The 1,046,336-nt window shown below is 33.9% G+C and overlaps 21 protein-coding genes, 2 long non-coding RNA genes and 1 other non-coding gene across 44 annotated transcripts; 9 read left to right on the top strand and 15 right to left on the bottom strand.

Annotated features, from left to right (window-relative positions):
- Window positions 1-10,270: 10,270 nt before the first annotated feature.
- Window positions 10,271-25,531, bottom strand: LOC123673711 (purine nucleoside phosphorylase). Of its 2 annotated transcripts, none has more exons than XM_045608338.1 (3): window positions 25,461-25,531; window positions 12,044-12,138; window positions 10,271-11,207 (listed from the first exon to the last, which is right to left on the bottom strand). In XM_045608338.1, exons 1-3 carry the CDS (start codon window positions 25,514-25,516, stop codon window positions 10,456-10,458), a joined length of 903 nt encoding a protein of 300 aa, XP_045464294.1. In that variant the 5' UTR covers window positions 25,517-25,531; the 3' UTR covers window positions 10,271-10,455. The 2 variants fall into 2 exon arrangements, with proteins under 2 accessions (XP_045464294.1, XP_045464293.1); XM_045608337.1 differs by lacking the exon at window positions 25,461-25,531 and adding an exon at window positions 20,425-20,599.
- Window positions 25,532-44,221: 18,690 nt separating this feature from the next.
- Window positions 44,222-53,618, top strand: LOC123673710 (E3 ubiquitin-protein ligase UHRF1-like). The gene is made up of 10 exons (XM_045608336.1): window positions 44,222-44,602; window positions 44,690-45,063; window positions 45,147-45,290; window positions 45,411-45,583; window positions 45,640-45,826; window positions 46,454-46,682; window positions 49,275-49,486; window positions 50,516-50,789; window positions 51,530-51,943; window positions 53,185-53,618. The coding sequence occupies exons 1-10, from the start codon at window positions 44,447-44,449 to the stop codon at window positions 53,329-53,331; spliced, it is 2,310 nt and encodes a 769-aa protein (XP_045464292.1). The 5' UTR covers window positions 44,222-44,446; the 3' UTR covers window positions 53,332-53,618.
- Window positions 53,619-57,500: 3,882 nt separating this feature from the next.
- Window positions 57,501-58,253, bottom strand: LOC123673369. The gene has a single exon (XM_045607854.1). It carries the CDS (start codon window positions 58,251-58,253, stop codon window positions 57,501-57,503), a length of 753 nt encoding a protein of 250 aa, XP_045463810.1.
- Window positions 58,254-59,861: 1,608 nt separating this feature from the next.
- LOC123673709 (mitochondrial import receptor subunit TOM40 homolog 1-like) lies at window positions 59,862-62,140 on the top strand. 3 transcript variants are annotated; one of them, XM_045608333.1, is made up of 6 exons: window positions 59,862-60,120; window positions 60,186-60,344; window positions 60,398-60,660; window positions 60,731-60,960; window positions 61,540-61,727; window positions 61,884-62,140. In XM_045608333.1, exons 2-6 carry the CDS (start codon window positions 60,203-60,205, stop codon window positions 62,021-62,023), a joined length of 963 nt encoding a protein of 320 aa, XP_045464289.1. In that variant the 5' UTR covers window positions 59,862-60,120; window positions 60,186-60,202; the 3' UTR covers window positions 62,024-62,140. The 3 variants fall into 3 exon arrangements, with proteins under 3 accessions (XP_045464289.1, XP_045464291.1, XP_045464290.1); XM_045608335.1 differs by having other exon boundaries at window positions 59,983-59,999; XM_045608334.1 differs by having other exon boundaries at window positions 60,060-60,344.
- Window positions 62,141-64,550: 2,410 nt separating this feature from the next.
- Window positions 64,551-265,007, bottom strand: LOC123673707 (ras-GEF domain-containing family member 1B-like). Of its 4 annotated transcripts, none has more exons than XM_045608332.1 (12): window positions 264,473-265,007; window positions 178,002-178,106; window positions 161,168-161,301; window positions 157,149-157,242; window positions 141,511-141,561; window positions 82,972-83,034; window positions 75,672-75,770; window positions 71,135-71,427; window positions 68,799-69,204; window positions 68,330-68,473; window positions 66,776-66,978; window positions 64,551-66,687 (listed from the first exon to the last, which is right to left on the bottom strand). In XM_045608332.1, the coding sequence occupies exons 2-12, from the start codon at window positions 178,104-178,106 to the stop codon at window positions 66,438-66,440; spliced, it is 1,842 nt and encodes a 613-aa protein (XP_045464288.1). In that variant the 5' UTR covers window positions 264,473-265,007; the 3' UTR covers window positions 64,551-66,437. The 4 variants fall into 4 exon arrangements, with proteins under 4 accessions (XP_045464288.1, XP_045464287.1, XP_045464285.1 ...); XM_045608331.1 differs by lacking the exon at window positions 264,473-265,007 and adding an exon at window positions 229,946-229,966; XM_045608329.1 differs by lacking the exons at window positions 157,149-157,242; window positions 161,168-161,301; window positions 178,002-178,106; window positions 264,473-265,007 and adding an exon at window positions 148,521-149,872.
- A 42,768-nt stretch (window positions 265,008-307,775) lies between these two features.
- LOC123674228 (mucin-5AC) lies at window positions 307,776-411,619 on the top strand. 2 transcript variants are annotated; one of them, XM_045609156.1, is made up of 22 exons: window positions 307,776-308,057; window positions 358,313-358,373; window positions 367,072-367,254; window positions 370,953-371,212; window positions 372,332-372,456; window positions 375,567-375,696; window positions 375,759-375,944; window positions 377,672-377,934; window positions 378,019-378,165; window positions 380,437-380,603; window positions 382,547-382,666; window positions 383,407-383,609; window positions 383,786-383,888; window positions 386,768-386,912; window positions 387,648-387,887; window positions 387,963-388,109; window positions 388,162-388,236; window positions 388,317-388,367; window positions 388,427-388,832; window positions 406,961-407,123; window positions 409,872-410,102; window positions 410,441-411,619. In XM_045609156.1, the coding sequence occupies exons 1-22, from the start codon at window positions 308,049-308,051 to the stop codon at window positions 410,821-410,823; spliced, it is 3,798 nt and encodes a 1,265-aa protein (XP_045465112.1). In that variant the 5' UTR covers window positions 307,776-308,048; the 3' UTR covers window positions 410,824-411,619. The 2 variants fall into 2 exon arrangements, with proteins under 2 accessions (XP_045465112.1, XP_045465111.1); XM_045609155.1 differs by lacking the exons at window positions 406,961-407,123; window positions 409,872-410,102; window positions 410,441-411,619 and having other exon boundaries at window positions 388,427-392,757.
- Window positions 411,620-414,551: 2,932 nt separating this feature from the next.
- On the bottom strand, window positions 414,552-425,115 carry LOC123673037 (trans-1,2-dihydrobenzene-1,2-diol dehydrogenase-like). The gene is made up of 5 exons (XM_045607444.1): window positions 424,820-425,115; window positions 420,778-420,979; window positions 419,003-419,294; window positions 417,141-417,538; window positions 414,552-414,929 (listed from the first exon to the last, which is right to left on the bottom strand). The coding sequence occupies exons 2-5, from the start codon at window positions 420,977-420,979 to the stop codon at window positions 414,820-414,822; spliced, it is 1,002 nt and encodes a 333-aa protein (XP_045463400.1). The 5' UTR covers window positions 424,820-425,115; the 3' UTR covers window positions 414,552-414,819.
- Window positions 425,116-434,249: 9,134 nt separating this feature from the next.
- On the top strand, window positions 434,250-446,211 carry LOC123672900 (odorant receptor 46a-like). The gene is made up of 6 exons (XM_045607234.1): window positions 434,250-434,446; window positions 436,155-436,648; window positions 437,149-437,248; window positions 439,189-439,290; window positions 439,346-439,498; window positions 445,826-446,211. Exons 2-6 carry the CDS (start codon window positions 436,254-436,256, stop codon window positions 445,883-445,885), a joined length of 810 nt encoding a protein of 269 aa, XP_045463190.1. The 5' UTR covers window positions 434,250-434,446; window positions 436,155-436,253; the 3' UTR covers window positions 445,886-446,211.
- Window positions 446,212-454,887: 8,676 nt separating this feature from the next.
- On the bottom strand, window positions 454,888-808,559 carry LOC123672044 (glutamate receptor ionotropic, NMDA 2B). 3 transcript variants are annotated; one of them, XM_045606000.1, is made up of 12 exons: window positions 807,833-808,559; window positions 646,436-646,791; window positions 629,306-629,546; window positions 557,161-557,483; window positions 542,736-542,965; window positions 511,029-511,272; window positions 489,369-489,581; window positions 485,150-485,366; window positions 473,206-474,001; window positions 460,349-460,405; window positions 455,663-455,743; window positions 454,888-455,124 (listed from the first exon to the last, which is right to left on the bottom strand). In XM_045606000.1, the coding sequence occupies exons 1-12, from the start codon at window positions 808,266-808,268 to the stop codon at window positions 455,085-455,087; spliced, it is 3,234 nt and encodes a 1,077-aa protein (XP_045461956.1). In that variant the 5' UTR covers window positions 808,269-808,559; the 3' UTR covers window positions 454,888-455,084. The 3 variants fall into 3 exon arrangements, with proteins under 3 accessions (XP_045461956.1, XP_045461958.1, XP_045461957.1); XM_045606002.1 differs by lacking the exon at window positions 807,833-808,559 and adding an exon at window positions 711,634-712,379; XM_045606001.1 differs by lacking the exon at window positions 460,349-460,405.
- Window positions 808,560-823,544: 14,985 nt separating this feature from the next.
- On the top strand, window positions 823,545-824,831 carry LOC123672111 (leucine-rich repeat-containing protein 59-like). The gene is made up of 3 exons (XM_045606102.1): window positions 823,545-823,789; window positions 823,846-823,905; window positions 823,964-824,831. Exons 1-3 carry the CDS (start codon window positions 823,691-823,693, stop codon window positions 824,792-824,794), a joined length of 990 nt encoding a protein of 329 aa, XP_045462058.1. The 5' UTR covers window positions 823,545-823,690; the 3' UTR covers window positions 824,795-824,831.
- A 1,340-nt stretch (window positions 824,832-826,171) lies between these two features.
- LOC123672110 (DDB1- and CUL4-associated factor 11) lies at window positions 826,172-838,078 on the bottom strand. The gene is made up of 10 exons (XM_045606101.1): window positions 837,933-838,078; window positions 837,236-837,310; window positions 837,080-837,184; window positions 836,869-837,031; window positions 834,759-834,905; window positions 833,964-834,145; window positions 830,583-830,922; window positions 830,361-830,522; window positions 830,158-830,264; window positions 826,172-826,854 (listed from the first exon to the last, which is right to left on the bottom strand). The coding sequence occupies exons 1-10, from the start codon at window positions 837,933-837,935 to the stop codon at window positions 826,711-826,713; spliced, it is 1,428 nt and encodes a 475-aa protein (XP_045462057.1). The 5' UTR covers window positions 837,936-838,078; the 3' UTR covers window positions 826,172-826,710.
- A 199-nt stretch (window positions 838,079-838,277) lies between these two features.
- Window positions 838,278-854,882, top strand: LOC123672109 (anaphase-promoting complex subunit 4). Its single transcript, XM_045606100.1, has 5 exons — window positions 838,278-838,519; window positions 838,576-838,704; window positions 850,592-850,764; window positions 850,823-851,548; window positions 853,757-854,882. The coding sequence occupies exons 1-5, from the start codon at window positions 838,414-838,416 to the stop codon at window positions 854,795-854,797; spliced, it is 2,175 nt and encodes a 724-aa protein (XP_045462056.1). The 5' UTR covers window positions 838,278-838,413; the 3' UTR covers window positions 854,798-854,882.
- Window positions 854,883-858,408: 3,526 nt separating this feature from the next.
- On the bottom strand, window positions 858,409-860,266 carry LOC123673152 (ER membrane protein complex subunit 8). The gene is made up of 3 exons (XM_045607600.1): window positions 859,959-860,266; window positions 859,761-859,907; window positions 858,409-859,681 (listed from the first exon to the last, which is right to left on the bottom strand). Exons 1-3 carry the CDS (start codon window positions 860,160-860,162, stop codon window positions 859,433-859,435), a joined length of 600 nt encoding a protein of 199 aa, XP_045463556.1. The 5' UTR covers window positions 860,163-860,266; the 3' UTR covers window positions 858,409-859,432.
- A 7,202-nt stretch (window positions 860,267-867,468) lies between these two features.
- Window positions 867,469-873,000, bottom strand: LOC123672094 (serine/threonine-protein kinase RIO1-like). Its single transcript, XM_045606079.1, has 2 exons — window positions 871,498-873,000; window positions 867,469-867,950 (listed from the first exon to the last, which is right to left on the bottom strand). Exons 1-2 carry the CDS (start codon window positions 872,557-872,559, stop codon window positions 867,558-867,560), a joined length of 1,455 nt encoding a protein of 484 aa, XP_045462035.1. The 5' UTR covers window positions 872,560-873,000; the 3' UTR covers window positions 867,469-867,557.
- Window positions 873,001-874,049: 1,049 nt separating this feature from the next.
- Window positions 874,050-882,556, top strand: LOC123672093 (general transcription and DNA repair factor IIH helicase subunit XPB). Its single transcript, XM_045606078.1, has 4 exons — window positions 874,050-874,859; window positions 875,073-876,572; window positions 879,849-880,044; window positions 882,423-882,556. Exons 1-3 carry the CDS (start codon window positions 874,209-874,211, stop codon window positions 880,035-880,037), a joined length of 2,340 nt encoding a protein of 779 aa, XP_045462034.1. The 5' UTR covers window positions 874,050-874,208; the 3' UTR covers window positions 880,038-880,044; window positions 882,423-882,556.
- A 5,286-nt stretch (window positions 882,557-887,842) lies between these two features.
- Window positions 887,843-948,878, bottom strand: LOC123674156 (cyclic GMP-AMP synthase-like). 6 transcript variants are annotated; one of them, XR_006746589.1, is made up of 10 exons: window positions 948,581-948,874; window positions 922,887-923,143; window positions 921,760-921,865; window positions 917,568-917,708; window positions 909,821-909,958; window positions 906,228-906,356; window positions 905,446-905,641; window positions 900,124-900,168; window positions 889,869-890,027; window positions 887,843-888,937 (listed from the first exon to the last, which is right to left on the bottom strand). XR_006746589.1 is itself a non-coding variant. In XM_045609055.1 (10 exons), exons 1-10 carry the CDS (start codon window positions 948,749-948,751, stop codon window positions 890,534-890,536), a joined length of 1,644 nt encoding a protein of 547 aa, XP_045465011.1. In that variant the 5' UTR covers window positions 948,752-948,878; the 3' UTR covers window positions 887,843-890,533. The 6 variants fall into 6 exon arrangements, 5 of the variants coding, with proteins under 5 accessions (XP_045465011.1, XP_045465012.1, XP_045465014.1 ...); XM_045609055.1 differs by adding an exon at window positions 896,902-896,972 and having other exon boundaries at window positions 887,843-890,923; window positions 948,581-948,878; XM_045609056.1 differs by lacking the exon at window positions 948,581-948,874 and adding exons at window positions 896,902-896,972; window positions 947,933-947,957 and having other exon boundaries at window positions 887,843-890,923.
- Window positions 948,879-952,136: 3,258 nt separating this feature from the next.
- Window positions 952,137-953,152, bottom strand: LOC123673043. The gene is made up of 2 exons (XR_006746413.1): window positions 953,018-953,152; window positions 952,137-952,295 (listed from the first exon to the last, which is right to left on the bottom strand). It is a non-coding gene; the product is annotated as an uncharacterized LOC123673043 (long non-coding RNA).
- A 1,934-nt stretch (window positions 953,153-955,086) lies between these two features.
- Window positions 955,087-956,364, bottom strand: LOC123673077 (leukocyte receptor cluster member 1 homolog). The gene is made up of 3 exons (XM_045607500.1): window positions 956,231-956,364; window positions 956,073-956,172; window positions 955,087-955,995 (listed from the first exon to the last, which is right to left on the bottom strand). Exons 1-3 carry the CDS (start codon window positions 956,251-956,253, stop codon window positions 955,189-955,191), a joined length of 930 nt encoding a protein of 309 aa, XP_045463456.1. The 5' UTR covers window positions 956,254-956,364; the 3' UTR covers window positions 955,087-955,188.
- Window positions 956,365-964,047: 7,683 nt separating this feature from the next.
- On the bottom strand, window positions 964,048-965,521 carry LOC123671954. Its single transcript, XM_045605865.1, has 3 exons — window positions 965,094-965,521; window positions 964,804-964,991; window positions 964,048-964,702 (listed from the first exon to the last, which is right to left on the bottom strand). Exons 1-3 carry the CDS (start codon window positions 965,369-965,371, stop codon window positions 964,356-964,358), a joined length of 813 nt encoding a protein of 270 aa, XP_045461821.1. The 5' UTR covers window positions 965,372-965,521; the 3' UTR covers window positions 964,048-964,355.
- Window positions 965,522-965,617: 96 nt separating this feature from the next.
- Window positions 965,618-967,060, top strand: LOC123671956 (FAD-linked sulfhydryl oxidase ALR). Of its 3 annotated transcripts, XM_045605867.1 has the most exons (5): window positions 965,618-965,747; window positions 965,813-966,133; window positions 966,220-966,299; window positions 966,360-966,586; window positions 966,742-967,060. In XM_045605867.1, exons 2-5 carry the CDS (start codon window positions 966,043-966,045, stop codon window positions 966,920-966,922), a joined length of 579 nt encoding a protein of 192 aa, XP_045461823.1. In that variant the 5' UTR covers window positions 965,618-965,747; window positions 965,813-966,042; the 3' UTR covers window positions 966,923-967,060. The 3 variants fall into 3 exon arrangements, with proteins under 3 accessions (XP_045461823.1, XP_045461822.1, XP_045461824.1); XM_045605866.1 differs by lacking the exon at window positions 965,618-965,747 and having other exon boundaries at window positions 965,789-966,133; XM_045605868.1 differs by lacking the exons at window positions 965,618-965,747; window positions 965,813-966,133 and having other exon boundaries at window positions 966,134-966,299.
- Window positions 967,061-968,498: 1,438 nt separating this feature from the next.
- Window positions 968,499-1,008,495, bottom strand: LOC123671953. Of its 4 annotated transcripts, none has more exons than XM_045605861.1 (9): window positions 1,008,330-1,008,495; window positions 1,005,641-1,005,828; window positions 999,332-999,488; window positions 996,092-996,257; window positions 980,899-981,032; window positions 980,672-980,831; window positions 979,132-979,460; window positions 978,002-978,180; window positions 968,499-969,357 (listed from the first exon to the last, which is right to left on the bottom strand). In XM_045605861.1, exons 2-9 carry the CDS (start codon window positions 1,005,823-1,005,825, stop codon window positions 969,153-969,155), a joined length of 1,515 nt encoding a protein of 504 aa, XP_045461817.1. In that variant the 5' UTR covers window positions 1,005,826-1,005,828; window positions 1,008,330-1,008,495; the 3' UTR covers window positions 968,499-969,152. The 4 variants fall into 4 exon arrangements, with proteins under 4 accessions (XP_045461817.1, XP_045461819.1, XP_045461818.1 ...); XM_045605863.1 differs by having other exon boundaries at window positions 1,008,197-1,008,332; XM_045605862.1 differs by having other exon boundaries at window positions 1,008,200-1,008,331.
- On the bottom strand, window positions 974,107-976,355 carry LOC123671957. Its single transcript, XR_006746205.1, has 2 exons — window positions 976,011-976,355; window positions 974,107-974,384 (listed from the first exon to the last, which is right to left on the bottom strand). It is a non-coding gene; the product is annotated as an uncharacterized LOC123671957 (long non-coding RNA).
- A 2,642-nt stretch (window positions 1,008,496-1,011,137) lies between the features above and the next one.
- Trnan-guu lies at window positions 1,011,138-1,011,211 on the top strand. The gene has a single exon. It is a non-coding gene; the product is annotated as a tRNA-Asn (tRNA).
- A 4,202-nt stretch (window positions 1,011,212-1,015,413) lies between these two features.
- On the bottom strand, window positions 1,015,414-1,046,009 carry LOC123672917 (lysosomal alpha-glucosidase-like). Of its 2 annotated transcripts, none has more exons than XM_045607265.1 (15): window positions 1,045,851-1,046,009; window positions 1,037,047-1,037,382; window positions 1,035,250-1,035,398; window positions 1,035,024-1,035,198; window positions 1,034,876-1,034,966; window positions 1,032,004-1,032,242; window positions 1,031,187-1,031,429; window positions 1,027,789-1,028,108; window positions 1,024,554-1,024,687; window positions 1,022,328-1,022,482; window positions 1,019,760-1,019,908; window positions 1,018,635-1,018,716; window positions 1,018,125-1,018,398; window positions 1,015,619-1,015,809; window positions 1,015,414-1,015,562 (listed from the first exon to the last, which is right to left on the bottom strand). In XM_045607265.1, the coding sequence occupies exons 1-15, from the start codon at window positions 1,045,911-1,045,913 to the stop codon at window positions 1,015,500-1,015,502; spliced, it is 2,664 nt and encodes an 887-aa protein (XP_045463221.1). In that variant the 5' UTR covers window positions 1,045,914-1,046,009; the 3' UTR covers window positions 1,015,414-1,015,499. The 2 variants fall into 2 exon arrangements, with proteins under 2 accessions (XP_045463221.1, XP_045463222.1); XM_045607266.1 differs by having other exon boundaries at window positions 1,019,760-1,019,910; window positions 1,022,333-1,022,482.
- Between the last annotated feature and the right edge of the window lie 327 nt (window positions 1,046,010-1,046,336).

The raw sequence follows: 1,046,336 nt of genomic DNA, 5'->3' as shown, positions 1-1,046,336 counted from the left end.
TTTTATGCTGAGCAAATTTTATAATCTGGGATTTAGAGGTATATTCCTTGAGTGGCTGAAGAGTTATATAACGGAGCGCAAAATGTCGGTGAGGGTCGACTGTGCTGACTCGAAGTCTTGCATACTGGATATGGGGGTTCCGCAGGGCTCTGTCCTCGGACCTCTATTATTTATTTTATTCATCAATGATTTACCTGAACATATCATTGCACTTTTGGTTGCACTATTTGCGGATGACTCATCTTTCTTGATTGCAGCTCAGAGCTTTGAGGAGCTTATAAGTGGTATTTCGGCGGTGCTTAGAATGTTTGTTGACTGGTGTCGCAGCAACGGTTTGGTAGTGAATATTGAAAAAACAGTGTGCAGTCATTTTTGCCTCAAAAATATTGGTACTAATCCTAATCGAATTGTTTTAAATCACGATAATTTATCAATAACTTCAACAGAATACACTAAATTTCTTGGAATTCAGATTGACAAAAATTTACGTTGGACTGAACACATTGATATGGTTTGTAAAAAATTAAATAGTGCCTACTACGCCTTGAACAAGATAAAAAATTTATTTCCTCTCCAGTCACTCCAGGACATATACTACTGTCTTGCTTACCCACATATGTCATACAATATTTTCATATGGGGTAGTGCATCTGATTTGGATAGAGTATTTGTATGTCAGAAAAGAATTATTAGATGTATCTTCGGAATACCTCCCCAACATTCCTGTCGGCCTCATTTCAAAACAAATAAAATCATGACAGTCGCATGTTTATTTATATATAAGTGCGTTCTTCACGTAAAATCCAATGAAAAATCGTTCACAAAACTATCTAGTTGCCATCGATATCCAACGAGGAGTGGAGATGTTCTCGTTGTGCCGGCACATAGGACAACCAGGTTTGAACATTCACCTTTATTCCAGAGTATACGAATATACAATCATCTACCCACAAATATTAAAAATCTGAAACATATCCGTTTTAAAAATACCATAAAAAGTTTGCTATTTAGCAAGGGTTACTATTCAGTTTCTGAATATATGAGTGATTCCGAGTTGGTGTTGTGGACTTGTAATCACTAATTATTATCTAATTATTTGCTATTTCTTCTCTTTCTATTTTGTTGCTTTTCTTTGAATAATTTATATTTGACTTGTCCTATACTGTACTGTCTTAATGGATGAATAAAGTTTATTTATTTATTTATTTATTTATTTATTTATTTTGAAGTTGAATACACGAAAAAAAACAGTATGCGACATGAGTCTGCTGTTAATTGTAAATCGGAAGATAATGATATTGATGTGGAAATAAAATTGGATTTCACGGAAAGAAGAATTTCAAAGAAAATAAGGATGTCTGGGAAAAAATCAAAATCTCAACAGAAAAAATTACTAGCCAGTATTTTTGGATATGTTAGACTGTGTAAGAATCAGCATTGAAGAAAGTTTTTGTCCAAATAGAGAAATTTTAGAGGACCTGTCTTCTTGGTTACACCCAAGAAAGTTTAATGAAATGAGCTTGAAGCTTGAAGATATTCCGAATTGATTCACAACCTAAATCAGAAGGAGCAACTTTTCGTGATCTCCACGATGAGAGAAAAAATTTGTCAAGTGTTTGTCATGCGTCTTTTCAGTTCTTTTTGATTTCTCTGGATCGGGCTTATTCATTAACTTGTATGTACTAACGATATTTTGTATACAGGTTACCTGTGAAAGAGTGTTTATGTGAGCTAAAAATAATCGAGAATCGTCTTAGGTCTAGTTCAAGCTAAGACCTTATTTCTAGCCTAGTTTTTATGAATATAGAAAGAGATTTATTTTCTGACTTGGAGACAAAGATGACATAATTAATGTCATGGGCAGGAGTTGTAAAGAACTTACCAAAAAATGATAGGACAGTTAGTAAAATCATTAAATACTAAACTAGCAAGTATGCTAAGAATTTTTTTGTATTAATATTGTTAACAATGGTATTTATTTTGACCTACTTCATATAATGATTTATTTTATACTTTTATTTCATCATTATATAAGGCCCTATTTTACTTTTTAGTATCAATATACCCAGGATGTTACCTCAAAGTTCAGTTTATAATTGTACATTTTTTTTGTCATCTGTTTTTCATTTTCATGTTCTTAGTTACGTAATTGGTCTCTCATTGAACTCTCATTCTACTTCAATTATAACCACTTTCAAGGATTACTGAATGCATAATCTTGTGCTTTCAACTAGAGATACAATAATAAATTAATCTGCATTTGTTGCTGGAGGCAAAATATTTTGAAATATCATTCAAACCTTAACAACCATAACTTAAAATTATTCAAGAGCACGTTTTGGCTGCTGTGGGAGGTTCTCGTCTTATTTCCTGAAGGGGGGCCTCAAATCAGCATCTAGCCGAGGGCCTCCAGTGGAGCCTGACCGGGCCTGATGAGTATATTTGGTCCTCAATCAACAAGATATTATCTAGAGATCTAGCTCATCTAGCATACTCTATTCATGATCATATTTCGATGTCTGGGTCTAGACTGTCCAGCATTCCAAGTTCTTGATTTTATCACTAGCACTAGCCTTTTAGAACCATATTTGCTCTTATATTATTTTCCTTCGAGCTTAACATGATGTTTGTCTTTTTTAAATTGATTAATATGCCATTTTCTGTTCTTTCTACCAGACAGTATATCTTGTGCTTTCAACTAGAGATACAATAATAAATTAATCTGCATTTGTTGCTGAAGGCAAAATATTTTGAAATATCATTCCAACCTTAACAACCATAACTTAAAATTATTCAAGAGCACGTTTTGGCTGCTGTGGGAGGTTCTCGTCTTATTTCCTGAAGGGGGGCCTCAAATCAGCATCTAGCCGAGGGCCTCCAGTGGAGCCTGACCGGGCCTGATGAGTATATTTGGTCCTCAATCAACAAGATATTATCTAGAGATCTAATTTGCTCAAAAATTTTGAGCCAAACTGAAGTTACAGGCATACCAATCAGTCAGATTTCTCCCTTTCCCCTACCCTTTTTTGATGTCGTAAATTCGAATACCCTTTTTTGATGTCGTAAATTCGAAAGTGACAATTCAAAAAGATAGAGAATTTTCCAAGGATTACAGTGATAATATTCTTTCTTCAACTTTTTCAACTTTCAACATTTTCGAGTGAAATTCATTTTTCTACTCGACGATAGCTATTACGCCCCCTAGCGGTAGAGGTATTAACTTCAAAATAATTTCCAGTGTGTTTTCTTGTACACTTTAGTGATAAAATTTTTTACCGCAAGTCTCTCCGATGAGTGGATCCTGAGATATAGCCGCTTACCTTGCTTATTTGCCCACCTGTACATTTGTGCAATGAGAGCTTGCCTGAAGACATATTGGAACTTTGTGTATAATTATAAACGAAATGAGAATATATCATTACAATAACATACAATAGTACTATACTTCAAGGAGGTAAGGAATATGTAGTATGTTTGCTTTTTATTTCCTAGTATTTATGAATGTTATAAAGACCCATTACCATATTTAAAGGTCTGGTTACAAAAATTTGATAAATGCCATACTGTTGTCTCATGAGTTTGTAGAAAATAAGCTGAAATCTTTAGAGTTTAGTAATAAATATGGCTCTGATGAATCCCTCTCGTATTACACTAAGCATTGTGCAACTCAGTATTTGATTCATTAAAACATTGCCTGATATATGGAAGAGAGCATTGCTAGTTCCAATTAATAAAAATTCAAGGAATAGGAGCGAGGACGATAGTTATCGCGGAATCAGTAATATTTCAATAGTAAGTAAAGTATGTATTTGACATTAATGTTTATAATTATTTGTTCCATGGTGTGCGTCTGTACGATCATCAATTATGAAATGTCAACATGGTTTTATCTGGAAGTCTTTCATCGATAGTCATTTGGTTATTTATACTGAATATATTAAATTTGTAGTGCTTTGGATGACGGAGTTCAGATAGACTTACTATATTCAAAACATAGCAAGGCATTCGATTTGATTTGACAATAATAGTGGTGATTGGTGTGCACGAAGCTTTAGAGATGACTGTCTTCGTATATTCAGCTAAGATATTCCCCAGGATTCAAATCTTGGTCCCGTTTTATTTGTGATGTGGGGAGGGGGCTTTAGGGTTCAGCCCTCCCCAAAAATACCAACAATTCAGATGAAGTTTGTTTATGGAAAGAACGTTATGTCTCTGATGGATTTTCATTAATTGCTTCGGTCGGCAACTTCAATAAAGAAAAATTTTTTTCGGGGTTGCGTTTCAAAAATAAACATTTAATTCGAATTTAATTTTCATCAGGTAGGAGATGACTACTTGAACATCATGATACAAAAAAAATTAGTATTACTTTGCATCAATATCATGGTTGAACTGTTGAACACGTCCTACAAAAATGCTTCTTTGAGACGACGAAATTGTTGACGGATGCTGGGATTGCTCTGTCATAAAAAATACGCAATTTTAAAAATATCTGGCTTAAAAATTTTCGATTCAGTAACAGATTTTTCAAACATCAATATGTGTTATCATCATTCACATGTTTGATTAATCGGAATAATTACTCTTCAACTGTTTCAAAAAAAATTAATGAAGTTATATGAAATGGATTTAGAAACAGCCAACGAATTAAACCTTGAATGTGAATTACAGATGTGGAAGAAGGAATGATCGAAAATTCCCCATTAGAAACTTATATGCAATATCGGTACTTCCCTAATAAGATGTGCAGTTATTTCCTAACATTTTATATTAGGTACGCAAAATATTTTCTACGTTACCAGTACCGATTGTCACGTCGAAAAGGACTCATTCTACCCTCAAAAGACTGAAGAAAATGTAATCAAGAAGTGTAATGAGAATTGAGAGATTGACTGGGCTCGCTCTGCTGATTATTTTTTATATGATATTAATTCGATATTGAGAATATTTAAGGTAAGTATCTATCCTAGAAACATCTAAAAGAAAACTGAATATTTAAAATTGTGTACCCGTATTTTGTATATTTTTATTCGTTTAGTAACTGTTGTAGATTACATATTACCTGCTTTATTTTTATGAAATAAATGTTTGTTAATTAAATATTTGTTTTTCATTAGGTTTCAAATACGGCTTAGTAAAAAGCCTCTTCTACTTTCTGATAATAATATTTTCAGTTCTAATTGATCAATAATACGAGTAGAAACTATTCGATTTATAACACCTTAGAAAACGAAACAGACAGTAATTTGTTATTTCATAACAGATTGTTTCAGGACAAACAAATGTTGGAACTCTCCTGTGACCAGAATGTGTGATTATTTCAATCAATATGTCGATACCTTCATTATTTTTCTGATGTTCATCTCTTCCTTTGAAAAATATTGTAAACAATTGTAGCCATAAAATTTTCCTTTTTGTAAGTAAGGTGATCTTTCGGATAACTAGGCATTGTTTATTATTATATAACTTTCAGTTGACAAACCAATAAACAAGCATACACACATTTGGATTCATTATAGTTAATACAGAAATTGTATCAGTTGTAAAATCATTCGGATATTCGCTTTTTAGCGTTTTTATAATATTGAGTGATAAAGATGTTTTACTGCCTAGTGGGATGAATCATAAGAAGAATGATAAATCCAAGGTGTGTTGTTCTTTTCTAGTCCTAAAGTCGAATAAAATATTCCCATACTAGCTAATCGTATGATCTTGTTGATCAATTGGCTATTCCGAAGTACTCGTTTAGGAAATCGAGTAGGTAGACACACAATGAAGTAGTTCTCCGAATACACAATATGATTGAGAGCCGTTTTAATGAGGCCTTCGGAGTAAACCGTACGTCTGCATAGAAAAATATTTTCATGTATGATAATATCGATTGAGATGAAACTGCTACCGAATTATGTTCATCTCACTTCTATAGGTATGACTCTGATATGAAATGCATCACTCAATTGTATTTTCAGTGTCAATTTCTCTTTTACATCCAACTGAAATTGAAGAAGGCTTGAATAATTATAAATAAACTGATCTTCTTCTTTTAGTGTCTTTTTTAGTGAAGATAGCGACAGCCATGCAAATCCAACCATCTTTGGGCGGTGTAAACTAATGTTTGAACATTCATTCCTGTCCAGTCACTTATATTCTTTCATAAGTGTTATCTCCTTTTTGGATCTCGTTTTCCTGTTATATTGCTCTTTATGATCAACTGGAGCAATTGGTATGGATCACCCCTCAACATGTATCCGAAGTAGTCTATTTATCACATTTTAATAATAATAATAGTAAATCTTTATTATACCCAACAGGAGAGTTCCCAATTAGAGGGTACAAAGAAATAAGTATTTCATAAATAAGAAAAAGACATCCCAGAAATCAAAACTCAAAATTTTCTACAACTATAAAAATTAACTACAATACTACAACTATAAAAACACATCAAAACTTAGTTTATTAGCACTCTCACAAAACCGATACACAGGGGCTCGTCGAAGTATGTTGGTCCGAGGGGTAGGCAGGCCAAACGCCAGCGGATGTCTGGTTACCACTCTCGGCACTAGGATGTTGACTCGGGAAAGCAGGAAAGGCAGTCTAATCTTCCGCTAAGGAGCTTCTGTGCGAATCTTGCGCACTGTAGGGTCTGACGTGTAACCCGAAAGATCAGCACCACGTTCAGGATACTTCCCCGTCCTCCTGAACATGATATACTTAAGAAATTTCCTCTGGATTCGCTCAACCGGAGTGAGATGAGTTGCATATATTGGATACCATATCAAATTAGCATATTCCAACTTACTAACAACAAGCGAGAAGTAAACGCTTCTGAGAGCAGACAAGTCATCAAACTCCCTAAAGCTTCTGAAGAGGAATCCCAATGACCTACAAGAAGAGGCACATATCTCTTCAATGTGTGGGACAAAACTCAAATCGCTGTCAAAGAGGACTCCCAGATCACGAAAGCGGCTTCTAGTAGCAATCAGGTAGACTCCAATATGATAATTAAAAGTTAGCGACTGCATTTTTCTCGTGTAAGTAACTTTATAGCACTTTTTCAAATTCAAAATAATCCCATTCCGCAAGCACCATCCATGGACAAACTTCAGACTAGATTGAAGACGCAAAACATCAGCAGTTCGACATATTTCCAAATAAATCATCCGCATAGGCCAAAGCCCTGCAACGAAGAGAGCACAGAAAATCGTTTATAAAGATGACAAACAATAATGGACCTAGATTAGATCCTTGAGGAACGCCAATTTTGAGCTCATACTCGTAAGATCTGAAGCCATTATAAAATACGTAATTCATCCTCTCCTTCAGATAGAAACGCATTAGAAACAGAAAAGAAGGAGCAAAGCCAAATATGTTAATAGCTTTCTTCGTGCATTAACATTCCATGTCCTTCAAGCTTAACATGACGTTTGTCTTTTTTAAATTGATTAATATTCCATTATCTGCCCCCTGTACCAGACACTATATATTGTCTTTCGTAAGGATTCCTCACTGTCTGTCAATAGGACCATGTCGTCAGCATATCTTATGTTGTTCAATATCACGCAGTGAACCGTGATATCTTATTCGATGTCTTCAGTGCTTGCTTGAAAATTCCTTCAGAGTCGCTATGTTGAAGAACATTCTATTAGTAAATCGGATCACATCCTCTTCTAAGCTTAGTTCCGACCACAACCCTCTTTGGTTCATCTTGGATACGTCGAGTCCTTAAGGTAGAATATCAAAACGTCATAGGACGCGAGGTTCTTCTTTCCCTGTTCAGAATAACTCAATACCTGAAGGAGTTTATCAGGGAGAAGCACAGAGCGAGGCCTAGAGCTTAACCATGAGGACCATCATGTGTTCATTCAGCTCAACGCTAAAATCGAGGAGGCTCTCATAAAAGTCCGAAATGATCTCTGAAGAGGGTATACAACAGTGTTTAGCGAATGACCTAATCACAGCGTTCAGATAGGAAACCAACCCCACTGATTCATGGTCTACAAAAAATGGTATATATAGTCCAGAAGAAAAGATTGAAGATTTTGCAGATAATCTCTCGTCTTAGGCAGAGATCGCTAAACGATTAGTCCACCAGCGATCTCGGGACGAACCACAAAACTCCTGAGAGAGGGCGCACATATAACTTGGCTTGAGAATGACTCGCCAAACCCTAATACAAAAATGCGGAGACCATTTGCTGGTCTCTGCTGTCTCCGTTATTGTTTACATTATATGTATCTGACATGTTGAACGAGGAAAACCTCTATGGCACTTTACGCTGATGATACCGCCATTCTTGCCAGTTCATGGTATCCCAAAATTTCAACTTAGTACCTACAAGAAGCCATCTTGAGACTTCAAACTTGGTTTGCTCGATGGAGAATTGAAATGAACCCTGAGCAGAACGAGGCTGTTCTTTTCAGCTGAAAGAGGAAAGATCTCTCGACACGTCATAACATTCGGTAGGAGGATTGAGTGGAAAAACGAGGCCAAGTATCTGGGAGGGATACTTGATAAAAAGTTCCCTTGGAAACAACACGTCGCATCAGTTTTGACGACGAGAAAGACAACAGTGGCACCGTTGCAACCGCTACTTTGCAAAAGCAGCAAAATGTCTCTTTTCAACAAGCTTCTTCTCTACAAGTCCACAATTCGTCTGGTCATGACTTACGCATGCCCGGCTTGGGGATACGCAGCGAAGATACATCTGCAGAAAATTCAAGTCGTGTAGAATACGATCCTCAAATGAGCCCTAAATGCACCAAAGTTTGTCAGCAAAGTACGAATTTATGAAGACCTACAAATACTATTCCTAGGCGATCATCTTATAGGCCTAAGTGTGAAGACCTTCACGACTATGAGGAGAAAGTACCGAAGGAAAACGAAAGACCAAAGATGTTAAGCCAAACATCAACTTGCCCAGGGATTGTATAATTATTACACAAACTTTTTTTATTGGAACAGTACCACCTTCTAAAGTTTTACACAATACTCCATCAGAGATGAATTACATTGAGAAGGAGCAGAAAACGGCTAATGGCTCTACTGCAAAACAGAAGGAAGTTTGAAGTTCAAGTGTGACCCACTCTCAAAAAGCAACTACTTCGACGATGATAGAAATTATATAAAAATTTATTTTTATCAGCTTTGTGCATGCTCAGAAGTCTTCGCATATTCGAATACTATGTGAAGTGTGAAGATAATGAACAATACTGGTTATTGTGTTTGTAGGTTACTTGCATCATTCGTTCAAATCAAAAAAATTATTTTGCTCTCTCACTCTGATCTATCGCTTTATTGAACAGGAACACTTTTTTTTTTCATTTTGTGGAATAGTCAAATATCGAACACAAATAACAAATACTAATAAATCTTAATCTGGACTAAAACTCTCATATAAATTGAACAAACTAGGGTGATAGCCACAGGACCTAAACATCACATTTTTCCTCAAATAGGGAGGAATAGAGAAACTCAAAATTCTTTGTATCGTTATCGTCATCTGAAGCTGAAAAATATTTTCTACCCTGAGCAACGCAAGTTTATTTATTCTAACACTTATTACCCTATCATATTTTCTCAAGCCAAAGATGAACCGGCAGCACGAGTTCTGTACCTTCTGCAATCTATACCACGCAACAGAATCAAGACAAGGATAAAAAATTGTCAATATTTAATTTGGACAATACTAGTCGACTCACAGAGATACTTTCGCGAGGAGAAGTCCGAAAATTTATCTGGCGATATAAATGACTCACAGATCCTAAAGTGATCAGAGAGTGGTTTTCTGAACGGTTAGAAAATACCTAACCTCTAAATCCTCTGTTTTGAGTGTTTTGACAGTTCTCACAACGTGTTGAGCTTAGTGAGCGTAATTCAAAGTCGCTCAGTAAAATGGCATCTGCTCACTAAACATGTTGAGTATGCGCTCACTGATCAGATTCGTTCAGCGAAAATTCTTTCAACTGTTGTGTCCGCTGAACGCAGCCTGACTCAGTGAAAGAAAGGATCTCTTCAATAGCAATGAGACACGTTCCATAAATCTCAGCTCACAATCATAAATAAATTGTTCCTGCAACAAGTTGAAAATGGAATTTTCTCACCACCCATATTTATATCAAACTGTAAGAGCATTCTGGGAAAGAAAGGTATGTGGAATCATTTTTTCACGTTTATTTTCAAATTATTTTAAATCAAATTGATAGAAATATTCTCCAAAACGTTTTTTTCAAGAAAGGCAGGAATTTGAAATAATATATGTATGAAAAAGAAATATTTTGGAATCAATTTATTACTTATTTAATAAAACAATAAATTATATACTAATCACACATATAGAAACATAGATACACAATCAATATTACTTAATACAAGTCACTGAATCGAAATGTAATTACAATAATCTCTATCATACATAAATAACTAATATTAAAATGAAATCAGTTTGTCCGAATTCAATCATTTGCTAGTTATGTGGTCGACAATTCGAGCCACAAACTTTTTGAGAACATCTTGTCTCAGTTTACCAGCATCCATCACTTCTTCATGATTAGGCTCATCTGTGGAGTCGTATTCAAGGATACATTCATTGGTGATTAAACTGAAAGCCAGGACGTTCATATCGCAGTGTCTTGCCGTTATAACCTCATGGACAGTGGACATTCCAACTGCGTCACAACCCAACATCTTCAAAGCTCTCAATTCTGCAACAGTCTCAAAGTTCGGTCCTCCAAGACAGGTGTAAACGCCGGTATGGATGTTATCTATAAGACCCAGCTCCTTCCCTATTTCCATGCTCTTCTTGATGAGGTCCTTGTCGTAAGCCTGATTCATGGGAGGAAACCTAGGTCCAAACCTATCTTCGTTGGGTCCTTGCAAGGGGTTATTTCCAGCGAAACCCATCATGTTGATGTGATCTTTAACGAGCATTATGTCTCCAACTTTGTAGTTTTTGTGGAGACCACCAGCGGCATTCGTTGCGATCAACTGGGAGACGCCTAACAGTTTCATAACTCTTACAGGCATCGCGCATTTCCATAATGGATAACCCTCGTAGAAATGAAATCTGCCTTGCATGCACACGACGGGGGCGTTCGAAAGAAACCCGAAAATTAGTTTGCCTGCATGGCCTTCCACTGTGCTGACCGGGAAATTTGGTATGGTGGAATATGGAAATTCTATGGGATCTTTCAGATCCTGTGCTAGAGAACCTGAAAAAAAAATTGAAGATGAAACTTCGTGTATGCTTTGTACTATGAGAGGCGGTGAAAACTCAAGAATGATAAGTAGATAGATACACTATTTTCATACAAGATAATACCCTGTGTATACAGGGAGTTATTGAATAAGTGCAACAAATTTCAGGGGTGATTCTGCATGGACATATCAAAGTGATTTTGTTCGCAAATGCTTCGTATTCTGAAATACAAAGTGTTAAAAGTTTTCCTTAAATACTGAAATTTATTTATTACTCTGAAACCGGTCGACATATCCAGTGGCGTAGATACAGGGATGCGATAATCCTTTTCCTATTGAAATTTGAAATTCTAGGCCACTGATTTTTTTCGAGGAAATTATTTAATTTCTGAAACCAAGAGAGAGGAAAAAAGATCTCTTCCTTCCTTTTCCAACATTGCTTTGAGGAAAGAGGGGTATAAGTAGGAGTGTTCTCATTATTGGGATGTTTTTACGGTGACGTCATGTGAGTGATGATTATATGCTCTCCACATTTGCGATATTATATTATTGTATCATATCATACTGTTGAAGAATATTTATTGAAATAGATGACTGATGATTGAACTTATATAATCTTCGTTAGAAAACATTCACCCCAAAATTTCGCTCTTCAAATTTGGGTATTATAGCTATTTTAGAATAATCATCAAAACAAATGAGCCAATGGTACCTACATACTTTATAATCTCGGAATCTAAAAATATTTTGTAACGTGAACTTCTTAATATTAATATCATGTTTCATAAAATACATAGAATGCTAGAATTTTGTTCTGAAAATTGTAAGAAAAATACATAAAAATACCAACCTAAACCTGATCCACAGATAATACCAATTGTGGGAGTAAAAGGTACTCTCTCTTTCAAGAACTCAGCTGTTTGTTCTATCATTTCATAAGTGTATCTGCAACAAAAATTTTTTATAAGTACCGACAATATATCATCCAGAAAATAAAATAAAGAAAAAATAAATAAATAGAATGATTCATTATAAACTCCTTTTAAAATCGATTTTTTTTCCCCTAGATCGCCATATCGAAATTTTGAATATAAATATTAAAAGCTCAAACTCAAGGGAACAAATTGAAAAAAAAATTAGAAGTACCTTCATCACCTTCAAGTCATTTACTGATAAGTCTTCAATATTTTTCTTCCTTAAACCACATTTTTGATGTTGGTGAATCGAAAATTGAACAGAGCGTCTATATTATCTTGTCTTTGTCGAAGTGTGAAAATGATTAAGAAAATATTGAAATGGTAAAAACTTATTTGTAAGGGTTATGAATTGAAATGATACTAATTTATTGGATATTGCCCCATTTATAATATACAGGGTGTTCTTGAATTGGAGACATAAGCGAAAAAGACAGATTCCTCGGATGATTTCAAGAAAAAACAGTCTTTTAAACATGGGCCCGCAAACATTTTGTTTTCGAGATATAGGGTGTTCAAGTTGGACTTTTTTTCATTTTTTTTCTCATAGCATCTTTTCTCCACAAGATACTCAATTTAAATTTGACATAGATATTTCCATTTTATGTGATATGCTAATTATGAATGTAATCTTCAGGGTGATAATTTTTCTGGAACAGTGCCCGCTTCTTTCAACGAGAACTTTTTTGGTAGACCACTGGTAATTTAGAAAAATGTAAAAAGAAACTTACTACAGTACAGTACTATTCTTTTTGGTTTCTTATAGTTCTGTCGTATCTGCTACCGATTTCGAAAAAAAAAATCAAACAATTCTCTAATAATCCCCAGGAAAATCCAGATTATTTCAAAGATCTAGTTGATGAGCTGTAATGAACAATTAATTAAAAGTGTTAATACTTATTTGCCCAATCTGCAGCAAAGATAAAAAACGAATCAATAAACTGATCATCACAAAAAGTAGGACTACAAGAAATATCCTGTATCTCGAAAACGATTGCGGCCTTTGTTTATAGGATTTTTTTTCTTGAAATGATAATTTCTAGAAAAAAAATCTCTTTTGTTAATTTTAAGGAAAAGAATATCTCATTTTCCTTTGTTATAATTGGGGAACAGCCTGTATATTCGATGAAATTCTTTAGCTACGTATAGGAACCGAAAATTCGGATTATTTATTCAATAACAAATCTCGAAAAAATCCAAATACTTCGTTTATAGAATTGCAATGATATGAATATTATCTGGATACCCCCTCCGAACCTTGATTACAATTGGATGTCTGCCTATTTCCCAATATTTATCAATTCAATGTATAAATGGATTAAAAATAACATATTTGTTGGCTATGATCACGAAAGACTAATGATGTAATACAATGATACGTATGTTATGAATTTTATGAAAGGTGAAATATGACCCCATTATCTCTTGGGATTTTTAGTATCACTGAAATAAAAAAATTAGTCTGGAGCGCCCGTCATTAATGCGCCAATTGCAATTTCAATAGTAGAGCACACGAATACAAAATAGTGAACGAAGCTTGAAAAAACACAAAAATTATCTCGTTATTTAACCCATAACATATTATAAAATAAAGTGAAAGAAAGAACACAAAAAAAATCAGTGAACTCGAAGACCATTATTGTGTAATGGGAAAAAAACAAACAACCTGACACTCAAATTTTCAAACAAGACCAATTGTAATCAAAGATTATTTAAATGAATCTCTAACTGAATTGAAAGAAACGTTCTTTTCGACCTATGTTGTCAGATTGAGGCTCAGCATTATATTTATATTTTCATTCGAATTAAAATTCGTTAATTTGAAAATATAGAGCTGCAATATGACGTTCGAGTCAGTCATTTGAAAATGAAATTATCCCTTATATTCAATATCGGGATGAAATCCAAATACCTATTTTTCCTTGATTTTCATTACTAAGCATTAAGATAATTTGCCTAGAGTATATTGCAGTTTATGGACTTTCCGAAATCCCAGGTTAAAAATAAATTAGTTTGAAAAATTCAAATTCTGTTGATTGGTCAATAAATACATGAATTTGAATATACAAAAGAATTAGTATGGTATGTATGGGGCAAAATTATGTTGAATCAAACGACAATAACAGTTGAATGAAAAATACGCTGATCCTTTCAAATTGCAGCTCAATTTTGAATATTCACCTCTTATCATATTGATAAGAATCTAGTATAAATATTTGTTCTCTCGAAATTTGAGTACTTAAAATGATCGATAACCTGATATCTGAGTTTCACGAAATATTCCCACAAATGCAATGAGTGAAAATCGAGTGTATAAGAGATAACTCCTTACCTATCTAAGTGGCTCTAACTCAATAGCCTTGCATTAAATTGCAGGTTAATTTTCATTCTGATAAGATATTCCTTGAAAGGAAATAATAAATATTTATGAAAACTTTTAGTTTTTGTTATTTATTTTCAATAATTTATTTGAAAAGAAAAGTGTGTTGAGCATCCTGGGTTTTCTTAGCTCGACAACATCATTCATTAAGTTCAGAAGCTCATAATCAAAGAATCAAATCGAAAACAATTTCGAAAAACTTGCTGTCATAAAACATTAAGTCAAGAATAGGACAATTTCGTAAATCTTGCTGTCATAAAATATCAAGTCAAGAATAGGATGTGTTGATTCAATTATGTATACAGAAAACGAATCTTTCAGAGCAAGATCTAAGCCTTAAAATGTATGTATGTACAGGGCCGTCGCTAGGGGGTAGGCAGAGTAGGCGGTCGCCTAGGGCGCCAAATTTCAAGGGCGGCATTTCAAGCTCGGTCAACAAATATCACATGTGTAGAAATGGAAAGTACCGAATGAGATTTGATTCGGAAAAATACCGACAAATAATAATCAAAAACCATCAAAGGTGCCGCATTATAATCATAAATAACCAGATGTTGCGTTATCCCCTCATAGTGTTGTTTACAAGTTGACGCTAAAAAACCCACGCATTCATCACTTTGTCGGCGTTCGATTTGCTAATAAACATTCCCGAATTTATTGCCATTTGGGGCGGCTTCTGGATTATTTTTGTTTTCAATTCTTCAATAATCAGAATGTTGGTTGCACAGAATGGAAAGCAAAATATACGAAAAACGATTTCATTTCACCATTCAAAGCTTATTCCTCTTAAGAAATATAAGGAGTTTTATTATTTTGTAAAGCATTCCATTGTATTTTGATATTTTTCATTTTTTATATCAAATTAACTAGTGCTGGGCGTGGGCGCATTCGAATTCAAAATGATGGTTCATCCGATTGTTTTGCTCGATAATGTCTGCAACATATATTCGAATTAAAAATAATGGTTCATTTAATCATATTGAAGAAAAAAATGTATATTCGAGTGTTTTATGGAGTCGAAACTCAGCAGAAGAATCTGAAACCTGAATTCAATTAATATATTTCATCATTTATTCATAAGAATTCAGTTTTAGCATTCTGTAAAACTTCTGTTAGGGCGACAAATTTTGTCTCTGCCTAGGGCGGCAGTTTGGCTAGCGACGGCCCTGTGTATGTATATTCAAATGTTGGAAGTGTTATTACTTACATAATTTTGACATTATTTTTCAAATACTTAGATTACGATTCGTTGAGGTCGAATTTATTCAATAACATAATGTATCGGATATTTTTTAAACAATGGCAAAATTCATTGTGAGATATTTTCCGTTTTCCGACGAAGATTGTTCGTTAACAATAAAAACTTAAATTCTATTATTCCACATCATGTCCATCGGTATTTGTTTAAATAACACCTCAATCATTTTCGTGTTGTTTCTTAGTTGGGTTTTGTTATTTGGAATGCAATTTGGATCAAATACGATATAGAAGATAATAAATAGAACATTAATCAAATATTCATATTGTTTGTATGGGTAATAGGTAATCAGGAAACCAAACCACATGAAACAATATTAAGTTGATATAAGTACCACTTCGTAAGCCAATACTTGAACTCCATACAGAAACTTTGAGTGAATTAATTCATAATAGTAAAGATAAGATTGAGATTTGTATCAATTGTAGATCCTACCTAAAAAATATATGATCAGATTGGACAGGTCAGTGAAGGAACTGATTGTATTGAATTCGAATGATAACGTGTGATTATCAAACACCAGATACTACAAAACTTCGTTTGTCCACGGTAGAAATAATGGATAATAAATTTAATGTGAAATTCTGTAGATGAATGATAAATCTTAAAATCACCGATAAATTGAATACGTATATCTACATACAGGGTGTTTCATCATAAACTGGACAAACATAAATATATAGTCGTGTAGATGGTACCAGGAGAATCATTTTTGCTTTATATTATTATATTCTGATATGTTCAAAGTCACTTCTAAGCAATATTCTATTGAGTGTGGTCAGTTATGTATAACTTTTGAGATTAGAATTTCTGGTCACGTCATAGTATTTTTGAATGCACAATTCAAAAAAGGTGAAGAACTCTTTCAAAAGGGCGGACAACCTGTAGAGTTCATGATTTTTTTGGTGCAAATTGAATTTCTTTTTCTGAATTCATTTTCTAAAAATTTCTGTGAAATTTTTTTTTCATAAATCGAACACAAATTTTCTTTCTTGGTACAGCAAAAAAAATTTCACTCGAAATTGTTGAAATATTTCACGATTTTCATTTTTTTATACCTAACATGACTATAAAAACAGATGCGAAACATAATAAGCGGTTCCTTTATTGAAGCTATCATTAATATCGTTGCATTAGTTCAAATTCACATGCCACAGGTAATACCTCAAGTTCGAAAGTTCAACTACCAACAGACATTTTTTTTGTGATAACGCAATATAAGTATCTGGAATATTTAGACAGCACAGTTTCATAATTTTTGCCCAACATTTCTTTTTTCAATGAAGCTTCAATAAATGAACCGTTTGATACTTTCCGATTCTGTTGTCATATTCGTGTAAGGTTTTAATAAAAGTACAATCATGAAATATTGCAACAATTTCGGCTGAATTTTTTTTTCGCTGTAGACATGTGAAAAAATTTTCTTGTTCGATTTTTGAAAAATCTTTTTCACAGAAATTCTTGAAAAATTGAGATCATTCAGTAAATAAAATTCATTTGGAAACCGAAAAAAGAAATTTAGAACATTGCAGGTTTTCTGCCAAATATGAATTTTTCTTCAAAGTTCTTCATACGGTAACAAATATGGTCATTCTACTATCATGGAAGAGGAATAAAAAATATTGCACTAGTTTTGAAAAAAAAAATACGAAGAACATAAAAGTGGCTAATTTCATAACGATAAACTTTCTCCTTGAACAACAAAGTGGATATACACAATATCCTTGTTATGCCTTTAAGACAGCTGGAGCTCAAATTGAACACTGGATTAACATAAATTGCCCTTCCACAGATATCATGATTCAAGAAAAACAAAACGTTATCAACGAAACTTTGGTTACGAGAGAAAAATATTAATACTGCCTTTGCATATTAAGTTGGCGCTGATGAAGAATATGTGAGTGCTTTAAATCGAGATGGGAATCATTTTAAGTACCTACTTGTCAGGTAAATTTCCTGATATTAGCACAAAAAAACTCATCCGGTGTATTTGATGTTCCTCAAATGAGGCAACTTGATAATGATCCACAATTCACCACATCAATGATCGAGACTGAATATAACACTTGGTGTTCATTTGATCAATTAATTCAAAATTTTCTTGGGAATCATAAAGCAGAGAATTGTGTTAAATTAGTGGAAACTTTACTTTCAAATTTAAAAATTGTCGGTTTTAACATGCACTACCTAGATGGCTTTCTAGAAATCTTAGGTGATATTATTGAAGAAGAGGATATTGAAACTATGGATGATCGATATTAAGGATAATGAGATATCATAATTCACATGATGGCCGACTACTATTGGATCTTTCAGCGATACAACCCCACTGAATACCATGCTAGAAAGTCATATGAAAGGGAATTTTGGAGTGATGAAGGACAAATGTAAGTAAATTTTGAAATAAAAGCTTGAATCCGTTTATTTATTTTTTTTCACACTGGTAATTTGAATTTGCTATAACGTGAAATATACACCTGTTGAAAATAAAGGATGATAAATGAAGCATATCTCGAAAAATAGATCTGAGAATCTGAGGGCAATTTCGGATAGTTCACATAAAAATTCACCAGGAACTGTTAGAAAAATCTGATGTCTTATAAATAGTATTCACAGATAATGGCTTACGATCATACTCTTAAGGAGGATGGCAACCTGCTGAAGAATCTTAAATAGCAAGGTCTTTTTCATATTGGCCAACCTGTAGATATAGATACTCGTAATATTAGAGTTTGGTGCAATCATATCCCTGAGTTTTCATGAATCATCCTACGAATTTCTAGTGAATCAACTTTACGAGTGTTAGAATATGACTCAATCCGTGTTTTCCGCTATGAAATGTGATGAAATTTTCTCTCATATAGTGAAAGGTATTTCCAGCATTCACAAACTCCACACTAATAATGATACAGATTACGCAAACACTGAGGTTGAAAACTTGTTCTAGAATTTCAAGTTCATGTTCAATAAGGAACAAAAAAAAATTTGAATGAATCTCTGCTTGCTAATGATAATTTGATGTACAGGGTTCCTATAAACATAGGTCCGCAAATGCTTTGTACCAAAATTTTTTCTTCATAGTTCACTAATCAGTTATTTTTTACATTTTGCTACGAGTGTTCCACCAAAAAAAAAGTTCTGGGGGATTCTCGAACACAAAGCGTTTGCCCATGTTTATAAGACTTTTTTCCTTTTGTATCGCCAATTTATAAATATCCTATATTGAAATTTCACATAAATTCTGAAGAAATCCCTCCTTTTTGATATATTTCTTGATAAAACTTTTCACATTCATTCCCTTGGAAATTCAATTATAACAATGACAAGAATTATTATATCACTAAATACAAAAAAAAACAACTCTCAAAATACAATTCAAGAAAACAGCGAATACATTCTTCTATCTCAGTACATTTTTTTCTAATCAGATCAATTCAAAACTTCCTAAATTGACAAACTGGAAATTTCCATGAAGGTTTCATCGACTTTTTTTTTAATTGATTCAGTCCTTACTTGGTGAAAAATCATATTGATTTGGTGACAAATAAATGTAAACACTTACTACTTTCCACAGATTTCTGTGGAAAGTAGACTTAATACATTTGATAAGTTTTTGAACTATAAGGATCTGAAGAGCCAAAATCGTTAAAAATTTCGAAACATACGTTAACTCATTTGCAATTCATTTTCTTGAATAGTCCTTCTGATAATTTTTTTTTCTGGTTGATAATGATAATAGTTTTTGTTATTGTGGGAATTTTACTCATTTCTAGGCTAACCTACGTTTTTATGTTTTCATAAAATGATGTATCGACAGTTTCTGCGAAATTTCTATAAAATTTTAACCAGTATTCATTTTAAACTTTGAAAACTGAACCAAAAGAGTGAATTCTTGTTGTTATAAATATAAGTTAATACATAATAGTAAACGAGATTATTTTCATGATCAAAACCCACTAAAGATGGACCTAAGACAGTAAATCACGAAAAATAGAAAATAACGAAAACTACTACAGAGAGTGGTCTCAACGGTTTGTTTTCTATTCACAGATGAAGAATTCAAGGTCGATATTGATTCTTTTCGTCGATCCTGATTCATGAATTTTTTTATTTGAGTCACAATGGATATTCACTTTTGTAAGATACTTTTTTGGCTCGATAAGGATCATTATTATCTACCCAGGCGGTGCATACCTACCTACAGGATGACTATTGAACGTAATGTGCTAAATTAGGTAGTTTTGAATTTGAATTTAGAATGATTTTCTCCAATGATTTGGTGCCAATATATAATGCGGAAAATCAAAATCTTCTTCGTTTCCTCCAGGAAATTTTTCCGAAATGTAATAAAAGGCATTGTGTTGAAAGTATAGCGTAATTTTTTAATTGCAAAGCAAGTCACTCTATATGATAATTGAGTAATTGTAATAAAGATTCAAAGGTTAATGCGAAATTTAGTGAATTACATGCATACGAATTTATATCAACGTTTAAAAGCTCCTAAAATTCACATCTAGTTGGTGTGTTATGAAGTACATATTCTTCAGGGTTATGTTTTAAGTTAAACTTAATAGAGAAGAATAATTCTTTAAAGTAAATGGTAAGGATAGAAATCTTACTTCTCTTGATAGCTGTCACTTATCTTCCGTGTACAGCCTCCGTTCTCAGTACCATTCTGGAAATTCTTTTTGTATATTCCATTTCCATTCATCAACTCGGTACCAGTCATATTTTCACTGTTTTTTATCAATTAGCTCTTGCGTTCTATGGGAAAAGAGTTAAACTGAATGACGTGATAAGCGAACTTGCTTTTATACATTTTTATCTATTGTGGATAATATAATTCCATACAAATATCGAAGATAAAGAGAATAGTTATTCCAATATTATCTCGGCAGTTGTTATTATATGACGAAAAATTGTTTTCTAATGCAACGTCAATCGGAGTTGATCATAAATAGTTTGGTTGGCCAATATACGAGGACAAAAATATATTTTTTTTTCGGAAATTGACCGCAGGCATTATTGGTGTAATTGAAATGGTAATGGATAATAACCATCATAAGCTGAACAGATTGTTTTATTCGAAGGCCCGAGGAAATTTCAGGATGAAATCATTCGCTAAATATTTATTCATAATCTGTCATCATCCACGTTCAATACGGTTCTAAATATACACGTATACACGTAAATCAACATAGAGCTCGTGGACGGTAATTGAAACTAACACTAACAGAGAATAAAAAAAAATCTGCATTCAAATTTATATCTTTTGGATGATATTTGGAGAATCTTTTCTTTGGAATTCGAATACTGAATTTTCTTGCTATAAACTGGATATCCAACGAAACCTTCAATCTATTTATCTTCTTTGATCTTGGACCTTGGCATTTCTTTGTCCTCAAAATGAATTGGAAAATTGTAAAAATCCATTCTCAGATCAGAAAAACTTTCCGAATAAAGATCGCATAACTGGATAATTGACAGATGACAGATTTTATCAAAGAATTTTATGTTGAGAAGTTGAGAATAACACAAAAAATATGATGAACTGTATATATTTTTCGTTTTATACAAAGTTGTGCACAACACAGTCTGTAGAAATATATAATTTTTACTAGGTTCTACTGACTTACTGTTTTTTATATGAACGAGAAACGAATACAAAGCTTGTTGCTCTACACATGCGCGTTTGAAGAAATTGAATTGAAAATTCTGGGGTTGAGAAGTTTCCCATTTCATTGAAATCTGACAGTTAGGTAGATTGTGAGATGCTGGTTTTCCACAAACAATTATTTCAAATATTTTAGTTATACCATTTTCACGAAATTTTACATGAACATTCGTTTCACTATTTTGCAATTGGTTTCCATATTTCGATTCGAAAAGATAAGTATTTTTTTTTTTTGAAGATTCGGTAAAAAGAAATTCATAACCATAACATATTTAACACATTCAAGATCACAACCGCAACCTACCTTAAAATGTCCATGTCTATGGCACATTCCATCTTCCTTTAGATATTATTATCGTCTGCACGTGGACGGAATCGATTTGGAAAATTATAGGTGTAAATAAACTATAACTATATCATTTCTTTCATTTGAATTTTGCCGGGCTTTACCGGATAATGAAGTGATTGGCTGACGCGATAGAGATAATTAGTGGAAGATAGAACATGTGTTTGATGATTTTATTCACAATCCATGACAAATTAAGATTGAAAGAATATTCGATAATATTATACAAGATGTCCCAATGAAAAAAAGCCACCCCGGATATTTCTCATAATATGTATAAGAAATAGAGGAAATTTACGTGAATACATTCACTAATGTTCGTAGGGGACCATGCTACCATAGTATAAGGAAAGGATAGTAAGCCAACCGCCGTTTGACGGCAAGGAAATAGTCACCAGGGGTCGCTACTGTGGTTGGATTTGGATTTGGAGAAGTAACTCGATAATAGATGGCACTGAATCATGAGCTATAGATGGCGCAGAAATAATACGATAATTCATTCAGTGGCGTGGTTGAAAAGGGGTCGCATGACATTGCCAACAATTTTTATGTTATTATTAAGTTATCACAAATACACGCCACTGGCGTAAATGCTTATTACAGAGCAGAAAAAATATCAAAATATAGAAATCTTCTGACCACTCTATTTCAAATATTTTAGTTTTTCAAAATAACACCAATTTTTTCAGAGGGCTCCACTTTACGGACCAATTTTTGACAGTAAAATTCGAGTTAAACGTGAGTACAACTAGATGGCGCTCAACATCAACAAAATCGAAAAAGGCACTACACTGGCTTACTATCCTTTCCTTATACTATGATGCTACTGTATCGGATGTCCCAAATTCGTTGTCTAGTGGGGGAATCTCTGAACACCTTTGGGCTAGAAAAAAATGAATGGCACATTCTCGGGCTCGATTTTGGAGAGAAATAATTTTGCGAAAACCGCAACCTCATAAATTTTCAACTGTTTTCGCTTTACATGAAAATTGGAAAATGGTGTGAAATGAAAAGTTCTCATAACTTCTTTATTATTGGTGCTATTATTACCCTCCGACTTTTGCCTATTATATATTATTATATTTTCCTTTAGTCCCATTTAAAGAACAACACTCATTAATACTTTGAAATGTTGAAAAAATCTTGGTGTTCACCAAATATATTAATTATCTGAAGTTAAAATATTATTATAGATAAGCACTTTTTATAGTTAATAATAATAATAATAATGATAAATCAGTTCATTGTTCATCACAAATACACATTTTTACCAATTTTGAAAACTCTCAGATGAACAGTTCTATTAGAAATTTATATATCATGTTTAATATTTTTGAAACGGGAAATATTAAGTGATTTTATTTGTTGAAGAAATGTTATGGTTTACATTAAAAAAAATACAAGTTTGGAAGTTTGTATTACAACTTCAAAAATAATAGAAAACACCAATGGAATTAACTAAAAAGGGCGAGTAGGATGTTTTTGTTTCATGTTAACCCATTAATGCCCAGAACTATGAACTCGTTTTAAAATGATGAGGATTACTATGTTTTGTAAGAAAATGTTTGAATATGACCTAGAAAAATGTTAAAAAAAATTATTGAATTGTAATTTATGATTTAGAGCATGGGTCCTTAACGACCCTTTGGGCACTTACAGTGAAAATAAGAAGGAAAAATCATTCGAATTTATGAATTTGTCAAAACAATTATCATGTAGTGGAAATTTACGACTTCCACATGTCTTAGTTGTTTTATTTTTACAAAGCGAGCATATTGCTTGGTGGCAGATTACCAAGGGGTCCATTCAAAGTAGTATAAAACGTAGAAGCCCTTCTAGGTTTCATTTTATGTCTATGATAAATTTTTTTCTTTACAAATCATGAGTTCTACTTCTGCTTTAAGCTGTCGGCAGCTCAATCTAGCTGAATATGTTTCCTCCTCGTCTCCTGAAGAACAGTCCGTAGTTTTGCCATTATTTGCAGGGGAAGTTATATGTATATATTTCATCAGGAAGAATTGGTGGATCATTGATATCCAAATTCTCCACCTCCTGTAGAAATTCAGTCACTCTTCCTGAAAAAAATCAGAAATATGAATAGTTCGATAGACCAAAATGGCTTGTCATCCACATATATCGAACTCAAATTGAATTGAATAAAAGCATATATTTGCAAGAACATCTGACAGAGCTATAAGTAAAAATGAAACAAAAGAGCAATAACATGGAGCTACTTACCAATAATAATTTGTACACCTGATCATTTTTTCCCATTTTAGTCGATGTTTACAAGCACCTAGAAACACGTATATGCTTCTGTGCGTAGCGCGTAATGGGAAAACGATGAAGGGAGTATAGTTTGTTTATATCAGTGCAATAGTCGCACCTTCAACCACTTGCACTGCGTGATAGAATAATTCCTAATCCATGGGTCATTAACGACCCCTTGGGCATTAATGGGTTAATAGCACCAATATAAAAGAAGTTATGAGATTTTTCACAATTCACGCCATTTTCCAATTTTCTCTTTTAACTGGAAGTTGAACTCATGAGGTTGCGGTTTCCACCAAATTAATTATCTCAAAAACCGAGCCCGAAAATTTCCCATTCATGTTTTTCTAGCTCAAAGGGTCTGAGATCCTCTCACTAGACAACGAATTTGGTTCACCTGCTTTAAAACGCAACCCCAAGACTTTGAATAGTAAAAGTAATCTTTATTAATCCTTTAGATTGAGAACATTCAATATAGGACAAGTCATTGAACAATTATATATAGGGAATAGGAGTCGAATAATAACTCGTGTTAAAGGGCTTTAAATTTTCTTTGTAGAAAAGCGAGTGATTTAGCCAAAAAAATCAAATAACTGTTCGCTATTCGCAATATATATAGTGCATACAAGGAAACGTTAATAATAAATAAATAAATAAATGTTTTCTTACGTAAACTTAATACAATGCGAATAGCCAACAGATATTTCATTTTTTTTTTGGTAAACCACTGCTCTGAAAATATCTACTGGGCCATTTCTACAAAAGAAATTTGAAGCCCTTCAACGTGGTACCATTCCAACATTCAAATTCTTACGGTTATAGAGCCCCTTCAGAGGGGTTTGCATTTTCCAGAATCCACTGTACAGTAAGATGTGTCCCCCTACGAAAGTTAGTGGACGTATCTATGTAAATTGCACATTTTATCATATTATGTGAAATATCAGTTTCATTGGGACATCCTGTATAAAAGGGAATCGGTAAATTCTAAAAGGGACTTTAATTGTTAATTGTCGTTTTAAATAGTTGTGAATATCCTTTGATTAATACAATAAATACTTTATTTATATTTCAATACATTGGAGTTCCCTTTATTTACTCAATTCCAAAAAAAATTGAAAGATTAACCTTATATAGATATTCGAGAAAAAATAAGGACCAACTTGAAATAAATAGAAAAGTAGAATTCGAAAAATAACGTTTAGCAGTTAACTACTTAAGTGGAGATTTTGCGAGGTGAGACATAGATTCTTCTTGACGCCTACTATCTCGTTTATTCATGTAATTAATAAACTATGGAATCACATGTATATTGAATGTAGGTAAACAGTGAAAACTTATTTGGTTTATTAATCTAACATATGTACCTTTCTGAGTTAGCATTACTTATACTTGATGCAGTTTCTGTGTCTCGACTTTCCATTATGATAATAATGACACAATAGTTCCGTAACAAAACAAAAATAATAATAATTTACACTTGTAGAGTTGAGGTCGCGCACAATGCTTGCTGATCGAATCTCGAGAGACGCACGTCCGCTTTAAAGAACTTCCTTTTCAATAATGAAAGTAACCGAAAAAGTTCCAGCACTTTCTGATGGCAAATTATGAAAATTGTTATGTTATAATTAGAGAAGGTAATCTACTTCGATGACCTACATGCGCTATACAATTTTTGTGAGCCATAACTATACAATTCTATCGATTTGGGATGGAAAAATCGATGGCCTATTACCCGTTTTTCAAACTGCGTATATCTTTACTCATATTGTCAAGAAATAAAAACAGAGGTTCAGGAACATGAGGTGGATGTGGTAAAGTGCCAGCCAAATTTAGAATTTTTTTCGACAATTATTCCAACGGTATCAGGCTGAATTTTTTCCTGTGAGAATAAACCGCAACTGTGACAGCTTCCAAAAATTCATAATATTAAAACATTCTTAGGAATGTGAGGTATTGGATAAATTAGAAAAACCAATGATAAGATCACTCAAATTAACATGCAGTTCATGTTAATAGTATAAAGAGTATACTGATTTCATTACTATATGATCTTTAATGTGAAAACCATTTACCTTTGAGTATTCTTCTTGATTTTTAAGCGCCCGTCTCGGGAAAAAGCCCTATACATGGTAATCCATCAAGAATTTTCAATCTATGAATTGTAGATTTCAGTCCTCAAAATAATGATGTCAACATATCTCATACAAATATTACTAATTTCCGACAATCTGGATGTTTGAGGTTCAAATATAGTATATTGATTTTCGCAATAATTCTCATCCTTTTATAGTTTTTGAGCATTGAGTATTGACTCTAATTAGAGAGTGCTAGGTAAACTCCATTGTGATAAGTAAATCAAAGTATTTTCAAATTTCCTGAAACATCATATTCTCAAGATATTTACATATGTAATCACGGTCTCTAGCATTATTGATTGGAAATTAATAAAATGACAGTTTTCTTGTTTTTATTCGAAAGAAATTTATGAAAATGGAGTACTTTGAGGTTTGATTAAAAACCAGAGAGTGCAAAGCATGTCTCCATCACAAAACTCTTATAAGCATCGTTGCCAAAAGTAATTTTTCTGAAACATCATATTCTCAAGTTTTCAAATATGTAATCACGGATTCTAGACTTACCTATCGATTGGAAATTAATGAAATGAAGTTTTCTAAGGTTTTCTAATCTTTAATGCCATGTGTATCGCAAAAAATTTTCAGTACGATTTACATTAATCTCCATTATTTATTCTTATCAACAAACCATGTTCAAATTTCTATCAAGATCAAGCAACTCTCCTGCAGTTATTATAAAGTTCCCTTTCGCTTTCAGAAATAATTACCGACAGCTTGTGGATACAAGATCCAAAAAATTCACAGACCTCATGGGCACGAGAATGGCCTAGTTGGGTACATTCATTCTTTCAACTCAACTCGTGCCTGTAGGAGTAGGTTAGAACCTAGCGCACTCCTACTGGGTTGAAAAAAACAATTCTGTCAAGTCTCTACCAATGGTACAGAATTACAGAGCCATTACAAGTTGATGCACAAGCAGCAATGTCTGCATTGACATTAATAGATCGATATCATTCGAACTGGTCAACACCTACTATTTGAAATACTAAAACTAGTCATATATCCTAAAAGATACAAATGGAGAAAATCATGGATTAGGCCTACAGGTGATACCATGTAAAACAAAACGCACCTTGCAATCTACCTCAACGGTGGTGTGGAAAAGATTGCTTTTTATATTAGATTTCAGGATACGTTTTATTACTTCCAGATATGTATCATATTGATTGATTATCTCCCGAATGATTATCATCATTACACATTTCAAATTTCATTTCTAAGAGTTCGTACGTAATAATTTTCTTAGTTAACAGCAAATTTCTATTTTTTTTTTTGTAAATAATGAAATATAAAAGAAATCTTTAACTGTATTCGAACTTACACTTTTGGTAAATAAATAAAAATAACGCGACTTTCAAACTGCTGATTTCATATTGGAGTTTGCGGTTGATATATACCTACCGTCCTACCTATATATTGCATTGCAATCGTATTCAGCATCATCGTCGCGATAGATATAATGGATTAAATGTTTATGAGTTGTCGTGTTTCCGAGAAATCATATGCGAATAGATCCATTCGAATTTATTATCTTCAATAATGAAAATTATAAATCGTTAAAGGAAAGAAAAATAATCCTCACTAAATTGTTCCTAGTTAGAGTTTTGAAATGAGAATTATACAAAACTAAATTAAGAGAAAAATTCAGCAGTTCGCCGTCCAGGGTTTTTTCGGAGACTATAAGAACATTTGCATGAAATTTGTCACATGTGCGTAGAGAGAATAATGAATTGATAAAACAAATATTATATGGAAAAATATCTTTGAATCTTTATCAACTAATTTCGCACCTTTGAATGAAATATTCTTCAAATATGATGAACATCTGAGTTATAATAACTATATTTCTTTGGCAATCGAAAATTAATTGAAAATTCATAATTTATGGTGAGGTACATTATATCGATAACTCGATATTGATAATGAAGCTCAACATTAATCATAGATGTTCATATTGTTAGAAAAGTTGATGTCCAAAAAATGAAATATGTACCCACTTCAGCGTGGAATATTTTATTTGTGAAGCCAATTCATTTAAAAATTGATTCCGAAATACATACGACAGAATACGTTAAATTAATAAAAAACGAGAGAGTGCAAAGCATATCACCATTACAAAACTCTTGTTGGCATCGTTGCCAATGGTAATTTTTAAAATTTCCCAAAACATCATATTCTCAAGTTTTTAAATATGTAAACACGGTCTCTAGAATGATAAAATGACAGTTTTCTTTGTTTTATTAGAAAGTAACTCATGAAAATGAGGTTTTCTCAGGTTTTTTTCTACTATAAATTTTTAATGCCATGTGTAACGCAAACAATTTTCAGTACGATTCACATTAATCTCCATTACTTATTCTTATCAACAAACCATTTTCAAATTCCTATCGAGATCAAGCAACTCTCCTGCAGTTATCAAGTTCCCTTTCGCTTTCAGAAATAATTACCGACAACCTGTAGATACAAGATCCAAAAAATTCACAAACCTCATGGGCACGAGAATGGCCTAGTTGGGTACATTCATTCTTTCAACTCAACTCGTGCCTGTAGGAGTAGGTTCGAACCTAGCGCACTCCTACTGGGTTGAAATAAATAATTCTGTTAATTCTCTACCAATGGTACAGAATTACAGAGCCATTACAAGTTGATGCACTAGCAGCAATGTCTGCATTGGCATTAACCGATCGATATCATTCGAACTGGTCAACACCAGTATTCGAAATACTAAAACAAGCCATGTTTCCTAAGGCCCAGTTTCACCAAACAGCACTTGATCCCAGATTGATTAAACTCCGCTTGTTACTAAAGCAGGCTTAACAGTGTTTTCTGTTTCACCATGCATCAACCCGTCCGAAGATGATCGCGATTAACCAAATCGCGATTAAATAGTCAGACCATTTGGCAACGTTGTGAACAAAGAGTTATAATAGTGTTCTGTATCGTATTAGCAGTGATGACCACCATTGGCGCTAGGTGTCAGGTGTCATTCATTCCTAACTCATAACATTTCAAAACATTTGTCATCTTGTAAACAAAAAACAAAGTTAATTTTTGCCGAAAATGTCGAGTGATGTGCTTCGAAATATCGGAAACTTGCAGAAGTTAAAAAGAAATTATCCCATTTCACAAAACCACACATTCTGGAAAAAAAACTATATAAGTAATTTTATTAACTTATTTATTTTTATTAACAAGTTTAACTGCTTCTTAAATAATATTTCAATCAAACATATCAATAAATTATTCTTTGCAATAAATTTCATAAAACACAAAAACAAAGTTTACGTGTATTTTAAATGGGAAATATTGAGCCTATACATATAGTCATATTTTGATAAAATTGACCCAAAAATTATAAATTTCCGGAAAAATAATTACATAGACAAGAGTTCCATACTGATAAATAATTATTAATCTCAACTTGAAAGGTTGTAATCCTCCAAAAATGGCCGATTAGTGCTCAATCGCGATTGGTCGATTAAATGGCGCTTTGGAATGTGGTGAAACGCTACATTACATTAATCGTGATCTAAGGCCTCACTTAAGAGCCAAGTCAAGATTAAAGCATTTGGTGAAACTGGGCCTAAAAGATACAAATGGTTTAAATCATGGATTAGGCCTACAGGGGATACCATGTAAAACAAAACGCACCTTGCAATCTACCTCAACGGTGGTGTGGAAAAGATTGCTTTTCTTATTAGATTTCAGGAAACTTTTTATTATTACCAGATATGTTTCATATTGATTATCTCTCGAATGATTACCATCATAACATATTTCAAATTTCATTTATAAGAGTTCGTACGTAATAATTTTCTTAGTTAACCGCAAATTTTTATTTTTTTTTTGCGAATAATGAAACATAAAAAAATCTTTAACTGTATTCGAACTTACACTTTTGGAAAATAAATAAAAATTACGCGACGTAGTTCTTAGTAAAAAAAGAAGTAAATAGATATGCGTCGAATAGAATTCCAATATTTACAAGTGAGATTTTCTACAATTCCATGTTGCGTAATTCGTGTTTATTGATGAAAAGTATTTGGTGATTCTGAAAAATATTAAATTTTATTTTTTCACAATCAATATCAGTGTCAAACATCAAATTCAGTTCAATACAGAAAGCCAAAAAAAATGTGGTCTGCTCGATAACTCTTAAAGTATTCATTTTAGGTATAGGGTTTGCTCAAGTAACTAGTAACATTTGTACCGTATGGGTAAGTCAGCAGACGAGATTTGCAGGCTCTGTGGATCGGAAGTAGAAACTTCTGAACACTTGATATGCAAGTGTCCAGAGCTGGCTGGCCTAAGAACCATTCACATGGGCAAGCCGGTCCTGGATACCAGAGAGGTAATGGCCAAGGCCCCTAGGGAGGTTGTCAATTTTATTAACGTCGTTGACGACCTCCCTGGGTTTCTATGAATGAGTAGGGTAGTGAACAAAAGATCTGCATGGTCGCAGTTCCCGGAAGGCTCACCGAAGCAAAACGACCCCAGTTCAAATAATAATAATAATAGTAACCCCCCTATATTTGTACGTAGAATCGACTGAAATAATAAAAAATATATGTTCTTATTTGAAAATCTTGAGTTTTGATAAATTTGAGTTGTCCAAGTTCATGAACTTTTTATCAACACCCTGTAAATTTTGGGTCTAAACCGCAAACAGTCTTATAATACTATGTATTTGCAGAATCGAAAAAGAAAAAAATTTTTTCCAAAAAGCTAGTTCTGGCGAAAAATTCAGAAAAACGTGAGTCCTCATTACAACATTGTTTGCATAAGAATCCAATCAACTCATTAACCGTTGAGTTATCACCCAAGGAATGGCATATTGCCATACCTTGCCATACCATATTGAAATTGTCGTCAAAAAAGCTATCTTATGCAATAATATGCATAAGTAGTCTGTTTCCGGTATAACCGGAATTTGTACAGATCTGAAATTATTTTAGGGAGAAATATCATTGTCACAAACCCCATCATGCAATTTTTCTGCTTAAAATTATGATCAGTTTTCCATAAACGTCTAATAGGCCATCCCGTGAATCACTCTGTATATTATACTATTATTTCATTTGAAATCTAAAATACTTTCAAAGAATCTAGATAGAATAGAAGGAGGCGCTATGAGCAAATATCGTGCTAAAATAAATGTGTCCACTAGGCAGGGCTAATTCTATTACTAGAGTGGGGGAAACAGGGTCGGATTAAGTAACTTTCTCGAAGGAATACTAAAATAAACCGTGTTCATCACTTTTTTAAACAGTGCAAGCATTGTTCACAAACAATTTTTTTTCGGCAACCGTCCGGGAAGTGCTCACTTCCCGGACGCTTTTTCTCTGAGAAAGTAGCATTTCCCGGCCTAGTCCGGAAAGTACGTACTTCCCGGACTAGGCCGGAAAAGAATCATAGAATCCATAGCAACCGAGATAACGGCTGACAGTTCATATGAAATTAGTTGTCAAAAATTTGCATGTTTTTTTATCGCAATCGCAATTTAATATGGAAAGCAGCAGCGATAGTGTTATTTCACATGGTTTCCGAAAAAATATTGTACGCAACACGCCCGAAAATGGTTTTTTTGGACTCACAGACTTCCAGGACTCGCTTACGCTCGTCCTGGAATTTTGTCTATTCGTCCAAAAAAACCTTATTTTCCGGACTTGTTACGTAAATTACTATTGTTTCAAATAATATACAACATATCTTGCCATATAAATTCTAATATATTTGGAGTATGATGAAGATGGATCTGCAGATATGCAAAACTTGTGAATACGGATCTGTTCACTACTATGAAATGTTATTGGTCAAAAGATCTACATCCAAAATGACGTACTGGTACCGCTTCAAGTCACGTGATGTCGACTCCTTCTCTATTCTATCTCGATGTTTCAAAGCAATCGGCTGTACTAGTTTTTTGGGGTATAAATGCACCCCTCTCCGGCCAATCCGTAACTTCCTAAGTTCTGTCTTAAAGATCTTAAAGAAGCTTGAAGTTATGGAAGAGGAAGACATACAGTCGCAAATGCGCGAATTGATCATTGAAAATTTCGTGAAAAGAATCGTATCTGTGGTGGCCATTTGGATAACATGATTTTCCATCGTTAATAGCATACCTTCCTCTTCACAATGAAATAAACATCAATTGGTTTCTCTTGAAATATACAAAATTTTAATATCGAAATGAATCCTCTTATTGGAAAACCCTTTGTATTTGTAGGACATAGGAATTGACAACTCATAAATAATAATTTAAATCTTTAAACTCTTTATCATAAAAAAATATTGAATTTAAAAAACGTATGTTCTCATATCAGGAAAATAATTATTCTGATATGCAATGCTATTTGGATAATTCAACAGCATATTCATAATCTTGAAAAGTAGGTACTCGACCGAATACATCTAATTCTGAGTACCTAATCACTGATGAATGAAGATTAATTATTATGTGCAATGATTGTAATCTTATGCTGATAAATATAGCTCGAACAACACCCACTAGATATAATATGAAAAGCTAGGATATCAAATGATAATAACAACGGGATCATTGTTTATGTTAGATGAACGATTAACGAAGGCACGTTGATAATTCAAAATTCAAGTCCTGATAAGTGATAAAGATCGCTGACTTTATTAGGTAGTTTCATGTTTATCTAGACACCTAATGATTATGATCATGCGCGCCCGCAGAAATTTTTCTCAGGGAGGGGGGGGGCAAAATGAAAATTATTGAAAAACGATAAGGCGTCCATGATTGTCATTGAAAACCGGAAAATTGTTGTGAATCCATTACTTCCTTTTTTCCATGCCCTTTGGATTGAGAAAGTAATATTGAGGGTGTTGTGCTGAATAATGAGGCAATCAAAATCTCAGGGGGGGCCATGGCCCCCCCTGGCCTTCCCCTGCGGGCGCCCATGATTATAATATGTACCTATTTGCAGTACCTACCGAATGAAAGGTTATGTCCACTTATTTAGTTAGTTAGTGTCTTTTTATATTCTAAGTTGGGTATTAAATGAATTCGAGTACGCAGCCATGATCCCACAATATACTTTTTATATCTGTTTGAATTTTCTAATGTTCTGACGTCGCTTCAATATTTTGAACGAAGCTCGAAATCGTTTATCTGTTTACATGGTGTTCTACAAGATCTATGACAAATATTGACAATATTGACATATGAACAATCTGAAAAATTTTTCCCTAAGAATTTATGTCCGATTCGTTTCCGTTAAGAATTCTCAAAAATTAACAAAGTATATTGAACAACAACTTTAGAAAAGCAAAGTTTCACTAAATAAGTATAGCTTTTGAGTACGAGCGAGCGCAGCGATCGAGTTTAGTAACTCATATTGTTTATACCATTTTTTCGCGTTTTGTGTAAATTGTAAACCAATAATCATAGATATTAAAGCATTACAAAGATTGAAATTTAAAAAAAAATCATAGCAGATAGCTATATAGATACCTGTGTAGAATTTCCGTAATCTATATATAGGTTAAGGAAATTGGTTATTATTATTCAATACAACCTTCATTATTTTAACAATATATTGTCATAAAATAAGCGGAGCAATTTGTCCCAAAGCGGGGTTGAATGTTCCACTCAGAAATTTCACAGACATTTGCTTCTGTAACAAAATTATTGAGATATCAGTAAAAGCGACTATTATATTTCTAAAAACGATGAATATCCTTTCGATATTATTCCATGTTGAAAATGAAATCCTTTATTTTCATGATAAAATTTCGTATTATTTGAGAATCGGAACTTCTCTTCCACTTTCCCCTACATGATACTTCATATAAACTTCAAATTGGAATATACAGGGTGTTTCCTAAACATGCGGCGAAAATTCAGGAGGTTGTTCCTTGGACTATTCTAAGAATATTTTGTCCTTTGATGATTTTTGAAAAACCTATTTGTTTCGAAGATATAGGGGAAACAAAATTTCAGATAATAACATTTTATTATGAAAAATTACATGAAAATTCAACTCAACCTACAAAAACTGTTGAAAATGACCACCTCTAGCCAGCATACAAGCATCCAATCTTCTCCTCATTGACTGCCGAACCCTTTCAAAAACACCAGGATCATTTCTTATTAAGTTACACCCAGCAATGATCCGATTTCGCAAGTCTTCCACATTCTCTACTGGAGTGGTATAAACTAATGATTTTAGATGGCCCCATAGGAAATAATCTAAGGGGTTTAAGCCGTTTTTAGTAATTGGAATGTTGTTAAACAAATTTAAAAATAAATTGTACCTACATAGTAAACAGAGTGCGGTACGCATTTTTATTTAAACTATTATTAATTTTAAAAATATGAAAAATGTTGTTCGCCCTGTATCTTCGAAACAAAGAGGTTTTTCAAAAATCATCCAAGGACAAAACATGCTTAAAATAGTCCAAGGAACAACCCCCTGAATTTTTGCCGCATGTTTAGGAAACACCCTGTATATGCCAAATTTAAGTTGAATATCTTGTGAAGAAAAAGAGCTATAAAAAAATCTTGAAAAAATATCGAACTTTTATACTCTTCATCTCATAAACAAAACGTTTGGGAGGCCATGTTTATAGGAATTTTTTTTCTTAAAATGATTCGAGAAATCTGTAATTTTTTTATACCTCTAATTTAGGAACACTCTGTATAATAACCGATATTTGTAATAAATTTAAGCCAAATAAATAACTCCAATATTTTGCGAAAAAACCTTTCTTTTATACGATTTTTAGATTCTACGTATTTTAAAAGATAGGTAGGTACAATGAATGAATTATTAGAGAACTTCAGGTGAGATCAAAATTTTTTTCTCGAATTATTTCTATGATTTATTATTGGAATAAATAAATTAAAATGATACAAAATACAGATAAAGGATTGTTGGATGAATGAGAAATAAATACAGCATTGTTTTCTGTCGGAAACTTTTCATGTTAATCTATTATTTCGGTATTCGATTTTTTCCTTGATGTTGTTAACAAATATAAATAAATACAAAGCGGCTTTCAAATTTTCCATTCAAATCCCCGATAATCAACAATTAATTAGGTTATCACAAACAAAAATGTCATGAGCGTTTTTCTACGACGCGATAATTGTTTATTCAATATTTCTTCACCTTACTGATTACTGTCAATGGAATTTATATATAGGGTGAATCATTCAATAAAGGAGGCTCGACCGATCTTTTATGTGTATTATGAGGTAAACGCGTGTTCTCCTCCTTATCCCCCTATAAAATATTGACGGAGACTCATTTCTCAAATTTTCAGCGTGACTGAAGAGGAATTAAGAAAATTATGGAAAACTTATCATCCCATTTCTATGATGAATCTAGTGAAGGTCTTTGTATATGACTTACTTGATTAAAGAAGATGTTTGAAATCTCACTTGCAGAGCAAATATTTTGGTTTCTCGGTCAATTCTCGGATATATTTTTGGGAATCGATAAATGCCGACTTTTCGAATTTTGCAGTAGAAACACAAATTTTAACGGTGCCAGAATCAGTCTCATTGGGGGAAAGATCTTTTCCAAAAAAAAATTAATATTTAAAGAACATTTTAAGATTGAGTATGACCTAGCTTGACAAAATCGAGACAGTGACTTGACAATTATTACGTCAATTGAAAAGTTCCCGGTCTGATGCACAGACGGCGGTGCTAGTATTAAATCCATATGAATTTTAGTTAGTACCAACCTTCAAACGATACGTGTCAAAATTTGACAGCAGTACGACCATTAGTTTGTGAGATATTGCGTTGTAAGTGTAGCTACTTTTGTTATTTCAAAAAAGATGGAAAGAGAGAATTTCGTGTGCTGATGAAATATTGCTTTTTGAAGGGAAAAAATACAGTTGAAGCAAAATTGTGGCTTGATAAAGAGTTTCCGGGGTCTCTACTAGAAAAATCAACCATCATTGATTGGTATGCTAAGTTTGAACGTGGTGAAATGAGCACCGAAAACGGTGAACGAAGTGAACGCCCAAAAAAGGCTGTCACCGACGAAAAAATCAAAAAAGTTTTGAACTACCGTAAAGTGAAGTTGATCGAGATAGCAGACATTGTGGAAGATATCAACTGAACGTGTACAACATATAATTCACGAATATTTATACATGGGAAAGCTGTGTGCAAAATGGGTGCCGCGCGAACTCACAATCGATCAAAAGCAAAAACGTGTTAATGATTCTGAGCAGTGTTTGAAGCTGTTTAAGTGCAATAAACCTGCGTCGATATGTCACAATGGATGAAATATGGCTCCATTATTTCACTCCGGAGTCCAATCGACAGTCAGCTGAGTAGACTGCACACGATGAACCGAATCCAAGGCGGGGAAAAACACAACAGTCAGCTTGCAAGATTATGGCATCAATATTATGGGATGCGCATGGTATAGACTTCTTGAAACATACCTGAAAAATCGAATTCTTTACACCAGTATCAATAAACAAAGAAGTAAAAGGCGCACAGTTAACATGGGTGTCCCTCAGGGTTCAGTATTGGGCCCACTGCTGTATTTGCTCTATGTACATCTGATGGGTTCGAGATCAAGGTATTTCTCTTTTGCGGATGATACTGTCCTGGTGTACTCAGGAAGATCTTTGGAGGAACTGGAATCGACTATCAATGCTGATCTGCTTTATTATTCTGACTGGCTGCGTTATAACAGACTGAGCATAAATGTAGACAAGACTGTATATATGTGTATAAGGCAGAAGAACAAGCCATTCCATGAAATACAAGTCAAGTTTGATGATATTTCACTTAATCGTGTGAAACAGCACAAATATCTAGGGTTGTATATTGATGAAAGATTGAATTGGGAAAAACACATAGAACACATGATACGTAGGTTCACTCCTGTGGTGGGTTCACTGAGAAGATGCTCATTTATGTTCAGTACACAACACAAAAAAATGATCTACCACAGCTTGATCTCCTCCAGACTGAGGTACCTCATTACTTGTTGGGGAAATGCATCAAATACATTATTAACAAGGCTACAAGTGTTCCAAAATAGAACTATAAAGATATTATTGAACTATGGCATTTTAACACCTACATCAATATTATATAAGGATACTAAACTTTTGGACATTCATAACCTAAAGAAATTAGAACAAGTTAAACTGATTCATGGCATGACGAACAATTATATAAAGTCAAATTATAGATTTACACTAGTACAGGATGTGCATAGTCATAACACCCGAGATAGAGGTACCATCACTACCATCAGAAGTGAACTCAGGTTTACAAGGAAAGCCCAGGACTCCCCAATTTAACTTTGTTGTTGTTTTGAATATTATATAGTATTATTTTTTGTATATTGTTAAATAGGCCTTGTCACAAGTCTTTGTACTGTATTAGAGGTCAAGAATAAAGAAGTTAATAAATAAAATAAATAAAATAGATAATATTCATTGATTACCTCCAAAAGGGTCAGACCATCAACAGCGATTTTTATATGGCGTTTTTGGTATCGATGAGTTGGAAAATTGCTATAATAGCTGTAACGTCCTCGAAGGCAACTTTGTTATATCCATGGAAAGCGTCCTAATTAATTCCAATCCAATATAGACAGTAGGTAATTAAAAATTTTGCATATAAAAAGGTCAGTTATTCATTGCGTGAAATCTCATTTTTTAATAAATGGTTTTCCAAAAATATGTTTCATTTTCATAGAAATCATTCATATTCATATTTCATTGTAAAGAGGTATGTCTTGACGATGGAAAACGATTTCAGGTGAATGACCGCCACGGAACGGTTGCAGCACTATATCTTTTTCTTTTCATTATTTTTTCCTGACCAATTCGAACATTTGTGGCTGTAGGTATGTCCTTGATAACTTCACGAATTCTATCTTTAAGGTCTTAAATCGATTGTGGAGCATTGGCAAGGACATATCTTTTACGTGACCACATAGAAAAAAAATGTTAAATCACAAGATTTGGATGGACAATTATTGCAATCACATCATCGAGAAATAACATGACCAGAGACCCAATTCAGAAAGGAGGATTAGGAGTCCCGCCTACTCTCCTACAATTTAGCTCCACTGCGAATGATTTTCACTCACAAATTCCGCTCGTCCAATTCATGAAATTGTGGGAGAATGCTCTTCTCCTAATAGATCAAATCTATTGAGAAAAGAATTCTCCCAAAATTTCATGAGTTGGACGAGCGGAATTTGTGAGTGAGAAATCATTCTGCATTTTTCTGACACAGAAATTTTCTGTCGGAAAAGTTCAAAACGTCAAGAAGTTTTTACATGTAAGGAGGCAGCCATTTCGCTAGCAACCCCAGCAATATTTGCTTAGAAACTAGACTCGGTATTGGTGCAATAAGATGGTCTATTTCTCTTTGAGGGATACTATCCCAAGCTACCTGTACTTCATCTCTTAGAGCCGCCAAAGTCCGTGGGGGCTGGGGTATATTTCCCAGCCTTCTATCCATGATGTCCCAAACATGCTCTATGGGCGAAAGATCGGGGGATCTGGGCGGCCATGGCAAAATATTCACATGAGTCGCTTTCTTGGAGGTAACGCAGCGCTGTCATGTTATCTCCAATAAAGATTAAAGGTGACCTACTTGCATGTGCAATATCACCCCATACCAAATAAATCGACCTGGAAGGAAGGAACTATAATATCTCAAGTAGGAAATGTGATGTACGACGTAAAGTCTTCGAAGGATGGAAAGATTAGAAAAAGACATGCTGATCAAATTGAAGATCAGGTTATTATGGGCTCTAAACCATCTAACGCAAAATCAACTAATAAATTTAATAACAATGAAGACAAAATAGATTCTGCTGTAAATAACGAGGAAAATAAAAACGATAATAATATTGATGTAGACGCTCTTATAGAAAAGACGTCTGCTAGTTACAATTTAAGACCTCGAAAAAATGTATTATAATTCAATTTCTTATATCTTATAATAATTAATTTCAAAGCTTTAATTATTTTCATTTCTGATTTTATATGCATATATTATAAAATAAGTTGTTAAATAGGGGTAAGGGTGTAATTATTACGATATAATAAACCAGTTTAAATCCAAACTTTCGTTTGTGATACAAACCTAAATTGTCACAACTGTAACGCCTACTGTCCGGTGTACATGACGCTCAACATCAAACTGAGGTTCACGTATTTCTTCCCAATTCTTCGGTCATCATGTGCACCCAAGGAGAATCGAGATTCATCAGAAAAGACGACCTGATGCCATTCCACATTCCAATGTTGACGTTCTCTGCACCACTGTAATCGTTGCCGGCCATGCTCAACCGTCAGAGGTAACAGACCTTATCCGTCGGTAAACCGTTCGAACAGTTACAGGATGGCTTTGTTCTCCTAAACACTCATCAGCCAAAGATGGAGTTATCGCAAATCGGTCTCTAATGGCCAAAAGTCAAAGACTTTTGGTTCAAGATCGACATCTAAGACGTCGATCTTGAACTTCATTTATGTCCCTTCGACGTCCGGTGCCTACTCTTCTTCGATTTTGGGCATTATCAAACCACGCTTGACAACATTTCATAACAGTACTTAGCTGGATTTCTGTTCGTTAGCGATTTCTCGAAGTGACAACCCCGTCTCCCGTAGACAAATAATTCGACCTCTTTCAAATTCACTTAGCTGATGATAAATTCCGCGTACACGTGTTCTAGGCATTTAAACAACAATTAAACATCGACTTTGGGTCTCCTCGATCAGCTGGTTTGTTGTAAAATTTAAAAACGACTACAATATTGAAGTAACAAAAATTATTTACATGGAAAAACCCTCATGGATATTTTTCTCCAAATTCAGTCATTTACTATATATGTTTTACCAAAAAAAAATTAAACAGCTCCTTCTGGGTGTTGCAGTTTCTTTGTCAGTTATTATATTTATAAACAGCAACCTCAAAAAAGAGATGGCCTTCCTTCAATTGCCCTATCTCATACACTCATACACTTTTGGACACACTTTCAGTTGAATTTGCGTACCAACACCAACGGATATTTCTTCAGTGCACTGAATAAAACATAACCCAAAACATATATGTTTTGGGTTATGTTTTATGCCTTCTAAAACTACAGGCCGATGCATTGCCGAAGTATGCGATGTCGCCGTTTCTACGTTGGGGGGAAAATGAGTAAGCACATTACAGAGGTTATAGCGAAATCGTGGTTCGCGTCGTTTCAGTTTTAGTGGTATTTTATTGATTATTAGATATTATTTTAGATTTTTCCAGTGACCTAATAATTGAATTTCAAAGACGAAGTAGTACTACCAATTTTTACATTTAAGTGGTTATTAGGTCACTGGTGATAGGTGGACTAAATTTGAAAACTTAATTTCTCAATTGATTATAATAGATTCCTATGGCACAGCTAGCAGTTTATCAAATCAGTATGGTTTCAATTGTAGTCACGAAAATTGTATTGAAGAATTAGAGAATATCAATTCTGACGACATTGAAACTTCTCAAATGATCAAGAAAATATCTTTCTTGGGTCATCGCAACTCAAATTAGCTATCTTATCAAAGCCCATTTATTCGACAGATTTTTTGTAATGGGCATCATCAATTTATTTTCAATTCCCAGGTTCCTACAGGCTGATTGAAAATTCTCATTTTTTAACTCTTATATTTCAGTATAGTATATCCAAAGTCACTAGGAGGAAGCTGAATATTTCGATTATACAGGGGTTGTCCAAGTTTCCAGAAATTCCTTTGGGACCACTGAATTTATTGCCTAACAATACTTTCAAATAAACCCCGGTATTTTGCGGATCGCAGTATCCACCTCAAAGGGATATTGGATATTCTATAACATAACATCAGCTATAAAATGAAGTGTAGGAATAAAAGAATATGAAAGAAATGTCGAAATTTAGAGCAACATGAAACAATAATAAAAAAAATATTAAGCCTAATTGAATATCGGGGAGAGTGTCTTTTGGGGGCAAAAAATGATAATGAAGTAGCTATGGAAATTCAGGCATTTATGTTAACTCTTTTCTAAAAATTGTGATCTTATTGCACTTTTTCCGATCAACCAATTTTCATCAGCTACTTAGAGATTTAACCCTCATAATATTGAATGATGTTGGTTTCACTATTGTTTCTCTTATATGTGATAACCATAGGACAAGGGTATAGATCTTTTTTTCCATGAGGGGGAGGGGGTTGTTGGATAATCGAAAAAAAATTTCTTGACGACAATATTAACTCTTATCTGTAATGTGAGAAAAACAGGTTTTATATCGAAGTTTGAACCAAATTACTCGAAATATTTCTTTTTATTACCAATTCGATTGTTCTTATCTTATACTGGTTGTTCCTAAATTGGCGTTACGAAAAAGAACGAGAGATTCCTTGGATAATTCAAAGAATAAAGACTTTCATAAATATGAGCCTGCAAACGCATTGTTTGCGAGATACAGGGTGTTTCTTGTAGACGTATAGTTTTCAGTGATTCTTATAACAGTTTATCGAATCTTTATTAATCTTCGCTACAAAGTGGGTAAATGAGTACTAAAATTTATTATTAATCTATTCATCACAGCGTACAACTGGATCTTCATAATAATTTGGATTTTTCTAAAGATTAGTACAGAGCTGTTTGAACTTTTTTTCTCGAAATCGATGGCATATACGACAAAACTACAACAAACCAAAAAGTGTAATACCGGACCAGAGTTTCTTCTTACATTTTTCTAAACTAACAGTGTTTCACCAAAAAATAGTTCTGGGTAAAGAAAAAATATCATCCTGTAGATTTGCATTCGAAATTAGCATATTACATGGTGAAAACTTGAAATTAAAATATCTATGCCAATTCAAGTAAAATATCTTGTGGAGGAAAAGTGCTATGAGAAAAAACTTGAACTTCAACACCCGTATCTCAAAAACAAAGCGTTTGCGGGCTCATGTTATAGGACTTTTTCTGAAAATGATCCGAGAAATCTGTCATTTTCATTTGTACCTCCAATTCAGGAAAACCGTGTAGATATAGTCAATTTAAAACTGATATCTTCTCAAATAAATTGCAATTTGAATAAAATACAATAAATTGTACAACACAGCCCAGACAATTTTTCGATGCGAATTACTCAGTTTCAGTTCAGTTCTTTGATAACTACAGAATTGAAATTTTGTGACTAGAATGATACAAAAAACCAAAACAACGGGTAAGTGTAGACCGAGGTGTAGACCGAAGACGAATGCAAAAATCACAGATGGCAAATAAGAGGCATCACCGACCAAACCGATAGATAAAGAAAAATAATAAACATCGGGCATAAACGTGCTCGTAGTGCAATGAAAGTACTCATCTTGAAAGCGATAATAATCTCATAAACCGTAAAAGGATCCGATTTTTACTGCCGTGTCAATTTCAAAGACATAGAGTAAGTACATGTATACATACTTGTTCTATGTTCAAAGAATAGTATAGTTATTTATAATACAAGTGCAGAAGGCATTGATATTCTTCCACGAGTTCAAAATTCAAAAACGAGCCACGAAGTGGCGAGTTTTGGAATGAACGAGCGGTAGAATGAGCCTTCTGTACGAGTATTATACATTATTTTCTCTAATTCATTGCATTTTCTTTGAAATTAATGAAATATTTCCATAAATATATTTTAGTGATTTTTGCATTGAAAAATGTTAGTTGGCAGAACTGATTTCTTTAAGGCAAATTGATGAATTGACAGATAAAGCCGTGGCGGAAAGTTCGAAGTACCACCATATAATAATAAAATATAACCATGAAAACTGTGCGTTTCTGATATATTCTCGCACGATTTTGTTCTACAAGATGTGGAAGAATGAACGGAATAACCACAGAATTAGAGAAAAATAATTATTCGTTCATTTTATGGAAAAATTTTCTTTCTTCGTCTTTGTGAGAATTCTGAAATTTTATATTTTGGAAATCTTGGGGGAGTAATAACCCCCCAGAACCCCCCAATTCTACGCCCTTGCCATAGGATGAATTGTTCTATGTATTGTTTACTTGATGGAGAATTCCACGCCAATGATCCAGTTATCACAAATGTATCTCGAACTACCTTAAGTCCATTCATTATCAACCCATTTAATTAACAATCATTTTAAAATGGTCAGTGATAGTATTCCAAGAACAGCTATTTCTGACAGATAATTGCCAACTTTCAGTAGTTAATATCTAGCCAAAAAAAATCTCCTTATATTTATTCAGAGTTAATTTTATTTTTAGTTTTATTGGAAAGTTATTTCATGAGAGTTTATGCAATTTATATTTTATTTTGGCCTACAAAGTTTGTTCTTGTTGAGTTTCTGTTTTTAGAATTTATTTTCAGTTTGAGATCAGAGTTCAGAATGTATTCATTTTCGAAGTTTCATTTAGCTCGAAAGCCCCAGAAAGTAAAATAGAAGATACCTCTTCAGATCGCAAATTTTTGGGACTCAAAAACAGCTACCTCTCCGTGGTGAGTTCTGGATTATTTGCGATAATGCATTATTAATAGGATCGCAAATAAACGATATGCTTTATTGCTTTCCTCTATTCAGTTAGTGAGTGTAAAAACACTCTATAACATCAGCATCAGCGGCATTGTGAAATGCCTGAAGCATCGGCATACATTCCATTCTGGCTGAGCTACGTTACCCCCACTTGTAACAACGGCAACTTCTAGCATTCCGGCCTGAAAGATTTAAAAGGCTATGCCGATAGACCTAATGATATTAGGTTTATGGCAAAACAAAACGTAACGTAACAACTTAGAACATTAATAATATATAATAATTATAATACAATATAATATAATTATATATATTCTATCTATATTCTAAGCATAACAATGATAATTATATGTTGACTTGACTTATGTCAACCAGTCAACGAACGTAGGTCTTATGCTAGTAGGAGCAAACATTTTTCTTGCTATTCACTCAAGTTGAAAATATAAATCATTTGATTATGACTATTACTGTGTTATGAATATTGTGTAATTCTATTGGAACATATTCTTCACATTAATTGTTTCATTAAGAAATTGAATAATAATTGATTTCTATGGTTGTAGTTCTGATAGTTTTCCCGCGTAAGTGGACTTGTGAATTGTGCTTCAGTTTTGTTTAAATACCTTCTGTAAATATTTGTTGTCGATCGGTAATGTTTAAATTCACAATTTAAATAATTCATCAATATGTTTCGAGTTAGGAGAGTTGATTCTAAGCCAGATGATGCAGATCTAGTTGTTTTTTTACCTAGAAGTCACAAGGTGGCTGATTTACGAAACTACATAAATGAGGAATGGGGAATAAAACCTGAAATTCAAAAACTTTATTACCAAGGAAAGGAAGTAGGTATATTTTCATATTAGGTGTAATAATAATAATAGAAACGTATTCTCAAATACACTAAATATTGCTAACTCTAATATTTTCAGCTTGTAGATGGACACAAACTAATAGAATATAATATCAAAATTAATCACATAATACAGTTAATGGTAAAACAGTTACCTGAATCTGTTGTACAAACGTGTTCTGAAGAGTCACAATCAAGTAACCCAAGTACTGCTTCTGATAGTAATGAAAATTCAGAAAAGAGTTCTAATACTTCTCAAGATATCGAAGAATATCTGGAAGATGCAGAAAGTAAATATTTTACTGTTGGAGATCCAGTAGATTACAGAATGGGTGTTGAAGATGGATCTGATGGAGCATGGTTTGAAAGTGAAATCATTAGGATAACAAAAAATCCAAATTCATCATCTTCTGATGACGAAACTAATTTGGTATTTCATGTTACAGTCCTGAGGTAAAGATATAGATAGAAGATGCTTTTACTTATGAGTATTAATTTCTCTTCATGAATTGAATTAAATTTTTGTATATTTTTAGATACGATTATATGACTCCATTCAAATCTAAATTGGATGACTTGCGTCCAAGATCATTTTACACCTATAAGTTAGGAGAATTGAAAGAAGGTATGAAAGTTTTAGCTAATATCAATATGGATGAACCAAAAAATAGAGGTTACTGGTAAGTAAATTAAATGAACTTCATTTTTACACTTCATGCATCATTTTGTTTTCAAAAATTTCAATTTCCACGATATTTCACTTCTTTTTTGGGGTAATTTAGAAATGATTATTATTTTAGGTATGACGTGGAAATCAGGAAAATTTCCAAAAAATCTATTGAAGGTGTTGCTTTTGTTAATGCAGATTCTATTCCTGTTGAGTGTACAGTATATTTTATTAATGAATTGATGCGGATAGAAAAGTCTGTTCCAATTGAAGCAAGAGATGATAAATTACCTGTACCTCCTCTAAGTATATTCTGTTATTTTGTTTTAATTTCACTTTATTTTATCACTTTTTCTTTATAGGGAAATATTCAGCAGATTGTGCTGCATGCAATGACAATAAAAGAAGAGATTGTAAAAGTTGTGGGTGTCATACTTGTGGCAAAAAAGATCGTCCAGAGGAATTATTATTATGTGATGAATGCAATATGGGATTTCATATCAGCTGCTTGGATCCTCCTTTGGAAAAAATTCCTGAAGAGGATGAATGGTACGATAACTTTTTGTATATTTTTGTGAGAGGAAATTAACATGAATAACATTTCATATTCATTTAGAAGATTTATCTCGGTTTTTACAAGAACTTCTTGTTGAATTATTTTCTGGATTAAATGTAAATTTAATGTATAGCTTTTTCGCTCTTATACAAAATTTTAGTATAATATTTACTCTTAATGAAACAATTTTCACGTAATTTGTATTGAATATTCTTTTTGCTATTTGGCAACTGCTTTCTGAATTCAGTTTGTTCTGATGTGAATTTTTTGTTATTTTTTGGGATAACATTTTATCTGTTACATTTTACACCAAACAAATGCAGAAGTGCTGTAAAAGGAAAATAGCCTATAATTTAGTTTTTCGGTAATCGTCCATAAATGAATACTTTCTCAAAGCAAATTCAGACCACAAAATACGCCAATCCACTATTCTGATCCGTCGCTGTGTAATAAACTTTCCCAGACTGTTTTCATTCCAGAAAAGTTACTTTTACCGCCAGGCAGTCAAAATTTTCCTTACTGCTTTTTAGTTTTATTATTGAATACATATGTACTATTCAAAATCCAAATATGTATTTCGAATTTACACCAGAACTTTTCAAAATATTTTGAGATTTTAGGTTTTGTCCGGGTTGTAAGAATGATGAAAATGCCATTGTCAAAGCAGGCGAATCTCTAAAAGGTTCTAAGAAAAGGGAAAAGATGCCTGCAACCAAACAATCTGGCAGAGAGTGGGATAATGGAATGGCATGTGCAGGAAGAACTAAGGAATGCACCATAGTTCCTAAAAATCACTTTGGACCTGTACCCGGTGTGGAAGTTGGAACAATATGGAAGTTCAGATCTCAGGTTAGTGTTAATTGATTTCAATTTGAATATATTGAATTCTGGAGCATTCATGATGATTCTCTTGAGTTGAAAGTGGCGTTACGATACGATGTTTTATTCTATGTCTGTACGTGTACAGATCATAAAGGCGTGCCTTTATAATCTAAATCTTTATGCAACAGTGTAATGTCGTTTGCGGAATGCCTAATTTCCAATATCGAAGAGGAAACGAAAAACCTGGGTTTGCATCAACCCTACAGACTAAAGCAGCAATATTCCCACATGATTTCGATTCTTCACCCAATCTTGTCCCAACAGATTAAATTTTTTCACTAGTTTCACTATTGACGACCGAAAAATGCTTCACGACAACCCTAAAGTGCTTTAGTTTCAGGAACTGACTTCCAAATTTGAAGTTAATTTTAACAATTTCAACGCGTAGTTGAAGCGTGTATCGTCCCATTTTTAGTAATGGCGTAGTTTTTACTTGTCAAATATCAAAGTAAAATGAATATGTAATTTCCACTAAACCACTAACTTAATTTTTGCAACAATTGTTTAGTAAATGTTACATGATGAAGCCACATTGGGAAACAATTGTAGCAAACATTAAAAGATGAGTAGAAATTACTTTGTTTTATTCCATCTATATTCAATTTTCTTCAAGTAAAATACTTTTACTCACAATCGATAGGTTAGCTATGAATTTTTAATCTTCAAAGAAGTGAGGAAGCGAACCATTACGTACTTCATAGTTTCCCAGTTAGCAAATGTTACTTTCTCGGATAGCATGTGCCACTTGCTTTACCTCGACACATTATTGCCATCATTGTCACTTATCTTATCATACCTATGATTAAGATGTCTAAAAACCTAGTATATGGACTGATTAGATTTTGTTTTGCCTATTTTGGGAATATTAGTTAAATTTCTGATTGGCTAGGATGGGATTTTAATTAATGAATCCTGTCAAGATCAAAGGATAAAAGATCGAAATGAAAAGTATGACATTGCGGCGCCGCCACGAAATAAAACTGATATTTTCAATTTGGTCTAATGTCATTCCATTCAAAAATTGACGATTGCATACACCATGTTTTTATGGCGTATTCGACTGGCTGCACCAGTGCGAATTAATTCGAATTTTTGTAGTGCTAAATGACATAATTAGCTCAAATTAATTCAAACTGGTGCAGCCAGTCGAATACGGTATTAGACATCTTACCTATGATCATAGTCATTTTTTCAGATCCAATCTATGGTTAAATCAACTAACTTTTATTGTTTCCTAGCAACGAACTCTCAAGTTGCTCAATAGTATATTCTAAAACAAGTTGCAGAATGGGCTCCTATTCCAACACGAATGCGAAATTCGAAAACGAGCGACGAAGGAGCGAGTTTTGGAACGCATGAGTGTTGGAATTGCCTTCTGCAACGAGTATTAGACGATATTTTCTCTATTTCAGTCAAGTTTTGCGAAATATTGTCGAAATTCAATGAAAAATTCAGATTATATATCCTAGTGACTTTTGTAGTGTATCTTGGCAGTTGGTGTGACTGTTACGAAAATTGACAGATTACGGAATTTAAATATGAATCGTATGTTTCGAATTTAGACATAATTTACAATTACACATTAAATTCGTGAATTATGTCTGACGAAATCGATTGAACACTACCAGAATTATGAGAATTTGCGAATATGTAGCGAATCATTTCTCTATATCCCCAAATTATATTATATTGACAATTATTGACGTTTGTTGAAATTTGATAGGATTGGAAGTCAGCATAGACAACCACAAAACGTAAAATATATCTGAAAACGATGCTGTAATGAGTTCATTACAGCACTGTTTTTTAGAACTGTAATGAACTCATTACGATACAGAAATAGAGAAAAATAATTTGTAATATCTAAGATGCATAGAAAACCTGGTGTCTATTTATACCTGTGAAACTTTCAGACAAAACGGGAGATTTTTCAGATTTATACCTACTTGATATCGAGGGATAATATTTGACATTTCCCTCAATTCTCGGCTCTCGTTACCTTTGAGTATAGAACAATAATATTTTATACTGTATGCTCGTAACAATCTTTTAAACTTTGTCATTATATTCCATTCATTTCTTTATAAATTCGATAGGAACTGAATTTCAGTTTATTGTGAAAGTTTATAAAGTATAAAATCAGTATTTCATTTTCAAACGGCGCCAGGCAGATAGCGGGAATTCGAAAATTTCTGAAGAGCGCCACCTTACAGAACTCAGGTGAAATCAACAGAGGTGGGTCTCTCAAAAAGTCTGAAACAAAATCGAATTCTTACACACACCAGGGATTCTATGCATCTTAGTAAAATCATAATGATATTCAATGCAAGTAATAAATGTTATAAGAATCTGGTTGTTGATTTGATAGATTGTGAGTAAAATAGTATACAAACTTTGGGGAAAATTATTCCATTGCGTTTGCAGTATACCTCGCCGCTCGGCTGTAATAGATCAATTCCCCACTGAAAAAATTCCTGGTGAAAAAAAATTCATAAAAAGTGATCGACAAAGATAAAATTTCGATCGTTTTTTTCGTGAAAGAATTTGTTTTTGTATTAGGTGTCCGAAGCCGGAATACATAGACCCCTTGTTGCCGGAATCCATGGCAAAAGTGGTGAAGGAGCTTATAGTATAGTCGTGAGTGGGGGTTATGAAGACGACATGGATAACGGAGACGAGTTCGAATACACCGGAGCTGGTGGTAGAGACTTGACTGGGAACAAGAGAGTGAGTGGCCAGACCTGTGACCAAGACTTGACATTGTCGAATAAGTAAGTTGAACTACTTGAGTTTCTAGATAAAATAAATAAATTTCGTACAGAGTGTTTCATTGAGAAACGGAAATACTTTAAAGGCGAATAGGGGATAACAAGTTGGTTCTAGATATGTGCCATATTTATTATCTCTGACTATGCTTATTACCATGATACAGGGAGTTTTATGAAGGTTACTAATTTCTTCCTGGGGTCATAACAAGCAAACCACCCTGTATATGTTCTTCCTATTTGGCACTTACGCCCCTCATTTAATACTCAAGTTTATAACTCAATAGCCATAAGGAGAATCAAGGTTTGGGTTAATAAAAAATTATGAAACGATTGTATCCTTGAAACAACACCCTGTGTATTGAAATTTTGAAAATCCATATTCATATTTGAAAATAGCACAAAAACTGAACTGAAACATGTGATACTTTCACTTCATAAATGTTCAACTTAACAAGTGAATACATAATTATTTCAGAATCACTAAATAATTTTCAAGTACATATAGCAATCATAAATTGGTTATTATCAAATCTTCATCAAATTTTTGGTTCTCTCTCCTCCAAACAAATCCAAATTGGATGAAATGACTCAGAGAGGCATTATAGAACCTGTCGAAGATGGATCCTTGTGAAAGGGTTTAGAGTGTACTCATTTCGATTAAGGTGTCTCGGATGAATCCCATATCATTATTTTTTGTCACTACCTCCCCGATCTGGGAGTGGGTAATTTGCGCGCCTGCTGCCTTTCAATTTTTTATCAACCCGAATGTGACGAGAATTCCCTGATGAATGTTGTTCTTCCAGGGAATTTATTACTGAAAATCCTATTTTCGAAGACTCCCCAAGTTGATCTATTTCGGGGTAGTCCACATGATTTTTTTTTTTTAACAAAACTGAAAAATGTCCATGGATTTTGCATTTTTTACACCTTTATTATATTAATTATTATAGTTACATTGCATGTAAATATGAATGAAAACCTGAAAATACACAACGATAGTTTTTTCTATACTTAGTTACTTTTTGGTCTTAGGGCATTAGCATTGTGCTGCAATGCAAAGTTCAACAGGGAAGACGGGGCTGTAGCTTCTGATTGGAAGGCAGGAAAACCAGTAAGAGTTGTGAGGAAACACTGCAAATCAAAGTATGCTCCAAGCGATGGTTATCGTTATGATGGTGTTTATAAAGTTGTGAAATATTATCCAGAAAAAGGAAAATCAGGATTTAAAGTATGGAAGTATACTTTGAGAAGAGATGATCCTAGCCCCGCCCCTTGGAGCAAAAATGCTCCAGTTTTTGAAATGATTGTAAGTATAATTTGCAATTTGCCATAAAATTAGCATCCTAAATTGGAGGTACAAAGGAAAATGAAAGATCATTTGGATGAATTCAAGAAAAAAGATCCTCTAAAGATGGATCTGCAAACTTTTTTTTTTTTTTCGAGATGCGGAGTGTTTCTTGTAGTCCTACTTTTTTATGATGATTATACTGATTTATCGAATCTTTATTAATTTCTGCTACACATTGGGAAAATAAATACAAAAACTTATAATTTATTTATTCATCACAGCTTACTAACTGGATTTTTATAATAATTTGAATTTTCCTGAGGACTACTAGAGAATTGTTTCAAATTTTTTTCTCAAAATAGAAGATATGAGAAAACAACAAAAAATAAAAAAGTGTTGTACTGAACCAAAGTTTCTTTTCATATTTCTTGAAACTGCCAGTGATCTACCAAAAAAAGTTTTGGAGAAAAAAGGTTAGACTGTTCCAGAAAAAACATCTCCCTGTAGATTTGCATTCAAATTTGGCATATCACATTATAAAAACTTCGAATTGTTAAATATTAAGTAAAATTGTTTGTGAAGGGAAGGAACTATGAGAAAAAATAGTAAAAAACCAAACTTCAACACCCTGCATCACGAAAACAATGTTTTTGCGGGCCCATGTTTATAGGACTTTTTCTTATAACTATCTAAAGAATCTCTTATTTTTGTTTGTACCTACAATTTAGGTATAAGACTGATTTCATATTGTTTTCTAGTATCCGTCAGATCATTTTGAAATAGAAGAAGCCAAAAAAAAGAAAAAAGCTTTAATGGAACAGAATAAGATGGAATTGAAAAAACTAAACAAAAAAGAACTGAAAACCCCCAATGGCAAGAAACAAAACTCAGAAACGAAAAAAGGTGTGAAGCGGAAACAAGTCAGTTTATTAGATATGCAAATGATAACTAAAAAACCAAAGACTGATAATAAATTCAGTCTGAGTGATGAATGCAACAAATGGATTGAAAATGACAAAGATAACGAGCACTATTGGAAAGAATGTCAGGAAAAATTGATTGAAGGTAAAGCTGCATTTTTGGAGAAAGTGATGGATACATTTATGTGTATCTGTTGTCAAGAATTGGTAAATAAACCAATCACCCTATCGTGTAAACACAATGTTTGTAAGGTGAGTTATTATCATAAAGGGTTATCCATTTTGTGGTTCCAAATGTAAACTGAATAAAGCAAACTTTCATTTAGAGTATTGATCAAATTTCTAATTCAATATAATGCTTGAACCTTGTCATTATGTGTGGAATACAGCATCATTTGAATGTCAGTACTCTATCCTTATAAGGTAATTTTCGATGACCCGCTGGCATATTTCGGGAAATTTCTCACCAATAACTTGACGGATTGTTGGTTTTAAGATCGTCATTAGTCTGAGAATTATCGGCACAAACACGATCCTTTGTATAGCCAAAAAAATTATTCCAAAAGTGATAAATCACACGATCTTGGTGGCCAATTCACATCGCCGAAACGAGAATTTCGTGTTTTGGTAATCGCTTTGACTATAGCGATGAGAATTGACGGTTTGAGGGACACCTTCATTTCCATAGAAGTAGGAGCCAATCTTTATTCAACCAGACCAAATTGCACACCATACGGTGACTTTTTGTTGATGCATGGTCTCTCATCAGTTACATGAGTATTTTCATTATTCCTTATGCGACAATTTTGCTTGTTTATATAACCACCGATTGAAAAATGTGCTTCATCACCGAAGAAAATTCTATGCAATAATCGTCGTGTTGTTCAGGCACCCAATTGGCATATGTTCTACGCATTCCTTGGTCATCTAGCTTTAGTTCTTGGGCTAACTGAACATTATAAGGATGGAAATGTAAAATATGAACTACATGTTGTAAAAGAGGCTCAAATGTTGTGCACGCTGAGGAATGGATAAATTTGGATCTTCTTCAACACTTTCACTTATAGCAGCAATATTTTCCATCAAGGGTGCATTTCGATGATGTATTAGTCTTGAGACATCAGTAACAGATCCAGTCTCTTCGAATTTTTTCACTATCTTACCAATTTTACACTCAGATAGACGATTATATAGAACATAGTCTGCTTGTAATGCACGAAACGTACTTAATACAAAATCATTATTTTTGTAGTAAGTTTTCACAAGTGCAGCAGTAGATAAACGATCCATATTGTTAAATGTTTAACCTTTGACTTGATTTAATGGGTTCGCATTTAGCATGTACCCAAACCTTTGACTTGACATATGATGCTTGAGATGGCATTCTGTTTGACATATGTCATTGAAACAGGGCTATGAAATCTGGACTACGACATGGATAACCCAGTATTAGCGAATGAAGAGCTTTTGTTATAATTTTTATTTTTTTTTAGGAATGTTTGCAGAGATCTTTTAAAGCACAAATTTATTCCTGTCCAAACTGCAGACATGAATTGGGTAAAAATTATGTACCTGAAATAAGATCCGAATTATACAATGTTCTGAAAGAACTCTTTCCCGGTTATGAAAAAGGTCGTTAACTAATTTCACCTCATGTATTATATTGAATTTTTATGAAAAAAATTTTATGTGAATTGATATTTATCTTCAATTCATTTAATATTTTATATACATTGGATATTTTTCAATAGATATTTTAAGAAATTTGCTGGCGAATAAGTTAACTTGTTCTACTTGTACCATTTTTGATAGTAGGTTTACTTTTATGAATTTTAACTTGCTGAAAATTCTGTCAGTGTTACCTATCTTGTTTGTATTCTTTATATAATTTTTTAAAATGTTTTTATGAATAAATTTTTTCCAAAAATAGTATAAATTTTTGTTCCTACAAATTGGTATCCCACTATGTTGAATCACTAAAGAAATGCATGCAGAATGCTGAAGGTCAAACAGAGAGAGATAACTTTTTCTTTTCTTCCCTTCCACTAACAATGAAAGTCCAATTAGAAATAAGAAGAGAGTACAGGATGATTCTGTTGGAATAACTACATTATTGATATGCACTCCTGCTATTGATTGTTTTAGTTACATTGGCAATAGTTGTTTTGATGTCATTGAAGTTGTTAGAATATAATATTGCAAGCAGTTCATCGCTCTTTAAACTGCGTATCTACTATTATAATAACCCCAATTTTTTTGAAAACGTTTGAATATTTTTGTTTATTCTCAGAATGACGTTTTGTACAAGTCAATATTAACTTGAGTCGGCGAAAAAATAAAGACGCCAGGCGTCCTGACGCCATCAATTTTTTTCAGGATAGGATCTTTTTTATAAGCTATTCCAAAAATGATTTCATTCTAATTTTTTTTCCAAATAGGTTTTTTTCATTTTAAACCGTTAGCAACCTTTAGTGTGTTTCATGTTAATTCTATTCCATTTATTTTTTTCTGTATTGTGACACTATGCCTAGATTTGAAGAAAGATGATTCGTTTCTTAAAATGAAGGAGGCTTCCTAACAAACTATTTCTCTATTATTATATTCAATAAAGCGTACATTTCGATAACAATAAACAATGTTTTAATAACAAATGAAACTTTTTAAATTACATATATGATCTATATGCCCACAATTATGATCCATACCTAATTTATATCATTTAATTCGGCAATATTGAGGGATATCTGATGAATCCATTAGTTTCTATCCATTTTTCGATTCTTGATCAAAATATCTCTTTACAATGGCAGTGCTGTGGCATGGAACCTCATCTTTCTGTAGCCATATATCTCGTCTTATTTCAATTCCTAGTAAACCTGGCAACCTATTTTGAAGGAGAACTAGGTCCCTTTGCGAATCGGAAAAAGTGTTTCTTATTATCACAAGAAAACACTTTTTCCGATTCGTCCTAGAAGAAAATATACAGCCTGTGCCTCACCTGGAAACCAGCACACTAAAAAAATTATTCCAACTATAAGATATTACAGCATTGTAACTATAAAGAAGGATTCTTTATACAATGCTGTAATATCTTATAGTTGGAATAATTTTTGTAGTGTGCAGGTTTCCAGGTGAGGTACAGGCTGTATATTTTCTTCTAGGCCGAATCGGAAAAAGAATCCTCCTTTATACTTCTATATTATACCATTTCAAGCTGTGAGTTTGTTTTCAACAGAGATGTATTTAACCAAAGTGCTCGGAAAAGTTTCACCACATTGTGGGTTGTAGTCCTTATACGGTGACTATCAAGTAGTTCACGGCCAAGGAATTTAGGGAAATAAAAGAACGGGATAAAAAATACGTATTCGATTTATTTCAACCCACTAAAAGAGTTTGAAGAAGATGAGTTTCCCGGTCGGGAACAGATGTGAAATTCTTCAATCTTCTTGTTGTCGGTGCAAGTGTGGAACATCTGTGGAAGTCGTAGTTTCTTGTAGAGTGGTCTGAAGTCTGTTGAATTATTCTCCCTGAAATGCCGAGTTTTATGGGCATTCAGGCTGTTTTCAATTCGACCGTTCGCAACGCCTTTCTACGGATCCCTAAGGGGTGTGGCTTTTATCATTCCAAGTTTTTTTACACCGAGTTCTTCTGTTTTAAGATTTTCGTTCTCGGACGGAATATTTTCGAGGGACTCGATAGATTCCCTACAACATCAAGGAAAAGCTAAATATTCTGAAAATCCATTCCATATAGAACCATTTGCGAGATATATAAGTGAAAATTAATTTTTTTTTATAGATTTTCAACAGCCTGTATCTTTTTAACCGAATCGAATCGGAAAAAAAGGTAAAGGAATAAAAGTGTTTCTTTTGACCTCAGGAATCTTGAAATATATGTACAGGGTGGGCAAATTTCGATGTTTTAGCACTACAACTTTTAAACCAGAGGAGATAGACAAAATCTGATACCCACTTCTCGATCTCTTTTTCTGAGAAACTAACAAGGGTAGTATTCATTTTTGGCCACCTTCTTTTGTTTTCGAGTTATAAGCGAAAATTGGAAAAATGGCGATATCGAAAAACATCTATATCTCCGCTAATACTGATGATAGAGCTCTGAAATTAAAACATTCTACAGGCACTTTTTTACGTGGAATCCAGTGGCGTGCTCGTCTTTTCAAAAGGGTTTTTAATTACGAAACTATGACCCAAAGTTATGTTTTTTTAAATGGGAACACTATATTTCCGTGACATTTTTTGAAAGCTTAATTTTTCCTGATTTCAAAAATATATAACATCATATGGTTCGTATCAATATAAATAAAAGAAAATGGTCAAAAACCATTTTTTACCTAAGATTCTCATTATTTCTATGGTTTCAACTGTTGACGAGCACAGAAAAATTGAGCTTCCTATAACAAGAGAAGAGTCCTTCCGTTGATATGATTTTTTCTGTGATTTTTACTAATTCTCTTCGTAATTAAATTGTTCAATCATATATGCATTGTTTCATGTGCTATTTGAAATGGTATAGTATATCCAAAGTCATTTGGAGGAAGATGAATATTTCAATTATAAAAGGTTTGGCTAAGTTTCCAGAAATTCCTTTGGCCCCAGTGAATTTATTGCCTAACAATACTTTTAGATAAACCCCGGTATTTTGCAGATCGCGGTATCCACTTCAAAGAGACATCTATGGCCAAGAGTTTTTATGGAATATAGTTCAAGTGACTTTGAATAAAATATACTTGTGCGTATTCATTCTGGAGACCTATGAAAAAAATCTTCTGATGCATCCATCTCATTACAACTCTTTCGATTGAAACAATCGATCCTGTGGATCTTTTCGTTATTTCCGAATCTATTTTTAGATAAAAAATTTATAAAATATACTTACCTAGATTCGAATTTTGTATAAATTAGTAAAAAGCATAGAAATAATCAGATTGATGGAAGCACTCTTCTCTTGTTATAGGAAGCTCAATTTTTCTGTGCTCGTCAACAGTTGAAACCATAGAAATAATGAGAATCTTAGGTAAAAAATGGTTTTTGACCATTTTCTTTTATTTATATTGATACGAACCATATGATGTTATATATTTTTGAAATCAGGAAAAATTAAGCTTTCAAAAAATGTCACAGAAATATAGTGGTCCCATTTAAAAAAACATAACTTTGGGTCATAGCTTCGTAATTAAAAACCCTTTTGAAAAGACGAGCACGCCACTGGATTCCACGTAAAAAAGTGCCTGTAGAATGTTTTAATTTCAGAGCTCTATCATCAGTATTAGCGGAGATATATATGTTTTTCGATATCGCCATTTTTCCAATTTTCGCTTATAACTCGAAAACAAAAGAAGGTGGCCAAAAATGAATACTACCCTTGTTAGTTTCTCAGAAAAAGAGATCGAGAAGTGGGTATCAGATTTTGTCTATCTCCTCTGGTTTAAAAGTTGTAGTGCTAAAACATCGAAATTTGCCCACCCTGTACAAGACAAAAGAATTGAAAAGAAAGCTGGAAACGCAAGTCCAGCAAGATGAACATAATGTGAATTAAGGTCATTCTACTGTGATGTGACTAACAAGTAGTTCACGGCCAAGGACAAAAAAAAGGGAAATAAAAGACAAGGAATACACATTTATACAATTTATTTTCAACTCACTAAGACAGTAGATAATCTCTTTCTTTATCGTGGTTTTAAGGGCGTTGGGCACTCTTGGGTCCACTGAAGGTAAAATTTCGTCGTGAACAGGCAGCGCGTCGATGGGCTGGGATCAATTTATTTACCCTAGTGAAGGCCCCTCTCGTTTCACGAGGCGTATTTGCAGGGCTTTCTGCACGTAGTAGACTTGGCTCCAAATCTCCAATGATACCAGCAGTTGCCGTCGAATGGCTGTAGACTTCGACTGTGGCTTCTTGGACGGTGCTGGGAACGATCTCCGCTTCTGTTTCTCCGGGATCGGTCTGCGTGGGTTGCCAGCTCCGCTCTCAGGGTTGCTATTTCCTGATTGAGTCCTAGGGCGATCTGTGCGAACTTAGCGCTGATGATGGCCTCTATGCTCGCCGTCTCGTTTAGCTTTTGGACGGGAGGTCGGGAAGCTTCCATTATATTGTCTGCGTGAACTGCTAAGTCTTGGAGACTGATGTCTTTGACGATGGCCAACGACACCTGGACACTCTTGGGCAGACGTTTCATCCATAGAGATTTCATCCGGCTCTCCGGAATGGTTGGATCTGCAAGGCCCTGTAGATGGCGAAGAAATTGCGATGGCTTTCGATCTCCTATTTCTTCACGCTCCAGGCGTCGGTTTTTCTCTTCTTGAGTGGCACACAGACGTCTAATCAGCTCCGTCTTCAACTTGTGGTAAGCCCCGTCGGTAGGTGGATTCATGATGATATATCTCACCTCAGTTGCATACTTGGCTGGTAGGGCACCCACGATATAGCCAAATTTAATTCGGTCCTGTGTCACCCCCGCGCTGTAGAAACTTGCTTCAGCCATGGCAAACCATAATTCAGGATCGGCGGCGATAAATTCTGGCACCTGGACTTCTTGCGACATTTTTCTTCGGATTTCTTTTTTTGCTTCACGTTGCGCTTCTTTTTCAAATCACGTCAGTCACCAATTTGTTGGTTGTGGTCCTTCTACTGTGACTACTGACTACTTGTTCACGGCAAAGGACAAATAAGGAAAATAACAGAAAAAGGCCTACACACTTATACAAATTTATTTTCAACCCAGTAGATAAAACTTTTGTTTACCGTGGTTTTAAGGGCGTTGGGTATTCTCGGGTCTACCGCAGGTAAATTTTCGCCGGTCTCGGGTACAGACTACAGATGTGGGAACTGGGAATCTTCGATCGACTCGTTGTCGGAGGTATTTCTATTTACCGCTGTTCGTTGCAAGTGTTATCCATATGCTGTGCCTGTGCATTTTCGGAGACTAAAACGAATTGAAGTTTTAGCCCTGAATTTCCTAGTTTTATGGGCATTCTAGCCGTATTCATATTGACCATCAGCATAGCCTACATGCAGATCACTTAGGGGCGTGGTTTTGCTTATTCGACGGTTTTACTCCGAACTCTACCGTTTCTAGAATTTTCTTTTTGAAATTGAACTATCGGACTTGGAATCCTTTTGAGGGAATTCTTAGAATCCCTACAGTAATAATAGAGACTATGAATACATGTTCCTTGTGACTGAAATACCTTCATCTGATTAATGTTCGATTTTTCAACGAAACCATTCCGAATCTCTTAGCATGAGTAGGGGGGGGGGGGTGGTAAAGACACCCTCGTTTTTCTCGCATTTTCAAATGAAGGACTATACTAATATCAAGATGAGACTTTCTCTAAAATTTCTGCTTTTTGATAAGCTTTGTTCCATTACCACTATAAATTTTTTAGCGAGGGGATGAGGGGATAAAAAACACTCTTGTTTTTCTCGCATTTTTAAATGAAGGATTCCCACTATTAAGATGGGACTTTTTGTAAAAATTTTGCTTTTTGATAAGCTTTCTTCTAATATCAATATGAATCTCTTAGCAAGGGAATAAGGAGGTGAAAAGCACATTTATAGTCTTCGACAAATACACGACAATTACTCATAGCTTTTTCGGGGGCATCCGTTCATGATTTTTGAGTGGCACTCCTAACTCAATATTAAGTAGGCAGGGCTACCCTCTAGAAAAAAATTAAGGGGGCCACAAATTTTTTTCTTCCATTATAAATTCCAGACAAATTTTGGAATATGTTTCATCAATTTTTGAGAAAGTGGTTTTGGCATCTTTATAGGGATCATTTCTCTCTCTATCGACTTCACTGTGTTTTGTGGTGCAAACCACAAAACATAATTGCAAATCATGGTGCAAATATTATTATTATTGCACTAGGCGACTACTATAGTGCTATGCCATAACTGATGAATTAAAGATAAATATAAATCTGTGGCGCATACCACAAAACACATTTAAGCAAACGTCGAAGAAAGGTCTTCTAAAGATAGATGATCGAAATGGATTATGAACTACTTTGCTAAATTGGAATATGGTACAAAAATTTGAGGAATCTTTATTTTCACCTAACTCAAATGGAAATTCATACCAAAAAATTTAACGCAAATGTCAATGAATTGAAAGTTGACGTCACTTTCCAGTTTTCACCTTTAGATGATAAAATCCAGAAAAAATGAAACGAATACTTTCATGACTAATAGTAGAATAGTTCGAATTTAAAGATTAATAAATGTAATAAATGAGGAAGATAACGCAACTTTTGTTCGAATCTGACCGATCGAAGTAGTCAACTTTGTACGTAGTTCACGACGTTACGTTCCTTTAAAATCAAAGTGTCATTCCGAAATTAGAAAAATGTCCTTTTCTATCTGATTGGTTAGGAAACTAATCTTTTCAAAGGTTCTTTGTGGTTGATGTAAATTATATTAATCTTGTGTACAATAAGTAATTTTTAAAGAACTTCCCATTTCATTATTTCAGAAAATTAATCTTCAGAAATGGGTAATGTACATGCGTTTTCTGCAGCACCGCCGCCACCTAACCCTGGGATGCCATTCACTAAAGATGTAGAGGAAAAGAGTGAAACAGAAAAAATCGAAAATCCAGGTCCTCTGGATGAAATTCATAATAAATGTAAAAGTATGTATTATTTTCAGATCTTAAATTGCATCCTTTAAATGGATTATTTGCAGATATATTTCCTACATGTTTCGAAGGAGCTAGAGTAATGCTCACTAGAGGCTTAAGCAACCACTTTCAGATATCTCATACAATTAATATGAGTTCAGTTACCCCAAGTGGTTACAGATTTGGAGCAACATATGTAGGTACTAAGCAATTATCGCCTTCAGAAGCTTATCCAATTTTATTAGGAGATATTGATCCTTCGGGAAATTTGAACGCAACCATAATTCATCAGATTTGTAATAATGTTCAAGCTAAATTTGGAGCCCAGGTACGTCAATATTTTTTAGATTCACACTTCACAATCAGTATATGTTTTGACACTAAGAATAATTCTTCAGGTCCAAAATTCCAAGTTTACAGTTGGACAGTTAACTATGAATTACAAAGGTTCTGACTACACTGCCAGTTGTACTGTGGCTAACCCAAATATAATTAATAACTCTGGAGTTGTTGTATTACATTATCTTCAGTCGGTAACTCCTCGTTTAGCATTGGGAACAGAACTTGCCTATCAAAAGGGAGCAGGAGTACCTGGTGGACAGATTGCTTTATTGAGTGCAGCAGCAAAGTAAGTTGAAAAATTATGAAATTTGGGAATGGTATATGTTGAATTAGAGTGATTGATACTATGTTGTTTCATCAAAAGTTAAATAACTTTTTTTTTTTTCAAAAGCTATGTTTGTCTGATCAGGCCAATATTTGATTTTCCTGATTTGACATTATACTTTGCTGATTACTTAAAAAAAAAAATTCTGTGCTGTCTTTAAGATGAGAGAAAGCTATTTTCAATAGCAAGGCACACACGTAAGGTAATTTTGGAAGATTTGATCTGAAGCCGATCAGATCGCTCTAATTATCTGTCAATTAATGCGCAATGACAGTCCCAGTTGTTGAACGATCTGGACTGTCAGAGTTCTCTCCCTCCATCCAATTCCCTTGAACTTCGAGAGAATTTGCCACTAATTAGACGAGATATGTATGTTAATAATGATCAGTGACTAACCAGATCGGCGGTAGCGGAATGACATATCTGGACTGCAGATCAGATGGCTTAGAAATACTTCTGTGCCTTGCTATTGAATTTAATTTGGAAAATAGTGCATTATGCAACTCTATAACAAGAAACATAATGTTCAATTTTTTTTAGATATTCTACTGATTTATATCAAGTTTCTGGTACTTTGGGAGTATCAGGCGTTCATTTATGCTACTATCAAAAAGCAAGTAAACAATTACAAATCGGAGTAGAATTGGAAGCCAATCATAGAATGCAGGAATCAGTGGCTTCTATTGGGTATCAAGTTGATTTACCAAAGAGTGAACTTGTGTTCAAAGGTAAGTGTCCTTTAAATTAGACAGAATGCAGGTTTATTTTATAATATTTGTTGTATAAATAATCAGGATTTCCATTAATATCTTGATTCAATTAGTTCTAGAATTAGATCGATTATATTGCATCTAATAAAATAAATATACTATCTTTTCTTCCAGGTCATATTGACTCTAATTGGTCTGTAGGAGCTGTATTAGAGAAGAAGCTAGTACCATTACCTTTTACTTTAGCATTGAGCGGTCTTTTAAATCATCAAAAAAATCAATTCCGATTAGGAATTGGCATATTAATAGGATGATTTTTCCAATAAATTGCAATGACTTATAAAATTGATTGTGCATTTCTACATTCAATTTGATTTCAATTGATAATATTTTCAGATGTAAATGGATGCAATTATAGAAAATCAAATTTTGTTGTATTATATTTACTAAAGTTAATTTTGAAGGAATACTATTTCCTTCATTAAAGTAAGTTCATCATAAACTTTTTTATATCTGATTTTTTAATATATGTGAGAGTAATGATCTTTAAAGACATTTGTTATTCAGTTTTTAAAAGTGTAGAAGAAAGTTATTGTAAGAGAATATGATCAGATGAAAGTGATTAAAATATTGTTGATGAGAAAAAATCTTTTAATTGTTTATGTTTATTACCTTTAATTATGTGTGATTTGAATACCTGATTAGAAAATCAAAATTAGTTTAATTTTATAGAGGTAATTTTATCGATTTGATTATAATATTTTTCATTATTAGATTACCTTTATCACTTTTTCATTACTATAATACCTTTATAGCATTAAAATGCTAGTTACAACAGAGAGTCAAATTAATAAACATCATTTAAAAATGGTTCTTTACATATGGAATCAACAACTTTCTGAATTTCTTATATTACAATATTTTAAAATACTTGGCAATTGATTATAGTATGTTTAACCTTTACTATAATATGTCTTGTACACCAATAGCATGAAAGTACAGAGATCATTGAATCACAATCAACGACAATAACTCTTGAAGATGCCAAAGACCGGTGAAAAGTTGTGAACAATGACTGCCAAAATATTGATATACTGAAAGTTAAAAATTAAAATTCCTTCAAAATTATTTATTATGTTCCAATACCTGATAGTCAGGATTCTGAATTAAAAATGGGTTACTAAAAAAGTTGAATAATTTTTGGTAGGGCTACAGAATGCCATGATGAATATTTAACAATGCATCAATGACAAATAATTGTGCATCCATTGTCGAAAATTTGAATGGAAAATATCTAAATGGAAGAGAATATTCAAATGCTTTCATTTTGGAAAACTAATTACATATTCATCTACGATACCTCTGATAAGGGGATACTTACCATTCTGTAGAGTAGGTAAAAAAAGTACCAAATTTAACACATATACAGGGTGAGTCAATTGTACTTAATCAGTCAATAACTCTTGTAAATTTTGGGCTAGGAGAATTATTAAAATTTTGACGGAATCGGCAGTACTCTGCGTATAAGCTTGAATTATTTTTGACTCTACAGGCTGGTCTGAAAGTGGTAAGACAAAATAGCACCTTGTTATTTCGAATGAGAATGTCCAATTTTCACTCCCTAAAATTCTGATTTCCAAATACCGCACTTGTCATCATTTATCTGTGTTATTTTTTGGCGAAAATTTTCATGAATACAATGGTTTAAACTAGATATCATAACTTGAAAACCGTTCCAGATAATTGTTTGATTTTTTCACTAAATTTCCGAAAAGTTTTCAAGTCTTCTGCAAATTTATGGATCAATTTACAGGTGGTCCAAAAAAAAACTGCAATTTTAAAAAAATGTCAGTAAGTCTATTTATTCAATTGGCATGCCCTGAATTTTTTTGTGTTAGAAACTATTCTAGAAGTTTTCGCTTTCATAACAACTTCATTAAACGCCTATATATAAATGGATATTTAAGGTATCTCATAAAAATAATGAAGTCAAAAAACTCAATGTCTTTAAAACGGATGACATTTTTGAATAACCGATAAAAGAATGCTCTTCGACTAATCTACAGATAAAAAACTGCATTGAAAAATATAGGGTATCCATTTAAAAACAATCAAATTTCTCTATACCTTTGAAACGGTAATTTTGAATTATATTCTCTGCATTTCAGATTTAGTTAAAGAGGCGAATTCTACACACCAACTACAGAATAATTGAAATAATAGAGCCTAATTTACAGGCCTGTGTTTGTAAAGGAAGCTGACTTTGAGAGATTGTTTCATGGTCTATTAACTTCCACTGGTTTGGATGTGGGGCTATCACAAGGTAGAGGTTTATAGAGCTCTAAAACACTTGAAGACCTCAATACAGCATTGAAAAGATTCCTGAAATCAACATGCTGGAGTTATAGGAAGCTTATACAAAAGACCGCAAATATACATATATTACCAGGAGCAGCTATTTGAAAATTATAATTATTGAACTAAAATACATATCCCTCCAGAATAAAAAATAATTTATTTTGGTATTTAAAATGGGGGAATTTTAGTGGTTGCATCCTGTATATAATATCATCATATTCAATATAATCTATAATTCGGGATTTAGATTTTTTTAAATATTTTTATACAAGTATTTTGCGGGTCATATTTGATGAGATGATGCTTTCATCTTATGATGAAACTTTCATCTTCATGTTTATTCAGTTTTGATAACTATCTTTGTTCTAAATGTATATTACATTAAATAGTTATTAAATATCAGAACTGAATGGTGCAATGCTGTTACGAATCCTTTTTAAAGTTTGGAATTGGCGTGAACTATCATACAATAATGAATTCAAATAGATTTTACAACAGTTTAATTTATATAAAAGATCTCTTACATTACAATTAGTTATTAATTATTACAATACAACATTGACTAGAATACTGATAGATTAGTCTTTAAAATATTTTTGCAGCCTATATGAATATGGAACAATGTTTGATGAGAGGAAACTTTTAAGAAATATTCTTCATAGGTTGGTTTAATTAAATATTTGATCAATTTTGAATGTGAATCGCTCATTGTAGATTGACACTTTCTGGAGAATTTATTTCTGATTTTTTTTAAATACTTTGAAAATATTTCAACAGGTTATGTGGTATATACCTATTTTAAATCACAAATGAGGAGTCCAACAAGAGACATTCTTTGAAAGAATACATGTGTAGCAAGAAAATATTAGGTATTTATTTAAATATGGAGATATTGTTCTCCGAACCTATCGATCTATTAAATTAAACAGATTTTTTTCACATTTTCTGCCCCATTGATAGATATCTCATAAGATATCTATCAACATCTATCTATAAAAAAGAACCGATTTCAATTTATTCAGTGTTTGTTGAAGTCAAGAATTAATACAGTATTTGTTGACTCTTATAAGTTTTCCAATAGAAACATTTATCTTTCAAATAGTTATCTTTCTTATAAGAGAGATAACTATTCGGAATGTTTCTATTGGAAAATTTATGAGATTCAACTTACTTTGTATTAATTCTTGACTTCAACAAATAGTGAATAAATTTAAATTGGTTCTGTTATATCTTAGTTCATACAATATAAAATAGCAATCAACTTATCAAAAGTGTGAAAACTGTGAGTTATCCATTGGACTTATTTTATAGTAATAAATATTAACACAAAAATAAATGTTTTAATACTACTGAATGAAGAGATAACAATTGAATTCCAAATTTAATCTTAATATCTATTAGCAATACTGTTATATGTTGGTCAATATCATTGATCTGTTTTAAGTACATCAAATTGTATAAAATATTAGGCATCGTAATAAATTATTCACAAGACAAAAAAATATCTATTAGAGCACTCAGTATAAAATATGTCTAAAAATTCACATCACACATTTTTGGAAACAACAACACTTTAGTTTGAAACTATAGGAAATGCATTTAATTGATCACTTTAATGATCTTTTTTCAGGTGAGATGGCAAGGAGTGAAAAGACTAAATTTAGAATATTTTCATAATACAATATTTAAATAAATGTACCTTTTCATTGGAAGAAATTTTATATATTGGATTCAGAGGAAATATTACTTGATGTAAACAGAAGATTTTGAAAATTAATGAAGGATTATTCATTCATTTTCAGATTATTGAAAATTTAAAATATTTGAAGTGAAAGGAAAATCTCTATAAACACTCAATTTGAGATTAATGCTAATATATTAACCATAGCTTGCTCAATCTGCTCATTTCCCTACATATACAAAATTTTATATACATAATATAATAAAAAACATCAAGATGGCAATACTTAATAATATCCATTAGTTTAGACTCTTATAAAGCAGTTTTACTTACATATAATTGTGCAGTTTGAACTTGTTCTAAAATATCATAAATCACAAATGTTCGAAAACAAAATTTTGTACAAACATATATAAATATATACAAATAACTTATAACAAACAATAATAAAAAGATTTTCTGTAAAATCAGTTGCTAGAATTAATTCAAAATTTTTGAAGTGCTCATGTTTGAGTAAGGTATATAGATTTTAAGGCTTTTCTCATTTCATTATGAAATATTAAAATATACGAGTATCTAATCAAAGATGATGACACTCAAATTTATGGTATTTGCATGATCTTCAATTACACATCCCATATATAAGAAATAATTACTTCATTTCATTGGCAGAACGAAACAAAATAAAATTAAAGAGTAGTGGTGCTGTCAGCTTTTAGGCTTTTACATCTTTCTTTTTCCTGATTATTTTCAGGAGGTTCACAATCAAAGCTAGCTAAGGCTAAGGAATTTTCATTCAGAATTGTACCATGTTGAAGTAGAGATAAAATTCGTACATCTCTCTCGAATGGACAGGCAACTTGTTTCCATGCCATAAATTCTGTAACTTGTTTTGCTAGTTGCCAAAACTTTTCAAAGTTGATGTGACCATTTGGTAGCCTGAAATTTATTTTCAAAAAGATAAATAAACAATTTCTCAAACAGAATTTGATTAGAATTTATCAATTATCAAGGAAATGTAAAATACCTGTTCGAGCATCCTTGATTCAAAAAGTATAAATCTTTTACTAGAAGGCTGAAAAAGGGTATAACTATCCTTTGACGTTGATCTGTTGCTCCTGCACTTCTCCACATAGCAGCTTTTAAAGTACTTCTATAGCTGCTGAAATTACTACTAGGATCCATTTGATGTTCTAAGATGGCAAACTTCCCAGAATGAATTTTATTCCACTGAAAAGATTAAACATTCATATATATATATATATAGGGTGCTTCAATTTCAAGTTCGACTGCCTATTAGACATTTCTGCAAAACGAAACCTATTTGAAATCTAATAATTTGGAATATGATATTGTTCTTAATTACCTATCCATCTTAAATATTTCCGAAGCTCCGACAGTTTCTGTGATACAAGAAATGAAAAAAAAAAATTAATTTTGTTTTTTAGATATTTTTAACATTTCCATTCTCAATCACTACTTGTTGCGTTTTAGAAATATTAAAAAAAGATAATTTCCATATATAATCTATATTATGTGAATTATTTTTACTGTAAATATCCTCTGCGTGAACTCGATTCACTCTTTCGGAGTAGAATGATGTAGGCATATAGTACGTTTTCGAATTTGAGCAACATTCAAATATTGTGCAAAAAATTGTGAACAAAATTTGATCATACCTTTGGATTTCCAAATAGAAACCAACCTTATTTTTTTATTATTGCGTTGGAATCTATAGTGAAAAATAATGATAGTGTTCAAATATGATTATGCATTTCAATTTAGTAATTATATGATAGATTCATGCAACGTTTCTAAGAAAGAAGAACTATGAAAAAGAACTAATGGTAGATTTATGCAACATTCCTCAGAAAATATTACCAAGAACTAAGAACTCTACCAAAGCATTGTGTAGTGTTTATGCACTCTCTAACTACTTTCTATTAGCTCCATAGTTTAATGTTTGACTTGATAAAGATTGTGAAAAAATAATTTTTATTTTTCAGATACACCGAATACTTTTCTTGGATAATCATGAATTATGGAACATGAAACAATAAAAAATAAATTCATAAAGCCTCAAAAAACCTCTAAATGAATGAATTTGGGAACAAAATCGTATTTGGACTCTTGTTTTTCTCCATATAATCCAACGCAATCATAAAAAAATAGGGTTTCATTTTGGAAATTCGAAAAAGTGAATCCAGTTAATGCGTAGGATATTTACAGTGAAAATAATTTCCATAATAGCCTATGAAAATTTTTGTTTTGTTTTTTTTTTTGAATATTTTGAAAACTATTAGGACTTACGCCTTAGTAAAGGAAATAAAAAGAAAGTTTTTTCAGACGTTTTTTATCTCTTGTATAATCGGAGGTGCCGAAGCTTCGGAAATAATTTGAGTCAATAGAGAATTACGAACAATATCATATGCCAAATTTTCAAATTTTAAATAGGCCGCATTCTCTAGAAACGTCCAATATTGGCAGTTGAACTTGGAACACTTTGCATATATGTATAGGTTTTATATAAGTATAATCTTGAATTTAAAAAAAAAATTGAAAAGATAAGAGAAAATCCTACCGTCTTTTTTAGTCTAGATATTGGAGACATGTTCAGTCCTGATATAATGGCCATCAGGCTGTTGAAGTTGCCAATATTGAAACATTCCCTGCCAGTTTCAATCCAATACTCCATCATTCGCACTCGCTGTTTTTTCTTCTGATACTGAAAGGGAGAACAAATAATATGAAGAAAATATTTGACATTTCCACATCACTTCACTTCCCATATATTTTATGAAATAAAATTTCAACTACTGTAGTAAAACATGTGTTGAAAGGGGAATTTATTTTGATTCCAATCAAAAGACAGAATTTTATGATGAATCATTAATAATAACTTGGTTTATTACAACAAATTTACTTGCAAATTTAAATTTAATCTTTATGGGTTTAATTCATGAGGTTTACAAATTGGAAACAAACTATTCAAAATAAAAAATGGTTAAATCGCTTCGTTACAGCTTTACATTTAAAGAAAGGATACTTACTTTACAAACTTGTGTCGCTACAAAATAGCTGAGTCTATTGAACCATTGAACATACTGTTCCAAATTTCTTGTTTTTTTCATATCCTTGAATGACGTCTCCAGTAAAGGATTCTCTTTCGCAAACGCCTGAACAAACTCCTCAGGACCAATAAAAGATAATCTTTCTAATTCCAATTGAGTTAACTGTTGTGCTAGAGTTGATGGAAAAGGGCAAATTTCTGTAATGTCATCAGTGAAGTCCTCCAAGGGCACTTGAGATTTCTCCAGTGATTTTTCATAGGTTTCTAATGATGTTAAGCGTTGAAGAAGGTTGTGAAGTATGGAAGAAACATTAGTTCTTAGGCTTGGGTTGAGAATACAACATTGCTGGGTCATTGTTTGAACATGTTGCATCACCCTTTCATCTCTGGAATTCAAGTTGGATTATTTTTAATAATTATATAAATGTCATTTTTCATATTGGGAGATACTGAAAGATATGGATTCAATGAGACGACTGGTTTAAGCAAAGTCGAGAAAACATTAATACTCCATAGTGGTAGCTTTGAATATATTTAAATAATATACATAGTAGAACATCGGTAGTTTCGTAAAAATGATTCTCAAACCAGATTCTTGGACCTCCCTCGTAAATTGTAAAATGAACATTTATCATGGATTTTTTTGTACCTACATTTAATTTTTATTTCTTTCACTTGTGCACATGTGCTAGACATACAGAAATGTATAAAAAATAATTTGTTTTAATTTTACTTAGGTACCAATGTCTTAAAAGTGGTTCATATCGATTTAGCGTGTTTGAGTGGTTATTGAGTTTTTGTTTGCAAATATGCCTAGCAATAGATACCTACTGTTCAATAAAGCAAGAATAGTGGATATGTTTTTTTTGTACCAGGAAACTAACAGCGTTCACTGGAGACGTGGAACTGGGCGTTATAGGTTAACTAATGCAAGAGAAGATCAGTATCTAGCAGGATATGTACAGGGTGATTGTTTATATTTTACTCAATAGCTATCTCAGTTAATATTGGTCCTAAAAAAAACGTTTAAATGGACAAAATGAAGCATTTTTATGGGGATTTAAAACCATGAAGAATTAAAGCAGAATAACTAAAAAAATTATTCAATATATCCGTTACAATAGATCAGGTTAGATTGAAATTTAATAAGAATATATAAAATAATCACTTGAATGTTCATGCCGAATTTGAGGGATTTTCGTATCATTAGAATAATCTATATAAAATAAACTACAACATAATACATTTACAGTTGTGGGACTCCAACAAGCGCTCGAAAGCTATTAAGCCAATTGAAAAGTCTCAGGTCTGATGCACACATGGTTGTGCTAATATTAAATCCATATGATTTTTAGTTAGAACCAACCTCCAAACGATGCGTGTCAAAATTTGACAGCAGTCCAACCATTAGTTTGTGAGATATTGCGTTGTGAGTGTAGCTACTTTTGTTCTTTGAAAAAAGGTGAAAAAAAAGAATTTCGTGTGCTGACAAAATATTGCTTTTCGAAGGCAAAAAATACAGTTGAAGCCAAACCTTGGCTTGATGAAGAGTTTCCGGGGTCTGCACCAGGAAAATCAACCATCATTGATTGGTATGCTAAGTTTCAACGTGGTAAAATGAGCACCGAAGACGGCGAACGCAGTGGACGCCCAACTGAGGCTGTCACCGACGAAAAAATCAAAAAGTTCAAAAATTATTTTTGAATGACCGTAAAGTGAACAGTCAGCTGGCAAGGTTATGGCATCAGTATTCTGGGATGCGCAAGGAATAATATTCATTGATTACCTCCAAAAGGGCCAGACCATCAACAGCGATGATTATATAGCGTTATTGGATCGATTAAAGGATGAAATCGTGGAAAAACGGCCTCATTTGAAGAAAAAAAAGTGCTGTTTCATCGAGACAATGCGCCGTGTCAAAAAACAATGAGAACAATGGCAAAATTGCATGAATTGGGCTTCGAATTGCTTCTGCATCCACCGTATTCGTCAGATCTGGCTCCCAGCGATTTTCCTGTTCTCAGACCTCAAAACAACGCTCGCTGGAAAGAAATTTAGCGCCAATGAAGAAGTAATCGCGTAAACTGAGGCCTATTTTGAAGCGAAAGACTAATCGTATTAAAAAAACGGTATCGAATATTTGGAAGATCGCTATAATCGCTGTATCGCCTTCGAAGGCAACTATGTTGAATAATAAAATCGAATTTTGCCAAAAAAAAATGTGGTTTACTATGGTAGATCGGGGAATTTTCAATTGGCCTATTATTGATACTAAGCTTTTTCGAATTGCATATTTAAATATTCGTATTCACTCACCTGAAATCGTAAGGAAAAGTCTCTGTCCATTCAGCAAGTAAATCCACAAGATGCTCAGCAAATCTAGTTCTACCAGGGTTCCCTGCACCCATAGAATTGTTTAAACCTTGCTGGATTTCGTAAAAGTTTCGTATTTTTGCTAGCAGATCATGTGGTTTGATGAACAGTCTTGAAGATAAGAGGAATGCGAATATGTATGCTCTGTCTGGGTAATATGTATCAGTTGGTACCATGTGCTGTATCAAGGCATCCAGAGACCCAGAAAGGAGATTGCCATCTCTATACACAAGTGTCTGAAAAATATTATTCGTTTAGTTTCGGCACATTTTTTCAATTCGCGAGGTTTGGCATTGATTCTTAACTATGCACACCCCCTTTTTTTGTAATGCGATTTTGGATGATTGATTTGAATGAATTTGAAGTTTCAATATTTCTTGTTCATAAAAAGTTAGCCTCTAAATGATTTAGATCCAATATATTGCAAATTCTATTAAAAGTTTTTCTATTACTACTAGAAGGTATATGTGTTATATCTAACTTATGATCAGCATTGATTTTCGAATATACCTATTTAATTTTCCTCAAAATCTCCAATGGAGTATAGCATAATTCTGAATATTTATAAATCACCGAATAAGTGATCACCTATACCTAATCATCTATAAGAGAACCAAATATATGGCGGAACTAGGTGAAGACAAATCCGGTAATTATAATCATTTCAATATCAATTATATGGGTTTATGATCATAATTCCACTATCTATCTTAATGAGTAATTAAATATTCTACTAAACGCCAAATAATATAACCATATCCAGAGCGAGGCAATAGTGCTCAATCGGTCAGTAACGCCTGTAAACTCTGGGCTAGGAGAATGATTCAAATTATGACGCATTAGCTTGAATTATTTTTGACTCTACAGACTGGTCCGAAAGTGGTGAAGCACGATACTACTCTGTTTTTTTTTTAATGAGAATGCCCAATTTTCATTTCATCATCAGGCTACTTTTTTCGAAAATTTCATGGTTATAATGGTTTGAACTAAAGATCATATCTTGAAAACCGTTAGAGATAATTGTTCGATTTTTTCATCGAATTCCTGAAAAGTCTTCTGAAAATTTACGGATCACTCTACAGGTGGTCCGAAAGACACTGCAATTAAAAAAAACACCTTTAAAATATGCCAATAAGTACAATTTTTCATGCCTTAACTTTTTTTGTCTGTCAGATAGCCTAGTGAGTTGACTTTATTTTTTGTTGAAACATGTTGTGACTAAAACGAATGGTTTTGTATTGGGGCTGGCAGTATACTTTTCACGCTTACAATTTCAGAGAGATAAGATTACTCGACCCTCCTTGATACCTACTAGTAATATCAATTGATGATGAGCCAAATTAAAGAAATCATCAAAATATTCGGAAACATTTATTTTAACAAAATGAAATGGAGACCACGTAAAAAAAAACAGGAACATAGTCTGAATTCTCTGAAGAAGTTCTAAATGACTGCATATTTTCAGCTGAAAAAGTCTCATCAATATTAATCACTTATATAATCTGCTCAGATGTCTGCAAACTTTTTTGATAATTTCAATATGTTTGAAATGAGGTGCAGTTCAATATATATGAGCAATAAATATAGATGAGACTTTTTCAACTGAAAAAATGGAGTCATTTCAAACTGCTCTTTGAATATTTTTCGCAGAATATTTGTCTGAAATCTGAAAAAAATTTCAAATTTTCTCAAAGAGCGCTTCATTTCAATGTTAATAACTTTGAGATTGCTGCCTGAAAATTTCAAATTTTCTAGCTTCTATAAGAAGAAATGTCAATGCTTTTCCTCCGTTAACTGAAAATGCAATTGAACATACAGGGTGTTTCAATTTCAATGCCAAAGTCAGCCATGACAAAAACCTCACAACTTATTTTTTTCTCAAATGACAACCAATTTTTTTTTATTGGCCAGTGGAAATTGGCAAGTTAAAGCTACAATTCAAAAACCAAGAACTTCCTGTACGTCTCTCCACCAAATTTAGTTGAATGCAAGATTGTCAGAAAGTTTTCTCCGCTAAACTGATAGCAGGGGCGGATCCAGGCGATGTCTGAGGGGGTGGCCATATAAAGTCACGGCTCATATCGATTAGCAAAATAGCGGAATTTTTTGTTGGTACCTACTGAGTCGAGTATTTTTTTGTAGAAAGATATTTTAGTAACTCAATAACTCATTTCATATTCAGTTTCCAAAATTTTTGCAGTACAAAAACTAGTTCAAACAATTTCATGAATATATGTAGATTTATTTCATGAGAAAACTCGGGCACAAGAAAGTATGAGGTATAGAAAAAAAAAACATTATTTTCGCATAAAAATCAAGTCTTCAGTTACCACAATTAGAATGTTCCGATTTAGGTCGAATAAGCGTCGTTTTGTTCTATAACTTGTTGCCATTTTGAAGGTTTGTGTATGTCTCTTTCATAGAAGCCCTCGTCGCTATTAGCAAAAAATTGAGAGTCGTCTAAGGTTGAAACGAATATTTCACCAGCAAAATTGTTTGCCATGGACAGCAAGAGATGGTAATCGCTTGGGGCCAGGTCCGGACTATAAGGTGGATGCATGAGAACCTCTGGCGAGTCACTATCGATGAGTGTGGCCTTACGTCGTCCCCATGGAACACAAATCCTCTCCTATTGGTCGCTTCTGGGCGATTGCTTCTTTCAGAAGGTCCAAATGTTGACAGTACAGTTCTGAGTCAACATTTGTGCCTTAGGGCCCTTAGGGGACAGCTCATGTAGATAATTTCCTACCAATCCCATCAAACACACAGCAAAACCTTCCTGACTGTTTCCGATGGCTTACCGTTTTTTTACCACGACCGTTTTCGCTTGACGTTGTCGTAAGTCATCCACTTTTCATCACCAGCCACCAACTGTTTCAAAAATGAAGTGATTCTGTTGCAATTCAACAGAGATTCGCAGATGGCAATTCGGTCCAAGTGGTTTTTTGCGGTAACTCGTGTGGTACCATACATCTAGCTTCTTTTTAAGCCTCATGCAAATGGTTCCAAACGGTTTTTTGTGCAATCTTCAACTCTTAAGCAATGGAAACAGGACTCGAAATTGTGCATGATTCTGTCGATATTTTCGACAATTGCGATGATGCGTGATGCATCTTTGACATATAAATGACCGAAACGGAATCGACGAAACCAAAATTGCGCGTGATTGGCTTTTACAGTATCAAGACCATAAACAGTATTTGAATTTTCAGCCGCTTGGCTTGCATTTTCACATTTGTCGAAGAAAAACTTAAATATAACATATTTTTTCTTTGTTATAGTGTCCATCTTTAACGCGCGCTCAAACTAAACTGAGTAAACTAATCACAAAACGAAATCTCATCTTTCTTACGCCATTTAGTGGAACCCGATCGGACTTATAAAACGAGAAATGCAGATAACTAAAGCTATCTATTGAAAAAAAAATTAAAAACAAAATGAGAACATATTTTTCGGTAATAATTCAGGATACACTTTCATATTTCTAAGGTCCGCGAGGGGGGGGCCATAGCCCCCATGGCCCCCCCCCTGGATCCGCCCCTGACTGATAGAGGATATGATTGATGGAATAAAGTTTGTGAAACTCGAATTCATTGATCGGCTCCTCAAATTTGAAAAAGAAATCAGTTAATAGCTCGATGAAATCCGCCATTAGAAAAGAGAGAATCATATAATTGAAAAAGAAAGATATAACGAAAAAAGATGCGAAATACATAGACATATTTTTGTTAAACCAAATCGTCCAGTCAATATGAGCTCCTTGATTGTTAGATCTCCTCTAAGTATGGCTAGTGTTTAGTCAGAAAAAAGCTTAGGCCAGAGGACATCGGTTGAAGACATTAAGTTTCAATATGCCATAGCTCACTGCTAATTATTGAAAGTGAAAGACCCACTTCTAATTATAATTTTTCTGTTTGCTCAAGTGTATTTTCTTTGTGATACTCAATAGGAGAGTTATATCCAATTTTAATATGGGCTTTTGGGTGAAACTATTACGAATATACCTACAACCCTACGAGCGTACCTATTCCATAAAACTTTGATCGACTAATCAAATCTTTCATTAATTTAAGTTGTATTTTATGGTGGACCTATAAATAGCAGTGTGTTCAACTGTCCAATGAATTTTGATTCGGACATTACGATGGTGCGAAGTAAATATTGATCAATTTTCCTTATCCTTCTGTATATGACGCTATTTTACTTAAATGACCATATTGACAGCGAAATTTGATGTGAAGCCATAATAAATTATAAGAAACTCATTTAAGTTTGGTCAATCTTAAACTAATCAGACCAGATTCAATAAAAACGTCGCCATACAGACCTTATTTTTTTTTTTGTGAAATTCTCTACCTATTATGTCAACTGTTCCCATAATTTATTTCGTATAAAAACACATTTAAACATAAAAATTGATTTACAAAATAATATTATAACCAAATGGTTAATGAAGATACTGAACAAGTTTCGAACTTACATGTTCTTGTTGTATAGATGAGTCATCTCCATTTTCTGGTGCACCATCCCCATTATAGTTGCTGGAGAAACTCTTCGTATGCGGCGTTTGAGGTAAACACTAGAATGAGAAAAAAAATTATATCGATAGTTATAAACACTGCAATGCAGTTTTGCAGTTAAATATCTCGAAACATGAAAAAAATGTAACGGTAAAAATTTCAATGAATATTTCCGGGCGGTATTTGCTGCACTTGGGTTCATTCGTCAATTTTGAAAAATCACCCCTCAATCCCTTTTCGATTCGCTGACTTTTTTGTTGTATCATAGATAACCACAACAAATCCACCTACCAAATACGGTTAATCTCCGAAGAACGGTTTCCGTATTATAGAATTTTGAAATACAGGGTGTTCCTTTTTGCCTGTCAGATAGACTAAACTGAATCATTTTAAAAATGCTTCGCATTTCATGTTATATACTGGGGCTGGCAGAATAATTTTCACTCATACAATTTCAAAGGGATAAGATTACTCAACCCTATTTAATACCTATACTAAAAATATAAATTTATGATGAGCCAAATCAAAGAAATCGTGGAAATATCAAAATGAAATGAAGATCACGTGGAAAAACAGGAACATAGTCTGAATTCTCTCAGGGAGTTCAAAATGACTCCGTATTTTCAGCTGAAGTCTCATCAATATTTATCCCTCATATGATCTGCTCAGATGATTGCACCTCATTTCAATCATTTTAAAAAAGTTTGCAGACATCTGAGCAGATCATATGAGCGATAAATATTGATGAGACCTTTTCAGCTGAAAATATGCAGTCATTTTGAACTTCTTTAGAGAATTCAGACTAAGTTCCTGTTTTTTCACTTGGTTTCCATTTCATTATGTCAACATAAATATTTCCAAATATTTTGATGATTTCTTGGATTTGGCTTATCTTTAATTGGTATTACTAGTAGATACTAAGTAGAGTTGTGCTATTTAGTTTTCGAAACATCGTATTTTGGTCTCTTTCTGTGTTTTCCGGAAGTGACAAATTGCTTCCACTCAGAAATTGCGGTTTATCTGTATTTCAAGTTCATCCTCGATAAATCTTGAGTTTTCATTTTAGGTATAGAGTTTGCTTAAGTGAATCCCCCCCTCCCAATATTTTCATAAGTAGAATTGACTAAAGGAATTGAAAATATAGGTTGTTATTTGAAATTTGAATATCTTGAGGTTTGTTGAATTTGTGTTGTTCAAGTTCAAGGTCTCCTCAAAAACATCCTGCACATTTCTGGTCCGAACTGAGAGCAGTCTCATAATACTAACGGGTGTTTTTTTCGAGGTATATAACTTTAAGTTGGCATTTCTGTTCAAGATGGCGACCGATTTAACAGCTGTCAATTGATTTATTCTCAGTTTGGTTTGGCAATTCATCATGAATAGACTCACGCCTAAACAAAGCTTGCAAATAGTGCAATTTTATTTCGAAAATAATGGTTCTGTGCGGAATACATATCGCGCACTACGTCCATTTTATTTTGTTTAGCGATGAAACGCACTTCTGGTTGAATGGCTATGTCAACAAACAAAACTGTCGCATTTGGAGTGAAGCTAATCCGCAAGTGTATGTCGAAACACCGTTACATCCAGAAAAACTGACTGTTTGGTGCGCTTTATGGGCTGGTGGAATCATTGGTCCGTACTTCTTCATAAACTATGATGGCCAGAACGTTACAGTCAATGGTGATCGGTATAGAGCCATGATTATTGATTACTAACTTTTTCATTCCTGAATTGAACAACCATGATGTCCAGGAGCTGTGGTTCCAACAAGACGGCGCAACATGTCACACAGCTCGTGCCACAATCGATTCATTGAAAGACACGTTTGGTGACCTCCTAATTTCACGATTTGGACCTGTGAATTGGCCTCCAAGATCTTGTTATTTAACACCGCTAGACTACTTTCTGTGGGTCTATGTAAAGTCATTGCTATATGCGGATAAGCCACAAACCCTTGACCATTTGGAAGACAACATTCGCCGTGTTATTGTCGATATACGGCCACAAATATTGGAAAAAGTCATCGAAAATTGGACGTCCAGATTGGACTACATCCGAGCCAGCCGTGGCGGTCATATGCCAGAAATCATATTTAAAATGTAATGCCACAAGATTATCTTGCGGATAAATAAAATTCATGTCAATCGAATAATCCACCTTTGTTTTATTGCAATTTAAAGTTCAATAGCTCTAAAAAAAACACCCTTTACCAATTGGCAGAATCGAAAATTGAAGAGGTTTTTTCGAAAAAACTTTGTCTGCAGAAATATTGGAAAAAATATGAGTTCTCCTCGTTGACTTAATTTTTTTCTTGAGAATATCAATAACTCATTTTTACCCAAGATATAACATATTGCTGAATATTGTCATTAAATGAACTATCTAATAATGCAATAATATACTGGGTGTGTCATTTGAAATAAGAAAGTAGTAGTCTGTTCCGGTTCAACCGGAAGTTGTAGGTAGAGACCTGAAAATATTTTAAGGAGAAAGATCATTATCGCAAACCCCAATATGCAAATTTTCAGCTCAAAATCATGATTAGTTCCATAAACGTCTAATATAGGCCATCGCGGTGGATCACGCGGTGTTATAATTGAATCTGAAAACAAAAAAGAAAAGAACCAGAGAGAACTAATGAATGCTATAGTTTTTATTATTCCTTTCTTTTAATATTATTCCTCCACTCAGGAGGACACAACTGAAATTTTTTATGTAAAAAATTAAAAAAGGAACGTTGTTCGAGAAATAAGAGGTAAAATAATCAGCTTTAACCTCCTAAACGGAATTTTGCGTCCGACCATACGATGATGAAATACTGGTGTGACAAAACTTTGAATGTTGTTGTATCGCATACAATTATAGAAACAAAACATCCAATTTCCGCCTACATAATTCACTAAACAAGAAATTGGATAAATGATGCAAATTATCAAATTGCCCGAAATCAAATCCGGCATTATAGTCCTATACATAGAATAATCGTGGGTTCGTTAAGACCATTGTGTCAGTAAATTGGTAACGTTTAACTGATGAAACCTTCAATTTGTTTGTGGCTAAACGGAATAATTGTAATTTCGTATTGATTAGGGACCCAGTCGGAGGACTAAAATGGAGGAACAAGTGGTCGTAACGACTTGAATTATGTTATTGTTCGTGGAAAATTGATTCGCGAATAGTACTTTGAAACGACAACGTCCACGAATATTTCATATCTCGGATTATGATGAAGCACTTCAGCCCGTCAGCTGTCGGTTCAAAGACTTCGGTATAATGTATATTTTCTCCGATTGACAGCAAATATTAATTAGGCAGACAAATATCCATCAGCAAACTATTACTTTTCCTGATCAGGCAGCAAAATGGTTATTCTCAATGGGAATAAATATTTGACATATTTTGACAACCGATATTTTTCCAGAAAACTGTCAGAAATTTCATATCATTCATAGTTCTCATATGTCATATTATAATTTTTATGGACTTCAGAGCAATAATCATAGATAGGGAGCATATGTCATTTTCAGTAAGCACATTTTGTCCCCAACATGAACTAGCAAATTTGATATGAAGCGCGCGAAAATGTATCAGAGATACGATATTTCACTCAATTCGCGAGTTTATCCACAAAGAACGCACTTCTTATATCCCATAGTGAATCAACGTTTCATATTAACTCAAAATATATTGCAATAAATACCTAAATATATCAGAAATTCAGAAAAAAAATTTCAAGCGCGCCAAACGACGTGACACAACCGATGACACTAGGAGAGCAAAAGTTGCCAAACCTTGGATTTCAGCAGGTAATTACAGAAATTGCCAAAAAATGGCAACCAAATTAAAACTAATTCATTCTGAAAAAGTACCATACTACAAGTACAAACCGGAAACCTTCTTGAAAAACGAACGCTATAAACTGTAGTGGGATCGTACAGTTTTGACTGATAAAACAGTTCCTCACAACAGGCCAGATATACTGCTAGTCGATAAACATCAAAAGACAGCAATACTCATCAACGTAGCAATACCAAATAACAACAACATGCGTCAAAAAGAGTTTGAAAAAACTTCAAAATATAGGGACCTCGAATTTCAAATAAAGCGTCAGTGGGGAATGATATCACCGAAAACTATTCCAATTATCATCTCAACAAATGGAATAGTGCCCAAAAATCTCAAGAGGAATATCAAGCGACTGGGACTTAGTGAATATATATGTGATATTATGCAAAAAGCTGTTCTTTTAGGTACTGCAAAGACGGTGACAAAAATTCCTAGGAAGCGAAGGGCAGGTCCAAGGATCACGTGTAAGAGAACCAGAAGTTCGACGAGAACCAGGGGGACCACAAGGACCGGACATGACCGAGCTCTACCCTTCTGATATTTTAAATATCTGAGATTGAGTAAATGTTCCTCTTAACGGGGAGTGAGAAGCCGACGGCGAGGAGAAATCCTACGCGTATAGGCAAAAGTAGGGATGCAGTTTATTTGGTAAATAAACGAATTACATCAATGAGGTATAAAACATTATTACCTGTATGTGATATGAAAAACAATATGAATTCTTAAACTAGTTCCATGAAGAAATATACATATACCTACACTCACCGGCAAAAAAACTAGGCCACCTAAAATTTTACTGAAGTTCTTTGATCAAGAACTTTCGTAATTTTTTATCTATTGTTTCTATGCCAAATTGAAGATAAATTTTTTGGTATTATAACAAACTCCAGAAGAGTATTCCAAAAATGTTGTTAGCTTATTTATACAGAGTATTTGTAGTCCAATTTCTTAACACCCTGTGGAAAAGTTCGGTAAATTTGTAGAGTTTACGCTTAGTTTATTACAAAGACCATTTTTTTCGCCATCTTTCAGTTTTATTTCATCTTGATATCTTGATTTTTATTGAAGATACACTAATCAAATAAAAGCCTGAAATTGTATGAACGCGCCTAGGAATTATTAACTGTTAAGGAACAGGAAACGAAGGGGCTTCTGTTATGGTATAGACATATATCGAATTATTATTTATTGAAAACGTAGCTCTAAATGCTAGACGTTACAAACAAGACGATCTTCAGGAAGATCTAGTTCCCTATGCTTCATTTGTTGGACATTACTTTATTTTAATGCACGACAATGCAAGACCGTATATATCAAATATTGATAACCAATTCTTGGACTTCAAACTTTAGCAAAATTTTAGGTAGCTGAGTTTTTTTGCCGGTTAGTGTACAATCACGAACAATCGGGAAAAAAAAATGTTCAACTCGGCAGAAAGTAGATTGACTACCTTGGTTGAATTCCTAGTCTCGCATCGTTCAGCTATATGAACTATCTGCCGCGACAGTCAATCACTACTTTGCTACCGGGTAAAACAAATAACTTTTTTTCAAAGTACAATAACAAAATCATATTTTGATTGACAAGATAATAGACAAATTCTACCTTTACTCCACCGGACGGAAAAGTTTAGCCTAGCAATGATAGCTATCAATTAAGACGTCTAAAAACATGGTGTGTTGAATTACCCGACTCCACTATATTCAGCGGGTAACCACAGGCTCACTATGAAAAGAAATGTGACACTTCTTCACCTTATGGAATAATAAACTTTTGCACTATTCAGCTTTCTGGATTATCTACGGCATTTTTTGTCGAGACGGTATATCTTGAAGATTGCTAAGCACGACTTGCCATCATTTATCTATGGTACTTTTTGACGTAGGCTAATTTTTCGAAAAATTTAGGCGATCTTGTGACTTAGATACTATTTCTAATGTATGTTTTAATTAAGTTTATTTCAGAAAAACTAACCTCTGCTCTAGCCACAGACGTAAGCAGAGTCAAAATAACTCTGGAGACTATACACAGGTTTGGGAATCCTTCCTTTAACTTATTATTGTAAAGACAACATATCAGCTATAAAGCTTTAAAGTCATCATTTCAACAACACATTTTTTTTCTCCATAACTCTGAGCAAGTTATACTTCGAGTCAATCGTCAAGAAGTTCCCTCTGCGATTTTGAATTTAGTTTGTGGAGATCGAAGAGAAATCCAAAAGTTTTCATCAAATTATTCCCTAAATTGTCAAGAATTAAAAGTATGGAGTTCATTACCGATATCATATTTCAGGTTTCTCCATATATTCCATTCCAACACTCAATATACACATACAACGCGATCAAAAAATATTATAATACAATGGAATTTGGTATGCGATAAAAAACATTTTCTATTTCTTTAGAAGAATGAGATGGAATCGTTTCTCGAATTTTACATTCCTTTGAGGAATCCGTATGACCGGAGAATTGAAAAGAAAAATAAACTTTGAAACATCCAGAAGCCGCCCCAAATAAGAAATATAATTCGGTAAAGTAAACGCCCACAATCCCGATGAGTTCACGCGTTTTTTAGCGTCAATAACTCGTAAACAGTAGGTACTATGGGAGGAATCAAGCGATATCTGGATATGTATGGATATTTATAATGCATTATTTGAGGCACTTTTTATGGACATTGTGACGAAAAGATAGAGCGCAATGTTCAGGGAAAGACCGCTAAAAAAAAGTGCTTAGAAACAAGCATCTCTTTCTTCAGAAAAATTGAACCAAAAGTTTATTGGAAAGTTTGTCATATTAATTATTATTTTTCCATCTTTCTTAAGGTCGAAGCTCTCGACTTCACTTCAGTATTTTACTTGAATTTTTTAATTAGCCAATTCAGAACTTGAATTTCTGAATAATCGATTGTGGAAGTGATGCAACTAAGTCTCAAAGAGGTTAGTACCATGACAAAATTAGTATAAAAGCATTAATCGAGGATATCTCAGGTTTGAAAAATTATTGTTATATTGATCTACCTTCGGTTAAATATCAGTGATTCTCTTAAAATCACCCATTTTGTCAGTTCTGTCTTTAGAAACGTTTTTGCACTTCATTATGCTTTTAACGTTGAACTCACTAAATGCTCAAAACTTTCGAAAATAAAACCCCAGAAAAACCAACAAGGGAATTGTCAAAATTTTTCTATTTGAATATGAAAGGATACATATTAAACCATAAAATAAAATATCTTGTGACGTGGCCTTTTTGCTTCTAAAAAATAAATCACTTTACGATCGGAATTCGAAGTAGTGCGCACTAAAAATAGGTGCCCAAAGAGCGAAACCAAACAGAAAATCCATGGAATTTCATCAGATATATACCCATTGAAATCTTGTCCGTTATTAAAAATAAATCATTTCCAACTTACCCGCCTACTACCCGAACAATCTTTCAGTGTGTGGTCTGAAGCTACTGTTCCGAATATCGTGGGCTGTAAAAAAAAATATTATCAGTATTTATTGCATGAGTATTATTACTATTAATGAAGAACTGAAATAAACAGACAGTTCATAATGAGCATATTATGATTTTCCATAAACGTGTTTAATGAGCTATCGTTAAGCACTATTTCTGATTAGGAAAGTGTCACTTATCCAGTAGAGAGAAAATGAATCTATGTTCAATTAGGTGAATGGATCTGCTCAGTAATATCATCGACTGATTTTTGTCAACTAGTGAACCCATCAGACGTCGGGCCAGAAATTCATCTTTCGTTTTGGTAACACAATAGATTTCGGAAATATGAAGTTCCTGTATCATCACAATTTTATTTATATTTGCATTTTTGAAGAAAAGACATACTATTCGTTCAAACCTTAAATTTGAATTCAGACGCACGCGAAATTTTATTTCCGAAGTTTAAGAATTTATAAACAAAATTATAATCTTTCCTTCTTTCGGATGATACAACCTTCGTGTATCCATTCCAATTCCAATCAGTTATATGATCGGCAGCCAACATATGAGGTGTGGTAAAAAAATCCATTATTTTTGCTTGGAAAACATTTAATCACCATAGTTAAAAGGATCCGATTTAGGTCAAATATGCCGCGTTTTGTTCTATAATTTGTTGCCAATTTGAAGGAGTATCATTATGCCTCTCTCATAAGAGCCCTCATCCCTATTTGCAAACAATTTAGACAGACGATTTTCACAAGCCTTTGTTAAAGCGAATTTTTCAGCAGCAAAATTGTTTGCCATGGACAGGAAAAGATGGTAATCACTTGGTGCCAGGTCTGGATTATAAGGTGGATACATAAGAACCTCCCAACCAAGCTCCTAGAGCTTCTGGCGAGTCACTATCGATGTGTGTCGCTTGGTGTGTCCTGATAGAACAGAATTCCTCTCCTATTCGCCAAAGCTGGCCGCTTCTGAGTGCTTACTTCCTTCAGACGGTCCAATTGTTGACAGTACAGTTCCGAGTTAACAGTGATGCCTTAGAAGAGCAGCTCATAGTAGATAATTCCCTACCAATGCCACCAAACGCATAGCAAAACCTCCTTATGTGGTGAAGAAACAATTGTCAGACCATCAAAAGAGTTAAATGTAATAATAAACAAAACGAGTAAAAAGATAATAGAGAAGTAAGCAAGTCAACTGCTGATGATCTCGCCACACTCAATGAATAGTAAAACACCTTAAAAATGTACTTTTGGGTAACCAACAGATAATATTATACTGAAGTGTAGATTAAATATTCGCTAGAATTAAGCATCATGCCAATATTCAATTCTGCAAAATGCAATCATTTTTAAATTAACCGTTTATTTACATTAATTTTCAAATAAATAAGTTATATCAGTATAGCTAGTGTCTTGGTGTAAAATGAATTCAATTTGAAAAAATCAAATTTGTTTCAACCTTGAATGTTTTCAAAACAGCAGTTCTTTAGTATATACATCAAATTATTCTAAAATAAATTGAAAATGCATACAACGAAACCTAACCTAACCTAACCTAACCAACAGATAATATTATACTGAAGTGTAGATTAAATATTCGCTAGAATTAAGCATCATGCCAATATTCAATTCTGCAAAATGCAATCATTTTTAAATTAACCGTTTATTTACATTAATTTTCAAATAAATAAGTTATATCAGTATAGCTAGTGTCTTGGTGAAAAATGAATTCAATTTGAAAAAATCAAATTTGTTTCAACCTTGAATGTTTTCAAAACAGCAGTTCTTTAGTATATACATCAAATTATTCTAAAATAAATTGAAAATGCATACAACGAAATCTCTCTACACCTGATTTTTACATGTAAATCGCAATTCTTTCATAAACGCGTTTGCGTAAGAGTGAGAAAGCATTTCCCCCATCATCATCGGCCCTCTTCACACACTGAGGGTCAAAAATTTCAACCCGGGTGCTTCTTTCAGTTTGTTCTATAATTCAGTGGGTAGAAGAGTTCCGAGTACCAATGTATAATAATAAAATATAACCATGAAATCTGTGTGGATCTGATATATTCTCGCACAATTTTGTTCTAGAAGGTATGAACGGGGTTGCCACAGAATTAGAGAAAATTATTTTCTGTATAGCTTCAATTAATACCAAAAAATTTTTGTTCTTTTAATAACAAAGTTTAACATTTTTTAGTTTAAATCTACACAATAACTCTATTTTTTGTATTAAATGAAGATTCTTTAGTTATGTTAGTGTCTCGACTATTTCCTTGGTTAAGCCTTGCATTCAAGAAGCCGTCTAAGCAAATTCGATATCAGGTCGATGTTTTTCCTTAAACTCGGAAATAATTATTAGAATAAAAATTAAAAGCTTTCAATCTCTTATCTACATAAAATAGATTCAGAAAATGGTGGCGTCTGATCCATTTCCCAATGACTGAAAATTTTCATTTATCCCATTCGCTGAGGAACTGAAACATCAATCAACCGCTTATTTGTATGCAGAGAAATGACACACGCTTTCATATGCACAACGCATATATTCAAGGAATTTCTGTTAATGAATTAGATTTGGATCAAGTTCTACGTGATATTTGTCGGACACCTCGTGTTCAAAACTACGTTCTATGCGTTTGGAATGTTAAAAACTGAATTCCTTGAGAGCGAGGCATCCGTGTAAACACTGAAATCGCACGGTGCTGACATATTGTAAATATTTCTTTCAAGCCGAGGCCTTTGATGAATTTTTATTTCATGGGAAAATAGAACACGCCGCCGCATCTTAATTAAAATGAACATAAAATACGTGTTGACTTTTGATAGGTTTGTTGAGCGTCGGAACAAAAATTCTTAAACATTCCACGCGACACGGATATTTCAATCGAATTGAAATGAATTCCACTTTCATGTTTTCAACGGTAGATTGATTGTATGAAATTATAGAAAGTAATAAATCTCAGAGGTAATATAGTTTTGGATAGAATTCGTATTCTGCATTCCGTTGAAACCGTTAAACAGAATTGCTAACCAGCCACTAGAAAACCTTTCGGAAAAAAGATTCAGAAGAAACAATGACATAACATAACATTATCTTTATGTCCATAATAATTAGTTATGATATTACAAGAGCATAGACAATATTGGATTATACACCGGGTCTCGAAACATCACGAGAGCGCAGCTCGAGTCACTCGAATAACCATAACCAGAATTAAATTTGAATTTTGATAATTCAATGACATTTCACTGAGCTTGACTTTTATTTTTTTGGCTACGTCGAGTGAAGAGGTTCCTTCAATCGAAATATATTGTCTATGCTCGAGTTGGTATTAGTTACGATTATATAACGAATAATTTCAATAACTGTAACCAAAGCGCTGCATTTTGGTAATTCAAAGAGCTTGACTTCTAATTCTTTTTGGAGAACGTTCAAGAACGTTACAATGGAAATAATTACAATATGGCAGGAGGCGAAACACCAAAACGATTATACCACGTCGTCAAGGGTATATTCACTTATCGATACGCTGTAACTATGGGAAATTCAAGGATTTTCATTGGTTCATCAGAAGTGTGAATATGAGTTCTTCAATGTAATGCACAAATGAAAAGAGAAAACAGTGAAAAACGTAAAAAATTCATCAAGAATCAAGACCTGAAAAAATATTCCATGAATTCCTCAGTAGAATATGGTTCAATATCAACAATAAGCGTTGTGGTTTCAATTTAAATTTTTTTTTAATCAGATAAATGGATTAAACACTTAGGTAGTATATTAAACAATCTTATGCACATATATTTTGTTTCGTTCAGTGTCAAGTAATGCCTCGCAAAGTGGTATCGATCTCTACGTCTTGTACTGTTTATATTCAATAGGTCATCAAAATATTGGGGATTTTTTTTCAAAAATAGTTAACATTCCAAAACGTATAGTCTTGGAAGTGTGAGCATAGAATTATCTTTAAAATGATCTCTACATGACGCTCTATATTTTACTCCAAGCATTGTTCTCAAGGTAAATTTCAGCTGAATAAATAATTCATTTAAATCGATACTTCCACCCCAAATGACAAGCCTGTACTCCAGAAGTGAAACAAAATTAGCACAATAAATTGTTTCTCAAAATTCTATGTTCATTTTCGAGATAATACCCTCATCATGTATGTACAAAGCACTATTGAGCTTTTGGCTGAGCTGGTTCACATGACTATTCCATGACAGTCTAATGAAATTTACAAAAACTTCGTTGTTGGTTAAAATGTTACCTGGGTATTATTTGACGTTATTGCCCGAGACTGAATTGTTCTAAATATCACGCAATCTGTTTACAGACATTTTGAGTGTGCCAGTGTTGTACTGAATCGAAGGTTAATTGATTTTGCTAAATACTCAAACCAAGATATCTGCAGTGTAACAAGGCATTCGCATTATTAACAAACAGCAAGAGATCCAGATCATTGATGTACATTAGGAACAGAAAAGGTCCCAGACTGCTTTCCTAAGGGATTCCTATGTTGACATATTTATCCCCAGACATAAAAACCTGTCCTCCATTATCGATACAAAACTCATTGAATTCTATTGGACAAATAGCTTTCGAGTAACTGTAGTTGACAATCGCATATTCCATATAAAGAGAGCTTCTTCAGAAGGCGTGCATGATTCATGCTTTCAAATGATTCAGATTAATCTAGAAAGAAACCAATAGGAACTTCATCACTTTCAAAATCACCAACAATATCACAGACCAATTCATACATTGCTGTAGTAGTATTTCTATTTTTTTTATATCCATGTGGTTTCTTCGAGAAAATTTTGAACTTATTCATAAACGAACAAAGCCTACCCACCAAAAGTCTCTCAAATATTTTCGCGAAAGAACTGAGTAACTAATTCGCAGATGATTATTGACCTCATGTACATCCTCTTTCTTATGCAGTGGTTTGGAAATATGTATATGTATAAGTACTTATACGGAATACGGCAGATATAATATTGATACGAAAAAAGGATATAAAGACAAGACGGATCCAAGGGTGACAGGTCCATCAGCTCAGTGCTGTCCCCGAGTAAGGTAATAGAAAAAGTAATTTAATGATTTAATTAAACAATAAATATATTCAGAAACAACCCTGAAATCAAATTTCACCATAAAACAAGAAAAAGTAATATATAGCAGATTGGCCGAATTCGTAACAGATGAGGAAACCATTGTAAAAGGTACCATTTCTATTAAAAAACCCATTAGTTATAATTATTGTTGTATAAGAATCTAGGTCACTGATCATAATTGCACTAGAATAATTTAATAATGAACTCAACGAGAAGTACTCAGTAATCTTATCAGGAAACGAACGTGACGAATTCGCTATGATGAATGTCACCTATAGCGACGTACTTTTTGCTAAGACAAATAATTCTTTTGAAACGTGAATTTTATATCAACCTTTCTGAAGAATATAATACTCTCTTCATTCAAATGTTAAATTTCCAAGATTCATGCAAAGTTCAGATGGAAAAGATTGCATTTTAGCTATTTTAAATAGGATTTGAACTCTCAAATGGCAGAAATGTTATTTCTCCAGAAAATCATATACATCGTGAATATAAATGATTGCGAAAAAATTTAGGTGGCGATTCCTTGTCAAAAATAGGGTGGGTCTTCATATAAACTTTTTCTACTTCTTGGAATCATAAATGAACACCACCAAAATTTTTTTTGAAAACCTTCTCGCCCCCATAAAATGTCAACTTAATATCATTTTTGTGAATGATTTGGTTTTTGAGAATAAAATTAAAAACTACTTTTCGGGCGCCATCTTTAGGGGGCTATAACTAAGCAGGGGGGCTCAAAAAAAAGTTTATACCTACTACCTACTATTCATTTACATCCTGTAAATTTATTCATTACGTTCTTAGAAGTGAGCATAAGGTGGGGTCAATATTTGGATAAGCAAGCGAGAAAAATGATTTTCCCTTCACGTCAGGACTTTTCTCGAATCATAACTTAATTATTCATTATCCTTTTCACTTCCGAGAAGATAGAGAGAAGCATTATTATTGTTACCACTTTTGGGAGATACAAATTTTTGCTCTCCAATTTCAAAATTTCTGCTGGTAAAATGCATTTGAGATCTTGAGATTGAACAACTTTGGTTTCCTGTCGGACTGTATGTCTACACATCCTTGTAAGCTTGTAGCAGTCTCAATTTCTACAATATCTATTAATCCAATGTGAATAAAATTTGGTAGGAATTGATATTCAGAATCGTACATTACGAAATTCAGCTATGCATCATCAAGGGAACCGTTGAGATGCGTGAAAGTGAAATAACAATTAATTCTATATATCGAGTTCTGCTTGTCCGATATTCATGAAAATTAGTATAGATATAAGGATCCTCTAGAAAATGTTTCAATGAAAATTTCAGTTCTTTCCGACATACGATTCGCGTCACTCATGCTAAAATGTCAATTTTCCGGGACTTTCTTATTTTGTATTCTACTGTCGGGATATGGAATATTTTATAAATGGGAATTTCGTCTTTTGCGCAAGCGCGAATTGAAACCTTTCGCGAGATGTTGTTCTGCAGGACAAACAAGGCTTTAATTAATTAGTTAGAATGATCCGATTTAGGTCAAATATGCGCTGGTTTGTCCGATAAATTGTTGCTATTTTGAAGATAATATCATTATGCCTCATAGAAGCCCTCGTCTCCATTACCTAAGCCTGCATAAGAACATCCCAACCAAGCTCCCGAAGCTTCTGGCGAATCACTACACTATCGATGTGTGTGGCTGGCGTTGTCCTGATGGATCACAATTCTTTTCCTATTGGACAAAGTTGTCCGCTTCTGTCCATCTATGAAGCGCGCTCAAACTAAACTCAGTAAACTAATCACAAAACTGTCACAAAAGTTTTTGTAGTATGAAATCTCATCTTTCTTATGCCATCTCTAGGGAATCCTGATCGACTTATACAGCGCGAAATACAGATAACTAAAGTCAAATAATGGATTTCCTTTAACAACACCTATTATTTCAATGTATTCTACAAAAGCAGAAATTATTCTTTAAATGTTTCACCTCGTAGATACAAACATGGGTTCACCTCAAAGACATACCTAATCATTTTCAACGAAAACATCTTATGTAATCGGTTAATACAAAGTAACCACAGGGAAATCCTTTCAAAGTGTAGCTTTCGATTTGATATTGGATTGGTTTGCCTGTCAACCTTCATGAGCCCGGTGTGTAATATCCTCATTTCCCAGACATCCGTTCTGTCCTCGTATGTCAATTACGAAATTCGCCGGGCTCACGATCAATGGACGTTTTTGCTTCACAAGCTGTCTCTCGGAATTCTTGCATTTGAATGAGTCACCGATCTTCATTCATATTTAAATCACAACCTGATATGTTAACGGATAATATTGTTGAAAAGTTTGTGGGAGGACCCTGCAGGAGCTGCTCGTAGGTGGCTCGTATCCGGCTGGGAAATTACACTGTTGTTACAATTGTCTGTTGTGTGCAATTTACAGAAACGAATTCTGATAAGCGAAATTTTTGTATTTGATTTATTGCAGATTTGGATTCCATCACCCCACTATGAATACTTTTAGTATCATCGTGGTATAAGCTACGTTCAATTTCATGTTTGTTGACGTGTGCTTTTCGAGAAACATTCAAAATTTTCAACATCAAGAAAAATGACAATATTTTTATTAAGTCAACCTATAGGGAAACCTCATTTGATTTTTCATTTTGTTGCCCAATTCACAAATGTTATTCAATCACAGCTTGTAGATATACAGTGTGCTACTGGAATAGGGTGCATAGGCAAAAAACACAATATAGTGCAGCTTTGATCATGATATCTTTACAGGAGCTTTTTGGTTCTAGCAGAAAACACGGTTCTGATTCCGACCGAAGTACTTCAGTTAAAAAAGTGAAAAAAGAATAACTGTAATTTGGTTTCGGGTTGAATAGATTTCCATTGAGTGAAAATCAATCAAATACTTCGGTAACTTATGATTTTACGATTCATCTTTATTTTTCATATTTAGCGACGCAAATTTGAAGTTTTACAGGATTTACCAGAGAAGGTGTTAAAAACTTATTATAGAGTAGATAGTGTTAATCATTAGTTTAATGATAGTGTTAATGTAAGTGTTGATGATTAATTATAAGAATTAATGCACAACTTCGTGTTTCTATGGGTGATTCATGTTTATTTGCTGGTTTTACTATTATTAATATGGTTCATACTATGTATCTTGGCTTTGTATTTTCTCAAATAAATAATATTCATCTGTGGAAGTTCTAACACAGACTAGTAATCTGTGGTTTTAAGTTTGAACATCAAATTTCGAGTGTTGCCAAATATAAACACAGCAGTTCGGTTCGAATAATCTATGTTCTAACCTAAAATATTCATTTACAGTTTACACTGTTATGTTATTGTTATTTGATATTATGCTAGCATGAAATGAAAATCATCGAAGATTTGGAGAGACCCAACAGAAGATTGAAGTTTCGTACATATTTTCAAGAAATTCGAAAACAACTTCCAAAATAATTTTGTGGATACAAAATAAATCACTGTGCATTCTGATAGAAAGCAATTCCTTTATGAAATGAAGCATTTGATTTGTTCCAACTATCTCATAAAAATATTGAAATGCATCAATATTTTTGAAGCCTTCAGTATGAAATTATGGAAATATGTAAAATGTTATGGCTCTGTAATCAATGGTAAATATTAGACTCCACTTGCAATCAAATTTGTTCTTAATGTGTACCTACATTATAGCCAACTCTACTACTTAATTCATCTTGATTTTGGCATTGAAAATAAATGAGGTGTATTCAATATAAATATCCACAATTGAATACCTATCCTATTTCTTTCAACTCACCTCATTTGTCTTCGCATTAAAACAATTATGGCCCTCTTGGAAGTATGACAATCATATGCTCTTAGGATGAATTTATGGAATAGCAAAAGAATGAAAGTATTCAATCTCAATCACATGGAAATTTGTCTAGTATGTACCTAGTGGTATGTTTCGATGTAAGTTTGAATGACCTGAAGAAGAATACAGTAATATTCGATAGCAGCAGTCTATAGCGGGTTTCTCGGATATTGATTGTCATTATAATGGGAGTATTTTGTGAACACTTTTTTAAACATGGGCTTCAAGGGTGATCTGGATTTTTCAAAATAGAATGTTGATTTTAATGAAGTATCTTCTCATTATCAGAGCTGTGCCAAAGCTCAGTAATTTGTAATCAAATCGAGGAGTTGAGGTGAACTTATTCAAATAACTTAATATCAAACTAAGTTGGCTAGTACTTCAATTGTAAAATATGAGACACGACATCATAGTAAATATTCATTTCTGTGGTTCTTTCCACAACAGAACAGAGTTGCATTCAGCCAAAGTACCCAATTTTTTTAATTTCGCAGATAATTTTTTTTTAAGATCAAGTTACTCGAAAACGGCGCTTTGTACGTGAAAGTATGAAGAATACTTTTATTTTTCAAATTAGCCAAATATTCTTCAATAAACGTTCAAATTACTTTTAAGAGTTGGGTTCTTCGAATTTCTGGTATTTTTATGGGATGTAATGTTCATAATAAAGAAACTGAAAAATGTGTAAGGATCTTGTGTTCGGAGAAGATGTATTACATCAAAGAAAAGCTATATTCCAAAAATCATTTCCTTCGATAGAACTATTTTGGAGATATAGCCGAAAATCAAATTTTTTTAACGATTTTCAACATCCTGCATCTTTTTAACCGGGTCGAACCGGAAAAAATGGTAAAGGAAAAAATTGTTTCTTTTGACCACAGGAATCTTGGGTTAAAATATATGTACAAGTTAAAGACTCAACCTGTAGATAGGAAAGTTCCTTACTAAGAGCCGAAAACCAATTTCTGCGCCCTCTCCTGGATTGGGATGAACTAAAGGTTTTTTCAATGCAAGGTCATTTTGGTGCCTTTTGCAACTTCAATTCAAATAAAGTGCTAAGATCAGTCCGTTTCTAAGACTTATGGAGGGAAGGTGTTGCTGACAAATCATAAGTAATATTTGTATTGACTAAAATTGAAAAATCATCAGAATCGGTTAAGAGTCTATCTACCAATGATATTCAAAACAGATTCATATTGCCAGATCCACCCCAAGCCAGCAGGTGGCGCGAAAATCAATGTTCGATGAAATCGCTAGAGTTTTCGATCTATAGGACTTTAATCTATGCATTATGGTATGGTAGGGTGCGCATAGTGGCGATAAAAACTGGCAGGTCATCGCTACGCAGAGAGTTTTTTTGTCAAAATTTCAACATTCTTTGTGTGCATTCAAAAACAATTCGTGCCTGAATTGCAAATTTAGTAGAAGCAAGAAGCATACAACCAAAAAGAAAACGTCCAAGACCGAAAACAGTAGGGACACCTGAAAATCTTGAGGCTGTGAGAGAAGCAGTAGAGAATTCGATCTGCTCAAAACCAGGCTGTTGCATTGTGGATGTCCAATCGAAATTTGAGAAAAATTCTTCATTATGACTTGCACTATTATGAAATTTGAGTGCACCAGAAACCAGAATCAGAAATTCGCGCCATACAAATCGGGCAGTGAAAAACTTCAGAGAGTATCAACAATATATTGACTCTAATGGGGATCATCTTAGAAACATTATTTTCGAAATGTAAAGTTACAAAATGGGGATGACTACATTATAATAAAAAATAAACCATATGGAGTGCCTCCCATTGAAGCACAACCCTGTACAAGTACATATTAGGCAGATACCTACTTGTAAATAGAAGCCGGAGCCAGTTGATTTCTGAAGCACCATTAAGATTATTAAGATCGTAACTTGAAATTAATCAAGATGTATAATGCCACCGAGAACAATTATACAGACAAACACAAAAAGAAGCATTCTAAGCGCATTTAGAAAATGAGTATCAAGATCTATTATCTACGCTAACCTGACTGTTCAGAGAATAGGTCCTGACATGATCACGGGCAGTGTGAGCCCTCAGCTAGAACACTGCATTATTCATAATCATGTCAGATTATATCAAAATATAATAGATAAGTGTTTTGAAATAAAACATGACGTTCTTATCCTCAATCTCCTCCAGTTCGTTCAATCTGTTCCTAGAAATTGAATATAGCAATATTTTTCGCGAAGTCAAGTAGCTGATGTGATATACAATATGTTAGCAGGCAGTTCCATTGTATTGAATGAACCAAAACAACGAGATTAGTGAATTGTTTCAATAAATACAAGCCATTTACAATTTCCTCGAATCATTATATCCTTCGAATTGAAATACGGCATCATTCGAATTTTCATTAAAATTTAATTTGCAGGAACCAATATTGTACATCTTACTAAGTATTGAAGTAATGAATTTACACTAAGTGTTACCCTACAAATCGTTTGTTTTTATTGAAATATACTTGAATTATCAATAAACACTATCAGAAATTTGAATATACATTTGTCAATAATCAATAGTTTATGTCATTATTGATATGTTCCGGTTTATATTATTGGTATTGAATCATATGATTAGTGATATATGAAAACGTGGATCCTTTTTCGTCTTTTCTCGAAAAAAAAGAAAAAGGAAAGCACTGACTTGAAAATGATATTCCAACAAAATTTCAAGAATGACACTTAAATTTTATTTAGGTTTGTTCAAAGCCAGACGGAAAATTATGTCATCTTGAGTTTGAGATTAAACACATATACAGGGTGAGTCTTTGACTTGTACATATATTTTAACCGAAGATTCTTGAGGTCAAAAGAAACACTTTTTTCATTTACCATTTTTTCCGATTCGGCCCTGTTAAAAAGATATAGCCATTTTAAATTTTCATAATGAGCTAATTCACCCCTGGTAACCGGAACACCGAAGTTTTCGCAATTATAAGATCTACAATTTGAAACTTGGAAATAAGCTACTAAATTGGAAAAACCATCATAAACTCACTTTTAACATTCCATTTGTTGAGAAAGTAGTATTTATAATACAATAAATGAGTTATTCCAATTTCACTGACGATAAAGATTAAATATTTTTCTCTTGATTTTCTATTTCATTTTCGATAATCATAACGAATTGAGCTCGCTACCACCCATATTAGATCAGCTCTGATATTCATAATTCATATCCATTCATTTATTATATCGCATTTATAATATATCGTTGTTTATTTCAATTTCGTAGAATTGCAATTTAACCTTACATTCTCAAATAAATAATATTCATCTGTGACAGTTCTAACACAGACTAGTAGTCTGTGGTTTTAAGTTTGAACCTCAAATTTCGAGTGTTGCAAATTTAAACACAGCAGTTCGAATTATCTATGTTCTAACTTCTAACCTAAAATGTAAAATATTCATTTACAGTTTACACTGTTATTGTCTTATGATATTTGCATAAAATGAAAATCATCGAAGATTTGAAGAAACCCAACAGAATATTGAAGTTCCATACATATTTTCAAGAAATTTAAAAACAATTTCCAAAATAATTGTGTGGATACAAAATAAATAAGTGTGCATTCTGATAGAAAGTAATTCCTTTATGAAATGAAGCATTTAATTTGTTCCAACTATCTCATAAAAATAAAAATAATGATCTGCTTCAATATTTTTGGAGCCATCAGTGTGAAAATATGGAAATGAAGTTTTATGGCTCTGTAATCAATGGAAAATGTTAGACTCCACTTGTAATCAAATTTGTTCTATAATATGTACCTACATTATAGCCAACTCTACTACTTGATTCTTCTTGATTTTGCCATTGAAAATAAATGAGAAGTATTCAATATAAATATCCACAGTTGAATATCCTGTTTCTTTCAACTCACCTATTTGTTTTCATATTAAAACAATTATGGCACTCTTGGAAGTATGTCAATCATATGCTCTAGGATGAATTTATGGAATAGCAAAAGAATAAAAGTATTTAATCTCAATCACATGAAAATTTGTCTAGTATGTACTTAGTGGTATGTTTCGATGTGAGTTTGAATGACCCTCGAAGAATACAGTATTGTTCGATAGCAGCAGTCTTTAGTGGGATATTGACTGTTGTCATTATAATGGGACTATTTTGTGAAAACTTTTTTAAACATGGGCTTTATAGGAAATCTGGACTTTTCAAAATAGGATGTTGATTTTAATGAAGTATCTACTTTTTATAAGAGCTGTGTCAAAGCTCAGTAATTTGTAATCAAATAGAAGAGTTGAGGTGAGCTTATTCAAATAACTTCATTTTCAAACCAAGTTGGCTAGTACTTCAATTCTAAAATCTGAGACATGACATCATAGTAAATATTCATTTCTGTGGTTTTTTTTCCACAACAGAACAGAGTTGCATTCAGCCAAAGTACCCAATTTTTCGAATTTCACAGATAATTTTTTTTTTTTTAAGATCAAGTTACTCGAAAACGGCGCTTTGTAGGAGAAAATATGAAGAGTACTTTTATTTTCCAAATTGGCCAAATATTGTTCAATGAACGTTCAAATTACTTTTAAGAGTTGGGTTCTTCGAATTTCTGGTATTTTTATGTGATGTAATGTTCATAATGAAGAAACTAAAAGATGTGTAGGGAATCTTGTGTTCGGAGAAGATGTATCACATCAAGGAAAAGCTATATTTCAAAAATCATTTCCTTCTATAGAACCATTTACGAGATATAGCTGAAAATCACATTTTTTTATCGATTTTCAACAGCCTGTATCTTTGTAACCGGGCCGAATCGGAAAAAACTATAAAGGAAAAAAGTGTTTCTTTTGACCTCAGGAATCTTCGGTTGAAATATATGTACAAGTCAAAGACTCACCCTGTATAATTATAGTCTGTTTCCCCTGTCAGGTATTTTTTCGGAATAATGTCGTCATAGGAATTCTTTCTCCCTAATAGAGATTATGAAAAAAATTTTTGAATTATTCAAAACTCTTGGTTCAACTCAACATAACCTTTTGACGGTTCCATTTTACATTATTTCGTGAATAGTGAACCGTTTTTGAAAATTTTAACTGGTTTGTGCACAGAACATAAATAACTATCAAACTAATGGAACACTCGACATCTCTTCCCTATTGAGAACAATGTTGGGAGTTGATGCCACCTTCATGGGGGTGGTTTTCGGAATAAACTCTTGATGGTAATTCGCCCCCCTCAAAACAGAATTAGACCTGTTTTTTTTTAATCTTCGAAAATGATTTGTTTCCGAGTTCAAATTTTCGTTGGGACACCCTATAGTTAAAACATCAGAAATCCAACATAGAGTAATGATGGTTCCTGGAGACTTTATGATTCAAAAGAGTGTTGGTATTCTTTAAGTTGAAGAGGAATTTTTTCAAAATTAATCAACGAGTTCCGAAAGCTCCTTAAATGAGGAAAATTGATGTTGATAATGAATAATTCATTTCATTCACATCACAGTTCAAAACTTTGGAATGGAAACTTATACCGACGTACTTGAATAATAATTCAAGAAAAAAACAGATTCTATAATATTATTCTATTCCATTTTCTGCGTCATTATACTTTGAAAAAAATATGGAATAACATCAGTTATGTATCAATTCATACATTTCCATAAAAGTATTGCGAGGTTAAGACAACACCGTAGTTACTCTAATATGGTAACAGATGTTACATGCCTCACAACCTACTTCACACAAATGAAATTAGGCGACAAGGTGGGACCATATGGTTTTAATGAGTACAGTATTTTCTTTCCAAATAGCCATAAGTAGTTACTAGATCACAAGAGGAAATATTGTGAAGATGGGAAGTAAAGTACTACAATTTGCATAGCTGATTAGGGAATTAAAACAGCGTTAATAATAGGAAACTTGTTTTTCATATAAATTGTCAATTAGTTTTTCTTTATTTTCTTTCGAATTTTTTAAATAATATACAAGGTAAGTCTTTTACACTGTTAAGTTATAGGGTTATGTTGTATACATAAAATTACGGATTTTCCTTAGTTCATCTTCTTCCTCGAAATGTCTTGAAGTTTTCATTTTGGGTATAGGGTTTTCTCAAGTAACCTCCCATCTATTTGGATTGATAATTTTTATCCCGCGAATTTTCGGGATTGATATTTTGGCACCAAAATATCAATCCCGCAAATTCGCGGGATAAAAATTATCAATCCCGCGGATCCGCAAGAAGACAAAATACAATCCCAAACCGAAGACCATTTCACTTATGCTGACCTTTATCTTCATCAGCATAAGTGAAATGGTTTTCGGTTTGGGATTGTATTTTGCCTTTTTTTTTGTCGTAGTCGTAGTGTAGATTCAGCAGTTATTAGTGTTGCATCTTCGGCCGTAACTTATGAGTGGTTTATTGTTTTCTGGGACGTTTCGGAAGACGTTTGTGCTCTTATTTTCTAATATACAGGGTGAGTCTTTGACTTGTACATATATTTTAACCCAAGATTCCTGAGGTCAAAAGAAACACTTTTTTCCTTTACCATTTTTTCCGATTCGGCCCGGTTAAAAAGATACAGGCTGTTGAAAATCGTTAAAAAAATTTGATTTTCGGCTATATCTCGTAAATGGTTGTATCGAAGGAAATGATTTTTGAAATATAGCTTTTTTTTGATGTGATACATCTTCTCCGAACACCAGATTCCATACACATTCTTCTGTTTCTTTGTTATGAACATAACATACCATAAAAATACCAGAAATTCGAAGAAACCAACTCTTAATAGTAATTTGAACGTTCATTGAAGAATATTTGGCTAATTTGAAAAATAAAAGTATTCTTCATATTTTCTCGTACAAAGCGCCGTTTTCGAATAACTTGATCTTAAAAAAAAAAAATTATCTGTAAAATTAAAAAAATTGGGTACTTTGGCTGAATGCAACTCTGTTCTATTGTGGAAAAAAAACCACAGAAATGAATATTTACTATGAAGTCATGTCTCAGATTTAAGAATTGAAGTACTAGCCAACTTAGTTTGAAAATGAAGTTATTTGAATAAGCTCACCTCAACTCCTCGATTTGATTAAAAACCACTGAGCTTTGGCACAGCTCTGATAATAAGAAGATACTTCACTAAAATCAACATTCTTTTTGAAAAGTCCAGATTATTCATAAAACCCATGTTTAAAAAAGTTTTCACAAAATAGTCCCATTATAATGACAACAATCAATATCCCACTAAAGACTGCTGCTATCGAACAATACTGTATTCTTCTTCGGCTCATTCAAACTCACATCGAAACATACCACTAGGACTATGTACATACTAGACAAATTTTCATGTGATTGAGATTGAATACTTTTATTCTTTTGCTATTCCATAAATTCATCCTAAGAGCTTATGATTGACATACTTCCAAGAGGGCCATAATTGTTTTAATGTGAAAACAAATTAGGTGAGTTGAAAGAAACCAAATATTCTATTGTGGATATTTACATTGAATACTTCTCATTTATTTTCAATGCCAAAATCAAGATGAATTAAGTAGTAAAGTTGGCTATAATGTAGGAACACATTAACAACAAATTTGATTACAAGTGGAGTCTAACATTTTCCATTGATTACAGAGCCAGAATATTTTACATATTTCCATATTTTCATACTGATGGTTTCAAAAATATTGATGCATCTCAATATTTTTATGAGATAGTTGGAACAAATCAAATGCTTCATTTCATAACAAATATCTTATAACAATAACAGTGTAAACTGTAAATGAAAATTTTAGGTTAGAACATAGATTATTCGAACCGAACTGCTGTGTTTATATTTGGCATCACTCGAAATTTGAAATTCAAACTTAAAACCACAGATTACTATAGTCTGTGTTAGATCTTTCATAGATGAATATTATTTATTTGAGATTTTAAGGTTAATTCTTGCACGAAAAATAAACAACGATATCATATAAATGAAATATAATGAATGAACGGATATGAGTATCAGAGCTAATATGGGTGGTAGCGAGCTCAATTCGTTATAATTATCGAAAATGAAATAGAAATCAAGAGAAGAATATTTAATCTTTAGCGTCAACGAAATTGGAATAACTCATTTATTTGATTATAAACACTACTTTGTTCAACAAATGGAATGTTAAACGTGAGTTTATGATGGTTTTTCTAATTTAGTAGCTTATTTCCAAGGTTCAAGAGGTATATCTTATGCTTGAGAAAACTTCAGTGTTCCGGTTTTCAGGGGTGAATTAGCTCATTTTGAAAATTCAAAATGGCTATATCTTTTTAACAGGGCTGAATCGGCAAAAATGGTAAATGAAAAAAGTGTTTCTTTTGACCTCAAGAACCTTCGGTTAAAATATATGTACAAGTCAAAGACTCACCCTGTATATGCAATTTAATATTGATCCCGCAGATTTTTAGAGGGATCCCGCATTTGCGGGATTGGATTCCCTAGTCCTCAACGTTTGAGATACGCAGACATTGTGACAAAATGATAAAACGATCTGTTCTGTGACAAGCGCTCGAAAAAAACTTCCGCGATTCAACAAATAGAATTTTAAATAGGGAGGGGGGACCCACCCCATTTATAATTCTATTTGTGGGTTTCGTATGGTAGACTATATGCACGCGCCACGCAAGGTTTAATATCAAATTTAATTCAAGTATAGGAAGTGATGATGCTTCACAGAATAAATATTTAATGATAAAAATGATTATGTGTGCAGATCTTCTTTTAATAGTACAGTGACTGCCACTAATATCTACAGACTATAATAAGCGCCTATGCTAAGATTACCGCTTTGTGATTGACAGTATTACCTCACTGAAGAAACAATGTGTTAATAAATAACACGTTGATAAATACATCTATCTCACCTAATCTGTACCGAAGATATATGATATTATATAACGAGGAAAAAAACGAAGTCTCCCATTACATAATTAATGAATGAATCAAGGAAACTCAACAAACCGTAGAACAGAGTTGCTATTGAGTTGTAACTTAATATCTTCAATGTTTCATAGTTGCCCCATAGTCCGGCGACAAAATGGCAAGAAATGTGATACATTGTCGAAGGACAGGCGTCAGTCTATATGTCGGAACTTGTTTTTCAATTAGGGTCTGGACAGAATCAATCCCATCGGTGCATCATGAAGTTTCAATATGGAAAATGATCGAATTACTTCGATCTTTCTTTGTTAATTATTCTCATTCTTGAAATATAGAGACTTATCCTGATTTTTGGTCTATCACGTTCGATGTTCAACCGTTAACATTTGACGAGAAAAACTTACTCAGAGATAACATTTTACCGAGCGTTTTACATAGAATAGAGTCTAAAATGCTGTCGCCTACGACCTAACTCAATGGAATGCCATATGAAAATTTGAGGGAGCTAACTTGTTATTAGGAGATTTTGAGCGTTCGTTTATTTATGCGCCTATTGAAAACCACATTACTGTTGAAATATATAACAAGAAATGTGTTTTATTATGATTTGAATGAGTTCTGATCCTCCAGAAATTCAGAATGAAAGCTGAATTTTCAGAATTAACTATCAAGGTAAAATATTGCACGATGCTTGAAATTGTCGTTTTATATCACTAAGCAAAATCTCAACTCGATCTATTTTTATTGAGATAATGAGTTGTTCTTCGATATTCTTCTTGAAATCTGGTGCTGGAGAAATAATCGACATGAAATTCTACATTCAATTATTCAAGTAAATTTATTTCTTTTAAATGAAGCTTGTCTTTGTTATTTTATATTCAAATGCCAAATTTCATCGTGATCGAAGCAGAGGTTCTTGAATAACTAGGAAAACAAAATTTCGAACATTGGAGAATTTGACCACTATGGCATTCGAGATTCGAACCTAGCCTAGAAATTCAATCCAATCGTTTGATGCTTCACAACAACTAACTGCTATAACAAATTTTGAGCAGATAACTTCGAAACTTTCAGAGGCAAGTTTTTCCCAACAAATGTTTCAAGAACATAAATTTGAAGGCAAGTTGAACAAAATATCCTCAACAGGGTTTTCATTTTTGAAAAAAAAAATATTTCACTTGTCAGTGAATTAAATGAAATTAACGATAAAACTATGTTCCTATAACTTCGGAATCTGAAAACTGACAATAACGAGATAACGATGTGTTTAAAATAATCTAATAGAATTTTCATTATGCCATCGAAATCAAGTAGTGTGATTGATAATCTGACAAATTGGAGCATAATTGATAACGATTGTTGCCAAGTTTATTATTGAACGTTATATGACTAATATATGACGACCTTGTATGTAATAAAAAATGTATTTATTATTCATTCAAATGTCAATACCGTGGCTAGATCAGGGATCGTCAAACTATTATGATTACCCTCTGAAATCTGCCGATTCTTTTGTACCGGGTGGGCAAATTTCGATGTTTTAGCACTACACTTTTTAAGCCAGAGTAGATAGACAAAATCTGATTCTCTTTTTCTGAGAAACTAACAAGAGTAGTTTTCATTTTTGGTCATCTTCTTTTGTTTTCAAGTTCAAAACGAAAATTGGAAAAATGACGATATCGAAAGAAATGATACCTCCGCTAAAACTGATGATAGAACTCTGAAATTTAAAACATCATAAGGTACTTCTCATAGAATTCAGTGGTGGGCTCGTCTTTTTTGAATTACGAAGCTATGACCGAAAGTTATTTTTTTTAATGGGAACATGAGATTTCTGTGCCATTTTTTGAAAGCTTAAGTTTTACTGATTTCAAAAATATACAACATCGTATGGTTAGTATCAATATGAATAAAAGAAAATGTCCAAAACCCTTTTTCAATCTAAGAGTCTCAATATTTCCATGGTTTCAACTATTGATGAGCACAGAAAAATGGAGCTTTCTATAACAAGAGCAATCATTTTGATCTCTTAGTTATTTCCGAATTTTATTAATGCGAGTTATTGCGAATAATGTTGCAAATCATTTCAATATATCCAAATTATTTTATATTGACAATTGACGTGTGTTGAAATTTGAAAGGTAGGAAAGTCATTGTAGACAACCACAAAACTACAAACATAACTGAAAACAATGCTGTAAAGAGTTCATTACAGCACTGTTTTAAGTACTGTAATAAACTCATTACGATACTGAAATAGAGAAAATAAATTTCCGCACAAATGTTATAACTAAATCAAATATGCCGACATGTACTCAATTTAATCAAAAACCGGTGCATGAAGTATCGTGTTTTCATTTGAATTCGTAGTCAAGAATGCTGTGGAAAAAATTAGAGTTGATTTTCTGTGATTAAAAGTAGCGCTTAATGTGTATCTTGTATCATATAGTTCACAGATTCGAAGTATATATGTTAGTGATATGGTACAAGCTGAGCGCTACTTGTAATCACAGAAAATCCACTCTAAATTCTTCACAGCACTCTTGACCACGAATTTAAATGAACGCTCCTCATTATGTTTTCATTTTCTGAAAATGAATTCCCTAAACTCAAGTACCTCGAAGCAACCGAGACAAATATTCAACATGCACACTGCTAATTCCGATTCGAAGCTTGAATACTTACCGTGAAGTCATTTGCATAACCATTCATTCCATTGCACTTGGCGAACGTGTTCGAGAACTGGTCGCACAAAAAATCAGTCTCATCCAGAGAATTGATGTCTGCGTTCGATTTGGAACTGAAGTCGGTCTTAAAGGTCGTATCATTGCTTGTGGTAGAACCTCTATGTTTGTCACCATAAGACGAAGGCGGCACGGCACTGTCCGATTCGTAACTCGAGGCACTCGAACTGGACCCGAACTTCATATCGCTCGACTCGGTCTCGTAGCCCGTAGTGTCCTGAAACTTGCCGGTACTGTCGCGAAATTTGTGACCGGGCTCGAATTTCCCGTCTGGGCTGAATAACCTGTCCGGGATCACCCCTACAGGGTAAATTCCTATGGGCTCGTAGACTTCCGTGTAGGCGCTGGTATAGACGTTGTGCTCCTTCGTCTCCCTGCTCCTTTCGTCGATGATCTTCCCCTCTCTGGACACGGTCACCTCTTCTTTGGTCACCGTCGTCGATTTAACACTCAAGGAAGTATCGAGCTTGACCGGGGCCTTCAAGATTCCCGTTTTTATCAGGAGGGTATTGAGCAGATCGCACGGCGGCACCTGGCCAGTGATCAGAGCCTGCTTGATGGCCAGGCCGTCGCTGCCCTCCAAAGCGACCGGCATGCCATTTATGAACAGAACCTCTTCTTCCTTGATGTTGGACTTCTTTTCGCAATCCACGACTTTTACGCCTTTGCCTAGAATCGATTCAACGGTCTCTTGGATTTCCGGGTCATCCATTCTTCGGCTAATGTGGAAACAAAAGTGTGTTAAGGAGGTTCAATATGGGAAGGGTGTGGGCGATTTTAGAGTCTGTTGTTGCGAGTATTATTGCAGTGAGTCATTGCTTGTTATTTTGGTGGTGTAAACAAAATTTGTGGAGGTCGATGAACACCTTGATTGTTTATTGCAAGGGTTTGAGGTTTCTACAGTAATTTCATATGTTGAATCGTGAAGTACTTCAAGATTTGGATGCAATTCCTTCTCAAATATCATATACAATAGGAAAAAATGAAATTCCCAATGAATCGATTAATTAACACTTGATCCCTTCAGTTTTTAGTTTTGATATTTGACGGCTTTTGTTTTTGATATGCTTAGATATCAAGGATTCCCTGACGGCTTTTTTTTTTTGGATACGCTTAGATGTCAAGGATGCCCTCATTTATCAGTAATGCAGATAAAAATTTTCAAATTTAAACATTTCGTTACACTATGTCAGTTACAGTTCTGAATTGGTAATAATTCTCCAATACCAAATGTAATCAAAACAATACCTCTCATATTAAAGTGTTTTTCGGAAATACACTATAAACATTTTTATCTACTTCTATTGAATTATATATTCATTATTCAACTGCTTTTGAGCAATTAATAGTATCTATTAACAAACAGCGTGAGTTATTATAACTCACTACTATAACTCACTATAATAAATCGGAAAAGATGGATCTGTGCTTCCATTCGATTGGCCGAAAGGGAACATTCCATCATTGTTATTGAGGGGAGGAATGTCACTTTGATAATTTTGACGTTTATAGGTAAGTTTTGAAGTTTGTCAATAAAATAATTTATCTATTCTTGTATTTAAGTATTTATTGAAAGATAGTATTCAACTTGCGGTAATAGTCATTAATCGCTTGATAAATTACATATAAATAACTTCATATGCGTGCGTTATGACCTAAATTACCGCTCGTTGAATAATATACTATTGAGGGTTATACGAGGAGTTATACAGGACTGTCCAGAATTTAGTCCAATAACTTTGGCGTCGAATAGAAAAAATTTTTCCATGAAAAAAGTCATAAAAACATATATCCAAAAAAGATCGTTTGTGAGATTCAGGGCGTTGAAAATTTTCACTTTTAACTCTAGTATTATTACATTAATTGTTTTAATTTTTAGGTATTGAAGTCTAGATAATGTAATTAGGTAAGTGTCAACTGTCAAAAATTATCCAGTGGCGTAGATATATGCGTGCCATGATTCTTTTCCTATTGATAATCTACACCATTGTTTTTTTGCGAGAAAATTATTTCATTTCTGAAATCAACAGGGGTCCACTAAGAAAAATGATATCTTGAATTTTTTTTCATAGAATATACCGTTTTTGAGATAATCGAGTACAAAGCAAACATTCACAAAAATTGAATTTTTAAATTTTCTCATGAAAATGAAAGAATGAAAATACAAATAGTGGCGAAGTTCATTATAACACTTTCAGATGGCATTTAATTCAGAAACAACATTTATTAGACACTCTAACAGTAAAAAAAATTGTGAAAATTTTTATTTTTGATGTGTCTGATGAATGTTCTTACTGAAATATTCAATTGAATTCCGTCTGAAAGCTATACATATAATAAACCAGGCCCATTAATCAGTAATGGGAAAATGTGAAAAATCAATTTTTGTAGATTTTTGTGGATGTTTACTTTGTACTCGATTATCCCGAAAACGGTAGAATCTGTGAAAGAATTCAGACCATTTTTTCTTTAGTGAAACTCTGATTTCAGAAATGAAATGATTTTCTCGAAAAAGGAACAGTGGTATAGATTTTCAATAGGCAAAGAATCATCGCTCCCCTGTATCTATGCCACTGGATCATTTTAGCAGGAGCCAGTTACCTAATACTTCAATAACTAAAAATTAAAACAATGAATGTGATAAGTTTGTTAGGATATATGTTTATATAAACTTTTTCATGAAAAAAGTTATTCTATTTAACGCCAAAGTTATTGAACTAAAATTTGGACCACCCTGTATATCTCTAAGGGCCGTTTTTTTCACATGCGAATAAATGAATTTACTCCCACGGCGTAGGTTTTATTCGTAGATCAAAATTATTTATGTGCATGTGAAAAATATCTTATTTTTTAATTGTTATAGATCTCGAGATACTTTTAGTGAGAATCGAATTCGGGACACCCAGTACATTCTCACTTTTAAAGTTATTTTCTATGAAAAGCTGCTTTGGGCATATTTTCCTGATATCAATAATTTTCAATACATTTGGAATAAAGATTATTGATTCACTCGATCTGCACTCAAAAATAATTGGCAACATCTTTCTTGAAATTCTCAATACTGGAGATCTCCGAAGATGGATTGCTGATACTAAAAGATATACCTCACCCCGAAAGCATTTTGAGTCGAATTCGCAGAAGAGCCAAGATGAAAGTGTATTTCGAATGGAAGAAAAGAACGTTGTTTGTTTGCTAAATCGACCTTTCTCAGGAAACTGAAATGATATTTACTCTCGAAGCTTTTCATGTTTCTCGTGAAGTGCTGGAAGGAAAGCTGTGGAATGAAAAGAACATCATATCCTGGAGCTACTTCTCGGGGCCAAAATATTCACTTTTCATTATACCGAAAGAAGCATGAATGGTTACATGGAGCCAATGGTGAAAAAAAAGATAAGAAGTTTATGCATGCAGAGCGCGTTTCAGAGAGAATTCTGGAGATGGAACTTTGAATAAGTCGTATTCATTCATAAAAAAAATCCTTTGAAAGAAAAAAGGTTGTGGGCAAATATTGATATCTTTCCAGGTGATTTTCAATTGAGATTTCAAGAGCTTACAACGTCATCACATATATTGTGATCTCTTCATCTGAATCTGCTAGAAACGTTGCCAAGGAATGTAATAAACTGCGATCTATTATTTGGAGGACTCCAAAAAAGACGAAAAATTCGTATGTAATTTTTGTTATCAAATGCTTCGTATTGGGTAAGGGGTGTTGAAGTTTTTTTCAACTGATTATTTATTTCTCTCAGTCTTTTTAAAAAGAAAACAATTATACGCCACTGAGATATTTCAAACTTAAATCATTTTTGAATTGCTCGTTCAATTTGTATCAAAAAATATGTCATGACTTCTTTCGCATGGAATGCCGTTTTTATGCAAAACAAAATAACATCTTAACTTCAATACAATATCAAGACTATCTGATTATAGATAATTCATTGAAGTAATGAAAAATATCGTTAAAATGTTTTATTTTTTTCGGATAGAAACGTCAACCCATACGAAAAAGGGAAATGAGAGATTTTCATCACAAATTGAACGAGGTATTCAAAAATGAATTTTGATTTGAAATATCTCAATAGCGTACCTTTTTTTTTAAATCGGTTAATACCCCCGCCAATGACAAATATGAAATTTTCAAAGGCATATCATTAAATGCGCACTAACCAAATTTTATTTGAATATCTCGATCGGTTTCAGATCAATAAATAAAGAGTAAGTTTTTACGAACAACTTTAACACTCCACATATCTTGAAATATGAAGCATTTGGAACTAAAATGATATAGCAAACAGTTATTATTTTTTGATGCAGAATCACCCCTTATACGTTCGTAATTCTTATAAATGAAATTCAAAATTCAATCCCGTGTAAGTTCTACATTTCAGGTTTTTTTTTGTGTGATGAAATAATAAGTCCATCTCTATCGAACAAAGCTTTCCTCAGAAACTATAAGAGTTATTTGCGTTAAATTTGACATACAAATCGGTTTGCTATACCGCATTGATATTCTCAGATTCGGAATACAATCTATGAAATTTTAAATGAAAAATTTGATTAATTTCTCGGAGAATAGACAACTAATGATCATGAAACTGAAAATATATTCCAATTATATTATTGCAACGATGAAACTAAATTACTAAATAGGTACAAAAAGTTAAGTCTCAACACTTTTAGTTTCCTAATTTGAATTTTTGAAATTTCCATCCGGATTTCAGAACAAATGACCGCGGGTTCGCATCCTGCAGCTGGGTAATTATTAAAAGTTTTCACATTGTTATTTTCACTTTTTTCTATCGCGTTTCAGGATATTTCGAGCTATTGTATTCTTGTCCACCCTGTACCAATTGGAATCAACATGTGATACATTTTTGGAATCAGCTCAGTTAGAGTAATCGGAAAATTGAGACAAAATGACGGTGACATCATTACTCGAAAGTAATTCACCCTGTATATTAGATTACTATTTTGGAATACGGTACATTCAAATAAGAAATCGACGTGTTTCAGGATTATTTCTTAAACTGATCTGTTTAGCTAAAAATGAATTTGTTCCATACTTTACGGACACAGTGTATTATATAAGATAAGGGAGTAATTAATCATTGAATAAATTTGTAGGAATACGAGAATTTATATATGATGTGGTAGGTACATAATTATCAACTCAATTTTCTGATCATTTCATATCTCGTAGATAAACTCTGACAGACGCCAAATGAGGAAATTTCATGCAATCCACCTGGCAGGTACAGGCCGTTTCTCATTTGAATACCGAAGCTATATTCATGTATGATAATGAGATTTTGATTCAATACAATTCAATAGAAGTTAATTATTATCATTTACTTCTCGTGAACACTTGTCGGTAGTTACAGTTACTTACTTTTCCGTCGAAATGAATATAATCATTGGCTGTTGTGTAAATATTTGCGAATTATGAGCAATCCCTTCATCTAACAAAATTAGATTAGCATATTGCAGAATGATTTAGATTTTGTATCTACAATAATTATCACAATAGTTATGAAAGAAATTGTGTGATCGATTAAGGCCAAATGGTAACCTTGCAGAAAAATGTAGGTGTCGTTAAAGAATGTGATAGCGATAGAGTAAAACAACACTTAATTACTTTTTTCATTGTTTTGGTATCTACGGAAATTAAGATTGAATTGCTTTAGAGTAAAATGTAAAATTTCTTTCCGCAAAAATTCTACATAATGGTCCATTATTTATAAATATATGAAAAATGATTCGATTTGAACTGAGAATTAGATGTTCCAATCCAGATAATTTAAGTTTCTAAAATTATTAAGTTGAAGCCATTTAGTATGATAATGTATATTATTATGAATCGTTCAAAAATAAAACTGAAAAATGGTGCGAACAAAAAATGTTCGAACTCAAAATGTCTTTTTCGACAGAATATAAAAAAGGAATAAAATGAGAATATTCAATTCAGATGTGGAATAAATGTAATAGAATAAAAAAATGGAACGAAATCATTTATTATGACAGCCAACGTACAGGTTGTTTCACATAAGCGTGCCACTGGATTTTGTGGCTTATAAAAATAATAATGGTGCCTTTATAATTCTTCAAGCAAAATTGAAAATTCTCGTATCAATACGATAATATTTTTCATGGGCTATCCAAATACCTTATTGGAACCACTATCGAAATAAGGCATGGTAAGTTATTGAGGAGAAACCGTTTTTCCGAAAAACATTTTTTTGGCCAATTTGGCTGGTTTTCAAAATAAGAAGGTCTATAGACAATTTCTCAACAATTTTCTCTTCATTTGAACTCTCGGTTTTCAAGAAAACGAAAATTGTTTTTCTTTTGCAAAATATACTTTTATACTAATATTTTTTATATTTTCTAAATGCTCAATCGATTCTTAATCCGAATATGTAAATGTAGTGGTTGTTTTGTATTTATTTCAAGCTATATCATTTAAAATCAGCCTGAGGATTTTCAGATTACATATTAGGAAAATTTATCCATGTTGTCTATGGTTCTATAAATATTTGATTGTCAAATTTTTAAGATTTCATTGTGGATTATAACATGTATAATATAATATAGAAGCCACTATCGTAGTTTAAGAAAAAGGAGAGAGAGATTATAATAGAAGCTTTATATTTCAGATTTTATTATAGTCGAGAATGAAAACTTCAAAATTTGAAAATCAAATATTTATTGAACCACAGACACATGGATATATTATCCGAATATTAAATCTGAATTTTCTCAGGTTGATATTGATGGATTTGCTTGAAAAAAATTACCACTATATGTATTTACAAATTCGAATTCAGAATCGATTGAGTATTTAGAATATGGAAAAATATATTTTGCCAGAGTAAATCTTGTGTTTTCTTGAGAACGGAAAGTTTAAACGAAGAAACAATTGATGAGAAATAGTCTGTTGACCTTCTTATTTTGAGAAACAGTCAAATTTGCCAAAATTTTTTTTTATAACGCGCTTTCCTCAATATCTTTCCATGCCTTGGTTCGGTAGTTTGCTCGTCGATAGCTATTACGCCCCCTAGTGGTAAAGGTATGAACTTCAAAACAATTTCCAGTGTGTTTTCTTGTACACATACCCACTAAAAACCCTCCTCGGTGCATCAGCATCTATGGCTTTTAGCACCGTATGTCTCAAGAATCATAAATCATATCGGGTTATAAAGGCCCACGTTTTTTTTTTAAAAAAAATGTATCTTAATGTTGCCAATTGAATGAAGACTTGCTTTTAATTAGTTAACCTTATAATGTAGGTATGGGAATTTCGTTTTAATGATACAGGGGATATGGGTAATCCATACCCGAAATTTCAACTTTTTAGGATTCCATTCAGCGAAGAAATGAATTCAAACTGTTTTGCACAAAAAAGAAGTAAATCGATCAAAGCGACAACACTACAGCGGGGAAAATATTTTAGAATTTGATGTGGGCGTCAGAGGAAACGATGAGAAAATCAAGTGAAGTACAGACAATCTTTCAATCCAAGAATGCTGGCCCTTTCAAAAGTCGCCAGTTTTATCCCAAGCTTTTGATTGAGTGGGCAAATCAGAATTTCTACATCTTAAATGTAGCTCTCCATTCTTCATTTGATATAAGATTCCTCAGATTTCAAAATTTAGACTAAATTTAGAAGTAAATGAAGAATAATAATATAATATAATGTTTATATTATATTATTATTCTTCATTTACTTCTTCTAAATTTAGTCTAAATTTTGAAATCTGAGAAATCTTATTTTTTATTATAGGAAATAACTAACTACAATAAGCACTCAAACATTGAAATCCTTTCCATGTGAAGCCGGAGAATTTTTTCGATTGAAACATATATACTATATTGAATAAAAAAGAAGAGAAGATTAGAAATTCCTATTCAAAACCAATCATAATGGATTTCATAACTGTTTCGATTACGATACGCGAGAACCATTAGCAAAATGATTTTCCATCCGTATGGCCAGCTTCAGATAGACAGATGAACAGAGCTCGCTCATCCACAATACGTTCAATCGAATTCCTATACTAGTGGCTTTGGCGTCTGATCGAATCAACGATAGACGGGCGGCTTTCAGACGCCCACGCAAACAGAACGAATAGAAATGTACGTGTGTGTTATCGAACTTCATCCTGGATGATAGGAAGCGCCTTCGAATTCTATCGGCGGTAAAAACATATAATGCCTCTTGCCAACAGTCCTTAATGAACTGAAAATGAGAGGGCTTGAAGAGGCGATTAGAACGATAGAAATAGGTCCAATTTTTCATGTGTTACAACAATCTGATAAAGAACTAATTAAACTGAATCGAGTTCCGACGTGGAGGGAATAGATGAAGAGCAAAAATTCTGTAGTTGCATCATATATTTCAAATTTAATGGAGTGAGCATCAGAGAAAACATTCCAGAAAAATAACGACTCAGGCACAGAACTTTTTACTTCTTGTTCAGTAATAGTTGACAATCTTTTGAATCATAAAGTTTCTATAGAAAACGTGATATTTTACACCTATTTCAATTGTGATCTTTTCATTTAATTCATGTGTTAAAGGTCAACATAGTGATAATTATGCAAATATGAACGTCTACCAATTATCATGATGAAGGAAGATTATTCTCTCATTTATTTATCGGAATTTAATGGATTCAGTCCTTGAAATATATTCATATTAACTCGATAAAAATAAATATAAACATTTTTATTTCCACAGGTTTTTTCCATTAATTCATCAATTCACAAATTGATTCAGCGGCTTTATCAAGAAATTGGTCACATCGCAAAGTGCCTTGATAAAGCAGCTAAGACATTGAAACAATTGGCGAATTATATTAATTATTTATAATTATTTCTATCCAAAGAAATACCTATTTATTTATCTTGAAGTTCCAGAAAAATAAGATTTACGTGATGAAATTCAAGAACGACCTTCAAGCTGGCCGTAAATGCTATAATTCCCCAACGAAAAGACCTATATATTTGAAATTTTCAGGTTAGGTTCGAATCTCGAATATAAGGGTTAAGTTTCAATCCGTATAATTCGAATAGGATTTTGTTTTCTTGCTTATTCACCAAAACGGCTGATTCGATCGTAGTGAAAATTTACATTTGGAGGTGAAATAACAATTTGGATGTCAAATAATAATTTTTGATCGTATCATTTTAACCACATAAAATTCAGATAAAATTCGGAACCACTTAATATATCAATGACAACAAATTTCTTTCACTAAGTTGAAATTTTGAGAGTGGATGTAGATTGTACAATGCTAGTAACGATTTCAAGCTGTGTACATAATTTCATGTTTATGGCGTTTAGCAGGAATAGAAAATTCAAGCCAAATATTGAAAAAAAATTGTTTTCGAGACCAAATATTATTCCTTATTCTTTTGCTTGAGAAGTACTCTCTACGCTGCAGAGCTGTATCCCCACATTAAAATACTGTAGTGGAAATGGAATGTATGGAATGAAAATAAGGGTGGTATGTTAGTCTGAAAACGTCCGGAGAATATATGGCCCTCATTCGTCTAGTAAAAATAGCTGTCAAAAACTACACCGAGTAATATTATCCTATCTACACCAAATCCAAAGCAGATCTTTTGCGTTTTTTCTTTGTTAAGCTTTAGTCCAATAATTTCACTTACTGGTTAGTACATTCGCTGGTAGATCGTTGGTATAAATGATAAATAAAAGAGGTCTCAAAATGGAGCCTTGTGGCACACCTCGCGAGACCGGAATTCTTCAGAAGTGATTTCTTTCCAATCTGTGGGATCCACTATTCAGAAATAACTCGAGTATGGAAAGCAGCCTATCCCGGAATCTGTAATATTCCACATTGTCTACAAGAATTTTTTTCACCAGACTGCCTTGGGCATCCGATATGTGGAGTTATATTTTTTTGAAACGATGGTGTTCATTCCATTAACATTTTCATGAATACACTTTTTTTCGGATGCTGAGTCATGGAAGACACCGATACCATGTTTTCTCTTAAAAAAAGAGTGGTATAATACCAGCAAACAGCTATTTGTTCCTTATCGAAATGGTAATTTATCAACAAAGAAGACTCGACCCGAAAACTTCTGAAGATGTTCCAATACTCAGGCCTTCTCTCTACCAATATTGACTCTGCTGTTCCGAATCAAAGCCTTCCTTTCCTTTTCTTGAAAAGAGGTTGCCGAAATGGTACCTCAACAATTGTCTCCTCCACTGCAAGATTCCTCAAATTTGATGTTATAAAGCTTTCTGAAGTTGTTGAGAACTTAATTGATTTTTTTCTTTTTTTGTCTCCCAGTGGTGAAGGCTTCTAGGAGACATTGGGAACATTCAATTGTTGGTCAGATTTGTCATCGTTATTCTTTTCAGAAATCTTTAATATAAAATCTGGAAATGAATATCACTGTAGTTCCCTCCTAAATGACTCCTCAGTTTGATGAATCTTTTTTTTTTACTCTGGAAGTACAATGTATTTGCTAAGAATTTCTATTTGATCCGATTTGATCATATAACTCTTCTGATCATTTTGTTTTCTCGTCTATGATCATATTGAAATATCTACTCAATTTCAAAATTTTTTGTTGATTCTTCGTTCACACCCTGAAAATAATCTCATCTTGACTAGGAGGTTCAGTTTGATAGTCTTCCAAATGATCTTCCCTATATGGAAATTGAGCATAAAGAATTGAAATGTAGAAAAGGAAAAAATACCGAAACTTTGTTACGATCTCAAATGGAAAGGTATAATTATTTTTTTCTGTCTTGAAGCTATTGAATTCTTCAGATACTCAACAACACCCCTCACGTTCAATCATCCATCACCGCTAGTAGAAATATATCACAGACGAGCCACATATATTCTGGAATACCTACTCAGTTGATTGCAAAGTTCCCCCATGATCGTAAACATACCCTTACAATATGAGTCATCAATATATCCCACCCTTAGAAGTTCCAGAGGGGGTTCAACCCCTCTGGAAGATGCATCAACTGTACACTCTTGGTATCTCCAAGATTTGAAGCAGAGATATGGTATAATAAAATGTGTGAGCACGCGCGAACAATACTGAGGAAACGATTTTCTATTGTGTCTAGTTATGTATTGCCACGATTGAAAGATCGATAACCTGTGATTCCCACTTTAATGTTGTAATAAATAATTACAGGCTGATAATCAATTTCTCCATGAAATATTTGTGCATTGGAGTGATTCAAACTCCATCTAGAAATGAAATTGGAGATTGAATTTCAATCAGTAGAAAGTGTAGATAATTCGTAAGTAAGGGCATCTAATGTGTCCGAAAAAAGAAGCATGAGTGATGGTGGCAACAAAAATCCGAATCCGAAATCGAAGATGAGAATTTTTGCACCTGCACAAATGTTACTTTTTTGTGTTTTTTGGTTTTTTCATAGGAAAAATTAGTGAATGGTATTTCACAAGACTATTTCATGAAACCAGAGTCACTTGTTATCGAAGGTATTATAATTTTTGGTGACAACTGCTGACTGATACTGTCATACAGTTTTTTCATCTAGAAACAATTTCTAATTCAAAATTGCGCGTTTGTGATTGTTGGGAATAAAGACGAGCGAAATAGTACTGGTAATTGATTTTGTATAGAATTAAGTTGAACGATGCATTAATGAAAAATAATAAACATTAATAAATAGAATGTGTGAATATTCGAATATCTTCACCAAATAAACTCACACTTTCTGAGCTGAAACATATGACATGTTGTCTTCCATTCTGTTTATTATTTTCAATGATAAAAACCAATTCTCACACTCAAGTCGAGGAACTTAAAATTTCAAAATATAATGTGAATTCCTCATTTTGCAGAATTATTTGATCAACTTTCCTTGGAGAATTTTAAAAATTCCTATATATTTATAGAAGGTACGTTGAATACCTTCATAGAAAATTTGCACATTGATATTTATTTTCTACCTCCAACGAAGTATTCAATTAAAAAAATTAAAGTGTCAAACATTGCATCTCTGGTTTTGATCTATTCTATTATTTCAATTTCTCAAACAATAAGAACAAATTTCTCAAACACTTATTCGAAAATTATTCTTCATAGTTCGGCATATTTTTTGTCCACGATTTTATGGTGGGTAGTTTTTCAGGAAATAATTTTTTAAATTTGAATCTTTAATCAACATAGCTATATGTATTCAATAACTAATACAGAATTACTAAAATAAAGTAACATTCAATTGAAATTTTATACGGATATACATTATGAATAAGTCGCATAGCATAATCTATTTTATCACAATTTAACCATATCTCCTGATAATGACATTCAATCGTCCAGTTGTTTTTTTTTGCAATCAGCAATTTCGTAATAACAATTGACTTTTATTATTTCACGATAATACTTCTTTATCGTTTAAATTATTTTGCGTCTGTATGATTTTAATTATGTAATCAAGTTTCAACAGAGATTTCGAGACATAATAATTCAGAATCACTCTTTTTTTCACATACGGTTTCTAGATTTCTTTAAAATTACGAACTTTGCTGCTAGTTGCAGGTTATACTGTCAGTAGTCAGCTAACGTAACATTAAGGTGTATAGAATGGGCATTGATGATTTTGGAAATGTTACGCCCATAAATAACCATTTCGTCAATTCAATATATTGACAACAGAAGATTATATAAGGTTATAGAATAAATTTTTTGGTTGTATCTCTGTCTCATTTCATTCAACTGTTTTTGGACGAACGTGATTTGAAATCACGCTTTTATTATTAACATAGTTTCTGCAGGAATATAATCTTGGTGGTGCATTAGTACAAATGCATCAGGATCTTCGAATGTATGGGCAATGTTTCGGGAAATATCACAGCAGGTTCTTTTTTCTTAATGCTGATATAACTGTTAGAAATTAACATCCTAGAACTTATTCGTCAGCAATAATAACTTCAACATCTACACCAGGCTCAATAGAAATTGAATTTTATCTAAAGATAGTATAAAATGTACTTAACCAATTATTCTTGAATCTCTGAAAAATACTTCCGAAAACTTGGATATAACGTTCCAAAAAAAATTGCCTTCTTGTAAACCTTTATGGTGTAGGAGGACATTACTTTGATGGGGTAATATCCTGGTGATATTGGATTGGAGAAATGATTGGATATAATGGCCAGCTAGGACTTCGGACCTTACATTACTAGATTGTTTCTGTAGGAGTACTATAATTTGGGTATTTACCTTTTGATCCATCAAGATCAGAGTGAGCCCACATCGAATAATGACTGAATGCCTTTCTAAACGTTTGTAATCTGTCATTAGTATCATTTGAAATTAAAGGACTAAAGCACTAATGAGCCTGGAAATGTGTTGAGATATATTATGCGGGAACTCTGGTTCGTGTAATGGACAAGTTTAGTGATGTTGATAATACTATATTTGACACGATAGAATTAAAATATAGAGCAAAACTGATAAATCAGTGAAAAAATTTTGAAAATCCATCAATAAATGAGAAATAGATTATTTCAATTTACGTATTTTAGCGCGGAACGTCTTTGGTCTGTGACGTCACGGCACTTGCCTGTGATCGCTACACCATAAATTACGTTTAAATACTTAACCGCGCCAAGGCTCTCGCGCCGTTTGTAGTTGTACAGTGTAGTTTTAACTCGAGTTTTGTTTTTATGTCACCATAATGGAAGAAGGCTTCGTGAAAGGACAAAGTGACAATTTGCCTAAAATAGATATATTCGCAATGATGGAGTTTTTTTCTTCAAATCCATCTTATGTCAGTGCTGAAATAAAAGGAGTTGAACTTTTCAAGTAAGTATCTACTTTTGAGTTTGCTTCATCATGGTTCAACTTATAACGATGATTTATTTAAAAAATGTTTCATAAACAGTTTGTAGTTGAGTACTGGTTATTGAAGTCTATCAATGGCAAAACATATTTATGTGAGGAGTAAAAAGTAATTTATATGTATGTATATAGTAAGTTATTTCAGCCATCGTGTAACGAACAAAACACGACACGAACGGCACAACGATTGTACACCAATGAATTCGCAAGCACTCTGCGAATACCAGTCGTCTAGTGTGTGACGTCACGCCACTTAAGCGTACTATGAAATTATTCTTCCAAGCGCAACTTCAAAGTCCCATAACTTTTTCATTTCTAGAGATATTTCAATGATTCTTCCACATTTTTGTTTCATTTTACTTAAATTTTTAGAATTAATCCTTAACAAAAAAATGAAAACTAGTCCATTTAACTCATACCTCAACCGAGAAATTGAATGTCGATAGGTGATCTCTCCAAAATATGTCAATTTGTTCCACATATTTGAAAATGAAATAGTCCGAAAAATCAAACTGCAAAGCGACATCGAACGAAGTAGACAGTAACAATCACAATCCGATATCGTAATATTGTGCCCTAAAAGCCAGCGATTCCGATATAGGAAATTGACGAAAAAGTACTTTTATTCCTCTTTCACCTCAAGGAAGCAATTTCCGTCGTAACGACATCGGTCCTGGGATTGACAACTAGACATCCTGCTTTTCATATTGAGGATAAGTGACTCGACAATCGACATCCAATATCCACATAAGAGGTGGGTGATTTTTAAAAGGATTTGAAAAGGGAACTATTTTGATAGTGGATATCGAACACACAGTGAATTTCCTTTCAATAACAACGAATGAATGAGATGCAGTTTTACTATGAAACATACTGAAACGCTTCGATTTCCTTTCATTTGTAAAAGAAGAAATTTCTACTAACACTTCACTCGATAAGTCCTGGCCTAACCAGTAAAAATACATTTTTTTTTTAAATTCGACTTTATTCGTTAACACAATCACTTTAATGATATACGTACTCTAACGCATCTCTAACTTTTAAATAATAATAATAATAAAAAAGAATATTTATTTCAGAAGGTCAATTAGAAAGTCAAACGAACTAAAAAGTGTCAATAAAGAACAAATGAAAAAAATATTCTGTTGAATGAAATCCTTCAGCTTGTAAGGTTCCAGTTCTATCAAAATTTTATGTATTTCCTTCTTAAACTTCTTAAAATATGTTGAAATATTAAACACTCTTGAATGTAGACACCATATTAAATACACCTCGACATGATTGTATTCTGTTCAAACCAAAAATAAGTCTGATGGCCCTTTTCTGCAATACAAATATTGATTGTAAATTTCCTTATCCATAGAAAACCTTTTCTGAAGTAAGATACGTCTTTACTTTTGATATAGGATTCAATCTCTGTCAATCACTTCTTCATTAGAGAAAATTTCTTTTCACGAAAAGGGTCTGCAAAAAGCCAGTAATAACTGGGGGCCACATCTGGAGAATTAGTTGTGCGGTCAGGCAGTTAGAAGTGCAATTAGCTCAATTTAATCATATTTGCATCAAATTGTGACAATGAGCATTGTCCCGGTGAAAGAGAATTTTTTACTTATAGAAATCCCGAAGTCAGAGAGCGGTTGTGGAACTAAATGGTAAAAAATTTTTAGTTCATATAAACTTTTTATTCGTAGCACATAATATACTACAGAATATCATAGGAAATGTCACTAGTTCAGACAGGTACAACATCTCATTATTTAAGACTACTGTACGAAAGTTTGCGGATGATATAAACTATGATGACTAACAGGTCATCATGCATTTCAGAATCTATAGTAGAGTCAACAAATATACTCAGAATTGTAGGACAATGATTATGTGACCACAATCTTGTTTGAAATATAAATAAAACACAAAGTATATTCTTCCACAGTGACATATCAGAGTTTATTTATCCAAAAACACTTCTGATGATCACATTGAAGCTGAAATGTTAGGTTCTTAGAAAGCATCCTTGACAAACACCTAAAATAGGGTCATCATACTGAAAAACTTAGAGGAAGACTAAATGTCGCATACTACAACTTATTCATGCTCAGAAGCAAACTGGATATTCAAGATCTCAAGTTGGTATATTATGCTAATTTTCATTCCAAACTTTCCTATGGAATAATTTTCTGGGAAAGTTCATTATGTACGATATTTTCATAAAAAAAAGCCTTAAGAACAGGGTAACAAGTAGGTTACAGCGAATCTACTGAAAGACTATTATGAAAATATCATTTTAACATTTGTAGATTACTATTATTTTCTACCAATCATTTTTTTCATATTTATAGAAATATAAATCATACAAGAAAAATCAATACCTTTCATGTTCCTACTCATGTCACAATGTAAAGGAAAAAATTTGTAGACTGTATGACAATAAAATTATTCAATTTACTGTCTATTGAGTTCAGAAACAGAGTTGTTTCTGAATCCAATGCAATACTACAATATATTTATTGGTTCCGAGAAATTAGAAAAAGTTGAAATGGCATAAGTGAAATCAATCACACATGAATCAATTTGCAAAAAAATATAGAAATTCTCGAAAGATTTTTTACGATATTCTCTGAATTCATTCAGAAATGTTGTTTTGAAAATTTCAAGGATTAAGTCTAGGACAATTCTCAATATTGAGTTCATATTATTGAAAATAACACTAATAAAAAAAAAACCATTAAAAATTCAGTTGTCAAACATTAATTGTTGAAAGAATAGCTGAAATTGTTCCCAGACAGATAAAAATCAGTCTAATAATAAAACTAAAAATTTATTTCATACGAATATTCAAAGGAATAACTCCTAAAAATAGGTCGAGACTTTAGAACCAAAAGAAATATTCTTTTTTTTTTTTTTCAAAATCAAATCCATTACCGACAACAAAATTCTCAGAATTTCGAATTTTCTGAAAATGCAGTGGTAGGAATAATAAAAGAGCTCACTACGAATTCTTACCTCATAGATTTTCTTCAGAGATGACTTTTTCTCAACACCTAATAGTCGCAGCAATTTGTTTTTTCTCTTGAGCATGAGACGTATAACTCTCATTTCGTAACTGACACGAAACAGAAAACAGTCACAAAAATAACGTTTGCAGGAAAGAGAAAATATTCAAATGAACTCACAATATCTGCTTGTCGGAATGAAAGTGAAAAAGTTCCAAAAGAATTATCACAAAAAGAATACACCTTTCACTTATTCTTTCAAAAAGCTAGTTTACTAATATATATCACTGTATGATTTGGAAATCCCTTTTGCTATAATATCACAATTCATTAGTTCTTTCAACGATTGGAAATGACCCTGATTATAAACTGTAATAAGTGTTTCTTGAGAATTTCATAAAATGCGGTTATAACACTAACTTTTTCCATTATGAAATTAATGACGATTTTTGTATAAACCAAATTAAAAATTAACCTCTTTTTGAATCATCTTGACATGTAAGAAATTGGGCATTGAATTAAAATATAAAAACATCTCAAATTATACTAATTATTATAGTACTGGGTTATTTTACAATTGTCACTAGATGACATAGACATGATCTTATATTTCATTTCTTGAAAATAAGATGGAAAATTTAAATTACAGTTACAACAAATCACTCTATTGAATTGTTTCTTCTTGAAAATATATAAAAATTGCATGAATAATGCATTGATCAAATTTGTATACTAAAAGTTTGATCACTCTTTAAATGAGTTATTTTCAAATATTTACACCTTCATCTAAACTTTCAAAATTCTCTGAATCAGAAATGACATTTCGCATTTTTTATGTTCCTATGACATTTCTGACTTCTCATCCAAAAAATGTCTAACTTACAGAAGGTATATGCCGATTTGAGCCAGCATTATGAAACGTTTATCAACAGAGTGTCTGATATTATTGTGAGCACCATTGTCGAAGGCGATTTGTTAACTTTTAAGCAGACCTGTGAGAAAGAATTCGATAAAGTACTTGAGAGGCTGGGAAAAGCACCTTCTTTAGTGAACTTACTCGATAATGGAAAGAACGATGCAGCATGGTCCAAGGTGAAATCAGAGTATTGTAGTGCCCTCCACAAAGCTAGAGTATGCGCTTACCAATCATTGGACAATCAGGTTGTAAAGGCAAGAGGTTTGATAGATGAAATTTGCGATAAAAGTATCCAAGAGGTGAACGTTCTACAAGAAAACTTCTAATGAATAATGTTGATGTGATGTAGTATTCGATGTAGTTGATAGTGCCTTACAATAAAAATAAAATATGCAGTTCGATATAAAAAATTTGAAGATTGAAGTTCAATTGCTGATAACAAATAACATGGATAGAAATGAATTATGTCGATTACTTTATCCTACAACATTGCCTACATTTTTGACCAGGACTTTCCTTGGAATATAAAATAGCCACTTTTGAGTGTCTTTACAACGGATTATTGTTCAGTTGACCGATCATGCGTAACATTCTTAGATGCAAATCAGCACCCAATTGCCCTCGTAGACTTTTGATGTTGTAATAAATTCCGCAAAGTTAAGGTGTTAAAAGTGTCGAAACAGTTATTTATACATATATAACTAGACATTTCCGAGAAATATGAAAATTTTTTGAAAATTGGACGTGGACTTCAGTGAGCTATGTTACCTTTGATCATATTTCATATATCATTCTATATTTCCCAGCCCAAGGCATCATTGAATGTTAATGACCGGATCCGGCATTATTATAGCTATAAAAATTTGTGTATGGAATTTCTGGTTAATTTGAAAATTATTGTTTGATGCGAAAAAAACATTTACATCCAAAAATATATGATAAATTGAAGACGAGTGCAAATATTTCGGATCTACATATCAACCCTTCAATTTAAAATGATAATTTTATGTTCGAGAACAACTATTCAAACGAATCCATTCATATCGTCAAATATCCTATTCTTTTGGAGAAGTCAATGGAAACAAATATAAAGACTGCTTGAGACAGTAAATTATCCCAAAATCTTTGTAATTTAGAAAAAAATGTTTCATTCAAAAATTGTTAGGTATCAAGTGAAACAGAAAATGAACCTATTTTTTTTACTTTGACGTCAAGGTTATTTCAAAGTCAACTCGATTTTTTCAAATGGAGATGGATATTTTTTAGTGCAGATTTTTATTTCTCATGAAAAAGTAGTAACTTTGAAAAATAATTTCAATGATGATCATTTTTTTAATTCATTTCATATCATTCCAGTAACTATTCAGAATGAAAACCTTGGACCTCGATGCAATGAAATTTTTTTTCAATAAATAATGATTAATCGCTTCAAGTTTCTGCATCGATATTCCTGCAACCGTTTCAACAAAATTTTGTTCAATATTTTGAAATCAGATGAAAAAAGTTTCGAACAAAAGTTATTATATTTTTTATAAACAATGAGAATCTGTTAAAGTCTCAAGTTAAATGCATTACCCAGTATATTGAAACCAAAGAAAATACTATGTAGGTGTGATCTTACTGAAGAAATGCACGTTCAGTAATAGTCAAATAGAATTTTTTGGTATTATGCTCAAATACCAGGAATGTTCGAAACGTCGGAATAAATTTATTACCAATTATTTCAGTCTGAATAAATACCCCAAAAATGTTCTCTTCTAGTCTAATAAACAGGGTGGTCCAGATTTTAGTTTAATAACTTTGGCGTCGGATAAAATAACTCTTCATGAAAATAAGTTCATATAAAGATATATCCTAACAAGCTTCGTTTTCGAGATGAAGGGTGTTAAATTTGAAAAAAAAATAATTTTATTATTTCTAGTATTATTACATTCATTGTTTCAATTTTTAGGTATTGAAGTCTAGATAATGGAACTTTTCGAATTAGGTAAGTACCTCTTGCCAAAATTATCCAGTGGCGTAGATATAGAGGTGCGATGGTCCTTCTCCTATTGAAAATCTACACCCATGTCTTTTTTTCGGAAAAATTATTTCATTTCTGGAATCATCAGGGTTATACTAAAAAATTGAAGAGAAAATTGAATTTTCTCATAAAATTTACCATTTTCGAAATAATCGAATACAAAGCAAACACCATACACAAAAATCTACAAAAATTAATTTTTCAAATTTTCCCATTGCTGACGAATGAAAGTTGATTTCAAAATGCAATAATTTTCTCGAAAAAAAGACAGTGGTGAAGATTTTCAATAGGAAAAATTCATGGCAACCCTATATCTACGCTACTGGATAATTTTGGAAGTAGTAGTAATTCGAAACATGACATTATCTAAACGTCGAAACCGAAACATTAAAATCTCGAAAACGAAGTTTGTTAAGATATATGTATGTTAATATGAACTTTTTTTCATGAAAAAAAAGGCTCTATCCGACGCCAAAGTTATTGCAGTAAAATCTGGACCACCCTGTATATATTATTATTGTTATACCAAGTGTCACAAGTTATTCCTTTGAATAACATCAAAATACCTTCCCAATGGTGTATAAAAAAGGTTCTTACATTTGACAGCCCTGAGGAAGCCACCCTTAACTTTTTATTCTCAAATAGCTCCCCCTGTATATTGCCCGTGAAAATTGCGTGTCATTCTATTTGGAATACAACGATAGCACATACTTGATATTTTTTCATTGATAACAACAAAAACATTAACATTTTGTGAAGTATAAATTGCAACCAAAATACCTACTATGGAATTCAAAAAACGAAGAAACATTTGAAGCGAAATTATTTATTATCGCATTTTATCTCGGTTTTTTAAAACAAATAATCAATCTGCTTCTCATATGTGAAGTTTGTACAAACAAAAAAAAAGTTGTTAATAACAACAAAAACATTAATATTTTGTGTCTTCTTTTATCTTATTCATTTACCCTTATAAAAATGAAATGCTTCCACCCATGTTAGTACAAACTTCACATATGAGAAGAAGATGAATTTTTGTTTCAAAAAACCAAGAAATAATATGATAATAAATAATTTTGAGCACTTGCTTTGAATGTTTAATCGTTTTTTGAATTGCAAAGTAGGTATTTTGGTTGCAATTCATACTTCACAAAATGTTAATGTTTTTGTTGTTATTAATGAAAAAATACTGAATATGTGCTATCGTTGCATTCCAAATTGAATGACACGCAATTTTCACTGACAATATACAGGAGATGCAATTTGAAAATGAAAAGTTAGGGGTAGCTACCACAGGGCTGTCACAGGGCTTTTTTATACATCATTGGGAAGGTACTTTGATGTTATTCAAAGCAATTTTTTTAATTTTTTATTATCTTGTCAAATAAGCTAGATTGCCTGTATACGATAACTTGGGACACCCGATATATCGAATTCAGTTGTTTCAGCTCTTCAAGCTATGGTAGGTACTTCAAAATGTCACGCCCAACTCTCTCAACAACGGCGTCGATAACAGCTCTCGAGATTGTTCAAAAATCGAACATTTCAGATTCCGTCAGTCTAATGGAGTAAGTTATGCAGTAGACGGTCTCGTTCCCACAAGTCCTTTTCTAGTGATTCGATACCGTAAAATAATAAATCACGAAATAGAAGCGACTGTTTTTCAGACCTCCAGCGGGCTGTGTTTTCAATCATTGAGACTGTCTAGGGAGAAATGAGACGCAACATAAACCTTTCAATGGGAACGGAATTGAGGACTTGCAGAGACGGGTCGTTAGTCGGTAACTATGGGCAATGGCTGCAGGACAAAATTGAGCAATCGATTTCCCAATTTGTGTAGAAACGCTTTGCAAAATATACGCAGAGCTATTTTTCAGAATTGTTGGATTATTTGCTCGAAGGTGCAAGTAGGGTTGCGTGGATAGACTTTTTCTCTGGTTTTATTTCGTTCAACAATTTCGAATTGGACTTCTTTAATATCGAATAATTATAAAATACCGTATTATAACAGGTGATTCATTTAGAGGTAGTTTTTGTGTTGGGGATTTAATTGCATATTGTGCATGCCTTTGGTGGCTGAAGGGCCATTCCTGTTCTGTAGTATTTGACAATTCATAATGGAATCGTTCATAATCCGAATTGTTTCTGATTTAGATCCACTGTTTTCGAAAAAAAATTTGTTCACCGATGAAAACATTTTTAGCTTAATAGGTTCGTGAATAAACAAAATGCGCGTATTACGATGAACATCCCGAAGTGGTTCAAGAGCTGAAATTGAATCCAGAAAAACTAACTGTTTGGTGTGGTTTATGAGCCGGTGGAATAATCGGTCTATATTTCTTCAAAACAGAGGCCGGCCGGTATGTTACTGTGAATGGTGACTGTTGTCACGCAATAATAACAGACTATACGCTCTATTAGTGTTACGTCACACACCGCCATTTTTGGTTCTCCTGTCAGTGTTCGGAATCGAAACAAATAAATTGTCATTCAAATTAGTACGGTGTCGTTGAAGGAATTGGCTTATTTTCATAAATAAGAGTATTTGGGGAATGATTTCAGTATTAATTGATAGACAGAAGGAACGAGGTTAATACCAGTAAGTTTGAATCCTGTATAATTCCCCAATTTTGTAAAAAGCCGTGTTTATTAGTTGAACTTCAAGTTCGAACTTACTGGCATTAATCTCGTTCCTTCTGTCTATCAATTAATAGTAAAATCGTTACTTAAATAATCTTATTTATCAAAATAAGCTAATTTTTTCAACGGCAACGTACTAATTTGAATGACAATTCGTTTGTTTGGATTCCGAACACTGACAGGAGAACTAAAATGGCGGTGAGTGATGTCATCACTAATAGAGCGTATTGGACGCCAGAAATTGAAGCCGGTGGTCTCGACGAAATTTGGTTTCAACATGATGGCGCCACTTTTCATACAGCCCGTGAAACGGATCATCTTACCCTTTGGACCAACGAATTGGCCGGCTATATCGTGTGATATCACACCTCTCGACTTTTTCTTTTTGGGACTATGTGAAGTCCAAAGTCGATATGGATGAGCCTGTGACAATTGAGGCATTGGAAGCCAATATTACTCCTGTTATTGGCCAAAATACCACTAGAAATACTCGCGTTATCGGAAATCAGAACTTCAGAATGGACGTTTTTAACCGCAGTTGCGGACAACATTTGAAAGAAATTAACATTAAAAATAAGTATAAAGGATGATTCTTTTGTGTAATAATAAAGATTATTTATATTAATTTTTTTTATTAAAAAAAATACCTCTAAATAATCACCCGATAATAGACTGTAATTTGCGTAATAGTCCCAATAGCTTTGTAGTTACGAATTTTTGAAGGGGGATAACCCCGTAATTATTCGTAATTGAAAATTTTATTAGCTTATGGATTCTCAACAATGCCAAAGAACAATTACTAACAATTCATGAAATGTCCAATTCAGTTATCGCAAACGTCGACCTTTAGTTTTCCGGAAGTGACAAAAAATAGTAAAAAATATAGGTTGTAATTTAAAAATTTGGATGAATTTGAGTTGTCCAAGTTCATGATTTTTCTCATACTTATGTATATAATAATATATGTGTATACCCTTCACATTTTTGGTCCAAACCGCAAACAGCCTTATAATACAACATCTCATAATACTACTTATTGGCAGAATCGAAAATTGAAAAGGTTTTTTTCGAAAAAACATGAGTTCTCGTCGACTTAATTTTTTTCATAAGACTATCATTGACTCATGCACATTTGAGCTTTTACCCAAGTTATAGCATATTGCTGAAATTGCCATTAAATAAGATATCTAATGATGCAATAATATACTGGGTGTGCCATTTGAAAAAAAAGTAGTAGTCTGTTTCCGGAACAACCGGAAGTTGTAGAGCTCTAAAAATATTTTAGGTAGAAAGGTTATTGTCTCAAACCCCAATATGCAAATTTTCAGTACAAAATTGTGATAAGTTTTCCATAAACGTCTAATGAGCCATCGCATGAATCACTCTATATAGAAGGAATAGAACAATAATCAGAGGAAGTGCAGTATGTAGTCAAGTTTGATGTGCAAATTAGACCCACAAGCAATGCAATTTCACACTCGTTATTGAGTGGATTATTTGATGTTGATGCGTGAATTGAACTCTCATTTCACTGCATTTGAAATGATGTCGACATTATTAACTGTTAACAATTTGAATCAGTATTGAAAACTAGTAGTATAAAACAATCAATCATCCATGTGGAATATATTTCTCAAAATGAAAATAAAAGCAGAAACTTGCATAATATACAGGCTCAACTATTCAAACTTCCAACAGAAAGCCTCATCTGAAAAAAAAAAGATTTTGAGAGAAACCTTATTATGTCACCTAGATAAAACGAACACACAATGCTCTAGTAGTCTAGTATGTGTTAAAGGAAGGCAATAACAACAAAATTAACTATTTGGACATGACAGTTATTGAAAAAAAAAAATATTCTCACAATATTGCACAAAAAAAATATAGTATAGACCGCATAATAGATTTCATTTCGAATCATTGAAAATCTCGAATGAAAGGAACGGTAATTGAGCCCTAAACCAGAACCATGACCGCAGATCATAAAAGAGCACAACTAACAACGATGCAAAAACCACCCAAAATATAGCACAACAGGACTTACAAAACAAAGAATTCACAAGCTGTATAACATTGAAACGGTGAAGAAAAGAGTTAACCAAAAAAAAAAAATACATAGTATTAGGTACGAACATACACGAAAAACGTATCACACAAAATGAAAAACATATTAAAACCACGAAGTCTAAAAATTGCCCTCAAACCAAAACCAAATACAGCAGATTGAAAGCGGGGACACTGAAAAAAAAATCAAATTCAGTATGCAGCATCCCTTGTGAGAACGGTGACAAGAATACATAGGACAGACCTCGTAAAGACTACAAGACAGATTCAACGCTCACAAATACACCAAACACGCATCCTCAGCATTGAACAATAACAAAATAACCAAAAAACACAACTTCCATTATGAACAGACGAAAATACTGGCAATAGATCCAAATCGAAAAAAAAGCAAATTTGTTAAATGCTACATATACAACTAAACGTAGAAAAGATAGTCAATGACAGACATGATGTCAAACAGTTGAGCCAAATCTACTTCCCCCTTTTGTCTTCGACATCCGAACAGTGATTGAGAACTTAACCCGAAATATCCATAATTACATAAACACGATGTGACATGAGTCGAGAATTTTAGTATATTATTCAACGAGCGGTAATGTAGGTCATAACTAACGCAGATGAAGTTTGCAGCACGAGCCACAGGCGAGTGCTGTAATTCATCAAGTGAGTAATGAATATTACCTCAAGTTGAATACTATACTTTATCTACGACTATACTAATATATACTAAGAAACAAATACAGATTTAGATATAGACAGAAGGAACAAAAAGTGAACATTTGTGTTCGATCCCGAGTACAAGAGAGATGGAAACTTAGTGTCGCCAATCACAATTGAACTAGCTTCGGCTAGCCCGAATCCAGTACAGAGCACAGAGATAGAACATTATTGAAAAACCTTAATAGCTGCCTATAACAATGCATTAAAATATACCAAAAAACATTCCCTGCAAACGATGACTTAGTGATCTGCTACACCAATCTTGAAAATTTTTGTAAACTCCTATACCTATATTTTTTTCTGGCAAGTAATTCTGTATGGTAATATTAGCTGTTTGTCTTTTGGAAATCTATATATAATATTTCATCTTCACTATCTGAATTAATCGGTTTCAGCAAAAAAATCACAACTTAGATACCAACTTGATTTGAAAACGCCAAAATTATTTGACATTCCCTCGGACATTCCTCCCATCATTAACAATAATGAAATGTTCCCTTTCGGCCAATCGAATAGAAGCAGAGAAATATAGAAGCACAGATCCATCTTTTCCGATTTATTATAGTGAGTTATAGTAGTGAGTTATTTTAACTCACGCTGTTTGTTAATAGATACTATTGATTGCTCAAAAGCAGTTGAATAATGAATATATAAATCAATAGGAGTAGATAATAGTTATTTATAATACAAGTGCAGAAGGCACTGATATTCTTCCACAAGTTCAAAATTCAAAAACGAGCCACAAAGTTTTGAATGAACGAGTGGTAGAATGAGCCTTTTGTACGAGTATTATACATTATTTTCTCTAATTTACTGAATTTTTATGGAAAATAACGGTATTTCCATAAATACTATTTGGTGATTTTTGTATTGCGAAATGTGGTTTGGCAGAACAATTTGACAGAACAACTGATTTTTTCAGAACTTTCATACTACTGAAGGAGATATATTTTATTTGTTTTCACACCTCCGTGGTATTTCTCTCCGAATAACTCGAGTGCTAGAACACCAAGAATTGTCCGGTACAGCTAGCGCAGATAAAAATACTAAGGGCTATATTAACCGTTTCCAGCAGCAACAACAGCGGAACAACATGGAAATTTGAAATTTTGATGTTTGGGCAACATCCGACTAAAAGTTCCGCAAATATGACCAAACGAAATTTTGTCTTCCTGATAATTTCTTTTCGGAAAAAAAATACTCGATATTTTGGTGATATCAGATCCGTCCGAGTTTGAATTGATATGATAACGATTTCAAGTTGTATACAAAAATTCACTCCAATCGCGTCATTCAAACCATGGAAAATAGTAGATCCATTAATACCTTCGATTCGTTATCACCATCGTCAAATTCGCCGAATAAAACTGATATTATTCCAAGAAAATCCGGCCCTGTACGTGCGTGAAAGTTGCAAGAGAGTAGTTTTGTTAGATAGGTAATATGTATGTGTTACGACGCCAGACTTGGAACATGAGCACACGGCAGAGCCATATTGACTGCAGAAGATCTGGTTTCGCAAGTGGCGATCTTTGTCTAAGAACCTCCAGTTTCGAGTCCCTGAAGTTAGTCCAAGTCCGCAGCACTTTTTGTCGGCAAATTTGAGTTGCTAGGAGGTAATAAGCGGAAGAATCGGAACAACGGCAGGGTTTCAAAATTAATGAGGTTCACAATCGACTTGATGGGACCTTTTCAGTCGGTTGAACGTATTAAGGGAGTTTAGTTTAGAAGCAATAAGTTTCGAAAAGGCTGTTCCTGAGTATGAGTGCCGCTAATTCATCCTATTTCAGCTAGCGCCTGTTTAACCTACTAAAGACCGGATATGTAGCCAGCGGTTAAGATATCTGCTGGATAAATTCATACCTATGGATATTTTTCCGTTTCACCACTCAGGTACTGGATAAAATATCTACCAGATAATTTAATGGAAGGAATTGGCAACGTCGCAGTATCCGTGCTCTATACTGATTGAAGACACATAGTGTGATGATTTGTGAGTTGTTTCTACATGTCTCTGTGATGGTTTTGATTCAGAATCAACATGTTTTATGAGATGAAATTAAAGAATTTCCGCAAATCTCATATTTGTGAAAATAACATTGTTTAATTTTAGTTGATGATGAATTTCCATCAAGTAGAAATCGAATCCAATAAATATGTACCTATATTTGTGAGGTTATAGGTACTTGTTATTGCATTAAAAAAATAAAATCAATAATATGTAATTTAATTTCAAACATATTATATAAAAATATTGTACCACCTACAATAATATAATATTATTTCTTATACCATTTTCTAATTTTTTATCTATTCCATTATTTATCGTTTATTGCAACATAATGGCTTTATTCCAAATCATTCTTACCTAATGCCAATATTATGAAGTAAGTTCGGAAGTAAAGCAGCACAAGCCACAAGAATGATTTGAATTTTTGATGGATGTAATTTTTTTTTTAAACACTGCGAATCTTGTTTCTTCAATAGTTCTTGTACTTATTTGTGATTCGTTGCTGTGTCTCTGAAGGGAGCAACCACTTTTTTATGTATGATACAAGAGCACAAATGAGCACTTCAGCAAAAACTCAGTCTCCGTATAGGTGTAGTGATTTTTTTACGTATTTGTTTACATAATAAGGTGGCATATTAATATTGAAAGGCTTCATTTTCTTCCAAACGAAATCTATGTCATCCATTATAATTAAATCTGAAAACAAATGAAGAAACAGAAAGCAATTATAAATCTTATTGTTTTCTATTGATTTGAAGTTAGCCATCCATTCTAATAGATTGCCTTTTGAAGAGCATACTATCGCAACGACTATGACCAGTCCTAAATTGATATAAAGTACACAAAATTGTCCTGGAACATTATTTGAAAGATCAACGATTAGACTTTTTTTGAAGACATTACAAGAACTCCATTCCATACGCAAAATTTCCTTGTCCTTTTTATTAGATTGGAGGAAAGTGTTAATCCATAAAGGTTTAAGTGACTATAAAGAACCAGCTAATTTTTAAAGAAGATTATTCCTCATTAGTAACTATTTGTAACGTCAAAATTTTCATTTGTACCTCAAAGATACTGGTAGAAAAACATCCATTCTGCAGGGGGTATCCACTTTTCGATTTTTCTAGAAAAATTCACTTTTTGTAAGACAAAAATTTTCGTTTGTGATATGTATTATAATGGAAATAGATAACGCATAAACTGCGAAGGTAGCACCCACATGTTCAAATATTTTATATTTCTCTTCAACTTCTGATACTACTTTGTTAGTAATTTGTTACACAAAAAATTTTGTGATATAGGTATACAAATTACATCTTACTTTTTTAATATTCTCTTCAGAAATTTCTTTTCAGTAGTAGAAATAATAGTAGTAACTATTAACATATAATAATTTATCAACATTTTTTATGAATTTCAATGTAATGCTGAGTATAAATTCTCCTTCTTTTCATCAAATCCAAAAGTTTATATAATACGTTCCCTATTTCAAAGTTTATCTATGAATTGAAAATTTTTCGAAGGTGCAAGGTAAATCGTTCTTAAGTTTAGTTGTCCGAACTGACTGTCTAACAATTACTTTAGAATATGTGGAACTGTCCCGTTTTCTTACCGTGGTAACTAACATCGAGTTGATATTATATTCAGTGCTCAAATCCGAAGATAAGTTAGTTCATCTTTATTTGATCCGACTTGGTTCGAATTCAATTTCAGATGCTGCGGAGAGATGTAATTGATGCTGAAGACTTGCTCAAAATTATGCAAGAACATAAGACTGAAATTAAAAAATCACTAGGTTTTTACCTTGTGACAGTAGTACTTTGGATACGTTTCAGTCTCGGTTTCAGTGAATTGTGAAGATAACATTTCTCCTAGAGCAATTTAAACTGTTGTCAAATGTAAACGATATAATTGCCGAATTCGAATAAAAATACAAGTAAAAGTGATTGAATCAAAAGTCCAGAATCCTCTTGAAGACGACGATTAGTTTTCAACTGAACATTATTTTTCAGTACCTGCCAAGTTGTAGCAGCTGCTCCGGCGAACGGTTTCCGAGTTGAAAAATTCTGAAATATAGGGGTTAAAAAATCTACCCTTGTATATCTTTGCGAGTCGCTGATTTTTTTGTAGTCATTCACATCGATATAACGATTTCACATGCCAAATATGGTTATGCTCCGAAGAATACTTTCCGAAAGAGAGAAATATAGATATTCACAATGGAAACTTCATTAATTCCCAGAAATAAATTAGATAATTATGTTTTCTGTATTGCACTCCATTGTTCGCTTCAAAATTATGTACTCTATTGCAAGCTATAACGTTATTTCAATATAAATTTTGGCTTTCGTCAGTACGCCACTGGTGACCGCGTTCGGGTGTTTCCGTCAAACGGTCTGCTAATTCACACCGGTAACGCCTTCGGGAATTTCCGTCAAACGACCTGCTAGACACGGTCGGCCAAGTTCACGCCGGTTAATAGTTTAATAGTAGGTTATTTTTCATAATTTATGAAATAATACAATGAATGATTTGCAATTACATAGGTGGCATAGATTTAGAGTACCAAATAGCAATTTTCGGAGAAATGAGCCCCCCTATTGAACAGCTGTTATTCTTTATGATTTATACAGGAATGCAATATATGATTGATAATTGAAACGCTTTGAAGGACCGATTGGACATTCCTGAATAATTGAGGCCTTTTTAGAATCTGACAAAATGATTATTCATTATTATTCATTTTCGAATCAGATATTAAATATTCTTCGATTATTAGGGATAGTAGCGGAAATAAGATGGAATAATGGGTACACCATTATATATTTATTATGTATTAGCCAAGTTTCATATACCTTATTACTTAGTCAAATACTATATTGCTCGATTTTCCAGAGGAACATAATTTAAATGCATTTTGGTAATAAAACCCTTGACAGATGTGCCATCCAAGAAATTTATCAATGGGGATGAGGCTCGAGACAGCTGTTCTTAGTTTCTGGGGTGACAGATATTGCAGTTACTTAATCTTATTTAAATCATCCATCGAGTGAAGTGAGGCAAAAGATGCAGCTTGTTACTTATAGAAATATTACGCACCATATTCTCAAGCATGGAGTCTTTTCAATATGAGGTGTAGTCTTATTTAGTCGATGCAATCTTAAATTAGCAAATCAATATTTCAAAAATCAGTGTGAGGATTCAAGGTGATAATTATATCACATCTTTCAAATTATCTAGAATGAAGTTGTTGGGTAGAATTCAGTTTTAATTTTGGAGTGCCGTTCAATTATACCGAGAATTATATTTTATTTGAGAGAACAAAAAACTTATTAATATGAAAAGAGGCAATGGCTCAGCGGAAAGAGCAGTTGCAAATCTGATCACTGAGCGCTCACAGATGATCCTAAAGTGATCAGAGAGCGGTTTTCTGAACAGTTAGCAAATACCTAACCTCTAAAACCTGTTTTGACAGTTCTCACAACGTGTTGAGCTTAGCGAGCGTAATTCAAAGCCGCTCAGAAAAATGACGTCCGCTCACTGAACATATTGAGTATGGGTTCAGTGATCAGATTCGTTCAGCGAAAATTCTTCCAACTGTTGTGTCCGCTGAACGCAGCCAATGTACGATCACAGATTTTTTTACCAGTAATTGAGAGTATCTTAGCTAACCCGACCCGATATTCCAATTAGCCTAACCCGAGGCCTAACCCTATAAAGGTAAAAAAATATATACGTATATAGATAGTGAGGTGGGTTAGATATGTAGGAATCGCATCTCCTTCGAGAAAAACATATTACATACACGACATTGAGTGTAAAAAGCATTACTCAGAATTATCAATTTTGATTGAAAAAAAAAATACATTTACAAATTGCTATTCAAATGCATCATTTTTAAATTTTGACCTCGATTTTGACATACTCCGTTAACAATTCAATGTCGTAATTCACTGAGTAATCCACCAAATAATGCTTAAATATAAAGATAATTTGGTTGTGAAGTAATAATGTTTTACGTGAAAACTGTGAAAATTTCAAGTGGATAAAAAAAGATTGGAAATAAAAATGATAATAACACCATTCGCAAGAACAGATTCATTCAAGTTGCAACAGTAATAATTATATGATATTGTATACAAGAATAATGTTCCAAATTTTGATACTATGCTCTGATACTGAACTGTAAATATCTCCGTTATGGAACTGATTACATATTCTTTTTTCTGCATTAACCATTAAGTTTCTAAAATTGCATAAAGAACCCATCGATGATGAATATCTGCTAACGTTCAAATCAAGTTTTATTTTAAAAATCAAGTCGATTTTATGCAGCTACTTGCAAACTAAGAAATGTTCTCCAAATAATTAGATACTTAGAACGTAAAATGTCATTTCTGACTGAACAAAATTGTTAATATTTCTATATGATATAAAGGAACGTAACACCGAATAAAGAAATAAAATGAGTCATCTATTTGGAACAAACCATAAACTTGCTGCAGTTTTGACTGTTTTATCTGTGTTTATGATCGGAATGATTGCTTATACACTCGAGAAAAGTATCCACGGGCTGTCGATAAATAAAACATCGATAAACAGAAAAATATAAGGTACCCAATGAATAGCTTTATTGAACGAGCAACTAAATTTTTGAACTTTGTTTCACAAAGTGATAGGTAGATTATTCAAAGAAAGATAACTATAAACTAATCGTGAAAAAAGGAACAGTCTTCAAATGTAAGTGCAAACTAGTAATAAGGATCAGAATATAAATGAATCTCAGCGCCATGATCATTTCCATTTTCTAAGAATGCAAGAAATGGAATAACATTCTTGTTGTTTCTGAGCTTTCTTTATTATGCAAATGAAAGTAAAGGTTAGTGACCTGCTCGTTAAAAAACATATTTAAACTTCATTGCATGCTTGGAAGTCGATATGTTTTCTTGAGAAAGCGCTTCAATCTCGATTTGGACGTCAAAGAAACCAGAGTTGACAACCACGTTCCGTTGAGACTATTTTGTAGCGTGAATGATTGTTTTTTACTCAAGGAAACTGTAAATGAAAGTGTGGTTACGTTGGAGAAACATTTTTTGTCTTAACACATCAATACGTACGTAGTACTTCGTCGGTTCCAGTGGTGACTTCACTTACGTCAGAACTCAGAAAGCTTGACGTAATGAATAAGTGTATCGCACGCTGGTTTTTCCCGTTTAGGAATGAGTTCAATCGGTTCGAATATAAGGCTTCATGTATTTTTTTGAGCAGCCGTTCTCTGAACATATCATTTCGTCACAATGTCTGTACCTTTGAGTTTTGAGTCATTGATGACAAATTCGTACTGCAAATAGAATCTGGCCGTCCGTAAACACGAAAACTCTCGAATGGTTTGTAGGTTCGGATCTGTGGCGGTTGGGTTTGTTTATGGACAAAATTCGGTAAGGGGTTCCGTAAATATAGCTGTTTGAAATTTATTTGTCCTCATAAATTCAAAACTGCAGATTCGAACGGAATAAATGTGATTTAATATATCAATTATAGGCCCCATGCGAAATTTCATGACAGAACATGAGATGATCGAAAAAAAATATCTAATTTTTTCGTTATCTACCACAAAACCGACGGTGTTGAGTTTTTGAATGTAGCAATAGACCTCGATACAGACTAACATTTTCAGGCTTCGAACGAAAGATTGAGCTTAACATATAAATAGAAAGCCCAATATTTACGTAGCGTATTGCAACGCTCAGTAGAGAGGTGCTGAGGGTTTACAATGGAAGAGAGTTGAATTGAAAGCTATAAAATTCAAAAACTTTACAGATAACATCAAATATTATCAAGAATGGAATAAAAACATAACCGTATTTAGAAAAAGTCATATAAAATATGAACTCTTCCGTTTGCTACTCTTTCGAAATTGTGTGCAATTCAAAGTTAAAATTGAATTTATTTGACTGAAATATGTCAATAAGGACATTTCTCTAAAACCTGTAGAAATGATAGATTTCGGACTCTGATAGAAAAAACTCAATAATCCTAGTACTTACTGCCCCAAAAATATTGAAATTACATTAAACGTTTTGTAACTTAAATGAAATCGAACTGCTGATTTCCAATTTGCTTCAAATATTCCACATTAGGTATAGGAATTGTCATTTTTCTCAAGAACTTTTCCAATATACCACTCATCTTCATAAGCTATCGCATAATATTCTTTTCGAAATTCTTTTATTTTTATCATTACCGAGATCATTACCTTATCCACTTCGGATTCATTGTCATTTTCATCAATGGGTAGGTAAGAGGGTAGGTACTTCGAATTGTCATCCAATTACAATATTATTTCTTCGGATAGACCATTATCAGAAAATTATTTCTTTTGTTTTTCAGATTACCTCCAGACTTTTTCCATTTGTACAACTACCATATTTTATTTTTGAATAAATCTCTTGAGTCTATCCGTGCTTATTCACCTTCATCACCTTTTTTCAATAGCCAACAGAAGGCTTTGAATTTTGATTTTTTGCTTCAGTTTCCTAATTATTCAGCCCTATTCTGTAACTGTAACAAATCGAATAGAAATGGTATGGATCGAATAGAAATGTATCGGAATCGTTTAGAATTCGTATTCTGTTACTCAATTAAAATTACTATGGATATCAATTACGAATTATATTTTGCAAAAGAAGAAGAATTGTATACAGAATACCAAAGTTGGACACGTTAGAAGTGAAACATTTCGATTTTTCAGATTACGATTCGATTCGTTAATTTCTATTCGAGTTACAGTATAAGGCCCATTGTTGCGCTTTCTTCTGAAAATTAACTATTGAAAATTGTGGGGTTCTTCAATTTTTCTCAACTACGGCCAAAACAGCATTCTGGGGAGGTTAAAGTCCATTCGATTATTCCACAATACCGTTCAATTCCATTGAGTTTTGAGTTCATATAAAATTCCATTCGATTTCATTGGAGTCTTTTTCAATTATCTTATAATCCAGTTAAATTACATGTTATTTCGTCAAATTCCATGTAATTCCGTGCAATTCACCCTCAATTCCAACACGTAAAAATCACTATCAGGTTATTCATCGACGTTATTGATGTTTCGTAATTTCTTTGAGGAACTCATCCCCAATCTGTGATTAGTAAATTATCTTTCAATCATTCTGCATGATATGGTACGAGGCTTTGTTTTGACTTGTTGTCGTGCGACAATTACGCAATCGAATCACTCGAGGGCGACAATGTTCCGAAATGAAGGAAACAAGACCGCAGCGAATATCTTCTATTCGGCGTCTCCCAACTACAATTTGTCTGCATTGCAAACACGTGTCATGTTCGAGATTGGTTAGCGATAGACACGAGAAAGTGTTGTGTGCTAATGACCCGCGCCATTTTCACACAAGGAGTTATTACTTCTTTGAAGTCAAGCGAAACGGTTCGCTAGAACCACAAGTTGCGGCCTAAGCTGTTCAATCTTCCCGTTCTAAATCAATGCCACTTTCAGAACAAAAAATGTTCTGATAGAATTTTTACAGGTTGGATGCATTCTCAACTCGCCTCTTATGGTACATCTGCACAACGGGCATTAACTCAAGAGTTTCGTCCTGAACGATCCAAACTTCGAATACCGTTTGGTTCAGCGAACTGCTGAACAAGACAGAGGTGACAATGAGGGTCGTTTCACATTGCTCTTTCATTTATCGATTGTATTGAATCCGAAAAAAATTGGTAGTACCTGATGCGGGTGTTACAGTACCGCTTATTGAAATTGTTTTGACACTTTGGTAATATAGTATATTGTGTCATAATTGAATACTAAAATTTCTAGTTATCACTGTAAAAAATGTTCTATGAACATTTTTCAAAAATGCTATCTGAAAGTAAGTAATCATCAAAAATTTAGTGCATAGTGGTTGTTATATTGATCTTGATATTGATTATTCTAGGATTAATCTAATTAATCTAATCTATTCACTTTCCGCATGTATATGCATGCGTAAAGCGAATTACAAGGTTTTTTTCCGCTCACAAATATTAAAGAGTCTCATCGATCATAAAATTTCATGAATTTTTCATGAAAATTATACAGTAAGTCTTATAGGATTAAGACCATGTTACTCAGTATTTATATGATCTTAGATAAAAAGAATTACATATAAAAATTCTAGTAGTTATTGGTAATTTTGTTTCGTTTAGATGACACTGATACGAAATTTCATAATCTACTCAGTTGTTAATTACCGAACTGGAATCGGCATATTCTGACTGAATATGATGTCAAAAAAGATAAATTTCTGTATGAGATTCAGATTACCATCATCTTATTGATATTTACATCTTGAGTTCCATTTGTATCGTTATTTTGAATCAAGCTGACCATCTGATATATTTCAATCATCAATGAATGTCCGACCACAGTGTTCTGACCCTAATTCATACAGGAAACAAGGGAATTAATAATAGCCAGTTGCAATAACTCCAGAGCTAACTGTACACAAAGCATTACCAAACTTTTCCGGTTTATAGAACCTCATCAATTGATCGGGTATTCATCAGATGTTCTATGTCATTTGCAGTATGTACATAGATCTTGCGCTCATCACAATTGATGCCTGAAATGAGCAATCTCATTTTTTCTTCCTTCGGAATGACAATAAAATGAAAAATATTACTAATGATGGGAAACAGCTATTGTAATGTCATTTGGTTTTCATTTTATAGTGAATTAAGATTAATTTAGGCACCACAAGACCAATACACAATACACAGTTAAAATTTATATTCGATGTAATTGAATTAACTATTTGAAGTGTAAGCAACAGGAGGGCCACAACAAAGGCTTAGTGAGAGCTCAGCTAACAACTGCTTATCATGTAGTCTTCTACAAAACAAGAGAAGACTGGAATTAAATTCTGTGGTTTATTGGGACCAGTTTGACTGGACCCTCAATCATTAATAATGATTTAATCTTGTTTTTCTTGGCGGAATCATATCGTCTTCGGTTTGATATCTGTTTCGCGTCATTTTTGAATTTTTTAATGAAAGCATCCATATTATATGTAATAACCTCGGTAATAACCCTTTAGTTTCTATGTTTCTGATGCCGTACCTTCATTCAGAAGGCGCTTTTCTGAAGTTCATAAGGTTTCGAATATCCTTGAAAGAGCAACATTGAAGTGAAAACATCTTACATAGGTACTTATATAAATAAGAACAATGTAGAGTTTGGAAGATATTTTCAGAAAGACAGGTAATATGTAGAGTAGAATATTACTACATTTCAAGTGTATAATAATAATTCCAATTAGAACATCATTTTCCAAGAATTGCATTCATCTATAACTTTAACCCTAAACTAATTTCATCGAAGATTTTATTCTAGTTTACTATTTAAATCAAATTAGGAAATCTTTCAGTTTCAATGAATAACAATTAAGGGCGGATTGAATTATTTTACATATCATTCACCATAAATTAATGGATACCAGTGATATGTTCTAATCGTGTTTTTAATTAAATTAAGGTACCCTCTCACGTACTCTTGTTCTTTCTTTAATTATTCTGTCCACTAAAAATTATAGGTTTCGGAAATATAGAAAATTGGCTCACTTGAGGGCTCAGTGGATGTTGTCCATCTAACAACATTTAAAACCAAACTCATTTCAGGTAAGAAAGATCATTACTGCTCCGAGAAGGTAGGTACCCACCTAATTACCTCACAGATTATAATGCCCTCGATAATGTCCATTTCGATTATCACCTTTATATAATACCTGCGATAGTTAGAAATACCTAGGTATTGGGGTACTTAATGTATTCCATTGGAGTCAATTTTCATTTAATTGGATTAGGGAGACCTATTTGATTAGGTTACTAGAATTTGTTATTGGTTGATCTTTATGGATTTCTTTTATACGCCGGGCATCAATGTATACAAAACTATATAATGGTCTAAAAAACATATTCTACATTCAATTTCCCTTTTCACTCGTCAAAAAGCATTTTAAAGCCGTCAAAGTGTACAACAGACTCGCGAATCAGGATGAAGGACAGGATTGCTTCAGGTAAGACAAAAACAATTAAGAAATATACCTGTTTTAGAGGTCCAATGACACAAATAATCACTGCACCAATCACAGGATACACAAATTACAATTGACCACAAACATAAGGAATCTCATAGTTTCCAACCGTTTCACTCAGGTAAACACAAAACAATAGAATAAGTTTTAAGTATATTATAATCGGGATCCACAAACAATCTTATGTCAATTATGAATTGAATGGTTATAAGATACTACGAAGTTTACATTTCGTGGATACAATCGAATCGAATAGACGTCTCGACACAATTATGACTCATCAGGAGATCTACGCTCTACACACTTGCTTATACTTCTGTCAAGGCAAGGCATGTGTATGTTCACCTCAGCATCGCCGCCATTAACCAAACAAGCCGAGGACGCCCGAAACCGGTTCGTAGCACGCCGAATCCTTCCGATCAGGAGATTTCAATTTTTAATGTGATTTTTAAAACTTTCAACGGTGACCGTTCAAATGGAACTTCGATTTAATGCATGCTGCAGAAGATTGTGAATAAGAGAAACAAAGACACTTACCCTTGATTTCGGAGTGTGTTTTAAACCAATGGCTGGCTGACTGCGATTACTCTGAAAGAATACAAATTCTTTTACAATCTTATTAAGTTCAGGCTGCAGGCACTTCATAATGATGTTTGTGGAGGGTTTCTATCGAACTGATGAATAAAATATTTTTTTCTAAATAATAATAATAAGTAGTTACTATGTACACTGAATTTCGTAAGTTCACTTGGTAAGATATCTTTGGCCTTTCTTTCGGTAGCAATTTTCTTGAAAATATATTCATTGTAAAGTTGAATATAGTATCAACATCTCTTGGCTTCAAGTCTGAAGATGTAGAAATAGAAAGTTCTATATTCGGCAATTCTCTACTCATTACGTTGATTTTGAATGATATAATATGCGATAAGATAAGTAGCAGCAAAATGGTTCAATTTTTTGATTCACATGTAGGTAATGTATTTAGTTTTTAATAAATTCTTTCAAGTTTTGCATTCCAGGCCGTCAGGTGAATTGTATAAGTACAGGTCTTGCACGGCCTTTAGACTGGTTTTGGCTTTTCAATTGGTTTAGATTGATATAAAATTGTGTGTCTGAATTGTATTTAGGTATGTAGGAGATTTTCAATATTATGTGATTGTTGTCGGCTATTTCATTCATCAGAAGCCCTCATGAGGTATTCTGATTGAATTTTCTCTGATTATTTTGCTACAATAAACACCAAATTCTGTATGAGGCTTGAAATTGTTATTTACACAAGAAAAACTCAACTCGGTGAGATACCTTCGTTGTCATTGAAATATTGAGTTCCTTTCTCGATATTCTTTTTCAATCTTCTCTGGTTCTGGTGAGGTGATCAATATGAATTTTACATGAAGCTTGAAACTGTTATTCTACATCTGAATGCAAAGTTTAAATTCACATTTAATTCATAATTTCATATTTATCAGACAAACAAAATTTTGAATAGCCATATATTTTTGGAACTAGTCCGAACTTACCATGAAAATTTCAAGTTCCTAGACTTGAAACAAATTCAATAAATGCCAGTATGATTTCCAATCTTCTTAGAAGCGGAACCTGAAGAAGAATGCTTTTCCTCGCAAAAGCTATCGTATTTATACGGCCGGACAAAATTAAATTTGACCACGAATTCGTCATCAGTGAGTTCAAACATGGACAAAAACTTATGTTAAAGTTCAACGAAAAATACAACTCATCAAATAATTTACTTTAATCCACAAAATAATATGCATAAATATCATAACGAATATCATACCGCGGGATATGAATTAGAATAATAATTAGTTTTCTCTATTTCAGTATCGTCATGAGTTCATTACAGTTGTAAAAACAGTGCTGTAATGAACTCATTACATCATCGTTTTCAGATATATTTTTCTTTTTGTGGTTGCCTATACTGACTTCCAATCCTTTCAAATTTCAACAAACGTCAATAATTGTCAATATAATATAATTTGGATACAGTGAAATGATTTTCAAAATTATTCGCCAATGCTCTCAATTCTGTTGGTGTTAAATCGATTCCGTCAGACATAATTCACGAATTCAATGCGTAATTATAAATCATTTCAAAATTGGAAAAGTACGATTCAAATTGAAATTCCGTAATCTGTCAATTTTCGTAACAGTCACATCAACTGCCAAGAATACAATACAAAAGTCACTAGGATACATAATCTGTACTTTTCATTGAATTTCGACAATATTTCATAGAACTTGACTGAAATAGAGAAAATATCGTCTAATACTCGTTGTAGAAGGCAATTCCAACACTTTTGCGTTCAAATTCGCTCCTTCGTCGCTTGTTTTCGAATTTCGCATTCGTGTTAGAATAGAAGCCCATTCTGCAACTTGTTTTAGAATATACTATTATTTCTATCATTAACAAATTTCACCAGGACCGGCAAACTAGACATATTGCCGGAGCGCCAAATTGTAGGAGCGCTAAGTCAGTTGATAAAACAAGACATACTTGTTGACACAAAAATGTTGTCTTAGTTGTAACATATTGATATTTCCTGGAGCCAATTTTTTTTCAAATCAAATAGGCGCTCTCAACTGAATTTTCAAACTACATTGTCTTTTTACTATAGACATATAGAGCATCGTACTTTTGAAAAATTCAGGACGTTTTTTGATGAAATCGACAAAATCCTTCGATAAATTTGACAAGGTGATTTTAAATTGACAAAGACGATTTCATATGAAATTGAAAAGATGCCTGAAAGGAATAACATCAGAGGCGCCTTCAAAGAAAATTCAGATAAATAAGGCAAAGCAGGGCGGCGAAATTTCATTTTGCAGGGGCGCCAAATTGTTCGGCGTTGACCCTGGATTTCACGATGTAAGAACTGAGAATTTCTGATTTCAGATATGTTACATTCTTTTTGTTTTTTAGGAATTCAATTGAAAATAAGAAAGTTCTATTTGTTTTTTTGTCATCATCCATTTTTTAATGAGCGAGAAGTATCCCCTCAAATTCAAAATTCAATTAAACAATCCGTTACCCACAGTGATTTCAAGAAAATTAGTACGAAACATATTTGTAGACTAACTGGGAAGTATGAATGTTATTAATCGGGGCGTAACGTTATTCGCTCTGATTGGTAACCTAGATAACAGATCCTATCTTTTGCACTTATACAGGGTGCTCTCAATTCTGCAAAATAGGTAGGTAGATACATTTATCATCAAGTTACCACAAGAAAACTTTCGAAATTTCGATATACATCAGGGTGTTGTTTCAAGGATTCAATCCTTGTCGTCTTGGTTTTATTATTAGTTATCGAAGTCACTGTGATACCTATATTTTCAAAATTTCGTTGTTCCAAGGATACAATCGTTTCATAATTTTTTGTTAATCCGGACCTGGATTTTTCTTGTGATTATTAAGTGAATTATTCAAGCCTTAAAGAAGAAAGATATGTGCTGAATATAAAGAAAATATACAGAGTGGTTCGCTTGTTTTGATCTTTGAAAGAAATTAGCAAATTGCAAGAATCACCCTGCTAGGCAGTCAGACCTTATGAATGGATTATATGTTGAATCACCTCGGTGTCGTCTATTCACTGTTCAAGTATTTCCGTTCATCAATGAAACATCCTGTATACCTACACCATGTATATACGTATTGAAAAATCATTAGGTATAGGTATACATTTATTTCTCTATAGTCTCTATATCGAACAGCATAATTGAATACACTGCAGATGGAATCTTAGTACCACTACAGACCATGGTGAATAATTCTTTGAAACAGGGAATCTTTTCAGACAAATTAAGAATGGCAATTGTCAAGCCAATTTATAAAAAAGAGAATAAAATGAGTATGGTAATTATAGACCAATTAGCATATACCACCGTTATCAAAGATATTTGAAATTGAAACGGCCTTCTGTAGTCGGGTGATAGAGTTTCTTTTGAAGAATGAAATAATATCAGAAAATCAATACAGATACCTTAAGGGAAAATCAGTACATACAGCAATTTTTGAGTTCATAAGAATAATTACCGAGTCATTTGAGAACAACAACCTCTCACTCTGAGATTTTGGCTCTGGAATTCAATAGACTACCCAATGAAGTCAAAGAAATAAATGATTATAACCCGTTTAAGAAAAATATATTCAGTTTATTGTTAAATTTAAAGCCATATAGTATAGAAGATATCTGCTGTTGAGGGGTAGGTAAATGTTATTTTTACATTATTTCTCTTCATTTGTACTTGTTCTGCTTGTATCTCATGATTTGGAAATAAAGAGCTATTATTATCATTATTATTATTATTTATCGTTAGAAAAATTAGGATCTCACGAATTGAAGGAAAATTTCAGTCTTACTGAAGAAAAAAGAGACAAAAATTAATTGAAATGATTGGAAAAAGATCTGATGAGAGAGTTGCAAAGTTTATAATTCTTCAGAGTTCTGTATTTGGTCTAATATTTCCGATCATGCACAATCCATTCACCTGATATGGACGATGAAATGTAAACTACAATTTTATTCTTGAATATTTTTGTCAATTTCATAACATACCTTAGTAAATAAAACCAAAGGAAAAATCAGAAATCAAGTGCTAAAAAAAATGCGCTCATGACTTGAAAAAATAATTCAAGATGGGAGATTCATGTAGACGTAGTAAGTCCTCAATCAACTTTGATGTAGGTACTGACGTGTAATTCATATATTCATGCAATATATTTTTTATAATACAAGTGCAGAAGGCATTATTCATCTTCCGCAGGTTCAAAATTCAAAAATGAGTCACGTAGTGACAAGTATTGAAATGAGTCTTCTGGACGACTATACATGATTTGTACTTGAATATACAAATTTTTTATTGAAATTAATGAAATATTTCTATAAATATTGCTAGATGAAGAAATAAAAAATTAAATACTTGGGGCAGTATCAGGAAGAATCTCTGAGTACTAGAGTAGCTTTCAGCAGTGCAAACGGGAAGTTTAACTACAATTGTCAACAGTGTGCACGTAAAGGATACAAAAAATCAGGATGATGATACAGAATCAGAAGAAACAAAGAATAATGCAGTGAGTTTTATGATTTCTTCAGAAGAGGCATTTGAAGAAGGTATTATGTAAAATCTTTTAATAGTTGATCAGGAACAATCAATGACGATAAATATCTGTCCACAGTTAAATCTTGGGAGAATCTCATGAATATTTCTGCAGAAAAATCAGAGGAATAGTTGAAAGCAACCAAAATCGGTCATATTTTGGCTTCTTCAAGTGAATGAAAAGGAAATGACTGCAAGTATAGAAAATGTTCCAAATGTCCCTACCAAATCTGAGACGTAATTTATCATCTGTCAGAAAAATTGAATCTTCTGGAATCAAAATGATTTTTGAAAATAGTTGAAAAAAGTTGCTGAATAGAAATGAAATATTAGCCATTGGAAAATGACAAGGTATAGATTATATGATCTGAAATTCAGGAAAATCGATTCAAATGTCAATATTTGCGGAAAACAAGAGGATAGTTTGGAAAAATGGCATTGGCTCACTCGAGTATGAAAATGAATCAGTGGCGAAACTTCTTGAGATTGATTTTCACCTGTCGAAGTGTAAGCTGTTGTTCATACTTGAAGATTCGCCTGCATCAATTTTACTTTTTTTTGAAGAAGTTTTCACGGCATCCAATGTTAACGCAGAGCTACCCTAGACGAGTCCAAAAAACCTATATGATAGGTCTAATCTTCCCGAGAATCTTCCCCATATCCGAGATAGAGGGTGGTTTATGAATTCACCAATACTTTTAATTCCTTATAACTTTTGAACCACTCAGTATTCGATTGATATTTGAAACGCACAATTTACTCCATTAGGCCCATCGATTACTCCTTAAACTAATTAAAAAAAATCAGGTTTGTATTAGGGAAATATGTAACTTTCCACAAGCCAAGACAAGACAAGACAAGACAAGACAAGACCCTGTGTAGTGGAATATTGGAATTTGATGGAAATATTCGAAAAGAGCAGAAAATTTTCAATGGGGATCAGTCGATTTTAATGTCCCGCACGTCATTCAACTCATCGAAAATTATAGCCAAAAATTTAATTCAATAGTGGAATTTCACTCACTTCTCAGGAAAAATTGTACATTTCGATTAAATTGGAAAATTTTTTTGTTTCGCTAATAATAGGAAAATGCGTGACAGGAGAGTTCCAAGTACCAACATATAATAATAAAACATAAGCATGAAATCTTTGTGAAACTGAAATATTCCACACGATTTTGTTCTTCAAGGTATGCCAGAATGAAGGGAGTTGCCACAGAATTAGAGAAATAAAATACTGCTTCAACATTCCAGTCGTATTATTATTATACAGAGTAGCTCATGACAAATTTGATCTCCCCCAAAACTCAGAAACGAAAAATTTTTGAAAATTAAAAAAAATACAGGTCAACTTACATCATGATAGAGTTTGTTCACTATTCACGAAATAATGTGGAATTGATTATTGAACCTACCGTCAAAAGGTGATGTTAAACAAACAGTTAAATGTTCTAAACTCAAGAACCTCAAAGTTTTGAAGGATCCAAAAATAATGTTCAAGTTCTATATTAGGGAGAAAGAATTCCTATGACGACATTGTTCCGAAAAAACACCTGAGGCTGACAGTAATCCCAAATTTTGTTTTTTTTAGGATAGAAATGGAAGATGTGTTTTAGTTGGAAAACTTTTCTTGTTCTCTGAACATCATAGTTGAAATTTTCAAATTCCGTGATTTTTTGAAGCAATTTGATAGTGAACACTATTAAAAGGGTAACTCAAACAGAAACCCAATAAATTCAAATACACCAGATCTGTTCAAAATTGTCGAATCCGGATATCGAAATGTGGGCGTTACACCATCCTGCTGAAAAGTGAGTTCATTTTCTAGGTTGTCTTTTTTTTCCCAGAATGTCAGTAATCTTCGGATAAATGATATCGTCTAATAAATTCAAATAAAAATTGGTCCAACAATATGGTTTCCTAATATTCCTACCCAAATATTTAATTCTTGGGGAATTTGTTTGTCTCTACCCTATGAATGAATGAGGCAGTACCGACAATTATGTCTATTGACTTCTCCATTCAACACAGAGGCACACTTGTCAGACAAGGTTGTATTGTAGAGTCGGTGTGGATTATTATTCAGTAACTCACTAAATTGTTCATCTACATTCAACTGTTGCACCAGCCTTATCTTTTAAGGGTGAAATTTATGAGCTTTCACAATTCGATGAACGCTAGATTAGATGCTCGTGCCAAAGTTTTCATAGATTACTGATTATTCATCAGTAAATGTCTCAATTCTGCTATTTCAATAGCAGTAGTTTTCAGTTTTCAACACAGAAGTTTTATTAAATTTTCGAAAATTTTTCATTTCTGAGTTCAGGGGGAGGGTCAAATTTTCGTTGTGACACCCTATATTCTTATATTTCTTAATTTTTGTATATTTTTTATGTTGAAAAATGAAATATTTGAAGTTATTTGCTTACCTCAGACCATTTCCTATTTTGCGGCAACCTCAATTCAGTATTCTGGATCTCTTGAATATGTTTCACAGTTTGTTGAATATCGGCTTGGAGTTTTTGCTGAAATTGTTTCTGGACTTGTAATTTTTCCTCGATATCTCGTTTGTTTTCATTTTCAACTAGGCAAGTTCCACCTTTCTTCAGTGCCTTATCCCTTTCTAATCTTTGCGAAAACAATTCTTCTAATTTTTTGGATGATTGCTGGAAGTTAACGTGAGCTGTTATATGCGGTTTTGTTAGAGGTTGTGTCTTTTCGTTAGTTTTTCGATCTGGGTAGAGGAAAGATTGAGAGAGTCGCCTGGTAACGCTTGTACTATCTGGTTCTTGAAAAGAGAAACCCCTCATCAACTTTTGATCAGCTGATGGTAGGAAGAGAGCTAAAGCTTGTGCTGAAGGAACAACAGTTGGTTTATTTTGTGCGCATGACTGTCGTGGTTCATGATATGTCAAGTCAGGCTGGGAGGTTTGCCGTTGGTGAGTTTGATTCCTCCTTTCAGTAATTTTCTTCTCTAGAATTTCAGGTTGAGAAGCTTTTCTCTCGTGTGTTGCCCTGAGGTCACACCTTCGGACATCGGGGGTTAAAGCAATACTGGGAAATGAAGGTTGGACGAAGTCCTTAAAGCCACCGGAATCAGAAGAATTTGAGTCCAAAGAATCTACTTTAGTCATTAACTCTCCGCATTTCACTTCTTTTTTATTGAGGTTCAGGGTTCCACAACAGTCTCCTGCAGCGTTTGGGAGAATACTACAGCATACCGTGCTGGGAGAACTTGGAGCTTTTTGTTTGTGTTCTTCCTTTATTACTTTAGTAGATTCTGATAAACTGGTAGATTTCTCTTTGTAGGAAGAAAAATCATCGCATCTTGTGTAAGTCATTATGTTAGGATTGGAGGTAGGAACATTTTCTTGCACTAAAAAACTTTCTTTGTATGTTGAGTAAAAGGTTTCTTGAGACGTTGTCTTGATAGGAGGTTTACCGACATCTGGAACATTCGTTGGGTTGGGCAGCCTTTGAATTCCCGAAATCACAGTCTGGGTCTGCAATTTCTGAGTTTTGAGGTTAACAGGAGGCACATATCTCGGTTTGGAGGGTATGGTCGGTTTTGGGCCACTGAATTTGGGTTTATCCACTTTGTTGACATCTTGCATATTGAAAAACTGGGTTTCGGTGTTAGAATTGGGGAGGTGTACGCTATCTTTCGCACTTTACATCACACATTTGTCGTTTCAAGTTGTACAAATACAGCGGGAATGGTTTATTTCACTGAGGAAAACAAGAACATATCACGAGTTTGTTGTTTAATGAACAACATGTCACATCATGTCAAAGGGGCGACACTTGCACTTCGGGAACAACACGTTGTTATTGTAGTGGGTCGATTCCCTCTCGCGGATCGGGTTTGGCCAAAAGACGCATGGCGGCGCCAAGCGTCTCCGGTTCGATATGTTTTGAAAGGGTGTAGAACTTGCAGCGCCAGCGGTTCTGAAGGGAACAGGGCAACGACACGGATATAGCTGATTGCACTTAGGTGCATTCTTTATGTAGACGCATTCTTTTAGAACAGAGGAGCATGCGGAAGATGATCGGAGCAAAAAGGCGTGTTACGTAACAGGATATTTTTAAACCATTGAATGAATTAGCCGCCGAAGATAATTGAACAATACTTTTTAACTGAACGGATTTTATCACCTCGCAAATTTTTCACAATGGTGTATTATTTCCTTCTGGCCCTAGGTCCTATATTTGACTTTAGATTTATTCTCACAGTAATCATATGTAAAGTGTGAACTACAGAAAAATAAAAAAGGGATGAGAAAACAAAACAAAAATATAACAGTATGAAAGATCAGGAACATAAATCTATAGCACAGCCCTTATGTTGTGGAGACTTGTTTTGAACAAATCTGTTCGGACCTCATCAAGTATTTCCCTAGTTACTATCATAATTTTTTTGAATGGACCTATACTCTTTGGATGTACACTAAAAATTGTATTCGAATTTCTTCAATTAATCTTTGGTACAGAAAATCTGATATAATTAACTGATCTACCTTATACTCATTTTTATTTGAGATATAATGAAGATATACCTATCATAACCTGTTGTCGTCTTCTTTGTAAAAAAAATTCAACTATGAAATCAATATGTGTGGCTTCCAATGGGATCCAAATTCTTGACGTATATTCCAAATATGGCCTTATCAAAGTATTTTACAACCGGATGATCGTGACGCAATTAAAATTCTTCGTATTTCTGATCAAGAAGTCCGGAGCTTTTAGAGATTTCCTCGTCATATAATAGTTTTGATCAAAGAAATCAATTACCGTTTTGGAGATATGGAGGAAACTTTTTGTTTCTTGAATGGGACACCCTAAACTTTTCAACGCAATTTTTCAACATTAGATTTGTCGAAAAGCTTCGCATTATCGCTTTTTCAAAAATGTCACTCGTTTCAAAGATATTGGGTTTTCGATTTAATTTTTTTGATGGGACCCCTTATGCATAAATATTTTTTATTTTGTTCAAGATTTTATTTATTTTGTATCCATTGTACAATTTTATTCAACTCAGATATAGTGTGTCCCATTCAAAAAACACCAACTCTCCACTTTATCTTTGAAACGATAATACATATCTAATTAAATGGGACACCCTGTATATAACTTGATTACAATTATACAATAGACACAAAATGAATTAGAAATCGAAATGAATACTATTATTTGTACCTATATTAGGTGTCCCATAAAAAAGTCAGAATACTCAATATCTTCGAAATCGATGACAGATTTGAAAAACCGAAAACAGAGTGTTTTTTGACAAATCAAAAAAAAAAAAAAAAACTGCTTTCGAAAATATAGGATGTCCCATTCAATCAACACCATCCCTTCTCTATATCTCTGAAACAGTAATTAATTTCTTTGATCTGTTATAACTATCATATAAATTATTAAAATAACTGAAAAAACGTTTTAGAATTTCCTGAATATCTCTAACAGAAAGCAAGATATAGCGGAATGATTCAAACAGTTATTTTTCAGAAATGCCCAGTAACTCGAGAACGAAACAAGATATCTATGATCGGCTCTCTGATATCTTTTATTTCGAAAAAAGAGATCGGGGGTTCTTGAAAATTTTTTCTCTAAGACTTATAGTTCTCGAGATGCTTTCAGTAGGCATCGAATTTGGGACACCCTATACTAGAGCAACGTTATTGAATACGTATTTTATACCTATACCCTATTCATAATTGTTTAGCAAATTTTATCCGTAAAATTGTAGCTTCTATAATTTATAACATTTCGAAGGAAATTTGAAATCCAGTCTTTCTAAACCATAAACTCCATAGTTCTGTGTTCTCAAAGATTAGTATTGCAGTATTGATTATTTATTTGTATTAGGGTTCTTATGATAAGTTCGATTAATTATTTTTCAAATTCAAATCAAATTTCAACCTAATCGAATCCCTTGTTACGGAAATATTGGGTAATTTTTTTCGACATTCAACTTGAATTATTTATGGTTATGATGATGCAAACAACAGGAAATTTTGCACGAATCTTGCAATTATTATTATATATATAGCCTATATAGTTACAATCAAAATTTTTATCTGTCGTCACGAAAATATTAGGTATTCGTTTTCAATTATTCCATGGTTTTAAAGATGTGACCAGCTCGAATTTCGGTTATTGGTTTTATGATCACAGAAATATTGAGTTATTATAAAGGCTGTTTTTTTAGAGCTATAGAACTTTAAATTGCAATAAAACAACGATGGATTATTCGGTTGACATGAATTTTATTTATCCGCAAGATAATCTTGTGGCATTACATTTTAAATATGATTTCTGGCATATGACCGCCACGGCTGGCTCGGATGTAGTCCAATCTGGACGTCCAATTTTCGATGAATTTTTCCAACATTTATGGCCGTATATCGGCAATAATACGGCGAATGTTGTCTTCCAAATGATCAAGGTTTGTGGCTTATCCGCATAGACCAATGGCTTTACATAGCCCCACAGAAAGTAGTCTAGCGGTGTTAAATCACAAGATCTTGGAGGCCAATTCACAGGTCCAAAACGTGAAATTAGGCGGTTACCAAATGTGTCTTTCAATACAAACTGTGTGACATGTTGTGCCGTCTTGTTGGAACCACAGCTCCTGGACATCATGGTTGTTCAATTAAGGAATGAAAAAGTTAGTAATCATGGCTCTATACCGATCACCATTGACTGTAACATTCTGGCCATCATCGTTTTTGAAGAAGTACGGACCAATGATTCCACCAGCTCATGAAGCCATCTTGAACAGTAATGCCACCTTAAAGTTATATAGGTACCTCGAAAAAAAACACATATTACAATATTTCCGAAAATATATTTCTTTTCGGTGTTCTTCTGTATTTTCTCTTGTTTTCGTTACGTTTTCGACATTAAATTTTGTATGGAGCTTGGAGATTGTTATTTTACATCTAAAAACACCATTGTATTCCGATCGAAGTTTTAGTTTTGAATTAAACACGAAAAGGACATTTCAAACGGGCATCCAAATTCATGAAACCCTTAGTCGAATCTCTGATAATAACGAACTTGACTGCGGTATATTTAACATCCGAACCTACCTTAAAATTTTCAAGTTTGTAGGACTTTTCGTTCGACAGTTGTACTAACTCATTCATTTGCATTTCGATATGATTAAAGTTAAATATTTATTTTATCTTGAAAAACATTCAACATTGAATAGGAATTATCAGAAAAGATAAATATTTAATCTACTACGAGTATGTCAAATACTTGAAGGTATTAATATGCTGTCGATGCCGCATGATATTAATTTGACCCTAAATCGGGAAAATAAATAATAATAAAAATAGAATTCAGAAAAAAAAATCTTAGGACATTTTTCTTTTCTTTGGGGAATTGTTGACGTGAGTCATTTATTTCGGGTAGGAGGTAGAAGTTAGAATTTCTCGAAAACCACCAATTTTTAGTAAGCTCTAAACATAAAACATTCCATACAAAAATTCGATGACCTGACCTAGAGGCTTTTGAGCCTTTGAGCGCTCTTCATTCATGAGTCTATTGAAGATTACAGAACTGTTGTATAATATCGTATATAGGAGATTTATTGTTATGATTCGAAAGAATGAGGGGTAATAAGTAATAGGTAATTAAATTTATCGATCCAGCGATTGTATAATACAATATAGGATAAGTCAAAATAAACAACAATAAACAACATTCCTCCATTATTTTGAAGAAATTCATCATCTAAAAATTCCTTAACAGTATAATATCCTTTTTTTAAAAGTAACAACTTCACGGCTTTCTTGAAAGTATGCATATTCTGATGATGATTTTTTAGGTCATCTGGTAGTTTATTGTACATTAATATTCCCATGTATGCTGGGTCATTTTCACAAACTGTCAATTTATGAGAAGGTATATAGAGCTCATTTCCATATCTCGTGCAATAATCATGGTAATCATTATTCTTCCTAAGTTTATTCAAATTTGTGTGGGTGTGTATGGAATATCTTCTTGTAAAGCAGAGTGACCGGAGCCTTACCCGATAAATTATCCAAATGAACCATTTTAAGGATTAACGTCAAAAAACTATGGAATGTTCACTAAAAAATGAAACGATTTTAAAAAAAATTAGAAAGTTCTTTTATACCATCTCGACCTCTCTCAGAATAAAAAATTCAAAAGTGAAACTTTGGTATCTTTTAATTTTCAAGTAATTTTCCGTCGTGAATTAGTTCACAGTGAAAATAGACACATATTCCATACAAATTGACTCGAACAGTTTACCTGTATCCTTAGAAAATAGTACAATAGTATCGCGAAATCCAAATTACGAAATCAGTTCTTCTGGTTTTTTTTAGTATACCTATTCATCGATCACTTCGGCTGTTGAGATTGGATGGTCTTATCCACGTGCTTTTCTCAGGTACGTCTTGATTTAATTATTAATTATCGCAGTCACTGTGATACCTATATTTTTGTTAATCCAAATCTGGATTTTTCTTGTGATTTTTTAAGTGATTCATTTAAGCTTTAGATAAGAAAGATGTGTGCCAAATATAAAGAAACTGTAGTCTGTGGTTCACTTGTATATTCACTCTGTATATCGGTCAGCAAGACAGTCAGTCCCAATAGATGGGATATATCAGAACCACCTTGATGACCCCTTATTCACTTTTTTTTTTCATTTACCAATGAAACACCCTGTATAATATACTACTAATATACACTTGAGGAATAAATTAAAGGATCAAAATAAAATTCGAAATTTTAACCGGTTTTTCAAATGGCTGTATTTTCCATAACAATGGTCGTATCTCAATTTGAAAAGAAGCTTTTTGAAGTTTAAAGTTTAGAGGTCTCATGATGACAAAATTTTTCAAGCAACGTGTATCGCCCAATCCTAATGAATACAGTGTCTAAAATTTCTGCGAAATTTTTTCAGTTTTTATTTTTGGCCTACAGAATTGTAAATTTTTAACCACTATATGGATGAGATAACTTGTTCATTCAGCTTCAATATCTTTTTTTTTAAATTTCGATACGAGCATTTCTCTCTGAAATATCGAACTTTGAATTGAAAAGGACCTTTTTGTCTTTAACCATCAATATCTCACCAATCAATGTTTGTACAGAAAATTTAGAGGATTTTTTGAAATCTTGAATGAATTCTCTACTAGAAGTAGCTATGGTATTTTCGGAAGAAAATTTTTTTCGTTCTCTACATTAATTTGAAAAGTTGATAAAAAAAGGGCTTTTGGAGGCTTTTTGGATAATCAAGCGCTGAATTGGAAATATCAAAAAAACCATCAATGTTGACTGTGCGTTTTACAGCTCAATATCACCACAAAAATCCCTGAGAATTTCAATTGAATCCATGGAGCGGTTTTTTCGTTTCATTCGATCGATGATAGTGAATAAATAATGATAGTTGCAGAATTATAAATTTTCGAATTTTTATTTGAATTTTAAGAAATATCCAAGGGCTAAAATCTTGTAGAATGATAAGTAGGTATACGATTCAATCACACCAGTTGAGATATTTTGAGAAAATTATGATCTGTACTATTAAATTCAACTATTAGAAGAAATATAAAATTTTAAGTTTTCTCATTTGGTTTTTGGATTCTACTTCGACAGATTCCAAAACGTGAACTATGAAAATTTCAAAGGGATACAAAATTTTTCCTTAAATCACTTCAATGATTCATTATAGGAAGAACCTACATTTATTTGATTCGAAAACAGTTTTTTTCCTAGATATGTAAGATACCTTTTTCCTAGAAATATATAACTATTATAATCTATACCAATGTAAATGATCCTACCTAGAAATTCCACTTGATAACACGTCTGTATACATTCTCACATGACTTATATCAATTGAGCACAATTGGAATTAACCTTGAGGATTCACCGATCACTTGACACATAAATTATGGTAATATCTCGAATATTTGTTGATTTATCTCAATGGTCTGCGAATATTCAGGTTTCTCACGGCATTAAACAAGTAAAAACTGGAAGACCTCGTTGAGGACCCACCAGTTAACTTGAGAGTGCTGTGTTTCATTTACATTTTTATTAGATGATAAAATACCTAATAAACCCTTGTATGAAATTTGCAGTGGGTACTTTTTTTACAACGCCAGAAAAAAGGAAGATATGTATACTTTTGAAACGTAAAACTGAAATGTCCTCCCTTGAAGGTATACCACTCAAATCCCCAATAATACTCACTATCTTTCTCAGTCTGCTCCTTAAAAATATTCGGGCGATTTTTTCTAAATACAAAATACAACAGATGTAAAATTTCAAAAATATTATAAATATTCTTTTGCAACAGTTTTTATTTATCATAAATTTTGAATTCGCTAAAGTTCAGTTACACTTAGTAGCTGCATAATTTGGAATATAAATTAATATTATTTATTGCTTTATTATTTACCCTGTTCACTTTTAATTGTAAGGTGGAATTTGATTTCAGGGTTAAAACTTGATATATTTATTGTTTTATAGAATTGTCATATGAGGCAACGTTTCGGGCAGTGCCCTTTTTCAAGCCTGTAAAATATATAAAAAAACATCCTTAATAAACAATAAATATATTAAGTATTAACCCTGAAATCAAATTTCACCTTACAATTAATATTATTCATATACTTAACTTTCTGAAAACTCTGGAATAGAAAGTAAAAAATATTATCTCAATGAAATTTGCCTTCTTCTGAAAGAAATTTTAGATATCATGAAAATCTATCTCATACAGTTCCTAAATGTGATTCATTTAGCTCAAAACCTCTTTGAAAAAAAATTTTAATTTTGTTATTCCCATAGCCAATTTCTATGTTTTGGCATTAATTATTCCATCCCTCACAACACCTCTCCCTCTTTGATAGTCCGCAAAGCGTTGCGAATAGAAATTACATGAGGGCCAGTTCCTGTTATTATAATGTCTATGCATAGACCTATAATATGTATGTTATTATTGGCCTATGTGTCTATGATTGAACAATATAACTGAATAATTATCTAAATAAAAAAGGAAAACTGCTCACCTTTCCAGATCCCCTTGTGTTAGCAGATAGCAGCGCTCCTAGTGCACATTCTCGGTACTCCCTATCTAAATGGTCATGCTGCGCCTGAATACGTCTGCAACACACAATACAATAGACCTTGAATGTTTGTAGTATACTCAACTATGAATGAGGCTGACTTCATATCTGAACATCGAATGAAGGCGACAGCAGGCGGTTGGCAGTATGTTTTACATGGCATGAAAAATTAGATATGAAATATTGATTCTATCATTCGGAGAATGAACTGGCGTCGAAATAAATACTGCAGATAATAAAAATTAATAATTTAAAATATTCAGTTTTCTTTTAGATGTTTCATCTAATACATTCTCAATATCGAATTTAAAATCATAGTAAATATTCAACAGAGTAAGCCCAGTCAATCTCCCAATCTCTTGTAGGTAGAATAAGTTCTTTCCGACGTGGCCGTCGATACTGGTAACGTACAAATTTTTTTGGGTATATACACAGGCATTTGGCGCCCCGGAAAAATAAAATTTCGCCACCCTGCTTTGCCTTATTTATTTGAATTTTATTTGAAGGAGCCTCTTTTATTTCTTTCAGGAATCATTTCAATTGAGTTATATAGATTTGTCTCAACTCATTTGTACTTTATAATAATAATAATAATTTTATATGAAATCGCCTTTTTCAACTTAAAATCACCTTGTCAATTTTATCAAAGGATTTTGATTTCATCCTGAATTGGTTAAAAGCACGATGATCTATCTATATGTCTATATAAAAGACGACATAGTTCGTGCTAAATAGGCACTAAAATGCACGTCGTCTCAAATAGGCACTTTGGAGCCTTTTCCGATTTGTTCCGAATTGTTGGTAAAATTGGAGTGGAAAACCTAGAAGGCCAGAGATCTATTGAATCAATTATAGGTATGCTACAATGAATAGATATGTCATAGAATTAGAGAGTAATAATCCTTTGAAACTACCTATTTCTTCGGGACAGAGGACATCGAAAAAACTCTCGCATATTTTGCAAATAATGATCAAGGAGATTTTCTTCGAATTTTTTCACCATGTTTTGACCATGACCGTTTTCGCTTTACGTTGTCGTAAGTGATCCACTTTTCATCACCAACCGGGTAGATTTTGTTGCGAATCAGCAGTGATTCGCCGATGGAAATTCGGTCCATGAGTTTTTTACGTTAACTCGTATGTTACCCATACATTGAGTTTTTTTTTTGGGACAAGCTTTATGCAAATGGTTCCAAACGTTTTTTTTTGCGTAATATTTAGTTCTTTGGCAATAAAAACAGTGCATTGAGTTTATTAATGTCTGTTTCTGATATTGCGAATAACGAGACAGGGAAATTTTCAAATTCTGTTCAAAGTCGAAAATGAAAGAGAATATCGACATGCTGTTTTTAGTGACTGTTATTTCTTGAAAAGAGGACTTGAACAAGTGTAATTTCTTCTACTCTAACTGCTGTAGTCATGGTGATCTCTTTACTAAACATTGAATTTGAACCACCTTGTAAAGATTGAATTAAATCGTAGATTGTTCTTCAATAATACATCCTAGATAACTACCATCCTTCTCAAAGAGGATGCAACGATTTTGCACGCTTCAATTCATGTTACGCTACTGGAACTTTCAAAGACGCGGTAATTTGTCAATTCATCGTATGCCATTGGTCGGGATGCGGATGCGCGTATCTAGAGAATTTTCTGAAAGATTTTCAATAATTATCGGGACTTCAGGCAATATACGTAACTTGTTTTGGCTTTCCGCCATTACTAGTTTGATTTGAGATTTAGGGCCAATTGCACCATTAAAAAAATAAACGCTGTTTACCTAATCAATGTTTAGTACTAATCGATGATTATAATTTCTACCGATTGCACCGTTTGATAATAATCGATGTTTAGCTAAACATGAGATATATTTGGCAACATTTCAAAATATCGACGGTGATCATAGAAAAATCAGGAATTTCAATTTTTTAGTATAATGTTCTCTGTTCTTGTGGTGACAAAGTTAAAATAAATCACAAATTATTATTATAAATTGTCATTGAATGATAATTCACGATCTGAATCAGAATCCATATTTCAATTTTGAAATTCCTCACAAAACCAAACACAGAAATATATAATGTGACACCATCAGGTTATGTCCATGAAGACATAATTTTTATGGTTATGTAATAAGTCATATGTTTTGACGTTTTGAGTTGCGCAGAACAATAGACATTATATCAAATTGATATTAGGTCTATGCGCTAAACCCTGTTCAAAACTAATCGGGAAAATGAACTTCCAAATTTTCCTGTTTAGTGTAATCGGTGATTAGGCCACATTAAACGTCATTTGACAGATGGTGCAAGAGAAATCAGAACGTAATCGATGTTTAAATTTTTAATCACCGATTAGGCAAATGGTGCAACTGGCCCTTAGAATTTAATTTATCGGCGAGAATTGTGTCGGGATTCTCGCACCTCCCGTGGGATTGGAACAACAGAAACCTCTCTTGGGATTGAAAATATTAAGAAGTACTCCTTGAGATACAGAAAAGTTGGAATAGTACGTACGTGTACGTTAAACCACTTTAGTTCCTGAAACTGAGAGAATACCTGCGTAACACCTGGCATTATAACATCAACTCCGCTGAATGGGAATTGGAGTACTATAGCTTCCTGATAAGATCTGGTGTTCAGAAGGCTGAAAATAATCCACAGAAGAGGTTCCATTCTTATAGCACAGTAATTCATTAAAAACCGATTCAAGTTAGGTTTTTATTTCAATATTATTATTATTTTTTCATTTAAATTAACGTGTCTCAGCAGCTAGGCCATTGACACAAGGTACAATGTACTTAGCCTATGGGCATAACAAATAATACAGTTCATGAAATATTCACAACAAAGGAAACATTGAACTAAAATGATAACAATCAAATTTATTGTACAGTTGACAATCTTTTAGAAATTGAATTGATGCTTCGATTTGAGTTTTCGAGGTGAGATTGTCTCTTAGATTATCTTTTAGTCCTATTCGATGACGGAGTTCACCATAATGTGGACATCGAGATAGAAGGTGTTCTACACTTAAAAAGGTGTCACAACAGTACTCGCACATAGGAGGTACATTTGATGACATCAAGTAGCCGTGTGTCAGCTTGGTATGTTATATCTTAATCTCCTCATAACTATTTGGTCTTTTCTATTGAGACTGATTTTTATTGGAGAATCGATTTCAGATTGAATTGCATGTAGCTTGTTATTGCTGCTATTCCATTTGGTTTGCCACTCTTGAAGGGATTTCAACTTAATTGTCGCCTTTAGGTCTGAGTGCATCTGAAAATTTGTGATGGGAAGGTCCGAGGATCGTGTCTGTTTCGCGGATTGGTCTGCAGCTCCATTTCCTTCTATGACTACATGGGATGGTATCCAAATTATGGTCGTAGAGATGTCTTAAGTCTTTGTTGGTTTTGAGTATATGACATCGTTCATGAATTTTTTGTATTAGTGGATTATTAGAGTAGCAGTTGGATATCGACTGAATCGATGATAGTGAATCTGTGAAAATTGCTATATGTTGGCCTGGCGTCATGATGCTGAAAAGGGACTTGTAGATAGCTGATAGTTCACCAGTATGAATGCTGCAAGTAAGTGGAAGTTTGAAGGATACTGAGTTATTCTTCTTTTTCTTCCATCTCATAAATTAGCTTGATCTTATTCGTTCCTTCGCATTGTGTCTATTCAAGTGGGAGATTGTCACTCCAACGTTTGTTTAGAGTGAAAAGGATCGATCTTTGTATATTTTAATTTTATTAAATTTGTAATAACCTGGGAAGGAGTTATCTTGCCAAATAAACCAAACCACCCCTAGAAATCAGTCTTTAGAGTCTCATGGACCCATGGGTAATTATAACGTTACAAGGATATGACAAAGAAATAAAAATTTGTCCTTATAGAATTTTTAAACGTTAAATTTTCAATGCAGATAACATTTCCGCGACACTTTAAGATACTCACGTTATCGTCGTTATCAGCTCTTGCTTCTGATGTTCTTTAGCCTTGATGGAGCCTCCTTCCTCGAGGGCCACATGCAGTTCCTTCTGCAGGACAGACAACTTCCGCCGCTCCGCCTCGAGCAACAGACTCGTAACCTGTATAATAATTGATATAAATTAAAATTATTGAAATTGTTGTGGACTAGGATTGTAATTGCTGGTAAATATTGGCTATTTGCGTGCAAAACGGTGATAATTGCGATTTATTCTGTTCTAAGGCAAACCTGGCATCGAGAGCTATTTACGATAATTAGAAATTCCTGATCGAACTTTTTGGTGCAACGGACGGATACTACGCGGAGTGAAATGCACATTTATGATTTATGTTGCGATTCAGTCTTGAATAATGTTTTGCTATTAAAGTTTAGAGCGGGTAAATGTTGGCCATAGGTTGCAAATTGTCTTGAATAGGCATAATATATTTACAAACGTTGAATAGATTGTATGTCAATCCTCATAGTTTTCGTTTGATATGGATTCAAGAAAGTTGTAAGTACTCGTAGGTTATAATCGTTATATCGAAAGTTTCAACAAATGAATATTAACCCAAATTATGTTTCGACCATAGATGATTTTCAACATTATAGCTCCCTAGTGTTATGGATTTTCAATCAACATTTTCAAAATTCATATTATTTTATTAGATGAAGTATAAAAAAAATCCATTATTCTTCCAATAGATGGCTTTAGTTATATGTATCTCGAATGGGGCCAATTGCACCAATCAAAAAATAAACGCTGTTTACGTAATCAATGTTTAGTACTCAGCAACATTTTTGGCGTACTAATCGATGATTATAATTTCTATCGATTGCACCGTTTGATAATAATCGATGTTTAGCTAAACAGGAGATATGTTTGGAAATATTTCAAAATATCGACGGTGATCATAGAGAAATCAGGAATTTCATTTTTCTAGTATAAAGTTCTCTGTTCTTGTGGTGAAAAAGTTAAAATAAATTATAAATGATTATAATAAAATGTCATTGAATGATAATTCACGATCTGAATCTGATCCACATTTCAATTTTGAAATTCCTCACAAAACCAAACACATAATGTGACACAATCAGATTATGTCCATAGAAAAATAATGTTTATGGTTATATAATAAGTCATATGTTTCGACGTTTTCAGTTGCGCAGAACCATAGACCTAATATCAAATTGATATGAGGTCTACGTGCAGAACCCTGTTTAAAACTAATCGGAAAATAAACGTCCAAATTTTCCTGTTTAGTGTCATTGGTGATTAGGCCACATTAAACGTCATTCAAAACATGTTGCAAGAGAAATCATAAAGTAATCAATGTTTAAATTTTTAATAAATGTTTAAGCGAATGGAGCAATAGTGACTTAATTTAATATACGAAGCGTGTATTTAAAGTAAGGTCTGCGAGGCCATTGTATCGCCGCAAGTAGCGCTAGATGAAATCCGGCAACACTGTTGTATACGTTAGGCCGCCTCCACCAATCGACACCTGGTGGAGCTCATTAGGACGCTCAGTCTTGACGTAGCAGCCATTTGCAATGGAAGTGCCGGTTGTCGCTCCCGCCAGGTGCGAGTTACGTTCAGTCATTAAATTTTTGCACTCAAAAAAAACTCCACCTATACAAATTCATCGTCAATTGGAAGAAGTGTATGGTGAGGAATGTATGGACGTGAAAAACGTTCGAAAATGGTGTAGAGAATTTTCTGCTGGCTGACTAAACGTTCACGACGAGGAGCGCAGCGGCAGGCCGTCACACTCGGACGAAACAGTGCGGAAAGTTGAGGCGCTTGTGCTGAAAGATCACAGGTTGACTCTCAATGAGTTGGCCGAAAAACTCCAAGATGTGTGCAGTAGAGACTCTATTCATTCCATTTTGGTGAATAACCTGCAATACCGAAAATTGTCATTTCGTCCTTGCGCGAGGCGGCGGGATCGTGGTTCGAGGAGGGGATACAAAAGTTTGTCGTACGAATGAGGAAGCTCATCGAAGTGAATGGCGATTACGTAGAAAAATAGCTTAGATTTCAAGCTTCACAGCAATGTACAAAACTTAATAAATGAATGTTATTTAATGTAAAAAATAAATGGAGACCTTACTTTAAATACACGCCTCGTAGTTGCGACAATTCGTTCAAATTGAGCCTAAAATTGGCGAACGGGGACATAGAACCATAGAACTTAAGAGAAAATACACTATATTTCACAGTTTTTCTTCGATAAAGGCGAAAAGGCGGCTGAAAATGTAAATAATGTTGACCTGCTACTTCAATAGCGAATCACGAGCAAATTTGGTTTCCTTGATTCTGTTCCGGTGATTTCGATGTCAAAGATGCACTATCAACTGGAAGGTCAATTGTCGAGTCGAACTGTCATGTGAGCACTGTTTCGATTGTCCAAGAGTTAAATATTGCACAAAACCGTTAGGAATCATTTGCATAAGGCTGGTATCAAAAAGGAGCTCGGTGTATGGGTAGGTACCATACGAGTTAACGCAAAAAAAAACTCATGGGCTCATCTGCGAATCGCAGCTGAATCGTAACAAAATCTATCCACTTTTGAAGCGGTTGGTGACTGGTGATGAAAAGTGGATGACTTACGACAACGTCAAGCGAAAACGGTCGTGGTCGAATCTCGGTGAGCCGGCGAAAATGGTGGCCAAGCTAGGATTGACGCTCAGGGAGGTTTTGCTGTGTGTTTGATGGGATTGGCAAGGAATTATCTACTGTGAGTTGCTCGCCTGAGGCACAGCTGTTAACTCAGCAGTGTACTGACAACAATTGGACTGACTGAAGGAAGCAATCATCCAGCTTTGACCAGTAGAAGAGGAATTGTGTTCCATCAGGACAACTCCTTGCCAAAAGCTCCGGTGGTTTGGTTGGGAGGTTCTTATTCATCCAGCTTATAGTCTGAACCTGACACAAAGAGATTACCAATGTTCCTTCCATGGCGAACAATTTTGCTGATGAAACTCGCTTCAATAGTGGTTTGGGAAAATCGACTGTCCCAATTGTTTGCCAATAGGGACGACGGCTACTATGAGATAGCAATTATGATACCACCTTCAAAAATGATATACTTGGTATCAGAACTCGGAATAACTAACTCCAGGTTCAGATAATAAAGTCCTTAGTTTTATTGAAAGATTTTCCAAAATTACAAATTCCTGCGAGAAACATAAATTAATAGATAATCTTCTGAAATACCTGGTGTTTTATGGTTTTTCGACCATAGAGCCAATTTTCGAACTCTATATATTCATGTGTGTAAAGTAATTCTGAGGATATTTCCATGGAAATGAATAGATGTATTGATTTCTGGATGTGCTAGTAGAAGGCTGACCAAGCATGTCTCGAAAATTCTTTTGTTCGTCCGATGAATGAGAACATAGGACTGTAATCTGATTTTGATCGATTGTATGGGAAATTAGCATGTAGATTCCAATTGACCATTATGAATGAAGGATATCGGACCTCATATATCGCTTTATTTGTGCTGAGCTTGATTATTATTGACTGAATATGAAATGAATTAGGATAATCTACTAAGCCAAGAATATTTTAAAAATATTTCGAGTCAGATTTTCAAACTAAAAATCTGAAATACATAAATACATATTGACTTTCTGCATGTTACCTATTCAAATTATTGCTTGTAAATAAATTGGAACCAAATAATCCCTTTATCTTGGTTGAGTAACGACTTCATGAATATTTATTGAATTGTTCATTTACTGGTAGAATAATTTCATTATTCATGAATGAAAAAACAACCGTGCAAATTATTACTTGTTTCTTCAGTTACGATTTTTCGAATAACTGTTATTGTTGATGAAATATAATTTCAAGTTTGTCCAGAAACAAGATTTTACTGTTTATTATTGAACATTTTATCACCAATATGCGATATTTCTTGTCATTAGTCGTAATAAATGAACTTATCACTTAGTAGGAGAAAATACAGAGTGATTCACCGCGATGGCCTATCATTCATGTAAAATTAATCATATTTTGTGCTGAAAATTGGGATAGGTACTGTGAAGTGTGGTTTGAGACAATTTGAGACTAAAATATTTTCAAAACTCTCATATTTCCGGTTAGATATAATGGAAATTGACTACTACTTTCTTATTTCAAATGGCACACCCAGTATATAATCGCATGATTAGATTATTTGATGAAAATTTCTGCAGCATGCCATATCTTGGGTGTACACTCAACGGTTTATGAGTTAATGAGATTTTTATGAAAAAAATATTGCGACATGGCATTACTTTTTTTCGAATATTTCTGCAGAAAAATTTTTTTTCAAAAAAACCTTTTTCATATTCAATTCTGCCAAAACGTAGGATTATCTGACCATTTGGACCGAAAATGTACAGGATGTTTATGACAAGATCATGTACTTGGACAACTCAAATTCATCAAAAATCAAGATTTTCGTGTGAAAACTGACTGGCATAAAAGAAATATAAAATCTTCAGGATAGTCTGAAATGCATTTTGTTAGCGGGAATGTTGAATAGAGACTAGAAATTATCCTGACGTGATCATAATCCTTCCTCTACCTTAGGCGTACTCTAAAGTAAAATTTCTTGAAAGACTGAGCCCATACTAGCTAGCAAATCCACAAAAAATTTGCAAACGTTCACAATGTTCACAATATAACCCAATACAAATTAATATGTTTCCATACTTGAAATTATGTTTCATCGAACTTTCGCTTCTGAATTATTAATATTAGATAATAAAACATATTAAATTTACAAAAATTTTTTTTTTAATTCGTTCTTTGATGACCGTTTGCTGTTTCACGAGCTCGTAAGCGAATTAACCAGTGCATACTATTTTATATCAATACAATAGTTGGAAAGAGTGGATTAAGCTGAATGTAATCATTAAAGAATTATTTTATTGAAAAACAAAAATCTGTATTGATAAACGCTCTATTTCTGATTATTCACTGCAAAATGTATCGAGGAACTTAGCACATTAATGTAATGTGGAGAAAATTGTATAAGCGAATTGTATCAAAAGCGATAGATACACTCAATCCCTGTATAGGTAGGTAATGAGAGGTTTCTTGTTTTGAAGTTGAAAAAAAAAAACGGTTGTTCTCGATAAAAATTCATGTGAGGAAATACATGTTATTTAGATTGAATTTAATCCTCAAAGAACTTCTTAGACTAACAAACAATGTTTTCAACTCAATTGGATGAATTAATAAGTGGAAACTTACCCACGTATTACTCTAAACAAATAACGCAAATACACCACTCTCAACACATTCAATTTGTCCCAATTAAGAAGCATAACTAATTGCGTATTATCTAATCCATTGGGTTAACTGATCTATATAGTCTTTCATTAAAACTTTTAAGTAATCCTTATTCTCAGGTAGGTATTGTTTGCCGTAGTGCTTTTCACTTCCCTGTTAATATTCAGAGTGCTATAATAATAATTATTATTTGCCTATCTAATTCAGCTTATATGTTTATGCCATAATTATCGTTTTTGTGTCCTTAGATTGAATTGGAATAATGGTTTGTGGCTAGAGGAGAGGGTAAATCAAATTAATCCTCATTGAATTATCGACATTTAAATCTTTTACAAGACTAAACATATATTCATGTGTAAATATGAGCTAAGACCTAAACATTGCAAACAATACAAAAGTGTATATAAAATATAGAATTGAAACACACTTACATCGTATTAATAACAAACATTAAAATATTCCATAGAAGCAGCCAGATACGTCAGGACGAAAAATTATTAAAATTATATGGTTCTCAAATTGAATTTAAATTTTCAAATGTATTTCTGAGGTAGTACACTGTAGATATGAAATTTATAGTTCATTTCATATAAATACTATCCACTGTCATCATTTTTAAAAATCTGAATTCCAACAATGAGATGGGACGGATGGAACATTTTATATCAGTTATAAAATTTATTGTATGATATTATTCGTATAAGTAATATCATAATTTTTCCGAAAATAATTTAAAAAATACGTTGCTAAGTAATATTTTAACAAGAAGTATGAGAGCTGGTGTCAACTAAAATCAGAGTCGAAGACAAGGATTTTTGCACCTGCACGAATGCTTTCTGTTGAAAAAATATTACTTTGCATTTTTTTTTCCGATTTCTTCCTACAGAAAAAATAAAATGCTGTTTGTTATTGTGATTGTGTTACTTGACATCACAAGAAGTGATTGGCGGCTAGAGTAGATTCTATTCATTTCTGTACAGTCATAAGAGTATTGATATATTCTTCTAAGAAACGAATATACATACCCCTGCATTCATTTCATTTCATTGAATAAACTGAATTAGATTTCAATGAATTAGGTGTTGGATCTTTTTATCTTGCTAAAAAAGTAGACAATTTAATAATTATTTGATCAATGTTTATTTGAAAACCTCAATTTCTGATTTTTATTATGCTACGATACTGGACAAAACGCTATCCTTGGTAATGCACTTTTAATTTCAGTTTAAAAATAAGTTTTTGTGTGCTTAACGATTCTGATATATACAGAATTAATTACATTTTCATATTAAAATCTGAAAGGGTTAGGATTTTAATTTGGACAAACCTTATTTTAAATTTTTTCGGCATATAATGATATTGCCCCTTAGGAGATTTTAGGATATTGGGATTTTTTTAGACGAAACGCACATAATATAGGGTGTCCCGGGGAATGCGACAAACGAATACCATGAATGAAGGTCATCATGGAGTATTCGTATCAAGAGATTTCAATCGCCTGAGTGCCTTCATTGGGTATGTATTGAAATTTCACAGTTGAGTAATTTTAAATTTTGAAGTTTTGAACCCTTCTTTCAATATTTCTGAAATCGAATAAATTATGGACTAGAAAAATTTCAGACTTTTTCTATTTTCGTGAATATTGGATATCCCTGTACGTGAACATTATGTTTTTTTTCGTTTTCTTATCCACAAAATTCATTCATAACAAAAATTCTAAATATCTGCTTGGCACAGTCAAACAGGGTATTCAATGAACATTTCCCCATGAGTGGAATTTCATAGTGCAATAAATCTTGAATTTATCGGTAGAAGTACTTCATATTTTGCAGTATTGCCATTCTTTTGTTTTTCTTAAATTGAAAAAACAGAACCGGACCAACAATATGTTAGGCTATATTTTTAGTGATATCGGATCACCCTGTACGTGAACAGAATGATTCTTTTATTTTTATGACTGAAAAAAGAAGATTTCAATCAACAAACTGAATAAAACAAAATATTGTGAGTTCAGGAAAAGTTCAAAATGATATCCCTCTATTTCAATACATTTTGGCGCACCTTGATAACGTTATTTCTCAGATTTCGCTATAGTATCGGTTATCTGTACCGTATAGACCTCTTGTTTAAGCGCTTCCAATAATAAATAATCCAAGGGTGTCAGATCAGGTGATGGATAACGGAATATTTATTGATCACCCTGTATGACGGTGCCAAGCAGAGATTTACAATTTTTATTATAATTTAATGAAGAAAAAACTCATGTTCTCGTACAGGGTGTTCTAATATTTACGAAAATAGAAAAAGTCAAGAATTTTTTCAGTCCGGACCTGATTAATTCGATTTCAGAAATATTGAGGGAAGGCGATAGTAAAGGGTGACAAAAGCCAATATTTGAAATCATTCGGTCGATTAGTTAAAGAGTTATTGAACTGTGAAATTCCACTCATAAGATGAACATCACCCTGTATATCCAAAAAGAAGACACTGAGGCGATTGAAACCTTTTGATACGAGTCCTCCATGATGACCTCTAATCATGATATGCGTTTGTCGCATTCCTCCCGGGATACCCTGTATACCCCTAAAATAGTCCGATCTACATCCTATGAATATATTCTGAAATATAATACATTTTTGAAACATTCTTCAATCTATTTGACATTGCATCTTCTCATGTAGACTGCTTTGAATATAGGCTTAGTTCAAAATTGACTTTTTCCACAACTAATGCGAAATATTGTAATAACTTCTATTCTTGACATTATCATTATAACATTTGAACTAGAAACATAGCTCATCACTGAAAATTTCAAATAAATCCTGCCATCAGATTTACATGCATTTAAACGACATCAAATTGGTTCCTTCGTTTGCCATGTACCATAAATAACTATACGAAATAAGGTGAATAGGGATAGTAATTTATTTTCGTATCCATTATACCCGCACTCTGGCCTGTCAATAAATTGATTTTTCCAGTTGAACCCTAGGAATGGAGCTTTATCGATTAAAAACCGGATTAAACTGGTTTTCTTCCAGGATCGATCCTTTTCCTCGTGTGTTTGTATCGGTTGCTTGGCTACCTTTTCGTGGTTTAGAGCATTCATAGTGCAGATATGTCGATTCTTTTCATTTGTATTTTTTCTTTTTTTTTTCACAGAGAGGTATTAGTCAATGAACAGGTTGCTTTTTGAATCTATTAAAAATAAGCACTCATCTGATGAAATCAATTCATACATGTTCACTGTTATTGGTTTTTTGAAAATATAAATACCTAGATTAAGCAAATTTCTTTCATGAATTGGTCAATTATGAAGACGTTAATTTTTTTTTATCAATAGGGTTTTTTTGCTTTTAATAATTACCAGTAATTACTGGTAATTACAATCACAATAACCTACTTACAACCACAAGATTTTTTGCACGTTGTAGCTAGTTCGTTTATTTGCGTGAAATTGAATGTAATAAAATATTCAATTTCACGAAAATTAAAGCTGAGAATAAGAAAATTTCAATATATTCATCAGAAAAATTTATCAGCTCCATCAAATATTGAACGAATAGCAAACACAATAATTTTTTATGATAATGTCTTATTCTGTGAATTGCATATACAAAAACTAGGTGAAAAGTAAAATTTAGTTCTTTTTTCTACGCGATAAGTAGATTGAAATGTATCTGATCTGTCGATGCAATAATTGGAGTTTTTTTATAGAGTTACATCTAGGCACCTTTCTTGTTATATTAATGGGGTTGTTTTGTTGAGTTTTTGCACAAAAAATTATTTTAAGCGTGATCTTCTTATTCAACCTATTTTTAGATTTCTAAATGCCTCATTCAGGTACTGGAAATAAAATAAGGTAAAGTATGTCACACTTGATAGCTTTCATAACTATAATAGAAATAAAGATGTATGTTCTGAACAGATAGTTTGAAAAATCAACTCCATATCAGAGTATATAATTCTTCATACTGAACTCTGAATATATATAACGTCCTTGAAGAATGAAAAATTTCAATGACTAATAAAAGCATTGGTATTTCGGAGTATTCATTCATTTATTTATTTTTATATTTTATTTATTCATTTATACATTCATACAGTTAATTCTTTGCAATTACAGACATTAGAACCAAATTCTTGAACTAATTTTTCAAGAAACTGTAAACCGCACGTGGGTATTTTTTTTTCATTTTCGAAATATGAATGAAAATTATTATAAACCATTCTTATTCGACCCTCATAACTTCCTTATTCATAATGTTATCGCTGTAAAACATTCCAACTACCTTTTCAAGTTGTCAACTATAATTCTAAAATTTTAGATGTGACAACATAGCGAATATTCATTTCTGTTGGTATTTTGAGTTGGATTTAGCACAAGTACCCCATTTTTTTAATCCCACGAATAATTTTTTTTTCAAGAACAAATTAAACGCCAATGCGAGAAAATTTGAGGAATACTTTAATTTTTCAAATATTCTTCAAGGACTTACATTCAAGAATTGGGTTCTTCGGATTTCTGGTATTTTTATGGAATAAAATAGTCATAATGAACGAACTGGCAGATGTGGATGGAATTTGTTCTGGGAGAATATTCGTTATGCGAGATATAACTGAAAATTACATTTTTCATGGATTTTCCTGTATCTTATTTCTCAACAATACCGAGTCGGAAAAAATGGTAAAGGAAAAAAGTGTTTCTTCTGACCTAATGAATCTTGAGATAAATGTATAACTCAAAGATTCACTGTATAAGAACCATTTTTTCGAATGCTACAAATGTGACTGTTACCCCATCTTTCTGCGCAGTGTATGATAACAGTATACTATATATCATTTTGGCCGTCTGCGTACCGACTCTAGTTCAATGATGGAAAGTCTCACTTAACTACTTAGGGCCGGTATTATAAAGAATGGTTGACCATCGGTTGAGTTCAACTAAGCGAAAACTATTGAAATTCTAGTTATGATGTCAAACCGTAGGTTGAGCTTAGACTCAACTGGAAGTTGACCCAACTGGTAGAAAGAGTACAGAGGTTTTGTCTCGAACCGACTGTTGAGGGCATTGGCTGTTGAAGAAGATAAGGATACAACCTTACTTCCTATGTTTATTGTTCATGTCTAGATGATGTCTAGACACTAGAAATGGACAAAACAATAAACAAGTAGAAGCCGAAATTGTATAGAAAGACCCTTTGGTGTATAGCTAGAAGGTTTCCAGTACTTACATACGATCAAAACCAGAAACAACAAAATTGATCATTGTGGCATGTGCTATATTGCATAATATTGCAGAAGAAAGGAAAGAATTGAATCCAATTGAATAAGCCTGTTATTATTAATATTAATATATTATTGATGATCCAAAGATAAGTGTTGAAATTGAGGAGGTTTCTCAAATCAATGTTGTAAATGGGGAGAGCATAATTTACGGGAGGAATATATTTTATAGTTATTTAAATTATTATTTAAATTAAATGTTATAATGATGATATGTGAAAAAAATTATAGCATTTTTACTTTTATATGTTTAATATATTATATATCTTTATAATACCCATTCCGTTTTACTTTCCGTTTTTACTTTTATAATACTAGCCCTTAGGGGAATAAGTAAAATGTTTTCTATTGGTTAGCGAGTGTTGTTGGGATTTATCTTTGTTCAACCAAAGATCATTTGAGGGGAATCATTTATTAGCATTGATGAGGAGAGCAGATGGTTGAGGTATTAAAATGGCGCCTCTACTTTCTGCACTGTTTATGAAAACGTTGTCATAAATCTGCAGATTCGATCAGTTTTCAAATCAATGTGGGTTATATTTGTGAGGACAAAGAGCAATATCGAGACCAGGACTGACCCCTATGGTATGCCCAATAACAATTGTTATAAATTAACTTTTTACGAATTTTCCAATTTGAAGGCTATTTTTCGAAGTACATTAATAGGTTCTACTAATTACCAATTCTGCATGCTAATTCCAAAAAAAAAACAACACACTTAATAATTTTCAGTATATGGTATATATATTTTTAATATCATACTTTCAATTTTTCCTCTTAGTATTATTTATATTATTAATGACATTTTTTTCATTTTATAAGTCAGACAGATCATGAAATTGATCAATATTTAATATATATGATATGCAAGGATAATATGCCATTGTCATATGTAGAACAAAAGGATTCACAAAAGTTAATCCACTTAGTTAGCCAAATATATAAATTTCCTTTAAAGAAAAACTGTTTTTTGTTATATTGTTTAAGTTATGCTTTATAAATTTGAGAGAATTCAATAAGAGAGGTTTTCATCAAATTACAGGTAACTCATTTGAAAACATATATGGCACCACAAAAGAAATTATTGTGAAAACATTGAATAAGAAAGCTTTTTTGTGCTTCACAAGTGACATACTTATCATAACTAATTCGACAAGGAGCTCCTTAGTATTGACGATACACTTCATTGAGAATATGAAGGAATCACCGGTCTCTCAGATCATAAACCTATGTGCACCAACACTTTCTCAGGTATGCATTGTAATATAACTCGATGCCTTAATTGCATTAGCAATCATTACAGATCATATAGTGTCATAATATTCTACTTTTTCCCCGACTCATTCAGGACAGTATATAAAAGAATAATATAAGATTGAAGGACCTACCCTTCAACGGGAAGCACTAATTGTAGACGCGTGTTTCGGGCTTTCGGCCCTCTTCAGTACGGTCAAAAAGTTTTGGGATGAATAATACATCATGGGAAACAAAAAATAAACAGAGTCAACAACAGAAGCCAACCGTTCATTTGTGGTTTCAGCAGAAAAAACAAGGACAACAACCAACGTCACCACGTAGGCAGCTATAGCTACCTACGTGAAATCTGAGTCCAGGACAATAACTATTTAACAAGAATAATGAGGGTAATTGTTTAAAGCAAAAATGAAGACATATCCCTCAAGGAGAAGCACTGACCGTAGACACGTGTTTCGGGCTTTCGGTCTTCTTCAGTACAGTGGAAAAGTGTTGGGATGAACTACTCTTGGTGGGAAATCAATGCATCAATGCATGCCAGTCTGTCTGCCTCTTCATTTCCTGGGAAATGTCGGTTCTGAAAATCCTTACGTGCAATATATTTCTCCCATTTGGTTTACAAATCTGGTTCGCCCCTGTTCATTCCAAAAGCTACAACACGCCTACCCCGATAGTGCCGCATGGCAATTACCAGGAAAGTGTTATCGGGGCTCCTAATTTATGCAGCATTTTCTAGCATTCATGCTTTTTTTCACGTGGGACCAAGTATCGATAAATCTGGAATGGATTTAATAGTGGCCTCAGTTGACATAAGGAACGAACGATAAATCTCTTTCACTGTTCATTACACCGAAAAAATTATTTTTCAAGTCATTTGAATGATTGTAACGATTCCCCCGGAATAATATTTTTGTTTTTGACAACAATGCACACGCCATTATTTCTTCATAAAGGTCCTCCAATAAAGTAAAGTGTTTATTTTATATTTTCATTTCATGAACAGTTTTTACAGCAGTAGCTTGTCCAGCGTTGGGAGAATGAAGACGAAAAACGAAAAAAAATTGGTTATTCGTTTCCAATGTCCTTTGAATTCACAGACACTTCTTGAGATTGATTTTCACCTGTCGAATTGTCGCCTGTATCAATTTTCCTTTTTTATGTTAGAAGTTAGGTTAATCATAATAAGATTTTGATTAGTTTTTTGGAATTATGCAAAATACATTAAGAGTTAAACACGAAATAGAATAGAGAATATAATAGACAAATTTCACGTCATCCACCTCAAACTAATCAATAAAATATAAGTACTAAACCTTCCGACATATCTTTGTGGGTGAAAATGTTAACGCAGTGAGAAATAGAGATGCACGGCTTGGATGGATTTTCAAGCTGCTTGACTCGACTTAAAATAATAATAATTATTTTATGTATCATAATTTCTATAAATAAATTATGATACAAAAAATCAAGTTCAAGTCAAGTGGTAGTTTTTCAATGTCAAGTCAAGAATTTATTTATCAAGTACTAGAATTCTGTCAAGCTACTTGATTTTCAGTAGTTTTTGTATAGTGTTACGGTGTTACATCGATAAAATGAATGTGAAAATTGGAAGATTTTACTTTTTTGAAGTGATGATTCATGATTCCCATTCTATGATTCAATTCTAGTTATGCCACTGCTGGCAATCGCTTCAGTCATCTCGGAGCTCGGGGAACCCCCTTATTTTGTCTAAGCGCGCACGAGCTTGCAGAAATGTAAGCCGTGCAACTCGTGCGTATCAAGATCAAGTAATATCAAGTAGTTCGATATCAATTCAAGCAATAAATATCTCAAATCAAGTATGTAATTTTTCACGAGCTTGATTTTCAAGTCAGTAGAGTTGGTTAAAATATCCAGCTACTTGGCTTGATGAATTTCTAGTAAGAAGTGAAATCCAAAGTGCCGACAAAGATATTTTTTTTCAACAAAGGGATAATTACGTATATATAATATGATATTATTCCCAAAATAATAGAAAAATGGCTATCAGGGGTTCCACTGATTCAATTCGAGTAGTTCGGAGCTGTTATCTTCAGGATTTTTAGGCGATTGTTGATCATTAATTTGGCATTTTTAGCCCGTTTATAAATAATGATTTATATTGTATAATGGATATTTCTCCTGGGGGGGTGGGGATATATCCATCTTATCCCCCCTCCCCTTGGTTACAACTCTGTTTTACAGAACATGATTTCCCATAGCTGAGTAAATTTTATCCAAAAGTTTAAATATCTCTATGGTTTCAACTGTCGGTTTACCGAAGGAGACGCCACTGGGTTGTATGTAAAAGACGTATGTATAATGTGTTAATTTCAGAGCTATGTCATCAGCGCATATCGCGATATCGCCATTTGTTCAATTTTCGTTTATAACTCGAAAACAAAGGAAGGTGGCAAAAAATGAATATTACTCTTGTTAGTTTCTCAGGAATTGAAATAGAATGGGGTATCAGATTTTTATCCCCTCTGATTGCTAAAATATCGACATTTGCCCACTCTGTACGATTAATGAAGTATATATAGGTACCTGATTTTGATTATGAGTTTTTTCAAATATAATAGGCAGATACTCTTGGAGAATATGAATATGAATACATATTATGCAGAATGTGCAGTAAATTTCAATAGCAACTCATTAGCGATACTAATAATAATTTGCGGATGGAAAATTATCTGGCATACCTACTTCTTGCGTAGAGCATAGGTAGTAAATCCACAATTGTTAAGATATTTCAAAATTATTTTAATACATAACACACACAACAATTAAGTAATTGGGTAACGGATCTTTGTTTCAGTTATCTTGAAAAAAAATTATCAACGTTTTATGTTAAACCTACGCTTTCTAGATAAGCCAATTTGTCAATGAATTCCAATTCGTTCATTGTTTGTTCCATTCGAAACCAGAAGAAGGATATCCATATGTAAGAAATTACAAAAAAATGGTTTTTGCCTATTATGGTTTATGTAGCGGTTTCCTATCAGATCCCATAATTTAGTTCAATTTAGAATCTATAGATTCCTAGTAAAGAAAATAATTGAGGCCTATATTTCGCTGTACTGAGAATTTTTGCGTTTTTCGAATCTATTGAACGAAAGGAAATACCCATCCATCGTTTTCCATCCATATCTTTAAAATCTAAATTCAACTAACTTAGTTTATCTATAACGTTCGATCTATTATGTTCGAAATTTTATGATCCCAAAATGTACCTATACCCTCATTATTACTTTTATATAGTTAGTGTTCTGGACTCGTATGTCACGCAGGTAGCTATAGCTTCCTACGTGGTTGTTGCCGAAGTTGTTGTCCTGCAGTTTGGTCTGCCTACTGAAATCACAAATGAGCGACTTGCTCCTATTGTTAACTTCGTTTGTTTGTTGTTACCCACCAAGTATTGTTCATCCCAATACTTTTTCAATGTACTGATGAGGGCCAAAAGGCCGAAACACGTGGTACGGTTAGTGTTCTCCTTGAGGGATATGTTATGTTTGCTTTTAAATAATTACCATCATAATTTCTTTAATATATTTATCATTACTTCCCATTATTATCCTAACCAATTTTTCATATTTTAAGGAAAATCATTTAGGTCTCCATTTAATTAGTTTTTAATTGTCTCTCTACGAATCGACTTATTTCCAGTATATTCCGAGGTTTCTTTGCATCTGAAGGAAATTTTAAACTGAAAAATAATCGAGCAATCTTGGACCTGTCGAAAACTTTCTCAAAGCATATTTCCCTCTTTTATTCTTTGTTTCCAGAACACTGTTTCCAAGTAAATTTATTGTTCTTTTGATAACATTTATTCATACAATATTTCATTTTTGACCTTCAATGTTACCATGATGAAAAAACGAATTTTGACCCATGATGGGAACTTGTTTTTGTCCACCTAAGATCTATGGAACAAAAGTTTTGAAGGAAGGAGTCATACAATTATGATATTGAGAACATGTGTTACCACAATGATAATGAATACTATAGAGCAATTTTCTAACCTTTATAGATCCGAGTTATGAATTTTTGATCGTGTTATTCGAGTTTCGAAGCAAAAAGCCCTGATTCCCTTAGTCAAATGTTTATCATAATTTTTCCCACCTCATATTTTTTTCATATGTGCTTAAATATTTGATGATAAAATAATAATTCTCCAATTTATGAAAAATCGAAATATCTTTGAAACGTTAAGTTTTAAGCATTTCAAACTTCGAACAAACTTGGGTTTCATTTATTCCATGCAATCTGAAAATTCAATGAAAAAGGTGTTGTTCTGTAAGAAAAAAACATTGATTGGTCATTTACACTCTCGTTTACACTTTCTTGATACAACCTGTGTTTTTGAGAATGTAGCTCGAATGGAGCCTAATGATAGGTACTGTGTCGAAAAAAAATCGAAAATTTCAGCGCTTAAATGTAATAGAGCGTGAATGGTGGAACGTCCTGTATATATACATATATACAGTTTTTCTCCATTCTATCCACCAAGAATTAGGGTGTTGGAATTTTGAAGGAAATAATCAATATTTTCCAATATTCCTAAGTTGACTCATGCTACTAAAATGAAGTTGAGTACCAAGTTGAGTTTGAATAATATTCTGCTCCACAAGAACATCACCTTAAAAAAATTCATATCAACTATCTATTGGTGGATTACTATGCATGTTGAATTTGTATTTTTTTTTCCACGTGGTCTTCTTTGCTTACCGAACGAAGTGAAATATTTTCCGTTTTCCTATAATTCTCTCTTCTCAATTCTCACTTGCTCACTAACCAAGAAGAACAATACAATATTATGAAACTCGGTAAGAATGATGATAGGGTTTTAAAACTTTTGATTGGTCCATATCGCGTTGATTGTATCTTGTAATTTATGCCGGATTAAAAAATGTGATGATGTTTTGTGGAACCCGTTATATTTTTCTTCGAAATCAAAAGATAAGATCACTTACCTCGAGCTGTACTCCAAACAGATCCCTGGAACGATCAACCGTCCTTAGTTCCACACCATCGTGAGCTGGAAAATCATGCCGTAGTGCGTTTTCTATAGGTCCCATCTGGAAACGAAAATTTGTTTTGAGTTACAAGTGACCCGCACCAGTAATAAAAACGAACTGATTACGTTGAACTTATCAAATTATATCAATGACCAGTATGAAACAGTAGTACAACGTACAAATAATCCAACTGACAAAATATCTTTTTGACTGAAATTCATGCCTTATCACTGCATGCGAAGTTGACCTCGTAATTTTACCATTCATTTTGTTTCTGATGTTCCCAATTCTGATAACATTCTTAGTGTCGGGTTTTTAATTAGACTTCGCGCATTCAACATACCTAAGAACTTTTTGTCGTGAAGTTCATTTAGCAGTTCAAGAATTAAGTTGTAATATTTTGTGTTATTCCGGTTACACGAGTTTTGGGTATGAGTTTTTATCTTCCCACAGTCATTATAATGAATGTGTACCTCCAATTTTTTTGAAGATTCTCTTGGTAATTGTCGCTTGGAGAGTTCGTTGGAATACTTGCTTACATACTTACATAAATTTAAAAGGGTAAATTTTTGAATTATGTCAATATTAAAACAGTAACCTCCGAAACTGCTGTAGGGAAATCATTGCGGTTTTCATATTCAGACTAAAATTAACTTGTAGGCTTTATTTCATCGAACTTAGATGGATGCGAAGAAATTTATCGTGATTTCAAGACTTTCCGTGCACCAATTTGCGAACGTAGACTACTTTTGCGAAAAAAAAAAGAATTTATGAATCCTGCTTTATGTGAAATTATCTGCAGTTTTGATTTTACACCTTCCAAATCGTTTACTGTGAAAATTTCAGGGTGTTGGCAAAAATTCTCTTCAGAAATACTTACTCCTGAATAGTTTATTATCGAAAATTAATTTATTCATTATTATTTAGGGATATCAAGGGGAAAAAAAATACATAAAATCCACAATTTAGTTGAACTATGAAAATACAAATTATGTACCTAAAAACTGGGTCAATATCAGTGATTACCATTATATATCTTATTTTTATGAGGTATCCTTATTAATATTTTTTTTCAGATGGAATATGGAATACACTGTATAGAAAACGTTAACTGTTCCCATCGCCATTTCAGGCACAGAACTGTTCGATAAATGAAAAACAACAACTCTTTCAATGAGTTGAATGCTAATTCGAAGAAAAAAAATTCCAACCTATAGGTTGTAAATTTTTTTCAATAATGTACAGTGTACTGCACAGGGTGTTTCACGTGAGCGGGTCACTGGATTTTGTGGCTTATCTTTTGAGCAATATTGAAAAGTCACCCATCACAATCATATTATTTTTCAGGGTCTATCCAAATATGTTATTTATTAATTTATTCTTTTATTTACATATATGTACACATGACAAAAATATCCAAATTATATATACAGTGAACAATCTATTTATAGTATTTCTTCAAAGTTTTTCTAAAACAATTTAAGGAACTATTGAAGATGTCGATCTCTCTTCAATGTAAGATATACATCCTACACATTCTACATAACGGGGTGTTTCCTCCTGAATTCGTCCTGTAATTTTGGACCCTGAAAAGAGGTTGATCTCTCGAATAAAATGTAGGAACGTTGAATTTCAGATGATCAAGGAGATCTGGGGAATCTATGTAACCCCGGACGAGTTTGAAAAAAAACACTAGATTCCTGCGAGTTCTTGATACTCAAGTGTATCAAGAGAATATTTTATCCTCAGGTGAGAAATGTCCCCTAAAGGGTAGATATTCGCATATTTGTATTCATCGTATCTGATGAATCTATTTTGAACATGTTCTAGACATTTTATATACACATTACCTTGAAGGATTCCAGACACAACTGCCAAAACTCAATCGGCTGAAAATATAAGCATAATAAAGGCTGAAAAGAGATTCAGTTGATCTGAAAGATTTGCAGGTTCTTATTATGAAGCCCATCAGCCTGTTACATTTCCTCACTGTATTGGAGATGTGCTCTTCAAAAATTATCTCGGAATCGATGCCCAAATCTTTCACAGATGATAGCCTACACAAAGAGAAGTCGCCACGGGAGTAGTTGAAGACGAAAATATTGAGATTTCTAGTGAAAGTAATGGACTGACACTTGGTAAACTTAAGATGAAGCTTGTTCAGTTTACAGTATTCAACAAAGAAATTCAAGTCCCTCTGGAAGAGTAAGCAGTCTGATAACGGAAGATGTTACCAATGAGTGAAGGCTTGAACATAAAAATATTGTGACAAAGCTTGTCAAGTCCCTTGCTTAGATCTACATAAACAGAATCAACTTGAAACCTCCTATCTAGGGCGGTTAATATGTACTCAGAGTAAGTTGTCAAATTGGATTCTACTGATCTCTTGGCAAAGAAGCCATGTTGCTGAATATTGAGCGAGTTCTTTACGAACCAAAAATCATGCTTGTATATCAGAGCCTCGAATACTTTACTAAATATATTCAATTTATATATGGGTCTATAATTCCGAACTGAGTTACGGTCACCATCCTTATAGACTGGAATCAACAACGATGATTTCCATCTTTCGGGAAATATCCCAGTGTCCATTGACCTTTGGAAAATCAAATGGAGCGGGGTTATCGGAAAAACTATCGATCTAAGGCATGGAAAGTTATTGAGGAAGAACTGTTTTTCCAAAAAATTTTTTTTTTTGCAAATTTGACTAATTTTCAAAATGAAAAGGTCTAGAGACTATTTCTCACCAATTGTTCATCGATTTGAACTTCCGGTTCTCAAGAAAACATAAGATTTTTACTTGCAAAATATATTTCATAATATTTTTCCATATTTTCTGAATGCTCAATCGATTCTGAATCCGAATATAAAGTGGTAGTTTTATATTTATTTCAAGCAATTCCATTCAATATCAACCTGAGGAAATTCAGATTTTAATTCGGAAAATATATCTATGTTGTCTTGCTTCTATAAATATTTTCATTCTGGATTATAATAGAAGCCACTATCGTGGTTAAAGAAGAAGAGAGAGATTATAATAAAAGCTTCATATTTTAGATTTTATTATTATCGAGAATGACAACTTCAAAATTTGACAATCAAATATTTATTGAACCACAGACATGGATATATTTTCCGAATATGAAATCTGAATTTCCTCAGGTTGATTTTGAATAGAATTGCTGAAATAAATATGAATCTACTACTATATTTAAATATTTGGATTCAGAGCATTCAGAAATATAGAAAAATATTATGTAATATATTTTGCAAGAAAAAATCATCTGTTTTTTTGAAAACTCGAAATTCGAATGGGGAAACAATTAGTGGGAAATAGTCTCTAGACCTTATTATTTTGAAAATCAGTCAAATTTTCAAAATAATTTTTTTTTGGAAAAAAGGTTTTTACTCAATAACTTTGCATGCCTTGGATCGATGATTTTTCCGATAATATATTTCGATAGCCCGTGAAAAATACGATCATTGTCATTGGTAACTTTTCAATATTGCTCAAAGGATAAGCCAAAAAATCCAGTTTCCCGCTCACGTAAAACACCCTGTACATTATTGAAAAAATATCTCATGTTCATTCCCATCAGTCGTGTCGAATGAAATAAGCTTTCAGAAGAAGTTCATTGAAACTAAAGAGAAGGAATATGAATATTTTACTTTTATTAAAAAAAAAACTGCTTCAAGGGAAACCACCATATGCCGAAATTTGTAGAAAATTTGTTTGCTAATCTTCAGGATAGATAATGTACAGGGTGTTCAATTTCTTCTTCTCCTTTAGATGCCTTCCTCATAACTGAAGATTGGCGACAATTTCAGACCCCCTCCCCCCTTATTTAAAGCTCTTCTCAATTAAAAACTGAAAAAATTCTACAAATTTTCATTCACAAAATTTTTCAGCTGTTTTTTATAACCCATATATCACATGTTCATTCCAGATATCTACTATTCAAGACATCAACTTTTGTATATTATTTGACCAGGAATAAATTTTAATGGATCATCTATTCCTCAACCTTGAAATACTATTATATATTTTATATTATAAACAACTCCGTAATCTAGTTGGCTTAGCTGTCAAGTCTCTCAATATAAGAAATCAAATATCCAGTAATATCCCGGAAAAGTTGGAGGAAGAGAAGATGACTATACATTTTATTATTTAAGCGACCTAGATTTTCCTTAGTCTCTTCCTGGCATGCTTCGTTATTATAAGGTCCGTTATTAGCAGTTCTTTCGCTGCCATTGTCTTCAACCTGCAGCCATTCTGCTCTGGGGCAAGAATTTTATGGTTTTGTATGTACTTATCAATGTGATGTGTACGTATTCCCGTGAGTAACTTGTATATTAGGTGCAAACATTCAATAGGCCTGAAATTTTTTCTGTCTTCTGGGTTGGAGCCTTTTTGAAACATATAGGTTACACCGGTGGTCAGTCGCCCAATAAAGCGATTATTATTATTATAATTCTATAATGAAAACAAGCTCAGAATACTTGAGAATCTCCTGAAAGAGTCTCGCTAGACAGGGATGAACAACTGTGAAATTCTTCCACCGAGAGAGTAAGCATCCTCATTGTGGAGGGGTCTCCTGACCCCATATGCCTTTTCAAAGTCCTTTATTGCTTGTAGCTCAGATAGTGTGCCCTCAGGAGTAATTTTTCGAGAGTGCGAAAGAACTTCTTCAGATCAGCGTAAAATAGTTTCTTGTTTCTTAATCTTTTTGTTCGCTTATTTTAGCGCCTTAATCTAGCTCTTCACTTTCTGTTTAAGGTTATCAGAGACGACCATGATCTTTCTACGGAAGTCATCTGCAGAAAGTTTAAGATCAAACTCCTTCGCATGGGACTTGAGTAGTGACCTCAACACTTTCCGGAATGGCTGGGACATATTGAGGCAATTATGAATCATCCCTATCTTTTTCCTAAAATTATTCATATTACTTTCCAGGCAAGTTTTTCAAGGGGTTCGTTGCTGGATCTTTCTCTACCCTCACACAACAGCTTCCTTCCCTAAAATTCAGCTGCTGTTACTTCACCCGCATGAACAACATCCACTAGGTGAAGAAGATATGGCCTTCTACCGAGTTATTCGGGCAGTACCAGATTGATTGCTTTCAGATCTTCAAGAAGCTTTTTACAGAGTTTCAATCTCGGTATTATAGGAAACCATTGAACTTTCTCTCAGGGGGGCGGATACAGGGGGAGGTCCATGGGGGCCATGGCCCCCCCTCGCGGACCTTATCAATATAAAAATGTATCCTGAAAAATCGAAAAATATGCGTGCGCACTCACAAGGGTGAAGGATTGGATATGATCTAGAATGGTTGAAGACAAGTTGAATGTATTGGCATTAGAAGCATATACATAGAATCATTTGCAGCAGTCCGAATGTTGAGAATATTATATAAAGATACGCTAGTCAAAAAAAAGGAGACAAGAATGTTATTAAATTTTTAATATTTGATCATATGTTTTTATTTAATAGGTGTAGTAAAAAGGAATTCATTATTTTTCCAATAGATGCCTTTAGTTATCTGTATCTGTTTTACTATATGACGTTAGAAGGATGAGAATTCGCACTATTATGGGAAAATAGAGCCGCTGCCTGAGGCTCGTCAAGGGGTGTCTGGAGCCGGCGTTTTAAGAATTCCACAGATACTATCTCCAAGCCTCTGAGCAAAGAATAGCTGACCAATACCGGTGGATATTGCGAAATAAACTTGTACCCAATGAGGTGTTAAACACCATAAATAATAAAGCAACCAGAATAGAAAAAATATCATTATATTATAAACCACATTGGTAAATAAGGCTAGAAGCCAGAGTACCTACTTAGCCTCCGACAAGATATAAGAAACATGACAATATGATTTTTGAAAACTTCGAAAAGAAATTTTATTGAATGCTGAATGACATAATGTCAGCAGAAATAGGGAGTCCTCCAAGCGCCGAAGATATAGAGTTTTGGACAGATCAACTTTCAACACCGACCTGGACCCCTTGTAACTTGCAAGCGAATTGGATATAGAGAGAGGAGAAATCATGTAAGACGATAGAAAATATGCCGCATAATGAAGTGAAGTAACGTCTGATGAACTACAGGAAAAATTGAAGAGCACTCACAATTTGGAAATCACCAATTACAGATGGAATTCACAACTTCTAGATGAAGAAGTTCTGGTGTCTACACTGCAGACTAGTCAAATATTATTATTATACAACCAAGCGTAAGAAACATAGAACCCTTTTCATGACATATTTTGGTAATAAGAAGGCTTTTGGCTGGCTGAAGAATATTTTGGAAATATGAAAAATCCATCCAATTATAACAAATTTTCTGAAGTTTTCGATGAGCAATTTAAAAACGAAAATCGAGCTTTCCACGGCAAACATAACAATTAAGCAGATCCCAATTATGAGGGGAATTTTCCAAGGAGACTCCTAGACCTAGAGCCTTTTATGGTATTGCTTAGCGCTGAACCTACTCTCTAACTACTGAAGAATTTCAACAATAGGGACAATAATAATTATATCACCCTCATTATTAGGTATTTATTATTCTTCAAGACAACTTGAGAAGCGAGCATTCAAAAATACCAGGCACATTAAACGATTTGAGTTCCAGTCTTTCAGAATATTCCATACTCTGCTCAACATAAATGGCGCATCCGCCATGTTGATCCCTGTCAGGTGAGGTCAACGCAAATCCATCTGGAATGTAATTTACAAACTCCTCCTCAGACTTCCAGGCAATGTTGACTTGATGAATTAACTATGTTTGTTCCAGTTTCAAGAATGAAGTTCCTATGCCCTGGATATTCTGTATAATCATACAAGTAACTTTTTCAATTCTCATCCGATTTTGATGAAAGGACCCCGCACGTTTAGTATGGGAAATAGCTTTCCGTAAATTTGGCTGAATTGTTGATATGTTGTAGTTCTTGATAAACTGATCAGAAGTGTCATTAGCCAGAAAGCTCAAAAATGGATAGTTTTCGAGATATGGAGCTTTGAAAATGGATTTTTTGCAATTTTCGGGGTTTCTGCTCATCAATCGGGGAGCTCTCATTTCTGGTTGGGATGGTATTTGGATGTTCGGCGGCCAGAACCCGAAAGAGAAATGATCTTCCTTGGTTATATCAGGCACCGCCATCGATAATTTTTCATACACTGCTCCACATTGGCTATGAAATGAGTTAAAAATCCAAGATCTTCCATACATCTTTTCATGCCACAAGATAACTCCAGAATAATTCACATGACCGAGAAACGACATATTGTGAGATTTTTTCAAGAGAGACCATAATAACTGAATCCTCATATATCTGATGTCCAATAATATCAAATATGTTAGCAAAAATGTTCATAACCAGGCACCGCGAACTGTAATGGGGGAAAATGGGAAAATCATAATCATATATCCTCAGGGATAACAATTGTGATCACTATTGATGTCATTTACAAATGATATGTGATTTGTTTCTCACAAATCTCGATAATCTGACAATGGGGTGCCAAGACATTTTCCTCAGAATGTCTCGAAATTGATGATAGCATCTCACAGACAAACGAATCCGTGAAAATGTCTGCAGTTTTGATACAATATGGTACTATCCGGGTAGAATATTGAATTGAATTGATTGAAGAAGATTGATATTCAGAATTGGAAGTTGTTACATAGAATAGGAAATTTGAAATTCAGGAAAAGAACATTGTAAATTGTATTTCAGAATAGCATATGTAATTCATTTTTTCCCTCAATACCCCACAAGCCAAATTTATGAAATATCTGTATTGCATATTGTTCTGGTACCTTAAATCCGGTACCGATCTTACTTACATATTACATTGTTATATTGTAATACGGTAGAGCGGTGTGACTTTGCCAACGGAGGTGACTTTGCCGAACTGCCTAATATTTTAAGTTTCACTTTGTTTTCCTAAACATCTTACAGAAATCATGAATCGGAACCACTAACCATACTATATACCCACATGTTGCAACCGTCGCAGACGTCTGGCGTACTTTGAATGGTGTGCTACGGTATGTTATGTGAGCGGGTAATTTTTTATCGTGGGTATATATGCGAAATACTAGGAGTTGTGCTGACAATATGGCGAACATCGAAATATATTTAGCAGCTTACTTTACATTCATTGAACGTCACGTTGAAAAAAAACTGAAAACATTTGGTTGAGAGGATTTCGACATTTCGGGAAATTTTTCTATTGTGGCCCTTTGGCGGGAGACATTGCCAAATACCAAATTGGTTTCACCTGTTTTATTTTGAGGCACAATTATGGGTCGTCGATACAAAAAGAAGTTTGATGCAAGGAAATACAGTAATTATACGGAAAAAACACTAATCCGAGTAATCAATGCAGTTTGAAATGAAAACATTTCAATACAGACAGCTTCCGAAGAGTACAACATTCCTAGAAGAACTCTTTGAAACAAAATTAACGAAAGATAGATTGGCGAACCCGGAGGCATTAGAGCAGCAACATATACCGCCAGCACTTCATTAAATTTCCAAGAAAACGCATGTTTAAGGCATTGGCAAACTCGTACCGATTTGCGGGTCACTTTGCCAAATTTTTAAAAATAAAAAAAAGAAGATTGCACCTTTTCATTTGATTCCAACCACAGCAGTCGACAACTAAAATGTTCAAATTAAACATACTTTGCACAGGACTCATTTCACAAAAAAACGAAAATTTACATCAAGAAAACTATAAAAAGTGGTGCAAAGTCACACCACTCTACGGTACTACTACTAAATCTAATACATCTCTATTATGTCGAGTGAGGATGACATAACTGAAAAACGAATAAAAATATGCGTTAGATCAGCGTAAGTTATTCATCATTATTTTACCTATGTTTTTTTACAGATTATTCGAAATTTTAATTTTGTCACATTTTCAAGTCTTCAACTCAATTTTTATAGGGAAAGATGACCCAAAATCTGGGTTCAGTGGTATTTTTTCCGCTTTTAACCACTGGACAGTGACAAAAATGATCTCTTGCTTACGGTAACCCGCAATTACTTCGAATATTAGTGATGAAACACTAATGCTTTAAAACTAACAGTTTCTTCACATACAAACAGAAAAAATTCGAATTGCCTCGGTCAAGTTTCAGCGTGGTTTTTCGAGGACCTGTGGAGCGTTCTTTCTCCCATCTGCATGCTGTGGCGGAGATCTTATTTAATTTCTCAGACACAGACGCGGTAGGCGGCGATTCCGGAAGTGATTTTCAGGGTATCATTGCTCTTGAAGGAGGCGATTCACCGTTGTGTTCCTGAGAGCAACTCGATTAGTCTGGGTAGATAGCTTTTCGATTTATTAAAACCGTTAATAGTCATTTTCTCTCGTAAGATATGAGAAATAAATTTCTTATTTGATGATGATTTATGCTACTTGAATCTCTTTGATAGGATGGCTTGTTAACTTCTCATTTCCTCAATTAATAAGTTTATAGGTATTATGAAGAATTTAAGACTTTTTAGATTGAAGGTGTGTAACTACTTCGACAGTTAATTTATCGAACACAAAATATGATGTGGAGTAATTTACATTCACCATCTATCTTGAATAATAAATGTAGATAATATTCTTAGTCGAGAAATACTTTTTTGCTGTAGATGTTTAAAGACATCTACAATAAGACCTATAGTGATATTAATGAATACCAAAAGTTTAAAGCCTCTTATCCTCCAGGGCCTCTGTGAGATCTCTCAGAAGTTTAGAACTTGCGCGAAAGGAACCAATTGTATTGGCTTTTTTAGAATGTCTTATTGTCACTTCTATTGCAACACTGGACAAGAATACTGCTTATTTTTCATCAAGCGTATGAAATTTTATTCAATTCAATAGTACTCTAAACGCTTTTCGGACTTGAAGGTGAATGGATTCAAAGAAGCAAAAGATTTCCTATGAATTTTCGCCTAGAACGAATGTAATTGAAGAGAAAATAATCAAAATGAACATTCTTCCTTCTACTATTTCAATTTGAATTATTTATTCTTCATTTTTTTCGTGTGTGATTTTTGTACTGTGAAATAAGTTTGAACTCTTATTATAATCAAGAAATGGAGGAAATGCATACAGGCTGGTCCAGATTTTAGTTCAAAAACTTTGGCCTCAGATAGAAAAACTTTTTTCATGAAGAAAAAAATCATGTCCTAACAAGCTTCATTTTTATTTATTATTCTAAATTGTTTTAATTTTTAGGTAGTGAAGTCTAAATAATGTAATGTTTCGAATTTGGTCTCTTGCCAAAATTATTTTCTGAGGTAGATATGGGGTTGCGATTTTTTATTGAGAATCAACGCCATTGTCCTTTTTTCGAGAAAATTTCCCCATAGATAATAATCATGGATGGTTAGATAATTAGACTCAATTTCGACATTTCCATAATATCAATTAAATGCCATCTGAAAAAGTTATAATAAACTATGCCAATTCTTGTAATTTCATCACCCTTTGTTATCACTAATGAGAAACATTGAAAAATTCATTTTTGTAGAATTTTTGTGGATATTGTTTGCTTTGTACTCTAAATCGGTGCATTCTATGAAAAATATTCAAGAGACCTATTTAAGTCTTTTTATTCAGTAAAACCCTGTGATTTTAGGAATGGATTGATTTTTTCGTGAAATATCGAAATATTTAGTCTTCAATACCTAAAAATCAAAACAATGGATGTAATAATACCCAAGTAAGTGAAACACTGTTTTTTTCAAATTTCAACATCGTGCATCTGAAAAATGAAGTATGTTAGGACATATGTTTATGAGAAGTTTTTTCATATCTATCCAACGCCAAAGTCTTTGAACTTAAATCTATACCACCCTGTATATTGAAATGGAGTTAATCCTTTTTTTTAGGATTCGACATTCCCCAAAGTAATAATTATATCCACCCAATAAGAATTTGATTATTCTTATGATCACATTCACATAATACATTATACTCTCGTATTCCAACAGACGCAAGTTTAGAATTCTTTATAGAGGATCGAGTTCAGAGGTCTAAAAATTAATTCAGTTCAACAGAAAAGCGATATATTTTCATAAAGATTCGATATAATTAAACATAATTGAGATGTTTGTATTATGGATATATCATATTATGCATACAAATAATACTAATTTGACTTAATTAACTGCGATATCAAATATAATCCATAAATGTACGATCTTGAAACTGAACAACAAAATCGCATCAGAGTCAACGAGACGCAACCTACTCGTGATCTTTCTAATTTTCTCATACCATCGCTGCTAAATCATATTTTCTGTAGGAGCACGTATTGTTTCATTAAAAACTGAAATAATAGCCATCCATGCTCTTCAGTTCATAATTCAATTCAATCCGTTACTCACTCTATTGTGGATCGTTTCTTCTCTTCCTTGATCTTATCTTTCGGCGATTCGATATTATCTTTCCATCAAGAGATCAGCACTTCAACATAAGATCGTTCGCAAGAGTTTATGAGTTCATTCAGAATATACATTGTTGTTTAGAACAATGATTTCGTTGAGTTTTGAGTTTCTGAGTGATATTTGGAACTTATCTGAACACTATTGGTATAAAATTAATGACTTTCTCAATTGTAGGCAAAAATTTGAATATAAGAAGATTAAGAAGCATAAATATAATAAATATTGTAAATGGATAACAGTATGTGTACCTACTTTTGGTTACAATATTTCAATCATTTTTGGTACCCATACAGGATGATTCACCGGGATGGCCTATTAGACGTTTATGGAAAACTAATCATAATTTTGAGCTGAAAATTTCCATATTGGGGTTTGAGACAATGATCTTCCACCCTAAAATATTTTCAGATCTCTACAACTTCCGGTTATACCGGAAACACACTACTACTTCCTTATTTCAAATGGCACACCCGTATATTATTGCATCATTAGATACTTCAGCAATATGCCATACCTTGGGTAAAAACTCAACGGTTCATGAGTTATTGGGATTCTTATAAAAAAAATGGAGGCGATGAGGACTTACATTTTTTTGAATATTTCGGCAGAAAAAGCCTTGTTGGAAATTTTTTTTTTCTCATTCGATTCTGCAAATACGTAGTATTATAAGACTGTTAGAGGTTTGGACTAAAACTCTACAGGGTGTTCATAAGAAGATCATGAACTTGGACAACTCAAATTCATCAAAACTCTAAATTTTCAAATCAGAACCTTCATTTTTTATTATTTCAGTCGATTCTACGTATAAAAATAGTAAAATAGTAAAAAAAAAATTATCCAACAAGGCTTTTGCTGCTGAAATATTTAAAAAAATGTAAGTCCTCATCGCCACCATTTTTTTTATAAGAATCTCCAATAACTCATGAACCGTTGAGTTTTCACCCAAGGTATGGCATATTGCTGAAATTGCCATCAAAAAAGCTATCTAAGAAGTCTGTTTCCGGTATAACCGGAAGTTGTAGAGTTCTGAAAATATTTTAGGGAGAAAGATCATTGTCTCAAAACCCAATATGGAAATTTTCAGCTCAAAATTATGATTAGTTTTCCATAAACGTCTAATAGGCCATCCCGGTGAATCACCCTGTATATTTGAAATGGTTGTATAGGCAGAGTAAAGTTTTTGTATCATATTGATATGTGTCTGCAAAAATGCAGTTACTGACGCAAGACTAATCATCAGAAAGCGTGTTTATGGTGCTCATCACACATGGTACAGCATTTTAAATTTTTGACTTGTCAAATTACTTGTAAACATTTAGAAAGTAAGATCTTCGACCTTGCAATCACCGACGATCTGCCTAAAGCTATGTGTTTACTTCTCGACTTCCTTAGGAGCGAATTCTTCATTACTTTCCTAATAGAATTGGCAATTCTTCCTGAACTCTCCGTACTCTCGGAGAAACCTATACCTGCTAGGCGCTTCTGGAAATGGGATTTTTTTTCGTGATGACTTTTAGTGATTTCCACCACAATGAATGATCGTATAAATGAAAGTGAAATTGTGCTCTTTTTGGAAACGATTCATCTCCTTCACATAAAAAATTGTAGATACCTACGCGTTAGTTATCACTTTCACTTTTCAGTAATCAACACCAAAAAAAGCTTCTATTTTTAAAGGAGGGTTATTATTATAGTCCTACTCTATTCATTGGCCACCTGCAGATAAGAAAATATACAAGAGTTTGAACGTTTATGCAAAGATAAATTTTCAAAAATTGTATGCCTTCATTTGCACCTGCATAGATTTTATCTATGAATCCAGTAAGCTTTGATAGGTAGGTATTAATTTTCATGAATTCTCGAACATCTGGATTCATGAAACCTGAAATGAAGAGATCCAGAAAAATCAGATTCTTTCGTAAGGAAGTCCATGAAACATTGACTTATTACTTTGAATGTGTAATATTTCGTGATGCTACCTAAAAGTAGGTACGCCATTTTTTTACACCTTTGCAATCGGTTTCTTATTTATTGGTATTCTCATTTCAAAGAGGATATTAAAAAATTTCGAGCAAAAAAACGGGCTGAACAAATTAGACACAGAAAAAAATCTATGAAACAACATGGAAATGCGTTTCATCATTTAGTGATCTATATGTGAAAGTATGAATAATTAATAGCTGAATATCGCCTTATTGTACTTATTTCCAATAATATGAGATAATCACAATTTTTGTCAATATGATTTGAATTCATAAATCTGAAAACTTATCAAAAAATAAAAACAAATGTAGAATTGAGATTTGGTATTCAACAATTGTTGATTCACAGAAAAAAAGGTCAGGTGTTTTAGAAAAAAAAAACACTTCTTAATACAAGGGATTGGTTTGGGAAGTGGTTTTTGTTATGATTAATCGATATTTTTTCCTGTGAACCAACAGTAGATAAATGATTTTATTGAAGGATTCATAAATAATTACTATGGTATATTGATATGCTTCATTTTAATTCCATAAAACCATAATATTTTCAATCCTAAACCTACGGTTAAATGATTATTATTGATGATGAACAAACTATAAAGAGAATAAAATTAATTTTTATTCTAAAATTGTCCTGAAGTTATATGTATGCCAATACCTACTATATTAAAGGTATAGGTAATAAAAACAAATTATAGATATTGAAAGTGTTTATTCGAAAATATATCCGTCAAATACATAATTAATTAATCGATATCAGAAATGGAATTATTAAGTTCAGAAACACACAATAACAACTCATATCGAACACAGAGAGAATTTAATTGTGACTATAAAAGTTTTGTGAAGCAATTATACTAATTATACTATATGAAAATAATATTGTTTTATCGAGACAAGAATCAGTTATTGTGTGAATTATTCAACAACCGTAAGAAACCTTATAGATTCTATTTTTATGTATTTACAGTTAATTTTGAAAAAATGAATTTCTTCAAATCGTTATAATAATTCAATACTCAGAAAAATAAAATTCTCAACCCAAAATGCCATGCATTTAGGTTGTTTCCGAATAAGTGAGAATTCCATAATGTAACAGGTTATATCCAAAGTGAAATGGACTTTTTCAAAATATTGTAGTTCTGCCCACGAAATATGGCATTAAAAGAACCACGATTCAAATACAATCTGTGAATTCTTCCAGTGCCAAGGTTCGTAAAAAGTATTTGAAGTTGATTCCAGTTTTCAGTGGAGTTATCTCAGCAAAATCCTGATTACTGGAATGGAAAACTGACACTGTCTATGCTGAAACAGAAAAAATTGGATAAACAACCCGCTATGAAACTCCCCTAATTGTTTTGTGTCTTTGAAGAATTTAATAAGATTTTGTTCCTATTAAAAGACTAAAACGCATTTCTAAGATTAAAGCGTAATTGTTTCATCCCAAAAAATATTCGCTTTTTCAACTTAAATTTAAATATTGGCAGTTAACTGGAGAATCTATATCTCTCAAAGATTATTAAGATTCATTAGATAACATCAACAATTCCATACCTTTTCAGATAACTTTTGTAATTTATATACATATACCATGTAAGGTATGAAAGGCAATTATGCGACAGTATAATGTGGATCTAGTAGTATAAGCGATACTTTTTCGGTCGGCATTGTAAATTATTACAAATTTTTCAAATTTGCCTAATACATATGAATACACAGGACCGTTTTTGTCGGTCATCTGGAACAATTTTTTGGTAAATGTTGGGGCAGATTTGATTGCTTCAAGGAGGCATTGGTGATGGAAATCCTTCACGGTTGCCGAACGATATATTCAGAAATTTTTCGAAAATAATATGGACATTGCGGATTTGAGGAAGGAATTGTAGAAGAGAAAACTGTTAATAGTATAATTACCGAAGAAGAAAAAAAGAAACGTTGCTTACTATATTCAAGCAATAATGAATAAATTCAGAGCGGCTAGCTAGAAGGAAAATGACATTTCAGGTATGTTCACCCTATTTTTAATACGAGAATTGAATTATAGTTATTTTATATCCATTTTTTAGTTAGATGAATTAAAATTCGATACACAGAAAGAAGAAGAAGCTACTGTATAATTTATAGAATTTGAAAGTGGATATTGAATTTCATTTTATTTTCGTATTGAACATAGGTTGTATTGTATCTGAAACGTCATTCCTTCCTACACACCATATTTCACTTCAATTTCAATCACAAGATAACAAAAAAAAACAACGATAATCTTGAAAGTATTGGTAGAGGAGTACGAAAAAAAATTTGGAAATTCAGTGTTGCAATTCCTATATATTTCCTTACTCTCAATAATAGATTATTTATTGCTCTTTGTATGTTGAAAAAGTTACATTAAACTTTAATTATTTCATTGGCTACTCTTTTGAAAAAGGGTGCCATTCGAAGTAAAAATTGAATTCACAGAAATAAATGATGTATTTTTTTCATAATAACCCCTAAAATGTTTGAAAAACACATATATAGATTCAGAAATTACATCAAAGAACTAAATAGTCTACAGTACTGCCCTGAAAATATTTAAATTACATGAAACGTTTTGAAAGGTTATATGAACTGAATACAACCACAAAATTTAAACAATTTCGGACTGCTTATTCTCAAATTATGGGTATCAGATATTCAGGCCAACTTTTACGAACAACCCGGTATCTACGAAACTAACACTCTAGAATATAGAACAAGCTACTTTTCTGTAATGCCTGGATAACCTGCGTTCACCACTAGGCTATGGCCAATCATTCATATAGTATTATATGGTATAATAGAAGAGGTTTTCCACAAAGCTTGAGTTTATTTTTGAATCTGACTCTCCCATAGACGCCTCTAGTTGCACGGTTCGTACAAATTAGTTTTAGATATAACTTATTTTGAGATATTATACATATATCCTACTTCCTACTGATGAGGATATCTTGAAACACCATGCATTTGTTATATAAGTGAGAGTATAAATTATGATTTGCAAATAGGAAAGAAGTTATAGTAAAATGTGGGTATTTGATTAATGAATAAAAACATCAGTATAAACCTATTCCAAAGTTAGGTTTGAATTTAGTACTGAATGGACTTCCTTATCCTTATCGTTTGTTACTATTTTTCTGAATTACAGATAAGTCGATGAAATGAAAGTGCCCTGTTTACCAGGACAAACTCGTAAAAATAAAGAAATTGATAAAAACATATATTTGTTGCTAACATTCCTCTTTAACGAATACAGACTGACTTAATGCACCTAGTTGATAGTAGAGTCCTGTCATTTTCACTCATTTGATTAATTTCATATGATCGTAATCTCATCATTCTACAAGCACGGTGATTTACTGCTTCGCATTCTGCAAGCCTCGACTCGAGCAAAGTGTAAATTGTGCCTACTTTCAGTTTCCGTATTTCAGCGAAAATAAGTATTTCTGATTTATGTTTTCCAGGGCCAACGTTTCATTCCACGCTTTATTATTTATGATATCAGCTAAAACGGAGACGTCAAAGATACTATCAGAAGAAATTAATGTTCTCAGGGTATATCTTTCCGTATTAAAATATTTAAACAAGAAAAACCTCGAAGTATTTTGAGTATTCTGCGTCGCGATATATTAAATTTTTAATAAATTTGTGAACATCATTATATCTCCATTTGGGGGTAAAATACACCTTAAAGTCGATGACCCTTTAACAGTAATAGTAATCAGTACTAATCACTGTTGAATTTCGAAAATCCATAAACCCACCGCTCATCAGTTATCCATTTAGAAAAAATGTGTAAAATGGGTTTTCAGATAGAACTTGATGAGAAATAATATAATAAATGTATTTCACGTTCTATTTCTCATCAAGTCTATCTGAAAATTCATTTTATGCATTTTTAACGGGATCCGGGATCTCAAATTATAATTCAGTGTTTAAATAAGTACTCAAAATAAAATTTACTAATTCAAATACTTCAACAAAACATTTCTGTTCTTAGATTTTGCAATGTAAATGTGTACTTTTTTGCTGTTGCAGTCAAATATTTTCAGTGAATTTAAAATTCGAACTCATTCGGCGATTTCCTGTACTGAGTTTTTAATGGAGAGCAACGCTGAAATATTAGGACCAGTGATTCTAGAAAATGTTTCGATTCGTTTCAGTTCAAAAAGATCTCTCTGATTGACAGATCGGTTCAGTCGTGAACCCCAGGGTCCCCTGGGATTATCAATAAAGTATTGAAACAAAAACATTAAAGCCTAAGAATCTTATAAATTAGATCCAGGAACAATATAGAATGGCAATGTGGCAAGATGGCTTTTATGAGTATGCTCAGAAATAAGCGTAAAGGCTCATTTTCACGTCGAAAGTACTATTGCTATAGTGCCTTCGTGATAGTAATGGTGGATTTATGCACCATTCCTAAGAACTAAGACTAAACCTAAGAACTTAGGACTAAGAATTGAACGCTCACAAACCAATGAGGGCGTTTATGCAAGTTTTCTAAGAACTAAGAACTAACACTAGGCCAACTGTTAACTAAGAACTAAGGGCTCAGGTAAAATATAGAAGTCCGCGTGCGCCGCATAGAATTTCAATATTAAATAGTACCAGTTTCAATAATTTTATGTTCTGTTATTCTTGTTTATCGATGAAAAGTATTAGGTGTATTTGAAAAAATTAAATTTAATTTTTTCACAATAAATATCAATGTCAAACATCAAAGTATAGAAAGAAGTTCGAGCACGTGCGCATGCCTTAACTAGGAACTAACAAGAGAGTGCATAAACGCCTCTGAATTCTTAGGTTTAGTTCTTAGTTCTTAGTCCTTAGTTCTTAGGTACGGTGCATAAATCCACCATAACTATAGCAGGAGCTATCACCATATAACCTATAACCATATAACCTAACTATAGTTAGGTAACCGGTGTTACATGTGTATTTTCGTTTTGTTTGTGTTCAGTGAAAAATTTAGGAAAATATAGTGATTTCAGTGATATGGTTTGTTGTTTGTTATGGAAATGTTAATACAGATCCAGAATCTGAAATTAAATCCACTTTGGACCTATTGAAAAAGTTTAAAACTTTATAAATTATTCATCAGGGTGACTAGTAAAAATTATGACAAATTGGGAAAACTTGAAATCATTACAGATAAATTTAGGACATATATTTGATTGATTCGGTCTTCACTTGATGGAAATTCATTTTAAATAAATAATAATACACTGCTGATTTGGAAATCAGCAGTGTATTATTATTTATTTAAATTTAGGACAAATAATCAGGAACAATAATAAGTATGCATCAAGTGCCAAATTATTTACCCATTTGATTTTCTCAGTCATCGTCTTATGAATTGATCTCATACTCGCACTATCACCATTGTAACTAGCAAAATCAAGAAGCTTATATGGTGATAGTCCTGCTATAGTAACTATCACGATGGCACTATAACAATAATACTTTCGCCGTGAAAATGAGCCTTTACGCTTGTTTCCAAGCATACTTTCATGTCATTAATGAATCATATCAATAGACATGAATGAAACTTTTGAAGCCGTTTATTTCCTTGAATAATTGAAATCGGTTATGTTCTCATAATGTTTTTTGTTAAAATAACATGTACTTTCATACGGCAAAGTTTGTCGGTGAGGAAGAGAGTTTGTCGGACGCAAAAAGGAAGAATTTTTCATTCGATATTTTGATTCTACACATTCCAAAACGTGAACTGAAAAAAAACGCAGGGGATTAGACTCTTTTTCTTCGAATATTTCTGAAGTTTCATTATTGGAAACAATAAGTCCAGAGAGCAGAAAGGAACTAAGATAAAACAAAAGGGTCCCATATTATTTTCTATAACGACAATACCTACTAGAAAATATCTAGGGTATTGCGTACCTAACGATAAGAAGAGGCGCATTTGAGGGGTTTGGGACGAAGTAAACCAGGATTGAAACCGCGTATATTATCGTTTAGTTATCTATGTTGATATTGTTGATACCTACTAAATATCATATAATACTTGATTTTCACATGTTCTTTCAAAGTTCTTCAAATTATCATCAAGAATAGGAAAATATAAAATAAATTTAGTTTGATAAAGCCAGTAAAAGTGGAAATGCACATTATTATTCGATTTGGATTTCTTCGTCAGTAGTGGATACATTGATCTCACTGAAGAACCGCCATTGAAACTCAAAGAAATATCTCAATGTCGATCAAAAGTTCAAAACATAGCTAATTTTGTACTATGAATTGTATACCCCTATCTCATAGAATATGGTAAACATCGAAATTGAAGGCTTTAAGAGTGTTCTCGGGCTTGAAACACCAATATAATATGGTTTAATAATCGTTTTCATATAAATAGCTGTTTTAGTTTAGGAGAAAAGCTCTTTCCGAAGGACGGTTGGATTATTTTTATTCGATTTTTGGATTCTACACATTCCGAAACGTAAACTGTTCTTATTTGAGCGGTATAATCCAAAAACATTGTAACATTCTTGATTCTCGATACGAGACCTCCAATACTGTTTTATTTGGCATTATACTACTGAAATATATGTTTTTAGGGAGAATGAAACCCATTAGTCGGTCACTGCCATCAAGTATTCCGTGGATAATCAGAAGTATTTTCAAGGTTAATGATCATGTTTATTTCTCATGAATTTCCTTTTTTTCAAAAAATAATAAAATGGTACATACCAGTCATATTATTATTTTATGTATCACAAATAATAACCGAAGACGTTGAGTGTAGGTGTGAAACAAAATCTTAGGCTCCTCTCACACGGACAGCCGTACGACTCTCGCTCCCGAGCGGGAGCCTTTTCCGGTTATAGATCCCACTTTTGTGATATTTTATTATCGCGGTACACATGTGTGCGGTTGGAGAAATATTAAGAAAATAAACTTGTTGTTTTTTTGAATAAGTTCATATGGAATGAAAAAAAAATGGTTTAATGGAAAATAACTTTCATATCTTCAGGGAAATTCATTTTTTGGAAAAAACGAAGGAGACAAAATGTTTTCAGTTTCAAGGAGATTAATATTTTCAAAAAAAAAAAAAAATACCCTGAAGACTAAGTAACTTTAATTTGAGAAATGTTTTAATATCTAGGAAGTAATTTCGGAGGATCTCTCAAAACGGGTCACCCTGTATATTAATTTTGTGTGCGGGTATAAGTAACTGAATTCCTCTTAAATGGCTGGACGGTTTTTGATGAAATTTGATTACATTTTTTATTCACTCCGAAAATCTAAAACTTTTTTTTACCGAATTCTCGATTCCATTCAAACACACAAAAATCAAAACTGCATACAGTGCATACTCAATCAATAAGTTGATCCAGTTCTAAATCCATTTCAATTAGTAGACGATACTGACTGATTACCAAGAGCATTTTTGGCTCCTCGTGTGAATGTCCCATTTTCCCTTTGCATTTAGAGCAGGGGTTTCGAAACTATTTTCAAGAGACATCTTTTCCAATATAACCCCATTTCACCGACTTCCAATTTTCAAATAATGAATTTTTCATTAACCGCTTCCGCACAAACAACCATCGTTTTCCTCTCAGAAATATGCAATTATGCTACTCGAAAAAGGATCCGAAGCATTAGAAACATGTATCTTCAAAATTTCCGATTGAGTAACAGATTTCTCAAACATCAGTCCGTGTTATCATCATTCACTTGTTTCATTGATCGGAGAAACCACTTGTCGACTTATTCAAAAAAAAATTATATCAAATGGATTTAGAAACAACCAACAAAAGGACCCTTGAATGTGAATTAAAGATGTGGAAGAAGGAATTACCGAGAATTTTCAATATCGCCACATCTAAATATGATGTGCAGGTATTGCCTTCTATGTTGATTTATGATCATGGTATTCTAATTTTCATGAATTCTTCAATATTGGAATAATTATGAAGGTTTATCAAGTAAATTCTCAATTTGAAGGAACCGAAATTAGGATTTTAGGGTGAAATTGAATTATAAGATTTGTGAAACCAAAACATCATTGTATGAATTGTGCTTCAATATAAACGAGTTCAAAACTTTCTCTGCATATTGAATTGTTTCTGCTGAACCGATCATATGATCCAGATGCTCCTAAAGTCTGTTCGAAGAAGTGATATCACTTCTATCTGAATAATAATAATTAATAGCTAACAATGTAGAGGAATTATGATATTTGCAAGAATTCATACTAGAATGCAAAACTACTATTGAAAACTGAAAAAAATCACTCCTCTTATACTTGAAGTTCCTGAAATTTTTCTGTTTCATATTTGAAATATGCCTTCACCCACAATAAGAATGATTCACATAATATAAATTTCGCAATTCACTTCAGATCAGTTACCTTCAACCTCGAGTGTTTTTATGGAGAAAACGTTTCAAAAAATTCTTTAAAATTCATTTCCATTGGCCACTCACTCAGCAAGACGGACTGTTAACACATCAGATGATTGGATTGTCAATCGAATTCTGATATCTTGAATGAGTAGGTTTTCAAAACCCTTCCATTCGAGAATCATTTAATCGAGTACTTTATGAGGTGATTAAATCGTCCTCGATTTCACCTTCGCTAATTCACTCATGTCCTAACGAACTAGTGGCTGATTAACTTATTAATGCGAAAAGTTTCGTGGTTTACAACACAGTTAAGGATAAGCACAAGAAGTTGAATGCATTTTATGTAATTTCCGCTGTAGAAAATTATGAATGAATTGGTTTAATTTGATTCAAGATAGAAAATAGTATATTCTAAAACAAGTAGCAGAATGGGCTCCTATTCCAACATGAATGCATGAGTGTTGGAATTGCCTTCTAAAACAGGTATTAGACGCTATTTTCTCTATTTCAGTCAAGTTTTGTGAAATATTGTCGAAATTCAATGAAAAATTAAAATAATATCTCATAGTGACTTTTGTATTATATCTTGGCAGTTAGTGTGTCTGTTACGAAAATTGACAGATTACGGATTTTGAATTTGAATCGTACCTTTCGAATTCCGGGATAATTCACAATTACGCATTAAATTCGTGAATTATATCTAACGAAGTCAATTAAACACCACCAGAATTAAGAGAAATTGTGAATAATGTTGCAAATCATTTCGCCATATCCAAATTATATTATATTGACAATTATTGACGTTTGTTGAAATTCGATAGGATTGGAAGTCAGTATAGACAACCACAAAACGAAAAATTTAACTGAAAAAAATGCTGTAATGAGTTCATTACAGCACTGTTTTTAGAACTGTAATGAATTCATTACAATACTGAAATAGAGAAAAATAGTTTATTTGCTTCAGAGCCTTCTCATTTTGTCACAATTTACTACTATGCTAATGAAGTCCTGCAAACTGCTCAATTGCAAATTCCATGAGGTTTTTAAAGTTATAATAAGAAATATTTTGGAAGTTTATATTTGCTGGATATAGTCCTCTCAATAGTCCAAGAAAAATACTGATTTCAAATTTGATTTGCGAATACTTGAAGAAATAGAGTTTCAAAAGTGGTGATATTCTGTAACATCAAATGGAATTCATCTCAAACGACAGACGAGTTATATGAGAATATAATGCAAAAATTTTTTTCATTTCTGGAAGAGAAAGACTTAAAGCTGAAAATTTTCAAAGAATATAAATTTGATAAACCGTCCTTTAGAAAAGTGTTTTAGTTAAAAGAGAGTAATGTACTGTTATAAAATATATATGCAATTCACACTCACTTCTTCACATATGAAAAAAAGCTTAAAAAATCATTACAATTCATTTTAGGATTACGCCAGAGCGTTAGTTTTGGTCGAAAAATGTGTTATGTGCAATGGACTGATATTTGGCAACATTCAAATTATGAGTGTTATAAGTGATGAAATAGTATTATTACTTGAATTATGATGAAATTAGGAAAATGAATAGTATTGGACAGGTCAAATGCATTTCCCCACATTAATTGCAATATATGAAATACTGCATTTCTAGCGATATCTTATCGAGGAGGGGCTCAAAATAATATCTAATAAACTATGAACGATTAAGTTGAGATTGACAATTATTCGTTAACAAACCTAATTAGGTTGATAACCTTCGAAATATATACCGTGTATTGAGTGAGTCTATAGTTTTCTAAATAAGTAATCGATACAATGATTGGTTTCCTCTTATTACCTTCTCTATACCTATGTTCTGTCAATAAGAAACTGCTGAACAATAATAATAATTTATTAGGACTAGATTTTAGCTTGAGGTTGAGACAAAAAACCCAGAGCAAATGATTTTTCCTCATATTTTTCCATGTATAATACACTATCGTTTGTATGGAAGGAGAAAGACGATCTTATATCAAGAAATCAGATCATTACAAAATATTGCAGTCGGGATATTATCGATGTGGAATTATGGAGTTTTAAAAATGGCAGGCTTTTGTACGACAATTGGACATGCGTTGCTAAGGAAACCTTTGCAGTAAACAGTGATATCTGTCAATATAATTTTGTAATTCGATTCAAAAATTACGATCTTACTGTTTTTTAAGCACCTAGTTATTTGGAGTACTATAAAGTCGAAATATATCTGATTCCGAATTTTCCCTGACTCCCCACCAGACTTAATAGATGATCCTCAAAAATTATTACCAGCTAAATCGCAGGAAATTTACGAAACCGCGGAAGATCCATTGAATGGAAAATGAAAAAGACATGCAGTTCTTTTTCAGAGACAGTATTATTGGCTTATTTCTCGGCTCTGGCACAACAACAAAAGCTATCAACAGTGTGGTGTAAATATAAAAAAAATTATAATATTTAGTCCTTTTTCTTTGGTCTCTATTGGAACTGTATTCCAAGACAAAAAACCGAAAAGATTATGAAGATATGTTGTGAAAGTACCGTATGATATGAAATGGACTGAATGTTGTCAATTTTTTTTATATTTATATTGAAAAACTTTCATCAAGTAGACTCAATTATCTTTTAGAATTTATCAATGATGAAATCTATGTTGCTATCCAATAAAAATGTGACAAAATCCAAATATTCCAAACGAATATCAGACAAAACAGGAAAGGTTTAACTTCCGACAAAGCTGAGATTTAGTAGTGCACATCAAGTTAAGGATTTTTTAAATGATGCTCCTGATGAAGTTCTTGACCAAGGTTGTCGAGAGGATCTTGCCGTATTTGTGAAATAAGCTGGGTGAGAACAGATGATATTGAAGATTCTGTTTTTGATTTTGAAACTTGAAAATACCAAAAATGATGTAAACCGTTGAAGTTACTGATAAATACATTAAATATTACCCAAAGAACATAGCCATTGTCCAGAAAGAGCGAAGGATCAGTGTCTATTTTATACAATGGGAAATGTTTTAACCCATTATATTACGTCTCGTAAGAATTCAGATACATTTTCATCTCATACGTTCGCACTACTGTTTGTCCTCTGTGAACTATCGAGTCAGGTATTAAATTTCAAGTTAATATTGCCAACCCACATATTTCAATGCAGAATTCAGTGACAGTTCTATATTAAAAAAAATATCATGAATTAATTTCTACCGAAATCTAAAAAAATCATGTCTGATAGTCCTACAGGAGGCCCATTCTAATACTCGTTCATAAACTCTCTACTGGCTCGATTTTGAATTTCGACATCGTATTAGAATATCGGTGCCTTTTGCATTTGTATTAAAAATAACTAATTCAGGAGTACCTACAGATAATATGAACCCGAAATCACCGTGAGAAAAAGCGCGAAAAAATATAACGTAATGCTATGCTTTTGAGGGCAAGATTAATTATTTATGAGGCTGACTCAAAAATTTTGGTATTTCGGAAATGAATTGAAAAAATCCTCAATATATAACTAGTTATGCAATCGGGTAATATTTTCAATCGTACAAGGAATACATTTTTCTCAATTATAATTTTTATAGTTCACTTTTCGAATTTTTCCGCCTGCCGTCCAAAATTTTTCTCTGGTGAATAAGGTCTGTTTGCGTGAAACTTGGTAGTCTATCTGGTGTTGATTATACAGTTTCGATACCAGAATCGATCCACTGAGCCTCAAAATCAGCAAATTGACGAAACATAGGTAACCATGAGATTCATGACATTTACCTATATTTTCAGGGTTTGGAGCAAACATTCAAACTTTGCAGCATACTATATCTTTCGCGGTGTTTTTTTCATATTTTGAAATGCACATTCAGATTTATTACGTTAGTGACCGTATAAATTGAAATTGAACTAACAGTTGAAACTTTTAATCCAAATTCAAATTGTGAAAGTAATTTTATGAATTAAGCTATATCTTTTAGGTAAAGGGCACTTAAAGGTCCTGTAGTTTGAAACTCAGAAAATAATATGCTAATTGAACGACAAGGACTTTCAACGATAGATACCCGACTTAAAGTTAACCCTCAGGTGAAAACATTAGCAGGTTGTATTATCGGATATAATTGCAGAAAACTTATGAATAACCTAATGCTAAAAAAAGGAAAAACAAATTTTTGAACACAAATAACATCTGTTATTTGTTACCATCGATGAGCCATCTACAAACACCTTTAAACTTCACAGACTTTCCCTGATTTCCCCCAAAACTACTTCACCGTAACGTAGAGCCCTTTCATGGCGCACTTAGACGACGGTCGCACAACAATATATTTGCCAGAAATTCAACGACCGTATATCAAACGTCAGTTCGTAAGGAAAGACGGCGCAGGTCAGGTGGGCTAGACCCGCCCCGCGATGTTTGAATGTTTGGATGCACGCACATAGCCACCTAATCTAGGGAACAATCAAAAATGACGTCAAGTAAGTCACGATATAATTGCACCGGTAGTTGGAGTCGCCTCAGCTGGGGCCAAGAGGACGGTAATACTGGGAATGACCTGAATGGGGATATCGCGTTTATGCCGTTTTGATTACAGGGGAGCACAGATCGATACGCGCTGGAAAAAGTGGGTTTCCTACAAGAATTGCATCCGATCTTATCTTATCGTATCTCTTGGAGTTAATGGGATACGTGTTCTTACATTTTGGGCTGTTCTCAGCTTTTTTCGCTTCGGGTGCTGTCCTTTTTATTCGAAGATATCAAAAGATTTCTCTTGGTTACATAAGGGAATATGTTTTTAGGACCTACTTACATCGTAATATTTTTTTATCAACCCTTCTATTTTGGTTTGTACAAGACTATTTTCATGACTATCTATCTTTTGAATTTCCTTCGGATAGTGGTGATGGGATTGCATTTTGCCATTTTGAGCGCTGCTTCCCCGAACCAAGGGCGTAGATCAAAGAGGTTTGATAACAAAGTTTGAACCAGTACTCGTAATAATAGCATTTTTTTATCACCGATTCCTAAACTGGAGGATCGAAGGAATTAAGAGATTCCTTAGATGATTTTAAGAATAAGAAGTCCTATAAACAGTGACCGAAAACGCTTGGTTTTCGAGACACTGGATGTTTCTTGTAGTACTTCTTTTTGCTAATACCAGTTCATCGAATCTATAATAATTTTCGCTATAGATTGGGTAAATATGTATCAAAACTTAATTAATTTATTAATTATTATTTAATTCATTTATAACAGCTTACTAACTGGATCTTCCTGAGGATTACTAGAGAGTTGCTTGAAATTTATTTGTAACAGCTTACTAACTGGATCCTACTGAGGATTACTAGAGACCTGTTCGAAATTTTTTTTCCCAAAATCGGTAGCAGATACGGCTAAACTACAAGAAACCGAAAAATGTAGTACTGAACCATAGTTTCTTTTTACATTTCGCTGAACTACCAGTGGGTCACCAAAAAAATGTTCTGGAGGAATGAAGCGGGCACTTTTCCAGAAAAAATATTACCCTGTAGATTTGCATTCAAAAATATTAGCATATCACAATAGAAAAAATATAAATTGGAATATCTATGACAAATTCAATTTGTGAAGGAAAGGTTCTATGAAAAAAGAACTTGAACTCTAATACCTGTAACTCGAAAAGAAAGCGTTTGCGGCTCCATGTTTTTGGACTTTTTTCGTGAAATGATCCGAGTAATTGTAATATTCGTTTGTACCTCCAATTTAGGAACACTCTGTATGGTCGATTCAAAACTGATGTCTTCACAAATGAATTGTAATTTCAATGAAACGCATTAAATTGCGCAACACAGCACAGACATTTTTTCGATGCGAATAACTTAGTTAAGTTCTTTGATAACTATAACAATATTGGAATTTTCTGAAGAGAATGAAAAAACCGAAAACAACGGGTATAAGTGTATACCGATGACGAATGCAAAACACATATGGCAAAACAAAGGTCGACGCCGATAAAGCAGATAGCTAAAGGAAAATAATAAACCTCGAACATAGACGTATTCGTATTGCAATAAATATCATCTTGAAAGTGATAATAAACTCATAAACCGTGAAAGTGTCCGTTTCCTGGTACTTCAACAGTTTGCTTTCTATTACTATGATTTTGATGAAATTCGGTATGAGTATATGTAGTTCCCAAGGAATTTCAGTTCTTTCGAATATATCTTCCGCGTTACAAGTTGAACAGGGTGACTCAAAAAAATTTGACCCCCCCCAGAACACAGGTCAACTTCTGTTTTGAGGGGCACGAATTTCCATCATGAGTTTGTTCCGAAAAAACCATCCCCACGAAATTGGAATCAACCCCCAACATTGTTTGAATAGGAAAAAAAGTTGAGTGTTGATTAATTTGAAGGTTATTTATTTTCTTTGCACAACTCAGTTAAAATGTTCACAATCGGTTCATTACTCACGAAATAATGTAATATAGAACTTACCGTGAAAAGATGATGTTGAACACACAGTTGACCTGCCCAAACTCCAGAATCTGAGAGTTTTGAAGAATCCAAAAATAATTTTCAAGTTCTGTATTATGGGAGGAACAATTCCTATGAGGACATAGTTCCGATAAAACCACCTGAAGGTAGAAACAACCCCCAACATTTTTTAATGGAGAGGAATATTAGATGTGGTTTAGTTGAGAAATTGCAAAAAATCATCGAATTTGAAATTCAACTAGGATGTAGTAATGTATGATCGACTAAACTGTTCATTATTTGTATTGTTTTTTATGTAACATATGTGACTCTCTGTGAAGATCAATTGTACAGTCAGTCGATAACACATAATCAAAGACTAAGGTAGATTTTGAGTTCCAGTATCTACATTAATACTTATTTCTATAAAATATAATAATATATCGGTATCTTCAAATTATGGTACAACAATATATTGCAGATGTTTATAGAACAAAAAAGTATTTTAACTAAATCACATCCGCGATCCTATTAAGAAAAAATAGGGGTTGTTGCCACCCTCAGGTGGATTTTTGGAACACTGTCATCATAGGAACTCTTTCTCCATAATATAGAACTTGAAAATTATTTTTGGATTCTTCAAAACTCTCAGGTTCTTGAGTTTGGGCAGTTCAATATCACCTTTTGACGGTAAGTTCAATATTACATTATTTCGTGAATAATAAGTTTATTCACCAAAAAAATGTTTTACATAGATAACAAAAGAATAGTTGAGATGTAAATAAACATTGAAATCCCACTAAAACTAAAGTTGCGCGTGAATGATTAACCGATTTTGAAAATTCCAACTGCGTTGTGTACAGAACGTAAATAATTTTTGAAACAAACCAGAATTCGACATCTCTTCCTTATTCAAAAAATTTTGGGGTTGATGCCACCTTCATGGGTCGACAATAGTAACAAACAAATGATGGGAGTTTGCCCCTCAAAACAAAAACCCCATTTTTTTAAATCTTCGAGAATTCTTCTTTTCTGAGTTGTGAGGGGGGAGGTCAAATTTTCATTGGAACACCCTGTATATATTATATTATGGCTTCCTAGTAGTAATAGTGTTGAAACCCGAAAATAATTCGCTGTGACGTGCTGATTTCCCAAGAGCGAAGAGATAGGATAAACAGTGTGTTCATTTATAAAGGTACCACCCTTAATATCTCGGATGTCATGCAAAATCAGAAAAAATGCAAAAAGAGATAAACACTGGTCGCAGAGGGACGTCATATGCTAGTTCTTTAATCAACGAAAGTTCTCTGTCTCTTTAATTTTTTGATAGCATACGTCGTTATCCGAGTCGTTATCATTTATGTGAATGGTTTACTGAAACTTGATGATAATCTGCTCGATTCAATATAACCACGACCTCTAATCGGGTTTCATCACTAGTATTTTTTGTTATTTGTGGATGATATTAAATATTGGGTTTTTATATTTATTCATTTAAAACCTTTTGTTTTCACAATTTTAACTGAAACTTTATATTCTTCATTCCTATATTCTTTGACCATTAACTTTTAATGTCCTTGGCATACACACATCTCTTAAATTACATAGAAAACTACACTAGAACATAGATTTATATATCAGTGCTTTATACTGTAGTTTTTAGCCTACTTCACTACAGAATTCACAATAATAAATCGAATACCTATACAAAATGTATTTATTGTTTCCATTTGAACACTAATTAAATTATTTATTTTGATTGTGAGTTGATGGAATACATATCTTGCTCGACTTGACAAAATAATGATTTACACTAGTCACCCATGATTTCTAAAATAATCCATATATGTTCAACTAAAAACGACAATCATTTTCTTCAAGCCATTATCAAAGCTCCTTCCAAAACGTGCAAATATATCATTTTAGTTGAAACATAAGATACGATATCATTTCGATTATCTCTTAAACTTAGACTTTCTTCATCAGTTTTAATGATTACACAACTGCAAATTGAATTTTCTTCTTGAGATCATGTTTATATTATTCCAATAAAATAAATTACGAAGGTGTCCGATTGATTGACCTTCAAGACTAACCAATACCATTTTATATGATAGATTATTAATGGTTTAAATGGCAGATCGTAATAAGTTCTTTACTACAGTGGCATGTGAAAGTAAAAGGAGTCAAAACATAAAGTGATATAAGTGTAACGACACTATATATTACCCACGTTTTCGTAAACAGTTTGTTATTGATGTCGCCGATTTCTTCTCAATGATTTCGTCGTTGAAAACTGAATTTATTACCTATTACTACTGAAATTGAATGGTTCATGTTAGGTAGGAACAGTACACAGTGCTAACATTTAGTGGTCATACTTGGATCGACCTTCATTCATTGAGAAATTATTAATACCGCATCATTAACCAGACGATTCTGTAGATTCTCATTTTATAGAGTTAATTGCTCATTTTTACCCACGTGACTTTCTTTAATTGCGTTATAGATCGATCAGAGATACATTAATAATCTTCATTTATTACTGTCCATAGATCAATGCAGAATAGACTTCGGAGAACTCAGTCGACTTCAAATATGGAGCATGACATTATACATGAGGCTACGTTGGACGTTGGCCTATTCCAAATATGACACTTTCCACAAAAAGGTTGATTTGTGCTCGCCTGGAATCGACCTAACATTCCGGAGATTATTATCAAATTGAAATGTGGTATGTAGTAAATCTAGTCGTTGATAAGAAATGCACAGGTGTTGTGTAACCTTTATATTGGAATATCTGACAATTTGAATGAATCACTGATATTCATACATGGAGTTTACCATTGGTGTATGTTATTATGGTTGAATTGATCTCTAGAAAATTATATTAGAAAATAGTTTTGAGGTCCTTCAGGACAATTCAGATCGAGGTTATGCCGTGAAGAGTTTATTTAGGACTTATGATTAAAACTAGGTAGAATCAATTAAATCAGTTCAACATGCTCAGTGTTTTTATAATATCTTTATTTGAGAAAAACACCTACATGGAGATTTACAACGACCAAGAGAGAAAGAATCACAGATTACAAGAGGGGTTACATGATCATAGATGCCAATATATTCGTGGTAAAGAGTACTGTGGAGAAGTTAAAGTAGATTTCATGTTATTACAAGTAGAGCTCAGCTTGTACCTTATCAGTATCTGGTAATTTTTCCATTTCACATAAATATTTGGAATATGGATTTTCGAACTGTGAGAAGAGTATCAAAAAGAAAAGAAATTGGGTTTTCCGACGTACAGAAGACATTCATGAAACTTACTTCAGAAATGGACAGAATATAGAAGGCGAATAAAAATATTCTTTAGATGAATGTTCAAAGGAATTCAGGATTGAGGACGCAAATGTACCCATTGATTAGAAATGTTTTCAAAACACTGTTTCACGGTGCGTTAGTGTTTTCCGTGAAACCGGCAGCGTAGAAAGAAGAAGTGATCGACAAACAAAAAGGACACCAGACTTGAATAATACGGTTAAAGATATCATGGATTGAGCTCCAAGGACTTCTGTTAGAGTTTCATTCCAGTCCAGTAGTGTCTCTGTTGGTTCGTATCACAACAAATGATATTGAAAGAATACATCAATTTATTTCCATACCAATCAACCTGCTACCAAAAGGTTCAAGCGGTTGACTATCCTCATAGGAAAGCTTGTTTTAATGGTGCCTGAATGATTTTAGTAATAACCTCACGAACGTTTTTTTTTTTCTGACAAAGGCTAGTTTCACCTTTCTGGGTATATCAACTCATAAAACATGAGAATGTGGAGTAGTGGAAAACCAGAATTTTTTTTTATTGAGACTCACCTTCATTCCCAAAAAGTTAGGATTTGGTGCGCTATGAGTCGGAGGCGATTTATTGGCCCAATTTTCTGCAATGGAACATCAACAGTAGACTGCTATAGGAAAGGAATTCTTGTACCATTTATTGGTGAATTGAAATTTGAGGAAAAAAAAAGTTCTTTCCAAAAAAAGATGGTACAAGAGCACACAAGGCACAGATACTTTAGCCTTCATAACTTCTTTATTATTGGTGCTATTAACAAGAAACAAAAACGTCCAACGTTTTCAGTAGAATCAATTGGAGTAATCATTAATTTTTTATTGCCATAAGTTTGAATACAAACATTTTTTCAACATTTTCGAATTGATAAATGTTGTGACCAAAGGAAAAAAACTAACGAAGTTAAATTCGGAGGCCTTGATGGCCTTGGTGGCCTTCAATCATCTGAAGTTCACAAATTATTATAGATAGGCAGTAAGTTGATTTGCTTTGTAAAATTTTCGAAGTTTTCTATAGTTTGATAAGAAATTTATATATTTTTGAAGGGGAAAAATATGCAATTTCATTTGTTTTAAAAATTGACAAGTTGTCCTTTCTTGACCGGCAATATATCCGGCAAAAATGAATACAGTTTGCGAGTGGTGTCAATGAAAAACTTTATGAAAAATAGTGGAACTTAAGTAGATATGGAGATTTATTGAAATACAACTTTTGTCTTGTTATAGGAGGACAAAAATAAAAAAATTACCGGAAAACCACCAACAATATCAGATGAAGAAAAAAAGAATGAATAATGTGTATTAATAGAGCGCATCGATGAACGAAGAGTAGAAGGACTCACTTGCCCCGCGATAAGCGGCAAGTGCAGAGACATTTGAAGTTTTTTTTTTCAAGCCAGAAATTCTCTACTAAGAATTATTATTTTGTTAATTTTGTGTGTTTTGTGTATTGAATAAGTATCTTAAGTTGTGTCTCAATCAACAAACATTGTTTTATTTGCATTTTTGAGGAAGCTATACCTCGTTAAACCTTAACGTGTCCCTGCAGTTGCCCCACCCACCCCTATTATACCTTCAAAACTAATGACAATAAAATAAAAATGATAACACCAATGGATTCTACCGAAAAAAATGCCTGTAGGATGTTCTTGTTCCATATTAATAGCACCAATAATAAAGAAGTTATAAGAACTTTTCATTTCACGCCATTTTCCAATTTTCCCCTATAGCTTGAAAATAGTTGAATTCATTTCCCTCAAAAACCGAGCCTGAAAATTTACCATCTATTTTTTTCTAGCTCAAAGGGGATCTAAGATCCTCTCATTAGGCAACGAATTTGAGACATCCGATACATACTTGCAACAATAAGAATAAAAACATTAAAACCAACATTAGTTTCAATCCCAAATAATTTTACATTTCTTGTTCAATGCATCTTTACGAGGATTCCAACTTCATTTCCGATGGAAATCGTTTCATATCATCATTATGGAAGTTACGACCTGAATCTGATCCGGATTTTAACTCAAATACCGAAATAGTGCATACAAACATTTTCGTAGGGGGTTGGTCCTTCCGTTCTCGGTTGAAATCAATGCAGAAGGTCGTCGCAGCTAGGCTTAATATTGATTAAAAATTTGGGCGCACCGTGCTACTTTCCCACTTCTCATTTGTTATCATTATAAATATTACTAGGGTTAGCTGCCGGAAGAAACGCGATAGCAAAGGGGGTTAACTAACGACCTTTTCCCTAATTGCCTCCAGAACTCGTATCGAGACGTCGCCCTAGCGCCGTTTTGCTACTATAAGAACCCCATTTCGTTTCTCCTTCAGAATATCGGCCAGATTTAATCATTTTTTCAGTTATTTTTGTTGTTTGTGTGTTTTATTATAATAAGATATTTTAGATGTTATCTGAACTCTATGGTCCGTTAGCTATTGGTGGATCTTAATATATACTCTATGAGTCTATGTATATGAAAAACAACGTATTTAGATTATTTTTTATGTAGTTTTATTTATTGATCACAAAATTATTATCGTATTTCCTCACACAAAAGAAATGCCATTTGTGCTAATGCGTCCAAGTTCGTGTCAGCCATAATTCAAATTAGAGTTTCAGAGAGATATAAAAGAAAATAAGCTGATATGAAATATTTTGAAAGTTCTCCAGAATGTGCTTCAGTGAAGTATTCAATTTTGGATGATTTCGAGCAAAACTGATCAATATTTCCAGAAGTTTTATTTTCTTATATTCAGAACTTTAGAAAATGGGAATGACTGTGAACGTTTTATTTGTTACACTTGGCTGTATTGTGACGTGAGTGGATTTACATTTCGAAAACTCTGCAAATCCCTTTCAATTTGAATCCTCTTATCCTTTCCCTATTCAGTGAATGTAAGATGAAGTAAAATCAGTATATAAGTCAAGGTTTGACAGATCGTTTCTTTCGGTCATAGCATTTTATATTAGGTGTAGTGAAAAGTAATCCATTTTCTTATAGAAGGCTTCCTATGTGAATCACGCATGGCGTCCGATCGGGTTCTGATCGAGGCGTTAGAAATATGAGATTTCGTACTACAAAAACTATTCTGACAGTGTTGCGATTAGTTGACTCAGCTTGTTGAAGATGGACACTGAAAAAGAGAAAATACGCTATATTTTACAGTTTTTCTTCGATAAAGGATAAAATGCAAACCAGGTCGCTAAAAATGTGAATAGTGTTTAGTCCTGATACTGTAACTGTAACGTTGCACGTGCAATTTCGGTTTTGTTCAGGTTATTTCGTTGTCAAAGATGCACACACTGGAAGACCAATTGTCAAAAATGTTGATGAAATCATGTGAGCACCATTTCGATCGCCCAAGAGCTGAAGATTTCACAAAAAATCGTTTGAAACCATTTTTATAACGCTGGCCTCAAGAAGAAGTTCGTTGTACTAGTTAACGCAAAAAACCTCATCAACCGAATTTCTGCGATTCGCTCCTGGATCGCAACAAATCCACCCATTTTTGAAGCGGTGACTCGTGCTTAAAAGTGGATCACTTACAACAACATTAAGCGAAAAGAGTCGTGCTTGAAACGCGGTGAGTCTACTGAAACGGTGGCTAGGATTGACGGCCACGAAGATTTTGCTGTGTATATAAAATTTGGCTGGGAATTATCATCTCTGAGTTGCTCCTCTATGGCACAACGGTAAACTGTACCTACTATCAACTTAGCCGTCTGAAGGAAGCAATTGCACTGTAGCGGCTTGATTTGGACAATAAGGGAAGAATTGTGTTCCATCAGGACAAAGCTAGGCCACTCATTGATTATTATTATTATTATTACATTGGATACAGAGTTGAGTATAAAACTATAAAACTCTTAACAAAATAAAACCTAATGTGAAAAAATAACACCAAAACAATTCAGGAAAAACAACACATACTGAAACATCCGATATTTGAAAATATGTTTGACTTTATTCAAGAACTCTTGTCCACCAGATGTCGAACCCATTCTTGAACACGCTCACCGACGCAGCTCCAACAAAATCATGCGTTAATTGATTCCAATAGGCGATTCCAACACGATCACAAGCGAAGACAGATAACTCTTCGAATTTTGAGTTCATAGAAACAAGATTCGTATGAATGAGTGGCAACGTAATCAAGTTAGACTTCAATTTTTTGAGGAGGGTATTTTGATTATCGAAGGGATTCCCTTTCTGTATTTAATAGTCAGGTCAGTCTCCCCAGAAGAACGTTTTCTTTCAAGCTCCTTGCGAAGGTCCTGAAGCTGCTTAATTTGAAGTGGCGTCCTATCATCATCTATTGAAATCCTCCTGTAGTTCTCAAAGGCAGCAAGGACCCGTCTATGACGTAAGATATTGGCAGGTACCGCCGGGTTCGAAAACTCTACCTTAACCAGTCTGGGCGCCCCCTGTCGCAAATTACCGAGTCTTCTGGTCGCGATCACATCGCTGGATGAGCCGTCCCTGATCTTCGAAATAATATCAAGAATTAAAGCTTTATCTGTTGTAACATCTACTGACTCAGGAACATTTCGGACAATGAGATTGTTAGCTCGCTTAACACGATCCAGTAACTCGACTGGATTAACGTACAATAAAGAACCATCGGCCCCAGCTGCCGCCGCCGAGATGGAAGAACCAGCGATATCCTTCAAGGTCAACACTTCACTCTTCAATATAAGGCTAGCTTTCTCCAACGCCACAACATCAACTGACCCCAACTGATTCTTCAACACCGAAACGTCCTCCCTCAGAACTGAATGGGAAGCTTTAAGGACACTGAGCTCACCACTGAATTGCTGCAATGATGATGCATGCTGCTTCAACATTTTGCCATGTGCCTCTACACTTCTTACACAGCTGCTCAGTTTATCCGAAAGCTCTTTCTGTGCTTGCTTAATTTCAGCAATATCTCTAGCGATACCGTCGAGGATAGACAATCTGGACAAAACTATGTCCAACTGATTCGATGAACCAGTGGTTTGGGACTCCGCTACACCTGTCTTACTCCGAAGCGGACGGGGATTATTGCTTTGCTGGCTGGACATTATTAGGATGATCGAACTCCGAATAATAAAAAAAAGGATGAAAAACAAAGGATACACTCTTCACTCAGCCGAGGCCGATCGGTGAGACTTAAATAAACGTACAAGGTGGGCCTAGGTTGAGAATAGGATGAAAGAAAACAGAGGATCAAAAACACAGGTGAAAATAAACAATAAGTCAGATCGGGTATGGCTCCCTTTAGAATGTGCTCGAGATTATCTCAAGCAACATATGCAGAGCGTCAGGCCTGAATCAATTAAAAACCGAGGTAACGAGGATTCAAAATAAACAATATAATTCAAACCAAAGCAATATCAACAGATAATACCTGAAGGAATCAATACAAATTATGTACGATCAAAAATTCTGGAAGTTTGTAAGTCACATAGAACAGAAAATGAAATTATCTTACGATAAAACACTCTGAATAAATCGACTAATCTTGGAGCACCACCGAAACGTGTTATCTCTCACAGGTTTTCACAAAAAATTACCACCTGTTCCTGTCCATGCCGCACAATTTTACTGGTGAAAAATTCGTTTCAACAGAGGATTGTGAAAATCGACTGTATCATTTTTTGGCCAATAGAGACAAGAGCTTCTTTGAGAGAGGCATAATGATATTACCTTCAAAATGACAACAAGTTATAGAACGAAACGGCACATATTTGACCCTAATCAGATTATTCTAATTGTGGTAACCGAGGTGGTAACTAAAGCCTTGTTTTCATGCAAAAATAATGGATTTATTTTTACTACATCTTATATAAAGAAATTCACCAAGTGTTTTATGATAAGTAACCTTCACGAGGTGTTCTTTGAGTTCCTATTGTGGTCTCATTTCAGCTGGAAATTTGACAGTAAAAACAGAAATTCACATTTGCGCATGCTGAACGCGAACCCCCTTTTCTGGAAAATAATAAATTACATGAAGGATAGTGAACGACTGATTTAAAATTAAATCATATTTTATTTATTCTACCATTGCAAACTGATATCTCGAAATAAAGCACAGTTTTTTTACTGTATTCGACTAGAGATCATACTCAATTTTTTGTGATGAACAATTTCGCTACAGTTAGTACCTAGGCATCAATGTTAATAAGAGGTAATTTGTAGATCTCAGCAACAGTCATTCCGAATAATGATGTCTTAAGAACTGTAGAAGCCGCTGATGTTAAATTGCCCATAACGTTTGGCCCTCTTGTAATGACATACTTTTTATTAGCCACCAAACAGGAGACCAACAATAAAATTTCAGTTCGAACATTGGCTACATTATATTAGAGAAGTAGAAAATTTAGGTTCGAAAATTTAGCACTTTTCGAAGTAAATGAGAGAGTCCTCAGAATTTAGGGAATAATGTGCACAGGATGAAGTTTCGTGAAGTCGAAAGTCATACATAATTAGCTTTGTTCTTATACTCATTCAGGCTAATTTCAAACAAGCGCTTACACATTTTAGACACACTTCAATCGATTTTCGCTTTCTCCGCCTAATAAAGAATAAGTGGCGGAAGATCATGAAAAAAGTCACTAACATTTTAAAGATGTGAAACCTTTCATGTGCTTTTTCCAATTTGGAGCCAGTCTTTAACGATATATTTCGACTCACAGATGATGAATTTTTGGTTACATTCGGTTATGTCCATCTGTCTGCCTGTAAACACGTTAACTCTCGAACGTCAGAACTTTAAAAATAAAATTTCAGGGTTGGTTCGAATTTCGAATGCCGCGATTAAGTTCGTTAATATCGAGCAGAACATCGAAAACAATTATCCTTATAGGTACCGGGTTTTTCAAATTATAGATTTGACCCCCCTTCAACTTTGTTGATAAAAGAGGTACAAAAAAATGTTTTCTCCAAAAGTTTCACGAAATCTACTAGAGTTTTTTAAAATGATTTCACAAAACGAAATATGTACAGAGTGGGCAACATATTGATTGCCAATTCATTTTTTCAAATGGAACATCCTGTATATTTTTCTATATTTGACTATCTCTTTTCCCCTGACTTCAAATATATAACATATGCTTGATTTATCTCTCTTATTCTAAGTACCACAGAGTTTCAAATTTTAAGAACCACCTGGCATGCTCACTAATCAGTTTGCAAGTGGAAGGCTGCGATAACTCAAAATGCCCTTTTTTGAGTTATATCATTGGCAACGATATGACATACGTTTTTCACTATAAATTGGAATTGGATCATTTGAATGCAACTCCATATATTCTCTCCTTGTAGCTTTCATATTTTTATTGTTCTCCACATAAAGCGAAAATATTTCAAATTTTTACGCTTCTGTGTAGTGCATATTCGATGAATAGTTTTATTCAATGACAAACGTATGTTATATATCGTTGCCAACTCAAATAAGGGCATTCTGAATTATCGCAGCCTTCCAGTTGAAAACAGATTACCTACTTAGCTTGCCAGGTGGTTCTTAAAATTTGAAACTCTGTGGTACTCAGAATGAGGAAGATAGGCCAAACATTTGTTATATATTCTTCAGCAGAAAAAGAGTTAGTCAAATATAGAAAAATATACAGGGTGTTCCATTTGAAAAAATAAAGTTGCTATCAATATGTTGCCCACTCTGTTTATATTTCGTTTTGTGAAATCATTTTAAAAAACACTAGTCGATTTCGTGAAACTTTTGTAGAAAACATTCTTCTGTACCTCTTCTAGTAACAAAGTTAAAGGGGGGGTCAAATTATGGTGAAAAACCCGGTACTTATATCGATGGAAAAACTATATATCTACATATAGTATGTGGGGGGCCATTAAACACTTTTGAGTTGGGGTTCCTAATTCTCGACTAGTCTACTATATAGACGAAAATTGATGTCGGTGTCTGAGGGCCAAATTATTGAGAAACTGATTGGGAAAACTGCATGTGGATAGCAATATCTATATCCTTATTACATAATTACAAGGTGTTTCTCGCAAATGTCCTGTACCTGTACAAACATTATCAAATCAACTCTTTAGGCACAATTTGATAACGTAAATAAATTTTTTTCGCAAACTGATATTGATATGAAAAATTGTTTTTAAGTAGTCAAACCCTCATATTCTGCATATTTCGATAGAGTTTGCAATTACCATTTCAAAACTACAGCACACATGATATTTCACTAGATTACCGTTCAAGATTTATTTATTTAAATTAACGTGTCTCGACAGCTATGGTCATTGACACAAGATCACATTGAAAGTAGTCAATATTACATCAAAAAAGATTTAAATAATAGAGTACAGTTCATTATCTTTGAGAAATCGTATGATTGCTTCGATCTGGGTGGGTGAACTTAGTACATCATGCAGGTGCTCTTTGATACCATATCGTCGGCGTTCAAGATTTAAATCTTCCAATTTCAATCGTTTAAACAGTGAAGGCTTCCTTTTGTTCAATTCAAAAATATACGATTAAGTACGAAAATGTTAAGGAATATGATATGGCATATTTTTTTATTGAACCGGAGAAAATGAAAGAAAACAAGTGATTGGAAAAGTGGATCAAAGTATCCTGAAAGGGGACCATCATTCAAAGATTCCCCCGATTGGCACAACTGGGCCAATGAAGTTCGATTTGTGGAGGAAAGATTTGATTGATATGTTTACACATAAAGAGTTGAAATAATGATCGAGTAGCTGTTAAAAAAACCTCAAATTTGGAATATCTATCTATATCTTGATCGTTATTCTAGGAAATATTAAGTGTGTTATGCAGGGTGTTTCATTGGGAAACGGAAATATTTCACAGGTGCATAGGTTCAGGAGATACCCCATTTATTGGGTCTTACTCCCTTCGTAGCCGAGATACAGGGTGTTTTATGATTTTTTCCCGTTTCTTTCTGAGGCCATATCAAATGAACCACCCGGTATAGTTTCTTCATATTTGGCAAGTATGTTCCTAATTGTGAGCCAAAACGTATCATGCAATAACCGCCTTGAAAATCCAGGTCCGGGTCAACAAAAAATGATGAATCGTTTGAATCCTCGATCAACACCCTGTACATCGGAATTTTGAAAATCTGTTTTAATTCGGAAACACCACTAAAAACCAAATTGAGACGTGTACTTCAAATTTTCGCGAAGACAGTTTTACTGCACAAATTTTCAACGTAAAAGTGAAGTTTTCAAGGACTTGGATACCTGAAAGTGGTTTTAAGTGACTTTTAACAATGAATTATCAAAAATATTGAATCCATAATTATTTCAAGATTATTTTGTAATTCATTTTTACATTCGTTTTTCTTTTCGCGAAAATTTGAAGTACACGTCTCAGTTTAATTTTTAGTGGTGTTTCCGAATATTAAAATATTTTCAAAATTCCGATGTACAGGGTGTTGTTTCGAGGATTGAAACGATTCATCATTTTTTGTTAACCTGGACCTGGATTTCTCAATTAGGAACATACTTGCCAAATATGAAAGAAATATACCGGGTGGTTCATTTGATATGGCCTCAGAAAGAAACGGGCAAAATTCATAAAACACCCTGTATTTCGGCTACGAAAACAGTAAGACCTAATAAATGGAGTATCTCCAGAACCACCTTGGTGCCACCTATGCACCTGTGAAGTATTTCCGTTTCCCAATGAAACACACTGTATATGCAAAAATATATGAGGTGTCCCATTTGAGAAATTATATTTGTATAGCGATAGCTGCTGAAATATCAATTTGTGGAAAATTTAATGAATGTCATCAAATTCTACGCGAACAGTTGTTTCGATGATGTCTCCACCGATGTTTCCACAGAAATGTAAACTCTTCGAAAGAAAAACAGTACAGCAATTTTTCCAATATTCTCGTTCTCGAAAGCTTCCCAGACATTGATATCAGTTTTTATCTAGATAGACAAAAATACAGAAATATCTCTTTCCATTCAAAATGTTCCAATATGCACACCCTGTATACACACAATGAATTCACAACATCTGAGTTGATATTATCTATATACACCTAATTTGTGTATGTTTGTCGTTAAAAGAAAATTAAAAGGGTTTTATTTTCTATTTTGAAAATTATTGTTTTTCAAACTGAACTATCCGTCGATTCTTCTATTGTATAGTGTAGTCTTCTTCTATTGTATAGTGTAGTTGTATAAGTAACATGTTTTGTCGGTGTTCCACTCATTTTGTTGGTGGTTTTATCTAGCTTTTTCTTTCTGACGAGTGCAAGGTGTAAAAAGTCTGTTTTACAAATTTTCCACACCGATAGCTCTAAGTCAATTAAATTTGTTCGCTTCGTGCGTACAAAGCCACGACAGATGGAACGGTAACGAAGGATGCCTCCTGTTCCACCAACCCATAATCGTTCGTGGAGCTATTCTGCTGACGGAAAAATAACGCTTTTATATCGACGAAGATAATGGAATGCGGTGTCAAGAAACTTTCATTATCTCTGAGGATCAAGATTGACTAAGAAAAATTAATCCAGAAGAAAAAAACCACAAACCAGCTTCCTAGGATAAAAGTGAAATGATCATTATCTCAAAGTGGTAATTTTCAATTCAACGGTACATAACTCCGAGTCATTAGAGATTGTGCAAGTCTTCGGTATTTTTCTGGTTGAATTGTTATTTGCCGATCGGTTGTGAAGAGCGTAGTGGAGGTTTCATAAAAATTTGCGTGAAACGGGTTTTTGTTCATGAAGAGTCAATCAAATGGAGATATATTTTCATTGAGTATTTTCGGCTTAAGATACTTATTCGTTGCAACTAACAGAAGCATCCCTATCTGGTAATAACTAATTTTGTTATTTGTATTCATAGAACTTGTTTTTGAGGCGAAAAAACTATTGTGGCGAAACAATTTATTTTTACACAAATTTGATACAAATAGCCCTTAAAATTTCCGATAAAAGTTCTGGAGAATTTATATTTTCACGAATCTTGAATTCTACATATTCCAAGACATTGAGAAATATGTAACTCAAAACTCAATCGGAAATTTTGAAGTCAGATGTTTCTAATGCTTTGAAACCTTTTCTGAATAGCCTAATTATATATTTTTCATGACCAAGCAAACCCAGCATCCGTCGGCAACTTGGTCGACTTTAGGAAATATTTTTGTAGGACGTTTTCAACCATTATACTTGATACAAAGAAATAATAATATTTCTTTACAATACAAAGAACTAATAATATTTCTTTATATCATAGTGTTCAACTACTGAACTACTGCCAAGTAGCAAAAAAAACAAATTTTATGATTATCTTAAGGAGCAACCACCAAGAAATTCTTTCTATATTGAAATTGCCGATCGATGCAAAAAATAATTCTGGGTTATAAATAATAAACGAAAATTCATTGGGGACATAATGTCCTGACTCAGAAATTATGGTATTTTTGTATGAGACTGCAGACCCAAAGCACCCCTCCTAGCTGCGCTCGTGGTTAGAAGCATTAAATTCAATGACTGTAAAACTAAGAATCTATTTCGAAACGTTGGATTTCATACACAAAATTGAACGTGAACTGTTACTCAGATTATTCATCTGAGAGTGTTAGTTGTGTTTCTGAGGTTCATCATGTGGTACCAGAAATCGAAAAAGTTTTTTTGTTGGCACATTCAATACTGAATTGACAATGGGTTCCACTCTGATTAGAGGTTTGATATGTTATAATAAATTGCCTAATATGTGGGTATGTTAAAAATTTTTTAATAAATATGTGGCGGCTTCTCATAAAGCTCCACATAGCAACAATATATACACAGCATTCGGTAGCCTAGACGTTAAGAGGTAGACTCACGCACCGAGATACGACAAAGGTCCCGGGTTCGAATCCCGGCGGCTCCCGATAATAATTCGCGAGTTTCTCCTCAAAGAATGCACTCCTCATGTCCCATAGTGAATCGACGTTTTATATCAACTCAAAATATATTGAGATGAAAACCTAAATATATCAGAAATTCAGAAAACATACTTAAAGCGCGCCAAACGACGTGAAACAGATGACACTAGGAGCAATTGTTGCCAAACTTAGGATTTCAGCAGGTAGATACAGAAAATAATAAATATTAGACATACTATAAATTCAACAATAAGGAAAAATATGGGATTCCAAAAATAAAAATTTGCATATTCAATCGGGAATCATTCATAAACATATACTGCATTCAATATAATATACCTACATTCATTATGATATAGTCAAATTGAGGATTTGAATATAAATTACAATCCGAGAATGTATTCTAACCATGTTGGGAAAATGAAAAATTGCGTATACTCCCTCTATCTATTTTTATTACTCTATGACTGATAAAAAAAATGACAGAAAAAGCCTATATAGGATTTTTCTGTCATTTTTTTTTATTTTTAATTCGACAAAAATCCCTTTCTCCCAGCAAAAAACATTACAATGTCATGGGTAAATCCAGCAAGAAAATCATGAAAAAAATTGAGTTTGGTAATAAGTGAAGGCTGACGCAAAGTTTCAATGAAACCTTTATGGATATTGTATATTTTAAAACATTTTTTTTAATATTGCAGGACATTTTTTGCCAGATTTTTTTTTGAGGAATCGATTAAACTAATTATACTTCATTATTCAGATTTACAAGTATCTTTACTCTAAGCCAATTTTTGTGATCTAGTGTTGGATGGTTTCAGTATGTAAATAAGTAACTAGCTTTTCACATGAATGTAGCATTATTAAAGATTAACACGAAGATTTAAAAGAAAAAAACAGGCTAAATTTATTGTATAAGTGCGTAAGTTAAGAATAAAATGAACAATTTTGTTTGATATAATTTCTTTCATGCTCAGAATATGAAGAAAAAAACAGTGCGAGGGAATTGAATGTTTTCGAAGTAAGCCTTATATTCACAACTTGATAAAATCGGTGGTATAGGAATTCTTATAAATACGATTCCAGCAATAATATTTTCCAGATCACGATCTTGATCAAGCAATAAGTAGTAGGACTCTTTATCCATAATCTTATATCTAATGGAAAACCAGGAATGCAATCACAACGCCAATTAACTGCCGTATATTAAGAAATAAAATCAGGAAAAACTAGTTCCAAGGTAACGGGTAAAATGCGCATTGCGTCCAAACTAACACCGCGTCCCATCGTCCCACATAACTTATCCCTAATATTTTTATCGACCAAACATTTCTACTCACAAGGTGGTTCTCGTCGGAGGAAATAGGTATACATCACAGAAAAATAACGAAACACAGCAACCTGGTGATAATATGGATCCAACTTTAACGGAGTTATTCAAATTGTTACTATAGAATTGACGGGGGATGGCGAATGCGCATGCGTTTTTTCACCTATAGTCAAGGTTCGCTAGGACGGAAGTGTCGGTCATGCAACACTGCTATTTTGCTCCCCCAACCATGCCAATAATTTTTTATCTGGCATTGTTAACGTTTTATAGGGATTTTACGTCACCGTTAGTGGAATATGGTAGACCATTGGCCAGAAATTCTGCTTTAATGAACTTTGGAAAGATAATCTACCGAATTATGGTCACGACATTTGATGGTTTCCGTCATAATTGCGAGTGGCCATTGATCGAAACCAGGTGAAGAGAAGCATCGTAAGAATAAGTTATTACTTTTATTTCATCAGAATTAACGGTGAAAATAAAACTACATATAATTTTGAATAATAGACCGGTGTGCTAGCGATACTGTTATGTATTATGGTATGGAGAACAATGAATGATATAGCAGGGTTATTTAATGAAGAAGAAGAAGAAAGTTTATTTTTGCCTAATAAACTAATTACATCGCTGAGGTATATAATTCAATCATTCGCCTTGTTTCTTATTCTCGGAGTGTATGATTCGAATATGGTAAATAATTCAAAAGAGCTTTAAATCATCAGGAACTAATACAAAATATGGATCATCCGAATTTATTATGAATTCGAAGAATACGCTTACAGCCCAAGGGCCCGTATGGATACCAGACTTATGTACCGGGTTTTTCACTTTAATTTGACCCCCCCCTCTAACTTTGTTATTAAAAGATCTACAAAAAAATGGTTTCTATAAAAGTTTAACGAAATCGACTAGTGTTTTTTTTTTAAATGATTCCACAAAATGAAATATATACAGAGTGGGCAACATATTGATTGTAAATTCATTTTTTCAAATGTATATTTTTCTATATTTGACTTTCTCTTTTTTTCCCTGACTTCAAATATATAACATATGCTTGGTCTCTCTCTCTTATTCTGAGTACCACAGAGTTTCAAATTTTAAGAACCACCTGGCATGCTCACTAATCAGTTTTCAAGTGGTAAGCTGCGATAACTCAAAATGCCTTTTTTTGAGTTATCTCGTTGGCAACGATATGACATATGTTTTTGACCATAATTTGGAATTGGATGCAACTCCATATATTCTCTCTTTGTAGTTTTTTATTTTTATTGTTCTTCACATAAAGTGAAAATATTTCAAATTTTTCCGCTTCTGTGTAGTGCATATTCGATAAATAGTTTCATTCAATGACAAACGTATGTCGTTATCGTTGCCAACGAGATAACTCAAAAAAGGGCATTTTGAATTATCACAGCCTTCCACTTGAAAACTGATTACTTAGCTTGCCAAGTGGTTTTTAAAATTTGAAACTCTGTGGTACTCAGAATAAAAAAAAAATAGTCCTAACATATGTCATATATTCGGAATCAGGAAAAAAAGAGCAAGTCAAATATAGACAAATAAACAGGGTATTCCCGAGGGTATTCCATTTGAAAAAATGAAGTTGCAATCACTCGATATGTTGGCCACTCTGTATATATTTCATTTTGTGAAATCATTTTAAAAAACACTAGTCGATTTCGTGAAACTTTTGTAGAAAACATTTTATTTACCTCTTTTAGTAACAAAGCTGAAGGGGCGGGGTCAAATTATGGTGGAAAACCTGGTACATATATCATAGTGTGAAAGCTGAAACTTTCTGTATGCAATGTCCTAATAGAGCCAGTTAGAGAAGTAGCTGAGTCGGTTAGGTAAGTACGGGATGATAGAGGTGATAAAATGGGGACCAAATAATTACTAAATCTGAGATGTATACAGAGTGCCGCATTTTACTCGAGAAATTAAATAAAATGAAAAACTATGAACTTTAGAGAAAAAAATTTAAATAAAAATTGTTATGTTCCAAGGGGGACAAAAATAAACAAATGATTTTTTTAACCTTGATTTGAAAACTTGATTTTTTTTTAATGGAAAGGTATATTTCTTAGTGCAGATTCTTATTCTTCATAAAAAAGTAGTAACTTCTGTTTGAAACATTCTTTCATCGGATTTCAAAATATTGAAGTAAATTTCATTTTACAATTGGAAAAAAATAAGAATTTGTAATTTTAAAAATGAAAATTTTTTTATTAATTTCATATTATTTCACTAACTGTTCGAAATGATGACCTTGGATATTCCTGCAACAATTCAAATAAAATTCGGTTGAATATTTTGAAATCCGATGAAAAAAAGTTTCAAACTGGGGTTACTATTTTTTTCATGAATAATAGGAACCTGCAGTAGAAAATATTCCTTCCCGTTGAAAAAAATAAAGTTGACCTTGAAATATTCTTGAAGTCAAGGTCAAGGTTGAAACAAAATATGTTCATTTCCTTAACCCCTTGATTGATACTTTTAATTGAAATATTTTTTTCTAAATCACATAGTTTTCGAGATAATTCACTGTCTCGAGTTAAATACTTCATCCGGTATATGTGATATGAATAACTTCCAAAAGACGTTTTTTCAATTGACAGATACTTAGCATAGTGAAAACACTCATCCGGATGAATTGAAAGGTTTATTTTCGTCATAAGAATAAAAGATAAATTCACATATTATGTTATATGAAACACTATTAAATGATATCATCTCAATCGACAGACCATATTGAGAACCTCTTACTTGTCTCATCTTAAAAATTTCAGTGAACTCACGTCATTAATATTAAGACTGAATATATTCGTTATTGGTGTATCCAATCGTCTGAAGATTCAATTTCAGCTCATTTTTGCATTCATCACAGATGCAAAACAACAATTAACGATTTTGGATAGGGTTACGAAAATTTATCACTATCTTTTAAACGTCTGGTAGGGAATTATGACCAGGAAATTACTGATTGACAATTTTTGAAGGTATGTACAATTTATGCGAAAACCAACAATCTTAATTCAGTAAAAATTCTTTCATTAAAATGACTACATATGTTTCGATCTATCAAAAGATCATCTTCAGGCTCTACTAATTCAAAAGAAAACAAAAAAGAACAATTGCTCTTTTTCTTCTTTTGAATTAGTAGAGCCTGAAGATGATTTCTTTAGAGATGGAAACATATGTAGCCATTTCAATAAAAGACTTGGAGTCTTTTATCTCTCCTTTATAACTGTTATAACAACATAATAATAAAGGATGGATTACGTTTCTACAAAAAATGTAGTCTGATGTAGCCATACTGTGGCGAAACAATTGTCGCAGACAATAACATATTTTAACGTAGGTAATGAAAATTTAATATAATATTTGTGGAAGTTGTTTGTTTTTATTTTAATTATAATGAATTTCCGTCAAGTATGAATCGAATCGATTAAATGTCAAGTTCATTTGAAGAGGTTGTTGGCCGGCCAACGCGATGGCCAAGTTCTTTAATGGACTATACCTCAGCCACTCATATGCACGTAATTTGTTGTGAAATTTTCAATGAATTGGCATAAGAGATTCAATTTGCATTGCAAAATTTGAAACCAATTATCTGTTCGATATTGTAAAATTGTGAAACTCATTGGAAATCAATTTATGGAATGAAGCACTGTAAAATATTAAACACAAGTTGTATGTACATACTCCGTCTGAATATGGAGAGGGGCAGCAAGTTTTGGGGTAATTTTGATTTCTTCGATTTCATATATTTTTCCGGGTTCTGAATCCGAATCAGAGGTTTGCCACCACAATTTTGTGACGGAACATTGCAAAAAATAAAAAATGTACTTTGCATATAACTCCGAAAATATCAATTCCTTGTGAATGCACTTTCTGTAAAAAATCAAAGTATATATCATAAAATTTCCCACAAATTTCGCTCATCAGGTTTCTGGCTTAAACGATAGTTGAAAATTGTATTTTACTATTTCTGCAAAACCCACTTTCTGGGGTTGTTTGATTTCTTTGATTATATATGTTTTTTGGGGTGCTCAATCCGAATCAGAGGTTTTCCACCGAAATTTTGTGCCTGAACATTGGAAAATATGCATAAAACGGTAAAAAAGAACTTCATTTTTTGGCGTTTTTTTGCATATAACTTGGTTAATATCAATTTTTTGTGAATGACCTTTCTATACAAAAATAAGGTAAATGACATTTCCTACCAATTCACTTCATGAAGGTTTTCTGACCGATAAAGTGTTCTGGTTCAAACAATAGTTGAAAATGTAGGTAACTTTAATATATTATTAATGGCATGTTTTTTACTCAATGATTTCTTCTTCCGAGGCAATCTAGATTGGTTAAAACTATAAAGCCATCATTTTTTTCAGAGAAAAAAGCATTTTCGAAATCACTTTTTGAAATTTGGTTTGTTTCTTTATATTGATTTCAATAAATATATTAGCGAAATAATACCATCGTAGTATTTATACATATATTACTAAAATTCAATTTTTATATGGGAAGGTCATCCACGAAAAATAGATACATATTTGCCGAGAATTGAAAAATTAAATTTTTTACATTTTTTTCGAAGTTCCGTCAAGAAATTTTCGTGGCAAACTTCAGATTCGGATTCAGCACCCCTAAAATATATGAAATCGAAGAAATTAAAACTACCCCAAAAAGCGTTTTTTTGCTGAGACAGATAAAATACGCCAATTATCAGCTATTGTTGAGCCGGATAATTGGAAAAAAAAACCTTGATGAGAGAAATTCGTAGGAAATCTAATATATTTTGTTTTCGTATAGATAGGAAATTCACGAAAAATCGTGATCGTTTTTCGAATAAGATGCAAAAAACCATCAAAAAATATTTTTTTTTTGCATTTCTGCAATGTTCCATCATGAAATTATGGTGACAAACCTCAGCAGCCCAAAAAACATTCATAATTAAAGAAAACAAAACTACCCCAAAACTTTCCCTAGTGAGCACAAGTTGACTGAACTACAATGAAAGTGGGATAAATAGATACAGTCCATTCAGGAATTATTGACATCCCGGGTGGCTTTGGAAAATCGAAATTAAGTTGGTAATGGCTCTTTCAGTAACATTTTGAATTGCAGATTTCGGGTTGGCATTGGAAATGTCATTGACAAGAGGTTAGATTTCAGTTTGTTTGTGTTATTGGTTTTGATCGAAGAAATTTTGAAACTTAAAAGTTGTATCAATTTCAAACACACATTGATTAGTTTATTTGAGTATTTCTCACAGTACTGTTTGAAAAAAGAAGAAGGCAAGTCATTACAATCTGGATTATTAGTGGAAGAAAACCTGTGCAATACGATTTCACCTTCAAAGAATCATTGAAAGATTTGATTGTTACCAAAAGCAACCAATATATCAGCCTGGATGAAATTTGACCAAAAAGCATCTGGATTTTAATCAATCCAAGAAAACATTACATAAACGTAATTGGTTACAAGTTCAAAACAGTTAATAAAAGGAAAATTCTTATTGATAAACAGAAAAATATAATAAGTTGAGTACGATTTTATGGTGAATACAGAGAATATTTGCAACAAAATGTGAAATTTATTTATCTGGAGGAAACTTGGTTATTTGAGAATATTATTCAACAGTGGACTCTAGAAAGAAAACAAAATGTTTTTCAAGTATATTCATGGGTAAAAGTAGAAGGACCACTATTTTGAATGCTGGATATTTGGATTTTTACCTGGATGTTTTGTTTTGACAGTGGTGATCATGAGGATTATATAAATCTATGAAGAGAGAATTATTTTATGATTGGATTGCTAAACAAAGTCTTGGCATTGCATCTATAGTTTATTTATATTCTATATTGAAATTAAGTATTGTTATATCTGTTTTTTGTTCTTCAATGAGTAATCCAAAAATCTAATAAATTCCAATTGCTTCATAGAATTTTTACTGAGTATCAAAAATCAAAAATATATTCAGAAGAGTAACTTCAAGAATTTCTTCACCTCTTACCCCCTTGAAGATAATAATAAAATGCAATAAAATTTTAAAATTCATGAATTAAAAATAATTTCATGCAAAAATGCTTTTAGTATAAGTGAGTTAAGGCTGTTATGGGCAAAATAATTTATGTAATTTAATAGAAACTAGTATAAAAGCATTTCAATAAAAAACAGAAAACTCGAGTACAGATAGTACCTATATTTTTCATACAAGTTTAATCAATCATTCATGTCATGAACAGTTTCAATAAATAGTGACTTTAGAAAGTAATTGACACATCGGCTGATAAATTGGTTCCAATTTTGAAAGTAAGAGTACAACTGTGATGTCAAAATTTTCCATATACTAAATGGATTCTTTGAATTTTTTTTCTGTCTTGTTATGATATGGCTCTTCCATTCACTAAGCTACACTATTTAAATTTATCAACCAGTTTTTTCTGTTTTCTTCACCAGTTTAGACACCACAGTTAAAATGATCCATAAGAGTTATTTGATAAGAATTTTGCAAGCAGGTTGGTATCCAGTGTCCATCAGTAATGCAACAATTTTTGAAGAGCCTTTGGTGAAAAGGAATATGCATATTTTAATGATCTTCAATGGGATCTTTCATGAGCGACTCTTGAATGAATAGATATCTCTTCATTGGATTTCCTTGAAAAGAGATAGCATTTCACTATATTTTTACGTTACGTATAATCTGAATTTCAATTTATGAAATCATGACTGTATGCGTCCCTTCGGAATTTCGAAAATTCAGGATCTTTCGGATACAAAAATGATGAAAATAATTTAAACTGGTCATTTCTATGATGAACCATAGCAATTTTTAGTGATATTTTTGTAACCAGAAATAAAGCCGCGACTAGACGTTCATGGCCTACTTCGATGTCAATAATTCCTGAATGGACTGTACATTATAATGAATAATCAGTCTGTGATGGTTACAGTGAATAGTATTTTTCAAATTTGATCTATAAAGCTACCGACTAATAAATTATTTTATAATTATGTTTCTACAATAATCATTCCAAGATGGTACAAATTAGAGAAGACGGTGTGTATTAATTCAAATTTTTACCTTCATTGATTCAAGCAATATTGATAACTTTTTCTATCCGATACTTAGAATAGAAAGTATTGATACATAGGAATTCATTCCACTGGTTATCGAAAACTATATAGGTGCTCATGTTCTTGATGTGTTTTTGTATAGGTAATACCTGCAAAAAAAAAATTAATGAGTCAAAATGACTAACAAATATATAGGATTAAATTTATATCATTATTTAATATGGGCGTGTTCGTCATTCACCGGTGAAGATGTATCAACTTGATTCAATTGATGAGATACAAGGCGAAGAGAAACAGTTATCAGATATGTAGTTTTTTTCAGCAATGTAGAGAAATATTAGCGATAGAATTCTTATACAACTACTGGTTTCTAATTAATTAGATTTTATTTGAATTTGGTTTGTAATCGAAATTGGGTTGAGCGATATTGATGAGCTCTAAAAAGAGCAAGGCTGGTCTATCGCTACTCACCTTCGATGACAGCACGTTTTCTTGTGGTTAACTCTCTACCTAGATTTCTGTACTATTGTTATTGTCCACTATTTGTATTCATTTTTGAATATTGTTAGCAAAATATACCATCAGTAGAAGCTGGTTTTTCCATGCATATAGATGCATTCTTGGAAAGTTCGATTTGATATCATAATTCATATATTGGAAAAATGATTTGCGTTGAAATTATCGGGTCGTTCTACATTTTCCTGGCATGTCATATACTAAGTACTAAGATTTGAGTTCAAATTATTGAATTGAGTTAATTGAAGCAAACATCTACATACACAATTCTTTAAAAGAATGACATGAACACATACCTAATTATTTGAACAAGCGCGCAAAAACTCCTCAATTGACATCAATGCTTTCCTTATTTTTAGGTTATCTTGTTGTGCAATGGGATATTTGACAGAAAGTGAGACACTGAATTTAAAATCTCATTTGGTGTTGAGCATTTGAAAGACAGAAAAAGTAAATTCATTGATTTTGTTCCGCGATACTCGGTGCCTTACTAAATTATCAATTTGAACGAATTGATAGCCATCGCAGCAGATCATACAAAGCAATAACCGTATTTCTTTGATATATTTCTTCCTCAATTCAAATTACCAGTTCACTCGCAGGAAAATATTTTTGTGTTGGTGTATGTCTTTTATTTCTGAATGTTTCAACTTTGAATATTTTGTATGTTTGATATATGATTATATTTGTATCATTGACGAATTCACTGCTCTTTTCTTATTGATACATGTTTTTCCGAGTATCTTTTGTTTGGACGTATTATTTGTTTGTCAACTGACAAGGAAGTGTATTAATTTTCATGCAACAATACCTAGTGCTAATAAATATACTTATTTTTAAACAACAACAAATTAATCTATTAGTTTTATGTAAGCCTGCAATGATGATGACCCATTTGTTCAGTTGTCTCGACAGAACACGGTCTTAATCTAACTTATCCATCAAAGCATCAAAAGCATTCGCCTTATTTGCGAGGTACATTGAAGAGCATGGTGCATGACCCGATTGTATTTTATTTATGCATCTGGCGTAACTATAATCTGAAGTTGGATCGACACGTAATCTTAGAAAACAATGTTGAAATTTCAGATATTTTTCGAAGATATTACACACACAATAAAAGATCTCTTGTTTTCTTAGTAAGTATGAAATAAAATTTGATGGATGATGTGTGCTTCCTTTTGAGATTAGAATATTTGATTAGATTCAATTTAGTTTTTCAGAAATTTTTACATAATTCATAGACGTACAAGTTTGCTTCCGCTGTTTTCTTCCGAAATTCGAGGCTTTATTGTGAAAAACTGGTTATAAATTTATGGTTCAAAGTATTGTCCATCGCTGGCCACTACTCTTTCCCATCTTTCGGGAAGCGTACGAATCCGTGTTGAAAACACTGGTCATCTTTTGAAGCGATCCACGAATCTATCCAATTTTTTACTTCTTCATAAGACCGGAAGTACTGGACAGCCAGGCTGTGTGCCATTTATCGAAACAAGTGATAGTCCTAGGAAGCAAAGTCTGGAGATTACAGCGGGTGGGGTAGGACTTCCCATTTCAACGTTACCAAGTATCTCTTGACCAATTTCGCAACATGGGGTCGAGCATTGTCATGCTGTAAAATCACTTTATCATGTCTCTCGTTGTATTGCGGCCGTTTGTCTTTCAATGCTCAAACGCATTAATTGCGTTCACGATCTCCTGTGATTGTTTCAGCAGGTTTTAACAACTCATAATACACTACGCCGAGCTGAGCATGACCTTGGAACCGTGAATTCTATCGCTTCGTTTACAAGATCATTCTCATATGCAATTTATAAGCTATACAATGAAATACCGGAGAATTTTAAATGTATGACTATTTCTGGATTTGGATGAAATTATGTGGAATGGCTGCGTGGAATACGGACATAGATAAATTTGGGTGATGGTAAATTTTCAAGGGTATTCTTAATGAACAGGGATTTAAGTATTTTTTTTCATTTGGGTTTATTGAATTTTTTATGTACGGAATATTTTATGCGGGCATTTCTTCCTTATTGGGATTTTAATGGGGCTTGATTTGAGATCAGTCATACTATCTCAAGATCCGTTCTGCAGAAACATATTAATAAGTGTATAATTACTTATTTTTGCTTGGACTGATATATGCATGTTACCTTTTCATCAATGAATCATTATTATTATTAATATTCGGTTTGGCCATCAACGAAGCATGGCAGGGATATCCCCATGATTTTCTGCGTTTGGGATTATCGTAATGACCCCATTTTTCGTCTCCAGTCACAATGCGATGCAGAAATCCCTTCCGTCCTTGCCTTGCAAGCAGCTGTTCACAAGCAAATAAACGCAGTTCAACATCTCTCGGCTTCAACTCGTACGGCACCCAATTTCCTCGTTTTTCAATAATTCCCATGAATTACAGGCGTTTTGAAATGGCTTGTTGAGTCACTCCCAATGATCTTGCCAATTTTTGATGCGTTTGACACTAGTCTTGATCAAGTAATGCCTCTAATTCTGCATCTTCGAAAACCTTCTCTCTCCCACCGCCATGCTAGTCTTCAGCGTCAAAGTCATCGTTCTTAAAGCGTTGAAACCACTCTCCGTGAGTGTCACGTCCCTTCACTAATTGCGGCCTCACCATAGGTATATGAGAGCATTCGATGAGCCTCATCCGCCTATTTCTTCATATTAAAGCAGAAAATTAAAACCTCCTGTAAATGACGAAAATTCGGCTCGTAAGCTGACATATTTAATCGAGAATAACTTTATGATGCAGACACAAATCGACTAATATTTCGATGTCGTTTACAAATACCTAAGCTTGTATGACATTTACGATCTATTCATTTCGACTACCACTTACCGCTTCAACCATCTATTGCAAAACGGCGGACGAAAGGTTGTACACTTAATATTTTCATTATCTACTCCTAAAAGTAAAGAGAGTAAAATGATAATTTCGGCGTTTTTAATCATTAGGTTGCTATATCTTGCCTCTATGTTGTCATATATTGAATTTTGCTTTGGCTCTTTTCTACTATATTGCATTTCAGAACAATATTCTGTTTGATTGCAATTGACTTCAATCAAGCATATCCCATTGGAAGGTTATTAAGTTATTAACCACTTGTTGAATATTAGGCTTTGGGAGTACTTAAACGAATGGTACCCCTGATGATTATGCCGATTACGGCATTTCGAATACGCACCTGCAAAGTATTGAGAAACGAGTAATGTGTTTCATTATATCCTCTAATAAATGAGAAAGTCATTGGTTTATCACTGAAATGTCAATGACTTCTGTATTTGTTCTTTAGTTCAGTACAGCAAATCTTAATTGCACTTCTCTTATGTGAGCCTTCTGGAATTAATGAATAGATCTTCGGCATTGTCGGGACCTCAGTGAAACGTAGTTGGTGAAATGAACTCAATTATGTTTTTTAAATTCAATTATGTACAGGGTGATTCACTCATCCTGATTATTCCGATTTTTAGGAAAATGGCCGAATATTTATTTTATTCTGTAAACGGCGTTTTTTACAAGTCAATATTGTTGAATTGCGCGTTAAAGACGGCGAGGAAATTTGAACTCCAATTTTTTACTTATAAACATACCTTTTTTTATTACCTATGTCATCCTAAAGATGATTCCATACTTTTTTCTTAATAGCAAATATTTTTTCATTCAAACCGATAGCGATCTGCAGCGTGTTTTATGTTAATTCAATTTTTTTCAGTTGTTTCTATATAGAAGGCTTCTAGTATATAAAACATTTAAATCACAAATAGCTGAATTAAACTTTCACTGAAAATTGAAATTGTTACTATTTGACCAATACTGGCTTTACACGATGCCAACAAGTGAGTTACCTACTAGGTATTCTTTTTTGAGGAAGCTTCAACACAAATAATAAGTACATTTCGATACCTTGGAATTTTTTCACTTCTTCACTAAAATGAGCCTTACACGGTTTGAAATTCAAAAAAAATAAAATGAAATGTTTCGGATGGCATGATAAAGAAGGTTTATGTTCCCGGGAAAAAAATTGACTGCGCCGCGATGCATGACGTCTTTATTTTTACGACTTCTATAAGCATCTCAAATCAATATTGACTTGTACAAATTTACAGAATAAAATATATTCGATCGTTTTTCAGAAATTTGGGTTTACCAAGAAGTGAATCCTCCTATACTTTGAAATAGAATTAAGAAACGGTAACTTCCTTTATAATCGAGTTTTTTGTAAATTGAGCTTTTTAATTGAGATTTCATTCTTCATTTTTTTTCCGGTTGATATAATCAATAATTGTTATTTCTAATAATAATATTAATTCATTTATTTTATTATTAGGAATGGTGATTTTCATAATGAATGTCATAAAATCAGTTATAGTTTGAGATTAAAGCTACAGATAACGAATGAGTGGATCTTTTAAAACGGAAAAAACGGTAGATGGACAATTCTTTACTCCTGCAACATTAGCATTATCGATCCCTTATTGAGAAATATGAATCAAACAAGATGAACATCAAAACACTAGCCTTGTGTAAAGAATAAGCTTCGTGTAGAAAAGAACAATTACAGAACATACTATAAATGCGTCAGAGATAGAGGAAAGTGAATGTTGAATCATTCTGAATATCATTAATACAAACTATGAGTTTTCACATTGAATATTCATTACAGGAGGTAATGTAGAGTTGTTCAGAAGCATGTTTTTTCCTTTGTAGTACTTCTTCTTCCGGAAGGGAGTGAAGAGTTGATGCGAAGTAACATTCATTAGGAATGGAAAATTTCACTTGATGAAAAAATCCTTGTAGACAATTTTCAATACAGTTGCAATTTGTGAATTGTTATTCGTAATCCAATTAAGAAGAATACATAATGGATAATTATATATGATTGATTTCCACTTTGTTATTCAACACACTTGATATTGCATTGACAATCAAGAAGAAAATTGTTATATTCTCTTATATTACAAATACCATGAAGAAAGCAATCTTTGTTAGAATCAGAAATTTTGGGGAATTATAGACGTCATTTTATCTCATTTCCCTTTTTCTTGATTGACAACAATATCGATTCGCAGACAAGTTCCCACTTTCCTGACCAAGTTTTCATAGGTCAAAAGAACGAATATACGGTATGTAAACATTCTCTGTAACCCTGATTCAATCCAAATTATATATTTCAATATACTACTCTGCAATGCTTCAGAGAGTTTCCTGCTTAACATACCGATAGAGACCAATCTTCCCAGAAACGTATAATTTACCCAATTTACCTAATTTGAATTGAATATAAGGAAGAACTGCATCAGTGCTCAGCAGGATTGATTTTCGTTTAAAGCGTACTATCAATCAAACCCGAAGCGGTTGTTACTTAAATAATACAAAGTTGTTGATCTTTGTGATTATACTTTGAATTCACCTGCTCATTTCAATGGCGAAGTCGAAGAAATATGAGTAAATAAAAGAAACATACTATTTCACCCGGAATATTTATAGAAGACCAAAAATTATGCGGGAAATATTTAATTTTCGGTTATTTGCTGATAATATTGATTATACAACTCATGTTCTGATGAACCAATAGAATCCGTAAATTTCTCATAGTTACGGCGTATTGATAAGTGGATATACCCTTGATGACTTGGTATAATCGTTTTGGTTTTTTACCTCCTGCCATCTTGATGATCATTTCCATAGTAACATTCTTGGACGTTCGGCAAAAAAATAAAAGTGAGGCTCAGTGAAATGTCATTGAATTATCAAAATGCAGTGCTTTGGTTATAGTTATTGATATTATTCATTATATAATCGTAACGAATACCAACTCGAGTATAGACAATATATTTCGATTATACGAACCTCTTCACTCGACGTAGTTCGCGAAACACTTCTCGAGTTGCGCTCTCGTGCTTCGCGAACTACGTCTCGTGAATCGGTGTGTTATCGAATATTGTCTCTGCTCTTATTATAACGAGCGTTCATTAAAATTCTTGGTCAAGAGTGCTGTGGAGAAATTCGAGTTGATTTCCTGTGACAATACCATATCACTAACATTTGTTTACATTCTACGAATTTGGGAAGAACTTGTTTATTTGAAGCAAAAACATTGAAACAAGCCGGTTATCGTTTAAATTTGAAGCGCTCGTGAAATTACCTTTGATTATAACCGACAATAATTCAATAATATTTGTTCGATCCATGCAGAACCAAATTTTAATAACCTGGGATAAGGAACAGAAGTGTTAATTTAAGAACATGAAAATTTTTGTTCGATACATTAGCAGCGTTGTTCTATCATTCTCAAATATTGTTCAAAGTTGCACCATGTCTGAAATTTTCCAATTTTGAGCCAGGAATGGTCTTAACGATAGGTTGAAAAATCAAGAAAAAACACGAAAAAACATTATTTGAAGATTATTTTATTCTTCATTCGTCCATCATCAACAATGACGGCGTGGAATACTTCCGACTCTTACCAAAAATCAGAAAAGGCGAATATCTATCCAGCTCAATTTTTCCTATGTTCGACTAATTTTTTTTAATACTATGTCCAAGTATTATGTTTTTTCACACAATGAATATTATAGTTGTAGGTATATACTCCCGAACACCACCATATTATATGACAATCTAATGGATTTTCCTTATCCTGGTTTGAACGTATCAATTTCCACGAATAAGCCCTGCAAAAAGAATGAGGGGGCTGTCCCATTCTTCATACAACAGGAAATGTTCATAGCTCATTTTATTCTTAAATTTTTATACACTTTTATTTATGGAAATAACGAACATCAAGTGTTGTTATAACGGGATTCAAGATATTTGGCTAATCAAGTACTTCAATTATAACCCAGAGCCCGCTCTAGCGTTTCAGGTTTGGAGTTTTGTACTGAGCGAAAAAGCGGGAGACGGGGGTTGATTGATGAATTTCTATTCAGATATATTTAGTGTGGAAAACTCCACACACTCATAAAATGTATTTTAGGAAATAAAAAATGCATCAAGTGTAATTATTTTTTATGGATTGAAATTTTAATCGAATAGATGATTTAGGAATTAACAATAACGTGCTCTACTGAATTCTTATGAATAAGTGATGAACTATATGAACTGAATTCAGGTTTAAGATTCTTCTTCTGAGTTTCGACTATATGAAACGTTTGAGCATTTCATTTTTTTTAAGATGATTAAGTTAAACAATTGGATGATGCGAACGAACCATTATTCTCAATGGATATAACAACAAACGAAAATAGATCTTGCAGGCATTCTCGGTGCAAAGATGTTTGTGATTAGTGATTTTGAAAGGAAAACATGTGAGAAATGAAAAAAAAATTAAATAGGGGAAATGCGGACAAAACGACTTATGAACTTTTGAATTTTTTTAAAAGTGGTGCTGTATAGCTCGGGGTTCCACAGTGATTCAGTTTCTGCTACTGACGATGGTAATCCTGCGAAGAAATTGGTATCCTACTGTCGGTTTCACTGGTGCAATAGCTACAAATGTGTTTACGTCGTTTGAATATTTTTTGTTCACTTGGTTTCTGAATTTCTTCTGGAGAGTGTCATTACGATATTCGTTGTTTTTTTAATATATTTTTGTTGGTGATGTTATTACGTGATAATACGTATAAGTTTGAAGCTGGATATTAGTTTTGTTTTGAAATTATGCTTCAATATCATAAAAAGTATAAATCGGACAAAATGACATAGACTCCTGATGGACAAAACGACATAGTATGTCATTTTGTCCGATACATGTCAAGAAAATATATTTTTGGAAATAATATGGGATTTTGTTGATTGATTTTCACATGGAACTAATGAGCTCATTTTCATGATGCTTTGAACTCATTTTGCACGTACCGTACGAGATATAACATGAAATTCTGGTATGTATCTTGTAAAAAATACGATATCCTTTCCTAAAAATTTTTTCACCACTTCCTCAGTGCCTAGGCATAAGAAAGCCAGAAGCTCGCAAATGCACGTTAACGCCTTATTTTGACAAAACCAAGGCTGAATCTGCTGCGACCATTACACCCAAGAAGAAGAAACAAGAAATTACTGAAACATTATTCAATGTTACAAAAACCCTGTGGTAAAAAAACAAGGCCGTTGAAAAATAAAAAAGTCGTTGACAATGAAGAATTCGACACTGAACCGTTTCAAATTAACAATAAAAATGAGGATGTCGATGACTGCCCCTGCATTTATTGCAATGACGTTTTTTTTCGTTTCATCCCTGGTGAGCAGTAGCTGTGTTGCATGCAGTGTTTTCACTGGGCTTATACATCGTATGCTACTGTCTCGAGAACCAAAACCTTCATATTTTCGAACTTTGCATTCAAATATTATGTTTGTCATTATGTCTATTACTAGTATGTCATTTTGTCCTTAGTATACGGACAAAATGGATTCTGTTAGAAGACAAAATAATTTCTTATATCTTTTATTTTGGTAGTTTAATTCAATTTTCAGCTTATAATACTTAAAAACAATCAACCAAAATTAGTATTTAGCACCAGAATGGGAGTATTATTGAAATAACTAAAAATATATGATTGAAAAACAAAACAGTATGTCATTTTGTCCGAATTTCCCCTATTCTTTATTTTAGGAATCCAGAGTTTTCGGAAAAACTAGAAAATGCCGCCCTCTAATATTTGCCGTCTCTCTCGAGCGAGCCCTGCAGTTACAGGTTCTCCTGCTGAGTTTCAACTCGATAAAATGCTTGAATATTTTGTTTTTTCTTTCTTTAAGATGATTGAGTAAAACAATAGGATGATGCGGATGAACCATTATTTTCAATTCGAATGTGCCTACGCCCACACTAGTGTTAAGGATTACACAGGAAAAAGAAGAATTCCTCTGAGGTTCAACGCTATGCTTAGTCGCATCATGCTCTCACCTCTAGCGAGTGCTTCCATAATTAGTATTTATAAGTATTCAGTGGTATTCATTGAGTAACTATCAGTATTATTACAATTACCTACATTTCTATTCAGTGTTTGTGTTCTCTCGCTTAACAAAGCAAATCGAACAAATAAAAATCATTATCGTATTTTCCTTCATTCACAATCAACATTATGAAGTCCCTTGTACAAGAAGCAACAGTTTTGGTACTTCGAGCCAAATAAAATCATACAACTAGTTAATTTGATATAGAAAATCACAAATCGCAAAATTCGTTGAAATAAAAAAAAATCACATTCTTAAGGATTCTTTAGAAAAGTTAAAAAATGCCGCTCTCTATATTTTCCGCCCCGGCAAAATGCTGGTTTGCCAGCCCTACAGCGACCCTGATGTAACCTGTTCCAAATTGTATTGGTACCATTTTTTTCTGTAGTATCTAGACGGCTTCTTTCTGCAAGGGGACATTCGAAAGTGAAAGGACAAATGATAAACAATCCGTCACAGTTGGTTAGTTTTGAAATGTAGAAACTTTATTGGCAGTAATAGAATACAAGTAATAATCCACCTTTGATGATATCGAATTTCGTACGAAATAAAAGTAATCCATTCCTAGTTGTAACGCATGGTGGATCGCAAAATAAAGAACGAAGTCGATGCTATTACAACGTTGTAATAATGATGAAATTACATTATGTTGCGGAGATATGGATAGGCGGCTAAGAACGAAACTTTCTACTTGACAGCGTGTGTGACAAATTGACGGTCGACACACATAAAACCATAGAGGTGTAGATACCATTAAGCACGATGTAGGTATTATTCTTCTTTCCCATGAAGGTATCAGTAAATCTTTGGTTTAATTATTATGTTCTGCAATTTGTTACAAGTCTGTGGATTTTTCTGTAAAATGATGGGCTATAAGAGCATCGTAGTTCTTTTTTTTTTGAACAAAAATACAATTTTGAAAATCTTGTTTCAGTTAAATATTCCACATATCTATACATATATACATACATATACAGGGTGTTTCCAGATCATACGTGAACCTTGGAGGACGTATTAGTATAGCTCATTTGCTGAGCCATATTTTAATAGTTTACGAGATATTCGAGTTCTTGTGATTTATAATATATTTCTCACCTCACTTTTTTTTTTTGATCAATTTTTTTTTGCATTGACTAAATTGGATTATAATTTTGGATTATTTTCGTGGCTAGCGAGAAGTCTGAACCTAACACCGTTTGAATAGACGAAGTAGCGAGATGATTGAAAGTATATTTCAGGTGGAAAGTTACTGTTTTTGGTTGAATCGATCAACTGTAATTCTACTAAATTGGGATAATGAAACACCGGATTTCTTAACTCATATATTGAATTTGGCTGTACAAGTTATGTGTTATGTGATCGATTCAACCAAAAAGAGTGAGAATTTTTTTTTTTTAATTCTGTCGAAAACTGTTGATTTTCAGTTACCAATGAATTTAGCTCAATCGACAGCAAATGAGTGATACTAACACATTCTTTAAGGTTCAAGTCTAATTTGGAAACACCTTGTTTATGATTTTGGATAAGTAGACCAAATAATAATAGTATTCGTATTCGAAAAACCAAAAACCCAAATTCGAATTATTCATTGATCCTGTAAATCATGCAGAGTTAAACAGATTTTAACGGTTAGTACAAAGATACTAAACATTTCATACTATTGTTCATTACGTATTTTCCGATGGAAAGAATTATTGATAGAATTATTGAAATGCTGCTAAGACAACTGGATATGTTAGATGTGCAAAATATGAATATAGCAAATCACAAGGAAGTTTTGAACATCAAGACATTGAAAAAAAGGTTTATGACATGGTTGATCAAAAATGGTCTGAAGGTATCCGATTTATTCAGTCAATGAAGAATAGAGCTTATCACCATCACGGAATTAAAAGATCGCCGTACCAGGCAATGTTAGGTTCTGATGTAAAGGTCGGGCTGAGATCATCTAATTTGTCCATGTGCTCAATGTTGCTCATTGTTCCCATTATGTCAATTATTAAAATAAATTTTTTGAATTCTATGTTCTCTACGTTCCTTCTTATTATCTGTAGACAGAGTCATATTATATTCATGTAATTTTAGAAATAAAAACTAGTAGAACAATTTCCACCCAAGGTAACCAACCTCTATAGGTTAATCTTAGTAATAGCTATGAGCTACCAGGGGTTGGTTGGATCTTGGATCTAGTTGTAGCCGGTATAATATTTGCTAAACCTGGTATCAGCCACTAGGGTTTGGTTGGACATAGCTAGATCTAGTTTCAGTAGTTTCACCCGAAAACAATCAGCTCATAGTAGAGAAGAGTGACCAATATGAAAGATGAGTGATAATGTCAAAACTAAAGGAAAGTGATAAAATCCTATAATACCAATTGACCAACTTTTCGTAACTGGATATTCTTCATATGTTTAAATTTTTAAATGATCGCCGTGTAGTCCTGTTTTGAAGGGAAATGGGCATATAAAGATTAGTTCCTCATAATGAATGGAAAATCCATTTCTAACGTTTACCTAAACTTGGATGGCTTGTCAATTCCTTCAATTGATTTTGATAATTGATAAAAATATTGAAGAACATAAAAACTATAACCTTTAAGCCAGGTAGAAAATAAATTGATTCATTGCTTTCTATGTTTGCCTTTAATCAGGTACAGTATTTCTCCTCAATTAATTAGTGGTGGAAAGTTACTTTTAAAGACAAAAAATATCCTCATCATCCAATGTTGGATAATGTTTGAGGTATCAAAAATCTAAATTTAATTTTTATCTAAATGTTATCTTTAGATGAAACGAAAATAATAAAACTCACTACAAGAAAGTGTGTCGACGAAGACGAAGTAATCCTGATAACGCATCATAGAAAGTCCGAACTTACCACATTTACTAACCAAACATCGACTCAAATACAAACGTTTGTTCGAATAATACAATGTTTGTTTAAATTCTCTAGACTCAATTCATCGTCCCGTGACAAACTGAATAGGTATTGAATTTAAATCTAACGTGATCTGTGAAACTGTAACGAGGAGAATATGGCTGAGTTGATGAAATTAAAAGGAGAAAAACATCAGTTATACAGGGTGTATATGAATAGTTGCGAAAAAATTTGGGAAGCGATTCCTTTTTAAAAAATTGGCTGGGTATAGTCGGTATGTTAGGTAATTTTTTTCGATATTCTGTTCCAATTACCTTTGGATCTGATGACAAAATGTTACAATTTTGCAAGATTTCAGATCTTTTTATATAACCACTAAAAATGTCAACTTATTTGGATATGCTGTCACTGAAATATTGAGTATTTTTTTCGATATTCTTCCAATATTCCTATTATACTTTTCTCTGGTTCTAATGAAACAATTGACATAAAAATTTTGCATGATCATGTTACATTTAAATGCGGAATTTCATTTCAATTTTTCAAGTGTCATATTTACGAATCTCCATAGTGCGATTTTGCCTCGTTAACTGAAGCATTCGAGATCCTAATCGGAACATTTCCGGTTCCTAGACTCTAAGAGTATTTTGCGAATCGACGGACATACTCGAATTGGTCCAAAAATTCGTCAACAATGGGGAGAACCTTATCGTTGGACACCTTTTTGAGCTCAAATAAAAAATTAAATTAAAAATACAGACATCATGACGTGGCAAGACGGCTTAAAAAACGGAAATGACTAATGGAGTAATTTACAGTCATCAAACATTTTTCTTCAATTAGTATGGTTCCACTTCTCATCATACAGTTTTAAAGATCATCAACGTATTTCGCTGTTAGTACGTTATTATCAGAATATTTCACCTAATCTATGGATTAAAGTACAGGGTGGGCAAATTTCGATGTTTTAGCACTACAACTTTTGAACCAGAGGAGATAGACAAAATCTGATACCCACTTCTCGATCTCTTTTTCTGAGAAACTAAAAAGGGTAGTTTTGGTTTTTGGCCACCTTCTTTTGTTTTCGAGTTATAAGCGAAAATTGGAAAAATGGCGAAATCGAAAAACAGTTATATCTCCGCTAATACTGATGATAGAGCTCTGAAATTAAAACATTATACAGGCACTTTTTTACGTAGAATACAGTAGCGTGCTCGTATTTTCGAAAGGGGTTCTCAATTACGGAGCTATAACCCAAAGTTATGTTTTTTTTAATGGGAACCCTAGATTTTTGTGCCATTTTCTGAAAGCTTAATTTTTCCTGATTTCAAAAATATATAACATCGTATGATTCGGATCAATATAAATAATAGAAAATGGCCAAAAACCTCTTTTCACCTAAGAGTCTCAATATTTCTATGGTTTCAACTGTTGATGAACACAGAAAAATTGAGCTTTCTATAACAAGAGCAGTGTCCTTCCGTCAATCTGATTATTTCTATGCTTTTCACTTATTTCTACAAAATTCGAATCTAGATATGTTTTATAAATTTTTTATCTAAAAATTGATTTGGAAATAACGGAGAAACCACAAGATCGAATTTTTCAATCGAAAGAGTTGTATTGAGATGCATTTATCAGGAGATTATTTACATAGGTCTCCAGAATCAATACGCACAAGTACCAATCCATTTTAAACAGCATATGAAACAATGCATATCTGATTGAACTCAACATTTTAATCACGAAGGGACAAACAAGAAATAATATTTAACCTAATAATGACAACAATTTATTGCACAATGCACAGTGGAAACCTATTTTCGATATTTCAATAGATGAATATTTGAAACTGTGTTCAAGCTACCTAGGAAACTTTTTCCAAGTTCGTTTATCTTTTCGCAACTATTTGTATAAAATAAATATAGATTCGAATTTTGTAGAAATGAGTGAAAAGCATAGAAATAATCGGATTGACGGAAGGACACTGCTCTTGTTATAGGAAGGCTCATCAACAGTTGAAACCATAGAAATATTGAGACTCTTGAGTAAAAAAAAGTTTTTGACCATTTTCTGTTATTTATTTTGATACGAATCATACGATGTTATATATTTTTGAAATCAGGAAAAATTAAGCTTTCAGAGAATGGCCCAAATATCTAGTGTTCCCATTTAAAAAAACATAACTTTGGGTCATAGCTTCGTAATTAAAAATCCTTTTGAAAATACGAGCACGCCACTGGATTATACGTAAAAAAGTGCCTGTATGATGTTTTAATTTCAGAGCTCTATCATCAGTATTAGCGGAGATATAAATGTTTTTCGATATCGCCATTTTTCCAATTTTCGCTTATAACTCGAAAACAAAAGAAGGTGGCCAAAAATGAATACTACCCTTGTTAGTTTCTCAGAAAAAGAGATCAAGAAGTGGGTATCAGATTTTGTCTATCTCCTCTGGTTCAAAAGTTGTAGTGCTAAAACATCGAAATTTGCCCACCCTGTACATATAACATTTAAAAAGAGTTTAAATATTTGGAGTGAGTATTTGGAGTTCGCTCAATAAATGTTGAATGTGTGGGTCAGAATTTGATTTGATGCACTCTCGAGCTTGGTTTAGAGTTAGAGGTGAATTATTTTCTCTGAAAATCAAACTACTGATAGACAACAAAAACTTTTTCCAGCGTAACATTATCGTATATTCGCTAAGATTTTTATACTTCCTCGGTTACGGAAGAATGAAATCTAATAATAGATATTCCCATAACACTATTTAGCTATAGCGTTTCACTATCTAAAAACTATCAGTCATAAAAGCTTTCTCTTCAACAGACCGGTATGACCTAAGGGCTGTACAATTAATGAAAAATTAAAATATCTTTCAAACAACCAGTGAAAGCTAATCTTTACCTTTGGCAGACAATCTAGTCGACTGAAACCACAAAGAGAATCCAAATGAAAATAAATACCTAGTCGAGTGATCAATTTAAGAATGGTAAATGGAAAACGGCGACGGTTATGATCCACAACACCATATCCGACTTCATCGCCAAAGATGTAGAAAGCAACCAACTCTTAGTGGTCGAACCTTGTAGTCATGCCTATTTTGGTAGTCTTATATCTTGTTTTTGCTGGAAAGAGTAGGCGAACTCCGAACACCAAAAAATGGTTCGTGAGACTTCAACAACTAATCAATTAAGTTAATACTTGTCGAATCACCATTTGAAAACTGAGAGAAGTATACATTTGCTATCCCATTCATATCTTTACAGGGTGCATCATAACTATGTGCAACACTTTATCACATGCTGTATAAGTGTATCTTATGAAATTTCAAATGTTACACGAGGGTTATTATTTCCTCACTCAGATTATCAGGAGAAAATTCGAGTAAAGCATCGCTCGAGGTGTTAAAAATGTTGGTGACATTGCGCTCTCGGAGAATACATATATGAATAGAGGGATATATGAGATGTGATGTGATGCCCATTTCACAAATACATATTAAATTTCAACCCAGTCGGATATGTTTCTACAGAAATATTGGGTACTTCTTTTCATCTTGAATTTTCTCGTTAAACGATCTGCATGAAAAGATCAGGCATCAGTCTGTTGGAAAAATTATCACCGATTAATTTTTCTGATTTTTTCGTATTTTGTAGAGTATGACCTGCTGAATAAGAAAGTCTATGGATCCAACTCAATCATATGACTAGGTTTAGACATACAGGGTGTCGAAGTTGGAAAATAGCATTTCTTTAAAGTACGAGTAACATTTCTCGTAGGATAACATCTTGAATGTAACACTATTTCGCGACAAATATTGCTTACCCATAATGCCCTCCACTCACGAAGCGTTTCTTCCAGCGTTTGGTAGCAAGCGCCGAAGAGATTCCAGTCGGGCAGTCAAGTTCATACTCTGATTTACACTTGTACGGCCGTGTCCCGAGCTGTCTGAATGGAATCTCTTCGACGCTTGCTACCAAACGCTGGAAGAAACGCTTCGTGAGTGGCGGGCATAAGGTAACAATTTCAAATTGGTTTTTAATAAAAATAATTCTTAGATACGGGGTGAGTCGAACATTATTCAAAATGAAATTTGTTGAGTTCATAATTCAACCTGCAATTGATGATTTGTCCGTGGAATGTATTTCATTATACAGTGACAAAATAACAATAAGTAAAAATCTATGTGTCTCTTACCGAAATTTTCATTATATACACTTTAGTTTTAACGATCGCCCCTCTTGATATGGGTTTACCCTGTGTATCTCCAAAACTGATCATAATAAAGCCAATACTTTTAGTCATAATAATAGTGTACTCGAACTAAGAGTGATGACAAAAAATTTGAAAATTCTACTTACAACTTTTTCAATTACAGAGTTTTACTCACTCCGTATCGAACAAAAATTTTCATTTAAATCTTTCAAAATTAACTTATGGGTAAGTAATGTTTGTCGCGCAAAAGTGTTTCATTCAAGATATTTTCCTACGAGAAATGTTACTATAGAGAAATACCATTTTCCAACTTCGACACCTTGTATTTCGAAAACACCTTGTATTTCGACACCTTTTATTTGTCATGAGATTGAATTGGACCAATGGACTTTCTTGTTCGGGAGGTCATATTCTACGAATCTACAACATACGAAAAATCCAGAAAAAGTTTCAAATTGTTATTGAAAACGCAAATTTTTAACTTGGTCGAATTAATCGTCATTGAAATTTCAGGTTTTTGTTTCAATATTCTGCTGGTTGCTATACCTACCATTATATATTTGCTATAGTTGCTATAGCTTGCTATTCAATCCAAACAAAAGTTTTCATCAATATCAAATGTCATTTAGGTCGAATCTATGGTCACTGAATTATTAAGTTTTTATACGATATTCTTTTTGAGTTTTTCTGATTATGAACACGCGATGAACCTGAATGCATAGAATTGTTATTTCATTCAACATCTTATTGCAGAATTGCATTTCCATTGAATTGGGAGATTTGAAATTATCCAAAATTTAGGAACTGGATTCGAGATCCTGAAAATTTCATTTGATTCCGTTGTCTTTCCATTTTCAGAGCACACAAACATTTTCTCGCTTCAGTTTGATGAATTTTAAGCTTCTATGCGTTTCACGTTCCACATACTGAATCAAGTCCTGTTATGGTGTATTCTGATTGAAGATTCGCGAAAACTGTATACTATGCATCCTCAATATTGCCGACGTCCAGATTCAGTCGACGTACTGGAGGTATTTGACTATATCCGTTATCTCTTCAGTATTCAATAGATCAGTCGCTCTCTCCCACACAGTTCTTTGTTCTCATTACATGCATCCTCATTTTTAACTTCGACCAAATTGTTCTTCAAAGATATCCTATGGAACGTCTAGATCTAGAACAATAATGGATGTTTTTTGAGTTTGCCCTCAGTCGACTAATTGGGGTAACTCTGGCTTTCATATACCTGGCCTCGTAGGTTTTGCATGAACAGTATAAAGGGTGTTTTTTATGGCTATAGAACTTTAAATTGCAATAAAACAACGATGGATTATTCGAGTGAGATGAATTTTATTTATCCGCAAGATAATCTTGTGGCATTACATTTTAAATATGATTTCTGGCATATGACCGCCACGGCTGACTCGGATGTAGTCCAAACTGGACGTCCAATTTTCGATGACTTTATCCAACATTTGTGGCCGTATATCGGCAATAACACGACAAATGTTGTCTTCCAAATGGTCAAGGGTTTGTGGCTTATCCGCATAGACTAATGACTATACATAGCCCCACAGAAAGTAGTCTAGCGGTGTTAAATCACAAGATCTTGGAGGCCAATTCACAGGTCCAAATGTGAAATTAGGCGGTCACCAAACGTGTCTTTCAATAAATCGATTGTGGCACGGGCTGTGTGACATGTTGCGTCGTCTTGTTGGAACCACAGCTCCTGGACATCATGATTGTTCAATTTAGGAATGAAAAAGTTAGTAATCATGGCTCTATACCGATCACCATTGACTGTAACGTTCTGGCCATCATCGTTTTTGAAGAAGTACGGACCAATGATTCCACCAGCCCATAAAGCGCACCAAACAGTTAGTTTTTCTGGATGTAACGGTGTTTCGACATACACTTGAGGATTAGCTTCACTCCAAATGCGGCAGTTTTGTTTTTTGACGTAGCCATTCAACCAGAAGTGAGCTTCATCGCTAAACAAAATAAAATGGACGTAGTTTGTGATACGCATTTCGCACAGAACCATTATTTTCGAAATAAAATTGCACTATTTGCAAGCGTTGTTCAGGCATGAGTCTATTCATGATGAATTGCCAAACCAAACTGGAAATATTTGACTTTTCCAGGCACACTGAATTGCTTCAAAATAGTGAAGACAAAAATATGTCGAACACCAAACAAGGTGTGCTCAATCCACCAGAATGTACCGGGTTTTTCACCATAATTTGACCTCCCCTTTAACTTTGTTACTAAAAGAGGTAGAAAAAAATTTTTTCTACAAAAGTTGCACGAAATCGACTGGTGTTTTTTAAAATGATTTCAAAAAAATGAATTTTATACAGGGTGGGCAACATATTGATAGCAATTTCATTCTTTCAAATGGAACATCCTGTATATTTTTCGATAATTGACTAGCTCTTTTCTCCCTGATTTCGAATATATAACATATGTTTGGTATATCTCTCTTATTCTGAGTACCATAGAGTTTCAAATTTTCAACAACCACCTGGCATGCTCTGTAATCAGTTTTGAAGTGATAGGCTGCGATAACTCGAAATTCTTTTTTTTTTGAGTTAAATCGTTGGCAACGATATGATATACGTTTTTCACTATGAATTGGAAGATTTGATTTGGATGTGACAGTATTTCAAATTTTTCCTCTTTCTGTGTATGAAACGTATATCGTTGCCAACGGGATAACTCAAAAAAGAGCATTTTGAATTATCGCAGCCTTCCACTTGAAAACTGATTACTTAGCTTGCCAGGTGGTTCTTAAAATTTGAAACTCTGTGGTACTCAGAATAAGAGAGATAGGCCAAACATATGTTATATATTCGAAATCAGAAATATAGAAAAATATACAGGGTCTTCCATTTGAAAAAATGAAGTTGCTATCAATATGTTGCCCACCCTGTATATTATTCATTGTTTGAAATCATTTTAAAAAACACTAGTCGATTTCGTGAAACTTTTGTAGAAAACATTTTTTGTACCTCTTTTAGTAACAAAGTTGAAGGGGGGGGGGTCAAATTAAAGTGAAAAACCCGGTACAGTCAATTCACAATGCAATAGATAGACTAGAGACATGTATCATCAACCAAAATTATAGTATATTACATACCGAGTGGGAAAGTGATCTATTACTGCCAAGCGCCAAGGTAGCATGCCGTGGTGCAAAGCGCCGAGGTATGCTGCAGAACGATTTTCCTCGAAGTTTTTATACTATATTTCTCACAATCTATCACATGAATAATTTGATTTTGATAACAATTATTACTTGCATTGATTTTCATTATGATATTACAAATTATATCCAAACCATTTATTAGTTCATTACTTGGTTACATAAAAAGTTAGTAGATTCAACCATAGATTGGATCTGTCAAAAATGGCTATGATCATAGATAAATTAGGTGACAAAATTGGTAATACTATGCGCAGGTGAGGAAAATGACCCCTACAACCTAGAAACCATTTTCAGGATGTATTTGGATCAAGAATATCGTGGTTAATTCGATTGCTTGTTAGAACTGTCAAAAAATTTTCAGAGCGATTTTTATTTGAAAAAATCAAAGCTTCAGGTACTATAATATGGATTTATCTAGAATAATTAGGAGTGGTAAAACTGGGGCCAATACTAAAATAATCATTACATTTAATCATAGTTACGAATTATCATGCATGAATTATTTATGAGTAAACTGATATAGACAAACAAGGAGTAGTAAATATCACTTTTGACATTATTCTATCCAGACATTAAATGATCATGAATTTGAATATAGGTACAATGGATCGCATTTCTATTCAATAAGGAAATAAATATATGGACGCCTTCGACCAATTCGAGAGGAGGAGAACATGACTAATAACACGACCGACTTGGAGGGGGTGTTCCGTTCTATGGTGAAAAATAATTAATTGTTTTCGATATCATACCCAAAATTATAATTTGGGGTTGGATACCTCGAATATTCTCACGGTAACAATTTTGATTGTATTCAGGGGTGAAAGAAGGTTTATATGGTAATTGGAATTTATACAACACTTCATCAATTGGTATCAAGTGATCAAGAAAAGATAATACTTCAAACTGAGAATTAAATAAAATAGCATGTACCTACGTTCCTTGAGGAAAACACGGAAAATTTTGATACCATGATTATGTTACGAAATATTTCAGACAAAACCTATTACAAAATCTTATGATGAATAATGCTTTTCGAAACTGGGGATAGGTAGGAACGAGTATCTACTTATTTCAAAATGAATTTTCAAAAATTTATAAATACCAAAAATACTGCTCTTCAAACGTTAGGGAACTAGGAATTTTTCGAACACTCTCATAAAATTTTCTGAAAATGTATATGTAACAATGTACATAATTTGACCCCCCCTTCAACGTTGTGACGAAAAATTTTTTTTACAAAAGTTTCACGAAATCGGCTAGTATTCTTTAAAATGATTTCATAAAACGAAATATATACAGAGTGGGCAACATAATGATTGCAACTTCATTTTTTAAAATGGAACACCTTGTATATTTTTCTATATTTGACAAGCTCTTCTTCCCCTGATTTGGAATATATAACATATGTTTGGCCTATCTCTCTTATTCTGAGTACCACAGAGTTTCAAATTTCAAGAACCACCTGGCAAGCTAAGTAATCAGTTTTCAAGAGGAAGGCTGCGATAATTCAAAAAACCCTTTTTCGAGTAATCTCGTTGGTAACGATATATGACATACGTTTGTCACTGAATGAAACTTTTCATCGAATATGCACTACACAGAAGCGGAAAAATTTGAAATATTTTCACTTTATGTGAAGAACAATAAAAATAAGAAAGCTACAAGGAGAGAATAATATATGGAGTTGCATCCAAATCATCGAATTCCAATTTACAGTGAAAAACGTATGTCATATGTATGCCAACGAGATAACTCAAAGAAGGGCATTTTGAGTTATCGCAGCCTACCACTTTTAAACTACTGAGCATGCCAGGTGGTTCTTAAAATTTGAAACTCTGAGGTACCCAGAATAAGAAAGATAGATCAAACATATGTTATATATTCGAAATCAGGGGAAAAAGAGCTAGTCAAATATAGAAAAATATACAGGGTATTCTATTTGAAAAAATGAAGTTGCAATCAATATGTTGCCCACTCTGTATATATTTCGTTTTGTGAAATCATTTTAAAAAACACTAGTCGATTTCATGAAACTTTTGTAGAAAACATTTTTTTGTACCTCTTTGTCCTCTTTTAGTAACAAAGTTAAAGGGGGGGTTAAATTATGGTGAAAATCCCGGTACATAAAAACACATAGGTAGTTTTTTTTTTCTTTTCTTATTTTACTATGCTACTTAAAGCAATTATTTAAAAAAAATAAATATATGATACATCAATTTTTCTTTTATCTGACCTTTGGAGAGCAGCATATTTAACTGTTTCATCATAAATTTAATATACTAAGAATTTCAGAATATTTCCGAAGTTCCTATATTCAATGCATATAGGTTTGGATCTTTTAAGATTCATGCTTTATGATTAATAGATCGTATTTGTATATGGTTGTTCTAGCGACGAAGTTACAGACTTTGTCCCAAACTCTTCCTAGATTCCACACATTTCAAAATGTAAACTCTCAAAAATTCCAGAAGGTGTACATTTGTAACCTCGAATGATTTCGAAGGCTTATACAAAGCATAAAACGAAACATAGAAAATGAATTAAATCATTAATTATTTATGTTCAACATTTCTTTGTTATACCAAATTTCCTACTTCAATGTGAGACCATACAATAATACTCAATAATAATAAAATTTATTTACAATAATTTACAGTTTGTGAGGTGTAGAAAAAGCGGGTGTTGTAGGTACTCCAAATTTTTAAAATGGCTTCCCATGACTTCCCATTGACTTTTCAATGACTTTCCTCGATTTTCCATGATTATAATCAACCGAAGTTTCGGTTAAAATCAGATTATCTATTTTTCAAGAATCAAGGATTTCAGAAGAAGAAAAAATGAAAAATAAAAAGTAAAAAATTATTTTCAAAAATAACCCTTCAATACGTGGTTGTTCCTGCAACTTGGAAAAAATACTGATAACAAGTTTCGTGTTATGTCGACCCGAGAGTTGTACCATAAGGGGTGTTTACCCCCACTTTTAAAACGCGAAATTCCTCTAAATAATACACATTTTCTTAATCAATGGGGGGTTAGGTCCCCAATAATATCCCCGCTCGTTACGCCTATGACAGAGAAAAATGTTATAAAATTTTAATTTCCTGATAAAACTCAAAGAAAAAGTCTCCAAATATCCCAGAGCTCCTTTTCTGAAATAATCAGATATCAGAAAGCAATCATAGATATCTTAATTCGTTTTCAAGTTACAGGGCGTTTCTGAAAAATGACAATGGTAACACATCAGATAAAAAGATTACCGTTTTAGAGATATGGGGCAAAGTTGGTGTTACTTAAATGGAACACCCAATATTTTTCAACAATGTTCTTTGTCCTGAGATTTGACGAAGCATCCTGTTATTGGTTTTTCAAAAATGTTATCCGTTTCAAAGATATTGAATGTTTTGACATGATTGTATTGATGGGGCACCTAATATATAAATATTTTTCATTTACAAAGCTTATATACTAAAAGAAACAATATTGAAATTCATATAATGTTTGTAACATAATTCGTGAAGTTCCTTCAATCCCATCAACATTTAATTTACTATTAACAAATAGAATCAAATAACAAGTACCTCAGTACAATTCTTTTAAGTGTTACAACTTTTGTATGGGTATTTTTTTCTTTAAACTTTAATTCGATACCTCAACAAGGATACCTATCTATAAATTACATTTGCAGGCATAATTATTAAGAATGACTTCTCCACCTGAATACTTATATTGTTTCATTGTCTTTATCATCTGATCTAACAATTGTCGTCTGGAAATTGTATAGCTACCATTAGAATCGTTGACGAATGGAATGGGCGACCGGAACTGCATGTCGATCAACCGACCTTAGCAGGTGGTTTTTATAATGCATGGTTAAGGGCCTTGTTCCGATGTTATTCAGTTTCAGTCAGCTGAGTCATCATAAACAATAGATCTCTAAATATAAATTTGTCGGCTATCCAGCAAAATTCAATGTTATTCACAGTGGTTTATCAACTTATAATATACCAAATTTTGCGGCTGATAATATGTTATAAAATATGCAGCATTGAGAAAAATTTGCCGTGAGAATTAAACCTGACATGATTTGTTCTGTACGCTGAGATTTTTCTGAGGAGGAAAAATGTTGAAAATTTCAAGGAAGATTGAGATTCGTTTATGCCCAAAATCCGTAAAAGTGGCCGTTCGAAATATTATTTTGCTATTGATTTCAAAAGTACAAATGCGATCGAAATGAAATTCTGCATTTGGATGTTCAATAACCGTTTCAAGCGCCCTGCGCAATTTCATGTAAAATGCCTCACCAGTACCATAGAAAATTAGGGGAGGGGATAAGAAAAATATCTCAATACTTCCTTGAAAAGAACCAACCGGGTTGAGAATTGAAGAAGTACCCAATATTTCGGTAAGAGATCCGACTAGAATGACCAGATAGACGAATTCTATGTCCGAGCTTTCCTGGAGTTTTTGATTTAAAAAACGTAATTTCGTTTGTTTTGAAACCAAATAGGCTCTCTGAACTGAAAATACTGAAAAAACTTTTGAGAACTACGTCGTCTTTTTACTATAAAGCTTCCTGAGCTTCGTATAGGCCGTTTTTTGATGAAATCGATGAAATTTCCTTCGTTAAATTTGGAAAGGCGATTTTAAGTTAAAAAAATACGACTGCATATGAAATTGAAAGATGCCTGGGAGGAATAACAGAAAAAATTTAAAAAAAAATCAGTGGAATTAGTCAAAACGACGGCACTGAGAGTGAACAGGCAATAGCGGAAAGTAACAGGACATAGTCCTAACGTAAAATGAAAAGATATTTGCTGATGTTAACGAGCGGATCCTAGTCAAACAATGTATTATACTCTATTTTTAAAATATCTCTATTTTGCATTATTTCCCGTTCCATAATAAATTGCTTTTTAATATTAATATATGATAATTAATAAATCATCATATATATAACATACTTCATTGAATTGCTGATATATTTTCACCCCAAGAATGGTTATATTGATAATTTTATCAATATAACCGATATAGAAATAGTTATATTTTTATCAATATAACCATTCTTGTGATGAAAATATATCAGCAATTCGATACAGTATATGTTTTATACGTCTTTTAAGTTTAGAAATGAATTTCCTTATATTACAGTGAAAATATACATATTCCTATGCATATACAATTTTAAGGTATTTTTAATTAATTTTGTTCAATGCATCCAAAGTATTATGCAAAATAGATCTTCAGATCAAGGTTCATGCGAGGTCGGATGATCTTCCGCCCCTTCTCTAATATAGTCTAAATCCAAAATATTATTAATTTTTTGAGAAAATTTCACTATCTACAAATTGTATTTGATCTATTTCTGGTAGCTATCACCATTACAGAAGTAGACAAAAACATTAATAAAAAAATGACCTATGACTTTTAATAGAAAACCACGCACTAGATCGATGGGGACTTTTGATAAGGCATTTCTCATGACCTATATACATATAAGCCCTAATACAAAAATTCAGCTTATTGGGAATCAATGTAAAATAACACCTTTTTTCATCTTTTTTAACCGGATTATAATGATTTCAATTGAACAGTCGACTCCGAGTACCTACTAGTTGTAGGTAAACCGAATATAATGGGTCAAAAATATTATTGGTCATAAGTTGAAATTTCATATTCTTGTGCGAAGAGACACGTTAATTATTTATTAGTATTATTGGAAATCGAGTCTCATTCATTCCGATCGATAGGGCTGCAGACCTGCAGTATGTTTGACGTACAGGGTGGGCAAATAAGCGAGGTAAGCGGCTATATCTCAGGACTCACTCATCGTAGATACTTGGGGTAAAAATTTTTACCACTAAAGTGTACAAGAAAACACAATGGCAATTGTTTTGAAGTTCATACCCCTACCGCTAGGGGCATAATAGCTATCGACGAGTAGAAAAATGAATTTCGAAAATGTTTCATATAAAGTTGAAGCAAAAAAATCATCACTGTAATCCTTGGAAAATTGTCTATCTTTTTGAATTGTCACTTTCGATTTTACGACATCAAATAAGGGTAGGGGAAAGGGAGAAATCTGACTGATTGAAATGCATGTAACTCAGTTTGGCTCAACATTTTTGAGCAAATTAGATCTCGTCTAAGAGATAATATCTTGTTGATTGAGGACAAAATATACTCATGATAAATTTGTTTTTGCTGCTTTCGATAAGGGGGCTAAGTCAGAAGTTCATTGTTTTGTTCATTTAACTCCGAAATTTCAAATGTAATGATACGATTTTCTTAACAGAAACAGAAGTTCCATCAAATTTTCATGAAACTTATGACTTAGCGCCCCCTATCGAAAGCAGCAAAAACAAATTTATTATGAGTATATTTTGTCCTCAATCAACAAGATATTATTCTTCAGACGAGATCTAATTTGTTCAAAAATGTTGAGCCAAACTGAAGTTACAGGCACACCAATCAGTCAGATTTCTCCCTTTCACCTACCCTTATTTGACGTCGTAAAATCGAAAGTGACAATTCAAAAAGATAGGGTATTTTACAGGGATTACAGTGATGATATTTTTTCTTCAACTTCATATAAAACATTTTCGAGTAAAATTCATTTTTCCACTCAACGATAGCTATTACGCCCCCTGGTGGTAAAGGTATGAACTTCAAAACAATTTCCAGTGTGTTTTCTTGTACATTTTAGTGGTAAACATTTTTACCACAAGTCTCTACGATGAGTGGATCCTGAGATATAGCCGCTGAGTTTCCTTTATATTGGCTCACATCAAACATAGTGGTATGCACTAGGATTATGGTGCTTCCTGCGTAGTAGTGTGAAATATACCCTACCTCGAAGTATTTGGTTCCGCTTGTCCATTTATGTCTATTTTTGATAAGCATCCATGACACAATATCTATTGCGTATCGAAAACAAGAAGTCACCTTATACCGTAAATTAGATAAGGCTCATAACATCAGGGTTTAGTAGAATACCGAACATGCATATGAGCAAAATAATGAAAAGTCCCAGGTCTGAATCCACTGGTTAGGGAATTAATTTTCTCTAATTCTGTGGTTATTCCGTTCATTCTTCCACATCTTGTAGAACAAAATCGTGCGAGAATATATCAGAAACGCACAGTTTTCATGGTTATATTTTTTTATTCTATGTTGGAACTCCGAACTTTCCGCTACGGCTTTATCTGTCAATTCATCAAATTGCCTTAAAGAAATCAGTTCTGCCAACCAACATTTTTCAATGCAAAAATCACTAAATTATATTTATGGAAATATTTCATTAGTTTCAATGAAAATGCAATGAATTAGAGAAAATAATGTATAATACTCGTACAGAAGGCTCATTCTACCACTCGTTCATTCCAAAACTCGCCACTTCGTGGCTCGTTTTTGAATTTTGAACTCGTGGAAGAATATCAATGCCTTCTGCACTTGTATTATAAATAACTATTCTGACTGAAGGTATTCCCACTCCGTTACACTGTTGGGTAAGGTGGTTGGGATACATACAGCAACAAAACCTACACAGCACACAACCGGATTTAAGAACTAGCATATGCTCTGAGTATTTGAACGGTTTTACAGAGGATTAGCAATGTGGAGATAAAGAACAAATAATGTATAAAAATCGTTATGGACGAGCATAACCTGCATAACTTCTTAGTTGAACTGAAAATTAATTCATTCTCCTGTGTTTGTTATAATATTTCATGATTTTCTATTCAATTGGATGTCTGAAGAGTATAATAATTATTGACAACAAGAGAACTTACTGAACATTTTGTAAAGTAGGTTACAAATTGAAATACAATAAAATTTCTTACGATGCCAAAATTACGAAAACAATCAGGTTAAGAATAATTGAAGGTTGGTTATTATACATATCTATTCTGTTGTGGTTACCTTGGATCTTACTCTTCAAATGAATTTTCCTCAAGTGAGAGATCGTACGTAAAGGTCGTCGATAAGTATAGGATTTTTATCTCAGTTTGCTAACATCGATAAATAAATAATTCCAGACAATTGAATTATCTATTATACTCTTTGAACATATCATTCCATTCTATGAATACCAAAAATTTTTATGATGAAAAACTATTAACTTGTCATGGTATTTTTAAAGAATATTTTTGAAACGAATGAAGTGAAATTTTATTTTTGAAAGGATATTTCATTATCTTCAGTTGAAACAGGAAATGAAATCAGTGAAATGGACTAGGGGCATCTTTTTATTTTTTCACTTCATCATCATCTTACAAAATTCGTAGAGGAACTTTTATAAAAGATTTGCATCATTTTAGTTATTTGGGAATCACGTATTGATATGCTTTATATACATATATCAGTTATCAAATATCAAAATTAACTGATAAAATTTGAATTGGCGCGATACTGAGAGATCTCAGATTTGTGCAGATGACGTGAAACCGACAAATTTAATCAGATTTCCGAATATCCTACTATCAAGAGACCACTATCTCGTTTGATTGACATCTCAAATCTCACGGCGAGATATATTAGAATATCTCCATTATGTTCCCATTTCAAATTGCCTTAATTTTTAATTGACCTAAATCGATCATGAGTGGAACTGCTCAACCTTGTCTCCACTGAAATGGAACGACCTTTGCAAATTTGTCATCTGGAGAATGCTCCAAAAACCTTGACAATGATCATATCTGAGAGAAGGTTAATTTCCCTGAACCACTTCAAGAGATTTTCTAATTCTAGCAAATATTGTAAAATTTGAAGACATATTCAGTGTTGCAGTATTAGAATTTTTCTTGTCATGTGAGTATAAGAGTATATTGTTCTTTCAAGACATATTCAGTGCAGTATTCTGCAGCATTGAGTTTTTTCTTAATGACATGTGAATATTATTCTTGAGTTGATTGGAAATAAATAATCTCACTTGAACTCGTGTGAACTTTTTCAACTGCAATCAGTTAAATATTGATGACAAAAATTGATTTTTGATACATTCAACCTCGGGCAACGCGATTCTCAAGAATAGATATTAGTCTGGTTTGGTATCAGGTGTCCCAAATTCGTTGTCCAATGAAGGGAACTCTGAATCCCTTTGAGCTAGAAAAAATGAAATATGAAAAATGAATATTTTCGGGTTTGAATTTGGAGAGAATTAATTTGGTGAAAACCGTAACTTCATAAATTCAGCTGTTTTCAAGAGCTGTTGAAGCTGTTGAAAGAGAAAATTGCAAAATGACGTGGAATGCAAAGTTCTCATAACTTCTTTATTACTGGTGATATAAACATAAAACAAACCCATTTCACACATACTTTTTTCAGTAGGATATATTGTTGTAATCATTCGTTTTCTATTGTAGTTTTGAAGTTATAATACAAACTTGTGTTTTTTTAAATTTAATCCATACAAATTTGTAAAACAAATAAAATCGCTCTTCCCATCACAAAAAAATATAACATGATATAGGTATAAATTTCTTATCGAAGTATAAAAAAAAAGATGTCATTCATTTTTTTCTTGCTGAAAGAGATTCTGAGATCCCCTCATTGAACAACGAATTTTGGACACTCGATACAACACAATAGGCCTTTGGATAAATGAAATATGAGAATCACTACGTTTGACAAAAATATCTATGGTCTAAATCGTAATTTTTTTTTCTTCAGCACCGCATGATTCGAAAGTTAAGACCTCTATGTTTATACTCATATGAAGTTTATCAAATTGAGTTAACCCAATAACAGTTTTTCTATTTAAATCTACAATAAATAAATAAAAAAAATAAATTTATTTCATCGCATATCAATTTCAAATGAATCCCTCTCAAACTCATCCATCTACTATAATAAATCATCCAATTATCAAACATTTGAACAGATTTTCTGAAATAAATCGTCCAATCATAAAGCATTTTTTGCAGATTTTCTGGAATCAAATCAAATCAAATGTATTCTAACATAAATTAAGTACAATGCTTGCATACCTACATATTAAATCTAAATAAAAAAACAAAGTTATGTCCTCTCCCTGGACTGGAAACACATCTCAGCACTAAAGTACTTGTGTAATAAGTTTCCATATAGTTTCAAGAAAAATACACATTCAAATTATACCCTGATCCTGACGTGCAAAGGTGGTTCATCTTTGGAATATCTGTACCAAAGTACCAAGGTTAACTCAGCAGAGGGCAGTGGTAGGTGAATTTTATCTATGAATTATATTTCAAAGGGTAGTAAGTATAAAATTCTTTTTTTTTTGTCAATAGCATCGAACTGAATATTTTGATTTCTTCAGAAAAAATCTATACGGAACAAAACTTCCATTTCTAATATATGCAAGACAGATTCCTGCATATTTGATATATTTATATTTTCTAAAATCTTGAAACACTTTTATGCTCTCATTTCAAAATCTATCTATCTCTATTTTATGCAGGAACGAAATGTTTTACGTTTCATTATCGATGTTATTAAAATAATCACTTCATGTTCGAACAACACTTGAACGTTCTAAGTTACGCAATTATATTTTTCTCACGACTGCCATTCAACATTAAATGTACAATTATAGTTTTGAATTATTTCCTCGACAAACGATGGGCGGCCGTTTTGATTTCCTTGAGTTGTATCCTCTTTCATTTTTTTCTATTGAGTAGGAATCGTAAGAGTAGTTGTCTATAATTATGAAGTACTATTGCTTTATCGTCCAGGAAATGATCTACAAGTTCTTCATAATGTCATCGAATTATTTGGAAAAAATCGGTTTCACCTGTTGTATAATCGCTATAATGATTCCTATTTGTTTCTGTCATTGATTCTCGTTATGTTGCCGTTATTCTTCCACAAGTTATACGTCATTATGAAATAATTAAACGATTTTTGAATTTTGAGCCGGGCGTAGTATCAAACGATAAAGTTCAACCCACTGATGACCCATGTCTCATATACAGGAATAAGGAATTACCTAGAAATATGAAATTTGCTGGGTAGGTTCATCTTGAATACACCGAATAAATTTGTTGAAATCAGACTAGACTTCATAAATATGCACATTAAAAATGTCCTTCTGTGCAGAATTTTGTTTAACCACCATAGAAAAGTTAAGAAGAATATAACAAAAAAATTACCATACCATACCAGAACCATACCATTTATAGAAAATTCTTAGAGATCAAGACCAGATATTATAGTAACGTCAGTCTTCTCAGAAAAATTCTTTCAGGTTCTATTTTCATAGTCTTATCTGACAGGGCTACAATGAATTAAATTTCAATTCGAGTAAAACTCATACTCGAGTATGAATATTTTCCAAGCATTAATGGACCAATTACTATTAGCTAAATTAAGATGTGTATAACTTGCAGTTTTAGATTTTGCATGTAGATAAAGAATCAACATGTCAAGTACCGTACAAAATTTCTTGTTAATAGCGTTATCAAAACCATAGATGATTCAAGCTGAGTATCGGGAAAACCTAATATTTCAGTTTCAATGACAACAGATCCGACAAGGTTGAAATTTTGCATATATCTGAAAAAATCAGCACTTCAAGCCTCTTCCGTTTTGATATCGTTATTAAAATCACAACAAAATCAAGAAAAATATGAGGACAAAAAAATGAGTCAATCACTGACTTGATGTTTACCCGAATTGTGACATAATACACGGATATGGATATGGATCACCGAATTGCGACACTGAACCTGAATTGGACTATTCACACTGGATTGAGAAAAGACCGAAAATGGAATGATACTCTGCATCTACTTACCTACACACTAAGGCTAATGTAAAATTTTGTAATATTTGTGATTTTACTCACAGAAAACAATTTCACTTGGTTTTCTTTATTTTTTTTATATTCATGTCATTAGTCCCTCATATAAATCGATAGTTTAATTTGAGGGAGTACTTTTTGTTTAATTCATGTATATGTAAACTTTGATGATGAATATATGTTATTATTATTATTATGTCAGGAGGTTTAGAGCGCTCGTCATTCACTCGCTAAATGGAACTTGGAACTTCTTTATCTTCCGCAGTTATTATTATTTACTGCTCAATCACAATATCATTCACCTCAGGTGAGCTATTTTGATCTGCTCTAGCAGGTGGCACTATGCCACTCAGAAGGTTTGTGTAATCATTACACAATCTTTGTGCCAATAGAAGTTTGGCTTTAACACACACTTCCTAAGGATCTTTGGTCTCTTGTGTTTCCTAAGGGCTTTTTCATCATAGTCGCAAGTCTTACTTTGCGTGATTTTTCATCTTACTGAAGGTCTTCACGCTCAGGTATTTCATATGGTCTAGGAAACTTGCTAATTGCTACAATATATCTAAATACATACAGGGCGCAATTGACGAATGAATGAAGCAGCGCTCCTGACTTAAGTCAGGGCTTTTCTTATCTTTATGAATGATTAATTCAATATAAAAGTCTAAAAATATTTGAACATCTAACTGCCCATTATTAAAAGAATGTCGAAGGTAAAAAGTTGATAATTTGGTTTTTGTTATATTCTATTATATCGAGTGGTGTATATTATATCACTATAGTCTCTTATAAAAAGCATTCAGTTTTATATTCACCCTCCTATTTTTGAGAACGGGGAGAATGACGGAACTATTATCTACTTAGCGGGTGTAGGAAATGTATCATCTGCTCTTGTAGCAGGTGACTTAGACTACCATAATCATTAGGGCTAAAAATTCTTGAAGAAAGTTCTTGCTTCGTTCCATTTTGTACCTAGTATCAATTTTTCATTGTTATTAATGAATGACAGACACATGTTCAAGCTTATTCAATATATCAACAATATAATTGTTTTCTCTGTAATTTATTTTCAATCTCATATTCTTCTACAATCATAGTACATTGTGGATTGCAGATTATCGACTATCAACTATCTAGCATGATTTTTGTGGAACAAAATGAAGCAAACGAAATTCAATATTCAGAGCTTCCAATAAAATGTTGCTACTATATTAAAACACAACCAGAAATCCCACTTTAGTCCTCTATATCTTCTGTCAACAAAAATTAATGCCTCGTAGTAGTCATTTGAGTTATGAAGATGGTAAAGAGTTGGCCAATAATAATAGTGGTATATGATGGTGGTTTACATGAGATTTGTTGAATATTCAATTATTTGGGATGTTCCATCATAAAGGATATCACGTCAACAACAATTAGTTATGTCTTCGAGCTGATGCCGATTGGTTTGGATAACATCCTTTAGAACTGTTGATCTTATAGGCTACCTTCCACACAATACACACTTAGGAATTTTTACGAAATAATCAATCACTCTTGTAAATCTAACAATTTCTTAAGGAGCTTCTGCAGTCAGGATTAAGAGCTGGTTTACTCAAAAGTGTATCCTCAGGGAGGGCAAGAAAGCTCTGAGCATTTGCACACTATAGTTGTCAGTATTTTTTCCTGTTCTCAGAGCATGTTGAGAGGATCTGTCGACTCTCACATTCGATACCAAAAATATGTGTAGCAAAAATGTCGTGTACGCAGTCCTAAAATACACCGAATCTCTATCCACGTTAGCTGTATGAGCTTCTTTGTACAAGATGGCATAAATCAAATCTCCTTCTCCTTGAGTACTGGAGTTCTTCTTCAGTGGAGTGTCTTATTTTGGACCTTCACAGATGCACTGTTGCGAAAAGTTAAAAGTTTGTTTATTTAGTGATGGCACTCTAAATTTGAAATTCTTTTTAATTGTGAATGGAATGATTGCAAATTTTGAGGAAATAAATCAGGTTGCACCTTTTTTTAGTCATACCAGAGCTATCTGAATGCGTGAGCTTATCGGGTCTTGTTCCTGGCTCTTGTCATTATGCCATTGTCGAGCATGAGCCCCAATGGCAGATATAGTGTCCAAGAGAGACGAAATTTAGACAATATCACAAATAACACAAATATCCCTTCAAAATTATCCATTATAAAGACAAAGTGAAATACAGTTGACAAAATAAATGACAGACGACGCTGAAACACCTTGACAGCATAGAGTACAGTTTACAGTAGTGCTTATGAAATCTTTTATCGGGCTTTTCGAATGATCAATCCCTGGTAATCTCATGAACCGATAATAATGTTAAACCTGCTCATATTCAATTTCCCCTGTTGCATGAGTTTGTAATGAAAGAGCGCTCCGTTGAACACTAGACGAGAAGCTTATCAAGTGTCAATTCTATATCAGTATAGGTGTTTAATATTGTGTATTATAAATTAAATTTTATCGATTCTAAATATACCTCCTATTTTTCTTTGTATCGCTGATTATCATAATAATTTTTTTGAGCAAATGTAATATTATTTCCCACCATTTGTCCTTTATGAAAAACCTACTAGATCATGCGAAAATCATTAATCTAAACTGAGATTAATTTTTTCGCATGACCTAGCAGCTAACACTTCACTTTGTATATTTTCAATGAAGTTTTGCTGAGTATGTTATGTGATGAATGAAAAATTCGAATAACAGAAATACTCCAATTTGCTTTAACGTTTTTGAATTTTAATTATTGACCATCGTTCCTGTTATATGTAAGTGTACAAGAACATTTTAATTGAGATCTAACTATTCAGCAGGTTTTACAATAACACCTGTTGAATAAAAATAAACTATTTCCAGGAATTTCAGATATGTTATAGGTCCGAATTTGAGAATGAATTTCTCAATATTTTTTTCAGAACTCGTAGTTGTTACAGAACATACCTTCACAAAGTTTCATTGTCTTATTATCCTCATCCGTCTGTACTTTCAACAATCCATTGTCAACGATCGATTCACACAATCAATTACAATCATATTCATCGACTCATCCACAATATTGCAATAGACAAGTACTATTTTTAAACACACATATTTCAATTAATCACAACTAACTCCAACTGAATTAACATGCTTAGCAACTAACAAGGCGAGTTCGTGTTAACCACAGAGTATTCTTAAAAGCCCGAAGGAACCGCACAATGTTTACACTTATCGAAATGCCAAACGTCGGACAGTCTTTTCCGTAAGAGCGGTTGCGTGCGAAGACACGGCAGCTCAGTAACTTCTCGCGTCACCTGTTGCATCCACAAGCAACTGAAACGTGCACACGGCTTAGCACGGCCGTTGTTTTCAGTCCCCACTCGGTTTCGCCTTGTCCGCTTAAGTCGCTAAACTTTTACTATCGGCCTTATCTTTCCTCTCGGATACGGATTGATATGTAAATCGATGGTTTCACTTTCGCCAAATCGATGCGTTCTCACCGGTCTATCGGGTTCGATTGTTGTTTTGCTTTGACTGTCACTTGGCGCGCATTATAAGCAATCAAAGGTCGTTTTATGTTGGCACTTGATGAATGACCGGAAACGAGAGAATTAAATGCAGTTTAAAACGACGAGGATTAGATTTCGATGATTGGATAATGTTACACAAATTATCATTCATTTTGTTATGGGATTAATTCATTGCAATTTACTGAGTCTTTTTTCGTTTTCTTTCTTTTATTTAAGGAATTAATGTTTTTCTAAGATTCATTTATTTATTAAGTCGAAGTAGCCCTATAACGTCAAGTCGCGGCTTTTCTAGTAACTAAAAATTGCTGTGGTCGCGGTTTCATCATTGAAATAACCAGCATAAATTATTTTCATAATGTTTGCTTCCCAAATTACGAAATATACAGTAATGATTAATCCACCAACTACTTGAGACATTTTTGCATTTTTAATTTGTGAATTATATACTTTAATTGCACTCTGTTCCTTTTTTCTGAGTGGTTAATAGCTGAGGATATTCCTAAATTTATACTCTGGTCTTTATTATTTTTGGTGAACTCATTTAATGAATACATATTCAAATGTAATTGAAAATATTTTTTTTGGATTACTCGATGACAACAAAAAAAGAGATAAAGCGATATTTAATTTCGAAATATAATATGAATAAACTATATATTGTTTATAGATCTTTCACCGAGCTGCTTGATGACGGACTCGAGTTGTTGGTTATATCTCCAACCACATTTGTCACAATTCTATAAAAATCCTGTCTTCGGTCGTTATACGAAGAATTATTGAAATTTGTTATCTGAGTTGGGAACTAACACATTTTGTACCAATTATCTGAAGAGAAGTTATTAATTGTTCAACAACTCAATTTTGAAATAATTCTACATTCATAGATTTGTGGTACCTAATCTTTATGATAGCCAATGTCAAAGTGTTAAAATTCATCAATTGTTCCCGCATTCAAAATTATGTACCTTCAACTTTGAATATACCTTCTCGGTTGCTTTCCATAGTCCACTATCTACCATTTTCAAAAATCATCAAAATAAATTAATTTCACTTTTTGTTCCGTAAGTATTCTCTGGATTTACCACAAAATCATATTCTATTTTTTTGTTTATCACATTAGTGTGAAAAAGTTTGCAATAAGTATCCTTTCATAAAATTTTTTGGAATTGTAACTAATCAACTTTATGGAATTGTAATATAATATCATTTTTCAATATTAAATAAATAAATAAATAAATAATAGTTTATTGTGACATAAACATAAATCGCAGAGGCTGAAGCCTGTACGCGATATACAATTAACATATGAACAATATTACAATAGCCACATTTGAAATAAATCTAATTCTGAATAAAAACTGAATAAATAATGGAATTGATCGAATCATATCAAAATGAGGATAACTTGAAGTGTCGAGAACTCAGTGATGACTCTTTAGTGTTGTAACCTTGGTGACATGCAGTTGAGGATTACCGGTGCATCATCTAGAGGCCGATCTAAGGTAGGCAGGAATTCTTGGATATGAGGTTTCATCCATGATTCAACCATTGATTATGGATTGAATATATTTTCTTCCTTTTTCAAAAATCCATTTCCTTATCATAATTTGTTGTTTCTTATTGTGTCTTATGTCTTTCAGGTTCTTCGGGATCATACTATAAATGCGTGGAGCCAGGTATGTGAAGCATCTTTGTCCAATTCGCTTTTCTGCTCTAGGAATCACGTGAATTATCTTACTTCTTGTTTCATAACTGCAATCGGTTTGTCTTAATGTGAGTTGTATTCTTCTAGAACAGATGGCCGTTAATATCTGGGATACAAATAACTGTTGAGGATTCATTGCCCGCGATAAGAAGTATAATTCGTCTGAAGGAAACAAATGGGGCTTTCCGTAGATTACACGGAGCAACCATTTCTGGACCACTTCTACTCTTTTTATATGACATTCGTATGCTCCACCCCAGGCAATAATTCCATACTTTATCAGCGATTGGCATAGAGCATTATATATCTGCATTAGCCTTTCTATTTCCAAATACTTTTTAAGGTATCTAAACTTTGATAGAAGGCATCTAAGTTTTCTTACCAAATTGTCTATATGTAAGTTCCATTTTAGATGTCTATCGATGGTAATGCCGAGATACTTGATGGAGTCAGTTTCGGGTATGATTGTGCAATCGTTGACTTTCAGAGGACCCAAGTTCGGAAGACCTGACTCATAGGAAGTAAACGGTAAGTACTTTGTTTTTTTCACGTTCATTGTTAATTCATTCATCTCAAACCACTGTTTTATTTTGAAAAGGTCTTTTTCAGACTCAGATTTCAGTTCTTGCCAAGAATTTCCCTCGTACAATATGGCAGTGTCATCCGCAAAACTGATAACCTCACCTTTCTTCTCCATTTGTAATAAACCATTCATATAAACTAAGAACAATATCGGTCCCATCACTGTTCCTTGGGGTACTCCACATTCGATGTTCCTCATCTTACTAGAATAATCCTTTATTTTTACAAATTGGACTCTATCAGTTAAATAGCTTTTCAATAATTCATATGATTTACCCCGGAATCCGTTTCGGTAGAGTTTATCTAAAAGTTTTTTGTGTGAAACAGTATCGAAGGCCTTTTCAAGGTCTACAAAGACACACAGACCAGTTTTTCTACCATCTAACCAACTGTATATCCTCGCTATCATTCTCCTAATCGCATCTTCAGTCGATTTACCTTCTCTGAAACCGTACTGGTGTTCAGATATAATTTTATTTTTTTCTAGGAACTTGACAATTCTGATCTTCAATAATTTCTCTACAATTTTGGCTACATTCGATATAAGACATATCGGTCTATAATTTGTCATCTTGTCCTTTTCTCCTGATTTAAAAATTGGTTTGATAACCCCCACTTTGAAAATTCTAGGAAACCTAGCTGACTCGAAACACATATTCGTCATTAATACAAGGGGTTCAACAATTTCTTCTTGAATATTCTTCAGCAGTTCTGATCTAATTCCATCAACGCCAGGAGATCCTCCGTTTTTTTGTTTTTGTATCACTTCTTTCACTTCATTTGGACTTGTTGGGAATAGAAAAAATGTCTCATTACAAAAAATTTCACCCTCTTTCTTTTCTAAACTATAAGGTATATTATCTGCTAGCTTTTTACCTACTTCGTTGTAATATCTTCCGAATTCCTCTACAATTTGTTCCGTGTTTCTTACTTCCTGTCCTTCATTATTAATGATAGATTTTATTTCTGTTGCAGGTTTGGATCTACCGCAGAGGTTATCCACGTAAGACCAAAGTGATTTTGTTGCTGAAGTGTATTTCGTGACAAAGGTGTTCATGTAATCTCTTTTAGCATTCCTGATCAACTTGTGTAAAATATTTCTGTATCTTGTATATTGTTGTTTCAACTCAGTATTGTATTGATATTTCATCATTTCCTTGTATAAATAGTTTTTTCTGTTTATGGCTCTTAGTAATCCCTGAGTGATCCAGTTGCTTCTCCCAGATTTCCTATGGCTCAACTCAATTTTTGTTGTATGTTTCTGTGTGTAATGTTTTAATAAATCAATAAACAATTCTGCGAATGAGTCTACATCTTTATTTTTCATCAATTCGTGCCAATCAATTTCCTTTAAATCATTTTTTAATTTCTGATAATCAATATAAGTTTTATATTTAATAACTTTTTCGGGAGGTTTTTCTTTCAGGTTGAGGCATAAACTAATTGCATAATGATCAGTGATGTCCGCACGAATAATAAACGATCTATTCTGATTTACAACAGATTGGCGACATCTCAGAAATATATGGTCAAGGCAACTACCACTAGAAGGCCTAGTTACATTATTTATATAGGATTTATATCCAAAAAAACTGAAGACATTCATGTATTCATCAACTATTTCATTATTCGATAAAAGATCAATGTTAATATCTCCTACAATTAAATGATAATCCCACGTACTATCATTACTTGTTGTTGTTCCAATGTATTCAGCTAAGTCTCTATTGAACTTTTTTGGACATCCTTTTGGAGAACGATAGATTCCTGTTATTTTAAGTTTTTTCATTTCGAATACAAGGTCTAGTTCCACCGCTTTAATTTCTCCTATACTTATTATCTTGCCGTTAAACATCAAATCGTTCCTGATATATATCACAACCCCGTCATTTTTGTTGAAAGTTCCATAATTATACATGTATGTGTATCCTTCGATTTTATAAAGATCCACGTTATCTATCATAAATGTTTCCGTTAAAACAATCACATGAAAATCATCTGTATATGTTCTCAACATTAATTTGAACTCGTCAAAATTCCTGTCGATACTTCTGATATTATTGTGAATGATTTTAAATTTTGATTCTATGTTATAATGTTTGAGATCCCCAACATAATCTATATATTCTGCTTCATGTGTTTCCCCCTCAAAATCCCTCAAGAATTGATCCATGTATATACAATTAAAACTTAAAATAGATGAATAAAGAGTAGTTTACCTTAGCTTTTCTAACCTCCCTTCTTTCCTTTCTTTCCACTGTTATCAGCTTTTTGTTCTTTCTTGGCAACTCCACTACCTGATGACTGCTTTGGTTCTGTTGTTACCAGTTTTTGCTCTCTCCTGGCACTACTACTCCCCGAAGACTGTGATCTCGTTCTGCTCTTTATTTCCCACTCCTTGGTCCTTTCCAGCACCTGATTAATCGTTGAAATCTCCTTGCTGATCTTAGAGTCCTCTTCCACTGTCAAGTGTTCGTGTTCAGTTAACATCTGTGTAATACGGGATATGGGGGCCGGACTATTAGGTGCGCTGCTTACTAAATCAGTTGGTATGCTAGATGGATTTTCTTCAATATGAGTCTGTAGTTCCAATACAGTTTGAGTCTTAAGTTGCTGCACAGAAAATTTATCACCATTTACGACAAGGAGCTTTTGCCAGATGTATGCCCTCTGATTGTTCGCTCTTGCCAAGTTCAGTTGTTGGCGCAGTATTTTGAAATCGTCACGATCTTCTTCACAAAGGTCTTCGTTTATGAAAATACGGGATCCCTTTAATTTGTGTCGATTCTTCATAACCTTAGACTTGGCCAGGAAGGATACAAATTCGATTTTTACCACTGGTTTAGTTTTTCCCAATCTATATATATTATTAACTTCTGTTTCTAGCAGATTGATATTCAAAATGGCATTCAGTTTGGAGACAACGCACTTTACCAAATTGGAACTATCGGGTTCCAATCCAGAGATGATGATATTATTCTTCAACGATCTTCTCTTTATCTCCAATATCTCGCTTTCTACTCTGGAGAGTCTTTGTTCACAGTTTTCCAATCTTTCACCCGTGTCTATCCCCACCTGCTTTATTTCTTCTCTTAACTTCGCAAGTTCCTCCTTGATAATGATGGTTTGATTGGCAAATTCAGTCTTTAAAAACCTCGCTAGTTCCTCATTTACTGCCATCCTCCTTTTTCGATATCTCGACGTGTATGTTACGCTTTATAACTCTTGCTTGTGATACCTCCAGATGTCGTGTGATAATCAGGATATCCCGGAATGAATGATAAATTTCCACTCAAATAATCGCAAATACACGCGAAAAAAAATTAAATTGATTTGAAAATCACTCAGCCAAATATAAACTTTCTACTTGTATTTACTCTTTTATAATTTCGCCAATATTTAAAATATATTGCGTCTTTAATTCACGAAATAATATGGAGCACTCGAATTCACAACTTCCCATATGGCTACTATATTAAGAAAAAAAATATTCTAATCGCAAATTCGATAGTAATATGTTGTGTTGCTTTTGAGGACGAAAAACATGGGTTACTTAATTTTGAGCTGGAGAGGTTCTATACCGATAAGAAACAATTCACCATTTTTTATTTCAAAGTAAAAAAACCGGATGAGACAGTTTATTCGTTTAATGTTTGTAGGGATATTATTCCTAACTTGGATGCTAGATGTATTAATGCTACTAGATTCTGATTTCAGCAGCCGAATGAGGCACGTCCAATGAAAATCAGCTTTATGAATAGTTCTCATATGTCTTTTATGCTTAAAAATAACAAAAAAATAGAACTTTAGGATCAGTTTAAACATTTGAAAATAAGACTGGATTTGACTTTACGTCAAAGGGATTATCAGAGACAAGTTTGGAAGGATTTCAAATCCCGACGTGTGAATGGTCAGGAGAACATTTATGTATCATATTCAAATGGCATATACAATAATAAAGAAAAAAAAACTTGAATAGGCATCCAACACGCAAAATACAACTCTCAATAATATTTTCATATATTATCAGAAATGCAGAGGACTTCAAAAATACATTAATTTCACAGGGTGGCCCGGGAAGATCTTCATGGAGGACTCAAGAGGTTTCAATCGCCAGAGTGCCTCCGTCTGGGCCTCCATCATGCTATATGACGGTACCAAGCAGAGATTTAGAATTTTTATTATGAATTATTACGAAAACGAAAAAAAATCGTATTTTTCACGTACATGGTGATCAAATATTCAAAAAAATAGAAAAAAGTCAAAGTCAAAAATTTTACTAGTTCGGATCTAATTTATTCGATAAGAAATATTGAGGGAAGGCGATAGTAAAGGGTAACAAAACTTCGAAATTATTCGTTCGATTAGTTGAAGAGTTTTTGTACTGTGAAATAAGATGAACATCGTCCTGTATATCCCAAACGAAGGCACTCAGGCGATTGAAATCTTTTGATACGAGTCCTCCACGATGACCTTCATTCATGGTATCCGTTTGTCGTATTCTTCCCCGGACACCCTGTATAAAAATGTTTTAACCATCGAGAATGAAATTGTTGCAGTAACTGAAACCTCGTTACTAGATGGTGTATCGATAGATCGTTTAGGACAGATCGTTTTTTACAGATGAGATTTTTACATCTCAACTTTGTGAACTAGAGGGTCCGGTGGAATCGGTGGATGTGTTGTATGTTAAGATTTCTGATCCATAAAAGGTGGTACTGACTGGAATCTTTTGATAAATCTTTCAGATTCTAACGATGTTTGCAAAGCATTCAAATACAACTGCGATAAAATGATCTGTCGTAAATGCTATGCTATATTACATCCCCGTGCAACAAACTGCAGAAAAACAAAGTGCGGACACGCCAACAATCTCCGCTTCAAAAAGAAAGTTATGTAGACATAGCATGGAATGTATAAAAAACAAAATATAATTCTCATTATGTACCGGGTTTTTCACCATAATTTGATCCCCCCTTCAACTTTGTTACTGAAAGAGGTACAAAAAAATGTTTTTTACAAATGTTTCACGAAATCGACTAGTCTTTTTTAAAATGATTTCACAAAATGAAATACAAACATAGTGGGCAACATATTGATTGCAACTTCATTTTTTCAAATGGAACACCCTGTATATTTTTCTATATTTGACTAGCTCTTTTTTCCCTGATTTCGAATATATAACATATGTTTGGACTATCTCTCCTATTCTGAGTACCACAGAGTTTCAAATTTTAAGAAACACCTGGCAAGCTAAGTAATCAGTTTTCAAGTGGAAGGCTACGATAATACAAAATGCCCTTTTTTGAGTCATCTCGTAGGCAACAATACATAACATTCGTTTGTCATATTCATATTCATCGAATATTCACTACACGGAAGCGGAAAAATTTGAAATATTTATGTGAAGAACAATAAAAATAAGAAAGCTACAAGGAGAGAATATATGGAGTTGCATCCAAATCATCCAATTCCGATTCATAATGAAAAACGTATGTTATATCGTTGTTTACGAGAAACTCAAAAAAGGCATTTTGTATTATAGCAGCCTTCCGATGTGAAAAATCACTAACAAAATGCGAAAGCGAAAAGATAAAAGCGATGAATAATGCGCGTGTTTCAAAAGCGTAAAAATTCAAGAAAATTAGTCATCAAATCTATATTCAATCCATATGTATCTTCCCTTATGGACCGAAACATCAGTGTTGACATGTTTACGCGCAAGCTCATGATATTTCCCCATTGCTCGAATTGCATAATTATCTCTTACACAAACAGAATACATTAAAAATTTCGAAGACAACCTGGTTTGAGAATCAGCGCGAATTTTTTCCTTTTTTAATTCCAAGCAGGGTAAAACTCGTATTCCTGGTGAGATGTATGTGGAATCCGAATTCTTAACACCCGACTGAATGATACGCTACTGACTTGACTTTACGAAAACTACGCGATCGATCCTAAAACGGTGGACCATGCAGTTTTTATCGATATAGGGAGACGTAAGGGGAAGAGGTGCTTGAGACTTAAGACTGAGACTGGAGTACGAACATACGAACGAGGGTGGTATTCGACGTGAGAGAATAGACGGGCATAGTATTCGACTGTTACAGATTAGACGGAAAAGGTTGAAGAATTCGTCGTGATAGACGCATAGGATTCGACGTAAAATATATTAGACGCAGCTAGTTAGATAATTCGACGTTAGATATAGACGGATCTATTCGAATAATTAGACGATTAACAATTAGACGGAATAAAATAACTTCGAAAGACGAAAGTTCAGTGGCTGTACATTCAATTGACGTTGAAATGTACATAGTGTAAATAAACAATAGTTAGTACCGGCGGCATTTTATATAAACCGCTAGACAACAATATAAAAACCCTACATATTTATGATGGAAACGACAAGTTGTTTTCCTCACAGTCCATTGCTGATGCTTTTGCAAATCAATTTCAGAGTGTTTATGCTGATTTAGGAATAAGCAGATGACATTTTAGTTAGAGGATCAAATATTGAAAGCAGCAATAACGTCGAAAAATAAAATGGCTATGGCCAGAAAATATGCCAACTAAAATTGTTAAGAATCATATAAGTGTGTTACTCATATCTTTGTTGTATATCTTTAACTTAATAATAAAGACAAGAAAATTCCCTGAAATTTGGAAGGTGTCCAGTATTTGTCCAGTATTCAAGTCGGAAAAAACTGCTGATACCTATTAGAAATTATATACCCATAGCTCTCATTTCTGCTTTTCCTAAGTTGCTTCAGATTGTGCTCTTCGACTTGATCTATTCACGTGTGACGAATAAATTATCTGAATATCAAAATGGTTTCATACGGTCGAGGAGCACGGTCACAAATCTTTGCACATTTTAGCAATATGTAGGTATCTGATTGTTCAGATAATCGAAAACAGATTAATGTTTTTACACTGATTTCAGTTGAGCTTTCGATAGGGGATCACATAGATTGCTTTTAAGAAGTTGAGTTGTTTTGGTATTTCACCGAATATAGCGATTTTGTTGAAATCATTTCTTAATAACAAGCATTTATATGCGTAATTCAGAGGCGTCAAATAATTTCACTTTGTAGCACGATCAGAGGCACCTCATTGTTCTAATTTGGAGTCTCTATTGTTTCTCATTTTAATTTATAACATATGCACCCTATTGAACTCGGAAAAGCATCTCTTTGCAGATTTTCAGAGTAATTAATAATATCTCAGATTTTGGTAATCTGCAGGAAGACAACATATGGTTATATGAATGGTGCACTCAAAATGAACTGCCTCTTAATATCGATCAATGTAAGGTTATGAGTTACCCTAAAAATAAAAAACACCAATGAATTCAATTATGATATTAACAATCATAACTTGAAATGGCTGAACGATTGTGAGGATTCAGGTGCTTTTTGTAAGCCAAGGTTTCATTCAATCTCCTAATCCAAAAGATACTGTGGTCTGGAATGAAATGTCGTTCATGAAAAATATTTGTCAGTGTTAGAATCCGTACATTATATTTTTTTTTGAATTTTTGTACTAAAAAGCATAACGTTTACCCTATACGCCATTATGACTATAACTTTCAACTTCGTGAGTTTGAGAAAGAAGAGAAATTTGTTGTGCGATCTTTGCTTACAAATTAGTTGATTTACTATCTCTGTTGAATTCTAATACACCTCGCATTTCAAAAAGAACAAATTTAATCAAGAATCAATGTCTGCAATACTCAACACCATTTCCACAATCTGGTGCAGTCAGTTTTAGTCTAAGATCCCGATATAGAACGACCTTCACCGAGATGCTTATTTGATAAAACGTATTTTATATTTAATACAACATGTCAATGAATATATCACATATGGGTTGCCTAACAAATTTTAGTCCCGAGTAGGTTTAATTAATAATTAAAAAAATTTTTTTTTCGAACATTTCACCGGTTTGCTTATTAGATAAATTCTATACCAATCGAAAGTATGAAGCCCATAGAATGTGCAAACGTTAGGTTGCCTATTTTTTTCCGGTCACAACTCTCGGTTGCCAGGTATAAACAGGTCAATCTATACTAGCATTTTGCAACGGTCTGACTATTTGATCAAAATCAATATGATTAAAGATTATTTTATTATGAACACGGTGGTATAGGGTTGCCTGCGAAAAATCAGTCCAGAATCCTGGTTGTCGAATTTTAAAAAGTTAAATATTGCTGCGAGTGAGGACACAGCATAGCAGCTGTTTGAAGTCCGTCCAGTGAAAGAAAGAGAGTGCGCATGCTATTTGTTCTTGGAAATGAAAAGGATAGCGATAGACTCGTATACAGTGTGACCAGATTTAGTAGAAATCTACTTTTTTAGTAGATTTTTCGCATTTTCATGGAGTTTTTAGTAGGAAGAAATCCTTTGGTAGATTTTAGTAGATTTTGGTAGTTTTAAAAATATAACCGAGGCGATTGGGAATATGGAAATTCGGATGTCTAGACTGTTTCTATGAATCAATTCATTGTTCATTCTCATTGAGGTTCTACGTTCTACGTGTTTCTAGAAGAACGTACCTACTTAAACATAATAAAATCATAAAACTTCTGTCGGCTGAGAATAAATAAGAAGAATGATGGAATATCCGAAGGGTGCCTCATTGAAAACAGGTGGTGTGTAAACTTCCGTTGAAAATATACCATTATCTCACATTTGGTATTCTATTCAGTGGAAAAAAATATGTCTAACTGGAATTTCATCGACAAATTTGGGTAGCTGCATATTTCAGATTTCGAATGCCAAATGCAAGAGAATATTTTCGGCTATTAACCGCATCAAAACAAAAAATAGAAACAGATTTCTAAATAAAAATATAGCATTATTATAACATGCTAAAGAAGGACTTAAAGAGATAGGTGATTGTTGTCGTTTTCAACCTACAAAAAATATGCTCGATTCGATGGATAGTGAAAATTTATGGATGTTAAAGACGATGATTTGACTGCAGATTGATACTGATTTTTCAATAATTTTTTTTATGTTCAACTGTAGTAATTCATTTCTTTATTTAATGTTATTTTTATCTGAAAAATTTCAGTTTGTATTTCTATTTATATCCTTTTGTTTATTTAAATATATAAATTTGTTTGTTTATATTTGCTATTTTGATCCTATTTGTTTCTGTTCGGTTTTTTTTCTCCTTTTTTTTTGTCGTTCAAATTTTGAAATAAAATCTTGTTTTATTTTCGCATGAGATATCGCATTTTTATGAAAAATTATTCTGCCAAAGAAGATAGTGAGCACTTCTTAGAAAAAAAAAAGGCTTCGACTCCAACTCCATACCACCATGCTGGATATCATTAATTCAAAAAATTTCACGAACTATTTTTGTAAATTCCATGTGGCTTAATGCAACGGATCCAATATGCGTGAAACTTCAGCCTGAGAACTGCGGTTGGTTCTTAGATGAATATTTTAAACCAGTAGGATTCATTGGGGATCATACACCTTTGAAGATAGAAGACATTGTCGAAAGAACTGAAACGGAGAGTGGTGATGACGAAGAAGATTCAGAAGTTGGAGATCATAGTTATATGTCCGATGACTCGGAACCTGAATAATTTCAAAAAATTTTTGTATTTATAATTTTTCATGAAAAACAGAAGTATTTTTTTAATTGTTGTTTTTCATTTTGTCGTCTAATAATAAAGATGAAATTTGCAAGATTAGTATTATATATGTATTACTATAACCTTCTTTTTTAGTAAAGATTCTTTAATGTCACATAAAAAATATACACACATAAATAATTAATTGACTATTCCTCTATTTCAAAAATTATCTATTCCAAAATGATGGACGCATACACGAGTCTATCGCTATCCTTTTCATTTAGTGTCACATAAAAAATATACACACATAAATAATTAATTGATTAAAAAAAAAATTAAATAACTATTCATCTATTTTGATAATTATCTGCTCCAAAATAATGCACACATATATCCTTTTCATTTCCAAGAACAAATAGTATGCGCACTCTCTTTTTTTCACTGGACGGACTTCAAACAGCTGCTATGCTGTGTCCTCACTCGCAGCAATATTTAACTTTTTAAAATTCGACAACCAGGATTCTGGACTGATTTTTCGCAGGCAACCCTATACCACCGTGTTCATAATAAAATAATCTTTAATCATATTGATTTTGATCAAATAGTCAGACCGTTGCAAAATGCTAGTATAGATTGACCTGTTTATACCTGGCAACCGAGAGTTGTGACCGGAAAAAAATAGGCAACCTAACGTTTGCACATTCTATGGGCTTCATACTTTCGATTGGTATAGAATTTATCTAATAAGCAAACCGGTGAAATGTTCGAAAAAAAAAATTTTTTTAATTATTAATTAAACCTACTCTGGACTAAAATTTGTTAGGCAACCCATATGTGATATATTCATTGACATGTTGTATTAAATATAAAATACGTTTTATCAAATAAGCATCTCGGTGAAGGTCGTTCTATATCGGGATCCTATACTATTTAGGAAACAATTGTAATCAGGAACTAATATATACAGGGTGAGTCTTTGACTGTACATATACATATTTCAACAGTAGATTCTTGAGGTTAAAAGGAAGACTTTTCTCCTTTAGCTTGTAGCCTATCCCTTTAATTAAGGGAGGGTGGTACTTCTGTTATTATCCTCCCAGATAGGGTTTCTTTTATTTTGGTGCTCAGAGGGTGTGGGCTAAGCAAGAATTGATCAAAGTAACTTGAAAATAACCAAACCGAAAAAAATCACAATTATAATTGAACCTTGAAAATACGAATTTCGAATACCAGAAATACTCTCGTCGTCACTTTCCTTTCGAAAACTCAACTTCAATTCAGTGAAGGCCTCCCTGGGGATGAACCCTTCCACCTGGTTCAGTTGTCTCAATTTAGAAATTGAACCAAGAATCTTGATTTCCGAAATCAGGTGTCAAGTAGAAATCGATGTCAGGATCTAAGGATTGCCAAAATTGTGCTTGCCAAAATTTTGAAGTGTTTCCAAAAAGTAGTGTTCCGAAATTTTGAGATGTTTCCATAAAGTAGTAGTCCTAAATTTTGAGAAATTTTCCAAAATGTGGAGTCCAAAATTTCTAGCTATTACTAAAAACCGGTCATCTGGTTTTTGGATCGCGAAAAATAAATCAAATATTAACCTTGATTTAAAAATGGCGAAATAAAATATTGGTCCAGTACACGTAGATATAGGCAACAGAAAAATGCTCATACGATGCATTCAATAGTAACTCCACAGCGAGAAAAGAAACGAAGAACCATCAGGCCACTCAGGAATGGAAATTCTTGATATATCGAGCGCACCCTACTGGCTGAGGTTTTTCTTGAAGAGGAAAACTACAGTGGCGTAACATGTAATGTGGAACGTTACATGATTCTTTTCCGATTTGTCCTAGATGAAGAGATATAGCCATTTTAAATTTTCATAATGAGCTATCCCACTCCTGGAAACCGTACCACTGAAGTTTTTCCAAACATAAGATAAGGGATATCATTTGAACCTTGGAAATAAGCTACTATATTTATTTATTTTCACTGGAACACAAAGAGGACATAGTCCCAGAGGCAGTATTCACTTAGTTACAAATAAAACCTTAATTATACATGTAATTTACCTATCAACTAAACTAACAAAAACAAAAAAATCAAATCAGCAAAAGCAAGTTTTTTTCAACACTTCTACCATCTCGAAAAACGTGCTGTTCATCGATAATGATGTTCTTCAGATGAAATGGGAAGTATTTATGAACCAAACGCTCGAATAGGACGATAGTGATATGGATCTCCTCAATATAAATTTGGAATATTATCGAAAAATTTTATATCTCTACTTAAAAATAATTCCCTCTCTCAGGTGGGTTCAGAGGAAAATATATGAATTTTTTTTTTTTTTTTGATCGAACAACAAACCCTATCTACCTAACTACATACCTAACTAATTACCTATCTATTGAAATGAAATTTATTACAAACAATTGAAAACACTTATCTCAATAATTTTCTTCTCCATTTAGTCTTGTTCCATAAATTCTCCTTTGAAAACTGAAAATCCTATTCCATACTACTTCGACGTTACAACTCCACATTATTTCCAATTTCAATTTCAAATTCCCTTTTTCAATACCAATTCCAAAACTCTTTCAATATCTTTATAAATTCTTCTTCAACTCGTTAATAACTTAATTCCAAATTCTTTTTTCAATTCTATCGATATCAAATTCAAATTCTCATAATTAAAGATATTCTCCTTCAAATTTCTCTACTTTTTCCGCTTGACGTCTCCCTTCAATTCTTTTTCTGGCTATCGTGGATTTTCAGTTTTCCTTCCTCTCTTCGATGTTCCATATTTCGTTTATGAACTGTCTATGGCTCCCACTCAATTGTGATGTTTTGTTGTCCTACCTAACTTAACTATCTTTAATAACGAACATATCACCTATTATATCTAAATTTGATTATTATGTATAGAACCAAATGTTTATCTATGAAACCAACTGAGATACCTGAATTTTTTCAGCTATACTTTAAATTTGATGGCTATAAATTTTCGATTAATAAAACCATATCAATAGTTCTCAATGAGAACTCTTTGTCTTTTATAAATTGGAACGATATATGACATCTTCCCTATATTAAAAAAAACCATCATAACTCCACTTTTAACATTTCATTTGTTGAACGAATTAAATAAATGAGTCAACCCAATTTTGTTGACGCTAAAGAATAAATATTTTTCTCTTAATTCGCTATTTCATTCTCAATAATTATAACGAATTGAGCCCTTTACCATATTACTCAAAGACTACATCTTCATTCAACAATATCTAATCCACAGTGAATTATCCTCTATACATTGAAAAAAAAAATAAATCTCAAATCGTAGAAAATAATCGTCCTAACATTTACAACTTCGCTCTGACATTCATATACATCCATTTATTACCGTTGTTTATTTCATTTCATACTAGAATTACCATCCTTACATGCTCAAATGAATGATATTCATCTGTGAAAGTTCTAAGTTTGAAATTTCGAGTTTTACCAAATTTGAACAGAACACTAGAATGACAAAAAATTTCTAAATCTAGGTATAGACATAGTATAAGGATTCCTCATATACTATGGTATAGGTACCTTGATAGTTCGAATTTATGTTCTGACCTAAGATATTTATTTACAGTGTGTACATTTCACAATGTTATTTTTATATGATATGGATAAATAATTTCTCTGTATAATGACAGATCAAAAGTAAGAGGAATAAAAACTGTTCTCAGTAGAGTTCACCAACATGGGTGTTCAACATGAACATAAACAGATGGCGTTACATGTACTCAAAATAATATTTAATATATTTCAACACCCCCACTTTTCACATATAATTTTTACACTAACAAATTTGAATGAAAAAACACGAATTATACAGCTCAACTAAACTTACTGTTTCCACAAATATTTAATGTTTGACAGTGGGTAGACTTTTCGTAAGTAATTGCACAAGTGCATCAAAATTACCGATAATTTTGCATGACAGCTTGTTGTCATAAAAACTGCATGAGTTAATTCTCATTTTTTGAGAAAGAGTCCGACACCACGCCGGTAAGGTTAGCTCCCGGCCGGCCAGCTCCACGGGCACCATTCATTCCCCCACGGTCAAACACACTTTCGTCATTTTCGATATTTGAATTGAATTTCTAGATGCGTGAATATAATAAATTTAGGTTCATCTTATAGAGAAATGAAAGATCTAGCGAGTAGTAATTTTTCGTTTACATAAGCTACATATAGGGATCAATTTCAGGATGGAATTGAAGAATTTCATGCCGGCCGAAGAGATTTTCGTGATTTTTATATTTTCCGAATGAGCCGCCAAAGATGAAATTTAGTCCATGGTATGAAGGATTGAAAAAACCATAAATATTGAAATTTTCGTTGGCATTGGTTAACCCTATGGCCCCAGCTCTACGACCTGAATAGTCTGATATCGTGCCGGCCGGATAGTTTTTCGTGTTTTTTATGTTTTTCGAATAAGCGGCCAAAGATGAAATTTAGTCCATGGTATGAAGGATTGAAAAAGCCATAAATATTGTTTTTTTGGTTCACATTGGGTACCTCTAAAGGCCCAGCTCCACGACTTGAATTGTATGATGTCATGCCGGCCGGGTAGTTTTTCATGTTTTTCGAATGAGCGGCTAAAGATGAAATTTAGTCCATGTTATGAAGGATTGAAAATGTCATAAATATTGAAATTTTCGTTCACATTGGGTACCTCTAAAGGCCCAGCTCCACGACTTGAATTGTATGATATCATGCCGGCCCGATTGTTTTTCGTGTTTTTCATGTTTTTCGAATGAGCGGCCAAAGATGAAATTTAATCCATGTTATGAAGGATTTGAAAAGCCATAAATATTGGAATTTTGATTCACTTTGGTTACCCCTAAGGGCCCAGCTCCACGACCTGAATAGTATGATATCGTGCAGGCCGGATAGTTTTTCGTGTTTTTCATGTTTTTCGAATATGCGGCCAAAGATAAAATTTAGTCCATGGTATGGAGGATTGAAAAAGCCATAAATATTGTTTTTTTGGTTCACATTGGGTACCTCTAAAGGCCCAGCTCCACGACTTGAATTGTATGATGTCATGCCGGCAGGGTAGTTTTTCGTGTTTTTCATGTTTTTCGAATATGCGGCCAAAGATAAAATTTAGTCCATGGTATGAAGGATTGAAAAAGCCATAAATATTGTTTTTTTCGTTCACATTGGGTACCTCTAAAGGCCCAGCTCCACGACTTGAATTGTATGATATCATGCCGGCCGGATAGTTTTTCGTGTTTTTCATGTTTTTCGAATGAGCGGCCAAAGATGAAATTTAGTCCATGTTATGAAGGATTGAAAAAGCCATAAATATCGAAATTTTCATTCACTTTGGTTGCCCTAAGGGCCCAGCTCCACGACCAGAATAGTATGATATCGTGCCGGCCGGATAGTTTTTCGTGTTTTTCATGTTTTTCGAATATGCGGCCAAAGATAAAATTTAGTCCATGGTATGGAGGATTGAAAAAGCCATAAATATTTTTTTTTTGGTTCACATTGGGTACCTCTAAAGGCCCAGCTCCACGACTTGAATTGTATGATATCATGCCGGTGGGATAGTTTATCGTGTTTTTCATGTTTTTCGAATGAGCGGCCAAAGATGAAATTTAGTCCATGTTATGAAGGATTGAAAAAGCCATAAATATTGAAATTTTCATTCACTTTGGTTACCCCAAACGGCCCAGCTCCAAGACCTGAATAGTATGATATCGTGCCGGCCGGATAGTTTTTCTTGTTTTTCATGTTCTTCGAATAGACGGCCAAAAATGAAATTTAGTCCATTTATGAAGGATTGAAAAAGCCATAAATATAGTTTTTTTCGTTCACATTGGGTACCTCTAAATGCCCAGCTCCACGACTTGAATTGTATGATGTCATACCGGCCGGATAGTTTTTCGTGTTTTTCATGTTCTTCGAATAAGCGGCCAAACATGAAATTTAGTCCATGTTATGTAGGATTGAAAAAGCCATAAATATTAAAATTTTCGTTCACATTGGTTATCTCTAAAGGCCCATCTCCACGACTTGAATTGTATGATATCATGCCGGCCGCATAGTTTTTCGTGTTTTTCATGTTTTTCGAATGAGCGGCCAAAGATGAAATTTAGTCCATGTTATGTAGGATTGAAAAAGCCATAAATATTAAAATTTTCGTTCACATTGGTTATCTCTAAAGGCCCATCTCCACGACTTGAATTGTATGATATCATGCCGGCCGCATAGTTTTTCGTGTTTTTCATAATTTTTGAATGAGCGGCCAAAGATGAAATTTAGTCCATGTTATGAGGGATTGAAAAAGCCATAAATATTGAAATTTTCATTAACTTTGGTTACCCCAAACGGCACAGCTCCAAGACCTGAATAGTATGATATCGTGCCGGCCGGATAGTTTTTCGTGTTTTTTATTTTCTTCGAATATGCGGCCAAAGATGAAATTTAGTCCATGTTATGAAGGATTGAAAAAGTCATAAATATTGAAATTTTCGTTCACATTGGGTACCCCTAAGGCCCCAGCTCCACGACCTGAATAGTATGATATCGTGCCGGCCGGATAGTATTTCATGCTTTTCATGTTTTTCGAATAAGCGGCCAAAGATGAAATTTAATCCATGTTATGAAGGATTGAAAAAACCATAACTATTGAAATTTTCGTTCACATTGGTTAACCCTATGGCCCCAGCACCACGACCTGAATAGTCTGATATCGTGCCGGCCGGATAGTATTTCATGTTTTTCATGTTTTTCGAATAAGCGGCCAAAGATGAAATTTAGTCCATGTATTGGAGGATTGAAAAAGCCATAACTATTGAAAGTTTCGTTCACATTGGTTAACCCTATGGCCCCAGCACCACGACCTGAATAGTCTGATATCGTGCCGGCCGGATAGTATTTCATGCTTTTCATGTTTTTCGAATAAGCGGCCAAAGATGAAATTTAGTCCATGTTATGAGGGATTGAAAAAGCCATAAATATTGAAATTTTCATTAACTTTGGTTACCCCAAACGGCCCAGCTCCAAGACCTGAATAGTATGATATCGTGCCGGCCGGATAGTTTTTCGTGTTTTTTATTTTCTTCGAATATGCGGCCAAAGATGAAATTTAGTCCATGTTATGGAGGATTGAAAAAGTCATAAATATTGAAATTTTCGTTCACATTGGGTACCCCTAAGGCCCCAGCTCCACGACCTGAATAGTATGATATCGTGCCGGCCGGATAGTTTTTCATGCTTTTCATGTTTTTCGAATAAGCGGCCAAAGATGAAATTTAGTCCATGTATTGGAGGATTGAAAAAGCCATAACTATTGAAAGTTTCGTTCACATTGGTTAACCCTATGGCCCCAGCACCACGACCTGAATAGTCTGATATCGTGCCGGCCGGATAGTATTTCATGTTTTTCATGTTTTTCGAATAAGCGGCCAAAGATGAAATTTAGTCCATGTTATGGAGGATTGAAAAAGCAATAACTATTGAAATTTTCGTTCACATTGGTTAACCCTATGGCCCCAGCACCACGACCTGAATAGTCTGATATCGTGCCGGCCGGATAGTATTTCATGTTTTTCATGTTTTTCGAATAAGCGGCCAAAGATGAAATTTAGTCCATGTATTGGAGGATTGAAAAAGCCATAACTATTGAAAGTTTCGTTCACATTGGTTAACCCTATGGCCCCAGCACCACGACCTGAATAGTCTGATATCGTGCCGGCCGGATAGTTTTTCTTGTTTTTCATGTTTTTCGAATAAGCGGCCAAAGATGAAATTTAGTCCATGTTATGAAGGATTGAAAAAGCCATAAATATTGTTTTTTTGGTTCACATTGGGTATCTCTAAAGGCCCAGCTCCACGACTTGAATTGTATGATGTCATGCCGGCCGGATAGTTTTTCGTGTTTTTCATGTTTTTCGAATAAGCGGCCAAAGATGAAATTTAGTCCATGTTATGAGGGATTGAAAAAGCCATAAATATTGTTTTTTTCGTTCACATTGGGTATCTCTAAGGGCCCAGCTCCACGACTTGAATTGTATGATATCATGCCGGTCGGATAGTTTTTGTATATTGTCAGTGGAAATTGCGTGTCATTCTATTTGGAATACAACGATAGCACATACTTGTTTTTTTTATTGATAACAACAAAAACATTAACATTTTGTGACTTCTTTCACATTATTTAATAATCCTTTAAAAAATTTAATGTCTGTACAAACTCCACATATCAGAAGTAGATTTTTATTCTATTCTATTTGGAATACAAAGAAAGCACATACTTGTTTTTTTTTATTGATAACAACAAAAATATTAACATTTTGTGACTTCTTTTACATTACTTAATAATCCTTCAAAAAATTAAATGTCTGTACAAACTCCACATATCAGAAGTAGATGAATTTTTTGATTTAAAAACTCGATGTTGTTTATAAGAAAAAACTTATTATAAATGTTTCTTCGTTTTTTGAATTGCATAGTAAGTGTTTTAGTTGCAATTCATACTTCACAAAATGTCAAGGGCGGATTTACGAGAGAGGGGGTAATGGGGGTAATTATCCCCCCATGAATATCGAAACCCTGAAAAAATGTTACGGAACTTGGTGCACATAAAATATATATCATGCAATAATTTCAAATTAATAATTTCCCAAATATTACAATCAATGACAACTTCCTAAATACGTTATAAGCAAAAACCTTTCATCACAAATTAAACTGAAAAAACGGGAAACCTATAGCTATTGTAGTTTTCGAAATATCGCTCGATCAGCCAGAAAACGGACCAAGTGAATATCTTAATCTGTATTTTGTTGCAAAAATGCTTCTATTAGGACGTTCTGGTTTCACCGACGATCTCTCGGATTGCTCTGAATCGTTTGTTTTTGTTTATTACATCCAGATGAAGGAGAATAAATAAATATTCGTCGGACTCTTTGAGGGCTGGATATTTCAGTGCCACAGATGAATAATTGCACACACTTGCCGAATCTTATCGTATAATCCGTATAAATGTTCGGCATCAGCATTACTTTTTTTTTTGTAACAAAAATTTTAATTTCGATCACCGATCTGGAGCTGGGCCTTTAGAGGTACCCAATGTGAACCAAAAAAACAATATTTATGGCTTTTTCAATCCTTCATACCATGGACTAAATTTCATCTTTGGCCGCTTATTCGAAGAACATAAAAAACACGAAAAACTATCCGGCCGGCACGATATCATACTATTCAGGGCGTGGTGCTGGGATCATAGGGTTAACCAATGTGAACGAAAATTTCAATAGTTATGGCTTTTTCAATCCTTCATACCATGGACTAAATTTCATTTTTGGCCGCTTATTCGAAGAACATAAAAAACACGAAAAACTATCCGGCCGGCACGATATCATACTATTCAGGGCGTGGTGCTGGGGCCATAGGGTTAACCAATGTGAACGAAAATTTCAATAGTTATGGCTTTTTCAATCCTTCATACCATGGACTAAATTTCATCTTTGGCCGCTCATTCGAAAAACATGAAAAACACGAAAAACTATCCGGCCGGCATGACATCATACAATTCAAGTCGTGGAGCTGGGCCTTTAGAGGTACCCAATGTGAACTAAAAAAACAATATTTATGGCTTTTTCAATCCTTCATACCATGGACTAAATTTCATCTTTGGCCGCTTATTCGAAGAACATAAAAAACACGAAAAACTATCCGGCCGGCACGATATCATACTATTCAGGGCGTGGTGCTGGGGCCATAGGGTTAACCAATGTGAACGAAAATTTCAATAGTTATGGCTTTTTCAATCCTTCATACCATGGACTAAATTTCATTTTTGGCCGCTTATTCGAAGAACATAAAAAACACGAAAAACTATCCGGCCGGCACGATATCATACTATTCAGGGCGTGGTGCTGGGGCCATAGGGTTAACCAATGTGAACGAAAATTTCAATAGTTATGGCTTTTTCAATCCTTCATACCATGGACTAAATTTCATTTTTGGCCGCTTATTCGAAGAACATAAAAAACACGAAAAACTATCCGGCCGGCACGATATCATACTATTCAGGGCGTGGTGCTGGGGCCATAGGGTTAACCAATGTGAACGAAAATTTCAATAGTTATGGCTTTTTCAATCCTTCATACCATGGACTAAATTTCATTTTTGGCCGCTTATTCGAAGAACATAAAAAACACGAAAAACTATCCGGCCGGCACGATATCATACTATTCAGGGCGTGGTGCTGGGGCCATAGGGTTAACCAATGTGAACGAAAATTTCAATAGTTATGGCTTTTTCAATCCTTCATACCATGGACTAAATTTCATCTTTGGCCGCTCATTCGAAAAACATGAAAAACACGAAAAACTATCCGGCCGGCATGACATCATACAATTCAAGTCGTGGAGCTGGGCCTTTAGAGGTACCCAATGTGAACTAAAAAAACAATATTTATGGCTTTTTCAATCCTTCATACCATGGACTAAATTTCATCTTTGGCCGCTTATTCGAAGAACATAAAAAACACGAAAAACTATCCGGCCGGCACGATATCATACTATTCAGGGCGTGGTGCTGGGGCCATAGGGTTAACCAATGTGAACGAAAATTTCAATATTTATGGCTTTTTCAATCCTTCATACCATGGACTAAATTTCATCTTTGGCCGCTTATTCGAAGAACATAAAAAACACGAAAAACTATCCGGCCGGCACGATATCATACTATTCAGGGCGTGGTGCTGGGGCCATAGGGTTAACCAATGTGAACGAAAATTTCAATAGTTATGGCTTTTTCAATCCTTCATAACATGGACTAAATTTCATCTTTGGCCGCTCATTCGAAAAACATGAAAAACTCGAAAAACTATCCGGCCGGCATGACATCATACAATTCAAGTCGTGGAGCTGGGCCTTTAGAGGTACCCAATGTGAACCAAAAAAACAATATTTATGGCTTTTTCAATCCTTCATACCATGGACTAAATTTCATCTTTGGCCGCTTATTCGAAGAACATAAAAAACACGAAAAACTATCCGGCCGGCACGATATCATACTATTCAGGGCGTGGTGCTGGGGCCATAGGGTTAACCAATGTGAACGAAAATTTCAATAGTTATGGCTTTTTCAATCCTTCATACCATGGACTAAATTTCATTTTTGACCGCTTATTCGAAGAACATAAAAAACACGAAAAACTATCCGGCCGGCACGATATCATACTATTCAGGGCGTGGTGCTGGGGCCATAGGGTTAACCAATGTGAACGAAAATTTCAATAGTTATGGCTTTTTCAATCCTTCATACCATGGACTAAATTTCATTTTTGGCCGCTTATTCGAAGAACATAAAAAACACGAAAAACTATCCGGCCGGCACGATATCATACAATTCAAGTCGTGGAGCTGGGCCTTTAGAGGTACCCAATGTGAACCAAAAAAACAATATTTATGGCTTTTTCAATCCTTCATACCATGGACTAAATTTCATCTTTGGCCGCTTATTCGAAGAACATAAAAAACACGAAAAACTATCCGGCCGGCACGATATCATACTATTCAGGGCGTGGTGCTGGGGCCATAGGGTTAACCAATGTGAACGAAAATTTCAATAGTTATGGCTTTTTCAATCCTTCATAACATGGACTAAATTTCATCTTTGGCCGCTTATTCGAAAAACATGAAAAACTCGAAAAACTATCCGGCCGGCATGACATCATACAATTCAAGTCGTGGAGCTGGGCCTTTAGAGGTACCCAATGTGAACCATAAAAACAATATTTATGGCTTTTTCAATCCTTCATACCATGGACTAAATTTCATCTTTGGCCGCTCATTCGAAAAACATGAAAAACACGAAAAACTATCCGGCCGGCACGATATCATACTATTCAGGTCGTGGTGCTGGGGCCATAGGGTTAACCAATGAGAACGAAAATTTCAATAGTTATGGCTTTTTCAATCCTTCATAACATGGACTAAATTTCATCTTTGGCCGCTTATTCGAAAAACATGAAAAACATGAAATACTATCCGGCCGGCACGATATCATACAATTCATGTCGTGGAGCTGGGGCCTTAGGGGTAACCAATGTGAACGAAAATTTCAATAGTTATGGCTTTTTCAATCCTTCATACCATGGACTAAATTTCATCTTTGGCCGCTCATTCGAAAAACATGAAAAACACGAAAAACTATCCGGCCGGCATGACATCATACAATTCAAGTCGTGGAGCTGGGCCTTTAGAGGTACCCAATGTGAACTAAAAAAACAATATTTATGGCTTTTTCAATCCTTCATACCATGGACTAAATTTCATTTCTGACCGCTTATTCGAAGAACATAAAAAACACGAAAAACTATCCGGCCGGCACGATATCATACTATTCAGGGCGTGGTGCTGGGGCCATAGGGTTAACCAATGTGAACGAAAATTTCAATAGTTATGGCTTTTTCAATCCTTCATACCATGGACTAAATTTCATTTTTGGCCGCTTATTCGAAGAACATAAAAAACACGAAAAACTATCCGGCCGGCACGATATCATACTATTCAGGGCGTGGTGCTGGGGCCATAGGGTTAACCAATGTGAACGAAAATTTCAATAGTTATGGCTTTTTCAATCCTTCATACCATGGACTAAATTTCATCTTTGGCCGCTCATTCGAAAAACATGAAAAACACGAAAAACTATCCGGCCGGCATGACATCATACAATTCAAGTCGTGGAGCTGGGCCTTTAGAGGTACCCAATGTGAACTAAAAAAACAATATTTATGGCTTTTTCAATCCTTCATACCATGGACTAAATTTCATCTTTGGCCGCTTATTCGAAGAACATAAAAAACACGAAAAACTATCCGGCCGGCACGATATCATACTATTCAGGGCGTGGTGCTGGGGCCATAGGGTTAACCAATGTGAACGAAAATTTCAATAGTTATGGCTTTTTCAATCCTTCATACCATGGACTAAATTTCATTTTTGGCCGCTTATTCGAAGAACATAAAAAACACGAAAAACTATCCGGCCGGCACGATATTATACTATTCAGGGCGTGGTGCTGGGGCCATAGGGTTAACCAATGTGAACGAAAATTTCAATAGTTATGGCTTTTTCAATCCTTCATACCATGGACTAAATTTCATTTTTGGCCGCTTATTCGAAGAACATAAAAAACACGAAAAACTATCCGGCCGGCACGATATCATACTATTCAGGGCGTGGTGCTGGGGCCATAGGGTTAACCAATGTGAACGAAAATTTCAATAGTTATGGCTTTTTCAATCCTTCATACCATGGACTAAATTTCATTTTTGGCCGCTTATTCGAAGAACATAAAAAACACGAAAAACTATCCGGCCGGCACGATATTATACTATTCAGGGCGTGGTGCTGGGGCCATAGGGTTAACCAATGAGAACGAAAATTTCAATAGTTATGGCTTTTTCAATCCTTCATAACATGGACTAAATTTCATCTTTGGCCGCTCATTCGAAAAACATGAAAAACTCGAAAAACTATCCGGCCGGCATGACATCATACAATTCAAGTCGTGGAGCTGGGCCTTTAGAGGTACCCAATGTGAACCAAAAAAACAATATTTATGGCTTTTTCAATCCTTCATACCATGGACTAAATTTCATCTTTGGCCGCTTATTCGAAGAACATAAAAAACACGAAAAACTATCCGGCCGGCACGATATCATACTATTCAGGGCGTGGTGCTGGGGCCATAGGGTTAACCAATGTGAACGAAAATTTCAATAGTTATGGCTTTTTCAATCCTTCATAACATGGACTAAATTTCATCTTTGGCCGCTTATTCGAAAAACATGAAAAACTCGAAAAACTATCCGGCCGGCATGACATCATACAATTCAAGTCGTGGTGCTGGGGCCATAGGGTTAACCAATGAGAACGAAAATTTCAATAGTTATGGCTTTTTCAATCCTTCATAACATGGACTAAATTTCATCTTTGGCCGCTTATTCGAAAAACATGAAAAACATGAAATACTATCCGGCCGGCACGATATCATACAATTCATGTCGTGGAGCTGGGGCCTTAGGGGTAACCAATGTGAACGAAAATTTCAATAGTTATGGCTTTTTCAATCCTTCATAACATGGACTAAATTTCATCTTTGGCCGCTCATTCGAAAAACATGAAAAACACGAAAAACTATCCGGCCGGCGCGATATCATACTAATCAGGTCGTGGAGCTGGGGCCTTAGGGGTACCCAATGTGAACAAAAATTTCAATATTTATGGCATTTACAATCCTTCATACCATGGGTTAAATTTCATCTTTGGCCGCTTATTCGAAGAACATAAAAAACACGAAAGACTATCCGGCAGGCACGATATCAGACTATTCAGGTCGTAGAGCTGGGGCCATAGGGTTAACCAATGCGAACGAAAATTTCAATTTTTATGGCTTTTTCAATCCTTCATACCATGGACTAAATTTCATCTTTGGCCGCTCATTCGGAAAATATAAAAATCACGAAAATCTCTTCGGCCGGCATGAAATTCTTCAATTCCATCCTGAAATTGATCCCTATATGTAGCTTATGTAAACGAAAAATTACTACTCGCTAGATCTTTCATTTCTCTATAAGATGAACCTAAATTTATTACATTCACGCATCTAGAAATTCAATTCAAATATCAAAAATGACTAAAGTGTGTTTGACCGTGGTGGAATGAATGGTGCCCGTGGAGCTGGCCGGCCGGGAGCTAACCTTACCGGCGTTCCGACACCGAAGGTGGAGGGCTTTTTCAATCGTGAAACTGGCTTGAAAAACTAATAGCATAAGAAATATCAGGTCTTGTTTAAACACTTATATACATTAAACTGCCTATTAACTGCTGATACGAAACTCTTTGTGAACATTTTCAAGTTCTTCCGAACTTGATTCAACATTTCGATTACATTAAATGACCAATGCAAATTGGTCACACACTAAATCTTTTTAACACTTCATTAATATAACTTTCCTGATCTAACCTTATTCGACCAGATTCCTGCCTAATTCGTACATGTAAAATCTGTTCGGCTTTCCTAAATCTTTTATTTTGAAGTAATTATTGAGATTTGATTTCAAATTAATTGTTTCTTCGTCATTAGATATTACTAAAATGAAAAAATCATCAACATACAATGCAACCATAATCAAAGATGTTCCTGTTCTGATAATGTAGATACAGGGTTCAAATTTCGATTTGAAATTATTAAATCCTTACAACACATCGTTCACTCTTTCATTCCAAGCTCTATTATTTTGCTTGAATCCCTAAACTGTCTCACATATACATTTTTCTACTAGCGTTTCGAAAGTATTACTTTCCACATGCATTAAAGTTTGGAAAGTAGTACTTTTCCAAATTCGTGCGGAAAGAATCCCTGCTATTCAATTTCCGCTCGCATATATATGCAGTGAATAGCAACGGTTTTTTCCTCACTCAAATATTGAGGAGTCGCACCAATCATAAAATTTTGTTCTGTCTCTATGCACCAATCATAAAATTCAAACGTTTCTCTATGCGGCGGAGTGCACAAAAATATAATTTCTTATAACGTCAGTCGGCATCGAAACGAAAACTCTCCGTGAAAATGTTTCATTATTCATTATTTTCATAAGCTAGTAGGAAAAATATTGTTCCTAAATCATGTGGAAAGTGCCTTTTCCGCACTCGACAACTTAAACGAACTCCGCTTCATGTCGTTCGGTCAACTGCAGTCTCTTGCGGAAAAGTATCACTTTCCACACTTGTTCGGAAAATAACAATTTCCTGTAAGTAGCCATTTGAAAAAGCGGTTTTCACATCTTAGTGAAAAACTTTTAAATTCATTTTGACAGATGGTGTCTAACGACGGGTGAAAAGGTTTCTTCATAGTATGTGCCTCGTTTCTGCGTGATACCTTCAGCTACTAACCTAACACGATAAAGTTAATAAATTGTTTTCTGAACTTTCAATTTTGAAAACCCACTGACAGTCAGCGATGGTTTCATGCCTTGGCGCATCCACCAATTCACTGGTGTCGTTTTATTTAAATGACTGCATTTCTTCTATCATAGCTTGGTTCCATCTGTGCTTATCTGGTCTTCATAGGGCTTCTTTGACGCTTTTGACGTAGGTGACATAATCTTCCAATATCTAGTTTGGCAGTATGACTCCCTTAGATCTACGAGGGATATTTGATTCTTCATCATCCGAGTTCAAGGAACCCTCTGATTATTCTTGATCGTCTGTTTCTCCCACTGAATTGGAATCATCTTGCTTCTGGTCCAAGCCAAATTTTGATCGACTAAAATTTCTTTAGCTTCTTTTTTTCATGTATAATCACATTACGGCTGGTTATGATTTTTCTGACAGTAGGATCATATAATCTACAGGCTTTCGTATTCGTTTAAGAGATACAGGCTGTTTTATGTATTTTATCAAAAAATTTCAATTGGCATAACTTTTGAACGCCTGCTTGGATGTAAACTATCTAAAAACTCTGGAATAGAATTTAAAAGATATTTTCTTTCAGGTAGCACTCAACAAAATTCATCTTTTTCTGAAAGAAATTTTAGATAACATGAAAATCTGTACCATACAATTCCTAAATATGATTCATTCAGCTATTTCAATACTATTCTCATCCGAATATCTCAATATTTTTCTTGAAAAAAAAATTAAAAACGCGTTGTTCCCATAGCCATATCAAGCTATTTCCATCCGAGTAACTCAATATTTCTCATTAAAAAAATTAAAAACGCTTTATTCCCATAGCCATTCAGCTATTTCAATAATCAACTAATGCGAAAAACTCAATATTTCTCAAAAAAAAAAAATTAAAAACGCTTTATTCCCATAGTAAATATTTACTGCCTTTTTGATTTCCATCCTTCACAACACCTCTCTCTCTTTCTTTGGTAGTCTGCAGAGAGAAGCGAGTAGAAGCCACGTGAGGGCCAGTCCATTTTATTATAGTTCTATGGTCTATGGCAAAAAACAGAACTGAGATTGACATCTATGACTGCAATATTAATATTATATGGAATGAAACACTCATATACTCTCACGAGTAGACTCCTTCATTAATTCGTAAGAACTTTTTTTAGTCGATTAGAGATGGCACTGCTGGAGTTGATATTGGTGAATAATTCAAATATCAGAAAAATTGATTTCTTTTTGATAGTGCTGATCATTGGTGAAGATCTTCTTCATGTAAGGAATTGAGTAATTATTCTGAACCTTCTTTGATCTAAGAATTTTCCATTACGTATACTAACACAGGCCGCATTCGTTAGATATGAATGGTAGGTACCTATATACAATTCATGCAAAAAGAATCATGATTTATTAATAATGCTCATTCAATGTAAATAATATTATCTATCATTTTCTGAAGCCATACGGTCTTCTTCAGATCAGAGGGAAAAAAAATCATATCAAAAGAGGTATAAATTTTCTATGAAAAAATCAGTGATATTTGGGATACCTACTTAGGTATATTCGAGTTTCGAGAATTTGAAAATTTGGTACTTACAGAATTTCGTTGGTAGGCTGAGTTCATGTAATATTTTCGTAGGTATAAAAATTTGAAATAAATTTCTTGAAAATAAATTGTATGATGATCTATTCGAAACTCGACTAACCAGAAATATACATTTTTATTGCTGAAAATTTCAATATCTAAGGAACTGGCCTTAAGTTATATACATATCTCATTAATTTCCTTTTTATGTACATATATCAGTTCGATACAGGGTGATTTATTAGCTCACCAAAAAACTCTGCGGAACCTTTTGATGTTCATTAAATTCATTATTCTTTCCTGTTGATTATGACCCAATTAAATCTCATTCGTTACTTTGAATTTCTGCTCCTGCGACTTTTCTTGATCAAGCTAGAAATTAATCGTCTCCATTTCGAAAACGAAATGTTTGTAGCTCAATGTTCATAGGACTTTTTACTCTTAAAATTATCCAATTAATCTTCCCTTTCATGCCTTTAATATATTCTCAAAAATTCCTATGATTTCCCAGGAAATCGCTAAAATAAACAAAATGTCAGCCCAGTATTTTCGTTTCTTTCGATGAAAAAATAGACAAAAAATGTGCTACACTTTGAAATTTCCACTAAAAATGCTCCAAAAAGTGAAAGAAATGAAAAAAAATTATACCCAGAGCTTTGGATATTTTGACCGAGAATTGTCTTATACAGAGTGTTTACTTTAAAAAGTCAAAAACTTAAAGGCGAGATTCTAGATATGTTTTTCAACAAAAAATGTCATATACATGGTCGATATATTGACGATAATTTTTCGATTTAACATTTTGTGTTTTTACGAAATATCTCAATTTTTTTTATGAAATCAATAACACTGAAGTTATCTTTTAGCCTCATTAAATTTGGTTACATATCTCAAAAGTGCATGAAATTTGCTATAATATATATTTTTTTGTGCCAAAAAATTTCTTACTGCGGGCTTGGTAATCAGATAAACGTAACTATTCTTAGGTGAAGAATATCAATCATAATTTTCCAATAGGTTTATCGATGAAAGATGAATGATTGTGCACGTTTTCTTTTCAGCAAAAACTACCTCATTTATCATATCATATCACCTTTTGTACTAGCTGCTTGTTTTCAGCCTCAATATCGGCTTACATGAAAACAACGAAAAATGAGAAATTATTAAAACCTGATTTTCTTCTATTTTGAAGCTCTTAATGATTGAATCATTTGTTTTCTCAGATTGAATATAGGAGTTGCTATCATCACTGGAAGTGTTAATTCATCTGTCGAGTCAAACGAATTGACTAAATTTTATTCTAATATAGATATTATAAGAAAGAAGTTAAGAGAGAGGGCAAAATGCTGAGAGAACTAGCTATAAATAATTAAACAATTACCTCGAAGCCCGTCTACCCTTAACATTATCTATTCCTGTTATTCGAGTCTAATGATGTTTTGAGTTACATACTCAATATGCTTATGATGCAGTCTTTTGGAACGGATGGCAATAAAAATGCACAATTATGAATGAATAATAACACGAGCATACGAAATATTTGCTCTTTGTTGGTACTTTGGAAAAAAGGATCTGAAATATAATGATCTTCAAAAAAAGCAGGCCTACCTGCCAATAAATTTCCTATTTTGTTTATCATAAGAAATATTTAGTTTTGTTGGATAATCATAGGAATGGATTGCTAAAATTGGAGGTACAAAGGAATATGAGAGATTCCTTGGATATTTATAAAAGGCCTATAAATATGGGCCCGCTAACGCTTTGTTTTCGAGATACAGATGCGGTAAATAAGTAACAAAACTTATAATTAATCTATTCATCACAGCTCACTAACTGGATATTCGTTAAGATTTGGATTTTTCTGAGTATTAGGTAGTGAAGAATAGTTTGAAATTTTTTTCTAGAAATCAGTAGCAAATAGGACAGAACTACAAGAAAATAAAAAGTGTAGTACTCGACCAAAGTTTCTTTTAAAATTCTTCTAAAGTACCTGTAGTCTACCAAAAAAAAGTTCTGGAGTAATGCAGCGGGCACTGTTCCAGAAAAAATATCACTCTGTAAATTTGTATTCAAAATTAGCATACTCATATCACATGATGAAAACTGTAAATAGGAATATCTATGCTTAATTCAAGTTAAATACCTTGTAAAGGACAGATGCTATGAGAAAAAACTTTAAAAAATCAAACTTCAACAACCTGTATCTGGAAAACAAAGAGTTTGGGTGCCCATCCTCCAATTTTGGAACACCCTGTATAACAGCTGATTTGGAGTATCATTCAATCCATTCGATTTCTTTCCTGTTGAGTGAACCAAGTATCATTTTGAAGAAAAAAGAGGTCCATTTCGAAGTGAAAGCTTGTATCTTTCCATGATTAAATGGCATAACCTAGTGAACACAAGTGACATAGAAATGTCCAAAAACTAATACACTTTGTTAGTTTATACAAATGTGAAAATACAAGTGGATGAATGCGGACATTTTTTATTCTATTCATTACACCTTCAATACATTTTGTGAAAACCCATATTAATGAATGGCAAAAAAATGACGTCACAAAATGGCGAAAGTGTCTGGGGTCCACATTTTCAGTAATTTGAGTATCTAAAAGTTCATCCCCCAAAAGTGGTGCTTGGATCCGCGCCTGCTCATAGTAAATGTTCAAAATGTCTACCGACTTGTTCAATACATTTCACAGTGAATATACAACCCTGTGTAGTTCAAAACGTTTCTGACCCATTTCTGCAGAAAACAATTCGATTCTATTTATCAGATCATCTCGACTTCGAACACGTATTCTTTTTCTTTTAGTGTGTTCCAGACATAAATATCCAAAGTAGTAAGATCAGATCATTTTAGATGGACAGTAGCAAGAGAAAATAAGCTATATTATACAGTTTTCTTCGATAAAGGCAAAAATGCAAATAAGGGGACTCGTAAAAAAAGTGCTTGAAGTCCTGATACTGTAACAGCCAATTACGCGCAATTTTGATATCGATGAGGCTATTACTCAGAAACTATCATTGGTAAAAAAAAATTTGATTGAGAACAGGTGTCATATATTCAAATTCGTTTCATTCAGAATAATCATGTGAACACTAAAATAAACACTTTTTTCCACCTGAGTAGAATTTGAATATTATATGGAACATGTGTTATTTTTGATGGGAAAAATATTTGTGTGAATTCAATGTACAATTTTTAGCTTCACCTCATCTTCTCATTTAGTATTGTGGTCTCCAAAGTAAGTGATAGACGAGCGCTCAATATCTTCCTGGTGACAAGTCACTTTTTTTTTAAATTTTGTTTTCGAATTTGATTCATTTGGAAGTTGTCATTCTGAAGTTTGTTTGTATTTTAAACGCATCTCCTATAACCATTTACTATGTGTTTCATGAATCTGGCGTCGGAATTGATTTGTTTTCGATATTTTCAGAGAATTTTAATATTCCGCGCATGCAGGGCTTCAGAGCATTTCATTCTAAATTTCAGCGACTGTCTCTCTCAGAGTACGACAATGAATTTTAGTCTCCATTTCCGTTATTTCAACGATGTTAGCTTCTTTGGGAGACCGCTTTTGGATGCATTATATGAAGTATTATAACTTCAGAACTGATTGCAATAAGAAATAAATGATTATACCAATGGATAATGGGAAAAGTGCCTATTTAATGTTATTGTTTTAGTTTTATAGCGCCAGTAAAAAGTTAAGAGAAATTTTCATTTCCCGCCATTCTCCAATTTTATCATATAGCTTGAAAACAGTTGAATTTTTGCGGTTTCTACCAAATTAATTTTCCCAAAAATCGAGCCTGAATATGTGGTGTTCAATTTTTTTTTCTAGCTTGAAGGAATTCAGGAATCCCCTCTCTAGACAATAAGTTTCGAACAACCGATACATTTTAAGCTTTTCGGTGCACGAATTATTTCAGATTTTAATTGTTTTATTAACTAGTGGGTACTAGGACAAAGTTAGGAGTCTTAGTTGTTCTTTATTTTTGTTTACCTGATGTTTCGCCAAATATGTGGGCATTTTCAGAGGCTAAAATTCACATACATTTCAATTACTCGAATATACTAAAACAAAACAAAAATGAAATATTTTTAAAAATCAGCAATATTGAGACTTACTTTACTACGTTAAAAAAACTGCTGGTGAGTAGAATCTCAGGATGAAACAGATTGATAGAATTCCTCAATAGTTGAATCTAATTTGGAAAACTAGATTGTACCCATGGGTTTACTCCAGCTGATTTATTTATTTATTTATTTATTTATTTATTCACAATAATATACAAGTGAATAATTTTAACCCATCAACATATTCCATGGGGCGTCAATACATCAATAAATTCTAGTTCAAAGTAGTTAAATAAGTTTCATCAAATCTATAATAATCAAATGTAAATATAAATAAAGTCAAAATTTAAAATAAATCTATAATAATCAAATGTAAATATAAATGAAGTCAAAATTTAAAATAAATTAACATTGAAATAAATTAAATAAAATCAATAAATTAACATTCAAAACAGGTTAAATCTTTAGACATTGATAGTCAATAATCGAGTATAAGACAAACATTATACATACATGACAAACTATTCAAAATGGCTAATCCAAAACTCATTCATTGTGTAGAAGGCTTTTTTGTACAGAATTTTCTTTATTTCATGTTTCAACTTATTTTTGTTCATAACTTTGAAAGCTTCAGGGATCTTATTATATACTTGTATGGCCTCATGGTTAATGCTTAGCTGAGTCGCCGCGACCCTATGATATGGTGTTGAAAAGTTCCTCGCATTCCTTGTGGTGTAATTGTGGAACTCTCCATTTCGCGTCAGTTTTTCCTTGTTGTCGTGGATGTATAGGATGCAGGAAAGTATGTACAAACAGGTGAGTGTGAGTATGTTCTCCTCTTGGAAGTGACTCCTACAGCTTTCAGCACTCCCCAATCCACACAATATACGAATTGCATTTTTTTGTTTTGTAAAAATCTTCTTCATTTCAGGTCCACCACCCCAAAACAGCAACCCATAATTCAAAACACTACTGAAATATCCATAATAAGCGATTTTGGCTGCTTGCTTTCCTGCCAATTGTTCAGATCTTCTAATGAGGTAAGTAGCTACTGACAATTTCTTTTCTAATTCTTCTATGTGTTTCCAGAACTTCAAATTCGGTTCCAGATATATACCCAGGAATTTCAGGTTCATCTCAGTCGCGGGTTTAGTTTCAAAGGTGAGATATTGTGTCTTTTCCCTGTTTATTTTGAACTTATTTGCACTAAACCATAGTTCAGCCTGTTCGAGGATCTTTGATGAAATATCATTGAGCTCTTCTTCTGTAGTACCAATTGTGAGGAATGAAGTGTCATCAACAAAGAGCACTGTGCTGTGTGATTTAACATTTGGAGGTAGGTCATTCATGTATATCAAAAATAATAGAGGCCCCAGTATGGACCCTTGAGGAACTCCACACTCCACACATCCCCAGTCCGAGTACCTATCCTGAATACAAACTCTTTGATATCTACCTTGCAAGTAACTACTGATCAACTTCAGCGGGACACCTCTAATGCCATAGCTCTCCAACTTCTGCAGCAAGATATCATGTTTAAGGGTATCAAACGCCTTACTCAGATCGCATGCCATCAGCCTGCACTTCTTTCTTGAGTCCAAAGCATCTGCAACCTCAACCAGCACCGAAGTTATTGCTGTACTTGTGGACTTATTTTCTTGGAAACCATGTTGTTCGTGACATATAATATTGTACTTCGTGAAAAATTTCAAAAGTCTATCCTTCAAAGCAATCTCGAATATTTTGGAGAGGCTTGGGAGTATTGAAATAGGCCTGTAGTTTGAAGGTTCAGATTTATCTCCTCCTTTGAATACAGGAATTATTTTGGCACGTTTTAACTGATCAGGAAAATAACCTTCACTGTAGCATCTCGTTATAATCTCTGCCAAAGGCTCTGCTATACTTGGAATGATCAGCTTCAACATGCTCGGTGACATGTCATAGATATCTCTACATTTTTTACCCTTGAGCTTCTTCGCTATCTTCAGGACATCTATTTCAGTTATTTCTCTTAAGAAAAATGAATTTCGCATGAAATTTCCTGCTTTTTTCCGTAGGTCTCCAGAACTAACGTCAACTTTTGGGCAGTTTTTCTCAATATCTTTACCTATTTTCAAAAGATGTTTGTTTAAGGTCATAGGATTTATTTCTGCTTCATCATGGTGTTTATTTTTTCCTTGATTACCCCTTATAACCGTCCATATTTCCCTGGTTTTGTTTGATGAGTTCTTAATTTTTCTAAGATTGTCTTTCCTCTTTATTTCAACCAATTTTTCCCTGTATAATCTTTTACAAACATTATATGCTTTTCCACTATCTGAATCTCCTTTTATATGATGTATCACTGAAAGCGCATCTAACCTGTTCTTCAATTCCTTGATCTCCCTGTTTTTCTTCAGCTTTGACACCCAATATCCTCTCTCAACTTTCAAAACCTTTTGAGGGCAAGTTAACTCATAGATCTCTAGAATTTGGGCCCAGAACCGATCAAAGATCTGTCCCGCAGATAAGTCGGAATATACAAAATCCCAGCACTGACCTGAGAGTACCTCAATGAATCGATCTATATTTTGTTTACCCCGATTTCTTACTGATTTACTTTTTCTTTTCTTAGGTTTCATTAACATACCAGAACATCGTAACACCTGTCCTCTATGGTCCGAAATATGTGGTTCTATCGTACATGGATCAGAGTCTGTATCACTATTTGAATATATATTATCAATTAAAGATGTAGTTTCAATTGATACTCTAGAAGGTTCGTTAAATTTAGCTTGGAGATTGAACTCACCCATTAGATTCTGCAGGTTTCTTCCATTTGTATTGCATCTTATTAAGTCACTGTTGAAGTCTCCAGCAACATAGATTTCTTCATAACCCAGATTCATGCACCCCAACTCATCCAAACACGACCGAAAATTTGTCAGAAACACCTCAAAATCTCCTTGTGGTGGTCTGTATACCCCAATTATAATTTTTCTATGTAGTCTCTCATAAACTCCTGCCAATTCAATGTGATTTTCCACAGAGTATTTCCTCACACACTCCAGTGGCAACATTTTCGAGTCATCTCTGTGAAGGATCAGAACTCCACCATATCCATTTGGTCTAGAATAATGGGCACCCAAGACAAAGTTCTGCACTATTAGTTGTTCAGTATGATTTTCCTTCAACCAGTGTTCAGTCAACACAGCAACATGTATATCTTCCTCTTCCAAGACCTTTTCTAGGAGTTCAACTTTATTTGTGATTGATCTTATGTTCAAGTTTAAAATGTTGTATGTCTTATCCTTGATGTTTTCTCTGTCCACGAAAAAATCGGTATCTTCTGACAGTCACTCCTTGAGGCCAAAACTCAGGCTTACTAACTTCTTCAAGTAGTTTATAATCTATTCCTACTTTGAAGGCTCTGCTTGAACTTCCTTCGTTCGAAATTAATTCCACCTGTGACTTTTTCCCTGGAAATTTATCCGAGAGGAACTTCATGACGTCCTCTGTTGTACATTTCATATTAATTTTCCCTACATATAGCCATGCTTTTTGTTCCGCTGATTGAAGTGCGCTGTTTATGTTTTCGTTTGTTCCCCTGATTTGGAGGTTATTTCTAGATGTTCCCTGTCTATGAATCGCTGCCACAGAATCCATGTTGTTATGAGTAGTTCTGTTAGTATTGTTTATATTTGTGATTTCTGTTTTTTGTAGATTTCTGTTTACCGTCTGGTTTTCCTTTGTGACGCTAGATGGTGCTATTTTAGAGATGCCTTTCGTTTCATCAAATGAGACGGATCTCTGACGTGACATTACCGGTTGACTTAACAGTAGTTCATTTGCGCTACTCACATTTGACGGTTCTGACTTCGAGGCCCCATTGACATCCACTGGGATTTGTTTACAATTTGTCTTATATCTTTTTTTATTGTTTTCTGATATAACCTGACTTTTTCTAGCATCTTCCTTTTTCATTAATTCTATTATCAATTCTTGATCTTTTACTCTTTTTTCCAATTGGGTAATTAGTTTCTCACTCAAAGTTTTATCCATCTTGATATGCTTGCTGTCCAAGGCGCTTTCCGAATTTCGGTCTTGTGAATTTTCCACTTTTGAACTTTCCCCTTCACTTAATTTGGAAAGGGCCACCAATACTACTCCACCAATTTTAGCACTTGCTGGTAACTTTTTGATAATGATATATTCAATCAAGTCATCTTTTTTCCATTTATTCAGTTCGGTTTGAAGTTGCACTACATTCACTTCAGCCATCTTTGAATATAATGGATAGTACTGTGATGGGACTGCTTCAATATATGTATAATCAAAATACTAGAGGACTTAATACTAAACTCCCGCTGTTTTTCAAGTCAATGTGTAATACTTATGATATCGTTTGTATAAGTTAAACGTGGCTTGGTGAGTCTGAGCTGGATGTCTGTGCGGGCTTCACTATAGCCCGCCTGGCTATAGTGTAGTGCGTTGCGATTGAAAATTTCTCAATGTTGATAAGTCCCATGGTAGTGGTGTTTTGACCATCCTATCTCATAGTATTCCTGTCAAGTTCCTGAATAAAATGTTTTTGATAAACCTGGATCCCCTAATAGATGTAGTTATGTGTAGGTGTATTCCGCCCTTTCGTTTCATCCTTTTTCTCACTATATACCATGTGCGTCTTGTGAATTTCACTAAAACTATACAGTGCAGTTGAATATTCAGAAACACATTTAGGTTGAAAAATCAAGACCCGCAGGAACGAATAGGGATAAAAATACAACGGGAACATCCTTGGCGCCACATATGGTTACTCCCAAGTCGCACCTAAGAGCAAGGAAAAAAGACGTGGACCAATCAGGGACCTGGATAACACTTTCACCATGTATGCAAAAAAACCAAAGCGACGCTAAACATCCCCTTGAAATTTGGGTACAATAATTATTACAGCTGTAACGTAATAAACATTCAACTTGAAGAGCCAAATTTCAATTGATCAGTTAAGGAATTCAGTGTTTCATTATCCAAATTCAATAGAATCCAGTTGAACAATTCAACAACATACCACCTGAAATTTTTTCGGACCAACTTGGGAGTTTCATCTCTGCTTTGGAGCTAAGATTTCTTAACGAGAGGGTGTTAATGGTTGGTGACTTCAATGTTCCAAGTTCCGGTTACATCACTTCTGGATGTCCTAAAGCAGTTATGTAACTACATTTTAGTAATATTTTAAAACTACAGCAATATAATGCTATATATAACAGTAATCATAGACTGGTTGATTTGGTTATGGTGGGAGGGGTGGCTGATGTTGTTGTGACTCACTCTGACTTCCCTTTTGTCCCTAAGGATCCACATCATCCATTATCATGAAGCCGTTTTCACGGTACCAACAGGCCACATTTGAGACAGCAGCTAATTTATTATTTGGTTTCAGGAATTCAAATTTTGAGGATTTGCTGTCGTCCTTTCGAAATTTAATTAAGATGAACTGAAGAATTTTGATAACGTTGGAATATTTTTATGATAGATTATTCGAAATTATCAGAGCGCATGTGCCTTGTAGAGGCAATACTTCTGGTGAAAGCCTCTTTCATGTTTGGTTCAAAAATAGCATCAAGTGCAATATGAAGGTAAGGAATTTCTATCGATCGAGATGGCTGACGACTACGTGCGCTTGTGAAAAACGGCGGCATATAAGGGTTATTAAGCTAATATTAAGAAAATATAATATCTGACCCTTCTGCCTTTTGGAAGTTTGTTCATCAAAAGACGGGAACTACCAAATTACCAGGAGGTTTTCAACATGTTTGTGGAGCAAACTCGAAGAGAGTTGGTGTGGAGGTTCTTGGAGAGAAGGAATGCTTGGCACCCTTCACTCAGCTACCGTTAGTTTCAATACTGATAGTTACTGAAGAGGAGGTCCGCTGATGTATTTCTGGTTTTCCCAATAAAGTAACAGCTAGTGATTATTGCAGTTCTGTCCTCGCTACGCCGCTACATCTTATTATAAATTTGAGCCTTGAGACCTGCCCTACTCCTAGCAAATGGAAGCGAGCTAGAATGGACTGCATTTTCAAAAAAGAAGAAAATCTCAATTTGATAATTATTTACCCATTCCGAGTGTGTCTAACTTTGCTAAGGACTATGAAGAGGTGCTATATGGGAATATCTACTTTCATTTTGGTTCCCATTTGTTGAGACGGCAGCACGGATTTATCCGAGGAAGATCTACGGTAACTAACTTGGCAATGATTTCTATTGTGAAGAGTATGGATGATGGTAGTCAGGTCGATGTGATTATACCGATTCGTCATGGGTATTTGACACTATCGATAACAGTGTTCTCCTGGCAAAACTCTCATCGACACGTGAGACTCAAAATCATATTTGCGGAACAGACGAAATTATGTTTTTCACAATGACCATTCGAGTATGAGCTCTTATGTGGAGTTCCATAAGGATCGAATTTGGGACAACTATGATTCAATATTTATATAAATGATCTCTTGGCCTCCCTCAGTTGCTCAGCATATGGCATATGACGATGATCTTTCAGAGGATATATGATGCTTCAGATCTGATGTTGCTTCAGTTAAATCTGCAGTAATAAACTGACGTTGAATGTAGGTATGTGCTTCGAGTTCACTTTCACTAGAAATTCGATAACACAAAATTTTAGTTGTCAGCTAGCGATTGCATTGTCAATAAGATGAAATGCGTGACTTTGGAGTATTTTACGTCTGTGCCTTAACCTTCATACCCCATATCGAAAAGTGGTATGCATCAGCGATCAGCCAATAGAACTTTAGGCTTCGTATTGAGCAGCACAAGATAATTCTATGACCTGTTGGTGCTCAGAAGTTTGTACTTCAGTTTTTCATCAGCAAGATGGAGTACGCAATTTTGATATGATTTACTATTTATCAGTGCCATCTTGACACTCTGGAACGCATTCATAGAAAATTTTTCAAGTTTGTATTGTTCAGGCTAACTGGCAGGTATACACAACATGGGAATATCGTCGTTAATGGGAAGGCGTGTGGTGCAGTGTGCCAGATTTTCCCAGAGATTAATTAATGGTAGAATGATAGATGATAGATGGTAGAATGATAGATGGTAGAATGATAGATGGTAGAATGATAGATGGTAGAATGATAGATGGTAGATGAAAGATGGTAGAATGATAGTTGCATACTACCTGTCGCAACATACGGGCAAGAAACTATGACCCTAACAAAAAAGAGTATGGAAAAAATGGGTGTGTGCCAAAAAGCCATGGAGCGTGCCATGCTGGGCGTAACTCTGAAACATAAAATCTCCAACAAAATCATTCGGGAGAAGACAAAAGTAAACGATTTCACAGAGCAAATAGCAAATTTAAAGTGGCAGTGGGCTTGACATGTTGCACGCCAGAATCCGAATAGATTGACATTGAATCTAACAAAATGGAGACCACGCATGATTGAAAGAACCGTTGGGAGACCACTTGAGAGATGGCGAGATGACATCAATGAGATCGCAGGAAATCAGTGGATGAAGAAAGCACGGGGTAGGAAAACATGGAAGAATTTTGAAGAGGCCTATATCCAACATTGGGTGTCAAACGGCTGAAGAGAGAAGAGAGAGAGAATGAACTCACCATATTTATTGGCAAAGAATTTTAGCGTCTCTAGGTTGTCCACAAGGATGGTGTCTACCTTATATTTATCAACGCGTCGTAATACTTTGCTTGAGCGGGCACCAGTGTACCTACTTTATGTGTAAAAGTGCTGATAGTCTGGCTGTGGATATGTTTGGTTAGGTTTTGGAAAAACACTTTTTTAATTTTCTTCAGTTACATGTGGAATCATACGCATGAATGTAGCTGGATCCCTGTTCCATTCATTTTGCTCAATTATTGTTTCAGGCTTGATGATAATATGTAACTATCTTCTGTTACTTGTTACCCTGTGATTGGAATATTCTTGTTGGATACAATAAAGAACTATTATTATGATATAGAATCCGTAGAAATTGCGGTAGATAATGCTGGAAAATTATCTACATTTCGGTATATACATAGGGAAGTAAGTGGGAGTAGAAGTGAGGTGCGTGGAAATGTTTCGCAAAATAATTCACTATTTCTTCAAATAATTCCTATCCTACATTTTTATAAATAGGCCCCGGTAATCTGGGCTCACATCCCAAGCGTCCAGTGGATAAACCGGCATCCAGCACTGGGCGGAAGGACACAACGATAAGCTTAAGTAGGTGTTTCTCCTAATACCTTCTCTGATAGATGCCTGACAATGTTGGGATCAACTGAACCGAAAAAAATTTCGAAAGACAATGAGAAAATTGATTCGAAAATTGAATCTTTCAATGAATTATTAAACTGGAATGAACTAATGAACGAATACTATGCTTAATTTCGAATTGAACAATAAGGAAGGGATTGAAAAATCTTACTGTCGCCTATGAGCTTTCGTTCATATGAAGGACCCCAATTTTCGATAGAGTGCCATGTTTGGGGTGAATTAAGGCATATATGAATGAACGTTCAAAAGGCCTGTCGTGATCGTCAATGCTTCCTTCATTTTGGAGATACACGATTTTTTTTTGATAATTTTCTCAATGAATAAAGGCTAGTGTTTGAACATGTATATTTCCTTTAGGCGTTTCCTACAAATAGGTACAGCGTACTCTTGATATAGGTTCGAACTGTACTACCAATTTACACTGCATGCATTAAATTGGTGCTAATTTAGACGAAATTATCCAATAAATAAATAAATAAAATAAAATAAATAATAGTTTATTGTGACATAAACATAAATCGCAGAGGCTGGAGCCTGTGAAAAATGTGACTTACATTTGAATAAATCCATACTTTTGGCAAAAATGTCTAAACGGTCATTTACTAATTCGTTCAAAATAATAACCACATCTCGATAATATTTTCATTGTTTGAAACTATGGGTATTTAGAAAAAGGAACTATGATGCATGATTTGTTCTGAAAAATGCACTGTTTAGATATAACCAGCAATTGTTACAAATGAATAACCTTGAGGGTTAGACCCCCAATCTTCGGATTCTCTAAAGACTCGAATGACTTAGATATTGTGTGCAAACTAAAAAATACATATGACTATTAAATATCAGCATAATGAACCATTCAAATTCTTGTTGTCTCCCCCCATGAACGTTTGGATACCTTTCACATCACCCAGCCCATATTCAGTATCCACTTAGTCTATACTACGCTCTACGAAGAATTGAACACAGCTTTCTTCTTCGGCTGTAAAACACATCGTAGCCGATGCAATTTGTATTCGCTCTAGGTACACTATATTTCCTAGAACATTAGTGCGTGATAATTTTTTTTAATTTATATCGACAGACCTTATTCAATAGCACAGTTACGAAAGGGTTAAACGAGAAATCGATTTTTTGTGGTGATATGTGCATTTTTTGAGTTCGTTTCATTTGGATGATAAGATAGGATAGGAGCATAAGATGTTATCGGTGAGTAGTTTTCTCCTCTTTGAGTTTTTTACAGGAAAATTATCATCGTCCCTGCTCAACTGTTGATCATAAATTTGATATCTTGAGTAAGTGGTAATACTGGTGACTCATCTGGAAACACTTGGTTTCAAGACATATACTGAAAGAAGATGTTATAGTTATATTATAACTAAAGGTTATGATATTATTGATCGCTTTTCCTCATATTCAGTCCAATAAATTGTCGATTTTCGTTTATGCTTCTTGTTGGGATATATGAAGTACACATATGAAATATTTTTCAAATATATGAAATATATGTTTGTGGAAAAGAAGAAGTTTGGTTCGATGAAAATTGTAAATTCAGATTTGTATGTACTGTGCATTGGAGTAAAGAGTAAGTTGTCTCACTAAGGCTTTGATCTTATAGCTCATTATCGTTCATATTTTTCCGAGTATTTTTCCCAAGAGTGGGGAGAAATATTATTTATATATGAATATTTCGGATTGTTTTTGGAAGAAACAAAGGTATTAGTCATTTTTCATTCTTCTAGAGAAGATCTCTATACTGAAACCAGAAACTGAAACTTTTTACCCTGAAATATAAACAGCCATTTCTGATTCAGAAATTTTTTTTTTATTTTTGAAATGTTATTAATGAATTATTATTGTTTTTAGATTTGATTTTCGAAAATTCATTGAATGTTCGATTGATATTTCTTGAAATAACTCTTGCGGTTGTGATTCGGAGAAATTGAAGTCAATTGTTGTTGTCTTAGTAGATATACTTTTTCATGGTTCCTTCATAGCATAAAAAGTATGAATATAACCAATTATTTTGTACCATAATAGAGATGTAGGGGGATGAAGTTAAATAGGTTCAATAAATAATAACTAGCGTGTTGCTAAAAATATTATATTATCAATGTAAAAAAAAATTAATGAAAAGTCAGCGGCGGAATTCGAACCTGGATTCATCAATTCCGAAATCTGAATGCATATTTTAAAAATACATATCTCTAGAACTACAAGTCCTAGGACTTTTCATTAAAAAGTATTGTATTCATTAACATATTAGAATTTTTTATTTTCAATTTATTAAATGTAATATATATTTCAAATTCCACAAATCCCATGAAAAAATATCTATTCATTTGATTTATTCGAGCACGGTAATAATTACCAAATATGCTGATAATACCTAAGGAATTAGAAAAACGTGTTTCATTTTGATGGTGGTATTGGATTGGACAAAAAAATTCACTCGGTCCTCACTGACAGAAATTAATTAAAAGCCAAGATATTGAAATATCATATACTTCAATTCAATCAGGATTCTATCGAAAAGATCATTTCTCTATTTCAGTATCGTAACACTGTCTGACGAAATCGATTTAACATGAATAGAATTGAGAGAAATTGGGAATATATTGTCGCAAATCCAATATATATAATGTCGCAAATCCAAATTATATTACATTGACGTGTGTTGAATTTTGATAGGATTAGGTAGACAACCACAAAACGAAAAATATAAGTGAAAACAATGCTGTAATGAGTTGATTACAGCACTGTTTTTAAAACTGTAGTGAACTCATTACAGCATTGTTTTCACTTATATTTTTCGTTTTGTGGTTGTCTACCCAATCCTATCAAAATTCAACACACGTCAATTGTCAATGTAATATAATTTGGATTTAGTGAAATTATGTGCGACATTATATTCCCAATTTCTCTCAATTCTGTTGATGTTGAATCGGTTTTGTCAGACATAATCCACGAATTTAATGCGTAATTACAAATTATTTAAAAAATTCGAAATGTACGAGTCAAATTCAAATTCCGTAATCTGTCAATTATGTAACAGTCACATCAACTGCCAAGATACAATACAAATGTCACTAGGAAGTTTAATTAGAATTTTTCATTGAATTTCGACAATATTTCATAAAACTTGGCTGAAATAGAGAAAATTTCGTCTAATACTCGTTGCAGAAGGCAATTCCAACACTCATATGCGTTAAATTCGCTCCTTCGTGCTCGTTTTCGAATGTCGCATTCGTGTTGGAATAGGTGCACATTCTGCAACTTGTTTCAAAATATACTATTCTAATCATTATGACGAATATGTCACTTTCTGTTAGTTTTACATAAATTTCAAAAATTGAAGTTAGATTCCTTTAATCTTATATTAAGTGTTAAAATTCCATTTTTTGCGACTGACATTTTATGAATATTCAATCTCAATTTTTTTTTTTGTGATTACACCAAATGAGCCATGATAATGCGATTTTCCACAGGTATTGTGCCGAATCGAGATTGCACATAATCGGGATTTTAATTGTAGCTTTCTCCTTGCTTGAACAGCCACAAAGATAGCACTTTCATTATTTTATTGACCATTAAATATGATGGATCTCGTCAAATTCACATGGATGCGCTCTTGGGAATTATTCCTGACTCCTTCAGTTCACTCTGACCTTCGATTCGAGGAGAAATGAAATAATTAATCAAATCACTTCGTGCCACGATTTTCTATAATCAAGTTTATTCAAAGTACAGTTATTGACGATTCAATGATGAAAACTTACTTTTCATAATCGCTCGGTAGAATAACAGGGTAATTTAATTGAGTAGTTTCTTGTATTTATTTTAACGATGGGGTTATTTGTAGTAGTGAATTGCAGAACAGATAAAAGTGGATGATTCATTTTTGAATTTGGAGGAAAAAAGTGCTTATTGTCCCACAATTTTCATTTTAACGACGGCTTGTTTCGAGACCTTCAAAATGGTTTTTTGTTATGCGCTTGCTCGATGCAGGGACGCCGCCAGACATTTCGGTGCCCCATCAAAATGAAATTTCGCCGCCCTGCTTTGTCTAATTTATCTGAATTTTCTTCAAAGGACGTTTCGCATCGTTTCAATTTCTTATGAAATCGTATTTCTTAACTTAAAATCACCTTATTAAATTAATCACAGGAATTTTTCTCGATTTCATCAGAAAACGTCCTACATTGTTCAAAAGTACGACGCTCTATAAGTATAAAGTAAAAAGAAGACGTAGTTCTTTAAGGTGCATTTTGGTACCTATTTGTATATGCATAACTTAAGTTGAGAGCGCCTATTCTATTCGAAGAAAATTGGCTCTTGGTTATTTTATAATTTTACTACAAAGAGTGATATTTTCATTGGGAAAACATTTTTGTGTCAAAAAATATGACTTGTTTTATTGACTTAAAATTTGGCGCCCTGGCAAAATGTCCGGTTTGTATGGTAGGTAAGATTTGAACCATCAAGGAATTCAATCAGCGCATTCAGACCTCAATCGTATCATAAAAATTTCAAGTCACCGAATTTTTCCTTGCTAAAAATTCATAATCTTGTTAACGGCACCACAAAATACTTGAAGTATGTGTCGAAATAATTTGCATATAGGATTAGATAGCATAGAGATGATTCCAACTTAGTCCATTCCAGCTAATTTCGCAGCAGAACTTCTGCAGCTTAAACAAATTTAAGTTCACCTAAAATGAACATGCCCTTGTTAGTGAGTTCCTGACTAGATTTAAGCGCTCTGAAACTGAAACTGACCAGATCTAAGCGCTCTGAAACTAGATATTCCATCTACTTCCTCTTAGGAAATTATTGACTTAACTCAATCTGAAAATACAATCGAATTAATTCTATTGATTTAAATTGCGTTTAATGTAGGAGCAGGCTCCCACGTTCAATAGTAACTTTATTGAATTTTGATTTTTTGTATATTACGAAATTTAGGTCAATCTAGGACTGACCTGGGAGAAAAACAATAAAATTCATATTTTTATTGGAAGAAGTACGATTTGTTGATGAATTTGAAATTGCGTCTTATTATTCACAGAATCTGATCAAACTCTCTGAAGTAATGAATATTTGCCAAAATCGAAGGAAAATCTCAATTTTTGTTCTATGGTCCGCTGAAAATTTGGATTTAGAACTTATGTATATTATCCGGAGAATTTTTTATTTCGAAGAGTTTTCAACTCGCTTCTGGATATGATACTATTACTTTATATAATCAATGTACTATTGCCTATTTCTCATTGAGAAAACCAGTTATTTTTGTGAACACGATGATAAATTTGTAATTTATCTTAGACAGTGTCTCTTAGCTGATTACGCTCGGGAACATTGATCATTTGATCGTCGTGTGCAATACAAAATTTTCTTAAATAGCAAGACTTCAAATTCAGAAGAAAAATAGAATTACAAAAAAACTCTCAAAAATATCAAAATAACAAAAATGTTAGAAAAATCAATCGAAGCTTTCGGGCATGCAGCACTGTCGCTTCTAAGATTTGGGTATGTAACCCTAAAATACAGCGAAGTATCGGAAAACAAAAAATAATTCAGAATAGCACGAGGAAAACCTTGATAAAGTATAAAGGTTAACCTATTTGTTCATCACTGTATCTAACGGGTGTTTTTTTTCGAGGTATATAACTTTGAGTTGGCATTTCTGTTCAAGATGGTAATCGATTTAACAGCTGTCAAGTGATTTATTCTCAGTTTGGTTTGGCAATTCATCATGAATAGACTCACGCCTTAACAACGCTTGCAAATAGTGCAATTTTATTTCGAAAATAATGGTTCTGTGCGGAATACGTATCGCGCACTACGTCCATTTTATTTTGTTTAGCGATAAAGCAAGCGCACTTCTGGTTGAATGGCTACGTCAACAAACAAAACTGCCGCATTTGGAGTGAAGCTAATCCTCAAGTGTATGTCGAAACACCGTTACATCCAGAAAAACTGACTGTTTGGTGCGCTTTATGGGCTGGTGGAATCATTGGTCCGTACTTCTTCAAAAATGATGATGGCCAGAACGTTACAGTCAATGGTGATCGGTATAGAGCCATGATTACTAACTTTTTCATTCCTGAATTGAACAACCATGCCAGAAGCTGTGGTTCCAACAAGACGGCGCAACATGTCACACAGCTCGTGCCACAATCGATTTATTGAAAGACACGTTTGGTGACTGCCTAATTTCACGTTTTGGACCTGTGAATTGGCCTACAAGATCTTGTGATTCAACACCGCTAGACTACTTTCTGTGGGGCTATGTAAAGTCATTGGTCTATGCGGATAAGCCACAAACCCTTGACCATTTGGAAGACAACATTCGCCGTGTTATTGTCGATATACGGCCACAAATGTTGGAAAAAGTCATCGAAAATTGGACGTCCAGATTGGACTACATCCGAGCCAGCCGTGGTGGTCATATGCCAAAAATCATATTTAAAATGTAATGCCACAAGATTATCTTGCGGATAAATGAAATTTATGTCAATCGAATAATCCATCGTTGTTTTATTGTGATTTAAAGTGCTATAGCTCTAAAAAAACACCCGTTATAAGCTATAAGAACGTGCACCTCTATAGCCTCTATAGGGCACTTGATATAATTGCAAATCTAACACCAATGTAGAAATGAATGGATTAAGCCATTCTCAGAATATCTAGGCAGGAAAAGATATTGAAAGAAGAGCGAGAACAGTAGTAGAATGGTAAAACTATGGACTAAAATTGCAATAGAGCTTCCTTAAATATTCGAATAGTCGGACGTAATGGATATTAAAACAGTTTTGAGTCAGTATTATAATAACCGCATCTCGTTGATATTAGGAGCTTATCCTTATGCAAACTTAGGAATTTTCTTTTGAAATTATGATCAAATATAATATTTAATTGATGTCTTAATTGCATTCATTTCACGAATAATCAACAAAAAGCCTAAATTACTTCCAAATAAATGAAACGCAAACCTGAACCCGACATATTGGATGCATTTGGAAAGTAAAGATAAAATGGAATTCGCTATTGATTCACTTCATTCACTGGTTTATCTAAATGTCAAGTTTTGCCACACCTTTTTACTTTTACTCTCCCTCTCTTTATTGTTATTCAAGATACGAATACTACTGCAGGTGAGTAGAATTCCAGAGGCTTACATTCTTTGAGATTTTGCGATTTTATCTGAGAAATGTTATAGCGAATGTTTGTTGACTCATATAAATTAAATCAAGCACCCGAAGGTTGTTTTTAAAGTTTACAGAATATTATTCTAGGAAAATGCTTATTGTATAGGAGCCTTCGTTCGAATGAGTTTATTACTCAGTTTTTGTTTTTGGGTTCATAATATTACTGATAATACATAGTAATGAAATTCGGTATTGGAATAGTATATAACATCACTAGCAAGGTAAGAGGGTTTTTACTGGCGAATGGAGGATATAATTGACGAGCCGCAGGCGAGTCAGTTACCTCCTTGAGCCAGTAAAACCCGTTACCTTGCGTGTATTGTTTTATATTTTATTTGTTTCTCTTTTGTAAAAATGTTAGATAAATTCCAAAAAAATCTCAATAATTTGTTTCAAATGTCGTAAGCTATCATAGACATATATATAAGTCTATGTAAGCTATGGAAGCGTTGCCATGAACATGTCTGTTTATTTTTCTTTACATTTGTTTCGCCGAAAGCGAGAATGAATGTACCAAAAGAAATTATTGAGGCAGCCAGTAGTGTAGCTTCAAGTTTATTACCTGCAAAATCAGCTTCAAGGTACGAGCGAGAATACGACGACTTCAAAAAGTGACAAAACAAAAATAGTGTGATTGGGGTAACTGAAGATGTTTTGTTGGTCTTCTTGAATCAATTATCAGCTAGATTCAGCCCTAATACTTTATGGGCAAAATGGTCTATGCTGAAAAGCTGCTTGGAAATGAAAGAATATGCCTCTGTTCGCAGGTTTGTTTTCCTTAAAAAATTTATTGAAAAATATGACGTTTAGTTGTCATTTGCAGATTTCAAAAGGTAATAGCGTTTCTGAAACGAAAAAATGATCGTTATACGCCAAAAAAGGCCAAGGTATTAAGTAAAGAAAAGGCTGAACAATTTCTTTTACATGCTTCTGATGACCAGTGGTTGCTGGCGAAAATTGTAACAATATTTTGGATTTTTGGATGTTGTCGATGTGACGAAATTCTCTCCTTAAACATGAATAATGTAGAAGATATGGGAAAATACGTTATTGTGACATTGCGGCAAACAAAAAATTTAACAACTGATGGATCATCAGTATCAACTCTTTCATCATCAAAATCTGTGTTACTGGAAATAACAATTGTACCATGATTTTCAACATATATGACGATAAAACAAAATTTTCTAATGTAAATAATACTACTAACTTGTAAAAATTTTGCAAGTTAACTGTCAGTTTTACAAGTTAGTGATTTGATAAAATAAACTTTCTTGATTAATATTGTGTTTTTGGAAACTGACGTTTACAAATGAGAAACAAATAAACAACTTTTCGGGAAGATATCAATTAAATATTAAATAGATATGTTTTCCACAATAATTAATTATTTGATGAATATGGAGGATTGTGAATATTTATTCAACACAATCACACCTCTTGAAATACAATTGTAATATAACACAAGAGAGGAATTGATGTTTAACTTGACCTATTTTCTATTCGGCTGATTTATTTATTCCTTTGAACAAGAGTTAAAATATCCTAGATCAAAAAACAGGACTCTTGTTGAGTGAATTCCGATCATATACAAATTTTTCTCTAATGTTCTGATATAATTATTGCAATTTGTACAAACTAAAGATGTATTTACGCGTCTTAATATCAAATCATCTATTTTCATAGATTATTGGGCGATATCTGTGTTCGTCATTTATTGATAGATGCTTATAATTTCCAAATACATTATTCTAGAAATATGATACTATGCTACATTTTTTATACATTTGTAGGCACCTTTCATCGAATTTCCTCACCAAAGTTTATCAAAAATCTATATAACTATTTACTATGTATTATACTATGATATACAAATAATTTGCTCCCGCCGTTTTACAATAGCTGGTTGTAGCAGTGAGTGGAAGTCGAAATCAATAGATCGTTAATGTCATACAATAAGCATACGTATTCGTAAACATAACGCCATCGAAATATTAGACGATTTGTGTCTGCATCATAAAGTAATTCCCGATTAAACATATGAGCTTACGACTCAAATTCTCGTTATTTGCGGGAGATTTTAATTTTCTGCCATAATATGAATGAATCAGCGGCTTGGGCTCATCGAATGCTCTCAAATAACTATGGTGATGCTGGCATTAGTGAAAGAACGTGCCGAGAGTGGTTTCAACGCTTTAAGAAAGATGATTTTGACGTCGAAGGCCAGCATGGCGGTGAATGAGAAAAGGTTTTCGAAGATGCAGAATTGAGGGAGGCATTACTTGATCAAGCCTCGTGTCAAATTCAACAAGACAACAAGAATGTGCAGGATCATTGGAAGTGATGCAAAACGCCTGAAAGTCATGGGAATGATTTAGAAACAAGGAAATTGGGTGTCGTACGAGTTGAAGCCGAGAGATGTTGAACAGCGTTCATTTGCTTGTGACAATTGTTTGCAATGCAAAGACGAAAGGTATTTCTGCATCGTATTGTGACTGGAAACGAAAGGTGGATTCATAAGGATAATCCCAAACGCAGAAAATCATGGGGATATTCCATGTCGATGGCCAATCCGATATTCCCGGTTCCAAGTTCATGCTCAGTATTTGTTGGGACCAGTTCAACGGAGTGTATTATCAGTTGTAAAAACCGACTGAAACAATCGCAGGCGGTCGTTATCGAATACAATTATTGCGTTTGAGCCGAGCATTGAAAGTCAAACGACCGCAATACAACGAGAGACATGATAAGATAATTTTACAGCATGACAAAGCTCGATTCCATGTTGCGAAAGTGGTCAAGGCACACTTGGAAACGTTGAATTGGAAAATCCTACCCCAACCGCCGTAATCACTAAACGTTGCTCCCTCGGACTATCACTTTTTTCGATCATTGGCACATGGCCTGGCTGACCAGCACTTCTGGTCTTAAGAAGAATTGAAAAATCGGATCGATTCTTGGACCGCTTCAACGCTGGATTTGTACGCTGCCCAAAAGATGGGAGAAAGTAGGGGCCAGTGATGGACAATACTTCGAATCATAAATAATATATTACCAGTTTTTTACATTAAACCCTCAAATTCCGGGAAAAAACGGCGGAAGCAAAGTTATGTACTATTATCTACATTTTTTCATATTCTTAAAATATTCGCTATTTCAATTGAAATCAATATGTATAACATTTTCATAATGAAAACTAGGGTTTCTACCATCATGTTCAAGAGGATAACATAGTTCCATAAATTTTCGATGAGAATTTTTTTATTGTGCAACCTTACTTATCTATCTTCAGAAATCAGAACCAACTTGAATGTAAAATATAATTGAAATAAAAAAAACAGATACCTATAAGATGTATGATCCAATAATTTCAGTTTACAAAACATTAATGGCATGCTAATTGGAATCAAGACGAAATTCAAAACATCTGAATTGATGTCGAAGAAATATCAATAATACTAGAAAAGATGGTAATAAGTCGTTTTCACTTTCATTAAGTCCTACTTCACTATTGTGCTTGACAGTTGGAATATTTCTAAGAATGTAAATGAATGAATTAGTTGAGAGCAGATGGAGAATATATTGACTTGGACGAATCTATGCTTTTTTCATCGCAATCGAGATCCAGAATTGTTTGAATCTTCATTGAATAATAAAAGGTACTAAAGTACTAAAGAGTATTCATAAGACTTTAACAAACGTTTCAAAAGTGTTACTTGGATCAGATGAAGAAAACAACATCGTTGTTGGAACATGCGTTAAACACTTGCTTATTAAAATATCAAATTCAATAAAAGATAGAAGATGCTCAATGGCAGTAATTTACCAGCAGACTGAGTAGACTGAAGCATAGGGGGGCAAATTTTAAGAGGTGGCAGATTGAGCTTATCAATTTTTATTTTGATTTACTGAATTGAAGAAAAATGATCAGACACACAAAGTACTTACTTCTAAAATTAGAGAAAAATTAAAATATTCAATAAAAATCAAAATCTATTATTATATACATAGCCAAATACTCAATATTTCAAGATCGCTACATGAACAATTGCTAAACGCTTTGCAAAATATACTAATGAATAAGAATTTGTACGATCATATCATGAATGATTTTGCGAATTTGAAATTTCGCAAAAAGGTATTGTAATGCTTTTATGAACTCAAACCGTAATAATAACATATAATTAAGGAAGGAAATTTTTTCACAAGCATGTGCTCTCAACTCTTTTTCCACCCGCATTTTAAGTCAGAAAGAATCACTTTCCCACACATTGCGGAAAAACCCCTGCTATTTCTTTTCCGCACGCATATCCGTGCGGAAAAGAAATAGCTGGGGTTTTTCCCGCACGCAAATATTGAAGAATAAATTGAATTCTGTCATGTCTCAATGCACCGAACGCCCAATTAAAGTCAAGGAATCAAGGATGACATAACTCTGGTAACGACATGCAGAATTACGTCTGTCATTCATATGTATAGGAATAATAAATCGAATCTTTTGAGTTTCAATTTATTTCAAGCGCTTGTAGAAAAAGAATTGTTTTCTACTCTTGCGGAAAGTATCTTTCCCGCACTCAACTTCTCTTCGCGTCGTTTGGTCTACGGCAGTCTCATGCGGGAAAGTACAACTTTCCGCACTTGTTTAGAAAATAACTATTATTGTATCATTTTTAAACTGTGAGTATTAAAATTTAATTATTGTATAATTTTGAGACATAAATTCAAGTGATACATGATTGAGATATTATTTGCTCAAAATGATGTTTTTTCATTCTTTGCTGTGAAAACGATCAAGGATCTGTCACTGTACCTTACTTCTCAATGATACTAACCATCCCGGAAAAGTTGATGTGACGAGGATGATGGAAAACAAACATTTTAGTTAAAATTTTATTGATCAAAATTGTAATTGTTATGATTGAGAACTAAGGTATCAAAATTCGAAGGCGGCAAAAGTTGCATAGCTTACAGGCGGCAAATCTGATGTTAATTCGCCACTACAATTTTTTAGAAAGATAAGAAAATTCAAACAGTTATACATACAAATTCTCAAATTGTAGAATGTAGATTTCATTCAGATATACATGGGTATTTTGATTGAGTATGAGACAAATTCGATTGAATAAAAGTGCATTTTTCTTCATCGAAAATTTTGATCTGCATTGATTGATAAGCACTGAATTTCTCTCGAATAGTCGAATAGCATAACTAAGCTAACCCACTGATGCATATCTGGTTTGATCAAAGTGTTTCCTTCAGAGATATACATTTATTCTAATGAGGTGCTCAGCACCTTTTCCTTCATTGTTGAATGATGTAATAGTATTTCCTGGCAGGAAAAGGATTATTCAGAAAATATGTGTAATCCAGCTAAAGACGACCAGAAAATATAAACAGAATTATTCTCAAATATTTCATAGGTTTTATCCCAACTCTCTATTAACCTTAATGAAAATTATAATAAGCTTCTAAATTCGAGTGAGTCTGGGTTTAACTTATGGATTAATTATGAATAAACGTCATGTGGAATGATTGATGATTATTTTAAAGAATATGATACAAATACCAATAATAGTTGAATTGGAAATAATGAAAAATTAAGAAAGTGATTCATCTGGTCCGAAATAGAAATTTCCACCTCAGTTAGATCATTGGAAACCAGAAGTGAAACTATTGCTTTGACGATACACCCAAAAGGAAATTAGAAATCGTTGATATGAATCTCCATTCTCATGTACCTAGTAAATGTTTTTGTCCAATGATAACTAGAACATATGAACAGAAGATCCTATTGTTGAAGAAATATATAGTACCGGCCATTCATTTCTCTATACAGGGTGTCCCGGGAAGAATGTGACAAAAGGATATTTTGAATTAAGGACATCATGGAGGACTCGTATCAAGAGGTTTCAATCGCCTGAGTGCCTTCGTTTGGGATATACAAGGTGATGTTCATCTTATGAGTGAAATTTCACAGTTCAATAATTCTTTAATTAATCGTCCGAATAATTTCAAATTTTGATGTTTTGTCGCCCTCTACTATCGCCTTCCTTCAATAGTTCTGAAATCGAGTAAATTAGATCCGCACCAGGAAAATTTAGGACTTTTCCTATTTTTGGGAATATGGGATCACACTGTACGTGAACGTTATGTTTTTTTCCGTTTTCGTAACCACAAAGAATCAATTCATTATAAAAATTCTGAATATTCTGCTTGGCATCGTCATACAAGGTGATCAATAATCATTCCCTTATGAGTGGAATTTCATAGTTCATAGTAAAAATTCCAATGAAAACGTTGTATTTGCAACATGATGGAGCTATTACGCACTAAACAAAAAAATTGCGCCAATATTTGATTGAGACTTTTGGAAACAGATGGATTGGCAGAGGATCCAGTTCGTTGATTAAATCATTTGAGAGAAATTGAGGGTAGGCATTCGTAAAGGGTGAAAAAACTTTAATTTTCTACCGATAAGTTCAAGATTTCTTGAACTATAAAATTTCTTCCATAAGGGAATGTTTATTGATCACACTGTATGACGCAGAGATTTAGACTTTTACATTAATTAATTGCTTATGGTTACGAAAACGAAAAACATCATGATATTAACGTACAGGGTGATAAAATATTCACGAAAATAGAAAAAGTCTGAGATTTCTATAGTCCGGATCTGATTCAAACGATTTCAGAAATATTGAGAAAAGGCGAAAGCCAAGGGTGATAAAATTTCAAAAACTGGAATTATTAGGTGGATTGATTGAAGAGTTATTCAGCTAAAAAAATTCACTCTTAAAGGAATGTTTATTGATCACCCTGTCCCTGTATCACCGTGCCTAAAAGAAATTCAGAATTTTCATAATGAATTAATTCTTCGTGGTAACGGAAACGAAAAAATATCCGAATGTTCACGTACAAGGTGATCCAATATTCACAAAAATGTCTGAAATTTTCCTAGTCCGGATCTGATTTATTCGATTTCAGAACTATTGGAGTAAGGCGATAGTAAAGGGTAAGAAAACTTCAAAACTTGAAATTATTCGGTCTATTAGTTAAAGAGTTATTGAACTGTGAAATTTCGCTCATGAGATGAATATCACCCTATATATCCCAAACCAAGGCACTCTGGCGACTGGAACCTCTTGATTTGATACGAGTCCTCTATGATTACCTTCATTTATGGTATCCGTTTGTCCCATTCTTCCCAGGACACCCTGTACAGTATGTACCAACCCACTGAATACCTTAATTTTTGTGGAGGGAAAAAATCGGGTTTCAACAATTTTTTTATTTTTTACAGTTTACTGTATTATTTCTTTTTGTTTACCCTCATTGAAAGAAAAAGCAACTGAAATCACAATCTTTCAAGCTTTTATCACAACTTTATGAACTTTCCACTTGACTTCGTTTTCATGAATTATAAATGAAATATGAATTCATATTTATGAAATTTAGCATGAATGAGGCAATTTTTCGGCAAAAGTTGGAAAAATCGACAATCTTACGATATCTTTAAAAATCTGGCCTTGATTGTAGTGAAATCACTGTTGTTTATCAATTCGCTCTCACTTTTCTCAAATCAATTTCTCAAGTAAAAGGATATACTAAGAAAATAATAGAAACTGTTATTATTGAATAAAACTTCTGTTTCCGTAACGAACACAGCGTTTTGGTTTTTCAGTTTTTTTAGCAGTATCTTTTTTTCAGAGCAGAAATTCCTTGTTGTTTTACTTACTGCACTCAAGAATTTTATTTTATACTTATCATTTATTCATTTGAAGTCATTTATTTCAGAATACATGAAGAGTCTCTTGAAATATTCAGAATTAAGTTTTGTACCACCTATCAATTACTCCAATCCATTTTCATATTCTTTATTATTTAAAATATGAACTCAAAATTTCTACTTTTTCTCTTAAAATATTGAAAGGATCTTGAATTGGAGATGAAAAAACAAATATAATAAAATAATCACAATCTCGATAAGATTTATATTTTCTGCTGAGAATAATAAAATATACTGAAATAACTTTGTGAATCAATCAGTTTTTCAAGATCGTTTTTCGTTAGCATGAAGGTGATCTTCTTAGCGATAACCGTATATCACGTTCAATTTTGATGACACCACAGGTGGATCTTCAGGAAAACATGTGAATAAATATCGAAACATTGTATTGCGATAGGAATTTGAAATAGGATTTATGCATATTGACAAATAATGAAATTCGTATATTGGAATTCTTCGGGATGATATTATTTGAAAGGAATGCTGTTCTCTACATTTTCAATAGTTCTATTCCAAAAAGTTATATTTTTCATGAGTTTGATATCTTTATTTCACATAGGTACTCTAATCCATAGTGACAATTCATCGCGAATGAACATATCCAATTATCCAGACATTTAGTAGTGGTTTACATTTTCTGTAGTTGATATAGAATATAGAAAGTAATATACACACATCGCCAAAAGTCTTGGCCCCTATAAGTTTCTCAATAAATAAACAATGTATGTTCTGGAAATGAGATTAATATTTTCCTCTATTGCAACTGCAATACATTTTATAGAAAATCTTCGTTTGTTACTGTTAATGCAGGCTGAGATAAAATAGGAAAAATGAGAAAAAAAGTAGATTTATCGAATATTCATTTTTGATTAATTATAGTTATTCCATAACTGAATATAAATTCAATAGGACATATTACAACCTCTTCTGTCAATTAACCTTCCAAACACGCCTAGGCATTCCACGAATTAGGTCATTATTGAAATTTTCAGGCACATCGTTCCATTCTTACTGAAGGGCTTAACTCAATTCCTGAAAGTTGAAGATGGGTTTTGGCGATTGGATATTGCTTTCCCTAAGTAATGCCATACTTGCTCAATTGGATTCGTGTCTGGTGAGTTTGCTGTCCAATTCATTCTCTGGATATGGTACTCTTGAAGAATGTTTTGAAACCTTCTTGTCCGTTGTGGTGGGGCGTTGTATTCCTGATAAATTAAATCATCCCCAATTTCGTTGCGCCGAGGAACAATGATTGGTTCAATGATGTTTGCTACGTAGATGGCATCAGTCATTGTTCGTTTGGTGACGAACATAATACCTTCCAACACATTATTGATTCGCCTGGATCGTGATTCGTCCGAAAAAAGTATGTTGGGCCATTGTGGTAAAAGCCAGTCTTGGTGGTCTCAGGCCCATTGCCGACAGATAGCTCTATGATCAGGTGATAGCCGAGATACTCTTAAGGTTTTTTTGCGCTTAAATTAATCTCCATATGGTATTGGCTGAGACAACCCGACTCTAGGTCCTCAAAAAATGACTTTGAAGGACTGTTACAGATACCGTTCGATTCCTTCAAGTAAAATTTGCAAAATAATGGTCTTCCCTAGCAGATGTTACTCTGGGTCGACTAGGCACCGGTAGTCCGTGGAATATTCAAATGTTGCTCAATCTGGTGGTTCGACAAAGATTCTTGATGTAGGGCTACTATTCTTGCCCGAACAAACTGAGAAAATGAATGTCCTGGCATTTTCCACGGAATATTCTCGATATTACAACTCCCGTTATTAGCTGAAAACTGATTAATTTCGAATACATCTGAATTCTCCCGAACAAGGAACATTTTTTCTGGTTTATTGTTTTAATTTGAGTGAAAAGTCCACACACAAAAAATTATATTGTTCCATTCCACAAGTTGGAGTTGAATATAGGTTGGCGAGACAGATGTGTGCATATGCAATAGACAAAAAGACATGATGAGCCGTTCCTTGATATTTTATCATTCAAAAATTTTTGCCTGCATCCTATTGCGATCATAATTAATCATAGGTCATAGGGAATGGAATGAGTCGCACTTTGCAGGTCTTTGGGAAAACCAACAAGAAGAAACAGATTTGGGGAAGAAAAAGAATATTTTTCTCACATGTACTTTACAACAACCTACGAAATAAGAAATTTGTTTGATTCCTCTCAAATGATAATAACTGAACAAGTAGGGATATAATCTACTGAAAATAAAAATATGAGAGATGGCTATTTCGGCTAAGTCTCCTACGATGAACGGTCTAACTGTACTTTATATTGACATGACTGCTTTACCCACTCAATACAAGAATTTTCTACGTAGGTTAAGGATTATCTGCACAAACAGCAACTCCTCACTCAATTCATTTTATGCTGGACAAAGAAGTACAGTTGCTATTAAACTCGATTTTCTCACTCATTATATCTCTTTTTGGAAATAATGTGTTAATTGAATCAGAATGAGAATTTTTGGAGAATAGAAAATAAATAAGAAATGTATTTGATTCCTAATCTAATGATAATAAATGAACGGATAGGGATATAATCTACTGAAAATAAAAAGATGAGAGATGGCCATTTCGGCTAAGTCTCCTACGATCAACGGCCTAACTGTATGTTATATTGACATGACTGCTTTACCCACTCAATACAAGAATTTTCTACGTAGGTTTAGGATTATCTGCACAAACAGCTACTCCTCACTCAATTCATTTTATGCTGGACAAAGAAGTACAGTTGCTATTAAACTCGATTTTCTCACTGATTAACTCTCTTTTTGGAAATAATATGTTAATTAAATCAGAATGAGAATTTTTGGAGAATAAATGTCGAAATGTCCCTCCAGACGAAACTCATGTTTTGATTGAATTATTCTTTCACGTTCGGAAGGAGCATAACAGTCAGATTGGTGCTTAAAATGTGGCAATTAAATCTGTTTTAAAAATATGAATTGAATACCAAAAATCAAGAAATCCATTTCTCCGAAATGATATAGTAAAAGAATGCTATCGAACTGAAAAGAAAAGTTTATCTACGTTATGTCGACTTTTAATTTTTTATGCATGAATGCAGATTAAGATATGTAATGCTGACCTTCATGTACCACCTATAAATATTCGAATAGTCAGTCTCATCTGTCTTACATTGCTTGTGTAACTCAACCTACAATTTGATGTTGAATTTCATCAGCACACCTCGTCTACTACACATTCAGGCCTCTTGAAACATTCGTGAAACATTCAACAACAATATCTTTTCAATCTGAATGATTCCACCAGTCTAAATGCAACTCGATGAAGGTCACATCCATATTTCTCATCTCAAGGGTTTTGAAATATTGATTCGTATAGCATATTTTTCAATTATAGAATAGATATAAGAATTCGGAATAATAACCAACACAGTGAATTTGTATTTATCGAAAAGAAATTATAGTAGGAACTACTGTTTACGGATTAAATAACAACTTTTGTTTTACATATCGTTCTCTTATAATCAAATAGAATTTTTGACATGGAAATCGTTTATGGACAGAGAAGTTCATTTTTGTTGGTTATCAAATATTATTCAAGTAGTTTTTTTTTGCAATTGTATTCAGATGAGACATTGCACCTGTATTTAATTTTTTTAACGACTAATTTATTCAGAACGAGCTAATTCCACGAACTTTCTCGAAGTGAAGGTAGAATTAAAGCATACTTTTCCATTTCACGAGGTATAAGGTATAAAGTTTCTTATAACGATACTGAAGCAGGTATTAGTCTTCCTGAAATTTAGATTGGACGGTTCCTCGAGTTATCCGCAAACGTATTTAGACGTATGATCACTTATTTCAGATTAATTTTCAGGATTGGATTTCCTGTACTGTATTTCCTTTGAGATCAAATCTTTAGTTTCAGTAACTTTTGCCATAAAGGTATAATTCAAGTATTTGAGTAGCATTGATATTCTTCTTTACTTTAATCAAATATCGAAGGAATGTGAGCATCTCAAAAGATAAAATGTTCTTTTTGACATTTTAACCATTCAATCATAAATATTCCACGCACTACTCGACCTTGTTATTCGATGAACGAAATATTTCAACAGTTAAGGTCGATATACAAATTAATACTTGCTTACCAGGTGTTTTTAAATCTGAATATTATCACATAAAATATTTAAATACGTTTTGAATTTTTTTTTTATTACACCACACCTCGCACCACACTGATCGATTGTTAATATAAGTTATACATTTTAGTATGTTGGTAAAAATTTGCAGTCCATACACAATCTCTTGAAAAGATGAGTATTGAGAGAAAGTATGAGAAAGAAAATAATTGGAAACCGATGTAGAGGGTTTTTGAGGGATTTTTGTTTTCATCAATTCATAGTACCTATTATTCTTGCTCAAGGATAATCGTGATAATGAAATCTTAATAATATAGGATTAAATTCCTGTTGCTGTATTCGAAGATAAGTAGGTACACAGATTCGAATTTCGGAAATCGTTCTCAATATCTCTGATATAGCAGAAAGATTTATATTCTTTATACTGTTTATTCCGCTACATGCCAGCCTGTACTTTGAACATATATTTTCCAAGGAAAAACATTTTAATCTTTGCTTTGAAGAATCAAATATTAGGCTCATTCTATTTTTCTCAGCTGGTTTTCGTTTTTAAAAATATGAAAATAACAGAAACTACTCGTATATAGCCTCAAAGAAAGTTTCTTCCTGAAATAACGGAGCAAATATGATCCTTGAATGTCAAGGAGGCATTGTGAAACTACCAGTAAAAGATTAATTTTCTGAATGGTCAGTACAAGACTAAATTGAAAAAAAATCGATAGGAAAGATCTATTAACAGACCAATAAGTTAATTTATGAAACTGAATTTCGAAAACCACTGAAGATCCTGAACAGAATAATTCACAAATGTGATTTAAAGTCTAATCCACAAAGAAAATAATTAAAATTGAACTACTTATAGCCGAAAATGATTAAAAAAAATGGAGATATTCGCTGATTTCAAAGGAAACATCGATAATACTAGCAATCAGTAGATATAAAAGAATGAACATTATCGGTTTCAAATGCTATACAACAAATATCGACTAGTATAATAATGAAGTCAGGAATGCAGATCCTTGCACCACCGCCTTCTTTAGGCTCTGTTTAGCTTCGAACGATGATTTAACTATTCAATATTTGAGTCATCTGCAGATATAGAATCGCTTAGGCGTTGGTCCAGTTATCTTAGACGAGTGCAATCTTGGTTATACAAAATTTATTGACAGAAAAATTCTGATTCTTGCAGTCTTGTGATGTACAGGGTGGGCCAAATTGGACACTTTAGAATGGAAAGTCTCATTTCTATACTAGATAGACGAAAACTGATGTCGGTGTATGGGGGCCAATTTTCATAGGAAATTCATTGTCGAAAATCGCAACTGCATAGCTATCACCGTTAGATAGTTACTGGGTGCTTTTCGAGAATTTTATTCTCGAAAAATTGCTTTTCCTCTGTTGAAAATTTTTCATTTCTGTGAAAACCGTCTTGTAGCAACTTTTATGTTGAATTTAATGATGAAATGATATCGCTATGCATTTTTTTTTTCAAATGGAATACCCCGTTCATTTCTACATGTTTCGATAGAGCTGAAAACGAGGATGAAAGTTACCTGTCCAAAAATATAGCACACTTGATATTTTGCCGAAGTCTGACTGTTCGTGGTCCCAACAGGTGGCCGGCAAGGTCGCCTGACCTAACGTCTATAGATTTTTCCTTTTAGGAAATATTAAAAGATATAATATAATAATAGACATTAGGTCTGACGACCTAGCCAGCCACCCGTTGAGACTTCGAATATGACTTCAGAAAAATATTAAGTATGCTATATTTTTGAAATGGTTATTTTCAGATCTATCGAAATATGTATAAATAAACGGGGTGATATTTTATGAAGTTCGCGAAAAATTCAGTTAAGGTCATTTAATTCTTCTCAAAACTTGCTACAAAATGGTTTTTACAGAAAAGAAAAATGTTTAGCAAAAACAGTCACAGCAATATTTCGAGAATGAACATTTTCGAGAAACACCCTGTAACTTCGTTACGGTGATAGCTATGGAGTTGAGGTTTTTGACAATGAGTTTCTCTTGAAAATTGGCTCTCAGACAACGACATCAGTTTCCGTCTATCTGGTATAGAAATAGGACCCATTTGGCTCATCCTGTACATAAATAAAAAAAAATATAAGTAAAAGATTTGTAACTAGCAATTATTCGAAAAGAGTGTCTCCATATTAATGTAGAGATCGATAATTTCACACTAGAAAACATTTACACAAATAAATCTGTACTTTCTCTGAATTTTTTTATTCACCAATAAATCAGGTTTTATCTGTGACCTTTATCATTTCAGCTACAAACGGAACTATTACTAAGTGGACACAGATTTTTGGGGGATTTAACGAATGATTACTTATAATCTACGTCAATCAATTTTCGAGAAAAATTGAGGATATCGATTGAAAATAACGGTTATCGATACTCCCATTTGTACTTTCAATTCTATTTTGAGGAGAATCTTTCACCTGTTTACAATTTCAGAAGGAAAATTAATTGAGTTCATACTTTCCCTGAATGTCATAGAACTACGATTTCTTATTATAACTTATTTATTAATTTACTTCAAACGGATATAAGAGATATATTATCATTCGAAGGTCTGGAATCATTTTTTGAAACAATTCATTCTGTTGAATTATGTAGAATAATTGAGTCTCAAATACCCAATTCATTTTTTATATCTTATATTTAACCAGAGAAAAAATTCTCAAGGAAATAAAAATTTGTTTCCTACCAAGTTATTCTTCTGCATTCTCGTCTACCTCATAAATGAACTCATAAAAATAATTATTATTCAACGCTCGCAACATCCTTCCGTCTAGTCGATATTTACGGAAATAACAGGAAAGATGCCGTTACACACTACAAGCCATCAATGAATGAGTATTATTTTTTAATACGACGGTTGACTCATTATCATCAGGGAAAATTCTTCGTACAGTTACCAATATTTTATATCCTCACTGGTGTCTGGTGGTAATGCATACTTTATACTTTTATAGTAATGGAAAAGTTGTGAATGTTCTGCTGTTTGCAATGATATATCATTAAAAAAAATATTAATATAATCCATAAATCTGAAGTTCATTAGAATTGAACTGAACTGAATTGAAACTGAAAGGCAAGCAGTAGATGGTAGAGATGTGGAAACAGCCCCCTCACACAGTACAAAGTAAATGCCAGTCATTCTAATCGAAGATTACTATTTCTAGTAGAAATCAAGAAAGTTTGAATGGAATATATGAATTTATATAATTATATATTCCTTTTAATGGAATATATGAATTTATATAATTATATTTTCCTTTTAATGGAATATATGAAGTTATATACATATTCCATTGAATAAATATAAAATGATAATAATAATAATAATGAATTTATTGAATAACTTACATATTCCATTCAAACCTGTATTACCTAGTACTAATGCCTTGCAATCGCTAGCCAACGCAAAACCTGCATTGGACACGAAACTTGTAGAAGTGAGGAATTAGACTTTGAAGCCATCCCAGATATTGGAGGTCATCAGAACTCTGGAACTGAAAGGCGAGCTGTAAATCACGTTATGGAAGGAATAGCTCTGATGGGGAGCACAGTAGACCCTTAGGTCGCGGTGAAACATAACCTATTCAATTAAATCTAATCTAATCACCTAGTACTACAGTATGGCAGTTGCAATATTTCATATTCTGTGAATCAGAAATCAAAATAAAATTTCCAGAATGCCCGCTATACTGAAAAAGAAAAAAATTGAATCAGAAACAATAGTAAAGGAATCAAGAATCTTTGGTTGAAATAGTAAAAGTCAAAGAAATAGAAAAGGACAAAGACTCACCCTGTAGGTGTGTTATATTTCTTACCATGTTATTGAATTTCTGAGTTGGTTCATTGGTTTGCGAGTTGGTTTGTTAATTTTCATTTTCATTTTGTCTAAGTATATCTTTATCGAACAAAAGTGTTTCATAATGATTTCTGTTCATGTTTTCATCTGAATTTAATATTGTTTTTGAAGTTTTTTCATGGAAAAAAGTAAAGCCATGGTTTGATAATTATTGCTAGTCAGACTGTGCTCCATCGACAACAACGGTTGAAATCTGGTATGCTGACTTTGAGGTTCTAAAGAAGAAGTGATTGTCGATTGAAGCAAAAACGAATCTTTTTACAGAAAAGATATTGAAAAGTTATACTCAACTCAACAGTATGAAGGATATCAAAAAATTGAGCAAAATATGCTCTAGCTAAGGTGGGGGCTTATTTGTGTTGTTTGATTTGATTTCAGGAATAAACTTATTTAGATTAGATGTGATTTATGCTCAAACTTTGATCATGTCTTCTTATTATTATACTGCTTAGTTAGAATCTACACTCAAAGCTATGGCATTAAATGTAGATTCTTGTAATAGCTGTGAAATAAGTTAGTAAGTCCAAAGATCACAGTTCTTTATACACTGCTCAATAATTGATAGGGATCACTTACTTGTTCTAAATTTATTTCTGAAATGTTCGCTCGTCTCAAGCATTCTACCCTACGAGGCATACTTTCGATCAAACGATTTATAATATTTTGGGGCAAATTCGTCCAAATATCCCGTAAAGCGTTAGAAAGGTCCTCCAGGTTATTGATCGGTTGTTCTAAGGTTGACAATTGTCTAGACATCTCAGACCAGACATGTTCGATGGAATTCATGTCTGGAGAGCCAACTGGCCAGTCCATCCTATCAATAGCATGAGTTTCTAGCGCTTCATTAACCAGACGACTACGGTGTGGACGGGCATTATCGTCAATTAAGATGAAATTCTCGCCCACGGCAGCCGCAAACGGAACAATTATGGGTTCAATAATCATATCGTGATATCTCTGGCTGGTCATGGTGGTGTTCTGCAGAACAACCAACTCTGTGCGTTGGTTCAAACAAATGCCTCCCCATACACATATAGAACCTCCGCCAAAAGCTGTTGTGGGTACCATAAACTGTTCTGCATACCTTCGACCTCTTTTCCTCCAAGCAAGAATACGTCCATCGGAGTTGACCAAACGAAATCTAGACGCATCCGTAAATAAACATCGGCTCCAATCTTCAAGTGTCCAATTGCGGTGCTCCTCAGCCCATTGCCGTCGATGAACCCGATGTTCCCTATTCAAACGGGGATGTTGTACCCTCCTACGTGCTCTCAAACCACGAACATGTAGTCGTCGTCTTACAGTCTGGTTCGAAATTAGTCTCCTGTTGTAACTCTCAGTGATCTATTGAGCCGCGACGCCGGGTAAGTGGGATTTCTCCTAGCATTGAGGATCAAAAGACGATCTTGGACAGCTGTTGTACTGCGCTGCCGACCTCCCCCATGAACATAAGCTACTGAGTCGTTTTGGATGAACCTATTCCAAGCCCGACTCACGACACTTTGCGAAACATTCAACCGCCGGGACACTTCTCGCTGGGACAAACCTTCCTGTATCCACCGTATGATTTGGCCCAGTTGTACAGGAGCCAAACGTCTTCTCGGCATGACTGATAAGCTGATATTGTTCTCATTTCTTCAATTATTGTCACCTTATGTGTTTGAACGAGAGAAAAAAAAAGATTTAATAACAAATACCACATTGCTTTTCACTCCACCTGTAACAGCCTACAGATAATAATCGATTTTGTGAACAAGAGCCGATGAAGTGAGGAAGACTTTGATATAATCAACTCAAAACATCTTACTTTTTCCTTAGAGAACATATAATGTACAGATATTCACGAGATAACTTGAAAAAAATACAAATGAAGATAAGTTCATAAGTGATCCCTAGCAATTGTTGATCAGTGTAGTTATCATATTGCAAAGAATTTATCCATAAGCATATAAATAACTTATATGATTCTAATACATGTAATACTCTTTGATGATTTAAGTTGAATTAAAAAAAAACACGTGTTTTTACTGGTTAGGCCCGGATTTATTGAAAAAATTGTTAATACCACCAGAAGTATCGGTTTAAATATATAATCGTTCAAAAATATTGCGGAATGAATCTTTTCAAACTTAAAATTTCCCCGGACCAGAAAAGCACGAAGTATGGAGTCATGAAAAACTTAATAAGCATGAAATCGAACAATGGCTATAATGAATGACCGTTGTACCAATGGCATAATAATCATCATTGCGATAATTATCACCGAGAATTATTTCTCAACTTTGGTATCCATTTTGGTTTTGTTTTATATCCGTTCCACTTTGATGGTGAATTTTGCGCATTCCGTTTTTTTGAAATGGATTACTTTCATTCTTTTTTTTTTCAATTGACCAAATCCATGGTAATCTATTCTTGCTGTCCAATACGATGTACTCAACAGATGGAATTATATAAGATATGAGAAAAATAATGTTGAAAAGTTCAACCACATCAAGATCTTATGAAAAAATTAGAAGAATTATGGAGCATTTGATGTAGAATATTTTTTTCGTTCCTTCACACAAATAGGTGAGCAAAATTCTGGAAATTGCCGATCCATTCATGAAACGAGATCACGTGCATCATCATGTGCTTTTTTGAAGAATTTCAATTGTGATGTCGCATGCTGAAGATTTTCTTCTTTCTCCTGTTTATTCGGACTAAGTACTGTTTTAAACTTCATCTTATTTGAGTTATAGTCTCATAACTAGTGCTTAAATGCTCGACTCATCGACCAAGAGAGTATAGGTTATTTCCATAAATTCATTAACTTGCCTATTCTTTTGTGTTTCTTATCATTCCCCATACTCTCTCTCTCTCTCTTTGGTACCACCCAATTTAAAATTATCGTATGTGATTATTTTGCTTCTACATAGTTATACTCAAGGTTGATTTCTTTGTCTGCTCTTTCACTTCTTCGCAGAATCATGCTTTCTGTTATCTTCATATCTTCATCTGTCTCTTTCAAAACCTCCCAGTCGTCTGATATTTGTTTGGATCCAATTTTTTTTATTGTAATTCAGCTGTTTCTTATTTTGGCTGGAAACCAACTTATCATCAGTTCCAGTGTTTGCCGAAGTCGGAAGAGTCTATGATTCATTTGTTCACAAAAAGATCATCATATCTCTATTTTCAATAGGAGTATCCTCATCCACATAATTCTTTATTTCCGCTTTTATGATACCTTCATTATTTTTCTAACGTTCACCCAGAATTACCACGGAATCCCGAATCGATATTTTGTCTAAAGTTGTCTGAAGGTTGATATTGAAGTTCTCTTTTTCTTCTTTGGACTTGTTAGTATCTGTTTTTTAAAATACTATCTGAAAATGTGCGAGTATGTTTTCGTGAAGGCTTGTTATTACTTGGAGAAGAATACGATTGATATGTTCAATGTCCTCTGGGGTTTTTCAATTTATAGCGTATCTACATATAGGCCGACACCAGACTCAACCACGAGGATCACGATGCAGAACAGGTGAATGTATATTCAACAAGATTATTTAAATTCGACGACAATCTCTTTTAGAAACCCTATATGTCTGAATTATCAGGGAAGTTATCTACGACCATATAAACGATAAGGCGAATTAAAGATGTCTCCTTGACTGATCTCTACTTATTTTGCCAAATTTCAATCCACGTATCAATCCTGTTTACTTCTGTGGGGAGGTTGTTCTGCTGCACAAAGATTTTTTGTTCAGGCAGGAGCTCTACCATCTGCTCACATCCTCGCATATATGAAATATTTGGTCGAGAATAATTCACACCAGAAGTTTTCATTGTTATGAAGCGAGGCTCAGAGGCCATCTACTGATTCAAGAACATCATCTACAGAGAGACCAATCAAGTACAAATTATATGAGTGCCAAGCTATGCCAAATTCCTCGAAATTTTTCTTGAAAACTCATGGATCATTTCTAGAGCTAACAGGATCAACGCGATGGAACAACTGATTTCGTTACTAATTTCATTGCAAATAGCTCTTATAATCTGCGAGAAAAGCTTTGGACAGTGGACGAACGGGTTTTTTTATTCGATTTTTGGATCTTATACAGTCCAAAACATTAACCTTGAAAATTTCGGCAGAAGGAGATTGTCCTTTTTTAACGATTCCAAATTATTTGTGATATTGATTTCTAAGCTCTTGATAACGGTCTATGAATTTTCAAGCTAAAAAATCAAAGATTGAAATTATAATTTTTTTTTAATGGAATTGATTAAGCAGAATCATGAAATTTGAAATTGTAACATTTTCGTTGAATTGAACATAATATTTTTCCGCAAGATTATATTGCTCTCAGTTTTGAAATTATAAATTTTTCAATATTCCTTTTTGGATGTTATGGTGATACTATCAGCTTATTTTTCGATCAGATAGAAATAATAAACCATTTCGTATAATTTGCAGATACACACTTCCTCATTTCTTCATTAATAAAAGGAAATAAATAAAACACTCGACTATACGTTTCACAATTTTCTCATTTCTTTTTCACAAACCAAAATCAGGAAATGGCGATGGCGACTATACGTTTCACAATTTTCTCATTTCTTTTTCACAAACCAAAATCAGGAAATGGCGATGGAATTGTTCTCTATACGGAATTCCATAATGTAATGGTGTATCACGAAGGCTTACTTCCATTGCATTGACATAACGAAAACCTAGTGTGGCAATTTCAATGAATTAAAACTATTTTCACATGATTTGTAATAGTACACTTGACCTCAAACAAGTATTGCACTGATATTTGCATTATATTCAATACAAGGAGTCGAAGAATTATGACAAAAAATGATTCATGAAAAGGTGAATGATACTATAAGACCACAAGGTCAGGAGTGATATGTTACATTAATATATCTCATCTAACTCATCCATTGAGGAGAACTGGTGTGACTAGGTGTTTAAAAGCTTGAGCCTGTGAAGACAGTGAAAGTAAGTAATTTCACTGCTTTCACTATCGAATATGATCAAAAAGTCTCCGTTTATTCCGTTTATTTGTTATTGGGTATGAAATAACTAATGTCGCAATACGTCTTCGCAGCCAGTTAATATCAAATTATATGGTCATAACTGGAATATTAAATTTACAAGGTTGACTGAATTATTGTATAATCGAGATGACACACTTCCTCATATTGATCACAGAAAAACGAATTGCGTATAAGAAAATGATAGGCGATTAATTGCCTCCGGCTTTCAGATATAAGTTCAATTTGCATTGCATTTATCTTGTATCGGGACTTGTATGTACAACTTGGAATTAGAACTGAGGATTCTAAAAGCCACATTCTTCTTTTTTTCATTATTTTGAAATAATAATGATAATCCCTTTATTGCTTATAGCAAATTTACATTTCTGTGGAAAAATAGACGTTATAATTCACGTGAAGAAACTCCAATGAAACATAATTTAAAAGAGAAAATAATCTTCATTTTCTTAATTATTTGCGAAGTGTGCACACTCCATAAAACTTTCTTTTGGGTGTGCAAGGATCTTGTGATATGGCCGATATTACGTAGATATTTACATTTTTGTCAAATCGTTCTTTTTTCCGGAATAATAATGAACTGTGTAATTCCAAATGAATCACCCTGTATATATATTTTTTTTGAAATCTTTGAGAAATACTGAATATTTTCCACTCAATATTCCCTAAACCAAAATATCATAATTTCTATATAGCTTCATTTGAATTATCTCCGCCGAATATAAAATAATATATTATTTAGATGGCTATGAATAAACTTTGAATTTTAATAATCTTTGAATGTTTGTTTCATGTTAGAGGTACCTATGTCCACATTTGAGTAGTAAAAAAATTAAGGAATTTTAGATAACATGTAGTAGGTAAAGGCGATTACAGCTCAGCAGTCAGAGCCATCTGTATCATTGTTATCTAAAATTTATAATTTTACTACGAAAAAATCCTACGAAAAAAAAAATAACATAAGAATCTATAAAACCTCAAGTCTGAAGAACTTGTTTCTTTGAAAGGAAGGCTTGACTTATACTATGTTCTATCTAACGTTAAAATGCTGAGCTAAGTAATAACTACCAAAATTTGAAGAAAGCATACGACAATAGATTGATGAATGAGATACAGAAACTAAATTTGAGTATGTTTAATAACTCATATAACAAAGCTTTATTGAAATTTGTGAATGAGAAGAGAGGAAAAAGCAGAAATAAATATGAAATTACCTGGATCTCCTGATATACGTATTATGTAATTGCAGGAAACTTCAATCCATGTTTGTACATCCTGAGAAGGACTTTCATTGGGAAAGTCCAATTCTTGTTCAGATAGCATATCTATAAATTTAGTTATATTGTGGTCATTTTATGCTTTGAAATTTCCGCAGTTGGTCCTTATATTGTCCAAGCCAAATTTGGATCCTGCACATTTCCTGCAGCTCGGTTCAGTTAAACTATAGTATAAAGATACTATAGATACTTATAGTCAGCTCAAGATTCAATTATTATGCCCCCATCACACCTATCATCACCTACAGCTCGCCTTCCAGTTCCAGAGTTCTAGTGAACTCCAGTAGCTGGGATAGCTTCAAGGTGGCTATTTCCTCACTTCTATAAGTTTCTTTTCCAAAGCAGATTTTGCGTTGGCTAACAATAGTGAGGCATTCCGTCACCAGATGATCCGGAGTTGTTTCCTCCTCTTCCCAGAATCTATACTCGTCATTTTTTGTTATATCCATTTCCTGAGGTGTTTCCTAAGGAGAAAATGTCCTGTGAGAAATCCAGTGAGGAGGTCTTGCTAAGATCCATATATATACTTCTTGGATCTCGAAGTGTCAAAGTTTCGAAGGAACTTTTTGTGATGATCCAAATCAGGAAGAGTGTTTCTCTTTCGGTTTTTTCCTTCCCTGAAACTTTTTCTTGTAGATACATTTGCCTATACCATAGAAAGGTTCCGGGCCGATGAAAGTGTGTTGGCCGCTTCAGTCTTCATTCCCTTTAATTAGTCAGCTTAGCACAGAAACAGTCTATAACGTCTTTCACAGTTTGTTTATTTGGATTAGGTTCCAAGCAGAATATTTAAATCACCTGCAACACCTGATATTGAATGTTGTTGGGAAAACTAGTTCGAGTTAAGTCAATTCTATTGATGTTTTCCAGAAGAATAATGAATTTGGAAATTACAGCGAGTAAATTAGGGCGCAATGAGAGTCATTAAGTAATTAGGTCGAAAAACCTGAGCAACTTCAAATTATGTAATTTGAATCGACATGATATTCAAGGTAGATTCCCATTGACTAATCGAACTCCATAATGGATCGTTTTCACGATTAATAAATTAATAAGGTACAATACTGTATTTGAAAAAATGACTCTCAGTATCATATATGTTATTACTCTTATAATATTATGTATTTATGTTTTCAAGGATCTCAATACGAAGTATTCAATTAATTATTACACATATCTTTATATTTCCTAGAGGAACCGAATAACTTCCTTTTTCTTCTTGCATTTTTAAGACTTTTTGCTTCAGTTGATTATATGGTAACCCTTACTCCCCACGTATGGCTTTTCACTTCACTGAAGTTATATTGTCAGTTTTTCTGAACGAGATTTGTAATTTCTTTTTCTTGTACCATAGACAATGGTTTTGTCCCAAAATGCGTACCGTTATGTGAACTACCATTGAAAAAGTGTTTATTTGAATTTAAATAACACAATACTTTCAAAAGACACCAAATAACCAAATGACCCCTTCAAGCATATGAACAAAGAATACTATAACAGATATGGGGTTCTCCCAAACTCGATGGCCTTCTCTGGAGAGCAGAAAATGGGATGATGAAATAGAATTAGTTCTTTGGGCAATTACCTTTGTTACATCAATATATAAGATTTTCAGTGTTTTGGCAGAAGCGCAATAGTATAATAATACTTTATCATCTTCTGAGAACAAGTCTAATCGATTTTGAATTACCCTGCTCTAATTTTACCCCTTGTAGCAGTGACGGCTCGTCAGGGTCGGCAGGGTCGGCCGGGCCGACCCAAAAATTATCGGGAAATAGAAAATAATTCTAGATATTCAATTCATTCAAACTCAATCGGGGTTATCGATTTCGATATCCAAATTCCCTCGGTAATGAATATTTCCACTCAGAACAGGAAAATATAACTTATACCGGCCAATATTTTCTTTCGGACCCACCTAATATTCGATTTCCAAAGCATCCAGCGTTGTTATTCCCTTTCATAAATTGTAACAAACCACAATCGTAAATGGTTACTTTTCGTAACATCACCCCAAACAAGTTATTCCAGAATTGTACGTAACACCGTAACATTAGGTCTGAAATGTAACACAAATGTTACAATTATACAATTGCCACTCCTGGAATGTCACTGAAAGCATCTCATCACGTTAGGTCGGCCAAGAGCCAATTGCGGAACCAGCGCTACCGAGAGCGCTACGTAAAGGAAAAGATACTACGACATACGCCCAGAATACGACTACTCAGTAGAACGGCACAACAACTCGATGTTAGGTCGCTTCCCAATACACAGGGTCGGCTGGCCGGTTATCCTATTGCAGAGCGTCAAGCAGCAACGTTTTTCACTAAATCAAGTAAACGCACTAATATTCTAGACGAAATTTGCAAAAAAAGATTACCCTCTAGCTCGGAAACTTGTTGGAATTTCAAATCTCGCGCTGTAAAAACAATATTCGATAAGAGAGAAGAATTAATTGAAGTATTTGATCATATCAACGACAATTTAGATGAATGGGATGATATTACAATACGTGAAGCTACCGGTCTGAAGAAAATGTTGAATGATTTCGAATTTTTGTTCATTCTCCACTCTTTTAATTTGATTTTTACATACACAGATCCCGTTTTTTCTATAATCCAGCATAAGTTATCAGATATAACTTATTGCAACGCCAGAATCACTTCTTTATTATCGACTCTGAAAAAATTTCGCACAGAAGATGAGTATTTCATTCGCTTATATTCAGAAGTAGAAAAACTCCCAGAAGTAATGCCACCGAGTGCTAGACGTCGAAAACGTAAAATAGATTCCGAAATTCAGCTCACGGATAATTCCTCAATGAAACGGCTTTTTTGTGAAATTCTGGATTTAATTATAACTCAAATTGAAATAAGGTTTAAAGACATTTCATCACTTCATTTTTTGGAACTAATGAATTTTAACCCTACACTGCCTATTGTATCAAATCAGATACAACCAAATAAACTTCATTTAAAGTTATCTTATTTAGCAATTTCTTACATATAACGCACCGTATCATATTTGATACATCCTTATTTCAAGATTCAATACGTTTCATAATACATTTCCGCGCGCTAATACCATCTGTGGCATGTTTATGTTTCAAAATGGTAGCTGGTTGATATCATATCCAGTGTGAGGTGATTCAGATTTGTTTATCCTTCGAATTTTCGTAAAGTTGCATTATAAAAAATGTTTTTACTTGGATAAAGGTGAGATATATCAAATATAACATAATTTCATTCATTTATACCATGTGATATTATTATATTCGACATAATTTCAGTTGTATCAAATTTGATACAAAGCGCATATTTGAATTGAAAAAGAGTTGATGAAAGAACCTAGAGACTCTTCGCATGAATATATCTGCAATATCGATGGAGTTGACATAACATCTGTGGTATGGCTAGATAATGAGCCAGTTATTTTTCTTTCAACATTCAAAGGGAAAATGCCTCCAAAAGAAGTGAAAAGGTGGGACAGAAAATCAAAAAAGTATGTGAATATTGAGTGTCCAAACCTAGTCCCGGAATACAATGCTCATATGGGAGGCGTTGATGCCATGGACAGTTATATTGGCAGAAATAAAATTAAAATTAGATCTAAGAAATGGTATATTGGTCTTTTTTACCATTTAGTCGACATGACCTTAGTAAATACATGGTTGCTCCACAAGAGGTTTGGTAAGCAAGAGCTCAAACAGGTTGATGTTCGGCTAGAAATAGCAGAATGACTCTGTAAGTCACAAAATGGAAACAAGAAACGAGGTAGACCATCCAAGGATTCCGTCGAAAATATGCTTGTTGCGAAAAAGAAAAAGTCCACAGTGTTTTCGCATGTTCCTCCGAAGGACGTCAGGACCGATTCTATTGGCCACTGGCCTACCTATGATGATGTAGAGACAAAGTTTTAAATTTCCTTCTTGCAAATCATTCTCTCATTTGAAATGTTCAAAATGTGGTGTTCATTTGTGTCTCAACAAGAATAATAATTGTTTTGTTAATTTACACAATTCTTGAAAATGTATTCTCATATGCATTATGTATCAAATTTGATACAACTAATGTTTTTCAAAAATAAAACTTAATACAAACTCTAGAATTTTTCTATTATTTTTTTATACTTCCTCTCAATACTATGAATCGAAATTATATTTTTTTCAACAAAAAACAAAATTCGAGAAGTGTAGGGTTAATAAATTTGATATATACGTTCGTAATTTTCCGGAAATACCTTTCAAATCTTTGATCGATAATTACAGAAACTTTTTCGATAAGGATAAACTCAAACGTGAATTACAAATTTTGTACTCGGACAATGCTATCTTCGGCAATTCAAATACGCTGAATGGTATTACGGAATTCATTTTCTCAAATAAATTTGTTTCCGATGTGTGGCCGACCCACATCTCGAGGGCACGAGCCGTCACTGCCTTGTAGGTACAGGGTGTCCCGGAAAGAATGCGACAAACGGATACCATGAATGAAGTTCATCATGGAGGACTCGTATCAAGAGGTTTCAATCGTTCGAGTGCTTTCGTTTGGGGTGATGTTCATCTTATGAGTTGAATTTCACAGTTCAATAACTGTCTAACTAATCGACAGAATAATTTCAGATTTTGAATTTTTGGCACCCTTGACTATCACCTTCCTTCAATCTTTCTGAAATCGAATAAATCCTATCTGGAATAGTGAAATTGCGGCTGAATAATTTCCTGAATATTGGATCACACTGTACGTGAACATTAGTTTTTGTCGTTTTCGTAACCAGAAAGAATAAATTAATAATAAAAATTCGCTTAGGAAAGGAATTAAAATTTAAGATCCATGCTCAATTTTTGCCGCTAGTATCGCCAAAATGTGTGTGGCTAAAGCTGGCCGCTTCTGGGCGACTGCTGCCTTCAGACGGCCCAATTGTTGATAGAACAGTTCCGAGTTAACAGTTATGCCGTACGGGAGCTCAGCTTATAGTAGATAATTACTAGCCAATCCCACCAAACATACAGCAAAACTCCTTCGAAAATTCTAGCTTGGCCACCGTTTCCACCGGCTCACCGCTTTTCGAACATGACTTTTTTCGATTGACGTTGTCGTAAGTGATCCTCTTTTCATCATTAGTCACTAACCGCTTCAAAAATGGGTCGATTTTGTTGCGATTCAGCAGCGATTTAATGTCATCATTAAAACTTTAATCCTCCAGTGGAAGGAGCCGATTGGCTGATGGAGACAATTTGAACATTGCTATCAGTAAAATAGTGTCGACAACTTTATCAAAACGCCAGGCAGCCAAAACGTATGGAATCAAAATATCAATCCTTACACACATACACAGCGTGGAAAAATGGCAAAAATCTTCTGCAACAACCAGAGTGTCATCCCCATCATCACAGATGGAATCTACTTTGAAATCGATTGAGAAGACACTTTGATTGTTTCAAAAAATTTTTTGCATTCCTCCTCGACATTTTCACTAAATTAATGTTGAGTCATGTTCCAATAGTTGTATTTCAGTTGTTTTTGTGTGAGAGTTATAAGTTTGTTAATTGTTATAAATGTAATCAAGTGCTAATTTAAAAGAGTGATTGGTGCTAAATATGCATTGGAATATATTCATTTAACGATGCACGTATCAAAAAATTTTCAAATATTTTAAAAATCAAGTTGATGAAGAACACAGATAGGTAGATATATAAAAAATTATTTCTTATTGAGCGAAATTCATTCTTTACTGAAACAAACATCGATTTTTCTCTTTTCAATAATTTAATTATTCAGATAGATATCAAATGAAATAATTCGAATAAATCAAATTCTAGAAGCGAATAACGCAATAATGCCAAATTCTTAATCCGGTTTATGACATAATGGTCATAATTGAAACTAGTACAGTCTATTTATTGGAGCGGTAGATGAAACCGAGAGTTGGAATGCAGCATTACCGCATCCACTTCAAATGATCGGACTCAAATATGTAGCACGACGTTCAATATGGCTGACTCTCATCATGGGAGAGGAGTACGGTACTGAAATCTTGAAGGTAAACATGTCAAACGGAGAGACCACTTTCGATTTCTGTACTGTTAAATCATCGCTTTTGACATTACCGTCGTTCTCATGAATTGGAATTTCAATGAGCCATTCGATTTTGTTTGTGGTCTGTGGATGTCCTCCTCGTGGTTCAAGATCGTAACAGGATATAGTGATTGAGGATAGGCGACATTTGATGCAATTGATGATAGCACCAGATAAGATTTAATATAAGATTGCTCTATCATTCCGTCACTATGTCTATAAACTATAAGATTTAACTCATTGATGACGAATCATTCTTCAAATTTGATTGGGTCCATCCTTCTACGAACACGATTGCTCTCGTCCTCTCGAACAAAGATACCTAGAAATTTGAAATTTCCAGGGTAGATTCGAATCTCGAATAGAATAATGGGAATGCCAATTTTTTTATCGTACTCTCCATACTCATAATCTCCATGAAATTCTGATTTTGAAATACCTCATTCGTTATTATTAATCTATAGTTCTTTTTGACGTACGCCCTTTTATCAAGAAATTTCATGGTTATAATGGCTTGAACTAAAGATCATATCTTGAAAACCGTTCGATTAATTTTTTATTGAATTCCCGAAATATTTTCGAGTCTTTTGCAAATTTATGGATCACTCTACATATTTCAAATATGACCTTAAAAAATGTCAATAAGACGATTCTTTTTTGTTTATCGTAAAGCTTAGTGAGTAATCTTCATTTTTTGTCTAGTCATGTTGTATCTACCTTAAATGATTAATTTTAAAAAAGCTTCGCATTCCATATTTTTTACTGGGGGTTCTCAATAAACTTTGCATGCATACATTAATGCCATTACTCAATTCTACTTTATATTTACAAATAAAATCAATCAAAGATAAGCCAATTCGATGAAATCATCAAAATATTTGGAAACATTCATTTTGACAAGATAAAATGGAGACCACGTGAAAAAACAAGAACATAGTCTGAATTATCGTAAGTTTGCAATGACTCCATATATTCAGCTGAATAAGTCTCATCAATATTTATCGTTCATAAGATATGCTCAGATCTCTGCAAACTTTTTAATAATTTAATATGATTGAAATGAGGTGCAGTTCGATTTGAAAAAAATTTGCAGAAAACTAGGCAGATCACATGTGCGATAAATATTGATGATACTTTTTTTGCTGAAAATATCTTGAACTCATCCTTACGAGAATTCTCAATATGTTTCTGTTTGTTCACGTGGTTTCCATCAAATTTTTTCAAAATTGTTTTTCAATATTACGATGATTTATTTGATTTTGCTTATCTTTAATTGATATTATTAGGTATTACTAGTATACTGCCAGTTCCAGTACAAAACCAGTGAAAAATATTCATTTCGGGCTAAACATGTCTAGACATAAAATACTCACTAAGCTATTTTACAGTTGAAACAAGTTCAGGAAATGTCATTTGAAAAATAGTTATTTATTATATAAGGGAAAAAAGTATTAGATTTTAGCTCGAGGTTATGTTGTCTCCCGCCGCGAAGCGGAGTATAGTGTATAATACACTATTTTTTTCTGTGACAGGAAAAACGACAATTTAATAGTGAAAGAACATATTATTACAATATATTAAAGTCAGAATGTTGTCGACATGAATTTTGAATTTTTAAACTAGTAAGCTGCAAATAGACCTGCGTTGCTAAGGGAAACTTCAAAGTAATCAAATATCTGTCAATTTAATTTTGTGATTTGTTTCAAAAATTGCGAACTCAGTAATAATTGTTCAGTAGTTATTTTGTTGAATAATATAAAGTTAAAAAATGTCTGATTCCGAGTTTTCTCTGACTCCACTGGAGTTGATAGAAGCGGCGCAAGTAGCGTCACGAAAATTATTGCCAGCTAAATCGCGGAAAATTTACGAAACCGCGTATTCAAGATTTATGGAATGAAAAATTAAAAAGACATGCAGTTCTTTCTCGGAGACAGTGTTATTGGCTTATTTTTCGGAATTGGCACAACAACAAAAGCCATCAATAGTGTGGTAGAATTATTATTATTCCTTTATTCATATGTAGATAAATATAAATAAATATTACAGTCATGCCACTGAACGAGGATGACGTCTTGTCAGACGGAACCGAACAATCAGATAATGAATTCTTCAAGTGTTGCAAATCGAAAAAGTGTGCAAATAAAGTTTGTGTAAATTGTTTGTCCCTCTTTCATGAGAGATGTGCAATCAAAAATCCAAATTTGAAAGTGCTAGAAAACGGAAAACTAATATGTTGTGAAAAACCGGGTAACATTGTTTCGTGTGAAGTGAATGATAAACTAGAGAAGAAAACGTTATTGCTAGAAATTGAATATTTGCGTCAATTACTAGAAGAAACCAGAGACAAAAACAATATTTTGAAGTTGAATAACGAACTTCTAATAAATAGAATAAACACACTCGAAAAAAACAACAAAAAAAATGAAGATAGTGCAGTGAATAATCGCCACATAAACAAAGGCGATGCTTTAACCACAGTTAAGAAAACTGTAACCGGTAACGAGGAAACTCATCTTTACCACCTACAGATGGAGCAACAACACAAGCAGAACAAATTTTACAGCGATATAACAAAGCAGAAATCTAATGAATCAGCTAAAACACCAGCTGTCAGCAACGTCAATAGGAATCGAAATCAAAACAAGCAAACTCAATCTGCGCAGAATACAACAGCTGATGTAAACAACATTGGTACGGGAAACAACGTAGCAGATTCCGACTCGAGCCAATTTATAACATACAGAGAACGTAAATCCAGAAGACAAAGCAACAAAGGCAAAACAATTGGGACGGGAAAAACAAGTGAATTCACTGGCCCTGAAAAAAAAGTGTGGATCTACTTATACCGAATAAATCGAACTGCCACAGAAGAGAAAATAAAAGAATACATTAAAAATACAGAGGGATTTGAAAATGATAACATAACAGTGAAAGAGATACCGACTGCAGAAAACGCTTTACGAAGATACGTAATAACAGCACCATTTAATAAAAAAGAAAATTTGTATAAACCTGAATTCTGGCCAACTGGGGTGGGTGTAAAGAGATTTGACTTTGCAAGGCACAAAGAGTTTTTAACGAATCAAGCCGGGGATTTTTTACTTTGAATACTGGCAAACAACGTGAACCATCCAATAACGTGAGTATTATATCACAGAATGTCCAGTCAATTGGAAATTGCGTAAATGAACTCAACGCTATTTTAAATTCGCATCCAAACTGTCACTACCTAACTGTAACTGAGCATTGGAAGACTGAAGACCAACTGAAAACACATAATTTGGAAAATTTTAATCTGGCAACCTACTTCTGTAGAGATATTGGCCAACATGGAGGAGCTGCAATATATGTCAGAAAGGGAATCAAATACAGTGTGTGCCAAAATTTGAACGCTTTAGCGAAGTGCGGTGTGTTTGAGTGTGCGGCAATAGAGTGTAGTGCAGAAGGTCACATCATCATGAGTATATATAGACCACCTTACAACTCAAACATCGAGGAGTTTTATGGAAGACTGGAAGATACCCTAGAGTTACTGGCTGGAATGGAAAAAACGGCCTTTATAACAGGTGACTTTAATATAGACCTCAAAGACAATAAAAAAGCCATCAATAGAATGAAATCTTTGTTGAGTGCATATTCTTTTGAAATTGTTTTCGATGAGTATACAAGAATCACGTCAAACACTAGAACTTGTATAGACAATGTTTTAACTAATTTTAAGGGTGTTTATTCAAAAAACGTTTTGTACAATTCGATCTCCGATCACTTGGGTTTAGAATTTTCTTTCACAAAAAACATAAGTAACAAAAAATCTCCTCGTCCTAATACCAGAATTTTCTCTGCTAATAATATAAATGTGTTTAAGCTGAAGTTGAAGTCTCAGGACTGGAAAGAAGTATATTTTACCGCTGAAAACAATGTAGATAAACAGTGGAATATTTTTATGGACATTTTTCTGAAACTTTTCTATGAATGTTTTCCTCTTAAATCAGTTCGAGAAAATAAGAAAATGAATGAAGTAATGAATGATCCGGAGGTTGAAGAGTACAAAAACAAGCTGAGTGCTATGCAAACCATCTTAGAGTACCGCCCAGAACTAAAAAAAGACTATGACAACATAAAAAAGAAGTATAATCAATTTCTAGTAAATAAGCGAGCCGATATATGTCATGAAAAAATTACTAAATCAGACAATAAAATGAAAAGTATGTGGGGTATCCACAAAGAATTGGTAGGTAATAATGATTTTCATGTTAATTTGTTTGAAGATGGTTCTAAGGATTTAGCAAACAGATATAACAGTTATTTATTGAATGCTATTCCAAAGATGCAAAAAAACAACTCGAAGCCACGGGCATCTCGTAACATCCCGAGGAACACGCGATCGCTCTTCTTGACTCCGGTTACAGCGAAAGAGATAATTAAACTCAGTCAGAAATTAAAAAATAAATTCACGAGCGGTGATGATGAAATACCAACTAACCTCATCAAAACATGTATAGAAGAAATTTCTGAGGTGATCAGTTATATTATGAACAACTCTTTTAAACATGGCATCTTCCCAAAACAGCTTAAGCTAGCTACTATAGTTCCAATATACAAGAAGGGCGATCGCGGGTTGTTCGGGAGTTACAGACCGATAAGTATATTACCATCATTTTCTAAGTTATTTGAGAAGGCCATGTCTGATAGGCTGGTGAGTTTCTTAACATCCTTTAATATGCTCAGCAAAAATCAGCATGGTTATGTAAAAGGTCGATCCGTTGAAACAGCCATTTTGCAGTTCACAGAAAACATAATTAAGTCGTTTGAAAAGAATGAAATCCTGCTGGGTATATTTATAGATCTTTCCAAGGCTTTTGACAGTCTTAGTCATAAGAAGTTGTTAGAAAGGTTGGAGAGTTTTGGAATAAGAGGAAATGTGCTGAGGTGGTTCGAGTCATACTTAAGAGATAGGCAACAGAGAACAGCAGTTAAAAAAGAAGGTAAAACAATTAAATCAGATATAAAAATAAACAACACAGGTGTCCCACAAGGAAGTATTTTAGGTCCAATTCTCTTTATCATTTTTATCAACGATATAGAGCGAATATTTGATGCACAAACCATATCTTGCTTCATGACAATATTTGCTGATGATACGAATCTACTTGTGTCTGACTCGAGCTACCCCAGGTTGTTGCAAAAGATGTTTGTCCTACTTGAAAAAATTCAAGACTGGTTTGAAGAAAATGACTTGATTCTGAACGCTGAAAAGACTAAAGTGGTTCTGTTTCGAACCCCCCAACAAAGAATACAAAGACCTGATAAAATTACCATGCTCAGTCAAGACCTAAAACCTGACCAGTGTACTAAATTCTTGGGGGTATTTATCGATGAGCATCTCAATTGGACAGAACAAATAGTAAGACTAAGTTAAAAGTTGAGTTCGATCACTTACAGCTTGAAAACGTTGAGTAAATATCTAAACGAAAAATCCCTGAAAGTCTTTTACTTCGCAAATTTTGAGAGTTTGATGAAATTCGGATTGATTTTTTATGGATCCAGTTCAGAGCTGATTGAAATTTTCCGCGTTCAGAAGAGAGTCATTAGGTGTATTTTCAAGATGAATTACCGCGAATCTTGCAGATGTATATTTAAACGTAATCGAATAATGACTGTTTACGGGCTCTACATATATGAAATACTCATCTATGTTTTTAAGAACATAGGTGTGTACAGTACTTGTAGCAGCTTTCATAGCTATCAGACCAGACAACTGAATTTGAGCTTTCCACGCCATAAACTCAGCATCACCGAAAAACATCCAACATATGCTTGTATAAAATATTATAATAATTTACCAGTGGACATAAGGAACTGTCAAACATTGAACCTATTCAAGAAAAAACTAAAGAGCTTCCTACTAGACCTAGAGCCTTATTCATTAGATGATTTTTAGGAATACTTTTTTTGACTATTGTTTCATTTTGTGTTACTGTTTCTTGAAAATGATGTAACATGTCTTTGAAATAAATACCAATTATTATCCGACTTTTGCCTATACGCGTAGGATTTCTCCTCGCCGTCGGCTTCTCACTCCTCGCTAAGAGGAACATTCACTCAATCCCAGATATTTAAAATATCAGAAGGGCAGAGCTCGGTCGTGTCCGGTCGTTGTGGTCCCCCTGGTTCTCGTCGAACTTCTGGTCCTCTCACACGTGATCCTTGGACCTGTCCTTCGCTTCCTAGGAATTTTCTCACCGTCCTTGCAGTACCTAAAAGAACAGCTTTTTGCATTATATTACATATATACTCACTAAGACCTAGTTGCTTGATATTTCTCTTGAGATTTTTGGGTACTATTCCTGTTGTTGAGATGATAATTGGAATAGTTCTCGTTGATATCATTCCCCACTGGCGCTTTATCTGAAATTCGAGGTCCCTATATTTTGAAATTTTTTCGACCTCTTTTTGACGCATGTTGTTGTTATTGGGTATTGCTACGTCGATGAGTATTGCTGCCTTTTGATGTTTATCAACTAGCAATATATCTGGCCTGTTGTGAGGGACTGTTTTATCAGTCAAAACTGTACGATCCCAGTACAGTTTATAGCGTTCGTTTTCCAGGATGGTTTCCGGTCGGTATTTGTAGTATGGCACTTTTTCAGAATGAATTAGTGTTAATTTAGTTGCCATTTCTTGGTGTAGAATCTTTCCTACTGCATCGTGTCTCTCTTTATATTCATTTCCTGCAAACATTTGACATCCTCCCGTGATATGTTGGATTGTCTCATTCGTTGGACACCCATAACGGCATCGATCGTCAGTAATAGTTCGATCCTTTATGATATGCTTGCAGTAATTTCTTGTTGAGATCACTTGATCTTGGATGGCTAAAAGAAATCCTTCCGTTTCTGGATACATCGCACCTGATGTGAGCCAATAGTTCGACGCTTCAATGTCGACATGATCCTGGTTCACCTCGTTGAAATGTCGTCCATGTAGGGGCTTTTCTCTCCATCTTTGCATTTTTTCTTGGATTGTCTGGTGGTTGTATGACAATTGCTCCTTGTGCAGTTGCAAAGGTGTTGATTCGTCTGCTTCACACAGTACTTTGTAGATCTCTGACGTGCCTGATTTGTCTTTGAAGTATGTTCGTAGGCATTCAATTTGACCATTGGCAAGTTCCATGATGTCTAGCAGACCTCTGCCTCCTTTATTCCTCGGCAGTGTCGTCCTCTCAATGCTACTTTTCGGATGGTGCTTGTGTGCTTTCGTCATCAAGGTTCTCATTTTGCGTTTCAGGTTTTCCATATCTGTTTTGCTCCATGGAATGATACCGAAAGAGTATGTGAGAATTGAACATGCATATGTGTTGATGGCTCTCGTCATGTTCTTGCTGTTGAGGTTTGTTTTTAAAATTTTGTTGATTCTCCTAATGAACTCAGTTGTTAAGTCTTCCTTCATTCTTTGATGGTTTATTCGTCGGTTTTGTTTCATTCCTAAGTATTTATAAAGATCGTCCGATTTCATTGCTTCTATCTCCTGTCCATTGGAGAGAGCTATCGGTTCATCTTGGATTTTTCCACGCACTACGCTAATCGTACGACACTTGTCCAATCCGAATTTCATCCCCACGTCTTTCGAAAAATTTTCCACTAGTTTGACCATAATTTGCAAGTGGTTTTTGTTGCCTGTTATAAGTTTTAGGTCATCCATGTATAGCAAATGATTGAGTGCAATGGTATTTCTATTTCCTTTGACATTGAAACCTTTTTCAGTAGCATTCAGTTGTTTAGAAAGGGGGTTCAGCGCCAAGCAGAACCATAAGGGACTCAATGAATCTCCTTGGAAAATTCCCCTCTTTATTGGAATCTCTTTAGTAGTTATGTTCGCCGTAGAGAGTTCGATATTCGTTCTCCAGTTGCACATTGCATACTTCAGAAAGTTTATTGTAATTGGATCGATCTTGTATATTTCCAAAATTTTTGTCAGCCACCCATGTGGAATAGAGTCGAAGGCCTTCTTATAGTCAAAATATGTCATAAAAAGATTTCTGTGTTTTTTGAAGGCTTGGTTACATATGATGGAATCTATGATCAGCAGTTCCTTCGATCCTAGTGCATTCTTGGAACATCCTTTCTGCTGTGCTGTCATTATGTTATTTGTCTCGCAATGCTTGTAGATACGAGATGCTATACATGATGTGATGATTTTATATATTGTTGGTAGACATGTAATGGGTCTGTATTTCGATGGATCCGCTGTGTGTTGGAGATCCTTCGGTAGGAGATAAGTGGTCCCTGTTGTTAGAAATTTGGGCATTTCCGTTGGATTCCTCATAACCTCATTTATGGTTTCAACTAGCCTGCCGTGTATACACCAAAATTTCTTCAACCAAAAGTTGTGGATTCCATCTGGGCCGGGTGATTTCCAATTGTGTGCGTTTTTCAATATTGCATGGAATTCTTCTATAGAAACTGCGTTATGCGGCATGTGTTCTATTGTCTCACAGGATTTCTCTTCACTTCTTATCCAATCAGCCTGGGAGTTGTAGGGGGTTGGTGAAGCCAGTTGATCTGTCCAAAAATTCTCAATATCCTCGACGATTGGATAACTTCCTGGTGTTGCTGACATATTGTTGTTTAACATTCTATAGAATTTTCTTTCGGAGTTTTCAAAAATCATATTATCCTGTTTTCTTCTATAGCTCTCATTGTATCTTCTGAGTCTTTCGGAGTACACACTAAGTTTTTGTTTCAGTGTGTCTAAAATTTGTTGAGCATTTTCATTGTTTGGATCATATGTTGTATGTTGCCGGTGACGATCCATCATTATATTCACCATTTTTTGTAATTTTCTAGACGGCGAACCTTTTGCAAATTGGGTGAGCCTCCCAATATCTTGGCGGATGCTGTGCACTTTATTTTCTAGTCTTTTTTGCCAATGTGGTTTATTTTGTTGTTTTTCTCTGGCTGGTTGCTGACTTTTAGGTTTTGGCTTCACACCTAGCACTGTTGCTATTGAAAATGCTGCACAGTATATGATGAGGTGTAATGATTCGAGATCATGGTAGTCAGAAAGATACTTTGGTATAATCTCCTTGTTGGTCATGACCAGAAGATGAGATAGTTTCTTGGATGTCCTCAATCTTGGTAGAATCGGTCGTCTCAATGGATCTGTGCCCTCAAAATCTATAACGCATCTATTCATTGTGGCAGATAATCGCTCCAGTAGTTCTCTTTGGTCTTCTTCTGGATTTTCGACGGGTGCAGCATATATTTTCCGTCGTTGAGCATCACTTATTGCTATCACATCTGCGTTGTTTTGTTCCTCAGTGTTCATTTGTGCATTGATGTTCTGTTGGTTTTCAGCACATTCGTAGTTTTCTTCAATTGTCCTTTCGTTGTTAGTGAGGTCTCTATTCTGTAGCCTCAGTTGGACTTCATTTTTTATGGTGTTAAGTCTCTCATCGGGTACAAGTTTATTTCTCAATATGACCCGGTATTGGTCGGCTACTCTTTGCTCAGAAACTTGGAGTTCGGGATAGTTTCTTTCGAATTCTGCAAATAATTTTTGCCGGTAGCCTATTTTATCCTCTTCCATATTAGTCACTTCATAGTATATGCGCATGATTGTTTCATTTATCGAACTTGTCCATTTCATGCGTCTTCTTGGTAGACCTGCTTGGGTGAGTGCTGGTTGGGGATCCTGCGCAGCACCTTCAGCGGTCGGAGAAACTCGTGTTATTCTTCTCCTAGAATGTTGAGATTGTGGAGGCGTAGCATTTTGTTCGACAGACGCCCGTCTCCTAAGCACTCTGTTATTATTATTATTATTATTATTATATCTATATCCGGAAAAAAAGTACTCACTGCTTTCCCGGGGAAAAAAGTAATTTCGTGAAAAGTCATATTTTGTTACCTGTCAACAGAGATAAAATCTCAAATTTTTTTCCCGTCACAGAAAAAATTGACTTATTGACTATTTTTGAAAGTCATTTCAAATTGTTTCTTCAAAAGTCATTTAAAAGAAATGTAGTGTCTTTCCACCAGTAGATGAGTGATCCGTGAATTCCCAAAAGACTTGAAAACTTTCCGGGAATTCAATAAATATGAATCGTACAATTATCCCTTTTCCCGAACAGTTTGGAAGATATGATCTTTAGTTTGAACCAACCATGAAATTTCGAAATCAGAATTTCACGAAGATTATGAATATGATATAAAAATTGGGCATTTCTATCTGTTTATTCTTGCGCCAATTTTATCCTTGAAGACTTATGGAGAATAAACAGTTCTGTTCTTCCAAGGGCTCAATTGTCGCATTAGTGACGAGCGCTCAAAAGCTCCTGATTATCCCCATTTTATGAGTACCTATCGGTAAATACCTATAAAAGAAATTTCACTAAAAAGGCAATATTATGTCTCTCAACAACCAGTATGTTCCGTCAAGCGTACAGATAATATAACCGAAATATTAAGCAATTCGTACATTACCATACATTACAATTACACGTAATAAGAATATTGAAATTATAAAATATGTTTGTAAAAGAACAGGTGTGAACGCATGAAATAATTTACGCTTGTGAATCAATTAGGTATCTTGTAGGTATTTTCATTAATTATTCTGAAAGAAAGTTATATCAACGATATATACGTCATCTCCGCACTTCACGCAAACATGAACATTAGGAAATGAAACGACGAACTCAGAATTAAAAGAGTTTGAATTTGGAAATGCACATAGAAAATAAAAGATAAATATGAATGATATAATATCAATGGACAGCAGGAAAGTTTATGCCATGTAAAAAGAAATCTCTCATTAATATTCAGTGTACTTCCTTTTGTTTGAATAAGGTAAATTTAAGGATTATATTATAGTAGAATCATTTCAAGCATTGAGTAATGTTTAGTGTTCTACAACTCATGTTCTGATGAACCAATAGAATAGAATATTGAAATTAGTGTTTTCTTCAATTTTGTATTCAATTTTTCTCTCCAAGTAACAAATCCAACTAATATCATATAGGCTTTTTTGAAATAAGGTTATAACGATTATAATTTTTAGTCTTCTCATAAACTTGATAAGTCCTTGTAAAAATTGAAAATCAGAAATTTATTCTACAAAGAGTAAGCTACTGTTATTGAATCATCTTAAAAAGTTTAATTTATAAAAATATTAACATGAAATTATTAGTCGTTATTGAATTTCGAAGATTTCAAGTTAAGAATGTAACAAAATACTCATTATCGCCTGAACGACGTTATTTCCCGATCATTAAGGCATATTAATAAGCTACAAAAGTGAAAGATTTCCTCAATGATATATTTTTTCAAATTTATTTCAAATGATCTGAAATATAAGTGATAATCATTTCCAGGACTGGTGTAGCTTACTGTATAATTATTAAATAATGACCGAGTCTAACTTAAAACATCCAAAATAATTCAACATCAACCCAAAACCAAACACGAACAAGTTAAACACGCAAGTTAAACAAAAAACGATCTCAATAGTAGAAAGTGGTATCTATTAGAAAAAAGAATGCAGATGATTCCGTCAAACCATTAAAGAAGCATTATACGTTTATACCATTCGTGAATATTTCGAAGCCATGATTTTGAAATATCATTGTTTAGAACGAACAATTCTAGTTTTTCAATCTGGAACAAACGAGGTCGATCAAGTATCGACCTTCAAGTAACTAGAACCTCCGACATATTTCAAGAATGATCTTTTCATACCGATAAAAATCTTCAACGAGATGAATAGTGAATGGAATTTTCTCACATTTGTTTGTCAGTCAATCGAAAAATTTATTCAAATAGGGAATTGTTGAGAAATCCGATTTCGGGATAAGCACATATGTATCTTTTCTGGAAAAGAATATTCTAGGTACAATTTGCAAGTTTTTCCATCTTTATCATGATGTAAGGTTATATTGAGAAGTTTACGGACCTCACTTCATAAAAATAAAAGATATAATTGTCTATAGGTATGAATTCACTTTAATATATTCATGCTGTTCATATTTGAAATGAGTTATATTCTTACGCTAAGACAGTTCTCTAAGAGTTCTTATCTCAATCCGAAACAATGGTGACACAGAAGGTAACCTTCTTTTTAAATTTCAATTGTGAAAATGATGAAATATAAACTTATATTTCCATTGAAGAATAATAGAAAAGGATACACATTTTGATAATATAATACCACAAAAATACCTATCAAGTCAAACTCTACAGATCAAGACGTCTCAACATTAAATTAAATTGAAGAACAGATGCAATTGCATTCTTTATTGAATTCGGAGAAAAGAGTCCATATTGTCTCACAATCTTTATTTGAAATAAGGATTGTAAGTAAGGACTTCCTCCTCCGAATTCAATCAACATTTATATAAGAATTTGAAGTTGAATTAATGATTCATTCAATTATGATAAAATTATAATAAAATCACGTCGCGAAGTCTGATCTTAGGGTTACTCTTTTAAAAATTCGAACAAATATGAAGAATGTACATTTTGAGTATTTGATTTACATTTAAACAATATCTGTTTTCGAATAATTGAAAACATGTGAATGAACCACCACGACTCTTTGAATAACTGAAAATTATTCAAATTATAGACGCTTGATTTTCGAATATAGTTTTTTTTTTGAGTTCATGGAGAACTCGTTTTGTTTTAATTCACTTTTTTAAGCTGAATTAATAAATTCTCTTCTAGATTCTGAGCTTGCTAATTGATGTTGGAATTCCTATACCTGTTCCTGTTGTATATATTGAAAAAAAAACTATTTCGAACGTTCACCATATTTCATTAATTCCTTTGATTCGCTATTAAAAATGTATGTTGGTGTATAATTTTAGTTAATTATTTCTGATAACAGATTCAATAATAGAATCGTTCAAAAAAATATTTCACTCAAATTTTCAAAAATGTAAAAAATCCAAATAAAAAAAAATTTAAGCGGTACCTATATAAATGAAATTTGGACATTGGTCCTTCACCGTCCTTCTTGATGGGAAAAAATCCGATCATTTTGTGAGTTCAAGGAAAAAATCATCATAGATATAAAATTTAATTCGATATTTTTTGTTGAAGTATTATTGCTTCTAGTTTCGGAGTAATGAATTTCTCAATATTCTGTTTTCACTAAAGATAATAAGCGTAAGAACGATTACTCCTCAGATAACCTTAAGCGCACTTGAATCCTTTCGATGGAGATGGAAGACTTATGTTTGAATTCTTAGTGATACTAATTTTTTTAATTCCATGAACCGTTCTTTCTTATCATTTGAGATATTTTACGAGGAAGTAAAAACCAAAGTATAACATTTGCTTTAGTTTTCATTTATGCCTTTGCACCAAACAGATTTTTATTTCTGGTATATATACGATGTATACATGAAAGTAAACTTTTTTATCAATTCGAAGTGAATTCAATTTACAGAAATTTGACGTGGTGAACAACATCTGATGAATAAGACATCCTTAACCTCAAAAAAATTCATAATCAACCTGAATTGTTTCCGTTTACAAAAAGATCAATAAAATAATTTTCCTTCCCATTGTACTTTGTGCATTGATGATACTGAGATATGAGCGATCAGAATACACGAATCGATCATTTATTTCCTACAATAAAGAAATGTTAATCACTTCGAAAGTAGAAGCCACGAATATCAATTGAATTATAAACTGAGGAATTTTTCTGTTGCAACAACTGGAGAAAGCGGAAGGTACAGGTGAACTACTGACTAATGTTGACGACTCGACACGAAAGTATCAATTAGGTAACAATTAACAACAGCAACACAACACTGCGGTTGTTCTTCATACCGCATTAATAGGTGCCTACTGATTAATAAAGACGAAGAAAACACGTTGTTCTTGTTAGTTGAGTTACAACAGGTACAGTCAGAAATTACGGAAGGATGGTTCTCGACTATGGACAATTGATTTGTTCGTATCGTTGTTGCTCTGTGAATGCATAGACGACCCATTTTCAATATTTTATTACGAAAGGAGAAAAAAATGCAAACATTTCACAATGATGTTTCATTTCCTCTATACAGTATGTTCCGAGAAGAAAAGGTTGAAAAAAAATAATTGGGGTTAGCTAAGTAAAAATTTTTGTAATGTTATCCGTATGGGAGGTAAGGGGCCTTGGAAAATTATACACATTTTTTACGATTTTGCCGAAACTAATGGCTACATTGTCATGAAAATTTGTTTTTATATCTGACTCTCATATTGGGCGGTAGTTACACGGTTCGTACCAAGTAGTATTTTACATAGCTTTCTTGAGGTTGGATTCATTCATCAAATTTTCAAGTGTGCTCAAACATCATTCAATTTAACACCGAAAAGGTACTCTTGGTAAAACTTGATACTGTGTAACGTTTTCGGAATATTTTGATTTAAAAATTATGAAGTAATAACCAATGCTGGTGAAAAGTGATGATAAATTTATTAGTTTAACAAAAAATCACAAGAAGAAGAATTAAATGAATTCTAAGATCATTAAATAAAATTCAATTACTTACTGAATTTTTAATGTTGACATCTCTTGAATTGCATATCAAAATTATAATCAAGTTCTTTTTGGTCCAATTGTAATCCCAACCTCCTATTATCAGCGAAAAACAAAATCAATGTTTTAAACTCACCAAATATTTATTCTGCAATTTGTCAGTGGTTGTCAAACTCCCATACCTTTGAAAAATTGCCTAGATTTCTGATGTCAGATAATATTTCAGGACTTAGGTTGGGTATGTTGGTAGTAAATTTTCTGATATCTGGAATAGTCCAAATTTATAGAAAACGACTTTTCGAACAGCGTTCTTATTTTTTCATGTTCAACAGATCGCTTTATCATTTCGTCATAATGTATGTGAATTCCGAAGGTCTCAAATGAAAAAGTTCAATTCGCTGAAAACTAATCCGTCATCAGATTGATTCTGTTCGTCCTTTTACACGATAACTTTCGAACACATGTTAAAAAGCAGAACTTTTTGGGTTAGGTTCGGATATTGAATGCCGTGGTTCAGTTAATTAATTGGCAAAATTCCAGTGAATGTCAAAACTGCAGATTGGGGCGAGACTGAAATTTGCATTTGAATTTAGAATGGCAATGTCAACAGTCGTGTCAAATTTTGAATTGATTGCTCATATGAGAATATCAAAAAAGTTTCCAATATTCAAAAAAAATATCTATAGTGGCAATTTTTATGATCAGTCTTAGTTCATATTCAGTTTGACGATACAAAAACAAATTTTTTGATTGGACCTTATTTATAATAATCTTATAGAAATCAAGCAATCCATTCAACTGACATAATAATGGGACACCCAGTATAACATTGAAAATTATTTTTGAAACAGTTTATTTTTGATCATTATGATCACGCAACAGCTGTAACGAACATTCAAGAAAAGTATCCATTGTTCTCATGGAATGAATGTCGTAAAATAACGTTGGTAAAGTAAAATAGTTATCGGATATGTCAGATCTTTTTGTTTTGAAACCAATCCGACGAACAGTGTAAGTGGATCTGTAATTAAAGCCTTCCATAGTTCTATTGAATGACCTCCCGCATTCTGTATGTCATTCTTTTTATCTTTATTATTTCTTAAATTTAGATGATCGTGAAAATTTTTCCTCGAATTAAATCGTGAGAAATATTACAACATGAAGCCAATCTCGCACTCAGTTCAATGCTTGATTGCGTATGCTTTTAGCTATTTATTTTGACGGGGCATTCTCAGCCAATTTTAAAGGCGCGCCCTTTCTCAAAGAATTGCGGTGTTTCATCCCGAGATCACTGATGGAATCAGTTTGGTACAGTGATTCCTGCCAAATACACTTTCCATCTACGTAACGTAGCATGATGACTTTGTCGTAGTTTGTCTGTTCTGATTCTCCGATAGATGCATAGCCTACGACGCCATCTCTTGGGCAAGCAAAAAGTCGCTACATTATGATCAATGAAATAACTTAATCCAATTTTTCCATGTGAATTAACTGATATATTTGTTTCAGACCAAAGTTGTCGGATGGCTGTTCCTCATTTTTGGATTGTCGATATGCATCTCTAATTCAAGTAAGTACAGATTTGTTTTTTTTTATGTTATATTCTTTCGAAATGAAAATTTACAATATGAATAACATATCAGTAGGCGTGAAGATATGGTTTTGTTATTTCAATATCACAAGAACCAGATTTTGCTGAAATTTCACGTCTTCATATGAAATATAGATTGAATTTTCATGTCGAAGGGATCAATAAAGAATTATGAAATATCTAAAAATAGATCCCTAGGGCTGTTTCATTCGAAAATCATTCTCGATATGCTGCCAATATTCAATGGAGAGATGATGAGTCGATCATTAGCGTCATCGTTATCGTTTTAGTAGTTCACCTCGAAATTTGGGATACCCAGCTATGAACTCATTTAAACTTGTGTTTTGACATCCTAAAAGTTGTTTCAAAAACTACATATTATAGTAGGATGTCCGCGTCTATTGAAATTCAATGTCGAAATTCACAAAAATCATTATTTGGGTATTTTTTGCAAAATGTTCGTTTCCTATGAGATGTTAGCTATTTTTTATCATTATCAGTATTGTAGAGAATTGGATTTCCTACTATTTTTGTTTCAAAAATTTAATCGTTTTCGAAATAAAAGGCGGAGAGCGAGGGTAAGAGCATCATTTAAGGTCAACCGGTAGTCCGGAACAAAAACACGCCATATTAACTTCATTAATTATTAATATGACCTTCGACCTTGAATTTTAATAGTCCAGACACCCTACCATATATAGCTTTGGAGACAACTCTTAAGGTGTCAAGATTGAAGTTTATAATAGTATATAGTTGGGTATCTCAAATTCGGAGATTAGTACAGTATATCCAGTCACTTGGAGGAAACTGAATATTTCGAGTATACAAGGGTTGTCCAAGTTTCCAGAAATTCTTTTGGAACCTATGTATTTATTGCCTAACAATACTTTCAAATATACCCCGGTATTTAGCGGATCGCGGTAACCACTTCAAAGGGACATCTATGGCCAAGCGTTTTTATAGACTAGTTCAAGTGACTTTGGATATACTATACCTATCTAATTTTGACTAAGATGACTGGACATTAAAATCAATAAACTAGAATTCGGGGAATCCGGCCGGGATGATGCATCACGAGAAACATATGAGAAAGAATCAAGCATGGACATTGTACAGGGTGTCCCTAATTCGATGCTCACTGCAACCATCTCGAAAACAATAAAACAATATTTTGGTATATGTTGGTATCTGCTCGAGATATCGCAAAAATTCTCCAACTTTTTTTTCAGTAATTTTGGAGATGTAAAGCAAAGTTGGTGTTTTTCGAATGGGACATACTGAATTTTTCAACGCAGATTTGTAGCCGCATATTTTTTTTTTCAAAAATGTCTTCCGTCGAAGATATTTTTCGACTCAATTTTTTGATGGGACACCCTATATATAAGTATTTTTCATTTATTCAGAGATTCAATTCATTTTGAGTCAATTGAATAATTGTTATCCATCCGTCATATAGGGCGTCCCAATTAAAAAACACCAACACTCTGAATCGATAAATAATTTCGAATTAAATAGGAGCACCCCATATATAACTGAATTACAATAAAACGACGGACAAAAAATGAATCAAATATCAAAATAATTTCGGAAAATAGGTGGTTTCAGATTGCGCAAGACATTACAGCGTGGAATATAGGAAGAAAATGAAAGAGGCCTACGTGGATATTAGGTGTAGTAAGAAAAACTGCATTATTTTTCCAATAAGTGGCTTTAGTAAACTGTATCTCGCGTTATATGAGTCAGATTGGGTTCCACTAGATAGCGTTAGAAAGATGAGATTTCCTACTACAAAAATTTTCCTGACAGTTTTGTGACTAGTTGACTCAGATTAGTTCGAACGCGCGTCAAAAATAGACACTAACAAAGAGAAAATAAGGTTCATTTTACAGTTTTTTTTTCGATAAAAGCGAAAATGCAAACCAGACGGCTGAAAATATAAATAGTGTTTGTGGTCCTGATACTATAACATCCAATCACGCGCAATTTTGATCAATTCCGTTGAGGTAATTTTGATGTCAAAGTGACACCAGTCCCTGGAAGGCCAATTGTCAGGAAAATCGATAAAATCATGGACATTTTCAAGTTTGATCGTCATGTAAGCACTGTTTTGATTACCCAAGAGCTGAAAAATGCACAAAAAACCGTTTGGAATGATTTGCATAAAGCTGGTCTCAAGAAGAAACTCGATTTATGGGTACCACACCAGTTAACGCAAAAAACCTCATGGATCGAATTTCTATCTGCGGGTAGCTGTTCTGTCAAAAATTGGACCGTTTGAAGGAAGCAATGGTCCAGAAACAGCAGATTTGGCCATTCGAAGAGAAATTGTGTTCCATAAGGACAACGCCAGGCCACAGGGGCTTGGTTGTGAGATTCTTATGAATCCATCTCATAGTCCGGACCTGGTACCAAGTGATTACCATCTGTACCTTACCTCTTACCATGTCGACAATTTTGCTGATAAGAAATTCGCTTGAACAGAGTTGTCAGAATCGACTGTCTCAATTTTCTGCCAATAGGGACGAGGGCTTTTATGAAAGACACATAATGATATTTCTTCAAAATGGCAACCAGTTATCTTACAAAACAGCACATATTCGGCCTAAACCAGCTCATTCTAACTGTGGTAATGAAAGCCTTCTTTTTCATAGCAAAAATAGTGGATTTATTTTTACTACATCTCATAAAGAAAACTGACGAAGAAGAAGAAAAAAATATCATATTATCCAACAAGGTAGAATTGCATTCTACTGTGATATTTCATGGAATTAACAAATTCGATGCATACCTATTTATGCAACTGAAAGCGGAAGCATTGACGAAGCACGCGATGAATGTAGGCTAGTCAGTTCGCAAAGATTATGTTTCTGTAACTTAACCTAATAATTGTGCAACGTGAAATCTACTTAATATTGGAATCATCGAATGGAACTAAATCGCTTTGGTTAAACTCGCCTCAGATAATTCTGAAAGAATTTATGTTGATTCGATTTTGATTTAACGAGAATATGTATACAGAGTAACTATTCATACTCCTACCAGAGGTAAATTAGGACTAGGTGATACGCATTGACTATAAAAAAATAATTTCTGCCTTTCCCCGTTAAAGAATATAAAGAGTAAACATCTTCCTGAAGCTTTCTCCTATCAATCCAATATTTTAGTAATCCATTTCAATCTCTATTTCACATCATTCGGTACGGCACTAGGTCTCTGTTTTAAATTATCCATCTCAATCTCACGTTTTTTTATACATCTCATTACTCTTCCAGAAGTAAACGGTCTGCAAAATCCCAATTCTTGTCTAGCGCATTATCTTATTGTCACGGCGATGAATCGAACTTCTAAACATAGATTTGAGGCATGCCGATGCTGCAGGCCGAACTGCAATGATTCTGCACTATTCGGGAAGCGAGAAATCGGGTTAGTTTTCGCTTTGTTGCTATTTGCTGTGTCTCGACTGTCTCGTGTAAGTTTGTCTCCGTGTTAGTGTGACCTTTTTTCTATAAGATTTTTCATTTTGTTAATCGACTCAATTATTGCAAGAAAGCGGAATTGATTTATCGGGAGTCTCAAATTCCCAATATGAATGAAAATATTCGAAGTACTTGTGATTTTATAATTTTTTCATAAATCATCAACATTTTTCGGCTCATTTCTTTGAGGATAAATTAAACATAATTGAAGAAGGGAAGCAATCTGTTCCAGATCTAAGTAATATTCTTGTTACTATGGGTAGGGTCGGAAAATCAAATAGGGGGTTTCAAAATATATGGTATGAAAAGTACGACTGGCTTACTGACAGTATTATTCCGAATGAATTATTTTATTGGCCGTACATTTGCAAGGATATTAACAGTAGATTAGTTGTTCCTGGTACATCTGAAACCATACAAAATCAATTACTTTATTCTGTTGCTTTTGTTGTGAATAAAAAAATTTAAGAAATCTTTCTTTCCTGGAAAATTGATGGAACAACTGACATACACAATTTTCCGTTATGTAACAAAAATGACCAACTCTTGTTGATCGATTCATGAGATTTTATGATGTAAGTTCTGGGCGTTCTGCTGAAGATTGATTTCAATTTTATCTGCAGAATTCGAAAAATTTTACTTGCATTAAAATCAGTGGCTCAATCATATACAGGGTGGCCATTTGAAAACGAAACAGACGAGATTACAGACGAAATAAAGTTTTTCGATAGAAATGCTCGGACAGGTCGATTTCTGTTTCGAGGGGGACAACTTAAGATGTAGGTTACGGACGCATAGCGCTTCAACCCTTGCTGCTACAACCCCCACCCCCAATTTTTGAATAGGGAAGATGGGGTGAGTGATACCTCAATTTAAAGGTATTTTTATACTGATTTAAGCACAGTAATTGTTTTTTCATTTTATGCTTTAGTTCTCGAAATATTCATGCGTTAGTTAGTTAGGAAGGAAGCCACAGTCATGGTTGTTTTGAAGCTCAAAATGTCGATTTTTCACAAAAAAACACTACAAGTGCCATGAAAACACCACTTCATTTTCAAATACTTAGTTAAGAATATTTCGAGAACTAATGCATAAAATGAAAAAACAATTACTGTGCTGAAATCAGTATAAAAATACCTTTCAAATGAGGATTCACTCACCCCATCTTCCCTTTTCAAAATTTGGGGGTGAGGGTTGTAGTAGCAAGGGTTGAAGCGCTATGCGTCCGTAACCTACATCTTAAGTTGTCCCCCTCGAAACAGAAATCGACCTGTCCGAGCATTTCTATCGAAAAACTTTATTTCGTCTGTAATCTCGTCTGTTTCGTTTTCAAATGGCCACCCTGTATATGATGTAATGCCGAACGGTTTACAGGCAAAAATCAAATGTATAGCACCACAAGCCAGTGGCCTACCCAAGGGGAAGGCGGTAAGGGGGATATATCCACTCCAGGAGGAATATCCATTAGAAGTCACAATCTTATCTATTACAATCTTATTATGAGTGCGCAATTTCCTTCGGAAGCTGAATACAACAGCTGACTTCGATAGGTGAAAATCAATCTCAATAAGTGTCTGTAAATTCAAAGGAAAACGGAAACGAAACCAATTTTTTTTTCCTTATCCCCCCAAGATTTAGGTCTGGATACGCCACTGCCACAAGCGATGTTTACCTATTGCTATACAAACGTTGCTTCTAAGTAATGCGTGCAGTTCAATTCAACAAGTTAAAGTTTTTCTCAACCCTTTCAGGATTTTCATCATATCATCATCAATTAAGTATTATTCATAAAAATTTTATGATGATTATTAGGCAACTGATAAAGTAAAGTTCACTAGGTAAACTTTGTCCGTAAAGTGAAAATATACATGTTACAATAATAATTATGATGATTTTTATAATACTGTCACTAGCCGCCACTGCAACAATAATATATTCTCAAACATGTTGCAGAATGGGCTCATATTCCAACACGAATGTAAAATTCGAACGCATGAGTGATGGAATTGCCTTTTGCAACAAGAATTAGACGATATTTTCTCTATTTCAGTTAAGTTTTGTGAAATATTGTAGAAATTCAATGAAAAATTCAGATTACACATCCTAGTGACATTTGTCTTGTATCTTGGCAGTTGGTGTGACTATTACGAAAATTGACAGATTAAGGAATGTAAATATGGATCGTTGGTTTCGAATTTTGAAATAATTTACAATTACGCATTTAATTCGTGAATTATTTCTGATCTGGGCCGTCGCTAGCCAAACTGCCGCCCTAGGCAGAGACCCAATTTGCTGCCCTAACAGAAAGTAACTCTGCAGCATGCTAAAAATTAATATTGGATAATCAGGATCTAGGGCCAGCTCTAGCGTTTCTGCCGCCCCGTTAAAAATACAAGTAGGCACCCATATCCACCAAATATCATTTGTGAAATTCGTTGAAATTGAAAAAGAATGATTTAATTCATACTTCCAGGAATTCAGGTTTCTCGGAAAAGGTAGATAAGGTTTTTCTATAGCGGGCCCAGCGATTTCAGATTCTTGTGCTAAGTTTCGACTTTATAAAAAGCTTGAACAATTTTTTTTCCTTCAAGATTATCGAGTAAAACAATCGGATGAATCTTTATTTCAATATTCTAATGAGCCCACGCCCAACACTAGGTAATTTTATATTAAAAATGAGAAATATTTCAATATATTTGAATGCGCTATAAAATAAAAAACTTCTTATATTTCTTTAGAATGATACGTTGGAAATGGTTGAATGAAATCGTTTCCTCGTATATTTTGTTTATTCCATTCTGGGGAATCAAAATTCTGAGTAGATAATAGAAAAGAAAAGAAAGCCAGAAGCCGCCCCAAGTGGCAATAAAATTCGGCAACGTTTAGCAAAACGAAGGCAGCCAAGCCTGATAAGTGCATGGGTTTTTTTATAGCGTCAATAACTCGTAAACAGCAATATGGGGGGATTAAGGGACATCTGGATATTTATGAGTATATTGCGAAATTTGGCACCTTTGATGGTTTTGGATGTTAATTAAATTTGTCGGTATTGTTTCCTGTTGTTGCTGACCGAATTAGGTCTCATTTGGTACTTAGAATTTCTACACATGATTTTCGTTGATCAAGTTTGAAATGCCGCCCTTGAATTTTGCCGCCCTAGGCGACCGCCTTCCCTCCCCCCCCCTAGCGATGGTCCTGTGTCTGACGAAATTGATTTAACATCACCAGAATTAAGAGAAATTGTGAATTATGCAAATCATTCCACTATATCCAAATTATATTATATTGACCATTATTGACGTTGAAATTTGATTGGAAGTCAGTATAGATAACCACAAAACGAAAAATATAACTGAAAACGATGTTGTAATGAGTTTATTACAGCACTATTTTTAAAACTGTAATGAACTCATTACGATACTGAAATAGAGAAACATATGTACATTAAGATTTATTGTATTATATGTTTATCCACGAGATCCATAATATATTGAAGTTGATGCAAGGGCGGATCCAGGGAGGGGGGCATAGGGGCCATGCCTCCCCCCTCGTGGATTTTGTGAATATAAAAATTTATGCTGAATCATCGAAAAATAGGCGTGGACACTCAGAAAGGTGAAAGATTGGATATGATCTGGAATGCTTGAAGACAGGTTGAATGGATTGGCATTAATGCATATACACAGGACCATTTGCAGCAGGCTGAATATTAAAAATATTATCCAAAGATACGCTTGTGAAAAAAATACGAGACTAGAATTTGTTATTAAGTTTTTATTTAATATTGGATCATATGTTTTTATTTAATAGATGTAGTAGAAAGGAATCCATTGTTTTTCCAATAGATGGCTTTAGTTATGTGTATCTCGCGTTGTACAAGTCCGATTGGGTTTCGCTATACGGCGTCAGAAAGATAAGATTTCGCACAACGAAAACATTCTGACAGTTTTGTGATGAGTTGACTCAGTTAAGTTGGTGCGCGCCACAAAGATGGACGCTAGCAAAAAGAAAATACGCTATATGTTTTTCTTCGATAAAGGCAAAAATAGGCGGCTGACAATATAAATTGTGTTCAGGAACGTGATACTGTAATAGCCAATCACGTGTAATTTTGGTTTCGTCGATTCCGTTCCAATAATTTCAATGTCAAGGGTGCACTACGCACTGGAGACCAATTGTCAAAAATATCGATGAAATCATGGACATTGTCGAGTCCTGTTTCGATTGCTCGAGAGCTTAAGAGTGCACAATAAACCTTTTGGAACCATTCGCATGAGACTGGTCTCAAGAAGATGCTAGATGTATGGGTACCAAACGAGCTAAAGTAACAAACCGCATGGACCGAATTTCTACTGCGAATTACTGCAGAATCGCCACAAAATCGCCCCATTTTTGAAACGCTTGGTAACTGGTGATGATAAGTTGATCATTTACGACAACGTCAAGCAAAAACGGTCGTGGTCGATACGCGGTGAGCCTTCGGAAACGACCAGGAAGGTTTTGCTGTGTGTTCAGTGGGATTGGCAGGGAATTATCTACGAATAGCTGTCCCCCTAAGGCACAACTGTCAACTTGGAACTGTAGTTATCGAACAAAACAGCGTGTATTTGACCTAAATTGGTTCATTTCAACTATGGTAATCGAAGCCTTGTTCTCCATGCAAAAATAATGGATTTCTTTGTATTACACCTTATACATTCTTAATCTTATGAAATAGGTCAACATATCATATATTTAGGAAATATGTGAAATTTTAACGTGTTTTTGTCATACAAAAATTTCAGAAACTGACTATGATATGATTTACTGAAATCCATATTTCCATAAGAAAAAACTCGACCCAGTAGGTACCAACAAAAATTCCGCTATTTTGCTCACCTATATGAGCCATGATTTTCTATGTATCCAACCCCCCCCCCCCCCAATCATCGCCTGGATCCGCCCCTGAGTTGATGATCTAGAATGAAATATTTCTCGAATATGTGGCAGCATACCCTGATGAAATAGATAATGAAGACGGATAATATGGAATATTTAAGGAGTTTATCACTGAGATATTATGGTTATGGAATGAATGGCTTCAAATGCATTATTGATCATGAACGATCAATAAATATGAAAAATACTTAATAATGTGTTGTTTCATTTCAGGACATTCGAAAGAATTTTCATTATTGTTATCAATCTTTTTTATTTTTTAGGTTCGAAGGAGATACGGGTAGTGTGCTATTACACAAACTGGTCAGTTTATAGACCTGGAACAGCCAAGTTTAGTCCGCAGAATATAAATCCTTACTTGTGCACTCATCTTATCTACGCTTTTGGAGGATTCACAAAAGAGAATACGTTAAAGCCCTTCGATAAGTACCAGGATATTGAAAAAGGTGAGTTTTGATGATCGAATATCTAATAATTCATGGATGTTATTGGTTAATACACATTCTCCTACAGCAGTAGGCATTTTTCCTATTGATTTATAGACAGTTTGCTAACAATAATTCTGTTACGTAATCGATATAAAAGAATCCTCAACTCACCTTTATTTCGGCAAAGGCATGCAATACCTCCTCATTACCGATAAAAGTATTTTTTTTGTACTCTTGTTTTGATTTTTCAAATTCTATCCTTGATCACAGACCTCTTTAATATTCAATAAGTGAGCGAATGTCCAGTTCCAATTTTTTTCTATTCAACTTCCAAAACCTCTTGTGATATTTATAGGCAACTACGTGAAAAATTCAGGTCTCTAAATACCCACACCTCTTCATAAAAAATACTACAATTACATTTTTTTTTTTTTAATATAAAGAGAAAAATTATGATCTTTGGGTCTTGATATCCATTAATTTTGCACAACATTTCCGAGAACTAGGCAAGAAATAAAAATCATTTTCCTTCGTACTGGAGTTAAGTTGCAATTAGCTGTCAGTTTTTATATGTTAGTTTTAGTACGAAATGCATTTATGCGAGTCAACTTGAATTGTATCGAGTCGGGCAATGGTTCAACCAAGCGTTCATCAGTTACGCAATTATTTCGCATTTCCATCAGTAAGTGCAGTGTGTGATCTAATTCACATCTCTTGTGTCATTCTGGAAAAATACTCCTTTCTAATGATAGACTTCCTGAGGACATATCGTTCATAAACGCGTGCTTATATCTCTTGAGTTAAATTGAGAAGTTTTGATTCTTTCAAACTGTACAGGGTGGACAAATTTCCATGTTTTAGCGCTAAACGTTTTAAACCAAAGGAGAGAGAGACAAAATCTGAAACCGCATTCTCGTTCTACTTTTCTGATAAACTGACAAGAGTAGTTTTCTTTTCTGGCCACCTTTTTATGTTTTCCAATTTTGAACAAAAATTGGAAAAATGCCGATATCAAAAAAAGTTTATATCTCTATTAAAACTGATGAGAGAGCTCCGAAAGTAAAACATATTACAGGCACTTTTTCACGTAGAATCCAATGGCGTGCTCGTATTTTCAGCAGGATCTTTAATTACGAAGCTATGACCCAAAGTTATGTTTTTTCAAATGGGAAAACTGGAATTCGATACCATTTTTGAAGGCTTGATTTTAGCTGATTTCGAAAATACACAACATCGTATGGTATAAATAATAGAAAGGGGTCAAAATCTTTTTTCATCTAAGAGAATCAATATTTCTAGCTCTATTTTTCTGTGCTCATCAACAGTTGAAACCATATAGAAGTAATGAAACTCATATAATGTTGAATATTTTCAAAATCAATCAAAATTAAGCTTTCAAAAATGGCACAGGCATTTTGTGTTCCCATTTGAAAAAATATAAATTTCGATCCTAGCTTCGTGATTAAAAATCCTGCTAACAAGATGAGCACGCCACTTGATTCCACGTAAAGAAGTGCCTCTATAATGTTTTCATTTTAGAGCTCTATCATCGGTATTAGCGGAGATATAAATATTTTTGATATCGCCATTTTTCCAATTTTTGCTTACAACACGAATACGAAAGAAGGTTGCCAAAATGAATACTACTCTTGTTAGTTTTTCGGAAAATGAGAACGAGAATGGGGTATCATATTATGTCTATCTCCTCTGATTCAAAAGTTGTACTGATAAAACATCGAAATTTTCTCACCCTTCACATACATCAATCGATCTGTTCATTGTATCTCAATATTCAGTTTTATTTGGAATAATGGATATAATCAAATCTTTTCCACTTCAATTGAAAAAATTATCAGTTTGTGTTCGGATACTGTCAGTAGATAGTCAGTGATTTTTATGAACTTTTTTTCATTCTTCAGAAAATATGCAGAAATTTAACGCTGTGCTCCTCCACCTTCCCCTTGTGTATGATAGGCTCATGTCCTGTTTCTTTAGCGAACTACGCATCCCATGACTTTGAAGTCTAGCATTATTACCATCTCTTTGGTGGACACCCTGGTGGTTGGGAAGGATTTGATGGAGCATGGTTTTTTGCCCATTTGTCAATTTGGTTGGGATACATGCGTCCACGTTGTCATTACACTATCTCCGTCTTACCCTTGACCATCTAATGACGTCCTGGACTTCTTGTCTGATGGCATCGCTGCTTATCCTATCGTATAGTATATCCAAAGTCACTTGAACTAGTCTTGAACACTTGGCCATAGATGTCCTTTTGAAGTGGATACCGCGATCCGCTAAATACCGGGGTTTATTTGAAAGTATTGTTAGGCAATAAATACACAGGCACCAAAGAAATGTCTAATAACATGGACAACTCTTGTATAATAGAAATATTCAGTTTCCTCCAAGTGACTTAGGATATACTAGGTATCTCTAGGATATACTAGGTATCTCTTTCAATTTCTCTTGAAATTCTCAACTCAATTCTTCTCAAGATTTGCTTTGTTTTGCTGGTTTCTGCTCTCGTTTTCACTTCATTATCGATAAAAAGGAGTGCGTCATCAAGATAGCAGATTATGTTTAAAATTTTATTGCCCAGTCGAAACCGAACCTTCATGGACTGTACGTCCGTTGTAATATCGTCCATTAATATAATGGAAAGGAGGGGACTCCTTGTCTCTATCTCCTTGTCTTATTCCTTACCTTCGACGGCTCATACCATCACGTACTTCATTATTATTATTTAGTGAATCGGAATCGTTGCGTCTATCTTAGCCTTCCGGGAACTGCGTACAAATTGACCTTTTGTTCTTAACCCTACCAATTCATACAAACCCAAGGAGGCGAGGCCGTCGATACTGTTAACTAATCCGATGAAATCCTTAGGAGCCTTGGCTAGTACTTGGTGAGTATCCAGAACTAACTGAGGGCTCTTAGGCCACTCAGCCGCGGACATTTGCACACTACGTATTCGACTGTTTCTACCTCCTTCGCAAATCTCATCTGCTGGCTTACCCATGCGATATTAAAGGTATTTGCACCGACAGTGCCCTATTAGCAATCCCACCATTAACCGAAGCTCAGCTCATGGTAGCTTCAAGAGCTTCCGGAAATAGGTCGGTAAAGGCATCTAAAATTCCCTTACTTGACCAAGACCCCAAGTATTCATGCAGAGGGCTTTTCTTTTGTCCCACTCTAATTGTTGGACCACTGCCTAATATTGCTCTTTTCAAAGCCCAGAGAAAGCCTCAGGATCAACAGATCAACCTTGCATTGATTCTCTTCCCTGTGTCTTTGATACTATTTGCGAGTTCTATTGTTCTCATATTTTTGGTTGGCTTACAGTTTTTTTTCAATTCTTTGAGTTCCTCATCAAACCATGGCTTGTAACTACTTTTACACCATGTTTTGCATTTTCTGGTCCCTAACGCTTGATATGCTCTATTCAGTATGTTTTGCTTCAACCTACTGCATGCTTATTTAGTGTCCGTCCAAATAAAGAGACAGCGGATATGATTTTCTAAAAATCTTTGCCAAAAAAAAAACTTAATTTATATTATAATAATTTTATACAATTTTTTTTTTGGGACATTATCCTTATCCTCGGTTATTTGACACCCTCAGATTTGTGGAAAATTAGGAAGCACAAGTAGGAAACTTTGCCAAATAAAATAATGATATTTGGTAGATCATGCACACTATGTATTTTTCAGGTGGCTATGCTAAATTCACGGGGCTCAAAACCTACAACAAAGACTTGAAAACTATGCTTGCAATCGGAGGTTGGAATGAAGCATCATCTCGCTTTTCCCCAATGGTAGCCAGCGCCGACAGAAGAAAGCAATTGGTGAAAAATTCGATAAAATTCTTGCGACAAAACAATTTCGATGGATTAGATTTGGATTGGGAGTACCCAGCCTTCCGAGAAGGCGGAAAATCCAGAGATAAGGAAAATTATGCGAAACTTGTCCAGGTTTGTAAAAAGTATTTATGAAATGATAATTGACAATTATCATAGGTTTGAAGAAGCAAGTAGAATTACAAGAATTGAAAAATGTTCAAATATTGTCATATTTAATGTTATATGTAAGAAGAACTTACAATATTCAAAAAAATTGTTCTCGAATAGTATTTTTTCATTAGATGTTGACCTGATGATGGCCTAGTGTCGAAATCGATTGTCACAGATTTTTACTGGTATAAAAATATAAAAGTGTGTTTTACTGATGCCTCTTCACTTTTATATTATGAAAATGTTCGACAGAACAAATATTTCAATATCTAATAGCCATTTCTATCATTGGAAGATTTCAAAGGTGACGATTCCTTCATTTCAGCTGAATCTATGTTGATATCTATAAATAATTTCCAAATTATTATTGCCATTTTATGATAGAAACGTATATGACGACGTTATTCAAAAATACTATATGCAGATGTTATAGAGTCTGTTTCATATATAAAGAAGTTTATAACATACTTAATGAATGATTATTATAGTGATCAAGCAATATTGTTCAGGTACCTATGCGAAAATATAGATGGGATTTCAGTGAAAGTAAATTTTAAAAGTGGCTTTTCTTCCTAGCATTCACGTCAATTCACCTGAAATTATCAAATTTCTATAGTTATTATCCATACAATAGCAATGGAGCATTGTTTCTTTATGAATATTGAACGTTGAAGGAGAAGTTTCTATACCGTTATTTGTTTCAACTGCTATCATTAAACAAAGTATTAATTTCTCTGAAGATCGGAGCTCATTTTATGAAATCCACAATCAGAAATTAATTAACGAACATTCTGAACTTCTTGAGAACATGTGACATGTGAATATACTGTGTATAGATAGGTACTCATTTTAATACAATCCAATTTAAACTTCAATGTTAAACTGATGTTTTTCGAAATGGTCAGTGCTGCATTAAGTACGCACTACAATCACCTGCAGCAAAATTGCCTTTTTTTTCTGATGTAATTTCACAATTAATTTTTTCGACTCGGTATAACATTTGATGAATATTGTCATTATGAAATTAATATTCAATTGATATTGAATTACAGCTTTTATTTCTCTTATTTATTATTTCAGGAACTGCGTGAGGAATTTGAAAGAGAATCAGAGAAGACTGGAAGGACAAGACTTTTACTGACAATGGCTGTACCTGCTGGTATCGAATACGTAAATAAGGGATATGACATACCCAAACTGACAAAGTAAATATAATAACAATGTTTTCTTCCACAAAAGCTCATTCAAAACATTTGTCTATATTTTCGAATTATTTATTCATAATAATAAGGGTTGAGGTTGGTTAAACCTATAGGTAGACCCAAAACACAAAGTTAATTACAAAATTGAACAATCCAATTAGTAACTTAAAAATAATAATAATACCTAAGTGGAATATATTATATGTATTTATATTATGGCACTAGATTTCTTCGAAAGCAGTCAACTTTTGTTCTACTTCCATTTGAAAAATGCCCTAGTTACTCTCAACGTATATGAGGTCATTGAAATGTATCTTCGTACGAGCATATGATTGTTTGTTGAAATTGGGAGAACCTACTTTGCCCGAAATATGTTTTAGTACCTAAGTACTAAACGAATCTGAAGTTTTTGAATATCAAGAATGTATCTAGGTATTATAGGTACGTACTCGGCTCTGATTTTGTATGAAGCTTGGAATACACACGAATTCTTTCAACTAAATATATTTATATTATAATATTTTGTTCATTGCCTCATCATAGGTAGGTTCCGGGTTTTTCACCATAATTTGACCCCCCCTTTAACTTTGTTACTAAAGGAACAATTTCAAGAACCACCTGGCAAGCTAAGTATTCAGTTTTCAAGTGGAAGGCTGCGATAATTCATAATGCCCTTTTTTGATTTATATCGTTGGTAACGATATATTACATGCGTTTGTCATTGAATGATAGATCCTATTAATCGAATATACACTACACAAAAGCGGAAAAATTTGAAATATTTTCACTTTATGGGAGGAACAATAAAAATAAGAAAGCTACTAGGAGAAAATATATGGAGTTGCATCCAAATCATCCAATTCCAATTCATAGTAAAAAATGTATGTCATATCGTTGCCAACGTGATAACTCAAAGAAGTGCATTTTGGGTTATCGCAGCCTTCCACTTGAAAACTGATTACTGAGCTGCCAGGTGGTTCTTAAAATTTGAAACTCTGTGGTACTCAGAATAAGAGAGATAGACCAAACATAAGTTATATATTCGAAATTAGGGGAAAAAGAGCTAGTCAAATATAGAAAAATATACATGGTGTTCCATTTGAAAAACGAAGTTGCAATTAATATGTTGCCACTCTGTATATATTTCGTTTTGTGAAATAATTTTAAAAAACACTAGTCCATTTCATGAAACTTTTTCAGAAACCATTTTTTGTATGGTATATCCAAAGTCACTTGGAGGAAGTTGAATATTTCGATTATAGAAGGGTTGTCCAATTTTCCAGAAATTCCTTTGGTGCCAGTGAATTTTTTGCCTAACAATACTTCGAATAAACCTCGGTATTTCGCGGTATCCACTTCAAAGGGACATTTATGGCCAAGCGTTTTTATTGACTAGTTCAAATAACTTTGGATATACTATACCTCTTATAGTGAAAAACCCGGTACCTGATGACGAAGTCGAGACTAAATTGTGCATAAAGCTTGATATTGTTATTTTATGTTCCATAACAAAATCTAAACTCAGTGAATATGTTGTCACTGAAAAATTAGGTTTTTATCATTATTATTTTTATATTTTTATCATTTAGATTATCGAAGGTTTTCAAATTGCAGAATATTTTCTTGATGATCAGTTAGTTTCTTAGTCGGCCTAAGGACCTGCAGAAAGATCAGGGCTAAGGGGGCACCGTAGGAGGTAGCCTAGGGCGGCAAAATTCAAGGGCGACATTTCAAGCTTGATTAAAAAAGATCACATGTTTAGAAATTAAAAGTATCGAATTACATTCAATTTGGCCAGCAACAACAGGAAGGAACACCGACAAATTTAATTAATATCAAAAACCATCAATTGTGCAGCATTGTGCATATTATACTCATAAATATCCAGATATCCCAAAATCCCCCCATTATGCTGTTTATGAGCTATTGACGCTAAAAAAAACACATGCACTCATCATGCTTATCGTCGTTCGCTTTGATGAACGTTGCCGTATTTTATTGCCACTTGGAGCGGCTTCTGGATTATTTTTCTCTTCAATTCTTTGACCAGAATGTGGATTCCTCAGAATGGAATGCAGACTAGACTAAAAACGATTACATTTCACCATTTCCAACTTATCCTTCTTAAGAAATATAAGGAGTTTTATTATTTTATACTACATTCCATTATATTATAACTAGTGTTGGACGTGGGCGCACTCGAATTTAAAGTAATGGTTCATCCGCATAATCTGATTGTTCTACTCGATAATCTCAAAGGAAAAAAACACAATATTCAAGCTTTTTATAGAGGCTGGGCATAAGAACCTGAAACCGCAAGGCCTGCTCTAGAGGAGCGGCATTATCTACTTTTCTTTGGATTCCTAGAGAAATTAATGAAATATTTTTTATTTCAACGAATTTCACACATGATTTTTTCTTCAAATTCAAGGATATCAAACATAACTGTATCGACAATATCTGCAACATCTAATCGAATATAAAATAATGGTTCATCCGTTTGTTATATTCAATCTTGTTGAAGAAAAAATTGAATATTTGAGCGTTTTATGAAGTCTAAACACAGAAGAAGAATCTGAAACCTGAATTCATACAATATATTTCTTCATTCATCCATAAGAATTCAGTTGAACATGAGATCGTTTATTGTTTATTACATTCCACATTTCCTGAACAATCTATTCGGTTTAAATATTTTTTATGAAAAAAGTGTTGACTTTTTCACACTTAATCTCTGAATACAAATTCACCAATTCTCCTTTCCCCCGCTCTTTTTCCAAATACAAAACCTCAAACCTACAGGAGTGTCGACTTTTTTTTTGCCGTGGGCGACAGAAACTCTAGAGCGGGCCCTAGAATCCGATAATCCAATATTAATTTTTATCATTCTGCAAAGTTAGCTTCTGTAGGGCGGAAAGTGGGGTCTCTGCCTAGGGCGGCAGTTTGGCTAGCGACGGCCTGAGAAATATGGTCAGTTTACTTAGAGTTGGGTATTGAAACAACTATCGCTGATGAATTGGGCTATAGCGCAATTCAATGATAGGGGATAACAAAATAAAATCGAAACCAAATGTCACTGTTCGTTCTAATGGGGACACTTCATCCGATTTCAGATACTTGGACTGGATGAATATACTGAGTTACGATTATCATTCGGCATTTGAACCCTCAGTCAATCATCACGCTCCTCTATATCCCATGAGGGAAGCTACTGAATATGATTACGATGCTGAATTGAATATCGTGAGTGAAGTCTTTTTTATTTTGCCTTTTAGAATTAATGTTTCGATCAAATACATTCACAGGACTATACGATCAAGCACTATCTAGAATTGGGTGCTGATCCGAGTAAGCTGGTTATGGGAGTTCCTACCTATGGAAGATCATATACACTTTTCAATCCAGATGCAAACGCTATTGGAGATCCCGCAGATGGTCCTGGGGAAATGGGAGAGGCAACTAGGGAAAATGGATACTTAGCTTATTACGAGGTTTGAGTTAATTTTCATATATCAATTGTTATTTTATATCGAAATTTATGTATCTATACCTGATATTAAAAAATTGATATGTATATATCAAAAACATTAATATGTTTTTGATATATACATATCTATTTGACTGGAAATGAGAAAATCATTTTTCATTAAAATTTCCAACTACAATCCGATATAATAACTAGCAGCAATATAGCAGATTTAGAATAAAAGATACAGAAAAACTGACGTACATTTTTGAATTTTTCAAAAATTTGTGCTGATGTCAGCCTTATAGCAGAAATTTGTAAACTAAAATTTGTACAAAAGATTTATCGACTCTCGATCTTGAGAAACCCTAACTGAGCTTGACCATTGAATATAAATAGTAACTTTCATCACATCAGTACCTCCCGTTCCATAAAAGTCGCAGATTATCAAATTTCTTCTTGTGTAGTAATCTTCTATAAATCTAGATTAAATGAATTATGAATAACAAATCAGAGCCGTATCTAGGTACTATTGAATCTGTGGCAATATAGTAGACAGCGCCCCCATTTTCGAAGTTGGTTTTTATCCATTATATTTTCTTACAGTATTTTTCTGGTCATAATTTGAGTCATATATTTGATTTTTGTTTATTTCAATGAGAATAAACATATCTATCTATCTATCTATATATTTTCGTTTTGCTGATCTTGTGATTATTATAGGCTTAGTACTCAAATTCTAGGGAAGACTAGCAATATTTAAAATGCTTCCCGATTCCTCATCATCGCTCGGTGCGGGGCGAGAGTTGTGATCCCTCAAATTTTTTCGCCTAATACTCCAATTTATATATTTTTTGGAATTTTTGGGCGGCCCTGCGGATCTTGCGACCATGGCAAGTGCCACCTTTGCCACGTCCTAGATATGGACCAGAAAAATTTCAACTTCTGATCCATAATGATTCAAGCTAACATATGAGGTGTTGCTTCCGTCGGTTTGCAATAGATGGCTATAGCGGAAACTGGTAGTCGAAATAAATAAATAGTAGATGTCATACAATAAGCTTAGGTATTTGTAATCATAACGCCATCGAAATATTAGTCGATTTGTGTCTGCATCATAAAGTTATTCTCGATTAAGCATGTTAGCTTACGAGCCAAATTCTCGTCATTTGGGGAAAGTTTTAATTATCTGCTTTAATATGAAGAAATGTGCGGCTGGGCCTCATCGAATGTTCTCAAATACCTAAGGTGAAGCCGCTATTAGTGAATGAATGTGTCGAGAGTGGTTTCAACGCTTCAAGAACGGTGATTTTGATTCAAAACCTCAATAGAGACCAATAAATGCAAATTATGAGCATGTTAGCTTGCGAGCCAAATTATCGTCATTTGGGGAAAATTCTAATTATTTGCTTTGATATGAAGTAATCTGCGTTTGAGCCTCATCGAATGTTCTCAAATACCTAAGGTGAAGCCGCTATTAGTGAAGGAATATGTCGAGAGTGGTTTCAACGCTTCAAGAACGGTGATTTTGATTCAAAACCTCAATAGAGACCAACAAATGCAAATTATGACTATTACCTATCTAGATATTCCAACGGATGAGAATATAAAAAGCCGTATAGTTCCCAGTTGAAATTTTTTCTGTATATGATCTCAGAATACCCAATTTCATCGGAATTAACCTTTCATGCCTAAACCTTAACATTAGCTCATTCGTGAATTGAATCAATAATGAATAGATGATTTTTTCAGATCTGTGAAAATATCAAATCTAACGGATGGGATGTAGTTCAACCCAATGAGAAAGCGATGGGTCCGTATGCTTTCAAGGAAAACCAATGGGTAGGGTTTGATGACGAAAACATAGCAAGGAAAAAAGCTGAATATGTAGCTCAAAATGGACTAGGAGGAATTATGTTCTGGGCTATCGACAATGACGATTTCAGAGGAAGCTGTCATGGTAAACCATACCCATTAATTGAAGCAGCTAAAGAAGCTCTAATTGCTGCATCTGGGTAAGAATATGTTGATGAAAATACTCATAATTCTTCTTTAATTTGGTTCCAACATATCCTTACTTTCTTCTAATTAATTTTCAGGTTGACAGATGAAAATCTTATTTCACCTCCAGCTAAGTCAACGAAACATAAAAGTAGACTCAGGAGCAGAACAAAAACAACAGAAGAACCTAAAGCAGAAAAATCAGAGGTACCTACTAAATCAAATGGCTCACGTAGAAGGAACAGGTAAATCAATAAATTCAATGTTCTTTCAATAAATCATAATTAGGAATAATGCATCCTGTCCAGTTGGATGAACATATTTTTGTGATGATGTCTGAAATGATTAAATTATGATATTTTTACTTAAGTTGGCCTTCGTCATCGTCATATCTAAAAACTTCATTAGGTACATGCAAGAACATAATATTCTATTCTATTTATTCAAATTGCATTTAATCAACAACTTTTAGCCGATATAACTCTGGAATGTTCTAATACAGGGTGCGGCACGGAGGATTGATGGTTTTAAAAAAATAATAAAAGCGTTAATTTTTACTCAAAAACACATTTATTGACGGAATCAGATTCTCAAGGAAATAGCATTTGAGACAGTCAAGTGTGGAAAATCACATCAGGCATGTGGTGGCCGAAATCGGTGATGCAGTGCTAGAGGCGCTCTTGGAAGTTCGCGTAGACTCTCTCCAACATCGCTCTCTCAACTCGAATAGCCCTTTTCAATTCGTCCAGAGTTCGGGGCTTGGTCTCGTATACTCTAGCCTTGAGGTGTCCCCATAAGAAAAAATCGCATATGGATAAATCTGGGGACCGGGGAGGCCAATGAACATCGCCAAACCTGGAAATAAGGCGACCAGGGAAGAGAGGGCGAATAACGTCCATTGATGCTCTGGCTGTGTGGGCGGTCGCCCCATCCTGTTGGAACCACACACGTCGGATTGGAACACGTTGCCGTCGTAATTCGGGGATAAAGAAGTTGTTGATCATTTCGACGTACCGCTCTGAGTTCACGGTAACAGCACGATCATTAACGTCTTCGAAGAAGTAAGGGCCAATGATGCGAGTTTGCGATACAGCGCACCAAACCGTAACTTTTGGGCTGTGCAGCGGTCTTTCGTGTAAGTGTTGCGGATCTCGACGGACTGCGAAGAATGGCTTGTCGAACGCGTTCAACATTTTCAGGCGTTCGAACTGTTCGCACAGGTCCTCTTGGTCTTCTGTTGATCAGTTCACCACGTCTGCGAAGTGATTCAACCCAACGAAGGATGGTGTTTCGAGAGGGAATAGCTCTATTCCGATGAATGTGGAAATGGCGACGAAACTCACGCTGCACGACCGTGACTGACTCATTATTTCGGACGGAACTATCATAGGCGAAAACACGATGCTCCACCGTCCAAGGCTCCATGACGACAACTGATAAATAAATGCTAGGAACACACGAGTCTAACGGCACCTTCCCCACTTCTCTCGTCCTCAGTGGGGGAAAGTTATGCCCATCTGAAAAACGTCCGCTTTCCGTGCCGCACCTTGTATAAGTATTTTTTGAAAAATTTCTTGGATGAATGTAGGGCGATACCGAATATTCAGTATTAGTAAATAATCAGTAGTATTTTTGATGTTACATCTAGTGAAACAAACTGTAGGTATATAAATTTTTTCAAAAACGAATATACAGTTTTCAAGTACATTAAATAGGTACTCTTTTAAACAAGCATATTGACAATGCTGCCACAGTTCGTGTTCACAATTAATATAGCATTGAATATTAATGATATTGCAAACCACTGTAAACCAGTTGATCACTGAATAATGCCTTAATCAATTTTGCTTTATTTTCACCTGAAGAAACTCCACTTGCAATCTTAAATATGTATATTTGGGTGAAATAGAATAACCAGTTCATTTTTCAAAATAAATTAACCGGCTGTTTTTATTATATGGAGTAATGCACTAAGAAACATGAATACGAAGTGTGGAAATATTGTCCATCGTCCTTCCTTGTTTTATAAATTGAAGGATTGGGTGTTTACTAGATGTAACTGCGCTAATCATTATTACCTAGGACTGAATATTGACCATTGTTCTAAACTTAAATCCTAAAATTAATAAAATCTATGACAACCTTCAAGAGTGTATCGGTTGAAAATTTTTGATACAATGTATAAAACACCCTATATCCTAAAAACGAATAGACTTAGAACAATTTCCGACACTAATTCAGATTATTCTAATTGCTCTGAATAAAAATTGAAAGCATGTACTTATTATTCATGATACACCCAGTATACTCGTATGCATTGAATATGCATTTTACTGAATCATTTCTATTCAATAACTCAAAATATTTCTCGTTGAGTGGTTCGTTCTCAATAATACGTAACGTTTTCCATTATTATTTATTGCTAACGGGTACGTATGAAGGGAGGGTCTGAATAATCTATTTTCTATTCCATATGTGAATAATATTTTAATAATTCAATGTCCATATTCTTTTAGACTCAAACCGAAGGTTATCAACAGAGGATCTGACTCAGAAGATAAAATTAAATCTAGGCGAAATGAAGAGAGAAAATTGGAAACAACCTCGACTTACAGTAGTCTCAAGGTAATAACGCCGGCTTATACCACCCCAGAACCACCATCTACACCAGACCAAGGAGGAGGTGAGTCAACGTTGTTTTGCAACTCATTTGTTTTTCTGCACGCTTATTCTGTCTACCTACTGAGTAGGTGCTTTCGATTTTATTATTTTTTCAATGATAGAAAGACTTTTGATATTATATATGCTCAAGGAGAATTTTTAACTTCCGAAATTCAATATTTCATATTTTTAAATGTAGAACGACGTCAAATGACAAGGTAGGGTTATTATTCCATTTACAACTCCGCAAATAATATCTTGAACTTGAAATAAGAATTTGCTATATAGAACGAATGCGAGATCTAAGCCTGAATAGTTATATTAATTATATGATTTCCTTTAAGCAAGCTCAGATATTTTGTGATATTTAGATGTTAGGTCAGTTAGGTGTACTGAACAGAAATCCATTATTTTTTCAATAGATGGCTTTTGTTTTCTGTATCCTGCATTTTATAAGCCCGATCGGGTTCCATTAGGTGACGTCAGAAAGATGAAATTTCGTACTACAGTACCCAGTTTAGTTTGAGCGCGTGTCAAAGAAGGCCACTAGCAAAGAGAAAATACGCTATATTTTAAAGTTTTTTTTTTTGATAGAGGCGAAAATGCAAGCCAGGCGGCTGAAAATGTCAATAGTGTTTATGGTCCTCATACGGTGACAGCTAATAATGCACAATATTGTCTTCGTCGATTACATTCCGGTACTTTCGATGTAGATGCACCACATACTGGGAGGGTAATTGTCGAAAATTTCGATAAAACCATGGACATTATCGAGTTCGACTGTCATGTAAGCGCTATTTCAATTGACGAAGATTTAAAGTATTGCACAAAAAATCGTTCGGAACCATTTTCACAAGACTGGTCCCAAGAATAAACTCGGTGTGTGGGTACCACATGAGTTAACGCAAAAAACCTTATGGATCTAATTTCCATTTGCTAATCTCTATTGAATCGCAACAAAATCGACCCATTTGTGAAGCGGTTGATGACTGGAGATGAAAAGTGGATCACTTACGACAACGTCAAGCGAAAAAGGTCTTGGTCGAAACATGGTGAGCTGGCGGAAAGGTTGTCCAAGCTAGGATTGACAGCTGTATGTATGGTGGGATTGGCAGAAAATTATCTACAATGAGCTGCTCTCCTACGACACAACTCGGAACTGTACTATTAACAATTCGACCGTCTGAAGGAAGCAATCGCCCAGAAGCGGCAAGCCTTGTCCAATAGGCCAATAGGCTGTTGAAAGGTTATTATGCATCCTCCCCATACTCCGGACCTGGCAACAAGTGATTCCTATCTGTTTCTGTCCATGGCGAAAACCTTTGATGGTGAAATATTTGCTTCAACAAAGTTTTGTGATAATCGATTGTCTCAATTTTTCGCCAATAGAGGCGACGGCTTCCATGGGAGAGGCATAATGATATCTTCAAACTGGCAACATCGAACAAAATTTCTTCTTACTAAACCTTAAGCAAATAAAAAAAAATTGAAATTGTCACGATTTATAAATATATATTCTTATCAATATAATTTTTTATATTCGAAAAAAAAAACATTTTTTCCAAATTTCTGATTTGATTTGCTCGATTTTTCTGCTTGTGTCTATAAAATCTTGTACTACGTCTTAACTCCTCAATTCGTACTCGATTTTGATGGTATTCAGTACAGGATATCCGATATGGATTGTATTATTGGTGAATTCGTGAAAATTCCAGCTCCTTGGCATGTATGTTGCGCATTACACAGCGGCAAATGTTGAATAATCATAACTAAACTTGAATGTCTTCTGTTTTTCTTCTCTAATTCCACATGCGCTAACTTGGAATTCCTGTAACATCTGTTTTACTTGTTTTCTGTTGCACTCGTGCAATGGAAATGGTTCCATTTAAATTTCGAAGATCTGAGTATGGAAAAACATTTCATCATACCATGCATAGTATTCCAAACTACTAATTTCTGTTATAGCTTTCAAATGCGAGGACGAGGGATTCTACCCACATCCTAAGGATTGTAAAAAATATTTCTGGTGTCTTAGTGGCCCAGGAGAATCAGGAATTGTGGCACACCAATTCACTTGTCCAGCTGGTGAGTGGAATGATAACTGGCACTATTCTTATTATAATATATTACAAAATGAGCTCAAAATGACTCTGTTTTTCGATCATCTAGAGATAGGTTTGATCTGAATATACCGATGATACATTTCCGATCCCAGATAAAAAGTATCCTGCTTAATCTGATCACAGTGGTTTATATTGACGTGTCTTATAGTATTCAAAAGGAAAAACCGAACAAAATCAAAAGCAGATTTCCACAGAAAGTGTTCTTGTTTCAGTAAATACTGTTCATCAAAATTAAAATTTGTGTTTTGAGTATTTAAATACACATCTCATACAAAAATATTTATCTGCAGCCGTAAAAGTAAATATGAAATTACATTTATTTCGAATTTACTCTTCGAAACTTTGGATCATTAAATGACTGCTACCAGTCGTTTTCGTATGATAATGAAATACTTCGAGAAGCACCAATTCTATTTCAATTTATTTTTCAATATTCACCTCGAGAAGCGGAAGATTACTTTTGTCAATATCATTCATATATGGTTTCTTCCGTTGACCACTGCAGCAGATTATTTTTTATCCAGAGAAATTGTATAAAGGTATTCCTTAACACTTTTATTCACAATAAACACTTGATTAGGTACTAGAAGTGGTATCTGTATATCAAAAATAAATTTTTCAATTAATTCGAATTTCATTAACATTCATGAATGAACTCATTGTTGAATAAATAGTTATGATGAAAATAAAATATATTTTCAGGATTGTACTTCAATAAAGCTGCAGATTCTTGTGATTACTCTCAAAATGTTTTGTGCAATAAGAAACTTTCAAAAACTACTAGTACGACAGGAGGTAAGGAAACTGTTGAAAAAATTCAGACGACAACACAAAAAACTTCGACAAGGGCCCCTATCACAAGAACTACAACAAGAACAACAACTACCACTGAAGAAGAGTACGATGTGAGTGCGTTTTTCAAATATTTCTGTAAAAACTTCAACACTTCCTTTGAATTCATATCATTGAGCTACTTGAAAATTTCATTCTCCTTCTATCAATGCAATATTCGAAACAATCAAACGAAAACACTATCGGAATAGTTCATTTAATTGAAAATTTTGAAATTTATATGTTATAGGATGAGTTTGAATACGAAGATGAAGAAATAAGTGATGCAAAATCGGATTCAGAAGAAGATCCTAAAGTTATAAAAGAGCTGTTGGATCTCATTAAAAAAGCAGGTAAGTTTTTTTCTAGTCCTCATGATTACTTAGATTTTGAAATACAAAAACAGATTACGCAATTTGATTTCGAATCGTACGTTTCGAATTTTCAAATAATTTATAATTACGCATTAAATTCGTGAATTACATTGGACGAAATCTAATTGACATCAAAAGAATGGCGAAAAATGTCGTTAATCATTTGGTGGAATCCAAATTATATTACATTGACAATTGATAACGTGTTGAAAATCTGTAGAAAGCAAATTTGATTTTTGACGATTCTGATATTTTATTCACTGGGAAATATTACATATGGCAACCTTAATAGGACTTATCTCATACAAGTGTTGAAGATGGACAAAGAAAGCAAGAACTCTTCATGGAGGGGCTTCCACGAAGCAGTAAAATATGTTATATAATTTATACGAAGAGTATAAGTTAAATTACAAGCTGATTGTAGTAGTATAAAGTAGTATATCATGAAGTTCAACGTGGTGAAAGAAAAGCTCGCGTCTATGTTCTAGGGGCCAAACATGTTCAGACCAGAGACTATGGCCATAACTGTTATTGGATCCAGAGAAAATAGAAAAAAATCATAGATAATAAAAAGAATATTTTCAGAGCTGCTGAGCTTTTAACGACAAGAAACAGTGTATCTTTTTGTATTTCCTGTGATGGGACAAACTGCAAAAGTTTTGAATGTTTCAATTCATGAAATATGTTGTATATCGCCAAAAATATAGGACATACTAAGATGTCGAAAAACAAGGTGTTCAATTTTTGAATGCAATGACATTCGACTAAATTGAGAATATCAGTTTTATTTCGTGGCAGCGCCGCAATGTCATAAATGTAGGCTTGGTTAATCGATCGTCTAGAGGTATGATTCGATTACCTGGCCTTTTGCTTTTTCTCCGTGACTTTGTTGGATTTGTAATAATTAAACTCTTTTGAATTATTTACATCTATTTACAAAGCCACAATTATACAGTACAAACTCAGTATTGAGAAGATCCTAATAACGTCCTAATTACAAGTTCCTCACTACGGTACTGAATTTCGTCTTTAACTCTAATTTTAATTACCGAATTACTCGAAACGTCTTCGAATATCATGTCTTTGTCGTACTTCAAGTTTTCGGTCGTCTCGTCTTTGATTTGTTCGCGACTCTTCTTAATCTAGTCCGCGAACCGTCTTTTCGTCTTACGTCTTAAGTTTCAACCGACAGAACTTACTCTTACTTCGACTTAGACCGAACTTTACTCGTCTTCGTCTTAACTTGAACTGTGTCTCTGTCGATTGGAACTTACCCTGACTCGAATATCGACCTCCCTTCTTTCGGCTTGACCACAACCTTAGGGAAAGTACCATCCGCTAGTCCAATAAGAATTTTGCCGTACCGCCCACAAAGATCTTCGCGAATTCCTGGAAATCGAATATTCTCGAAGGACTAGAACCTGATACACAGATGTGACACATCTGGTACGACCGTGTTGTTCTCGAACTTTCCCAACCCCCCAGTAAATCTCTTCAAGATTTACAACTCCATGACATATCTTCGACACCCCGAAGAATAACACATCCTTTTTACATTATATGTACAATAACAATTCGTTCCCAGTAAATTCATTGAAACTGTTATGCCCTCGACATTTGAAGAAATAATAGGTCTCCAAGCATCCGGTTGACCATCTCAATTATTTACTGGGAACAATAACTGGATCCTACATACATGTCATTTCGATCTTTTTTCCTTCGATTTTGAAAGGATACATTAATTAAAATCCGATCCTGGCCAATCAAAAACGATGTGTAACCGAGTACAATATGATCGTGCAAAATCGTGAATCAAAACACAAAACGTCTATTAGAATGAATTGAAATATTTGAAATAGAAAGAGAGAGAGAGTTTATTGGTGTTTATTAGTTTCAATTTCAAGAATTGCTCACACAGGTCATAACTATTATTAAAGATACAAAATGGCACAAAACTCATAAATAATAAATAACAAAAATCTTAATTTGTTGATAGCGCTACCTACAGTTGACTTAACGAAGCTTAACTAATATTCTCAAAATGGACAAAACAACATAAAATCAGTCCATACACCAGGTGTTTAGACATCTTAGGACATACGTAGAATATGACAAATGTCGAAAGAGACATTATTTGCAAACTAGCCGTCAGAGACAAACCTGAGGAGTGGAAGTATTCAGTTGCAAAAACCTAGATATACCAAGAAGTACAGATTCGGGCAAATAAAGCACCAAGAATATCTGGATGCTTGAGAGATGTAATATGGAAGAATGAATATATGACAGCGGAAAGCTAAACCCGTATCTACAAAACCGCAGTGAGACCCATATTAACATACGCATTGGAGACCTCTAGAACAAAGAGTCTGCTTAGAACTACAAAGATGAAAATTCTACGCGTGATAAAGAGAAAACACTACGCGACCAAATAAGGAGTTCTGCAATACGGAAAGAGCTAAATATTCAAGACATCGTTTGGGTTGTACGATCAAGACGCTGACACTGACCTCACTGGAGGGATCATGCGGAGAGAATGGCGATGGTCGATGGGCAAAGTAGACATTCAAGGCGCCCACCCGGCCGGCCACTAAAAAGATGGTTTGAGAGTTTGACATCGACATCTCAGGAGGCTGAACGAATGAAAAATAATAAGACATTAGTCTTGAAATGAGGAGGAAGACATTATTATCATTTATTAAAAGCAATGGTCCCAAGTGGAAACCTTGAAGAACACCAGAGATAACATTAAATATCGCGATTTGTAAGACTCTCGTATAGAATTTTAAACGTATCAGTTATGTATCATTTTTATGTCATGCGAATATTTGAACAGCCTTTATATTCTTTTAATTTTTCAGGTGGAATTGAGGAATTAGAAAAGCAACTGAATTTTGGCCATGATGAAGTAGGAGAAGGAGCTACGACACCATCAACCAGAACAAAATCTATAGTTGAGAAATTCCTCACAAGTAGAACTAACAAGATCTCATCAGGAACAAATAAGTAAGTTAGCAAGTTACCGCTCTTCGAATTTGAGGAAAGAATGTTGTTTTTATTGAATACCTTGTGTACGGAACAATTCAGAGAAATTAAATCAAGGAGTCAGCAAATGTTAATCAAATGCCTTACTTATAGTGTTCGATGAAAGATTATTATGCAGGATTGCAGGGGTAAAAACTTCAACTCATTCTAAATTTTGCAGCAAAAATTGTTGATGCTGACACATTTTTGAATTGAAAGAGATTAGTTGAGCAGACAAATTCGATGTCATGCAATATCTAATTTCGGTCTTTGATGATTTGATAATCTCAGGATTGCATAAACTCGTGATTTCAAATCACAATTAAAAGTCCAAAGATAACATGGAGGAGCGTGGTGGCCAAATTGCTGGCATTTTAGTTTCAGAAAACTGATTTATCAAAACAAGATAAAATTCGCTATTCGCAGTTAGGTAATATTACTGACATATCTTCTAAGGCCATTTCACTCATCTATCCCACAATGTACATCGAAAAGTAATGAATTTTGGCTACAATATTTTCAAATGCATCATTCGTAATTTTTCGGAAAAAAGCAGTTTTGGACTCTACCGTAGCATCACTGAACAAAAATTTGTCATGGAATTGGCACGCACTTCTCGTTCAAGAATCACATTGGTGACGATATCTTATATTAATGGTTCTCATATGAAACCTATCTATCAATAATAACATCATCTTAATTCAATTGCTATCACAGGTATTCCACCATAAATCGAAACAGTAGAGGGCCACAGAATGCAGGAATTGAAAAAGATACTAACGATGAAAATACAAGAAAAATCGAAAGGAAGCCTCAATATACCACCATATCAAGGAAAAGGCCAGCTTCATCTGAGGACAGAGATGAGGTTCAAGCTGAAGAAAAAGAACAGGAATCAGCATCTCCAAGATATACCACAATCCGAAGGAGTAAAGAAGGACTGAGCCAGGAAAATCGGTAATAATGTGATATATGTGTTACAAATGCAAGAAAAAAAATATATAACATGCCTCAAACATTCATTGTTTTCAGGAGGACATTGGATAGAAATAAGATATTAGGTGAAGATGACAAAGAAACCGAAGATAGCAATAGAAGGGAGGTCACTGTACATACTACACCCCAATATGTTAACATACGCAGACAGAGACCAACAACTGAACAGTCATCTACTACCCAGTGAGTTTGAAGTGTTAATGAAAAATATAAATATTAAATGTGCTCTTTTCAGGTATGTGTCTATCAGAAGATCGACTACGGATGGTTCTCCGAAAGAAGATGAGAAGGAGGAATTTACAGATGACAGGTGAATATTTAGAAGATTCTTGATGAGTTTTGAATTAGGACTGAATCCTTAATTTAAATTCAATTCTAATATTTCCATAGGGATCAAAATTCGGATTCTCCAGTCACTGAGAAGCCCATACCGGCGCTAAGGTAAACATTACGATAATTATTTGCCAAATTAGTATGTGATTTTGACATAACGATTACAGATACCAAACGTTGAACCGTTCGGCAACCTCCACACCACAAATCAGCTCAACAACTCTGCGCTCCACAACACAATTCATACCATCCCTCGAGTCGTCGTCAACCAATCAGCCATCTTCAATTTCGAATGATGTTCAAACTGAATCGTCAGAAATTCCTAGCACTATTTCTTCTAAGTCGACAGATGCCATATCAACACCAACAACAGAAACAGCTGAAGAAGCAACCTTTTCATCAAGCACTACATCTTCTTCAATTGCAACCACCACAGAAGAAATAAAGATACAAGTAACAAAATCTCCGGTACTATACGAACCTCGACCTTTTTCAGTTGAGCAAAAATCCTCAATTTCTACTACACACAAACCTGTTCGTACAATATTCCGCTCAACAACAAATCCAACTAAGGTGAGTGAAACATCTGTAAGACCTCGTTTCCGAATAAGACCATCTGTCAATAAAAATATAGAGAATAATGGTGAAGGTGTCAGCGATAATGGTGTCGAATCGGAAAACAGCAGTGAAGACTTAAATAACGCAAATATTATTTCAAGATCGAGAAGTAGAACGTCTAGACCAGAAGCAGTAAAAAACGAAGATACAACGACTTCTTCCAAACCAATATTCCGACAGAGAATAAGACCGACGTTCACGAGCTCAACACAGAAAACATTGAGTGACAAAGAACAAGATGAAATACAAAGAAAATATCGTCCACTGAGTTTAGATGACCTTTCATCTTTAACTGCAGCCGATATCGTCATCCAAAGGGGCAATAAAGAAGGTGAATATAGACGTTCAAGATTGCGTTCAACCACAACTGAGTCCCCTGAAAAAGAAATTTCAACAGTCGGTAGGAGAACATTTCAGAGAAAGAAAGTAGCAATTGTTAAAACTACCACTGAAATTCCTCCAAGCGTAACAAGAAAATCGCCAAATGAGAGGCATGACGAAAATAATAATCTGAATTCACAATCAAGCTTAGAAGATTTTTCATCATCTGAATCCTCAGAGAAGAAATTATCAACAAGAACAAGATTTTTCGGAAGAACCAGACTATCACCGGTTATAACGAGCACAACTGAATTGAATAATGATTTGACTGACCAAATCAAATCAAGTTCAGATGAAATACAACTATCCAAACAAGATCAGAATGAAATTAGTTCTTCTACGGAAATTGTCCAGCGACCTTCTAAAAGGACTAGAAAAGTGCTGAAGCGTCTTCGAACACCTTCGTTATCAACAACTTCAGCTACTGTTACTAAACGAGGTAAGCCACTATCATATGCTTCACTGAATTTGGAAGTCGTTACCACTACAGACAGACTCACATCGGGGTCAAACATCTTAGTCGTTGACAGTGATTCGAATGAAGCCAACATTTCAGATGAGACTACTGAAGAAGAGGAAAATATAAAATTGTCCGCCACAAACATTCGCGAGAATAGTAATATCAATACCGATAATGCGATTTACGATATCGGTTTTAGGAAATTTAAAAAAGCTGACGTAGTGTACGATAAAACGCGATATGGAACAAAATATAACGATGAAACAACTATTTCAACTACTACAGAATCTAGTTCCACTAGAACTAGAAAAATAATTCGTCGCCTAAGACCAACGGAAAAAAATTCAGTTGAAGAGTTGTCACCAAACCTGAAAACTGATGGTTACCGAGAAGCTAAGACTAATGAATCCACTAGAGGCAGAAAAATTATTCGTCGTTTGAGGCCTGGATCGAAATCAATTTCAATCAAAAATAATCTATCTGATACATTACTGATCAATAATCCAGGAACAATCGAATTGAAAAATCAAGCTCCACAATTTTTCGAGAGGAAACGTGTAAACTTCAATAGAGACAGTGGCAGAATTGCGAAAACTCCAAGTTTTAAGCGTAAATTCACAACAGCAAAGGAGGATTTAGTGCCTACAGAAGACATTGAAGAAGATACTGAAACAACGACACAAAGAGGAAAACTAAGATATTTTGATATAGTGAGATCTACTGCGCCCACCACTACGAATAGTTTCAAAGAAAATGAACAAAAACCCAAGATTGAAGGGTACAAAACATTCTACTTCACGACTTCCATTTCGCCAACGATTCAAAATGCCTCTGAATATGAACCATCTTCAATTGTACCGATAGAGGAGACTTCCACTTTGTCTCAAAATGAATCTAACGAAATGGAAACAATTGGAACAGAAGATTATATATCTGAAACTACTTCAACTCCTTATGCGCCTTTTGAATCAACAACTGAATTCGATAAAAATTTGGGAAGAACTAATGAAACGTCATTTAACATAAGTGAAACAATATCTCCGGTCACTATTTCTTCTGTGGACATTACAACTCTGCCAGAATTAAGTACATTATCTGATTCAAACATTATCCTACCGGAAAGTACAACATATGGTGAGGAAATTATTTCAACTCAGAGCTCTTCCACAGAAGACGATGGTACAAATGTCCCTGAGGAAAATGATTCAACAACTTATAGCAACCCTGAAACAACATCTACAACAACAACTACGGAATATATACGAAGAAGTACACTGCGCACAGCCAGACTTAGGCCAACCTACCCAATAAGAAGAATAACAACAACAACAACCACCAAGCCATCGAAGGATGTGAAAGCATCTGAAAAAACACCAAAATTCTTCACAAGAAAGAAGCCGTCTTTTAGACAGAGAAGCACAACTGAATCTTCCTCTTCCCAGAACAGTTCATCAGAGAAACCTAGAAGAAGGTATCCTTTCTCCAAATATGGCAGATTTTCAACAACTACTCCTTCATCTAATAAAGATGATATTGAAACTACTGTAAAAATATCCGAAGAACAGCAATATATCTTAAATAATAAAGCTGAAACTCCTCCAATAGAAATAAAGGGGGAAAGTGAAGAAGGCAATTCATTTGGAACTACCACTGAAAACCAAAAATTGTTCAATAAATTCGCACCAACAGAGAGCTACTCAACAACTAGTGAAAATTCACAACAATTGAACTTGGATTCTGCAGAAAAACAAAAGCTAAGGAACAAATCTCTATTTTCCAAAAAGCGTAAAATGAACATTCCCATTCATACCTCTAATGAGGTTAAAGAGGAGTCGACTACTGAACATTACACGACCTTGTATCATGTGTTCGCAGAACCAGAAGTGGGTGAGAACGAAACAAAGTTGATAACAAAAAATGAGACTCATATAAATGCAGGAGGTAGGATAGAGCCTATAGTTGAAATCAATAGAATTATAGAGGTGCATATTAAAAATGGAAACGGCGATCAAAGTTCAGGTGACGTTGAAGCCAAGAGCATATTCGACAAAATTGGAGCTATTAATAGAATAACATCAATCAAAGTGGTAGATAGGAATGGAACAAAAATTGCTGACTTTCCATTAGACCAAACAAGTCAAAGATTAGCCGCCGTTCATGATATCATTGAACAAGAGAGGAAAGATGAAGTCTTGGCAGAACACCGAAAAGATAGAAAATTTAATTTCAACGTTAACATTCCTATTAATGGAGTCACAAATGATGTTGTACGCCCAGAAATAATTGATGGTATTTCGCATATAAAAGTCATAACACCCAAACCCGCTTTATCGCCTGAAGTATCCACAATAGCATTAGAAGCTTTGTTCTCAACCACAGAAAAGGATAAAACAAATCAAGAAAACACTAGTGCAACAACCATAGCAGAAAATGAACTGTTGGACACTGAGTATTCTCGTTTTGTGAATATTAGAATTATAAAACCTGCTGACGGAAGAAGTTTAGATGAGGGGGGCACACCGGCTGATACGCCCCAAGTGGTCAAAATTCTTCCAAATGACGAAGAAATGACTATGAAAGCCAAAGTAGTCGAAGTTACTCCGAAAAATCTTGACCAAATTATTAGAATAGCACCTATTCAAGTTGCCATGGCACGCAGTATCGCTGACACCCCTATCATAGGAATAAGTAAATTGAATGAAAAAATTGGCATGACACCATTCCGTCCGTCTACAGATACCGGTGTACAATGATAATAAGTATTTCTCAATTAGGTGTATGAACAATTTAAGAGTATTTTAGTATAAATTAGTTAAATTCCTTGTAGGTACTCATGTATATATGCAGTTTTTCTATTTAAGTATGTTTAATGTGTGTGGTTCACAGCGAATTTTTGTTGTATATAGTAGCACTTGTAACATAACGCACTGTTTTTTCTGTTTGATTGTGTGCCATAACCTATTTTGTTTGTATTAATGTAGGTGGCCAGTGGGTCTCTTCTGTACTGTTCATGTTTATAAATATAAACATTATGTTGAATATTGGAGCCTTTTTTCACCTTTCATTCTACTATGTGTGCTCATGAATTAACATCTTAGAGTCATCATCATTCGTATACAGGTTAAGTAAAATAAAAAATTCGCCTGAATAATTGTATCATCCATTCATTTTCATTCAATTATATTCAACTTTCATTAGTTTTCATTATCAAATTTTTCAAAGTTAGAAATTTTGTTGAAAGAAATACTATGGTTTGAATTCAGAAGTTTTATGAAAATAAATATTTCTGAGTAATGAAATGTGTATTCCTTACAATGTTTCAATTGAGCAGTTCGATAATGACAAAAAAAATGCAAGTAAGTGATCAATTTTATTTCTCTGCAAAAACTTTCTGATTATTTCGAATGAAAATTCATACATCATTGGTTATCTTAAATCATTAATATTTTATTGGAGTCCTGCGTCACTAATGCTGGAAGATTTTAGCTACAGAAAAAGGGTAGGTATGGTTAGAAAAATTCTCTTACCGGAGTAGAAAACATCATTGCGGAAGTAATAACTTACATCAATATATTTTCAATTGACTTTCAACTAAACGAAATTTTATAACCTGTATGCGTAAAGATATATGACTCGTATATTACTTCCTATAAGCTCCAGTATATTAACGTATATCTCTCTTCTTCTACTACCATATATTTGCATGATGTTTTCTTCTTCGGTATGGGATTCAAAGTGATATTCTTTTCATTTAAATTTATGTCAACTGAAGTTGAACTAATAGATAGTACTCACCTTATATAAAATTTTCGAGAATTCAACATGTATCTGTACAGATTAGTATATTACTTTATCGCAATAAAGTGTAATGAATGATCATACAATTACAGATGCGTCGCTAAAATAACATAAATATAATTTGATCCATGACAATACCATCATCTTAGTGAAAATCTAGAGTAAGTAAAGTTGATGTCAAAAATTTAAATGGGAAATGTCAAATGAGATTGGCGCCAGATATGTTTAATCTATTTTATTCCGACTATGGTTAGCTTCAGTGTGACCTCTCAGAAGCTGAGGGTCATTCTTATAGAAGAACGAAGAAGAATTCATCTTGACTCTGGCGTAAAGATGAATTTCGAGCCAGGAAAGATCTCAATCAATAAGATTAGGCACACTGATGATGAGGTAGTCAAATTGTATCATGTCCGTCCATTCAGCCGTCCAAAAACACGATAACTCTTGAAATGAAAACTTATAAATATGGAATTTTCAGGGTGGGTTAGAATCTCGAACCACGGTTGATCGCTCAGAACAATACAAAGTTCGGAAAGATTTAAATAAAATTAATCAGTAAAAATGAATTCGGTAGAATTGAAATTCTGGATTCATGTAAATATATAATTATGATATGCGATCCAGTCTGTTTTTGAAAAGAATTTTATTCTTTTTACTACAAAGCACAATCCTTATGAACAAATGATTTAATAGAGTAGAACGGAGTACTACTAAGATCTAAAAGACACTCAAAAACCATGTAAACTATGTAAAAGATGTGTCTATTTCACATGTACCCTCGGATTCTGAAGAGTATCCATTTCATCACTTCCCACGAACTAAGATAGCTGTGTCAACTGCTCTGCACGAAGAGGATCTTAGAAAAATTCCCCCCATAAGAATAAAACAACTTGGATATTCTTGTTCTGTTTTTTATCACGAAGGTGATTCTAAGAATTGTAAGACCGAACAATATAACACTAGGTTATACTACTAATACTATACTAATAGGTAGACTGGTGAACGATTTGCGTTGTCGGATGTGAGTACATGGGCTACTCTGGAAATTTTTATGCTTTCCGGAGGATTAAAGTTGGTTTTCAAAAACCTCAGTTAAAACTCAATATTATGGGTAGAATTCAATTGGATTTTCGAAATGATTTTAGTTTTGTTAATCATTTCGAATGTTGGAATCATATTGTCGAATATGGTTTCTTCAAAAATTATTCTGCAGGTAAAACTTAAAACGTTGGTTCCCTGCATTTGCAGTGTTCCAGTATAGTTTGGTTCTGTTTGGGAGATTCAGGAGCTGGTGCTTCTTCAAAGGGTGGATGATGTTGAAGTCGTTGTTGACTAACGAGGTTGAGAGGATGCATGCTTCCTTGATTGGTCGTTGTGAGACAGCACCATCGAACTTCCCAGTTTGGTCTAGTACTACTTGTTGTGGATTTTGATGAAATACCTCATTGGCAAGATAACAACAATATATTTTCTATCTGAAGATGTTCTAGTCCATCGACGATTTCATGGAAGTAGTTTGAAAACTCTCTAATGATCTTGAGTTTCTCTCTCTAGAGCCTTCATGAATTAAGAGCCGAAGCCCTGCGGATTGGTGACTCACGAAAGAAGTACATTGCAACCTTAACTGTTTCAATTAAGATTCCTATTTCCACACAAGATTTAATTTGTGGTTCGAGCTAAATGAAGATTGTACGTTTTTTCAAAATGGCCTGTATTATATTTTTTCTAGTCATCGGTCAAATGATGGTTGAAAGATTCTGATCAACTGAAAAACTCTGAATTGTGCTAGAGATCTCGAGATTTCAGATTAACATAGCTTACAAATTCCTCTCTGGTTTTTTCTTGATTCTCATCATAAAAATGCAATCCGATAAAATCTATTTTTCAGCGATATCTGCTGTTTCATCAGCTATTACATAGTATGCTTCTGCTTTTTTACGATCTTCAATAATTCTTTCTTTGACAAGTTCACTCCATAATGTCATAATCTCATTTTAGTTAAGTGTACACTGCATTTTTCTGACATCTATCCAAGTAATACTTTGACTTCACATCACTACAGTCAATTCTCAAATTTAATAGATCAGAGAAAACCCCCTCATCCCCTTGCTTCTCTTCTGAGGGGCAAATCATTAGTTTCACAAAATATGATACAAGGAAAAATAATTGATGACAATATTTGTTCGTCTCCTTCAATGATCTTCTGGTGATCACTCTGCAACACTTCATTTTCTGGAACATTTTCAAGGAACGCTATTACAACAGTTGTTGAAGTTTTGTGGTTGTGCCGATATATTTTCTACAATCTTCAAGTGTCTTCGAACTTCATGAATGAACTTACCATGAGTCGCCCCAAAAAATTGTAACAATTCTAGGAGGAAAAACAACAAAGTGCATACATAAAACACATTTCAAACGACTTGAGCAGACCAACTAAGGAGTATATTGATTTAACCAGCGGCGGTGGAACTCACTTGCACCAGAAATAAAATCGTAACTCGATGGTAGAACCTGGAGATTTGTGAGCAAATCCTTTTTTTTTATAATGGCAAACATGGCAAACAAAACGACCCATGTCAATTTTATGGTAGCCATCGAATTCTTCAATCGTTTCAGATGTCCCAGGAACAGCTACGTGTAGAGGTGAATAATTACTAGACCCTTGTTGTTCCATAATAGACACAGAATCCGATGGTTCGGTCAGTTTCGTTCCATCTTCATCACCATCACTGCTTCCACCTCCACAGCTGTCATCTTGATACCATTTCATTTTGGAAAATTTTCTGCCTGAAAACGATAGAAATTGACATTTATGATGGTCTAACCCGTTTTTACCTCAAGCGTAATAAGAGATATAAACATATACGCATGTTTTATACATCTATTGTCAGTTTGGAGAAACAAAGAATTGTATTTCCTGAAAAAATTGAGAAATTACTTAACTCACCTTTTCGGTACCAGTTTCTTAGGTCCATTTAGTCAGTCTCAGCGTTCTGAAAACGTATAAAAAATGAGATAATAATTTTATGTTGAAAGAAATACTTAGCAAACATCAAGAGTTCAAGTAAAATTGCATATACTGGCTGAAATAGATTATAGATTCTTCTTCCAGTCGCTAGTGGCTCTAGATCAGTGTAGATCGTGGCGAGGTGAACGATAAGTATCCTATTGCTTTTTTTTCTGTTTTTCCATAGAAAATATTGACGATAAAATAACGATAAATTATCCTTATGTTATAATTTTCAAAATTGTGAGTGTTTTTTTTTTTTATTGAATATAGTAAATTCCAGCAATAAAATTTGATAATGATTCATTTTTCTGCTTCCAGGGAAGGGGCAGCCAGCTGCCCCTCGCCCATGCTTTGCTATTCTCTTCTCTGTTCTGGAACAATTTTCATTTCTGAATTTCTTATAACTAGGCACAATATCATTTTACTTGTCCTATATTTTACCAATGTGTTTTGTGAGAGATTCTTCATATTGCAGCAGATTCGAGATAGTACCACGGCAAAACAAACCCACGAATCCTACCAAAGTATTTACAGAACAGTCTTCAGGACAACAACGATGACCACCTTCATATCCTACGAAAGTTCAAATAGTATCACGTTATTCAGCTGCTCATATCCAATTTTGACTTTAATTTCAATATTAATTTTATTACATTGAATTCGCAGCGTTTCCTAGATTTGTTCAGGAAAAACATTCTTTGTACATTTCATTCAGAGAAAAAGGAAAAATTGAAATTTCTTTTAAGGTTTTTATGTTAAACAAGATACATTAATAAATTACCTTGATGAATGGATTTTCATCGTCAAGGCAAGTAACTTCATCACTTATTCAACGAATATAACAGTCGGTTCATAAGATAATCAGATGATAAGAATTATATTTTGTGAAGAATTCATAAAAATTGAATATTTTAATATTTCAGGATACATTTTGTTGAGAACAACTTTTCTTATTTCCTTTTGAAATGTTATATAAAACCTTTTTCAAGATCGATAAATGCGCTACTTTAGCACTTGTATAATATTTAAAAACTATTAATCAACTGAATACTTTTGGGAATATGTGAAAAACGTGATGGGACCTGCTTGAAAGGTTTAATGTGTCAGGGAGTATAACCACTGATAGCTCAGATAATCTCTTGATGCTTGATGTTTTATGGTTCATCCACTTATATTTCGAAAGCATCGATTAATTAATAATATACTAATCCTCAAACTGTAATGTTTTAGCCTGACGATTGGAATAAAATGAAATAGAAAATTTAAGCAAGAGAAATCGATATTATCATCAGTGATGCAACAAAAATGGTTCCTCAAATTAGAGCTTGATTAGTATATATTAAAACGGCTGCGCTCTTTTCTTAACTTCTTGAAAGTTCCTTCTGTGTAATTGTAAAGTAAGCGGAAAGTAAAAAGCACTAATTTCAATATTTTGTGCTTCACAAGTCGTAATGTGTGCCCTAATTTGTTGACAACACTCCTGTAAACCTTGAGCTTTTCTGAGAACACTTAAAAACTTAACATTTTCGTGGTATGGGAGAATCAGTTATATTTTGTATATATTTTAATAGCCAAGACTCTCATTTCTGGGATAAGAGTTCATTTATATTTCATATTCTGACAAAAATCACTTGTTGTAGAACGAAAATAATTTCCTGAATACCTAACCCTGAAAGTTCTCAAATAGGTGATATGTAATTCTACTCGTATTTTTCATCTTTTTTTATATTATTTGAGTACTGAATTATGAACTGAAATTATTCAAATGCATAACATTCAGAATTGTCATAAGCAAGATTATTCTTTATTTGTTATTGATTATTATTTTTTGCTCATACAACAATATTTTAGAAAAAACCGAATGAATGTAGGCTTGGTTAATCGATCGCCTAGGGGTAAGATTCGATAACATGGCTAATCGTCGGCTTCTGTTTGACTTTGCTTGGGTTGTACATAATGAACAAGTTTTAATTATAAACACATCTCTTAACAAAATCTTAGAATATGATAGTACATATTATTGAAAATATTTTCCAGTCATAATTATAATATCTCAATAACATAACTCCACACACACTTTTCCTAGATGGTCCTCTCCTCGTCTCTTCGGTTGATCCTCTTCGTTCAATTCTTCAACTTTCCTTTGTGAATCTCCTTTTCCCAATAGAATATTCTCGTCTTCGTCGAAAGTTCTGACAAATGGCAACAAATTCCCTTACTCTCCTGGTTGCATCATCAAAAATCTTCTTCTATCCCGGTTGAGCCCCCAAAACGTAGGCTTGGTTTATAGAAAGCCAAGGAGTATGATTCGATAACCTGACCAATAGTCATCTTCTAGTTGACTCTACTTGGGGTTGTAGATATTGAACACTCTTGAATTCTATACATATCTATAGTTACAAAGTCTTACAATATTACAGAACACAGAATTGAAAAGATATTCCCGTCTTAATTCTAATATCTCAATACGGTACTGAATTTCGTCTTCACTCTTCGATTGTTAATTTGGCAAAACAGTCGAATATCACGTCTACTGAGTACTGACGTCTGCGTCTAACTCTTTATTCGGTCGTCTGGTCTTGTATTCAATTCGCGACTTGTCTAAATTTAGTTTGCGACCCGTCACTTCTTCTTTAACGTCTCAACTCTCGACTGTTGACTGACCGATAACTCTTGACTGTTGACTGACCGATAACTGCCTGATAAGTGCCTTCTCATCTCATTCTACCATGGTTATCTAATTTCTCCCTCTCCATCTAGGCAAAACCCTTAGCATTTTTCCGGTATTCCGGGAAGTACTAAGTACCACCCCTTGTGAAATAAAAGTTCTGGCTACGGAATACTTCGTGGTTTCCAGAAATTTAGGTGGGTTTCACTATGGCCATGGGGTATTCTTGATCGTCTAACACGAGACGCATATGTAACATGTGGCACACATCGTACTCGTTTAAGAGTGTTCTCAACTCTTAATAAATATCTCCACATCAGAATCGACATGCCTTCGACAATTTAAATAACAAACAAAATATCTCCTCAGGATATAGGTGTAATAAAAATTGGTTCCGCTGTAAATCGATCGGAACTTTCATGCCCTCGACGCTTCAAGGAACTAATAGATCTCCTAGCATTCTGGTGATCATACGTCAATAATTTACAGGGAACAATGGGATCCTATATGTATGCAATACTGGATATAGTAAAAAGCACTAAGATTTGAACGAGAATATCTTATATCGCAAAACTTCTTGAATATCTCAAACTGAGTCAGGGCTCAGGTTCACATATTCAAAAAATTTCGAAAGTATTTAGAATAAAGAATACCTAATTGTTATAAATAATCATTTTCCAATCTGAAATAAAATCTGAATGTTATTGTGTTGCTTCGATATAGGTTGGTTGTGTTCAGGGGATATTACAGTTGTAAAACAGTAGGAAGAATTTTCTCTGAACGAATATAATCAGTGAGCGTATGATCAGCATGTTTAGTCAGCCGACAGCTATTTTTCTGAGCGACTTCGAATTACGCTCACTATGCAAAAGTTTTGAAAATCGTCAAATTAGCTGGTAGATATTTTCTAACCATCCAGAAAACTGCCCTCTGATCACTCAAGAATCTGCAACTGCTCTTTCCGCTGAACCCAGTCATTAGCATAGACAATTCAATGTAAAAGAATGATATGGAATATTATGTAAGAAAGGAAGAACAATACATCTATGTATAAAGAAGAGTTGGAATGGAAATGTAATTGTTTGAGTGATGTATAACACGCAACACTTAACCTACAACTTTCAAAATATTCGATCACAATAATGACAATCAAAGATCTGCAATGCTACTGGAAACTTTCACCGGAGAATTTAATATTTTATAATCACTTTATTCAGATATTAAGCCGATTACCCATAATAACGTTAATGGTTGTGTGGTGTAAAAACATCTCTGAAGAAAAGCTATTAGCGTTATAGCACAATTAAAAATATATCACCATCTCGTTTCCATCACTTTCATTCGTGAAAATTAGTGTATTATTATTATTGCGAATAAAGTTTTATTTTTACTATGCTGAAGGAATGAAATAAGAGAGAAATGATAAAGATGAAATTCTTTAACTACCATGAATAATTCTTTTCACTTTCGATTTCAAATGTGACTGATAATGCGAATTTAATTTCTAGCTTCGTTGAACATTACTGCCGGCATCTGGCAGTTCACCACGTTACCTGTGACATTGAAAACAGTATGATTATGTTGAATACAAAATTATTCACCGCTAGGATTTTAAAAGTTCCGATTATTCTCAGAATTGCATTTTTGGCAATTAAGCTTGCGTTTTTTGTATGATCTATTGAATTTTATTTTATCATTCTCTATTTGAATCGAAAATTGAAAGGAAAAAGTCCTGTGTATTCAAAAGTATGCTCATAAATCAATTCATTGCATTGTGAAGATGGTGTGGTAGTCTTACCTCAAAATGAGAATCCCATCGTAACTTCACCGGAGTATCTACAAACTGTCGAAAAAAAAATAAATGGACCTATTGCCTTTCGTCAATCATCGTTAAGAATTTTTCATATCAATATTCAAGGTATCGGATAAAAACTGAATGTACTGGAGGTAATGAGGAATCCCCAGATATTGCCTGTGTGTAGTGGAACATTGGCGTACCAGTGAAAGCATCGAATATATTTCATTCATTCATTGCTGCCGTGGGTTCATGGTGGTTCGTTGATTTTTGCAAAGGGTTAATATTTGGAAAATTTACAATTGTCAACTATTTGTTCTGAAATCAACTGCGATGCTGTACTGTCAGAATCAGGTTTAATGAAGTGAATATAATATGTATCCTTTGTATAGATCTCCTGGTAACTTGTCTTCTTGGATGAACTATTTGCATATAATTTTGGAACGTAGGTTTTTCAATGCTAAGTTCGTCTTTGTGTGTGGCGATTTAAAGGTAGACTAGTTGAATTTGAGATGTCACACAAAAAAACATTCACTTGAGGATATAATGACGTGTTTTAATATAAAAGTAACTTCTTCTCAACCTACTAGAGTTTATACTAGTGTAAATAACATGACTTGAATTTCCAACATCGATTAACTAACGTCGATTCTAGTAATTATCAGGGCCGGAGTAAGGGGTGAAACAGGCACCTCTATTTGAGGGACAGCAATTAGACCAAGTTTGCTGGTCGCCCTTTCATCCTTGATTCATAAAAACACTACCTTCACTTTCGAATTATTTTGAACCCGAATTTTTTCATTCAACATATGGCCATTCCTAAGATTTTGAATTCCAAACTAGTAACTGTTAAATGCCAAATGTTTTCAGAAGAACAATGTTTCAGTGGAATTTAATATGCTTTTATGCATGATTGCAAGATTCTTCATCGGATAAAGAAAGTCCATTGAAGCAGATGCTGTTTTTTGTCTGTAGGTCATGTTGTTATTGATGCTCTGCCCGTAGGGGTGCCGAACAATTCTTTGCTTCAGGCGCCAAAATTACTCGCGCCAGCCCTGATAATTACAGTTATCGGGTTTTGAGGGATTGTTCGAAAGGAAATTTGATTAACCTCAATAATATTATAGCTACAAGCGATTTTTCTATGATATATGGTACATCATCAGATGATTCTAGATTTTATCATTTCATGGAGATGTTACTATTCGCTGTAGATGATTGTTATCAAATGAGAAAAAAATCAACTGAAGAATCATACTCCTTAGTGAATAACACTCCAAATACGTTAAGCTAGCCAGGAATTCATCAACCTATTCTTGTGGTGTAGAAATATGACATAAATTTAGAATTTGTCAAAAGTCTCCTGTATACTCTTTTCCGTTCTCTATAAACTTCATACAGGTGATTCAATGTCATATTTCTACACCACAAGAATAGGTTGATGAATTCCTGGCTATCTTAACGTATTTGGAGTGTTATTCACTAAGGAGATCGATTGTTCATTTGATTTTTTCTCATTTGATAACAATCATCTACAGCGAATAGTGACATCTCCATGAAATGATAAAATCTAGAATCATCTGATGATGTACCATATATCATAAAGATCGACCAAATTTCCTTTCGAACAATCCCTCAAAACCCGATAACTGTAATTATCAGGGCTGGCGTGAGTGATTTTAAGTTAACAGCACTGTCACCTGTGACCACTACTAGAAAATCTAGTTCAAAACATCCCACTTCTGACAATAAACAGATCACTCTGCACGTCTGATACCATCGAAATCGTTGCAGCTTTGGGTCTTCATTCTAGATCTATAAATGAGAAAATTCTCACGGAGTATTACGGGTCCAAACAGTTTTATATTTGGACAACCTCTAAGATGTTTGTTGTTACTTAAATGCCATGGAATGCTTAAAAAATAGTAAATGTATTGGTTTGGATTCGATATCAGCTAGTATGTTAAAGTTGCTTACACTGCCCATAGCTATTTATTATTTCCATATTATAGAATAATTATTATTTAATAATTAATAATATTTATCTATTATTTCCAAATTATATAATAATTCTTCTGTTCTTCTTTAATATATTCAATACCTCATCGGCAGTAATATCTATTCCATAATGAAAAGACGAATATTCATGAGAGCGAATCTGTTCAGTATGTTCTCACTCGTTGTGAAGTTTTTAGTCTCCCTACACTTGAGAAAGCCCTCTTTGGAGCAGCAGAAAAAACATATATTTGCTGCAATATGTAAATATTCGGATGAACTTTTTATGGTACTTGTCTAAGTATTTCAAAGCAGATTTTGAAGTAGAAGAGATGACGGACAGAGCTGCCTTCCACACTTCCACAAGTTATGCCTTAACAACTCCCGTAAAAAGTGGCCGCAAAATTTAAAGATAACACACAATTTTTTGGATTTTCGTGAACTTTTCAATCAATTGGTTCAATTTGTGTTCCAAAAATAGGATGACTATTTTATACTATGTACGAATATACGAGCAGTTCAAATGCCTTCCGATGATTCTTGCAGTTCACAGCCATTTTCTTCGAGCAGAACTTTCGCTTCCCCATAAGGATGAAAATAATCTTCATCAAAGTTACTCCTTAAATGTACCTCCCTCACCCGGCTATGCTCCTGTAACGGCTTATGATTAAATTTTAAATACATCAGAAATTATTTACCGGCCATTGGTGAAAGTTATTCACAGAATAACCAACTTGTACATCAACGCGAGATCCACACTAGTGTAGTCAATACACCAAAAAGTGAGTTTTTGCAGAGACAGATAAAATACGTCAATTTTTGAGCCAAAACAGACAAAAAAATTCGTAGGAGATTTTATATACTTCATTTTTGTATAGGTCATTCCCGAAAAATTGATATTTTCGTTATATGCAAAAATACGCCAAAATATAAAAATTTTCACCTTTTTTCCATGTTCTCTCACAAAATTTTGGTGGCAAACCTCAGATTCGAATTCTTCACTCCAAAAACATAAGAAACGAAGTAATCAAAACTACCCTAAAACCGAGCCCAAAATTTTTGAGCACAAATTGACTGGAAGAAAGTTATTCCGTGAATAACAATAATGCAAAATCTAGTACTGCCAATGGATATGTCTGAATCTGCTTATACCGACATATGCGTAGTTATTAATAATGAAAGTTGTTTATACATAATCAATAACGACATAATAACTAGATATTGCTAATTCAAGAATGAATTCAAAGTGTCTACCTTGTGGAGATATCGCCACTGACATTGATATTGGAATTTGACCTACATTATGATTCATAGAAGGTTGGATTTTAGGGGTTATTATACAGTATTATATGTCCTATAAGATGTTTATGGAAAACTAAGCATGATTTTGTGCTGAAAAATTGCATACCGGGGTTTTAGACCATGATCTTTCTCACTAAAATAATTTCAGACCTGTACAACTTCCGGTTATATATAGAGCTTATTTGATGATAATTTCAGCAGTATGCCATACCTTGGGTATAAACCCAGAGCTTCATGAGTTGATTTTTATGAAAAAATGGTTGCAACAAGCAGTAAATTTTTTTTTTAATATTTCTGCAGAAAAAGTATTCGTGATTCGAAGTGAATCATTGTGTATGTATATGTAGGTATATCAACAGTATGGCATTGAATGATGATTTTATTCAACATAATTGTATATGTCCGTATTTTTTATTTCTGTTTTGTGTTGAACAATCCATCTGTAAAAAAATCAGAATTCTAATAGTTTCATTGCCTGAAGAAATTTATATGCATGATGACAGCATTATGATCTCATCTTCTATTCATCCCAGAATGCAGTCTTAATCTCTTATTGAAAATAGTAACACCTACCTCCTTTAATTCTAAATGAAGCTCCCATCACATCTTAGATTTCGATAGATGGCTACCTATACATTATATAAACGCTCTTGATGTGCTCGTCAGAAAAATATGCCCTGATTAGAAATTTAGGAACACTGACGAATTCCGCACTTACAAATTATATTTGACTTTTAAATGGAACGGATTTACATTCCTTCATAATTTTATGGCATAAGTATTAATTAGCATGAAATTATTTTCACCGAAAAATATTCGAAATTTTATGATGAAAATACGAAATTAAAGAAGAGGTCAGTTATGGTTGACCAAATGCATTGTTCACTTGAATAAGTATCCAAGGTACGTTATTTTCACTTTTGGGAATATTTCAATAATTTTCTTAAAATTATACCAATTATTATATATTTCAGCAACTATCGATGCAATATTGTTATGCTGATGGATGAAAAGATCAATTTCCAACGAGTTGAAAAATTCAAATTATTTTCAAGTAATTTGATGTATAAATTATTATACTCAGAGTTAAAATTAATTAGATACATTTAATATTGAGGTCGAGATAGAAAAAGTAAAAGCATAGAGCAAGCCAAATTTTTCAAACTCAAACTAGCTATAGGTATAATTGTTTCATAATTGTAACCCAAAATCTTAGGAAAATATCAAAAATAATTATAGATATTTTATGAGATCATTCTCGAAAATGCATCCCTCCTAAGCTACAATCAATGAAAGGCAATTGCGTTGTATTGAACTTTCTGAAGTTCTTCATAACACTAGGCATAACTGATAGATTTTATGAGAATATTAATTTCATAATTGATTTGCATGAATACAAGGAATATTCTGCATAATTAGGGAGCATTAACCTTCCTGAGTTGATAAAATTGAAAAAAAATTCTCCGCATAACTTCTAAACGGTGAATGTCAACAGACCGAAATTTCGTGCATAAATTTTTTTATTACACTTCCAAATTTCAGATGTTGTCATGAAAGGTGTTTTTGAAGGGCGAAACAATTTTTTTTTGAGAAAACTTCTTTCGTTTTATTCGTTGTGGTGAAAAAATAGAAGCATTCGATGGAGTGAAAAAAATTACATGAACAAAGTGCTCCTATCCAAATACAAAAATATGGACCGTTTTCGAGATATTTGAATTTTTATGGGCACATGATGTCAGCAGATTCATTCATCGCGAGATTCATCGATAACCATAAAAGATGTTCCAAAAAAATCATGACTCGCCCTCTTTAAACATCCTTTGTAACAATATCAGAAATGTAGTAGTGTAATAAAAAAATATTTTCAACAACATACATTTATGCATGAAATTTCAATCTGGTGTAATCTTTTAAATGTTATGCAGAGAAATTTTATCAACTTTGGAAGGATATCTCCCTTAATATGCATTTTGGGCCATAAGTTTATTCATCAAAATTTACTTATTTTTCAATGTATTATTACTCACAGCAAGCTCGGCACACATTTTCGACTTACCCTGTATAAAATAAAACAACTAACGACATCTGTCAATGAAATAAAAAAAAGTTCACATTGCAAAGAAAATACATCCTTATATATTGAATGGTATTGATACCCTTATAATCTTAGATGAAAACGTCGAAAAACCATAACATGAACATGAATGATTGTGAAAATAAAGGCTGATAAAGATAATTTCAAAACGAATCATAAGAACAGAAATATGATTTTCTGCAGAATTAATTCAGAAAATAATTACCCTAATGATTTTACTGTCAATTTTCTAGATATGAATATATGATATAAAACACCCTTATGAGCTGAAGCCTCGAAGTATCAAACACAAATTATTTCTTCAAATCGGTATATTTAAATTATTTGTGATTGTACGAACACTTCATCTTCGATATTTTATTAAATGCCTTCAGTAAACGAATACAGATAGGTATAACATTCATTAATCATTCAAAAACAATTATTATCAAATATCTGATTATTTCGAAAGTTTAGGAGTAGAATAAAAGACTAGAATTCTTCAACTTTATTACCTTCTTAATCACAAATAAAAAACTTAAAAATCACAACTGAACCATATTTCATAAAACTGGAATCTATGATTTTTCTACCTTCCAGAGCACGAGACCAGCAGCACGATTCCGGATAAGAACTAGACCAAAATCAACGCAGAAACCGAATACAGCACGAGCTACATTCTCCAACAACTCCTTCAGCACAACTAGCAGACCGAAGACCAACCGTAGGACTTATCCACACTTCACGAAGATAGAAAGTCGAGGTGAGGTAATTAATAGGAGACCCTACCTTTACGGTTGATTATGAAAACATTTTATCTTGAATGTTTGAAACTTTGATTTTAAATATCGATTCGGGTTTGGGAGATTCATTCTGTTAAATTTTATCGAACTGACGACGGGTTTCATAAAACTTTGATTGATCAATTCGTTGATTGTAGTGTGAAATTTATGGGAATGTCATATAGTAACTGAAATTGAATACAGAAATGGTGGTAAATTTGTAAAATGGTGGTAAATTACAACGACAAACTTTTATGAAAACCACCATACGAAGATCAGTGGGAAAAATAAGAATATTGAGAATAACTAATTTACAATCTTAAAATTGTTCATTGCTGAAATCCGATTCCAAAAAAAGATTAATCTTCGAATACAAAAAAACTGACGATTTGTGTTATATGTATAGGGTGTTTAATTAGAAAATGGGCAAACATACCTGTATAGTAGCGTAGATGACACCGAGAGAAAAATTTTTGCCTTATGACATACTGGATGATTCACTGCGATGTCCTGTTAGACGTTTATGGAAAACTAATCATATTTTAGTGCTAAAAAATTGCATGTTGGTGTTTTAGACAATGAACTTTCCCCCTAAAATATTTTCAGACCTCTACAACTTCCGGTTATATCGGAAACAAACTACTACATCCTTATTTCAAATGGCTCACCCAGTATATTATTGCATCATTAGAGAGCTTTTTTAATGAAAATTTCAACAATATGCCATACCTTGGGTAAAAACTTCACGGTTCATGAGTTAATGGGATTCTTATGAAAAAATGGTGGCGACGGGGATTCACATTTTTGAGAATATTTCTGCAGAAAAACTTCCTTTCGAAAAAACCTTTTTAATTTTCGATTCTGCAAATACATCGTATTAAAAGACTGTTTGCGGTTTGGACCAAAAATGTACAGAGTGTTTATCAAAAGATCATGAACTTGGACAACTCAAATTAATCACTGAAGATTCCTACGTTTAAAATGACGGGAGGTTACTTAAGCAAACCCTTTACTTAAAATGAATACTTGAAGAGTTATCGGAGAAGAACTTTAAATGAGGAAAAACCGAAATTACAAACTGTGTGGAGTAGTCTATGACTTCCGAAAAACACAAAATAAAACTTAAATTCGATGTTTCGATAACTGAATTTGACATTTCAAGAACTGTTGAATTAACAATAATGAAATTTTATAGGTTTATGGATTTTTCAACAATTCCAACGAAAAATTTGAGTATAATTCATGAAATGTAAACTTCAGTTATCGAAATATCGAATTTTGATTTTTTCTGTGTGTTTTCGGTCACAAACTACACCACACAGAAATTGCGGTTCATCCTCGATAACACTTAAAGTATAAATTTTAGGCATAGGGTTTGCTTAAGTAACCCCCCTCCTCTTTTTATACGAACGATTGACTGAAATAATAAAACATATAGGTTCCAATTTGAAAATCTTCAGATTTGATGAAATTGAGTTGTCCAAGATAAGATCTTCTGATAAACACCATGTGCAGAATAGAAAATGAAAAATGGTTTTCCGAAAGAAAGTTTTTCTGCAGAAATATTCTGAAAAATGTCAATTCCCGTCGCCACCATTTTTTCATAAAAATCACATTAACTCATGAACTGTTTAGTTTTTACCCAAGGTATTGCTGAAATTGTCATCAAAAAAGTTATCTAATGCTGCAATAAGGTACCGGGGATGTTATTTGAAATAAGGAGGAAGGCGTCGGTTTCCGATTGTAGAGATCTGAAAATTATTATTATCAAATAATATAATAATATATAATATAACTTAATGGATGTTGATGTTGATTATCTGTGGTGTAAAAGAATTTCGATTCCTTGAAGATAAATAAATAAAAAATAGAAAAATAAATAACGTCTTTATTCAGAGAAGCAGGATTATAATATGCCTGGCAATCATGACATCAAGGGCGAAGTCTAGCAAGCTATTCAACTCAACCCCAAGATTGTCTTAATGATTTTAATAAACGTACAATATTGTTTGTCGTAACTAGGTAATGTGTTATCATGTTATGTCATATTGTATGCCTTATATATTTATTTATTTTTTAGCCTTGAAAAAGAAATGAACTGTTTCGAAACGTCGGCGTTGTTACAAATTAAACAATAGAATAAAATTGAGTCCAATATTCCCAATATTTTCTTATTTATTATCAAATAATATTCAAGGAAAATATTGAATTAGAAATTACTCAATATATCTGTAACCCCAATAACTAAGGAGTAGAGATTCTGAGGATTATTCAAAATAAAAATTTCGTTTATATAAAATAGTATTCCGAAGTAAAATTTTGTGTAGATAGTTAACATCAGAACCATAGTTAATTAAAACAAACTATCGAAAAAACAAAGAGGAAAGCCACTGACTTGAATTTATCTTTACGTGGGGAACACATAACAAACATGAAGAGATGAGGTCTCAGAAGCTCCTGATTTCACGTCACTGCTTTCTTGTTTAAAATTCAATATAAAAATAATGTTCAGCAAGTAAGATGAATGATAGATGACAGAAAAAAGTTACACCTACAAAATTGTATCCAGTATACAAGTAAAATGAATAATATGAGTTAATTCCTCTCGGAATAACTTTTCCACAAAAATTTCATGTAGATGACATATTGCACAAAAATTTCGTGAAAACTCATCCATACATGAGCTTCATGATGTTTTATTCATTATGGTCAATTAACCAATATTTTAGTATCAACTACATCGCCTCCATCATACTCCCAATATACTTCACTCAGTCCAAGAATAACAACCATGATGGATCAGACTCAACAGTCAACAAATCAACAATTTTTGGAAAATGAGAAAACTGAACTTGGCCATATTGCGTTCTCTCTACTAGAAAAGGCACCATTGCCTTCCAGTGTGAGGCCACATCAAATAAGTTCACCAAATACCACACCTTCAACAATATTTCACAGAGGTGAGTTGATATTTGTATATCAAAATAGCAAATATAAATTGGCACTACTCTAACTCATTGTTACTTCTATGATATATACTGTATGATAAAAAAATTTCAATTTTTTTTTCGTTGATATCCGATTCTTGATAACCTCTATCAAATAAGTGCATAAAATTTCATTTGCAACTCGAAATGATTCAAATATGTACGAAAAAATTTGTTGATTCAAAGTATTGCAAACATTTGGTCAACGTATTAACAGTTGTGAATGCTTATATGAACATGACAGACATTTGAAGGAATATTAATTCTACAACATTCGTATCAATGTTCAAAATATTTCAATTTTTTTCTAGTCACAAGTCCAAGGACAAGATACATTTCTTCCACGTTGCCTATCTTACTTACCTCAACGAATAGATTCTCTATACGTCGACCACAAGCTCCTAAGAAGGAACCCCTGAAGATTTCTGAAGGTTTTCCCCAGTATGAGGAGATTGGAAGCTACCTGGATCAACTACCGAAACACACAAAAGTGATACTACACTCGAATGGTGTGGTTGAGTGTTTGGATCAAGGCAATTTTCCTCATCCAGCTTCCTGTAGGAAATTTATATCCTGCGCAAAAATGGATCACGGCAGAGTATTAGGTTGGGAATATACTTGTCCTAAGAATCTCAGTTTCGATCCTATTGGAGGTATGTGCAATTGGTCAGCTGAATTAGGTTGCGACGAATGAAGATCTTTTTATTCTTGAGTTCTATTGAAGTTAAGTGTACGTTAATCCAAATGAGAACAAGAACAAAATTAGGTTCAAATTATACTCATGTTTAGGATTCATATCTCACGAGTATTGAAGTTATATTAATATGAATCGCTCTAATTTTCAAAAATAACATTATTTATTTTGGCAAAGAGAATAAGTTTGAGTTTAAGTAGGGACTGATCTTGAATTTAAATGTACATAAAATTTAATTGAGTCAGAAAAACAATCCAAAATATGACAAAAATATAAGTCGACTAAACCAGTACAATGATTACCACCCTCTTCAGTAATCCAATACCAGCGTTTGAAAGAGAGTCTTACTATGTATATTTATTATAATTTTTATTAGACTATTAGTGGAAATATCTCTCGTTCCAAGTCAAATACATTGTGCGATACATTTTTACCAGATCTGTTTATCATGAGAAGATAAATACCTGATTACCAAAATGTGAAGAAATATCGTGAAAACTGTGCAATTATTCAATATTAAGCATGACTAGTATTCGTTCTCTGTGAATCTGAAAACGAGTTACTGAAAAACTATTTTGAAGGACCAGGGCAGTTTATATTATGATTTGAAGAAAAAAGTTGATTATTCAATATTATGTATTTTATTTATTATATAATTATACCTGTACTATGCCACCCTCTGGTTAGTGCCATTCGATACTTCTTATTGGATGAAAATATGTTTCAGAGAAATGATTTAATTTTCAATGAAATTTTTGACGAATATGCTATGAATAAAACTAGATTTACATAAAAATGTGTTTTTCTATTCATATATCACAAAGCGAGCATTTAATATAGCAATATGATATAGGTCTGAATAATGCGTATGTAAAAGAATGTAAGCTCTGAGCATGAAATGAGATTCCATGAACATTCTTCGTTATTCGAGTGGTGAATACTGATTACATTATAATTTTATGAATGATGGCAAGATCATCAATTATAATTCAGATTATTTTGTGTAAATCGACTTACATAAACGACGGAAAATTTATTTATTTATCCACCAAAGAAAATACAATTGGGGATTGCTTTATCCCATCGAAATGTTAAAATGGGGTGTCAAATGATTACTTAAACAAGATAAAATAATACAAAGGATACAATGAGAATTAATATTTTCACATGAAATAGTTTTTAACAATATGACAAATTATCACATCTCCTGAATATATTCGTCTATGCTGTAGTAAGCTTTTTCTGCAGTACCTAATTCTTCAAGTTTGGTTTTGAGTGCTGATCTTTTCATATTTTGAAACTCTGAAGGTAGATTGTCGAATATTTTTATGACTGTGGGTAATGATAAGCTGGGAGGCTTTCACTCTGATGAGATGCTGTAGGGCAAGACCGCATTCCGGGTGAAAAAAAAATTGTGGAATTTATTATTTGAAATTTATCTACATATATTATCCTTCACAAAGAGAACACAGTCTAACAATAGATGTGAAGGCAAGGTAAGTATTGACTCCCTGACAATATAAGACCACTGCAACTTTCACGATATCCAGCTCCATACAAAGCTCCAATGGCCTGCTTCTGTTTGATAATCATTATATCATGATATCATTATAATGAGCACTCTTACTCCAGAACCTGATACCATGAGAAATAACACTGTAGAAGTAGCTGCAATATGTAATCCTCGCAGATTCCTACCGACAAGTTGTTTGATTCTTCTTACAATGAAAATCGTTCGAGAGATTTTTCTTTCCATTTCCTCAACATCACAAATATAAAAATCTCGTTCCAAAGTCACACAAATCAGCTTCAGGTTAGTTCTTTGTCTAGAGTTTGTCTCAAATCACAAGGGTTGAGTTTTTTCATCATTCATTTTTAGTTTATTATTGTCGAACCATAGTTTTTCCTGCTCAAGAGTTTTCTTTATTAAGTTATGGATGTTATTTGGGTTTCTACCTTCTCGTAGAAAGCTATTATTATCTGCGAAAATTACCTGAACATCAGCCGATACATTGGTCGATAAATCGTAAACATAGACTAAGAACAGAACAGCTCCCAGTATCGACCCCTGGGGGACACCAAACTCTATGAATCCCACATCTTAGGTACTCTCGTTGAAATAAACATGCTGGGAGCGGTTGAATACATAGCCCTTCATCAAATCCAATGCAACACTTCTGATTCCGTAAAATTAAAATTTTTACAAGAACAATAATTCATGCTGTTCCCTGCAAAATGTCATGACGTCGAAAAAACACAGCAAGTTGTTGATCAATATGTTATTCAACAATTCTACTGAATTCGATTTTGAAATGTGCATTATACACATTCTTTTAATTCATTTTTAAATCGAATAATTCTCAGACATATCGGCTGAATATTTTTCTATGAAAACTTTTGATATAGACAGTGATGATCGAATCTGATATCACGAAGAATGTATTAATTATTATTTATTTCTTTTTCTTTGAGATTCTGGTCGTCTAAGGAACTATCCAACCTTTTGCCATGATTTGCCTTCCGACAAGAAGAATTAAGTAATTTTTCGAACTGCTATATTTTCATTGAAAAAAAAAAAATTATTGCATCGAAATTAAAAAAAACATTTCAAGCTTGTTGATTTTATAATAGTATCCTAATATCATGGTTAAATTATTTTACAAGTTTATTATTTTCAATTTGTATCGTGAAATTGCGCTAATAATGAGTGGTACCTAATGTTTCCGCTTTTGTCGTCCGAATCAGACACAGATATTACTTTGTCCGATCTAATATAATTATTAGGAAAAACAAATATATATGCGGATATCATCTGGTAACAAGAACGAACAATTTCGATTTCGTTCTTCGATGAATTTTCACAATTAGGAAGTAAGTCTAGTCCGCATATTGATTCAAATTTAAAGTTAAGGCAAAAAAATGTTCACCTCTAAAAGATGCCTCTTGACTTCACTAGTTCGCCTATAATACAGTGAAGAAATCAGACCATCGTGTACACATGAGAAATTCTGATCAAATTGAAGCTATTCGCAGATGACAAATGATTTGAAAAGTTTCCTTTTTTTGTAAATTTAATTGAAAATGAAGATATATTCTTATACAAAGAAACAGAAAAATCAATTAATTTGGATTTTCATAAAATGTACCTATTGATGGTGAATCAAATAAAAAATGTCTTCAGATGAAGGTATCTTTTTTGAATTTTTCACTTGTACTTTCACTGTAATGTTTTCGAAATTGACCACTTTATTCTTTAAAATGACACCAGGTTCACTCGGCATGAAATAACGGAATGAATTGAACGGAACTGCGAATTTGGTATTAGTATAATAACATGGATAATAAAAATGAAAGAACTGTCATTTCAATTTGAAAAAAAATATTTGTTTTAATCCTATGATTCTCTATCTCCAGAAAAGCTTAATCATTCTTATTATGGCCCTAAAAATAGAGAATATTTTGCAGATGTGCTTTAATGGCCAGAAGGCCTATTTTTAATGAAACAAGCATTATATTCCAGATTCTTCTTTCCGAAGTACTGACAAAAAGGAAATATTGCGCATGCTCGTGTCCACGTGTCGTCATTATTTCATAATTGTCTATTTTTATTGCCTTCCGTTTTCAGAGTAAAATTCGGATTGAGTGACACAGATAATGTTAAAGGGGGAGAATGACAACTTCAAAAGTCACAGCTCCCCAGATAGTGGATTATTCGAAATGAAACCTTATTGGAGAACCCTATAGTTTTATTTTAATTAGATAAGAGTATAATAAATGTTTTGAAATATGAGAATTCGTTCTGAACAATTACACAAGAATTGATTAGACTTCTTCAGAACTAGAAATAAAACCCTATAAATATTTAGTAAATATGGTTTTTAATGGTTTTTTGATTGGATAACGAAGACTGTTGGTGGTTTAACCCAATTCTGCCTAACAAAAAAAAAATGCAATCATTACGATTTTCATTTTAAAAGCCGATAAAATGTTCGTTCCTCATTCTAAATCTTCTGGAAACTGCAATCCCACCGCTTTCCTCATCGTGTCCATCCACTTAGCCAGTTGTATGGTTTCATCTAAAGTAATCCTGGGACTTTCACGTTCACCTGAAACAGAACAATTATTTTGATATTATGATCGCAAAACAAGACTGCGAGAATATTATTTATAGTCAACGCAATATTGGCATGAGGTTTGCTGAATAATTTCGTATCCATGATTCGAAATAGGTTCAGTAAAAATATTATAAGAAGTAGAAATTTGATCTACATATTCCAGGAGAAATTCATGAAAATTTCAAGATATTCCATGCATTTTCTTTGTGATTTTATGGATATCACGTTTCAGTTGACGTGAATCAAAATTCATTTTACAACCTTGGAAATGTCTTATAGTTCAAACCAATGTTAATGTTAATAGCGCAGTTTTTGACAAGCTATTTATCAATGGAATATTTCGGTGTATGAGCAGATTACAGAATGAAATTTTGATGAACGCGAAAAATATTTGAAAGCATTATATTGTTGGAAAATTTTTTCATTTTTCAGTGAAAAATTCAATTTCGACATAAGATATTTAAAATTGAGAAATCAGTTCATATGTCTCAGCTTTCAGTGTTTCGGGGTCTTCAAATTGGTAGGTTTGGTAACTCTTCAAGAGACTAGCCGTATTTACTATACCACTGATGTCTGCGTGGAAGTGGAAACAGTACGCCAGATGCCAGCGCAGAGGACCATGATGATGAATAAAAAAATTATTAAAAAAAAATCTTCATTTGAAAAAACCTCCAATTTTTTTCATGAATAAACCATAATTTTTTGATGATACAATTTCTCTTGTTCCATAACAAAATTGAAGAATGCTTTTACATAAAATTGGTTATTTTTATATCATTAGTATCATTATCATTTACCTTTCATGTTAATCCTTAAAAATCGAAAAGTAACTTTTTTCATTATTCATTTATTCATTTTTAAATTGTTGAAAAGAAGTGTCAAAATTCAATTACAATTGTGAATGTTTGAATTTTGTTTTCTTTATTCATTTTTCTGAATACAGCTGAATCACGAAATTAATTTCAAGCTTGAAAATTTCACAGGTACCATTTCGACATTCCATATAGCTAACACTCTGTATGGTATATTTGATCTTGATGATAATATCGAGCATTATTGATGAAAGGCTTTCCATGAATTATTTCTCGAAGAAAGAGAACACTTAAAAAAACTGATTTCCCGGATAATTAATAATTTGAATGAAAATAAAATAAAATCTTCATCAACGTTTTCAAACGTCCAGTCGTTTCTTGCGAATAAAACACATCCTGAATTTTCATAAGCTGGTCCTAAACATTATAAAAATGGTTCTCTCTCCGTTTATGAAATAGCCCTTTCAATTAAGACACTCACCCACAGATGCGGGGTGTAATAATTTTCGTTCTCTGAAACAAAACTGCACATCTATGAACCGCAATGTTGAATCCAGGTGGTGCCCGGAGGCTATTACCCCCCCGGAGCATGACCGATACCTCCCCGAAGAAAAAAAAATACATGTCAAAACGAATTTTTGTCTACCGCCCTAGATGTTGAAATCTAGATGAACCAGGAAAGGAATTTCATCTTAAAGCGGCTTCAAATCAGTGAAGATGAAGTTGAATTTCATGGTTATTTTTACTCAGTGATTAAACACAATTTCAAATATCAAATAGGAAATCTTCTATGGAAGCTTAATACCGCACGATAGGAACAGTAAAAGAGATACAAACAAAAAAATCGAAAAGTCAATGGCAAATGCATGACCGGAACCTGAAAACAGCAGGTTATATTTATTGGGTACGTAGTACCTATTCTTCAAACACGAAGTCTCACACAGTTCGATCATTCATAAGTTAAGTTAGTATATGAGGATTCTCCTAGTATAACAAAAAAAAAATAAATAAAAAATAATTTCTGATCATTGCTTCAGAAAAAGTTTTTTCAAATTTAACGAATTCTCAATCCCCACAAAATTATTGAGCGTATTAACAATTTTATAATGGGAGAATATGCATCATATCAATTAAAAACTATATTCCAAAAATCATTTCCTTCGATAAAACTATTTGAGAGACGAAACCAAAAAATAATTTGTTATGGATTTTCAACAGCCTCTGTATCTTTTCAACCGAGCCGAATCGGAAAAAAAGATAAGGGAAAAAAGTGTTTCTTTAGACCTCAAGTGTCTACTGTTGAAATATATGTACAAGTCAAAGACACACCTTGTACAAGTTTTTGAATGAAATTTTTCTGGTTGATATGAAACCATCAGAAATAATTTACCTGCTTCAAGACATCGTTTAACCTCATCTGCTTCGTATGATAATCCAGCGCTGTTCATATGCCGAAATTCCACTTCGCTCTGAGGAAGATCAAAATTATAAGTTTGGTCATGAGCAATCAGTTGAGTGGGACACCAAAAGTTCGGCAATCTTAATGTTCCCTTGGTACCGACGATTATTCCTTCATTTGGCATTTGTAGTTCAGCTGAGCAAGTAATTGAAGCTAATTTACCATCAGGGTAAGAAATCAAAGCGCCAGTAGTGCCATCCACTCCATCTTTGGTCAGAGCACCATTGACCACTATGTTGGTTGGTTGAAGCCCGCGGAAAACAAACTGTTGAAACTGAAGACAATATACACCGATATCAAGGATTGCACCACCACCTAGCTCCTTGTTTCTGTAGGAAAGAAAATTTGTGATATGTAGGTAAGTACGTAACACTGACAATATTTTATACAGCCGTACATCATTCGAACTATCGGCTTGAATAGACAAAACAATCCAAATTTTTTCTCTTCAATTTATGTAACTATTGTTTTCAGATAATAATAAATTTATATGAATTGATCAATATTATCGATAGATTTATTGATAAAGATTATTATTTTGGAATAACGATCCATAAAATTATTTTGAATCTCGAATGCACCCTGCACTGCACATGTTGGTCTCTAATGCCAGATCAACACGCCCGTAGCCAATGAAGATTAGCGGTTCAGTAAGTTGCCACAGCTCTCTGCACCGTAGTTGAAGCTTTATGCTCCACGACGGGGTTAAAATTTTTGGCGACAACAAGAATTTCAAAGGTGTGAAAGGTCTCTTCATTATCTATTCAGGAATGATATAAATTTCATTTCTATTGCAAACATCAAAAAAGAAAACATAACATTCAGTGACAAAAAGAATTTGGTACAACATCAAGAAAGATGTTCAAATTGTTCACCGCGAACGCCTTGGTAACATCCTAACCTAAAATAATTTTTTTTCCATCATTATTCAACATCCCAGAAGTGATGGACAAAAATCAAAAGCGTTATTCGATCTTTGACTATAATAACACTTGCGATTAAATTATTCATTTCTGAAATGTTGAATAATGTTGGAATACATTTTTATTTGAGGTTAGGATGTTACCAATGAGTTCGTGGCTCGGTTCGAGGTGAACACTGTGAACATCTACTTCATTAACGTTCATAATATACTTGATTCATTTTTTATTACATTTTAGTTTTTGATATTGTACCAAATTTATGATTTCAGTTTTTCTATTTTGATTTTTAGGTAAAATAAAAATGAAAATGATAACTTTTGGAATAGACCTTTCACACGATGTAGCACAAGCGCATACTTCCAATTTGAAATATTGGGGGTTTTATTCGGAGGAGGTTGAAGGTAAGGTTCACATTTTTACGAAGAAGAATGACAATTTAAAATTTAAATAAAGAGTTCCGGGATTTTCCATGAAAATGTACAGTTACCAAGATAATCGAAATATTTAATTTGGCTTTTGCAGACTGTATATGAGATCCAGAAATTTGTATTATTTCACATGGGGCCTCAAAATGTAACAAGTTAAATATGCTAAATATCCCGAAAGATAGAGATTAACTAGTTAAAATATAAATACCCTGTTCAGCGCCCCCCGACTGGAAATATATGAAGCACGCGCCTCGTGCGCCTCTGCTATGATCCGCCACTGATTATTTCACAATCTTTCATCAATGAATCTATCGAATCCAAAAATGAGGTGAATTATAGTTTTGTTTGGATGATAGGAGAACTAAAACAAGTGCGCAACAGAGACCGTTATTAGTTATAAGTACATATATCTATTTCTGCTTGAAGTATATATCACACTTACGTAATTCTGTCTTTCTTTTGAAGATCGAATCCGAAATTCACATTGGCGTAGAGAACATCTCCAATGCTACCATTACTAATCAGTTCTTCAGCTTTTCGATAAGCGGGAAAGCATCTCGACCATACGGCTTCCATCAAAAAAATGTTCTTGCATCTTGCTAGGTTCACCAGTTCTCTTGTATGTTTCTCGTTCATTGTGAACGGTTTTTCGCATAACACAGGTTTTCCATGTTCAAGCATCAATTTAGTAGTGCTATAATGTTGAGGATTGAGATTTCCAATGTACACAACATCTAAAATATCAAATTCATCAGCAGATTCCTTTAATCATCGTTTCCTTCAAAAAATTGAAAATGTATAAGCATGAAGTATGAAGCAGGTTTTATGGTTCAAAATTATTATTGTAGATTTTTGAAATTATAATAGAAGGTATTTTATGATACGAGGGCTGCTATTTACGTAATGAGAATTGGCAACTCTGATATTGCCAGGTGAAATCTGATATTGATATCGTAAAATTTGACATTCTTTGTGTTATTAGTATTAATAACTTTTTGACGTACGGTCACAATTTCTGTTGTTTACAGTAAATTGAAAATTTCATCACTGACAAAATATGGATTTAACTCGTGAAAATTTTCGAGCTCTGGAAAATGATGACTTTCGACGTGGTCTAACTTGAGAAAAATGCATCTATCAACTAAATACAACTTTTGGCGATGAAACACCATTCAAAGCCACTGTATATCGCTGGTATACTTAATTAAAACGTGGACTTAGTTCGCTCACAGACGAAGTTAAAGAAGGTCGTCCAAAGTTAGTTGTTGTGCCGGAAAATATTGAAGCTGTGCGAAAACTATTTGGAGAAAATTATCATGTGACATATTAGGAAATCGAGAGATGTTTAAGCATCAGTATGACTAGCATACATCAGATTTTGCACGAACATATGTGTGTTCGGTAGCTCTGTGCAAGTTGAATTTCACATTTGTTAAATGATGCTCAAAAAATTGCTAGTGTCCATTGGTGCCGTAAAATGATTTCGAAAGACAACTGTGGTGCATCCAAAGCGATATACAACTTCGTCACAGGCGATGAGTTGTGGATATATGCCTACGAGCCAGAAGGAAAAGCCCAGTCAGCAGTTTGGGTGTTTCAATGTGAACCAAAGCCAACAAAAGTTCTTCGTTCTTGAAGCGTTAAGAAGCGAATGGTGGTGTCCATCGATTCATCTTTGAACTGATCAGAAAATTCAATGCCGTATTAGAAAAATGTGGGACATTTCACAAGCTGAGATTCAACACCCTATATAGTAGAATATTGGAATTTGATGGAAATATTCAGAAAGAGCAGAAGTTTTTCTATGGGAATCAGTAGATCTTAGTGTCTCGCATGTCATAACCATCTTGTAGAAAATTTGAATTTCTGTTATGTCTTTTATAAGGAAGAAGATCTATAATACAGAGAGCTATTTTGAGTTTTCCAGAAGTACAATAAGGATATCTCTTTATATTTATATGTGATGTTCGAACATTTACACATTTACTTGAGCGGTTGTTTACTTTATATATACTAGGTGGTCGAACGAGAACTTAACACCTTTATTTTCCGACTTTGAATTGAAAATGTGGAAAATCGCTCGGCTTCGTCAATTTCTGATTCGAGTTATCAGTTCACGTTGTACTGAAGCTAAGCAGTACCTAGTGTGGTTAGGAATTGGATGAGGGAAATTTGTATGAAAAGTGATAAAATGGATATAAAGCTAGAATAACTTACCGATATTTGCATTTGTTGCAATGCTTTCGTACCCTTCACAGGCTTCAGGAATATTGTGTTCTTCCGCAAATCTCTCAGCATTAGCCTTATTTCCGCTTCCAACAGCGACCACTGTGTGTCTATCAGGAAATATTTGTATAGCAGTAACAAAATCATGCGTTATTTTACCAGCTCCCACCACTCCCCATCGTAAAGGAGGCATCTGCAAAGTGAACATCAGCAACGATTTAATACCTACTTAATATCTGAATTTTGAGGTGAAGCAGCCATTTAAGTTGCAACTTTGTGAAATTTACGAGTTCGGCTGCCATCTTTTCATGTTACATCCTAAAAGCTTTTCCGGCGATGGAGGCGCCAAAAAATTATTTGCCTAAGGGTTGAAATTATTCGACAAACATGAACTTGAATATAACTGGTGTTTAAATTTCTGACACTCTACTTATAGCTGATTCTTTTGCAGACCATTTTTCTTCTGTAGCAAGCAGAAATATTGCTTGATGATATAGCAATAAGTTTTCTTGTTCATGCACTACATCTTCCTTACATGAACATAAATTCTTTTTTCATCCGGTAAGTCAGTGCGAAGTCTTGGATCAGATCTAGTCATTGAAAAGTAAAAAGAGTGTTGGTGCTGATTTTGTCTCGGTTAAAATATTAAAAGCGATTTCCGAACATATTATCTGAGCCGCTTTCTCGATTGATCAATCTCTCGGTCTCATCTGGTATGTTCCCCAATTCACTAAAACACTCCTTGGTTATACCAATTCATAAAAAAAATGATGTCGAAGATATCTGCAATTACAAACCAATCTCCATTCTGAGTGTCTTTTCCAAGGTCATAGAAAGAATAGTACTAAAGGTCTGGATTCCTCTCGAGAGCAGTTTACTGTAATACTCCTGAATAAACTCTATTCTTTGGGCTTTCGAGGAGTTTCCCTAGATTGAATATGCGGCTTCATTACAAGGCGTACCATGTCTGTAAAGGTGGACAGCCAGTGGTCAAACAGACGTGTATGCAACCAAAGAGTTCCACAGGGCTTCATACTAGGACCACAGCTTTTCATTATTTTCATAAATGATCTACCCGAACATCTGATATCAATCTTGATCAAATTAATCATTTTTGTTGATGACACCTGTATTGCTGTCTCTGCTTCAGACCTGAAAGATCTCAAAGCTATCTGTATGTCCCTAATAGACCAATTCGAAAACTGGTGCACGGAAAATGCACTAGTCATGAACGTTGATAAGAATGAATGTATTCTATTTTCGCTGAGAACTGTGAATGACAGCATATTTGATATATGCTACTATGACATATCATTGAAAGCTAAAGAAGTTGTCAGGTTTTTGGGTGTTCATGTTGACGCAAATTTGAGGTCACTCGTACATGGTATTCGGTATACATAAGTTTTAGTTCTTTGATCTTGGTTGGTAGGTTTCACCTTGATAAGGTTAACCATGATAGTGTCTTTTGTGTGGAATGCTGTTTTCACACTGCATCCATTACCAATTCTTCTCAGTTTTTCTGATAAACCTTTCACATATGAAATGATTGTGGTTATTGTGTTCTATTGACTCGGGTATTTCTAGTATCTTCTTCGGGCAGCCATTCTCCTTGAGAATTCCTGTGATCTTGTCAAATTTCTCTTTCTTATCATCCACGTTTGAGCTACTTCAGTTGCTCTGTCTACTCTTAATTTGATGCTGAGATTCTGGTTAGAGTCTACGTGGAGTTCGTTGGCTTTCTGTAAATCTTTGTTCGAGGAATTCCCTCCTGTTTGTGTACGAGCGCATCTAGGAAAAAACGTTGATGATTTTCCCCGATTTCCATATTGAATTTTTTGGAATCCTCTTTGCTGTTGAGGTTCTCTAGGAATCCTGTAAGGATCTATTTTCCATGAGGCCAGATTACAAATGCGTAATCCACGTATCTTCACCATAGTTTCGGTTTAAACACATATTGGTCCAGTTCTGTCCCCTCGAAATCTTTCATATTTATATGTATATGCCAGTACCGGGAACAATGGTAAACCCATGGCCTTTTCCGATTTCTTGTTAGTAGAAGAAGTATGTTGTCTGTGAGCATATGCATTATTGCAATTGCATTTATTCTCTCGAGGGTCTGTGGGGACATTTGTGAAAAAGCTGGATGGGTCAACGCTTACTATGATTTCCTGGGTGCGCATGGTTTCTATGAAATGTATTATTCACCATTGATGTTGAATGGCCTCTTAGAGGAGGAACTTGAAGGAATAACAAGAGGCTTTAGTCGAGCTGATGATCGATCTCAAGGGGGTGTTTTCCTTGTGTATTTTTGGGATACCGTATATATGTGAGGTTTGCTGTAATGCGGCTTCAGACTTGGTCTTATGAAAGGATCTGGGAATTCATACTTGTTTTTATACAGGGATCTGGAGAGGTTAGAGCCTCCTTCAAATTCTTGTATTCTCCTGCTTCTAACATCTTGATTTTTTGTTTGTATTGGTCCACATCCATGATGACCGTCGCGTTTCCAATGTGTGCTCGGAGGATTTTGATGGTGGGATCTGATTTTAATTCTTTCAGGTGTCTTTGTTTTGCCTTGTTGATAAGAGCTTCAGTTTGCTTGGTGGCTGGATCCAATGCAGTCCTTATCCATCATTTGTATTACTCAATTTTTCGGATCCTGTATTATTTGCGCTGTTTCCTCCGAAATCAATATCATCTCAATTTTTGGACCTTTTTTTAGTGCTATGGACAACTTGATCGAGGTTTCCTCATATTTGCAGATCTCCTGATATTTGATTTTCTAATTGTTGTCATGATATTGATAATGGACTATATATTGGATTGTTATTTTGGCTGTTTCCATCATATGAGAGGTTGTTACCGACATTTCGGCAAACATTGGTAATGGGTAAATTAAGAAAATTCAATATTTCATAAAAATTAACCCTCGGACAAAAAGTGACCAGCTAGTGTAATGGGTAAAAAACAAGGTGACCAGTTAGCTCCCTAATGATGATCTTAACCCTTCGAAAAAATATTAATATAAAAAAGGTAATTTGAATGCCTGATCACCTGATTTGACAAGATAGTTGTTTCAGGTCTGGAGATCGACACTTCGCTTTGGAAGTGTTATCTAAATAAAGTTATTCATTGTTTCTATCTTCGCTCTCCTTATCAGACTTTGCAATTTATTTCTATACTCGGAATATTGTCGACTTAAATCAAGTTAGATAATCCCTTAATCATTTCTTCATTGAATATATTTTTATCATAGAAAGCTTTCAAATGGCTTGTAGTGATCTAGATTTTTTTTCCAATATTCTCATAAGTAAGCTTTATCTTTGTCGTATTTCCATCCCTCAAGCGAACTATCGTATCAATCAAATAATCTGCGAAGGTGTTTACATCCATGTCAATTATACCCCCAATCTTAAAAATACCAAGATCTGAAATTGCGAATGTTACAGTCAAAACAATTACATGAAAATATTCAAAGTATGTTCTCAATAATGCTTATACAATAATAATACACTTTCATGTAATTCTTAGATTAGCAAGACTTATTGTCATTGTGTAAATTCATTCAGGACATATCTAATAATTAAGCATAAATTTCTTCTTGATCTATCAGAAAATATTATAGATTATACCATAACAAGATATCGATATTTGTGACTTTGAAAACAATGAAGGCTTTCGTGATATTCATTTCGATTCACCAACAGATTTTGCATTACTTCCTTTTTCGTACCCTTGTAATTCAAAATGAATCATATGGAGTGCACACTTATTCAAATTGTAGTATGTACCTTCCTAATTGAATTATATTCAGTAGGTCGATATTATAAGGCTGCCGACGCCACTGGTGTATCAATGTTACCTACTATATTTAATTTTCGGAGATAATTTTTCATGGGTCTATTTGAAATTCAAGTAAGCAATATATTCCATTTTTTTATTCGAAGATTATTGCTTCCATGAAACTGAAAAAACTCAAGACAAATAATGACTATAAATTAGGTCCATAATTATGGGTTAAGGCAAAACTCACCTTTGAAATGTGTAGATTTACACTGTAACCTTTCTTTAATCAATAAACTTCTGAGGTTATGTGTTCGTTCACTCTATTGCTTTCGACGTCGTTTAACCTTCAAATAGCATTCAAAACGCAATCAACGTGATTATCAGGTAGCATTCTGAGATATGTATAAAATGAACGAATTTTCTTAGCGATTACAAGTACAAATAAAACTAGAAATCAATTCTGACGAATGGCGTATACGAATCGAGTTGTGGGTAGGGACGTCTAGGATAATTTATCTTGTTTTTATTTGGATGAGTTCTCGTTGTGTCCAAAACACTCCGAGAAATCTCATCGTGCAGTTTGCCACTTATATATTATTCAACCTTGAATTACGTAATGCATAATACTGAATCATATTTTAAGATTAATGCAGTGGCGTAGTGTTGGAATTATTGATGAAGCAAGTGGATTCAGTTTAGGAGAATACCTTAACGATCTCAACGCAAATATAACTTCATAGATCTATTTGGATTCAATATATTTTGTGAACGTCAATTCATATCATACGGAAAAACACCCCTAGAACCCAATAATTATCATCATATCATATTTATAATGATGGATGTGACTAATTTGAAATTTGAATGAAAATATCAGTTTTTTCCTTCGAAAATGATTAAAAAATGTTACTTCGGTAAGTTGGAATTCTGAATATAATATTTCATGCAACAACAGTTTGAATGTATAGGGATTTTTTAAGGATAATGAAAAATATCACTATAAGGGTATGGTCCTTATATCACCTTGGTTACCATGGTTAGTAAGAAGGTGGTCCGTATATATGAAATTCCTTCAAAAGCGGTTAGTATTTCCTCAAACTTCGGTGAGTAATCTGTCTCATGAACAACCATACTTTTATTGTGATGAGGTTCGGTAACCACGCCCACTCGTCTTCACTGATGCCTGAAGCCTGCTTCTCAAGGACTTCAATTATCAATTTTCATAATGAACACGTATGGACTGAGGAGAATCCGCATGGATATGTAGAAACCCATTTTCAAGAGCAATTTTCACTAAATGTGTGGGGTGGTAATATTGGTGATGATTTGATTGGTCCTTTCTTCTTGCCAGGTCGATTAACAGGTCAATCATACAGACATTTTGTAGAAAACGATTTGCCCTTGTTATTGGAAGATATACCTCTTATGCTACGACGAGAAATGTGGTTCATGCATGACAGTGCCCCTGCTCATTTTTCAGTTTTGGCAAGGGAGTATTTGGACGAAAATTATGAAAACAGGTGGATTGGACGGGGGGGTCCTCAGTCATGGCCCGCCAGATCCCCAGACTTAAATAGTTTAGATTTCTTTTTATGGGGCCACCTGAAATCTCTAGTATACTCGACACCCGTGAACACCGTAGAAGAACTGAGAAATCGTATAATAGGCGCATTTGATACAGTTAGGAATACTCCGGGAGTGTTTGAAAGAGTTCGATCGTCTATGAGACGAAAAACAGAAGCTTGTATAAGAGTTGGGGGAGGACAGTTTCAACATTTGCTGTAGTTCAGTCCTTTGCGGTTACTTAGTTTTCTTGTTATGATTTTTTTTTAGTTTTACGTTCCTTGTTGTAATACATTTTTTGTGTTGATTATACGGGTTTATCGAATCTTTATGAATCATCGCTACAGATCAGGAAAATTTCCATAAAAACTGACACTGAATTCATTCACCACAGCTTACAAAGTGGCCTTCCCATCATAATTTGGATTTTCACGAGGATTTCGAGAGAATCGTTCAAAATTTTTTTTCTCGAAATCGTTGGTAGATACGACAAAACTACAGGGGACCGAAAAGTTCAGTATAAGAACAAAGCTTCTTTTTACATTTTTTCAAATTAACAGTTGCTCACCAAAAAAAGTTCTGCAGTAGAACAGGTGGCAGTGTTCCAGAAAAAATATCACCCTGTAGATCTTCTATCGAAATTGTCATGTCACGTGGTGAGAACTCTCAAATGTAATATCTATGCCAAATTTCAGTTGAATATCTTGTGAAGTGTAGATACTATGAGAAAAAAACTTGAAAAAAATTCAAACTTCAACACTCTGTATCTCGAAAACGAAACGTTTGCGACCCCATGTTTATGGGACTTTTTTTCTTAAACTCACTTAAGGAATCTCCCCCTTTCGTTTGTACGTTCAATTTAGGAACACCCTGTATACATACATATAAATTACTTTTTTCTCTTTTTACTTTTTACTCCTCACATAAATATGTTTTGACATTGAAAGACTTCAACAACTAGTACTCAACTATAAACTGTTTATGAAACGTTTTTTAAATAAATCATCATTATAAGTTGAACCATGATGAAGCAAACTCAAAAGTAGATAGTTACTTGAAAAGTTTAACTCCTTTTATTTCAGCACTGATATAAGATGGATTTGAAGAAAAAAACTCCATCACTGAGAATATATCTATTTTAGGCAAATTATCACTTTGTCCTTTCACGAAGCCTTCTTCCATTATGGTGACATAAAAACAAAACTCGAGTTAAAACTACACTGTACAACTACAAACGGCGCGAGAGCCTTGGCGCGGCTAAGTATTTAAACGTAATTTATGGTGTAGCGATCACAGGCAAGTGCCGTGACGTCACAGACCAAAGACGTTCCGCGCTAAAATACGTAAATTTAAATAATATATTTCTCAGTCATTTATTGATGGATTTTCAAGAATTTTTCACTGATTTATCAGTTTTGCTCTATATTTTAATTCTATCGTGTCAAATATAGTATTATCAACATCACTAAACTAGTCCATTATAAATGGTTGGACACAAAATGATGATCTCGAAATAGTTTTTTATTTTATAAGGAAGAGAACTGTGATTTTTCAGGTCTATTCTGAGTTCAATTACAACGCACGCTATAAATCACCAATGCTCTTTCAAATGAAATATGCAATTTCAAGCGTCTTGAAATTATGTGTATTGAATTCGCAATAAGCTCGATATTATTATCTAGGTACTAGGCGACTTTTATGGTAAAAGATTACTAAACAAAAATATTCAATTTCAAAGTAGACTAATAAGAAGCAAAATTTGTTTTTTTCCAGAATAGTCTATTCCATGACTGCATTCTTAAAGCGATATGATTAATGTGGATATTAATTTTAGCGGGTCAAATTTTGTAATTCAATTGAAATAAAAACGATTGGTATCACCTATCCAAGTTCAGACGAATTTTTGATCACCATTCACCCGAGCTGAATATAGGCTTCAATATTTGACTTGCTTTTGGTTGTGAAAATAGTTTCTATTTTCTGAGGGTTGGAATCGTAGAATACTTGACTTTTTACTAACTACTCTATTTCAATAACAATTTAGGTATATCGGGTGTCCCAAGGTGAGTGGCCTATTAGATTATTATGGAAACTATTGATGGTAAAAATTTCAAATTTTGTGGATAGATATTTGGCCGTATAAGGTACATTTTTAAAATAATTTCACATTTCCAGTGTTGCCGGATGTACGACAATTTGGCAACAACTTTGTTATTTTGAATAGGACATCCGGTATTTCTATTTTTTTTATGATACTCCATAAAATATTGAATCTATTCACTTTTACTTTTCCATCCCTATCTTCAACGGTTTTTGAGTTATTAATTATTTTTCGAAATTTCAGATCAAATTGGCCTATTACGAAAATGACTCTAGTTCGCTCAATATTTGAGATTTAAGTGAGAAATTTTGCAAGTCGTTAGATATTGATCTGATCTGTGTCACTGCTTTTAAATTATGGTTGTCAATAATACAGGACAGACCAAAAAAATTCATCATTTGCCAAGTTACAAAATTGTGAAAAAGTCTATTTTTTCAAATTAGACACCTAGTATATTTTTCAATTTTTGGAATCAGTACAACACACTCTACATTTTTTCTATTCACGTCCCTATACCTATCTCAACTGGATTCCGAGTTATATGCGTTTATTAGATTTCACATTGATTCAATAAGTGTTAATTTCTTTTGTATTGTTATTTTCTCTTTGTCGTTCATAGATCGATATATCAATTAATCAGTTCAATCCAGAAATGTCAAAATAAACAATTATTGCCTAACAGGTGTTTTGTTCCGAGGTTTTTCTATAAATAATGGCTCAAGAAAGATATACACATATAACGCATATAACTCGGAATCCAGTTGAGATAGGTATAGGGACGTGAATAGAACAATTGTAGAGTGTGTTGTACTGATTCCAAAAATTGAAAAATATACTAGGTGTCTAATTTGAAAAAATAGACTTTTTTACAATTTTGTAACTTGGCAAATGATGATTTTTTTTGGTCCGTCCTGTATTATTGACAACCATAATTCGAAAGCAGTGACACAGATCAGATCAATATCTAACGACTTGCAAAATTTCTGACTTAAATCTCAAATATTGAGCGAACTAGAGTCATTTTCGTAATACGCCATTTTGATCTAAAATTTCGAAAAATAATTAATAACTCAAAAACCGTTGAAGATAGGAATGGAAAAGTAAGAGTGAATAGATTCAATATTTTATGGAGTATCATAAAAAAAATAGAAATACCGGATGTCCTATTCAAAATAACAAAGTTGTTGCCAAATTGTCGTACATCCGGCAACACTGGAAATGTGAAATTATTTTAAAAATGTACCTTACATGGCCAAATATCTATCCACAAAATTTGAAATCTTTACCATCAATAGTTTCCATAATAATCTAATAGGCCACTCACCTTGGGACACCCGATATAGATTACAGATAATGTTCGATTGTAATAATCAACATGGACTTTGCATTACTTACTTAATGGTTTCAATATATTGCGTCTGCGCGGCAGGCATGCGTTGTTGGCATTTATTCTAAATATACAAACTCTAATGCAACACATCTCCTTAAATATATATCACATTCAATTAATATTTACATTTGTCGAATTCAATTTGTGATTTTGTAAATATATCTGAAATATTTTGTTCTGTATTAACTTGGGAAAATAATATAACTTTCATTTTCCATGAAATGCAATGAGCTTTGATATATTTTGAATTCTTCGTAAGATTTGCTGATTGTTATGCTAGCAGGAGCAGTCTCGAATTTTAATTTTTTTTAATCCAGAATTTTAGCCTTATTTTAGGTTAATTTATTACCCTTTCAAAAATTTTTTGCCAGGGAAATCGCGGGTTCTGCTGGCTTAACATTGAGCTAGCAGAACCATCGATTTCTTACCAGTGGCGTACCCAGACATAATCCTTGGGGGGGATAAAGAAAAAAAAATTTCAATTTTTCCTTTTTTTGAAGAAGTTTTCCAAAGAATTTTGCTTACTTATAATAAGATTGTGATATATAAGGTTGTTACATATAGATAATGGATATTCCTTCTGGGGAGGGGATATATCCCCCTTATCCCCCCTTGGGTACGCCACTGTTTCTTACAGCACAATTTTGGGCTCATTTTAGGCTCACGTCTGAACACATTACCAAATTCCTGAATTTACGTTTAAGAGAAAAAACCTGGAATCTGCTAGCTAGCAGAATCTCTTCAGAAGAAATTAATTTACATAGTAATTTTAGGTTCAAATCAGGCTAATTTATTACCCTATTATGAAATTTTTTACTCCTCAGGTTATCGAGTTATCCTGGGTACTAGTACATTCTTCAGGGATTGAGTAGAAGAACAGAGGATTTACACCCACCTGAACTCCACCCTGTGATTGAAATAAAATATATTTTGTTTTGATATAAGAATCAAATATTTCTTTTTATTGTCAATAAAGGCCTAATATTATTATTATTATTTTAAAATATGCTAGTTATCTCTCGTAATGAAGCGTGCCAAATTCAAATGAAGAAAGTACTTTCTTTACATATGTATAAGAATGAAATTTTGCAAATATACTAATTACTTCTCTGAAGGGATAAAAAACCTAGCTCTATACTGAGCCAATCTTCCTCCACCGAAGTTGATAAGAACTCAGATCTGACAGTTCTTCAATAGGAAGGAGAGTAAATACTTTGGCTTGGAAGCTGAGAGTTGACAATGATTTTTGGGATGTCTTTTGACGAGAATCTCTCAATGTAATAATCAAACTTTCAGCTTTGATCAGGAGTTTCAATCAGGAATTTAGTACAAAAAAAAGACTTTTTTTTTTTGAGAATATTAAGAATATCATGAAGGAAATAGTTCTATAAATTTTGGTGTGATCATAAACAAATTCATTCAAGAAAATAAATAAAAAACAGTTTCACAGCATCGGGTAGGTATACATGCACGAAGATACGCATTGGCTTACGCTCAGATTTTCATCAACTTTCTTATTCAGATGATTATTCAATATTGCAGGCGAACAGTGACGAATTTGCAATCTAGCAAGGTGAAAAATTCCATAATTTTTCATTTATACGTTATTTTTCTCTTAGAGAAATTCTAATTTTTTTCAATTCCATCTTCCCTAAACACTATATTCTAGTCTAATTGAGACTTTTAATGTATGTAAAAATGACTGAATTATAATTCAATTATTAACTGTATTCATCAAGATATCTCTTTCTTGTTAATCTAAAATTCAATAATTGGGAATCGCTTTTTCATTAATGTATATTCAACTCAGCACCGACTGAATGAAAATATAAATTAATCTATCATGCGAATTGTCACTCACAATTGAACTTCGATAATTTGATAACATCTTTTTTCTATACTTTACATATTCAAAATAAATGTAAAGATGGTAAAATATCCAGTATTAGTGAAGGGTGAGTATTTTATCCAGGATATTTTGAATGTGACCATACAGGGCGAGTCGTGGTGAATAGACCACACTAAAGGAATTTGTTCTGTATGTGAATATAATCAAAAACATTTTTTTTTCGATATTCATTTGTTTTCGACTAGCCTTTGGAATAAATACTGAAAAATGAGTTGGATGCTCTTCTTGGCATCCTAGAACCCCAGACCTAACCTCACTGAACTTCTTTCATGGTGCTAGTTTAGGGATGTGGTCTATAAAGTGATTAGTCGGGTAGAACTGATTCATCGCATAAGAAATACTGATGCCAATATTGGAGCAAACGAAGAGGCAATAAGAAAAGCCAAGAATGTTTTAAGAAGACAGTGTTTGAAATTCAATGGTGTACCTAATCTATTATGATTTAATGGTGTCCTGCAAAATTTGGTTAAAAGAACTATGCTTAAAAAAATTGAAAATCAATATGAGCATTTGAGTTATTTTCAATTATTTTCACATATAGAACAGATAGAGATACCTAGAGTTTGGTTCATTCCTTACACCTCACCTTGTATTATAAGTTGATTGTTTAATCTTTGTGTACTCGATGATTTCACCTATATCGGGTGTCCCAAGGTGAGTGGCCTATTAGTTTATTATGGAAACTATTGATGGTAAAGATTTCAAATTTTGTGGATAAATATTTGGCCATGAAAGGTATATTTTTAAAATAATGTCACATTTCCAGTGTTACCGGATGTACGACAATTTGGCAACAACTTTGTTATTTTGAATGGGACATCCGGTATTTCTATTTTTTTTATGATACTCCATAAAATATTAAATCTATTCACTCTTACTTTCCCATCCCTATCTTTAACGGTTTTTGAGTTATTAATTATTTTCCGAAATTTTAGATCAAATTGGCGTATTACGAAAGTGTCTCTAGTTCGCTCAATATTTGAGATTTAAGTCAGAAATTTTGCGAGTCGTTAGATATTGATCTGATCTGTGTCACTGCTTTTGAATTATGGTCGTCAATAATACAGGACGGACCAAAAACAATCATCATTTGCCAAGTTACAAAATTGTAAAAAAGTCTATTTTTTCAAATTAGACACCTAGTATATTTTTCAATTTTTAGAATCAGTACAACACACTCTACAATTTTCCTATTCACGTCCCTATACCTATCTCAACTGGATTCCGAGTTATATGCGTTATATGTGTATATCTTTCTTGAGCCATTATTTATAGAAAAACCTCGGAACAAAACACCTGTTAGGCAATAATTGTTTATTTTGACATTTATGGATTGAACTGATTCATTGATATATCGATCTATGAACGACATAGAGAAAATAACAATACAAAAGAAATTAACGCTTATTGAATCAATGTGAAATCTAATAAACGCATATAACTCGGAATCCAGTTGAGATAGGTATAGGGACGTGAATAGAAAAATTGTACAGTGTGTTGTACTGATTCCAAAAATTGAAAAATATACTAGGTGTCTAATTTGAAAAAATAGACTTTCTTACAATTTTGTAACTTGGCAAATGATGATTTTTTTTGGTCCGTCCTGTATTATTGACAACCATAATTCAAGAGCAGTGACACAGATCAAATCAATATCTAACGACTTGCAAAATTTCTGACTTAAATCTCAAATATTGAGCGAACTAGAGTCATTTTCTTAATACGCCCATTTGATCTAAAATTTCGAAAAAATAATTAATAACTGAAAAACCGTTGAAGATAGGGATGGGAAAGTAAGAGTGAATAGATTTAATATTTTATGGAGTATCATAAAAAAAATAGAAATACCGGATGTCCCATTCAAAATAACAAAGTTGTTGCCAAATTGTCGTACATCCGGCAACACTGGAAATGTGAATGTATTTTAAAAATGTACCTTACATGGCCAAATATCTATCTACAAAATTTGAAATCTTTACCATCAATAGTTTCCATTATAATCTAATAGGCCACTCACCTTGGGACACCCGATATATCATTGGCCACCAATACATATATACCCACTCCTCGTGGGAATTTATGACCTTGCTTTTTTTTGTTGGTATTACCCACTAGAATTTTTGAATTACAGTATATTCCAGAAAATGAAGAAAAACTGAAAAATTAGATACAAAAGATAGATACATTAATTACCATATTTTTTTATGAACTTAATGAATTTAAGTATTCAAGGTCTTATAATGAAAAATATTTTTTCCAAGAAAAACTTAACTAACAGCATATGATTTAATAGTTATTTCATTGTAATTAACTGCCATTTACTCCATCCTCGTCTTCTCGTGTTCTTTGTTTTATAGTTAATCCGTCTTTGCTAGTAAAGCAGGTGCACTTATTACAACGTGAAAAGTAAAGCTTCCTCCCATGTAAGTAGTTGTCATATTTGTCTCAACCCATTTATCATGTAGCAGGTTAACCAGTCGTTCCTTGTTTTAATGTTTTTGATGAATCATTGTGAATAATAAATGAAACAATGGAATGTTGAGTTTATAGCTATATATATTTCATTATTTACTTATTATTCAAAACTTCAATGATTAATTGTGAGAATTTAAAAATTTTTTTGATCTAGGTATGATTCAACATAATTTTCGCATGCTTCAATTAGAGCTATCGAATTCAGAGAAATGCTCCTTTCTACATATGAGTTTTTTTTATTTCAGATGATCCACTGGGTTTTGTTTTTCATTTCCATCAAATTTTGTGTGATGGCAGAAAAGCAAGATTTATAGTATTGAGTCTCCTTCTTACAAACTTCTTCATTAGCTTATACGTGTCTTTTTATTATTGGAAAGAAAATGGAACGATAGTGTTTTTAAAACGATACTCAGTCATTTATTTTGTGTCGCCGTGGGTGAGTACCTCATCTTCTAGCACATATAGATTCGGCAGCATTTTTTCAAATAAAAACTATGATAATTCTGTGGTTGATCCGTTCTTTTTGCCATAATATCTTGAAGAACAAAATTGTGCAAGAATATTGTAGATTCGCACCGATTTCATGGGAAGATTTTATTAATATATGATGGTACTTGGGATCATCTTCCACGGATTTATCTATTATCTGTCTGATTTTGGTCTGATTACTTCAAATTTTCACAATGTAATGATGAGGAAGATGAATTTCTTTATGATTGGATTCAAAATAATCGCGCCTAAACTCATCATATAATTCGTATAAACTAGATTTTTTCATAAAATTCAAGCCCAGAAAACTTATGCGATGCCAGTTCACGTATTCCAATAAACTGTGGCAAACAACTGGCTAATGGAAAGGAAACGACGTTTCAGCCATCGTCGTCCGATAATGTGAATCGCAAAATATCTGATCACATATTTCGTCATCAGTTCGCGATATTTTTGTGAAGAAATATTCGTTGAAAAAATCATCAAACTAATAATGTTGATATAGATGGTTTTGGTTCACAGTAGAATTTCCCCATCAAAATATAACCGAAAATAGAGTTTCTCCAATTCTGTGGTTATTCCGTTCATTCTTCCACATCTTGTAGAACAAAATCGTGCGAGAATATATCAGAAACGCACAGTTTTCATGGTTATATTTTATTATTTATTCTATGTTGGTACTCCGTACTTTCCGCCACGGCTTTATCTGTCAATTCATCAATTTGCCTTAAAGAAATCAGTTCTGCCAAACAACATTTTTCGATGCAAAAATCACTAAATTATATTTATGGAAATATTTCATTAATTTCAATGAAAATGCAATGAATTAGAGAAAATAATGTATAATACTCGTACAGAAGGCTCATTCTACCACTCGTTCATTCCAAAACTCGCCACTTCGTGGCTCGTTTTTGAATTTTGAACTGGTGGAAGAATACCAATGCCTTCTGCACTTGTATTATAAATAACTATTATAGCGTCAATCTGACGCTATATTTGTTCCGTCAACATGATTTTCACAAAAATAATTTAACCAGGGATATGCAAGTATTCCTTGCTAATTTTATGAGCGCTAAATGAGACCAAGCGGAAACCTTCCAAAGAAGATATCAAATAATTGAACTTCTCAGTTTCAGTAAGCGATTAATTATTATGAACAAGGGCGTCAAATATATCCAAATATGTAGTAAATTGTGTGTAACTTTCTCTATTTTTTTTCATTTCGATTTGTGGAAGTCGAATGCTAGGCGTTGAAGAATGATGATAGCAAGTAGCAAGGCTCTGCCTGCGAGTCAAAACTGATTGCGTCGACTCATTCAAAGACTTTTCATTTGAATCGAATAAGTGAGTGTATATTGTTTTGACTGAAAAATAATCATTCCGAAATTCACTTCTTGTTGTTTCTTCTGAATTGAGATGAGTACCTTCACCTTGTAACAAAGTTACTGTTGTTTATTAAACTCTTCGTGAACATCATCTAATCTCTGTGAAACGAATTCTAAGTGAAGTTCTGAGATAAGAATCTGTGGTTGCTTTATTGACTAAATCCAATACTGAAGCTAATTCACCTATACACGAAGTTCTCGCGAACTTGCTGTTTTCAGTTTGAAATCCGTTATGTTTTTTCGAATCATCTGAATGAATTTCACTTTCAGATATTTGCTGTGCTGACAATAGAAACTTTCGTTATAAAACCAGCTTTGGAGAATTTTGAACTGGAAAAATGTTGGGACATCGAAACAGTTTCAAGTTCTATGCTACCAAAACTTAAGGCAAATATCAGGATCCAACGCATTCAGTCTATATGGTATATGCTGCAATCTGTGAGCATTGCAGTTTTATTTCCTCTAATTGGACAAATTTATGGTCACGTGGTATATTCTGACATCCAATACCTAATAGACAGTACTTCGGTATCAATATCAACATATGTTATCATGAGCATAGTTCTTCATATAATTCATCAGATTGCAGGATTTTACGGTATAGCAGCGTATATTTTACTGAAATATGTTGTACAGACAGTTGTTATTCAGCTCAATATTCTGGCCAATTATATCCAACAAGTAAGTGGATATGATGATGACGATCATTTATCAGTAAAAAAACATCTCCGAATTTGTGCTATTCATCATACATTACTTCTAAGGTAATGTTGCTCGAATATTCATTGCAGTATAATTTTCATCCATATATTATACAGGGTGAATTTTTTACTTGAACATATATTTCAACAGTAGATTCTTGAGGTCAAAAAGGAATAATTTTTTTCCGATTCAGCATTCTACAGAAGGGAGAGTTCTGGACATTACTTTGTAATGTTTTTCTTATATCTAATATGAAATATTTCTGCGCTGTATCATGTCTACTGAGTAAATTCCGAAAATCGTTTCCTCATATAGAAACCTTTACGAGATTCGGCCGAGAATTAAAATTCTTTGTCGAATTGCAACAGCCTCTATCTTTTCTATTGAGCCGAATCGGAAAAAATGGTAAAGGAAAAACGTGTTTCTTTCGACCTCAGGAATCTGCGGTTGAAATATATATAAGTCGAAGACTCTCTTGTATATATGTATTATGATAAACTACATAGACCTGAATTGTACATGAAATTTCAAAAATTGAATTAATATTTTGTTTTTTTTTCAGAATGTTCAAGATTATACAGGAGTTTACTTATTCTCCGTTTTTATTTATGTTATTTTTTGGTCAACTAGTGCTACTTTGTTGTATAATATATTTATATTACGTAAGTATTATGGAGAAATATAGTGTTATGTTCTTCATCGTGATACCTAATTCTAGGCCTCTGTGCGACCTATTAAATTTTTGCTATCACCAGTTAGCCCATGAATCTACCTTGTAGGTAGATGCATATGGCCAATAGATACTCATTGAAGGATAGACTCATATTCCCCATTAGATCTACTTTTTAGGTAGCCTTTATAAGAAACAGATTTTTAAAAGAACTGTTTTTCAAAAGAACTGGTATTCGAAAGAACAGGTTGAAAGAAGAGGTTCTTCCTCGGGAACAGAACAGGCCGTACCATTCTTTGATATTACCTAATCTTCAACTCAAGTCGCGGCTTTCTTTCTAGTTACAAAATTTCTGTGGTCTTATCATATTATATTATGACATTTCTACTAACACTTGAATTCTGCAAATCAAAATATTACTGATTTAGCCATTACTTACTCAATAATCACTGAACGGACTGTATTTAGTATTAAGTATTGCCTGTATGAACGATAAAAAATACCATTCGCCAGAGAGCCATTCCTATATGAAATATATTTATGATGAATAAAATAACAAAAAGGCTGGAAATGAAGGTTTATTGTCTGTACCTCAAGACTAAATTCTAAATTTCGATTAAAATCATCCTCGTTACCTCCATAACCGGAAGTGATAACGGTAAAAAAAAAATTGTTCATTTAGTAGGAATTATAGAATCAATTTGGGAAAATTCTACAAAATCAGTACCTATTATTTCTCTTTTTTTTCAGGTTAAACTCTTTCAATCAAAAATACTTACCCTCAAATAATTATCTATATGTTTATTTGATATATCTTGTACTTCAGTTTGGTTGGTTATGGCTTGAAAGCCAAAATCTAGAGCTGAGAGTATAAAAAATCCTTGAATTCTGGTGTTCCCCTATATGAATATATTGAAAAATTGAATCCATCCATTAGAACCATTAGATCCCCATTATTTTCTGCGCTTGAAGTTATTCTCAGCCGACTATCACCAAAGAAGTTTTATGATTTTTTATGTTTGGGTACATTCTTCTAGAATTACGCCGAACATCAATGAACAATGGAATAATGCATGGGAAAAGTCTCGGCATCCCAATTCCCAACCGTCTGTGTTCCTCCGTCGCTGCAGCTGATATTTAGAATGTTAGATTTGTAATACCGCTACAATCTATCAAGTGATTTCTGCTACAAACTGTCATAGAAAAGCGATAAAACTACTACAAACTACTGGTCACACTGGTAATAGCTTCAATCATCTCGAAGCTTGGGGAATCCCCTTTATTTTATCTAAGTTTGACAGGACACTATAGCAGTAGCGTAACATAATTTGATTGATTTAGAAAAATAATAAAAAAATATTTTACAATGTGATTTCTTCATAACAATTCTTTCGTGTTTTAAAAGGGTCAATGTTTTTCTCAGTTTAATGATTTAGCTATTTCTAAGTCATGAAAAAAAAATTCCTGAAAGAACATTCAACAATCAAAGAAGGATTCTCTAAGCCTTTGGCTCGCACACACAATCGGCTAGCTAGATTGTGATTGGTGACACTAAACTTCAATCTCTCTTGTATTCGAGATCGAGCACAAATGTTTACTTTCCGTTCCTTCTATCTGAATTCTAAAACTAAACTTGACTAAATTTAACCAAGAAATATAAAAAAATAATACTCATAGATTTCTATTTGAAAATACATTTTTTAAAAATCGTTATATTGCTCCGAAATTAATGTTGATTGAAATGTTGATCCATGACAGTATGTTCACATAGGTACTTGTCGACTTAAAACTCAATTATTGATTATGGTTGAAAATTGTAATGCATCTGTTTTCAGTTTCACATCCAATATCGTAGTTTCTCCCAATTTATAATTTTCTTCAACTTCTAATTTATAGACCCCAATCAATCAAAACTAAATTTTCAATTTCTAGAATCTGAAAGTACATGATATATTTCAAATTGGTTCCATATTACTTTTGAGTTACGTATTGGCTATGGATTGTTGTCAGGGTGGACAAGATGCGACTGATGCTGTGAGTTGGTGATGCTTTCTTGTGGAATCTATAAACATAATTGAAAAATTTTCAGTTTGACGAATTCACACTTAATATTCTTAGACTTAAATGGTACAAATGGAATGAAGTTAATAAGAAGGTTCTACTCATTATGCTTTCTCGCACTCAAAGAGAAGAAAAGATGGCTACTTTGGGTTTATGCTTTGACAGAACACTAATGGTGAAGGTATGTATGTATCAAAGTTATCATTATGTATTTTAAATATAGAAGATCTCGAGACATAAAAAGTATATATAGGGAGATGGATATGTTTTAATTGATAGTTGACTATTTTATTAATTATCTCATTGAATATGAAAAAAAGACACTAGCACAGCTGAAGGGACCGGCTCTCAAAGATACTTACAATTCAAAAATCATTCCTGAGTTCTTTGTCACGCATCAAAGATCGGCTTCAATAGTAGAAAGAATAACGAATAATACCTACCTAATTCAATCTCAATCAATACACATTCACTTGTCATATTTGCTCCGAACCTATCCCCTGATATAAATATCGATTTCCCGATTATCGATTTTACATTTCCAAGCTTGCAACTTACTCAAAGAAACGTACTTCATCTGTGATGGGAAATACCCATACAGAAAGATTGCCAATAGAAAGACCATTATATCTTCAATTGATTTTCGCTAATATGTATATAACCTAGCATCATTTATCACTTCAGTCGGTAAATTCAAAACCTATAGGAATAATTTCTTGGAGGTGTTACTGTACAATGACAATTATTGAATTCAAATTTTAGTTCCTCCACCAATTAGGTAGTATTTCAGTAATTGAAGATGATACAAAAAAATATTAATATTTCATAGTATCATATATCATTGTTGAACAATGAATAAGTCCTTCAAAAATGAAGCCGACGTAGTTTTCGACGGATGCTGGGTTTGCTCGGTCATAAAAAAATATTCAACACCACCACTCGAAAATGGTTCCGAAGCTCCAAAATTTCCAATTGAGTGGGCATATTCGAATTTTGTTAGCTTAGTGTTTTTCAACCTTGAAAACTGAAACTTTCTGAGAGTTAGTAGAAGCGGTTCATATTGAAAATAAACATTGACTATACAAAATATTCAAAAATGGGTGAAAAAGAGAAGCAGAGCTCTATTCTTGAATTCATTTTTCCGCTCCTGTAAAGGAGTGAACAAAATGTTTCAAGCGATCTAGGCATATATCCAGAAGGTATAACAGTCAAGAACGACATAAGGAAGGAAGGTTTCCATAAGGAATAAGCGAATAATTAGTCACAAACTCTGACTTCCTCTTACCTTTTTGCTCTAGACTTTTCGGCTCTTGTTTCCTAGGCGTATGTAGTCTCTGATCTTACACATGCCGCCTGTTCGAAATGTAATCACGTTCTACCTTCCTTTTTCGCGTACTAACGTATGTACTTCGATTTTCGTCACTGTTCAGAATGTGTCAAGATTTTTGCGATGTTCAGAATGTTTTGGAAATTTCTGTTGTACTATATTCGATATGAAAAGGGCTGTTTTAGAGTCGCAATTCCTATGAAAAGCTGTTAGTGTATTCTATTTTTGTGTTGTTTATTGAATTAGTATTTTTTGTCCATTCTGTAATTGGCTTAGGCTGTAGAATGAAGTTGAAATTAAATAAATAAACATTCATTGATTTTGAACAATTCCTGCTGAACTGAAAATATTGCCATTCATTTTGTTTTTGATCCATTATTTTGAGGTTCAAATATTTTCAATTTATTTAGTGTTTTTTCTTCTATTCATTATTTGTCGCATTCTTCCCTAGACACCTTGTATAATGGAGAATGTATGAAGTCATCCTTTTTCCTACAACTGCTATGAAGAGTAGCGTATTCTTCATAGCTTACTAAATTTCAAAACTATGTATTTTTGTCCACACCTCGTTTGGTATTCCAACGAAATTGGGCTATTGAGTCGTTTTTATGGAAACGCAATAAATTAGCATATACTGTCAACGAAGGCCGTTTTGATTTGAATCAAGTACATTATTTGAATTATTGAAATTTGTGGGAAAAGTATAGTCTGCAAGTGTGGAAAGTCCATTTTTCTCGCTCGGGTGTTTACGGCACTTGCCTGTCAGGCTCGTGCCACACTCACTTCCACACTCGCCAGAAAAGTTGGACTTTCCACACTTGTTGCACAATATACTATTTCTGCTAGCAAATGTCACTTTTCGGCATAGTAAGTGTCCCTTTTCCTTTCTCTTTCCATACCTGCACATCTTATTGCAAGCTTTGTCACATATCTTTTCTATGACCATAGTCATTTTTTCAGATCCAAACTATGGTTGAATTTACTAAGTATTTATGTTTCCTCACAACGGACTCTAAAGTTGCTTGAATATAATTCATAATATTGATTGTTATCAAAACCTGATTACTGATGTGATAGATTGTGAGTAAATTAGAATACATACCTTAGGAAAAAACATTTAAGCCTCGCGCATACCTTGACCTAGGACGGTAATAGATCACTCGGAATGTAACATAGTATTTCGCCATATTAACAACTATTCAGCATCAGGTGAAACAGCTGTTGAATTATGAATTTTACATCACCAAAGAACATATCGAAGAGTTAGATAAACTTGAGTTGAAAGTTATAGCGGTTGATGGTTCAGTTTTAAAAGAATTGAATACTCCGCATCTCCTTCAAAATATTCGAATTTTTTCGACATGAGTTTGAAAATTAGATCCTTTTATCGCTCATTGGCTAATAGCCTCTAAAGTGCAGCTATTTCTTCGTCTTCATCTTCTTCATCTGCAGATCTCCCTCTTACTTCGATTTCTCTTCCATTCTTTCATTCTCGTTCGATGCACTTGTGGATAAAGAAGGATATCAAGAAATTTCATTTTCTCAAGTCACCAATCACTGGTGAAGCTGCTGGCGTTATTGCGGGTCTTGAGCTAACTACACCTAATTATGTTCATGTTCACCAAGCCTTCCAAGATTAGTATACAAATCATCGACGTTTAGCCCAGATTTATCTTCACTAAAACATCAGCTAGGTCTTTAAAGAATCTCAAAATTCGTAATGCCATCTACTTGAATCATCAGCAATCACCAATTAGGCCGAATTTTTATCGATTTCTCTATACTTGCAAAACTAAGATCAGTTTTCTCGTCAACTTTTTGAAAGTCAATATTCCTTCAACTGTCCTTCTTCTTTCGCGAAGGTATTTGAATTTGCTACCTACCAGATGCATGTTTAGGAGTGCACTTTTCGACTACTCACAAGGTTAGTGAGTTGACTCCAAGAATCTTCTTCACTAAATCAGTCCAAATGGACAAGACATTTCAACATACCTCATTGCGTTTGTTGTAAGTTCTGCCATGCTGAGCATTCCATTCGACAATGTTGAGAGTTTAAAGAGTTATTTCAACGTCGATCCATGTTGTTGACCAAAACTAGTTTCGAAATTGCTTGTCGGCAAATCATTCCTCTACTAAGTGTAGATCTCCTCAATCTTGTCACACTAGCGGTTGATATGCGTCACCATAAAATCTTGCACCTTTATCGGCTGTATCTCTAGTGGAACCTGTCGTTACAACCTTCAGATCTCATCATCTTTCGGCATCATCGCCAGTTCGTAGTGAATGACCAGCATACTCAGTCCTCCTCATCTTCTTTATTGAAATCGTCACGTGATACAGTTCTGCATCAGTCATCAAAACAGCTGTAAAAGAGAATTACTGATTCTGTGACTATAAGAAAAAATGTATTGTGAAGCTTAAAACACATTCAGAAAGAAAGGGAAAATATACACACTATCAAAGACTCCGAACTAGACGATATTGATATGAGTATGTATGACTCTAGGAAAAGAAGGAAGGTAAATGAAAGAATCTCTTATGTTTCTACGACTGTTCAAGCTAAAAAAAAGTGTACGATACTATAATATCAGAGCCCCTTTTATAGGGGGTAGTCCGTACCCACCACACTGTCCACATGTGCACCAAAATTAAATTTCACGAGCCCTCACTGATTGTAGTAGCGATGTTTCCGAGACTTTGCTGTTGCAAATTCATTATTTAAAATTAAGATTTATATCATCAAAAATTTCTTGTTCAATTGCTAATAATGCTATCCCAGACAATCTTTCTTGAAGCATTGTTGATTTCAAATAATTTTTAACTTTGAAAAAGATCGCTCGCTAAAAGCTACAGATACAAGCAGAATACATAATAGAGAAGAATTCTTAGTGAAATGCTTTCGTTTGGAAGGGCGCAGAGTAAATTGTTCTCAAATATCTTTTATGAAGTACTTGAGAGGTCAGTATCATTCGATGAAAACAAATTTCACGCTTTAATTTCATCAAACAAAATCATTGAAGTCTATATCCTTATTATCCTGTCAGTCGTTTTTCAAGAATCAGAACAACGTTTTAAAAGATCGCCGTCACTTAATTCGAAAAATCCGGAAATATTAGCATAGTCATTTTATAAGTAGAATCGGTTTTTCAGAAAGCTTAGAGTTTGATATATAATTAAGCGAAAAAACTAATTATGAAGACGGTTTTTTGATCATGAGAGGTCTCATTTCGATGTTCATAGTCAAACAGTTTTGGTTTGAATTTCCTTCTGACCGTTGCTAACGATGGAAAATCTTCTTCAATATCAAGAGATGGTGCTAAGTACTTCTTTCGCTTGTACAAGAATGTCTTGAAATTATTGGTCACGTCTACATTGCTGGAAGTGATCAACAAAATGTTTTAGCTAGTTTTGGTATACTTCAATACCAATTAAAGTACCTTGGTTTGTTTTTTCGTTGACAATATTTATATGAAATAAAACGTCATACCAAATAATGTTTCCACAAATAAATTGAAAATTCTGAATATTTTCATCGCACTAATCTTTGAGGAGGGAAAAGTTGTTTAATTTCTCATTTTATATTTATCCTACATTTGTTTCGGCCTCAAAATGGCCTTTTTCAAGGAACGATTTTACAACAATCAAACACTGTTGCAAGACCTGATGTTACCGTGGTCGCCTCTGTTGGAATGCCAGATGGTCCACTCACTGTTATGATATTACGGATTTAGAATATTGAGATTCAGTCGCATCGATAGTCTCCGTTGAATCTTGATTGTTTAACAAGAAGTGCTTCAAAGATCCAGCCATTTTTTACCTTTTTTGCAGCCTCAGTTGCGTTTGCTCGCGAAATTATGCACCTAAAGACCTGTTTCTTTTATCCTGGAAAAAACAAATGAATAATTATTACTCATAGGAATTAGAAATTAACTTCTGAAGTAATAATGAGCACCAAGTTTTATATTGGAGTGAATAACAATTTGTTCGAGCCCTTTTAGCTGAAACCCTTTCAAATATTTTAAACAAATTTGATCTTATAGCCCTTAGAAAAATCTACAGAATATCTCTTCAAGAAGATCGATAGCATAAAAATCAAGCGGAATATGGATAAAAAACCAATTAGGTACTTTTTCAAACTAGCGCATAAAATTTCAATTAATAAAAAGATATTTCGGTAAAAAAAATATATTAGAACCAGTATCCTATAAAGGTTTCCAGAAAAAAGTAGTAAACAAAATATTAAACAATACATCATTTGACAAAATAAAAATACATTTAAATGTAAAACTGATTAGGATTACTTGTTTTTATACACTTGATGCACCGTCTAGTCAACTAACCGGCTTAAAGACGCCTCTGGCGATGCATCGCTTTTATAGCACTCCAGGTATTATTCATGTCTGAACATAAAAAACCACCGCCTGACATGTTCTCGTAATATAGAAATCATCAGTAACTGGATGATATATCTACTAATGAAATTCGTGTGTATTTATACCTTTTTCTATTCAAATTCTCGAATTTCATTTTAACATTAATTTTTTTTTTTGCAATTCTTTTTTTTGTATCTTGGGTTTTTTGCGCCCCTAAAGAGTGGCGCCCGTGCGCATTGTACACTTTTCACATACGGTAGCGGGGACCCTGCCACCAAGATGTGGAGATGGGAATGCAGAGGGGCATCAGCCGTTGACAGATCTAACGCAAAACAACCTGCTTCGACCAGATTAATTTTTAGGGATAAAGTTCTCTTAACTTGACTGTATCAACAACACATTGCATATATTTTTTACTGTATTCACTTACGGCATGCATTTCTAATAGTGTATTTTACTGAAATTAAATTAGGGAATAAGCATAAAATTCTCAAGAATTGCACATAAGTACAAAACACTCCTTATTGCAAAAAAATTTGTTAATAATGATTATTTATTGATCCGTGTTTAGTCCCACTGTCATTATGATTATTAGTGAAAATGTACAAATTTTATGGTGATACAAAATATGCATTATGCTCATAGTATCTACTATTCTACTCTTAGGTTCTTCAATTACATTTAAAAATTGTGAATAAATTGAAGATTCACTATTAGATGTTTAAATAAAAATTTTGTTTTGATTTTTGAATTGAATGATTTCAAATTCCAATAATAATATTCCATTCATTGTCATCTTTTATTGCAGATTATGAAATTTTCGTATCAAGCAATGCTTATATTCTTCAAATTGACTCAAGATGAATAACTCCTAGAGCTACAGAATTGATGCATATGATATCTACTATGATATTTCCCTTGTAACCTCACTTATTGCACACATTATTCGACGACAGAATAGATAGAATATAAAAAAAAGATGAAAACAAATTACTCAGCCCTTGATATTTTTGGGAACAATATATTATGGTGGATTCACGAGGACCTAAGAAAGATGTACACCTATGTTCTATTTTCATCTTCTGGATATTGTAGTGAACAAATCGAGTTGGAATTCTTCGAGAAGTTAAAATGAACACAAAATATATCGAACATCTTTAGTAAAATGTAGAATATCTTCTGAATAAATTTAAGAATAACAATGACTTTTCAATGAAAATTTTGATCCGTGTCATGCCTGAATGAGAATCGATATCTAATAAAAGTGAAAGGGTCATGACAATAGTGGAGAATCAATTAATTGTCACAATATAATTTCTATTCTACCAAAACATAGAACTTATTAAATAGTTATAAGAAATCAGATAGAAAATTAAATGATACCAAAAGTGTTGAGTAACACTGAAAGGAATTCTATCTTTCATCAATTCCTACATCCATAATCCATACGTTCAACAAAGCAGTAAAAACAAATGGGTTAAAACCTTTCATAAATTGATGAAAAAAAAGCTGGTACCATAAGAAAAGAGTAACAGATTGAATTAGTGGTGTAGGATCAGAGAAACAGGAAAATGATACTCTGTTAGTTCGTCGACGTTTCGAAAAAATTTATTTTCATCTCCGGGGATCTACAAAATTCACGGAATTCACGAAATATTTATTCATTATTTCATTTCTTATTTGAGTTCGAAGAATTCTCCATGAACTTGACTGAAGTGGGAGTGGTACGAATGGAATGCCAGGAACAAAAGAATATTGATTATCATGTTGACGCGAAGTCAGAAGAGTGCACAAATCAAAGCATTGAATATATCTTTCGATAGAACACTTTTAATTCAGGTGAGGATATCTTCCCAACATAATATTATATAATCTTCTGATATCGGGAACTGTCATGATTTTGATTTATGTTGAATTGAAATTTGAGCTCCTAAACCATTTTCACTTTTGGAAAATACTGCGAAAAATTCATTTGAACATTATTGATATCTCCCTCTGAACGAAATTGATAAATGATGTATAATTGAAGAAAGTTCCAGCACCTCATACTTCGAAATTGAAAGAAACACTGTTAAATAAGGTTTTATTTCATTATAGAAATTATTGCCACGCACAATTCATTCGCGAAGAAAACCCTTACTTCAAGCACCTTCATGAATGAATATTCATGAAAATGGAAGTGAGCTATTGTTCGACTAAAATGCAGAGTTTGAGTAGCGATATATTAACTTTTTCAATGAGAGATGATAAGCAATAGCCTTGAATCTTTTAATAATTGTTTTTTGAAACATAAATTATAATTCCCTTTTTCAAATATAATAATGCTTTAACAAAAGAACAAGCAATTTCTGTTCTATACCTCAACCAAAGAAATTCTGAAATAATGCATGATGAAAGTCTATATAATAATATAAAATCATGCAATACCTCAGATAAATAGCAGAAACTGGATGTTGTGTTATAACTATAATGGAATTTGGTTTTGCTAAACTTCAGAAGATTTTTATTGAAAAAAACTGTATGCAAGAAAAAAAATTAATAGTTCTCATATTATAATATTTCAGATAACGAAGGCGGCCTACCAAATATTCGTCATTTTGAAAGGAAGAATTTAGAGAAATAATTTTATTCTCATTCCACAAGGCAACTGATTGAATCTTCAGCTGAAAATATCTTCAACATAATGCTATTTTGTCAGTAAAATGAGATAGATTAGAACTCAACAATCATTTAAATAGTAATAAAAGCATTACAGGTCACTGGCGTACCCAAGGGGGTAATATCCATTATATGTAAAAACCTTATATATCACAATCTTATTATGAGTAAGAAAAAATCTTTGGGAAACTTCTTCAAAAAAAGGAAAATTTAAAAAATTTTTTCTTTATCCCCCCCAAGGCTTATGTCTGGGTACGCCACTGATACAGACTATATTCTTAATCAATGTTAATACTAATGAACCTTGTAGTCCTAGTAGTTATTTTTTTGAACCAAATGAATTACACAAAGTATTTGATTAAAATTATATTTGTATGTTATTATCACATTGTATGAAAGTCACTGGAGTACAACTATTCTACACAAATATTCATAAACAAATATTCGACTTCATTAATGATTAAAAATTAACATTTATTTCCAGTTTCCATTCCATCCATTATATATTGTGTTTACACTTCTTAACATATAATGTTTCATCTATATTATTGACTTGATTTATATTAACATTTTATTGCGATAATATTTACATTTGTTGAACATGTATAATGATTTTTATGGCATTTCGCGTACAATATGATGAAGCGAATAAGTGTAACAACATTTATCTGGATACTGTATTCTTTTTTGATGATTTCAAAATAGTCCCTCCGAAAAATATCGTTTCACTGAGGTTTCGTGAATCAACTGAAATTGTCATCACAAATTAAAGACACTTCGTATTCGGTATATAAAACTTTATATTCCGTAAGATCAAGAAATGGAGCGAAATATCTAATAATAAATTATCAAAAGTAGTATGGGAACTATATAAGGCATATTATATTCCGAACATAATTCATTTATCATCACAAATAAACGAAATGCGAATTGAATTCAACTCAAATGTATTTATTTTCAGTACTATATTAACTTTAAGGACAGGCGAGTATAAAATATTTTCATAGCATTGAACATCTGAGTGATTATGATTATTATCTCACTTTCGAAACTGTAGAAGATTAAAATGGAAAAATGCATTAACAATTATTTTTTTAATAATTTGTCAAATTATCTGAAAATATAATGTGATAAATGCAGTGAACCACTTTTATTTTATTGCATAACTACTTTTACCAATTTTGGATAGAAAAAAATATTGACATTCAAAATATTCAATTCAGCAGACACCAATAATATTTTTGCAAATAAATTATTCCTAATACTTATGTTCCTTTCAAGACTGATTATTAAAAAAAAAAATCGACGGTTGCCCTATTTAATGTTAAATTTTTAATGTTTGTTCAGTTACACACATATTAGACTATACCTGCTTTGATCTCTGTAACACAAACCATGTTTTTTTCTCGCTACAAATGAATAAACATTATTATTATTATCATGTGTGTATCTTGAGGGATGTCCTGCATACTTTTTACTTCGTCCCAAGCACTGATAATTTTAATCAACAGCGATTGGTTGAAAAGGATATTTGGATTAATGACATAAAAATAAGATTTAAAATTCATTATTGAAAATTGATTTTTATCTCAATGTATTTTCTAATGTGATTGTGGGGGAATTTTTATCTGATCGGTGAGTGGCAAATATTGTTTTTCTTGTTTATTTTTGGCTATTTTCTGTAAATGAAAATATTGTTTATCATTCTGACAGTGAGTATCTGTCTTTTTTTTCAATTATTTTTTCTATTATTTTGGCACCGGTGTCTTGCTTGATATGCATTGATGTTGGATAATGTAGTATAGCTTTTTAATTTTCCATTATTTTGGGTATTGGATTTATGTGTATGCCTATATGTTCAATGATTTCAATAAATCATTTGAGGGCTCATATATTCTTTTTTCTCCCTTTTAATGTCAGTGATTTCAACTTATTGTTTTTAGCATGAAGACGGCTTAATAATGGCCAAAACCTTATGAAAGAATAGAGTTAGACTTCGATATTCCTAAGTTTAATTATCACTTGGAACGAGATTTTCGATTTATACCTCGTTCCTCTTTTATTCGAAATTTTCTGAAGATTTATGTCCTGAAAGATTCCCATTCGCTACATCCCTTTCAAGAATCGAAATATGTCATTGAACATTATTATCTATAATCAACAGCTATCGTTTTTGTGGTTCTGTTTTCCATTAGTATTGTCCCGGAAACTATAATTGTATTCTACAATTACGAGAGTGAGCAAAATTCCATGAAAAAAACATTATGAATTCACTGCAGTTTTAATTTCTTTCCTATCTCTGTGATGTAACTGATTGGGTTACGATACGATATCAGGTATCAGTTCATCCGCAAATTATCACAATATAAAGGGTGTCCCAAAATTAACGCAAGATTTAAATTTTCCGCTATTTATGCAGTGAAATGTTGACAAAAAAAATCGACAGCTGACAGTTTAGGGTTAATAAAAATCGAGATGTACACAACAGAAAAACTTATCTTCATCATATAACAATATTTCTAAAATAATGAAAGCTTGGCTACGAAGCACATTTTAATCTGTTTCACTGTAATTCTGGGCTGAAGGCATAATTAGACCATACTTTTGCGAAAATGAGGCTGGTCAAGCAGTTACTGCTGCTCGATATCGCGACATGATAACACAGTTCTTTTTGCCGGAATTGGATGATATTGATGTGGCTACATGGGCGCCCGCAGGGGGGGGCCAGGGGGGCCGTGGCCCCCCCTGAGATTTTGATTGTCTCATTTTTCAGCACAACAACAATTTTCCGGTTTTCAATGACAATCATGGACGCCTTATCGTTTTTCAATAATTTTCATTTTGCCCCCCCTGAGAAAAATTTCTGCGGGCGCCCATGTGTGGCTAATATGTGGTTTAAACAAGGAGGTGCCGCATGCCATACAGACCGTGAAACACCACGATTACTGAAGGAGATATTTCCAGGTCATGTAGTTTCTTGTTGCGGTGATCAGAATTGGCCCCCTAGGGCCTAGATCGGGTGTTTGACACCATTAGATTTATTTTTATGAGGTCATTTAAAATCACAGTTCTCTGTCAACAAGCCCACAAACACACGTGCATTAAAGGAGGAGATTTAACGTTGAATCAACAAAATTCAGCCGCATTTATGGAGAATGGTCATGGAAAATTTTGACAAAGGAGATCGTATGTGAATGCAAATCCGTGGAGGACATTTGCACGATATTTTATTTCATAAATAACACTATCCCATATACTTTATGAGTCAATGAAAATATTACAATCAGAAGACGAAAAAATATTTTTTCTATTCAATTCAAATCTTGCGTTAATTTTGGGAAACCCTTTACCTATAGTAATTGGATAATACATAATGATTATATTTCAGACAGTATGAAAATTGAAAAATTCTGAATTTTCAGAACACATACCTACGTGAAATAATAATTATTAAATTTTCAAATAATACATAATGCGGTAGTTAGGTATCAGGCAATTGTGGATGAAGAAATTCATTATTTCGAGAGTTTCGAATGATATATGCCATGTATTCACCCTGTTTTGGTTTTTAGTAGGTACCTATTTGATAAGTCAAAATATATCCCAAGAGCAGGGATAAAAAATTATTTTATCTTCCTCAATCAATAAGGTTTTTAAAGATTTTGGTAGTATTTATATCTAAATAATTTCAAGGACTGTATCCCACTGTATTTTCAAGCTATGTTTATTTCAACTGAGCGATAGTTTTGAATCAAAAGAAAGCAAATTACATGAACGAGATAATGAATAATTTCGAATTTATATTCCTTCAATATATCATTATCTCAAAAAAATCGGAAACAGATCTACAATTCATTCGGAACTCTTCAATAAATTTTCATTTCTGACTAAACGAAAAATAAAAATATTATTAGTATTTCTTTTATATTCTCTAGAGATAAATGTGAGTGAAAACATCAACAATAACAGCAACAATATTATTCAGCAACAACAATGTGAAAATACCAAAAATCGAACCAACTTTTCTTGATTGTATGGAGCTTATGAGTTTAAGCCTCTGATGAGAAGGAATTAACTCATCATTTGAAGATGCTCATGAAACAGAATTCTATTTAAAGGAAAAACATCTAATTCTTCAAATGCTCTGATGATATTTATGTCTATTTGACGACATATTTCCTTTCCCAGTAGTGAGTTGTTGGTCAGATTTTCAGCATTTTCCCTTAAAATCTACAGCGAAATAACAGATGTAATGTGCTCATCGAGAACAACAGAAAACAGTTCATTACAGAAATCTAGAAAATTTATAGATTCTGAACAAAAATTTTTTGAATTGATGATCATGGTACTTTTAGTGATTCACCATTATGAATGAGGTACTTATTCCAAATTATAAGTTGAAAAAATCATTATTACCTAATGGAATATATTATGATATATTATGAATAAGTGCGAAAACTGATACTTTTCACACTGCCGTTCACCAGAAGGACGCGGTTCGATGTTCGGGCACGCAGTCAGTCATACAAATTAGGTTTATAGAAAAAATTTCCAAAATACAAAGGACCCCGCACATTTTATAGGGGAAATGGTTCTCCGTGAATTTGGCTGAATTTGATATGTTGTAGTTCTTGATAAACTGATCAGAAGTGTCCATTGCCACAAAGCTCAAAATTGGGCAGTTTTCGAGATATGGAGCTTTGAAAATGGATTTTTTGCAATTTTCGGGGTTTTTGCTCATCAGTCGGGGAGCTCTCATTTCTGGTTGGGATGGAATTTGGAGGTTCGGCGGCCAGAACCCGACTGAGAAATGATCTTCCTTGGTTATATTAGGCACCGCCATCGATAATTTTTTATACACTGCTCCACATTGGCCATAAAATGAGATACAAAATCCAAGATCTCCCATACATCTTTTCATGCCACAAGATAGGAGTTTACATGGCTTGAAAGGCTTGATTTTTCTTCTTATTTTTGAGATGATTTGTGATTGTAGTACGTTCGTTGATATAGTTTTATGTTACCAAATCATTAATTTTGCCCTCGATTCGATTCATAATATTCTAAATGATTTCTTGCGATTGCTAATATAATTTTAAATTGTTTTTTGTTCATTATCATAATTGTTATTATTTTTATGAATGTAACTCTCATTATTATATTGTTTTTGATTGATCTACTCATTCATTTTTCCAACGATCATATTATTAGATAGTATTCATTCGTATGTGTGAAGTTCAAAAACTTCATAAAAAAAAATTGTATTTTCAAGAATTCGTGGGTTAATTTCGGAAGTTCCATTCATAGTTAGCTTCCAACACTTAGACTTTTATATTCTACCCGGATAGTACTATATTGTATCAAAACTGCAGACATTTTCACGGATTCGTTTGTCTGTGAGATGCTATCATCAATTTCGAGACATTCTGAGGAAAATGTCTTGGCACCCCATTGTCAGATTATCAAGATTTGTGAGAAACAAATCACATATCATATGTAAATGACATCATTAGTGATCACAATTGTGATCCCTGAGGATATATGATTATGATTTTCCCATTTTCCCCCATTACAGCTCGCGGTGCCTGGTTATGAACATTTTGGCTAACATATTTGATATTATTGGACATCAGATATATGAGGATTCAGTTATTATGGTCTCTCTTGGAAAAATCTCTCAATATGTCGTTTCTCGGTCATGTGAATTATTCTGGCGTCATCTTGTGGCATGAAAAGATGTATGGAAGATCTTGGATTTTTTATCTCATTTCATAGCCAATGTGGAGCAGTGTATAAAAAATTATCGATGGCGGTGCCTAATATAACCAAGGAAGATCATTTCTGAGTCGGGTTCTGGCCGCCGAACATCCAAATTCCATCACAACCAGAAATGAGAGCTGCCCGATTGATGAGCAAAAACCCCGAAAATTGCAAAAAATCCATTTCGGAAGCTCCATATCTCGAAAACTGTCCATTTTTGAGCTTTGTGGCTATGGACACTTCTGATCAATTTATCAAGAACTACAACATATCAAAAATTCAGCAGAATTCACGGAAAGCCATTTCCCATATAAAACGTGCGGGGTCCTTTATGCAATTCGAAATAGGCTCGCATATTTTCTATAGAACTTCAAGAAGGTTTCATGACTATGTGTTCAGATACAAGGAAAAATTCTTGAGTAACGTTTCGGAATCCGGAATTTTAATAATTCTTGAATTATCAATATCATCCAACGTGAATTTCAATAGCTCACCTCTACAAAAAGTATCGGCTAAAGCATAATGGTGGAAATTGTAGATAAGATGACAGCCTCGAAGATTATATCAAATATTGAAACCGGAATGATAATAATAATAATAGGACTCCGTCCTATTACAAGAGGAAGAAGAAGAAGAAGTTCAATGTTTTGTTCAATGTTCAATGTTTTCTATCCCGAATCTTTTAGGCCTCTATGCAATCTGCTATTGGCTTAGAGCTTTCTACGACGAACGGCTGTGTTTTGTATAGACTTTGTAACTGTATATACATGAAATCAATGAATTGGAATTCACATTTTTCCACACTAGTCCATAAATGCAATATTCATTATATTTAACAGCACTAGTGCGTGAAAATGATACTTTTATAGCCCAATTTCATGTGAGAAATAATATATACGATCGTAGAAAAATATATTTCGAAATTTAATATCTTAAAATTTCCTGAATTGTTGAAGATATATTCTTGAAGCTACTGGACTAGTTGAAATGATTAATGAATTTCTACAATAAGTTTCATTCAATAGGAGCTTGTAATCGAGCAATTCCAAAGATTTATCAAAATATATTTATCACAGGATTTTCATGAACAATTGATAGAGCGATGATCTATATATAATGATCAATTCTCATTCATTGATGTAGAAAATATCAATGCTAGTTACTCTATGAAAAAGATATTTTCAATCAGACTCATTGTTTTGATTATCAAGGTCCAAGGATAATATTGGGAACTTCCATAACGAATATATGTGTAAAGTGCAATATCCTGCCTGTTTCCTGGCTTCTGTCACAAATGTTCAAGATATTTGGAAGATCATTTACACACCTTACATCTGTTATTCAATATCTGACTTAGCCTATAGTTTATTTTATCTAACTTGTATGTATATCTCGTCTTATTCTCTTTTTCATTGAAATATTGATACCATCAATGGTGACGAAAATAAGACGTTATCAATCAAAAATATTATAATATCGTAAGTTACAATTTATTATTCAGTTCAGTTCACTACTCACGAATTCTAATAATAACAATGCACCACAATCATAAGTTTATGTTGACACGTAATGGCAGATTTTTATATATTATGATGATACGATGATACAAAGTGAATATTGGTGTTTTTACTGATGTTGATTTTTTCTGATCACAGCACCGTTTCCATTTCTGCTATTTCCGTCCTTTGCCTGAAAAAGGAAATATATAAATATACAGCGTGTTCTACAATCGCCATGACAAACATTGACAGATTTTCATGTTTGAATTGAAAGTAGACCGACTAACGAAATTATCATTCATGAATGATATTCTCGAAAAAGAAACATGTTTTTGTAGACCAGAACATATCCAGAGCACAGATAGACTTGAGCTGTCATTCGTAGAGGTAACTTACCGATAGGTTACTAACGTCTATAAAATAAAAAAATACCGTTTGGCATCCATATGGATAATAACAGTTACAAATATCCTACTAGGCGATTAATAGATAGATAGATAGATATGTTTATTCTCATTGAAATAAACAAAAACAAGTTTGTTTCTGCCAGAGAGTTTCACCGTAAAGCGACTTCTGCAATCGATACTCAATGCGAGTAGGTATTTTGTCTTCGAATATGTTTTGTTTGGAAAGCATGTTATAATAATCAACGCTAATATAAAAGAACTAATATTGAAAAATAGAAATTAGGGAAAATAGAAGAAAAACCTATTATTATGTTTTCTTACCCGAACACATCCGAACAGCTTCCTTTGTCTTGATTCAATCCTCTCAGTCTAGCCCTAGCCTGCTTCCCAGAAACGATGACGCTGAAAATATTCAGAACTCCAATGAATTTTTCAAGATAATAAATTAAAAAAATATGTAACATTATTATTTGTTATTATTATTTGTATTTATATTCTTTAGTACATTCAACCTAAAGTAGTTTGTTTCGTTGTCTCTTTCATTGATATTATTGCGGTAATTGAACAAAATAATTCTAGAGCTTACTATTCTGCCTATTCTGAATAATTTTTTTAGCATCATTGATAATTTATTTGAAAATTTATCTTTTAGTTTTTTTTTATGAAAAGATTCATGAGAGCAGAATGGTATTTATTTTCGTCATTGCAGCTCCTTTTACTCGGTTAGAGATTTTTGAATTTTAGATACCGGTTAAAATATTGTTAATAGCCTGATGCGGTGTAATAATAACTGGGAATTTTAGATTCTCGATTATAAAGTCTGAACCTCTTGCTATAGGTAGATGAGACCTTCTTCAAAAACGATGTGAAGATCTGGCAGTAGAAGGCACTAAGACACAACGAGTATGAATGTGAGATCTTGATGTTCTCCGGATTTGACACCATTCGATTTTTTCCTTGGCTACATTTGAAAATTAAGAGTTAACAATTTGATGTTGATTGGTTGAAAACATCTTGGTGGCCGAATATTTCTATCATCTGAAGTTCACAGATTAACAGTGTTAAGTTTAAAAACTACAAATTTCATTATATTCGTGATTTTATAGCACTACAGATACTTCGAAAGTGTTTTTTGGATTTCCAAGACTTCGATAATTTTGTGCACTTTGGAAATAATTTCAACCTCGCGATATTTCATGTTTATTATTGCTTGGTTATCATCCATTGCTGTTTAATAAATAAGAAAATATTGGGAATATTGGTCACTATTTTATTCTATTGTTTAAGTTGTAACAACGCGGACGTTTCGAAACAGTTCATTTCTTTTTCAAGGCTAGTTACGACAAACAATATCGTACGCTTATTAAAATCATTAAGACAATTTTCAAGGAATCAAACACAACTGCACAACTTGATGAATGTTTATGTTACTTATCTACAGTGTGAAAGATTTTTGATTCCTTGAAAATTGTCCTAATGACTTTAATAAGCGTACGATATTGTTTGTCGTAACTAGCCTTGAAAAAGAAACGAACTGTTTCGAAACGTCGGCGTCGTCGGCGTCGTCGGCGTTGTTACAAATTGAACCATAAAATAGAATTTTGTCCAATATTCCCAATATTTTCTTATTTATTTCATGTTTATAATTGTAACTTAAACAAGAAATTTGATTCTTTGAAATTAACTGTGGCACAAATAAACTGTCCTTATGATTTCACTGTTCTGTTCGAACTTGGAAGCTTCTGGACGTTTTATAGTTTCTGATTCTAGATTACAGCTTAATATAACCAGAACAGTATGAATCGAAGAGTTGGTTTTATATTGAGAAAAAAATAGAATATAGGCACAAAAATCATGACTTCAGATAATCTGAATTTAATTCAGATAGAAGCAATTCTTGAATGCGCTATCATAAATCTGGTTGCGGTCTAAAATTACCATGGTGTACCTTAGGATGTTTTTAACTACATTTTGATTGTTATTTCCTTGAAAATAAGCGAGAGAAAATTTTGATTTGCTCACTGGTAATGAAAGGAGTCAAGCATCATTGATCATTGATCGGTACTGTAAGACGTTTAAATATGTTGTCTATTATTGCCAAATACAACCCTATGCTTTCATCAGGGCCTTGTTTTCGGTGTTTAATTTTATCGAAAATTTTCTCGTTATAATTGGGAGGAAGAAACTGTTTTCTCAATTCATCAATGAATGAGACCACGTTGACAAGATGGACCAGACAGATTGGAACCATATAAGAGCCTCACCTACATATATATCGTTCGAAGACAAAAACAACTGTTCCTGTGTAACGTTCCGAGAAATACACAATTCCTCAACATTTCCAAGGAAAGAACTCAAGAAGCACTTATCACCATTGACTTTGGTGATATTCCACTCGTCTACCGATACGGAAGGTACCTTTATCAAGACGATTCACGTCCATTCGATCCTCTATACTCAACAAATTACCCAAAAACAATTATAGCTAACCAAAAAAAAAAAACAAGATAAATCCCGCGAAAGTCGACAGAGGTAAAGAAGAAAAAAAATAATAACAATTTGATTTGAAAGCCCACGAAATGAGGAAACAAAATAATAGAAACGATCGATTGATCGAGTAGACTTTTTTAGTCTTTTTAGGGCCCCACGTTGAGCGCCAATTTGTGTAGTGGCGACCTCGAGTGAGCTGAATCACTAGTCAGTGGAGTGAGTTATCTAAAATTATGTGAAAATACCGAATAGGTGCCAGGTAGATATATGTCTGTCTTGAAAAACAAATTGCGTACTCCTCTACCAGATTAGCAATAAAACAAATTACTCAATGTCAATCATATATTTCAAATGAAATTTCAGTGGTGTATTCACCATACAATTCAAACAGAATTTGCCCACTTACCAAATGCCAAAGGGGCTTCCTATAAACTATACCTAACACTTACCAAATGCCAGAAGGGCGTTCTACAAACTATACTCCCTAATACTAAAGCAGCAGCCTTATATCAGCCTACAATCACACAAAATTAATTACCAAAACCATTAATGAACGAATTCGAGCTATACCAGATCTTCACAAAATAACCTGGCCTGGAGGGATACACAAATACCGTGGTTGGTATAAATGGTCGGTGTAAATTTATTGGTTGAATAAAGTAAATAAATTCAAGTCACGAATCCTGAAATCGTACAATAATTTTTTTCTGCGAACTGGTTTATTTTGGGCGAAAAACCCAAGAGAAATTTTTTGTTTAGAATGGAACAGGCTGTCGGAAATAAATTTTTAAATGGTAAACAAATTTGGGACAAAAAATTACATTGGAAATAAATTTTAATGGTTGCGTTTTCCACCTCTTACAATCATGGGGTAAACCAAATAAATTATTGGCTAAGTGTCTTTTTGGTAGTAGAAAACGTCAGGTTAATTTCATAAATATAACTTCTTTAGTGCTTGTGAAAAAAATTTGTATACAAATTTTATGTACCCCCTTTAAGGGGTTGTATCTTAACAAGGGATGCTTCAATAAAATTTCTTTATATGAAAGATCCTTATCTTTTCTTCGATGAGGAATCACCATCTACCAGAACTCCAAAATTATACCAGACACTAGAACCATCTCAGTTGTTGTTCGAAAATAATCGCCGTGATGCGAATCCTCTCAGATCTTCAGAGTTAATTTAATGCGATATTGGCCTCGTGAAAAAAAATGTTCTCGCATGAAACGTGTTCCCCGAAAACAGTCCAATTTCCATATACTCAAGAGGGAACTATCCTAACTGATGATATAATCGTCTATAACGAAGATGATTCTAGAATCTAGATCATATATTCTTTAATTCAGTAAAATTCTTTTCAAAAGCTTGATCTCAATTCGAAAGTTATCTCAAAGTAACCGGTATTCTCTTTTTCACAATTCCTCGGATATATAATTTTTAACAACAGAATATTCTAGTTGTCAAACGAATATTTCCACGGTGAAAAAAAAATAACAAGAAATCTAAAAATTGTCAAATATTTCCCCACGGCAATGATATTCGCTATTATGCATCCGAATAGGCGTTCCATAATGAAGTCAAATTTATATTAATACGTACCATTACAATCAACAACCAACATCGAGAGAGCATATGACATTACCGTCAAATCTGAATCGAAAGTAAGAATAATAATGATCTTCATTCCGGAAGAATGTCCAATAAAATACATTACATACAGAGGGAATGAAATTGACCCTACGTATAACATAAATTCATAAAATCTCCAATAACTCTTGAATTATTGAATTTGAGAGCATAATCATGTTTGGACACTACCCTTATTTTTCACCGTAGAATCCAACGAAATCACAAAAAAATAAGGTTCTAATTTGAAAATCGAAAGTTATGATCAAATTTTGTTCACAATTTTTGGCACAATATTTGAAACACCCTGTGATGATATTTCTCAAGTTCGAGATATGCACTATATTCCTACATCATTTTAGTTTGAGAAAGTGAATTGAGTATACGCATAGGATATCCACAGTAAAAATAATTCACTTAATTGTGACTAAGGAAATTCTCTCTTTTTTACGGTTTTTTCCTAATATTTTGAAAACTATGAGGACTAACGCAATAATTTTAGAAGAGAGCAATTGAGAATGGGAATCTTGATGATATCTGAGACATAAAATGAAAAAAAGTTTTTTTTTTTTTAATTTTTTTCAATTCTTGTATAACCGGAAACACCGTAACTTCGAAAATATTTTAGCTGAAAAGGGCATCATGAACAATGTCATATTCCGAATTTTCAGATTTCAAATCGGCTCCATGCTCCAGAAACGTCTAATAGGCCGTCTAACTTGAAACACCCTGTATAATTACAATAAAGATTCACATCACTATGATACAAGAATTATTGAAGACTAAAGTTTTATATACGAATCTATGATTTACCTACCACCACTTCCTAATTCGACTAAACAACAAAAGCTTGACTAGTCTAAACAGTGATTACGATGAACGCTGACTTACTCAGGTGAATTGGAAGAACCCAGGCAGGAGGAAAGACAGTTGGTTCTACGTTGTCGCCTGGTTTGATATACAATCGATTAACAGGTTTACTCTATCAGAATGACACGTGAGGTTTTGTGTCATTTAACAAGTTTTCTGTCAAAGCATAGCCAATTTGGGGGTAGAATGATATAAACTAGCTTTATCAGTCAATGCTGTTTATCAATGAATATATATTTTTGAACTTTTTCTCAGAAAAAAATTGAAATAGAAGATATAACTGTGAAAAAACCGTTTGATTACTTTCAAATTTAAAATTGAAATTTTTTTGAATTATCATATATTCGAAAATTAGAATCATCTAATTTTGTTATTGAGTATTAAGTATTGAGAAGTTACAAATTTCATTTTTGCACAAGATGAGATTTTTGAATAACAGGAAATTCGATTGAACGACAGCAGTTCCATAGACAGCACACGGACAAAATTTGAATCATCAATGGCAGCTATTTGTGTATTAAGAGCCCAAAATTATAAATTTTATATTGTCGATTGAAATCGAAGATGAAATTGTGCTCATAATACACATGAGATTGTTTCTACAATCAAGCAATTCACATATTTCCAAAAATTTATTTGATTATTTGATTCACTCGCTGTCTTACTCTGATATTCTGAGCATTGCATACCTAATTTTAGTTAATAATTTGGACTGTGAGCGTTTTTTTCAATCAGTCGCTATTTTTCTATTCAGTGACATTCCTCAAGAAGATGATATTTGCGTTGTCAAATACTAGCGAATACAGTCCCAATTTGGATATCGATTGTAAAAAAACAAAAAAACTTCACGATAGTGAAGAAAAGTCGTAGGAAAATAAGAAGAAGATAGTGAAAAAAATATTTGAAGTAAAGATTTGTAAGAAAATAATTGAGTTCTATCGCAGTTCGGAGATTAAGGCTGAGTTCAGATGATCGCGCGTAAACGCGCGATCCACAAACCGGCGACTAAAAATACAGAGGAGTCATACGCGCGATTATATGAACATTTGTATATGACTCCTTTGTATCTTTAGTCGCGCGTGTGTGGATCTCTCGTTTACGCGCGACCATCTGAACTGACCCTTAATATCAGGTGGTAAAAAATAACTCAAATTGATAATTGACTAGAACAAGAGCAAGTATACGACAAGAAATAAATTATAACTGATAGTGGTATAGAATTTGAAAAACTGTAACCAAAAACGAGACATAAATTTCGGGGGTATTCCAGTTGATGCATCAAGACGAATTGGGGAACCAAAGTGCTCCAAGTAAAGAAAATAAAACTTGAAACTTAGAAAAAGGAAATAGTAGATGAATAAAAACTGGAAAAAAAAATACTTAAATATAAGAACAGGAAAGAAAAACGATGAAAAAACACAACAGCAAAAAGCCAAAAATATATGGGCTCCCATAAATACACAATACAGGATACACTCTACGACCAATTGTTTCTAGTATACAATCACCAATAGTCAACTCTCGAAATACAGGGTGGCCATTTGAAAACGAAACAGACGAGATTACAGACGAAATAAAGTTTTTCGATAGAAATGCTCGGATAGCTCGATTTCTGTTTCGAGGGGGACAACTTAAGATGTAGGTTACGGACGCATAGCGCTTCAACCCTTGCTGCTACAACCCCCACCCCCAATTTTTGAATAGGGAAGATGGGGTGAGTGATACCTCAATTTAAAGGTATTTTTATACTGATTTCAGCACAGTAATTGTTTTTTCATTTTATGCATTAGTTCTCGAAATATTCATGCGTTAGTTAGTTAGGAAGGAAGCCAGAGTCATGGTTGTTTTAAAGCTCAAAATGTCGATTTTTCACAAAACACTACAAGTGCCATGAAAACACCACTTCATTTTCAAATACTCAGTTAAGAATATTTCGATAACTAATGCATAAAATGAAAAAACAATTACTGTGCTGAAATCAGTATAAAAATACCTTTCAAATGAGGTATCACTCACCCCATCTTCCCTATTCAAAATTTGGGGGTGAGGGTTGTAGTAGCAAGGGTTGAAGCGCTATGCGTCCGTAACCTACATCTTAAGTTGTCCCCCTCGAAACAGAAATCGACCTGTCCGAGCATTTCTATCGAAAAACTTTATTTCGTCTGTAATCTCGTCTGTTTCGTTTTCAAATGGCCACCCTGTATATTTCAAGAACTTTGGCGAACATAACAAACAAAAATGAATATAACATTAAAAAATGGGTCGATTTGAAAGAACAACACAATAGCATAACTGGTTTCAGAACCAAATAATCCTAACCAAATATGACGAAAAGACGTTTTTTGAGATGAGTTCAACAATGATCAGAGAATATTCAAGTTTATGTTTGAGGAAGGCAATAACAACAAAAATAACTTTCTGGACATGGTAAGTGATTGAACAACAGAACAAGATTCTCACATAATAATAAAAATATAATAAAAGTATTAACTGCATAATAGATTACACTTCATATCATCACAAAACTCAAATAAAAAGAGCGGCACTTGGGTACATAGACCGAGCCATAAAACTAACATCACCGCTAATAATAAAAGAGTTCAAAGAACAACTAAGCAAAAACAACTATGCAAAATATCTCACAACAGGACTTATAAAACAAAGAATTCACAAGAAGTATAACACTGAGACGGTGAAAGAAACAGTTAAACAAGAAGAAAAGTACATAACATCACCATAAACGAAAAACTAAACAACATATTAAAACACACAGTCTAAAAATTGCCCATGAACACCAAAATCAAATACAGCGACTAATGCGTTGGAGCCGAGCATTGAAAAAAAAGGCCGCAATACAACGAGAGACATGATAAAGTAATTTAACAGCATGACAATGCTCGACCACATGTGCGAATATGGTCAAGACTTACTTGGAAACGTTGGAAGTCCTACACCACCCTCCGTATTCTCCAGACGTTGCTCCTTCGGACTATCACTTGTTTTGATCAATGGCACACGGCCTGGCTGACCAGCAACTTCCGATCGTATGAAGAAGTAAAAAATTGGATAGCTTCAAAAGATAACCAGTTTTTTTGAAGTGGGATCGTACGTTGCCCGAAAGATGGAAGAAAGTAGTGACCAGCGATGGACAATACTTGGAATCATAAATGTATAGCCAGTTCCTTAGAACGAAGCCTCGAGTTAAAGAAAAAAATGGCCGGAGTAAAGTAATTCGCCTTTTTATCATGTGGAAAAACTGGTCAGAAGACGACCTTGAAGTTATATCATATCACGCGCATAATTCGCTTTTGCATAATGAGGACTAGCTTCTGAAGAATTTCCCCAAAAAAGGGAATTGTAAGATAAATGGCTAATTACTAAGCTGTAATGAGTATTAATCAACGATGACTTGGAAAACAAGTTACCCTTTTTACAGCATAAAATGAGCTCCCTAATATACTACAGACTAAATCAATGTGATTGAACCATCTCAATTTTCTATACAGAAAATTTCCATGTGATAACTGTATTTAGGTGGTGAAGAAAACAAGTTTCTCACTATATTTATTCACTGAATAATGAATACATTCAGTTTTTTCGATGTTTTTTACTACAACTAAAAAAGTGGAAGACCCCGTATAATATTAACCTCAGATCACCCAATATTAACATCAAATGTTTTTTACTTATTCTGCAAGTCTACGAGCTTTTGCGTTTGACTGAGTTTGTTCAAAGAATTACATGGAAATTATGTAATTATTAATAACCCTGTATAGGGAGTCTTATAACTTCTTAATACAACTCGTGTCCACAATATTGAGATTGTAATTATTATCTTCAACTTCTTTTAACAAAAATATCGCCACATTATTGATTTCCTAAAGGTAAGTAACAACCCTCTCTCTGCATGTATCTCATCTGTACCTCAAAAACTGTACGTTAGATCCTGTTGTGCCCATGCAGACATTTGATCAGGACTTCATAAACTACATTATACTAAATTTTCAGCCAATTCGACTGGGACCCATTTTCCATAAGAACCGTGCGGGGTCCTTTGTCTATTAGGGTATACAAGTATATTATTGCATCATTAGATAGCTTTTTTGATGACAATTTCGGCAATATGCTGTATCTTGGGTAAAAACTCAACGGTTCATGAGTTAAAGGGATTCTTATGAAAAAAATGGTGGCGATGAGGACTCTCATTTTTCTGAACATTTCGGCTGTTTGCAGTTTGGACCTGAAATGTACAGGGTGTTTATAAAGATATCATGAACTTGGACAAGTCTAATTCATCAAAACTCAAGATTTTCAAATTAGAACCTATCATATATTTTTTAATATTTCGTCGATTCTACGTACATAAATAGTGAGGGTTACTTATGCAAATCCTAAACCTAAAATGAATACTTTAAGATCATCAAAGAAGAACACAAAATGAGGAAAACCCGCAATTTATAATTATATGGAGTAGTCTGTGACTTTCGGAAAACACATAACCATAACTAAATTTGACATTTCAAGAATTGTAATGAATTATTTGTAATTGAAAATTGTTTTGGTTCATGGATTTTTCAACAATCCCAACGAAAAATTAATTATAATTCATGAAATGTCACAGACTACTCCATACAATGTGGAATTGCGGTTTCTCCTCATTTAAGGTTTTTCCTCGAAAACTCTTAAAGTATTCATTTAGGTATAGGGTTTGCTCAAGTACTTCTACTATTTTGGTACGTTGAATCGACTGAAATAATAAAAAATATAGGTTCTAATTTGAAAATCTTGAGTTTAATGAATTTTGAGTTGTCCATGTTCATGATCTTATAAACACCCTGTACATTTTTAGTCCAAACCTAAAACAGTCTTATATAAAATGTATTCGCAGAATCGAAAAAGAAAAATATTTTTTCAAAAAGAGCTTTTACTGCCGAAATATTCAAAAAAATGTGAGTCCTCATCGCCACTGTTTTCTTCATAAGGATGCCATTAAATCATGAACTGAAATCTAATGATGGAATAATATACTGGGTGTGCCACTTGAAATATTGAAGTAGAAATTTGTAGAGATCTAAAAATATTTTAGGGAGAAATATCATTTTCTCAAACCCCAATATGCAAATTTTCAGCTCAAAATTATGATTAGTTTTCCATAAACGTCTAATATGCTATCCCGGTGAATCACCCTGTATATTGAGACGATTCCCTGTCCAGAATTCGAAAAATGCAAACATTTTCACGAGAGTATAAAGCGATCGATTCGACGACGAGCACTCAAAAAGTATTCTGAAAGAATGCATGTGATCGGGGATTTCAACTTTAAGGGCGAAAATCCCCAAATCCGCCATAGTCTCGACAGAATAAACCAATTGTCACGTGGAAAGTCGATGAGTCTTAAGAGCAACCGTTCAGAAAAGGAAACAAAAGTTCAGAAGATATCGGCTGCTATTTTATTTCATTTTAACGGATTGGATTACGCCAACTTTACGAGGAAACCTCGTGAGTTTATAAGTTTAACGTTACAAGTAGGATTTACCTCGGAAGTTTTCTTCTGGGATTTAGATCCTGATTAAAATGATACTTTTTTACGTGTTTGAGTTATTTTATAGCACCGTATAGCGCTTTTTATTGAAATTATTTTAAACTAGAAAAATATGATAAAGCAAAAAAAGAGATTGTTGGGATGCCCTTGGTTCACTGTCAGTGGAGATGGCTTGGGTTTACAACATGGAAAAGGGGCGCCAACGTATTCTTCCCCAGCAATTCTAATCTTGAATCATTTTACTCCTACGTTTTAAGGCCAGAAAGAGGATTTTTGGTCAACAGAAAGCTTTCCAACTGTTTCGGATCACTTGGTAGTTTTTTCACATTAATATTCTCATTGGCTAATGACAACATTTCCCGTATATCTTGTTCCACTTCTTCACCTATTTCATGTCGTTTTATCCAGTGAAGATTCTTCTTTCTGTCGGTTTCCCTTATTTCATAATTATGGATCTTCAATTGCAAAATATATTTTCAATCATGCAACTGTCATGGTTTTAATTTGCTCAATGTTATCGTTCGGGACGGTGGATATTGTGCCCACCCCTAGAATATTTTCTGACCGCCTAAATTGTCAGTAAGCCATCTTGTGTCTTATAGATTTTGATTGTTGCGTAGGAGGCAGATGCTTAGAAAATAGGAACGATATTTATTATCAGGGATTTAATTCCCAATTTATTAAATTGCTGAGACGGATGAGTGGAAAGTTTTCAAGTTGAAATTTGGACAGTGCTGTGGAATAATTTTCCTAATTGCATTTGGGGATTATTTGGCAGCGATACTTATCCCATGGCTTTCTGATTTTTTTTTCTGACCTGTCTTATATTCTTTCGCATTTTCAGCGTGTTGGATGGTTATTGTAAAGAATTTTGTAATATTTTGTAGAATGTTCGAGTTCGAGAAATTAGAGAACATGAATGTTGGTTGTCAATATGTATGATACTGCTGAAGAAAATATGGATAGTACTATTGCAGCGAGTTGAGTTTTGCTCCGTAGTTAATGAACGAGTATTAGTGGAAATGTATTTTTAGTGTTCGAGTCCAGGAACTAAGATTATAATTCATGATCCCCGAGTGTTTTAGGAGTAACTGCATACATAGGAAGACAACCAGTTGAATTAGTTAAGGAAAAGTGAAAATACTTTTTTTGGTACGAACATCAGATCTGACCAGATTATTCAGTAGTTATACATTCTCATCTTTTAATATTTATTTCACTATTGACAGAGGTTATCACGTATCACAGTGATCCACACTGCTATAGTTTTTGTGATTCTGTAGAGCTCGTTAAATTCCACTGCATACATGGGCGCCCGCAGAAATTTTTCTCAGGGGGGGCAAAATGAAAATTATTGAAAAAGGATGAGGCGTCCATGTCATTGAAAACCGGAAAATTGTTGTGAATCCATTACTTTCCCTTTTTCCATGCCCTTTAATTGAGAAAAAATTGTGTGATTGTAATTCACCCTTAATTCTCCACGCTTGTATTATTTCAGGTTCCGATTTGCCTAGCCCACGCCCTGACGTAGTCGCTGTTCTTTCTTTAGAATCGGTGGCGCCCTATTCGATCTTTCCCGTCTAGCCAGCGGCGTCTGAGGGTTAGGTGGAAAAGGACGGTGATTTAACGTTATACTTTTTTATAAGCTATTTTTGATAAAAATTATGCTTGGCTTGGACAATATCATTAAAATTAATTTATACCGAAAGTATTAAGTCTATTTTTCCGAAGGTCATTAGAGTATTTATTCATGTGTAAAAATGAGAACATAATGTTCGAATTCTTCAAAAAAACTCCGGGCTCACAAGCTCTAGTCTACTCAAACGGTTTTTTACATCTAAAGTTTTGCCCAAAACTGCTTTAAGAGATTTTAAAGTAATGAATAATATTCATAAATTCCAATTCCCTCAAAAAATTTCCAATATATCAATGTCGTTCAAGTTGAGGACATGGTGATATCAATTAACTCCACTGAAAATGTTGTAATACGCAACAAACATAAAACTTGTATGGCAGTTTCGAGACGCATCCCATACTATAAATTTTAGAATCATTGCGAGTAAAGTTTTTTTCTTCATCTTCAACAACCTGTATCTCGAAATTGAAGAGTGTTAGTAGGTTTCCATATTTGCAGGGAATTGATCTCATTCTCATTAGTATTATTTATCAGTTTGTGATACCCACTCTGGGACTCCCTGCTTACTTTATATGAAAAAATAATTTTATTTCAACGAATTCTATCGATACCTAGGAAATCTTGTGTGTGCAAAGTTCTACTATGGTTTATGATGAGGTTGTTATAAACAAAAAATTATTGAAATTTTCAAAAAACTTGATCTCTAGTTAGTAATATTGACTGAAGGAAAAAATCACTCGTTTAATATTAATTTCAATGAAAGTAAGCATACATACTAAATAATGTAAACATTCATTCAGTTCCTATATTTTATCTGAAGCAAATTTCTTAAAGTTTGGGTGTCAGTTTTTCGAAAGTATCACGTTTTCAACTCGAAAATATACTGCTCCACAAGAGTTAGGGATATCGTATTTAATCGTTTCGAAAAGTATGTAATCTTCTCGTCAATCTGGTCGCCTTTTTTCTGAAGTTTGGTTCTTTGCATATGCTACATGAATGTTCTTATTTTGAAATGGAGTCAGTTTATCAACGGCTTCGATTTGAAACGAGTTTTCTGAAAATGCCAAAACGTAAATTAACAAACGCTGAGGCTAATAGGGCTAGCGGAATGCTACAGGGTGCCCTAACTCAGTTTGTTGTGGCGGAAAGACTCCAAGTCAGCCAAAGTGTGATATCTCGACTTTGGAATAGGTTCAGGGAGACAGGTTCCGTGTTGGAAAGACCAAGGCTTGGTGGGCGACGAAAAACAACACCTGCTCAGGACCGTTTCATCACCGTTTCGGCGAGAAGAAACCCTACATCTACGTGTAGAATGCTACGGAATACTCTTCAAATGCAGATGGGTCCCAGTTTCCATCGAAACCATCAGACGACGTTTGAGAGAGGTGAATCTAGGTTCTAGACATCCATTCAGAGGAGTTCCATTAACACGTGACCATAAGCGTCAAAGACTGGAATGGGCAAGGCAACATATCAATTGGAACGATCATTGGCGTAGTGTCCTTTTTACTGATGAATCCAGATATGGACGATTTTCTGATTCTCGAAGAATAAGGGTATGGACAATCCCACGCATACCCCGTAATCGTCGCTATGTCCAAGAAGTCCATCCATTCCGAGGGGGTAGTATTAAGGTATGGGCCGGGATATGTTTCAACGTGCGCACAGATCTACATATTTGTCCTGGGAATATGACCGCCTCACACTATGGGGAGCATGTCATTGACAATTTTGTGCCAAATTTTCACGCTAAAAATAGACGATAACGCTAAATCGCACCGTGCAGCCATAGTTGAGAATGCGCGCGTGGAGCTTGGTATTCCACATTTACCAATACCTCCGCACTCACCAGATTTGCATTTCATAGAACATGCATGGGATATGCTCCAAAGAAGATTAGATAATCATCAACCTACCCAAGAATCCTTAAATGATCTGAGAGAGCTTCTGCCCCTTTTATGGAACCAAATTCCTCAAGAAATGTTCAACAACCTCGTGTGTAGTATGCAAAGAAGATTTCAAGTTGTTATTGATGCCCGTTGAAGCCATACATTGTATTGATAGTCTTAAAATGCTCGAATTCTCTGAGAATAAAATTTCGTTATTTTACTCGATTTTTCTTAATCACCCTGTATACGCTGCAAATTAATTTTATTTCCTGCAACTTGAAATCATATAATTATGAATTTTCATCACAAAAATCTCATTTAAACTATATATTTTTGCAATTTAAGTCAATATCCCTAACTCATGTGGAGCAGTTTATTAGTTTCAGACTCAGATTAAATGTACGGTATGGAACGGAGACTGCATAATTATTCCATTAGGAGGAAGATGAATGCCGCTACATAGAAGTATCATCAAAATCTGTTTCTCTCCAGTGAAACAACTGCCGGAATTTACGGGTTGACTGAGGACTCTCTCGGGGATGTGAGACGATTTCAAAGTAACTGAAGAGGAATTATTTGGGTCGAGTAGTCTTTTCGCCATTTCTTTTAGCCAATACGTGAATATATTTTGTAACGACTTCATTTTCTGCAATGAGTAAAGTCAATAGTTGACAGAACGTGACTTGCTCATAGTCTTCTTTTATTAATCGATAAGGTTCAATGGAACATAATTATAGAGTATTAAAATTGATTGAATGATTGAAAGAAACCTCAGACAATGAAGACGAGATAAAGGATGAACTGAACCGTCTCATTTCCAGTGGTCACCATTTGAATTTGAATGGAATTTGCCAAAGAAAATTTGAAATTTATGATCAGATGCTCATTTGATTATCGATTTGGGTCCAAATCAAACGAAAGGAAAAATTTCAGTGGTAAATGTTGATTGGTATACCTATTTCACAGAGGAGTAAGATTGAAGATCCAAGGCAACCTGTTGAAATTGCTAAACAATTTCAGTCTGTTAGCCTACGTGTTCCACAGATGTAAGTTTGTAAAATAAATATACAAGTTTCAAGTTTGTGAATACTGCAGATTTTTCAGCTATCAGACACTAATTAGGACAAATTGTATTGGAAATTCCAAAAATTCTACAATGTACATTTTTTTTAAGTTGATTTAGTTATTTGATAACCATTTACTGAATTTGTACAGTTTTAGCTGATTTATTCTTCTTTTTTTTCTAATTTTTTTTTCAATTTTTTTTATTTGGAATAATTTTTCCCCTCAAAAAAGTATATATCACATAGTGGAAGTCTTGGCACAATGATTATAAATATCATAATTTTGATATTTTCGTATATAACGTTTTTACGTTTTTTAAATTCAGCCCCCTGCAATTTTATTCCTTCAAATTTCATCTTTGGTTTATTTAATAATAATAATAATAATAATAATAATAATAATAAAGGCCTTTGAAGTATGTTCGTAGGCATTCAATTTGACCATTGGCAAGTTCCATGATGTCTAGCAGACCTCTGCCTCCTTTATTCCTCGGCAGTGTCGTCCTCTCAATGCTACTTTTCGGATGGTGCTTGTGTGCTTTCGTCATCAAGGTTCTCATTTTGCGTTGCAGGTTTTCCATATCTGTTTTGCTCCATGGAATGATACCGAAAGAGTATGTGAGAATTGAACATGCATATGTGTTGATGGCTCTCGTCATGTTCTTGCTGTTGAGGTTTGTTTTTAAAATTTTGTGAATATAAAGGCCTTTATTTATAGAAATTATGATACAAAAAATGCAACAGATTTGAGGGCGAGATTTAGTATATATAATATAAAACCTACTAAAAGTCCCGAGACCTCACGTCTATTCTTCCACCTAACCCTCTGTAATTGAACTAGAAACGTAGAAACAAGATAAAAAAAAAAGAAAAATATGTTCGAACATAAGCCACTAACTTAAATCGAATGAGCTCACCAATGCAGCAAAACACGCAAATCTTTGTAGAATATTCACTGGATACAGCCATAGCACAACAAAAAAAAACAAAAATTAATAAATTTTCAAGATGTTGAGTTCAAAGGAAAATAATATATCACTTAGATGGAATAATTAAATTGATTTACTATAAATTCAATTGGTCATTACGGAAGTTGTTCAATATGTGTAGTTTGAATTTATCTGAAGTTATGCCCTTGTATTCAAATCCCAACCCATTCATAAGATATGGAACTTGATAAGAAAACGATCTAGTATGTAGCGCGGTTAAGTGTTTGGGAATAGAAATCGTGTCCTTTGAACGAATATTAACATGGTGCATTTCAGAACGAAACCTGATTTTATTAGCAAGCAACAAAGGTGAATTACGTCTGATTATATTGAAAAATAACGTGAGAGAGTGTAACTGCCTTCTATGTTCCATATTCAGCCAATCAGTGCATCTGAGACTGTATATTACCGGTTCATACCTTCTGATCCCATGAATGAACCTCAAACATGAATTCTGTAAACCCTGGATTCGCTTCTCATCCACAACAGTCAAGCAGGGACCATAAACTAAATCACAAAAGTTCAGATGAGAAAGAACCAGCGAGTCACAGAGAATTTTCTTATTATTACTGTTCAAGTATTTCCGACACTTGTGCTTCACTCAAGCACATCGAAATGTGCTTAGAAAATCTTAAATCTGTGTCCATAGTTACGCCTAGGTTTCTTATATTTTCCTGAAAGTCAATCGTCTCTCCCCCCAACACTATGGTACCACCGAAATCCCGCAAAAACGCTCTTCTATCATTCTTACCACCGAATAGAAGACATGTTGACTTACTGATGTTCAACTTCAAACAATGTTTTTGAGAAATTTCATGTATTCTACACGAGTCGATGTTCAGACTTATAGCTTGCTCAGCCTCATCGGGTTTGAAAGAAAATTTCAGCTGGCTATCATCTGCATAAAAATACAGTTAATTTCAGTTAACTTAGCGTTCAACATTAGTCTACTCCAATAAATTTATTCTGCTCACCGAGGAAATCTGAGCATCCGACGGGTAGAAGTAAAATTGTTGATTACAAAACAGTCTTGTCGTTAAAAGTGCTCATTTTGTAACCATATAATGTCCAACAATTAATTTTCGTGTCGATAAGACCAAGGAAGCAACAGTAAAACAAATTGAAGTAGCTCATCCTATCTTTAGTAGAAAAAAAAGATTTGATTAGACGGAAGGAATCGAAACCAGGGTAAGCAATCTTCGTCGAACCTGTTAAATTTATATATCCTATGGCTGAGCAGAAGTACTAGCAAGCAATCATCAGAAAATGTATCAATGGATCCAAGTTATTCCCTAGTGATGTCATGTGCCAAATAAGATTATACTGTTTCATTTTAATATTAATTTGACAACAATTTCACTATCATATGAAACTTATGTTCTTTTACTTTTTACATTATTTGAATTTTATAATAACGAGTATTAGTAGGTTAGAATTCGATAACATAAAAGTAGAGTTATTATTCATGAGAAATTATAATTTGTTGATTAACTAGGTACTGAAGGTGAGGAATTTAATGAAAATATTTTATCCTATAACCCATTCAAAATAAGTCTAACTACAAGCTCAGATATACAACTTTGTTAAAAATGGATATTAACTCCAAAATCGAAGCGATCAGATTCGAATTTAAAATATCAGCAAAAGTTCAACAACTGACTGAAAAAGCTAGTGTCAATGAACGGGGTTCTTTAATTTTGGTGTGCATCATGCTGCATTCAAACTTAAATTATAAATATTCAAAATTCTTGCACTCACCGTTTACTGGGAAGAGGTGGTTTTATTCCGTGGGATTCCATTTCTTTCTCTAATTGCTTACATCTCAAGATAGCAATGTCCAACTCCCTCTTCACCTTCCAAAGATGCGTATCGCAAATTGGATCCTTACATCTATGGTTCTTCAGGATGTCTTGCGCCTCATAAACGGCGCCTCGAAAGGTGAGGCTTTTACCCATTGAACGGCTGATCAGAGCACAGCAGCCCCCGCGATCCTTCTTAGCTAGGTGCTTTCTTACATACTTAAAATAAAGATACTCAAGCAATAATAAAATGGCCGCTAGGAGTATACCAGCCATAAGTAGGAGGAAAGCTGATAAGAATTGTTCTAAGGCCAATGGATCGGAACTTTTGTGTTCTTGTTTACCCGGTCTACATACCCCCGTCATCCAATACCGTCTCAATCTTTCCAGATCTCCATTTTCTCTATAATCGAGGAGCTTCTTATTGAACATTTTGATGTACTTAGAGTTACGAGGGAATGCAAGGCCATATCCTGTCATTGCGTACCATGAACCCACGGTGAGCAAACGGCAGTCTTCGTCTTGCGATGTCAGATACTCCAGAACAGTGCCGTCGTAGATGAACGCGTCCAGATCCCCACTGAGTACATCAGTAACACCCTCGGAAACTGTTGACTTGTTGAACTGCCTCATGTAGTTGTGCATATCCCTGTAATATTTGGCTATGGTGGAATCTGTGTGCGACCACGGAATGGTACCGAATTTGATCAGTGGCTTGTTTGAGTAGGGTCGAGAAAGTCTGTGGTCGTCAAGTCCTGAAAAATCAAGATTGACATTTAGGGGGACTCGTCTATCTGTTCACTTCAAGGTTTATCGAAAGCTATCAGAATTATTATCAGTTATAATATCAGAAGAGCATAGACAATATTCGATTTTTCACCGATTCACGAGACGTAGTTTGCAAAACATCTCGGGATGACCATATACAGGGTCCTGCAATAGTGCGTTAGGTTTCCATTGCTTTCAAACCAGAAGTTTTAGAAATTCAGTTAAAAAGCATTCCCTTTGTACTTTCAATTCTGCATCTCCGGAAATTATTTTCTAATATACAGGGTGTTCCCAAATAAAATTAAATGTCATTTTTCGTGTTTGCTGGACACAGGAGTGGAAATAATCCCAAGGCTACTTCCGAGAAAATGTAAGGTTTTAAACTTTGTACATCATCATGGAAAAAAAATAGAGGGTGTTACATTTGTAAAAACCGAGAAAAAACAATTTGTAAGAGAGGTTGATCATTTAGGGACGATGACTAGGCAAATCCTTAAGTTAATAGAAATTCCGATCAAATTCATGTTTCGCTTCTGGAAATCGGTAAAGGGATTTTACCGGAATACTGTTTCGTCGAAATTTTGCAGTTTTTTCTGTATAAGATCCGTACCGTTGGAAAAATATCCCTAATATTTCGCATCATGATAGAGGTATTGAAGAGCATTGAAAATATGCAAAAATATAAGGGGTGTTCCATCAAAAAGATCACCCATTTGTTGAATAATTTTATTTGGGAACACCCTGTATATCAGAAAATAATTTCCTGAGATGAGGCATTGAAAGTGAAAAGGGAATGCTTTTCAACTAAATTCCTAAAATGTCTGGTTTGGCAGCTATGGAAGCCTAACGCACTATTGCAGGACCCTGTATGGTCCCATGAAATAGTCTTGTCAAACAACATTAAGTCATTTAATTTTTCCTGTGAAAAAAAATCGAAAAATCACAATGCGAAGTAATATTTTTCCAACAAAAAGCATTCGTACAGGTGCAAAAATCTCGTCTTTGTATCTTTGAAAACAAGTTATTATATAATTAGTTGTTTTCGAAGATATTCTAATCTTTCATGACAATAGCTGTCAAGTTACTCTCGAAAAAACTAGAACTCCAAAAAACAGTTGACAGGTTCTGTCATAGAGCTTTTCCATTTTAATTTTTAAATTTCACAGTTTTTATTTATTACATTCAAAAAAATTTAAAAACCATTTTTAATAGAAAATTGAGCGCTTGTGATTGTGATATTGAAACGATTTAAATTGTAATTATTATACCTTCTAAATGTAACAAATGTAAACATTAATAGTGAATGTACTGATATAGAGTGAATAAATAAAATAAATACCGATTACGTCGATGCAAAGAAGGCAATTAATGTACCTTTCTGTAGTTTGAAATAGAACAAAACAAGTTTCTTTTTTAATTTTTCAGTTTTTCTTTATTTTCTGGAATACACTGTTATTTGAAAAGTGGAAACAATTGAATTCCTAATCTGGTAGGAAATACCAGCAAAAAAAAAGAAAGGTCATGAATTCCGACGTACGGAAGGAAGGTTAGGTATTGATGGTGTTTCTAGTGGTCTAGAGGAAGAACTCATTGAAATTTTTCCAAATTTGTCTGCAACACTCTGTTACTAAAACTTATAAGCTGGATTTGACATCGGAAGAAATCATCATTTAATAAGATTTTAATCATACTTTTCCACCAACTACCAGTCACTCGATTAATAGATAATTGAGTTCCAAGAGTTCATTCGCACAAGTTTCAATGCTCTCCTGTTTTCTTGGAATTAGAGGGAAAGTAAATGGCTTTGCACACATCGGTGTCGCCAACACTAAGCGGATAGGGTCATTCCCGCCTACCCTTTTCTTGCTCAGAATACTGGTTAACACTTCCAATCCCTTAGGGTACGAGTGTGCTAGGATAGCAAAACCCAAGGGCAACAAATCATGAGTGGGATCTGAACTCACCCGTGAGTGCCATTTACCGGCAATCGTAAACATCTTGGTCATTTCCAGTAAAATCCTCGGGAAACCTTCAGATTGATGCGAATTGAAATTTTATTCAACACGGAATGGATGTCGTTGCATCAGATAGACTTATAAATTCTCGTTCGAATTTCCCTGAGAAGATTTAGAATATACCACATTTGAAGTGAATTCTATAAATACAAATACAGTGGACTCTCGTTAACTCGAAATCCTCGATAAGTCGAATTATTTTCAATCCCCTTGGAAAAACCTGTCTAAGCCGAAAAAATTTCCATGCATAACTCGAAACGATTTCACGGATATATTTCATCATTTTTACCTCTATAAGTCGAAGATGCACTAAATTTTCACCTAAAACTCGAAGTTAATTCCAAACCCCGCTGCACACGTCGAAAAGTGACGATGAATCGAGCGTATTTAATAATGCAATAATAGCATCGTGATGTTTTATAGAATAAATTTTTTTTTTAATTTTATTTGTTACTTAGTTATGTGAAGGTTGTTGGAAATACTTTTTTTTGTGAAATGTTTTTTATCCCAACTTTCCTAAGCCTCTGAGAGACCTCTCGGTAAATTAGAATTTTCAAGAAAAACTTATAGAGTTTTCACTCTCAATTTCTGAAACAAGCTTAAAAAATTTGTAAAAAATGTTCCAGCGCAATGATTGCAATAATTTGTCAGGATGACAAAAATGTTACCAAAACAGAAACGAACACTATGAATTTATTAACTCTTGTGACGTTTTAGAGTCTAAATTAGACTCCTTCATTAGATGAACTCTTAAAATATTCAGAATTTGTCAATTGGCTTTTGTCAATGCAAAGACACGTTAATCTATTTCTTCGTAAAATTTTTTATTGTCCATTCATTTTTCAGTAAATTCATCAAATATATACGATCAACTCTTATTAAAGGGAATAAATATCACTATTCTTTACCTCTATGACCCGAATTACTATTTGGTTTACCACTCGGTTTGCCTCTATATCTCATTACCTCATTTAATCATGAGGGATTCCAGGAAATTTTCTTGTTTTTTGCAACATCATTTGATTTCATTCAATTAATTCGCCTTCTGCAATATCAAAGTTGATTAGAGCATTTCTCCGCGTTGGAAAAACTCGTCATCTTTTGAAGCGATCCACGAATCGATCAAAATTTTAACTTCATAAGACCGGAATTACTGATCAGCCAGACCGTGTGCCATTGATCGAAAAAAGTGATAGTCCGAGGAGCAACGTCTGGAGAATACGACGGGTGGGGTAGGACTTCACAACATGGATTCGACATTGTCATGCTGTAAAATCACTTTATTATGTCTCTCGTTGTATTGCGACCTTTTGTCTTTCAATGCTCGGCTGAAACGCATTAATTGCGTTCGATAAACATTCGATGACATTGAAACATTAAAATAATCACCATGATAGTTTGTGTCTGTTTTAACAACCTATAATACAGTACGCCGAGCTGGTCCCACCAAATACTGAGCATGACCTTGGAACCGTGAATATTCGGTTTGGCCGTCGATATCCCCATGATTTTCTGCGCTCGTGATTATCGTAATGAAAGCATTTTTCATCTACAGTCATAATGAATGTCGCGATGGAGAATTCCCTTCCGTCTTTGCCTTGCAAGCACCTGTTCAAAGGCAAACAAACGCCGTTCTACATATCTCGGCTGAAAGTCATAAGGAATCCAATTTTCTTGGTTCTCAATCATTCCCATGACTTTCAGGCGTTTTAAAATGGCTTGTTACATCACTCCCAATGATCCTGCCAATTCTTATTGCGTTTGACACGAGTCTTGATCAAGTAATGCCTTCAATTTAGCATCTTCGAAAACCTTCTCTCTTCCACCGCCATGCTGGTCTTCGATGTCAAAATCACATTTCTTGAATCATTAAAACCACTCTTGGCATATTCTTGCACTGAAAGCTTCCTCGCCATAGATATTTGAGAGCACTAGATGAGCCTCAGTCGCAGATGTCCTCATCTTAAAGTTGAAAATCTAACCTACCGTAAATTACGAGAATGTGGCTCGTCAGCTTATATATTTAATCAAGAATAACTTTATGATTGCAGACACAAAGCGACTAATATTTCGATGGCGTTATGTTTACAAATACTGAAGCTTATTGTCTGACATCTACTATCTATTTATTTCGAACACAATACTTTCGTGTGTCTAAGAAATTTTCTCATTTCAAATTTAACGGGCAGATATACCCTATATAGCTAACGAAATTGTTCAAACCACTAAGCACAGAACTCGAGATTGCTATACAATAGAAGATAACCCTACGATAGTAGATTATGTTGATAAATTTATGAACCTACGATCTTCTGTTGAATTTGAAACGAAATTTATTTACTGCAAACTGAAACGATAACCTCGAACTCGTTCTTCCCTTAATACCCTTATCGAGGAAACTCGATTTATCTAAGAAAGAGGAGGGGGCTCATTTATTTGGTTGCAACAGGAACAGCAGAGTAAGTCCGACTGTCCGAAATCGAGTTTGAATCGATATGGAACTTCCTTTCGAAGGGATAAAAGCGATTCTTTATCGAATTTAGCGGGGAATTTTTCCTTTAAATTAATGAGGAAAACTTATTCTTCGGTCGACGTTGGTAGATTTTTAGCAAGTTTTTGAAAAAGATTGCATTTAATTCCTCGGAATAGTCCGACAGAGACGAATAAGTTCAAAACAAACCCTTGTATCGAAAAAAATACTGCAACAATGAAATTCGATGTGATAGTCACAAGTATTCTTTTGATAGCAAACCTCGAATATGAAAAATTTATCATATTTCCTTCTAAAATTCATATCCTATGAAGACTTAAGAAATATCTAGTTTTGGATTCACTGATGAATAATTCGAGGGGAAAATTAATTCAGAACTTCCAGCCGATCACCTTGCACCTCGCTTTGTCCACAATAAGTCGCGAAAGGAATAAGTATGTTAAAATCTTGAAATTTTCGTTCGATGGTTCCGGAGTTATGCACTGATTTTTCTTCTCAATAATTGAGCAATAATTAGCAAAATAGCCATCTGATCAACTACAATTCGGAACTCAGTTGCAAAATAGCCAAACCAATGTTCATTCAGAAGAGGCAAGGTATAATTGATAATTTTCTATTATATTTTCATGACTCAGATTTCACAGATTCAAATTTCAGTTATGTAATTTATATTCTAGACGGAGAAAATTACCAGTTTTCCTGATTCTGAACCACAAAATCTATTCCGAAGGACGGATTAATATTTTTCGAATTGGGTAATATTTCCAGGAGTTAAAATCATATTATTGATTACTCCCCTCAAAAAATTTCAACCAATCACATTAACGCATATGATACGAAGCACTCAGCAACCGACTTTCGAATATCAATGCAGCGTGAAAATATCCGGGTATTAGTACGAGTACTTTAGGTGAATATTTTTGTTTAATACCATCGAAAACATTCGGGTGGGTTGTCGAAAAGATTCAATTAATTTAAATTACAGTTAGTATTTGAACAATTGAAATTGAGTGATTTTTTTTCGGTAAATAGTAATTCCTTGACAACTTATCGAATATTTTCTCTCCTGCACTCCGTGCAGACAGGAAATTATTCGTAGGGAAGTACTACTGAATATTGAACTATTTCAGCAGTAACTTTTTGGTAGTAGATCAAATTTAAGCTTCAGACACTGTCATCTTCCCATAGAAATTGAAATGAGTTCGAAACTGGTCTGTTACTCAACGTGTGGCGCGAACTGTTGATGTACAAATATGGGTAGTAACAAAAGAGGAAGTATAAAACTTGTTTTACTTGTTATCAACAGACTAAGTTTGGCATGCCTGATCAAGTCAAAAAAGTACAAGGACAGCCATTGATACAATACAAAGGTTAGCCTGGAACTATGAGAACGTACAAAAACTAGGGCACTGGAGATTATTACAGATCTCACACTCCTTCATATTGTGATAGATAGTGTAGCCTATGAGGCCACTTTAAGACTATTCAGGAAGGGTACCGACATTTACGGAATCAGAGAGCCTGGTCCTTACTGACCAATTACAACCATCAGCAAACCTTCACAGTGACGAGATGATGAAAAAAAGTAGCATCAAGAAAACCTTCACTAAAATACTAAGTAGAAAAAAAGGTAGGCAAAGGGAGTCCACAATCCCAGTTCTCAAAAAAAATAACATTGAATGGTACACAAATGGTTCTAGAACCACGACGGAGACTGGTGCTAGAGTATTCGAGACTGGCACCGAATACTCATATTCGTAAGGCCGTCATCTAAATATCTTCCAGACAGAGATGCTTGTACTTGTAATAGAAAGTTCTGTAGCGATACATTATGATAGTCAGGCTGCATTCGACGCACTGAGATCACATATCATCGATTCAAATATGGTATTGGAATTCCGTAGAAATCTCAATAAAATAGGCAAGAATAACAAGGTCTTTGTAGTCTGGTTTCCCAGCCACTCGGGAATTAAAGGGAATGAAGAGGCCAAAATGCTCGCCATAAAAGAAGCCTTTAATTGGCCCGGAAACTTTCTGTGGTATAGGCAGAAGTACATACAAAAAAGAGTTTCAGAAGAAGAAAAAAACCGAAAGAGAAACTCTCTGGCGGAATCTTTCTGGGTTGAATGATTCCAAAAATTTCTTCGAAATTACCATTGCGAGATCCAAAAAGCATCTGGATCTTAGCAAGAATATACTACACCTCCTCACAAGGCATTGTCGCTTTAGGATACCTCATGAAAATGGGTCTAGCAGAAAATGATGATTGCAGATTCTGTGGGGAGGAAAGAAAACTCCGGATCCCCTGGTGAAGGGCTGCCCCGCCATCACCAACCAACGCAAAATCTGCTTCAGACAACAAAATCGTAGAAGTGAGGAATTAACCTTCCTGAAGCCATCCCAGATACTTGGGTTCATTAGAACTCTGGAACTGGAAGGCGAGCTGTATATCACGCGAGAGAATAGCTCCGACGTAGGGTACAATAGACCATTAGGTCACAGTGCAACGGAACCTCTTTAATTAAATCTTGAATCAATATATCAAAAGAGTCGGATATTCCTCCCTATTTGAACTTAAGCGTGATATTTGATATCAAAACTCTCCCTGAAATTTTAAGTATCTAGGTATCTTTTTCTATTCGTGAGTTATTTTATCAACAGCCGGACGAACGGACATATATGAATTTGACCACGAATTTGTCAAAGTGAGTCAAACCTCATTGCTTGAGAATATTTCGTCGCAAAATTCGAAAATTATATAGATATTGCGACGAAATGATGAAAAGATTCGTTCAGAAAACTACCGCTCAAAAACTGAAATAAGACTCACCTTATTATGAAATGACCAATTAACAAGAACTAACGAATTTTTATTTGTATAATTTTTGAAATCTTTCAAAATACCAATGAAATAAATTCAATGTCAAAATATTAATAATAACAATAAATCCATTTATTGTTAAGTCTCATATTCATATGGGACAACAAAATTCCTCAATTATCAGAGTTCCAATAACACGGACTCTGCTTAGGCCTCATATTATATTACAAAAATAAAATCAAGAGCAACCAATAACAGACTATTCTTATTAAATAACAAAAAAAATTAAATTTAAAAAATAACAAAAAAAAAATCGTGGAGATCATTAGTTTTGAAAATTTTGAAGGAAAAAAAAACAAATTGAACATTCTGATGAGAAAATATCACATCCACTTCAAAATTCACTTGGATTTGAGATAACTGACATGGAACTAAGGGATAAGGAATAAGGAGCCGAAAGAGATAACTGTTGAAAAATGTTCATTGATGTTCCAAGAGATTTCGCTCATACTTGTTTTTGAAAGATCGAACTGAACAAGTCATATCAAGATTGTTTAAAGCATTGATAATGTTTGCTATGTTATTAGAAAATTATCTCTCAAAAATTTCTTTTCTATGCTGTATGACGGTGAAAGCAGAGTTTGAGAATTTTTATCATGAATTAATTCTTTGTGGTTACGAAAACGGAAAAAAATATGATATTGACTAACAGGGTGATCCAATATTCACGAAAATAGAAAAAGTCTAAAACTTTCCTAGTCCGGACCTAAATTTTTCGATTTCAGAATTATTGAAGAAAGGCGATAGTAAAGGGTGACAAAACTTCAAAATTTGAAATTATTCGGTGGATTTATTGAAAAGTTATTGAACTAAAAAAATTTCACTCAAAAGGGAATGTTTATTGATCACCCTGTATGACCGTGCCAAGTAGAGATTTAGAAATTTCATAATGAATTAATTCTTTGTGGTTACGAAAACGAAAAAAAATCATGTTCACGTGTAGGGTGAATATGAATATTCTCGAAAATAGGAAGAGTCTGAAATTTTTCTAGTCTGGATCTGATTTACTCGAATTCAGAAATATTACAGAAAGGCGATAGTAAAGGGTGACCAAACTTCAAAATTTGAAATTATTCGGTCGATTAGTTAAAGAGTTATTCAACAGTGAAATTTCACTCATAAGATGAACATCACCCTGTATATCCCAAACGAAGGCACTCAGGCGATTGAAACCTCTTGATACGGGTCCTCCATGATGACCTTAATTCATGGTATTCCTTTGTCGCATTCTTCCGGGCACATCCTGTATATACGATTGAGACAGCTAGTGATGTCGAGCTGTTTGTTTGCTGGATGCACGGTAATGGAACTTCAGAAACAAATAGAAGAATTCAAAAACTCTAAATAGGAGGAAGTATACATTTTCTCGTTATTTCTTCTATTCTTATGGAATGAGTATGGATTTATTCCTTCCCCAAGATACACAGGGATATATCTGCCTTTCTACCATTTCAAACCATAATTGGCGATCATCCTTCAGATCTGCCAACCAGATTGAATATTTTCGAATAAATGATTGATATCCTATTTTCTATATCGGTAGGTTTACTCTTACAGAGGTATGTATGAAATTATTACGTACAGGGTGGGCAAATAAGCGAGGTAAGCGGCTATATCTCAGGATCCACTCATCGTAGAGACTTGCAATAAAAATTTTTACTACTAAAGTGTATAAGAAAACACACTGGAAATTGTTTTGAAGTTCATACCTCTACCGCTAGGGGGCATAATAGCTATCGTCGAGTAGAAAAATGAATTTTACTCGAAAATGTTTCATATGAAGTTAAAGTAAAAATATCATCACTGTAATCCTTGTAAAATTCTCTATCTTTTTGAATTGTCACTTTACATTTTACGACATCAAATAAGGGTAAGTGAAAGGAAGAAATCTGACTGATTGAAGTGCCTGTAACTCAGTTTGGCTCAAAATTTTTGAGCAAATTAGATCTCGTCTGAAAGATACTATCTTGTTAATTGAGGACAAAATATACTCATGATAAATTTGTTTTTGCTGCTTTCGATAGGAGGTGCTAAGCCATAAGTTCATTGTTTTGTTCATTTTACTCCGAAATTTAAAATGTAATGATAGGATTTTCCAGTTTTGATACAATATAGTACTATGCAGGTAGAATATAGAAGTCCAAGTGTTGGAAGCTAACTATGAATGGAACTTCCGATATTAACCCACGAATTCTTGAAAATACCATTTTTTTTTAGGTATGATTGCTAATATAATTTTAAATTGTTTTTTGTTTACTTTCATTATTGTAATTATTATTATGAATGTTACTCTCATTATTATATTGTTTTTGATTGACCTACTCATTCATTATTTTCAAGAATTCGTGGGTTAATATCGGAAGTTCCATTCATAGCTAGCTTCCAACACTTGGACTTCTATATTCTACCCGTATAGTACTGTATTGTATCAAAACTGTAGACATTTTCACGGATTCGTTTGTCTGTGAGATGCTATCATCAATTTCGAGACATTCTGAGGAAAATGACTTGGCACCCCATTGTCAGATTATCGAGATTTGTGAGAAACAAATCACATATCATATGTAAATGACATCAATAGTGATCACAATTGTTATCCCTGAGGATATATGATTATGATTTTCCCATTTTCCCCCATTACAGCTCGCGATGCCTGGTTATGAACATTTGGGCTAACATATTTGATATTATTGGACATCAGATATAGGTATAAGGATTCAGTTATTATGGTCTCTCTTGAAAAAAATCTCACAATATGTCGTTTCTCGGTCATGTGAATTATTCTGGCGTCATCTTGTGGCATGAAAAGATGTATGGAAGATCTTGGATTTTGTATCTCATTTCATAGGCAATGTGGAGTAGTGTATAAAAAATTATCGATGGCGGTGCCTAATATAACCAAGGAAGATCATTTCTTAGTCGGGTTCTGGCCGCCGAACATCCAAATTCCATCAAAACCAGAAATGAGAGCTCCCCGATTGATGAGCAAAAACCCCGAAAATTGCAAAAAATCCATTTTCAAAGCTCCATATCTCGAAAACTGTCCATTTTTGAGCTTTGTGGCTGAGGACTTTTCTGATCAGTTCATCAAGAACTACAACATATCAAAAATTCAGCCAAATTCACGGAAAGCCATTTCCCATACTAAACGTGCGGGGTCCTTTGTGTGAAAAACCCAAAAAGGCACAAAGCGATAGCTTCAGGCGTTCTGGGCAAGTCTCTACGATGAGTGGATCCTGAGATATAGCCGCGTACCTCGCTTATTTGCCCTCCTTGTACATTGTTTACGGGAATTCGATAAGATCAGTGACTTCTTACTGAATTTTCGACTAGTCATGATCTGTTAGTATACTAAAATCAAAGACTCAAAGAGAGCCTACATTTTACTTTGAATAATAGCAAATCGAACATATTATTCAATACTTCTACAGTTTGCACTCAGAATCTTTGATTTTTGATAACCCGAAAAATATAGACCGTTTTTCGAGTTCAGTTACCTCCCTCAAAATGATATATTATTACAATATTACAAGTTTTTGCAATAACGAAAATACACTTTTTTAGTCAAGCAATTCCTTTGATTTGGTAGATACTTAGAACATAAAAAGTATTCAATATCTGAAATTTGGGGTGGTGTTGACAAAAGGTTTCTACTAACAGATTGTTCAATAGAGTAAAAAAATTCATCAAGCAATAAATAGTTGCTTCAGTTGTTATTCCTAATGTGCTGAAGACATACGTTACTCACCTGAAAATTCGAAAAATTCTTCCCTGGTAATCATGAACGCAGCGAGATTGGCAGTGTAAATAGCAAGAAACACGACTGCAAACATCGCCCATACGTTAGTCATGAAACGGGCAGTGAAGCCTCTAGGAGAATCCACATGAACAGCAGCCTGGAATAGTACGGCCCAAACGAGCCAGTAGGTACGAAAAAGAGAAAAGCGATGTGATGCTGAAGCCCCCTGGAAAGAAAAGAATAAATTATCAGAAAATTTCAGGTTTCGATGGTTTTCTAAATAAGATCTGACATACTGAATGAAATAAATTTGAAACAGAAAGGTTATCGGGTATGTCATCAAACTTGAACAATTTTATCTGTTTTGAATTATAAATTGTTAGTCGAGATTTACAAGTAGAAATAAATTTGCATTATTCGAATTCCACATTATTGGGATCGCATAACTGTTCATCTATTATATGATTAGGTTTAAAAATTGAAAAAAGCAATTACTAAGCGTCGGGAGCTTTTGATCAGTGGATTCATGCGACATCACAGAATTATTCAGGGTTACAACTATTTAGAGGGCCACTACTAGTCTAAGATCCCGATATAAAACGACCGTCACCGAGATGCTTATTTGATAAAACGTATTTTATATTTAATTTAACATGTCAATAAATATATCACATTTGGGTTGCCTAACAAATTTTAGTCCAGAGTAGGTTTAATTAATAATTAAAAAATTTTTTTTTTAAACATTTCACCGGTTTGATTATTAGATAAATTCTATACCAATCGAAAGTATGAAGCCCATAGAATGTGCACGTGTTAGGTTGCCTATTTTTTTCCGATCACAACTCTCGGGTAGCCAGGTATAAACAGGTAAATCTATACTAGCATTTTGCAACGGTCTGATTATTGAATCAAAATCAAAAAAATTAAAGATTATTTTATTATGAACACGGTGGTATAGGGTTGCCTGCGAAAAATCAGTCCCGAATCCCGGTTGTCGAATTTTAAAAAGTTAAATATTGCTGCGAGTAAATGTGTGCGACTGAGAGGACCCAATCAACCATCTCATGCGGTAGAAGAGGACACAGCATAGCAGCTGTTTTAAGTCCGTTCAGTGAAACAAAGAGAGTGCGCATGCTATTTGCTCTTGGATTTCCAAGAACAAATACTCTCTTTCTTTTTCCTTTTTTTTTTCCTTTTCTTTTCATTTCGAAAGGATAGCGATAGACTCGTATATGCGTGCATCATTTTGGAGTAGATACATAATTATCAAAATAGAGGAATAGTTATTTCATTTTTCTCAATCAATTAATTATATAATTCAAGTGACGCACTGGGTAGCTCAACAAAATTGTATTTGAAGTTTTTTTTTTACGAAAAGCTAATTTTACTACACAGTTTTCAAAACTTTCATCGTTAAAATCAATTATATTATCATCCGAATCACATAAAAAACACTTTATTGCCATTTTTTCCAACAATAAATAGTAGCACGTTGTTTCAGTTGTGATTATAGCGACAATCTATTCCAAAATGACGCACGCATATACGGGTCTATCGCTATCCTATTCATTTCCAAAAACAAATAGCATGCGGACTCTCTTTCTTTCACTGGACGGACTTCAAACAGCTGCTATGCTGTGTCCTCTTCTACCGCATGAGATGGTTGATTGGGACCTGTCAGTCGCACACATTCACCCGCAGCAATATTTAACTCTTCAAAATTCAACAACCGGGATTCGGGACTGATTTTCCGCAGGCAACCCTATACCACCGTGTTCATAATAAAATAATCTTTAATTTTATTGATTTTGATTCAATAATCAGACCATTGCAAAATGCTAGTATAGATTTACCTGTTTATACCTGGCTACCCGGGAGTTGTAACCGGAAAAAAATAGGCAACCTAACGTTTTCACATTCTATGGGCTTCATACTTTCGATTGGTATAGAATTTATCTAATAATCAAACCGGTGAAATATTGAAAAAAAAAATTTTTTTTAATTATTAATTGAACCTACTCTGGACTAAAATTTGTTAGGCAACCCATATGTGAAATATTTATTGACATGTTAAATTAAATATAAAATACGTTTTATCAAATAAGCATCTCGGTGAAGGTCGGTTTATATCGGGATCCTATACTATTAAGGGATATCGAAAACCTTTAGAAAGACATGGTAGCTTGAATTACAAAACAAAAGTTGCGTTATTTGGGGATGAGTGTGTTGGTGTGACCAGATCCGAAATATCTCCATTGATTCCCGAGATATCTCGAAAAAACTGAAAATCGGGATTTTCTATTTTTTTCTGTATAACTAATTTGTTATTGGATATAACTTCACGAAATTTGGTTTGTAGGCATTATCCAAAATTGAAATACTAATGGTATTTTTTCTGTTTTTCATTGTTTCAGAGACGCGATGGTCTATAGTGATGATTTCACATCACAACTCTTCTTCAAATTTGTGTACCTAGACTCGATATTTTTGTAGAATGCGATACATTGTTGAATTCGTAATTTTTTTCTTTATCACCTCATAAGGAAGACCAATATGGCGTCCATTTAGAAAAAAAATTGAATTTCAGTGTTTTCGAGATATTTCGGGAACCATCGGAGATAGTTTGGATCTGTTAACACCAACACACTAATCCCTAAATAACGAACCTTTTTAAAATTCAAGCTGCCCTGGATCTCTAACGGTTTTCGATATCCCTGTAGTGCCCCTCTGAATAGTTCTTACCCTGTATATAAATATGGTGAGAGAATCTAGATCTAGATGCTGTTGTAATTGAGCATGGACATGTGAGTGATTATTAAATTAATTAATTATTAAATATATCCATGATCAAATTCTTATCAGTAGGATCTTTTGATAATGAATTATTGAGTTTATTCCCGATTGCCTGCTCTAATTTTCTATCGTTCCAAAGACGGGATCAATATAAATTTTAGATTCAAGTCGATTAATTCATATCCCAATATCCTGTATCACTACAAAATAGATGCTACTGCTTCAAATCGGATCAAAGATAATATCGTTTGGTTTCCAAACTCAACAAATCTGTTAAATTATTCGAGGATATTTTGAAAAGCAAAGATACAGTATATCGGTCATCTTGAGCTTCTCTTGAATAGTTAGATACAAAATTATTTCACATTCCACATTGAAATGATGAATTTTCGAAAGTTCCTCTAACTTGAGGATATTTCCAACAAGATTTTCAAAATTTTTCTTCTTCACCTACTGCGCCGAAAGATTGTTATTTTTCAAACCTAAATCGTCAATTTTTGTGAGCAGTACCTCACAAAATATATCCTTATGTTGTATTCAAAGCAATTAATTAATCAGAAATTCTTCCCACAATGTTGTTTCCCTTCAAAATGGAAATGGAATGGAAAATCGTTAGTCCAAGAATTCCACTCATTATGTTATTTTCATATATTTCCTGAGCAATACTCATACTGTGTTTTCTCCTTTTAACTTCGAAATTTATATTTTGTTTTTTCATATATAATAACAATTTCAATCTATGCGCGAAATTTCGAGAAGGTCACATCATAAACCATATAAATTTCAAGAAAAATAAAGGAAAATAAATATTCTATAAAGGGTGTAGTAAAAACTACCATTATTTTCGCATGAAAACCAAGGCTTTAATTACCATCAGTTCAAATGATCCGATTGAGGTCAAATATGAGCCGTTTTGTTCGATATCTTGCCATTTTGAAGCTGATTATGCATCTCTCATAGAAGCCCTCGTCGATTTTTGCCAGCCCCTGTTGAAGCGAATTTTCCACCAGGGCAATTGTTCACCATGGACAGGAACAGATGGTAATCACTAAGTGCCCGGTCTGGACTATAAGGTGGATGCATAAGAATTAAGAATCTCCCAACAAAGCATATTCAGTGAATGGTGAATATTTGACATCGAAATTATCGGAACGGAATCGACGAAAACAAAATTGTGCGTGATTGGCTGTTACAGTATCAGGATCATGAATACTACATATTTACATTTTCAGCCGCCTCGCTTGCATTACATTTCAGAATGTGAATTTACGCAAAGTGTTGGCAAAACAATTTTTGTAAATATTAAAATTTGCGTAAATCAGCTTTGTTCTTATTTCATTCCGAGATAGAATTGCTTTATAGAAAAGTTGTTCAAATGTAATACATTTATCTGAATACCAAACTTGATTCCTTCGGACATAAAAATACTACTCACCTCGTGAAGAGACAGTTTCATATTGAATCCACTCGGTGAAAGCCATTCGAATAAAAAAATGGTGAATGTAGCCGCTTGAATAGCTACCACCCCAACCAACATCCACGAAGCGGTATCAAAAGGTTCCAAGAAGGCTGTAGGTGAAATGATTCCTGTTCTTTTTGCCACAACTATTGCTATTCCGGTTTCCATGAAAGGTACACTGAAATCAACCTGAAAAAAAATGGGGAAATTCATCAAGTGTCATATATTTTATTTGTTTCCTATTCACTGAATTATTCAATGAATATTGACCGAATTATTCAATGATGTTAATCATTATGAATGAAAATAAATTTCTCTGATTTATGTTCCATGGACTCAATAATCCCATAGGAGACTATCGAAACATTTACTCATTAAGGAGAGAATAGTTTATACGATTCTATTCTATTATGAAGATTAATTTTTTTATAACAGACAACTGTTGATTTAAAATTGATTTTCCTGAAAGAAATTCATAATTCTTGATACCTATTTTTTTTTACAAGAACAATTTGGATGATGGGGTTGGAAAAATAAATATTCCATGGGACATTTTTTTAAACCTGTGCTTTGTGTTATCAGGCGATATTTCAAAAGGCTAAAACAGGGTATATCGACCATCATATTTATTTCGCGAATAACACGACGAGTGGTAATGATTTTCATATTGTATTTGATCGGGACTGAATTCATTAATTCAAGGCACATATTATTTGTTTTCCCAAACTTTGCTTGATGTTGATGCTTGCCAAGTTGTTCCGTCGAATTCAGTGTGTTGATAATTGTTGGGATCCCCAGGGTGACATAGATGGGCTTAATGATTGGTGTTGCAAAAACTTGTCTTCCCTTCATTCATAGGTGTAATGTGGTATCCTTTAGCCGTAAGAAGCAATAGTAAAGTTCTCATATAACTTAGATGGTCACGTTCTCAACAACGTCGTTCAGTAATGACGTATGGCCATCTGTTCAATCAGAAACTTTGCTTCACGTCTCATGTGCCTTCTTTTGTTTCGAGTGGTTTCAAGACTCTAGGTTCCATCATCAGAAATTTAGGATAGTTCCGGGATACGGGGATATATTTTATTATATTCAATGCGCTTGTGAGGTCAAAGTTTGGGTATGTATCCGTATTCTGCAGCCCTAGATATAATGTATCGGGTGTCCCAAATTCATTGTCTAGTGAGGGGATGTCAGAACCCTTTTAGGTTAGAAAAAAATGAGTGGCACATTTTAGGGCTCGATTTTTGAGAGAATCAATTTGGTGGAAACCGTAACCTCATAAATCCAACTGTTTTCAAGTTATGAGAGAAAATGGCGTGAAATGAATAGTTCTCATAACTTTTTTATTATTGGTACTATCAACATGAAACATAAACCCTACAGGCACTTCTTTTATTAGAATCCATTGGTTTAATGATTTATTTTTATTGCTGATTAGTTTTGAAATTATAATCTAAAAAATCTTCATGTACTGAGCAGGAAAAAAAACAAAAAAATTCGTTTGTTGAACTTGTATCGTATGAAATGGTTATGAGTTTTTATTTATGTTGATGTCAGTTTTTTTATAATAATCGATAAAATATTTTGAAACTTTATCTTATTCAATATAAAATGCAAAATACATTCAAAGCATTCGACTGCACTTTTTTTTTTGTAGGATTCAAAAGCACCCCTCTCCGGCAAATACGTAACATATAATACGACTTCCATCGCCGGAAGGTTAAAAACTGACTATTTATCTTCGATCTTTCTTCATACTATGTCTCCTAACGTAGATGTTACTTTTTTTGCAATTCTAATGTTTAATTTGAAGATGACTGAAGAATCCAACTGTATCTTTGGAGGTTATCCTCTAAAGATATGTTTCTACTTTCTTAACGGTTCGTAACTCCGTTGAAGTAGCAGTGAGTGAGTTGTGGTGAGTAGAGGGTTGTAAATCCACTACAAACCCAGTAAAACTCGCGGTGGAGTTAGAATAATTTATTTACGTCGAAACTTGAACAAAAAATGTTGTTGAGAATTAAATGAGTACAGCTTTTATATTATTTGTGACGACACACTGTTTTCGTCATGGGCCGCCTTCCGGAGTTGCTGGAATCTGCAAAATTCGCATATTATTTTGCCTAGATATGGTATATTGAATGCACGAGGTCAATAACTACTTCCTGGTAATTTTCAATGGAATTTGAATTCTTGAAATTTATATGCGATTTCTTCTGGATATTCCTTAATGTTTAATTCACATTAAACAAATTCATAACCCATTCGAATAAGAAGAGAAGAAGAACAAAGGAGACACAAAATCTGTTCTTAAAAGGGAATACCACCACCTGGCTGATCAATTTAAAACGAGATAATATATTTTTACTTTCACAACCACCGATTTTTATGGGATTTTCACAAAATTTCTGTAACAATGTCAATATTTTTGATTTGCAAAAAAAAAATATGTTGGTAAATATTAGTTACGGCAAAAGAATTGATGATATTTTCAACGTACGAAGCACTGATATATTTTTAATATATCCGTGAAAAAGAAAACCTATAAAAAATCCTTACAAAGAGTTAAAACTATAATTTTGTGGAAAAAATTATCGACCATCGTACAGTCCTGCCCTCTACTCATATCTTGCGATAAGAGAAAGAAGATGAAGTGAATGTACAAGTTCGTACTCCGTACAAAGTTTGTTAATCGCAGGAGCGCCAGAGCGGAAATGAATAGGTACCTAATGTCTCCAAAAAGAACCTTAATTATGAACGCTACAAACTCATTACCATGAAACAACAAGATGAAACGATTGAGGAATTCGTCACTGAACTGAAAAATGAAGCAAATCAGTGCGAATTTGCCGAGTTAACAGAAGAACTGGTGAAATTAATGCTGATCGACGGATTAAAAGATAATCCAACAAGAGAAAAACTACTCCAGTAAAAGAAATAACTCTGTAAATAGACATAGATATTAGTATTTTGACTGAAAATTCAAAAAAACGACTAAAGTACATGAAGAGGATGGAAGACACAAGAATTGAAGCTATCAAATATGCTTATGCGCGCGGAAAGTAAATAGCAGGGCTTTTTTCCGCACGAATTTGGAAAAGTACTACTTTCCAAACGTCAATGCGTGTGGAAAGTAATACTTTCGAAACGCTAGTAGGAAAACTTCATTTTCAAGTTGAAATATGGTGCGGCAAAATTGTCTGCGCAGAAATTTTAATTATGCGACTTCGTTCAGTTATTTGTGCTAATTTCAAAATTTCGATATTCGGGAGTTCGGGGTTGATTCGGGAGGAACGGACAAAACTCCAGGAGCGGTGAACTATCAATGATAATATCAATGCCAAATGACAATTGAATATTTCGTGAAGTGTAGATACTAGAAAAACTTGAATAAAATTCTAACTAAAATTCTAAAAAACTTTAAAACACTGTATCTCGAAAACGAATGAGAATCATATAAGAAAATATGAGTTTTTTTGAACTATTTTCACGTGTACAATACGCTCCTGGAGTTTGGCCGTTCCACCCGACTCACCCTGTATAGCGTTTTGTTTCAAGGATAAAATCGTTTCATAATTTTTTGTAAATCCGAACCTGGATTTTCCTTGTAATCATTGAGTGATCCATTCAGCTTTAAATAAGATAAATGTGTGCCAAATATGAAGAAAATATACTAGATGGTTTGCTTGTTTTGGCCTCGGAAAGAAATGAGCAAAATTCAAGAATCACCCTGCCTGTATATTGGTAAAAATAATGGGTCCTCGATGTCCTCTATTAACTGTGTTTCCGTTTACCATAATGACCTAATCATGAAAATTTCTGAATAAAATATAAGTGGAGCCCTATAAATGTCGAGTGATTTGAACCATCATCACTGTAATATAACTATTGGTAACTCGAAACACCTTCATATAATCAGTTTTCACATAAGCTCTTTGAATTAAAACATAACCTGAAATTGTTCACGCAAATTCTCGCTCTGTCATATACCCTTCACTATTTTCAATAATTATTTTTAGGTGGGGAGATTTCTTTCAAAACTGATCAAATCGAAGAGATTGTTCTTGAAGCTTTGGAAGAGATCATTTATCAAAGCTCCAAAAGGAATGGACACAGTATACTTAAATTGAGAATAAATATAATTTTTCATAACATAAAATTATATATGTATTTTGAAAAATGAACTATTTTTGAATATTGATTTTTGATTCCTCTTGATCTCCGTCTCCGTCTTATTGTTGGGTGTAAATTTCAAGGTTAATTTTTATAGGTTATCGTTCAAGCTGAACAAACAGTTTAGATCTTGTATTTAAGAACACCCATATATCACTAAATCTATCATGTTTTTGTAGGAGTACTCAGTGTAAGTTATATGATTTTTACTTGAATAAAAGATTTGACAAAAACTTGAAAACATTGAACACTATCATTTATATAACGAAGTTGTCCAACACTCTTAGTGGCTTTCGTAGTTTCACTTAAAGTTAGATAGAGCGCCATTTGATAACTGTTGTATCACCTTACTGCTGAAGTTTCATATTATGCTAGTGGTCCTTACATACTGAAATATAATATCTAAACTATTTACTTGATATTTTATCTATATATCACTAAATCTTTCATGTTTTTTGTAGGGTTACTCAGTGTACGTTATATGATTTTAACTTACAAAAAAAATCTTGACGAAAACTTGAAAACATTGAATATTATCAGTTATATAACGGAGTTGCCAACACTCATTTTAATGGTTGATTTAGGTTGACATGACTAGCAGATCACAGCTTTGGTTCAAGAATACATGGAAAACGACCAGTGTCAACGGAAGAGTGTTTCGTGGTCTTTGAGCGACCATAGTGGAAGAAGACAAGGGTTATTTTCGATGTTTTTTTAATAAATTGTGCTGTACTAGGTTTGTGATACTTTGTAACATTTTTTTTTTGTTACAAACGACTTTGAAAATATTTCCCAAAGTAGGTTTATTGGGTTTCAACGGATGAAATAAATTCTTAGTACATGTACTAAATATCACAAAATTCAATTAAAAGCCAGGCCAGCACCTATGTCATAAATTTGTTGTGTTTCACAGGAATACTCAAAAATTAGAAAAAAAACTCATCCCAGCACATATGTATTTCGATTTTGTGCTGCACTTATGGGAAGTTGTGCCCCTGACAGTTCCGTAAAAAAAAATTGAAGAAAATTAGTCGTGCACTTTCGTTTTTCTTCGGCCAAAATTGCTTCAGATACTTTTGCTACATTTGTGCAGTTGCCTTGTTCTGGTCAGATTTTCAGAAATAACTCTCAACTTTTTCTTCAAAGGATGGAAATCAGTGAATTGTTTGAAAATCTGACAGACATTAGTCAGCTGAAATATATAGCACAACTATACCGGGTGAGTCTTTGCTTGTACAAGTCCGATTCCATTCCATTTGCTAGATATAACTAAAAATTACATTTTTTTTTTCAGGCGATTGAATCCTCTTGATACGGGTCCTCCATGATGACCTTAATTCATGGTATTCGTTTGCCGCATTCTTCCCGGGACACCCTGTATATACTTTATGGAAACTTTTGAGAATAAACCATTTTTGCAACTTGAAACACTTCGGGTTTTCAGCACTTTTATTATAAATCACTCATGACACCGATTTCGAATTTATAAACCTTCTAGTCTCCAAAAATGTTACTTGGGTTGTGATATAATAATATAACTGACTATTACCCTCAAAAAATTCAACCAATCATATTAACGCATATGATACAAATCACTTAGCAACTAAACAATATTTTTGAATATCAATGCAGCGTTAAAATATCCGGGTATCTGCACGTATGCTTTGGGTGAATATTTTTGTGACAATTTAACTATCGGAAACATTCGAGATGGTTGTCAAAAAATTTATTTGTATTATTTGATTTCTACCTACAATTAAAATTGAGTGATTTGTTTTCGGTGAATCACTCTTCAGATACCTCTCGTGCTTGCCAAATTATCGAATATTTGGCAAGCTATCGGGGATATAACTACTGAATAAAACTTAACTTGAAAATATCATTTCACACATAAAATCCATATTTCCCAGACATGGAATTCTGAAAATAGTAGAATTCAACTTCTTTACATTCTATAAAGATGGATGTGATGTAACCTACGTGAACCGTCTAGACTAGAGGATAGGGTAAAAATGTAATAAAATAAAATAGAGCGCGGGATGGTTAGACTCACGAGGCGAGGTGAGAGAGGTCGATTCAAATATGAATCAATATATCTTATCGAATTCGAATTTTTGTTGTTAATTCAAAATTTGTGAATGATGTCTCTTTTGATGATAGCAATTTTGAATGTTTTTTTTCAAACAATGGTCCTAATGAAAATTCATACGCGTTAAATTTTTTTAGGGGCCAAACGTTGCGCGTCCTAGGAAAAAAGTTGAGTACCATCCTAAATACCGGTTGGATCGTCTTAGATCAGCTCACCATACAGGGTGTTTCATTGGGAAACGGAAATACAATGAATCATCAAAAATATTGAATCCATAATTCATAATCATAATCCATAATTTCAAGATTACTTTGTAATTCTTTTTAACATTGGTTTTCCTTTTTATAGCTGTATACTATTTCAGTTTCTATTTATTGAGAATTGAGTTGCATTAGGTTGATATCGTATATTTTGAAACAATTATGAACAAAAAAATATAATAACAAAATAATTAATTAATCTGAATTATTCTAAACAACAATGGTCTTCTGTCAAAGTGATGGTTGTCAACCTACTTGATTGAATACGAAATTTTATGATTATTCGCGGTAGTGAAAAGCTCTGCTGAAAGAAACAATAGACTTCACACAAGAAAGAGGACTATGATCTATAACTTACTCTTAGATTAATCACTAAAAGTTACTTTAAACCACTTTCATCAAACCAAATTATTAAAAAATTCACGTTTTCGTTGAAAATTTGTGCAGTAAAGAGAAACGACAAGAGACTGAGATAGTAACTCAAAAATCAAATCTCAAATAGTATACAGCTATGAAAAGGAAAACCAATGTAAAAATGAATTACAAAGTAATCTTGAAATAATTATGGATTCAATATTTTTGATAATTCATTGTTGAAAGTCACTTCAAACGACTTTCAGGTATCCAAGTTCTTAGAAACTTCACTTTTACCATGAAAATTTGTGGAGTAAAATTGTCTGCGCGAAAATTTAAAGTACACGACTCAGTTCAGTTTTTAGTAGTGTTCCCGAATATTAAAACAGGTTTTCGAAATTCCGATGTACAGGGTGTTGTTACGAGGATTCAAACGATTCATAATTTTTTGTTAACCCGGACCTGGATTTTCAAGGCGGTTATTGGATGATACGTTTGGGCTCTTAGGAACATATTTGCCAAATATAAAGAAAATATACCAGGTGGTTCGTTTGATATGGCCTCAGAAAGAAACGGGCAAAATTCATAAAACACCCTGTATCTCGGCTACGAAGACAGTAAGACCCAATAAATGAGGTATCTCCAGAACCGCCTTGGTGCCACCTATGCACCTGTGAAGTATTTCCCTTTCCCAATGAAACATCCTGTATAGCGTCCGAAAAAAAAAATTTTTTATCGACGTATCCCGGAGCGAATTGTCCTTGAATTTAGCACCCACAAATCGAAAATGAAGAAGTTTTTGTGCATTCCTTAGTAACTATTTTTGTTTTTACCTCAAAGATAGGTACTGGTAGAAAAATATCGCATTCAGTTGGGGTGCTGATTTTTTTGATTTTTCTAGAAAAAAAATTAGTTTGAGAGTCAAATGGTTAGTAACTGTTTGAAATACAAAAATTTTTGTATACTAACCTAACATATAAGAAAAAAATATCACTCCTAAAATGCAGAGTTAGCATCTACTTTTCCAAAAAATTAATATTTTTCTTTTGCTTCCGATAGTACTTCGTTAGTAACTATTTGTAACACGAAAAATTTCGTTTGTTACCTAAACTATCATAGAAAAATAGCAAATGAAGTTGGCAACCAATTTTTCAAAAATTCCATAGTTTTTTTTTGCTTTTTTGCTATTTGTAAGACAAAAAATATCGTTAGTAACCTAAACTATCTTAGAAAAATAGCAGTTATAAACTGCACTAAAGTTAGCACTCACGTCTTTTGCCTCCGATAGTACTTTTTTAGTAACTATTTGTAAAAGAATAAATTTAAAGTTTAACCGAACCTTCAATAGGGAAAAGCCACTCTTAAAATGCGAAGGTAGCACTCACATTTTCTCGAAATCTATATTCTTCTTTTGTTTTCAATTTCAAAAGTAATTTGTTAGTAACAATTAGTTTCTTTAAAAAATCTGTTTGTAACCTACCTAAAGGATAATTTGAATTTGGAACAAATATGTTGAATGATTTTCGATTTCTCTTTTGCTTCAATAACACAACCTTTCATTCATAACATCACCTGTAATAGAAAAAGGTACCCATAAAATGCGAATTTGTTCCACACACATTTAGAAAAATTCAAAATTATTTTCTTGCTCTTCATAATCGTAAGTTTGAAACTATATTTGACATGAATTTCAGATTTTACAAGATATTATGTAAAAATGACATTCAACTTTTTGAATGGTCTCTTCAGAGAGTTCATCTTAGTAGGTAGCGTTTCAAGTGAGGAATTTCACACACTAAGGTGTTGACCACCATTTTTTGTGTCGAAAATAATGAACTAACTGCTTTTGTGAACATGAATTGAAAGGAAATATGTATATGTTTATTCCATTCATAAAGTAACTCCGAGCACGATTTTCGGTTTTTGGAGATATGAAAATTTTTAGTGAAAAAAATCAAGAACTGTTAAGAATATGGGTGCTAAAATCCCATATGATGGGTGGGTTTTCTCCATTGAAGGTTCGGTTACAAACAAATTCCATTTATTCGACAATAATTACTGATGAAGTATTATTGGAAGCAAAAGAAAAATATATAATTTTTGAAAAATTGTGGATGCTAACTTCACACCTTAGGGGTGATTATTTTTTATTAAAGGTAAGGTTACATACAATAATTTTGTGTTAATTTATAGTTACTAATGATTGACTTTCAAACTGAATTTTTTCTGAGAAAAATTAAAAAATCGATAAAAATCCTGAAGTTAGCACCCCTCCAGAATGCGATATTCTTCTACCAGTATCCTTGTGGTACAAATGAAAATTTGGGTGTTACTAACAAATCCAAAAAAAGTATTCTTTTTCAAAAAAGTGGGTGTTAACTTCACGGACACCGGAGCGAGTCCTAATACTTACAATCATCCACTATAAAAGCATTCTCAATGATTGAGCTCCATTTTATCCATGTACTCAGAAGCTGATAAAACTTCATGACATGAAGTATATCGCCCATTAGTTCACGCCTAAAAAACACAACAACTTGATCTATATACTATACATCAATCTGCTCAGAGTACATTGTTGGTTGTACAATCATTTATTTCCATCCCATTAAGTAACAAAAGCGTGTATCTGCCGAAAGCGTCAATCCGTATTCGTTTGGAAGGAAAGTAGTGGCACTTTTTCGAAAGACAATAAGCCAAATGACTGAAACCAATTATTTCCTGCAATTTACCTGTGATTAATTGGCTTCAGACAAGTAACAGTTGTTAGAGTGGCATTCGTTTGTGTAACTATTGTTGTCTGGCATTAATGTACGTAATAGGACCCTTCGGCATCGTTAAAAGAATAAATCAGCATTCGTATAGAGCTGTAACCTGTAACTGCTACTACCGGATCTGTAGGGCCTTGCAATATATTTGCACTTTACCCAGTTAAGAAGCGCAGACATTTCACGATTTGTGATAGTGTGTACAGGGTGGGCAAATAAGCGAGGTAAGCGGCTGTATCTCAGGATCCACTCATCGTAGAGACTTGCGGTAAAAATTTTCACCACAACAGTGTTCCAGAAAACACACTAGAAAAAGTTTTGAAGTTCATACCTCTATCGCTGGGGGGCGTTATAGCTACAGTATAGAAAAATAAATTTTAATCGAAAATGTTTCATATGAAGTTGAAGAAAAAAGAACATCACTGTAATCCTTGGAAAATTCTCTATCTTTTTGAATTGTCTTTTTCGATTTTACGACATAATATAGGGGTAGGTGAAAGGGAGAAATCTGACTGATTGAAATGCCTATAACTTCAGTTTGGCTCAAAATTTTTGAGCAAATTAGATCTCGTCTGAAAGATAATATCTTGTTGATTGAGGACAAAATATACTCATGATAAATTTGTTTTTGCTGCTTTCGATAGGGGGCGCAAAGTCAGAAGTTCATTGTTTTGTCCATTTGTCTCCGAAATTTCAAATGTAATGATAGGATTTTCTTAAGAGAAACAGATCTCCCATCAAATTTGTATGAAAAATCCAAAAGGTCGCAAAGTGATAGCTTCAGGCGTTCTGGAGATACGGATGAGTGGATCCTAAGATATAGCCGCTTAGCTCGCTTATTTTACCACCCTGTACAGAGAGAAGAGAAACACAAATAAAATTTAAAAGAACTAAAGATGACACAGTAATTGAAGATGCTTAGGAGGTATGTGATAATTTCAATGACTTTTTACACTTGAAAAATTGAACCAGATGATTTCACGGAAAAATGATGAGATATCGTAATAATAATAATAATAAAATTTATTGAGCACTTGGCTAGTAAAAAAATATCTAATCTCAAATCGAAAAGATCATATGGATGTGATAGAATTCTTCAGAATCATTCAAAGAAATAAAGGAGGAGATATCAGAACCACTCGATCATATGATTAATGATTGTTTTGGGAAAGCTATAAGTTTCCAGAAATTTCGATATTAGGAATAGTGAAACCATTATACAGGGGGTCCCGGAATTAATGCAACAAAATTTAACCAGTGATTGCATAGACGAAACTAGCCGACCCGTATTTTTCATTTTTGTCCAGCGGCATGCGATTTCGGAATTATAGCCCCCGGAATTTCACCTGAAATGACATTCTTTCTTCCAAATCTCAGGCCTCGGCTGTGCGAACTTCACGAAATTTGGTATAGGGGGGTTTTCAGTCATGTCTAATCTGCTACTGATATTTTTTGTCTTCCGGAAGCCCTTTCGGAGACCCTTATCTACTGAGTGCCCTATTACCTTTGGGATCAAGTTTTTTGGATAACAAATTTGAATTTTCAGAAAATGTTGACATTTTCAAAAATAACATTCCATTGTCAAACATTTTCGTATCCTGCAATTTTTTCATCCAACGCAAGGATTTCGGGAAAAATCACAAAATATTATTAGCGAATTAAAGACTGGTAGCGCATAGACCAAAATAATTATCGAACTTTGCAACACTTTATCAACGAAATTATTACTTTTATTCGTTATCAAATACCTATCATTAATGAAATTATCATCAAGTCTGATTTTTTCGTAAAAATCGAAAATTTATTCGAAGTGAACAATAAAGTGTAAAAATAGAATGAAAAACTGTTCGCTTATGGAATTCAATGCAATAACCAAAAATTGCATATGTCCGCCCTTGATCGATAAAATTAAAAATTCGCCAGATTCCATTAATCCACTCGAAGATTCTGATCATTGTTTCAGGTCGTTTCGGGAAAATGGAAAGATATACCGTTGAAGAAAGAGTTCATGTATTCTAGCCTTATTGCAATGAAAATTATGTCTCATACAAGATTACAAATACACCAAAACAAAGATGAAACGTACGCTGAAGGAAGAAATTAATTTATTCCCATTCAAATGTTATTCATTTCGGAAATGACCTGTAACTCGAGATCAAATCAAGATACCTAATTATTATCTGATTTCAGGTACCTATCTTATTGATTCGAAACAGATATCGGAACTCGGAAGTTCTTGAAGATTTTTTCTCAAAGGAACGGTTTTTTACATGCGAATAAATAAATTTATTTTTTCAGCGTAGGTTTTATCTACGTATGAAAACTGCGCAAGAAGAATAAATTTATTTATTCGCATGTGAAAAAACCGTCCCCAAGTTTTATATAGTTCTCATGATGCCTTCAGTGAGCATCAAATTCAGGATAGAATTAGATTTGAAATAAACACACCTATGAAGTTGTAAGGAATGTAATATCGAAGTTACACCTATAAAGTATATGGCCTTGTTACATAAATTTCAAAAGAAAATTAATTCAAAAGTGTGCTCGCAACTATATTTAAGTGAAAAAGGTATAAGGTCTTGTAATTGAACAATAGCCAGGTAGTTTTTATTCATTCGGACTGAATTTTCTCAAGTAAGTTAATCAACTAAAACTGCCAATATTTACTGTAGTCTAAATTAGAAATATTTATGGAACAGTACGGATCAATTCTAGATTTTAAATTATCTTAAATTTGACGGGTGTCAAATATGAATATATATGAATAAGTGGAGAAAGGATGAGCTTATTGAATTCATAATCAATGAAAATATTCCAAATAGTGCAAAACCCGATGAACAACTGATTGCTGCACTTGCGAGAGTCGGTGTCGATGATCAGGGCCCCCGCAAGGGACATCAACGCCCGCGTGCGGAATATATTTTGGCGCCCCTTAAAGGGGGGATAATCGGAAAACATTTTTTTAAGTTTGTTAAGAATTTTTGTTGTGAATTTTGTTAAGAATTCAGTGTAGAATGGTTGAAAATCTATCAGCAACCTTCATTGCCTTAAGAACTTTATGGTGTTAGTTATTACATAATACTGTGGCGGCTTCTCATAAAGCCCACATAGCAACAATAATAAAACACAGCACTCAGTGGCCTAGAGGCTAAGACTGTGTTCTCACTCACCGAGATGCAACAACGTCCCGGGTTCGAGTCCCGGCGGCTCCCGATAATAATAAATTCCCCAAACGTCTGTGACACGGCACACACAATTATACCAAAGTCACACTGATGAGTCCGGTGTGTGTGCCAGGGACGAAACGCATAAGTAGGTATACGTGAAATCCTACAATACTTTTCAAATGTGTTTCAAAACTTAAGCTGTATTCTTCTATAAATTATTCATAAAGGCATAAACATTCAATTAGGATCAATCCAGAAATTGAATGGATGTTTTTCTAGATTTGGCTGCTGCAAATTTTTTTATATTATCAATCAATCAATTTTATCGAGTATCTTTTGCTCTATATCTAAGATTGCCAAACCAGAATATCTTTCTTATGACATGGTAGACTTCAAATATCATAGTTTTTAATTATTTTTAATTTAGTGAATGATCTCTCACCAGAAGCAACAGAAACAGGTAAAGTGAGAATGATACTTAAGGCAATACAGATTCGGTAGAGAAGAAGTTAGATTATTTTCAAAAATATATTGTAGAATTTCAAGAGGTTTTGACGCTTCAGATAATGAAAACAATCTTAGGTCTTTTATCTCGTTGAATAAATCATTTTCTTTCACGTCAGCCTCTTTTTTTCCTGATCAGTTAGCTTTTGTTGAAGAGTATGACAGCATTGTAATAGATGTTTGTCATTTAATTTAAGAATATCACAAATAAAACAAAAAACGTTTTGCACTCGACTAATGTCAATCACAGGATCAAAAGACGAAATCATCTAAGAAAGTTTTGAGAAAGCTCCCATTATCATATTCAAAAAGTATTTTAGAAGAACCTTGAAAAGGTACTTACCATTTCATAAAATTTAATTTAATCACAACAAAAAACAGTTAAGCAAAACACAATACACAAAATACAAATCTTGTCAATTTCTAATTATCTGAGTATTTAAATTCTTGACCCTTAAACGTTTCGAAATAAAATCTATTATTTGGATTACGCCGTCTCGCTGTTATAGGGCAGCAAGCAGATTTTGGTAGTTTCAGATATTCTGCGTAACTTGTAGTATTTTTCCTCCAGATGGTGTCGAAAATTTCAGTAATTCCCCTGGCTAAAATCCGTCGTTTCAGTATTTATGATTGTTTATGTTTACCATATGCTTGTGTTAGTGATAATCGAAGAGATTCGTCTCATACCGATTGCGACATTCGGAAACTTGTATAAATTGCAAGAAAGAAGTTTGAAAAAAAAATTGTTAAAAAAATTTGAAAGAATCTTTTTCGAAAACCTTTGATCCATTGGTTCTTCATGCGGTCTATAAGAGGTTTTGGCGCCCTTTCACAGTGGCGCCCGCGTTGCACGCGCGGTTGCGGGGGCCCTGTTGATGATGAAGGGGAGTGTTTAGTGGTTGATGAGAATGCGAGGAACGTCGATCCCAATATGAAGAGGAACACACTGGAAAAACGTAAAATGGAGAATAAATTGTTTCTTCTAGAGAAGTTAATTACCCGGATGGAGAAGAGAATGGAGGAAGGAGAAATTCTATAATAATTCAATTGTTGAAGAATGTGGAGTTAAAGAAATTAATAATAAATATGACTTTGATGCTGAGAGCGCAAGAACAGTTGGAACAACTTGTCACCAGTAATAATTAAAGATATGACAATAACATCGTGGGTGGTAGCACGAATGTTAGCGGCGGTAGATTTTTTCAACGACTGTAAAGTGAAGTTGATTCAGTCTAGGATCTTTCGCACAAGACGTTTGGGCCGGTAAAAAATCAGCGTCCAAATTCAGCGTGTCTGTAAAATTACACTAACTGTTGCAGAAATATCTACACCGACGTAGTACCGATTAATTGCGTAGGCTTATTTCCGGCTTTGTCTAGACGTTAAACCGACGTATTCCTGGGCAATTGGATCACCGCTGGCACTGCGGTTTCCAGACTAGGCGATACATCGGATATTAGCCATTTGGACACTTTATTCAATATGCCGGCTCTAAATAGTGTAGGCAAGCCGACACGAATGGGCCGGTATGTTAGCATTTCGCCAACGTTTGGCCGAGCTTATTTTGTTTGTTGGGGATGAGCCATAACGAGTGAATAATAATAATAATAATATATATTTATCCTTTAGACCATTATTACATCATATACACAATATCAATTATATATACAACAGCAACAACTATAGGTATAGGTCAAATACAAAAAATAACCTAAATTAAGCTAATTTATCTTCCGCATATATTCATCAACACTATAAATACATTTAGACAACAACAATTCAGAAGTAGATTTGCGGGGCGAAGAATTTTATGAACGGCTTTTATTAATTTCAGTGACAGGCGATGATTGCAATCCATAACTGGTTTCAAAACTGAACAATGACTATATGTAGGATCCAGTTATTGTTCCCTGTGAATAATTGAGATGGTCAACCGGATGCTTGGGGACCTATTAGTTTCTTCAAGTGTCGAGGGCATGACAGTTTCAATGAATTTACAGGGAATGAATTGTAATTGTACATATAATGTAAAAAGGATGTGTAATTCTTCGAGGTGTCGAAGATATGTCATGGAGTTGTAAATCTTGAAGAGTTTTATTGGGGGGCTGGGAAAGTTCGGAGACAACACGGTCGTACCAGATGAGTCACATCTGTGTATCAGGTTCTAGTCCTTCGAGAATATTCGATTTCCAGGAATCCACGAAGATCTTTGTGGACGGTACGGCAAAATTCTTATTGGACTAGGGGATGGTACTTTCCCTGAAGGTGTGGTCAAGCCGAAAAAAGGAAGGTCGAAATTCGAGACAGGGTAAGTTCCAATCGGCAAGAGTCAGTTCAAGTTAAGTCGAAGACGAGTAAAGTTCAAGGCAAGTCGAAGACGAGTAAAGTTTGAGGCAAGTCTAAAACGAGTCAAGTTCGGTCGGTCAACTTAAAACGTAAGACGAAAGACGGTTCAAGGACTAGATTAAGACGAGTCGCGAACGAGTTAGAGACGAGACGACCGAAAACTTGAAGTACTACGAAGACGTGATAAACGAATACGTTTCGAGTAATCAATAAACAAGTTAAAGACGAAATTCAGTACCGTAGTGAGAAACTTGAAATTAAAACGTAATCAGGATCTTCTCAATACTGAGTTTGTACTGTATAAGTGTGGCTCTGTAAATAGATGTAAATACATAATTGAGAAGAGTTTGATTATTACAAATCCGACAAAGTCACGAAGAAGAATAAGACGAAAGGCAGGTAATCGAATCATACCTCTAGACGATCGATTAACCAAGCCTACATATATTATTACCAATTGATCAAACGATGGTAGAGGAGAAGGTGTGAATATGAAATATTCTTGTGGTATGGAATACTGGAACGGGCACTATTATCAGTGAATGTCCAGAAGGGTCTTGGCCCGATGGCATTCCACCTATTTTGCCAGTAATTGTGCACTGAATTAAGCCTACCCCCTCTATATTATCTTCAAAAAATCTTTATCATCGTCAATATTCCCGAACATCTGGAAGTTGTCATATATTGTTCCAATTTTCAAAAGCCGACACAAAGAACTCATTGAAAACTACCGTCCTATAAGCATCTTATCAGTGTTTTCCAAACTATTAGAGTGTTTGGTTCATAAATATCTCTCATTTCAACTTGTCTGAGACTGTGGCTGATGTCTTATCTCGTGGGTAGAAGTCTATACGTTTTGATCGATGACTGTGAATCCGGGAAGTTTCGCAATGCCTCTGAAATTCCGCAGAGTCCTCATCTTGGACCCTTACTCTTTCTAATTTATATTTATAACATTGAAAAACACTTTAGGTGCTCAGATCGTTTCTAAATTTGGTTCACTACTTGTTCTATATATTATTTTCTTGCCTTCAACAATTTATTCTATTTCACTTTTTTCTTCATTTCCATTTTCCTCAGTATTGTAGGTAGGTATTGTAGGTACCTGTTTTTTCCCGAAGATCTTAAGCTGTTCATGGTGATTCAATTCTTCGAGGACTGTCTGAGTCTCCAGTGTGATCTGGATAGATTAGCCGAATATTTTATTGATAACTGCTTGTTCCTACACTTGGATAAAAGTTTGAAAATTACTAGAAACACCGGCAAAATATCCTTCCAGTACACACTTGACAACCATCAGTTGAAGGAATCAAGTATTGTCAGAGACTAGGTAATAACGCTCGACTAATCAACTCATCTTTGGTGCTCACATTGCTCCAGAATGCTTGACTTTGTGCTTGAATGAATAAACTCTTATCATGCATTTGCAATTCAAATAAAACATATTATAAAATTACGTTGAGTTGTATTACCTTACCTACTGATTGTTTAAGTTAAATAATTCATTTAAAATTATTATTATCAAATTATCATGTTGAATTGTATCAGTTTGTGCTGCTGTGAAATGTGCTCTGCTTGTGAATTAAGTTTCAAACTGAAAAAAAAAACATCTATCTCAGCCCGAGTCTCAGCCGCAAGGCGAACTTCTTTTGGAGAACGTGTCTTATATTTCCAAAAAGTCTAGAAAATTAAAAATAGTACAAACTGGAAAATACTCCTCAAACTTAGAAAATCATAGTGTCCATTAAGGACAACACACACGACCATACCCGTCCTGAGGATGACAAACCAAATAAGCGAGAAATAAGAGGTTACTTTTGAAACAATTATACGACAAAGTTGTTAACTCTAAGAAGGATGTAAAAAACTCAATTACAGCAATGGAGACCAGGTTGTTGCTGGAATTCAAGTCCTTGAAAAAGAGGGTGAAATATTTAGATTTATAAAACGAATCCCTAAAAAACTAAAAAAACTTGAAACTTGAACGTGCCAATAAGAAGAGTAACCTCGTCTTATTTGGTGTTGATGGATATTGCAGCGAAGTCACTCCAAAATTCATTCGTGAGGAAATTCATAGTACTACTACTCGATGAATCTGAAATAAACGACTGTTACATATAAACTAGGAAAGAAATAAAAAGGACCTATTGGTGGAACTTATATCTTACCAGAAAAAGAGAGAAATTTTCGAGAATAAAAATTTGCTGAAGGGAACCCATTTGAGCATTTCGAACTTCTGAAGGATCAGTCAAAACAAAAGACTTATAGTGCACCGCTACGCAGATAACAATTATCCAGAAAAAATTGACGTCTGAAATCGAGAAGGAAGGACAGGAGAATCAATTTGCGAGGACGGAGATACCTTTGAACAATTCGGTGAAAGTTCCATGTGCACACAAAAAACAATCTCATCAAACAATAGACGGAACTCCGCAAATGAAGATGAAAACTAAAATATTCAAGAAGAGAGCAACGAAGTTTGCGACGAAGTTACGACCACGATACGATTCGACCAAGAACAAGGAGTATATAATTCAAAACAGTCTGCATGAACAACTGAATGTTTGTGTCAAGTGAGTTCAGAAAGATCTCGAAAAAACCATTTTAAACTGTAAGTAATTAAAGAAACCTTTCTTGTATGTCTACCTTTAGAAATTGTCACTATGAATCGTTTTATCAGGATTATGAATGTGTAACATATTGAACCGTTCGTTTGGAAAAAATTGAGAATACTGAAAATCATAATTTGGATGGAAAATTCAACTTGATTATGATATAATAGTATTGACGAAAACATTTCATGTAGATGAATTAAATGTATTTGATTTGACCGGATATAATTGTATTTTAATCGAGGAGACTACAATAATAATGATGGCGTAGTCTTCTTCAATAGCCTGTCTGCATCCACTCCTGGACATAGGCCTCCCCCTGAATTTTCCAATTTTCCCTATCTTGAGCCAAACGGTGCCAACATCGTCCGACCTTTGTTTTAATATTGGAGTAGTAGTGTACGTGAAAAACACATTACAGTTCTTGTACGAAATTGTTGAAATAGGAGAAATTAAGGCTATGGATATTTCAATAATTAAAGAGAACGGGAAAAAGAGTAGGTAACATCAATATATCGCACTCCCCAAATGTCAATCAAGCTGAGAAATAAGGTTTTATATGATTAGTTAGAAAAGTCCGCCAGTGGAGATCATATTAATGTGGTTTATATGAACATAAATATTTTATCAAACAATGAATCTGCTGAGGAATATACAAATACGCTGCATAACTTTGGATTACTATCAGTCATCAACGAATGTACAAGACCCAAAAGTGGCACTTGTGTCGACCACATACAGGCCACAAGTAGAGATTGACGTCAAAAAGAAAAGAAACAGGTCACTCGTGTCATGGGCTATTCGAATCACCCCCACGTGTGTTATGCGATATTTCACGGTTTTCGAGTTATGAATTTTTTTATGAACTTTGAGAATTTTCGACTTGACCATCTTAAAAAAGAGAAAAAAGAACAAGACTTTTCTGTGAAATTTTTTTTGTAACTAAATGTAAATAAACAGCTTCGTAACTTTGATGAAAATTATGGAAATGTTGGTCTCAAGTGAATAAGAATTGTATTGTGATTTTAATTTTCGGATCAAAATTAAAAATGTAAAAAGGCTAATTCACGGTTTCTGAGTGCTTAAAAACTGCGCTCAACAGTCAGCTTTTAAAATCATTAATAGAAAATGGTACTTTACAGTCTACTTTTGCTAGAATTAGCCTTCAAAGTCAGCGAGGTGGAACAAATCAAAAAACTAGACATTTACTCAAAAATAGTTTTTCTTCTCCATTCCATAAATTTTTCGTATGCCAATTCAAACTTTTTTCTTGGAATTTTCGGCAATAAATTCAACGCTATTTTTGCAGCTTTTTTCAATATTTCTGGCCGAGTATTATCCGAATAGTCACTGCTCTCAGAATCCATATTATTTGTTATATTTATGTATAAAAAGTAGAAATTCAAGTGCTCAAATCGAACTAATTCAATACAAAGAGATCTCAGTTCACGATCTAAAAAAATATATATGGAAACGAAAGAAGTTTCCATAGAAACGACTCCTCAAAAGCCCCATTTCATTGGTCTACCAAGCGAGGTGTGGGCAAAGTTCCATGAGAAATAATGTTTCCCACAGTATAAGCAAAAGGTATTTTTGAAATTCAGTGAGGTATGAAGAATACACTACTTTTCATAGCAGTTGTAGGAAAACTGAATTTTCACTATTCCGCACGATTATGTAATAAGATGAATTACTTGATTTTCAGCGTGTTTTCGATGATACAAATGCCCCTTATGAAATTTGAGTAAAACTACATTTAAATGATTTGCCTTCAATTCTTCATATTTATATATTTAATTCAATCTGGACGAAGGATCGAAATGTTAAAGAAAATGACATCTCTGTCACCTTTCAAATGACATAAAACTCTTAAATTATGATAAGTTCTTGACGATATCCGGCGCTTGTCTGAATGGTGTTCATCTAACAAATTACCCTTAAATATAAAGAAGCGTAAAGTAATGAGTTACTCCAGAAAACTCTCACCTGTTGAGTTCAACTATACAATAGAGGGTAAAACTTTGGAAAGGGTTGTTGGAACACGAGACTTGGGCGTCTTGTTCGACCGCAAGCTGTCATTCAGTGCTCATATCGAAAATATCATTTGCGGTGCCAATAAGTCTTTGGGTTTTCTATTACGCAACTGCAGGGAATTTTCAAATCTTAGAGCTATCCAATCAGTGTATTTCTGCTTAGTGCGTGGCAAGCTTGAATACTGCAGTGTGGTGTGAAATCCATATCACAATAAATACATTTCAGCGTTGGAATCTATTCAGAGAAAGTTTTTGAAATTTTTGTATTTTAAGAAGCATAATATTTATCCCATTCATCCCGACCATCAGTCTTTGTTCATGGAGTTTAATTTTACTAGTTTGAGGAAAAGAAGAGAAATTGCTGATGCTACTTTTGCATATAAATTGATCAATAATCATATTGACTCAGCATCGTTACTTTCTCTTCTGGATTTCAACGTGCCTAGACTTGCATCGAGATCTAATTTAATGTTTAGGATTAGTGTCCCAAGTTCACAGCACCATTTTCACAGTCCTGTTTTGTCGATGTGTAGAGGCCTGAACGATGTCCCTTCAGTTGATGTTTTTTTTTCTGTCCTTAAATGAGTTCTAAAGAAAATTGTATTATCTGATAGAAAATTGATATTGATTTTTTGATTTTTTTTTTCTGCCGACGGCGATTCCGTTAGTTAACATTATTTGGTTAATTTTTTTATGTTACTTACACCTGTGATTGGGCATGTGCCTGTTGGATGTAATACATTTAAATAAATAAATAAATAAATTAATAAATAATTTGACCAATGCCGATTATCAAATTATCATAATTCACATGTTTACGACATTTCACGGATATCTGAGTAGATCAAATGTAGCATTGTCATTGGGATGAAAACTTGCTTTTAATATTAATTAATAATAATAAAGTATAGTGCTATTTGAAATATCGAAGTTGTCAGTACCTGAAGTTTATATGAGCCTTAATACTGCAGCGCTGAAAATAGATCAGAATTTATATCGATAGAGCAGTGGTTTCTACCCAAAAAACCAAATTTTCAATAAAATCGTTCCTTCCATTCTCCGTAAAAGTCTAGAGTACCATCGACTGTTCCTATATAATAATATAATAATGCGAAATAATGATTATTCATTAATTCACATCCATTTAAAGCTGGCTATAAGTGAACCTCTAATTTTCACCCGACCTAACTCCAGTAACTCCATAAATGGAAATATTGTTAATTGTGTATACTCTACAGATAGATAGATGTATGTTTAATTACCTACATTCAAATAAACATAAACGAGCCACTAGCTACAGGAATACTGAATATGTAATTCGACAACTCACCACTGCTTCACGTTCAGCATTGATCATGAGAGACGTCATTACCATATCTGTTTTTCGATTCACCAAATCAGCAATCAATCCATTCCATTTTCCATTGACGTTCGTTCCCCATCTCCCGTCTTCCACGCGAACAAGTTCGTAGGTGAATCCCAATTCAACGGAAAACATTTGTAGAAGGTCTATGCAGAATCCTGAACAGCATTGATAGAAACTTCCGTTGCGGTGGGCCAGCGTGCTGTCGACCCTGAAAACGACGAAATTTTTTTAAGATCGGTGATATTCGTTGTGAATACTTATTCAAAATTCAATCTGTTCATGACAAAGAAACGTTTGTTAAAATTTGATGTTTTTCATTTTAATTTTGTTTATTGGTAGGATGTGAACTTGTCTAGTTCACTTGGAAGAAGCTAAAATATTTCGAATATACAAGGATTGTCTTAAGTTTACGAAATTTCTTTGGAGCCAGTGAAATTATTGCCTTACAATATTTCCAAATAAACCCTGGTATTTAGCGGATCGTCTTGGCAACCAGAATGTTTCAATTTGGTTGTTGCTTTTTTTGGCTGAAATAGTCCCCATTCCGTCGGTAACGATAAGCCGAGTTCTGGAGAAAAGGATTTCACATCCTATTTTTCAGGGAAAAAATGAAAATTTAGAAAAGATTTTCCTAATTCAGAAAAGATTGATATGTATTATTTATAAAATGGGTTATAGAGAATCATGTAGGGGGAAATTTAAAATTGAGAATATGTTTACGTTATGTGATTTATACTTGCTTGAATGCCTAATGTTTCTATATAAGAATAAGCATAAATTCTCAGTTGAAAATCCCAGTAGTTATAACACCAGAAACCTAGATAGAAATTTTCCAACTCATTGACTTACATTAACTGAGAAATGTCCTTCTTATATTGCTATCAAGACTTTTAATGAATTTCCAATTAGAATATAATGTAAAACACATTATAAAACATTCCGAAATAGAGTAAAACATCTGCTTATTAATTAAGAACCATATAGCTTAAGGGAATATTTCGATGGAGCTGGATAGAGTTCGAAATTTTGACGGCATTTCATTTAAATTGAATTTAAATTTGAACTTTGAATTTACTTGAAATAAAGAAATATTATTCTTATTATCATTATTAAGGACCTTCATACCACTGAAGAAAATGTTTTTGGTGGAATTCGAAAAAGACTAGTTGAGATAACATATTTTCTGATGGTATTTCTAGTTTGGGAAATCATAGAGAATTAATAGACATAATATGATCATGAGACCCTCTACGTCAAAATGGCAGCTATTTTTTTCAACTCTAGGGCTTAAAAAGCGTGTGCCTATGGTTTATGACGGTTTTGTTCCACATCTGGCCAAGCTGGATTAGTTCAAGTCCAGCTTTGAATGTTGTGGAGCTTGATCCACTTCAATTCAAAGGTTAGATCAATAATACTCTTATCGTTGATTGTGGGTACATTTTTTTTTCAATTTGTGATAGGAAATATTTCAAAATTTATAAAAAATGCAGTTCATTGAGATTTTCAATTTTTTTTACTCTTTTTTTTTCGAATAAAATTCAACTGAACATTTGAATCTGAATTATAAATCTGAATTCTATCCAACACAATCAAATATTTTCTTTTCTCCATTTCATGAAAAAACTTTTCAATCTTTAAAAATCTTTATTATCGCAAAAGAAAACTGTTTCACCTTATTACTTATATTCAACCACATAATTTCAGAATATTATAAGCGAAGTTTATATACTGCAACGATTTTGCACGCTTCATTCCATGTTACGCTACTGGAATTTTTGAAGACGCGGTAATTTGTCAATTAATCGTTTCATATCGTGTACTTTCGGTCGGAACGCAGATGCGCGTTTCTGAAGAGAATTTTCTGAAAGATTTTCAATGATGATTGAGACTCCAGCAAGAATAAGTACCTCAGATTTCAGTCATTATTAATTTAATTTGAGACTCGGAATCTTATTTATCGGCGAGAATTGTGTCGGGATTCTCGGTAAGTGTTAACATGAATATTAGTATTCAACAAGTAATAATCTCACCAGAATGAATCAATTTAATTTGAAACAGTAGTTTTTTTTAGAGTCATCCATCTTGTCGAAACGTATTTCAGGTTTGGTAGAATTCCTTTTGTGTCAAATAATGTCAGCAAAACTCCTTCTCAGGTTTATTTGATAATAAATGTAATGATTTCTTTGTAATTTCTTGGTTAGAAATCCGAGAAGGAGTTGTAAATTCAGTTAACATATTCTGATATCATTTTTGTTCATTTTCTCAAAGCACCTCCCGTGGGATTAGAACGAAGAAAACCTCCCGTGGGATTAGAACGAAGAAAACCTCCCGTGGGATTAGAACGAAGAAACCTCCCGTGGGATTAGAACAAAGAAAACCTTTCTTGGGATTGTTAGATATCAAGAACTACTTCCTTGAGATACAGAATTTGGAATAGTACGTATGTTAGACCACTTTACTCTCTGAATCTGAAAGAATTCCTGCGAAATACCTGGCATTATCACACCAACTTCGTTGAATGAGGATTGGAGTACTATAGCTTCCTGATAAGAACTGGTGTTCAGAAGGCTGAAGATAAATTACAGAAGAGGTTCCATCCTAGTAGCAGAGAAACTCTTTTAAAATCGTTTTAAGTTAAGTTTCTATTTTATTATTTGTTTGGAGTGAAAAGGATCGATCATTGTATATTTTGATTTTATTAAATTTGTAAAAACCTGGGTAGGAGTTTTGTTGCCAAATAAGCCAAACCACCCCTAGAAATTAGTCCTTAGAGTCTCATGGGCAATTGTAACGTTACACATTTTGGCGCAACAACGTGAGGCCCGAAAATTTTGGCAACTGCTCCTATCATTTCGACCTTTTCAGTTCTAAAGTGAAAATTTATCTTTGTTTAACTTTTTCTCTTTCTTTTGTCTCGTCTTTGATATTTTTCGTTGGTATCAGATTGACCACACGTGTCGTGATATATTTTTTCGTAGCTATATATTTACAAATAATTGTTTTTCTTGTTTATTTTGTCTGATAAAGTGAATAATCCAGATTTCTTGAACGGGACTGACCTTGGCAATTCCCATGTCAAATACATAAAACTAGATCTGACCCGTGGTTATGTTTCTACCGATTTTGACAAAACTGATGACGATGATGAATAATTCCTTTTTGCCTTTAAACTTTACTTCCTAAATTTGCTCCAGATGCACAGATTATATGTTTTTCTTTTTAGATTTATTATTTATTTATTTCATTTATTTTTTGACAATTATTATCGTTTATCGTTGTAGCATGGCTACTATTATCGTATCTTTGTAGCATGGCTACTATTATCGTATCTTTGTAGCGTGGCTACTATTATCGTATCTTTGTAGCGTGGCTACTATTATCGTATCTTTGTAGCATAGCTACTATTATCGCTTATCGTTGTACCACTATTAGTTTATGGTGGCTACTATTTATCTTATCGTTGTAGTATGGATACTACTTGTATTTACCTTTAAAGTTGTTGTTAATCTGACTGAAGTGTCTTTCAGATATGCAGAGCAAATTAATTTTGGCGTAACTGAGAGTATACTTTAGAGAATTTTATTATTTTGGGTCTGTAACGATTCAGTTTTTTTCTTATTTTCTGTGTACTGTTGCAATATCCCGTTTCCCTATTTTTCCTTCAATTTTCATTTATCTTATCATTATCGTTGCAAGTTATATACTTGCTGGCGCCCAACTTAACGTTGCTGTGAACTTTCAGTTATATCACTTCAATGGAGAGGGAGGTAGGGAAGTGAATCCTTGAGCTCAGTTGATTCATATACACGTCAGTACAGAACATCTTTGTACACATTATTTGACTATTTTGAGCCATTTATGGCTGATTTTTCACAGACGGCGTTAATTATCTTTTACCTACTTTGTCGAATGTTATCGCATTTTTTCGTGGTCGATAAATATCGATTTTACCTTACCTTTTCATTACCGGATTTGACGTTATATTTACTAATTTTGGATTTACCTCAATTTAGTTTCATTATCGGATTTGACATCGTTCTATGCAAGAAACATAGAATGATGTAGTCATCTTTGAAAATTTTGGACTCAAACTAAAAATCTTCCATGCCCCCCCTTTCTGGTTCACCTTCGTCTCGGGTGCCAGGAAGATTTTTCTTGTTGTGCGACGGCACCTTTTAAATTCATTCACTTTTGTTTAGTTGAGACGGTTTTTTTAGTTTTCATTTTTATAACCGCAGCACTGTTTACTTTTTAGTAGCAGTGGCTGAAATTTATATTGAGATTTTTGACGATAGGTCGTTTGGGCATGACTTTCCAGAATCGGTAGGATGATGGTATTTCACATCAGTGTGAAGTATCCCTCTTTCGTTTTTTAGAGGGAGGCCTTCAGCAACCGACTTCTGTTTCACCTTTTCACTCAACTCTGAGTAATTTAAATATTTAGGGTGTAAAGAAGTTCTCATTGAGCTCCTTTACACTCATCTCTCTTTCGTTTTTTAGAGAGAAGCCTTAGGCAACTGAAGTCTGTTTCACTTTTTCCCTCATTTCCTTTTTCCTTAGTGCTCAGGTCGTTTCTAAATTTGGTTGACTATTTGTTCGATATATATTTTTTTTTCAACTTGCCTTCAGCAATTGGTCATAATATTTGGCATTTCATATTTCAAATTAGTTACATTCGATAGGTTTTGGGTAAGACATGGTACGTTTGCGGAATTCTCCCTTGTAATATATCACACTAATTATAACTTTTATCATTTGCTCCAGTTGACAAGTCGGAGTATGTTTTCTTTTGACGTGCTGTGCTTGATCTGATGCCATCGAGTATTTTTGTTTTTGAGATATTCATACATAAAGAAAAAAAAAAATTTTTTTTTTCTTTTTCCTGGTGAGAGGCGTGTGCAACGATTTTGCACGCTTCATTCCATGTTACGCTACTGGAATTTTTGAAGACGCGGTAATTTGTCAATTAATCGTTTCATATCGTGTACTTTCGGTCGGAACGCAGATGCGCGTTTCTGGAGAGAATTTTCTGAAAGATTTTCAATGATGATTGAGACTCCAGCAAGAATAAGTACCTCAGATTTCAGTCATTATTAATTTAATTTGAGACTCGGAATCTTATTTATCGGCGAGAATTGTGTCGGGATTCTCGGTAAGTGTTAACATGAATATTAGTATTCAACAAGTAATAATCTCACCAGAATGAATCAATTTAATTTGAAACAGTAGTTTTTTTTAGAGTCATCCATCTTGTCGAAACGTATTTCAGGTTTGGTAGAATTCCTTTTGTGTCAAATAATGTCAGCAAAACTCCTTCTCAGGTTTATTTGATGATAAATGTAATGATTTCTTTGTAATTTCTTGGTTAGAAATCCGAGAAGGAGTTGTAAATTCAGTTAACATATTCTGATATCATTTTTGTTCATTTTCTCAAAGCACCTCCCGTGGGATTAGAACGAAGAAAACCTCCCGTGGGATTAGAACGAAGAAAACCTCCCGTGGGATTAGAACGAAGAAAACCTCCCGTGGGATTAGAACGAAGAAACCTCCCGTGGGATTAGAACAAAGAAAACCTTTCTTGGGATTGTTAGATATCAAGAACTACTTCCTTGAGATACAGAATTTGGAATAGTACGTATGTTAGACCACTTTACTCTCTGAATCTGAAAGAATTCCTGCGAAATACCTGGCATTATCACACCAACTTCGTTGAATGAGGATTGGAGTACTATAGCTTCCTGATAAGAACTGGTGTTCAGAAGGCTGAAGATAAATTACAGAAGAGGTTCCATCCTAGTAGCAGAGAAACTCTTTTAAAATCGTTTTAAGTTAAGTTTCTATTTTATTATTTGTTTGGAGTGAAAAGGATCGATCATTGTATATTTTGATTTTATTAAATTTGTAAAAACCTGGGTAGGAGTTTTGTTGCCAAATAAGCCAAACCACCCCTAGAAATTAGTCCTTAGAGTCTCATGGGCAATTGTAACGTTACAATACAAAGTAAGTTTCAAGTATGGAACGCTCCATTTATCTCGGAAATATCTAAACATTGAACCAAACTCGAGAAATATGAGTAGACGTTATGAGAAAAAGCTTGGAAAAAATTTACCTTCAGTATCTCGAAAACAAAGGGGCGGATCTATATTTATAACAGTTTTTGCTTGATAGCATTCAAGTAATCACTTTTCTTCATTCGTACCTCCAATACAGAAAAATCTACCTATATGGATTTATTTATTTAAAATACTTGACGAAAAACTGGCAAATCTATCAATTGTGGTTACGATATATGAATGAAAAATGATTATTTGACGATATGTTCAGCAAGGTTTCCAAAAATTTACAATTGATGATGATTATTAACTATGACGATTGAAAGCAATTTATGTGTGCGGATTTTCAGCGTTACAAATCGTTAAAAAGTTAGTGTCTGTAGTTGTGTTCAATTTTAACTTTTATTCGACAAATATTCTTCACAATTGAATCGACAAACTACTTCAAAAAAAACTTATGTCAAAAACACTGACTCTGATCTAACTATATGAAATAAAACATATAGTACAGAGTGAAGAGCAACATTTTCTCCCCTCCGTGAAGAAGTTTCAGCTTCTCTCACTCTAGCCATCTTCCATCTCAATTCTGCACAACTTTGCAGCCGGGCGCTTGAATACTCCGTTACTAGTTCTGACACTCACTACTCGAACTCGTCCATCAGGGCCTGGATAAAGTGTCTCTACTCTTCCTAACTTCCACTGTCTTCTTGGACAATTTTCTTCAACAATGATGACTATGTCATTGATATTCAGCTGCTTTCCGTCATTATTCCATTTTGTTCTTTTAGTTAAACTAGTAGGTATTCTTTGGTCAACCGTTTCCAAAAACAATCGACTGTTTTCTGTGATTTGACCCACTCTTTCCTGAAGTCTTTCATTTTTGAAAAATCAGTGATATAATTATCTAGATGATCCTAGTAAAAAATGATTTGGGGTCAGGGATTCTAAATCATTTGGGTCTGTTGTTAATGGTCTCGTATTTATGATATTTTCACACTCGGCAAATATTGTCAGCATAAGTTCATCTTTAAGAACTTGTCCATTCAAAATGGTGTAGAATGCTTTTTTCACGGACTGCACCATGCGTTCCCAGACACCACCCATGTGTTGTGACGCTGGTGCCAAAAATTTCCAGTCGATACCTTCCTGTGTGAGGGTGTCAGTGATTCTTGCCTGGTCAATATCTCCGAGTGCTCTCTTCAGCTCTTCTGCTGCACCCCGAAAATTCGTTCCATTGTCGGAATATATCTCTTTCGGCTGTCCTCTTCGAGCTATCATTCTCCGAATAGCTAAAATAGCTGAATCTGTGGTGAGTGAATGCGCTACCTCGAGGTGGACAGCTCTTATAGTGAGGCAGGTAAAAATCACTCCCCATCTCTTCTCTCTTCGTCGTCCTATGGAAACCAATAACGGTCCAAAATAGTCCATTCCTGTGACATCTCAGGAGCTAGATTCGTCCGTCCACTCAGGAGCAATATTCCTCTTTCGTCAAGGATTGGTGAGAGGTTTTTCAGACGACTTTTACTTGACAATGGTTTTCCTTTGGCTATACATCCTATGTCTTCCCCAAAACTCTCCTGCTGGCACCGTTTGATCCAAAGGGTTTCAGATTTTTGAATCTCGGAAACTTCCAACTGCGCAAGAAAAACTCTGTTGCTTCTTCTCAGTCTGTCCAGAAGAATATCTACGAATCTCAACATCCAAGCAGTAACGCGTATCAACCGAGTCCATTTTGGAAATCGGTTGATGTCAGGCAGATATGATTCTTCTTCTGTAGTAACTGCTGTTATTTCAATTTCTTCATATGGAAGATCTTCCAAACTCACAATATTCTTCTTGGGCCATAAGGTTGTGTCCAATTCATACAAGAAATCAGGACCTTTAAACCATCTTGCGTAGGTCGTTTTATTGCCGTCGTCTTTGTTGTAGGTTCTGGTGGCAATATCGGCCGAATTCAACTTTGAGGGAATCCAATTCCAGTTGTTGATGTTTGTTAATTCTTGGATCTCTCCGATGCGGTGACTTTCGAACTGTCCCAATTTGCTTCCATCACCTTTGATCCAACAAAGTACCGTAGTAGAGTCTGACCATAAAAATACTTCCTTTCTTACCATAACTTGATGGAACATTTCTCTGACATCACTGCAGAATCCAATTTCCCTTTGTGGAAATTTAATCAATTCCTCCACCAATGATTGTAGCAAGTCTGGGCCAGATAGTAAATTATCATTCAGACTGGTTCCGTTCGATTTTGAGGCGGCATCAAAGACTAAACGAAGTTTCTTTGGCTTATTGGGGTTAATTACTCCGAAATGCGGCAAATACCAGCATCGAGGACCTTCTTCATTGTATTCTGCAGGAGTCAACTTCCTTGCATATCCTTTCTCGACGTAGCTTGTTATTTTCTCAGAGTATCGCTTCCCAAAGTCCCTATCCTTCTGTATTTGTTTCTCCACGCATCTCAGTCGCTGAATGGCAATTGTTTTGCTCTCTGGGAGATGGATGTTGTCTTCCTTCCACAGCAGCCCTATCTCGAATTTGTTTCCTACAGGTCTGATCGTATTTCTCATTATCTCCATAGCCCTCTTTTCTGCTTTATTCACGTTAGTTTTCATTGGAACTACTCCGAAGGCATCTGTGGTAAAAGATTGTTTCACCATTTCATGGAGTGAATCGTCGGACATTCCAGAACTGCAGATGTGGAAGGAATATGCCTGTTTTTCTGGTCTGATACAGTTTCCTCCGTGAAGTATCCAACCCAGATTGGTTTTTGTCGCAATGGGAAGATTTTCGGTGCTTTGAATGACTTTTCTGGCTACAGTGAGGCGTACATTGTCTTGACCCAATAAAATCATAGGGCGTTCTCTTATTTCGTGGAAGGGAATTCCTGACAAATAAGAATACCTTTCCCAATCGGATTTTCGAATCTCTTGAATGGGGAGAGCTAAATTTTGTACTGTTCTGACATTTTTCATACTGAAAATCTTAGCTCCGTCGAATACTCCCGATATCTCAATATTTAAACAACTTGAATCTTCATGGCGAGAGGCTAAATTGTTAGTGTCCATTGGATGCAAAGCGGTTGAGGTGTGCCATTCAGTCCCAATATGTTAGCTATCGACTTGTCTACGAGAGTCACAGAAGAAGCTTCGTCACATAAAGCTACGGTCTCCAAAACAGTGTTGTTTCCATACAACTTCACTTTCACCATCCTCAACAAAACATTGCCTTCTCCATGTCCAACTGCAAGCACGTTCTCATTGTTTTTAAATTCTGTCTGGGTTGAATGGGTATCAGTATCTTCGATTGATCTTTGGGTATCTTTATGAAGCAGCTGATGATGGGAACGCTTACAACTATTGTTGTTACACTGTCGTCTTGCTCTGCATTTCATGGTCTGGTGATTACGTCGGAGACATGAAAAACACAGTTTCTGTTTTGTAATAACCGCCCATCTTGTATCAACGTCGTCAGAGGACATTTTCGAACAATTCTCTATTTTGTGTCCTTCTACTGCACAATATTTACATTTCTCGTCATGATTTTTTATATCTGTCGAAATCAAAGTAGTTTCTTCCTGTTTTGAAGAGAACTGAAGTTTTGGTTTTGTTTCTATCTTGAAACTCTTGAAACTATTGAGAAAACACGCTGCAGTTGCCTTTTCATCAATCCAGATGGAAAAGTCGTTCTGATTTGTCGTTTCCCTTTTTCGCATAATTTCTTCTCCCCATTGGAGTTTCAACGAATGAGGTAGTTTCTGAACCAATTCTCGTAGTATTCGCGGATTTTGGAGGTGTTCAAAATGATCCAATGATTTGATAGTAGCCACGTGACAGCAAACATGATTGGAGAGGTGAATCAAAGTGTCCATGTTGTTCTCTCTAATTGGTGAAAGATTTCTCACCTTCGTGATGAGCCCCTCGATGATTTGGTCAGGTCTACCAAATCTCATTTCGAGTGTCCTCAAAACTAAATCAATGTTATCTGGGGAGGTCATCATTCCTGATACTGCAAGCTTGGCTTCACCTCTTAAACATTTTTGCAGTTTTATCATCATTTCCTCTGAAGAATATTCGCATAATTTGGAAATACGCATGAAGTGTGAAATGAATGTTGGCCATTCTGCGGAATTGCCGTCAAAAATACAGAAATCTTTGTCCACAGCTTGCCTTGATGCAGATCTATTTTGCTTTGGAGCACTAGCAACAGACTTTATGGCTTCACTGATGGTATTGCATAATTGTCTGATTTCAGATATTTCTTCATTTCCTTCTTTTGGCTGGATTTCATTTTTGGAGGGCGAATGCAAATCATTCATCCATTTTCTTGTCTTCTCTAAAGAATGGTTTTCATCCTCTGGCAACTGGCATTCAATATTCTGTACTGATAACTGAGATCGGTCTCCTTGAAGTTCTTCAATTTCAGTCTCTCGAACTTCATTTTCTAGTTCTAAGATTTTTAGCCTATTTTCTAGCTTCTTCATTTCGATCGCTTGTCTGATCTTCTCGACTTCAACGGCATATCTTTTTTCACGAAGGGAAACACTATCTGCTTTTGAAAGATTGGATTTCATAGAAAGAACAGATGAAGTTTTTGGTAAATCATTACCGACGTCTTTGGGTTCTAGGCATCGACTCTGCTTGTCTTTCTGGCTTGAGTTCACCTTGTTCACTTCCTCTTGTTTGTTCATTATATTATTCGTCCGAATTTCATCTACCTTTTGGCTCTGAACAATTTCTGATTTGTTCGACATGACACTGACTGAATGTAGTCTTAACAATCCAAAAGCCAGGCCACTCATAACTGGGGTTTAGTCTACCATGGGTACCTGCAGTTTTTCTTGTATCTGCTCGAAGGACCAATGTTACTTCGTCTTTTTATCAAATAATGTCTTCAGTTGTGTTCAATTTTAACTTTTATTCGACAAATATTCTTCACAATTGAATTGACAAACTACTTCAAAAAAAACTTATGTTAAAAACTATTTTATGTCAAAAACACTGACTCTGATCTAACTATATGAAATAATACATATAGTACAGAGTAAAGAGCAACAATCAATTCAAATTGATAAAATTGACAAGTGAAAAGCCACTGTGGTGAATGAAAGGGAGAAGAACTGATTTTTAACGTTATCAATTGATAATAAATTAGTAGTTTCCACCACTGGAGTCTCTAGTCCCGAAATCCAAATGAACATTACAGTGCTGGAACTATTCATTGTTAATTTTTTGAGAAATGTTTCCTTTTCTTATTTAAAAAGGAATGTTCCTAGAACATATGACGTTACAACCCACAAGAAAAACGCTTCAACCGCAATACGATCAACTAGCCAATTCTCTTTCCACCGGTGACATCAATGGGGTTTCCTATACCGTTGCTTTCATTGCCTTGCTCGCACTGATATCCAATATGTAGTAAATTTCGGGACTGTTCAGGCATAGGCTTCTGCTTTTGTGCGTATGTGTGTGTGTGCGATGGGCTAGAATCGACACTTTATTTATAAACTAGATTAAATTCGTGAATTTTTTAAACTATAGCTCCGAAAAAATATTCAAGATAATAGATTTTGAAGTGTGCCTAGAGATAAGAGGCGAATTTCCATGCTGTAGAATAATGGGAAATATCGATTCACGTTTCAGTATATTCACTAAACATTTATTGAAACGCAAAAACCGTCTATCTTCATATAATTCCTCCAGACGTTTACACAAGAACTTTATATTTGAACAGTCTCACTTTTTTCCATTTTTGCAGTCTACGGACAAGGGATTCAATTTCTTCATCCGTCCGTTTGTAAAACTTTCACTTAATAATAATTGAGTTTATTCAAATATTCAATACAATAAGTACAATTTCAAATTAAACTCACAAAAAATAAACTGTGAGTTATCTCTAGAATGACTGTTTTCAGCTATTAAATAAAAATATGATTCTAACGACAGCAAAAAAAATAAAATACAGTTCTTTCCACCATTATTCCACAATCAAATTTGTCTACATGGTCTCATTTGGGGATTTTTTTTGTCATAATTGGGAATTTTATTCATAATCGGGATTTTTTTTTTCTTTCATAATCGGGAATTTGACTCATCCTGTGAATTTTATTTCATCATTTCATCTTTTAAAAATACCACCAACTCAACCTATGAAGAGTTGATTAGACTGTGTATAAATGTTCTATATTTTCTAACTAACCAGTTTTTTATTTTTTTCTTGAACTTTTTCAAATTTCTTATTTCTCTTATATTTATTGGTATTCTTGTGTAGAGTCTTGAGGCTATGTATGTACAGCATCTTTGTCCTATTCTTTTTTCCGCTCTTGGTCTTTCATAATTGTCCCTTTCTGTTCTAGTCGAATATTTATGTTCTTTCAGTGCAAGAGGTATTTTTTCTGGTGAATATTTGCTGCTATTTTACTAGCATAAATCTGTCTCACATCTAGTAATTCGGATATTTTGTAGATCTCTTTACTAGAAAAAGTGTATTTTTTTCCATACATAATTTTCAGGATGCACTTCTGAATAACATCTAGGCCTTTTTTATGACAATCCAACACACCACCCCATTGCTCTGTTTTTTCAAGTCTGTCCTTCAGGCTCTCGTTTTCTCTCTCTAAAGCCTCAAATTCAGTGTCTTAATTTCTAACAGCAGCCTTACTTCAGTATTCCAAATACAATTTTTGACCTCGTTCTTAGTGTCTTTGATCTCTTTTAATAAATCTTGCAATGTTACATTTTCCTCTACCTCGTTTTTTGGCATCATCAATAGCGTACGTAAGTGTATGGTAGGTTTTATTTATTTTAGATTGAATTATCTTCTCAATACACCTGGGTATAATCGTATGTTGTTATAAGATAAACAATAAATGTCTTCTTTCTCACTTTTACCGAACAATTTTCACCTTCATACGTACAATTCGCGTAACATCAAATGGATCAGGTAGTACCATAGGTTAAAAAATTTTCCGATTTATACTATTATATATGTTCTATTGTATTTAAGGTATTTATTCACTTAAGAAATCATTAATTACTCAGAGAAACCGTTTCTGCTGTCGCTGCAGATGTAAACATCAAGTAAACTGAACTTGGAGGCTTCTTACCAATAGGTAATATTGAACTTAAACATGAACCAATGATGATTAAAGTATCAGTTAATGAAAACATTTGTACCTACGTGTCCTTCAGAAACGGTTATCTTTTGAATTTGATGTGAATATATACAACTGGAAAATGAAATAGGTTTTTGGCAAGGTGGTTTTCAGTCAATTACGAAGGTGCGCCCTCAGGGTATTGCGATCTTGCATCCCTGCAACACTGATGGAGTCGTCAGTTTGGTGCTCAAAGCATGGAGACTTTGCCGTAAAACGGTTGGGTTTATATCCCAAGCGGTTCCGATCTTCCGATAGATACGCAACCCATAATGTTATCTTTCGGACGAGCAAAGACTGCCCTGTCAATACTGGGGTGCCTCAGAGAAGTAGATACAAACTACGAAGGTATAATCGAAAAGAGACAGCGTGAGCGAGTTGTGAGGGCGGAATAGCAACCCAATGGGCTCAGGTACATTGATATGACGTGAAATGGATGGGTAACCTACCATCAGTGAAAATGTCTTTGAAAATGATGTTTTCCGCTCGAAGTATTATATCACTATTCAACGCTGTTTTTAATCGTACAAACACAGTTTTATTATTATATCAATAAAAAAAAGACACTTATGAATTATTTTGGTTATATTGCTGGTAGATACATTCTGAATATTTCGAATTCAATATTTGGCGAAACGTATTCGACCCAATCTAATTTTTTGAGTGGATTGAGTTGATTCATCCTGAGATGACTGAAAGAATCGTCAGTTTGGCACTCAGTGATCTCCGCCAAATATACCTTCCACCAATGGGTGACCGCTTAGAAACACCGCGCGCTGTAAGCTTTGAATTTATTTCCTTCCCATATAGATATATAGGAAATTTAAAGCTCACAGCACGCGATGTTTCTAAGCGATCACCCATTTAAATCCTAACCGCGCTCGGCGCTGTTTCAGTATTTTAACGTGAACTGGCAATTTTAGCGTGTTATGGGTGACTTTGCTGTACTAGCAAAGAGTCACTTCAAATTTATATATAGTATAGTAAACAAATACTTGAGTAAATATAACAGATATTTATTTGTGATATCCAAACATTCACATATTTACAATAAAGAAATATCATTCTTGTACTCTTTATAAATCTTATTCCTTATTATAAACATAATAGAAAAACAAATTACGTATGAGGTGGTTGATATAAGCGGGACGCTGGATTTTGCGATTAATTCTTTGAGCAGAATTAAAGAGTGATCAACCAATATGATAGTATTTTTCACGGGCTATCCAAATACGTTATCGGAAAAACTATCGAACAAGGCATGAAAGGTTATTGAGGAAAACAAATTCGATTACAAATTCTTCAGGGTAGTTTCGTATCTCGAATGTGGGAGTTCATCAATGGGCTCTATCCGACTAAGATTTCGTTTCATCCGAAAAATTTCGTATTACCTACTGTTTATTTCTATAATGCAAAGGAAATTAAGATGAAAAATTGCATCAGGATATAAATTTAGTTTCAAGCTCCGTACAGTATTTCATGTTGATCGCATAATCAAACACCCAAAAAATTCGATAAAAATATCAATACAATCATACCTAATTCCTCCGTTACCACAAAACCAAGTGAGTTGGAGATTTTGGATTTCATTTTTATATACCATTCAAGCTCCATGCGGAATTTCAACCTGATCACAATGTCAATCAATGTTAGCAAATCAAAGAAAAACCTTGGAACTTATTATTTCCATTACAAAAAATTCAATGGGGATGAGGTTTTGCGAAGTTTTATGTTGATAGCTCAAACATTTCTAACCCAACGTCGGGGTTTTCTTAATTTTTGACAATATCATTCCATTTTTTCTCTTGCCCTGTCATAACTTCTTTCTTGAGATTCAACTTTTCAATATTTTCGGTTTATTTTGATTGGCACGAAATCGTAGAGGAAAACGAATCAGATCCATCAATCAAGAATTAATTCAAACAAGAGTTTTTGTTTTAGGTTGTAAAGTCTGCTAACTGTACCTCCTCACAAAAAAAATAGTAGGAAATCACGCAAAGTTCAGTTTTATTTTCGTATAATATAATTATGATTTCATGTTAGATTTCAAATGCATCATCATTGAAAAAGTTACCTCTTCAAAATCGAGGTCGTTATTGAATTTTTCGTTGCAAGTAAACATCAAGAAAAGGGATAATTATTTAGCTATTACTTCCAATAGACGTATTAGAAATAAATCATCAGAAAAATTGCCAATTCAAATGATTCATGAACGAAGGAAGTATTCATTAGTCCTTTCCTGGAAATATGAAAGTTGAATTCTTTTTGGGAGGCGAAAGTGTGAACAAAGACGTGACCAATTTTCTAATTGTAAGAATTCAATTGTTTTCGACAAGAGGCGACTGCCAGGAATGAGGGAAAAAGCAATCGACGAAAATTCCTTTATGAGGAAGGGCTTGTGACTATTCGCTTCATATATCCCGAAATTCTCACACATACCTCGAGCGATGGAAAGAATTCCAATTGTGATTTTGGTAGGAAAAACATTTGATAAATGGATGAGAAATTCCAGCCATACAATAATTCTCATGAGTGGAATCTTCACAAGATAATTCCGTGAAATGTTAACTACATACTTCTTTTCAACACAAATATCTGCAATTTTGAATTGAAAAAAAGGTTTGTCAAAATTAGGGTTCAATAATTTATCACTATTTTTTTCGAGCATGTAATATTCCAAAAAGTTTGACCCTAAAGATTCATTTCTTTCATTTGCTCTGAAACTAGTGGTAGCAGTAAAATGGTGAAATATATATATTTTTTTTTAACATACAGTATGGTCAAGATCTTGGTGCAATTACTTTGACGTTGGATAAAACAACTCTCTTTATGAAAAAAATATTCTTTAAACATATGTTTGAAGGATTGAAAAAGATTCAAACATATGTTTGAAGGATTAGCTTCGTTTTCGAGATGGAGGGTGTTACTCTTGTATGATTACATTCATTTCTTTAATTTTTTCGATAAAATTGAGAAAGTCTTCTTGAATTATTTTCATAGATTGTACCATTTCGAGATAATCGAGTTCAAAGCAAATAAAAATCAATTTTTCAAATTTTTCCATTAGTGATAAATAAAACTATAAAAAGTGACGGAGAGTATTATAACGCTTCCAGATAGCATTTGATTGAACATTTCTGAAAGACACTCAGTCATTAAGACATTTTTGTGAATATTTTTTAGATGTTTTTGTTGTGTTTGATGAATTTTCATTCTGAAATAGTCAATTATATGCCATCTGAAAGCGTTAGAATACAGTACTTGTATACTTGTACTTCTAATTATCACTTATGGGAAAATTTGAAATACGAATTTTTGTAGATTTTTGAAGAAAGTATTCGCTTTGTACTCAATCATCTCAAAAATGGTAGGTAAAATGGTTGAAATGAAACAATTTTCTCTAAAAAAAGACAGCTCTGCAGATTAACAATGAAAAAAGAATCATTGTACCTCTACATCAATGCCATAGGATAAATTTGACAGGAGACACTTACCTAATTCGAAACATTTCACTATCAAGACTTCAATATCGACAATTAAAAAAAAAGGATGTAATACTACTAGAGTTAAAAGTGAAAAACTGTTTTATATTCAAACTTCAACACCCTGTTTCTCGAAAACGAAGCTTGTTAGGATATATATTTATAGGATTTTTTTTTAATGAAAAGAGTTGTTCTAACAGACGCCAAAGTTTGGACTAATTTCCACAATCTGTGCGGTCGGATTGCGTTTCCGACGTTTCGGCAAGCATTTGCCTGCCGTCTTCAGGGTGGCGGTCCTGAGAAGGACCGATTGTTTGATTCTGAGAATAACCATTTGCCAAACTTGGCCTGTCTTGACTTGTACGCACCATACTTTTTTCGAGTTGGTATGAGGGTATCGGGGTTTGAACTTGGTTGCAATCCATTCACTTGGTGTGTGCAGTTATCCGTCCGAATTCCGACTCCTTTCTAATTTGATGGTGTCGAGATGCTACCAACCTAGACCGGGTTTAATTTCCTCAAATTGGATCTTATGATTGGTGCTCAGACTTCCTTGATCTCCAAAGACGCTCATGGAATTCAGAGTGATGGCCATGAAGGCTGCTTCTTTGAGTATCCTCCGTTTTGAATTTATTCCTTTGATATTATGAAAGCTTCATCACATTTAATACTATGTTCCTCATCCCAAGCATGTTGGACTAGTCTGGATTCATCTGTTTCCCCAAGTCCAACTTAGTTTTTGGTGCTCTTTGACTCTTGTGTTCAGGGGGCGATTGGTCTCTCCAATGCAAGAGCTACCGCACTCGCATGGTATTTCGTATATGCAATTTTTCGTTCTTTGACATTCGTTGTTAGGTTTCACCTTGGTTATATTAGCCCTGATAGTGTGAAAATGATTATGTTAGGCAATACAATTCTGTTGAACCCAATATTATTCGGGAAGAGATTGTAAACTGTAATAACGAAAAATTGTGAAGAATATGTTGTAAAGGAGCCTTAGAGATGGTGGAACCTAATGAATATACGTTAAAGAAGTGTGCAGTTAATGAAGTGAAGTCAGAGTTGGTGGATGAATGTTAATAATAATAATAATAATATATTTATTTCCATAATCAAAACATATATTGAAGAGAAAATACGTCAATATAACTAAATAAACTATGCAAAACTAAAACGTTCAGATTTGAAAAACAGAAATCAAGTACTCCTCGACATTGTATGGTTCCAGATTTATCAATAATTTTTTGATTTGATTTTTGAAAAGGTTTCCTTTTAGTATTTGATAACTCCTCGGGAGCTTATCAAACAGCTTCAAGCACATATATTCCACATTTCTCTGCGTCAGTGAAAGTGAATATCTGGGAAAGTGAAACGGGTGGATGCGCCTTGTTCTATTGGAATTCTCATAATCCCGAAACAGATCATGGTTGTTCTTAAAAAATAATAAGCATTTTAGAATATAAGTTCCGGCAGTAGTAAGTATTCCCTGTCTTTTAAAATGTCCGCGACAAGATGTCCTCGCAGTGAAACCAAGCATCGTTCTGAGTGCTCTTTTTTGGACCACAAAAATCCTCCGAACATCCGAACCGTTACCCCAAGCTATGATTCCATAGGACATGATCGAATGAAAATTAGAGAAGTACACTGTCCTCATAACCTCAGAGTCGGACTGCAATGCCAAAACACGGAGAGTATAGAGAACAGAGTTCAATTTACTATGCAATGAGTTGATATGTTCAGCTGATGATCAATTAGAACACCCAGGAAGCTAGTACTGGCGGAAACCTTCACAGCTTGTCCAGAAAGAACAATATTTTCTGGTTTACTAATTCTTGAATGCGAAGTACTGAAAACAACACATTCCGTTTTGCTTGAATTAATGGTTATTTTATTTGAATAACACCAATTTGCGATGGCATAAAAACCTCTTTCAGCCTCATGACAACCTCCGAAATACTAGAAGCCGCCACCAGTAGATTGGTATCGTCCACAAACATGACGACCTCCGGATCCAACCGCACATCCGAATCTGCAGACAAATTATCACGCAATTCTATTTCCCTACTCTCTGGTGTGCTCCTAACAGGTAGCACACTCATATCTGACCGAAGTTCATCCTTCAACAAAATGTTGTCTGGTAGGTCGTTGATATAAATTAAGAATAAGAAAGGACCGAAAATACCTCCCTGAGGTACACCTACCTTCATTTCTGCATCTAACGATAGGTATTCAACACCGTTGATTTCCGAGGAAACCCTCTGTCGACGATCCCTTAAACAGCTCCTCATAAAATCCAATTGTTTATCTCTAATTCCATAAAAGTTAAGTTTTTTCACAAGATCGTCATGATTGACACAATCGAAAGCTTTTGAGAAATCTATGAAAAGACCGGTTGGAACTTCTCCATCTTCCAATGCACGAAGAACAGAGCGAATCAGCTGATACACGGCAGTCTCTATGATCTTAGATTTCAAATGACCGTGCTGACACTTCGAGAAAATTCGATATTTATTGAAGAAATTTAGGAGCCTATTAACGATTATTTTTTCGAAAACCTTAGAGAAAGATGTCAATAAACTTATTGGTCGATAATTACCAAGAAATTCGTAACTTTTTTTTTTTCAAAAGGGGTTTCACTACAGCTATTTTCAGTGACTTAGGAAATATGCCCTCTTTGAAGGACATATAAATAATATAGGCCAATGGTTCAGCAATGAACCTAACAGAACTCTTGATAACAGACATTGGAATACCATCATATCCAAAAGAATTTTTATTTTTCATATCTATATTTTATATACTATATTTTATTTCCTTTTTCATTATCTCGAAACAAGTGTTTCTACACTTATCGAGACACTAATGTTTGTTCTTTGATATTGTTTGTGTATTGTTCATACTGTGGATTTCTGAATAAACATGATTATTATTATTTTATTTACTACGCTGATAACTTCGTATGGTGTAATTTCAAAGAGGAAGAATGTCTTCGGGTTCCTACAGATAGAACGAACATCTGAAATAAATGTGGATTGAGGCTTTTGCATTGTTGTTGATGATGAAATATTGATAAAATGTCTATTGAATGCATTTGATAGGTCATGGGGATTATCAGTTTTGATGAAATTATCAACTTTTTTGATTTTACTACCAGTTATCTCATTTACTATCTGCCAAACAGTTTTACTTTTATTATTAGAGTTATTTATGCGATTTTTAATATGATCTTTCTTATTATTCACGAGAACACCGTCATATAGCTTTTTAGTTTGTTTGTAGAGATACGCTAATTCTGGGCGAAAAAGAGACGCTGTATAAAGGTAATCTAATTGTTTTTTAATTTCAATGACTTGAGTGGATTTATCCAAATATCTTCTATGAGAATCAATAACCTGAACCTTTATTAGGGGAAAAGCAAAATCAAAAATGGACCTGAATCTGCCGAAAAAGTTATCCCAGAGGCAATTAATCCCAGAGGTAATTAATATAGGTAATTATCAAAAGAGTTACTATCGCCATTTAAAAGCCGCCCAAAAGGGAAATTAGACTCCCAAAAAGATTTAGTAATGGAGGAATGTAACATTGTTAAAGTAGAGTTAGTAATATTCTATGCATCTATATTGATAAAGGTCAGCGTGCCATGTTGGACTCTCTTGTATTAGTGCTATTTACAGTTTTCACACTGTGGTTGTAAGCTGAATTACACTATTTAAAGTTACAAACCATGTTCCGCATTGTTCCCTGAGATACCACAGTTGCTATTTCCGCATAGAGAGATAGATGGAGGGAGAGTGAGAGACTTTGCAGAGTCCCATACATTCTCGTTATTCAGGAAGTAACTTTAAACGATATAATCAGCTCCGAAAAACAAATACCTTCAAGCTGAGCAAATATATTCAACATTCATGACGAGAACTTTAAATCCTATTTGAACGGTTCGAATATATCAAATAAGAGGCGCATTTGGATCAGCGTTCTAATAAAATAACTAGGGGCCTTATGAGATGGAGAAAGTTTTCATCTTTCCGTTTCCGCGCTAAACTTGGTGGTTTAAGAGAAGAAACTGAACCATTGCTGTAGCTGTTACTGATTAGGCTTCAGTTTAAAATGAGTTCTAAAGGAACATTCCCTTGGATTTTATTGAGTGTTATCAAAAAGATCAACAGTCATGAACCATTCGATTCAATTAATGTTTTATTATTAAATCGAAAATCTACATATCCCCATAATATTAATAGTTTTTATGCCACCAGTAGAAGAATTGATGAAACTTGGAAACAATTTTTATATTGGTGATTTGATCGAATTCACGGAGTCAGACTGAAAATATTTGATGTTGTCTCCCTGGAATTCTTCGTTGAATCCAGTATACAACAAGGCTGGCTTTTATTGCCGCTGCTCTTTTATGTAGATTTATTTGCATTGATTTACATCACCAGTTCAATATTTATGGAGCTATCAGTACAAAAATGTGGGTATGAATCGAAAGAATGTTATTATGACCTTCAACAATGGATAAGTTGAACTCCACTTGCGATTAAATTGGTTTTTGGTAATCATGTAGAATAGGTATATGACCTTGAGACCCTCAAATCTGCTACATCAAAATGACACCTTCGTGTCAGATCGAAAATTAATCAGATATTTGAAGTAAAAAATATTTCACTAATTCCCGTCATTGATCGCGATTCTGATTCTGATTCTGATTACGACTGTCAATGCTACAAAAAAATTCATTCTAGCAGCCAAGATGTTTATAAAAATGCATTGTTATGATAGCATGATAATTGATTTACATATTTAATTTTTCAAGCCAAATATAATTATGGATCTTTTTTGTAGATTAGATTCCTTCTTTCCGAATTAAGTGAAAAACTTTTCGAATAAATTTCCTGAAATGAATGTTTCTTTTCAAGAAGTTTATTGTATGTTTATTCTATGTAAATGAGAACTACCTGAGGAAAAATATAGTAATGTTCGGTTGCAGTAGTTATTAGTTTTCAGATCTTGATTGGAGTCATGTTATAAGGAGATAATTTTGTGAAAACTTTAATGATCGTGAGTTTTGAAAGTGATCTAAATTCTTCAAAACAGAATGCTCACCCTAATTGAGTATCTTCATATTGTCAGAGCTGTTCCAAAACTCAGTTATTTGTGGTCAAATTGTAGGAGTTGAAGTGAGCTTATATTCGAATAACTTCATTTTGAAACTGAGTTGGCTAGAATTTTAATTCTGAAATTTGATTCCTGATAACAAAGCCAATTTTCAGTTCAGTGGGTTTTTTCCAACAAATTTGCATTCAGCCAAATTTTTTGAGATCAAATTACTCGAAAACGGCGCATTGTACGAGGAAATATTTATAAGGTATACTTTATTTTTAGAAATGGACAAATATATTTCTAAGAGCGTTCAAATTACTTTAAAAATTGGGTTCTTCTTCTGACTAGATTGAGGATAGGACACACCAATCTCACATTGCTCTACATGCTACGTGGAATTCATCAACCTAGGTGTGAAGATTGAAATCAGGTACTCACAGTTTATCATATATTGGTAGACTGTAAAAATATCAAAGTATTCGCAATGAATTGGATCTGAGTGATACAATTGAAACTATTTTAATGGAGGAATCCGAGCATGAAGAAAAAGTTTTAAAATTCTTAGAAAAGACACAACAAGTATTCATTTTTTGTTAACAAGTTACGTATTACAACAACGGCCTAAGCACAGGTTGCTGATGGTGCGTCTTGAGTCTTCGTATGGTACCTCTCAAAAGAGGAGAGGAAAAGAAGGACTGACACCCCCGTTGCATTCGATGGTGGCCCGTTTGGTCCTTGAGAAATGAGGGGGGATTACTCTTCTTCTCGATAATACCGAAACACTGGGAAAAATATGATATGTTGATATACTCGTGTGACTTTATTTTGTTCGCTTTCAATTCTAGTCATATTCAAAAGTTCTCATTCTAGTCATGCTTATACACCTATTCTGGTCATATTATTTATACACTCTATATTATAGTCGTATTTTTCTTATACACTCTTTATTCTAGTCATGTTTTTGTTATACACTGTGTTTGTGAATTTGTTTGCCGATGTGTCCATATATAGTATCTTCGATTGAAATCTACATATATCTTTACAAGGCTAATGACCGTAGTAGTCGATGTCTCCAACAAAAAAAAATTGGTTTCTTTGAATTCCTGACATTTTTATGGAATGCTATGGTCGTAATGAAGAAACTGAAAGATTAAGATGGAATTCTGTGGTAGGAGAAGATTCATCATATCAATGAAAACCTATAATCCAAAAATCATTACCTTCGATAGAACCTTTTGACATGAGAGACCCAACTGAAAAATATTTTTCTTTAAAGATTTTCAACAGCCTGTATCTTTTCAACCGAGTCGAATCGGAAAAAAATCAAAGAAAAACGTTTTTTTTTCGACGTCAGGAATATTCTGTTGAAATATATGTATAACTCAAAGATTCACCCTGTATACACACCGAAAAATGGAGGAATGGACAAACTTGAAACGAAGTTTGTAATTCATTTTTTCCCGAATACTCTGGACGATTTAATTTTTTTTCATTTATAACTCAAATTGTCTTCAAAATAAATGTTCAGATGCCACCCTCTGGATCATTGGTTCTTAATCGATGGTCTGCGAAGCCATCCGACCTGACTCGAAATTTAACCTACAACTTGAAGAATGAAGAAATTGCAATTTCCGAGGTATGAGCAATAGATTTGCATATGAAGATAAGATCAAAACATTTATCACTAAAAAAAACGTTTTTCGGCTACCGTCTAGGAAGTGCTCACTTCCCGGACGCTTTTTCTCTGAGAAAGTAGCATTTCCCGGCCTAGTCCGGAAAGTACGTACTTCCCGGACTAGGCCGGAAAAGAATCATAGAATCCATAGCAACCCAGATAACGGCTGACAGTTCATATGAAATTAGTTGTCAAAAATTTGCATGTTTTTTGATCGCAATCGCAATAAAATATGGAAAGCAGCAGCGATAGTGTTATTTTACATGGTTGCCGAAAAAATATTGTACGCAACACGCCCGAAAATGGTTTTTTTGGACTCACAGACTTCCAGGACTCGCTTACGCTCGTCCTGGAATTTTGTCTATTCGTCCAAAAAAACCCTATTTTCCGGACTTGTTACGTAAATTACTATTCTCAATTTGATGCACTGACCTAAATTGTTATTTACACACCATGTACTAAAACTGAGAGAGAAATACAAAAGAACATTCTCAACCATTTGAAAAACTTGAAGATTGAATTCGTTCGCTATTTTCCTGACTGCAAGGACCGAGGTACTAGGAGTCTGTCGGCAATTCTTCATGGTTCATGTTTCTGCAAGGCCTGGTGAAATTCAAGAAGTAATTAAAATGCAACATGACAGTGATTTTGAAAGAAACATTCGAGGCGGTAATTAGTCTGGAAAACTTCCGTGGCCAAAAAGCAGTTTGTTTCCCAAATATACGAGATGTTGCTATTATTTACCTAACGCTGTTTTCAGTAGTAATATTAATAGTAGACGATAATTTTATTGTAGTAGTAGATAATTTTATGACAATCGAAAGCTCGTTACTTGTTTGTTATTTCGGCATTTATCAATTCCTGAGGAAAATTCGGCATAAAATTTTTCGACAAAAGAATTTATCACTTTATTGAAATTTAACTGGACATAAGATTCGTTGCTATTTTCTACTGTAGATGATCTATTACCATTGCATCGAGGGCATCTCGGGCTGATTTAAATATCCTATTGTTGAAAGGGTCAATCAAGTCATTAGATACAGGGTGTTTCTTGTAGTTCAACTTTTTTGTGATGCTCAACCAATTTATCGAATCTTTATTAATCTTCGCTACAGAGTTGATAAACTTATAATTAATTCACTTATCACAACTACACAACTGGATCTGGAAAACAGAAAACAACGAGTAAGTGTATATCGACGACGAATACAAAAATCACAGATGGCAAAAAAGGGGCGATGCAGAGAAAGCGAATAGATAAAGGAAAATAATAAACTTCGAACAAAGACGATCAGCTCGTGGTGCAATAAAAGTACTCATCTTGAGAGCAATAATAAACTGATAGACCGTAAAGGGGTCCGATTTTTTACTTTTTCATTTTATGGAGAAATTTTCGTTTTTCGTCTTCGCGAGATGGAAATTTATATTTTGAAAATCTTGGGGGTTAATTACCCCCAGTAAATCCTCATGTCTACGACCTTGATGCAATGTCAATGATGTATTCTTAAAGAATGAATCAGTTGTATTAGAACCACTCTGACTTCGTGTTCTATTGGCTTAATGAATTAACTTTGAAGCTTAGAATAGCATAATGAGAAATACTCCCCCATTCGACTTTCACCTGGGAGAAGTAAATAACTAGATCCTAATCTGCGCAGTCTCCATTGAAAGCATTCATGTTCAACTCAAGAACAGAAGACATTCATCCTTCAGAAACTTTCCACAATCTGATAACCACACCTCATTTATCAACCTTCTCAGTCGAAACCCGGCATAATTTTCAAAGGAATGAATTGAGAACTCCTTTAATGCGGGGTTGTGTTTCAATTAAGACTTCGACTGGGAGAGATGGATTGGAATTTGCGCGGAATAATATAACTAGGTGCCATAATTTCGACAAATTTCGTAGAAAAATAGCACTTAGTAATGTTGATTTTGATTTTACATGAATAGAAATAAGGTGAATGTACCGGGTTTTTCACCATAATTTGACCCCCCCTTTAACTTTGTTACTATAAGAGGTACAAAAAAATGTTTTCTACAAAAGTTTCACGAAATCGACTAGTGTTTTTCAAAATGGAACACCCTGTATATTTTTTTATATTTGACTAGATATTTTTCCCCTGATTTCGAATATATAGCATATGTTTGGCATATCTCGCTTATTCTGAGTACCAAATAGTTTCAAATTTCAAGAACCACCTGGCAAGCTAAGCAATCAGTTTTCAAGTGGAAGTCTGCGATAATTCAAAATGCCCTTTTTGGAGTTATCTCGTTGGCAATGATATATGACAGACGTTTGTCATCGAATATGCACGACACAGAAGCATAAAAATTTGAAATATTTTCACTTTATGTGAAGAAAAATAAGAATAAGAAAGCTACAAGGAGAGAATATATGGAGTTGCATCCAAATCATTCAATTCCAATTTATAGTGAAAAACGTATGTCATATCGTTGGCAACGAGGTAACTCAAAGAAGGGCATTTTGAGTTATCGCAGCCTACCACTTGAAAACTGATAACTGAGCATGCCAGGTGGTTCTTAAAATTTGAATCTCTGTGGTACCTACTCAGAATAAGAGAGATAGACCAAACATATATTATATATTCGAAATCAGGGGGAAAAGAGCAAGTCAAAAATAGAAAAATATACAGGGTGTTCTATTTGAAGAAATGAAATTGCAATCAATATGTTGCCTACTTAATGTCTAGCATCCTATAGTTTGTCACATTGTTAAATTAATAAAAATGAGCTGTTTCCAAACATCTTTGGTACTTGTAGTCTAGCAGACAGAATATGAAAGAAATTATTTCTTATCTTAAAAAAAAACATAGTCGTCTAGTTTTTTGTGGAATGTCATTATTTTTTTATTGGAGCTAGACAATTAGTATTTTTGATAATATTATTAATTTAACTAATGAAGAATGTTACGCGTTACTTTATGAGCACACACAAAACTATTGTATTTTTGTCCATCCTGTACCAATTGGAATCAACATGTAATAAATTTTTGGAATTGAGACAAAATGGGGGTGTTCCATTTGAAAAAAAAATTACGGTGACGTCATTACTCGAAAGTAATTCACCCTGTTTATAAGAGTAATATTTTAAAATACGGTATAAAATCAAAAATCGACGTGTTTTAGGATTATTTCTTAAAATGATCTGCTTAGCTTAAAGTGAATTTGTTCCATACTTTACGGACACAGTTTATACTGATAATGTTCGCTAACGATACTTCTATCGCTATCAGAGCGAAAAGTTGGCAGGAATTGAAGTCGCTGTGCGAAACAATAGTACAGTGTTTCATTGATTGGTGCTAAAGAAACGCACTTATTCTCAATCTGACGAAATCGGCAATAGTTAGGTTTCGGAATCAAGATAATCCGAGTGTAGAATCTCTCATTTTTAAACACAAACAAGGAAAATTGAAGGCCAGCGACGACGTGAAATTTCTGGGCTTGTATGTGGACGGAAACCTTAGATGACATCTCCACATTGATCATGTTTGTGGGAGGCTGAACGGTGCTTACTATGCCTTATTACGTCTCAGCAGTTGTCTTCCTGTCGGAGAGCTACTGACCATTTATTACAGCATGGTTTACATTCATTTGAATTACAACGTGATTCTTTGGGGCTCCTTGTCAGTGTCAAGTCGAGTGTTCATTTCTCAGAAGCCTATCGTAGGACTTATTTTCAGACTTCGGCCATGCGATTCATGTCGTCCGATTTTCGGTCAATTTGATATTCTTCCCTTCCAATGTATTTATAGGTATTCTTAATTGCCTCAATTATGTCCACCTTAACATCAATAAATAAGAGATGCTCTAACTTTGATGGGTATGAAACACGCCATACTGATACCATAGCCTTCCCAAAGATCGTACAGATAAATATGAGCCCTCTCCAAGCTTTATGGGCATTAAAATGTACAACCTTTTGCCTAATATATATAATGAATGGAAGGTCCTTCAAGAGAAAAGTAAGGTTACTGTTAATTGAAGGATGCTAACATAGTGTTGATGAATTCCTGAAGGACACCATCCATTAAATTTAGTTTTTTTTGTTCTTTGAACGTATATGCTATTTTATATGATTTATCCTAGACATTTCTTAAATGTCGGAAAGGATCAATAAACTTTATTAGTATTATGTCTGTTTATAATTTTCGTAGACACCAAAGGGATTTGTTCACAGTCTATATCCGTAAAAACATCTGGAGCACTGATAGGAAGTCATTTGAACGCTTGATTGCAATTGCACTCTTGGAGATCGAACTGTAAATAGGAATATCGAATCTGGAAATTGCTGCATAAGAAGAACAAGATTTTTCCCTAGATTTTACTATTTGATATGGTTCTATGACATTATTAAAACGAAATTTCGTAAGATGCTTAAAATTATTATTCTGAATATATACGTTGAACCTCATCAAGATCAGATATAATGTAGCCACTCTAAGATTTTCATATGTTACTTTTCAGTTTCTATGGTTCTGATGTAGTGATCATCTTAAAATTTCACTCGGATTTCCAAATTGCTATTTTATATATCAACTCCAATCTCATAGCTGTCGATTGTGGGGTCACGGAAAAATTAGAAATTTCTTGTCAATATCCATCTCTGATTTTTTTATGGTTTTGGTTACGTAATTAACATGAAGTTTTGCACGAAATTTGAAGTTCAGCTTTTTATATCCATATGCTTTTCTCGATCGAAAATGTAGTTTTGAAATGCACGTCCAAATTCACGGAACCCCTAATTGAATTGCACTGAATAACAAAATTCGCGATCCAAACTAACGCTGAAAATTTCAATTTCTAGATATTTTCATTCGGAAATTATTGTGTGGGCGATCGGCGAGACGGATAAAATCGAATTTGTCATCAGTCAGTCGAACCTTCACTTTTATGACCATTTCCGGCTCTGAATTCTAAATTACAGACATTGTGCTGAAATAATAGAGCGTTCTGTTTTTCGCTAAAGTCGTGGACACATCATAAATTCCAGCAATCATAGGTGGAATCGCATTTCTGCGATACATTGATGTGAAATGTTATGTTGGATAGCCCATATTATCCTTGAATTACCCCATTAAATTAGATTCAATAATTTCATCGGAGCCGTAAAGTTTGATTGACGATTAAATTATTCATTTGAACAATGCTTTTATGCAATCTATGTATCATCAAAACAAGTACTGGATATTGGTATGGAATACTGATATAGGTTATATTGCGCAATCGATTCCTTATAAGGCATCAATACCTTTCTACACGCAACATATCATCCTCATAGAATGGTATTCAAAAATTCAGAATCAATCAAATCCAAAAAATATAAAAGATACAATAGATTCTATAGAACTTGAATATTTCATTCGATTGCAATTCAACACAAATAATTTTGAAGATATTCTGAAATTCAAATCAAATGTCTTGCTGATATGTAGGTGAGACCTTGTAAGATATTACCAACTAAGATATTTTCCTATATGTATTCTGAAAAGATTATTTGAAAATTTTCACATGAATGTCAACTTCGGACCTTCTACCAAAGAGACTAGTGTTTGAAGGATAAAGTTTTTAAATTTTGCATAAAAGCAAAACAACTAAAAGAAAATCACGCACACAAAAAATAACGTCTGGAAACCATTTCTGTATCTCTTATAACTCACAAAGAATGCACAATGTTTTGCACACTAACAATTGAACAGAACATCTTCGTTTCTCTAAATGCAACGCTCCATATAATTGAATTTCTGACATTTTCCGATATCCGCATCAAACTTGGCAACAATACATTTCTCATACATACTATTTATTTATTTATTACACCATTCAACAGCCTAAGCCAATTACAGAATGGATAAAAAATTACAAGAAATGAAACCTTATTAAACTAAATACATTCCATATGAAAAATAGAAAACAAAAGAAATCGAACCCAAGTGCAATGATTATACAAAAAAAAATAATAAGAAATGCCCACACCTTGCTCCACATTTGTAATTTAAATCAGACTATGATCCAAGAATAGTCCTTCTTATAACAGATGGTCTACTATCGAAGATATCAAAAACATCCCGAACAGGGAGGTAGCTCTGACATATCCAGTACAGAGGCGAGAAGCGAAGTACATTAGTGCGTGGAAAAGGAAGGTAAAAGGTAGTCGAAACACGCACGGGCAATCTTGGCACATGTAAATTAATCAGAGAAAGTAAGAAGCGACAATCAATCCCTGAGCAAAGAATTTTTTGAAGAAATACTAGACCCATATAGGTGCGACGCCTATCCAGACTATCGACCTTGAATCTGCTCAGCAGCCGTTCATGTGCTATACAACGTTAGGGTAGATTCCATCAAGACTGAAACCAACATACTGCAAAAACTGCCTCTGCACTTTTTCCAAAACAGAAATGTGAACACCGTATCCCCGGTTCCAGACAACGCACGCGTACTGAAACTTCGACCTCACGAGAGCGTTAAACAAAACGAAGAGGGTTCCAGAATCGATGAGCCACTTAGAACTCCTTACCAGAAAGAGCCAAGCGCCTTGGATCCATAAGACATAACCAGACGCACGTGGGGTTTGAAAGTCAATCTCGAGTCAAACACAACACCCAAATATTTATACTCAGCCAGCCTGGACAGAATGTGACCCTCAATATTATATTGAAACTCAATTTGTACTAACCTCCGACTGAATGATATTAAGCAACATTTATTTATTTTGAGAGGAAGTGAATTTCTTGCAGACCAACGATTCCACCCATCAATATCACCCTGAAGTTCCCAACAATCCTCAACTGACAGAATCCGCCGAAACAACTTGTAGTCGTCCACGTGACGTAGACATTCCCTCCTCAGGAAACGGCAAATGTCATTGATGAAGATGACAAATGAAAGGGGACCCAACACTGACCCCTGAGGAACACCAGATGATGCCACAAACTTCGCTGAAGTGCATCCGAAGTACTGAACCCACAGCGTCCTGTTCGTAAGGTACGACTCCAGAAAAAGAATGAATTTGAGAGTCAATACAAATGATTAGAGTTTCTCATGAACGATACCATGATCCAGCCTATCGAATGCCTTCGAAAAATCCGTATAAATGACATCTACTTGGGAAAACTCAACCAATGCAATAACAGTATATTGTGTGATACAAGTTAAATTGGTCACTGTGGATCTACCCTTAATGAATCCATGTTGTTAAGTCTTACAGAGGAAGAAGAAGAACTCCTGTGATTCTACTCGATGCTTTCTCCCACCATGGTCCCATCTCTAGCGAGTGCTTTTAATATCTTAGTAATTCACCCAGTAATATTCATCAGTTAGTAACTTAGTATGCATCAGTCATTTCATATTCAAGTATTCATTCACTTGGTATTCACAAGTTATTACTATTATAACATTATAGTTATATACAGTGTTTGTGTTAACATATTAAACAAGTGAAAATCATAGGTATTTTCTTTCATCCACAATTCAAGCATACATTTGTAAATGGTACTTCGAGCCAGAAGATAATTTTGGTAAATCAAGCAATCAACCATACACTCGTTTATGGTCCTTCGGAAGCCAAATTCATAGGAATCAGTGAAAATATACCAATCATACAAGCGTTCAAGTGTTAACTATCAACAATTAGACCGCTGACATGCGAATAGAGAATATTATAAATAATATTTTCAAAAACCTTGCTGAAGTTGCTTGAAATAACAATTGGTCTATAATTTTCAATTGAATTTCTGTCACCTTTTTTAAAAACAGGACAAATCCTGCTCTCCTTCCAGATGGTGGGATAACAAAGTGTCGAGAGTGATAGATTTCAAATAAAATATAATGGTTTAGCGAATATCATTGCACAATCTTTCAGTAGATAAGAAGGGATTCCGTCAGGAATAGCCAGAGTCTGCACATGGGGGTCACCAGAGGCATCCGTCCGCGGGCCGCCGCCAGAGTCAATGAAGTTAGATCCGAAAAATAAGACAAAAGCGTTTACTATATCATGGGGATACGTTAACCGGCGGTCTTTATAATTCATTGAACCAGGAATAGAAGGACAACCTCGAATCTCGTTTAGGTAGTACTATACAACTGTTGAGTGCCAGTTGTTAATATTATGTTTAATCATTTTAATCCTGCCTTCAGTTTAATACTGGAGGCACAGAGTTAGATCAAAATCAAAGAATGTACTTACAGGTTGAGTTCAGCATCATTAGCTACTCGACAGAGTACACCACGATCCATCGAACATTTTCCTGTAACTGGATCAGGTGGTGCAAGTTTAATATAAGGAGGTTCTTCAAGAAACGTTATTTTCAAATGAAACTTCTCTGGAACGCCTTGAGGTGGGGTATGGCTGTTCCCAGGCCACACGATATCCTTGATATCCAACCCTTCTCTTTGCCAGGACTTCCATACTCCTATCTGAAAAAAAATATATATTAATGATAACAATGTGTGATGATAATCGAGTAAGAATTGTAGAGGTAAAGGCTGTTATAAAAATGTGCGAACACAGACTGACAGACACATACGAAACCAAAGTTGTTCAGGATGATCTGAAATGCATTCTAGGAGTCAAAATTAAAATCGGAGGCCAAGAATTTATTGCTATACCCTCAATTCTTACGAGGCTTTGGCCGAATAAAAATCGTCATTGTGCGTCATATAAACTTTTCCGAAGAAGCTTCAACAGCAATTGCAATAGCACTTGATGATGGCTTTTACCAAATTCCATTTTTTTTTCAAATTTTAGACCGTTAGCGATCTGCAGCGTGCTTTATATATATTCTTTTAAGACAGCGCAATACAAAAAATTATTAACTTCAAACAATAAATCAAGTGTAGATAAAATCCCAGAATTAGCAGAGGTAATGTAAACGAGGCATCATACATTTCAACGTATAATACAAAAGCACAGATGAAAACCTCAGTAAAACTCCTATATAGGTATTAGTTTGCAGAATAAGCTGACATATTTATATTGAAGTAATTCTTCTACATTCAAACAGAATCTTTTCCATCCTTTCTTTTCGCCGAAAGTTGACGACGTATATATTATGATCAAATCTGAAAATAAAAAAAAAGAACCAGAAAGAAGTAATAAATGTTTAAGTTCTTATTATATTCATTAAAAGTTAGCGAACCATTCAGAAGAAGATTCTGAAACTGAATGGATAGCTTGGAAACCATCATAAAATTTATAAATTGAGGAAATATTCACCACCAAGCGGTCAATATTTTCTTCCACATCACTCTCAGACACTCAGTGAGTGGGTTTGCAATAAAATACCTTTTGAAGACCATGCAACGACCATGACCAGTCCAAAGTCGATTTGAAATAAACTAAATTGAAACCTGGAACTTTCTCATAATGATCAACGATTAGACTTTTTTTGAAGATATTACACGAACTCCATTACGAACGCCAAATTTTCTTTGGTTGAAGGAAATTATTAATCCATAAAGGTTTACGTCATTTCAATCTCGCGTTCTAGTAGCTGGGAGGTAGAATACAATTGGAAATAAGTTGGGGTAGAAATGAAATTCATCCCAAGATTTCTTGACTGTCACCTGTATACGAATATGAGGTGGAAGTAAATGTGATAGCACTGGTAACTGGTAACAGTAGTAACCAATGTAAAGGTGTTATTCTAATAGTTCCACTGATAATTCTCATAGAAACATTAAGCTCTGCATAAGTTTCATGAACATGAATACTATTGAACCAAAACGAAAAACAGTATTCAGCAGCAGAACAAACTAGGGCCAAAGCTGCCGTACGAAGAGTGCTGGCATCAGCACCCACCCCTTGAACAAACTGCTAATTTTTGAACAATATTATTCCTCGTCTTCAATTTTAAACGCAAATTTTACAAGTGGACTAGAAATTCAAAGAAGAATCAAGTTTAACTCCAAGATATTTGGGAGCATGATTATGATTCAAGATGGAATTACTGAAAGTGACATTCAATTTTCTATATTTCTCTTGATTATTCAAATGAAAACTCTTGTTTTATTTGAATAAGGGTATAAACGCCAGCCTGGAAAATAATTTTAAGATCTTCATTCGAAGTATTTTCAATAATTTCGAAATCAGAATGACGAAACACAGGAGCAATATCATCGGCATAGATAAATTACTCAGATAAGTTAACAGGGATGTCACAGGAGTATAATTTGAAAGTATGGAAGACCAAACGGATCCTTACGGAAGTTCCTTATACATATATGATTTTTTTTAGCGTTTCCTGGATTTTGGCGCTGCCCCGGCACGGTCCAACTCTTACGTGAATAAGCCTTCAGAAATCCCCTTTACTATATAACACCTAAATCCAAGACTATAACCACCCGAACGCTCAACTAGGTTTTCGCCACGACCATCTTGAAGCAAACAATTGGGTTGCTGTATTAGATATAGTAAATATGAGTTATTGCTTGAGATTTCAACGATCCACCAGGCGAGATCAGCCTTGAAAACAGATAAAATGTAGGGATATTTTTATTGAACAAAAAATTTCAAGACAATTGATAATTATTCAAAAAACAGAACTATTCTTGCGAATATTCTTGCATCGAATGTTGAAAATTATATAAAACCCACACTGATATTGTTCTATTTTGATATAAAATGGATTTTCATGAAAATTATGGTCTTGCTGAAGGGTCTTGAAAGTGGAATTGAGAATGTAAAGGGTATTTCTTCATAATATAATCCTATGAGTAATGTTCATCATTACAAAATTGAGCAATGACAGAAGAAAATACTATTAATATTAAATTTTTGAATTGTGGATAAAAAGTACTGGATTTATGCAGAATTTGTGAGGGCTTTCCACGAAATTACATGATGATCAGAAATGAAGCAATAGCAAGAAGTCAATTGATTATCTTTCCTTTCATAGATATTTCTAAAAACAATATAATATTATCGAAATGCTTATTTTCAGTAGAGGCCTCATTTCATGATAATATTATATATTTCCAAGCCGCGAAATTACTGCATTGATACTTCAAAAATCTGATTATCTTTTTTATTCTTGCATTGCAGAAGAGGTGTCGAAATTCGATGAATCTACACTGAGAACACAATTGAAATTTTCTGATTGAAATATCAGTTAACTACAGCATTTCCAAGTACCCCTAATGCTCTTTCCATGTCCAATAACGGGAGTAATTTTAGTCTATTTTAGCCTGAACTTCCCTCCATCAGTAGTATGGAATTATCCAACTAAGCATTTTGGGAACATATATAAATTCATACTCATTCCTCTAGGAGCCTAGACGGTCTGAATATCACAATCATGGGAGGGTAATTGGTGGGTTCAAATCAATAACAGAATATCTGACATCATTAAATGATGCTAGAACATTTGTGAAGTGGAAGTAATAGAATTATAATATAACAGGAAGTTGGCTGAAATTTCTCCATTATTAATATTCAAATTATTGGTATCCTTCTCTTGAATGAAAATTACGTTAATATTATGATCAAATCACAATGAAATGATTGAAACGAGGGAATTCAATTGAAATATTTTTCGAATTACTCAAACGATGCAATTATTTTATCCAGTTATGGGATCATTCATAGAATCAAAGCACACGGAATTTCAGGAGCGTCGATCCTATATGTATTTAATTTCAGGGTTGGCAAATGATCAAGTATTCACAATAAACGAACGTAATAATTGCATATTTGAGCTGTTTTTCATTCCTATTTTGTTTTTCGAGCACCACTAGGCGAGCAATTCCCTAAAATGCATTTTGATGAAGTATAGGTAATCTGCAGATGCTCTTTTTCTTTAAGTGCCGTGCCCGATTTCAGACTCATCATTCATTTATTTATTTATTTATATACGGACAAGCCATTTTACATATTAACAAATAAACGAAATGAACCATGAAAAAAAAACACAAAATCAAGTAGAAAAACAAAATTAATGAAAGTTATCAAGTGATCTGAAATAATTCTTCAGTTGAAATAATGATACATTGAAAAGATCAACCTCCACCGAACCAGCACCTCTCAATGCTCTATCTAGAGGATTGTTCATTCCGTAATTGGTTCTACTAAATTTTATATTAAATTGTTTCCAGGTTCTGAAATTCCTTTGAGGAACGTTTGAATTTATCATTTGAAGAAGGAAAGGACTGCCGATGAAATTATGCAAAATCTTGTATACAAGCATTATATCAAAACTATGTCTTCTGGCTTCAAGAGATATAAGGGATAATTTTTCTCGAATCTCATCATAGCATCAGAGGTTAATCCCCATTTGGATCCTATCCACTTCAAAAATTTGTTCTGTTCCCTCTCAACGGCCTGTATATGTATCGCATAATGAGGTGACCATACTAAACATGAATATTCTAAGATGCTCCTCACATAAACTATTTAAATTGTCTTTATGGAGGAGACACTAAAGTCCTGCATATGTCTTTTGATGAAGCCAAGCATTCTAAAAGCTCTCGATGTTATATGATTTATGTGCTCTGTGAAACTCAAACCAGCATCCAGCAACACTCCAAGATTCCCCTCACCGTGTTGACCGATTCTAATAGACACGAGTCTAGCGAATAATCGAACAAGATTGGTCAAATTGTTCCGAAAAAATCGCATAATATGACATTTATTCACATTAATCTCCAACTGATTATGTACACACCATTTAACAACGTTTTCGATATCTCTCTGAAGTAACAAGCAATCAGTCAGGGATCTTATAAGACGAAAGAGTTTCATGTCATCTGCGAACAGTAGAAAGTGACAGAATCTCATGAAAGTTTTTATGTCATTGATGTAGCACAAAAATAAAATTGGAGACAAGGGTGATCCTTGTGGGATCCCCGGACAGAGTATCAGAAATCTTAATGAACTGTTTCAACCCAATCAAACTGTCCGAAATCCACTGAAATAAGGTTGGTCGAAAGCCTAATGCTTTGAGTTTAGTAATAAGTAGCCAGTGAGGAAACCTATCAAAAGCCTTAGCAAAGTCTGTATAGATTGCGTCGACCTGTGATCTCTCGCTAAAAGCTAATCATGTCGTGACTATCATCATATTGGTCAACTCATGAAACTTAGCACGATCCGCTGCTGCTAGGAATACGAGAGTTACTATTTATGTATTGAGAATACAAAAACTAAACAAGTGATTTTGATGCAAAATTGCTTTTCAAAATAATCGTCTTCAAGATCCATATACTTTTGCATTCGATTGAACCATCATTTGAAACTCTCAATTTACCAAAAATTTCAGCCAAACAAATGGTTTCATTCCACTTTGAATTAACGGTCTATACATTTTCAAGTCACAATTGCCACAGGACCAGTTTCCGTGGAGATAGACGCCACCATTTGCTTCTTAACGCTTCTGTTGGCTTTGCTTCACATTGAAACACCCAAACTGCCGACTGGCCTTTTCCTTTCGGCTCGTATGCTTAAATCCCCAACTCGTCACCTCTGACGATGTTGTATACTGCTTTGGATGTACCACAGTCGTATTTCGAAATCAATTTATGGCACCAATCCACACTAGCAATTTTCTGAGCATCATTCAACAAATGTGGAATACAACTTGCACAGAGCTACCGAACATGACTCATGACTCCATGTCGACGGAAAACGAGGTATGTCGAAACATGTTTTGTCTAAATAAATCGACTGATCTCAAAGTCGCTCAGTGTGAACTCAAAATGCAGAACAGATTAATTCAAGAACTAGACAAATCCAATAAAAATTTGAGTACTATTATTTCACTTTTGAACTCAAAGAATGAAAGTGAGGTTAGTCGAAATCAAAACAAAAACATTACATCAGTTGAAACAGGGTATCGTGGGGGGAGTCCAGCAGTCTCGGTAGGGACGGCAAATCCATCACAAGTGACTGTACCGAGCGCATTAACTTCAATTGCGCGGCATAGGAAATCAATTTCGGTTGACAATCAAACCCAGAAAGATGGCACTTCTGTGACGCCTCATAAGTCTAGACAGGCGAATTCCGAAATACTATCACATTCAGTGGAAACCACCTTAATTTCTGCGGTCCAACCTACAGATAATGAAGGTTGGAAAGATGTGAGACATAAAAGAAGAAAGCCCATCGTTGGAACTCACATTGAGAACAATGGTACTACACTAGTTGGAGTACCGAAAATGGCTGTGGTACATGTCTCAAGGCTTGCCCCGGAAACAACGAGTGAGATTATGAAGAATTATCTGAAATCCCATTTTCCGGAAGTATCTGTTGAGACAGTTAATTCGAAGTACCCTGAGAGATATGCCTCTTTTAAAATCTCAATTTACGACAGGAACTTCAAATCAGCTATGAACCCTGAGCTGTGGCCTAGGGACTGCTGTGTACAGCGGTTTTTCTTCCGGAGAAAAACGGCAGAGTTGACCCGGTAGTTTTTGATCCCAAGCTCTTTTTTTTTAATCTGGGTGGACTGAATTCTGACAAAATAAATGAAATGCTTATTGATATATCTTCATACAAGAATATGTTTTTTCTTTGTTTTAACGAGACATGGACGGATAACATGTCGATTCCAAGCTATCAGATTGATGGTTATGAACTATCTAGTTCATATAGCCGAACCGATCGACGGAGAGGAGGAGTTACGATCTACACTCGTAAAGATATTTCGTGCAAGTCCATTGACTTAAATAAGTTTTGCATTGAGCTGGATATAGAAGTTTGTGCCATATCATGTAATATATTTAGTAAAAAAACTATAATATTGAACTGTTACCGCTCCCCTAATGGCAAAGCTGGTGTTTTTCTGGAGAAGATAGAAGAAGTGTTAGATGAAATCTATGATACAGTTAGCGATGTGATAATCTGTGGAGACTTTAATTTCAATTATCTTGATGACAAGTGTACTAATTTCATGAAATTAAGTAATATATTTTCTTCATATGGGCTGCTTCATAGGTGTGGTTGGCCGACCCGCTTGACTGATGCGTCTATTAGTTGTATTGACCATATATTTACTAACCATAGTCAGTATATCACGTGTGTATACGATAACACATTTTCTGATCATAGAACAACATTAGGGGAATTTGATTTATGTCCTAGAAGATCAAGTAGAGTGAGTCGACTTGGGAGAAAATACAACGAAGAAGCAATTCTTAAGTTTGAACAGTCACTTTATGGTGAGACCTGGTCATCTGTATATGGTAGCTCGGACTTGTCGGGGTCATTTGACGATTTTTTCAACATTTTGCAGTATTACTTCAATATTCATTTTCCTCTGCACAAGTTGACTAAAGAAATGGGTTCAAAAAGTTGGGTTTCAAACAATGTAAGGAACTCTAGCAGAAATTTGAAGGATTTACATTATTTCTCAAAAAGGGATGCTGAGTTGAGAACACTTTATTTGAAGGCTTAGAAAGAACATAGTAAATTAGTAAGGGATACAAAGAAGAATTTTTTCCAGAACATAATAAACACGTCACAAAGTACGACAAAATCTTGTTGGTGAGTGGTTAATCAAATAACTAATAAAAAAAGTCAACATAAAAATATTGTTCTTCGTGATCATGAAAATAAATCTGTTGATGACCCGGCAAAGATTGCTGCCACTTTCAATGGTTTTTTCAGGAATGCGCCAAATGAAATCATTCAAAAAATAAATAGATAGATAGATAGATAGATAGATAACTTTATTTCAAATATTCCCTGATAATACATAAAGAAGAAATGAAATAGTGTCAATAATACATAACTTAACTCTACTCAAATAAACTCAACCTATAACTAAATATTTTACAATTTCCGTTCAAAATAATCATTTAAACCATACACCTCAAGATCTATCAAGAACTTCTTAGTTTTTGATTTGAATTGTCTATAATTCTGTATATATTTAATATTTTGGGGCAAATTATTGAAAATTCGTATGCACATATAAGAAGGGCACTTTTCGGATATAGTCAACCTGTGCATGGGAACATTGATATTGGCTGTTCTTGTATTGTAGGTGAAATTTGTATTATTCTGAAGGAATTCAGCTTTATTTCTATGAAGATACAACAAACATTAGCTCCAATGGCATACCTGATTTTAACACCAATATAGAGCATAAACTCAAACTTTGTCCATATACTGAACAAGAATTGGGAGATTTGCTTATGAAGAAACTAAAAAATTCTAACTCCAGTGGGTTTGATGAGTTACCGAATTTCTTAATGAAAAGAGTTTTACCATGTGTTATCAAACCACTAACCCATCTTGTCCATCTGTCATTCTGTTGCGGTGAGTTCCCCAAAAAACTGAAAGTGGGGAAAGTAATCCCCATCTTTAAAAAGGGTAATGAGAATATGGTTGAAAACTACAGACCGATAACAGTGCCATCGGTGTTATCCAAAATATTTGAGTATGCGTTCTTAGATAGGCTACTTGTACATCTAGAACAACAGAAGATCTTCTCGGAGAACCAATTTGGTTTTCGAAAAGGGAAAAATACTATGTCAGCGATGCATTTCTTTTATGAGAACCTGGTAAATTTCATGGAAGCAGGGGAGTGCCCTGTTGGGATCTTTTGTGATCTTAGTAGGGCGTTTGATCATGGAAAATTTTTAAAGCTGATTGAAAGGTATGGTTTTGATGACAGATGTTTAAGGTCGATGGAGTCATATTTAGGTGAAAGACAACAGTATGTTTCCATAAGCAATATTGATTCAGATAATAATATAAGAAGTGTCGATTCGAATTTGTTGGATACCCTAACTGGAGTGCCACAAGGTTCTATCCTTGGTCCAATATTTTTCATTTTGTTTATCAATCAATTCAATGATATTGATCTTGATGCTTCATTTGCAGCTTTCGCAGAAGACATATCATCCCTGATATCTGGTGGTTCTGATGTTACTCTCGAACGGAAATGTAATAATCTGATTGAAAGAATTGACGGTTGGTTTTCTGACTACGCACTTCACTTAAACCCTAATAAAACGACATTTATGAGATTTCACCATTCTCAGAAGAGTATTAATAAGCTGAATATCAGATTATGTGACCAGTCATTATCTTTTAGTGACAGCACAAAGTTTTTAGGCCTATATGTTGATGCTAACCTTAACTGGAAGTCACACTGTGAATATTTGGTACCAAAAGTTAACTCTCAAAGCTATGTTCTGAGACAGCTGAAAACTGTTCTAACGGAGAAACAACTAATTCAGGTATATCATGCTAATGTTGATTCAAGACTGAGATATGGTGTCTGTTTCTGGGGTTGGTCAACACTCTGTGAGGACGTATTTGTGGCCCAGAAGAGGTGTATACGTTCTATTGCAGGTACACCGAAAACTACTAGTTGCAAAGACTATTTTAGAAAGTTTAAAATTTTGACTGTTCCGTCGTTGTTTTTGTATGAAATGTGTTTGTATGTTTTTACAAATCCCGATAAATTTAGGAGGAACTGTGATGTTCACAATTTCAATACCAGATATAGCTCGAACTTGAGAACCAACGTTTGTATGTCTAAAGTTGCATTTCGATCTCCCCATAATTTAGGCCCTCTAATATTTAATAATTTGCCAGATAATATTAAAACTTGTCAATCACTAAATGAGTTCAAAATCAAGTTAAAATCTTTTTTCATTGAGAATTGTTTTTATCGTGTGGACGAATATTTAAAAATTTTAATATGATATGTTATCTTGTTTTTATTTTTTTTGTATAATTAAGTATTGATGATATAAGTTTGGATTTGACTATTCTTATACAATTGTAAAATTGTCTTTGGAAATAAATGAATTGAATTGAATTGAACACACAAATGTTCGAGCAAAATCTTATGTATGCTAGTCATACTAATGCTTAAACATCTCTCGATTTCCTGATATGTCACATGACGATTCTCTCCAATTAGTTTAGCATCAATATTTTCCGGAACGTCGTATTTTGGACGACCTTCTTTAACTTCGTTCGTGAGCGAACTATGTCCACGTTTGAACTCAGCGACCAGCGATTTACAGTGGCTTTAAATGGTGCTTCATCGCCAAACGTTGAATTTAGTTGATAAAAGCATTTTTCTTGAGTTAGTCCACGTCGAAAGTCCTAATTTTCATAGCTCGAAAATTTTCACGAGTTAAATTCATATTTTGGCAGAGATGAAATTCTCATTTTACCGTAAACAACAAAAATTGTTCTCTTACGCCAAAACGTTATGAGTACATATAACACAAAAAATGTCAAATTTTACGATGTCAATATCAGATTTCACCTGGCTTTATCAGTGTTGCCAATTCTCGATACATAAATAGTAGCCCTCGTAGATCATCTGGCTCCAGTCTTCTACTTAATCATTCATCATGGTAATATAACAATGTATTTTCGTAACAATTTCTGTCAGTGCATTTCCATGAATATCAAAATTATAAAATAACTTAGTTGACAGTCGGTATGTGAGTAACCATCACATGAGTTTTTAAATTATGTAGAACAAATTCTACAGACATGTGTTGGTATAGGACGTTACTTATAAAACTGGATTAAGGTTTTTACATAAATAAAGTGATGGTTTCACATAAACTGAACGAAGTAACACTAACAAGTTATTTAACAATTCTGGCACCAGCCTACTACTTAAATAAAAAAATTTGCGTAGCTACTCGACATTTTTATATAGTGTGATACATTATGGTCGATTATGGGTATGGGCATAAACCCGTTGCTTGAATCGATATTCTGCTGAAAGTTCTTACTTCTTTTTCAGAATGAATAACATGTACTGATTGATTTTGTTCGCACCCATATCGGATATCAGGTGGACGGATATTTTGTTGAAGTTTGAATTTTTCACAAGCTCATTAAGCTCGATATAATGAAATCACTTAATTTTGAGTCGTCCTACTAGTCGAACTTATGATGCTTTCGAATTCATGAATGAATTATATTTTCTCCAAGCGTCCGATGGCAAGAAGAATTGAAAAACTCCATGGGCCACCATATATTGCAGCATATTCGTGGAACCCATCTATTCAGCAATTTTTGCACACACGATACCGAATATGAAATCCTACATCAGATATCATTCTCCTGAGGAACAATAATTCTTCGGGTTTTATTATTCTTTTTCTGTCGAATCCAACCGAAGCGAGAATTATGACGTAAGAAGGATTCCGATATATAAAAACTTTGACGGCTTTATGGATCCATCCAGCTTGTATGTGTTTCTGATGAAACCTGGAAAAATTCGGAGGCGTACTTTTACATCCGAAACGGATATTAAAATGGATTTATTTTACTTCTAATATAATATTGCTACAAAATAATGGTCACAAACATCTAAGAAAAAAGTTAACTTCCTTGTAGTTCTCCTATTGAACTATTTAGAAAAAATGTATAAAAAAATTCACAAAATCGATAGATAATATGAATTCCCCAATTGTGAAATGGACCAATCAGAAACCAGTATTGTCGGGGTAATTTTCTGTTTGAATAAATTAATATTTCCTCATACTTTTTCAAAAGCGTTTATTCGTTTTGAAATTCTGCTTTCTCGAAACTCAACGATTGTACCAACTTGATCGGTATAATATTCAAATTATAAAATATCAAATCGAAAATTCGAGGAAATTTTCGTATTAATGACAGATATCGAAAGTTATTTTTTCCGATATGACTTCAAATTTTCAGTATAGGAATATTTCCATTATTCTCTTCATAGGCAGAATAAGGTGAATATTTCATATGTGATAAGTATAAATTTTGTTGTGGAAAATTGTTTGGCAAGGCGTTTTCAGCCAATTTTAAAGGTGCGCCCTCTATAAGAGGATTGCGATGTTTCATTCTGGCAACACTGATGGAATCATATTTATGGCACTCATCATTTCCTGTCATATGGGTACCCCTTCAATCCCAACATATAGAGGAAATAATGAGGGGAATTGAAAATCGAAGAAAAAGTTAAACGATACTATTTTTTTAATTTCAATTACTTTCATTATTTCCTTTGAATATTTGTTCCTGTTCTCGGATGACACGCTGGTGACCTACGTGGTGAGGTGACGTTGGTTGTTGCCATTTAGTCCATAAGGTCTGCCTGCCGAAACCACAAGTGGGTGGCTGGCTTCTGTCGTAGACTTCTTTTGTTTGTTGTTTCCCCCCAAATGTTGTTCATTTCAACACTTTTTCACAGTATTGTATTAGCAAAACGACCGAAACACTTGTCTACGGTTAAGCATTTCTCCTTGAAGATATGTCCTTATTCTTTTTTATGAACAATCCGTTCGTTTCCCTTTCCACATGATTACTTTTCTTGGACTCAGATGTCACGCAGGTAGCTATAGCTTCCCCCTGGTGATGTCGTTTGTTGATCTGTAATCCATAAAGACTTCCTGCCAAAACCACAAGTGGGTGGCTGGTTTCTTTCGTAGACTTCGTTCGATTTTTGTTTCCCACGAAGTATTTTAACCATACTGATGAAGGCCGAAATCTCGAAACACGTGACTACAGTTAGCGTTTCTCCTTGAGGGATGTGTCTTCCACTTTTTCTTCGATCTTCAAAACATTTTATTTTTGTAATGAGTCGAGTTATTCAAAAACAAATCGAGGTCTATATCATTCGACATTTAAATTTGAATTAATTCTTCTTCTTCCCTTTTCATTTAGGTCCTAACCTTTTCTTCTTAACGGCGTCTCTGTTGAAGTGGCGACCCATGCTATTCTTATGAGACTTTCTCCTCTGGCCCCACTGACATGGTCATTCCATTCCCTGCGTTTTTTCCTCACGAATTTTTCTATGTCCCCTACTCGGCATTCATCTCTTATCACCGCATTCTTTTTGCGATCCCTTCTTCTTTTTCCCACTATTGTCCTAAGTGTACTCATTTCAGTCGAGTGTAATAATTGTGTCCTGCTTGTGTCAGCTCATGTCTGCAATGCATATGTTATTACCGGTCATATCATTAATCAATCAATACAAAGATTTTCAGAATGAATCTGATTTTTGAGAAATAACATGGAACGTGGAAATTAACAATAATTACAAAATTCAAAAAATTGAACTATTGTTCGTTCAACAATTATCTATACAAAATCATATTGAAAATATTTCGATATATGTATATGATCATAGGTCCCGTGATATAAGACTATTGAAAAATTTTACGGAATAATAACAGAAGAAAAAATGAATAATGATCAATTTCATCGATGCAAGAGTTACGATATATGTGTATATTATTCAAGTGATTCTTTTCAAGAAGAAGCTGATTCGAAAATCAACCCAAAATGACTCAGAATGACGAGCCCTCTCTGGGCTTTTGTCTCTTATTGAGCTCCAGTATGGATATATTCAGATTTGCTTATGTGTTTTCAAATCTCAACTCATTATGCAAGATGAGTCTCTGACCTATACTTTTATTTCAACAGTAGATTCTTGAGATCAAAAGAAAAACCTTTTTCTGTTACCATTTTTTCTGATTCGGCCTAGATGGAATAGCCATTTAAAATTTTTATAATGAGCTATGCTACTCCTTGAAACCAAGTCACTAAAGTTTTTTCGATCATAAGATAAACCGTTCGAACCTTGGACATGAGATACTTCATTAGAAGAACATAGTTGCATTCAGCCAAATAACCCAATTTTTTTTAATTTTCCAGATAATCAATTTTTTTTTTTTATAGCAAATTACTCGAAAACGATGACAATTTATTCGCTGAAAATAAGCAGCCATTTCGACTCCTTCAGACTGTATCCGTTTGTTCACGAGGTCTCCATTACATTTTGTCAAAATGAATATTTCCAAATAATTTTATGGTTTCTTTGATTAGGCTTATCTTCAATTGATATTATCAGAAGGCATTAAGTAGAGTTGAGTAATCTTATACCTTTGAAACTGTATGCATGTAAAGTATTCTGCCAGTTTTCGTACAAAACATGAAATGGGAAACATTTTCAAAACTATTCATTTTAGGCAAAACATGTCTCAACAAAAAATGAAGGCATCCGGTTATACGACAGCCAAAAAAAATTAGGGCATGCAATTTGAACAAATGGACTTTTCTTAGAGGTCATTTTTGTCTTTCGGACCAAATTTTCAGAAAATTTTCTAGAACGGTGCTCTAGATAATATCTCTAGTGTAAACCAACCATTATATCCATGAAATTCATGGAAAAAAGTAGCCTATATCAAAGAGTTCCACAGATAAATGATGACAAGTGGGGTATTTCGAAATCAGAATTTCATGGAGGTTATGTGTTTCACCACTTTCGGACTTGCCATCAGAGTCAAAAATAATTTAAGCTTATGCGCTGAGTAGTTACTGTCGATTTCGTCAAAATTAGAATCCTTTTCCTAGCCCAAAATTTCTAAGAGTTATCGAGCGATTGAGCATTATTAACTGAGCTTGTATAGGAAGACGTTTAATTTCATTTCGATGAGATTTGTTATCACGGACATGTTGGGTTATTTTTTTTAAGATTTTCATCCAGTTCTGATGATACAGATGTGCAGATATTCTTATGAAAAAACAGCTGGCGAAAAAACAGTTCATGGAAACTTCGAGAGTGTGCCGAAAAACCAGTTATTTGATTGAAATATCAAAGGAGCATTATAATTATACCTACTGAAGTTTAATCAAATTCAAATAATTTTTAAAAACTTACCTCCTCCCATACTAGTTGTTTGCTGACCCCAGGTCTCAGATTCATAATCTTCAATTCCGCAGCTTTCAGAACACCATCTTGTGTGAATTCTAGGTTAGGCTTTCCAGCGTCAGCTTCAACGCTGACATTCCTCAGATATCGAAAGAATCGATCTCCGGTATCCCACCTTGATGCACCAACACCCTCGCAAGAGAGTTGAGTATTTAGTGATCTACCCGAGTTACGATAATCATTTGAGTAATCTTCCACACCATAAGCGTAAACTTTTATCGCCGTAGTGATTTCGTTGACTAGGCTTGTGCTGGAAGTATCGAAGTGCACACCTGAAAAAAAAAAGAATTATTCAGCACCAATAGATTATGCCATCTTTTTAGAATTACAAACTTTCTGAATGAAATGCATATAATTTGAATCATAACGGTGGCTTGCTAGTTCACCAGCTATTCATTCATATTATGAACGAACTTGTTCATTTTTATGTTTTTTCGAAGATCAAGTAGTAAACACTTATGTAAAAAGCCACCTATATCAGGCACGCATAATCAATAGAATGACGCTTATTTGAGGGGATTTTTTGACTCACTGACACATGGTCAATTATGAAAATAGTAAATAGATGATGGAAATATTATAGGTGTCCCAAAAAAAGGTTTATATTTGTTCAACTTACTGCGAGAACACGATGATTTGAAGGGGCGCGAAATATATGACAATCAGTAGTCTGGCTCTGAGGTTCAGTTTCTCGGAAGTGGATCGCACGTTGTGCATCAGTGAATTTCACAAAAATGGTCATTCTTCGACTATAACGCGAAGAAATTTCACCAATATTGCAGGTTTTCGTGACTTAAATGATGCGTCAAGCATTCTTCTCTCTTGGAAATGGATAAGACAGTTTGAGTTGAGTATTGGAATCACGAAACGGTAATATGTATTTCAGAATAGCAATATGTAATTCAGAAATGAAAAAATTTATTTCAGAAAATATAAATTAGAATTCAGATTTGATGATTCGAAATTCAGAAATAGGAAATTGTAATTCAGAATTGGTAACATGTATTTAAGAATTGATGAAAATGAATGCTATATCCATTATTATTATTACTAAATCGGGGTTGTTGAAGCTTGTTATACTTCCGGAAACTACGTCCAAGCTGATCTTTGTGTCTTAAACCAAGCTATTCATACAAACCCAAGGAGGCCGTAGATACTGTTAACGAAGCCGATGACATGATTAAGGAGCCTTGTTTGTTACTGCGTGAGTATCCAGGACTGACTTTTCCAAATGATTGGCTTAGGCCAGTCCGGACATTTACACACTATGTGTTCGGCTGTTTCAACGTCCTTTCCACAGGACCTGCAAAGCTCATCTGCTGACTTTCCCAATGATTTTTGTACCGACAGTGTTCTGTCAGCAGTCACACCATTACCCGAAGCCGAGCCCGAAGCTCAGCTGGTACTAGCTTCTTCCAGGGAGTTCAACTCCCATTGTTGGACCGTTTTTGTATTGGTCTTTTACAGAACCACAGGAGGGCTCAAGACCAACATGCATTAACCTTGATGTCTTTTTCGCAAGTTCATAGACTTTTTCGTTACCTTCAATACCATAATTCCCTGGACCTGGTAGCCATATCTATGTAATATCTGTGTTGCATATTGTACTGGTACCTCAAATTCAGTACTGTCCTGAATTAAATATTGAATTATCTCAAATTATATTTATAACTTCTGAAATTTCCTTTTCGGAAATACAAAATTCTGTTTCTGAAATTCAATTCACTATTCTGAATTTATACAATTTTGATTTTCTGAATTCCAACTTCTTAATCTGAATTTTAATTAATGTTGTTTATTTCTCATATAGCTTTAATTTCTCGTCTCAAAATAAGTAGGCGTACTGATCAAAATTATATCATGAAAGGCGATCGTTTGAGAGATGTGTGCCTAATTATCAACTTTGAGTACTCAAATTGATAACTATTCATTTCTTGAATAATTAGGGACATCAAATTCTGTTTAAACATGCAAAACAAATGGTCTACGATTAAAATTTTCAGCTCGATATTAACCATAAAATATTTTCGTATCGGTTAGTTAGAAAATAGATTTCGAGTTTATCTAATGTTGGATGATACACGTTATTTAGAATTTGTATTTATATTTCAACCTCGTAGGATCGTGAACATTTATTACCTAAATTAAACCAAACATTTTGCTTGACTTGAAATATTCATGTATTATAGTATATCACAAAATCAACTGTGCGAAAAGTAATAATTCATAAAACGGAATTGCAATCCGAAATAGGTTAATAATTCCAGGATTTCCGTTCAAGATCAGAATCTCAGAAATATACTCCATCTAATGATACATGTCATCTCCCAAGAGCAAATGACATTCTCCAGGCAATTAATCACAATGCAATTTCAGAACTGAACATTTAAAGACTGACGTCTTCAGAGAAAGGTACCCCAATCTCTTTGATCTATGACGATCGCAGCCCGCTGTGTTACTCCTTCCATTATTTTGCCTGATTTCACTCAATTTCATCTCTCGATCTCTGAAACCAGAATAACCCAATTCAATTCTAGCAGCATATGAGATGTGTGTCCCTTCTCCTGAAAGGGACCAATGATAAAAAAAGATTTACCACTTTTAGGACAGTTTCATTTTTTTCAACATCAAATTCCTATATCTCGAAAATGAATTCATAGAGTTAATTTATTTTTGTGTTTTTAATAGATATAAGGTGTAGTAAAAACAAATCCATTATAAAATGATCCCATTTATATCCAATACTCGCTCTGCTCGCCGAAGGGGCTCCGCCCCTTGGACCCCGTCACTATGCCGGTAGATCCTTCACTGGGTATCCCTCTAGAAAATAAAAGATTTTTTTCGGAAACCTTGTATCGTTAGCTGATTTTAGACGATTCACTCGGTATCCTATGCTGATTCTAGGTTAGAATTCTATAAGACTTCTTGCCTAGAACATATCGTTTCGCCCTTGCTCACATGAAAATATTTGATGCAAATAACTTTCCATGACGACAAACCAAGGGCGGTCCTAGCCTTAAATTTTGAGGGGGTTCGCCGTTAAGGGTTTCGAGTTTTTCTATGGGACCAAATCCCAGATTACACCGATATCGAGCTTAACCTCTCAAAAATATTTATATTTAGATATTTATATGAATATTTATACAGGGTGTTTCAAGTTCGAAGGCCTATTAGACGTTTCTGGAGAACGGGGCCGATTTGAAATCTGAAAATTCAGAATATGACATTGTTCATGATGCCCTATTCAGCTAAAATATTTTAGAAGTTCTGGCACTTCCGGTTATACAAGAATTAAAAAAAAATTCTTCGAAAAAACCATTTTTTTTTTCATTTTATGTCTGAGATATTATAAAGATTTCCATTCTCAATTACTCTCTGCTAAAATTATTGCGTTAGTTCTCATAGTTTTCAAAATATCAAGAAAAAACCGTAAAAAAGAGAGAATTTCCATAGTCACTATCACGTGAATTATTTTCACTGTGAATATTCTATGCGTATACTCAATTCACTTTCACAAACTAGAATGATGTTGGAATATCGTGCATATCTTGAATTTGAAAAATATCATCGCAGGGTGTTTCAAATATTGTGCCAAAAATTGTGAACAAAATTTGATCATAACTTTCGATTTTCAAATCAGAACCCTATTTTTTTGTGATTTCGTTGAATTCTACGGTAAAAATAAGGGTAGTGTTCAAACATGATTATGCTCTCAAATTCAATAATTCAAGAGTTATTCCAGATTTTATGAATTTATGTTATACGTAGGGTCAATTTCATTCAATCTGTTTCTAGAGTGCGTTTCAAATATTCAATTATTTCAAAGTGACAGGTGTACTCATTATTGAATCTAGTAGATTATAATTTGATGATATGAATCCCCGTTATTCAAATAATGAAATTCTGGATCTATTCCATATCCACGGTGAATGCAACAGAATTGTTTCGAGAACTTGTCGAGCATTCAATCAGAAATATCCACATTTACCACCAATTGACGAGAAGATAATTCGGAAGGATGTTTCAAACTTTCTGTTACTCCCTTTTCATCACCTTCATTTTTTCCTGAATTCATAAAATGTATTCTACCGCTTTTTCATATGAATATAATTGGCACACAGGAGTCCTGCATGATTTTATTTCATTTGGTAGGTATAGGTTTTTTTCTTCTAGGTAGGTACTCCATCCAGTATAATGGATATTCATGAAGTATGCAACATCCTTTCAAGTAGATGAGGAAATTTCTGATTTAAAATTTGATGAGTTCTACCAATAATTCTATTGCATTCATCGTGAATATGGAATTAGATATTTATAATACAAGTGCAGAACTTATTGATATTCTTCCAAAAGTTCAGAATGACCGAGTGGTAGAATGAGCCTTCTGTACGAGTTTTAAACATTATGTTCCCGAATTCACTGCCTTTTTATTGGAATTGACGGAAATTTCCATAAATATCTATTAGTGATTTTTGCATTGAAAAATGTTGGTTGGTAGAACAGTTTTCTATATCACAAATTTGACAAATAATAGATAAATCCGTTCCAGTCTATTTTGTTCCACAAAATGTGCCGGAAAGAACTGATTTGCCACATAATTAGAGAAAAGTATATACAGAATTTTGTTATTTGAATATCGGAAATTCAATTCGTGAAATCAAATTAGTGAAGCTTTGATAATGAAAATAGCTGTCACATGTAAAGTAATTAGATATTTAACTTTCTATGGTCATAGATTATTATTGCTAGTCTGTCTGGAAACAGATCGAATAAAATTGACCCTACGTATAACATAAATTCATAAAATCTCAAATAACTCTTGAATTATTGAATTTGAGAGCATAATCACGTTTGGACACTACCCTTATTTTTTACCGTAGAATCCAGCGAAATCACAAAAAAATAGGGATCTGATTTGAAAATCGAAAGTTATGATCAAATTTTGTTCACAATTTTTGGCACCCTGTGATGATATTTCTTAAATTCAAGATATGCACGATGTTCCAACATCATTTTAGTTTGAGAAAGTGAATTGAAATAGGCATAGGATATTCACAGTAAAAATAATTCAGGTAATTGTGAATAAGGAAATTCTCTCTTTTTTACGGTTTTTCCTTGATATTTTGAAAACTATGAGGACTAACACAATAATTTTAGCAAAGAGTAATTGAGAATGGAAATCTCGATAATATCTGAGACATAAAATGAAAAAAAAGTTTGTTTTGAAAAAAAATTTTTTAATTCTTATATAACCGGAAGCGCCTGAACTTCGAAAATATTTTAGCTGAACAATGTCATATTCCGAAATTTTAGATTTAGGCGTACAACTTTGCTCTTGCCGTTTTGCAATAGCTGGCTGTAACGGTAAGTGGTAGTCGAAATAAATATATCGTAGATGTCATACAATAAGTTTAGTTATTTGTGAACATAACGCCATCGACATGTTAGTCGATTTGTGTCTGCATCATAAAGATATTCACGATTAACCATGTCAGCTTACGAGTCAAATTCTCGTCATTTGAGGGAGGTTTTAATTTTCTACGGAAATATGAATAAATCTGCGGCTGAGGCTCATCGAATGCTTTCAAATACCTATGGTGAGGCCGCTATTAATGAAAGAACGTGCCGAGAGTGGTTTCAACGCTTCAAGAATGGTGATTTTGATGTCGAAGACCAGCATCGCGGTGGAAGAGAGAAGGTTTTTGAAGATGCAGAATTGAAGGCAATACTTGATCAAGACTCATTTCAAACGCAACAATAATTGACAGGATCATTAGGACTACAAGCCATTTCAAAACGCCTGAAAGTCATAGGAATGATTCAGAAACAAGAAAAGTGGGTGCCGTACGAGTTGAAGCCGGGAGGTGTTTGAACGGAGTTTGTTTGTTTGTGAACAGCTGCTTTCGAGGCAAAGACGGAAGGAATTTCTGCATCGGATTGGGACTGGAGACGAAAAACGGGTTCATTACGATAATCCCAAGCACATAAAATCATGTGGATATCCCGGCCATGCTTCCACGTCGACGGCTAAACCGAATATTCTCGGTTCTAAGGTCATGCTCAGTATTTGGTGGGACCAGCTCGGCGTAGTGTATTATGAGTTAAAACCGACTGAAAAGATCACAGGCGATCGTTATCGAACGCAATCAATGCGTTTGTGTCGAGCATTGAGAGACAAACCGCCGCAATACGACGAGAGAGTAGATGAATGGATTTTACTGCATGACAATGCTCGACTCCATGTTGCGAAAGTCAAGATATACTTGAAAAAGTTTGAATGGGAATTCCTATCCCACCCGACGTATTCTCCAGACGTTGCTCCCTCGGACTATCACTTGTTTCGATCAATAGCACACAGCCTGGCTGACCAGCACTTCCTATCTTATGAAGAATTAAAAACTTGGATCGATTCGTGGATCGCTTCAAAAGATGACCAGTTTTTTCAATTCGTACGCTGCCCGAAAGATGTGAGAAAGTATAGTGACCAGCGATGGGCAATATTACAAATCATAAATGTATAATCAGTGTTTTACAATAAAGCCTCAAATTTCGGTGAAAAAATTTGTACGCTTATGTATTTGTTATATTATAATATATTTATTTACTTATCACGGTTTCAGCAGTTCAGGTAGAAATTAAAAAAAAAAATTGTAAATCTATTGTTTCATATGAAAAAAAAAGAAGACAATTGGCAAGTATAACACAAAATCTAATTTGGTCTGTGAACCCTTTGAAAACCTTGTAATCACAGCGTCCTCGTCAACATCAATGTCCCTGTATATGTTCAGGAAGACTAAACTGAATCCGATGCCAATATCGAAAAAACCAGAATAACACCATATGAACTACCATTTATTCATTTCGAAAATAAACTTGCCGAATTTTCTGCTCGAATAGCTGTGCGAAAATTATGAGTTCCCATACAGTTTTATAATACGTCATAATCTCAAACAATCTATTAATATGAATTTCCACCAAGTAAAAAACCGATCCCATCAAGAAGATCTGGCATACAGGCAACGTTGCAGATTATTTCGCATCTGACCATAGACCTAATATTAGGTCTATGCATCTGACAGACGTTACGTATTAAACATGATGGCCGCCGCCATATATAAACAATGGATGAAACCATCGATTTTGACGAAAAAAAGGCATTTTCATTTCAGGGAAAGCTTGAAATGTGATTAATTAATCATTTCTAACGAGAATCAGTTAATAAAATACAAGAAAACTAGTTATTAATGTGGATAACCTCACCTTCATTAGGCCAATTTCACAATTAAAAAAAAAAAAACTAGCTGGATTAAGGAATTTATGATAGCGGATTCGTGATCTAAGACCCAAAATAAGTAAGTCTGCAAAATTTCATCACTTTTGAATCATTATTAAAATTAATTCTATATAGTAAACATTGTTTTTCTTTTCAGAAGATGGATTATTTTCGTTTGGATGAATAATTATACAGGATATTTATTTGTCGAATATCAATTAGAAGAATCTAGAGATGTTGGACCAATTCAAGTCTGAAAATTGAGATTAAAGCTTCAAATTATTAACTAATTTGTAAAGAAATACACAATATTTGATCAACAATTATATAGGGTGTATATATATTCGAAGTAGTAATTAGACATTTTGAAATCTGAAATTCTCATTTCTCTAGAAATGGCAATTCCTTTCTTCTTTGAAAAATTTGGGAAAAATGCATAATCAAAATGTGAGAGTTATTATCAGTCAATAGAAATACTACCTGAAAAAGAAACTGCATTCAATGTTTATTTTCAGTTTTGACAAATATTGAATTTACATAATCATTCGATAAGATCTATGAAAAGACCTACAGTGAAATTTTGTTTTAGGAATATTCAGTATAGCTATAATAAACTAAAAAGGGGCAGAATGAATAGATCTACCTTTCAAAAACCCATGGCTAATGTTGCCTTACAAGCAATCGTAATAATATCAGTAACATCTTTGAGAAATCAGGTTATAAGAAGTCCCTCATTTCCGAGGTTCATCAATACTTTTTTCAGTTGAGCAACAAATTATTCTTCTATTTCATAATTTATTAAGAAATACAAGGAAGGACACCTTTTGAAATCTAAAAATTTGGTTAATAGTAGGTTATTTTCCATAATTTATTATATTGAAAGACCAATTGGACATTCCTGAAGAACTAAGGCGTTTTTAGAATCTGAAAATTGTATCGATGAATTATGCATACTCTTCTGTTCCATATTTCTTGAAGGTATATGGACAAAAATGATTTTTGTGGGTTCTGGTGAATGATCAAAGGGATACAGGTAACAATTTCATTAATACCAGTCGAGATGTAGTTATCATAGATAAGAGATGATATAGAAATTTCACTAGATAATTCTGATTCAGTGGAGGACAGCTGAATTAAAGCTTAATCGTGATGGTTCGTTACGTTATAGAGCAAGCTTGTAGCTCTGCGTTTTACTCAGAAGTAAATTGAACAGGGAAATATATATAGTAAATGAAATTTTGACAGATATTAGTTAAAAAAGATCAACAATTGAGCATTGTATTTACATAAAATCAAAAAATAACTTGCTAACTGTTGTTGCATTGTACGTGGATGACTTTTTTGTTTTAACAAATGTTAATTCTGAATGAATATATCTGATAGAAAATTTAAGTGATAATTTCATCATAAAGAATTCAGGGAAAGCTAAAAATGTTTAGGGATGAATATCACTAGAAATTATGAAAAAGGTAGTATAGTAATTGTTTATATTCTTCAAGTATGTATTGCAATAATTCAGCATGTCTAATTGTAAACATATGACAACTCCTTTGAAAACTTAATTGAAATTTGATTCAACAAAAGAGAGTTGTAATGATGAACCATATAAGAAATTAATAGGTTTATTAACGTCTTTAGCAGTATTAACTAATCCTGATAAAGCATACTCTGTTAATCTATTGAGTCAATTTAATAATTATCTCATTATTGAACACTGAAAATGTGCAAAATTCATTTCAAGATGCAAGTATAAAGTATTTTATACCTACATTGAATTGCTGGAAAATTTATACCAATTTCGAAAGTAACTGCCATGTCAAAATTCTTCATATACTGAATGATCCTTCAAATTTTATTTCTGTTGTAACATTTTGACTAGTAATTAAAGTGAAAAATTTGAACTGATTTTATATATGTATATAGTATAGCTATAAATGAACAACCTGAAAAGAGACAGAATGAATAGACTTGCCTTTCGAATACCCATGGCTTATGTTACCTCATAAGCAAATTTAATATCTAGGTAGAACCTTTTTGAGAAATCAGGTTATAAGTTTGAGAGTCTCTTAATTTCCAAGGTTTCAGTTGAACGACAAATAATATTATGATAATATAACAGGGTATATATGGTTGAAATTATTCGTATGAAAGATTTCACAACGATTTGATTTCTTCATTATAAATTCAACAGCACTGCACTCAAATTCTTCAAAAACTGATAGGTCACTCATATTTTTGCACTCTTCAGTCGTAAAAGTGTATATTTTAGATATTCCAAAAACACATGGAAATTTTTGAATGTCATCTGACTAACTTGGCTCTTTTTCCAGTAATAAAGCCAATTGTGAATTATCTATAAGGAGTTTTTCTATCTGTTTAATACATGATCAGATGAAGCTTCTGTTCTCTTTTGTAGTTCCATCTTCTGTCGCAATAGATTCAAATTCTCACGAAAGAGAATGTAGTTTTATAGTTTGTGGAAAATAAACGAAAAATTCCTGAAATAAAGTAACATTCATATCCAATTGAATGATACAAACACTTAAAACAAACCTGAATTGAAGAAAATGCATTCGATGATATCAATGTTCATTTCCAAATTTTGACAAATATCTATCGAATTTTCGATTCGCCGAAAACTTTGCATTTTATCTGTCGGCATTTATTTAAATATTGAATAACAATTTTGGAAACTGCAAACTTTTTCAAGAACTTTCATATATCGAAATGGAATATTTATTATTAACATGACACTGACAGCCAAATTGTCCACAGATACCACAGAAATATGGGACTTGAAATGTCAAAATGATCCGAAACACCCCGTATACTCGAAAACCGCGGGGAGAATCGAAGGTTTGGGATTTTTCCCGGGATCTCCAGACGATTTTGAGGGGGGTCTTATTCTTGTCATTTTTGCTCTAGATGGTCCCGTTTGGGCTGTGATTTTACGTTTAAAGTTTGACGTATATGTGCAAGCGGTTTTATATATACTTAGACTCGCTCTGCTCGCCGAAGGGGCTCCGCCCCTTGGACCCCGTCACTATGCCGGTAGATCCTTCACTGGGTATCCCTCTAGAAAATAAAATATTTTTTTCGGAAACCTTGTATCGTTAGCTGATTTTAGACGATTCACTCGGTATCCTATGCTGATTCTAGGGTAGAATTCTATATGACTTCTTTCCTAGAACATACCATTTCGCCCTTGCTCACATGAAAATATTTGATGCAAATAACTTTCCATGACGACAAATCAAGGGCGGTCCTAGCCTTAAGTTTGAGGGGGTTCGCCGTTAAGGGTTTCGAGTTTTTCTATGGTACCAAATCCCAGATTACACCGATATCGAGCTTAACCTCTCAAAAATATTTATATTTAGATATTTATATGAATATTTATACAGGGTGTTTCAAGTTCGAAGGCCTATTAGACGTTTCTGGAGAACGGGGCCGATTTGAAATCTGAAAATTCGGAATATGACATTGTTCATGATGCCCTATTCAGCTAAAATATTTTAGAAGTTCTGGCACTTCCGGTTATACAAGAAAGATTTCCATTCTCAATTACTCTCTGCTAAAATTATTGCGTTAGTTCTCATAGTTTTCAAAATATTAAGAAAAAACCGTAAAAAAGAGAGAATTTCCATAGTCACTATCACGTGATTTATTTTCACTGTGAATATCCTATGCGTATACTCAATTCACTTTCACAAACTAGAATGATGTTGGAATATCGTGCATATCTTGAATTTGAAAAATATCATCACAGGGTGTTTCAAATATTGTGCCAAAAATTGTGAACAAAATTTGATCATAACTTTCGATTTTCAAATCAGAACCCTATTTTTTTTGTGATTTCGTTGAATTCTACGGTAAAAATAAGGGTAGTGTTCAAACATAATTATGCTCTCAAATTCAAATAATTGACAGGATCATTAGGACTACAAGCCATTTCAAAACGCCTGAAAGTCATAGGAATGATTCAGAAACAAGAAAAGTGGGTGCCGTACGAGTTGAAGCCGGGAGGTGTTTGAACGGAGTTTGTTTGTTTGTGAACAGCTGCTTTCGAGGCAAAGAAAGAAGGAATTTCTGCATCGGATTGGGACTGGAGACGAAAAACGGGTTCATTACGATAATCCCAAGCACATAAAATCATGTGGATATCCCGGCCATGCTTCCACGTCGACTGCTAAACCGAATATTCTCGGTTCTAAGGTCATGCTCAGTATTTGGTGGGAACAGCTCGGCGTAGTGTATTATGAGTTGTTAACTGAAACGATCACAGGCGATCGTTATCGAACGCAATCAATGCGTTTGTGTCGAGCATTGAGAGACAAACCGCCGCAATACGACGAGAGAGTAGATGAATGGATTTTACTGCATGACAATGCTCGACTCCATGTTGCGAAAGTCAAGATTTACTTGAAAAAGTTGAAATGGGAATTCCTACCCCACCCGACGTATTCTCCAGACGTTGCTCCCTCGGACTATCACTTGTTTCGATCAATAGCACACAGCCTGGCTGACCAGCACTTCCTATCTTATGAAGAATTAAAAACTTGGATCGATTCGTGGATCGCTTCAAAAGATGACCAGTTTTTTCAATTCGTACGCTGCCCGAAAGATGTGAGAAAGTATAGTGACCAGCGATGGGCAATATTTCGAATCATAAATGTATAACCAGTGTTTTACAATAAAGCCTCAAATTTCGGTAAAAAAATTTGTACGCTTATGTATTTGTTATATTATAATATATTTATTTACTTATCACGGTTTTAGCCATTCAGGTAGAAATTAAAAAAAAAATAGTAAATCTATTGTTTCATATGAAAAAAAAAAGAAGACAATTGGCAAGTATAACACAAAATCTAATTTGGTCTGTGAACCCTTTGAAAACCTTGTAATCACAGCGTCCTCGTCAACATCAATGTCCCTGTATATGTCCAGGAGGACTAAACTGAATCCGATGCCAATATCGAAAAAACCAGAATAACACTATATGAACTACCATTTATTCATTTCGAAAATAAATTTGCCGAATTTTCTGCTCGAATAGCTGTGCGAAAATTATGAGTTTCCATACAGTTTTATAATACGTCATAATCTCAAACAATCTATTAATATGAATTTCCACCAAGTAAAAAACCGATCCCATCAAGAAGATCTGGCATACAGGCAACGTCGCAGATTATTTCGCATCTGACCATAGACCTAATATCCATATTAGGATATTAGGTCTATGCATCTGACAAACGTTACGTATTAAACATGATGGCCGCCGCCATATATAAACAATCGATAAAACCATCGATTTTGACGAAAAAAAAGGCATTTTTATGTCAGGGAAAGCTTGAAATGTGATTAATTAATCATTTCTTACGAGAATCAGTTAATAAAATACAAGAAAACTAGCTATTAATGTGGATAACCTCACCTTCATTAGGCCAATTTCCCAATTAAAAAAAAAAAATCACAATAAAAAAAAAAACTAGCTGGATTAAGGAATTTATGACAGCGTATTCGTGATCTAAGACCCAAAATAAGTAAGTCTGCAAAATTTCATCACTTTTGAATCATTATTAAAATTAATTCTATATAGTAAACATTGTTTTTCTTTTCAGAAGATGGATTATTTTCGTTTGTATGGATAATTATACAGGATACTTATTTGTCGAATATCAATTAGAAGTATCTAGAGATGTTCGGACCAATTCAAGTCTGAAAATTGAGATTAAAACTTCAAATTATTAACTAATTTGTAAAGAAATACACAATATTTGATCAACAATTATATAAGGTGTATATATATTTGAAGTAGTAATTAGACATTTTGAAATCTGAAATTCTCATTTCTCTAGAAATGGCAATTTCTTTCTTCTTTAAAAAATTTGGGAAAAATGCATAATCAAAATGTGAGAGTTATTATCAGTCAATAGAAATACCACCTGAAATAAAGAAACTGCATTCAATGTTTATTTTCAGTTTTGACAAATATTGAATTTACATAATCATTCGATAAGATCTATGAAAAGACCTACAGTGAAATTTTGTTTTAGGAATATTCAGTATAGCTATAATGAACTGAAAAGAGGCAGAATGAATAGATCTACCTTTCAAAAACCCATGGCTTATGTTGCCTTACAAGCAATCATGTTATTTAGGTGTAACATCTTTGAGAAATCAGGTTATAAGAAGTCCCTCGTTTCCAAGGTTCATCAATACTTTTTTTCAGTTGAGCAACAAATTATTCTTCTATTCCATAATTTATTAAGAAATACAATATATGATCAACAATTATATAGGGTGTATATATTTAGAATATAAGGAAGGACACCTTTTGAAATCTAAAAATTTGGTTAATAGTAGGTTATTTTCAATAATTTATAATATCGAAAGACCAATTGGACATTCCTGAAGAACTAAGGCGTTTTTAGAATCTGATTATTGTATCGATGAATTTTGCATACATCTTCTGTTGCATATTTCTTGAAGGTATAGGGACAAAAATGATTTTTATGGGTTCTGGTGAATGATCAAAGGGATACAGGTAACAATTTCATTAATACCAGTCGAGATGTAGTTATCATAGATAAGGGATGATATAGAAATTTCACTAGATAATTCTGATTTAGTGGAGGACAGCTGAATGATGGTTCGCTACGTTATAGAGCAAGCTTGTAGCTCTGGGTTTTACTCAGAAGTAAGTTGAACAAGGCAATATATATAGTAAATAAAATTTTGATAGATATTAGTTAAAAAAGATCAACAATTGAGCATTGTATCTACATAAAATCAAAAAATAACTTGCTAACTGTTGTTGCATTGTACGTGGATGACTTTTTCGTTTTAACTAATGTTGATTCTGAATGAATATAATATCTGATAGAAAATTCAAATGATAATTTTATCATAAAGAATTTATGGAAAGCTAAAAAATGTTTAGGGCTGAATATCACTCCTTCGAAAACTCAATTGAAATTTGATTCAACAAAAGAGAGTTGTAATGATGAACCATATAAGAAATTAATAGGTTTATTAACGTTTTTAGCAGTATTAACTAATCCTGATAAAGCATACTGTTAATTTCTTGAGTCAATTTAATAATTATCTCATTATTGAACACTGAAAAAGTGCAAAATTCATTTCAAGTTGCAAGTAAAAAAAGGTCATTGTTCAAGTTTTACTTCAGTCAGAAGATGTGTTCAGTATTTGAAATGACTGCCTCGGTACTAAAATTGTATCAGCCAATACTATTGACCCATGTTAGTGGGTTGATTTTTTTCAAATGTTAACTTTGGATCTGAATCAATTAATAATTTAATTTTTACCAAAATCAAAAGCAATGAATAAATCAGTAGGATAGCATTTTCGAACAGGCCATAGAGCAACTATTCCTATAACGATTGAAAACTTTATTGAAATAGGTATCTACATGTTTAATCATTCATTCATGAAATGGAAAGTTTTGATGAATAGTTACTTTTTAAAGTATTTTATACCTACATTGAATTGCTGGAAAATTGATACCAATTTCAAAAGTAACTGCCATGTTGAAATTCTTCATATACTGAATGATCCTTTAAATTTTATTTCTGTCGTAACATTTTGATTAGTATTTCAACTGATTTTTTATATGTTTATCCTAGTATAGCTTTAATAAACAAACTAAAAAGAGACAGAATGAATAGACTTGCCTTTCAAATACCCATGGCTTATGTTACCTCATAAGAAATTTTAATTTCTTTTCTTGGTGGAACCTTTTTGAGAAATCAGGTAAAAAGTTTGAGTCTCTAATTTCCAAGGTTTATTAATACATGTTTCAGTTGAGCAGCAAATAATATAATAGATAATATATAGTTGAAATTATTCGTATGGAAGATTTCACAACGACTTGACTTATTCATTATAAATTCAACAGCACTGCACTCAAATTCTTCAAAAACGGATGGGTCATTTATATTTTTGCACTCTCCTGTCGTAAAAGTGTATATTTCAGATATTCAAAAAACACATGGAAATTTTTGAATGTCATCTGACTAACTTGGCTCTTTTTCCAGTAATAAAGCCAATTGTGAATTATCTATAAGGAGTTTTTCTATCTGTTTAATACATGATCAGATGAAACTTCTGTTCTCTTTTGTAGTTCCATCTTCTGTCGCAATAGATTCAAATTCTCACGAAAGAGAATGTAGTTTTATAGTTTGTGGAAAATAAACGAAAAATTCCTGAAATAAAGTAACATTCATCCAATTGAATCAATAATTATACAAACCCTTCAAACGAACCTGAACTGAAAATGCATTCGATGATATCAATATTCATTTCCAAATTTTGACAAATATCTATCGAATTTTCGATTCGCCGAAGACTTTGCATTTTATCTGTCGGCATTTATTTGAATATTGAATAACAATTTTGGAAACTGCAAACTTTTTCAAGAACTTTCATATATCGAAATGGAATATTTATTATTAACATGACACTGACAGTCAAATTGTCCACAGATACCACAGAAATATGGGACTTGAAATGTCAAAATGTTCCGAAACACCCCGTATACTCGAAAACCGCGAGGAGAATCGAAGGTTTGGGATTTTTCCCGGGATCTCCAGACGATTTTGAGGGGGGTCTTATTCTTGTCATTTTTGCTCTAGATGGTCCCGTTTGGGCTGTGATTTTACGTTTAAAGTTTGACGTATATGTGCAAGCGGTTTTATATATACTTACTCGCTCTGCTCGCCGAAGGGGCTCCGCCCCTTGGACCCCGTCACTATGCCGGTAGATCCTTCACTGGGTATCCCTCTAGAAAATAATAGTTATTTATTATAGCTCGAGGTTATGTTGTCTCCCGACGCGAAGCGGAGGGAGACAAAAAACCGAGAGCTAAAATCTAATATTTTTCCCGTGTATAATACACTATTTTTTTCTGTGACAGGAAAAACGACAATTTAATAGTGAAAGAACATATTATTACAATATATTAAAGTCAGAGTGTTATCGATATGAATTTTGAATTTTTAAACTAGTAAGCTGCAAATAGACCTGCGTTGCTAAGGGAAACTTCAAAGTAATCAAATATCTGTCAATTTAATTTTGTGATTTATTTCAAAAATTACGAACTCAGTAATAATTGTTTAGTGGTTATTTTGTTGAATAATATAAAGTTGAAAAATGTCTGATTCCGAGTTTTCTCTAACTCCACTGGAGTTGATAGAAGCAGCGCAAGTAGCGTCACGAAAATTATTGCCAGCTAAATCGCGGAAAATTTACGAAACCGCGTATTCAAGATTTATGGAATGGAAAATGAAAAAGACATGCAGTTCTTTCTCGGAGATAGTGTTATTGGCTTATTTTTCGGAATTGGCACAACAACAAAAGCCATCAATAGTGTGGTCGAATTATTATTATTCCTTTATCTATATGTAGATAAATATATATCCGGGAAAAAAGTACTCACTTTTTTCCCGGGGAAAAAAGTAATTTCGTGAAAAGTCATATTTTGTTACCTGTCAACAGAGGTAAAATGTCAAATTTTTTTCCCGTCACAGAAAAAAAGATTTTTTTCGGAAACCATGTATCGTTAGCTGATTTTAGACGATTCACTCGGTATCCTATGCTGATTCTAGGGTAGAATTCTATAAGACTTCTTTCCTAGAACATACCGGTTTGCCCTTGCTCACATGAAAATATTTGATGCAAATAACTTTTCATGACGACAAACCAAGGGCGGTCCTAGCCTTAAATTTTGAGGGGGTTCGCCGTTAAGGGTTTCGAGTTTTTCTATGGGACCAAATCCCAGATTACACCGATATCGAGCTTAACCTCTCAAAAATATTTATATTTAGATATTTATATGAATATTTATACAGGGTGTTTCAAGTTCGAAGGCCTATTAGACGTTTCTGGAGAACGGGGCCGATTTGAAATCTGAAAATTCAGAATATGACATTGTTCATGATGCCCTATTCAGCTAGAATATTTTAGAAGTTCTGGCACTTCCGGTTATACAAGAATTAAAAAAAAATTCTTCGAAAAAAACATTTTTTTTCATTTTGTGTCTCAGATATTATAAAAATTTCCATTCTCAATTACTCTCTGCTAAAATTATTGCGTTAGTTCTCATAGTTTTCAAAATATTAAGAAAAATCGTAAAAAAGAGAGAATTTCCATAGTCACTATCACGTGAATTATTTTCACTGTGAATATCCTATGGGTATACTCAATTCACTTTCACAAACTAGAATGATGTTGGAATATCGTGCATATCTTGAATTTGAAAAATATCATCACAGGGTGTTTCAAATATTGTGCCAAAAATTGTGAACAAAATTTGATCATAACTTTCGATTTTCAAATCAGAACCCTATTTTTTTGTGATTTCGTTGAATTCTACGGTAAAAATAAGGGTAGTGTTCAAACATGATTATGCTCTCAAATTCAATAATTCAAGAGTTATTCCAGATTTTATGAATTCATGTTATACGTAGGGTCAATTTCATTCAATCTGTTTCTAGAGTGCGTTTCAAATATTCAATTATTTCAAAGTGACAGGTGTACTCATTATTGAATCTAGTAGATTATAATTTGATGATATGAATCCCCGTTATTCAAATAATGAAATTCTGGATCTATTCCATATCCACGGTGAATGCAACAGAATTGTTTCGAGAACTTGTCGAGCATTCAATCAGAAATATCCACATTTACCACCAATTGACGAGAAGATAATTCGGAAGGATGTTTCAAACTTTCTGTTACTCCCTTTTCATTTTTTCCTGAATTCATAAAATGTATTCTACCGCTTTTTCATATGAATAGAATTGGCACACAGGAGTCCTGCATGATTTTATTTCATTTGGTAGGTAGAGGTTTTTTCTTCTAGGTAGGTACTCCATCCAGTATAATGGATATTCATGAAGTATGCAACATCCTTTCAAGTAGATGAGGAAATTTCTGATTTAAAATTTGATGAGTTCTACCAATAATTCTATTGCATTCATCGTGAATATGGAATTAGATATTTATAATACAAGTGCAGAAACTTATTGATATTCTTCCAAGAGTTCAGAATGACCGAGTGGTAGAATGAGCCTTCTGTACGAGTTTTAAACATTATGTTCCCGAATTCACTGCCTTTTTATTGAAATTGACGGAAATTTCCATAAATATCTATTAGTGATTTTTGCATTGAAAAATGTTGGTTGGTAGAATAGTTTTCTGTATCACAAATTGGACAAATAATAGATAAATCCGTTCCAGTCTATTTTGTTCCACAAAATGTGCCGGAAAGAACTGATTTGCCACATAATTAGAGAAAAGTATATCCAGAATTTTGTCATTTGAATATCGGAAATTCAATTCGTGAAATCAAATTAGTGAAGCTTTGATAATGAAAATACCTGTCACATGTAAAGTAATTAGATATTTAAATTTCTATGGTCATAGAGTATTATTGCTAGTCTGTCTGGAAACAGATCGAATAAAATTGACCCTACGTATAACATAAATTCATAAAATCTCAAATAACTCTTGAATTATTGAATTTGAGAGCATAATGACGTTTGGACACTACTCTTATTTTTTACTGTAGAATCCAGCGAAATCACAAAAAAATAGGGTTCTGCTTTGAAAATCGAAAGTTATGATCAAATTTTGTTCACAATTTTTGGCACCCTGTGATGATATTTCTCAAATTCAAGATATGCACGATGTTCCAACATCATTTTAGTTTGAGAAAGTGAATTGAAATAGGCATAGGATATTCACAGTAAAAATAATTCAGGTAATTGTGACTAAGGAAATTCTCTCTTTTTTACGGTTTTTCCTTGATATTTTGAAAACTATGAGGACTAACACAATAATTTTAGCAAAGAGTAATTGAGAATGGAAATCTCGATAATATCTGAGACATAAAATGAAAAAAAAGTTTGTTTTGAAAAAATTTTTTTTAATTCTTATATAACCGGAAGCGCCTGAACTTCGAAAATATTTTAGCTGAACAATGTCATATTCCGAAATTTTAGATTTAGGCGTACAATAACTTTGCTCTTGCCGTTTTGCAATAGCTGGCTGTAACGGTAAGTGGTAGTCGAAATAAATATATCGTAGATGTCATACAATAAGTTTAGTTATTTGTGAACATAACGCCATCGACATGTTAGTCGATTTGTGTCTGCATCATAAAGTTATTCACGATTAACCATGTCAGCTTACGAGTCAAATTCTCGTCATTTGAGGGAGGTTTTAATTTTCTACTGAAATATGAATAAATCTGCGGCTGAGGCTCATCGAATGCTCTCAAATACCTATGGTGAGGCCGCAATTAGTGAAAGAACGTGCCGAGAGTGGTTTCAACGCTTCAAGAATGGTGATTTTGATGTCGAAGACCAGCATCGTGGTGGAAGAGAAAAGGTTTTTGAAGATGCAGAATTGGAGGCAATACTTGATCAAGACTCATTTCAAACGCAACAATAATTGACAGGATCATTAGGACTACAAGCCATTTCAAAACGCCTGAAAGTCATAGGAATGATTCAGAAACAAGAAAAGTGGGTGCCGTATGAGTTGAAGCCGGGAGGTGTTTGAACGGAGTTTGTTTGTTTGTGAACAGCTGCTTTCGAGGCAAAGACGGAAGGAATTTCTGCATCGGATTGGGACTGGAGACGAAAAACGGGTTCATTACGATAATCCCAAGCACATAAAATCATGTGGATATCCCGGCCATGCTTCCACGTCGACGGCTAAACCGAATATTCTCGGTTCTAAGGTCATGCTCAGTATTTGGTGGGACCAGCTCGGCGTAGTGTATTATGAGTTGTTAAAACCGACTGAAACGATCACAGGCGATCGTTATCGAACGCAATCAATGCGTTTGTGTCGAGCATTGAGAGACAAACCGCCGCAATACGACGAGAGAGTAGATGAATGGATTTTACTGCATGACAATGCTCGACTCCATGTTGCGAAAGTCAAGATATACTTGAAAAAGTTGAAATGGGAATTCCTACCCCACCCGACGTATTCTCCAGACGTTGCTCCCTCGGACTATCACTTGTTTCGATCAATAGCACACAGCCTGGCTGACCAGCACTTCCTATCTTATGAAGAATTAAAAACTTGGATCGATTCGTGGATCGTTTCAAAAGATGACCAGTTTTTTCAATTCGTACGCTGCTCGAAAGATGTGAGAAAATAAAGTGACCAGCGATGGGCAATATTTCGAATCATAAATGTATAACCAGTGTTTTACAATAAAGCCTCAAATTTCGGTAAAAAAATTTGTACGCTTATGTATTTGTTATATTATAATATATTTATTTACTTATCACGGTTTTAGCTATTCAGGTAGAAATTTAAAAAAAAATTGTAAATCTATTGTTTCATATGAAAAAAAAGAAGACAATTGGCAAGTATAACACAACATCTAATTTGGTCTGTGAACCCTTTGAAAACCTTGTAATCACAGCGTCCTCGTCAACATCAATGTCTCTGTATATGTTCAGGAGTACTAAACCACAGACTAACAGTAATCTGTGACTAAACTGAATCCGATGCCAATATCGAAAAAACCAGAATAACACCATATGAACTACCCTTTATTCATTTCGAAAATAAACTTGCCGAATTTTCTGCTCGAATAGCTGTGCGAAAATTATGAGTTTCCATACAGTTTTATAATACGTCATAATCTCAAACAATCTATTAATATGAATTTCCACCAAGTAAAAAACCGATCCCATCAAGAAGATCTGGCATACAGGCAACGTTGCAGATTATTAGATTATTAGACCTAATATTAGGTCTATGCATCTGACAGACGTTACGTATTAAACATGATGGCCGCCGCCATATATAAACAATCGATAAAACCATCGATTTTGACGAAAAAAAGGCATTTTTATTTCTAGGAAAGCTTGAAATGTGATTAATTAATCATTTCTAACGAGAATCAGTTAATAAAATACAAGAAAACTAGCTATTAATGTGGATAACCTCACCTTCATTAGGCCAATTTCATAATTAAAAAAAAAAAGTAGCTGAATTAAGGAATTTATGATTCGGATTCGTGATCTAAGACCCAAAATAAGTAAGTCTGCAAAATTTCATCACTTTTGAATCATTATTAAAATTAATTCTATATAGTAAACATTGTTTTTCTTTTCAGAAGATGGATTATTCTCGTTTGGATGGATAATTATACAGGATATTTATTTGTCGAATATCAATTAGAAGTATCTAGAGATGTTGGACCAATTTAAGTCTGAAAATTGAAATTAAAGCTTCAAATTATTAACTAATTTGTAAAGAAATACACAATATTTGATCAACAATTATATAGGGTGTATATATATTTGAAGTAGTAATTAGACATTTTGAAATCTGAAATTCTCATTTCTCTAGAAATGGCAATTTCTTTCTTCTTTAAAAAATTTGGGAAAAATGCATAAGCAAAATGTGAGAGTTATTATCAGTCAATAGAAATACTACCTGAAAAAGAAACTGCATTCAATGTTTATTTTCAGTTTTGACAAATATTGAATTTTCTTAATCATTCGATAAGATCTATGAAAAGACCTACAGTGAAATTTTTGTTTTAGGAATATTCAGTATAGCTATAATAAACTGAAAAGCAGCAGAATGAATAGATCTACCTTCTAAAAACCCATGGCTTATGTTGCCTCACAAGCAATCTTAACATTTTTGAGAAATCAGGTTATAAGAAGTCCCTCATTTCCAAGGTTCATCAATACTTTTTTCAGTTGAGCAACAAATTATTCTTCTATTCCATAATTTATTAAGAAATACAATATATGATCAACAATTATATAGGGTGTATATATTTAGAATACAAGGAAGGACACCTTTTAAAATCTAAAAATTTGGTTAATAGTAGGTTATTTTTCATAATTTATAAACTAATACAATATATAATTTGCAATTATAAAGGTAGGTTGCATAGATTTAGAATACCAAATAGTGATTTCTATTTTGCTTGCTCTTCTGTTGCATATTTCTTGAAGGTATATGGACAAAAATGATTCTTGTGGGTTCTGGTGAACGATCAAAGGGATACAGAATACAGGTAACAATGTCATCAGTCGAGATGTAGTTATCATAGATAAGGGATGATATAGAAATTTCACTAGATAATTCTCATTCAGTGGAGGACAGCTTGTAGCTCTGGGTTTTACTCAGAAGTAAATTGAACAGGGCAATTTATGTCCTATATAGTAAATAAAATTTTGACAGATATTAGTAGAAAAAGATCAACAATTGAGCATTGTATTTACAATCCAAAAATAACTTGCTAACTGTTGTTGCATTGTACGTGGATGATTTCTTTGTTTTAACTAATGTTTATTATGAATGAATATATCTGATAGAAAATTTAAGTGATAATTTTATCATAAAGAATTAAGGGAACGCTAAAAAATGTTTAGGGATGAATATCCCTAGAAATTATGAAAAAGGTAGTATAGTAATTGTTTATATTCTTCAAATATGTATTGTAATAATTCAACATGTCTGATTGTAAACACATGAAAACTCCTTTGAAAACTTAATTGAAAATTGATTCAACATAAGGGAGTTGTAAATGATGAACCATATAAAAAATTAATAGGTTTATCAACGTCTTTAGCAGTATTAACTAATCCTGATAAAGCACACTTTGTTAATCCCTTGATTCAATTTAATAATTATCTCATTATTGAACACAGGAAAAGTGCAAAACTCATTTCAAGATGCAAGTAAAAAAAGATCATCGTTCAATGTTTACTTCAGGACCTGTGTTCAGTATTTGAAATGACTGCCTCGGTACTAAAATTGTATCAGCCAATACTATTCACCCATGTTAGTGGGTTCGATGATAACTACACTGACTTGATTTTTTCAAATGTTAACTTTGGATCTGAATCAATGAATAATTTAATTTTTACCAAAATGAAAAGCAATTACTAAATCAGTAGGATTGCATTTTTGAACTGGCCATATAGCACCTATTCCTATAACGATTAAAAGATTGGAAACTTTAGTGAACAAATGGGTATAAACATTTTTATAAAAGTTTAATCATTCATTCATGACATGGCAAGTATTAATAAATAGTTACCTTTTAAAGTATTTTATACCTACATTGAATTGCTGGAAAATTTATACCAATTTCGAAAGTAACTGCCATGTCAAAATTCTTCATATACTGAATGATCCTTCAAATTTTATTTCTGTCGTAACATTTTTACTAGTAATTCAAGTGAAAAATTTGAACTGATTTTATATATGTATATAGTATAGCTATAAATGAACAACCTGAAAAGAGACAGAATGAATAGACTTGCCTTTCGAATACCCATGGCTTATGTTACCTCATAAGCAAATTTAATATCTAGATAGGTAGAACCTTTTTGAGAAATCAGGTTATAAGTTTGAGAGTCTCTTAATTTCCAAGGTTTCAGTTGAACGACAAATAATATTATGATAATATAACAGGGTATATATGGTTGAAATTATTCGTATGAAAGATTTCACAACGATTTGATTTCTTCATTATAAATTCAACAGCACTGCACTCAAATTCTTCAAAAACTGATAGGTCACTTATATTTTTGCACTCTTCAGTCGTAAAAGTGTATATTTTAGATATGCAAAAATTACATGGAAATTTTTGAATGTCATCTGACTAACTTCGCTCTTTTTCCAGTAATAAAGCCAATTGTGAATTATCTATAAGGAGTTTTTCTATCTGTTTAATACTGTTTCATGGTAGTACAACTTTTACTCCAATCCAAGACTGAATTGACTGGGTGATTCATGTTTATTAAAAGTTTACAATTTACGAATATCGGTATTCCTATTGATGATCAGCTGAAACTTCTGTTCTCTTTTGTAGTTCCATCTTCTGTCGCAATAGATTCAAATTCTCACGAAAGAGAATGTAGTTTTATAGTTTGTGGAAAATAAACTAAAAATTCCTGAAATGAAGTAACATTCATCCAATTGAATCAATATTACGATCCTGAATTGAGGAAAATGCATTCGATGATTTCTAAATTTTGACAAATATCTATCGAATTTTTGATTCGCCGAAGACTTTGCATTTTATCTGTCGGCATTTATTTAAATATTGAATAACAATTTTGGAAAGTGCAAACTTTTTCAAGAACTTTCATATATGGAAATGGGATATTTATTATTAACATGACACTGACAGTCAAATTGTCCACAGATACCACAGAAATATGGGACTTGAAATGTCAAAATGATCCGAAACACCCCGTATACTCGAAAACCGCGAGGAGAATCGAAGGTTTGGGATTTTTCCCGGGATCTCCAGACGATTTTGAGGGGGGTCTTATTCTTGTCATTTTTGCTCTAGATGGTCCCGTTTGGGCTGTGATTTTACGTTTAAAGTTTGACGTATATGTGCAAGCGGTTTTATATATACTTAGATTAGATACGACGTTTCGTTCGATAAATTGTTTCCATTTTAGGTATAATATCATTATCCCTCTATCATGGAAGCCCATTTCCCCCTAAACCAAAAAAAGTTGGTCAAAAATGGATGCTGCTCTTCTTAGTTTCTCAGAAAAAGAGAATGAGAATCGGATTTTGTCTATTTCCTCTGATTTAAATGTTGTAGTGCTAAAACATCGATATTTGCACAAATTGTCAAATTGGGTCAAATTGGACACTCTTGAAGGGGATATCCTATTTCTATATTAGAAAGGCGAAAACTCTTGTCGGTGTCTGAAGGTAATTGTCATGAAAAACTCATTGGCGAAAACCGAAATTCCATAGCTATCACTGTTACTTTGTTACCGGGTGTTTTGAAAATGTTCATTATCCAAATATTGCTGTAACTTTTCTTGTGTTTAAAATTTTTATTTCTGTGAAAACATTCTAGTAGCAATTCCTACGTAAAAATCAATGACGCTAATTTAATTTTCATTAAAGTTCCTATGTAAACGGTGAAAGCTATGGAGTTTCGGTTTTCGCTAATGAGTTTATCAAGAAAATTGGCCCTCAGATACCGACATCAGTTTTCGTCGATCTAGTATAGAAATAGGACTTTCCATACAAAAGTATCCAATTTGGCCCACCCTGCACATATATCACTATATTCTAACGGACCCACCGAGAGCTCGATAGAAAGATCAAGTCTATTCTAGACAGAGATGCCAGCGGTATATAACCAATGGAAGCTGCAGAGGAGAAGAGTGTAGACGTAGACGGCGGTCAGTGCCTCACACCCAAGTAAATATAAGTTGTGGAAATAAATTAATGTAGTAGTTGAAATGAATCATCTGTAAATAGTGTGTATCTGAAATAAATTAGTGTTAGTGAGAATTACCGATTTAATTAAGCGAAAAACGTAAAAATATAGACACACATGTATATATTTATATTTTTGTATATTGACAAATATTAAAACCAACCAGAATAAAAATAAATTATTCAAAACTGTACAACCTGAGAAAACTGTAAATAAACTGAATAACGAAACGAAATTAGAACGAAGACAGACACATGTTTAGGAGTCTTTATATTTTTTAATGAAATTTGTCCTCATCTGTGTTTATTAATTGAAAAAATTTACTGAATTTGCAAACTTACAACTGAAATATTCATTTCACAATGATGTCATTATTTGAAATTGATACCGTCATTGACTTCCAAAGATTATCTAGTTCCTCTTCTTAACAACGCTGCTCTCTTCATTGCTTCAATATCAACGTTATTTATTATGCGATAAATCAATCCCTCATAAGTATTCACAACTCCAGTGATGTGCAAGGGGACCGTGTAGGCCGACTGATGGGACATCTGTGACCAATCCAAAGCTGTGGGAATATTGCATTCAAATGTTGACTGCCCTGACCAGCGAAGTGGAAAAATCATTCGCTAATCGAAAATCGAATGATGATGAAAATATGATGATTTTCAATTATCAATTTGAACACATTTCTAAAGTTTGGTCGATTTCTGGAGACTCACCCTGTGTACTTATTTGTTCTCGTAATATAATGAAAAAGCGAGCTAACAAAGTGTGGAAATGAATTTTTTGTACGTAACCTAACATAAACTGATGTCCACACTGGTTTTGAATACTATTCAAAAAAGGAGAGATAAAACCTACTTGTATGCTGATCGATAATTCGCTCGTTGTGTTAAGTCCTGAATAAATGAACATAAAAGGTTTCAAGCATCCAGCGGAAAGATAAACGTGCCAGTTTATCTCCTATCATTAGTTATGGATGGAGTGAGCCCTTTCTGCCCATTGCCTTTACACTCGAGATAGATCGTTTGGTTTTCATCAGGATACTCCATAAACGGCTTATGGTTAAATCAATTGCAATGATAATTAATTGATGAACACTCCCAGAACATAATTCATTAAAAGTATGATGCATTAGTATAATATTAAAATCAGTACTCAGGTATCAGTATTCAAATTTGATATTTTAAGTATTTAAGGTGTTGTAAAATATCTCACTTATGTTCAAGCATAAAACTGTTTGAAAATTTTCACAAAATATTCAAAATAATATATGAGTACAACCATAAAAACCAGTATATTAGTAATTTTTGATTATCATGCTTTATTTCTTTGTTCTGAAGGGGTGTCCTCATATATGGCCGTTGGGTATATCTGGGGTCTCAAGCAAAGTTTTTTTTTTATATACTTATGCTACTATATATTTAAAAATGTAATAAAATCAATATAAAATTATCTCCAATACCAGCTTGGTCCGAAATAAAAAATTGTCCTCTGAGTATGACTTTTCCTGAAGAGAGGCACGTTCACATGGAGATTAGGTACGTTTCGAGTCATATCACCATCATGAAATCTATAGTTATTTTTGTACATCCATATAAGACACTGATATGCGTAGAGCATCCTGACATTCATCAGTTTGCATTCATTATAAAGTGTTTTTGTACTATACAGTTTAGGCTTCCTGAACATTATCTTTATAATGGTATTTCGTACGGTTCGAATGGAGTTCAGAACATCACTGAACATACCCCCCATACAGTAATGCAGTATCTAACCACCGATTCTACCAAACAGTCATAAACCATAATCAAATTCTTTCTTGACAGGATATCTCTCAAGTTTTACATTTTGTAGACTAATTGCCTGAGTCTTTTTACCACATGTGCCACATATTCATGCCATCTCATGAGCTGGTTTAGTACCACGCCAAGATACTTTATGTTCTCCGCCTTTTTGATAGTTGGACACTCACACATAATACCCGCGCATTCTGGTGCATGCACACTTATATCCAACTTTCCCGGTTGAAGGCTTTCTGTCAGGGTAAAGGTAATAAATTTTGTTTTTTCAACATTAAGGTGAAGAACAGCCACATCTGAATATCTTGAATACCTTCCTCCGCGCTCTTATATACTCCTTCTCATGTCTTACCCCTAAAAATGATAGCGGTATCATCTGCATATGATATCAGATGACCTCCGAAATCTAATGTTAGCCATACTATTCATGTATACAAGGAATAATATTGGGCCGAGAACGGTTCCCTGTGGTACACCGACCTCAACATTTCGCTGGGTGCTTACAACGTCACCAACTCTAACATGATGGGTTCTATGAGAAAGGTAACTTTTGAAAACATCTAAAGCTGGCTGAAGAAAGTTTTTCCAAAAACATAGCAAAACTTATTATAGTCAGCAAAATAATTGAATAAAAAATGTAAGTGAACTATGAAAATGAATTAATCCCATTATTCCGTATGCAGTTTTATGAAATAGTTAAGTCCCGGACACAAACTTGTTTTGCACATTACGAGTATACACTACCAGCGAACTTTTTGATGGTATTGAACTGTTCCAAACCGTTACTATTTGGTAGTTGCATTTATGTAAAACAGGTACAAGAAAGGTGATACTTGGGAAAACCAGGGAAGAGGCTATAAAATTTAGTAGATTGCGAACATTTTTTACCGTTATCTAACTTCCAGGAATTATTTGAAAGCATTGAATATTTTAGAATAATAGGGTTCTTTTTGTTCGTTCATAAATTCAAAACTATTTCTGTTCAATAATTTATAAATTTTATTTGATTTTCATTATCCACTTGAATATGCGTATGTTCCGAGCGACGAAATCGCGTATAATTCGGTGACTGTAGCGTAATAAATATTAGACATTAAGTAGCGCTGAAGGTAACTACAACGAATTAGAAGCCTATTTGTGACGAAACTGAAAACAGAGTTGGTTATCAGAGAAAACGAAAATAAAAAATATATAATTCATATACCGTCCCTCATATGGGGAGAACAGGCATAAATGGGATATTTTGTAATGGTCGTATATTTCATTTTACTAATAAGTTCCTCAAGTTTTTGGAAGCTCTTGAATGTCTAAGAGAAATCAGGAGATACTAATTAATTATTATATTATATTATTATATTAGCTTTCCAATAATGAAATATTGTGTAACATGTAGTGAGTTTTATGAATGTATTTCCTCACGCTATAAGATATTTTTAATCGATTCCTTATTTTACTTTATAACCAAATAAGCATGCAACGAATAAAATTTTGAGCTCATTATAACAAGTGCTCCTTTTCTTGAAACAGTCAGGAAATGAAGTTCCCATGCTCCATGTCTCCATCATCAAGGGTGTTAAAATTATTTTGTTGGTGCTGTCACGATTATGCTAATCTGACTTACCCAACTAAAAGCTCATAAAACACAAGACATTGGAGAACTACTTCTTCAACTCTTGTGAGTCGTGATTAGAATTTCGTAATTATCTAACGATCCTTAATCAACTGGAGAAAATTTTATAGAATAATAAAATTCAACTGAACGTCGTAAAAATATAAAACTAAGGATGATGAAAAGATGCATAAATCAAGAATAACGGACTAATATCAGAGAATTAGAAAAATTCTCTTAGAGTTTAAGTTTATTTTTGAGCGCGTATATCAATGGGAACAGTGGGCAATTATTTTGCCCAAATATCTGTAATTTCCGAATTTTTTGCCGATATTGGTTTAAAATGGGGTTTGACTCGATTAAAAAAAATCTTAATCAAAACCAATGTCTCTCTATTAGGACCCCACGACATGATGACTTTCGATTTTCCGGGTAGGTTCAGTGACCAGTTGAAATGGCTTATTGTCAAAGTCTATTCTTTGATTCCGGAATAATAACAATAATTGTTGAAATACCAATCCGGTTGAAATGAAATTGTAAAATAGTGACAACTTTCACTACACCGGATAAAATTTTGTTGGTAATGAATTTCTCTGAGCGTCACTGGAATCGCTTTTTTAATTTTGATGATAAAGCCAATCCAGTTGACGTTGTTTATCTGGATTTTTCTTGGGCATTTGACCGTGTACCACATGCTCTTCTCCTACATAAACTCGAACATCTTGGGATTCGCGGCCGCCTGCTTTCTTGGATTGAAGCATTTCTTACCGATCGAACCTTCCAGGTTCGGGTCAATAGATCTTTCTCTTCGGCGAGACTTGTTGGAAGTGGAGTTCCACGGGGTTCTGTTTTGGGTCCACTACTTTTTCTCCTCTACATCTCTGATTTACCCAAGATCTTCAACTCTCAGTGTCCCCAATTTGCCAACGATACCAAATTGTTCGGTAACCCCAACGTGGCAACTCATCTGATTCAGGAAGACCTGGAGAAATTGAACCGTTGGTGCCAGGAGTGGAAGTTGCCTCTCAACTACGAGAACTGTGTTGTTCTGCACTTGGGTGCTGGCAATCTCCGTCGTCAGTACTATATAAACAACAACCCCATCGCTACTTGTAGTAGTCATGCTGACCTTGGTGTAATTGTGACAGAGAATCTAAGCTGGTCCGACCACATTCTTCAGGCGGTAAACAAGGCCTAAAGAACTTCATTCATGGTTCAGAAAGCTTTTGGTAGATGTGATCCCTCCACGTGTGCTATCCTTCAAAAACTTTACGTGAGACCCATACTGGAGTTTGCTGGCCCTGTGTGGGGTCCATCATTGAGTAAAGACTCGGCATTGTTGGAGAGCGTCCAGCGACGTGCAATTCGTTTGCCCTACGGCATCTGGCGTCCCAGTTATGGTGCAAGACTGTCCATCATGAATTTGTCCACGTTCAATGACAGAAATCTGCGTGGTGATCTCATCATAACTTTCCGTGCTCTCCACAACTTTTTTGGAGTTGACCTCAGTGGTCTTTTCAAGTTGAACCTGGACGACCGTCTGTGAGGTCACGCTTACAAGCTGAGGAAGGAGAGTTCCAAAACATTGCAAAGACAGTTCTACATCACAAACCGCGTGTTTTTCGTTTCGAACTCTTTACCTTCATCGGTGGTGAACTCAGTTTCTGTGAACTCTTTCAAAAATAATTATGACACCTGGTATCTTCGCGAGTGAGTGCTACTTGTGGAGCTTTGAATTACTTCTTATTTTGTAATGCAAGTTTCAGTGTATTTTTTCATATATTTAATTTTGTGATTTTATAGGCTTGACCTCAACTCTTTACCTTATAATAATAATGATAAATATTTTACGGCTGTGGTATTTTTATTGTAACAAATTATCTTTCCTGATTTATGTTTTTTCGTTATATGTTTTTTGTTAGTGATGGAGGTAAATATAGCAGAATAATATAAATTGTAGATACTCGGTAGTTTCTGATATTTCTGTCCTATTCCTTGTGGAAAACTTTAAATCCCAGAAGATGTGACGCGCATAATGTCAGCTCATATTGCAATAATCATGATACCTCGGTCTAGACAAATATTTTAAAGACCGTTGGGTCGTTTGCCTCAACTTCGGTAATTGAACATGTTACGAATATGCTCTTCCCAAAGGAATTAAGCACAGAGCACATTCATTCTGCCGTGAAAATAATTAAATACGTCCCACGCGCTGCAAGTCCTGCTCAATAGTATGGCGTTCACCAAGCCACACATACAGTTATTAAGCGCATGAAGAATGCAAGAAGCCCTAGTCCCGCAGGGTTGGATAATGGGGTTCCGTTAAAATGCCATATTCGACATTATCCATCCATTCGGATGTAGACAGGAAGATGAAGGGATACGTTGTGTGGAATGACGTAAAAAATTATTTCAGATGCTGTTACGTGTCCGAGAAGTTAGAACCAACTTTTTTGAAAATGAATATTTTTTGTGCATTCATTAGTAATTCGTTAAGTAGTAACTAAAAAAATTTGACAAAAAAGTTTTGTGCTTGTGACTAAATTTTTATAAAATGCTATCAAAAACTCAGTGGCGTGCAGATTTCAAGGGATTCAATTTTTTTCATAATTTTTTTCAAATGGAACACCCTGTATATCACTGAATTTTTGGAATGGTCTTTTTTCCTGATTTCAAAAATATACCATATGTTACCCCTATCTTATACTGTTTGAAAAAAGTATAAAAAAATTTGTATCCCCTGAAATCTGCACGCCACTGGGTTTTTGATAGCATTTTATAAAAATTTAGTCACAAGCATACAAGTTTTACATTCAAATTTTATTTTTGTAGGCAATAATAACGCTGAAAAGGGGTGGGTAATTCATAGTGAATAACCCTGTACCACCAGAATTTTCGGACACTGGGTAGAAAAACATCGCATTCAGCTGGGGTGCCAAGTTCGATTTTTTCGATTTTTCTCGCAAAACAAATCCATCGTTAGTAAAAATTTTGTTTGCAACCTAACCTATAAAATGGAAAAATATCACCCCTAAAAAGCAAAGTCAGCACTCACATTTTCAAAAATATATTATTTCTATTTTGCTTCCGATAATAGTAAGTATTTGTAACAGAAACAATTCATTAACCTAAACTATAATAGTGAAATAACACCCCTAAACAGCTAAGTTTGCACCATATTTTCAAAACTTCAATTTTTTTGTGCTTCCGATACTTAATTATTTGATTACTATTTTTCTCTTTCGTGTATCTTCTAACTCTTTAACTGGTCAATGAAATGGAATTCATAAATAATATATCAATTGAATATAAGTTATACCGGGTGTCCCAAGTTATCGTATACAGGCAATATCTAGCTTAGGTGACAAGATAATGAAAAAATTGCTCTGAATAACATCAAAGGAACTTCCCAATGATGTATAAAAAAAGTTCTTACATGTGACAGTCCTGTGGTAGCTACCCCTATCTTTTTATATTCAAATGGCACCCCCTGTATATTGTCAGTGAAAATTGCGTTAAATTCTATTTGGAAGACAACGATAGCACATACTTGGTATTTTTTCATTAATAACAATAAAAACATTAACATTTTGTGAAGTATGAATTGCAACCAAAATTCCTACTATGCAATTCAAAAAACGAAGAAACATTTGAAGCGAGTGTTCAAAATTATTATCTTATTATTTCTCGGTTTTTTAAAACAAGAAATTCATCTACTTCTAATATGTGAAGTTTGTACGAACATGGGTGGAGACATTTCATTTTTATAAGGATAAATAAATAACATAAAAGGGGACACAAAATATTAATGTTTTTGTTGTTATCAACAAAAACATTAATGAGTTGTGTCCTCTTTTTTTTGTTTGTAGGAACTTCAAATATGGAAAGTAGATCAATTTTTTGTTTTAAAAAACCGAGAAATAATAAGATAATAAATAATTTCAAACACTTTCTATAAATGTTTTTTCGTTTTTTGAATTGCATGGTAGGTATTTTGGTTGCAATTCAATTCATGTTAATGTTTGTTGTTATTAATGAAAAAATACCAAGTAGGTGCTATCGTTGTAGTCCAAATAAAATGACAAGCAATATTCAGTATAAATATACAATAAGGGGTAAATACCAACTGCTTTTGTGAATATGTTTCCTATACATGAAGTACTTCCGAGCACATCAGGTTTGCATTAGAAACAAAAATATTTGTGTAACAGATAGTTACTCTCGAAACAAGAAAATCGAGTACCTACTTTTAGGAATATAGATGCTAAATTCTCAAATAAGGGGTATTATTTTACTATTGAAAATTCTGTAACGAACGGAATTGTTATAAACAAAGATCTTGAGAGCAAAAAAATTTTATAATTCAAACGAAAATGTTTATGTTACAGACAATCACCAACGATGTTATTCTAAACTGACGTGTTTTCTTGAAGAAAAACCGAAATATCGAAAAAAAAACGTGAAGTTATCACCCAGCAGAATGAGATGTTTTTCTTCCAGTATCCTTGAGGTACAAACAAAATTTTGTGTTATGAGTAGTTACTATAACGAATGCAAAAAAATTCTTCGTTTTAGAAAATGTGGGTGCTAACTTCACGAACACTGCTGTTACTGCTTTCCATCAAATCTGAATGGAGACAGAGAATTGATTAAAATTCCTGTTCTACCTCTGCGTTTCACTACGTTCCGTTTGTAATACGCGAGGCCCAGTGTGGTATTCTACTGATTACATAATTATATCCAGTATGTATTCTGTAATTCACTAAATCGAAATTCCGATGATCACATTCCTAAGAAGAGAGGTGAGAATAATCACAGGCTGTAAGAATTGGTTATGTTGAGAAAACATAACTGATAACAGCGATATCGTTTTTTCTATTTTTCTTGTCGACGATGCGATTTTAATTTCGTTCGCATCAAGGTATGCAGTCAGTTAGAGATTCTGGATGGGGATCAGAACAGGAAACAAGAACTGAGTCGCAAGAAATCGGGAAAAAAATTCAGCGAAAAAAATGAAATACCAGGGTAATTCTTTCAAAGCATATTAACAATACCGAAAAATAATATCTTACATTCAAACGAATTGGTTTGAATGGTTTCTCTAATGATAATCTGGAGGAATATGATGGTTTTTCAGACAAAATTCTAAAAGAATGTGCACGTTCACTTTTTTTTTCCATTCTATAAATGTTATAATTCGTGTAGCTAAGATTTACCAGAAGATCATTTTTGACAGTGTTTCAGCTTGTGAATGTGAAGTGAACAAGAATATGAATTACTCGACTCAGTTACAAATTGCGGTTTTTCCTTAGTTCAAGTTGTTCTCCGATAACTCTCAAAGTTTTAATTTTAGATATAGAGTTCGCCCGAGTAACCCACCCCCTTTTCATAAGTAGAATTGACTGAATAAAAAATAGAGGGTGTTATTTGAAAATCTTGAGTTTTGATGAAATTGAGTTGTCCAAGTTCATGATATTCTCATACATTGTTGATCCAAACAGCAAACATTTTGATAATATTTCGCATTTTTACACCTTGTAAATTATTCATACTAGGTATATGTGTTTTTTTTTTGCAATCATTATAAGCGTAAAAAATTTTGTTTTCTACATGCTCAGTAAAGTAGTAAAAACCTGAAGAGGAAAAATGAATAGATCAAAAGTATTATAACTAACTTGACTAATAATAATAATAACAAATAAGACCTAAAATTTTTTTCACCGAAAAAATAACTAAATTTGGACTCATGCATCATACATGACTATTAATTCCAAAAAAGACATATTCTTCTGAATTGTATAAATTTCATTTTGAGTCGTCTGATTCATTCTTATTCACCGGTTTTTCTTCAATTGTAATAATTGTATACATCAGGGTGTATACATTTAGAGCACCAGTTTGCCATTTAATGAGAAATGATACTTTTGAACTCTAACAATTAGGTTAATAGCATGGTATTCTCCATAATTCATGAAGGAATACAATATATGATCAACAATTATACAGGGTGTATAGATTTAGGGTACCAAATAGCAATTTCTGGAGAATCTAAAAATTTGGTTGCAGGTTATTCTTCATACTTGATTTGATGAAGGAAATACAATACCTACACGGTTGCAATTTGAACTCCAATTATATTCCTGAAAAACTAATGCCTTTTTCAATTCGGAAAATTATATTTATGGTCTCAGGTAATTCTTTATAATCTAGAAAATACAATATATATTCATCATTTATACAGGGTCTATATATTAACAATTAACAATTTCTAGAGAAATGAGATGTTCTGAAATCTGAAAATTTGTTTAATAGCAGTTTATTATATAATCGATAAAGGAATACAATACACGATTAATAATTGCAACAATTTGAAGAAGCGATTCCTGAAGATCTATGCTTTTTTGAATTTTGAGAATTGGATTTATGGTCTCGGGTTATTTTCCATAATTTATGAAGGATTACAACTCGGATTACAATATACGATTAATAATTATGCATAATTTTTGATGATCAATAAGTCGATTGTGAAGAATTTAGATCTTTCGAAATACAAATATTGAATTTATAAGGTGTGTTCAATGTGTACATTATTTAGAGTAACAAGAACACGATTATGAAGAACTGCGCAAATTTGAAATCTGAATATTGGGATTATGATGTTATTCAATCGTTGAAACTTTCTTGCAAACCTTCAAGCATGAATAACTTTCTTTGAAGGCAATGACAATAAAGCCTACATTTTGATTATGCGTTTTTCCCAAATTTTTCAGAAAAAAAGAAATATTTAAATCGAAATCGAGAATTTGATTATAAGGTACAGAGATAAACCTTGATTGTAAGGCTTTTTGTTATTTCATTCATCATAAATATATTTCATTCGGAAATAATTGACTTCTCCGGTAAATGGTGTTTTCCATCTATGAAGAATAAAGAATATTAAATATGGAATGTGGTATGAAATAATAAAACTTCTTATATTTCTTGAGAAGGATCTGTTGGATGTGATGAAATGGAATTGTTTTCTTATATTTTGCATTCCATTTTGAGGACTCAACATTCTGATTAGAGAATTGAAAAGAAATCAATCCTGAACCCCAAGTGGCAATAAAATTCGGCAACGTAAAGCGAACGCCGACAAGCATGATTAGTGAATGTGTTTTTTTAGCGTCAATAACTCGTAATCAGCATTATGAGGGGATCACGCCACATCTGGATATTTTTGAGTATAATGTATTATGCGGTACCTTTGATGGTTCTTGATGTTAATTAAATTTGTCGGTATTCCTTCTTGTTGTTGCTGACGGTATGAATTTCATTTGATAGTTTGAATTTCTACACATGTAATTTTTGTTGATCAAGCTTGAAATGCCGCCCTAGGCGACCGCCTACCATACCTACCCACTAGCGACGGCCCTGGCTTGAGTAGACAGCTTCAATTATTACATCTTTCAGGCTTCTGATTTCTCTCTGTTTTTTGTTGTTCCTTTCACTGGTTCATTTTCCAGAGGTGTCATCTTCCATGTCCTTTGAGGATATCCAGGTACATTCGAACAAATTGTTTCTTAATCCAATCATTAAAAGGGTCTCGGCGCTGTAAATATATATATATTTGTTCTGTTGTACTATTTCATCTTACATTAACTCAGAAGAATAAATATGTGGGATCCAAATTCTTAACACCCGACTGAATAATACGCTACTGACTTTACGAAACGAGAACTACACGATCGACCCTAAAAGGTTGGACTATGCAGATTTATCGATATAGGGAGACGTAAGGGGAAGAGGTACTTGAGACTTAAGGACTGAGGTACGATACAGATGACGAGGGTAGAATTCGACGTAAGATGGTAGACGGACATAGTTAGGATTCGACGTTAGATATAGACGGATCAACGCGAATAATCAGACAATTAGACGATTAAGAATTATACGAAATAAAATAACTTCGATAGTTCAATAGACGAAAGTTCAGTGGCTGTACATTCAATGGACGAAGATTGTACAAAGTGTAAATAAACAATAGTTAAGTTCCGGCGGCCTTTTTATATAAACCCCTAGACAACCATATAAAAACCCTACAAATATGACTTATGGATATATCTCTATGGCATTCAGATTGTCAAACAATCAAAATGAAGGCCAAAAAGCGCTCTCAGTACGCATTCGCACCGAGTACGTGTACGTTTGAAAGTTCACGAGTCAAGAATACCAAAACGTGTGACATTCAAAAAGTACGTATACGTTTTGAAAGATCACTTGTCGAGAATAGGGTCCTTGGCACAGATAAATAGCTAATTTTATTAGTTATTTCAGAAAAGTCTTTCACTCACGGTTGGTGACTGTCGGAATTAACGACCGTTATTTCCATTTCTGCATTTTGTAGAGCGAACAGTAGGAGGGGTAATGATATTTTTTGTCAGTTGAATTACGAAAGAATTTCTTCAGAAACGCTCTCCAACTAAAGAATTCGCATTTATTCCCGTCCGGATCGCTTATCCCTGAAAATGTGCCGATGGCTTCCAATCCGACCAAATTCCCTGAATTCTGGAACGCAAAAACTCAACAGACTTTCAATCAATTCGGATTAGGAGAAACCATTATGTGATTTATTTGACAGGTATATTTTTCCATCAGGCCATAAGGAAAAGACGATTGATGGACTATAGGAATGATTGAACTATAGAGGAGTGTGGCTCGATTGGGCTTAATGATTTCCGAAGAATTTAACATCGATATTTCGCTTATAAAACTCAAATTAGTCTCTATTTGATTAAGGCATACCATACAATACCATATTAAAGGTTGATCATCCTCAATAATATACCACTGGAATCAATTGCTATACCGTTTTCATCTTCCTCGCTCAAAAATATGATCTATGAGGTTTTGTAGCAAACAATCAATATTAAGAAAAAAGTTCTTCAAAACATTAACATGCAATTGAAAACATGTATGGCTACTTTGACACTGAAAATAATATTATTCACTGTAAAGTTTTATAGTATTGGAGTGATGCATAATATTATCTCATTGTACCTTACCAATTAATTGTATTTTAGAAACTGTTTTTCGTTATATTTTTCTGCTTCAATAAACTTATTTATTTATTGTTTCTCAGTGATTTCATCAACCGCTCTCATTTGTCATATTCAACGAAGAAATGATGAACTATAATGTAAATTTTTCCGTATTCTCTTCAACCCTGGTTGAAGTATCAAGTTAAAATCGGTAATACGAAGGTGTAAGTTTCAAGTTTTGATAATATTATGATCAATAAGACTCCGATGAAGAAAAACCTATCAAAAATACAAAACTTCCGAAACGAACATCATGACCTTTATGTCGATAAATTTTTTGAAGTGAGCAGCTTTTTTCTAAAATTTTATAATTTAGGATAACTATGTTTTTCTTTAATTTTTATAACTAATTATGTCATATTAAAAAAAAATATAGCTATTCATGAAAATGAATAGCTTTCCTATTCATATGGAGTAAAACTGTTATAAATTTCAGTAGTGTGGTTTTATATGAATAAAGTAAATATGAGTCTATTGTATAGGTAATGTTATGATGATTTTTTTAGTTTAATGTTGTTGCCCTTTGTCTTGTGCTTTGTTGTCCTTTGACCAGAAATGAAGGTCCAAACGTCGGCATTTCATAACGGAATTTCATTTCCCCAGTCCTTTTGGCCACTATATATACATCACTCTTTGAATAATAATAATAATAATAAACTTTATTTAGCAGTCGGTTATTGAAAACAATACAAATGTAATCCACTAACTTAATTAAATTCTTCATAAATATAACTCATTAAACATTTTTTGAATTCTCTATAATTATTACAATATTTGATCTTTTCAGGTAGTTTATTGAAGATAACTAATCCCCTGCTAAATGTGGATTTATTCATTAATGTAGTATTAACTTTTTCTATAGGACAACTAATCGAGGATGAGTACTTATAACACCAAAAAATGTCAAATTTTACTATGTCAATATCAGATTTCACCTTGCAATATCTGTGTTGCCAATTCTCAAAACATAAATAGTAGCTTTCGTACTTCCATAAATATCGTTTAGTGATTTTTGCATTGAAAAATGTGGGTTGGCAGCAGTTTTTTATATGAAAATTTTCACAGATAACAGATTAATCCGTGACAAGACCGTTCTGGGTACCAATATATAATAATAAAATATAACCATAAAATCTGTGCGAATCTTCGTTATTCTCACCCGATTTTTTTTTTACAAGATGTGGCAGAATTTTGCATCGATTTTGCACGCTTTTGGATTGTTCTGCATCTAAGTTATGCCATTAACCGTTCGCTTAAAAACTGATCGCATACAAACTGGTCGCATAGAATTCAGTTTGACGTTGATACTATTCCGTCATTTTTCTTTTTACTTCTGTTATTGGTACTTTTCTGTTTGGAAAACGTTTGTTGTGAGATTGTCATATATCTTTTGAAAACGAATAATTTATGAAAACTCTCTTATGTTTTTATCAGCGAGATTTGTCATGAATTCTCGATAGATGTGTAATATGAGAATTTCATTTCGAATAAAAATTGATTTTTCAATTCTCAATTGTAATAATATCATATTATGATAACTGATAATAATAATGTATTAACTACCATATTTTTATCACATATTTCGAATAGGATTAGACATTTTTCAAGTTAAATATATTTCGAATTTAATTAAATAATAACATATCTAAACATCTAAATATCTGGAACACGAATTTTTCATAAGGGTTCCAGTTTTATTGAATTGTAGAAAAACATTTGTATTTTATTTTATCATAGGGCATTAATGAAGACATATGAGAAGGTGAAAATGTTTTAGCCTCATTTCAATAGAGACATTAAAATTTTATGCCGTGGAAGTCAACCAAAATATCGGTGTCTCCAAGTAAGGTGTTTTCTGGGAGTACACAATAAATTACGGTCGAACTGACAGTCAATATAAATAAACCTCTCTGGAATTCATTTTGTGGCTCGAACTAGGAAAAATGACCGCCCTCCTAATAAAATCCCTGAACCAACTTTGAGATAAATTAATTTAAGAAGTTAGGTCTGAAGGGAACCTTCGCAATCACTAACAGTTTCAAACTTCCTCAGTTTATTCGTACAAAAATTGTGAGTTGCTTCCTCCGAAAAGCTTACTACGTATCCTTAGAAATTGTGCTAGAAGGACATCCTGGCGGTATAAGCTCTTATCCAGTAATGTTCCGAGCTGTCACTATGCCGAAATCCCCCCTCAATTTTCGTACCTGACTTGTTCAATTTGGATCTACTCGGCGAGGAATTTGATCCTTTTCTACTCTGGAATTTATCAGCTGGAATGAAGAAACGTGAGTCGACAGTTGAATGTTTTACATTTCCACGTTGCTTTACAAGGAGAGAAAAAGCTTGAAAGGAATAAGTTTTATATTCGTAGATGATTCTGAATCAGTGTGACGTGGAAATAATTTGGAGATATCGACAAGACTCCAGAAGAAATAATACTTTGCTGATATCGACAAGATTCCAAAAAAAAATAACCTTGTGTTTTCACAGATGATTATATTTCTTCAGCAGAACTTTTTTTTGGTGAGCAACTGTTAATTTGAAAAAATGTAAAAAGAAGCTTTGTTCTTATACTAAACTTTTCGGTCTTCTGTAGTTTTGTCGTATCTACCAACGATTTCGAGAAAAAATATTTTGAACGATTCTCTCGAAATTCTCGTGAAAATCCAAATTATGATGGGAAGGCCACTTTGTAAGCTGTGGTGAATGAATTCAGTGTCAGTTTTTATGGAAATTTTCCTGATCTGTAGCGATGATTCATAAAGATTCGATAAACTCGTATAATCAACACAAAAAATGTATTACAACAAGAAACGTAAAACTAAAAATCATAACAAGAAAACTAAGTAACCGCAAAGGACTGAACTACAGCAAATGTTGAAAATGTCCTCCCCCAACTCTTATACAAGCTTCTGTTTTTCGTCTCATAATAATAATTTGATGTGTCAAAACTGGCACTGAATTCATTCACCACAGATTACAAACTGGCCTTCCTATCATAGTTACGAGAATTTCGAGAGAATCGTTCAATTTTTTTTTTCTCGAAATCGTTGGTAGATACGACAAAACTACTAAAGACCGAAAAGTTTAGTATAAGAACAAAGCTTCTTTTTACATTTTTTCAAATTAACAGTTGCTCACTAAAAAAAAGTTCTGCTGAAGAAATATAATCATCTGTGAAAACACAAGGTTATTATATCATATCAACGTGCTCAAAAATGCATCAAAATGAAGGAATATCATATCTGCTGAACTGAAATATTTTATTTTTGATTAATTGTTTTCAAGATCAAATATTTTCTATTTATTTGCTGTTTTTGTTCTATTCTTTATCCAGCTTGTTGATTGAAAGTTTTCCTAAATAATTTGAGGAAAATTTAGGTGAGACATTCGTGAAGGGTGAAACAACTTCAATTTTCGAGATAATTCTACCGATAAATTCAAAATATCTTAAACTATGAAATTTTTATTGATCACCCTGAATTATGGCGCCAAGAGAGATTTGAAATTTTATTATGAATTAATTCTTTGTTATTACGAAAACGGAAAAAAATCATGATATCAACATACAGGGTGATTCAATATTCAAGAAAATAGAAAAGGTCTTAAATTTTCCTAGTCCGTATCTGATTTACTCGATTTCAGAAATATTGAAGGAAGGCGATAGCAAAGGGAGACAAAACTTCAAAAATTGAAATTATTCGTTGGATTTCTTGAAGAGTTATTGAACTAAAAAAATTTCACTCATAAGGGAATGTTTATTGATCACCCTGTAAGACCGTGCCAAGCCGAGATTCAGAGTTTTTATAATGAATTTATTCTTTGTGGTTCCGAAAACGGAAAAAAATCATAATGTTCACGTACAGGGTGATCCAATATATCAAATAGGAAAAGTCTGAAATTTTCCTAGTCCGGATCTGATTTAATCAAATTCAGTAATATTGAAGGAAGGCAATAGTAAAGAGTGACAAAACTTCAAAATTTGAAATTATTCGGTCGATTATTTAAAGAGTTATATTCAACAGTGAAATTTCACTCATAAGATGAACATCACCCTGTATATCCCAAACTAAGGCACTCAGGCGATTGAAACCTCTTGATACGGGTCCTCCTTGATGACGTTAATTCATGGTATTCGTTTGTCGCATTCTTCCCGGGACACCCTGTATAATATGAAAGACCTTTGAGAATCAACCTTCTATCGACCTCAGGTCGATGGCCATTTGTTTGTTTATAAACAATAAAGGACTGTTACTACTACTACTACTATATCAATTGCGATTAACATTGAAATGAAAAGAGCGAAATCCCAGTAATTTTACGGTTCATCAGAAGCCGGCCTATCCCAATCGATTGAACATTCGATGGCCCTTTCCGCCTGGCTCTGTGCTTCTCCCTGATGAGCTCCTTGATATCTTCGATATCGACTTTTTCTATATAGGGAAAGAAGAAACTCACGTCGAACCGCCCAATGACGTTTTGAAATTCTTCCTTTACGACTCGACGGCTAATCCTAGTTCCTTGCGGTCAGATATAAGCTTGATCGAACCCATATTTGTCGTCATATGATTGTTTAAATTCTGCCAATCAGTCCATGATTTTGTTTTCGGTGGATACTCATCGAATTCGTCTCCAAGATTAACTAAGAGAGGACTGTGGTAGGAACTAAACTCAGATAAGGCTGTGATCCATAGTCAGTTGGACATTCGGTGCGTCTATATCAATTACTTGGGCGTTGTGAGCAAAATTGTTTAGAATTATTCCATTTGGGTTGGTGATTATGCTATGCAATGCTGGATGCTTGGCGTTCAGATCTCCAGTCATCAAGATCGGTGTTCTGGGATCGAAAACACGCCTCGAGTTCTCATTGAGTAGTTTTCCACCTGGCCTGTTGTATGCGGCAACTTGTCTTATGCAACCCGAGTTGGTGAACACAATTTCGGTTGGGAAACCGTCAGTTGTCCCTTAGAGGGATGGGGACATCCCTTGTAATTGGCCGGTTGGAGGGCATTATATGCTCTCTTCATCAATAGAGCATTTCGTAACCCCATTATGGTCCTCTGCGTAGGCAACGCCTTTTCTCGGTGCATCGCACCTGTTTGCAGCATTCCTGAATTTCTGTTTCCACTCTCAAGCAGACGTCAGAGGAGTATTTGAAGTCGTAAATACAACTTCAGTCTCTAGGCAGGTGCACGAGGTTAAGACGAGTTGGTTTCCTTTTCTTGCCAATTATCTTTTTTTCCGAGAGATAATTGGGGGGACTTCAATTTTTTTTTCGTTGTTTCTTGTTATTCAGGCTAAGGTTCGACCAGAGACTCAGTCTTCATCTTTTTCTTTCTTGTGACGAGTTTGACCGATACTATCCATCGGTAGTCCTTATCCTCAGTGTTCGCCGATTTCGGTTGGTCGACTTTCATGTTGATCGTAATAGAATTGGCAGTTTCATAATTGATTGAAGTTACTCCAGAGGGGGAGTGACCAAATGAAGAATATTAGAAGAGCTTAGACTCAAGTTCAACGTTCCTTCATTTGAGGGCGTCAGACACAGCAATCAATTCGCAAATTTTTTCATAAATCTCATTATATTCCCATTGGTTATTGGCCTTGTCATTTTTTTTTCATCTTGGAAAATTTCAACACAATCACTAGCAACAAATTATTACCTTCAGTTGCTACTCTCTCTTTCTTCTCCCCCCCTCTCTCTCTCCCTCTTTCTCTCTCTTTTTCTCTCTCTCCAGAATTCCATTTCAATAATTAAGCAATAACGGCACTTAATTCACAGTACGTCACTTTCTCCACGTGTTCAATCTTTTCATTACTATGTTAATAATCTTTGCTTTGATGCTCGGCTCCATATTGGTACTTGCTGAGCATCGACGGTCTTTGTTATATTTTGGATTTATCGCCGCTCAGCGTTTGCGAAATGTTGATCGTCTTTATTTTATGTTGGACCAATCGACCCTCTGCATTCTGTGCTTGTTCTTCGGACCATATCTGCGGAGCGATGATTGTCTTTGTTGTGGTTTGGACAAATTGTCGCTCGACATTGTGTGCTCCGCTACACACTTCCCTGCCAGTGATGGATGTACAGAAAGCCTTCCTATTGGCGATTTTCCCTAAAGCATTGCAGCCTGGGAGAAATGGCTGGGGTAGGAGGAGTGTGTTGTTCTGGCCGATCTTCAGTTCCGATGTAGGCTGTTTCAACTCTGTGGATGATCACCGTTGTTTCTTTACCATCCATCAAGTTGGTAACGGTCTTTGCGTTGCTTCTGACTACTAGGTAAGGTCCGTCATATGGTAATTGTAGGTATATTTGTAGTCCATTCTGACGGACGAACACTTGCTAGGCTGTTTTCAAATCCTTCAATATGAAGCTCTTGCTATGTCTATAGTGAGTTCCTCTTTTACCGGTCCTAATATCTGGAATCAGTTCCTAAGGTTGGAGACGAACCAGACAGCACAAAGATCATGTAGGTATGGATCTATGAATAACATTAGGAAATATTCATTATTCTTCTACATTATTCAAATACACACATCGGAAAAGTCTAAGGATATTTCAGTATATCTCGCATGGTAAATCGCATATTGCTTTTATCTCAAGTTTTTTGCAGACTATCAATTGAAATCATCATGCGGAATGAATTTTGGTTGTATACATATGCTAGCCAAGAAAATATGGGAGATATGATAAAAATAAAAAAAATGAATGTCGCAGTTAAAATTTCTGTATTTGATTTTAATCATTTCATGCATTCGTTAGATCGATTTTGGGTTATAACATCGACAATATTTTTCTATCAACTTCTTTTTATTATGGAACGACATCATTTAACTTTGGAAGAGATGAATCGAGTGGTTGGTTTACTTGAAGGGGGCATGAGACAAGTCGATGCAGCTGAGCGAATGGGTGTTTCACAAAGTGTTATAAGTCGTTTGTGGAGGCGTTTCAGAACAACTGGAAATCCTGCCGAAAATCATCCAGGACGTGGACGTTGTACAACTGCTATTCAAGACAGATTTTTGGTTTTGACCGCCCGAAGGCAACCCACTATAACGGCTCCTGAGTTGGTTATGGAATTTCAACGGGCTCATAATTTGACCATTGGGCGAGATACTGTGAGGAATCGTCTTCATGAAGCCGATCTTCATTCCCGACGGCCCATTAGGTGTCCACCACTTTCCAGAGGAAATCGCGCTGCAAGATTGAATTGGTGTCTTGAGTTTCAAAATTGGGGTGTCAATGAGTGGTCCACAGTTTTATTCACAGATGAATCAAGATTCGGATATCATCCAGATTCTCGTCGAATAAGACTATGGAGACGATCTGGTAATTTAGAACGCTTGAGACACGTCCAGGAAGTACACCGTTATAGAGGTGGTACAATTATGGTGTGGGGAGGAATTTCCATTGGACGTAGAACAGAGCTCGTTTTTCCTGATGGTTTTCTAAGAGCTCAGCAATATTTGGAAAATATTCTGCAACCAATTGTACAACCTTATGCAGAAGCTGTTGGTGAAAATTTCCATTTGATGCATGACAATGCTCGTCCCCATACCGCTCGTATTGTGACACAATGGTTGGATAATGAGGGAATTGATGTTTTGCCATGGCCAGCACAATCTCCGGACCTGAATCCGATAGAACATGTATGGGACATGCTTCAAAGAAGGATTACGCCAAATATGGAAAACGTCCAAAATGTTTTAGAATTCAGGGAGCTTCTGACAGCTGAATGGACAAATTTAAATCATGAAGACCTAAACAATCTGATTTTGTCTATGAATCGTAGGTGTAGAGCCGTAATTAATCAACGAGGAGGCCACACATTGTATTAAATGCCAAACTTGAATTGATTTTCGATAAAAAATTACTAAGAATAATTACTATGTTTTTCGCAATTTAGAGACTTCGATTTTTTTCAGTTTTTCACTTTTTCATTATAAAAATTTCGGTTTATTTGAAGTATATAAACAATTATTGAATACATCTATACAAAATTTCCTCGAATTTTCTTTCATTTAACTCAAAACCAATCATTTCGAAGAATATCCTTAGACTTTTCCGATGTGTGTATTCATTTTATCCATAAAATCATGAGTTATATCGACAACGATTCATGAAATAATATATTGTAATGATATGTCTAATAATATAGATGTCGAATAATCATGTCGTTAATTTAATGTTTTGATTAGTAAATGAAAATTAAGGAAAAATACGGGAACGAATAAAATTCGGATGAAACTTTCCCATGTCATAGTATCAACGATGAAATATAATATTCCAAATTCTAGACCAGAATTTCATCTCCGAAAGTTTCTCTATTATCATAATGAATGCACTAATCACAATTCTGCCAGTTAAAAAGTTCAATTCGCTTATGCAAAACAGTCTCCTGTCATCATTACAGTAACGTACAGCTTGGGTTCAAGTATGAAAATAGATTCAACTCTACAGAACTTTAGTAATTAGAAGTGTTAACTCCTAATCAGGAAGGAGGTTGCCGGTATTGGGGAGAGAAGTCGACCAATTATTCACAGAACACGAATTTTTGTGGAGGATAACAGTGTTTTATTATCATATTATGCAGAACAAGGACGTGATAAAAATACGCGATGAAGGTATATGCTCATTCTAGGGGAATGAAGAAATCCTCGTATGTGATATCGGCTTAAGAAATGGGAAACATTCATGACAGGACTGCAGATCCTTAGATAAAATATTCATGAATGGAAACTTTTTCGTTGGAGTAGCGTCTGAGAAAGTCCCCTCATACGTTCTGATCAGATATTTCATTCAGTTCCTGTCGAAATTTTATACTTTCTCCATACAATTAGGTCCACCCTCTTCATCTTCATTTCCCTAAATGTTACTGACAAAGTTGCCTTTCATACGGAGAATGTATACTGATTATAACTTAATGTCGTAGCAGCGCAATACTGGCAGCTAAATTCACTCAATCATCAGTTTTATTTAGTAGATCCTTAAAATAAAAAAGATAGATAGAGGGAGTATTCGCAATTTTTGTCGGATTGAGATATATTTTCAAATCCACAATTTTACAATATCGTTATGATTTTATATCATATTGAATTTACTATATTCATTTGAGTGATTCCCGATTAAATATGCGAATTTGAATATTTGGAATCCGATATTTTCGTAATTGTCAAATTTTTAGTAAGCAAAATATTTATTATTTTCGGTGTTTAACTGCTGGAATCCAAGGTTGGGCAACTATGGTCAACCTATCTTTCACGTCGAATGGAATATGGAATTGAGTGGAATATATTGCTCCACAAAAGTTAAGGGGGTTCAAAAAATTTGTGATCTTTTAGAAAGAAGCCGATTCTTGTCCACCAAATGTTCATTTATGAGAAATAAAATGTTTACATTCTTATATCTGAATAGCTTTTTCTCCTCATTTGTTAACCTTCTCAGTTTCAGGCATGTTCTTATCGTTTGCGTTTCTAAAGATTTTGGATCATTTATTGTTGTTGCATCCAGGCTACAATGATACAGAGGTTGAGTCTTTTCTTGATATTGCGTATCTTATGTATCTTCACATAAAACATTTCAGACCCCAAGGAAGTTCTTCAGGAAATTAGAAAGCTAAAAAATAAGAAAGCACCCGGTTTCGATTCGATAACTGCAAAAATTCTGAAAAAAACTGCCACAAAGGCTTTATTATTACCTAATATAATATTCAACCGTATGATTCTACTCAAGAGATTGAAGAAAGATATAGACCTTCACACACTACTACCCAACCATCAGCTTGGATTTAGGGTAAACCATTCAGCAAGCCATCAAATACATCGTGTGATAAACACCATATCAAGAAGCTTCGAAGACAAAAAAATATTGTACTGCTGTATTCCTAGATTCATCGCAAGCATTCGACAAGGTTTGGCATACATAATGGCCTACTCCACAAATTGAAAAATCTTCTTCCTCAGCCATACTATCCAATTCTAAAATCATATCTCACCAATCGATATTTTGCTGTGAAACAGGGTGATGCTCTATCTGAACCAACTAAAATAAAAGCAGGTGTATCACAAGGATGGGTCCACTGCTTTATTTTATATTGTACAGGGTGGGCAAATAAGCGAGGTAAGCGGCTATATCTCAGGATCCACTCATCGTAGAGACTTGCGGTAAAAAATTTTACCACTAAAGCAAACAAAAAAAAACACTGGAAATTGTTTTGAAGTTCATACCTCCACCGCTAGGGGGCGTAATAGCTATCGTCGAGTAGAAAAATGCATTTTACTCGAAAAATTTTCATATTAAGTTGGAAAAAAAATATCATCACTGTAAACCTTGGAAAATTCGCTATTTGTTTGAATTGTCACTTTCGATTTTGCGACATCAAATAAGGGTGGCGGAAAGATAGAAATCTGACTGATCGAAATGTCTGTAACTTCAGTTTGGCTCAAAATTTTTGAGCAAATTAGATCTTATTTGAGAGACAACATCTTGTTGATTAAGGAAAAAATATACTCATGATGAATTTGATTCAGCTGCTTCCGATAGGGAGCGCTAAGTCAGAAGTTCATTGTTTTGTTCATTTATCTCTGAAATTTCAAATGTAATGATAGGATTTTCTTAACAGAAACAAAAATTTCATTGAATTCGCATGAGAAAACCTGAAGGTCGCAAAGCGATCATTTCAGGCGTTCTGAAGTTATGGCCGAAAGAAGATATTCTTCAACTGATGCACTGCGAAAAACCAAATTGAGTCTTCAAGTTCTAACAGAAACAGAAATCCCATCAAATTTGTATGAAAAAACCAAAAGGTCGCAAAGCTATAGCTTCAGGCGTTCTGGAGTTATGGCCGAAAGAAGACACAATTTAGTTTTTCAGTGCATCAGTTGAAGAATATCTTTTTTCGTCCATAACTCCAGAACCCCTGAAGCTATCGCTTTGCGACCTTTTGGTTTTTTCATACAAATTTGATGGGATTTCTGTTTCTGTTAGAACTTGAAGACTCAATTTGGTTTTTCGCAGTGCATCAGTTGAAGAATATCTTCTTTCGGCCATAACTTCAGAACGCCTGAAATTATCGCTTTGCGACCTGTAGGTTTTTTCATGCAAATTCAATGAAATTTTTGTTTTTGTTAAGAAAATCCTATCATTACATTTGAAATTTCAGAGAAAAATGAACAAAACAATGAACTTCTGACTTAGCGCTCCCTATCGGAAGCAGCTGAATCAAATTCATCATGAGTATATTTTTTCCTTAATCAACAAGATGTTGTCTCTCAAATAAGATCTAATTTGCTCAAAAATTTTGAGCCAAACTGAAGTTACAGACATTTCAATCAGTCAGATTTCTATCTTTCCCCCACCCTTATTTGATGTCGCAAAATCGAAAGTGACAATTCAAACAGATAGAGAATTTTCCAAGGTTTACAGTGATGATATTTTTTTTCCAACTTAATATGAAAATTTTTCGAGTAAAATGCATTTTTCTACTCGACGATAGCTATTACGCCCCCTAGCGGTAGAGGTTTGAACTTCAAAATAATTTCCAGTGTTTTCTTTTGTTTACTTTAGTGGTAAAATTTTTTACCGCAAGTCTCTACGATGAGTGGTTCCTGAGATATAGCCGCTTACCTCGCTTATTTGCCCACCCTGTACATCCGACATTCCAGATAATCAGAACACTACAATAGCATCATTTGCAGATGACATAGCAACACTCACAATCTATGAATATGCGGCTACAGCTTCCGAAAAGCTCCAAGAATATCTGAATGAACTGGAGAAATGGTATCGAAAATGGCGTCTAAACATCAATGGAACAAAATCAGTACAAGTAACTTTCAGCAACAAACGAAACATATGTCTACCAGTGAAAATAAACGGAAATCAAATCCCGGTTAAAACAGAAGCCAAATACCTATGAATCCACTTAGACTAAAGTCTCACCTGCAAACAACATATTCAAGCTAAAAAAGCGCAAATAAATATTAAATTCCGACAAATGTACTGGCTAATAGGCAGAAAATCCAAGCTATCCCTCCAAAAAAAAGCACTGATTTACAAAGCCATAATTAAACCAATATGGACATACGGTATTCAATTCTGGGGATGTGCCAAGGCCTCAAATATCCAAACAATACAGAGACTGCAATCCAAAATACTTCGATCGTTAACAGATGTACCTTGGTACGTTTCCGATTTGACGATACATAATGATTTGAAAATCCCATTTATTAATGAGCAAATCAAAAAACGATCAAGAAAATATCAACAAAATCTGGAAGGGCATGAAAACAGCATCAAAGACCAACTAGCAGAAAACCCGTTCAACAGAAAGAGACTACAGAAAACTTGCCCAATTGACTTCAATTGAAGTTTTGTGTAGAGTAGATTGTAAATTCCAATAAAGGATATAAAAAAAATTGTTATTTTAGGTTCTTACAATTAACTTTGATTCAAAATCTGAATATTTGTTTTGCAATGATGCCTTGACGTTAACTTATTGCGGATGAAGCGAATAGGGCTGATCAGAGAGATATTGCAAATTTCTTTCAATTTGGTGAATACGTTATTTCCCGAGTCAACCATCGATATCGAGAAACTGGAAACGTGACCAAAAGACCAAGAAGTGGACGCCCAAGATCTGCCCTTCATGCACAAGATCGGTTTCTGACTTTGTCTACAAGTAGAGAGCCTTTGAGTACTTGTCGAATAATGCAACAGGCGCTTTTGAACGCTTCTGGTGTTTTGGTTTCGATTAAAACAGCTCGCCGAAGACAATCTACATTCACAACGATATTGAAAATTATTCAATTTACTTGAAATCATGCTGCAATTGAAATGGGCCAATGAGCACGTGAATTGGAACAATCAATGAGGGCCTGCATTGATCACAGATAGGGAGGAGCGATACCGTGATTTCTAGATCACGTTGTAAAACGTAAACGTTACTTTATGATAACAGTGAAATTAAAGCGTGACGTGATCACTGTTTAGGTTGCTTGTTATTAATATTTGTATGAATCACCCAAACCTCAGTTCGTTTATCTTTGCAACTCGAATTGATCACTCTTATCATTCAGAGAAAAATTAATGAAAAATTATTAGGAAAACATCCATTTTTCTTACATTTTCAACTCTTTTCCTTATTTCAGATTTAGTTAGGAACGTAACAGAAGGATATCGATTTTTCAAATGTTTCCTCAAATTTGAAGAGGTGATTTTGAAAGATAATTTCAACTTGCATAAATTTTGAGTAGCATAATTTACATCAACTTTTGTGAAGAAAGCCCAAAGATTGCTGGTCTTTCGCCTGTTATTATTCTTTCGCCTATAATTATTATGTTTATTTTTTATAATACAGAGTACCATTTATTGCTTCGGTCGACAACTTCAATATAGAAAGAATTTCTTTGGGGTTGTTTATCAAAGATAAGATTAAATTAGAATATTATTGCCACCACCAAGTATGCAGTAATTCAGTAGTTATTATTTGTTTGTAGCAAGTATTTATTGTTTAACTATTCCTACAAAAATACTTCCTAAAGCAGGCGAAGTTGCCTACGATGCTGGAATTGTCATAAAAATATACAATTATGTTAGTTGAAAAAGGTTCCGAAGCAATAAAAACATCAGGCTGCCTTTATAATTTACGATTGCAACGGACGATGATATGCCCTGAAAAGATCTGTGAAATGTTCAAACTGTGATCCCGTCACGCTCTGTATTCGTTTTTCGGAACCGTGACTACCGGTGACATTCTGATATCAGTGATTAAATCACAGTTCGTGAAATATCGCTCTTCTCTAATCACAGAAGAGTCGAGATATGGACGGTTTTTGGATAGTCGACGTTTTCGGGTATGGACCCATCCTCTGATGCCCAGAAATCGCATATCGGTTCAGGAAATTCATACGTCCAGAGGTGGTACAGTTCCTGTTAGTTGTTTGGATGGACGTACCCAATTGTTGGTGCTTGATGCTACTATGAATGATCAAATTTACATATTTATATAGACCAAATTAATGACAACATTATTCCATTGTTTCATGCTACTATTATAGGCCAAATTTCTTTTTTGGGCGATAATGCGTCACCCCATCGTGCGAGAATTGTCGATGCAGCTCTGGAAATCCACGATATTCCGCATATTCGGTCGCCAGTCCTCAATTCCATTGAACACGTTTGGGATCAGCTACAAAGAGCTTTAGATTATCACCAATCACCTCGTCATACGCATCAAGAACTTAGATGCTTTTACCACAAATATGGAGAGAAACTGATCAAGTTTGCTTTAACAATCTGAGCGAAAGTATGCAAACGCGTTGTCAAGCTGTGGTTGTTGTTCGAGGAGGCCATACGCTTTACTGAACTTTTTTCTTTACCTTTTTTTCTCTATTTCAGTATTGAGATGAATTCGTTACAGTTTTAAAAACAGTGCTGTAATGAACTCATTACAGTATTGTTTTCAGTTGTATTTTTCGTTTTGTAGTTGTCTACACAGACTTCCAATCCTGTCAAAATTCAACACACATCAATTGTCAATATGATATTATTTCGGAATTCGAAACGTACTATTCTAATTCATATTCCGTAATCAGTCAATTTTCGTAACAATCACACCCACTACTAAGATATACATTGCAAATGTCACTAGGATGTAAAATCTGAATTTTTCATTGAATTTCGACAATATTTCACAAAACTTGACTGAAATAAAGAAAATATCGTCCAATACTCGTTGCAGAAGGCAATTCCAACACTCATGCGTTTGGAAACTCGCTCTTTAGTCGCTCGTTTTCGAATTTCGCATTCGTGTTGGAATATGAGCCCATTCTGCAACTTGTTTTAGAATATACTATTAATGAACTGATTTTGTACTACAACTACTGAAAATGAATTTTCAACTGAAACTGTGAAACTCATAAAGGAATGGGCAAAAAAAAAGTGAGTAAACATTTAGATCTATCATATTTAAAAAATTGCTAAAAAAATGAGAACTTTGGAAACAGTTTCAAAAGCCCTGAACTTCCTTAACTTTAATGGAGCAGTATATGTCCATGGATTCGAGTGAAATATATCACTGAAATGTCAAATTTGAGAGTTCATGCTGGGGACAAAATCTACTGTGAGAGTAGATCAATACTGTTGTATAGTTTATCCAAAGTCATTTGGAGGAAGCCAGAATATTTCGATTAGACAAGGGTTGTCCAAATTTTCAGAAATTCCTTTGGGGCCAGTGAATGTATTCCTTTAAAATACTTCCAAATAAACCCCAGTATTTAGCGGATCGCGGTATCTACTTCAAAGGAACATCTGGCCAAGCGTTTTTATGGGCTTGTTCAAGTGACTTCGGATATACTATACCACAAAATACCCGGCTATTGTTTGTTAATTTTCAATAAACTATTATCGAATCTATTTGATAAAATTACGCTAAAACTGAGCTTTTGATAACGCATTCGGCAATTTGAAGTGATCCTTAATTCTGTTTGGCGGGATTGGTTTGATTCGTCTCTTTCATCGAATGAAATCACTTAACTTTAGTAAGTTTTCTGTTCAGTTGATTCTGAAATACTCTTCAGAATCAAAATGTTACAGAATGTTACAGTTTCATATAGTTCAATAGTTAGTTGGCTTTTCAATCATTCAAATATGTTAGATTAAAGTTTCCATAGTGACAGTAAAATTTGTTATTCTAAAAAAACTGTTTTGTATAAGTCAGAGCAGTGAAAAGTTATTATTAGCCAAAAAAAGAAATATTAGCCGACGTACAATCACAGCTTAAATACAAAATAATTGATTTTTTTTCTTTTTATAATAATATAAATGTATCCAGACTCCTGATATAGACGAAGTGAGACCTACTAGTGACAAAAACATGATATACAAAATTCAAACTGATAACAATGCGCGGTGAAAAAAAAATGTGAAAATCACAAAGCCGATATCGGCCAGGCGGGCTGAGAGAGATATGTCAGATAAAGTCGGATGGATATTAAGTTCGCGAATAATAAATTGAGAAAAACGTCCCCCGATGAAGAATTGATGGATTGTACCCCGCCGTCCCCGCCAGAAATACGACAGTGGGGGTAGGATATGAGGGCGGAAGTAGAGGTGAGTAATATGATACTTACTAACTTTCAATGACTTTAGTAATTATGGCATTACATATATGGTTGGTAATAAACGTCATTATAATAATCATTTCATGATCTAATTCCCATTATTTTTTGATGAAAATCCTTTTCAAATCTGATGTCTTCCATCTGATATAGCGTTCAATTCATAACACTGAATAAAAAAAAGTGTTTTATAATTAACAAATTACCAACAACTCTGATGTGAATGAAAGATTAAGGGTGAGGCATTAAGAATCTAGGAAAAAATTTTATTCATTTCATAAAGTCACGGTATGTTGAATATAATCAGATTACGTCAAATGTATTTAATTAAATCAAATGTATTTTAATTAAATGAAATATCTACGTTCATGAACACTGGGTGTGCCTCAACTTTGATATTTTAGAAATTAATAGGTTGAAGAGACCAAGCAAATCGAAACTTTCGCGTTATTCAATAAGGTAGTTCGCAGGATTCATTAGTGGCCCCAAGAACCTACAGAGTAATGGGATGTAATTTGGTTAAACTAATCTGGTGAAATTGAAAACTTTCACTCTGAACTGAACCATTTCAGAATTCACCACCGTTATATTGAAAAATATTACACAATATTTTTTTGACCACGAAACCGACGGCGTTAAGAGGGATTACCACCACGTGGTTCTTCGCGTATCAGTCAAACTTTGGTACCCATTCATTTTTCCTCTGGCGCTCCTGCGATAACCAAACTTTGTAGGTATAGTGTAGAATGTTGTACATTCACTTCATCTTCTTTTTTTTCGAAGAAAATAAGTAGACGAGAGCACTGTACGACGACTTCACGAAGTTATAATTTTAACTCTTTTGAAGTGATTTTTGGTAATTTTTTTTTACGAATATCTCAAAAATGTATCAGTGATTCAAACAAAGTACATATAAGTACAGAGTCACCTATCCACGATGGTTTGAGAGGGAGTGTTTTAGGCAGCGATCGCTAGATTGCATAACTCATGAGCCCAACAGCGATCTTGGGACGAAAATGGTAATTCAGCCTCATTCCTCGTTCAAATACTCCTCAATAAATATTATAATTACTGCTCATTCACAACTACCATACCTTATTACTACATATTTACTCCAATAATTCATCCCATTTTCACGCCAATTAGTCAGAAATTCCATATTCTTCACAACTAAATCAATCTTGAATTAATTCAGATTAACAATATACTGATTAATAATGCACAGCAAATCAACTAGAGGGGATTAAGGCCGTTAAACCACTCATTTTGGTTTGAATGAAGCGCAAGAAATAGGAATTCAGGCATCATCAAATAAAGCTTATAAATCTCAGTTTTCTAGCTGAATGCTATTATTGGTTTAATTTCAGATGAAGAATTTTCAGACTACGACAAACTTAGAATGTCGGCTGATCAAGCGTACTACAGCTTGAAATCCATATAAAATTATATTTTATGGAAAGATTTTGCTCTGTGGGAACTTCCTTCAAATTTTTCAATCAAATCTAGTTCACAATCTTCCATATCTTCTGCCAGAATTCCTAAACTTTCTATTCCTTTTTCAGGCAATTTTCGAGATTAGCATAGATTTTTCGATTTATCCTATAAAATCATTTATGAAATTCCAGATTTATCAGTAGAGAAGTATCGATATCTTTTGACATCAATTATTCAATAACCTACAGCACTTCGTGTATTCGAGTACCGTCTTATATTTATATTTGAATTATTAATAAAACAATATTCAACCATAGAGAAAATTCCACATCACCCTTGAAAAATATTTATTTCGATTATGTATTTTTTTTTTCAGAAAGAATAGATTTGTAACTCAGTAGGGTTGTCACTTTATATGAATCTATTTTTTCTGAAAAAATTGAAATGTGAAATTGAATTTTTCATAATTTCACATATATTTCTCATAATATAAAGTATATTTAGTACTATTATGATGATCTGAAATTTCATTTTAATTTTTATACATAGACGTACAACTTTGCATCCGCCGTTTTCGAAATTCGAGGCTTTATTGTAAACAACTGGTTATATATTTATGATTCAAAGTGTTGTTCATCGCTGGCCACTACTTTCTCCACAGCCGTCTTCAACTTGTTGAGTTGAAGAAGGCTATGCTTTCTCCCATCTTACGGGCATCGTACGAATACCGTGGTGAAAAAACTGGTCATCTTTTGAAGCGATCCACGAATCGATCCAATTTTTCACTTCGTCATAAGACCGGAAGTACTGGTCAGTAAGGGCGTATATCATTAATCGTAACAAGTGATAGTCCGAGGAAGCAACGTCTATAGAATACGGCAGGTAGGACTTTTCATTTCAACGTTTCCAAGTATGTCTCGACCACTTACGCAACTTGGGGTCGAGCATTTTCATGCTGTAATATCAGTTTATCATGGCCCTCGTTGTACTGCGGCCATCTTTCTCTTAATGCTCGGCTCAAACGCATTAATTGCGTTCGATAACGATCGCCCGTGATTGTTTCAGTTGGTTTTAACAACTCATAATACAAAACACCGAGCTGATCCTCCCAAATACTGGGAATAACCTTGGAACCGTGAATATTCGGTTTGACCGTCGACGTGGAGGCATGGCCGGGATATCCCCATGATTTTCTGCGCTTGGTATTATCGTAATGAATTCATTTTCATTTCCAGTCACAATACGATGCAGAAATTCCTTTCGTTTTTGCTTCGCAAGCAGCTGTTCACAAGCAAACAAAAGCCGTTTCGAAATCATTCCTATGACTTTCAGGCGTTTGACACGAGTCTAGATCAAGTAATGCATCCAATTCTGATTCTTCGAAAACCTGCTATCTTCCACAGTCATGCTGGTCTTCCACGTCGAAATCGTGGTTCTTGAAGCATTGAAACCACATTCGGCACGTTCTTTCACTAATTTCCTAATTGAAAAATATCAATAAAGATTTTGCTATTTACATGATTCAAAAAAGTCTCACAAAGTTGCTGCCAATACAGCATAGTTGGTCAGAAGAGAACGATAAAATTAATCGATTTCCTGGAAATATGAATGTTTTGTGTCGTGAATTATAAAAATATTCGTTAACTATTGCTTTGGCTAGACGCTTTTCTTTCTTCGCGAAGTTTTCGCGTACGAGTGGGTGAATCAGTTTCCGATGCAAGAAACGTAACTAGTGGAGTTCCCCAGAGATCAGTTCTTTGACCACTTTTATTTCTTTTATACACATCTGACCTCCCCAGTAATGTTCGTTCTTGGCTCTTCATGTTTGCCGACGATGCTAAATCGCCATCTGTGAATACTGTCAAGAACCGACTGAACGTATATCTTTAGTGAAAGACTTATATTGTAATTTTTTTCGGGTATATATCAGTGTAGCATGTTTTTGTTTTTTTTATGATGAGTTTATGAAAATCTTAACTCCTACAGTATGATGATAATAATAATAACTCATTTTTGTGTTTGTGTTGTATTCTACAAAAAAATAAAATATCTATCTACTTTTTTAATTCTCATTATGAACTTATTTTCACATTTCATGACGCTTTATTAATCTCGTAAACCAAGACTTTGTTTTTTATACAACCATATTTCTGATACAAAAAATGATATAATCAATTATTTATGAATGAACGATTTAATCTTATGTTAGAATATTGTCATTTTTTGGAATAAACTCTTGAGATATCATTGAGCTTTATGAAATCCGAGACTTTTTATGATCCCAAAATTTTTCTCTGAAGTTTTTTTATTGAACAAAAAGTAAAATTCAATTTATTTTTGCAGTATTTGACTAGATAATTCAGAAATCTCTCCTCGAATCCGAAATTGAACGTTATATTCACTACTCTTCTACTTTGATGTGAATCGCGAATTGAAATGAGTTAGACGCAATAATGCTCACCAACTAGAAGACCGCGGTCCGGATTCGTTCACATTTCAATATATCGCTAAGGGATCGAGAATAAAATTTTGGAATATATTAAACCAGGGGTAACCACAGGCGACGCTTCCTGGTGGATCCTCTCCTTGGCAAATATAATAAAACCCTATTTTTCATGTTGCCGTTAGCGATACATTCGACAACTTCCTGTTGCCATTATGGATAGCTATCGCCTTCCTCCCTTCCTTCCAGAAACCATCTCATAACTCATGCAACATTTACTATCACATTATACGTTATGAGACTGCACAGGGGAAGGACAAAATTTGCAATTTTTTGTGTTTTATCTGATATGAATATTAACTTCCTCCTTCCAATATATTTTCTATATGGAATTGATGAATTGAAATCATTATTTTATATGAATCATATCACGTCTTCGAATCCAAAGAAAGCAAGACATTTCTATCGGAAGAATTATACAGGGTGTCCCGTAAAGAATGTGACAAACGAATACCATGAATTAAAGTCATCATGGAGGATCCGTATCAAGAGGTTTCAATCGCCTGAGTGCCTTCGTTTGGGATATACAGGGTGATGTTCATCTTATGAGTGAAATTTCACTGTTGAATAACTTTTCAACTAATCGACCGACTAATTTAAAATTTTGAAGTTTTGTCACCCTTTCCTATCACCTCCCTTCAATATTTCTGAATTCGAATAAATCAGATCCGGACTAGGAAAATTTCAGACTTTTCCTATTTTCGTGAATATTGGATCACCCCATACGTGAACATTATGATTTTTTCCATTTTCGGAATCACAAATAATAATAATAATAATATAATGTTTATTTACATATTTATAAACATAAAAAAATTACAGAGGTATTTATTTCACGAAATATTTACCTGTGCGTAATTAATTCATTATAAACATTCTAAATCTCTGCTTGGCACAGTCATACAGCGTGATCAATAAACATTTCCTTAAGGTTCTTCAAATGTAAGTGGGTACACCAGTATTTCAAACATCTGATATTTGTAAAACTGTCATTAAAAGTGACACTTTCAATGACAGCCAACAGTATTAGAAATATTTTTCTCTATTTAATGATGAGAATAATAAACGCCTTTATTTCAGTATCGTAGAGTTCATTACAGTTCTAAAAACCGTGCTGCAATGAACTCATTACAGCATAGTTTTCAGTTACATTGTTCGTTTTGTGGTTGTCTATACTTACTTCCAATCCTATCAAATTTCAACAAACGTCAATAATTGTCAATAATAATAAAATTTGTATACAGGGTGGCCACTTTTTCAATGGGATTGTATTGGTAACTTTTAAACCATAAGAGTTAGAAGGTCGGTCAAATGGAGAAAAAGTTGCATTCATAGGAGCATTATCAAGCAGTTCAAACAAATCGAGATTATCAGGGCCGGTTATTGAGATATTATAAGAAAAGTAAATTCTGTCATTTTGATTTTTCTTTTTTTTTTACTTTATTTCAAATATTATCACAAAATGTTACAGGAATTTTTTATTCGACAGTAAATTGTTCTCAATTTGACGTAATCAGATTTCGTATCCAACGTTTCGTACTCCCTGGGCCACCCTCAACCTCATTATTTTCCATACAGACCTGCATATTTTATGACACTTTTCGAAATAACATTCAACGCTGAATTCAACGATATATCATACGATGTCATTTAAAGTTGATTTTCAGGTGATTTTGACCCTTATCCAAATTTCTTTGGGTCGGATCTGTATTACATTTCGGTACCTTTAGTTTAATTAACAACAAGCAAAACATTTCAATGAGAAAATCAACTTACTCATCTTGAACTAAATGGAACATATCAAAATCAAATCAAGAAACAAGTAATAATTATTTTACATATTTCAATTCATAATAACTAAACGAATTATCATTTTATGAAAGAAAAATCGAATGATTATTCGAAAGTAAATGAAAGTGAATGAAGTAAGTGTTTGTAAAATGCACTTAACGGTTCTGGAACCCATACTTCTTATACATTTGCTTATTTCGTCTTCTTGAATACCTTCCAAAACATTCTCAATCTTCTCGCGAGAAATCACTTTTGTTGGATTTGTCATTTATTCCAGAATCGAACTTTATTTTGAGATCATTACGATATAAGTTTTGCAAGGCTTGGTATTCAAATTTAAAATCATTGTATTCGAGTCTCTTTACTATTTTATTAACAGCAGTTTTTGATAAATTGCATTCACTACAGATGCGACCCAAAGAAAAATGGATAAGGGTTAAAATCACCAGAAAATCTACTTTGAATGACATTGTATGATATATCGTTGAATTCATCTTCAAAAGTTATTTCGAAAAGTGTCATAAAATATACAGGTCCGTATTGAAAAAAATGAGGTTGAGGGTGGCCCAGAGAGTACGAAACGTTGTATACGAAATCTGATTACGTCAAATTGAGAACAATTTATTGTCGAATAAAAAATTCCTGTAACATTTTCTGATAATATTTGAAATAAAGTGGGAAAAAAAGAAAAATCAAAATGACAGAATTTACTTTTTTTATGATATCTCAATAACCGGCCCTGATAATCTCGATTTGTTTGAACTACTTGATAATGCTTCTATGCATGCAACTTTTTCTCCATTTGACCGACCTTCTAACTCTTATGGTTTAAAAGTTACCAATACAATCCCATTGAAAAAGTGGCCACCCTGTATAGTATATGTATATAGTGATGATTTGCAACATTATTCGCAATTTCTCTTAATTCTGATGGCCAGATATAATTGAGGAATTTAATGTGTAATTATGAATTCTTATTTATTAATTTAATTATTTCCCTGTTCACTTTTTCTACTTCATTAAGCTGAAGTACACGTGCAAAATATTGGATATTTTCACGCTGTATTGATATTCATTAGTTATTTCCCGAGTACTTGGCAAATACTCCAATATTTCCCCGATTGCCGAAGTGAAGGAGGAAAAATATTCGATAATTTGGAAAGCACGAGGGGTCTATGAAGAACTATTTCTCGGAAAATATTTCACTCGATTTTAATTGTAGGGCAGAAATAATACAACACGAAAAATAATTCATTTTGGATGAATAGGTCTGTCATAACAATAAGTGTCGAGAGTTGTGGAACATTGAAAAGGATCAAGGAAACTTTTTGGAGAATACTCTTTATTTCTTAGAACATTAATAAGAGGAACGGAAATCGCCTTGTAACTGATGCATTTGTTTTGATGCCAACATTCGTCACTCCTTGTCTGATGAGACTCTATAGCAGTAGCGTATCATAATTTGATTTATTCATAAAAATTCTCTCGTGTTTCTAAAGGGTCAATGTTTTTCTCAGTTTAATGATTTAGCTATTGTGGAGTTATGAAAGAAGTATTACTGATAAAGCATTCAACAATCAAATCAGGATTCTCCACGCCTATTGTCGCACACACAATCGGCTAGCTCGATTGTGATTGGTGACGTTAAACTTCCATCTCTTTTGTATTCGGGATCGAGCACAAATGCACTTTCCGTTCCTTCTATGTATTTTTTAAGCTTTATTTAGTGAAAAACAGAAGTCAAGATTTATCGCCCATGAAATTGCAATAACTCATTCATTGTATACTACTTCGTTAACCAAATGGAATGCCAAAAGAGAGTTTGTGATGTTTCTTGAATATGGTAGCCCATTCACGAGGTTGAGATGGTATTGATTAGATATAGTTACATTATTGCACTGTAAATCGATCTAATGGTCTACTATCTACTAAACATTAAACAAAGAAACTGTGTGTGTACTTGACTTAATTTTTTGGAGTGATCTAACCCAGGAAGATTCTGCCAGGGTGTTCCTCTTTCGAATTTTTCCTTCTCCTGAAACTCTCTCTTGTAGGTACATTTGCGGATACCACAACTCAAGTTCGAGTCAAGTAGTTGTTTTTCAATGTCAAGTCTAGTATTTATTTATTAAGTACTTGACTTAATTTTTTTGGAGTGATCTAACCCAGGAAGATTCTGCCAGGGTGCTCTTTCGGGTTTTTCCTTCTCCGGAAACTTTCTCTTGTAGGTACATTTGCCTTTACAACAGAAAAGTTCCACGCCAATGAAATGAGTTTATGCTTCTCTTCTGGCAAGTGTGTTGGCTTTTTCATTCCCTTCAAGTCCCGAGTGACCGGGAACCCAGACTAACAAGAGCTTGTTATTCTTGTATATTTCGTTCTGGGTTATTCTTGAAAAAACTTCAGTGTGCAGGTTTCCAGGGGTGGCATAACTTATCATGAAAATTCAAAATGTCTATATCTTTTCATTTAGGCATAATCGGAAAAAATGGTGAAAAAGAAATTGTTCCTTTCGGTCCCAAAAAACCATTTTTTGAAATATACAGGGTGTCCCATAAGTGGCACGTCACAGTGACACCGGAGGTAGGTCAGCTAAAGAGGGACCTAACCAGCCTAACATGACCCCAGTAAAAGTTGCATGGTTTTCGAGTTATTATCAAATTACGTTTTTTAGTGAATTTTCACCTTTTTTAACATTGTCAGGGTCAGAATTCTGCTGGAAAGCTCTCGAAGCTTATTTTTTTTGTTGTAATGGAATCTTAAATAGTTATTTAAGATGACATGAGTATGATTCTGTCAAAAAGTTATGTGGATTTCCGTAAATTAATGGATAAATCTTGATTTCAATTGCTAGCAAAACGAGAACTTCGACTTTGGACACCTGCTGTGAAAAAAAAATCCTTGAAACAAAACGAGCAAGTAACATCAAAAAATTGGGCATTTTAGACAGATTTAGAAATGGTACAATACACGAATCTTATGCCCATAAAACTAGGTATTTTCATCATTTTACCGATGCCCTACTTAACTAAGTTGAAACTAGGAACCCGGCTATCAGGTAATTTTGCCGCTTGCTATGACATTACATTTGATACCGGGCTTTGTTATTATTTGTTAAAGTCACAATAGGGAAAAAGATGGATTAGGGGAAGCGAAAAAGGAATATTATTGAAAAAAAAGGTAAATTAATTAAAAACAGACTTAACTTTCGATTATTTATTTAATTCTTAAATCTAACTTACAGTAAATGTTCAAACTGTTTCCCTCGGACTCTAATGCATAAATGACACCGTTTTATAAAATTACGATTCAATTTTCTCAAACTAATTGTAAACTAAGTGTATGCAAAACCAATAAGAAGCGAGGAAGAATTGCGTGAACGCGTATTCGACGCAGCCCGGACCATATCGGAAATTAGTTTAAGAAAATTGAATCGTAATTTTATAAAACGGTGTCATTTATGCATTAGAGTCCGAGGGAAACAGTTTGAACATTTACTGTAAGTTAGATTTAAGAATTAAATAAATAATCGAAAGTTAAGTCTGTTTTTAATTAATTTACCTTTTTTTTCAATAATATTCCTTTTTCGCTACCCCTAATCCATCTTTTTCCCTATTGTGACTTTAACAAATAATAACAAAGCCCGGTATCAATTGCAAGCGGCAAAATTACCTGATAGCGGGGTTCCTAGTTTCAACTTAGTTAAGTAGGGCATCGGTAAAATGATGAAAATACCTAGTTTTATGGGCATAAGATTCGTGTATTGTACCATTTCTAAATCTGTCCAAATTGCCCCATTTTTTTATGTTACTTGCTCGTTTTGTTTCAAGGATTTTTTTTCACAGCAGGTGTCCAAAGTCGAAGTTCTCGTTTTGCTAGCAATTGAAATCAAGATTTATCCATTAATTTACGGAAATCCACATAACTTTTTGACAGAATCATACTCATGTCATCTTAAATAACTATTTAAGATTCCATTACAACAAAAAAAATAAGCTTCGAGAGCTTTCCAGCAGAATTCTGACCCTGACAATGTTAAAAAAGGTGAAAATTCACTAAAAAACGTAATTTGGTAATAACTCGAAAACCATGCAACTTTTACTGGGGTCATGTTAGGCTGGTTAGGTCCCTCTTTAGCTGACCTACCTCCGGTGTCACTGTGACGTGCCACTTATGGGACACCCTGTATGTACAAGCGATCACTTGATCAGGAACATAGTAAATTTTTGAAAATAGTAAGTACTAGATATTTTCATTCTCTAATTTCAAGCTTTGTGCAAAATTTCTCGTTGACAGACTTTTCAGAACTAGAACAAAATTCAAGCAGAATATCGAAAATATACGAGCAATCTCATGATTCAGTAACGACCGATAAATCTTGGCTTTTTGTTGTGATGATTGTCAGAAAGATTTGGTAATCTCCTGTTATTTTCCTTCACATAAATCAAACACTTATAAATATATAATGAAGGCACAGTCATTATCTGATTATCAGCAAAAACTCTCTCACATGAGTTACGAAAGATCAAACCAAAAATTAAACGTGAAATTTTTTTTCTGAGATATTAAAACTCTTTCCACATTCACCGAATTACCTCATAATAATATATTATTACTCAAATGCAAGTGAAAAAGGCCGTAGTATATATCTATCAAAAATTTCATAGGTAGAGATTTTTTTAGTCTACTAATAGCATACTATGCCTCATTCAACTTCGTGCTCAAAAAATGGATATGATCGCACTACCACAATTTATCTTCTACGACCAAACCGAGGAACTTAATCGATGATTTAGATGAGATAGTGAAGACATCGTGGTCTAAAGTGAAAACTTCATCCCTAGATCTGAGACCTAAAATAACTCGGTTTGATCAATATTCACAATTACAGAGTTATCTTCACACCATTTTGTGAAACATAATGATCCATTCCGCAAATACATGATCAGGCATGTCGTTGATGAACAATAAAAAAATGAGAGGCCCCAAAACTAAACCCTGAGGGACAACTAATTCAATATTGAAGATGTCGGAGTTATACCCAGCTAACTCAACGTACATTAGTCTGTCAGTTAAAAAGCTGTGCATCCACTGAAGGAAGACACCACGAAAGCCGACACTGAACATTTTTTCAAAAACGAATTTAAAACTTAAGCAATCGAATGCACGAAGAATAAAGCACTGACCCATAATCCATCGTCCGGACACTTATAGACATGCTCTACAAATGATAGAGCAGCCGTCTGTGCAGAACGTCCAGTACGAAATCCGTGTTCTCCATCCTTCATGATTTTTTATTTGAAGTTGTTATCATCTGAAATGAGCAACCTAATAGTTTTGTGCAGAACCTATACACGGGTAGACAACACCATCAACAGTAAGGTTGAAGGATTTTTTTTTTGTGGACAAATAGATGAAGTTTGAATGGAAAATGTTTTCGTTGAACAGAGGGAGGATTCAGGTAACACTTTGGGTTGGTCATCACCCTAACGACTACATTGACCTCATGTAAAGATCTGCTGAAAAAACATTATATTCTAAAGTATTTCTTCACAACTCAAATAACATGCATGACCATTCTGGTGGTCCATTATAAATCGCTTGGACTAGACAAGATCGATCTTGTTAAGAGATATACGACTAGCAAGCGAAAGAAATTTCCTTTTCTCATCAGATTATAAATAAGATAAAAAGGTTCAAGTGAAGAATTAATTGGGAAAAATATTTATGTAGGAGAGACACAAAGTGATGAAGAGGCCATCGTGAAAAATCTGTATCAGATCGAAGTAGCATCACGATTCAGTGAATTGCAAATTGAGATAGATATTGTACTTTAGTTTAAATCGGCGAAGGAACGTTGAGTGATGGATTTTTAGTGGTTCATTTCCCTCATAGATTTGCATGCTCTACAAACGTTCATTCATGTGGGATGAAGCCATTATATCGATTTTACAGTACTTATTCATGAAGCCTATATTGAACACAACAAATTTATCCAAGTATATTCGATACTCATCGAAATTATTTGAAAGAATTATCAGATTAAATGCAAAATTGCCGTTTTTCGAATACACTCACTCTCACTGCATGAAAAACATGAGATTGATATCAAAGTTCTATTTTGATGTCGAATTACAATTTCAACCAAAGTGGGAAATTTCATGTAGATCACATAACTTGAATTGAAGTTTATTCGAAAAGAATATCAAAATATAGTTACCCAAGCTTCTTTTCTCATTTTTTTTATCTGCATAAATCATTTATTTTCCTATGAACAAAATCTATTTGGATATTGGACTTCAATGAAATCCTATAATTCTCAACTGTTTATCCATTCAGACCATGCTCATCTGGATAATATCAACCAAATTTTCTTTATTTATTTTCATATAAACATATAGAACAAACATTGAGAAAATTCTCATTTGGCACCATGTTTTTATAATCATTCAAAAATCCAACCCTTGACAGAATTTAAAAATTCCCCTAAGGATCCTCCTCGAAGAATAAAGAAGAACAAAGAAAAAGTTGAATACTCAATCATCAAGACAGGAATGTTCTGAACAAGCTGACGAATTCAGAGCGAGAGCTATTTACTAAACAATGAGACATGGAACTATAGAAACTGGAAACTGAATACTCATCATTGTGGAGACTGGCATCCGGACTAACCGGAAAATGAAAAGAAGTCTCACGTCCTACAAATTACTGACGGAAATAAGAATACCCTTACCAATGAAAAAACGTAATAATATTTGCAAACTTGCTGGAAGAAAAGTTCACACCCAACCTAGGTTATTAAAATAAGCATTTCAACGAAATAGTAGTAGTAGTAGTAGTAACTGTTATTTATTGTTAAACAAATGGCCACCGACTTCAGCCTTTAAATTTAAATTTTTTTTTAATACTTAAATATAATAAAATTTATAACATAAAATGATTATTTAATTGGTATTCAAAATTTTCAATAGAATTTGTGTAGGGTGTTTTCTTGTTGACTTATTTATTCCATCGTCATGATATTGTTCAATTATATTCTGATGTTTAATTAGTTTAGAATGAAACTTCTTGTTGAGTCTCTTGATTCTTTCATTTATCTGTTCAATTCCTGTCTTTTCATATAAAAGTTGGTTAGGGGGATTATGTAGAACTTTATTTGGATGTCGCATTCTCGTTATTTTTCTCAGGGCTACTGTTTCTGCTACTTGTAGATTTTTCATTGCTCTAGATTTGCAGTTTGCATACAGTGGGTGAGCATATTCAATCAAGGGCCTGCAAATTGTTCTGTATATTTTTGCTGCGGTATAGATGTTGATTCCTTGTGTCTTATATGTCAATTTGGCAAAATATGTGGCTCTGGAAATAGTCTTTTTCTTTATCATCTTTGTGTGAGCATTAAAGTTGTATCTGATGTCTATTTGAACTCCTAAATATTTTATAGTTGGTGACGGTTTTATATTTATTCCATTGATAATTATAGATGGTGAATTTGGGCTGATTAAGTGATCAAAGATGATAAACTGAGACTTATTTGGATTTGGTTTCAATCTCCATTTGTGGAACCATGTTGTGATCGTATTTACTTGTTCTTGTAGGTTTTGTATGCAACCTTTTATTGTTTTTTCATGTACCATCAATGTTGTGTCGTCAGCAAATTGTAGCAGATATTGATTTCTAGATGGATTAGTGTACATATCATAACAATAAAAATTGTACAGTGATGACGAAAGTGGAGATCCTTGAGGTGTGCCTTGATCTGGACTAAAGTGGTTGGAAACAGTATTATTTATTTTAACAGTTAGTTTTCTGTTTTCAAGAGCAAAGATCTCATAGCGGAACATACCAAAGAGTGAATCAACAAAATTCTCAGATGAATGAAAAATGGAAAACATAATTCTGAAAAATTTTGAGAAGAGTTCTCATCAGTTTTGATGTCAGTAGATCCCTCTACACCTACCACTTTTCTAAAAATCATCATTCGAAGATATCATTGCGGAAGAAAAGAAAAAATAAATTGTTCACATCAAACAGGAAGTATGTCATCAATGAATTCGAAATCTCCTATGACGTCTATATACGTTCTCCTCAAAAAAGCCGGATGTGTTATTCTTTGCAAACCCCGGGTTTATTATACTGTTCCATATAAATAGGGTCATCAATTCGAGGATTTCTGTGAGTTCAAGAAATATTTCTAGTGAGTGGTTGATATCAAAGCGTTGAATTTTCCTGGAATACCTTCGCTGGGAAAAAGTATAATCTTGGTCCACAGACGGCTTGACACTATCAAAGCAATGGCCTTTATCTTCCAACCTCAGCAATTTGGGTTGTGTGTCCTTGAACTGTTACTACGAGTATGTACGTAATCTTTTTTTTTCTGCTAACGACGGGTTTATCGGCGTTGGTCACTAGGGTTTCCCATATAGGTAGTTTTTGGCAAATAACCGTCTTGGGTTCAAAAAAGATGTTTTAATATTCGATCTTCTCGTGGTCGTAGATATGTATTTACAGATGGTTGCTGGAAGCTTGAAGTATAGGATATTGTCGATATTCGGAGACTGAACTGAATTGATTTTTGGTCCTGAAATACTGGGTTTTATGAGCAGTCAGCCCGTTTGGACATTACCATTAGAACGTTTTGCTATGAGTTCGAAAGTTCAAAATTCAAGAATCGGAGAGAACATCTAATAGAATAATATATGATGGATATAGTGAGAATATTGGATGAGCAGATTTTGTTGTATACAAATTTGGACAATTACTCATCTCCCGCAGTTTAACTGCTGAACGTTGAACTGGAAATTCCTAAAATTGCAGGAACAAAAGAAAATGAGAGATAGATTTCTTGGGTTATTTCAAGAGAAAAAACATAAGCCTGCAAATGTTTTATTTTGGAGATTTTCGAAATCTTATTTTTCTGCGCTAAAGATTGATAATAAGTCCAAAAATTATAATTGATTAATTTATACATCACATCTTACGAACTGGATCTTTATAATTATTTGAACTTTCCTAAGGATTACTAGAAAACTGTTTGTTTCTTCTTACATTTTTCTAAACAACCAATGATCCATTTCCAAAACCAGTATATTATACATAATGATTTACCGCTATAGCCTATTATCCGTTTATGGAAAACTAAATATAATTTTATGCTGAATATTTTCATTTTGGGGTTGAGACAATTTATGGTTATACCGGAAACAGACTTCTACTCTTTTATTTGAAAAGGCACACCTAGTATATTATCATATCATTATATAGACTATTTGATGACAATTTCAGCAATATGCCTTAACTTGGGTATGAACTCAAGGGTTAATGAGATTCTCATGAAATGAAAAACATTATTGCGAAGTTTCAATTCAATCATCTACTTTCTGTCAGGCAATCCAAACTACATCCTTCGAAGTGTCAATCGTCACAAATTTGTGGAAAAAACCTTGAATTCCCTGTTTATCATTTTAGTTTTAATCATTCTATTTTCAGTTATTCAAATTGCTAGCTATTTTCTCTATTTTTCTCTATTATGTCATTTTGAAAATGTAATTCTCTTTTCTGATTGATACAATCAATAAAATTTCTTGTAATGAAACGATATGGTAAATCTAGGCATGAATATTCATATATAGGTATATAATATACAGGGTGTCCCGTAAAGACCACGTCAAACCGAGGGAGAATGTAGATCAAAGGATAACCCACCTGCTATGACAAAATTCCTATAATAAAAATCTTACCGTTTTCGAGATATATTTTTTTTTTGAAAATAATGAATTTTGGCCACTTTCAATAGTTTTGCCCTTACGGTTGGTACAATTTTACATCTTTCTGGTTAATTTTTTCAGTAAAATGTTGCTGAAGGATGGTTTTAACGTTTACATTGAAAACATCCTTCGAAAATTTTAAAGGGGGGCTATGAGAAATATTTTTATGGGAAATTTTGGTAGTGGATTATTTTGTTCATGAAGTTTAGCCCATCGTAGTGGAAAAAAATGTATCGAGCCACTGCTGCACATTACACCAATCAATTGTCTATTTTATAGTGATTTCAAAGAGGTATCACATAAGTCATTTGTTATTCAAAGAAAAAAGATATGGCTGTTTTTAACCAAATGGGTACGTTTCTGACGAAATCAAGTTTGTCAATTCTGTTGAGAAATCTTCGATCTTGCATTACTTAGTGAACAATGGCAATTGTTTACGTGTGAAAATATTACTCGCATAATTATTCACCTCAACGAAATTCAATTTTGCCTGCAAATTTTGGAAAACATCATGCTGATCCAGATTTTTTAATAAGATCATTTGGAGCGACGAGTCTTCCTGTACCAAGGATGGGTACATGAATCTCCACAATTTGCATAGCTGGAATATCATTCATCCACACGAGGTGAGAGAAGATAGATCACAATATCGATTCAAGATCAATTTATGGACTGGAATATTTAATGGTGCAATTTTGGGCCTGATCGAACTGCCGCCATCACTGAACGCAAACAATTATTTGGAGTTTTTAACCAACCAGCTGCCCATTTTATTGGAAGATGTGCCACTGGCGCTGCGACGTAGTCTGTGGTTTCAACATGATGGATGCCCAGCGGCCAGCACATTACGGACTCGAAGTTACCGAACATTCGAATAGAACTTATCCCCACCGGTGGATTGGAAGAGAAGGTAAAATTTTGGGGACTCCTCGACCTAAATCCTATGGACTTATTATTGGGGCTGCCTAAAAGACAAAGTTTACGCAACACCCATGCGTGATGATGCCGAATTGAGAGAACGCATCCGCAATTCGGCTTCATCACGTATGGGTGTTGCGTATACTTAGTCTTTTAGGCAGCCCCAATATTAAAAGTCTATAGGATTCAGGTCTTCATGTACCCATCTTCAGTACAGGAAGACTCATCGCTCCAAATGATCTTATTAAAAAAATCTGGATCTGCATGATGTTTTCCAAAATTTGCCGGCAAAATTGAATTTCGTTGAGGTGAATAATTATGCGAGTAATATTTTCGCACGTAAACAATTGCCATTGTTCTCTAAGTAATGCAAGATCGAAGATTTCTTAACAGAATTGACAAACTTGATTTCGTCAGAAACGTTCCCATTTGGTTGAAAACAGTCATATCTTTTTTCTTTGAATAACAAATGACTTATGTGATACCTCTTTGAAATCACTATAAAATAGACAATTTATTGGTGTAATGTGCAGCAGTAGCTCGGTACATTTTTTTTCCACTACGATGGGCTAAACTTCATGAACAAAATAATCCACTAACAAAATTTCCCATAAAAATACTTCTCATAGCCCCCCTTTAAAATTTTCGGAGGATGTTTTTAATGTAAACGTTAAAATAATTCTTCAGCAATATTTTACTGAAAAAATTAACCAGAAAGATGTAAAGTTGTACCAACCGTAAGGGCAAAACTATTGAAAGGGGCGAATATTCATTATTTTCAACAAAAAAAAATATCTCGAAAACGGTAAGATTTTTATTATAGGAATTTTGTCATAGCAGGTGGGTTATCCTTTGATCTACATTCTCCCTCGGTTTGACGTGGTCTTTACGGGACACCCTGTATACTACACTTTATGGAAATATAATTATGTATATGTTACGGATTTTCCGTTAGCATTTGGAAATTGCATGTACTTCATCGAGAATGACTCATTTGAATTTTATGGAAGAATTTTGCTTTCGACAAGATGGAACTAGATACCATATCACGAATGAAACCATCACATTATCTAGCAGCGATTTTTAAAGAACAATATTTCCAGAAACGGCCATGATCTCTTGATTTGATAACCATGAAATTTTCTTGTATAAGGATTTCCTAAGTCTATGATCAACGCCTTATTAATATGAAAATAATTTTTCGTGAAGAGATAATAATGAAAAATCGTTAAGCATTTTACAATTTCTAAATAATAATCATAACTTGTTAATCATCTGAATGGGATTTGAATGCCCAACAATTTTTGGATTCCACTTCACTCCGAAATGTAATTGATCGAATCATTTCTCACTTGGGAAACTAAGTCCAAAATATATTATTCTTTTTTTTTTCAAAGAAAATAGCTATACCGTGAGGAATACAATACAAGTACCTATAAAAATTCGAAAATTCTCAGAAAATCTATGAAATCGATTCCTCCGGCCAATAACCTAAATACTTGTAGAACTGATTATATTCAAAAAACTTACCGAGCATTCCGACCGGAAACTGATTAGGGGCCTGAAGAGGATTCTCGATGACGCTTTGAGTCACCACCCAAACATAGTTTTCACCAGTCAGATGGTAATCACGAGCAGCAGTAAGAATTCCAATGGCTTCTTCGCGAGTGCAGTAGAGTAGCATTACACGAGCTTCAGAGTCCACTAACGCAGAGAGATCACCCTTCTTTGCAACAAGGACTGCATTCAAGATGGTGAATTTGAAACGATCCTGTAATTGAAGATTGTTGAAATATACTAATTGCTTCTGCAAGATATTCAGCCATATCTAACAATAAAGATGACTGAATTTTTTTTTAATTTGTTCGTTACAGATAAGGCATGGCCAAGTTCAGGGGATGTTTGATGGCAGATCACCCAAGCAGATTTTAACATGAACACCACAGGGCAGAAGGAAGTGGAAAGACCGATGAAAAGTTGAAATCAATAAATTTAAGTAAAATAAATCTTCGTTTATACGTATTTTACGCATCACACGTGTAGAGTAGATGGTTGGGGTGCGAGATTTTCCTCCTCCAATAAATGCCTCGAATTTAATGTCATTAACAAAACAGCAGAAAAAATATCTTCAATACGTCTCATGTTAAAAGATAATACTTTGCGAAGACGTAAGAAAAGAATGTTTGATTATGTGATTTATGATTGTGGGTACGAATCGACAATTTGTTCGAAAAAGGATTTCTTAAAGCATAGTGTGTCTATTTTGAATTTTAAAACAATTTATTATATGAGTGATGAAAATTTGAAAACTCTTTGTAATGATTTCGAGATAATATTAACAGATGGTAAAAAAATAACATAATTATCAGCAATTGAATTGTTTGATGAAATCAAAAATATAAAAGATATTTTAGAAACGCATGACAAAATTCCACTGGGTATTTTACAGTACATATTTACGAATTCAATATTCCCTGATCTAAATGCCAGCGGAGATAGAACTTTATCGAAGTTGAAGCTCATTCAAAATTATTTAAAATCCTGTAAGGTCCAGAGCAATTAATTGAATCATCAATTATGTCAATTGGAAGTGATTCATGTGATATACTAGACACTACTTTATTTATATTTTTTCGTCGAATCTCTACTCCCTGATTTTCACCCATATAGCTTACCCTTCTGCAAAAAAATATACATTTCGAAATCTAAAGGAAAAAACTCAAGAATCTGAGACTGCCCTGAAAATATTGAAATTATATTCGTTTCGAAGCGTTGCATGAAGTGAATAAAATCACAAAATTTGAACAGAATCGGACTGTTGATTCTCAAGTTATGGAGATCAGAAATGCTATGGCCAGTCACTCATGTTACACCCTGTACATCTCCATTATCAAAAAACTTGAAGTCGTCATCACGGCCATAATATCTAATATCAATTAAATATATAAAATTTGGTTATTAGAAATATAAATCGATCTGTTTCGTCATTTTGAACAAAAACTGTTTTTTTTTTGAGAGGAAATTAAATTTTATTATTCCATACTTTTCCACCTTACTGTATGTTGTACACTATATCATGCTCAGTGAAGCATAAATAGGATGCAGTAGGGACTAATGCAATTACGGAATTACGGAATAGTACCAACAAAGTTCGTTCACAATTCAATTATTTCATGAATATTATGTCTCTTGCCAAGATGAAGGAGAGTGGGCAAAATCAACACAAGTGCTGAACAGATATTATTATGCAATCCGAACCCCACATCTGAATGAAGGTATCTAGTGTTATCTACCATATGGAATACATATAAATGTATTACTTTCTTATGATCGTGCAGAAGCTGACCTGCAAATACGAGGCTTTCATCTTCATTGAGAAATATCATAAATACAAGTGATGTTCAGTGGGACTAACATTTTCATTACCTAATGAAAAAATTAAAGAATGAAATTAATGAAAATTTTAATAACTATTAAAATTAGGTATTGCATATATTGCATTCCGTTATAGCAAGCCCGTATGACCCTTAGATCCTTAATGAATCTTTTTTGTAAACGATGTTTTCTACCCAAGAAACATACCTAATATAAAAGCCCTTGATACTAAAAAATCAGATAATATGTGTCACATAAAATCAGGCAGCTTGAATTGGCTAATCGTCTGGACGTGTATCATATGCTATTTCTTATTATACAGGGTGTTTCATTGGGAAACGGAAATACTTCACAGGTGCATAGGTGGTACCAAGGCGGTTCTGGAGATACCCCATTTATTGGGTCTTACTGTCTTCGTAGCCGAGATTCAGGGTGTTTTATGAATTTTGCCCGTTTCTTTCTGAGGCCATATCAAACGAACCACCTGGTATTTTTTCTTCATATTTGGCAAATATGTTCCTAATTGAGAGCCCAAACGTATCATGCAATAACAGCCTTGAAAATCCAGGTCCGGGTTAACGAAAAATTATGAATCGTTTGAATACTCGAAACAACACCCTGTACATCGGAATTTTGAAAATCTGTTTTAATATTCGGAAACACCACTAAAAACTAAACTGAGACGTGTACTTCAAATTTTCGCGCAGACAGTTTTACTGGACAAATTTTCAACGTGAAAGTGAAGTTTTTGTGAACTTGGATACCTGAAAGTGGTTTGCAGTGACTTTTAACAATGAATTATCAAAAATATTTAATCCATAATTATTTACGATCCTGTTTTCAAAAACAATTTTTTTCTTCAAGCTACAAATCACAATCTTCACGAATAAATGATGATGAGAAGCCTCTCCAAGTGGCAATAAAATTCGACAACGTTTAGCAGAGCGAAAGACGACAAGTCTGATGAGTGCATATGTTTTTTTTTTCGTCAATAACTCGTGAACTGAACTAAGAGGGGATTACGCTGCATTACGCTACATCTAGATAATGCGGCACCTTTTATGGTTTTTGATGTTAATTAAATTTTCGGTATTCCTGCCAGTTATTGCTGACCGAATTAAATCTTATTCAGTAATTTGGATTTCTAGACATGTGATTTTTGTTGATCAAGCTTGAAATACCGCCCATGAATTTTGTCGATCGCCAGTGGCGTTCCCAAGGGGGAATAAGGGGGATATATCCCGCAAGGAGCAATATCCATTATAAGTCACAACGCACAATAAAATTATTGAATAAAAATTTGATCAACGAGTTCATCAAATCTCAAGAAGTGTCTGTAAATTCAAAGGACATCGAAAACGATCAATCAAATTTTTTTTCTTCATCCCCTCCAAGGTTTATTTATGTCTGGGTACGCCACTGGCGTACCGAAATTATTAACTTCAAACAATAGAGCATGTGTAGATAAATCATGGTTTATAATTAAATGAATCTGTATATGTAGAAAATAAGATTCCTAAGCAGTAAAAAGTAAACAGAATATAGTAGGAATACGCATTTCATGTGAGTAATGTCCAATTTTATTCCATTACTGAATCACAAATTCCACCGAGTGAGCCACGCAAATATTGTGTAGGTGTCAACTATTCTCTGGTGAAATTAAAATTCGAGAACCTCCCAGAACCTACTCCCTAAAGAAAATCTTACTGACGTGAACAAAATTTGTTTTGGTTTCCAAACAAGAAACAATGCGAAAATGAAAAAAATAATAACGAATACATCAAAGCATCTTTTGTTTTTTTTTTCATTCCTTTCTATTGGAAATGGCTGTCGCTCCGGAAAGCGTTCCTGTAATTTGATCATAGTGAGTGTGAAGGCTGAAATTGAATTCGTCTCAGGTTCTATTGGAATATATAAGGCAAGATCTTTTTCGACAAAGGGAATTCTGGATGATGTTTCTGAAGTAGATATGCAACTGACAAGTTGCTTCCTGTTTTATATCACCTTTCACCTCGGATACCAAATTCAATCTAATATCGAAGGTGAGTATAAAAAGGTAGAAGTTTTTTGAAACATAGGCTTTGATCGTGTTGATTGAATTGAAAATCAGTATAATATGAGAGAGAAAACTCTTAATCGTTTGAAATAATCCGGGTTGGAATATTATTAATTATTATTTATATTATTATTGTGAATTATTAATTCCTGGTGCTATACAGTGAAAGGTAATACCTATATCTCTGCTTTTATATTGAAACCACTAGGTATCCATTTTCTAGTGGAACTAGAGTTTTATTGACTCAAAAACTCAGAGAATTAATAGGGGTTCATACCATGTGCCATTCTCGTGATCTGTCAATCTTTATCTAACTACTCTTCTACTTTCAGCGTTTTCGAGATCCAACCACTTTTAATGATTAGTGAAACAATCTCAAACGTTCATTTGATTTACCGTCCTCTTAAACCACATGCAAAAACTCAAAATATGTTTTAACGACGTTATTTTCAACTCCTCACATATACTGCGCCAAATATGGAACATGTCCCTTTTAACATTTTTTCCAACAGATAAATTGATTCAAAATCGTAAACGCATTATGTTCCTTTTTCGACACAGTTATTTCTCGGCATTCAGAAACTTTAAAACTTCAAAAATAGAATTTGAAACAAAAAATATTCCTTTTATGTTTCTTATTCCGTAATTTTTTTTCTCAAAAGTTATTTGTTCACGTGTGCCATATTTGGAACAGATAGCAATAAAGGCGAAATGAATCTGTAATATGAAAATGTATTTGTGAGATAAGCGAAAGATAAAGATGTCAAACAGTGCTCTCTGAGGAATTTTCAAGTTTAGGCTGAACTATTGTGAAATAATTTACTTAATTGTGACCATCGGAAAGATAGTGAGTTATTCTACCGCAATCTATATGGTTTTTAAAGGGTTTATTCTTTCTGAAGTTGATATTATTGGATGATTTGAATTTTCAGTGTTGATTTTTATCAGCATATTTAAATTTACTATCTGAATTTGAAATTGGCAGGTCGCATGTTTAGCGGCATATGCCTGTGTAGTTAAGATTAGGCATTCCATACACTACAAGATTTCAAAAACTGTACTCCTGTGTTTTCCGTTCCTCTGTTTCTGCCTTGGGTGACCTAGACCTTCCTGTCTTTGTTTTAACTAAAGTCTCCCTGGTCGGTCTCAGTGGAGTGAAGCGTGTGTCCTCGTTTTCTCTTCCCTCAAATATAATAGCGAAATATTTTTATTATTGCTATAAGATTATATAATGACAAACCAAGAGATACAAAAGGTCACTTTGGAACAACTTTTAATAGAAATTAGAGAGGTAAAGAATTGTATATCTGCATCGGAAGTAAGACTTCGATTGGATATTCAAGAGCTGAGAAGTAAAGTTGATCTATTGGAGAGGGAAAATAAGGAATTGAGAGAGGGGCTCGAGAGCGCTAACCGATTGGGAAACAAAAAAAACATCATAGTTTTTGGATTGGAGAAGGATTCTAAGCTCTCACCAGAACTTCTGTGCTGTGAGCTGAATAAATTGTTGGGCACTCGGGTTGAAGCATCGGAAATAAGTGATTACTATACTTTAGGAAAAACACAAAACTGCCCTTTGAAGATAGAATTTGTGTCATACCAAACGAAAAAAAAAATATTCAACCACGTTAAAAAGTTAAAGGGTTCAACGGTGTCGATTTCGAATGATTTAACACCGAAACAGCGTCAAGAGAATAGGAGGCTCAGATCATTCTTGTTGGAGGCCAGAGAGAAGTATACAGAAAAATCTTATATAAAGGGAAATAAGTTGGTGGTTGGGCAGGTTGCCTACGATTTAGAGGATTTGGAGTGTTCCGAGGAACAAAATAAAGTAAATAGTGCACCAGGTACTCCTACAATTAGGAATAGTAATCAAACGCTGGTGGAAACTGGATACAAACCGGTAAATTTGGCTCCTGGACCATCGACCATTAATGAAGGAAAACGCTTGAAAAAAATATTGACACCACATTTGGCAACACACAAAAAGCAATTTTTGACTAAAAAGAAGTCACCCTCAAAAGAAAACGTTGGTGGCATGAAGGAATCATCCCCAAGAGAAAACGTTGGTGGAATGAAACTTCGACATAAGTCAACGACAGACAAATAGAAATTCATAGTATTGCCAAAAAAAAAAAAAAATTAAAATAAATAAAAATTATAATTACAATAGCATAATTCTGATATAAGTCTACATCATCTAAAAAGATAAAATTAAATCAATAAATAAAAAAAAAAAAATTTTTATTCGTATGCAAAAATATAAACTTATTATTGAAAAAAAAAAAAAAAAACATATATATGTATATGAATGAGTTGAGTACACATTATGAAGCAAAGTAAATTTCAGATACTAAAAACAAAAAATTGAAAAAATTAACTCAAGTTACGCTTAGTATTTGTAATTGTTGCTATGAATCGGTTTATCAGAGACTACGAATTTATATCACATGACACTACCGTTTTGGAAAACATCAATAAAATAAAAGACTACAACTTGAACAAAAAACTCAACATTCTGCATATGAACATCAGAAGCATATCACAAAATTTCGTCGAGTTCTGCACATTCCTAGAATATATATCGCAAAATTATGAGATCATCGTATTATCTGAAACTTTCCAGATCGAAAATATTGATTTATTTCGTATAAATGGATTTCATTGCATTTACAATGGTGGAGAGTATAATAGGAATGATGGGGTCATAACGTATGTTAGGGAGAATATTTGCTTCAGAGATGAAATTATAAATATTGGTGAAGCTAAGGCTATCGAAATTTCACTCTTGAAACAAGATAAGAGCTATTACAAGGTTACAGCAATTTACAGATCACCACAACAATGCCCTAGACTTTTTAATCAATGTTTGTTCAGTTATTTGGCAGATTCTCCATGCTCAGATCATATAATAGTGGGCGACATGAATATCAACATCTTATCTAACGAAGACCACGTGGAAGATTACAAAAACACTATGAACACGTTTGGATTTATGTCATTTATTAATAAAATTACTAGACCTGCTAGCCAAAGTTGTATTGATCACATTTATGTTAAAGGATTGAATCAGAATAAAACTCCACATAATATCAATGGCTTCATTTTTGATTATTTGATTACTGACCATCTCCCAATAATGATATCTTGTGATATAATAGAGGAATTTAAGGAAATGAAAATAAAAAGTAAAAAAAAAACTTATATTAATTATTCACAACTGAAACATGACTTACAAAAAGAAACCTGGCAAAAAATGTATGATCAAAAAGACGCAAATTCAATTACTGAAGAATTCATGAACACCCTGACAAATTATATTAAAAAGCACACAAGAAGTGTGAACCAAAAACATGTAAATATCAAAAGAAAATCTTGGTTATCTCCATCTTTATTGAAGTTGATTAACAAGAAAAACAATATATACATGGAACTCAAAAGAAACCCAGAAAATCCCCAACAGAAAAAACAATATTCCGAACTGAAAAATCAAATAAAAAAACTTACCCAACATGAAAAAAAACAAGAATTAGAAAAGTTCATGGCAAAAAACCAATCAGAAACAAAGGCCATCTGGGATTATGTGAAAAATGTATGTAGAGAGGATGCACCTGTGACAAGAATAGATCACATTAGAACGGAACATGGTTCGATCGACAATCAATCGAGTATTGCTGAAGCATGTAATGAATACTTTAGCACATTAGGACAACAATATGCAGATAATATACCAGATATTGAAGGTTATAGAGAGATTGACACTTGGCAGAATACAACCTTTTTTCTGAAGCCTACAGACTCACAAGAAATAGAAGATAACATTGAAAAACTCAAAATAGGAAAGTCACCCGGAATTGATGGTTTGCGAGCAGAAACGCTGAAACTGATAAAAGTAGAAATTTCCAAACCTCTGACTTATATAATCAATTATTGCTTCCAGAATGGTACTTTTCCGGATATTCTAAAAGTGGGCTTAATCAAACCACTCTACAAAACTGGTGACAAAACTGAAATGTACAACTACAGACCTATATCATTGTTATCGGCTATTTCAAAAATTGTTGAAAAGGTTCTGAAGAATAGAATGGTCAGCTTTTTAGAGAAAAATAATGTTTTGGAGGACGCTCAGTATGGATTTAGGAGTGGGAGGTCGACGGAGGATGCAATAAGAGAGCTAACTGGACGAATATATGAATCTTTGGATAAACGGATTCCTAGCCTATGAATCTTTGTTGACCTTGCAAAGGCCTTCGACACTGTATGCCATGGGAGACTTCTCGAGAAATTGTGGAGATACGGATTTCGTGGTACAAGTTTTAAATTACTTGAATCTTACCTGGACAAAAGACAACAAATTGTGGATATAAACGGAAATCAAAGTTCCCCAAAAATGGTTAATTACGGCGTTCCACAGGGCACAGTGATTGGCCCGCTACTGTTCCTGATCTACATCAACAGCTTGTTGAAGTCCGGAAGCACGGGTGGAATACTCAGTTTTGCTGACGATACTGTGATTCATTACACGGCTCCCACGTGGCATGAGTTGAAAAATAAAGTTGAAGAGGATTTTGATGTTTTGGGAAAATGGTTTCAAGCAAATAAACTTACACTGAATTTAAAGAAAACGAAATACATGGCTTTTTCCTCCTATGATTCAGATCTGCCATCAATGGGAGATCTTGAGATAAATGAAATTGTAAGGATACCAGAAACAACATCAATAAAATATCTCGGAATAATGATTGATGCTAGTCTGAAATGGGATAAACACATAATAAATACGGTAAGAAAACTGAGAGGACTTCTATATAAGTTCAAACTTATGAAAAAATATTTGAATGACACTAAACATCTAATGATGTTATTCAATGCATTAATACAATCCCAGATCAACTACGGAATTATAGGGTGGGGAGGAGTCTATGACACACACTTGAAACATCTTAATACAATACAGAAATGGATATTGAAGATAATTTATGGAAAAAACCTGAAATTCCCAAGTGATCAATTATTCCAATTAGCAGGGATTCCCGATATTAGACAGACATATGCACTCCAAATACTCCTGAACATCTTTAAAGGAAATATCAGGTTGAATAAAACAGAGCATTTGTATTCTACAAGAAAAAAAGAATATAGCTACCAAACACCAAGAGCCAAAAAAAGGATAGGACAAAGATCCTGATTTTAACCTAGCCCCAAGGATATATCAAAGAATTCCTGAAAATCTGAAAAAAATAAAAAATTATATATATTACAGAAGAAAGGCTAAACAATGGTTAATAGAAAAAGGAAGAGATTGTATAAGCAGAATAATCAATCAGGAAGATTAAAAAATAAATAAAAAAAAAAAATTTTTGAAATTAATACTTACAATTTAGAGACATTTTATGAACCCGAATATGGACACCTACCTACCGATTGGACCTTCACCCCCAAAATTATGTTCACCCTAGAATGAATCTTAGAAACCCACCCGATTGGACTTTTACCCGGAAGTGACTTGTACTAGAACGTGAAACAATATTGTCTGAATGGAAAGAATTCACTACTAATTTAAATATCATGAATAATGTATATTACTTCAAATATTTTAGAAACACTTTTTATTTATAATTACGCACAGGTAAATATTTCGTGAAATATAAATACCTCTGTAATTTTTTTATGTTTATAGTAAATAAACATTATATTATATTATTATTATATCAGTTAAATCTGTAAATTTTACTTCCGAATATTTTTCCATTTCCTGCATCTAGTGTGAAGCAATAATTGGATATTGTGGAGGAGAAGATTATTAGCCAAAAAATCTAGTGACTATTTGGCTGAATTCAAACTTGGTCCAGTAGAAATTCTAACAATATCTTACGTACCTAACACCTGAGAAGTGCGGCCGATCAACTTTCTCACTGCAGCCACGATTGGATTTGAAGTATCCTTTCTCATGCATATTATATCGTATGTGCTGATCTTCGACTTTCCCTATTTGATAGATGATTTTTAGTAGAAGAACATTCATATAAATTTCTTTTTGTGACAGTCACTGTCACAAAAAACTTATGTGTTTGTTCTTCTAAACAAGTGTCATCTATCAAATACTGAGGTAATCATAGATCAGCATATTAGGATTAAAAATATTAGAATGAATATATTTTACATGAATGTTAATATTCAATCATAGCATCTCATAGGTTTATGCCTTTCAAATGATTACTTATAGCATATGCGACTGGCTGCATCAGTGCGAATTAAGTCGAGCTATTTATGTCATTTAACTCAACAAAAATTCGAATTAATTCGCACTGGTGCAGCCAGTCGAATACGCTATAAAATATACAGGGTGAGTCTTTGACTTGTACATATATTTTAACCGAAGATTCTTGAGGTCAAAAGAAACACTTTTTTCATTTACCATTTTTTCCGATTCGGCCCTGTTAAAAAGATATAGCCATTTTAAATTTTCATAATGAGCTAATTCACCCCTGGTAACCGGAACACTGAAGTTTTCGCAAGTATAAGATATACAATTTGAACCTTGGAAATTAGCTACTAGATTGAAAAAACCATCATAAACTCACTTTTAACATTCCATTTGTTGAACAAAGTAGTATTTATAATACAATATTTGAGTTATCCCAATTTCATTGACGATAAAGATTAAATATTTTTCTCTTGATTTTCTATTTCATTTTCGATAATCATAACGAATTGAGTTCGCTACCACCCATATTAGCTTAGCTCTGATACTCATAATTCATATCCATTCATTTATTATATCGCATTTATAATATGTTGTACAAGAATTGACATTTAACCTCACATTCTCAAATAAATCCGTAAAAGTTCTAACACAGACTAGTAGTCTGTGGTTTTAAGTTTGAACCTCAAATTTCGAGTGTTGCAAATTTAAACACAGCAGTTCGAATAATCTATGTTCTAACCTAAAATATTCATTTACACTGTTGTTGTTATAATGATGAAATGAAAATCATCGAAGATTTGAAGAATCCCAACAGAATATACATATTTTCGAGACATTTAAAAACAATTTCCAAAATAATTGTGTGGATACAAAATAAATAAGTGTGCATTTGGAGCCATCACTGTGAAAATATGGAAATGAAGTTTTATGGCTCTGTAATCAATGGAAAATGTTAGACTCCACTTGTAATCAAATTTGTTCTATCCTACATTATAGCCAACTCTACTACTTGATTCTTCTTGATTTTGCCATTGAAAATAAATGAGAAGTATTCAATAATATCCACAGTTGAATATCCTGTTTCTTTCAACTCACCTATTTGTTTTCATATTAAAACAATTATGGCACTCTTGGAAGTATGTCAATCATATGCTCTAGGATGAATTTATGGAATAGCAAAAGAATAAAAGTATTTAATCTCAATCACATGAAAATTTGTCCAGTATGTACTTAGTGGTATGTTTCGATGTGAGTTTGAATGACCCTCGAAGTATACAGTATTGTTCGATAGCAGCAGTCTTTAGTGGGATATTGACTGTTGTCATTATTATGGGACTATTTTGTGAAAACTTTTTTAAACGTGGGCTTTATGGGAAATCTGGACTTTTCAAAATAGAATGTTGATTTTAATGAAGTATCTTCTTATTATAAGAGCTGTGTCAAAGCTCAGTAATTTGTAATCAAATAGATGAGTTGAGGTGAGCTTATTCAAATAACTTCATTTTCAAACTAAGTTGGCTAGTACTTCAATTCTAAAATCTGAGACATGACATCATAGTAAATATTCATTTCTGTGGTTTTTTTTCCACAACAGAACAGAGTTGCATTTAGCCAAAGTATCCAATTTTTCGAATTTCACAGATATTTTTTTTTTTTAAGATCAATTTACTCGAAAACGGCGCTTCGTAGGAGAAAATATGAAGAATACTTTTATTTTCCAAATCAGCCAAATATTGTTCAATGAACGTTCAAATTTTTTTTAAGAGTTGGGTTTTTCGAATTTCTGGTATTTTTATGTGATGTAATGTTCATAATGAAGAAATTGAAAGATGTGTATGGAATCTTGTGTTCGGAGAAGATGTATCACATCAAGGAAAAGCTATATTCCAAAAATCATTTCCTTCAATAGAACCATTTACGAGATATAGCTGAAAATCACATTTTTTTATCGATTTTCAACAGCCTGTATCTTTGTAACCGGGCCGAATCGGAAAAAACTATACAGGAAAAAAGTGTTTCTTTTGACCTCAGGAATCTTCGGTTGAAATATATGTACAAGTCAAAGACTCACCCTGTATACGTAGAATCTTTTAAAACATTAACACAAAGTAAATTTTTTTTTCGGTCCCAAATTTTTCATCCTCTAACCAGACACAAGTTGATTCGAAACAAATTTTCGGTTGTGATATGAGTGGATTATTTGGGCGCGATCGTGCGGGATGGCGTGGTCATCATCTTAAGCTCTACCGCGAAAATTTCAAGTGTACCGTCCGAGAGCATTTTTTCTCTAAAGCTAGGTTGACATGGCAAGTGGATCACAGCTGTGGTTCAAGAATACATGGAAAACGACCCGTGTCAACGGAAGAATCGTGCGAATATTCACGAAATGGACGATTTATCCTAGTTGACACGGGTAGTGAAGCACAAGCGAGGTTGGTTATGTGTAGAGATCGACTCATGTCAACGAAGCAGTTGTGAAACTATTCTCGAAACGGATGGTTTCGCAGCCGGCACGAACATAAAATGGGATATCAAACATGTTAGATATTTAACGTGTTTCGTGGTCTTTGAGCGACCATAGTGGAAGAAGACAAGGGATATTTTCGATTTTTTTTTACTGCATTGTGCTGTACTAGGTTTGTGATGCTTTGTAACTTTTTTTTGTTACATACGACTTTGAAACTATTTCCCAAAATATGTTTATTGGGTTTAAACGGATGAAATAAATTTTTAGTACATATACTAAATATCACAGAATTCAATTAAAAGCCAGGCTAGCACCGAAGTCATAAACTTTTTGTCTTTCACAGGAATACTCAAAAATTAGAAAAAAAAACTCATGCCAGCACATCTGTATTTCGATTTTGTGCTGCACTTATGGAAAGTTGTGCCCTACATTTTCGTGAAAAAAAAGTTAGTCGTGCACTTTCGTTTTTTTTCGACCAAAATTGCTTCTGATACTTTTGCCACATTTGTGGAGTTGCCTTGTTCTGGTCAGATTTTCAGAAATAACTCTCTACTTTTTCTTCAAAGGATGGAAATCTTTGCTTGTACATGCCCGATGCCATTCCATTTGCGAGATATAACTAAAAATTAAATTTTTTCACGGATTTCCAACAGCCCATATCTTTTCAACCGAGCCGATTTGAAAAAAATGGTAAAGGAAAAAGGTATTTCCTTTGACGTCAGGAATTGCGATCTGCAAATTTCGAATTTAATTCTACTGATAAGTTTATCGCACAATGAAATTCCACTCATAAGTCAATGTTTATTGAACACCCAGTGCCAATAATGATTTTTGAATTTTCTCTATGAATTAATTATTTGTGGTTATAAATTCGAGATAAAATCATAAAGCACATACAGGGTGATCCAATATTTCCAAAAATAGAAAAAGTCCGGATCTGATTTGTTCCCGATTTCAGAAATATTGAAGGAAGGCGATAGTAGAGTGACTACACTTCATAATTTGAAATTTTCCTGTCGATAAGTTAAAGAGTTATTGAACTATGAAATTTTACTTATAAGGTTAACATCACCCTGTATATAGCAAACGGCGATCTTGATACGAGTCCTTCATGATGACCTTTATTTATGTATCCATTTATCGCATTCCTCCCGGGATACCCTGTCTATAGCCTAACTATAAAAAAATATTCTCAGACGAAAATTTTTGTGAAAATATTAACGGCAAGAGAAAACGAAAAAACAGTCCTATGAAAATAGACCCACAAACGTTTTGCGATTGATCAACAAAAATCACATGTTTAGAAATTCGGAATGAGATTTAATTCGGTCATAAACAACAGGCAGGAATACCGACAAAGTTAATTCCCATCAAAAAGGAGCCGCATCATAGTCATAAATATCTAGATTGACGCAGAAAGACATGTGCAGTCATCAGGGCTGGTCGGTATCCCTATGTGCCGACGAAGAAACAACATAAATTTGCCAAATAGGTTATGGCGATACGAATATACGTCGTTTCGTCGCCCGTGAATAAGGCGTAAAATCATTGGACGCAATGCACTACCCATGTCAACCTAGCTTAATCGTGTATTCCACGCTAGCAATGCACTGCCTAGTGAAGTTGTATGCGCACCGTCATTAAACGCTTTCAATAACCGTCTTGATCATCATTCGACTGTATCGTGATGTCAAATGTTAATTTGTTTGTTTTTTTTCCTGCCTTCTCTTTTTGATTGTATTGTTTTCAACTCCATGCTCACTTGCAATGTGTGCACAGTGTGCACAGTGTGCACTTCAAATTTATTTGTACCTGAGATGTATAGGCTTTTGCTTTTTCTCTTATATATCTTAAATAATAATAATAATAAATTCCTAGAGTAACGAAATACACACTGAAAAAAAAAACTATATTATGAATTATCCTGAGTGATTTTATGGTACACTGAATTCAATATAATTGTGAGTCTACCTTTCTGCATAAAAAAACGAAACATACCATGGTTTGGTGGACGTTGAATTATACAAAATTATAAATCGGATAACCAGTTGGATTTTTTTGTTTTTTTAACTCACAATGTCAAAGGAATATACACTCAACTCGAAATTTTCTGATCGGACACATGGCAGATAGGCAATGTGTTCGATTCATTCTAGCGGCAATATTTTGAATATTTTGATTAATCCGTACTTTACTTGAACGACATAAAAAAATGATTTCAAATAATGAATGAAAAAATTTTCACAGATACCCACCCACCCCACAGAAATCACAAGTTTCTTTTGAAAATGCAATGTTACATTAAGTTACAAGCACCGAAATTTGTTTCGATGTATTTTTTCCCTGAATCGCAACCTATTTCTAATAAATTGATTCGAATAAGTGGAATGTTTTAGATCCCTGACGCACATTGTGCCATATTTGGCACATTTCATAATATCAACTTATTTCGCGGAAAAAAATGGATAAATAAGAACTTTCCGCGATGACGAACTCTTAAAAATAAATAATAGTGAAAATCTCATATAAATCGATGGTTTCTAGCCTAAAATTTGCATTCTCATTTTGGAGCTAACTGCTGAAAGAGTATAGATGCCTTTCAAAGCTCATCTACACGATAGTAACTCTCACGATAGTACTATCGTGATAGAGCGAGAGTCCTATCAGGAAGTTTATATGGAGATAGTTTTTACTATCACGATAGTACTATTGTGAGAGTACTATCATCGTGGAAATGAGCCATTTAAACAATTCGATGTGAAAATATAATTTTCAATTAAGCGATACAATTCCTGCAATCGTTGTTTCAAAAAATATAACAAGAAATAATGGGAAATTTTTAATCACGCTGCTGAGAACTGGTTCCACAAACATTGGTTGACTAATCAACAGATTGATTTCAATTCGATATCTCATATATCACTATATTATACATGGCATTTTTGGATGCTGATTACTCATTAGTAATGAGCATCCAAAAATGCCATGTATAATATAGTGGCCCTACCTCCTACCAAATCCATATTGATAGAGTTAAGTCTTTGAAGCGACGCTGTCTTAGTCTTTTGTCATTTACCCGCCTATTGTTTTTTCTCAGCATCTGCTTTCGAATAAACGTGGCATGAATAGTTCGAAATATAGACGAGAATATCATTATTTTGTGTTTACGCTCATATTAATGAGTGATGTCCTCAAAGATTCCTGCATTCTCAAAAAAACTCAATTTTACTCTAGAGTTGATTTGAATATTCACCTCTTTATAATTTGTGTGATGTCTTTGACTCTGTTAGCATTTTGATAATATTTTCAATTGTTTTATCTTGTCGAATCTCATCAGTTTGTCAAGCTTTGAGTCATTTTTTTTATAAGCGTTTCTGGAAATTGTAATGTAGATATGGTTTTCCTGTGCTCCTTGTTATGTATTTAAAAAATCCTGTAGAACAAAGGGTGTTCTACATTTATAAATGAATAAAATGGTTCGCATTCTAGGCAGAATATACTACATATATACATTCGCTAACCGGTGTTCACCCAGCAGAACCTTTCCAGCAGACCGTTTGGCGGGATCAACCGAACGCGGTCACCAGTGGCGCACTGACGAAATTTTATAATTCGGGAACTGCACGTTAGAGCAAAATCATAATATTTGTTATGAGAAATTGTTATTACGGTGTGATCAATCATGGAAAAATCATCGACTCACAAAGGGATACAGGGATAGATTTTTCATTCTTCTTATTTCTCATTTATTTGATTTTGTATCTCTTATATTCGAAAATTTAGCGAGTTCGAAATAACGATTCCACATGCCAAATATGGTTATGCTCTGAAAAATGGTTCTTGAGTTATGAAAGTTTGAAATATAGGGGATGAAAAATCAACCACCTCTGTATCCCTTCGCGAATCGCTGATTTTTTAGTGGTTAATAACCGTGATTATCTTTGTATCGAATACGAAGCAAAAACAAACAATAAGGTGATCAAAAAGTATTGAATGCCTTTTTTCTGCTCATGCTTATCAGAATCTTCACTGCCAGGTGTAGGCAAAGAGATTATTGCTTTCAGAAAATTTCGTTTCGGTATTCTGTATTGCAGAATTAGTAGAGGTGCGTTTTATCAGTTCTTAATAAAAATTACAAAATGGTTTACACGTTGGAGGAGAGAAAGAGAAATGTGGAAAATTCATTTCCAGAACAATGGTTGTGCTAGTGCTACTGCGAGGATTTTTTATGGTCGACATCCTGATAAAAATGTTCATCATTCAGTTGGTACATAAATTTGAAGTAACAGGATCCATTGCGAACATGACACTCTCTACATGCATATCGAATAAATATGTAGGTATTAATTTGAAAACTGAAAAACGGGTGATGTATTTATCACAAAATACTACAAACTTTATTATTTTTGGTACAATTAAAATATGAATTCCTATTTTAGTTTATGCTAGGAGACATCTATATCAAAGACTAAAAACACCACGGCCTCAGATTACGAGATAATTTTAGTCATTGTATTAGCTTCCAAATTTGATCGAAAAATAATTTCAGCTCACCTGCATGGCAGACACTCTTTCTCGCACAGCCTGTATAAAATCATCATGGCCTGCGATCAGGCTGGTGACGACTGAAAACTGATGCCATTTGTAGCGTTCCAGAATGCTAAGCATGGCGGCCGTTTGATGCTCCAAAGACGGCGCCAGCTGGAGTTGGAGGGAAGTTTGCGAAGCCCGCCTCTCTAGTCCAGAATTGTCAGCGTTCCATGCAATCACGGGAATGCCCAGATATCCAGCCAGCTGCAAGAAATATTGTGCCGATGCCGTGCTGCGGCCATACTGTTCATAGTTCATGAGGTAGAGTATGGCTGACACGTTGTACGATAGAAATTCCTTGCATAGCGACTTGAGTATTGCTGGAAGAAGATTTGAAATTAGATTCGTTGTTTTATACTCCTCGAACATTTTAGGAACGTGGAAAATCTTTCATTTGATTTTATTTTATGAAAATCATCTCGGGTACAAATTTCATATTAAGAATATAGTGTGATCATAGTATAATAATTCGTAGCTCAAATTTATAAAAATCTATCATCAGTCTCATTTACTGCATGTAAACAAGATGCCTTACTTGGCATTTCAAACGACTACTACTGAAGTTGTAAAATTACCAGCAATTATCCCGGTATGGAGCTGGTCTGTTTTACACTGTTCAAACATTCTAAAAACGTTGAAAACCTTTCACTTTAGGAAAATTATCTCGACATATTTAGCTTTCAAGACAAAGATACAGGGTGTTTCATTTTATACCGGACAAACCTATATAGTCATGTAGATGACACTGGGAGAATCATTCATGCCTTGTTTTCGAAGTGTGGGTTGTGGTCTTTATACTATGACTATCAAGTAGTTCAAGGCCAATGACAAACAAGGGAAATAAAAGAACGGGATAAAAACACTTATTCAATTTATTCCCAACCCACTAAAAGAGTTTGAAGAAGATGGTATTTTGTCTTATCGATTTTAAGGGTCGCTGGTCACTCGGGTCGTTACGGCTCGTTCGCAGGTACTATTTCGCCGGTCTCGGGATCAGATGTGAAAATCTTTACTCTTCTCGTTGTCGGTGCAAGTGTTGCACATATGTTGTAGTTGTAGACTGTACTGAACTCGATTGAATTCTTCGCCCAGAAATGCCGATTTTTAGGGGCATTCAGGCCGTTTTCCATTCGACCGTTAGCAAAGCCTTTCTACAGATCCCTTAGGGGTGTGGCTTTGATCATTCCAAGTTTTTACACCGAGTTCTTCTGTTTTCAGCATTTTGGTTTCGAAATTTAACTCAACTCGAATATTTTCGAGGGAATCGATAGATTCCCTACAGAAGCATTTCATTTCTTCCAGAAATATTATAGGATGCACATTGAGCATGCGCCAACTTGAAAATTTCGTTAATTTCATTTATTCAATTAGTTAGATTCCAATGAAGTATGATCAGACTAGGTCAAAAATGATTCCATACAAATTTCAGCTTCTGTCTTATTATAGAGTATGCACCGAGCAATTACAAATGTAAAATTGCAATCAGTATGTGTCTTCCAAAATTCAAATTAGGTTCCTCTTGTATTATTCTCTCAAGAATATCCCAGAGATTCTCTATGGGATTTAAATCCGGTTTCCGAGCTGGCCACATCCCGGTAAAGATACCGACTTCCTCACAACTCGAGCGGCGTGAGACCTGGCATCATCTTGCATCAACAAAACTTCTTGCTCTATATAGGGCGCCAATTGCATTACATGTGGTTTTAAAATTTCCAATGTGTACATTCATTTTTCCATTAATGATCACCATGCGATCAGTCAAAGAAATGAAAAAGTTGTGTGATTAACATGAAATCTTCCACCAATTATTAGGTACCTCCAACCTTCCTCAAACAATATTGTTGTTTGAGCACATTCTTCGCGTGTAATATTTAGTGTTTCCCTTTCACATATACGTTGATAACAGAATTTGCAAAAAATACCACACTGACACCAAGCATTTGCAATGGACAATTACTGCTATTCTCTGTTTTTTCCATAATCTGCCACTAAGTCTAAATGTGTAGACTAGATACACGATGCTATACTTCCGTGCTGGTAATGTTAATTGAATTTAATAAACTCATGTCATGATATAAAATGATGAAAATCGAGTTATAAGAAAATAATGAAATGAATCAGAAAAAAAAATGTTGAAAAACAATAAGGCTAAAGTTCAAGTTTAATTCCAACTTGATAATGTAACTGTTACACTCTACGGCGTATTACAAATTTTATGAAAAATAACGACACCAGGTACTCTTAAAAAAAGGGTTTTTATGCGCATACATTCAGGAAAAATAACCTGTTATACAAAGAAAAAAATCCAAATCGGAAATGTAGTTTTGACCAAAATGTATCTTAAACTTTCGCCTAATTTACAGTGTTACATTTATTTATTGGAGAAGTGTTTATTATACAGGGTGTTTCCTAAACATGCGGCAAAAATTCAGGGGGTTGTTCCTTGGACTATTCTAAGAATATTTTGTCCTTTGATGATTTTTGAAAAACCTCTTTGTTTCGAGGATACAGGGCGAACAACATTTTTCATATTTTTAAAATTAATAATAGTTTAAATAAAAATGCGTACCGCACTGTGTTTACTAAGTAGGTACAATTTATTTTTAAATTTGTTTAACAACATTCCAATTACTAAAAACGGCCAGTTTTTTGACTAAAAATTGCTAATACATCACAAAACGAATTCAAATGAAAACCGTGTTTAATCTGTATTCCTTTACCATCTGCACTTATCAATTTTTAGTCAAAAAACTGGCCGCATGTTTAGGAAACACCCTGTATATTCTTTCGAGATAAAGCACTACAGAAAATTATTTATTTCAAACAATAGAGGATGTGTAGATAAAATCTCAGTATAATTCCTAAAATAGAACATTGTGATTCTTGGATATTCAATTTTTCAATAATACATTGCTTTTCATATAAAAATTCATATTCAAATTTTTCTTCATTATGCCTTTGATAAAAATCATCGTTTCAAATCTTTTACGTTTTTGAAAATTATCTAAAAAAAAATCCTACACTTTTGATATAATCCTTCTTATATGCAATTCAAGAGCCCATATAATTTCTGTGTACCTCATAATATATTTAAATTGATCGTATCAGATCAGTCCCTCATTCCGAAATGTTCATATGATGTTATCCTGAGAGAAACAGGTTCACAGCGGATGTAATCTAATGAAACAATGAATGAAGCATAATCTGATATATTAGGATATAAACGCAGATTCTATGTTCTACATCATAGTCAGCTGTGTATATAGTCTAACCCAGAATATTGTGTATGGTTAGATCTGATAACTCTGAATAATACTGTTGTGTGTATAAAGCGTTTTCCCATTGCTGAAGCTGCCGATGCCGTTAGCTTTACATTATTACAATTTTGATGCAACTCGAACTTTTATTATATGATGAAATGTAAACAATGGTTGATAATATGAAATTTGAGGATAACTAGTAATGGAGTTGATGTGAAATGAATGTATCTTCATTAGATATGCAGGTTCGTTTTAATTTCATATTCTAATCGTTCAAAGAAGCAGCATTCTACTTCATAAAAGTGTGGAAAGTGATATTTTTCCGCAAGAGTCCGCAGTTGAGACAGCTGTCGAGTGCGGAAAAGACACTTTCCACATAAGTTAGAAACAATGTTTTTCCTACTAGCGTAAATGAAACACTTTCACGGAGTTTTCGTCTTAATTATAAAAAATTAAATTTTTGTGCGCTCAGCCGCATAGAGAAACGTTTGAATTCCATGAATTTCAGAGACATGCCAAAATTTTATGATTGATGCGACTCTTTAATATTTGCGTGCGGAAAAATCCCTTGCTATTCTTTTTCCGCATGCATATGCGTGCGGAAAGTGAATAGCAGGGCTTTTTTCCGCACGAATTCCGAAAAGTACTATTTCCAAACGTCAATGCGTGTGGAAAGTAATACTTGCGAAATGCTAGTAGGAAAAAATTTGTTTCAGCGTTGAAATGTTCTCGACTTCTCGAAATACTACGCATTTAGTATGGGCAAACACCAAGGGATGTGTAAGTAACAGAAAAGCTGTTTAAATTTCAAATTTTTCTTGGTGAAACATAGATAGTACCTATAACAAGGAGTGAATAATTGAATTTGGAGAAAAAAATAATGATAATTTTTCTAATTAACAGACTCTGATTTATTCAACTCCATGAGTATGGTAACTAATACAATCAATTTTCCATCATTAGTGGGTACTTGATACGAACAACAATATATTGTAATATTCTATTGACTCGGTTTTCAGTGGATGGAAATTTGAATCGGAATTTAATCACAGTTACTCTATTTCCACTTTTTAATTATGTATAAATTGGGTTATTCAAAATAAAAGGGAAATGGATTAGTGATCATTCAATTTTTCACCTATTACAAATTTTTGAATATTTAGTTTACTCAATTCCGACAACCTACTGAAGCTGAATATAATCACGTCCATTTCATTTCCAGCAGTGAATACGAATAATTGAAGACAATATTATTCATTCGGTTTTATGTAGTATTTTTGAATTTATCGGAATACCCGTACAGAACCAAATTATGGTTTATGTTTTATTCATATTTGGAACTGCGAACTGAATTTGGTTCATTTAAATATGCTTCTCAAATCAATAACAACAAAGTTATTTCAAATATGTACTATAAAATTACTAAATAATTTCCTGACTAATTTTAACATAAAAAAAATTAGAATTGAATAGTTTTGTTTTTGAAATAAAGCAAAAGAAGGTAACTTTCAATCTATGCTTGCAATAGCTCTTTTTTGATTCCTGTGGAAAGTTGACATACCTATAGTCCATTCAGGAATTATTGACATCCCGGGTGGTTGTGAAAAATCGAAATTAAGTTGGTACTGACTCATTCAGTAACATTTTGAATTGCAGATTTCGGGTTGGCATTGGAAATGTCATTGACAGTAGGTTAGATTGTTCAGTTTGTTTGTGTTATTGGTTTTGATCCAAGAAATTTTGAAACTGAAAAGTTTTATCAATTTCAAATACACATTGATTAGTTTATTTGAGTATTTCTCACAGTAGGTACTGTTTGAAAAAAGAAGAAGGCAAATCATTACAGCCTGGATTATTAGTGGAAAAAAACATGTGCAATACGATTTCACCTTCAAAGAATCATTGAATCATTTGATTGTTACCAAAAGAAACCAATATATTAGTCAGGATAAAATTTGACCAAAAAGCATCTGGATTTCAATTAATCAAAGACAACATTACATAAAATTAATTGGTTACAAGTTCAAAACAGTTAATAAGAGTAAAATTCTTATTGATAAAAAGTTGAATACGATATTATTATGCTGAATACAGAGAATATTCGCAACAAAATGTGAAATTCATTTATCTGGAGGAAACTTGGTTATTTGAAAATGGCACTATTTTGAATGCTGGATTCATGGATTTTTACCTGGATATTTCGTTTTGATAGTGGTGATCATTAGGGTTATATAAATCTTTGAAGGGAGAATTATTTTATAATTGGGTTGATAAATTGATACCTTTCCTGTAGATACTTGGAATAATGTGTTCACAGCTCAAATGATAAATTTCAAAAATTCATGGAGCATGACCGAAGTTATATTATATTAAGCTATATGAAAAAGACCTGTGAACAAAGTCTTGGCATTGCATCTATAGTTTATTTATATTCCATTTTGAAATTAAGTATTGTTTTATCTCATAAATTCTAATTGCTCTATAGAATTTTTACTGAGTATTTCGAAAAATATATTCAGATGAGCAAATTTAAGTATTTCTTTACCTCCTAACAAATTAAAGATAATAACAGAATGCAATAAAATTTTAAAATTCACAATCTGAGAATGATTTCATGCAAAAATGCTTTTAGTGAGTGAATCAGAGCTGTTATGGGCAAAATACTTTATGTAATTTAATAGTATGAAAGCATTTCAATGAAAAATATAAAACTTAAATGTACAAATACTATTTATATTATATTTTTTATACAAGACCTGAAATCATTCACGTCATGAACAGTTTCAATAGATAGTGACTTTAGAAAGTAATTTACACATGGGCTGATAAATTAGTTCCAATTTTGAAAGTTACAGTACAACTGTGATGTTGAAATTCTTCATATACTAAATGGATTCTTTGAATTTTATTTCTGTCTTACTATGATATGGCTCTTCCATTAACTAAGCTAACACTATTTAAATTTATCAACGAGTTTTTTTGTTTTCTTCAACAGTTAAAATGATCCATAAGAGTTATATGAATAGAATTTTGCAAGCAGCTTGGTATCCAAAGCCCATCAAGAATTCAATAATTATTGAAGAGCCTTTGGTGAAAAGGATTATGCATATTTTAATGATATTCAATGGGATCTTCCATTGGCGATTCTTTGAGGAATTGATATCTCTTCATTGGATTTCCTTGAAATGTGATAGCAATCCACTATATTTTTACATTATAATAATAATTAATAATAATAATGTATGACGAGTTAGAGCTAGTTGCTCTATGACATTCATTCATGTATAAGATAATAAGAGTTAAAACGCTGTAGTTTTGATAATTCAATAAACAGTATTATAAGTAATTGTTGTATTAGAACTAAAGAAAATCCACTGCAACCTTATAAAAAAGAGTCTTAACCATAATAGGTAGGTTTTTAATTGTTTATCATTTGGCGATCCCTCGAATATCCAGCAATTGGCGAACAAAATCTACACACCAATCTCATTCACGTTTATGAGAGTATCAGCACTGTCGGCTGACGTTCAAGTGCGATAAAAACGCAGATCGTGAAAACTATTGAAACACCTATAGCCCACAAAACAGAAAGTACACGAACCCAGGGTGGAATGATCGAATGAAATTTCTATCGGAATCACAACACAACGCTTTAATGTTTTATCGGTGTTAGAACACCGCCATCAAAGTTTAGCGGAGTAAACATAATCTGCAAGTTGGCCGTGAGAGAACCGCATATTTGCAGCTTTGTGAACCCGCACCTTGTCTGTTATTATCCCGGCTTTGGAACCATTTTAAATGAAATTTCAACAAATATCATTTTCTCTCGTTTTCTCCGATACACATTGAGAGCTTACCTATACAGGGTGTCCCGGAAAAAATGCGACAAACCGATACCATGAATGAAGTTCATCATGGTAGACTCGTATCAGGAAGTTCGTTTGGGATAATCAGGGTGATGTTCATCTTATGAGTGGGATTTCACAGTTCAATAACGATTTAACTAATCGCCCGAATAATTTCAAATTTTGAAATTTTGTCACCCTTTACTATCGCCTTCCTTCAATATTTCTGAAATCGAATAAATCAGATCCGGATTAGGAAAATTTCCGACTTTTTTAATTTTCGAGAATATTGGATCACAATGTACGTGAACGTTTGGATTTTTTTTTCGGTTTCGTGTCTACTAAGAATTAACTCATGAAAATAATTCTGAATCTATGCTTGGCTCCGTCATACATGGTGTTCAATAAACATTCCCTTCTGAGTGAATTTTTTTAGTTCGATAACTCTTCAACTCATCTACCGAATTGTTCCAAATTTTGAATTTCTGTTACCCTTTACTATCGCCTTCTCTCAATTTTTCTGGAATAGAATAATCAGATCCGGAATAGGAAAATTTTAGACTTTTTTTCCGTTAATAGAATCACCCGGTACGGTAATATCGTGTTTCTTTTACGTTTTCGTAACTACAAATGATGAATTCAAAATAAAAATTCTGAATCTCTGCTTGGCACCGTCATACTGGGTGGCCAAGAAACATTCCTTTATGAAAGAAATTTCATATTTCAAGAAATCTTGAATTTATCGGTAGAATTTTTTCGAAAATTGCAGTTTTTTCACCATTTACGAATTAGATTCATTCAGATCATTTATCAATTTGAAAATGTTGAAATGTAGAAAAAATCCGGAGACTTTGGTGGCCACTGAATATTAAATCAGCTGAAGTTCACAGATTATTAGGAAAGAAATACACTTGGTTAATTTGCCGTGTGAAACTGAAACTTTTGATGATTTTTATAGTTTGGATGAAAACAAGAGACTAAAGAGTGGTATGTGCCTGGTTCTTCCAAAACAAGTTCATGTCCAGAAATCGGCCAAGAAAGTGTTTTTTGGGATGCGAAAGGAATGGTTTTTGTGGATTACATAAAAACAGGAAAAACAATACATACCGAAAACTATTGTCATCTTGTAGACCAGCTGAAGAAAAACATCCGTCAAAAAGACCAGAGTTGCAGAAGAAAAAACTCATTTTCTTCGGAACAATGCACAGTGTCTCAATAACATTTTGACATTGGCTGAAATCCATGAATTGAAATTTTAATTGTAAGAGCATTCACCGTTATCACCTGATTTCAACACTAGCAACTTCCATCCGTTTTCAAACCTCAAACAATCTTGCGTGGAAAGAGTTTTTCTTCAAATGATGAGGTCATAACAGCTGTAGAAGTCTATTTTGCAACCTTTTAAGATTCTCACTTCATGGATGGAATTCATGAATAGAAATCTCGTTGGAACAACTGTATTGATGTTCAAAGAGACTTTACCGAATAATGAAGTGTATTTCAAACCAAGGATTTGTATTTCTTTTATCAAACTCCAAAATAATGAAATAAAAAATTCAAAGTGTTCGGAACTATCAGGAATAGCCAAATTTTTCCCTCCAACGATTCCAAAATTTAATCGTATCAGTACATCACCCTTAATATTAATTTGTGATGATAATTCCATTGTATCTGAGAAAATTCAACATATATATAAGATTTATTTTGGGACTATCCTATTAAATTACAGAGATATGGAACCAGACAAATAAAATGGCGGAGGAATATGTGTTAAGCAGGGTGGAAAAACGATTTTACCGACTCCAACGATTTTAATCTAAGTAAATCACTGCTGTGGAACTTCCACTTTTCTGCCTTGTTACGCAGAACGCTCTTATCGCTGTAAAATTTCGGGGTATGCTCGTGACAAAGGATCGCGATGTTTGATGAGGGATGTGTGTGTAGTGAGGGGAGATAAACGCCCGATTTTCGGAGACCTCGCAAGTTTCAACATGCAACAGCGAGTAAATGATAATTCTACAGTGAGATCGATTTTCCTTTCATTCAATAGTTTTGCTACTGAATAACAAAAAACAAATTTAGAACCATACGACTATACCACCAATTGAAAGGCCATCTTCGAATTACTTCGAAATATTATCTATATACAGGGTGGTCTAACGAAAATTTAACTCATATATTTTCTGACTTCAAAATAAAGAAGTGAAAAATCTTTCGGACCCGTCAATTTCTAATTCGAGGGAGAGCAACTTTTCCGCTTTTTTATCTCCGTTGCTTCAACCCCCACCGGAAGTGAGCATAACCCCTCAATTTGGAAAAGGGTTGAAGGGTGTTGCGAAAACTAATTTTGAAGATCTTATGGTACTATTTGACCTTAAAATTTCACTTCAAAATATCCATCTATAATTAAATGGCAGCGAAAATAATGAAAATGGAAATGTGTGGAATTTATCTCAAGAATACTATTCGTATCCGACACATTTCAAAGGTATTTAGTAGTTATGTTGTTAATTTTTTATCCAGAAAAGTATTGATTTTCTGTCCAAAAAAGTAGTCGCACCTCGTTTCTGAATCACCTTAGTCTATCGTGAATTTTTGAGAACGTTACAGGTATGACGAAGCGATTGTAAATTTATAGTAGAATTAAATTGTTGTATTTCGTGGAAATGATGAAATTATTTTTAAGAAATAATTATTATTTGTTTTAAGAAATAACGACTCTGCGCGAACAACAGCGCGGTTTTATTTAACGAACGACATGCTGGAAAAAATGTATCTGCTGCTTACGTTGTGCAACTGGTTTCCAAATTTGACGCTACTGGTTCACTCGGAAACAAAAAGAGGGTGCATGAAAGAGACGAAGCGAGGGACGTCTTAGGTCATGTAGCAATGGATATGGTTCCGACCTTGATAACTAGTAAATTGTCCTATGTATCTGATGTTTCACGCACAACAATCATGAGAATACTGAAACAACATAAATTCAAGAACTGAATGAGGATTATCCTGATGGCCAACTCTAGTTCTGTGAAGTGGTCAATGAAATGATTAACGGTAATCCAAATTGCGTGTTCGATATCTGTTTTTCAGACGAGTGTTAATTATACCTTAACGGTATTGTAAACCGGTTTTCATGTCGGTATTGTTTGGGAGGGTATTCGTGGAAATCGCATTATAGGCCCCTTTTTTATACCCGGTTATAGGCATAATTTGACGAGGGGTTCCGTGAATATGGGCGTACGTTCTTTTCCTGTTGATTTTGAAAATGTATATTCGATCGAGATGAAAATTTGCATTCGAATGTAAAAATAATATTTTCAACCTCCTAAAAATTGATGTATTGAACAAACACAACTATAGAAAATTCAAAAAGAATATCGAAATGAAAATATCCCATATTCCAGTAATCTCAATACCCAAATATTTGGAATTTCGGATGTAAAATCAAAATGATTTTTTTGGGCTATACCTATAAATTTTTCTGTTGTCCCCAAGGTTACACTTACGGCAGGAATGATGTTTGGTCTATCTCTCTTATTCTGTGTACCACAGAGTTTCAAATTTTAAGAACCATTTGGCAAGCTAAGTAATCAGTTTTCAAGTGGAATTCTGCGATAATTGAAAATCCTCTTTTTTGAGTTATCTCATTGGCAACGATATATGATACGTTTGTTATTGAATGAAACTATTCATCGAATATGCACTACAGAGAAGCGGAAAAATTTGAAATATTTTCGCTTTATGTGGAAAACAATAAAAATAAGTAAGCTACAAGGAGAGAATATATGGAATTGCATCCAAATGATCCAATTCCAATTTATAGTGAAAAACGTATGTCATATCGTTGCCAACGAGATAACTCAAAAAAAGGCATTTCAGTTATCCCAGCCTTCCACTTGAAAATTGATTACTTTTGCCAGGTGGTTAAAATTTGAACCTCTGTGGTACTCAGAATAAGAGAGATAGACCAAACATATGTTATATATTCGAAATCAGAGGAAAAAAAAGTAGTCAAATATAGAAAAATATACAGGGTGTTCCATTTGAAAAAATGAAGTTGCTATCAATATGTTGCCCACCCTGTATATATTTCGTTTTGTGAAATCATTTCAAAAAACATTAGTCAATTTCGTGAAACTTTTGAAGAAAACATTTTTTTGTGCCTCTTTCAGTAACAATGTTAAAGAAGGGGTCAAATTATGGTAAAAAACCCGGTACATAAATAACTTTTATAATGTTTTTGTAACGAAAAACAACCAATTCAAATCTATCGCGCATAAGTTTCGTTCCTCCGTCACTGGGGAGGGAGTCATGTGGCGGCTCGTCATAAAGCTCCACATAGCAACTATATACACAGCATTCGGTAGCCTAGAGGTTAAAAGGTAGACTCACGCACCGAGATGCGACAAGGTCCCGGGTTCGAATCCCGGCGGCTCCCGATAATAATAAATTCCCCAAGCGTCTGTGACACGGCACACACAATTATACCAAAGTCACACTGATGAGTCCGGTGTGTGTGCCAGGGACGAAACGCATAAGTAGGCATATGTGAAATCCTACAAAATCATCGCTAAGAGAATCGGTTCTGGTTAAAGAAATCCTCGCGATTTCGAAGCCAATGAAGTATTATTCAACTGAATATTGAAGAAGTTTCTGAAGACAAGAGTGGTTAATGTCGACATTGGCCATAGATACTGACGGGGAGGCAGGAACATAGCTACAGGGGACGCAAGGGGTGCCGAGTGCCAGGGCCTGGACCCTCCTTAGAACCGGCTCGACTTCTCAACATGGGAGAATTAAGATTTATTCAATTGTGGAAGACTTATGAATATGAAAAATATTATAGCGATCATAATTATTTATCAGTACATATTTCTCGCCAAGTAGAAGAATGAACATTTTTCTTTGAATTTGGCGTGCAGTGAAAAATCGGACCTTCCTAGGATTTATGAGTTTATTATCGCTCTTAAGATAATTACTTTTTGCACTACGAGCACGTCTACGTCCAAGTTTCATTATATTCCTTTATCTATATCTGCTTTGTTTTGTCATCTGCGTTTTTTGCATTCGACATCGTGATACAAATACCTGACTTGCCCTTTCTTTTCGTTTTTTTTTAGCATTTCCGTCACGAAATTTCAATAATGCAGTTCCAATTATTGTCGAAGAAATATAGATCCTATGGCGTCATTTCTAGTGATCAATATTCACAATGTGAGTACATAATATGGAGTCCATTCATTTTACAATTATGCCAAAAATAATTATACGTAATAAAAATATTGATATATTCTACTTCTAAAATAGTGCTAAAATTTAATAATCAAGTCTTTAGGTGAATTTTGCCTTGATGTTTTGGATTGAAAATTAACTAATGAATAAGTACAAAGTCGATTGTAATTGAACATATTTAAGATTTGGTGTATTGTGAAATAAATACTCCATATAATATCCGTAGTAGCTAAAATATCCTTTTCCTACAACTGCTATGAAAAGTAGCGTATTCTGCATAGTTTACTCAATTGCAAAACTATATATTGCGCATACTGTGGGAAATATTATTCCCCACGGCACTTTGCCCACACCTCCCTTGGTAGACCAATGAAATTGGGTTTTTGAGTCGTTTCTATGGAAACGCAATAAATTAGCACATACTGTCAACGAAGGACATTTTGATTTGAATCATGTCCATTACTTGAATTATTGAAATTTGTGCAGTTATAGGAAAAGTATAGTGTGCAACATGTGGAGAAAGTCCTTTTCTCGCTCGTGTGTTTGCGGCACTCGCCTTTCAGGCTCGTGCCACAAACTTCCACACTCGCGAGAAAAGTTGGACTTTCCCCACTTGTTGCACAATACAGGGTGTCCCATAAGTGGCACGTCACAGTGACACCGGAGGTAGGTCAGCTAAAGAGGGACCTAACCAGCCTAACATGACCCCAGTAAAAGTTGCATGGTTTTCGAGTTATTACCAAATTACGTTTTTTAGTGAATTTTCACCTTTTTTAACATTGTCAGGGTCAGAATTCTGCTGGAAAGCTCTCGAAGCTTATTTTTTTTGTTGTAATGAAATCTTAAATAGTTATTTAAGATGACATGAGTATGATTCTGTCAAAAAGTAATGTGGATTTCCGTAAATTAATGGATAAATCTTGATTTCAATTGCTAGCAAAACGAGAACTTCGACTTTGGACACCTGCTGTGAAAAAAAAATCCTTGAAACAAAACGAGCAAGTAACATAAAAAATTGGGCATTTTAGACAGATTTAGAAATGGTACAATACACGAATCTTATGCCCATAAAACTAGGTATTTTCATCATTTTACCGATGCCCTACTTAACTAAGTTGAAACTAGGAACCCCGCTATCAGGTAATTTTGCCGCTTGCTATGACATTACATTTGATACCGGGCTTTGTTATTATTTGTTAAAGTCACAATAGGGAAAAAGATGGATTAGGGGAAGCGAAAAAGGAATATTATTGAAAAAAAAGGTAAATTAATTTAAAACAGACTTAACTTTCGATTATTTATTTAATTCTTAAATCTAACTTGCAGCAAATGTTCAAACTGTTTCCTTCGGACTCTAATGCATAAATGACACCGTTTTATAAAATCACCATTCAATTTTCTTAAACTAATTTCCGATATGGTCCGGGCTGCGTCGAATACGCGTTCACGCAATTCTTCCTCGGACCATATCGGAAATTAGTTTAAGAAAATTGAATCGTAATTTTATAAAACGGTGTCATTTATGCATTAGAGTCCGAGGGAAACAGTTTGAACATTTACTGTAAGTTAGATTTAAGAATTAAATAAATAATCGAAAGTTAAGTCTGTTTTTAATTAATTTACCTTTTTTTTCAATAATATTCCTTTTTCGCTTCCCCTAATCCATCTTTTTCCCTATTGTGACTTCAACAAATAATAACAAAGCCCGGTATCGAATGTAATGTCATAGCAAGCGGCAAAATTACCTGATAGCGGAGTTCCTAGTTTCAACTTAGTTAAGTAGGGCATCGGTAAAATGATGAAAATACCTAGTTTTATGGGCATAAGATTCGTGTATTGTACCATTTCTAAATCTGTCTAAAATGCCCAATTTTTTGATGTTACTTGCTCGTTTTGTTTCAAGGATTTTTTTTTCACAGCAGGTGTCCAAAGTCGAAGTTCTCGTTTTGCTAGCAATTGAAATCAAGATATATCCATTAATTTACGGAAATCCACATAACTTTTTGACAGAATCATACTCATGTCATCTTAAATAACTATTTAAGATTCCATTACAACAACAAAAATAAGCTTCGAGAGCTTTCCAGCAGAATTCTGACCTTGACAATGTTAAAAAAGGTGAAAATTCACTAAAAAAAGTAATTTGGTAGTAACTCGAAAACCATGCAACTTTTACTGGGGTCATGTTAGGCTGGTTAGGTCCCTCTTTAGCTGACCTACCTCCGGTGTCACTGTGACGTGCCACTTATGGGACACCCTGTATACTATTTTTCACTTATAAACACCCTCCCATTTTCATCCAGGATGTTCAGTTTTGTTGAAAGCGTATGCTGATATAGTATTTTGTAACTTTCTTCACCATTCACTACACTAAAAGAGTAAGCGAATTAGTTCAAATACAAGAATTGTCGATTGCTTGGAGTTGAACCTTATCAAAATGAAATTCCATAGAATCAACACTCCAAATAACCACAGGATCTCAAATGTGGAATTTTCATGTATCAATTACTATTAACTAATCAGCTTATAGGGTGGTTTCCAAAAGGGAGTTGAGTGAATAATTTTTGGCAAAAATTAGGGGTCACCTGAAATTGAATTTCGGAAATATTTTTTCGAAGTGGTAGCGGTTCAATTAATTCCTGAATTCGGTCAAATGTTCTATTTCTGAAATTTTATAAGATGAACTAATCTTTCCTTCCCTCCCAGGGTGTTTAATATAGTTGAACATGATTTCATATACAAGCTGATTCACCGCGATGGTCCATTAGACGTTCATGAAAAACTAATTATAATTCTGTTCTGAAAATTTGAATATTGGGGTTTCGGACAATGATCTTTCTTCCCAATATATTTTCAGACTTCTACATCTTCCGGTTATACCGGAAACAGAGTACTATTTTCTCATTTCAAATGATACTTCCAGTATATTGTTGCGTCATATATTAGGTTGTTGAGAGCAAATAAACTTTATTATAATTATCACTATTATCATTAGATAGCTTATCTGATGACAACTTGGGTATAAACTGAACATTTCAGGATTTGATTACATACATTTTTCGAAAGAAAATTTTTCATTTTAAATTCTGCGAAAACGCGACTTTTACCGTTTGGACCAATAATGTACAGGGTGTTTATAAGAAGATCATGAAATTGGACAACTCAAATTCAACTGAACTCAAGATTTTCGAATTAGAACCCATATTTTGTATTATTTTAGTCGATTCTACTTATAGAAAGAGGGCGGTTACTCGAGTAACCTCCATTACTAAAATGAAAACTCTAAGAGCTATCGAGTCAAAACTAAGAACTAAAGAAAAACTGCAATTTCTATTTTAGTTTAGTAGTTTGTGACGTTTAGTAAACATAAAAAAAACTGAAAGTCGATGTTTCGATGAATAAATTCGACATCTCATGAATTGTGATAAATTTTTCGAAGGGATTGTTTAAAATCCACGAGGCAATTAGATTTTCAATTGAGAATAATTAATAACAATTCATGAAATGTCAAATTTAGTTAGCGAAACATCGATTTTCAGATTCTTTTTGTCTTCCCGAAGACAGAGTATACTAAACTAAAAAACTTCAATAGAAAAGAGAGTCCTCGTCGGAACCATTTTTTTTTAATCTTATTAACGAATGAACCGTTGACACCATAGTTTTGGCGTATTGCTGAAAATGTCATCAAATAAGGTATCTAATGATGCAATAATATACTGGGTGTGGCACTTGAAATAAGGTAGTAGTCGTATGTTTCCGGTATAATCGGAAGATTTAGAGGTCTGGAAATATCTTAAGGAGGAAGATCATTGTCTCAAATCTCAATATGCAGATTTTCAGAACAAAATAATGACTAGTTTTCTACAAACGTCTAATAGGCAATATTTTCGATAAATTTTCATTTTATTGATTTCAGTTGTCAGTGAATGGTTGATACCATCATTTGAATCGGAAGCTGACAAATAAGTAATAAATAAAAAATATTATATGTACCTTGCAACGATTTTGCTCACTTCAATTCATGTTACTCTACTGGAATTTTCAAAGACGCGGTAATTTGTCAATTCATCGTATGCGATTGGTCGGGATGCGGATGCTCGTATCTTGAGAAAGAAACAGAGAATTTTCTGGAAGATTTTCAATAATTATCGAGACCTCACGAAAATTACGTACCTTTTTTTAGATTTCTGCATTATTAGTTCAATTTGAGATTTAGAATTTGATTTATCGGCGAGAATTGTGTCGGGATTCTCGGTAAGTGAATATTTGCATTCAACAAGTAATAATCTCACCAGGACGAATTGTTTAAATTGAAATAGTATTCTTTTTTAGAGTCATCCATCTGGTGGAACATATTTCAGGTTTGCAAGAATCCTTTTTGTGTCAAATAATTTCAGCAAAACTCCTTCTCAGGTTTATTTTATTATGAATGTAATCATTTCTTTATAATTAATTGGTTGGAAATCTGAGAAGGAGTTGTAAATTCAGGTTAACATATTCTAATATCGTTGTTCATTTTCCCAAAGCACCCCCCGTGGGAATGGAACAACAAAAACCACTCTTGAAATTGAAAAATATCAAGAAGTATCTATGAAAAATGGAAAAGAACATATGACGAGAAACTATGATGATACAATCATTCATTGTATTTCGATTAGTTCCATATATAAAAACTCATACATGACATATTAGGTTTTTCTCATGTAAAAGCGTTATCACATAACGTATTCTTCCAAGCAATAGAGAAGGTCAATATACATATAGTTGTAGAATCATATGAGATATTACCTTGGATGATTTATTGAAAGAGAATTGAAATGAGAAATAATACACAATAAATTTACTACAAAACATTAATTACAAAATGAACAATACAAATACTACATTAAAAAAGTATAAAACAACATAATTGAAAAAGAATTAATCACAGTAATGAATATTTAAATGATAACAGATCATCATTCTTGTTCTATTGAAATTGACGGTTTTACCCAACTTATATTGATCATATTTTAGAAAGACAAAAATTCATTAATTCTTCCCATTTAGTATCGAAAGATTCATAGCTGTTGTATTTGATTTCTCGCTCTGGCATTTTAAAGCAGAAGGAATGGGGTTTACGGAGATTCAAAATTTTTTTTTTCGGTCGAACTGATTGAATTTTTTATGATTCATACCTTTTCTCATTCTTATTGACGTCAATTCAAGAATATGCTTGATCATAGTTGCCCTTTTCAAGTGCATTGTCAAATGTGCCATATTCTTTTCCTCGCCTTTTCTTTTCTTCTCTTCATTCCCAAGCTTTCTGTTAACATTCGGAACACTCAACTTATTTTCTTTATACTCACTTCCATTCACATTGTCCGTGGAAACGTTATCCATTAAACTTTCCGGTGGTATTTTATTTCTATCCATTTTCTTTATTATATATGTCATTTCATTTATTTCTTCTTCTCGGAGAGTTTTCACTCCGTTACAAATAGTCTTAATCTGAATTGATCTCCTTATATATTTCTTGTTTTTGCCATAATTTTTCAATTTCGTCAATCCGGTCTCTTCAAGTCAATTTAAGATCGTTGTATTTTCCATAATGTTATTTTTGATCATTTTTCAATTTCATCAACTTAGAATATACTTATGTTCTTAGCAGATGTTCACAATTCAATAAATTTGAAGTCATTTGTGTGTTGCCATTATCTTATCTTCAAAATATATAAAAGTAAATGTTTATCGGTACTAACCACTTATCACCTCGCTTTCACTTTGGGGAGGGGACATATACAGTATGGCGCACTAGAACTACGTCTAACCTTCACGAATACTCAACGCTCAAGGAATAAATAACAATATATTTTTATCAATTTAATCATGAAAAATTGCACTTTGTATCTATGAAAAATGGAAAAGAACATATGACGAGAAACTATGATGATACAATCATTCATTGTATTTCGATTAGTTCCATATATAAAAACTCATACATGACAGATTAGGTTTTTTTCATGTAAAAGCGTTATCACATAACGTATTCTTCCAAGCAATAGAGAAGGTCAATATACATATAGTTGTAGAATCATATGAGATATTACCTTGGATGATTTATTGAAAGAGAATTGAAATGAGGAATAATACACAATAAATTTACTACAAAACATTAATTACGAAATGAACAATACAAATACTACACTAAAAAAGTATAAAACAACAGATATAGAAGTTGTAATGGTACGTACGTTGAACCACTTTAGTTCCTGAAACTGAGAGAATACCTGCGTAATACCTGGCGTTATTACATCAACTCCGCTGAAAAGGAATTGGAGCACTATAGCTTCCTGCTGAGATCTGGTATTTAGAAGGATGAAAATGATCTAGAGAAGTGGTTCCATCCTAATATCACAATAATCCATTAAAAACTTGAATTTCAAAGCTACAATTCCAATTATTTCATGCTACGGATAATCCTGATTCGTTTCGTTTCCCAGAAAAGGCATCAATCTTCGTGGACATTCATAGGATCGGTTTGTGGTTGGATTGAAGAGATACTAAATTCCAAATTGCTTATTATCTCCAATGATTCGGACGAAGGGTACGATCGGAGGACACGATCATCCATCCGTCTGAAATTAGGTTTGGTCACGTTCGGCAAACACAACTTACCCACTCGGCCAGTCAGAGTTTTACTTCGCTGCTGAATTTGATAAATCGCGAGAAGCGACATTTCACGACAGTTCTACACTTCATTTGATTTAGACCGTGTGGGGTTGCGGATTAGGGTTGATTGAAATTATAATTGGTCGTTGAAAATGATTCGTTGGATAAATAATGTAGGTACCCCCAGAATAAATATTACGATATGCCACATTCTGCAGTCTAGAATATTTCATTTTATGATACGAGTAGGTAATTAGAAAAATCTGCATATGTCGAAAACTGTTCTGGTCGCGTAGTTGGTACAACTTTTCCTTCGATAAGACTGCACGTATTCTTAATGTTTTTGTTTTCTCATCCCCTAAGAACGGTTAATTTTCAAGGAAAATTCATTTCAAAGCCACCATTGCAACTAGCTTTTTCATTAATTTTATCCGTTTCCTCAATAAAAACTTACCTTGAAACCAAAATGAGATTTGCGCTGTTTCTTTTTGTAGTAATTGTGAAAGCATCATCACAAGAGAGTAAAGCAATGACGTGAGGTCAGTAGCTTTTGAGCGCACCCATTCAGAATTTGGATTGGACACCATAGAAATGTTTATGAGATGAGATTAATGAAAAACATTTCATATAAATGTAAGATTGTCTTATTTTCCTATATAACGAAGCAGTGAAATGTTTAAGGGGTGTACGAACTCGTGTTTGGAATCTCTTCTTCTTCAAGTCGACATTTCAGACCTTCTGAAAAATTCCAATATTTAACAATTATAAGATTATATGTGTAGTATTATGAGACTGTTCGTGGTTTGGATCAAGAATGTACAGGGTGTTCATGAGAAAATCATGAACTTAGACAACTCAAATTCATCGAAACTCAAGATTTTCAAATTAGAACCTATAGTTTTCATTATTTCAGTCGATTCTACGTACAAAAATAATGGCGGTAACTTAAGCAAACTCTTTACCTAAAATGAATACTTTAAGAGTTATCGAGGAAAGACCGCAATTCCTCTATGTGTGGAGTAATCTGTGACTTCCGGAAAACATAGAAAGAAACTAAAATTCGATGTTTGGATAACTAAATTTTACATTTCATGAAATATAATTAATTTTTCGTTGAGATTCTTGAGAATTTCAAAAACCAATACAATTTCCAATTCCGAATAATTGATTACAATTCTTGAAATGTCAAATTTAGTTATGGAAACATCGAATTTTAGTTCTTTCTGTGTTCTCCGGAAGTCACAGAATACTCCATACAGTTATAAATGCGCGGTTTTTCTTCATTTAGAGTTCTTCCTAGATAACTATAGATAGATAGATAATTTATTGATGCTCCTTTACAAAAATTCATTGTATTGCACACGTCACAGGATTCGATAAAAAGTACAACTTCGAAATGATATTTCTCATCATTGTCAGAATATAAAAATAATAGAGATAACTTAATATAGTTATACAATTCTTAAATGATACAAAGTATCATTGTCAAAATATAAAGGCATTACTCAATAAAGTAATAACTTCGAAATTGTATAGAGCATTTCTCATCATGTCAGAATATAAAAATAGTTGGAATAACTCAATAAAGTTATACAATTCTTAAGTGATACAGAGTATCATTGTCAAAATATAAAATATAAATGCATTACTCAATAAAGTAATACGACTATGAATGATATAGAATACCATTCCTCAATACAAACATTACAACACAAGGAATAAATTAATTCAAAAGAGATTAAAATTGGAATAACTCAATAAAGTTATACAATTCTTAAATGATACATAGTATCATTGTCAAAATATAAAAGCATTACTCAATAAAGTAATACGACTATGAATGATATAAAATACCATTCCTCATTACAAACATTACAACACAAAGAATAAATTAATTTAAAAGAGATTAAAATTCAAACTACTAACTAACTCTCAAAGTATTCAGTTTAGAGTTTAGGTATAGAGTTTGCTTGAATAAACCCCACTATTTTTGTACGTAGAATCGACTAAAATAATGAAAATAAAGGTTCTAATTTGAAAATCTTGAGTTTTGATTAATTCGAGTTGTTCAAGTTCATGATCTTCTTAAGAATACCCTATATATTTTCATATTTTTGGTCCAAACCGCAAACAGTTTTATAAAACTACGTATGTGCAGAATCGAAAAAAAAGAAAATTTTCAAATAAAGCTTATTCTGTCGAAATATTAAAAAAAAAAATGTGAGTCCTCATCGTCACCTTTTTTGTCATAAGAATCCCAATAACTCAGGAACCGTTGAATTTTCACCCAAGGTATGACATATTGCCGAAATTGTCATCAAAAAAGCTATCTAATGATGTAATAATATACAGGGCGTGCCATTTGAAATAACAAAGTACCTACTACTTTTTGACATAAGCAGCAATACCGCGGCACTGAAAATATCTCAGATCGGTAGATCAGTTGTATATACACCTTCACTACCTGTTACCTGCCAAAATAGACATAGCCTAAACTCTATAGTCGCTGGTCGTCTTTACTTTTAGGGCAACTTTCAGCTTTTATAAAACGAGGAAGGTCTTGCCATCGTGGGCTCTTGGGCTATAATAGAAGTGGTACTATTACGATAAACGTCTGCAACACTTATTCATTTTCCTCGGAATTTCATGGCAACAGGATAATTGGTTGTTGTACAAATAAGAAAAACACGCAGACATACATTCTCCACCATGCATTAAAATTATTCATTTCCTTTTTCACTTGCTTCTTATAAATAGGTACTATAGAATCCATCATTCGTTTTGCTGCACAAAAGACATACCTATTTTTGAGCACTTATCTAACTTGAAAGAGAAGAAAAGTTACGTTACTATTAATATAATAGAATAATCCTCTCATTAACTTCATTTCTATTTCTATCAGTATTAGTAGGATATTGGCTGTATTGGACAATTATGGGAGAGGTGAATTAAACCCACTTGAACTTTATCGACGTTCCGAAAATTTATTATTTTAAATTTAGTTGAAACTTTATAAAAGCAGGGCTTTAGTATAAATCCGTTTGAATGCATTTCCTGGAAATCAAATTTTTGTTCAACTTCTCCCCCGAATCCTCTTAAGAAGTTATATTTCGTCGTGTCTTGTCGTAATTCCTGACATTGAACATACCATCTAATAAATTACTAAACTGTTCTGGCTGTGATCAATACGAACGAGAGAAAATTATAATTATCATAATCGATTCAGATGGTCCTGGTGGAATTTAGATAGCTCTAATCAAGCACCTTCCCCATAAATTTCCTGTCTCCTTCTTACATTCAACCCGGAATAAATTAGTGCAGATTTGGTGGAAATTAAGTTCCCGAAACCAATTAGTCTCTTTGAACAGCGCATCTATCTGCATATATCTCGGTAAATGGGCACCTATCTAACGGAATTTATGAGTTCCTCTTGATATGACTGAAAAGTATCCATTTTTGCGCTTTTACAGAGAAACAGCAAGCTGTCATTTTGGCCAAGAGTGAACGATTGGGTTCGACGCACTGATTGAAAATTCAAGTTGAAAATCAATTCTGCCTATCCGTTGGCCGCCAGCTGCCGTTTCCACGATAACTCTGGATCGAAACACGCCATACTTGAGTTGAGAGGTGTCACGTCATTGAGAGCCTATTTCACCACCGTCCGTTAATGTCTCTGAAAATTGTATTTCACAAATGTCAGATAGGTAAAAATGGCTAGAACACTTCCGTATAATTTGATACCTAGATCATGTGGCAAATATATATCTTTATCCGGCAAATAATAATAATGGTTCTTTATTTCGAATCCTATCCATAAAACTACAAGTTATATGGACACGAAGTAAAACAGTGTCAAAACAAAAGTAATATACCTATATCTACAATCACAATTAACTTAGAAATTCCCCCAAGGCTCCAATTCTAAAAGAAATTTATATAATATTCTCTTGGAAAATTTTTCTTCTCTTATTATATATATTAAATATTTTTTGGTAGAGAGTTGTATATTTTAAGGCACCTTGTCTCTGGGATGTTGCTAAATCATGGATCCATTGATCCAGAGCTGTTAAAATCTCTGTTAAAATATATCGATATACTTCCAAGCTATTTCCTTCTTTTTCCAGATATCCGCTTCGCTCATTTAGTTTTCCACGACATGCTTCTACTTTTCTTTTTTTTTGTAGTGGTCCATAATATATTACCACCAGATTACAGCTCACTACCTCAAACATGAACTTCGAATTGTATTCATTAAATGGCAAGTCTAACTTCACGAAACATAATATACAGGGTGAGTCTTTGACTTGTAGATATAATTCAACCGAAGATTCTTGAGGTCAACAGAAATACTTTTTACCTGTACCATTTTTTCAGATTCGGTTCAGTTGAAAAGATACAGGCTGTTGAAAATCCATAAAAAATATTGATTTTTGATTATATCTCGCGAGTGGAACGGAATCGAAGGAAATTTTTTATTGATGTGAATAATCTTTTCCGAACATAAAATTCCGTGAATGATCGGTCAACTCAAGAATGCCCGCTGTACTAAGTGAAAAAAAATTGTATCGCAAAAAATAGTGAAGGAAAAAAGTGTTTCTTTTTACCTCAGGAATCTTCGGTTGAAATATATGTACAAGTCAAAGACTCACCTTGTACATTGTAAACGCAAATCATTAAAGAGTCATAAATAAACAAATTACCTAAAAGGTTTTCATTATCATTACAAAATAAGGAGAAAGGATGTTTAGACCTATGAACTCTCATGAATTATACAGGTTGGCACAATTTCATTGAAAATCTGTTTTCTTAGGTAGGAACTACTTTTCTATCGATCTAAAATATTTTCAGCGCTACGGTATTACCTCTTATATCGAAAACTACTAAAAACTCCGATATTTCATGCCAGAAAGCACTGATGTATTAATTCCTTGTCCCCGCCTCCAGCGGTTTTCGAGTAATTGATTAATTCACTTCTTTTTTGTGCAAAACAGCTTCAATCATTTATCACTTCGGTAATCGGAATCCTAGAAAGCTGAAATTTTGGGTATGGATTACGTATTGGTAATCGGGATAGTTTCCGTTTACCATTTGTTTGTAATAAAAAACGTCCCTTATCACACAAGGTTGTGCAAAATCACAGGCTTCAATGATACATGATAAAAAGTGCGTTTATTCAAATTGAATGACCATGTGTGTTAAATTCTCCAATGAAGTACCTGATAGGATTAAACAGTTGAACGATTTTAAGAATTTTAAAAAATATGTCAGAGATCATTGGGTTTGGAACCGTATTCGTAGTTATTACGTCGTACTGTTATTTGGGTTAATACGAGTAGGTATTCAGTATTTTTGGAAACTTCACAACGTGACATTTCTTCTTTTATGTATAGTACATTGTACAGGGTGGGCAAATAAGCGGGGTAAGCGGCTATATCTCAGGATCCACTCATCGTAGAGACCTGCGGTAAAAAATTTTACCACTTAAGTGAACAAGGGAATACACTGGAAATTATTTTGAAGTTCATACCTCTACCGCTAGGGGGCATAATAGCTACCGTCGAGTAGAAAAATGAATTTTACTCGAAAATGTTTCATATGAAAATGAAGAAAAAATATCATCACAGTAATCCTTGGAAAATTCTCTATCTTTTTGAATTGTCACTCTCGATTTTACGACATCAAATAAGGATAGGTGAAAGGGAGAAATCTGACTGAATGAAACGCCTGTAACTTCAGTTTGGCTCAACATTTTTGAGCAAACTAGATCTCGTCTGAAAGATAATATCTTGTTAATTGAGGACAAAATATACTCATGATATATTTGTTTTTGCTGCTTTCGACAGGGGTCGCTAAGTCAGAAGTTCATTGTTTTGTTCATTTCACTCCGAAATTTCAAATGTAATGATAGGATTTTCTTAACAGAAACAGAAATTCCATCAAATTTGCATGAAAAAACCTAAAGGTCGCAAAGCGATAATTTCAGGCGTTCTGAAGTTATGGCCAAGAGAAGATATTCTTCAACTGATGCACGGCGAAAAACCAAATTGTGTCTTCAAGTTCTTACAGAAACAGAAATCTCATCAAATTTGTTTGAAAAAACCAACAGGTCGCAAAGGGATGGCTTCAGGCGTTCTGCAGTTATGGGCGAAAAAAGAGATTCTTCATGTGATGCAATGAAAAACTAAATTGTGTTTTCTTTCGGCCATAACTCCAGAACGCCTGAAGCTATCGCTTTGCGACCTTTTGGTTTTTTCAAACAAATTTGATGGAATTTCTGTTTCTGTAAGAACTTAAAGACACAATTTGGTTTTTCGCCGTGCATCAGTTGAAGAATATCTTCTTTCGGCCATAACTTCAGAACGCCTGAAATTATCGTCTTACGACCTTTAGGTTTTTTCATGCAAATTTGATGGAATTTCTGTTTCGGTTAAGAAAATCCTATCATTACATTTGAAATTTCGGAGTAAAATGAACAAAACAATGAACTTCTGACTTAGCGCCTCCTATCGAAAGCAGCAAAAACAAATTTATCATGAGTATATTTTGTCCTCAATCAACAAGATATTATCTTTCAGACGAGATCTAGTTTGCTCAAAAATGTTGAGCCAAACTGAAGTTACAGGCGTTTCGATCAGTCAGATTTCTCCTTTTCACTTACCCTTATTTGATGTCGTAAAATTGAAAGTGACAATTTAAAAAGATAGAGAATTTTCCAAGGATTACTGTGATGATATTTTCTCTTCAACTTCATATGAAACATTTGCGAGTAAAATTCATTTTTCTACTCGACGGTAGCTATTACGCCTCCTAGCGGTAGAGGTATGAACTTCAAAATAATTTCCAGTGTGTTCCCTTGTTCACTTTAGTGGTAAAATTTTTTACCGCAAGTCTCTACGATGAGTGGATCCTGAGATATAGCCGCTTACCTCGCTTATTTGCCCACCCTGTACAGGCATACTATGGAATAAAGAGTAATATTATTATTATATCTGGAATTGGTTATTATATATACATATATTCGATGGAACTTCATTTGGTTTTTGAGTTTGATTTGAAATATAGCTAAGATATGATCATACTCGTATTATATAGCTTAGCCTGCGATCATACAATAATCTTCTCTTTCATCTTTCATTAAACTCAGTATTATCTTAATATCTTGCTGAAAGCAGGTGATGCCGAGGGTGATGTCCCTTTTATAAATAGCTATCCGGTGTTAGTGGTGTTACTGAAGCTTCTGAAACTTTGCAATGGAATTTTTCACCTCCGATTCATACTTGATATACCTACTCGTAACGAAAAGGATCTGCTAATATCAATTGATGCTTCATAATTTATTTCGAATATTAGAAACCAGCTTATGTGAAGAATTGCATTGCTTGATATCTTTGAGGCCAATGCATACAATGTTTTCTCGGTTTGAATTTTATCAGTTTGTCCCCATTTCAGATTTATCAGGGTCCAACATCCCCGGAGCAAGTGAACCAAAATATGGAAAAAGAATATCTTGGAGCTATATATCAAAAAGCGGTTGTGCTTCTAGTGCCTTTCTACACTTCGGTAGAACTTTGCCGATATCTGGAATGACTGGGCGGAGTTTTCATTGAGTTATTTCTCGGTTTTTGTTTTTTTACGAATGTGGACCATTTTCCCCGATTTTCTCTCAGTGAACAAGAAAATGACCTATAAATTGTTTGAGGAATATTTGTTTTCTTATTTTATGACATTTACTTCTCAGCGAATAAAGATATTCGCATAACATCTATATTTTCAAACTAGTACATGTCACAGAACTCAAATATCGAAAATATGATATGAAACTTGACAATACATCCGATCCGAATAAAAATTTGTATTTTCCGCTAATTAATAAAAAGACAATCTCATCCATCTCCATTCATTTGTTATAATCAATTACGAAACTCCTTTGTTAACTCATTATTTTGATTAATCTATTAATCAGCACATGTCAATTAACTTGTTCCATATGAACTGAATTGTGAAACAGCTGTCAGATTGGATGTTTTCTTGTGAAAATTCCATTCATTACACAAATGACTATGATGTCATTTCGATATTTGCCCGATATTTGAGAAAGGACATAAGGATAAATATTTGATTTTTATTTCATTTGTGTCCCAATACGGTTATGCTGGATAGAGAGGTAGTTGTTCAATCTTCTCTCTTATTATTATTATTATTAATCTTGGGGTTGTAGCACAGGTTGAGTTTCATTCATTTTTTTTCTAAGAAATGAATTCCGCAATTGAATTAGAAAATATGCATAAGGCCATGTCGTGTCGATATCAAGAAGCACTTGGACTCAATTATTGCAAGATTACACACAGAACTGGGTGAGGCCAGAAGTAAGATCTCCGGTCTGGCATTGGAGTATATAAACCTAAACCGAGGATCTCTAAAGCCCTGGGAAGTAAGACTCCTATTTTACAGACCGAGATACTGACTGTTTACGTATGCGCTCAGGAGTAGCTTAAAATGAACCTCAAGGGTGCGCATGTCTACATTACCACTGACAGCCAGACCACGCTGAGATCCCTGGAATCGTACTGCCAGGGGTCTCTGTTGACCTGGGAGTGGCGAAACACCATAAGGCAACTGACCAGGAGCAATAAAGTGACTCTATACTTTGAGTACCAGGGCACTGTAGTGCTGCCGCACTGTAGCCGATGAACTTGCAAGAATTGCATCAAGGTTAACACCTATTGGACCTGAGTCTTTCTGTGGGACTAGGAAAAGACCATTAAAAAAAAGGAGCTATCCAGTAATGGGAGTTCAATAACAGGACAACCCACTGGAGAAACAACACTCCTGGACTTACTCAAGCCAAGATAGAGATTCGTGATAATTTTACCCCCTACGCCAGAAAGCACTTGAAGCTGTCACGAGCCGAGCTTCGGGTGATGGTGGGACTGATGACGGGGCACTGTCGGTACATCATTTGTACCGTATGCGAAAGTCAGCAGATGAGATTTTCAGACTCTGTGAATCATAAGCAGAAACAGCCGAACACATGGTAATGTGAAACAGCCGAACACATTACCATGAATTCGGCTGTTTCTGCTCATGATCGATGCAAGTGTCCATAAATGAGTAGGGTATGGAACAAAAGATCTATAATATGATCGCAGTTCTCGGAAGGCTTACTGAGCCACAACAACCCCAGTTCAAATACGAATAATAATAAAATCTCCGAAAGTCTGAAAGATGAGAATTTGAAGTTGAAGTTGAAGAAAGCTGTGGAGGTATTCGAAAGGGGATAAAAAAAAAACAACTTGATCATGTCCGGTCATCAGGTGAGTGACAAGGTTTCTGGGGACTGTCTGATATCATTTCGAATATTTTGAGGAAATATCTTAATATCGTGTTAGATAGAGATCACATAAATAATATCTGTTTGGATAAAGCAAGCCAAAAAATCGTTAAACTGTAGTTGAATTCTTTTCTGGTAGCAGCACAGATTCTGAAGAGAAGGAATAATCTGAAAATAAAAAGATTTTTGTTGGTTACAATCTTGGATTTGAGAAACAGAAATTTCTTAAGATACTTCTGCATCATCTTAGATTGGCACGTTCGAAGGCATTAGGAACAAGGAATTGATTAACCGGAGAGGTATACTCCTTACTGTTGAAAGTTTGAAGGATTGTGACTCATATTTTGTGATTGAACAGATATCAAATAGATAGATAGATAGATATGTTCTTTATTTCAGATTTTAAATTTTCATACACAGAAAAAATACAAAATGAAATAAATAAATAGTGCTCCAGCGACACCGGACAGTAGTACTCCGAGTCGCAAGTGATTGTTCTGCCAACCAAAGCCACACTGGTGTCCGTCCAGCAGGAGAAATCAATTGCCCCCCTCGCCCAACATAACCAATTGAAAAAAGTTCAGGCAGCCTTCACGTCGGGCACTGAGAAATGGGTGGTTTTGCGTAGTGCTTCCTGTACCAAGTCTCCTTCGTTGAGATAGATAAGTAAGGAGAGTAATTCGGAGGTGGATGAAAGGCTTCAAACGATTTTCTGATGTTTGTTCATATTTGCATATACAGGGTGGCCACTTTTTCAATGGGATTGTATTGGTAACTTTTAAACCATAAGAGTTAGAAGGTCGGTCAAATGGAGAAAAAGTTGCATGCATAGAAGCATTATCAAGCAGTTCAAACAAATCGAGATTATCAGGGCCGGTTATTGAGATATCATAAGAAAAGTAAATTCTGTCATTTCGATTTTTCTTTTTTTCCAACTTTATTTCAATTATTATCAAAAAATGTTACAGGAATTTTTTATTCGGCAGTAAATTGTTCTCAATTTGACGTAATCAGATTTCGTATCCAACGTTTCGTGCTCTCTGGGCCACCCTCAACCTCATTTTTTTCAATACGGACCTGTATATTTTATGACACTTTTCGGAATAACTTTTAACGCTGAATTCAACGATATATCGTACAATGTCATTCAAAGTTGATTTTCAGGTGATTTTGACCCTTATCCAATTTTCTTTGGGTCGGATCTGTATTACATTTAGGTACCTTTAGTTTAATTAACAACATGCAATACATTCCGATGAGAAAATCAACTTACTCATCATGAACTAAATGGAACATAACCGAATCAAATCAAGAAACAAGTAATAATTATTTACATATTTCAATTCATAATAATTAAACGACATTTAAAGAAAGAAAAATCGAATGATTATTCGAAAGTGAATGAAAATGAATGAAGTAAGTGTTCGAAATGTCCACCATTTTGTAAAATGCACTTAACGGTTCTGGAACCCATACTTCTTATACATTTGCTTATTTCGTCTTCTTGAATACCTTCCAATACATTCTCAATCTTCTCGCGAGAAATCACTATTGTTGGATTTGTCATTTGTTCCGTTGAAACAAATTACAGAATCGAACTTTATTTTGATATCATTACGATATAAGTTTAGCAAGGCTTGGTATTCAAATTTAAAATCATTGTCTCTTAACTATTTTATTAACAGTAGTTTTTGATAAATTGCATTCACTATACAGATCTGACCAAAGAAAATTGGATAAGGGTCAAAATCACCTGAAAATCAACTTTGAATGACATTGTTTGATATATCGTTGAATTCAGCGTTAAAAGTTATTTCGAAAAGTGTCATAAAATATAAAGGTCCTTATTGAAAAAAATGAGGTTGAGGGTGGCCCAGAGAGCACGAAACGTTGGATACGAAATCTGATTACGTCAAATTGAGAACAATTTACTGTCGAATAAAAAATTACTGTAACATTTTTTGATAATATTCGAAATAAAGTGGGAAAAACAGAAAAATCAAAATGACATAATTTACTTTTCTTATGATATCTCAATAACCGGCCCTGATAATCTCGATTTGTTTGAACTGATTGATAATGCTTCTATGCATGCAACTTTTTCTCCATTTGACCGACCTTCTAACTCTTATGGTTTAAAAGTTACCAATTCCATTCCAATTGAATAAGTGGCCATCCTGTATATTCAATGTTTTCACCGAATTTGTTTGCGATTTATTTTTGCTTGTATTTAATATCAAAAGTGTTTTCAATTTGTTCTGCATTTCTACTTGAATGAGATTCATAGTACGCAATTATCTAATTAGAAAATTTCATGATTGTTTAAATCTGAATGTGATATATAATTTTTTTTCTTCCTTTCTTATCTTATCGTTCGTTTTCGTTATATAATTTAGTTTTTCTTTTTTTTTGTTGGGAGATGAGACTTGGTCATTTGAATGTGCGAAATTGATTCCGAGTTTCAGTGAGTTCAATGATTTGATTTTGTCAGATAATTTGGAAGTAATCGATGACATGGATGGGCGGATGGCTGGGGATGAGCTTTCCATATTTTTATCTGATTATATATGGGAGAGTTAGGTTACTCTAAGAGGGGGAGTGTTTGTATTTATGTTGGAAAATGTTTCCTTGCGGAGGTTATTTTAATGGATTTGGCTGTTAGTAGTCCCATTCAGTTCTTACGGTTGAGGATTAAAGCCGGGCGTACTGAATTCATTTTAGGTGTTGTTTATAGGCCTCCAGGTAGAAGAAAGTGTTCATCTAAAATATCATTTTTTATTAATGACGGTTATGGGATGATAATTTACATTCTTTCAATATCGTATTTCGTGGTCTGTTTGGGGGACGATTGATGTGTCGCGAGCCAATACTTTGTCGGATTGTCTTTATTCACCAAAAACCATAATAACATTTTGTTCACGATGAAGTTGGAAAAATACAAGGGCAAAACTGCAAAATAAAATTGCAAACATATCAAATCTGAGCTATTCCAACAAAAAATCTAGAACAATGTAGGGTTTATGTTGAATCAAAAGGCTTTGGACCTCTTCCCGAAATTTTTTGAAATTGTCAATCTCTCTTATATGTCTTGGTATTGTATTGTACAATTCAATGCACATGAACAGGATGGGCAAATTTCGATGTTTTAGCACTACAACTTCCAGAGGTGACATTTTCTATTATTTATATTGAAACAAACCAAACGATGTTATATATTTTTGGAATCAGGAAAAATTAAGATTTCAAAGAATGGCACAGAAATCTAGTGTTCTTTTTAAAAAAACATAACTTCGGGTCATAGCTTCGTAATTGAAATTCGTTTTCTTCGATATCGACATTTTTCCAATTTTCGCTTATAACTCGAAAACAAAAGAAGGTGGCCAAAAATGTATACTACTCTCATTAGTTTCTCGGAAAAAGAGACCGAGAATGGGGTATCAAATTTTGTCTATCACCTCTGTTTCAAAATTTGTAGTGCTAAATTTGTCCACCCTGTACAGGGTGGGCAAATTTCGATGTATATTAGTATTTTGTTTTTTTCTTTAATACACCTTTACAAAATTCTCTGTATTTCATTTTGAATATACTTCTAATGACCAATTTATGTGTCCTGAATATAACTTAATAGAGACTGTAAGTTGGAAAAATAAACGGCCATAAGAAATTCCAGAATAAAGTCGAAGCCTAGTACGCGCAGTGTATATACATACTACTTTTCAATCTTTTTAGTTCAGCAATGTTCTCGGCCCACTCAAGATGTGTTAGTCAAGGATAATGCCAAGAAATTTGGTATCACCTTTCAATACACTAGGCTCATCATTTGAGTTTGAGAGAAAACAGGACGAGCTCAGTTTATTCATGGTTGAGTCAAATGTAGCATTCAGAAGCTCCTGTAACGCTGCTTGCGGTTTAGCACGAAGAATGATGTTGGTATCATCCGCGTATTAGTAAAAACAAATCATACAGGGTGTTTCATTGGGGAACGGAAATAATTCACAGGTGCATAGGTGGCACCAAAGCGGTTCTGGAGATACCCCAATTATTGGGTCTTACTGTCTTCATAGAGGAGATACAGGGTGTTTTATGAAATTTGCCCGTTTCTTTCTGAGGCAATATCAAACGAACCACCCGGTATATTTTCTTCATATTTGGCAAATATAGGGTGTTTTTTTTTCGAGGTATATAACTTTAAGTTGGCATTACTGTTCAAGATGACAAACCGATTTAACAGCTGTCAAGTGATTTATTCTCAGTTTGGTTTGGCAATTCATCATGAATAGACTCACTCCTGAACAACGCTTGTGAAAAGTGCAATTTTATTTCGAAAATAATGTGTCGTTGTTCCTGATTTTCATGAGCGAATTTTGTTTAGCGATGAAGCGCACTTCTGGTTGAATGGCTACGTCAACAAACAAAACTGCCGCATTTGGAGTGAAGTTAATCCTCAAGTGTACGTCGAAACACCGTTACATTCGAAAAAACTGACTGTTTGGTGCGCTTTATGGGCTGGTGGAATCATTGGTTCGTACTTTTTCAAAAACGATGATGGCCTGAACGTTACAGTCAATGGTGATCGGTATAGAGCCATGATTATTAACTTTTTCATTCCTGACTTGGACAACCATGATGTCCAGGAGCTGTGGTTAGAATAGGACGGCGCAAAATGTCACACAGCTCGTGCCACAATTGATTTATTGAACGAGACGTTTGGTGACCGCCTAATTTCAGGTTTTGGACCTGTGAATTGGCCTCCAGGATCTTGTGATTTAACACCGCTAGACTACTTTCTGTGAGGCTATTTAAAGTCATTGGTCTATGTGGATAAGCCACAAACCCTTGACCATTTGGAAGACAACAGTCGCCGTGTTATTGCCGATATACGGCCACAAATGTTGGAAAAAGTCATCGAAAATTGGACGTCCAGATTGGACTACATCCGCGCTAGCCGTGGCGGTCATATGCCAGAAATCATATTTAAAATGTTATGCCACAAGATTATCTTGCGGATAAATAAAATTCATGTCAATCGAATAATCCATCGTTGTTTTATTGCAATTTAAAGTTCTATAGCTCTAAAAAAACACCCTTTATGTTCCTAATTGAGAGCCCAAACGTATCATGCAATAACCGCCTTGAAAATCCAGGTCCGGTTTAACAAAAAATTATGAATAATTCGAATCCTCGAAACGAAATCGGAAATTCTGAAAATCTGTTTAAATTTTCGGAAACACTACTGAAAACTAAACTGAGACGTTTACTTCAAATTTTCGCGCAGACAGTTTTACTGCACAAATTTTCAAATAAAAGTGAGAACTTGGATACCTGAAAGTGGTTTGAAGTGACTTTTAACAATGAATTATCAAAAATATTGAATCCAGAATTATTTCAACATCACTTTGTAATTTTTATATTGGTTTTCCTTTTTATAGCTGTATACCATTTCAGTTTTTATTTTTGATATTCTGAAACGAGCAAGAAAATGTTCAGATCAAAATGGAAGACATTTCGAGCCGTTTTTGTAGTTATTTTTCTAATTATTTTGTTATTATGTTTTTTTGTTCATAATTGTTTCAAAATATACGATATCAACCTGATGCAACTCAATTCTCAATAAATAGAAACTGAAATAGTATACGCAGCTATAACAAGGAAAACGAATGTAAAAATGAATTACAAAGTAATGTTGAAATAATTATGGATTCAAAATTTTTGTTATTATGAAAACATGTTTTCACAATTATTTTCAAATTATTTGACTAACAATACCATATTATTGCTGAAAAATCTTCGTTTAACTAACCAATAGCACGAAAAACAAGAGAGGGATGTAACGATAGACGAACTTGGGTGTCATCGCAATAAAAATAGGTGGAAACGAATCTAACTACTCTATACATATCCGAAATATAAATCAAAAATAGTAATGGACCGAGAATGGAGCCCTGCGGAACTCTTGAGGTTATTGGACAAAAATCTGAAAAGGTGTCACGCAAGCTGACACATTGCTATCTTCCAAAAAGGTAGGACTCAAAAAACCTCAGGCTGTTCCGTCAAAACCGAAATCGCTCAACTTAGCACAAAGTAGATTGTGGTCCAAGGTATCAAACGCCTTTGCGAAATCTAATAGTACAAGAATGGTAGCATAACCCTTATTTAAAGATCGTAAAATTTCGTCAGTTATATTCAGAAGAAGAGTCGTAGTACTGGAACCTGACTGTTGGGCAGTAACAATTCCTTTTTCTGTAACGTAACTAACGGGTGTCTTTTTTATAGGTAAATAAATTTGAGTTGACATTACTGTTCAAGATGACGACCAATTTAACAGCTGTCAAGTGATTTATTCTCAGTTTGGTTTGTCAATTCATCATGAATAGACTCACGCCTTAACAACGCTTGCAAATAGTGCAATTTTATTTCGAAAATAATGGTTCTGTGCGGAATACGTATCGCGCACTACGTCCATTTTATTTTGTTCAGCGATGAAGCGCACTTCTGGTTGAATGGCTACGTCAACAAACAAAACTGCCGCTTTTGGAGTGAAGCTAATCCTCAAGTGTATGTCGAAACACCGTTACATCCAGAAAAACTGACTGTTTGGTGCGCTTTATGGGCTGGTGGAATCATTGGTCCGTACTTCTTCAAAAACGATGATGGCCAGAACGTTACAGTCAATGGTGATCGGTATAGAGCCATGATTACTAACTTTTTCATTCCTGAATTGAACAACCATGATGTCCAGGAGTTGTGGTTCCAACAAGACGGCGCAACATGTCACACAGCTCGTGCCACAATCGATTTATTGAAAGACACGTTTGGTGACCGCCTAATTTCACGTTTTGGACCTGTGAATTGGCCTCCAAGATCTTGTGATTTAACACCGCTTGACTACTTTCTGTGGGGCTATGTAAAGTCATCGTTCTATGCGGATAAGCCACAAACCCTTGACCATTTGGAAGACAACATTCGCCGTATTATTGCCGATATACGACCACAAATGTTGGAAGAAGTCATCGATAATTGGAGGTCCAGATTTGACTACATCCAAACCAGCCGTGGCGGTCATATGCCAGAAATCATATTTAAAATGTAATGCCACAAGATTATCTTGCAGATGAATAAAATTCATGTCAATCGAATAATCCATCGTTGTTTTATTGCAATTTAAAGTTATATAGCTCTAAAAAAAACACCCTTTATAAATCTGAAGAAATAGTACTTTTTCGAGTACTTTCGACAAAGATGGTAACTCACTTATATAGCAAAAATCGGCTTAACTTTCAGGATTTGTGACCTTGGGTAGAGGGTTAACAATAGAGTACTTCCAAGCTTCCGGACAGTATCCAGATTCAATGCAAGAATTTATTATATGGGTTATATAGTAATGGGACAGTGTAACACTGAGTGACAATTGAAGCATCTTTGCAGATATTCCATCAACCCTCAATGCATTCGAACCAAGATCCAGAACAATAGATCTAATCTCATCCACTGATGCAAGTCTAAATGAAAAACTTGAATCCCGATCGAACACATTCGAGCTATAATAGTCAGATGTGTCTGGGCAGGCATTTGGAGGACTGAAAACCGACTGAAAATATACATCGAATGCCTGTGGGTCGTCAAAACACTGGGGCAAAGACATGTCCGAACGATTAAATGCATTTAGACACCTAAAGGACTTCCAAAAAACCACATTTAAGATTAAATATAAACAAGTGCAAATATTTTTTTTTTTTTCAAACTCTCGTTATTACCCTATGGTTAGGGACAGTCTGCAGGTGTTCTTTGACAGTCAGCCTCGCATCTCACCTTGTGTGATGACGTGAGGAATTATGGCGTAGTTTTCGATTGTAACCTCGATTTTTCTAATCATGAAGCAGGTATTTTGAAGTTCGCGTTTCACCGCCTGAAGTTAATTTATATTCTCGCTTCGACAATTGACAGAGCAACATAGTGTGCAGTGATTTCCCTATTACACCCTGTGTTTTCTGTTGATCCTGGTTGGTGAGTGTGTTCTAAGTGCTTGCTGACATAATAGCAATTGATTTTTATCACTCTTGTAGTGATTATTTTAATAATTCAATTAGTTGAACTTCACCTAAGCAATAATAGATAACAAATTTTTTTTTTGCCTCTTTTTTTTTTTGACATTTCTATAATTTATATTTACTTCTTTTTTTCTTCAAGTACGTTAGACAAGTTGGCTTCGTACTAGCTTAAACTTTCACTATGAGTATCGAAAGTCCCGGGGTACCCCCCCGGGTCTTTGAATTATTATCTCCACGATCTCAGCAAGCCACAAATCGTATACTGAAACATTTCTCGAACAATAGATTAGATTTATTCAGTGTTAAAGATGATATTCAAAACTTACTTAAAAATTCTGCTGTTACAAAAGATTCTGCTCTAGTTGAAGAATGTAACCTTTTTCTGGAAACACTTCAGAAGAGGTTTGATAATATTCTGGATAACAAACTTTCATCTAATAAATATAAGAACTCTGACAAAGGTCCTTTTCTTGTTCATGTTGAATCTAGAGACAAGAATATTGGTAATTTAAATCCAATTAGTTTAGGTAAACTCTTATATAGTCGCCCTAATTATTCAGACTTTAAGATCTCGAAAATATGCAGAAAGGGACTTAAAAGAGTTGGGGTCTACTTTGATTGCCCAGATAATGCTAATAATTTTGTCAAAAATAATAATCTTGATAATATCAAATATTTTGTATACATTCCTTCACGTATGATCTCAACAATGGGTGTTGTTAGGGATATTGGATTGGACATTGCTGAAGATGATTTGATAGAATATGGTAGAGGTTATCAACCGGATTGCAAAATAATGAAAATGCGTAGATTAAATAAGAGAATCAAAATAAATGATGTGATTTCATATGTTCCTACGACCACCTGTGTGTTGACATTTGAAAGTAATAACCTACCAAAAGAATTGGTTTTATTCGACACCTTGTCTCCAGTATCAGTTTACATTCAACCAGTCATCCAATGTTTGAAGTGCCTCCGGTATGGTCATGTAAGAGCTCTATGTAGAGGAGCTTTCAGGTGCCACAAGTGTGGTGAATCACACCCTGATGAACAAGCCTGTGATGGTCCCCCAAACTGTGTTTTTTGCATCGAGCCTCATGTTGCTACCAATAGATCTTGCAAGGAATATTTGAGACAAAAGAAAATTAAAGAATGCATGGCTTTCTATAATATGACTTATTTTGAAGCAAATAAGAATTCTAGAGGAGCTCCGATACTAACGGATGCTGATTATCCTAGCCTAAGCCAAAGCTCCCAAAACCTAACCCAAAATCCTTTTCCTTCTTCTTTTCTCAATCCACAACAATCCTTCTCAGCAGTATCAAAGAAAAACATAAATCCCACTCCTAAATCCCCTCCTCATATAAAAAAGGCTTCTGCAACTGTCCACAAAAGGAAAGTCCCAACTAGTCCTGGTTATGATTCTAAAGCCCATGAAAGTTGTCTTTTTACATATAAATCCTTAGATAGCAACATTTTCTCCTTCTCCCAACCTTCCCAATCTAGCTCTATGGATCTGTCTCCACCCAAAAAGATGGTTACAACAGCCCAAATACACCACAGTGCAAAACTTCAAACAAACTCAGCCGAAAATAAGAACAAGATAACGAAAAGCATTCCTGTAACTCAGAAGGAGGATGTATCTATGGAAGATTCCATAGATCTAAGCCCTCTTGAATAATGTATAAACTTGCCAAATGACCCAATCGAATACAAACATCTTCACGATTTTACAATGGAACATTAGATCAATCAATTCAAATTATGATAATTTACAGTTGTTCATCAAACAATTTAATCCTGACATCATAACCCTCTCTGAAACCTTTTTGAAATTCGACAGCTCATTCACAATAACTAATTACAAAATCATCCGTGAGGAGAGAGCGGATGGCTATGGTGGTCTTGCCATTGCCATCAAGTCACATATTCATACTAAGGCCATGACAATTAATTCTTCACTACTTCCAGATAGGTGTCAAACTATTGGTGTGATGGTTGGCAATAGTCTGTCGGTGATCCTAAGTTACTTCCCTCCTGATGTTCGTGTGCCGGAGTCTGTGTGGGATGCTTTTCTGCCTTATTTGAGTGGTAACGCTGTCTGGCTAGGTGACTTTAACACTCAACATACTGCATGGGGTTCCGGAATTTCAAACCCTAGAGGTATGTCTTTCTATGAATTCCTTCTAAACAGCGATTTAGTTTTACTGAACTCGCCGACTCCAACTAGGCTTACAAACCCGTCAACGCATAGAAGTGCGCCTGACATGACTGTTGCTTCCACGGATATCGCCAGGAAATGTGATTGGGCGGTGCATCATGATGCTGGATTTAGTGATCATTTCCCTATTTTGGTTCATATAAATGATGATGCATTGAACTTCCCCAGACCCATGTTTCTCTCTACTCATAGGTTCAACCTTAGAAGGGCTGACTGGTCTAGATATCAGACTAACTTGATAATATCACCGAATAAAAACAATATTTTATGTGCTGAGGACCTTTTGAGGGAGATAGCAAGTAGTGCGGAGGATGCCATCCCGTGTTACAGTAGAAAACCCTCGAGTAAGTATAGAGTCCACTGGTGGAATGAGGAGGTGTCCAGGGCCATACAATTAAGGAGAAAAGCTTTTACAAAATTTATTGGAAATCCATCAATGGAAAACTGGATCGAAGCTAACCGTCTGAAAGCTCTGGCTAGAAATACAATAAGACGCACAAAAAAGGAGACGTTCAGATCTTTCTGTCTAAATTTGAGCTTTTCTGGCTCTCAGAACTCCTGGAAAATAATCAAAAAGTTCTATGGAGGATCCAAAACCCCTGTTTCTCCCCCTATTGACGACAATCTGTCCTGTCTGATCTTGGGTGGTTTTCAGACATCTCCTCTCTCTCTGGCTTACCAAACTGTATCGGTTCCTGTTGTCTTCACCCTGAGCGAACTTGACATGATATTAAAAACTACCAAAAACTCAGCACCTGGCCTGGATGGTCTAGGTTATCCACTTTACAAGAACCTTCCGACGTCTTATAAACTAAAATTGGTCAAGCTTTACAATGACATACTTGAAACAGGAATCATACCACAAGCAATGATAAAATATCGAATTATCCCTTTCCTGAAACCTAATAAACCGCCCCAACTCCCCGGTAGTTATCGTCCGATTTCTCTCGCCCCCTGCATAACGAAAATATTTAAGAAATTAATTAAAAACAAAATTGAACCTCTGATCGAGAAGAAGTTAGATGATGACAATATTTTTGGCTTTCGCAGAGGAAGATCGACATATGATGCTATTACCACCTTTACCACCCTCGTCTATGAAGCATTCAATGCTGGTGAATATGTAATGGCGGTATTTATTGACATTAAATCAGCCTATGATCATGTACGACTGGATGTACTCAAGGAAGATATGGAGGCATGCTCGATTCCACCAAGTTTGGTGAGAATCATCTGTAAACTTTTTGGGAATAGAGAACTATACAGGGTGAGTCTTTGACTTGTACATATATTTTAACCCAAGATTCCTGAGGTCAAAAGAAACACTTTTTTCCTTTACCATTTTTTCCGATTCGGCCCGGTTAAAAAGATACAGGCTGTTGAAAATCGTTAAAAAAATGTGATTTTCGGCTATATCTCGTAAATGGTTGTATCGAAGGAAATGATTTTTGAAATATAGCTTTTTTTTGATGTGATACATCTTCTCCGAACACCAGATTCCATACACATTCTTCTGTTTCTTTGTTATGAACATAACATACCATAAAAATACCAGAAATTCGAAGAAACCAACTCTTAATAGTAATTTGAACGTTCATTGAAGAATATTTGGCTAATTTGAAAAATAAAAGTATTCTTCATATTTTCTCGTACAAAGCGCCGTTTTCGAATAACTTGATCTTAAAAAAAAAAAATTATCTGTGAAATTCAAAAAATTGGGTACTTTGGCTGAATGCAACTCTGTTCTATTGTGGAAAAAAAACCACAGAAATGAATATTTACTATGAAGTCATGTCTCAGATTTAAGAATTGAAGTACTAGCCAACTTAGTTTGAAAATGAAGTTATTTGAATAAGCTCACCTCAACTCCTCCATTTGATTAAAAATCACTGAGCTTTGGCACAGCTCTGATAATAAGAAGATACTTCACTAAAATCAACATTCTTTTTGAAAAGTCCAGATTATTCATAAAACCCATGTTTAAAAAAGTTTTCACAAAATAGTCCCATTATAATGACAACATTCAATATCCCACTAAAGACTGCTGCTATCGAACAATACTGTATTCTTCTTCGGCTCATTCGAACTCACAACGAAACATACTACTAGGCCTAGGTACATACTAGACAAATTTTCATGTGATTGAGATTGAATACTTTTATTCTTTTGCTATTCCATAAATTCATCCTAAGAGCTTATGATTGACATACTTCCAAGAGGGCCATAATTGTTTTAATGTGAAAACAAATTAGGTGAGTTGAAAGAAACCAAATATTCTATTGTGGATATTTACATTGAATACTTCTCATTTATTTTAATGCCAAAATCAAGATGAATTAAGTAGTAAAGTTGGCTATAATGTAGGTACACATCAACAACAAATTTGATTACAAGTGGAGTCTAACATTTTCCATTGATTACAGAGCCAGAACATTTTACATATTTCCATATTTTCGTACTGATGGTTTCAAAAATATTGATGCATTTCAATATTTTTATGAGATAGTTGGAACAAATCAAATGCTTCATTTCATAACAAATATCTTATAACAATAATAGTGTAAACTGTAAATTAAATTTTAGGTTAGAACATAGATTATTCGAACCGAACTGCTGTGTTTATATTTGGCATCACTCGAAATTTGAAATTCAAACTTAAAACCACAGATTACTATAGTCTGTGACTCTGTGTTAAATCTTTCATAGATGAATATTATTTATTTGAGATTTTAAGGTTAATTCTTGGACGAAAAATAAACAACGATATCATATAAATGAAATATAATGAATGAATGGATATGAGTATCAGAGCTAATATGGGTGGTAGCGAGCTCATTGCTCAATTCGTTATAATTATCGAAAATGAAATAGAAATCAAGAGAAGAATATTTAATCTTTAGCGTCAACGAAATTGGAATAACTCATTTATTTGATTATAAACACTACTTTGTTCAACAAATGGAATGTTAAACGTGAGTTTATGATGGTTTTTCTAATTTAGTAGCTTATTTCCAAGGTTCAAGAGGTATATCTTATGCTTGAGAAAACTTCAGTGTTCCGGTTTTCAGGGGTGAATTAGCTCATTTTGAAAATTTAAAATGGCTATATCTTTTTAACAGGGCCGAATCGGAAAAAATGGTAAATGAAAAAAGTGTTTCTTTTGACCTCAAGAACCTTCGGTTAAAATATATGTACAAGTCAAAGACTCACCCTGTATATAAATAGCGCTATCTCTGGTGAACTTTTAGGTCCCCACAAGCCCAATACAGGACTTCCACAGGGATCAGTACTTAGCCCAATATTATTCAATCTCTACATTAAATTGCCTGTATACCTACTCCCAGTAGAAGTAATTTGCATTTTGTTTGCAGATGATTTGGTGATCCTGATTCGTGGCAGAGATATCGTCAGGATGAAGATTACATGGAACACCGCTCTTAACAGAGTATCCCAGTGGATGAGTGATCGTAGTCTACACATTGTCCCAGAAAAGTCATCAGCTATGATACTGGCCAAGTCCAGACTACCTGTTTTCCCAGAGCCCTTGGCTCTGAACTCTGTTGACATACCATGGAAAATGACAACTAAATATCTTGGAGTAATGCTGGATTCAAAACTCAAGTGGAGACCACAGATTCGGCCTGTGTAAGGGCAACAAATGCTCTAAATTGTATCAAGTCCATATCGGGGATATATTGGGGTTCGCATAGCAGTTCCTTACTACTATTATACAAAACACTGGTTCGCCCACACCTAGATTATGCTTCCTTGATCTATGGTAGGTGTGCCAAGGCTACTCTGGCCAAATTAGATCGTGTATAGTATGCTGCCCTTAGGGTAGTACTAGGAATGATGCGCTCAACGCCTATTAACATCCTGCTTTCTGAAAGTGCTGAAATGCCCCTGTATATTAGAAGGAAGTGGTTGGCCTACAAATATATTTCCAAGGTTTTTCGTCTTAAAGATCACACACTGTTGATGATGATGAGAGGAGCAGAGAATCTTAATGTACTGTGGTTTAATGGGACAATCCCACCTTATATAGAAGCTTACCTGGAAGTGATTAAAGAGCATGCGACCATCTGGCAGGCCAAATTACTCCCTTATTTCGAACTTCAGAATCATATAAGAACAAACATCATACCAATTTTCACATCAGGCCTTCCAAAGGGCGCGATCGACAACAATGCCAAGTTTCTGGAATATATTAACAACAAGTTTAGCGATCATGTATGCCTCTTCACCGATGCCTCAGTATCGACAAGACATCCATCAGTGGGGTATGGCATTTATTCCTCCACCCTCTCAATTAATATGAATGGTAGACTTCCTAACCATTGGTCCATCTTCCTTGCAGAAATATATGCAATTAGTGTAGCAGTGGATCTAGTAATATCCAAAAAGATACCAAAAACACTTATAGTAACTGACTCGCTTAGTGCACTAGAATACATAAAATCTGGGAAGTTTGATTCCAATGTAGATATAAACACTGTGGACATGCTGGAGAAGTTTTGGGAGGCCAAAAATTTAGATCTGAGAATAGCATGTTTGTGGGTGCCAAGTCACTCAAGCATCCATGGTAATGACATGGCAGATAGATTGGCTAATGAAGGTAGATTGATCTCCACTCCCCAAACACTAGTAGCAGGACCTAATGAACTGTGGCCTGCCTATAGAAGACAATCGAAAACACTATGGTGTAGGGACTTTGGCGAGTTGGGTAAACTTAAAGGTAAAATCTATGCTCAAATGGTCAATAATAGACCTTATATATTAAATTATATATCCGGGATTCCATCTGTGGTGGAGTCGCGTTCGGAAAACTGAACTTGCCCAACCGGATTGTTTCTGCTGATCTGTCCCATGAACTATTAGAGGTCACAATTTTTTATCAGAATTGTAGAGGCCTCAATACTAAATTATTGCCATTTTTCAGATCAGCATGTGAATATACGTATGATATAGTTTGTATAACTGAGACATGGCTTGGTGATTCGGTTTTTGATGGTGAATTGTTTCCTCCAGGATATAAAGTGATTAGATGTGATAGACAGTTTGGTAGGGTTAATAGGTCTCGTGGCGGTGGAGTTCTGGTCGCGGCTTCTAACAGTACATCTTTCAGCCTTATTGATGGAGCATTTTTGACCGATCGTGTCCCCTTGGTGGATGTGGTTTTGTGCCGTTTTACTGAGCCCTTTACTTTTATTGTGTGTGTGGTTTATATTCCGCCTGATATTACTGTTTTTCAGCTTGAGACTTTTACTACTGCATTGGAGTTGAATTTTTCTGGAGAGACTGTGTTCCTTGTTGGTGACTTCAATTGTCCTGATTTTGTTTGTTCTAGTCGTGGTCCTAAATCAATTCTTTTGCAGAACTTCTGTGATCTCCTGGGTCTGCGTCAGTTCAACTCCGTTCTTAACGGGGATCTCAGGCTGCTGGACTTAGTTCTGGCGAGTAATAATTTTGAGGTGTCAGTCATTCATTGCGACTCTCCTTTTGTTCCTGAGGACCTATACCATCCTGCTTTGAGTATGGTTTTATCTCTGGAATCTCCCAAGCGTCGGGTAAATTTTCCGAAGAAGTATAATACATTTTATAACTTTAAGAGGGCTGATTACTCTTCTTTGTCTACGGCAATCAATTCCGTTAATTGGGATATTATAGCAGAATTCAAGAGTGTCGATGAAGCTTTGGATTTCTTTTACGGCAAACTTTTCGAGATTCTGGATGACCTTGTTCCTAGAAGGACTAACTATTCGGCAGATCCTGACTTCCCTGTCTGGTTCACGAGAAAATTAAAACGTGATATCCGCTTGAAGAACTATTACAGAGTGAAGTGGCGTAATGGTGGTGAAAGAAGATATTTTTTTGAATTTAAGCGATTGAGAGCACTGGTCAAGTCTGAAATTAATTTGGAGTACAGCAGATATCTGTCCGAGGTGCAGAGCCAAATAAGATCAAACCCCTCTTCATTCTGGAAATATCTGGATCAGAGAAGGGGTTCCACAAGAATTCCTGGAGTCTTTCATTCTAATGAACGTCTTTATGACGATCCCAGAGAAATTGTTGATTTATTTGGAGCTCATTTCTCTAACGTGAATAACCTGACTGCTGCCAGTGTTCAAGATTCTGAATATTCGACGAACTTTCCACCAGTCTTTGTTCCATCAGTGACAGAGGATGAAATAAAGTCCATTATGGAAAAATATCCTGACCGATTAACATCTGGTGACGATCAGCTTCCAGCTGTGTTCTTGAGGGAATGTAGCTTTGCTCTGGCCGGACCTCTCCACCGTATAATCTCCATTAGCCTTAGTTCTTTTACTTTCCCTATGAGATGGAAGAGGGCTAGGGTAGTTCCGGTGTTCAAGAAGGGTGACTCGTCTTCTGTGGAGAATTACAGACCTATTTCCATTTTGTCGAACTTTGCTAAGGTATATGAGGAGGTCCTGTATTCAAGCATTTACCACCATATTAAGCAGCGTTTATCATCAGCACAGCATGGTTTTGTCCGGGGAAGGTCGACAGTAACTAACCTAGCCACAATTTCGCAGGTCATAGCAGAGTCCCTTGATGATGGAGGTCAGGTTGATGTGATCTATACAGATTTCTCACGCGCCTTTGACACCGTTGACCATAATTTGCTTTTGAACAAGCTAGCATCACTTGGTTTTGCGCCTGACTTTGTGAGGTTGCTTCGTTCCTATTTGAAGGGTAGAACTAATTATGTTTTCTACAATGGATTCGGATCTTTTGAGTATGAGCTCAAGTTTGGCGTTCCTCAGGGATCTAACCTCGGACCATTGCTGTTTATAATATTTATTGATGACCTTTTATGCTCTCTCAATTGTGAGGCTCTAGCCTATGCTGATGATCTGAAGCTGTTCATGAGAATACATGGAATTAATGACCAATTACTTCTTCAGTCGAGTTTAGAGTTGGTTCAAAGTTGGTGCTTGCGGAATGGACTTATTTTAAATTTGAAGAAGTGTTTTAAAGTTACTTTCACCAGGAAGACGCAGCCACTAGCTTTCGATTATCACATTGGTGGTGATTTAATTGCGGCTGGAGATCACTTTCGTGACCTGGGAGTTTGGTTTGACAGTGAGCTGAGTTTTGTTCCACATGTTGAGGATCTGTGTTCATCTGCCTGTAGGTCTTTGGGTTTTCTGTTCAGGAGCTTCCGTGAGCTAGACGATCTATCTGCTCTCAGAAATGTCTACTTTTCCCTTGTTCTCAGTAGGTTGGAGTATGCTAACATGATTTGGTTCCCAATTTATGCAACGCATCTTACTCCCATTGAGCGAGTTCAGAGGAAGTTCCTGAAATACGTCGTTTATAGGAAGACAGGCATATATCCAGAGCGTGGTGTTGATCTTTCCGGCATAATGGAAGAGCTGAAGCTTTCAACTTTATTTGAGCGGCAGGTTCAGCAGTGCGCGAGATTCGCCCAAAAACTCTTAGGTGGAAGGATTGACTGCCCATTTCTGCTCTCTCGGGTGAACATTCACGTCCCGAGGATGGCAGCCAGGAGTTCTCCAACATTTAGTCTACCCACGCCTCGGACCAACATACTCCAGCGGGCACCTGTGTATAGGCTTTGTGATTGTGCTAACAAAGTCAATATAAGTCTATTGTAATTGTTTATTTAAAGTTTTTTTTTTTTACTTCTTTATAACTATCATTTTTTGGAGTACTTGCCATTTCGTTTAGTTTTTTAGGGAATTCACATGTATTTTCTTTAAGTTGATGTAATTTGTTACCCTGTTACTGGGAAATTTCCTGTTGGGTAAATAAAGTTATTATTTATTTATTTATTATTATTTATTTAAAACACTGGTTCCATAAGATTGACAGACCCAGGAGCTATATATCCACTTTCTGCAGACTGCGATCAGGTCATTGTTCATCCCCACCCCACTTGTACAGGCTGAGAGTTGTTGATTCTCCCCTGTGCGAGTGTGGCGAGAATTTTGACTTTTATCACTTGTTTTTTGATTGTGATAGATTGAAATTACACTCTGATTTATTATATGAAAGTCTTACCCAGATGAACTTCAAACTACCTATTAATATTTACGAAGTTTTGTTTTCCGGTGAGATGGGAGCGTATGATGCGCTTTTTACATTCCTGAAGGCTTGTCTGATAAAGTTGTGAGATAGTGGGTCAATCGAATGCCTGTATTTTTTTTTTTTTTTTTCGCTGTTTGCATGTAGCCTAATAACAGTTGTCAGCACGCATTACTACCTTTTGTGTCCTTCCACTTGTATGATTGCCTTTCTGTCGCTGCTTTGCTCTTGATTTATTGTGGTTTATACTCGAATTTAAAATGGTTTTCCTTGTGGGATGATATAGGTCCAACCTAGACTCTGCAGCTCCAGGAATCATCCCACAATATCAGAAGGAGAGGATTAAAGCATCTCATATTACGGACTTTGGGTACATAGCATCATTGCTGAGCCCAGTTCCCCCCTGGTTGGAGCAAGGGGCTTATTGCTATCCAGTGTGGGGATTTTGTGAAAGAAGAAGAAGAAGAAGAAGTTAATTTATGGTTGTCAGTGCTTTTGACTTTCAATATCAAGAAAATTATAGCTGAATCTTTGACCATAACCTTATTTGATTACTGTGATGTGGTTTATGGACCCTGCATCAGTGCTTATGTTAGTAATCGTATTCAACTTATCCAAAACTGCTTTTGCCGCTCATTTTCGGCTTGATCATACTTTTATGATTCGATTTCTCATTGAATTCGTGAGTTGGGTTGGCTGCGGATGAATGTTATAAGATTGCTGCATTTCCGCTGTTTCGTTTATAGACTTCGTGTGACTCAATATTGTGCTGCTCTTCATGGAAGGCTCATCCCTAGAAGTGCAGTGCATTCGATATTTCATCGATCATTTTCCTTTATAGATCCTATAGTTAAAACTGATTTCTTATAAAGGTCATTGTTTAAAATATACAGCCCACAAGAATAAAATCTTCAATGTATTCTACGATATTTAGATAAAACCGATAATTTTGTTCTAGTTGTCATGGAGTTGAGAAATAAAAAGTTTTGTTTCGACAATATCTCTTTCCACCTTGGAGTCACGATTTGAAATATTACCAGGAATATCGATCAGATTCCGTTCATTTATCGAATTCAAATGAGACTGCGTTCCAAAAAAAAATGATAGAAACCTTTATCTCTGGAAATCCTGAAGGGAAATTGGATTCGTATTCTGATGTGATCTACACAAATTCGTATTTACATTTGAGCACTAAAAATGTCAATTTCAGCAAGCTTCTCTGAGGATATTTTAGCGCTCACCCTCTAACATATTCAAGAAGAACGTCATCGTGATAAGAGATGCCGAATATATCCCAGATTTGAGGCTTGAATAGACTATATCCCAGATTTGAGACATAGATTTAATACATATAGAAAAAATTGGAAAAATATAAGACTTGATTTTCTGTACATCGATATATAATCAATTTTATTCTCCTGAAAGTAGAATAATGTTCTTTCCGGCGAGGCCGTCGTTACTACTAACGTACACAATATTTTGATTAATATAGATAGGTTAGGAAATTATTGCACTTGCACATGACATTCAGAGACTACCGATGTTGAAATTTTCTAATAGTAAATTCTAAATAATTTCTTCTTCTTGATCTTGAATTCACATGTAGTTATATGTTATATTTGTATAATTTTTATGATCAAGTAATCCCAGCATCCGTCTACAACTTCGCCGGCGTTAGGATGTATAATAATAATAACAGGTCTTTATTTTAACCTCAGCGAAGTAAAGCTGATGGCTTCTCGACTTAACTGATATGTATGTTTATATGTGGGACGTATTCAAACATGATATCTGATATAAAGAAATAATTATATTTCTTTTTATCACAGTGTTCAACTACTGAACTACCTCCTATTTGGTGGTGTGGTGGTGATAATAAAACTCGAATTTTATGGCTATCTTTGAGCAGCAACCTCCAAGAAATTCTTTCTATATTGAAGTTGTCGACCGAAGTAATAAATAATGCTAGGTTATAAATAATAATCAAAAATTTATGGGACACAATGCTCTTTCCATTGACAAATTGTCAAGTTATCAAGACTCAGCGTTGCCAGGTCGACAAGGCTAAAATATCGTACTGCGTGTTCAGAATAATCGTATTTTATCATAAATATTATCGTATCTCGTTGATTTTTATCGTACATTTTCGAAATAAAAGAAATTTTTGCGAGAATATGATAATGAAATAAACAAGGAATATATCGAATAAGTTCAATATATTTTTCATTTACACAAAAAAGTTAATGAAAAATTAATTGATTATCGTACAAGCAGATCAGGGAACCTGCATTATTCTATTCATAGATGGTCGGTGACGCAAAAACATCCATCTTATATATGCATAAGATTGTTCAATAAATTTAAAAATTGTTTCTAATTCAAATGTTTTCAGAAAAAGACTGAAAAATGGTCTTATAAATTCAGCTAATCCTTTGGAGGCTGCAAAATGAAGATTCCTTGAAATAAAGTTATGATTAGTGTTTATTTCACCATTGAATATAAATATGAAATAGAAAACGTTTCAATTATTGAACTATAAATAGATTTTTCACAATTAAATATCAAATATAATATCTATTCCATTATCGTTTTTGTGGTCGGAAACGTAAGCTGTTGTCATGGACTTCCGCATAATTTCAGAAAGGGACCAGATTTTCCAATAGTAACGGAAACACCCTATTTTAATGTCTTCACGATAATTCTGTCCATTAGATTTCACAGAAGAGAGCCTATTTGTTATCCCTATAATGATACTTCCTCATCTTATCTAAACCATAACCTAGCCGAGCTTTCAAGGGACCATAATCCAATTGTATTCACCTTAGAAGCTTAAAAAATGAACAATTCTCAGAAGAATATTATTGACTACAATAAAATCGATAGGTTCATTTACATATATTGTATTATAAACGAAAATATCAACCAATCATCAAATCAACAATAATATAACATTCATAATATAATATAATGTTTCAAGGAAAATTCTCCAGAAATAACCAGCATTCGTTCTTCGAAAACTGACATCTCATTTGGAAAATACCAAGTCTCCGGGGGCGAAGCGAAGTGAACAATGGATGTCATTGATGATTGCGTGAATAGCACACACTCGCTTCCCTCTGATTCACGAATATTTCCCCTTAGATTTATCTTATGGATCTTTTCGCTTACTGGAGAATTCGCTGTTCAGATTACATATACAGGGTGAATGGTGAAGTAAGGGAAAACAGCGAGTGGAGATAGAGGATCTCAAACTGAACGAGGTTTGGGGGTTAAAATGTCCCATAAGGATATTGGTTTCAGGGATATAGGGTGATTCATGAAAAACTGCAGAAATTATGATCACTCACATCGCTAAAATGGCAAATTTTTTGCTGATATTTTATAGGATTGTTACTTTACTCAAGTTCATTCTACTGAACTAAAAATATGGAACAATCATCCACCTGGTATGTTTTCAACCAAATAAACAGTCTTCAATAAAATTTCTTAAAAATTATAAGGATACATTATTCTTGTACATGTACTAGGATGGTGATATAAATTCTCCTTTTCCTGGGTAGTGAAACTTCAAAAAAAGAACATTATTCAACTCAAATGAGAATTTCTTCAATGCCAACAACAAAATGTTAAAAAAATTCTTGTTGGAATAAAACAATGTTGTTTTTTCTTCAAGTTTGAACGAGCAGAAAAGGATAGAACTCATGTCACCATCTTATAATGATGAGTATCTGTACAAGAAGAATAGATCCTAATAATCATTACATTATTTTGTTGAAGTTAATTACAGTTTTTACATTGTCAATATTTTTTCATCCCGACTCTTCTAGGCCTCAGGGATATCTTACAAAAGCTTATAGCTTAGAGAATAAACAGGGTTTCTGGGAGTTATTGAAATGATTCGGACTTATCTTCATTGCCTCAAAGTAAGTGTTATCGTTCCATCAAAAATATTATTTCATCAAGTAGATATAAAATTTTGTGATTTAACGCTTTCAACATATCATAACAACCATACAAAATTTGCGTCATTCAAACAAAAACCTAATCTTCATTCAATGTTCTTAGCTCTTTCCAAATTTTCATTCAATTTTTTTGATTTCAAATACCGAGTGATATTTTTCAGTTGATATGTAAATTGAAATTTTTTAATGAGGGTCTGCAATAGTAACAGTCGTCTAAATCGTCTATCAGCGAAAAATTTGCCATATCAGCGAAGATGTTAGAGTCCATAGTTTCAACATTTTTTCATGAATCTCCCAAACCAATATCATTATGGGACATTTTAACCCCCAATCCTCATTTGAGGTCCTCTAATTCCACTGAGCTGTTGTCCCTTACGTCACCAGTCATCCTCCTGTATATTGAAACGAACAATTATCTCATTAGAGACAAGATGGAAAGGAGCTCGTCCTGATTCGTCTGAGGTCATTTTATCACTTCAGTTGAATTGATCTCTTGCTCCCAGCTGAAAGATGGTAACGAAGTTCATTGAGAAATGTTCTATATAATGAACAGTGTTTCTTTCAGGTACGTTTCCAGGATGGCGGTACAGCTGCACGTTGGCGAGGCAGATAATTCGTGATGTGATTATTTATTCATGATCGGTTGTTTCAATAGAATAAGATTTTTTCGCCCAGAGATCGCCTTCAAATCCTAATTAAATTAAGAAGTAGTTCTTCGAGCAGACGTTGGATAATTTCAGAAGGCTCAATATTGTTATGAAAAAGATTTGACAGGTATTAAACTTACAATCACAGACTTCAGAAAAATTAATTCAGGTTGATATTGTGTGGATTGTTGTGATATACAAACCTGAAATATACAATAAACTGAGGTAAACAAAGAATCCTAACAAATCTAAAGTGCTATCATACAAAACTGCAACAATTTAAGAATTTGTCCATAATTCGTCAATTGTTACCTCAATAATAAAAAACTAACTTGCATGAACAAAGATAATAGAAAAATCTCAACTATAATTGATAAAACCTTGTCCTTATCCATTTATATTAAATCCTTTTAATATTAGTATTCACAGGTATTTACATCGTATCAAATAAATGAATACTTTCATTTCCAAGAGTTAGTATAATAATTGTACAGGGTAGGCCAAATTGGACATTTTTAAATGGGAAGTCCTTGATATTATGAGTGTGAGGGTCTGAGTGTCTGAGGGCCAATTTTCATGAGAAACTCATTGGCGAAAACCACAACTCCATAGTTATTACCGTAACATAGTTACAAGGTGTTTCTCGAAAATGTACATTTTCGAAATATTGCTGTAAATTTTTTTCTCTTGAAATTTTTTCATTTCTTTTCAGATAGAATTCAATGACATCAATTGAATATTCCACAAACTGATATTTCATGGGATATCCCTATGAAATTTTCTTCCAAATGGAACACCCCATATATTTCTACATATTTCAATGAAGATGAAAATTACCATTTCAAAAATATATCATATTCGATATTTTTCTGGAGTCATGTTCGAAGTCCCAAACAGGTGCCGGCTAGGTCGCCTGACCTAACATCTATGGAAAGATTCGAGGGGAGATTAAATAGTTTAATCTTCCCGAAGGTGAAAGTCCTTCGAACTTGACTTCAGAAAAATATCAGGTATGCTACATTTTTGGAATGGTTAATTTTCATCTCCATCGAAATATGTAGAAATATACAGGGGGTTTCATTTAACAAAAATGTCATAGGGTCATCTCATGACATACCAGTCCGCGAAAGATGTAATGTTTTTACAGAAATGAACAATTTTCAACAGGAGAAAAGTTACTGCGCAATATTTCCAAAAAAAAAAATATTTGTAAAACACCCTGTAACTATGTAATGGTAATAACTATGGAGTTGCGGTTTTCGCCAATGATTTTCTCATGAAAATTGACCTCAGACACCGATATCAGTTTCAGTCTATCTAGTATAGAAAAAGGACTTCCCATTCAAAAGTGTACAATTTGGCCAACTCTGTAACTACCAAATAACTCAACGTGAGATTTGATCGAATCATTTGCATCAGATATTTGAATGATCAGACTCAGGCATAAGGAACAACATCAATTGCCAATAACAATTTCATAATCCATTCATTTGAATTATAATTTTTCATAGCTTTCCCGATAGAGGTCTTTCAATTATTTTATAATATTTTATTATAGAAAATTTCATTTTGAATAAAGAGTATTTTTCAAATTTGAAAATCGTATATTGATTATATTTCAGTTGAAATATTCAAAGGAGTTGAGGCTGTTTTTCCGAATCAATAATGATATAAAATTTTTTTCTTGTACGTCTAGCATCAACGTAAAAATAGAATCGAATATGATCTGGAAGTCGAGCAACTTCAGACAGGATTCAGTGTGTGGTTGAAAAAAGCAGTCTTTCGTGATGAGATTTTGAGTGCAGATCATAGATAGAAGAACAATTATTAATAGCTCAAAAACTAATCGTCTCCTTGAGTGCTTCCTTCAGATTTTTTCGTAGATTTTTGGATTTTAAATATATCAAAACGTAAACTGGGAATATCGTTCGTTGAAAACAATTCCAATGGCAACTATTGAGATGAAGAATTGTTGGATTCATAGGTTTAGCAGAGGATTAACTAATACACAGATAATGTTTTAATCGTTTATTCTCTCTAGAATATCTCTCTCCGAGCAAGCTCGATATGGAATAGACTCAACTTATAGGTTAGACCTCAGATGTCTAAAACTAAGATCATTGAAGATCGATTCTTGTTCTTTCGCTCGATAGCCCTCGATGGCCTCGTCACTCGCTTAACGCTCGCAGCGCCGCCGTGACGATATGAAGTAATACTACAAGTGTAGGGTAGGATGTAATGTTGGTTGTCTCTCTCGTAATTTGTTCGGATGAAGTAATATTCTAACAATAATCGAACTAATTTGCCCATCAAGTCCAATTTACACCTACAATATAGTCCCTACTATGAAAAACCTCTTCGTAATCAATTAACTAAAAGTATAAAACCAATATCAACTGCAGGCCGTCATCATCAAATTTCTACGATGCTAAAAAGCCGGATGTTCCGTTCGCTGCAGTCATAAATTCCGCGAATTGGAGATGATTGAATGAAACAAGAATCGTCCAATTAGGCCGAAAATTATATTTCAGTAATCAGGCGGGCTTTGAATCGTTACACCGTCAGAAAGCGAAACGTTCAGGGGTAACGCGGCAACCCTCGCTCTTGAAATTATTTACGACTTTAATTTTTATTGTGCCTCCCTTTCCGAGTAGCTTTGATCTAATTGTAAGCAGAAAATTCCTTCAGCGTGGAAAAAATCTGGGGATATGATCCTACGACTGGATCATAAGAAGATTAAATACCGTTGGGTACCTACGAGAGATGCTTTTTGAATTTATTTGCTTTGGAGTGATCATCACAGGTTGTGATTATGTAAATATTGACGTTATTCTTTTATGGAATGATTCCGTTCTTTTTTGGAAAATATTTGAAACTAAATTTCTACTTTTTTCACATTGCTGCAGTGTCGGAAGAATAGGATAATTTACACTAGTCATAATAATTTTTTTATTTATGTCATTCGCTGTGATAAGTTGGATTTGTCAATAGCCTCATAGTCTTAAATACATCGCCACTTATTCCTTCTATTTCTGCGACTTTCTATTTCAGTAAGTACCTTGCAACAATCTTCTTCTTCTTTATGTGCCGTCTCCTTTAAGAAGGTTGGCTATCATCATGGCGATTTTTACCCTTGAAGTTGCGGATCTGAACAATTCAACAGAGCTACTGTTGTACCACTGCCTTAGGTTGTTCAACCAGGAGATGCGTCTTCTTCCTATACTACTTTTACCCTGTATTTTCCACTGTATAATGGTTTGCAACAGCGTATACCTCTCCCCTCTCATCACGTGGCCCAGATACTGCAATTTTCTGATCTTGACTGTGTCGACTATTTCCTTCTCCTTTCCCATTCTTCTCAATACCTCCTTGTTCGTTGTTCTGCTCACCCAGCTTATTCTGAGGATTCTTCGATATGTCCACATCTCGAATGCTTCCAGCTTGTCGGTGTCGCATTTCTTAAGCGTCCAGGCGTCCATCCCATATAGCAGTACTGGAAATACGTAGCATTTAAGCATTCTGATTTTAAGATGTAGACTGAGATCTGTTCTGGTTAATGCATTCCTCATTTTATTGAACACTGTTTTAGCCATTCCGATCCTTGATCTTATTTCCTGTGAATAATCATTATTGTTATTCACAATTGTTCCCAAGTACTTGTATTTGCAGACTTTTTCCACTGGCTCTCCTTTGATCCATAATGTTTCTCGCTGTTGTTGGTGTTTTGCGATCGTCATGAATTTAGTCTTCTTGGTGTTAAGTGTGAGCCCCCTTTCTTCACTGATCTGTACTACTAGATCTATTAGCCTTTGTAGTTCTTCCAGGGTTTCTGCTATTAGTACTGTGTCATCCGCGTATCTGGTGTTGTTTATAGCCTTCCCATTAACTTTCACTCCTGTTGTTTTTTGATTTTCCAGTGCTTCTTGTACTATATCTTCTGAATACAAATTGAAGAGTAACGGCGAGAGCACGCATCCTTGTCTTACTCCGCGTTTTATTTTTATTTCTTCTGAAAGTTCATTTTGCACAGAAACTTTGGCAGTCTGGTTGAAATAGAGATATGTTATTATCCTGATATCATTCCTGTCTATGTTTTTATCTCTCATGAGTTTTATGAGATGATTATGGCGGACTTTGTCGAAAGCTTTGTTATAATCGAGGAAGGCTACGTATATTGGCTGATTGACGTCCATGAGTCTTTGACACAGCACATTAAAGGCAAACAGCGCCTCTCTAGTACCCAACAATAGGTGAGGCTAAATAAACTGTATACCAAGGCAAATTTGATCATTTGTAGAGTATATTGATTTACATTTTGTTGATTCGTGTAATATCCAAACGTATTGTATATACGATTTATTATTTGATGAATCAGAATATTTTTTCTACAGAAAGGCAGAAAATATATTCAATTTAAATTGAACATATTGGAATATTTGGTATGAATTCCATCGCTTAATCTATTGAATCGAAAATTATAACTCCTTACACCATTTCTAAAACACTCGACATGCCAAATTCGCATATTTCAGCAATTTCAGGTGACTGACTCTGATGAAATTCTACGTTTGAGCAACTTGAACGGCCCATGATGAAACTCTGCGCTACTTCTACAAATTTACAACCCATTGAAAAAAGAAAATTCTTTTGGGCATTTAATCTCAAGAGCCGGCTTATTACAATACACGATCCTTTGAGCCAGACAGATTACTACAATACAAATTCCTTCAAGCTCAGCCACGTCCACAATTACCAAGAACAAACTACCTAAAAAGTTCTCCAAAACAAGCCACGTCCAGAATTATCAAGAAACTAACTAAGAAATCTTTCAAGCCAAGACAAGTCCACACGTATCAAGGGCATCCCGAAGTATGTTTAATTCATATCGAACATATTGGAATAATTGATTGAAATTGTATCGCTTGTATCGCGTGTATCAGTTGCACTATTTGCCTAAACATTGATTGAAAATTTAAACATTGATTACTCTCTGATTTATTGAGAGAAATCAGAAATTAATCGATGTTTAAATTTCAATCAATATTTAGGCAACTGGCCATAAATCTATTGAATGAAAAACTATAGAAAATCAACTAGGCCAATGTACCTAGACCATTATTGCAAGAACACTCGACATGCCAAGTTCGCATATTTCAGCAAACTCCAGGTGACCGACTCTGATGAAATTCTACATTCAAACAACCTCTAGGTAAACGGCCATGATGAAACTCTGCGTTAGCATAGCAAATATCAAATATTAACTCTACTGATTTCCACATTATCATTCATCAAAATCAGCATACCTTGTGTTGTACACAATAAAATATTCAAATACCATCGCGTGTTCCACTTCAATTGTAGTGAATTAACGCCCCTCTGCAATCAAACATCCTTCTGAAATCAGAAGCTATACAAACTTCTGAATTCTGCACTGCTACTTCTACGGATTCACAACCCACTGAAGAAAGCATAAACGTCATTTGGAAATTCAATCTCAAAATATAAGTGATCCTTCGAGCCGGATTATTTCACCACAAAGTCCTTCAAGTCAATTCACTTCCAGAAAATCCAAGATGAACCTACCTAAGAAGTTCTTCAAGCCAAGCCACGTCCAGAATTACCAGGAAACTAAGATATTCTCTCAGAATATTATATGTTCAATTTATATTTAATGTATTGAATATGTGATAGAAATTCCATCTATTTATTGAATGGAAAACTTCAGAAAATTAACTGGGCCAATTTACTACCGCATTTCCTGTAAACATTTCTAGAACACTCGACATGGCAAATTTGCATTTTTCAGCAACTCCAGGAGACCGACCCTAACGAAACTACGCTTCAGCAACCTCTAGATGAACGGTCCGTGATGAGAAATAACAAATATATTATATAAACTCTACTGATTTCCACATTCATTTATTCAAATTATCATCTCTTTTGTTGTACATACACAATAAAATATTCAAACCCCACTGCGTGTTGTTGGGTTGTGAATGTCTTAGATTCACTGTTTCGGATATTGTGTTTCTTGGAATAAAAAATTGATGAGATTCTCTATTTTTATGTGTGAGTCCTGGATCGGGAATCGTCAAGTAGTATTTTTGTATGTTCATGATTATGTTTCGACTGTAGAACAGCCTATCAGCTGATCATTCGTTAGAGAGATGGTGGTAGTGTGTCTTTGTTGAGAAGGTTTTGGATCTGGACGATTAAGGTATTTTTTGAAGGGATTTTGTTGGATGAACGATGGTTCATTTTTAATCAATCTGTTTTGGTGGTGGTGGGATTTATTATCTTGTAGCTGCGAATGGATTATTTAATGGAAATTTGATCCATCTTTGATATTTGGTTGACTGGTTTCATGGATTTCGATACTTTTGGTTGTCAACCCCAGATCATACTGTTATGAGCATTAATTGAAGTAATTGTCCCCGCACTTCAAGGAACGTGAAGAAGTATTTCTTAGAAGTTTCAGGATTTTCTTCATATATCTAATGCACGTGATTTTCTGGAACGTTCGTTGATTTTTTCTTTGTTAATTAGGTTGAGAGCAGTAATAAGGCCCTTAGTCACTTTGTACGATCCAAAAGACAGCTAACACCTCATAAGGACCATATCTTTAAAACACTCTTGGCGAACAGGTATGCTACTCTCTCTGCCTATAGTTAATAGTTTCAAAGGAAATAGAGTGTTTTTAGTGACAATTAGACATTAATAACAAAATGTTATTCTCTCGTAGGGTTTCCTTTTTTAATTCTTTTCTTTTTTTAACTCGAAACCTGATAGTGATGAACCACTGCTTGCTGAAATCTTCATTTTGGAGTTCTTAGCCGTTGTAGATGCCTAGAGAAAATTGTGATGTTCGTGATGTTGTGAACTGATTGTTTTAGTCATCGTGGAGTCTCAAACCAATTGTGAATGCCTATGGATAATGGTGATATAAGAGTATTATTTTATTTTCTTCAACTGATATTGAAACATTGTGGAATTCTAGAGCCAGTTTTAAATACATGTATAGAAGGTCATTAATATATCATTACTTGATTATTGAGACATCGTGGAATTCCAAACTCAGTTATAAGAGCATATAGACAATTGTGACATTTCATCATAGATTTTTCTTCAACTGCTTATTTGAACATCGAGGAATTTAGTCATTGACATTGCATTATTTCATTTTTTCGCACTGATTAATTGAACATCGTGGAATTCCATGACAATTTTAAATACTTTAGATAGGTAGTTACTGATGATTCACCATTTGATTTTCTTGCACTGATTATTTGAATATCCTGGAATTCCAAGTCAGTTATTACTGCCTCACATAGTTTTTGATAATGCTTGATTGATTTTTCCGGACTGATTATTCAAACATAGTGGAATTCCAGGCCAATTATTAATGCCTCGAAGTAGTTGTTGATATTGCATTATTGATGCACTTGTGTTGAATATTTGGTATATTGTTAATTTTGGAAACAGTTTGTTAGAACGGCGGTGTGAATATTCCTCGCGATTATTGTTGTTGTTCCAGTTGACAAGAATTTGTCTATTCGCCTGAGCTCAGGCGACGCAACTAGATCACTAGATTTTCTTCTCTTGTTATGGGCTTCGTAGTTTCATTCAACTCGTTAGACCAAATACTGATTGATTACATGTGATCACTATTTCACGTTTATTTCTTACTTCAATTATTTATTATATTATTGACTAAATTTGTCAGCGTAGTAGTTATTGAGTATTGCTCAGAGGTTCAGAGACGTTATTGGAAGAATGAGCATTTTTTTTATTCCATCATTATTTGGTAATGTTGAAGGTACCCTTACAGGGTATTTGTTGTAAATTGCAAATACCCACCTGACTTAACTGAATTGTTGATAGGTGATCATATGACCTTGATAGCATTGTAGAGAGGTCGCAGTATTTAGCTTCGATTTATTGGATGTACGACTCTCTGCAATCAAGCGTCTTCCTGAGTTCAGAATCCCCACAAGCTGCTGAATTCTGTACAGCTACTTCTACGGATTAACAACCCGCTGAAGTAAGCAGAGACGTCTTTTGAATTGTTCTCTCGAAAGAAACACTGTCCTTCGAGCCGGATTAGTAAAATACATGGTTCTGAGAGCCCACTTAAGGAATCCTTGAAGCCAAGCCACGTCTAGAATTACCAAAAATTCCTTCAAGTCAAATACGTCCACAAGCACCAAGAAGAAACTATCTAAGAAATTCTTTGAAATTTCAATCTAAGCCACATATATCAGCACAAGAAGAAAAACCTAAGATGTCAGCAATCCGGAATAGACAAGAATTTCAAATTACTAAGCTTCACAATCAACTAGCCAGCACAATCAAAATGTTAACAATTTTGAAAAAAAAAGCGGTCCAATTCATTTGGAAATCCATTGACGATACATATCAAGTAAACAAACTTCGAACTTCGAAGATATCCATCCAACTGCCCGAGATAAATACGGAGAAACAATAAAAAAATTTGAAGACGATGGCAACTGAACAAAATTCCCTAACAAAGATCCTCCACAATCAAACATGACATCTACAGAAACAACCTTTAACCCAATGGGGAACAACCAGTCAGCCTCAACATCAAGCTCACTGTATCCAATACAATGGAGCATCAACAATGATGGACAGAACCAACCCAATACGAAATGGGTACAGAATGATTCAAGGAAACAATGCATCTATCGTCACAGATAATATTGAATCTCCGAAAATGGAATACAATTCTATGTATTCCATTACTATGTATTGAATTACAATGCTATGTAACTATCCTAGTTACAGAAAAAGAAGAACGAAGCACAAAACTATAGTATACTATGGTATAGGTCAGTCGCAATCAGGGACATCGAAACATATGGTATACTGTGAGGTCAGTCTAAGATTTCAAAGTTAATTCATAATGAATGCAGCAAAACATATGCTCCCTCCTACTTCATGCAATTCCAAAAAAAATAAATAAATTCCAATACTATTACATTGGATATCAAAGAAATCCCAGTCCATGAATATTTCGACTCGATAATCGTTCCATCTTAAATAAATGCTGATACTACAGGGTAATCAACATTTGTTGGTAATAAATTTAGAGAAATAAATCAATTGAACAATAAGGCGAAGTGGTATCACATCCGATCAAAAAATAATTCCGCGGATTTAACAACGCGGGGTACAACGGACTCAAAATTAATCAATAACAACCTATGGTCCAGATCAATTACTGCAGAATCCCACCAAGGAACAATACAAAGCTCCTCATCCGATAAGGCAATCAGCACTCCAGACAGTATAAGAAGTATGAGTATTACCATCATCGAAGAAAATCGATCCATGCACGACACTGTGGACAATATATTGCAGAAATTCGAATCTTGGCAAAAACCACCAAAAACCAATTAAAGCCTACTGCATGCGTTTTATAAATGTCAGAAGAGAAATAGCGACACAGCGTTCCTGCGAGAGACTTCAACAAGAAAAATACAATACAACGAGTATTCATCGGAATTTGAGTACTTGAGAAACGATAGACCTCTCAGCAGAAAGAGTAGTCTTTTGACTCCTAATCCTTTTCTCGACAATAAGAACCTGTTACGTGTCGGAGAAAGTATACAAAATTCAGCCTCAAGATATGACGAAAAGCATTCTAACATCTTAAAAAATAATCTCTAACGAATCGCCTCAATTTACAACGGAAAGCAACTTTAAATGAAACTGAAGTCATCCAGTCATGGTCAGGTGCACCAAGAAAAGCACTTTACACGCCCACACCAGCAACAAAGCCTCCACCCAAGATTTATAGATTTAGACAGGTTGTCTCGTAACTTTCAACCAATCAGCGTCAACCATTCGTGACGTCCCTCGGATTACACATTCAAATAGATAACATTTTATTGTAATGAAATCGTGTGTTTTCACGGATTTTCTTATTGGTTTGATCGCGTATATCGTTTGTAGCCTCTCCTAAATAGTCTTCAATATCTTCAATCATAAAATAGCTACGATAAAATGTCTGTCAATGATGGCCAATAGCGATACAGACACTCTATAGACCTTGACAGACACCGGATGACGCGTTACCCCACTCTTCAATCCAAGTTACGAGACAACCTGTGTAATCTACAGACCTTGGCCTCCACCAAAGAAGTACCGCCTAATTTATGCAGGGTAGGCAGCAACAGGTACAGTTGAAAGAAAAAAGAACATCTTGGATGAAGATCGGTAAAGGAATACCTCAGGGTTCTATATTAGGACCATTACTGTTTATAATATATATTAACGACCTTCCAAATAACATCCCTTGCTATTATGTCTGTAACTACTCAGATGATACTTCCTTCTTAAATATTTCCAAAAAATCAATAAGGACAAAGACAGAAATCACACTCAAAAAAGCCGAAAGTTGGTTTAGTTAAACAGTCTCCAGTTGAATGTGGCAAAAACGAACATCTTGAAAATAGGAGGTAGGTCAGGATCGAGTGACATCGAGAGTGTGAAGTTCCTAGGTATTCAAATTCAGAATAATTTCAAATTTAACAAGCATATAGAGAATCTTAAAAAAAAGTTATCATCAGTTATATTCCTCATGAACAGATTGAAACGACTAACCAGTGAGGTTGTTCTGAGGGATATCTACTTTGCACTATTCCATAGTTCTTTATCTTATGGCATACTAATTTGGGGTGATACGCCTGAATCGAACGCAATTTTCATAAAACAGAAGAGAGCTATAAGAACACTAGCAGGGATAATTAACACTACTTCTTGTAGAGAATATTTTAAAAAGTATGAGGTACTGACCTTTTGTTGTCAGTTCTATTATGCTTGTTTGATGAAAACAAGAGTAAATATGATATATAATGAGTGGCGAATTCCATCAGTAGGCCACAGGTAAGAGAAATGATCTATGCATATCATACCACAGAATAAAACAAGCACAGAAAGCCACAAACTATTTAGCGATCAAATTGTACAACCATCTCCCAAACGAGATCAAATTCTGCAGATATTATGGACAACGCCTGAAGTTCTGATCTCCAAGTGTTATTACTCGGTTGATGAATATCTGTCAGACGAATTTAAGTAAAATAATTATTAAATTTTGTTTTTTATACTATTCTGTTAGTTTCACTATTTTTTCTTTCCATTGACTATTAATTGTTGCCTATCGTTTTGTAATGATTTGTTAAATAAATTTGATTTGATTTGATTTGAACCTTTCATTCAAGAATCAAAAGATATGGCACCGACATAGCAACCGAGTCTGCATGCAAAGCCCCTGATATGCTAGATCAACTCATCACCAATCGAGACGAATTGGAGAACCAGTCCGAAAACCTCTCGAAGAGCATAACTATACACACCTAAGTCCATTCCAAGCATTGCAATCACGCTTGCAGATCTAGGAATAGCAATCGAGCTTCATTATAAACTGGAAAAAAAACAAATATATTCGTCTAGATGACACCGGGAGAACCATTTTTGCCTTATGGTATATACCTCGTTTTCAAAGCATACACGAGATACATGCAACGTCATTTCTGAGCAATATTCTATTGAATATGGTCAGTTATGTGTAAACTTTGAAGTTTTGGTCATATTAGAGTATTTTTGAGTTGAAGAAAAAAAATCGAAATGACGGAAAACTTGCAACGTACAATATTATTCTTTAGGCTGCCAAATTGAACTTCATTTTCTGAATGAACTAAGTGTTCTAAGAATTTCTGTGAAAATATTTTTTCATAAATGGAACAAATATTTCCACAGCTGAAAAAAAATTCCACCTGAAATTGATGAAATATCTCACGATTATACTTCCAATTTTTCCTTCGGTCCTCTAATATAATTGAAAAAACAACTTATGAGGGCTAAAATTTTGAAATTGGACTATCGAAACATTCCTGATGATAATATAAATTTTTCGCAAAAAAAAATGTAATTTCAATGAATATCTGTTGGGAATCGAACTATCGACCTTGAGGTATAACCTGTGAAATGTAAATATGAACTTATCCAAGGATATTAATGGCTTCAATAAGGGAACCGTTTCATATTTTTCCATTCTGTTTCCATATTTATGTCAGGTATGAAAAGAATTATTTCAACAATTTCGGGTGCAATTTTTTTTTCTGTATCAAAAAAGAGTGAAAAAAATTTTTGCTCGAAAATATTTTCTCACAGAAATTCTTAGAAAATTGAGCTGATCCAGAAAATAAAATTTGGCAAACGGGAGAAAGGAATCTCGAACGTTGCAGGTTTGTCGAAATTTTGATTTTTTTCAAGCGTCCTTCACCTTTGCTAAATTGAGCACTCAAAAATAATCTGATATGAATCGCAACTCAAAGGTTATACATAACTGACCACACTCAATAGAATTTGACAGAAATGACATTGGACACCATGTATCTCGCTTAATCTTCGAAAACGAGGTATATGTCAGGAGGCAAAAATGAATCTCCTGGTATTAACTACATTAATTGTTTGTCCAGTTTATAATGAAACACCCTGTATATAGCGCGATTATTATTCCTTGAACAGCAAGCGTTATCAGGGGCTTTCCATGCAGCCTCGGTTGCTATGTCGAAGTCATATCTTTTGATTGTTGAATGAAAGGTTAGGCGGTACTTTTTTGTTGAAAGTTGTTATTATGGAGGCTTTATCGCTGGTGTGGTACTGTGCCTGAAGTGTTGATAGAATACAATGACAAAACCTCCTCAAAGCACAATCGGTTCTGCTAAGTCATACAAGCTTTAAGCTTCTGAAAGAACATTGAAACGAACATTTCTGCTCATATAGCCCATGTTGTTCAGATATTATTTAATCTAAAAATATCGCTCAACATTCGAACAGGTTGAGATACTACAAGTTCTACTTGCATATACAATTTCATTGACAATTTTATTTTTGTTATCAAAAAAATATATCAATGTAAATATGATTTGTTCATAGATCATAGGTATCAAAGAATACATATTTGCTTTCTGCTCATTTAATGAGTTTCATCATGAGACTTTCATAATAATTGTTGGTCATATAGCAATCGTTTATATACTTACACTCATTCATTATTAAGGATGATGAACTCAGGAAAGACGGAACAGATTTCATGTAATACCTCTGATCTAAAATCATTCATTCAAACTTAATTAGGTATATCGGAATAATATTGATCTAAAATCTGAATAACTGATTTATTCAATACTGTAAAAATAAAAGAATATCATTTACTTTTTATTCATCATGTATCGCACCATAACAACATCTGTACGAGATTCTAGTTCGAATAGGTACAAATTAATTCCACCTTGACCTATTTTATACTGAATACCTATATAGGAGCTCATGCGCCAGGACTGACCAAACAGAAAATAAATGAAATACTTGATTCCTGCTCATACATAAAATCACTACATTTCTAATCGACATTTTTCAATGATAATTCAATTAATTTTGATCAAAAAGAAGTATTAATACCTATATCTAGTCTTCATGGCTCCTGCAATAATATCTATATTTATCACTTACAAACACGTGATTGAAGTAAACAACGTTAAATTTCGTCATTTTCATACGAATACTTCTTCGAAATTCTTGAAAATAGTATATCTTCAGATGAATTGTCATATATTCGTGTATAAAGATGATAAACAAGGTGATGAAAAATAATTTTCAATTCTTATGTTTCAAAAGTCAAATTCTTATTCTCCCATTGGTAAAATCTAGATCGACCAGTTCTAGAAGAAATCCTTGGGCATTAGATTATAGCCATTAACAATTTATCATTGAGTATATGATGTTCTCATAAAATAATCGAATAAATCATACTGGTTGGAGAGTAGTTATAAACACATGCAAATAATGAGAAATGGACAAACCTGTGGGGCTCGGATTAAGGATCATATGAACGCTGTGAACATTCTTCGGCAAGAACTGATATTTCTTAATCCAGTTGAGTCGAATCCCCTTGGACTTGTGAAGACCCTGGACCGCATTATTAATAGCCCTTGTATATTCCCTAACCCCAAAGTTTGTATGAGGAAGAATGAGACCGATATTAAGCGCTTCTTGATGGCCTTCCTGCTGATTTATCCGACTATAAAAACCTCGAGCTTTCGTAAGACAACAAACCACGGTCAGTATGAGAATGTACTTTATACTTATCATGACGGCGTTGATAAGATGACATACGACAGGTCATACTCTCAACGTGAAACGGACACGGCGGTTTTTTTGACACATAACCACTAAATCACTAGACTACGTAATTGTTCAGAACATTTAAATGCAGGCACACGAGTTGCAGGAGAAAACGCTAGAGCCAGCAAGGGGAGGCAGCCACCGCCCCAGCTGACAGTGATGAAGAAAAGGACGGATGTATTGTTGCAACGTGTTCGAGACGAGGATGCAACGTGGTGAGGGCACGGGGGTACGCAAGCGTGGTTACTATGACAACCACAGCATCTTTAGGTATGATGACCATCAGTGGCGGCACCGCTAGACTAGGCAATTTATTCGATTTTGAACACTTTCCTCTATGCGGAAGTCCTTTCGTTTGTTGTTTCCCGCCCTCCTTATCAGTTACTGCTCTACTCCGGAGATTATTCTAGATCGAAAATTTCCCTTAATGAAGTTATCCGGGGGCTGTCGTTTTTGCATTTTGATGCTTATCAGATTATTCAAAGTGGATTATTTTCAATTGTAAATGGATCATTTCATCCCTTGTGCTCCTTGGGCTATATTTTATACTAATTTATTGATTTCTTATAATTTGAGCTAACTTTAAGATACAGCATAGATCCTTTCCAGGAAGGAAGTCAATATACTATGTTGCTGAATTTATATGATTTGTTAACGAATAGAAATATAAGGAGTGTCCGTGAAGTAAGAACCCACTTTTTCGGAAATGAATATTTTTTTTTTCATTCGTTAGTAACTATTTTTAACACCAGAATTTTTGTTTGTAGCTACCTCGAAGATACTGGTAGACAAATATCGCATTCCGCTGGGGTGCTATTTTCACAATGTTTCTCGTCTTTTTTGATTTTTCTCGAGAAAAAATTCAGTTTGAAAGTCCATCATTCGTAACTGTTTGTACAACATTTTTTGTTTCTGTCTTCTTCTAAAATGCGAAGTTAACAACCACTTTTTCAAAAATTTCATATTTTTTTTGCTTCTAATAGTATTTCGTTACTTACTATTTGTAACTTGTAACACAAAAAATATCGTGTGTAATCTCAACAATAATAGAGAAATATCAATCCCAAACTGTGAAGATAGCACCCACTATTTCGAAAATGAAGAATTTTTTTTTTTTTTCGTTAGTAACTATTTGTAACAACAAAGTTTTCGTTTCTACCTCAAGGTAAAAAACATCGCATTCCACTGGGGTGCTAAATTCACGATTTTTTTCAATTTTTTAAAATTTCTCACCAAAAATTCCAGTTAAATGTTACAAATAGTTACTAACGAGTAGTTACTCGTTGAACTCGTGAAGTTAGCGCCCTCCTTTTCGGAATTGAAGTATATTTTTTTGCATTCGTTAGAAAACGAATGCAGGAACAAAACAGACAGAAAAAAATCTCGATTTTAATTTCACTCTGCATTTTTTACGGTTTTTGATATCTCTTAGTGTCCTTAATAGTTTTAACACTTCTAACCTGCCATTTGGTTCCTGAACCAAAATGGCGAAGGCGTCGGGTTCTTTTCAAGTTGCTACACAAAAGAGAGGTATATTTATCATGAACGTTTTGCGTGTTTAATTTCCACTGAGCTCTTAACACCTACTTCAGTCTCTTCATGGCACTTCATAAGAGTGTTTCAGGCTGTTCCTTTTCGTTTCCTGACGTAATTATCGCATTTCTCACTCTTGCAACGATTACTAAAAATGAATTTCGGTTGCATTGAAGAATGATATTATATTATATTTAATGGATCAAAATCAGTAGCAGAATAAATATTTTATTTCAGTTAGCGGTTTGAAATGATGTTTCAGAAATGAAAAAACAAGGTTCAACATAAAATTTGTGATTAAATTTGGTGATCATTTGAACCGTTCGTTTCATTCTTAATTTCATGCTTGTTGCGAAAAATGTCGCTTGATGGAAATTCATTCAACCAAACTTAAATAACAGTTATTCTATTCTTTCGTTTTTTATCATTTAAATAACAATTTTTCGTTACACTTACCTTCCTCAGATGTCACATTTTGAAAAACTGAATTTTCAAAAATAGAACTATACCTTATATGGGTAAATATGGGGGAAGGTATGTGTTATTAGCAAAGGATACTGCAAATTTCAACAATAAATGGTCCATAGAAATATTTTTAAAAGTTGTGAGTTGTTAACTTTCAAATATTGAACTGTTTCAGCCGTTACTATTTGGTAGTTGGTCATGATTAAAACAAGTTTTTATTATCACTAAGTTTTTATTATTACTAAGTTTTACTACCAATTAAATTAAAATTTGATTGGGAGTATTAATAAAAACTTGTCAAATTTCACTTGATCGTTTCATAATATTCCATTTCATGCTATTCCATAATCATATGCCATGAATTAATATATGTACTTTGTCAATGAAATGGCCGCTTATTGACCATCAATTAAGTTTCTCAACCTAGGATACAAATATCATTGAGGAAAATTTTTTATCAGTGCATTATTTTTCGTGGCTCAAAATTTACATATTTAATGGTTTTAAAATTAATTGAAATAATATAACAGATAATTTTCTCAATCATATCTGTTTCAAAGAATTATGCTCAGCTATAATATTCCTCTTAATGTTATTTGTATCCTTGGTTGAAAAACTATATTGCTTATCAATCAATCGATTGTTCATTCTTTAACCTGAGTGGTATGTATCTTTGATGTGTATTGTCCAATGTGAAAGTGAATATCGCAAAATATTTATTCTTTTTAAATACTTTCAATTTGAATTGAATGCCTGAAATATTTTGACACAATTCAACATTATCGGCTCACATTCAAATTCAACTTGAAGATTCCCCTTTATTTGCAGTCATTTTGGAATTATGTGTCATATCATATCAAGTGTAATGAAAACTCGTCATTCATGTGCTTTATATATTCAATTCTGCATTTTCATACATAATTCACCTGCAGCTACCTGCGTGCTGATTCATATATCTAACTCCTTAATGCTTCAATTGATTTCCATAAAATTTTCAAGATTTAATCTATGAAAATGACCAATATTCATTTCTTCTCAATAATAAGTAGCATAAGAGCTGACAGAAAAATTTATATTTTCGATGCTACATTTACTAAAACATAAATTTTCACATAAAATGTACGCTTATAAAGTAGGTACATACATTGAATACTTCATCAAGAAAGCCTGTTGGCTATGCAACCACACTTCGTATTTCTATTTCATGCAACATTAACAGGAATTGCGAGCCAGGGTATATGAAAATACGGACCCTAGCACCTCCGCCATTTTGAGTCAGCTATCTCAATAAAGCTTGCAAATTCATCGCCTTCGCATTTTTTTCCCGATATTTGGTGGGTTATGTCTGTATCCCATGATTTTTCTCATAGAAATTCAAATTCATTAGACAGTGTTTCAACGCGTATCAGCAGGCGCGGATCCAGGCCTGACTTTTGGGAGGGAACTTTTAGACATTATTCTTTTTTTTTTTAAACGACTTTATTCTTCAATTAGATACAACAAGGCGACATTTAGCTTGAAGCTACTCTTACATGTAACCTCATCATACCATAACATGTACAACACATCCATGACCTAGCCGGGATTCGAACCCGGTACCTTCGGCATCACAGCCGTCTCCCAAACCACTGCGCCACCGAAGGTAGCCTTAGTATGTTAAATTCTAGGGGAAGTCAAAAAAATTTTAGGGGGAGCGAGGGTCAACTGAAGGGACAACGTTCAACTCAGTGGCATTTAAGTTCTTGAGCAGCAAATTGAGGATTCACAATAGCGAATCCTCTATGCAAATTATAATAACAATTTGCATTATTCTTCAAATGAATTATTTCAACAAATAATTCTTGCGATATATTTGGGAAGTATTTTTCGATTGACTTTTGCTGTAAACTCGATATTTTCATAACTGGAAATTGCCACACGAAGGAAAAGAGTATTTATCTCCCCAATAAACGAAAATTTTGCTGTGATGATTACCAAATCTAAGATCACGAAGAATGTGGTAATTCTAAAATCATCTTCTTCGATATTTTGGTTCTCTGAGGAACATATAATATTCTCCTACGTTTTGCGACCAGGTGAAAATGTTACCATATTTTGCATTCAAGCAGAATTTCATTTGTTCCGAAAAAGTTGTCATTCTCTCAAAAGGATTCCTGAATTTTTGACTTCGATATCAAAGGTTTCTCATTTGAAGGATGATTTGTTATTATCGATAGCTTCCAGTATTCTATACCAGATAGATAGATATCAAGGCACATTCAAATTTGGTTATATACCCCAGAATTCCATTGTATTGCTTTTTTTTGATCTGATCCAAACCATTCTTTTGTCCAAGAAGGTTTTAACAAATAATTTAACAGCCTTGATTCTAGCAGACCATCTTGAGTCTAACTAGGTTTTGAAAAAATTTGGTACTTAAACCTTCGAGATATTCTTCGAAGACTTCCGCTAAAATTCTTATAATAATTTTGAAACACACTAAAAATTGTTATGGACTCTCACCATCCGCTCCCACCACATTCAAAATGTGTTGTACACACGGAAAAAAATGGCATTGGGATTCAATCGAAGAATCCGACTTCACCTTCACTCCACTTATGATTTTTCCATTATCGAAGACTTGTTCACGGCATTCCATGAATAGAATTTCATATTCTTCAAGCGTGTTACAAATTAATGCAGCTGAAGAATCAACGGTTCTGTCAGAGCAGTCAACGAAGGCTAAAAATTGTTCTTCAATGTAGAAAATATTTTCCTCGGAATTCAAGAAAACGTAAAGTATCACGAATGTGGTTTGCATTACGTGACTCGAATCTGTAGTGACATCCACCATGACTGAATTTTGCTTTTTCTCGTTCTTCTCGTTCTCCATTGTATAATTATGAACCAGCACATAATCAAATTAATTCATTTTGTATCTCAAAGGATAGGTTAACAGTGTAATTTTACTTGCGAAACCTTTACTCCTGAGTGTTCGTGGACTAGGTTGAGGATCACAACGACCCTATTCTCAAAATTTCAAGAAAGTTTTCATTATTTTTCTATCCAATCAATAGGCTATCTCGCAATTGCAACCCTCTTTCACCTAGAAATAAAGTTGTGTCTCCAATTCGTTTGAGAAATTCCTTGCATTTGCTCACCAAGAAGTCTGCAAAAATTACATGTCCAGAAATTCAAAAGACCGAATGAGATTTAATTCAGTCAGCAACAACAGGAAGGAATACCAACAAATTTAATTACCATCAAAAACCATCAAAGGTGCCGCATTATACATTATACTCATAAATATCCAGATGTTGCGTGATACCCTCATAGTGGTGTTTACGAGTTATTGACGCTAAAAAAAACACATGCACTCATCAGGCTTGGCGGCGTTCGCTTTACGTTGCCGAATTTTATTGCCACTTGGGGTTCAGGATTGTTTTCTTTTCAATTCTCTTATCAGTAATCAGAATGTTGATTCCTCAGAATGCAAAATATAAAAAAACAATTCCATTTCAATACTTTCAACTGATCCTTCTTTAAAAATATAAGAAGTTTCATTATTTCATACCCCATTCCATTATTTTATAATATTATTCATTTTTTTATATCAAATAATCTAGTATTGGGCGTGTGCGCATTCGAATTGAATAATGGTTCATCGGCATCATTCGACTGTTTTACTCGATAACTTTAACAACAAAAAAATCTTAAACAGCTTTGCATCGTGAATATCTGTACAATCTATTCGAATTTAAAATATTCGTTCATTCGCATCATCCAGTTGTTTAATTCAATCATATCAAAGAAAAAAAAATGAAATGTTCGAGCGTTATATGTAGTCAAAACTTAGCAGAAGGATCTGAAACCTGAAATCAATTCATATATTTTATCATTTACTCATTAGAATTCAGTTGAGCACGTTTATTGTTTATTGCATTTCACTTATCCTAAATCATCAATTGAATTAAAATTTGAATAACAAAGATTCATTTTTTTCTTCCTAAAATACTTTTCATGAAAATGTGTATAGTTTTGTACCCTTCCACGCTGAATCTTTGAAAACAAATTCACCAAACCAACATCCACCACAAACTCCCAACACCCCCCCCCCCCTTTCGCTTAGTACACAATCCCAAACCTGAAAGAGTTTCGATTTGTATTTTTGCAGGGGCGGTAGGACGCCAATTATCCAATAATAATTTTTAGCATTCTGCGAGTAAGCTTCTGTTAGGGCGACAAATGGGTCTCTGCCTAGGGCGGCAGTTTGGCTAGCGACGGCCCTGCACATTTAGAATGGTTTAAATTATATTCGATGTTTGATACTACATGAGAATTGTGGTAGTATTGTTGATAGATTGTTTTACGTAGTTAGTTTATAGTTGTGTGTTAGTAGTATAATAAAGGATTTTTTTTAATTGATGTACAGGGTGGGCAAATTTCGATGTTTTAGCACTACAACTTTTAAACCAGAGGAGATCTGATACCCCCTTCTCGGTCTCTTTTTCTGAGAAACTAACAAGAGTAGTATTCATTTTTTGGCCAACTTCTTTTGTTTTCAAGTTATAAGCGAAAATTGGGGAAATGGCGAAATCGAAAAACATTTATATCTCCGCGTATACTGATGATAGAGCTCTGAAAATAAAACATCATACAGGCACTCTTTTTCGTTGAATCCATTGGCGTACTAGACTTTTCAAAAGGGTTTTTAATTACGAAGGTATGAACTAAAATTATGTTTGTTCAAATGGAAATACTATATTTCTGTGCCATTTTTTGAAAGATCCTGATTTCAAAAAGATAGAACATCGTATGGTTTGTGTTAATGTAAATAATAGAAAATGGTCAAAAACCTTGTTTTTTACCTGAGAGTCTCATTATTTCTATGGTTTCAACTGTTGACGAGAACAGAAAAATTGAGCTTTCTATAACAAGAGAAATGTCCTTGTGTCAATCTGATTATTTCTATGATTTTTACTTATTTCTAGAAAATTCGAATCTAGATATACATATTTTCAAAAAATAGTTACGATAATATAAATGAACTCGGAGAAAACTTCCTAGGTTGCTTGAACACAGTTTCACATATACATCTATTGAATTCGGTGCGGAATATCGAGAAGATGTGTCGACTGTGAATTATGCAATTGTTGTTATTATTAGGTCAAATATTATTTCTTGTTTGTTCCCTTCGTAATTAAATTGTTCCATCATATATGCATTGTTCCATATGATATTTGAAATGGATTGGTACATGTGCGTATTCATTCAGGAGACCCATGAAAATAATCTTCTGATGCATCTATCCCATTACAACTCTTCCGATTGAAGCATTCGATCCTGTGGATCTTTTCGTTATTTCCAAATTCATTTTTAGATGAAAAAGTTATAAAATATACCAAGATTCAAATTTTCTATAAATCAGTGAAAATCATGGAAATGATCAGATTGACATAAGGACACTTCTCTTGTTATAGGAAACTCAATTTTTCTGTGTTCATCAACAGTTGAAACCATAGAAATATTGAGACTCTTAGATGAATAAAGATTTTTGACCATTTTCTAATTATATATATATATATATATAATAGATAAAAAAAAAAAATATATATATATATATATATATAATAGATAAAAAAAAAAAATACATATATATATATATATATTTTTTTTTTTTTTTTTTTTTAATTCACACTTATTAGTGGGTTTCGTAGAGTTATCCTGACGCCAAGGCATCAAGGATAACCCTCTTTTTATATATATATATATATATATATATATATATATATATATATATATATATATATATATATATATATATATATATATATATATATATATATATATATATATGAACTTGTTGAAATTCTTTCTGTATGTGATCCATCCAATTCTCTCCCACCGAACTGGTCATAATGAATCAAATAAGAATAGATGGAGCTGATATTATTTACATCCCTTACATCAAAAATTCAAGTAAGATTTGTGCCCTAGCAGACCATACCCGGGACAAAGATCATCCAATGAATTATGATTCCACCAAAATCCTAGAAATTGAAGTTAGTGGAAGAAAGAGATGTTTCTTAGAGATGTATCATATTAAACGCCAAACCTGTTCGATGAACTACAGAAGGGATGTAAATAATATCAGCTCCATCTATTCTTATTTGATTCATTATGACCAGTTCGGTGGGAGAGAATTGGATGGATCACATACAGAAAGAATTTCAACAAGTTCAGCAGTCGTAGGGATAACGTGAAAATGAATTCTGTGTTCTAGGCCATTTCTGTGAGAGGGGATTGGTTTCGGTTCATGGAATCTTTCAAAAAATCGCATTTGTTTCTGAGTTCGGTGAGAGTGAATTACTGCGACCAATGTGATTTAATGCTACTCTATGTTTCATCTGTCATGTGCGTGTATTCTGTGGCAAGTCTGGTTGACAACATTTTTGACAACCTCTCATTTTGTTGATTATTCTGTTTACCTTATTATTATAATTGATTTCTACTCCTTTACTAACGAAGTATCAGATCTTTTTTCGCTGAAGTTGTTGATGTTCTTGTTAGTTGCTTTCTTGAGAGCTATTGATTTGTGTTCAAATAAGATCTTTACAACTCTGTATTTCGGTATGTACTATTTTTACATGTTTTGTGATTGCCTTATTTTGACTGTTTTTATTGCTATTGTAGAGTCCTGAAGAAGGTCCCCATCGGGATCGAAACGTCGACTAAATGAAATAAAGAAGAGTGACATTATAACACTTATCAATTTTCCCACACCCCTTATCTAACTTATAACTATTGTTGTATATTGGGAATTAAAATTGTTGATATATATATATATATATATATATATATATATATGTAGGGGTGAATTTGGGTATCTAGGCAATTTGAATTGATCAACAATCTATCGTCTGTTCATCTATATTTCGAACCAAGGTGCGGTTCTTCTTCAGGATGCTAAAATTACAAAGTTACAAAATCAAGATTTGGAAAGCTGAAAAAACAACTCATGCTCACATCCGACAAGACAGTATTATCAATGCTAATAAGTATAGCAAATGGAGTTCGGATATATACTTATTAGCATTGATAATACTGTCTTGTCGGATGTGAGCATGAGTTGTTTTTTCAGCTTTCCAAATCTTGATTTTGTAACTTTGTAATTTTAGCATCCTGAAGAAGAACCGCACCTTGGTTCGAAATATAGATGAACAGACGATAGATTGTTGATCAATTCAAATTGCCTAGATACCCAAATTCACCCCTACTTACTTTATTCGGCAAATAATTCTCTTACTGTATATATATATATATATATATATATATATATATATATATATATATATATATATATATATATATATATATATATATATATTCTTTTGAGAAAGAGCAATACAAAATATTAATTTCAAACAATCAAGCATATGTGTCGATGAATCTCAGTATTAGCAGAGGAAATGTAACGGGGCATCATACATTTCAACGTATGATACAAGAGAACAGATAAAAACCTCAGCAAAAACTCTGTCTCCCCGTATAGGTGTAGTGACTGGTTTGTGTAAACGTTTACAGAATAAGCTGACATAATTTATATTGAAGGACTTCCTCTTCAACCAAAACAAAATTTTCTATATCCTCTCTTTTCGGTTGACGACTCTATAATTTCCAATTGGATCCTAAAACAAAAAAAAAAAAGCAGAAAGGAGTACTAAATATTAGTTTTCATTATATCGATTTGAAGTTAACTACCCATTCTAAAAAAGAATGGGTAGTTAACTTCAAATCGATATAATGAAAACTAATATTTAGTACTCCCAATTTTTATATATATATACAATCCATACGATGTTATATATTTTTGAAATCAGGAAAAATTGAGCTTTCAAAAAATGGCACAAAAATAAAGTGTTCCCATTTGAAAAAACATAACTTTAGTTCATATCTTCGTATTTAAAAACCCTTTTGGATAGTTGAGTACGCCACTGGATTCTACGTAAAAAAGTGCCTGTATGATGTTTTAATTTTAGAGCTCTATCATCAGTATCAGCGGAGATATCGATATCGCCATTTTTCCAATTTTCGCTTATAACTCGAAAACAAAAGAAGGTGACTAAAAATGAATACCTACTACCATTGCTAGTTTCTCAGAAAAAGAGACCGAGGAGGGGGTATCATATTTTGTCAATCTTCTCTGGTTTAAAAGTTGTAGTGCTAAAACATCGAAATTTGCCCACCCTGTACATTGTGTTTTACTGGATGTGATCAAAATTAAAATATTTTCTATCCAAACATTGGCGAACTATTGTCACTTCAGGTAGTTTGTACTTTATTTTTGTCTCAAGATATAAAAACAGAAATATGACAACTCCTTTCTCCTAGGGGAGAATATATAGAAAAATGACAGACGAAATCAACGGTATCTGCTCTTCTGGGACTTATCGTCGGTACGAACCCTGTCGGAAAATTCAATTAACGCTTTTCAGCATATTTCCCTTCCCAATCCGATGCACAATCATCTTACACAACTTCCGAACTCCAACGTTTCTAGCTACGTATCTCTCAAATTGAAATCGATTATATCCTTCGCCGTATTACGGATGTGAGATCGGCTCCTGGATGTAGTAACTAAACGGAACAGGCGAGAGCTGGCAGAATAGGCGATCATGTAAATCTAATTCGAATCCAATCGGGGTTCGGTCAGAGGACTTTGCGCTATTTAATTTATCTGATAGCTATCAGCGTTCGAATTCAGAAGATAAGGTAGTTGTGCATGTCATCAAGATCCCTTCTCTGTCTTTTGAAGCTTTGATTAATCTACACGAATCGGAGATCACATGCCTACAGATGCTATTAATATTTTGATCAACAAATCATCTTATAATGTCTACCTATAACTCAAACATGAACCCTATAAAATAAAATATAAGAAACAGTTTTCTAATCAGGGTGTCCCAGAATGAATGGATAATACTGAAACACTGTTTAGAAGAGCAAAACTTACAACAAAAATCTTTTTCTACAAATTTGCGCTTTCACCTCTTTTTCCACAAGCATTTCTGTCACAAAGAGTCACGCAAATATTAAAGAATAAATTAAATTCTGTCAAGCACCGAAGCACAAGGATGAGATAACTATGGTAACGCATGCAGAATTACGTCTGTCTTTCATACACATGAACGACAGACGTAATTCTGCATGTCGATTCGATTAATCATTCACATACACATGTGAATAATTAATCAAATCTCTTGAGTTTCAATTCATTTCAAGCGCTTGTAGAAACAATGTTGTTCCTAACTCTTGCGGAAATACTAATTTACGTAACAAGTCCGGAAAATAGGGTTTTTTTGGACGAATAGACAAAACCAGGACGAGCGCAAGCGAGTCCTGGAAGTCTGTGAGTCCAAAAAAAACATTTTCGGGCGTGTTGCGTAATAATATTTTCTCGGCAACCGTGTAGAAAAACAAATCAATAAGATGACACATTTCTTTTATATACATTTCAATTTTTATTTAAATTTAATAAAACAGAAAATACCACATATTAGCAGAAACATTCTAATTCTTACTTATATTAATAATTATAATAAAATTCGAGCAATTACTAATATAGAAAGGATTCAATTCGTTTGAAATACCTGGTATATTTAAATTCATCTTGTTGAAGCCAGAACAAAACGGCAAAGTATCCGTTTCACATCGATTGTTTTCTTCTGATGATTTTTGAATGGTCTTGGCAATTTTAAATTTGTTTTCAATTGAATTTTCTATATATCCTTCAGCCACATTTGTAGACTTCCAGCCACCGTCAAATTTGTGATGTTTCCACCATTGTCAGCAAATAACGTCGAAGTGATTCTTTTACGGCTTAGTCCGGGAAGTACGTACCTTCCGGACTAGGCCGAGAAATGCTACTTACTCAGAGTAAAAGCGTCCAGGAAGTGAGCATTTCCCGGACGGTTGCCGAAAAATGTCTTTCTCGCACTCAACTGCTTGACGGGAAAGTACCACTTTCCGAGATATTCCATTGTAGAAATATCTTCTTTTTTTTCAAAATAATGATTTCTACTGCGGCATGTTCGTTTCTGTGTAACACTGCGCCCACGACTCCATGAAAGCCATCAGCTTCTTCATAGTGAAATTTCTCATTGAAATATCAATATAGATATGCAGAAAACTGTAGGAATAACGATTATGATTTTTTTTTTCAATATCAATTCGTGTTTGATCGAATAAATTGAAATTTCATAATAAAATGTGAGGAATATTATCATTATTAGTATTAACTATGAATAAGAGCTGAGGCTAAGTCTGTAGGAAGCTTTAAATATACAAAATATATTGAATAATCAGTTGATAGTACATACAAAGAATGTTCGAAACCAGAACACACAAATCTATTCTTCGAATGTAGTCGTTCATATTTTTATAAACGTTCACAGAAGAAGAACCAACGACCTCTAAAGTCAGAACGTTCAAGGTGTCGAGCACTCTATTAGACCGAAGATCTAACGAGAGGTAGTCTTGAACTTTTCCTTCTGCAACTTGTAGCAATGGCCTCTTAGATTGTTGGTATTAAATGGAAACAAGGAAGACAAATCCATGCCAAATTTACCAGATCTGTAAACCACAATCAGGTCTCTCATCCTGCATCGGTCTTTAAAAGTGGTCAGGCCGAGCATTTTGAGACTTTCATCATAACTGGGGCGATTGAGGCTATATGGAAGATAGGTAGCGGATCTTCGCAGCTTATCATCCATATCACCCTTGAGATTAGGACACCACACCGGTCCCGCAAATTCCAAGATAAGTCTAAAATATGATTTTTAGATTAGTTATGGAAGGCCTTCGAGATCATGTAATTTACCTTTACCCTCTTCGCTTTCTATGTAATTTTTTTGTATAATAATAATAATGACATGCATCGACTAAGTGAGATCGTCTGAGATTCATCATCATGGTGTTCGAAAGTTGTCAATATTTTTCCATCTGATGCGTAAAGGTTTCTTGGGTTCTTCTATCCGATATGTAGCGTATTACACTTGTCTTATTTCAATAACTTAGTGGACTGGAGTTTTGAATGGAACGATAATCAGCCCTACCGAACTAACGAACTACTCAAGAAGGGTTTATATTTCGTGATCTGCTAAAGTTTAAATACTTCTTCCTCAGCGTTTTTGAGATACCACTTATTTTCAGAATGAGTGAAACAATGCCAAACGTTCTTCTGATTTACCATCTTTTTCCATCACATGCAAGAATTCCAAAAACGCTTTTACGTCTTCATTTTTGATTTCAGAAAAAAATGCTTTTTCAGCTTTTGGAAAAACGTTTTTAATATTTTCATATGTTGATTCAATAAAAAATAAATGTTTGTTCGGAAAGTTATATCAAGCATGGTACCTAGTTATTCTTTTATAAAAAATTCATTAATTTTCTCCTCATTACAGAATTAATAAATAAGGAATTTCCGCAATGACGTGATCTTTGAAATTGATAATAGTGAAAACCTCATATAAATCGATTGTCTGTAGCCTACAATAAAGCGAGCTAATTTTTGTACTTATTGCCGAATATCTTGCCAACGTTGTTGGAAGAGGTTCCCGAAGAAATGATAGAGTCTCATTGGCTCCGAAATGTTGGTGTCCATCGCTCTATGCACTTGAACGCCACCTATCCAGTTAAATGGATCGCCGTCTGGGTTCCAATTTATGGCCTTCAAGTTCCCCAAACCTGAATTTGTTGGATTTTTCAACTAGGCTTGTCTAAAAGACAAGGTCTACTTCGTGCCAATCAGAAATCTTGAAGAGTTACGTAGCCGTGTCCAGCAAGCTGCATCAAAGATTTCCGATCAGTGTCATGCGATCAGAGTTCATTCCTAGTTCTTGCGTATGTATCAGAGTAGGTGGCAGACATGTCAATTCTCTTCGAAGTTTCTTTCAATCACATTGCTCTATTGACATGAAATTCTACACATGGCCTAAAATTGTTATTTTATATCTCAATGACAATTTTCATTTCGATCGAGGCTGTAGTTTTCCAGTCAACTTTTGTCTACAAGGGCTAGTTTTGATTTCTCCTTTCAACCTTCGTTATATATTTCTTGTTTTGTGAGGTATTAGTAAATAATGGACCTTTGGCGAGGGTTCTCGAGCCATTTTCGAAGGTGCCCCCTTTCTTTGGATAGCAGTGTTTCATTAAGAGATAGCTGATGGAATCCTCTTAGCACTCATTGATCTCTGCCGAATAAAGTTTCCATCCAGTAGCGAAGTGTGGTGACCCTTTCGTAGGACGTTTGGGTTTATATTCCAGGCAGTGCCGAATAAGAGAGATCTGTGCAGCCCTCGACGCCACCTGACGGGCAAGCACAGAATCACTTTATAGATCAATATGAATAATAATTAGTGATTGTCTTTTCTGCATCAATTTCAGCGAATGTAAATTAAATTACAAATTTTATATTTATATTCATCATAAAAATGAGCGACTAGAAAAATAATACGATGTAAAAGTACAATCATAACTACCTCAAAAGTGCAAAGTGGGGAAAACAAACTTCATGACGTTGTTTGGAAGAATTAACGAAACAAACTCAGATCCGACTTTCTATCGGACTTCAATAAATATAAAAGTCATGAGCTTGAGTCCTCAACATTCACGCTATGAGAAGGTGAAATCTTATCAAAGCGAAAAATGTGTTTGAATTATATGAATAACTCACTTATAGCGTACCTATTCAGAAATGTATTTACATTTCTGTTAGGGTCCACAATTTGTCAAACTTTCCAGGAACTAGAGAAGCCTTTAAACTCAGAAGGGTCCATAATATGGATTCAATTTGAAAACATTATATTTAGCTGGAACTCTAAATAAATTTCGTTTCTATTTATTTCCATATCCTTCAGTGCACTCAAGATTATAATCTTTTTTTGTGCGTCCATTCTCCTTTTCTCAGAATTTCTGTTTTTTCGAATTTTGTAATTGGCGAACTATAGGATTCAACTAACTAATAAGAATTGGAGGTTAAAATCAATTCTGTCTGGACTACTGGCAGACCGGAACAACCCAATATCTTGAAATTTTCAGGGTATGTTTGGATTTCGATTGCCGCAGTTGATCTAGTCCCCAAAACCAGAAAAATTCGTTGAAATTGTATTATATAAAAAAAAATCCTCGAAATTTCAGTGACAGCAGGTCCGAACAATTTGAGAGTTTCCATTTACCTATACATATATACAATAACAATTCCAAGCTTCGTTTTGATCGCGTCATGAGAACCATAGAAACTCAAGCAGAATATTGATAAAAAAATTTTTAAAAATTCAAAGAAAAAAGATTTGAATATGTCTGAATTTTGCTTGCATATGTGCAAAATTCAGTTTGAATATATATTATTAGTAACTGTTTGCGAAAAAAAAATATTTTTTTATTCGTTCTATAATGGCAAAATATCACCCCTAATATGTGAAGAAGCTACAATTTCAATATTTCTATATATTTGTTTTCTTTGGACAGTAATTCATTACTTACTATTTGGTACAAACAAAAATTTGTGATACGGTGTTCAACAAGTGTAGTAGATGTGCATTTTTCTGATCACAGGGGTCTTCCCCACATAGGTCTTCAGGACTTCAGGAGTCCTCATTTGGGGTATCTTTTGAAGAGAGATTTTAGTGGGGTTAATCTTTAGGGTTTTTAAGGCAATTGAGTGGAGAGAACTGGAGTGACATTTATATGTGTCATGATGTGAATGATGGTTTCGATTGTTTCTATCGTATGTTTTCATATCATTCCAACAAGTTTTCCGCTAAAAAAATTCAATAAAGAGCAATATAAGATGTGGATTGATGGCGGGGATAGATCTCGTGACAACCTCAATAACCTTCACATTTGACGAAGGCATTTCCGCATTTAAAAGATCACTATCGTGAAAGTAAAAATCAGCATTCAAGGTTAGTAGAAAATACAAAACATACTTTTCATCAAAATATAATTCATAATGCTAATAATAATCAAGTAAAAGTAGTTTGGAATATTATAAAAGAATTATCTTATCAAAGTTGCAAAAAAATCAATAATTTTAAAGTCAAGGATGGGGTGAGAGCGCACAAGAAATGGTGAAGAAATGTAATCAATTCTTTATCAGAAATCCTATCAGTATACAAAATCAAATACCGAAGAAGGAATACAAGGATAATATTAAATTAAATAACAGCACTATATTTCTATTTCCGTTAGTTAAGGATGAGCTACTGAGCATTATCAAAAATAAACTAAAACATTGTTTCATTCTTTGGACGCCCATATTGGCATCGATCTTCAGTAATAATTCAATCCTTGCAGTAATTTCTCGTTGAGATCACTTGAACTTGGATAGCTAGAAGTAAACTTTTAGTTTCTGGATACATTGTACCTGATATGAGCCAAAAGTTCGACGATTCAATGTCGACATGATCCTGGTTCACCTCGTTGAAATGTCGTCCATGTAGGGGCTTTTCTCTCCATCTTTGCAGTTTTTCTTGGATTGTCTGGTGGTTGTATGACAATTGCACCTTGTGCAGTTGTAAAGGTGTTGATTCGTCTGCTTCACACAGTACTTTGTAGATCTCTGACGTGCCTGATTTGTCTTTGAAGTATGTTCGTAGGCATTCAATTCGACCATGGGCAAGTTCCATGATGTCTAGCAGACCTCTGCCTCCTCTATTTCTCGGCAGTGTCGTCCTCTCAATGCTACTTTTCGGATGGTGCTTGTGTGCTTTCGTCATCAAGGTTCTCATTTTGCGTTGCAGGTTTTCCATATCTGTTTTGCTCCATGGAATGATACCGATAGAGTATGTAAGAATTGAACATGCATATGTGTTGATGGCTCTCGTCATGTTCTTGCTGTTGAGGTTTGTTTTCAAAATTTTGTTGATTCTCCTAATGAACTCAGTTGTTAAGTCTTCCTTCATTCTTTGATGGTTTATTCGTCGGTTTTGTTTCATTCCTAGGTATTTATAAAGATCGTCCGATTTCATTGCTTCTATCTCCTGCCCATTGGAGAGAGCTATCGGTTCATCTTGGATTTTTCCACGCACTACGCTAATCGTACGACACTTGTCCAATCCGAATTTCATCCCCACGTCTTTCGAAAAATTTTCCACCAGTTCGACCATAATTTGCAAGTGGTTTTTGTTGCCTGTTATAAGTTTTAGGTCATCCATGTATAGCAAATGATTGAGTGCAATAGTATTTCTATTTCCTTTGACATTGAAACCTTTTTCAGTAGCCTTGTAGGGGTTTCTCTCTCCATCTTTGCAGTTTTTATTGGATTGTCTGGTGGTTGTATAAACCTTGCTCATTGTGAAGTTGTAAAAGTGTTGATTCGTCTGCTCCACGTTTGGTAGAACTCGGACGTACTTACTTTGTCTTCGAAATATGTTCGCAGGCATTCTATTTCTCTATGAGCAAATTCCATCACTCCTGTCTTATTCATTCCTTGGCAGTGTCGTCCTCTCTATTGAGAGGAGTATTCTGCTTTTCGGATGGTGCTAATGTGCTTCCGTCATCGAAGTTCTCAATTTCTGTTGCAGACATCCTATATCTCTATGGAATTATACCGAAAGAATATTTTAGAATTGAACATGCATATGTATTAATGACTGTAGTCATGTTCTTGACGTTGTTTTCAAAATTTTTTGATTCTCCTAATGAATTCAGTTGAGTCTTCCTTCATTCTTTGATAAAGTAAATATTCCAAAAAATCGTTTGTTACTGAAAATTTTGAGTGGGGCAATAGAAAGATGGATACTTCTAAGAAGAGTATACGTTTTCACTTTTGAAAACAATTCTTGATTAAGGGGATCATCTTGGGCACCTTTTCCCTATTGATTCGTCGGTTTTGTTTCATTTCAAGGTATTTCATCTCTTGTCCATTCAAAAGAGCGATCGGTTCATCTTGAATTTGTCCTCGCACTGCGTTAAGAGTACGGCATTTGTCCAGTTTGAATACCATCCACACATCCATCTAGAAATTTTCCACTAATTTGACCATAATTTGCAGTGGTTCTTGTTGCCTGTTACGAGGCGTGTTAGGATTCAATGGATATCCCTGGAAAATTCCTTTCCTAATTATAATCTGCTCACTAGTTAAGTCCGCCGCGAAAAGTTCGATATTCGTTCTCCGATTGATCACTGCAAACTCTAGTCCAAAATTTTTGTATGTATAGTTTCCAGGAATTTCTTACCTTCACATTGTATGGATCTCTCAATAATTTCAAAACTTTATATGGCGTGTTTTTGACAGGGACTATGAGTTGTAGAGTCCTTAAAGAATGCTTTAGCCGCGCTTATCCGTCCTCTATATCGAAAATGATTCAACTTCAATATTTTTAAGACAAAATTATTAGAGCATTTAATCTTCTACAATATTGATAATGATAACAAATGAACAATAACCCATAGAAAATGAGTTATTTGCAAAAATATTCAAGACAAAATCGATTATGTGACCTTTGACCTTAGAATTTAATAGTCGCGGATACCCTACCATATAAGGTTTTGAGACAACTTTAAGGATGTCAAAAGTTTATACGACTTTATAAGCTGGGTATCTCAAATTCTGAGATTAGTACTTAATTTTGTCTGAGATGACTGGACTGTGAATGAAAATGGGTATTGAAAGATTCAAGTAAATGGCACTTTCAATTATGTAACCTCAAAATTTTGTAACCTCAAAACTAAGGTTTTTACCTACTTGGATTTCCGTGACTTGCCTCAGTGGAGACGGGGAGAGTCTTCGAGATGGTAAGATATGAAAGGTAATGCAAAAGGGCGCTAGGTAAATTTCTTACCGGAAATACCCTCCAGTCAGAACAAACAACTCTAAAATTTACCAAAAGAGTGTAATGATAAAAAGGTTTATACAGGTAGCACAAAATACAGCTGCCAATTGGCGTTGACAAGAAGTAAGAGCAAATTGGTCACAATTAAACGATAATGAGGGGGTCACTGATACAAAACAGTGAGAAAGAGGAAGTGAAATTGAGGAAATCAAATATAAACAACGTCGCGTCGCTTGAGCTCAGGCGCAAGCGCGTAGTATGGTAACAATTTATGCGAAATTAGTTCTAAAAAAAAAATTGGTTCAATCAGTACCTCACAAATGAGGTGATATATATAGGCCATATGTCGTCAGACAATGAGGATTTTAATCCTACTAATGAAATCACACTTGCATGAAAACCTTATTACTTACTGATAAGTAAGTTATTGCCTTACTAATAAGTGGTATATCAACAAAGGTAATGAGATATTGTTATCTTTATGAAACTGAAAGTCTTCGCAGTTTGAACCTGCGTGGTAATAAAGTTCTTAACAAATAGTATACCCATAGGAAATAATTAGGAATAGGTAACTTTCATAAATACAGATATTTCAACGATCCAAAACTTGCGTTAAAATCCTCAATGGTCCTCAACTCGATAGCTTTCCTCTCAGGAACTACTCCTTCTATACTTCCCCAATCTCCTTGATTCCAAGTTGGCTGTCCCTTGAAATCGACCTCCAGAGATAGATAACTCAGCAATAATCTCACAGTTCTATGTAGAAAATGTGGTGCTCCACCAAGACGTTATGACACAACGACGTTCTACTAACACCCTGTACAGTGCAAATGAGGTTTCGACAGTTAAGTTGAAGGGTTTAATCTTTATCAAGTAGAATAAAAATTGATCAATATTAAACACAAGAAAGAACTAGGAACTTTTCAAAATATACCCAGTTGTTCGGGGGCAGTCAATGAGACTTCTTTTCCACTGAGTGAAATTTTTCAGAGAATTCCAACCAAATTTCACCAAATGCAACCCAGTATACGGCAATAACTATTAAATAGGAAATATCAGATGATGAGAAGAATTGCAGAAAGTGTATACTACGAAACATACCTGATTGACGGAAATTCCAAGGATCACTACATGCAATTAGAGCAGTAGAATATTCAAATAAGCTTTCTTCGAGAAAATACGAAAAATACCAGGTTCTCCAAAATGAAAAAGGGCTTGGATTGTCAATACACACAATGGATGACTCTGAGTCGAAAATTCGAGAAATCGTAAATGATCACCATCAGCTTCTAACCAAAATTACCATAATCACAGAGTCTCTGGCCAGTCAATTTTTCTCACTCGAATATCTATGATCGACAGTTGACACCGGTAGCGCTAATGCACGCAGTTCGAAATATAAGCAATAAATAACCTTTAATAATAATAACCTATAAATGATGGAAAATTTCATACCAAATTTTGAACAAGTAACAATTATTTCTAGGAAGGTAGTAAAGTGTTGTTAATGGTGGTCGATCCTATTTTCGCCTTATAATACATATTCAAGGTAGTTATTGCTTTCATACAAAATAATTCGTTTCATTAATATGCTTGATTAAATTCCTCTCGTCTAGATTACAAGAGAGTATCAACAATATGAATTGATACACCTCAAACCGCAACAAGTTATCACCTCAACATTACAACATGGATCAACTGACGATCCTGATAATCCCCCTTTAAATGGTCGTAACTTACTCGCCGATGCGTCGTAACGGCCATATTATTACGTCACGACGCCATTGTCTCCGATCGTAACTATCTAATGATATTAATTCGTCATAAACAACCCATATACATATTTCATACCACTGTTGAGCGATATTTCTTCATTATTGAAACCGAAAAGCCAGCATAGAAACAAGCGTCGGCCCGTTTGATTTATTAGGGATGCGCTGTTTGCAGAACAAGCAGTCGAAGCGAGAGGCAAGGCCTTCTTTTGTATTACTTTTTGTGGGTCAATGTGTCCGATGGATGCCCCGAGTGGTATTAGAATATGACCGGAATAGAATACGACAGGGGTGAGTTATGAATGTACTCGTTTCAATTTGAAGTTCGTCTACTTCGACAGCGATGAATAATGTATATTTCGGGAAAATAAATTGACAGTATAGAGATGTTCTTGTCCGCATCTACAAAACTGAATTATCCGAATTTATGAGAAATTCGAAGATATTTTCTCAATGAATTCAAAGAATTTTAGCTTGACGAAACGTAGTATGAACGAGAGTTCAGTGCATCAAATTTGATGATCTTGCATCATGTTGGAAAATGACAAAAGTACTGAATTGTTGTACATTTCGGAACATAATGGATATAAGGTGATTACTTCTAATAATGACCGGGTTTTAGGATATCCTCATGAATCAATTTAGTATCAATTTGTTAAACATCATGATCAATAAACTGTTTTCATTCGAAAAGAAAATATAGCACAGAAACAAGTCACCAATGAACAGTACCTTAAAAAAATCTGAAATCTTGTCTACAGTAGGGGAAAGGGGGGGCAAGACGAGGTATCGGCTCTCATTGGCCCCACGAGCGACTAATCACACCTATTTCCTAATGGTATTTCAACATGTTGTCCATTATTCAGTGCTGAGACGATCCTGTGAGTCTGCGCATTTTCGTCCTTACGCCTAAAACTCGGTTTCCTTCAAGTTTGTTTTTATTTTCGTGTTTTACATCGTATGTGTTTTGTACCCCAATATGAGTTGTATAGAACAGACTGCACGTAATTATTGTTCATCAGTTATAACACTAACAGGTGAAAAAAAATTTGTTTCTATATTTTAACTTGGGTTATCGAGTCACTATATTTTATTCAAAAACACAAATGAGGGCAAGATGGGGTACCTATACCGCATATTGAAATAAAATGGAAATAATTCAAAATATACCACTCACACCAACTGAGCCTTCAGTTGTCCCTGAAAATGTAACGACACCTATTATGAAATCTTTTGAGATCGAAGCTACTTGGATGAGTAACATAGAAACAAACCAAAGACCAACTAGGTACTTCACAAACAATTTTTTCTGTTGTTAGTTCCCAGAAAGTGATGCCCTATCCCACAACTGCCAAAACTTCACGCTTGACAAGGAAACGAGGAAAAACGGCAATTATAACTTCTATATAATTATAACAAAAAAAAATAAACTGACGGAAGTTGATGAAAAACCTGAGAAAGGAGATGAGAGAACAGAAACCAAATAAGAATATTGAAAAGACTAAGGATAAAAACCAAAAAAAATTCCAATTCTACATCTGGAAGTGAAGACGAAGAAAATAATGTGCCTTGTTTTTACTGTTATGGAAAATACTTGGATGATTTTAACAAGGATGAGCCGCTTGTTCTCTCTGTGGGAAATTGTACACTGTAGATGTGCTGGAATAAATGACGAGAACGACGATGCAGTAATTGTATGCGAGTTTTGCATTCAATAATAAAATATATCTCTCACACCCTATCTTGCCCCATAGGATACCCCATCTTACCCTGATCAAGATCAAGCTGGGGTTCTGAACATTTTTGACAGAATTTGTAATATTTTATTTTTCTACAAATATGAAGTTTTTTGAGTTTATTATTATGGAAGATATATAATGTGATAGTAGTTGTGAAGATATATTTAAAATATTCGAAAATGACAATTTTATGATGCTTCAAACGTTAAGGTCCCCGTCTTGCCCACCCTTCCACTACTTATTAAGAACTATAGATCTCTGAATAAGGTTAATGATCGAACTGCAAGATTTAAGGAGGTGTATTCCAGAAAAAAACATATCTTCAGGAAGCAATGGCTGAAACGGAAATGCATACTAATCAGTGTCGTGGCCCTTCTGAAGTCTAAGGAAGATATGTCTTAAATATTTTCCATTTATAAAGGCAATGAAATGCAGTTTTGTGTTGATTTTTATCAATTCCAATAAGAGTTCAGTCGTTTTTAGTCAGTCTTAGTATATTGTATGTTAAAGTTGCTTAGACGTTCGGTTTTTTTTCACATCATCCATCGGCACATCCAGGAGATTCTCTTGAGACCCTCCTGAGTTACACAAATATAATGATGAAACAAAGAAATATATTTTTAATATAACCATTAAACGAGCTCTATTGGATAGTTTAATTCATGACATCAGAATTTGAATATAATAACCCCTAACAAGGTACGACCCTCATTATTTATTATATCACATAGTGTATCCTGTTTGGTAATTAGATATGTTCCGAGAAAACCAAATTATATCGAGATAAAACATCAAATCTTTGGTAACATAACTGTCAATCCACGTTCTGAAAGTATTTCTGAATCAACTTCTGCAAAATAATTGCACAACAACCTAAAATTATTATTATTATTTGGAACCAGACCTTTTAGGCGCACCCACCCTAATAGAGGAGGTGAAGTAGATTTTTGCGGTCGCACAAGCGAATGAATGAAATGAAACTTTCCATACTAAAAAACTTGAACGCATTTGAGTATAGTTAAAAACAAAATGGACTGTCTTAAGTATTAAAATGATTTATTAGGGATCAATGAATAAACGCAATTAAAATTTGCTGAATGGTGGAGTTAAAATTCAAACAATTTGTGTTTTCAAACCATACAAATCAGTTAATCACTCTTTGCTTGCTTTGTGTTTTTTTTTGTGAGTAGTCGTTCTGCGGACAGATTATACTAATATTAACCCAACGAGTACATGTACGTTGATTCAACGTTCATTCAACGTTGTATCGTTGAAATTCACGTTACCGGTTGAATTTTCAACGTTGTCATTTTGGATTCAAAATCTAACGTATTTGATACGTGTTTATAATGTTATTTCCAATGTATTTTTTCAACGGTAGTCTTGAAACTAGTTTTTCAATAATTATCTTACATAATTTTGTATAAATTATTAATATGCTGGTATTGGACGTTATTTCAACATTGCATTAAAACCATTCAGTAATCAACTATCTATAGAACAAGTTGATTTTACGTTTTCTAATAACTATATCATCACGTTTTTATACAAAGTTGATATAACTATTTGATTGATTCGGTCTTCACTTGATGGAAATTCATTTTAAATAAATAATAATACACAAATTTTGTGGAAATCAGCAGTGTATTATTATTTATTTGATATAACTATATCATTCATATTCTCTGTAGTTTATTCCGGTAACATACTCGATTTTGTTCAACATCATATCATCGTTCATGTTAAATATATCTTTTAATAGACGTTTCAACCTTCTTTAGACTCAGATGGTTGATAGTGATGATGGAATATCCGTTTTAATCGATGATGAAACTACGATCTTATCATGTCGTTCACGTTGTTATATGCGTTATTATTCTTCATTATCAGACATTATCACGGAAAGGTATTTCCCTATTGTCTCAGAAGCTTTCAACAAATTTTTCATCCATGAGAAAACCGGAAGTTCAAATAGAAAGAATTGGTTAGAAATTGTCTGAAAAAAATTTTTTTGGAAAAACGGGTTTCCCTTATAACTTCCCATGCCGGTATTGGATAGTTTTCCGAATAGCCCGTGAAAAATACTATCATATTGAAGGGTCACCTTCCAATTTTGCTCAAAGAATTAATCTCAAAATACAGTGACCCGCTTACGTGAACCAAGTACAAAATTTGAATGTCTGTCTTGATTGTTATAAGGAAGAAGAGCTATTTTGAGTAATCTGGAAGTACAATAATGATATTCCTCTATATTTGTATGTGATGTCGAAACATTTACATATCAACTTATTGAATGACTCTTTGCTAGTCCAGCAGAGTCGCCCATAACACGCTTTAAACTGTCAGTTCACGTTAGAATACTGAAGACAAGCTGCGCCGAGAGCGGCGAGGACTTGAATGGGTAACCGCTTAGAAACACTGCGTGCTCTAAGCTTTAAGTTTATTAGGCAAAGTCCTCCGCTATAAAATTGAACGTGTATTTGGCAGAAATATCTGAGTTCCAAACTGATGATCTCAGAATGAAATAATTCAACCCCTCAAAAAATCAGCCTGGATCGAGTACATCTTGCTAAACATTGCATTTCAAATATTCAGAATGTACCAGAAATACAACCAGAATAATTCGTACATAAACAATTGTTTATATATTTGAGTGTTTGATCACAGTTCTGTTAATGTCGAAATAAAACTGTATCTATATTTTTTAAAACAACATTCAATATTGATATAATACTTCGAACAAATAAACGTTATTTCCCGTGAACTTTTACTGATAATAAACAGCCATTTCACAACGTTATTTTGACGTTTTGAATTCGGAGAGAAAATTCCCTATTGTTCCACAATCTTTATTTTAATAACGACTAGTTTCCAGACCTTTAAAATGTTCTCGTTTCCAAATCAAAGCTGCAAGGAATCCAAACAATCAAGTACAAAAGATGATATTGAATTAAGGTAGACAATACGTGCATACGAGCTTAGCAGGTCAAATCAATGAATTGTCTCATATTATCAAACATCGAAATACATGAAAATTTTTAAGTAACCAGATAAATGAAATAATTTAGATTATCTAAATTCAATTAAAAAAATAACGATTCAGGTTAATCACGACAGGAATATGTTTCTGCAGAACAAGAAAAACGGAAGGAACCTGCAACCAAACAAAATGAAAATAGAACAAAAATTCCAACCGTTGACCAGCTAGTAACAGGTTCATTCAAAGTAATGAGGAATAGACAGGTTTGAAGTCATAGCCAATTTGCTTAATATATTTCCTCCGTTTCTATAAGACCCTAAGATATCCATAATCTCCAAGATATCCATCAGAAGGCCCCCCTTCAGTGTAACATACCAAAATTGGTGTCCTCGTCGAATATATGAATCGAATCTACGAGATGCTTAGCAAAATGAGAAAACCCTGTAGAATTTGGGTTAGTGCACCTCAAATTTTCTTTTAAACGGATTTTGAAGTTTTTGAAATAGTTCTATATAAAATGCATCGAACGAATTGCATGAAAGTCGATAAACCCCACTACGACCACCCGATTCAATCAAATCCTTGTTATTTATTAATATATTGTTCATACTATTGTTATTAGTTTTGAATGATAGGTTCACAAAGGGTTTGAAAATGAACTTTTAGGAAAATTTATTAATGTACAAGGTTAGAAATCCAAATGGTTTATTATTTTTTAGAGAATTGTCATCTGTCATCATTTAAATATACAGAGTGTTTTTTGTTGATTAATTTGTCCATTATTTGATTTGTGCAAACGTTCATCACTGCTTTTTGTTTTAAAATATTCAGCTCCCTGTTGTAACATTCATTATTTAATGGAACTCTGAATAACCTATCACATAGCTATGAAATGCTGCAACTTTGTGTTGAATAGGGTGGTTAGAGAAATTATTTATGATCAAACCTGTGTGGGTGGGTTCCCTTCATCATAATTCAAATATCAAAGGATATTTCATTATAGACCTTGGTTAATGTGGGATCTGAAAAGTTCAGACTATTGTTATTTGGTGTCTGTAATGTGAGTTTTATGATGTAATGTATGGAGTTAATGTGGTCAAGAAAACTATGAAGTTCGTCAGATGTTCCGCTCCATACTATAAAAATATCATCGACGTATCTGTCATAGAATTTTATTTCAGAATCATATCTATTACTGACATTGACGACATGTTCAGATTCGAAATGAGACATAAGAACGTCTGCCAAGAGAGGAGCCAAAGGACAACACATCGAAAGCCCAGAGGTGGTTATTGAGATAAAAATTGTGGGAAAATAAGGACTTTTTTCTCCGAATTCAAAGATGAATCGCCCACATTTAACTGTTCTCCAATTTATTATTATATTAACGTGCTCTGAGCCCATGGGAATGAAATGCCTTTATTTCCTACTGTCTAATACATTTCAATAAATATTGTGGCGGAGTTTGGTCTACGCTATTGCACTCAATCTTAGACAGAAAAAAAAGATCATTCATAGAAACAGAAGACAAAATAAATAACATACTCAAATAATCAAAACAGGAATTCAATATATGTATGCCAATCAATCCTTCAAAAGACTCACTCTAAAATGAATTTGAGCTTTGTCGAGAGCAGTTACTCACGAAACTTTTTCTTCAATTCGTAAAAAGAATTTTAATTTAAAAAATTCGAAACGCTACTATAAATTATTTAATTGCATTAAATGTCTGAATCTCTGAATCATTCCAATATTATATCGATTTTTATTGAAGAAAATTTTTGAACAAAATGAAGAAGGATCGATATGTATATTATTCAAATATTATATCGATATATTATTAAAAAAAATATATGAACAAAATATAGAATATATTTCATATGTTAGAATTCACAAGCGGCGTACTACAAAGGAGGTTTTGTCCTGGAAAAACCTATCAAAAAACTTCATAGAAGTCCTTTTTGTGACATCCCAGGGTCCTGATAATGTGTGTCCTGATAATAGGATGTTCTATGAGAGTTCTATTCATTTGTGAACAAAATATAGCAGTGGATTTTCAATGTCTCGACATTCTAGCAGAAAGTTAAGACTTGGCGCAGAGTTAACGATTACACCTTAAAATGTACGCTTACAGCCCGGAAGAGTATACATATAATACTCATTTATAGTTATCACAATGGAAATGAGCGCAAGTTAGTCAGTGAAAATTAGAGTACCTACTGACAATGAACTGACAGGTTTTTCGTTAAAACTAGATGACCTGACATACTGCAAAGTTTGTCGGTGAGCTAATAAATGTATAACATTATTTAATATAAATTGCTTTGTATTTCCATTTAAATAATTGTTGACATGTTATGTATTTTTAATAACAAATGTTTATACAGGTTATTTAATTTATTCAACTTTATGTATTAGTATACTTCATATTATCAATGAAATGAATAAAATATAGTACCTCTATAAATTCGGAAATATTCTATACAATACTCTTTTTGCTGATAAGAACATTGGTATTCCTGATCTATAATATTTTTATGAAATAAAGAAATATAGAAGTGAATAATATTTTCAGAAATATGTAATGAATTTTCACATTGGCTTGCAAATTACTTTCATTTCCAAGCTAACGTTTCTAGAATATGCCATTATGTATTTGCATTACTATTCATCATGAATTGAAACATAACCTTTTTCGTCACATTATAACTTCTTCAAATGCACCTAATAGCTGGGTCACTTCATGCTTTATATCCTTTATAAAGGTTTCCATTAATTATTGTTAAAATATAGAATTCATACCGCTCAATACTAGGATAAATCAAGGGTAAAAGTGTTGTTTTGATAGAACAATAATTTGATGAATTAAATGAAGTGATACACATTTTTTCCCGAAAACATTTTAAATTTTTTTTTTAATTATAACTGATGCCATCCAACATTTTTGCATTCAATTAGCTATTGCTTCTCTCAGACTTACGTAATTGAATTGGACGTTTTCCTTTAAATTATGATGAACTTTTAATACTGTTACAAATCGCAACTGTTCATTATAAACTCTCCAGCACGAACGATTTCAGTCAATTAAATGGCCAACTTTATGGAAGATTGATGATTCTGCCTCACTTTCTAATTGCTTTTCTGTACAAAGCATCAAAGGAAGTTGCGGAAGTTACTGCGTTTTTTCAGTGAAAACTTTTTCAATTTGTTTCGAATGGGAAGGTAGATAACAATCATTTCACCTAATTTGAATTATATTCGATTAAAAATTCCTGTTAAGTACTTTGAATCATTCAAGATCTGATGCAATGAAAAATGCAATTTTTACTGGATACCTTTTTAACGGATATATGGTTTTAATCCCCAGTCTTTCTTGATCTGAACAAGAATTTTTGGTGAGTTTGAGAAAAAGATCGAAACCCAAAGGTTTTCGACTTTTCAGCTTGGTAAATATACCAAGGCTTGAAGCATTTCACCTGATAATCTACCCATGAATTCATAGTGAATACCTTCTAGTATCAAGATTGAAAACTCCTACCATAATAATAATCAGCGATGGAAAGCGATGATGAAGTAATTAGATGCGCTCCCCAAAAAATATGTGAATGTTGTCAAAAATTGGTGGCAACTACGATCGCAAAGTGTGTAAATTGTGGAGAATACTTTTATACGTCTTGTGCCTTAAGGGTAGCTGGATTGGTGACAGTTGGAAGATTGATAGTGAGGTTAAGTCTGCAGACGGATCCGGAAACATGTCAAAAAGCGTCCAGCAACTGTTGGAAGTAAAGGATAAATTGTTTAAAAGTATGGAGGATATTATCAGTGAGTTAAAAGCTAAGGAAGTCCTGTTGTATGAAAATATTAAATTGTTGGAAGAAAAAATCCAAACAATAAGGAATAACAAAAAAACGACAATGTGGCCATTGTTGCAGACAATCCAAGATCAAATGTCCAATCTGGTGGTTATGCAACCCGCAGGGCATCTAAATCTCCGCTCCTGCCGTTGACGTCAACGTCAAATCTGAGACATAACTAAGATGCATAGAATACCTGGTGTGTCAACTTATACCTGTAAAACTTTCAGACAAAACGGGAGATTTTTCGGATTTATACCTACTTGATTTCGAGGGATCGCGGGCTTTTCAGATGGCGCATACATCGTTTACATTTGACATTTCTCTCAATTCTCGACTCTTGTGAACCAAGGGCGTAGATCTTTTTTTTCTTGGGGAGGGATAATCGAAAAAAAATTTTTGATGACAACTTTTATTCATATCTGTAATGTTAGAAAAAGAAGTTTGATAACGAAGTTTGAACCAAATTACTCGAAATAATTTTTGTTGTTACTAATTCAGTTGTTCTTACCTTGTTCTCAAATAAGAGTTACGAAGGAAAATGAGAAATTACTTGGATAATTTTGAGAAAAAAAGTTTCATGAATATGAGCCCACAAACGCTTTGCTTTCAATATAAAGGTTGTTTCTAGTGTGTCGTACAGTTTATCAAATATTCATTAATCTTCGCTACAGATTAGGTAAATAAATACCAAAACTTATAATTAATGCATTCATTAGAGCTTACTAGCTGGATCTTTATAATAATTTGGAATTTCCCTAGGATTACTAGAGATTTTTCTCGAAATCGATAGCAGATACGACAAAACTATAACAAACCAAAAAGTGTAGTACTGGACTAGATTTTTTTTTCTACATTTTTCTAAACTAACAGCCATTCACCAAAATATAGTTTTGGAGGAAGGAAGCAAGCATCCTTCCAGAAAATATATCACCCTGTAGATTTACATTCAAAATTAGCATATCACTTTAAAAAAACTGGAATATCTATGGCCAATTCATATTAAGTATCTTGTGAAGGGAAGGTTATACGAGAAAATAACTTGAACTTCAACACATGTATCTCAAAACAAAATCTTTGGGGCTCATGTTATAGGACTTTTTTTCTTGAAATGATCCGAAAATCTGTCATTTTCATTTGAATCTCCAATTAAGGAGCACCGTGTAATTACCCCCAGTATCTCTCTATTTCTACGCTCTTGTCGTGAACTTTGAGTATAGAACAATAATATTTTATATTCTATGGTCTGTCATTATATTCCATTCATTTGAGTGAAAATTCGATATGAATTGAATTGTTATTTATTATGAATGTTTGCAGTGTCTAAAATCAGTATTTCCTTTATAAACGGCACCAGGCAGATGCGGGAATTCGAAAAATTTTAAAGAGCGCCACCTTACAGCACTCTGGTGAAGCAGACCACCAAAGCAACAGGTGGGTCTCTCGAAAAGTCTGAAACAAAATCGAATCAGTAAACACACCAGGTATTCTATGCATCTTAGACATAACCCAGATAATGATAGAATAAACAACTCAGACGTAATTTCAACTGAAGCTACGAATGCGGCAATAGATAAGGTCCTAAAGCTGCACAAAATACAGCAAGTTGATATTGATGACACCAAATCAGCCGGTATGGAGTGGCAGATGGCCAAAACTAGGAGATCGCGCCGTTTTATTGTGGGACATAATGATGGTGCTGATAATCAGGTTCTTGCGGTACCAAAGTTTGAGTCTCTTTATATAACAAGGTTGGCACTTAGTACAATGCCAGATGAACTAGAGTCCTTTCTCCAACCGAATTTTTCAGGGGTCCAATGCAAAGAGAATGTATTAAAACATCCTGAAATTTATACATCGATGAAGGTGACAATAAAGCAAGATGACTTTAAGAATGCCTGGAGGAGAGATGTTTGGCCAAGTGGGGCAGTCTCCAAGTTTTTTATAAAGAGAATACGACCATTCAAGGAAAATCCTCACAGAAAACGACAGCATCGATCAAGTCAACATCACGCCAGGTCTATTATCAGAATATGCGAGGACTCAGGACTAAGGTTGATGAACTCTATGCGGGTGTATTGGCTGAGGAATATGATCTGATGATCTTGGCTGAGACCTGGTTGACGGATGGCTTTCTTAATGCTGAGCTCTTTGATAATAGATACCACGCAGTCGAAAATGACCGAAATGATGGCAGGAGGGAAGGTGGAGTACTTGTAGCTGCAAGGAAATGTTTGAGCATGCAGAGTGTGAAACTGAATATTCCTGATAGCTCCAGTATCGAGTGCTTACTGGTGAATATTAAATTGAAAAAGGAATTGTTTTATTTATGTGCTGTTTTTATCCCACCTAATGTAAACATGGATGTATATGTTCAGTTTTTTAATCAATTTCAATGTATTTTAGATGAGAATGTAGATGTGATAATTTTGGGTGACTTTAATTTGCCACTTTATTCAACAGGAGGCTGTGAGAAAAGTAAGTTTTTGAATAATTTTTTAAGCTTTCATAATCTTAACCATCACAATTCTGTTTATAACATAATGAAAAGGCAGCTGGACCTTGTATTGTCAAATATTAATATTTTAGACTTGAAACACTTTTATATTACAATTTTGAAGGAGGATTCATATCATCTCTCCATTAGTTTGACCCTTTCTATATTGCAACAAAAGAGGATAAGTCTTCCCCGCAATGAGCATGTCTATGATTATTCTAAGGGTGATTTCTGTTTATTGTATATTTGTTGAGGGATGTTGACTGGTCAGATCTTCAGGTAATTGAGGATGTAAATGTGTGTGTTGACTTGTTTTATAAGAAGATGTATGAGTGCTTGGATCAGGCAATACCTGAAAAAATGGTAAAAAGAGACATTCACAAGGGTAGTGGCTATCCAGTTTACACAGACGGATGAAAAGAGGAGATACTAGCTTAGATGTTGAAAAGCAGAGTCAAGTATCAAACTAGGCAAGAAGTACATGCATATCATGAGACTGTTGAAGATAATGTTCTTGTTGATCCGAATAGTTTCTAGGATTTCATGAGGTCTAAACGTGTAAAACCAAATATTCCTGAAGAGTTGTTTTTTCAGTGTCATTCTGTTAGTGGTGCTCTGGACGTTGTAGAAACGTTTGCTACATATTTTGGTTCAGTTTTGCAGCAGTCTGGGGAGCCTGAAAAGTGTTCTGGGGGCTTCGATTTCTCTCGTATATCTGATGATGACATTAAGGCATGCATTAAGAAATTAAAGCCAAAGAAAGCCACTGGTGGCGATCACATACCGTCCTACATTTATGAAGGATGTTCTGATATTTTGTGTCCTCCACTAAAGACAATTTTTAATTTGAGTTTGAAGACAAATACCTTCCCCGAAGAATTTAAATTTGCCACAGTGACACCGATATTCAAATCTGGTTGAGAACTTTCGACCGATTAGTGTTCTTAATTCCCTCGCTAAAATTTTTGAGAGCATTCTGTGCCGGTATATATTGAGTGCCTTTGAGAATAGGTTTGCAATACAGCAGCACGGTTTTCTGCCGGGGGTCTCGACTGTCACCAATTTTAACATTCTGACGGAGGCAGCAGCTAAAGCTATTGATGGGAAGGAGCAGTTGGATGTTATCATGACAGACATTGAAAAAGCATTTGACAAGGTTGACCATGGTCTGTTGATTACTAAATTGGCTGGTTTTGGTTTTTGTCTGTCGGCTTGTAAGTTTGTAGCATCCTATCTGAGGAAGAGGATCCAACATATTAGAATCAAAGCAAGAAACAAGTAAAAATTATTTACATATTTAAGTTCATACTGATTAAACGGAACTATCATTTAATCAAAGATAAATCAAATTTCTATGCGAAAGTAACTACCTAAATGAAAATTAATGATATCTCAAAAATGAAATTTATGATACTACGAACCCGAGATTCTTCGCGAGAAGATTGAGAATGTATTGGAAGGTATTCAAGGAGATTAAATAAGCAAATGTATAAGAAGTTCCAGAACCTTAAAGTGCATTTTACAAAATGATGGGCATTTCCAACAATTATTTCATTAATTTTCATTTACTTCCGAATAATCATTTGATTTTCCTTTGATTGATAGTTCCGTTTAATTAGTATGAACTGAAATATGTAAATAATTTTTACTTATTTCTTGCTTTGATTCTAATATGTTCCATTTAGTTCAAGATGAGTAAGTTGATCTTCTTATCAAAATGTATTGCATGTTGTTAATTAAACTGAAGGTACCTAAATGTAATACAGATCCGACCCAAAGAAATTTGGATAAGGGTCAAAATCACCTGAAAATCAACTTTGAATGACATCGTATGATATATCGTTGAATTCAGCGTTGAGGGTTATTTCGAAAAGTGTCATAAAATATGCAGGTCCGTATTGAAAATAATGAGGTTGAGGGTGGCCCAGGAAGCACGAAACGTTGGAAACGAAATCTCATTACCTCAAATTGAGGATAATTTACTGTCGAATAAAAAATTCCTGAAACATTTTTGATAATATTTCAAATAAAGTGGGAAAAAAAGAAAAATCAAAATGAATTTACTTTTCCTATATCTCAATAACCGGCCCTGATAATCTCGATTTGTTCGAACTGCTTGACAATGCTCCTATGAATGCAACTTTTTCTCCATTCGACCGACCTTCTAACTCTTATATTTTAAAAGTTACCAATACAATCCCATTGAAAAAGTGGCCACCCTGTATACTCTAATTGCATTTATATTCGTATATTTCATTTCCAAATTAAATATTGTTACATCTGATCTTTGTTCTTGAATGATTAATCTAAAAATGAGATAAATTCAGATTCTTTTTATGGAATTTGTATTATTTGAAAGAGCTCTTAATCATTTAAGGATGCAACGGTTTTGCACGATTCCATTCATGTTACGCTACCGGAATTTGCGAAGACGTGTAATTTGCAAATCTTCGACAAATTAGGTGAAAGATAATTAACGCTGTCTGTGGAAATCAGCCATGAGGGGCTTCAAAATATTCAAATAATATGTGCGAAGATGTTCTGTACTGACGTGTAGATGAATCAACTGAGCTCAAGGATTCACTCCTCTACCCTCCCTCTCCAATGAAGTGCTGAAGTAGCTGAAAGTTCATAGTAACGTTGAGTTGGGCGCCAGTAAGTATAAAACTTGCAACGATAACGATAAAGTAAATGAAGATTGAAGGAACGGGATACTGCAAAACTGCACAGAAAATAATAAAAAATAAACTCTTCACTGACCCAAAATTATAAAACTCTACAAAATGTAATTGCAGCTACGCCAAAGTCAATTCGCTCTGCATATCTGAAAAACACTTCTGAGAGGTTAACGACACTTTAAAGATAAATATGCAGATTTCTTACTCCAAAAATAATATAAATAGTAGCCACCACTTACTGATAGTAGTGCTACAACGATACGATAATAGTTACTGTGCTACAACGATATACGATAATTGTAGCCATGTTACAAAGATACGATAAAAGTGGCTCTGCTACATTGATAAACGATAATAGTTGTCAAAAATGAAGAGAAACATATAATCCGTGCATCTGAAACAAATTTGGGAAGTAAAGATTCTAGGCAAAAATGAATTATTCATCAATGCCAGTTTTGTCTAAGTCGGTAAAAACATCATCATGGATCAAATCAAGGTTTATGTGTTTGACATGGAAATTATCAAGGTCAGTCTTGTCAAAAACCTAATCAAATTATAGACACAATAAAGGAAATATGTATTACAGTAATAACTTTACCAAAGATTTATTAGAAAAATCCGATCGTAGGGCGTAGAGGCGTACTGGATTTCTATAATGCTACAATGAACTCTTTCCTGAGCTAAAAAGTCTCTTAACAATTTTCATTAAAAAAAAAAATATCAAGACTGCAGTACTCCAGTTCCCATTCGGCAAAGTTGATGTTATACCACCAGAAATACAATTTCATAAGCAGGTATTATTGGTAGTACTGGCTGAAATCTAAAACAACCTACTATTTTCTGAATTCTCAACAATTTTTGAAAATCTTCCATAAAATCTATCTCTTCTTTTCTCTAGATACGCGCACTCGTAGTCGATGTATCGGCTACCAATCACGTACGATGAATTGACAAATTACATGCGTATTATCGCATTTTTCGTAGTCGATAACTAATTTTAGATTTACCTTAATTATATCTTCATTATCAGATTTGACATAGTTCTGTGCGAGAAGTCTTTTCTGAAAGTTTTGGAATTAAAGTGAAAATCTTCCATGCCCCCCCCCTCCTGGTTCATCTCCCTCTCGGAGACAAGGAAAATTTTTTTTTGCTCAAGAACATACATATTTTAATACGGGTATTCGTCACTTTTATTTAGTTGAGACGGTTTTATATTTAGTTTTCATTCATATAACCGCAGCACTATTCGCTTTATAGTAACAGTGGCTGCAATTAATAAGATTTTTTGATGATGAGTTGGGCAAGCTTTTCCAGACTCGGTAGGATGATGGTGTTTCACATCAGTGAGAAATATCCGGCTCCACTTTTTCCCCCATTCTCATATTCCCAGGTGCTCAGATTGATTCTAAATTTGATTGACTACTTGTTATTGTTTTTACTTGCCTTCAGCAATTGAGTTTAATGTTTGGCGTTTCACAGGTTGAATTCAATAGGTTTTAGTTCGGACATGGTACGTTTGCAGATTTTTCCTCGTAATAAACAACACTTATTACTACTATTATTGTTAGCTCCAATTGAGAAATCAAAGTATGAGTTTTTTCGAAGTGCTTTGCTCGATTTGGTGCCATTGAGTTTATTTTATTTTCAACCTGACATATTCATCCATAGAGACAAATTTTTTCCTTTCATTTTTCCCGGCGGGAAATGTATGCAACATTCACGTTACGCTACTGTAAATTGCAAAGATGCGATAATTTGTCAATTAATCGTACGTGATTGGGCGCTGATGAATTGGCTACGTATCTCGGCTAGTATTTGGAGAAAGGAACAGAGAGAATTTTCTGTAGGATTTTCAATAATTGTTGGGACTTCCGGAAAGATACGTACGTTGTCTTAGATTTCAGCCATTACTAGCTTAATTTGACATTTAAAATTTAATATATCGGCGGAAATTGTGTTGGGATTCTCGGTAAGTGTTCACATTAATATTTTGATTTAATAAGTTATAATCTCATCAGGGGGAATGAACTCATTCTGAAACTTTAGTTTTTTTTTAGTTGTCCATCTTGTAGAAATATATTTCAGGTTTGGTAAAATTCTTTTATATGTAAAATAACTTCAACAGAACGCTTTCTTAGATTTATATTCTGATTAATGTTATCATAGTTTTCAAAGTCCTTGGTTAGAAATCCGAGAAGGAGTTGTAAATTCAGGTAAATGTAGTCTAATAACGTTGTTTATTTTCCCAAAACACATCCCTTGGGATTGAAACATTACGAAGAACAACCTCCTGGGGATTGAAATATCGCAAAGAAGAACATCCCTTGAGGTGTGAAACAACAGAAACCTCACTTGGGATTTAAAAATCGCAGGAAAAACCTTCCTTGGGATTGAAAAGTCACATAAAAGTACCTCCCTTGGAATTATAAAATTAAAAGGAGAAATCTCCTTTGGGATTGAAGCATCACGTGCAAGAACATCCCTTAAGAACTAGAATAATACATAACTCGAATCAATCTCGTTCCTGAAATACTTCTTCGTTGAAATTTATTTATTTATCCACCAAGAAATACAATTTGGGGATTATTATTTCCCATCAAAATCACTTGGGGTGTCATATGATAAGATGAAATAAAACACAATAAGAAATACACTTATAACGAACAGTTCCACATTAAATAGTAATTTAAAAATCACCACTTCTCTTGAAGATATTCATCGATGTTGTAGTAAGCTTTCTTTTAGAGTAATTCCTTCAGTCTGGTTTTGAGTACATTTCTTATTTCTTCTCATATTTTTGAACTCTTAAGGTAGCTTGTTATATATTTTCATGGCTGTGTGATTGATAACAAGTTGAGAGGCCGTCACTCTATGATGTTGCAGGAAAAAATCGTTCGCATTTCGGGTAGAATAGGAATGCTGGAAGTTGTTCTTCTGAAATTCCTCCATATTATCATTAACAAAAAAAACACACTCCAATACAAGAAGAGAAGGCAAGGTCAGTATAGACTCTCGGACAAAAAAAATCCGGCAACTGTCACGATATCCTGCTCCGCACAATGCTCGAACAGCCTGTTTTTGTTTAATGAATATATCAACCGAATGAGAACAGGATACCATAAGAGATAACACTGTGGAAATAGCTGAAATATGCTATTCTCGCAGAATCTTTCCCAGCTATTTGTTGTATTCTGCTCACAGTGAAAACAGCTCTTGATCATTTCTTCTTAATTTCCTCAATATGACAAGTGAACCGAAGATCAGATTCTAAGGTCACTCCAAGCAGCTTTAGGTAGGTTCTTTTTTTTTTGGATTTGTTTCAAATAGTAGGTGCTGCGTTTTTTCTTTGTTCATTTTGAGTTTATTGTTGAGAATATATCTAAAGTTAGTTTTCAGTGTTATAACATCAACTTTGTTAAATAATAAACTGTTTTTCTATGATGAAACTATAGCAATTTTTAGTGATATTTCTGTATCCAGAAATAAAGTCGCGACTAGGCAAGACCTCTTTCGATGTCAATAATTCGTGAATGGACTATAGGAGTGAATAAATATTGCTCATTGTTTCAAGCTTAATACTCAAAATTTCATAATAGTCTTTCGAAGGTTATAACGGGTGAAAGTTTTTTATGAAATGCTATTCTGCATAGCATAGACTTTTCAACATTAATTCAGACAAACCAAGTTGTGTTGCATTCCCACTGAAAGAATTTACAGTTATTCATGAAACACCCTTTTTTTTATACGTTAACAGTTGAATTACTAGTTTCTTTGGTCTCGTTCAAACCCATCGAAATGGCGAAATGTTTGCAAGTTAATCGTAGAAGTGAATGAATTGTCCCAAGACGTAGACTCCAAGTTCTGTTTGAGCTAACTCTATAATAGTATCGTTCGATGTTGGAACAGGTATTCTTTTCATTTCCATTATATATAACCTCAACTGAAATGAGTCCCACGGGATCCTTCTTGTCTGATATTTCGGAGAAGATAACAAAGTCGGTGCTGTATATCAAAATGAGGAATCCAAGGAGCCCTTTTCGAGGAACTTTGAATGACGAGATACATATTTTATATTCCGCGGAATACCACGGACCAACTTACCAGCATAATCTTGGAATTTCTGTGAACAAGGATCTCAAGCCGGGGCTGCCTCTGAATATTTTATATAGTTTACTCAGTCTGAAGTATTTGTCCTCGATTATGTGAACTGAATCTGATTTAAGGTTTATATTAGGAAAACTGACGGAGAAAAGATTTCTTTTTATCGGATTGTCGTTCGAATGGAAGAATCATCTCTTCATTCGAATAACTTTCGAAGATGAAAAACATCTCTCGAAAATAAAGAGGCGTTTCTAATTTCAATGTTTCCAATTCAATCTTATACAACTTACAACTTATAGGTAGACTCAATTTCATTACTTGAACCACTGAAAGTACTTCTTTTTGTATATTCCATTATAATCTCATTATCCATCAAAAAAATACCTACATTGAATTTGGAACTCCACGTTGAAAACATTGGTTATGCTCATCTCTGCATTTGAAATTATGCCGACCGTCCATAAATAAGATAACTCTCGAAATGAATAATCTAGAAACTTGGAATTTTCAGCAGTTTTGATTTCGAATACCCTCTTCAAGTTTATATAATCCTCATTTTTATCCTACTAGGGGTTCCTTGAATGAAGTCGTTCGAAATATGGTTTTTTTCTACAACCAGTTCTAAATAACTAGTTCCCCGCATTCCGCATTGTTTTCGATTCGGAAAGAGTCACTTTTCAGCTCAAGTGCTGGCACGTAAATATTTGTTAAATTTATGAATAATAATACCAGTAACAATTATGTTCTTGATTAAGACACATTTTATTGTAGTCGAAACGTTGAAATAAATTGTTTTTTAAAATTCTCATCATTTCTACCCGGAATATCCCTAAAAATATTTCATCAAATAATACCTTTATCGCAGTATCGGATTCACCAGCAGGGTGAATGGGCTAAAACCTTGCGCGGCATCAGATTGAGCTTATTGATTTTCTGTTTCCATTTACAGAAAAAAAAAATATTGTACACGTACAGATTGCGAATTTCGAAAATTGGAGAAAAATTAAATTATTCAACAGAAATCGAAATATTGTCCTACCAACAGAGCCAAAAACTCAATATTTCAAGATCTCTATCTGAATAATTGCTAAACGCTTTGTAAAATATACTGATGAATGAAATTTCATACGATGATATAATTGAAGAATTTGCGAATTTGAGTTTTGTAAGAAAGTATTGTAACTGCAATACTCTCAGCTTATCAAGAAAAGAAATTCATTGTATTGTTTTCAAAATAAGAGTATGATAAAGATTATTTATCAACGTTCGCCAAATGTATATGTATATGTCCTATGTAAGCTTTATTTATATTATATAAGTATTCTATAGTTTTAAGATATAGATATACCTTATGTTAATACAACACTCAATATTTTCTAAATTTTTTTTTTGTTGTAAATTTTAATATATTCTCTGTTTATTTCGCTACGACCGTTGAAGAAACATGTCGGGTTTTATTTTTCATTTTTCGTTTCAGTAAATGAATACGCTGGAATATCTCGGTCTGAATATGGACACATATGCGCCGGAGATAATTATTTTAGATTCGAGATCACGGAATGAATGGTGCTTTACGTAATTCAAAACTAGCATTTAAATTTCGTGCTTTTCTAAATTCTAATAATTTTCCTAGATTGTGTGAAAAGTTTACAACGACTACAAATAGATACCAGGATAGTACCAACTTCCCATTCTGGTGTTCATCTTAACAAATGTAGGTTCGAGTGCTTCCAGCGTATCTTGTGTGTTTTCTTATTATTTTTTTAAATTTCAAAATTCACTGAGATATCATTATCCAATTCGAGCCAAATATTCTTCAGTTTCCGTTGCTTCGGCAATTGTTTCGAAATTATTTCATTTTCTTATATCACTTTCAATTCATTCAGTTTTTCTCATTTGTTTTCATTCCATATTGAATGTTGCATTATAATTTGAATTCTTACATTTACACCTAATTCAATTCAAAATCTTCACTATGGGTTCTAATAAACTCAAACAAAATTATGCTCTTCGACAGTTACAAATTGACGATATTGAGGAAATTCTTTTTTTGGTGAATTCAGCTGTCCACGATGAAAGTCGTCACGTCAGATTTCAACTTCGATATAAAGAGTTGGACAATATTCATGAGATGTTCACAATGCGATAATAGCAGAAATGTCAGTTTCGGAAAACCCTGATTTAGTGTCAGAAAAACAGATAAAATATACATTCAATGATTCTTATTTCACAATAAAAACAATTTATCTCCAATAGTTGACGATGTTTCGGTCAAATCTTCGATGCTGCACCTAATGTCAAACTTCCGAAGATTCCCTGGCCATCATTCAGTGGAAATTATAAATATTGGACAACCTTTCATGATATTTTTACTAGTCTGATACATAATCATTCTAATTTGTCAGTCATTGAAAAATTCCAATATTTTCTGAGTTCTTTAAAATCTCAGGCTTTGTCACTGTTGAAAGGTTTTCCATTATCAGCACAAAATTACCATATTGCCTTCGAAACTCCGACCAAACGGTATCAAAATAAACGGCTTTTGGCAAATTCATATTGGCAAGAGATCACAAACATGTCAAACGTTGCGAATTACAAGAGTTCTCGTCAAATATCCCATCATTCACAAACTACACACTTCCTTCTGAAACAGTGCATCGCTTTAGAATCTGCTGCTCGTTCTACAACCATTAAACCTAAATACAATCCACTTTCTCAAACTAAACAACAAAAACCTTCTTCGAGTAAATCAACCTCTATTTATCTTGCTCAGTCAAATAATATTTCTCCAAAAATCAAATGCAATTATAGCAATTCATCGTAAAGTATTTATAAATGCTATCCTTTTCTGTCCAAAACTCCAACTGAAAGATTGGAAATCGCTCAAAGTAATAATTGGTGTATTAATTGTTTGCACTCAGCACATGACATTTCGATATGGGCTTTTAAATCCAGTTGCCGCTCTAGCAGACACCATTCTCTGCTCCATATCGATTCCGATGAAAAGGAAAACTACACCTTATCATCTTCTTATATGAATTTATGTGTTTCTTTTCAGTGTTTCACTACCACTGCATTTTCAAGTAGTAGTGTTCTACCCGCTACAGCTCTGGTAGAGATTCTTGATGCTTGGGTCTACTGTGAGAGTTCTTTTAGACAGTGTTTCCCAAACTAATTTAATTACTAGAAGTGTGTTGCTTTCTTTGGACTTCCTTTATTCAAATCATTCCCATGCATTAACGGAATAGGAGAAAGATCATCCCCGTCATCTTCTTCTGTCACTTGCACTATCCGTCCTCGACGAATTGTCCATCCAACCTTTATCTTCGATGCTGTTGGAATTCCCAAAATCTGGCAAATTTTACAACCAAATTTTCATCTCACAAATCACTGAAATTGGCGGATCCAAATTTCAACAAACCTTGTATAGTGTTGACATACTACCTACTGGGAGCAGAAATATTCCCTTCTTCTTGATGGTCGTCATGAGGGTAGGGCAAGAGAACCTTCAGCGCTCGAAACTGTTTTCGGTTGGGTATTGATGGGTAGGATTCATTCTTCTTGTAATGCTCATTGCATGTAACTCTGGATTCATCTTTGCAACGAGGATGATGGAGCACAAATCATAAAGTCAGACTTTTATTGATAGAAAATGTAATTGATACGATTGTGAACTAAGGAAGGCACCAAAATTCAGAGGCGGCAAAAGTTGAAAAGCGTACAGCCGGCACATATGTAAATCCGCCACTACTTCATCATGAAATCTCCTAATCTAAGTTGGATGTGCTATTTTGAATAATAATTGGATAAATATTGTAGGTAATATGTAGTACAGAATTGTAGGGAATCTTTCGAATCCCTCGAAAATATTCGAGGCAAGTTAAATTTCGAAACAAAATGCTAAAAACGGTGTAAAAACTTGAAATGATCAAAGCCACACCTCTAAGGGATCTGTAGAAAGGCTTTGCTAACCGTCGAATGGAAAACGGCCTGAATGCCCATAAAAATCGGCATTTCAGGGCGGATAATTCAATTGAGTTCAGTCCAGTCTACAACTACAACATATGTGCCACACTTGCACCGACAACGAGAAGAATAAAGATTTTCACGTCTGTTCCCGAGACCGGCGAAAAAGTACCTGCGACCGACCCAAGTGTCCAGCGACCCTTAAAAACGATTAGATCTAATCCTCTTCACACATTTTTAGTGGGTTGGAAATAAATTGAATAAGTGTTTTTATCCCGTTCTTTTATTTCCCTCATTTGTCCTTGGCCCTGAACTACTTGATAGTCACAATATTAGGACCACAACCCACAATATTATCTGTTAATGTGAATTTACAATATGGTTTTAAACCAGGAAGAATTCACTATATTTCTGGATTTCTCATATTATCTGTGTATTTCTCACGATTAATATTTCAAGATAACGTAATTTCGATATTTTCATAATTCTACTCCTCTTGAATTTCAATAGATTATTCATCAGTTCTATTATGTTATAAATTTTAGAATGCGAATAGTTTGGGTTCATCTGTGAATATTTTCACGAAACATGTAAATCCCAAGACCCACCATTTTGATTCCGAAGCTGTAATAGCGTATATCCGCAAAATACCGGCTTATCAGAAGAGCCCATTCTGTTATACCTAATAGTCGGCACGTTATGGCAATGGACAATTCAACTTTAATTCGCAATTCCCTTCTGGATCAGCAACCTATGTGGTTTTCCGTTAATGTGGTATAATGTTAATTTTATCAGCAATTTACAAGCATTTGCTCGAATGAAATGTTCACATTTTGAAATTCTAGATGAATGAAATTTCAATCCGATCTGAACAATTCTAATTTATAGCGTTAAAAATATCAAAATACTGCATATGAAAGAGCTTATTGAGAATATTTCCCTCCTGTCAAAAATTCTATGTATGTGGAGAACAATTATCGAAAATTACAGCGATAATTGCATTGTAGAAGCGAAACAGCACTGCGATAATTGTTCTGTTCATAGATGCATAGTTTCTATGCATCTTACACAGTTCGAATCTATGGCAATTCCATTCTAAATCAGTTTGACAAGTAATGTAACAGTTTATTCGGGAAATATTCCCCCGAATTACACTTGTGCATCAAAATGACCAGATAATTTCGCATTCCAGCATGTTTTCTTTGAAAAACTGCATTCGGTCATTTTCATTTTTGGAGAAAGAGCCCGACACCGATGAACAGGGTGTTGTTTCGAGGATTCAAACGATTCATAATTTTTTTGTTAACCCGGACCTGGATTTTCAAAACGGTTATTGCATGATACGTTTGGGCTCTCAATTAGGAACATATTTGCCAAATATGAAGAAAATATACCGATTGGTTCGTTTGATATGGCCTCAGAAAGAAACGGGCAAAATTCATAAAACACCCTGTTTCTCGGCTACGAAGACAGTAAGACTCAATAAATGGGGTATCTCCAGAACCGCCTTGGTGCCACCTATACACCTGTGAAGTATTTCCGTTTCCCAATGAAACACCCTGTATATTTTAAATTTTTATTATATATATTTTTACATCATGATATAAATAATATTAATATATGTATATACTCGTATTAAGATATCATCATCAGTCAGTTTTATCAATAATAATAACGATATCATCATATTATATCATCATCAAATTATTATATCGAATAATCGTTTCGAGTTTCATCATTAGAATCGTAAACCATTAGATCTATATATCAACAAAAATGCTCCATATTTCTGTTATAATTCTGAAAGAACAAATCCGACCATTTTGAGAGGATATGTATCTCGAAAATTTCAAGTATTATGCCAAATTCATTTTGATTGAGGTCGGAGCCTTTCTTGAATTTTCATTTCGAAAACTGAAATTGGTCAATTATGTGTAATTCATGTGTCCGTTAAGTTTTAGCACCCACTTTTTCGAAAATCAAGATTTTTTTTTGCATTCGCTAGTAACTCGTGTGTAACTATTTGTAACACAAAAATTGTCGTTTGTACATCAAGGATACTGGTAGAAAAATACTGCATTCCGCTGGGGTGCTAACTTCACGTTTTTTTTTAGATATTTTCGATTTTTCTCAATAAAAAAAATTAAGTTTGAATGAACATTGTTAATAACTGTTTGTAACACAACAATTGTTGTTTATAACCTGAGCTTCAATTCAATAATAAAACCCCTAAAATGCGGAGTTAGCACCCACATTTTCTAAAATTCTATATTTTCATTTTGTCTCTGAGAGTACATCGTTATTAACTACTCCTAACACAAAATTTTCGTTTTTAACCTAATCTAAAATGAGAAAATTACACCCCTAAAATGCGAAGTTACCACCTACATCCTCTGAAAATCACCAAATTTTTTGGCTCCCAATAGTTCCTCGTTTGTAATACAAAAATTTTGTTCCTCGCAAAATCTGTAATTGGAAAATACTTCCCCTCTACATGGAAATTTAGTACCAATATTCTTAACAATTCTCGATCTTTTAAGTTCAGAAAGTAACAATCTGTTACACAAAAATTTTCTTTCCTAGAGGAAACCTGATATCGTGGTTACATGTTTCCTGTTTAATTCATACTCACAAAATCAGTTAGGTCATTATTTTCGATACAATATAACTTCCTATTCAATCGATATATTATTTTGATCATCATGGGTCAGTGGAAGAATTAGCTGGTAGACAGAAGAATTAAATAAACGAATATCCTTATACTTGGTAATTTTTTCACTAAATCAATTGAATTTTGGTTTGTGGTAGATATCATTTACCCAATAGTTGCTTTCGAATATTGATTATAAAATAACTTTTGAATATGAACTCCCACGTGGTTTAATTAAAATTAATTCTCAAAGTAATTATCTGTTATGACATTATATTCAAATACTATACAATAGCAGGTAGACGTCAAGCATCACTGTTTCTATCTACTATCTAAATATTCTAAATTTCATTGGTAATATCATTCTACAACTCAAGCGCTCCACGAGGCACGCCATCATTTCTGCGGCAGGTGGTAATGTAGTGTCCTAGACTGTTCCTGGCTCGGTTCCTGGTAAATAATTTGTAAAAAGCTCCCAAACACAGTTAAGGGGTGCTATTTGTGTATCATAGTTCAGGTTGCAAACAAATTTTTTTGTGTTACAAATAGTTTCTAAAGAAGTACAATTGAAGGCAGCAAAAAAAATATTAAATTTTTTAAAAATTGGTTGCTAACTCCCCAGTTAAGGGACCCTGTTTTTCTAATATAGTTAAGTTAACAAACGAAATTTTTTGTGTAAGAAATAGTTTTTTTAAGAAGTTCTATCGGAGGCAAGAGAAAAATACGAAATTTTTGAAAACGTGGGTGCTACCTTCTCATTTTCGGGGTGATATTATTTCATTATAGATTAGGTTAAAAACAAAATTTTTTTATGTTACAAACGGTTACTTACGATGTTTTTTGTCGAGAAAAATCGGAAAAATCGAAAAAAAAAACGTGAAGTTGGCACCTTCATTTTCGAAAAAGTGGATGCTAACTTCACGGACACGTCATTCATTCAAACGTTTTGCGTTCGAAGAATACTCCTTTAATAATTCTACCAACAAATAATCTAATCATGAATGCCGTTCGGAGCAATTCCGTCTCAAAACCTAGAAACGAAAGAAAAGTGAACAGCTGGAATAAAAACTAGATATAAGGGGGCCAACATTAAATTAGCAGAAAATGAAAAAATTTAAAGGATAATTACAATAGGCTACTGTGTTGCATTTTGTTCATTTGGAAATCACGTAGGTATTGTATACTAACACCTCTATGATTTTATATGTTACGGCTAAAAGTAGGTTTGAATATAGCTAAACTTTACCTTAGCCGGCTAAACTAAGGTTTATGTTTGAGCTTATGTTTGATGTTAGGTTCATCTATTTTAACCGACTAAACTTGAGTGAAACTGTAGCCCCTTGGCTAAAAATGTTGAAGAAAATGGATAATGAATCAAAAGCAGTGGCAAAATCATTGGGGCGGCGAATTTTCGGCAAATGAAAATATTCATGGCAAAAATAGTAATTTTAATTCGTATAGATATAATGAAAATGAAACTAATGAAATAATGCATTTTTTGTATGAATTCTACATATTTTCATTAGCATTATTTAGTTGATTCTGTTACGCAGTTGAAAAATATGATAGAAGGCCAGAATACAGGTACATAATTAGTTCTAATGAGCGAATCCAAAAATATGCCGCCAAGAACACTGTGAAATGGTATTCAACATCATGGTGCTATTATCTTTTCAAATGTCAAATATGTATTTTTAACCGTCGGTAGGTACTGCAATGTTGAACGCTTAGCGGCAAGTTTTGCTAATCTTACTTCTTGAATTACTTTATCGTTTTGTTCGTCGTTTGTAATGACAACTAGTTCGTTTTGAAGTCAGTTACTCACAAATAGTACCGACAGTACCGTTTAACTCGATTTAAGCGTTACGAGATTTTTCGACGGCGCCGAAGTGGCAACGAATATGTAGACAGACACTCAAGCAAACACCAAAATAATAGAATAGTATACAAAAACATTACAACTTGAGATCATCGTCTCCTATCCAACCATTCACGAGACAACACCGCCTCGCGTGACCATCGATTACGTTTTTAGATGTTTCGTTTCGGATAATGTGCACACTGAACGTCCAAAGATGAAATTCCCCGTCGCAAATAAACATTCTATCGAACTTTAGCTGGTTCTCGAATATAAATCGACTGATCTAAAGTTTATATTCTCACCTATTTAGCCGTAACTTCACAGAATAAATCATATACCACCTAATAGTTCGAGAAGTTTTTGAGATATCCCAAAGACTGTCACGATACTCTACCTCAAATCCTTCTAATATTCCTCGAATATTTATACCTAAGTGAAAAGAGCCAAATGAAATATCAGTTATAATATCATCAGAGCATAGGCAATATTCGATTATACACTGATTCACGAGACGTAGTTCGCGAAACATCACGAGAGCGCAGCTCGAGTGGTCTTTCGCGAACTACGTCGAGTGAAGAGGTTAGTATAATCGAAATATATTGTCTATGCTCGAGTTGGTATTCGTTACGATTATATAACGGATATTACTTTTAATTTTTATCACTCTAACTAAAGCGATGCTTTTTGAAAATTCATTGCCATTTCACTGAGTTTGACTTTTATCTTTTTCGGTGAACGTCCAAGAATGTTACTATGAGAATGATCACAATATGGCTGGAGGCGAAACACCAAAACGATTTTACCACATCGTCAAGGGTATATTCACTTATCAATACACCGTAACTATGAGAAATTCACGGATTTTATTGCTTCATCAAAACATGAGTAATATAATCAAATAAACATGGTTCAGGCTGGTAAATACTCATTTGTCAGAAGATGTTGGTTTGGCAATAAAAAGGGAATTATTTTCTCAATGAAATGCTACGTTACGATCTTATGTTACATAGCATTTATCCAGTGGGTATAATTTGTATACCGAACCTGGAAAAACAATATTAAGAATGAAAATCGCCAGAATAGAGAATATTTTTTTAGAAAAAAGCATTTGCCGATTTGTTGCCGATGGCAAAAACTGTAAATATCTTGAGAACTGAACGGGGATAAAATTCACAATGAGCACAATTGAAAAAAACATTTGGAATTTCAACATCATATAGGTCTTGTTGGTGATCCAATTGAAAAACTCAAAAACTGCCCAGGCAAAAAATTCATAAAATGCGACCAAAATAATTATTATCGATATTAATTGTGATGAGTTCATTTATGAGGATTGAAACTAGGTATAATCAATCAAATCAGTTCAACAAACTCAGCATTCTATAAAGTCTCTATTTAAAGAAACACACCTTCATTACGAGTTACAAGAGAGAAGAGAGAATTTCAAGAGAGGTTAAAAAATGGTCATTGATACAAATCATAGATGAATACATTCTGTGTACAATGATAGATCAGAAGTAATAGGAAGAAAAACTGTCCCCAGTAGAGTTTATCCAAAATGGGGGTTTAACATGAACATAAACAGATGGCGTTACATGTACTCAAAATACATGTACTCAAATTACATTTACATGTACTCAAAATCATAGATAAATACATTCTGTGTACAATGATAGATCAGAAGTAATAGGAAGAAAAACTGTCCTCAGTAGAGTTTATCCAAAATGGGGGTTTAACATGAACATAAACAGATGGCGTTACATGTACTCAAAATAATATTTAATATATTTCAACGCCCCCACTCATTAAATATAATTTTTACAGTAATTTCTGAGCAGATTGATTGTCAATGAATAATTCAAATGAATTCAGGCCTTCATACAAATTCCTCAAATATATGGCTTTTTTGGCAGCTTCACTCATCGCCATATATGCGGCTTCAATGCTGCTGAGTGCAGTAATCTTTTGTTTCAAAACTATTTCAGAAAATGACTCCACCCACTAACTTAAATACAAAGCTCGTAAAGGATTTCCGATCCAGTTTATTGGATCCCCAATCTGCGTCCGAATAGCCTTCTAGGTTACAGACATTTTAGTCAACAATGGTTGTCACCAATTCCCAGGTGTCGTTTTCTTCGAATGACTGCATTTTTTCTATCATAGCTTGGTCCCATCTGTGCTTATCTGGTCTTGATAGGGCTTCTTTGGCGCTTATTGCTATATCGTCTATATCTGTTCCACCCTTGTAAACGTAGGTGACGTAATTTTCTAATATCTTATGTGGTCTTCTGACTCTCTCAGATTAAATTCAAATATCTCGGTATAGAAATATCATGACGAGGGGATGTGGTAGCCGAGGTCCAAGAGCAAACCAACAAAGCCTCTAGAAAAGTAGCTTGTCGCAATAACTCAATTTGGGGAATGAACAAATTTTACCTGAAACGAAATCCAGAATATATAAGACCACTGAAACTCTACCAGACACATCAAAGACTAGATGGAAACGGCAAAAATGAGGTTACTGAGAAAAATTGCAGAAAAAACATTGCGGACAGAGAACGAAGCGAAACTATCATGGAAACATGCAATTTAAAAGAAATTAACAGCTGGATACTGTGTAATGGACATGAAATCGGAAAAACCTTCAAAATTTATTCGAACCAAATTTTACGCAGCGATAAAGGTTCGAATTATCGATAATTCATAATCAGATATTTCAGAAGTTTCTTTTGTTCTGTATCTCAAGTATGATCATTAATGCCACATAAATTGAGTGGTTAACACGGTTTTTAAATTTGTCTTCCAACGTCCATACGCAGTTATGATGATCTAATATTTTTGAACGGAATTGTTCTTTAAGAATTATATTTGGTGTACAACACGAAATTGCTTTTGATTCCCTCAACTAAGCCCCTCGGTGAGAGATCAATTGGGAGAATGGATCAGAAAAATAAGGCAGTATCGATCGGTGTTTCAAGGGAATCGTAAATAACGGAAGAAAGAAGTATCGATCGGGGACTCAAGGGAGTCAATAGTAATGCCCGCCACTCACGAAGCGTTTCTTCCAGCGTTTGGTAGCTAGCGTCGAAGAGATTCCAGTCAGACAGCTCGGGACACGGCCGTACGACTGTAAATCAGAGTATGAACTTGACTGCCCGACTGGAATCTCTTCGACGCTAGCTACCAAACTCTGGAAGAAACGCTTCGTGAGTGGCGGGCATAACCGGAATAGTACGTCGGTCGCGAAACCGGGCTTAGAGCAAAACAATTTTTTTTTCAGAATCAGAGTAATAATTAATAAGGGCAAAGAACTCCAAGTATTCAAGAAAGAAGAAATTGTTTTACCCTAAGAAAGGACGATTTTGGTCAGAAAACAGAGATTTTTTTGATAAAATTTCAATTTAGTTTTGATATGGAAATAGATTAGCTTTGAGAGCGCGATTCGGGGGTGAAGTGAATAAAAAAAAATTACACGTCTCGTATGAAAAGTTGGAAAGTAGTTTATTAAAACTTGGTATACCACCCTAGCCCCGCGGGATAAGGGCAAATATCAGTTTAACGATCTTTTGGGTGTTTCTTCTTATTTTTGTCTTGTTGAGTAGTCTTAATTCTCCCAAATTCAATGTTCAATAAATAATTTTTTCTACTAGCGTTTCGAAAGTATTACTTTCCAAACGCATTGACGTTTGGAAAGTAGTACTTGTCCAAATTAGTGCGGAAAAAAGCCCTGCTATTCACTTTCCGCACTATTAAAGACATAAAATTCAAACGTTTCTCTATGCGGCTGAGCGCAAAAAAATATAATTTCTTATAATGTCAGTCGGAGTCAAGACGAAAACTCTTCTTGAAAGAGTTTTCATAACAGTTTTCTGTTTCACAAATTTGACAGATAATAGATAAATCCGTTCTAGTATATTTGTTCCACAAAATATGCCGGAATGAACTGATTTGCCACATAATTAGAGAAAAGTATATCCAGAATTTTGTTATTTGAATATGGGAAACATGTGAAGTAATTAGATATTTAAATTTCTATGTTCATCGAGTATTATTGCTAGTCCGTCTGGAAACAGATCGAATGAAATTGACCCTACGTATAACATAAATTCATTAAATTCATAAAATCTCGAATAACTCTTGAACTATTGAATTTGAGTGCATAATCATGTTTTTCTACATTCATGCAAAAGGCAAACCTTTATTGAACTATATTTAGTGAAAAAAGAAGTTCTTTATTGCACTCATCTGTCATTCTACTTCAACGTGCTATCATCATAACACACAAATATTTTAGCCTGAAGGAATAAATAACGATGTACAGTTACCAAGTACTACTACGTTTACAGCAGTAACAAATCAAGAAGTGGATTTAAAAAATACTTCACTACGAAATATTCATATTGAAAATTGCACCAATTATTCATTCACTTTCAACATTGAGGGTAAAAATAAAGTTTGAGTTAAATTGTTCGTAACGTATTAGTTCCTGTTTCAATGCAAATCGATATTAATAATAAAGTATTAAAGTTGCGCTTTTCATTTTCCTACACCTAGTGCCGCACCTCAATAAATCATTTTTTGCATGAACGTAGAAAAAATGTTGTATGCAACTCGTGCAAAAATTGTTTATTGCACTCGATGTTTTGTCCAACTCGGCCTAACGGCCTCGTCGGACAATTTCACGTCGAGTGCAATAAACATTCACTTTTTTCACTTGTTGCATAAATAACTAATAGACGCTACCCTCATTTTTCACCGTAGAATGCAACGAAAAAAAGGGTTCTAATTTGAAAATCGAAAGTTAGGATCAAATTTTTTTCACAATTTTTGGCACAATATTTGAAACACCCTGTGATGATATTTCCCAAGTTCAAGATATGCTCGATATTCCTACATAATTCTTGTTTGAGAAAGTGAATTGAGTATACGCATAGGATATTCACAGTAAAAATAATTCACGTACCTAATAGTGACTATGGAAATTCTCTCTTTTTTTCGGTTTTTCCTTAATATTTTGAAAACTATGAGGACTAACGCAATAATTTTAGAGAAGAGTAATTGAAAATGGGAATCTTGATGATATCTAAGACATAAAATGAAGAAAAAAGTTTTTTTGAAAACATTTTTTTTAATTCTTGTATAACCGGAAGTGCCGGAACTTCCAAAATATTTTAGCTGAATAGAGCATCATGAACAATGTCATATTCCGAATTTTTAGATTTCAAATCGGCCCCGTTCTCCAGAAACGTCTAATAAGCCGTCGAACTTGAAACACCCTGTATACTTACTAAGTCCCAGTTGCTTGATATTCCTCTTGAGATTTTTGGGCACTATTCCTGTTGTTGAGATTATAATTGGAATAGTTTTCGTTGATATCATTCCCCACTTTTTATTATTATTATTATTATATGATATATTATGCTAATGATTCTTTGTATATAAAGATATTGTATACCAATATATCTACCTAACTAATATGAATGTGAAATTTCTGGCGACTCACTTATAATGAAGATTACTATTAGGGTCGTTTTTTCATCTATTTGTGCACGTACCCAAATTTTCACGAAGAGAAAATGAACAATTATTATCAACGATATTTGGGCCGTTGATATTTCTTGGCTGTCTATCTTATCCATATTTTAATTTTCACTTGGTGAATAAATTATTTCTCATTCAATATTTGACAGGGTCTTTCTAAATTATTGAAATATTTTTTATTTTCATATCGAGGATTTGGATAGAGATAGTTCACTAAATTTTAAACGGAAATTATGATATAAACCAAATAAGCGGATTAAAACAGATAAGAAAACATTCACATTATTAAATACAACAAATTATTGTCATTGGACAACCTCTACAGATCACGTTTCCGTGAAGAAATTCGAATTGCACAACCCCTACGCTATTCGTGATACCATTATTTTCCCCCAAAATAACCCCTCAGAAAATGCGGCTTATGAAAATATGGGATAAAGGTTTTCTCCAAGCAATGTGAGTTATCTCTCAATAAGCGATTATATTCCCGAGGATTCTTCTCCCGGTAAAAGAGCGCAAAATAACCCCAACCCAACGTAGAGGAACATTGAGATCTCCGTCGCTGTATTTGGGTCTTATGTTATACTCCAGAGATTCTCGATAAATGAAGAATACCTATATAGAATAATATTCCCCCGAATTAAAACAACCTATATACAGAGTCATTCACGAAAACCGTTGATTAGTTTTTTCGGAGAAAAACTTTTTTTGTAGTTAAGCTCTGCTATCACTTATCTCGAACTGAAATATATCAGACTTTCAAGGTTTGTCTAAGTTTGCAGTAATCATTTTTATTCTTTCCAGTATTCTACACCCGATATATAAATTGAACACGGTTCTCACAAAATTATTTGCTTCCGTTTATTGAATTTGTATGTACGTAGTACGTACTATTAACTATAAGATGCTGAGAGTTGCGACTGTAGTGCCTTTTATGAAAGAAGTGATTCCACTCAAATTGAACTCGTTGAATGATAATAGTATATAATTCATCGAGCGGTAATGTAGGTCATATCTTACGCAGATGAAGTTTTCAGCACAAGCCGCAGGCGAGTGCTGTAATTCATCAAGTGATTTTGAGTTATGACCATTACCGCATTTTGAATACTATACTTTATCTATGACTTTAACAATGAATACTGAGATACAAGTACAGAGAAAGATAGGCACTGATATGGTCGCAGTTCCCGGAAGGCTTACCGAACCAAAACGACCCCAGTTCAAATAATAATAGGTACTGATATGATTTTTATCAGTTATTTTGAGAATTTTAAATTTTGGGCTAGATTCGAATCACACAATAAAAATTTTGAGATTCAAATTTTTGAATTATATATAGTTTTCAAACAGAACACAACAATAAATTAACTTGCTTAACTAATTACTTATCTAAACTTATATTGTTTGTTATTCAATGTCCTTTCGAATTTCGTCGAAGTTTTCTTCAAAAATTTCAATATGTAGATATATTGATTATCCAACTTTTATTTTTTTTGTTTTGCCTTCAATCAAACAAATAAATTTCTTTCCCTTCCAGATTTATATGGAAATTGAACACAACCTTTTGACTTCTGCTCCCTGGTTTCTTAAGAATTCTTATTCACGTAATTCTTATGCTTTCAATTCACCGCAACATTCTACTTCTGCCTTTTTTTTCTTATTGACGTCTGCTCTCGAAATCATATTTCGCAAAAATATAACTTGACATATCTCTTCCTATATTCTCATCGCAATCATCGATCGTAATATCCTTTCTTCTAGCTTTCGATTTTACTATAGTCCGTTCAGGAATTATTGACATAGCTTGCGGCTGTAGAAAATCGACATTAAGTTGATAATGGCTCATGCTGATTTCGGGTTGGTATTGGAAATTTCATTGACAGAAGGTTATATTTACTTCAGTTTGTTTATGTATTTGGTTTTGATCCAAAAAATTATGGAACTAAAAAGTTGTATCAATTTTGAACACACATTGATTCGTTAATTATTTGAATATTTCTCTCAGTACTGTCAGAAAAAAAAGGAGGCAAGTCATTACAGCCTGGATAATTAGTGGAAAAAAATCTGTGTAATACGATTTCATCTTGAAAGAATCATTGAATAATTTAATTGTTACCAAAATCAAAAACAACGAATATATCAGTCTGGATAACATTTCACCCAAGACAACATTACATATCATTAATTCGTTACAAGTTCAAAACAGGTGATAAGAGGAAAATTCTTTTCTTATTGATAAACAGAAAAATATAATAAGTAGAGTACGATTTTATGATGAATACAGAGAATATTTGCAACAAAATGTGAAATTCATTTATCTGGATGAAACTTGGTTATTTTAAAATGGCAGTGAGTGAATTAAAGCTGTTAAGGGCAAAATCTCAATATGTAATGTTAATAGTATATAAATAGCTATAATAGTATATTGTACAATAAGTGGGGAAAGTCCAATTTTTCTCGCGAGTGTGGAAGTTTGTGCCGCAAACACATGAGCGAGAAAAGGACTTTCTCCACATGTTGCACACTATACTTTGCCTAAAAATGAACTTCTTTCAATAATTCAAGTAATGGACTTGATTCAAATCAAAATGGCCTTCGTTGACAGTATGTGCTAATTTATTGCGTTTCCATAGAAACGACTCAAAAGCCCAATTTCATTGGTCTACCAAGCGAGGTGTGGGCAAAGTGCCGTGAGAAATAATATTTCCCACAGTATGAGCAATACATAGTTTTGAATTCGAGTGAGCTATGATGAATACGCTACTTTTCATAGCAGTTGTTGGAAAAATCATTTTCTTACAAGATAAAAGATAGAAAACTTGAGTGAACAAATAGTATTTATATTTTTCATACAAGTTCATCAGTCATTCATGAATAGATGAATAGATATCTCTTCATTGGATTTCCTTGAAATGTGATAGCATTCCACTATATTCTTTTTGCTTTATTAGATCTGAATTCCAATTTATGAAATTATGACTGTATAGGTCCCTTCGTAATTTCGAAAATTTGTGATCTTTCGAATACAAGAATGATGAAAATAATATATACTGATTATTTCTATGATGAACTACAGCATTTTTTTTTGATATTTTTGTAACCAGAAATAAAGTCGCGACTAGACGTTCAAGGCCTACTCAATATTTCAATATTTCCTGAATGAACTATATCTTAGTGTATCTATGAATTGTCTGTGGCACTACTTTCGATAGAACTGCTTTCACTCAAATTTTTGAAATTTTTTCAATCAAATCTTGTTCGTTTCAACCCTTAATTCTAAATAATATGACAGACTTTTGGCAAAATATGATTCTTATATTGAATTCATTATAAATCAACAATGATCTCAATTGAGAAAAATTGGTTATGAATTCTTTTCATTTTAATTTTGGAATTTGAAATAAAAAAATAGGTATTTTCCTAGTTGTATCTCTATTTTAATTTTGATAATAAAAAAACCATAACAGTACCTATAACAATGCTTTACAAATTTTAGTTGTAATCAGATAACTGAAAAGAACTTTTTCTCTGGTACAGATCCACAGTTCCTTTGTTCGTTATGGAAAGTTGTCTGTGAAATATAAATTTCATCTTTCCTTACATAATTAGGATCATCACCGACAATTACAGAAACGTTATTGGCCGGACTGGAATAATTCATCTATTGCTTGTAGACTTATAAAGAATACACAAATAACGGGTGTTTTTTTTTCGAGGTATATAACTTTAAGTTGGCATTAGTGTTCAAGATGGCGACCGATTTAACAGCTGTCAAGTGATTTATTCTCAGTTTAGTTTGGCAATTCATCATGAATAGCATCACAACGCCTGAACAACGCTTGCAAATAGTGCAATTTTATTTCGAAAATAATGGTTCTGTGCGGAATACGTATCGCGCACCACGTCCATTTCATTTTGTTTAGCGATGAAGCGCACTTCTAGTTGAATGGCTACGTCAACAAACAAAACTGCCACATTTGGAGTGAAGCTAATCCTCAAATGTATGTCAAAACACCGTTACATCCAGAAAAACTGACTGTATGGTGCGCTTTATGGGCTGGTGGAATCATTGGTCCGTACTTCTTCAAAAACGATGATGGCCAGAACGTTACAGTCAATGGTGATTAGTATAGAGCCATGATTACTAACTTTTTATTCCTGAATTGAACAACCATGATGTCCCGGAGCTGTGGTTCCAACAAGACACATAGCTCGTGCCACAATCGATTTATTGAAAGACACGTTTGGTGACCGCCTAATTTCACGTTTTGGACCTCTGAATTGGCCTCCAAGATCTTGTGATTTAACACCGCTAGACTACTTGATGTTGGGCTATGTAAAGTCATTAGTCTATGCGGATAAGCCACAAACCCTTGACCATTTGGAAGACAACATTCGCCGTGTTATTGCCGATATACGGCCACAAATGTTGGAAAAAGTCATCGAAAATTGGACGTCCAGATTGGACTACATCCGAGCCAGCCGTGGCGGTCATATGCCAGAAATCATATCTATAATGTAATGTCACAAGATTATCTTGCGGATAAATAAAATTCATGTCAATCGAATGTTTCGTCGTTGTTTTATTGCAATTTAAAGTTCTATAGCTCTAAAAAAACACCCTTTATAAACAAACTTATCTTGATTCTGTTGCGAGGTATAGATTGCAAAAGATAAAAAACTCATGCTGCTGGATCATCTTTGATAGGGGAATAAGTGTTGGATTGAATAAACTTGCGTTTTCACAATGTTAATCATTCAATCTACGGATTTCTTACTACTTTCCTGGCTGAGGGGAAAAAGATTAAACTTACCTCATATATCTTCAAATATAGAAATTGTTCACCCACCTGAAATAAAAATTGAAATCAGTTTCAACAGAAATCCAACAATATTATTCGCATTAAGTTGTTTTGGATAACCACACTTTGATCGATTTTCATTCTTCATTCCTGATGATGTCGTGTGAATGTAAGTAGGTCTAACAGTAGTGAAAGTAATAATAAATAATGAAACTATTATATTTACCAGAATAAGATTACAAAATAATTAATATAATGTGAAATCACCGAGAACAAGGAGTCCCTCCTAACGGCGAGAAGGAAGGAAGGAAGGTCTGTTAAAATAAAGAAGAATGTGGATAACACAAAATTCAAAGTAAGGTGCTCAAGACTCCTGTACACCTTAGTTATCACGGATAAGGAAAAGGCTGAAAAACTTAAACAGTCCCTTCCCCCAGGTCTCCAAGTGAAAGAAGTTAAATGATTAATTTAGTTAATGTATATATTATACCTTTGAAAGGTAAATAAAACATTTGTCAAAAAAATAAAATGAAATAATGAATGATTAAGACAAATTGACACCAAATGAATAGAAATGATATGTATCTACATATTGTTATGATCAATAAATCGCTGAGTAAGTCCATAAAAGAAATCTTGTGTATGGACGATTAATCATCAATCTCATTCAATAGTTCACATATTATGGTAACTATTATAAGTGTTTGCTCCTCAAAAGTGAAAATCGTTAAGTTGCTGTTCGGATTTCAAAATTTCCACTCATATTTCAGACAGTTCTGAACAATCAACAAAAAAAAAGACATCTCTCAAGGAAAAGTTCTAGCCGTAGACACGTGTTTTGGGCTTTCGGCGCTCATCAGTACGGCGATAAAGTGTTAGGATGAACAACACTTGGAGGAAAACAAACAAACGGAGTCAACTACAGAAGCCAGCCGCCCGTTTGTGTTTTCCGTAGGCAGACCTAATGGGTTTTCGGACAACCAACGTCAACACGTAGACAGCTATAGCTACCTGTGTGACATCCGAGTCCAGGAACAATAAGACGGCGTGTCTACTTGAGCGTCCAGTATTGTGAAGCGGATAGTAGAAAATCAGAAAAATGAATGGAAAATTCTCATCGGAAGATCATAAAATCACCCACCTTCAATCAATGTGAGACGCAGAAGTTATAAAAATTGTGTAGTCAAGGATAATATGTGAAAAGGGAATAGGGTTGACGATGAAAAGAACCTCAAAGTGTACATTCTACTATTATTCAATTGGAACACCAATATATATTCAATTATATATTGGATTCCAAGATGGCGACAAGTGAAGGTGGAACGGTTTTACGCTCCGAGAAAGAAAAAAGAATTAACGAGCAAAAATGCGCTTATTGTGCCAAAAAAGTTGTTGACTCTGTGCAGTGTGATAAATGCAGTGAAAATTTTCACCCTTCCTGCATAATAGCAGCAGCAAATAACAAAAATGCGACATGCAAGCACATCGGCAGTGGACAAAAAATGGTTAAAGAAAATGAATCGTATGAAGATATTTCGACGCAGAATAAATTACTTAACATGGAAAATCGTTATCTGAAAGAACTTCTGAAAGAATGTCAGGAAGCAAACCAATTATTACGGGAGAAGAATCAACTTCTTGCTGAAAAAATCGATCTATTTGGAAACAATCATATAAAAAACAGTCAAACAGATAAGCAAAGAAAAAATCAAAACGAAAGAGTAAACACAACATTGACGTTGACACAGAATAGCAATAAGATAATCACTGAAAATGACAAAACAACAAAGTCACCATTGTTTGAAATACCAACCAGGTTAGAAATGTCAAATCTGTCAATTTTGACAAACCGCAAAGATGACAAGCAGAATAACAAAAACATCGAAATTAATGTAAACAATGAGAAGGAAAGAGAGAGAATCCAAGAACAACAAAATGAACAAGAATCAAGCGGATTTCAAGTAGTGAGGAAAATCGCAAACGAAATAAAAAGGCGAATGTTGGTTCAGGAACAGAAATGGACGAAACTGACTTTAAATCCTTCAAATCAAACAAAGAACCAAAGAAGATATGGTTGTTTATTTCGAAAGTGGACGAATCTGTGGCGGAATCTGCTATCCAAAAATATGTAGCTGATAAATGTAAGACACAAATCGGTCAAATAGTTGTGAAATTGCTTGAAACTAAATATAAACACTCCGGATTCAGAAGCTTTATGGTGGGAGTTCCACTAGAATATAAGGAAGCAGTCTACAAAAATGATTTCTGGCCAGTGGATATCTCATTCGATAGATTCAATTTCATAAGATGGCAGCATTTTTTAGAGTCATCGAAACAAAAACAAATAATACCAACAGAAACAACCACAATATAAGTAAGAAAAAAACAGAAATTTTCTCATTGTTCCACCAAAATGTGAGATCAATAGGAAATGCAATGTACGAGCTAGAAGAAATTGTGAAAGAAAATGAAGACATTGGTATTATGTGTATAACCGAACACTGGAAATCAGAGGATCAGCTGCTCGATTATGCACTACCTAATTTTAAATTAATGGCAAAATTCTGTAGAAATGAAGGTGAACATGGAGGAGTGGCCATGTATGTACGAAATGATATTCAGGCAAAGGAAAGGAAGGAGATATGTAAAATCTCAAAGAAGGGCAAATTTGAATGTGCAGGCGTAGTATACAACTTAAAAGAAGCAACATTTGTCTGTATTACTATCTACAGTAACGGAGATACAGAACTATTAAAGGAAAAATTAAGCCCAATAATGGATGGACTAACAAGAGATCATATAGATATAATTGTTACTGGAGATTTCAATGTTAATATGATGGGAAATAATAGCAGAAAATCTGAGCTTTTGAACTTCTTTTCCACTTACAATATTAAACAAACAATCTTTGAGCCCACAAGAACTACTGAAACCAGCTCAACTTGCATCGATGGAATATACACCAGCATAGAGGTTCCATATTACACCCAAATAATGAAAACACATATTTCTGATCACACAGCTCAGAAGATCTCTTTTCGATATGATACATCATGTGAATTCATACTGAGACGGATATTTTCTAAAGAAAATATACAAAAATTGAAGGAATACCTAATCAATCAAGACTGGTCACAAATTTACAACACTGATGGCAGTGATGTAAATCTACAATTTGAAAAATTCCATCGATTATATACTGATCACCTAAACAAAGCATGCCCATTAACAAAATTGCGAAATAGGAAAATAAATAGATTGGATAGGTCGAATCCAAAAATTAGAGAAATAAAGAACAGATTGGATATTCTACTGGTTTTAAAAGAAGGGAACAGTGAATTAAAAGAAGAATATAAACAGGTCAAGAAAGAATATGATTCAGCGTTAATTCAACAAAAACAGAAAGCACTTGAGGAAAAGATAAATAATGCAGACAATAAGAACAAAGCTACCTGGTCAATAATAAACTCCTTAAAAAATAAAAATAAATCAAGAGAACTCCCATTGAAGGGAAACCCGAAAAAAATTGCCAATGATATGAATAACTTCTTTGTGAACAATGCATCCCAGCTGACAAAATCCATAATAAAGAATAAGTTCAATAAAAACGAGGAGAACAAGGAACCAGAAAGGAAATTTCAACTGAATGCTCTGTCATCTGAAGAACTCAAATCAATAATTAAGAAGATGAAAAATAAACACAGTAGCGGAATAGATGGCATATCAAATAGTTTAATAAGGCAGACCTGTGATGAAATTATAGAACCTCTGAAATTCATAATAAACAATTCTATCAAAACAGGAGTTTTCCCAGACAGTCTTAAAACGGCAGTAATAGTCCCAATATATAAAGGAGGGGATGAGGCTTGTTACGGCAATTACAGACCTATCAGCGTGATAACCTCATTCTCCAAAATCTTTGAGATGGCCTTCTGCAGTCAGTTGATGGAGTTTCTTCTGGAAAGTGCTTTCTTTAAAAAGAGCCAGCATGGATACCTAAGAGGGCGGTCCATTCAGACAGCTATGTATCAGTTTGTCAAGAAAGTTACTGATGCCTTTGAGGATGGAGACTTGGCTTTTGGACTTTTTTTGGATCTCTCCAAGGCATATGACTGCCTGGACTCAAAGGTTCTGCTCAGAAAGCTCCAGTGTTGTGGAGTCGAGGGGACAGCACTTCAATGGATCACTTCATATCTACAAGGAAGAACTCAACTTGTGAGAATATGTATGAACGGCATGGAAGTTACATCGGATTTGAGGGATATCATCTTGGGTATTGCTCAGGGAGGGATCGCTGGTCCACTCCTCTTCCTGGTGTACCTGAATGACTATGGAATTGAAGTTGATTGGTTCGATGGAAAGATAATGAGCGTGCATTATGCTGATGACACGAATTTACTCGCTGTGGAAACACTGTGGCCAGACCTTAAGCTCTTGGCATCGCAGGTAATGGAGTACACTGAAAAATGGTTTGGAGAGAATAACTTAACATTGAACAATGCCAAAACAAACTCAATTCTTTTCCATCCTACTATTGGGAGTCCAAGAGATATAACCTTGAATGGCTGCAAAGTTGCAGTATCTGAGCATGCAAAGTTTCTGGGAATTGTTATAGACCATCGACTTAACTGGAGCGCACACATAGACAGTCTCTGTGAAGGGTTGGGATCATCCATTTATGCACTTTTAACCTTATCTAAACACCTGAATGCAAGAGTAATGAAGACTATTTACCATGCTACCATTGAATCGAAAATCAGATTTGGCATAATATTTTATGGGTCAGGAAATATGTCGTCATTGTTTATCTTGCAGAAAAAAGCGATTCGAATTCTCAACAAAATGGAATACCGACAGTCTTGCAGAGGTTTCTTCAAGGGGAATGGCATCTTGACAGTGTATGCTATATATGCGCAGGAATGCCTACTTTTTCTTCAGAAGAACAAATGTATGTTTGAACATTTCAAAAGTGACCACACACACATGACAAGAAACAATAATTATAATTACCCACTATGTAATCTCACAACAACTCAAAAACAGCTAGAGTTCAGATGCTTAAAACTTTATAATTCTCTACCTGACAACATAAAAGGGATCGAAGACACTAAATGCTTCAAAAAGAAATTATTTGTATATTTGTTGAACTTAGAGCCATACAGTATATCAGATTATATCAAGTAAATCTATTCAAGTTATGACTTATGACACTATTTCATTTCATTTTTCATGTACATGTACATATTTAATTTGATCTGAAATAAAGCACTATTATTATTATTATTATTATTATTATTATTATTATTATTATACAGTAATATGTAAATGTATGGAATTAATTAATTTTCTTTTAAGAAAATTCTTACTTTTTAAATGTTGAAACACGTCGATTTTTATCTCGACGTTTGAGACTGGATAACTCGTATCTATATTTTTTAGGCTTAATCAAATGAATGAGATTCTCCTTATGTATAGTAAAAATTTGATTAAAACATCATCGAACGGAATTAGAATTTAAAATTATTCGAGATGATTATCTTGCCTTGCTATGATGGTTTCCAACCTTCGATAGGAAATGGAACTAAAAGAAGAAGATTATCTTATAATAATATTTGAATCTTGAATATTGTAACGTTGAATAATTCTTATTCTTGGCAGTGACTGAATGCCGCTACATTCATCAAAAGAAGGCAATTAATAAAACATCGGTCATCTTCATCAGAAAAAAAATTGTCCTCACTTCCATACGCCATATGAGGCCGATAATCTTCATTTCGATTCACGTTCTCTTCAGAGTTATTCGTAGTCCCCTCATACTGCTATTTACGAGTGATTGGTGCACTCATGAGGCTTGTGGGCGTTCGCTTTGCTGAACGTTGCCGAATTTTATTGCCACTTGGGTCAGCTTTTTGATTATTTTTCTTTTCAATTCTCCGAATGTTGATTCCTCAGAATGAAATGCGAAATATATTAGAAACGATTCTATTTCACCATTTCCAACTTTACCTTCCTAAGAAAAATAAGAAGTTCTATTATTTCATACACCCTTTCCATTTCAATATTTTTCATTTTCTATATCATATTAACTAGTTTTGGGCGTAGGCGCATTCGAATTTGAAATAATGTTCCAACCTCATAATCTGATTGTTTTACTCGATAATATTTTTCCCGAGAAATTTGGAATTCTGAAAAAATGAATTAAATTTTCAAATTAGGTAATCGTTCACCAAATAGTAACATTTCAACAAGAATGAACGTTTCACAACCAAACCAAAAACACTCCTCAAAAGCCCAAGTTGTAAGATTTATGAATTCGTGAGATAAACTATCGAAAGCTCGGGATATATCGAAAAATAAAAATTCAACATATGAACAATTATCAAGGTTCACATAAAAAAAACCGACGAAGCTAAATACTGTCGTTTGAGTAGATTCGACCCATTGAAATCTATGCTGAGTCTCATGTAATATGTTGAATTTATGCAAATATTCCATCATTTTATCCAACACAATTTTACCTTACCTTTACAAGACCTTAGAAAAAATGCTCAGGATAGAAATCGGCGGATAGTTTGTGATATCGCGTATATCCTTTTTTTCTGTGTAATTGAAGCCTTTTTGTGAAGAGATGAGCTTACTTACGAGTTTATACAATGAGCAAAATGATCACATATATTGGAATTTATAGATTTCAAAATTCGTGCAGAAATTGAATCAATTCCGGATCTTTATTATATCAGCCACCTCATACGACAAGACAGGTCGAAAGATTTCTTATCGACTATGCTCGAAGTTGTACATGAAGTGGACAAAATTGTCCGTAATAGCGGAAAAGAGATGTTTCCGTAATACCTGAAAAATGATTAGCAAAAATTTCTGCACCATCCTCACGATCTTTATAAAGAACTCCATATCAATAAAGAATTCGATTGATTTTCCTTTATTGCAACCTCGACCGCTCAATGCATTTTCAACAGAACAGAGTGGTTTCAATTAGTTATCTATTAAATATCAGCTTCGCATTCCTTACTGATTTAAGAATAAGAAAATTTTGCTAATTTATACAAATGGTAGGTACTCTGACATTACAAACTCAAATGTAACCAATGTGGTTTCATCAACTCATTTTTAGCAGAAACAACAAGTAATCCAACTTTCAGCTTGATTTTTTTTTTGGAACTAGTTAATCGGACCAATGAGCAGCAAGTTTCGAATATATTCTGAGATTTATCAATAAGCACCTGAAAACATTTTTCAATATCATTAGTTTTATAAGGCATAATTTGAAATTTGAGGCGAGATTGTATTTCTAACAAGGCGGCAAAAACTGAGCATTGTGAATATTCAGTTGAGTATTAAAATTCACAAGTATGCTTCAAAAACCTCCACATTGCAGATAGATCATTATTAGTTAGGACAAAATCCACTTTCGAAGCAGATGTATGGCTTTTTCTCTAGTAAGAAATTTTCAAGTTGAAACAATCTACCAAATCCATAAAGAGTTTATGATTAATACATTCTGTTCTGAAATAATCTATTAGATCCTTCTAGAGCTCTTTCATACTCGGAGCTTCGAATGAGCACTTTGTATGACGAATAGCTTCCAGGATACTTTGAAGTGAATAGCTAACATCGTACGGTGGAAAAGTTATATTTCAAGAAGTCTCTCAAGTTCTCTGTCGTTGTTTCAGGTTTGAGATTCGAAATATGAGAAATGTTCATTTTTTCGATGCCCACAATGGACTAATTCTCTGAACAGCTCCCCACAGCCAATATTTCATTACCTACTTTTTCGAGCTGATTTTTTGTAATTCCTCATTCCCCATTTTCTCTTTTGCCCTTGGCCGCCATTAACTCGTAATGCACAAGAATTTTCAACTTATAATAACATTAGGATGCCTTGAAGTCGACTCAGCACCTCTAGGAGCAGTTCAGGTAAAAATCTTCTGGCTGATCGCGGTATTTTGTTTATTTGTTTGTTAAATGTGGATTTACCCGTGATCTTATATTTGATGTTTATTTCCAGTTTTCACGCTCGAGGGTGGAGATTTTGAACCTCAAATGTTGATTATCTTCCATTGATAATAGATTTTCTCTTTCAATTCGGAAATCATTTTTTGGAAAAGCTCTCGTTGAGTGGGATCATGCGACAAATTTTCAACGATAATGTCGGACATCAGGGATATACCGCCTGAATTATTTTCAGCGGGCGATGGAAATTCTACCTCACAACACTTCTTAATTTTATTTGCACATCCAGAAATGGTGAACTTTGTGACAAGACCTAAAGGTAGCTTAAAATATACGGAATGACATTGATTACATAATCAGCTGATAGTACACTAACAATAACAATATTTTTTAACAATAACAATATTTTATTCATGCTATTACATTTTTAACAATGCTTACATACGTCAATTACAAAAGGAAAAATATTTATACTTATATACTTATGAAAAATCCTGAAAATCATTCAAATAATATTCATCTAAAGAAAAGAAACATTTACTCAGCAAATATTCCTTCAAACAAAGCTTGAATTGTTTATCAGGCATCGCCCTCACCGTGGGTGGCAGGCTGTTGAAAAGCTTAGGCCCATAGTAAGTTACACCGCATTTTATCCTATTGATTCTATGGAAATCAGGATAAATTAGATCTCTTCTGCGTGTGTTATGTGCATGAATATCCTGGTGTGTTCTATATTCCTCTATATGCGACTTTACAAACAACAAACATTGAAAAATGAACAGACACGGGACAGTAAGTATTTTTTTAACTTGAAACACATGTTTGCATTCATCTCTATAATTAAGTCTACCCAAAACTCTGACAGCCTTTCTTTGCAATCCAAAGAGTCGTTTCACACCTGCATCATGACCCCAGCACAAAATACCATATGTTATTCTAGATTCTATGAATCCACGATACACAGACAATAATACAGAATCCGATACAACCTCAGTTAATGATCGTAATGCAAAAACACCTGACGTAATAGACTTACAGACCTTATCGATGTGAGCATTCCATGACAAATTACCCTCCATATGTACACCTAAAAATTTGATTGGCTCAAGTGAATTCATTCCTTCTAGATCTCTCATTGAAAAATACATATACACTGTCTTCGTTTCATTCAAGCTGAGCTGGTTGCTATTGAACCATTCCGAAACAACAGAAGACAACTCTCTCAAAATCTGAAGTATAAGCTCTCTAGACTGAGCCTTTTTGAGCACAGTTGTGTCATCAGCAAAAAGAACAAAGTCCGCATCGGGGTCACAACTTACAAGATCATTGACGTAGATGAGAAAAAGAAGCGGTCCGAGAACCGATCCCTGTGGCACACCACAATCAACACTCGACAAGTCAGAAATATCTCCCCCGAGATCAACACACTGCACCCTATCAGACAGATAGGAGCCCAAAAGGTCAATTGCACCCTGATCAAACCGATACCTCTGTAATTTATAAATAAGATGCTCTGTAGACACGCAATCAAAAGCCTTGCTCAAGTCACAGAAAAGTCCACCCACGTATAAACCATCACTATAACCTTCATTAATTATTTTCATAAGCTCTGTTATGGCAGCAGTTGTAGAGAGGCCGCCTCTGAAACCGAATTGGGAGCTATTAAAGAGGCAATTGTTCTCAAAATAGAAGGTTAACTGCAGCTGCATAACCTTTTCCAAGACTTTCGAGAATAATGGTACAATCGATATTGGTCTATAGTTGTTGACCAACTGCACTGAACCCTTTTTATGAACAGGAACAACTCTTGCTACCTTAAGTATTTTCGGGAAGATGTTATTTTTCAAGCATAAGTTGATCAATTTGGTAAGTGGACCAATTAATTCATTCACAAGACTCTTCAGTATTTTGGTATTGAATCCATAATAGTCTCGACTACTCTTATTATTTAGTTTTGAAATGATATCTCTAAGCAAAGCCTCAGATACAAGGGAGAACTTAAACCGTATATCATGTAATTTGGACCCTATTGAACTACAGTAATTATTCATGAATTCCGCTGATGACTTTCTAGATGGTGGTATATTCGTGATGATCTCTTTGGGTGCATCAATGAAAAATTGGTTGAATTTATTGGCGGGGATATTATTTTTACATGTAATTTTTTTCTTCAACAGATTGGTATTACTTTTGACAACATTCCATACAGATCTTGGATTATAATTGTGTTTCCGGATATAGTTGTCATTGTATTGCTTTTTTGCAATCTTGATTTCGCGTCGATATAATTTTTGATATTCACTTACTATTTTCTTCGAATTAGGTGTCTTATAAACTTTAACAAGATCTCTATAAAAAAATAATCTCTCGCGCATATTCTTCAGATCATTACTGAACCAAGAAATAGGCAAGGAGTTAACAGAATGCTTATATGTTTTTGGCGGAAACGATAAATCTACACAATTCTTTATAAATGTAATAAACATATCAAACTTGCTCTCAGTACCAATGTTAGTATCCTCTATAAAATCCCAACAAATATCCCTCACCAGATATTTGAGAGTATCCATTCCCATCCTAGTAAGTGGTCTACACACAGTCACATTACTAACTCTCTGTGTTCCTACGTCACAAACAAATTCAGTCTCTATGCCCAAGTGGTCAGAGAAACCCAGATCAATCACGCAACCACTACATTCATCAACATTTGTGAAAATGTTATCCAAACATGCACTTCCTCTAGTAGCAGACGACACAATACCATGGAGCCCATATGAGGAAAAAAGATCCACGATCGCAGATTTATTAGTACTATCTCTGAGAAAATTAACATTAAAATCCCCCAGGACGAAAACACGAAAGTCACACCCATTTATTAATTCTAAAATACTTGCAATTACATCCAGAAAAATATTGAAGTTACCAAGTGGAGATCGATAAACAGCTATAATTAAGGTCTTTAATTGAGTGGACTGGATTGCACAAACCTCACTTTCCACTTCCACTGTTTTTGAGTTTATATCATTTCTGGGTATAAATTTATCAATATGAGAATTTCTAACAGCGGCCGCCACACCACCATGACCACGATGCCTACGGGAATAGGAGGAAATAATTGTGAAATCATGCAGCTTTACATGCTCCAGCTCCCTCATACACATCCAATGTTCACTGAACAAAACAATATCGTGATCTAGGCATAAAGCTTCTATTTGTTCAATCTTATTACGAAGACATTGGACATTTATATGAAGAAGCCTCAGCCTTAGACTATGCTGTCCCTTCTCCCCCCCTTCTGAAAAAAATTCTGAAAATTAAAAGGTCTTATAATTGCACCAGTAGGCCAAAAATCTTTATTATTCAACAATTTATAAATATCGTCATTAGGAGCGCCTATACTGAACGCAGAATTAGATCCTACAGTGTTCAATTTCTTAACGACAATATTCTCTGATGTCTTCAAATTACTCAAGTACTTTTGAACAGCCTCCTCCGAAACATCACCTGCAACTCTTCCAAGATATATCCACCGCTTTCTAGGTGCACCCTTGATGGTATCTTGTTCAGGGGCATTGATTCCAGTACACACTGTTGCTATCTTGCCTTTGCGTTTCGCAGTTACTACTTTCCATTCATTTGTTTTTTTGTCAGCTAATGGCTGTTCAGCATGACTATGGTCAACCTCATTGTTTACATTTTTGACATTCAAACTATCTGGACCCTTATTTGTTTTATTCATAGTTGCTCCCACATTTTTAGAACTTCTGGTTTTCCTAACATAGCCACCTTCGTTACCTATGTTCGAATCTTGCACAGATGCTTCGCTAATTAATTGCAGATTAGATACGTTCTTAGACCCAGATGTAAAACTGTTAGGTTGCTTATCCGCATTATAAGTTGTTGTAGTCGGAAAACAACTCTGTTTTTGTTGTGTCGGTATTTCAATTTTATTTATTACCAATTTCTGCAAATTAATTGTATAATCCAAATCATTTATGGACTTTTGCATTAATTCTTTTTCACGGTTCAAGTATAATATCTCCATTTTAAGTTTTTCATTATCATCATGTGGAATAACAGACGATTCACCCAATGTTTTCAGTTTTTCACAGCATGAATCGCAAAACCATTTCACATTTTTATTTTCCGAGAAAATTTTCAACCATGAATCCTTTAAAGATGCACATATTACATGCAGTTTCACTGCACATAATGCACATTTTATTAATTTGGTGTTAACCACAAAGTTATCAGAGCACTTCTTACATACATCCGCACTCTCCAACATCTTGAACTACATAGCAAGAGAGAGAAAAAACACAAGAGTTAATTGTCAGCAACCAATACAGGGTGTATCTGAAAAAAAAATGTAAGGGATATAGGCCTCCCTCATTTCTGCCCACTGTCCTCTATTCTGAGCACTCCGCATCCAGTCTGTGGTCATCCTCTTGATCACTTCTGATCGCCTAGGCGTAATTCAAAACTTTTTAACTGACTTGCATGCCAAACTTATGGTGTTGAAAATGGCTCCTTATTGCATTTCTTCAGCGACCTTCATTTTTCGGAACTCGCCAAAAAGTAACTTTTTGAGCCAAAGTAATAGTTCAAAATTTCAGCTGCTAGCTCTCAGATGCTGAAACGATGATTTTCAATTCCCATTTTCTTAACATTTTTATGAAGTTAAGAATACTGAGTTGAGATGAAAAAGTTGATATTCGATTAGGACAAGGACAATAGCAGGTACACCACTTCTCGACGTCTTTTCAATGCACTCCAGAAGAACAGAAAAAAGTATCGCTTAATATAATCAAGGTTTCAAGAAACAAGAAAAAAGTTACAATGCGTTTTATAAACATGTTGTATATAATGGATCCTTCCTGCATATCTTCACCTACCTTCGCTTTATGGAACTCGTCAAAAAGTAATTTTTGATGCCCAAACAATAGTTCAAAATTTCAGCTGCTATCTTTCAGATGCTTGAACGACGACTTTCGATTTCTATTTTCTCAACTTTAACCAACTTTTTATCAACTTGGTATGAATAAGTTGATATTCTGTCAGGATAAAGACAATCTCATACCACTTCTCGACTACTTTTCAATGCACTTAAGAAAATCATTCGCCTAATGTGAGCAGAGGTTTCAAGAAAAAAGTTCGGAAAAATTGAAAATAAAAAATGATGAAGATGAGCAAAACACAAAAATCATAATGAAATCAATCGATCCTAAACCTCAAGTAATATTTACATACATATATACATACCTATTTATTTGTCATTAAAATACATAATAAAATAACAAATAATTTTTACCGTCAAAACTTTACACGGTATGTCAACACAAAGTAATTGAAAATGAAAAACATATTTCAATTATTCAATAGGTATATGAGACAAGTTTATCACATGAACAGTTAAGACTAAAAATATTTTTTAAAGATTCAATCAATATAAAAATTCATTAATAGTATAAATTGTGTTTTTCAATAAAAGAGCTTTAACTTTTCTATGAAACCCAACCACACTCAACTTCTTCAAACATTCAGGTCGTTTATTGTAGAGCTTCAGGCAGGTGTTATTCGGACCCTGTTGTGTTTTCTTCAGCCTTGAGTATGGTAGCGTGTAGTTTTCCTTCTCTCGTGTATCAGAACCATGGAAATGGGAGTTTGTAAGGAACTTGTGTTGATGTTGATGGATATATTTCAAACAGGTAAGTATAAAGACCGAAACACTGGTAAGTATGCCTTCTCTTTTGAATACCTCCAGACAGCTATTTGTTGATTTCATACCATATAATGCTCTTATGGCATGTTTTTGTTTCAGAAGGATCTTCTCTGCAGCACTTATGTCCCCACACAATGATTCCATACATCATTTGGTTGTGAAATGTGAAAAAATAAGTAAGTTTTGCTGTTTTCGTATTAGATATTTTTCTTATTCTCCTTATTAAGTACATGGAAGTTGACAATTTGCGGCTCAGTTCATCATTGTGTTTTTTCCAACATAATGAGGATTGAGAAGTTACTCCTAGGTATGATTGTTATTTGTTGGTATGTTCTCTATTAGTGAAGAGTAAACTGTGTGTCTTCCCAGCATTGAGTAGAAGGCCGTTTGCATGAAACCAGTTTTGGGCGTCCTCGAATGATTTTTTAGATTCAACTTCCAGGTTATGTTTATTCCCCGATATGTTCAGGAAAGCGGTATCGTCGGCATAAGTACATATTTTATCTGATTTCAAACTATAATGCAAATCATTCACAAACACGATGAATAAAACAGGACCAAGGATTGACCCCTGTGGTACCCCAACCTTGATCTCCTTCAGGTCAGTGACGATATGATTCCACTTTACTGCCTGAAATCTGTATCTCAAATAGGATCGAAATATATTTAATACCTTTCCTCTCACACCATAATGAAAAAGTTTTCTCAAAAAGATTTCGTGGTAGACACTGTCGAACGCCTTGCTCAAATCTACACACACCAACACTGCATCTTCATGGTTATTTAATGCTTCGAATACTATCTCCAATATATCAGCCATTGCTGTGATTGGTGATTTTTTTGTCTGAAACCATGCTGGGAGTTATGGAGGAGTGACTGCTGTTCGAGGTAATCCATCAGACGATTTTTTTAAATTGATTCTAAAATTTTAGACAATGCAGGCAAGATGGAAATTGCTCTATAATTTGAACATTCTAAGGTACTTCCTTCCTTGAATACAGGTGTTAAAACTGCGATTTTCAGTTTTTCCGGAAATATTTCCTGGTCGATACAGTCGTTGAAAATTTTACAGATTGGTCCCTTTATAAATGGAATGATATCCCCCAAAAATGGTACAGAAAGGCCATAGATGTCTGTGGTACCCTTGTTTTTCAGTTTTCCCGTCACTTTTACCACTTCCTCCTCTGTGATTGGCGCAAGAAACATAGAACCGGAAGTATTCACACAAACATTTTTCAACAATTCATATGACTGTTCATATCAATGTCAGCTGAGGAATATCGCCCCTTCTTTCCAGTTTCCTGTTTGATCAAGGACCACATGACCTGAATTTCATTTTCCGCTAGATGAATTTTTTTTGCGTTTTTTGATTCCACTTTTTCCACTATTTGTTCTCAAGTCTTTTAGATCTTTGTAAAGTATTTCAGAGTTTTCATCTCTCTTTATTTAAAAAATTGTTTTGTCTGCCTCTACTTTATTTCTTAATAACTTTATACCCTTAGAACAATAGTATTTTTTTGTGTTTCTAATTTTCAGTTTCTTTTCAGGAAAAGAACGATGAAATAAATCCAACAGGGCTCCGTGAAATGAGTTGAACTGTACCTCAGCATCATTGTTATTTAGCAGTTCCCATTTGTATTATTTCACGAGTGAAATATACTGGTGAATGTTGTTCTTATTGATTTATTCATATTCATATTCATATTCAAATTTAGGTTTTTGTTCTGTAACAGGTACCGTCGGATCTGGAATTTTCATTACTTGTGCTCTATGGTCTGAGATGAAAGGTTCACAAGTTTTTTTTTGACTGTCCTTTTCCGGGATATTCGTATAGAAATTATCGATGCAGCTTCTTGTAGTTTTGCTAACGCGAGACGGCTCCATGAAGACATGGGCAAGACCAAACAAGTTGAACAGATCTGTGAGTTCAGTTCGCTGGGCAGAAGGCTTAATAACATCCACGTTAAATTTTAATGCTTTAGTACCCGAAATTTAATTATAAGAATTGCAGAACATTGAACAAAAATTGTGTGAACTAAATAACAGGTGAGCTCCAGTCCGTGTGGCTGTAGAACACAGTGATGCCAACATAACGACTAAAATAATTTTGATAATCCGTAAGTAAGTTTGTTTGCGTTTAGATTGCAACAGGTTCATTTCCTTCTCTATGGATCAAACATCAATGCTTTATTGGGGTTAACCGATTTCGAACATCCTGTACTACAACAATCCTATCACCGCATTTGTATGGATTATTGGGCTTCATAGCATATCCACATTAACCACGTTTATTGTTTGCCCTAGACATTCCTAAACCACTTCCGATTGAATTATTCATTCCACAATGATTTCGTCAACGCACTGCTTGTCGAATATATAACAATGAATAATGCGTATCCTTTCTACAACATCACTATTCCTCGCATTGATTAATCGGGATAACGTGTAGCATGCAATAACTGTGGGATAAAGTACAATCCAGACTTCACAGAGTTGCTCCCCTTTGAGCCACCTGCGGAAGTATGGTTGGAATGCAACGAAATTTTCCACAGTGACATTCGCCGTGAATGTGACCGTGTAAGTTGAATTTCTCCGCAACATATTCTGCATCGTGTATTTTGATGGAGTATATTCTCTTATCCAACAGGTAACAATTATTGAAGTTGCTAAGGCATGCAAAGTACAAAGCGCCTTTGAGGAGAAACAAAAAAAAACTTGAACAGGATGTTATCAGATTAATGGCTGGAGAATTGATGTAAGCATAATCTCCATGCGCCTGGATAAATTTGAGATGAAGTTGCACCTTGCAGAATAAAGGGCGTAATTTCTGATAGAGAATCAGAATGACACCCACTGAAGTAAGGAACTGGGTGAAAGTAAAAAACAAAATGTATAATTCTTCTCTGAGACGGATTTGTAGCCTGGGGTGAACAAAAGTGTATTGTCCTAGTGGGAAAAGTTCAACTTTTCTCACGAGTGTGGAAGTTTGTGGCACGAGCGATAAAAAGACTTTTTCCACAACTGTTATAGAAAGTAACATATTCTTCATAGCTTACTCAATTTCAGAACTATGTATTGGTTATACTGTGAGAAATATTATTCCACACAATACTTTGCCCACATCTCGCTTGGTAGATCAATTGAAATTGGACTTTTTAGATGTCGTTTCTGTGGAAACGCAAGATATGAGCAGATACTGTCAACGAATACCATTTCGAATTGAATTAGGCTTTCCGTGAATTTGGCTGAATTTTTGATATGTTGTAGTTCTTGATAAACTGATTATGGTCTCTCTTAAAAAAATCTCACAATACGTCGTTTCTCGGTCATGTGAATTATTCTGTGTGGCATGAAAAGATGTATGGAAAATCTTGGATTTTGTATCTCATTTCATTGCCAATGTGGAGCAGTGTATAAAAAATTATCGATGGCGGTGCCTAATATAACCAAGGAAGATCATTTCTCAGTTGGGTTCTGGCCGCCGAACATCCAAATTCCATCTCAACCAGAAATGAGAGCTCCCCGATTGATGAGCAAAAACCCCGAAAATTGCAAAAAATCCATTTTCAAAGCTCCATATCTCGAAAACTGTCCATTTTTGAGCTTTGTGGCTAGACACTTCTGATCAGTTTATCAAGAACTACAACATATCAAAAATTCAGCCAAATTCACGGAAAGCCATTTCCCATATAAAACGTGCGGGGTCCTTTGTGCAGTTATAGGAAAAGTATAGTGTGTCACATGTGGAGGAAGTCTTTTTCTCACTCAGGCCGCCGCCAGGACCGGCAAACCTGACATTTTGCCGGGGCATCAAATTTTAGGGGCAAAGTCAGTTAATAAAACAAGACATATTTTTGACACAAAAATGTTTTCTTAGTGAAAATTTCACTCTTTGTAGTAAAATAATTGAATTACCAGGAGTCAATTTTTTAAATCGAATAGCCGCTCTCAACAGTTATGAAAATACAAATAGGTATAGTATATCCAAAGTCATACTTGAACTAGTCTATAAAAACGCTTGGCCAGATGTCCCTTTGAAGTGCATACCGCAATCCGCTAAATACTGGGGTTTATTTGAATGTATTCTTAGGCAATAAATCCACTGACCCCAAAGGAATTTTTGGAAAGTTGGACAACCCTTGCATAATTGAATTATTCTGGCTTCCTCCAAGTGACTTTGGATATACTATACTAAAATGCACCTTCAAGAACTACGTCGTCTTTTGACTATAGAATCAAAGAGCGTCGAACAAGGTAGGACGTTTTGCGATGAAATCGACAAAATCTCCTTCGATAAATTTGACAAGGAGATTTTAAGTCAAAAAATAGGATTTCATATGAAATTGAGGGTCATAACAGAGGCTGCTCATTATTTTCTATATGATCGATTCCACTTTCGACTTTGAGAAAAAAGATAGTTTTTTACTGAATCTTCAACAGGAATTTAGGTCGTCGATCGTAATTCTATAATAGAATGCTGCAAACTCATAGATGCGTTTATTACATTCAATTTTCGTCTGAGTGTTTAACCAAATTTTAATTAAAAGTTTTTTCTATTAATGGATTGACCCCGTATATAGGGTAGTATCGCGAATTTCCGAAGTCGAGCGAACGTAATGAGAACTCGAATTTTCATAAAAAAACATGTTTGGATACTTTTGTTCACTGATATGGTCGAGAGGATGATGCGGAACCAGTTTGAGAATTTTAGTCGGCGGAATTATATAAAAATTGAAAATGTTTTGATCGGCCCGAGCGAGATACATTCATTCACCTGTCGAGACGACGACCGCCGCTGGGGATATTTTCCGTAATCGTCGGACTCTGCGACATTGGAAATCTGGTTACGACCTGATTTCCAATGTCCAAAGTTTATCTGTGTTTTTCTTTTGATAATTCCTGAATAATATTTCCAGTCTTTAGAATGAGAATAGCCTATGTTCATGTGTTCGATCTTTGACATTATTTTGCACAGGAATTGGTTCAGTTTTAGAATACCTGATATTATATCAATGTACTTTTTCAATGTTCAACCTTTTCTGAATTTAGTTGCCGTTATTGCACTCTTTCCGTTGTGTTGGGAAGAGAGCATATGCAGTAAATTTTGAAACATTTATGAATTAAAAATTTATTTCTGGAATATTGTTCTTGTTGTCAACATTAGGTACTCGTTTCTATATTGTTATATAGTTTTCAAAAATATAGAAACGAGTAATGTTGGCAAAAAGAAGAATATTCAAGAATTAAATTGTCAATACATAAATGTTTCAAAATTCACTCCATATGCTTTCGTCCCACCATTACATATGTTTTATATGCAAATATTATATATTCAATATATAATCATCATTTCTGAATTGAATATACAGGGTGGCCACTTTTTTATTGGGCTTGTATTGGTAACTTTTGAACCATAAGAGTTAGGAGGTCGGTCAAAAAGAAAAAAAGTTGCGTGCATAGAAGCATTATCAAGCAGTTCAAACAAATCGAGATTATCAGGGCCGGTTATTGAGATATCATAAGAAAAGTAAATTATGTCATTTTGATGTTTCTTTTTTTCCCACTTTATTTCAAATATTATCAAAAAATGTTACAGGAATTTTTTATTCGACAGTAAATTATCCTCAATTTGACGTAATCAGATTTCGTATCCAACGTTTCGTACTCTCTGGGCCACCCTCAACCTCATTTTTTTTCAATACAGACCTGCATATTTTATGACATTTTTCGCAATAACTTTTAACACTGAATTCAACGATATATCATACAATGTCATTCAAAGTTGATTTTCAGGTGATTTTGACCCTTATCCAAATTTAATGGTGTGTATGTAAGAAAAAACAAGTCTATCAACGATATCAATGTTTTGACCCAAATTCAATCGAACCCAGAAATAAAAATCGAGAACTGTGGCCAGTGAATGGAATTTTTCAAAAACTGCTGTTAATAAAATAGTCAAGAAACGCGAATACAATGATTTTAAATTTGAATGCCAAGCCTTGCAAAAATTATATCGTAATAATCTCAAAATACAGTTCGATTCTGTAATTTATTTCAACGGAACAAATGACAAATACAACAATAGTGATACCTCGCGAGATAATTGAGAATGTTTTGGAAGTTATTCAAGGAGACCAAACAAGCAAATGTATAAGAAGTATGGATTACAGAACCGTAAAGTGCATTTTACAAAATGGTGGACATTTCGAACACTTACTTCATTAATTTTCATTTACTTTCGAATAATCATTTGATTTTTCTTTCATTACATGATACTTTCGTTTAATTATTATGAATTGAAATATTTAATAGTATATTATTCAACGAGCGGTAATGTAGGTCATAACTCACGCAGATGAAGATTGCAGCACGAGCCGCAGGCGAGTGCTGTAATTCATCAAGTGAGTTATGACCATTACCGCAAGTTGAATACTATACTTTATCTACTATATCAATAAATACTAAGAAAAAAATACAGAGAGATGGAAACTTAGTGTCACCAATCACAATCGAACTAGCTTCGGCTAGCTCGAATCCAGTACAGAGTACAGACATAGAACTATATTGAAAACCCTTAATAGTTGCCTATAAAAATGCATTAAAATATACCAAAAAACATTCCCTGTGAACGACGACTTAATGATCTTACAGCTACAAACTCCTTTATATTTTTTTCGGGCAAGTAATTCTGTATGGTAACATTAGCTGTTTGTCTTTTGGAAATGTATGCCAAAATAAAATTTCATCTTCACTATCTGAATTAATCGTTTTCAGCAAAACATTCACAATAATTAGATATCAACTTAATTTGAAAACGTCAAAATTATTAAAGTGACATTGCCTCGGACCTTCCTCCCCTCAATAACAATAATGGAATGTTCCCTTTCGGCCAATCGAATAGCAGCAGAGAAGTATAGAAGCACAGTTCCATATTTTCCGATTTATTATAGTGAGTTATAGTAGTGAGTTATTATAACTCACGATGTTTGTTAATAGATACTATTAATTGCTCAAAAGCAGTTGAATAATGAATATATAATTCAATAGGAGTAGATAAATGATTATTATAAAGAAGAACCAAGAAACCAGTAGATATACTGGTTTCTAGCTTTGATTCTAATATGTTCCATTCAGTCAAGATGGGTAAGTTGATTGTCTTATCAAAATTTATTGCATATTGCATGTTGTTAATTAAACTAAATGAAGGTAATACAGATCCGACCCAAAGAAAATTGGATAAGGGTCAAAATCACCTGAAAATCTACTTTGAATGACATTGTATGATATATCGTTGAATTCAGCGTTGAAGGTAATTTCGAAAAATGTCATAAAATATGCAGGTCCGTATTGAAAAAAATGAGGTTGAGGGTGGCCCAGAGAGTACGAAACGTTGGATAGGAAATCTGATTACGTCAAATTGAGGATAATTTACTATCAAATAAAAAATTTCTGTAACATTTTTTGATGATATTTGAAATGTAGTGGGAAAAAAAGAAAAATCAAAATGACATAATTTACTTTTCTTATGATATCTCGAAAACCGGCCCTGATAATCTCGATTTGTTTGAACTGCATGATAATGCTTCTATGCATGTAACTTTTTCTCCATTTGACCGACCTTCTAACTCTTATGGTTTAAAAGTTACCAATACAATCCCATTCAAAAAGTGGCCTCCCTGTATAACATTCGCGTTCTTTTATTTTTAAACTGGTTAATAAATGTATATGAGGGTCAACTATTTTTTTTTTTCACCTTCTCTGCCCAATTAGCTTTGATTTTCGTGATTTAGTCTGAGTTGAGTAAAGCGATTTCCCTATTTTTGATGAATTACATGGTGCCAAGTATTTTTTTATTATTGAAATTGAAATTATTTTTGTCATTTTATATTTTATTTGGAATCAACCCACGCCGCTGAGTTGACAGCACCCCAAATTCACTTTTCGGGGGTTTCAAAATTGAACGTTACAATATCAACCAATTTTTTATGTCTCTGTCTCTTCAAACTTTCTTCTTGAAATTTCTCAAGTCTTCTCAGTGTTGTATTCTCTAACATACCTCAATTTCTCATGAATTATTACGAGAATAGCCACGGGGTGAAACTCGTATTCAAAGTCACTTAGAATTCGCTTCAGCCCTGACTTCTTTTCAACACTGCTCTCCGAAACCTTCCAGAATACATCACAATGTAAATGTAAATGTAAATGCGAAGTTCGTTTCATTCTCTCATCAAGCCACCCATTACCAATTAACATGGAAATCGAGAATTTAGTTGAACCTCTCGTAACCGGGTCATCTATGCAAAAAGTGGCGAGAATGAGACAAAGTCAACCAATTTGCATGCGTAATTTTACTTTGACATAGGTACGTATCAGTATCTAGTACTTTCTTCTGAAAGACAGATCTTTTTTTATATTCATTTTGAAGATATCGAGATATATACATTAATACGTTCACTGCGACTATGGATTTTGCCCATTTCAATCTATGCGAGGCACATGCCCCCGGGGATACGTGTGTAATTTTTTTTTGGGCTCCATCTAACGAAGGGGTAATCTTATATACCAACTGTTCGAAATCATTTCGGAAGTAGTAATCTACCTAAGGACTCAGCCGCACTTGCCTCCGGTGTACTGGTGCCGCGCAAGGACTAGATGGAAATTCAGTTCACTTATTTATTTGGTATTAGTTCGACTTCTAGGCAGGATGAAACAAACATTGAGTCATTTTTTTTATAAATTATTTTAGAATAATAAACAATAATAACCATTGTCAGTCAGACTATCATCTTTCAAAATTGTTTAAAGGTAGTTTTTGTATTATTAAGAGCATATTATTATCATATTTTTTAGAGAACATAATTATTTTCATCGTTCAAATCGGTAAAAAAACCACTCATTTATGGCTTTCGCACTGGAATAATCCACTCATGTTTTTGGTGCCGCACTAACTTTAAGACTCAACACATGCCTTCGGGGATACGTGCCGTAGAAAACGTGTTAAGAAATACGGTGAGGTCGGGTCTTTTATGACACATATATCTAAGCAAAAACTATAATTATTGTTGTGTAAACCAAACGATTCGAGGTACAGGGTGTTTCTTGTAGTCCTTATTAAACGAGTTAATCGTAACTTTATGAATCATTGCTACAGATAGGCAAAATGAACACCAAAACTTATAATTAATTTATTCATCACATCGCAGCTTACTAACTGGATTTTCATGATTTGGAATTTCCTTAGGATTTTCCTCGAAATCGAAAGCAGATACAACAAAACCATGGAAAACAAAAAAGTTTAGTATCGAACCAAAGTTTATGTTAACTGACAACTACCAGTTGTCCATCAAAAGAAGATTCTGAAGGAAAAAAGCGGCACTCTAGAAAAAATATCAGCCTGTAGATTTGCATTTCGAATTGGCATATCAAGTGGTGTGAACTTTGATTTATAGTATACATATATGCTTAAAATTTCAATTGAATATCTTTTAAATTACAAATGCTATCAGAAAGAATCTCTGAAAAAAAATTCAACACCCTGTATCTCAAAAACAAAAAGTTTGTGGGTTCATGTTTATAGGACTTTTCTTTTCAAAATTATCCAAGGAGTCTCTCATTTTCTTTATACCTCTAATTAAGGAACACCCTGTATGAACAATTAATAATAATAATAATGATAATAATCATTTATTCATTTTGTTCAGTCATTACAAAAATGAAACACAAAAAAAGTCAAAAATATATCCACCAATAATAACAGAAATAGACATTACAAACTGCTTCCAATCAACAAAAACTCAGAGACAGAGTACGGTTCTGAGTCTATTAAAAAATTGAATATTTGATTTTTGAATATCGCAACATATTTTATAAGTCGAATATTATTAGGAAGGCTGTTGTACAGGGTGGGCAAATTTCGATGTTTTTGCACAACAACTTTTAAACCAGAGAAGATAGAAAAAATCTGATACGCCATTCTCGATCTCTTTTTCTGAGAAACTAACAAGGGTAGTATTCATTTTCGCCACCTTCTTTTGTTTTCAGTTATAAGCGAAACTGGAAAAATGACAATATCGAAAATCATTTATATCTTCGCTAATACTGATGATAGAGCTCTGAAATTAAAACATTAGAGAGGCACTTTTTTACGTTGAATCCAGTGGCGTGCTTGTCTTTTCAAAAGGGTCTTCAATTACGAAGCTATGACCCAAAGTTATGTTTTTTCGAATGGGAACACTAGATTCTGTTTTCTTCTGAAAGCTTCATTTTTCCTGATTTCAAATATATATAACATCGTATGGTTTGTATTGAAAAAAATAACAGAAAATGGTCAAAAACCTTTTTTTATCTAAGAGTTCCAATATTTCTATGGTTTCAACTGTTGATGAGCACAGAAAAATTGAGCTTTTTATAACAAGAGCAGTGTTCTTCTGTCAATCTGATTATTTCTATGCTTTTTACTAATTTCTACAAAATTCGAATCTAGATATGTTTTATCTTTTTTTTTATTGGGAATATAGGGACTCTTAGATAAAACAAGGTTTTTGACCATTTTCTGTTATTTATTTTAATACAAACCATACGATGTTATATATTTTTGAAATCAGGAAAATTAAGCTTTCAAAAAATGGCAAAGAAATCTAGTGTTCCCATTCAAAAAACATAACTTTGTGTCATAGCTTCGTAATTAAAGACCCTTTTGAAAAGACAAGCACGCCACTGGATTCAATATAAAAAAGTGCCTCTCTAATGTTTTAATTTCAGAGCTCTATCATCAGTATTATAGCGGAGATATAAATGTTTTTCAATATCGCCATTTTTCCAATTTTCGCTTATAACTCAAAAAGAAAAGAAGGTGGCCAAAAATGAATACTACCCTTGTTAGTTTCTCAGAAAGAGAGATCGAAAATGGGGTATCAGATTTTGTCTATCTCCTCTGGTTTAAAAGTTGTAATGCTGAAACATTCAAATTTGCCCGCCCTGTACACCGTCATGTATGAGCATCCAATTAATTGAGTATAAAGAGATTGTTGGTATTGTTTTGCATTGTTTTTTCAATATCAGATACCTAAAGCTTCAGTTTCGCTTAGAGCTCATTTCAAGTCATGTTTCACAATGTAACTAATGTGAAAAAACCCGAGGAAAAACCACTTTAACATCTAAATGTGGTGACAAACGGCATTCAAAGTCTGCAAGCTGTAATAGTAATTCGACACTAGCCATTCGCCGAAATGTGCAGAGATCCTAATTATGAAATTCTACTCTGTAAGTAGTATTCCCGCGAAGTCCAAGAAATTCTACTTTGGCTGTTTCTTTTTCATCATCAATGAGCTCATCGGCAATGTTCATTTTTTACCTTGGTTTATGATTCAATTAGGTGTTACTCATAAGGTTCTTCGTTCCCTCCACAAAACACTGAACTGGGGGTAATTACCCCCAGGCTCGGTACCCAGGGGTTATGCTCTGACGAATACTTTCTGAAATGAAGAAATATAAATATTCACGAATGAAATCTTCATTAATTCCCAGAAATGAATTCAATAATTAATTTTTTGTATTGCATTCTACTGTTTCGCTTCAAAATCATCCACTCTGAAATCTCCATGTCCTCTATTGCATGATGTAACATTGATTTAATATAAATTTTGGCTTTCGTCAGTACACCACTGGTGAACGCGTTCGGGTCTTTCCGTCAAACAGTCTGCTGGAAACGATCTGCTTCAGTTAAGGAACGCTAGTTGAACGAAAATTCAGTCATCGACAAATGAAATATATTGTGTTATACATTAAATCAATGATAACGTTAATCTGTTTTATTTTTCACATATAAGAATATTTTTTATTGCCCGAACAAAAGGCAATTACAATGATAGTGGATAAATCCCTTCTTTTTCGCTTCCAAAAATATTAAAATAAGACAAAAATCAAGTAGATCTAACATAATACTTGATCTAGCTATAGGTTCATTAAATTATGATCCAAATTAACACCTTGTGAGGGATGAAACATATCAAAAAACATATCTAGTAGAAGCAATTGTTGGACGGACTTTCTTAAACTACTGATGGAACTCGAAAATCTTACCCTACAGGGGGTAAAAAATGTAAACATCACTGTTGTTTTGGATCTGGCTGCATATGAACTCAAGCTCAGTTTACTAAAAATAAATTTATTCAGTTTGAAAATGATAGTTTTAAACCAAATACATAATCAGTTGAACAATATATTTTTTTATTATTTTGTGAAAACAATTTGCTTTATAAATCTTTTCATACAACAATATTTATTCAGGAAATATTTCTTTTAAATAACCAGTAATAATTCAATCAAAATGAATTAAATCGAAATATACGGAGGATACAGATGGCCCAAAAGGCGCAAAACGGGACAATATGGAGAAGCATATGTCCAGCACTAGACGAAAGATGGCTGAAGAAGGAGAAGAATAATTAAACAATTCTGTTGATTAAATCAATTCTTCTATACAGGGTGGCCATTTGAAAACGAAACAGACGAGATTACAGACGAAATAAAGTTTTTCGATAGAAATGCTCGGACAGGTCGATTTCTGTTTCGAGGGGGACAACTTAATATGTAGGTTACGGACGCATAGCGCTTCAACTCTTGCTACTACAACCCTCACCCCCAAATTTCGAATAGGGAAGATGGGGTGAGTAATACCTCATTTGTAAGGTATTTTTATACTGATTTCAGCACAGTAATTGTTTTTTCATTTTATGCATTAGTTCTCGAAATATTCTTAAATAAGTATTTGAAAATGAAGTAGTGTTTTCATGGCACTTGTAGTGTTTTGTGAAAAATCGACATTTTGAGCTTCAAAACAACCATGACTGTGGCTTCCTTCCTAACTAACTAACGCATGAATATTTCGAGAACTAATGCATAAAATGAAAAAACAATTACTGTGCTGAAATCAGTATAAAAATAACTTTAAATTGAGGTATCACTCACCCCATCTTCCCTATTCAAAAATTGGGGGTGGGGGTTGTAGCAGCAAGGGTTGAAGCGCTATGCGTCCGTAACCTACATCTTAAGTTGTCCGCCTCGAAACAGAAATCGACCTGTCCGAGCATTTCTATCGAAAAACTTTATTTCGTCTGTAATCTCGTCTATTTCGTTTTCAAATGGCCACCCTCTATGATTGAGTTACTTAAATTATCATGAAGAAGAGCTATTCAAAATCTTGTCGATAAATATAAAAATAATATTTGCTGAAGATGAGTCATTTGATTCAGTTTTTTTTTGTTTACCATATCCTAAAAGAGGAAGACGGTACTCTCTCATTCAAAAAAATTATTAATTTTATTCTAGAAAATAACCGGGAAGTGCTCACTTCCCGGACGCTTTTTCTCTGAGAAAGTAGCATTTCCCGGCCTAGTCCGGAAAGTACGTACTTCCCGGACTAGGCCGGAAAAGAATCATAGAATCCATAGCAACCGAGATAACGGCTGACAGTTCATATGAAATTAGTTGTCAAAAATTTGCATGTTTTTTGATCGCAATCGCAATAAAACATGGAAAGCAGCAGCGATAGTGTTATTTTACATGGTTGCCGAAAAAATATTGTACGCAACACGCACGAAAATGGTTTTTTTGAACTCACAGACTTCCAGGACTCGCTTACGCTCGTCCTAGAATTTTGTCTATTCGTCCAAAAAAAACCCTATTTTCCGGACTTATTACGTAAATTACTATTTTCGGCAACCGTCCGGGAAGTGCTCACTTCCCGGACGCTTTTTCTCTGAGAAAGTAGCATTTCCCGGCCTAGTCCGGAAAGTACATACTTCCCGGACTAGGCCGGAAAAGAATCATAGAATCTATAACAACCGAGATAACGGATGACAGTTCATATGAAATTAGTTGTCAAAAATTTGCATGTTTTTTGATCGCAATCGCAATAAAATATGGAAAGCAGCAGCGATAGTGTTATTTTACATGGTTGCCGAAAAAATATTGTACGCAACACGCCCGAAAATGGTTTTTTTGGACTCACAGACTTCCAGGATTCGCTTACGCTCGTCCTGGAATTTTGTCTATTCGTCCAAAAAAACCCTATTTTCCGGACTTGTTACGTAAATTACTATATATCGCATTTAACCACCTCCCCGAGGCCTGACAAACTACACTGTGTCCATAAAGTATGGAACAAATTCATTTTCAACTAAACAGACCATTTTAAGAAATAATCCTGAAACACGTCGATTTTTTATTTTAATTCACCGTATTTTAAAATAATAATCTAATATACAGGGTGAATTACTCTCCAGTTTTGTCGTCACCGTCATTTTTTTTTAATAGAACACCCCATTTTGTCTCAATTTTCCAAAACTGTATCAAATGTTGATTCCAATTGGTACAGGGTGGACAAATATACAATAATTTTGTGTGTGCTCATAAAGTAACGCGTAATATTCTTTATTAGTTAAATTAACAATATTATCAAAAATAACTATTGTCTAGCGGCAATTGGTTAGAATGTAACACCCTGTAGTTACATTTTTAGATTAATAAAAATGAGCTGTTTCCAAACTTGTTTGGTACTTGTGGTCTAGCAGACAAAATATGAAAGAAATTATTTCTTATCAATTTATAAAAAAAACATAGTTGTCTAGTTTTTTGGAAATGTCATTATTTGTTTATTAATTTATTGGTGTTCACTGACAGTTTAGTACTACAATATTTTTGGTATTCGTGAATGTTTTAATTATTGCTTAGATATTATTAATATTATTATCATATTGCATTTTTTGTCCACCCTGTACCAATTGGAATCAACATGTGATATATTTTTGGAATCAGATCAGCTAGAGTAATCGGAAAATCGAGACAAAATAGGGGTGTTCCATTTAAAAAAGATACGGTGACGTCATTACTCGAAAGTAATTCACCCTTTACGGACACAGTGTATATGGAGTATGTCATTCGGTTCCTCAGTTTTCCACATACTAAAAGCAGAAAACGGTACTCCTTCTTTCAAATAATTTCAGTTTTTTTTGGTTTGCGATAATACTTCGTTCGTTATTATTTGTGATAATTTTTTTTTTCAACCTAAACATTAATAGAAAAATAGCACCTCTGAAGTGCGCGGTTAACTCCGATTTTTTCAAAAATTCCATATTTTTCTTTTGCTTCCGATAGTACATCGTTAGTAACTATTCGTAACACAAAAAATATCGTTTGTAACCTATATAACTATATAAAAAAAATCGGGAACTGCTCAGAATATGGGTGCCAAATTCCCATATAATGGGTAGTATTTTCCAATTACAGATTTTGTTGAGAACATTATTCACCAACGAAGAACTATCGGAAGCAAAAGAAATATATGAAATTTTTGAAAAAATGGGTTCTTACTTCCCAGTTTACGGATGTTTTTTTAATATTATATTCTTTAATTTAATATTAAATGTTTATTATAATAGTGTATTATAAATTAAAAACGTGACGAAAAAAAGAAGTTCTACTGATAGTACTTTGTTTGAATAATTCCCTGGAATAGGTGAAAAATAACTATTAGATGAAATGAATAAATTCTTCCTGAAATATCATGCATACGTCCACTCCAGACTCAGGTATGGAATCATCTTCTGGACGAATTCTGTTGATGCTGAAAGAGTCTTCATCATACAAAAAAAATGTTTGAGAACTGTATTCAAACTAAATTATAGCAAATCATGTAGGGACATCTTAAGGAATAATAATGTATTAACTCTATACTGTCTCTATACAGGGTGGCCACTTTTTCAATGGGATTGTATTGGTAACTTTTAAACCATAAGAGTTAGAAGGTCGGTAAAATGGAGAAAAAGTTGCATGCATAGAAGCATTATCAAGCAGTTCAAACGAATCGAGATTATCAGGGCCGGTTTTCGAGATATCATAAGAAGAGTAAATTATGTCATTTTGATTTTTCTTCTTTTCCCACTTCATTTCAAATATCATCAAAAAATGTTACAGGAATTTTTTATTCGACAGTAAATTATCCTCAATTTGACGTAATCAGATTTCGTATCCAACGTTTCGTACTCTCTGGGCCACCCTCAACCTCATTTTTTTCAATACGGACCTGCATATTTTATGACATTTTTCGAAATAACTTTCAACGCTGAATTCAACGATATATCATACAATGTCATTCAAAGTAGATTTTCACGTAATTTTGACCCTTTTCCAATTTTCTTTGGGTCGGATCTGTATTACCTTCATTTAGTTTAATTAACAACATGCAATATGCAATAAATTTCGATAAGAAAATCAACTTACCCATCTTGAACTAAATGGAACATATTAGAATCAAAGCAAGAAACCAGTATACTGGTTTCTTGGTTCTTCTTTTATAATAATCATTTAAATATTTCAATTCATAATAATTAAACGAAAGTATCATTTAATGAAAGAAAAATCAAATGATTATTCGAAAGTAAATGAAAATTAATGAAGTAAGTGTTCGAAATGTCAACCATTTTGTAAATTGCACTTTACGGTTCTGGAACCCATACTTCTTATACATTTGCTTGTTTGGTCCACTTGAATACCTTCCAAAACATTCCTCATTTTCTCGCGAGGTATCACTATTGTTTAAAGTCATTTGAATCGTTGAAACAAATTACAGAATCGAACTTTATTTTGAGATCATTACGATATAATTTTTGCAAGGCTTGGTATTCAAATTTAAAATCATTGTATTCGCGTCTTTTGACTATTTTATTAACAGCAGTTTTTGAAAAATTCCATTCACTAGCCACAGTTCTCGATTTTTTTTCTGGGTTCGATTGAATTTGGGTCAGAACATTGATATCGTTAATAGACTTGTTTTTTCTTACATACACACCATTAAATTTGGATGAGGGTCAAAATCACCTAAAATCAACTTCGAATGACATTGTATGATATATCGTTGAATTCAGCGTTAAAAGTTATTTCGAAAAATGTCATAAAATATGCAGGTCCGTATTGAAAAAAATGAGGTTGAGGGTGGCCCAGAGAGTACGAAACGTTGGATATGAAATCTGATTACGTCAAATTGAGGATAATTTACTGTCGAATAAAAAATTTCTGTAGCATTTCTTGATAATATTTGAAATAAAGTGGGAAAAAAAGAAAAATCAAAATGACATAATTTACTTTTCTTATGATATCTCGAAAACCGGCCCTGATAATCTCGATTTGTTTGAACTGCTTGATAATGCTTCTATGCATGCAACTTTTTCTCCATTTGACCGACCTTCTAACTCTTATAGTTTAAAAGTTACCAATACAATCCCATTGAAAAAGTGGCCAACCTGTATACAGGGTGTTTCCTAAACATGCGGCAAAAATTCAGGGGGTTGTTCCTTGGACTATTTTAAGCATGTTTTGTCCTTGGATGATTTTTGAAAAACCTCTTTGTTTCGAAGATACAGGGCGAACAACATTTTTCATATTTTTAAAATTAATAATAGTTTAAATAAAAATGCGTACCGCACTGTGTTTACTAAGTAGGTACAATTTATTTTTAAATTTGTTTAACAACATTCCAATTACTAAAAACGGCCAGTTATTTACTATGGGGCCATCTAAAATCATTAGTTTATACCACTCCAGTGGAAAATGTGGAAGACTTGCGAAATCGGATCATTGCTGGGTGTAACTTAATAAGAAATGATCCTGGTGTTTTTGAAAGGGTTCGGCAGTCAATGAGGAGAAGATTGGATGCTTGTATGCTGGCTAGAGGTGGTCATTTTCAACAGTTTTTGTAGGTTGAGTTGAATTTTCATGTAATTTTTCATAATAAAATGTTATTATCTGAAATTTTGTTTCCCCTATATCTTTGAAACAAATAGGTTTTTCAAAAATCATCAAAAGCCAAATATTCTCAGAATAGTCCAAGGAACAACCCCCTGAATTTTTGCCGCATGTTTAGGAAACACCCTGTATAGATGATTGCATAACTTCACTAACTTTGAAATGTTAATGCGTGATCATTATTATAAAACCAATGGAAAAATTCATCTTAGTTCAGAAAACCCAAATTATGCCTACATACAGAAAAATGTTGTTCATTCTTTAGTAAAAATTTGGATAAGAATGCCACAAACATTCAAAACAAGACCTAAAATTATACAAAAGAAAACCTTGAAAAAATTTCCATATAAAAAAGATTACTACATTGTAAAAGAGTTTATGGCTGAGAAAGACTTAAATGAACTTAAATATTCAAGTTATGATTTTTGTGACGTGATCTACATCATTTTTTGTGATATTTTCAGATCAAATGAAGGGTTTATTGTTAATACCTACTTACTAACGAAATAGGAGTTAGGAGAAAAAAAAAAGTGATTTTCAGAGGATATAGGTGGCAACTTCGCATTTTAGGGGTGTCATTTTTCCATTACAGATTGGGTTACAAACAAAATTTTTGTGTTACGAATAATAACTAACGGTGTTCTCAGAAACAAAAGAGAAATACAGAATTTTTGGGAATGCGGTGCTAACTCCGTATTTTTGGGGTGTTATTTCTACATTAAGGGTTAGGTTACAAAAAAAATGTTGTGTTACAAATAGTATTTAACTACGTACTGTCGAATGCAAATGGTAAATATAGAATTTTTGAAAAATCGGTACTAACTTTGTAGTGTAGGTGTGTAATTTTTCTGTCATAGTTTAGGTTACAAACGAAATTTTTTGTGTTAAAAATAGTAACGAAGTACTTACTATCAGAAGCAAAAGAAAAATATTCAATTTTTGAAAAAATGGGTGCTGAGTCCTCATTTTGGAAGAGAATTTTTTTTCATTATAGGTTAGATAACAAACGAAAATTTTTGTGTTACAAACAGTTACTAACGATGGACTTTCAAACTGATTTTTTTTTTCGAGAAAAATAAAAAAATCGTGAAGCTATATTTTTCTATCAGTATCCTTGATGTAAATTTAATGTTACAAATAGTTACTAAGAAGTTACTTACGAATGCAAAAAAATCTTCATTTTCGAAAAAGTGAGTACCCACTGCACGCACACGAAAAAAGAGCGTGTTAACCAACGAAACAGAGCCTCTTACCGAGTAAGTACTATTTCACTACATTAGCATTGGAAACTGGAAAATTCAAAGGAGAGCGTCTCAAACGGGAGAGTCTGAACGAAGTTTTACTGTAATGGTGGCTCTGATCTAAAGTTAAGTTTTTTAAATGGAAACTCTAGATTTCTTTGTCATTTTTTTTAAGCAATTAATTTTAACTGATTTCAAAAATAAACAACATTGTATGGTTTGTATCAATATAAATAATAAAGAATGGTCAAAAACCTCTTTCATCTAAGGGTCTCAATATGTCTCTTTTGTGCTCTGTGATCAGATACATGTAAATCAAAAACATAACTTTCACAGTGTTGAATATTTATGAAGATGTTATCAATACAAGAGCTTGACCTATTTGTAACACTTGTATCCTGATTCATGGTTGGCCTGATGTTGAAAGATCTCAAGGTTTATTAGGTCTGGTTCATTCTTGTTTGTTCTTAAAAATTCAATATTAAAATCCCCAGCTATAATTATATTATTTCCTTTTTTCCTGAAGAATCTTGATCAAAATTTTTTCCATTTCTGAGACAAATTTTTGTATGTTTCCTCTTGTGGTCTATATATTGATAAAACTGTAATGTTACCTTTTTTTCTTATCCATTCTCCAGCTTCGCACTCGATCCCACCACATTCAGAGAGTTTCTGTAATTTTGTTTTAGATTTGCCTTTGAGTGTTTTATGAAGGTATAGAGCTACTCGACCATGTCTTTTTTCAGGTCTGCAGAAGCTTTCTATCATGTTGAAATCCTTTATTGGTAATCCCATTAGTTGTTCATGTGACTTCCAATGTTCTGTTATACACAATATTCTGCATTCTTTATGTTCGTTGAGTCCATACTCTAGTTTGTTGATAGCATTTTCTATAGATTATATGTTCTGGTGTATAACACTAACATTACGGTTACAGTTACAGTGACTTCCTCATTCTCGAAACCAGGCTGTTTTTGACGTGATTTTTTACCATATGGGTGGTTACATGATCATTTACTCATATAAAACTGCTGAATGAAGAAAACATAAAAAAATAATACAATTTTTGCGCTAATCAAACATCTAGGTTCAAAAAAGATCTGAAACAAAACCCTTCACTCCATACTGACAATGGAAGAACAATTCTTTAGAACGAGAGACATGAATAAGTCCAACAATCCCTAGATGGCCAAGGAAATACTTGATATTATGAAGTAAGGATATACAAAAATGAAGATACTTTAAGTTATTGGGAATTTCATCGGAAGAACCAGCGAATGAATGGGTTCCTGATACTTACTTGAGTTTCGGATTTGTTTTTCACTTTAGTAGCTGCAGTTCTGCTCATTGACGTGGCCATTCAAGTGAAAATTAGCTCCATCCGAAAACGAGATGTTATTAAAAGTTTGCGCTCAATTGCCTGGTTTACGAATTCTAACCTCTGAATGGCAGATTAGGGTTTCAATTCTTCTACCAATTGAACTTTATAGGGGGTGCAGCTAGTGGAGTCACAATATTTTCCTCCAAAGATTTCGAAATATGGGAGAGGTGATACTGAACAACAAAAGATACTGAGGATTCTACTACTACTAGATGAATTGATGAAAGTGTATTATGCGTTAGTTGAACCTCACTTGAGCTATGGTGTACTGGTATGGGGCGGAATGGCGGATTTTTACTACAAACAAGTGGAAGTAATACAAAAATGGATAATAAAAATCATTTACGGAAAGCCAATCACCTTCCCAACAGAAAAATTATATGAACTATCAAGAGTATGCTCCGTAAGACAGCTCCATGGACGTGCTTTATTAAGTTACCAACACAATCAAGGGATACCTCCAAAGGATTATATGGAAATAAGAGGAAATCATCTTCAATTACCGAAAATAAAAAAAACAGTTGCACAAAGATCATTCATATATCTTGCACCACTCCTTTATAATCAACTTCCAGTGGATATCAAAGAAACAAAAAATAACAGAACGTTCAATAGAAGAGTTAAAACCTGGATCAAGAGCAAACCTAAGTCCTTTTGGGATACATTCACGAGCAGGAATAAGTTTGTTCAGTTGTGTGTTCGTCTCTCCATAGAATTGTTGTTAATTTGAATCACAACCCACGCACAAGTGTCATACTTTTGTGGGAGATTTATGTTTGTTCATTCATTAATTAAGGTAGAATTGATGTTTATTATTTTTTTGTATTTCGTAATGAATAAACATTATTATTATTATATATATTATTATTATTCGGATGTAAACAATCCTTATACAAGAAATAAAAGACGCTATCTGGGAGGCAGAATGAGAATATGGTATTTTTTTTTTGAAAGGTAAAGATCGGGCTAATATCGAAGACCAATGATAACAGCCAACATGGTTCTGGACTGTTAGTGCATCGAACAAGGGAACAAAAATCAAATATTCTGGATAACTGACGATATAAGCCTGAATCGAAATAATATGAAGAATAGAGTAGGTACGTTAAGATCACTAGAGCGAATGTGAAGACTTCTAAGTAACGCATCCTTGGACATGAAATACGTCATCGATTGTTCAAGTGCTATATACTCTGTTATTATACAGGGTGGCCATTTGAAAACGAAACAGACGAGATTACAGACGAAATAAAGTTTTTCGATAGAAATGCTCGGACAGGTCGATTTCTGATTCGAGGGGGACAACTTAAGATGTAGGTTACGGACGCATAGCGCTTCAACCCTTGCTGCTACAACCCCCACCCCCAATTTTTGAATAGGGAAGATGGGGTGAGTGATACCTCATTTGAAAGGTATTTGTATACTGATTTCAGCACAGTAATTGTTTTTTCATTTTATGCATTAGTTCTCGAAATATCCTTAACTAAGTATCATTTAAATAAACATGTTTATAGGAAGTATGTTTTGGAATTAGTGTCAAAGTTTCAAGAAACCGGGTCCGTGGCTAATAAAAAACGAAACATGGAACTAACTAACGCATGAATATTTCGAGAACTAATGCATAAAATGAAAAAACAATTACTGTGCTGAAATCAGTATAAAAATACCTTTAAATTGAGGTATCACTCACTCCATCTTCCCTATTCAAAAATTGGAGGTGGGGGTTGAAGCGCTATGCGTCCGTAACCTACATCTTAAGTTGTCCCCCTCGAAACAGAAATCGACCTGTCCGAGCATTTCTATCGAAAAACTTTATTTCGTCTGTAATCTCGTCTGTTTCGTTTTCAAATGGCCACCCTGTATATGGGCTGGACGCCTGGACAGACAAGTTCGCATCTCTTGGTTGAGTCAAAGCATTTTAAATGTGATTAGCTCTTGACTTCAAGTCAAGTTTTTTTTTTCGGGAAGCTTAGTTTCCTCAATTCCCGAAATACGAAAATATAGAATCGTCAATGATCTGATAACTTTCGTTTCTTAAGTTTCTTTATTGAAGTTATATTCAGCTCCCACAATAGATTGTGTTTATCTTCGAAAATAATAAGTAATTTTGAAAATAATGTTTACACAAGATTTCTGATATTTTTTTGAATGGAAGTGATGAAAAAGTGACAAAAATAATAATAGGTGCAATTGGCTCAAAAGTTCGTATCGCCATAGTAGTGCTTCCATAATATTTTTCGATATTCCACTTGAAATTTTAATCATTCTGACGGCATAATCAACACAAAATTACGAAAGTAACCCGACTCAGAATAGGCCATACCTTACATACACATGGATACCTTCTTAGAGGTGAGCAACAACCAATCTGCGTACATTGCAGGGAACCACTGACAGTGACTCACATAATCTGTGAATGCTCTGCATATAGAACTGCCAGAATTGACTGTAATATCGGACCTGAACTAAAGGATAACCTTTGTGGATTTCATGATATCAAAAACACAATTAGGTTTCTGAAAGAGATAAACTTATCTAAAAGTTGCGTAGATAGCTACTTTTCTCATTCACCTTATATGAAACATATTGAGCCATTATAACGCGGGTATACTACTCACTTATTCATCTTTCTATTTATTTATATATTTATTTCTTATTTATTTGTATATTTATTTCTTATTTGTTTATATGTTTATTTCTTATTTATTCATATATTCATTTCTTATTTGTTTATATATTTATTTATTTATATCTTCTACACCTATATGTGTGTATATGTTTATAACCATGTTTTAGTATCTGATCGTTTCTTTACTTGTTTCGTCTGGATTTGTTTTATATTGAGACTTTGTACAGGCAATGAACCTGAGCTTTCGAGCAGCTGAAATGATGAGTCTCAGGCGGCTAATGACCTCAGTAGTCGATGCCGAAGAGAAAAAAAAAACACAAAATTTCACACGAAGATTGAATTGGTTATTTTTATATACACCAAAGTTATAGTGTTGACGGACGGGTAGAATCGAATCTTTTCCCGACTTGAAATTCGAAAATTACAGGCATTTTGACATAATGATAGAGCCATCCATTCGTAGAAAAGACGAAAATATGTAGTTGGTAAATTAAACCAAAAACAACTCGATTACCTCCTTAATATCCTTTGAGCTCATCAAGGGTGTTGTCTTTATCATTTCCATACCATTCGAACACCAAAAAATTACTTTTCAATTCCATGAAGAATGTGAATTTATTAATCACAAAGATCTAGGAATTTTTCAGGAGTAAAGTTCAAAATTACTTCAAAATACTTTTTCAATCATTTGAAGAACATGCGATATGATTGATAAGGATGAAAGAGGCTGTTACATAAAGGGTGTCCCAGGAGTAACTGTACATACTCTTACCAGAGGTAGAGTAGGACCAAGTGAATATGGATTGAGTGCAAAAAATTAATTTCTGCCTTTCCTAAGAAAGCTGCAAGGTGAGTTTCCATAATATTCATGGAAATAATGAAACCATCATCAGAACCCAACTCTTCCGCGAAATTGATTGAAACTTTGTATATAATTAATACATGCCGAGGTCGAGTCAGAGACATATTAATTTTTTCAATATTCCAGGACCGGACTCATTATTTCTCATTTGGAGTGTTCAGGTTAAAAATATCATTTTGTATATTGAATTTGAAATCATTGTTTTTATGTTTTCCACTTATTTTCATCATTGAATTGGTTTGAATGAAGCTCCTGACCATCTAAAAGATTTTTCAGGAAGAATTTTACGTTTCATGTTCAATCACGAAATATCCCAGTCCTGTTTATGTGACTAATAATAATAAATCAAATTTTTCAAACTATGTCCAGTTTCAAAAATTCATAATTGATAATGATACCGCGTATTGAAGTTGAATTTATGTACGTTTTAAAAATATGAACAATGATTTCAAATTCAAAATACAAAGTCATATTTTGAACCTGAACACTTCAAATGAGAAATAATGAGACCGGTCCTGGAATATTGAAAAAATTAATATGTCCCTGACTCGGCCTCGGAATGTGTCAATTATATACCAAGTTTCAATAAATTTTGTTGGGTTCTGATGATGGTTTAATTATTTAAATTAATTTTTGCAGTCAATCCGTACCTACCTAGTCCTACTCTACCTCTGGTAAGAATATGTACAGATACTCCCGGGACACCCTGTATGACAGATTCAAGCATTTAATTCATTGAATGAACTCAAACTGAATAAAATCCATAGATACAAGTGTGATGAAAGTGAAGCTGATTATCGGCATCGGTTTTTCCGAATTATATGCTACTCTTTGAAATAGACTCATCTTACAATCATTATGAAATGATTTCAGCGACTATTGAGTGGAGTTCAAGTAATCCTCTATTCAGTCTATTCCATTGAAATCTTTCAAAATCTTTCATCAAAAAAATTCCAAATTAAACCCATATCAAATCGATCTACGGTGAGACCTTAAGTTTGAAAACGACAACATACCTGTTGGACTAGGAGTCAATTCTTTCATTACTATATGAACTTGTATGTCGTGGTGCTTGAAGATCTTCAACTTCCTCTGCAAGTTATACTTAGCCGAAGTTATAGCCTTGGTATACTCCCTAACACCAAAAGACTTATAGGGCACCACCATCCCAACATGAAGGTGACTCGCAGAACTTGGAGAAGTTGGAGCTGTTGGCGGAGGGACATAATCTTCTTCCGAAGGTGTTAACGCCGTGGTCGTTCTAGAACCCCTCGTGCTACCTCCAAGCCTCAAACCGTTCGCACGAGATGATACGTTGTTCTTTCCTCCAGTTCCTACTTTCAATCCACTACCTCTCCTGCCCTCTTCTTTCCAAGCAGGACCACCACTAACAACAGCAACTATAAGAACGTTGAGCAAGATCACCACCGCTTTCATCGCTGATGATTTCATGAATTGGCTTCTGAAGTAACACCGTTCACGAATTCAATATGTTCATCCACATTTATTGTTTTTTTGCGAACACCACCATCCAAAAAATTCACGGAATTTATTCAAAAACGTTTCGATTATACAGAAAAATTCTCATACGAATTTTCCGATAATATCAAGTGTCTCAACCCTCTCAAATCTCTTCAACTACTTCGTGATCCATCTGAGCGTTGTTTGCGTAACAAAGGACAGCCCGACAAGAAGTGGGAGTGACCGCGACGTCGAGAGAAGTCCCGCTATCCCGAAAGGCGGCCCATGTTCAACGGGAATTGCCGTTCATAACACTGACGGAACGGATGTCTAGAGATCCTTCTCTATGCGGCACAACAACGCCCGTCTGACTCGGCCCTGCGCATAGTCCAGAATATTTTGGGAAAAAAGACGGGATTCTGGGTTTTGGATTCTGGATAGGAGGATGAGCAAAGGTTCACATATAATCCGACTCTCCTCGGAAGGAACGAGAGATGGCGTCAAAGTCATGCGATCAAAAGTTTTGAAACGGGATGAACTGAGAGTGATTGAAGTTACGAGTACATTTCGAAGCAGATGATGAATTTGATTTGAATTTTAGCAAGTGTTATTCTCGTTCCGTTGAAATAACTTGAATTACCCTCAAGAATGATATAATGCTGATCGGTTTCACGACCGGAATATTCGGGCTGTTCAGCCGTAACTGAATCGGTTTGTCTCCTGAAATTCTGCTGAAATTCTCCGAACTGATGATGATGATGGTTTGAAGACCGGGTTTTTCACCATAATTTGGCCTCCTCTTTAACTTTGTCACTAGAAGAGGTGCAAAAAAATATTTCCTACAAAAGTTTCACGAAATCGACCAGTGTTTTTTAAGATGATTTCACAAAACGAAATATATACAGAGTGGGCAACATATTGATAGCAACTTCATTTTTACAAATGAAACACCCTGTATATTTTTCTATTTATTATTATTATTATTTGAACTGGGGTCGTTTTGCTTCGGTAAGCCTTCCGGGAACTACGACCATGCAGATCTTTTGTTCACTACCCTACTCATTCATAGAAACCCAGGGAGGTCGTCAACCTTAATAAAATTGACAACCTCCCTAGGGGCATTGGCCATTACCTCTCTGGTATCCAGGACCGGCTTCCCCATGTGAATGGTTCTTAGGCCAGCCAGCTCTGGACACTTGCATATCAAGTGTTCAGCCGTTTATACTTCCGATCCACAGAGCCTGCAAATCTCGTCTGCTGACTTACCCATACGGTACAAATGATGTTTGTACCGACAGTGCCCCGTCAGCAGTCCCACCATCACCCGAAGCTCCGCTCGCGACAGCTTCAGGAGCTTACTGGTGTAAGTAGGTGAAAACTTCACGAATTTCTTTGCTTGAGCAAGTCTAGGAGTGTTAGTCCAGTGGATTGTCCTACTGTTCAACTCCCATAGCTGGACCGCAGCTTTGTATTGGTCTTTTCCTATCCCACAGAAAGACTCAGGTCCAGCAGGTCTTAACCTTGATGCACTTTTTGCAATGGTTTTGCGAGGAGGTTTGAATCTAGTTGATTCAGTATCCTCATATGTCCATCCCAGTTCCCAGGAAGGAGCTTTCTATTATGGGAAATTCTTATTGCTTCGAGCAGGCTACATTTCCTCACATGTAGGTATAAGGTAGGCAAGTCTAGTATGACCTCCAGCGCTGCCGTGGGAGCTGTGCGCATAGCTCCTGTGACACCAATACACGCCAGCCTTTGCAGTTTCTGCAACCTGATGCTTGTGGTGACCTCCTCGGTTTTTGTCCACCATGCTAGAGATGCATAGGTGACAATAGGGCGTACCACCGCTGTGTATATATATTTTTTTTATTTGACTAGCTCTTTTTCCCCTGATTTCGAATATATATATACATATGTTTGGTCTATCTTTCTTATTCTGAGCACCACAGAGTTTCAAATTTCAAGAACCACCTGGCAAGCAAGTAATCTGTTTTCAATTGGAAGGCTGCGATAATTCAGAATGCCCTTTTTTGAGTTATCTCGTTGGCAACGATATGTAACATACGTTTATCATTGAATAAAATTATTCATCGAATATGCACCACACAGAAGCGGAAAAATTTGAAATATTTTCACTTTATGTGAGAACAATAAAAATAAGAACAAGGAGAGAATATATTGAGTTGCATCCAAATCACCCAATTCCAATTTATAGTGAAAAACGTATGTCATATTGTTGCCAACGAGATAACTCAAAAAAGGGCATTTTGAGTTATCGCAGCCTTCCACTTGAAAATTGATTACTTACAAGATCTGAAATGGTGATCTAAAAATTTTACTCCACGATAGATTGTGATTAAATCACAACTTTAATTTTGAAGACGTCAAAATATTAAATAACGAGCCATATTTGGGCAATCGGCTAATTTTTGAAATGTTACAAATAAGTATCCATCACTCAGTAAATTCTAGAGCTGACATCCAACAACTTAGCCGATTCTATTATTCCTTATTAAAAACAAATATCCAACTACGGAATGAATAAAAATAAAATAAAATAAAGATTTCTAGCCCCTATCGACTCCATTACTTCAACGCATCACATACATATATCTCAGTTTTTTACCCTAATTTGTTTCGAGTCCGCTGTTCTTTTTATTTGATTTCACCTCCGTCTGTCGGCGTACTGTCTATGCATCGGTCGCATTGTTTGTCGCCGCTTTTTAATTTATTATGATTTCTTTTTACGTGAAATATTGGAGAGTTGATTTGAATTTTAATGAGATGATTTTGGGAAGGTACATTTGTCTCAGATAAAATTATCGTTCCGAATAATAAGTACATTTGTCTAGCTTGTAAGTACTTTGTTTGTACCTATATGTGTGTATATTACTTTTATTCTTATTTTAAACTAAAAATGTTTTGAATTATTTAATGTTTCTTAGTATATCTAAATTATACCAGGCCATCTTTTCTGTGATATTTTCTAGTCAATAACTTCAAGTAATGCTCATCTTTCCTTTATTTTTGTAAACACCTTCATCATGTTACAAATGATGTTTTCCGTGAATTTTGTAGAGCTCTGAGGATGGAAATAAATTTTTCCGAAACGTCGGCGAACTAACAAAGTATCATTTTCCTGTTTCTCTGATTCTACACCACTAATCTATCGTGAAATTGATTACTTAGCTTGCCAGGTGGCTCTTGACATTTGAAACTCTGTGGTACTCAGAATAAGAGAGATAGGCCAAACATTTGTTATATATTTGAAAGTTGCTATCGACATGTTACCCACTCTCTATATATATTTCGTTTTGTGAAATCATTTTAAAAACAGTAGTCGATTTTGAGAAACTTTCGTAGAAAATATTTTTTTGTACCTCGTTTATTAACAAAGTTATAGGGAGGAGGCGGGTCAAAAAAAAACCGGTACATACTCTTATCAGAGGTAGAGTAGGACTAGTTGAGTAGGAATTGACTGCAAAAAATTAATTTCTGCCTTTCCTAAGATCGCTGCAAGGTGAGTTTGCATATTCATGGAAATAATGAAACCATCATCAGAACCAAACTTATCCGCAGAATTTATTAAAACTTGGGATGTAATTGACACATGCCGGGGTCGAGTAAGAAACATATTAATTTTTTCAAGATTCCAGGACCGAACTCATTATTTTTCATTTGAATTGTTCAGGCTTAAAATATCACTTTATATTTCGAATTTGAAATCATTGTTCAAATTTTCAAAAAAAAAAATTCAGCTTCAATACGCGGTATTACTTAAAGTTTTCACATCGAATATTATTTTTTTATGATTTTGAAATTGGACAAAGTTCGAAATATTTATTTGATTTATTCAGGAGTGAGACATCTCGTGAAGTCATAAATGAATATAAAGAGTAAAAATTCTCTTCAAAACACTGTGAAAATGTAGTATATGATAATAGTTCGCTAATAAATGAAATAATTTATCAGTGACACCACAAAAAAAATCAGAAAAAACCATGCTCGAAGACAAAATATAAATTCCTCGAAACTTCTTTGTGGCCATCAAGATGGTAATTACTGATTGATTGTGTTCCATATTCTTATCAGATTTTAGCATTATTTTCAAAACTACATATTGCTTATACTGTGGGAAATATTATTCCTCACGGCACTTTGCCCACACCTCGCTTGGTAGACCAATGAAATTGGGCTTTTGAGTCGTTTCTATGGAAACGCAATAAATTAGCACATACTGTCAACGAAGGCCATTTTGATTTGAATCAACTCCATTACTTGAATTATTGAAATTTGTGCAGTTGTAGGAAAAGTATAGTGTGCAAGTGGTACCTAATTGTCTGAACACTTCGAGTTTTAGTGGCGGTGCAACCGGTAATTTAATTAGGCATCTAAATAATAAGCACTCTTCAATATCAAAATAAAAAACCAAAAATAAACCACAAGTGATCCTCCTTTTTTTTCTTTTAGCGATGCTAAAGATGATCAACCAACGATAACATGTGAACCATCTTCTTCCACTTCTACTTCAACTTCAACCTCATCAGGAAAAAATACCATCGAATGAGGGTCTTTTTCATAAAAAGATGTTGGAGCAGAGGAATAAAGGAAATTTTTCGAGTATCAAGAAACCACTCCCATTGATTAAAAATAAAGCCATTAATGATGAATTGATGGGATTATTAGTCGAGGCTCATTTGCCATTCAATATGCTAGAACATCCAGAATTCAAGAAATTTATGGAATTGCTTTAATGCAAATTATTGTCTTCCATCAAGAAATACAATATCGACGACCCATATTCCACAATTATACGAAAAAGTAAAAGAAAACGTGGGAAATAAACTGAATCAAGCCATAACAGTATGTCTGACAACGGATGGAAAGACTTCACTGACGAACCAGAACAATATAGCGATAAGCTCTCATTTTACGAATCAATTCGCAGCAATAGAGTCTTAACTACTTGGATGTTTTCCATATAATGAAGGAAATACTGCCCAAAAACTTGCTACTTTCATGACCTACGAAGTCTATAATTACCAATAACGCTTCAAATGTGGTGGCTGCATGGATATATTTTCCAGACATTCTGAATTTAATTGTTCAGGAAACCCTGAACCTCAATTGAAGATAGATCATCCTGGAATAAGTTCACTTCAAATGAATGGCTGGAAAAAAATAGAATATTCATTGAATGTTTTGAAAATATTCGATGACATTATCAAAGAGTTGAGTATGGAGAACTTTGTTACTTTCTCAAAGATAATAGTTCTCGTGCAGACGATCAGAGATCACATTCAAGAAGTCCAACCGTCAGAAGTGAATAATGTTCCTGAAATACATGGATTTTTTTCAAAATATTCAAAATAGAATATTCAGGAGATTTAAGGATGTTGATTTCTACGAACTGGCAACACAAGCTACCTTTTTAGATCCCAGATGCATAAGGTTTGGATTCTCTGAACCAAGATTCAGAGAACATTAAAACTCTCAGTTCACTATGAAAGACGGAGAAAGCACTTCGTCAACGGTAACAGCAGAAGAAACTTCTTCGTTATCATATAAGCATAAGAAACCGAACAGGAGTAAGAGACGCAGTTGAAGCTATCTTACAGCTCAAGTGGAGCTGGGCTGGACATGTGACGAGAATGAGTGCTAGAAGGTGGACAAAGTGACTTGTGGAGTGGAGACCTAGACATGAGGCATATGGAAGTAGAGGACGACCTCCTAGTCGGTGGACAGACGATATAAAAAGAGTAGCTGGAGACTGGATTCAGACGGCACAAGACCGAAAAAGATGGCTAGAGCTAAGGGAGGCTTTCGTTCAGCAGTGGACGGGATAAGCTTTATGATGATGATGATATAAGCATCACATCTAGAATGTCAAAGGACAGTTGGAAGTTCGTAGTTTCTCAGCAGCTGCCATAATAGAAACAGATAGATCTCTGAGTGATCCTCCACTCGAATTTTCGGGAAATCCTTTAAAATGGTAGATCGAACGAAAAACGCTGTACCCTCCACTTTTCTTTTTAATGGAAAGACGATTGTGCAGCATGGCTACTTCGGTTCCCTGCGAAAGGATTTTTTCTAAAGCAGGAAATATGAGCATCGCAGTTGGCTCAAACCTGAAAAAGCAGCCCAGCTCATTTTTTTGAACTATAATTTAATTTTGAAGTGACCTTTTTTATTCGAAGTATAAAAATAATAATATTATAAGTAGGTTATGATAATAAATGCTTTTTTTACATATTTCTTTATAAATATACCTATTGTTGAATATTCATTTATATCTACCTATATACCTATTATTTTTTAAATGAAATAATTTTATATGCATACTGTTTCTTTTGAAACCTAAATACAATTTCAATCTGAAAATATAGATTTTACCCACAGTAATGTGTAAATAAATGCAGATGTTTTTGCACCTTGAAGATCTCGATATGATATGATATGTCTGAAAAACTTATATCATAATGATAATGTGATTCTGTTCGGATTCAAAATAAAAAATAAAATTACAATTTCAAATCCAAAATATTAAAAAAATTCAATTCCTCAGGTAGTTTTCGTTATATTTAATAAGTCAAGGCTATTAGATAAGTTCAGATTTTCCATATCCATATTCGATTTGCATTTTGCACGTACTGCCGGTATGGATGAATCTAGTAGTACTCATGAGTCATAAGATCTCGGTGATTTGTGGAACAAAAATGTCCGTAATAGGGTAATAAATTAGTTTGAATAGAACCTAAAATTATGGCGTAATCAATTTTCCATATTCATATTCGATTTGAATTTTTCACGAACTGCCGGTATGGGATGAATCTAGTAGTACCTATGAAATCTCGGAAATCTGAAAAGCAAAAAAATTTCGTAGTAGGGTAATAAATTAGCCTGAATTCCATGAATTAGCTGAAAACAGAAGAGCCGTATCGTCAGCATATGACACCACATTGCAGTCTGGGATTAGGCTGCCAATTTGGTTTATATACGCCAGGAAGAGTATAGGACCCAATACCGTGCCCTGTGGTACCCCCGTGGTAATTGATGCGTAATTACTGAACTTATCATTTATTTTTACTTTTTGCCTTCGACCCGTTAAAAATTTCGCAATAAATACTGGGAATGTTTCCGAGAGAGGAATTAATTTACGTATCTAGTAAAAAATTAATCGAGAAATATAGTAGAGATATCGACAAAATCCAATTCAAGTAGTTCTTCGTTTCATTAAATTCATGAAAGAAATGCATATGACCATAGACCGTATAGACGTATTGGGATAATAAGTCTATGCATGCGACACATCCGGTAAAGATTTATAAACTCCTTATTGATCGCTTAAGTCCACGTTTCCAAATGTAGAATCCGTTCTGCAACCATAGAAAAATGAATAGAAAAAAGTTAGAACTCAGTGGTAAAATAAATAAGCGTGATTGTGGCGCCCTTATGGGTAAGGTATGGAACTAACGATGCTGATTCTGGGCATTTGGTGCCTTAAATCATAATTCGAAACAATTTCCAATTAAACAATTTCTGAATGAAAAGCTACACTGAAAAGTCTAAACAAACTGAACTTGATATTACAGTTTGTTCAATAATTCAGTGACATTTTGCAAGTTAATTTTTAACTAAGTAATAATACTCAACGAAAAATGAAATACTTTTTATTGCACATAATAATTTTACAAATTGATATTTGTGAACAGAAATTAATGGAATATTGAATCAAATTAGATATATCGTACTGTTCACTTGACTATTAAAGAAGGAAGCATTTCATTCAAAGATTGATAATAAAATAATAATTTCTGTCATTACTGACAAAAAACCAGGAAATCGAACAGTTGATTAAGAATTGGAATCTTCAATTCTTTGGCAGAACTCCCACATTTTTTTGTCACTTATAAAAATAAGAAATGCATGAAACAACCCGTTGGAATTCACACCTTTGGCAAAATGGCAAAAGTTTTTGCCACTTTTTTGAATTCACCTCACCCTGAAGAATATACCGAACATTGTTTTCGGCGATCGTCTGCTTCATTTTTGGCCGATTCTGGAGCTGATCTGTGTACCGTGAAACGCCACGGCGGTTGGAAAAGCAATACTGTTGCTGAAGGTTACATCGAAAATTCTAAAGCGCAAAAGAAAAAGATATTAGAAGCAATTTTTGGTGCCAACTACCAAACAGGATTACATGTTTATCAAAAAGGATCAACCACTGATGTGAAAACTTAAGAATCCTTTTTTTTTATATTAGTTATGTATTCTGAATAAACTTTTTTGATCTCACCATCACATGTTTTTCATATAAAATTTCATTATGGTACTTAGTAACATAATGAATTCATTATGGGACTAAGTACCATAATGAGCTTCCTAATGTCATCACAATTGAATGACATAACGTTGTCATCAAGACATGCCATCAGATAAATGAATTTATATCTGTATGTCAACTGACTCTCTCCCTTGATATTAATTTGATTTCAAATGCCTGATCTTTTCTTCACAAAAGGGGAACAGCCACAGTACTCGGTTGGTTATTTCTGTTATCTGAACTTGAATCTGTTATACTAGTACTCGGCACACAATTAACTAAATTATTCTGATCTGAAAGTAGTGCATAATTTGGAAAATCTGGCAGAGCTGAAGGTAAAAGTCTTGTTTTAAGTGTTTTGAAAAAATTGTCTTCACTGAAATGGTCCTCACATATTCTACTGTTTATATTAATATTACAGCTGGAATGAACAGCTTTGATTGCTTTATTTTAATTCTAAACTTCTAGTTGGGGGAGGTCGAAAAAAGTGCCTGTTCGTGGTTGAACCCCTGTAATATATATTCGCACAATTTGCGATTCAACATGAATAATGATGTGATGACATTCTGATGAATTATGACAAAAGGTGCTTTATATTTATACTTACCATACTTATAACTTATACGAAAAAACTAGAAGATAACAAAAATGAACCTGCCAAAAAACTAAGAATCAAGACTGAACTGAAACACAAAAGAGAGGTTGGAATTTACGCCAAAATCATTTTTCAGTAGAAAAGGATGAAATATGTTTTTGTGTGAAATAGCGATACATTAGTTCCAAACCCTGCCCCTTGAGTCGCTAGCTCAACATTTCAAACGACTTTACGCAGTCGTCAGTCTTCTCCTTTTTTTGTCTATGAGTATTGCTGTATTGCCAGGGGTGAAAGATGTTATTCGGCACTGAGAAGAGTGAGAAATTATTCGAAGAATAGTTTGTCTCAAAAACATTCGAATGCTTTGGCAATATTGATTATTATATCTCAATCAGTCGTATAGTTCGGCATAGGCGTAGTTCGAGTTATACAGGTCAATCTTGATTGAATTCCTCTTACAGAGGTAATGAAGGGTAATGATATATATGGGTAAACCAAATGATAATTCAAGTTACTGAGTTAAATTATAGTGATATTTATAATATATTTGATGAATTCTCTGAAAAATTAATCGACAAGAGAAAATTTCATAATGAAATAGTCCGACATGTCCCTGTGTTGGGCTATCCAGAGATCTCTGCCCAGGACGCATTTTTCCGTTGCCTATGGGGCTAGCGCAACTTATACACTAGTTCCCTACTCCGAACGCATGCACTCATTCATTTTGTGTCCATTGTATGATTGTAGTCAAGTCATATAGAGATATAGAGCGGAGTTGGTGTTTTTTAAAAGGAACACCCTATATATGTCCTTATTGGAATTATCCTTGGACGCATAATTTAATATCGAAATAAATGAAAAATATTTATATATGAGGGGTCCCATGAAAACATTAAATATATTTTGAAAAACCGATGCTTTTCGAAAAATCTGGGGTAAAAAAATCCGCTAAAAAAATATAGATCTCCTATTTAAAAAACAACAACTCTCCTCTATATCTGTAGAAAGTAATTGATTTCTATTATCTATTGTGGGTATCATATAAATTTATTTATTCGCATGTGAGAAAACCGGCTCTAAGTTATATTGCTCGGGATGCTTTTAGGGAGCATAGAATTTGGGACATCCTGTAGATTCGAAATAAACACACCGATAAAGGTCATGGCATTGTTACGGAAACGACAACATTAAGTGTGCTTGCAACTTCACTTCAGTCGAAAGGTATTGGGTCTTATAATTGCACAATATGAGAATGGGTGCCAGATAATTTTTATTCATTTGAACCAGAGCTGTGACGAGGACTGAAAAAAAGTGCGTGAGCACTAAGCACTCGAAAAAAAAGGGCTTCGAGCACCAATCACTAAGCACCGATTTTCACAAAAGACGATTACTAAACACTTTGTAAAAGCAATTTGAAATTTCGAGTACTAAGCACTTTAGTATGAACTGTTGAAAGTGAAATTTTTTAATCAGAATAAATATTGTTCCTATAAACATATGTAAGATTATGGACGGGTAAGAGACGAAGTTCGCCAGAACTTTATAAAAGCGATCTGATTCAAAATAGTAAATTTTCGCAAATGAAAAAAGTTATTATTTTTCAGAGTTGACAATATGAACAGGAATATCAAAATAAAAAAGAATGTGCAAAATGAAAATGAAAGAGAACAAGTTCAAATTCTTCAAATATGGATTTTGAACTTTTAACACTTTAATTTTTATTTGTAGAAAAATGTTTGACTATATTTCAATAATAATAATAATAATAATAATAGTTTATTGTGATGTCATGAACGGGTTGGTCAGAGAATGTTGACCAACGTCTACTTATCTCCGGTTGAGATGTTCTTTCAACCTCTGGAAGAGCGGCTTTCCAGAGGTCTCGGAGAATTAATATTTATATAAATTCACAAGATGTTATTTGTGAGTCGGGCAGTCGCTTCAATGGACAGGTCTTTTAAGTTGACTTTCTTTCTCTAGGGACAGGATTAATTTTCTGGGTCAATGAAAGTCGATTGAAATTTTAAACTTAAATCTAATAAAGAAAAAAAATATATATGCAAAATTACAGTATCCACCAAAATTTCTATATTTTTTGAGTCAACGGCCAAAACTTTATAATTAAAAAAAAATTATCTTAAATAATCAATTATTCCAACAAAAGAAACAAAATAACCAACTTTGAACTTGGGAGAATCGGGACTACTCAACTAAACTTATTTTCATCGAAAAGTATTCAAAATCAACAAATAAAAATTAAAATTAAATAGCCAGAAGATTGTTAACTTGCCCTTATCCCGCGGTGCTAGGTGAATAATCAGGCCCTCCCTAAACCTAGTTTTAATTTCTGCAAACTTTCCACTCGAAACGTGTTATTCCTTCTTAAGAACTCCACTCCCGATTCGCGCACTCCGAGCTAATCTAATTTATACCAAAACAAATTCTAAAACTTTATCCCAAAAAAATCCCTGTTTTACTATTTATGACCTAACCCAACCATTCTTAGAATTAAAACAATTCCTTCTTCCTTAAAAACTTAAAATTCCTTCAATTCTCTATCATCGTCCAAATTTCCTTTATTTTTGATTCAACCTTGTTAAAAATTACTCTGATCTTCAAAAGAAATTGTTTTAATCTAAGTCCGGTTTCGCGACCGACGTTCGAATTCTCAACCCTTCTCAATAAGAGACCCTAAGCGATACTGACTTCTTCCTTTGACCTCAACAAAATCGAAACATCATACTTATCTAAGACCGCCCCAACAATTGCCCAAGATACCATGCCAAATTAGATCATTGGTTAGAAAATTTTTATCCTTCTTCAATTTTTCGTCAACAGACCCCGCCTCGACTTCAAACTAGATTTTTCTGTCGTCTCATCAAAAAAACATACTTCAACTTTGCCTAACGAACTTTTTGCTGGGTCATCTGAGAACGACCATGACGGTTTTTCGGATGTATCAAACTCAGATAAGTCAAGATTTCCCCGTATCTAAATTATTTTTCTTATCCGTGAAAAATATATCGATTTCACCAACGCAGTGAGACGATAACTAAGAAAAGCAATAATTGAAAAATAAAACATCCTTCTTCTAAGATAAGATCGGTTTACACAAGTCGCGACCGCTCTTTTGAATTTAACGTTTATTCTTTCTGATTAATAATCCCAATAATTTCAATAGTTTCAATAATTTCCAAATCTCCGATTTACTACGATAATTTCAATAATTTCCAAATTTCCGATTTACTACAGTGACATAAACATAAATCGCAGAGGCTGAAGCCTGTACGCGATATACAATTAACATATAAACAATATTATAGTAGCTACATTTGAAATAATTTCTAATTCTGAATAAAAAACTGAATAAATAATGGAATTAATCGTATCATGTCAAAATGAGGATAACTTGAAGGGTCGAGAACTCAGTATATGACATTCGTATGAAAAGTAAAAATTGAGTTGTACCAAAAATGAATCATACTAGTTAACCAACATATAGATTGAATATCAAATAGCAGGAACCTGCATGGAAGGGACAAATGTAATGAGTTAATATTACATACTTGAAAACTTATGACTATATATTTTTGAGCTGTCGTTCAGCTTTATTATTTCGTCATGATATCTGTAATTTATGAATTTTGTGCCAGAGATGGTGAAAAACAATAAGGTTCGGCCGAAGGTTCGACTCACTGATGATGAATCCGTCCTGAAATTCGATTCTATTCGTCCGGCCGAAAACATGATAATTCTCGAGAGGAGATCTTCAAACTTGAAATTTTCTAGTTAATCGAAATCCGACAAGGAATTCCGTGAAGATTTCGAAACTTTTAATTCAATCTAAATAAAATGTTTTCTTTAGATGTTAAGTAACGATTTCAAGAGTCGTAATTAATATTATGCGAATAGCTCGACCAGAAACATAAAAATTTCAAACAAAACATCTTGAAAAAATTATCCAATATTTCCTTGATCACAAAACCGACGAGTTTGGTATAACCATAACTAGGCTTCGGATGAATATGCATTTTCATAACTGTATATTTCAATGTATATTCTAGTTGAAGTTCATATTTTAATCATTTTCTGTTTTAAATGCATATTTCCAAAATAAAATTTGTTTTTAAAGAAGAAAAAAATTTAATAGAACCATTCTTTCGGCAAATCCCTTATGCCTGCCACTCACGAGGCGTTTTATCGAGCGTTTGGAATCCAGGCGTCCAAATGGCTTGCGTCCAAATGGTAGCTAGTCTACACTGACTGCCATCCCATGCTGCCAACGAAATCTGCTACTCAAGAGGTTGTTTTATTGAGTATCCGGGTCGGATTTCAGATGATCACAGACAGCTGGCCATTTATCAGGTATCGTCGGAAATTCGTAGCGTACCAAATTCAAATTCAAATTGTGCAAAATGAAAGAATTTTTGATAGGTTTCATCGAAAAATATAGGCAGAAACCTGTTGATGGAAAATAAAAAGTTCAGCATACGCAAACAGGAATATCAAAAATAAAGCCTATGGGGAACTAGTAGAATATTCCAAAGGAAAATTACAGAATGAAAGAGTAGATGTGAATTTCTATTTGGCTGATATCGTTTTCCATCGTTATTGGCATATTTTCCTCTTTACATTGAAATAAACATTCATTAATTTGAGATCTTTCTTCCCTGGAATGTCGCATTTGAAGGTAGTCTTCCTAGTCAATCATTTTTACCGATTTGAAAGCCGTAATCGAAAAAAAAATTTTTGCAACAACTTTTACCTTTACCCATATCTGTATTGTGAGAAAATGAGGTTTGATAAGTTCGAACCAAATTACTCTTAGACTGGATTTTCTTAAAATGGAGTAACATGCTTCAAAGCATGTAAAACAGCCCGGCACTCGAATGTAAATAGTTAAAATCAGAGATCTCTGGTGAAAGTTCGACCTTTAATGGCGGACAGAGCTCCAACTAATCAAAACGCTGACATGCCGTGTCGTCACTCAAGGTCTATAGATTTAGACAGGTTGTCTCGTAACTTTCAACCAATCAGTGTCAACCATTCGTGACGTCACTCGGTTTGCACATTCAAATAAATAACATTTGATTGTAATGAAATCGTGGGTTTCCACGGATTTTCAAATTAAATATCTTGTGAAGGGAAGGTTATACGAGAAAAAAAACTTAAAACTTTAACACATGTTTCTCAAAACAAAATTTGGGGACTCATATTATTGGACTTTTGTTCTTAAAATGATCCAGAAATCTGTCATTTTCATTTGTATCTCCAATTTAGGAACACCGTATATTTACACCCAGTATCTCCCCATTTCTACGCTCTTGTCGTGAACTTTGAGTATAGAACAATAATATTCTATGGTCTGTCATTATATTCCATTCATTTGGGTAAAAATTCGATATGAACTGAATTGTAATTTATTGTGAATGTTTGCAGTGTCTAAAATCAGTATTTCCTTTTTGAACGGCACCTGGCAGATAGCGGTAATTCGAAAATTTTTGAAGAGCGCCCTCTTATAGAACTCTGGTGAAGCAGAACACCAAAGCAACATGTGGGTCTCTCAAAAAGTCTGAAACAAAATCAAATCAGTAAACACACCAGGTATTCTATGCATCTTAGACAGAACAAATAAAATTTTGAAATGATACCGTTGATTGGTCAATTCTTTGTACACTTGAAATACCAAGAAAATTGGCGACTTCTGAAGGGACCAGCCTTCTTGGATTTTAATGGGATTGGTCCCTTTTCACTCGATTATGGCGGCGCTCAGGTCCTTTCTCTGTCAGTGTCGTTTTGAGGTTAAATCAACAATAAACTACTTTTGACAGAGCAAACGAAAATTTTGAAATGATGCCGTTCATTGGCCAATTATTTCTATAGCGTTACCTTGAGGAAGAAAAGACATCCATGACAAGCCGAGTCGCCAGAATTATCTCAAAAAAAATCTAATCAGTGAACACACCAGTATCAGAGGCTACAATTGTTGTCTCTGGCAATTTTTTGGACTTTTTATACCCAACATTCATTGAGTGGAGATGGCACCTTGAGAAGAATAAAGTACTCATAAATCAACTTAAAACTTTTTAATATCGACATTAAATCATGAAAACAATAGTTTTACTATCGATATATATATATATATACCCATACACCGAAAGGTATCAAATGGGATACAGATTATATATATATATATATATATATATATATATATATATATATATATATATATATATATATATATATGTAGAAAAAAGTACAAGGCATAAACTAACTACTATTCATTTCTCTCTAATCATATACTAAGAAAAAGAAGATGAGATGACGTAGTAAACTATTTCGTGACGTGTCCTGCTTAGATTGTTGATTGGTGAGTTGGTGACGTTAGACGTACTTCGGTTTGAAAGTTTAACCAATAAAATACTACGCTGAACCTAGTTTACAATTCGAAGCTGTTGAATCTGCAAATTTTCCTATTATTCACTTCCCAAGAAAATGACCCAAAAGAAAATAAATGTTAAAGAAAAACTTAACCACGATGGAGAAGTTGATCTTAGTATGCTAGACATTACTGACGTTCCAGTGAAAGAAATAGTCAGTTATCATAATTCTATCCAAAAAATATACTCAATGATTTTTTTAATTTTTAGGCAACATTGAAAAAAGCAACAACCCTCAATTTATATAATAATAGTATAACAAAACTACCTGTAAGTTTTTTCCATTTTATTTTTTTGATAAATAATGATTTGGAATCTCCAATTTCAGCCAAACTTCTCTATTTTGACCAATCTTATTAAATTAGACTTAAGTAAGAATTGTTTGTCAGAATTACCAGAAAATTTTGGAGAGTTGGTGAAACTGAAGCATTTAGATTTATATCAAAATCAACTGAAGCGTTTACCATTGAGTTTCTCCAAACTTAAATCCTTAAAATGGTTGGATTTGAAGGAAAATCCCTTGGAGCCCACGCTATTGAAAGTTGCTGGACCTTGTGAGAATACCAAACAATGCCAAGTTTGTGCACGAAACATAATCAACTATTTGACACGCCAACAAAACAAAGCTGATGTTGAAAAGGAAGAGAAAGAAAAACAGAAGAAAAAACAACTGGAGGTGAATGAAATCAAAAAAAAAGAAGAAAAGAAAGCCAAGAAAAGAGATATTCCAGAGACAGAGAAAAATGGGAACATTAAAGTACTAACTAAAACTGAAAAGAAAAAATTGAAAAAAATGAAAAAACTGAGTGAAGTGAAAACTTCAAGCAGTTTTTCATATTTTATTGCATTTTTCTGTTTGTTAGTTTCAGTTTTTATCCTAACATCGTTAAAAGTGAAATTTCTAGAAAATTTGGAAAAATTCATTGAAAATTCATTTTTCAAGGTACTTGCAATCTTGCCTGAAAATTATAGGACATATGGTAATGATTTTGGTCACAGTTTCAAACAAGTGCACCTCAAAACTGGAGAATATTGTTTAAGTTTAATTCTTTTCATACAGAAGAATGAATATTGTATATTGGCATATAATGTTTGTAAAGAACTTTCAAATAATCTTCTCCTGAAGGTTAAAACTCTATATGAAAATGTTATGTCTTAGTGCCTTCAACTAATTTTTATTAAAAAACCTTTTTAATTATGGTTTTTCATTATAAAAGAATAACAATTTCTTTTTGAATCAAAATGCAGAATAGAAAAGGAATCTACTAATAAAACTAAGTAGGATTTTTTGTTGGAAGTTGCATGTAATCAGAAATAAATAATTCGCATAGATTAACAGAGAACTTATCTACAAACGTAGGTTCGCTAAAATCAAGGGACAGAGAGTGCCAATCACTAGTAACGAGTTGATAGAAGAACGACTCAGCCAATCCAACATTATTTGTGTGGAGGATTTGATTCATGAAATATTCACCGTTGGTGATAAATTCAAGTTTGCATCAAACTTCTTGTGGCCATTCAAGTTAAACACACCTACTGGAGGATGGAGAAAGAAGGCAAATCACTATGTAGAAGATGGAGATTTCGGTAGTAGGGAAGATAAAATTAATGATTTGCTTAGAAATATGGTATAATCAAAGAGCTATAATAGTGCTTTGATGATAAAAATATCATTTGAAACTTCATTTTGTCTTAAATGAAGTAATTTTTTTTTATTTCTACCCTTATGATACAACAAGTTTTGTGTAATATTTCTGCTTGCTTTTTCCTGAGGTACAGCAGGCTATCATTTTGTCCAAATGTAATTTTCGAATTTTGAGGTAAAAATGATCTTAATAATTGGGTTCAACCCAGGTCACAATTAATTCTGTCCTGCTACAATTTATACAATAACTCAAATTTTCAGGGTTCAAATATGATTAGTTTTCGAGTTATGTCAATATGATCTCAGAATATCCTAAACTTTATGCTTACCTTCTACAACTTTCATCCAATTCTAATAAAATTTGGTATGAACATTTCATCGGTCCTATAAAAGTATTAAGCTCTACCTGAAGAGTGAATTTTGAGAATGCACCAACGCAAAATTTTTGATTTTTCTGTGTTCTCCATTGACAAAAATTGGTATGGATATATCGGTCGGACAATAAGTAGTTTCCTGAAAGTTTCAGCTCTTTTGGATGTACAGCATTATTTATGAGCTAACGTCAAATACCCAGGATGTCAATATTTTGTGTTCTACTAGTCCAAATTGAAAGAAATAATGGGTATTAGGGTTAAGACTAATATTCCATAGAAATTTTAGTTCTTTCAATTACACATGCTCAGAGTATGGATAAATGAGATTTTTTTTGGGAGATAATAGACCCAAAATAACTTACTGTGAGGGTTTGATTTTTTAGGAACGGAAATTGATGAAGAATAATACCATACCCGTTGGAAATTCACCTTGAATGTAGAATACTTTATAACTCCACCCTGTGTAACCAGTGCCTATAGAAGTAATTAAATTACCTCTGAATAGAAAAAATGCAACTTGCCTTCATTACATATCAATTATATTTTTATTTACAGACTATATACAAACATATAAAATCAAATTTCTTTTTATGGTACAATTAATTTACATAAAGAAACGGAAGAGTTAAATGGTGGTATTGACTCTAAATATTTGTATTTGTAATGATACAACAGAAATGGTTGTTACATGGAAACTCTTCATTTGGCCTTATAGTAATTCTACGACAGAATTAAAAGATCATTAAGTTCAATACTTGAAAAAATTTGAAGAAAAATTTAAATCATATAAAACGAGAGAAAATTTCAAAAATTATGAATAAAAGTTAATCTTTCTTTTAATAACATATTAATATGTTGTATCAGATATAAAAAAAGATTCTGATATGAGAGATCTTTCCATACAATATATCCAATTAAAATTAATTCAATGTTGTAAAATTTAAATGAACTCCCAATTCTATTTATAATTCAGTATAAGTTCTGACGATGGCCCATAATAAAACTAGGGAAGACTGAACTAATCCATCTCCTTCGTAAAGAATTGAACATTGAATGCTATGTGTAATTGTCTTCAATATTATCGTCAATATCACTGAAGGCTAATCGAAAACTGCGATTATGGCAGGAATAGATTAACGTGGGTCCTTCATAATTGATATCTTCATTGCTGAATATCCATCTCTTCACATTGTGATCCCACTGATAAATCAAATATGTCGATTAATGGAAGGAAGGCAATTATAGAAGTATAATATATTAATATAGAAGTCAAGTATAATAAAGAAAATTAAAATTGAGGTAATAGGTATTCCCAACAAGTGCGGAAAGTAATACTTTCCGGCACGAAACTGCCGCTGACCAAACGACACAAAGCGGAGTTCGATCAAGCAGTTGAGTGCGAGAAAGACACTTTCCGCAAGAGTTAGGATCAGCATTTTTTTTTACAAACTCATGAAATAAATTGAAATTCAAAAGATTTGATTAATTATTCATATAGGTATGCATAAATGACAGTGGTAATTATGCATGTCGTTGCCATAGTTATCTCATTTTTTTAAGTTAATTGGGCGTTCGGTGCATAAGACATGATAGAATTTAATTGATTCTTTAATACTTGCGTTGCGGAAAAATAACCTGCTATTTTTTTACCGAACACAGTGCGAACGGTGTGATTTATCGAAAGTTGTGACATATATCGAACGCAAAGATAGAATAATAATTATTCTATCTTTGCGTTCGATATATGTCACAACGTAGACACACAAGTATAGCTATTATTACAACTAGGGAAATATGAATAGTATATTTCCCGAGGTTGTCAAAGTTACATCCCGAGGGCGGAGCCCGAGGGATGTATAGACAACCGAGGGAAATGTATTCATATTTCCCGTGGTGTAATCAATAGTTTTTTTCTGATTGAAACAATCTGATAAGGAAAAATTATTATTAGATTGTATATTTTTGTAATAATTAAATTTTTAACGTTGCTATGGGCCATGTTTCTGAGAATCTTGGTTGACTGGTTTCATTTTGACGTCTTGTCAAAAATAAAATTAATGAAAAAATGTCGAACTACGTCGAAACTCAAGCGGCAAAGGCCCGTGAATCTTTGGTTCCAGCCAAATCTCAAGCTGCCTACAGTAAAGAGTACGAATGCTTTCAGGAGTGGAAAAGAAAAAAATTGGTGGACGGTGTGAGCGATAGTATTTTGTTAGCATATTTCCAAGATTTGGTATGTTGCTCTGATTCTTGTTATTCTTGATGTATGATTAATTCATTCGATCCCCAGTCCCAGAAATATTCTCCAAACACGTTATGGCCGAAACTATCGATGTTAAGATCAATGCTACATTTGAAGGAAAAAACTGATGTCAAATTATTCGATGAAGTCGAAGCATTTGTTAAGAACAAAAATAAAGGATACGTTCCTAAAAAATCATCAGTGTTGTCCCGGGAGCAGCTCAAGACATTCTTGAGTGAAGCTCCTAATGACGTTTTTTTGATGTATAAGGTAAAAGTTTCATTTTGATTTCCTCTGTTGATAAGATTTTTACATTCATAATTTTGAAGGTTGTTTTAATAATGGAAATCTTTGGCGCCTGCAGAACACGAGAGTTGGTGAATATGCTATCTTCAGATATCGAAGATCGTGGTTCGGTAATCATAATCAAAGTCTCAAAGACTAAGAATGATATAAACAGAATATTCACTATAATTGATGAAGAAGATCTGGGTGCTGCTCGTTTGGTGAGGGAGTATTCAGCGTTGCGCCCGCAAGGCGTTCTTAGGTTCTTCGTAGCTTATAGGAATAAGAAGTGTACTCTTCAGCCTGTCGGCAAAAATACCTTCGGAAAAATTCCGAGTAAGGTTGCTGAATGGTTGGGTTTAGATAATCCGAAAACCTATACAGGTCATTGTGGAAGACGAACATCCGCGACATTGGTTGCCGATGCGGGAGCCTCAATGACAACACTCAAGAGACATGGTGGTTGGAAAAGTTCGTCTGTTGCAGAAGGCTATCTGGCGGACAGTATGCTGCACAAAAATAAGGTAGCGAAGATGATAGCAGGTGTGGAGGGTGAGCCATCTGCAGCATCACAATCTTTGAAGACCGTTTTGGGAGAATCGTCCGAGACTGCTGCTGCAAGGAATGTTCTCAAGAAAACTGTAGTCTCGTCGTCGAATAATTATGAACAAGATATTTCTTCTTCCTTTGTATCTGGTGGAAATACTTTTAGTGGAAATTTCAACAATTGCAGTTTCCATTTTGTTACTAAATAAAGAAATAGTTTCATATTTCCCTAGGGAAATATGAACTGACGTTTCATATTTCCCTTGGGAAATATGAGTGTGTTATGACACATGGTAACTAAGGCGATATAGCTCAATATTGGTTCGATCAGAAAAAAAATATTTTTGTTTTCGCCTCTATGTCCACATTCTTTAACCTTGAAATCTTTGATCACTTTAATTTTCTTCAATATTTTCATCTTGATTTCATGGTTTTTGAGTTTCACCATTATTGGTGAATTAGCATTTTTTCCCATTCTGTATACTTCCTTTAGATCTTCTTCTCGATATTCCACCTTGTCTCAATAATTTTGGACACTATATCTCGAGTATTCTCATCATCTTGTCTCGGAACGCCCGCCAATACAAGGTTATCATTTCTTTCGCTTTGCTCCCTATTATTCAGTTTAATCTCCATTTCCAACATTTTCTTCTTCAGATTCAGATTTTCTCATTTTACAGATTTAATTGGTCAATGAAAGTATTATGAAATGGGTCGTTAGAAAGTTAGTTATTAGAAATTATTATTTGGCAGTTTGAATATAGGTTATTTATTTTTTATTTATAAACAGAGTAGTGTAGTTGGAATTCAATATGTAGAGTATATACTACACTCTACATATGGATGCAGCTAACTGTAATCTCAATTTTCAATATAATAAAGAATAATAATAATATTACTATTAAGACAAGCATAAAGGCAAACAGATGAGAAATGCTTTTTATAATGCTTCATCGAGTAGCAATAAAACCATATTCAATATTTCAATTTAAGACCTCAGAAATTATTCATTCAAATTAAGTCAATCAAAACATTGTTGAAGTTTAAAAAGTTTTATTTATCGGTATTTCGGTCAGAATTCGGACATCCTCATGGTAATTTAAGTACCAGTTCCAGTGAACAATTAATTTTCTCATTCATAATATTTTCAAGCACTTTGCTATTGAGAGGCGAATCTTTCAAATATGAAAACTTATCCACTCATCATTTCTACCAACTATTCAGTATGATTATGATATTCCAGCTAAATTATTCTATGACTACACCAACCAAATTTTGGACTAAATTTCATGAATCTAGGTTCTCATTATTTTACAAGATTTTGTTGGTGTAGTTCATTGAGTCTTCTAGCTGGAGGATCCAATTCAAACTTTTTCTCAAAGATTTCTAAAAATTTGTTATAAGAGATAATGAACCAAAAATGAACTTACGGAAGTAGACATAAACTCCATTCGCTTAGGATGCCAATGAACATCCCTAACACATTTCATATGAGCTTTATATTGTTGAACAATATCACCAGTCAAAGCATTGTAGACTGAAAAGTAATGAATGTATTGAATAAACCTCATAAAATTCATAATAAAATGTAACACCTGAAAATTCCACAATATCCCAAAAAAAGATAACTTACCAACCACACAACCTGCACCCCCTCCAGTATAGATATATTGTTGTCCAGTGGTTTCTACAGGTGAAAATCTACATCTGATCAATGTTTTGGTAACACAGTGACCCCTATAAGTCATTACGGATGTATCAGATGGAAGTTCTAAGTTGCAACTGGAAGATGCCACTGAAAAAATATTGAAAAATAAAATAAATCAGATATTGCAGTATGTATTCATATATTTACATTTTTGTGGTACCTCCTGCCATCTATAATCCCAATTCATCATATCAACTGCCATAAGAGCAGCGTGAGCATCTTCTTCTTTAGTGAATTTTCTTATATCCCAAAGCTTTATAGTTTGGTCTTTGCTGTTAGATATTAAATATCTTCCATCCTGTTTTGAATCTAAAAATGTTATGCCATCTAAGTGACCGGCCAAAGTACCAACTCCAACACTTAGGTTTTCCCTTAATGTTCTTCGGTCCCAAACTTTTATCAAGCCATCATCACCAGCAGAATAAATAATATCGGATGACTCATCAGAATAGGTCACACAATTTACATCATAATGATGGGCTCTAACCTAAAAATGAATGAGGAATAATTTATTTCTAACAGCCATTTTTGAGGCAGTCTAAAAAATAAGTATAAACAATAGTATACTTTCTAAAGGTTTCATGGCCGGCAAGCAATATAGTTATTGGCAGTCACACAAATTTCAACACTTAGATAATATCAGTTTGTTGAGCAGTCCTATAACGACAATCCAAAAAGAAATAAAAATAATAAGTCCTTTATTTTCAACAGTTAAACACCCAATTACAGAAAAAAATTAAAACTAGCAACAAGAAAAACTATGCTATAGCGCAAAAAGGAGAAGAAAAAAAAAGAATTCAGAAATAAATTGACAATATTGAGTCCCAAAAATCTAAATACGTGACATACTAACATTCAATATTGAGAATTAATATAATATTTCAAGAGCAAGGAAATAACCGTATACCAAAAATTCAAAATACAATCATATACATTCAAGAACACTCAACCTAACCCTATTACATATTTATCGACAATATACGCCAATGAATCAAAGTGAATGTCACACTCTCTCGCAACTGAGTTGAAAGTAGACTTCACGAACCAAATGGGGGACTGCAGTAAAAAATTTGTTCTTGGTGTATCCAAGTGAAATAAGTACACTGTTTCCTACTGTTTTGCATTGGTTTTTATAAGAATCTGAGACACAGAATTCCTCTCCTATCTCGCAGCGAAACCACATTGAATCGACTCAACAATACACCATGGTCGAATCCTCTTGGTGGATAAACCTTATCCTCCCTCCAAACTTCAAGAACCTTCTCTGAACGGCCTCAAGGTGTTATTGATGGCAAAAATAAATAGGATGCCAAATAATGCTGCCATACTCCAACTTGCTTCGGATAAGGGAATGAAAGAGACTCAAAAATGTTGAAGTATTACCGAAATATTTGCCATTGCGAGCAATGAATCCATATATTCTCGAGGCAGATGCAATAAGTTAGGAGATATGTGGAATGAATGTGAACTTCCGATCAAAAACCACACCGAGGTCTTTCATCTCATCAACACGAGATAGAACTTGTTCCCCAACGAAATATTCACCTCAGCACATCTATTTTCCTTGTATAGGTAACGATGCAACACTTTGAAACATTTAAAATCAAAAGATTATCCTCAAACCAATTGGCAACAATATCTAGCTCGAGCTGAAATTGAACACAGTCTTTCAGATACTGAATTTTATAATATAATTTTAAAGCGTCCGCGAACATCAGATGCGGCAATTCAAAATCATTCACGAGATCATTCACAAACAAAATCAACAGGAGTGGCCCAAGATTAGAGCCCTGAGTTATTCCAGAAGTGGTTATAAACTCAGATGATGGTACACCTTCCAACTAGACGAACTGACGACGATCAACCAGGTATGAACGAAACAATTTGACAAGGATCTCGGAAAAGCTAAACTTGTTGCGCAATTTCGGTATGAGAAAATCATGTGCATCCTTGTCAAAGGCTTTCTGAAAAGACTTTCAGAAGGCTTTGACATATATATTGTATCTATCTGACCACCGAAATCGAGCACTTCGCAAATATGCTGGGAAAATACCGTCAAATTGCTTGCGCAAGATCTCCTTACCATGAACTCATGCTCTTCAATCTTAATATGACTCCTTATGTATGGCTGGATAAACATTATTGTAGACAATAATTTCAAATTATTTGGAGAAGTTGGATAAAATAAAAATTGGTCTGAAGTTACCAACAATGGAAGGGTCCCCCTATTATTATTATTATTTGAACTGTGGTCGTTTTGCTTCGGTGAGCCTTCCGGGAACTGCGACCATGCAGATCTTTTGTTCACTACCTTCTTCTTGAAGAAGGGTCCCCCTTCTTCAAGACTGGTACAATCTTGGCCAGTTTCCATGTTCTAGGAAAAGTGACCTCGCTCAAGATGAGACTGAATGAAGGCGACAGTGCATAAATACAATCTTTTACAATAAAACTTGGTATACCATCAGGACCAGATGTAAGTTTATTTGAGACAGCGACAATTATATGGTCTTGTGTTATTGAGTTGATGCGTATCGCGTCCTGACCACCAGTATCGTATATATCATATGCATCATGGTCCACAACAGGATCATCTACCGAACGAAAATATTCAGCAAAGAATAAGTTTCTCCGCTATGCCTCATCTCACCAGAAATTCTGCAGTTACCTTTCTTCTCACTAATAAAAGACCAGAAAGAGGAGGGATCTTGTATAATTTTTGTCTTCTGAGCTTTGAATCTTTTTCTTGTGATCACAAAAGGCACAATTTGCAAAAATATATCATTCAATATCGCATAAAACATTTACGTTTCTCCAAATCAGATTTGACTTTTTGATAAAGTAATTTCTGTCGAGGTGTTCTATCTAATGAAATTGAGCGATGCGAATAATGAGGACTGTTTCTGAGATTCTTAGAATTTTTGAGAACAGATCGTACATCAGCAGCACTTGGAAGAGTTATTTTCAGTTCTATTTGTAGTTCTATTAGCCCAGGCACGCACCGAAATGGTGTGGTAGCGGCGTGGCAGCCAAATGGTGCGAAGAATTTCAAGAGCACATGTAATATTATGTAGTTAAATGCACCGAAATAGATTGGCTGTGGCACGGCAGATGTGGTGCCAGACGCTTGCCACTAGAGTCGAACATGTTTAATTCTCGTGTGTCGAGCGTGTGGCACAGTAGAATAATTCATATTTATCTATGAAACCAAAGGAGATATTTTGAATTATTTGTAGATTTTCTTCGAAAAATAATGATTTTTCATCATAAAAATTCAAATCTTTCTTGAAAACATCAAATATTCCATATGTTTTATTTGTTGCCACAAAGGATGGACCCAGTATTTACCACTTCTAAACTACTTTGTCGCCATACCGCGGCGATTCCATTCGCCTCTTGGTCACTATGCAGCCACCACACTACAGCCACACCCCTTCGGTGCGCGCCTTGCCAATTCGCATTACTTTCAGGCTACTCACATTGTGTGTCGCGACTCCCTAAGCCTAAGTAGTGATTTTCATGCCAACTCACCTTTGCCACTCTAGTACCTTGTTGACGATCATACACATACAAACACCCATCATTGGATGCTGCTAATATTTCCTTATTATCACCAGAAAAAGCCAATGAAAAAACGCAGAATCTCCTTCCATGCTCTACAAGTCGATAAGTTTCCGATTTTGCCAAGTCGCCGTTAACTGGGTACATATGGACTGGAAAACACAAATTGAACCATTATTAAAAATAATATTTTTTCACTCTGAGAAGATTTCATTACTGTTCACCTCATTATCTCTAATAAGATTAACACTAAAAATCGGTAGTATAAACTCTTCTAAAAGTAATAATAATGTTTGTATTGTTTTTGAAAAAAATATCTACCTTTCAATATGGTCATAACCATTCAAGAATAAAACTAGACTTTTGGAAATGATCATTTTTTAGTATAAGTATAACTATTTATACTGTGGAATAATAAAATTTGAGCATAAAAAATATGAACTCATTTATCTATAACCATGTTATGAATTATTTATGAAGTTCAGATTGTATAAATAATAAAAGGACAAATTGATCATTTGAGTTTTTCATCTGAAATTTCATTAAAATCAACTTAAAACAGTCTTTCTAAATCCATATTTCATATTACCATAGGCCAATTTTTTGTTTATATTTTATATGGCTCAAATTAAATTAATTGTATTATACATATAGATGATAAAAGTACATCGGTACCTAAATTTTCATCAAAATAAACCATATTATTATTAGAGTGATTTCATTGATATTATAGATATGGTTGTATTTGAGTAAAACTCCACTCACTGTTGCTAGACCACGTTGAATAAGCAAAATAATTCTGATCAGGACTGAAAGCAACGTCAAGTATACTCCAGCCAACATCTTTAGCTTGAAATGTTCCCAGTTTTTTATAAGATCCATCATCAGACTTATATAATCTTAAATGTCGATCTGAAAAAGCGAAACAGATATAAAAAATTCAAGTGTATCTTTGTTGGATGTTGATGATAATTATTTCTCAGTTTGTTAAATATATTCATACATATCTTAATTGTGTAGTTTTATATCATTTGATACGAACTGTTTTGTTGAAAATTGTTACAAAAAAATAAATATTAATATATTAACATCAAGAAAAGACAGGAAGAAATAGTGCACGAGTTCAAGAAGTTACGTCAGCTAGTTGCTCAGAGGGAAGTTTCCCTATCTGAAGCCTTCCAGTATTTCGGGTTCCTCCAAGAGTGCACCAAGCTCCAGGAATGGATCAAGGACCAGATGACCAAGTACAAAATTGAAGAGCATGAAGTTGATGTCGAGCATGTGGAACTTCTAATTCATGCCTTCGACACTTTTTACGCTAGTATAATGAATAGCGAGACAAGGCTCCAAACATGTTTAGTTAGCGGAAATGCTCTGATTGAAGCTAAATGCAGCTAAAGTGCCAAGATCCAGAAGATGATTGAGGTCCAGACTCAATGGAAGGATCTTTTGTAGGTGGCTAACATTCCAAATGAACTCTTGGTCGGAGCAAAACAGGTGAATATGTTCAATAGAACAGCTGAAGAAATAATCTCTTGGATTCAAGAGAAAGAGGTTGACTTGGGCTACGATACCAACGGTCAAGATTTGGAAATTATCAAAGATTTGCTCAGAAAACCTAAGGCTTTCGAAGGCGAGTTGCAAGTGGTCAAGGACAAGGTAGATTTTACAGAGCAAGAGGCCAAGAAACTTGTCAAGGAATTCCCAGATACCAATGAGCACATTGACAGCAAGAGGGAAGATACGGTGACAGCTTACAAATATCTTGTTGTGTGCGCAGAGAGGAGGAAATATAATTTGGAGTAATCCAAATTATTCCAAGTTTATATAGACCAAGATATACTGACTTCGATCAACAAGATGTTGGCTAGAGTAACAGATTCCGAACTCCCTCAAAAAGTGTTGGAGGTTAAGTTATTTGTGAAGAAACACAACGAAGTGAAGGTGGCAAAGACAAAAAAATGAGAAAGTTCTACGAGACCGGCGAGGACTACATTAAAAGAAATCTCTTCATAGAGAACATTGCCGAGAAGATTGAAATCCTGAAGCTTGGATTAGGGACTTGGGAGAAGCGAAAGGATATCTAGATCAGAACCTGGACGCTCAGTTGTTCAAGAAGGAGGCGTTCGTATTCGTGAATTCGTTGATAATGTGGGAGGACGCTCTCAAAAACGAGAAACTGGGAGATAACAGCTTGCAAGTGGAAGATCTGATCAGGAAGCATTGTTACTGTTAGTAAGAATTCCCAATTTAATTAACAGAAAAACGTAACAATATGTTAGTTCAGTTGTTTGTTAGATGTAATATGTATCGAAGCCAAGAAAATTTTATAGACAAATTCTTCCCTGGAAAAATAAAGGATTTCTCAGATAAGAAATTGAGGGTGAAAATATAGCAAAAATTATCTAGTCAGTATCCTGACAGAGAATTGTCGTAAAGTGTATTTATCAAATTATGAATTTTTTTTTATAGTGATTTAAAAAAAAAAATTTTAATTTGTTTGTACCACTTAATGATTCACACATTGTTGATTTGTTCATTTAATTTCAGCCTGAGCAAGGCGGAATATAACGCCGAAACGTCGCTTTAGGATCCAAAGGGTTTTATTCAGTTGCTTAAACCAAGATTAACTGTCATTCATGAAATTTAGGAAGAAACGAGAATAGCTCATCACTTTCAATTTTATATTTTCTATATTGTTAAATAGGCAATCAATAAGTCTGTTCAAGTGGCATAAAGACATAAAAAACCTTACAGACAATTCTAATACTGATATTTCATAAAGGCATGAGAGATTACGAAAAAGCATTTAATACATCGATAAATGGTAAGAATGCTATTCAAATTCACAAATAGGAGAGAATCAATAAATTACCTTGAGATGCTGTTAAATATCTTGACCCATCTTTATTGAAAATCCCACAAAAAACTTTCCCTTCATAAATATCCAAGTCAATTGCCCTATTTGGTAAAAATTTGTAAGATATTCTACATTTGTTTCCAAAAGTAAAATTATTATATGGACTTGTTTTGCCAATCTGAAAATTTGAAATCAAAAAAAGTCTAAAAACAAAGTAATTTTTCACCTCTCTAGTTCTTAAAACATTGACCAAATTTTTATGGGTATATGTTCCAATTTTTGGCTTTGCCAAACCAACAGCAGTGTTCAATTCTTCATAAAAATCGCTATGCTGAAAAGAATTATATATGTCAATTTAAAGAAGAAATATCTTGAACTATACCTTCAAAATCTCTTTCCATTTCATATTTTTTCTTGTTATTGATCCTTCCGATAAAGTATTTCTCATTTTAGTCTCCTAAAAAATATTATATTCATTAATAACAAAAACATTTTAGATATCAATCAACAAAATATAAAATTGTAGAATCCTGAATAATTTCTAACAGTATGTGTCCAAAGACTAAAAAGACAACAAGGACTAAGAAACAAAGCAAAATCCGTTAAAGCCCCCAGAAATCAGTCAAGGGATAGAATCTTTTATAATTTTGCAATATTATTTAATGTGCAATAACACATAGTAATTTCCACAGATATACTTAGTTTTGTTTTATTTATAATGAATTTATATGAAGTGAGGACCGAATCCATTAAATATTACAAAATATTGAAGATTCAATTCTACAAAGTTTTTTATGGCTAAGTATTTTCATATTAAAACAGCTGATAAACTAGAAAACGTTAAATAATAAAATCATGTGAGGGAGTTTGTAACAACTCTGTTTTTTATATTAATGAAGAAGGTACAAGAATCGGAATAAATTAGTTTTTTTAGCTTTATATTGAATAAATATTATTTATATATGTCCATGAAATAGAACAGAATGGTACAAATGAATAATAATAATTTTGGAACAAAAGAGCAATTTGAATTGTATAGGTTTATTGCACAACAACTATTTACAAACAGAAAATCGTACCATATTTTCAAATTGTAATTCGACGATCCAGGATCCAGTAAAAAACAACAAATATTATGACATATTATGACATTTAAGGAAAATAAACATTTTTCCAATCTTGTCAAGTTGACAGAGCAGCACTGTTACCAATAAAGCTCCGCCGAAAAATCCGAAATAACTGTTAAAAAATACGAAAAAACCCGGGGCTTCCATAAAATAACTCTCACTCAGTAAACTATACTTTTTTCATTTTCTTTGGGTGAGAATGACTTTTTCGGGAAATCGATTGTAGTGTTCAAAACCAAGTCTCTGTGTTCTGTTGAAAATCCTATTTGTTTTTGTTCAATGGTTTTGTTTTGATCATCAACTAAATTCAAATTGATAGTAAATTTTTTAGATCTGTGATTCTGTGATAGGTAATTCATAAACAAACCTTTAAATATTTAGTGTTCTGTGCTTTAAACCTTATTTAAATTACAATTATTAATCTTAAATAAAAATGCTTCCTATAATTAAGCAATTAGAAGAGAAAAATTTACCTTATGAAATAGATCATATGGTCTGGAATGACCGAATGGATTTAGTAGCATATTCAACTACGAAAGGTATATGCAGTATTCCACAAATTTGAACGGAATATTTATCAATTCAAAAATTTCAGGTGAAGTAGCTCTTCATCGACTCACTTGGGCGAGAGCTTGGATATTGAGTCCTCCTAGTAAAAATGTCAATGTGGAATGTATAACTTTTAGACCAGACGGAAATGTTTTAGCTATAGCTTATGACAATGGTAGGTTATTCATAAGCTGAAGTAGCCTTTAGTTAGGGTTTAGCAAATCTTTTTAATTTGTTTGGAAATATACAAAATATGAAATGTAAAGGAAAGTAATAATGTTGCTTATTGACCATAGTAATGAGAATGCTGATAGGATGTCAGTGCTGTGTTGAAACATTCTTGGCAACAGTTCTGGATTCTTCATTTTTGAGTTATTAAACTCTTTAATGCCATTACATTCTGAAAAATTTTTCAATGAGCAGATCGCTCTATCATTTTGTCATGTATGAAATTTTGAGCCGGGAATCTAAGTATATATAAAACCGCTTGCACATATACGTCAAACTTTAAACGTAAAATCACAGCCCAAACGGGACCATCTAGAGCAAAAATGACAAGAATAAGACCCCCCTCAAAATCGTCTGGAGATCCCGGGAAAAATCCCAAACCTTCGATTCTCCCCGCGGTTTTCGAGTATACGGGGTGTTTCGGATCATTTTGACATTTCAAGTCCCATATTTCTGTGGTATCTGTGGACAATTTGGCTGTCAGTGTCATGTTAATAATAAATATTCCATTTCGATATATGAAAGTTCTTGAAAAAGTTTGCAGTTTCCAAAATTGTTATTCAATATTTAAATAAATGCCGACAGATAAAATGCAAAGTTTTCGGCGAATCGAAAATTCGATAGATATTTGTCAAAATTTGGAAATGAACATTGATATCATCGAATGCATTTTCCTCAATTCAGGTTTGTTTTAAGTGTTTGTATCATTCAATTGGATATGAATGTTACTTTATTTCAGGAATTTTTCGTTTATTTTCCACAAACTATAAAACTACATTCTCTTTCGTGAGAATTTGAATCTATTGCGACAGAAGATGGAACTACAAAAGAGAACAGAAGCTTCATCTGATCATGTATTAAACAGATAGAAAAACTCCTTATAGATAATTCACAATTGGCTTTATTACTGGAAAAAGAGCCAAGTTAGTCAGATGACATTCAAAAATTTCCATGTGTTTTTGGAATATTTAAAATATACACTTTTACGACTGAAGAGTGCAAAAATATAAGTTACCTATCAGTTTTTGAAGAATTTGAGTGCAGTGCTGTTGAATTTATAATGAAGAAATCAAATCGTTGTGAAATCTTTCATACGAATAATTTCAACCATATATACCCTGTTATATTATCATAATATTATTTGTCGTTCAACTGAAACCTTGGAAATTAAGAGACTCTCAAACTTATAACCTGATTTCTCAAAAAGGTTCTACCTAGATATTAAATTTGCTTATGAGGTAACATAAGCCATGGGTATTCGAAAGGCAAGTCTATTCATTCTGTCTCTTTTCAGGTTGTTCATTTATAGCTATACTATATACATATATAAAATCAGTTCAAATTTTTCACTTGAATTACTAGTCAAAATGTTACAACAGAAATAAAATTTGAAGGATCATTCAGTATATGAAGAATTTTGACATGGCAGTTACTTTCGAAATTGGTATAAATTTTCCAGCAATTCAATAAAATACTTTATACTTGCATCTTGAAATGAATTTTGCACTTTTTCAGTGTTCAATAATGAGATAATTATTAAATTGACTCAAGAGATTAACAGAGTATGCTTTATCAGGATTAGTTAATACTGCTAAAGACGTTAATAAACCTATTAATTTCTTATATGGTTCATCATTACAACTCTCTTTTGTTGAATCAAATTTCAATTAAGTTTTCATATGTTTACAATTAGACATGCTGAATTATTGCAATACATACTTGAAGAATATAAACAATTACTATACTACCTTTTTCATAATTTCTAGTGATATTCATCCCTAAACATTTTTAGCTTTCCCTGAATTCTTTATGATGAAATTACCACTTAAATTTTCTATCAGATATATTCATTCAGAATTAACATTTGTTAAAACAAAAAAGTCAACCACGTACAATGCAACAACAGTTAGCAAGTTATTTTTTGATTTTATGTAAATACAATGCTCAATTGTTGATCTTTTTTAACTAATATCTGTCAAAATTTCATTTACTATATATATTTCCCTGTTCAATTTACTTCTGAGTGAAACCCAGAGCTACAAGCTTGCTCTATAACGTAACGAACCATCACGATTAAGCTTTAATTCAGCTGTCCTCCACTGAATCAGAATTATCTAGTGAAATTTCTATATTATTTTTTATCTATGATAACTACATCTCGACTGGTATTAATGAAATTGTTACCTGTATCCCTTTGATCATTCACCAGAACCCACAAAAATCATTTTTGTCCATATACCTTCAAGAAATATGGAACAGAAAAGTATGCAAAATTCATCGATACAATTTTCAGATTCTAAAAACGTCTTAGTTCTTCAGGAATGTCCAATTGGTCTTTCAATATTATAAATTATGGAAAATAACCTACTATTAACCAAATTTTTAGATTTCAAAAGGTGTCCTTCCTTGTATTTCTTAATAAATTATGAAATAGAAGAATAATTTGTTGCTCAACTGAAAAAGTATTGATGAACCTCGGAAATGAGGGAATTCTAATAACCTGATTTCTCAAAGATGTTACTGATATGATTACGATTGCTTGTAAGGCAACATTAGCCATGGGTTTTTGAAAGGTAGATCTATTCATTCTGCCCCTTTTTAGTTTATTATAGCTATACTGAATATTCCTAAAACAAAATTTCACTGTAGGTCTTTTCATAGATCTTATCGAATGATTATGTAAATTCAATATTTGTCAAAACTGAAAATAAACATTGAATGCAGTTTCTTTTTCAGGTAGTATTTCTATTGACTGATAATAACTCTCACATTTTGATTATGCATTTTTCCCAAATTTTTCAAAGAAGAAAGGAATTGCCATTTCTAGAGAAATGAGAATTTCAGATTTCAAAATGTCTAATTACTACTTCAAATATATATACACCCTATATAATTGTTGATCAAATATTGTGTATTTCTTTACAAATTAGTTAATAATTTGAAGCTTTAATCTCAATTTTCAGACTTGAATTGGTCCAACATCTCTAGATACTTCTAATTGATATTCGACAAATAAATATCCTGTATAATTATTCATCCAAACGAAAATAATCCATCTTCTGAAAAGAAAAACAATGTTTACTATATAGAATTAATTTTAATAATGATTCAAAAGTGATGAAATTTTGCAGACTTACTTATTGTGGATCTTAGATCACGAATCCCCTTTCATAAATTCCTTAATCCAGCTAGTTTTTTTTTTATTTGGGAAATTGGCCTAATGAAGGTGAGGTTATCCACATTAATAGCTAGTTTTCTTGTATTTTATTAACTGATTCTCGTAAGAAATGATTAATTAATCACATTTCAAGCTTTCCCTGAAATAAAAATGCCTTTTTTTCGTCAAAATCGATGGTTTTATCCATTGTTTATATATGGCGGCGGCCATCACGTTTAATACGTGAAGTCTGTCAGATGCAGCGTTGCCAGGTCGACAAGCCTAAAATATCGTACCGCGTGTTTAAAATCATCGTATTTTATCGTACATATTATCGTATCCCACTGATTTTATCGTACACATTCGAAATAAAGGAAATTTTTGCGAGAATATGACAATTTGTGGAAAAGGATGAAAAAACAAGCAATGTATCGATTAAGTAATATATTTTTTATTTAGACAAAACGGTTAATGAATAATTAATTAATTATCAGACAAGATCAGAGAACCTGTATTTTCCTATTCACAGATTGTCGGTATTTTCACTTTATTCAGAATACACCTTATTCTAATGTCTCTCATGGTTAAATTTTACTTTATGAATAGGATAGATAGTAGAGATGCGTACAGATTCGAAAATAAAACAAGAAATTTTTTAAGGAAATCGTGAAAGAATGGATCGAATTTTACTTATAACATCGTGAAAATTGTTTCTGTTATTTTTGTGTTTTTTTTTTGTTGAAAATTACTCAATTTCATACAAGTTCTTTTCCCAAATAACTTAGAATATTGCAAAAAACATGCAATCGTCGACAAAGATGTAAAGGAAACCGAATAAACAATACCCAAATACAAAATTCTTTGAATATGGGTGTTCGAGGTACCAGATACGTTTCGAAATTGAATCTGAAATACTAATGAAAAATACGTTTTTCGGAAATAATTCAAGGATCCTATTATTTAATGATACCTATACATATACTTAGGGTTGAAGTTTGTAAGTACGATTTCAAGTAACAAATTTATTTTGATAATTATATTTGACTTCAATAGTCTTTCTGAATTAAAATTAATGAATTTATTTAACATGCATTGTCATGTATTTCTTTTTCATATTAATTCAATTAAATATCTCTAGTGTGCTTTTTTGCAGATACGCCCTTTTCAATTGAAATAGCAGTATATTTTTGATGGTCTTTGTTATGTGCTTTCAACAATTGAACATTTGATCCCATATCCACATATTATAAAATAATATGAATCTAAATACTTGAATTGATTGGAAATACGAAGAAATATTTTCGTAAAAATTCTCTATGAAATAAGGGTCATCAAAAAAACGATTTTGTTGTGTGAAATGAATATATTCAAATCTGAAATATTCAGCCACTCAAATATGTCAATGAAATACCTGTTACAAACAATTTTTTTTCACTAAATAGAATACCAAATATGAGATAATGGTATATTTTCAACTGAAGTTTGAACACCATCTGTTTTTAATGAGGCACCTACCCTTCGGATATTCCATGATTCTTTGTATTTATTTTCAACCGACAGCCAGAAAAGAAATTTTATGATTTTATTATGTTTAAGTAGGTTCGTTCTTCTAGATCCACGTAGAACGTAGAACCCCAATGAACTATGAATTGATTCATCGGAACATTCTAAAGTCTAGACTTTCCCAACCGTTTCGGTTAGATTTTTTAAAACTACTAAAATCTACCAAATGATTTCTTCCTACTAAAAACTTCATGAAAATGCGAAAAATCTACTAAAAAAGAAAATTTCTACTAAATCTGGCCATACTCAGTTTCATTATATTTTTAGTATCTATGGAAATTTCAACTCAAATGATAGGTACACTGAAATGATCGTACAAAACGCTATTATCGTACATAGTACCGATCAGCAAATTATCGTACAAAACGATAATTATCGTACGAACGGTAACGCTGGACTCAGATGCGAAATAATCTGCAACGTTGCCTGTATGCCAGATCTTCTTGATGGGATCGGTTTTTTACTTGGTGGAAATTCATATTAATAGATTGTTTGAGATTATGACGTATTATAAAACTGTATGGAAACTCATAATTTTCGCACAGCTATTCGAGCAGAAAATTCGGCAAGTTTATTTTCGAAATGAATAAATGGTAGTTCATATGGTGTTATTCTGGTTTTTTCGATATTGACATCGAATTCAGTATAGTCCTCCTGAACATATACAGGGACATTGATGATGACGAGGACGCTGTGATTACAAGGTTTTCAAGGGGTTCACAGACCAAATTAGATTTTGTGTTATACTTGCCAATTGTCTTCTTTTTTTTTCATATGAAACAATAGATTTACTATTTTTTTTTTTAATTTCTACCTGAATGGCTAAAACCGTGATAAGTAAATAAATATATTATAATATAACAAATACATAAGCGTACACATTTTTTTACCGAAATTTGAGGCTTTATTGTAAAACACTGGTTATACATTTATGATTCGAAATATTGCCCATCGCTGGTCACTATACTTTCTCACATCTTTCGGGCAGCGTACGAATTGAAAAAACTGGTCATCTTTTGAAGCGATCCACGAATCGATCCAAGTTTTTAATTCTTCATAAGATAGGAAGTGCTGGTCAGCCAGGCTGTGTGCTATTGATCGAAACAAGTGATAATCCGAGGAAGCAACGTCTGGAGAATACGTCAGGTGGGGTAGGAATTCCCATTTCAACTCTTTCAAGTATATCTTGACTTTCGCAACATGGAGTCGAGCATTGTCATGCAATAGAATCCATTCATCTACTCTCTCGTCGTATTGCGGCGGTTTGTCTCTCAATGCTCGACACAAACGCATTGATTGCGTTCGATAACGATCGCCTGTGATCGTTTCAGTCGGTTTTAACAACTCATAATACACTACACCGAGCTGGCCCCACCAAATACTGAGCATGACCTTAGAACCGAGAATATTCGGTTTAGCCGTCGACGTGGAAGCATGGCCGGGATATCCACATGATCTTATGTGCTTGGGACTATCGTAATGAACCCGTTTTTCGTCTCCAGTCCCAATCCGATGCAGAAATTCCTTCCGTCTTTGCCTCGAAAGCAGCTGTTCACAAACGAACAAACTCCGTTCAAACACCTCCCGGCTTCAACTCGTACGGCACCCACTTTTCTTGTTTCTGAATCATTCCTATGACTTTCAGGCGTTTTGAAATGGCTTGTAGGCTTAATGATCCTGTCAATTATTGTTGCGTTTGAAATGAGTCTTGATCAAGTATTGCCTCCAATTCTGCATCTTCAAAAACCTTCTCTCTTCCACCGCGATGCTGGTCTTCGACATCAAAATCACCATTCTTGAAGCGTTGAAACCACTCTCGGCACGTTCTTTCACTAATAGCGGCCTCACCATAGGTATTTGAGAGCATTCGATGAGCCTCAGCCGCAGATTTATTCATATTTCAGTAGAAAATTAAAACCTCCCTCAAATGACGAGAATTTGACTCGTAAGCTGACATGGATAATCGTGAATAACTTTATGATGCAGACACAAATCGACTAACATGTCGATGGCGTTATGTTCACAAATAACTAAACTCATTGTATGACATCTACGATATATTTATTTCGACTATCACTTACCGTTACAGCCAGCTATTGCCCAACGGCAGGAGCAAAGTTGTACGCCTAAATCTAATATTTCGGAATATGACATTGTTCAGCTAAAATATTTTCGAAGTTCAGGCGCTTCCGGTTATATAAGAATTAAAAAAATTTTTTTCAAAACAAACTTTTTCTTCATTTTATGTCTCAGATATTATCGAGATTTCCATTCTCAATTACTCTTTGCTAAAATTATTGTGTTAGTCCTCATAGTTTTCAAAATATCAAGGAAAAACCGTAAAAAAGAGAGAATTTCCTTAGTCACAATTACCTGAATTATTTTTACTGTGAATATCCTATGCCTATGTCAATTCACTTTCTCAAACTAAAATGATGTTGGAACATCGTGCATATCTTGAATTTGAGAAATATCATCACAGGGTGCCAAAAATTGTAAACAAAATTTGATCATAACTTTCGATTTTCAAATCAGAACCCTATTTTTTTGTGATTTCGCTGGATTCTACGGTAAAAAATAAGGGTAGTGTCCAAACGTGATTATGCTCTCAAATTCAATAATTCAAGAGTTATTTGAGATTTTATGAATTTATGTTATACGTAGGGTCAATTTTATTCGAACTGTTTCCAGACAGACTAGCAATAATACTCTATGACCATAGAAATTTAAATATCTAATTACTTTACATGTGACAGGTATTTTCATTATCAAAGCTTCACTAATTTGATTTCACGAATTGAATTTCCGATATTCAAATGACAAAATTCTGGATATACTTTTCTCTAATTATGTGGCAAGAAAACTGTTCTACCAACCAACATTTTTCAATGCAAAAATCACTAATAGATATTTATGGAAATTTCCGTCAATTTCAATAAAAAGGCAGTGAATTCGGGAACATAATGTTTAAAACTCGTACAGAAGGCTCATTCTACCACTCGGTCATTTTGAACTCTTGGAAGAATAACAATAAGTTCTGCACTTGTATTATAAATATCTTATTCCATATTCACGATGAATGCATTAGAATTATTGGTAGAACTCATCAAATTTTGAATCAGAAATTTCCTCATCTTCTTGAAAGGATGTTGCATACTTCATGAATATCCATTATACTGGATGGAGTACCTACCTAGAAGAAAAAAACCTCTACCTACCAAATGAAATAAAATCATGCAGGACTCCTGTGTGCCAATTCTATTGATATGAAAAAGCGGTAGAATACATTTTATGAATTCAGGAAAAAATCAGCGTGGTGATGAAAAGGGAGTAACAGAAAGTTTGAAACATCCTTCCGAATTATCTTCTCGTCAATTGGTGATAAGTGTGGATATTTCTGATTGAATGCTCGACAAGTTCTCGAAACAATTCTGTTACATTCACCGTGGATATGGAATAGATCCAGAATTTCATTATTTGAATAACGGGGATTCATATCGTCAAATTATAATCTACTAGATTCAATAATGAGTACACCTGTCACTTTGAAATAATTGAATATTTGAAACGCACTCTAGAAACAGATTGAATGAAATTGACCCTACGTATAACATAAATTCATAAAATCTGGAATAACTCTTGAATTATTGAATTTGAGAGCATAATCATGTTTGAACACTACCCTTATTTTTACCGTAGAATTCATCGAAATCACAAAAAAAATAGGGTTCTGATTTGAAAATCGAAAGTTATGATCAAATTTTGTTCACAATTTTTGGCACAATATTTGAAACACCCTGTGATGATATTTTTCAAATTCAAGATATGCACGATATTCCAACATCATTCTAGTTTGTGAAAGTGAATTGAGTATACGCATAGGATATTCACAGTGAAAATAATTCACGTGATAGTGACTATGGAAATTCTCTCTTTTTTACGGTTTTTTCTTAATATTTTGAAAACTATGAGAACTAACGCAATAATATTAGCAGACAGTAATTGAAAATAGAAATCAAATATTTTCATGTGAAGTGAACGATGAACGGGAGGATGATTGGAGATTGGAAATTGAGGGAGAGGAAGTTGAAAAGGTGGAATGTTTCAGATATTTAGGAGTGAACATAGAAAATACGGGAAGCCAAGAAAGGGAGATTAACGAGAGAATTGAAAAAGCCGGAAGATTATACCACGCAATTAATAAGAAATTCCTAAGAAGAACTGAAGTCGAAGAGAAAACTAAAATGACCGTGTTCAAGTCGATATTCAGACCGGTTCTATCGTACGGATGTGAAACTTGGAACACAACAAAGAGAATGAGGAGTAAACTACAGGCAGTGGAAATGAAATTTTTGAGAGGAGTGAAGGGGGTTACAAGGATGGACAGAAGGAGAAATGAGGACATAAGAGGTGAATTGGGGATAAAATCATTGGAAAGGTTTGTGGGTGAGAGGCAGTTGGGATGGTGGGGACACTTACATCGTATGGAAGAGGAGAGACCAATCAAACAAATATGGGAGGCAAAAGTCGAGAAAAAGGCAAAAAGGGGAAGACCGCAACAAACATGGGAGGATATGATAGAAGAGGAAATAAAAAAGAGAGGGAAAAGCGTCAGGGAAGCTGAGATGATGACATCAAATAGGACAGAATGGAAGAAATTTATTGAATCAAATTAGAATTATTTTAAGTTATTGTTAAGATAGAAAATGTAGATAATGAAACCCATACACCGAAAGGTAACAAATGGGATAAAGATTATATATATATATATATTTTCATGTGAGCAAGGGCGAAATGGTGTGTTCTAGGAAAGAAGTCATATAGAATTCTACCCTAGAATCAGCATAGGATACCGAGTGAATCGTCTAAAATCAGCTAACAATACAAGGTTTCCGAAAAAAATCTTTCATTTCCTAGAGGGATACCCAGTGAAGGATCTACCGGCATAGTGACGGGGTCCAAGGGGCGGAGCCCCTTCGGCGAGCAGAGCGAGTAGTATTAAATAATAAGGTTTGCTGAATCTGTGGTCAAATTCAAGTATGTCTGGCCTCAAACTCAATAATTCTCAAGAAGAAAAGAGCTAGGAACTTGTTATATATGTTTCAATACATTTATTTTCAATATGACAAAAAATTATTATATCAACCAAAAAATAAAAAAAATGGTCAATACTAGAAGTTCAAAAAAACAGTTAATTAATCAAATGAGTAAATTAGCATGATAACTGAGACGTTTGGGGATTGTACAAAAATCCCAAAACGTATGTCAATCCTAATATAATTATTTATTTATTTAATTATTACACATTCTGAACAGTGGCGAAAATCGAAGTATGTCAGTATGCGGAAAACAAAGTAGAACATGGTTACATTTCGAACAGGCAGCCTCGGAACGTGGAAACCAATTGAGGTTAGCAGTGAGGGCAATCAAATTGAAAACATATAATATTATGTAGGAAAAGAATTCTCAAATAAACCTGGCGTACCTCTAAGGAGTTCACATGAAATTAAATTTTTTGTTAAGCCAAAGCACCTTACTTCCTAAAATGGAAAATAAGCGACTTATTTTGAAATATTTATTTCTTTCACTAGTACAAAAAATTTATTTGTTTCGTCGAATAAACTTCATGATTGTCCTAACAACCATTTTTTGTACTTATACGAATGACAATATTTTGTTACTAATAGCAAAATAAGACAGTAAAAAGAAAAAAGTGCGCTGGGATGTGAACTCGTGAAACCCGTGATCATCATGTAGCACCACTCAATCGACACTACTAAGCTATTTGATATTAAGAGACAAAACGATAATTTCCTTCTTAAAGCCATTCTGCTAGCCGCATTCATTTTGTGATTCAATAGTGTCAATAGAAGGGCCCAAATATGTGTTCAACAAGAAGGCGGTGACCATTTATACGATATTTTATAGCGCTTTATCAAATCAGTTTGTCATGAATGTTTCCTATTAATAAAACTGTCTTATTTTCACCTTTACGAAAAAAGTCAAATGAGCTTTGTTGTTGAGAATGTTATTACGAATCGAAATGCATGAAAAAATATAGGGTGTTCCATTGAAAAAAATATCATTTTATGAAATATTATGACAACGCGACTTGAGATGACCACTGAAAATGCTACTAGTTTGCCCATTTAAACGACATCGTAGCATCAATAATAACGGAGTTAGTATTGTGCCGATTTAATTTTAAACACCCTCTATAGCTATATCGACATCTATCCTTGTCTTTTAATCTAAAAATAATTTCACCTGTGTATACAGACCTCCTATCTATTTTGGGAACCCATGCTGACAGAATGCAATTCTAGTTTTCATAAAATCGCTCACAGGCCAAATTAAAATCATCATATTCAGTCAAGAAATCTCAATTAGCATCCAGCAGATAGTCATAGAGCAACAAACGGTTAGCTTTTCTGAAATTGAATCTCTTGGAACCAACACCGTTCATATTATCTTTAAGCTGTCTTGATGACAAAATTAGAGAAAACTCTAGAGGAGAATGATGAGCATCTATCGGAACGAGAGAATTAGACTTCGCCACAAAAACTTGGTGACAACAACAAACAAGATCCATATTGATTTATTAACTATTTTCTTGAATTTGTATTTTTGGATAATAAATATATACAGAATTTATTTATTCGATTTCATATTGAAAAACCTCTATCCAGTATAGCCCCATTTGAATTTTATAGCCTTCATTATTGAGCGCACTTTGTCTGAACAGATCGCTCTCTCATTTTGTCACAATATCTGTAATTTTCTCAAATTATGAGGTTTGACTCACTGATGATTAATCCATACTCTAATTCGATTCTGTCTGCCCGACCGGCCAATCTTGAATGCTGCGCTGAAATTCGTTCGATCCTCTACCTTCCCTTTTATGAGAAGTCTCAAAAGTTCGTATTTTGCCCCTCTGTATATATGTCCCAGATAACTCAACAATATTAACTGAGACAGCTATTGAGTAAAATATAAGCAATCGACTGTATATAATTAAAAATTGAATGCTCGAATATTTTATTGAAATAAATGAAAATAATTAGATCAATTTACAATCGATTGGCATCCGTTTTCAAATAATATACATTTTCAGGTGATATTTGGATCATTAGTATTGAGAATAAAGCTGTCTGTAAGTTTATAGCAACGAAAAAGAAAATTTCTTATATGTCTTGGGTACAAGAGAAGAGTAAGCATAAAAATAAATCTCAAGATAAGCCTCTATATTCAAGTGGAGATGAGCATAATAATTATATGGAATATATTGTAAGTAATTACAATTTTTTAATTAAAAATGAATGGGTTCATATCATTATATTCCTAGGACTTGTCATCCATATACTTAGCTGCACCACCTTTAATGTATGCTGAAGATAATATTCGATCACCTAAAAAGAGACAAAGACCTAGTCTTTTGCATGAACAGTATGATCTCAATATACTTGCAGTTGGGACTAAAGATGGAGAAGTAACTCTCCATGTGTTTGGAGAGCATCCTTTTGTAGTACTTAACATGAAAGATTATTTAGGAGTTAGATGTTCAGTCGAAAATATATTGTTTACAGAAGATCTGAGTAAACTTTCTGTGATAGTCAAAGACGAAAAATGTAATATTAAAATTATATTAATTAATTCTGAAATCATCAAATCAAAAACAAAAGAAATATATTCTGTTGCTCATAAATGTGTTCAGTTAACATATTTATTAGAAGTTATACGAGGAAGTATACGTAATATGAAGGAAAGTTGGGAATCTATCTTAATAGAAATGGACAATAAGCTATCAAAATATGCTAGTAAATGTCCTGAAGGTGGTCTTGCTGCTGAATTCATGGATTTATTGATGTTTGGTAAATATTCACAAAACATGCAGGAATTTCTACTCCATGATCTTACTAAGAAAGGATTGGAAAAATTCGGTGAAGGTATTGAAGTGAGTTATTCCACTATGCAAGAATTACTGCTGAAGTATGTAACTAAATATGGTCAATGTATTACATATCATTTAGCAGAACTTCGAGGAATGGTCAGAATGCGACATATGTATAATGTAAGTACCCCAAAATTTTCATAGTTTATATTTTGGAATGTGTAGAATCATATAAAAATATTTAGTCCGCTCGCCGGCGCCGTCCTGAACTTGTCTCGGAAATTATAACAGTTATCTGCATGAAATTCGCTACAAATATCAGTTCCCACACTTCTGCGATCATCCTGGTTTGAAAATATATATTATTCAGGAACTTTTTGATACACAATGATGAAATTGGAAATATATTGTGAGAAATATGGATTTTTGAAATTTTTATTAAGATTTCGGAATGAATTACCCAGGTTCGAATCCCGTCGCTACATATTCATAAAAATTTTTTATATTGATTATTATTTGGTATATATTTTTCGATATATTTCCTGTTGAAAGAAGAAATAATAAGTTGTGTTCAATCAAAACCATTATTATGTAAGTTTGAATAATAATAATAGCTTTATTATTATTTCTAGTAAAGGTCCACATGATTATTTACATTGTAATACCTCAAATCTAAGCAGTAGTATCAGTAAGGGGAAAGGAAATATAAGTGAATCCGAAATTTATAAATTTACAAGAATAAAGAATGTAATTTTTCAAATTCACAAATTACTTCCCTGAAGAGATAAGTCCTAGCTCTATACTGAGCCAATGTTCCTCCACCGAAGTTGATAAGAACTAAGGTCTGACAGTTCTTCAACAGAATGGGAATAAAATACTTCGGCTTGTAAGCTGACAATTGACGATGATGTTGGGCTGTCTTTTGATGAAGGACTCTCAATGTAATAATCAAACTTTCAGCGTTTATCAGGAAGACCAATTAGGAATTTATTGAAGAAAAAATACCAAAAAGAAAAACTTTTTTTGAAGGTTTTATGAATATAATAGAGGAAAACAATTTTTTAAATTTCGCTGCGATAACTGCTATAACATTCAAAGAAACCAGGAATATAAATGATCTGACAGTTTCACTGTATCGAGTACACATTCACGAAGATACGCATTGGCGTACGCCCAGATTTTCATCAACTGTCTTATTCAGTTGAATTTAATTTGTAATGTAGCCCGTTACAATGTTCACCTGTCGAAGCATCAACTGTTGTATTCAAAGGCATAAAACTTAAAGATTCGCCTGCTTCAATTTTCATTATTTCGATGAAGTTTTCTAAAGAACTTTGCTTACTCATAATTTTGATTAGTTTCGAGATCCTGCAACAGAATATACTAAACCTACTGATCTATCTTTGTGAGTGAAAATGTTAACGCAGCAAGTAATGGAATCCGAAGTACCGACAAAGGGATACTTAGATAAAATATGGTATTATTTATTTACTTTAGGGTCCTAAAAAAATTGAGAAATTGATATCAGGGGTGCTGCCGATTCAATTCAAGTAGTTCGGAACTTTTACTTCAAGATCTCATTCATTTTTACGGGATTGTTTATCATCAATATATATGTAATGATTGTGGCGACGACAGATCGAGCCCTTTGATATAACCGCTGGTTGATGAATTCTTTGATTCAATTTTTGCACGGTAAAATTATTGAGAGTTATGACTTATAATGGATATTCCTCCTGGAGGGGGAAATATCCCCCTTATCCCCCCCTTGGGTACGCCACTGAAGTAGACTTAACAGACAGGTCCGTTTTACCCCTCATATCGAATCTATTATCAATTTAACTATATTATCAAATAAAGTTTTTCACATCTGTAAAATATATCTTAATAGCACTTAAACCAAATTTCCATAATTGTTGCTCATAAATAAAAACTAATTTTTGACTGATTTTTTTTTATAAATAGATTAAATAGATGCAAAAAATGTTCTTTCATAATGAGGTTTGATATTTGAAGTGAATCAAAGAATTAATTACGTTCTTCTACGAAAATGAAGAGTTAACAATGACAACATTAATGATAGAACATTTAAAGCTTCTAATTCGTTTCTGCTTCTCACGATTATCAAGTAAAACTCAATTTATTCAGACAATTATTTAAACTATAGTTTATGCTTAGCTGATTAATTTTCAATATTGATGGTTGATCAATGTAAAAAATGTAAACTGAAAAGATAAATACTGTATCTACAATCCTTTGCAAATCTAGCATAGCAATGTGCCAAAAAAATTTTGCATGATTTACTGTACAATTGTTGGAAAATAATTATCTTCTCTTGGTAGTTGTACAATAATCATTTTCTTAAATAATGTTTCGTTTTAATTTCAGTTCATTGATATATGTGAAGGAACAATCACAGAAGCAATCAAATCTACTGGTGCTTTTCTCATAAAAGCAGGAGAAATGCATCAGACAATAAACCAGTCCATTGTTAATTACAAGTCCTTCTTCAGATGGTTATATAGGGCTATGATGGTTCTTTTGGAAGAGGTGGAACCGCCAGAATTACAAGCGATGACACAGCAGGAATTGGTTCTTATTGCAGAATTTTTTCAGAATTTTGATAACATTGAAGGAAATGGAAAGGGTTTTATGATGGAAAAATTAGGACAGTATTTATCAGATGACTCTTTAACAATGCCCTCAAAAATGGAAGAAAATGAATGGTCTGCTTTTTTAGCTGAAAATAATTGCTTCAAATATGATTCAATTATCTTAGATCATAATAAAGATTTTTCATTAATTCAACAATTCAGCAAACTAGAAAACAGTTTATCGTCAGTGTTCTTCACATCAAAAAATATGCATAAACATTTTATGAAATTCGATGTATTTAATTGCGTCAATTCACCTGAAGAACTCAAAATTACAAGTGTTAATAGAGAAGAATCCATTATATACTTTTTTCCAAAATCAAAACATGAGATCATTTTACTCCAAATAAACTCAGATGGTGATACAAGAAGTTGTGATTTCAACTTTATTGAATATGGTGAACCAAATATAACATATGAAATAAGTGATATAAAAGTTTATTCCACATCAATTATTTCTCTTTTACTGAGAGATGTAGCCAACCGAACATCATTAATGTATCAATTTCCCATTGATGCAGCTTTATACTTTACTCGTGAAATTAACGTTTTAACTCAAAGTTTGTGCAATAACCCCAGCCCATTATTAGTTAATGGTACTTATTTGAATCCAAAGATATATAAAGATGTTCAAATGATGGGATCACAGCTAGCAGTATCAGGAAGCAGGAAGGTTGGAATTGTATTGTCAGCAAACCGACATAAAGTAAAATTATTTGAGATGGAATGTGAAGAGGAGGATGATGATGATGAAGATGCTGATATTAGTATGTGAAGCAGAAATCGTGAAGCTGTCAGAAAACATACATAATATGACTTTTAATTAAAATAAAATCTTTTTTTAGTACAAAAAATGATGTATATATGTATATTATTTCATTGTTATCATATTGAAATAACTATGTTATTCACTAATTGCTGGTTGATAGAAAAAAAGAGTCAGGTTTTTTAGAACAAAACCACTTTTTAAACAAAGGCTGAATAGTTTTGATTTTAATTGGAAATCATCTTCAGGGCTCTACACTGAAAAGTACAAAATCTTTTACAAATTAAAAAATTAAAGAAAGGGCATTACGAACATGCAAATAAAATCTATATTATTATAAACAAAAGAAAAGTTATTCAAAATGAAAGATTAATATGGTTTAAACTTCAATTTTATGTATCTTCAATTATAAGTAAATGAGGGAATGAACAATTTTATAAATTCCGGGAAATTGCTTATAATTTTGGAATGGTCAATTTGTAAAATTGTTCATTCTCTCATTTCAAATATAATTGAAGATATATATATATATATATGTACAGGGTGGGCAAATAAGCGAGGTAAGCGGCTATATCTCAGGAACCACTCATCGTAGAGACTTGCGGTAAAAAATTTTACCACTAAAGAAAACACTGGAAATTGTTTTGAAGTTCATACCTCCACCGCTAGGGGGCGTAATGGCTATCGTCGAGTAGAAAAATGAATTTTACTCGAAAAATTTTCATATTAAGTTGGAAAAAAAATATCATCACTGTAAACCTTGGAAAATTCTCTATCTGTTTGAATTGTCACTTTCGATTTTGCGACATCAAATAAGGCTGGGGGAAAGATAGAAATCTGACTGATTGAAATGTCTGTAACTTCAGTTTGGCTCAACATTTTTGAGCAAATTAGATCTTATTTGAGAGACAACATCTTGTTAATTAAGGAAAAAATATACTCATGATGAATTTGATTCAGCTGCTTCCGATAGGGAGCGCTAAGTCAGAAGTTCATTGTTTTGTTCATTTTTCTCTGAAATTTCAAATGTATTGATAGGATTTTCTTAACAGAAACAAAAATTTAATTGAATTCGCATGAAAAAACCTGAAGGTCGCAAAGCGATAATTTCAGGCGTTCTGAAGTTATGGCCGAAAGAAGACATTCTTCAACTGATGCACTGCGAAAAACCAAATTGAGTATTCAAGTTCTAACAGAAACAGAAATCCCATCAAATTTGTATGAAAAAACCAAAAGGTCGCAAAGCGATAGCTTCAGGGGTTCTGTAGTTATGGACGAAAAAAGATATTCTTCAACTGATGCACTGAAAAACTAAATTGTGTCTTTTTTCGTCCATAACTACAGAACCCATGTTTGCGACCTTTTGGTTTTTTCATACAAATTTGATGGGATTTCTGTTTCTGTTAGAACTTGAAGACTCAATTTGGTTTTTCGCAGTGCATCAGTTGAAGAATATCTTCTTTCGGCCATAACTTCAGAACGCCTGAAATTATCGCTTTGCGACCTTGAGGTTTTTTCATGCGAATTCAATGAAATTTTTGTTTCTGTTAAGAAAATCCTATCATTACATTTGAAATTTCAGAGAAAAATGAACAAAACAATGAACTTCTGACTTAGCGCTCCCTATCGGAAGCAGCTGAATCAAATTCATCATGAGTATATTTTTTCCTTAATCAACAAGATGTTGTCTCTCAAATAAGATCTAATTTGCTCAAAAATGTTGAGCCAAACTGAAGTTACAGACATTTCAATCAGTCAGATTTCTATCTTTCTCCCAGCCTTATTTGATGTCGCAAAATCGAAAGTGACAATTCAAACAGATAGAGAATTTTCCAAGGTTTACAGTGATGATATTTTTTTTCCAACTTAATATGAAAATTTTTCGAGTAAAATTCATTTTTCTACTCGACGATAGCCATTACGCCCCCTAGCGGTGGAGGTATGAACTTCAAAACAATTTCCAGTGTTTTCTTTTGTTTACTTTAGTGGTAAAATTTTTTACCGCAAGTCTCTACGATGAGTGGTTCCTGAGATATAGCCGCTTACCTCGCTTATTTGCCCACCCTGTACAATCTAAGTTTAAACCAAATTCATCCTTTAATAACTTTTGTTTCGTTTGAAATAATCATAGATTTTATTTGGGCGTTCTTAATGTCCCTTGTATAATTTTTTAATTTATGGCATATTATTACCGATTTTTCATTGTAGAGCCCTGACGATGATTAAAATCGAAACTAGTCGGCCTTGTTTCAAGAAGAGGTTTTGTACTAAAAAACCTTACCTCTTTTTTTCTGTCAACCAACAATTATTGAATGACAAAGGTCTCAAATCTATAACTGTTATTTTTCCTAATCCATATAAATTATTTTGTTAGTTACATTCTAACTTTTCTATTTTTGATTTCAAATTAATAAGTACATATAGTGTAACCACTAAACTATCATAGAACTAGGAAAATTCAAAATTAATAAAAGTTATGATATACAGGGTGAGTCAATAGTACTAGGTCGGTCAATAATTCTTGAAAATTGAAGCTAAGGAGAATGATTTAAATTTTGACAGAATCTACAGTACTCAGGGTATAAGCTTAAATTATTTTTGAATCTACAGGTTGATCCGAAAGTGATGAAACACGATTCCGCCCTATTTTATCAATTTAGAATACCCAATTTTTAAATCATTCTCATAATTTCAATGAAATTCTGGTTTTTAAATACCCGACTTGGTATCATTTGTCTATGGTACTTTTTGATGAAGCCTTTTTTTTTTAATTTTTTTGGTTATAATGGTTTAAAGTACAGATCCTGTCTTGAAAAACGTTCAAGATAATTGTACGATTTTTTTTTATTGAATTTCTAAAAAGTTTTCAAATCTGCAAATTCATGTTTATTCATCTCTACAGGTGGTCCAAAAAACTGCGATTTCTAGAAAATTGCCTCAAAAAAAGTCAATAAGTCCATTTATTCAAATGGCTAGTGCTAATTTTTTTTGTCTGTCAGGTAGTGGTAATGGGTAGGCTTCTTTTTTTGTGAAGAAATGTTATGCCTGAAATGAATAGTTTCTCAAATGATTCACATTTTATGTTTTGTTCAGAGCCTAGTGTTATTTTTTCCACACATACACTGTCAAAATAATAAAAAATGCTCAATTATCCATTTCGACTTCACATGATACCAGAAGTAAAAAATCTAACTGACATAGAGTTGGAAATTTCAAAAGGAAAATTTTTACACAGAACATCCCGGAAATAAATTCAGCAAATATTTCTATCCGTGAATACTAAACATATATTAGACCGTCGTGAGACAGGTTAGTTTTACCCTACTGATGACTCGTTGTTGCGATAGTAATCCTGCTCAGTACGAGAGGAACCGCAGTTGGGTATACACCCACCGACCAAAAAAACAGGCCTCAATTTCAAAGAGATTATTTTTAAGCACTAATTCTTGGTGGTAGTCATCGAGATAGAATAGAATATTCTATCTCTCGATGATGGTAGTGAATCAAAGTATTTGACCGCCACCTACTTAAACTTTGGGTATTCATAGTGTGTTGTAATGGGTTTTTTTCTTCAAAATAATGTCTATTTTCGATACAAATTTGAAACTAAAATAGAAAAATATTGAAAAAAATTTATTTTAGGACATTCGTATATTGGAACATTTCTTAAAAATAATCTGACAAACCACTCCAATAAATGTTGCATCTTCAACCATTCTTGTAAATAACCGAAAGAATTATAAAGATATCCTATGGTACAGAGGGTTATCAGGGGCTTATTGCACCTAACTACTTTAGTTCTTCCTTGACTTCTGAATGTTTTTCATTCAAATAGTTCATTTGAAAAGTGCAAAGTATCGTTTGGTGCAAGAAACCTCAGACTGGATTATTTTTTTTGCTGTGAAAGTGACAAAGGTGAATTTTTGAATGATTCACTTTATTTATGTACTTTAGATGCACACTTAATTTCAATGGAATTGCTAGATAAATTCAACAATTTAATCCTCATTAAATTTAGCATGAATATTTATTAAACTATTTTGCAACTGATTTCTAAGTTTCAGTTCGATCAAATGTTTATTTTTTCAATCATAAAGAAAAAGATGTGAAAATTTTAGGAAAAATTAAAAATTTTATCCTTGAAGGTAAGGGAGAATTATAAAAATTGCAAGACATAAATTTTATTTTGGTTGAAATCATATATTCTCCAAATTTGAAAATTCAATATTGTCTCATCCATTTATTGTGAAACATGAATTGCATTCATAAAAAACACATAAATTAATTTTATCATTCAGATATTCCCAAATATTTTAGATTTGCTACTTATACTAAAAATATATTTGATGAACTAACAAATAATCCTCTCTATGCTTCTGAATGTTTCAGCTAATATCACTCTAGCTACCTTTTTAATGATCATATTGAATTTCTGAAGGTTTACTAAAGATCAATATAAAGTCATTAAAAGACAGCAAAGTGTAGCAAATATACATTAAAAATTATTTCAATTATGAATAACTTGATAAAGCACAAAATTGATTGATGAAATAATAGTTGACCAGATCATCTGCTAACTCATATAATGCACAAGAATATATATTAATCACCTTATTCTTCTTTACAATCTTTATTTTTATTGAATTATAAATGTCCTTCAATTTCTTTATTCAATGCAAGATTCAACCAGTCCAATTTTATATCATCAAGATGATTATCAAAGTCATTTAAAATTGTGTATTTTTCTTCGTAAATTAGTTGATTACAAATATCAAGGGTTTTTTCTGGTTTTAAAGATACTCTATTTGTATCACATGGTCTATAAGCTCCATCACTGAACTGAGCTACTTTCAATGCTAATTTCCAGTTGGTTCCAACTTTGGTATTATCCACCTGTATAATAAATTATAATAAATTTTGAACTCTCACAGTAATTGAAGAAAACGATGAATTGAAAATATGATGTACTCACAACAACTAGACAAGGGTGATTGAAGTTTGAAGTTATTTTATCTGATATTTTACCCTCCGCTTTCTCAAAAGAGTTTTCTCTTAAATTTTCATGAGCAGTATAGTACCCAGAAATACAGAAGCCATTTTTAGAAGCAAGTTCATCAATCTAAAATGAATCAGATTATTAAAATTCATCGTATTCGATTCCATTTTTTACTTGTGCTAGAGCAACTTCTGCCATTGGTGTTAAATTAAGACCTATATGGAAAAGGGGTATTGCATCTTCAAAAGTTATTTCTTTTGTTTTGGATGATGCTATTTTAGAAAGTAGAATTCCATTTACGGCACAATGTGGATATTTTGAAGCATGTAAAATTATTTTACAATAAGCTTGTGCTTTAAACGTGATACTATCAGACATTATTAGGAACTATTTTATTTTTCTATATTGACAACTCTCTAAAAACTATAATGCCATTTATCAAATATAAATAATGATTAATGATGATTAATGACAGATCGTATTCTATGATTAAAGTACAAGGTACAGTTCATAGATAATACAAAAGTAGGAGTAGAGCATAGACAAGTAGACAAAGGGAGGAAAAGACTAAGATGAATATAATTCTATGCATCTCAGAAAATACTTCCCCTGTAAAGTTAGCAGAGACACTTTCTCAAAAATCAATGAAACCTATTCCAGAATTTGTCAAGAATTTGTCGCGTCCTTAGTTTTTTTTTCTAGAGGGTGGCTCTACTAACTTAAAATTAAAATAGCAGTTCCACACAGAATCATTAACGAATGCCCTCAAAAGGCTATGAGAATTTGTCGAATTCTATCTGAAACTTAGAACATTAATAGAGGAACGGAAATCGCCTTGTAACTGATGCATTTGGTCTGATGCCAACATTCGTCACTCCTTGTCTGACGGGACACTACAGCAGTAGCGTAACATAATTTGATTAATTTTGAATTTATCAATTCATACTCAAAAATAGTTTACAATGAGATTTATTCATAAAAATTCTTTCGTGTTTCAGAAGGGTCAATGTTTTTCTCAGTTTAATGATTTCGCTATTGTGAAGTTATGAAAAAAGGATTCCTGATTGAGCATTCAACAATCAAATCAGAACTCTCCACGCCTATGGCTCGCACACACAATCTGCTAGCTCGATTGTGATTGGTGAAGGAATGGAAAGTAAACATTGTGCTCGATCCCGAATACAAGAGAGATGGAAATTTAGTGTCACCAATCACAATCGAGCTAGCCGATTGTGTGTGCGAGCCATCGAGATAGAATAGAGAAGGAGTCGACATCACGTGACTTAAAGCGGTACCAGTACGCCATTTTGGATATAGATCTCAGTTAACTTTTGACCAATAACATTTCATAGTAGTGAACAGATCCGTATTCACAAGTTTTGCCTATCTGCATATCCATCTTCACCATTCTCTTAATATATTAAAATTTATATGTCAGGATATGTTGTATATTATTTGAAACAGAAACTTGTTTGTGAACAATGCTTGGACTGTTTAAAAAGTGATGAACACGGTTTTTTTTTGTATTTCTTCGTGAAAGTTTACTTAATCCGACCCTGATCTTTCCCCATTCTAGTAATAGAATTAGCCCTGCCTAGTGGACACATTTCTTCTACCACGATAACTGCTCATAGCGCCTTCTTCTATTCTATCTTGATGGTGCGAGCCATAGGCGTGGAGAATCCTGATTTGATTGTTGAATGTTTTATCAGGAATAGGAGTGCACGCGCACTTCTATATTTTACCTAAGCTCTTAGTTCTTAGTTAAAAAAAAGGTCAACTTTCTAGTGCTAGTGTTAGTTCTTAAATAAAGTGCATAAACGCCCTCATTGATTTGTTAGCGTTCAATTCTTAGTTCTTAGGTTTAGTCTTGGTCCTTAGGAACTTTGCATAAACCCACCATTACTAACCAAGGTGATATACGGACCATACCATAGAAATATAATTTAATATTTGTTAGAGTTCACCCTGTGTAACTCATTATATTTCTATACCAATAAACCACAGTCACAGTCAACTCTACAGTAATAACACTCTCGATAAAATGAACTAAAATTTTGTTCCAATCGAGAACTTGGTTGCGCACAAAACTGAAGGAGGCTCTCTCTGCGCCTTAGATTTGCCATCTTATTTGGCGGCGACTGTACTACCAGGTCCAATAATTTTGATTATGACGTGTGTCAGTTCAGTTCAATGAATTGTATTATATTCAAGTTCTATGGTTCTATGTCCCCATTCGCCATTTTTAGGCTCAATTTGAACGAATTGTCGCTACTGTGTTTAAGATGAACATCTCGAAGACCAAGATAATGAGTACCATCGAGGAAGACATCTATTTGCATTCTACAAAGGTGGAGAATGTAACAGAATATATTTATCTTGGACATGCAATAAGATTGGGTAGAGAGAATAAGACAGCGGAGCTGAGCAGGCGAATAAGACTGACATGGATAGCTTTTGGAAAACTGAAATATATATTCAAGAACAGCAACATCCCCATAAACCTGAGAAAAAGAGTTTTTGATGCCTGTATACTGCCAGTGGCGACATATGGCCTTGAAACAATGGCACTCACAAAAAAAGTCTACAACTAAATTGAGGGTAATGCAGAGAGCTATGGAACGCGCGATGCTCGGGTTGAGTTTGAGAGATAAGCTGCGAAACGAAGAAATACGACAAAGAACAAAAGTCGTAGATATAATACAGCGCGTGGCAGATCTGAAATGACAATGGGTGGGACACGTGGCTCGTCAAGATCCTAACAGGTGGACGAATAAGCTAACACACTGGTGACCAAGACAGACAAAACGCAGTGTAGGAAGACCGCAACGGAGATGAATAGACGACATTAAGGCTCGAGCGGGGAATGGATGGCATCGGGTGGCACAGAACAGATCGGAGTGGAGTCATTTGAAGGAGGCCTACGTTCAGGAGTGGATGAAGAATGGCTGAGGAGGCTAATTAATAGCGTATTCGACTGGCTGCACCAGAGCGAATTAATTCGAATTTTTGTAGAGGTAAATGACAGAATCAGCTCGAATTAATTCGAACTAGTGCAGCCAGTCGAATACGCTTCAAGTCACTATAGTCATAATTTGTTAATAGCCTACATAGGCGCTATTAACAAATTATGACTATAGTGACTTGAAGCGTATTCGACTGGCTGCACTAGTTCGAATTAATTCGAGCTGATTCTGTCATTTACCTCTACAAAAATTCGAATTAATTCGCTCTGGTGCAGCCAGTCGAATACGCTATTAATTAAACATCTTCTTCTTCTTCCTCAGCCATTCTTCATCCACTCCTGAACGTAGGCCTCCTTCAAATGACTCCACTCCGATCTGTTCTGTGCCACCCGATGCCATCCATTCCCCGCTCGAGCCTTAATGTCGTCTATTCATCTCCGTTGCGGTCTTCCTACACTGCGTTTTGTCTGTCTTGGTCACCAGTGTGTTAGCTTATTCGTCCACCTGTTAGGATCTTGACGAGCCACGTGTCCCACCCATTGTCATTTCAGATCTGCCACGCGCTGTATTATATCTACGACTTTTGTTCTTTGTCGTATTTCTTCGTTTCGCAGCTTATCTCTCAAACTCAACCCGAGCATCGCGCGTTCCATAGCTCTCTGCATTACCCTCAATTTAGTTGTAGACTTTTTTTGTGAGTGCCATTGTTTCAAGGCCACCTACATTTGACTTAACGAAGCTTAACTAATATTCTCAAAATTGGCAAAACAAAATCTAATTAGTGCATTCACCAGGTTTTTAGACATATTAGGTGCAACAAATAACGATTACCACAGAGTTGTAACTATTTTCTGTTTGTTTCTCTATGGTAAAGGTTAATTTTCAATCAATTCGTAACTAGTCTATGGTCGTACATTCACAGAAAACGATTATATGGATATTATTTTTAAAATTTGATCATTTAAATTATAAGCCACAATATAGAAATATATTTCCATCATATGTGAATGAGTAAATTACAGACTCGTCTTATATACTTTTAAATTGATATATCAATTTGATTCCTCAATTTTAGTAGATCAGAAAAAAAATAGTTCCAATATACGCCTAAGATTAGTATTCTGTGATTATTATTTTGAAAATTGTATTTTCAAACATTGTTATGTGAATGTATAATTGTTTTGTTTGAAGTGATCACTCGATAATAATTCATACTTAAACTAAAAAAACATCAGTGCATTACATCATGCCTATTCTAATAAGAACGTAAGAGATGAACAATTTATATAATCTTAAATTAACATGATGATTCATTGCAACGATTATTGCAATCAAGAATAATATTGGTAAATTTTATGCCACCTATCTACTAAATATTTGAAAAATTATTACGAATATTCTGATGAATTACACAATAATTTGCCTAAGTTTCACTGATTCTTGTATAGGGTTTAATAATGCCTTAATATATAGTAGACCTAAATTAAATCTCATATTCAGTTCACTGAATATTTAAATACTGAAAAATAAACCTTTATTAAAAAAATCCAATATTGACGAAATATAAATTTGCTGCAGAAGGTTACAACTTCAAATTGGGTCATCTATATCAGAATATCTCAACCCTGAATAGTTCTTACAAATGATAGCAATGTTTAGCCTTACAATTTGTAATTAGGTCAAACCAACTCTGTATCCTGGACCTTCAGTTACCTACAGTGTATGATTTTGATTGAGACGAGTGGAACTAATCTGGGCAAGTCAAAATATATTATTTTTTAATAAAGGATAATCACAATATCAACGACTGTCTGAATGAATGGAGTTAATATCAGTTTATCACCTTCAATTCAATATTTGGGTGCACAAATTGATTTTCAACTAAATTTCAATCTGCAAAAAAAAAAACCATTCCGGAGGTAAATACTTTGCCGGACACACAATAAAACTAGACATCAAAATGCAAAGTACCTCAAAAATTTATAAAAGCATAGGCAATGTGCCTCTTGAAATGTTTTTTTTTGCAGATTGAAATTTAGTTTAATATCAATTTGTGCAACCAAATATTTCATTGGAGTTGATAAACTGATGTTAACTCCATAAATGCAGACAGTTGATGATTGTTATACAAATTGAATAATAATCTTATCAAAAATGATTTACTGTTGGAAAAATCTGGTGAGTTGCAACAACACAATACCAAAAATAGGGATAAATTCCATCTCAAGAAAGTGAATTCTGAACTGAGCAGAAGATCTGTTTATTCAAGTATGAAGGAATGCAACAACTTAACAATATCTTCGAGACTGTGTAATAGTTATTTGAAATTTGTTAAATGTATTGAATCTTATAGTCTACGGGAACAACTAAGTTGATTTGTAGATTTAATGTAATAATAAATAAATTTTTTGTTCAAAAATAATAAGTATGACTTGCCCAGATTAAGTTTTATTCGTCACAATCAAAACCAACACAAATTTTCTCTATATTCTATACTTGAGGTTTAGTTGGCTTCCTGGCGAACCTCTCATTTGATTTTAATTTTTTATTTTAATTGTAGATTGATTTCTCAGTTACAATGACATATCAAATTGAGCATATACAGGTGGAATAATGGGACGAAGTTTATTTCGCAAAATTCATAACACCCTCTGTAAAGTGCAACAGCTACAGTGGCTGTTGTCAACCGGCATCACATTGAACCCTAATATTTTCTGAATATTATGTATCTTTAACCATGACATAATCTCTTTGTTTTTACTGGAGACACTTACATTGTTTTGAGAAAAAGCCTAGGAAAAAGTGTTAGCTTACAGAATAAACCATATTATTATTATATTATTTGTTTTGTTTGATGCATCCACTTCAAAGAAATGTATCTCCATTAAAAAAAATAAAATATGCTAAACTTACCTTTCAATGTTATTCAACACTTTCATCTGATGCTTTCACTTCAAAGAAATGTATTTCCATTAAAAACAAAGATTATGTCGTGATTAAAAAACAAAATGTTCAAAAAGATCAGGGTTCAGTGTGATTTGAGTTGACAATAGCTGCCGTAGCTGGTCCACTCCATAGGGTGTTACAAATTTCTGGAAATAAGCTTCGCCACATTTTTTACCCCATTATTATTATTCATATTTTATGATGAAATTCAATTTTGAATGAAAATTTTTGAACTTTTGAACTGAGAAATCAATCTTCAAAAATCAAATGAACAGTTTGAGAAGACAGCTTTGATATTGGGGACAGTTTTTTCATGTGAGTAAATATTTTTTTCTTTCACCTTAATATGGCTTGGCTGTTAATCATGCCAGATTGGGTATATCAAGGCATTGCTCATCTGCTAGTCAGGAATCTACACACTATTCTTGTGGTTCACAGAACCATTTATGCGCTTCCTTTTTGTCAAATACAAGTTGTTTTGTATTTTCCACCAGATGTGCTTGAACAAGGCCACTGGTCATATATTTATATTCCATTTGATTTTTTTCAAGTTGAATAAAAAAATCTCGAAGGGGAAATATCTTACGAATAAATGTTTCGAATAAAAGGTTGATGGTTTTGGTGGGAAAGGGTGTTTTCAGTTATTCTACTCATAAGAGGAACAGAATTCGATATCCAGCTACTCACTTCAAAGCCCGCAATCATCATAGTTTTTAACTCAATTTTTTTTCATCATCAGCCGAGTCTGGATAATTATCCACATAGAATTTTTCAATTTCACCATCTGAAAAATTTTTCTCATCATAATTTTTTACAAATTGTACGCAGGCTGGAGAACATATTGCTCTGAATGTCATTACTATGCATGGCTCTCTATAATTCTCCAAAGTTTTTTCATAAAATGCATTTTGAATTCCTATTTTCTTCACTTATCCATACTTGGTGAAAAATTTTCTTCACGTCACCACAAAAGTCAATCTCTTTTGACGAAATTTCAACAAAATAACTCCCAGAGAATTCAGTCCAGTCAACATTAGACCATTCAGACTAATACCATTGGATTTTACCTGTTTTCAATTTTTTTTTATATAGTACTATTCATAATTTTCAACACCTTTTCGTCCCCAATATTTTCAGATTCAGAACAGACTTGTTATGTCTTATAGTGAATCAAGTTTCATAATAATATATTGAAGTAAATATGTACCTGAAAATATCAGAAAACAAACTTCAATCCACATGAAACAACTGCTGAAGCAAAGATCAGAATAATGATGCTTAGGTGGCAAAGCTTGAATTTCAGCAGATAGATACAAAAAATAATAAATATTCTTCTCACTGTAAATGTGACAATTAGGAAATTCCATTCAAATTCAATCGGGAATCACTCAAATATATATTCGAAATAATTTAGTAAAATAGTGCATTTGAAAATATATCACAAGCTGAAGACTTAGTCATTAGCATGTTGGGACACGTAAAAATTGCTTATACTCCCTATACATATTATAATTACTCCATGATAGAGACAAATATTTTAAACATATGGTGGATTTATATTTATAAATACATTAGAGCCAAATTTTGATTTTGAAATTCTTTGGGTTTGAATTTGCTCATGCTTATAGGTTTATTTATTTTATTCCAAGAAATTTTTATTTTTTCTTCAATTATTACCCCTGAGAATGAGGAGCTGCACAAGTTGTGTCATTATTTCATGTATACACTTGATTATCCCACAGTAAAATGATTAGTGATAACAGGAAAAAAAGTTGAAATAGAAGATTTATATATTTTTCACAACATTATTCTACAATTATATACAAATAAATGTATTTACAATCAATGAAATAGAATCAAATCATTTTTTACCTCCTTTTACAATTCTCTTCTTTTCATGTTTCTTAATTTTAGTTTTACGTTTCTCTGCTTTTTCTTCTTTTGCTGCTTTTTTTCTAGCTTTCTTTTCTTCTAAAGTTTCATGTTTTGGTCTGGAACAATCCACAAAAGGTTTCTTATTTACCACTGATTCTTCTTCTTCTGAGGATAGGGAACTTTCATCGTCCGATTTATCATTTCCCAATATTTCTGGATGTATTGCAACTCCACTAAGATCTGATTTTAAACCAACCAGAGTTTTATAAACTAAATTGCTGGTTTCACCTGATTTGATATTATTTATATCTCTTTCATAGTTTTCAACTTCAGTGAGGCGCTTAGGAATATACTCTTCTTTGAATACCTCTTCTTCAATCTATGAAAATATGTTAAAGTTATTATTCATATCCAACAATAGTTTCAGAATATAGTTGGAAAAACAAAAAATTCTAAAAAATTAACCGAAAACATAAATTTCTATAAAAAATTTGTTATCTCTCATCCTACTTGAAGGCTACTATAATTTATGCTTTTTGATTATTATTATTTGAACTGGGGTCGTTTTGCTTCGGTGAGCCTTCCGGGAACTGCGACCATGCAGATCTTTTGTTCACTACCCTACTCATTCATAGAAACCCAGGGAGGTCGTCAACGACGTTAATAAAATTGACAACCTCCCTAGGGGCCTTGGCCATTACCTCTCTGGTATCCAGGACCGGCTTGCCCATGTGAATGGTTCTTAGGCCAGCCAGCTCTGGACACTTGCATATCAAGTGTTCAGAAGTTTCTACTTCCGATCCACAGAGCCTGCAAATCTCGTCTGCTGACTTACCCATACGGTACAAATGATGTTTGTACCGACAGTGCCCCGTCAGCAGTCCCACCATCACCCGAAGCTCCGCTCGTGACAGCTTCAGGAGTTTTCTGGTGTAAGTAGGTGAAATCTTCACGAATTTCTTTGCCTGAGCAAGTCTAGGAGTGTTAGTCCAGTGGATTGTCCTACTGTTCAACTCCCATAGCTGGACCGCAGCTTTGTATTGGTCTTTTCCTATCCCACAGAAAGGCTCAGGTCCAGCAGGTCTTAGCCTAGATGCACTTTTTGCAAGCTCGTCCGCTCTCTCATTTCCTTCAACACCACAGTGCCCTGGTACCCATAGTAGAGTCACCTTGTTTCCTCTGGCCAGTTGCTTTATGGTGTTACGGCACTCCCAAGTCAGCAGAGACCCCTGACAACACGATTCCAGGGATCTCAGCGTGGCTTGGCTGTCCGTGGTGATGTAGATATGCGCCCCTTTGAGGTTCATTTTGAGACACTCCTGGGCGCATACATAAACAGCCATTATCTCGGCTTGTAGAATCAAGGGGTCACTTCCCAGGGCTTTAGAGATCCTCAGTCTAGGTCCATATATCCCAATGCCGGTGCCCTTCTCTGTTTTTGATCCATCTGTAAACCATATGGATGACTTTTTGTCTAGACGATTTATGAAACTTATTGCACTATGACGGTCATTTATAACCGTTTCAAAGGGCGTTTCAAAATCGTAGGTGGTTGGCATAATATCTGATGGTTTTGCGAGGAGGTTTGAATCTAGTTGATTCAGTATCCTCATATGTCCAACCCAGTTCCCAGGAAGGAGCTTTCCATTATGGGAAATCCTTATTGCTTCGAGCAGGCTACATTTCCTTACATGTAGGTGTAAGGGAGGGAGGCAAGTCTAGTATGACCTCCAGCGCTGCCGTAGGAGCTGTGCGCATAGCTCCTGTGACACCAATGCACGCCAGCCTTTGCATTTTCTGCAACCTGATGCGTGTGGTGACCTCCTCGGTTTTTGTCCACCATGCTAGAGATGCATAGGTGACAATAGGGCGTACCACCGCTGTGTATAACCACAGTACCATTTTCGGTTTCACTCCCCATGTCTTTCCAAAGAGTCTTTTGCATGCCCACATAGCCGCCGTGGCTCTGGAAAGAGTCTTATCTATATGTTTCCCCCAGTTCAGTTTACTGTCCAGGGTAACACCTAGATATTTACACTCACTAGAGAAGTGCAGAGTCTGACCATTTAAGACCAGAGCTCTGAGGTCGAGATTCCTTCTTCTAGTGAACGGGATTATTGATGTTTTCGAGGGGTTGACAGTAAGCCCCTCTTCCCCGCACCAATTTTCAATAGTTTTGAGAGCAAGTTGCATTCGGCTACTTATTGGGCCCACATGCTTGCCTCTAACCGTCACCACTATGTCGTCGGCGTAAGCCTGGACGTTAAATCCGCCTGTTGTAAGCCTCTCCTTTTGATAATTTATTTAGAAAATCTAGATGCTCTGCTATGACACGAGGGACCTGTTGTTTTCTTTTTGACGTCAATCTCTTGGCCAACTGTATAAAATTTATGAAATTGCAATTTCTGTTTCAAATATATTAAGAATAGGAATACTTGAGGTATTAGGTAATTATTGGTATAAATGCAATAAAAAATTTCATGAATGGCATAAATCTCAGATATCAGAGTGATTTCAGCTCAGAGTAAAAACTTGTTCCTGGTGACTAAGTAATTAAATGTCCACCAAGTCATGAAAAGCGGAGTTCATTACTTAGCGCGACGTATTCAGGAATTCTCGACTATAATTGACGACATCTCAACGCATTGAAGTTCATACGAGGATTTTTATTTGAATAAACATCCGATTTTTGAAATGCTCGGTTATTGAGTATCCAAACTTGACAATTAATGATTTTCAACCATCGCTTCCATCAAATTTTTTCACACCAAACAGAATCTTTTAGCACATTCATAAATAGAATTTTGAACTCATATCTATGTGCCATTCAATATTCCCAAGTGGAATGTCACCCTGCTTGAAAGGATGATAATAATAATAATAATAATAATTTATTCGTGCTAAAAATACATAATTTTACACATGTCCAAACAGTAATGAGAAAAAAGAAAAAAAATTAATTTAGATATTCTTCAGTGCTATATACCGCGGCATTTGCTAGATGTTTCTTGACTGTCTTCTTGAATTTGTGCAGTGGTAACTGTCTGATTCCCATTGGAAGCCTATTGAACAGCTTAATGGCTATATATTCAGGTCTTTTCTGGCTTTTTGTCAATCTGCAATGGGCGGCCACCAAGTCACTTCTACCCCGTGTAAGGTGATCATGGATGTCTCCGTGACAAAGAAAATTCTTTTCGTTTTTCTTAACATGAGTTAAGCTGCTCAGTATAAAGACCGAAGGAAATGTAAGCACCTCGAGTTTACGAAAAGTTTCTCTACAATCATCACGGTAGCCCAGTCCTGCGATTATCCTGACTGCTTTGCGTTGTAGGGCAAATACCCTGCTTGATGTTGCTGCTTCACCCCATGCCATAATCCCATATGACATCACAGAATGGAACAAAGCATGATATGCAGTCAGTAACGTCTTGATCGAGACACACTCTGAGAGATTTCTCAACAGAAACACGGTACTTCGCAGCTTGCCACACACCTCTTCAATGTGGCAATCCCATTTAAGCTTCTGATCCAGCTGAATTCCAAGGAATTTCACCGAGTCTGGATTCGGTCTTCCATTCAGAGATCTCAATGCAAACCAAATCTCCTGTGTTTTATTGGTATTAAGCAGAAGTTTGTTTGCACTGAACCAATCACGTGCTCTAAGTTCTGCCTTGTCAGCTGATTCCTCGACCGCCTCCATAGTTTTACCAGAGACATTGAAAGTCGTATCATCAGCAAAAAGGGTGTAATTGGCAATGGTTGATCAAATTGATCAAACTCACACAAATTTGGAATCGCAAGATTACTTTCTTTTCTTAAATATTATTCAAGAAAAGAAATTAATATTTTTATTATAATTTTAATTATTTCCTCAAACAATAATGAATGATAATATTTGATTACATAATTAAAAAATTATTGGTTACCTGTTCATCTACTGTGAGTTCAGTATTTGCTGCTTTTTCTGATAAGGCAAGCAAACATTCCTCTATATTCTTTTCTGTTATGGTGATATCTGTTATGAAGTTAAACATATCTTTCAAATTCATTGTAGCAACACCTTTTCTTCTGAAGAACTCCATAATATTGGTACAATCTTTCCTTAAGAATGCAAGTGCTGATGGATGGTCATGTTCTACACTCTGTGATACATCTATAATATAAGCTTCTCCTTGAAAATATAATAAATTGAACTCTGACAAATCTGCATGCACTAATTTACATTTATTATACATTTTCCACATCATAATTATAATATCTCTGTATAATTCTCTTGCTTTTGACTGGGTAAGTTCTACATCCTTCAGTTTCGGAGCAGGCCAGCCATTTTGGCCAATGAAAGACATGAGTAGAACATGCGACTTCAATAGAATTGGTTCAGGAACTCGTAAGCCATTAGTGTGCAGTCTTGTCAAATTTCTCATTTCTTTCTCTGCCCAGGTTCTAACCATTTTTCTAGGATTACTTTTACAGTAACCATGCCTGAATCGGAATTCTCCAGAAACATATTTGTCCCTATCTTTGAAGGTTAGAATAGAAGTTTTATAAATTTTAATAGCATATTCCTTAGAATCAGTACATGCAAAATAAACATTAGCTTCTTTACCAGTTGAAATGCAACCATTAACTTCAGATATAATTTTTCTTTCCAAAAGCTTATACACAACTATTCTTGTTCTTGGATCCATAACTTGCTCAGCAGTTGCTCTATCTTTTTTATCTTTTGTTCGGAATCGATCATTATACAATTTCTTACCGTTTTCCTTCAATATATTGCAGGAATTATTGTCCAGTTCACCATAGTTGTAGTTCTCACAATTAATTTTATTAGAAAATTTTGAAAACAATTTATCAGTAAGTTGATGCGACCGAACTTTGCTTGTTCCAGACGAACCAGTCTCTTCATAATATTCTATAGTGTCATCTTCAGAAAAATTGTCTTCGTCGATTTTTAGGTCCTCCAACGAAGGTAAATTTTGGTTGGACATTATAACTCAATACCAGCTAACTATTACTGTATGTTAACACAAATCTTCACAACTAAATCACACTGGATCAAATTTGATTGATTTGAATTTTGAATGTGATTTTATATACCGAAAAGTAGGGTTATATTCAGGAAGCATAGAATAGTAATACCGACCAAACCATTGAAATATTAATTCTATGGACCAAAGCTAATGCTATTTGTCCCAATGTAAAAATATATTTCATCCTTCTCTATCCTATTGAATATCGGATAGCGTTGTCCTTGTTTTAAGACTCGTGTAGAGGCACTGCCTGCACTTACTGCGTTCGGGCCGTTCGGTAAATCCGCACCGGTGCAGAGCGAGCGGTGTAAGGTGTGAACGGTTGATAGATCTCGTGACAGTGCAAGAAGAGCGTGCGTGTTTTGCCGAACGATGACGGAGCTGATATCGAAGAATGTATAAATGTGTTTTATGAAAAGAAAAAGGACAATTTCGTTGATTGAAATTATTGGAGACGGTCAGACTAGATTTAATGTGTGCATCTTGAAAGGAGATAATTCTGAAGATATTATTGATGGACCACTTATCGTATTGAAGAAGTTGGCAAATTTTTAGACATTGAAAATATTATGATGAATCAGAGAAACAATTAGAATAGTGGACTGGACTTAAAACAGTAGAAACCTTAATTCACACAGTGAGAAGTATAGATGAGAAAGAAAGGGTGATCGCAAACATACATTAGTGGATAAGCCGTGCAAGAAGAATAAAAGGAATTTTATAATGTATTCTTTGAACATGGATGAAAGATTTATTCGCTGAGATACACTAATGTACCTTGTAAAATAAACTTCTTTATTAATTATAATATTAATTTCCTAATTGCCTTCAACATAAACAAACATAAGAAAAAAAACCCAAATATTGTATTAAAAGATTTTGCATAAAAACGTTGGGTTCAATTTGAAATTTGACCCCCGCACTCCCACAAGGGAGGGTTAAATGGACGAGGTTCTGGCATAAGTGGACTTTCCCCTTAAAACCATTATTCGAAACACTTTTCCGTAAGATGTTTCTTTCTCGAGATTTTTGGCTCATTTAACTTAAAAAAGTCTCCCAATATAAATTCAGAATTGATAATTTTTAAATTATCAGGAAAAAAACTAAAAGGGCCATATTTAAGGAATCTCAGGTAGGATTTCGCTCATTAGCGACGGCATTCGAGAATTCTAGGTTTTCCATTCAAGAGTTATTGTGTACGAACTTCTGGCAGGCCAGACAGAATATAATTTTACCACAGATTCATAATCAGTAATCCCTATCGTTTTAGACCAATTCGGATATTACACTCATCGTGACTAAATGAGAACAGTAGATCAAAACATAACAATATTAGGGTTAAATAGCCACAACTGAGCTTATTTACTCATTTGAGGGTGATTTAGCCGCTAGGGAAGATTAGATTTGCCTAAATGGGGAAACCACAGAACACAATGTATAAAACCAATAATTTGTTCTCTATGTCCATAAAATGACAATTTCATTTAACCTCTGATTCGAAGAAAACAATAAAACTGAAGTGATTCATGAATGATGTTTCATTGTGATTTTTTTATTTGTTGTAATTAAAAAAATATATATCTCGAAAAAATATATTCATTGATAATATGGGGCCTCCTAAGAAAAGTAATAGGAATGAAAAATCCAAAAAACGTAAAAGGGAGGAAGATGACCTCTGGGCTTACGAAGAAGACGATACTAATGATGCTGGAGAGGAAGCTGCTGTACCCAATGCCGCAGCTAGGGATGCAGAAAAAAATGATCAGAATATAGATGAAGATGAATTTGGAGCCAAAGATTATCGATCCCAAATGATTCTAAAATCAGATAATTCCTCTCGTCCACTTTGGGTTGCTCCAAACGGACATATATTTCTTGAATCTTTCTCACCTGTGTACAAACATGCACATGATTTCTTGATTGCAATATCAGAACCAGTTTGTCGTCCAGAACATATTCATGAATACAAACTTACAGCTTACTCGCTGTATGCAGCAGTAAGTGTTGGGCTTCAAACTAATGATATTATAGAATACTTAAAGAGATTAAGTAAAACAAGTATTCCTGAAGGAATCATTGAATTCATTAAACTATGTACTCTTTCATATGGTAAAGTGAAATTGGTGTTGAAACATAATAAATATTTTGTTGAGAGTCCTCATCCAGAAGTGCTCCAAAAATTACTGAAGGATCCTGTTATTCAGGAATGCAGGTTGAGGAAAAATATTGAAAATGAGGAAGACGATTTAATTACACAGGTAAACTATAAGTATTCTCTGAATGTTGATTGATTATTGAATAGTAATTGCATAAAAAGTGCAAGTAAATTTGGTTTAATCAGGTTCATTTACTCTTCTAATGAAGTGTTTAAAATGGGATATTTTATTGTAATGTTGTTTGAAATGAATAAAGCTGCAGTATATTTCAAAAAACATTTTTTTACTAAGTGTTAAAGGACATACATTTTCCAGATTCAAGAAAAAAAGAATGTGCCAAACTTTGGTACAAAGTCAGGTGCTTCTGAACAAACCTCAGAGGAAGGTACAGTTGTTCCAGAGGATATCACCAATTTTTATGATAAAATGGATAATGAAGAAGATGAGGAGGAAAATACTTTGCAAACAGTTTCTTTTGAAGTTAATCAAGAGAAAATTGAAGTTATTCAAAAAAGATGTATAGAATTGGAACATCCCCTTTTAGCAGAATATGATTTCAGAAATGATACTGTTAATCCTGATATCAAAGTAGACTTGAGACCATCTGCAGTATTGAGACCTTACCAGGAAAAAAGTTTAAGAAAAATGTTTGGAAATGGAAGAGCACGATCAGGGGTTATTGTGTTACCTTGTGGAGCAGGTAAATCACTAGTGGGAGTTACTGCATGTTGTACTGTTCGTAAACGTGCATTGGTTTTATGTAATTCAGGAGTCTCAGTAGAACAGTGGAAACAACAATTCAAAATGTGGTCAACAGCAGATGATAGTATGATTTGTCGTTTCACATCTGAAGCTAAGGATAAACCAATGGGTTGTAGCATATTGGTTACAACTTATTCAATGATTACACATACGCAAAGAAGATCTTGGGAAGCTGAACAAACAATGAAATGGTTGCAGGAGCAAGAATGGGGCATTATGGTTTTAGATGAAGTGCACACTATTCCAGCAAAAATGTTTAGGAGAGTTTTAACAATTGTACAATCGCATTGTAAACTTGGTCTTACTGCTACATTGCTTCGTGAAGATGATAAAATAGCTGATTTGAATTTTTTAATTGGACCAAAACTTTATGAAGCAAATTGGTTAGAACTTCAAAAACGTGGCTTCATCGCCAGAGTACAGTGTGCTGAAGTTTGGTGTCCTATGACACAGGAGTTTTACAGGGAATATCTTATGTGCAAAACAAGTAAACGAATGTTATTATATGTTATGAACCCCAACAAATTTCGAGCAACCCAATATCTTATTCGTTATCATGAAAGAAGGGGTGATAAAACTATAGTATTTTCTGATAATGTTTTTGCGTTGAAACATTATGCTATCAAAATGAATAAACCATACATTTATGGTCCAACATCCCAAGGTGAAAGAATACAAATATTACAAAATTTTAAATTCAATCCAAAAGTGAATACGATTTTTGTGAGTAAGGTAGCTGACACATCTTTTGATTTACCGGAAGCTAATGTGCTGATTCAGATTTCATCACATGGTGGTTCTAGGAGGCAAGAGGCTCAGAGATTGGGTAGAATATTGAGAGCCAAGAAAGGTGCGATCGCAGAAGAATACAATGCATTTTTTTATACTCTTGTGTCACAAGATACAATGGAAATGGCTTATTCAAGAAAAAGGCAAAGATTTTTAGTGAATCAAGGATATAGTTATAAAGTAATCACCAAGTTATCAGGTATGGAGGAAGAGCAAGATATGATGTATAAAACAAGGGAAGAGCAGGGACAACTATTACAACAGGTAATTATACTTCTTATTGATAATGATGAGGTCATTGCTTCTCCAGAATATTCCCCTCATATATATTCGGAATTCTTCGAAATTCTTATCCTGTTCTCAAGAACTTTTCAAATATAAACTTTAATTTAGGTCTTTGGTTCCATGTCAGATCTAGATTATTTTGTACTTACATATCTGATTTCAGCACTCATCACTGTATCTTAGATAGAACTGTTTTTGATAACATTTATATTTTGCAATACTTGTCGGATATCAATTTCGTTTTTAAGATATCTATAAAATTAGACACTTTGATTTTGATATCATCATTCATAGAGAAAGTAATGAATAACAAAAATGAATTTATTTTGGAAAAAATAAACACCATATCACACTTGGCCTTGGGGTGTTGCCGCATATATCGAAAAGTACTAGCAACTTTGATATTTCAAATAGAACACTCTGTAAGGAAGAACACACTGTACATTATTGATTTTTTCGGTCTCCTGTAGCCTCTTGATTATTTAGTATTAACTTTCTTATCCACATCTTTAGCGGTTTCCAAGTAATTCATTGATACACTTGTGTTTTTGTGCAAAACATAATTTCAATTAAACATTTATCACTTCGGTCCTTGTTATCCTAGAAAGCTACAATTTTGGGTATGATTACCAATATCCCGGGTATTATTTATACTTCTCTTATGATACTGAATTGTTCAAAATCACAGGCTTCAACGAGATATATTGAAATGATAAAAAGTTTGTTTTTTCAAATGGAATGACCTGCATATCATATGTATTGGAAGAGAATGCCATTTCCTTCCAGACGATTTCACATGTTCCTATACCTAAATTGTAAGGTTTCCTAATTAAAATAATGGCGATATTGAGATACATTTGTTTTAGATATCCAAGAAATGTCATAGACCTTTTAAATTATGATGATTTGACAATTAGTACTGATTGTAACCAGCGTTCATTAAAATTCGTGGTCAAGAGTGCTGTGGAGAAATTAGTGTTGATTATCTGTGATTACAAGTAGCGCTTAGCTTGTACCATATTTAGTTCCCAGATTTGAAGTATGTAAACAAATGTAAGTGATATGGTACAAGCTAAGCGCTACTTGTTATCACAGAAAATCAATTTTAATTTCTACACTGCAATCTTGGCCACGAATTTTAATGAACAATATTGTGGAAGTTATCAAGGAATATTCAATTTATAGTCGATTCAAATGGAAATCAATAATTACACGAATTAATTTTTGAAGAAATTGTTCATTCTTCACGGCCAATGCATATAATTTTTCTCTTGTTCATTGGTTCTAAGTCAGGATACACATCTTATTGAAAAGTTTCTATGTTCTTACCACAATTTAATTGTATAGGTCGTGAAGAATTGACTATTTCATCAAAACTTGTGTATATCATTTATTACTTTCCATTTGAATCGTTTTTCCATGAACTATTCGCTAGAAAATTCAACAATGTTTTATAAGGGATGTCAATAGTCAATTTATCATAATTTACAAGGTCTATTTGGCATTAGAATGAAAAATTGCTCTTACAATTAAAGTATAGGAAGATATATCATCTAAAACGAAATTTCATTTTCTTTTGATACATCTTATGATATGCAGTTCATTCCATTTAAAAACCTTTTTACCATTTTAGTATGTCTCGTTGAAAACTGTGATTTTGAAAAACCCAGTATCATTAGCGACGTATTTTATTACGCATAAATGATACACGGGATATTGGTAATCCATATCGAAAATTTCAGCTTTCTGGGATTTCAACATAGAAGTGATGAATGTTTAGTTGAAGATAGTTTTTTTTAAAAAAAAAAAGAAGTAAATCAATCAATTACTTGAAAATCGTTAAAGATACGGACAAGGAAGTTAATACATAAATAGTCAAGAGGCTACGGCTAATCGAAAAAAAGTATAATATACAGGATGTTCTATTTGAAATATCGAAGTTGTTAGTAGTTTTTGATGTAAGTGCAACACCGCACCGCTGAAAATATTTTATATCGATAGAGCACTTGTTCCTTCCCAAGAAACCAAATTCTCATTAAAATCGTAAGTAAATACGGGGTTGTTATAAATGATCGTAAATCCATAGTGGGTTTTGAAATATTTTCAATTTACTCATCGCGGGTTTGGAACTAGGAAGTTCAGAAAATGAAAATAAGTTTATTGCAGTGCTATTTTGTGGTTTTCTACACTGACTTCCGACCCTATCACATTTCAACACACGTCATAATATAATATAATTTTTCGGCAACCGTCCGGGAAGTGCTCAGTTCCTGGACACTTTTTCTCTGAGAAAGTAGCATTTCCCGGCCTAGTCCGGAAAGTACGTACTTCCCGGACTAGGCCGGAAAAGAATCATAGAATCCATAACAACCGAGATAACGGCTGACAGTTCATATGAAATTAGTTGTCAAAAATTTGCATGTTTTTTGATCGCAATCGTAATAAAATATGGAAAGCAGCAGCGATAGTGTTATTTTACATGGTTTCCGAAAAAATATTGTACGCAACACGCCCGAAAATGGTTTTTTTGGACTCACAGACTTCCAGGACTCGCTTACGCTCGTCCTGGAATTTTGTCTATTCGTCCAAAAAAACCCTATTTTCCGGACTTGTTACGTAAATTACTATTCTCTATTTCAGTATCGTAATGTGTTCATTACAGTTCTAAAAACAATGATGTAATGAGCTCATTACAGCATCGTTTTCAGTTATATTTGTCGTTTTGTTGTTGTTTATACTGACTTCCAATCCTATCAAATTTCAACAAACGTCAATAATTGTCAATATAATATAAGTAATAAGTTGGATATAGTGGAATGATTTGCATAATTATTCGCCATTTATCTTAATTCTGGTGATGTTTAATCGATTTCGTCAGATCTAATTCACGAATTTAATGCGTAATTTTAAGTTATTTTAAAATTCGAAAAGTACGATTCATATTCAAATTCCGTAATCTGTAAATTTTCGTAACAGTCACACCAACTGCCAAGATACAATACAAAAGTCACACCTGAATTTTTCATTGAATTTCGACATAATTTCACGAAACTTGACTGAAATAGAGAAAATATCGTCTAATACTCGTTGCAGAAGGCAATTCCACACTCATGCGTTCGAAAACGCTCTTTTGTCGCTTAGAATAAACTATTTCGAGACTACTGCGTGTTACAATAATTTTTTAATGACTTTATATTGTATTCAAACAGAGTATGAAAGAGTAAATTTTCCAAAATATATTAAAATTTTTTTCAGGTACTTGCAGCCAGTGATATTGATTGTGAAGATGAAAAAATGCCAGGAGAAGGAGGTAGAAACTTAGCTTCTGGAAGTAGAAAAGTTGGCCATATGGGTTCAATGTCTGGTGCAGATGATGCCGTATACTATGAATACAAAAAATCGTCAGGGAATAAGCATCCTCTGTTTAAAAAATTCAGATACTGAATTTTTGGTGATTAGTTTTGTATGGTTACCTATTAGTAATTAATAAAAAACAATATTTTTTCGTTTTCATTAGTATTTCTTTATGGTGTATGTTATGACAATTTCCCAATTTCCTAAGGTTGATCAACTATGGTTCCATATGAAACTATTGCAGATATCCTAAAAGTTTATAGCACATCCAGAAATTATGATTGAATAGAGAGTAATCCTATCGATTGATAGAAATATATCAACTTCTAATTAGAAAACTTTCTATTTTGGAAATTACATGCTCTTATAATATTTGTGGATATTTTTGCTTGAAATTTTTGGAGCTGAATAACAACATAATATTGAAGTTTTGGAAGAAATCAGACAAGGATGGATTGATATCTTGCTTTATTCCGATCAATTAAATGTGAATAAAATCCGTCATTATCAGTTTGATTCTCAGCATTAAATCCCTGAAATTTGTACCGATGTTTTCTGTGAATGCAAATCAAAAACTGAATTAAGAATTTCCAACCTAGAGAGGAATTTGGCATCAATCTTAAGTAAGCATTCTCAAGTTTTGAAATTGAATATAATCTCTTATGAATGTATATTGATATAGAATACATTTTAAATGTAATCTATAGATAACTATACAGGGTGTTTCATTTCATACTGGACAAACCTATATAGTCATGTAGATGACACCTGGAGAATCATTTTTGCCTTTTGACATATACCTCGTTTTCGAAGCATAAGCGAGATACAGGGTGTGCAACGTCATTTCTGACCAATATTCTATTGAGTGTGGTCAGTAATGTATAACCTTTGAAGTTACCCTTTTGAACCGTGAAAAAAAAATTCGAAATAGCGGAAAATCTGTAGACGTGTAAAAAAAAAAAGTTTGTTCGGTTTTGAAAAAATTTTCTCACATAAATTATTAGAAAAATGAGCTGATTCAGAAAATGAAGTTCAATTTGACAACCGAGGGCAAAAAATTTCAAACGTTGCAGGTTTTCCGCCATTTAGAATTCTTTCCAAGGTTCTTTACCTTTTCTGAATTGAGCACTCAAAAATACTCTGATTTGACCAAAAATCATAACATCAAAGGTTATACATAACTGACCACACTCAGTAGAATATTGGTCAGAAAGGACGTTGCACACCCTGTATCTCGCTTATGCTTCGAAAACGAGGTATATGTCATAAGTTAAATAGTTTATTGGGCTATTTCCATCATCTGTGCGGTTGGATGTTTCGGACGTTTCGGCAAGCATTCGCCTGCTAGTGGTGGTCCTGAGAAAGACTGGACTTTAAGCACCATACTTTTTTCGAGTTCGTATGAGGGTATCGGGGGATATTATGGAAGCTTCCATGATATCAAAGGAAGAAAGATCAAAACGGAGGAAACTAAAAGAAGCACCCTTCATGGATATCACACCGAATCCCATAAGCATGCCGTCTCTGGAGATCAAGGAAGTCTGGGCACCAATCATAAGATCTAATCTGAGGAAATTGAACCCTTCCAGGTTGGTAGCATCTCGACACCACCAAATTAGAAAGGAGTCGGAATTCGGACGGACAACTGCGCACCCCGAAAATTCGGCTAGCGCGCATCCCAACTGCGCATACCGGAAGTGAGGTGTGACTTATATTAAGCTTAATGCATATAGATTACCACCTGCTTCTGTAGACTACTGGTGAGAGTGAAGGGATTGCAATCTATACGACTAAAGTTCAAAACCCGATACCCTCATACGAACTCGAATAAAGTATGGTGCGTACAAGTCCAGACAGACCAAGTTCGGCAAACGGTTCTTCTCGGAACCAAACAATCGGTTCTTCTCAGGACCACCACTCTGAAGACGGCAGGAGAATGTTTGCCGAAACGTCGGAAACATCTAACCGCACAGATGATGAAAATAGCCCAATAAACTATCTACAAATAGTCCACCATCAATATCTAGACAACAAATATATCAAAAGGCAAAAATGATTCTCCCGGTATCATTTACATGACTGTATAGGTTTGTCCGGTATAAAATGAAACACCCTGCATATATGGAAATATTACATTATACAAGGTGTCTCAAAAGGAAGTTTATAATTTGTTAAGCTTACTGGGTGAACGCAATGATGCGGAGGGGCGCGGGGAATATGTCAATTGTCAGCCTGGTCTTGGGAATTTAGTTACTATGGAGCGATTCTCGGGAGGGGATCGCGCATTTTGCGTACGCGAATTTTACAGAAATGTTAATTTTGCCGTGCCGACTACGATTCACTACCCCAAAACTTATGTTCTCTGAAATATTAATGACGCAGATGAAAAGACTTGTGTAAACGATATATGTACCTTTATGTAGATTTTTTTAATCAATTCATAAAAAAGTTGAAGTCTCGTTTTTTTGTTTTCAGAACTTCCAAGGATGAAAATAACAATTGGTCCATTTTGGAATTGCAAGGTGATATCAAATCTCATTCAGAAGCTAATTTGGAAAATCAATTTATAGGGGACTTACATTTTACAAAATCAGGAATTCCAATTCTCATAATTGGCCATCATTTGCTTTATGGTAAAGAAGTACCACTTGAAAAGCCCTTTGTTGTGTTGGAGAAGAAGCCAAACAATCAAAATACTGAATATATAGTCAAAACTATAATAAAAAAACGTATTATATTCAAAACTAGGCCTAAACCAATTGTTAAGTGATTCAAAATAATAATTTTGAATAGATCAGTTGTCTATACATTTAATATCGATTACCATGTGAAGGTGTAGGGTACATAATAGCAAAATACAATATAGTTTTGAAGATTTGTTTATTTATTGAAATTAATTAATTATTCTTCTCAAATATATGAGAAGTGTAACGAAGTTCATCTTTAGTTTCAATCAGAGAATAATGAAATACGACCAAAAAAATTGGTTCATATTAATTTCAATAGATTTAATACCCTTTTACGCCTTTTATTTATAAATCATCATATTATTTCTATTTCTGATTGATTTCTACAGATATTTCCTAGGATAATTGAAATTCCTTGAAAGATAATCTGTAACTACTTATAAGGAAATAGTAAAACCGATTTATTTTTACATTTCATAAATTAATGAGAAAATTACCGACGGAGATAAGAAAAGAGCGACAGAACACAAAAACACATTCCTGTCCTGCTATCTGCGAACGATAATCTCCGGAACTACTACATGTACTTCACTGTGCTTTTCATGTTTGGATTGAGATCAGCTTGGAGCAAAATTTGGGGCTTTGTCCAACTGAAATTGGTTTGGATTGAAAAAAGTTATCGTAAATTAGAAATAGTCTTCCAGGCTGGCTCGAACTAGTAGGTATTAAATAAAACTGTAGTAAATCTAACATTTCCTCCAATTGAAGTAAATTCTCAAAGTTGAATATTAGAGGAAGATTCCACAAAACTTAGGAATTCTGAGTAAAACCGGTGAAATACCAAACCAAGACCACATCCCTACGTGATCTTCGTAAAGTCGATGATAATGTTGTCTGGTTTTTTCGGAAGTAATCAATGAATATTATACCTTGCGCATCCCAGAATACTGTTGCCATAACCTTGCCAGCTTTCTCATTTTCTTCGTGAATGATATGATGTACACTTTCAGATGATATCTTCACAATGTCTGCTATCTCAATCAACTTCATTTTACTGTCATTCGAAATTATTTTGTGAACTTTTTTGATTTTTTCGTCGGTGAAACTGTTAACTTTTCTTTGAGAAAATTGGAAATTGTTACCTATTTGTTCTTGTCATGAAATTTTGTGTGAGTCATAAATTTAATAGGCTTTATATGAGTCGAAGATAAGTACAATTCTCATTTTTTTCATTATACATCAATACCTCAAAAAGAAGGTATTTAATGAAATACAATGAAAATTTTTGAATGCAAATCTACAGGGTGATATTTTTTCTGGAATAATGCCTACTATTTATTACACAGCTCTCACGTATCATGAGTTCAAAAAGTTGAATACCATTTTGATAGGTTGGGCAAATAGTTTCATGCAAGTTAACTCACATTCAATCAAAAAAACCAAATACATTCTATAATTCAGATCTGCCATCGATGGGAGATCTTTAGATAAATGAACTTGTGACGATACCAGAAACAAAATCAATAAAATATCGGAATAATGATTATAACGGTAACCTAAAATGAGATCAACAAATAATAAATACAATAAGAAAATTGAGAGAACTTCTATACAAGTTCAGACTTATGAAAAAATATTTAAATAACACTAAACATTTAATGATGTTATTAAATGCCTTAATTTAATATTATCCTAGATCAACTACGGAATTGTTGGGTGGGGAGTAGTCTGTGATCCACATTTGAAACATCTTTATACAATCAGAAATGGATAGTGAAGATATCCAAATTCTTCTGAAGATTTTAAGAGGAAATATAAGATTAAATAAAACCGAGCATTTGTACTCTACAAGAAAAAACATCAAGAGTAAAAAAAAGGGATAGGCCAAAGATCTTGTTGATACCTGGCTCCGAGGATATAGCAAAAAATTCCTGAAAACCTGAAAAAATTAAAAACTATATATGTATATTACAGGAGAAAGGCTAAACTATAGATGATAGAAAAAGAAAGAGCCTAAATAAGCAAATTAATCAGACATAATGATAATTGAATCGATGTAAAAAAACTGAATAAGGGAGAGGGAAGCACATGTGGACATTTTTCATATTAATGAATTTTATCTTTGGAAAATTGATTACATTCAATTATTATTTTAACTTTCAAGATGAGTTATGCCATTTATACTGAAATTCAAATATTATATCCTCAAAAAATTTTCCAGCTACAAGCGAAAATAATAGCTATTGCTATTTGTCCACATGTGCCTCTTCAGGGGGCACATGCACATGCAACTTTTTTTACGGGATAGAACTGGACAAGTGAAATAAACTGCTTCTAAGTCCTCAAAAAATGCAATTATTCTGTATTATGCGTCCAAAATAATTGTGGCATTTATTCTGAATTATAATTCATGAAATCCATACGAAACTTAAAAAAAGCATTTGATCTAGCAGTGCCTCTTTTCTTAATCGGAGGTGGAAGCCTAGTGACTATATCTTCGAAGCTGACCCAACTTTCATCGTTATGTTCTGGAAAAAATATATGTCCCGTTGTTAGTTTCAGAAAATTAATGAGATATTCGCCTTCTTTATTTCTTTCAACTATACGACCCACAAAGTGCTTTACCGTTTTCTTTGTCATGAATTAAACCAATACAAAATCATATATGAAGGCTAAATCCATCCCAATCAATTTCATACAATGGACTATCATTTAATTCTTGCAAACTTTCTCTATATCAATTTCGGATGTGTGTTGGTCAAAAACCTTACGGAAGTGTATTGTCTTCTTTTTTTCGGTAGTTTTTTCTGTTCTCGTTCCAATGTTTCTTCTATTCTATTTTTCTTAGGTGTTTCGGCCAAAATTGCTAACAATTTTTTCCTTTTGGAATTTTTGTTTGGTGGTGGTGGTCTTGTTACTTTGGGAAAAGGTTGAATATTTTCGGGTGAGTTTTTCATTGGTAGATTCTGCGGATGGTTTTAAAATAATGGATGATATGATTTTTAGTTCAGAAACTGTAGATGAGGTAGAAGGTGTTTCGATATACCGATAACTGTTTGAATCGAGTTCCCAATTTCTGGTTCAGCTGAAGTTGTCTGGGAAACGTGTAAGGTGACATTTTTAGGCCCTTCCGAGCACTTCAGCACTTATACAATCATCTGAAAATAGATATATTATATTCTGCCTATCAAAAGTTTCGTTGAATGGTCTTGCAATTGTATGTATATTGTATATTGTGATAGCTGTTCCAGGATGCTTTGTCATCCGCTCATTGAAATAAGTTCGGCATCTTTCTTTGAAAGGACCTAATACATATATATATATCTAGAGGTTGGAGCCGGTGGGTTGCATGGGGTGGAAATGTTAGTAGCACCAAGCCATTATCCCGACAGTAGAAAATCAGTTCCAATGGCATGTGTATGATAGTTGTCTAATATTATAAGAACTGGATTTTCCTTGGAAGCGTGAGTGTATTTCCGGATGTGACGCATGACCGTTAAGAAGCCTTCTTTTGTCATCCAACCTTTAGGTGATGCTATTCCAATGCTTTCTTCAGATGCCCCAGTCAGAAATGATTCCTTGAATCTAACTTTAAGAAAAACATACGCAGGTGGAATAGCATTTCCAATTGCCAAAATTGTCCCACAAAATGTCACTTAATTGTTCCCCCTTTCCGCTCCAACTGTCTGGCCAACTTGCCTGCATCCTTCAACAGCTACAATTTTTGGAGTCTGCATAACAGTGTTCACACCACTGTCATCTACATTTACAATTCGGTCACTTGAAAAACCAAATTTGGCATGAACACTTTCCAAATTGTTGAAAAAAAGCTCCACATTATTTCTATTGAAGCTAATATTTCTTGCCAAACTTGTCGGTTCAGGTTCAGGCCGTAATGTAGTTTGGACGAATGCACTAAATATTTCTCCAACTGTTCCTTTTGTGAATATTTGTCGAGAAGAATTTTTTTATGAAAAAGTTCCCTGAGGCATATCTAGGTTAAGGTGTTATGTTACAATCTTGGCTTTAGAGGCATTTTTTCCGATTGGCTGCGTAGTTTTCTCCATCACAGAACCATGTTAGTGAGAAACGAAAAACATTATTCCGGAGAATATAATATAGAGATGGGTGCTCCACAGGGCTCTGTAATGGGACCTCTATTATTCTTACTTTTCATAAACGACTTACCGCCTCATTTATCCTGCTTATATTATTTGCTGATGACACATCTGTCGTAATCGCGGCTCGAAGTTGTGATGAGCTCCAGAGAGCTTGTGAAAAAATTATGGATGAGTTATGGTGTAGCCGTAACAATCTGATAGTTAATGTAGGTAAGACAGCTTGTTTGTATTTCGGATTAAGAAACTATGAAAGAGGTCTGTTGAAAATAGTTTGTCTGGGTTCTACTATAATTCCAACAGACTGTACTAAATTCCTTGGGATCCACATGGATCGAAGTCTTAGTTGGTCAACCTACGTTGATGTCCTATGCAAAAAAAAATCAATAATGCTTATTACGCAATAAGTAGACTCAAAACTTCTTTACCCCCTAGTTCTCTTATTGATGTTTATTACAGCCTTGTTTACTGTCATATATCTCACAATATTTTGCTCTGGGGAGACTGTAGTTCCTTCTCTAGAGTTTTTGTGGCACAGAAAAGAGTAATACGTCAAATTTTTAGTTTGAACCATCGCGCATCCTGTCGGCCTATATTTGTTGCCAATAGATTACTATCACTCCCATGTCTATACATATTTAAATGTCTCATATACTCTAAAGATAATGAGACTAATTGGAAAAAATTATCTAGTACGCACAATCATAGAACACGCAATTCACAGGTGCTTTTGGTTCCTAAACATCGGACTCACAGTTTCGAACATTCTCCACTTTATCAGGGCATTAGATTGTTCAACCATTTGCCCTCCCATTTGAAATATTTGAACAAACAATCATTCAAAAATGTAATTAAGGAGTTGTTGCTGAAGAAATGTTTCCATTCGGTTAGGGAATTTCTCATCTTATTCGTTGATCACTCAATAGAATAGTACCTATATGTTGTAAATAATAGAATAGTAGATTAAATAATATTTCCTTGACTTATCCTATACACATTGTTAAGTGTCCTGAAGGATCAATAAATTATTATTATTATTATAAATTGACATGTCAAGAAACGAAATGGTTATGAAATGATATAATGGACCTTGTTTCAAATAAAATTTTATTGAATTCTAATACAGAAATAGCAACCTATATCTACAGTGAAAATCTATAGTAAAACCATGGACAAGAAACACTCACAATGAATTTCTTCTTCTTCCAATAGAATTTTCGAGGTCGACGGATACTTAAAATATTATAAAATGAGTGAGTTGGATTAATATAACCGAAATAACTAACTCTAAAAAATGCGGATCGGTACTCAGTAGATACAAAGTATCTACACATATACCTATAATTTCAAGTCAGGATACAAATTTGAAATACAATTCTTCTGGTTACATACAATAATGATGAAAACCCCAATACTCTAATCATAATTCAAAATCTAATCTTATTAAAATTCAACTATTCCTCAGATTTCAATTAAAACATGAGACTATCATTGAAATGATATAAATGAAAAAAAATATAACAATTTTCGAAAAATTTTCAGATAAGAATTCTGAATGAATAAAATTCTGATTAAGAAATACTTAATTAATTCAAGAAATTCAACTAACTAGATCATTTTACCATTCATTTTTTACTTTTAGATATGTAATTGAAAATGTACAAAATATGGCCGTTTAAAAATTTTATATAAAAATATTGAAAAAGTAACCCAATATAATCTCGACATGAATGTCTAAGGCTAAATAATACAGAGCCACCGCCAGACATTTTGGCGCTCCGGCAAATTCGACATTTACGAATAAAAGAAAGACTTCTCTCAAAGGCGGTCGAAATACATATGTTCAGGAAACCGAAGCTACTTTTAAGCTCCATATGAAGGCGACTTTCTAATGAAGCGGTGTTAACAAGGGGAGCCTTTTCACATGGATTATGAAACTGGCCCCTCAGTCTATTGTAAAAAGCCGACGTAGATCGTAAAGGTGAATTTTAATATATATGCGTATTTTCATAACTATAGTTGAGAAAGCCTATTTGATTTGAAAAAAATTGACTCTAGGAAATTTTATTATTTTACTACTAAGAAAACATTTTTGTGCCAAAAAGTATGTCTTATTAACTGACTTTGCGCCCCTACAATTTGGAGCCCCGGAAAAATGTCCGATTTGCCGCTCCTGGCAGCGGCCCTGAAATAATACAAAAATAATATAATATATATTTCTGCAAATAAATTTATTATTATTGTTATTTCCCCTCAAAGAAATATATAATTCCTAAAAGATTCAACCATTCCCATTATAACTGAGTGATCAAACACTGAAAATTTTTCTTTTTAAATAGAAAAAGAACTATCACTCGAGTAAGAATCGTCTGTAGGAAAATTTAGGGTACAGTAAATTCTATATTGTGAATTCCTGATATGCTATGGCATAAGAGGAAAGGCACTTGAAATGTTCAAAACTTATTTGTCCAATAGACACCAGGCTGACAGATGGAATGGGGGGGCATCTTTCTTGTAAGAGGTGGAGGTGTGGTCCATGAACGTTCAAAAAAAAAAAAGAGAGGAACGTTTTCATTAATGAAAGGCTTGTAAATTCGCCCTTAACTTAGTTATGAGTGGAATTATAATAATGTCTAATATGGAAAGAGCACAACTTGTAAAATGTAATGTAAAAGTTGTTCACTTCTGTCCGGATGCAAAAAAAGTTCTGTTGCAAAAGAAAGCTATGGTATGTGTCAAATTCCAGCTGAAGAGAACACATGGCTGCAGGGATGTCTTTAGAAATTAAATAATATTAACAATAACACCATTCTAACGCGAGGAGAGAAATGTTATCGTTTCAGTGGCCGTCTAACCATTCGCTGTGGAAACAATTAACAATGCTGTGGAAAAAATAAAGCTTACATGGTATTAAAAACACAATTCATATAGGACTGTTACACCTCTATCGAAAATTACTAAAGAAATTGAAGGATTTTTGAATATTGCTCTTCTCTTTCTGGGATTGGACAAAAAATATACACTGCAAAAAACGCACTCTAAATAGAAGAACCTTAAAATACCTTAAACTGTCATGTCAAGTTGGGTAAGAGAATAAAATAATGATAAAAACCTACATAATAATAATGGTCCTAATTTTAAACCTGATCTTTTATGGAAAATATTTCACGAAAAGTATCTTCACGAATGTGTATTGTGGTTGCAATAGACGTTTACCATAATATTTCAAGAAATGTTGCAATAACTATCATTTCTTTTTTGTGTGACTGCAGTTTCTGAAAAAAATTATTCAATAATTATAAATAAGTAATAACATCAACCTTTGGATATTTGTTTCTGACGGTTTCTGACCTAATAAAGTTCAGTAATTGAGGTTTTCTGTAAGATGCAAGAAACCCTGGTGTGTGCACTGGTTGGATTTTGATTCAGACTTTTTGAGAGTCCACCTGTTACTTGGGTGAAAACTGACCAGAGTTCTGTAAGGTGGCGCTCTTCAAAATTGTCCGAATTCCTGCTATCTGTCTGGCGGTGTTTCAAAATGAAAAAAAATTGAGGTACTACAAACTCTCACAAGAAATTACAATTCAGTTCATATCGAATTTTTAATGAAATGAATGGAATATAATGACAGACGGCTAGTCATCTATTCAGAGTATAGAAGATTGCTACGAGCATAGAATATAAAATATTATTATTTATACTCAAAGGTCACGAGAGTGGAGAATTGCGAGAAATGTCAATTATAAACGCTGTATGCGCCATCTGAAACTGTCATGATTTCTCAAAATGAAGTAGGCGTAAATCTGAAAAATCTCCCGTTTTGTCTCAAAGTATCAATAGTCACACCAGGGTTTTTATGCATCTCAGTTTCTGGGAGTAATGATGACATAGGTACTTTATCACAAATATTTGTGTCTACCGTTAGTAGGTCTAATGAACCCTTTATTAATATATCAGATATAAGTTTTTCAGCATATATTCCTTGAGTTTCAGTCATTTCTTCCAATTTTTTCGACACATATATCGCGAAAGCTTCATTTTTTGTGACAGACGTCCATCTAATCCTTTCTGTTTTCTGCGTATCATTCAGCTTTGAAGTCATGGCGGCACTTTCATTCCCATGAGAAGAACTGAGAACAGAATACCTTTCTTTTCTTATACTTGAATCTTCCTAAAAAGAGAGATAAATATTATGACCAATAGTTTCATGAAGAGCAGCTAAATTATCGATTGTATATTCGCTAATGAATCTGTCTTTATAGCAGCAAATATTGGCTTATAAAAATAACATTAATTTAACAATTCTCTCCATAGTACAGGGTCCGGCAGAGCCTGACGAGTTTCAAAGGGCAATTTGAAAAAAAAATGGTAAGAGTTAGAGAAAAACGGATCTATTCCTTGAAGGCAGAAGGAAATATAATTTTTTCGCCGAACTTTTGAAAATGATATCACTAAGATGGCGGCCGTCAACAACGACAGACTGATCTAGTCGATTTCGGAAGTTTTCGACCTTATCCTTAAGGTGGCCCCATAGGAAAAAATCGAAGATGCTCAAATCTGGTGAGCGAACTGTCCAACCCACATCCCTTCTAAGTGAGATCAGTCTCTCTGGGAACATCTGTCTCAAAACAACTAATGAAGTTCGAGGCTGTAGCGCCATCCTGCTGGAAGCAGATGTCACCGAGATCGTGTTCTTCATCAAGTTCTTCCAATTCAGGCTGTAGGAAGGTTTCCAACATTGACACATAACGCTGGGAAGTTACTGTGTCGGTAACATCTTCCTCCAGGACCTTATGAAATTCCATTCTTCTTTGTCAGGTCTTCGGTGGTGGGTCTGGAAACCCCACTCCACTTGATTTTTCGAAGGTCAATGGACACTGGGATATTTCCCGAATGATGGAAATCGTCATTGTTGATTCCAATTTAGTCCTTTGTTTGAGTGGCTTATATACACTCTCAATGTAAGAGGCAAATAACTCAGAGACGTCCTCAGAGAATAAGGTCCCTAATTTTGTCATATTTATATACTCAATAGTTTTAAGTACCTTCTGATTAGTTTTTTTTTATACTATCTTGTTTATATTCTTATATTATGTGAGTACCTATATGTATATTTCGTAAACAATTACAAAATATACAGGGTGTTTCCCAATTAGACGTGAACCTTGGAGGAGGTGTTAGTGTCACTCATTTGCTATCAAATCCGGTTAACTGAAGGAGACGAAAGTTGAAGAGAGTTATACTATCAAATCACTCTATTAACAAAGAAATATTCATGTTGAAGGGAAGCTAATTTTTCTTTATGAAAGTTATATTTTGTGCAGCAGCCTCTCGTGACTGACAGTATCGAATGCTTTTGCTAAGTTCAGAAAAACCGCTATACATTTCTTATTCTTGTCAAGATCCTCTATAATGCCCTCAACTACTGAGCACATAGCATCATTCGTCGACCTGCCAGCGCGAAAACCAAACTGCTGCCCATATATGTATTATATTATTCTGGTCAAAAAATTTAACAATTCTACTTTTCAGGCACTTCTCAAAAATCTTCCCAAAATTACCAATCTATTGGTATCTAATTGGTCTATAATTTGAAATTTTTGATTTTTCGCCACCTTTATGAATTGGAGTAACTATAAAAGATTTAAACTGACTGGGTACAACCCTTTTCGAGAAAATTGAATTTATTATGTGTTTTAGAGGTTCTAAAATATAGTGATGATTGTTTTTTATAATGTCTGCAGTTATTCCATCTATTCCTGGTGAACTAGTAGTTTTTAGTGTGGATATATGATCTATAAGTTCAGCATTCGTGACCGGATTTGGAAACAAAGTATTAGAATTCATAGATAATTTTTCTGTACAATTTGACCCATTTATATTCTTTACCATATTTAAACCGATGTTGATGAAATATTGATTACAGTAATTTGCCATCTGATTGTCGTCATCAAAAACAACATCTTCTTCGTTAACAATCTATAATGTAGATTTTTTATTAGATTTTTCGTTAGTAGCATCAGAGATCAGTTGATAAATCTTCCTTATATTACTTTCATTATCTTCAATTTGCTTGTAATAATAATCATTTTTGGACTTTTTTAATAATACTTTTAGTCTATTTCTATAATTCTTGTATTCCTGCTCAAGTTCTGGCGAGTAGCGCAATTTTAACCTATTTTTTAATTTATATCTATGTTTTATTGAAATAATCGAGCCCGCCGTTATCCAAGGTTTTATTTTGAAATATTCTTTCGGATTCTTCATGATGGTTTTTGAATCCTCAATGTGTCTTCTGAACTTGCTAAAAACACGATCTGCCGCAACCTGGGGATCATGCAAATTTAAGACATCATTCCAGTTTGTTTTTTTTATTAAAATATGTAATTTATGTTTGTTAATTTTGGCAATACTTTTTCCACCACAATTTAAGATATTTTTTTTGTTTACTTTGGAATTTATCTGTACTAAAACCGGATAATGGTCTGTAATGTGACATTTGACAATAAACGAGTCAAACCTTAAGTTCGATCTGCCATCAGATGATCTTTTGAGAAAAATGTGATCCAAGCATGATTCAGAATCGCGTGTGACTCGGGTGGGATTCAAAATATAGGGCACAAAATCATACCTAGCAAGCACACATAAATATTTGTTCACAGAAAACTCACTCCCATTCAATAAATTAATATTAACATAACCGATTAATAATTCAACTCTAGTATTCTGTTTGGTTTGGTCTAAATACGTATCGGGTTCATTAATGAAGGAAGTCAAGTCACTTCGGTTAGGTCTGTACAGGTGGACAAATAATCGAGGTAAGCGGCTATATCTCAGGATCCACTCATCGTAGGGACTTGCAGTAAAAAATTTTACCACTAAAGTGTAGGTACAAGAAAACACACTGGAAATTGTTTTGAAGTTCAAACCTCTACTGCTAGGGGGCGTAATAGCTACCGTCAAGTAGAAAAATGAAATTTACTCGAAAATGTTTCATATGAAGTTGAAGAAAAACTATCATCACTGTAATCCTTGGAAAATTCTCTATCTTTTTGAATTGTCACTTTCGATTTTACGACATCAAGTAAGGGTGGGTGAAAGGGAGAAATCTGACTGATTGAAATGTCTGTAACTTCAGTTTGGCTCAACATTTTTGAGCAAATAAGATCTCGTCTGAAAGATAATATCTTGTTGATTGAGGACATAATATACTCATGATAAATTTGTTTTTGCTTCTTTCGATAAGGGGCTTAGTCATAAGTTCATTGTTTTGTTCATTTCACTCCGAAATTTCAAATGTAATGATAGGATTTTCTCAACAGAAACAGAAATTCCATCAAATTTGTATGAAAAAACCAAAAGGTCGCAAAGCGATAGTTTTAGGCGTTCTGGTGTTATGACCGAAAAAACTGATGCACTGAAAAACTAAATTGTGTCTTCTTTCGGCCATAACTCCAGAACGACTGAAGCTATCGCTTTGCGACCTTTTGGTTTTTTCATATAAATTTGATGGGATTTCTGTTTCTGTCAAAACAAAAAGACACAATTTGGTTTTTCGCAGTGCATCAGTTTGAAGAATATCTTCTTTCGGCCTTAACTTCAGAACGCCTGAAACTATCGCTTTGCGAACTTCAGGTTTTTTCATGCAAATTTGATGGAATTTCTGTTTCTGTTAAGAAAATCCTATCATTACACTTGAAATTTCGGAGTAAATGAACAAAACAATGAACTTCTGACTTAGCGCCACCTATCGAAACCAGCAAAAACAAATTTATCATGAGTATATTTTGTCCTCAATCAACAAGATATTTTATTTCAGACGAGATCTAATTTGCTCAAAAATGTTGAGCCAAACTGAAGTTACAGGCATTTCAATCAGTCAGATTTCTCCCTGTCACCTACCCTTATTTGATGTCGTGAAATCGAAAGTGACAATTCAAAAAGATAGAGAATTTTCCAAGGATTACAGTGATGATGTTTTTTCTTCAACTTCATACGAAACATTTTCGGGTAAAATTCATTTTTCTACTTGACGGTAGCTATTACGCCTCCTAGCGGTAGAGGTTTGAACTTGAAAATAATTTCCAGTGTGTTTTCTTGTACACTTTAGTGGTAAAAATTTTTACCGCAAGTCTCTACGATGAGTGGATAGTAATAGTAATAGTAATCTTTATTAATCCTGAGATATAGCCGCTTACCTCGCTTATTTGCCCACCCTGTACAATGCTATTATTTTATAAGTTACATGATCAACAAGCAGCTCTATTATGGAAAGAGAGACCCCACATCTATCAAATTTATAAACAGATATGTTATAATTAAGATCAGACCTAATTAACAATGAAACGCCATCATTTTTATTGAAGTCACCTCCGTTGTGTATGGTGGTGTAACCTGGAATACTTAAATTATCCACCGCTACTGTTCGAAAACACTCACCCAAAACGAAAACATCACAAGCAGACAAACTGTAAGTCTCAACCAGTGCCAGAAACTCATCAAAATTCTTGTTCGCACTTCGTATATTAACATGCATAATATTGATATGTTTATTAGATGTTTAGGATACACATTTATCTGGCTCCACATAGGTTCCCCGATGATCTTGTTCCAATTGATTGAGATTGACCAAGATAATATCTTTGTCAGTTAGTACCATTAACTTGAATAATCGATTTTGGATTGTAACAGCCTGATGTGATATCGCATTGTGGAGTACTCAATATCCGTTGTATGATGGTTAATGCTATACTTGGTTTTGTATTTATTATTAGATGAAACACAATTAGTGCAAAGCAAACTTTCTTCCGCTTTGGACAGTCCCTTTGTTCATGCTCTTCACCACAATAGGGACACGCAAGGTTGTTACGGCAATTTTGCCTTTTATGGTAAAACCCCTGACAACGGAAACAACGTAGAACTGATAAATCCTCGTAAACAGGGCAACGCTCCCATCCAACACATAACCTTCCAAGCTGCATTAACCTCCTAAAAGTTGGCGCCGAACATTCTCCATATAGCTTTCTTCTTTACAGTACAGTTCTTCAGTTGTGAATTTTTGATTTTCAAGTATTCAACTCACTCTGTTCGGCAAAATGTTTGCATAAGACTGTCTAGAAAACTTGCATGAGAAAACTCCCCTTATATTGATAAAAAAAAAATAAAAAAAAAAAGAAATATATATATATATATACAGGGTGTTTCAAATTAAGTCGGCACCATTGCTACCTCCGTTATTATGGATGCTACGATGTCGTTTGAATGGGCAAACTAGTAGTCTTCTCGGTGCCGAAAACAAACAAAAATTGACAGTTGCTTTATCATAATAATTCATAAAATGATATTTTCTTTCAATGGAACACCCTATATTTTTTCTTGCATTTCGATTCGTAATAACATTCTCAACAACAAAGCTCATTTGACCTTTTTTTGTAAAGGTGAAAATAAGACAGTTGTATTAAAAGGAAACATTTATAACAAACTGATTTGATAAAGCGCCATTAAATATCTTGTAAATGGTCACCGCCTTCTTATTGAACACATATTTGGGCCCTTCTATTGACACTATTGAATCACAAAATCAATGCGGCTAGCGGAATGGCTTCAAGAAGGAAATTCTCGTTTTGTCTATTAATATCAAATAGCTGAGTGGTGTCGATTGAGTGGTGCTACATGATGATCACGAGTTCACTTCCCAGCGCACTTTTTTCTTTTTACTGTCCTATTTTACTATTAGTAACAAAATATTGTCATTCGTACAAGTACAAAAAATGGTTGTTTGGACAATCATGAGGCTTATCCGCCAAAACAAATAAATTTTTTGTACTAGTGAAAGAAATAAATATTTCAAAATAAGTCGCTCATTTTCCACTTTAGGAAGAAAGGTGATATGAGCTTTGTTGTTGAGAATGTTATAACGAATCGAAATGCATGAAAAAATATAGGGTGTTCCCTTGAAAAAAATATCATTTTATGAAATAATACGACAACGCAAGTGTCAATTTCTTTTTGTTTTCGGCATCGAGAAGACCACTAAAAATGCTACTAGTTTGTCCATTTAACCGACATCGTAGCATCAATAATAACGGAGTTAGCAATGTTGCCGACTTAATTTGAAACACCCGGTATATATGTATAGAGAGAACTTACATTAGAGTTTTCCTCGGCCGTCCCTGTACTGTCTTCTTTTAATAAGGAGTTTCCATCTTCTTCTATATTATCTGAATCAGAAAATTTTTCCTCATCTTCGTGATTTAGAATACCCTTTATATAGAAATGCTTGAAAATGGGTGTCAACTAATCCAAAATTAGGGATATTTGTCAACAAAATGTATAACTCCCTTATTGAATGTTTTCAAAGCAAAAGGCTCGGAGAGGTCAATTTTTGTTTTCAATTAACCACTATCAGGCATAAAAATTTTACTTATGACATCATTCATTTTTACAGAGTGACGTCATAATTTTTTGTTAAATAACTACCCAATTTCTTCGTCGATTCATCAGACTTGCCTTATTGATGGTGTAAAAAAATTGGTACTTGGTTACTTTTTTTTTGAGGAAATAACACATTAACTGTGAGAGTTAAAAGTGAAACTTTCATAGAAGAAAATCTTCATTCAACCCAAAAAACAAAAGAAATATAGCGCAAATGTTCGATTACTGCTCTTTCAACCATTATAGGCACTGACCGATACGAGTTCACTTTGTTACTTTGTTTACTTTGCTCAAGGACTTCAGAAGTCATCTGCTGCACTTATGCAGGATTTATTTGCCGTAACTCTTTCAACTTATTCGGCCTATCAAAATTAATTGATATTAAATTACCCCACCAAAAACAAGTATAAGTGAGTGGTCTCTCAACAGGTCCTCGACGTTGTATCCACATTTAAGGAAATGAGATGTCAAGATATTGACGGATGTTTATTTCAAAGTGATGGGGTACATCTTCGACATCATCTAGAAACAGTGCTGACAGAGCAGGCACCAAATCAAACCGCAAAAAGTTCAAATGAAGTTCTGCTGTAAGATTCTCAAAAAAGTAAGGCCCTATTGAACGCTGTCCGATTATTGTAATGTAAACATTCAATTTCTCGCGGCGATGGCTGTGACATTCTTGTGTCCAGTGAGGATTTTCTCTTGGCCAATACCTGCAATTGTGACGATTTACTGTCCCATTCCGGCAACAAGTGGCTTCTTCAGAAAATAGGATATTATTAAAAAAAAACGGCGGCCTGGAATTTTACGAGGATGATAGTTCTCTTTCTTCAACAACTTCGCAACATAATGCTTCAACTTGAACTAACACATTAAAAAATCTGGTTTATTCGTTCAGGCCGAGGTGAATCATGGATTGATGACTTGAATAGATGGATCAGTAAATTTAGGTACCAATTTACTTACTGTGGATCTTCAATAGGTAGTCTGTCAGGATGTTCTTGGTTAAATAATTTTCATTCTTCCTCATGTGTTCCTAATTTATCACCGAATCGAACCATTATTGAATGGCGAATAGAGCGGAATATTTCAGTAGCCGCAACTAAATAATCGCCTGAGAGCGGGTTCTCATAAGAACTAATTTTGTGATTAAAAAGTTGCTTGCCGAAAGTTGCCAATATGCGGGGGGTCTAAAACTATGCGTTAAACACAAACTCTCACTGCAATAATTACTTAAATGTTTTTAGGAGTAAAATATCATAACGATAATTAGTGCAAAAAAAATTTTGTTTTCGTTACATAGAGTTCAGTCAGTTCCAAATGGTTAACGGACAGCAATTTGAATATTCTTCATCTATGGTACTTATTTATTCACACCATACAGGTAAGTTGCACGTCTATTAAATCAGCACAAGAAAATGGGGTAGTCAGCATTATAAAAAATGTTGACGTCATTCTGTAAAAATGAATGACGTCATATGTGAAATTTGTATCTATGCCTTGTCAATAGAATATAATTAGGATAATGTGAAATGATTTTCAACATTATTCTCAATTTCTTTAATTCTGGTTTAGTTAAATCGATTTCGTCAGGCATAATTCATGATTTTGATGCGCAATTATAAATTATTTCCAAATTCGAAATATACGATGCAAATTCCGTAATCTTTCAATTTTCATTTTCTTTCATTTAATACAAAAATCATCAGGATGTTTAATTTGAATTTATCGTTGAATTTCGACAATATTTCACAAAACTCGACTGAAATAGAGAAAATATCGTCTAATACTCGTTGCAGAAGGCAATTCCAACACTCGTGTGCATTCGTGTATATTCTAAAACAAGTTGCAGAATGGGCTGCTATTCCAACACGAATGCGAAATTCTCCCTCCTTCGTCTCTCGTTTTCGAACGCATGAGTGTTGGAATTGCCATCTACAACGATTATTAGACGATATTTTTTTCTATTTCAGTCAAGTTTAGTGAAATATTATCGAAATTCAATGAAACATTCAGATTATACATCCAAGTGACATTTTTTGCATTGTATCTTGGCAGTTGGTGTGACTGTTGCGAAAAATAATTAGAATCGTACGTTTCGAATTTGGAAATAATTTATAATTATGCATTATGGTCGTGAATTATTTCTGCCTTAAATCGATTAAACACCCACAGAATTTAGAGGGATTGCGAATAATGTCGTAAGTCTCTGTGTAGACAACCACAAAACGAAAAATTTAACTGAAAACATTGCTGTAATAGGTTCATTACAGCACTGTTTTTAGAACTGTAATGAACTCATTACGATAAGGAAATAGAGAAACATTATAATTGCACAGTTTCCTTCTGTGGATATTCTATATTTGCCAATAAAATGTATTCTATGTGATTTTTTTTTCTAAATTATGTATGATATACCTATAAAACATCTTGAATTATATTTCGTAGATTCTATATATTTTGTATTAAATAGCAATTATAATTATTTTCTCGAATTCTGTGGCAAATTTGTTCATTTTGCCATATCTCAGTTTGACACAGATTTCATGGTTCTTTTATTATTATGTTGATACTCGGAACTCTCTTGTCGCGGATTCATCTAATATATTATGTCAAATTTATGCTACAGAAAACAAAAACTCGCGGAAGAATATCAATGCCATCTGCACCTGTATTATAAATAACTAATATAGACCATCATATCGTAAATAAAATTACGATACTTAATTCGATAACTTATTATACAGAACCGTCAGAAACATATCCATATAATAATTAATATTATTTGAATAAAAAAATCATGCATATGGAAGGAGTTGATGAGCCATTCTCTCACTTTTCCATATAATAATTCAACACAAAACTTATTTCTGATATAGGCCTAATTAAGAAGTAAAAAGTGAAATCTAGCATACAAAATAACTTTTTCAAATTTACCTTTACCAATCTTGTCAGGAGACTCTTCGTACAAATTCGGGAGTCCTGAAAAAAATAAATATAAAGATGTATAATAATTAAATGATATTAAGTCGAGGCATCTTTCAAAGATAATATTTTATGGTAATGGGGTTTTTGATAGTATATACATACATGGGGTGGGTTTCATTATAAATTGAACAAACAAATGAAGTCGTGTAGATGACACCGGGAATCATTTTGCCTTATAACATATACCTCGTCTTCGAAGCATAAGCGAGATACAGGGTGTAATTTCTGAGCAATATTCTATTGAGTGTGGTCAGTTATGTATGAACTTTCGAGTTATGATTTTTGGTCACATAATACTATTTTTGAGTGTTCAGTTCAGGAAAGATGAAGAACTCTGAAAAAAATTCGGAATGGCAATGTTGGTAATTTTTTTTTGGTTTCTAAATTTGATTTAATTTTCCGAATGAACACAACTTTTTAACAATTTATATGGAAAAATGTTTCCATAAATCGAACATACACCGAAAAAAATACGATTGTACTTTTTTTTATACCTAACACGAATACAAAAAAAAAGAATAAAAAATATCAATCGGTTCCTTCATTAGACCCTCTCTTCATTACGCTGAATCGAAGAAAATGTTAGATTCAGGAATAATAGAGGAGGCTCGTAGGTAGTCCTTTGTCTTCGCCCATAATATTGGTCAGCAATGGCGAGTTCAAGGTAATGAAGTACTTATATAAATATGTGAAATGTGAATTTTCTCTATGATTAGGGGACGATTCGAATTGGAAACTAGTTATTTCAATCGTTTTTCGGTTGTACATTCTGTTCACATTCCGATAAGTGGTCATCCAGGCATTTTAAAAGGTATAAGAGAATTTGTGAGAGTTTATATAAGTCGAAAATGAGTTATGATATTGGTAACTATGTCAGAAAATGTAAAGTATGTATTGGACATAAATTTGTTCAGAAAGGTCAAGCTGGCTTGTTAGGAAATCGACCAACTAAACCAAACGTTTACAATGCTTAGCACAGATCTGTTGGGTTCTCTTCCATGTTCGACAAAGAGTTATAGTTTAATTTTCGTTGTCTCCGACTATTTCTCTTTTTTTGTTTTGACTTTTTCTTTAAGTCCGCAACTGCCTTGAAAATTTGTGAACATCTAGAAAATGATGTGTTTCTCTTGTTTAGCGTCTGAAGTACCTGATGGCTAATAATGGTAGTCATTTCAAAAGAAAACATTTGACAGAACTGTGGACTAAATATAGAATTAAAATAATGTTCAATGCTCTGTATCATCCCCAGAACAATCCAGTAGAAAACTACTCCGTCTGGTTATGTAAGAGATGATCACATAAAATGAGATTAGTACATATCTACCGTCTGCCAATTTTGCTATTCGTACATCAGTTCACAATGTAACGAGATTTACCCCATGCTTTATTTTGGACGCCATAGTAGTTGGTATAGGTTCCCCAAAGATATACCGTAGTTACGACCTTTTACAGCTCTGCCGTTTTAATAAGATTATTGAGGCCCTATCATAAAAATATCCCAAAACAATTGGTCCGCCCAGACCTTTATTCAGGAATTTTTACTTAGGCTGCATACTCCGATTATTATTTATTTGTGATAGGGATAGTTTTATGATAAGGTTCCAATAAACTCATTAGAACGGCAAAGCTGTAAAAGGTTGTAACTACGGTATATCTTTGGGGAACCTAGGTATACTAAGCCGATTCTGGAGCGCAAGCTGACGATAATCTCACATTTTGGATTAAGTTCCTGGAATGAAGACGCCGTGACAGTTGTGTTGTAGAAATCTTAATTATGATGGCACCATCTAGAGTTGGGAAATGGTTTTGAGGAAAATAATCCGAGATTTCACCTGGAGGTTCGTCATAGCAGATGTCTCCAAACCCATCATCTGTGTGTGTCTTCCTGATCTTCAATAACCTGCTAGTGAACCTAAGAAATCGAAGATTTCTGGACGGAACCACCCAACTCACTACCCGAGGAGAAGTTGATGAATGTAACATCCCAGAACTGAACACTGTCAACGGATCCTCCAGGTACCATGAGTTGATGAAATCTTTCCCATAAATTACCGGACCAGAAAGAGCTCTTGGACGAATTACATACAAGACATCATATCAAGCCGACCCGTGGACCGCCAGTTGCATCAAGAACACGGCGCTTGTCACCTAAGAAGTGCAGTCAAGGAGTTCGAAGCCATGCTCCGACTAGGAACCGCCCGTCCATCGAACAGCCCATGGTCATCGCCGCTGCACCTCACACCAAAGAAAGGTATGGAAGAATCTTCACCCTGTGGAGATTACCGAGCCTTGAACGCCCGGACTATTTCCGACCAGTATCCCGTGAGACACATTCTGGACTAATGCACATATACTCCAAGGAAAGAAAACCTTCTCAAACCTCCATCTAGTGCGAGCGTACAACCAGATCCCCCTATCGAAGACATAAACAAGACAGCCATAACTGTTCCATTTGGACTATTCGAATTCCTGTTCATGACTTGCACTGAGAAACCATGCCCATACTTTACAGTGATTCATCGATGAAGTTTTACGAATGAAGAGGAATATATGGACACCTTCACATCTTCCGAAACTATTCATCGTACTCAATCCAGTGAATTGTACTTTCGGACAACAAAAAGTGAAGTTCTTAGGCTACTTTTCTCTACGGAGGGTACAAAAACACTACCAGATGCAAAACATCCTGGACTACAGTAAACCGTCAACCGCCAAAGACCTTCGAAAATTTTTGGGTATGGTGAACTTCCTAAATCGTTCCATACCCAAAACATCACAGACATTGGCACCGCTCAACGATATACTGGTGACAATCATGAAAGCGAAGGAGAAAATCCAGTGGATCCCAGAAGCTACTGGAGCCTTCGCAGAAGGGAAGGAGACTCAGCAACATTGCTGGCGCACCCCAAGGATAGTGCACCTTTAGCCCTGATGACCGACGCATCAGCCACTGCAGTCGGAGCAACCCTTCAGCAAATGGTCAACAACGAATGGAAACCACTGGCAATGGTGACATATCTGTCACCAACATATATGGAGCCAACGACCAAGAACTACTAGCTATCTACCTAGCCATCAGGCATTTCAGGCCCATGGCAGAAGCCCGAAACCTATTGATCTTCACGGATCACAAGCCCTTGATATTCGCCTTCAAACAGAAGCCAGAGGAGTGCTCGACCAGACATTTCCAACATCTGGACTACATTTCCCGAATCTCCATCGACATAAGCTACGCCCTAAAAAATCAGTACGTCACGTTGTCCTTTCAAGATTGGACGAAACTACCCTCACCTTGGACGATGCAGCATTGGCCACATCGCAAGAGGATGACAACGAGCTACAGAGATATCTGTAAGGCGATGTAGGTTTGCTGATTCGTAGGATGAAGCCGCATGAATCAATCACTTTGGTGTACTATTATATGGCGACTCCCCAAGTACACCGGTTTCTGACGAAGCCATTCCGCAGAGTAGCCTTTGGCACCATTCAGAAACTGCACACCCTGGTACCAATGCAACAACGAAGATGGTGAAACAGCGTTTCTTTTTGCCTTCAGTCAAGGCAGATTACAGAAAAAGGTCTCGCACCTGCTTAGAGAGTCAGCGATCATGTACACATGGAAATTAGCACTATCACTCCTACGCTGATGAGGCTACAGATAGAGCCTTATCTTTTTCGATCGATTTACTAGATAGCCAAAAGCAATTCTCCTGCAGAACCAGGAAATATCCACCATCGTTAGGGAGTTCTACACAAATTGGATGCGAGGTTCGACACACCATTCTAGATCACCACAGATCAAGGGAGAAAGTTAATTCATGCCTGTTCAACGAGCTATGTTAGTTTACTGGCACGAATCACATCTGAACCTCAGTCTATCTCCCAGTAGCCAACGGCTCCATTGACATCTCAAGGCAGCAATCAAATGCCACAGCAACGACCGATGGACAAAAACGCTTTCCAATGTCCTCCTGGGGATGAGAGCAGTCTGGCGGGAAGACACAAAGCAACCGCTGCAAAAGTGATATATGGGGAACCATTAAGATTGCCGGAAAATTATTATCTATAAATACGGATGACAGTGCAAACACAGCCGACTTTGTTGTGACTCTGAGGCAATAAGAAGAACACTAGATTTCTGTGCCAATTTTTGAAAGCTTAATTGTTTACTGATTTCAAAAGTATGCAACATCGTATAGTTTGCATCAATATAAATAATAGAAAATGATGAAAAACTTTTTTCATAAGAATTTCAATATTCTATGGATCCAACTGTTGAAGAGCACAGCAAAATAGAGTTTCCTATAGCAAGAGCAATCTCCTTCCGTCAATCTCATTATTTCTAAGCATTTCACTAATTCATACGAAATTCGAATCTGGATATATTTTATAAATTTTTATATGCCAGAATGGATTCGGAAATAACGAAAAGATCCACAGATCGCTCTTGTCATCATAGAAAGCTCTATTTTTCTGTGCTCATTAATAGTGGAAACCATAGAAATATCGAGACTCTTAGATGAAAAATGGTTTTTGTTATTTATATTACTACAAACCATACGATGTTGTATATTTTTGAAATCAGTCGAAATTAAACTTTCAAAAAATGGTAAAGAAATCTAGTTTCCCATTTAAAAAAAAACATAACTTTGGGTATAAGCTTCGTAATTAAAAATCCCGCTGAAAAGACGAGCATACCACTGGATTCTACATGAAAAAAGTACCTGTTTAATGTTATAATTCTAGAGTTCCATCATCAGTATTAGCGGAGATATAATTTTTTATATCGCAATTTTTACAATTTTCACTTTTAACTCGACATCAAAAGAAGTGCTAAAATATCGAAATTTCCCCACCCTGTACAATTTCACGAAAATTTTTTGGATACAAAATGAATCACAAGTTTCAACTATCTCATGAAAATATTAATCTGCTCAATATTTTCGAAGCCATCAGTATGAAAATATGGAAAATGGTTAAGTTAGACTCGAGGTTAGATTCCACTTGTAATTAAAATTGTTCTGAAATGTGTACATTTATATCCAACTATACTATACTTGTTTCATCTTGATTTCGGAAATGAAAATAAACTGGAAGTATTCAAAATAAATATCCACAACTGAATATCCTCACTAAATTTTTTATCACATTAAAACATGTTTGAAGTGTTGAGTTTTTTCCAAATTAAATGCCTACTGTCAGACAAGGCTTTGTAATTATAATTGTAAAATTTGTTGACGTTATACATGGATAAACATTAAAATAACTCACCAAAGAACTCGAGAAGGGTCAATCGGAGTCTAGTTGGACTATCGTTTTGATTTTCTAGATTTTTTATTATTCTGTCTATTCTATTCGACATCTGTATAAGAGTTGCCTCTTTCATCCCAGTTAAAAGGTTGTACTCTTTGTTCCAATAATATGGAATAGTTTTTTGCTTCAATAATTCACCAAAGTACTTCAGTCCCTGTAAATTAATCAATCATTAGTGTTTGATGTAGTAGTTGTTAAAAAAATGAAAGATTCAGAAATAAACTCAGAAAATGTTTAGAAATAATTTTCGAGCAATCGATTCTTATAATGGAATGAAGTTTTTTGCAATCTTAAAGAAAAAGGGCCAAGCGATATTATTACCACAATCTGGAATGAAAAAAATGGAAAATGTACACAAATTAATGTTTCACAGAGTTCAAGTAAAAATTTAAAAAATCCTGAAATTTTCCAAAATGCATTTGTGGAGTTTGCAATATAAAAATTAATTGAAAAAAAATTATCATTGAAAATAATAAATCAAAAGCGATGTATTGTCCAAAAGTATTCTTCCAGAAAATCAAACCTAAGTTTTAATATTTATTTTGAAATGAAATTTCTTATAATGTACATTACTTCCGTTTTTATTATTGAATAACGAAACTTCAATATTAACATTTCAAAGTATTCACTTTTATTGAAGATTAACTCATAACGAATAAAGACATAATCAATCTAGGTTTTTTAAGGTTAAGTTTTCGCTTCAGAATGAAATCGCAATAAAAGTTGATTCACATACTTACCATCATAAAGATATAACTTCTGGGATTCCTCCAAAAAGTATCATCTACTTTTTCACTGAACAACATCATGACAGTTTTAATGAAGTAGCTTGCAAAAGATGATTCATTAAACTGACGGTTTCTCAAAAGCTGAAAGAAATATCATCATTTGTTCTAGAAACACCTCAATAATTATGAAAAATTTATCAAAAAACTTTCATTTCAGTTTTTGTATAGGTACCATTTCAAGATGAATATTTCAAATTTTCAATGAAGATTCTCTATACATAAGGATGAATGAACCCATTGCACTCCTTGGGGACCACATAATTGTATATATGTGTGAATGTTTGGTCTCGAAGAGCGCAATTCGCGCATGAATAGCGAATGCTTATAACCTTCTGAGGTTATGACCTCACTTGCAAAATCTCAACTCAGTGAAATTGTGAATGAAAAATCAGGATTTTTCCGATATTCTGCTTGAATTATTTATAGTTCTAAAGACGATAGCAACGCGAATTTTGTTATTTTTAATATAGGTACATTCAAAATCTGTTGACAGTAGTAATTACCCAAGGACAGCAAAAATTTTTCGAAAAAAAATTATAACAGATTTCGAAAGCTTATTTCTATGTCACAACAAGCTTGAGAAAATTGTTGAAAATTATTTGAGCATTTATCAATTATTTATCAATACGTCCAACATGTCAAAAAGTCGTGGAATCGGATACGATGGTTCTATTTGTTGTAATAATTGTGAGAAAACTTATCATCTTGAATATTTGAAGTTATCTGTGGAGGGTTTCAATAAAATTCGTGAAAATCCCACAAATAAATGGATTTGCGATACTTGTCGACAACCTAAGGCTCCTGATGTGGGAAGAGTCAAAAGGGGAATTCTTCTGGTAGTATTTTCGTCACTAGGGAAAACTTAGCCACTATGAGGATAGAAATTGTAAGTGAGCCATCTACAATTTTTCTGAGAGAACTTGATGTTGGGTTTCATGTGAAAAGACGAATATACAATTGAATGGTATTCTTTTTTTTGGTTCTCAGGACAAGGGATATCGAAAGATCGGTTCATGTTACCCATCTGTTGGAAATTAAGACGAAGAATTCTCTTGAAATCCGCATACTTCTCTCCAAGTCATAAACCTCAACCCAAAATGACCGATATGTTTTAGTTTCTGCACGCGAAGGAATGTGAGAGATTTTTATTATTTGAGTCATCTGGTGTCCACTCGAACGAAATACCCTTGATTAATGAAAAGGTTTTTACGTCAAGGTCACTTTCAGCCGATCTATCGGATATCCTTTCGTTACAGTTAATGGTTTAAGTGAAATTTGTGACACATCTGGAAATTAGCTATTTACTATGAGTTATATATTCCGTAGGGTGCGCTATATAATAGTTTCATCTTAGGTTTTTTCTTCCACCCACAAAGGCCCATTCCTAAATCCTCCACTATTTTCATGTAAAATATGAGTACCTCAATAGAAAACCTATATTCCACTTCCCAAATTAAGGGATGATTCAATGATCATTTGTAAATATTCAAATATGTTGCTACCATTATTATATTATTATTATATGTTCAATAGTTGGTTTGAAAATTTCTAGTCGAGAGGGTAATCCCTTCTAACGAAGAGGGTCAGTTTTACATTTTGGGTGTATATTCAGCAGTGTAAAAACCTGTATCGAGTTCTTGTTATCAAGTTGAATGAGAAAAAATTCAACTTAGTGCAAGAAATAGTGTTTAGTGTTATCCTAGACCTATCCTACTTCACTTCGATTATATCCGCCTAGATAATCACAGAATCGTTGTTTATACAGAGTAATCGATTATCTTTGGGTTGTGGCATACCAATTGGTCAGAACAGACTTAATACCAAAGATTAAGTCAAATACCGTGATAAACTAGTGGTGGAACGAATCATTGGTCCTTCGGGTCGGATCAAAATCGCTTATCCGCAACTTTGGTGCTTCAGAAGTCGGATTAAATTCGCAAATCCCGTAGCATTTTTCACTCAGGAGTTGGATTAGAATCCTCGACAACCAGGAAAATACACTGGTTCTACAAGCCTCCTTAGCTTCATCGAGAAATCTAGAGGGCCTAATTCGAGTTCAACAGCAAGCAGAATTGGTGCAGTAATAGTTCTCCGAAAAAGTGTTGTTAAACTTAGTTTAGGGCCATTTGCACCATTTGCCTAAACATTGATTAAAATTTAAACGATGATTAATTTCTGATTTCTCTTAAAAAGTCATAGAGTAATCAACGTTTAAATTTTTAATCAATGTTTAGGCAAATGGTGCATCTGGCCCCTAGTGTCAAAAAGTGCACCGCGAATATTGTGAAGCAGTGAGTGTCTCACCATAAGGCAACTTCAGAAAGGAAAGGCAGTAAGTTATTGTAGCATCAACCAGTACCATATATTTGAACAATACTTTATCACTTTTATTTCATTCAAAAAATGGCAACCAATGATATTCAAGTCTTGAAAATTAAACACGGAAATGCCAAGAGAAATTTACACCGGTTGAGAAGATTCATATACGAAGAGCATAGATTTTTTTAACGATTCCGAAGAAGCTCGGCAAAGTTTTTTTTTTCCAAATTGATTTGGAACTACAAATTCTCGAGGATGATTTAGAGGATTTAGAAAATTACGAGACTATGAAATTGCTTGGGATCTACTCAAAGGACGATCATTGTAAGTTAATTCGTCAAGCGTTATTGAGGATGCCTTGCATCTCCAAGAATTTTTCGGTTCGGGCTTTGCTGAGTCATTTTAAAAAACACTAAAGAGCTCACAAGGCATAAGGCATTAGGAGAGTCCGTCAAGTCGTGGAAGATGAATATAAATGTTATTCTGCCGGAAAATTCAATCATTTTCTACGGGAAAAATGGAAAGAATTAAGCAGCAATTATCCGAATCCATCCTTAGGTCATATGATATATTTTGCAGTATATTGAGTATATTTTGCAGAAAAAAGTTTGAGTTCAAATGAAGAAATAATTGGTGGGAAACTGTCTCTAGACCTTCTTATTAGGAAAACCAGTCAAATTTTCAAAATTTGACACATCATCATAAGCGAAGAGTTCAGTACAATTTGTCTGATAGCATCGACACAGTTGGAGCTTCAACGTTGTATCAGCGAAATTCAGCTACATTTATGCAGAATGGTCATGAGAAACGAGTGCGTATGTGTAAAGCCATGGTGGTCATTTTCACGATGTATTATTCCATAAATAACCCTATCCTATGTACTTAATGACTCAATGAAAAGATAACAATCAAAAGACTAAAAAATGTATTCTAATTCAAATTTTGCGTTAATTTTGGGATACTGCAAAAGACACTGAAAGCAAAGAACGAAATGCTCTAAACTAGACTCCTGGACAATAAGAAAGAAAGAAGAACTAGAACACATGTGACAATTAGATATGAAAAATGATGTCTAAATTGCCTACCGTTCAACCTTCCCTCTTACATTCTTTCATCAAAATAAGTTTAATCTATTCAAATAATTAATTCCCTTGTAGTATATGTAACACTACGACTTGCACACTTATAATAATGAATTTTATTATTACTATCTGGAGAAAAATTACCTTCAGCAATCTTATGGTATCTTTCAAACCATTTTTACCAGTAATAACATCTTTTTCCTGTTCCTGGAAAGATAATCTCCAGAAAATGTAGGGTGATACGATTACTTTAGGATCTTTAGGCACTACGAGAAATTCTCCCTGCAAGTAGAAATTATTATTACCATTGGTATAACCAATGTTTTAAACTAGATATTACATCAGGATATGAAACTGTACTAATCAAATAAAAAACGGAATATTAAAAGTGTTCTACAAAGTAATAAACTAATAAAAGGAAATCAGATAGTGCTTCAGGATTATTCAACAAAACTCCTTCTCATTGAATCCGATCCTTCAAACTCATTAACTAAACCTTATACATATAACTAGTCACAACTACCGAATTGAAAATGGAAAACTTAGCGCAGAGTAGATTAGGACGGTAGAAACAATCAAAAGATGGCTCATGTCGACATGAGGAAGGACTCCCCCTCAGGAAGAGACGCAGAAACTGCCAAAAAGAATGAAACAACCTAAGGCAGAGTGGAATTACTTCAATGAATCGCACAAAAATTTAGAATAAGAAATACGTGAAACTGATGAATATTTCACCAAACGTATACGAGCAAGCAGAAAAGATATAAAACCATGTATTGGTACTACACCTTCCGAAAATACGGAAAACTCTGAGACGACCAAGGAATTGCAAAAGAAAAAGAGACAAACAGCGATTGCCCAAGCATCAAAGAACAAATTTCAAACATCGAAATTTTTGTGAGTTCATGCGTTACGGCCCTGGAGCACAACAATACAAAAGTATACGCCTGGTCCGACTCGAAAGTTATTGAATCATAAATAAACGCAGATTGACACAATGAGCATACTTTCAATCCGACATCGAACAGATCATACTCACAGCGAAAGTTAAAAAATCGAGATACCCAAAGAGTCACAACCCATTCATAGACACACAAGGTTTACTCAGAGTAGACGGAAAAATACATAATGCACCATTGAAATACAGCCAAAAACACACACCCCATTATACAACCCATGAATCTGGAGGAATCATGGAGGAAATCAAACCACTCTCAACTATCTTCGACAAAACTATTGGATAATCCAAGTAAAAAATAAAGTAAAACATGTCGTCCGACAAGGCGTTGTGTGCACGAAATTCCGAGCAGAGACCCGAAAATGGGATCACTGCCAAAACCCAGAGTATCACCATCCCATCCTTTCACACAGGTGAATGGCTATGCAGGGCCGGTGCAAATAAGGCTTTCCAGAGGCAGAGGATGCAAATCAAACAAAGGAACATAGCTATTTCATCTGTCTGTCAACCAAGGCAATTCACATAGATGCAGTAACAGATCTAACATGTGATTTCATGGCCGCCTTCAGGAGGTTCATCCCGCGCAGAGGAATATGCATCGATTTGTACTCCAACAACGGTACGGACTTTGTCGGCGCCAAGAAAATCCTGGACAAGGAAACGAGAGAAGCTATAGACGAACAAGCCCTTAAAAGAAGCAACTGCCGTCGAAGCCGTGCGATGGCAATGAAATCCATCCATCATGGAGGTCTATGGGAAGCTGGAGTCAAGTACCATCTGAAACGAGTTATCCTCAACCACACACTAACATATTACGACGAATTATCAACTCTGCTGTGTCAAATCGAAGCATGTCTGAATTCACGCCCATTAACAGCTCTTTCAGAACATCCAGAAGAAAGATGTGACATTTTCTAATCGGACGCCCGCTAAAAATGATTCCTGAATCTCCATTCTCGAGTTTCAAAACAGATATTTTTGGAAAAAATGCACGAACGAATACTCAACTAGACTACAACATAGATCAAAATGGACAAGAAAAGAAGAAAACCTGAAAATCGGATACATCGTGCTGATAAACAGGAAAATGTAAATCCAAATAACTAGCCTCTCGAAAAACTACGCAAAACGCATAACCTTACGCAGTTACGCACTAAAGACAACGTCAACATAAGAATATCAATCACAATAACAACAGAGGATGAACAAGACCTGAACGATCCAAGAACGTCTACAAACTATTATTAGAACAAACTGACCTATGTAGGTGATGGCCTATCAAATGACAGTCGGAAGCACAATCACCTCTATCAATAAACTCGAGAACTAAGGTAATCATTTTTAATGTCATTTTAATATTTTTAGTATTATGTTATTCAAGGTTAAGGAAGCCATAGCCCAGACGAACACCGAGCCCGTTCATCCTGAAAAAGGAAGAGAGTTGCAGCCAATCTACAGCACGTGACAGTTTGATCAACCCTCAGGAATTCTCTGAAGTTCATCCTACTGGATTCAACTATACAAGGGGAAGGGTGGTCTTATTCCTGTATATTTTGAACTCGAAAGATTTATTGTGTTGACATGTTTCGTCCCATGGCCATCATCAGAACACAATCTAAAAACATTCCACAATCAATAGATGTTTAAACAGACGTTGAAATAGATAACTCTGCCTGCTTGGCCGTTGGGTGGATTAAGTAGCTCAGCGGTCAGGTTGCCGGTCCTAAGCCCGGATAAAAGAGGAAGGTTGTCGGGCCAGGTTAGCACCCTACCCAACGTAAAAACAAGAAAATGCTCATAGAACCAGAAACACGCCTCGGACCAGGACTGCTAAAATGATGACGACACAAGCTAGAAAAAGGTATTTGAGTTAGAAATCCGAAAACATAATGAGAGTTGCCTCTTGGAACATAAAGTCACTAAATAACAGAGACCAAGAAACAATGAATGAGTTGAGTGATAACAAAGTCGATATCTGTGCCATCCAGGAAACTATGGTCAAAAACTTTACCCTGAATATCTGTTAGTATACAGTGGTGTACCAAAGAAAGAGAGGGCGAGAGAGGGAGTCACTATAGCCATTAAAAAGAAGTATTTTAACATAGAATAATGCAGGTATATATCCTCTCGAATTGTAGTCATCAGGATGAATACTGAAAAACAAAAATTGAACATATTATCTATCTACGCACCAAAAGACAACAGACCAAAGGCAGAAAGAGAATTATTCTATGATGAGTTGCAGGATACTATTGACAAACTACCACCTAGACATCCGATGATCATCCTTGGAGATTTTAACGCCCGCGTTGGCAATAAAGTAATACCAGGAGTAAAACAAAGATTCAACGAAGCTGCCGTGAACAACAACGGAGAATTAATGATGAGTTTGTGTTCCTTCAATGAATTACGCATTAATAACACCTTTTACCACCATAAACCCCAGTACAAGCTCACTTTTTCGAACACCAGAAACCAAAGTTCGACAATAGACTACATATTAACAAACAGATGCATACATCCCGTACAAGTACTGGATATAAGAACACTTAACTCAGTGAATGTCGGCAGTGACCACAGCATGGTGCTGGGAAAAATCATATTGAAAATCATAACACAAAGAACCCCTAGATCAGAGAACACAACAGAAAAGATCAATGTAGAATCACTGTGGGACCCAACGATAAAAGAGCTTTACGTGGTGTAATCAAAGCGCAACTTACTCGATTTATAACATTTTTGAACAACATATCAGATAAAAAAATAACTGAAATACCCGACAGACTTCTAAAAAGTGAGAAATTATGGGATGTTTTCGAATCAATCCAATCGCAAATTGAAGTTATTGATGAAAGAGAATTAGATTCTAATGAAAGGCAAACATTTGAGGACTCGTTTTATGATACAGTTTCAAGAGCAAAAGAAATACTCTCTAATTCAACGCAACATAATGCAAAAACAACGGTGAACAATCAACCAATATCAGAGCATTAGTTTCAAGTACTATCAAATTACCCACCTTAGAATTACCACATTTCAATGGAGCATATGATCAATGGATTCAATTCAGAGATACATTAAAGTCTTTAATACACACAAGTACTACTTTAAGCAATATACAGAAATTTCATTATTTACAATCATGTCTTAAAGATGAAGCTGCGCAAACCATTCATTCACTAGAAATATGTGATAAAAATTATGAAACAGCATGGAAACTTTTACAAGAACGATTTGAAAATAAACGCCTCATTGTACACAAGCATATTAGATCACTTTTCGAATTAGAGCCTCTTACCAAAGATTCATTAACCTTACTTCGAAAGTTATCGGAAGATGTCAAAAAGAATTTACGTGCATTAAAGTCATTAGATCTACCAACTGAATCATGGGATGCACTTCTAATATCAAGTAAATTTGACCCGAGTACCAAAATGGAATGGGAAAAAACAATAGTTTCAAATACCTTACCAGACATGGAACAGTTGTATGGTTTCTTAGCGCAGAGATGTCAAATTCTAGAAACAATTTCATCCTGCAAACCAGTCAATACAAGTGAAGGCATTAATTCATTAGAACAAGGATATAAATCGCGTACAAATAAAACAACTTCTCGAAATCATTTCTTTCAACAAATCAATCGAACTCTTGTCCTTTCTGCAAACAGGCACATTACCTTTATCAATGCCAAAAATTCATTGACTTACCATCAAAATCAAAATATAACGAGGTCAAACAACTCAAACTATGTATTAATTGTTTACGTTCAAATCATTTTAGTCCTGATTGTCATGCAAGCGGCTGCAAAAAGTGCGGAAAAAAGCATAATACATTGTTACATTCAGAATCTTTTGAGAGGAAATATTCTAATCGAAGCAATCATCTAGAATCGAACAACAATCAATCAAACCTTCATGCGGATCAGGCATCTACAAGCCACCAAAGGGAAAAAAGAGAATCATCAATATTTACTCATTGTTCATTTAATCAATCTCAAATACTTCTTTCAACAGCACTTGTATACGCAATTGATAAATACAATCAACCACACGAAGTGAGAGTTTTACTGGATAGTGGTTCAATGGTTTAACAAATAGCGTTCTTTATCGTAACATAAAGTTCAGAAAATACCCAACATATTTGTTCCTTCGAGCCGCATATTTGGTCCGGATTCAAGCAGCAAACGAAAGTGAAGTGAAACATCGCAAATATCATTTTCAACAATTATTAACACGAGCGAAGGAAGCGGAACATCGTACATCGTCGACTTTGGAAAGGAGAAAGCACTTGACACCCTGCGAGTCTATGCAGGAACGCAAGTTATTCAGTCCATTATACAGTCCACTAGCATAAGCATATACAGGGTGGCCATTTGAAAACGAAACAGACGAGATTACAGACGAAATAAAGTTTTTCGATAGAAATGCTCGGACAGGTCGATTTCTGTTTCGAGGGGGACAACTTAAGATATAGGTTACGGACGCATAGCGCTTCAACCCTTGCTACTACAACCCTCACCCCCAAATTTTGAATAGGGAAGATGGGGTGAGTGATACCTCATTTGAAAGGTATTTTTATACTGATTTCAGCACAGTAATTGTTTTTTCATTTTATGCATTAGTTCTCGAAATATTCTTAACTAAGTATTTGAAAATGATGTGGTGTTTTCATGGCACTTGTAGTAATCGACATTTTGAGCTTCAAAACAATCATGACTGTGGCTTCCTTCCTAACTAACTAACGCATGAATATTTCGAGAACTAATGCATAAAATGAAAAAACAATTACTGTGCTGAAATCAGTATAAAATACCTTTAAATTGAGGTATCACTCACCCCATCTTCCCTATTCAAAAATTGGGGGTGGGGGTTGTAGCAGCAAGGGTTGAAGCGCTATGCGTCCGTAACCTACATCTTAAGTTGTCCCCCTCGAAACAGAAATCGACCTGTCCGAGCATTTCTATCGAAAAACTTTATTTCGTCTGTAATCTCGTCTGTTTCGTTTTCAAATGGCTACCCTGTATATGTAACCATCAGAAGTGAATATATTATTCGTTAACAAATAGCGTTCTTTATCGTAACATAAAGTTGAGAAAATACCCAACATATTCACGAATTTAATGCGTAATTGTAACTTATTTCAAAATTAGAAACTTACGATTTATATTCAAATACCGTAATCTGTCAATTTTCGTAACAGTAGCACCAACTGTCAAGATACAATACAAAAGTCACTAGGATATAATATAATCTGAATTTTTCATTGAAATTAGACAATATTTCACAAAACTTGACTGAAATAGAGAGAATATCGTCCAATAGCCGTCGCAGAAGGCAATTCCAACACTCTTGCATTCGTGTTGGAATAGGAGCCCATTCTGCAACTTGTTTTAGAATATACTATTCTGTTTGCCAAATATGTCCTTAGAAGATCATTTACTACATCTCTGAAACCAAAGAAGTTTAACTTGTCCAATAGAATTTCATGGGACACTGAATCAAAGGCTTTACTAAGATCGAAATCTAGCATTTTTATGACTTCTCCATTATCGAAAGCCACCATGATATTTTGTATAATTTCTATTAGAGCTGTTATTGTGCTTCTTTGCTTCTTATAACCATGCTGGTCAATGTGCAGTAGGGAGTATTTCTCTAAAAAATTGACCATTTTATTTTTGATTGCTGGTTCAAAAATTTTCGACATATTTGGGAGTATTGATATAGATAGGTCTATAATTGTTACATTCATTTATATCTCCTTTTCTCTTGTATACTGGAACTACACTGGAAGACTTGAGCTCATCCTGAAAATAACCACTACTGAAACATTTTTTATAAGAATGCTGATGGGCTTGAACAGTTCATAACTGAATAGTTTGAGAGGTCATTCATTCATTAACAGAAAGTATTTGTCTATTGTATTTTTATTTTTGACCTGGAAAAATAATCTTCCCACCTCCTCCTCGGTACAATCGGTAAGATAGCAACTTTTGAAAGTGTCTGCTTTTACGTTCTTCAAGAAGTCCTTATATAGTTTACCTGTGTTCTTTAGTTGTTTTGCGGTGTTCTTTCCAATCTCTGAAAAAAACTTGTTTATGTCATTTTCATATTGTCTTTAGTTGAATTTTGTCTTTTCTTGTTTTTAATTATATTCCACATGGTTTTGATTTATTTTATTATTATTATTTTCTCTCAGTGTGTTCTCCACTAGACTTGTACAGAAGTGTAATCGACTAGACAACCATCAAATACATACGTTATAAAGTTTTTTCAGATTGCATTCTAACAAACATTTTTGCATATATTTTCGTTTCATTTTTTATTCAAAATGATGTCCAAATGAATGAATGATTTCAAGTTCTTTCTCGTTAAAACTAACAAATTTCTGCTTAGCTTCTTTTTATTCATTTTCAATATGATCCATAATCCATTTTCACTACCTGCCAACTATTGATATATTCCTCCATATGTCATTGCGCGAAATTGCTTAATGAGAGAAATAAGAAAGAATTCTAATCATGAAATCTCCCTCAATCACTCCACTTGGGAGATTATAAGTTAGAATTCAATGGATTTCCTCCATTTGTGCAATCCAAAATTATGCGACTGTTGTAAGGATTCCAGGAAATTGAAATTCAGGTAAATCCTGGAAGTAATGAGCATTCTGTATATATGTATACACAGTGTCTGTTATTTACCAGGTGGTAAATTATTGATTTATAATATCTCCGAAGTCCCAAAGGATTCGTTGAAGATAAAACTCATTCACTTCGAAATAACATGTTTTATATACAAAAATTGCAATAATGTAAATTGTAATAATAATATGTATTTATCTAACAATCATATCTCCATGATAAGAGCTGAGTTAAGTACTAAAACCAGAAATGATTGATAGGGTTGAACATATTATACATGTAATCGATTTACTTACCTTAGAAGTTGATGCGTTTTTTCTGTAAGGTTTCGCAGGCCAATACTGGTCAGTAAAAATGAAACAAGGAACTAAGTCGACACATACTTTTTTACCTTCAATGTCAGTCTTTAAAGTCATCGCAGGACCACTTTTACTGAACTGAAAAAAAAAACTTTTTTAATATTTACCCTCTTTTAAAACTTTGTTGCACATCCAGTGAAACAATGTCTGAAGTACGAATGAAGTTTGATTAAACATTTTTCGTGATCACCAAATTATCAGCCGAAATTGTGAGCTGTGTAAAGCTGGCACCCCCAAATGCAAATTTTGGGGTCAGAATTTCAGGATCGTTTGTCCATCGTAGATCCACGTTTGTCCGCCATTTTTTTCATTTGTCTAGGCGATCGAGAGATATAAGAAAATACATCTTTTCTGTTCGTTTTCTGTGCAGCACCCGCAAACTGCAAAATGTTTTGTGTTTAAATGCCATAAATCATTTTTCCAGCTTAAGTCTACTTTTGTCCAACCACAGAAACCAAAATAATAAGATTTTGCTTCAACTGTATTTTTCCCTTCAACAAGCAATATTTTATCAGTGCACGAAATTTTTTTTCCCCAAGTTTTTTCAATAACAAAAGTAGCTACAATCACAATGCAATATCTCACAAACTCATGGTCGGACTGCTGCCAAATTTCGACACCTATCGTTTGAAGGTTGGTACTAACAGAAAATCAAATGGATTTAATACTAGCACCGCCATCTGTGCATCAGTTCGAGGACTTTTCAATTGGCCTAATATCACCTGATAAGGTAGGGTTGGCCATTGTTTCTTCCTTTCTGTTTATGTTTTGCTTCATATTGTTAGTTTGAGGTTTCAATTTTTTTTTTCAACTTTGTTTATTTAGCCTGTAATTCTTACCGGTTCGTGACATGCGCCTGATATCGCCGCGGAGAACCTGTTCTCCCCACTCTGTTTTTGATCCACACCCCTGATTCGCCGACCGACGCTCCAATATAATTATTTAGTGCTTCAATAACGAAAGGGATTCTATGCAGGTTCCCTCCATAGACATATAATAACATGGACTCTCCACCCCCAAGATACTCTTATGATAGATTTATGCACCATTCCTAAGAACTAAACCTAATAATTCAGTGGCGTTTATGCACTCTCTTGTTAGTTCTTAGTTAAGGCATGCGCACGTGCTCGAACTACTTTCTATTTCTTCTATACTTTGATGTTTGACATTGATATTTATTGTGAAAAAATAAAATTTAATTTTTTCAAATACTAATACTTTTCATCGATAAACACGAATAAAGAACATAAACTGATAGAAACTGGTGCTCGTTAATATTGAAATTCTAAGCGGCGCACACGCACTTCTATATTTTACCTGAGCCCTTAGTTCTTAGTTAAAAGTTGGCCTGCTAGTGTTAGTTCTTAGGAAACGCCTTCATTGATTTGTTAGCGTTCAATTATTAGTTCTTAGGTTTAGTCTTAGTTCTTAGGACTGGTGCATAAACCCAACATTACACAAGGTATGCCGATGCGCATCTTCTGGAGAGGGGAATGTGACGTCACTTCTGAAGAGATATTCAAACGATAGAATGAAATATATGAATATTTCTTACAATAAGACCGAAATCTTGACTAGTTTTACACCTCGGCCCAGTCCTCACGGTAACGAATTGTATCTTGTCAACCTCTCCAGTACGAGAAAAAACCTTTTCGTTGTTGAGCATTTCAACATGATTGACATTCAAAGGTCCCTAATCAAATAATAAATCATACAGCTCCCCTGCAAGCAATCATTTATTTTATTAACGACTTTTATGCCGACACTATTTTTTTATGTCGGCACTATTAGAGAAAACAACCGAAACCAGCCAAAACATTTCAGGAAAAACCAAAGCCCATCCCTACTTGATCTCATTCTCTTCTCTACTGAATTTATTTCACCTTTCGGACGGTCAGAACACGTTACTTTGGTATCGAAGGTGTAACTCAGCATTCCTAAATCGAGTAAAGTTACCCAACCTGCTAAAATCATGGTCTGAGCACCAAACTTCACGACATTGTCTGGAGCGATATTTTCCAGTTGACTGAATATGTTCTATGTAGTATGCCACATGAACTCGAATCTTGTACTCCGAATCGCTTCAAAGTTGTCATTCCAGATTTCTTCACATAGACAGTGACTACGACGCTAGTCGTAGTTATTCAAATCGTGTGAGTGATTAAATAAGGAAGGCTAAATCGAAATTTAAGCCCGGCTTTGCTTCATTGGGCCATAAAAAATTCTTCAAGTACATAAGATTTAATCTGAATCGCAAAGTTACCGTTCCGTTAGTAAGAAATTGTCATGATAGTGCTTCTGAATCGGAGATCTGGGCCTGTCAATATTTCCATATTAGATTCCTCTAGCCCTGTCAATCAGTTGGACCATGTGGTGTTCCCTCCAAGGGTTGCTGAGGGGTACTTTTCTTCTCTAGATGCCGGTAATACCCCCGGAGGTGGTGCTGTTCTCTTAAAAAAAATGTGCATTTTCTCTGTCGCTACCCCTTTCGATGATTTTCACGCGGTCCTTGCACAAATTGTCGAAAAGGCTGATCACACCGATTTTCAAAAAAAAAGACAACCCCGATCCTAAAAACTGTAGGCCTTGTTTCGACTGTCGCCAAAATCTACGAAAAAATGATTCACGAGTGGATATCTCAATTTGCACACGCCAATGGTATTATACCTGATGGCCAGTACGGTTTTCTTCCAGACCACTCCGTGATCACCAATCTTCAACTTGTATTAATGACTGGAGTTAAATACTCAAAGCTCTCTCAAGTTGAAGAGACTCAGCATTCGTGGCGATCTTCTTATGTGGCTCGAGGCCTTTTTATCAAACAAAGTTTTCCAAGTTCGGTGACTAGTTACCATTTATTGAAAAGGTTTCTAGTGGAGTTCCCCAGGGTTCTGTTCTGGGGCCACTTCTTTTTTGCTCTTCACATCATACCTACCAGATTTGATGAAATCATCTTGTTCCTTATTTGCCAATGACTTTGAAATATAGGTTAATCTCTCCGTAAAGGAGTTTGTACTTACAAGGCTGTTTTTGACAACATCTTTCCTAATTCCATATGCAATACTACTGAACGAAAAGAATTGGAATCCTGCACTGTTAAGTGGATATCTGCTATGCTGAGGGGGCGAAACGTCGTGGCCTGTCTAGGAGAACGAAAGTGACTGTGGTGACGAATAGGGGATGTCCTCAAGGAGGGGTACTATCACCCTTGCTGTGGAGCTTGGTACTCAGGCGTACGCCGACGACATAGTAGTGACTGTGAGTGATAACCATGAGGGTTCACTAAGTGACCGAATGCAGCATACCCTCAAAATCAATGAGAGTGGGACAATAAAATAACCCTCTGGAGGAACAATACTGGTCTTGCTCAAGCTAAAAAATTTGTGGTATTTTCGCCGACCTATGCGAAAAAGCCCTTGAAGCTACCAAGAGCTGAACTTCGGGTGAAGCTGCGAGTGCTGCCAGAATACTGTCGGTGCAAATATCTTTTGTACCGCTTGGGTAAATCAGCAGATGAGATTTGCAGGCTCTGTGGTAAGAATGTAGAAACAACCGAACACATAGTTGACTGGCCTAAGAACGACTCATATGGATAAGACAGTCCTGAATACTACCGAAGTAACCTTCGTCGGCTTCGTTAACAGTATCGACAGCCTCGTTGGATTTGTATGAATAGGAAGGGTGAAGAACAAAAGTTCAATTTGGTCGCAGTTTCCGGAAGGCAAACAGAGCCGTGGCGAATCCGATTCAGTAGTAATAAAAATAATTCAGATATCTATATTTTTTGTAGTTGCTTGTAGGCAAAATAAGTGTAGGTACTTGGCTGCTGTAAGAATAATAATTCGAATGAAATAAGTATAATACATCTTGTGGGGGAAAACAACGGTATTCCGCGTGTTTCCATTCATAATTAATAGCCTTCAAAAAGTCTTTTATTGAATACAAAAAAATTACAACTGATTGATTGATTTTACTAACCGCAAATATCATATTAAATTAGTTTTCAATTAAGTTATAGGCCAATTAACTATTTTACGGAATGCATTTACATTTGAAATTGAAATTCAACAACTCGTGTTTTTTCAAAGATGACTCTTTATTCGAAAATAAACAAATAATTTGATATTACCTTGTAGTTGCCAATACTAGATATCACTTTGGAACAAACTCCTTCAAACCATTCCCGAAATTTGTTTGTCATCAAATAATTGCCATCTACAAATTTTTCCATTGATCTGAAATATAGGTAAAGGAAAATTATTTCAAATTTCGAAATATAACTATCATTTATGAAAGGTATGATGCCTCGTTCACATTTTCTCTGCGAGAAGATTTATCTACACATGCTTTATTGTTTGAGGTTAACAATTTTCTGTATTGATTTATCTCATAAGAATACAGTGTGGTCTAACGAAAACTCAACACTACGATTGTCCGGCTTTATAAAATGAAAATGTGGAAAATCGCTCGGACCCGTCAATTTCTGATAAGATTGGGAACAAGTTTTCCGCTCTTCGCATCTCCGTGACTGTAACTCCCTAACGTGATTGAGTAATGTAAAAATTGGAAAAGGCCTGATTCAAAAACGACAGACAATATTTGTTTAGAAATTATAATAATAAGAAGAAATTCATAATTTACTGTTTTATTAACCACAAAAACGTACATATAAGTCAACTAACTACTGACACACTCTTAATGTATATATCAGCAGTTGTTTGAACCACAGAAAAATATGTGAAAGAAGTTTTACCTTACCAACTAACATAAATAGGGATGATGGGTGTTGCGATACCTGATTTGGAAGATCTTATCGCCTATCGGGTACTATCTGATCCTGAAATTTTGCTTCAAAATTTCCATCGATAATAAAATGACGGATAAAATAGTGGAAGAGTACTTACTACTAAATACCTCGCTAAATATCTTTGAAATGTGTCGGATACGAATAATATTCTCTAAATAAATTCTACATTGCCTCTTTCACTATTTTCGCTGTTATTTCATTATCGATGGATATTTTGACGCGAAATTTTAGAATCAGATAGTACTCAATACGATCTTCAAAATTAGTTATCGCAACACCCCTCGTCCATATTCAGAATCAAAGGGTTGTGCTCCCCCCGTCAGGGGTTTTAAGTTACAGGGATGAAAAAAGCGGAAAATTTTGTTCCCCTCGAATCATAAATTGACGGGTCCCAGCGATTTACTAATTGGTGTAAGCTGGTATATTCTGAATATAAAATCAATACGAACTTGTATTCTTTATTGTAATCTGATTCTTTACTCAGCGAATCCAACTCAACATAGACTTTAACGAATCCAGGTTTTTCGTTAACTGTCAATTGAGCATTTGCTTTTTTCGGCAATTTCAGGACAATATCTATATCATATTCATCTGGTAAATGTATCTTTAATCCATCATAATAACTTCCCCCGAAGAGTATTTTATTGAACAAATTTTTGAACAGAATATCCTTGGATTTCATTTCGTCCACTACCTGATTGATAATCTGAAAAAAAAAAAAACTGTCATCATCTTTTAGTAAAAAAGAACTAATGCGAAGGGCAATAGAAATAGGCTGAATCAAATCTATACTGATATTAGCCTCCAAGGACTCTGCAAGAATAATGCGTTCTTTTTTGAAAAAAGTACTTAATGATTGATTTGGAGTTTTGTAGGCTCAACTCTCAGATAATGAGGTAAATGATTGAATAATTCAATGCTCTGGTAAACTAGAAATATTTTGGCAAGAATGGAGTTTACTAATCAGTCGTTGCATAATCACGAAAATCAGATATCTTTCAAAACGGGTTTACGCGATTTTCTAGGATCAAACTTTCAATTCGATCTGATGTAATGTATATCGTACAAGATTCTCAAAATTCGTTTCCAAAAAAATTTTTTCATTCATATTAAACACATTAGAATATTTTGTAGAAATTCCATCGCAAAATCTGTTGAATGGAAAACTCCTAATAAACTAGGCCAATGTGCAGGGGTGGATCCAGGCGATGTTTGAGGGAGACCATAGAAAGTCACCGCTAATATAGGTTAGCAAAATAAAGGAAATTTTTAGGTTAAGTGTTTTTTATAGAAAGATGAATTTTAGTAAATCATATCATATTTAGTTTCCAATTTTAACATCTTAGTTACTTCTACTCGACAAAATTCTGGATTCCAGATTCGATAACCTTTTGTTATCTCAGAATATCCAATGAATATTCCGGTTTTTGTTTCTGGTTCGAATTAGCCTCTTTTGGGATTTTTATCAAGTGCAAAAGCTTTCGACCCAAAAATATGGAGATGTCATACTGACGGTTTCCGACCTACCAATCACTTATAAGGAGATTTGTTTTCGAGAATTTTTGTAGGAGTTCTATTACATAAGTAATTCGCTGTATTCATTCAATTCAAAGCTTCAGGATCAGGTAAAATATATCTCGACTCTATTGCTATCCGAAGGTTTTCAAATGAGGATGGTAGAGAATAAAGCATCATTATACTAAGAAGTTCTTTCGGAACACTTATTCATGTAAGCTCATTTGTTAGGTGTGTCCATCAAATTAGTCAAATGTTTATGAATGTCTCCATTTTCACGTAATTTTTGAAAAATGAGCTGTTTTAATAATGTTGTAAAACAGCTGTAAAAGAATGCAAAACCGCCTTGAATAGATACCGACGAACCCGTAACTTGGTAGATTTAGTTGAATTCAAAAAACGCAAAGCCTTTGCTAGAAGAGTACTGAAGGAGAGCAAGCGAAATTCATGGAGAGAATATGTTTCAACTATAACACCAAATACTCCACCCACCCAAGTATGGACTAAGATAAGACGAATAAAAGGAGGAAATACCACTCAAAGAATTCCTGCAATCCTGGACCAAAACAATCAAGTGACCACTAATAGTCAAGAAATTGCAAATATACTAGGGGAACACCATTACAGGAGAACTCTCAACCACACATCTCAACCAATCTCTGAACAAGCGACTACTTCCGCTTTCAATTCAACTATCAACCAACCCTTTACAACACAGGAAATGAACTCGACCCTTTCATCGATGAGAAACTCAGCAGCTGGCCCGGATAATATACCAATGATATTTCTGAAGCAACTTCATCCGGCTTCACTGGCAAAGGTATTGGAATTATATAATCAGATCTGGACAACTCACCAATTTCCCACACTGTGGAGACAATCTCACATAATTCCTATCAAAAAAGCCGGCAGTGCCTCCCCTCCACCAAGTTCCTACAGACCTATCTCCTTGACTTGCACACTCTGCAGGCTCCTTGAGAAAATGGTCAATAGAAGATTGATGTGGTTTCTCGAAGTGAACAATTTGTTAAGTCCTACACAATCGGCCTTCAGACAAAATCGCTGTACAACAGACAACCTTGTACTCTTCCAGACTGAAATAGCTTATGCCTTTGCCCATAAACAAGACCTGATAGCTGTCATGCTAGATATTGAAAGCGCTTTTGATACAACAAGTCGAGAATCCATTTTAGCCAAGCTCAAGAATATCAATCTGAACGGAAATATCTACCTCTTCTTGAAGAACTTTCTTACAGATAGAAGCTTTAAAGTTCTTGCAAACGGCGAAGAATCAGTCTCCTTCTTTCCACAAAACGGCATATGCCAGGGTTCAGTGTTGAGTACAACATTATTCCTATTGGTTATCAACGACATATGTTCATGCATCGAAACTCCACTTAAATTGGTCCTATATGCCGACGATATCTTACTGTTTTATTCTGGCAGTAATACTGATACAACGTGCAAAATTATGCAGGAAGGACTGAATAATATCACAGAGTGGGCAGAAAGAATAGGATTTCAATTTTCTGCATCAAAATCCAAGCTTATTCGATTGACCAGAAGATACCCCAAAGGTCAGCCTCTTTTGATATTAAACGATTCTCCTCTACCACAAGTTGATAGCATTAAGCTTCTAGGAATGACTTTTGACCAACGCCGCACTTGGACACAACATATTAAGAACGTTAAAGGAAGCTGCTTGCACACCATGAATATTCTTCGAACATTATCACACCACCAGTGGGGATGTGACGAAGATGTTTTGCTGAAAATATACAGATCTCTTATCCGTCCAAAACTCGATTACGGATGTATCCTTTACTCTACATCCAGCAAAACCAACCTCAAAATACTCAACACAGTTCCCAACACAGCAATATGCATTGCCCTCGGCGCGTTTCGCTCCACTCCGTCAGAAAGCCCGAGAATTCCCCCTAAATAATCGCCGACTGCAGTTTCTTCTATCATACTCAACGAAAGTCTCAGCTTCCCCTAATCATCCAGTCTCACACCTCATTAATGAAGCTAAGAACCCGGATAGAATATATCCTAGAACGCTTTTATCGATTCCACAACTTGTTCTACAAAATATTGGTTCACTTGACCTATATAAGACAATTCCCATGTCGTTTTCAAAGCAAGCCCCATGGACCAGACGCCGAATCAACATCAACACATCCCTGCAAAGATATAAAAAGCATATAACTCCTGAAATTCTACTGAAAAACTCCTTCCTTGAATTGGTCAATAATGAAGCTTTCGATCAGGAAATATATACTGATGCCTCTAAAGACGAGTGTAGCCTGTTCAGTTGTAGATAACCTAGGAGCTCCAAAAACATTTAAGATACCACCCATCTGCAGTATACATACAGGAGAGCTGTTTGCAATCTACAAATCACTCTTTACGCCTATAACATCTGGTAGCAAAGTTGGAATCCTCACAGATTCGCTGTCTGCAATACAGTCCATCACCAATATTTTCTCTAAGAACCCACTGGTGCAAAAAATCCAAGAAAAGTGTCATAATATTATGGAAGACAGAAACGCCTCAATCACTATTGTGTGGACTCCATCCCATGTGGGCATACTTGGAAATGATCAAGCAGACACAGCAGCCAATTTAGCGCGAACCTCTGACTCCCCTGTAATAGATATGCAGCTCCACACCGATCTGAGAAATAAAATCAAGTTGGAAGCTCTTCATGCCTGGCAGGCGCAATGGGATGCAACCGATCAAAAACTGCACGCTATCCAACCAATGGTGCACGACCCCATAAAGTTAGATATGAAGAGACAGGATAAAATAGTGGCGAGAAGACTTAGAATGGGACACACAAAGCTAACCCACGGCTTTCTTATGTCTTCAGGAGATGCTCCTAACTGTGAACACTGCCTCGATGAACGTCTGACTGTGAAACACCTAATAACTTTATGCCCATACTATGGAGATGCACGCCGACGATATGGTATCAAAGAGCACCTGCATGATGTACTAAGTTCACCCACCCAGATCGAAGCAACCATACGATTTCTCAAAGATAATGAACTGTACTCTATTATTTAAACCTTTTTTGATGTAATATTGACTACTTTCAATGTGATCTTGTGTCAATGACCATAGCTGTCGAGACACGTTAATTTAAATAAATAAATAAATAATGTTGCTTTTCTTGCAGCACCCTTACTAGCGAAGTATCCCATACAACTTTAGAGGTTGCACAATTTTTTATTTGCTTAAGTTCATTTGGGGAAATAATCAGGATCAATGCTGATTTAGCAGATAGATCCTTCTTCTGCCATGTTGTTTTTTCTTCGGCATCTGCAAGAATTGGTGTTTCACCAGTCACGTAATCCCATAGATCACTTTTTGTTAGGAACCCTTGTGCCAGGTGTCGCCAGATATCATAATTTTCTTTCTGCAGAGGTTCAATTCGATACGAATTTTGAGCCATAACAAGCTGAACTGTCACTTGTATTTACTTGGGAATCAAGAATTCAAAAAACGGTATATTCGTGACATTCTTGTTTGTGATTATAATAGCTGATCTTCAAGTACGAGAAAATGAAATTCACTAACTCCTCTAAATGACTGGGTCTGGGCCCATAACCTGATAGATTTGTAGATAGTACTTTAAGAATAAGAATTGTGAAATTTTTTTCAACTTAAGAATACAACTGTCTGAACTGACACTATCAGAATTATCAATTAAAATAAGACAATTCACATTATACATGGAACAACCAATAATATATATCCCAACAATATAATCGAGTAAATGTATAATCCCAACAAAACACTATCGTCTGTTTCACTTCGATTGTGGTGGGTTACAACCCTCTGCAACCAAAAATCTTCCTGAATTCAGAAACCTTAGAAACTACTGAATTCTGCAATGCTACTTCTACTCATTTATAACCCATTGAAGAAAGTAGAAACGTATTTTAGGAACTTGATCTCAAAAGATACATGGTCCTTCAATCCTAACTAAGAAGTCCTTCAAGTCAAGCCACGCCCGCAGTGTACTTTAACAGAATACCTAAGAGGTCCTTCGGGCCAAATCACGTCCAGAAATAACCAAGAAGAGAATACTTAAGAAGTCCTTCAAACCTTCAACCCAAGTCACATCCCCAACACATTTGAAACAAACCACGAAAAGCTACTGGATGGCTCATCAGAAAACCACGAATACCACACCAAGCAATTCTACGATCAAGCTCCTAGAATAATGATGCCCTGAATCATTCAAATAAATGTCGTTTAGAGACAACAGCACTACCCCCTGAGAATGCAATCTCAATCCGAACCAAACATGAACGTTCCGAATTCAATCAGAATTTGAATCCAGTACGAAAATAATCCAAATTCCTAGCACATTAAAAAAAAAACCGGTTCAATCTATGTGGAAAACCAGAGAGAAATCCATATATGAAACATATCAAGAAATTAAATTAACTCAAAATGATGTAAGTCGAAATCATCTCAATGTCGAGTTATAATGACTTTTCAATTTGCTGATCATGAATTGTAGTGTAGTTTCAGCAGTAACTAGTGTTGAATCTTCGACCGTAACTTATGAGTGGTTCATTGCTTTCTGGGACGTTTCAAGAGACGTTTGCGCTTTTATTGTCTAATATACAATTTCAATATTGAATTCCGCAGATCCCGCATGGAAAATCACGCAATTTTGATCCCGCAGAATTTCAGAGGCATCCCGCCTTTGTGGAAATGGATTACCTAGTCAATAGTGTAACGGAACCGCGGATTCGATCTACCAATGTGTAGTACAACACACTTAGAGTCGCCGAAACTCTGAAAGAGGATCAGCATACATTTTGGTGACATCAGCAAAAAAGGATCATTGCGACGTCGGCGACGTATACAAGTAACAACAGCGGGTCCAGTACAGACCCCTGGGGCACACCGCTCAAGATGGACCGAAACGCCAAATAAGCGCCACCAGCCAGGACTCAAAATGATCGAACAGTGAAAATTGCTGAAATCCAGCGAAGTGATACTCCACGAATCCCGGCATGTTCAAGCTCATTTGATAGTCTGCAACGAGGAACTCGGGCGAAAGCTTTGGAAAAATCCAAGTATACGACGTTTATACATCTCCCGCCATCAATCGCAGCCAACCAATCATTCAAGCACTGAAGAAGGTTAGTGATGACCGATCGATCAGGAACGAAACCGTGTTATTCCTTGGGGAACACATTGTTGGCTAGCAAAAATTTGGACATGTGTTGATTAATTATAGCCTCCATCAGCTTGGCAATCAGAGATACAAAGCTTATAGGACAATAATTGTTTGGATCCAATTCGTCACTTTTTTTAAATATTGGAGTAAACACTTGCAGCAAGCCAAGAAGCAGGTAACACACCGCCCTTCATAGATGCTCCAATTATTCTGTTAATAGGGGTAGACACAGAAGAACTACAGCTCTTCAGGAAAGCAGCAGTGATCATATCCAAACCTGGGGGAGTTAAGGTATCTAGGTGGTTGATATATGATCTGCTGTTGGTGGATCGAAATTCAAACACTCGAGCGATTCGGCAACTCACAGATTCAGGACGGAAGTCATAACATCATCCACGGGTTCGTCGTTAAACACAGAAGCGAAGTGAACCACCAGCAACTCAACAACCTCCTCACCACTGGCGTAGACAACCCCACCAGGACAACGCAGAAGAAGTGTAGCGACCTTGGAATTGAGTGAACTTCTGACATGCTTGGACAATCGCTTCCTTTGTCCATCAATCACAATCGAGTCCTCGTATATTCTTGGGGCAAGTTTCAGGGTGAGAGAAATATCGTAGGAAAATTGTCTGTGAACTCTGAAATCCTTTGGCTTACGACTACGACAGAAACGCCTCTACATACTACACTTGTGTTTGATGAGACTAAACAGGTCACTATCGATCGAGGGTTTGCAGTGATAATGAAATTTCGTTTTGGATGCCGTATTTTTGGAAATGGATGATGAAACCAAATCGTGAAATATGACCCACATTAGGTTCTTTATTCGCAAATAAGACGTGCCAATCTATTCTAGCCATATCCTCAGTAACGCCCTCGAAATTTGTGACTCGATAGGTAATTATCTCGGTTCTAGTCAACACCACATGGTTGGACTTGGCAACAAGAGGATGGAACTGAGGAACCGACAGCAGCTGCTCGTCGTTGGTAACAATTAAGTCAAGAGTCGAGGGAATTTGGTTCTGCCTGAAGCGAGTTGATTCTGTCACGAGTTGATTCAAGTTAGAATTTACCTCCATGTCAGAGAAAAATGTTGCAGAGCTGTGCGGGTCGGATGAATCTTATAGAGGCCATTTAATTTGTGGAAAGTTGAAGTATCCGGCCCAGACAAGTAGGGGTTCAGAAGTAGCTAACTGACATATTTTTTCGCACAAAATCTAGTTATCTGGGAGGACGGAATTACGGGGTCTATAAATACATGACAGTGTTAGGGAGAATGGAACAGACAATTTTAAAACCAATGTTTCGATGTTGAACACTCAAGGTATAACGGAATAACTAAGAATTTGCTGAGAAAGTCCAGACTTAACCGACACGATTCATTCTATTGGAACGGTAAATTCTGTGTCCATACGTACATAGGAGGAGTAAATACAGTAAGTTGGAGACTTCTCAAAACCCTTCGACAAAATAACAAACAAGAAATTATGTCACCCATCACACTAACAAAATGGAATGAATACTTCACTGGAATATAAGACCGGAAAACTCATTGAAAAGTACGAAATGAATGAAAAACAAAAAAAGACACAAAGGAGAAAAATGAAAAAGCTGATGAGAGACTCCAAGAAATATACACCATTATAGCACACAAAAACGGTGATCAACTTTTCGAGCAAGACTCTCAGTGAAGACCAGAAATACCTTCTCAACAAGGGTCTAAAGTTCTCCATAGCACTTAAAAACGTTCCAAAAATTGTGGTGATGTTGGCGGCGGAGGAAACAGCACAGAGGATACAAAACCCGAGAAAGCTGAGGAGTACAGGTGGAAGATAAGAACTGCATTGGATTCTACCACCAAGCAACCTGAATCCAATATCAACAGGGCAGAAATTGAAGAAGGACCCCACTTCATCAGTGAAAAACACAGTCTACCGAACCTTGCATAAATACAAGGATGAATTCCCAGATCCTTTCACAAGATCAAGACTAACACCCCACTACAGCAAACCTCCACATCTATACGGTCTCCCAAAAATACACAAGGAGAACATCCCCTTGAGACCAATCGTCAGCTCAAGGAATTCCCCTTGTCACTCCTTAGCTAAGTACCTCCTTAAGATAATAACACCACTAAGAGGCCACACAACATCAATGATAAAAAATACGGAATATTTTATAGAAACCATGCGCACACAGGAAATCCTCAACCAGTACACCATGGTAAGCTTCGATGTATCCAGCTTGTTCACAAATGTTCCCCACTAGCGCTTTGTGCTAACCCAGGAAATGTTCAAAACGAAAAAAGATAAGGCTTTCGTAATTTTGCAGAAACAATAATTCTCAGCACAAATGTAAAGTATACGTGGAACAAATGCAAAATATCTAAAAAACAGATGGGCGAATGTGGAGCCCAGTATTTAAATCAACAGAAAACCTAAAAATGGCTCTTGATAAACTCAGTTCACCTTTTGTTCCTATTGACTCCGAGTACTTTCCGCAGTGTAAAAAAAAACGATTTCTTTGACACACCTTTCAGTCGTTCAGAATTCAATTACGCACTGGACAATAAAAGCCTAATACCGAAAAATAAATTAATACTTTTAGATAATATATTCAACGAAATGTACAGAACCAAATCCTACCCCTCTGACTTCACAAAATTCTATATACATATTTCATTATTCGCGAGTCAATATCCCATCTGTTTAGATAAGATTTTGGATCTCGTGGTTTAAAAAAAAATTAAGTGAGCATTCAGTCATTTTTGAAAGCAAAAAACTTGTTATTCTGTGTGTAAGGACAAAATCTTGAACATCGTCGAGAAAAATCTCGCATTCAACGTTCATTTCCGCGGAAACGCGGAAATAAACACCATCAAAAAAGAGGATAAATATTATATTATCACAAAGTGCAAACAACACCTGGCAAGTAGATAAGACTTGCTGATGATCTAAAGGTGTCCATACACCGAGAACATTTATGTCCTCTGACCAAAATTCTGGGTTATTACCCAACATAATAATCCATCAAAACCCGCATGCTTTTCAAGGTTTTTCACTGGATGAGCATACTTCTTCATCTGCTCAAAGCATAAACAACGTTATGGATTGCTTATTCACTTCCACCTCTTCCAGTATGAATCCGGATCAAGAACCGGAAACAAGTAACAAACACAAATGGCAGACAGCAAAGAAATGTAAGAGATCACCCACATAAACACCCAGTCCACCTCCAACACCAACATCAAACAGATTCTCACCGCTACAAACAACATGTCCCAGTGACAATAATGGAGATAAGGACAAAAGAGAAAACAAGGCACCAACTCCACCGCCAATATTTGTCTACGATGTTGCTGATTACAAAGCAATGATCACCACCTTTGCAAGTATAATTGATAAAGATTCATTTCATACTAGGGTACTGGCTAACGATAAAATCAAAATCAGCACACACTCGTTGGATTCCTACAGAAAACTCTTCACTTATTTGAGGAATGAGCATATTATCCATCACAGCTACCAAATAAGAGAAGAGAGGGCCTACAGAGTGGCCATCAGAAATCTGCATCACTCAGTGCCAATAAATGAAATCAAAGAAGAACTCTTACAAGCTGGACACAAAGTGAAGAATATTTTAAATGTTCAACATTTACAGGGTGACAAAAGAACCACTCTCCATGTTCTTCGTTGACCTCGAACCCCATCAAAACAATAAAACCATATATGATCTTCGATACATATACAGAACTAAGGTCACTATAGAACCACCCAGAAAAAAACGAGGCATTGTACAGTGTATGAGGTGCCAGGAATATGGCCACTCGAAAACATATTGCTATAAACCCTACAATTGCGTTAAGTGCGGCGGCCAACACGATTCGAAAACTTGCCAAAAACCCAAGAACACTCCTGCAAAATGTGCCTTGTGCAATGGGGATCATCCAGCCAACTATAAAGGATGCCAAGTGTACAGAGATCTCATGCAAAGAAATCCAAGAAATAACAACCGTGCCCCAAATAGCCGTCCAAATATATCATCCACTAACATTGCGACAACAACAATACCTCTGCAACCAAACAACCAATCTCCACGAACCTACTCTCAAGTGACAAAAAATGTGAATCAAGAGCTACCCCTATCCCAACTAAGTCATAAACTATCGAGTTTCCTTGAAGAATTCAAAAATATGTTTTCACAGCTACTAAACCAGAACAGCATGATCCTGAATCTGCTTACCACCGTAATGAACAAACTTCCATAATGCCGAACAGGGCTAATGAGATTCTCAGAATTGCGATTTGGAATGCCAAAGGATTAGTAAACCACAGACAAGAAATAATAACTTTCCTAGATCTTAATAAGGTTGACGTCCTACTGATCTCTGAAACTCACTTCACCAGCCGAACAGTATTTTCGATTCCATACTATTCAGTCTACTACACTATACATCCAGATGGAACAGCTCATGGAGGCTCAGCTGTTATTATCAAAAATTCTATATGTCATTATGAACAAGAAAAATTTCAAACAGATCCCATTCAAGCAACAACGGTATTAATAAGAACCAGTACTGGCCACATCAACATAGCATCAGTGTACTGCCCACCACGACATATCATATCGACAAACACATACAAAGAGTTCTTCGCCACTCTTGGGCATAGATTTATTGTAGGTGGCGATTGGAATGCCAAGCATACTCACTGGGGATCTAGACTTACCACTACAAAAGGTCGTAACTTACTTCGGGCACTAAACGACAAAGGCTACAAACATCTTTCGAATGGGGAGCCTACGTACTGGCCAACGGACCCTAGAAGATTACCAGATCTGCTAGACTTCTTTGTAGTTAATGGCATCGCTAGACAAAATTGCCTTCTGGAGACCAGCTATGACTTGGATTCTGACCATTCACCTGTTGTTCTCAATTTAAACAGTCAGCCTATAAAAACAAATTCCCCACCCAAAATGGTTACGAAGTTCACTAGATGGAATAACTTCAAAGACTATATCACAGAAAAACTGGATAATAACCTCTCGATGAAAGAACCCATAGAGAATGATATAGCCGTACAGCACTTTACAGAAACCGTACAACAAGCAGCCTGGCAAGCTACCCCCTGGATCGAAAGAGAAATCTCCAATGATAGCAGTACTCCTCTACACATACGGCAATTAATATCTGAAAAAAGGAAAGCAAGAGGCGTATGGCAGCGGTCACGCAATATTACTGATCTCCATCACTACAGAAGAATGTCACGAAACTTATCCAAAGCACTAAGAGATGTACAAAACTCCTCTTTTGAACACTATACAGAAGAATTGACTACCACAGATCACAGCCTGTGGAGAGCCACGAAAAAATTCAGTAGACCAACACCTTCCAGTGCACCAATACGAACAGAGAACGGCTGGGCACGATCCCATCAGGAGAAAGCAAACGCCTTTGCATTGCACCTATCAACAGTATATGAAGAGCCAAAGCCAATACCAGGATTCGAAATGGAAGTCAAAGAATTCGTTGATGCGCCATGCCAGTTATCACTTCCCATAAGACCTATAAGTCCTAAGGAAGTCAAATACGAAATACGTAAACTCAAAAATAAGAAGGCTCCAGGTCATGACCTAATAACTGCACAAATCCTGAAGAACTTACCGAAAAAAGCAATAGTATTCTTAACCACCATATATAACCGCATGCTGAATTTGGGTTACTTCCCCATCACATGGAAATACGCCCATGTGATGATGATTCACAGAAATGGCAAACCTGCGCACTCTCAAGCATCATACAGGCCCATAAGTCTTCTCCCAATCCCTGGAAAACTATTCGAGAGAATACTTCTGGAAAGGATACATCAGGTCCATGAGACAACAGATCTTCTTCCTGACTACCAATTTGGTTTCCGTCAAAGGATGTCAACGTCACACCAAGCACACATGATAGTCAACGTCATCTCAAATTCTTTAGAGAGTAAGCAATATTGCAACGGCGTATTCCTGGATGTCTCCCAGGAGTTTGACAAAGTGTGGCATGCAGGCCTATTATACAAGATCAAGAAGAACTTAAATCACAATTACTACCCCATTCTGAAATCTTACATCTCTGACAGATACTACTCTGTTAAGTTCAGTTACGAACTATCTGGGTATTTCCCAATCAAATCTGGTGTACCCCAAGGAAGTGTACTGGGACCGTTTTTCTATCTTCTCTATACTACTGATTTACCGGAAACTCCCGTCACAACTATCGCCGCATTTGCTGATGACGTTGCAATACTTTCATCCAATGACGATCCCATTCTGTCCTCCACAAATATCCAACTACACCTGGACCAACTCAGCAACTGGTACAAAACATGGAGGATAACTTTGAATCAGAGCAAATCAGTAAATGTAGTTTTCACCCTAAGAGACAACGTCTGTCTCAGAGTAACCCTGAATGAAGTCTCCTTGCCGAAAAAGACTGAGGTCAAATACCTGGGTATGCATCTGGACCAACGGCTCACATGGGAGAAGCACGTGCAAGCAAAACGGAAACAACTAGACATGAAGCTCCGACAGATGTATTGGCTTTTGGGAAGAAAATCGAAGATGACCATGCAGAACAAAGTGACAGTGTACAAGGCAACTCCCAAACCAATATGGTCTTACGGAATTCAACTGTGGGGTAGCGCGAAGCCATCCAGAAGGAAAATTATCCGAAGGTTCCAGTCAAAAACTCTCCGCTTAATAGCAAATGCACCATGGTACGTCACTAACCAACGACTGCACGAAGACTTACAGATCCCTTACATCAACGACGTTATAGAATCTACTTCATCCAGATATCTAAAAAACAGATGGGCGAATGTGGAGCCCAGTATTTAAATCAACAGAAAACCTAAAAATGGCTCTTGATAAACTCAGTTCACCTTTTGTTCCTATTGACTCCGAGTACTTTCCGCAGTGTAAAAAAAAACGATTTCTTTGACACACCTTTCAGTCGTTCAGAATTCAATTACGCACTGGACAATAAAAGCCTAATACCGAAAAATAAATTAATACTTTTAGATAATATATTCAACGAAATGTACAGAACCAAATCCTACCCCTCTGACTTCACAAAATTCTATATACATATTTCATTATTCGCGAGTCAATATCCCATCTGTTTAGATAAGATTTTGGATCTCGTGGTTTAAAAAAAAATTAAGTGAGCATTCAGTCATTTTTGAAAGCAAAAAACTTGTTATTCTGTGTGTAAGGACAAAATCTTGAACATCGTCGAGAAAAATCTCGCATTCAACGTTCATTTCCGCGGAAACGCGGAAATAAACACCATCAAAAAAGAGGATAAATATTATATTATCACAAAGTGCAAACAACACCTGGCAAGTAGATAAGACTTGCTGATGATCTAAAGGTGTCCATACACCGAGAACATTTATGTCCTCTGACCAAAATTCTGGGTTATTACCCAACATAATAATCCATCAAAACCCGCATGCTTTTCAAGGTTTTTCACTGGATGAGCATACTTCTTCATCTGCTCAAAGCATAAACAACGTTATGGATTGCTTATTCACTTCCACCTCTTCCAGTATGAATCCGGATCAAGAACCGGAAACAAGTAACAAACACAAATGGCAGACAGCAAAGAAATGTAAGAGATCACCCACATAAACACCCAGTCCACCTCCAACACCAACATCAAACAGATTCTCACCGCTACAAACAACATGTCCCAGTGACAATAATGGAGATAAGGACAAAAGAGAAAACAAGGCACCAACTCCACCGCCAATATTTGTCTACGATGTTGCTGATTACAAAGCAATGATCACCACCTTTGCAAGTATAATTGATAAAGATTCATTTCATACTAGGGTACTGGCTAACGATAAAATCAAAATCAGCACACACTCGTTGGATTCCTACAGAAAACTCTTCACTTATTTGAGGAATGAGCATATTATCCATCACAGCTACCAAATAAGAGAAGAGAGGGCCTACAGAGTGGCCATCAGAAATCTGCATCACTCAGTGCCAATAAATGAAATCAAAGAAGAACTCTTACAAGCTGGACACAAAGTGAAGAATATTTTAAATGTTCAACATTTACAGGGTGACAAAAGAACCACTCTCCATGTTCTTCGTTGACCTCGAACCCCATCAAAACAATAAAACCATATATGATCTTCGATACATATACAGAACTAAGGTCACTATAGAACCACCCAGAAAAAAACGAGGCATTGTACAGTGTATGAGGTGCCAGGAATATGGCCACTCGAAAACATATTGCTATAAACCCTACAATTGCGTTAAGTGCGGCGGCCAACACGATTCGAAAACTTGCCAAAAAACCAAGAACACTCCTGCAAAATGTGCCTTGTGCAATGGGGATCATCCAGCCAACTATAAAGGATGCCAAGTGTACAGAGATCTCATGCAAAGAAATCCAAGAAATAACAACCGTGCCCCAAATAGCCGTCCAAATATATCATCCACTAACATTGCGACAACAACAATACCTCTGCAACCAAACAACCAATCTCCACGAACCTACTCTCAAGTGACAAAAAATGTGAATCAAGAGCTACCCCTATCCCAACTAAGTCATAAACTATCGAGTTTCCTTGAAGAATTCAAAAATATGTTTTCACAGCTACTAAACCAGAACAGCATGATCCTGAATCTGCTTACCACCGTAATGAACAAACTTCCATAATGCCGAACAGGGCTAATGAGATTCTCAGAATTGCGATTTGGAATGCCAACGGATTAGTAAACCACAGACAAGAAATAATAACTTTCCTAGATCTTAATAAGGTTGACGTCCTACTGATCTCTGAAACTCACTTCACCAGCCGAACAGTATTTTCGATTCCATACTATTCAGTCTACTACACTATACATTCAGATGGAACAGCTCATGGAGGCTCAGCTGTTATTATCAAAAATTCTATATGTCATTATGAACAAGAAAAATTTCAAACAGATCCCATTCAAGCAACAACGGTATTAATAAGAACCAGTACTGGCCACATCAACATAGCATCAGTGTACTGCCCACCACGACATATCATATCGACAGACACATACAAAGAGTTCTTCGCCACTCTTGGGCATAGATTTATTGTAGGTGGCGATTGGAATGCCAAGCATACTCACTGGGGATCTAGACTAACCACTACAAAAGGTCGTAACTTACTTCGGGCACTAAACGACAAAGGCTACAAACATCTTTCGAATGGGGAGCCTACGTACTGGCCAACGGACCCTAGAAGATTACCAGATCTGCTAGACTTCTTTGTAGTTAATGGCATCGCTAGACAAAATTGCCTTCTGGAGACCAGCTATGACTTGGATTCTGACCATTCACCTGTTGTTCTCAATTTAAACAGTCAGCCTATAAAAACAAATTCCCCACCCAAAATGGTTACGAAGTTCACTAGATGGAATAACTTCAAAGACTATATCACAGAAAAACTGGATAATAACCTCTCGATGAAAGAACCCATAGAGATTGATATAGCCGTACAGCACTTTACAGAAACCGTACAACAAGCAGCCTGGCAAGCTACCCCCTGGATCGAAAGAGAAATCTCCAATGATAGCAGTACTCCTCTACACATACGGCAATTAATATCTGAAAAAAGGAAAGCAAGAGGCGTATGGCAGCGGTCACGCAATATTACTGATCTCCATCACTACAGAAGAATGTCACGAAACTTATCCAAAGCACTAAGAGATGTACAAAACTCCTCTTTTGAACACTATACAGAAGAATTGACTACCACAGATCACAGCCTGTGGAGAGCCACGAAAAAATTCAGTAGACCAACACCTTCCAGTGCACCAATACGAACAGAGAACGGCTGGGCACGATCCCATCAGGAGAAAGCAAACGCCTTTGCATTGCACCTATCAACAGTATATGAAGAGCCAAAGCCAATACCAGGATTCGAAATGGAAGTCGAAGAATTCGTTGATGCGCCATGCCAGTTATCACTTCCCATAAGACCTATAAGTCCTAAGGAAGTCAAATACGAAATACGTAAACTCAAAAATAAGAAGGCTCCAGGTCATGACCTAATAACTGCATAAATCCTGAAGAACTTACCGAAAAAAGCAATAGTATTCTTAACCACCATATATAACCGCATGCTGAATTTGGGTTACTTCCCCATCACATGGAAATACGCCCATGTGATGATGATTCACAGAAATGGCAAACCTGCGCACTCTCAAGCATCATACAGGTCCATAAGTCTTCTCCCAATCCCTGGAAAACTATTCGAGAGAATACTTCTGGAAAGGATACATCAGGTCCATGAGACAACAGATCTTCTTCCTGACTACCAATTTGGTTTCCGTCAAAGGATGTCAACGTCACACCAAGCACACATGATAGTCAACGTCATCTCAAATTCTTTAGAGAGTAAGCAATATTGCAACGGCGTATTCCTGGATGTCTCCCAGGAGTTTGACAAAGTGTGGCATGCAGGCCTATTATACAAGATCAAGAAGAACTTAAATCACAATTACTACCCCATTCTGAAATCTTACATCTCTGACAGATACTACTCTGTTAAGTTCAGTTACGAACTATCTGGGTATTTCCCAATCAAATCTGGTGTACCCCAAGGAAGTGTACTGGGACCGTTTTTCTATCTTCTCTATACTGATTTACCGGAAACTCCCGTCACAACTATCGCCGCATTTGCTGATGACGTTGCAATACTTTCATCCAATGACGATCCCATTCTGTCCTCCACAAATATCCAACTACACCTGGACCAACTCAGCAACTGGTACAAAACATGGAGGATAACTTTGAATCAGAGCAAATCAGTAAATGTAGTTTTCACCCTAAGAGACAACGTCTGTCTCAGAGTAACCCTGAATGGAGTCTCCTTGCCGAAAAAGACTGAGGTCAAATACCTGGGTATGCATCTGGACCAACGGCTCACATGGGAGAAGCACGTGCAAGCAAAACGGAAACAACTAGACATGAAGCTCCGACAGATGTATTGGCTTTTGGGAAGAAAATCGAAGATGACCATGCAGAACAAAGTGACAGTGTACAAGGCAACTCCCAAACCAATATGGTCTTACGGAATTCAACTGTGGGGTAGCGCGAAGCCATCCAGAAGGAAAATTATCCGAAGGTTCCAGTCAAAAACTCTCCGCTTAATAGCAAATGCACCATGGTACGTCACTAACCAACGACTGCACGAAGACTTACAGATCCCTTACATCAACGACGTTATAGAATCTACTTCATCCAGATACCAAAATCGAATACAAGGTCACTCAAACGACCTAATACAAAACCTCTACATGGAAGGACCCCAAATCAGAAGACTGAAGAAGACATGGCCCGAAGATTTCCACAGCACTTAAATAGTGCAAGTCGAGTAGAAATGTCACTGGACATTTCACTCTCATGTTGTCTCTCTTATCACAATTACTTAATACATGTAATGAGCAGATTGTATATTAAGCAATAAATTACAAAAAAAAACATATTTCATTGAAAAATCAGACAAACAAAATTTTAGACCAATTGCTCTTACATCATGTTTGAGTACACTCTTTAAAACTCTTTTAAAAAATCGTCTTCAATACTGGTGTGAAACGCTGCAAATTTTTCCAAACTCACAAACAGACTTTAGAAAAGGACATTCTTGTAACGACAACTTAAATATAACATGTCTCTGTATGTACAAATTGGACTCGAAAATCGAAGAGACACAATAGCGGTAGATCTTGACGTTCAAGGAGCCTTTGACAATGTAGACACAAATTTGTTACTTAATAAACTAGGTGAAATTGGGTGTTCAATTGAACTTATTTTTTTTATAAATGCTCTAATTAGATGTAGAACCATATAAATAATTTCATAAATGAAACTTATGAACAGGTGCAGATTAATTCTTTGCGATATCAATGAGTTATATACACCTACCAACCTAATCTTATAAGAATTTAAACTATCTCTTCGAGAACGAGCCGAATTTTTGTGCAGCTCATTCCTAACAAAGGGCTCTCTCAAACAGTAGTACAGCATCGAGTCAGAATATAATGCTATTGAAATACGGGGGTCACAAATTAATTGTAGAACTCACTAAGCTCTTTAGCAAAATATGGACATTCAAAAAGGTCCCTTGCGAATAGAAAAAGAATACGACCATTCCCATATTTAAGAAAGGGGACAAGAAATCTCCAGAGAACTATAGAGGCATAACCTTTCTCAGCTCAGTCATGAAACTCTTCACAAAGATCATAGAAGCAATAATTAGCGAACTTATAAACATAAAAAAAATATATAATAGATGTCATAAGACAACTAAATCACAATTCATCTGCCCACAAATACTATAAGAAAATAAAATGGATGAAAAAAAATCTTCTTGTATATTGCAACAGGCGCAATAGTTCCTAGATACGGATCTGTTAATTTGTGAATTTTAAAATTTTATTGCCTTCTGTTTTTATCTTTGTGTAGCTAAGAGCTGAATAAATTCATGAATTCACCATTCTAATTACATTTTTCGATTAAATAATCAATAAAATTTTATAAAAAAAATTATAATTTATTAACTTTTGATTACTCCTTGATGAACAAGAACAGATAACAATATTTAATTTAAAAATAAAATATCAAAAAACTTTAGATGAAATACAAGACTTGGTTTACAGATATATTTATATAGCTTGATATCAGCTTTGTTGGTTATCTGTCCAACCATTTTTGTCGCCATTCCTAAAAAATCCTAGCTTCGGTCATTCTCCAAAGAATTTTTGAAATTCATCATCTGATCTGTGAATTAACACACATTATACCAACTATCTGCAGAGAAGGTATTGATATAACAATAACAACCCGATTATAAAATAATTCTCCATTCATAGATTTATGGTAATCCTTATTATGATTACCACTGTCATAACATCCAGGTAAAAATCCACCAAATATAAATATGACAATGACGAACTCAAAAATGAATAATAGTGAAAACCTCATAAATTTATTATATCAGGCGTAAATTGAAGCGTATTAATTTTTGAACTGATCGCTGCAACTGTTACTGCGTGTAAGGTGTCAACGGTCGATGGATCACGTGACCACGGTGCAAAAGGTGCGTGCGTGTTTTGCCGAACGATGACGGAGCTGATAAGTGCTTTCCAGTCACCGTTGGGAGCTCCTCGGTACAGCTCCGAAGCGTACCTAAGCGCACTTGTACTGTACACCCGAGTGTACACCAGTGTACACAAGGCTTCGAGCCCTCGCGTTACCTTCCCCTTTCCCCTGACGCACCCCCCGAATTTTCGTGGCGTCGAGCCCTGACAGGAGTGACAGAGAAAGAAAACGGTTACTTTGCATAAAGTACAAACAAGGCAGCTGTAGAACGAAGCAGATTAGGGAAATCATCGACTATCTCAATCGGAGATTAGAAGAATTGACAACGTTAGACAACACCAGTGAAGACGAAGAATTTTGCCAACCGAAGAAAAAGGCGAAAAACTCAAATAACACATCGAATTCCACAAATACGGTGGTAATTAGCAATCAGTACTCCACACTGGCTATGGAAACGGATATACAAGAAGAACTAAAAGAAGTGCACCTGACACCGGAAGTCGCAAAAGAAGAACGAGCAACTTACGGAAACGTAAAACAACAACAAAATTGGCTTCAAGAACAACAACTGGAAATGACACACACACCGATAACAATAAAAAAAGAGAAGACTGGGGAAGAGTAGAAAACTTAAGAAACATTACAAAGTTAACTTTACAAGAGCTACTACAACAAAATTCAGAATCCGTATTCTACCACAAAACACTGAATATTATAGAAAGTTAAGGAAAATTCTAGTGCAACAAGATATCCAAATGACAACCCATACGCTTAGGGAGGAACGACCACTAAAAGTTGTCGCAATTTACAACGGAATTTACAATGGAAGAAATCGAGGAAGATCTGAAAGAGAAGGGGTATCCCGCAAGTAAAATAACAAGGATGTCGGGTAAGCACGGAAGTGAATTACTGATGATACTAATAGATATAAATCGGAAATATAAATCCATCTATGAAATTGGCAAAATTAGAGGTATCGACGTCGAAATGGAAGGACTTCGAAGAAGAAGTTTAATTCAGTGTCATAGATGTCAAGAGTACAGACATGTTCAAAGAAATTGCACCTCGGACTTCCGATGTTTGAAGTGTAGTGAAAACCACTCGACACACCTATGTGAAAAGGAAAAAAATAAACCGGCGAAATGTGCTAACTGTGTAGGACCTCATCCGTCTAACTCAGTGAAGTGCCCGAAAATACCAATCAAAGAATAACCCGCTAATGTGCATCAGTGGAGGAAGGAACAATTTCCAACCAAAAGCCTGAGAGAAATACAAAAAGAATAATACGATGAAAAGAAAATATTACACAACAAAAAAGAAGAAAAGAAAACTAAAATTGTGAACCAACTCGCAGAACTTTTATTAGACATTGCTGAACTAAAACCCAATGAAGAACAAACCAACAAGTATACCCATAAAATCGGACAAATAATCAAACTTTTGTGAACTCATTACTATGAGAAGAAAACCTGAAGGAATAAAAATAATATCATGGAATTGCAACGGAATCAACAGCAGAAAAAATGAACTCACTGCACTAGCAGATGAAAACAACCCGTACATCATATAACTACAAGAAACAAGACTCAAAAACAGCAAAACCCTAAAACTAAGGAACTATATCACGTATAGGCGAGACAGAAACAATCGCCAGGAGGGGGAGTGGCAATACTAATTAAGAGGTATACTGTACACCACCCACTGCAACTTACAAATGAGGAATCTACGGCCGAAGTAGTCGGTATTGAAGTAACTCAAAATAACAACGAGACTATTCAGATACATTCAATTCACATCCCGCCAGGAGTAAACCTAATAGAAGAAGAACTAGAAGCCATAATAAAAAATGGTAACAAAATGATTATCGCTGGAGATCTAAACTCCAAAAACACAGAATGGAACAGCAAAACAACCAACAGAAGAGGGAAACAATTATTACGATATGCAGAAAATAGACATATCCGAATAATTGCCCCCAATGAAGAAACACACTCTATGAGAGAAAAAGCTGACATATTGGACATTGCTTTAAATAAGGATATAAGCGATATTGTAACATTACAATTAATCAACAATACTACATCAGATCATCACCCAATCGAAATAACCATCGGAAGTAAAGAAGTTAAGAAAAAACAGACCAAACACAACTGAACAGAAAACCGTAGAAAACCTCACCAAAATTAAAAATATCAACAACAAAAAAGAACTTGAACAAGAAGCATCAGACCTAGAGGAAATTATAAAAATTGTACTCAAAAAATCAACTACGGTAATTGAAATAGAAGACAAAGCTTCCTGAACACATCAAGAACCTCATTTGCCTTGAGAAAATCACAAGAAAAGAGTATCAGAGAACCTTAGATCCAAGACACAAGTTTGTAATGAATTCTAGTCTGCAAATACATCGATACATAATACAGAACGCTGGTTTGTTTACGTTTGAAGTTTGGTTTTGGCACGTTTCAGCCATAGCGAGGGCGCGAGGCTCTAGACCATTCTCTGTATCTCTGTAGTTGTTCGTAAAATAATTTTTGCTACGAACTGGTTTATTTAAGGCAAAAAACCCATGGGGCATTTTTTGTTTAGAATAAAACAGGCTATCGGAAATCAATTTTCAAATGGTAAACCAATTATAAGACGAAAAGTTACATTGGAAATAAATTTTAGGGTTTGCGTTTTCCACCACTAACAACCATGGGGTAAACCAAATAAATTACTGGCTTTTTGGCAGTAGAAAACGTCAGGTTAATTTCAATATTGTACCCCCTTTATGGGGCTGTATCTTAACAAGGGATACTCCAATGAAATGTCTTTCTATGAAAGATCCTATCTTTTTTCGATGAGGAATCACATCCTTAAATGTTTTACACTTATTTAGTTACACCCCGTTTAACTGACCAACTTTCAATAGAATATTGCTCAGAAATTATGTTGAACACTCTGTATCTCGCTTATGCTTCGAAAACGAGTTATATGTCATAAGAGAAAAATAATTCTCCCGGTGATAAAACACCCTGTAAGGGCGTAGGAATGGGATGGAGTTGGGGGTAATTAACCACCCCCCCCGCCCCAGATTTTCAAAATATAATTTGTAGAAATCTCGCAAAGACGAAGAAATTTCTCCATAAAATGAATCTCATTTATTTTCCTTTGAATCGACACGGCAGTAAAAATTCATTTTAAATTTATCTAAACTTGATATTAAAATTCGTACATATCACTTCAAGTGTATTTTATTATAAGCTTTGCTCTAAAGTAACTAGGAAGATTCCTTGTACCCTTTACCTATTTTTCAATTGATATACCTCCATTCGAAAGATTTCAGTCAGATGAAATTATTTTATAGTTTCAATTTTATGAATAAACTATAATTCATGTAAATAGACGAGGTTAGGGATACTCAAAAAATCTTAATTTTGATAAGCATACATTTTAAAAATGAATTACTAAAACATAACTAGGTATATTATGAACTATATGAAATAACCAATAATAATCATTTTCCTTTGAATCGATACGTCAGTAAAAAATTGTCTATGAGTTTATTATCGCTTTCAAGATAAGTACTTTTATGGCACTACGATCTCGTCTTTGTCCAAGGTTTATTATTTTCCGTTATCTATCCGCTTTCTCGGCATCGTCCCAGCCACTTATTTGCCATCAATTTCATTTTTTTTTTGATAGTGTATATTTTTGGAAATTTATCTTTATGAATGAGTTCTTGTGATACTGAGCTGTTTTGTACAATTTATTGTGTTTCATTCAAATTGCAATTTATTTGTGAAGATATCAGTTTTGAATTAACTAAATCTACAGAGTATTCCTAAATTGGAGGTACAAATGAAAATGACAGATTTCTCGGATCATTTCAAGAAAAAACTGCTATAACATGAATCCGCATCATGTGATATCCTAATTTTAGATGAAAATCTACAGGGTGATTTTTTCTGGAAGGGTGCCCGCTTCTTTCCTCCAGAATTATTTTAATCAACACCCAGTATAAGATAAGAACAATCAAATTGCTAATAAAAAAAAATTGTTTTGAGTATTTTGTTTCAAACTTCGTTATCAAACCTCTTTTTCTCACATTACAGATACGAGTAAACAATGTCGTCAAAATTTTTTTTTCGATTATCCCCCCAAGAAAAAAAAAGGTCTACGCCCTTGACACCCTGCATACTAAGACTGTTGTGAAGAACAAGATAGGAATGTTGAATCAAGACGACAAAGGTCATCGATATTTAGATTATCTCCCGCATTTCTCAAAATTTAAAGTTATTTCAGAAAAAGAGAAGTTAATAACTTTAATTTTTCACTCATTATTGTGAATGGCCAGAGCAATAGATTTGAAACATATGAATTATAAGAAAAAGTAAAATAATCCCAAATGCATCCAAATACATCAAAGATGTGAATGAGAGAATATGATGAATTGTTTGAAAATATTCACATAAATTTCGATTTTTTTCAGTCATTTTTACAAATGCAACAGAAAAATCTCAACAAAACTGAATATAAGGAAAGAATATTTTTCATGTCAATATTGGACGTTTTATCTATTGACATAGTTATATTGCCTAAGCTGAATTGCAATACAGTTATGAATTACGGTAAGGAGAACAGTGCACAAATAGGAAGTAATCATTCTTTCAATTATTTGATACCTAATGAATGAATGAATGCGTTCTATTCAAATATTTGTTATTCGATTGAGCTTTCAAAACCTCAACTTTATATATAATACTTTACAAATATTTCAAGAGTTTATTCTGCAGTTTTATGAATACCCGAGATACTTAAACTCAGAAGGTTGCAGAATATTGTGGTAATAACTGTCAAGAATTCCAACAAACTTTGTCACTTCTCATCAAATATCCTTCAGAAGAAATAACATAGTCTTGGTTTTTACTAGGTTCAGCTCAAGTTAATTGTACCATCTATTCACACTGGTCAAGAACAGATATCAAAGATTATTGTCAATTGTCATTTTTAATAAATGTTTGAAGCCTATTTATTGCTCTTCTGGTTGAATAAAAAATTATCACTAAGAATATTTTCACTATTCCAAAGGAGTTTTAGAGCTTTCATCTCTTACAAATTTCATTAGGATGATTAACTTCAGTATTGTTGTCTATATTTTGATAAAAAGTCAGATATTTTATAAACATCCATGAAAACCTAAAAGGAAATAATCATATATAAAATCTCTAGAATTAAATTCTTCAATTTACAGAATATCAATAAATTTTGATTCAAAAGATTCAATGCTTCGAAATTCACTTCAGATTAAAAATAAATTCTGTATCTAGTTATCGTTAGATTTTCTCCTGATAAAGATAGAGGGAATTAAAAAATATGTACTTATTATTTAATCTCCAACATAATGTATATAACACATTATGTTAGAGATACTATAATATGTACAATCCATATATTAGAAATATTTATAGCAGTTAATACTAACGACCTCATAAAATTGAGGCACAGCATGTAGAGATTTTAAAACTGTGATTAAAAAAACTTGATGATTAAAAAATTTGAAAAACCATCTGATAAAGTAATTATGTTGCACCACATTATTCAGAAATTATATGAATAGGATATTTCGAATGCCTACTCAATTGAAAAAAACATACTTATACAATTCTCTTCATAAATTTTACCCGACAGATCACATCCAAATTCATACAGTGAAAGAACATTGAATCAATCTCAATATGTTATACACTTGAAATACAAACAAAACTGAAAATAAATTAATCTGAATGTAATATGAAGATATGATTATCAAGTTATCAAGTATAAACTTCACTATTGTTACCAATATGTCACCAAAAAATTCATTTTGAATTTATCTACACTTGATATTAAAATTCGTACATAATACTTCAAGTTTATTTTATTTAATTATAAGCTTTGCTCTAAAGTAACTAGGAAGATTCCTTATATCCTATACCTATTTTTCATTTAATATATACCTCCATTCGAAAGATTTCAGTCAGATGAAATTATTTCATAGTTTCAATTTCATGAATAAACTATAATTCATGTAAATAGACGAGGTTAGGGATACTCAAAAAATCTTAATTTTGATAAGCATACATTTTAAAAATGAATTACTAAAACATAACTAGGTACATTATGAAATATATGAAATCTTCTTTCAAGGTTGGACTGATACATTTCGATAGTAGATCAATATTTCATCAAATGATCTGAACGTTATTAGGTACACCATTTTATTGAGAAAATTATCGAGTTACCACTTTAATCTCACTCATTACCTGATGTATGATCGAATTATGATGTTTTTTCTCAGAGGGCGATAAGTTTATAGCTTTTTGAATCTCTTGCAAAGTTGGTTCCATAGTGTTGTATTTCCTAACATTTGGCTCTAACTCTGGAGACACATCTCTTATTTGCATAGAATTGAATTCAGACACTAGAATATTCATTTTATTGAATATAAATCTCACTACAACAATAGATTTCACAGTAACTTCTGAAGTACAGATATATGATTATGAATTATAAGCGTCACTCTGAATGACTAACGTACACGTAATATAAACTTACAAGTAAAAAAAAATAAAGTGAATATGAAAATCAGATCAATGCTGCCAATATCAAGAACAGTGTTGCCACCTCAACTTCAACAGAATAAGCTAGTGTAGCGTTCAAAAAATGCTAGAAATATGCTAATTTTTTTTTAAATATGCTGAAAAAAAGGCTAGATATTTTCACTGTTTTTTTTTCCTACATTTATGAATTAGTATATATCAGTTAACTTGAATTTCACAAATTTGGAGGTCATATAGGATATAACCTGTTTATCTATGGTTTGCAGGACCAGCATCACAGAATAGATAGTCCCGCGTTCCGAAATTCCTGGCAGTACTGTCCAAAAAAATTCCCACTGTTTGAGTTCACTAAATCCCCCATAAATTGAAGACATTTCCATTCAACTTTGGTGTTGACTATATACATATATTTATAATAAACAAACTAAATAAAAATAATTTCAAAATTGAAATATGGATTCAGATTCAGATCGTGAAATATCATTTATTGACAACTAATATTAAAAATTTATAATTTATGTTGACTTTGTGGCCTCAAAAGCAGAGAACATTACTTGAAAATTGAAATTCCCGATTTTTCTATGATCACCGTCGAGATTTTGCAATGTTGACAAACATATCTCATGTTTAGCTAAATATCGATAATAATCTAGCGGTAGAAATTATAAACATCGGTTAATACTAAAGATTGATTATGGAAACGATGTTTTTTTTTTGAATGGTGTAATTGGCTTTTCGTTTTTGAAAATATGCTAAATAATATGCTATATGCTAAACGCCAAAACTTAAAGCTAAACATGTCTGAAATATGCCAAATTTAGCATAAAAAATGCCAAGTTGGCAACACTGATCAAGAAACCCCAATTCAACAAAATTGACAGATTGGTCGAGTTCGGAATCACTGTTTAATGCACTGTTCAGCGCTTAACCAGCAAAATGTCCGAGAAAGGGCGCTGCATTCTATGCCGAATCATAGATTTCTGTTTAGTTCACGAACGCTATTTCAACGACAGTTCAAATGGAAATGGATTAATGGTGGATTTATGCACCATTCCTAAGAATTAAGACTAAACCTAAGAACTAAGAATTGAACGCTAAGAAATCAATGAGGGCGTTTATGCACTTTACCTAAGAACTTACACTAGCATTAGAAAGTTGACCAACTTTTAACTAATGGTGGATTTATGCATCTGTCCTAAGAACTAAGACTAAACCTAAGAACTAAGAATTGAAAGCTAACAAATCAATGAGGGCGTTTATGCACGTTTCCTAAGAACTAATAACTAACACTAGCAGGCCAACTGTTAACTAATGGTGGATTTATGCACCGTACCTAAGAACTAAGGACTAATGGTGGATTTATGCACCAGTCCTAAGAACTAAGACTAAACCTAAGAACTTAGAATTGAACGCTAATGGTGGATTTATGCACCGTAACTAAGAACTAAGGACTAAGAACTATGAACTAAGAATTCAGAGGCGTTTATGCACTCTCTTGTTAGTTCTTAGTTAAGGCATGCGCACGTGCTCGAACTACTTTCTATTTGTTCTATACTTTGATGTTTGACATTGATATTCATTGTGAAAAAATTAAATTTGATTTTTTCAAATACACCTAATACTTTTCATCGATAAACATGAATAAAGAACATAAAATTATAGGAACTGTTACTCGTTAATATTGAAATTATATGCGGCGCACGTGCACTTCTATATTTTACCTGAGCCCTTAGTTCTTAGTCAACAGTTGGCCTGCTAGTGTTAGTTCTTAGTTCTTAGGAAACGTGCATAAACGCCCTCATTGATTTGTTAGCGTTCAATTCTTAGGTCTTACTTCTTAGGTTTAGTCTTAGTTCATAGGACTGGTGCATAAATCCCACATAACAAATCAATGAGGGCGTTTATGCACGTTTCCTAAGAACTAACACTAGTAGGGTACCGATTCATAAAGATCCCTAGGGAGCTAGGGAGAAGGAGCCAAATTTTAGGCTCCGCCCTAATTAAAGTAGGAAGAAGGGGGATCGACGTTGCCAAATTGAAGGGCGAACTTTGAACTATTTTTCTGTGACATTAACAGAAAAATAAATAATTTCTATTTTTTATGTCTATCTCAATCTAAAATAAATCTAGCACCTATAAATATGGAAAAAACAAATGGATAACAATAACTAAAGCTTTAAATTATATTTTGATAGTAATTCGAGGTCACTTTTACTGTCATACAATAATTCCACCATTGCCAAATGTACATATTACATTGGATCTATTTTTTAATTCAATACATTTATTTCGATTTTCCATAATAAACCATGAGTGATATATATAAACTTACTGTATTTAACATAAGCAGTAAAATGAGCTAATTATAAATTATAATAACACCAATAATCGAATTTTGAAGAGACACCCCACGTGTGCATCTTTGACATTTGTCACAGAGAATGTCGTTTATATCACAGCGTTGCCAAGTTTGTATCGCAATGAAAACCGCTGGGTCCTAGGCAGCGGATTTGAAGTCAATTTTTTTCGTCTAAGAACCGACAACGTTGTAGGTTGTATCAAAAGTTGCCTATCATAAAATGGTTTTTAATTTAACTGTTAACTGAGAACTAAGGGCTCAGGTAAAATATAGAAGTGCGCGTGCGCCGCATATAATTTCAATATTAACGAGTACCAGTTTCTATCATTTTATAATCCGTTATTCGTGTTTATCGATGAAAAGTATTAGGTGTATTTCAAAACATTAAATTTTATTTTTTCACAATGAATATCAATGTCAAACATCAAAGTATAGAACAAATAGAAAGTAGTTCGAGAACGTGCGCATTCCATAACTAAGAACTAACAAGAGAGTGCATAAACGCCACTGAATTCTTAGGTTTTAGTTCATAGTTCTTAACCAATCCCATAGAGAAAGGAGGAAAAGAGTGACGACTCAGCGGTAAAATAAATAAGCGTGATTGTGGCGACCTTATGGGCAGGGTATGGAACTAATGATGTTGATTCTGCGCATTTGGCGCCTTATTATTTCATAATTCGAAACAACTCAAGTTGAATGAAAACCTGCACCGAAAATTGTGAAAAAACTGTAATATCAATTACAGTTTTTTCAATATTTCAGTGAGGTTTTGCATCCAACTTAATTTTTGCTTAAGTAATAATACTCAACGAATTTTGACATACTTTTTATTGCACATAATATTGAACAGAAATTAATGAAATAATTGAATCAAATTATATATATATATATATATATATATCGTATTGTACCACTTAAATATTAAAGAAGGAAACATTTCATTTGAAGATTGACAATAAAATAATTATTTTTGTGATTACTGACAAATATCCAGGAAATCGAAGGATTGAATGGAATCTTCAATTCTTTGGCAGAACTCCAACGTAAGCCTTTTGAAACCTGGAACAGAGTGAAAAATTGATGGTGATCCTGAAGAGACTTTTATTGAAAGTATATAAGGTGAAAGCCATAGAACAATATGAAAATATAGCTCCGTTTTCTTAAATCGTCACAACTGCTCCCTTAGACATTTAGGTACTAATAAAAAAAATGTCTCTTTGTTAAATGACTCTTTTTCTTGATATTGATTTGATTTAAAATGCCTGGTCTTTTCTTCACAAAAAGGAAAACAGTATCAGTATTCGGTTGGTTATTTCTGATCCTATCTGAACTTGAATCTGTTAAACTAGTACTCGACACACAATTAATTAAATTATTCTGATCTTAAAGCAGTGCATAATTTGGAAAATCTGGCAGGGATGAAGGTAAAAGTCTGGTTTTAGGTGTATTGAAAAAATTGTCCTCACTGATATGGTCCCCAAATATTTTACTCATACTCATATTAATATTTGCTGGATAGAACAGCTTCAATTGCTTTATCCCATTCAAAAATTCTAGTTGGAGGTCTAAAACAGTGCTTGTTCGTAGTTGAGCCCCTGACAATTTTGGATGCAACATGATATGATATGATAAAATGCTGATCAGTTATGACAAAAGGTGCTTTATATTTATAATTATCATACATACGAAAAAACTAGAAGATATATGCCTAAGATTCTTCAATGCTTCGCCAGCAAATATTCAAACGGAGGAAAATTTCAAAAAATACGAAAAATACATACCTACATGATCATTTAATTCAACTGGAACCCTCTAAAATTTAGGACTTTTTTATGTAAGGAGTTTTTGACATTGTTTCATTTGTTCTTTTTTTGTAAATGAGAACCTTCTGAAATAAAGATTGTTATTCAATATTCATACATACATACTTGAACCTGCAAGAAAATAAGAATCAGGAGGGAACTGAAACACAAAAGAGAGGTTGGAATTTACGCCGAAAACATTTCATCATTTACAGTTACAGTAGATAAGGATGAAATATGTTTTTGTGTGAAATAGCGATACATTAGTTCCTAACCCTGTCCCACGGGTCGCTAGCATCAAGATTTCAAACGACTCTTCGCAGTCGTCATAGAAATACCTTCTGACAAATAAAGAGAAGACTGACGACTCGTCAGTCTTCTCTTTATTTGCCTATGAATCCTTTGAATAGTGCCACCTTAGAAAGAAAAGGGAAACCGGACCCATGCCGAGCGTAATCGCCAGAATTATACATATTAAGCAAAATCTAATCACTGAATACATCAATATTTTAGATATCTTAGATGCTTGAAACTCAAGAACGGTGCATTTCGCCGATATATTCCATTTCAACCAAAATAAAGTGCTAGGATCGGTCCTTTCTTATTTCAAATGGCAAACACAGAAGGTATTTCTATTATATGTTATTGAACGTGAAAATCTATCTTATAAGGTTTTCCTACGCCTTAACCTAATAGTTTTTCAGGAGATGCCATTTAAAATAAGAAAGTTTTTGGCCATTATGTAGTTGATGTTTGAATATTAGTAATGATCACTCTGTATAATCCAGAGTTATTTTTTTTTCTGTATTGAAGTAGCCAATATGTTTATTCTAATTACTATATATATAATTATACTATTCCTTAATTACCAATTAAAAAACTCCATATTTTCAAGTTTTCGCCATTTCCTTGTAATGGTGCTTCTGAAAATATAAAGTGATTTCATACTCATTTGACCTTATCATTCCATTTTTGAATTCATAAATGAAAATAGTGTAATTTTGGTATATAGGTATTTTTGGTTTTAATCGCATCATCATCTCAGTCTTTCTACTCTCTGAGGATGCAGTGATACTAATTATTGCGGGTGATGATGATGATTGAGGAAAAAATGAATTTTGTTCCTTTGCAAGGGCGGATACAGGGGTGCCACCGACTTTCCTCTATAAAGCTAACATGGTATTTCACTGAAAGTTCTCAACTTTTCATAGTTTTGAAACGCAATTCAACCAGAACACTTTAGACTTATTCAAAATTAGTCATGACTATTGAAATGAAATTTATTTAAGCTTCACTATGTGTGTATATGTGAAAAACCCAATTTGGACCAATTAAACATGCCACTACAATCTAATACTATTTAAAAAGACTGAATACTCCAGTATCCTATGGAAAAATCACAATATATAATCAGTTTAAGATATCAAATACAACAATTGTTGTAAAAAGTAATAAAGAAAATATGCTGATATAAAGAAAGTAAAAAAATATAAGCCAATATCTATGATAACCATGGAGGAAAGTTTAATGGTGCGCTTTGCATCTCTTCTAGGGGTCAGTTTTACATGCAACCCATTGTAATAATCAATTTTAGATATGGGACATAATAATAATAATAAGAGAGTTTATTCATGAAAATACATTCAATAAACTCTATAATACTGCAGTTTTATAAAAATATAAACTGTGCACAGTAACTGTGGTTCCAAAAAAACAATAAAGGAAATATGCCAATAAGTACAAAACATATTATTTAAATGGCCATTATCAATTAACAATAAATTGAGGAAAGGTTAATGTTACTCCCATATCCCTCTATCCTATTTTACACCCAACCCATTGAAATAATAGTAGGAAAATTTATGTAGAATTTAGTGAAGAACTTTCAAACAAGTACACAAAATGTCCTGACTTAATGTTAATGCTTTTTCATTGATGTTTCAAGTACTGTTATTGTTGAGGAGATTCTGTGATTCAGAACTAGAATTGCTATGACCTTCACATAACACGAGTTGTAACACTACAATAGAATTAAAAATAACTAGAGATTATTTCAGTAGTATTCTTTTATTCAGATCATATCTTTTTGTAGCAAGATATTGGTTTGAACTGTTTTAAAAGTAAATATTAACACTTTCTACTGTCAATGTTCAATTATATTGATTTTGTCGTGCTATGTTGGGATTGAATTGTGAGTTATATTTTCTTTGAATTGTTTCTGAACAGTTAGAAATACTTTTCATTTCATTGAGAAGTAAATCAGTCCTATGCCTTTCTTGTCTTTCTCTATTCAATCTTTCTGCTCTCAATAAATCAAGTTTTTTCTTTTTAGATACATCAGAGGAATCTGATACATTAAATTTTTTGTGTGTCTTCTCATTTTCAGATTCATTTGAGTCTGAATCATATTTGTTCCGCCGTCTCTTTTTATGTTTGTGAGACTTACTTTTGAAGCTTCGTTTTTTATTTTTAAGATCTTTTTCTCTATGTTCTCTCTCAGATTTCAGTGGATATTCAATTGTTATATCACTTTTTGTTGGGAATATGTATCCAGAAGTTTTTTTCTCCTTGAAACTTGAAGGGATATATTTCTTCATTATTTCTAATGGATCTTCTTTTAATTTGCTTTTGATGTTCACTTCATCTTTATCAAAAGAATCTCTAATTGGAATCTCATCATACCAATCTCTTTTTCCTAAAGCTTCATTGGTATCTTGACCTAAATATGTAAGATATCCAATTTGTTTCTCATATTTTTCAGTTTCTTCTTTTTTTTCCTTTTCATGTTCCTTATTTGTTCTTTTACTTTCTTCCTGTCCATCTTCTAATTCCTCAAATAAATTTATATGACCATCAGATTGAGGCTGTTCACTTTTAGATGATAATGGTATAAAATCTTTCAATCCCACCCTTTCTCTGGCTCTGTCTCTCAAAAATTGTGTTCTGGCTTCCCTTTCCTGGAAAAAGACAAAATTATGATAAAACGAGATCACTGAAATACTATAGAGTAACCAAATCTATGATAACATCTTACGGCAAACTTTTGTCGTTCCTCCTTTTCATTTCTTTCTTCTTCAGCTCTGGCTTCATCTCTTCGTACTCTAGCAATATTATCCTTGGTTCTGACATGCCATCTAAAACAATTATTATTGAGGTATTCAAATGAAGTACTTTAAATTTACTCTGCACCACCTCTTTTTTGGTAAAATATTCATTCTGAAATGAGTAGGTACTTCAAAATATAAGAAAATGGGTCGTTATTCGTTAACTTGTATGTTGTGTTGTGACATAAAATGATTGACTTCGAACCACAGACGACGAAATATGAACAAGTTTAAGGTTATCTTCCATTTTTCCTTCTTCTTTTCTCCTACTGCGTTCGACAAATACACACCGTTGCAGAGCGAGCGGCTTGAGAGATCACGTGACCACGGTGCAAGAGGAGCGGGTGTGTTTTGCCGAACGATAACGGAGCTGATATCGTAGAATATATATGTGTTTTGTAAAAAGAAATAGAACAATTTCGTCAGATGGTCAGACTAGATTTAATTTATCTTCTCGTGATATCAGGATGTATTCTACGTATTGTGTTAATCTTGAAAGGAGATGATCCTGAAGATATTGTTGATGAGCCACCTATTGAAGAAGTTGGAAATTTTGTACACATCTAAAATATGCATAATGAATCAGAAAACCAATTAGAAGACAGTAAAGGGAATTTTATAATGTATTCTTTGAACATGGACGAAAGATTTATTCGCTGAGATACAATAATGTACTTTGTAAAATAAACATTTATTTTAAATAATAATATTCATTTCCTATTTGCCTTCAACATATACAAACATAAAAAAACTCTAAAATTTAAAGAGATTTTGCATAATAAGCTTATATTTCATAACTATTATATTTCAAAAATTCTCAGATTCATGCATGATGCTGAGAGACAACCAATGCATATTCCTATTTTCTAACCAATCCTTAATTTTTTGGTTCATAATAAATAAATAAAAAAAAATGAGCAAATAAGCTAAGAACTACCTACCGGATTTCAAGGGAAATTCAATTTGATCAGAAAAGGCGTCAATTGTAATATTTCGAATGCCCAGTTTAGTCTCCTCTATAAAGAAATACTTATTTCCTATTGGGATGCCTCCAATTTTATTTGTACTGTTCCGAATATAAATCTAATTTGTGTTCATTTACGGCGTTCGGCAAATCCACACCTGATCGGAGCGTGCAGTGTAAGGTGCAAACGGTTGATAGACCAAGTGACCAGTTGCAAGAGTTGCGTGCGTGTTTTTCCGAACGATGACGGAGCTGATATCGAAGAATTTTTGAATGTGTTTTGTTGAAAGAAATAAAACAATTTCTTCGATTGAAAATATTGGAGACGGCCAGACTAGATCTAATTTGTCTCCTCGTGATTATCAGGATGTATTCTACATGTTTCTTCATTTTCATGTTAATATTATTGTAATCTATGGTCCACAGTTCGCACCACTAGTGCTAGCATTGGCAACAGATGTGACGTCACATACACTCAGAATACACGGTATACATCATGCATACATATCACGATGTAAAAATTTTATTCTCATAATAAGCCAATCAGCGTTCGAGTTTCTCAATATGATTTTATAACCAACAATAAATTGTGTTTGTATTTGTAATTCTTGTATGGTGGCAATGAACAGATAAAGTAGTTTTTATTGTCACTTATTTATTACAAGTTCTGTTTTAGGTTTCAGGTAAGGTAAGGTCAGGTAATTCATGAGAAAATAAATTTAGAACAAAATAAGACCGGGTTTTTCCTCATATTGTATTTCAATGTTCTAATATATCTGAGATCCTTACTTGTGATTATAATAATCCTTCAGAACCAACTATATTAAAGTCAAATTCTGTTCCTCGGCATTTACTGAAGTATCAAATTTATAATCATCAGCCCTATGATTGTAGAACTTCCCCAAATGTTTCTTGTATGGAAAATATTAATGATTCTAACAATAACCATCTACGTGATCCAGAATTATCATATCAAATTAAAATGAATTACCTACTAATTGATTGCTATTTATAATCTTTTTTTTTTCATATCCACCTACAACCTCCAAATGAGCTGAAAATGAAGTACCAAAGAAGACCTGTGATAATTAAAGTGAATTACGAAATGAGCACTGTAACGCAGGAAGATAGATTAAACCAACTGAAGATTTTTATCTTTCATGTATGTGTAGAAATTTGAATATTGCTTCAGAAATGTATCAATTCAGTTGTTCATCAGATATAATTTCATAAAGTAGGTATAAATAGGTATTTTTTTTCAGTCAGGTATAGTGTAAATCTCCCAATATAATTTATATTATGTATTGATTTTTATAAATAATTATTATTTTAAGCAAATATGTAAATTTCCTTTGATAAATAAAACTTTTCAATGATATTTTTTTGTTTTAATTCGAAATTATAACAACATAACCTAAAATAAATACTAATAATATTCCAACAATTTCAATGAATTGTCATACGTTCATATTCAAATTTTCCCGCCATATAACACTTAGTGATGGCGGACAAAATATCGGCCATATTGTTGCCTTGATTTAACACGGCGTTAGCACTTCTTATATATTTAGTATTCTGTGGTTCGCACTGTTTTCTCCACCTCTCTTGACTCTGCGAAAGGTTGGGCACCGGTGTATCCGGTTAACTAAAATGTCTAAAAACCTGGTGTATGGACTGATTAGATTTTGTTTTGCCAATTTTGAGAATATTAAGTTTCGTTATGTCAACTGTAGGTATTAACAAATATTAACGCTTTCAAAAAATTATGACAGATTCTTATTGTTTATTATTTATGACTTTCGTGACATTTTGTACCTATATATACCTGTAGATTACACAGGTTGCCTCGTAACTTGGGTTGAAGAGTGTCATCCGGTGTCTGTCAAGGTCTATCGAATGTCTGTATCGCCATTGGCCATCATTGACAGACATTTTATCGTAGCTATTTTATGATTGAAGATATTAAAGACTATTTAGGATAGACTACGAACGATATACGCGATCAAACTATTAAGAAAATCCGTGAAAACCCACGATTCCATTGTAATCAAATGTTATTTATTTGAATATGTAAACCGAGTGACGTCAAGAATGGTTGACGCTGATTGGTTGAAAGTTACTAGACAACCTGTCTAAATCTATAAACCTTGGGTCCGTATATCACCTTGGTTAGTGAGTTGGTGGCCCGTATATGTCAAATTCCTCAAAAACCGGTGACTATTTCCTCAAACTTCGGTGGGTTATATGTCACCAGAGCAACCGTACTTTTCTTCTGGTTAGGTTCGGTAACCACGCCCACTCCGGTTGGCAGTTGTCATTTTAATTTTCAGATTATTGTTAATAAATATTTTCCATGACAGGATTAGGATTAAGAACTAGACCTAAGAATGCACTCTCTTGTTAGTTCTTAGTTATGGAGTGCGCACGTGCTCGAACTACTTTCTATTTGTTCTATACTTTGATGTTTGACATTGATATTGATTGTGAAAAAATTAAATTAAATTTTTTTTTTCACCTGATAGTCCTCAGTCCTCTATATGAATTATGCCGAAAACAACGTCAAGCGGTTTGTGTACGTTGTTTTCCCGAGTATTTACTAGTTTTCTAGGTGTTTATCAACTGTGAAAATTTCGAAAGTTTAACCAGGTACTGTCTATGGTTTTATTCTACATTGTTGTTATTTGATTCCTATTTACATCAAGGAAGGAAAACACTTTTGAAAGAAGAATATTCATCATTCAATTTCTTTCCTCCATCTTTCAATTTCCTCTTGATATCATACCGATAAGAATTAACAACATGAGCGTCTGCGCCAATTGCGTCTGGAGACCAACGAGCAGTGTGACCAGATTTAGTAGAAATCTACTTTTTTAGTAGATTTTTCTCATTTTCATAGAGTTTTTAATAGGAAGAAATCCTTTGGTAGATTTTAGTAGATTTTGGTAGTTTTAAAAAATATAACCGAGACGATTGGGAATATGGAAACTCGGATGTCTAGACTGTTTCTATGAATCAATTCATTGTTCATTCTCATTGAGGTTCTACGTTCTGCGTGTTTCTTTCTAGAAACACGTAGAACGTTCTTCTGAACGTACCTACTTAAACATAATAAAATCATAAAACTTCTTTGGTGGCTGTCGGCTGAGAATAAATGCGAAGAATGATGGAATATCCGAAGGGTGCCTCATTGAAAACAGATGGTGTGTAAACTTCCGTTGAAAATATACCATTATCTCACATTTGGTATTCTATTTAGTGGAAAAAAATATGTCTAACTGGAATTTCATCGACAAATTTGGGTGGTTGCATATTTCAGATTTCGAATGCCAAATGCAAGAGAATATTTTCGGCTATTAACCGCATCAAAACAAAAAATAGAAACAGATTTCTAAATGAAAATATAGCGTTATTATAACATGCTAAAGAAGGACTTAAAGAGATAGGTGATTGTTGTCGTTTTCAACCTACAAAAAATATGCTCGATTCAATGGATAGTGAAAATTTATATATGGATGTTAAAGACAATGATTTGACTGCAGATTGATACTGATTTTTCAATTATTTTTTTTTATGTTCAACTGTAGTATTTCATTTTTTTATTTAATGTTATTTTTATCCGAAAGATTTTAGTTTTTATTTCTATTTATATCCTTTTTTTATTCAAATATATAAATTTGTTTGTTTATATTTGCTATTCTGATCCTATTTGTTTTTGTTCGGTTTGTTTTCCTTTTTTTTTGTCGTTCAAATTTTGAAATAAAATCTTGTTTTATTCTCGAATCTGAACGTATCTGTACTGTGTATCCTATTCATGAAGTAAAATTGAACCATAAGAGACATTAGAATAAAGTGTATTCTGAATAATGTTAAAATCTAATTGCAGCGCCAACTGTGAAATTTTGTCAAAAAATATGTAAGTAGATTTTTAGTAGATTTCTGAACGGTGTTGGTAGATTTTTAGTAGATTTCTGCGGCAAGTTTAGTAGATTCACTATATTTCAATCTGGTCAGTGGTCACGCTGCCGACGAGTTCAGTGCGACTGCTGCAAGCAGCATCTGCACGTCGTATGCACGAACCTTCCTCAAGATGACCGTATCACCCGGAACAAGATAAAATACATCAAGATCGTATGCAATAAATGTGCTACGAAATTCGATCAATTGTCGGATATAAAAACACTTGTTTGATTGTCTCAGTCTTTACTTGTCGGAAATTCATCTTGATGATAAAAAAGTAAAATAACTTATTTTCGCTTTATATATTTATTTTCACAACAATTGTTTCATCATGATAACATGACTTCGTCAGGTGAGCATGGTAACTTGGGTATGGTAACAGTTACCATGCTCACCTGACGAAGTCATGTTATAATGACGAAACAATTGTTGTGAAAATAAATATATAAAGCGGAAATAAGTTATTTTACTTTTTTATCATCAATAAAAACACTTATTGAATCCTTAAAAACTGATTTTATTAGTAGAGTTGGTACTATGGATCAGGAGTTTCGAGACGTTAATAAAAAGATCGAGAATCTTAATAATCTCAATAATTTTCATTCTTCAAAGATGACCGAAGCAGCGGTGTCGGAATCTGTTGAGCGAATTCGACGCGGCAAAAATGTTATTTTGTGTGGTGTGCCGGTCGTCGAGGGATCTGAAGAAGAGCTTAAGCGGGCCGATGCGGATGCGGTTGACGCTGTTTTGTGGGCTGTGGACTCTGCGCAAAAGGGGCAGGATACTAAAGTGTCCAGAGCTGCGTAGTGTCAAGATATAACAGACGACAAAACGCCCTTTCAATTGAAACACCTTGGGGAACTCAGGGAGGAGATGCAGCGCCGTTCTGCTGCTGGCGAATGCGATCTCACCATAAAATACGTTCGAGGATCCCCTGAAATAGTCAAGTCCACAATTCCAAAAAAGTAGTTCATGGATTTTGTAACTGGCGTCTTTTGTATACGAACTTGGCTTGCCTTTTGGCAAAATTTGATGATTTCGTATTAACTGTTGAGGACATTAGTCCGTCTTTCATTTTCATATGAGAATACTGAATCAATTAGATTCAAACCTCTCGGCAAAACCATCGGATGTAATGCCAACCACTTTCGATTTTGAAACGCCCTTTGAAAAGGTTATAAACGACCGTCCTAGTGCAATAAGTTTCGTAAATCGTTTGGACAAAAAGTCATCTATATGGTTCACCGATGGATCAAAATCAGAGAGGGGCACTTGCATATGTGATATATGGACCTAAACTGAGGATCTCTAAAGCCCTGGGAAGAGAGCCCTCGATTCTACAGACAGAGATAATGGCTGTTTATGTATGCGCTCAGGAGTGTAACAAAAGGAACCTCAAGGGGGCGCATATCTACATCACCACGGACAGCCAAACCACGCTGAGATCCCTGGAATCGTGTTGCCAGGGGTATCTGCTGACTTGGTAGTGCCGTAACACCATAAAGCAACTGGCCAGAGGCAATAAAGTGACTCTATTATGGGTACCAGGGCACTGTGGGGTTGAAGGAAATGAAAAAGCTGCGCTCCAGCTATGGGAATTGAACAACAGGATAATCCACTGGACTAACACTCCTAGACTTGTTCAGGCAAAGAAATTCGTGACGATTTCACCTACCTACGCCAAAAAGCTCTTGAAGCTGTCACGAGCCGAGCTTCGGGTGATGGTGGGACTGCTGACGGGGCATTGTCGGTACAAACATCATTTGTACCGTATGGAAAAGTCAGCAGACGAGATTTGCAGGCTCTGTGAATCAGAAGCAGAAACAGCCGAACACATGATATGCAAGTGTCCGGAGCTGGCTGGCTTAAGAACCATTCATATGGGTAAGCCGGTCTTGGATACCAGAGAGGTAACGGCCAAGGCCCCTAAGGAGGTTGTCAGTTTTATTAACGTCATTGACGACCTCCTTGGGTTTCCATGAATGAGTAGGGTAGAGAACAAAAGATCTACATGGTCGCAGTTCCCGGAAAGCTTACCGAACCAAAACGAACCCAGTTCAAATAATAATAATAATAGGTAAAGTGCATAAACGCCCTCATTGATTTGTAAGCGTTCAATTCTTAGGTTTAGTCTTAGTTCTTAGGAATGGTGCATAAACCCACCATTAATTAAAAGTTGGTCAACTTTCTAATGTTAGTGTTAGTTCTTAGGTAAAGTGCATAAACGCCCTCAATGATTTGTTAGCATTCAATTCTTTGTTCTTAGGTTTAGTCTTAGTTCTTAGGAATGGTGCATAAACCCACCAAAAGAATTAGGACAGAATTGAAGCACAAAAGAGAGGTTGGAATTTACGCCGAAAACATTTCATCATTTTCAGTCACAGATAATAGAGTAGTAGTGATTTTCAGTTGATGAGGATGAAATATGTTTTTGTGTGAAATAGCGATATATTAGTTCCAAACCCTGTACCTCGGGTCGCCAGCATCATAGACTAACTAAACGGAGAATAGATGAGACACTAGTAGAACAAGCTTCAACGCCATCTGTTTTTGTACAACATTACTAATTCGTGAAAAAAGCTCAATTGAAAAAGGAATCTGTATCGTAAAGCTGCCTCAAAAAGAATTCTGTAGTGCACCTTTTGAATAGGTAGGTACACCCATATACAAGAGGCAAAAAGTTTTTTGAAATTCAAATTCCAAAAGGAAATCAGAAATGGATTCGTGCAAGTTATCGATGAGTGAGGAAATTTATTTTCATTAAAAAAAATACCTGCAACGAACTTTCATCTGATTTTCTTTTGGAATCGAGAAATGAGGATCAATAATCAAATTCTGGATAGAATAAAAATTTATTAACTGAAATATCACCAATTGAAAATACAGATTTATTTCAGAAATATCTAATCAATGAACTAATAATTGCATTGAAAACATTCTCAAAAACTAAAAATAATGAATTCAATAATACAAAATATGAGTATTTATATCTACTAAACTTATTCAATACATGAAAAATCCTAAATTCTTATAGGTAACAGAACTAATTAACTTATAATAGGGAAATAATTAATAATATAAACTATCTAGATTCTAGAATATAATATAAAATTTATGAACCAAAAATAATCAATTCATTTCTTCTTCTCCCATTTTAAATATTTTTGGAACGCCAAATTACAAATCGCATCGAAATTTTTGTGTCTAAGATCTGTACCCTTCAGAACTTTATTGACTTTTTTAATATAATAATAATAATAATTCTGAATATAATTTTTGAATGTTACCGATGTCATCTTTCAACTCGTGTTAACTCATTAATTTCAATAGTGATTCTTTCAATCTCACCTTCTGACCGCTCCCTCCTGGAAACATTTCCAGCAGAATTCACACATTCTTCCTCTCTAATTATCATTTCTGAGACAGAACCAACAGATATATCCTGGATTGAATTCTCCTTCTCTAACTTCATTTTTTTTGCATTTCCATAGGTCCGGTCAGGTACGGTAACACCTCGTTTAGGACTCAACCCAAATGACGTAGAAGGTCCTATTTCATAAACGTCCTTTAGAGTTATATCATGAAATATTGTTTTTTTCGGCTCTCTAAAGAAAATGTCCTCGTGATCTGCAGTATACCCTAGAATATATTTTCTATTACTTTTACAAACTTCAATAAAACCAAAGCAGAATTTTATAGACTTTTGCGTTACGCGGTATAAAGCTCCTTCAGTTAATTACCTGGCAAATCAATTGAGGGCAAAGAACCTTTTTTCAGCTTTCCATTGCTTTCCAAACAATCACTATGAAAATGGCACTGGCATATTCTAACATGCTTAATTTGATATTTCTCCAATTCCAAAAGTTTCCTATTGCCGATGCGCTCAAGCCACACTTTTCGAATTTTCTCATCGGTAGTGATGACATATCTACGAAAATAAAATAAATATATTCTTTTTATAGGTACTGCAAATCTTGTGTTGACGTTAAAAAGTTTTCAATTGGGTTTTGAATTCATATTTTATAATTACCTTCTTGCATCTCGATTTTCACATCCAATAACACAGCACGTCTTCACTCTTGCAGGCATATCGAAATTTATTATATTTCGAAAAGAACGTGTCAAACCACTCCTTGTGTCAGTTGGCATTTCAAAGGTTTTTTGATAATAATGATTATACATTATACTTACTATTTTCATACATCTCCCCACACAAGCTGCATATAAACCTGGAGACTTTCCTCCCAATAGACCGTAACGTGTATGGGAGCCATTATTCACGAGTGATCTCCATGAATGCAACGACATCTAACTATCAAATTGAAAATAATTTTTTCGTGTATTAGTATCTTCCTCCGACAGATGGCGCGGAATATACGAGTGGCTCATCTATTTTTTTAGTTTCTCTATGGCCAGCATCAAGATTTCAAATGAATCTACGCAGTCGTCAAGTATATATTTAGTATTCTGTGGCAGTCTTCTCTTTATTTGTCTATGGCAGCGCTCTTGTTCCAGCATTTTGCTTGTACAGCGCTGTTCAGCGCATCTCTTTCAGCGTATTCAACAGCGCTGACTTTCCGAACTTCCCATGATTTCTGTTGTCTTCGCTGAATTTTATTATGTTCTCTATGGAGTAAGAGAGCTGAGAGCAAAATATAATTCACTCTGCGTCAGTGATTGGAGAGTAAGCGGAGCAGAATATTTAAACGCAGCATTATTAACATATTTTTCATATTCACATTTTTGTAGGTTTCAATATTCTGAAAATTTAAATACTTTTTGTGTTGATCGTGGATGAAATCTGATTGAGGTATCACTCGATTTTGATTTTATGATTCATTTTTGTCATTAAATTCACCTCAAATCCAAAACTTTGACACTCACTTTCGAAAATGATTTTTGTTTGGCATATAGTTTTTCTACTTGAAACTGGGTGAAAAATATTAAGAAAACTGAAAATATTTTGTTAGCATTATCAAATGCTAATCACCAAAATACGAATCTACCTGTTGTCAAATCTGTCAAAAGTATCCCGAATCAGGAGCAAAGTTGGGTTAGAAGTTATAAAAAGTGAGTTGTTAAACTTATGAAATATTGTTTTGAATATTTTTGGTTTTTATAATCTAATCATATGTCATCTCGTAATTCTTCTTTAGATGCTGAAAACTGCAGGTCATGTTCTAGTTTTCAGGACTATGTGCGAGAGGCCAAAAAGAAGTTTCAAAAAGAAAACAAGGTAATTAGTAGTTTTTGGATAGTTTATATTCGAAGCTAAAAAAACTTATTATTTTACAAGAGCAAAGAGGTAAAAGATAAAGAAGTCATTGTGGAAGCACCTACAAGAGAAGATTGTCCATTAGATAAAGAACAACTTGGTCGTAACACATGGAGTTTGCTTCATACGATTGCAGCCAAATATCCAGATAATCCCTCTACTATGGTACAAAAGGAAATCACCGATTTCTTTGCCATATTCTCAAATATATACCCTTGTGAGGTCTGTGCACATGATTTCAGGGAAGAGTAAGTTAGGTTCACATGTTTTATAATTGTGAAAAAATTATTAGGAGAAAAATTCACCTAAATTTTTGTTTCAATAGTAATACTGTTGGTTTGAAAGGAATCAGTGTCATTTTTTTCAGTTTGATACTTTTTCTTATTAGATTATGTATTTTTAGATTGAGGAGAGAACCAATAGAAACTAAATCACAAGAAGCATTGTCACAGTGGCTCTGTAGAATGCATAATAAAGTTAATTTCAAACTAGGTAAGGAGTTATTTGATTGTTCCAAGGTTAATGAGAGGTGGAGAGATGGTTGGCTAGATGGATCCTGTGAATTTCGAACTAAGGTTGAATAGCAAATATCAATCATTATATTGTATAAACATATTTAATGATATAAAAGGTTTCATATATGAGTGAATAAGGGGAGGATTTATTTCATTTGCAGTACTCTATATTTTGCAGTAAAGGAATAGATTAAACATTTTTCAATATACAAGTTTTTTGTATTTGAATGTACTCCAAAGTTTTCTTCAACAGATAGTATTGCTTTATTCATGACTATACTAACTAAACTTGATGTTGCAGTTCACAAGTTGGTTAATAGAGATATATTCTATGCTGCAAATTACAATGTAAGAGAGCATGGCAACGTCAAGTTTATGATTCTAGGGCAAGGGCGTAGATTTTTTTTTCTTGGGGGGTAATCGAAAAAAAAATTTTTGACGACATTGTTTACTCATAACTATAATGTGAGAAAAAGAGGTTTGATAACGAAGTTTGAACCAAATTACTTGAAATATTTTTTTTTATTACCAATTGGCTTGTTCTTATCTTACACTGGGTGTTCCTGAATCGGAGTTACGAAGGAAAATGAGAGATTCCTTGGATAATTTTAAAAATAAAATGGCCCATAAACATGAGCTAGCAAACGCTTTGTTTTCGAGATGGAAGGTGTTTCTTGAAGTGCTACTTTTTTGTGATGCTTAACCAGTTTATCGACTCTTCATTATCTTTGCTACAGAGTTGGTAAATAAGTACCAAAACCTATAATTAATTCATTTATCACATCTACCCAACTGGATCTTTATAACAATTTGGATTTTTCAGAGTATTACTTTAGAGAGCTGTTTGAATTTTTTTCTCAAAATCAATTGCAGATGCGACAAAACTACAACAAACCTAAAAGTGTAGTACTGAACCATAGTTTTTTTTTTAATTTTTCTAAACTACCAGCGGTTCACAAAAAATAATTATGGAGGAAAGAAGCGGGCACCCATACAGAAAAAATTCATCCTGTGATTTTCATTCAAAATTAGGATATCACATGATGAAAATTTCTTATTTATACCAATTCAAGGTTAATATCTTGTGAAGGGAAGGTGCTATGAGAGAAAAACTTGAACACCAGTATCTTAAAAACAAAGCATTTGTGGACTCATGTTATAGGACTTTTTTTCTTGAAGTGTTCCGTGAAATCTATCATTTTCATTTGTACCTCCAATTTAGGAACACCCTGTAGATGTATTAAATTCAAAACTGATGTCTTCACTAATAAATTGTAATTTGAAAGAATACAAATAAATCGTACAACACAGCCCAGACAATTTTTAGATTCGAATTCAGTTCTTTGATAACTACATATTGAAATTTTGTGACGAGAAAGATACAAAAAACCGAAAACAACGGGTAAGTTTCAACCGATGACGAATGCAAAAATCACAGATGGCGAATAAGGGACGATGCCGAGGAAGCAGACAGAAGAAGGAAAATAATAAACCTCGGACAAAGACGAGCTTGTAGTGCAATAAAAATACTCATCTTGAAAGCAATAATAAACTCATAAACCGTAAAAGGGTCCGATTTTTTACTGATGTGTCGATTTCAAAGGAAAGTAATATGATGTTTATTTGTTCATTTTATGGAGAAATTTTTGTTCTTCGTCTTTGGGAGATTTCTAAAATTTTATATTTTGAAAATCTTGGGGGGTAATTAACCCCCACCCCCATTTCTACGCCCTTGATCCAGAGTTAGTCTTCAATTAAAAATATTGAACATAATTATACTATTTCTTTTTAAGGTGAGCATTATGTCAAATAGATTTTTGATGCTGTCATTACTTAAATTGGTTCTCCAAGCTATAATATGTATCTATTCCTTCATTTCTTCTCAGAATAAACTATTATTATTATTATCATTCAAGTTAAAAAAATTAAAAAAGCAATTTTGGTAATTTTTCTTCAACTCTCCATTTACAATTGAAATATACAAGTTCCTTGAATTATTCCTTGAAACTGTAACAGACATTAAACATCTGATCCTTCACTGATATGTTGCATACAAATTACAAACAATGAATCTTTTAAGATTTAACGTTTTATTACAAGAGCATTGGTGAAATCTATAGAATCATTATAATGAGAGTTCTTCAAAATTGAGGAGCTTCTATGAATACTTTGCCTGATGAACAGTTGAAGTGGTGAAAATTTTGATACTACAAATTTGTACTATTATTCAGCTGTAGTGAGTGACAAATAGAAAATAATAATTTTTTCCAATAAAAATATTTATTTACAAGATGGAATATCAACTCTTGGAATGTTTCGAACTAATATTTAAGGGAGTAAAAACTTCATAATCCATAACTGTGAAGTTGTAGTCACCCATCAGTATACTAGGGGAGGCACCATCTCCGTCATATGTATGAGGTAAATTGGAATAACTTTCTACATTGCTATTGCAATTACTAGAAATGAGAAGATCGGCTCCTGCACCAAAAGTGGGACCTATGCTGGAAAAAATAATCAATACCTCAATAATTAAAAAAATGTAAGATCTTGAATATCAAGTTATAATTACCAAGGCAGGTTTAGTAATTATTTAATATTTTGCACACATTCCATGTGTAGCATCTGCCGCGATCGGTCGTCTATCACAGCGTTTATCGGAAAATTAATTCAAAGTATTTTATTTTCGCACTAAATCAATATAAAACCCGTCATGAATTCTTCAAGTGATGGTGAATACTCTGAAATGGAGATTGATGATAATGGGGAATGGAGATCAGTTCATCACAAAAGGAAAAGAGAAAAAAATCCTAACTCGCCAACACAACAACAATCTAAAAAACTCGCATTTCCATCTGTGGGAAAGGATGAATCAACACAAGTCGCTTATCAGGATAATACAACTGGGAATTCCAATGATGTCACACGTGTGCGCCCGCAATCAACTCAAAACATAAACATTGCCAGAGTAAACAAAATCACAGGTAGTGATAAAGAAGAATATGGCCCATTTAAGGGATTTCCATCCAATAAAAATGCAACTCAAAATACTAAAGAGACCAGAACTACAAACCAAACAATGAATGAACAAGTGCCAAACATTACAATTCATCAAAATATAAACTTGAATGAACAACATAAGAATAATAACTCACTTACTTCTGAAACAATGAAAGACATAATTAACAAAAAATATAATTCACTCTACTATATAAATACAGACACCAATATCAATACCAGAATCCAAATGGCGGATATATGGGAAAAGGAAAGACCGCAAAATAAGGATACAATTCTGAAAACGAAAAAAGGATTTTTACTCAAAACAGATACCCCAAAAGCAATTATTGAAGAAACGCTCAAGAAAATGAAAAACAGTAAGAAAATTAACGAATATTCCACCGCTACACCCTACATCCAAAGGAACAAGGAAAGATCCCTTCCACTTCCAAATTACTCCTGTGTAATTGCGAGAGTTGAAAAAGAAATCAATGATGAAGAATTAAACAACCACTTGAAAAAAGCAAACTACGAGTTCAGATATTGCAAGCGAATCATTTCCAAGCAAACTAACACACCAACATCCTTAATACGAATTATCACCGGAAACATTAACACTTACGAGAAAATTCTATCTGAGGGTGTTTTCTACAAAAGCAGACATTATCCAGCATACCCAAGCAATGCTCCAGATCCAGCACCGCTCCCTTGCAGCAAATGCTTGCAGTACACACACTGCACCAAAGATTGCACCGAACCCACCAAATGTTTGAAATGCAATGAGGAACATTCTACAAATAAGTGCAAATCAAATCTCCCCCCAAAATGCAACGGCTGTGGCTCAACAGATCATCAGGCCTGGTCTTTCAAGTGCCCTAAGCGCCCCACTCAACCCATTGAAGGCATTCCCAATCTACCAGTAAAAACACTAAACAAAAGAAGCAACCAAATCGACCCAAAAATCTGTAAAAAGTCAAGAATTCACGCTCCAGTTACCATTCACGATACAATTGTCAACACTTATATTTCAAAATTGAACAACCCTAAAAACTCGAATAGAGAAAATCTAATTGAAAAATTGAAGAAAAAATTCATCTCTGAGTATAATGTTGACACAGCCCTCACCTTCGTTGGAAACAACTGGGTCTACATACTTATGTTTGATTTAGACCTCGACGAGCCTAATTCCCCGACTGAGACAGTCCATCAAAATATGAGCCGGAACGTTCGATTGTGAAGTGGATTTCATCTATTGCAATGTAAATAGCTACCTACCCAAAAAATACCTCATCAATAATACTATTGAAAAATACAACATCAAGTCGGCACTGTTTGTTGAAACTAAAACTAAACCTCAACATGAAATAAGTTACAGGAACTGGGACATTATAAAACATGATGGCAATATAACTAATCTAAATACCAGAGGTGGTAGCCTGGCAATGTCGCATTCTTCTCTCAATATGAAAAAGTGCAATGGTCCCCTTATCAGAAATCCTTTGAACGAAGTGCTACATATAATTTTTCCACTGAAAAACGAGGAATTACATGTCTTCTTACTGTATGTTCATCCCAATGGCGAAATAGAGGAAACTATTCTCAATATGGCAGTTAGATACCAATACTGCATCATAATCGGCGACCTCAATTTAAACACCGCAGCGAAACACAAAAAGCTCAAGGATTTCCTGAAAAATTCTAACTACATAATGGCGAAAACTCCTCCAACCTTCCTGATGCCTAATAACAACGACAGCACGCCAGACCGTATTATATATTCAAACTCTCTTGATAATTGCCTGAAGACAATCGACGTCATTCCAGACCTGGGGGCAGACCATCAAGCTATTATATTTAAACTTCAGGTAACACTGAACAATTCAATAAATGACGATCTCCACTACAATTTCCATAAATCCAACATAAAAAAGATAAACACATGTATGGAAAAATTTATCGAAGATGTCAGTGACCAGCCACTTGGCAGGAATGTGATTTCTGATTTTCTAAAAACCTTGGAAATCAGCACATTGGATAACACTCCGAAAAGGCCTATCATCTACCATGCACATGAACTCCCGCCCTTCATCATTCGATTGATTAAAATTAGAAGAAGAATGTACCGTGAATACAAGTGTAATCCACAACCAGAATTCAAAACACACATAAACAGATACAATAAGAACATTCACAGGCTTATCCAAGATTATAAACAAAACAAATGGCTGGCTGCATGCGAAGAAATTAATAACTGTCAAGGAAAACGTTTTTTTCAAGAAATAAAAAAACTATCTGGATACAAAAAAGCTCCTCGTATTAAAACTATTGAGGAAAATGGAATAACTTATAACACCGATGCTCAACAAGCAGAGTTGTTCGGAGAACATTTTTCAAAATTTTATAATGGTACGCCACAGGACAACTTTGATAGATGCACTGACTCCATGGTAAACGACTGGAATGAAAAATTTTTCAGGAAAAATTCCGAAGAAACAAGCAATAACATGGTCAACCAAGAAGAATACTTTAACATCCTTCACAGTCAAAAAAATACAGCTCCAGGTCCTGACTCTATATCATGGAGGGTGGTGAAAAATTTAAGTCTTGAAGTCCACCTTTTCATAATATCTATCTTTCAGTTTTGTCTAAACAAACAATACTTCCCACCAGAATGGAAAATAGGAGATATTATAGTCATTCACAAATCCAATAGTAACCCCAAGAAAATAAACAACTACAGGCCAATAACGCTACTGCCAACAATCGGAAAATTATTTGAAAAAACCGTGAAATTCAAACTATCTGAAGCAATTGCAGGGCGCATTCCTATTCACCAGTTTGGTTTCAGAGAGCACTGCTCTACCCTCCATCCACTTACAATTTTGTCATCAAATGTACAAACTGCCAAACTGAACAACCTGAAATCCGCTGCTTTGTTTTTAGATATCCAAAAGGCGTTTGACAGTGTATGGTACAAGGGGTTACTCTACAAGCTGTACAAACTCGATGTACCCACATATATGATTGAAATCATAAAGGAATTCCTCACTGCCAGAAAGTTAAGGGTAAAAATAGGGAACAACAAATCTCAAACGTTCACCATCGAAAAAGGTCTTCCTCAGGGTTCACCACTGTCACCTCTTCTGTATAAAATCTACTGCCATGATATGCCCGCTTCAATCGTTGACTTCCACCAATACGTTCTCCAGTTCGCTGACGATACAGCCTTAGTTGCCCACAAACGAACCCTACCACAAGTTATTAATGCTCTACAAGAATTAATAGAGGCTACAATTGAATGGCTGAAGAAATGGAAACTACAATTGAACCCCCTTAAGACTGAGTTAATAATATTCAATCATAAAATTACGAGTTATTCGCCAAGCATCACAATCTTCCAGCACAACATACAGCCTAAAGCTAACCTAAAATATCTAGGATTTCAATTGGATCAAAAGCTGAATTTCAAATACCACAGTAATTCAGTTAAAAAAAGGGTAATTTCCAGAGCTGAAATATTCCGCAGTCTTACCTACAAGGATAAGGGCATTAACAGACAGACTGCAGCCATTATCTACAAAAGTATATGCAGACCTCTTATGGATTATGGGCACAACCTTTACTTGGGCTGCAGGAGACCAACCATTAGACCACTTGAAACGGCAGAAACAACAGCAATGAGAAAAATAACCAAAATTCGCCATCCAAATAATCCGTTACACAATCCTCCAAACCCATTGCTGTATAAGTTGCTTAAGGTTGAGCCTATAGCAGACAGAATCAGGAAGCTGTCCATGAAATTTGCCCAAAGGCCGAACAACTGGGAAATCCTGGAACCACATTTAATCCAACGAAACCAGCATTCCATGCCCAGAGCAAAATATCCTCTAAAGACCATCAGAGAACATCTTGAGGAGTTCAGAGACAGTCCTGCCCACTGAAGATGCCAATCAATGACTACCACTTCGAAATCTAGTTGATTCACCACTATAAGATAATGTTTTTTTTTTTTTTGCTTTCCGTCCAATTGTTAAATCTCCAAAATATTTATCTACAAACATTGTTTAATCTCATATTTTTCTCATATTGTAAATTTACCTGGCTGTAGGACTAATACTGTCGATGGCCATTTGGCCCTTGGGTCAATAAATTGCGTTTATTATTATTATTATTAATATTTTGCTTGAATACAGTTACTGCGTTCGGCATATCCACACGGGAGTAGAGCGAGCAGTGCAAGAGGAGCGTTTATGTTAATATTATTGTAATCTATGGTCCACAATTCGCACCCTTTTCTCCGCTTATCTAGACGGAGTGAAGGGTTGAGCACCGGTGTCTCCGGCACCGCCCTCCCCCCTAGCGTCGCCACTGTTGAAATATCATTTTTTTTTTCGACTATCCCAAGAACTATTTATTTGCCAGTACTCTTATTGGAAATATCGCATGAAAACATCATAACAAATCACTATACAAAATATTCTCAAAATTGGGGAGGGGGCGTTAAACTAAAAATTAAGTTAATTGTTATAATCTCTTAAGAATGACTCAGGTGTTGATTTTGTTTCTGCGCGAATCTTGAAGTTGATAGGTCCTGATATCAGTCGACATTTCGCCTATTTGGTTAACATGTCGGTTACCACAGGAGTTTTTCCTGATCTCCTCAAAAAGGCCACTATTATTCCAGTTCATAAAAAAGGTGATGTATATGATATTAGTAATTATAGACCTAATTCTGTTCTCAGTTGTCTTTCCAAACTATTTGAACGATTAGTGTTCAATAGAATGATGAAATTCCTTGATGAGTTTCAACTGCTTACCTCTGCGCAGCACGGTTTCAGATCAGGTCGCTCAACTCAAACTGGAGTTTTGGAATTTGTTGAATTTGTATACGACTGCCTCGATAATGGCTCATATGTTGCCGGATTATTTTTTGATCTTTCTAAAGCATTTGATAGTATCTCCTTTCAATTCATATTAGACAAATGTTACAATCTTGGATTTAGGGGAGTATTTCATAACTGGATTCGAAGTTATCTTGAGGGCAGAGTTGCATCCGTCAGAGTTCAAAATTCTTCATCCAGTAAACATAATTTGAAGTTAGGTGTGCCTCAGGGCTCTGTCTTGGGACCGCTCTTGTTTTTGATATTTATCAACGATCTGCCTGAGAATTTGTTGAGATTGTTTATTAATAAGTCTAAAACTTGTCCAGATCTGATGAAGATACTAAGAGCAATCTTGTTTGCTGATGATTTTTCATTAGCCGTTACTGCGGATACTTTGGAGGAGCTACAGGGGTTGTGCGATTTATTGGTTCATTGCTTCGTTGAATGGTGCTATGTTGATGCTATCATGATAAATGTGAACAAGACTGAATGCGTTTACTTCTCGATTTCGAATAATGATAGTACCCTTGTAATTCGACATTCAGATTCTATTATTGCATCAAAGAACTGCACGAAGTTCCTAGGTACTATCTACATCGATAGGCACTTAAAGTGGAATTCACACGTTGATGAAGTATGTAAAAAGCTGTACAGTTCTTATTATGCTTTAAGTCGAGTCAGGTATCTACTTCCCTTGTGCTCACTTATGAATGTATATTATAGTTTAGTATTTAGTCACCTATCGTATAATATCATGGTATGGGGTAATTCAACAGAAACTGAGTATTTATTATACAAAAAAGAATTTTACGTATGATATTCAACGTATCTCCACGATCCTCTTGTAGACCAGTTTTCTTAGAAAATAGGATATTGACACTGGCTTCCATTTTCATATTGAGATGTTTGGTTTTTGCAAAGGAAAATGAAGAAAGTTTTGTAAAATTGTCAAGCTTTCATTCCCATAACACTAGGAATAAGAAAATATTGTCAATTCCCAAACATAAGACATCAAAATTTGAAATGTCACCTAAGTACCGGTGTATTAAGTTATTTAACCATCTACCTAGTAACATTAAGTCGCTCAATTTGTTTGAATTTAAGAAAGTTGTTAAGTCTTTACTTCTCAAGAAGTGTTTTTATAGTGTTAATGAGTACTATAATGATAGCTTAGAAAATGTCTGAATTGTTATTATTTTTGCATTTGTGACTTGTCCTATACATACCTTGTTTGTCTAAAAGGATCAATAAACTATTATTATTATTATTATAACTGCAAACTTCATTGTGGAATATCATGGACATTTTTAAGATAATTTGAATGCACAAAAGTGGCTTTGTAGAAATAGTTATCATCAACTATATGCACGGGTAAGCTATTAGCTGAATTGAACTTAAATTATATATCCCTAATTCGTTTATAGTCTATCAATTCGTAATATGGTAGGAGCTGTACCAAACTGTTTGGGTTTTATCGATGGAACTATTAAAGACAAATTTGTAGACAAAGTATGCATCCAAAATAGTGTAAATTATCAGTGTACTTCATACAACTGTTTGAATGGAAGTCAATCAAATTATGTTATGTATTTTTATATCTTTTCCTACGATAATTTTGAAGAAAGTGTACTTACCATATAATTTTATAATAACATTACTGATAATAAATTTGGCTCTACTTCGTGATTTGCTTTTTTTATGCTGTTTCTCCGTTTTATAAAAAAAGTACCCAGGTTTATTATTTCTTTCAAAACAACTGATTTTCCTATTTGGTGTATTCATTACAGAATAATTTACTTATATTCAATATGAAAAAAATTATATTCAGTATGAAATAGTATTCTATAACAATACCACATTATACATAGAGGTTATTTCTTATTTCTAATAAAATTTAGGATTTGTCAATATTAGTTTTTCAATTCTTTTAGTAGAATCATTAAATTAAAATTAAATATTATGTATTGTTGTCGAGAATCGTACAAGTTCTTATAAAATTCGTTCTTGATGAAAGCATTTTTTTTCCTCGAATGAAATAGTTCCCACAGATGCTCAAAATAAAGTAAGAGAGGCCTATATTTCAATTTTAGGCAATCCTTAACACCTGACTAAATGCGCATGCGCACATGTTAAAATAAGATATCTTGTACCTGAATTTAAGGGAGCGTATTTGTGCGTTGCAATAACTCTCTAATATGACATTATTTTGTTATAATCTATAGAATAATAAACATATGTTTATTATCCTCAGTTATAAACAAACTCTAATATAATTTTACTCAAACTGCTCGAATAATACATAAAATCATATACAGACAGATATCGAATGTTGCAACTCCAAAAGATAGTTTATATTGAAAAAAAAAAAAACACAAATTCAAGTCATATTCTCGGAATGGCAAGTTTGATATATTCAACCCTAAGGCTCCCACAATCCAACGCGGCAAATGCCAATATTCGTACCGCATCTGAGTCTGGATCCTACCAATCGATAAGAATTAGTAGGATCCAGACTCATATGCGGTACGAATATTCGCATTTGTCGCTTTGTTTTGTGGGAGCCTTAAATCTCGTTGATTACTTACAAAAAAGTGCCTGTGGAAAGTAACAATCGATTCTCAAAAATATTGCTCATGACAAATCTGAAAATGATAGGATGATTCTGTTTCCGGATTTGGACTAGAGAGCTATAAAAGATGGCATCCGTTTTCTTTTAGCTCCGGATAGTTTGCAAGAAAACGTATTTTGCCCACTATATGACTTTGAATACTGACTTTAAAATATTTTTCTTTTCATATGAGGACTTATTTTTTTCTTTCATCACTATAATTATAACATTATTTATATTCTCATTATAACGTGCATTCATTAAAATTCGTGGTCAAGAGTGTTGTGGAGAAATTAGAGTTGATTTTCTGTGAGTGTGCGTAGTGCTTAGCTTGTACCATATTCTTCCTAGATTCGAAGTTTGTAAACAAATGTTAGTGATATGGTACAAGCTAAGTGCTACTCGTTGTCACAGAAATTCAACTCGAATTTCTCCATAGCACTTTTGACCACGAATTTAAATGAACGATTGTTAGAATACGGCATATTCGAAATTTACCGGAACCCCATTTCATGCATTGAGGAAAAATTAATAACTATATTGAATATAATCTAAATCGAACACAATTCAATTCATTAACAAGTTAATTCCGACCAAATAATAATTGAAATTATATTTCAAAATTTTTGGAAGACTTGATAAGTGAAAATAACTTACTCTGGGTGATAACATATGGCAAAGGATTTTTTGACAATATGGAACTTCGTGGGTGGATGATCTTGATGATTGTGTAATGTAAATAAAAAAGCTTTATCGGAAGCTATGTAATGACTCTTTCCGGTTGGTCTACCCCAAGCAACATCACTGAATCCACCGCAAATTTCACCTCTAGATCCCTGAAAATTTCAATTAGTTTACGTTTTATTATTCATAATTTAACGTCAATTGAATGATCAAAAATAGTAGCAAGGAATTTAAATCCCACACAAAAGTCTAGTTCAAAATTGTTTTCTAATTTCGCAAAATATAATTCTTTATCTCACAGAAAATAACTCACCACAAAAAATTTGACAATTAATATTCTTCCGCGATATCCAAACACATGCAATCAATCAAAAGTATCTTATTTCGTAATTCTAAGATATTGTCAAAAAACAGGTAATTGATTGAGATATTAAGGATATTTGTGTCTACCGATTCGGTTTTGTTTAAGATAATTGGTAATTTCATTTTTATATTTGATCTTTTGTCTAACTTTGTCCTGAAAAGATGTATATTATTTATGTATTTATTTCTTTGTCATATAATTACTACACCCGGTATTAATTAAATAGAGGTTTTTTGCGCATACGGTTTACACACTAATGTTCAAAAGGAAAAAACCAGTTATTCCAAAATGTATATTACATTTTTGCCTACTTTTTGGTGGTCCCTCAATTTCTTGGGGAAGTGTATTATTTTGTATTACGTAGTAGGTTTCCACTTTCGATCAATGTTAGATGAGATATTAATTTGTTTTACAAAATGTAAACAGCTTTTGAAAACGGAATGAAATATAGTTGGAATTTAGTTTGATTAAGTCCAATCCATTAGTGAATGTTCTCCTTAGCGGGGAGTGAGAAAGCCTGCTGTTAGGGGAGATTTCTCTCCTTCGGTGATCGGCTTAAATCGAGATTGAAAGAATCTGAAAGGGAATTAAACGATGGAAAATTGAATCGATTTCGAATCCCACAGTTTTTTTTTTATTTTATGCAATAAAGAGTTCTAATAATAATAAACCAAAAAGAAATTAATCCAAATAAGTTTAATACATATTGTATCACTATGTAATAATAATACCTACTTACTAAAATAATTACAAATGTGGGAGATATTCCATCACAGTGTCGATGGAAAGCGGATGCTGAATAGCCATGGCTACTTGCTCTATATATCAGTCTCCATGTCTGTGTTGGCTGTCCAAACCAGGTATTCAATATTCTTTGATAATGGCTTTTATCTTGACTGAGTATTTGAGTACCAGGAAATAAATGAGGGGACATCCTAGGCCTGAGACGTGCTTCACCAGATGAATCTTGATATTTGTTAGGGAGAGCAGCATGTCTATAACGTTCCAAACTTAATTCCATAGGTACTGCCCCAGTGGGCTCAACTTCCTCTGCGAAAACTCTGCTATCTAAAACAAATCTTCATCAATAAATATATATATTGAGAGTACTGAAAAAGTGTTCAGATGAACAACACTTAGAGTAAAAAACAAACAGAATCAACAACAGATGCCAGCTGCTCATTTGTGGCTTCAGAAGGCAGCTATAACTACCTGCATGACATCCAAATCCAGGAACATCACACATCTGAAGGTTAAAGAGGGAATTGTTCAAAAAACAGAGGAAAAGGATGAGTACTTCCCTCAAGGACTGTTAGCACTTCTCCTTGAGGGATGTACTTATTCTGTTTTTTGAACACTCCCCTTGTTACCATTTACACCTATGTGTTATTCTTGGGTCTGTCTGCGAAGCTACAAATGAGCAGCTGGCTTCTGTTGTTGACTCTATTCGTTGGTTGTTTTCCTACAAATGTTGATCATTCTTACACTTTTTCACTGCACTGATGAGGGCCGAAAGCCCGAAACATGTGTCTACCGTTAGCACTTCTCCTTTTCCTCTATATATAAATCTTTTGATCAACAATAACATTGAATAGATTCGGAATCTCAAACATAGAGTGAATTCTCCAGTGTTCAGACAGTTAACATGAATGTGAATTTTGAAACGATTTTGAATTGTTTATATTGAGAAAATTGTTTCAACCTTGGGTTCATTGAATACCTGGAAGATTTCTTTTTAAACTGAGTATGAGTTAAAATTGTGAATTAATTATTCAATGCATATTAAATAATGAAATATTTAATGGATTCTGTCCTTACTTGATGGAAATTCATATAGATTTGCAGTGCGTATTCTTGATGAAGCCGCTCAGACAGCGAAACAATTTTTGAATTAATTAAAAATCTGTGGAAATTAAAAAGTGTTTACATTTATTTTTATCAAAAATAATAAAAGTTATGTTTCTCATAAATTTTGCATCTGCGCATATGACATGAACAGATAACTAACATGTGTTTTTCTCGCAAATATGTTAATATTTATAATATAACTGTAATTGGTCGAAAAACTAGTGGTGTCCGGTTTACTGGCAAAGTAACCCTTCACATATATATATATACAACTTTTTAAGGATATTGAATAGAAAAGGAAGCAAAATTTATATTGCTTCATTATTCAAACTATTTTATACTGGAGGAGTGTAAATAATCTGAAAGAAACCAATAAGAAAGCTTTTCGACCAATGCTGCTACTTTAAATCAGCTCTTATGTGAATACCTACCAATTAATAGTAGTCTAACATGATTTATTACATGGTTGAGATGTTGGCAAACCCTAGCTTTTTCTTCTTCTGTCCAATGAGCAGTGGGCTGTGTAACACCAGCTTGATATTTGGCCCAGCTCAAAACAGCTCTCCATACATCTTCTTCTTCCATGCATAACTTTCAGTTGAAAAAATAAATAATTATATCATCAAAATGCAAATATGGAGTATTATGATGTACTCACATAATCAGATGATATCAATTTTATTACTGCTTCCTTTGGTAAAGAAAGAAATGAATTAGTTTTAAAACAGTTGGAAGCATTTTCCCCAATATAACTAATACATCTTTCAACAAATCCGCTTGCTGCTTTTCCTCCTATGATCAATTGAAATGGAATTAGTATCAATATTATTGTAATATTACAGTTGTGAAGCAAAGATATTTTTGATCATGAAATGATTGTTCAACTCAACAGAAGTTTTTGACATTCATTATTAGTACAGAACAATACCATTTGTTGTATTTTCAAGTTTGACTATTGGGATTAATACAGAAATGATAAGTACTCTTTCCTTTCTCAATGGTTATGTTCATATATTCATTATATATTATATTCATCATATAATAATATAGTAGTTGCGGCACAAAGAATTATTCAATATTTTCTCTGGTGAGGGTATTTTAATTGAGTAGATGTTTTATAAGCCAAATCTTTTTTTTTATTCTCAGGTAATAGAAATTATAACTTTATTCACTGTCCTCCTTTGTACAAGTTATTATGCATTTTTCAAGCAAATATTAGTTTGATGTCTACATGGAATGAACAAACATCTACCAGAGATAATTTTGAAAAAATGTATAGAGCAGATATTCTTCAGCTTCGAATTCAATTTAATAGCACTGATACTTATCTCAATTAAGTTTGTTTGAACATAACTTAATTTTAAATATGTGAAGGTTATTGAATAATTATCACATAGTGAAAAAATTTATTATATGGGCACTCTTAAAATTACACTTAACATTATCTTTCATGAAATTAATAAGAAATGTTCTTGGATATCCACAAATCCTTCAGTTTTTCAAGAAGCTACATTTTGTATCACTGTTATATTATCTCCTTTGAGCATTATTCTTCCTAGTGGTCTCCTGTTTTTCGTTTTCACATAAAATTCTTCAGCATCATCCAAAACAAGATTCATGTATTCGTCGAATCCTACGATGTGACCCTCAATTCTTAGGTTAACATTTTCATATAACCAAACTTGCACTTTCGATCTATTTTGTAGATATCTAAATATCAAATTGATTGGTTGAACCATCACTTTTTGTACTTTCTGAGGTTTATAAGCCATTTTTAGACTTTTTTACACACTCTAACGGGAAAAATCACAAAAATATGTTTCGAACAAACGATTTCGAATTGTTAACGAAAATACAAACCAAGCCGAAACCACTGATTGTCAATTGTCAATATTGTCTCTGGCTCCAAGTGATGTTGCATACTCTATGGTAAACTGTTAGGCTGTGTTCACACCTTTTATTCTTCGGAAAGTTAGCGTTGTTGAATGCGATGAAGGAAATGCGCTCGACAGCGCTGAACCGCACTGTACCAGAAACTTCTTGAGAAAGAGCGCTGTATTCTATGCTGAATTATAGATTCATGTTGAGTTAACGAACGCTTTTTCAACGAAATAATGGTTTTAATGTCTGTGAATTTATATAAGAAAACTAATTGTCTGCATGCAGTGATGTTATTTTCTTATGCTATTTCAACAACAGTTCAAATGAATAATTAGGTTGATCTATTTTCTCTCATAAAAGTGTCTTTATTTATTGCCTCAAAAGGCAAATACATAATCATTTAAAAAAATATATTTTTTTATTGTTTTATGAAAACAATTTCCTTGAACAATCTTTTCATACAACAATATTAATTTGTTCGGCAAATATTTTTTTTAATAACGTAATAATAAATAATATACATTATTATTAATAATAAATTAATATTTAAACGATTCTGTACATTTAAACATTTTTTCTATTACTTCTATAATTTGAGTAAAAAAGCTTTCACCACAATTCAATATTATTCAAATACGCAGCCGTTAAATGTAGAATAATCAATAATCAAATAATATTAATAATAAACCTAACCAAACTTAACTTCACAGTGAAATCTGACAAAACAACCTCTAGAAATGACTGCATAAACATTCTCTTTCTCTCATTCAGCAGAAACATCGGCCTCAAACAGAATCGACCTATTATTTTTATATTTTGAATTATGATTGAAACTTGTAAAATGTAATTTTCAGTCAATTTGGAAGTCAGCGATGACGAAAGCGCATTAAGCGCTGTGTCCACATTGCGTTCGTAAATACGCTCTATTAGTGTGACGTCACACACCGCCATTTTTGGTTCTCCTGTCAGTATTCGGAATCCAAACAAATAAATTGTCATTCAAATAAGTACGGTGTCGTTGAAGGAATTGGCTTATTTTCATAAATAATAGTATTTGAGGAACGATTTCAGTATTAATTGATAGACAGAAGGAACGAGGTCAATACCAGTTAGTTTGATCCTGTATTATTCCCCAGATTTTGTAAAAAGCTGTGCTTATTAGTTGAACTTCAAGTTCGAACTTACTGGCATTAATCTCGTGCCTTCTGTCTATCAATTAATAGTAAAATCGTTCCTTAAATAATCTTATTTATCAAAATAAGCCAATTTCTTCAACGAAAACGTACTAATTTGAATGACAATTTGTTTGTTTGGATTCTGAACACTGACAGGGGAACTAAAATGGCGGTGTGTGACATCATCACTAATAGAGTGTATTACCACAGATTACTACAGATGTTTCACTCTATGCATTTACAAAGGAAATCGTCACCGCCGTTTCGTTGACCTCGAATTCGCTCTACTCGTATTTATGAATGAGTTCGGGGTGATTCGGGGTGACCAATCAGAGAGCTAGATTGATTCTTTCGACTAATCGCAGCGATAGTTCAATTTGAATCGTGGATTTTGCGTTCGCTTAGGTTATGTTATTGAAAATGACGGTTCTAAGAAAATAAATTTTATTTTGTTCTTGCTTGATTTAAAATATTAATCGCAAATAATTCTACATTCAAATATTTCTCTCAATGTAGGATCGCTGCTCGAGCTCTCCTTGCAATCATAGTCTGCCGTAAACAGAGGAGTCATTCGTCAGTAAGACGAAAAAGATTTTTTGAATCTCAGAGATACCAAGCAACCCTTAGAACATTAATGAGATTCTAAGAAGCAACCAATAGACGTTTTTTTTTAGAATCATGCTAGTATTCCAAGGAATTTCATTTTTGATACATACTTTCACACTAAGTTATTTTAGTGTATTGTTAGAAGTGTGGTGTAATTTTAAATTCTTGAGGTGTGGTAAATTTAGCTTGGTATTCAATATTCAAAGAGAATAGGAGTTGAATATAAGCAGTCGGGTGAATTCAAAAATTTGAATGGGTTAATCTGACAAATCACATGCGTTTTGAACCTTTTAGAAAGAGTGGGAAGTTCGGTTATCTTTGTCATTTTTTACTACAGTAGTTCATAGTGAAATTCAAGGTCAACGAAACGCCGTGCCTAAAAACGGCAGAGTGAATTGTCTGGTTAGTCTGTGGTATTACCGATGGTTCAGCGTACGATGGATCCATCGGGTTCTTAAACATTTCTTGAATTCAGCGCTAGATTGTTCGGTGGCTGATCGGAGTCCATCGATTGCAGCGAAATGAAATGCCGATGTTTCTGCTGAATGAGAGAGAAAGAGAATGCTTATGCAGTCATTTCTAGGGGTTGTCTTGGCAGTTGTTACTGTGAAGTTAAGTTTGGTTAGGTTTATTTTTAATATAATTTGATTATTGATTATTCTCCATTTAACGGATGTGTATTTGAATAATATTGAATTGTGGTGAAAGCTTTTTCAATCGATTTATAGAAGTAATCAGTGACGGCTCGTGCCCTCGAGATGTGGGTCGGCCACACTCCGGAAAATTACGAACGTATATATCAAATTTATTAAAATTCATTAGTTCCAAAAAATGAAGTGATGAAATGTTATAATTAAATCCAGAATTTCACAAAAAAGCCGTTTCATTGAGGAATTATCCGTGAGCTGAATTTCGGAATCTATTTTACGTTTTCGACGTCTAGCACTCGGTGGCATTACTTCTGGGAGTTTTTCTACTTCTGAATATAAGCGAATGAAATACTCATCTTCTGTGCGAAATTTTTTCAGAGTCGATAATAAAGAAGTGATTCTGGCGTTGCAATAAGTTATATCTGATAACTTATGCTGGATTATAGAAAAAACGGGATCTGTGTATGTAAAATCAAATTAAAAGAGTGGAGAATGAACAAAAATTCGAAATCATTCAACATTTTCCTCAGACCGGTAGCTTCACGTATTGTAATATCATCCCATTCATCTAAATTGTCGCTGATATGATCAGAAACTTCAATTAATTCTTATCTCTTATCGAATATTGTTTTTACAGCGCGAGATTTGAAATTCCAATGAGTTTCCGAGCTAGAGGGTAATCTTTTTTTGCAAATTTCGTCTAGAATATTAGTGCGTTTACTTGATTCAGTGAAAAACGACGAAAATCCTGAAAGATTCGAAAAAAACACGCTATACTCATTGATTTTCTTGGTCGAATCTTGTAACACTAAATTCAATTTATGTGCATAACAGTGCGTGAATAGTGCTTGAGGAGCAATTGTTTTTATTCGCGCTTGTAACCCATTAATTTCCCCCGCCATCACAGCTGCCCCGTCATATGTTTGACCTACTAATTTAGTCGCTAAATTGAAATCTTTAAAATTGTCCAACAAGGTATTGAAAATATCATTCGCGGTTCGACCTTTACTAACATCGAAAAAACCCCAAAATCGTTCGGATATTTTACCTTCTCGAACGAAGCGGAAAATTACTGACATCTGACAAAAACATTTAACATCCGTTGTTTCGTCTATTTCCCAAGAAAAGCACGCAGAATTATTTATTTCCTCGCGAATTTTCTCCCTCGAAATTACAGAACTTTTGAAATCAGGATGTTTTCGAAGTTAGGAATATATTAATTATATTTTCATGATCAGAAAATCAATACGGCATAAATAAGTTCTTTTCTGATTGAGATGTAATATCCCATAATTAACCATTCATTTGAATATATTAATTATATTTTCATGATCTGAAAATCAATAGCTACTATCGAACGGCATAAATGAGTTCTTTTCTGATTAAGACATAATGTCTCATAATTTAATAAAAATATAAATAAATACATAAATTAACCATTCATTTAATTATCAAATATTTGAAATAAACTGTGAAAAGTTGCTGCTTGACGCTCTGCAATACGATAACCGGCCAGCCGACCCTGTGTATTGGGAAGCGACCTTACATCGAGTTGTTGTGCCGTTCTATTGAGTGGTCGTATTCTGGGCGTATGTCGTAGTATCTTTTCCTTTACGTAGCGCTCTCGGTAGCGCTGGTTCCGCCATCGGCTCTTGGCCGACCTAACGTGATGAGATGCTTTCAGTGACATTCCAGGGGTTGCAATTGTATAATTGTAACATTTGTGTTACATTTCAGACCTAATGTTACGGTGTTACGTACAATTCTGGAATAACCTGTTTGGGGTGATGTTACGAAAAGTAACCATTTACGATTGTGGTTTGTTACAATTTATGAAAGGGAATAACAACGCTGGATGCTTTGGAAATCGAATATTAGGTGGGTCCGAAAGAAAATATTGGCCGGTGTAAGCTATATTTTCCTGTTCTGAGTGGAAATATTTATTACCGAGGGAATTTAGATATCGAAATCGATAACTCCGATTGAGTTTGAATGAATTGAATATCTAGAATTATTTTCTATTTCCCGATAATTTTTGGGTCGGCCCGGCCGACCCTGCCGACCCTGACGAGCCGTCACTGGAAGTAATAGATGGAAGAAATGATTGAATGAACAGAATTGTTTAATTATCAATGAATTATTAATAATGATGTATGTTATTAATTCTTTATAGTTTTCACAAACGAAAATTATTGTATAAAAAGATTGTTCAAGGAAGTTGTTTTCATAAAACAATAAAAAAAAATATTTTTCAAATCATTATGTATTTGTTTTTTGATGCAATAAATAAAGATATTTTTATGTGAGAAAATAAAATAGATCAACCTAATTATTCATTCGAAGTGTTGTTGGAATAGCATAAGAAAATAACATCACGGCATGCGGACGATTAGTTTTCTTAAATTAATTCACAGACATTAAAACCATTATTTCGTTGAAAAAGCGTTCGTAAACTCAACGTGAATCTATAATTCAATATAGAATGCAGCGCTCTTTCTCCAGCATTTTGCTGGTTCAGCGCTGTAAAGCGCATCTGTTTCAGCGCATTCAACAGCGCATTTTGCTGTGTCAGCGCATTTCTTATAGAGCGTTGATGTTGATTCGAATGTTATTGATGTATTAAGTATCAAATCAACAGATGAACTCCAAGGATTAGTTTCCTGTATATAATAAACGATTGTAAAATGTATTTCATCAACTTCTTGTTATAAGCAAAATGTGCAGAATGTTACTATATGGCGAAAGAAAATATAAAATCCACTAATGACACGAAAAATAAGATAGCAGTGATAGCACTAAAGGTTTTCCAAATTTTTCATGTCAGGTCCTAATCTAAGGTGAGTAAATTTTAATGAACTAGTTTGTTTCTATATTATATCTTGTATAATTAAAAGTGCATCGTGTCCAAAGAAAAGTGCAACGAATAATCATATTTTTTGTATTTCCTAGGTATTTCAAGATGAACATAGTGAAAAGTCATCCACATTTGGTACATCTACAGTGAAATATTCACAAAACGTTTACTAGAATAAATTCAAATATTTGAATTAAGAAGAATTTGTCATAATTTGAAATAGCGCTACCTACAGTTGACATAACGAAGCTTAACTAATATTCTCAAAATTGGCAAAACAAAATCTAATCAGTGCGTTTGCCAAGTTTTTAGACATCTTACTAACATCGCACGCTCTGCACCGGTGTGGATTTGCCGAAATCAGTAACTTTCAGTTCGAATATTTTAGCACTGATCTCTTTCGACGATGCCAAACGCGTGGGGTCCTGTCATAACTAATTGGTTTTGTCAAATAATATTCTTGTTATGTTGAAAAGCAATTCAAATTTCAAATTCAAATGACAGCAAATGATCATAGAACAATTCACATGACCGCCGTGCCAGTGCAGTGCTGAAGAAATTCGCATCTCTAAACAGCTCCTGCACCGAATGAGAGTTGTTCAGTCGATTGCGCTATAACTAAGATGCCTAAAACACTGGTTTGTTCACTTTCTCTTGAAAAACCTTAGGATTAAACAACAACAGGTAATCACAGCTTGAGAACCGGTGAAACAGCAAAAAAGGACAAAAATCTTCATTAAATTTGCTAACGTTTCGAATCTTTATTGATTTTTCATCAGGGCTACGAAAGATAAAAAAAATCCCTAAAATTAAGGCTACCTCATTAGAGGAACAGAACACAACCACAAACAACTTCAAAGAAACAATTGTATCTACATCAAAGGATCAAAATTTCAACATGAAATATCTTTTAAAATGAAAATGACACAATATAAAGACTCAAAAATCCACTAAGCCAAATGAAAGCTGCCTAAGAAGTCAAAATAATCAAAATGTGAAGTATATCTATCCTATTAATGCTTCTTAATTAACCTCTTTATTAGTTTTTATGGATTTCTTCACCAAAATTTATCATAGACTCCTTTAGACCATAAAACAGTCTCTGAAATTATTCAAAGACATTTCTCGGGCATTGGACAATTCGGAAAGGTAACTCACAAACTCACAACACCTTCAGCTTAAACCGAACCTATTTCTCATATTATTATTCGGATTATTATTAGGTAAAAATTAATTAGTGAATGCTTTGTCTCAACAAAGTAGATTCTAATATAGATAAAAACGAAATGAAGAAGTGAATGACCGCCCACAAGTAACAGATTTCAAAATGCATAATCCATCTCCCGGAAATTATAGGCAACACGAAATACGAGCTCATAAAATTATCAGAATGCATGAATCTTTTTTTGATTGAATTCTGGACACTTACAACCCATATACTCAGCCATAATTTAACATAACACATTAGAATATATTGCACTCAGGTTTTGAGTATCTGTTCTCAAATTGACCGTGTTGTTCAAGAAAATGTTAATCATCTCAAAATCTATGATATTCACCCTATCGAATTCAAAGAAAAAGCCTGTTTGAAAATGGTGTTCAGCCAACACAATTTTCCTCCTTATACTTGTTAGTTAACCTACAATCATATTTGTGCTGATTCAAATGATTTTTTTAAATATTGTTAACTTATTCCCACATAACATTTATCACATTCTCCACATTCAATTTTGTATACTAAGTTAGATCTATATGAGTTGGGCATCGAATCTTTAATTCTTGAAAAAAATTAATCACGTTTCGAACTGAGTGGAAAGCATACGTAACTTCATGAATCTGATCCAGAAGAATCCTACAAATATTTCCAGATAACTCTCGAACGTAAGGGAATGCATAGGTAATAATTAGTTTTCGTTATTGGCTCCTCTCTTGATGTTATTGGAATTCTATTATTTAATCTGTGTCGATAGCTATTCATTTTCCTGTTGACCCAACTAGGGATAGTTAATATCCCTCAGCAATCTTCTGATCCTCACCTCATTCACCCTATGAAAGTTATTATCAGAAAGAGCGTAAGCCCGAAACATAAGATTTTTAATAATGCCCATCTTCTGTACCATAGAATGTTCAGAAAAATAGTTCAATATTTTAACAGAACCTGTTGGCCTACTCAGAACCGTATCTGGGTACTATTGCGCCTGTGGCCAATTATTAGACAGCGCCCCCCATTTTCGAAAATTTTTTTTTCATTCATTATATTTTCTTATAGTATTTTTTTGTTCATAATTTGAATCATACAGGGTATCCCGGGAAGAATGCGACAAACGAATACCATGAATTTAAGTCATCAAGGAGGACCCGTATCAAGAGGTTTCAATCGCCTGAGTGCCTTCGTTTGGGATATACAGGGTGATGTTCATCTTATGAGTGAAGTTTCACTGTTCAATATATCTTTAACTAATCGACCGAATAATTTCAAATTTTGAAGTTTGGTCACCCTTTCCTATCGCCTTCCTTCAATATTTCTGAATTCGAGTAAATCAGATCCGGACTAGGAAAATTTCAGACTTTTCCTATTTTCGCGAATATTGGATCACCCTGTACGTGAACATTATGATTTTTTTCCGTTTTCGGAACCACAAAGAATCAATTCATTTTTAAATTCTAAATCTCGGCTTGGCACGGTCATACAGGGTGATCAATAAACATTCCCTTATGAGTGAAATTTTTTTTAGTTCAATAACACATTGATTCTGTATGCAAAAAACTGAACAGTTCTTATTTTGCCATAAATAGGGTGAAAACCCTACTTCCTTTAGAATCGTTAATAAATATATATTATAGCATGGTCTATAGCCACCTGTCGTATAATATACTACTGTGGGGAAACTCTTCGGATGTTGGAAGGGCTTTCATAATACAAAAACGTATTTTACGTATGATATTCAGCATACCTCCACGTTCGTCGTGTAGACCCATATTTATAGAAAACAATATTATGACCTTATCGTCAATTTTCATTTTGAAATGTCTATTATATGTGAAGGAGAATGAGGGAAAATTCATACAATTGTCTAGTTTTCATAACTACGGAACCAGAAGTGAGAGAACATTGTATGTTCCCAAGCACAGAACAACAAAGTTAGAAAAATCTCCTATTTATCAATGTGTTAAACTATACAACCATTTGCCTCACAATATTAGATCTCTTGTTTTTAGTAAGTTCAAGAAAATTGTAAAAAAGTTATTAGTGAATAGATGTTATTATACTGTAAATGATTACCTCAATGATGTAATAGTGATTAGTTGAATAATTTTTCTTTTTATCTGTATGACTTATCCTATACATTTATTTGTCTCAGAGGATTAATAAATTATTATTATTATTATTATTATTATTCAATAAATCCACCGAATAATTTCAAGTTTTGTCACATTTTACTATCGGCTTCCTTCAATGATTCTGAAATCGAAAAAACCAGGTCCGGACTAGGAAAATTTAAGACCTTTTCTATTTTCTTGAATATTGAATCACCCTGTATGTTGATATCATGATTTTTTTTCGTTTTCGTAATAACAAAGAATTAATTCATATATTTTCGTTAAAGTTTTAAAATAATACACAATATTATACAGGGTGTTATGGAAAATTGCGAAAAAATTCAGAAAGTGATTCCTTGTCAAAAGGTAGGGAGGGGGTGTTTCATATAATTTTTTTTTTATAGTCTCCCTGTTAGTTTTATTTATTTATTTACTAATATCATGCCTTACAATTCATATTTGTTTGCAATTATCAAGAATTCCATTAAAGGAGAAATATAAAATATTTGCTTAAAATCCAAATATACGATAAAAAAACGAGATAAAAACTCATCGATACTATAAAAAGCACATTGAAGCAGCAGACTCTTAATTCTTTGCTTGAACTTATCTGTGGGCAAGTCCTAAATAGCCGAAGGGATTCTATTAAGAAGCTTCATACCCATATAGGAAGCACCACTTTGTGTTTTACTCAAGCGACATCTTTCAGTTAGTTACAGCCACCTAAAGATGGTGCCCGAAAAGTAGTTTTTAATTTGTGAAAAGTTTATAATTGTTTTTTTTTGTTACATTTATTTTATATTTGTACCAGTTCTCAATGAAGATATTGTTTTGATATCCGCCTATTGGATAATTTGAGATCGAAACTAATTCCAACCTCCACAACTCTGGCGTATTTTCGTTTTTTTTTTCTCGAAAACCGTGAATTCAAGCAAAAAATTACAAGAGAACTTATTTGTTCAGATTCAGTCTATCCACAATTAATTTTCTGAAGGTAAAATATGAATAAAGAAAAAGTTATTGCGAAACAAGTTTGAAGGGTGGATTTCCTACCCCTTGGAATCATAGAGGAACGCCTCCAACAATTTTTTGAATACCTTCCCACCCGCATAAAATGTCAAATGTCAGCTTAATTTCAATTTTGTGAATTTTTTGGTTTTCAAGAAAAAATTTAAAAACTACTTTTCGGGCGCCATCTTTAGGGGGCTGTAACTAAAAGGGGAAGGGGTTCAAAAAAAAGTTTATATGAAAGATCCACTCTATTTTTAGACAAGGAATCACCCTCTAATTTTTTTCGCAACTATTCATAAGTATCCTGTATATATTTATTTATTTTTATTGAAACCATGAAATACACATTTCACTTTCACATACATATGAGGAGATAACTCCTGAAGATCTAAAAAACCGATCGTTATAAAATTGTATCAAAGAAAAAGAAGCCGCACTTCACACAAAAATAAATGATACCGTTTGTCGAAGAAATACCGACAAGCTTGATGAAGCGCAAAAACTCGTGATAATAGGGGTAAGCACATATGACTTGACTATGGCCGTAACTTAGGTCGGCCGTAATATTTGATCTGAATGCGGCACCTTTGAACATAGCTAAATTTATTTTATTTCTTACCTTAAAGTTTTGTTGATCTTGTAATTATTTTAGGTTTAGTACGCAAATGCTAGGGAAGGCTAGCAATCTTTTAAATGTTTCCAGATTCCTCGGCATCGCTCGTTGCGAGGCGTATACAGGGTCTTTCACGAGGAACCTCACCCATATTTATACGGGAAACTACTGAACGTATTTTCATGAAATTCAGCACTTATAAGTATTTCACGATGCTGATAAAATCTAAAATATTTTCAAGGCATAAGCACCTTCGGTTTTTCCGGAAAAGACGTCAACTTCCGTTTTTCAAATTAGAACACCATTTTTTTATTGCAGAAATAGATTCCTTAGAAAATTTCTAGTTATTTTGATGTAACATTTTTCAGTTTTGGTTGGAAAATTCTCTCTGAGCGGGAAAATTCGAAAAAAAAATCGAAAATAGAGCTCCGCTGAAACAAGAATAACTTCGAGGTTTTTGGATGGAAAATTTTCATTTTTGGGATTTTTCAAGGTGTAAGATTGATGTATCCACTTTAAAAATCGAAATCGCGATTCATGATACAGGGGGTGAAAAAATCGCTTTCAAAGTTAGGGATGACAAAATCGTGAAAAATCAATTTTTTCAAATTAGAACCCCATTTTTTTATGGCATATATTGAATCTACGTTAAAAAATAATGTGAGTGTATGCATCACACCCTTGCCCTAAAGTGGATATTTTCTGAGTTATTCACAAAAAACTGTTTTTCGTCTTGAATTTTCAGCTATTTCTTTTCCCTTCACGCCAAAAAGATGAAATTTTCAGGAACTGTTACTTAAACCATGTTTTAGATTTTACTACCCTAATATGCAAGAGAAAAAAGTTACAGGTTGTTCCTAAATAGATGGCGAATTTTGATTCGAATTTGTATCGGAAACCTCTTTATTTCAACTAATCGGCCATCGGTTTTCTCTCCAGTGATAAATAAATAATTCCTTATGAACCATATGCAAAAACTTACTATGTTTTACATTCTTTTTTTTTAATGATAGATATCATTAATTACATCTGCCAAATTCCTCTTTATTCAGTGGCATTTTGTGTTCACTATTAATTTGGTGATAATTCGTATTAAGTTATAAAATCGATCACTATGCCTAATTTTACCAATGAAGATTATTTAAATCTCATTCTACTTCATGGAGAATGTAATAAAGTTGTAGATAGAACGATTCGACTGTACATTGAGAGGTTTCCTGACCGACCCAGACCAACGAGAGATACCATTAACAGAACCATGACAAACTTGAGAAATGTCGGATCTTTCGTTAAGAAAACTATACACAGAGGAAAAAGTGTAGTAGAAGATGAGAACAACAAAATTACAGTTCTTGCATATTTTCGTGTGAATCCTCAAAATTCTCTCAAAGATGCCAAGATTGATCTGGGATTATCTCAATCGAGTGTTTGAAGACTATTAAAAAAACATAAAATGCACCCATATAAATTCAATAGGGTACAGCATTTGAAGGAAACTGATTTCGTCAGGAGAACAGAGTTTTGCGAAGCTATGATGATTCGATTTCAAGAGAATGAAAACTTTTTGGACTGTATAATTTGGACAGATGAATCTAAATTCACAAAGAATGTTTTTTTCAATAGGCATAACAGTCATTATTGGGATGAAGAGAACAACCACCACTTCATACAATGGAACTTTCAAGAGACCAGGAGTTTCAAGGTTTTTTGCGCCATCAAAAATAATGCAATTCTCGATGTTCACATTTATGATGGGACTTTAACTGGTAAGATAGAACACTACACATGTTTGCATTATTTAAAAAATGTTCTCCCTTAGGAGATAGATATTCTGACATATTGACTCAAATAATTGAGCCGCTATTACAGAACCATAATGCCTTATGGTATCAACAAGATGGCGCGCCTCCACACAATTCACTCAATGTGTCAAATATCCTCTACAGGCTATTTGAAGATCGATGGTTGGCGAACAATGGTCCACATCTTTGGCCACCACGTTCTCTTGATTTAACTCCTTTAGACTATTATGTTTGGGGTAGGATAAAAAATATTGTCTACTCAACTCCCCTGACTGATAAAGAGGACTGCATAGAACGAGTCAGAAATGCGTTCAGGTTTGTTTAGATCTTTAGATTCATAGTTTTGAAACTCAATTTGGTTTTTAAACACTTTTGCAGATCTCTTCCTCCCGATGAAATAAGAAGAGCAACGCACGAAGCATTCCTGAGACGTATAAATGAATGTCTAGATATTAACGGTCAAAACTTTGAGCATCTTCTCTAGGTATAACTGCGAGAGTTTGCCATGGTTCTCCTAATAGTAACTTGAAGACGGTTTCAAGAAGGGGTGAAAAATCTACAACATGGTTCAAATAACAGTTCCTGAAAATTTCATCTTTTTGGCGTGAAGGGAAAAGAAATAGCTGAAAATTCAAGACGAAAAACAGTTTTTTGTGAATAACTCAGAAAATATCCATTTTAGGGCAAGGGTGTGATTCATACACTCACATTATTTTTCAACGTCGATTCAATATCTGCCATAAAAAAATGGGGTTCTAATTTGAAAAAATTGATTTTTCACGATTTTGTCTTCCCTAACTTTGAAAGCGATTTTTTCACCCCCTGTATCGTGAATCGCGATTTCGATTTTTAAAGTGGATACATCAATCTTACATCTTGAAAAATCCCAAAAATGAAAATTTTCCATCCAAAAACCTCGAAGTTATTCTTGTTTCAGCGGAGCTCTATTTTCGATTTTTTTTTCGAATTTTCCCGCTCAGAGAATTTTGCAACCAAAACTGAAAAATGTTACATCAAAATAACTTGAAATTTTCTAAGGAATCTATTTCTGCAATAAAAAAATGGTGTTCTAATTTGAAAAACGGAAGTTGACGTCATTTCCGGAAAAACCGAAGGTGCTCATGCCTTGAAAATATTTTAGATTTGATCAGCATCGTGAAATACTTATAAGTGCTGAATTTCATGAAAATACGTTCAGTAGTTTCCCGTATAAATATGGGTGAGGTTCCTCGTGAAAGACCCTGTATATATGTAAACCGACTATTGATATTTGATTTTGGGCGCCCCTGCGGAATTTGCGCCCGTGGTAAGTGCCACCTTTGCCACGTCCTAGATGTGGCCCTGTCGGTTAAGTTGGATATAACGAAGGAAATGATTTTTGGAATATAATTTTTCATTGATATGATGAATCTTTTCCCAACACAAAATTCCATTGAAATTTTCCAGTCTCTTCATTATGACCATTACATTCCATAAAGATGCCAGAAATTCAAGGAATCCAACTCTTAAAAGTAATTTGGACATTCATTAAAGAATATCTGACCATTTTGAAAAATGAAAATCCAAAAGAAATTAAAAAAAATGGGTACTTTAGCAAAATGCATCTCTGTTTTTTCAATATATGTATTCATGTTCAGCTCATATCCAAGGTTAAAACAGTATAATATTATGTCTTATGGTTCGAAAAACTTTAGTGTGCTGGTTTCCAGGGGTTGCATAGCTCATTATGAATATTTAAAATATAACTTTCCATCTAATCCGAATCGGAAAAAATGGGAAAGAAAAAAAGGGTTCTATTTGACCTCAAGGATCTACTGTAAAAATATATCTACATGTCAAAGACTTACCCTGTATAAAGAATTATCTTCTATTATATTTCTATTTGTGCTAATATTACTACTACTATTTTATTATATCAATTAAGAATGAAAAACCTACCAGGAGATCGTTCTTGGATATCCATAGCAGAAGATAAAAATGTACAGGCTGATTGTACTGATAAGGTGGACGTTACATGATCTTCGCAAGCGTTTCTTAATTCTTCAACTCCCAGTTCTTGTGCTAGAGCCAACATTTCGAAAACTCCATTATCCTGTAATAATATCTAGCGAAAAGCAGAATTGGTTTAGTAACTTTTCAATTATTGGACCACATAAGGTTCTACAAATTGATATGTATTATATTAATTATTAAAAAAATTTCCTATTTTCCTCGTCATCACTTTTGAACTTCAAGAGAGTAATATACAGGTGGTCCGAATTCAGAGTTAATAGATATATTTCTGAATATGATTCCAGGAGGCGGAATATGGAAAAATCTTTGTTAATTACAAATAAATATTGTGCAAAGGGAGATAACAGGCATGATGACAGTAATTGAAAATCAGTAAATTATTGTAATAATTTGATGAAACTTGAGTCATGAAATACGAAACACGCATTAATCGGATGTCCGCCATAATATGTTGATGAACACCAATTAGAGCGAATGACGTCAGTCAGAAAAAAGTAAACAACGGCTGGTTCTATCAGCCGATCTATCATAGGTTATATATGGGGGGGGGTCATGATCAGGGGGGTCATGATCAGGGGGATCAGGGAATTAATAACAATATTCATATTCAGGCTAATGACCACAGCAGTCGATGCCTTCATTCAAAGTAAAAAAAAATACTACTATCTATTAGTTTTAAATTACAAAATTCATATATTTTCCGTCGAAGTGTACAAAAATTATCTAATTGGTACACAAACGTGTGACGGCATAAATATGAACAATTTATTTCGAAGAATTGATATCTGAAGAGTTCCCATCTTCAAAATAGATAAGAATACAAATAAGGGTAACATAAAAATGAATGAATAGCTCGTAGCAATAGGTTTACAATCCTCATCCCTAAAGAACGTGTTGCAACTGAAATCGCATATGTAAATTAAACTGTTACTGTCAGAACGTTTGAATGTTTTATGTTTTATTACTCTTGTTGTTGCTGTTATTGGTAGACCAGAAAGCGCAAATTTTTCTGACGTTTTTTCCAAGATTTGAATAGGAAAAAGAATAGACATAATTTGTTTCGTGTTTCAAAACTGAAATTGCAGTAATTACGGCTGTAACTGTTACTGTTGGCACTCGGCTCGACCGGCTCGTTTGAATGTTTGATGATTTTATAACCCTTTTTTGTTGTTTGGGCAAATTTTTCTGTGATTTTTTCTATTTGGTTTTTCCGAGATTTGCATCGGATTTGGTTTAGTCCTCTTGAACATTCACAGGGACATTGATGTTGACGAGGACGGTGTGATTACAAGGTTTTCAAAGGGTTCAAAGACCAAATTAGATTTTGTGTTGTAGTATCCAATTGTATTCTTTTCTTTTCATATTAAACAATCGATATAATATTCGATATTTATATTAATTTTCCCCTGAATGGTTAAAACCCTGATAAGTAAATAAATATATATTATAATACACATACTTACAACTTTGCTTCCGCCGTTGTTTTCCGAAATTCGAGGCTTTATTGTGAAAGACTAGTTATACATTCATCATTCTGAGTATTGTTCATCGCTGCCCACTACTTTCTCCCATCTTTTGGGCAGCCTACGAATTCCGAGTTGAAAAAACTGGTCATCTTTTGAAGCGATCCACGATTCGATCCAATTTTTTACGTCTTCATAAAACCGGAAATGCTGGTCAGCCAGGCCGTGTGCCATTGATCGAAACAAGTGATAGGTGGGGTAGGACTTCCCATTTCAACGTTCCAAGTTTATCTTGACCACTTTCGCAACATGGGGTCGAGCATTGTCATGCTGTAAAATCACTTCATCATGTCGCTCGTTGTATTGCGACCGTTTGTCTTTCAATGCTCGGCTCAAACGCATTAATTGCATTCGATAACGATCGCCTGTGATTGTTTCAGTCGGTTTTAACAACTCATAATACACTATGCCGAGCAGGTCCCACCAAATACTGAGCATGACCTTGGAAACGTAAATATTCGGTTTGGCCGTCGACGTGGAAGCATGGTCGGGGTATATTCATGATTTTCTACGCTTGGTATTATCGTAAAAAAACCATTTTTCGTCTCCAGTCACAATGCGACGCAGAAATCCCTTTCGTTTTTGCCTTACAAGCAGCAAACAAACGCCGTTAAACATCTCTCGGTTTCAACTCGTACGGGACCAAATTTTCTTGTTTCTGAATCATTTCCATGACTTTCAGGCATTTTGAAATGGCTTGTTGCGTCACTCAATGTTGCTGATTCTACCAATTCTTGTTGCGTTTGACACTAGTCTTGATCAAGTAAGGCCTCCAATTTTACATCTTTGAAAACCTTCTCTCTTCCATCGACATATTGGTCTTTGACGTCAAAATCACCGTTCTTGAAGCGTTGAAATCGCTCTCGGCACGTTCTTTCACTAATAGCGGTTTCACCATAGGTATTTGAGAGCATTCGCTGAGCATCAGCCGCATATTAAAGCCGAAAATTAAAACCTCCTGCAAATGACAAGAATTTGGCTCGTAAGCTGACATGTTTAATCGAGAATAGCTTTATGATGCAGACACAAATCGACGATTATTTCGATGGCGTTATGTTTACAAATATCTGAGCTTATCTATTATATGACATTTACGATCTATTTATTTCGACTACCACTTAACACTAAAGCCAGTTATGGCAAAACGGCTGAAGCAAAGTTGTACACCTTATATAAATGTATAAATATAAATATTTTTGAGAGATTAGGACTTGAAACCGATTTACATAATTGGTCCCATAAAAAACTCGAAGCCCATAAGGGTGACCCCACCCAATATTTAAGGCTAGGACCGCCCTTGAGGTCTATTTATGCTCTTCTGTTTCTCTCAGTTCAATTAACGATTAAGTTTTCTCCATACCGAATCGTTTGGCTGCACGGTCCACTACAACAGTTTGACGTCACTAGTGATGTCATGACAATTCCAAGCTTCTTGGAGATAATTTTAATGTCAAAACTTAAATGTCATTTTTTCCTACTGAAACTCTACTACCTGCAGAAAGGTGTTATTCCTTGTGAATGATATTAGTTTCTTAACATTATAAGATAGTTTTTAAAAATTTGTCATCATGCCTATCCAGCTGGTGCTGGATACACCGAGCACTTGAAAAATTTAGTTTTTTCATCACGGATAGGTACTCACTTTTCCAGTATATACATAGAGCAAAAATTGCTTGAATGTTTCAGGTGGTACTTGTGGTAATCTTACAGGAGTAGGAGTACCTGGTGCAGCTGGTGACACCGTGCATCCTGGAATCCGACATATCTCACCTCGTTTTGCGGTTTGGAAACTTTTACATCTGAAAAAACCTTCATACAATAATATGTCAAGAAACAATATCTCAACTAATTTGTAATTTAGGAGGAAAACAACTTCCTTACAATATCAGAGGCTCACTAAGGGAAGTATTCATTTGATGTTATCGAAAATGCATTTTGATTTAAAAATCATTTAAAGGACATCTGGACAAATAAATATTTTTTACGTAACAAGTCCTGCTATTTTCTGTGACGGGAAAAAAATTTGACATTTTATCGCTGTTGACAGGTAACAAATAACTATATTTATTTATCAATAAAAAGAGATGGATTTCTCTCAGAGCAGTTTCACTCATATTAATATAATATATTATATAATAGCATCGAAAATTTTTTTCTATAGAGTTTATCAAAAAGAGGTTTTGATTTAGCCCGTTATATGGGAAGCTGTCACCTTCGAAGCTTTCATCTTATGACATTTGATAAGTAAAATCTATGTGTTGTGTTGTCGTGAAGCACCCTCCTGGCCGGTAATAGTGAAAATGGGCGGTAAACAGGGCCCCCGCAAGGGAAATCAACGCCCGCGTGCGGAACATATTTTGGCGCCCCTCGAAGGGGGAGGTGGAGAAAAATACTACTGTATAATCGGAATTTTTTTTTTTTAAGTTTTGTTGAGAATTTAGTATAGAATGGTTGAAAATCTATCAGCAACCTTCATTGCCTTAAGAATTTTATGGTGTTATTTGTAACATAATACATTTCAAATGTGTTTCAAAACTTAAGCTGTATTCTTCTATAAATTATTCATAAAGGCATAAACATTTAATTAGGATCAATCCAGAAATTGAATGGATGTTTTTTTAGATTTGGCTGCTGCAAATTCTTTTATATTATCATTCAATCAATTTTATCGAGTATCTCTTGCTCTATATCTAAGATTGCCTATCCAGAAAATCTTTCTTGAGACATGGTAGACTTCAAATAGTTTTTAAAAATTTTTAATTCAGTGAATGATCTCTCACCAGAAGCAACAGACACAGGACACAGGTAAAGTGAGAAGGATTCTTGAGGCAATACTAAGATTCGGTAGAGAAGAAGTTAGATTATTTTCAAAAATATATTGTAGAATTTCAAGAGGATTTTCGCTTCAGATAATGAAAACAATCTTAGGGCTTTTATCTCGTTGAATAAATCATTTTCTTTCATTTCAGTCTCTTTTTTTCCTGTCATCAGTTAGCTTTTGTTGAAGAGCATGACAGCATTTCAATAGATATTTGTCATTTAATTTAAGAATATCACAAATAAAACAAAAAACGTTAACGTTATCTACTATTTAAGGAACTTAGTGTTTGATCCATTATTTTCTAAAAGAAATTTATTTTAAAAGCGATTTTTGGATCTTCCGTTTGTTCATAATCGAACAATTTTAGTTTATACTTTCGTCTTACAGTATATAATGGAGAAAAATCTTGAACTATCTCAAGAACAGCCGCTAGTTTTCCAGCTCCCGCAAGTTTTTCCTCGAGAACATTATCATCCCTATAATTTTTGAAATGATCAACTAAATTCTTCAAATGGTTTTGGCACACTTTAATGTCAATCGCTACACTTTGCATCATGTTGCTTACAATATTAATCTGGAATGAAACATCATAAGAAATTATGATACTTCAAATAAATTTAAAAGAATGAATATTTAATAAAAGAGAACTTTCTTTATGTCTAGTTTTTATGTTGAAAGTATCATTTTCTGCTATTTCTAAAAGGCTATCACATATTTGAATAAAATGAAACTTTAGCATCGATTCTACTTGACCATCTAGTATCACTTAGGCCCAGTTTCACCAAATGCTTTAATCTCGACTTAGCTCTTAAGTGAGGCCTTAGATCACGATTAATGTAATGTAGCGTTTCACCACACTCCAAAGCGCCATTTAATCGACCAATCGCGATTTAGCACTAATCGGCCATTTTTGGAGGATTATAACCTTTCAAGTTGAGATTAATAATTATTTATCAGTATGGAACTCTTGTCTATGTATGTCAGTATGGAACTCTTGTCTATGATTTTTCCGGAAATTTCTAATTTTTGGGTCAATTTTATCGAAATATGACTATATGTATAGGCTCAATATTTCCCATTCACGTAAACTTTGTTTTTGTGTTATATGAAATTTATTGCAAAGAATAATTTATTGATATGTTTGATTGAAATATTATTTAAGAAGCAGTTAAACTTGTTAATAAAAATAAATAAGTTAATAAAATTACTTATATAGTTTTTTTTCCAGAATGTGTGGTTTTGTGAAATAGGATAATTTCTTTTTAACTTCTGCAAGTTTCCGACATTTCGAAGCACATCACTCGACATTTTCGACAAAAATTAACTTTGTTTTTTGTTTACAAGATGACAAATGATTTGAAATGTTATGAATTATGAATGAATGACACCTGACACCTAGCGCCAATGGTGGTCATCACTGCTTATAGGATACAGAACACTATATAACTTTTTGTTCACAACGTTGCCAAATGGTTTGACTATTTAATCGCGATTTGGTTAATCGCGATCATCTTCGGACGGGTTGATGCATGGTGAAACAGAAAACACTGTTAAGCCTGCTTTAGTAACAAGCGGAGTTTAATCAATCTGGGATCAAGTGCTGTTTGGTGAAACTGGGCCTTAGGGGTTTTAGACGTAACTGAGGATCATGCTTCTTTATAACATTCCAATCTCTTTGTGGATGAAGAGAAATATATATAAAGATCTTTTACAATATCAAAAGAGTCCACTGTTTTATTTGAAACCTTAGCAGCATCATTTTCAGTTAAATTTAAGCTGTGTGCAGCACATAGCGCAAAAAATGCCCTAGGATTAGCATCGAGTATGCGTTTTTGTAAACCAATATCTGGCTATTTCATGCCGATTGCGACGTTCGGAAACTTGTATACATTGCAAGAAAGAAGTTTTGAAAAAAAAATTGTTGAAAAATTTGAAAGAATCTTTTTCGAAAACCGTTGGTCCATCGGTTCTTCATGCGGTCTATAAGAGGTTTTGGCGCCCTTTTAGAGTGGCGCCCGCGTGCGATGCACGCGCGGTTGCGGGGGCCCTGGCGGTAAAATTTGAGCTGTTGGGACAAGTTTGTGATGTGAAGAATCAAGGACCTGTAGCCGAAAACGTGCGAATTGGTAGGATATCCTCGAATTGGTCATGGAAAATTTCATGGAATGTAAAGGGTGTTTTTTTTTAGAGCTATAGAACTTTAAATTGCAATAAAACAACGATGGATTATTCGATTGACATGAATTTTATTTATCCGCAAGATAATCTTGTGGCATTACATTTAAAATATGATTTCTGGCATATGACCGCTACGGCTGGCTCGGATGAAGTCCAATCTGGACGTCCAATTTTCGATGATTTTTTCCAACATTTGTGGCCGTATATCGGCAATAACACGGCGAATGCTGTCTTCCAAATGGTCAAGGGTTTGTGGCTTATCCGCATAGACCAATGACTTTACATAGCCCCCCAGAAAGTAGTCTAGCGGTGTTAAATCACAAGAACTTGGAGGCCAATTCACAGGTCCAAAACGTGAAATTAGGTGGTCACCAAACATGTCTTTCAATAAATCGATTGTGGCACGAGCTGTGTGACATGTTGCGCCGTCTTGTTGGAACCACAGCTTCTGGACTTCATGGTTGTTCAATTCAGGAATGAAAAAGTTAGTAATCATCGCTCTATACCGATCACCATTGACTGTAAAGCGCACCAAACAGTCAGTTTTTCTGGATGTAACGGTGTTTCGACATACACTTGAGGATTAGCTTCCCTCCAAATGCGGCAGTTTTGTTTGTTGACGTTTCAACTGCTCTGATGGATTTTATCGACGCTAAAATGGACGCGATACGTATTCCGCACAGAACCATTATTTTCGAAATAAAATTGCACTATTTGCAAGCATTGTTCAGGCATGAGTCTATTCATGAGGAATTGCCAAACCAAACTGAGAATAAATCACTTGACAGCTGTTAAATCGGTCGCCATCTTGAACAGTAATGCCAACTTAAAGTCATACTAACACCTCTTTCAAGGTTCTCGTCGAATTTGGAAACACTCTGTATAAAGCTCAGTCTCCTTGTGGGCATAAAGTAAAGTTGTGCCAATTTTGCAATGAAAAAGAATTTCAACAACCACTTCAAGTGGATTTTTAATAGATCGATTGCCACTCATGATATGTAGATACGAATATCCAATTATAAGACCAGGAAAAAAAAGATTTTCTTGTTCGTTTCCAGGATTCGAGATTTTCCCAAACGGTGACGATGAGAATTTTTCACCCTGAATAAATCGCATTTAGATTAAAATAACAATTTCAAGCTACAAGTAAGTGAGTTTTCATGTCGATCGCATCACCGGAATCCGAGATAATTTAGAATAGTTATTTATAATATAAGTACAGAAGGCATTGATTTTTCTCCACGAGTTCACGACGTGGCGAGTTTTTGAATGAACGAGTGATAGAATGAGCCTTCTATATTATTAGTATTAGAGTTTAGTAATTTTTGCATTGAAAAATCCGGGTTAGTAGAACAGTTTTCTGTATCATAAATTTCAGTGCCGTATCTAGGGCGAGGCAAAGGTGGCACTTGGGACGGGCGCAAGGACCGCAGGGGCGCCCAAAAATATCAAGAGAAAAAATATTGAAGTACCAGGCGAAATAATTCGAAAGATCCCAACTCAGTTTTCATGTATTCTAGGGATTCATCAAACCAAGTAGCTTGATTTTTTAACGAACTACTTGACTTGAAAATCAAGCTCGTGAAATATTAAATACATACTTGACTTGATTTGCGATATTTATTGCTTACCCCAATAAATCTAGCAGAACCACTTTTGGAACTTTAGATTTATTTTTGGCCATAATTTTAGCCTAATATATTATCGTATTGAAATTTTTTTCTGCTTCTGCTAGCTCAACGTTAAGCTAGCAAAACCTAAAAGCCTAATCATGTAATCAAACAGTGCTTGAAGGTTTCTAAATATTAAGATACTGTATTTTTATATTGTTATTATTATTATTTATAGTGATTAAATTTTGGTTTCCATTTTAAAATTGTTGATATTTCTGGTTCTTTTATACAAAATAGTTTAATAAATGAAAGTGCTTTTTGCAAGGTTCCTTCTCATTTCATTATTTTATTTTTGATGTGACATGTGACACTACAGAATGCTAAAAACCAAGTAGCTTGATAGAATTCAAGTACTTCATAAATAAATACTTTACTCGACTTGAGATTGAAAAACTATTAATTGACTCGAACTTGACTTGATTTCAAGTCAAGTTCAAGTATACGCAACGAACGATGCCGAGGAATCTGGATACATTGAAAATATTGCTAGCCTTCCCTAGAGTTTGCGTACTAAGCCTAAAATGACCAGTAAAACGAAAATATATAACTTAAGTTATGAACAAAAAAATACTATAAGAAAATATAATAGATGAAAAAAAACTCTTCGAAAATGAGGGGCGCTGTCTAATATATTGCCACAGGCGCAATATAGTACCTAGATACGGCTCTGACAAATTTGATAGATAATAGATAAAACCGTGAGAGTAGAGTTCCGAGTACCAACATATAATAATGAAATATGTGTGAAACTTAGATATTTTCAGATGATTTTGTTTTAGAATGACAGAATGTGGCAGATAAGCCACAGAATTAGAGAAAAAAATTACCCAATCTTTTCGTTACCGACGGAGTTGAGTTTCTGAATGTAATATAAAATAACATTTTCAAGTTGATCACATAGGCTGATTTATGAAAATTCAACAAGAATATTGTAGATGAAATACCCAATACTTCCATGACAACAGACCGGGTTGGAATTTTGCAAATAAGACCTTCAAGCTTCGTGCTTGCGCCTTCGGGACCACAAAAATTTCCAGCAGGATATCGAGAAAAAATGAGGAAAGCACAAACGTGAAATCAGGAGCTTTTGAGTACGCCAATTCCACCGTTAGAGACCACATCTATCCATGTGCTTCATGGATCGGCACAATTGGCGCACGAATTAACGATGGCTCAAAATCTCTACATCATTGCTTTCTTCATTTTTTTATTCATGAACGATTTCTTATAACCGGAATCCGATCATATATCGATTTTATGGCAAAATATAGAAACTTACCTGGCCATCAGAATAACTCTATGAGCAAACACTCTGTCTTCGTCTCTTCCGAGAAGGAAAACAATGTCAGCGGAATCAGCATCTTCCGAAAGGCGTTGCAAATCATCAAGGAGACGTGGCACTCCAGCTAAAGCTTTGTCGGCCGCTAATCCAGAGGAACCTAGGCCACCTACTCTGGACCCCATTATCTGCGAACAAAGTATCATCATTCTTTGGGATGAAATAGTATGCCCAGAATGTTTCTTAACATCCGTCAACTCAACTCATCATCGTGGTTATGAACTGAATATTTCTCGCACTTCTCTAAGAATAATTTTATATAAATCTATACAGGGTGAGTAAATAGTGCTCGATCAGTCGATAATTCTCAGAAATTTTGGACCAGGAAAATGATTCAAATTTTGACGGAATCGTCAGTACCCACCGCATAAGCTCATAATTATTTCCGAATTGCTGAAAGTGGTACTTTTCTGCAAGAAATTGCGAAAGAAGTTGACAATTGAAATTGAACAACATTTTCGCTACAAATGCTTGAAATTAATTGAAACTCAAAAGATTCAATTAATTATCCACATACACATGAATGACAGACGTTATTCTGCATGTCGTTACCATAGTTATCTCATCCTTGACGTTAATTGGACGTTCGGTGCATACAGACATGACAGAATTTAAGGTATTCTTTAATATTTGCGTGCGGGAAAAAAGGATTTTTCCCGCACTGTGTGGGAAAGTGACTCTTTGTGACTTAAAATGCGCGTGGAAAAAGAGTTGAAAGAGTTCGCTTGCAAAAAATAACTACAGACTGATCCCAAAGTTGTGAAACATGATACCACCTATTTTTTTAAAATGAAATGCCCAATCTTTATATCAACTGGAAATCTCCATGAAATTCTGATTTCGATACCCCACTTGTCATCATTTATCTGTGGTACTTTTTTCGACAAATTTCATGGATATAATGGTTTCAACTGAAGATCGTATCTTGAAGATCGTTCCAGATAATTATAAGATTTTTTTAATTGGATTCCCGAACAGTTTTCAAGTCTTCTGCTAATCTGATCAGGTCATAAAGAATGAATAACAATTGATGAAACTTCTTCAGCTGATGATATGAAGTCATTGTTTCTGTTTCTTGGCGTGGTATCCATTTCATTTTGTCAAAATAAATGTTTCCAAATATTTTGATTACTAAAGATGAAACGCGAAACATTTTGAAAACTATTCATTTTAGGCACAATATGTCTGGACAAAAAATGAAGACTGCACATTACCGAATTTGTTATCAGGGGTGCCGCAGGTTCAATTCCATGGAATTTTTTAGGACCCTAAAGTAAACAAATAATACCATATTATATCCATTTATCTATTTGTAGGCACTTTGAATTCCATTACATACGGCGTTAACATTTTCTCTCACAAAGATAGGTCAGTAGGTTTAGTTTTAGTATATATTCTGTTGATTAGTTTGTGGTGGATGACGTAAAATGTTCCTATTATAACCTCTATTCTATTCCGTGTTTAACTCTCAATGTGTGTTGCATGATCTCGAAACTAATTAAAATTATTCGTAAGCATTGAAAAACTTCTTCAAACGAAGAAAATTTGATGCAGGCGAACAGTTGACACTTCGACAGGTGAATATCAATCTCAAAAAGAGTCTGTAAATTCAAAAGACATTGGAAACGAATTATAATTTTTTGTTTCGTTTCTAAATCTTTATATCCCCCAAGGTTTTTACCTGTGTACGCGACTGACCGATGTCCTATAATAAACAGATTATCTTGTTCCGAAATTCTTTACTGTTAAATTAATTTTTTCTATAGCTATAATGTTGAAATATTGTTACGGCAACTCTTTTGAGTAGATAAAGTATCACTTGAACCTCAAGGGTGGATAAATAAACACTTCAACAGCAAGGGTAGATAAAATGTTTGAACTTTTTTGATTCAATTAAATTTGATGGTTTTTTTCTTGCTGTGTTCATTCTTTTAAGTATGTACATTTCGTATTCGCCGTATACTTACAAAATGAAAAAATACTGAACACTCCGCAAAAACCAGAATGTAAAATTTGTTTTATATTTGTTGACAGAGTAATTCATATCCCTATAGTAACGGAACAGCGCTGTTGCAATTTTTGTGCCAAAAATTACAATTTTCTTTGAAATTTAATTTTTAATTGAATTAAAAAAAAAATTATATTGCACACAAGGATAAAAGCGCATTTTCTTCTCGAGCGTAATTAGCGTCTCGACTGACGTCTTGACGATAAAAGACACTCTCAAAGATTAAGTACAAATTTATTGTCTTGTACAATAAATAACTATTGATTACTGTTATTCCTTCAATATTAGATAATGTGACTATCAATACAGATTTTTATAAATGACCACACTAGGTTGAAGATTCTAGTTATTCTCAAAACTATGAAACGCTTAAATTAATGAGAAATATATTCGTTATTAGTGCAAAGCATGGTTGCGCTATTTCCTGCGCCTTGGGCTAACTTTTACTTCAAATTCCCCCCACTTTTTTTAACCATCTCTTCTACTACTACCTGTCAATGAAGATTGCAAAATAACAACTTGAATTGCAGTCGCACAGTGAGCAGTGTGTCAAATACAAGACGAAAATCACTGGTAACATAAAAATTCCAACAATCTCACTCACTGAAACACGTTACTTACAAGGACTTTGAAACCGAACTTAAACTGGCTTCTTGGCTCTCAGAAGAACAAAGACGCCGAAGGTTCACAGTTATAGTGGTCCAGCATGGAGGATTTTTGTTCTTTCCCAGGCTCAGGTCGAGCACAGGTAGATGATAGTCTTGTGGAGCGCCAACTTTGATGCTTACAAAAGCTCCGTAGAATGCTCTCGGTCAATGCGCTCTGTTGCCAAGTGGTGACCACAATCAAGTATTTAAAAAACCGGGTTTCGAGATTCTGGAATGCGTCCTATTAAATAATATCATTTGAACGTGCTAGCCAAATTACTGTTACTATGTTTTTTGCCGCAACTTTTCCGAATCGATCTCTCTAAATTCTTCACAATATCAGTAATTTTTGAATTTTGGTCTTCATCGTCTCACTGAATCCGTTCTCAAATTCAGTTATGTGAGTTCGACCGCATACGGCGTATTTATAATGACTTTCAAACGAAAGAACCTAGAAACTTGAAATTTTCAGGGTATGTCTGAATTTCGAATTCCGCAGTTGAGGTAGGTAGTTAATGAAAGTAATCTGGCAATTGCTTCCTTGTATATGACCGTTGAAAATTTTGTTTTCCAGTTATCTTCAAAACTTGATATAGTTATGAATATACCCATTTGCATAATGACGATTTTAAACCTCTTAAAAATATTATGTTGGTCGCTCTACTTCTACTAGAACCATAGAAAATACAAGAAGAATATCGGAAAAAAATTACTAACAATTTCTATGACCACAAAACCGATGGAGTTGAGATTCTTGATATGAATATGGAATAAAAATTTCGAGTTTTGTGTAAAATTCAAAGCTGATCCCATTATTCAAACCAATGAAAATTCAAGAAGAATATTGAAAAAGAAATACGTAATACTCCCGTGAATCCAGATCCTATCAGGTTGAGATTTTGCATGTACTTATATACAGGGTGGGCTTTTGAAAATGAAACAGACAAAATAACAGGCGGAATTAACTCATTTTTAAAAAAATGCTCTGACGTTTTTATTTGAAGGACACAACTTTTCAGATCAACTTCACATCCATATCGTTTCAGCCTTTAGTGTTACAACCCCAATCCCTGAATTTAGAATAGGGAAAATGGGGTAAATGATACCTCATTGGAAACATCTTTCTATCCTGAGATCAGCATATTGATTTTTTCTAATTTTATCCATTGGTTTTTCCGTCAAGCAACTTAATATCAATTGAGATACAGTCGATCAAAATTATAGTCCAGTAGACAAAGCAAAAAAACTGGGGTCTGCTGGAAAAAATTCTGAACATAATGAAACTTCTACAGAATGTTCGGGGGTGTTGTGGGATGACTCTGTCGAGTTATCCAACACGAGGCCCCTCTGTTAACTTGAGGAGAACCCCAACATTTTCGGACTTTATTCGGTTATGAACAATCATTATTTCCAATTAATTCTTGGTTATTATTTATTGCTTTTACCCAGTTGATCTGATTATTAAGGTTCAATAGGAATTTACAGTAAGCAGTAAGGTGATAACAAACCACGATAACATTGAAATATCTACTCTTCACATAGACATAGGCTTTTAGTCAAAGCTACCTCCCCCCTCTACCTCCCTATGTTTCAATATGTCGATATTTATGGGTAATCACTAAAATTACCATAGAACGGCTGGTAATTGTTAGTTAGAGGGTCAAAACCTTTGTTTTCTGCCAATTTTTGATATTTTGAGAAAACTTCTCTAATTTTGATTGGCTGCATCTCAGTTGATATAGAGTTTAGAAAGAAGTTTCTGCAAACAAAATTGTAAGGAATTCAATTATCTAGAGCTTTGAATATAGACGTTCTGGTAGAAAACTCTTTAGGTTAGAAGTTATGAGCAAAAAACCGAAAAAAGCACGAAAATGTAGAGGTTCTTCGGCCCTCCTCAAATTAGCACAGGGTCCTCGTGTTTATAACTTGATCATCCCACAACACCCCCAAACAACCTGTAGAAGTTTCATTGAGTTCGAAATTTTTTCCAGGTAAAATGTATTTATAGGTATCTACTGGACTATAGTTATTTTGATTTGAAAAATTTTGTGTGAAATTCGTTAAAATTGGAAAAATTATTTTATAAATTTTTCTAGGAATTCAGATTTCTCGGAAAAAAAAGACAATGCCGCCCTCCATTATTTGCCACCCCCTAAAGCAGGCCCTGCGGTTTCAGGCTCTTCTGCTCAGTTTCAACTTAATGAAATATTTTTTTGTTTTCTTTTTTTCTTTAATATTATCGAGAAAAACATCGGACGAACCATTATTTTGAATTCGAATGAACCCAAGCCCGACATCTGTGAATTTGATATCCTGTTTGTGTTCCTTCACTAATAAATAAAATGAGAGGGGATAACGCGACATCTGGATATTTATGAGCTGCATAATGCGGCACCTTTGATGGTTTTTGATGATAATTGAATTTGTCGACTTTCCTTCCTATTGTTGAGAACCGAATTGAACCTCATTTTGAACAAATTTTTTTACTTTGAATTTCTATACATGTGATTTTAGTTGATCAAGCTTGAAACGCCGTCCTTGAATTTTGGCGCCGCCTACCCTGCCTCGATTCGATTTCAATGAAATTGGCGCTTTGCAATTTTCAATTTATCACAATGTGTGGAGTTTTTCTAAGAAAATATTTTGTGTCAAAAAATATGTCTTGTTTTACTAACTGACTTTGCGCCTCTACAATTTGACGCCCCAGTAAAATATCGTCTGTGCCGGTCCTGGCGGAGGCCTTGCACGTGATAATAGGACCATTTTCGTCTACTAGTAACAAGCCTCCGTGGCGCAATTGGCTAGCGCGTTCGGCTGTTAACCGAAAGGTTGGTGGTTCGAGCCCACCCGGGGGCGAACTCTTTTTTTATAATTTTTTTTTTCAATTTTATATCTTTCATTATCATAAAAGAAGTCCTAGTGACTAGAATTAGTTTCCTAGTAACTAGCGTTAGTTTCAAAAATTGGTTACGACTAAATAATAGTTATTTATGCAACAAGTGCAAAAAGTGAATATTTACTGCACTCGACGTGAAATTGTCCGTTAGGCCGAGTTGGACAACACGTCGAGTGCAATAAACAATTTTTGCACGAGTTACATACAACATTTTTTCTACGTTCATGCAAAAAGCAAAAAATTATTTATTGAGGTGCGGCACTAGGTGTAGGAAAATGAAAAGCGCAACTTGAATACTTTATTATTAATATCGATTTGCATTGAAACAGGAACTAATACGTTACGAACAATTTAACTCAAACTTTATTTTTACCCTCAATGTTGAAAGTGAATGAACAATTGGTGAAAGCACGTTGAAGTAGAATGATAGATGAGTGCAATAAAGAACTTATTTTTCCACTAAATATAGTTCAATAAAGTTTTGCTTTTTGCATGAATGTAGAAAAATACATTTAATAGTCGTATTTTACTACAAAAATACAAAATCATATGTCGGTATTGTTTCAATGCAATCGATATTGCTATAAAAATAGTTTATCACTCTGACGATTCGGAATATTCTTCAAGTCTGAGCAATTTCAGTTATACAGGAAATCAAAAAATCCGTAATTTTTTTTTCTTTTTTTCGTTTCTGATATGATTCAATTCTAAATATCTTTTTATTCAAATCGTTGCATTCGTCGGAATGGTTTTCAAAATATTAAAAAAAGGAACAGAAAAAGAGGGTAAATATGCGTTGTCACTTGTCAGTATTATTTTCGTTATTCCCATTCTTAATATCACAGTAGAAGAATGTGAGAATATTGTGCATCACCTGAATTTTGAAAAACACATCTAACAGTGTTTTGAATATTGTGTTGAAAATTGTGATCAGAATTAACACATTACGTTGTTTTTCAATTTAAAACCCCAGTTCTGTATGATTGCGTTAGATTCTGCAGAAAAATAATATGGTTGTGTTTCTACATCTTTGTGCTCCTAAATTCAATAATTTCTGTGTTCTTTTGTGTGTTCTTTGTGTGGCTTTTCTGGATTTATGTAGTACGGTACGTAGAGTTAAGCTCATAAAATCTGTTCCATAACAAAAATCTGTGTTCATAGAAGATAAATTATCCCATAATATATAATTATATTGATGCAATTGATGCATGAATGAAAGAGTGCTCAAAATCTCCAGACTTCATGTATATGCCTTTCACATTTTTGAGTGTTCGTTCACAATGTCTGTATTATTCGAATGTTGTACTAGAAATGGTCATAACATAACTTATAAGATTCGACTCACTTATGACGAATTCGTGCTTAAATTCGAGGATGTCCGTCCATGCGGTCGTAAATACGATAACTGCTGAGTGAAAAAAATTAGAAATTTTAGGGTAGATTAGGAACTCTAATACCGCGATTAAGTTCTTGAACGGGTAATGTAATGGGTATGGGTATTCAATAAGAATTATTACAAACTAAATTTCAAACTAGTTTGATTTGTTATTACGGAAACATCGCGTATTTTTTTTGATATTTGCTTGAATTATCTCTGATTATTTGTTGACGTGATCAACTCGAAATTTTGCACCAAATTTAAAATTGTTATTTTTCTAATTCCGTGGCAAATCCGTTCATTCTGCCACATCTTTTAGAACAAAATATCTCAGATTCATGGTTATATTTTATTATTATATGTAGATGCATAGAAACACTGGTATGTGCACTGATTCGATTTTGTTTTAGACTTTTAGAGTATGGTACGTCTGAGTTCAGACACACCTGCCGTCTTCAGGTCACCCTGAAGACGGTAGATGACTGAAACGTCCGTAACAATTAACTAACCGCACAGAAGATGGAAACAGCCCAAATAACTATCTAACATAAGGAAAAATACGAATACTAGTTGGATTTTGGCCATTAACGAACTTGACCGAGGCTCAAAATTCGAAAAATATATTACTCACCTCCATGGACTCCCGCCCATGGCCCCCTGCCAGGGGGGCCATGCCCCCTCTGAGAATTTGATTTCTCAGCACAACACCTTCAATATTACTTTCTCAATCCAGAGGGCATGGAAAAAAGGAAAGTAATGGATTCTCAACAATTTTCCGGTTTTCAATGACAATCATGGACGCCTTACCGTTTTTCAATAATTTTCATTTTGCCCCCCCTGAGAAAAATTTCTGCGTGTGCCCATGCTCACCTCTTAAAGGGGAATACCACCACTGCTCAGTTCAAAACGAACTGATAGATTCTTCGTCTTACAACCACATATTTTTATGGAGTTTTTACATAATTTCTTCAAAAAATAATCTACATTGTAGAATGACAATATTTTTAATTTGCGAATAAAAAAAAATGTTGGTGGATTTTTTCGCAAAAGAATTGATAATTTGTTCAATGTACAGGGTGGGCAAATTTCGATGTTTTAGCACTACAACTTTTGAACCAGAGGAGATAGACAAAATCTGATACCCACTTCTCTATCTCTTTTTCTGAGAAACTAACAAGGGTAGTATTCATTTTTGGCTACCCTCTATCATCAGTATTAGCGGAGATATAAATGTTTTTCGATATCGCCATTTTTCCAATTTTCGCTTATAACTCGAAAACAAAAGAAGGTGGCCAAAAATGAATACTACCCTTGTTAGTTTCTCAGAAAAAGAGATCGAGAAGTGGGTATCAGATTTTGTCTATCTCCTCTGGTTCAAAAGTTGTAGTGCTAAAACATCGAAATTTGCCCACCCTGTACAAAGCACTGATATATTATTAAAATATTCGTGAAAAAACCAACTAAAAATCGTTAAAAACATGGTAAAATTATAATTTTGTGAAAAAATAATCGACCGTCGTTCAGTGCTGCTCTGTATTTATATGCTTCAAAAAGATAAATTAGATAAAGTGAATGTACAACTTCTGACATACGCGAAAATCCACGTAATGGTAAACCCTCTCAAGAAAACACTCATTCATTGCAGATATTTAAAATGTAAGCAGGGTTGTGTTCAAAATCCGTAGCCATATTGAAGATATTTATTTTATTTCATTTATTTATTTTTTTTTATTTTTAGCACCCGGCTAGTACAAAAAATAGAAAATCAACACAACAATAATATAATCATTCACATTTCTCTGAAGTGGCCATTCAATCTTCCGCAGAATGCACCCAAAGATGGTGTCGTTTTAATTTCCTCTAGGAGACCATTATACAAACGAACACCCTCATAGAACAAGGACTTCTGTAAAGAAGTTGTTCTCACTGTGCAGAGATATTGTAGTCATAAAAATTTCCTCTTCTTTCTAAGAAATCTTTCAGATATCGTGGTACAAGATCATGCTCTTTCTTATAAATTAGGGTTAGATTGGCCTTCTTGATATTATTTTCCACAGGTAACCAGTTCAATTCATTATGCATGACTACTACAGGTGTGAGCTTACTACATCTTAGGATTATTCCCATGTATTTATTCTGTTGAACTTGAACTCGAAGTCTATTCATATCTCCTATATTGATAATATTAGGTAGAATTATTTAGTTCAGAACTCGATATTATTCCTCTGGTTCTATTCTTTGCGATCTTTTTGAACTTATCTGTCGTTTCTAGGTATTTCTGTTGTAGCATTGTATGAAGAATATTCTTTATACAATGGTTATAGTATTGTTGTTGGACGCTCAATAATGAGATGGATTTCGTTTAATATCAAATGCTTCAACAACCGGATCATTCCAGGCTTTTTAGCCGATGGCCTGGTTGATTTTCTGCCAAACCACCAAAAAGCAACAAAACTCTCAAAGAACGCCAATACAAAAGGAGTCGACAAATCTATTACATATATAATCCTTCGAACAATAAATGCAATGCGCCGGTGTTAATGAATCCAACACTAAGTATAAGATCTAAAAATGAACCATCGGAATACAGATACTTAGTAGTAGGACTCTACTTCATACAAGCTTCCTCAAGCGAAATTCCTGTTTATGATGATTTCACTAAAAAAAAATAACTAAACCAAGATCCCAGAATTTTACAACTTCATTTCATTTCATTTTTATAAAAATTCATTAGGAAAAACTAGTTCTAATTACCCAGGAGAGTCGAAATAAAAAAAAGCATGATACATTGAACAAACATTTATTATAACATCCTATAACAAACACACGTCTAAAAAAGAAAAAGATATAACTCAGATGTACGTACTCCTTCATGACCATTGCAATGATGTTGAACTGCTACAATTTATGTTCAAGTTTTGAATCATGAGGTTCTAAAAAAAATAAAATTAATCAGTAACTATTTTGAGTATTTGATATTTGTACTCACTTGGCGTTCTTTATTATAGACATAGTCGTACTGTCTTTGATGTAGTATTCTTTGATTGAAACTCTCATCGAGACCCAGAATTTCTATTGATTTTATTTTCGGAGGTTCTTCTATACTTTTGTTAATCACATCCACGCTGAGTGTTCCATTTCTTACTTTGAGAGATAGAAGGGTATAGTTTTTTCCGACATCTGAAAATATTATCAGATGAACAACTTGACAAGAGATAACTATAATAATAATATGACATAATAGAATGTAAGACAGTCAATGAATAAACTACAAAAGTAAAAAAATCAGTTTGAAACATAAAATAATTTTCCTGCTAAGATTAAATTTGGGGTACACTCAAATCTTTTGTGATTTCAGTAAATAAACGATAATGATAATAGGGTGTAAATAAATTGAGCACCACTCTATAGTGATTCCACTTACAAAATTAAGGTTTGTAGAAATCAGAGAATTTTCTAAATAACAGCTAAAATAAGTTTATTACTTTTTTGTCTTATCGCTCAATTCAACTCCGTATCTATTAGGGACTTTAGTTTTGAGACTGTGGTTCTAGTAAGTGCAATTTTGCCAACACTGGTTTTGAAGTTCGTTTCCCAATTGTCGACAGAATCCCAATTATCGACAATTTCGATTTGTTTTCTAAATAATGAAATGGAGAGAAGTCTGATGAAAAATTTCAGTCAACAAGTTACAACTTTGTAGTTTCCTGAACATATATATGTTCTCAGATATTCTATAAGATTGGGGGAAATGAATAACCATCATGTTATATCTGAAATGTTTTGAATTCTACACGTTTATAATTGAATATAATATACCAAAAGTGTCTTGGATGTCAAAAATATCTTAAATACCGAAAACTACCTTAAATACAGAAAACTATCCTAGATAACACAAATTATCTTAGATACCCACTGAATAATATATGAGAAACCTACAGGAAAATATCAGGATACTAAATACCTTAAAATTTCTTTCGAAAAGTATCAGCTACTGTATTTAGATTTGAAGGAATAGAAGTTATCATAACTGACTACCATCTACATACAAGAAGATCGAACTACCTGTGACAATTACATAGCGGTTACAAGCTCCGTGGCCAGGGTGTATGGAAGAATATTAAAGTATTGAAAGGGAGTAAGCCGAGGATTATGCAGATATGGAGGCGGAAGAAGATGCTGGCTTCAGTGCAGGGAAGTGAACAATCGATCAACTATTTTCGCTAACACAAATCCTAAAAAAGAAAACGGAATTCAACCAAGAAGTTCATCTCTTGTTTGTAGATCTGAAAAAGGCAATGACAGCGTTCTCATATAGTAAAACTGTGGGATACTCTTGAACAGAGCAACATAAATCTCGAAGAAGTAAAGCTGGGAAGTCCCTATATCGAGGTGTAAGCTCTAGAGTTAAAACAAACGGTGTGTTAACAAAAAGTTTCGCGGTAACCAACGGACTTAAGCAGGGATGCTGCTTATTTCCGACACTGTTTAAAATTTACTTGGAAAATACGCTGAAAACATGTAAGCGAAAATGCAGTAACATGGTACTGCCGGTGGACGATGATTACATTATCTATACTTTATCATTCGCGGATGACCAGGTTGTGATCGCACAGGATATTGACGACATGGAATATATGACCCGCAAGTTGATTGAGGAATATCACAAGTGGGGATTGGAGGTGAACGTCGATAAGACGGAGTACATGTGCATTGGAGGACAACAACAGGACTTTTATTACAACTGGCAACAGGGAAAACTATTAAACATTGCAGTATAGGTATAAATATCTGGGAGTCAACATAGGAACAATGGACGAAGAAACATATGACAGAAACGTCTAGGGAAGAAGATCAATTGCAGTGGTGAACAGTATATATAAAAACATCAATATTGATGACAAGAAGAGACTTTACAACGTTTTTGTTAAGAGCATAATATCATATGGTTCAGAAGTTTGACCCCTGAAAGAAAAAACAAAAAGAACACTTAGAGCCACGGAGATGGATCTCTGGAGAAGGGCAACAGGAAAATCCAGAAGACATACCTAATGAAATCATAAAGCAAATACAGCAGGATATTGTTTATCACATAAGAACCCAGCAGCTATTTAGTACGGACATCTGCAGATAATGCCACAGCACCGCATTCCCAAGAAGATGTTAAAATGGAATCCACAGGGAAGAAGACGAGGAGAGGAAGACCACGCAAAAGTTAGAGAAAGGGAATTGATGAAGAGATCCGGGAGAGAGGTCTAGAGGCTGGAGATTAGGGATAGGAAGACGTCGAACGTTAAAACCAGATACATATAGGTATACCTGCACACCTTTAATTACCCAGATATTTTCACGCTACATTGATATTCAAAAATATTGATTCGTTGCTAAGTGATTTGTATCATATGCGTTAATATGATTGGTTGAATTTTTTTTAAGGGGAATAGTCATCAATGTCCAATCTCAGGATTTAATGTCATCTAGGTTTCATCACTTACCAATAGAAATACCATCATCCCAGTAGAACATTCCATTAGCGTTTCCATTTTCATCTAAGGCAGCTACTATAGTGAGATCGCTATTTCGTACATCTTCAGTTAACGGTTTGAAATCTTGAGTGGGTATTATTTGACCTCCCTGTATGAAAAGTGGAATTGTTTCATCGTCTACCTCGATATCTATAACTTCCCCAACACTCCTCAAAATTTTCCTAGTGTAATAATTATACCAGACCCCTTTAGGCAGATATGTTGCCACAGAATTCTTATTTTCCTGCAATATTGAAAAATAAATTATACAGTTTCCAAAAAATTATTATGCCAAATATGTTTTAGATTTTTTTATTCAAATTTTTTTTTATGGGATGTTTTTACTTTAGTTGCCTAAAGGCTGCCTAGGCTAGGCATATTATAATCCTTCCCTGAATAAAGACATTATTTATTTATTTTATTTTCAATATGGCGCAATAAAAACCCCTCATTAATTCGAGAGTACAAAAAACTACTTACTTCCAAAACAGGAACAATGAGTAAACCAGATCCCCATAAGAATGAAGTATCTATTTCGTAAGTATTTGGATCTTCTGGAAATCTGTAATTGGAAATACATTGAATAACTGATTCTCGTTTAAGAAAAATATTTTCAACTTTCTTCGAGACGAATGAATATTTATGCGAAATTTTGTGAAAATCGAATGAATGGAAAAACAAAAAAATTTTTTTTTTGTAAAATTTCATTTTTTGAAATATGTCCGTCAGATTTCACTGAAATTTATATATGAAATGTTATGAACAAGTAGTGACTCTGTCTGCTCGAGAGGTGGCCCTATGGATGTCGTGCAACACTCTAGTGCGGCCTAGCTGATTTATGAGGGTCGCCGCGTTGCATCAGAGTCATCTCTCCAAGATGATATGGGAGGATGTCTTGGGCAGGGATCGTAAGATAGCCAAACTGAAGAGCCCACTAGCGATTTCGAGACGAAACACATCAATTCCTAGAGAAGAGGCGCATCTACGACATTTGACTAGAGGAAGACACGCCAAAAACATATGATGTATATATAGAGTAGAATGTTCATGGGCAAAAAGATGTATTATTAAGTTTATAGGTATGTAGCTTCTACAAGGGAAGAAATGAGCTTTTCTGGTATGATTACCCTCAGAGCTAAAGAATATCTTTGAAGGAATGAACTGATTTTTTTCGAATATTTGAAGAATGTCGAAAAAATACCAGTAAATATATGAAATTATTCGAATTTTCTTCAGGTGTGGAATTCATGTCAAGAAGGTACATTATTAATTAAAATAAATTGTTTTGGTTAACAAAATTCTACATAATATAAATGAAATTGATTGCAGAATATCTTCTTTCTTTCTTTTAGTGCCGATATATAATTTCTGAAGCGAAAAAATCGAACTTTTTAAGTGTGCATTTATTATTTCTGAATGCTTTATGAAGAAATCACATGAATACGGATTTGAACAATATCGCAAAAGCATCTGATTTCAAATCAGAGCATTTTCCAATGCAATGAATTTGAATCCATGTCGAAAAAGTAATATTTTCTCCTAATGAGTGTCAATTCATATTATTTTATTGAAATAATCAAATATTCATTTATTGAAAAAACTTACTCTATAAGTAAAGGTCGAGCCACTGTACTACCATTCTGATTTGCTTGCCAGAAGAGAGTATATAAATAGGGAAGAAGGGTATAACGAATTTCCAAGGCCTTCTTAGAAGAATTGATGACACGATCACCCATGGAAGCAGGATCTTGTTCCTGTAAATTTCTTATTAATCAATAATATTCGATATCGAGTCAAATTGTCAGAAATAATGTTTGAATAATAATATTGAATTTTTTATGCCAAACATTCAATGTTCAACTGGAAACGCCAAATAAAATTCCTTAAAAAAGGTTATTAGAACGCGAAATATTACCTACATTCGTACAACAGCTGTAAGAAACCAATGAAATTTTCAAGTCACTATTCATGCGCAATATCCTAAAATATAATCCTTAGGGGAGGCTTTAGCGCATGAGTAGTGGTATCTTTTTATATCTGGAATCTCTTTTTTACAGCGGTATTAACGGCCTATTATTATTAGCGAATCTTAGGGGTCTATACCGTTTCAGCGGTTAGTTCAAAAATAAGAACGCTTTATTTTACGCTAGAGGTTTTCACTATTATTCATTTTAAAGGGTTCTTCATTGCGGAAAATCCTTATTTATTAATTTTTTTGAAATGAATCAAAATGATTATAGTCCGTTCAGGACGGGCGGCTGTGGAAAGTCGAAATTAATTTGGTTCATTCAGTATTATTTTGATTTGCAGAATTGTGGTTGGTATTGGAAATGTCATTGACAGAAAATTGAATTTTGGTCAATTTGTTTGTGTTGGATTTTATCCATGAAATTGTGAAACTTAAATGTATCTATTTTGAATGCCCATTGATTAGTTTATTTTAGTATTTCTCTCAAGTCTCAATATTTTCGGAAGAATTTTAGAGAAAAAAGAAGAAGGCAAGTCATTATATCCTGGATTATTAGTAGGTAGACAAAAACCTATGCAATACGATTTCACCTTCAAAGAATGATTTTATTGTTACCATAATCAAAAGCAACGAATATATCAGTCTGGATATCATTTAAACTGACCAAAAAGAACCTAGATTACAATCAATCAAAGGCAACATTACATAAAATGAATTGGTTACAAGTTCAAACAGCTGATCAAAAGAAAATTCTTTTGATAATCAGAAAAATGCAGTAGAGTACGATTTTATGGTAAATACTGAGAGTACTTGCAACAAAATGTGATATTAATTTATCTGGATGAAACTTGGATATTTGAAAATGGCAATCTTCAACATTGGGCTCCAGAAAGAAAACCTGAAGGTTTGCCAAGCATATTCAAGGGCAACCGTAGAAAGTACACTATTTTGATTGCTGGAAAATTTACTGGATTTTTACCTGGATGTTTTGACACTGGTGATCATAAGGATCACCATTAATCTATGAATAAAGAATTATTTCATAATTAATTAATTTTTCAACAGCTCAAATGATGAATTTCCAGAATTCTTTGCAGAATATTTTTTGAGGGGAGACAAAAATAGTTGGTATGATAACCAACAAAGTTGTAATTCTGCTATATCTGTAAACAAAGTTTCGGTATTTCATCTATACTTCATATATATTCTTTTTGGAAATTGAATATTGTTTAATATGTCTTTCAATGAGTAATCCAATAAAACAAATAGTCTGTTACTTTCAAATCTGTATTATTTACTAAATTTACAAAATCTAATGAATTCTATTTCTTTTTGTAGAATTTTTATCAAGTATTTTTTTGGAAAAAAATGTATTTAGAAGAGTAAATTCAACAATTTCCTTAGGTCTTAACCACTTGACGATAATAAGAGATTGCAATAATAATAATAATATGTATTTTTTTATAGATATGAATTTATGATTGAAGAATAAATATACGTATGCATAATATAACTTTCCGAACAAACATTTCATTTTTCATGAATTTTCACTTAAGCATGTTATACAAAAAATCTTGCGGTTCTTCTAAAATTAAAAATAAGGACGTAAAAACGTATTTTGAATTCTTGCATGAATCAGAAAAGGATGGTATGGTAAATCAGAGGAACGTTTGAGATTGCTTCACTCATTCTGAAAAGGGGTGGGATCTCCAAAAAGCTGCCAAAACTTTGGCAGATAACGCACATGGCACGTGGTATAAACCCTTGTTAACATTAGACGTATACAGGATAATAAGTGTATGCTTCTCAAGTACTGAGAATTCTACGTTCATCATGCACAACAGTTACCAACCATATTTCCATACAAATTTCATGAAAATTCAGTACGAATTGTAGAAGGTATGGCTGTTACAAATCTTAACGTATACTCAAGCCGACAACAAAGTTGTCAAAAATGATCTATTATATGCGAATAGAAATTCTGATTTTGGTATACCATTTTTTCAACAAAAGTAGGTAGGTACAAGCAATATTCATACCATAGTATAATAAGTGATAAAATAGCAAGCAATAAAAAAAACGTTCTCTATAAAATACGAACTGATAAAAACATTGAAAACATTAATGGAAAACATAATAAATTTACAGAAGTAAAAACCTAAAGTAGTATTACAAGAATAATTGGTCTCTATGAGCTATATTACCTGATGTGTCCATTTGGAATTATGATTTCTCGAGAAGGGGTAAAATGCTCCTAACTGCATCCATCGATTACACAAAGGTTCATTTGAAGGTCCGAAAAATCCACATATATCTGCACCCATGAGGGGCATTCCAAATAAACTAAAATCTAATAATTCTGAAAAAAAAATCATGAGTTAATGAATAGATAAGATATATCTCTGGAAATCTATCCAATACATTTCGGTATGCACCAAACCATTATAAGAGGGTACAGGGTTGGCTAAATTCGTTTTTCATTTCGTTACAGTTGAAACCAAATCTTGGCTGCTTGATAAAGAGTTTCCGGGGTCTGCATCAGGAGAATCAACCATCATTGATTGGTATGCTAAGTTTAAACGTGTTGAAATGAGCACCGAAGACGGCGAAAGCAGTGGACGCCCAAAAGAGGCTGTCACCGACCGAAAAATCAAAAAAGTTCACAAATAATTTTGAATGACCGTGAAGTCAAGTTGATCGAGATAGCAGACATTGTGAAGATATCATCTGAACGTGTACAGGGTGGGCAAATTTCGATGTTTTAGCACTACAACTTTTAAACCAGTGGTGATAGACAAAATCTGATGTCCTACTCTCGGTCTCTTTTTCTGAGAAACTAACAAGGGTAGTATTCATTTTTGGCCACCTTTTTGGACGAACACGCCACTGGATTCTACGTAAAAAAGTGCCTATATAATGTTTTAATTTCAGAGCTCTAGCATCAGTATTAGCGGAGATATAAATGTTTTTCGATATCGCCATTTTTCCAATTTTCGCTTATAACTCGAATAAAAAGGAAGGTGGCCAAAAATGAATACTACCCTTGTTAGTTTCTCAGAAAACGAGACCGAGCATAGGGTATCAGATTTTGTCTATCACCTCTGGTTTAGAAGTTGTAAGTAGTGCTAAAACATCGAAATTTGCCCACCCTGTACATCATATCATTCACGAATCGATCAAAAGCAACAACGTGTTAACAATTCTGATCAGTGTTTGAAGCTATTTAAGTGCAATAAACCTGAATTTTTGCGTCGATATGTGACAATGGATGAAACATGGCTCCATCATTTCACTCCGGAGTCCAATCGACAGTCAGCTGAGTGGACTGCACACGATGAACCGAATTCAAAGCGAGGAAAAACACAACAGTCAGCTGGCAAGGTTATGACAACAGTATTCTGGGATGCGCATGGTATAAAATATTCATTAATAAACTCCAAAAGGGCCATACTATCAACAGCGATTATTATATAGCGTTATTGGATCGTTCGAAGGATTAAATCGTGAATCATTAAAGAACGCCTCTATTTGAAGAAAAAAAAGTGCTGTTTCATCAAGACAATGCGCCGTATCACAAATCATTGAAAACAATGGCAAAATTGCATGAATAATTGTGCTTCGAATTGCTTCTGCATCCACCGTATTGGCCAGATCTGGCCCCAGCGCATTTCCTGATCTCAGACCCCAAAGGAATGCTTGCTGGAAAGAAATTTAGCACCAATGAAGAAGTAATTGCCGAAGCTAAGGCCTATTTCGAAGCGAAAGACAAATCTTACTACAAAAATGGTATCGAAAAGTTGGAAGATCGCTATAATCGCTGTATCGCCCTCGTAGACAATTATGTTGAATAATAAAATCGAATTTGCCAAAAAAATGTGTTTTACAATGGTAGACCAGGGACTTTTCAATTGGCCTGTTACTTATACTGGATGATTCACCTGATTAACTTGGGTAAAAACTCAGCGGTTCATGAGTGAATGAATATTTCTGGGGAAAAAGTTTTTTTTTTTAATTTATTCATTTGAAAATATTTCAGACAGATTATTGTCTCAAACCCCAACATGCAAATTTTCAGCACAAAATTATGATTAGTTCACCATAAACGTCTAATAGATCATCGAGGTGAATCTCCCTGTATAAAAATGGTTTCCAAGGATCAATTGGCGCATAAATGATCGAGCATTCGAGCACTTCTGGGTTGAATGGACTTCACTTTTGATTATCAATTCTTTTTCTACATCTATATGTATTATTATCATTTGAACTGGGATCGTTTTGCTTCGGTAAGCGAAACGACATCTATATGTATCTCGGTAGGTAGGTATTTTGTATTTTATTTTTTTCAGCTTTTAGATTTTGTCTGGTTATATTGCAAGTTTACAGGCTTTGATGCCTCCTTTTTATTCATTTAAATATTAATAGAAACTCACGGGGAATGCTATATCTCAGGTCCTCCCAGTTTGAACCTATATCCCCACTCCAATGGCCTGCGTATTGTCCACTTCCAGGAAATGTTGATCTTGCAATCACTAGTGATCGTTCTCCAAGAATTTCAGAAACAACCCTGTAAATGGTGATAAGTATTGTAGAAAACATTGAATGAATTCAAAAAAATCAATGAATAGAACTTTAATGAATAGTAATAAGATTAATTTATATTATCTAATAATTTTTGGAAACGTAGCTTTTTATATATTTCATTCAATATTTTTCTTTTACGTAAAATTTTACAACTTGGTTTGGAAAGAATGAATGTTAATGCGAAATTTTGTGAGGATCGAATTATTGGAAGAACAACAATTTTTTTTGTAAGATTTTAATATTTCGGAATGAAAAATATTGAAGAAAACAATAAATGAATTCTCAAGACCCAATGTACAGAACTCAAATAGTAATAAGATTTAGTTATATTAATAGTTTTTTTGGAACAGGATTTTTATGATTTTATGTGTGTCTGATAAATAAGCTATTACTATATATCATTATTCATTAAGAAATGTGAAATATCCTGTCCTTAGTTTATCTATCTGTAAGTATCAGTCCTTCAGAAATCTTTCCTAGCGTTGAGCTCTATGTGTGTGAGTGTGTTAACCGTATTAAAGCATCTCATCAATGGTGAAACATCCCAGGATGTTCAATGAATGTATCAATGAATCGTCTCATTTTGAATACCCAGTTCTCAATGAATATCAAAAAGTATTTACCCCTGTTCTAGTAATAACTACCAAAATCTCATTGAAATAAATTCATTCATTTCAGAGGTTTTTACAAAGATGTTCCAATTTATGGAAATACGAACTACCTCTAAAACGTTAAGATTTGAGTATATGAAACCTGGAACAGTTAATCTATTCTATAAAATCTGGAAATAATAAAAACATATGTTTTGTCCTTTAAATTTTTTTCGGTTTCCTTTCCTAAGCCGGCCATCTCCCAGAAGGAGCAAGCCAAACCCCATTCCGGACCCTAAAAAGACGTTTTTTCCCAAAGGAGAAGAAAATCTGAAAACGAGGACACTGAAGGAAAAAATTTCCTTGAGGACCGTTGAGTGTTCAAGCAGCTCAACGCTAGAGTCAAGGAGACTCTTAAAAAAGTCCGAAACGATTGCTGGGAAGAGAAACTAATCTCTTTTTCCGAAGAAGAAAATAGTGTTTGGTGAATTGCCAAATCACTGCGCTCAGATGGGAAAACAATCACACCGATTCACAGATAACCTTGAAAGCCAATGCAGCCCTAATTACAACAATGCGTATTTGGACTATATGGAGAGGACGTCAACTGTAAAGTTAGAAAAGAAAAATAAGCGTCGGGAGCTATCGGTTTCGTAACCGTTCAGGAAATCCAGAACAATATAATACTAAGGAAAGCGTTAGTAGCACTGATGGACAAAGTCAATGCAATGCTACAACTAAGGTACTTTCCTAAAAAATAAAAGCCTACATGTATTATATTATTATTATATACAAGGCCTGCAAAGACGCTAAATTCCCGCAGAACTACCACCCGATCAGTCTTCTCTCGTGCATGGAGAAGATTATGGAAGCGGTCATTTCAAAAGATTGAAGGTGATAACGAAAAATAATAAAATCATACAGTTGAAAGATTTCTGTTTCCAAAGCAAACATTCCACTGTGCTCCGAATGGTGGAACAAATCACGGATCAATCTAACCGCAAACAAGACACAGCAGGGGCGTTGTTCTTGGACCTGGCCAAAGCGTTTGATAAAGCACAAGGGACTGCGCCTTACTTTACAACTGTTTGTGTCCGGTTTCTTACTCAACTTCAACTAGTAGCCTCTCACTTGCATCCCCGCAAGTTTAGAGCTAAATTTGACGGAGTATACTGTCTTCAGAGAGGGCACTTTTAGCTGGAGTCATACAAGGATCTCTGCCATCACCGTTATTGTTTACATTATATGTAGCCGACATGCCAAAACCTATAAACCTCCATGGCAATTTACGCTGATAATACCGCCATTCTTGCCGATTCAAGGTGTCCCAAAATGGCAACGAAGTACTTGCAAGAAGCTATCTCGAGACTTGAATCATGTTTCGATCGATGGATAATTGAAGTAAACCCTGAAAAGCGATGCCAAGTATCTGGGAGTGATACGACGAAAGACAACAACAGCAACGTTGCATACTTTGCAAAAGCAACAAAATGTTTCTTTCCATCAAGTTTCTTCTCTACAAGTCAACAATTCGTCTGGTCCTATCTGCAGAATTTCCAAGTCGTGCAGAATACAATCCTAAGACGAGCCGTAAATGCACCATGGTTTGTCAGCAATGTACGGATATATCTGATAAGTCTTGTCCTTGCTGTTTAATTGGGGGAATATTTTCTTGACTTCAGGACTGTGGGGTGAATTATACACACTTTTTTTTAAATCACTGACGTTTCGAACCTTTTTTGGATCTTCTTCAGAGCTGCAAGAATATTTATTTCTTTATCTTGGAGAAGTGTACAAGTTAATGTATAATACAATTTTAAATTTTACGATGTACAAACTTAATTGAATGAACAAACGAGCTACATACACACGGATCATTTATAAGGGCCTGTTAAGAGAAATTAAGTAAAAAGTATCATTCTGACAAAAGAAACAAAAAACGCCCTGAAGAAGATCTAAAAAAAGGATCGAAACGTCGGCGATTTAAAGAAAAGGATATATAATTCAACTCACAGTCTTGAAACCAAGAAAATATTCCCGGATACATGAAGATCTGCAATTAACATTCCCAGATAGACCTAAGTGTGAAGACCTTCAACAAAGCGTTCAACTTTCAACGCAAAACCGTTGTGAGGAAGGTTTGTAACTACGATGAGAATGCCTCAAGGAAACACAAGAGACCGAAGATGGCACTTCCTTAGGAAGTACATGTTAAACCAAATATTGACTGGCACGGAGACTATGTTATTAGTAGTTATAAAAATATTTTTTATTGACAAATTGCCAACCATAGGTAAATTACACTGAGATGAAGCAGTAAAAGGCGAAGAGATAGAATTTCAAAGTATAAAGCAAACTTTTTTGCTACACAAATTGAAAAGGTAGCTCTAATGGAGCCTAATGATACTGCGAGGAAAAAAAAACTAATAATCTTGTATAAGTGTTTGTATAATCAAGAAAATGTGTGATGCAAATAAAAAATAATTCTGCTCACTTGCTTGTTATATTAGTCTCACTGATGCCAAATACATTATGCAGATCATATTGAACACCAGCATATTGTTTGGCTGTCATGCAAATCGTTTTTTTGTTGAGACTGTTTTCCAGAACATTTGGTAGGTAAGGCGGAGTTTCTAGTTCACTATCAGGACATCCATTAAGGGATCCTTGGATCATATTTGACGGTTCGTTCATATCCAGCCAAGCACCATCGAAAGCAACATCATCGTGAAAACTTTTCATCATCAATTTCCAATATTCGAATGTTTTTGGGTGAGTGAAGTCTGGGTAAACCGTGGAAACTGGATTCCAAACCTATGTGGAGTGGAAATTTGCATATTCAGCATGTATTTATAAATAATATAATTCAATATATTTAATGAATGAATGTATGAATTTGTTAGAGTTTGTTCCATGGGAATAGTGAGCTAGCATTTCATCCAAATTTTCTAATTTTCACCCGAGAATGGTTTGAATGATTTGGATCAGGATATATTCAGGATTCAGAAATTTCGTCCTTTCCGAATATCTCAGTTGAGTTTTTCAATGGTTTTTGAATGGTTCTGAAATTTTGTTCTGAAAATATACCTACTTGATTGAACTAGAATTTAGAAATCCGCAAAATAAAATTAATGCTCGTCTGATTTCACAGAAATTTTGTGTGGTCATAAAGTTCATCGAAATAGGTATTTATGTATCAAGGACGAAAAAATGTCTATTATACTCGAGTCTGCAAATTGAAGCAAGCGAGACTATTCTCTCGCTTGCTTCAATTTGCAGACTCGAGTATAATAGACATTTTCTCGACGATGGGCATATACCATTCTTTCGTCGACCTGTTTGTACCGGGTTTTTCACCATAATTTGATCCCCCTTTTAACTTTCTTACTAAAAGAGGTACAAAAAAATGTTTTCCACAAAAGTTTCACGAAATCGACTAATGTTTTTTAAAATGATTTCACAAAACGAAATATATACAGAGTGGGCCACATATTGATAGCAACTTCATTTTTTCAAATGGAACACCCTGTATCTTTTTCTATATTTGACTAGCTCTTTTTCCCCTGATTTTAAATATATAACATATGTTTGGCCTATCTCTCTTATTCTGAGTACCACAGAGTTTCAAATTTTAAGAACCACCTAGCATGCTCAGTAATCAGTTTTCAAGTGGTAGGCTGCGATAACTCAAAATGATCTTTTTTGAGTTATCTCGTTAGCAACGATATGACATATAGTCAAATTGCCAAAGAAATAACTCAAAAAAGATCATTTTGAGTTATCGCAGCCTACCACTTGAAAACTGCCAGCTTGCATGCCAGGTGGTTCTTAAAATTTGAAACTCTGTGGTACTCAGAATAAGGGAGATAGGCCAAACATAAGTTATATATTTGAAATCAGGGGAAAAAGAGCTATTCAAATATAGAAAAATATACAGGGTGTTCTATTTGAAAAAATGAAGTTGCTATCAATATGTGGCCCACTCTGTATATATTATTTCGTTTTGTGAAATCATTTTAAAAAACACTAGTCAATTTCGTGAAACTTTTGTAGAAAACATTTTTTTGTACCTCTTTTAGTAACAAAGTTAAAGGGGGGGTCAAATTATGGTGAAAAACCCGGTACTTTTCATCATACTCATAGGTACATACTCATCAGTTTTCTGGTCTCCGCTACGTCCTTCTTCGAACTGAAGACTCAATCATAATTTTAATAAATATAAACAAAATGTATTCTGATTTGAAGTGTAACAACTGTATATTTTAATTAGAGTACAAAATTAATTTAACCTCGATGATATAACGATATAAAACGTAAAGTTTGGGAGGGAAGTGTTTTGATTGGTATTGACGTAACTTCAGATGCAGATACAGGTGCTCCACCAGCCAAAACTTCTACAGTCTCATTCAAAAGTAAAATCTGACGGATTTCTTGTATAATTAATTTGACAACAGCAAATTACTAACCAATTCGCTGTGTGCAGGGCAGGCGTTAGAGGTGAAACAGTGACGAGACCGTTTCATGAGGAGCGACAATTCGGCCCAGTTTGACGCCTTTTCATATTTCATCCTTGATTCTTAAAATCTACATTAGGTTGTTCCGTTTCGCTGTGTTCGTCAACATTCCCTGCAAACCGCCTTTACTAAGCCGCCTGTATTATATATAACATACAGCAACCAATATAAACAGAATTCCGTATTATCCTCATTGAAAGACGGATGAAATCATTATGTATTTCACAAAGACGAAAATCAATACTACGTTCGCTTTCGATTTATTTATTGGAAGCCGATGTTTACACATTCAACATAATATGGAAAATTTCTATGATTTTGCATTCGAAACATCGAAACTAGTTACTGTTGAATGTCAAATGTTTTCAGCGGAATAGTTTCCGCGATACTGAAACTTCGCATGCCCAACTTTAAATCTTGTGGAGTGATAGGTAATCAATAGATCGTGGTTTTGAGTAGATAATCCAATCCCGCACCAAAATATCAATCCCGCAAATCCGCTGGATTAAAATTGTCAATCCCACGGATACGCAAGAATGCGGGATTGTTAACAACATGGGTATATAAACTTTTTGTACTCCACCTATTAAACATACTCATAAGAAGGTATTATGCTACTAAAAACATACGATAGTACAAAAGTGTTTATTTCATGGAAAAAGCTGACAATTTTGCTGCTGAAAAATTCGAAAACTCTGACACAAGATACAAAGATCGGGAGCGCATGCAAAGCTTCGAAAAGTAATTGGGCTTAAAAACATGTGTTCCGCTGAAAACATTTGGCATTTTACAGAATATTTCCCTCCTGTCAAAAATTCTATGTGAATGGAATGTGTAAACAACTTCCATATACCTAAGATGGTGTTGTTTTTCGTTTTTCATCCCTCTTTCGATTAAAGTAATAGGCAATGCTGTTTATATTGGTTGGGTTGCCATGTGCTAACTAAAGAGTGTTTGGAGATTTTTACTGCAGGGAATATTGATAAACGCTGCGGAGCGGACCAACCTCATGTTGTTTTTGAGAATCAAGACTATATTTTTTTTAGAAATATGGAAAGGCGGCCACAAACTGAGCTAATTTGCCGCCCTCGAATAGAGGCGTAATTTATGAGTGGTTTATTGCTTTCTGGGACGTTTCAAAAAACGTTTGCGCTTTTATTGTCTAATATGCAGTTTCAATATTGAATCCCGCATGGAAAATGCGGGATCCAGCATTTGCGGGATTGGATTATATACATACATTGGAATTCGAAAACTACAGATATTTTGGTAAGGTGATAATCCGCTGTTTCCCTGGAACCGGCACCGGCGTGCAAAAGAAACAATGCACATATGAAGTATTGATGATAAGCCGTTATGGAATTCGTTTGTACGTTACCTTTGCAATAAGGTTCTGTCCTGAGCTATTTTTGATGAAAATATCGAGTTCATTTCCTTTGTCAAAAGGTGGATAGGATCCCTCAGATTCGCCTGCACTCACACCTGGATCAAATAATACAACGTACTTTCTACCTTGTTCATGTAAACTGTCCACAAACTCGGGTAACCCATTGAAATTTTTTTTATCGTAGGTGAAATCATTAGCTTGATCCATGTAATCCAAATCATTCCATATGGTTTGCTGAAAAATGAACAGAAATATTTTATACCTACCATATGAACATGTATAGATAAATATCCGAAAGTAGGAAGGTATAATCATATAATAAGAGAATAACTTTCCAGTAACCAACGAATCATATCACAGAAAATCAGGGGGGGGAGTGGTGGTAGAAGCAGTCCAAAGCCCTCTTCGTCTGCGCCAGTAAAGAAGATGAACACTATTTGTGTATATGTTCAAAAATTGTTCGAGGTATTTTATCAAAGGTGAGTTAAGATTTAAACTTTTCGTGCCTTCAAGGTCGTCAAAACATAATTAGGGAAGTCAAATTCATTTTCACTATGGCACATTATGAATGACGTTAAGAGGAAGGTGTTCACCTTGTCCTTGGACATTCTATAGCAGTGGTAGATGAAGGAAGGGCGCTGGTAATGAGGAACTGAATATAAGTAACAAAAATTAATCTAATCGTATGATTCATTGGCGAACATCTTTTGTTATCTAGTATAGTTTTTCCAAATTAAGAATTCCTTGAAACTTTAATGATTCTCTTGAAATTCGAATCAAACGAAACTATAAAATATTTAAAACTCACCACAGGAATGCCCACATTTAAATTTCTCTGAATATAATCCTTTGTTGTTTCCAAATCCTCAAGTCCAAATTTACTCAAATGAAAACCTAAACTCCAATATGGAGGCATTTTCGGCTTACCAATAATTTCCTGATATTGTTTCAGTACATCGGAAGGAGTTGGACCAAGAAAAATGAAGAAATCTAAAATGCCACCGATAGTTCTGAAGGTTAAGGCTGGTGACGGTTGAATTATAATGTCTGAAAAAAATGTGAATTATATTGAGGTTCCGAGGTGGTAAATAATTTCAGGCTTAATAAAAACTATAAAAAATAAATAAATAGAAACACAAATTAAGACTCAAAAAAAATTTTTTTGATAAACCTCAATAGGTAGGTACATTAGGTACTTATTTAGTGCCTCTATCAAATAGTAAAATAATTTTTAGGTATGAGATGGAAGTCTCTAAATTCCTTGTTATGTTGATATTGTGTTTGGTCGTGAAATTAAAGCTTCCTCATTCTCATATTGAAGTGCAAGTATATTTGAATTCAAGGTTCTTCTTCGATTTTTGGGTAACCACTAACTTTCGTGGTGAGTGAATAACAACTTTACATATTGAACAAACAAGATAAATAATGATAGTCCGAGATATCGACATCTTAATAACCTTACTCCTACAGCAAAGAAACGACAATTTATCTCAGAATACAGTATTAGGAACTGATTTCACAGAGTTGGATATAGAGTTAACGGACTTACTGGAACAAGGAAAATAACAAAGATTTGAAAATGAAAACAAAATTAGAAACATTATCACGGAATATATCAACTGTAAAAAATAACCCAAAAACAAATAATAACAAAAAAAACTATTTATGAATACAATACGAAATATTCAAGATCGATAGATAGAAGATACAACGAGGATACAAATTGAAAAATTGGGTACTAACAACATTTAAAAGTTGTAAAATACTTATACTTGAATAATAATTTTAATATTAAAACATACAACGCAAAGAGAAAAATAGAGTAGCAATGGAATTTGCTACATCTTATCAAACAAATCTTTTCACCACCAAAATTTATGACTGTAAAATTTATATTCCTCCCATGAATATCAATTACAAGGGAGTCATTGATTTGAGTATCACAAAAGAAGAGATTAAAAAAATTCGGAATCAGGTATGGAATACCAAATATAAAAATATTAAGCAAAAGCAGAATACAAAATATCATATATCGCTTCAAAAGCATACCGTAAAACGGGGTCAAGTATAGTTGACCGAAAAGTTTGAAAATCTTTCCTTATGTCATACTTTATTTATTCATTATCTTTATGTGCCATTGTTGTTGTATTTGGATTTTCGATACATTACTAACAACTAATTCAAATGCGTCATGAAAAATTCAATTTAAACGTTACCCGCAAACATTTTTCCTACATACTGGCCATTAAAGCGTTCTAGGGCGTAGAAATGGGGGGTACTGGGGGTGATTACCCAAAATTTAAAATTTCAGCTTTCTCGCAAACCTTAATAATGAGAATTCCTCCATAAAATGAACGAATATTCATTTTACTTTTCTTTGAAATCGAACACGGTGCACGAGTTAATTATCGCTTTCAAGATGATTGCACTACGAGCACGTCTATGTCCGAGGTTTATTGTTTTCTTTTATCTATCCGCTTTGTCGGCGTCACCCCTTGTTTTGCCATCGATTTTTGCATTCGTCATCGGTATACATTTGCCAGTTGTTTTCGGTTTTTATTTCATTATTGTCACAAAATTTCAATACTTCAGTTATTGAAGATCTGAACTGAGTTACTCGCATCGAGAAATGTAATGTGTTTCATTCAAATTGTAATTTATTTGTGACGACATCAGTTTTGAAACAACCATACAGGTTGTTCCTAAATTGGAGGTACAAACAAAAATTACAGATTCCTCGGATCATTTTAAGAGAAAATGGGCCTGCAAACGCTTTGTTTTCGAGATTTAGGGTCTTAAAGTTTGATTTTTTCAAGTTTTTTTCTCATTGCACCTTCCCTTTTCAAGATATTTAACCAAAATTTGGCATTGATATTCCAATTTAAAGTTTTCATCACGTGATGTGTTTCTTCCAAAAAGTATTTTTGGTGAATCACTGGTAATCAATGGTTGTTTAGAAAAATGTAAAAAGGAACTCTGCTCCAGAACTCCACTTTTTGTAGTTTTGTCGTATTTGCTATGGATTTCGAGAAAACAATTGCTTCTCCGATAAATGAACTTTTGCATGAGGATGTTCCTTGGAAAAGGAACGGAAAGCTCTTAGTGGCATTTAATCAAATAAAAGAATAAATTAATTGGGATGCAGTTTTGACGAGTTTCAACCCGAAATTACCCCTGATTTCGACAACCGATAGTAATTCTGTTGGAGTTGGGGCGGTACTTTCGCATATCTAACCTTATGGCAGCGGAAGTCCAGTTCGCAACTCAGACATTAACAAACAGTACAAACACACAAAAACGCTATTCGCAAGTTGATAAAGACGATTATCCAATAATATGAATATATTATTAGTGTTCTGATGTTATGCCAACGCCGTTTTAAAAATCCTGCATTTTATAGTCTGGAATTGCTCAGACATGTTCTTCAAAATTGTCCAGAAAAATTATTTAAGAATTAATTAAATCTGTTACTGTTATTGATAACACAACCTGTGCTAATACCTAAGAATACAACATATGGTCCATTGGGAAAGAATACATTAGTAACTATTTTCGAAATTGGTATTTGCCAGGCATTCGCGTTAAGGTTATAGATAACGAATGTGATTCGGCTGCATAATTCAGGTTTGAATAGAGCTAGAGCAACAATACCTAGTATTGAATATTTTAGTAGAACCTACCCATTGCATTACTGTTTTTCAGGAATAAACCATGCGATTTTGTTGAATTTTCCATGCATAAGTAGAACGGATGTGAGCCATACAGATTTGTCTGCAAAATAAATCATAGTTTTAGAATAATTGATATATCAGGTTGAATATCTCTTACATTCGGTAGTGGGGAAGTATCGCGACTGTATAATGTATATGTTGTCCAGTTTGATTGCAATTTGAATCTCTCTTTGTGCTCTCCTAAACCATACAAATACGTAGAAGGTAAATTCGTGGTTATTTGTATGAACTGATCAGAATAAATGAAGTTTGCTAGATCAGACACGTCGAATCTGAAAAGTCTTATATTAGAAGACTATATTGGGAATAATAGGTATACTCACATATTTGTATTATCTGATACCCTGACTACTTTGAAACCTTGATAGTCTTTTTCAATTATCAGTCTGTATAAAGGATTTCTGGCCCTTGGTGTGTTTATTTCCTTTTCGGGAAATATACTTTCATACCGTTTCCTTCTGGGATCAATTATCTACAAACATTTTTAATACTTAAAAGGATGGAAAAATCAATACAACTATTGAATATTAGATTTTCACAACATTTAGAACAAAATTGAATTATTAGGGTTCAATAAAAGAATATGGTATAAATCTGAAATCTATTCGCAATTAGATAAAGATATAGATAAAAAGGATGCCAATTTCACATTTCTCATTTAACAAATTTTAACAATTAATTTAACAATATTAACACATAGACAATAAATTCATCGTATACAAGTCCATAAATGAAAATCTCATTAGAATTTCATTAAAATATCAATATCTTTTTTTCTCATTGTGTCAAGCCAATAATGATATTTAATCGAAAATTTTACTTAAAAGGCTAACTTTTAGCGTGACATGCCAAGTAAATCTGATATAATTTTTTTATAGTAGAAACGATCAAAGTTGGATGTCGAAATTTGAAAAAATTAAAAGTGGGAACCATTCCGTTTGTCTGAGCATACCATAGGTACGTTGAGAAAATCTTTGGTCATGTTGGGTAGGCTGATCCGTTTGTAATTTTCGATCGAAAGCAGAATCACAAAACACCAACATTTGTAACTGTTATAGTCCGAACAATGCCTGAGGTGTAGATTTTGACGATTTTCATAAAACTATCGGTATCTTGAAAACTAAGACACTTTCACTAAAATCAAATTTGGATATTATGTTCGTGCATGACCATAAATTATCAGCATGCACCGGATTGACGTCAGTTTACGGGATATCCTGTAGGTATGTACTTACCTTGTCTGATCTCTTGTTACGGAAATAATGAGTTACTTTATAGTTTGGTCGGATTATCTATGATTAAGATTTGAGAATAAGATTTAATTAAGGAGGTTTCGTTTCACTGCGACCTAATGCTCTATTGTGCCCCCCATCAGAGCTATTCTCTCTCCATAACGTGATTTACAGCTCGCCTTCCAGTAACAGAGTTCTTATGAATTCCAATATCTGGGATGGCTTCAATGAGGCCAATTCCTCACTTCTACAAGTTTCGTGTCCAAAGCAGCTTTTGCGTTGGCTAGCGATGGCGGGGCATTCCGTCACCAGGTGATCCGGAGTTTTTTCCTCCTCCTCACAGAATCTGCACTCGTCATTTTCTGTTAGAACCATTCTCATGAGGTGTTTCCTGAGGCGACAATGCCCCGTGAGGAATCCAGTGAGGAGGTGTAGCATATTTTTTCTAAGATCCAGATACTTCTTGGATCCCGTAGAGTCAAATTTTTGAAGAAACTTTTTGAAGTGATCCAAACCAGGAAGATTCTGCCAGAGTATTTCTATTTCGGTTTCTGCATTCTTTCGAAACTCCTTCTTGTAGGTAAGATTATATATTATGATACTTGTTAAGCGATCAAAATGAAAGTTTGTGTGAGGTTTTAAATTGTCATTGTATATCTGCAAAATCCGTATTATTTCAGTCATCAGTGAATGAAACCTTAACTATCCTCAAATTTTGAAAAATATAGACATTGTGATGAAGTGATATAGCGCTTTATTCACGAAAGAAGCGTTCAAAAATAATACCTCAATAATCAAAACTCCAAGGATTGAATGAACGATTACAATTTAACAAAAGTTATAGAGACAGAACCAGGTGTTCATGAATACTTAAATCAATTTATTTACCTTGATCCTTAAGGTACTATCACTTTGATAAGTCGCAATTAGTTTGATAACTGTTATATCATTTGGATATATAGATTTATAACTGCGTTCCAAATAAGCCTCTAATCCATCAGGTTTTTCTGTGATGTTCTTAAACTTGTAGGAAAGAAATTTAGGTTGAAAGAAGCAGGGCGGTATGCCAGCTTTTGTTTCTGACCAACAGCATCCTCTCAACTCACAAATTTCTTGTGTTGCATTTCCTCTAGGGATACAATCGTACCTATCGTTGTCATTCACCAAAGCGCACTGCGATATATTAGCACGTGGTGGATTCGGTAGTGGTGTACCAGTTAATACCTACAATAAAAAAAGATTTTCGGATTAAAAATTTATACATTTTGCAGGTTTTTTCAATTAGGTTAAGCAAAGGTACCCTCTGATCCTTATATAATAATTATAACCAAATAACGAAGTGGCAACGTAGAGAAAATAAACTGTGCTCAAGTAAATTCTCAGTGGTGCGGAGCCACTAGATTCATTCGTTTATTCCAGAATAATTCAACATTCATCTTCCTAGTCCCTGAATCAAAACGAATAGATTTCATAAAATTTATTTCAAGTTTGAGATAAATTATCCTAGTAGAATCGTTTTCGGAGGCTGATTTTTTCAATCTTTCAATATGGTTCAACATTTTGTATTTTATAGAATATTTGACTAATTTTGAATTCCCCAGGGAACTGAATCGTATCAATTATAATTTTATGATTGTGGTGATTTCTTCAATAAAGAAGTACGGTGTTTTGGTTTCTAGTTTGGAGTTTCTAGTTTTATAATGAGGGACGCGCATCGCTTTCAAAACGTATTTTTTACTAAATTACATACAAAATGTCTAAAGCTCATCCCCCAGAGTTAAAAAAGTTTATGGACAAAAAAAAGGTCCCTTCAACTAAACGGGGGAAGATGTATATCAGGAATACTCAGAGGATTTGACCCCTTCATGAATCTCGTAATTGATGAAACAGTAGAAGAATGTAAAGATGGATCTAAAAACAACATTGGGATGGTGGTTGTTCGTGGAAATAGCATTATTATGTTAGAAGCTTTGGACCGACTCTAGTAAATAAGTTTGATGTATGTGAATATGCCTTAATTTAATGAATATTACTAAGTGTAACTGATGGATGTCTCCAAACCTGCCAAACTTATGCAAGCTAGCCCTGGCTCACATCGCAACCTTGAAAATATAAATTGATGGAACCTTCCATAATGATTTGACTTCAAATTTGTTTCCACAAGAATCCAATGGCCTAAGATTAAAGAGCAAACGAATTATTCTTTGTTGAGCAACAAATACCCTATGAGAACAATTACCCCATAATGGAATATCATACGATAGATGACAATAAGCTCTAGTACAAACTGATAAAGACACATTCGACAAGCAATTTCGCAGCTGCAATAGTTCAAAATAGGCTTTGCACAATAATTTACACACCCCATTAACATGAATCTCATATATTCATGAATTCATATATTCCTGAAGCCGAGTCGGTGAGGTACCTTGGCATTGTTATTGACCGACATCTAAAATAGGATCTTCAAATTGGGAATATCGTGAAAAAACTGAGAAGTATGCTATTTAGGTTCAAACGCCTCAGAGACTTTATCGACCAAAAACATCTGAGAATACTATATTATGCACTTGTTCAATCACAATTGGCATATGGGATAGTTGGCTGGGGTGGTGTATGTGACAAACACCTAGAAAACCTGAATGTTGTCAATAGGTGGATTTTGAGGATGATGTTCAGGAAGCCTCTGAGATACTCGAATGATATTCTTTATACAGAATCTGGTTTTTTTGATCTGAGACAACTTTTTTGCATGTGTATGCTAATGAGAATTAAAGAGAGAAAGATCACCACCGAGCCGATTTCGCATTGCTATAGCACACGAAATAAGGAAACATTTTTAAGTGTTCCTCGCTGCGAGAAGACCATAGGCCAACGTCAATGTGATTATCTGTCTCCGAGGTTGTATGGTTTGTTGCCCCTTGAGATCAGAGCGATAAATAGTGTAAGGCTGTTCAAGAAGAAAACAAAGCATTGGATTTTGAGTTCAGAAAGAAAACTCTTCCATGGCCTCATTAATCAGAGTTGTCAATGGTAGGATTTAAGCGAGTGAAGAGAATTTAGGAATATAGAGGGTATGAAAGTTGATCTGTTGCTTGATGGGAATAAAATTCCGGAGAAAAGAAAATCAAAGATCTGGAGAGGGGAGAGATGTATATGTGGATATTTTGGAAAATTTGAAAAGAAGAAAAAAAAAGGTGGGAAGAAGATTTCTATTTCTTTTTTTGCGTTTGCATTTTGCATTTGATATGTTTTCATACTTGTGATTAGGCATTCATACACCACGTACAAGTAATAGTCTAACTAGAGCTTCTGTGGTAGGTATTTTGTTTATTCCGATGATTGAACATGATTTTGTAATATGTTTGTGTAATATTGTTTATAATTTATGGAATAAATATATATTATTATTATATTATTATTATTATAATCAAGAGATGGATTGAGCATTACACCAAAATACCTGACATCAGCAGAAAAACGGAACTCTGCTTCTTCAGAAATAGGATTAGCATTGTAGAAATTCAAATATTAAGTTTTTCTGCTATTCAACACGAGTCTGCTCCTTTGACAACAAATATCAAGAAGCTCACACACCTAGGCAACCTTCGAACAAAACTCCTCAGATAAAAATCATGGAAATGTTGGTAATTTTTGAGAAAATGTTTAATTCTTTGATTTTTTACACCTCGCTGACTTTGAAGGCTAATTCTAGCAAAAGTAGACTGTTGAGTACCATTTTTTATTAATAATTCTAAAAGCTGACTATTGAACGCAGTTTTAAAGCATACTAAGAAACCGTGAATTAGCCTTTTTACATTTTTAATTTTGATTCGAAAATTTAGATCATAATCCAATTCACGTAACTTTTTCACTTGAGACCAACATTTCCATAATTTTCATCAAACTTACGAAGCTGGTTATTTTATGTATAAAAGTACAGTTCATGGAGATTAAGTTACAAAAAAATTTCACAGAAAAGTATTGTACATTTTTAAATATTTTTTATGGTGGTCAAGTCGAAAATTCTCAAAGTTCATATAAAACCGTGAAAAAGTCAAAAACATACATGGGGTGATTCGAATAGCCTATGATATGAGGGACCTGTTTTTTCTTTTTGACGTCAATCTCTTAGCCACCCTGTATATCGAATAAAAGTTGCAATTTCAAACATGCCAAGTTCTCGGTGCTTGGAATGTTGTTGCCAAAATATGGACCATGTTCGAAGAAGTTTCGAACGTTGTTCCTGTGAACCTGAATCACTATCATTTGGAGGAAGCCAGAATATTTCAATTATACAAGAGTTTTCCAAGTTTCCATAAAATCATTTGAGGCCAGGGAATTTATTGCCTAACATTATAAACCCCGGTATTCAGCGAATCGTCTCTGGTACTAGAATGTGTCAATTTCGTCGTTTCCACTGGCTAAAATAGTCCAGATGACTATTTGGTTACTTTCATTGGTTGCCGCTACGCACATCTATAACTTTTCGATGATCTTTTTCATGATTTGGATAAATCAGTGTGATCCGTAGGGAGATTAATGAAATGAGAATTTTCACTAGATTTTAGTTTGGATAAAGTTTTGTGACAGAATTAGTGCTCTTTGGTATAGTTATGTTCATAAAAGTAACTGAACAATGTTTGATTGACTTACAACACAAAGTGTATTCAAAATCACTTGAAGTTTGAAGTGTGCCAGAATATTACTAATACGAGTATAGATTTGGTATATATTTGGTCACTTACATTGCCTGAATTAGTACACGTGCTGCCGCGTGGCAATATTAATGTATTATTGTTCTAATACGTAATGTATTAATGTTCTAAGTTCTAAGACCTACATTGATTATTTATCCCTGTACGATTCTAATTTGTGAAGGCACGTGTCAGGAAGCCTTCACATTATGATTAGAAACCAAAATCATTCATGAACATTAATCGGATCAATTTTTATGAATGACTTAATTTAAACCTTTTAAAGCCTTGAATTCACTCTGTACAGATTACAGATAATCAATTGATCATTCTGATATCCAATCAAAACATTGTATCATTTGTTCCTATTATTAATTTTGGGTATTTTTGACGAATTTCAATATGATGTAATAATTATTTATTTACTTTTATCTTTTCTCAAAATACGCAAAGTTTGCGATATGTACCTACCAACAATCTTCGTTTCTTTATCAACCATACTTTCATTAAAGCGAATAGTCATCATGATTTCGTATTTTTTGTTCTAGATATAAAGATAAGAGTGAAGTGAATTATATACATTATAAGTAATTTTATTTTATGTAATTATTCACCGGTGATCAGTGGCGACACCAGCTTTCAATAACAGGGGTGGCCAAGAGAAGGCCGGTTTTTTTTTTGGGGGGGCCAAAGTAAAGCGAAATTATAGTTCTGCTGATCTTTTAGCCTTAGCTAAACCCCCCCTAGTGTTGCCATTGCCGGTGATACAGAAAATATTTTATTATTTAGTATCAATATTCGGGTACCTATTTTATTTTTCTACATAATAACTATGTCATCATTTATAATTCGATGAGATCTTCAGAAAAGTGAAAATGCATGCATAACCCTTTTGGGCACTAAAGTTATATGTTTGATTCAACACTATTTAATTATAAAAGTTATTATTATTTAATATGTTTTTGGGTGGTGTTGTAAGCGCATGCCCTTGCATACACGCATAATGTATATTACCCCCTTTTTTTTTGTCTATACTATATCAAAGTTAATTCCTAATCTCTTCCGAGGACTCCTCCATCGACTTTTTATTGATTTAATTGATCCTATGAGACACGAGCTTTTTTTTCGCCTTGCCGAATTGAATTCCGTGGACAATTCCCTTTTTCCAATTTATGGTAACTGGAGAATTTCACATTAATTATAGTTACATACATAATATTACACGATCAAAACAAAAATTATATTTTTCAATAAATTCGGCAGTATTTTGAGTACAGAATTTAGTGGTTTCATTTGGGACCACAATACTTTTAGACGAGGTAAGGTGTGAAAAAATACAGCGGTTGAAGTGGATATATCAGAAGTATTCGTTGTTTTGTCACGGACAGAGTAGATCTAATTTGTGTCCTCGTGATAACAGGATGTATTCTACAAAATGTGTTCATCTTGAAAGGAGATAATCCTGAGGAAATTGTTGATAAACCACTTATTGAAAAAGCTGGAAATTTTGTAGACATCGAAAATTTGCATAATAAATCAGAGAACCAATTAGAAGAAAGTAAAAGGAATTTTTTAATGTATTCTTTTAATATAGATGAAAAATGTATTCGCTGAGATACAATTATGTACTTTGTAAAATAAACCTTTATTTTCAATAATAAAACTCATTTCCTAATTGCCTTCAACATATACAAACATAAGAAATCATAAGTAATTAGAAAGGAACCTTTAAGATGCAAGCTAGTGGTGGATGACAAACGCATAGAGCAGGTTATGGTGTACAATAACCTAGGAGTGGAGATATCCTCAAGCCAGGATAGAAGTGAGAAGCTAGGTGAACAAGACGAATAGAATCTCTGGATGCTTAGCGGATGTAATATGGAACAACAAGCATATTAGCATGACAGCAAAGGTGAGAATCTACAAATCCTGTATTAGACCGATCATGACATACACAATAGAGACGAGAGCTGACAACAGTAGAACGAAATCAATCCTAAGAACTGCGGAAATGAAAATACTTAGAAGAATATCGGGATACACACTGAGAGATCGTATACGTAACTCAAAGTAAGCGACATCGTGAGATTGGGACGAATGCGAAGAAGAGCATGGAACGAGCACATTTGAAGAATGTCCTATAATAGGGTGGCGGGAATCGCGAGAGATGCCATCCCGGAAACCAAGAGGCCATTGGGTAGTCTACCTAAAAGATGGAGAGAGACGTGGATATCAACATCCAATGAAATAAACGACTAGGTTGGAAAAAACAGGCTGAAAGCCATAACAAGAGGAAGAAGAAGAAGATTCAGACAGGTTCGTTTTTTTGATGACAGGGGGAACATGATCTGAGATACAAAGCTTGTTTCTACCCCCTAAAGAGGGTTGCAACCCCATCAGTAACTTGAATAGGGAAAGTGTACAAATGTATGCATGGATTCAAATTTGTATGAACCTGCAGTTTCTGTGAAAAAAGTGAATATTCACAAATTTACAAGGAGTTTTTTATGGAATTATGTACCGATAAAACTAAATGAATCAGTGATGTTCTAATTGATTGTATAATTTCTGTTGAAAGAAAAATATTGCTAACAAACAGTATTAGTAAATATTTACCACAAATTCTCAAATTTCTCACCATTAGGTTGAATGCACCGATGAAACCGTGATTATCTTTTGTTAGAAGACGAAGCAAAAATAAGCAATAAGGTCATTGAAAAGTGTTATTTGCCATTTTTCTCTTTATTCTTATCAAAATCTGCACTGCCAGGTAAGGCAATACGCAAAGAAAATATTGCTTTCAGAAAATTTCGTTTCAGTATTCTGTATTGCAGAATCATTAGAGATGCGTTTTATCACTCTTAATAAAAATTACAAAATGGTTTACACGTTGGAGGAGAGAAAGGAAATGTTGACAATTCCGTTCCAGAACAATGACTGTGCTAGGGCTACTGCGAGGATTTTCAATGAATGACATCCTGATAAAAATGTTAACCGTTCATTAATCATTCAGTTGGTACATAAATTTGAAGTAACAGGATCAGTTGCAAACAAAAAACATAATCGCACTCGTACGGTTACGAGTGAAAATGATCAAGTCGCCGTAATTCGTCAACTAATGGCTGAACGGAAACAATGTGAAAGTGTTAGAAAGTTGTCACAGAAAACTTAATATTCACGGGAAGTGTCCACAGAATATTTAAGCTGGCTAAGTTCCATCCTTATAAAATGACACTTGTTCATGAACTGAACGAAGATGATGGTGATCGGAGAATGGAATTTTGTCAATTAATTTCGCAAGAAATTATTGCAAATCCTGTGGTTTTGTACAACGTGTGCTTTTTGGATGAATGCATCTTTTTCCTCAACAGAAACGTTTACAAACATAATTATAGGTTTTCGTCCGATGAAAATCCTCCTTTAGGGAGCAACATTCTCAAAACCCACAAAAACTCAACGTCTGGATGATTATTTTGGGAGATCACTTGATTGGTCATGTGTTCATTCGTGGAAATCTCACTGGCGATGTGTATCTGGATCTGCTCAAAAACGTGATTGATCTTCTAATCACCGAAGCATTGGAGGCAGATGAAAACCTTTCAGAAGAGGAGTTACGCTTTCAGCAGGACGGAGCTACGCCGCACTTTGCATCTCAGGTGAGACAGTACCTGAATGGTAGGTTTCCTGGACGTTGGATAGGCCGAAGGGGCCCAGTGGAGTGGCATGCGCGAACGCCGGATCTAACACCGCATGATTTTTTTCTCTTGGGAATTGTAATCACAATTATATAAAACCAGAGTTGCGGATTTAGACGACCTTAGAGCACGAATTGTGGCAGAATGTCGTAACATTACTCCTGAAATGATAGAGCATGTACGAAATAATTTTGAAGACGATTGTATCGCAGCATGCAATCTAATTGTGAGCACTTTGAGCATTTGCGCTAAATTTTTACTAATACTGTTCGTTGAAAATATTTTTCTTTCAAAGGAAATTATACGATCAATTAGAACATCTCTGTTTCATTTAGTTTTATCAGTACCATAATTCCATAAAACACACCCTGTAACTTTGTGAATATTCACTTTATTTGAGCACAAACTACAGGTTCATACAAAGAATCCATGCATACATTTGTGCTACAAAACTACCCACTTTCACTATTCAAGGTTGCATTCAGGGTTGCAACCCTCTCCAGGGGGTTGCTAGTAGAAACAAGCTTTGTCTCCCATATCATGTTCCCCTGTCATAAAAAAAATCGACCTGTCTGAGTGTTTTCACAAACTCTGATTCGTTGTTGAGTTATTGAGGGTAGACACTTTTGAATGAGAAACCCTGTAGTATTCATTTTTAGTCATAAAAATGAAAAAATCTTAATGTTCATGTAGAGGATGATGTGATATCACCGGGAATATATTTTCAATTTTGCTAGTTCAATTTTTTCGAATTGAAAAAAATTTAAGGAAGGCAGTCGTGAAGGGTGACCAAATGCAAAATCCGAGATAATTCTAACAATATAAGTTCAAGATTTATTGAAATATGAAATTATACTTATAAGGGAATGTTTATTGATCACCCCTCGGATCACCCTGTATGACAGTGCCAATCAGAGATTTTGAATTTTAAACATGACTTTGACTAATACGCTTCCACAGGTTTGTAACAAAAGTACTAAAAAACGACATTGTACCAGATGATAATACAATATAGATATGCAAATTGGAACATTGTCCTAATAAGAACTATTTTTATCAATATCATTAGAAAGAATGAATTTTTTATAGATTTCTATTAGCTTCACTAAGAATCATAACTCCGAGAAAAATGTTAAAAATAAATTTATATTCTTTTGGAAATTGGCATTTTCTCATGAACTTAATATTTTTAATGTCAAACCTATCTAAGACATAAAAATTCAAATGAAATGAAGCCCATCGCCAAGAGATATTAAAGAAAATATAATAGTCCATCAGAAATAATAGTTCAAAAACTCACTTCTGTTTCAGCTCCTAACCCCACTACCAAACATATTAAAATTAGACTTTGACCAAAATGCATTCTATTAAAAATAACACTTTTTCCAATGCAGGTAATACTGAATATCCTTTAGAAGTCCATATACTGGTTCAATTCTGATTTCCAATTTTATCATATATAGAATTCATAAAAAGCAATAATCATCATCCAATTATTATTTGGAGTGGAAATTTTTCGAAGAGGTTTGTTGTTCTACAAAGATATAATGGAACAGGTGTGAGTGAACTACTTGAGATAAACGTGTATGTAATTTCTATTCAATTCAATTCAGAAAATGTAATTCGGACCAACAAAATTTACTCTGGCCTATCAAATTTGATGGAAGTTAGGACGGCACAAAGACACATTATTAAAGCATACAACCAATTATTACTAACTAACCCCATCTTCTAATGGGGTCTAGAATACCGAATAGATATCAGAAAAGTTAAATATCATTGTATC

Source organism: Harmonia axyridis, chromosome 2, assembly GCF_914767665.1.
Source record: "Harmonia axyridis chromosome 2, icHarAxyr1.1, whole genome shotgun sequence".
NCBI lineage: Eukaryota > Metazoa > Arthropoda > Insecta > Coleoptera > Coccinellidae > Harmonia > Harmonia axyridis.
This window is presented reverse-complemented; position numbering and strand designations above follow the sequence as displayed.

What these genes read in the sequence shown, in the direction of transcription:
- LOC123672110 (XM_045606101.1), bottom strand. An exon ending in GCAGGAGGTACCACAAAAAT is followed by an intron (nt 830,523 to 830,582) that starts GTAAATATATGA and finishes ATATTTTTTCAG; the next exon opens with TGGCATCTTCCAGTTGCAAC. An exon ending in GGGTGCAGGTTGTGTGGTTG is followed by an intron (nt 830,265 to 830,360) that starts GTAAGTTATCTT and finishes ATTACTTTTCAG; the next exon opens with TCTACAATGCTTTGACTGGT.
- LOC123671956 (XM_045605867.1), top strand. Translation starts at nt 966,043, where the DNA reads ATGCTAATCACCAAAATACGAATCTACCTGTTGTCAAATCTGTCAAAA. An exon ending in TGGGTTAGAAGTTATAAAAA is followed by an intron (nt 966,134 to 966,219) that starts GTGAGTTGTTAA and finishes ATTCTTCTTTAG; the next exon opens with ATGCTGAAAACTGCAGGTCA. An exon ending in GCACATGATTTCAGGGAAGA is followed by an intron (nt 966,587 to 966,741) that starts GTAAGTTAGGTT and finishes ATGTATTTTTAG; the next exon opens with ATTGAGGAGAGAACCAATAG.
- LOC123674228 (XM_045609155.1), top strand. An exon ending in CCAATTCACTTGTCCAGCTG is followed by an intron (nt 382,667 to 383,406) that starts GTGAGTGGAATG and finishes ATATATTTTCAG; the next exon opens with GATTGTACTTCAATAAAGCT. An exon ending in AAGCCCATACCGGCGCTAAG is followed by an intron (nt 388,368 to 388,426) that starts GTAAACATTACG and finishes TAACGATTACAG; the next exon opens with ATACCAAACGTTGAACCGTT.
- LOC123672094 (XM_045606079.1), bottom strand. Translation starts at nt 872,559, where the DNA reads ATGTCCAACCAAAATTTACCTTCGTTGGAGGACCTAAAAATCGACGAA. An exon ending in AACTCACAGTAGATGAACAG is followed by an intron (nt 867,951 to 871,497) that starts GTAACCAATAAT and finishes ATATTTTCATAG; the next exon opens with ATTGAAGAAGAGGTATTCAA.
- LOC123672111 (XM_045606102.1), top strand. Translation starts at nt 823,691, where the DNA reads ATGACCCAAAAGAAAATAAATGTTAAAGAAAAACTTAACCACGATGGA. An exon ending in ACGTTCCAGTGAAAGAAATA is followed by an intron (nt 823,790 to 823,845) that starts GTCAGTTATCAT and finishes TTTAATTTTTAG; the next exon opens with GCAACATTGAAAAAAGCAAC. An exon ending in ATAGTATAACAAAACTACCT is followed by an intron (nt 823,906 to 823,963) that starts GTAAGTTTTTTC and finishes CTCCAATTTCAG; the next exon opens with CCAAACTTCTCTATTTTGAC.
- LOC123672109 (XM_045606100.1), top strand. Translation starts at nt 838,414, where the DNA reads ATGCTTCCTATAATTAAGCAATTAGAAGAGAAAAATTTACCTTATGAA. An exon ending in AGCATATTCAACTACGAAAG is followed by an intron (nt 838,520 to 838,575) that starts GTATATGCAGTA and finishes CAAAAATTTCAG; the next exon opens with GTGAAGTAGCTCTTCATCGA. An exon ending in ATAATTATATGGAATATATT is followed by an intron (nt 850,765 to 850,822) that starts GTAAGTAATTAC and finishes TTATATTCCTAG; the next exon opens with GACTTGTCATCCATATACTT.
- LOC123671954 (XM_045605865.1), bottom strand. Translation starts at nt 965,371, where the DNA reads ATGTCGTTGCATTCATGGAGATCACTCGTGAATAATGGCTCCCATACA. An exon ending in GAAAATCGAGATGCAAGAAG is followed by an intron (nt 964,992 to 965,093) that starts GTAATTATAAAA and finishes TTATTTTCGTAG; the next exon opens with ATATGTCATCACTACCGATG. An exon ending in GCCCTCAATTGATTTGCCAG is followed by an intron (nt 964,703 to 964,803) that starts GTAATTAACTGA and finishes AATATATTCTAG; the next exon opens with GGTATACTGCAGATCACGAG.
- LOC123673077 (XM_045607500.1), bottom strand. Translation starts at nt 956,253, where the DNA reads ATGAATATTTTACCAAAAAAGAG. An exon ending in AATATTTTACCAAAAAAGAG is followed by an intron (nt 956,173 to 956,230) that starts GTGGTGCAGAGT and finishes TAATTGTTTTAG; the next exon opens with ATGGCATGTCAGAACCAAGG. An exon ending in AGGAACGACAAAAGTTTGCC is followed by an intron (nt 955,996 to 956,072) that starts GTAAGATGTTAT and finishes GTCTTTTTCCAG; the next exon opens with GAAAGGGAAGCCAGAACACA.
- LOC123673711 (XM_045608337.1), bottom strand. Translation starts at nt 20,534, where the DNA reads ATGACTGGTACCGAGTTGATGAATGGAAATGGAATATACAAAAAGAAT. An exon ending in AGTGACAGCTATCAAGAGAA is followed by an intron (nt 12,139 to 20,424) that starts GTAAGATTTCTA and finishes TTTTTGTTGCAG; the next exon opens with ATACACTTATGAAATGATAG. An exon ending in TATCTGTGGATCAGGTTTAG is followed by an intron (nt 11,208 to 12,043) that starts GTTGGTATTTTT and finishes TTTTTTTTTCAG; the next exon opens with GTTCTCTAGCACAGGATCTG.
- LOC123673707 (XM_045608329.1), bottom strand. Translation starts at nt 149,705, where the DNA reads ATGCAAGATGTCAACAAAGTGGATAAACCCAAATTCAGTGGCCCAAAA. An exon ending in ATTGTTCGGGTAGTAGGCGG is followed by an intron (nt 75,771 to 82,971) that starts GTAAGTTGGAAA and finishes TTCTCATTCTAG; the next exon opens with TGTTTACCTCAAACGCCGCA. An exon ending in CATCTATACAACAAGAACAT is followed by an intron (nt 71,428 to 75,671) that starts GTAAGTTCGAAA and finishes AATATTTTTCAG; the next exon opens with ACACTTGTGTATAGAGATGG.
- LOC123673709 (XM_045608333.1), top strand. Translation starts at nt 60,203, where the DNA reads ATGGGTAATGTACATGCGTTTTCTGCAGCACCGCCGCCACCTAACCCT. An exon ending in AATTCATAATAAATGTAAAA is followed by an intron (nt 60,345 to 60,397) that starts GTATGTATTATT and finishes GATTATTTGCAG; the next exon opens with ATATATTTCCTACATGTTTC. An exon ending in TTATTGAGTGCAGCAGCAAA is followed by an intron (nt 60,961 to 61,539) that starts GTAAGTTGAAAA and finishes AATTTTTTTTAG; the next exon opens with ATATTCTACTGATTTATATC.
- LOC123672900 (XM_045607234.1), top strand. Translation starts at nt 436,254, where the DNA reads ATGCTACCAAAACTTAAGGCAAATATCAGGATCCAACGCATTCAGTCT. An exon ending in CATCATACATTACTTCTAAG is followed by an intron (nt 436,649 to 437,148) that starts GTAATGTTGCTC and finishes TTTTTTTTTCAG; the next exon opens with AATGTTCAAGATTATACAGG. An exon ending in GTATAATATATTTATATTAC is followed by an intron (nt 437,249 to 439,188) that starts GTAAGTATTATG and finishes TTCAATTTCTAG; the next exon opens with AATCTGAAAGTACATGATAT.
- LOC123671953 (XM_045605861.1), bottom strand. Translation starts at nt 1,005,825, where the DNA reads ATGGGGTCCAGAGTAGGTGGCCTAGGTTCCTCTGGATTAGCGGCCGAC. An exon ending in TCTATGTATATACTGGAAAA is followed by an intron (nt 996,258 to 999,331) that starts GTGAGTACCTAT and finishes GCTTTTCGCTAG; the next exon opens with ATATTATTACAGGATAATGG. An exon ending in GCCATATGTTATCACCCAGA is followed by an intron (nt 969,358 to 978,001) that starts GTAAGTTATTTT and finishes TATTTTTTCCAG; the next exon opens with CATAGGTCCCACTTTTGGTG.
- LOC123673369 (XM_045607854.1), bottom strand. Translation starts at nt 58,253, where the DNA reads ATGTCGCAAGAAGTCCAGGTGCCAGAATTTATCGCCGCCGATCCTGAA.
- LOC123672917 (XM_045607265.1), bottom strand. Translation starts at nt 1,045,913, where the DNA reads ATGCATTTTGGTCAAAGTCTAATTTTAATATGTTTGGTAGTGGGGTTA. An exon ending in ATACTTCCCCACTACCGAAT is followed by an intron (nt 1,034,967 to 1,035,023) that starts GTAAGAGATATT and finishes TTTATTTTGCAG; the next exon opens with ACAAATCTGTATGGCTCACA. An exon ending in ATTCCAAATGGACACATCAG is followed by an intron (nt 1,019,909 to 1,022,327) that starts GTAATATAGCTC and finishes AGAAATTTACAG; the next exon opens with GAACAAGATCCTGCTTCCAT.
- LOC123672044 (XM_045606000.1), bottom strand. Translation starts at nt 808,268, where the DNA reads ATGAAATCATCAGCGATGAAAGCGGTGGTGATCTTGCTCAACGTTCTT. An exon ending in AAAGAGTGTCTGCCATGCAG is followed by an intron (nt 629,547 to 646,435) that starts GTGAGCTGAAAT and finishes CTTCAATTACAG; the next exon opens with GATCGTTTCAAATTCACCAT. An exon ending in AGCTGTTCGGATGTGTTCGG is followed by an intron (nt 455,125 to 455,662) that starts GTAAGAAAACAT and finishes TTCCTTTTTCAG; the next exon opens with GCAAAGGACGGAAATAGCAG.
- LOC123673710 (XM_045608336.1), top strand. Translation starts at nt 44,447, where the DNA reads ATGTTTCGAGTTAGGAGAGTTGATTCTAAGCCAGATGATGCAGATCTA. An exon ending in GACTTGACATTGTCGAATAA is followed by an intron (nt 49,487 to 50,515) that starts GTAAGTTGAACT and finishes TTTTGGTCTTAG; the next exon opens with GGCATTAGCATTGTGCTGCA. An exon ending in CTCCAGTTTTTGAAATGATT is followed by an intron (nt 50,790 to 51,529) that starts GTAAGTATAATT and finishes ATTGTTTTCTAG; the next exon opens with TATCCGTCAGATCATTTTGA.
- LOC123673037 (XM_045607444.1), bottom strand. Translation starts at nt 420,979, where the DNA reads ATGCCTCCTTTACGATGGGGAGTGGTGGGAGCTGGTAAAATAACGCAT. An exon ending in TGCAACAAATGCAAATATCG is followed by an intron (nt 419,295 to 420,777) that starts GTAAGTTATTCT and finishes TTGATATTTTAG; the next exon opens with ATGTTGTGTACATTGGAAAT. An exon ending in TAAACGATGTCTTGAAGCAG is followed by an intron (nt 414,930 to 417,140) that starts GTAAATTATTTC and finishes GTTCTGTTTCAG; the next exon opens with GTGAACGTGAAAGTCCCAGG.
- LOC123673152 (XM_045607600.1), bottom strand. Translation starts at nt 860,162, where the DNA reads ATGTCTGATAGTATCACGTTTAAAGCACAAGCTTATTGTAAAATAATT. An exon ending in CAGAAGTTGCTCTAGCACAA is followed by an intron (nt 859,908 to 859,958) that starts GTAAAAAATGGA and finishes GATTCATTTTAG; the next exon opens with ATTGATGAACTTGCTTCTAA. An exon ending in ATCACCCTTGTCTAGTTGTT is followed by an intron (nt 859,682 to 859,760) that starts GTGAGTACATCA and finishes TTTATTATACAG; the next exon opens with GTGGATAATACCAAAGTTGG.
- LOC123674156 (XM_045609055.1), bottom strand. Translation starts at nt 948,751, where the DNA reads ATGAATATTCTAGTGTCTGAATTCAATTCTATGCAAATAAGAGATGTG. An exon ending in CTAGTATTGGCAACTACAAG is followed by an intron (nt 917,709 to 921,759) that starts GTAATATCAAAT and finishes TTTTTTTTTCAG; the next exon opens with TTCAGTAAAAGTGGTCCTGC. An exon ending in ATACCATAAGATTGCTGAAG is followed by an intron (nt 906,357 to 909,820) that starts GTAATTTTTCTC and finishes TATTTCTTTCAG; the next exon opens with CTTTTGAGAAACCGTCAGTT.
- LOC123672093 (XM_045606078.1), top strand. Translation starts at nt 874,209, where the DNA reads ATGGGGCCTCCTAAGAAAAGTAATAGGAATGAAAAATCCAAAAAACGT. An exon ending in AAGACGATTTAATTACACAG is followed by an intron (nt 874,860 to 875,072) that starts GTAAACTATAAG and finishes TACATTTTCCAG; the next exon opens with ATTCAAGAAAAAAAGAATGT. An exon ending in AGGGACAACTATTACAACAG is followed by an intron (nt 876,573 to 879,848) that starts GTAATTATACTT and finishes AATTTTTTTCAG; the next exon opens with GTACTTGCAGCCAGTGATAT.